Below are 1,147,925 nucleotides of genomic sequence, written 5' to 3'. Positions count from 1 at the left end.
AGTCTATTTTGTCTGAAATCAATATAGTCACTGCTGTTCTCTTATGACTACTGTTTGTAAGGTACATCTTTTTCCATCCCTTTACTTTCAACCAATTTTGTGTCTTTGAAAACACATGTGTTATTTCTTACAGACAGCACATTTTTGGATCCTGCTTTTTTATCCAGTCTGCCAATGTCTGCTTTTTCATGTAACTATTGATGTGGTTGGACTTGTCTACCATTTTACTATTTGTTTTTTATATGTCTCATGACCTATTTGCTTTTCTATTCCTTTTTACTGCCTTACTTTGTGTAAAATATTTATTTTCCAGTGTATCATTTTAATTCTACCATTGCTTTTTAAGCTTTTAAAATATTTTTTAGTTGTTTATCTAGAATTACTATGCATTTTTTTTTTGAGATGGAGTCTCGCTCTGTCACTCAGGCTGGAGTGCAGTGGCACGATATCGGCTCACTGCAACCTCCACCTCCTGGATTCAAGTTATTCTCCTGCCTCAGCCTCCCGAGTAGCTGAGACTACAGGCACGTCCACCATGTCCAGATAATTTTTTGTATTTTTAGTGGAGACAGGGTTTCACCATGTTAGCCATGATGGTCTCGATCTCCTGACCTCGTGATCTGCCCACCTCGGCCTCCCAAAGTGCTGGGATTACAGACGTGAGCCACCGCGCCTGGCCCTACTATGCATTATTAACTCATCATAATCTACTACAGGTTAACACTGACTTAATCTTTATTAAATATAGCAAATTTGATTCACTATAGCTCCATTTCCTCCTCCATCCTTATACTGTTATCATCATATATACTAAACATGGAATCAACCAAGAAGCCCATCGACAGCGGACTAGATAAAGAGAATGTGGTATACACACACCACAGAATACTATGCAACCATAAAAAGGATGAACTCATGTACTTCGCAGCAATGTGGATGCACCTGAAGGCCATTATCCTAAGTGAACTCATGCAGGAACAGAAATCCAAATACTGCATGATCTCTCTTAAAAGTGGGAGTTAAGTATTGAATACACATGGACACAAAGGTGAGAACAATAGACAGTGGTGACTTCTTGAGGTGGGGAGGGTAGAGCAGAGGTGGGTTGGAGGCTTATCTATCCGGTATTACACTCATTACCTCGGTGACGGGATCATTTGTACACCAAGCCTCAGCAACACGCAATTTATCCATGTAACATGTACCCCTGGAACATAAAATTAGGGAAAAAAAGATATGCCTTCTCTGTGGTATGCAGCCACTGATGTCTCTGGACATGTTTTTTAATCTTAATTTTCATTTTTTACCCTGGCTTTTTAGTGGTTTCACTTGTGTCAATGATTTGAATAGAGCTTGGACTCAAACATCTTAAGTCCATAAAGCTTTCCACCCTCTCTGTTGATTGTGTGTGTGTGGCCTGGGAATGTACTCACATTTGCAATTGGTTAAGTATCCCTTGGGATATATTTTTCTCCCAGCTCTCTCAGATCTCCCCATGCATCTGTGTAGTTTTCTATTCAACCAGGGATGTTTGGAAAGCTGATCTCATTTCCAGGATCTTTCCATTAAGTTTCTGGCTTTTCTAATACTACTCACCCCAGAAAGAACTGCAATCTCAAGTTAGCAAAGCAAATGATTTTTTTCTGTTCCCAACCAGTTTCATCAGTTTTAACGGCAAAGCCACATGTTTTTACCCCCACCTCCCACCTCAAATTAAGTCTATCTCCTATGACAGCCCCATGTCTTTACTGATCCAGCTGTTGGGGGTGAGGTGTGCAGAGGGGAAGACTACCTGGTTTGGTAAAAAATAATAATAATTAAGCATTCCCAGTTAAATTTGAAATCCAGATAAACAAGGAGTAATTTTTTAAATACAAATATGTCCCATTTAATATTTTGGACATACTTATACTAAAAAAGTATTTACCATTTATCTAAAGTTTAAGTTTTACTGGGCATCTGGTATTTTATCTAGCAACCCTAGGGGAATGGGAGGAGCCACAGGCCATATGAGCCTCATGTTCTTAGCTGAAATACTTTCATTTTCCAGAATAAACTCTTCTAAATTTTTTATCTACCTTTGGTCAATTTCCAGTGCCCTTAAGTGTTTGGTTTTGACAATGTCACCCAGTTTAGTATTTGCTTTGCAAAGAGAAATCATGATCATCTTTATCCTGCTATAACTAGAAACTGACCTTCCTTAATTAATAAATATAAATGTTTTTAGAAAAATTTAGTCTCAGATGTGCTAAGAAAATGAAGGGGAAAAATGCCAGTTCTGTTTATGACCAAACCCAGGTTTAATGATAGCATTTTCAGTTCACTGAAAATGATCCACAGAGAAAGCTCCAGAAAGAAGCTGGCCCCTTTCCCATGACGCTTCTCTTAGGGTGGGCTGTCCACATGTGCAGTGCCCTCCTTACTCTTGGGAGGTGAGCACACGTAGTGTGTTTAGGAAGTTGTATACATGCCCATATGGGTTTTTTTTTTTCCTTTTTCTAGTGGTGTGCCCTTGGAAGGTTATACTCTGCCACTTTGTCTCTTAATGTGCATGCCCAGAAAGTTGCTTCTCCTTGGCACCTGCATTCGATTAATACTTCAGGGCAACAGGTGTGGACCATCAGGAAATGACCTCTCCTTGGCACCAGCTGCCAATTTATCACTTTTAGAGAGGCAATGTGATAATCACCAAACCATCATCTGACATTCCTAGTGAGTGAGGGAAAGCCCTCCCCTGCCCCTGCCTGCTCATGTCTGTCTAAGTATCTGTAACTAAGAACCTAAAAAAGGTAAGAAATTATATTTTATCCTCTATACATGATAGTAACATAACACAGCTATTAGCATTGACAGAGCACTTCATATAATCCAGCTACTGTCATGTTTTAATCTTTGCTATGCCATTGGGCTGCCATATATTTCCATGGAACTGGCCTTGTAGTGGCCTACCACAGAGAAGGGAAGATTTGAGGTCAAAATCAGGCTTCAACACTCTTCACTTGTGCAGCTTGGGTTTCCTTGGCCATAAAAGAAAATGCAAAGCATAATGCAGGCCTTGGAAGCTTTGGAAGAAGGTTTTTTTAAACAAGCAGTTTCATTCTTCAAGTATTTCCCCCACTGTGATATTATGAAAAATATATTTGACCTTCCCCATTTCCTGGCAAAATTCTCCTAAAACCCTTGGGATCTCCAGAGTGATATGAGTGTCTTTTGTATGCTAATGAGATGACTGGTGGCTAGGGGCTCCTAGACAGCTTCTAGATGGGGGGAATGGTTATCATAAAGACCAAGGCATGATTTAAGAGTTAAGACTTTAAGCTTCACCCCCTAACCTCTGGGGAGAGGAGAGTCTAAATGTTGAGCTGATGACCAATGGCCAATGATATACTTAATCATGCCTATGTAATGAAGACTCCATGAACACCCAAAAGGACTGAGTTCTAGGAGGCTTTAAGGAATATGCAGAGGTTCCTAAAGGGTGACACACCCAGAGAAGGCATGGAAGCTCTGCACCCTTGTCACATGCCTTGACCTATGCATCTCTTCCATTTGGCTGTTCATCTGTATCCTCTGTAATATCCTTCATAATAAATGAGTAAACATAAATGAAGTGTTTCCCTGAGTTCTATGAGCCATTCTAGCAAATTAATTGAACCCTAGGAAGAGGTTATGGGAACCCCAAATTATAGCCAATTGGCCAGAAGTTCTGCAGGCCCCGACTTAACAACTGGCATCTGAAGTAGAGGACAATCTTGTGGGACTGAGCCCTCAACTTATGTGACCTTCCAGCCAATAGTATCACAATTAAACTGAATTAGACACTCACCTCGTGTCCACTGGAGAATCTGCTGAGAACTGATTGCCTTCTTGGTGTATAGGAAAAACACCAAACATTTGGTTACGGAGGTGTTCCTGTTTTAAAAGTATAGTAGAAGAAACTGAGTTTGCTTTTTTCTGTAACTTCAGATGCACTTTACCTCTAACTACCTCCAACTATTTCTCCCTATATTATTCAGAGTAGAATACATTCTTAAAATCCTTGATCTGCTAATTTTGCACTCTTAACACACAGATGAGGTCTCTTAGACCTCTAGTGCCATGTTTGGCAAAGTGTTGTAAATAAATAGTAATATCTGGCCAGGTGCAGTGGCTCATGCCTGTAATCCCAACACTTTGGGAGGCCAAGACAGGCTGATCACTTGACTCAGGAGTTCAAGACCAGCCTGGGCAACATGGTGAAACCCCATCTCTGCAGAAAAAAAAAAAGCAAAAATTAGACGGGGATACTTGTAATCCCAGCTACTTGGGAGGCTAAGGTGAGAGGATCGCTTGAGCCCAGGAGTACGAGGCTGCAGTGAGCCATGTTCACACACTGCCCTCCAGCCTGGGCAACAGAGTGAGACTATGTCTCAAAATAATAATGATAATAATATCTAATATTTAGTGAGCCCTTACTAAGTGCCAGGCACTGCTCTAAATTCTTTATTACAGTGACACTTTTAACTCTTAAAACAACCTAGAAGATATGGATTGTGATTATCCCAATTCTATGGATAAGGAAACTGAGATACACAGAAGTTAAGCAACTTGTCCAGAGTGACACAGCTGGTAACTGGCATCCTGGAATTCAAGCCCAAGTAACCCAGATTCAAAGGCTACACTCTGACCACAATGTCCTACTGCCTCTTTTTGAAGGAAAGAAAGAGCATGAAGAATGACTTTGTTAAACAAAAGATAAAATTAACTTCACTATCTCATTCCTCTGATCTAAAGCAAGTAAGGCTGTTTTATACAGGTACATTTTTAAATGAGATACTTCATTTAAATACCTCATTTAAATGAGGTGGAAAGAATGTTTAATTTATTATCCTAGATAATTGTAAGAAGATTAAAAGTAGATGCATTAACTTGAAATAAAGCCCCTGGGAACAATAAAATTTCAACAGAAATAAATTAACATTATTTTCCTACTAAATGTAACCCAGCCTTACTAGTTAACACGTTCCTGAGTATACTGTTTCAGTTATATTCCCCTATTCTTTGCATTTCAAGTAACAACAGCAATTGTACTAATTTGTTACTTGTATCAGGGTTTCTATTCTCAATCTATATACTAATAACTTCTACTTTTATGATGTTTTTCAATGTGTTAATTTTTTATACATTATCTCAATTAATTCAAAACAAGCCTTGAAATGGGCATTTTTTTCTCTCATTTTAGGATGAATCGGATGAAAACAGTGAGTTTAAGTAATTTTCTCAAGGTCACACAGCCTGTAAGTAAGTGGCAGAATACAGGTAAACCTCAATCCAAATTCCAAACTTAATCCCTTTCCTGTTGCCCCAAAGCTAGAAAAAAAAAGAAATGACTTTCACTATGATAGCAAATTCTATCCCTTGTGGACCATATTTACTAATATTGAGTAATAATATTTGTGCTTAATCTAGAACCTTGTCTCTGAAGAGCTGAAATAATTTAAGCTCTATTAATCTCACCAAATTTCTTCACAGCTCACAAAAGGAAAAGCTGAAATACGAACACAAGTCCTACCCTCAATCGAACATCTATCAGTTCTATGATTTCACAGTGTAAACCAAAAATAAAATTCTAAGGCCCCCCAACCATCTAAATGGAACCCTCCTTTAGGCCCAGGGCTTTCCAAAATTAACCTGAAAAACTTGCTCTGGTCATGATGGAAGAGGGAGTTGAACATGCCTCATTAGACCCTTCTCCCTTTTAGAATTCAGGAAAAGCTGACCAACATTAACAATGGCACAGACCTTAAGTCTGATAAGAAATATTTATAATCCAGGAGGTGGGACTATGATAGCCAACTAGAAACAGTGGCATTTGGAGGCTCCCATCAAAAAGAACCATAATAAGTATGTGAATCCTTCACCGGCAACCAAGGTATCCAGGTTCTCTCATCAGAACTGACTAGGAGTCTGGCACAATCCATTGAGAGCAAGGAAGAACAGGGTGGTCCAGTGGCCCACCTGACAGCCACATGGGGCAGGGGACCCCCCAATCCCCAGCCAAGTGAGGCAGTGAGTGAGCTACTACTCCATCAGGGAAACTGTGCTATTTCCACAGAACCGTGCAACCCACGGATTGGAAGATCCCACCAGTGAACCCACACTACAAGGGCCTAGCGTCCCAACCCTGGAGCCGTGCAGATTCTCAACAGCCTCTCAGATGGAATCTGCTTAAGCATACCAAGCTCCCATGGGGAGGGGTGACCAGCACCACAGCTGCAGCTGCCTGCTGTTTAAGCTCCTTGGGGAAGGGGCAGCAGCCAGCACTGGGACTCCCACATGCTAAACTCCCTGGGCGGGGGAAGGGCAGCATCCATCTCTATAGCTCCAGGCTACACTTTTCTCCTGATGGAGCCAGGGAGGCTGGATGGCTTGGTCCCAAGATATGTCCCCCACAGCCCAACACACCAGCTGTGGCAGACCACGGCCAGAGTGCCTCTTCAGGCCTGACCCTGACTCATCCTTCCTCACTGGGCCAGGCTTCCCTCCAGGAACTCCAGTAGCTCCAGCCAGAGGCTCAAGGACAGATCCCGGATCTCCCTGGGCCTGACCCCTAGGGGGAGAGCTGCCCACAGTCTCTATGGACCAGCAGACTTAGCCTTTCCTTCTGGTAGTTCTCAGGAATCCAGGCAGCCCAGATGAATGGGTTTCCCCCCAGCAAAGCACACCCCCTCCACCAAAGGACAGACAAAGTAGTTCATTAAATGGGTCCTGTTCCCCATGAAACACCCAACTGGGTGAGGCCCTCCAACAGGGGTTGTCAGACGCCCTATATACAAGAGCAATCCTACTAGCATCAGGTTGGTGCCCCTTAAGGTCAGAGATCCCAGAAGAAGGAGCAGGTACCCATCTGTGCTGTTCTCCAGCCTTACTGAGTGACATCTCCAGGTGCAGGAATGAACTAGATGAATAGGGCCTGAAGTGAACCCCCAGCAAACTGCAGCAGTCCTGCAGAAGAGGGACCTGACCATTGAAAGAAAAATAAACAAACAGAAAGCAAAAACAACAGCATCCACAAAACAAAAATAAGGCCCCACAAAAACCCTATCCAAGGGCCAGCAGCCTCAAAGACCAAAACTAGACAAACTCACAAAGATGAGAAAGAATCAACCAAAAAAACACCAAGAATCCAAAAGGCCAGAGTGCCTCTTCTCCTCCAAATGATCACAACACCTCTTCATCAAGGGTCCAGAACTGGACAGAGGATGAGATGGACCAATTGACAGAAGAAGGCTTCAGAAGATGGCTAATAAAAAACTATGCTGAGCTAAAGGAGCAAGTTCTAACCCAATCCAAAGAAGCTAAGAACCTTGACAGAAAGTTAGAGGAGCTGCTAACTAGAATAACCAGCTTAGAGAGGAACATAAATGACCTGATAAAACTGAAAAACACAGCATGAGAGCTTCATGAAGCATACACAAGTATCAATAGCTGGACAAACCGAGCAGAAGAAAGGATTTTACAATTTGAAGACCACCTTGCTGAAATGAGGCATACAGACAAGGCTAGAGAAAAAAGAATGGAAAGGAATAAGAAAAGCCTCCAAGAAACATGGGACTTCGTAAAAAGACCGAACCTACAATTGATTGGAGTACATGAAGGAGAAGGGGAGAATGGAAACAAGCTGGAAAGTACACTTCAGGATATTACCCTGGAGAACTTCCCCAACCTAGTAAGATAGGCCAACATGCAAATTCAGGAATCAGAACACCTCTAATATACTCCATGAGAATATCAACCCCAAGATGCCTGTCTTTACTGCAATCTCTGAACATAAATTGTGAAGATTTCATGGACACTTATCACTTCCCCAATCAATACCCTTGTGATTTCCTATGCCTGTCTTTACTTTAATCTCTTAATCCCGTCATCCTCATAAACTGAGGAGGATGTAGGTCACCTCAGGACCCTGTGATGATTGCGTTAACTGCACAAATTGTTTGTAGAGCATGTGTGTTTGAACAATATGAAATCTGGGCACCTTGAAAAAAGAACAGGATAACAGCAATGTTCAGGAAACAAGAGAGATAACCTTAAACTCTGACCACTGGTGAGCCAGGCAGAACAGAGCCATATTTCTCTTCTTTCAAAAGCAAATAGGAGAAATATCGCTGAATTCTTTTTCTCAGCAAGGAACATCCCTGAGAAAGAGAATGCATCCCTGAGGGTAGGCCTCTAAAATGGCCGCTTCGCGGGGCGGCCGTCTTTTATGGTCGAAGCTGTAGGGATGAAATAAGCCCCAGTCTCCCTTAGCACTCCCAGGCTTATTAGGATGAGGAAATTCCCGCCTAATAAATTTTGGTCAGTTGGGTTGTCTGCTTTCAAACCCTGGCTCCTGATAAGATGTTATTAATGACAATGCATGCCCAAAACTTCAGTAACAATTTTAATTTTGCCCCGGTCCTGTGGTCCTGTGATCTCACCCTGCCACCATTTGCCTTGTGATATTCTATTACCTTGTGAAGCATGTGACCTGTGTGACCCACACCCTATTTGTATAATCCCTCCCCTTTTGAAAATCACTAATAAAAACTTGCTGGTTTTAAGGCTCAGGGGGCATCACGGAACCTGCCGACATGTGATGTCTCCCCTGGACACCCAGCTTTAAAATTTCTCTCTTTTGTACTTTGTCCCTTTATTTCTCAGACCAGCCAACACTTAGGGAAAATAGAAAAGAACCTACGTGAAATATCAGGGGTGAATTTTTCCTGATATCTGGCTGAATTTCCCCCGATACTCCAAGGTCAAAATGAAGGAAAAAATGTTAAGGGCAGTCACAGAAAAAGGCCAGGTCACCTACAAAGGGAAGCCCATCAGACTAACAGCAGACCTCTCAGCAGAAACTCTACAAGCCAGAAGAGACTGGGAGCCAATATTCAGCATTCTTAAGGAAAAGAATTTTCAACCCAGAATTTCATATGCAGCCAAACTAAGCTTCATAAGCAAAGGAGAAATAAAATCATTTCCAGACAAGCAAATGCTGTGAGGGATTTTGTTAACACTAGGCCTGCCTTGCAAAAGATCCTGAAAGAATAACTAAATATGGAAAGGAAAAACTGATACCAGCCACTGCAATAACACACCAAAACATAAAGACCAATGACACTATGAAGAAACTGCGTCAACTAATGTGGAAAATAACCAGACACCATCATGATGACAGGACCAAATTCACACAAAACAATAGTGGCCTTAACTGTAAATGGACTAAATGCCCCAATTAAAAGACACAGACTGGCAAATTGGATAGAGTCAAGACCTATTGGTGTGCTGTATTCAGGAGACCCATCTCATGGGCAAAGACACACATAGGCTAAAAAAAAAAAAGGGGGGGATGGAGGAAAACTTACCAAGCAAATGGAAAGCAAAATAAAGCAGGGGTTGCTATCCTAGTCTCTGGCAAAACAAGACTTTAAACAACAAAGATAAAAAATGACGAAGAAGGCATTACATAAGGGCAAAGGGAACAATTCAAAAAGAAGAGCTAACTATTCTAAATATATATGCACACAATACAGGAGTACTCAGGTTCATTAAAAGTTCTTAGAGACCAACAAAGAGATTTAGACTCCTACACAATAATAGTGGGAGACTTTAACACCCAACTCTCAATATTAGACAGATCAATGAGACAGAAAAATACCAAGGATATTCAGGACTTGAACTCAGCTCTGGATCAAGTGGACCTAGTAGACAACTACAGAACTCTCCACCCCAAATCAACAGAATATACATTCTTCTCAGGGTCACACAGCACTTATTCTAAAATTGACCACATAATTGGAAGTAAAACACTCCTTAGCAAATGCAAAACAACTGAAATAATAATAAACAGTCTATCAGACAACAGTGCAATCAAATTAGAACTCAGGATTAAGAAACTCCCTCAAAACCATACAACTACATGGAAATTAAACAACCTGCTCCTGAATGACTCATTGGTAAATAATGAAATTAAGGCAAAAACCAAGAAATTATTTGAAACCAATGAGAACAAAGAGACAACATACCAAATTCTCTGTGACACAGTTAAAGCAGTGTTAAGAGGGAAATTTATAGCACTAAATGCCCGCATTAGAAAGTTAGAAAGATCTCAAACTGGCACAATAATATCACAATTAAAAAACTAGAGAGGCAAGAGCAAACTAATCCAAGAAATAACTAAGATCAGAGCAGAATTGAAGGAGATAGAGATACAAAAAAACTTCCAAAAAATCAAGGAATCCAGGAGCTGGTTTTTGAAAAAATTAACCAAATAGATAGACCACTGGTTAGACTAACAAAGAAGAAAAGAGAGAAGAATCAAATAGGCACAATAAAAAATGATAAAGGGGACATCACCACTGACCCCACAGAAATACAAACTACCATCAGAGAATACTATGAACACCTCTATGCAAATAAACTAGAAAATCTGTAAGAAATAGATGAATTTCTGGACCCACACAACCCCCGAAGACTAAACTAGGAAGAAGTCAGATCTTTGAATAGACCAATAACAAGTTCTGAAATTGAGGTAGTAATTAATAGCCTATCAATAAAAAAAAAAAAACCCAGGACCAGATGGATTCACAGCCAAATTCAACCAGAGGTACAAAGAGGAGCTGGTACCATTCCTTCTGAAACAATTCCAAACAATTGAAAAGGAGGGACTCCTCCATAACTCATTTTATGAAGCCAGCATCATCCTGATACCAAAATCAGGAAGAGACACAACAAAAAAAGAAAACTTCAGGCCAATATCCCTGATGAACACTGATGCGAAAATCCTCAATAAAATACTGGCAAACAAAATCCAGCAGCACATCAAAAACCTTATCCACCAAGATCAAGTCAGCTTCATTTCTGGGATGCAAGGCTGGTTCAACATACATAAATCAATAAATATAATCCATCACATAAACAGAACCAATGACAAAAACCACATGATTATCTCAATAGATGCAGAAAAGGCCTTTGATAAAATTCAAAATCCCTTCATGTTAAAAACTCTGAATAAACTAGGTATTGATAGAACATATCTCCAAATAATAAGAGCTATTTATGACAAACCCACAGCCAATATAATATAAAATGGTCAAAAGCTGGAAGCATTCCCTTTGAAAACTGGTACAAGACAAGGACGCCCTTTCTCACCACTCCTATTCAGCATAGTATTGGAAGTTCTAGCCAGGGCAATCAGGCAAGAGAAAGAAATAAAGGGTATTCAAACAGGAAGAAAGAAAGTCAAATTGTCTCTGTTTGCAGACAATATAATTTTATATTTAGAAAACCCAATCATCTCAGCCCCAAAACTCCTTAAACTGATAAGCAACTTCAGCAAAGTCCCAGGATACAAAATCAATGTGCAAAAATCACAGGCATTCCTTTGCACCAACAATAGACAAGCAAAGAGCCAAATCATGAATGAAATGCCATTCACAATTGCTACAAAGAGAATAAAATACCTAGGAATACAGCTAACAAGGAATGTGAAGGACCTCTTCAAATCGCTGCTCAAGGAAATAAGAGAGGACACAAACTAATGGAAAAACATTTCACGTTCATGGATAGGAAGAATCAATATTGTGAAAATGGTCATACTGCCCAAAGTAATTTATAGATTCAATGTTATTCCCATCAAACTATCATTGATATTCTTTACAGAATTAGAAAAAACTGTAAATTTCATATGGAATCAAAGAAGACCCCCATATAGCCAAGATAACCCTAAGCAAAAAGAACAAAGCTGCAGGCATCAGACTACCTGACTTCAAACTATACTACAAGGCTACAGTAATGAAAAAAGCATGGTACTTGTACCAAAGCAGACATATAGACCAATGGAACAGAATAGAGACCTCAGAAATAACATGACACATCTGCAACCATCTGATCTTCAACAAACCTGACAAAAACAAGCAATGGGGAAAGGATCTCCTATTCAATAAATGATGCTGGGAAAACTGGCTAGCCATATGTAGAAAACTGAAATTTGACCACTTCCTTACACCTTATACAAAAATTAACTCAAGATGGATTAAAGACCTAAATATGAAACCCAAAACCATAAAAACCCTAGAAGAAAACCTAGGCAATACCACTCAGGACATAGCATGGGCAAAGTCTTCATGATGAAAATGCCAAAAGCAATTGCAACAAATGCCAAAATTGACAAATGGGATCCAAATAAACTAAAGAGCTTCTGCACAGCAAAAGAATCAATCATCAGAGTGAACACTCAACCTACATAATGGGAGAAAATTTTTGCAAGCTACCCATCTGACAAAGGTCTAATATCCAGAATTTATAACGAACTTAAAAAAATTTGCAAGAAGAAAACAACCCCATCAAAAAGTAGGCAAAGGATATGAACAGACACTTATCAAAAGAAGACATTTATGAGGCCAACAAACATATGAAAAAAAGCTCAACATCACTGATCATTAGAGAAATCCAAATCAAAACCACAGTAAGATACCATCTCACCCAAGTCAGAATAGTGATTATTAAGAAGCCAAGAAACGACAGATGCTGTCAAGGCTGTGGAGAAATCAGAATGCTTTTACACTTGGTGGGAATGTAAATTAGTTCAACCACTGTGAAAGACAGTATGGCAGTTCCTCAAGAAGCTAGAACCAGAAATACAATTTGACCCAGCAATCCCATTACTGGGCATATACCCAAAGGAATATAAATCATTCTACTATAAAGACACATGCACACGTATGTTTACTGCAGCACCATTTATAATAGCAAAATCATGGAACCAACACAAATGCCCATCGATAATAGACTGGATAAAGAAAATGTGGTACATATACACCATGGAATACTAGGCAGCCATAAAAAGGGGCCAGGCACAGTGGCTGACACCTGTAATCCCAGCACTTTGGGAGGCTGAGGTGGGCAGATCATGAGGTCAGGAGTTCGAGATCAGCCTGGCCAAAATAGTGAAACCCCGTCTCTATTAAAAATACAAAAATTAGCCAGATGTGGTGGCGTGTGCCTGTAGTCCCAGCTACTCGAGAGGCTGAGGCAGGAGAATCACTTGAACCCGGGAGGTGGAGGTTGCAGCGAGCCAAGATCATGCCACCGCACACCAGCCCAGGTGACAATGCAAGACTCCATCTCAAAAAATGAAAAAAAAAAGGAATGAGATCATGTCCTTTGCAGGAACATGAATGAAGCTGGAAGCCATCATCCTCAGCAAACTAACAGGAACAGAAAACCAAACACCACATGTTCTCACTCATAAGTGAGAATTGAACAATGAGAACACATGGACACAGGGGAGGGGAACAACACACACCAGGGCCTGTTGGGGGGTGGGGGGCAAGGGGAAGGAACTTAGAGGATAGGTCAGTTGTAGGTGCAGCAAACCACTATGGCACATGTATACCTACGTAACAAACCTGCACATTCTGCACATGTATCCCGGAACTTAAAGTAAAAATTTTTTTTAGAAAAGAAATATTTACAATCTATTCTCCCTGAAGTCTGCTACTTGGAGGCTTCATCTGCATGATAAAACCTAGGTTTCCACAACCCCTTGTAGTAACCCAATCTTTTCTATTGATAATAAATCTTTCAACCAACTGCCAATCAGAGAATTTTTAAATCTACCTATGACCTGGAAACCCCTCCCACCTGCCCCCAACTTTGAGTTGTCCTGCCCTTCCAGATTGAACCAATGTAAATCTTACATGTATTTGATTGATGTCTCATGTCTCCTTGAAATGTCTAAAACTAGGCTGTGCCCTGACCACCTTAGGCACATGTTCTTAGGAGCTCCTGAGGGCTGCGTCACAGGCCATTGGTCACTTATATATGGCTCAGAACAAATCTTTTCAAACATTTTACAGAATTTGAATAATTTTGTCAACAGCAGTGAGCGCCATAGTTAAGTAACTTAGCCTGGACTTTATTTGCTTTTAAGTCACAGAACAAAAAGTAAAAGAAACTGAAGGTAACTTCACTGTTTCCAAGGCTCTGGGAGAACTGAGATCTGTTTAGGAGTCTTTTTAACCCTGCAAAAACAGCAAAGTGGAGGAAAGATCACAGCTGAGTAAGCAGATGAGGTGATCAACCTAGTTCTTCCATTCACACTAGCTGAGTAGCTTAGGGCAGATATTTCAACCTTGTCTAGGCACAGATGCTTCATCTCTTCCATAAAGGGAAAGGGATCTAGGTCAGGTCTTTGGTTCAAATTCTATCCTGTTTCGTAAATCAGGCCGATCGGAACACTGCCACATCCATTCATCATTTGCCGCTTTTGCACTACAAAGGCAGAGTTGAGTAGTGACAGAAACCATCTTGCCTGCAAAGCTTAAAGTATTTACTATTTGGCCCTTTATAGAAAATGTTTGACAATCTCTGGGCTAGATCACGCTCCAGCCTTCTTCCTCTGACTGCAAATCTCCGGTCATGACAGAATATAAAAATATATATAAATTCTGTAATAGCCCTGATAAACAAGAAGAAGTGTTCTTGGGCACTTAAATTTATGAGGAATCCCTGACAGACATAAGGCAAATGGGATTAGAGGAAAATGGAAAACTACAACACATAATACACCCAGAAAAAAAGGCAGGCATAAAAGGCAGGAATGACTCCAGGGAACATCTGGCTCAGAAAAACAATTAGAGAGAGTAGAAGGGTCCATCAGCAGCTGGGAGAGTGGTTGGTCAGGACCTGTCAGCAGGAGTAATCAGATAGCCTACCCCTCTCCAACCTCCCCATGTCCAGCCTCAGCAGCAAAGTCATCTGCCACCAGACTTGAGCAGTGAGGTGGGGCACGTTAGCCAGGGTATTAGGACAGATATGAGCTCCGGATGACTAGCAATACCCAGGAAAAACAGGGGAGTTACATTCCTAGGAGAAAAGCTACAGGTATATTCCACCTACTGGCATAGACCCCCAGTCATTACAGATCAGGAGTCACAAAGAGATAAAGCATTGACAGGAGTAATTACAACATGAGCTCAACCAAACATTGGTGGACACAGGAGGAATACCAGCACCAGGATATTCTAAGTGGCCCCAAACAAAAACACAACCTAAGGGACACTGAGCAAACAGTGTTACTACAGCAAACAGAACAAGACTTAGAATAAAACATAAAATATATAAAGAATGCTTAGAAATAAATTTAAACGACAATGAATCTCAAAAAAAAAAGACAGAGAGAGCAACCAAAGCATATGAACAGGCAAGGCAATTCACAAAAGAGGAAATTCAGACAGCCATAAATACATTAAAATGTTCTAATTCTCACCAGTAATCAGGAAGATTCAAACTCAATAATTACCAACTATTCCTGCTTCCCAAAGATTGACAAAACTTTGAGAGAATGATAACTGTTGCTGAGTAAGGGGAAATAAGTATTCTTACACCCCATTAGTAGAAGTGTAATTTAAATCCACCTGTTTAATATTAAATATGCATATTTCTTTTAATCCAGCAATTCTATCTCTTAGTATCTACCTGAAAGAAGTATTTTTACATATGCAGAAAGATGCACAAACAAGAAAATTCATGCAACACTGCATAAATAAAGAAAATTAAAACAGCATAAATTCCTATCAGTAATGGATTAACAAACTCTAGTATGTGCTAGCTAGGAAATACTTTGTATTCTATGGCACACCAACTCTAATAAAATATGAACTCCTGAAGGACAATGACTTTTTTGACCTTATTCCCTTGACTGTGAACAATGTCTGTCATAAAGAAGCACTGAGGATTCTTTATTGAAAGAATTAACAAATCTATAAGAACATGCCAATACTGTTCCTTGGAAGGTTGACATATATGGATAGCATCAACATACTCCCTTTCTCTCCAGCTTCTGACTCTGTTCAGCCAATGAGAATCTCCCTCCAATATCAAAGAGGGTGTTTTGGTCTAGTCAAGCTACCATAACAAAATACCACAGATTGGGTAGCTTAAACAACAGGAATTTATTTTCTCATAGTTCTGGAGGCTGTAAAGTGCAAGATCAAGATTCAGTGGGGTTTGGTTTCTGGCAAGGACTCTCTTCCTGGCCTGCAGATGTGCAGATGGCATCTTTTGTTCTTATTGTTTTTGTGGTTTTGTTGTTTCGTTTTGTTTTTGTTTTGAAACAGGTCTCATTCTGCCACCCAGGCTGGAGTGCAGTGGTGCAGTCACAGCTCACTGCAGCCTCGATCTCCCAGCCTCAACCAATCCTCTCACTTCAGCCTCCTGAGTAGCTGAGACTACTGGTGTGAGCCACCATACCAGGCTCATTTTTTTTCTTTTTTTGGTAAAAACAAGGGTCTCATTATGTTGCCCAAGCTGATCTCAAACTCCTGGGCTCAAGGGATCCTCCCACCTCAGTCTCACAAAGTGCTGGGATTACCAGCAAGAACCACTGCACCCGGCTGCCACCTTCTTGCTATGTGCTCCATGGTCTTTTTTCAGTCGGCGCACATGCAGAGAAAGAGAGCAAGCTCTCACTCCCTTTCTCTTTTTGTATAAGGGCACTACTCCCATTATGAGGGTCTGTCCTTATGACCTCATCTAACCCAAATTACCTCCCCAAAACGCCGTCTCCAAACACTATCATGTTGGAGGTTAGGGCTTTAATATATGAATTTTGAGGCGGTGGAGGGGGATAGAAATATGCAATCCACAATAGAAAGGAAGGGATGGAGAGCTTTTTATTTCCTTGATTCCCTCCCTGTGGAATTGGTTTAGACTGACTGCCTCCCTCCACTGAAGGTCTCAGCCCTGCCAAGCAGCCCATTCCACACAACTCTCTCTGTCTCTGTCTCTCTTTGTCTCTCTCTCTCTATTGCTGTTTCTTTTTCTGTCTCTCACAACCTCTCCCTCTCCCCAAAAACTCCTCCTCTCACCCTTCCCTGTTCTGGTCTAGAGGTGGTAGGAGTGTCTTTATTATTACTAATCTCAGGGTACTTGCCTATGATTTCCCTATACACGGCCATAAAATTTAGTTTATGAAGATTCAATCAAATTACTTAGTTGGAGTTGATCCATTTGCTTTCTATCTGGACCCTGAATTACATGACAGATTGATATGAAAAGATGTTTAAAGCATTTATAAGTGAAGAATGCAAACTTCAGACAAATGCACAGATGATGACGTGATTAACGTAATATATATAAAACAAAACTAAATATTTTTATATGTACATATGTATATGTAAATACAGGGAAATAGATATGAAGGGATGCAGACTAAATTGATTACAGTGATTATGTCTAGAAGAAACAGATTTGGGATATGGGCAAGGAAGAGAGATTAAGGGAAATTTTCAATGTATATATATTGTTAGCATTTTTAACAATAAGTAAGCATTTCCATATAACATACTTAATTAAAATATCTTAGAAAAAATGAAGAAAATTAAATGTCTACAATATTTTTAAAATTACAGACATAATACAATATTTTTTAAAGTATATACATCAAAATATCAGCAGCGGTTACTACCAGACAGTAATACTACATACTGTCTTAGTCTGTTTTGTGCTGCTATAACAGAATACTTGAGACTGGGTAATTTATAAAGAACAGAAATTTATTTTCTCACAATTCTGGAGGCTGGGAATCTTAAGATCAGTACACCAGCGGGTTCATTGTCTGGTGAGGGTCTTATGACATCCTCACATGGCAGAAGGTAAAAGGGCAAGAGATGGAGCATTGCATAAAGCCTCTTTTATGTGGCCCTTAATCCTATTCACAAGGGAGGATCCCTCATGGCCTAATCCCTCTTAAAGGCTCCACTTCTTAATATCATCATACTGGCCATTTAGTTTCAACACCTGAATTTGGAAGGGGATTCATTCAAGCTACAGCATTCTGCCCTTGGCCCCCAAAATTCATGTCCTTCTCACATGCAAAATACATCTACATATGATCTTTGTTATTTTCTCCTTTCTGTTCTCAAAGTTTTCTGAACTCAAAAACATATGACTTTTGTAATTTGGAAATAATTTACATCATGAGTTGGACAAATTAAATAGGGTTTAATTAGATAACCTCTAAAGTTGCTTCCAGTTCTAAACTCTGAACTCTGACATTTCATTTAAAATAAACACAAAATTATCAAATTAGCAGAAAGCTACAAGGAAATTAGAAGTTTGCCCAAGTAATAGTGGGCTTGAGGAGGATAAATGACACATAAATATTCAGAAGAGGAAAACATACAGAAGAAAGCCATCTACAGCTATTCAGAGACACTCAGCTACTTCTGTGAGTGGGGACTGGGTAGATGAACACAGCCTTCTCTCTACTGGTAAGTATTCAAATTCTGGGGCCTGGTGTATGTCACAAGGAAACAGCACATGGATCAATCAATTCTCCTCCTGTGAGTAAGAGGGAATGAAGAATAAGGCGTCCAAGGCCTAAGTTTGGCTTGTGTATGGATCAAAGACAAATCAGTCTATCCTCCTAAGCTAAACACAAGTGCCAAAACAAATGGGTGTTGATAGCAACTGGCAAAAAGGTACTTTCCATCCACTGATGGAGAGCCTGTAGGACTATAATTAAAAAAAATATTTAATGTTGTGGAAAAAGCAATTGGGACACCACAGCTGTGTTCTAGTGACAAAGACATAACACAACACACCGCACTAAAAAGAGCCAATGCTGATCCTCCTGTTCAAAAATAGAGTGAGCAGAGGGTGTAGCAGCAGTCCACTAATACCTCACAGCCATTTGGCTATGAGAATGGAAAAACCTGGAAAGGCCAAAGAAATCCTATAGAAATACTATAGAAAATGAGCCAGTAGCAATCAAACCAAGATTGATGTGTTTGCATCAAGATAATAAAAGTAATATTATCATAACATGTAAGAGTGCTATTTTTCCTAGAACACAAAGGAACTTAATTTCACTCATTTCTATTCTGTTCTGGTTTAAATCCCTGGCTGGATCGTCACTGTCTGTGTGTCCTTGGGGCAAATTCCTTCACTTCTCATCCTTCGGATTGCATATACAGTGTGTGCTACATGGTAGATTCTATATTCACATCCTTCCCCCACTTCTCATTTTTTCCCTTTTCTTCTTATATATATAGCTTTATGCAGATACCAGATATATTTTTAGCATTATTTTCAACCCACTAAAATAAATTATGCTATAGAAAGCAACTTGTTTACAAAGCAGATTCACGAATCTGAATGCTAAAGAGAAAGAGGAATTCCCTTCTCAAGTATAAAAATAACTTGAGTTTCTTTTTATTAGCAAATAACCTGCTAATAGGAAAAAAAATGGAGATTTAGTAAAATGTGCTATGAATTTTCTAAAGTGCATGCCTATCTTAAACCCTATAAAGGGCCATTGAGCAATTTTTGTGGGGAAAAAAAAGAAGCAATAATGTTCTAAGAGAAAAGTCAGAGAATAAAAATGTATTCAGAACTACAGTACAATTCCAATTCCATATGGTAAGTGTCTGAGGTGGGGTCCCAGGGGCAGATCCTAAGATGCAGATTCACATAAAACTGATTTACTGGGAAGTATTTCAGGGAGCAAACAGTAGGGAAGTGGGGAAAGGAAACATGATAGGAAAAAAAGCTCTTCAAGGGTGAGATCTCAAGCCAACTCTTTGAGAATGTAGCTTAGCTCAATTACACAGAGACCTCTGGAGATAGTGTAGGTTGCTGTCCCATTAAGGGCAAGGAAGTTGGAGTGTTTATTACCTTGCACCTGTCAGTCATTGGTTAAGGACTGGCTCTGGGAAGCCAAATTCCCAGGCACTCTCTGCTCCCTTTTGCACAAAAACAAAGCCATTTCCAGCAGCCTGAAGGCAGCCCTTCCAGAGAGAAAGCACTAAGGAGGCAGTACACAAGTAAATGGAATTGACCTTGGGATGTGGGCAGAGCACTGATAGTACATACTCAAGTGTTTGAACATGGGTTGATCTCTACCTTTATACTTGCCCTGAAAGTCCATCCCTAGGACCTTTCCTGCGAATTCATTTTCAAAGAAATAGAGTATATACTCTGGAATTTCTCAATAGCATAGACTTAATTTCCATAGATAAACACAAATTAATCAATATATTCCTATAAGCAAATTTAGTGGTAAAATGAAAGCCAATCTTAACTCTTGGTGTTGGAAGAAATTATATATTCTTCTCTGTTATAGTCACATTTGCAAATCTTTGAAACAGAGCCTATTCAGGTGTTGTTTTGGAACTGTTCTTACTATATTTAGGAATATCAATCCCTCGAGAAGTAAGATTTATTAAGATATAACAATGTCAGTCCTCTTATAAATATGTATTGAACACAGAATGCAGCAAAACCTGAAGTAGGAGCTCCACAAAACAATGGTCATTATGGATGTAAATTTGTCCATGTGCATCCTATTCTACTACTTGACTCTTATTTCAGTCAGCCAACTTGAAAATTGTTATCTGCATTAGCAAAGAAAAGATCATCATATTAGGCTCTACTCAAAATCATCTGCTGCAAATTGTAGTGCAGAATCAATAGATTCTTAGGACAACATAGGTCTCAGAAAGTTCAGGCTACTTATCTACATGATTCATCTTTAATTCTCTAAGGAATTTGCAACTTTGGTGTCTTTCAACTCCGATGTCCTTCATGGTGGCTATACATTTTATGAACATATATCACTAGCATTTTTGGGAAGATTTCTGTAAACATTTTTCTCAGCTCCTGGGCTACTGTCAAAGGTTCAGGCTTCCACTGACACCTTCCAGAACCTCCACTCCTGTATCCACCATCTTATGCACTCAGAAACCAAGAAGATCTCCTAGTTCTGCAAAGCATAATAGGGCATAAGCCACTCCCAGGACTGATCCCACTGTCATTAATATAATTCTAGAATGCCGAGACCAGCTCGGTCGGGGAGACCCTAACCCAGCGGCGCTAGAGGAATTAAAGAGACACACACAGAAATATAGAGGCATAAAGTGGGAAATCAGGGGTCTCACAGCCTTCAGAGCTGAAAGCCCCAAACAGAGATTTACCCACGTATTTATTAACAGCAAGCCAGTCATTAGCATTGTTTCTATAGATCTTAAATTAATTAAAAGTATCCCTTATGGGAAAAGAAGGGATGGGCTGAATTAAAGGAATAGGTTGGGCTAGTTAACTGCAGCAGGAGCATTTCCTTAAGGTACAGATCGCTCATGCTATTGTTTGTGGCTTAAGAATGCCTTTAAGTGGTTTTCCACCATGGGTGGGCCAGGTATTCCTTGCCCTCATTTTGGTAAAGCCACAACTTTCCAGCATGGGCATTAGGGCCATCATGAACATGTCACAGTACTGCAGAGATTTTGTTTATGGCCAGTTTTGGGGCCAGTTTATGGCCAGATTTTTGGGGAGGGGGGGCTTGTTCCCAACATGTCCCCCTTCTTTGGTTTGCAAATCAATAAAAGCAAAGGCAGCTTTGTCACGGTGAGCTACTTCTCACAGGAGTCAGGATCCACATCTGCAGACTATGCAAAGACAAACAACACAGATTAAAAGCACAATCATCATTGAAATCACAGAGCTTCCAAGTGTTTTTATCCATTTTAATGGGTTACTAGCTGCTAATTTGTCTGCAGCTCCTTTAAGCACTCCAGTTCCTGGCATTAAGGCCAGGTGTGCCTGGGATGCTTTAAATATTTGTTCTTTTAATTTTGCAATATCCAAAAACAAGTTTGTAGAGTGTCCTTTTAGATGCTTTTTTATTCTTTCCCAAACTTTGATCTTATTAAGAGCTATTAATAGTTTCCACAAATCCTTATGTTTAGCTCCTACAATGGGCCATATCATTTGAGGTTGAGGTGCCACTATACCGCCATGATTCCAGATAATATGAACTCTTGCTGGACTTCTTATCATTTCTACCATCTGACCATTTTGTTCAGATCAGCTGAACATAGTTGGGCCATGGCACGTAGACTAAGAGGTGCAATTCAAACTAAACATTCCCTTAGGGGACCAGTGAATAATGATTCCATAGGAATCACTGTCCAGCACCTCTGCCTGTTCTGCAAAGCAATCTTCCTAAACAAGTACGTTCATTATTTCTGGCCAGGTTCTATTTTGTTTACAAATAGGTTTTTGAAGGCCGTATGCCTCAATTATAGGAGCAGATTATGGTAAATACTGAGATCAGAAAGCATGTGTAACTGTCTCATAGAGTGATTATATCCAGGCATTATTACCAGCCACAATTGATAAATATGCCCAATAAGTATAATTGTTCTCTGTGTCAGCCCTTGTGGAAGGAATACTCACAGTAGTGGTGATAACTGCTATCATAGCTACCATTAAATTACTCATTGTGACTGGTTGCCCTGCTTTCCTCAGGTTTTCTTCCACCATCTGTGACAGCTTCTTGATCTGTCAGGTGGATGGCTGTGTTCGACAGGTGTTGCTCATGACAGTTGAGACTCCTCAGCATCAGTCTCAACATGGCTGCAACCAGGGGGTCCTTGGGATCCTCCCAGCATCTCTTCCTCACATCTGGCTCATGATAAGGTTTTAGGTGTCTTGATGGTATTCAAATTGGCTGTTGATTTTGGCTGGGAGAAACACAAGCATAACCTCTACTCCCAGTTATCATTTTACCTATTTCCTAATTTTTTGTTATTGGATCTTTTCACCAAGTAATGCTAGATTCAATTGTGTATGGACTGTCCTGTAATCCCTGTTTCTCCTCCTTTTTTATTTTTGTCATCAGTTGTTCATCTGTATGAAATCATAACTGAGCATTTTCAATTAACTGTGTGTAATGAACCATGTATGAAGAATCAGAATCACATTAATAGGCATATTAAAAGCAGTCAATACCTCAATTACAGCTACAAGCTCCAATTTTTGAGCTGAAGTATAGGGCATCTGGAAAACTTTGCTTTTTGATCCAGAATAAGAAGCTTTACCATTGCTAGGCCCATCTGTAACACAATGAAAATGTTTAGCAGGCTGCAGGCTGTTTACTGCAGGAATTATAAATGCAAACCATTTACAGTCTTGCTCAGCTAAAGGGATAGTAAAGAAACAGTCTTTTAAACCTATGACTATTAAAGGCCAATTTTTTGGAATTACAGCAGGAGAAGGCAATCCTGGCTGTAATGCTCCCATAGGTTGTATAACTGAATTGATGGCTCTTAGGTGAGTTAACATTCTTTATTTACCTGATTTTTTCTTAATTACAAAAACTGGAGAATTCCAAGGGGAAAATGTTGGAGCTATGTGCCCATTTTCTAATTGTTCAGTAACTAATTTCTCTAAAGCCTCCAGTTTCTCTTTACTTAGTGGCCACTGTTCTATCCAAATTGGCTTATCTGTTAACCATTTTAAAGGTACAGGTTCTGGAGGCTTAACAATGGCCGCCATCAAAAATTATTTCCTAATCTTTGGCGGGAACTTTGTTTTTCCACTTGAAGTGGTTATTTCAAACCTTGCAAATTTTTTTCTAGTCCAATACCAGGGACATACCCCATTTCATGCATCATATATTGACTTTGAGGGCTATGTAATTGTTCTGGAATTAGAACTTGTGCTCCCCATTGTTGTAATAAATCTCTCCCCCATAAATTTATAGGTACAGAAGTTACAATTGGTTGAATAGTCCCAGGTTGTCCATCGGGACCTTCACAATGCAAAATATAACTACTTTGATATGCTTCAGGGGCTTTACCAACTCCAACTATGTTAAATTGAGTGGGTTGAATTGGCCACGTGGATGGCCAATGCTGTAGAGAAATAATTGAAATGTCTGCTCCTGTATCTACCAAGCCTTTAAATTTCTTTCCCTGAACAGTTATTTCACAGGTAGGACGTTTATCAGTAATTTGATTTACCCAATAAGCTGCTTTGCCTTGTTTATTTGTGCTTCCAAATCCTCCTGTTCATTTAGTTTCACTTTTCCCCATTCCCATATACAGCACAATCAGGAGCTGTGCTACACACTCTCCTGGCTCTGCTTTCCAGGGAACAGAAGTAGATATAACAATTTGAATTTCCTCATTGTAATCTAAATCAATGACTCCTGTATGTATTTGTACCCCTTTTAAACTTAAATTAGACCTTCCTAGAAGTAATCCTATTGTCCCCACTGGCAAGGGTCAACAGACTTCTGATGGGACCTTTTGTGGGGGTTCCCCAGGCAGAAGGTTCACAGCTTTTTTGCAGCATCAATCTACTGTGGCATTACTGGCTGTGGTGGGAGACAGACATTGCACAGGGGTGAGGGAATGGCCTGAGCTGGAAATGCCCTTGTTTGGAATGGGGCCAGGGATGGGCCCCAAATGGCATTTCCTGAAATCAGATTCCCATCTTTATGAAACTTAGAGTGACACTGATTAGACCAATGTTTTCCTTTTTTACATTTTGGACATATTTCAGGCTCAGCAGTTTTCTTTTTTCCCCTATCTGGTGGCCTGACTCGCTGATTTTTTCTACATTCTTTTTTAGTATGAATAGCTTGTTTAAATTCTTTGAGTAATTTAAAAGGAAAAAGCTCAAATGTAGCTATAATATTTCCCTGCTGATCTGGGGGATGTATTCTAACAGGAAACTGCCAAACCTCTAAATCACCCGCTCGTTTAGCTTGCTGAATTCCTGTCTGAATAGAACTAAGAGTGGTTGCTTGAGGTGCTGCTCGAACAGTCACTGGGGCAACTACTTTTCGCCCAGTGTTCTCCAGAAAAGAAAGACCTGGAGGGTCTTTTTCTTCAAAATAATAATGAGGGGGTGCAGAAGGATAGGGATGAACCTCTCCCTCCTTTGCCGCTTTAGCTTTAGCTGGCAAATAAACCTGGTCTGTAACCTCTTCTGTTACTTCGTTATACTCTCCTTCCTCCTCATCATCAGTGTGAAAAAGTTCCAAGGTAGAACAAACCAGAGCCCATACTTGTCCCACTGTTACCCTGATGCTTCCACACTCCCCTTCTTACTCACCACAGGGATTGCTTTAAGAGTACTCGGGTGTCTTCCAGCTAGTTCCACATTCTCCAACCGTCGCTCCAGTGACCCTTCGACCTGGATTTGAGCCCCCAAAAATGGACGCCACTGGCCGAGACCAGCTTGGTCGGGGAGACCCTAACCCAGCAACACTAGAGGAATTAAAGAGACACACACAGAAATATAGAGGCATAAAGTGGGAAATCAGGGGTCTCACAGCCTTCAGAGCTGAGAGCCCCAAACAGAGATTTACCCACGTATTTATTAACAGCAAGCCAGTCATTAGCATTGTTTCTATAGATCTTAAATTAACTAAAAGTATCCCTTATGGGAAATGAAGGGATGGGCTGAATAACAGGAATAGATTGGGCTAGTTAACTGCAGCAGGAGCATTTCCTTAAGGCACAGATCACTCATGCTATTGTTTGTGGCTTAAGAATGCCTTTAAGTGGTTTTCCACCCTGGATGGGCCAGGTGTTCCTTGCCCTCATTCTGGTAAAGCCACAACCTTCCAGCATGGGCATTAGGGCCATCATGAACATGTCACAGTACTGCAGAGATTTTGTTTATGGCCAGTTTTGGAGCCAGTTTATGGCCAGATTTGGGGGGGCTTGTTCCCAACACTAGGATAAGTCTGAGATGATCACAAAAACTACACAGTGCCTTCCTTAAATGTTCAGAGAATTGATTAAATAAATTGGTACTTTTATCAAAGTAATACACACAGTTGAAGAAATCAGATATACTAAAAGGCTCATAATGAGAAACAACACTCATTTCTCTCTTTCCTCTCAAATGTCCTCTGGAGTTTCCAGGACCAAATATTTTAACCACTTAAAGTGTTTCTTCTAATATTTGCTTACGTCTTTCTAAATAATACGTTTATTCTGCTATTTTCTAACTTAATTTTTTTAATATTACCTATTGACTTCAAAACATGGTAAGTGATGAGTTAGCGCTCTTAAATTTTCACCATCTTTTCACAAATCTCCAAATATGTTTATTACAGAAACTATTCACAATAGCCAAGATATGGAATTAACCTAAGTGTCATCCATCAATGGATGAATAAAGAAAATGTGGTATAGACATACAATGGAATACTATTTAGCCATAAAAAGAAGGAAATCTTGTCATTTGCAACAACATGGATGAACCTAGAGGACATTAAGTGAAATAAGCCTGACACAGAAAGACAAATACTGCATTATCTCATTCATATGTGGAACCTAAAAATATTGACCCCATAGAAATAGAAAATAGAATGGTGATTACCAAAGTCTGGGGAAAGCATAAGGGTGGCATTGGAGAGATATTGGTCAAAAGATAGAAAATTACATTTAGATAGTAGAAATAAGTTCAAGAGATCTACTGTACAGCATAGTGACTATAGTGAATGGTGATATATTGTATTCTAGAAAAAAGCTAAAAGAGTGAATGTTAAGTATTCTTACTACAAAAATGATAACTGTGAGGCAATGCATATATATGTTAAGTAGCTAGATTTAACCATTCCACAATGCATATACACTTCAAAATATCATGTTGTGTATAGCAACTACATACAATTTGACCTGTTAATTTCAAAAAAAATTTAAACAGAATTTTGTAAAAGTATTTTACTAGAGAGTTAAGTATATTATTAATTCATTTCCTTTGTTATATAAACTTTGTAAAATTATAATTGTATCATATTTATTATATGTTAAAATGTACAATATGCAAATTATGATAATCATACTAAAACCACATATTACCTAATCAAATTAGTAATTCATTATAATTATGATATAAACACTAAAATTATATTGATTTTATTTATTATAAAATTTTTATATTTTGCATAATTGTATATTTATATTCCACTATGTTATCATAGTTATAATATAAATATTAAAATCATGATTTATAGTATTATATTGTGACTATTGAATTCGAGTTTAATGTAGTTTGATTTCCTTTATATATAAATTCCCCCAGAGCTAAGTGCTTGTATTTTTGTTTATGCTTGCTTAAAATGTTCGTCTGTTCAACTGGTATTTCTTTAACTCCCCTATGTACCAGGCTCTATTCTAAGCACTTAGGATACAATTGTGAACAAACAAGCAAAGATCACTGGCCCCTTGGCTTTGACATTCCAGTAGAAAACAATAAACACAATAAATAATTAAATTTACAAGGTAGTAGGTAGCATTAAAAATTCCATTTCCTTCATTTTCCATGTACTATGCTTAATTTTTTCCCACATTCTCCATCATATCTATCAAATGTCTTCCAGTGTTCTTTTTTAAATGCTCAAACATCAGATAATCTGGTTTTAAAAGAGATCTCTCCATCAGCAGAGAGCTGTATATTCAGTGATAGTCCCAAATACCTATACATGCACCTTTTAACAAGAAACTTTTCATCTCCTCCTTGGCTGTAGGTGTCCTGAGAATCAGTCTGTCCTGAAAGGAGAAACTGGAAGCTCTGTTCTCAGCATGTAGTTTTTCTTTAAACTTACTGTATTCAACCATGAGCTTCACCCCTGCCCTATGTAAGGGACCCCTTAAGCTGCAGTGCCATCTCAGAGGAAATACTCTGTGAAGGTGGGGTGTCATCCAATAGGATGTAGGATACACAATGAATTAGAGACCTCTATGCCCCAGTAAAAATATATGAATCCAGGAACCAAGGCATAGAAACAGAAATAGCCCCACTTACAGTCCCAGTGTCCCACTGGGGCATTTAATGCTTCCTGTTTCCACAGCTTTGGGCTCTTTGGGTCCACAATGGGGGCACATTCTTGCCAGGGAACAAAACAAAGGTCTTATTCAACTAAAAGTTATGACTGCAACATGGGCACTTTGAACTTTTTGTGTCCAGGGAATAACAGACAAGAAAAGTAGTCACCATTGTGGCAGGGGTAACAGACTCTATCAGGTGGAGGTGAAGGAAAAGAGAAATGTGTGTGGAATTCAACTGAATTCACATCTCTTGGTATTCCTTTGCCCAGTTTCAACTGTGAGTAGACAAGGGCAACAGCCCAACATGAGAAAAATAGAATTATCAGGGACTCAGATTCCTCAGGAATGAAGAGTTTGGTCATCCCACCAGGTAAGCCACCAAAGCCAACAGAAATAGTAGCTGAAAGCAAGAGAATATAGAATGGGTTTTATAAAAGAAAAACTGAGTACCACTCACAGCCCCAAGATCAACTGCAGCTATTAGGGCAATAGATCATCTGACTAACTTTCCCTCTCTAAGTTTCCCCTCATGAAGAGAGGCCACTAGAACTCTGAAAGAGCTGCCCCTTGAACATGTGGATCCACATGGCACAAGGTGTAGACTGTGGCAGCTACAGAAACATGCAACTCAAATCTCCCTCTAAGAAATAACAGGCTCCTCAGCTGTAAGGAGGCATTTAGGTAATACCCTCCAGCTATTAATGTCTTTAAGATCTGCCTCAAGTTTTGAGTCAAGGCTACACTTTTCCTTGGCAGCCATCAGCCAGCAACAAAGCATCTCTGCCCAGTGTGGCACTCTAAAGGGCAACCATTTCTCTAGGGATCCCAGTTGATTTTGTAAGGTCTACACTATGGTCTGAGTCTTGCTCTCCTTCCCAATCCTTCTTCCTCCCCTCTTTTCACAGATGTCAGATTGAATCCCAGTCTAAAATCTTTCCCTGTCCAATTTTGTTGCATCCCCCTTTAATCTTTCAAAGGCATTCCCCAATCCAATACCATCTTGCACTCCTGCTTCATCTCAGTATTTTTTTCCTGCAGGACTCAGCTGATGCTTTGAATCCAGTAGCTTCTGTATGATCACCAAACCCCACAGTCACAAGCTGCCTGTCACACCTTTTTTTCTGTGAAGCACGTCCCTTGGTCCTATGTGATGTTATGCAGGATCCCATGTTTGTGAATCAAACATCTTCTAAGCCCTTGGATAGTGGTTCTGATTGAGACCTTATGGGTGGAAAGGACAAACCCATAACTAGAGTATGTATCTATTCAAAATGAATTGTTGCCCTTTCCACAGTAGAAGGGGGTTAATGTAGTCAATTTGTCACCAAGTACCTAGGTGCTTACCTTGAGGAATATTGCCATCTCAGGAATTCAGCATAAGACTCTTGTTGATAGACCAACCATTCAGCCACAGCAGCTACATCTGCCTGAATGTGAGAGACCCTGTGCTAATGGGTTCATATATGTCCCTCGTATTCCCACCTTAGTTACTCCATTCATTAGCTCATTGCAAAAGTGCTGGGGTGGCCAAATTCAGAGTCACTTAGCCAGTTATTCTGTCCACTTGGTTAGTTAATGACTCTTGCCTAGTAGATGCTTTCTGTTTTATACTAACTAGCCTGTGATACCAACAAATTCACACTTCATGCCTACTCCCATGTGTCCATCCACATGTCACTACATGAAAACTCCTTGTCTCCTACCTTACAATCTTGCTTATTCCAAGCCCCAACCAATCAGCTAAGCCATTTGCCACTGCTCATGAATCCATATATATTCTTACCTTTGGCTGCTTCTCCTTTTACACAATTGATAATCATTTGCACTGCCCATAACCAGAATTATTTCTCCTTACCACAGTCTTTCAAAACCACTCTTGAGTGGGGATGAAGTACAACAGCTGTCAATTTTCACTTGCACCAATATACCAGACTAACCATCCATAAACCAAGCTCAAGTTTTCCCACATTTACCAGCTGACTGTAGGAAATCTTCCACAAAATCATAGATATAAGCTGAGGGAGAGGCTTCATTGCAACTTCTCCAAAGTCAGCCATAACCATTCGGGCATTCCTAATCAATTTAATGGGGGTCATCACTTTTTCCAAGTTTCCAAGACCCATCTCAGCAGAATATTAGAATTAGCTTTCCAGGGTCTTTGCCAGAATGTTAAATCCTGTATCAAAAGAGAGTATCCCATTTTTTTAATCGTTCTTATTTAGCTTTAAATTCCATCTCCCTTAATCCAGCACACTCAACTTCACTCCCAGGCATACTCTCCTGGATCTTGACAGGCCATGTAGCTCCTTTTGCATATAATTCCTCCCCTCTATCAGCAAGCTTAGCTTTTTCCCAGTTGAGTCATGCTGAGATTTGGCCTGAGGTATTGGTCTACTGGCTAGGGAGAGAGATGGGGACAGATGCTGAGAGGGCCATTATTGTCCTGAAAGCACTTCTATCACATGCATCTTCTCCATAGTAGTCAAACAAGCAAAGGACTCTGTATTCCAACAAGGGGGACTACAAGAGTCTCAAGAGTTCAGAGGAATCTGGGATTCCAGTTATTCTCGTACATCTACTCAGTTATCTCCATCCCAAATCTCAGAGTTTCAATCCCTCCCTAATAGGGATCTAACTTTCTCATAGAAGACTTGAAAGGCCAAGAATTCAGCCTTTTTCAAAGATCTGTCATTCGTAAAATTGAGTCCTGAGACCTGTCTTTAACCCTGTCATTCCTCAAGCAGCAGGACAGGAGGATCTCTTTAAATTTTGCTGAGGAGGCCCTATGACTCTCACACTTGAATTTTAGTTGGCAATTGATATGGTTGGATCTATGTCCCCACCAAATCTCATGTCAAATTGTAATCCCCAGTGTTAGAGGTAGTGCCTGATGGGAGGTGATTGCATTGTTGGGGTGGATTCTTCATGAATGGTTTAGCACCCTCCCCTCAATGCTGTTTTCACGATGGTGAGTTCTCACAAGACATGGTTGTTTAAAAGTGTGTAGCACCTTCCCCCTGCACCCCGTCCTCCTACTTCCACCACATAACACACCTGCTCCCACTTTGTTTTCTGCCATGACTAAAAGCTCCCTGAGGCCTCCCCAGCAGATGCTGCCATGCTTCCTATACAACCTTCAGAACATGAGCCAATTAAACCTCCTTTCTTTATAAATTACCCAGTCTCAGGTATTTCTTTATAGCAGTGCAGTAATGGACTAATACAGAAAATTGGTACTGAGGAGTGGGGCACTGCTATAAAGATACTTGAAAATGTCGAAGTGGCTTCAGAACTGGGTAACAGGCAAAGACTGGAGAAGTTTGGAGGGTTCAGAAGAAGACAGGAACAGGAGGGAAAATTTGGAATTTCCAAATTTGTGACAACCAAAATGTCACAACCATTCAACAAGTCATAGTCATATAAACAATGAAGTCCAGGCAGAGGAGATCTCAGATGGAAATGAGGAATTTACTGGGAACTGGAGTAAAGGTCACTTTTGTTATGCTTTAGCAAAGAGTTTGGTTGGATTGTGCCCCTGCCCTAGGGATCTGTGGAACTTTGAACTTGAGAGAGATTATTTAGGGTATCTGGTGGAAGAAATTTCTAAGTAGCAAAGCATTCAAGGCGTGGCCTGGCTGCTTCTAACAGCCTATGCTCATACGTGTGAGCAAAGAAATGAAGTAAAGCTGAAACTTATAGTTAAAGGGGAAGCATAGCATAAAAGATTGAAAACTTTGCAGCCCAGCTATGTGGTAGAAAAGTCCAGAGGCAGGGGAGGAATTCAAACAGGCTTCAAAAATTTGCATAAGTAAAGATGAGCCAAGTGCTAATATCCAAGGCAATGGGGAAAAGGGCTTCAAGGCATTTCAGAGACCTTCACAGCAGCTCTCCCATCACAGGCCCAGAGGCATAGGAGGACTGAATGCTTTCCTGGACAAGGCCTAGGGCCCCGCTGCCCTGTCTTGTGCAACCCCAGGACACTGCTGCCTGTGTCCCAGACACCCCAGCCCCAGCCATGGCTCACAGGGGCCCAGGTACATCTCGGGTCACCGCTTCAGAAAGTGCAAGCCATAAGCCTTGGAAAAGCCTGAGTATCCAAGCAGAAGCCTGCTGCAGGAGTAGAGCCTTCAGAGAGAACCTCTACTAGGGCAGTCCAGAGGGGAAATGTGGGGTTGGAGCCTCCATACAGAGTCCCCACTGGGGCACTGCCTAGTGGAGCTGAGAGAAGAGGGCCACTGTCTTCCAGACCCCAGAATGGTAAATCAACCAACAGCTTGCATCCTGTGTCTGGAAAAAAAGCCACAGGCACTCAATACCAGCCCATGAGACCAGCCATGAGGGCTGACCCCTGCAAAGCCACAAGGGCAGAGCTTCCCAAGGCCTTGGCAGCCCACCCCTCACATCAGTGTGGCCTGGATATAAGACATGAAGTCAAACGAGATTATTGTGGAGCTTTAATATTTAATGACTGCTCTGCTGGGTTTTGAACTTGCATGGAGCTTGTAGGCCCTTTCTTTTGGCTAATTTCAGTTTGCAATGGGAGTATTTGCCCAATGCCTACACCACCATTAAATCTTGGAAATAACTAACTTGTTGTTGGTTTTACAGGCTCATAGGCAGAAGAGACTAGCCTTGTCTCAGATGAGTCTTTGAACTTGGACTTTTGAGTTAATGCTGGAATGAGTTAAGACTTTGTGGGATTGTTGGGAAGGCATGATTGTATTCTGCAATGTAAGAAGGACATGAGAATTGAGAGGGCCAAGGGATGGAATGATATGGTTTTGATCTGTGTTTACACCCAAATCTCAAGTTTAATTATAATCCCCAGTGTTAAAGGTGGAGCCTGGTGGGAGGTTATTGGAACATGGGGTGGAGTTCTTATGAATAGGCTAGCACCATTCTCTTGGGGTTGTTCTCATGATAGTGAGTGAGTGAGTTATCATGAGCTCTGGTTGCTTAAAAGTGTATAGCACCTGCCTCTTCTCTCTCTTCCCTTTGCTCCAGCTCTGTAAGATGTGCCTCCTTCTACTTCACAACCGCCATAATTGAAAGCTTCCTGAGGCCTCCCCAGAAACCAAGCAGATGCTAGAATCATGCTTCTGTACAGCCTGAGGAACCATGAGCCAATTAAATATCTTTTCTTGATAAATTACCCAGTCTTGGGTATTTCTTTATTGCAGAGTGAGAAAGAACTAATACAATGAGTGATTGCCATGAGCATGAAGGGCATTCAGCAACAGACACCCAATTAAGTCCTTGTAATGCTATTGCTCCTTCACATCTCAAATGCCAGAGGTACTACACAAACCAGTCTCTCTCCCACCTGTATCCCATCCCAGTTCACTACAAGTAAAAGGCTTAGCAACTTCACTGTTTCTACAAGCCTGGGGCTATCAGTACTTCACCTATCACTGGTGATAGGGACTCACTGCTAATTACCTGGGAAGTTATCCAACTTCAGAATCCCTTACAGTATTCTTCCCAGTTCCCCTCATCTGGTACCAACCATCATAGGTCAGGTTCTCTAGAAGCAGAATCTGAATCAGAGATTTAAATTAATGATTAAAATAAATATATAAATTTTTAGATAGATAGGGATTCAAAGTAAAGCATGCCTACTATTAGCTTTACATAAGGCTAAGCCTAAAATATCTCATAATTAATTATATCAGAAAATTAATGTACTATGTAAATTCTAAGGAGAAAATATGCAAAGTATTTCAAAAACATTTTTAGATCTGGGCAGGGCATCAAAACAGCGTCCACCAAATTCCCCATCCACTAAATGTTTCAAACATGAGCACTGCCTTCCCAGATTGATACTTATTGGGTTTAAAATGTCTATTTCAAAATGAAGATATTGAAATGGGAGTTTTTCCCAACCATAAAAAGAAATGTATCATTTTCACACTATGGACTTAGAAGAGGTCCAAATGGTGCTACAAACTCCAAAAAAGTTTAGCTGTCATAGATTTTCAACAAGGGATCAAGTTGAAGAAACTAGGAATTAATAGTCAAGGAGATGTGGGTTCTAGTTATAAGAGGTCTCATTCCAACCAGTCTACCAATTGCATAACAGAATGCAAATTGTTAAAATAAATATTTAAATCTAAAAGTAGTTAAGGATTAAAAATAAAGCATGCCTACTATTAACTTTACATAAGGCTAAGCCTATAACATCTCATCATTAATTATGTCAGAAAATTAATGTACTCTGTAAATTCTAAAGAGAAAATGTGTAAAGAAATATTTTAAAGACATTTTAGCTCAAATTTCTCTGTTTGAATTCATAAAGCTCCCTTCTGGTTTCCAATCTGTCATGAGAAGAAGTATCTAATTGACTGCAATTTCAGAATTGGTGGAAAACAGAAACAGTCCAAAGACCAATAATAGAGTTGAAATGTCTTTCTTCTTCACCAAAAAAACTGGATTTGCATCCAAAGATGCAGGCTTTGAAAAATGCATTATTTATTTAGCACTAAGAATAGGGAAGCCAGGCTCTGTTCAGGAGTTTTCTTGCTTTCTGTTATCAAAATGACATTCTGCTTTATAATCACACTTCCTACATAATAGCCTTGCTATTTCCATTTAAAATATTTAGACCTTTTTCTTAGAGGGCAAAAGGCGAGTCACACAGTAGAGCATTTTGAGCCTTTCGATATGGAAACTGTCCAAATAGAATGCAAATTCACAATGCTATTTTTAATGACCTTGAGCAACCATTGGTATTTCTGCATTTCAGTTCCAAAGATCAGAAATTTGCATCATTAATAAGGAGAAAAAGAGTAAAATTTGCACAACTCCAGTATACTCCCAAGGTATTCACTATTATCAACATTTTCTCTGGTCATATATTTAAAAAGAAACATAGCAACTGAAGTAAAAAGGAAACAAAGTTGGATGTGAGGAAAACTTTACAACCTCAAAGTGCTAATAACAAATGCTGCCTTTGATGTGGACAAATGTTTTTCCAAAATAAACAAAACAAAAACCCTAGAAACAGTTGAATTTCTACACTCTAATTTCTAGACCAAAGAATGTAGTATGGAAACTGTAGAATATCTTTGATATCAGTGTACATGAGGAGACTTCATTCAAAAATTATAAGGGAGGAAGTTTTAAGAAGCCCAAGTCTACAGTTACAGCACTGATAGCAGCTAAATGGGCTATAAAAGTTACTTTACAAATGAGGAGACTCAAAACTAGGATGAAGGGAATTTCAGTTAATTTCAAACCCCTAGGATTTTAACTTGAATATTTCTTTCTTTCTTTTTTTTTTCTGAGATGGAGTCTCACTCTGTTGCCCAGGCTGGGTGCAGTGGCATGATCTCGGCTCACTGCAACCTCCGCCTCCCCGGTTCAAGTGATTCCCCTGACTCAGCCTCCCAAGTAGCTGGGATTAGAGGTCCCCACCACCACGCCCAGCTAATTTTTTGTATTTTTAGTAGAGATGGGGTTTTACCAGGTTGGCCAGGCTGGTCTTGTACTCCTGAGCTCAGGTGAGCCACCCGCCTTGGCCTCACAAAGTGCTGGGATTACAGGCATGAGCCACCACACCCAGTCAAATATTTCTTATAAAAGGTAATATTCACAAGATAGTAATAGTTGTTCATTAATAAATTTCTCTGGATAATGATGCCAATGTAAAATAAAAATTTTGTGAAGGCAGAGTAATTTTCAATCAAATGTAAACCTTGACCACAATCCACAGGAATTACTGGCTATCCTGTGAAATCCAGGCCTAGATTCCTAAGTACATTCAACAATTCTTTCACAAGAAATATTGTACAAGCAGTCTAGATGTCAGATATTGGCATTTCAAGTCAGTGGAGAAAATAGTTGTCTATTAAATAAATGCTATTGTAACAAAAGACTGAATTGGAAGATAAAATTAAGTTAGACTTCTACTTCCTAACAATTACAAAAATAAAATACAGATCAATAAAAGAGCTAGAATTTTACAATTAAGAATTCTAAATATAGGCAATTCTGTTAATACTTATTACTGTATTTCACTTGATACCTGTATGATGGGAAGGAAGCGTCCATGTTAAGATCTGTAGGAAAGAACATTCCTACAGAAGGATAACAGTGCAGACGCCCTGATACTGGAATGAGAGTGGCATGATGAAGGTCAAATAAATCCAGTAAACTTATAGAGAAGAGAGCAAGCAAGAAAGCAGAAGATGAGGTCCCAGAAGTAGGAAAGAACAAGAACATGGGAAGCCTTGTATACTATGTCAAGGAGACTGAATTTTATTCTATGCATAATAGAAGCTTTAGAGTGTTTTAAGCAAGGGTGACATGATTTGATATGTGTTTTAGAACTATCACTCAGGAAGATTAACAGCAGGAGTACAAAAGTAACATCAGGGACTATAATGCAAAGAGAGATGATGGGGACTTGAATAGGGCAGGAAGATAAGAGAGAAATCCAGGATGATTACTCAGCTTGAGGCTAGTATGGAGGGTGGTGCCATTTACTTAGGGGGAAGGGCAATTTTGAAGGACAGGAGTTAATAGTTCTATTTGGGGAATGCTATATCCAAGATATGTATTAGATATCCCTGTCATAATGTCCAATAATCAGTTCAATATCTAAGTTGAGGAGCCCCAGGAAGAGATTTGCGCTGGCAATATAAATCTGAGGATTTACCAGCACATAAATGTTATCTCAAGCTAGGTCAGATCACATAGGATGAGAACATAGACAGAGAAAAAAACACAACCAGACTGATAGACTTCTACTTTCAGAGGTCTGATAGAGGAAAGGACAGAAGCCAGCAGTAAGACTGAGGAACAGGGGCCCAAAAGGTGGGGGAAAACAGACTTACAGGGTCACTGGAGCCTAAAGAAGAAAGCATTTCATCAACCATGTCAACTGCTGTTGAGAGGTCAACTGGGACAAGGAGAGAGAACTGACAATTGACTCTGACATAATATAAATCATTGGTGACCTTCGTAAGCGTGACAAGAGCTGCTTCAGTAAACAGCTTTGGATAAAAGCCCCATTCCAAAGAGTTAGGCAGAGAAAGAAAATGAGAATGACACAGAGCATACAGGCAACTCTTTAAAGCAATTTTTGTATGAAGCAGAGATGAAAATAGGGCAGTGTCCAGAGGGAAACATCAACCCAAAGGATATTTGTTAATGCATGATAACAAGCCATATTACATGCAATTGCAAATGATTTTTAATAATATGCTAATTTATATTTATTCAGCATTTACACTGTGCCAAGCACTGGCACACATACTTTCTTGTACTGCTCATTTAATTGTCAAAAGTATCACTGACTCAGTGGCAAAGTTACTGAGACAAAGAAAAGTCAATAAATGTGCCTAAAGTCACATTGTTAGCAAGTTATAGAACTATGATTTGAAAACTGACAATATGAGCTCTTTACCACTGCACTAGAAGATGCAAGGAAGAAAGCAAATAATTGTAGAAAAGTAATCCCTGAAAAGGAAAGGGAGAGCAGGCACCAGGGCACAAGCTGAGGGATCAGTCTTAGATACAAAAGCAGATGGAAAACAGAGTCTATTGATACAGACGCAAGTAGTTAGAATTTGTTGTGGGAAAGGCATTTCTCCTCTAATTGTGTCTATTACTTGTATAATTAAAAATAAAAACCTTTAAAATATTGTTAAGACTTTCCTGTCCTTAAAGGGCTTGCAGTCCCATAGGGGAGACGGATACATAACCAAGCAAGTGGTTTATGTAAAGTGCTTAGAATGGAGCCTGGAACCCAGGGGCTTTCTAAGGTGAGCTTCAGTTAAGTTCGATGATGGTATTACCTAATGCTACTGAGAAACATGTGAAGTATAGTGGGGACTTAGAGTGGACAACTCTACTGTGGGAGAAGCAGGTGCAGGGAGGTCTCAAAGGCTCCCAGAAGACAATGGAGATCTGTGGAACTTTGAACTTGAGACAGATGATTTAGAGTATCTGGTGGAAGAAATTTCTAAGTGGCAAAGAGTTCAAGAGGAAGCAGAGCATAAAAGTTTGGAAAATTGTAGCCTGATGATGTGATAGAAAAGAAACCCCACTTTCTGGGGAGAAATTCAAGCTGGCTGCAGAAATTTGCATAAGTAATGAGGAGAGAAATGTTAATCACCAAGACAATGGGGAAAATGTCTCCAGGCCATGTCAAAGACCTTCACGGCAGACCCTCCCATCACAGGCCCTGAGGCATAGGAGGGAAAAAATGGTTTCCTTGGCTGGGTCCAGGGCCCCCCTCCTGTGTGCAGCCTGGGGACTTAGTGCCCTGTGTTCCAGCCACTCCAGCCATGGCTAAAGGGACCAAGGTATAGCTCAAGCCATTGCTTCAGAGGGTGCAAGCTTCAAACTTTAGCAGCTTCCATGTGGTGTTTGGACTGCCGGTGCACAAAAGACAAGAATTGAAGTTTGGGAACCTCCGCCTAGATTTCACAGGATGTATGGAAATGCCTGGATGTCCAGGCAGAGGTGTGCTGCAGGGGCAGAGCCCTCATGGAGAACCTCTGCTGGGGCAATGTGGAAGGAAAATGTAGGGTCAGAGCCCTCACACAGAGTCCCCATGGGGGCACTGCCTAGTGGAGCTGTGAGAAGACGGCCACTGTCCTCAGACCACAGTACAGCAGATTCACTGACAGCTTGCACCATGCACCTGGAAAAACTGCAGACACTCAACAACAGCCCATGAAAGCAGCCAGGAGGTGGGCTATACCCTGCAAAGCCACAGGGGCAGAGCTGTCCAAGGCCATGGGAGCCCACTTCTTGCATCAGTGTTACCTGGATGTGAGACATGGAGTCAATGGAGATCATTTTGGAACTTTAAGGTTTAATAACTGCCCTACCGGTTTTCAGACTTGCATGGGACCTGTAGCCCTTTCATTTCAGTCAATTTCTCCCATTGGGAACAGGTATATTTACCCAATGCCTGTACCCCCATTGTATCTAGGAACTAACTGGCTTGCTTTTGATTTTACAGGCTCATAGGTAGAAGGGATTTGCCTTGTCTCCAATGAGACTTTGGACTGTGGACTTCTGAGTTAATGCTGAAATGAGTTAAGACTTTGGGGGACTATTTGGAAGGCATGATTGGTTTTTAAATGTGAGGACATGAGAGTTCAGATGGGCCAGGGGCAAAATGATATGGTTTGGCTCTGTCCCCACCCAAATTTCATCTTGAATTGTAACTCCCATAATCCCCACATGTCATAGGAGGGACCCAGTGGGAGATAACTGAATCATCAGGGTGTATTTTTTCCCATACTGTTCTTGTGATAGTGAATAAGTCTTACAAGATCTAATGATTTTATAAAGGGCAGCTCCCCTGCACATGCCTACCACCATTTAAGACATGCCTTTGCTCCTTCTTTGCCTTCCACCATGATTGTGACACCTCCCCAACCATATGGAACTTTGAGTCCATTAAGCCTCTTTTTCTTTATAAATTACCCACTCTCAGGTATTTCTTCACAGCCGTATGAAAATGAACTAATACAGAGGGTATGACCAAGGAACAGCTAAGTAGGTGCCAATAAAGGATGCCTGGATCACCAAGCCACATCATTTGTTAAATATGAAAATATAAGAAATTAGAAATAGAATATTATATACAAGTAGGTGACTCTGTAAGACTACCAGGAGAGTCCCAGATGGAAACTGTCAATGTGTTTGAGAAGTTTTGAGGCACTGTAGCTCTGTTGATTCTATAAAGGATTCCAATCCATTCAACATATATAACAAACCGTATCCACAATACCATGCTTAGTGTACTAGTTGGTTTCCCTGCATGGAAGAAACCAAAGACAGAGAAAGAGAAATATTCCTGCTCCTGATGCCCTGAGTGAGTTGCCAGAGATTGAAGTAGCCTAAGCAGCATGGGTCAAAAATAGAACAAGGGATCAACAGGAGCACTGGCAGAATTGAAAAGGAGGAGATAGATTTAAAAGAGTTATGGAGATAGAATCTACAGGATTTGATGACTGAATGGATTTGCAGTATGAGGGAGAGGGAAGAGTCAAAGTTGATGAATCTATTTCTAGCTTAGAGGACTTTGTGGCCATTTACAGAAATTAGGAACAGATTTGGGCAAGTTGGGGAGGAATATAATAAATTCAATTTAGGTAGAGTCTGAGAGGCTGGTGACGCAGCAGGAGCTCATGACAAAGGTGTAGACCAGGAAAGTGCTAAATCATGCACACAGCACCCAGGTCTAGCAACACAACAGGAGTAGGCAGAAGAAAAGGATCCAGCAATGGGGACCAGAAGAAGCCATTCAGTCTCAGAGGGAGAAAGAGTACTGGAGAGGACTAGATTTCGAGGAGCTGCATTAACTAATGTCAGGGTCCAAACTGGTTTGTATTAATATTTTAGCTTTTAGTCAATGAACAGAAAATATTTTGATAAATCCATCACTATTCACTTAATACAGCTGAAACAAAGCAGGCATAATGAAAATTTCCAACAAGAGCATAAGCAAATATTGCTATAACAATAATATGACTTTCAAAGGAGAAAAGCTTTGAGAGACGACAATTCTCTCCCTGTACTCTCTCTTCTCTTATAATTTTTTTCTCCTGAATAATTTTGGGTCATTAAGAGGCACAGCTTCTAATTAACCTAATAATACCTCCCAATTACTACATGTACTCAAGTTAAGACTTTGAAATCTCTCTAGATAGCTGTCATGAGACAAAAAAACAATTTTTGATAAAATATAATATTATTTTTATTAAAAATTGATACTTTCCTATTCTAAGCATAAAAAAAACTATAATATAGACCCTCCTTTTTTTTCTTTTGAGGGAAGTGAAGTGGATGAAGAAATACTAAGGATCTATGGGAAACACTGATTAATTAGTTTACAATTGACCAATAACTCTTGCAAAGAAATATTTCGTGCACTGAATCTCTAGAAAGAGATCCGCCACATTCCTTTCTACTTTCAACAATCTGAGAAGCTACACTCAGATGCTGAAAGGCACTTAAAGTATGTGCTCTCATTTCCTGTAATTGAACCAGATTTATAAGAAGTGGAAAACAAATTTACCCCAATTGGCATAAGATTTAAATTTCCTCAAGAGTAGAATGAAAGAGCTAGGTTAAATGATTCGAAAGGTCTCTTCCACTTCAGACATGTTATGATTTCATAATTGATGCACATGGCACTTATTGACAGCAATTTTCTTTGAAGCTCAGCAGCCATATACATTGGTTTCCACAGTTTCTTGTGCCTCTAAGCAGGAAAGGCCATAATACTTTCTCTGATACCTCACAGACAATTTTCAAGGTGGTCATTTCTGGGTTGTTTTTTTTTTTTTTTTTTTTTTGAGATGAAGTTTTGTTCTTGTTGCCCAGGCTAGAGAGCAATGGCACAATCTCAGCTCACTGCAACGTCCACCTCCCAGGTTCAAGCAATTCTCCTGCCTCAGCCTCCCGAGTAACTGGGATTACAGATGCCCATCACCATGCCTGGCTAATTTTTGTATGTTTAGTAGAGATGGGATTTCACCATGTTGGCCAGGCTGGTCTTGAACTCCTGACCTGGTGATCTGCCCATCTTGGCCTCCCAAAGCACTGGGATTACAGGCACAAGCCACCATGTCCAGCTGAAAGTGGTAATTTCTGATGCAACAATTTTGTGATTTTTTTTGAAACATTTTAAACTTCCTAAGATATAGGCTCTCAAACTCTCCTCCAATTCCCTCCTGAATACTCATGAGGGGTATGACCCAATCCTATCTATTCAAGAGCACACATAGAACTGATTCGCAAATTGCCCTCTCTGTGAGCATGTGAATAGAGGAGATAAGTGGTAAGTTGCCCCCCATTGTTTCCTCCCCATTTGTAGGCACCTGTGGGACATAATTTCTTAGGAAGAACAGATCAATGATTTAAAGCACTCCTAAAAGCTTGATGGTTCAGCCATCTTTTTTCCATTAGGAAAGAACTTGCTGACATCCATCCAAGTCATTGGGAAACAAGGACAAATTACATTCCATTATCACTTTTCTTCAGCTTCCATCCACCACCCCATGCATACTTTGACCAAGAGCCTGCTGAGGAAACCAGACATGACAGTAAACCAAATCAAAGTACTGTAGACATCTTTACTTCTTCCAGGCCACATGATTTTATTCCTAAACAAAACCTCACATTACACCAAAACCAGAGCTTGCTTTAAAAGGGCAAGATACTGTAAATCACTAGAAAGTAAATACCATTTTTGCAACTTAGCAGCATAAACAATGTAATACATATAAATAAGACAAAAACGTCCTGTGACATAAATCCTGCTACTGGACACAACCTTGAAAGGATCCTTGGGAGTCACAGCATAACTGGATCTGACAGCCTGCACTCAACATTTACATGCTATGAAATTGGCTTTCTGAAGAATTATGAATAATTCTTCTAATAATTATTCTAAATAAAATCATTTCCCTGCTGATTGGAGCTCAAAAAGGAGAGGAGAGACTTTAAATTGAACTCACCTTGGAATGAAAATTATTCACCTTTTCTGCTTTTAGTGAAGCAAAGGAGTAGCAGACAGTAAAGAAAAGTGAGGTGTGGCCATCAAGATGACTGCAGGATGTTGGAGAAATGTCATAAGACTAATGCCTGTTCATTTATCAAAAAGTCTTTCCCACGGGGTCTTCACCATCAAAATGGGCAGATGCAGTCAGTCTGATTTAAAGTCACGTTTTAGTCTCTGGATCTGCAAATCCTAGTTCCAGCATTTTCACTCCCTGTGGGCCAATATTTTCACTTTTTATCAGAACAGTAGCTTATGCTTTGGCTCTCCTGCTTCTCTTCTCCCCACCCCTCCCTTCTCACTCATAATTCAGAAAAATCACACCTTTATTGAGGATATGCTACATGCCGAAAAGTACATCTCCTACTCTTCCTGACTATTCCACAGACACACATTCCTGCAGTAGGACCAACTGGGGTGACTCCAGTTGCCTAGATTCAGTGGCATCCAAACTATGAAAGAGAACTGGAGGAGAATGTAGTGGTATTCCTTCACGCTAAAAATGAGGTTTGTACATGTGCTTACATATTCATATTTATGCCTGCAAACAAATATGTATATGTATGCAAATACACATAAACACATAAAAATAACCACAATTATTTTCTTTTCCTCTCCTTCTCCTAGAAGACTATGGAATGCAGCCAGCCCTGCCCAAATACCATTTCAGAACTTTTTTTTGCTTTTTTGTGTGGCATCTTTTTCCCTTCAGCATTACCCTTGATGCTCATCTTGCCCAGATTTCAACTGTATAGAAATGTTAGGGAAGAAATAACATTTTATAATGTACTGTAATTTGAGACCATGAATATGCACTGTTGGTTTCCCTTGAGTAATGTATAACTAACCCAAACAGCATCTCTAACATTGAAGACTCAGCAACTAAAGGCATCTGAAAACATGCAAACACTAGGGTTAATAGTCTGCTAGCAGGCTTTACTAATTCAACCAAAATTACTTTTATAGATTATTAGCAACTTTAGGAATTGCACTAAACTATTGTACTCTGCTCATTTTAGTTCAATCTTTTAAATGTCCAAGTTTTTCTGATGGAAAATCATCTCATTGATCTGTCAGGGGTTAATTATTCAAAGTGCTAATGACAGTTGTCAGCCAGACCAAGGCTCATTTTGCTTTGGCCTTCATTCGTAAGAGCTTGGAAAAATGACAGATTTTAAAGACAAAAACTTCCTAGGCCGGCAGTGTGAAAAGACTGCAGATTGAAGATCTGTCTTTCCAGCACCACTCATACTCAACACCCAGAATTGTGGAAACTTCCCAGTAAGTCTTCCTAGACTTTTATCTGCCTTAGAAGAAAAATATTAGTGTTGTGGCTGATAAGCCTTAAACAGCTCAGCCTCAACCCGATTGCCACACTAAAGGGCACATTGCCGCACTAAAGGGACAATTTGGCAAGCTTCCTGTCCAGGGTCCAGATGGATAAACACGACAAAACACCAACAGTACACACACACTCACACACTTACACACCCAGCTATATTTTCAAGAGACATAAACACTATCCAAACAGATCATTTCTAACCACATGTTGGGCTGCAGGCTTATTTAGCCTTTGTTCCATTGAATTTCAGATGTTCTTCAATTCGGCTGCTTTTCTATCAAACGGGAAGAAAACTACTTAGCCCCATATTGCTTGACAGGATTGGAGTGGAGAATGTTCTGTTTGGTTTTATTGCATTGCAAAATTACACATAAAAGGCTGATTATTTTTATTAGAAAAGAATGGGTTACCAATAAGCTTTTAAAGAAACAAAAGCAAGCAAATGGGGTGAGTCTCCTCAGTATGTCATGAATGTTTTCTAGAGGCAAGGAAATTCACAGCAAGGAGGCAGAAGAGCTTGAATTGTTGAAGCAGGATTAATGCGCTCAGGCCAACTGAGAAACCCCAGGGGGGACGCGTGGGGTTTTTCCACTGGCTGCCTGAATACCAAGCAGGAACACCGCTGCCCTTTACGTTACCACCCTCCCGTTTTCATCCCGATGTTTCCTGTTGATTTTCTAACAGCTTAAATGTTTAAAAACAACTGCGTCCTCTGAAACATTTTAGCTACCAACAGGTGAATGTTATTAGTTAGACCTAAATAAGCGGGGTGGGGGAGAGGTGTTCTTCCCTTCCTCTGTATGAAACGAGGCTTTCCTGAATCGGAAATAAAGTAAAAATGGAAATCTGCGGGTACCCTGGTTACCTGGCAACCCAAACCCATGGGCTGCGTCTATTGGCATCCTAATGTCCCCCAGCATGAAAGATGCTGTCGGAAGGGATTCCTTTTATGTGGAGCCTCTTTACTCTCGTCCATTCATTTATCCCCAATTATTTGGTTTCCAAGTCAGTAACCCAGATTTCTGAGGGCTCTAATGCTTGTCTCTGTAGGGAAGGAGGCTTCCACTAGGGAATTTACTATAACACCTTTTAAAAGGAATCAGTGTTTTGCAACCCCCCGGGAACATTTGTGTTAAAAGGAAAAAACAAGGAGGGGGCTCTGGGGGAAGACTGCTTCTGGCTGCCCCGCAGTTCCTTCCCCATTGCTCTATGGAATGTGCAGGTCTTTCCTATTTCCTCAGGACCTCACTGCCTGAGGCTTCACTTGGAGAACTGCCTGTCACACTGCAGAGTCATCTATAAATAATCAGCCCAAATTGGCAACTGCCTGGAATGACAGTAAGGGAGAAATAACGCATTCCACACTGGCCCCACCCCCAACCCAGGCAAACCCCTGATACTTATTGTCAGTTCCATTACTGGGTCTAGAAATAATTCTAGGATTGTTTTGACATCGTTGTTTTGATTTGCAACGTTATGAAAAAATCTGGACACTACTGAAGAGACACGTGCTCAATTCCAAAGCAGAAAACTTCAAAAAATTAACATTTTGCCCTCCTCTGAAGAAAAATGCTATATTAGCTCACTAGATTTTTAGAGTAAGTATCAATGATTCTCGTAGTGATTCTGTTCATCCCTAACTAATCAAAACAAGTTTATCTGCTCTGTGTCTTTTAAAAACTTAATTCTCTCAAGGCCTTGTCCATTCTACTAGTTGTTTGTATTTCTATCAGAGGCTTTAAATTGTCAAAGAAAATCAAATTTCAATGTTTTTCCTATTTGTCAGCACCTTTTTGAAAAATTTTATGAAGGATAAGAATTTTAACTATAGGTATTACAATATAGAAAGAATAGTTAAATCCCTATAACCTAATTAATTCAACAAAATAGGTTGAGAAATTAGCAGATGTAACACCCTGCTAAAATACGTGTGTGTGTGTGTGTGTGTGTGTGTGTGTGTGTGTGTGTGTGTTGCAAAGATGAATACAGTACAGTCTGTTCTTTGAGAACTTACATTCTAAAGAGAAATATATAATGCATATGCTTTACCAGGAAATAATAATGTATGTGCTCTCCAAGGAAAATATACTAAGTACCAAAAAAGACATGAGCAATGGGAACTTTTTGAGATATAGTCATTTCCAGCTCTGGCAATGGAAAAAGCCACAAAGGCTTCAGGAGAAATGGAGAAAAAAATAGCTTTTGATCTAGTCCAATGGCTGGGTAGAATTTTGATACACAGAGATGGAAAGGACATTACAGATTAAAGAAATGGAGTGACCAAAAGCATGGGGTGGGAAGGTGCTGGAAACATTCAAGAATTGGTCAATGGTCCAGTTTAGTCAATGCACAGGATACACTGTTGTCCATTTCAACTGTGGTGTATCAATCAATCTATAATGCTGCCTTCTATAATTCATTCACTCATTTATTCAACAGATATTTACTGGATGCAACAAATATTTAAGTCTCTTTTTGGCAGAGACTTGAGAGGATTTAAAAGAACAATAATAAACAAGTGATTCTCAATTTTTCACAAGGCCTTTTGCCAAAGTTGTTGTTCACAAATTGCCACTCCTCCTTTAAGATTATAATAATATCACAGTTGATGTTGCTAAAAAAAATTCCTGTGCATGTTTAATGTGACTTATTCATGAAGAAACTGCATTATTCCAAGGGCAGGCAACACAACAGCTTGTTGGAAGAAACCGGTTCAAAGCACAAAGCATCAATACATAAAACACTCATACCATTACAACATCCCAACTACATGCAGTTATACCTCCAAAGTATTACCTGAGAAGTTGAGTGTTCAAAGGGGTGAAGCTTAGCCATTTCATTTGGAACTAGCCACCATACCATACCAATTCACTTAACAGCTGGACATTTCACCTGCAGGAAAAAAAAAAATTAAAGTGTAAGAATATTCTCAAACGATATTCTTTAATCTTATGGGTAAAAAAAAGATAAAAACATTTGCTGGATCTACTTCACTGGGTTAACGTAAGGATGAAATGAGACAATAAATGAGAAGTAATTTTAACCTGCAAAGCACTAAATAAATATTAGTTCATTTTATCACAAAAGTCAGTCTTTGCTGAGTCAGTGCCACATAAATCTCTCACTGAAAATGGTCCCAGCATGCACAATAGGACACACATTAACATTACACCAAGTTGGGAGGCTATCATGTTTTTTTTTGTTTGTTTGTTTGTTTTTTTTTGAGACAGAGTCTTGTTCTGTCACCCAGGCTGGAGTGCAGTGGCACGATCTTGACTCACTGCAACCTCCACCTCCCAGGTTCAAGTGATTCTCCTGCCTCAGCCTCCTGTCACTGGGATTACAAGTGCCTGCCACCATGCCCAGCTAGTCGTTTGTATTTTTAGTAGAGATGGGGTTTCACTATGTTGGCCAGGCTGGTCTCGAAATCCTGACCTTGTGATCCACCCACCTCAGCCTCCCAAAGTGCTGGGATTACAGGCTTGAGCCAGCGCACCCAGCCAGCTATCATGATTATTTGGTGGAATTCAGAAGAGAGCTGGGGACTATGTTGGTCACCAGTCAGTCCAGATAAGCGAGTGGCAACCACAGCAGCAGCAAAATTGAGACAATAGCTTGGAGAAGCTGCAAACATTAGCTAGTTGCTAGGGAGCTTCAACAAGATGTATCCCTGCCACTAAAATTGAGATCATGTGGCCTATATTATAAAAAATTAATCCAAGTTGGGGCACAGCTGAAAAAGATGCTTCCATCCAAGTGGCTTGACAGCAGGAGTCATTTGAAGTATTGTCTTTGGTTTAGAGCCATCTCACACTCATATTTTGGCTATACTACGTGAGCCACCAAATGAAGCAAGGACATCAGGTCATCATAACTCATTAGATCATAATTGCTGAAAATGAATTACATAATATTTTCTGAACCATCTTTACTGGTCAAAAGGTTATTAAAGAAAGATAGAAACCAGCAGTTATTAACTGCTTGCTCTGTACCAAGCATTCTAATTATTATTTACACATTAATTATCTCATGTCACATCCAAAAGACAGATGTACCCCAAGGGGTATATGACTGAATGTAATGCTTTTGTTTCTTGTAAGTTGTTATAAACATAAATGCCTGGCTGGAATTAGCCCAACGTCCCTTGACCTCTACTCCCCCAACATTTTCCAGGACTTTTAGGAGTCATCTGCTGAGAGACTAGGACAGAGTGAGGATGAGGGAGAGTTGCAGAGATTTGGGACTGCTCCTCTGGGGAAGCCAATAAGGAGGGTCAGCAAAAATGACCACTGAGAGCAAACAGAGGGAATTCATAGCAAACTGATCAACATGACATCATGACATCTTCCAAGAAGAGGACAGTAAAGGACACAGCATTAAGATTCTCATGACTTTTTCCCTCTGGGAGAAGAAAGACGCAGCTAAAACAATTACAGTGAACATATTAAGTAGCATGCAAATTAAAAGGCCTACTATTCACTAGGGCATATCCTCCAAATCCATATAGATAGACACAAAGGTTAAGTTCACTCTAGGAAAGAGCCTCCTTTCTTGAAAAATCACTGAATGGAATTCCATAGTTTGGCATGCACTAGGTAAGTAGGTAGACCTTCTTGTTTGTAAATACCGACAAATAGAAGATCTGAGGATTTTTTTTCATTAACTGCTTCTCCTTTTTATTCTCACCGACAAAAGACTCTCTTTTTTGTGCAAAACAATGCTAAAAGCTCGACTCCATTATAATAACCTTTCCCAAAAGTCATAAAGCCTAAGAAATGTATTATGATATCCCTGAACCATACTCCCTTCTCCAACATCAGTATCCTCTTCCCTCGCCATTTCAAGCCTGCTTTCATAAGGAAACTGACATTAAATCTCCACTGGGTCTGTGAGCTGCGGGTAGTCAGGAAAGACATTTCATCTAAGCACACATTCTAGGACACGTAGAAATCATTAACCACAACCCACAATATGACTAAATGTAATTTATATAATGCTACTATCACAGCAAGGTATTTCTTAATTATTTGGGCATTTTAAATATTTAGCCTAACTACAGACTAAATTTGAGGAACTGTCCTGAATATTAGCAAAATGGCTTTTCTAAAACTGAAAATTTCATTAAGAGACTAGATATTTATACATGTGTAGAAACTGTTCATTTTCGATTGTGCCCCTAAAGGAACACAATATTCTTCTGTGAGATGGGTTTTAGGGTGGCATAAAGAGCAAATGAGGCCAGGTGTGGTGGCTCATGCCTGTAATCCCAGCACTTTGGGAGGCCAAGGCAGGCAGATCAACTGAGGTCAGGCGTTTTGAGACCAGCCTGACCAACATGGTGAAACCCCATCTGTACTAAAAATACAAAAATTCAGCCAGGCATGGTGGCATGTGCCTGTAATCCCAGCTACTCAGGAGGCTGAGGCAGTAGAATTGCTTGAACCCAGGAAGTGGAGGCTGCAGTGAGCTAAGATCACGCCACTACACTCCAGCCTGGGCAACAGAGCGAGACTCCATCTCAAAAAAAAAAAAAAAAAAAAATTCCCAGCACTTTGGAAGGCCGTAGTGGGCGGATCATGAGGTCAGAAGTTCGAGACCAGCCTGGCCAATACAGTGAAACCCCGTCTCTACTAAAAATACAAAAATTAACTGGGTGTTGTGGCATGTGCCTGTAGTCCCAGCTACTCGGGAGGCTCAGGCAGGGGAATTGCTTGAACCCGGGAGAAGGAGGTTGCAGTGAGCCAAGACCGCACCATTGCACTCCAGACTGGGCAACGGAATGAGACTCCGTCTCAACAAAAAAGCAAATGAAATGATGCATGTGAAGGCATTCTATAAATGGCAGAACATGATGCATACTTGAGAGATTAGCTCCCTTTCTCTCCTCCATGTTCTTCATTTCAAACTGATTCATGCTAAATGGGGAGGAAATCTGAGTCTCTCTCTCTCTCATAAATGTCTTATCATTTTCAATCACTGATACTGCTTTATGCTAAAGCTTTTTGCTTACATTTAAATTAGGTATGAAGTCCACTAACATATTTAGATTGAATTACATAAAATTGCCAATATTCAATGATTTTAACCTATAAAAATGGTCATTTCATGGTTCAATCAAATACAAAACATTTTCTTTTTATGATGCTGTAGAAATACAGACATCATAAAAATAGCTATGATTATTTGGATAGGATTTGTATTTATAGGAGATGAATAAAAGCTATGCTGCTCTGAAGACTGGGGGTCCCCCACAAGAACTTGAATGAAGGAGATAGGAATGGGGCAGCTTTTCCGACTGAGGCTGACTGGAACCTACATACCAGGAAGAAACTAGCTACATAAAGAAATCTGCAAACATTACAAATCTTACACTGTAATATGGAGACATGTTGCTTTCAGCCTGTAATAGGATGTTGAAGGACTCTTTTTCCCTTGTCTCAGAATTTCTACTAAAACCCAAAGCTGAGGATAATAGGTGCTAAGATCCTCCACATTCTAAAGAGAACTGCCAGACATATCTCTGTGGAACTTATCAGTTATGCAGCTATCACCCATTACTCCCTTCAGCCTGCATAAGCGATAGATTAGAAGTTCTAGAATTCCAATGTGTTATTGAGTTGTTGGCCTACCAATGGTTCTCAGGCTGAGTGGAGGTTGAAAACGTGGGGAGGCGTTGGGGGTGCAATTAGCATCTAATGGGCAGGATCCAGGGATGCTAAATATCCTGCAACTTAAGGGAGAGCCCTGCACAGCAAAACCTGATCTCACTCTAATTTCCATTAGCTCTCTCATTAAGAGACACTGACAAGGTGAAATCCTATGGCTTTTCTTCTTCCCTGCAGGGATGGGGCTATTTTCCTATCCCAAAGCCAAGTGTCACATGCTCAAAGAAATTAGCAGTAACTGCAAGAAGACTGGCATCCATTCGGCAGGGGGACTCTGTGTGTGGGCGAGTTTGTGAACCTGCTCCTGTGCCTGCTTTGAGCAGAGAGTAAAAGGGAATTAAGTGTGGGGTGGCGGCTGCCTGAAGAAAGGGAAGCAACATAGTAGTCCTGCCCTCCCACCCTTAGGTGCATCTCCCTGGGCCAAGTGGACACCACGGAAATTACCCAGGTTTAAGCTGGGTGGCCAGAGGGCTGCCCAGTGGACAATGAGAGAACTGTCATTAGATGCCTGCCATACAGAGCATGTGGCCAGCCAAGGAAGAAACACAGGACTTTTCTTAGGTAGGCGGCATTTGTCCCTTCCCCCATTATTCCTCCCATACCCTAGCACACTAGAGGTAAAAAAAGAAGATGCCAAAAAAGAAAAGTAGCAAGACAGGCTCCCACCAATGCAGTTCCCTCACCAAGGCAGGTTCTGTGGGTCCTAGGCCAAGCTTGGTGAGAAGAGTTCTTTCTCCATTGGACATGAGGCTGACCTTTCAAACTTATTAAATTAAGTGAGACTGGAATTTCATACCCAAAAATGTCCACAATGCAATGTGATTCATCAAAATATTGTTGAGATGGGAAATATTCGACAGTTAATGGTTGATGGCAAAAAAGAAAAACAGAGAAATGACATAAAGCTGTTTCATGTTTGTATGTCATCAAAATCTTAGTTAATAAGGAACATTCTTAGCTGATAACTTAACTACATGAAATTTTAAAAGTAATTCCTGTATGTGAATGGAAACACTTTAAAGGTAACTAAAACTACTAAAAACACTTCATAATGATAGGTATCTCCAGCGTCAATAATTACAACCAAAAAATAGATTTTAGTTCTTTTAGGTAAATAGTGAATTTACTAGAGACTATAACAAGCTCACAGTGTTCATTCATTCAATAAGTACTGATCTAGTACTATTACGTTTCAGGTATTGTTCTAGCCATTGGCACATGACAGTGAAGAAAAGATAAAAATTTCTTTCTTCCTGAGGCTCAGCTTCTAATGAGAGAATCACACAAAATCAAATCAGAAAAATACCAGAATAGTAGATCATGCTAAAGGGAAAATTAAAGCAGGGATGGGGAGAGGGAGTTACACTCATTGGGGGCTTCCCTAAATGGAAAAGGATGATGATGACACTGTCATTTTTGAGAACCCACTCTGTGGCATTAGCCCACTAAGACGCTATTGTGACTTAAGAGGTTAAATGGCTCACTCTGAACATGCCAGGTATAGCAGGAACTCAGATTCAAGTCTCAGCTGACTTCAAAGCCTGTGACCCTGGTCATAAAGACAACTCCTTCCCCTAGAGAGCAATACTGTACTTGTTTTTGTTTTCTTGCCAGTGTACATGGAGGGGGGAAGAGTGATCGTCCCCAAAGTCAGTGTCATCCATAGGCTTCCTTAAAAGCATTTTGCATCAAGACTTGAGGTCTTCACCTTCATATTAGGTGCTCCCTCCACCTTTCCTTGCATCCTGTTCTCTCTGCAAACAGCCAGCTCCTAATCAAGCCAAGTGATGACTGGCCCACTAGGTTAATGTTTTTCAAGTGTGGTCTTCAAACAGCTGTATCAGCATCATCTGGGAACTTGTTAGAAATGCAAAATTTCAGACTCACAGCCAGATCTACTGAATCAGGAACTGGGAATGGGAACAGCAATCTCAAACAAGGCTTCCCGATGATGCTGAAGGCGGCTTAATTTGAGAAACACTGCCCTGGGTCATACAAGTATTCTGGATGCTGTGCCTTCCCAGTGTGGTTCCAGACACCTGGAAGAGCCATCTTCCTGCCCATCAGGGACAGCCTGCTGACCGCCTTTCTGAATCTCCCCTCTCCTGGACACAGGAAATCTCTGCCTCAAAAAATCCTTACCTCTAAAGTCCACATCAAGCCTGTAAAACCTTAAAAGGTTAAACTAAACATTCCTACAAAAGCAACATGCATATATGTCCAGTTTTGTATTTCAACAACCAAAGATAGGATAAATACCATGATGCTTTGAATTATGAGGCCATGGAGAAAAACCATGCATATTTCTATATGGCACTATTTGGCAGTGCTTAACAAACCTTTTTAAAAGCTTATCTACTTATTAGAATAGTTGAATCCTGAGTATGTTTTTGGGTAACTACCTAATAATATGCTCTCTCTGGGTACAGAGTAGACCCACAGTACAATGAAACCCATGCAATGGTGAAATAATTAAAAACAGGGCTTTACTAAAATTTTTATAGCTTTTTATAAATGCAAATTCATACCCCTGGTAAAGCTTCACACGGTTCTTTTTTGCCAAAGAAAAATGAGACTCCTCAGTTTCCATGGATTTATGATTCTCACGGGTGTTGAGAAAAACAGTCTAGTATTCTTCCCCAATGAATTTTACTTCATAATATGACTTTTTTTCCTACTTGTTTTCTCTAAATAGCCCCCATATATCTTTTGATAGGTTAATGTCTTTATTAATAACATTTAATTTTTCATAGTATAGAAATGATATAGTCACTGTTAAAAAAAGATTAATTTCCTTAAATCAGTGTTATATTTTTCTTTAATTTTTTAATTCAGTTTTATAATTAGTTGATTTATCAAGAGAGTGGAAGTATTTTGTAGAGATGTTACAAGAAAGCAATTACGAACCCTCTCTCTCTAATCCAAAATGGTGGTCTCCAACCTTGTTTTTAAAAGATATTGAGTACCAACATTTGTTTTTAGAGACAAGGCCTCACTATGTTGTCTAGCATGGTCTCAAACTCTTGGCCTCAATCACTCCTCAGCCTTCCAGAGTGCTGGTATTACAGGCATGAGCCACTGTGCCCAGCAAAATATAGTTATTTAATATGTAGTTAATATCACACTACATAATAAATGGAGTCACATTTTTGTCCAAAGATTTCTGAGATCATTGAGTACAAAACTCTCTCCCACTTTCCCAAGGACTGAATAGAAGTGAACATGTTTCATGGATGTTACCCATGAGAAAAATCTGAGAACAGGGGAGGCAAGGGGAAGTAGAAGATTTAGTGTTTATTCATCAGTGATCCTGTCTAGCTACAAAACTCCACCTTGCTGTTCACTACTTCTATTACTGTAATTTTTCTTTGATACTAAGGTAACATCATCCTACTCCCTACATTAGCAATGAAGAGTCTAGTAACTCTAATTAGATAAGAAGAGTTCAGGCATAGGATTTCTTATAGGTAATATTTTATATTTATGATAAGAAAATATATGTACTGTATTAATATCTCATATTATTAATATATCTAAACGTGCTTTGCTAGACATAACATGTTATTATTGATTCAAAGGTAATAACTCATGAGATCACAAATATAACAATGAAACTTTAAAAAATAAAACTATTTAGCCTAATACTCAGAGAGAATAACCATAATAGATAATTCTCAAACCTTTATTTTTTAATAAACCCAGAGCTTTAGCAGCAAAGAACCTAAAGTAGACCCAATTCTGTCAGACCAGGGGGCTGGAGATTGCAGCATGTGCTGAGGGAACGAGGACATCTCAGGGAGCTGCAAAGAGACCACCTCAGCCTGAAGAACTTCATTGTCTGAGGTCATGCTGGGAGCACAAGTGATCGGCCTTTCAGTAAACATCCCAGGTCTTGAAGGAGAATACATGCTGGGAAAAGAGGGCTACTCTAAAATACAGCTTAGGGGGCAAATAGGGGACTAGGAAAGAACATAAAGGGTGCTCCATTTTCTGCTGCCTGAGTGTAACAAACAGACTCAAGGGTGACTCCCAATAATTCCCATGTCTTAGTGTTAATGCCTTTATGAAATCCACTCCCTTTGAGTATGGGTGAGACCTGTGATGGAATGTCACCCTCACAATTACGCTACACTGTATGAGACTTTATCTCAGCAGGTAGGAGAGAGATTCTCTTTCTGATCCTCAAGAAGCAAACTGCCTTCCTGGGAACGGGCTCTGGAGAGGGTCATATGGCAGGGAACTGCAGGTGGTCTCTAGAACCCAAGGGCAGTCTCTAGCTGACAGCCGGTAAGACTGGGGATCCTCAGTCATTCAACCTCAAGGAAATGAATTCTGCCGACAATCTGAATGAGTGTGGACAAAGATCCTTCACAGTTGGGCCTCCAGCTGAGAATGCAACCTGCCTGACCCCTTGCTGGCAGCCACAGGGCCTGGCCAGCTAATCCATGCTGTGCCATCTCCTCACCCGTGATAATTATGAGGTGAGAAATGTGTGTTGTTTTCAGCCACTAAGTTATGGTAATTTCAGCATAGAGAACCAATACACTAAGTCAACATGGAATCCTTTTTACTTTGGATCAAACTTTGGTGTGAGCTCCCTCTCTCATTTATTTGTAGTAATTACAACGATCAGTACAAGACGCATGGTACTTAATCTGTGTGAGCTGTTCTTCACTTCAGAGAAGACTGAAGTTTTAAATTAATGCCTTGTGATACTTTCTAATTCTTTCACAGAACGTTGGCCCCTACTGGATGACAACTAAAGGAACTTAGTAAGTAGAGTTATGCATCTTTTAATGACTAGGATACGTTCTGAGATTTTTGTCACTGTGCAAACATCATAGAGTGGTCCACTTACACACACCTTGACAGTAGAGCTCACTACACACCTAGGCTATGTGGTAGAGCCTATTGCTCCTAGGATACAAACCTGTGCAGCATGTTACTGTACTGAATACTGTAGGCGATTGTATAACAATGGTAAGTATTTGTATATGTAAACATAGAAAATGTAAATAAATATATGATACAAAAGATTAAAAAATGGCACACCTTTGTAGGGCTCTTACCATGAATGGAATGTGCAAGACTGATAGTTGCTCTGGGTGAGTGATTGGGTGAGTGGGGAGTGAATGTGAAGGCATAGGACATTACTGTATACTACTGCAGACTCTATAAACACTAAGGCTACACTAAATTTATTTTTAAAACATTTTTCATGGCCGGCGCGGTGACTCACACCTGTAATCCTAGCACTTTGGGAGGCTGAGGTAGGCAGATTGCCTGAACTCAGGAGTTTGAGACCAGACTGGGCAACATGGTGAAACCCCATCTCTACAAAAATACAAAAAACTCAGCTGGGCATGGTGGCGTGCGCCTGTGGTCCCAGCTACTCAGGAGACTGAGGCATGAGAATTGCTTGAAACCAGGACGCCAAGGTTGCAGTGAGCCAAGATGGTGCCACTGCTCTCCAGCCTGGGCGACAAAGTGAAACTCTGTCTCAAAAAATATATATATATATATTATTTCTTCAATGATAAATCAACCTTAGCTTACTATTACTTTTTTACTTTAAAAGCATTTTAATTTGTCTAAACTATATGATTCTTTTGTAATAACACATCTTAAAACACAAACACATATAATGCTATACAAAAATTTTTTTTGTCTTTATAAGATTTTTCTATTAAATTTTTTTTAACTTTTTAAGCTTTTTTTGTTAGATACTAAAACACAAACACACACATTAGCCTAGGCCTACACAGGTCAGGATCATCAAGGCATCAATAGGTGAGGAATTTTTCAACTCCAATATAATCTTTTGAGACAAACATCATATATGAGGTCTGTCATTAACCAAAATATCATTATGTGGCACATGACTATATAGCTCTAGGTACATATTGGCTTATGTAAAAGAATGAGAAACTAGGAAAAGTAAGAATACAATCTTTGATGTACTCATTCTCTCATTCTATAAAGCAAAAACATAGGATTTATTTAAGCAATAACAACAACCACAAAAATGTCTCAGTTAACTATTTTTCCAGTATATGAATTACAAAACATCTCAGAGCTCCTAAGATATTTTATTCTGTATAATTTTTATATACATTTTTGTAAAATAAATAGATACAAAACATGTATTTACCAGGCTTGAGATGCCACTGAGAACTTTTCATTCATTCAACAAATATTTACTAAGAGCTCTATGTGTCAGGCACTATTCTAAACACTTTTTAAATGTACTAGTCTATTTAAAAAAAAAGCAAAGAACCTTTTCCACGTGACATAGTTTAGTGAGAGGAACAAACAATAAACAACAAAAATAATAAATAAAATAAATAAATAAATAAATGATGTAGTATATTAAAAGTGAGATGGATGATGGACAAAAGGGGAAATAGAGAAAGGAAGAGGCAGCTGAGCTCTGGGGAGGGTGGGCAGGGCAGGATGAATGAGGGTGGTAAGTGGAGGCCCCCAGGAGTAGGTGAGATTAGAGCAGAGACTTACTGCAAGTGATGAATTGAGTCAACCAGTTATCTGAGGGAAGCACATTCCAGAAGAAGGACAGCGAGAGCCAAGTCTCTGAGGCAGGAACGTGTCTACTCCTCAAAGGACATCAAGAAACAGTGTTAGCCCAGAAGTTCAAACTTTCTAACTTCCTGGCACCCTCAGTGTCTCAGTAATTTTTTAACCACCAAAAAAAAAAAAACTACATAGCCATTCCTTTCATTAGGTAGTTAAATCCAAAAATGTTAAGTATGTATGTCCTAATAATTAAGTAGCTATTTGAAAATAATAATACAAATTGAAAAAAATACCTTTCATTTCAGTCTTAAATAACCACAATTACTTACAAATGGGGCATGTGTGTCCCTTAGGCCCTGCACAGCCTCTCCATCATTGGAATGAGACTGGACACTGCCATCCTTGTTAACTATTCCTGTTCATTTTTGCATACTACTTGCTTTTTATCCCATCAACCTCCAAAAACCTAGCTTTGCAAAAATATGATGTCACCTAGGACTGTAGGAATGTAGTGTAATTTAGTATGAAAACTCTAAAGTCATTTGCTTGGTTTCTGGTAGACGCTGCTCCATTTCCTTCAAAAACTCAAAATATCCTGGGGCCTCTCTGTGAGTTGGCTGCAGCACCTTGGGGTGTCCCAGCACGTAGTTTGGAAACAGCAGGGTTAGTTTATACCTTAGCCTCTTTCATTTTCTTGGATCAAGCTATTTCTATTCTCTTTAGTAGCTTCTCCGGCTGCCTTTCTACAATTTCTCCTTCCCAATTTTCTTTTTGAGTAGCCGCAGACTGTCTTAATCAAATATGACTTAAAGTATGTAGAGATACAGAGATACATAAGCATGTATATCATTATAGTAACGCCACCATTCAGAGGCCTATATCCTGGTGAAGGACTCATTTCCTTCCCTCTCAGCTTCTGTAAGGGAGTTAATCGCCTTTGAAGGTTTTCAACACCAAACAGATAGAAACATGCATTAACACACTAAAACACCATGTCACCTCACATCTATAAAAGATGGGAGGCTGGGAGGAATATTCTCTGTCCCCACAAAGATAATTCTAGTCACAGTGGAAGCCAGTGCTCTCCTCTGCTAAAATTTGCTTGTATACAGTACTTTAAGGCTTAGCTGTTCAATTATTTTCAAAATCATTGACCATTTGAATCATTACAAACTGTTTTTAGAGGGAAAAGGAACATAACATTTTAGCCCATTAGGGGAATTTCAAAGGACTAGAAAGCATGTTCTCATTGTGAGAATCAATTACGCACCTTCATTTCTTCACATCTCAAGTCACCTTCCGACGGCTCATGTGACACAGTTAGCGGCAGGAGGAGTGCTGTCAGAGCTCATTACCAATGCCACACACTGTGAAACAGAGCAGGAGGCAGCCTGACATTCTCTCCTTCAAAGTGAGAATTAAAGCAAATTGAATTTGCTTATGCTGAGATAAAATAATACAGTAAGTCCCTGTACCCCCTCCAAAATAAAAAGGTCATGATTTCTTATAAAGTATAATGAGGGGGGAAATGACTTAAATTAAACCTCTGCTTATCTGCATTGTTGGCTAATTACAACATTAGAGATTCACCCCACCACCACCACCACCCTGGCAGTCTTCACGGTAACATAGCGCCATCTAGTGCTGATATCATGTTAGGGGAATTCAAAAGCACACGTGTAAAGGGCACCTAAAAAGCAATGGTAAAATAAAATAAAATAAAGTAAAATAAAATAAACAAATATTTACTGAGTACCCACTATATAAATACCATATGCCTGCTTTTTTTTTCCTTCACAATTCTGGGAATTGTGTAAAGCTTTCATAAGCAGGAATTGCTCTGACTTTTGTGGAAATTATTTACATGATAGTGAGGGGGGAAGAAAGAGATCCTCTGTTGGAAGTTGTGTCAGCGATTTCATCAACATTAAATATGAGCGTAGAGGTGGCCATCAGGCTTCTCAGCTTGAGCAGAGCCATGATTACATTTACTGCACCTCTTCCCAGAAAAATATGGGGCTACTTAGCATTTATATTGCACTTTTCGTCTCCAAACCACTTTGCAGAACCTCTGAATAATTCCCCCAACGCCCTTCAAAGTAGTTATTACTCCATACTATCAGCCTCTTTATGAAAGCTTTTGATGGCTGTTTTCACTGCGTGTGAGTGAACTGCATTTACCAAAGAGAATTTCTCCAAAGACTCATGTCCAGAGTCAAAGAACAATTACTATCTAAAACCTTAATATTCCCCCTTTTTACAGAGCAAAAAAAGGCTTATAATTAATTTACATAGTGAACACATTACCTCTTTCCTATTCAAAGATAAGAATGTCAGGATAAAGGAAAGCATTGCATCATCAATATGAAATGCTTCCCTATTTTTCCACCAGTGCTACCACACCTAAAATAATAGCATTGTTGTGTCCTCAAAATATTAAGAAAACCCAGGAGACAATTGAGATGGGCAGACTGCTAAAAGAGGATGACCTTATAAATTAGGACCCTGTGATATATTAAGGATCTGACTTTTTTATTTAAAAGGTAAGTGTCTGTCACTCCTAACTTAATCACCTTTTATAAACCAGTTATTCCTTACAGTATTTGGATTAGTGGTGTAATTTAAAACCAAAAATAAAAAGGTACAGAAGTTGTCATTTTAATGAGTAATATTCACATTTTTCTATATATAATTCATGTTTAAACTTCTTAACTGGGCTTGTACCTTTTGTAAAAGAAAACAGAAAAAAATTTTTGTAATCACAAAGCATTTTTACTGTGTGACTCCCATAAACTATGGGATAAAATATGTGTGTTTCAAGAAAAAGGACCTGCATTAAGATGCATCCCAGAGAGAAAGAGAACAGAGTAAGGCAGAAAAGTTAAGAAGTCAGATCCTAAGCAAAGTGTAATGTCAACAGTGGGAGAGGCCAAGACACATCAACATAGTCAATGAGGGGCCAGGCTCCCTCGCAAACATTCTTTCTCTGCTTTCATCTTTATGTATCTTCACCCCAGAGATTACCAGCCCAAGAAACACATATGATAGGCATTTCACAATGCACATGTTATGACTTAAAAACATTTCACATTAGAAATAATCATTCAATATTTTCAGCTTTAAAAAAATGATTGTTCCATGGTATGTGGGAAGCAGTAAGTTAGAATTAATGTATCACATGCCATTTCCAAAATCCCTTCTGCAGACCTAGGAGGATGCTTTTGGTGATGTCTCAATGCCAGCTTTTTAAAAACAATCTCTAGTTATAGTCACTTTATGTAAGGGGATTCATCATCATTCTGTTACCTAATGTATTTTCATATATTTTAGGATTTAGGAAAAGAAGATAGTGTGAACTGAAGTAAAAACTCTAATAAGCATATTCATTAGGCCAGATTATTTTAGGGAAATACAGAAATCTCCCAACTATTCCCTAACAGGAAACCTTATAATTTCCATTAACAGGAGTTCGGGAGGTGGAGGTGGGGTTCTTGTTCCAGGAGTGGTGTGTGTCCTTTTTGGAAGAGTTGGGACGTTCAGATGAGCAAAGAGGGAAAGGAAGGTATATTCCTGGTCTGTAAAGCACAGGAAGCTGCTGACACCAACAAAGGTTTAAAGGCACCCCATTGCCTATGAAATGAAGCCTAAACCTCTCAGCTGGTGAAGGACAGATAACTCATTTTTCACACTGCATTCTGATGAGACCAGAAAGCTTTGTTTCTTCTGTCTGTAAGACTGACCCGAGTTTCCTCACCAAACTCCCACCTAGCTAAGTAGCATGGGTAATTTAGAGTTACAATTAGCGATATTTTAATCTCATCTCTTTTAAACAGTCAGTTTGGATGATGAAGTTTAAATAGTGTATTCAAAGTCAACTTAGTATCATGCCTAGTTTGCATGATCTCTTTTGGATGAATCAGACCCTTCGCCAAATGTTCGGTCTTTCTGATTTTGCACCCTCACTTCCAACTCCACCATGACAGCCACTATATATGTTACAGGGATTTACTGTGCCCTCCTACCAGCAGCAGGAAGGGGCCCTCAGACCATCATGGCCTCCTCTGGCCATTGATTCTTGCTGCAGAATGGCTGGATTGACTGACTCTGAGGTGCAACCAGCCACGTCTGACTGTGTTGGGAGTGATGTGAGAACAACCACTTCAGGCCCCAGTCATTTGTTCCCAGTCCAGAGGGCCCCACCCACAGTATTTCCTATGTGCTCCCTCCAGGCCTTAATGAGACCCCATCACGGTTAACAATTCCATGCCCGCTCCCTGGCACAAATGGGAATTTCAGCATCCCTCGCTCACGGGGAACCAGAGGGACTGCTATAGGCCTGTCTGTCCAGCTCTTCCTATCAATGCTGCTGAGCCATCATTTGTATTTTTCCTGTTAGTAGGGGCTACATGAAAGGCTGCTTCTTAAATCTTGCAGTGTCCTCTAGTGTAACTGAGAAGTTTACTATTAGTCCTAGTCATCTCATTCTCTGATATACTTGTCTGGATAGTTCTAATTAATCCTTGATGCTTGATTTACTTAGCCTCCCTTCTTAAGCTCTGTAAAGGGAGTAGAGTGTTCTTTGTCAATACTTCTCACCCATTTTCATAACAAACATAAAAATTTGATAATATTTGTACTGCACACTGGGATAAACTGAAGGGGATCTGGGCACAACTATCCATGGCTTGCTGAAAAAAATTATTACATTATTTTTCTAACATATAATAAATAAAAACCCAAGTACTAGAAAAGTAACTAAATTTTGAATATTTATAAAACACGTAAATAAGGTATCTTCCAATCTTTTAAGAGAAACTTGAGCTTGATTCTATGCACATAAATATTACATCAGCTTTTATCCATAAAAATAGGCACAAACAATTCCTGTTCAAGTTTTTAATGACAAGCTCTTCAAACTCTAGACAGTCTACATTGATGAGAAACTTTATTCTCACAAGTGAGTGATAGGTTTAAAACCATTTTTTACACCAGATATTTTACAGCCATTTAAAATTTTGGAAATAACTATCATAAATATTTGAATTTTGAACATTGTAAATTCAAAAATTGACAATAGTTAAAATTACATTTAAAAGACCAGTTCTTCCTTTTTTTTTTTTCCATTGACAAATGAAACATTGAAATTTTTGGTGATAATACAAAGGCACTTCGAGTGCAATCACACTTTTTTCTACATCAAGTATTCAAACTAGTGGTGAAGTTAATTTGCAGAACCACGTGCATTGTTAGAGCAGTCACTCTGGGAAAGGAGAAAGGGAAAAACTGAGTCAGGCAGGCAGTTAGTGTGGGTCCTCAGTTGAATCCTTTCAAACAAAAAAACAGCCTGCAAGCACAGATAAGGGAACTTGCACAGAAGGGCATCCCTAAGACATGCCCATAGGCATACAAATAAGAAAGGCTACACAGGTGACTTGCCCGGACATGCCCACAATGAAAAATTCTGTCCCCTGACACATGTGCAGTAAGGGGAACAAAGCAATATGGAGTAACTCAAGCTAAGGGCCCGCATGTGCATTAGGAAGACAGGGTGAAACTACAAGAAATTCATGCTTTATGTAAATGAGAGACCCAGCCCTCATCAGTTTCCTATAAAAGCCTTTGCATTCAACTGTAAAAATAGCAAACTTCTTACGGGTCCCTTCTCCACAGCAAAGAGCTTTCTTCTTTGGCTTATTAAACTTTCACTCCAACCTCAACCTTTGTGTCCACACTCCTTAATTCTCTTGGTTGTGAGACAAATCATTCCAGGTGATACCTCACAACAAGAGAATGCTACATTGTGGTGCATTGGTGAGACTCTGCCACTGGTTTGGGTACCATAAAAGGGATCATCTGCTGCACATGGACAAAAGTGTCTGATATATGGAAAAACAGCCCCAACTGGGTCAATCAGGAGTACCCACGAGGCCACTCACCTCTGAACACTGACCATAGGTTCTCAAGCTGCACCCCATGCTTCTGTGCACCTGGAAGATGAGCCCTTCCCCCATCTCCAGCAGCATCAGAGTCCAAGTGTCTACAATGGGTAACAACACACCCCACCTACCAGCTGGCTCCTGAAGTCAATACTGGGTGTATAGCATCTCCTAGGCCATGCCCAGGAAGAGTGCTTGATTCCATTGTGCTCAAGCCCCAGACAAAATTGTTCATGTCCAGAGGCTCCCAGCCAGGGACCATAGCTACCAGCCAAAAGGTATGGCCACCTTGGGTCATGTTAGGCTTTCCTGAAGACCAAGGGTCAAGAGAAGCTTCTAGCTCACTGGTTGTACCCAGATTGAAAAGATCTGTACTGTCTTATTCTTGATTCCTGTAATCCTGTAATCGCCTAATGGGTTCTTCCTGCCCACTGCACAGACAATACCAATTCATTGAGACTATGGAATTGCAGTAAAGAAAATGTTTTAATTGACATGAGGCCAGCCACACAACATGGGAGATGGAGATGGAGTTAATACTCAAATCAATCTCCCCAAAAATTCAGAGGCTAGGGTTTTTCAAGGATAGTTTGGTAAACAGGGGGATAGGTGAATGGGTACTGCTGATTGGTTGTGGATGCAATCGTAGGTGTGTGGAAAATTGTCCTCATGTGCTAAGTCTGCTTCTGGGTCGGGGCCACAGGAGCAGTTGAGCCAAAAATCACAGGTCTGGGTGGGGCCATCTGGTCATCAAAAATGCAAAAGCCTGAAAGGACATCTCAAAAGGCCAGTCTTAGATTCTACAATAGTGATGTCATCTGCAGAAGGAATTGCGGAAATTGCAAATCTTGCGACTGCCAGAATAATGTCTGGTAATCATTCATGCCTAGATCTTAGCAGAATTCAGGCTCCTCTCATCTTCCTAACTTCGTAGTGTTTCATTAGTTTTACAAAGGCAGTTTAGTTTTGGGGAAGGACTATTATTATTTAAACCATAAACTAATTTTTTCCCAAAGTTAGCTTGGCCCAAGCCCAGGAGTGACCAAAAGCAATTTGGAGGTTAAAGGCAAGATGTAGGTTGGTTAGATTATGTCTCTTTCACTGTCATAATTTTCTCATTGTTATGATCTTGCAAAGAGAGTTTCATTCCTACTTGGGCATCAAGACTCCAGGCTTACACAACAAAAGGAAGAGGGGAATCTTTTAAACACTGTGGTAGAATCCTACAATCTGAGGCCTCAGGGCTCTATTCTTTGCCTATTAATGGAATTCAGAAAGTTCTCCTTTTAAGATAAAATTTGGCTTCCAAGGCTTATTTTCTTGCTGCTGAGTCCATTTTGAATGTCACAAGCTAAATAATGGCACTTGCTTTTCCTTTGCATTCTAACTTTAAGAATCCTAATGTCTCGGTTTTCTAGGAAGTTGTGTGCCTTGACTATGGAGAAGGTCAGTTACATGGAAAAAAACAAAGAGAAATGCTTGTTACTAAATTTCAATACATTGACCCTGGTGCATGGGCACTCAGTGCCCTCTAAGAGGCAGGCTTAACCTAACTCTCCTGCCTCATCTCTCCTCACTCTCCTCTTCTTCACCTAGGAATTTTGCCAACCCAGGCAATGCAGAATTCCTGGCACAGAAACTGTGCAGCTCCCTTTCCTCGTGCTATTTATTCTGCCTAGAAGGCCCTTCCCTTCCTGTCTTCATCCATTTTAAAAAATCGACCCATTTTCTTCTAAATCTATCTTCTTCTGAGCCACTCATCACATCTGCTCCACAATAAACTTTATGTACATCTTTCTTCTCTGATTTCTGACAGCACTCACTCATCTCTTTTGTACTTCTCCTGCTTTGCCTTGTGCCAAAGTAACTTGTGCAGGTTTTCACCCCTCATACTGGCTCCTGAGCTCCTTGAGAACAAGAATAATATTCTGTTTTACTTTGGTTTCTATACAACACTTGTAGACTCAAGTTTGAAATGATGAAGATAGCAGTGTTAATTAGGTTAGGTTTGGCCACATATAAAGAAGAAATAATAGTAGCTTAAACACAAAGGATGTATTCTGTGACAAAAAAAAAAAGAAGCAGCAGCCCAGGGATAGGGTTGTTTGGGGTCAAGAAGTCCAGGGCAAGGACTTTTGCTACATGAAGTTATCAGATCCCCAGACTCAGTTCTGCCCTGCCTTCCTCAGAATCTGACTTTCATCCTCAAGAATACCTTGAGGCTTCTCCACTTGTCATATATGAATTATAGGCAGCAGGCAGCAGGCAGGAGAAAATAGGAGAAAGAGCAGAAAGAACACACCAGATCTCCAAAAATAAAATATTAAAAAAAAAAAAAAAAAAAGGAAACAAGCCGCTCACTACCGTAGGGGAGAAAGCATAATTTCTTTTCTTTCCCTTTTTTGGTTCTTACTTGAGACATTCTCCTGAAAACAAAAGTCAAATAAACAAAAGAAAAACAAGCAGAAGTTTATTAACTCCTGCTGTACCCATCAGTGGGAGAGGCCTTTGTTCAAAAGTATTTCTCTCAAGGCAGTGGCTTAGGGGCTTTGCTTACATAGCATTTTAACAAACAGCCATAAATCCTACATAGTGATAAGAAAAAGGGGAGAGCAGTTACAGTCTTTTAAAAGGTGGGAAAACATGGGAAGACAGTAAAATCTATTCCTTGGGTCCTCTGGTGCTTGCTGGTGCCTTCTCTGGGCTGAAAAGCAGGTGCTGTCTCCAGTAAGGAAGGATTTACCTCCACTGTCAGGCAAATACAGGCTGAGGCAGAATGTTCCCCTGTGTTTTCAGTGTTTTTAACTTAACAATCCTCAATATTTTAGGGAGAAATGTTTTGTTTTACTACAATACACACACACACACACACACACACACACACACACACACAGTCACACCATACCTGACAGAGAATCATAAATTGGCGCCATTGTCTCAAGGGTGAAGGGACAGAAGGGGAACTGTCAGAGGCAGCCTAGAGAACAAAGGATTCAAATTATTGGCTTTAGTACTTCTAAGGTCAGATATAAAACAAATAGCAGACCACTTGCAGCAAGCATTCTTCACCCACACAGGAGGATTTCTGAGCTGCATGAGGAGTCAGAAAGACAAGAGAACCAGAGCCTGGGTAGTGCCCCTGGCAACTTTGCCCCTGGCCTCTCTCGGCAGAAGGAAGCCACTGCAAGTGTGGGATGTGGGCACAGAGGAAATCTGAACTGTGCTTCTTATGTAAGGTCCCAGAGTTCACCCACACCCCGCAGTGGCAGAGCACATATAGTGACCAAGAAAGAGAAGCTTTAGACAACCTCACTGAGTGCTCATGACCCCAATGTCACTTGGAAGAGCATCAAAAACTTTCTTTAACCTGACTGTACCTACAGCGACTCGGTATAACAGAAAAAGCCCAAAGACCTGAAGAAGACTCAATATCAGTCAAATCAAGAACAGAGAATATTCTTCTAGGACTTGCATCTGAATCCATTTGGGAAAGCCCATGTTTCATGGATGCTGGCAAGGATAAAAGCCAATAACTGAGTCTAGCAGGAATGAGCAGGTATGACTGACAGAAGCAGATGCCAATAGGGACCAATGACAACCAAGGATAAGATGTCCCTTCTTCATGGGTGCTGGGAGATTCCTCAGAATTTATTTAGTTAGTTTATTTGTTTGTTTGTTTTTTGAGGCAGGGTCTTGCTCTGTCGCCCAGGCTGTAGTGCAATGGTGCGATCACAGCTCATTGCAGCCTTGACCTCCCAAGCTCAAGCAATCCTCCCACCTCAGCCTCCCAATTAGCTGGGACTACAGGTACACTCCACCATACCTGGCTCCTTTTTTTTTTTTTTTTTTTTTTTGAGACAGAGTCTCGCTCTGTCACCCAGGCTGGAGTGCAGTGGCGCCATCTTGGCTCACTACAAGCTCCGCCTCCCAGGTTCACGCCATTCTTTTGCCTCAGCTTCCCGAGTAGCTGGGACTACAGGCGCCCGCCACCATGCCCAGGTAATTTTTTTGTATTTTTAGTAGAGATGGGGTTTCACTGTGTTAACCAGGATGGTCTTGATCTCTTGACCTTGTGATCCACCCGCCTTGGCCTCCCAAAGAGCTGGGATTACAGGCGTGAGCCACCACGCCCAGCCCTGGCTACTTTCTTATTTTTATGTAGAGATAGGGCCTCGCTATATTTTCCAGACTAGTCTTGAACTCCTGGTCTTGAGCAATCCTCCAGATTTGGCTTCCCAAAGAGTTGGGATTACAGGTGTGAGCCACTGCACCTGGCCAATTCCTCAGAATTTATATGAAACCTCCTTGGAAAAAAAAAAAAAAAAAGTGGGGCAAATCAGAATTAACTGAATGGAGCCCAAGTATTAAATTCAGTTTTAAAAAATAAAGTTATAATGTTTCAAATATAGGATCTTTAAAAACCATACCCATATCATCAACAATGAAAGTAACTGACCAGTTCTTCCGAGAAAGAGGATAATAAGGTAATGGTGTGGCTAAACTGGGAAGTCTTCAAAAAGAGCTGTTAGATCTGGGTTATGAGAAGTAAGCATTTACTCTGCTGTCAAGTGGGGGTCACAGGAAGACATTCCTGGCAGAGGGCCCTTGTACACAGAAATAGTGGCATCTCAAAAGTAAAAGAGCCCTCTAAGAGAAAGAATGTGGCCGACTTAGATAATACCCACCCTTCTCTTTTGTGGGTTTTCTCTATTCACACTTCAGATTGGTTTGTGTTACATCATTGTTATTTTCTTTTAATTTTTAATTTTTATTTGTATTTACATAGTTTTGGGAAAACAAGTGGTGTTTGTTTACATGGATAAGTTCTTCAGTGGTGATTTCTGAGATTTTTGTGCACCCATCACCCAAGCAGTGTACACTGTACCCAATGTGCAGTCTTTTATCCCTCACTCACCTCCCACCCTTTCCCCTCGAGTCCCCAAAGTCCATTATATTATGTTTATGGCTTGGCATTCTCATAGCTTAACTATCGCTTATAAGTGAGAACATAAGCTGTTTAGTTTTCCATTCCTGAGTTACTTCACTTAGAATAATGGTCTCCAACTCCATCCAGGTTGGCGTGTATGACATTACTTCATTCCTTTTTATGGCTGAGTAGTATTCCATGGTGCGTGTGTGTGTGTGTGTGTGTGTGTGTGTGTGTGTGTACATTTCCTTTATCTACTTTTTAGTTGATGGACATTTAGGCTGGTTCCATATTTTTGCAATTGCAAATTGTGCTGCTATAAATATGCACATGCAAATGTCATTTTCATAGAATGGCTTCTTTTCCTCTGGGTAGATGCCCAGCAGTGGGATTGCTGGATCAAATGATAGTTCTACTTTTAGTTCTTTGAGGAATCTCTATACCATTTTCTATAGTGGTTGTACTAGTTTACATTCCCACCAGCAGTGTAAATGTGTTCCCTTTTCACTACATCCACAGCAACATTTGTTATTTTAGATGATTAAATTGTGGCCATTCTTGCCAGAGAGGTTGTTATCCCATGGTTTTGATGGGCATTTCCATAAAAATTAGTGATATTGAGCATTTTTTCATGTTTCCTGGCCTTTTGTATATCTTCTTTTGAGAACTGCCTATTCGTGTCCTTTGCCCCTTTTTGATGGGATTATTTGTTTTTTCTTGCTGATTGAGTTCCTTGTAGATTCTGGATATTAGTCCTTTGTTGGATGCACAGTTTATGAAGATTTTCTCCCATTCTGTGGGTTGTCTGTTTACTCTGCTGATTATTTCTTTTCCTGTGCAGAAGGTTTTTAGTTTAATTAGGTCCCATCTATTTATCTTTGTTTTTGTCACATTTGCTTTGGGTTCTTGGTCATAAACTCTTTGCCTAAGCCAATATCTAGAAGAGTTTTTCTAATGTCATTTTCTACACTTTTTATGGTTTCAGGTTTTAGATTTACCTTTTTTATCCATCTTGAGTTGATTTTTATATAATGTGAGAGATGAGAATCCAGCTTCATTCTTTTACATGTGGCTTGCCAATTATCCCAGCACCATTTGTTGAATAGGGTGTCCTTTCCCCAGTTTATGTTATTGTTTGCTTTGTCAAGGATCAGCTGGCTATAAGTGTATGGCTTTATTTCTGGGTTCTCCATTCTGTTCCATTGGTCTATGTCCCTATTTTTATACCAGTACCATGCTGTTTTGGTAACTATAGCCTTGTAGTACAGTTTGAAGTTAGTTAATGTGATGCCTCCAGACTTGTTCTTTTTGCTTAGTCTTGCTTTGGCCATGCAGGCTTTTTTCTAGTTCCGTATGAATTTTAGGATTTTTTTCCTAGTTCTGTGAAGAATGATGATGGTATTTTGATGGGAATTGCAATGAATTTGTACATTGCTTTTGGCAGTATAGCTATTTTCACAATATTGATTCTACCTATCCATAAGCATGTGATGTGTTTCCAATTGTTTGTGTTGTCTGTGATTTCTTTCAGCACTGGTTCATAAATTTTCCTTGTAGAGATCTTTCACCTCCTTAGTTAAGTATATTTCTCAGTATTTTATCTTTTGCAGCTATTGTAAAAGAGGTTGAGTTCTTGATTTGAATCTCAGCCTTGTCGCTGTTGGTGCATAGCAGTGCTACTGATTTGTGTACATTGATTTTGTATCCTGAAACTTCACTGAATTCATTTATCAAATCTAGGAGCGTTTTTGGACAAGTCTTTAGGGTCTTCTAGGTATACAATCACATCATCAGCAAACAGCAACAGTTTGACTTCCTCTTCCTCTTTACCAATTTGGATACCCTTTATTTCTATCTCTTGTCTGATTGTTCTGGCTAGGACTTCCAGTACTATGTTGAATAGAAGTGGTGAAAGTGGGCATCCTTGTCTTGTTCCAGTTCTCAGGGTGAATGCTTTCAACTTTTCCCCATTCAGTATAATGTTGGCTGTGGGTTTGTCATAGATGGCTTTTATTACCTTGAGGTATGTCCTTTTTATGCCAATTTTGCTGAGGGTTTTAATCATAAAGGATGCTGAATTTTGTCACATGCTTTTTCTGCATCTATTGAGATAATCATATGATTTTTGTTTTTAATTCTGTTTATGTGAAGTATCACATTCATTGACTTGTGTGTTAGACTATCCTTGCATCCCTGGTATGAAACCCACTTGATCATGGTGGATTATCTTTTTGGTATACTGTTGGATTCAGCTAGCTTGCATTTTGTTGAGGATTTTTGCATCTACTTTCATCAGAGATATTGGTCTGTAGTTTTCTTTTTTGTTGTTGTTATGTTCTTTACTGGTTTTGGTATTAGGGTGATACTGGCTTCATAGAATGATTTCGGTTGGATTCCCTCTTTCTCTATCTTTAGCAATAGTTTCAGAAATAATGGTACCAATTATTCTTTAGATGTCTGGCAGAATTCAGCTGTGAATTCATCTGGTCCTGAACTTGATTTGTTGGCAATTTTTAAATTACTGTTTCAACCTCATTACTTGTTATTCATCTGTTCAGAGTTTCTATTTCTTCCTGATTTAATCTAAGATGATTGTACGTTTACAATTGTTTACCCATCTCCTCTAGATTTTCTAGTTTGTGTGCGTAAAGGTGTTCACAGTAGCCTTTAATGATCGTTTGTATTTCTGTGGTAGCAGTTGTAATATCTCCTGTTTTGTTTCTAATTGTGCTTATTTGGATCTTCTCTCTTTTTTTCTTGGTTAATCTTGCTAATGGTCTATCAATTTTATTTATCTTTTCAAAGAACCAGCTTTTCGTTTCATTTGTCTTTCGTATTATTTTTGTTTGTTTGTTTCAATTTCATTGAGTTCTGCTCTGATCTTTGTTATTTATTTTCTTCTGCTGAGTTTCGGTTTGGTTTGTTCTTGTTTCTCTAGTTCCTTGACGTGTGACCTTAGATTGTCTATTTGTGCTCTTTCAGACTTTTTGATGTAGGCATTTAAGGCTATGAACTTTCCTCTTAGCACTGCCTTTGCAGTATCCCAGAGGTTTTGATCAGTTGTGTCAGTGTTATCGTTCAGTTCAAAGAATTTTTAAATTTCCATCCCGATTTCATTGTTGACCCAAAGATCATTCAGGAGCAGATTATTTAATTTCCATGTATTTGTATAGTCGTGAGGGTTCCTTTTACAGGAAATAAAACACACAGTTTTATTCCACTGTGGTCTGGAAGGGTACTTGATATAATTTCAGTTTTCTTAAATTTATTGAGACGTGTTTTGTGGCATATCATATGGTCTATCTCGAAGAGTTCCATGTGCTGATGAAAAGAATGTATATTCTGCAGCTGTTGGATATAATATTCTGTAAATATTTGTTAAGTCCATTTCTTCTAGGGTATAGTTTAAGTCCACTCTTTCTTTGTTGACTTTTCTGTTTTGAGGACCTGTCTAGTGCTGTTACTGGAGTATTGAAGTTCCTCATTATTTTATTTTATTTATTTATTTTTTTGAGACCGAGTTTCACTCTTGTTGCCCAAGCTGGAGTGCAGTGGTGTGATCTCAGCTCACTGCAACCTCCGCCTCCCAGGTTCAAGCGATTCTTCTGCTTTCAGCCTCCTGAGTAGCTGGGATTACAGGCACGCACTACCACACCTGGCTAATTTTTTGTATTTCTAGTAGAAATGGGGTTTCACCATGTTAGCCAGGCTGGCCTCGAACTCCTAACCTCAGGTTATCTGCACGCCTCCACCTCCCAAAATGCTGGGATTACAGGCATGAGAAGTCCCCCGTTATTACTGTATTGCTGTCTGTCTCATTTCTTATGTCTAGTAATAATTGTTTTATAAATTTGGGAGCACCCATGTTAGGTGCAAACATAATATTTAGGATTGTCATATTTTCCTGTTGGGTTAGTCCTTTTATCATTACATAATGTCCCTCTTTGTGTTTTTTAATTACTGTTGCTTTAAAGTCTGTTTTGTCTGATATAAGAATAACTATTCCTACTTTCTTTTGGTTTCCATTTGCTTGGAATATATTTTTCTACCCCTTTACCTTAAGTTTATGTGAATCCATATGCATTAAGTGAGTCTCTTGAAGACAGCAGATACTGGTTGATGGATTTTTATCCATTCTGCCATTCTGTATCTTTTAAGTGGAACATTTAGGCCATTTACATTCAATGTTAGTATGGAGATGTGAGGTACTACTTTATCCATTGTGCTAGTTGTTGCCTGAATACCTTGGTTTTTTTTCATTGTGTTATTGTTTTTTAGGCCCTGCGAGATTTATACTTTAAGGAGGTTCTATTTTGGTGTATTTCGAGGTCTTGTTTCCAAAATTGAAATCCTTTTAGCATTTCTTGTAGTGCGGGTTTGGTAGTGCCAAATTCTCTCAGCATTTGTTTATCTGAAAAAGGATTTATGTCTCCTTCATTTATGAAGCTTAGTTCTCCTGGATACAAAATTTTTGGCTGGCAATTATTTTGTTTGAGGCTAAAGATAGGACCCCAAACCCTTCTGTATTATAGCGTTTCTGCTGAGAAATCTGCTGTTAATCTGATAGGTTTTCCTTTATAGGTTACTTGATGCTTTTGCCTCGCAGCTCTTAAGATTCTTTTCTTTGTCTTGACTTTAGATAACCTGATGACTATATGCCTGGGTGATGATTTTTTGCAATAAATTTCCCAGGTGTTCTTTGAGCATCTTATATTTGGATGTCTAGCTCTCTAGGCTGGGGAAGTTTTCCTTACTTATTCCCTCAAATATGTTTTCCAAACTTTTAGATATCTCTTCTTCTTCAGGAACACCAATTATTCTTAGGTTTGGTCATTTAACATAATCTCAAATTTCTTGGAGGCTTTGTTCATTTTTTTATTATTCTTTTCTCTTTGTCTTTATCTGATTGGGTTAAGTCAAAGGCCTTGTCTTTGAGGTCTGAAGTTCTTTCTTCTACTTGTTTTATTCTATTGTTGAAACTTTTCAGGGCATTTTGTATTTTTCTATGGGTGTCTTTCATTTCCAGAAGTTGTGATTTTTTTTCATTATGATATTTATTTCTCTGGAGCATTTTTCATCCATATCCTGGATTTTTTTTTTAATTTATTTAAGTTGGTTGTCACCTTTCTCTGGTATCTCCTTGAGTAGCTTAATAATCAAGCTTCTAAATTTTTTTATTTGGCAATTCAGAGTTTCTCCTTGGTTTGGATCCATTGCTGGGGAGTCTTTTTGGAGTGCTATAGAACCTCATTTTGTCATACCACCAGAATTACTCTTATGATTCCTTCTTATTTGGGTGGACTATTTCAGTGGAAAAATATGGAACTCATAGGCTGCTGTTCAGATTCTTTTGTCCCACAGGGTGATCCCTTGATGTGATGAACTCCTCCTTCCCCTACGGATGGGGCTTCCTGGAAGCTGGACTGCAGTGATTGTTATTGCTCTTCTGAGTCTAGCCACCCAGTGGGGCTACAAGGCTCCACGCTGGTGCTGGGAAGTGTCCCCAAAAAGTCCCGTGATGTGATCTGTCTTCAGTTCTCCCTGCTGTGGATACCAGCATCTGCTCTGGTGGAGGTGGCAGGGGAGTTAAATAGACTCTGTAAGAGTCCTTGGTTGTAGATATGTTTAGAGTGCTGGCTTTCTTGAATGCTGATTATGCTAGCAGTGAAGTTGTCACATGGACAGACTCAGGATCACTGGTTAGCCAGGATGTTGTAGGCAGTGAAATTAGCTGTTGTTTTCTCCTTCCTTGGAGCAGGCTTGTTCTGTCATGAGTTGTTGTGATGTCCTGAGTTGGCTGGCCTCCAGCCAGAAGGTGGCGCTTTTGAGAGAACACCAGTTTTTCGCCTGTCTCACGGAATGTGCAGCAGCCTGCAGCTTCTTCCAAAGGATCTCATTATTATTCGTTTAATACAGAAGTGCTAGTTCCTTAGTAGTATACTCAATGGTTCTAGAGAAAAGCAAAATCTTGATGGAATTTTTAGCCAAAGAAGTGCCTTGGATACTGGCTAGAACAAGTTAAATACTTCTGTGTATGGGGTCCATTTGGGTGTTACCTCTTCCTAAACTTCAAAAAAGAAATATGATCAAACAGAATGCATTAGCCCTATCAGCCTAATCTCATTTGGATGGGCAGCAGACAGTTCCAGACTAATCTCCTTCAAGCACTGCTTAGAAGATGTTCTCACACATCACCCTTCTGAAAGAGCTCACCAAACCCTACTGGATTTGATTTGATCCTTTGTTATCTGACAGGTATGGGGATCCATGGAGAAAGCAAAATTACTTAACATTATTGAGTGATTACTTCCTGTTGGAGATTTTGAGCACTATAACTGTTTCTACAATAACTCAAAAATACGCCATTCCCAGTACCAAGGGTGTGGAAAACCATGTGTTTTTATCTAGAGCACCTCAGCTTTAGAGGACTACCATGGGCAATGCTGACAATACCCACACTGTTGTTTTCATGAGCCCATTCTTCTAACTTCTCCTCAGAAAGGTCAAATAAATATGTTTCACGTGTACATAGGCATACCCACTCACAGAGATGCCAATTTAAAACCATGCTACATTAAAAATGAAGACAATCTTCAAATGTACTTCGGTGGGATATAAGACACTTAGAAAAGCAGCCCTTTGAAACACTGTAAAGTGAGCATGTATTTTCTCTACTACCTGTCAAAATCCCTAAAATAAAGGAACAAAGGGGCTAAACAAATTAAAAAGACAAAAGGGCAAGAAACCAGAAGACAATGGACCAGCAATGACAAGAGCATTCTAGAAGATGCAGAACAGAGGAATGAGTGACCACTGACTGCCCTGCCGATCTGTGATTGTGTGACAAACTACCATCGGGCGTAGCAACTTAAAACAACTATTTTTTATATTCACAGATTCTGGAAGTCAGGAATTTGAAAAGGACATGGCAGGAACATCTTGTCACTTCACAATGTTGGTGGTTTCAGCTAGGAAGACTCAAAAACTGGAGTGATTCAACAACTTGTGGGTATTAAAACTATCTGGAGACTCTGTTACTCATACAACTGGCAGTTGATGCTAGCTAGCTATTGGCCGGAACCTCAGCTTGGTCTGTCTCCTGAAACACCTGCATGTGATCTTTTTATGTAGTCTAGGCCTTTGTCAGGGCATGGCAGCCTAGGACTTCTTACATAGCACCTCGGGTATCAGAAGATGAGTGTCCCAGGAGAACCAGTCAGAAAGCACATCATCTTTTCTGATCTAGCTTTGGACACCACTTATTATTGTTTCGCTATACTCTATTGGTCAATCACTCACTGAGGTCAGCCCATATTCAAGAAGAGAGAACACAGACCCCCACCTTTCATTGGAAGAAAAGTCAAAGTATTTTCAGACATGTTTTAAAACCACTATATCTTTTGGGAGGGTGACGTGGGAGGATAGCTTGAGGCTGGGAGATTGAGACCAGCCTAGGAAATATGGCGAAACCCCATCTCTACAAAAAATTCAAAAATTAGCTGGTCATGGTAGCACATGCCTGTGGTCCCAGCTACTCGGGAGGATGAGGTGGAAGGATTGCTTGAGCCCAGGAGTTTGAGGCTGTAGAGAGTCTTGTTTATGCCACTGCACTCCAGCCTGTGTGACAGAGTGAGACCCTTTCTGAACCAAGAATCAATCGATCAATCAATCAAAATCACTACATCTACTTAGCAGAGTGGGAAAAGCTGGAATTTTAGAATTTGTAAAAGAGCATGCAAACAAAAACAAGGCAATTCATGCTGTAGAACTCTAGTACATCTTGGGAATTGAATACATCAGATACCAAGGTGAAGGGATAGGGTACAGCAAAGAGGGGGGAAGGTTGAAACAAAACTGGGTGAACCTCTACATAAGGAGCACTTCGGCTCCCAGATCCTTTCCCCAACTTGCACAGACAGACCACTAACCCAGTCTTACACCAGCAAGAGGAGAAAAATGTGTTCTCCGGAGCAGCAGTTCTTAAAGTATAGAGTCCCCAGGACACTTCTGGGGATTTACATGATCAAAACTATTTTTATAATAATACCAGAATATTATATGTGTTTTTCATTCTCATTAATACATAGGGGAGTTTTCCAGAGGGTACATGCAGAGAAGCTATGAGAATCCAGCTGCCTTCTATTAAGTTAGACATTTAAAAGATTTGTAAAGATGTAAAATAATGCTACTGTTTTCACTAAATTGTTTGTTATAGGAAATAATTGGGGTGGGTCAGAGGAATGTTGCTTTTTGGTATATTCTATTACACTATTTGACTTTTTAGACTATGTATTAGTCTAAGCATGCATTACTTTAATAGATTAAAAATATAGGGTTATGATTAAATTGGAATGTCATTTTGCAATTACTAATGAATTAATAGGTATAGGCATTGATCATCAAAGACAGCTAATGTTTAAAGAGAGAGAGACAACAAGACTGTGGGTGTTTCCCAAAGGATGAACAAAATACCACCTGTGAAGTAGACCTCCCCCAAGCCCCAAATCAAATCTGAATCTGAATCTGATTAAACTCTAGAACTCATTACCCATTTACAGGAAATACAAAGGATGTTAAACAGCACCACAGGAATATAATCAGCAATATCCAGACTATGAAAAACTCTATAGAGCAAGCAATTCAATTTCTTTAACTTAAAAGGGAAGGGGAGAGCAGGAGGAGGAAAAAAAGCAACTTAAGAAATACCTTATATATCCCCAGTGTCTAGGAATGGGCTGTTAAACTGGACTTTCAGGCCAAATACTCAAAAGAAAGGGAGGGTTTATTTCCATGTAACTACTTGGAATACTTGGAATAAAAGACACCCTTATGTCAACATCTCAGTGATGACAAGAGGTAAGCATATTTCAGTTTCAAATAGCTCATTATTCAGGAAAAGCAGCTTCTACAGGAAATGCCCACATATGTGTACCTAGAAGCCAAACCATGTGGTCCCCAATATGGTCATTCAGATGCATCCATTCTGCCTTGTTGAGGCACTACGCAGTGCTTGTCATCTAACTAATCATCACACAGGGACAGATTTCATTCCATGCAGGGCCTGTGGCCAAGGAAAATTCCACAACAAAAAGGAAAAATGCCCAAAAGACAGTTTCTGAATACTAATTAAAACCAGCAAGACTAAAATACAAGTATTCTATCTGTAAGAATAAATTACAATGAATCAAAACCCCTAATCATAAAAATTTAGCTTTGAGACAAAATCAAACATTCAGAGATCTCAGCACATATCTAAGTATGGGCACTTTTTACACTAGCCTACGTCAGTCAATATATGATATTCCCCTGACCACAGCCATGGGTTCAGGAATTCGCAATTAGCCCTGTCACTGCCAGTCAAGTACCAGGAGAGGTTTGCTGATACTTCTGGGATGGAGCAGTTAAAGTTTCAAGGACATAAGATCCGGAGCTGCTGCTCTCTGTCCCCCAAGGAATGAGCTTGCCTGAGAATGGGGCCCAAGTGAAGGGAGTAGAGCTGACAGATGGAAAGAAATGCGATCCCACTTACATTGTTTGATCCCCTAATTAAGCTACTGAGCATTCCATTAGGACCTCTCTGTCAATCATCTATTTACCAGTATGAGAGAGATGAGTTGGAATTTTTTTACAGCAACTGAAGAAGTCCTAAATGATACAAAGATAAAGGATATAGCAGGCAGAGGAGGTTTCACTGTAGCAAACAATGGCCTGCCCCAGCCCAGCTGCCCACAGCAGAGACATTTGGGCCTGAATCACCAAGCTCCCCTGTGGCTGTGATGCATTTGTGGCAAGAAGCTAGCATTTATCAGCTTTGTCCTTCATATCAGCATCTGCCCTGCTGCTGTAGCAGCATTAGGTAATATATTAGTTTCCTAGGGCTTCCATAAGAAATCACCACAAACTAGGTGGCTTAAAACAATGGAAATGTATTCCTTCACAGTTCTGGAGGCCAGAAGTCACAAATCAAGGTGTCAGCAGGGCCGTACTCCCTCCAGAGCCTCTAGGAGAGATTCCACTCCTTGCCTCTTCCAGCTTCGGGTGGCTACGGGGATTGCTCGGCTTGTGGGTCCATCATTCCAATCTCTGCCTTCTTGGTCCTACAGCTCTTATTGCCTTCTCCTTTTCTCTCTAATCTCCATCTGCCTCCCTCTAAAAAGGATGTTTGTCATTGGATATAGGACCCACCCAGACAACCCAGGATTATCTCCTCATCTCAAGATCCTTAATTTAATCTCCTCTGCAAAGGCACTTTTCCCAAATAAGGTAACATGGAACGTGAACATATCCTTCTGAGGGCCATCATTCAGCCCACTACAGGTAATTAATGTCCTTAAAAACTCATCGCAGAGCATGAAGCATCTTGTTGAGGTAATACTCTGTGGCATGTTGGTTCCCAAACTGCTCACACACTACAAACACCTGGGAAACTCACAGTGCCCAGATGGCACCCCATGCCAACTAAATTGTAGTGTATGGGAGTGAGAACCAGGCCTCAGTCATTTTTAAGGATTTCCCTCTGGTGATTCCAACAATGTTTTGGGAACCACAGGTTTCATAGCAGTTCTTTATTTATCTTTTCACTTATCTTCAAGTTCAAAATTCTTTGATATACTTTTTCTGTTTATTAAAACTCTTAAATGTTTCCCTCATGGTTTCTTTATTAAAATAAAGTCATTTATAAAAAAAATCTTATTGGATATTTGCTTATGTTTTTCCCTTGATCACGCTTATGAGAACTTAGGAACTGCTCTCACCGCAGAGATCCACAAATTTGCCAGTCCTTTCCCAGTGTACACATCTCTGCCAATGGCAAAACCAGCTGCCTTGGATTTAATTCCTTTGAGTAAAGATTTGTACCCACTGGATTGCACGCCATTTCCAAAGAATTACTTTAAAAGGAATGATTAAACTTTAAAAGTTTTGGGGTCTATAAAGTAACCCCAGAGAATAAAAGGAAGAGATGGAGTTTTGAAGGAATCTTGGTAATGGATATGGAAAAGAAGTGTTTAAATTTCTTGTATTTCAAGAGAGATGGTTTGGAATGCTTTCAAATGAGGTCAATAGCTGTAGAGAGAATCTCAGCACGTAGCACTGGTCCTATGACACTGTGTACTCAGGAACATGCCTAGTTTCTTTTTGCAAAGAAAGTAAGTTCAGCTTGAGGCAAACATGTAGTTAAATTAGCTCTAGATATTGAAACCATAACCTCTGACCATTCTCCTTATCAATTTTTTATCAAACGTACCATCATTCTAATGAAATATTTGAGGTAAAAGTATTTCTCAGTATGCATCTCTTCTCACATTGATTCTTTAAGTTCTTAGATGCAGAAAAAAGTTATTGCATGATCCCAAAGTCCAGAAAAGAATAGAAGATAGCACGTCCTTACCTAAAGAAGGGTTTTTATACCTGTTTTATATTACTGAGAGTGATTTTTTCCCCCACAATATCAGTGTGAAATCAGTCATGAGTATTTAAAAACATTGTTTATATTAACATATATTTTTCTAGGTAATGTGACTTTTTATATTATATTTTAATATTTGCTAAACCCTTTAATAAGTTCCAGATATCATACTTCCTGTCTTATAAGTGCTCATGGCCAGAGGACAGAGAAGCCCTAATGCAGTCAAAATCAACAAATATTTATTGCCTACTTTATGCAATGCATTTTTTTAAAAATGAGATAACAAGAGGTTCCACACCATTCATGGGCTGGAGAGATTTCCTGGGCCTTGAGTGAAGACCAGGGCTTGAACAAGGAGAGCATGCTACCCAAGGAAATCAGTAGGAGCAAAGGAGAATATATATGAAAGTAAGCCATGGTGGCAGATACCTGGCTGTTGTTTGCTAAGGATCAATTTCTTCCTTTTTCAATAACTGCAAGCCAACTTTCTCTGACAATCTATTCTTCTTTCACTCTCAGCTTGCCACAGCTTGTGGATCCTAACAGAAAACATAAAACTCCCGGGCCGGAATCAAAACACTGGGTTACTCACAGCAATAGTAGTTGCCAGAGTATTCACATTTTCTTAGGTCAGTTCCAAGCCCCAGTTACCAAAAAGCAAAGCAATGAGAGCCAAGTGCTACCTGCACACTCAGTAGGGTGTTACAGGAACCCAATATTTTACAATGAACAGTAAGCATGGCTGCCTTTGTTCTGGAAGGAAATACTATCTCTATCTTCCAAGGATGTTTGCCATAAAACATCATTGAAAAGATAGCCCAAAACAAAGTCATTCAGTGCTTCTGCTCACAAGATGTGCAGAAAGCCAAGAGACTCATGGAGAAATGTCTGCCAATGCCTACATTTTGGTTTTCGAGTTCATTCTTCTCCATGAAGTATACTGAATATACAACCACTCAATTAAAAGCTATTAGTCATCCGGCAGACTTGAATGACAAGGAGCTTACTACCTTAATTCCCCCAATGAAAAGGAAGGACCAGAAGAACTACATTAGGAACTGCACCTACTCATGCCTCAGAAAAGCATAAAAACCTTGCTAGGAAATATTGACGGATACAACAATCCCCAAACTTCAACTCTTGAGAGAGGATTTTGGATTTCAGTGAGAGAGAGTACGCAGCCATTTTCAGAAAACATCATTTCTTTACTGAGGTAGAAAGAACATTGACTTCTGCCTTTTTGTAAATCATCTATTTCATTTGCCAGGTTACTTTCAAACCATCTCATTTTAAAGAGAAGTATGCATCATAAAAATAAAAACATATTTTTCCTTGTTTCTTTTGTCTGATAAAGTAACAAAGGGTAACATGTTTGAGAGAGGTGAATTTATTACAAAGAAATTTCTACTTAACAATGTGGGCAATAAACTAAGGAAACCTATTACCTTTAAGTGATCATGCCAGTGAATTTTTTCAAAGATTTAGACAAATTCGTGAGTAAGAAATGGGTCTTAGTTCAGGCTGTTACAACAAAATACCATAGATTGGGTCCCTTAGATAACAGACATTTGTCTCTCACAGTTCTGGAAGCTGGAGGTCCAAGATCAGGATGCTGGCATGGCCAGGAACCAGTGAGGGGGCCTCTTCCTAGCTTGCAGATGGCTGCCTTCTTGCTGTGCCCTTGCATGGATGTAAATTTCTCACTCTTCAGTCAGACAGGCAGAGAAAATGTACCTTTTTAGTAGAACTCTTCTGATCATTTGCACAAGTATCCACCAGTTAGTAGCAGAGGGAAAACATTTACCCTTTAATTCAATCTAGTAATTTTCTGTCTGAGACCATACTCTGAACTCTCTTGAATTGACTTATCTCTTTTGAAGGCTGCAAGGCAGAGCCCCTGGCTTGCATCATGCAGGAGACAGATACAGCCAGACTTCTGGGACTTACCAGGCTAGGACCATGCCCAGGCTTTCCAAGCTCCTCCCACCCACCACCCCTGCCCTAAGATGGCATGTAGTTGTGTGAGGGGCAGTGGAGAAGGGGATCTTGGATCTGGGATTGGGTGGTGCCCTCTGGCTTCTCTGACCTCTACATCAACCCCCCTAGTCAGCCTGGTCCCTTCTTCCTTGGCCAGTTACAGTACCAGTCAGTGCTTGGTGTAATTTGTGATTTGGTCTTAAAAACCAACAAATAAAATCCTAAGCCCCCAACCTACTACATGGATCTCCTCTTGGCCAAGGAGACCCCAAGAAACCTGAAAAACTGAATTTCCAGCCATGACAAGAAAGGAGGTCGGAAGTACCTCGTTATACCCTTTCCCTTTTGGAGTTTATGCACAATTGACCAGCATTAAGGTTAAAATAGCGCTCAAAAGGCTGACATAACAGACTCTTTATGGCAATAAACTACCAAATTATAAACAAGACCTAAGGCCATGCAAGGTAAGGATGAAGTCACACCCTACAAACCATAACGTCTTGGTAAATGGTTTTTGTTGCTGTTGTTGTTTGTTTTGAGATGGTGTTTTGCTCTTGTCACACAGGCTGGAGTACAATGGCACAATCTCAGCTCACTGCAACCTGTACCTCACGGGTTCAAGCGATTCTCCTGCCTCAGCCTCCTGAGTAGCTGGGATTACAAGCATGCGTCACCACGCCCGGCAAATTTTTGTATTTTTAGTAGAGACGGGGTTTCACCATGTTGGCCAGGCTGGTCTTAAACTCCTGACCTCAAGTGATTCGCCTGCCTTGGCCTCCCAAAGTGCTGGGATTACAGGTGTGATTCACTGCACCTGGCCAGTAAATGGGTTTTTTTATTAACCCAGTATAACACGGCTTACTTTTCAACCTGACTCCAAAATAGCATCACCTGACAGCACACTCTGAAGCAAATCAAAATACTTTACCCCAAAATACATTTTACTGATGTATTTTGAAATGGGCCTGCAAAGTTATCTTTTGTAGGGAAAATTTGTACCTGTAGAGAATCTCCATTAATACAGCCAGGGCTTCCGTTTTTAGGCCTTTCCTGAATATATAAGAGATTACTTAAGACTCTGACACCTTTCAAGATCTGAAAAGTGACATTTACCATCTATTCTCGCTGAGGGCTGATACCTATGAGGCTTTATCTACATAACAAGGGCCTTTGCTCCCATAAACCTCTTAAATCAAGCACACCTTACTACTGACTTCATGTTTCCAGATGATAGTTTAACTCTGTAAACCAATTAACTAAAGAATATCCAAAACCCACCTATGACTTGTATGCCACTGCATGGAAATATTCCATACTTGGAGATGTCCTCCCATTTGGGGCCAAATGTGTACCTTCCATGTATCGACTTATGTCTTTGCCTGTAACTCATGTCTCCCTAAAATGTATAAAACCAAGCTGTAACCCAAGCACCTCAGGACCTCTTGAGACTATTCCCCGAGCCATGATCATTCATACTGACTCAGCAAAAACTTCTTTAAAACATTGTACATAATTTGGTTTTTCCATTAATGGTCTCTTTGGCTGATCCAGGCCTGGCAGTGCTCACTGCTTTTCTTGGCTACTGGAAGTCTGCTGCATGGCCTGTATGATCCTTCAGCTACACTGCAAAGACACCCTTTCCACTGGCACAGCCTAGAGTGACTGCCTCGGTTAAATTTCATGTCCTTCCTGGATTGTGTCTATGCTACCCGTTAACCAAAGTGGGGGGGGGGATGCTAAGCTTAGGCACCCCTTCTGTGTCTAAAACCACTCAGCCAACCATTTAATTTGATGTGGCCACCACCACAAATCAGGAGACATTTACAAATAATCCCCTAGCCCCAACACCAAAATGCCAATTGAGGATAGGGCTCGCTCCTGGCCTTTGGCCTTTCCCTCAGCAGATCCTCAAATCTTTTAGCCCACAGAGGAGGGATTGGGATGTCTCTCACCCCCATCTACTCTGCCTTTCTTCTTTCCTTATCCTACAATTTTTCAGGACAAGAGGATTTCATTTCTTCTATTCTTCGTGTATGAGGATGTGCAGAAAAGCAAACTGTTTTTTCTCCCACAACTCTCTACTTTCACAACACAGAATGCTTCTATGACCAAATGTGTGGGGATTGTTCCCCCAACACCAACCGACCAATCAGTTCTGCAGTGGACACCACCTGGGTGTCCTCTAATTCAATTAGATTGTGATGCTGTCTACCTGGAGATAGCATCGAATCCCACAGGTTGAGGGCTCAGCCCTCACAAGACTGCCCCTGACTTCAGATGACACTTGTAAGCCTCATGTTGTTTTACCTGTGCTTCTAACCTATCAGCTATATATCAGGGTTCCCACAATCCCCTCTTCAGGTTTGACTGGTAGGTATGACTGAAAGTTCCAACCTCTCATCACATAGTTGGTTCCCATGGCAATCAGTCCCCATCCTGAGGTCACCCAGGAGCCTCCAGCCATCAGTCAACTCATCGGCATACATAAACACACCTACTACTCTGGGGATTTCAAGGATTTTAGGAGTTGTATCTCAGGATATCAGACAGAGACCACAGATATATTTCACAATATCAAAGGGGGTATTTTTTTTTAATCTTTGTGGAAGAAACGATACTGATCAAAATCCTCCCTGTTTGGTTCTTGATATGTATAAAATTTGAGGAAACTGAGAAAAATGGTCCATCCTCAATAATGTCTGTCTTGCAAGCTTATTGCCTTAATGCAAAATCCTGTTTGAAATACCAGAAACTGAACACAAATTCTTTCTTTCTCTTTATATTTCCACTGTAACAATCCTTTAACTTTACCTCTATCCCCAGCCATATGAATCCCTCAGGATGTAGAAGAAAAATACATGGAAAGGCAAAAAAGAAAAGCATGGCTTTTAAAAATGAATATTACCTCTGTCAGAGGCGTTTGAACCAGAGTAACTCCATCTTGAATAGGGGCTGGATGAAACAAGGTGAGACCTACTGAGCTGCGTTCCCGGGAGTTTAGGCATTCTTAGTCTCAGGATGAGACAGGAGGTTGGCAGGGTTGATATCACAAGGTACAGGTCATAAAGACCCTGCGGATAAAACAAGATCTGGTAAACAAGCCAGCCAAAACCCACCAAAACCAAGATGAAAGTGAACTCTGGTCATCCTCCCTACTCATTATATACTAATTATAAGGTATTAGCATGCTAAAAAAAAAAAAAAAAAAACTCATCAGTACTGTGACAGTTTACAAATGCCATGGCAATGTCCAGAAGTTACCCTATATGATCTAAAAGTGTGAGAAGCCCTAAGCTGCCCCTTTCTTGGAACACTCATGAATAATCTACCCCTCGTTTAGTATATAATCAAGAAATTACTACTCAGTCGAACAGACCATTCCACTGCTCTGCTTATGGAGTAGACATTCTTTTGCTTCTTTATTTCTCTAATAAAATTGCTTTTGATTTACTCTATGAATTCACCCCAAATTCTTTCTTGATTAAGGTCCAAGAACCCTCTCTTGGGGTCTGGATCAGGACCCCTTTCCAGTAACATCTCAGTTGTAGTCACACTTAACAGCTGTAAGTACGTACATTTTCTGATTCTTACATGCAAATATTGCTGCTACCTTTTTTCTTTAAAAGTTTTTCCTATTCAACCTTAGAGACTTTATCACTTATGCAATGTATGAGCTGTTAACTTGGACACTCACTCGCTTAATAACAGGTACACCTAATGTAACCGAGCAGCTTAGCTTCAAATTGCATTTTAAAACTTTTTTTCTTTCCTCCTTTTCCCCAGTCTCAAAACATAGCTTTGAGACAAACTATGGATGTGTTTTCTTTTGTCCGGAAATACAGCCTTGGAATGTGCTTTAAAACTCCACTCCCTTCCCTTTCAACCCACCTTATGCTCTCACGCCATATGCACATTTATTTACCTGGATGTTTCTTACACTCACACCATGCCCACTTAGCTGGTCATATATTTCCTTAGAAGCTTCAAGGGCCGAATTCTGACACAACCTAGGCACCGCCAGAACTCTCTCCCCAGCTGAAGATACTTCGAGGGCGGAGTTCACTCCCAGCTAGAAATTAACAGCAAGATTGACAGCAATTAATCTGTAACCTAGTTAGGTCCACGATGGAGCCGGCCCCTTCACCAGATGGAACAAGAATTCAAGATAAGCCATTGGAGTGAGTCACGCCACCTGGCACCTCCTAGCCCCTCCTTTCCTCCCCCATATTCCAAGTCCCCTTCTTAAAACCCCTGCCCTCTCTTCAGAAATTGGAAAGGTGGCAATTTTCAGAAAGGATTCTGGCCTCTTCCCCACTTCTGGCAACAGATAATAAAATTCACTCTTTTTATCACCCCTCACTCTTGTCATTTTGGCTTTTTTTTCTACAAGTGGAGAGCAGCCGGACCATCTTTTGGTTACAATAAGCCTTTACTATGGAGATAAAACTACAAAGAATAAATAAATTAATGCCAGAAAATAGTATGCTTTTCATCTTATTTCCATCATTTAGCAACAGTTTGCTTTTTAGGTCACTTTTCTTTTTTTTTTTTTAATTTTTGTGGGTTTTTTTGTTTTGTTTTATTATACTTTAAGTTCTAGGGTATATGTGCACAATGTGCAGGTTTGTTACATAGGTATACATGTGCCATGGTTGTTTGCTCATCAACTTGTCATTTACATTAGGTATTTCTCCTAATGCTATCATTCCCCCAGCCCCCAACCCTCAACAGGCCCAGTGTGTAATGTTCCCCACCCTGTGTCCAAGTGTTCTCATTGCCCAATTCCCACCTATGAGTGAGAACATGTGGTGTTTGGTTTTCTGTCCTTGTGATAGTTTGCTCAGAATGATGGTTTTCAGCTTCACCCATGTCCCTGCAAAGGGCATGAACGCATCCTTTTTATGGCTGCATAGTACTCCATGGTATATATGTGTGACATTTTCTTAATCCAGTCTATCATTGATGGACATTTGGGTTGGTTCCAAATCTTTGCGATTGTGAATAGTGCTGCAATAAACATACGTGTTCATTTGTCTTTATAGTAGCAAGATTTATAATCCTTTGGGTTTAATGGGATTGCTGGGTCAAATGGTATTTCTAGTTCTAGATCCCTGAGGAATCGCCACAATGTCTTCCACAAAGGTTAAACTAATTTACACTCCCACCAACTGTGTAAAAGCATTCCTATTTCTCCAAATCCTCTCCAGCATCTGTTGTTTCCTGACTTTTTAATGATTGCCATTCTAACTGGTATGAGATGGTATCACATTATAGTTTTGATTTGCATTTCTCTGATGACTAGTGATGATGAGCATTTTTTCATGTGTCTGTTGGCTGCATAAATGTCTTCTTTACAGAAGTGTCTGTTCATATCCTTTGCCCACTTTTCAATGGGGTTGTTTTTTTCTTGTAAATTTGTTTAAGTTCTTTGTAGATTCTGGACATTAGCCCTTTGTCAGATGGGTAGATTGCAAAAATTTTCTCCCATTCTGTAGGTTGCCTGTTCACTCTGATGGTAGTTTCCTTTGCTGTGCAGAAGCTCTTTAGTTTAATTAGATCCCATTTGTCTATTTTGGCTTTTGTTGCCATTGCTTTTGGTGTTTTAGTCATGAAGTCCTTGCCCATGACTATGTCCTGACTGGTATTGCCTAGGTTTTCTTCTAGGGTTTTTATGGTTTTAGGTCTAACATTTAAGTCTTTAATCCATCTTGAATTAATTTTTGTATAAGGTATAAGGAAGGGACCCAGTTTTAGCTTTCTACATATGGGCAGCCAGTTTTCCCAGCACCATTTATTAAATATGAAATCCTTTCCCCATTTCTTTTTTTGTCAGGTTTGTTGAAGATCAGATGGTTGTAGATGTGTGGTGTTTTTTCTGAGGCATCTGTTCTGTTCCGTTGGTCTATATATCTGTTTTAGTACCAGTACCATGCTGTTTTGGTTACTGTAGCCTTGTAGTATAGTTTGAAGTCAGGTAGTGTGATGCCTCCAGCTTCGTTCTTTTGGCTTAGGATTGTCTTGGCAATGCAGGCTCTTTTGTGGTTCCATGTGAACTTCAAAGTAGATTTTCCAATACTATGAAGAAAGTCATTGGTGGCTTGATGGGGATGGCATTGAATCTATAAATTACGTTGGGTACTATGACCATTTTCACAATATTGATTCTTCCTATCCATGAGCATGGAATGTTTTTCCATTTGTTTGTGTCCTCTTTTATTTCATCGAGCAGTGGTTTGTAGTTCTCCTTGTAGAGGTCCTTCACATCCCTTGTAAGTATGATTCCTAGGTATTTTATTCTCTTTGTAGCAACTGTGAATGGGAGTCCACTCATGATTTGGCTCTCTGTTTGTCTGTTATTGGTGTATAGGAATGCTTGTGATTTTTTGCACATTGATTTTGTATCCTGAGACTTTGCTGAAGTTGCTTATCAGCTTAAGGAGATTTTGGGCTGAGATGATGGGGTTTTCTAAATATACAATCATGTCATCTGCAAACAGGGACAATTTGACTTCCTCTTTTCCTAATTGAATACGCTTTATTTCTTTCTCTTAACTGATTGCCCTGGCCAGAACTTCCAACACTATGTTGAATAGGAGCGGAGAGAGAGGGCATCCTTGTCTTGTGCCAGTTTTCAAAGGGAATGCTTCCAGTTTTTGCCCATTCAGTATGATATTGGCTGTGGGTTTGTCATAAATAGCTCTTATTTTGAGATACATCCCATCAATACCTAGTTTATTGAGAGTTTTTAGCATGAAGGGCTGTTGAATTTTGTCAAAGCCCTTTTCTGCATCTATTGAGATAATCATGTGGCTTTTGTCATTGGTTCTGTTTATGTGATGGATTGTCTTTATTGATTTGTGTATGCTGAACCAGCCTTCCATCCCAGGGATGAAGCCCACTTGATCATGGTGGATAAGCTTTTTGATGTGCTGCTGGATTTGATTTGCCAGTACTTTATTGAGGATTTTCGCATCAATGTTCATCAGGGATATTGGTCTAAAATTCTCTTTTTTTGTTGTGTCTCTGCCAGACTTTAGTATCAGGCTGATGCTGGCCTCATAAAATGAGTTAGGGAGGATTCCCTCTTTTACTATGGATTGGAATAGTTTCAGAAAGAATGGTACCAGCTCCTCTTTGTTATACCTCTGGTAGAATTTGGCTGTGAATCCGTCTGGTCCTGGACTTTTTTTGGTTGGTAGGCTATTAATTATTGCCTCAATTTCAGAACCTATTATTGGTCTATTCAGAGATTCAGCTTCTTCCTGGTTTAGTCTTGGGAGGGTGTATTTGTCCAGGAATTTATCCATTTCTTCTAGATTTTCTAGTTTATTTGCATACAGGTGTTTATAGTATTCTCTGATGGTAGTTTGTATTCCTGTGGGATCGGTGGTGATATCCCCTTTGTCATTTTTTATTGCATCTATTTGTTTCTTCTCTCTTTTCTTTATTAGTCTTGCTAGCAGTCTATCTATTTTGTTGATCCTTTCAAAAAACCAGCTCCTGGATTCATTGGTTTTTTGAAGGGTTTTTTGTGTCTCTATCTCCTTCAGTTCTGCTCTGATCTTAGTTATTTCTTGGCTTCTGCTAGCTTTTGAATTTGTTTGCTCTTGCTTCTCTAGTTCTTTTAATGGTGATGTTAGGGTGTCAATTTTAGATCTTTTCTGCTTTCTCTTGTGGGCATTTAGTGCTACAAATTTCCCTCTACATACTGCTTTAAATGTGTCCCAGAGATTCCAGTACATTGTGTCATTGTTCTCATTGGTTTCAAAGAACATCTTTATTTCTGCCTTTATTTCATTAATTGTCCAGTAGTCATTCAGGATCAAGTTGTTCTGTTTCCATGTAGTTGTGTGGTTTTGAGTGAGTTTCTTAACCCTGAGTTTTAATTTGATTGCACTGTGGTCTGAGACACACTTTGTTGTGATTTCTGTTCTTTTACATTTGCTGAGGAGTGCTTTACTTCCAATTACGTGGTCAATTTTAGAATAAGTGCGATGTGGTGCTGAGAAGAATGTATATTCTGTTGATTTGGGGTAGAGAGTTCTGCAGATGTCTATTAGGTTGGCTGGGTGCAGAGCTGAGTTCAAGTTCTGGATATCCTTGTTAACCTTCTGTCTCATTGATCTGTGTAATATTTACAGTGGTGTGTTAAAGTCTCCCATTATTATTGTGTGAGAGTCTAAGTCTCTTTGTAGGTCCCTAAGGACTTGCTTTGCATATATATTTAGGATAGTTAGCTCTTCTTGTTGAATTGATCCCTTTACCATTACATAATTGCCTTCTTTGTCTCTTTTGATGTTTGTTGGTTTAAAGTCTGTTTAATCAGAGACTAGGATTGAAACCCCCGCTTTTTTCATTGGCTTGGTAGATCTTCCTCCATCCCTTTATTTTGAGCCTATGTGTGTCTCTGTACATGAGATGGGTCTCCTGAATACAGCGCGCTAATGGGTCTTGACTCTTTATCCAATTTGCCTGTCTGTGTCTTTTAATTGGGGCATTTAGCCCATTTACATTTAAGGTTAATATTGTTTTGTGTGAATTTGATCCTGTCATTATGATGTTAGCTAGTTATTTTGCCCATTAATTGATCCAGTTTCTTCACAGCGTCGATGGCCTTTACCATTTGGCATGTTTTTGTAGTGCTGGTACCGGTTTTTCCTTTCCATATTTAGTGCTTCCTTCAGTAGTTCTTGTAAGGCAGGCCTGGCAGTGACAAAATCTCTCAGCATTTGCTTGTCTGTAAAGGATTTTATTTCTCCTTCGCTTACGAAAATTAGTTTGGCTGGATAGGAAATTCTGGGCTGAAACTTTTCTTTAAGAATGTTGACTATTGGCCCCCACTCTCTTCTGGCTTGCAGGGGTTCTGCCGAGAGATCCACTGTTAGTCTGATGGGCTTCCCTTTGTGGGTTACCCGACCTTTCTCTCTGGCTTCCCTTAACACTTTTTCCTTCATTTCAACCTTGGTGAATCTGACAGTTATGTGTCTTGCAGTTGCTCTTCTCGGGGAGTATCTTTGAGGTGTTCTCTGTATTTCCTGAATTTGAATGTGGGCCTGCCTTGCTAGGTTGGGGAATTTCCCCTGGATAATATCCTGACGAGTGTTTTCCAACTTGGTTCCATTCTCCCCGTCACTTTCAGGTACACCAGTCAAAGGTAGATTTGGTCTTTTCACATAGTCCCATATTTATTGGAGGCTTTGTTCGTTTCTTTTTACTCTTTTTTCTCTAGTCTTGTCTTCTCACTTTATTTCATTAATTTGATCTTCAATCACTGACATCCTTTCTTCCACTTGATCGAATCAGCTATTGAAGCTTGTGCATGCATCACAAAGTTTTCATGCCATGGTTTTCAGTTCCATCAGGTTATTTATTCTAGTTAGCCATTCATCTAACCTTTTCTCAAGGTGTTAGCTTCCTTGCGATGCGTTAGAACATGCTCCTTTAGCTCAGAGAAGATTGTTATTACCGACCTTCTGAAGCCTGCTTCTGTCAGCTCGTCAAAGTCATTCTCTGTCCAGCTGTGTCCCGTTGCCACTTTTCTTTTTTTGAAACAGGAAGGGTCTCAATAGCTTGCCCAGAGTGCAGGGTGCAGTGGCACTGTGATAGTTAATACTGAATGTCAACTTGATTGGATTGAAGGATACAAAGTATTGATCCTGGGTGTGTCTAGGAGGGTGTTGCCAAAGGAGATTAACATTTGAGTCAGTAGGCTGGGAAAGGCAGACCCACCCTCAATCTGGTTGGGCAAAATCTAATCAGTTGTCAGCACAGCTAGAATATAAGCAGGCAGAAAAATGTGAAAAGAGAGACCGGCCTAACCTCCCAGCCTACATCTTTCTCCCGTCCTGGATGCTTCCTGCCCTCAAACATCGGACTCCAAGTTCTTCAGTTTGGGAAATTGAACTGGCTCTCTTTGCTCCTCAGCCTGCAGATAGCCTATTGTGAGAACTTGTGATCGTGCGAGTTAATAATTAATAAACTCCCCTTTATATATGTATCTATTCCATTAGTTCTGTCCCTCTAGAGAACCCTAATACAGGCACAGCCACCTTGAATTTGGGGGCTCAAAATATCCTTCCACTTCAGCCTCCCAAGTAGCTGGGACTACAGGCATGGACCACCACACCTGGCTAATTTCTTATTTTTCTGTAGAGACAGAGTCTCACCATGTTTCCCAGGTTGGTCTTGATCTCCTGGGCTGAAGCCATCCTCCTGCCTCAGCCTCCCAAAGAGCTGTGATTACAGGCATGAGCCACTGCACTCAGCTAGACAGCTTTTTATTTCTAAGATGTTTTTCCCATGATTTCTGTGATTCTCATGGCCTACTTTACAGTGTATTCGATTGGCGTGGATTTTCATGGGCAAGAAACTATCTCGACAGTTTCTCTCCATATCAACAATAGCAAGCCAGAAGTGAATGCCCAAAACTTTAACTCCCTTTAAAATAGTGAAATGAATACATTGTACCAAAAAGAAAAGGAACTAGTTACTCCAGTTTAAAAATGTACAGAAATCCCTAAATTCACAGGGAGCTCTCCATCACGTTAGCTTTGTAGCCTAAAGAAAATACTCCACAGGGAGAACTGGTAGATGCAGCTTTCTCACTTCCACTTCCCTGCCGGGCTTTCACTCAAAATTAGCACTTTCCTAAGTTTCAGCTTCACTCTTCTAACCACGTACAAAAGTCACTGTAATTGTTTCCTTCCATCACTGCCACCTCAATTCTCCTCTCTGCAAAGTATGGTTAAATAAAACAAGCAGAGTTCTTACTTTCTAACAAAGGTTGCAGACAGGCCCAAAGCAAGAACTGCTGGGCACTTATACCTGGGCACAGGAACTCTGGCTGTCTCCTGAAACACCAGAAAGTAAAGTCAAGAAATTAGTGAGGATTTAGAAACTCAAACCAACCAACACTTTCTAAAGTTTGGCAGCATAATAATCTAAGAAAGATTTTTTTCCATTAGAAGATTTTTTTTTTAACTAGCATTAAGTTACAGATGCTATGCTTCAGGCTGCCAGGTCATGTCCACTTTTTCTAGTGAAACGTTTGAAAAGATCTTCCTTTCTCTCATGCTGGTACAATACTCAAGGATGAAAACAGTAACCTATTAAAAGTAAATACTGTTTTAACCCTAAACAAACTGTAGATAGCAGCTAATTTTTTAAGACAAAAACACAAGGCTCTCAAACAGGTATTTGCAAACCCATCTTCATAGCAGTGTTGTTATTCACAATAGCCAAAAGGTGGAAACAACCAAAATGTGTATCAGTGAATTAATAGATGAACAAAATGTGGTGCATACATACAATGGAATATTATTCAACCTTAGAAAGGAAGAAAATTCTGATACATGTGGCGACATGGATGAACCTCGAAGACATTACGTTAAGTGAAATAAGCCAGACATAAAAGGACAAATATTGGCCAAGCACAGTGGTTCATGCCTATAATCCCACCACTTTGGGAGACAAAGGTGGGTGGATGGCTTCAGCCCAAGGTTGGAGACCAGCCTGAGAAACGTGGCAAAACCTCGTCTCTACTAAAAATACAACAAATTAGTGGGGTGTGCTGGCACGTGCCTGTAGTAACCAGCTACTCGCAAGGCTGAGGTGGCAGAATCACCTGAGCTCAGGAGTTCGAGGCTGTAGTAAGCCAAGATCATGCCACTGACCTCCAGCCTGGGCAACAGGAGACCCTGTCTCAAATTTAAAAAAAAGGACAAATATTGCACGATTCCACTTATATGACATATTTGGAGTAGTCAAATTCATAAAGACAAAGAAAAATACTTGTTATTATATATTACTGAGGAGAGGAAACAGTGGGGAGTTATTGCTTAATGAGTATGGAGTTCAAAATGATAAAAATGTTCTGAAGATGTGTAGTCGTAATGGTTGCACAAGAATGTAAATGTGCTTAATACTACTGAAGTGTACACTTAAAAATTTCTGAGGTGGAAATTGTTATGCTATATATATTTTACCATGGTAAAACACATATAAGCCAACTGCAGTGGCTCATGCCTATAATCCCAGCACTTTGGGAGGCCAAGGCAGGAGGATCACTTGAGGCCAGCCTGGGCAAAATAGTAAGCCGTCATCTCTACCAAAATAAATAAATAAATAAATAATTAGGAAGGCATGGTGGCACATGCCTATAGTCCCAGCTACTCAGGAGGCCGAAGTGGGAGGATTGTTTGAGCCCAGGAGGTCAAGGCTGCAGCAAGCCATGATGGTGCCACTGAACTCCAGCCTGTGTGACAGAGCAAGACTCTGTTTCAAACAGGTAAAAAACAAGACACATACACACATCCAAAACTGTGTTCTTGCTCTCAAAATAAAAAGTTCCTCAGTCCCATGCTCCCATACTTGCCTATGTACTGCTGAGAATCCCATTTTTGTTTTAGAGTACCAATCCTATGAGGCACACTTTCACCAGTGATAAATCCTCTTCCTCTGCCTTGGAGTTGTGCTTCTCAATTGCACGTAGTGGGAACCAGTGTTCTCATCCTGCAGAGGAGGCAGCAGTGGACCCCAAGGCCTTCATCCTGTCCTGCTAAAGCACCTATCGGTGCCTGTGCTGCCACCCATCAATCTCTGCAACGAGTGCTTCCTGTTTCCCCCCAGCTGTCAGTTATCCCATTGATGTCAGCTGAATTCAAAGGACGTTTTGCCCCCCAAGAAAACATCCTGACAGTCAGATGGTATCACTGACAACATTCATCAAACATTCAGAACCAGCTGAAATTATATCATATGAAGTAGGGAGGGAGGGGAGCAAGGGCCTCCCAATCCCTGCCTTCAGTGCTGACTGAGGATGGGAAGTGAAGGGTCCTAATGTTTAAGGGAGAGAATCTCTTGTTGTCCCTTTTACTCCTGTCCTCACACTGGATTCCACAAATGCCCTCAGGTTTTGAACCTGACCCTGTCTTTGAAGTATCACTGTCTTAGTCTGTTTTCTGCTGCTATCACAGAATGCCACTGGATAATTTGTAATGAATAGAAATTTCTTTGGCTTGTAGTTCTGAAGACTGGGAAGTCCAAGAGCATGGCACTGTCATCTGCCGAGAGTCATCTGATAGGGGCAGTAGAATGGCAAGTGAGCACATGAGAACAAGAGAAAAAGGGGTCCAAACCTCCACAATAACTAACCTACTCCTACAACAATGGCATTAATCCATTCATGAAGGCTTTGGTTCATTAGGTGACCTGATCACCTCTTAAAGGTCCCAGTCTTAATACTGTCACAATTGCAATCACATTTCAAACGGTTTGGAGGAAACATTTAAACCATAACAATCCACCCCTGCCCCCCACCCCCTGACAAAAAAAAAGTTGTGTCCTTCTCACATACAAAATACATTCATTCCATCACAATCATTCCAAAATTCTTGTTTCAGCGTCAGCTCAAAAGTCTAAAGTCTCATCTAAATCAGATAGGGGTGAGACTCAAGGCATGATTCATACTGAAGCAAATTTCCTTCATCTATGAAATCAAAACAAGTCATCTACTTCCAAAATACAAGAATAGGATAAGCATAGGATAGACATTCCCATTCCAAAAGGGAGAAAAATGCAAGATGACAGAAGTAATAGGTCCCAAATGAGTCCAAAACCCAAAAAGAAAATCAACATTAAGTTTTAAAGCTCCAGAATAATCTCCTTCGATTGCACATTCTGCATCCTAGGCATCCTGGGGAGTAGCTGGGCTCCCAAAGCCTTGGGCAGCCTGGGCAACCCTGCTCCTATGGCTTTGGTGGTCTCAGTCCACACTTGAGCTCTCTAAGGTTGGAGTCTTGTGCCTGTGGCTGTCCCAGGCTGGAGTTGGACACTGGTGGCCCTAGAGCTCTGAGGTCTCAGTGGCAGTCCCATTCCCAAGGCTTCACTAGGCATTACCCTATTAGGGATGCTTTGTGGCAGCTCCATCCCTGGGCAAGTTTCTGCATGGACCCCCACACTATCTGTGACATCTTTTATAATCTGGGTGGAGGTAGCCAGCCCCTTATGTCTCTTACATCCTAAGACCTTTCAGATTTAACGCCACATGGATGCCACCAAGACTCACCACTTGTGCCATCCAGAGTGGCAGCCTGAGCCACACCTGGGCCCTCTTGAGTCATGGCTGGGGTGGCTGAAGGGTGCTGTGCTGAAATGCAGAATCACAGTCCCAAGGAGGCCCTGGGCAGTGAGCTCATGGATGCTCCAGGCCCATTCCTTGAAATCTTCTTGTCCTCCTAGAGCTCTGGGCCTGTGATGGGAGGAGCAGCCTCAAAGATCTCTGAAATAACTTTGGGTTGTTTCTCCCATTGTCTTGCTGAATGACACCTGGCTTCCTTCTGTCTGTGCTAACCTCTTTAGCAAATGTTTGCTTGGCCACACCCTTAGTATTCTCTCCTAACCATGCTTTTTTTACTCTTTACCTGGCCAGGCTGTAAATTTTCCATATTTTTCTGATCTGCTTCTTTTCTAATTATAAATTCCATCTTTAAGTTATTTATGTCCTCTCACATCTGTGTGTGGTTAAAAGTAGCCACACAACAGCCTGAATGCTTTGCTGTTTAGATATTTCTTCTGCCAGATATCCTAGTTCATTGCTCTTAAGGTCTGCATTCCATAAAGCCCTAAAGGCATGGACACAATTCAGCCAAGTTATTTGCAACTATATTACAAGGATGGCCTTGACTCCAGTTTCCAATACCTTGTTTCTCATTTTTGTCTAAGACCTCATCAGAATGAGCTTTACTGTCTATATTTCTACCAACATTCTGACCAGGACCACATGAGTGATTCCTAAGAAAATTTAGACTGTCTTTAGTTCTGGGGTCTTCTAATCTCTCACCAGAATTGCTCTGAACACTAACACTTCATTCATGACAATCTAGGTTTTTTTCTAGCCTGCTCCTCCAAATTCTTCCAGCCTCTACTCATTACACAGTTCCAAAGTTAATTATATATTTTTAGGTATTTGTTATAGCAACAGCCCCACTTCTCCATACCAATTTTTTGTCTTAGGGTTCTTTAGAGAGACAGAACCAATTGAAGAAGGAGAGAGACAGAGGTGAGCAGGTATTTATTAGGGGAATTGGCTCCTACAATTATGGAGGCTGAAAAGTCCCATGACAGCTGTCTGCAAGCAAGAGACTCTGAGATGCTGGTAGCATGGCTCAGTCCAAATCCAAATGCCTGGGTATCCAGGAGGCTACCCAAGTCCTGGACTGCAAAGGCCAGACAGCCTGGAGTTCTGACACCCCAAGGCAGAATAAGAAATGTGTATCCCAGCTCCAGAAGAGAGACCAATTGCTTTTCCTCTGTTTTTGTTCTATCTTGGTCTACATTAAGAGTAGACCTTCCCCACTTAATCCAATCAAACTCACACACCAGTCTCCTCTGGAAATACAATCACAGACACACCCAAAAATAATGCTTTACAAGTTCTCTAGGTATTCCTTAATCCAGTCACACTTAAATCAACTTCACACCTAAAATTAACCATCACAATAATGCCTCATACATGCCTTTTTGTATAATCATCTGAAGTAAGGGTTAAAAACTGAAGCAGTAAGTCATCTCACTTGGCAGCTGTTAGAAAAACTTTCTGTCTGGAGTTGGGATGGGTCTACAAACATATGTTATGGTCCAGTCATCTGGATTCATATGCCTGATCTTGACCTTGGCCCCTCTGTTAACATCTTATCTGGATGGGTGACTTAGAATTTCACTTTGGGGATGTCATAAAATCTTATTATATGCATCCACACACCCAGCTGTTTTTTCTTAGGGATTTTAAAGCAGCTTGTAAATTTCAAAGAGGAGTTAACAGTTGCAAACTTTTTAGCTGAATCAATGTATTAAAAAGACTTTTTGACAAGGGTAGATGAGTCCTGGTGTCTTTGCAGAATTTGTCCTTTTCAAAAGTATCTGCATTTTTCCAGTGCTTGGGATGACAAATTCTCAGATGTGAGACCTTTTGTGGGAGATCGAAGGAAAGAGACAAAACAAAAACAAACAAACAAAAAATCTAAATTGGAAAAGAAAACCATTTGAGATTTGTTCAGCTCAATCTTGAAATAAACCATTCAGTAAAGCCTGAATTTTCTCTAAGCATTTGGCAGCAATATTAGCCACAAATTGTTTACACTATCAATTAATTTCCCATTGGAACTTTGAGGGGATAAAAACACTAAGAATGTAATGAAATAATATATGTGCAAGCACCTAGATCAGTGTCTGGTATGATGTTGGTGCTTAGTTGAATTTGAAAAATAGTAATAACTACTTTCACTAAACCAGTTATAAACCATTTTTCTGTACTTGATAGTGGTGTTACCTGGGGATGTTAATTTGGTTTTTTATCTGTTTATTGCTTCATCTGCTTCTGGGTGCTCAGTTCATAAGAGTGGATCAGGCCCAAATATACTTAACTCCTACTTGAGCAAGGGGAGGCATACATGGGTTCCTACACCTAACCAGCAGGAAGTGAACTTAAGGGATTTACCTCGATTATTTTCTAAACTCCAAAAATGGTAATGCTTCACAAATAGGACAAGTCTAAGATTAGGCAACAGGATGAAAAAATTATAATATGAATCCACTCTTCCTTCTATAGGGCTTCCTCCCCCAGTCCTATTCATAATAGGATTAAAAATGATCAAAAGCACAGTAGGCCCCATAAAAACATGACAAACTTACATTACTAATTTAGGGAGTGTATTAGTCCATTTTCACACTGCTGTGAAGAAATACCTGAGACTGGGTAATTTATAAAGAAAAGAGGTTTAATTGACTCACAGTTCCGCATTGCTGGGGAGGCCTCAGGAAACTTACAAAAATGGCAGAAAGCACCTTTTCACAGGAAAGAGAACGAGAACCAGCAGAGGAAATGCCAGACACTTATAAAACCATCAAATCTCATGAGAACTCATTCACTATCATGAGAACAGCATGGAGGAACCACCCCATGATTCAATTACATCCCACCAGGTCCATCCCATGATACATGGGGATTATGGGGATTACAATTCAAGATGAGATTTGGGTTGGAACACAGCCAACTCATATTGGGAGATACCCGTGACCTCTTTTCACACCACTCACACTCTCAGTGCCACCCTTGGAAAGAGAATTGACAGAGCAAAACAGCTATATTGATAAAGGTTTGTTTTTTTCTAAGGATTAACCCTTAAATGGCAGGGCTTAGTTTTATCAGTCCTAAATTGAAAAAGCTTCCCAAGCAGATTTTGAATTTCTCCTTATTCATAACTCGCTCAGCTTAATGGTATATTTCTTGTGTTCCCCAGACTGCCTGAGTTTTTATTTTCTATTTAGTCTTAGCCTTTTTCTTCGAAACAGGTTTTATTTACATTGTGCTTTCAGCATGATTATTTACTTTTCTTAATATTATATCCTAAAACACTGTTGTCCTAGATTTTACTGCACCCTGGAGTCCATTTTTATGCTTTAAAGGTGATTAGATGGTTTATTTCATTTGCTTGCTTTTGTTTACTGATTTTAACTTTAGTGAAAATGAAGTCCAACATTAGAGTATGCTTTATGAGATAACCTGGGGTCTTCTCATTATCCACATTCTTACTTCAGAAGCCTTTATAATTACCCCAGAGAGTGTACAGGCAGAGAAGAGGTAAACTGCAATGAAGTCATCACTTGTACAGCATTTATAGAGAAGAGAGAGACATTTGACTATGTTCAGATATTCTCTCTTGCTCACCAAAAGACCACTCATTTTCTAGATGTAAGTTATCTTGTTTATCCTAAAATTGTGTTCTCCCCTTCTCAGAAGCATTTTAAGAAGCAATTAGATTTGTCTAGGGACTCTGGGTGTGTGTTGGGGTATGCATTCAACACTTAGGAAGTTACAACTCTGCCTTAGTCTTCACTTCCTGCTTATACAGTGCCTCAAGGTCAACCAAACTGAGGCCCTCTCTGTTGCTCTGGTGTTTCCTGGGTATTTACAAAGCCCTGCACATCCACATGGCCTTCTAGATTCTAAAGAATATGTCAAAACTTTTCAAAGTCTCTTATGCACCTCTCATTTCCCAGATTTTCCTCTTACATATCTGGCCAGGCTTGTTTGCCCCAACTGGTAGCCCAGCTTCAGGCAGCTGAAATATTAAAGAATTTCCATAGATTGCTCTCGACAAATGCCTTGGGGATAGATCTTTTCCCAGAGATCAAGTTCTGAGTCAGGTTAGATAGTGACGACAACAGTCTTCTCACTAATTGTGTTTTGTTTTGAAATATATAGTTATTTTTCATAAAAGTATATTATTTGTCTTAAAATATAATTAGTAATTTTTAAATGAAGTAATATGAAATAATAACATTATCTTTTGTTTTCTCAGTTTTAATCTGTAATACTTTAAATACTGATAGACATAATACACATAAACCAAATCTCTTTAAGGTCCTCAATGAGTGTAAAGGAGTTCTTAGATCAAAAAGTTAGAAGACTACTGGTTTATTTTAAGTTCAAAGGATTTTTTTCTCTAACACTTTGAAGATGCTACTTCATTGTGATCTTGCATCTCATATCATTAAAGAGAAGTTTGACATTAATTTTATTCTTGCTCCTTTATTGGTGATCTGTTCCTTCCCTCAAAAGCTTTTAGAATTCTCTTTGGTTCTTAGTTGTTTCTACATTTTATTGCAGTATATCTAAGTGTAAGTTTATTTTTATCTATACTGTTTTGTAATCTATAGATTGCTTCTACTTCCTCTTATTCTGGAAATTTCTCTATTATTATTTCTTAAAATATTGATACTTCTTTGCTTATTTTTTCCTCTCCTCTAGAGTCCTCTATTCGACAGATGTTAAGACTGTTCCTACTCCCCATATTTCTTTATTATTTGTTTATATATATATTTTTTTTTTGAGATGGAGTCTCACTCTGTCTCCCAAGCTGGAGGGCAGTGGCACAATCTTGGCTCACTGCAACCTCCACTTCTGGGGTTCAAGCAATTCTCTGCCCCAGCCTCCTGAGTAGCTGGGATTACAGGCACTCACCACCAAGCCCAGCTAATTTTTTTGTATTTTTAGTAGAGACGGGGTTTCACCATCTTGGCCAGACTGGCCTTGAACTCCTGACCTCGTGATCCACCCACCTGGACCTCCCAAAGTGCTGGGATTACATGCATGAGCCACCACGCCTGGCCTTATTTGTTCATATTTCTATCCTTTTTTTCTCCTCCTAGTCATTAAGAACACCTCATGGTAATCATTTAGAGTTCTAGTTCATTCTTTTTATTCAATATTTCTTTTTATTCAATTATTTCTAATATTTTTTGTTGTAAAATACAACAAACACAGAGAAAATGCATAAAATATAAGTATCTAGCTGAACAAAGTATTTTAGAGTGAATACTAATACAATCACCATCAGGGCTGACTTCATGGGCATGCAGTCACACAGGAACCCACACTTAGAAGGGTCTCATGCTTGGTTTACTCCTCTGCTGTCTCTGTGTTGAGATTTTTAAATATTTTTAAGCCAGGGGCCCTACATTTTTATTTCACACAGGCCCCACAAATTATGTGGCCCATCCTAATCACCATTCATGTCAAGAAACAAAAAGTTTGTCACACTTCAGATGCTCCTGACATGTTACTTACTAATTACAATCTCTTCCCTCCCACAGAAGTAATACCTATCCTGACTTTTATGGTAGCCATTTCATTGCTTTTTATATTGTTAAAACGTGTGTATGATCCTAAATACTACTGTTTCATTTTCCCTGCCTTAGGAAATACCTCACATTGTGGCACATTAATAAAGTGGATGTATTAGGGTGCTCCAGAGGGACAGAACCAATAGGATATATGTATAAATAAAAGCGAGTTTATTAAAGAGAACTGGGTCACACAATTATAAGGCAAAGTCCAATGAAAGGCCGTCTGCAAACTGGGACAAGAGAAGCCAGTAGTGGCTCAGTCTAAGTCCAAAAGCCTAAAAAACAGCAAAGCTAACAATGCAGGCTTCAGTCTGCAGCTGAAGGCCCAAGAGCCCCTGGGAAGCTGCTGGTGAAAGTCCCAGGGTCCAAAGCAAAAAGAACCTGGGGTCTGATGTACAGGGGCAAGAGAAGCGGAAGCAAGCATCCGACACAGGAAGAAGAAAAAGAGCCAGAAGCTTCAGCAACCAAACTTAACCACCTTCTGCCTGCTTTGTTCTAGCGGCACTGGCAGCCGATTGGATGGTGCCCACCCACATTGAGGGCAGGTCTTCCTCTCCCAGTCCGCTGACTCACATATCACTCTCCTCTGGCAACACCCTTACAGACACACCCAAAAACAATCCTGTATCAGGCATCTAGGCATCCCTCAATCCAGTCAAGTTGACACCTAATATTAACCATCACAGTGGAACATACTGAAGTAATTACAATTTTAACTATGAAAATTACATAAAAGGGAAATAGGGAATTCTCTGTTCCTGACAAGATGGCTAATTATAATAGGCTCTGACTTCCTTCCCAACCCAACCCTGAAGATGAAACATAGAAAACAGCCATAAAATTAAACTAGGGAATGAGTATTAACAAGGGGCGGGAGAAGCTACAATATGACAGACACCAAGCTACAATGGTGCGCCAAATAGACAGGGTTCCTGCACAGATATTGAACAAATGATCACACAACGTATATGTGTGATAAATGTTGAAGGAAAAAGAACCCAGTGCAATAAAAGCACAGAATGAGTATTTCACTGAGCCCGAAGTGTCTAAGAAAGCTTCCCGGGGTAACTTTTGCTCTGAGGTCTGAAAGATGAATAGAAGTGAACTGAAGTGAGCCCTGTTGTGAGACGGCACATTACAGCTGAAGAATTCTAAGAAGACATATGTGGCCAATGAAGAGGAGATGGCAGATCAACCTGGAGGAATAAGCAGGGCCAACGCAAACAGGCTTTATCCCAACAGCAATGATTTTAACTAGGTCTGTTGATGTGATCCAATTTGGTTTTAAACTGTCGCTAGAGTTAACAGAGAATTGATTGGAAAGGGAGAATGGAAATACAAAGACCAATTAAATGGCTACTGCAGTCATCCAGGTGACATACGCTGATGACTTGTTTAAGGCAGTGGCAGTTAAGATGAAGAGAAACAGATCAATTTGAAAGATATTAAGAAGTAAACTAGTCAGTTGTGATAGTGTGACTTGAAGTACAAGGATACATTCAGAGTAAGAATAATCCTCCAGTTCCTGGCTTAGTCACCTGAGCGATTAGTGGTGCCATTTGCTGAGTTGAGAAACACAAAAGGAGAACACATGGGGGTGGGAGGTCCAAACAATGAGCTCGATTCTGTTTTAGACATGGCAATTTAAGTTTCCTTTAAGACACCTGCTTTGAGATGCTGAGTAGACAATGTGGACCTCAAACCTTTCACATGATCAGTCAGTGGGTGAGAGAGTAGACACAGCTGGTAATCTGTATACATTAAAAATCATAGAAATAGAAAGAGAAATCACCCACTGACAAAGATTTTCAATAAGATTTTTACCTCAAACCAACTTTTCATCCTCGTAGGATACAAAAAACAAAAATTACCTAAATTTCACAAAACATTTCTGATCACACTTAGGAGCTTAGTAGGGAAAAAAAAGGAAAGAAAAGGCTGAAAAACAATATTCTCTTCATATATAACTTTCTTTCTTCTTTCTCCATTTTCCAAGGGAAGTAATGATGCTAGAGGTGCTATTCTCACTGGACAGCCCTATTCTGAGGCCATGACTCTAGTCTGAAGCACATGACAACCTATAATCTCTGATAAAGATTTCCAATCTCTGGACATTAAATAATAATAACAATACTTTTAATGAAAAACAACTTGCAGGAGCCCTTTGAAAAGCACTGTATGGATTCTTAGCTTTTATTATTGGGTGACTACAACTGTATTGAACATTAGGTAACTTATTGAGAATGATGAGGACATTGTACACAGAGATCTTTCTTACTAAACGAGAGTAATTACTGGAATATTGAATATGACTTTCTACTACAAGTTTTTCAAAGGCAATATGCGCATCACTTTTCCTTTAAAGGCTGCAGGTATAATTCTGTGTGAATTTCACATTTAAACACTAATTATTAATAATTCAAGAGTTTCCCAGATCACTATATAATAAAGCATAACGTTCATAGCATCAACCATCGGTGTTTAAAAGAAGGGCACTCTTGAGGGGGTGGGGGTAATCTATCTAAAGTTCTAGTGTGTTAGCCAAGGTCAAGTCAGCCTTCAAGCTTTTCTTTTGTTCTACAGCATGTCACTTATTGAAACACATATTTCTTACTTGTTATTTTTCTCCTTTCATGACACATTAAATTCTCTTAGCACCAATTATTAATTTATTAATTATCACCAAGTTAAAACCTGTTAAGAATGCCCAGAGGATGTGTACAGTAGGTTCACAGCCGTAGATCCAATGGAGTTTAAAAACCCATTGCCAATGAATTAGGGAGACTTTCATATGCTCAAGGACCATTATTTGAACCAAAAATAAAATTTCTAATTATTTTCATTCATCAAAATGTCCCACAGAATTCTATGCTGTGCTAATTTTAAGATTATAGAGTAATGTAACAGATGTCATGGATTAAATCCTTCAAACAAGGAGGTATTCTTTTTGGAATATCCTATTTCCTTGCTTATGAGCTCTTATCATTGAATAAAAAACATCAGGATATTACTGAGGGCATTCTCTGCCCCAGACTCTGAACCAGATATTTTCCATGATATCTTGTTTAGTCCTCACGACAACCTTATGAAGTGCATATTATCTGCATTTTGCAAAGGCAAAACTAGAACATATTTCAAAACTTTCCCAAGTCACACAGATAAATAAATAGAAGAACCGTAAGTTAGAACCCTGTATTTGGTCTACAGAACTTCTGTAGGAATAATGGTAAGGAAGAGCTGGTAACCTGTGTAAGAAGTAAGAAATAGCTGGTAACTTGAGAAAGAAGTAAGAAAGGTACATGTGAAGATAATATAGTTTTTCAGCCTTTTCTTTCCATTTTCTTTTTCCTACTAAACTCCTAAGTGTGATCAGGACAGTTTTGTGAAATGTAGGTAATTTTGTTTTCTGTATCCTAAGAGGATACAGAAATCCTAGAAGTAAAAAAAGAGAACTCACCCACTGACAAAGATTTTCAATGAGATTTTTACCTCCAGCCAATTCTTCATCCTGTCAGAATACAGAAAACAGAAGTTGCCTTTTTTCACCAGTTCCTTTTCCTACTTAGTATAAAAATTGTTTAGCTTGCAAGAACTAATGCTACAAAGATCTAACATTAACTATAGGGAAACAATAATCAGAGTTGGAGAAACTGGCATGTGAGCAAGTGACTTCAGAATATTTCCTTTCTTCCTCTTTCTTTATGTCCAAACCAGGAATCAGACATTTCCTCAAAGCATGATAGCATTGAATAGTACCATATTTTCATAATTATTAAAACTTTCTTTTTTGGTCATTTTACTGTCAAAACTACTTGCTTTAAAATACCTCTGCCACAATCTCCATTTTGCCTTCCTTAAAGTTTTTCACTTTTTAATTTTTTTTTATTTTCCATAGAAACCTTAGCTCCCCTGTCTATTACATAAATTTGAATACCTTGAGATATTAACTGTAGATTTAAACATGGTGAGCCCTGAAAGAATTCAATTAGGTAGGAAGCCCCAGAATATATTTTATGCTCTTTAGGAATACTAATCATGTATGTTAGATCTTTGTAACCAATCTTTGTAGCAGTATCTATCATTTCTCTAATTGCTCTCATCTTTTTATTTTTTACTTTATCCTCTATGATTTTTTCAATTCTATTTCATGTCATGGTCTCTGTTTTCAGCTGTGTTGATTTTAAAATTTTGTGCTACTGCTGATTCCGTTTTTATTCATTTGTTTCTTGTTTTTTTTTTTTTTTTTAGATGAAGTCTCACCTTTTCGTCCAGGCTGGAGTGCAGTGGCACAATCTTGGCTCACTGCAACCTCCGTCTCCCCAGTTCAAGCGATTCTCCTGACTCAGCCTCCCGAGTAGCTGGGATTACAGGTGGGCACCACCACACCCAGCTAATTTTTCTATTTTTAGTAGAGATGGGATTTCACGATGTTGGCCAGGCTGGTCACGAACTCCTGACCTCAGGCAATCTGCCCACCTCGGCCTCTCAAAGTGCTGGGATTACAGGCGTGAGCCACCAGGCCTGGCCTGTTACTCATTTTTTTACATTACCTCTGCTCCCTTTCTATTTTTTTCTGTTGTCTGAGCATTGCTCATTTGACTTTTTGTAACTTCTTCTTCAATTGTTTCATATATTTAAGTGTATTCTTTTACCTCCAATTTTTAAAATTATGGCCAGCATAAAAACAATACAAAAAATAGTACAACAAACACCCATATCCATTACCTAGATTCAAAAATTATTTGCATTTTGCCATATTCTTTCTACTTTCTTTGCTTTAACCATTTAAAAATAAGATGCAGACATCATAACACTTCACCCCTAAATACGTTAGCAACTTCTAAGAAAAATGACATTATCTTTACATAACCACAATACCATTACCATATCTTAAAATAAATAATAATTTTCTACTATTATATAAGGCCCATTTATATTCACATTTTTACAATTATCTAAAAAAACTGTCTCATATTTGCTTTTCTCAAACCAGGATTTAATCAAGTGCCATGCATTACATTTGATTGTTACATTTTTCCAGACTCTTTTATCGAGAAAAGTATCTATTTTTTGTCCCATGGCACTGACTTCTGAAGAAAAATGACCAGTTATCTTACAGAATGTCGATTATTTTCTTGTGGTATCATTTAACTTCTGCTATTCCTTTATTTCCTAAGTTAAATCATCCTTGCATTACTAGATAAACTCCACTTGAACATAAGGTATTCTTTTTAAATGTCCTTCAGGGATCCTATTTTTTAATATATTATTTTGGATTTTTACATCAATATTCATCCCTTGGTCTCTGGTTGATCTTTCAGCTGTAGGAATGTGGAGTGAGCCCAGAAACAGCCAGCAAGCATCCTTAATGTTAATTATTTTCCTGCCAAACTGATTAATCCTCTGTTATGTAAACATACTGGTTCTGAGTGTACCCTCTTAGGACCCTTGCCATTCTGAAAGTTATCCTAGTCTGGGACCAGGTCGTGAACAATAAAGGCGGTGGGAATACATGATCTCCTTTTAACATCACCTTTCTTGTCATTCTTTGAAACCGAATGGTGCCCCAGTCAATGTTCTCTCTGTTTCTCCTTAATCCATCCATAGAGTTAATCCTTACTGCATCAGGTTAAAGATTAGTAGTAAGACTCTTTTTAATCCACTGATTTGAAATTTGCTTCTTTCCCAATATCAGAGGATATAGGAGAAAGGTCTGAACATCCATCTTCAATTAATTTGGTTCAAGTGATCTTGCTTCTAGGAGATATTCTTCAGTAGTCAGTGATGTGGAATTTAGCTGTCTGCTGCTTTTGTTGTAGATATAATTTTTCCTTTCTATTTGGCTCTTTTTGTTCATATCTGTAGGTTTCAGGAAGAGGAATAAGGCAAACTTACTCTCATTCAATCATCTTTCCAGAAACTTCTATAATCTGAATATTTAAATTATTGATTTAATATTTGTTAAATATTAAGTATTTCTCAAATGTTGATTAAGTATTAGGAATCTAAATAAACAGAAGTATATACTATTGAATGTCAAAAACAAGGCAAAAAAAGCAAACATCAATAACCTATAACCTCTCTGCTATCCATTGTAAGAGCTCTTAACTAAGCTTCTTTTTTTTTTTTTTTTTTTTTGAGATGGAGTCTCACTCTGACACCCAGACTGGAGTGCAGTGGCGCAATCTTAGCTCACTGCAACCTCCATCTCCTGGGTTCAAGTGATTCTCCTGCGTTCAAGTGATTCTCCTGCCTCAGCCTCCTGAGTAGCTGGGATTACAGGCACCTGCCACCGTGCCTGGCTAATTTTTTTTTTTGTATTTTTTAGTAGAGACAGGGTTTCACCATGTTGACCAGGCTGATCTCCAACTCCTAGCCTCAAGTGACCTGCCCACGGCGGCCTCCCAAAGTGCTGGGATTACAGGCATGACCCACCACACCCAGCCTTACCTAAGCTTTTATCAAAATATGGACCTTTGACACAGGCTTAGAAACCAACATCACTCTCTCCCATATCATCTGTTGACTTTATTAGAACCTTGGTCTTCTCTACATTATCCTAGAATCTTGCACAGGGATAACAAAGAAGGTAACTATTTAAACTGCACATACTATAGGTAAGTATCAACTAGCTGCTGTGTTACGAAGTAGGTAAATTCATTTGAACTATGAGCAGAAACCACAAATTAGTTAACTCAAAGCATAATAGCAATAACTTTTGAGAATATGAATCCCATAGCTAGACATTACTTATCAACTGAACTTGGATCACAGTATGAACCAGACCCAAAATGACTTGGCCTATGTTACCAAACTACCCCATAACTCTTATCACAATAGACTACTCACTCCTGTATATTGTCCCACAAAAGTGCCTTTCCCCACACAAGTTTCTCTATCTGGACTTTTCCATTTCTGCCTACCAATTTTGCCCATCGTTTGAGGTCCAATTCAAATGCCATCTCTTTGGGCAGGATGTGGTGGCTCACAACTGTAATCTCTGCACTTTGGGAGGCCAAGGCAGGTTGATCACTTGAGCCCAGGAGTTTGAGACCACTCCAGGCAACATAGCAAGACCTTTTTCCAAAAAAAAAATTTGTTAATTTTTTTATATTAGCTGGGCATGATGGTGCACACCTGTAGTCCTAGTAACTTGGAAGACTGAGCCAGGAGGATCTCTTGAGCCCAAAAGTTTGAGGCTGCAGTGAGCCCTGATCATGCCATTACAGTCTAGCCTGGATGAGAAAGTGATAGTGATACCCCTCCAAGAAATCTTTATCATTGTTTTCTCCAGTTAAACCACCCTACTTGACATCTCTATTTTAGTGTGACTTTTATCTTCATTTATTCCATAATTATTATCCAAAACCTACTGTATGCTACGTACTACTCTGAAAGCAATGGATTCAGTTCTGAAAAAAGCACAATTCTTTCTCTATGGAGCTGATATTCAAATGAATGAGAAACAATGTTACAAACAAAAATAATTTAATTTCAAGTGCAATTTGGCAATCTCAAGAAAAATAAAGCTAGGTAAAGACAAAGAATATGAATAAAGTGATTCTGGAAGGGATCAGGGAAGAACTGTCTGAAAAAGTGACATTTGAACACAGAACCAAATGTAGTGAAGGAGTAGTCATGGTGACATGAAGAGGATCACCTTCTAACAAACAGAATAGGTGCAAAGGCCTTGAGGCAGGAATTAAATCCTTATCATATTTAAGGAATAGTGAAAAGGCCAGTGTTGCCTAGAATGCTTGGGGAAGAGGAGAAGGAGATGAAGTTAGAAAGACAGGGGCCAGGTCAACTAGAGCCTTAAAGGCCATGAGAAGAACTTTTGTAACTAGAACTGCATCTAGAACTGCACTGGACACTGCATCATCCCTTTATTTGGTAAACTCTAACCCTCTTCATGTGGCTATATTGAACTTCCATCACAGTGCCCTCCCTGTTCCCAATTACAGGATATATGGCCCAAGTCAGGTCCCCTGTCATTGTCCCCTGTCATTCAGTCCATGGTGAGTAGGTGAGCATGTGATTCAAGTAGGGTCAAAAGTTTAAACAATTGCATTGCTACCTTGTATCTGGAGCTATCTGCACTCCACTTGTTACTGGTGATGGGAGCCCTCATTGTCAACAAGTTGGTGGATAATCCAGATTCAAAATTCTATCCCACAGGAGTGATGTCAGCAAGATAGTGGAATAAAGAGCTTTCTATCATTATTTTCCCCACAGAGGCATTGATTTAGACAGCTATCCACAGAGGAGAGTACCACTGTGGGAGTCAGGGAGTCTGGTGGAGCTCAGCACACATCCAAGAATATGTGTACTGAAGAGGGTAAAAAGAATTTCACTTTATGCATGTCATCCCTCTCCCAGAGCAGCACAGCTCAGTGCCAAATAGTCTCCCCACCCCAATCCTAGGCCATAATGTATTCCATGAGGGAAAGTGAAAGCATAGTGGGTGAGTGCCCAACTCCCTCAGTCATTTAGAAAGCTGCCCAAGAAGCCAACTTCATTCTTGGCCCACCCAGAATACTGAGGTAATCATCATGGCTGGGTTGTTGGAAGAGACTGGGAACAGAGAAGAAAGGCCACAGAATCTACTAACTGCTCCATAGTCTCCATCAGAAAGCCTGCCCACAAGCTGCTAGGGATACCTTGCCAATGGACACTCCTATCTCCACCAACTTGCCCTTAGGCATTTCAAATACTCTGTTCACCTCACCTCCTTCCCAGGCTGGCTCCTCAAGTATGCCCTCATGAGAATGCAAGTGTCTTCTGTTGACAGCCAGCCCAACACTGCAGAATTGGGAAAAGGCACACAAACTTGAGGATTTTAGAGTACCACACCAGAGGAAACAAATGGGAGGCTCTCAGCATTTGACTGGACTTTTCAGGATGAAGAGAAGACACACAATCTTAAGAATCCCTCACACAGAATAGTTGAATGGATTTTTATAAAAATCTAACTGTATGCTGCCTACAAGAGACTAACATCATCTTTAAGTTTACACAAAAACTGAAAGCAATGGAACAGAAAAGAGTATTCTATGCAAATGAAAATCAAAAGAAAGTATGGGTAATACTTATATTACACAAAATAGACTTTAAAGTGGTCATTCAAGAGGATATAAAAATATTAAATATATATACATCAAATATTGGAGCATCTAAATATATGATATGGTTACATTACATAAAGAGAATAAAGGATTAGTTCATATGATCATCTCAATTATGCAGAAAAAGCATTTCACAAAATATAATACATTTTCATAATGCTCAAAAAATTAAAAGGAATATACCTCAACACAACAAAGATATGACAAACCCTTAGCTAATATCATACTCAATGGTGAAAAGTTGAAAGCTTTTCCTGTAAGATCAAGAACAAGACAAGGATGCCCACTCTCACCACTTCTATTCAACATAGTACAGGAAGTTCTAGCTAGAACAACTAGACAATACAAAGAATTAACATGCATCCAAATGAAAAAGAAGTAAAAATGTCTCTATTTGCAGGTGTCATGATCTTATATATATATATATATATAAACCCTAAAGAACACAAAAAAACTGTTAGAACTAATAAACAAATTAGGATACAAAACTAACATACAAAAAATCAGTTGTTTTTCTAAACATTAACAATGAACTATCTGAAAAAGAAATTAAGAAAATAATCCAATTTATAATACCATCCAAAACAATACAATATTTAGAAATAAATTTAATCAAAGGAGGTGAAAGAGCTGTACATGAAAATTATAAAATATTGACAAAAGAAATTAAGTAAGATACAAATAAATGGAAAGATATCCCATGTTGATGGATAGAAATAATCAGTATTGTCAAAATTTCACACTACCCAAAGCAATCTACAGATTCAATGCAATCTGTATCAAAGTTCTAAGGGCATTTTTCACAGAAATAAAAAAAAATTCCAAGATTCATATGGAACCATAAAAGATTCAGAATACTTAATCTTGACCAAGAAGAACAATGCTAGATGCAACATACTTCCTGATCTCAAATTACATTACAAAGCTAAAAGAATCAAAAAGTATATTACTGTTTTCCTGGCATAAAAATAGACACATCTGCCAGTAAAACAGAATAGAAAGTCCAGAAAGAACCCCATGCCTATACAGTAAAGTAATCTTTTTTTTTTTTTTTGAGAGTTAGTCTCGCTCTGTCTCCCAGGCTAGAGTGCAGTGGCACCATCCCAGCTCACTGCAACGTCCACCTCCTGGGTTCAAGCAATTCTCCTGCCTCAGTCTCCTGGGTAGCTGGGACTACAGGCACAGGCCACCACACCTGGCTAACTTTTTTTTTGTTTTTTGAATGGAGATGGGGTTTTGCCATATAGGCCAGGCTAGTCTCGAACTCCTGACCTTGTGATTCACCCACCTCAGCCTCCCAAAGTGCTAGGATTACAGGCATGGGCCACCACAGCTGGCCAAGTAATCTTAGATAAAAAGCACCAAGAATACCAATGGGCAAAGCCAGGCTCTTCAATAAGTAAATGGTGTTATGGAAACTAGATATTCACATGCAAAATATAAATAAATAAAATAGGATTCTTCCTTTTATACAGATTACAGTATCAAGGGATGTCATAAAAAGTACTGAGAGGTGAAGCTGGCCAGGCTTCTGGGTCAGGTGGGGACTTGGAGAACTTTTCTGTCTAGATAAAGGATTGTAAATGCACCAATCAATCACTGCTGTGTGTCTAGCTAATGGTTTGTGAATGCACCAATCAGCACTCTGTAAAAATGGACCCATCAACAGCACTCTGTAAAACGGACCAATCAGCACTCTGTAAAATAGACCAATCAGCACTCTGTAAAATGGACCAATCAGCTCTCTGTAAAATGGATCAATCAGCAGGATGTGGGTGGGGCCAAATAAGGGAATAAAAGCAGTCCACCTGAGCCAGCAGTGGCAACTCGCTCAGGTCCCCTTCCACGCTGTGGAAGCTTTGTTCTTTCACTCTTCACAATAAATCTTGCTGCTGCTCACTCTTTGGGTCTGCACTGCCTTTGTGAGCTGTAACACTCACCGTGAAAGTCTGCAGCTTCACTCCTGAATCCAGCGAGACCATGAACCCACCAGGAGGAATGAACAACTCTGGACATCCCGCCTTTAAGAGCTGTAACTCTCACTGTGAAGGTCTGCGGCTTCACTCCTGAAGCCAGCAAGACCAAGAACCCACCACAAGGAAGAAACTCCAAACACATCTGAACATCTGAAGGAACAAACTCCAGACACACCATCTTTAAGAACTTTAACACTCACCACAAGGGTCCGCGGCTTCATTCTTGAAGACAGCAAGACCAAGAACCCACCGGAAGGAACCAATTCCAGACACAATTTGGCAACCATGAAGGGACCATCGCCTATTGCCAAGTGGTGAGACTATTGCCTATCACCAAGCAGTGAGTACCATCAGATCCCTTTTGCTTGCTATTCTGTCCTATTTTTCCTTAGAATTTGGGGGCTAAATACTGGGCACCTGCCGGCCAGTTAAAAGCGACTAGTGCGGCCACTGGACCAAAGACACAGGTGTCAGGCTTTCTGGGAAAGGGCTTTCTAACAACCCCCAAATCTTCAGAGTTGGGAGTGTTGGTTTGCCTGGAACCAGCTTCCGCTTTTCCTGTACTTCTGGGCAGAGCTGAGGGTCAACAGAGAGGAAAGCCATTCAGCTCCAGGGTCCTGACAACACATTGGTTGACCCTGCGGCCATGAGCAGAACTCTCAAAGGCGTGTCGCCCAAGCAAGACTCGCCGATCTATCCTGACCCTTGCCCCATGAGTCCTGGCACCTGCCAGACAGACCTTCTCGCCTCTCTTCTCCGAGGCTAGCCCCGCTTATAAAAACCACTCCCTGTCTCTGGTGCTTTCCTAGTTTCTCCTATAAGAATGATTTCTAGTATAAATTCCAGGACTCTGTTACCTTCTTTAGGCACCCGGGCTCACCAATCAGAAAGACATAATTTTTGCCCAAAGCCCCATTGTAGGGGGGACTATCTGGAATTTTAGGATCCCTCTTCAGACAAGCAGGCCTAACAAAAGCTATTTCTGAAGCTAGGATATGGGGAGACTCAGAAATTGTATCCTTCCTATTCATATAAGTGAGGACAAAAGGCATCACTCTTTCAACTCTGGATATCCCTTCCCTTCCTCAGGGTGTGGACCTCAACCTCATTTTTAGGGCATAACATCTTTATTGGACACAGGTAAAGTCCCAATACTAACAGGAGACTGCTTAGGACTCTAAAATGTTTTCAAGAGTGCATCAGTAAGGGCCACTAAATCTGATTTTTCTCAGTCCTCTTTGTGGTCTAGGAGGACAGGCAAGGGTGCAGGTTTTTGAGAATCCATTGGTAAGCGCCACTAAATCTGACCTTCTGGGTCCTCCTTGTGATCTGGGAGGAAAACTAGTGTTTCTGCTGCTCCATCAGTGAGCGCAACTATTCCAATCAGCAACGTCCAGGGACTGCTGCAGGTTCTTGGGCAGGGGTTATTTCTGCTGATGCATTGTTGGGCACAACTATTCTGATCAGCAGGGTCCAGGGACCGTTGTGGGTTCTTGGGCAAGAGGTGTTTCTGCTGCTGCGTCGGTGAGTACAACTATTCCAATCAGCAGGGTCCAGGGACCATTGTGGGTTCTTGGGCAGGGGGAGAAACAAACAAACCAAAACCACAGGCAGTTTTGTCTTTCAGATGGGAAACAATCAGGCGTCAACAGGCTTACCCGTGAAATGCATCCTAAGCCATTGGGACCAATTTGACCCAAAAACCCTGAAAAACAGGCAGCTCATTTTTTTCTGCACCATAGCGTGGCCCCAGTATTCTCTCTGTGATGGGGAAAAACGGCCATCAGAGTGAAGTATAAATTATAATACTATCCTGCAGCTTGACCTTTTCTGTAAGAGGGAAGGCAAATGGAGGGAAATGCCTTATGTCCAAGCTTTCTTTTCATTGAAGGAGAATACACAAGTACACAAAACTTGCAATTTACATCCCACAGGAGGACCTTTCAGCTTACCCCCATATCCTAGCCTCCCTATAGCTCCCCTTCCTATTAATAAGCCTCCTCCAATCTCCCCTATCCAGAAGGAAACAAGCAAAGATATCTCCAAGGGACCACAAAAACCCCCAGCCTATTGGTTATGTCCCTTTCAAGCTGTAGGTGGAGAGGAATTTGGCCCAACCCAGGTACTTGTCCCTTTCTCCCTCTCTGATTTAAAGCAGATCAAGGCAGACCTGGGGAAGTTTTCAGATGATCCTGATAGGTACATAGATGTCCTACAGGGTCTAGGGCAAACCTTCGATCTCACTTGGAGAGATGTCATGCTATTGTTAGCTCAAACCCTGGCCCTTTATGAAAAGAATACAGCTGTAGTGGCAGCCTGAGAGTTTGGAGATATCTAGTATCTTAGTCAAGTAAATGATAGAATGACAGCTGAAAAAGGGACAAATTCCCTACCTGTCAGCAAGCTGTCCCCAGAATGGATCCCCACTGGGACCTTGACTCAGATTTTGGGGACTGGAGTCACAAACCTCTGTTGACCTGTGTTCTAGAAGGACTAAGGAGAATTAGGAAAAACCCCATGAATTATTCAATGATATCCACCATAAGTCAGGGAAAGGAAGAAAATCCTTCTGCCTTCCTCGAGTGGCTACAGGAGGCCTTAAGAAAATATACTCCCCTGTCACCTGACTCACTTGAGGGTCAATTGATTCTAAAAGATAAGTTTATTACCCAATCAGCCACAGACATCAGGAGAAAGCTCCAAAAGTGAGCCCTGGGCCCTGAACAAAATCTGGAGGCATTATTAAACCTGGCAACCTCAGTGTTCTATAATAGGGCCCAAGAGGAACAGGCCAAAAAGGAAAAGTGAGATCAGAGAAGGCCCGCAGCCTTAGTCATGGCCCTCAGACAGACAAACCTTGGTGGTTCAGAGAGGACAGAAAATGGAGCAGGCCAATCACCTGGTAGGGCTTGTTATCACTGTAGTTTACAAGGACACTTTAAATAAGATCATCCAATGAGAAACAAGCTGCCCCCTCATCCATGTCCACTATGCCGAGGCAATCACTGGAAGGTGCACTGCCCCAGAGTACAATGGTTCTCTGGGCCAGAAGCCCCCAACCAGATGATCCAACAACAGGACTGAGGGTGTCCAGGGCAAGCGCCAGCTCATGTCATCACCCTCACTGAGCCCCAGGTATGTTTAACCATTGAGGGCCAGAAAATTGACTTCCTCCTGGACACTGCACGGCCTTCTCAGTGTTAATCTCCTGTCCTGGACGACTGTCCTCAAGGTCTGTTACCATCTGAGGAATCCTGGGACAGCCTGTAACCAGGTATTTCTCCCACTTCCTCAGTTGTAATTGGGAGACTTTGCTCTTTTCAAATGCCTCTCTTGTCATGCCTGAAAGACCCACACCCTTATTAGGGAGGGATATATTAGCCAAAGCTGGAGCTATTATCTACATGAATATGGGGAACAAGTTACCCATTTGTTGTCCCCTGCTTGAGGAGGGAATCAACCCTGAAGTCTGGGCATTGGAAGGGCAATTTGGAAGGGCAAAAAATGCCCACCCACTCCAAATCAGGTTAAAGATCCCACCATTTTTCCTTATCAAAAGCAATATCCCTTAAGGCCTGAAGCTCATAAAGGATTACAGGATATTGTTAAACATTTAAAAGCTCAAGGCTTAGTAAGGAAATGCAGCAGTCCCTGCAACACCCCAATTCCAGGAGTACAAAAACCAAATGGTCAGTGGAGACTAGTGCAAGATCTTAGACTCATCAGTGAGGCAGTAATTCCTCTATATCCAGTTATACCCAACCCCTATACCTTGCTCTCTCAAATACCAGAGGAACCAGAATGGTTCACTGTTCTGGACCTCAAGGATGCCTTCTTCTGTATTCCCCTGCACTCTGACTCCCAGTTTCTCTTTGCCTTTGAGGATCCCACAGACCACACGTCCCAACTTACGTGGACAATCTTGCCCCAAGGGTTTAGGGATAGTCCTCACCTGTTTGGTCAGGTGCTGGCCCAAGATCTAGGCCACTTCTCAAGTCCAGGCACTCTGGACCTTCAGTATGTGGATGATTTACTTTTGGCTACCAATTCAGAAGCCTCATGCCAGCAGGCTACTCTAGATCTCTTGAACTTTGTAGCTAATCAAGGATACAAGGCACCTAGGTCAAACACCCAGCTTTGCCTACAGCAGGTTAAATATCTAGGCCTAATCTTAGCCAGAGGGACCAGGGCCCTCAGCAAGGAACAAATACAGCCTATACTGGTTTATCCTTGCCCTAAGACATTAAAACCATTGCAGGGGTTCCTTGGAATCACCAGCTTTTGCTGACTATGGATCCCCAGATAGAGCGAGATAGCCAGGCCCCTCTATACTCAAATCAAGGAGACCCAGAGGGCAAATACTCATCTAGTAGAATAGGAACCAGGGGCAGAAACAGTCTTCAAAACCTTAAAGCAGGCCCTAGTACAAGCTCCAGCTTTAAGTCTTCCCACAGGACAAAATTTATCTTTATACATCACAGAGAGAGCAGGGATATCTCTTGGAGTCCTTACTCAGACTCGTGGGACAACCCCACAACCAGTGGCATACCTAAGTAAGGAAATTGATGTAGTAGCAAAAGGTTGGTCTCACTGTTTACAGTTAGTTAAGGCGGTGGCTGTCTTAGTGTCAGAGGCTATCAAGATAATACAAGGAAAGGATTTCACTGTCTGGACTAGTCATGATGTAAATGGCATACTAGGTGCCAAAGGAAGGTTATGGATATCAGACAACACCTACTTACATACCAGGTGCTACTCCTTGAGGGACCAGTGCTTCAAATACGTACGTGCATGCCTGTCAATCCTGCCACTTTTCTTCCATAGGATGGGGAAGCAATTGAGCATGACTGCCAATAAATTATAGTCCAGACTTATGCTGCCCGAGATGATCTTTTAGAAGTCCCCTTAGCTAATCCTGACCTTAACCTATATACTGATGGAAGTTCATTTGTGGAGAATGGGATACGAAGGGCAGGTTATGCCATAGTTAGTGATGTAACCATACTTGAAAGTAAGCCTCTTCTCCCAGGGACCAGCGCCCAGTTAGCAGAACTAGTGGCACTTACCCAAGCCTTAGAACTGGGAAAGGGAAAAAGAATAAATGTTTATACAGATAGCAAGTATGCTTATCTAATCCTACATGCCCATGCTGCAATATGGAAAGAAAGGGAGTTCCTAACCTCTGGGGGAACCCCCATTAAATATCACAAAGAAACCATGGAGTTATTGCACGCAGTGCAAAAACCCAAGGAGGTGGTAGTCTTACACTGCCATCAAAAGGGGAAGGAGAGGGGAGAACAGCAGCATAAGCAGCTGGCAGAGGCAGCAGAATGGAAAGAGAGAAAGAGACAGAAAGAGAAAGAGAGAGAGAGGAAGCAACAGAGACAAAGAGAAGGAGACAGAGAGAGGAAGAGACAGAGACAAAGGAGTCAAAGAGAGAGACAGAGACAGGAAGAGAGAGAAAGAGACAAAGAAGTCAAAGAGAAAGAAAGAGAGAGAAGCAGTAAAGAAAAAACAGTGTACCCTGTTCCTTTAAAAGCCAGGGTAAATTTCTGTCTACCCAGCCACGATATATTCTTCTTATGTGGAACTTCAACTGATATCTGCCTCTCAGACAGTTTACAAGAGATAACGAAATCTATCCTTACTCTACAATCCCAAATAGACTTTTTGGCAGCAGTGACTCTCCAAATCTGCTGAGGCCTAGACCTTCTCACTGCTGAGAAATGAGGACTCTGCACTTTCTTAGGGGAAGAGTGTTGTTTTTACACTAACCAGTCAGGGATAGTACGAGATACCACCTGGCATTTACAGGAAAAGTCTTCTGAAATCAGACAACGCCTCTCAAACTCTTATACCAACCTCTGGAGTTGGGCAACATGGCTTCTCCCCTTTCTAGGTCCCATGGCAGCCATCTTGCTATTATTCACCTTCGGGCCCTGTATTTTTAACCTCCTTGTCAAATTTGTTTCCTCTAGAATCGAGGCCATCAAGCTACAGATGGTCTTACAAATGGAGCCCCAAATGAGCTCAACTAACAACCTCTACTGAGGACCCCTGGACCGACCCTCTGGACGTTTCACTGGCCTGAAGTGTTCCCCTCTGGAGGACACTACAGTTGCAGGGCCGCTTCTTCACCCCTATCCAGCAGAAAGTAGCTAGAGCAGTCATTGGCCAATTCCCAACAGCAGTTGGGGTGTCCTGTTTAGAGGGGAGATTGAGAGGTGAAACTGGCTGAGCTTCTGGGTCAGGTGGGAACTTGGAGAACTTTTCTGTCTAGCTAAAGGATTGTAAATGCACCAATCAGTGCTCTATGTCTAGCTAAAGGTTTGTAAACACACCAGTCAGCACTCTGTAAAAATGGACCCATCAGCACTCTGTAAAACAGACCAATTGGTCTGTAAAACAGACCAATCAGCACTCTGTAAAATGGACCAATCAGCACTCTGTAGAATGGACCAATCAGCTCTCTGTAAAATGGACCAATCAGCAGGATGTCGGTGGGGCCAAATAAAGGAATAAAAGCAGGCCACCAGAGCCAGCAGTGGCAACCCCCTTGGGTCCCCTTCCACACTGTTGGAAGCTTTGTTCTTTCGTTCTTCGCACTAAATCTTGCTGCTGCTCACTCTTTGGGTCTGCACTGCCTTTATGAGCTGTAATACTCACCATGAAGGTCTGCAGCTTCACTCCTGAAACCAGCAAGACCACGAACCCACCGGGAGGAAAAAACAACTCTGGAAGTGCCACCTTTAAGAGCTGTAACACTCACTGTGACGGTCTGTGGCTTCACTCCTGAAGTCAGCGAGACCATGAACCCACCAGAAGGAAGAAACTCTGGACACATCTGAACATCTGAAGGAACAAACTCTGGATACACCATCTTTAAGAACTTTAACACTCACCACGAGAGTCCGCGGCTTCATTCTTTAAGTCAGCGAGACCAAAAACCCACCAGAAGGAACCAATTCTGGACACAGTACCACTAATTGGGGCTGGGCATGGTGGCTCATGCCTGTAATCCTGTGTCCAGATTTGGTGGGTTCTTGGTCTCACTGACTTCAAGAATGAAGCTGCAGACCCTCGTGGTGAGTGTTACAGTTCTTAAAGATGGTGTGTCCGGAGTTTTTTCCTTCTGATATTCGGATATGTTCAGAGTTTCTTCCTTCTGGTGGGTTCATGATCTTGCTGGCTTCAGAAGTGAAGCTGCAGACCTTCGTGGTAAGTGTTACAGCTCTTAAGGTGGCATATCTGGAGTTGTTCATTCTTCCCAGTGGGTTCGTGGTCTTGCTGGCCTCAGGAGTGAAGCTGCAGACCTTCGCTGTGAGTGTTACAGCTCATAAAACAGTGCAGACCCAAAGAGAGCAGCGGCAAGATTTATTGTGAAGAGCGAAAGAACAAAGCTTCCACAGCGTGAAAGGGGACCCAAGCGGGTTGCCGCTGCTGACCCAGGCAGCTTGCTTTTATTCCCTTATCTGACCCCACCCACATCCTGCTGATTGGTCCATTTTACAAAGAGCTGATTGGTCCATTTTACAGAGAGCTGATTGGTCCGTTTTGACAGGGCGCTGATTGGTGCATTTACAATCCCTGAGCTAGATGCAGAGTGCTGATTGGTGTATTTACAATACTCTAGCTAGATGTAAAAGTTCTCCAAGTCCCCACTAGATTAGCTAGACAGAGAGCACTGATTGGTGTGTTTACAAACCTTGAGCCTGACACAGAATGCTGATTGGCGTGTTTACAATCTTTTAGCTAGACACAGAGTGCTGATTGGTGCATTTACAATCCTCTAGCTAGACATAAAAGTTCTCCAAGTCCCCACCAGATTAGCTAGATACAGAGTGCTGATTGGTGCATCCACAAACCCTGAGCTAGACACAGAGTGCTGATTGGTGCATATAGAATCCTCCAGCTAGACATAAAATTTCTCCAAGTCCCCACCCGACTCAAGAGCCCAGCTGACTTTTCCTAGTGGATCCCACACTAGGCCCGTGGGCGGAGCTGCCCGCCAGTCCCACGCCCTGCCTGCACTCCTCAGCCCTTGGGCTGTTGATGAGACTGGGTGCCGTGGAGCGGGGGGCGGCAGCTGTTGGGGAACCTCGGGCGGCGTGGGAGCCCACTGCAGGGGAACTCAGGCATGGCGGGCTGCAGGTCCCGAGCCCTGCCATGCAGGGAGGTGGCTGAGGCCCAGCGAGAATTCAAGCGTGTCGCGCATGGGCCGGCAGTGCTGGGCGACCCAGCACACCTTCCGCAGCTGCTGGCCCGGGTGCTAAACCCCTCACTGTGCAGGCCGGCGATGCCAGCCAGCCACTCCAAGTGTGGGCCGCCAAGCCCCCGCCCACCTGGAACTCGCACTAGCCCACGAGCACCACGCCCATCCCTGGTTCCTATCCACGCCTCTCCCTCCACACCTCCCCACAAGCAGAGGGAGCCAGTTCCGGCCTGGGCCAGCCCAGAGAGGGGCCCCCACAGTGCAGTGGCGGGCTGAAGGGCTCCTCGAGCATAGCCAGAGTGGACGCTGTGGCCTGAGGAGGTGCCGAGAGCAAGCAAGGGCTGCTAGCACATTGTCACCTCTCAATCCCAGCACTTTGGGAGGCCGAGGTGGGTGGATCACGAGGTCAGGAGATCGAGACCACCCTGGCTAACAGGGTGAAACCCCATCTCTACTAAAAATACAAAAAAAGTTAGCCGGGTGTGGTGGCGGGCGCCTGTAGTCCCAGCTACTCAGGAGGCTGAGGCAGGAGAGTGGTGTGAACCTGGGAGTCAGAGCTTGCATTGAGCCGAGATCACGCCACTGCACTCCAGCCTGGGCAACAGAGCAAGACTCTGTCTCATAAAAAAAAAAAAAAAAAAGAAAAGTACCACTGACTGAGAACTTACTATATATCAGGCAATATTATATTTCATTTAACTCCGACAACAACCCTAAGAGGTACATCTGTTATTATCCTCATTTTACATATGAGGAAACTGAGGCACAGATTTAAATTATAAGTTTATCAGAGGCAGAGCTGGAGCTTCAAACCTAGTGTTGCCTCTGGTGCCTGTGCTCTGAGTCTCCAGATTATGCTGCCTCTCTTATAAAACACATTTTTATTTTAAAGCATGTCCACTTCACTGTCTCTTTTAATCTCTGTTAACAACCCTCCAGGAGTTAGATTAGGTAGGAATCTCCACTTTAGTGGGAGGGGAGGGGATTTCCAAAGTGGAGCAAGAGATTTGCTACCCACACTCTTTTCATACAACAAAGTCACAGTTGATGAAATTAAAAATTAAAAACCAAATGAAATATAATAAAATATAAAATAGGATTCTTTTCTTATGCCACACACAAAATCAGCTCAGAATGGATTAAAGGCTTAAATGTAAGACCTGAAACTGCAAAACTCCAGACACAGAAAGAAAAATATTGCATGATCTCACTTAAATGTGTAATCTTTAAAAAAAAAAAAATGTCGAAGACACAAAGACAAAGAACAAAATGATGGTTACCAGCGGTGGGGTGGGGGAAGGAGGGAGGAAATAAGGAGATGCAGATCAAAGGATACAAAGTTGCAGATATGTAGAATGAATAAGTCTAGAGATCTAATGGAACGTGAGGACTATAGAAACTTCAGTGAAGTTTCTGGCTGAGCAGGTCAGGGTTCTGGCTGAAAGCAGATGGAAAGAGTGAAGAGTTATTAGTGAAAGGTCTGTTTACAAAGGAGTGAGTAGAGTTAAGGAAAAATAACAAGAGATAATGAAACACCCCATGACTAGCAATAACAGGAAGCTGCTATCATTCCTGGGCCTGATGAGCCAGAGGAAGGAACAACGAGTTACTGGAAACCGAGACTCTGGTAGCTGTAGGAGAGGGTGGTCATAAGCTGTGGCCTTCAGCAGAGGGTCAAGGACATGTAACCAAATACTCTATTTTTAATTTTTTAATCTTTTTCCATTTTCCTCCTTGCTTACTTTATGTTTAGATGCTTGAAAATTATATGGTAACCTTTGCTCTCTTTCCTTCCACCAGGCACTCCCTTGCACAATGTCCCCCTCATCTAATTATATGTTTTCTTGGAAGTTCATGGACTGAGTCTTGAAACAATCTAGGTACCTATGGAATTCTCCTCCTCCAGGAGATTACTCAAAGCTGCAGTTAGCTTTCACCCCGATTGTGCCTGGGATGGTGCCAGCCCGTTCAACAGATGGGGTAATAACTCAAGTCATCAGAGCAACTTACATAGACTGACTGGCACCTCCTTGCCCCTCTTGCATGCCCCTCCCACCACCAACCTCCCTTTTTAAGCCCTTGCGTTCTATCCAGAAATTTGAAATGGTTCCTTTCAGGCACAAAGCCTTGGCGATTCCTTTCCTTCCTTCCACCCCACCTTGTCCTTGATTTTTGACCTTGCAAGTGGCAAGTAGCTGAACCTGTGTTTGGTTTCAGACCCAGTCAATCTGCCCAGCTACCCAACTGATGTAAGGAAAGAAATTCTCCAGCTCTCTCTCCTTCCATCTATCCATCTCTTGCTGTTGCTTCCCATTGGCCAAACCTAACAGGAAATCAAAGAACATAAAGGTCAGCATATTGAGGCATAGGATAGTGGACCTGTAGAGACGACAGTGATTATCCATCATCATGACTTTCACAATTGTTTACTGAAATTTAGCAGAGACAACCTTGAGTTTCAGATATAGCAAAGCTTGTCTATTAGTGCAAATGGAAAGGTTGGTTTTTAAAAGGCACTTTATTAATTTAATATTGTTAGCTTTGGTGGAAAGAAGTGTGAAGGAAAGGTACTTTGATTCCTGTCTTTTCTAGGGTGTGGCTGAGGACTGAGGAGCAAACATAATAGGGAAGTGGAGGGGAAAAGACATAGCAGTAGCTTTGGATACTGCTTAAAGACACTTTTGGAGGATTCATTTGGAAGGATTATCCTCCAGAAACGTGGGTCCTGAGCACATGTGGTAGCTCCATTTGGTGCCTTGGTTTAATGGTCTGAACATGAAGGATGCCACAGAACTCATTGAGGAAGACCCACTGCTTGTGAGAATCTGTCCAGCCACTTTTCCACCGTGCTCCACTCTCGCAGCCCATGTGACTTGAGGCTTTCTCTATCTTCATGTCTGGGAACTCCAAACACTAATATTTACAGCACATCTCTTAAGTGTTGTCAAAACTGCTTATTGTAAAGGAAAATTTTAAAGAATCTCAGGACCCCCAAACTCCTTATGCAAAAGGAAGGTTAAGCCTGAAGACTGAGTCGTGCAACATCCTCTTGCAAATGAATAGCTGCTACTAGCATTATGCATCAGCCAGATCCTCAAGGAGAGGTGGAGAAGTGAAAGGCCTCAGGCATCTAGGGAGGGCTGTCTCCACAGATCACTCATAAGTAAATTATTTGCTGGCCTCCCATAAACAAGGACATGCCAATTGTAACTGTGGGTCTACAGTCTAAGTCTAGTTCCTAAGACTAAAGTCTGTTATACATATCTTACCAGGTACAGAACAAAGACAAGATGAGGTCAGTCACTTCCTCCATCTACCCAGAAATGTCTGCATTATTGATTCTCCTTTACTCCTTTTTTTCTCTTCAGGGGTTCCCTTTATCCCATGTAAAATGTAGATTCACTGGCCACTAACTAAAGTCTCATAAGAATGTAACTGCCTACCTGTCTCTCTTCCAAATGCCGTAATCTCTTCCAAATTACATAAGAATGTAATTCATCTAACTGCCTACCTGTCTCTCTTCCAAATGCCTTCCCCTGCTTTAAGGAAGTGTATAAATACTGAACTCCTGAAAACCTCTCTGAAAAACAATCAGAGAAGAACATATGTCTATGGCTTATTTTTTCGCAGAATACCCTAAAGCTGGCTTAATAAATCTAGATAGTTGAGACTGTTACAGTAGGTAGCTAGTCAGGTGTATTAGTTCGTTTTCATGGTGCTGGTAAAGACATACCTGAGACTGAGCAATTTACAAAAGAAAAAGGTTTAATTGGACTTACAGTTCCATGTGGCTAGGGAAGCCTCACATCATGGCAGAAGGCAAGGAGGAGCAAGTCATATCTTAACTGGATGGCAGCAGGCAAAAAATGAGGGAGCGTGTGCAGGAGAATACCTCTTTTTAAAACCATCAGATCTCGTGAGACTTACTCACTATCACAGGAACAGCATGGGAAAGATTTGCCCCCATGATTCAATTACCTCCCACCTGGTCTCTCCCACAACACGTGGGAATTCAAGATGAAATCTGGGTGGGGACACAGCCATGAGGCACGAGCAGGGCAAGAGAGGGCTCCCCTAACCACCACCAGGAATGCCAGGCAACCATCAGGTGATGGTCAGGCAGTTTGTCACATGGCCTCTCCAAAATGATAATTGGTCACAGCCTCTGCCAGAGAAAGGCAGTTTCCCATTAGATAAAAACAACTGAAACTGGAGATCAGCAGCTTCCCAATAAGATCTCAGGAATTGGGTGAGTGGGCTCAAACATATGCATTAAGAGGCAAAATGGTGCAAATTAACTGGTATATGACTTTCTGGGGGCATTCCTCTGGAAAACGGAAGACTGCATCAGGTGAGCATGCTTACAACTCCAGTAAACATACTGCACATACTCACCTCCCAAGTGCTAGCAGCACCACACATGTGGGCAGCTCACCCCAAGGGAAGAATCAAGGTAAAAGGGAGGCAAGACACTGGCAGCATATAAAACCCTAAGTCCAAGGTCAAACAGGGCACTTTACCTCCAACATTCCCACTTGACCCTCTTCCAAGTGTACTTTACTTTCTTTTCATTCCTGCTCTGAAACTTGCCTTGGTCTTTTCTTCTGCCTTATGCCCCTTAGTTGAATTCTTTCTTCTGAGGAGTCAAGAACTGAGGCTGCTGCAGACCCACACAGATTATCCAACAGTAACTGTGATATTCACCATTGATAACAAGACTTTTGCCTCAGTCACTCATTCCTGTTATCATAATACGTACATCTATATAGGGTTACCTTTGGCCCTCAAAATAACATACTGCACTTAAGAAATGTCTAAAGCTAACCAGGAAAGGGGAGAGGGGAGGCTTATGTCAGAGAAAAGCGGCTTTCTTTGCAAACTCTTCCCTAAGTAAAGCTCTCTTTAGCATTATCAGGATCCCAAGAGAAGGATCAGATTTTCAGTCATGGTCAGTTTTAACTGAAATATATGTGTCTCAGAGCCAAAGGCATCTAAAGTCCACAACCAGCACCACCCCCAGTCTCTCAGCTAGCCAGAGGTGCATCCTAAAGTGATTTGGGGTTGAAAGAGGAGAGCCCAGACTCCAGGTGCTCCTTCCCCTCAGGGCATCCTTTCCATTTTTTCAAAGGGGTTTTTTTTCCAGTCAAGGCTCTCTCTTAAACTTTTGGGAACGCAGTTCCTCATGTGTAAGACAAGGAGAAGGAATATGCAGTTTCTAAAATTCCTTCCTTCCCTCAAATGGTTTTGAAGAGGTTTCGTTTAAACCACTGAGCTATTTCAATTCATATCAATGAAGCTTATGATTGGTGCATGAAAACACGTACAATATCACCATCTAGCGGATAAAAGGTAGTAATACTAGTGACAATTAATGCAGACAAATGAGTGAACTTTCAAAAGGAGAAAGCAATTATATAGAACTTTCCAGAGAGTATTTCTCAATTTTTTGTAGATTGTAGACCTCTTGGAGAAGTTATGGACCCTCCCACCGCCAAAAATGCGAAATGCATATACCTCAAATTTCTGCACACAATTTTAGACAATATATGACCCTTGAATCATATGCATGGGCCACAGTTTAACAACTTCCACTTTATACATTATTTCAATCACTAGGCAAATGAAAAAGGATCCTATAATCAGCAGGGATCAGTAAATGCTGTAGCACATCTATTGTCTTTAAAAAAAAAAATCTAACCATAATTGAAACCCCTTTCCTATTGTGGAGGTTACTGCATTGTATCAGGGTTGGTGAGAAGTAGGGTTCTACCTGACATGGCAGAAGAGGCCTGCCTGATTTTCTTTGGCCAGAAAAGCACCCGCTTATCTGGTCATTTGCTCCAATCAGACTTTGATTCTTGAAAGGGTGGTGCAAAGATAGAGGGAAGGATGAAAAGTGTTTGAAGAGCTCTATAGTGTCTAATGGCAGCAAAGCCAGGGATAAGGTCCTGGCCTGACCCTTCCTTGGCTAAAATTCCATCTTCCCACACCCCTGCCTATTTCAATATCTAGTTCTTCAATCTCGTTAATTCTGTGAATGGCTTGACATCCTTCCAATAAGTCCCTTTACTGCTTAGCTCAGAATTAATTTACAATGAACTTTTTGATTGACACACATACCAAATTCTTAAAGATGACCAGAAAGATAACTGCCATTAAATATAACATATTTTATCATTAGAATTTTTTGACATCTCACACAATTTTGGAACATATATTAACATTATCCACTAAAATATAACCTGAAGATGATTTAACATCATTTTGGCAATCTCATATACCTAAACCTGTTAAATAATCCTGTTTTTCTCTCTTTTCTGGACACTCCAGGGTCCCTTCTGGAGCCTCCGAAAAGCCAAGTATCACGAAAGACAATTTTGAAACTGAGGTTTGATTTTGGAAAACCTGGTAAATATGTTACAGGTTTAAAATATTGATGTTATGAAATAGAATTCTAGACTACCATAAATTTATTTATTTTGCCAAAATGATGACTCAAAAATTTTAAAAAGGCAAAAACCTTTCATTAGCCTTTACTATTACATGAAAATCCTGTTCAAAGCCAAATTTTACCCTTGCATTAGTTTATTAACGTTAACCCAAATTTTTTGGTAAAGCCTCATAGACAATTCCATCTAATTTTAACCATTTTGACCATGAGGTAAAATTTTTACAAACCTTTTATAACCTTTCTGCTAAAAGGCAGACTAGTTTATTAAGACAAACTTGCTGTATTTTTATTTCAATCCTCAATTTATGAAAAGACCATATAATACCCTTTTGTATTACCCTTTTGAATTTAGTTAATGTTTACACACAGGATTTTTTTGCAAGATTAATTTTACAATATTTCCACAACTTGCTTAAACATTCAGATGTATCTTATCTAATTTAAGACAATCCTTTATTCCTAGGTGAAATTTACATTTCCATGCCTTCTTATAATCTTCTACTAAAGACACATTTTACTGCTTTTACACACCTCATACGTAAATCTATTTTTAGTGGTTTAAGTTACATGTTATAATGATAACTTTTAGCAGTTTTTAACTTTAATGTGAAACCTGGTAAGTTGTTTTGATTATGTACTAGACACAGATAAAGTCACTTTTTCCAGCATAGTTAGGGGTGTGGTTAATTTTGTACGTCCCCAGGCCTTACCAAATTGTAAAGCAGGCAGCTTACAGTCTTGAAACATTTATCAAACCTAGTATCAGACTTATATGATGTAGACCACCCATTTGCATTTTGATGACATTTATATTTTACCAATAATCCCTAAGATTATTTTTATTTCTTAAACATTAAAGCCACTTGCACTGAAAGGCATTATAGCTTTTATATTTGCTTTAAAAAATACTTGATTTAAATGTGTATTTTTCTTTGAGCCAATCAATTAGAGCTGTTTTATAGACATTACACACAACACATATTTAGCTATACAGACAGACAGAAGATTCAGTACTTGTAAGATTTTTCATTTGCCAGTTTCTTAACTGAATTACTGGCTTCAGGGTAGAGCCCTTGGAGGAACAGGGCTAGGAAAGCACTCATTTCTAGGGTCTAATAAGCAGGCACAGCTGAAGGCAAAGACAGATCCCCAAAATTAAGGGTGCCATTTTATACTGGATCCTGGATCCCCAAAAGGAGAGAAATACTATAGAAGAAGATAGTGCAGTGCTTCTACCATGCATTTTATTGCAAGGCAAAGCAAAGCCAATAAGCCTATTTTGTAATCAGCCCATCCCCCATGGGAGTCTCATCTCTTAGTGGGGGTAGGGATGTTTCCATATCTTCCAGGTGGTCAACAGCGTGCTTCTCTGATCCAAATGTGCAAAGAGTCAAGTATCCCTCCATAACTACTAGTAGCCATCCCTTAAAGTATATTTCCTACCTCGTTAGTACACACCAAAGGTCTCTCTAATGTGAAGCAATTTCTGATACTCCCCAAACTCTAAACCGTCAGATAACACAATGCAAAATAGAACAGAGCCTTTCATTTTGAGAGGGATTTATCCGCTTTTAATTCTGGGATTTCATGAGGAAAACAGAGGTTTTTTTCCAAAACAGGGTCTCTGGCATCTCCTCTGTTTTTCCAAAGGAATTCCAGGCTACCAAAAGTTATCTTAGGCCATCTCATGTGTGCATTAAGAGTGGCAAGACAGGCTGGGTGCAGTGGCTCATGCCTGTAATCCTAGCACTTTCACAGGCCAAGGCACATGGATTGCCTGAGCTCAGGAGTTTGAGACCAGCCTGGGCAACTCGGTGAAACCCCGTCTCTACTAAAATACAAAAAATTAGCTGGGCATGCTGGCATGCGCCTGTAGTCCCAGCTACTTGGAAGGCTGAGACAGGAGAATTGCTAGAACCTGGGAGGCAGAGGTTGCAGTGAGCCGAGATCGTGCCACTGCACTCCAGGCTGGGTGACAGCGTAAGACTCTGTCTCAAAAAAAAAAAAAAAAAAAAAAAAAAGAGTGGCAAGACAAAAAATGGAGAAAAATAATTCAGTCAACTGAGAATAAAAACCTTTTTCCAGAAAAACAAGACCCAAGAAAAGAAAAACGTATAGGCCTTTAAAATATACCTGTAGCTTGAATATCCACTTTTAATTAAGCTGAGCTCTCTTTAAGAAAATCATTTAAGATATCTTGTTACTCAACATTAGCCACACCAAGTGGTTAAGATTTTTGGCTTTTGAACTTTACCAAAAGTAACCTCACAGGTGAAACCAATAAGCCTCCATTAGGTTATGACTTAACTGCAAGTGTATGAGGTATTCTCAAAGGGGCGGTAAGCAACTTTTGAAACTGTCATTGCAAAATGACTGAGACGGTAAAAGAGGTCCAACCCAACCAACTCCATCTTGCTTCCAGCCCCCAAGCTGTCCTTGCCCATCCCTAGGCATAGGCCAAACCAACTCTGGGAGGAGCCTAGTTTACAGTTTATAGCCTAAAACAAAGATGATAGCAACTCCTTCCCAAAATAAGCCTCCCTCTTGTCTGGGCACTAGACCAAGAAACTAGCCACAAGATTAGAAACCATGGCTCAGGAGTCGTGCAGCTGGAAGCTGCAAGATTCTGACCCTCCCTAAACTGCTCCCAAGATCAGTGCTCAAGATACTTGGCAAACCCTGCCCTTGATGGATCAGCTGGCACCACCCAGATTGACAAACTGGCTCATCTGATTTTGTAGCCCCCACTCAGGAAGTGACTCAGCACAAGAAGACAGCCACCACTGTAGAATGGCAGAGACTAAAACAAAATATTGCCACGTAGTCACAGCTCATGTTCCCAAGGACATAAAACAAGATGGAGGCCTGCAGCAAACTTCATCACCGATCATTTTGTAGGGCTGGCTTGAACAGCAGGTTTATGAGGTCCCAGTCCTAAGGCACCCTTTCTTTTGACAGAACCATGCAGAAAGACATGCAAAGCACACCAGATTGACGACAGCTTAAGACCAACTACACAAATCCTTTTTCATTAATTAAAACTTAACAGAGAATGTAATCAGTGATCCTTATTATCCCTTTTACCAGTTTGCCCAGAGACAGAGAGGCCAAAAGCCCAACTGGTTAAAAAAAAACTTTTACCGTTTTGCTGGCATGTCAGCTTCTGGGTTCCCTGCTCCTGAGCTCAACTCTAAGCGATGCACTTTAAGGTTTGGGGAACTTGACATTTCTCTGTTTGGAGGAACATTATAAAAGAAGGAATAGGAGCCATTTTAAACTGTGAAAGAAGGAAGGAGAAATACCATAGAAAAGTCTAGCGGTTTGGGTAGTAGAACTGGAGGAGCTGACATGTGGATGGGGGGCAGGAAGGGCCACAGCATCTGGAAGTTGCATTCGAGGGTTGCATTCAAGGGTTTCCTGAGGGTTTGTTTCTCTAATTTTGGGGAATCATTTTCTTTGGGCCCTCCTGATATGACTGGTAAAAAAGCTGAGTTGATTGTGCAACACTTGCAAAGTTCTAGTAAGAAGGCCATGCCCTTGTGCATAAGAAAGTGACCCACTTTTTCTTTAAAATCTAGTGTCAAAGGAGTCCCAGTGCTTCAGAACACATTCCAGAGGAATTCAGGCTGAAGATGGTCTGTTACCTATCTAGAAAGAGAAGCAAGAAAAACGTATGCCTTTAGTCTCCTTCCTTTCCTTTGAAATGGCCCAAGGTAGAGGGAAAGACAGTGGAGGCATCCCCCCACCTGTTTTCCCTCCCTAGTTCCCTGAGCCCTGGCATTTATTAAATGTGCCACCCATGGTTGCAGGCATGACCCTCAGCATGGAACCAAAGGAACTAAGCGATTTGGGATTATGTTCACTCTTGTGACTTTAGTCCTCCACTTGTGATATCCCTTTGATTTCCTGGACTCATCTGGCCCGTGTGGCTCCCAGAAAGATGGATCTCAGGAAAAACTACATAATAGTTTCATGTGAGCAAGACCCATTTAATGGAGGGAGTGTACTAGATTAAACTCTATATCCTGCTATTATGGCCCATGCTAAAGCACTTACCCTTAGAGAATGGTTCCGGTGAACTTCCAGACATAAAATCTTCTTACTATTTAAGTATCGTTTTAATGGGAGGTAGAATATGTGCCTTAAAAGAACGTAGGGACCGAATGGCCATTTTCCTGCTGATGGGACGGTATCGAGACTAAAATTTGATTTTAGAGGATTTTTTCCTCCTCATTGCTGAAGGGAGAGTTTTTCCATTTACAGAAGCGCATAAAGCCTGGTCTCTAGTAGAGAGGTGCCAAAAGGGAGGAGATTTCTATTCCACTAGGTGGTGCTGTTGACCTTGAAATGCCATGTGCCCTCCAGCCCAAGGGCGGAGAAATGCTCACAGTGGTGGGGCGGGGGAGTGGTGGAGACCCTCAGTTCCTAGAAAAATCACAAAAACGACATTCCCTTGAGCTATATTCCTGGTTACTGCAGCATCCTACATTTCCTGATCTTGCCTAATAGGATTACTTCCCTGAACTGTAAAAATTCCCACCACATTGCATACAGAGAGAGGAGACATGGCAGTCGCAGACAGGAAAGGAGGAAATTATGATAAGTAAAGCTGGAGATCCTGTTGCCGATGCCTGATTGAGCAGTTGGAGGCGGGTCAGTCCAGAAGCCTTCAGATAACACCAGGGTGTAGACCTGGCCAGAAATCCTCCAGGACTTATTCCAGCCCCATGCAATGGCTAGGTTTCCATGAAGGGAAATCAGTTCAAAACACAGCCAAAATGCCCAGAATGGAGGCCGACAGCCTTGAAATGAAAGGATGTCCCAGATGGGGCCCCAAAATGAAGCGGCGACATTGTCTGGGATAAATACCCGAGGTTCGTTGTTTCACGCCAAGGGATTCAAGGACATGGACACACAAGTAGAGAGTTTAAGAGCAGAGGTTTAATACGTAAAAGAAAAAGAGAATAGCTCTCTATTCTGCACAGAGAGAGGGGCACCCGAGTGGGTCTTCCAGTTTTGTGATGAAATAAACGGGGTTTTGTAGATGAGCTTGAGGAGGTGGTGTCTGATTTATATAGGAGGAGGTGGTGTCTGATTTACATAGGGCCCAAGAGATTGGTAGAACCAGTTGTTATGTTTGCATGGGGTTCAAGGAAGCTGCCCATCCCACCCTAATCTTTTATTGTGCAGATGGGCTCTCTACCTGGCCAGCGCCATGTTGTCTGTTCCTTACTGTACACGTGGTTCACAAAGGGAAGATGGAGCCACCATGTTGAACATGACTGGCCCCCAGGTAGCCTTTCTCTACTGGCACAGCTGCTGGTATTTACCTATGCAAGATTTTAGCTTGCTTAGTTATGCTTGCAGCTTGATTTTTCAGGCTGCTTTTTGTTAGAAAAGAAATGATTTGGGGGCTGCTTTTACAAAAAGGAAAGCTTACTGAGGACTTTCTTACCCTATCTGCCTAAATAATTTCCAACTCCTGTATCGAAACGACTGTACTTTTTCTACCACATTATCTTTGTGTCCTTGTGAAAAAAAATCAGTTGCCCATAGATGTTGAGTGTATTTCTGGACTTTCCATTACTTTCTACTGCTCTATGTGTCCACATTTATGTAAAAACCAGGTTGTTTTGTATACTAAAGTGTCTTAGTCTGTTTGTGTTGCTATAAAGGAATATCGGAGATGGTAATTTATTTTTTATAAAAAGGTTTATTTGGCTCATGATTCTGCAGGCTATACAAGAAGCATGGTGTCAGTATTTGCTTCTGGTGAGAGCTTCAGGCTGCTTCCACTCATGGCAGAAGGCAAAGGGGAGCCAGCTGTACAGAGATCACATGGCAAGCAAGAAAGCAAGAGAGAGGGGGATTAATCTATTCACATAGGATCTACCTTCATGACCCAAACACCTCCCATTAGGACCCATCTCCAACACTGGAAACCAAATTTCAACATCAGATTTGGAAGGGGTCAAACAAACTATATCCAAACTATAGCATAAAGCTTTGTTAAGTCTTGAATTAGATAAAAATTAAGTATGGGCCCTCTAAAGTTGTACTTTTTCCATTGTTTTGGCTATGCTAAGGTCCTTTACATTTCCATATAAATTTTGAAATCAGCTTGCCCATGTCTACAAAAAAGCCCACTTTTGTGATTCTGATGAATCTATAGATTTTGCAGAGAACTGACTTCTTAGCAATATTGAGTCTTCCAACCCATGAAAAAGTAAATCTTTGTTTTTTAGGTCATCTTTAATTTCTCTCAGCAACATTTTGTACATTTCAGTGTATAGGTTTTTCGTATCTTTTGTCAGTTATTCCTAAATATTTATCTTTTTTGATGCTTTGTAAATGGCATTTTTTCTTATTTTAACTTACAGTTGTTTGTTGCCAATATACAGAAATACAGCTGGGTTCTTGTATATTGATTTTGTATCCTGGAACCTTGTTAAACTCATTAATTAGTTCAAGTAGCTTTTGGTAGTGGGAAACTAATAATTTTCCCTGCCCCAGAATCTTTGTTGTGATAATATAACTTTGCTATTCCTTTGGAGAACCATTTCTTTTCTACTCTTGGTCCATGTGTTTGGGAAGACATTTAACAGAGACTAATTAGCACAGTGATTGGTGTAGAGACAATGGTGTACGTGACCAGTTCATCCAATGAAAGTAAATGCTGGAAGTTATGAGGAAGTCAATGGGAAAACATTGCTTTTTCTAGCTAGTTCAAAGTAGAATGTTACTGATTTCAAATTTAAGTCCATTGTGGTCAGAGAACACACTTTGTATGATTTGAATGCTTTTAAATTTATTGGGATTTGCTTTGTGGCCCACAACAGGTCTATCATAAGTATTATATGTGCACTTGAAAAGACTGTGTATTCTAATCCTGTTATGTGGTAAGTTCTATTAATGTTAATTAAGTCAAGTTGATGGATAGTGTTTTTCAAGCCTACTATTTTTTGCTGACTTTATGCTTACTTTTTCTAACAATTATTGAGAGACATTGAAATCTCTGACTATAATTGTCAACTTACCTATTTTTCCTTGCAGTTCTATCAATTTTCACTTAAGTCATTTTGAAGCTCTTTTATTATTAAGAGCATAAGCTTTTAGGATTATTATATCCATTGATCTTTTATTAAGTTACTGTCTTTATCCCAATTATATTCTTTGTTCTGAATTATCCTTTGTCTGACATTAATATAACCATTCTAGCTTTTTAAAAGTTAATATTAGCATGGCATAACTTCTTTCATTTTTTTAACATTTAACCTGTGTGTCTTTACATTTATGATTCATTTCTTGTAGGCATCATGTAGCTGGGTCTTGGTTTTTTATCCAATCTGACAAGCTCTCCCTTTTATTTGGAGTTTTTGGACCATTCCACTTAATATGATGTATTAGTCTGTTCTTACGCTGCTAATAAAGACATACCCAAGACTGGGTAATTTATAAAGAAAAAGAGGTTTAATGGACTCACAGTTCCACATGGCTGGGGAGGCCTCACAATCATGGTAGAAGGTGAAGGCAAAGGCAAGTCTTAACATGGCAGCAGGCAAGAGTGCCTGTGCAGGAAACTGCCCTTTATAAAACCATCAGATCTCGTGCAGCTGATTCACTATCATGAGAACAGCATGGAAAACCCACCCCCGTGATTCAGTTACCTCCCACCAGGTCCCTGCCATGACACACGAGGATTATGGAAGCTACAATTCAAGATGAGATTTAGGTGGGGACCCAGCCAAGCCATATCATAAGATTACTAATTTTTTCAGTTTGAGTCTATTGTCTGTTTTCTATTTTTGTTGTTGTCTTTGTCTCTATTTGTTATTTCCATTTGTTTTTTGTACCATTTTCCCTTTTTTGAAGTTTTGCAAGTCTGGTGGGAACAGGCACTATTTTTGGCCATTTATAAGCACCAGGCACTGTTTTCTTTAATCCTTTCAGATGGTTCTTTTCCTGACTTCAGGTAGTTTTTGCACGCATGCACTGATCAGCAGCTTGCTGAACACTCCAGAGGGACCCTCTGCAGAGAGTTGCGGTTTACTCTCTATGAAATTCTCTCATCTCTGGTCTTCTGTCTGTTCTAAGAGCTCTAGGTGCTTTGGTTTTCCCACTCTTAACTTTGTCTCCTCAACTCAAGAACTCAAGAACCAAATAAATACAGCCAAATGATTTTTTGACAAAGGTGCAAAGGCAATTCAAGAGAGAAAGGGTAGTCTTTTAAATAATAGTGATGGAACAATTGGACATTCATGTACATAAAAATGAACCTCAACCTATCTCATACTTTATCCAAAAATTAACTCAAAATGGATCATGAATCTAAATATAAAACTATAAAACTTTTAGAAAAAACAATGGAAGAAAACCTTCATAACTGGGGGTTAGGCAAAGAGTTCTCAGTATGACACCAACATCACTATCCATAAAAAAAGATATAGCTTATCAAAATTAAAAATTATAAAAAATGTTAAGGGAATGAAAAGACAAGCTACAAATAAAGTATTTTCAAGTCACATATCTGACAAAGGACCTGTATTCAGAATCTATAATGAACTCTCAAAACTAACAGTAAGAAAACAATTTTGAAATGGTCTAAAGACTTGGAGAGGAAATATAGGTGACTTACCCAAAGAGGATATATGGTTGACAAATAAGCACATGCAAAGATGTTCAACATTAGTGGCTATTAGAGAAATACCACTTAACCCCATGATCAGATACTATTGCACACCTAATAGAATGGTGAAAATAAAGAATACCGACAATAGTAACAGCTATCAACAATGTGAAACAACTGGACCTCTCTGACATTACTGGGAGGAATGCAAAATGATATAGCTATTCTCAAAAATAGTGAATACTATTCAGCAATAAAAGAAAATAAAATGAATTGTAGATATAAACAATAATTTGGATGAATCTCAAAGACATTATGCTAAGTGAAAAAGCCAGTCTCAAAAGGTTACATACTGTATGATTCTATCTATAGGACATTCTCAAGAAGACAAACCAAGAATGTCAGAGAACAGATCAGTGGTTGGCAGGGGTTAGGGGTCGGGGGGATGATGTAACTACAAAGGGGTAGCACAAGGGAATTTTTTAGGATGATGAAATTGCATCCTGATTGTGGTGAAGGTTACCTAAATTTGTACATGTGTTAAAATTCAAAGAACTGTCCATCTTTAAAAAAGTTCATTTTACTCTATTCATTTTAAAAGTTAAGATTTAAAAGAAAACTTTATAGTAAACTAATACTAAATGGTGACATCTAGTTGTCCAGATATTCTGAGAAGAGCAAAGTGAAGAGCTTCAGTGGGTCCCTGAGTCTGAAACATGCCTGGTATATTCAAGGAATAGTAAGCAGGTCAGTGTGGCTAAAGTAGGATGAGTAGGAAAGGAGAGTAGAGGACAGAAGGTCAGAGATAATGAGAGATCAGATTATGTAAGGACTTTGGCTTTTGAATTAAATAGGGAGCGACTGCAGGGTGTTGAGCAGAAAATATGAGATGAGCAGATTTAATGTTTTAAAAAGATCACTGTAACTCCTGTGTTGAAAATAGATTTGTGTAGGGGGAAGAGAAGAGGAGGTAGAAGAGGGAAGATATCTTAGGAGCTACTTCAGTAACCCAGGTAAGAATGACTGTTTGCGGCTCAGTACAGAATGGTTGTGACAGATGTTGTGAGAAACGGCTGGAGTCGAGATATAATTTAGAAGGTAGACTCAAGATACTTATTTTCTGATGGATTGAATTGAAAAATGAATTGAAAAGGAGTCCAGGATGACTTCAAGTTTTCTGGCCTGAGCAACCAAAAGATTTAAACCAGCATCAGTTAAAGGGAGGACAGCTTTGGGTAAATCAGGACGGGGGAAAGAATAGTTCAATTGTGAATATGCTGTTTGAGATTCTAACAGCCAAATGAAGATTTTACATTTGGCTGGAAAGATCAAGGTGCATCCAGTGGCCTTAGGCATACTGACTGCGCTGTGTGGTCCTTTTGGTTAACTGTGGAGAGTTCTGGAGCAGAATGGGGAATCTGTGTTCTGGGAAGCTCATTCCACACCAGAACTAAAAGGTTGTAGTCACTTGTAAGTTACCTGTTCAGTTGCGGTCTTTTATTCAGGAGTGAAGTTTATTTGATTTATTCATCAAGACTTTCTCTGTCTCAGGATATAAGATTTTAAATGGTGAAGAATGCATCTCTAAAAACAAATTCTTAAATGAATATGTCTTTCCTTATAGTACTCATTCAAGATTATTCTTTTCTCATTGTTTATCTTTGCTGTAGTTTTTAGAGTCAGGCTGAGTCGTTCAGTGAATAAAAGGTGTCAGTAGATACAAGGCTGCTGTAATCTAAGCTGCCCAGAGAATCAGAAGGAACAAATACGAATTGTGGATAGGGGTGGGAAATATACAAACTCACTGAAGAACAGTTTTAGACAAAGTACCAGATAAAATGAAAAATAATGGCAACTGACAAATTATGAAAATTAAGTTCTTGATTTAAGAAGCCAAAGAGTGGAAATAGCAATGAAATCTGACATCAGCTCCAGCTGCAAATCTTTATGTGCATATTATGAAATAAAAACGTCACAAGATGTCTCCTTCTGGCCCTTCCCATTCCCCCAAATAGAAATTAACAATAGTACTATTTTAGATTCCAGGTTTATACATAAACACATTATATATGTATAGCTCTGTTTCACAGCCTAATCCCATCCCAAATCCCAAACCCAAATATCTTCCGACTAGGTTGTTAACTAACAAATCTATATACAACTCTTCTCAAGAGATCAAAATACAATGACTCAATACTAGATCCAAGGGAATAGATTTCCCATAATGAATCTGTAGGCTTCAGAATAAGTAAACAAGGGAATGTCTAGAAATGAAAGCTTCTAATATTCCTTCATATTACATTCATCTGCCATTTTTTATTTTTTTTGAGATGGAGTCTCGCTCTGTTGCCCAGGCTGGAATGCAGTGGCACGATCTCGGCTCACTGCAACCTCTGCCTCCCAGGTTCAAGTGATTCTTCTACCTCAGCCTCCCAAGTAGCTGGGACTACAGGTATGAGCCACCACACCCAGCTAATTTTTGTATTTTTAGTAGAGATGGGGTTTCACCATATTGGCCAGGCTGGTCTTGAACCCCTGACCTCGTCATCTGCTCGCCTTGGCCTCCCAGAGTGCTGGGATTACAGATGTGAGCCACCACACCCGGCCTCATCTGCGTTTTCTAAGTAGTGTTGTATTTAGTCCACAGCATCTTTGAGAAGGTATATTCAATATGCTAAAAACTATATAGTATTTGGAAAAACTATGACAAAGATATCATTCATGAAAATAGGATTTGACTACTTTCTCTTTTTGTGCATTGATGTTTGATGTGAAAAATCACAAATTAGCTGGGCATGGTGGTTCAAGCCTGTAATTGCAGCACTTTGGGAGGCCAAGGAGGGAAGACTGATTGGGCCTAGGTGTTTGAGACCAGCTTGGGCAACATGACAAAACCTTGTCTCTACAAGAAATACAAAAATTAGCTGGGCATGGTGCACATGCCTGAAGTCTCAGCTACCTGGGAGGCTGAGGTGGGAGGATCACTTAAGCCCAGGAAGTCAAGGCTACAGTGAGCCATGATCGTGCCACTGCACTCCAGCCTGGGTGACAGAGTGAGATCCCATTAAAAAAAAAATTCACAAATTAGAGAATAAGAATTAGTCAAATCTTAGATTCATAACTGTGTACAGTGGACATAGAAATAATTTAAATATATATCATCATTGTAAGTTGGCCATGTATTGGGGGGTGAGGGAGTGGGCAGTGAGGCATGGGGAACAATGCTTTTTTGAAGCCTCTGTGATTTCATTATATAATCAGAGTAATTGTTTTGCCACTACATATTCTTTCAGAATGACAGGAAGTTAGGAAATATTATCTTGAGAAATTACTAAGAACAGCAATTTCTGTACTATTTTGTGTTTTTCCGTCTTACCATTAGTTGTTAAGCTGCCGAGTCAAAATCAGCCTAGTTTAAAATAATCCACCTCACAGAAAGTTTTGATATAATAAACATTTTCTCTATTCATCCATTCACTTATATAATCTCTAAGGAAATATATTTTAATTTCCTAAATATCAGTATTTTCTTATAAGTGCACAGTGGATTTTTGTGTCTCAAAGCTAATTAAAAATATGAAGAAACTGTTTCATATAATAACCAAAAGATTCTGCACAGCTAACTTAGGAAAACTTACCGTATACTAAATTGAAAGCTAATTTCCGATACTGACTGACTGCAATAGAATGGAATAAATGGCATTTGCTTTTTTGTTACTATGAACATAAACCCAAAAGCCTGTTTCTACCACATGTGCATACAATATATGCACAGGTATGTGAGTATATAGTTGTATTATTCTAGGCTTGATTTTCTCATTTTGATTAATAAAATTAAAGGGTTTTTTTTTTCCAATTGGCTAAATGAGAACTCTCTGAATTTGTGTCAAATACATTGATAATCTTATAAACTCTTGACTTTCAACTTCATAGCAGAATATTTGAAAATATTCACTGAATTTCAATGTGCATGTTAAAGTGTTGTCTTGACTTAATTTATATAAGTAGATTAGGATATGTATATGATATAGAGGGAGGAAAAACTGAAGAATATATCTGCAAGAGCTTATCTCTATTAGCATACTATGCTCAAACGGCTTGAATATCATGCAAAAAAGTTCTGGGACGAGGATATTAGCATATAAATTATTTCCCTCTTTCATTTTAAGTTAGAATATGCATTTCCTCTAAAGAAATTGTCAGTTGCCTAAAGAAAAAGTACACAGATGGAGAATTCAGGAAGAGTTAAACTGAGCACACTCAGTCCATCCTCCCAAAATAACCCATTAAGTCATTCTTTCTTCTTTTCTTAGAAACTGAAGGAACAGACATGGTCTTTGAGTATTCATTAAATACACAAGTAACTCAGATTAAGCCAAGCTTCTTAATCCCTTTATGCCTAGTGTTCCATTATTGGAACGCTAAGCATGTGGGAGTTATTTATACACTACTGCTCAAGGTCATCGCCAAGTTCTGATTTTTCACACAAAAAAATTCCAACCTCCAGCATAAATGGATTAATAGGCATATTTAGCGGTTTCATCATCAGAAGACACTTCAGCTTAACATCCAAAATTACTGAATCTACAGACATCTCTTCTCAGATAAAACATCTTTGCAAAACCAGTGCTGCAACGTGACAGGATCAACTCCATCAGTTTGCTCCCTTATCCTCAGGGTTGGTTACTCTGGTATTCTTCTACTTCATGGACGATTGTTTCTGCCTTTCTTTGCCTTGTGTCTCCTGAGGAAAAATACATGCTCTCCTTCCGCAAAGTTCCTGCTTGCACTATAAAGTAACACTTGCCCATACAGAATAATGAGAAGAGCACTTCTGCCCTTGTTTCCTTCCCTCCAGCAGAAGTGACATCGTCTTACTGATTTCTGAAGGGACTGAGTATTCTCAAATTCTTCCTTCCCGGATTTTCCTTTTTGGGTCTCATGGTCTCAAGATGCACATGTTCTCTTCCTCAACAACTGGATATGTGGCCTGTTCCTATAGGTGAGGCTTATGACCATAGGATTAAGTCCAATGAATGAGGAATAGTTTGCATTTAGAAATTTTGTGTGGCCATGAATCTGAGCCATGATCTTCAACTTCATTAGCAATAAAACTAATATTTCAGTCCCCTTCCTACTTATTTCTCAACTGGCTTTGAACTTAGTAGAGAAAAAGGTATGAATAAATATACATTAGGGATCTACCATACTTGAGTGCCCACTCTGTGCTGGACACTATTAGGCAGATAATACTGTTTATATTTGTATAGCATTCATACCTTTCCAAGCACTCTCATTTGACACTTCTAATTGTCTTCTAAGATAGATAAATACTATTTTCACTTTTCAAACATGGAAATTAGAAGTCAGAAAAGTTAAGTGATTTGCTATTTTCACATCTAGTGTTGGAGGCTGGCCTCAAATGCAGGTATTGTAACCTTAAATCTAAAGCTATTTCTTGATATAACACATTGTATCTTGCAACAAGGTAAATCCTTTATTATATATCTCTACTTTTGGTACTCCAATCACCTTTTATTGCATAAAATACAAAATGTGAATATTTTGTGTTGATGCCACATGAACTTTAAAACACAGTTTCTTTATCAATCTGTTTCAGTATTGTCCATTTGAATTGACAGTAGTTGATGTACTAAACATGAAGATTCTTGAGGCCTATTACAAAACTAATGACCTATTGATCAGACCCTGTGCCTAGGCCAAGGAAGTATTTTTAACAGCCACCCCATCTGCATATTAAAGCTCAAGTTCCACTTGATTCAATTATCACTTCTTAGCTTTTCTTAAACACTCTATATTTCACATTGTAAAACTCTTACACAAAACCTTACCAGGTAGCTACTGTGAATTATATATTCCCAAATACACCTTGTCCTTTTCCAGCTCTTCACTAGTTTTAACTTTGTCCCAATCCATTTAAAAATTCTCTTCTGAAAGGCATGCTCAAATGCAGCTCTACCATGAAGACCTCAATGATTATCCTCCTCTTAAATACCTTAACCCTTGTCTATAACAATTGTACTATAAAAGTGAAAATTGTTACAATTTTAAATAAAATTGTTACTCACAACTTTAAATAAAATTATTACTCAAAAGAAGCTCCTCCTGGACAGCAAGAAATGTACCTGTTATATCTTAGTATGTCACTGTGATATTAAATATTTATTATAAATAAAGGACAATGTGGCCAAGCACAGTGGCTCACGCGTGTAAACCCAGCACTTTGGGAGGCTGAGGCCAGAGAATCACTTGAGCCCAGGAGTTTGAGACCAGTCTGGGTAATATTGCGAGACCTTGTCTCCTTAAAAAAAAAAAAAAAAAAAAAAATTTAGCCAGGCATGGTATGGTGGCATGTCCCAGCTACTTGGGAGGCTGAGGTGGGAGGATTGGTTGAGCCCAGGAGACTGAGGCTGTAGTGAGCTGTGATCTCACCACAGCACTACAGCCTGGGTGACAGAGCGAGACCTTGCCTTTAAAAAAAAAAAAAAAAAAGACAACAAACTGCTTCCAGAGAATTAGTGAAAGCAAATATTAAAATTCTCTGGGAGATGAAAGGACTGATGGAAGCCAAGTATCTAAGATGCTACTACCATTTTCTACAAAGAAATGTCTGGGTAAAACAGCAGCTGCTCCACCTTTTCTGAATGGATGGCTTCATTAGCTGAAAGAAAGGAAACATTAGCTGACAGAAAAGAACTAAATTGTTCAGAAAAAGTAGTGTTAGCTACCAAGATATTGTACTATTAAAAAAAAAGATATTATACTATAACTAACTTTCTCCTGGATGTTTAGACAAGAACTTTGTGAATAAAGTTAGAAAAATACTAACATTTAAGTACAAGGTACTATTCATAATATTTAGAAATGTTTTAATATAGTTTAAGTTTCCTATTTTTGTATATTTTATTAATATTTAAAATATTTTATACTAAACAAAAGAGATTTTTGCCATCTCCTATTGAAATAAGGCAATTTACAGGGAAGGGAGTTTCAATACAAACCATCACCTTCTATATCAATTTAGTATTCTTCAAGGTGTTTGAAATTCATTATTATCTCAGGGGATATTGTTGATCATTGTTAACTTAGTCTTATTATAAAGTATAAGAAATAAGATCTGAAAAACTTAATAGAATTTCATTTTAATAAGTATATTTAAAGTTTATCGCTTCCAAAAAACAGCACTTTAATTACATTCAAGTTGTATTCATTTTAAATACCAACAAACCCATCATTTACATATAGAGCTAGATATTACAAAACAGATGGAAATTTAAACAAGTTTTTTTTTTAAGTCCTTCCAAATTTAGAACATTGTGAACTATTAAGTACATGCCTAAAAAATGTACACATTATCAGGGAAACACAAGTTGCTCTAATAGGAAAAGAGCCATAATACACATACAGTGGAATATAATTCAAATAGGTTCAATTTACAGGTATGTCTTAAAGTACAAGAAAACCCCAAAGCTAATAACTAGAACTATAGGCAAAATCATAGCTGACTTTCTAAACTAATGCACCACTATATAATGCTTTCCCAGAGAAAGTAGAAGGTTCTCAAGATTTTATGTTGACCCATGATTTTTCACGTGTTCTCAAATATAAAACCAGAGTTTTCTTTTTGTCTTTAATTTACACTCATGTTTGCCTGTTTGCTTTTATAAGAATAACTAAAATGTATCATGAGAAGTGCCATCAAACCTGTCTATTTAGAGCTCAGTAACCAAGACATTTCTTTCATTTTTCCCTGTTGCTCTATTTTCCCTTCAAAAAGTCTCTAAGGAAATTTTATAAACAGTGGTGGTAAAAAGATAATTCTGAGATGGCAAAGAAATATGAGACTTGGCACAAGCACGGATTTACAAAAAAAAAATTATCCCCCATTTATTAAACCATATATGCGAAAAAGGAAAATCATATCTGAAAACATAAGCCAGTGAAAACATACTGAAAAAAAATGGAAGGCGGCACTTAGAATTGTGGCGCTTGCAGGCTTTAGTTTGGAAGACGCACAGCAAGCAAGCTACCAGTTGAGAATTTTTAAAAACTTGTATGAACTTGTTTAAATTTTGAACTTGTTTCAATCAAGTTGTAGCCAAAACAAAAAGGTCATAATTACTGTGCTCATATAAGAGATGTGACGAGGGAAGGAGGGAGGGAGAAATGCAGGAAAGGAGCGGGGAGAGGAGGAAGGGAGGAAGAGAGGGAGGAAAGAGTAAGGTACACATCAGGTTAAAAGGGGCAGAATTAGGAATAAAACTAAGCACTTAATCTAATCTGATCAGGAAGAAACTTTGCCCTTTATTCAGATTTTATTGCATTTCATAATCACAGAAAAAGAACATCCAACTTTATTCTTAAATGTGTCTCAAGTTAAAAATGGCAGAATGAATAGCCCTTAGTTAGCACACACTATTTTTAAAAGGGACACTTGTAGAATTTCACTGGTTTTTTGTTGTTGTCCTTGTTGTTGTTTTCCCCGCTTCTTTTCATAGGTGTTGACGTATTTGTTTTCTAATGATAATCTTAAGAGTTGACTCTTCTAAAATGGTGCTCAGATGTTCTGATATATTCAGGCCTTTCTTAAACAACTTACTCTGCATTAAAAAGTCATCAATAAGAACTGTAATTCAGTGTTTTTAAAAATGAAATGTTTAACTTCAAATTGTTTGTTTAAAATAAACTGCTATTGTGCCAAATAATGAAACTACTATTTTATTCATTACAAACATCATATAATCATTCTCTATAATCACTATAAAAATTTAAATGCTTCCTTTCTCCTGTATATGAAGATGGTAGTTCTAAAGCAACACTCTAAAAGTGTTAAAAAGCCCATTCGTAACACACACCCCACCTCAGTTTTTGAAAGTCAGTGCATTCAGTGGTTATAAATAGGCATGATGTTCTTCCACAGCTAAGAGTTCTAGAAGAAAGGGGAAAAAAAAAGATAAATAATCTGAAAGGTTCCTAATGATCACAAATACTGCCAATACTCAAAGTCAAGATGGTATAACCTGAGTGTCAATCAGTTGTGTTTTTTTCTCCCAAGGGAAGACGTTCCCATAACTGGAGCAACTGTTCACCAACCAGAGGTTCTAGTTCCTAGATAAATCAGAAGTCAAAATAAACATAAAAAGAACTGGAGTGAAAATTTTTAATGACCAAAACCTACACTGATAAAAATGTAAGAAAATCACTTTAAATTTCATTTTCCTACCAGCGTATGCTAAAATCATCTGGTATGAATTGTTCTAATTCTTTGCTTTAAGGTTTATGGAGTTGACTTCCAGATTTAAGATTACAGTTAATCTGCAAAATCTCTCAACTTTTGTGACAAAATGGCAACAGATTCCCATGGAGTCCTGGAACTGTTTCTACCTAAAAATAATGGATTTTGTTTTTCATAGAGATTCAGCAAAAGCACTCAGCTGGAACTTCCAAAGGTTTACTGTGAAACCTAGCATATTCGATGTTGGGTTTTTTTCCAAGGAACTCTCTTAAGCAACTATATCTTCTTATCTTGAAAATTATTAAAATATTTTTTCTTCTAAGATTTCTAGCTAACATATTTCTTCAAAATCATTATTATAGAATAAAAATGAAATTATTCTCACACAATTGAAAAGAATCCCACTTCATAGTACTCCTGTGGAATGATAACCTATGATAAGCACTTAAGAAGAACCCAAACACTTTTTACATGGTGATTTGAAACGAGTCATACTGGTTCAGATAAATTATTAGCTGTGTGACCTTAGGCAAAACTAATCTTTGAGTCTATTTTCTCCTATATAAAATTGGACTAATAATTTAATCATAAGAAATAAATTATATCTTCTAAAGCAGCTAGCATAGTATTTGGTCAATATACATTAATTTCCATCATCTTAACTAGCTTAAAATGCATGTAAATAGCATCATGAAGACAAAGCAAAACACAATAGAAATAAACAAGCCACTAGAATATAAAAAGGTTATTTACTTTACATAATTAAAGCCAAAGAGAAGTTAAATACTATTGTCATCTTGAGACTCTGACTGCAAGGAGCAATCAGACACATTTACAAGTAGGTTTTTACTATCTTTTTACAAACCTGAACCCCTGTTTCCCATGTGCATATGGAATATAAAATTTGTACTCTTACATTTTCTCCTCAATTAAAGCACTGGATAACAGAAAACAAACAGAAACAAAAGTAAATAAAAAAAAAAATGCCATTGTATACCTGCCCATCCCTGCTTATCTGCACTTTCTTGTTGTCATTCCATGGATTGAGTAAATGGTGTGCAAATTGAAAGGGAAGGCTTTCTTTTCGTATCCACTCCACCTTAAATACTCCTCCTAGTCCAGCAGAGCCCCAGTCCTGACTCTTTTCCCTTCCAATCTCAGAAGACATCCTAGAAAATCCCTGTAGGTAAAATGGGAGGAAGGAATAGAGGTGAGGAGGAGATTAGCATGTCTAAATTTAATTTATCTGAGAAGGCTGAGTTTTTAAAATTTTAAGATTAAGATATAATATTGAAATAACAGATACCTAACAAAAACAAAAAATAAGCTACTAAATTTTTCATTAAAAGCTCTCTTAGCAAATTTTAGAAAAAAACAGTTCTAGCCTCCTAACAATTTCAAATATCAATAATGATTTCTAAATAAAATAGCAAAGTCCATATTTTTATTCCATGATAAATGGATACAAGCTAACCTCTAAGCTTTCATTTCCAAAAATTATAATAAACATCAAATAATAAATGTATTATTTTATAAATTCAGGTATACATTAAGTCAAGATGGGTGATGGGTTAAGAAACATACTTAGTTTACTGATTGTCAATACTAACTTCCTTGGCCTATTTAAATAAATATTTTACCAAAAGGTCAAGCTTCTCATTACTTTGAATCCACTTGAGAATTAGTAAATCTAAAGTTGTCTTCAGAAGGAAACATAGTTTACCTGGAAAGACTCTGGTAAGACAAGGCAAAAACAAAGAGGATTCCAGTTCTATCATCCTCTAAAGAGATGCAATATATCCCTTATTCTCAGTCAAGCAAAAGGCATTCTTGCATTCTGATGCAATGAAAAGCCAGTTGTTTTTCTAAAAATCTCTATGATTTAACCTATAGCCAGAACAACCCCATTTTACTGATTCAGGGTGGCTCACCTGGAAATGTCCAGATCCTTGAACAGAAAATACCAAGTAAACTATGCTGCTTTCCCAAAAGGCTCGATTTAGCTTCCGTTCATTACTAGGAGTTGTAGACCAGATACCCTTCTGTTGAGAAATTTCAAGGTTTCTCAAATTGCTACTCTTCATTATGAAGTATCGAACAGGCATGTTTGGTCTTGGCGAAGGAGATTTTGAGCCCTATAAAAGAAAACATAAGTTCTTGAAAGGTAACCTGACCTTTCAAAACCAAGAGGCTCCATTAAATAACATCTTCATAAACATATAAGCCAAAATATTTTATCATATATTCAACAAATGCAAATAGCTCTATCATGTCTGAAACCTACACAAGACTCAACCAAAATAAAGTTAGCCAAAAACAAGTACTCATTTTCAGAGCATTCAAAATCCCTTATCAACAAAGGCTCCTGGAGTACCAACTTTGGTTTATACCTCAAATATACTTTCAGAAATTGTTTTAATAAACTTTCAAAATCAGAAAACAAAACAAATACTTCTCCAGCTTACTGCCTGGAGGCAGTTTTCAGAGGACAAAGAAAAACAGAGTCCAGTGGTCTCATTAAGTTGTGCAGAAAGACACTGGAGTTCAGAGACCGAAGTGGCTACTGTGCATGGCAATGTACTATCTTAGACAGAAAGGAGCTGCACATAAAGAGAGCTCCAAAGGAAACACAGAGGGGTTCCCACAAGTTTTTGGCTAAGTGCTGACCTGAACATGAGTGAGAAAAAAGATAAATAACCCAAGGCTAGGGAAAGATCCAAAGGAAAACAAGTAGACCAAACAATTCCTAGAGCTCACTCATGGCTGGGAATATTTCGTGTTATCTTCAGCCAGAACAGATAGAACCTGTAATATATATGGTACTGGCCCACAGAAGGGCCATACCTTAGTATTGGAACTAAATTAATAACAGAATAAAGACTGCTCTGGCCCATTCCTAACATTACTTAAAAGCAAACTTCAAAAGGATTCAACTGATTGCAACTAAACTGTGCATCACAACAAAGTCTAACGCTATTGAAAGGAATATACAAAAACCTAGCTGCCCAACAAAATTATAAGAAACACAAAGAATATACAAAGGTTGTTATTTACATAATTAAGGCTGAAGAGAAGTTAAATACTGTTGTCATCTTGAGACTCTGATTGCAATGAGCAATCAGACACATTTACAAGTAGATTTTTACTAGCTCTTTACAAATCTGAACCCGTTTCTCATGTGCATATGGAATATAAAATTTGTACTTGCATTTTCTCCACAGACAAAGCACTGGATAACAAGAAGACAAAACAGAAAGAAAAGTAAAAGAAAAAAATGCCAAAAGTAATAAACAGAAACAGTCTCAGAGATGACAGAGTTGATGTAATTAGGAGACAAGAATGTTAAAGCATCTGTTATAAATACATTCATTATGTCCAAGAAGGTAGAGGAAAACTTGAACATAATGAGAGGAGAAATGGAAGATATTATTAACTTTTTTTAGGGGGACAGGGTCTCACTCTGTCATACAGGCTGGAATGCAGTGGCACAATCACAGCTCACTATAAAATCAAATTCCTGGGTTCATGTGATCCTCCTGCCTCAGCCTCCCCAGTAGCTAGGAATACAGGTGGCCCATCACCATGCCCAACTAATTTTTTTATTCTTTTGTAGAGATGATAGGGTCTTCCTATGTTGCCCAGGTTGTTCTCAAACTCCTAGCCTCAAGCTATCATCCCAACCTGGCCTCCTAAACCACTGGGATTACAGACATAAACCACGCCGGGCCAGAAGATATATATACATATATATATATATATATATATATTTTTTTTTTTTTTAATTTTTAAAAGACTTGAACTTCTAGAGATGAAAATACTGCCTTTAAAAACACATTAGAAGGAAAGAACAGCAGATTAGACACTAAATAAAAACATCAGTGAACGTACAGACAAAACAGTAGAACTATCTGAAATGAAGACAGAAAAATGACTGAAAAAAATGAAGAGAACATCGGTGACCTGTGGAACCATATGAGATGGTCTTACATCTGTGTATCCAGAGTCCCAGAAAGGAGGTTCTTCAGGCAGAAGTAAATAATACAAAATGGACATTCGTATTAACATAAAAGTATAATGAGCACAAGATTAGTAATAATAAATGTAAAAATATATTTTTCTGACTTTGAAATCTTCATAAAGGTAACTGACTATGTAAAGTAAAAACAATACATTATAGCATTTATATAAAAACAAAATGTATGAAAACAATATAACATAAAGGAGTAAAGTGTAAAATAAAAGAACACTGTTGGCCAGGCATGGTGGCTCACGCGTGCAATCCCAGCACTTTGGGAGGCAGAGGTGAGCAGATCACTTGAGATCAGGAGTTCGAGACCAGCCTGGCCAACATGGTGAAACCCTGTCTCTACTGAAAAATACAAAAACTTAGCCAGGCATGGTGGCACATGCCTGTAATCCCAGCTACTCAGGAGGCTGAGGAAGGAAAATGGCGTGAACCCAGGAGGCTGAGCTTGTAGTGAGCCGAGATCGCGCCACTGCACTCCAGCCTGGGTGGCAGAGTGAGACTCTGTCTCAAAAAAAAATAATATAAATAAATAAATAAATAAATAAATAAATGGCTTCATAAGTGAATTCTATCAAATATTCAAGGAAGAAATAATACCAATTCTACACATCTCTTCTAAAATACTGAAGTGGGACAAACACTTCCCAACTAATCTTATGAGGCCGGCATTACTCTGACATCAAAACCATACAAAGATACATAAGAAAAAAGAACTACAGAATAATACCCCTCATGAACAAAGATCCCTCATTTAACAAAATTATATCCAGCAATATATAAAAATAACACCATGACCAAGTGGGGTATAAACATAAGAAAATCAAGCAATGAAATTCACCATACTAACAGACAAAAAATGCTTTCCCCCTAAGATCAAGGGAAAGATATGTGGCTCTCAACACTGAACAATATTTTGCTGGAGGCTCTGGCCAGAGAGATAAGGTAAAAAAGAAATAAACAGCAATCAGATTGAAAAGGAAAAGAGTAAAATTATCTTTATTATCAGAAGGCATAAAAAGCTAATAGAATTAATAAATGAAATAAGGTCATAGGATTCAGGGCAGATATACAAATATCAAATGTATTTGTATATACTAACAATGAATACCTGCAATTAAAATTCTAAAGAACAGTATCAAAAACATTAAATACTTAGGGAGAAATTTAACAAAAAATTGTAATACTTGTACTCTGAAATTTATAAAACATTGTTGAGAGAAATTAAAGACTATCCAAATAATGAACAGATATACTATGCTTATGGATTAGAAGACTAAGAAGTGTTAATTGTTGATTTTCTTTAAATTGATCTATAGATTCAATGCAATTCCACTCAAAATACCAAAAAATTTTTCTGCAGAAACTGATAAGCTGACTTTAAAGTTTATATGAAAGTACAAAGGACCTGGAACAGCCAAAATAATATTGAAGAAGATAAACAAAGTTGAAGGACAATTGATTGAAGGATTAACTGATTTCAAGACTTACTATAAAGCTACTAAAATAATGTCAGTGTACCACTGGCAAATATATATATAATAATATGTCATAAATATTAATTATATTAATATATAAATATACTATATATTATGTATGTACAATATATTAATATATAAATACATAATATATATTACATATAAATACATTATATATATTATATGAATACATAATATATATTTATATATTATATATGAATACATAATATATATTTATATATTATATATGAATACATAATATATATTTATATATTATATATGAATACATAATATATATTTATATATTATATATGAATACATAATATATATTTATATATTATATATGAATACATAATATATATTTATATATTATATATGAATACATAATATATATTTATATATTATATATGAATACATAATATATATTTATATATTATATATGAATACATAATATATATTTATATATTATATATGAATACATAATATATATTTATATATTATATATGAATACATAATATATATTTATATATTATATATGAATACATAATATATATTTATATATTATATATGAATACATAATATATATTTATATATTATATATGAATACATAATATATATTTATATATTATATATGAATACATAATATATATTTATATATTATATATGAATACATAATATATATTTATATATTATATATGAATACATAATATATATTTATATATTATATATGAATACATAATATATATTTATATATTATATATGAATACATAATATATATTTATATATTATATATATATATAGAGAGAGAGAGAGAGAGAGATATTAATGAAACTGAAGAGTCCAATAAGTAGACCACATATTTATGGCCAGTTGATTTTTGACAAAGGTGTCAGTGTAACTCAATGGAAAAAAACAAATGGTTTTAACAAACGGTACTGGAACAATTGTATAAGCAAAAGCCAACGAGTAATTCTTGACTCACCCATACTATAAACGAAAATTAACTTAAAATAAATCATATATCTAAAATGTAAGATTGCCAACTATAAAACTTCTAAAAACATAGGAGAAAATTATGATCTTGGGTTTGGTACACAAAATTTCTTAGTACACAAAAAAATACTAATCATAATAGAAAAAGCTGATGAAATGGACTCCATCAAAATTAAAAACATTTGCTCTTCAAAAGGCACTGTTAAGGAAATGGAAAGACAAGCCACATACTGTTAGAAAAAATATGCAAAACATATAATAATTAAGCCTTGTACCCAGAATATACAGAAAACTCTTACAACTCAGTGAAAGATGACAAATCAACAAAAACCAACAACAAAAAGTGAACTAAGATTTGAACAGACATTTCACAAAGATGATACACAATGGCTAATAAGCACATGAAAAGATGCTCAACATCATTAGTAACTGGGAAAATACAAATTAAAACTATAATGGCCTATTACCACATACCCAACTGGAATGGCTAAAATTACAAAAGCTAAAATGCCAAATATTGTCAAGAATATGGAGCAAATGGAACTCTTAAGATTGTTAAAGGAAATGCAAAATAGTGCTGTCATTTTGGAAAACAGTTGGACAGTTTCTTGTAAAGCTAAATATACATTTATCAAACAACTCAAACAATACTAATCCTAGGGATTTGCCAAATAATAGAAAACATATTTAGACACAAAGATTTTACTTGAATGTTAGTACCAGTTAGTACAATGTTAGCAACTTTATTCATAATAGCCAAAAAGTGCAAACAACCCAAATGTCCATCAACTGATGAATGGAAAAACCAACCATAGTCTATCTAGAAATGGAATACTACTCAGTAATTAGATAAACTAATAATATACTCAACAATATGGATAGATTGTTGATACACTGAATCTTATGTATGTAGCATTTTGTGTCTGGCTTATTTCACTTAATAGAAATTTCAAAAGGATTCTATTAAGTGAAATAAGCCAGACACAAAACGTTACATATATATGATTCCATTTACAGGAAATTCTAGAAAAGGCAAAACTCAAGGGACAAAGAGCAGAACAGTGGGTTACCAGGGAGTAGGGGTGATGGAAATGTGTAGATGATTGTGGTATAGTTACATGATTGTATACATTTGCCAAAATTCATTAAATTATACAGTTTAAACTGGTGAATTTTATTGTAAGTTACACCTTAATAAAGGTGTATAAATAAACCAAAAAACTTCAAAACCTAAGAATGCAAATCTACAAAAACATTTATTTTCCTCTTATTTAACAAAGAGTATTTCAACAGGCACATTCGCCAAAATACAATATGCAGCTAAATAACCCCTAATCAAATACTTAGCTACTAAAACAGTAAAGTCATCACATCATGAACATTTAAAATTATTCTTATTACAAGTTTTTTTAAAGATAGTTTTCAATTTCTTATCAACATCTCCTACCTTCCTAACCCTATCCCATCTTGTTTTTTTTTTAATATAACCACTGTAGAAACCAATTAACAATAGAAAGAAACCACTGTTTTCGATTCTGAAATTATAAACCAAAGTTAAATTAATCTTTTTGTTATTTATTTTAGCAAAAAAGTTTCTAAAGGGCTGGGCATGGTGGCTCACACCTGTAATCCCTGCCACTCGGAGGCTGAGATGGGAAGATCACTTGAGCCCAGGAGTTTGAGGCCAACCGAGGCAACAAAGGGAGATCCCCATCTATAAAAAAAGAATTTTTCTTTAATCAGCTGGGCATGGTGGCATGCACCTGTGGTCCCAGCTACTCAAAAGCTGAAGTGTGAAGATCACTTGAGCCCAGGAGTTCAAGGCTGCAGTAGATATGATTGTACCACAGCACTCCAGCCTGGGTAAAAGAGTGGGACCCCACCTCAAAAAAAAAAAAAAAAAAAAAGGATTCGAAAGAAATAGGAAAGAAATAATAAACAGCCTACCTACATGCCAGTAGTGAATGATCTATAGTTTTAAAGCATTCTAAAATACCCCAAGATGGTAATAACTAGAAATATTTGGCATGCAGGAAAAACTTTAAAATTTACTCAAACTGTATCAAGTTTGCTAGCTTCAACTTACATCTAGAAGAGGCCACAATTAGAAAAGTACTCTAATTGTTTTACAATTTTATTTACCTAGGATTACATGTGCTACAAATCTGTTCCTTACTACATTTTCTTTCAGATACTCTTACCTTTCCTGAGGATGGAGGAGAAGGACTAGCACAAGGACTTGGGTAACTACTGCTGTCTGTAGATTTCAGAGAAGACTGATCTGATCGGTCCTCAGTACCTCGTTTAGGATGTAAAATTCCTCTATCTTTGTACTTCTGAGGTGGGTGTAATGCTGGAGATGGAGATTTCATCAGTACTCTTGAGCAAGAAGGAGGAAGCAAAGATCAGTTATATATAAGTTCGTCATACAAAGATCAGTTATGTATAAGTTTATAATACAAAGCAGATGCCATTTCAATCCAAAGTCCCAATGATCTTATGATTTATGGAATATTATTTAAAAATACTAAGGTCAGGAAATATAGATGTCTATGGCAGTTCTAAATTTACAACTAACTAGGTATGAGATCCTGAGCAAGCCTCGTAACTTATTGGAACTTTAATTTCCTTATCTGTTAAATAAAATAAAAGGATTATATCTAAACTCCAAGATTTTTATATTCTAAAATTCTATGAATAAATGCCACAAACATCGCAGTCAGGAATTTCATAATCTTTCTTAAAGTATGGGTCTTTCTGGGACAGACATTAAGTACTTCCTGATGTATTGCAATATAAAGTTCACAACACCACCTATAAAATATTCTTGTTAAAACACTGGATCAAATCAAACCCTGAGAGCTAACCACCAGCTTATATAAGATACATAGGGTATGGAGTCCGGGTGCAGTGGCTCACGCCTGTAATCCCAGCACTTTGGGAAGCCGAGGCGGGCAGATTACGAGGTCAGGGGTTCGAGACCAGCCTGACTAACATGGTGAAACCCCATCTCTACTAAAAATACAAAAATTAGCCGGGCGTGGTGGCGTGCACCTGTAATTCCAGCTACTCAGGAGACTGAGGCAGGAAATTGCTTGAACCCAGGAGGCAGAGGTTGCAGTGAGCTGAGATCGTGCCACTGCACTCCAGCCTGGGCGACACAGTGAGACTGTCTCAAAAATAAAATATAAAAATAAATAAAAAATAAAAGATACATAGGGTATAGAAATAAATAGTGCCAGGAAAAAAACAGAGACAAATTCAGAATGTAGGACATCTCACAGTACCACTGACCTAGTTCCTTGAACATTTCACCTAGTTGATTTATCTAACATTATTTTGTTTTTTCTTTCCTGCTTCCTTTCTGTTTTGGCTTACATATTTAAAAGTAAATCCCACACATCATGTCATTTTATCCTTCCATATTTAAATATGCATCTGTTAAAATGAGTGCATTGTCCTTACATAACCAAAGTGGTTACCAATCCCAATAAAATTATCATTTCCTCAGTTGTCTCAAATTATTGATTCCTTTGAATCAGCATACAAGAAACACTCATGCATTATATATTAGTATGTCACGTTTCTTGAATCTAACAGAACTTTTCATAGGCTGGTTTAGGAATAACTCTACCACAGAATAACTCCTATGGAAATATATTCCTACATCCTAAATAACTAATGCTCAAGAAAATTCTAGAACAATATTTTCAAAAAGTACGGTGTATCTAAGTAAAAAAATTACTTCTTAGTCTTCCCCTTTTTCTCAGCAGGGTCTAGACCAGAAAGAAAGGTTCAGCACACATTTTACAAGCTTTCCTTGGAAACTGGTTAAATTATTACTAAAATGTAATATCTGAAGAACATGGAAACCAATGTTTTATTCCTCTTTAAAGGCTTAAATGATATTAAGCCTTTATATTTCATTCAAATATGCAAAAATCTGATCAAAAAAGGTACTAAAAACCCCACCTGATCCTTGAAAAACAGTAAGCATTACGTATCTTTTATGTTTCCATTGTTTCTATTTTCAGTTTAACTATAAAATCAAATTCTTACTACAGAGACTTTTCTACCAGTATTGCCAAAACTAGCCTCATAACCAAGAATGTTTTTTGTTATGAATTTTAACAAGGTGAAAACCTGATTATAAAATAACTTAAATTTGATTCTAACAAATGTTTTTATAACCAGAAACACTTCTGAATCATGGCCAATGATTTATTGTAACCACTATCATATTACTAAAATATATTTTTTACATAAATAATTCAGTATGCGGTATCTCATTAATATTCATAAAATAAACAAAAACACCACCACATTTAATTGCAAAAGAAGAAAAGAAGAATTTGGCTAAATTATAACAGAAATCTTGTCATATGACAGTAAATTTGTTTACTTATTATATGCCTCCCCTCAATCAAATGTATATCCTCTGGAGGAGATCTTACCTGTTTTGTACACTTCTAGATCCCTCACACCAAGAACTGGCATTCAATGTGTCACTGAGTGAAGTACTTTTCTATAGGAATGCTAATCAGCAGTATTGATATCTAGATAAGGCTTATAAGGAGGTTGTTCTTTTAAATGGCCATAGCCAGTATGGCCCAGGGTATCTAGGTAAAATGTTACTTCACATATATCAAGTAAAATACATAATTTTAAAATGTCTATATATTTTTGAGAGACCCAATTCTAGAAATTAGATATTTTGACCTTTTCCTGACAAAGAGTTGCCTTATTAAATAACTCACAGATATCAATAGTTTAAAATTCATATTACCTTAATACTTAGAAGAATTAAGTTGAACAAGTAGAAAACTCTTTCCACTTTATTGCTATCTTTTCATGGATCTTAGATTATAAAAAAGTAATTTTTAAATATTATAAAAGCACATGATTCTAAGATAAATAATTCATTTTCCTGAATAAAAAGTGACCCATTTTGGTAAAATGTCATAAATTTACCTTTCTGCAGTAGTACACTCATCAGAAAATTCAGTATCTGCTGAACTTTTCCTACTATTATTTGACCTCCAAGATGAGGCCAAAGGAAGCTCTTCTGAAGACATAGGCCTTGGCCTTTGGCCAATCCCAGATGGTTGTTGTAAACCTGCAGACTGTTCTTCAGTGCTTAAAACAGCTATAATTGCTCTTATGGTAGCTTCATCAACTTGAGACCAAGGTTTAGATGGAGCTCTCATTCGGCGTAAAAATAAGCTATGCCACTTCTGTCTGAGCTGCAGCAATAAACTAGCTGCCTGTAATAGTTCAAATAGATACAAGCAAATGAATATCACATATGCAAAACACCTATGTGTTGATTAGTTTCCATTAGTTTGCAACTGTTTCCAACAAACTTATTTCACATTTCATATAATTTACTACTAATTTCATTATTTTTAATGCATGAATGAAATAAAATTTATTTATAATATTTTAGGCACTAAGACACAAAATCAAATTAAATAGTCTAATAAGAAAGACAGTAAACAATAGTTGTGGCAGAGTGTGATTAATACTGGAAAAGTAGCAGCAGGGTAAATAAAAATATATGTAGCTCATAGTGTTATTTTAGTGCCTGTAGAACATCCAAATGATCATGTCCTGAAGGCAGCTGGATTCACAGAAAGGTCTAAGACAGAGCTCTAAACTTGAAAGTCACCAGTTCCTAAATGATTGCAAAATATACACATAGAGATAAAGTCCCCAGGGAATGTATAGAGGGAGTAAGAAGATAAGAGTAAGACACAAAGTGCTAGAGAACTTAAAATTTAAGGCACAAACACACACAGCAGGGTCTGTGAAACAACTAAGAAGGACTGACTACAGAGAAAGAATTAAGAAAGATTAATGTTACAGTAACTAGTGACAAAGAATTTGGGGCAGGAGTAAGGAAGAAAACTGGGGAAGGGCAGGAGTACAAAAAGGAGGATATGGACAATAGTGATAAATAATAGAGGTCACATTTATCCCAGACAGCAGACTGACTTTGACAACATGAAGGACACAGTTGACCTTGGCAAGTACAGTTTCAGTGAAGTGATGAATTGGTGGGAATGGAAGTGAGAGTGTAGTAGGTTGAAGTGATGAATGAATGGATGCTAAAATAGTAAACCTAGCCAGTGTTAACTATTGACAGCTTGACGCCTCCCAAAAATGTATAGAGAATGATCTTGGACAGTAGAGATAGAATCAAGGGGAGGCTTTGTCATGAAAATTTGTAATTTGAAAAGAAACATTCATCCTCCCTCAAACCCCCAATTCAGAAGTATATGCAAAGAGAAAATAGTATGGAATCATATCTTTCTCTCAGAAAACACAGTTACACAAAATAAAGGGAGTTCTTGTGTACCCAATACTCAATACTTTCTTATATATCCAGAAATACTCAAGGATTACTGCTACAGTTTGAAGTTTTTGTCCCCTCCAAAACTTCATGTTGAAACTTAACCTCCAATGCAATAGTAATGGGAGGTGTTGGCCTTTGAGGGGTGATTGAGTCATGAGGGCTCTGGCTTCATGAATGGGATTAGGTATCCTTATAAAAGAGCTTGATGGAGGGAGTTCATGCCCTCTTGCCCTACTGCCTTTTGCCATATGAGGACACAGTATTCCTCCACTCTATAGGAGGCAGGGTCCAGCAGCCCTCAACCGACGTCAGCACCTTGATCTCAGACTTAAGATCCTTCAGAACTGTGAGAAATAAATTTCTGTTCTTTATAAATTACTATAGCAGCAACAACAAACTAAGACAATTACCTTGCTTAAATAATGAGCCACAACTAGGTTTTCCAAGTCCTCTGTTGGAATAAACCCCAATACAGAAGAGAATGAATGAGGTCCCCAAGAAAACTGAAAAACAAGTTATATTCTCTGATACTAAGGGCTCAATAGTAAAGAAAAAAATTTTATCATATTATATATCAATTCACACTAACTGAATGAAAGAAATTTATTACACTACTTGAAAGCAACTTACCTCTGGCTCCAGTGTGAAATGGAGCCACTCATCAAGTTTCAAGGCTGCCAAATTAGCTGTAGTTTTGTCCTCCATTTCACTATCACTACTGTCATTGGGAATGCCATCCACTGTCCAAGTACATAATGAAAAAAAAATCACTTTTACCTTCTTACGTTATGGCAAAAAACTAAGAAGAATAAATACGCTTCATATACACAAACCCTCCTGACATACAACAATTTGTGTGGGAAGTCCTTCAAACTCAAAAGATCACATGTTAAATCTCAGTATTTATTTAAAAGGAAAAAAAAGGGACCATTTGAAGACTATAATGTCTCATCACAATGCAACAAAATAAAAAAGACAAGAATATAAAATTTGAAGCACAATCTTTAATAACTGGATGAAAAAGAAACAAATAACATAATTCAAGGAAGGAATGACTATACTACATATCAAAAACTATGAAAGGTGCCCAAAGCAATACTCTTATAAAGTCACAGGTCAGTTTTAAAAAGAAAAAGTATACAGCTAAATATATCTAAGAAAAATAACATAAAACCCAAAGAAAAGTAGAAGAAAATAGAAAATTATAAAAAGATGAATTAGAAAGACAAAATGGTAATTAAAACTATAACCCAGTTCTTTGAAAATATTAATAGATAACCCTCTGTAAATTTAATAAAGGAAGAAGAAAGCAAAAATCTATCTACAAAATTAGGTGAAAATGAGATTATAAAAATACAGAATGCATTATAAAATATGAAATTGATATAGGCTAAAACATACAGTATGTATAAATAATAAATTTGAAATCTTCAAAGAAATTAATTATTTTCTACACGAAAATTACTAAAACTGAAAGTAGAGGAACTAGAAGAACACAAATATATTTAAGGAAGAAATCAGAGATATCCTTAAAGAACATCAACAAAGAAATCCAGAATACCAAGTCTCTCAATTTTGCATGGAATCAAATAATGACCATTCCTGTAATGAGACAAATCTAAACCTAACCCAAAACCTGATTAACACCTAAAACCTACATACCGGAATATGTACAAGCACACACCACACAAACCCTACAGGTCAGCCTCCCCAATGAAGATAAATATAAGTTTTAAATAAAATGTTAGAAAAATATCCAGCAATGTAATAAATCACACTTAGTCCAAGGAAGGTTTATTCTCAGAACAAAATAGCAGTTCCATAAGAAAATCTATATACCACATCAATAGGCTAAATAATTTCTGATTATATGAACAAATGCTCAAATGCTATTTAGTAAATTCAACAAATTTTTAACACATACACAAAAAAACAAAACAAAACAAAACAAAACAAAACCTTCTATGCCAGGTGTGGTGACTCATGCCTATAGTCCCAGCTACTCAGGAGGCTAAGGTGGGAGGATCACTTGAGCCTTGGAGTTCAGGGTTACAGTGAGCTATGACTACTGCACCACTGCACTACATCCGGAATAACAGAGTGAAACCCTGTCTCTTAAAAACAAAAACACACACACACACACAGATACACACACACAAACACTATTCCGTTATTTAAAAGGGACACTTTTATTAAAATTAACATTATAATCAATAGTATAACTTTAGAATTTGAACCTTTAAAATTCAGTAAGACAAAATGGACCTTAATTCAGTTTTCTAATATCCTCAGAAAGAAATAAAAGGAATACATTTTGGTAATAAATGGAAGTATTACCACCTGAAGGTAATATAATTCAATAAATACAAAATCCAAAGGATTAATGAGTTTAATAAAGTAACAAGGTACATAAAATATATAATGTCTGCAATAATGTTTCTAAAGTTCAGCAAGAAAATTACACAAAGAGAATCCATTCACCATGACAACTAAAAACAGCAACAAAAGAATCTTAAGAATCACCTTAGGAAATATCCCCAAACTTTATAAAAGTTACCAAAAATATATATTTTTTAAGATAAATTTAAAATAAGGTATGGCTAATTAAAAGATACTAAATTTCCTGGATGGAAACATTAAATTAATATACAAAAGAGGCCAGGTGCGGTGGCTCACGCCTGTAATCCCAACACTTTGGGAGACCGAGGTGAGCAGATTGTAAGAGCACAGAAGTTTGAGACCAGCCTGGGCAACATGGCAAAACCCCATCTCTACAAAAAATATGAACATTAGCCAGGCATGGTGGTGTGTGCCTTTAGTCCCAGCTACTCGAGAGACTGAGGTGGGAGGATCACTTGAGCCTGGGAGACAGAGATTGCAGTAGGCTGTAATTGCACCACTGTACTTCAGCCTGAGGGACAGACCAAGACTCTGTCTCAAACAAACAAACAAACAAACAAACACAAAAGAACTGTTGTTTGCAAAAGGATTACAAGAAGATGACTAATGAATATTCATTATTTAAAAATAGGTAAGATTATCAAACAATAGCTCAATAACAGAAAGGCAGTAAAGAGTTACAGCTAGAGCTTCTACTACCAGATATTAGAATTTATTAATAAATAAAAATACTAAATAAAAAGGTGCAATATAAAGGCAGAAATGTAAAGGAATAGAGTATACAAAAAGGTTAAAGATACCAAATTTACCATGCAATCATGCAAGCTTTCTAAAGGAGGATATATAAGAACTGTTTAATAAATTGTACAGATGAGGGGAAAGCACTTGGAAAAACTTAGATCTTTGTTTTAGGCCAGAATCAACTCAACATGGTTATAAAAAATATTAAAAATCAAATTATAGAAAACAAAAACAATACTTATCACATCAATGGAGGGATGAAATTTTCTCAGCTTTGAAAGTGAATAGTATAGGAAAAGATTATTCAGTTTAAATACACAGCAATCAAAACTCAGAACTCAAAATACTAACACCAAAATGAATAATAGATTGACTTAAACATGACAGAAAAAAGATTAATAACATCTTTAAATTATAACGCTATCATTCAAATTTTTGAGTAAAATATCAGTACCCAAATAAATGGGCAGAAGATGAAAAAAACAACTCAACTAAAGGGCAATATAAAGAAATGCATGGAGAGTTATTTCTTTTTGACAGAAATAAAAAGAGCAAATGAAGGAATCTTTAAATATTTTATCTTTAAAACCAACACCAAATGATGGCATAGTTGCCATGAAATTCACTCTTAACGGTGCTAATATGGTTGAGTATGGAGAAAGAACCATGAATAATATCTATACATTTTTATCAAGTAATTCCCACTTCAAAGAGTTTTATCACGAAGAAAATATTAAATGAATTAAAGCAAAAGGACACACTGATGAAGATGTCAATGTAGCAATGCCCCATAATCTCATAAATTATCAATCATACTATTTCTACTCTCTTCATACAAACTTAATGCCCTCAGTCTCTCAAAGCACATTCAATAGAGCTAACCACTCCTTTCTTGAAACAGATTTGCCTCCAACACTGAATCACTCTTCCACTACTCAAATTTATATATTCTCTTTAAGAAATCCATTCTCATGTCTATAAATATCATTTACAAGCTGATGACTTCCAAATTTGTATTGCTAGCCCAGACATCTTCCCTGAGCTCCAAAAATGCATATCCAACTGCTTCCTAAAAAAAAATTTACTTAGAGTGTCTTAGCCATCTCAAACTTAACATGTCTAAAAAGAACCCTTAATTTCTCCCCTACACGACTTGCTCCTTCGTTTTCTGAATCTCAAATGAGTGACAAGCTACTATAACCAAAATCTGAGAATTGACTCCTCCCTTTCCCTTACTACCCACATTCAATCTAGCAGTTACTAGTACCTTCAAAATAATTTTATATCTACTTCTCTTCATATCAGCGATCACTATCCTATCTGAGCCATCATCTTGTTAGAAGACCACTGCAAAAGCCTCCTACCTGCCTCCACTCTTCTATTCTTGTAATTACTCCTGTAATTCATCCCCTTAGCCAAAATGACCTTTTGGAACACACCACGTCATGTCATTCCTTTACTTAAAACCTTTTAATGACTTCCTTTTCTTTGCATTTCTATGGCCTACAAGTCCTTGCTTTCCTTTCAACCTTATCATTGCCCTCTTCCATTGACCAGTGCACTCCAATCACACAGCCTTTCTGTCAATTCCTAGATAATTTCCTAGCACAGAATCTTGGTGCTTTCCCTCTTTCTCTACCTGCAGCACATTTCTGCTTTTCATGTGGCTGGCTCTTCTCATATTGTAGGTCTCAGTTTAAGTCTTCTCAGAAAAACGTGTCTAGGCTTTCTTTCAAGTAGGTCACCCCTAAGGCGATCCTCTTTGTATTTCCTTAATAGTATCATGCAGATTATTTATTTTTTACTGTCTGTCTACCCTCACTACTGTGTAAATTCCTAAGGACAGACACACACTGTTATACCTTCAATGTCTAGCACAGTACCTGACATATAGTAGGTACTAAATATTTGCTGAATCATTAAATAGCAAATAATTTGAAATCATCAAGATGTCTAACTATGAAGGAACATTTTAAATGTGTTATGCCAGGGGATCAATCAAGATGGCTTATTAGAAACAGCTGCAGTCTGCGGCACTCACAAAGAAGAATGAAAAGGCACAATGAATTCAGCATCTTCAACTGAAATATCCAGGTTCTCACATTCGGACATACTAGGCATACATACAAATCAACCCATGGAGAATGAAGAAAAGTAGGTGAAGGCGACAGCCCACACAGGAGCAGCACAGAGCAAAAGGAACCCTCACCCCCAGCCAAGGGAAGCAGTGAGTGATTATATGACCCCTCCCGGGAAACCACATTTCTCCCATGGATCTTTGCAACCTGTGAATCAGGGGATCCCTTTGTGAGCCCATGCCACAGATCTGTGTGGAGTGTTGGCAGAGCAGCCACTCAGGCACACACAGAAACGTAGGAGTTTTACATACTCTGGCCCTGGGATCCCTAGCAAGGCAGGAAATCTGTTTGTACATATCCCTAGGAAGGGGGCTGAATCCAGGAAGCCAAGCAGCATCATTCTGTGGGATCCACTTCCATGGCACCTCACCAATTATGACCTACTGGCTTGGGATGCCAGCCAGCCAACAGCAGTGGGTTGGTCTGTCTGAGATGGGGCCGAGTTCCCAGGGGGAGGGGTGGCTGCTATCTTTGTGGTTTGGTTGACTCAGCCACTCCAGCCTGATGGCTATACAGGCAGTCTGGATGAGGAAGGGTTCCCACCAATGCAGCACACCTGCTGTATCAAAAAGCAGCCAGACTGCTTCTTTGTACAGGTCCCTGATCTCATTCCTCCTGACTGGGTGAGACCTCAGAACAGGGGCTTCCAGTCACCTCCTACAGATGCATGTGGGCCAGCAACAGGCCAATAACCCCCAGGACAGAACTTCCAGAGGAAGGAGCTGGCTTCCATCTTTGCTGTTTTGCAGACTTCACTGGTGATACCTCCAGGTACAGGAAAAACTGAGGCAACTGAGGTCTGGTGGGGAGCCCCAGCAAACCGCAGCAGCCCTATGGAAGACTGGCCTGACTCTAAAAGAAAAACAAACAGAAAACAACAACAACATCAACAGAAAAGACTCCACAAAAACCTCATTCAAAGGTCAGCATCCTCAAAGATCAAAGGTAGATAAGCCCGCAAAGGTGAGAAATAATGCAAAGATGCTGAAAACTCAAAAAGCCAGAGTGCCTCTTCTCCTCCAAATGATTGTGATACCTCTCTAGCAAGGGCACAGAACTGGGCTGAGGCTGAGATGGCTAAAATGACAGAAGTAGGCTTCAGAAGGTGGGTAATAACAAACTTCGCTGAGCTAAAGAAGCATATTGTAACCCAATGCAAAAAAGCTAAGAATCATGATAAAACAATACGGGAGCTAATAGCCAGTTTAGAGAAGAACATAACCGACCTAACGGAGCTGAAAAACACAACAGGAGAACTTCACAATGCAATCACAAGTATCAACAGAAGCACAGACCAAGCAGAGAATAGAATCTCAGAGCTTGAAGACCGTCTTTCTGACATAAAACAGGCAGACAAGAATAGAGAAAAAAGAATGAAAAAAGAAATGAACAAAACCTCCAAGAAATATGGGATTATATAAAGAGGCTGAACCTATAACTGACTGGGGTAGCTGAAAGATAAAAGAGAATAGAACCAAGCTGGAAAACATACTTCAGGATATCATCCAGAACTTCCCTAACCTAGCAAGACAGGCCAACATTCAAATTCAGGAAATCCAGAGAACCCTAGTATAATACTCCATGAGAAGATCAACCCCAAGACAAAAAAATCATCAGATTCTCCAAGGTCTAAAGGAAAGAAAAAATGTTAAGGGCAGCCAGAGAGAAAGGCCAGGTTACATACAAAGGGAAGCCCATCAGACTAACAGTAGACCTCTAAGAGGAAACCCTACAAGCCAGAAGAGATTGGGGGCCAATATTCAACACTCTTAAAGAAAAGAATTTCCAACCCAGAATTTCATATCCAGCCAAACTGAGCTTTATAAGTGAAGGAGAAATAAGATCCTTTTCAGACAAGCAAATGCTGAGGGAATATGTCACCACCAGGCCTGCCTTGCAAGAGCTCCTGAAGGAAGCACTAAATATGAAAGGGAAAAATCCATTACCAGCCACTACAAAAACACACGGAAGTACACAAACCAGTAACACTATGAAGCAACCACATAAACAAGTCTGCAAAATAACCAGCTAGCATCATGACAGAATCAAATTCACACATAACAATACATAACCATAAAAGTAATATTGAAGGTAAATGGGGTAAATGTCCCAAGTGAAAGGCACAGAATGGCAAACTGGATAAAGAGCCAAGACCCACGAGTATGCTGTCTTCAAAAGACCCATCTCACATGCAAAGCCACACATAGGCTCAAAAGAAAGGGATGGAGGAAAATTTACCAAGCAAATGGAAAACAGAAAAAGGCAGTGGTTGCAATCCTAGTTTCTGATAAAACAGACTTTAAACCATAAAGATCAAAGAAAGGCATTACACAGTGGTAAAGGGCTCAATTCAACAAAAAGAACTCATGATCCTAAATATATATGCAAGCTAATACAGGAGCACCCAGATTCATTAAACAAGTTCTTAGAGACCTACAAAGAGATTTAGACTCCCATACAATAATAGTGGGAGACTTTAACACCCCACAGACAACATTAGACAGATCATCAAGACAGAAAATTAACAAAGATATTCAGGACCTGAACTCAGCTCTGGATCAAGTGGACCTGATAGATATCTACAGAACTCTCTACCCAAAAACAAGAGAATATACATTCTTCTCATCGCCACATGGCATTTATTCTAAAATTGATCACATAACTGGAAGTAAAACACTCCTCAGTAAATGTAAAAGAAGTAAAATCATAACAGTCTATCAGACCACAGCACAATCAAATTAGAACTCAAGACTAAGACATTCACTCAATACCACACAACTACATGGAAACTGAACAACCTGCTCCTGAATGACTCTTGGGTAAATAACAAAATTAAGGCAGAAATCAAGAAGTTATTTGAAAGTAATGAGAACAAAGAGACAATGTACCACAATCTCTGGGACACAGCTAAAGTAGTGTTAAGACGGAAATTCATAGCACTAAATGAACACATCAGAAAGCTAGAAAGATTTCAAGTTAACCACCTAACATCTCAATTTAAAAAATTAGAGAACAAAGAGAAAACAAACCCAAGCTAGCAGAAGACATGAAATAACTAATATCAGAGCAGAAGTGAAGGCGATAGAGACAGGAAAAACCCTCCAAAAAAATCAGCAAATCAAAAAGCTGGTTCTTTTTAAAAATCAATAAAACAGACTGCTAGCTAGATTAATAAAGAAGAAAAGAGAGAAGAATCAAATAGACACAATAAAAATGATACAAGGGATCTCACCACTGACCCCATGGGAATACAAACTACCATCAAAGGATACTATAAACACCTCTATGCAAATAAACTAGAAAATCTAGAAGAAAGAGGTAGATTCCTGGACACATACATACTCCTGAGACTGAACCAGAAAGAAGCTGAATCCCTGAATAGACCAATAACAAGTTTGGAAATTGAGGCAGTAATAAAGAGCCTACCAACCAAAAAAGCCCAACCAGATGGATTTACAGCTGAATTCTACCAGAAGTACATAGAAGAGCTGATACCCTTTCTTTTGAAACTATTCCAAACAACTGAAAAGGAGGGACTCCTCCATAACTCATACTGTAAGACCAGCATCATACTGATACCAAAGCCTGACAGAGATACAACAAAAAAGAAAACTTCAGGCCAATATCCCTGATGAATATCAGTGCAAAAATTCTCAATAAAATATGGGCAAACCAAATACAGCAGCACATCTAAATGCTTGTCCACCACAATCAAGTTGGCTTCATCCCTGGGATGCAAGGCTGGTTCAACATATGCAAATCAATAAACATAATTCATCACATAAACAGATCTAAAGACAAAAACCAAATGATTATCTCAATAGATGCAGAAAAGGCCTTCAATAAAATTCAACATGTCTTCGTGTTAAAAACTCAATAAACTAGGTAGTAAAGGAACATATCTCAAAATAATAAGAGCTATTTATGACAAACCCACAGCCAGTATCATACTGAATGGGCAAAAGCAGGAAGCATTCTCCTTGAAAACTGTCACAGTACAAGGATGTCCTCTCTCATCACTCTTATTCAACATAGGATTGGAAGTTCAGGCCAAGGAAATCAGGCCAGAGAAAAAAATGAAGAGTATTCACGTCGGGTGGGTGCAGTGGCTCATGCCTATAATCCCAGCACATTGGGAGGCCGAGGTGGTAGATCACTTGAAGTCAGGAGTTTGAGACCTGCCTGGCCAACATGGTGAAATGCCAAATCTACTAAAAATACAAAAAAAATTAGTGGAGTATGGTGGCAGACGTCTGTAATCCCAGCTACTCCGGAGGCTGAGGCAGCAGAATTGCTTGAACCCAGAAGGCGGAGGTTGCAGTGAGCTGAGATCACACCGCTGCACTCCAACCTGGGCGGCAAAGTGAGACTCCATCTCAAAATAAAGAAATAAAGAGTATTCAAATAGGAAAAGAGGAAGTCAAATTATCTTTGTTTGTAGTTGATATGATCTACATCTAGAAAACCCATTATCTCAGTCCAAAAGCTTCTTAAGCTGATAAGCAACTTCAGCAAAGTCTCAGGATATAAAATCAATGTGCAAAAATTGCTAGCATTCCTATATACCAACAACAGGCAAGCAGAGAGCCAAATCATGAATGAATTCACATTCACAATTGCAACAAAAATAAAATACATAGGAAAAGGCCAAGCATGATAGCTCACGCCTGTAATTGCAGCACTTTGGGAGGCCAAGGCAGGCAGATGGATCACCTTGAGGTCTGGAGTTCAAGATCACCCTGCCCAACATGGTGAGACCCTGTCTCTAGTAAAAATACAAAAATTAGCCAGGAATTGTGGTGCGTGCCTGTAATCCCAGCTACTCAGGAGTCTCAGGCAGGAGAATTGCTTGAACCCAGGAGGCGGAGGTTACAGTGAGCTGAGATTGTGCCACTGCACTCCAGCCTGGGTGACAGAGCAAGACTCCATCTCAAAAAAATGAAATAAAATAAAATAAAGTAAAATAAAATACCTAGGAATACAGCTAATAAGGGAAGTGAAGGACCTCTTCAAGGAGAACTACGTATCACTGCTCAAAGAAATCAGAGAGGACATAAACAAATGGAAAAACGTTCCATGCTCATGGATAGGAACAATCAATATCATGAAAATGGCCATACTGCCCAGAGAAATTTACAGATTCAATGCTATTCCCATTATACTGACAGTCTTCACAGACTTAGAAGAAACGATTTCAAAATTCTTATGGAACCAAAAGAGACCATATAGCCAAGACAATCCTAAGCAAAAAGAACAAAGCTGAGGCATCACGCTACCCGACTTCAAGCTATACTACAGGGCTACAGTAGCCAAGACAGCATGGTACTGGTATAAGAACAAACACATAGAATGATGGAACAGAATAGAGAACTCAGAAATAAGACCACACACTTACAACCGTCTGATTTTTAACAAACCTGACAAAAACAAGCAATGAGGAAAGGACTCCTTATTTAACAAATGGTGCTGAAAGAACTGGTTAGCTATATGCAGAAAACTGAAACTGGGCCCCTTCCTAACACCTTCGACAAAAATTAACTCAAGATGGATTAAAGACTTAAATGTAAAACTCTAAACCATAAAAACCCTCGAAGAAAATCTAGGCAATACCATTCAGGACATAGGCACAGGCAAAGATTTCATGATAAAAACGCCAAAAGCAATTGCAGCAAAAGCAAAAATTGACAAATGGGATCTAATTAAACTAAAGTTTCTGCACAGCAAAAGAAACAACTATCATCAGAGGAAACAGACAACCTACAGAATGGGAGAAAATTTTTGCAATCTATCCATCTGACAAAGGTCTAATATCCAGAGTATACAAGGAACTTAAGCAAATTTACAAGAAAAAACAACCCATTAAAAAGTGGGCAAAGGACACGAACAGACACTTTTCAAAAGATGTACATGTGGCCAACAAACATATGAAAAAAAGCTCAACGTCACTGATCATTACTGGAATGCAATTCAAAACCACAATGAGATCAGAATTGCTATTATTAAAAAGTCAAAAAACAACATGCTGGTGAGGTTGTAGAGAAAAAGGAACACTTTTACACTACTGTGTAATTAAATTACACTAGTGTAAATTAATTCAACCACCATGGGAGACAGCATGGTGATTCTTCAAAGACCTGGAGGCAGAAATACCATTTCTGGGTAAATACCCAAAGGAATATAAATCATTCTATTATAAAGATAAGTACATTTGTATGTTCAGTGCAGCATTATTCACAATAGTAAAGACATGGAATCAACCCAAATGCCCATCAATGGTAGGCTAGATAAAGAAAATATGGTACATATACACCATGGGATACTATGCAGCCATAAAAAGGAATTAGATCATGTCCTTTGCAGGGACATGGCTGAAGTTGGAAGCCATTATCCTCAGCAAACTAATGCAGGAATGGAAAACCAAACACCGCATGTTCTCACTTATAAGTGGGAGCTGAATGATGAGAACACATGGACACAGACAGGGGAACAACACACACTGGGGCCTACTGGGGGTGTGTGGTAGAGGGTAGGGAGAACATCAGGAAGAATAGCTAATGGACACTGGGCTTGATAGATACATGATGTCATGATCTGTGCAGCAAACCACCATGGCACACCTTTACCTATGCAACAAAACTGCACATCTTGCACATGTACCCCTGAACTTAAAATAAAAGTTGAAGGAAAAAAATGCATTATGCCACTTCAATGTGATATACTATTTTGCAGTCATTAATATAAAATACTAAAAATATTTTTGATATCTCTGTAATGAAAATAACAAAATATAAAATAACAGTTTGGGTGAAATAATTTAAAATATGTAAACATGTAGAAAAAATATAACATTAAAAAGTGTTAGCATGAGAAAAATGAGATTATGGGTGGCTATTATTTCTTTTACAATTAACTTTATTTACGTTAAACTATCATTTAAATTCAAGTGGAAAAGAAAAATTTCTTCCCAACAGCAAGATTAATAAAAAATGCACAAATAAACATCAAGTTACCTTATAAATAAATTTCAAAAACAGTAGTATACCTTAGTATTTCCTAATTAGTCTTAGTACATCAAAATAGAGCTGCTACTATATAAATCTTTATAATTTCATTATTTGGTTTAGTAAAATAATTTCATTATTTGGTAAAAAAAAAAAATTCATTTCAAATAGATTTTTATTTCCTTAATACATTTACCTCTAAAGGATGAAGGTTCCTGAAGAGCATTACTTGCCAATCTAGCTGGTCCACAGAATACCAATATAGTGACAGGCGTCACTGCTGAACAACATCTAATATTAGCTATTCTATGGGCTCTGGTCATTTCATCATAAATAAGCCAATCTGTGGGCAGTGCCTTAATTGCTGCAGCTTGACCATTGGCTGGAGGAATCTATTAAGAAAATAAATTTTAAAAATTGTTAATTGTGTTTATCACCTAGTTTATTGGAAATACTTTTAAAATGTAAAGTCTCTCAATGAAATAGATGATGTATATTAGTACGTAAGCAAAAATTAAAACAAGTCATCGCTCATGTAGTTCGTACAAAAGTACTCATTACTTAACATGTTACCTTTTCCAACTCTAAAATTTATAAGTTTTGTTCCAATATTTAATGATATATATATATATATATATATAACTAATTAATTTCTTAAAGCAGGCAGGTATTTGGAGCATTTTTCATTGATAGTGAACTACCTAAATTAGTTTCACCTCAAAACCCAACAGCATTCAAAATCTTTTACCTTTTTATATTGAGGCTGACTGAGAACTGAAGCAGGATGAAATCGTACTTTTTTCTCCTTTGGCCCTGTCAACACTAGATTCTCTCTGTCCACGTGGACTAAATTAGGATACATGCCTGCCACCAATGCAGCTTTAACGACAGCCCAATTCTCAGAGTTTGTGTTAACGTCCCGAATGTCACCACCACCTCGTGCTCTAACAAAACCTAGAGGGGAAAAAAACCACACCAATTTTTCTATTGTGCAAAAGATACTTTTGTGTATTTTTTCCAAAAACTTGTACAACTCATGTAAATTTTGTGATATTCAAATTTCACGATAATTAATAGAATCTCCTCTGGAAAGTTGTTTAAAATATGAACCACCCCTCCCCACCCTAAAACAGATACAGAACCAACATTCTAGGGAAGTGTAGATCTGCTCAGGTTAGATTAAGTATAAGAATCACTTGGGGCTTAAATTTTTTTAGATCCACATTCTTGCAATAAAGTTCTTCATAATCTGCTGCCAGAAACAAACTAAATTCATAGCTGGAAACCCAAACCATTCTTCTGACTGTTATTAACAACATTTTGGTTATGATAGATACTAATTCTGTAGATGAAGTCAAGTAAATATATGGTAATTTTTGCTTGAGTTTCAAAAGTCCTTCATATTTCCTTATGTTCAAGTCAACTCTTAAGTCCTCTGGTTCATTCCTTATATTACTCTGGCACTTCAGCTAACCCATGAATCCAGGCTCTGGTACTATTCTTCTGACTACCACATCAATTTTTTTTTGCTACTCAAAAAGGCAATTCTAAAAGGTAATAGCAATACTAGCATCCTCTTCAAAAAAAAAAAAAAAAAAAGGTGACTTCAAGTATTACTAGCTGTTTTTGTGTTCCAAAAATATGAAGAGCAGCATTCATATCAATTTTTTAAAATTTCTATTTCACAGAACTAAATAAGTATTCATTAATGGTGATAAAAGAAAATAACTATAAGATCTAAATTGATCTCTGCCAACCAATACAAATTGTTCATTGCCAACAGTATCACAAGCATATAGATTCTGTCCCTAGATTTCTCAAATACACCTCCTGCAATAGCATTTTTTCATCAACAAGCAAAAGTTGAAGACATATCGAAGTCTACAAATCATGCATGAATATAAGATACACAACATGATAATGTCATAAAAATAATAGATGGCATCAGTTAACATAAGAAATACTATGAAATATGGGCAGGGTACTCTCAGTAACTTAAATAGGCTCTTTGAGGGAAAAACTTTACCTGATGCTCTAAGTTGACCAAGCAACTGTGTTCTCATGCCTATGATTATTTCCATAGTAGCCTGTGAAAGAAAATTCTTTTCACAAAAGGCTCGCTCCCACCCATCACTTCGTGCTTTTTGCCAGGCCTATAAAAAGAGAATAATTGCATAACAAGACACATTTACTAATCGCTTCTTAGTGAGGCAACAAGTAACTACAAATCACTACACGAATTCCTCGACGTGAATTTGCCTTATTCTAATTTTCTATAAAATCTAAGACTTTATGATCAAATAATATTTATCATTAATTTATACTCAAATGCTAAAAAAGCCATTGAGTTTATAAAATCGCAAAGAGAACTAAGTGTCAAGTAGCCTAAATGACTAACAATGTAAAAATATTTGCCTTCTCAGATGCATCTGCTAATTTTACTCTCTACAAAAGTATAGGTTTTCAACTAAGACTTCTTAACACTTATATCTAAGAATCGTGCCACTCTTGTCCTCCAAAAAATAATCTCTATGTCAACCCTGGACTCTACCTAAGAATGGAAAGTAGGATTTCTATAAATCATCTATATGCAGTATAAAAAGCTCTCCTCTGTGAATAGGTTCTCTTGCTTTGGTATATATATAACTAAAAGACTGAAGCAATAATTTATCCTCTCTGCTTTTGAAGGAGCTGGGGGAAAAGCAAAGAACAGATAGAAATTCTACTCTAAATCTCCCTCTACTTCTCACTCAACTATCTACTATAATATATGGTATTTAATATACCCAATTAATAACAATGAGTTATCCATTGATCAATACTCACAAAAGAGCTTGTAATTATTTTTGAAAATTATATGTGGTGAAAAAATCTTCTGTGTCTGAAAAAGAGTACTTTCTGCATAAACAAAGTTAGATTTTTAAAAAATATGGCTGGGCATGGTGGCTCACACATGGTAATCCCAGCACTTTGGGAGGCCAAAGCAGGCAGATCACTTGAGGTCAGAAGTTCGAGACCAGCCTGGCCCACATGGTGAAACCCTGTCTCTACTAAAAACACAAAAATTAGCTGGGCATGGTGGTGGGTGCCTGTAACCCCAGCTACTCGGGAGGCTGAGGCAGGAGAACTGCTTGAACCTGGGAGGCTGAGGTTGCAATGAGCCAAGACTGTGCCACTGCACTCCAGCCTGGGTGACAGAGCAAGACTGTCTCAAAAAACAACAACAAAAAAATGTATAGACACAGTCGACATTCAAGAAGATTTGAGAATAAATACAATGCCTATGTTTTCAAGAAATAACATATTCTTCCCCACATATCTGAAATTCTAAATTACATTTAATTTGTCTTCCCCAGGATCCTATTTTCCCCATCTTTTCTTTTCCATTTGCCTCTTTCCTCAACTTGCCATTACCATTATCTTAAAAGGTTTTTAAGTGATTTTTGTATTTTGCTTTACAAAATTAAGTTCTCAGCATAGTGTCTTGAGCAAACAAGAAAAAGGCTGAACTCTAAGAAAAATCGATAGATATTACATCAATATAATTTTCTTATAAGCTTTATTCTATGTACTTTAAATAGTATACAGTATTTCTTAACTGAAATTTTAGAACATTCCTTGCCCAAGACATGATTTAAAGAAACCTGGTAATAGAAGCATAAACACAAATAAATATATATACAAATACACACATATATTCCTATAAGGAGAAAATGGGAAAAAAGAGCAAAACTGTTTTAATTTTAACATAACAACAGCAAGAAGATATTTTTCAGGACTATTAATGTGACTTCATAATGAAACAAAATTAATGCAATTTTAAAATTTATAAATTATTTTTAAAATTCCTACATTTGCCCCAGAAACGTGTTTACCCAGCAACGTCTTCAGAAATAAAATGACAGTAATAGTACCTGGAATGCTCTGAGAAGTGCCATATGGTCACTGAAAGCTCCTGCAGTAAAACGTTTCCTACAAAGCATAGCTGCACGTTTTTGAGAGGCCTGAGTAGGTAGTACAAAAGGATCTCGATAAGCTAGTGTGCAAGCAATTGTAAGGATGGGGTCCAGACACTTTAAAACAACAGCACACAAGACCATTTTACCAAGATGTGGTTCTACTGGCAAGTCAGCCAAATGATACCCAAGTTCAGTCAGATCTTCCCATGTATCCATTGCATCTATTGTCTAAGTAAAAGGAGACAGAACAGACTTTGATGTGAGCAAACTGTTTAATCAAAACACATAATTAAAAACCCCTAAATGAGAAATAAGAATATAGATTTTCTTTTGCTACTACATCTCATAAAAATATATTTCGTTTCTATTATACTATATAAAAGAACTATATCTACTGTTTCATACATGACAATATTATTTAAAGTACATGATCATTTAAGATAATTGTTTAAAAGTACAAAATTAGTTTATCTGGACACATGCAGGAGGACAAAAATAAAAAATAATTATACAAAATTAGTTAAGACATATTTCCTTTTAGTTTAAAATTTCAAGTAAAAATGTCATGTAAAATAAAACTATGAAGACACCAACCTTAAGCATTTGTACAGCATTTCTTACAATTAAAGCTGGTGGAGGTTCAGGAGCTTTCATAAGAAAATCAGCAATGGGACAATTAACTGGGGCTAACAGCTTGGTATGTAAGCAAAGTTCCTATAAACCAAAACAGTAAATAATTTTTTAAAATTAAAAAGAATACTAACCTACACATTTAAAGAAATCATGGGAACTACAGTTCCCAAACACAGACTAGTAGAGTCTCTGATTAGAATGAACAGTAGAAGGAACAATGTCTTTCTGTAAAAGATGAGCTCATACTTTGCCCTAGATGCCAGAACCTTAATAAATACCCTCTTCAATCAACTTATACCAAGATTGCCATTGCTCCCATTGGCAACATCTCCTCACACTGTTCGTATACATAACATTCATAGTCACTGTCCAAAAAAAAAAAAATCTTTTCCCCCCTTTATACTTACTACATTCTAGAATATTTTATCTACTCAGCAAATATTTAAGTGCTTTCTAAGTGCAAGGCCCTGTGCAAATTGGAGAAAAAGAAGGGGACAGAAGGAAGTGTCCATTCTCATTGAGTTTACACTGTAATATGAATAAGCAGACTTTAAATAATTAATTATATAATTAACTACTTAATTACGATTATCGTCAGTGCTATGAAGGCTATAGGGAGCTAAATAAGTAAATATGATTTAAGCAAGTTCAGAAAAGGGTGGGAGAGGGAGACCATGGGAAGTTACAGATAGTTTTCCTGAAGAAAGACACTTAAACTAAGATGTAAAGATTGAGTAGGAGTAACTATATAAGGAATAAGGGGAAACAATCTAAGGAGAGAGTAGATACCTGTGAAAGCTGTAAGGCAGAAGGAAAAAAGACGTGCTTGAGAAACTAAAACCAATGGTGTAAGAGAGGATAAGTAACAAGAAATCACCTGTTCCTTCCTTCCTGTGACTGGAGACACAGGCAGGAACAGGCAATTTACGCTCTTGTTAAGGATTGTGAATTTTCTCCCAGGAGGAACAGAAAATCACACATAAGCATTGGGAAGTGGGAAATCATCTTAGATATATGGATGTTTAACACATTATCCTGCCTCTCTTTAAGGGTTTGGAAGCCAGCATTAGCCAAACACACTAAAGAATCAAATAAATGCATTCTGCTAATCTTCCCTAGAAGCTATAGGGTCTGGCTGTTCCATGAAGTTAGAAAACTTAAAACACACACACACACCCACACACACCCACAATTAATACAGGCAGGAACAGGCAATTTATGCTCTTGTTAAGGATTCTGAATTTTCTCCCAGGAGGAACAGAAAATCACACATAAGCATTGGGAAGTGGGAAATCATCTTAGGTATATGGATGTTTAACACATTATCCTGCCTCTCTTTAAGGGTTGGGAAGCCAGCATTAGCCAAACACACTAAAGAATCAAATAAACGCATTCTGCTAATCTTCCCTAGAAGCTATAGGGTCTGGCTGTTCCATGAAGTTAGAAAACTTAAAACACACACACACACACACACACACACACACACACACACACACCCACAATTAATAGAGGTCAGAAAATCTCAGTGAACTCAGTTCTAAAACTACTAGATAATCTCAGCATCTTATAGTGAGATTTGGATATTATCTTTTGGACCTTAAATAATTTGTTTGCTAATCCCTCTGAGAACTTAAAAGGTGAACACTATATAGTTGAAACTCATAAAATGCTGCATTTAAAAAAATATGGCTGGGTGCGGTGGCTCACACCTGTAATCCCAGCACTTTGGGAGGCTGAGGCGGGTGAATCATGAGGTCAAGAGTTTGAGACCAGGCTGGTCACGATGGTGAAACCCTGTCTCTACTGAAAATATAAAAATTAGCTGGGCACGGTGGTGGGCGCCTGTAATCCCAGCTACTCGGGAGGCTGAGGCCAGAGAATCGCTTGAACCCGGGAGGTGGAGGTTGCAGTGAGCCGAGATCGCGCCACTGCACTCTAGCCTGGGCAACAAAGCAAGACTCTGACTCAAAAAAAAAAAAATATAGATAGATAGATAGATAGATAGATAGATAAAAAATATATATATATCCTTTAAAACTGTACCATAATTTAAATATTCAAGTGATTCTTTAAAATTTTGATGGTTTATGAATTAAATTTTCTTATATAGAAAAAATATTTGTTATAGACATAGCCACCCTCCATAATATATATTGAATAATTTTGTTTTACAAATTGATTTTTTAAAGGCCTAATCCATAGAAGTTGAAATGGCCCCTCACTTCCCTCACCCAAAAAAATGCCTTTTATATTTAAATAAATTTTTACCTGTAATGGCATTCTCAAAAGTTCCGGAGTCTGAAATTCCAACATATTCTGGAATCGGAGTCTACTGAACAGACGAAAACAAATTCCAGGTCTACATCGCCCTGCCCTTAAAAATAAAGTACAAGATTAGGACTCAAACAACGAATAAAGGCTACAATAAACTGTAAACGCAATGTGATTTAGGAAAGAGAAAAATGATCCAGGATCAGGATACCTGAGTTTAAATCCTATTCTGTTTCTTATCCTCTTATCAATCATTTTGGAAAGCACTTCACTAGTCTGGGTCTCAATTATTTCAGACAGTGAGATTCATGAAGGACACCTACCTGATACATCTTGTAGGGTTATGGTAAAAATCAAAAGAAATAGCATACATATAAAAGTGAGCAAAAAACAAAGCATGAATGAATATTGGTAATTTAAATTCAATCAATTTTACTGAGCTTATATCAAGCACTGTGTTCAGGCCCAGTGATTAGAGTCATACAAATTATGCATTACACAGCTCCAAGGGAATGCCATTTATCCTGTCATCATAAAGACTTGCATAATTTTCTATGAAGCAGCAGAAAAATACCTGGAAGAAAAGCAGTCTCCTAAATTCACCCAAAGTCACTATATCAGCTAATGGCAGGGCTAGCTATGCTTAGGGATAGAGATATAGAAATATTCTTGTCTTCATGGAGCTCACAACCCAGATAGGCAATCATCACTATAACACATTATAAGAGCTATAAAATCTGACATTATTGATCAACTCTTTCCTTCATCAAATACAAGAGGACTTCAAAAAGTTTGTGGAAAAATGGAATTAAAAGAGAAAAAAATAAAATTTCTCAACCATTAAGTTCAAGACACTTTTGTAAGTGATGACACCAGCCATTTAGTCCTCCCTAAAGAACTGAGGGTCCAGGGAATGTCATCATGTCAATGCAGTTTTACATTATTACCCTAAGAAAAATGGGAGTCCTTTATAGGTATTTTAAGATTAGAAAATAAAATAATTCAGAAGGAGCCAAGCCAGGACTATAAGGTGGATGCCTAATGATTTCCCACAAAAACTTTCATAAAATTGCCCTTGTTTGATGAAAGGAATGAGCAGGAGCATTGCTGTGGTGGAGAAGGACTTTCTAGTGAAGCTTTCCTATGGGTTTTTCTGCTAAAGCTTTAGCTAACTCTTCTCAAAACACTGTCATAATAAGCAGAAGTTACTGTTCTTTGGCCCTCCAGAAACTCGATAAGCAAAATGCCTTACGCATCCCAAAAAACTGTTGCCATGACCTCCAGTCCGCTTTTGCTTTGACTGGACCACTTCTACCTCTTGGTAGTCAGTTTTGGTTGTTCTTTGTGTTCAGGATCATACTGGTAAAGCCATGGTTCATCTTCTGTTACAATTCTTCCAAGAAATGCTTCAGGACCTTGATTCCAATTGTTTAAAATTTCCATTGAAAGCTCTGCTCTTGTCTGCAGTTGATCTAGAAGCAATGGTTTTGGCACCCATCAAGTGGAAAGTCTGCTCAGTTTTTAATTTTTCAGTCAGAATTGGGTAACCTGAACCAACTGTGATATCTACAGTGTTGGCTATTTTTGTGCTGTTAATTGTTGGTCCTCTTCAACTAGGGCACAAATGAGATTTCTTTTTCCTCACAAATTGACATGGACAGTCTGGTGCTATGGGCTTTATCTTTAACATCATCTCATCCCTTCTTAAAATGAGTTATCCATTTGTAAACTGTTGATTTCTTCAGGGCACTGTCACCATAAATGTGATATTTGCTCTTACTTCAATTTTAGAAGAATTCATGTTGCTCTGGTAGGGGCTTTTTTCAAACTGATGTCTTATCTTTCTTAGTGCCTCAAATGAGATCCTGTTCAGATACGTTATAACAAGTTAATATGAGTTTATTTTGGTGCAAAAAATTTTTGAACTCCATGCATAATTTTTTTCATAAGATGCATTTTCCATAAAGTTTTTGAAGACCCCTTATACTTCCCTACACTATACCCACCCTTCAGCCTCTGACTTACCTCCAGGCTCCTCTAAGAGATTTCTATATTTGCCTAGTCCTTAAATGTTTATGGTCCTCTGAGATTGAACCCTTAGCCATCTGCTCTTCTTACACTACCCTCTCCCCTGAAGGAACTTTAATTATATTCATAACCTCAATTTCCATCTGTATTATATCTTCTTATCCTAATTCTAGGCCTATACTTGAGAAACTTCTTAGACAGCTCTACTTAGATTTTCTTTTTTTTTTTTTTTTGAGACGGAGTCTTGCTCTGTCACCCAGGCTGGAGTGCAATGGCGTGGTCTCGGCTCAATGCAGCCTCTGCCTCCCAGGTTCAAGCGATTCTCCTGCTTCAGCCTCCTGAGTAGCTGGGATTATAGGTGCCCACCCCCACACCTGGCTAATTTTTGTATTTTTATTAGAGACAGGGTTTCACCATGTTGGCCAGGCTGGTCTTGAACTCCTAACCTTGTGATCTGCCCGCCTCAGCCTCCCAATCCACTTCGATTTTCTACAGGCAACTCAAACTCAAAATAACCAAAAATTAATTATTCTCTCCAGTGAAAACACTCTTCCAATTTTCCCTATCTGACTATGGCACTACTGTCCGATTTTTTAAGACAGAAACCTGGATGACATCCTTAACTCCACTCTCTTCCTTACCCCTCACCCCCTACATACACAATCAATCACCAACATTACTTTCTTTAGTATCTCTTGAATTAATTATCTATTTATTTTTATTTCCACCACCACTAAAACAATCCAGACTACTTTCATCTCTCCCTTATTATAGGAAAGTATTAATGAAGAAGCCTCCTACTGGGTCCTCCTACCATCATTTTTGTTCCTGCCAATCCATTCTTCAGAGAGCTGAAAGAATACTATACTCATGTCATCCCACTGTTTATTTTTTTAAAAAAGAGAGAAAACTCAAAATGGTCCTTAAAAACTTGTCCCCAACTTTCAGCTCATTTTTCACTATTCTCTAAACTAAATTCTATCCAAACATCCTCCCTATTCACTCTTGCCTTTAGGCAAATAAGTATACCTGGTTATACTTTCCCTCTGCCTTTTAGAAATGCCTCCCCCTTTATTCACAATTGTCTCAGATTCATTCTTAACAACTCTGGAAACATCCAGTTGTAGCACAAATAACACTGTATTAAAATTGCTTAATTTACTGGACTCCCACATGGACTGCAACATTTGCCCTACCTCCAGCTTTACCTATCAGGCTATGGTTTATTTATCACTATCCGTAACATGTGCACAGGGAAGACTTTTGATAAACATTTGTTGAAAAATGGCAATGAAAATTTTTGCAGTTCTGGCCTTCATCTCCAATAATATACTATTTGTTATTTTATTTTTTTTGAGACAGTGTCTGGCTCTGTCGCTCCGGCTGGAGTAGAGTGGTATGATCACAGCTCACGGCAGCTGCAGCCTCGACCTCCCAGGATCAGATGATCCTCCCACCTTAGCCTCCCAAGTAGCTAGGCCCACAGGCCTGTGCCACCACACCTAGCTGATTTTTTAATTTTTTGTAGAGACAAGGTCTCACTATGATGCCCAGGCTAGTCTCAGACTCTTAGACTCAAGTGATCCTTCCACCTCAGGCTCCCAAAGTGCTGGGATTACAAGCATAAGCCACTACACCCAGCCTTACCCACAATAATATACTATTAATAGCAGGGACATCCAGCTTAATGTATCAAGCCACTATTGGTCATAAGAAAACAACTGACATAACAACAACAAAGCCCTCATGGGCATTCTATGAAGTTACAAAGTAAAGAAATAATGCACATGAGTCTTCAGTATATGAGGCATTCTTTGAAAGTCAGCATTTCATGTTTTCCTGCTAATTATAATAAAATGCAAGATAAATATTTACTGAAAATGATACTTTTTAATGTTATCTTTTGAAAATTAAAAAGTAACCCAAACACTTAGTAAAATAACCAAATTACAAAAAAAATAAAATTGTCTCCTTACTCCAAGAACCCCACAAATCCTCCTTCTCAGAGTTAACAATCATTCATTGTTTTTTAATGTTTCTCCCAGACTTCTCGATGCATTTGTGTCAAAATACATACACAAACACACATATATTTTTCTTACCACAAAAGACTACTAGATGCATGTTCTGTATCCTTTCAATTAACAATGCATCCTGAAAACTCATTCCATATAAGAACACACAGATCTACATTTTTCCTTTTAACAGCTACCCAGAAAGCCACTGTGTGGCTATAATTTATTTAATCACTTCAGTATTGATGGACATCACACTGTTCCCAGACTTTACATTATTATAAACAATGCTTCAAAGAACAGTCTTAAACATACATCTTTGCACACGTGTGCAAGCATACTCAGGATAAATTATGACAAGTGGAATCTATGGTCAAAGAGTAGATTTGGATAAATAGTTTCAAATTGCACTCTGAAGAAGTCACACCAATCTATACTCCCATCAGTAAAATATGAAAGACTATTGGCCCATGTTTTTCCTCTATGTTGTACATACTGTTAAACATTTTCATCAATGCCCATCTGAGATTCAAAAAATAATACCTCATTAATTTGCATTTATTTAGATACATATTAGGTAGTATATGTGAGGTTAATGTATTAGTAGGACATGCATATTTTTTATTTTGGTAAATTGCCTATTTGTGCCCTTTATCCATTTTAACTGGATTATTGGCCTTTAGTTGATTTCAAAGAGCTTCTTTATATAATAAGGAAATTAGCTCTTTGTCCTACATTGCATATGTTTAGAATTTTTGGTTTTGTTTTTTAAGCTTCTTACATCTGAATGTACATTTAACTAGGCAAAAGTTTTTAATTTTAACATAACCTACATTCAACTTTTAAGGAAGTATCAAAATGGCTTGCTTTGCAAAAATAATATAAAAATTTTAACATGAAAACTACTATTTTATTGAACATGGAATATATGATAAATGTGTAATGCATATAAAAACGTTTCCATTTTACAGGCAATTGAATGAATATACATTAAATATACATTACCTGCCTTTCCGCTGTATGGCACTAGCTTTGGAAATCCATACCATTTTTAACATTGTAACAAAATTCAGAGCATCAAAGGATTTCTGTAATATTTAAACCATCTTTATGTTAGAATATAAAAGGTATTTAAAAGGTAATAGCAAGAATGTTATCAACATATTTTAACATGCCAAAAGTTTAATTCAAAGTCCTCTCTTGATTAAATAATTAAAACAGCAGTACTGATTTTTAATAAACCCTGATTTTCTGGTTACAAACATACTAAGAAAAAAGGATTTAAAAACTAAACTCAGAAGAGCGTAAAACTTCTCCATTCTGTGCTCTGCTGAGCTATTTGTTGCTCTCTGCCACAGCTGGATAATGGCAGCCAGTTCTCATAAGACATCAAGATTGGAGAGAACGGATCTATTCCCTTGAGGTCACTTTCCTATCAGATTTGCATCACTGTGCAGAATAAGAAGATCAAGGAAAGACATTTTCTGAAATACTTTTCAGGGACCTAACCTTGTGGAGTAAGAATAACAATCAATAATCTTATCCCAAAGAGAAATATTTTTAACCACTTCCACTTTACTTCCTGCTGAGCTACTAACAAAGTTAGCCTTTCCCGAACGTTACAATGAAGAAAGTAAAAAAGAACCATTGTTATCCACATACTTATTCAAATAACCTACAGTGAAAATTTATTGTAGAGAAATATTTTAAAGAAATACAAGCCTAACTAGAACATGTATTTCAGTCACTCGGTACTTATACTTTCCCTTTCATAAAATAACTGCATAGAGCAAATAAAAATGTTTGCATAATAGTTTATAAAATTTTTAGAAAACAGCTTATTTGGTTTTTAATATGACATTACATTTGTCAATTTTGTATGTTAAATAACTTTTGACACTACCCATGTTTTAAATTTCAGTTACTTAATAAATAAGTAACACCTAAAGGAACTTTCTAAAATATTCAAAACCCACTTTATCCACTTTAGGTAATTTTAGGGCAATAAAATCTGAATTTTCATTGGCTCACCATTAAGATTTTTAGTGATAATACTCATTAATGTACTATTATATAAAAATAAAATTTATCCCACCTTTATTCAATTATAAAGCATATGGCCAATTTTTATAATAAAATTTTATTTTCTATAAAATATTCCTTAAAATTACATTGAAAACATAAGGCAATTACTTTTTTCACATTAAAAACGATCATTTTTATCCACTAAATAGATATAATTTGCTTTCCACACATGAGTAATATGTCTTCCCTTGAAAAATCAATTATCTTTACCACTTTCATTTTTTCAGCGAATGTTATCTACCAAAAGTTAGGAACATGGACAACTGCTGGGCATTCCAGTACTAAAAGGAAATAAATGGCTTTTTTTTTTTTATAACAAAGGTTGGCTGTTTTTGAAAAGGACTTTCAAATAGTAAATATTTTAGGCTTTGAGAGGGTCTCTGTTACAAATACTCCAATCTGCCTTGCAGTATGAAGGCAGCAACCATAGAGAAAAGGTAAAAGTAGACTAGCTGAGTTCCAATGAAACTTTTTTTTTACAAAAGCAAGTGTTAAGTCCAATTTAGCTGCTGGTTATCCCATGGTTTATCTATTTCTTTGCTTTCTTTCAGCATGGTTCTCTTGAACTGAGTATCTTTTGAACACCTGCTATAGGTGAGGCACTAAAGATTTAACAGTGAACAAAGACATAATCCATGTGCATATGTAGAAGGAAAACATAAAAAATATGTAATCAAATTCCCATACTGTGTGACAACATTTTCACTATAACTAACCAAACCCTTTACTTTCTTCCTAGTATTTGGTGAGCAGAGCTACATTTTTGTATACTTTGTTAAAATAACAAAAATTGATTCTATATACTGAATTATTTAAGGCAGAATATTTAGTAAAATCAATATTTAGTATGTTAAATTTATCTAGAACCAGACATTTTTCGTAAATTCTGCTTATAAAAGCATGCGCTGGTCCAAGCTGTCTTGAGTAGAGGTAAAATTAAAAGAAAAACAACTAAATAATAAATAAAAGTATTTGTTGAAGTAGAACTTAATCTTCTTCATTTAAGTAAAACTACAACTTACCCATACATACCTCTTTCACCTTACCAGAATCAATAACAAAGACAACATCATTGACTGTGATGCTGGTTTCAGCAATATTGGTGGAAAGAATCTGCAACAAGATATTACTTTAAAGTTAATAAAAAAACAGAAAAAATAACTAATGAAAGTGTTAAAAAGAAGATTTTATGAAGCTTACTATTTTTCGAACACCTGCAGGTGGGTTTTTTAATACTTTCTTTTGATCGGATGTTTGCATATTTGAATGAAGCATAAAGACTTGGTATCTGCAGACAATTGAAAGAGAAAACATACTATAAGACCTGTCCGTTATTTTAAGCAACAGATATAAGGCTTTAGCCCTTACCTATGTGTACTGTCAGCAAACCGCTTGTCATCAAACAGGATGCGATCTCTCAGTCCAACAATTTCGTCATATCCAGGCAGAAAAATTAGTACTGCACCTTGGAGAAGAATGACTTTTTAATATTAAATCTCATTGTGAATCAGAGGCAATCAACAGAATTATAAAAATCTGTATCACATGTTTTCAAGTACTGGTAAACTATCATAAGATGACAGGAGATTATTCACTTACTACTATCAGTGCAATTATATAAAAATTTGTACACTTAAAATATTAATTCTTAAAGTATATATTTTGCTCCAGTTCTTTTAGACAACACGTATTTACCAGCATCACAACTATGGCAGATATTGTATAGAAGATGCATGATCAAATCCAAGTCTACTTTTTCATCATCGAAACTATGATGATAAGCTTTCAGGAGCTCTCTGTCTTCAGCACTGAGGTCACTTCCATTTGTTTGAACCAGAGAACTTTCATCTAGATTTCCAAATTCCAGTGTAGCACTGAAAAAAAAAAAAAAAAAAAAGACAAAGTCAATTTCCATTAACAAAAGTAATCCTTATGTCCTTCAAATTTCCAATATTCCCTAAGGAAGGTAAGGTAAGTGACACTTAATGTCCTAGCTATAATATGATTCATGTTTTGATTTCAAGCACATTATTCAAAGTAAAATTTGGCAATGAATGCTTTTAGAAAAGCACAATCTGAAGGCATTTCTCCAAAGTAAATATACAAATGGCCTATAAGCACATGAAAAGATGTTCAACATCATTAGCTATCAGGGAAATGCAAATCAAAACCACAATGAAATACCACTTCACACCAACTAGGATGACTACAATCAAAAAGACAGACAATAACAAGTGTTGGAGAGGGTGTGGAGAAATTTAAACCCTCATGCATTGCTGGTGGAAATGTAAAATGGTAAAGCTGCTTTGGAAAACAATGTGGCAGTTCTTCAAAAGGTTAAACATAGAGTTACCATATGCCCCAGCAATTCCACTCCTAGGTGTATATATAAGAGAAATGAAAAAAATATATCCACATAAAAATCTGTACACAAATATTCATACCAGTATTATTCATAGTCAGAAAGTGGAAACAACCTAAGTGTTCATCAATTGACAAATATACAAACAAACCTTGGTATATCCATAGAATATGTATTAGTCATAAAAATAGTGCTACAACATGGATATTTTATGCTAACTGAAAAAAGCCAATCACAAAAACCACATATCACATGATTTCATTTATATAAAATGTCCAAAATAGACAAATCTATAGAAACTGGAAGTAGATTAGTGGTTGGTCTAAAGCTGGAGGAGGCCTAGGAGAGTTGGGGCGGAATAGGGAGAGACACCTAATGGGTACAAGTTTCTTTTTGTGGTGATGAAACTGTTCTAAAATTGATTGTGGTGATGATTGCATAAGTCTGTGAACATATGAAAAACCATTGAATTGGTCACCTAAATGGGTGAATTATATGGTATATTAATTATATCTCAATAAAACTGTTAAAAACCACAAACTTTCAGCTATCATTTATATTTTCTTAATAGGTTGTATCTAATTGTTTACTACTATAAACAATATTCTGATGTATAGTTCACATTTTTAAAAAACTCAGTAGGTACCAACTTAACATGACTGTTAATTAGAAAATTCTATACTAAAAGCAAGTTGATTATGCTATTTTCCAAAAGCAAGAATCAACATAAATTACTGAAATAAATGCCTTGCTTCTTCATCTTATATGTAAAAATGTAAACTACTGCTATCACTAGCAATTATCAACAGAATTTCTAGGAAGTTCAAATAAATCCAATCTCTCTTAAAGAATTTAGCAGAAAAATAACGTAAGACTATTTTCAATGGGAAAAATATTAAACTTCTACAACTTAATAATTGGCTCTTGTAAATGTTTTATTATACTTTAAGTTCTGGGATACATGTGCACAACATGCAGGTTTGTTACATAGGTATACACGTGCCATGGTAGTTTGCTGCACCCATCAACCCTTCATTTACATTAGGTATTTCTCCTAATGCTATCCCTCCCCTATCCCGGAACCCCTCAAGAGGCCCTGGTGTGTGATGTTCCCCTCCCTGTGTCCATGTGTTCTCAGCTCTTATAAATTTTAAGATCTACTTTAAAACACTGTAAGTTTATTGTTTTTTAATTTTTAACACATAAATGAAGAAGACATTATATTCTGTTTAAAGCTATAACTTTTGGATATAAATTATCAATAATCCAGTAAACATAATAATATATTCAATTTTAAATACCTGAAATTTATAATTGATAATATGATCTATCAAATAAAAAGAAAGCCCAGTTAGCCAGGATAATTAAAATATTATCCAGATAAACGCTTTACCTGGTAACCTGCAGTATCTAGTGAGCTTTACTTAACACCATAAGAATGTCTGGAACATTCAAAGTGTTAACAATAAAAGGACTGCAAGTTCTGGGTGCTACTATTGAAATGACAACTAAACCTACCATATCAGAAATAGCATTTAAACCTACCAAGAATTTTGAGACTCAATGTCACAACTAATTTCAAATGTCTGAGACTACATTTCCAATTTTACATCTATAAAATTAAGTACAAAAACCCAGGTCAAATAAAACATTTTATATGCTCTTGAATAACAGATATTTTAATATATTTTAACTTCAGGCTCCATTGTTTTCTTTTTTGAGTCTCTAAAGGTTGAAAACAGAAGCTTTCAATGTATTATAAAACATATATTCAAAATTTTCTTTAAATATCTAATCTGAAAGCTTCATAATTTATTTAAATATCTAATGTAAATTTATCTAAAATTTCTATCTAAAAGACAATTAATTCGATTGGTTTTACAGGATTCCCTTGTGATTTTTCTTTTTTTGCTAAATCAAAGCAATACATATACATAGTGGTGGTAAATGGTTTTATAGAAGTTATAACAAAAACTCCTAGTCACACTGCTTAGGACTATTCTATTGTTTTAGCCATTCCTTTTTAGTATTTGCTGTCATATTTCTAAGCAACATTCATTTTCTGCTATTTATTGTTTTAACAACGTAGTCATTATCTGCGAACCTCCAACTAATGAAAAATGAGGTTACCACTTCCACTTCCCTACACTTTCCACCCACACCAGTTCCTACAATTTTTGTTAAATCTTCATTCAGCCTTTACTTTACTATGACTGGTAAACATTTACTGCTTAGCCTAATAATATACTATGATTATACCTCCTTTCTTGTGTAACTTTTTGTTTTTCCTAGAGTAACAACTGTCTAATTTTTATTTGCTTAGTTTTCTGTGATCTGATAGTAATTCTTCCCAAATTATCTAACAGATTCATAAAGCTTTTTAATATGATTGACAATGCCAGGTAAATTTTTCCCCCACAGAGACCTCCCTCTAGAGCCCCACATCTTCTGTTCCTATGCGATCAGGCCTACTAGACACAGGTGTCATCAAAACAATCCTCTGTACCAGCATCCTGAGCATTCCTTTCACCTATCCCCTGTGCTGTACCTGCCCGGTTTTACCCGTTTTTTTTTTCTCCCCCAATTTTTGTTTTTCTTTTTACTTCTTTTTTGTGAAGCACATTCTCCAACAGTTTCCTAATAAAGGAGTACATAGGAAGCAAATTTTCTTATGTTTTTTCTACAATTTTCCTGCTCTGAAAGCAATTTTCTAAACTTTATCTTGTAACTCTTCTTTTTTTCTGCTATCATATTTTTAATTTACAAGAATTATTTATTTATTCATTCATTCAACAAACACTCACTGCACATCTACTACATCTAGTTGCTGTTCTTGAACAAGCAGACAATAAGCTTACTACATTCTGGTAGGGAGAAGAGATAGACAATAAATCAATAGAACAGTGAACAAGTATATTACATAGTGTATCAGAGGGTGGTAGGGCTTCTGGAGAAAAAAAGAATACGTAGAACAGGTTAAAGAGGATGGACATTGCGTGGGGGGTAGATTGTAATATCAGATACGGCAAATTTGGGTAGGCCTCATGAAGACAAAATCTGAACAAAGATTTGTGTTCTGTTCCTTTTTGATAGCACACTTTTTATTGCATGAATGCAATATCTTTTATTATAGTTTTGTATTCTAAGTTTTCTCTTTGATAACTAACTCTTTTTTTACTGCTTCACTCAAAGGCCACTGAACAAGCCTCTAAGGAGTTTCAAAGCTAAAATGAGTGTTTCTCATTGGCACTGTGAGTTTTCTTAGTTCTGCTAAGTCAATCAATCAGCTATCTATCATCCCAAAATTAACATCTTCTATCAGTTGCCCTGTCCTCTTCCATTCTCTTTGACTTTGGTTTACACCTTTTAAATTTCTTTATATTGCTTCATTGTCATTTTAGTGAGGTTTTGAGAAATGTAAAAGGTTTGAGAAAATGCAGAGATACTTATGTTGTACCTACCATGTTTAATTGGAAATCCCTCTACTGATTTCTTAAAATAAGACAAATATTATACCATGGTAGATCAGACAGAAAATTTCCTTAGAATCACAAAAAAAAATCTCTGGATAAAAGACTATAAATGGTCTACATTTGAATAGCCCATAATTTATATGGTGAAGCTCTTTTTTAAGAGACGGTAGAATTAATTTAAAATAGTACAAAGTTTTACCTGTAAGATTCTAGAAGATCCACAATTTCAGTCTGCCCAAAGTGTTTAGCCCAATCCAATGCCATCCTGCCAAAATTCAAAGGATATATAAGATGTCATCAAAATTGTAAAACTAGTTCATGATGAGCCTGGGCAACATCAAGACCCTGTCTTTTCAAAAAAATTTTTAAATAAAAAATAAGATAAATTATAGTTAAAAAACAAGTCATTCAAAATTATTAACCCATTAAAACAGAAATTCACCAGCAATTATTACACAATAGTTTTTAATATAAAGACAAACATAAGAAAACAAAAAAAGATATGTGTAGCTATACAAAGATATATGAAGAATCAACGTAGTTTAAAATTACCAGCCATTTGATGCTTTACTATGGACATTGGCTCCCATACTGATTAACTGTTCTACTTGACTTGCAAAGCCACGTCCTGCAGCAACCATCAGAGCTGTTGCACTGGTTTCACTATGTCTGTAATCAACTAAAAAAAGGAAAAGATAAATAAAACTTAAATTTCCAAAGTACTTCAAACCATTTTCATTCTTTAAAAAATCTGAAATAGCAGAACTGAGTTTCAGGATAATTAGCCTGAGAGTTGCTCCTTAACTACATAATGACAGCACTACATAACCCTTAACTTAGATCACTTACAGCAATCTGTTATGATATGTCTAGTGTAAATTGAATAAAGACTGTTGGTTGGAAGGTAGGAGAAGGAAAGATCGATGTTAAACTGTTTTAAGCTCATCTATATTATTTCAACAGAAAAGGAAAGCTATTAACTTGCATAACCTTAAATAATCTTCCTAAATCTAGATATTACCTTGTTCACCAAATGACAAGACATAATTAAATAATTTAAAAGTTAATTTTCATCAGTAACTAGTAATGAATACTTAAAAGCTTCAAATGCAAAGTTTGAGACAATGTTTGGTTGTTATTTTACTTTGCTTTTAATCCCCCATTCAAGGCTATTTGATAAGACACTTAATGGGATTAACACTGACAGAAAGTTTATTTCCCATAAAACCCTTACATTAGAAAAATAATTAAAGTTCTATTGAAGTTTCTTCCTAGAATATATTTCTCAAGCAATTCAATATAATTGCTTAGCATTAATTTGCTTAAATTACAAAATTGGTAATTTCAGAAAGATTTCATTTAAAAAACCCTCAACAGTAAAATTTAAGATAACTACAAAAGGAAAATTTTAATCTTTCATATACAGTATGTATACCCAATTATCTTCTATTTAATAAACACTCTGAAACATGGTATCCATTATCAATATACATCAGTGTTCTTTTAAAGTGAGGCAGAGACAAGAAAATTGCCTCAGGCTTTCTTTTTAAGACTATTTTTTTAGAACAAGTTTTAGATTCACAGCAAAACTGAGAGGAAAATAAAAAGTATATCCCATATGTCCCTTGCCTCACACATGTATAGCCTCCCCCATTATCAACATCCCCCACCAGAGTGGAACATTTTTTACAACTGATGAACTTGCACTGACACATCAACCAAAGTCCATAGTTTACATTAGGATTCACTCTTGGTTTTGTGCATTTTACGGATTTGGACAAATATATAATGGCATGTATTTTTATTTTGCTTTGGGGTTTGTTTTTTGAGGTGGGTTTGTTGTTGTTGTTTCTGCTTTGTATTTTTAAAAGCACAGATAGCCATACCTTACTCAGAGATTCAGATTCAATAAGTCTGGGATGGTCAGGCATTTTAAAAGATCAATTTATTCTGATCTGTACTCATTGTATGCAAATTACTTCTTCAACTGAATATTCAATTCATGGCCTTGGAGAACAGCATCAAACTGTGTGTATTTTGAGCAGAAGGGTATGAATAAATGTGAAACATTTAAAACATTTTTAACACTCCTCCCTTCAAGAGGTGGAGCCTAATTCCCTTCTCCCTGAATATAAACTGGACTAAGTGACTCATTCTAATGAACAGAATAACGTGAAAGAGGTGGTGTGCAAGTCTGGAAACTAGGTCATAAAAAGTAACTACAACTTCCTCCTGCTCTTTTTCTTTCTCTCTTGAATCACTCTCAGAGAAGCCAGCTGCACCTCACAGGTAGAATAAGGCAGCCCTATTGAGAAGGACAGTTGACAAGAACTCATGGCTATTCTGCCAACAGCCAGCAACAAACTGAGGACTCCTGCCAAAAGCTATGTAAGTGAGGCTTCTTGAAAGCATACTCTCCAGCCCCAAAAACCTTCAGATGAATGTAGTCCCTACGAACAGTTTAACCGCAACCTCATGAGAGACTTGGAGCCAGACCACTCAGCTAAACCACTCCCAGATTCTTGACTCTCAGAAACTATGGAGATAATAAATGTTTCAGGCTTCTAAGTGTTAGAATCATCTGTAATGCAGCAATAGATACAGTAAGTATGACAGAGAATGTCAAGTCTTAACTGATTATTAGCTGCTTCTACATGATCATGGGGAAAATGATGCTACTAAAAAGAAATCTATGAAGCCCAGAGTTTCCTAAATCATATGACATATTTTCAGTTCTGGTGCAAATTGAGGGTTGAGATTTTAGAAATGAAACAAAAAGATGAGAAGTGAATGATTGAGCTACTGTAACATTTTAGTTTTCCTCACATGGCTTAAAACATTAGAATACTGGACTCTGGGAAATGTACAAACTGTACATAAGAGCAGAGGAGAGACCTGAGTCTACACAGGATGACCATAATCAAATTAACAGTCTAGTATTCACTAAAGAAATATCAGGAAGAAAGCTAAGGATAATACTTAAATACTTAAAATGCATCATAAATATTTTAAAGTCACTGTTTTCAGAATTTAAATTCCTTAACTTTCAAGTAAGATTGCTAAACTCTTCAGAGTAAATATTTTTTAAAATAATGGAAAAAGAAAGAACGCAAGAAAACTGCAGATGAACAAATATCTACACTTTCAAATCCAAAAAGTTACTTTTAAAAATGGAGATCAGGCCGGGCGCGGTGGCTCACGCCTGTAATCCCAGCACTTTGGGAGGCCGAGGCGGGCGGATCACGAGGTCAGGAGATCGAGACCATCCCGGCTAAAACGGTGAAACCCCGTCTCTACTAAAAATACAAAAAATTAGCCGGGCGTAGTGGCGGGCGCCTGTAGTCCCAGCTACTTGGGAGGCTGAGGCAGGAGAATGGCGTGAACCCGGGAGGCGGAGCTTGCAGTGAGCCGAGATCCCGCCACTGCACTCCAGCCTGGGCAACAGAGCGAGACTCCGTCTCAAAAAAAAAAAAAAAAAAAAAAAAAAAAAATGGAGATCAATTATTTTTCAAAAAATCAATAATGAGGGCCCAGCACAGTGGCTCATGTCTGTAATCCCAGCACTTTGGGAGGCAAAGGTGGGCAGGTCGCTTGAGCCCAGAAGTTCAAAGCCAGCCTGGCCAGCTCTTCAACAAAAGAAGAGAAACAGGTTTTGCAGAAGAGATGAAGTATTCAGTCTGGGGCATATTAGAAGTATCTAAATCCAAAGCTCTGGAGGCTGAGGTGGGAGAATCACCTGAGCCCAGAAGTCAAGGCTGCAGTGAGCCACAATAGCACCACTGCACTCCAGCCTGGGTGACAAAGTGAGACCCTGTTTCAAAACAAAACAAAACAAAACAAAACAAAACAAAACAAAACAAAAAAGAATAATGAGCTTTAAAAAATAAATCAATAGGAGCCAACACACATTTACAAAGAGAAAAAAAAAGTCAAAAAACCCTCACTTATTTTTTAAGAAGTTAGACTAGAAGATGTGTAGGATTATAACTGCTTGAACAACCACACCCAAATATTGACCTAGTCCCTTGCAGCATACCACATGCTTGGTAATTGACCCAGACACCTCAAATTGACAAACAGAGAAAGCTTATTAATGCAATAGATAACAATTAGAATTTTTTAAAAAATTGTTAGGCAGAAACAACGGGCCAAATCTAACTTTAAGATAAAATTTATAATGAATAAACAGAATATCTCAAGCTCAAAAAAATTCAAAACAAGTACATGATGATTAAATAATTTAATTCAATAAAATCGTAAGTTTAAAAAAAGAACTAAAAATTTCAAAAACAATATGAATCAATATGACAATGGGGTTGGCTGAATTAATACCAGTAAAGAGTAGAAGGTTTTAGGCTAAGATGGTTACTAAGAGATTAACACTCAGAACTGGATACTATGCTTTTCAAAAGGGATAAAATAGAACATATCCAGAGAAGGCAGACCAGGGAAGGAGGGGACCAGATATCATGTTATATTAAAGAACAGTTGAAGTAATAGGTACAGTCAGCCCAAAAAAAAAACAAAAAATTTAAAAGAAAAAGAATAATCATCTTCATATACCTAGAAGTCTGTCAGGCATAAATACATATGTTCACTCCAGAAGCAGAAAAAGGGAGATGCTATGTAGTTAGATTTCACATCAACATACTAAAAAGTTAACTACTAAAACAATTCAAATTCAAAAGAAAGGTAGTGAACTTCCTGTCACTAAACATGTTCCAACAGATTATCATGTGGTAAAGATGCTTAAAAGTAATATCATTATTTGGGCTGGGTGTGGTGACTCATGCCTGTAATTCTAGCACTTTGGGAGGCTGAGGCAGGCGGATCACAAGGTCAAGAGATTGAGACCATCCTGGCCAACATGGTGAAACTCCGTCTCTACTAAAAATACAAAAAAATTAGCTGGGCATGGTGACGCACACCTGTAGTCCCAGCTACTCAGGAGGCTGAGCCAGAAGAATCACTTGAACCCGGGAGGCAGAGGTTGCAGTGAGTCAAGATCACACCACTGCACTCCAGCCTGATGACAGAGAGAGACTTTGTCTCAAAAATAACAATAATAATAATATCATTATTCAACAAAGATTTTTCAGCACTTAATAAACGATGAATCTCTGGTGACACAGAGATAAGTAAAACTGACAAAGTTTCTGCCCTCATGTAGTTTTCATTCTAGTAGATGAAATAAGTAATGAAAAATAAAAAATACATGACAGGTAATGAAAGTACAATAAAGAATAATAAAGGAGAGTAAGGAAATATCGTGAGAAAATGGTACAACTTTAGTAAGGTGGTCAGAAAAGAGAAGGCAATGTGTAAGCAGAGACCTAAATAAGTAGGCATTGGGCCATGTGATTACCAGTGGAGATAGTATTCTAGGCATATGAAACAACAAAACAAAGTCCCAAAGGGAATGTGTTGGCATACATGAAGAATATCAAGGAGATAAGTGTGTCTAGGCACAGTGAACAAGGAGGCAAGTGGCAAAAAATAAGATCAAGGAGGAAGCCAGAGGCCTAATCATGGAAAGGACTTTGATTTTTATCCACAGTGTAACTGGAAGCCTGCGAGAGTTGAGAACAAGCAAGTGGAATGATCCAATTTCCTTTATGAAAGGATCAGTCTTATTTTTCTGCGGAGAACAGACTGCAGTAACATAAAAACAGAAATGGTTAACGGGCTACTGCAATAGTCCAGAAGAGAGGCTAGCTTGGACTAGGGGAGTGAAATGTACAGTAGGGGGAGTGAAATGTACAGTAGGGGAAGTGAAAAGTGGTCATATTCAGGATTTATTTTAGAATGCAAAGTAAATAGGATTTGCTAATGAATTATATGTGCAATATGACAGCAGACTTTCTGTATGCTTTGCTGCCTTAGCAACTAGGTGAATGATAGTGACCATTTACTGAAAAGGGAAACACAAGAAAAGTGCAGGTTGAGAGGAAGGTACGTAGGGAGGGGATCAGAAGTTGTTTGAGGAGTATCCAATTTTATTCACCTAACAGACATCCAACTGGAGATAACAAGTGATAAGGTATATTTAAATCTGGGGGTAGATGAGGTCTGGAGATGTAAAGTTAGGGGTCATTTAAAATAGATATTTAAAGCAATGACTATTTGAGATCCACTTAAGGATTAAGTATAAATAGAATTAAGGTCTTAAGGATTGAGACCTAGGAGATTTCATATTTACAGGTCAGAAAAAAAGAAAAAGATCTTGCCAAGAAAACCAAGAAGTTAGAGCCAGGGAAATATGAAGAAAATAAGCCAAGTATGAAATACTGGAAGTTAACTGAGTAAAATATTTCAAGAAGAAAGTAATCAATAATAATTACAATTATAATGCTGAGGGCTTCAGGTGAAATAATAAATACTTGACATCTAAATCCTTTCCAAGGAAGGGAAAGACAAGAGTATATACACAACACATACACATAACAGCATTTTTGCACATAATTGTCATGTAATCACACAGCTCTTCAAACTGCAATGGAGACATTAGCTTAAGAATCTGATTTAACACAATATTTATTTCTACTATGCTGTGCTAGCAAGAAGATCCTGATTTGTACATTTGAAATAAAATAAATACTTTTAAAAAATAAAATTTTTGGTTGTGCAATTATTGGTAGTACATACGTTTTGAATTAAACTATACTTCCACCATAAATAACTGTAAGGGTAATTTTTTAAAATTAAAATAAACTTACCACTAACATTTTCAGTTAAAATGAGATGAAAGACCTGAGCAAAGGCATCAATATCTTTATGTAGCCATATATCAGAAAGGCAAGCATCCATTTCCTTTATTAACCATGGTTCAAGGCAATTCACATCTTTTTCAGTCTACAAAAAACAGTAAAAATCATAAATTATCATAAATTACCTAACATTTGCTTGCAAAGAACATAAGATGGCCACAATGGCCATCAGGACTACTAATCCTATGATAATATAGCAAATGCTTTGACATAAAAAATTTCTCCTTTCATCACAAACATTATCACTCACAATACAGTATCTAGTCCTTATACTCAACTTTTATCTGAGAATGAGTTTGTCAACAAAGGACTATGATCTAGTCACGATGTTAATTGTGCTTCCAATATGATGTTGTTAAATGCACATACAGATCAGTAGTTCTCTCTCCCAACTGCACATCAAGGGAAGTATCACCTGGAGCTTTTTAATACTGATGCCAGGTCCCACCCCAGAGCAAGTGCATCAGAATCTCTTGTTGGTAGGGTGCTAGATTCCATAGGGCTTTAAAAGCTCCTCAGGTGACAAAATATACAGCCAGTCTTAAGAACCACAAATATACATGGTCAAAATGCTGTTCCATGACCCAAATAAGTCTATACTATATGTTTTTTTATATAGCATGTGTTATAATCCTATAAACATATAGGATATATATCATTATATATATAGTATATTTAGCGTGCATATCTATAAAGATGTTAAATAACAATTTTTATTACCAATTTTTAAATATTCTTTAAAAGTATTTTTAAAAACTCATGTACAGTTCATTTGGATACATTACAACTTTAAACACTAGTAGAAAACTGCAAACATATCTGCATTACATACTATCACATGCTCAAAAAAAGGGTAAATTATTTTTTTAAAGAGTAGAAAGTTGCTCTGAAAAATTGGTTGTGGTCTAAAATAAACCAAGAGAATTACCATTCAATTATGCAGTAAAAAATTACAATCTCTTGGCTGGGTGCAGTGGCTCACTCCTGTAATCCCAGCACTTTGGGAGGCCGAGGCGGGTGGATCACGAGATCAGGAGATCAAGACCACCCTGGCTAACACAGTGAAATCCCGTCTCTACTAAAAATACAAAAATTTAGCTGGACATGGTGGCGGGCGCCTATAGTCCCAGCTACTTGGGAGGCTGAGGCAGGAGAATGGCGTGAACCCGGAACGCGGAGCTTGCAGTGAGCCGAGATCACGCCACTCCACTCCAGCCTGGGCCACAGAGCCAGACTCCATCTCAAAAAAAAAAAAAAAAATTATAAGCTCATAAAATGTTCTTTAACCTACACAATTTTCACACAAAATATGAGTGGGAAACCAGGGAGGTCATACCAGCTGACTGAAGACAGCATCACCACCATCATCCAGTAAGTCATACTCATCAGTCACATTTAGAACAGTTCTCTGCCTCTGAGATTCAGGCTTGAAACTATTTTCTTGAGCTGAGTACCATTCTGTAAGTGTGGTTTGTTGTTTCTCTTCTAAATTAATTATCAAAGAAAGAATATGTAGACAAATCATTTCCTTTTTGAAATGTATTCCTTTGTTTAAATAAATTATGGGAATCTGGTATCTCTTAAAAGTTGGTCTTATTCTGTAGTTACTTTTAAAAAATATATTAAGAATATTCAATAAAAATGTGTTATGCTGAAACAAAAAGACACATGAAACTGCTTGAAAACTTCATTGATATGGTTAGGCTTTATGTCTCCACCCACATCTCATCTTGAATTATAATTCGCAGGTGTTGAGGGAAAGACCTGGTGGGAGGTGATTGGATCATGGGGGCAGTTTCCCCCATGCTGTTCTCATGATAGTGAGTTCTCACGAGATCTGATGGTTTTATAAGCATCTGGTATTTCCCTTGCTTGCACTTCTCTCTCTTGCTGCCATGTAAAGAAGGTCCTTGCTTCCCCTTTGCCTTCCATCATGACTAAGTTTCCTGAGGCCTCCCCAGCCATGCAGAACTGTGAGTGAATTAAACCTCTTTTCTTTATAAATTTCCAAGTCTCAGGTAGTATCTTTACAGCAGTGTGAAAATGGGCTAATACATTCATGCATTCACCTATTGTTCCAAGTCCTACTAATAAGTTTACTTCTAAGTAAGTCCAGAATTAAGAGTATTTTTATCCATGTTATAACTATTGTTTAAATCAATGACCAATATTCATACAGCACTTTGTAGAAAACCATTTGTTGAAGTTCTACCACCACGCTAGTTTTCTGAGATACAATTATATATAATTTTCATCTTCAAATGTTTCAGCTGGACATGGTGGCTCATGCCTGTAGTTCCACTTTAGGACACTGAGGCAAGAGGATTGCTTGAGGCCAGGAGTTCAAGACCAGCCTGGGCGATGTAACTAGACTGCGTATCTACAAAATATTTTAAAAATTAGTTGGGCACAGTGGTCTACATCTCAAGAGGCTGAGGTGGGAGGATCCCTTGAGATGAGGAGGTCGAGGCTGCAGTGAGCCATGATTGCACCAATGCACTCCAGCCTGAGTAATAGAACAAGAACCTGTCTCTAAAAAAATTTTTTTTTAATTTTTTTTTTTAAGTTTCAAGATCTAGGAGTTTTACAACTTACATATCAGTAATTCAGTGCTTCCCAATGAAATCAGCATTGCTGATTACATTTTTCAAGGGGAAAATCCAAAGGAGTTCAGATTTTTGTCCAAGGGCATACAGAATAAACAAGGTATCAAAGCTTGAAGCCAAGTCTTCTATGATGAATAATGAAGTTAAAATTAAGAAAAAGAAATCTGAACCCTAATTCAAAAGCTGAAATATGTCATTACAAGAGACGTATTAACAGGAAAATAATGCTAAATTCAAAGTATCAATGAAATCCTGTAACATCATCAAGATTTGGAAAACTCAACATTTTTATCAAAGTTTGTTATTAATCACATACTACTTTTTTCACTCCCTCCCATTCACTTCCCAGTCCTTCCCTATGAGATATGCTGTGGGCAGCCAGCATATATTCTTCTATCTCCTTAAAAGGTGGCTGAATGTTTGGATATAGACACCTCCTCAACTCTGGCACCCACTTTCAGTTTCTCTCCACAGATTATAACTTCTGGACACAAACCAGAAAGCAAAGGAATATTTGGGACAATATTCCAATATAAGGTTATACAATTATATACAAGAGAAAAACACTTTCAAGTGTCCTTGTACCTCCACAATGTAAGGATGGAGTACTCCAAAGTCATTATCAATAGTAATTTCTTTTATATTTCTTTTATTAAAAAATTTACCTTGCTGTTTTTCCTTTTTATATTTTAACATTTCTTTGTTTGTATATCCAGTTGTTCTTAAAATATCTTCCAGAAACATTTCTTTTACTTCAAATGGTCTTCCCTGTACTAAATAATAAAAAAAAATTAAATACTCAACTTGCATCTTGGAGAAAATTCACATAAAAACATGAAAATCCCAAGTTAATGAATCTCAGTATAATATCCAAAAGCAATTTCATAGTTCAAGTGACTCTTATAATATTGTCCTTTAACTATAACTTTGACTTACAAACAACTATTAGACAACTGTTTGTGTGCTTGGGTTTTTTCCTCTAGTGTTTACTACCTACTTATCATGTGTCTGGCATCAATATCATTTGTATTATAAGTAGAAATTGTAAGAGGAAACAGAGCTATTTCCTGTTCCCTGGAGGCAAGCTAGTGGAAGAGACAGAAATCAATCCAAAAATCCAGAATATGAAGGTAAATATAGAGTTGTGAAGAGTCCTGAGATACAAGTACAAGACACCATGACAGTATGTAACGGGGGATTTGACAACATCAAGAAAGTATCCTCACTAAGAAAATGAGAAACAAGAAGATAAACAAAATAACAAAGCCATATGAAAAGAATAAAAAGTGTATAATGATGATGAAAAACAGCATGTGCAAAGTCCCTGTGCTAGAAAGGAGTTTCAAGGACCTAAAGGTGTTTCAAGGAACTAAAAGGCTAACTTACTTGAAAAATGGTGGGAGTGTGGGAATGGAGAGGGATATCGTTCAAGATGAGGTAAGAGGAAAAGATAAGTCTTACTAAGGGTTTATGTCTTTATCCTGAGGTAAAAGTCATTCAAAGATTTAAGCTCAGTAAAGTGCTTGACATCATCAGAATTCTACTTCAAAGAAGACCACTCTGACTGCAATATGGAGAATGGATTTAAAGACAGCAGAATGCTACGTCAAGCCAAGTAGCAGCTACTGCAATAGTTCAGGTTAACCTGAATGAGATTAATAATAGTGAAAACCAAAAAAGAAGCAGACAAATTCTAGAGCTAGGCGGGAGGTAAAATCCGTAGAACTCAGCATTATATTGGATATGGAAAAAAAATAAAGTGTCAAATATAGTCCTTTGATGTCTGGCTTGCAAATCTGAATGATAATGTCATTCTCTGAGGTAACAAAGAAACCTGAAAAGAACAGGTTTGCTGGTGGGAAATGGGGTTTGGTTTTAGGCATGTAAAATGAAAAATGAGCTTTCGATTAGCATATGTACAGATCTGATGTCCCTGATCACCCAAGATTATTACAAGGAGTTAAGAACTTATAGGTTTGTGATTCAGGTGATTAGGTCAATAGTAGTATGATTAACTAAGACAGGTAACACAAGAAGAGAAAAGGGTTTTGCAAAAGAGATGAAGTATTCAGTTTGGGGCATACTAGAAATATCTAAATCCAAAGCTCTGGAGAACAACTGAAAATAAAGATTCAGAAGTCATCAGTATAAAAGAAAAAATAGAAGCCCAGGGCATGAATGAGAGCTTCCAGGAAAACTATGCATCTCCAATACCTAGTAGAGTATAGCATAGGGCAGGAAACAAGAGGATGGGAATAGTGGGAAAGGAAGGAAGGAAGACGGAACGAACAGAAAAAAAAAAAAGGAAACGGATCAAGGGAATAATTCTAGAGAATACCACTATTTAAGCATCATGTAAAAGAAGAGAAGCCCACAGGGGAGACTGAGAAAGCATGGGATATAATGAAGAATGAGGTTTAGCAAGCAGCAATGTTATCAAACAAACTACAGCATCTGAGCATTTCACAAAAAAAAAAAAAAAAAAGAGAGAGAGCCAACCATAAAACATACCACAGAAAAGTTAAGTAAGATTTTTGCCTAAAATTTGAATATCAGATTGGCAATTAGGTTAATGTCAAACGACACCGGTAAAAATTCAAATAAATAGCCTTATACACTTCAGAAATGTAAATCATTTCAGCCTTTTGAAAAGTAAAATGGCAAAAGCTGTTAAAATTAAAAATAGATATACTCTTATTTAGCAAATTCACTTTCAGAAATCTATCCCTAGAAATCCAGTACATCAGGATATACATAAAAGGATGTTCATTATAACATTGTTGGCAGGGGCGAGGCGGGGGATCTAGAACCAACTTGAATATCCAAAAATAAAGAAATGGTAAAATAAATATAGTACATCAATATTATGAAATACTTTATTATGCAGGTGCTTAAAATAAAGAACTAGATCCAGGGTTACTAAACTGGAAAACTGTTCATGATAAAGCAAATTGCAAATAATGTATTAGCCATGTGCTCATGTTTATAAAACCAATTTTTGTAAACGTTATAAATGTGTATATATTTGCATACATTTTTGTGAAGATGAAGAACAAATATATATAAAACACTGTTAACATCCATAAATCATAAATCCATAAAGCCAATTTTTGTAAATGTTATAAATACGTATATATTTGCATACATTTGTGTTCTTACATTAAGTAAAAACGAATATATATAACACTGTTAACATCCATAAATCAGAAAAGTAGGACATGGAACAAGGATAGGGGCAATTGTGAACTTTTTCTATATATATTTTTGTATTATTTCACTGAAGTAAACAGAACTTTTGTATTTTTATTTATTTATTTTTTTTGAGACGGAGTCTTGCTCTGTCACCCAGGCTGGAGTGCAGTGGCACAATCTCAGCTCACTGCAAGCTCCGCCTCCTGGGTTCACGCCATTCTCCTGCCTTAGCCTCCCGAGTAGCTGGGACTGCAAGTGCGTGCCACCACGCCTGGCTAATTTTTTGTATTTTTAGTAGAGACAGGGTTTCACTGTGTTAGCCAGGATGGTCTCCATCTCCTGAACTCGTGATCCACCTGCCTTGGCCTCCCAAAGTGCTGGGATTACAGGCGTGAGCCCCCACGCCCGGCCTAACTTTTGTATTTTTTGAAGAGGAATTTATCATTTTTTTAAAGACTGGTGGCAAAATCCGTTTTTAATAAAGGACAAGGGCAAAAGTTGTTTTAGCATTTTCAGAAGTGAATGTGAAGTAAAACATGGGAGTATAGACTACTTTTCAAAGATATCTACCAATAAAGGGAAATAGTTATAGGACAATTTAAGAAGGAACACAAAGTGAAAATAAAGCATATTTCCTTTTAAGGTAAGAGAATTAGGCTCACTACACAATACCAAAGAGCTGTTGATAGAAAAGGAGAAGTTGAAAACAGAAAGAAGTGACAATTAAGCCTATCTCAGGTGGAACGGTAATAGATGGCCTCTACTTCAGAACATTCCCCAGTTTCTGTTAGGATAAATAATGTCCAAAAGTGTTCTTTCATAAAAATTATAGAAGAAATCTGACAATTTAACTTACTATATATCACTGGACAACTTCCAAAATATCTTATAAAGAGATTTACATCCAAGGCAGCACTAGAAAGAATTAGTTTCAAAGTTGGGTGCTTTTGCAACAAATCTCTTAACTTTGTAAGTAAAAAATCACTAAATCGATCCCTTTCATGCACTTCATCCTATAGTAAACAGAAATAAAACCATGGAACAGTTAAAACATTATTGATGACTAAGTCTTTAAAAACAATGGCACCACTGGGTTTTACACTAATTCAAATTAAATGTGGACAAGGCCAATCAATATTCATGAAAATTTTGTATTACAGGAATTTCAGAAATAATTAGACATTAACAATGAAATGCAGATGACAAAGTAAAGTTGTCCCCTGGCATCTGTGGGTGAATGGTTCCAGGGCCTTCCCCCATGCCAAAATTCATGGATGCTCAAGTCCCTGATTAAAAAAAAAAATGGCATAGTATTTGCACATATCCTATGCAAATCCTTCCATATACTTTAAATCATCTCTAGACTACCTATATTACCTAGTACAGTGTAATGCTAGGTAAATAGTTACACTGTATTCTTTAGGGAATAACAACAAGAAAAGTCTGTACATGTTCAACAGACACACAATATTTCTTTAAATGTTTTCAACCTGCAGTTGTTTGAATCCATAGTCATGGAACCCACAGATACAGAGAGCTGTCTATATTGCCCTTTTTTCCCACAAAATATAAAACTACAAAAAATTATAAGTAAAGTCCAATTTAATGTGCTTTTAATACATAAAAAATCTATGTAAATACGTTTCTTTTAGCATCAGAGCTTATGAAGTGCATCCTTTGGTTTGGGTAAGTTTCTAAAAGCTGCTTATTCCAAGTTTATAAAACTTAATCTAATTTTTTTTGACACAAACTAGGTAAAAGCTTAGAATTCCTTAACAAAGGGGTAAACTCATCAACTTAGTTCATCAGCAGTTAGTTAATTTAGCAGCTTAATCATGGAGTTTATTAGTATACCCCTATCATTGGGAAATATATGATATTAATGAAGGGATCAAACAACCAAGTATAGAGATAAAAGAAATCTCCCTTTTTTTTGAGAACTCTAAGTGCATGCATCATTTTCATATATGAAAAGCACATTTTTTAAAACTACCTGCTTATTTTATTTTCCCTCAATAAAGCCTAATGGCTTTATTATTTTTGTAATACAAAATATTTCTAATAATTATAGACAAAAAATAAATTGATCATTACAGCCTGTTCAAAAGAATAAGTTGGTTCTCTTTTCTACCCTATTCCAAAAATGTAATTATGTATTTAAATTTTTTGAGACTATCCTGAAACGGCATATGTATTTAAATTTTAAGCAATCTGAGTTACATATGACAAATTCAGCAATATTCTTACCACGATAACATGTGTCACAGTCGACAACGTACTATCTCCTGCCATCAATGTACGAAGCAATACCCCATTAGTACAAAATGTCAGAAGTGTCTTTGGAGAAACCCTTTTAAAAAAAAAGCAAAACAAAGTGCACAATTGCAAGTTTTTCATGTAACTAAAATATAATCACATTAAATGCTGGCCTCGTACACATTTTAATAAATATTACTAATAGTGTACCGGTATGTACAGTTTATTAGTAAAGCTATGAGGTTTTGCAGTTATGTGAGACTGCCTGACAATAGCCTTTTATATTAAATGATGTATTTTGTTAAAGAACCTAAGCTGCTCTAAAAACAAAACAAAACCTTAAATACTTTTTGCTTGCAGCTAAAGTATGTTACAAATGGAATCAGATTTTTTAATCACCACTGAGAATAAAAAAAGTACTACTTGTCAAGAAGGCATTACTAATACTACATATACTGAGTATTCCTTATCCAAAATGCTCGAGACAGAAAGGGTTTTAGGTTTCAGATTTTTCCAGATTTTAGAATACCTCCAGTTGAGCATCCCAAATCTGAAAATCGTAAATCCAGAATCCTCTGATGAACATTTCCTTTGAGTGTCATGTTGGCACTCAAAAAGTTTTAGATTTTTTAGCATCTTGGATTTCAGATTTTTGGATTTAAGATGCTCAATTTATACTACTACTGATAATAAATTCACTAACAGTTATTGAGTGTTCACTATAAACTTCACATCAAACCTGTACTCTAGATGCTTTTCTTTGACTCATTTTATAGATAAGAACACTGAGGCTCAAAGAGGTAAAATAACTATGATCATGAAACTAGGAAACGGAATTTTTTTTTTTTTTTGAGACGGTTTCGCTCTTGTTGCCCAGGCTGGAGTGCCATGGTGCGATCTCAGCTCACCACAACCTCCGCCTTCCGGGTTCAAACGATTCTCCTGCCTCAGCCTCCCGAGTAGCTGGGATTACAGGCATGCACCACCAAGCCCGGATAATTTTGTATTTTTTTTTTTTAGTAGAGACAGGGTTTCTCCATGTTGGTCAGGCTGGTCTCGAACTCCTGACCGCAGGTGATCCACCCGCCTCGGCCTCCCAAAGTACTGGGACTACAGGCATGAGCCACCGCGTCCCGCCTGAAATGGAATTTTTATCTATGGTTCAAAGTCTTTTTCAAACTCTTCATTCAATACTACTCTAGATTTAGACATGACTTTAATATCTTGATGTAGACTTACTTGGAGCAAAATGATCACCTAACTTTTCAACGAACACATCCTCTATTTTTAGTGAAATATACATAGTCTTTTTTAAGCATGATAAAAGAGAAGATACATGAGAACTGTTTTTACCTGCTTTCTAATCGGATCTGATAACCAATTGTTTGACCAATCCTTTCCCGTCTCTCTGCGGCAACTCTTTCAGCCACAGCGATAGCTGCCAATCGTCTTGGTTGAGTACAAAATATACGGCAGGGGATACCATTTTTAAAGCAATCATCTAAAAGGAACTGAGGAATCTGAAACAAAAGTTTTAAAAACTGTAAGATGACATGATCACATAATACAAAAAATCTAAGTGAATCAACTGAAAAACCACTAGAATTGAAGTTCTATAACAAGTCCAAATATAATCATAAAATCAACAACATTCATGTAACTAGTAATCAGCTAAAAAATGTAATTTGAAAAGATCTTGCTCACAATAGAAACTAAAGCTAAAATATCTAAAATCAAATATATCCAGGAATATTTAAGGTTTACATGAAGATTATAAAATGCTACTGGAAAAACATAAAAGAAGACCTGAATATATAAAGAAAATATGCCATATTCATGGATGGGGATAATCAATGCTGTAAAAATGTTAACTTCTCCCCAAATTATTCCATAAAGTCAATAAAATAAAAATTAAAATTCCACTGGGATTTTTTAAATAATGAAAAGCGTTAAAAAACAAAAATAGTCTATAATCCAGGATTGTAGATACCTTTTTATAAATAAAATTCAAACAGGTTGGAACGATTTAAAATCAAAATCTTACCTACTCCCTGCCACCAATGCCCTTATATCTTCTCCAAAAAAGTAACTACTGTTACTTATGAAATCTTTCAAGAAAAAAAAAGTTTTACACAACCCAGAATATTTGTGTATATAAGCATGATTTTTATCCATGCAAAGTGATGACTGTACTTAATGTCCGTAATTTGCAGTTTTCACATAACATACCAGATCTACCTAGCCCATTTTAACAGCTGCATATTCCATCTCATGGATATGCTATAATTTAACAAATGATTAAACATTTAAGTAATTTCCAGTTTTCTAGGTTTGTTATTGATGTTGTTGCTTGATATTATAAACAACACTGCAGTAAACACCTATCTCCAGAGTTTTAGAAAGATATATGTAGTAGCAGTGAAATCACTAGTAGTGAAAATGCTGAGTCATGGAGTAAATAAATTTTTAATTTAGAGTAAAAAAATTATCAAATTGCTCCCCAAAACAATTTATACTCCTACCAACAAAGCAGAAGAGCTGCCTTCCAACACCCATACAAATACTTGGTACCATCAATTTTTTAATTTCTGCCAATCTTATAGTTAAAAAATATAACTGTTTTTATTTTCATTTTTTAAACTGTGAGTAAAAGAAAACATCTTTTCATACATGTGCTGGCCCCTAGGATTTTTTTTTTTAAACTTGACTAGTTCATCCAGATGTGGGGGCTCGGTCAGGATGATGAGAGAAATTGTAAAATTATAGGAAATAAACAAAAACCCTCTTGGAATGCCTGGGGGTTGCATAAAGTGTTTGGCTGAAGGCAGCTGAATTCTCTTAAAAGCTGAGCTCGTAGACACAGAGGAGTTTATCTAAACAGCTTGTTTACTCATGTGGTCCTAAGACCAACCTTTAATTGGTCTTAGGACCACATAATTGCTCTCTACTCAGGAGGTAGGCAATGTCAATTACCCTCTAGTGGTGTCTACTCAAGACCTTTGTCATTTAATCTATACTGAATAAATGTGAGCTTCGCTGGCTGATGGGACCGCAGCTACAACTCTTTACAGCACCTTCCTCAGTGTCTGTGAGTGGCCCAGCCCCTCAGCCTAACTGACAGGCAAAATATCTGTGTCAGTGTATGTCTCTCATCCATCACTGGGTCAGGATCTGCGGGTCAGAACCCAGCATACAGAAGCATAAATGCGTAAGTACCACCAACAAATATTTTAAAAGAGAAGATAAGTGTATCATTTTCAAACTACAGAAAATCAAAGAGATCTTCTGAAAAATCCTAAAAGAAGCCAGAGTGGGGGGAAAACCCTTACCTACAAAGGAGCCAAGGTAAGAATTACATCCAAGTTTTCCTCAGACACTATGCAAGAAAAGAGCGGAGAGAAGGAGTTGGGGGGCGGGAAGAAAAACACCATCCTAGAATTCTGTACCTTGCAAAACTATCCTTCAAAAATGAAGAAGAAATGAAGACTTTCTCAGATGAATACAAATTGAGGGAATTTGTTGTCAGTAGACTACAGCCTTGCAAGAAATGTTTTTTTTAAGTTCTTTACAGAGAAAGAAAAATAACATAGGCCAGAAACTTGAATCTTCATAATGAAAGAAAGAACACTAAAGAAGGAATAAATGGAGGTAAAAAAAAAAAATTTTTTTAACTTTTATTTTTTGTAGTCTTAATTGATCTAACACATAACAATTGGTTCAAAATAGTAATAGCAACAATGTAGCTGATTATGTATATATCTTATGTGTGTGTACATGTATGTTTATGTATGGTTACATATAAGTGAAATGAATGACAGCAATGATACAAGGGACAGGAGGGAGGAATTAGGGTTATTTTGTTATTTAAGGTACTCGCACTACCTGTAAGGTGGTATAGTGTTATTTGAAAGTGGACTTGGTTTAGTTGTGAATGTATACTGCAAACTCTAGGGCAACCACTAAAAAAGGTAAAATATAATGAAGAAGAATATTATGCTCACACTGTAAACAACAAAAAGCAGAATCCTAGTGCAGGAAGAGATAATGAGATTAAAGATACATAAGAAAAATTTTAGAAATAGACACTGGTACTATAGACAGTATTTGGTCAAAAATAGCCTCTTAAATTGGGTAGGGGAGGTCGGGGGAAGGACAGATTTTTAAATAAAAGTTATATTTGAGCTGGAAATAACATGAAGAAAAAGTAAAATTCCTACCTGATATAATACAATAAAATAAATTTCAGATGAATTTTTTAAACAATATAAAACTATTAGAATAAAATATTTATAGGAAGAGCCAGGTGTGGTGGTATGCACCTATAGTTCCAGCTACTTAGGAGGCAGAAGCAGGAGGATCCCTTGAGGCCAAGAGTTCAAGGCTACAGTGAGCTATAATCAACTCTGTGAATAGCCACTGCACTCCAGCCTGGGAAACATAGTGATACCCCACCTCTACATAAATAAATACAGAAAATGTCCATTAATCTTAGGGTAGGAAATGCCTCTCTTAACATGCCCCAAAGCCCTAGAAAAATATTGACAGATCTGACTAAATAAAAATGTAAAACTACTGAACAAGATACCATAAACAAAGGTAAAAAGTAAACAAAAAATTGGGAGAAATTATTTTTAAGATGTTTAACAGTCAACAGACATGCATCTATAATATATAATAAAGCACTCTAAAAAATAAATCAAAAATTAATAAGCCAAAAAGAATAAAAATAAGGAACTCATAGAAGATAAACAGATAAGAGGCAAATAAAAGATAACTAAGAATCAACAAAATGCAAGTTAAAATATGATTTATCAAGCTTATCAGCTTGATAAATGTTTAAATAATTATATCCATTCTTGCCCAAGCTTTAGAGAAACAAGAACTTTCAATACTTTCAGTACAGAAAGATGTTAACTCTTTTTTAGAGTGATGGAACAATAACCAGTGAATCTAGCTATCAAAATTTTTAACTGCCATATCCTTGATCTGGCATTTCCACTTCTAGGAAATTTATCCTATTGAAACATTCCTACAAATAAGCAAAGAAATATTAGGATACAAGTAAGTACAATATAAGAGAAAGATTCCTACTCTATCACTTCTTAGCCATGTTAACTAGAGTAGATTAACATCCGTAAATTTTAATTTGTATTCCTCATCTGTAAAAAGATAAAACCTCCATGTCTTGAAATTATTGAGAAGCTGAAATGAGACAACTCTTACATAACTCAGCAAACAGTAAAGTGTCATTTTTCACCAATGTTTATTATCATAACAAAAATGTTCACGAATACTATGCAGTTGTTTAGACAATGAGGCATATCTATAGGCACTGACTTGGAAAAATATCCAAATCTGTTAAGTGAAAAAAAAATCAAGATGCAAAATTATGTGTTCTTAGCCTATGTTAAAAAACCAATATATAACAATGCTGTAAAGAGAACAAAAACAAAACATACAAACCCCCCACCACCACTACCACCAAAAACAAACAAACAAACAAACAAAAACCCACGAGCATATATTTGGAGATTCTGACAGTAATGCAGTGACACAGGGTGGCAGGAGAATTTAAAATCTTTCATTTTCTGGCCAGGCATGGTGGCTTATGCCTGTAATCCCAGTACTTTGGGAGGCCAAGGCAGGTGGATCGCTTGAGCCCAGGAGTCAAAGACCAGCCTCGGCAACATGTTGAAACCTCGTCTCTACAAAAAATTTAAAAATTTGCTGGGCATAGTGGCATGCACCTATAGTCCTAGCTACTTGGGAGGCAGAGGGAGGAGAATTGCTGGAGCTCAGGAGGTGGAGGCTGCACGCCATTGCACTCCAGCCTGGGCGACAGAGTGAAGCGCTGTCGCAAAAGAAAAAAAAAAAATCTTCCACCTTCTATAAAATATTTTCCACAATGTTCAAGTTTCACACAACGAACACAAATAAGAAAAAATATTCAAAAAGCACTTAACTTCCTAATACCATTAAAGGCAAGATAAAATACTACTTACATTCTGTTTTATATTTCAAAGAATAAAAACATTAGTATTTTAATTAACTCTTTAAATAGGACAAAATTATTTCTCAGGTTTGAACTCATTAAATTAACAGTTTCTTCTTAAAAAGCAAAGAGTATAATATTTACGAATTAAATTCACAAGTATCCTTTCATATCTAGTAAAATGATACACATAACTGTTGAAAACAGGCATCCATAATTCTCATATATAGATATCATTAGCAAGGACATTCAAATAATTTAAACAAAGACCTATTTATTACATTTTATCGAAACTTCCATAATCTCTATTCTATATAATTAGAACTGCTACAATTAATACTTAATGGCAAAATTACTCACCCTAAAAAAATTATAACAATCTAAGACAGCTAAACAAATTCTCTGGAGTAACTCCATGGAATTTCACTTAATCATAAAAGCACTCATGCTGGGTCAGGCGTGGTGGCGGGTGCCTGTAATCCCAGTTACTCAGGAGGCTGAGCCAGGAGAATCGCTTGAACCTGGGAGGCACTGAGGTTGCAGTAAGCCGAGATAGCACCACTGCACTCCAGCCTGGGTGACAGACAGAGACTTGGTCTCAAAAAAATAAAAAACAAACTCATGCTAAAGAAAGATCTTGTATAGTCTTCAGAAAAAAATTTCATCATGTTTTTAATTATTCAGTTTTACAGGATCAAGTTTTAAGGATAAACAGATATAATTCTGTAAAAATGTTTAAGTCCTTCAAGTAAAAAACTGGTAAAGTTTATACTCAACTTCTCCTCCCACCTTGCCTTATCTACTAAGCCTATTAAACTAACCAATATAATCACAGGAAATTTTAGGCAATTGTCAAAAGCAAAATTATGTCCCTAAAAGAAGAAAACCTACAAATATTCTATTTATTATTTTATCTGAACCTCTATTAAAAGCAAACTAATTTTAGTAATTTTAAGCTGAAATGCCGCAAGAATGTACACAAGAGTCATATGATGTCATACTTACTACTTCCAATCTGTTATCCTATGAGTAAAACTTCATAAGGAGGTACTTTGATTCTAAAAATGCAAGTCAAACCTATCATATTAATTCCATTCTACAGTCAACTTTATATTAATATTTGTTATTACTGCTTTTACTTTGGTTCCTATATGCAAAATGCTATGCTAGGCACTTTACAGAGATAATCTCTACACCTCACTGTGAAAGGTAGCAATGATTAGTCCCATTTTATAAATGAGAACTCTGGCTCACAGAGGTTACAAAAAGAGCCTGGAACTTCAATAACTGAGGGAACTGGAATCTAAATTCAAGGCCAAAGCCCATCTTCTTTCCATGATACCAAATCAGTTTCCCAACTCTGTTTAAATAAAGGCCTAATGCACTAGTTTAAAAATAAGTAAATTATTTAAAACATTTTCTTTCTACAAATTCTCCAAATATATTCCAGTAGTAATTTACTTCTGAAATAACCATTACTATAATAACCACAAGTTTCTTTTTCTGTTTTTTTAAACATATGCAGTGTAAATTTGATATAAAATTATAATATGGGACTATATATATATATATATATATATTTTTTTTTTTTTTTTCTATAAACAACAAAAAAGAAACAAACCTGTGTGGTCTTTCCAGACCCAGTTTCTCCTACAATCAAAACTACTTTATTTTCCTTAATTATTTTAACAATTTCTTCCTGTTTCTCAAACACTGGTAAAGACTGCCTAAAAGAATCAAATTCGGATTCTCCTCTTTTCACTGGAATCTGAGGTATGCCATTGTTGAGTCGCCCACTTGTCTTGCTCATTTCCCGGTTTTCTTTGAAAATGAATAAAAGAACAAAAAATGTATGATCAACACGGAAAAAGAAGTGTTAAAAATAAGTAATTTTTTTTGCCAAACCTAGAAAAACATGCCAAAAGACATAATTTCTAACATAATTCCTTTCAAATGTTTTCTTCTCTACTCAGTCTACATAAAGTTGTCAAGCAATATCTCAATTGTACTCTTACACATAATATTCTCATTGAACATGTTACAAAATTTCAATATCAATTAGAAAGTGAACCTCAGACATATTTCTGGTACATAATGTTTAAAAATTGATAAAAATAAATCATTCAATAACCATTAAAAATAAAACAATCTTGATAATCTAGATGATTTTTAGGCTTGTTATAAATTTCTATCAATAATTTCATGGAAAATTAAATTTTTGTAGTAGGAAATAATGTACATTATACTTATAAGATCTGTCACGTACATTACGAAAACATATTACAAAAAAAAGAAAATATCCCATATATGTTTAATGCTATACATGTAAGATTAAGTGATCAAATAGAATAATTATGTGTTAAATATAAAGGTCCTAATGTTAACAAATTTCCTAATGGCGTATTTTAGCCAACATCCACATTTAACTAAACAGATAGGAATAAAGAAGAGGTATGAAATGTTTTATATTCATGTAGCTCAAAATATGTTTGTGTGCCTATATTTAAAGTGAAAGTTCTTTGATATCTAGGACCACATATTTTCTATATTCTGCTGATCTATTCCAATAGACAATAATAACTATGTAAATTTTATCACTATAGGCAATAAATAGTTTTCTTAATAGGGAAGTGATCTTTCCAAATAGTAAAATTACATCTTTATTTTATAACCCAAATACATTATCTACCTACTTTTGAGCAACTTAATGTACTGAAGACTCTGTCCAATCTCTTACCAGAGCTAAAGCCCCAGTTCAAAATCTCACTTATTAGTGTGTTATGGCAGCATAATATAGGAAAGTCTAGTCCCTGGAGTCAAATACCCGCTCTGCAGTTTATTGGCTGGTTTGGTGTCCTCGAATGAATTATTTAATTCCTCTAAGCCTCAGTTTCTTCACCTGTGAAATAGGGGAAATTCTTACCTTGCAAAGGTTGCTAGGAGGCCCCATATAAAGGGTTTTGTATACTGCCTCATACACAGTTAATGCTCAGTAAATGGTAGCTATTGATATTATTATTAATACTAAAAAAAAAAACTTGGTTCAACTTAATGACATGCTTTAACACTGCACTTTGTTTCAAATTTTTACAACTCTTAATCATTTCTAACAAACTATTCCAATTGAGAAATCTTATTTCATCTTGGTTTTCGAAAATAAATCTAAAATGGAAAAAGAACAGTCATCAAATAATAGGGTAAATGAGGAAGCTCCCCAGAAAATACATACCAGCTTCAACTGCAAACACATTTCCTCTTTCTGTTTTAGGCAGAAGTTCTGTACGCTCTTTATTGGTGACAGGAAATCTTTGAATTAGGCTCCTAACAGCATGTTTTGTATTATGAGTCAAATTACAGGTCATCATTGCATGAGCTGTTTCTGATCCATCTTTCTTCTTCACAGTTAGGTATCTATTTGCTCCCTTTCTGAATATTAATAAAAATCATTTATTTACTATATAAAGTCAACTTGTTCACATATGATGTATGCCCACTTAGAAAATATGTCTCAAGCAAAACACTGAAAAAAATCAAAATGCTTTGGGAGAAGATGCTGAAAGTCCAAAAAAATTCAGTAAAGAAAGATTTGGGCTAAAGTGGCCATAAAACTATTTTCAATTAAAATTTCAAGTGCTGTAAATCCAATTTTAAGTCCACTAAAAAGGCTTACTTACCCTTAAGTGTTAAAGTTTGTCTTTAGCAGACTTCATGGTAGATGAAACATCACCAGTTAATATGATACATGCTGGGAAGCATACAGAGGGGGAAAATCAATCTGAACAATAGAACCTAAAAATGATAATGAAAAAGTTATGGTCTATAGTTCAGACTAATATGTCCCAGTGAATGCTTCCACAGTATGTTGGTAATGAGACACTCCCATGAAAACCTGTTAAGAGAGCCAAGTTTCATGGTTGGACCAAAAAAGCATAAATCAGCATTACTGATAAATAATTTCAGATGCATTTTTAATAAAATATTTTTCAAAGCTTCTGGTTCTACTCTTCAATTATAAGGTAATGATGATTTGTAACTGTTCAAGTTATTTACTGTAGGTATATTGTTTCCTCAACTGGTCCAGGACTGAGCATATCTTTCATGACTTCTGCGGCTCTAAGAGTAGTAGGTATAGTGTTATATACCAGGAATTTCCCAGATGTGTTTTGAATGATTTCATAATACATGCCTATAATGTAGCAGTGTAATACTGATTAAGAGCTCAGGCTCCAAAGGCACACAGACCTCAGCTTGAATCCCACTTCTACCACTTACTAGTTGTGGCACTACAGGTAAACTACTTAATGGCTCTGAGCCCAACACAATAGTAATATATATCTCAAAGGATTATTCATATGATTAAGATAATACATGCAAAGTGCAGTATCTGTTGCAGAGTAGACTCTAAATAAATGAAAACTATTATTATAGTCAGAAACAATACTATTTCTTAAATTTTAAGTTACCCAAAATATTTCATAAAATGTTTTGCCATTTGTTAATGTCACTATTATAGAAATAATCAACAGAGCCATAAATACAATGAAAAATTTATAATTTACAAAGCAAATTTTATAATTTTTCTAATTTTCATTAGATGTAAATTTTATCAACAGTATCTTCACCATAAGAGTGATATCAAACTGGGGATTAACCTATACAGTTTTAGCATATAAGTTTTCTAAGTGAGGCTTCCAATTTATCAAGGTTTTTGATTTCTGGAAACTCCTTATTGAATATTTCAATGAATTTTAAGCTTTCTAGGTTGTTATTTACTCCTTAAAAAGTACTTGGTGGTACTTAAAATGATGCTATAAAGATGAAATAAAATTTAACCTGATCTAGAAGTTTTACTTATTTCCATGATAAATTCAAATTATTGAATTCCATAAATGTTCTCTATAATAGGTTCTTTTCCCACGGACCTTTCTGAAACTAAAGGACAGTCATTATAGACTCAATAATTCATTCCCCTTCTGTGATGTTCATTTCATAAAATTTTAACTACAAAAGGCAGGAAGTGAGCTGAACTGAGCACCAGAGCAAATGGTAGGAGGCTAGTATTCAGCTAGTAATAAACTTTCAAGCAGTTACATGATCAACGGCAAATCATTTTACTTCTCTGACACTGTACAATTGTTAATTTTAAAAACTTCATATTTTTAAGAACTCAAAGATGCTTTAATTTTCTTAAAAATCATCTCAGAAAGGTTTTGCTATATTTCACCTTTAATTGTATTTTATTCATTCACTCAATCATTTATCATCTATTAACTAAACACTGACTTTATGCCAGGCACTGTGGTAGAAGCCAGGAATACAAAATGGAGTAAAATATACCCTTTCTCAACAAGCTCACAACTGAAATAATAAGTTAGATTGAAACCTTCCTAACATAGGTTACCTAATATAGCATTTAGGTATTAAAAAAAACCTCATAATAAGCAGGTGGGACTACTTAGCCATTACCATTTAAAATTTACTGAATTCAGTTTGAGCACATATGGTAGAATGGAAAGATAATATCAACTTGATCATTTTTATGTTTTAGTAAAGGAGTCTACTTGTGCTTTTACTGATTATTCCTACCACAGTCAGCACCACAGTGACACTGATATATCATAAAAGGATTAATGAAATTTTTGGTAAAATATTCACCTCATTGTTGTGAGGATGGAAACATTAAATACAGTAGAAATTTGTCATACTACGTAAACTAACAAATTGAGAACTCCTTATTATGCTTTCATTCCAAGATAACCGAAACTATGGTTTGATGATAAACACAGGAATCTTTTATACAAAGCAAAATTAACTAAAAACTAGCTGCACATGTGGAAAAGATGCTAGCTAAGTGAAATTCACAAGAGTTTTTTAAATAAAAGGTAAACCCCATATGCAATTTTGAAATATAAAAGTAAATGTAATAAAATTACAGTTGAGAGCATCATAACACCTAACTTTCGAAAAATAAAAGTAACCGATGCATTTTGGCATTTCAATGGCTTCTTCCTTTGAAAGAAAAATGATGCTATAAGTAATCAAATTTGACACAATGTTAACATTAATCAATTTACTAATTTAAAAGGATGTTACTAAACATTTAAATCAAATACAAACATATGCTTCAATATTCCCTACTTGTAAATCTAAGAACAGTTTAAAAGATCAGCTGAAGAGCCCAAATCTCAAATGACTGCTTAAAAAGCTCACAGACACCAGGAGTCTCTTAAAAACAAACAACAACCACCACCAAAAAAAAAAAAAACAAAAAACAAAAAAAACAGGCATTCATTTGATGCCTAATAAGTACTTAATTTTATATTCCCTTAATTTATATTTCCATTAGGCAGACAGATGCAAAGATCTAGCTCCAAACCACTTTCTCCCCAATACTGTAATACAGAATTGGAAATGTAGTAAAGTTTGCATCATACTAATTTGTACTTTTTTATGATTACCTAAAAACTAATAAACCAACCAGTTCACTTCATGTTGTCGCCAAACTGAGCACAGCTGCTTTCAAGGTATGGTCACTATGCCTATAGTAAATTTATTTTTCTGGGTTTTTCTTTTTTTTTTTTTTTTTGAGACAGAGTCTTGCTTTTTGCTTTCAAGGCATGGTCACTATGCCTACAGTAAATTTATTTTTCTGGGTTTTTTTTCTTTTTTTTTTTTTGAGACAGAGTCTTGCTTTGCTACCCAGGCTGGAGTGCAGTGGCACGATCTCGGCTCACTGCAACCTCCGCCTCCTGGGTTCAAGCAGTTCTCCTGTCTCAGTCTCCCCAGTAGCTGGGACTACAGCCGCCCGCCACCATGCATGGCTAATTTTTGTATTTTTAGGAGAGATGGGGTTTCACCATATTAGTCAGGCTGGTCTGGAACTCCTGACCTCAGGTGATCCACCCACCTCGGCCTCCCAAAGTGCTGGGATTACCAGCATGAGCCACTGCGCCCAGCCTATTTTTCTGGTCTTAATGAACTATAAGCTAAATTGAAGATGAGATCTATCCAATATTTCTGTTCTAACTCCTCAGAGCACCTACTACACTGCTATGAACTTGATGTGAACATCAAAAAATAATTAGTTAAGTATTAACTGTGTTCAAATCCTGGCTCTGCCACTTGCTAGCTGTGTGATCTCAGGAAAATTACTTAACATCTCTAGGCTTTAATTGCCTCATCTGTTATATAGGTGCCAGGTGTTAAAATAGACTCTGCCTTATAAAACTTGTTATGATCCATGGTAGACTGGATAAATAAAATGTGGTACTACATATACACCATGGAATACTATGCAGCCATACAAAAGAATGAGACCATGTCCTTTGCAGGAACACAGATGGAGCTGAAGGCCATTATCCTTAGCAAACTAACCCAAGAACAGAAATCCAAATACTGCATGCTCACATTTGTAAGTAGGAGCTAAATGATGAAAACACATGGACACATAGAGGTGAACAACAGGCACTGGGGTCTATCAGAGGGTAAAGGATGGGAGGAGGGAGAGGATTAAGAAAAATAATGGGTACTAGGATTAATCCTGGGTGATGAAATAATCTGTACAACAAACCCCCTTGACTCATGCTTACCTATGTAACAAACCTGCACATGTACCTCTGAACTCAAAAGTTGAAAAATAAACTATATCCACACTAGTACACAAATGGAGGCATGCTCTGTCATACATCCTGCTGCATTTAATGTATAAGAAAGAACCATTGGTCCTTGTTGCTCACTTCTGTGAACAAAAAGTGCACTAAGGCCATGGGAGTCATCCACTTTCAGGTCAAGGTCTATCCTTTCCCTTGTGGTAAATACCAGGCCAGAGATGAATCAGCACCAAACCAAAGGCCCTCATCCAAATATGAGAATGCTGACTCCTTCTCATTTAAAGAAAAAAAAAAAAAAGAGATTCTTTTATTTTCAATAATCCTTTATTCTTGGGAAAACCCAGTTTAAATGTGACCTAATTTTTTATTTTATTTAGCATATTACATCTATGATCATAAGTAAGATAAACCCATAATTTTCATTTCTAATATCTTCTTTATCTGAGTTAGGTAGCGAAGTTATACTAGTTTCATAAAAAACAGGAGGTGTCCCTCTCTTTGATTCTCCAGGAAAAACTGAAGTAAAAATAAAATTATGTTTATTGTGCAGCCATAAAAAAAGAGTAAGTTCATGTCCTTTGCGGGGACATCGATGAAGCTGGAAACCATCATCCTCAGCAAACTAACACAGGAACAGAAAACCAAACACTACATGTTCTCACTCATAACTGGCAGTTGAAAAATGAGAACACATGGACATAGCGGGGGAACATCACACACAGGGGCCTGTCAGGGATTAGGGGGAAAGGAAAGGAAGAGCATTAGGACTAATATCTAATGCATGCAGGGCTTAAAACCTAGCTGATGAGTTGATAGGTGCAGCAAACCACCAGGGCACATGTATACCTATGTAACAAACCTGCACATTCAGCACATGTATCCCAGAACTTAAAGTAAAATAAAATTAAAAAGAAAAGAAATTATGTGTATTGACTCTTTGATTTAAATTACCTCTGAATGGCATTTGTGTGAGTAAATTTCTAATCTTGATTAAATTTATATAATGAATTTTTTAAAAAACCATTGTTAGGATTAAATGATAATCCATTTAAAGCACCTAGCACAAGTATACAACAACACTTAGTAAATGTTTGCTCCTGCCTCCTCAAGGAATGCAGCCCTGCCGATATCTTGATTTTAAGTCCATGGGACCTCTGTTGTTGGACTTCTGACCTCCAGAACTGTACTTTGGTACTCTATTTGGTACCTGTTAGGCAGTGACCTTAGCAGTCACAGAAGAAACTTGTACTTGGAAAATCTACTTTCATATACTTCATATTTTCCCATTCTACAGATTTTTAACAAAGTTCATTTTGTAAAATCCATTTTTGTCTAACTTGGACTGAGAAAAATCGAGATGGGATTTTGTTTTCATTATAAACAAGCCAAAGACTTAGAAAAGTGAGCCTTTAGGACTAAAACACACTGACCTCAGCGTGACTTTAAACACAACCTTTAAAGTTGAGGAAAAAAAGTAAATAATGATGTGAAATTTTTGGTATGTGAAACCTGACTAGAATTTCAAAGAAAACTTTAGGATATATTAAAAATCACAAAATGGGGCTTTTACTCCAAGAATGTTTTCACTAAAAGATGAGCAATTACAAAAAATAATCAAAACAGCGCCAAGGCACACTAGTTCAGGCCTATAATCCCAATACTTTGGGCGGCCTAGGCAGGAGGATCACTTGAGCCCAGGAGTTTGAGACCAGGCTGGGCAACATAGCAAGACCCCATCTCTAAAAAAAAAAAAATCTTAAATTAGCCAGGCATGGTGGTGCATGCCTGTGGTCCTATCTACTTGCGAGGAAAGCCTGAGCCTAGGCGTTTGAGGCCATACTGAGCTATGATTGTGCCACTGTACTCCAGCCTGGACAACAGAGGAAGACTCTGTCTCTAAAAAATAAAAATAATCAAAGCAGGTAAAATTCAATTATTTAGAAGATGAAAAACAAAATCCATCACAAATGACATAATTTTGAAAGAAAGAGTATCAAAAAGAAAAAATTGACCAGAAAAAAATTGAAAGCTATCACACAATAAGTCTGGAATCTATTTTTTAAAACTTATATAAAAAGCCCAAATAAGAGAATGAGTCAATGAGAGACTGGAAATAGAATCCAGGCTTTCTGCACTTTACACCAGGTGGCCTCTCAAATAGGTACTAAGAAACTATAATATCAGACACCTACAGATACACACACACACACACACACACACACACACACACACACACACACGAAAACTAACTTACTGAATCAATAAAGTTAACGATAGATTATTTTTTTAAAAATCGGCTGGGCCCAGTGGCTCATGTCTGTAATCTTAGTACTTTGGGAGGCCAATGAGGGAGGATTGCTTGAGCCCAGTAGTTCAAGACCATCCTGAGCAACATAATGAGATGCTGTCCTCTACAAAAAATAGAAAAATTAGTTGGGTGTGGTAGCATATGCCTGTAGTACCAGCTACTCAAGAGGCTGAGGTGAGAGGATTGATTGGGCCTGGGAGATGGAGGCTGCAGTGAGCAGCGAGCCGTCATCATTCCACTGCACTAAAGCCTGGGTGACAGAGCAAGACCTTGTCTCCAAAAAAAAAAAAAAACAAAAAAACGCCAGGTGCAGTGGCTCACGCCTGTAATCCCAGCACTTTGGGAGGCCAAGGCGGGCAGATCACGAGGTCAGGAGATCTAGACAATCCTGGCTAACACAGTGAAACCCCATCTCTACTGAAAATACAAAAAATTAGCCGGGCGTGGTGGTGGGCGCCTGTAGTCCTAGCTACTTGGGAGGCTGAGGCAGGAGAATGGCGTGAACCCGGGAGGTGGAGCTTGCAGTGAGCCGAGATTGTACCACTGCACTCCAGCCTGGGTGACAGAGCAAGACTCCATCTCAAAAAAATAAAATAAAATAAAATAAAGTCAAAGGGTGAACAGAAAATTTCATGGATAAGTCAGGTACAAATTCTCATACAAATGAAAAGAAAGGATTTGAGAAGTAGATTCAAAGTGATTTCTTTCTTTTTGTGAAAAGAAGAAAAGGCATTTGAAAATCACAAGGACCACTAAGAAAATATAGTACAAAGTTTACTCAAAGATGAAAAAAAGAGAGAAGGAGCTAGGGTATTTCGTAAGAAGGTTTGAAAGCATTAAGGTTATAGGTATTAGGGACTGGATAAATAGGCAGGATTGCCTTGCTTCCCTTAGCATCTCTTTCCTTTTTCTTCTTTCTCTGGCTCTTCAATGTTTCCGCATTCCCCATTTTTGTCTCCATAACTTCCTTCTTGAATTCTCCTTCCCAAGATATCTATTCATTCCAGATCAGCTCTTACATGACTATGCTACTGAAGAGAAGGACAGGAAGTCTACTCTAATGGACTGCTTTTCTAAGTTAGCTGTTTAGAATGCAAGACCCATGTAACCATAGAAATGATGTAGCTACAGAACTGTACATTTATAACATGTGTTTCCAAGCACAGGCCCAAAACCTCTTACCTGCAACTAGTAAACCCAAACAGTGCCAAAAACTGGAAACTTTTAAGTTTGCAGTAACCTCATTTGACATCAAATGTGATCACGTGATTAAACTGACATGAGGTTATTAATAGTCTCAGTGTGAATATTCATAGAATTTCCAGCAAAAATATAAATGTGACTAAAGGTGATGGCCATATTTTATTAGGTAGATTATACAACATATTGCAAATATACCCAAATACCTTTCTAAAGTCTAAAAAATCTGAATCTCAAATATATTTAGCCCAAGTGTTTCTGGATAAAGTATTGTGGCACTGAACTATATTTTTATTTTCAGGTGCAGTATTTTTACCTACCTAGTGGACTATAAGATGGGCACATTCAGGAATCTAACCACTGTTCCAGCACTGGCCTTAGTGATGTTCAAAACGCACATTCACCTAAACTAAATCCCGTGTCTCAGTAATTTATCACTGTAGTAGGCAGTCATATGCAAGACATTCCTACATCAGCTGCTTTCACTTTGGGACCATCTGAATATTTATTAATATATTTACTTAATAAAGTTTTGTTTTCCCTCTTCCTAACCTAAAAACATACCGGTAAGCTGAAATTTTATCCTTTTCTTCCCTCTATGTCAGTAGTTCTCAACCTGAGCAATTTTGCTCTCCAGAGGACATTTGGCAACCTCTAGAAGCATCTCTGGTTGTCACAACTGGGGTTAGGAGTGTTAGTGGCATGTAGTAGTAATGGCTATGGATGCTGTTAAACACCCTACAGTACACAAAACAGAATAAAGAATTATCCAGTCCAAAATGTCAATAGCACCAACAGTGAGAAAGCTTCCTTTACATTGATCCCACCATCCTTATTAACAAAATGAAATAGCGCCACAGAATTTTAGAGTTTTTCAATTTGGATGGCTCAAATGACTTTTCCCTCAATGTAACTCTGTGATCCTCCCAACAAAACAAAACAATTTCCTCCTGTACCACTTTTTAAAATCATTTCTAATCATCAGATCCTTGACTTGGTAGGAAAGAAAACAATGAACATATGCTCTAAAGCTTATTATTATATTGCAGTAACAGTAAAAGAAGTAAGTTCCATAAATAATTGCAACTATCTTTTGTACATCCATTTTTCAAATGAGATTTCTATCAAAAAATAAAAATATTTTTCTCAAGCAATCAACTTCAACTTTTAAACTATTTTTTTCTTACATCTTAAAATTTACCTTTGAAAGAGTTCACGGTATGCCACCCAAAAATATGTCACTCTGCCATAAGGATTATTTTGAGCTGAAGGCAATCGAGAAGAAGCAGACATAAGAAAAACTCCGCCTTCCCCTGCTTTACCAGAAAGGGAAGGACTATTCTTAACAAGAGAAACCACTCTAGACTCTTAATAGAGACAGCACCAGGGGAACCTACATAACCAACCTTGCTAAAAGAACACATATCTTCCATTAGTTTCCCCACATATACCTTCCCACAATTTACTGCACCTACAAGTTCAAAGTCCTTTTCCTTTGTCTTGTCATTTTTTAAATAAATTCATTGTTCTTTATTAAGATGCCACATAAGCCCCATGTTTGAGTTACTATCGAGTTCTCCCCTATGTATGCATGATGCATGTCTTAATAAGCTTATGTTTTTCTCTTGTTAATATGTCTTTTATCAGTCTAATTTGCAGGGTCCCAGCCAAGGAACCTAAGCTGGGTAGAAGAAAAAGCATTTTCCTAGGGAAAAACAAAACAAAACAAAAAAGGGGGGAAGAGGTAGACAGAGGGAAGAGGAAAGAGTTGAATTTGGTACAGACCTGAATCTTTTATCTACATATGATACAATTAAGAATGTGAAGTTAAAACAGTAATAAGTACTTAAATGTACTCAGAAACGTTTCTCCCTTTTTTGGGCAAATAATCTTTTTTAAAAAAAATAAGAAAAGCTACCAGCTTACCCTTTACTTTTAGAGACCAAACCAAGAGACTGACTGAGTCGATGAATAAAGGCTCTTTCAGTACTGGTCAAAGAAGAAGGAAATTCCATTTCTACACGGAAAAAAAACAAAGTAGTAAAATTTGTAGATAGGCAATTTTCTCTCAAGTAAAACACACAGATACAAAATATGAAAAACATACATAGACAATCAAATTTATTATACTTTATTTGAGGTTAACTTTATATTTCATATTCTATTTATGTAAATTAATAAAATTAAGATATTTTATTAATTCAATAACTACTGAATGTCTATCAGAATTCTGATATTAATAAAAAGACAGCTATGTATTAAACCTAAATGTGATAAAGGCCTCTGATATTCACCAAAAACGACTCCTCTTACTTGTTCTGGAATTTTGAGTTGGTATAATGACTGAACATATTTAACTTGGTCCCTACTTGTTTAGTTAACAAAATGTTTATTTTCTTCAATGATGAGATATGTTCAAATATTATGAATTCTCAACATGAAACTCCATTGTCTTTGCTTTCAAAACTGTACAGAATTCGTATTTCACTATTTCAGAGGGATTTGTTATATATTGCTGAGGCTTTCTCTTTTTTTAATGTGAATTTAGAATCTCTCTGTCTAGAACATTCCCCGTTTTGGACTATAAGATTCCAGAGTAAGAGGTCCCCTAACTAAGCCAGCAGGTCCGAATGAGCCCTCAACAGACTGCACAGGTCACCGCAGGTCAGTTGCTGGTTCTGCATTATATGACCCAAGACAAGTGGCTATCTAACCTCAAGAGGTGTGGAAGATGCTTCGTGTGCCAAACAAGTTTAATTTAAGTGGGTAGCGTGATGCTTCAGGGTCCAAACGTATTGCTGGTGCATTTATTTATATGTTTGATTTCTTTCTGCTCTTCTACATCTGTAGCTTAAACGTGCCACAATTAGGTGACACCCCCTTAAAAAGGGTTAGGGCTAACCAATATCTGAAACACGGTGGCTTAACCGCCCAAGGCTGCTGAAAGACGCGGGGGAAAAACACTTTCAGCTAGGGAGCAAAGTGCCCATAACCCCATTGATCCGCAGAGCACCTCGCATTCCACCGCAGGGCCAACAGCCGCGTTCCAGACCCGGGTGCCGCCGCTGAGGCCCGCCCCGGACGGTGGCCCGGGTCTTCCCTCCCTCTTCGGAGGCACCCCCATCACTCGGTGGGCCGCCGTTTGGGGGGCGCTGGGGTGAGGGGGGTATCCTGACTGCCAGCATGGTCCCTGTCCGGAACCTCACCTCTCTGGTCCCCGTATCGGAAGCGCTCCAGCGCGATATTGACTGCGATCTTCACCTCCTCATCAATGCGAATGTCCTTCAGCCCCTTGGCCCGGCCGCCGCCCCCAGGGCCACAAGGCGAGGGGCCGCCGCCTCCGCCACCGCCAGGAGCCGGCTGCCGCGGGGAGACGCTGCTCGGCCTGGACATTGCCCTGAAGAGATGGTCTCTCCGCACGGGAGCGGCCAGGCCTGCTAGCTGACAGCCAATGACAAAGACCGTGGGAATCCGGGGCCACTACCGGGAAGCTCCGGAGACGGCCTGTGTTGGGCTGAGGTCACCAGAAAGGCCTCAGTCACCGCCACAGCAGAAGTGAAGCCTGCGCCATTGATATCACGGCCAGGCGAGGAGCGCGGGCGTAATGACGTCACCAGGGCCGGCGCCCGTGACCTCAGCGCGGCCGCCGCTGCGCGCCTAAAGGAGGCTGTCTGCGGAGCTATGGTGCGGTTCTCTTCCCGCGCCGCCCACCAAGGGTCGCTCCTCATCTTCTTATTCACTCACTTGCTACTTCGTTTAGTCCTTCATTAATTCCTGCAGTAAGCATGTATGGGCTTCTACTGTGGACCTGGCATTATGCCACGCCTTCGATGTACATTGGAGAACCAGAGAGCCAAGGTTCCTACCTTCATGGAGTTTATATTTTAGTGGGAGGAGGGTTGCCAGATTTAGCAAATAAAAATACAGAATGCTTAATAATTTGCATTTCAGATAAACGAATAATTTTTAGTGTATATATTTCCCATGCAATATTTGGAAAAATATCATAAAAAATACATATACTAAAGAATGAGCCACTGTTGTGTGTCTTGCATTCTTCCCTTTTCTGAATGGGAGATTTTAATGCAAGTATGCCACCCTTGCTCTATCACGCTACACAGGGTAGCTGAGTGGGGGCAGGTATGTAGTACATATTTACATAGTTCATGAGTTACCTGGCAATGAGGATATACATCTGGATCTAATAAAGAGGACTGTGTATCAACAACAGATCCTGGATGCAGTGACTAGATAGAATTCCAGGTGTCTGGGGAGGGTATATGTGTATTCTGTGTGTGGTAAGAAGGGGGCGGAATATTTGGTGACAAGAAGTATCTTTTCTTCCTAGGCATTATATTTCCCAACTCTCCTGCAGTTAGCTGGGGGCCACATGGCTGAGTTCCGGCCATTGGAATGTTGCTGGAACTGATGTATACCACTTCCAGGATTGGTCTATAACACCTTCCTTGAATCTTCCCTTCTCTGTCTTTCCTGGTCTTCTGGAAGTTCTTAGACAACGGTGGAACCACTAGATAGATAACAGGTTCCCGATTCCCTGAACGAGTGTGATAGAGTGTCCTCACCAACCCACATTGGAATATGACATGGGTAAGAAATAATTCTTAGTTGTGGTAAACTGCTGAGATTTGGGAAGATTTTTTTTTGTAACATTATGGTAAATTGTTGAATTCATCAAAGGTATGGCCTTTGATGAATCACACATTCCTCTGTTCACACCCTTGTATTCTTCCTTCCCACATGGACTCTGTCTTTGGCTATGTAACTTGCTTTGGCCATTGGGACATCAGCAAATACGAGATAAGCAGGGGCTTGAAAGGTGTTTGTGCATTAAGGCTTAGCCTGTTTTGCTGCTGAGAATTCTTCTTCCACAAAGTAAAGAAGCTTAGGCTAGCCCACTGACAACTATGGCCCAATCATCCACCAGCACCAAGGGCAAGACGTGAAAAAGGCCATAATGGAAAGTCTAGTCTTAGAAAAGCTGCTGGATGACCACAACTCTGTAAGCAACCCAAAGCAAGATTAGCAAAACCACCTAGCTAAACATAGTCCAAACTGTTGACCCACAGAACACATAAACAAATAAAATGAATATTGCTGTAAGCCACTAAGTTTTAGGTTGGGTTTCTTACACAGCAGTAGATAACTGATACAAAGAGTTAGCTTATTCTGACTAATATATTTGTACAATGATAAGGCTGATCTTGGGCATAAGTGACTAGGCTGAAAGAACTAGCTTCACCCGTTCCAGTTTGTACCCAGTTGCCTAAGAACTGGGGTCATCAACATCTTGATATGCCTGTAAACAACTTGTGGCATACGAGCATGCCACAGCACAGTGGTCTGGAGACTGCTCTCTTCTCATCTATAAAATTGACCTGGTAGAGTAATAAAGTCTTAAAATATAACCAACATGATTTTATTATTGATGCTAGGGATATTTCCTCCCACCCTTTGCCCCCTCATCACCCCTACTTTGCCAGCCCTCCATCCCTTTCTCTCTTGTTCAGCCAGGTCATTTAGGGGTTATTATTTGGGGAAATATTGTCTTAAGTTGGTTTCGGTTCTCTGGAACTGGAAAAAGTCACATAGTAATACACCAGTAAGTTGCCAAAAAGGATCCTGAGCCCTGCTTCTCTTGGGGAGAACAAAACAAAAACCCTGAATGGTGTGGGAGATCCTGGAACAGAATGGCCTGTGCTACTTTCCCAAGGGAAGGCCAGAGAGGCAGCTCAGGAAAGAAGGTAGTGTGGTGTGCCTAGGCAGGTGAGGCGCAGTGTGGTATAGAGCAGCAAAGGGTTCCTGGTGCCCAAGAGGTGTCCAGAATTGGCAGAGATATGCCAGACCTGAAGGAATCGCACAGTTGAGAATAAGCAATGAATGACTTAACGGTGACTTATGTTGTTTGACCACCAAGGATCAGAAACTCTTTCCCACACTTACTGATGCCTTGATACTCCGTAAGTCCCCCAGAACTTAAAAGCAAGCCTAGGCAAGAGTGGCAGCCCCTGAATTAACTGAGGTTAATTACAGAGAAACTAAGTTCTTTCATATCTAAATCTATGGAATAAAATTTGTACTTAAGTAATTGTAAAACTACTTCCAGCGCTATCATTTTATATACATATCATAATATAGATGCCAAAAATTGGTATTTTTCTATACCCTGTATATGTGTCTACCTGTCTACACATTAATCAGCTTCAATGTATATTAATATGGTTAGCCACAAGGTGACACTAGAAAGCTATCTTTTGCTTATGGTTCTAGGTCTTGACCGTCATTGATTTTCATAAACGGCTTCTATGAAGTATTGTATTAACAGTAGTAATCCCTTCCAGGGACATTTTCATTTTAATAAGGGAGATGGCAGCAATGAGGTTAATAGGAGGCAATGTTCATATTTTAAAATAATAAAAATAAGACTCTCTGGAACAGGCTATCAACTAGTTTTTATTCTTGCTCTTCTTACCCACTCTCATGTGATAGGATATCCCAATCACTACAAAAAATATCAAACACTAATTTATTCAACATCCATAAATAAAAAATGTAAATAGAAATAGTCTGTTAGATCTTGGAGCTTAAAATTTAAATGACTGTTTTTACAGAATGTGCCTCAAAAACGTCTAGAACATCCTTAAACCATCTCCCAAACACTAAAAGCTCAGTCCAAAAATGTGAACACAGTAGGTCAGCAAATACATTGTGTAACTCACTGAGCAATTGCTATCTTATGTTGGGGATGACTGAGAAGAGGAGGAAAACCATCTCTTCCAGGACGTCTTGCTTATTTGATTTATAAAGGAGATGCAATTTAAAGGATTGCTTAGGAAAATAGGAAGAAAAGGTTTGGAAAAGCTCACAGGGAAGAACTTTTTTTTTTTTTTGAAACAGAGTCTTGCTCTGTTGCCCAGGCTGGAGTGCAGTGGTGCCATCACAGCTCACTGCAAGCTCCATCTCCTGGGTTCATGCCATTCTCCTGCCTCAGCCTCCCAAGCAACAAGGACTACAGGTGCCTGCCACCACATCCAGCTAATTTTTTTGTATTTTTAGTAAAGACAGGGTTTCACTGTGTTAGCCAGGATGGTCTCGATCTCCTGACCTTGTGATCCACCAGCCTCGGCCTCCCAAAGTGCTGGTATTACAGGCATGAACCACCACGCCCAGCCCACGGGAAAGAATTTTCTAAGCAAAGGAGTAGTATATAAGAGAAAGTAGCATGTCACAATCTCGAAAGCCCCTCATTGAGAACATGGAAAGGCAGGTTGAAGGGACCAAAGAAGAAAGCAGTGACACTAAATGATCAATGTGGATCTAGTCTATGGTCAGATAGCAGAGGAAATTTACCTACTGGGAAGTGGAACCATTGCATGGTTTTGAAGACAGGAGGGATATAAATTTGTCCGTTGGCATATGTCCTTATGGAATTTTAAGGAAACCATGCCCTTGGGATGCATCAAGAGTAGGATTTTAAAAATCAAGAGTAGAAATGATGACACTTTAAAGAATTTAACTGTAGTAGTAAAAAGAATCAGGTGAGAATTTATGAGAGGACGCTGCAGAACTGGGAGAATGAAGACCCCTAAGTTTCTCCTTCAGGAGACTTTTAAGAAGAACTCAGAGACGAAGAGGGAGAGTCTATTCATGGAGTTGTCTCCTGGGACCCTCTGAAGAGAACATCAAAAACCCACTGAAAACAAAAAGATTATTGCTAAATATTTAATGTTTCTGTTTTATGAAAGGATTCAGTTTTTAAACCATAGGCAAAATTTACCCATGCAGATAGCTAAAGAGGAATTGAATACATTTTTCCGTTGCTTGACAGTGTATTCATATCCCACAAAATAAGGATTTTATTTTCCCCAGGGCACACTTAGTATTTCGTAAATATAGTACTTTATTTCTTACTGATATTTTTCTTCAAAATATTCACAAGCAAAATTGTGGTAATCACTGAATTGTTGTGATGGTTATACTGGTCTTCTTTATACTATTCTTTTTACTTTGGGGTATGTTTGAAAATGTTGACAATTTTTTAAAAAAATCGTTAAGAGTCTTTCTAGCCCCAAACTGTATCAAGTTAGTAAACCTACTTACGCATTTGGGATAGGTTAAGAAAGAAGTGTTCTTTCAGGACATGCAACTACCTGGTTTGATTGGATCATCCAAAAGTAGTCAACTCCAGCAACAGCAACAAAGAAAAACCAGACTGGCATTTGGTCAGGGAGGAATACTGTTCAGGAATACTCCCTTGGCAGATGTTTTGGGGACATTTCTTTCATGTTTAATTTGGCAAATTGACTCACAACTAACACTGAAAAGGAAAGAGACCACATGATTAAAAGAAGATTATATTAGTCACCTCAGGCTGCCATGACAAAATACCATAGACTGGGTGGCTTAAAACAACAGAAATTTATTTTCAGCAGTTCTGAGGGCTGAAAAGTCCAAGACCAAAGTCTGGGAAAGTTCATTTTCTATAGAGAGCCCTTTTCCTGGCTTGCAGATGGCTGCCCACTTGCTGTGTGCTTACATGGCCTTTTCTTAGTGCTTGCACTCAGACAGCTTACTCTCTCATGTCTTCTCTTAAAAGGGCACCAATCCTGTCTTGAGTGTCCCGCACACTCAAGTGTCTCAACTTGAGTCTCTCAACTAGCACTAATTACCTTCCCATGCTCAAGTACCTTCACATTGGAGGTTAGGTCTTTAATATATGAATTAGGGGGGTGGGGACACAAACATTCATAACAGAGATGTCAGGGACTTCAGAGTTATGTGCTAAGATGCATGTGGACACCACCTGACTCAAGTCTCCCCAATCTATTCCCCAAACTTAATCCCATCATCTTCCCTTCCCTGTAATGACTGGTCCATCACACAGGGTAATGGGGCCCCAAGAGGTGCACTGGAGTCACATTGATGCCTCCACACTCTTCTTCAGCCCCTTCCTCTCCTCTGGCCCATAAGACCTATTTAACAGACTGTTCCCACAAAGTTTTCAGTCAATACTAAGGACTGAGTAGTCTTCCAGGGACATTTCCACTTTAACACAGGAGTCTTAAAGAGGAACCTCCAAAATGCAAAGAAATAAAGCTCTTGTAATGTAATTTCTGGAAATGCTATAGCTAGTGAGGAGTTTGCAAATGGGATTCCATCTCATTATGACCTGAATCACTGCATGGAAGTGGCCACTACTCTCTGTTTGTGAGACTAATCCTTGTCAAGACTTAGGTAGCACATGAGCAGAGGATAGTTTTGACTTATTGCTTATTCTCCAAAGTAATGAGCAAGTGAAATTTTAACTATGGCAAATAAATGATAGAATTTTAGAAATAGAAGGAATCTTTGAAATTCAACTGGATCACTTTACAAATGAGGAAGTGAAAGTATACCTTGGCTGGGTGTATTGCCCAATACTGTATAGTTACATGAAGATCAAAGACTAGAATACTTTTTATGACACTATTTCACATCATTGCTCCAGTTCTGCCCCATATCATTAGATATCAAGATCAGCTTCTGGCAGCACACCCTCAGTCTAGACCAGTTAGCAAAGAGGTGGTCAAGCAAGCCACTTCCTCACCAGCAACTCTTTAATTTATGAGACTTAGGCAACCACTTTTGCACATTTCATGCTGTGTTGGGTCTCAAAAATTGGTTTGTGGCTTCCTTTTCAAATAAGTCACATATACTGAATTGCCAACTGTTACCACCCTACCTTTTGTATTAATTCACAAATGTAGGCAACCTCTAGGTAGGTTCAATCTTATTGTCTCCATAACGATCAACACACAACTGATAAAACAAGCACCAGTCTCTTACCTTTGCAGACTCTTGAGAAGGTCCCTGACATTAGAGAGATTTATGGGGTCAATGGACAAATGCTAGATTTAATAAATACTTAAGATACAAAGCCGCTGTATCTATCTCTTGGATCCCTTCTGATTGCCCAGTGTGGAGATCATGGTTCTTGCAACTTCAGGACTTGGCTGCTGAGAGGAGCCAAGAATGTGGAAACAGTGTAGCTCATTTATTGCTTCCATGTTGGTCTGAGATTATGGGAAAAAAGGTACTATCAGTCCATGGTTGGATTAATAACAAGGAAGAGCATTAAAGCTATTTTGAGACTTTTCTTCAAGTTTGCACTTTGGAAAATTTCCAATCTCAAGTAAAGAGAATAGTGGCCGGGTGCGGTGGCTCATGCCTGTAATCCCAGCACTTTGGGACACTGAGGTGGGTGGATCATCTGAGGTCAGGAGTTCAAGACCAGCCTGGCCAACATGGTGAAACCCTGTCTCTACTAAAAATACAATAATTTGTCGGCCATGGTGGCTCATGCCTGTAATCCCAGCTACTCGCGAGGCTGAGGCAGGAGAATCACTTGAACTCGGGCGGTGGAGGTTGCAGTGAGCCGAGATCGTGCCACTACATTCCAGCCTGGGTAGCAAAGCAAGACTCTGTCTCAAAAAAAAAAAAAAAAAAAAGAGGATAATGAATCTCCATGTACCCATCATCTAGCCTCAACAGTCTGCCATCCTTGACCCAGGTGTACCTCCACATGCTTCCCACCCTTACTCAATTATTATCATTTTAAAGTAAAATGTATATACATTGAAATGCACAATTGTTAGCTATACAATTCAGAACTGGATACCCTGTGTAGCCCACACTCCTATTGTCTCCTTTTGGGTATACTTAAAATATATATAAGTCAGTAGATAATGAAATAACTTACAACTTTTCAGCTGTTCTCATTTTCAAATCACGAGGCATTCTTGGGGGTGTTCCTCACTTGAGAAATTCTTCCCTTGTGCCTCCCCTCATCCCATCTCAGCACTGGAAGATCAAGCCACATTTGTCTCTGACACTGTTTGCCTCTGCACATTGACTCCAGATGTCTACCTGACTTCTTAGATTTGAGAATCCAAATGAGATTTCCAATAGTTTATTCACTGGCTCCACCCATCTAAGATAAAAACCCTGCTCCAATCCCCTCCCAGAACTCAGCAGCCTAACTCACTCTGACTGCTTTGCCTGGTAGAGGAGATAAATGAAGCAGGTTAGCCTTCTTGGTCCACCAGGAGAACACCCTGGAAATAAGAAAGAGAATGGGAGGTACAGAAATAAAATGGATTCCTTCCCAATCACCCCAAGTATACTGAATAGAAGGTGAATGAAATAGAGAGAAATAAGGGCAAGTCATTCCTGATCAAAAGTAAGGAAAGAAAAATAAAGCTTCTGAGCTAAGAGTGTCAAGGTGATTGTTCTTGCTATAAGTATCTTTCCCCTAGAGCAGTGCGTGTTAGACAGATACACAACCAGATATACACTGTTTTTATTGTGTCCAGAAAAAATACATGCATAAATGAAAAGGTTTTATGAAACAATATGTGACACTGCAAGTCCTGTGAGGATAACATTCCAAGAGCCCCAGTGGATGCCTAAGACTGAGGATAGTATTGAACCCATATACATTTTGCTTTTTCTATAAATACATACCTATGATAAAGTTTAATTTATAAATCAGACACAGTAAAAGATTAACAGCAATAACTAGTAATAAAATAAAACAACAATAACAGTATACTATTCACAATTTCATGAATAGAAGATTCATTTTTACTGTAGATCTTTGCAACCTCAGCATATGATTTTTGTTTTCATTCCCTAAATTGAGAACTTTTACCTTTTCACTTAAACGAAGCACTTTACCGCTTCACTTTGGCATATCCAAATTGCCAGCATCCCTATTCTTGCACTTTGGGGCCATTATTAAATAAAATAAGGATTGCTTGAACACAAGCACTGTGATACCATGACAGTCGATCTGATAACCTAGACGGCTAAGTGACTAATGGGTGAGTAGTGTATACAATGTGGATACCCTGACAAAGGGAGGATTCACTTCTCAGGCAGGACAGAGCAGGGCAGTGCAAGATTTCATCATCAGAACTGTGCACAATTTAAAACTTACGAATTGTTTATTTCTGTAATTTTCCATTTAAGATTTGTGGACCATGGCTGACCATGGAAAGCAAAACTGCAGATAAGGAAGGAGTATTGTACTAAGTTAAATATATGCAGATATTTTCTGTTTCTCTAGTTCATGTTTTATTTTTCTTCTCTAGTTCATGTTTTTAAAGGCCTGGCTACCACTTACTAAAATAATTTTGCAACTCACTGATGGGTTGCAAACTGCAGTCTGAAAACCACTGCCCTAAAGATTTGGCATAAGATGCTGGAAAGGAGCTCTTTTCTCTGGAGTTCTTGGCCTCACTGTTTCCTTCATTAGAAACCCGTTTGATCCTTCACAAAGTATGGTTGCTCAGTTTAAATCCAAGATACCTATGTTCATTACAAGAGATGATATTTAGCTAGGGATTATGTAAAGTCAACCAACATATAACACCTGACAGGCATAAGACTCCTCTTTATAGCCAGCCCCACCTACTAGAGCTAGGGTAGAGGTGGCTGGAAAGCCTATCATCATGTGAGGTACTGAGAGAGTGATGATGATGCATGTCCCCGCACACACTCAGCCTGCTTCATGTAGTCCCTATTGTGTTTGCCACATCCTTTAGTTCCAAGAAGAAATGCAAGCACATTAAAAATAAGAGGTGCTGTGTACGCAAAGAAAATACCAGGCCCCCTCTCCAGAGATTTGAATCTAAACCCTGTATGGCTAACTTCCTATATCTGAACCCAGAAAGAGAAATAGAAAACATTTAAAAAGGAGGATCTGATGTTATCTGATATCCAGCAATAAATGTCTTAAAAATATCATGATGTACAGCCTTATCCAGTTTTATAATACTAAAAATTATAATGGCTATGTTTCACTGGGCTCTTCCCAGTGGTCCAGTGTGCTTTGCATTATTTCCTGGAATTTAGTAATACCTCTATGAAATAAGTGATACTACTACCCCCATTTTACAAGTGGAAGAGGGAAACAATGAGTATCAGTTGGGGCCCTAAGACCTACAGCAGTGATGGAGATTGTTATTTTTCCCAATAAACTTCCTCTTCTAAGAGTGCCCCTGAGGCCAGGAGCAGTGGCTCACACCTGTAATCTCAGCACTTTGAGAGGCTGAAGTGGAAGGGTCACTTGAGCCCAGGAGTTCGAGACCAATCTGGGCAACATAGCAAGACCCTGTCTCTATTTAAAAAGAAAAGAAAAAAATGAAAATAAAAGAGTGCCCCAGAAAGAGAGGCCCACTGGAATCACAGAGGAGCTGCTTCCCAGACATACACAAAGAAGTGGATTCAAATAGCTCAAGATGAACTGTGATGAACATTAAGGTGCACCACCAAGTTCTCCCTTCAAGAATGGACTTTTTGGGGTAGGTAGAGCATGATGGCTGATTAGAAGCCTTTAGCAATTGTCACCTCCACAGAAACATCAAATTGAACAACTACCTACACAAAAAAAGTAACTTCATAAGAACCAAAAATCAGATGAGTAATTGCAGTAACTGATTTTAACATCATATTAAGGAAACATGCACTGTTAAGAGGAAAAGAAAGACAGTCTTGAATCCCTTACACCACCCCTCCCTCATTGCATGGCAGCAGCTATTTGGTGTGGAGAGAGAATCTGTGTATTTGGAGAAGGGAGAGTGCAGTGATAGTGGGACTTTCTTTCGGAACTCAGTGCTGCCTTGTCACGGGAATGCCTATTTTTTGTGGAAACATGGGGCAGAACTCAGCTAGCATACTTGGAGGGAGCATTTAGATCAACCCTAGCCAGGGGGAATCACCCCTTCCGGCAGTTGGAACCTGAGTTCCAGCTAGCCCCATCACTGCAGGCTAAAGCTCTGGGGCCCTAAATAAATTTGAAAGGCAACATAAGCCACAAGGATGGCAATTCCTGGGCAGATCTTGGTGCTGACCTGGGCTCACAGCCAGTGGACTTGGGTTATACATGACCTAGTGAGACAGTTGGGATGACCAAGGGAGTGCTTGCATCACCCCTCCCCAACCTTAGGAGGCACAGCTCACAGCTTCAAGAGAGACTCCTTCTTGGGGAGAGGAGAGGGAACAGTAAAGAAGACCTTGTCTTGCAACCTCAACACTAGCTCAGCCACAGTAGGGTAGAGCACCAGGCAGAGTTGTGAGGCCCCCTAGCTCCTGGATGACATTTCTAGATATACCCTGGGACAGAAGGGACCTGCTGCCTTGAAGGGAAGTTACCAGTCCTGGCAGGATTCAACACCGGCTGACTAAATCAGCAGTAGTGGCCAGGTTGTACTTGCCATGGGCCTTAGGTGAGACTCAGAACCATGCTGGCTTCAGGTGTGACCCAGCACCTTCCCAGCTGTGGTAGCTAAAGGAGAGACTCCTTTTGTCTGAGGAAAGGAATGGGAATAATAAGAGGACCTTGTCATATAGCTTGGGTACCAGCTCAGCCATAGTGGCATACAGCAAGCAGATACCCAGGGTCCCTGATTCCAAGTCTTGACTCTTGGACAGGATTTTTTGGATGTGCCCTGGGCCAGAGGGAAGCCACTTCCCTGAAGGGAGACACCTAGGCCTGGCAGCATTTATCACAAGCTAACTCAAGAGCCCTTGGGCCGTGAATGAAAACTTGTGGTAGCCAGGCAGTACTCCTTATGGGCCTGGGTGGTGGTGGCCATGGGGAGAGACTCCTCTGCTTGAGGAAAGGGGAGGGAAGAGTAGGAAGGACTTTGTCTTATGACCTGGGTGCCAGCTCAGCTACAGTAGAATAGAGCACCAGGTAGATTCCTAAGGTTCCTGGTTCCAGGCCCTGGTTCACAGATGGCATCTCTGGACCCACCTGGGGCTGAGTGGAACTTGCTGCACTGAAGGACACAAGCCTAGCTGTATTTGCCGCCTACTGACTGTAGAGCCCTTGGGCCTTGAGTGAACATGTGTGGTAGCCAGGCAATGGTCCCTGCGGGCCTTGGGTGAGACCCTGTGCTGTGGGTCTGACCCAGTGCAGTCCCAGTGGTTGTGGCCGCAGTGGTGCTTGTGTCACCTCTCCCTCAGCTCCAGACAGCTCAGCACAGAGACAGACTCTTATTTGTTTGGGGGAAATTAAAGGAAGAAAACAAGACTCTCTGCCTGGTAATCCAAGAATTCTCCTGGATCTTACCCAAGACCACCAAGGCAGTACCTCTGTGAGTCTGCTGTGAGTCTGCAAGAGTCACAGTGCTACTGAGCACTGGGGTGCATCCTAATGCAAATATGGCTGCAGTGACGAAAGACTTAGATAACAACACCAAAATCCCTTTGAATACTTGGAAAGCCTTCCCAAGAACAGGTATAAACCAGCCCAGACTCTGAAGACTACAATAAATGCCTAACTCTTCATTCTCAGATACTGATGAACATCCACAAGCATCATGCAGGAAAACATAACCTCACGAAATTAACTAAATAAGGCACCAAGGACCAGTCCCAGAGAGACAGGGATATGTGACCTTTCAAAAAGAGAATTCACAATAGCTGTTTTGAGGAAGCTCAGCAAAATACAAGGTAACACAGAGAAGGAATTCAGAATCCTATCCGATAAGTTAACAAAGAGATTAAGATAATTAAAAACAAGCAGACATTCTGGAGTTGAAAAAAGCAATTGACATACTGAAGACTATATCAGAGTCTCTTACTAGCAAAATTGATCAAGTAGAAGAAAAAATTAGTGAGCTTGAAGACAGAACTATTTGAAGATACACAGTCCAAGGAGACAAAATAAAAAAGAATAAGAAATGATGGAGAACATTTACAGGATATAGAAAATAGCCTCAAAAGGGAAAATCTAAAAGTTATTGGCCTTAAAGAGAAGGTATAGAAAGAGAGAGAGAGATATTGGGGTAACGAGTTTATTCACAAGGATAATAACAGTGAATTTCCCAAACCTAGAGAAAGATATTAACATTCAAATACAAGAATGTTGTAGAACATCTAGCCGATTTAACCCAAAGAAGACTACCTGAAGGCATTTAATAATTAAACTCCCAAAGGTTAAGGATAAAGAAAGGATCCTAAAAGCAGCAAGAGAAAAGAAACAAATAACATACAATGGAGTCCAATATGTCTGGCAACAGACTTCTCAGTGGACACCTTACAGGCCAGGAGAGAGTGACATGACTGCTGAAGGATAAAAATTGTTGTCCTACAATAGTATATCCAGTAAAACATGAAGGAGAAATAAAGACTCTCTGAGACAAACAGAAGCTGAGGGATTTCATTAAAACACAAAACATGTCCTAGAAGAAACGGTAAAGGGAGTTCTTCAATCTGAAAGAAAAGGATATTAATGAACAATGAGAAATCATCTGAAGTATTACAAAACTCACTGGTAATAGTAAGTACACAGAAAAACAGAATATTAAAACACTGTAATTGTAGTGTGTAAAGTACTCATGTTTTGAGTAGAAAGACTAAAAGATGAACCTATCAGAAATAATAACTATGACTTTTTAAGGCACAGACAGTATAACAAGATATAAATAGAAGCAGCAAAAAAGTTAAAAAGCAGGGGATTAAAGTATAGAGTTTTTATTAGTTTTTGCTTTGCTTATTTGTAAGTTTGTTTATGCAGTCAAAGTTGTCAACAGTTTAAAATAATGGGTTATAAGATATTATTTGCAAGCCTTATGGTAACCTTAAACTGAAAGACATACAGCAGATATACAAAAAGTAAAAGCAAGAAATTAAAATATACCACCAGAGAAAATCACGTGCACTAAAAGGAAGATAGAGAGGAAAGAAAGAAGCTAGACAAGACCAAAATCAACCAGAAAACAAATAATGAAATGGCAGGAGTAAGTCCTTACATATCAATAATAACATTGAATATAAATGGACTAAACCTTCCATTCAAAAGACATAGAGTGGCCAAATGGATAAAAAAAAAAGAAGATCCAATGATCTGTTGCCTACAGGAAACACACTTCACTTATAAAGACACCCATAGACTGAGAATAAATGGATAGAAAAGATATTTCATGCCAATGGAAACAAACAAACAAAAAAAGCAGAAGTAGCTATACTTATATAAGGCAAAATAGATTTCAAGACAAAAACTGTAAGAACACAAAGAAGGTCATTATATTATGACAAGGGGGCCAATTCAGCAAGAGGATACAACAATTGTAAATATATGTACACCCAATACTGGAGCACCCAGATAGATAAAGCAAATACTATTAGAGCTTGAGAGAGAGAGTGTGTGTGTGAGAGAGGGAGAGAGAGACCCAAATACCATAATAGCTAGAGACTTCAACACCCCACTTTTAGGATTGGACAGATCATCTAGACAGAAAATCAACAAAGAAGCATTGGACTTAATCTGCAGTATAGACCAAATGGACCTAATAGATATTTAGAGAACATTTCATCTAATGGCTGCAGAATATACATCCTTCTCCTCACCCCAGGAATCATTCTCATGGATAGACTATATGTTAGGCCACAAAAGTAGTCTTTAAAAATTCATGGATATTAAATTATATCAAATATCTTCTCTGACCACAATGGAATAAAACCAGAAATCAATAACAAGAGGAATTTTGGAAACTATACAAATGATTGGAAATCAAACAATATGCTCTTGAATGATCAGTGGGTCAGTGAATAATTTAAGAAGGACATTTTTAAAATTTCTTGAAACAAATGTAAATGGAAACACAGCATACCAAAACCTGTGGGATACAGGGAAAGTGGTACTAAGAGGAAAGTATATAGCAATAAGCACCTACATCAAAAAACTGGAAAAACTTCAAATAAACAACCTAACAATATATCTTAAAGAGCTAGAAAAGCAAGAGTAAATAAAACCCTAACTTAGTAGAAGAAAATAAATCATAAAGATCAGAGCAGAAATACATGAAACTGAAACAAAAAAAATACAAAAGATCAACAAACAAAAAGTTGGTTTTTTGAAAAGATAAACAACATCAACAAACCTTTAGCCAGACTAAGAAAAAGAGAGAAGACTCAAATAAATAAAATCAGAGATTATTACCAACACTGCAGAAATTCAAAGGCTCATTAGAGGCTACCATGAACAACTATATGCGAAAAAATTGGAAAATGTAGGAGAAATGGATAAATTCCTAGACACATGCAACTGCTAAGATTCAACCATGAAGAAACTGCAAACCTAAGCAAACCAATAACCAACAGGTAATAACATTTAAGCCATAATAAAAAGTCTATCATTAAAGAAAAGCCCAGGACCCAATGGGTTCAGAGCAGAATTGTACCAAACATTTAAAGAACTAATACCAATCCTACACAAACTATTCTGAAAAAAGAAAGAGGAGGGAATACTTCCAAACTCATTCTACAAAGCCAGTATTACTCTGATACCAAAACCAGACAAAGACATCAAAAAAGGAAAACTGCAGGCCAATATCCCTGATGAACATTGATGCAAAAATCCTGAACAAAATACTAGCATATTAAATTCAGCAACACATCAAAAAGTTCATTCATCATGACCAAGCAGTATTTATCCCAAGATGCAAGGATGGTTGAACATTTGCAAGTCAATCAATGTAGTACATCATATCAACAGAATGAAGGACAAAAACCATGTGATCATTTCAACTGATGATGAAAAAGCATTTGATAAAATTCAACATCCTTTTATGATAAAAAAAAAACCTTGAAAAACAGAATAGAAGGAACATACTTCAACATAAGAAAAGCCGTATACAACAGACCCACAGCTAATATCACACTGAATGGAGAATACTGAAAGCCCTTCCTGTAAGATCTGGAACAAAACAAGTATGCCCACTGTCACCACTGTTATTCAACACAGTCCTAGAAGTCCTAGCTAGAGGAATCAGACAAGAGAAAGAAATAAAGGGCATCCAAATTGGAAAGGAAGAAGTCAAATTATCCTTGTTTGCAGATAATATAATCTTGTATTTGGAAAAGCCTAAAGGCTCCACAAAAACCTATTAGAACTGATGAAAAAAATTCAGTAAAGTTGCAGGATACAAAATCAACATACAAAAATCAATAGCATTTCTATATGCCAACAATGAACGATCTGAAAAATAAATTTTAAAAGTAATCCTATATACAATAACTACAAATAAAATACCTAGGAATAAACGTAACCAAAGAAGTGAAGAATCTCTACAATGAAAACTATAAAACATTGAAAAAAGAAATTGAAGACGGCACCAAAAATGGAAAGATATTTCATGTTCATGGATTGGAATAATCAATGTTGTTAAAATGTCCATACTACCCAAAACAATCTACAGATTCAATGCAATCCCTATCACAATACCAATGGCATTCTTCACAGAAATAGAAAAAACAATCCTAAAATATATATGGAACCATAAAAGATCCAGAATAGCCAAAGCTATCCTGGGCAAAAGGAACAAAACTGGATGAATTACATTACCTGACTTCAAAGTATACTACAGAGCTGTAGTAACCAAATAGCATGGTACTAATATAAAAAGAGACATGTAGATCAGTGGAACAGAATCGAGAAGTGAGAAATAAATCCATACATCTACAGTGAACTCAGTTTCGACAAAGATGCCAAGAATATACTTTGGGGAAAAGACAGTCTCTTCAATAAATTGTGCTGGGAAAACTGGATATCCATATGCAGAAGAATGAAACTAGACCCTTATGTTTTACCATATACAAAAATCAAATCAAAATGGCTTACAGACTTAAATCTAAGACCTCCAACTATGAAACTCCTAAAAGAAAATGTTGGGAAACTCTCGAAGACATTGATCTGGGCAAAGATTTATTGAGTAATACCCCACAAGCACAGGCAACCAGAGCAAAAATGGACAAATGGGATCATATCAAATTAAAAGACTTCTGCGTGGCAAAGGAAACAATCAACAAAGGGTAAAGACAATCCACAGAATGGGAGAAAATATGCAAACTAGCCATCTGACAAGAGGTTAATAACCAGAATATATAAGGAGCTCAAACAACTCAATAGGGAAAAAAACTAATGATCCTATTTAAAAATAGCCAAAGGTGTGAATAGATATCTTACAAAAGAAGACATACAAATGGCAAACAGGTATATTAAAAGGTGCTTAACATCACTGATCATCAGAGAAATGCAAATGAAAACTACAATGAGATATCATCTCACCACAGTTAAATGGCTTCTATTCAAAAGACAGGCAATAATGAATGCTGGTGAGAATATAGAGAAAAGGGAACCGTCATACACTTTTGGTGGGAATGTAAATTAGTAAAACTACAATGGAGAACAGCTTGGAAGTTCCTAAAATCAATAAAAATAGAACTACCATATGTTCCAGCAATCCCACTGCTGGGTACATACCCAAAAGAAAGGAAATCAGTATATCAAAGAGATATCTGCACTCCCATGCTTACTATGGCACTAGTCACAATAGCCAAGATTTGGAAGCAATCTAAGTGTCCATCAACAGATAAATGGATAAAGAAAATGTGGTCCATATACACAGTAGAGTGCTATTTAGCCATAAAATAGAATGAGATCCTGTCATATGCAATAATATGGACGGAACATGAATTAACAACATGATGTTAAGTGAAAGATGCCAGGCACAGAAAGACAAACTTCATGTGTTCTCACGTATTTTTGAGAGCTAAATATCAAAACAATTTAATTCATGGAGATAGAGAGCAGAATGATGGTTACCAGAGGCTGGGAAGGATAGTTGGGGGTAGGGTAAGTGGGGATAATTAATGGGTACAAAAATATAGTTAGATAAAATGAATATGATCTAGTATGTGATAGCATAACAGGGTGACTACAATCAGTGATAATTTATTGTATATTTAAAAGTAACTAAAAGAGCATAATTGGATCATTTGTAGCACAAAGAAAGGATAAATGCTTGAAGTTATGGATACCTCATTTACCTTGATGTGATTATTATATATTGTATGCCTGTAACAAAATATGTCATGCACTTCACAAATAAGTAAATAAATCTATATCTACTATCCACCCACAAATAAAAAATAAAAAAAGTAAAATAAACAAATTAATTTAAGAGAAAAAATGGACTTGTTGCCCAGCTGCTAGGAGTGCTCTCAGAAGATAACCTGCAGCTGTCAGTCTATCAGATTTTGTCTCAGCTGCAGTTACCTTACCCACAGTCACAACCTTCCTGGGTCGTGGATCCAGTAGGATGGGGTCCTATATTCAATGGGTGACTGAGGCAGAGGTATATAAGCCGAGCCATTTCATTTCAGTAAAGGACAGTCTGATATTGTTAGGCAGAATAATACCTTCTCCCAAATATAACCACAGTCTGATCCCTGGAACCTGTGAGTATATTATATTATGTGGCAATGGAGAATTAAGGCTATTGATAGAATTATGGTTGCTAATCAGCTGAATTTAAGACAAAGAAGTTATCCTGGATTACCTAGGAGGGCCCAGTATAATCCAGAGGGAGGTAGAAAAGGGCATCAAGTCAGAGAGAGATTTAAAAATGTTATTTTAAAAGGGAAACAAGTCAGAGAGAGATTTAAAAATGCTATTCAGCTGGCTTTGAAGATGGAGGAAGGAACCATGAGTCAGAGAAGGCAAACAGCCTCCAGCAGCTGGAAAAGGCAAAGAGGTGATTCTCTGCCACAATCTCCAGAAAAAAACATGGTCCTGCCAACACCTTCAGTTTAACTCAGACTGATTTTTGATTTACGCCCTCCAGAACTGTACAATAATAAATATGTTTCATGTTAAGATAATAAATTTGTGTTGTGTTAATTTGTTAACAGCTGCAATAGGGAAGTAATAAAGGCCACTTTAGAGGTCAGACAAGGCTGCTCTCAGCCCTGCATCACAGCATGGCTTCTCCCTCCATCTCCATCCCATCTTGCTTCCTTCACCTCCCTTCTCCCCAGTTTGGGGCACTCCTTAGTAAGCATCCTGTATGTGAACCCCATACTGGAGTCTGCTTCCCAGAGAGCCCAACTTGTGACAGATAATAGAACCTCATGAAGCCCCCTCTTGTAACTATAAATATACAATAAATATATAAAGTTTATATTTATGAAAAGGAGTTATAAACTGTTCATCAAAAACTGTAATGCCTATATGACTATGAATGTGAATAGCACTGGATCTGATATTAAGACAATATGAAGTAAATGTTAAGAACATGGCTTTGACTGGTAGATACAAGTTCAGTTCTAGCTTCTGTACTTGTGTCCCCCAAAGTTCATGTGTTGGAAACTTAATCCCCTATTCAACAATGTCGAGAGGGGACTTTTAAGAAGTGATTTGGTCGTGAGGGCAGAGCCCTTATGCATGGATTAATGCCATAATTGCTGCAATGGGTTCCTGATAAATGCTGCAATGGGTTCCTGATAAAAGGATGAATTTGACCTTCTTACCCTCTCTTGCTCTCACCTTCTGCACCATGGGAGGACACAGCAAAAAGGTCTTGAAAGATGCTGGCACCTTGATATTTGACTTCACAGCCTCCAGAATGGTGAGAAACAAGTTTCTTTTCTTTATAAATTACCCAATATGTGGTATTCTGTTACAGAAACACAAAACAGACTAAAACAGGGACATTACTTAACTTTGGAATTTAGTTACTCTCACTCACCAACATCCACCCATAAATAGAGATAATAAATACCTACCCCCACTAGAAAGCATTAAGTAAGGTGTAATTTTAAACCCTATGACTGATTTGTGATAAGAACCCAATAAAACTTTGTTAAGCTCTCTTAACGCTACCTCACTATTTTCTCTTAGGAATTTGCAATTTCTTTTTATAATAGTTGATATTATTGAGTTGGGAGGCAAATCACCGTTAAACTATATGGTTTGCTTCTGTCACAATATATGCTTCAGTTAAGAGAGCTCTGGAAGGTACCTGTGTCCTGTATTGGTGAAGAAAAGGTTCTTAAGGAATATTGGAATTTAGCAGGGATGCTAAAAACATCCTAGAGAAAATGGTGAGCCAGTGGCACCATGGAGTCCTCACTCCAACTCTTGCTTATAGTGTTTTTGTTTGTTTGTTTGAGACAGAGTCTTGCACTGTCTCTCAGGCTGGAGTGCAGTGGCGCAATCTCGGCTATCCCGGTTCAAATGATTCTCCTATTCTCCTGCCTCGGCCTCCCGAGTAGCTGGGATTACAGGCGCTTGCCACCATGCCCAGCTATTTTTTGTAGAGACAGGGTTTCACCAAGTTGGCCAGGCTGGTCTTGAACTCCTGACCTCAGGTGATTTGCCTGCCTCGGCCTCCCAAAGTGCTGGGATTACAGGATGAGCCACCATGCCCGGCTGCCTTTTTTTTTTACCTTTTTTTTTGACATGGAAAAGTGGGTTTTCATTTTTCCAAAAATTGCACCAAGGTAAAAGCAAACCTCTAGTTGATGCGGGTGTGTTGCGTAGGCATTAGCAGTACTGCCTTCACTATGCGCTCATTGGACATACTGCAACCCCAAGAAAAGGATGGTTGCATGTAGTCTAGTTTAGGTAAATCAAATTTGGAAGGACACGCACCAGATTATCAAGTTTTCAAAGCACTGCAATTGTTTTATTTATTTTAACATGTAATTTTAGACATATGGGGTAGGATATCTTGTCATGTGTACAGTGTTTTCTGAAATGTACCACATAAATTGAAGAAAAAAGCTGAGTAAGGACAAAGAGGTTGAGCTATGTACTCATCTCAGATAAATATATGAAACCTTTGAAATTATGACCAGTACTGTTAGATTTATGGCAGTGAGTATACACCCCTCACTCTTTGAGAGAGTGGCTCTCACTCATAACTTCTTCTTTATATTTATCATCTTTATATTCATATGGCATCTCTATTTTCAATGTCTTACAAATTTCTCCCTCTCCTGTAACCCTTTAGGCTGAAATTTCACATGTTTCATATCAATTCAGAAGCAAATTCTTTCCTGGGATGTGGAACCTATCTGTTCAGCCATTTCTGAGTTACCCAAGCATGAGAAAAATGTTTAGGAAATTCGTCAAGATCCACTTTTTGTGTGTTTAAATTTAAACATCCAGAGCTGTTGTACACATTCGGTAAGGAGAAAAAATATTCTTTGCTTTGAAATATAATTGGTTGAGCTTTACTGTCCACATTCTGTATACATGGAATGTGGTTATAGAGAGATGTGTTGAAATTTTGCAAAATCCTTTGGGTTTCCAGACCCTCCATACATGTTGTACTTAGAAAAATGTTTTTTTATTTCTTTTTTAGTCTTAAACTGGCATTTCTCTAGAAAAATTTGAGTGTAACAGCTCCTGTCTGGCTGTATTGTCAAACAACAGAAGTTTTATTCTATAAAAATTAGAAAAATTAGGATTAAAAAATTTATACATATATAAATTTAAATATATATATAAACTCTTGGGCTTTGGTTCTTGTTTTCTTGTAGATAGGAATATTTGTGCTGTTGGTAGCAACTTTCAATAAAATATTATTGGGTAGTAGATAGTGTCTTAGTCTGTTTTCTGTGGCTTATAACAGAATACCTGAACCTGGGGTAATATACAAATAAATGAAATTTATTTATTGTAGTTCTGGAGGCTGGGAAGTCCAAAGTTGAGGACACACATTTGGTGAGTGCCTTCTTGCTGGTGGAAACTCTGCAGGCTGAAGACGGCACAAGGCATCGCATGGCAAAGGGGCTGAGTATGCTAGCTCAGGACTCTCTTCCTTTTGTCATAAAGCCAACAGTCTCATTCCCATGATACCCATTAATCCACGAATGATTTAGTCTATTTATGAGGGACGAGCTTTCATGATCCAACTACCTCTCAATACTGCCACACTGGGGATTGTTTCAACGTGAATTTCAAGTGAGTACAAACATTCAACCATAGCATTCTGTCCCTGCCCCCCCAAACTTATGTCCTTCTCACATACAAATACATTTATTTCATTCTGATAGCCCCAAAGTCTTAACTTGTTTCAGCACCAACTCAGAAGTCCAAAGTCCAGAATTTCATCTTCCTGTGAAATCAAAGCAAATTATCCACTTTCAAGATACAATAATGGTATAGGCATAAAACAGACATTCCCATTCCAAAAGGAAGGAATAAACAAAAAGAATAAAGCAGCATGCCCCAAGAAAGTCCAAAACCTAGCAGGGCAGACATTACATCTTAAAGCTGGAGAATAATCTTTTTTTTTTTTTTTTTTTTTTTTTTTGAGACGGAGTCTCGCTCTGTCGCCCAGGCTGGAGTGCAGTGGCGGGATCTCGGCTCACTGCAAGCTCCGCCTCCCGGGTTCACGCCATTCTCCTGCCTCAGCCTCCCAAGTAGCTGGGACTACAGGCGCCCGCCACTACGCCCGGCTAATTTTTTGTATTTTTAGTAGATACGGGGTTTCACCGTTTTAGCCGGGATGGTCTCGATCTCCTGACCTCGTGATCCGCCCGCCTCGGCCTCCCAAAGTGCTGGGATTACAGGCGTGAGCCACCGCGCCCGGCCGAATAATCTTTTTTGACTCCACATGCTGCCTCTTGGACACACTAGAGCAACAGTTGGGCCCACAAGGCCTTAGACAGCCCCACGTCTATGGCTTTGCTGGGTACAGCCCATACAGCTGCCCATACAGGTTGGAGCCTGGTGCCTGAAGCTTTCTCAAGTAGATGTTGCATGCTGTTGGTGACTCCACAGTTCTGGGGTTCTGGTAGTGGCCCTGTTCCCACAGCTCCACTAGGCATTGCTCTGTTGGAAACTCTCTGCAGCAGCTCTGACCCTACAATTCTGCTTAACATTGCCTTAGTTGGAGCTCTCTGAAGTGCTCTGCCCTTGTTACAAGCCTTTGCCTGGACCCAGGCTTTCAGCAAAAATCCTTTGACATCTAGGTGGAGACCCCACATCTCCACAGCTCTCGCTTTCTGCAAACCTGAAGAATTATAATGGCATCATATGGATGCCATTAAGGCCTATGGTTCTCATCTTCTTGAGTGACAGGTCAATTCACACCTAAAGCTTCTTGAGCCACAGCTGGCATGTCCAAAAAGCACTGTACCAGAATTTGGGAAGTAAAGACCTGAGAGAGACCTTGGCAGCAAGCCCATGAAAGGTGCCTCATGTCTGTCTCCTGAAACCATTCTGTCCTCCTGCCTCTGGGTCTGTGATGAGAGGAACAACTCAAAGTTCTCTGAAATGCCATCGAGGTCTTTCCTTCTCGTAATGATACTTTCTTCCTTTACTAATCTCTGGAACAAAAGGTTGCTGGGCTACACCCTTGGTTTCCTCTCCCAAACACACCTTTTCACTCTTCACATGGCCAGGCTGAGAGTTTTCCAAATCTTTCCACTTTGCTTCTCTTATGATTGTAAATTCCACCTTTAAAGTTTTTTTCCCCCTCTCACAGCTTGATGTAAGTGGTTAAAAGTAGCCATGCTGCAGCCTGAATGCTTTACTGCTTAGATATTTCTTTGGCCAGATACCCCAGTTTCTCTCTCTCAAGTTCAGCCTTCCAGAAAGCCCTCAGGCATAGAACAGTTCAGCTAAGTTCTTTGCCAATTTATAACAAGGATGGTCTTTACTCCATTTTCTTGTACCTTGTTCCTCAGTTCCATCTGAGACCTTGTCAGAATGGCCTTTACTGTCCATAGTTCCATCAGCATTCTGATTATGACCATTTAACCAATTTCTAAGGAGTTCCAAACTTTCCCTGTTCTTCCTGTCTTCTCAGCCCTCACTAGAACCTAGGCTTTTTCTAGACTGCTGCTTCATTCTTGTAGCCTCTGCTCATTATCCAGTTTCAAAGCTGCTTCTCCATTTTCAGGTATTCGTTTTCGTTAACACCCCACTCCCGGTACTAATTTCTGGTCTTGTCAATTTTCTGTTGCTTAGAACAGACTACCTGAAACTAGGGTGATTTATAAAGAAATGAATTTATTTCTTACAGTTCTGGAGAATGAAAAGTCCAAGGTCAATGGGCCACCCTGCTGGTGGGGACTCTGTGCAGAGTCCCAAAACAGTGCAGGGCATCACATGGCAAGGGGGCTGAGCCTGCTAACTCAGGTCTCTCCTTCTCTTCTTATAAAGTCACTAGTCCCACTCCCATGATAACCCATTAACTCATTAACTCATGAATCTATGATTTTAGTGCCCTGAAATACTGGGAACTTAGAGAATAATAAAGAAGTAAAGTAGGAATAGGTAGATGGGGTGGAGAGGAGGAGAAAGAGAGCAGAGATTCCTTCCTTCTGACCTAGCAGACATTCCCAAGACATATGGACTTGTTCCAGTTATATATTGCTGCATAACAAATCACCTCAAAACTTAATGGCTTAAAACAACAATTTTTAATTATTATCTTCACAGCTCTGGGGGTTGGTTAGCCAGTTTTGCTCAGGGTCTCCAATGCAGTTGCAGCATCTAGAGCTAGCATCATCTCTCACTCATGTCTGGCACCTAGTCTGGGAAGATTCTAAGATCCAGGGCTAGAACAGCTGTAGCTCTTTGGTCATCTCCTTTTTTCTTTACATGGTCTTTCTGCATGGTTTCTCCAGCTTCAGGGTAGCCAAACTTCTTTTCAGGCAGCTCAAGGCTTCAAAGGTAAGTGTCCCAAGGGAGAGAGCCAAGTGCAATCTGCATTGCCTTTTCTAACCTAGTCTCAGAAGTCAAGGCAGTCACAAGTCCAATCCAGGTTTAGGGGAAGCAACAGACTCCACCTCTTGATGAGGGGTGCACCAAAGAATCTGTGGACATATTTTAAAACCACCAGAGAACTTCACACGCCTCTCTGGCAGAAAATCCAGGACAGAATAATGAGTCATTCACGAAACCACAAATTGCTTCACTGTGGTTTCCCTTTGGCTATGGGGGAATAGTGCAGTGTTTAAAGGCTCCTGCTCTGGAGTTAGGCTGCCCGGGCTTGCCTCTGCCCTAACACTTACTAAACCTGGAACCTTGAGCAGGTCTTGGTACCTCAGTTTTCTTACCTGTAAATTGGGAACAATGAGAGCTAACAGTTGTTGAGCACTTACTAGGTGTCAGACATTGTCCTAACTGCATTATGTCTGCTCTCCTTTTATATGTAAGATAACTCTATGAGGTACTTATCTATTAATACTTCCTAAGTCGTAGGATTGATAATAAAAGAGGCATCTTCCAGGTCTGTAGTGTGGATCAAATGAGACCATCTATTATGTTCGCTCTTGGCATTATTAAAGCTGTTGGGGGAAATTCTAGTGATGCCTGGCCAGTAGAGTGAGCCGTTTCCAGAAATTGACCCAACGTACACAATGCCACACAGCGTGCAGACTCTTCCCAGTACAGAGTGGGAGCCAAGATGAGGGCTGCGAGGGCCAGGTTTCTTGACAGGTGTCAAAATTTCATAAAAAGGCCAGTCATTCCGGTTCTCATTGGTGGCTATGGGTACAGAACCCGGAACAATCCTGGAGAGTGGGATTACAAGCACCGTTTTGAGTTTGCAGAAGGAGAGTGTTTATATAGCTTCTCTGGAAAAGGAAGCCATGACTCCGGGCGGTCGGAGAAGGTCTGCCGGGAGTACACCTGCCCTCTGCCTGAAGCGTCCCCAAGTGTCCCGGGCCCGCGTCGTTGCCGGATGCACAATGCTGACACCCTTCCCGGGGGCTTCCAGTGTATTCTGCCTCCTCTTGTGTTCCCGTTGCCACCCTTAGCTCCCTGACTCTTCCAGCCACCTTCCCCTCCTCCCTCTTCCCTGAGGTGCCTCCTCGGGCGATTCCAGAGCGCCCATCTTCCCAGTCCGGGCAAAACCCGGAGAGGTGGAATCCCTCGCCCGGAGCGCCCCGGCGGCCACTGGGCATGCTCCGTTGTCAGGCAAGTTCGGGGCTGCAGGCAGCTTGCGCGCCGCGCGGATTCCAGCTGCGGTCGCGCGTACTCCTCCTCCCAAGTAGGGAGCGGGCGCATGATGGCGGCCGCGGCGGCAGCGGCTGCGGGGAGCTCCAGCAGCGGCGGCGGCGGCGGCGGCAGCGGCAGCAGCAGCAGCAGCAGCGACACGTCCAGCACCGGCGAGGAGGAGAGGATGCGGCGCCTCTTCCAGACGTGCGACGGCGACGGGGACGGATACATCAGCAGGTACGCGGGGAGGTACGAGGAAACCGACAGGAGCGAGATCAGTCCCTCCGCGCGCCCTTGACCCCTGCTCTGCCCCCTCGCCCCAACTTGCGGCAAGTTGCTCAGAAGCTCGCGGGAAAAGTTGGCCGCGACTCCGAGAGCGCGTAGCCGGCTCGGCCACGAAGGCCGAGGGGACTGCTCTGTTCGCCTTGCGGGGGTGCCAGTTGGTCCAACTTTTCCCAGCGCTGTCTTTGTCTAGGCGTTGGGAGACATCTCCTTAGGATGCGCACTCTTCCGGGGGCTTGGAGTGTTCTTCCCTGTGGGAAAAGGAGTTCTGGCCGCTTGTCCCAGGTAGGAGGGGCTGCCCCACAGCCTCGGGGTCCTGGGCATCAAGATGCCGCAGCACGGGGCAGCGATCTGCCCGGCGGCTTGGTGGACACCCCAGGGCCGCACCGGGAGGAGATGAGCTAAGCGACAGCCTCGGACAGGGAAATAACCTGTGAAGAAACTTTCTTGTGCCGCAGAACCCATGAATTCCAAACTTCAGAGCCCAAAGAATGGGTATCGTTTGCCACCCAGTATTGATTTAAACGCAGTAGCCTGAGAGGAACGAAGCGCTCAGGAGCAAACTAGGGCTAGACCCGACTCCTACCCGGCTCTGTGCGCTGACCAGGTGAGCTTCGGCGTGGCTCCGGGCGCCTCCGCGCCTCCACTCACAAACAAACTTTGGGGTGTTTGCTTCGGATCCCCCGCACTTCCTACAGAGGCGGTATTTAAGCTTCCTGCCTCCCGGCTTGGCCAAATAATTACTTCTGCCCAAATTTGTGTCACTTAGACTCTTGTGGTGAAGAAGGCAATCGCAACATTTTCTGGTATGCTTCTATTGAATGGTTGACACCGGCCATTGAAGACTTGGTATCCGTGGAAATTTGAATTGCCTTGGATGAAGGAGCAGCCTAAGTTGTGCATTACATGTTTCTTTAGTCTATGTCTTGGTGATGCTAAAGATCGTTTCTGAAAATCCGGGGCTGCTTCCTGATTGTCCCTGCCTACCTAAAAAAAAAAAAAAGAAAGCAAAGTGCGGAATTTTTCCCTTAAAATAAAAAAAATTATTTATTTGGGACTCAACGCAATTTTGATCATTCTTAGGTGAATTTTTATTACTTTGCTAAAGTTTTACTGAGAAACATTAGGAAGATATCAGAAAACTTGATGGAGTAATTCTGTTCGGAAATGAAAATAATATGTAATTCTGATTGACTCCATGCAAATTTCTATCTGGAAGTCTCGTTATTTTGGTTCTGGGAGTAAAAGAAATTTCATTATATAGTTTTCCTTTTTGTTGTTTTCCTACTTGAAAGGTTATTATCTCATTTGCAATAATAAAGGCAAACTCCAACTTTGGATACAATTTTTTTTTTTTTTAGACAGAATCTCGCTCTATCACCCAGGCTGGAGTACAGTGGCGTGGTCTTGGCTCACTGCAACCTCCGCCTCCTGGTTCAAGAGATTCTCCTGCCTCAGCTTCCCGAGTAGCTGGGATTACAGGTGCCCACTACCACTCCCGGCTAATTTTCGTATTTTTAGTAGAGAAGGGGCTTCACAATTTGGCCAGGCTGGTCTCGAATTCCTGACCCTAAGTGATCCGCCCGCCTCGGCCTTAGGAAGCGCTGAGATTACAGGCCTGAGCCACCGCTCCCCGCATGGATGCAAAAAAGTTTAATTTCACACGGGCAAGAGTGCATACAGAAAACTAGCAGCGTGCTATCCTTTTCTAATTTGGCCTATTAATATATTGCTTTATCTGAACTACACTTTCTATATAAATGCTCACATTATTTTCGGTGATTCTACCCGGGAGGATAATGAATTCTGTAAGCGTAATTTGAGTAAAGTGGGTGGTGATAAAGAAGCCGTTTTGGATTAGAGTAGAAACTGGCTGGGGCAAAAGTGGAAAAAGTTGTTAACATTCCTTGAGCTGCATTACTTTAATGTGTCTGCTTAAAAGTTTCAAGGTATGTGTAGTAATGAACCCTAAATCATAACTTTAACTGTGGGTGGAGCTGCCCTGAAAATTATGCTGTGGCAGAATTGCCATGTAGGAGAAGTTTAGGGATGGCAATCTAGGGCAACAAGGAACTTGTCTGGAAGTGTGTTTACCTGGTAAGCACAGTTTTACCTGGAATTTACGTTTATGTGGTAAGACTTGGGGAATGGGGCTAATGAAGGTAAGGGGCATTAAATGATTCCCTCTCTGAAGCCACTTTTCTGTGCTGCTTTCATTTAATGACCTGTACTTACCACTCTGTAGTGGGTGATGTGGTTTGGAGGGTTGTGCATTCCTGTTCTATCAGACATGAGAGTTGGACTTTTTAACATTAAAACCTTAAAAACTTTGGATTCATCTAAAGACGTTAAATTTATGTTCCTGGTAGACAGCTGTATCTGTTAGAATTTCAGATGACTATATGTCATCACAGTAACCTAACCATAGTCAAGTAAGGGTTGGCTTTGTCACCTAGTAGAAATCTGGAGGTAGGCTATCTAGGTTGGGGCAGCAGCTCTGCGGTGGTGTCAGTCCCCAGCTACCTTCTACCTTTCTCCAACACCATTTTTCACATAAAGCATTCATCCTCATGGTTATCTCATAGTCCAAAGGTGATTGCCCTGTCTCCCTCTTCATCCCCAAATTCTAGGGAAGAAGATGTAAAAGGAAGTGGAAATAAGTTGTGCCTGTATCATTAAAGCAGAGCTTTCCCAAATCCCTTAATTGACATCTTATTGGTCAAACTACATCACTTAACCATGCCTACTTCAGTAGAGTCCGAGGAAGCATATAATTCAACTAGGCACATTACCTCCTAAACAAAATCTGGGTTCTGTTACTAAGAGCAGGAAATAGATATTGGGTGGGCAAGTAGCGGTTAATACCTATAATAAACCCCCCATCCCATGATAATCCACATTCAAGTATATTTGCTCTGGTCCTCCGCTGAACCCTCATTCTAAACAGGAGTAGGCTGGAAATCTTAAGTGTGGGGGAAGGATAAGTGGAAGAGAAACTGGGCCGTGAGGGGAAATGTCAGGGAGGTAAGGGGTGGTGCTTTGTGCTTTCAATATTCTCTTGGCCCAGTCTTCCTATCAGGCTGACAAAAAAGGCATCAGCTAACTAGATTCTTGGAATTGCTGCTTCTGCCAAGGAACTTTAGCCTATAAAAGGGACCCAGAATCATCCCCATCAATAGTTAAGGTAGAACAGAAAGCTATGATCAAGTAGCTCCAAACTGCGGCTGGGACCCCGCTGGATTTGGGCAGCAGAGTGAGACCACCGTAAGCTCTTTCAGTGCATTTCATTAACCTTACAATGACTTTACCACATATTTTATGGTACTGGATTTTTTGGACCCTGCATACCATATTATAGAAGGTGGTGGAGGTTACTCTATTTGTTGAAATTATTTTCCCTTTGGAATTTTAAAGCTTTTTGTTTTTACCGTTCAATATAAGAAACTGCTTATGTTGAACATACCTTTGACAAATATTGAAAGCCAGTGCTTAACATTTTTGAGTTCCCAAGTCTCAGCTCAAATGTTGATGCCTTAGAGAGAGCTTCCCTGACCACTATATCAAAATAGATTTGCTTTATCCTGCCGTTATTGTCCATCATAGTACTGATTGCTTTCTTTCAAAGTGCCCTTTACAACTTATAATTCCATTTCTGTTTGCTACTTTGCCTGTTTATTGTCATTCTGTCACTAAATGTAGGCTTCCTGAGGGCAGAAATCATATCTGTTTTCTCAAAAACAGTGTACTCAGTACTTAGCACAGTATCTACCATGTAGCACACAATCAGCAAATTCTGATGAAAATGTGACCAAGAATAAACAGTGGTATGTTCATGTATATTGGAAAATGTTTCAAACATTTTCATTTTCAGATATTTTCCATATTTATGTAATATTTTAAATATGTATATTTTTAACTTTTATTTTAAATTCAAGGGTACATGTGCAGATTTTTTCCATAGGTAAACTTGTGTCGTGGGGGTTTGTTGTACAGATTATTTCATCACCCATGCCTAGTACCCATTAGTTATGGGTACTAAGCCTAGTGCCCACTATAGTTATGGATACTAAGCCTAGTGCCGACTAGTTATGGGTGCTAAGCCTAGTACCCATTAGTTATTTTTCCTGATCCTCCCCCTCCTTCCAACTTCCACCCTCTGATAGGCCCCAGTGCGTGTTGTTCCCCTCTATGTGTCCATGTGTTCTCACCATTTAGCTCCCGCTTATATGTGAGACCATGTGATATTTGGTTTTCTGTTCTTGTGTTAGTTTGCTAAGGGTAATGGCCTCCAGTCCCATCCATGTCCTTGCAAAGGACGCGATCTAGTTTTTTTTTTATGACTGTGTAGTATCACATGGCATATACATACCACACTTTCTTTGTCTGGTCTATCATCAGTGGGCATTTAGGTTGAGTCCATGTCTTTACTATTGTGAACAGTGCTGCAGTGAACATACAGGTGCATGTGTCTTTATAATACAACGATTTATATTCCTTTGAGTATATACCTAGTAATGAGACTGCTGGGTTGAATGGTATTTCTGTCTTTAGGTCTTTGAGGATATGTGTATATTTTATTAAAGATATTTTTTCTTTAAAAATAACTTCTTTTGGGTTATATAAAAGATACTCTTGTTGTTGAAAATTTGGAAACATATAGAAATATACAAAAATAAGATCAAAATGATCTCTAATCCCATAACCAAGGGATATTATTTCTATTTTCCCAGTGATATATCTGCATCATGCCATTCCTCTATGGGTACATTAAAAATGATTGGATAAATGGAAAAAATCACATGTACATGGACAGGAAAACTTTTTGTTAAGATGGCAATACTTCCCAAATTGATTTACAGAATCAATGCAGTCCTTCTCAGAATACCAGCTGCTGTTTTTTGCAGAAATTGATGAACTGATCTTAAAATTCATGAGGAAACTTAAAGGACCCAGAAGAGTCAAAACAATCTTGAAAAAGAACAAAGTTGGAGGATTCATGCTTTCTAATTTCAAAACTTGCTCCAAAGCAACAGTAATTAAGACACTATGGTACTAGCATAACGATACACAAATAGGTCAATGGAATAGAATTGAAAGTCCAGGGATAAACCTACATATTCATGTCAATTGATTTTCAACGAAAGCACCAAGATTAAGAATGCCAAGGTCAAGGGTAAAATGGGGGAAAAAATAGTCTTTTTGAGAAATGATATGGGGACAACTGGATAGTCACATATAAAAGAATGAAGTTGGACACTTTCCTCACACCATCTACAAAAATTACCTCAAAATGTATCAAAAACTTAAATGTAAGAACTATAACTATTAAACTTTTAGAAGAAAAAATAGAGCTAAATCTTTGTGAACTTCGATTTGGCAATGGATTCTTATATGTGACACCAAAAGCACAAGCTACAAAAGAAAAAATTGTTAAATTAGGCTTCCGCAAATTTTTTAAGTTTATGCTTCAAAAAACACTATCAAAAGAGTGAAAGACAACCTGCAGAATGGGAGAAAATATTTACAAATTGTACATCTGATAAAGGACTAGTATTTAGAATTTATAAAGAATACTTAATAATAAAAAGACAAATAACCCAATGTAAAAATGGACAAAGGATCTGAATAGACATTTCTCCAAGGAAGACATACACATAGCCAATATGCACACGAAAAGATGCTCAACATCATTAGCCACTAGGGAAATGCAAATCAAAACTACCATGGGAATTCTACTTTACACCCACTAGGAAGACTATAATCAACAAGTCAGATAATAAGTGTTGACAAGGATGTAAAGAAATCAGAACCCTTCTATATTGCCGATAGCAATGTGAAATGATGCAGCTACTTTGGAAAACAGTCTAGCAATTCCTCTAAAACATAAACATAGAATTGGCGTATGACCCCAGCAATGCTACTCCTAGATATACAGCTAGGAGAACTGAAAATATATGTCCACCCAAAAACATAAATGAATGTTCATAACAACATTGTTTATAATAGTCAAAAGATGTACCCAAATGTTCATCATCTGATGAATGAATAAACAAGATGTGATGTATCCATGTAGTGGAATATTTTTCAACCATAAAAAGGAATGAGGTACTAATACATGCTATAACAAGGATGAACCTTGAAAACATTAATGCTAAGTGAAAGAAGCCAGTCACAAAAGGCCACATATTATATTATTTCATTTATGTGAAATGTCTATAGAGATAGAAAGTGGATTAGTGATTACTCAGGTTTGTGGGTAATGGGAAGAATAGATGAATGAGAGCTAAAGAGTATAGGATTTCTTTTTTTGAAATGACAAAAGTGTTCTAACATTGGTTGTAGTGATAGTTTTACAGCTCTGTGAATATAGTAAAAAACAGTGGGTGAACATTATGGTATATGAATTATATAACTCAACAAAGCTGTTAAAAAAAGATTTATTTTTTATTTTTTATTTTTTTGAGATGGAGTCCCACTCTGTCACCCAGGCTGGAGTAAAGTGGCACAATCTCGGCTCACTGCAATCTCCGCCTCCCGGGTTCAAGCGATTCTTCTGCCTCAGCCTCCTGAGTAGCTGGGACTACAGGTGTGCGCCACCACGCCCAGCTAATTTTTTTGTATTTTTAGTAGAGACGGGGTTTCACCATGTTGGCCAGGCTGGTCTCGAACTCCTGACCTTGTGATCCACCCGCCTCAGCCTCTCAAAGTGCTGGGATTACAGGTGTGAGCCACCGCGCCTGGCCAAAAAGATTTATATTTGTTGTAATCTCATTATTTATTTAATTAATTTAATTATTGTTCTGTTGTTGACTATTTAGATTGTTTCTAATTATTTCTTTTAGAATTTCATTAAATCTAAGTTGCCAAAGACTAAGACAAACCATTACTTTATGTACCAATTAAACTATGGCAAAATAATTCTTACCACTTAGAATTTTAAAATTCTTCCTGAAAGGACTCCCTTAAAATTGTTGAGTTATAGATTTTTATCATATTGCACTCTTGTACATATATAAAAAGGGAAATAGGCTAATCAAATTGTTTAAAATAATTCTAAAACTTCTTCATATTCAAATTGTTTAAAATAATTCTAAAACTTCTTCATATTTAAAATCCAAGTCTTGGCCAGCTGCAATGGCTCACGCCTGTAATCCCTGCACTTTGGGAGGCTGAGGCAGGTGGATCTCTTGAACCTAGGAGTTCAAGACGAGCCTGAGCAACATGGAGAAACCCTGTCTCTACAAAAAAATTACAAAAATTACCCAGGCATGGCAGCTTGCACCTGTAGTACTGGCTACTCAGGAGGCTGAGGAGGGAGGATCAGTTGAGCCTGGGAGGTCAAGGCTGCAGTGAGTTGTGAATACCCACTGCACTCAGCCTGGGCAACAGAGCAAGACACTGTCTGAAAATAAAATAAAATAAATAAAAATAATGAAATCCAAATCTTCCAAATCACCTTTTGATTTAGAGTACTGATGTTGTGTTTCACATCAACCTCTGTGACATCAAAATATTTAGGGATGCAGCAAACTATTTTCTATAGTATTTTCTTCTAAGATGCCTACACCCTTTCTGCAAGTATTGATGTTGACACTCCTGATCTTAATGGAAGACGTTGATGGAAGTTTCTCAGACAATAACCACGACTTTTATTCTTGAGGAAGCATCGAGGTTTGCAGTTATTTAGTCCATTTTAGAAGGAATAACAACCTGATTCACACAGAACAAGCAATGGTAACTGTGTTGGCACAAGGCCAATAAATTTTAAGAAACATTCAGATTTCACAATGTTAAACTGTGCATCTTAGAAGTTTTGAAATATGGTATTTTATATAATGCTAGAATAAACACCTTCATTGTTCCATGTACTGTGTTATTAGAGAATTAGTCAAAACTGAAGTTATCAGTGAAATGTATGACCTAAAATTGCTTGCAGGCGCTTTGCTCAGTCGTCCTTAAGCAACAGCAGCAACAACTATAAACAACAAAAGGTTGTCAGATTTAATGGAGAATATGGTAGTTTGCTTATCTAAAGAACTACAAATTTATATACATCTTAAACATAATCTACTATTCTCCCTTATTCAGTGTTAGCAGAAATTGAACTTGGAGAGGCAAGAGAGAAAAGTCATCTAACTTTTAAAGGGTTGAAAGAGTCACTTGAACCAAAGGTAAATGGAACAGAAAGACTATGACCTCTAGATTCCTTGTCTCATAGCAAAGTAGATTCTCATGACATAAGCATAAAACCTGCAATATATTTATTCTTCTTGGAAACAGTAACTCTGGAACACAATTTTTGAAAGAGAGCCTTTGTGAGATTGAAATGGCAGCATAACCAAAGCCAAGCATTAAAGAAACTGAATAGCACTGAAAGCCTCAAAGCTACAATGAAACCATAGTGTCACTAAGAAATATATAATCTGAACCTAAGTGGGAGAATAAAGAAGAAAAAAGAAAAACCATTAAAATCCTAAGACCAGCCATAAAGCAATCAGCCTACCAAGATAAGTCAAAAATATGATCCTATTTCATATTTTAATTAGATTAAAAAAACACCCTACAGAACTCCCCTTGAGGTAGCTCAAGATAAAAAGTAGAGCCCTACTTAGGATTGTAAAGTAACATGGGAGACAATTTGGAAGAGGACACATTGGCGTTATGAACATTCACATACAAGTGAAGCCATATTACTTTTGAGAAGAGCTAACCGATATGCAGTATTCTCTGATTTACTGACATGCAATAAAAGGAACCCATTTAAAGTGTATATTTCAATGAGTTTTGACAAATTTATATACCCCTTTAACCACCACCAAAATCAGGATTGATTTTCATAACACAAGTTTCCTGTGCCCCTTCCTAGTCAATTGCTACCCCAGACCCAGTCCCCTGCAACCACTGATCTGCTTTCTGTCACTGCAGATTAGATTTGTCTTTTAGTATTTCACATAAATGGAATCATACAACATGTATTATTTTTGCATCTGACATTTTTTGAGCAATGTCATGCATGTGAAATTCATGCATACTTTTACATATATCAGTAGTTCCTTTTTATTACTAACATTTCATTGTATGAAGGTGCCACAATTTGTTTATCCGTTCATTAATTGATGGACATTTAGGTTGTATCTAGTTTGAGGCTATTGTAAGTAAAGGCATTATGAACATTCACATACAAGTGAAACCATATTACTTTTGAGAAACAGGATTATCTGTTTCAGATAAGATACAGCTAACACGTATGGAGTGCTTACCAGATATTCATATCGCTTATGTAATGCTCACAGTAGCTATGCGAGATAGATAATGCAGAAACACAGGGAAAGAAAGTGGATAATCCTGACAAATAGTGTGAGAAGCCATAATGATAAGAAGGACTCTCTGTGAGACTGGCAAGAGACTGCTTTGCCTGAGGAACATGATGCCACATTATTGGATCACAGATTCCTCTTATCTAAAGACCCTTAAAGCCCAGAGCTTCCAAATTTTAGTCATTTGTCCACCATCTTTACTCTTTCCATATCTCTGACCTCAATGTCTCCCTTGAATTTCAGACAGCTATATGCAGTAACTGCATACTTGACTTCCATGTCTGATGGCATCCCAAGCTTATCACATACAGAACCGAATTCCTGACTCCTCTCCCCAGGCTGCTCCTCCCTTAGTTTTCTCCATTACAGTAAATGGCTACTCCCTTGCTAGAGGTTCAAGTCAGAAACTTGAAGTCTTCCTGCATTTTCCTCTTTTCAAATGCTACATCCAACCCATTGGCAACCCTACCAACTCTTTAAAATATACCTAATATCCAACCGTTTCTTACCATCTTCCTTTCTACCACTGAGGTCCAAACCATCACTTGTTTATCACCATGTCTATTATAACAGACTCCTACTTCTACTCTTGCTGCCTCTACATTCCACCTAAGGCCCAGGCATACAGCAGCCAGTAACCAACTAAAGTGTCTGTCAGATTGTGTTATTTCTCTGCAGCATAGTGGAAAGAGCCCTGGATCAGAGCCAGGAAAGTTGGGTTCCCTCTAGGCTCTGCCACTATGTGAGTTGGCACCAAACCTTGCCTCTGTCTTAGTGTCATCACCAAAAAGTGGAGTGGTATTGCATTTTTCATATTGTATTCGTACTGTATTTTTCACCTCTAGAAGTTCCATTTTAACACATGGAGCATATTTATAACTTTTAAAATTCTTATCTGCCAATTCCATCATCTCTGTCATTTCTGGGTTTATTGATTGATTTTTCTCATGGTTATGGAACTGTTTTCTGCTTCTTTGCAAGCCTAGTTACATTTAATTGGATGCCAGATATATAAACTTGTTCGGTACTGGTTTCTGTATTGTTTTCCTATACTTTGTTGTGGCTTGCAGTTGAGTTTGGCTCTTTTGGAAGCTTGCCTTTAAGCTTTCTTTGTTTGGCATGACTAGAGGAGTCTTTAGACTAGGGCTAATTTAAATTAGCCTACTCTTCACATCTCTGGAGCTCCTTTTATCTAAAGCATTCCTTCCTCTTCCCTCTGCACCACAAATTTAATCTGCCTTGGCTTCCCTGAATTTTGTTCTCTCTCTCCTCAACTCGGTGAGACCACTGGGTGCAGTTTGGATTTTCCCTCCTGTTCTGCAGCATATAGACTGCCTCCAGGCAGCAAGTTGGTGTAAATGTAGGCTCACCTTGCTTGTTGCCCTTTACTCATGGATTGTATTCTTATGCTGTTATATGATGTCTGAAAATCATTATTTCATGTATTTGGATTTCTAGCTGTTTTAGGTGAAACGGTAAATCCAGCCTCTGTGACCTATGATTATGACCTTCTTTCGCTTTGTACTGAGTATTTCAAAGTGAGCCTGCCTATTTGGAAGCACCCTGTTTGTTATTAAGTTTATATATAATTTAAAAAATAACATTTACAGAAATGCCTCAACCAACTTACTGGTTTTTGTCTTGTTTTGTTTTTAGCAACTACCTACAGTCTAGGCCCACATATCTCTTCTTTTAATAGCTAATATTATTGAGTGCTTACTGTATACTAGGCTGTGCCAAGTAAGCACTTAGTCTGCATGATCTCATTTAATACTCATTCCTTTGAGAAAGGAATTTTTATTATAGAATTTGAAGATGAGAAAAACAGGCTCAGAATTATTGTTATTTGCTCAAGATTCCACAGTTAGTAGGACCTGAATTCAAACTCATGTTTAACAAATGAAGGTCATGACCACTACTCAATGCGGCTTTTCACATACATTTCTTTAAGTTATATTTAACTAGCTTTATTGAGATATAATTGACGTACTACATAATTAACCCATTTAAAGCATACAATTCAATGGTCTTATATATTCAGAGTCGTGTAACAATCATTGCAACCAATTTTAGAATAGTTTCATCACCTCAAAAAGAAACCCTGTACCCATTAGCAGTCATCCTCATTTCCCCTAACCACTCCGGCCCTAGGCAACCACTAGTTTGCTGCCTCTCTAGACTTGCCTGCTATGGATATTGTACATTCTGTGGCCTTTTATTGCTTGTGTTTTGATATTGTCGCTAAAAAGTCTTTGTCTAACCAAAGGTCAGAAATAATTTAAATGTTTTCTTCTAAGAGTTTTATAGTTTTAGCTCTTATATTTAAGTCTATGATCCACTTGAGTTAATTTTTGTGTATGGTGTGAAGAAAGGATCCAGCTTCATTCTTTTGAATGTGGATATTCAGTTGTCAACAGCCATTTGTTGAAAGCACTCGTCTGTTTTCCCATTTTCTTGACACCCTTGTCAAAAATCAATAGACCATAAATGTAAGAATATATTTCTGAACTCTCAAGTCCTTTCCATTGCTCTGTGTGCCTATCCTTATACTAGTACCATACTGTCTTGATTACTGTTGCTGTGTTCTAAGTTTTGAAATCGGGAAGTACGAATTGTCCAACTTTGTTCTTCTTTTCCAAGGTTTTTAGTCTGTGGTTGGTCCCTTGAGTATTCATGTGAATTTTAGGATTAGTTTTCGATCTTTTCAAAAAACACAGCTGAGAGTTTTATAAGGATTGTGTTGAATCTGTAAACTAATTCGTTCACGTGCATTTTTAGTAACTATGTTTTTCAGGGTACTTTTGATTTTTCCTCTGGCCCACAGGATCATTTTACAGTCTTTTTATTTTGAGTCAACATATCAGTGGAAGTCTAAAGTAATAATGGCATATGTTTACACAAACCTTTATAGTTTACAATCAGACCATGCATTATTTTATGTAATCTTTGCAACAGGAATTAGTATTTTCATTTTAAGGTGAGGAGCTAAGGTAACATAGCTTCTTGAGGGTATTTCCCACCATACATGCGGCCTAGCTAACATGAGAAAACTTATTTTCCCTTAAAGTCTTAAAGTCCTTTACTTTTTAATTTACCAAAGCTCTATGGTGAGGGTGATTTTTCATTTTATAACTGCCTTCTTAGCATCAGTAGGAATGACATTTAAAATGTTGAGATTTGCATTCTAAATGAAATGACATGGGAGTCTCAGCTGGAGAGACTCTCTCTTGTTCCATAAATTGAAAAATCTCTTTAATTCTTAGTCTCAGAGTGGAAGCCATATGGAGAGAAAGGGCATTTCCTTAGAGAACAGTTAACTGTCAGCTTCTCATTGTCATTTCAAAATGCCAGTTTAAATATGTAAATGAGTCATTACTAAATTTATGCCATTGATTATCGATGACTCTAACTGATGGGAGAAAAAAAGATGGGTAGGTAGAAGGACTCTTTGGACCTATTACTTTTTCAAACATTTGGATCCCTGTCACCTAATAAAGTGAAAAAGTAAATTGAACAAGTTTCTAGATTGACTAATAAGCATTAAATGTTTGTCTGATGTAACTCTCAGTTGAATATTTACTTGTGAAACTGTTGCTTGGAAAATTCTAGATAGATGAGCTTTGTGTTTAATTATTTAAAACATTCACATCAGTGATATACCAGATACTTGAAAGAGCATTTATACTTAATGTTGGTGTTAATTGGGCATCTATTCAATATTATGGCAAGTGACATTGTTTAGTACACCTGTTGTCTATTATTTAAAACATCCACAGGTCCAAATTTGTAGTATAAATGAAGGAAGTGAGAAAGTAGATGGGGTGAAGGGAAGCATTTTCATAACGATGTGGCTGCATTTCCTTTAAATATCAGAATTCTGCATTTATTTATAAAATTTCAGAACTTCTTTCTGAGAAATGAGAAGCTTAACAAAATATTCTACATTAGAGGTTGATGCTTTCAAGAGAGGGCTTTATTTGTTCAATCTTATGTGATGTAGTCTTAAGCTGACTTTACTTCACAGTAATAAACAGGATGAAAGTCACTGATAAAATTGTTGGGGAGGTGTTTCCTCTTCTGAAAATGTGTTGGCAATTTTATATTTATTATAGGCAAAGGATGAAATCAGTGCGGCTTATCCCTCTCTCCCTTTTTGGTTTCCTAAGCTACTTCATCTCTAACCAGGATTATTATCCTAGTATTCTAATCTGCAGGCTTGCCCCCTCCAGGACTCTCGGCACTGACACTGAAGTCATTTTTCTATAACACAGAACTGAGCAGGCAGCTCTTCCTAAAATCCTTCAACAGTTGCCTGTTCCTTACAGATAAGTTCAGACTCCTTCTAGGGGCATTTAATTTAAGGCCCTGCCTGTCTGGCACGGTGACTCCACTCCCCCTCCAGCATTATCTCTTGCTGCATTCCTCTTTCACTGCAGCGTCCCAGGCTGCTCCAAGCATCGGTGCTGTGCACATGCAGCTCCCAGTAAGTGCCTTTCTCTCGCCCTTACCTGTCTGGTGAGCACCCTCTCATTTTTTTCTAGGCTGTTTCCATATAGCTCCTCCCCTCTGGACACTTTCCTGATGCCCTAGTACCTTGCACATACTCCTACACCAGCACTGCTCACACTGGATATTCTCATAGTTTTCATTTCCTTTCTCCCCATACTCAAGGCAGAGACCATGCTTTCTTTTCTTTTGCCTTTGTAACCTCAGTGCCCAACTCTTAATAGAAACACTTCAAATGCTTGATAATTTTTAGAAAAAAGTTTATCAACTTTTTGTCCAATTTAGCTGAGGAGTTTATATTTTGAAAATACATATTAGGTGCATTTTACCTAATCTAAAAGATCAGTGTGACCAAAATTCAGTGCCCCTGCTACTAACTGGTCGTGTAACTTTAGATAAGTCTCACATCACTTTCTAATCAGTATCATTTTCTTCTTCTGGGATTTTTTCTGTCAGCTTTTCAGGCCTGAAATACTTTGATTTTTATGGATTGTAGGTACCAGCTCAGGATTTTAGTGGTAGCATATTCTTATGGAAAGGCATGCTGTTTAAGTTAGTCTCTATTGGGCAGCTGTCTGGTTGTTTATGAACTAACCCTGATAAATCCATAGTTTCTCTTTATTTGTAGTTGTTATTATCCAGTTCCTTTAATTCCATGCAGTAATAGTATTTTCAAAAGCATTGAATTCTTGGTTAGGATTTTTTGTCAATTCCTAAGTGAAGGTTATGAGATGGAGTAAACCTAAAAACTACTCATAATTTTGTATTATAGTTGTTACTGAAAAGTTGATGGACAGTTGCCCACACAGTATTTTGTTTTGTTTTGTTTTGTTTTTGTTTTTGTTTTTGTTTTGAGAAAGGGTCTTGCTCTGTCATCCAGGATAGAGCATAGTAGTGTGATTATAGCCCACAGCAGCCTCACACTCCTGGGCTCAAGTAACCCTCCCGCATCAGGCTTCCAAGTAGCTGGAACTAGAGGCATCCACCCCCATGCCCAGCTAATTTAAACATTTTTTCTAGAGATGGGGTCTTACTGTGTTTCCCAGGCTCGTCTCAAACTCCTGTACTCAAGTGATCCTCCTGTCTTGTCCTCCCAAAGTGCTCGGATTACAGGTGTGAGCCCCTGCACCCAGCCAGTTTTATCTTGACTACTCCAAGGTACATAAAAGTTAGAAAGAGATTCTTAAATTAATATTTTGTAGTCTACTTTTCATAAGCTATCCCTCTATGGTTAGTTACTGGGTAGTCACAGTAAACTAACATTTAGAAGTAATAATATAATAAAAATAAAGGAACTTACCCAATACTAACTTGTATTATGGTAATTTCTATTCTGCTTCTTTCGCCTGCTAGACTGTAAGCATCATGAATGCAACAATGTCTTTGTATCTCTCACACTACCTGACATCATGCGTTGATTAGATGCTAAAGCAACATTGAATGAATGAACCAATAGTTTAATACTACCTTAAGACAAAATACGGTGCTTCACACTCCCAAATAGCATTTTGATTTTTCTCATTCCTAAAATAGAGGAAAACTCCTGTACCATGTTAATCTGTCTCTAACCATATGCTTACATGCTTCCAGAATTAGCATCTGTGAAATAATATGGATGAGGAAATCACAAAAAATATTGCATTTTGATCTTGTAAATTAGTTAAAGCTCCTTATTTGTTAATATAAATTATAGCTTCTCTAAAAGGAATAATTTGCTATTCACAATCAATAGTTACTTTACAGATTACTTCCTAAATCTTCCATACTTACAGAATTTGATAACTGTCAGAGCAGAACAAATTTAAGAATATTAATTATTATTGTTAAACATTCATTGAATGTACACTGTAGGCACAGAGGAATACAAAGTTGAATATATTATAACTTGTGACCTTAAGGAGTATTTTGTCTTATGCAATAAGTATACACATGCATAAACAAATAAAAATGCAAACTGCTTAGGAAGGTTCAGGAAAAGGAGAATAAACAATCAACTAGGCTTTATTGGTGAATATTATTCTATTCAGGGGTAAGTTTGTTGCAAGAAGTATGCACCATGCTCAGAATGGCCACACAGAAGATGGCCGAATAGGAACAGCTCCGGTCTACAGCTCCCAGCGTGAGCGACACAGAAGACGGGTGATTTCTGCATTTCCAACTGAGGTACCGGGTTCATCTCACTGGGGAGTGCCAGACAGTAGGTGCAGGACAGTGAGTGCAGCGCACCGTGCGTGAGCCAAAGCAGAGCAAGGCATTGCCTCACCCGGGAAATGCAAGGGATCAGGGAACTCCCTCTCCTAGTCAAAGAAAGGGGTGACAGACGGCACCTGGAAAATCGGGTCACTCCGACCCTAATACTGCACTTTTCCAACGGGCTTAAAAAACGGCACACCAGGAGATTATATCCCTCACCTGGCTCGAAGGGTCCCACGCCCACGGAGTCTCACTCATTGCTACCACAGCAGTCTGAGATCAAACTGCAAGGCGGCAGCAAGGCTGGGGGAGGGGCGCCCGCCATTACTGAGTTAGTTGTTTGATTAGGAAAACAAAGCGGCTGGGAAGCTCGAACTGGGTGGAGCCCACCACAGCTCAAGGAGGCCTGCCTGCCTCTCTGGGGGCAGGGCACAGACAAACAAAAAGACAGCAGTAACCTCTGCAGACTTAAATGTCCCTCTCTGACAGCTTTGAAGAGAGTAGTGGTTCTCCCAGCATGCAGCTTGAGATCTGAGAAAGGGCAGACTGCCTCCTCAAGTGGGTCCCTGACCCCCGAGTAGCCTAACTGGGAGGCACCCCCCAGTAGGCGGACTGACACCTCACACAGCCAGGTACTCCTCTGAGACAAAACTTCCAGAGGAACGATCAGGCAGCAGCATCTGTGGTTCACCAGTATCCGCTGCTCTGCAGCCACCGCTGCCGATACCCAGGCAGAAAGGGTCTGGAGTGGACCTCTAGAAAACTCCAACAGACCTGCAGTTGAGGGTCCTGTCTGTTAGAAGGAAAACTAACAAACAGGACATCCACACCAAAAACCCATCTGTACGTCACCATCATCAAAGACCAAAGGTAGATAAAATGACAAAGATGGGAAAAAAACAGAGCAGAAAAACTGGAAACTCTAAAAATCAGAGTGCCTCTCCTCCTCCAAAGGAACACAGCTCCTCACCAGCAGCGGAACAAAGCTGGACAGAGAATGACTTTGACGAGTTGAGAGAAGGCTTCAGACGATCAAATGACTGAGTTACAGGAGGAAATTCGAACCAATGGCAAAGAAGTTAAAAGCTTTGAAAAAAAATTAGATGAATGGATAACTAGAATAACCAACGCAGAGAAGTCCTTAAAAGACCTGATGGAGCTGAAAACCAAGGCACGAGAGCTACGTGACGAAGGCAGAAGCCTTAGTAGCCGATGCAATCAACTGGAAGAAAGGGTATCAGTGATGGAAGACGAAATGAATGAAATGAAGTGAGAAGAGAAGTTTAGAGAAAAAAGAATAAAAAGAAACGAACAAAGTCTCCAAGAAATATGGGACTATGTGAAAAGACCAAATCTACATCTGATTGGTATACCTGAAAGTGACAGGGAGAATGGAACCAAGTTGGAAAACACTGCAGGATATTATCCAGGAGAACTTCCCCAATCTAGCAAGGCAGGCCAATATTCAAATTCAGGAAATACAGAGAATGCCACAAAGATACTCCTCGAGAAGAGCAACTCCAAGACACATAATTCTCAGATTCACCAGAGTTGAAATGAAGGAAAAAATGTTAAGGGCAGCCAGAGGGAAAGGTCAGGTTACCCACAAAGGGAAGCCCATCAGACTAACAGCTGATCTCTCGGCAGAAACTCTACAAGCCAGAAGAGAGTGGGGACGAATATTCAACATTCTTAAAGAAAAGAATTTTCAACCCAGAATTTCATATCCAGCCAAACTAAGCTTCATAAGTGAAGGAGAAATAAAATACTTTACAGACAAGCAAATGCTGAGAGATTTTGTCACCACCAGGCCTGCCCTAAAAGAGCTCCTGAAGGAAGCACTAAACATGGAAAGGAACAACTGGTACCAGCCACTGCAAAAACATGCCAAATTGTAAAGACGATCAAGGCTAGGAAGAAACTGCATCAACTAACGAGCAAAATAACCAGCTAACATCATAAAGACAGGATCAAATTCACACATAACAATATTAACTTTAAATGTAAATGGGCTAAATGCTCCAATTAAAAGACACAGACTGGCAAATTGGATAAAGAGTCAAGACCCATCAGTGTGCTGTATTCAGGAAACCCATCTCATGTGCAGAGACACACATAGGCTCAAAATAAAGGGATGGAGGAAGATCTACCAAGCAAATGGAAAACAAAAAAAGGCAGAGGTTGCAATCCTAGTCTCTGATAAAACAGAGTTTAAACAACAAAGATCAAAAGAGACAAAGAAGGCCATTACATAATGGTAAAGGGATCAATTCAACAAGAAGAGCTAACTATCCTAAATATATATGCACCCAATACAGGAGCACCCAGATTCATAAAGCAAGTCCTTAGTGACCTACAAAGAGGCTTAGACTCCCACACAATAATAATGGGAGACTTTAACACCCCACTGTCAACATTAGACAGATCAACGAGACAGAAAGTTAACAAGGATACCCAGGAATTGAACTCAGCTCTGCACCAAGTGACCTAATAGACATCTACAGAACTCTCCACCCCAAATCAACAGAATATACATTCTTTTCAGCACCACACCACACCTACTCCAAAATTGACCACATAGTTGGAAGTAAAGCACTCCTCAGCAAATGTAAAAGAACAGAAATTATAACAAACTGTCTCTCAGACCACAGTGCAATCAAACTAGAACTCAGGATTGAGAAACTCACTCAAAACCGCACAACTACATGGAAACTGAACAACCTGCTCCTGAATGACTACTGGGTAAATAGTAAAATGAAGGCAGAAATAAAGATGTTCTTTGAAACCAACGAGAACAAAGACACAACATACCAGAATCTCTGGGACACATTCAAAGCAGTGTGTAGAGGGAAATTTCTAGCACTAAACGCCCACAAGAGAAAGCAGGAAAGATCTAAAATCGACACCCTAACATCACAATTAAAAGAACTAGAAAAGCAAGAGCAAACACATTCAAAAGCTAGCATAAGGCAAGAAATAACTAAGATCAGAGCAGAACTGAGGGAAATAGAGACACAAAAAACCCTTCAAAAAATTAATGAATCCAGGAGCTGGTTTTTTGAAAAGGTCAACAAAATTGATAGACTTCTAGCAAGACTAATAAAGAAGAAAAGAGAGAAGAATCAAATAGACACAATAAAAAATGTTAAAGGGGATATCACCACCGATCCCACAGAAGTACAAACTACCATCAGAGAGTACTATAAACACCTCTATGCAAATAAACTAGAAAATCTAGAAGAAATGGATAAATTCCTCGACACATACACCCTCCCAAGACTAAACCAGGAAGAAGTTGAATCTCTGAATAGACCAATAACAGGATCTGAAATTGAGGCAATAATCAATAGCTTACCAACCAAAAAAAGTCCAGGACCAGAAGGATTCACAGCCGAATTCTACCAGAGGTACAAAGAGGAGCTGGTACCATTCCTTCTGAAACTATTCCAATCAATAGAAAAAGAGGGAATCCTCCCTAACTCATTTTATGAGGCCAGCATCATCTTGATACCAAAGCCGGGCAGAGACACAACCAAAAAAGAGAATTTTAGACCAATATCCTTGATGAACATCGATGCAAAAATCCTCAATAAAATACTGGCAAACCGAATCCAGCAGCACATCAAAAAGCTTATCCACCATGATCAAGTGGGCTTCATCCCTGGGATGCAAGGCTGGTTCAACATACGCAAATCAATAAATGTAATCCAACATGTAAACAGAACCAAAGACAAAAACCACATGCTTATCTCAATAGATGCAGAAAAGGCCTTTGACAAAGTTCAACAACCTTTCATGCTAAAAACTCTCAATAAATTAGGTATTGATGGTATGTATCTCAAAATAATAAGAGCTATCTATGACAAACCCACAGCCAATATTATACTGAATGGGCAAAAACTGGAAGCATTCCCTTTGAAAACTGGCACAAGACAGGGATGCCCTCTCTCACCACTCCTATTCAACATAGTGTTGGAAGTTCTGGCCAGGGCAGTCAGGCAGGAGAAGGAAATAAAGTGTATTCAATTAGGAAAAGAGGAAGTCAGATTGTCCCTGTTTGCAGATGACATGATTGTATATCTAGAAAACCCCATTGTCTCAGCCCAAAATCTCCTCAAGCTGATAAGCAACTTCAGCAAAGTCTCAGGATACAAAATCAATGTGCAAAAAATCACAAGCATTCCTATACACCAATAACAGACAAACAGCCAAATCATGAGTGAACTCCCATTCACAATTGCTTCAAAGAGAATAAAATACCTAGGAATCCAACTTACAAGGGATGTGAAGGACCTCTTCAAGGAGAACTACAAACCACTGCTCAATGAAATAAAAGAGGATACAAAGAAATGCAAGAACATTCCATGCTCATGGGTAGGAAGAATCAATATCGTGAAAATGGCCATACTGCCCAAGGTAATTTATAGATTCAGTGCCATCCCCATCAAGCTACCAATGACTTTCTTCACAAAATTGGAAAAAACTACTTTAAACTTCATATGGAAACAAAAAAGAGCCCGTGTCGCCAAGTCAATCCTAAGCCAAAAGAACAAAGCTGGAAGCATCACGCTACCTGACTTCAAACTATACTACAAGGCTACAGTAACCAAAACAGCGTGGTACTGGTACCAAAACAGAGATATAGACCAATGGAACAGAACAGAGCCCTCAGAAATAATGCTGCATATCTACAACTATCTGATCTTTCATAAACCTGACAAAAACAAGCAATGGGAAAGGATTCCCTATTTAATAAATGGTGCTGGGAAAACTGGCTAGCCATATGTAGAAAGTTGAAACTGGATCCCTTCCTTACACCTTATACAAAAATTAATTCAGGATGGATTAAAGACTTACATGTTAGACCTAAAACCATAAAAACCCTAGAAGAAAACCTAGGCAATACCATTCAGGACATAGGCATGGGCAAGGACTTCATGTCTAAAACACCAAAAGCAATGGCAACAAAAACCAAAATTGACAAATGGGATCTAATTAAACTGAAGAGCTTCTGCACAGCAAAAGAAACTACCATCAGAGTGAACAGGCAACCTACAGAATGGGAGAAAATTTTTGCAACCTACTCATCTGACAAAGGGCTAATATCCAGAATCTACAATGAACTCAAACAAATTTACAAGAAAAAAACAAACAACCCCATCAAAAAGTGGGCAAAGGATATGAACAGACACTTCTCAAAAGAAGACATTTATGCAGCCAAAAAACACATGAAAAAGTGCTCATCATCACTGGCCATCAGAGAAATGCAAATCAAAACCACAGTGAGATACCATCTCACACCAGTTAGAATGGCGATCATTAAAAAGTCAGGAAACAACAGGTGCTGGAGAGGATGTGGAGAAATAGGAACACTTTTACACTGTTGGTGGGACTGTAAACTCGTTCAACCATTGTGGAAGTCAGTGTGGCGATTCCTCAGGGATCTAGAACTAGAAATACCATTTGACCCAGCCATTCCATTACTGGGTATATACCCAAAGGATTATAAATCATGCTGCTATAAAGACACATGCACACGTATGTTTATAGCAGCACTATTCACAATAGCAAAGACTTGGAACCAACCTAAATGTCCAACAATGATAGACTGGATTAAGAAAATGTGGCACATATACACCATGGAATACTATGCAGCCATAAAAAATGATGAGTTTGTGTCCTTTGTAGGGACATGGATGAAACTGGAAACCATCATTCTCAGCAAACTATGGCAAGGACAAAAAACCAAACACCACATGTTCTCACTCATAGGTGGGAATTGAACAATGAGAACACATGGACACAGGAAGGGGAACATCACACATCGGGAAGTGTTGTGGGGTGGGGGGAGGGGGGAGGGATAGCATTAGGAGATATACCTAATGCTAAATGACGAGTTGGTGGGTGCAGCACACCAGCATGGCACATGTATACATATGTAACAAACCTGCACGTTGTGCACATGTACCCTAAAACTTAAAGTATAATAATAATAAAATTAAAAAAAAAAAAGAATGGCTACTCAACTTCACCTACCCTCCTAGATCTCAGCCTCTTTCTTTGCTTCCAGCCAGATTGACTCTAGCTATGGCTCACACTGTTCCCTATAGTCCCATCTACCCAGGAGGCTGAGGCAGGGGAATCGCTTGAACCCTAGAGGCAGAGGTTGCAGTGAGCCGAGATCGCGCCACCGCACTCCAGCCTGAGCGATGGAACGAGACTCCATCTAAAAAAAAAAAAAATGTGGGTTAATGTATTCCTAATTGCTTTTCAGAGTTTAACATCAGCAGTCTATAAGAGTGCCCATTTTCTTATCTATTCAGTAACATTAACTATTATAACCTTTCTAAATCTCCATCATCTAACATCTGAATATGGTATAACATTATTTAACTTTACAATTCTTTGAATCCTAGTGAGTTTGGACATCTTTTTCATTTATTTATTGACTATCTGTATTTCTAATTTGTGAATTTTCTTTTTGCTCACTTTCTTCTGTTAGGAATTTGTATTTTTCTTTTGATTTCTAAGAGGTCTTCGTATATTAGAGATCCTAATCTTTTGTCAGGTTGCAAATATTTTCCTAAAATGTTCGTCTTGTTTTAAATTTTGTAATACCTTTTGCAAAATATAAGCTTTATATGGTTATGCAGCCAAATCTATCACTGTCAATCTTTTTCTTCACTTTTTCCTTTTGCGTATGTTAAAACTCTCTCTACTGAGCTCAGTAGATAAATATTGACATTATTTTCTTATAAGTATTTTATGGGTTTATTTTGGAGTTAAATATCTAATGCCTCAGGAATTTTTGTGTATATGAATTTTTAGCACATGATAGAAAACATAATTTTCCCCCAAATGGTTAACCATTTTTCCTACTTCCATGTGATGAATCTCTACTGACTTGAAAATACATAATTTAATGTGTGTACAACTTTGAAAAACATATATTTGCATCTCATTATGGATCTTTTTTTTTTTTCTTGATCTACCTGTTCTTAGCTCAATACTGTTGCTTTATAACATGGTTTAATATTTTATGTGGCCTCCCTTCCTCATTGTCTCCCTCCGCCCCACAAAAAAAAAAATCTTGGCTATTTTCAGGCATATTTTTCCTCCCAAAAGGACTTTAAAATTCCATTGAATTTTAATTGGAAATAGGATACGTTTCTAAATTGATGTAAAGAGAATTGATATCTCTGCAAGCCAATTTTTTGTTAAGAGGGATTATATGTCTCTACATTTATTCAAGTCTTTTTTATGTCAGTCAGTGAAGTTTTCCTAATACAATCAACTTATGCTTTATTTTTCATTTTATTTTGTTTCTCTAATTTTCCCCCTACATTTTATTGCTGCCATGAGTGGAGCTTTTTTAGCCTTTTTTTTTTCTTGTTGCTATTTGATAGTATATATTAAAGTTATTTAATTTATTCAAATATTTTATTCAACATACATTTATTGAGTGCATACTATGTACTAGTGACTCTTCTAAGCATTGAGAATATAGCAGTGAACAAAATAGCCAACCTTAAGAAACTTACATGGGACAGGAGGTGAGATAAATAAACAAAAACAAAGCATGATATGTTAGAGAGTAAGAAATACCAAATAAAGGCAGGGAAGGGAATAGTGAAGGGAGTTCAGGGGTGAGAGGCTAATTTTAATATTAAATGAAGTAGTTAGGAGAGACCTTGATGAGAGAATAATTTTGGGGGCAAAGACCTGAGGGCTAGGGAGCAGCCATTTATTTCTGTGAAGGAAGAAAGTTCCTGATTAAAGGAACAGCAAAGGCAAAAGCCATGAGGTGGAAGCTGGTGCATTCAAAGAATAAGCAGGCCAGTGTGGCTGGAGTGAGAAAAGAAGAGTAGTAGAAGAGAAGTAGTGAGGGGGCAGATTTTATGGCCTTGCAGATTATTGTGAGGACTTTGGCTTTTAGTCTAATTGAGTTTCCTGCTTGATTCTGTTTGATTGCCTATATTTACTGTCTCCATTTTCTTGCTTCTCATAAACTCCTCAACCCACTGAGTTCTGGCATTTGTCACTTCATGGTGCCCTATTGTCACTTCATTGAATCAATGCTAAGGTCACTAGTGACCTTGTCAGTAAATAAAAAGGGTGTTTTCCCCTTGCCTGTATCACCTTTCAGCCATTGACTGTGTTGCCCATTGCCTGCCTCTGGACGCATCCCCTTTTCCTGGCTGCCAAGACCCCACAGTCTTCTTGCTGTTCTCCCACCTCTTTGGCTCATTCCTTTCTATCTCCTTTGCAGGCTTATCCTCCTCTACCTAGCTATTGAGTGTTAGAATATTTTAAGGCATCAATTTTTGCTCACTTCTCTTTTAACCTCAGACATTCTCTCTAGGTATTTACGTTTCGTCTCTTATTTACGTTTCAGCTTCAGTTCTCTTTGTATGTGACAGTGACTCCCTTAGTAAATGTCCAGCTCGGTCCTCTTTTCTGCATCTCAGACTTGCATAACTAATTGACCCAACTGCCTATAAATCATCTCCTGCCAGGTATTTGTAAGGCATTTTAAACTCCACAAGTCCAACAATGGATTCAGGATTCTTCCCACAAAACTAATCTTCCAGGCTTGCTCTCTCAGTGAATGTGACCATGTACACCCACTTACGGGAAGCCAGAACAAACTTGGAAAGATCCTTGAGCTCTCCTTTTCCATGAACTCCCATGTTGATTTCATCACCAAGTCCTATTATTTTACCTTTTAAATCTCTCTCAAATCTGTCTACTTCTTTCCATCTCCCTTATGATTACCCTAATTGTCTCACTTGGAGCACTTCAAATATTCCTAACTGGCCTTCCCATCTCTCCTTTGGCCTCCCTCCAATGCAGTCCTCCACACTGTACCTAGAGAGATCTTTTTGAAGTGCTAATCTGCTCACCTTGCCCCTGCTTACAACCCTTCAAGTGAGTCATAATTCTTAACCATGCAGGGCCAAAAAGGCTTCCTCTCCTACCTCATCTTGCCCTCTCTCCTCTAGGCTCTCTGTACATCAACCACTCTCTTCTTTTCTGAATTTCAGTTTCTCCAGTGTGTTCTGCTCTCACTCCCTATCTAGCTCCTGTGCACTGGATACATCCAGCTGTTCTCAAACTGTAAACTCAGCTCAGGGGACACTTTTTCAGCCTTCCCTGGCCCTCTCATCTTTCTTTTATTATTATCTTCTTTCTTTTAATATTATCTTCTAAGTATTTCTTGTGTTACTTATCTCCATTTGTAATGATATGTTCATTCGTGGGAATTGTTGGTTAATATCTTTTTGGCCCACCCAACCTTGAGCTCCATGAGAGCAGAGACTGTGTCCCTCTTTATTCACCATTGAATCCCCAGGCCTAGCACAGTAACCTGGCACATTGTTACTATTCAGTAAATATTTGTGGAAAGAATCAATGAAGTCCTTTTGCTTCTTAGAATTAACCCAAAATGTTGCCTTTTTTGCATAATTGGCTTACTAGTACATTTCTTTAAATTTGCAGAAGCAGTGTATTTTCATGAACATAAAAAGTTATTTTTTGAGGGGTTTCTAGGCTTTTTCTGGAGTTACTGGAGAACAAATTGCTGTTGGGGTTTTTCTCACATTGTCGGAATCTGATATAACTGCCCTCTGTCCTTTGTGCATGCCATCTGGACTCAAGATTGAGTAAATTCACAGATTCTAGGCTGATAGCTATACAATACTGTTAATGACATTTCTAAATGTGTTAAAAGTGTTGTTTCGACTGGAATGAAATCCACTTTCTGGAGGCTTCAGGAAAATATGGCAGCCTGAGGTGCTATTTCCCAGTGTTTCTGTTGAATGCTGCCCTGGGAACTATGAAACAAGCAGCCCGGAAAATCCAAGTCTGTGGACAAATTGGAGATCAGAGTTGTGCATGAGGTGTTTTAAAAGGAGGCAAGGCCCAGAAACAAAAGTAGAAAGTGGGTGAATGGCTGGGTTAGCCAGAGTCACATCCCCACATGGATGGTTCCAGAAGGCCAGAGGCCTAGCTCTACCAGTGGTCTGCAACTAGTTTTAAAGTATTTTGACCTGACTTTGAAAAGTAAAGCAAGAAAATACCATTTTTAAAATCTTTCTTTTCTCCTCAGTTTCTAATTTTTTTTGTGGGCATTAACAGGCTAAGGTTCTCAGGCATGCAGGTTAAACCCTTTTACTTTACCAGTCAGACTTACATTCACAGTGTCCTAAAGACATATTCATATGTAATAATTTTTAACCTAGTGTGTCCTCTATTTAGCAAATTGTCACTCCTGCTTTTCCTGGGTGCTCGATGGCATGGGATGGGAAAACCTTTCACTTCTTACATGCCTCCCTCAGTGAATAGTCCCTTTGGAGTAGAACATCTCTACTATAATCTGTAGCTTCCACAATTATTGTTGTAAACACCTGTCAGAATTTTTTTTTTTTTTTTTTTTTTTTACTGGTGCAAGTTGTTCATCCTTAAAATCCATTCTAATTATTTCTTTTTTAAAAAATTAAAACAGTTTTTTTAAGAAACATGGTCCCACTCTGTCACTCAGGCTGGAGTGCAGTGGCATGATCATAACTCACTGTAGTCTCAGACTCCTGGGCTCAAGCAGTCCTCCCAACTCGGCCTCCCCAAAGCCCTGGGATTACAGGCATGAGCCACCATACCTGGACCTTCTAATTATTTCTTGTATGTGTCCAAGGGGTAGGCAGCATAGAGTTGTGGCATATACAATGGATTCTGGAGTTCTAATCTCCTCTCCACTCCATACTGGCCATGTAACTTTGGGCAAAAACTTCACACTTTCATGCCTTGGTTTCCTCATCTGTAAAATGGAAGCTTAATAGTATCTATTGACCATACAATTATAAAGGGGGCTGTTCTTAGGAGTAAATGAGTTATTTGAAAAACGTGGTTTTTATTGTTTGTTTTTTTAAGTCAGGGTCTTGGTCTGTTGCCTAGGCTTGAGTACAGTGACATGATCATGGCTCATTGCAGCCTTGAACTCTTGAGCTCAAGCAGTCCTCCTGTGTCAGCCTCTTGCGTAGCTGAGACTGCAGGTGTGCACCACCATGCCTGACTGATTTTTTAAAAACTGTTTTAGAGATGGGATCTCACTATTTTGCCCAGGCTGGTCTCAAACTCCTGGCCTCAAGCCATCTTCCTGCTTCAGCCTCCTGAGTCGAAAAATGTGTTTTTAAGAGTGCTTGGCTTATAGTAATTAATGCAACTATTTCTTAAATAAAATAAATGCGATAAAGTGCCATAAACCAGTACTTCTCAAATTTTGATGTGCAGCTAAAATCATTTGGGGACATTGTTAAATTGCAAATTTAGATTCTGCAGTTCTGTTGTGGGCTTGAGGTTCTACGTTTCTGACAAACGGTCAGGTGTTGCAGATGCTGCAGGTCCATGGGCCACACTTTAGCAGCAGCCAAATATAAGGCAACAAGCTACAACTGTCTCAGAATCTCTGCTCAAACATGACAGACTGCATTTATAAGGAGCCAGGTCTTCAATATGATGCTCTCTTTTGAACTCTGTGAGCATCTTTTGATGCTCTGTGAGCACAAGGCACACAGCGTACAGCGTGGGGCTGTTAGGGGAGCCCTGAGCAATCTGCAGGCCCACACAGTTCCCCACAGCTTGTAATGGGGAGAAATGATTGCTGGAAGTTAGTTCTCTGACCCACTGGGGGTGAGCTACTGACTCACAATGTGTGTGGTGTGTGTTTGGGGGAAAAGACAAGGTAAAGAGGAGGGAATACTGATGTGAAAACTCACAGAAGAAGATGTATTAATCCAAATATTAGTTGAATAAAAGAGCAAAGTCACATCCAAACAGAGAGCTGCTGGACCTCTTCCTGAGAGAAATCCCCACCGAAAAGGTGCCTCAGATGATGTGTCACATGCCTCAGGCTTCACCCTTTTTCTTGTGTCCACAAATTGTCAAAATTTCCCATGGAAAGAGGATTCCCTTCATGTATGATATTCCCCAAAGCTACCCATGACAGTCATGAAAAGCTGGAAATGACTTCAGCTGCAAACACTTGGGAGGTTTTGGGTTTTTTATAGTTTAGGTATTAACACTTTATATGTTTAGGTATAAACATCTGTTTTCATACAAGGGACTCTTCTTAGGCAACCTCTTTACTTCATGTTGCTTCAGTTTATTTTCCCTTTTTCTCAGCTTTCACTGAATGTCATGTGGATGAAGCAAGTTTCCAGCTTGATTCCTTGCCCTAGGATGTTTACTTGTCCTTTCTTTAAGTATCTATTAAATATCTATCTAAATATCCACAGAATACAACTAAGGTGTGCACATATGTATGCATGCCTGTGTGTGTGTGTGTGTGTGTGTGTGTGTGTGTTTTCCATAGCGATTCTAGGACTCCTTTTTGCAAGGGATATCTGTTATCTAGTTTTATTTGAAGCATTTGTCTGCCCTTTGACTTTTAAGTCAGTGATCACATTGGAGAGCTAAAGGTAGAATGGGCGAGCAGCGACAGAGGTTTCTGAGGTGGCACATGAATATGGCTCCTTCTGGTCCTGTAGGTCCTTCCATCAGGATTGCCACTCCACCACCAGTCAGGGAATAACAGTGTTCAGAGGCAAAATAAGATTCTGTGAACACAGAATTCTGGCTTTTTCTTTTTTTTGAGATGGAGTCTCACTCTGTTGCCCAAGCTGGAGTGCAGTGGTGGGATCTCGGCTCACTGCAAGCTCTACCTCCTGGGTTCATGCCATTGTCCTGTCTCAGCCTCTCGAGTAGCTGGGACTACAGGCACCCACAACCACGCCCGGCCAATTTTTTTGTATTTTTAGGAGAGACAGCATTTCATCATGTTAGCCAAGATGGTCTCGATCTCCTGACCTCGTGATCCACCCGCCTCGGCCTCCCTCCCAAAGTGCTGGGATTACAGGTGTGAGCCACCGCACCTGGCCTGTGGCTTTTTCAAAAGGTATATTTTTCCAGAGTCTTCATTCATATTCTCTCTCTCCCCCCCCCACCCACTTCACACACACACACACACACACACACACACACACACACACACACACATATCCTTACTCCTCCCCAGAGACCTCATTGTTGCCATCACCTGTTCAGAGCATCCAGGTTCCAGCCATGGTCTTGGTTGGACCTCTTCTTCAGTGAGCTGTCTGGGAGAGGCTGGTGTCTGGCAAGGTTAGGGATGTTTGATGTGAGGATGAGGGTCTATTACTCAATAACTCTCCCACAATATCAGTTCCACTTTGCTGAGGTGAAAGCCCTTTCATCTTCTGAACCTTTGCTCTAGGTGAGTTGAAGATTCCTCTGGTCAATTGGAGGCCCCTAAAAGGGAGATCTTATTAAACAAGGCAGACCACTTTGGGTTTTGTCCTTATCTGCAGATAACCATGCCATATACAGGGCCTTAAGCACTCTTTCTGTGTGTAACCCCTCACACTTTCTTCCCAACTCCTAATTGTCTCAGCAGCTCAGGTCAGTAGCCCAGTGCTCTTGTTATGCTAGCCTATACAAGCAGCACACATCAGTATGTTTTGGTCTTACACACTATTACATTTTTATCCATTGTGCTTTTAAAAGAGCCCTTGTTAATTTATATCACATTTGCATCATTTTTACATCTGGGAAGCATTATTGTGTCTGGAATTGGTGGGTTCTTGGTCTCACTGACTTCAAGAATGAAGCCATGGACCCTCGCGGTGAGTGTTACAGCTCTTAAGGTGGCGCGTCTGGAGTTTGTTCCTTCTGATGTTCGGATGTGTTCGGAGTTTCTTCCTTCTGGTGGGTTCGTGGTCCCGCTGGCTCAGGAGTGAAGCTGCAGACCTTCGCCATGAGTGTTACAGCTCTTAAGGCGGCACGTCTGGAGTTTGTTCCTTCCTCCCGGTGGGCTCATGGTCTCGCTGGCTTCAGGAGTGAAGCTGCAGACCTTCGCAGTGAGTGTTACAGCTCATAAAGGCAGTGTGGACCCAAAGAGTGAGCAGTAGCAAGATTTATTGCAAAGAGCAAAAGAACAAAGCTTCCACAGTGTGGAAGGGGACCGTAGTGGGTTGCCACTGCTAGCTCGGGCAGCCTGCTTTTATTCTCTTATCTGGCCCCACCCACATCCCGCTGATTGGTAGAGCCGAGTGGTCTGTTTTGACAGGGTGCTGATTGGTGCGTTTACAATCCCTGAGCTAGACACAAAGGTTCTCCAAGTCCCCACTAGATTAGCTAGATACAGAGTGTGGACACAAAGGTTCTTCAAGGCCCCACCAGAGTAGCTAGATACAGAGTGTCGATTGGTGCATTCACAAACCCTGAGCTAGACACAGGGTGCTGATTGGTGTGTTTACAAACCTTGAGCTAGATACAGAGTGCCGATTGGTGTATTTACAATCCCTGAGCTAGACATAAAGGTTCTCCAAGGCCCCACCAGAGTAGCTAGATACAGTGTCCATTGGTGCACTCACAACCCCTGAGCTAGACACAGGGTGCTGATTGGTGTGTTTACAAACCTTGAGCTAGATACAGAGTGCCGATTGGTGTATTTACAATCCCTGAGCTAGACATAAAGGTTCTCCAAGGCCCCACCAGACTCAAGAGCCCAGCTGGCTTCACCCAGTGGATCCTGCACCTGGGCTGCAGGTGGAGCTGCCTGCCAGTCCCACGCCATGCGCTCGCACTCCTCAGCGCTTGGGTGATCGATGGGACTGGGTGCCGTGGAGCAGGGGGCTGTGCTCATCAGGGAGGCTCGGGCTGCACAGGAGCCCACGGAGGCGGGGGTAGGCTCAGGCATGGCAGGCTGCAGTCCCGAGGCCTGCTCCGCGGGAAGGCAGCTAAGGCCCGGCGAGAAATCCAGAGCAGCAACGGTGGGCTGGCACTGCTGGGGGACCCAGTACACCCTCCGCAGCCGCTGGCCCGGGTGCTAAGTCCCTCATTGCCTGGGGCCTGCAGGCCCAGCCAGCTGCTCCGAGTGTGGGGCCCGCCAAGCCCAGGCCCACCTGGAACTCCAGCTGGCCCGCAAGCGCTGCAGGCAGCCCCGGTTCCCGCTCCCGCCTCTCCCTCCACACCTCCCTGCAAGCTGAGGGAGTGGGCTCTGGCCTTGGCCAGCCCAGAAAGGGGCTCCCACAGTGCAGCGGTGGGCTGAAGGGCTCCTCAAGTGCCACCAAAGTGGGAGCCCAGGCAGAGGAGGCGGTGAGAGCGAGCCAGGGCTGTGAGGACTGCCAGCACGCTGTCACCTCTCATTATGATTTCATCCCCTCCCTGCTTCATAGATGCCTTGAGATAGAGGTTAGGCACCCCAAATCTGAAAATCTGAAATCCTCCAAAATCTAAAACTTTTTGAGCACTGACATGACACTCAAAAGTAGTGCACGTTGTGCACATGTACCCTAGAACTTAAAAGTATAATTAAAAAAAAAAAAGTAGTGCTCATTGGCCGGGCGCAGTGGCTCACGCCTGTAATACCAGCATTTTGGGAGGCCGAGGCAGGTGGATCACGAGGTCAGGAGATCGAGACCATCCTGGCTAACATGGTGAAGCCTCGTCTCTACTAAAAAAAAAAAAAAAAAAAAAAAAAAAAATTAGCTGGGCATGGTGGCGGGTGACTGTAGTCCCAGCTATTGGAGAGGCTGAGGCAGGAGAATGGCGTGAACCTGGGAGGCAGAGCTTGCAGTGAGCCAAGATCACACCACTGCACTCCAGCCTGGGCAACAGAGCGAGGCTCTGTCTCAAAAAAAAAGGGTAGTGCTCATCAGAGCATTTTGGATTTTGGATTTTCAGATTTGGAATGCTCAACTGGTATATGTAATGTAAAATGTTCAAAAATCTGAAAAAGTTCAAAGTCTGAAACACTTCTGATCTCAAGCATTTTAGATAAAAGATACTCGACCCATATAAAAGGATTTAATTTCCCCTGGTAGAGTCTGACTGGTGTCATAGCTGTGTGATCTCCTGGGTCCCACCTAAGAAGGTGGCATTCCTAAGCCATTAAAATTCAGCCTATGTAACATAGCCATAAATAGGTTAGGCTTAGCCTGTCCTGAGGTGGTGTGCCTGGGAGTTAAGATCAGGGGCTCATATCTCTAAGTAAGGTGGCAGGTACGGTTTTATTTTATTATTTTAATTGCTATGCATTAACCTACATATGTGTCACATATATTGTGTATATCAAATATTACATAATTTAACCTTTTTAAAAGAGTAGAGTTCTGGAGTAAGGCATTAAATTCTAGTTTATTAGCTGTATGATCTTGGTCAGTTTATTTACCCTTTCTGTGGCACCTCTCTTTATTTCCAAAATATATAGGGATAATTGTGCAGGTCCGTTCTTCTTTATCTGCAATTCTGAATACAGAAAGCTGTAAAATGGACGGCTTTTTCACAAGTTTTCTGCAAACTCAGTAGGTAATAAAACTTGAACTGACCAGAGTCTATTTATAGTCTTTATTCCATTTAGTATGATTGCTCATATTTGGGGCTGATTATGTTTGGTTCATTATACATGTTTGATTATTGGTATGGCCCCAAATTCCTCTGGGGCTATTGTATACTGTTTAATACAACATATTGCCTTTCTAAAATACACAAATTTCTGAAATCCTAAACATATATATCCCCAAGAGATTTGGAAAAGGGCTTTAGACTTGTATGTCCCATCTCAGAGGGCTGCTGTGAGGAGTTGACATGGCGTCCATCTCTTGCAAATGCCTATCAGATAAGCTGTTAGTTGTTACAGACCCCTGAGACGTGACCTTATTCACTGAATAAATATTTATTGAATTCCTGCCGTGTGCCAAGTGCAGGTGGGGTGGTGGTGGTGATGGTGGGGGGGAGTGCAGCATAAAAGATGCCACTCTTGTCTTCAGGGAGCCCTACTCTAGTAAGGGACAGACATGAAGATGAGAAAATATGGGCTAGCAGGCAGGTGGCCTTTCAGCCTTGGCTGGCCAAGAAGGGACCTGGAGCCGGCCAGGAATGGGGCATCAGCTGAGCCGAGTGATGGGCATGAAGAAGGGTCTGCCAAGTTGAGGATGACCAGGAATGGGGCATCAGCTGAGCCAAATGGGATCTCAGTACTTTTGAAAACTGCAAGAAGTCAGGTTGGACTGGATCTTTGGTGCGGTGGGAGGATAAGCAAACAGGTGGAAAGGGAGTGCACATAAAATGCTTGGTGTGTCCTGGGGGAGAGCTTGGATTTTACCCTGGAGCCTGGGGTCAGATAGTGAAGAATGAAAGTGACATCTCTGAGTGTGCATGTGCATGACTCCTCAGCTGCAATTATTCATTTCAGGCTGTTACTATTTATTTAATATTATTCAGTTTATGACTGTGTGTGCATGCATGTAGTATTTCCTCTCCCAGATGAACATTTTCTAGTACTATATTAGGTTTAACAAAATAGGCAAAATATTTTTAAAACTCCCAAGATGTATATGTGTATTCATTGATTTTCCCCTCCATATATAATATGATTTTTCTACTAATAAATTTTATAGTTGATGGACTTCTTTAAGTCTGTCCTTATAGAGCAAATATTAAGTACTTTCAGTTAATGCTGATAATGTGGGAACATCTTTTGAATTTATACACTCTTCTTAGAATCTTTGTTGTAGATTCTCCCTTTGAAGTCTGTTAACATTGTTAAGATATTAAAAATTAATGGCCCAATTAGCCTCCCTTAGGGTTTTATTATGACTGACATTTAACTAGAAAAGTGACACCTTTTCAAGGCAATCATCCATCTGCCTTGGGCTCTCAATTCTGCTACAAACTTACTAAATTATATGAAAACAAAAACACAGGCCAGGCACCATGGCTCAAGCCTGTAATTCCAGCATTTTGGGAGGCCAAGGCGGGAGGATCACTTGAGCCCAAGAGTTGTAGACGAGCCTGGGCAACAAAGTAAGACCCTGTCTCTACAAAAAATATAAAAATTAGCCAGATGTGGTGGCAAATGCCTGTGGTCCCAGCTACTAAGGAGGCTGAGACGGGAGGATCACTTAAGCCCAGGAGATCAAGGCTGCATCGAGCTATGATCTTAGGATTTTTTCAAATATTTTTAAATGTACATTTATTACTTTAATTTTTTTTTTTGAGACAGAGTTTCGCTCTTGTTGCCCAGGCTGGAGTGCAATAGCGCGATATTCCGTCCACCGCAAACTCCGCCTCCTGGGTTCAAGCAATTCTCCTGCCTCAGCCTGCCGAACAGCTGGGATTACAATCATGTGCCATCACACCCGGCTAATTTTGTATTTTTAGTAGAGATGGGGTTTCTCCATGTTGGTCAGGGTGGTCTCGAACTCCCAACCTCAGGTGATCCACACGCCTCAGCCTCCCAAAGTGCAGGGATTACAGGCGTGAGCCACCACACCTGGCTATTACTTTAATTTTTAAGTTACTATGAGTACATTTTTTAAACAACCAAACTAAACTTAAGCCTCAGTGACTAAATACCAAACAGGATTTAGAGTGTCCTCTCCCTGAACCTAGTCCCTGCACCCTTACCCCAGAGATCTTTTCCTCTGTGACTTTCTTCTTCCCATTCAGCTTAATGGGGAGACACATAAACAGCTGGGAGTCAGCTGTAAAGTCTCTTAGAAAGCAGGCATGCCTTCACAGAGCAGTGAAATACCTTTCATGGTGGTTCAAAATCAGAAAGGGAATCACGGCGCCTGCCTTTGCTGAGGGAGGTGGAGGAGGAGTTGAAGCCATGGGTGTCATGGTGACTGTGAAGCCCCAGTGACAGCAGCCTAGGCTGTGACACTCCAGGAGGGCTCTGGTCACTTCAAGAGATTTGTGAGAATCTGGAAAACAAAGTTTTGAACTTAATTTTCACTTGTTTAAAAAAGCTGTTCTACAACATTTCTTGGTGGTAGGACTCTCTGTATGTGTGCCCGTGTGTGTGTGTACGTGTTGTGTGTGTGTACAAGCTGGGGCCCAGAGAAGTGGACGTGTTAGATGAGTTAGGCATTGGAGGAGTTTCAGACCTAAAAGAATCTCAGATGTAACAATGCATCTGTCTAAAGACAGGGTTTAATTGGGTGACCACCGAACATGCGTTCACGCTGGAAAACTCAATAAGACTGCTGAGACAGTCACATAAACAACCTCCTTCCCATGATTTCTGCTGACAAGTGGTTCTTTGCCATTAACATTAATCAGCAAGTACCCATTATTCAGCCAGTTGTTGATACTTTGTCACCTCATACCCTGCTCTTAAAGTTCTTATTGAGAACATTTGCTTTAGGCTAATTATTAAGGCTGATTATTAAGCCAAATTAACAATAATTATATACAAGCCTAAGTTAATCTCTTCCTTTCAAATAAAGGACACATAAAGGCAAACTGGCAGTGGTGCCAACATCACCTGAGACCAAATGGGGAACTAACATCCTGCACCTGTGCATGCACCTGCAATGAAATCATAATCTTAGACTTGAACATTAAAGAATTACTGGAATAGTGGCTTATCACTGATCTTTCTGAGTTCCAACTATGCCCTTCTGGTGTGGCATTAATAGATTGTCTGCAAATATAGTGTCTTAGTCTGTTTAGGCTGCTGTAACAAAATACCATAAATCAGGTAGCTTATAAAAGACAGAAATGTGTCACAGTTCTGGTTGCCAAGAAGCCCATGATCAAGATGTGGACAGATTCAGTCTCTGGTAAGGGCCTGCTTCCTGGTTCATAGATGGCTTGCTGTCTTTCACTCTCTTCATATGGTAGAAGGGCAAGGCAGCTCTCTGGGGCCTCCTTTATAAGGGCACTAATCCCATTTGTGAGAGCTCTACCCTCATGACCTCATCACCTCCCAAAGGCCTCACCTTCTAATACCATCACATTGGTGATTAAGTTTTAACATATGAATTTGGGGGGGACACAAACACTGAGACCACAGCATATAGCTGCCCACAATTCTTCCCATTCCTATATATGCATGTGGCTTCCTTGTCTAGAAAGTAGATCTATTTCCTCCCCCTGGAATCTGGTTGACCCTACCTTGACCAATAGAAGGCAGTGGAAGTGATGGTGTGTGACTTCCAGGCCTGAGGCTTCAGTGTCCTGGCAGTTTCCATTTGCACCCTCTTGGAAGCCCCAGTCATATTAAGTCTAGGCTATCCTGCTGGACAAATCATGAGGAAAGAGCTCTTGGAGGATTGACGGGACATGTGGAGGAGAACGGAAGTGCCCTGGCCAACAGCCAGTGCCTACAGCCAAACATGGGGGTGAAGCCATCTTGATCATTCCAGCCTTAGGCAGGCTCCCAGTTGGACATGATGTAGAGCAAAAGGACTGCTCAGCTAACCCAGCCAACCCACAGAATCATGAGTAGTTAAACACACTGATTTTTTAAGCCACCAAATTTTAGATTGGTTTGTTACACAGCAGTGGATAGTTGAAAAACTTGGTGTGTGGCTTGGGCAAGTGATGTGATTATTCCAAGCCTCAGTTTTTCCTTCCTTCCCTCCTTCCTTCCTTCTTTTTTTGAGACAGAGTTTCACTCTTGTTGCCCAGGCTGGAGTGCAAAGGTGCAACCTCCACCTCCCAGGTTCAAGTGATTCTCCTGCCTCAGCCTCCTGAGTATCTGGGATTACAGGCATGCGCCACCATGCCTGGCTAATTTTGTATTTTTAGTAGAGACGAGGTCTCTCCATGTTGGTCAGGCTGGTCTTGAACTCCCGAACTCAGGTGATCCGCCCGCCTCGGCCTCCCAAAGTGCTGGGATTACAGGCATGAGTCACCGCACCCAGCCTCAGTTTTCTTAATCCATGAAATGGAGATGATACAAAACATGCTTTCCTCTCAGGGTTGTCATGGTGACCAGTACAATAATAAAAACAAATGGTCTGGATAAACTGTAGATTTAATTTAAAATGCTAGTTGCTAAATCGTTATTCTTTCTTCATCTCTTCCTAAAAGATCCCTTGCTTTATCTGAGGGCCTTTTGTTGTAGTACAGAGCAAGGGAAAGCTTTCTAGTGTAGTGGGCTTCATCTCAGGAGTGTGAAGAAGTAGTGAAAGGGTGTACTGAGATAAAGCATCTTATAGGTGTGGTTGGCGGTATGCCACCAGCTATGGGTTCTTATTTTACTTCCTGAATTCTGCTTACAGAGACCAAACTGAGTTACAGCCTAGGGCAGTGTAGAAAAGAAAAAAAAATGCAATTGTGGAAAAGGAAAGATGCATTAGAATAAAAGAAGCAGAAAGGATGTGGGTCAGAGAGAGAATGGGGGTGAAAAAAAAGGAGGGTAGGGGCTGTCTTCAGAAAGGATGAATTACAACCTACAAGGCCCTTCTGCTAATACATTTTTATAATAAAATGAAGGCTAAGAGTCCTCTTCCAGAATAGAAAGGTAAAAATGCTTTGTAATAGCATTTCAAGAAGTTGCCTTCTGGAGACCTTACTGAAGATGCTGATGGTGCATTAACAGAACTGTTCCCTCTGGAGAGTGACACTTTCTCAGCACGTAGGTACATGTGTACCATGGAAGAGGCAGTTTGAGTGGAACATGTTTTAAAATGCTTATGAAAAGAAATCCAAAATCAGCTCTAAAGAGGGAAGTGGAAATTCTGAAATACCTCACAAGCATTTCTACATGTAGCATATGCTGTGAGAACATCTGTTACATAGCTTCAAAAGCATGCTGGGTCCTGTAAGGGTCATGTTAAGCAAATGGTCCTGGCCAAAATGTTTTATCTCCTGGGGTTCGCACACATTTCTGTTCATGATGCTGCCAGGCTTGGGGGGGCATCACATCAGTCAAAGGCAGCTATATTTGCCAAAGAACTACCTCAAGCTCCCGGGTCCCCACCAAGGCGAGGCCCATAGCTAACTCCACAGCAGCTAATGGAGTTCACTTTTGTCCTCCCAGAGATTCTTCTGCAGCCTGAGTCTTTCTGAGGCTTCTCAGGTTCCTCAAGTCCATTCTCTAGGCTTAAATTAATAAACTAATTCAAGGTAAGGTGCTAATAAGGTAACATTTAATGTTATTTCTCTCCAACTCAGTTTCTTATTTTAACTGTGAACTTCCACCCTAACTCCAGGAGAGAGTCAAATGAAAGAATTTCATTCTGAGAGACTTAGGGGAGTGTGGACATAAGGAGAGACCCTTCCAATGTCCGTAAACTCTTATCTTTATCTTTAAAATTCAATAAATTATTTGCAGTGTAAAATACACTGCAAATTATACATTGTGCAATTGTGCAAACTGTATATAATTTCATGTGTTCTCTTTATAAAGGAAAAAGTAAACATTTTAAAATGGAAAAAATCATACTCCAAATGCAGCCGTGTACTTCACCTACATAGGACTATAAATTTGAAAAAGAGTTTCTGATCTGGCAATACACATCTTTAAAAATCGTCATTTATTTGTTGTGATTTGAAGAAACTTCTAAGATCAGTTTAGACAAATGTGCCCGAAGAGATAAATTCATGCCTATTTTTTGTCCTCCTCCACTTCCCAAACCCACATGTAGACTGTCCTGGGATGTAACAGCTATAACACATGGGCAGTTTTACCTCTGAGCCTCCTCCATGACTGCTCTTTTCCTGTTCCACTCTACCTTGCCCTACTTCCCTCAAAAAAGAAGTAAATAATTTTAAATAAGCTGACTCTCAATCCCTTTGTGTTTAGATAAGTCCTCACAGAAATCATCACAGGAAGGTGGGTACCTGGCCTCCGCTGAGGCAGCACACAGCTAGTGTCTGGCTGAGAGTACACTCTTGGGGTAATGTCAGATGAGTGAATGAATGCACCCTTTCTCAGCTCCCAGTTATAGTGTTAAATTCCTTGCATCACCATATTGGTCTCATTTTATTCTTTTTCTTTCTTCCTTTCCCCAACCACCTTTTCTGCTTTTCATATATACAGGAAGACCTTTTTCAGAACATTCTTCAACCTTATCTTTCCGAGGCTAATTTGTTTATTTTAGCTTTCCTCATAGGTTCTGTTCTCCAGCTTTCTGAATTAGTTGTTTTTCTTTCACTTAAATCCCTGGTGCTGAAGAATATCAAATTGGCTTCCAGTAAGGATCTTCTCTGACCCAAGGATATTTGCATAATTGATTAGTTCGTGAGCCATTTGTGCTATTTTATTCCCAGTAATGAGGCCAGCTGGCCCTCTGTAGGATTTTCCTGATGACCAGTAGAGACTGGGCAGACACTGATGACTGACTGAAGGTTAATAGTAAATTGGAGCATCCAACAAACAATGTTAACTTTTACCTGATTCATGCAATATATAGTACACAAAATGGATTAAAATTTAATCCACATTTCAAACCTTCTTTACTGAGAGGAATAAATAAAATACAAGATTAAAAAGGTCAGAATCAAATGTTATACCTCTATTTGTGGAGCTGTCCTGGAGATGTCTTGAATGATTTTCCCTCCTTGTTTTTAGGCACCTTCTTCTTCCCCATTAGCATTGAAATCTAAGGACTTCATAGTAATGGTGTTTTAAGATGATGATTTTGTAATTCCGGGAAAAAATATTAGAGAAGAAAATCTTAAGGTACAAAAACAGAGTACTTATTCCTACGATCAAGGCAAAGGCTAAGGTTTAAAAAAACTGGAGTGTGTATTTGTCACAACCGAAGGCAGTGCATCAAATCTGAAAAATGAAAAACTTCAGGGATCATTGGTATCTGCAGCTGTCATTCTGTGCCAGAAAGGCTTGTCAGCTTGGGGAATCTTTTATTAATTCTTTTCCACTTAAGGTCATTATGGCCTTTCTTTGCTATTTAGACTGTATTCTTGCGTCTGGCTTTACTTAAGTTTAATATTTAAACAAAGTGTTTACCCTGGAAAGGTTTTTCTGATGTGAAGCCAGTTGTGTCTGGAAGCACGATATTTTCAGAATTTATGTATGCTAAACCAGACTCATAGCTCTTCCACATATGTTCTTCCTTCAAAGGTTATGCACCAGAAAGGAGAAGAATGGAGAGGCAAAGACTGATTGACCCCACTCATGGTGCCTGCCCATCCTGTGGATCCTCCATCTTTTGAAAAAGAGCTCTGAATCTTGTCATACTTAAAAACTTTTGGAATCTAAAAGTAGGCACATGACAGAAAAATCCTATTGTGAGATTTAATGTGCGTTATGTGTTTTTTATTTATAGCGATGGTTAATCCACTTTCAATACTGTTGTTTCCAAGGTAGTTCTCATTTTCTTTTCCCTTCTCCTATTCCCTTTTTCCAGTCCCTCTACACCTCTCCCCAGATAGAGGCCAGATTCAAGCCCATAGGTCTCCTGAGAAGGTCAGCAAAGCCACAGCTATTTTGCTGTCTTGCTTCCAGTGACTGCCCAAGAATGAGGCAGCTGGACCTTTGTCTCAAAATGCTCTCTCTCGGTGGGCCGCCCTGTGGCAGTTCCAGACACTGCTGGACTTTTGGCATCAATGCAGAGGCCCCATATGTTGAACAGTCTAAGAGGCAGCATATGCATCTTTGAGAGTCAGAGCAGAGATGGAGAGAGAGAATGTAGGGAGGATGTGTTTATTTGAATTTTAGCCAATTTAATAGTATCTCAAGTTTTTAAAAAAAGATAAATCTTTTTAAAAAATCCTTAGGGAATGAGCCAACTATAAGAGAACATCAAAATGTAATCATACGGAACATGTGTTCTTCCTCATCTGTCAAAGGAGGTGGTCGGACTAGATGATTTCTAAGACCTCTTCCAGTTCTGATTTCAGCTGTAGAAAAAGCATAGTGGGATCACTGTATAGGGAGAGATTCTTCCAATATCCATAAATTTATATCTTTAAAAAATTCAATAAATTATTTGCAGCATATTTTTCAAATTGTACATAACAAGCATGTGTTCTTTTTATAAAGGAAAAAGTAAACATTTTAAAATTGAAAAAATTTATACTCCAAATGCAGCCATATGCTTCAACTAAATGTGAGACCACCCACCCCTTCCTACCCAAAGAAAGGTGTTTTCTTTGTCTCATGCAGGACTTACATTTGAAAAAGAGTTTCTAATCTGGCAATACACATACTTTAAAAATCATCATTTTATTTATTTGTCATGATTTGAAGATATTCCTAAGATCAGTTTAGACAAAGGTGCCCAGAGAGATAAATTTATGCCTATTTTTCATCCAGCTCTACCTCCCAAACCCACACGTGTGCAGATAACCTGCAAAACCTCAGGGAGAAAGGGTCAATTAGAGATGAGGAAAGGAAGATGAGGGGAGGGTTGGACCAGTTACTAGAAATGATCTTATTTTTTTCAATAATTTTAACTTTTATTTTAGATTCAGGGGGTACATGTGCAGGTTTGTTACCTGGGTATATTGTGTGATACTGAGGTTTGGGGTATGATTGATATTGTTACTCAGGTAGTGAACATAGTACTCAACAGTTAGTTTTTCAACCCTTGCCCTCTCCCTCCCTGCCAGTAGTCCCCAGTGTCTATTGTTGCCATCTTTATGTCCGTGAGTACACTATGTTTAGCTCCACTTATAGGTGAGAACATGTGGCATGTAATGGGATTGCTGGGTCTATTTTTAGTTCTTTGGGAAGTCTCCAAACTGCTTTCCACAGTGACTGAACTAACAGTGCATTAGCATCCCCTTTTCTCTACAGCCTCACCAGCATCTGTCATTTTTTGACTTTTTGATAATAACCATTCTGACTGGTGTGAGATGGTATCTCATTGTGGTTTTGATTTGCATCTCTCTGATGATTAGCGATGTTGAGCAGTTTTTTCATGTTTATCAGCCACTTATATGTCTTCTTTTGAGAAAAGTCTGTTTCTGTCTTTTGCCCACTTTTTAACAAGGTTATATATTTTTTGCTTGTTGATTTCAGTTCCTTATAGATCCTGGATATTAGACTGTCATCAGAGGCATAGTTTACAGATATTTATTTTCCATTCTGTAGGTTGTCTCTTTACTCTGTTGAGAGTTTCTTTTGCTGCACAAAAGCTCTTTAGTTTAATTATGTCATGCTTGTCAATTTTTTTGTTGTAATTGCTATTGAGAACTTAGTTGTAAATTATTTCCCAAGGTCATTGTTCAGAATGGTGTTGCCTAAGTTTTCTTCTAAGATTCTATTCTTATAGTTTGAGGTTTTACATTTAAAACTGTAATCCATCTTGAGTTAATTTTTATATATGGTGAAAGGTAGGGGTTCAGTTGAATTCTTCTGCATATGGCTAGCTAGCTATCCCAGCACCATTTATTGAATAGAGTCCTTTCCTCTTGATTATTTTTGTCAACTTTGTCAAAAATTAGACGACTGTTGATGTGCAGCTTTATTTTGGGGTACTGTATTTTGTTCTATTGGTCTTTGTGTCTGGTTTTGTACCAGTACCATGCTGTTTTGGTTACTGTAGCTTTATAACATAGTTTGAAGTCAGGTAATGTGATGCCTCTAGCTTTCTTCTTTTTGCTTAGGAATGCTTTGGCTATGTGGGGTATTTTTTCATTCTATATGAGTATTAGAATAGTTTTTTTCTAATTCTGTGAAAAACAACATTGATAGTTTGGTGTTTGATAGGAATAGCATTGAATCTGTAGATCGCTTTGGGCTTTATGGCCATTTTAACAATACCGATTTTTCCAATCCATGAGCATGGAATATTTTTCCCTTTGTGTCACCTATGATTTCTTTCAGCAGTGTTTTATAGTGCTCCTTGTAGAGATCTTTCATCTTCTTGGTTAGATGTATTCCTATTTTATTTTTCGTGTGGCTATTATAAATGGGATTGTGTTCTTGATTTGACTCTTAGCTTGAACGTTATTACTGTATAAAAATGCTACTGATTTTTTTATTAATACATTGATTTTGTAGCCTGAAACTTTACTGAAATTGTTTATCAGTTCTGGGAGCCTTCTGGTGGAGTCTTTAGGATTCTTTATGTATAGAATTATATTGTCAGCAAAGAGAGATAGTTTGACTTCTTCTTTTCCTATCTGGATTCCTTTTACTTATTTCTCTTGCCTGATTGCTCTCCCTAGGACTTCTGAAATTTTAAGTATATGATGTTCCCAAACATCCCTAGATCTGGTGCCCTAAACCCAATTCAGAACTTAGATAAATAAGGGTACTTCAGCCTTCTTGGAAACTGAGGATGGAAAATGAGACCATGACCATACTCCAAGATGGAGAGAATTGAAGTGTCTGGGCTGTATCTGGGTTACTGGTTTGTGAGCATTAAGGGATTTTGTTTTTAAGAGACTGCATTGTGTCTGTTAAATATACAGTTCTGCCCTTTACTAGCTCTGCCCTTGGATAAGTTACTTAAATGCATTGAGCCTCACTTTTCTCATCTAGAGGAATACTTCCTTTATAGGGTTATTGTGGGAATAAATGATATGGAACAGTGGTAAAGCCCACTTTTAAATTACTATTGTTGTTGTTGTTATCGTCATCAGGTCATTGGCCCAGAAACTGATGCAAGGCCTTCAATATAGAGAACTGTAATATTAAATGAACCACTAAACTAAAAGAGCTGTAATAATTGATGAACAATACAAGCCTTTTCTATTAGCATAAATAACAGAGCCAGGAACCAGTAGCAACAATAAGAAAAGGAAATAGATGGCCTTTGAGACCTAGTAATGAGACTAAGCATTGATCTGAAGGCCAAATACCACGTAGGTGGCGATCTACCCTTCCCTTAATTGTTCTCAAGGCTATATAGTTTAGATGAGGAAACAAGATTAGACATGTGGATATATATAGTTTAGAAGGAACTAAGACTAGGACATGTAGACCGCAGATTTAACACTTTTTTTCCTTCAAAGAAACTCAATCCAGTAACTTGAAGGACATCTAAGGAGGATCCATTTAGAACCTACAACTATAGATGTAGTAATCCCAATCTCTGTCTTTCACCCTATAGATACTACAGTATCTGTCTCTTCTTATCCCTTACTTTCATCTCTCAACTAAAACTTTTTGCAGGCCCTCAGACTCTTTGGTTCCTTCTTCCCCTTCTTTCCAGGAATGGGCAAACTATGACCGGCCAGTTAAAATTGACCTGTAACCTGTATTTGTACCATCCTGAAGGTAAGAATGTTTTTCATATTTTAAAAATGCTGTACAGGCCGGGCACGGTGATGCACACCTGTAATCCCAGCACTTTGGGAGGCCAAAGCGGATAGATCACGTGAGGTCAGGAGTTCGAGAACAGCCTGGCCAACTTGGCGAAACCCCATCTCTACTAAACACACACACACACACACACACACACACACAAATTAGCCGAGCATGGTGGTGGGCCCCTGTAATCCCAGCTACTTGGGAGGCTGAAGCTTGAGAATTGCTTGAACCAGGAGGTGGAGGTTGCAGTGAGCTGAGATCATGCCACTGCACTCCAGCCTGGGTGAAAAAGCAAGACTCCATCTCAATACCTGGGATGCAAGGCTGGTTCAACATATGCAAATCAATAAATGTTATCCATCAAATAAACACAACCAATGACAAAAACCACATGATTATCTCAAGAGATACAGAAAAGGCCTTCGATAAAATTCAACACCCCTTCATGCTAAAAGCTCTCAATAAACTAGGTATCAATGGAATGTATCTCAAAATAATAAGAGCTATTTATGACAAACCCACAGCCAATATTATACTGAATGGGCAAAAACTGGAAGCATTCCCTTTGAAAACCGGCATAAGACAAGGATGCCCTCTCTCACCACTCCTGTTCCACATAGTGTTGGAAATTCTGGCCAGGGCAATCAAGCAAGAGAAAGAAAAAAAGGTATTCAAATAGGAAAAGAAGAAGTCAAATTGTCTTTGTTTGCAGATGACATGATTGTATGTTTAAAAAACCCCATCATCTCAGACCAAAATCTCCTTAAGCTGATAAGAACTTCAGCAGTGTCTCGGGATAGAAAATCAGTGTACAAAAATCGCGAGCATTTCTATACACCAGTAACAGACAAACAGAGAGCCAAATCATGAGTGAACTCCCATTCACAATTGCTACTAAGAGAATAAAATACCTAGGAATCCAACTTACAAGCAATGTGAAGGACCTCTTCAAGGAGAACTACAAACCACCACTCAAGGAAATGAGAGGACACAAACAAATGGAAAAACATTCTATGCTCATGGATAGGAAGAATCAATATCGTGAAAATGGCCATACTGCCCAAAGTAATTTATAGATTCAATGCCATCCCCATCAAGCTACCATTGACTTTCTTCACAGAATTGGAAAAAACTACTTTAAACTTCATTTGGAACCAAAAAAGACCTTGCATAGCCAAAACAATCCTAAGCCAAAAGAACAAAGCTGGAGGCATCACGCTACCTGACTTCAAACTATACTACAAGGCTACAGTAACCAAAACAGCATGGTACTGGTACCAAAACAGCTATATAGACCAATGGAACAGAACAGAGGCCTCAGAAATAACATCACACATCTACAACTATCTGATCTTTGACAAACCTGACACAAGCAAGCAATGGGGAAAGGATTCCCTATTTGATAAATGGTGCTGGGAAAACTGGCTAGCCATATGCAGAAAACTGAAACTGGATCCCTTCCTTACACCTTATGCAAAAATTAACTCAAGATGGATTAAAGACCTAAATGTAAGACCTAAAAACATAAAAATCCTAGAAGAAAACCTAGGCAATACCATTCAGGACATAGGCATGGGTAAAGACTTCATGTCTAAAACACGAAAAGCAATGGCAACAAAAGCCAAAATTGACAAATGGGATCTAATTAAACTAAAGAGCTTCTGCAGGGCAAAAGAAACTGCCATCAGAGTGAACAGGCAACCTACAGAATAGGAGAAAGTTTTTGCAATCTATCTATCTGACAAAGGGCTAATATCCAGAATCTGCAAAGAACTTAAACAAATTTACAAGAAAAAAACAACCCCATCAAAAGGTAGGCAAAGTGTATGAACAGACACTTCTCAAAAGAAGACATTTATGCAGCCAACAAACATATGAAAAAATGCTCATCATCACTGGTCACTAGAGAAATGCAGATCAAAACCACAATGAGTTACTATCTCATGCCAGTTAGAATGGGGATCATTAAAAAGTCAGGAAGCAACAGATGCTAGAGAGGATGTGGAGAAATAGAAAAGCTTTTACACTGCTGATGGGAGTGTAAATTAGTTCACCCATTGGGGAAGACAGTGTATTTCTAGTTCTGGATTCCTCAAGGATCTAGAACTAGAAATACCATTTGACCCAGCAATTCCATTAATGGGTATATACCCAAAGGATTATAAATCATTCTATAAAGACACATGCACATGTATGTTTATTGCAGCACTATTCACCATAGCAGAGACTTGGAACCAATCCAAATGTCCACCAATGATAGACTGGATAAAGAAAATGTGGCACCATGGAATGCTACACAGCCTTAAAAAAGAATGAGTTCATGTGCTTTGCAGGGACATGGATGAAGCTGGAAACCGTCATTCTCAGCAAATGAACACAAGAACAGAAAACCAAGCTCCGCATGTTCTCACTCATAAGTGGGAGTTGAACAATGAGAACATGTGGACACAGGGAGGGGAACATCATACACTGGGGCCTGTCCAGGGTAGGGGGTTAGAGGAGGGGATAGTATTAGGAGAAATACCTAATGTAGGTGACGGGTTGATGGGTGCAGCAAACCACCATGGCACAGGTATACTTATGTAACAAAACTGCACGTTCCGCACATGTACCCCAGAACTTGAGTATAATAAAAAAGTGCTGTACAAAACAAAAAATAATAAGTGATAGAGACCACATGCGGCCCTTAGAACCTAAAATATTTATTACCTAGCTCTTTATAGAAAATGTTTTCCAACCCCAGTTTTACACCATTCTCTTTTCTCTACTATAAAGAGAACTTGTTTTTTGTTTTGTTTTGTTTTGTTTTGAGACAGTGTCTCATTCTGTCGTTCAGGCAACAGATGGTGCAGTGGCACCATCTGGGCTCACTGTAACCTCCGCCTCCTGGGTTCAAGAGATTCTCCTGCCTAAACCTCCTGAGTAGCTGGGATTACAGGCACCCGCCACCAAACCTGGCTAATTTTTGTATTTTTAGTAGAGACAGGGTTTCACCATGTTGGCCAGTCTGGTCTCAAACTCATGACCTTAAGTGATCTGCCCGCCTCAGCCTCCGAAAGTGTTGGGATTACAGGCGTGAGCCACCACACCTTGACAGAACTTGTTTTTTTCTAATTCTGCGTCTGTCTTTTCTGTTTATTTATCTGCCTTATTAACCTAATCTGCAAATACACAGTGAGTATAGGGGGTAGAAAGGAGGAGAAAATGCTATGAACACATACACATTAATGGTTGTCCCTGTCACACTATGATTCCAGCGGTAATATAAAAAGTCAGGTGGATCTTTCATTATCAGCCATAGTAATTATATGCATTGTTAAACTTCTGATATAATCCCCGATTTCTTTCTTTTTCTTCTCTTTTTCCTGTTCCTTCTTCCTCCTCTTCTTTCTTCGTTTGCCAACAGATCTACTGAAAATTAGTTTCTTACCTGTTCCCTTAAAGGATATAGACATCACTCTTTCTAGCTTTGTTTTTCTTTCTCACCCTTTGTTTTTTCCTTCCCTCCTTATTCCTTCCCTCTTCTCTCTCCTCCTTTCCCTCCCTCTCTTTCTCCTTCCGTTTCTTCTTTACTTTCTTATTTTTTTCTTTTCTTTAAATAAATATCTATTGAGTACCTATAGAGCATTGTGCATTGAGAATCCAAAGACCAATAAGATGCAACGTTTGCCATGGAAACACTTGGTTGGAATTAAATGAAATACACTATAGAGTGGTGTGTCCATGACAAAATGAGATCAAGGTGTTGTGGGTCTGCCTGGGGGTGGGTGGAGGGTGTAACTGAAGTAGAGTGTCTGAGGGAGCCAGGAGACAGTAGCAGGATCCAGATGATAAAGAGCCTCAGATTCTGAAGGAACGTCTACTTTTTTCTAAGGGCCATGAGAGCCTACTCAAGAATTTCAAGCAGGGGAATAAAATATCCTGATTGATCTTTAATAAGGAGCACTGGGCTGCAATGAGGAGAAATGCCAGACTGGAAGTAGAGAGACCAGTAAGGGCACTTTCATAGCAACTGGGTGAGAAGAGATGAGGGTATGCACTAAAGCAGCAATGATAGCTCAGATGTAATAAAATGACCACTAATAGATCAGGCACAGTGGCTCAAGCCTGTAATCCCAATACTTTGGGAGGCTGAGGTGGGAGGATCCCTTAAGGCCAGGAGGTTGAGGCTACAGTGAGGTCTTGAGGCCAGGAGGTTGAGGCTATAGTGAGGTATGGTCATGCCACTGCACTCCAGTGTGGGCAACAGAGCAAAACTCTGTCTGTAAAAATAAAATAAAATGACCATTAATAATAGTAATAAAAGCCAACACTTGCTAAGTAGCCACTGTGTGCTAGCCTTTTGCTAAGTATTATATATCATTATCTTTTTGGATCCTTGCAACAATCCCATGAGCTAGAAACTATTATAGTCCCTATTTTAGAAATGTACATACTGAGGCTCAAAGAGATTGAATGAGTTATTAACTGTCACAACATAAGATTAACCACCACAGGCTAGGATTTTGCCTCCTCAGCTATCTTCAGTGACATGAGTCTCTAGCAGAAAACTTACGACTGGCCATTGGATTTTGCTTCCTAGTGCTTCAAGTTGTGAGGTAGGCTAGGACACTGAGAGACCTTCTGAGGGTACTGACCATGTTATATTCATCTCTATCTTTTCCAAGGCATTTGTCATCTAATAAAGGTTTGTTCTTGGCCATATTCATTCATTTCTCTGTGTTTTGTTCAAATGCCATTTCCCTTTCCTGTATCACCTATGTACATCTACCTTTGCTTCAAGGCCTCGTGTGTCTCATCACCTCTGTGAAACCCTCCAATTGTCCTTTGTGAGCCACTTGAAATGTACTCAGCATGCTTCCACAACCAGGTCTAGGACTTGACTGGCACTTCACTCTGAGCCTGCTGTTTACCACCAGACTTGCTCCCCGACACTCCAGCTTTGGCCTGCCTAACTGGTCAGCAACCCAGGCTCCTTATACCTTTTCCAAATTAAACCATGGAAACATTTCTGTCTGATCTCTTGGAATTTTCAACCTGGTTTTCAAAATTTGTTTCCTTAGCTCAGACTTTGACCCTGCATTGTTATGTTCCTGGTGTCCTTTGGTTTCAGGAACTGTGCTCTTAGAAGACACTGCCTCAACACCGTATCCTGGGTGACCTCCCAGCCAGGGGATCCTGCCCAAGGAAGCTCTAACACCTTCCTGGGCAACCCCAGCCCTCTGATTTTTTTTCTCTCCCATAAGCTTAGGCAATTTACTGCAAAATCAGTACTTTAAAAAATCTACTTAAGTTTCATATTTTATATATTATGACATTCATATCTATATTCTAGTGGTTTCTTCAACTAAATAACAAATTTTTAGAAGGTGATGCCATGTCGTAGTGTTTTTAGCTTCCCTGTAGTGCTTAGTAGTGTTAAGAAAAGTATTTAACAGATACTAGAAAATAGTTTACAGGATCCCGTCTGGGATATTCTAAGGTATAATAGATCTATATTATACTGAATATTATTTTGTACATAACTTGGGCCCAATGGAGTAGAATGCCTCTGCTTTAGACCATTATGATGTCATAAGAGGTGATATACCAGGAATCACCATGTCTAATCCTCACAATCACTTTAAAGTGCATACCTATTTTGCATACCTTTTTTCCTTATATACTTTTCCTATTGCCTCTGTAAGATAACTAGGTAAATTAGATAACTTCATCTATTTTACAGATCAAGTTACTTTCCGAGAGTCACACTGTACTAATAAGATGTGGCCCCTGGGATTTAAAACCAGATTTATCTGCCCCGTGTCTGATGCTCTTAATTGCCTCAGCTCCTACAACTCACCGTACGGCAGATGGAACCCTTGATAACATGTCTTTAGATATAGAATAAAAAAAGTTAGGTGTCATTCTATAGGACCTTAACAATTTCTAGTTAAAGACTCCCCCCACAACCCAAAAATAAGGAAAGTTAGGGGAAAGAAACACAGGTCACTTGCCTAAGGTCACAAAATGAGTTGTCAGAGCCCTAGGACCAAGGATTGGCTCTCCTCTCATGCATTTTGCATTAGAAAACTGCTTTTCTTCCCAGATTCTCAGAGTTCTGCTTGCTCTTTCACTAGGTCCCATAGACTGGTGATACTGACAACTTCAGCATCGATTTTAGGATGCCTTCCCAACCTATGGGATGGTATCCAAAGAGAATCCCACATGGCACTGAAGGAGCAGACCTGAGATGTGAAGCAGGGAGCTGGAGCCCTTTACCACTCCTGCCAAAATTCCCTGTACAGCATATATTTACCTATTCACTCTACCCAAGAGCAACCAAATCCATAATAAAATGCCTTGGTCAGGGCTTTCAAATAACTCAACTATCTGGGATATAGATAAGGAGCCTTTTGAATTTAAAGCATCTAAAGAATCAAAAGACAAAAAGGGGGTGGGAGAAACTGCCGAGTAGATTTTAGAAATATATCTCAGGGAATTTTGAGCCAAAATAGAAATAATTCAAGTGCAGCACTATTTCTCCTTCATCTCCAGGTGTTTTGTATGTCTATGTGTGAGTGTATGTGTATCATCTGTTGCCCAGATTTTTGTAAAATGCAAATAAATGATCCTGTCAGTTTAGGATTTTAGATACAATATTTCTACATAATCCCAAGGTAATTATCATTTTGAGTGAATACCTCATACCTCATTGTCTTTATCCTTGGAAGACATAGAACATAACAGGGGTAAAGGAGCAATGGAGGAAAATGAATTTTTTTTCTCTCCCTTTCTTTGCGATGATCACTCAGCCAGTGTTTATGACTGTGTGTAAAGCTCTGTGCTGAGGGCAGCCAGGGGACACACAAATGAGAAAGCCCAATTTGCAAGAAGCTGTCTTCCCTGCTCTCTCTTGCATTTGCCTCTGCTTATCTTTCCCTATTGCCTTTGTAGGATAACTCAATAAAGAAAACAGCATTGGGACCAAAATAAATTTTTTAGCATTTAATTACAAAGAGTAAACATAACATTGGATATTTTTCATTGTAGACAGCAATATAGATAAACTTTTTTTTTTTTTGAAGAGATTTCTTCTGAGCCAATATGTGACTAATGGCCCAGGACAGCCCCAGAAGATCCTGACAACAAGTGCCCAAAGGGATAGGGCTGCAACTTGGTTTTATACATTTTAGGGAGGCACGAGACATCAATCAGTGTATGTAAGGTATACATTGGTTCAGTCAGAAAAGGAGGGACAACTTGAAAGTGGGAGGCGGGCTTCTGGGTCATGTGGATTCAAAGATTTTCTGATTGGCAATTGGCTCAGAGAGTTTATCTAAAGACCTGGAATCAATAGAAGGGACTGTCTCTGGGGTAAGAGGTTGTAGAGACCAAGGTTCTTAGGCAGATGAAGCCTCCAGGTATCAGGCTTCAGAAAAAACACACTGTTAAATGTTTCTTATCAGACTCTAGTTAATTATCTCAGGAGAAAAGAGCTAGAAAGGGAAGGGGATTCTTCACAGAATGTAGATTTTCCTCATAAGAGACAGCTTTGCAGAGCTATTTCAAAATATGTCAAAGAAATCTGTTTGATAGTAAAATACTTCAGTTTCTTTCAGAGCCTGCTGTATCTTACTGCCAGAGTCTGTTGTCAGTCTTCAGGTCTCTGTGTCGATGTTACTGCTGCTCAGCTGTGCCTGAAACCTGAAGGGAGGAGGGATGATGAGGCCTGCCTGACCCCTACTTTCTATCATGGCCTGAACTAGTTTTTCAGATTAATTTTGGAATGGCCTTGGCTGAGAAGAGGGGTCCATTCAGATGGCTGGGGAGATTAGAATTTTATTTTTGGTTTCCAAGAGACAGCACTTGGGGTTTCCCCAGCAGGAAGGAGAAGGAGGCTGTCTGGAGGAAGGAGCACCAACCACGCACAAAGGACTGGCAGTGGGCAGTCAGAGTTGGGGAACAAGGTGAAGGAGCAGAGAAAAGGGAGAAGGGCCACAGCTGGTGGTGACCCAACCCAGCCTGAGCGACATCCAGCTCTACTAACTCACTCCTGAAGGGCCCAGGGTTCCACCTGGCTCATGTGAGGAAGGAGTTCTCACTCCCTCTAGGTGGATGAGGCCAAAGTCAAATCCAAGGCTAGGACAGTCATGCAACTCCTTCTTCCTGACGGTGTGGCCCAGAGCAGGTGCTGGACACAGAACCAGTCACAGCAGAGGCTCCACTGCCAGAAGAAATGATGGTTGCTGTCCAGTGCTTCCCCTGCTGCTTGTAATGTCCTCAGAGCAGCTGCCAGTGCTCAGGGTGGCATCCAGGCCCCACCTTCAGCCCCCAGCCCCAGATATGCCCTGGGAGCCCAGCCAGGGCCGTGAGCTGGGCAGGTCCCCAGGAGGGAGCTCACAGCCAAGAGCAGAACTCCTGCCAGCTGTCCTCCTACAGAGCTGCTGTAAGAAGCCAGCAAAGGCTCAGACAAGGGAAGAGATGTATAGGGAGGCGGCAGAATCCAGGCATCTCAAACTGCGTGACTCCGGGGCCAGGAAGCTGTCTACCTTCTTGACACACCACTCTTCTTGGCCCTGCTCTGCACTCCTGAGGGTCACCTGTGTGGACAGCATCAAGGGCTGAAGGGGAGAAAAAGAAGTCAGGGATGGGACTTCCTCCCATCCCCTGCCAGCCTGTAGGGTCACTGAGGCTGGCTTTTTCTCCCCTGAAGGCCACTGCCTCTCTCAAGGTGGTCCTGTCTACACTACTCTTTCTGGGTTCCAGGGACCATTCCCACCCTTTTCTATGCAGGCCAGGGGTCTGCTACTATCTTGGGGTAATTGTGTGACCCTCAGGGTTCCCTACACTCTGCTCCCACCTTTATTAATTGTCCCTTTATTAAATCCTCCTCAGATGCCCTGGTTTGCAAGAATTGGCCTCAATTCTGCACAAGTATGCCTGGCTCTGGGTTTGGAAGCATGGGCAGGCCCATGTGTCCCACACAGTCCCCTTCTACCTCAGGTCCCAGCAAGACACGAGGCCACTTTCTGCTCATCTTGTCTGCTCCAGCCTACTGGCCAGCCTTCCAGGATTCCAAGTCCAAGTGCCTCAGGCCAGGGTCTCATTCCCCCAGGGCACTCCTCCTTTGTGACTTCACTCGCTGAAGTCATCTGGGAGACAGTGCCAAATGTTCCACTCCAGAGTCTTGGCCTCTAGGAGGCAGGAACAGCAGGCCTGGCCAGCCCAAAGGACTCTCTATCCAGGATGTAAATGAGCACACTGCTGGCCCATGCGCCTCGGGGCTGTAGAGGGCAGCCTCAGAGGCACTGGGCATTCCTGGCACCATGGATGACGCTGCTGTCCTCAAGCGACGAGGCTACCTCCTGGGGATAAATTTAGGAGAGGGCTCCTATGCAAAAGTAAAATCTGCTTACTCTGAGCGCCTGAAGTTCAATGTGGCGATCAAGATCATCGACCGCAAGAAGGCCCCCGCAGACTTCTTGGAGAAATTCCTTCCCCGGGAAATTGAGATTCTGGCCATGTTAAACCACTGCTCCATCATTAAGACCTACGAGATCTTTGAGACATCACATGGCAAGGTCTACATCGTCATGGAGCTCGCGGTCCAGGGCGACCTCCTCGAGTTAATCAAAACCCGGGGAGCCCTGCATGAGGACGAAGCTCGCAAGAAGTTCCACCAGCTTTCCTTGGCCATCAAGTACTGCCACGACCTGGACGTCGTCCACCGGGACCTCAAGTGTGACAACCTTCTCCTTGACAAGGACTTCAACATCAAGCTGTCCGACTTCAGCTTCTCCAAGCGCTGCCTGCGGGATGACAGTGGTCGAATGGCATTAAGCAAGACCTTCTGTGGGTCACCAGCGTATGCGGCCCCAGAGGTGCTGCAGGGCATTCCCTACCAGCCCAAGGTGTACGACATCTGGAGCCTAGGCGTGATCCTCTACATCATGGTCTGCGGCTCCATGCCCTACGACGACTCCAACATCAAGAAGATGCTGCGTATCCAGAAGGAGCACCGCGTCAACTTCCCACGCTCCAAGCACCTGACAGGCGAGTGCAAGGACCTCATCTACCACATGCTGCAGCCCGACGTCAACCGGCGGCTCCACATCGACGAGATCCTCAGCCACTGCTGGATGCAGCCCAAGGCACGGGGATCTCCCTCTGTGGCCATCAACAAGGAGGGGGAGAGTTCCCGGGGAACTGAACCCTTGTGGACCCCCGAACCTGGCTCTGACAAGAAGTCTGCCACCAAGCTGGAGCCTGAGGGAGAGGCACAGCCCCAGGCACAGCCTGAGACAAAACCCGAGGGGACAGCAATGCAAATGTCCAGGCAGTCGGAGATCCTGGGTTTCCCCAGCAAGCCGTCGACTATGGAGACAGAGGAAGGGCCCCCCCAACAGCCTCCAGAGACGCGGGCCCAGTGAGCTTCTTGCGGCCCAGGGAATGAGATGGAGCTCACGGCTTAAAGCCCAAGCTCTGAAGAAGTCAAGGGTGGAGCCAGAGAAGGAAGGCAGTCCCAGATGAGCCTCTATTTTCATCAGCTTCTTCTCTCTCCCCTTGAACTTGGTAACCCACATGGTTCTCCCGTGGCCCCTAGGTGGATGAGGCCAAAGTCAAATCCAAGGCTGAGACAGTCGTGCGACTCCTACTCCCCCAGAGCGTGACCCGGAGCAGGTGCTGGACACAGAGCCTGTCTCAGCAGAGGGTCCCCACTGGCCGCAACGGCTCAGTGACAGCAAGAGCAGGAAGAGCAGCAGGAAGGCACCGCTGTCCACCTTGGGCACCATTTATCCTCCTTTCATCGTCCCCGGGGCAGTTGCGTGACCCTGCTGGGAGGCCAGACCGGGCCAGACTGAGGGTCAGGGGACCAGGCTGGGTTGGGGGTTGGGTGGGGCTGGACGGGGACGAGGCGCGGAGAGGCGGCGGGAAAGAGCTTCGGCTGGGCCACGGGCTCGCGGGCACTCTCGGCGGCAGCCTCGGGGGCTCCGACTCCAGCTCTGGGCAAGATCCATAAACTTTTAAAGAAGCCTCAAAACATACTTTTAAAGCATTAAGCTTTAAAGTGCTAGAAATCTTGTGCCCCATATGTGCTTCTTTCAGTATTATCCTAGATCCTCAGGAGTAGCATGGCAACTGGAGAAAATGGGAGGAAAGACAAGAAGAAATAGAAGCTGATTTAACATCAAGTTTATTCAGTTTTGATTTTTCTTATCTCTACTGGCTTTCTCCTGTTCAAACCTTGCAGCGATAATATTTGGAAAAGAGCACTTGGAAATTATATTCCTGTTTTTAACTCTTTATATTTAATCATTCTCCTTGTAATTGATTTTGTAGCTAATTTACTCCCCAGCACCCCCAGAAGAAAATTTTACAAAGGAAAATGTTTTATTTTTATTTTTTCCTTATCAACTTTTTATTTAAATGCTAATATCCAATTAATGGACAAACGAATCAGCTAATACTGGAAACAATGTAACAATAGTGAAAAGCATGAACTTTTGATTTCTATAGACCGAATTTGACTCTGCTACTAAATGATCTTGGGCAAGTTGGTTAATCTATATGTCTCAGTTTCTTTATCTATAAAATGAGAATAATACAACTTCATTAGGCATGCTATTCATTAATGTGTTTAGTTCTCATAACCCTATGGGAGGGGTCCTATTATTATTCCCATTTTATAGACACGAAATTGAGTAAAGTCAGTTTAGGTCACTTGTCTCTGAGCACATGATAAATACGTGGCAGAGCCAAGGTTAAAGCCCAGGTACACTCCAGCTCCGAGCCAACACTGTTAGCTGTTTTTTTTTCTTTTCTTTTTTTTTTTTTTTTTTTTTTTGAGACAGAGTCTCGCTCTAGCCCAGGCTGGAGTGCAGTGGTGTGATCTCGGCTCACTGCAACCTCTGCCTCCCGGTTCTGGGTTAAGCAATTCTCCTGCCTTAGCCTCCTGAGTAGCTGGGATTACAGGCACGTGCCACCATGCCCAACTAATTTTTGTTTTTGTTTGTTTGTTTATTTGTTTTTTGAGACGGAGTCTCGCTCTATCTCCAGGCTGGAGTGCAGTGGCACGATCTTGGCTCACCAAAACCTCCGCCTCCCGGGTTCAACCAATTCTCCTGCCTCAGCCTCCCAAGTAGCTGGGACTACAGGCGTGTGCCACCATGCCCAGCTAATTTTTGTATTTTTAGTAGAGACGTTGTTTCACCAAGTTGACTAGGATGATCTTGATCTCTTGACCTCGTGATCTGCCTACCTCGGCCTCCCAAAGTGCTGGGATTACAGGTGTGAGCCACTGTACCCCGCCCTAATTTTTGTATTTTTAGTAGAAACGGGGTTTCATCATGTTGGCCAGGCTGGTCTTGAACTCTTGACCTCGTGATCCACCCCCCCCCCCCCTTGGCCTCCCAAACTGCTGGGATTACAGGCGTGAGCCACCGCGCCTGGCCACACTGTTAGCTTTTAAACTACAGCCTCAAGGTATACCCCTCTAAGGCGATAGCCTCATGGCCTGTTGCAGGAGCAGGAAGAAACCAGAGTCGGTACTCAGGTGTCCCTGAACAGCATCTCTGCCTCTAGCTTTCTAATGCCCCAGGAAGCCCTTCACCCACCCCATTTATATGTAGATGTCCTAGCCCCTTGTACCTCAAGATGTGACCTTGCTTGGAAATAGAGTCATTGCAGATGTAATTAGTTAAGATCATACTGGAGTAGGGTGAGATGCTAATCAAATATGACTGGTGCCCAGGAGAGAGGCCTGGAACAGATCCTTTCCTAGTGCCCTCAGAGAGAGAAAGGCCCTGCCAACTCCTCTATCTTAGACTTCTGGCATCCAGAAGTGTAAATCACTACTTTTCTTTTGTCTAAGCCCCTCAGTTTGTGGTACTTTGTCATAGCAGCCCTAGCAAACTAATACACCTACCATATGCAACTAATCTGGTTAGGCCCTTAGCACTGTTCAGTTAGCCATTTCTTCATCTCTTCTCAACTCTCTCCCATAATCCACTGGAAAACTCCTCCAATCCTTTCACTACCTCAAGCTCCTCCCCTTCCTTTCTCCCTCAGCAGATAATCTCACTTCCTACTCTTCTGACACCATAGCTACCTCTTAAGAGGGCTCTCAATTTCCCTCATACTTCTCTGTTGCCACTGGCTCCTTTTCTTTTTAGACCATTGCTCTTCCTACCGTACACATTTTAGCTTTCAACAAGGCTTGGTCCCTCTCCTTTCCATTCTCCATGTGCCCCTCTCAGTGTTCATACTCATTTCCATAAGTTTACCCTGCACTATTAACTCTGAAGCTTATTCCTGTAACCCAGCTTCTCTTCAGAGTACGGGCCCTCATGATCAGTTCCATCTGCAGTCTCTTCACGCTGACCACCCTCCAACTAGCACACTCTGACCTCTGTACCAGCTTCTGTCATCTCTATTTTTCACATTCAACCAGACCCCAGAACTTACTTTTCCATGCCCTCCTACAAACAAAGTTGGCAAGACCTCTTGATTCTTTCTTTGCCTTACCTCTCATATACATGCTTTCTGATTCCCACTAGAACATTTCAAATCCTCACCCTGAGCAACTGTCCTGAGGAATTGTCCTTCCTGTTTACTCTGTCTAGCTTCCAGCCTGTCTTTCATACACTGCCAATGTCATCTTCTCAACATAAAATTTTACTTATGTTTCTACCCTCAGAGGGCTGGACCTTTGTTGCAGAGAGAATAGAGGCCCATCTTAAGTCTAGCATTCAAGGCTCCCCTTTAATACAGCTCCAGCTTACCTAAAATAACTAAGGGAGGCCAACTATCTACATAGGAAGAACTTTACCTAGTGCTCTGCCCTACTAGGAACTTCATGGTCCAAAATTAGATTTTAGCATTCTGTCAGCCATGACCTAGCTCAGTGGAGCTAATTCATGTTAACAAAACTTATGAAAGATTGGTGTACCTCCCAGGCTACCATTTTTCCAAGTTAGTGTTGAAAAAATGACTACCAAGTGCAATGGAACACATGTATTAACAGAGTCACACATACTTTGTCACTCCTGAGTGGGGAAGAGAAACAGGCAACCAAGTTCTAATGAGAAGGTTGCTTGGATCCATAGAAGGGAAATCTATGGCTAATCCCCATGGTTTCTTCCATCTGTGAACTCATGAGCTCTCCTGGCAGTTGCTTAGATCACAGTGACTGTTGTGATTGCATTTCAGGCCTGAATGTACAAAGACGTGACCTTGATTAGGTTTCAGTGTTTTCCCACCCACAGGATTATCTCACAGGACGTTTTACTTCTATATGTTGCTAATGTCATTGACTGTGTTGGTTTCTTTGTTCATTCATGTATTTATATGTTTGCTTATTTAGCTCTCAGCCACCTTATTTCCAAATTCTCCTCACTATATGAAGTGCCCTCAGAATTTCTCTGGATAGACTTTAGGCCATGACCCAGCAGCCTCTGAAACCCTGAACAGAACACCACCAACTGATCTAGCCAGGGCCTGAAAATATGTGTACCACTCTTGAGTCAAAGGCACTAACACTGAATGAGGGGGAAAAAGGACCTGGAGAAAAGAGGTTGAGAAAAAGGAGTGATGCAGAGCTAAAGAGGAAAACAAGCGAGGCATCTGTGAGGAATAAGTGCTTTAGTTTACTTGCATTACATGTCCCTTCACCCCCTATCTTAGTCAGCCCTGGCCGCCACAACAAAGTACCATAGACTAGGTGGTTTAAATAATAGAAATTAATTTTTTCGTGGTTCTGGAGGCTAGGAGATCCAAGATTAAGATGCTAGTTGATGCTGGCTAATGTGCTCTTTTCCTGGCTTGCAGACACCCACCTTCTCCCTGTGCCCTCACATGGCACAGAGAGAAAGATCTCTCTCTCTCTCTCTCTTTCTGTCTCTTCATATAAGGCTACAGTCCAATTGGATTAGGACCCCACCTTTACGACCCACATTTCACATTAATTACCTCCTAAAGACCCTGTCTTCAGATAGAGTCACATTGGAGGTTAGAGCTTCAGCATATGAATTTGGGAAGGGGAACACAATTCACTATACAACACTCCCCCTCAAAAAGAGTATATGTAAAGTTTTTGTCCTATTTCTTCGGTGAAGGAGAGCTAATGGATAATGGGATACTTAGATATAGTGTGATTACAGATATAAATTCTGACCCAACATTATTACCTTAATAGGTCTAGGTTATTAGCTAGACTGGGAAACAATTCGGCTGGATAAGTAAATCTTGTTCTTTTAAAATAAGTGAACCTAGGGGCTTCAAAGACAGTTCTATTAAGATGGCTAAATTTTATTTAATGTCTTTTGGACTGTGAGGAATTGAACCCTTAAACTAAAAAGTCCAACTGTGTTTAGTTGGAATTAACTTACTTCTTTACAGAAAGTCAAACTGTGTAGACAGGTTTCCCCTTAAATTCTTCCTTGAGATTGTGTTCTTCAGATGGGGAGGCCTTAAGTCGGGTTCCCTAGGATTACACTTGGGATCAACACCTGTGAGGGAGTGAAGGAAGCAGGATTAGGCACATGGAGAAGTTGAACTGTGACAGACTTACAGGAGATGTCTCAGCTGATCTTACAGGAAGTTCTGGAAATAAGATTGTCCTTCAGCATAGCCAAGAGTTGAGGCAAGAGGGCTAGGCCTTTGTAGCCTCATATCATATAGTCATTGGATATGGGGTGTCTCTGGGGAAGGGGCATAAGTGTCTGCCTTCCACAGAAAGCAGTTCCCAGGAAGGGACTCAGTCATAAGCCTTCTGCAGCCAACCCTGCTGGCAGCTGAGAGAACACATGCTTCAGTCGGTAAAGAGGGGTGTGGTGCTGCATCCCAGCATCCACTACAGGGAATAAGGGTGAGGGCAGGGGTCTGTAGATATTAGTTATACATTAAAATCTATTGACGTTCTTCTACTTGGGATTCATTTGTTTTTCTTGTGGTTAAGAGATCATCCTTGTACTAGAGGTTGAAGATTTTATATGTAGGAGCCCCTGAAAATGCTGAGCTGTGGCCAGCTGGGACTGGTTAATAGTTGTAGAATTAAAATGCCCTACGTTTCCAGTCATGTCATTACAGGCATAAGGGAGGGTGGAGCTAGACCCCATTGTACACTTAATTGAAAATTACTGATAGATGATGTGATGAGGAGCAAGTTTCAGACAAGCCTGGACATTTATTTTGGAGGAGCTGGTTTCCACTGAGGTATGTGTGGTTTCTATAACCTTCCTGGATTTTTTTTCCTGAGATTGCTTATGTTCATTTGCTAGAATTAGCAGAGAGGTTATGAAGATGGAATATAGTTCACTTTTGTATGAATGTTCCTCATCACTTGGCTGTTAATTAGTGTGGTTAGGTTTAATGAACTCATTTAATAACAATATTCCTGCAGAGAATTTTACTGAGTACTAAATTCTTAAATTTAATAATGCAAAACATATTTGTGTAGTGTTAATAATGGTTGCAAGACTTGCAGGGAGTAAAATACGGGAAGGTTAAGTGTAATGGATTAATTAAATAAGAAAGCCCAAACTACCTTTCAAAGTGACTCCATAATAATCTTCACTTTGTTTTAATGAATAAAGTAGACCATATCAAATGCCACTTGTGCATGTTAGTTTAAAAGCAGTATTCAAAGCTAGCACATTTAGATCAGGAGAAACATAAACACAGTGAAATATTCTGCTTGGCAAACAGAGTTTTGTTTCCTGTACTGATCCATTAAGTTGAATAACTTGATTTTCTTACAAGTCAACAGTATGTTTCTTCCATGTACAGAAATCAGTGGGACCTTTCCAGTCAACTCCCAAACAACAGCAGTTTGTATCAGCAGCAGTCCACATAAGCATTTGGGAAATGTTTTTAATTGCTTTAATTGCATATTAGGGAAATGACCAACTTCTTATTATAGCTTTTTCAAAGTAAGCAATTCATTTAAATGGGCTAAGGGCTTTTAAGCTGGTATAAATATCCTTTATATGATACATTCAAAATTATTTTGAGCAAACTTTTGAGGATGATAAATGTGTTTTGTAATTTATTATCCTAACAAATTGGCTAGACCTGAAGAAGATGTGTCCCTCAGAGTCCCCACCTGCAACATAGGGATAGAAAAAATATATCAATTAGGATGTGATAAGACAAGACATGATTAAATTCATATACCTTGAGTTCTCCAGAGTCCTCAAAGGCTATTTTGAGGATGAGTTTTGTGGATTTTGTTTGTGGAGAGGTAGTTACTCCAAACAGGAGTACTGAGGGAGAGTTTTGAACTCATTTTGCACTCCCATCGCATTATAGAGGAGTGAATTTTAAGTTTCTGAAATATTAGAAAGACTAGAAGTTTTAGTTTCCAATTAAATCCATCCCCATCACATTAGGAAGGCCCATTGGTTAGGCATGTGTTTAGTTATTTTATTTGAGACATCACGAATTCTGGGGTGGGTGGCTTAATGATGTCTTCAGTGAACCTTTTCCTTTTCTTTGTTCATCTTCACATTTTGCCATTCTTAGAATATAGGCATGTTCACATGCATATTGCCCCAGGGTCACAAGATGATTCTACCCACGCAGGTGTTGCTGCATTGCCAGGTACCATGTTTCGGGCATGAAGAACATAGAAAGAGAAAGTAGGAAATGATGACACCTAATTCAAAAAAGAAAAACTTTCCCAGAACCTTCAGGGTTTGTTTCGTTGGCTGCATACTATTACATTGTGTGGATACAGCATAACTAACTAGTCCTGGGGATAGATTTTGAGGGGCTGTTTATGGCACCCAGTCTTGGACTAACAGACATTTTGAAGGATGACAACGACCTATAGCTCTCAGATCCAGTGTTGACTTACTGTTTGTCAAGCCTCCCATGTTTCTAGTTTTGCTTCCCTTGTGGCCCTCATCTGCCAGCCTCAACCTGAGCGTGATCCTTATCTCAGGCCAGAGGGAGATAAGGAGTGAGTTCCAAGCACCCTGGGGCCCAGCATCTGCTTGCATTGGCATCCAGACAGGTTCTGGCCTGGTGTCTCAGTTCTGAAACCCATGTCCCCACTTTGCCTTATTTCCTGGGCCTGGCTGCCTGCCTTGGAAACCTACCAGCCCTCAGTCCCTTGAGGACCTGGCCTGCCTGGTTCTTGTCTGCTCCCTCCAGGAAGGGAAATTCTCTTTGAGCTTCTGCCTGGGTTCCGCCCTCGGCTGCCAGACTCACTTGATGATGTCTTATTGCCATGGCTTCAGAGTATTGCCAACTCCCATGACATAGATCCTTGGCCTCTCCCCACCCATCTTCCCTCCATCCACTTCCACCACCCCCAGCATGGTGAACGAGGTTATACATGGCTTAAGAAGTCAGATAGATACTAGATATTCAAAATCCCTAATGAAAAACAACACTCGTCTGTCCACCTACCCTAGGCCAATTCTTTGTAACACTGATGACGCTTTTAGCTGATTCTTCTCACGTTTGCTTCTATAATTTATAATAATTTGCTTATATTACTGTTTCTTCAAGTTTTCTTCAATTGTAGATATTGTGTATTGATTTTACACCAAGGAATATGTGGATTTAAGGCCTCCCTCCAAATATGCACCCACTTCCCCTTTACCTATTCTCCTAATCATAATGTTTGATTAGATCAATAGTCTCACTTCTTGTCACATAGGAGAGAAATAGAATTGTTTCTTGTTTATGCCACTTTTACTTGGTAATTGGTTATATGCACCCAAGCCCAATATACTGTGTTTCTCTTTCTTGTGAACATCCTCCTTTTGGTGGTGTCCCTCTCCCAGTAGCTTCCTGAGAAGCATATGTGACAGCTAATGTTTTGAGAAATGTCTTGATTCTGCCCTTTCATTTGATTGATTGTTTTACTGGGCATAGAATTTGAGATTAGAAATTGTTTTCTCTTGGAATTTTGAAGTGATTGTTTATCCTAGCACTCAGTATTGCTATGAAAAGTAGGTGCTGTGATTCCCAATCCTTTTATAAGACCTGTTGTTGTTTCTCTTTTTCTCTTCTGAAAGCTTTTGGGATTCTCTCTTTGCCCAATGTTCTGATATTTCATGTCTTTAAAAAAAATTGTTTCTGTGGTCCTTTGTGGACCCTATCTCATGGAAACTGATATTCTTAAGTTCTAGGAAATTTCTTAATTATATGTGTGATAGTTTCCTCCCCTCGGTCTTCTTTGTCATTCTTTCTGTAATTCATCCAATGTAATTTGGATGTCAGATATTGCAAAGTGAGCTTATTTTTTGACCCTTTCTTTCATATTTTCTAGTTCTTTTTTTTTCACTCCTAGCATTGCTGTTCTATTTTCTGGGAGATTTTCTCAATTTTACTTTTCAATTTGTATATTAAAATTTCAGTTTCTGCTTTTAATTTTTAAGAGTTTTTTGTTAATGTTATTCTCTGGGTGTGCTTTCTAATTTTTTAATTTAAAAAAAATTTTTTTGAGATGGAGTCTCACTCTATTACCCAGGCTGGAGTACAATGGCACAATCTCAGCTCACTGTCACCTTTGCCTCCCAGGTTCAAGGAATTCTCCTGCCTAGCCTCCAAGTAGCTGGCATTACAGACACCTGCCACCACACCCAGCTAATTTTTGTATTTTTAGTAGAGATGGTGTTTCACCATGATGGTGAGGCTGGTCTCAAACTCCTAACCTCAAGTGATCCACCCGCCTTGGCCTCCCAAAGTGCTGGGATTACAGGTGTGAGCCATCACACCTGGACTGAGTGTTCTTTTTTAAAACTTATTATTGTTCTGTGAAAATTATGTCATTGTTTAACTATATACTGATGTCCATGATAGGTTTTTGGAAGTTATCTAATCTTCCAGCATTATTTCTGTTTCCTATGAGTTCTTTTTTATATTTTTAATTTTTTTTGTCTCTTTTATATTAGATGCCCTCTTCAAATACCTATTAGTCTTCAGTTGTTCCTGATATTTAAGGGCGAGGCATAACAAAGCTGATTAGAATGTGTGTGTGTGTGTGTGTGTGTGTGTGTGTGTGTGTGTGTGTGTGTGTGTGTAGAGGATGACTTTTTGACCAGTGGGATTAACCGTAGGATGATCTAAGAGGGCTGTTTCACTGAGAGATTCTTCCCTCCCCTTCCTAATACACACAGATATTTTCTTTTGGCCCAGGCAGTATCCCCAGAGGGATGTCCTTCAGTCTGCCATCTGGTTGGTATAAAGCTAGTAGCCAGGGTTGTCAGAGCTGAGTGGAGGAAAAGGGAAAAACAGTTTTACCATTCTCCGTGAGGACTTCGCCTGAATTCCCCAATTTCAGGATGATAACCTTATCCTACGAGTGGTAACCCTGAGTCCAGAAGCAAGTGGGGATCAGCCACTATAGAAAATAAATTAGTTTTCTGCCCGGGTTGAGAAAACTTGACTGTGCCGGGTTGGGGGTGGGAAATAGAGATCTAATGGCTTCTTACACACACCTTCAACTCATTCTCCTGTTATGAACGTCACCTGCATTCACTGGCTCTCCTATTTCTGAGCCTGGCCAATACTTGCTTCAGTCTGGCTTTCTCTGGTGAGCTGATTCCACTCATCTATATGCCTTGTAACTTTTGAAATTTAGTTGTTCTAATCATCACTTCTGTTCTCCTCGTTATTATACCAGTTAATTCTCATTATTCACAGTAATTATGTTCTAGAAAGTTGCAGCAAACACTGAATTCGTAAATATTGAATTGTTGCTTCTAGGGGAAACACAGGGTTAGATTCTTGTGAGCCCAGGATCAACACATAGCTTTGTGTTATGTATAGGTTCTTTTTAAAGACACCCTGTTTAATATAGATTGTTGATTCATTAACATTGAGCTCATGGCCAACAGCACTGTCACTCATGCCTGAACAAAGCTTATCTAACATGTATATTCTTTGCAAGGCACTTAGGAAACCAGACAGCCCTTCAGCACTGTGCTTGGGGGCCACTTTAGACAGCAAAGTTATCAACAAAAAGCACGAAGGTATGAAAAACGTGACACTAAATAGACCATGAAAAGGATGATGTTTACAGTATGAGATCCAGAACAAAGGCAGAGTGTTGCTTTGTTCAGCCTCTGCTGGGAACTTGTGTGTTGGACGACTCAAATTTTTCACCACTCTGACCACATTCACAAATAATTGTGGAAAACACGATGAGTATTGATTTGGGGCTACAAATAAGTTTTACTGAGTAGGCAAGTTTGCAAACACAGAATCCATGAGTCATGGGGATCTCCTGTAGTTTTGTGCTTTTTTATTCTTTTATCCTTTTAGGATGGTTTCAGGAGGCATTGAAAGGGAACAAGGAAAGTAACTAAGTATATTAAATCTACCAAGTATAACTAGAAGTCTCTGTCATCCCAGTCATTTTTTAGAGGATCCACTAATTCCTATTTATCTCCGATGCCATGTCAGATTTCTTCTAGCTCCTCCAGCTCACTCTGCCTCTTACATCCTTTTGCATCTCCACTGGGCTCATCCAGGTCCAGATTCCACGGCTCTTCAAGTCACCCAGGCCTGCTGCAACAAGCTGGGCCATACCTGATAATGCCACAACATCCTGAAGGTTATGTGTAGGTCTTTCCTATATCCTATAATCAATGATGCACTGGAGCTGGCTCGTACTTGCTTGCAAAAGCAAATTGCTAAATTTTCAGGAATTTTGTGAGCCATTATTAAACATAACCATTGTTAAAAACTAAATCATAAAGTCAATTAAAAAGACAAAAATAACTTAAAATTAAATCATAGAAGCTTGTAAACAAATAAATTACATGAACAACAAATATAATAAATGCTCAAACTCATCACTTACTATTTATTTTACTATATTTACAGTTATCCATGCTCTTGGGGCTGTTTATATCTCTTGTATCTGTATGGTGGAATACTGTATCATGGTGTGGTACAGCACATCTCTAATCAGTCTCCTCACTAGATGTGATTTTCAGTGATGTGACAATGATAGCTTCAAATCAACCATGGCCGGAGTGTATTTACCATGGAAATCAGCAAATGCTCCAAATCAAGGCTTTTTCTCCCCAGAGAGCCTATTGTTAAACCTTCACCAACACAGCACTGACTGAATTAACTATAATTTTATTGCTGCTGTTAGGGATTCACTAATTTATATTCTGTCTTCTCTGGCCTTCAAATACCTCAGTAAAAGCTGAAAAAGTGGCAAAAACATTTATATGAAGCAATCTTACTATCATAGTCTTATTTATACTGTCACTAGCATTAGCAATGGAAGGACCCCAGGGAACTGGGAAGTGGTGAAGAAAATAGCAAATCACCCCTGGATCCTAGGAAATTGACTATTTCAAGGACTCCAGAGCCTCATGGAGCGTGGAATTGAGTGAAAATAGAAATTAACTGACAAAGGCAATGGGGAAGGAGTCAGCAGCTAGATCCAAGGATATACATTAGCTCCGTGGATGTTTATTTAGCAGAAATAGTGGGGAAAATGAAGTGAAAACTGGTAGAACAGAGTCACAGGAAGAGAGTCTGGGTCCTTCCTACTGTTGCAGACAGTCTGACCCAGATGAGCGAAAGGGTCTTGTAAATGTGAGCTTGGAAAAGTGAAGTTTTTATAGTTAACAGATGGGGATACAAAAAGTATTGATGCCTTATTAGAATCGTACTGCCTAGGAAAGTCTTAATATGTGTGAATAACAGAGGATGGACCATTAATATGTTATTTCTCTGACCAGTTAGAAATGTTATGAAATTAAAGAGTTTTATTTTCTCTGAGCAGTAAGTCTAGGGAAGTTTGCTGAAATAATTATTCCAGGAAAATCCAGTGGGGGTAAAGGTCATATTTAAAATTCTTTTGCAGAGGCCGGGTGCAGTGGCTCACACCTGTAATCCCAGCACTTTGGGAGTCCAGGCGGGCAGATCACATGAGGTCAGGAGTTCAGGACCAGCCTGAACAACCTGGAGAAACCCCGTTTCTACTAAAAAATACAAAAATTAGCTGGGCATGGTGGCGCGTGCCTGTAGTCTCAGCTACTTGAGGAGGCTGAGGCAGGAGACTCGCTTGAACCTGGGAGACAGAGGTTGCAGTGAGCTGATATCGTGCCACTGTACTCCAGCCTAGGCAACAGAGTGAGACTCCATCTCAAAAAAAAAATAAATAAATAAAATTCTTTTGCGGAATTTCCACTAATTGTAAACTTTTATAAAGTTCAAATTACTGATTTATAATGTAAAGTCAGTGAGTATTTTAGAAGCTTGAATATATTATATTTAACATTAGTGCTTAGAATCCTTTGATTCCAAATAGCAAAAAGAGCTAACTGCCTGATATATCCCCGGAAAGGCAGTTAAGCAGGAAAAAAGTCAGTGTAGGAGGAAAAACAGAAAATAGTTGTGCTGCCGTCCTCCCTGCCTACTATCATTGGTATGAAAAAACTGGGTTAATAGGCTTAATGGCAGGCCCGATTTGAGAGACCCTTGGGAAAATAGACTAGCATGTCCTTTATATTTATAAAATAGAATAATACTTCTTCCTATTTATAAGCACACTGGTGTGCAGTGGAAGGTCCACCTCTGGGCCTGCTGTCACGTGGATTCTTAGTTTTGGTTCCAAACTTCAGTTTTGGGAATCTGTAGTGTGTCTTTCAGAGAAGAAGAATTACTGTCAGGTTTGTATATTAAAATTTATTTCATAGAGATGATCCCTGCTTGAATGAAGTGTTATCCCTTGAAGTAAACTAAAAAACCTTATAAAGTTGCTCAAGGGATAAGGCAAAAATGTTTGTCCTGAGTTGTTTGATATAATCTTCATATAACAGAAATTTTTACAAGTGGCAAATGCTGTCAGATTTCTTTTTTCCTTTTAATTGTTATTCTTTGCGTCTAACTTGTTTTTGGTGCTGTTGTTGTTGCACTTGCTTTTTTTCTTCTATGGATAGCATAAAATAATTTTTCTAAATTACTTTGCCTAATCTTATATTTAAGATTTAATCTTAATATAAGATTTTTATATTTAATCTTATATTTAATCTTAAGTATAAGATTTAAGTAAACTTTGGCACAATGAATGAATTCTTTTTTTATTTCAATTGAGATATAATTCATATAACATATTTCACCTTTTTTTCTTTTCTTTTTTATTTTTATTTTTATTTTATTTTATTATTATACTTTTAAGTTTTAGGGTACATGTGCACAACGTGCAGGTTTGTTACATATGTATACATGTGCCATGTTGGTGTGCTGCACCCATTAACTCGTCATTTAGCATTAGGTATATCTCCTAATGCTATCCCTCCCCCCTCCCCCCACCCCACAACAGTCCCCGGTGTGTGATGTTCCCCTTGTTGTGTCCATGTGTTCTCATTGTTCAATTCCCACCTATGAGTGAGAACATGCGGTGTTTGGTTTTTTGTCCCTGAGATAGTTTGCTGAGAATGATGGTTTCCAGTTTCATCCATGTCCCTACAAAGGACATGAACTCATCATTTTTTATGGCTGCATAGTATTCCATGGTGTATATGTGCCACATTTTCTTAATCCAGTCTATCATTGTTGGACATTTGGGTTGGTTCCAAGTCTTTGCTATTGTATTTCACCATTTTTAAAGTACACAATTCAGTGGTTTTTAATATATTTACTGTGTTATGCAGTCACCACCATTATCAAATTTCAGACTGTTCCTATCACAACGGGGTATGGTGGCTTACACCCGTAATCCCAGCACTTTGGGAGCTTGAGGTGGGAGGATTGCTTGAGTCCAGGAGTTTGAGACCAGCCTGGGCACATAACGAGACCCATCTCTACCAAGAAAAAAAAAAGAAAAAAAGAAGAAGAATAAGTAAAAAATTAGCTAGGTGTTGTGGCATGCACCTATGGTCCCAGCTACTTGGGAGGCCAAGGTGGGAGGATCCCTTGAGCCCAGGAGTTGAAGGCTGAAGTGAGCTATGATAGCGCCGCTGCACTCCACACTCCAGCCTGAGTGGCAGAGCAAGACTGTGTCAAAAAAAAAAAAAAGAAAGAAAAAAAAGAATATTCCTATCACCTTCAAAAGAAACCTCATACCTATTAGCAGATACGTGTTCTTGGATATATGTATACCTAGGAGTGTCATTGCTGGGTCACATGGTAATTCTGTGTTTAACGTTCTTAGGAATTGCCAAACTTTTTCCCAATGAATTCATTTCTGTTAGTTGCATACCCTTAATTGTTCAGTTCTCCTGCAAGTACGCATCCCTCTTTGGTTGGTTGTGCCTTTTGTGATGTTCTGGGAGAGACACGAAGAGGAGCTCTGTGATGCGGTGCTGCTTGATGCAGCATGGAAACTCATTGCTTTTTGATTGGTTTTGTCTGCAACTTGTCAGGAAATAATTAAAGGCCCTTTTTACCCCTAATTGTGGTAATAGATTCATATACGTTTTCTGTCTGTTCTGCTTTCACTTTGCTAAATGGCTACTTTCTTGTACTCATCTTGATGATGATGATGATGATGATGATAATAATGATGAAGATTTTGCCACTTGTTAGGTGCTTTCTAGGTTCCAGGCACTGCACTAAAAGCTTTACATACAGTATTTCTTTAATCTTCACAATACACTTCTGAGGTGGATATTTTTAATCCCTTTTTCACTTGCCCAAACCAAGGCTTAACTGGGTAAAGAAATTTCACATGGCTGGAGGTTGGCAGAAAAGAAGGAAGGTGTGCTAAGCTGGGGTCTCCCACTGCTTGGAAAGATGAACATATGTCTATTTAAACATATGTATATTTAATCTTATATTTAATCTTAAATATAAGATTTAGGTAAACTTTGGCACAATGAATGAATTCATTTTTTATTTCAATTGAGATATAATTCATATAACATATTTCACCTTTTTTTCTTTTCTTTCTTTTTTATTTTTATTTTTGTTTTATTTTATTATTATACTTTTAAGTTTTAGGGTACATGTGCACAACGTGTACCCCTATTTAAACGGGGTTCATTAGATTTGAGTTTGTGCTGCTGAATTTGAAAATTGAGATCATACCTGAAGCCTCTATCAAATAGAAGGGAAAAAAGAAGTAGGCCTTAGACAAATCCAACATGTAGCTTTAGATGCTGTATCTCCAAAAAAGACATGAGGGAGGAAATGACTGCAAACAGTATGCAGTCACCTTCTAAATTCTGTAGTATTTAAGTCTCATATCCTTTATAAGTGACACTAGGAAAATTATTTCTTATTTTCACTTTTGTATGACTTTTTTTTTTTTTTGGAAATAGTGTCTCACTCTGTCACCCAGGCTGGAGTGCAGTAGCACTATCTCAGCTCACTGTAGCCTTGATCTCCCGGACTCAAGTGAGTGATCCTCCTACCTCAGCCTCCTGAGTAGCTAGGACTACAGGCGTGTACCACTATACCTGGCTTATTTTTGTATTTTTTGTAGAGACAGGGTTTCACCATGTTGCCCAGGCTGGTCTCAAACTCCTGACATCAAGCAATCCCCCTGCCTCGGCCTCCCAAAGTGCTAGAATTACAGGCGTGCCTGGCCTTGTATGATATTTTAATGTTGTCCCTTACACCTGTGCATAAGAAATCTAGAAAAATGCACTTTAATGTCATTGGCTTTTAGAACTCCAAGATGAAAAGTTCTTTCCAAGTTTGTCATGGTTGTGGCTTTTCAAATGGGAAACTATTTGGTGCCTCAGTGGACCTCCTTTGCTGCACTGGTGCACAGGGAAATCACTGACCTCTTAGGCAACAATGGTTAAAGCCATAACAGCATTTCCCGAAATGAAAGCATGGCCACTGGTAGCTTAGTAACAAGCAGCTCTGCTTTATGAAGTATGGGACTTTTCCTAAAATGCCTGTAGATTTTAAAACAATTGTAGGCATTTTGGAAAGGTATATATTAGGCAGGAGCATAAAAAAGCAATTCACTGCTGGGTGCGGTGGCTCACGCCTGTAATCCCAGCACTTTGGGAGGCCTAGGTGGGCGGATCATGAGGTCAGGAGATTGAGACTATCCTGGCCAACATGGTGAAACCCAGTCTCTCCTAAAATACGAAAGATTAGCCAGGCGTGGTGGCATGCGTCTGTAGTCCCAGCTACTTGGGAGGCTGAGGCAGGGGAATCACTTGAACCTGGGAGAAATAGGTTGCAGTGAGCCGAGATCGTGCCACTGCACTCCAGCCTGGCAACAGAGCAAGACTCCGTCTCAAAAAAAAAAAAAAAAAAAGGCAATTCACATGGTAAGAAACAGCAATGACCAATATGTAAATCCAATACGTAAATAAAATTATTGACCAATTTTGTCAATAATTTGCAAATTGTTGACAAAAATAATTGTCATTATATTTGACGATTTATTTTAATTGTCAAAAATGTAAAATAAAATGAGATATCAATTTTATCTGTTTATTATTGAAGAAGTAATATATGTATGTGGTACAAAATTCCAGAATGAAAAATTATTTAAAATGGAAAGTATATTTCTCTCCTCTCATGCTATTTTGTTTTCTAGCCACTTCATCTAACTGTCCAAGGGCATCTACCATTACCTGTTTCTTATGAACCCTTTTAATGGTTGTCCATGAACATGCGTATGTGTATACATATACATGCATTTATGTATAGATATATATGTATGTAGAATATACTGTAAACACTCTGTACCTTGCATTTTTACATAACAATTATTATTAGAAACTTTTCCATATCAATACATATATAGCTGCCATGTTATTTAGCCACCTGCTCCCCCTGCCACTTTTTTTTTTAAGAGATGGGATCTCTTGTTGCCCAGGCTGGAGTGCAGGGGCTATTCACAGGTGTGATCATAGCACACTACAACCTCAAACTCCTGTGCTCAAGCAATCCTCCTGTTTCAGTCTCCTGAGTAGATGAGACTACAGGTGTGTGCCAGCACACCCAGCTCTCCAACATTGTTTAAATGAACATTTTTAAGCATACAGAAAAGTCGGGACCTTATTCTTTTTAAGAGTTGCATAGGTCCATTCCAAGATGGCCGAATAGGAACAGCTCTGGTCTGCACCTCCCAGCGTGATCAATGCAGAAGACGGGTGATTTCTGCATTTCCAACTGAGCCTCTGCTGGTGATATCCAGGCAAACAGGGTCTGGAGTAGACCTCCAGCAAACACCAACAGACCTGCAGCTTAGGGACCTGACTGTTAGAAGGAAACTAACAAACAACAGGGAATAGCATCAACATCAACAAAAAGGACAGCCTCACCAAAACCCCATCTGTAGGTCACCAACATCAAAGACCAAAGGTAGATAAAACCACAAAGATGGGGAGAAACCAGAGCAGAAAAGGTGAAAATTCTAAAAACCAGAGCGCCTTTTCTCCTCCAAAGGATCACAGCTCCTCGCCAGCAATGGAACAAAGCTGGACGGAGAATGACTTTGACAAGCTGACAGAAGTAGGCTTCAGAAGGTCGGTAATAACAAACTTCTCCAAGCTAAAGGAGGATGTTCGAACCCATCACAAGGAAGCTAAAAGCCTTGAAAAAAGATTAGACCAATGGCTAAATAGAATAAACAGTGTAGAGGAGACCTTAAATGACCTGATGGAGCTGAAAACCATGGCACGAGAACTACGTGACGCATGCACAAGATTTAATAGCCAATTCGATCAAGTGGAAGAAAGGGTATCAGTGATTGAAGATCAAATTAATGAAATAAAGCAAGAAGAGAAGGTTAGAGAAAAAAGCATAAAAAGAAACGAACAAAGCCTCCAAGAAATACGGGACTATGTGAAAAGACCAAATCTACATTTGATTGGTGTACCTGAAAGTGACGAGGAGAATGGAACCAAGTTGGAAAACATTCTTCAGGATATTATCCAGGAGAGCTTCCCCAACCTAGCAAGGCAGGCCAACATTCAAATTCAGGAAATACAGAGAACACCACAAAGATACTCCTCGAGAAAAGCAACCCCAAGACACATAATTGTCAGATTCACCAAAGTTGAAATGAAGGAAAAAATGTTAAGGGCAGCCAGAGAGAAGGGTCGGGTTACCCACAAAGGGAAGCCCATCAGACTAACAGCAGATCTCTCGGCAGAAACTCTACAAGCCAGAAGAGAGTGGGGGCCAATATTCAACATTCTTAAAGAAAAGAATTTTCAACCCAGAATTTTATATCCAGCCAAACTAAGCTTCATAAGTGAAGGAGAAATAAAATCCTTTACAGACAAGCAAATGCTGATAGATTTTGTCACCACCAGGCCTGCCTTACAAGAGCTCCTGAAGGAAGCACTAAAGAAAGAAAGGAACAACTGGTACCAGCCACTGCAAAAACATGACAAACTGTAAAGACCAACTATGCTAGGAAGAAACTGCATCAACTAACGGGCAAAATAAGCAACTGACATCATAATGTGAGGATCACATTCACACATAACAATATTAACCTTAAATGTAAGTGGGCTAAAATGCCCCAATTAAAAGACACAGACTGGCAAATTGGATAAAGAGTCAAGACCCATCAGTGTCCTATATTCAGGAGACCCATCTCATGTGCGGAGACACACATAGGCTCAAAATAAAGGGATGGAGGAAGATCTACCAAGCAAATGGAAGCAAAAAAAAAGCAGGGGTTGCAATTCTAGTCTCTGATAAAACGGACTTTAAACCAACAAAGATTAAAAGAGACAAAGGCCATTACATAATGGTAAAGGGATCAATTCAACAAGAAGAGCTAACTGTCCTAAATATATATGCACTCAATACAGGAACACCCAGATTCATAAAGCAAGTCCTTAGAGACCTACAAAGAGACTTAGACTCTCACACAATAATAATGGGAGACTTTGACACCCCACTGTCAATGTTAGACAGATCAATGAGACAGAAGGTTAACAAGGATATTCAGGACTTGAACTCAGCTCTGCACCAAGTGGACCTAATAGACATCTACAGAACTCTCCACCCCGAATCAACAGAATATACATCCTTCTCAGCACCAAATCGCACTTATTCCAAAATTGACCACATAGTTGGAAGTAAAGCATATGTAAATGTAAAAGAACAGAAATCACAACAAACTGTCTCTCAGACCACAGTGCAATCAAATTAGAACTCAGGATTAAGAAACACACTCAAAACCGCACAACTACATGGAAACTGAACAACCTGCTCCTGAATGACTACTAGGTAAATAACAAAATGAAGGCAGAAATAAAGATGTTCTTTGAAACCAATGAGAACAAAGACACAACATACAAGAATCTCTGGGACACATTTAAAGCAGTGTGTAGAGGGAAATTTATAGCACTAAATGCCTACAAGAGAAAGCAGGAAAGATCTAAAATTGACACCCTACCATCACAATTAAAAGAACTAGAGAAGTAAGAACAAACAAATTCAAAAGCTAGCAGAAGCCAAGAAATAACTAAGATCAGAGCAGAACTGAAGGAGATAGAGACACAAAAAAACCCTTCAAAAATCAGTGAATCCAAGAGCTGGTTTTTTGAAAAGATCAACAAAATTGATAGGCTGCTAGCAAGACTAATAAAGAAGAAAAGAGAGAAGATTCAAATAGATGCAATAAAAAATGATAAAGGGGATATCACTACCGATCCCACAGAAATACAAACTACCATCAGAGAATACTATAAACACCTCTATGCAAATAAACTAGAAAAGCTAGAACAAATAGATAAATTCCTGGACACATACACCTTCCCAAGACTAAACCAGGAAGAAGTTGAATCTCTGAAGAGACCAATAACAGGCTCTGAAATTGAGGCAATAATCAATAGCCTACCAACCAAAAAAAGTCCAGGACCAGATGGATTCACAGCCAAATTCTACCAGAGGTACAAAGAGGAGCTGGTACCATTCCTTCTGAAACTATTCCAATCAATAGAAAAAGAGGGAATCCTGCCTAACTCATTTTATGAGGACAGCATCATTCTGATATCAAAGGCTGGCAGAGACACAACCAAAAAAGAGAATTTTAGACCAATATCCTTGATGAACATCGATGCAAAAATCCTCAATAAAATACTGGCAAACCGAATCCAGCAGCACATCAAAAAGCTTATCCACCATGATCAAGTGGGCTTCATCCCTGGGATGCAAGGCTGGTTCAACGTACGCAAATCAATCAACGTAATCCATCACATGAACAGAACCAACGACAAAAACCACATGCTTATCTCAATAGATGCAGAAAAGGCCTTTGACAAAATTCAACAACTCTTCATGCTAAAAACTCTCAATAAGCTAGGTATTGATGGGACGTATCTCAAAATAATAAGAGCTATTTATGACAAACCCACAGCCAATATCATACTGAATGGACAAACCTGGAAGCATTCCCTTTGAAAACTGGCACAACACTGTGTTGTCCTCTCTCACCACTCCTATTCAACATAGTGTTTGAAATTCTGGCCAGGGCAGTCAGGCAAGAGAAAGAAATAAATGGTATTCAATTAGGAAAAGAGGAAGTCAAATTGTCCCTGTTTACAGATGACATGATTGCATATTTAGAAAACCCCATCATCTCAGCCCAAAATCTCCTTTAGCTGATAAGCAACTTCAGCAACGTCTCAGTATACAAAATCAGTGTGCAAAAATCACAAGCATTCCTATACACCAATAACAGACAAACAGAGAGCCAAATTATGAGTGAACTCCCATTCACAATTGCTACAAAGGGAATAAAATACCTAGGAATCCAACTTACAAGGGATGTGAAGGACCTCTTCAAGGAGAACTACAAACCATGCTCAACGAAATAAAGGAGGACACAAACAAATGGAAAAACATTCCATGCTCATGGATAGGAAGAATCAATATTGTGAAAATGACCATACTGCCCAAGGTAATTTATAGATTCAATGCCATCCCCATCAAGCTACCAATGACTTTCTTCACAGAACTGGAAAAAACTACTTTAAAGTTCATATGGAACCAAAAAAGAGCCTGCATTGTCAGGACAATCCTAAGCAAAAAGAACAAAGCTAGAGGCATCACGCTACCTGACTTCAAACTATACTATAAGGCTACAGTAACCAAAATAGCATGGTACTGCTACCAAAACAGAGATATAGATCAATGGAACAGACCAGAGGCCTCAGAAATAACACCACACATCTACAACTATCTGATCTTTGATAAACCTGACAAAAACAAGAAATGGGGAAAGGATTTTGTATTTAATGAATGGTGCTGGGAAAACTGGCTAGCCATATGTAGAAAGCTGAAACTGGATCCCTTCCTTACACCTTTTACAAAAATTAATTCAAGATGGATTAAAGACTTAAATGTTAGACCAAAAACTATAAAAACCCTAGAAGAAAACCCAGGGAATACCATTCAGGACATAGGCATAGGCAAGGACTTCATGACTAAAACACCGAAAGCAATGGCAACAAAAGCCAAAATAGACAAATGGGATCTAATTAAACTAAAGAGCTTCTGCACAGCAAAAGAAACTACCATCAGAGTGAACAGGCAACCTACAGAATGGGAGAAAATTTTTTTTTATTTTGCTTTTTTCTTTTTAAAGGTTAGCTGTTTTTATGAATCTTTTAATTAAAGTGTAAAAATCTCTGATTATAGATTGTGGGTGACATTGTAGGTGGTTGGAGTTAAGAATTACTCCTGAAAAAAAAAATCGCTCCTGAAACTTAGAGAGAATGCATGCTTTTTACCTTATCTGACAAATGTCTAATATCCAGAATCTACAAAGAACTTACACAAATTTACAAGAAAAAAGCAGATAACCCCATCAACAAGTGGGCAAAGGATATGAACAGACACTTCTCAAAAGAAGACATGTATGCAGCCAACAGACACATGAAAAAATGCTCATCATCACTGGTCATCAGAGAAATGCAAATCAAAACCACAGTGAGATACCATCTCACACCAGTTAGAATGGCAATCATTAAAAAGGCAGGAAACAACAGATGCTGGAGAGGATATGGAGAAATTGAAACATTTTTACTCTGTTGGTGGGAGTGTAAAATAGTTCAACCATTGTGGAAGACAGTGTGGCAATTCCTCAAGGATCTAGAGCTAGAAATACCATTTGACCCAGCAATCCCATTACTGGTTATATACCGAAAGGATGATAAATCATGCTGCTATGAAGACACATGCACATGTATGTTTATTGTGGCACTATTCACAATAGCAAAGACTTGGAACCAACCTATATGTCCATCAATGATAGACTGGATTAAGAAAATGTGGCACATATACACCATGGAATACTATGCAGCCATAAAAAAGGATGAGTTCATGTCCTATGCAGGGACATGGATGAAGCTGGAAACCATCATTCTGAGCAAACTATCACACGGACAGAAAACCAAACACCATGTGTTCTCACTCATAGGTGGGAATTGAACAACGAGAACACATGGACACAGGGCAGGGAACATCGCACACCAGGGCCTGTTGTAGGGTGGAGCGTTGGGGGAGGGATAGCACTGGGAGAAACACCTAATGTAAATGACGTCTCAATGGGTGCAGCAATCCGACATGGCACATGTATACCTATGTAACCTGCACGTTGTGCACATGTACCTCATAACTTAAAGTATAATTTAAAAATAAGAGTTGCATAATAATTCATTATGCAGATGTAGCACAATTCATTTTACTATCCCGCAGTGTCAGATATTTAAACCTCAGCCTTCCAAAGCCCTGGAATCACAGACATGACCCACCACGCCCAGCCAAGAATAATTTTTTTGACTCGTGAACTCTAAGAATTTAACCTACCGAATTGATCAGACAAGTGTTCAACAATGTTTATCACAGCACTTTTATAAGAAATACATGATGGAAGTTACCAATTAAATAAATTTTAAAATCATATTATGTTATATCTATATAGTGGATACCTTGTGGATATCCATTGTATCCATTGTATAGATACAACATAATATGATGTTAAATGGATATAAAAATCCATAATGGATATCCACAAGGTATCCCTTGTATAGGTATAGCATATCCATACGCAGAACCATATTTCTTAACACGGAAAGGTTTTTATGATTTTTTGCTACATGGAGTACACTAGTTATAAAACAGTATGTTCAGCAAGATCCCGTTGGGGGAAGTTATACGGAGACAGAGACATAGGTATGTCATTTGAGAAATAAATTCCGTTACATAGACAGATCCACACACATAAGTGTAGAACTATATTTCTGTATCTATCAATATATAGATATTTCCCTGGAACAGTGTCTTTAAGAATATACAAGTTTTTAATGGAAAATATGATTATAAATAATTTTTCTTTGCTTTTCCTATTTTCCTTATTAAAATAAAATTTTATAGTGAGCATATGTTTTATTTTTGACCACAAAATGTGAGACCGTAGTCTCGAGTCTAGGAAGGGACAGAGACTAAATATCCTTGTCCTCACTATCTGATGCATAAATTGCCCTTAGTATTGGAGTGGGGTGGGAATGAGAGAGTACATGATTCTTATTTTTCTTTAAAATTACTAAATCTTAATTGGTAAGAATTATCCTAATGGTTTATGTGTAACATTCAAATATTTAAGGCAGGCACACTGGCTCATGCCTGTAATCCCACCACTTTGGGAGGCCAAGGCAGGAGGTTTGCTTGAGCTCAGGAGTTCAAGAGCAGCCTGGGCTACATAGTGAGACCCCATCTTTACAAGAAATTTAAAAATTAGCCAGGTGTGTTGGTGCACACGTGTGGTTCCAGCTAATTGGGAGGCTAAGGCAGGAGGATTTCTTGATCCAAGGAGATCAAGGCTGCAGTGAGCCGTGATCACACCACTGCACTCCAGGCTGGACAACAGAGCAAGACCCTGTCTAAAAAAAAAAAGTATTTAACAGTGTTATTAATAGAATCTGTGGATGTTGCGTTTTTGTTGTTTATGAGAATGGGGCTTTTGTGATAAGACTTCAATTTATGTTAAGAAGGTCTGGAAATGAAAATCAGAGTACATTTCCCGAAATGTCTTTTATAGTTAGCCACATTCCAGACAAGTGCTAATATGCATTTTACATTTTTAAGTGCAGAGGAGAAAGACAAATATAGGGTAATGCAGTGGGAATCTCGATCTCTGTGTTGCTTCAGGGCCCCTGGTCCTTCTATTCCAGCCTAAAGGCACCAAAGGATCCTCTGACTGATAAATTGGCATTTATTACTCTTTAGCAGGCACTAAAATTGATCCACGTCCTAAGCTGCTTAAAATCTCTAAACAGTGAGTTTCAAACTTTTGTTTAAGCTGTGAAAACTTCATTCAAATAAAGCCTTACTTAGTCTGTAGCCTTATATATGAAACAGACAAACATGGTAGGGACAGGCTAGGCCATCTGCCCTGAAGCCTGGTACATGTTCATCCATCTCCTGCTCCCTTGCTCTACTCAGTCCTAAGGAGCAGTTTGAAAGCACTACCCCTAGGAGAACCCCCAAAACAACCAATATTCATGATAAAACCACCTTGATGATTTGTCTACATTTGTGGTTATCAACCTTTAGCTCTAATCGAAACCCTGGAGAACTTGGGAAACACTTCAGGAGTCTCATTCAGTAGGTCTGGGTTTGGACCTGAGAGCTCATATTTCTAACCAGTTCCCAGGTCATGCTGATGCTGCTGGTCTCACGACTACATTTTAAGAACCTCAGCGCTAGGTATATTCTGTGGAGCATTTGTTTCACACTCAACAGGCCAGTGAGGATAATTCATTGTCAGGTAAAGATTGGGCTGAAAAGAATTTAACAAGTTTCCTTTAAAGTTTGTAGTGTTTAATATAATACAGTACATGTTGTATCTCCAAGAAAAAGATCTCGTATTTGATCCCAGAACATCTTTCCCTTCCCTCTTTTTTCTTTTGAAAATAGAACAAACATGGAAATTAGTGTCATGTGTATGCCAGAGATAGAATTCAGGAAAACTGAGACACAGGGCAAAACTATATATGTTAAGTTTATTTTTGTTGCTCCAGAAGTTTGCCTTCCTCTATCTTAGACCTAAGGGGTACAACTTGTACTTTGAGAAACCAACTAATTAAAGTGTTTGAAGTGAGATGAGGAACCTTATCTGTCCAGGTTGTATGAAAGATATCTACCTTTCAGATGATTTGAGGTTGTTTGCTGGGGTTATATCAGGAGATTGTGTTAATGTATCTCCCTTTGCTTTTCCTCTGTTCCCTTCTTCTAACTAGGCCTCTTAATGAGGTGGAAAGAAGTTAGGAGACCTAAATTCTAGTCCTAGTTTTGGCACTAACTAGCCAGTAACTCAGTGTCTGGGCTAAGTTTTCATTTCAAGATTCCTACTCTTAAAAATGAGGGAGTTTACGTAAGTGGGAGTTGAACAATGCAAACACGTGGACACAGAGAGGGGAACAACACACACAGGGGCTCCTGGGATGGGAGAGGTGCGAGGGAAGGGAGAGCATCAGGACAAATAGCTAATGTATGCGGGGCTTAAAATATAGGTGACAGGTTGATAGGTGCAGCAAACCCCCATGGCACACGTATACCTATGTAACAAACCTGCACATTCTGCACATGTATTCCAGGACTCAAAGCAAAATAAAAATTTTTAAAAATGAGGGAGTTTAACCAAATGAATGCAGAGATAACTTGCAAGTCTAAAATTATTTAACCAGGTGATGCTTGGTGGAGTGAGTACAGGAGCAGTACTGTGGAGCCTGCTGTAGGGGAGACACTGGCTCACCACTTGCTCAGATATTATCCTGAATAGGAAATGGTCCCAGTTTTTGCAGTTTTTGCAGATGCAGTTGTAGAGACTGAGAGAGGTTCAGTCATACATCTAGAAAATAGCAAAGGTAGGATTTCACCCTATCTGAGCATAAAGAATGCTTTCCACTCTGCCTAATGCCATAATACACTTACCACCCAGTTTCTCCTTAAAGTGTTTTCATTTTTTAACATTTCCTGTCGGTCCTTTGAGATCAGCTAGATTTTGAACTCAGTCTCAGCTCAACTGCTTTATAGCTGGCAAGTTACTTAACCTCTTTGCATGTTTATTAAGAGGATTATGTCAATTGCTGAGCACAAAGTATGTGTCCAATAAATAATAATTATTTTAACTTACTCTAGAGTTATAAGCACTGTAGATAACAATTTTTTTTCTGCCTTTTTATCTTAAGCAGTTTATTATAAGCACTTCTTATGTTGCCCAGGATTTCCAAATTTATATTTAGGGGCTGCATCTGTTCTCACTAAGTATATAAATAGTTATTTACTTATCTATTCTGCTACAATTGATATTGAGCCAGATGGGCCAGGCTCAAGGGGTGTAGAACCTTTAAGGCAGGCCTAAGGATGGCACTTGCTCCCACCTTTGAAATCTCTTCTTGGAGATCCACGCAAACCTCACTGAGGTTCTCTGCATGCAGGACTTCTGGTTGAACCTGCTGGTAGGATATCAGTGACTCTAAATTCTCTTTGTAAGGTGCGTGTAACTTTAAAGTCTCAAATGTAAACATTATCTTTTACTTCTTAGTTTGTTCCTCATTTGCTTTTCTATAAGTGAAAAGTGTTTTTCAAATATTATTCTGAATGAATAGCCAGCTATATTTAGATCGATTTGAAAAAAAAGATGGTTTAATTATACTTTCACTAGTGAGTATAGATGTAGACTACAAATAGGATTATAGAGAACTCTTTTTATTGCTGGTTCAGTGGAGAGGGCAGAGGACCAGGACAGTTTCACCTGGAGGAGAATCTGCGTTACGTTTATACGGGCAGGAGTTAATTATATGCCAACAGAAATGTGGCTGATTTGGGTCATTTTAGATAACTCTCCAATGGGACTAGAATTATTATTCGATGGCATAAGTGAATTTGTGACTGCCTTAATTTTTTATTAAAATCAGAGATCTCATCCAAGACAATCTTAAGCTAGCAATGTCTTTCCTTCAGCTGGAAGGAAATAAAATGGTGTAAAGCTGGATTCTAGAATGTAAATTACAGAGAAGAAGATTTGTTTGTAATTAACTTAGTGCTGTTTGTGTTTAACTTCATCATAATTTCTCAGGATGAACAAATTGCACATTCAATAGTGCAGGCAAGAAGTAAGGCTTTTAACAAGTTTGAATGTTCTTTCTCGGTTGTTATTTCTAAGATGAACCTGTGAACTTTTAATTTATATATTGGTTGGAAGTAATTAGCCCTTGAATTGTGCCGCTTTTGAGACATAATTATTTAGAAGGGGGATGGAGTAGAGAGAGCATTTTGATTTTCTGATCATCAGGAGGAAAATAATGCTTTGCATTGAAAATCTTAGAGTGATGCTCAAAAGGAAAATGTAGTCATGTAAACATATGCTAAATACTTGAAATAATATTAATAAGTATTTTTACGGTACAAAACTACAACTTTTTTTTCTTTTTTCTTTTTTTTTTGAGATAGGGTCTCGCTCATCACCTAGGCTGGAGTGGAGTGGTGCCATCATGGCTCACTGCAGGCTCGCATTCCTGAGCTCAAAGGATCTTCCCACCTTAGCTTTCTAAGTAGCTAGGACTACAGGCACATGCCACCACGCCTGGCTAATTTTTAAAAAGAAAATTGTAGAGATCGGGGTTGGGGGGCGGATGTCTCCCTATGTTGCCCAGGCTAGTCTTGAACTCCTGGCATCAAGAAATCCTCCTGCCTCTGCCTCCCAAAGTGCTGGGATTACAGGCATAAGCCACCACACCTGGCCCACAGCATATTTCATCTGTTTTTTCCTACCAAACCACCTTGCCTGGCAGATTTTAATACCTTTTTTATCTTTACAAAATTTGGAGAGTGAAAAGAATTCAAATTCTCTCCAACTACCAGGTAATTAAATCCTGCTTAAATATCTTATATACTGATGCTCTTATTACATAAGTCACCTGCAGAAGATTAACTGATACACTTTGGACAACTGAAGGGAACTACTGTCAAGGCCAAGTGTAAATTGCAAGCTACTAAAATATCTTGACAGGATAATAACTGGAATAACCTGTAAGCTGATCTACTGTAAGGAGGCATTTGGTTTTCTTCTTGGCAGGGCACTGGATGCCAAAGCTAAGTTCCTTGGCTTATTTTTCTCTAACATTGCTTTTTAGATATCAGGATGCTGACTGCCACTATAGAGCTGGTATGTAGCTTTTTAAAAAATGCCTTAAACATACATATGAATAAAAATTCAAATGTGTTCAAAAAGGTTAGTGGCAGAGTAGGCTTCTGTCCCATCTCTGTCCTCCAGACATGGTCCTCTTTTTACAGTCAGTCACTGGTAACAGCTCCGTAGGTCTCCTTCCAGATGTAGTCTGTGCACATCAAGTCCTGCAGATACATATTTTACTACTACTTTTGTATGTATCATTGTATGACACGCACTGATCTGCACCTGCCTTTTTTTTTAACTTGATTGATTTTGGATGTTGTGCCACCATTATACAGAGCTGCTTTGTTATTTTGGAAGACTGTTTAGTATTCATGGCATTGTATAGATGGAGCATAATTTATTTACCAGGCCTCCATCAGTGGATATTTAGATGATTTCCAGTCTTCTGCTAATATAAATAGTGCTGCATTGAATAACTCTGTTCAGTCATCAACATATCCCTAGGATACATTTCTAGAAATGGAATCGCTGAACCAAAAGAAAAGCAAGTACAATTTTGATTTTGACAAAGACTGCCAAACTGCAGTGAATGTTGCAGCAGGCTGTGAGAGTGACCTTTGCTTTTATATCCTAGATCTGGCCTTTGTCACTGGTGGGCGTTTTTTCTGAACTTGGCCACAGTGTTACATTGGTGACTTTCTGTCTGTGACCAGGACTCATTTTCCCACAATCCTGGCCACTGTATTCTTTTACAGCCATTTGAGGGCATTGCTTTTAAGAAAACAGACTTATTTCTCTATGTGTTTCCTCATAGATGAGGGAAATAAGGGAAGTGTTGATGTTTCAGAGCTGTGAATTTTGGCAGTGCAAAGAAACATTAGAGAGGTTTCCTTGACTTCAAAATTATAGGAGGGGATCTTCTCACCCTCAAATAAAGAAACAAACTGGGCCGGGTGTGGTGGCTCACAATTGTAATCCCAGCACTTTGGGAGTCTGAGGCGGGCAGATCACCTGAGGTCAGGAGTTCAAGACTAGCCTGGCCAATGTGGTGAAATGCCATCTCTACTAAAAATACAAAAATTAGCTGGGCATGATGACCCGTGCCTGTAATCCCAGCTACTCAGGAGGCTGAGGCAGGAGAATCGCTTGAACCCGGGAGGCGGAGGTTGCAGTATGCTGAGATCACACCAGTGCACTCCAGCCTGGGTGACAACAGTGAAACTCTGTCTCAAAAAAAGAAAAAAAGAAACAAACTGAAGTTTTGACATTTTTAAAACCAAAGTGTTGGTGGTGTCATGTAGCTATCACTTTACCATTGAGCCGCTCCACTAACTGGACCTCACATTCTCACCCCTGGGTCTGGCTCCCTGATGGCAATCCCGCTGGGGGCTTACAGCTCGCTCCCTCTGCTGCTTCCTTTCCTCCTTCATTTCCCACCTTCCTCTTCTCTCCTTCTTGTCCAAACAGCTTGTTATTACTCCGGCTGGAACTTTACCACCTCTCTCTCAGCCACTATTGTAACACTACAGATCCAGGCCAAACCAGAAGAAGCTCCTTCCTTGTGATGAATGCTTTATAATCTGTGATATGATTTGTACTACAAATTTCTGAAACATGAAGAGCCCCTTTTGTTTAATTACGTAGAACACCTAGTTCACAGTACTCATTTAAATATGTGATCGTGGTTAGTTGAAGGATTTTTTATTTCTGGGATTTAACTTTAACTTAGGTATATTTTAAATATAAAACGTTGATGGCATTACTATGAGTTGTTTCCCCAGTACAGTGTTTACGAATACTGAAATAGACTTAAATGTTCTTACAGTGTGCACTTACTTTCCTTAGAATGGTACGTCAAAGTAAACAATGATGGCAAGCTACCATGGCTAATACTGGCATTGTTGCTGTTCTGTGCCATTCCTTCCCACACTGGTCTCTAATCTATAAGGTAAGGGATAGTTTTAGCCATATTCATGACATCTAGAACAGTGCTACTCAGAGTGGGCCACAGACTAGTCTTTTCTTGCCAATCTGCAGCAAGGTAAGTACAAGATGCTGCCAAATTGCTATGAAAGTCTTTGAACACTGAAAGCATAAAAGTGTTCAAATCTTTTATAGCAATTTGGCAGCATTGAATCTAATATTAAAAATTGACCTGTCTCTACAATAAATTTTTAAACAAATTATCTGGGTGTGAAGGCTGAGGCAGAAGGATCACTTGAACCCTGGAGTTCAAGGCTGCAGTGAACTATGATCGCACCACTGCCCTCCAGCCTGGACGATATCTTCATGTAATACTTGAGGATGTGAGACACAATGACAACATTTCTTGCCTGAGGCTGCTGCCTATGCTGCATTAAATCTCCTCCTTCTCCTTTCTGTAATCAGACTACAAGCCCTCATTTGCTTCTTGTGCTATAATATTTTGATTATAATCTGAGAGAGTGAGTAGAATAAGACAGAATATTATACATGAAAACAATTTGCATTTTTTAACCCTTAAAAAAGTGTAAAGTAGCATTTCACCCATATTATTTTTGCGTTAATGCCATTTTCTAAAACTAAAGTAGTTTGGAAGATATTTAGGAGAACTTTATTGTGGTCACTTTGAAATTAAAAAAAATCCTCCATGTGCTGAGTGTTTTAAAAATTTTTTGGTAGGCCAGGTGCAGTGGCTCACACCTGTATTCCCACCTCTTTGGGAGGCTGAGAGGATCACTTGAGGCCAGGAGTTCAAGACCAGCCTGGCCATCATAGCAAGACCCCATCTTTACACAGAATTAAAAAAATTAGCTGAGTGTGTTTTTTTTTTTTTTTTTTGAGACGGAGTCTGGCTCTGTTGCCCAGGCTGGAGTGCAGTGGCGCAATCTCAGCTCACTGCAAGCTCCGCCTCCCGGGTTCACGCCATTCTCCTGCCTCAGCCTCCGGAGTAGCTGGGACTACAGGCGCCTGCCACTACGTCGGGCTAATTTTTTGTATTTTTAGTAGAGACGGGATTCCACCGTGTTAGCCAGGGTGGTCTTGATCTCCGGACCTCGTGATCCACCCGCCTCGGCCTCCCAAAGTGCTGGGATTACAGGCGTGAGCCACCGCGCCCGGCCCTGAGTGTGTTTTTGTGCCCCCATAGTCCTACCTACTTGGGAGGCTGAGGCAGGAGGATCGCTTGAGCCCAGGAGTTTGAGGTTACAGTGAACTATGATCACACCACTGCATTCCAACCTGGGTGACAGAGGAAGACCCTGTCTCAAAAAAATAGTAATAATAATTTTAAAAATATGTAAAATTTTAAAAATACAAAAATAAAGTTTTTAACTTCTAGAGGAGAATATATATATATATATATAAATAAGAAAACCTGGGGAAATTTGCACATGTCACAGTCTCAGCCTCAGGGAAAGGTTTAGGTTTCTGTCCAGGCCAAGGTAAGACCCAAGGAGCCAAAATAAACATTGGGAACATCTATTCTCAGTATGAATGCAACAGTCCCTAACTGTGTGAGCAGAGTCTGGAGGTTCGGAGGTCAGACATACAGGTTCAAATGATGTGGGAAGCAAGAAATACTGAGAAGGCTGCTAAATGAGAAAGACAATGGGACCAAGGGACAGAGGATTGAGAAGGCTGGTAGCAGGCTCTGTGGATGGGCCACTTCAATTTAAAGAGCCAGGGGTCAAGTACACCTTTGGATCCTAGCCTAAAACATTGCTTAGACTTGGTTATTCTATTGAGTAGCACTTAGTGAAAAATTTTGCTTTATCTTCTACCTTTACTCCTTTTTTACAATGGAAAAAATAAACATAATTGTAAGTTTATCATTCACAGTACACTGTGAATCTTTTATATATTAAATACATGTTGTAATATACATCTTTTTACCCTGGTGAAAGAAATTGGGTGCAATTGTCTTTTTATAATAATGGTGTTAAGTGTGTAATTTTCCCATAAAAAGTGTGACCTGAAATGATCTGAAGGAATAACTATTCTGGAAGTATTATTAAAATACACTTAGAAATAAATTTTTAAAAAGTGGTTCATTTCCCAAATAATTTTATTGCCCCAAAACCTATGTATTAGGTCTCTTCCAAGTATTCCCTCTTTCTATATCTTTCAGACATGACTGCCTTACATAATGTTTGGATCTGGGGTCCATTGCTTAGCTTTAGTGGGATTTTTGGAAGGACACTGATATATTAAGAGCTACTTACTCATTTGTCATACTGACCATTATTGCTAGAATATTCAATTAGTGAGGATTTACTGAGTGCTCACTGTAAGATTCTACATCTGTCACTGAGATTAACAAAAAGGTGCTCTTTGTTCATTCATTCATCCACCAAGCTGTTTAAGTACCTGCTGTGTACCAAGTATGGTGCCAGGAATTTGGGACAGATTTCCTTTTACAAGGCACTGATAGACCCTGTAAAATGAAAATAAGATCTGCTATTGTGAGAATTAAATGAAAAAATATATCTAAAATACTTTGTATAGCCTCTGAATGAGTATTTTTCCCCAAGAATGGCAGAGACTGCTTTTGAGAAGTTTTTACAAATCATTGTGAAGATAGGCTGAGTCTTGCTTAATACCAAATGTTAATTTACTGATTTAAAGAAATAATCCAAGGGGGAAATACATTAAAGTATTTTCTTTCACTACAGTGTCAATAGGAAACATCAAATTAAGAGAGAGCCAAAACAGGCCATGCGCGGTGACTCACGCTTGTAATCCCAGCACTTTGGGAGGCCGAGGAAGGCAGATGACCTGAGGTCAGAAGTTTGAGACCAGCCTGGCCATTATGGTGAAACCCTGTCTCTACTAAAAGTACAAAAATTAGCTGGGCATAGTGGCGGGCGCCTGCAATTCCAGCTACTCGGGAGGCTGAGGCGGGAGAATCACTTGAACCCGGGAGGGGAAGGTTTCAGTGAGCCAAGATCGCACCACTGCACTCCAGCCTGGGCGACACAGTAAGACTCCATCTCAAAAAAAAAAAAAAAAAAAAAAAAAAAGTAAAAAAGGAGAGGGCCAAAACAATAAAGAGTAAGAATATTAGGAAACAGTCACATGTAAAAGAACTATAGAATAAAAAGCTGTTAAAAAAACATGTAAACATAATACTTCACTTGTTTGCAGATGCTGTCTTCTTGAATGTTGGCTTTTAGTCATTCTTGACGTTTCACCTGGAAAGGGGAAACTATCATGCCAGTGAATGATCTTAGCTATTCATTATTTCTGTGACCTCTTAGAAAGTTCAGGCCAAACATCAGAAGGAATTAGTATTGCAGTAACTCAAATCTAAGAAGGCAAAGCTGGTGCTTTCTCTAGGAAACATCCTTACCCTTCTGCTTGCCCCAGAAGTCCTATAAATCTTTCAACCAAAATGTTTTCATAAGGGGATGGTGATTTGGACATGAATTTGAATCTGATTTCCTTAATCAAAAAGTGAGTAGTTTTTATATGTTCCATAAGTAGAAATGAATCCAAAATTAGAAAATCAGCTGCAAAATACTAACAAATTTATAATAGTGTTTTTATGTTCTGAGGGGAAAAAAGCTTCTATTTTCCTTATTTACTTAGAATAATAACTTAGTAAATAACCTTAATAATAACTGACTTTTATTTATTTATTTATTTTTTTGAGACAGAGTCTTGCTCTGTCGGCCAGGCTGGAGTGCAGTGGCACAATCTCTGCTCACTGCAAGCTCCACCTCCCGGGTTCACTCCATTCTTCTGCCTCAGCCTCCCAAGTAGCTGGGACTACAGGTGCCTGCCACCACGCCCGGCTAATTTTTTGTATTTTTAGTAGAGACAGGGTTTCACCTTGTTAGCCAGGATGGTCTCAATCTCCTGATCTCGTGATCCGCCTGCCTCGGCCTCCCAAAGTGCTGGGATTACAGGCGTGAGCCACCGCACCTGGCCAATAACTGACATTTTAAATAATCTCCTTCCTTAACTGATACTATTGCCTGAAGCTATTTGAAGATATTGTAGACTATTTTATTTTTTCCAGTGTTAGAACTTTCTGTGATGAACAAAACATATTCTATACTTGTGCTGTCCAGTGTGGCTCCTGAGCATCTGAAATGTGGCTGTTGATCTAGTACAACTGAGGAACTGAATTTTTAATTATATTTCATTTTAATTAATTTAAATGTAAACTTAAACAGCCACCTGTGACTAGTGGCTGCCATATTGAACAGTACAGTTCAAGACTACAAATACTAATTCCCAGGGTTAAAATAGACTTCAAAATAAATTGAAATAGGTTTCAAAATAAAGAATATTGAGAAAGTTGCTTATTGGAAATCCTAGTTTTACAAAAAAGCTTACATGGGTATATTGCGTGATGCTGAGTTTTGGGATACAATTGAACCCATGACCCAGATAGTGAACATAGTACCCAATAATTTTTCAACCTTTGATCTCCTTCCTCCCTCTCCCATGTAGTAGCTCCCAAGTGTCTATCGTTGCCATCTTTATGTGCATGTGTACCCATTGTTTAGCTCCTACTTATAAGTGAGAACATGTGGTATTTGGTTTTCTGTTCTTGTGTTAATTCACTTGGGTTAATGGCCTCTGGCTACATTCATGTTGCTGCAAAGGACATGATTTCATTCTGTTTTATGGCTGCATGGTATTCCATGGTATATATGTGCATTTTCTTTATCCAATCCATCACTGATGAGTACCTAGGTTGATTCCATGTCTTTGCTATTGTGAATAGTGCTGTGATTAGCATACAAGTGCACGTGTCTTTTTGGTAGAATGATTTATATTCCTTTGGGTATATACCCAGTAATAGGATTGCTGGGTCGAATAGTTCCATGTTTAGTTCTTTGAGAAATCTCCAAACTGCTTTCCACAGTGGCTGAACTAATTTACATTCCCACCAACAGTGCACAAGCATTCCCCTTTCTCCACAGCCTCACTGACAAATGTTATTTTTTGACGTTTTAACAATAACCATTCTGACTAGTGTGAGATGGTACCTCACTGTGGTTTTGATTTGCATTTCTCTGATGATTAGTGATGTTGAGCATTTTTTCATGTTTGTTGGCCACTTGCGTGTCTTCTTTTGAGAAGTGTCTGTTCATGTCCTTTGCCCATTATTTAATGAAGTTATTTGTTTTTTGCTCACTGATTTAAGCTCCTTATAGATTGTGGATATTACACCATTGTTGGATGCATAGTTTGTGAATATTTTCTCCCATTCTGTAGGCTGTCTGTTTACTCAGTTGATAGTTTCTTTTGCTGTGCAGCAGCTCTTTTGTTTAATTAGGTCCCACTTGTCAATTTTTATTTTTGTTGCAATTGCTTTTGAGGACTTAGTCATGTATTCTTTTCCAAGGCCAATGTTCAGAAGAGTATTTCCTAGGTTTTCTACTAGGATTTTTATAGCTGTGGGTCTTCTACTTAAGGCTTCAATCCATCTTGAGTTAATTTTTGTATATGGTGATAAGTAAGGGGACAGTTTCATTCTTCTACTTATAGCTAGCCACTTATCTCAGCATCATTTATTGACCAGGGAGTCTTTTCCCCATTGAAAAAGCTTATATTTCAATATTCCATTAGGCTTGACATTTCAAAAATAATCTTTATAATATAAATTAGGTGACTTAAAATGTTTATTCTTTCTTTCAATCTTGATTTTTGTTTTGTCTTTCCTATTTTTCTGTATTTTTTTCAAGTTGGTAACCACAACCAAAAGCGTTTTTTCAGATATGAGAATTAGACCAATAGTTTCATCATTTCTAGCAGAATGTTTTATTAGAAATGCAGAGTGACAGAGTAAGAGAGAGAACGAATGCATGGGCTCAACGTCATGCCAGTGTAGGATGTTAATTACTTTGGCAGACTTGGTGAGTGCTTTAAGACAGTGGGAGGAGCCAAGATGAATTCAGTTAATTCCTTCAGATGCATGTCATATGGCATTTTGTTTGTTTGTTTAGGTAATGTTGGAATTGATTTTCCCTTTCCTTCATAACTCTTCATGTTATTATCACATGTGTTTCCAGACTACAGCTGACCTTTTTTAAATTAAAAGCTGAATTTTAAAAAGGGGCTGAGGTGCATTTATCCATAGCAGTGTCTCTCTGGTTTCCCTTTTTAACATTAAAACTCCATTTTCAATTGTAGAATATAATTTTTATGCCCCTAAAGAAAGTTATCTGTTGATTCACTGAATACTGTATCTGCCAGGTTGCCTTCTTCTTTTGTAAAATTTCAGTTAAGTGGAATATTTGGAATCATGGGCTTCTGGTTGATCAAAAGCAAAAGAAGAAATTGCTATTCATTTATTATTTATTTACCAAGTACCTATTATATGCCAGGTATCATTCTTGGTATTGGGAATACAACAGTGAAGAAAATAGACAAAATTCTCCATCCTTGGGGAGCTTAAATTCCAGAGGAATCCTTTTGTTTTCCTACTTCTATAGAGGATTTTTTTCAAAATAATCTATTTTATTTTATCTTGCAAGTACCTAAATGACCACAATATGGTTTGTCACCCAGGCTGGAGTGCAGAGGCGCGATCTCAACTCACTGCAGCCTCTGCATCTTAGGTTCAAGCAATCCACTGCCTCAGCCTCCTGAGTAGCTGGGGTTGCAGGTGTGTGCCACCACATCTGGCTATTTTTTTTTTTTGTATTGTTAGTAGAGATGGGGTTTCACCGTGTTGGCCAGGCTGGTCTTGAATTTTGGCCTCAAATGATCTGCCCGCCTTGGGCTCCCAAACTGCTGTGATTATAGGCATGAGCCACTGTGCATGGCTCGGTTTTTTTGTTTGTTGGTTTTTGAGACAGTCTCATTCTTTCGCCCAGGTTGGAGTGCAATGGCACAATGAGGGCTCACTGCAGCTTCCACCTCCTGGGCTCAAATGATCCTCTCACCTCAGCCTCCCAAGTAGCCGGGACTACAGGCATATGCCACCATACCCAGCTAATGTTTGTATTTTTTGTGGAGATGGGGTCTTGCCATGTTGCCCAGGCTGGTCTCAAACTCCTGAGCTCAAGCAATCCTCCTGCCTCGGCCTCCCAAAATGCTGGAATAACAGGCATGAGCCACTGCACCCAGCCTTGTTTGTTTTTGATCACTAAGACTCCTGAGTGTCCTGAAAACCCTCATTCCTTAGGACTGTTGATATAGGACAGAAGTTCTCTGAACTACTTAGGAAGCCTTTTAACAAATACTGATGCTGCCTTCCCCTCTCCCATTTCCCAGTCCCCCACCCCCACCATTCTGATGTAGTTGCATGGGCCATGGAGCATAAGCATCAAAATATTTTAATTAATCACCCCAGGCAATTATGAAGAGTTGAGCATCATAATTAATATCTATTTATATAGAAAGTTTAGATTACTGACTTGAATGGTATGGAGCTCAGCATATATAAACCAAAAAGTATCTGAGACAGGTCTCAATCAATTTAGAAGTTTATTTTGCCAAGGTTAAGCGTGCATGGATTTTGAAGCCTTCAGTATTTAAAGGGAAACAGCAGCCTGGGGGGAAAGAGGGAGGGTATGGTCACCTTACTGAATTCATATATTGCAAGAGAAAAGGAGCAGGTAGGGGAATAGTCAATTACATATACGCCTGGTGCTCAGTAAATTGGCACTTTAAATAAGATAAGGTGAACATAGAGTAGCTACCTGTGGAGATATTTAACTTTTTATCTGTAGCTATCTTCTTTGGAACAAAAGGAAAGGCAGCTTCTTGCATGACTCAGCTTTCAGCTTAATTTTTTTTTCTTTTGGCATAGTGAATTTAGGGTCCCAAGTTTTTATTTTCCTTTCATACATATATACTAGAAGATATTTAAAAACCTAATGATATCAACTTGTTTTGTTTTAATTTGTGATTGCAAAATGAAGTGTGCAAAAAGTACAGGAGAAATGGCATTAAAGTTTTCATGTTTTAGGTTCTCTTTTCACCTCTTTTACCTCAAGTCTAACATTATATTTACCCACGTATTCATTTATTTGTTATGCATTTATTTAGCACTTACTGTATACCAGGTGTTACAGACTCAAAGATAATGAACAAGGAATGAACTTTGTCCTCTAGGAATTTACAGCCTAGTACAGATTTGCAAACTTTTTCTGTAAAGGGTCATATAGTATATATTTTTGGTTTTGTGGGCCATATGGTCTCTGTCACAATGATTCAACTCTGCTATTATAGCAAAAAAGTAGTCATAGACATTACATAGATAAATGGGCATGCTCTGTTCCAATAAACTAGATTTACAGAAACAGGAAATGATCTAGATTTGGCTGCAGGTCTTACTTGCCAACCTCTGGTTTACTAGAAGTGAGATAAAATAAATCAGTCATTACTATAGAGTGGGGTAAGTGATCGAAGCTTGAGCAATTACTTTGATAAGATACTGAAGAGCTATCAAATTAGACTGGGAGTTATGTGAGATACAGAAGATTTCTGAAGGAGACGCTGTTCAAGTGACTTATGAAACATGCGCTGGAGTTTGAAGAAAGGGAAAGAAAAGGATGTTCTGAGCAGAGGGACAAACATGTGCAAAGCAGGAGCATGTAAAATAACAGTGACCGTTTATAGAAGCTAAAAGAAATTTGGTGGCTGGAATGAAGGCTACCTACTTCAGCAAGAAGATGAGACTAGAGAGGTAGGCCCAGCTATGCTCTGATGGGCCTTGGCTATGAAGTGAGAAACTTGGGTATGAAGCTAAAAGTCTTGTGGGGAGCAAATAAAGGATTTTAAGCAGGAAAGAGTAACAGAATTTGTTGGCTGCCTGTTGGAAAGAGTGAGACCAATTAGGAGACCAATGCAGTAAACCAGGTGGAAAATGTTGAGAGGTAGGGATGATCAGGACGGAATGGATGTGAGAGCTATTTAGACAATAAAAGCTCCAGTCCTTGGTAATTGAGTATGGGGATAACCAAGAAAGAAACATCCTAGATAACTTCTAGATTTCCAGCATGGGTGACTGGATGGTATAATTTATGTAGGTTGAAGGAGAAAATTTGGGAAAGGGTACGAGATGATGAATTAAGCACAGGACTTTGAGTTCAAGATAAATATATGACAGTCAATTGTATCTACCCAGTAGAAAATGGATTGCTACTTAATTGAAGATAGAAATTTGGTAGTCAGCCATACATAGTGGTAGATGAAAGCCACAGATTTAGATTAGATTATCTGTAGAGAGTTTTAGAGTGAAAAAACAGGGGGCCAAGGATATGACTCTAAGATAGCATGTATTTAAGGACAAGAATTCTGATATGGACCTTTCATACAGAGATGGGAGAAACCAGAAGACAGAGTTTAACAGACTGAAGGAAGAGTTTCAAGAAGGTAGCAGTCGGCATTAAGCACTGAAGAGAAAGAAAGAAATGTGTCTCTGGGATTATATGTTATGAATGCCTTTGCAGAAAAGAAAATGAGGACATAGGGAATACTCTCTATGTAGGGAATTAGACTACTGTCTCTAGAAACATAGCCAAAGCGTGAGCAGCTCAGACACTGCTAGTGGGACTATAAATCTGATGTTTCTCGAAGGATGTTGAGAAAACTATATTGAGAGATTGAACCTTTTAACAATGAGTAATTCCACTCCTAAAAAGTCATACCAGGAAAATAACCAGATGCTCTCTAGTCTGTAAGGATGAACAAAAGTTCCAAAATGACATTTTGGATCATTCATCTAATTTGATTAACTCCAAGGGTCATCTCCTGTAAACACTTATTGATATGAATGACATTATTTTAAACATTTTCCCCTCCAACTATAGCCTCAGACCAAACTTATTTTGAATCGGCTTTATATATATGTTAGATTTTTAAATTAAGAGACATTTTAAATATTGAAAGTTACAGAGTATGTAATTAACACATATGTACCATACCCAGATTGCAGAGAAGTTATTATATTTGTCCACAGCTCTTAAAAACAACATTACAAATGCATGTCAAGCCCCCTTTGTGCCTTTCCCTAATCCTGTTCTTCTCCCTCTCTCACCTCTTTACAGTTGAGATTTATGCTTCTTGACCTTGTTTTTATTACTTGCCTATGTGTAAATCTATACACAGTTTATAGCATTGTTTGTATATTTTTAAACCTTTGATTAATACTGTCATATTGTTTATGTCATTCTTCAACTTGATGTCTTTACTCACTACTGTTTTTGAGATTTTTTATGATGATACATTGTAGATGCATTTCTTTCAAACCTACATTCTATTGTATTTCATTATGTGATGCCACATCAATTTGTATATATACGTATTTTCTGTTGATAGGCATCTGGACTAGTTATTTAACATCTCTGTTCCTCAATTTCCTCACTTATATATGGAGATAATAATGGTACCAACCTCATGGAGTGGTTCTGAGCATTAAATTAATTAATATATATAAAGGAGTAGCTCAAGCCCTGGCATACAATAAACATCCAGTGTGTATTAGCTATTATTATAAATATGACTATTAATATTATTGTTAACCTCTTCTCAATTCTTTGCTGTTACAGATATTGTTCATGTCTCCTCCATTTATGCATAAATTTCTTGAGCACATGTAACTAAAAGTTGAATTTCTGGTTGAAGGGTATGCTTGAGTCTATTTTTTTTTTTTTAGATGTTGCCAAAGTCCTCTCAAGAGGTGGTACCAGCTTTTCTTCCACCAATACCATGTGAAAGTTTCTGTTTCCTTGTCAGCACTTGGTATTGTAAGACTAATGTTTTTGGCAATCCATTAGATACTAAAATGGCATCCAGTTTCTAAAATTACGTTTTCCTTATACTTAGTGAGGTTAGGAATCTTTTTATATCTTCATTGGCCATTGGGGTTTTCTTTTCTGTTGACTGTTCACGTCATTTGCCCATTTTTCTTACTTTTTCTTTATTTTTAAAGACGGGGTCTCACTTTGTTGCCCAGGCTGGAGTGCAGTTGCTATTCATAGGCAATCGTAGCTCACTATGGCCTTGAACTCCTGGCCTCAAGGCATCCTCCCTTCTCGTCCTCCCAAGTAGCTGGGATTACAGGCACATGCCACCACGCCTAGCCTTACCCATTTTTCTACTGGGTTGTTATATTTTCCTTATTGCATTGTGGAATTCTTTATCTAAATACAATCTTTGTCATATCTCAAATTACATTAATAATCTATTTGGTTTTTTAAAATTTGAAAACATTACTTTAATAAAAACTATTCATGCATATGGGAAACAACAAAATAAAATTGTACAGAAGAGTTTGTGACAAAACACAACCCTCCTACCCTACCTCCCTCTCCACACCCATGCCCAGTCCCCAGAGGCAAAGTCTTGGTACCATTTGTGCTTCTAGTTCTCCTGATCATTTCTTCCGTAACACGGAAAAATATGCTAATACTTCTGTATCCTGATGACCAGCTTTTTTTTTTTTCCCCAGAGACAAGGTCTCGCTGTGTTACCCAGGCTGGAGTGCAGTAGTACAATCATAGCTCGCTGCAGCCTCCAAACTCCTGGACTCAAGTGACCTTCCTGCCTTAGCCTTCCAAGTAGCTGAGACTACAGTGTGCACCACCATGCCTGGCTAATTTTTTCAATTTTTTGTGTGAAGATCAATGTCTCACTTTGTTGCCCGGGCTAGTTTCGAACTCCTGGCTTCAAGTGATCCTCCTGCCTTGGCCTTTAAAAGTGCTGGGATTACAGGCATGAACCACTATGCCCAACCCTGATTACCAACTTTAGACAATATCTCCTTATTCCATGCTAGGAAAAGGAAGTACAGCCACTGTTTTCAGCCCCACTTCTCATTCTCACAATTCATCACACTGGCTGGCTATAAACCCAGAACCTTCAGCGTTTTAGTACCACCCAGCAGCTCCCCTGCTGCATATTCTAGGCAAGGATTTCTAGCGCCTGTATCATCCATCATCATGCTCCCATCTCTTTTGTGTCTCTCTGAAATTTGTTGAAATTTCCTATATTTAATAACTTCTTCTCCTTTTTTCTTAAATATGGTTTTGTTTGCTTATTTGCTTATTGTTTTGTACTTCACTCTACTTATTTCGTAAGAAGCAATGATGAAAGAAAGGCAAATGCATTTATTCCGTTCAACAGCTGTACACAGAAATTACCAACTATAGCCCGGAAACCTGTTACTTTTTATGACCTAATTATAATTTTCATACTTTCAATATTTGTAGAACTGAAATTAGAGACTTCTAAATTACATTTTTTGTGTGACTCAAATTGAAGATTTGGGGCAAAATAAGTTTTTAGATGTTTTTTGTAGTCTTTCATGAGCAACTATTTCTGGACTACCTACTAGGTCCAGGGGTCTCTGTTAGTTGAGAATTTCGAACAAAAGCATGCAACCTACTACTTAAATTGCCTCTGTATAGCCCTCATTCCAACTGGGTTTGGGATTTATTATCATTGTGGGGAAGAATAGTGTTTTTCTCTGCCCCTGAGCCTGAGAGACCAAAGCCCATCTTTCCCATTATACATCCCCAAGGTTAGGCTGCGAATTTACTTGAATGACAAATAGTTTTACTGAATTTTCACTTCATACTCAATTTCTTTATAAGTTAAAGGAAGAATAGCCAAGAGAAAAAGAAGACTTTTATATATAGAAAATAATAGCTGTTCATTGTGAAACCATGCAGTTTTGAGTGAGAAGCATCAATCTTGAAATGACTGAAGTCATTTTAGTTCTGCTGTCTGGTGATTGGTGTTCTCTAAGAGCTAAATATTGCCTGACTTGGCCAGCTCCTCTGATACAAACTGAGGTCTTTTTCTTTCTCATGTTATGATGATATCATCTGAAGATAAGATATATGTGCATGAATATGAGTATGAAACACCTTTTAAAGCATTTGTAACAATAACGACTTAGAGGAAAAAATGTTCAGTACAATTTTGTGTAATTCACCAGATATTCACTGTGGTTATTGCTAGGTAAAGGGATTGCATGTAAGCTGTATTTTCTTTCTGCTTGTCTACATTTTCTACAATGAATATGTGTTTTCTGAAATAATATACAAAAGTTTTATTTTTTTTCAAGGCAGAACACTTACATGATGTTGTTATTGCTACTGATATAGTTCTCTGCTGGACTATCTTAGTTTTGGACAGTCTCAATTTAGTATCTCTTCCTCTGAAAAACTTTCCTTGCCTAGGGCAGAGAAATGTCCTGCTGTTCTGTCACTAAGGCTACAGGGTTATTAGTGTTTTATGGAGGCCATTGGTCCTTCATACTTACTGAGCATCCCATGTGCTGCATTATGTGGGAAAATACAAAGACAGGTATATGGTGGAAAATATCCAAAGTGGGGACCCTCTTTAAAAGAAAGATCATTTTCAACTTCTGAGAGTTTAAGTATCATTCCATCAAAACAAATGTGATGGGGTCTGCTGTGCATGTGGTGGTGTGCTGGGTGCTGCACACATCTCAAAGGGAATTGACGTAGCATCAACACTGGCTGCCAGGAGCTCATGGTCATATTGGGAAGATAAGGATTGAATATGTGAAAACAATTTTTAAAAAGAGAAAGAGAGAAAGAAATCAAAGTTAAGTACAGTCCAAAAGCTGTCACAAAACTGTAAATAATCACCAAATGACTGGTGCAGGTACTAAATGTTATCAGAAGGAAAAGACCACCATGGGGCTGAGCAGGCTGCCAGGACTGCATGGAAGTGGAAGGCATTGAGTTGAAATTGGAAGCTAGAAGGTGTCTTTAGGCCTGTGTGTTCAGAATCCTAGAATTTTATTTCCGCCACATTTTGTTGGTCAAAGCCAGTCTCAAGGCCAGCCCAGATTCAAGGGCAGGGAAATAGCCTCCACCTATTGATGGGAGGAATGGCAAAGGCATGCTGTAAAGAGGCATAGTCACAGGGGACTGTACGTCATTGAAGGCCATTTGTAACAACCTGGCAAGGTGGCGTATGGAAATACCCTGCGATTCAAGTTCTCCAGACTTAGCTCTTGATATAAAGGAGAGCTTTTATAATTTTCTTCCTCTCCTGTAACTTTGTTTTCTCATCTTGTTGGTAACAAAATGTAACTTTATATTCTCATTCATGTGTAACATAGAAGGATAACACATGTATAGATGATTGTAATTTTCTGGTTTGATATAAAAGCGTTGTTAATTCATGACCTTTGATAATCAAGCTGCTCATGTTAGTGCTGTCCCTAATTGTTTTCTCATGCCAAAATGTACCTGTTATTAATGTCCGAGATGCTAGATGATAGCATGGAAAGGGCAAGAGCTCTAGAATCAGACCGATTTGGTTTAGATTTCCAGGCTGTGCCTCATACTGTCTCTGACTCTTTCAACTGTCATATCATAATCTGTAAAATGGGGACATGTTAGTCTATTCTTGCGTGGCTGTAAAGAAACACCTGAGGCTGGGTAATTTATAAGGAAAAAAGGTTTATTTTGGCTCACTGTTCTGCAAGCTGTATAGGAAGTATGATGTTGGCATCTGCTTCTGGTGAAGGCCTCAGGACACTTCCAATCATGGCGGAAGGCAAAGGGGAACCAGCATGTCACATAGCAAGAGAGGGAGCAAGGTGGGGGAGGAGGTGTCAGGCCTCTTTAAACAACCAGCTCTTGTGTGAACTAACAGGGAGAGAACTCACTCATCACCAAGGGGATGGTGCTCAACCATTCATGAGGGATTAACCCCCATGACCCAAACACTTCCTACCAGGCCCCACCTCCAACATTGTAGATTACATTTCAACATGGAATTTGGAGAGGGTGAACATCCAAACCATATCAGGGGATAATTGTAATTCCCCTGCAGGCTTGTTAGTTATTATTGTTAATTTTGTATTTCTATACTGAAAGAATTTAGCTTGAATTTAGTTTTTAAAAACTAGTACTTCTATTTAAAACTTACAATTTGACTTAATTTGGTAGAGTGCAATGAATGTATTTTGGCTTTGATCTTTTATATCAGCCTCTCAACAGCCTACACGTTTAAAATTAAAATTCAGTGTTACACATTCTACTCTGAGTTGGTATTTCTAGACCACAGTTACTTCTTTGCAGCTGTTTCTTGTAGAATGGGGCTTCTCAAGCCTGGATAGAGCTGAGTTTCTCACCAGGGTGCCCAATATATGTAAGTGGGCTGCCAGCAGGGAGGAAGGGTGGGCCTCTGTGGACAGATTGTACCACTTAGTGAGGTAGTCAGTTCCGTTCAGTATTCTTTTCCCCTGAGCAGATCACAATTCATTTTTAAAGCCCTAATCATGAAACTGGGGTATTATGAAAGATCTATGATCAACAATTATAAAACAACCATAATAATGGCTACTGTTTATTGAGTACTTAATATGTGCCAGGAACTATGTTAAGTGCTTTCTATGTATTATTTCATTTCTTTTCAGAGCAGCCCTATGAGGTAGGTACTACTACTATCCCCATTTTAAACCTACAATGACATATCAATTTATGAAAGTAGTATAATACACTGTGAAAAGTGAAAATACACAGACAGGAAAAATGAATACACCATATTTTTACCAATCAGAGAATATTAATGTTAACATTACATGAACTTCTAGAATTTGGAAAACCTCTTTATTTTTTGCTAAGCCTAAATTTAAGACTATTCTCTAAATATCTAAAAAAGAAATCCTTATTTTAGAAAGTATAATCTGAACCCTGAACTCAGAGTAAAAGCAGGATCCTTTCTTTCTGTTGGTATTCCTGCTTTAGCAATCCTAATCATCCCTAACTCTTGGATGAATCTGGCTGAATATCAGGTAGGTCTTATATGAAAATATTATATGAAAATATTACTTTAAAAACCAAACAAACATTTTTCCAGTTTATCGATTAGCTACTGATGGAAGAAAAATCACAAAATCTGAGCTTAAGAATGAACTTTAATTTGCATGAACAATAAGAACTTACTTTTGATCACACATTTTGGGGTCAGCTGGAATGACTTTTCTTAAGCTATGAGTCTTCAGATAGATTGGGGTGGCTTGTTTTGAGACCCAGGCTAGATACAGGGATAATGGCTACCATGGTATGTTTTTCTCCTAATGATGACTGAAGCAAAAGGGGACAAGCTCAACAGTATAGGCACTTGTCCAGTAATATCCGAGGGGCCAAAGCAAGTTAGATGTGAAGCCTGAAGTTAAGGGATGGGAAAGGACACACCTACCATGAATGTCCTTGGCCCTGAGACCAAGGCAAGGGTATACTTTTATAACACTACTGTGGGATAATGAAAAATTAGGACTAATATTAATAATTTAACCTGCCATACCCACTTCCATGTATATATTTATTCCTATCCTCATGCATCTACTTTACAAATATATGTGTATGTGTATATGTGTATGTGTGTATACACAGATGCAGAGGCATATATATATATATATATATGATATACATATGGACACAGACACACATGTACACAGAAGATAAAACATGTAGCTATGTGTAAAAATTCTTTATAAAACATGAAAATGGGATAGCATATGGAAGCAGGGTGATGAGCTAAAAAGGCTGGTGGCATAGGCCTGGCATAAATTGAAAGGTCTTGGAGTCTTTTACATTTATTTAGAAACACCATAAAGAGCAAGTATAAAAGCATTTCGGGGAGAAGACTAACCTAAATTTGATGATAACTCAGACCCTGGAAACTTGGGGAAGGGGACAAGGGCAGAGGTGGGGGAGGGGAGTGCAGGGCACAGAATTAGGGATAAGGAGGAGTGAATGAGAAGATATTAAAAATGCCCACAATTTTGTGAGCCTAGGGAATTTGAGAGAGACCATAGTGACATTGACCAGGAGATAGAATTTGTGAAGGGTGACTTGAAGAGTGGTCTTAGCATGATTAGGTTTCAGGTATCAGCAAACATCAAACTGGTTATATTCTCCAGATAACTGAACTTTGGTAGTATGTTGAGACAGGCACACTAATTAGCTTTGTTTGTGACAATGAACAAATTTCTAATGTCTCTTCCAGCACTTAAATTCTACAGTCCTTTGACCTTTGTTGAAACCTGCAGTTGGAGGAATATGAGCAAAATATTTGCTAAAGGAGGTTAGGTAGAGAGAAAAGAACAAGACTTGTATGTCAGGGATCAAACCGATGTCCTCCACATAAATGTTCTTGGTCAGCATAGGGTTATTGTTCTTGTTATTCTTTTTGAAATTCTTTTTTATTTTTCTTTTTTTAAATTTGAGACTCTATAGGCTGGATACACTTCTCTAGTCCAGCCACAGACCCCACCAAGCCCTCTTATCTTAGATCTATCCACTGCACACATTTACATTAAATCTAGTCCTGGAAGACATTGAGATTTTGATCCCTGCTCTTAGTCTTAGGGCTCACTGATTGCTTGTGGGAAGGTGGAAAATACTCAAAAGCAGGAAAAACCAAAGGTAGCTAAGCATTGAACCACGAAAGTCAAGATTAAATGATGTTTTAAACAAGTACTAAAGTTAGCTGATTGGTCCAGAAAGCTGAAAATCAAGCTTGTTAAAATCTCTGTTGGTTCTTTTATAACTTGACTAGGTTTTGGACTCTGCCAAGAGTAGAAATAATGTCTGTTCTATGTTCTGAAACTTTATCTTACAGTGAGATTACAGTGCTATGCTCTTCAGGTGTAAAGAAAGAACTTTATAATCCTCAATTTCAAAACAAAGAAAGGGAGAGAAGGGTGTGGAAACAGGAAGAAAAAGAGAACAAAAGATTAAAAGTTGCCTCACCATTCCAAATAATAGAGTTTTTGTTTAGAATAACCCAAATGGAACACGTTTTTTTCATACACTTATCACTTTTCTAGAAACAATGAGAAAGTTGAAAATAGGTCTAGTATGTGAATATATTTAAGAAATACCTTTTTTTTTTCATTAACCAGTTTCTCTAGCTTAAATGTCACTCATAACACATTTTCTTCTGTTCAACCCCTTCTGCAGAAATGACTTGCTAATGGTCTGTCGCCAGCTGAATATGGAAGAGTCTGTGGCTGAGATCATGAACCAGTTGGGAGCAGATGAAAATGGGAAGATTTCCTTTCAGGATTTCACAAGATGCCGCATGCAGCTTGTTCGAGAAATTAGGAAGGAGGAAGTAGATCTTTCTGCAAAGTCAGACAACTCCTGTACAAAGAAGCTGAGGGATAGAATTGCTTCCTGGCCCACGAGCAGTGACAACAGTTTGGGTAGGTATAACCAGGTGGCAGTTTTATGGCACTCCACTGGCCTTGCCTGTGATCTCTCATTAAATGAGAGTAGCCTCCCCATCATGAGGCCACAGCCTCAGCTCATACTGAGGCTGCCCTCCTGGCCACACTTTCCCTGGGGGAGTGCTCACTGTTTCCCCCAGTTCTGTCTGATGGCTTCACACTTCCCAGCTTGCTGCTTTCTTTATTTTGCTTCTTCCATTTTCTAAGTATAATAATGCATTCAAGTAGCTATTATGGAAGAAGGGCAAATGCATAAGAAAGGTAGTAACTGCATCAGCAGGCCTCAGAAGCTCTTTGGGGAGGAAGTTTCAAGGTTACATGCAGAGGCTTTTAAAAGCAATTTTTTTGGGGGGCGGGGGACGGAGTCTTGCTCTGTTGCCCAGGCTGGCGTGCAGTGGCGGGATCTCGGCTCACTGCAACCTCTGCCTCCCGGGTTCCCGCCTTTCTCCTGCCTCAGTCTCCTGAGTAGCTGGGACTACAGGCACCTGCTACCACGCCCAGCTAATTTTTTGTATTTTTAGTAGAGACGGGGTTTCACCGTATTAGCCAGGATGGTCTTGATCTCCTGACCTCGTGATCCACCTGCCTTGGCCTCCCAAAGTGCTGGGATTACAGGTGTGAGCCGCTGCGCCTGGCCTAAAAGCAATTTTTTAAATTTAAGATTAAAATCGTTTTCTATAAAGATGGTTTTTCTGTTCATAAGTTTATATTTCTTACTGGTGCAAGATAAGCAGTTGGAAAGAAAGTTCTTAATACTGTTGATAATTATTGAAATTGGGTGATGGGAACATGGGGTTTCTTGTATATATTTTTGAATACTCAGTTATACATATTTTTTAGTATGTTTGAGATTTTACATAATAAAAAGTTAAAAAGGAAAGAAAGGAGACATCTTAAAGGGTAGCCTTGACAAAGAGACGGAAGAAAGTATCTGAATTTTCAGGGTTTGTTTTTCCTTGAAAATGTGTCTTTGATCTCATTGTTTCTCTGCTAGGTAGATCTATTGGCAAGAAGTAAAGGGTCATGTTGGTTGTCCCTGTCCAAATGAGCATAGATAATTGTGTAGTGCCACATACACACACATCTTTAAACAATGCTTCTTATTATTGAGTAATGGAAACAATAAAAATGTCCACATACACTCCATGCGTTACTACCTTCATATATTCTACTTTAGCAGCAAATCAGATGTCTGGTAATGCATGTGCTCTTAACATAATATGTAGAAATACTTAATATTGAAATACAAACTTTCTGAGTATTCAAGTAATATATGTTCATTATAAAAAAACACGGGGAAAAAAAGGCAAGCAGAAGAAAATAAAAATCATACTAATCCTACCACCTGGAAATAATAACTACTGCCTACGTTTGATATACTTACTTCTGGAATCTTTTCCTCTCCCTCTGTCTCTCTCGTCATGTGTGTGATTTGTGTTTTACTAATTTTTCCACATATCTTCTGCATATTTTGTATCTTGCAGTTTTTCTTTTGCATTTTCTTCATGCTTTTAATGGTATTTGAAAGCATGATTCGTAAGTTTGCATGACACAAAATAGACACTCAGTAAATATTTATTAAATGATGAAATGAAGGAATTTTTTCTGCTAAGCTGTATTTTCAGATTTTTCTGCCAAGAACATGGATTTCTTCTATAAACACATAAGTGTACACACATACATAGTTGAAGTGTTAAGTACATTGTGGAACACCCCAACCAATAATTGCATACTATATAGCATTAAAATAATGTGTAAATGTGTATCAAAATATGTACACAGAAGGAAATTTTTTGTGAAAAAAAATTGTTTATGTGTAGTAGATATTTATAAAAATCCTAAAAGGAACTGGTTTGAAAGAATTGCTGCACACATCTAATTGGTTTGACCAGCTTGGAAGACTGTCCTGACCAGAGAAAGGATTGAAAAACAATACCCTTTCATCCTTTTATATAACCTTATACCCTTGGGAAAAGAGGTGGTAACTGACAGGAGGTGATTCATAAAACATGTCCTGAACTGAGGAAGTGCCAGCGGCTGTGAAACCTCCTACCACTTTCTCCTGGTAGTTAAGAGTTCAGAGTCAGACTATTTGAGTGAGAATCCTGTTTCTGATGCTTACTGTCTACATGACACTAGACAAATTATTTAACCTCTCTGTGTCTCATTTTCCTCAAATGTAGAATGGGGGCAGTTGTTATTTGGGGGAATAAAGGAGCTAATATATATGTAAAGTCCATAAAGCAATGCCCCACACATAATCACTAAATACGTGTTAAACTAATATTCTTATTATTATTACCACCCGGTTTTAAGTCCTGGGGATTGGGAAAACAACTCCCTATTCAGCCTAACGTAAATCAAATACATCCAAAAATTGACACTAATTAGGCTGGGCACCATGGCTCACACCTGTAATCCCAGCACTTTAGGAGGCCGAGGCGGGAGGATCACTTGAGGTCACAAGTTTGAAACTAGCCTGGGCAACGTACAAAAAATTTAAAAGTTAGCCAGGTGCAGTGGTGCATGCCTGTTGTCCTAGCTACTCAGGAGGCTGATATGGAGGAGTTACTTGAGCCCAAGAGTTAGAGGTTGCAGTGAGCTATGATTACACCACTGCACTCCAGCCGGGGTGATAGAGTAAGACCCTGTATCCAAAAAAAAAAAAAAAAAGGACAATAATTAGATAAAGATATACATGTTCAATTAGTCCTTCTCTTTTCTATACTATTAACCTCTCCTTCTGACTCTATTTAGGTAAACTCCAGGATCTCCCTTCTGGGGGTGGAGGGAAACCCTCTCTTGACTTTGTGTCCCCATTAGTACTGCCTTATTTCTCTGACCCTTTCTTCAGTGAACTCTTACCATCTTCAGTCCTCACCACTCTGCTGGCCCTGCTCTTGCTGCCTCCATGTTGGCAATCCAAAGATTCCTTTTCTGCCCACATCTAAATCTTTGGATTTTGACCCAGCTGACCACTCCTTCATGCTAGCTATACTTTATTCTCTTGGACTTCTTGACACCATGTTCTCCTGTTTACCATTTTAGCTTCCCTTTCTCAGCCTATACTACTTCCAAATTTGGAGGTGCCTTGGGGTTACATTCTCTCCTTAGATGATTTCTTGTGGTCCCATGGGTTTATTTATTTATTTATTTGAGTCAGGATCTCACTCTGTCACCCAGGCTGGAGTGCAGTGGTGCAATCATGGCTCACTACAGCCTCAACCTCCTGGACTCAAGTGATCCTCCTGTCTCAGCTTCCCAAGTAGCTGGAACTACAGGCATGCACCACCAGGCCCAGCTAATATTTTGTATTTTTTTGTGGAGATGGGTTTCACTATGTTGTCCAGGATAGTCTCAACTCTTGGACTCAAGCCATCTTCCTGCCTCAGCCTCCCAGAGTGCTGAGATTACAGGCAAGCACCACCATGCCGAGCTTGGTCGTATGGTTTTAAATACTAGTTTTGTACCAGTAACTCCCAAATATAATTATATATATCCCTGCCCTTTCCTGTGATCTCCAGAATCAGGTTAAATTGACATGTATTCCTAGATATCTTACAGACTTCCAACCTTAATGCAGTGAAAAAGAACTTTTGATTCTGTCCCCTACTTTTTCTCCCAGGCTTACTAGTCTCCCAGATAACCTTTACCTAGGAAATATCTGCATTTAGTAAATATCTGCATCTTGGAAATATTTCTGTTCATCTGTTTGCTCAAGCTGGCAAGTCCCACTGTCTCGCGTGCAAAAGTATAGCCAGAATCTGCCCACTTCCTTTGCTCTCCTGCCATCACCGTGTCCAAATCACCATCATATCTTGCCTTGCCTACTAAAATAACCTTTAACTGGCCTCCCTGGCCCCTTCCTTGGCTCCTGACATTTTATTTTCTACCCTGTAGTCAGAATTGTCTTTTAAAGTTATAAAATCATGCTTAGTTCAATCCCATGTCTAAAACATTCTGTGGCTTCTGTATCATCTTAAAATAAAGTCCAAATTCCTTACCACAATGTGGTGCACACCACCCACTCTGAGTTGATCTCATCTTGCTCCCCTGACTTACCATGTTTGCCACAGTCACACTGGCCTTCCTGCTTTTCCTCTAATTTAGCAAACTCAGCCTGTCTCTGAGCCTTTACTAGGCACTTAACCGGGCTTAAATATTTCCTCTTCAGAGAGGCCTTTCCAAGCTCAAGCAGCCTCTCCTCCTTTCCTCATTCACATGCCCTTAACTGCTTCATACCACTCACCCTTATCTGACATGAGTTATGTACCTCCTTGAATATTTACTTATCTATCTTTCCCCATACAAATAAATTTCCACCGGATTACTAATGACGTTGATTGTCATGTTTACTGCTATACTCCAGCACTTAGAATAGTGCCTGGCACAGGGAAGATGCTTGGTGCATGTTTGTTGAATGAATGAATGAATGAATGAATGAGCAATGCACTGTCATGCTACTTTAGGGACACAGGGAAGTGCAGTGCACAGTTCCAGACACTAAATAACTTATAATGTGATTGTGGATGCATAAGCACATGACAAATTAAGTGACAATAAGCTTTAAAGTAGAGTTAACAAAAGTTTGGAAGCCATCGAATGGTACAGAAGTTATGGTCTGCTCTGTAAGAGGAGCTAAGAAATACTGTGAACAGGAGTTTCAGGAAATGGTTACCTGTGACTGTAGGATGGAGAGAAGTAGAAAGAATGTTGTGCTGTTGTGAGAAAAGCCTAAGAAAAACTTCGGTTTAATAGTTAAGTGCCAGAAGAAGTTTATTGTCAGCCTCGACATTTCACAGCACATCTACAGCAGGGAGCTGGGTTGGCAGAAAAAGACTAGTCAAAACATTACATGCTCAGCTCGGAAGAGGAATTTCCATAGATTCATTCCTCCTAAGTGTTTTCTGCAGAACACTGATTTAAAGAGATGGTTATAAATATTATGTGAGGAAGGAATTTCTTTGTTAAGTACATGTGAAAACTTTGGGTTAAACTAGATTATAGTTTTCTTTATGGCAAGACATCTCGGAGCCTTTAATATGCTATTGTTTCTTGAAAGTCTCCAGAAGAAGAATAAAATATAAGCATTTTCCACACTTAATTGACTATAAACTTTTACTCACAAAGCTTCTCTTAGGCCATGCATTCTCTGCTCAAAAGTTCTTTGGGTGAAAATTAAGGCACCTGAACAAACACGTCATAACAGATTTTTATATCGGTTTAAGCCATCCCAGAAACAATATTTTTAAATTTTTATGTGTTTTAGACATCAGCTATACAATTTAATACTTGTAGCAATAATACAAATGTTTTAAAATTACTAGTATTTATTAGCATGAGACAATTTGCTAGGCACTTTACTTGTATTATAATGCTAGAAAGATAGATCCCAATTTCACCACTGAGTTGCCATGGAACTTAGGCTAAGTTCCTGATTGTTCTGAGCTTTAAGTTTTTTATGTCTCAAGATAAAGCGGTAACACAAACATTATAGGGAAGTTGGAAAGATTTAGTGAGATATTACATGTAAAGTTCCTACATAGAGCTTAAAATATCACAGGTTTTCAGTATATAATCGTGTTGTTATCATTATCATCTCTAATCCTTGCAACTACTTTCCTCATCTAGAATAGAATGCTCCTTCTATACAGGAGGAAACTGAGGCTGTAAGCCACAGAGCAAGTAAGGAATAGAGAACACTCAGTCTGTTGAAAGAGATGATTGAGTCTCTTGCAACTTTAACTTAGAAAACTGACGTGATGAGCAAAGTGCAAACTGAAAATAACACTGCCACCCAGAGGCCACTCCCAGAAATGACAGACATATGGTCCTCAGGGACTTGAGGCAGGGTCTGAGGGCAATTCGTGTTAGTGAAAGCCCATCTTGTTGGCAGCAAAGTGATGCATACATTATACCAGAACAGTTGTGAGGTATTCTGTATGCTACCTAATTTTCCCATGAAAAACAAATAATCTAGGTTCATTATAATTACTTGTAGATTTCATTTTGAAAAGTGTGCTTTTCTTTGTGATTGGGAAAGACTGGAGTTAAAAAAGAAATTCTAGCATTAGATATTTACATATGTTAGCAATTCCAACGGAGCCTTTGTTTAAACATGCCCTTTTGAATAAATAGTTTTTCTTTTTTACTTCAGCCAAGCTGTAAACCTTACACATGGATTCCATGTACTTGTGTCAAACATGTGAATTATGTGAAAGGGGCAGTGCTTCAGGCTGATGGCCACTGAAGGGGCAGGGATTGCCTGAGGAGAGCTGATGCATCCCTTTGAGCTGACCTAATGAGGCTGTCACCTGTCTGTGCTTCTCAGAGCTTTGGGGGCACTTGTTTTTCTTCCTTTGGTCAGGTCTCAGAGAGCCCCAAAACTTATTTCAATCAAATTCCGTAGTTGTAAAACATTGTTTAAGATAGTAGACATAACAACCTGCTAATTAGTACAATTACCTTTAATTTATACTAAGATTAGAACACCAGGCACAATTTCCAATAACCTATATCTCCAAAGACTCTTTATTGCCCTTTCCTTGAGGTAGATTCTCACCTGATGTGTCAGCCTTCATTGCTGCTCTGATGGTGCCCCATGGTCTAAGGAAAAAATAAAGTACTGAAGTTTCTCAGAAAAACTAACAGTAAAAAAAAGTTTTCTCTAATAGGAACTCAAAAAGTTAGATGAAAGAATATGTGGTTGAGACAGGAAGGACCTCAAACCCACAAGCCCAAGGGAGGAAGTATGAGGAGATATCCTGATTCCTTGGCAGATTTAAAGAAACAATAAGCAGCCTCCTGAATTTGGGTTTGATATCTTGTTTAAAAAAGTTAAAACTACAGTTTTAATTAATATATACAAAATCTATTCAGCCCTGACATATCCCAGTTTTCCAGAATGAATGCTACTATTAGATTTCATTGTTAAAAATACTGCCCAGTGAGCATAAAACCAGACTCAAGTCACACACGATAGCCTTCAGCCCCATTTGAAGGTAAAAGGGTTTTTTTTTCATTTTTGTTGTAGTTTTGTTTTATTTTACATACTCTAAGCCCTCTGTCAAAGGGTAAACAATTTAATTTATTCCAATATTTAATTGGGAGTTATAAAGGCCTTTAAAGTCTTTAAGTAATGGGTACCATTTTACATTCTATTGTTGCATACTGAGAATGCTGTGAAGCAACTATCTATAGATTAAGTTTGGGCAAATTTAGCCAAGTCTTTGATTAGCAGTTAATTTTTGTCTCTTTTTATTAATCATTGTCCTTCCTGTCCTTGAGGAGTCCCTAATTCCTATTGATTCTTCTCTTCATACTTCTCAGATTGGCAGTACCATGGTCTAGGTATGGATCCTCCCTCATCTCTTGATTACTGGAGTTTCCTCCTAGTTGTTCTTTCTGCCTGCAAGCTGTTGATTTCAGTCAGTGCTGCTATGGCTTCCTAATATTTTTGCTAGGTACTCATGATACAGCTCTCTTTTATCTACTTAATTGACTATGCTGTCACCTCTGGATGCTTTTGGATGTCAAGACTCCTAACCATCTAGTGGGCTCATTCTACTATATCACATCATGTTTCCCACTGCTTCCCACATGGGCCCTTAGCTTCAGTAATGCTGGCCTTCTTATGACCCCTATACAACCCCTCAAACCTACTTCTTGAGTTTTGTTCCTTCTGTACTATATATTAGGGCTTTTTGGTGACAAGCAGCAAACACCCAACTCTAATACTTTGAAGAAGAAGTGGGAGGTGGTGAGAGAGAATGCAAATGTGACCATATTGGAGAAGCCTAGGCAGTTAGGTCCAGCATGGATGGATTCAAAGGATCAAATGTCATCAGCCTTCCTTCTGCTGTGTCTCAGCCCTTTCCTTTAGAATTGGCTTTATTCTCAGGCTCCTGGTCATGGCTTCCAGCAGCCCAAGTCTTACAGCCATTCTGTCGGGTAGCCACAGAGAAAAGAGGGATTCTTCTCTAATGGTGGCTTCACAGAAGTCCTGGGAATTGGTCTCACTAGCTCTTCTTGGGTCATATATCTATTCCTGAACAAGTCACTCAGACTATAAGAATGCAGTGATCTGATTGGCCAGGCCTGGATTACATGCTCAGCTTGAGAAATTAGGGTAGAGTTGGCTCTATCCCCATCTTGTGGACTAAGAGCTGAGGAAAGAGCAGGTAGGGAATCAAGGTGCTGTCACTACCAGAAAGGCGAATGAGTGCCGGGCAGGGAAAAATAACAGATGCCCATTCCATGGTTTTAATGGAAGTTTTCTTTTTATGTGTATTTTCACCATCCTCAAAAGGCTTTAATAATGCTACATAATACTGATATGTGTGTGTGTGTGTGTGTGTGTGTGTGTGTGTATAAAATATGGCAACTAGGAGATTCATGTGTGTCTTATACACAACCCAATTGTAAGTTTCTAACTGAATTGGTAAACATTTTATTTTATGTCTCTTAATGTGTTTTCATTATATCTTGTGCATTTAACTGTCATTGCAATTATCAGCCACATTGTGTTATAATCATCCACTGTATATCCATCTTCTCTACTCAATTATGCATGTTGGGCAAATAGTACAGAGACTGACACAGGGCATGCATTGGGTGAGTATTTGGCCAATAAACAAATATACCAGTGAACAAAGCTCTCTGATACCCATAGCACCTAATCCCATGGACAACAACTATTTTCAATTTATTGTCAGTCTTCAAAGCATGAACCTGTTTGTTCAAGGTACAGTTATTCCTTTGAAATAAGAAATGTGTGCTTGGATCTGAGCAACTTTTAAAGAGAAAATCAGTCCAAGTAATGAGTTAAAGATCAATATTACCAAGGTTAATTTTTTTATTTTAAATCTACTCTTATCCTGAGGATATAGTCTCAAGCTGGATGAAATGAAAACACCAGAACACTGAGTTCACATCAGCTAATATCTAGTACGTGCCTTCGCTATGACACTTGCTGCTAAATTGACAGAAGAAAGAGAATGTGTGATGTGGCTGATTGAAAAACATGGCCACAATATTTTGCAGCTTTTCCCATCAAGAGGTGGAGTATTTTTTCCCCACCCCTTAAATCTAGGGTGGCCTTGTGGTTTGCTTTGAAAATAAAATGTCACAGGAATGAAATTGTGCAAGTTCTGGAGCCAAGGCCTCAAATCCCTTGCAGCTTCTTCATTCATGTCTTGGAACACCCCTGCCACCATGAAAGAACATCTGGACTAGACTAACAAAAGTTGAAAGACCACACAGGGAGGCCCAGCCAACAGCCAGCACCAAGCCCCAGACATGGACTAAGTGTGGATATCTTAGTCCCTCCAGCCCCTGTCAAGCTACCAGATGACTATAGTCACATCAGTGACCCCAGATGGGACAAGCCAAAGTACTGCTCAGCTAAGCCCAGCCCAGCTGAGAATTGTTGACCCCCAGAATCACGAGAAACAGTAAATTGTTGCTGTTTTAAGTCACTAAGTTTTGTGGTGGTTTTTTATGTAGCAGTAAACATGAAACACATAGAGAATTATCCTTAAGAAATTTGTGAAATTATTGTGAATCAAGACAAAACATATAAATAGAACTAGTACAGGATCATATATGATCAAGTGAAAAATGTGTGAAGCAAACAAGTTGTGCTATAGGAGATGAGAAAGGAGAATCATTGTCAGAAACCAGAGAAGACTCTTGGAAGAAATTAAGTCCAAGCTGATCTTGGAAAACTGGAAAAAAAAAATGGAACAATGTTGAAATAAGGAAACACACCCAGGTCATGATAAGTTGGAGAAGAGCTCAATAGAAAGTATTCAACCTGTAATTAAATTCAATGTCCCTGTGCATCATACCGAGTTATATGAACATCCAGGGAGTACATAGCTGTGGTTGGGTGTGGGAAGTACTAAAAGCTCCAAGACAAACATGGTGCATCTTTTTTTTTTTTTTTTTTTTTGAGACAGGGTCTCACTCTGTCACCCAGGCTGGAGTGCTGTAGCACAGTCACGGCTCACTGCAGCCTTGACCTCCTGGACTCAAGCCATCCTCCCACCTCAGCCTCCTGAGTAGCTGAGACCACAGGCGTGCACCACCATGCCCCAGCTAATTTTTGTATTTTTTGTAGAGATGGGATTTCACCATGTTGCCCAGGCTAGTCTTGAACTTCTGGGCTCAAATGATCCACCTGCCTCAGCCTCCCAAAGTGCTGGGATTTACAGCTGAGCCATTGTGCCCAGCAAACATGGTGCATCTTCTCAAGCATCAATTTAGTTGACTATTTGGAGGAAAAGTTATATAACTTGGTAAATTGCTTAAAATTTGTATTAATACAAATATGGCGTAGAATTAACCATTCAAATGAATTTTTAAGATGAAACATGTGACTTCAAAGAAATCTCTGGCTCGGGCGTAAGTCGGTCTGTCCCCTAGACTCTTTTGACTATCCTCTGCCTTCAGCATACTCTGGTGGAAGAGACTGAGAAATGCTTCATTGAAGGTTTCCTTTAAAAATATAAACCTCAGAACTTACTTCTCTTTTAGTTTGTCTCTTTGGGTTGTTTAGGGCTCCTGACGTTTGAGCTGACAATTGTTTTAGTACCAGACAATGATTTACAGAGTCCATCAGGATCAAGGAACAAAGAAGGTTTAAGGCTGTCAAACACTGTTAAGATCATAGCAAAGACATTTTCTGGAGCGACTATTGCAATGGCTTTGCTATTAAAAAAAAAAACAAAAAAAAAAAAAGTAGAAGCCCCAGGCTGGGCACCGTGGCTCACGCCTGTAACCGCAGCCTTTGGGAGGCCGAGGTGGTCAGATTACTTGAGCTCAGGGGTTCAAGACCAGCCTGGGCAACATGGTGAAACCCCATCTCTAAAATTAGCCAGGCGTGGTGGCATGCGCCTGTGGGCCTGTGGTCCCAGCTACCCAGGAGGCTGAAGTGGAAGGATTGCTTGAACCTGGGAGGTGGAGGTTGAGCTGAGATCACACCACTGCATTCCAGCTTGGGTGACAGAGTGAGACCCTGTCTCAAAAAAAAAAAACAAAAACAAAAAACCTCAGCTTCTCAACTTAGCATGTATAGGGAAGCAATCCTGCAGTGAAAATGTGTTAACACAGGAAAATCTTGATTATGCACGGGTAGCTTTTATGTGGCAAATCTTGTTTTAAAATTATGAACATAATTAAGGATATTACATGACAGTATCCTTTATATATTTCACAGCTTTAAAACTAACCATTTTTTTCCAACCCATGGAAAATATGAAACAAAGAAATAGAGGAAGAATCTGTTTAAATTTATCTTGAGAGGTCACGTCATCTGCCATGAGGAGCGAACAAGAGTTCTTCTGAACAAGGGAATGAAAGAGGAAACTGTAAACCTTCCCCCACCCCATTCTCAGACAACTGAACCCATATATTAAAATGTAAGTACAAAACAGCTGATGAAACCAAAGATAATAAATGACTTTGACATCTAAGACAGAGTAATCAATAGTCAGATGTATGTTATTTATCTATCAGAATGAAAATATTTCTGTATTAGGTATATTTGAACTTCAGTTCTTTGTATTTAATTTTTTTTTAGTGCAAACTTTATTATTTTTTAGAATATTTTAGAAACATATTTTATATGTGTGTCTTTTCAGAGTATGTCACATGCAGAATTGTGTTGTGGACACCTTCATTCATTGAAACAACTCTCTTCTCAATCAGACACCCAAGTTGCACTCTTAGAAACATCTTTTATTTATTTTATTTTATTTTTTTTTGAGAGGGAGTCTCGCTCTGTCCCCCAGGCTGGAGTGCAGTGGCGCGATCTCGGCTCACTGCAAGCTCCGCCTCTCGGGTTCACGCCATTCTCCTGCCTCAGCCTCCCGAGTAGCTGAGACTACAGGTGCTCGCCACCATGCCCGGCTAATTTTTTTGTATTTTTAGTAAAGACGGGGTTTCATGGTGTTAGCCAGGATGGTCTCGATCTCCTGACCACGTGAACCGCCCGCCTCGGCCTCCCAAAGTGCTGGGATTACAGGCTTGAGCCACCACGCCCGGACAGAAACATCTTTTATACATGTGTCTTTAAACAGTGTTTTAGGCTGGGCTCAGTGGCTCATGCTTATAATCCCATCACTTTGGGAGGCCAGGGTAGGTGACTGCTTGAGCCCGGGGAGTTAAAGGCCACAGTGAGCTGTGATTGCACCACTGCGCTCCAGCCTGGGTGACAAAGCGAGACCCAGTCTCTGAAAAAGATTAACAGTGTTTTACATGCAGAACAATATAGTGATCACATTCATACATTCATTCTTAGTGTAAACTTGAAATTCTGTACTTATGATGTTATATTCTATTTGTGGTACATTGGACATTATCTCTTAATTCTGTATTCACTGCAGACAGAAGGAAAAACTAAAGAGCAATACAAAGAAAAAATACAATATATATATTTTTTAAACTTCTAAGAAAACATGTACAAGGTCACTGGATTCACAAATATTTCTGAGGTATTAAATATTTTAGATTTCTTTTGTAGATCAGTACCTTGTGTAATTCAGTATGTTGTTTTGTGGTGGTCTAAATTCTTTTAAAATGATGTCTCAAGTAGTACAAACTGGTTCAGTCTTACTTGCTGATTTTGTCTTTTGTCTGTGTGTTTCACACTATTTGGTGCTGCTCTTTTTGAACCTATTATTTTAGCTTGCTTCTTAATGGCATTAATCACTTCATTTTAGTCAGCATAAACCAAGAAAGTTCGTGGGAATCCAGGTGTGTTTATCTCAGGTGGTAATTCTGGCATGAAGGGAGTCAGTGATTACCTGTGTTGATCATATCTTTTGGACCACACATAACACAATGAAATTGTTCATCTATTTTCTCTCTCCGGCATGATTTAACTGAAGCAATTCATTAAGTGTCATTGTTTTTATGGGATGTTGAAGCCATTCCAATTTCTGTGGCAGTGATACAACTTGGCGTGATTTTAGTTATTTTTCATGGAAGAAAAATGATTACTTGGCTGAGATAAAGGCTCAGTCTGCTTACAGAAAGTGTTTAATTTGGCCAGACTATTCCATTGTCCATTGTTCATTCTACAGAATCTGTCACTCAACATTATAATCACAGAAAGCTCAGGAAGGCTTATTTTGCTTCCTGTTTTATCTCTTGTAAGACTAATGCAAATTCATTGGAGAACATAAATGAGAGGGCATTAGTAAATGATTAATGTTTTAACTAATGTTTTGTGTATAAGTTTAAATCCGTTAAATTTATATGGTTGTTTTGGAAGAATTGTGTATGGTTTCCAGTTGATCCATTTAAGTTTGCTATCTACAAGAAAAACATTTTTCTCCTAGTTGAAGCAGAATTTAATCTGGTACTTCATATATTTGTTTGGCTCTCATTTTATGCATGCATATTTGTCAGTTCTAGATAAATTTTAACACAAAAATATTACCGTGTCAGATTTATTTCTTTGTATAATTATAGTGTTTTCTTTGATTTATCTGACTTGAGTACTTTGATAAAATTTTGCCCTTGAATTACAAGATTATAGCCAAGAAGGTCTGTTAAATATAATTTAATTTCATTCTCTGTATAGGATAGATAAGGAAATGGAGACCTAGAGGACTAAATGATATTGCTGAGGTCACAAAACTAATTGTGTCATGGCTGGGACTAGAATGGAACTCTCCTGGCTTCTGATTCAACTGTCTTTTTTTACTTTCTGTTTTTTGAGACGGAGTCTTAGTCTGTCACCCAGGCTGGAGTGCAGTGGCACAACCTTGGCTCACTGCAACCTCCGCCTACCAGGTTCAAGTGATTCTCCTGTCTCAGCCACCCAAGTAGCTGGGATTCCAGGCATGCGCCACCACACCCGGCTAATTTTTTTTGTCTTTTTAGTAGAGATGGGGTTTCATCATGTTGGCCAGGCTGGTCTCGAACTCCTGACCTCAAGTGATCCACCTGCCTCTGCCTCCCAAAGTGCTGGGATATGCAAGCGTGAGCCACCATGCCCAGCCTCAACTGTCTTTCAGCTAATTCACACTGCTGTATTATTTCTCCCGTTTTCTTGTGCTATATTAATAAAATCTTAGAATTTAGGTCTCTAAGATGGTTTTTCTTGTTAGAAATTTCTGTATAGATGTTTAGAATCTGCAGACTGTGTGTTGAAGGGGAGGGGGTGTCTGTGTATGCATATATGTTCAATGCTGGAAAATGGTTTTGCTTTTTTGAAATACAATCTCAAAAATTTCAGTGCTGATGACTAAATTTTAAGTGATTTTTAAGTAGAACAGAACTAACAAAATATATCTATGGATCAGTCCATATTCTACCAGTCTGCAGCTTCTGTTAGAAGAAAGACCTTAACTCAGTAGAGGAGGAGATGGCTTCTTTCTGAGCCTTCATCTCTTGCTTTTAGAAAAAGAGGAATCAGACTATCTAGTCTATGTTTCTGAATGCTGGGAACAGAAATGAGGATAGGATTGGGCTAGTACCCACGGTCACTTCTGATACTCCTTATTATCTAGTTTTGTGACGTTTCTGTTAATTTCTCTTTAGACATTAATAAAATCTTCTATAATGGTGTCACTTTGCCCTGTTTGGGATGTCAAAGAAGAACAGGCTTCCATTTTTGGGCCTCAGTGTCCAAAGGGAAAAACCTTCGCCTCTTCATGGCCTAGGAATGGTTACAGGGATAATTAGAGGAAAATCCTTAAGGGGAAGGTGAATCATAGAAGGCAACAGTTGGGATTATGAGGGTTCTGCTACGTCATCCATTGTGGAGATTCTCCCTCCATTGCCAACTGTGTAGAATAAGAGGTTTGCTTTTATTTAGGGAGTTGTCTGTTTCTTACACCTTTCTGCTGATTTGCATTGATGTTGACTAAGTTATATCCTCAGAGTTTATTCCTTTGGTTTATCCCCAAGAAATACTTTTGTTCTTGTTTTAACAACCAAATACCAGAGAATATGTTTAGTCTTATCAGTCATTCATACTGTGTATGAATAAAATGATAGATTTTTTACTTGAATCAGTTTTAATGAGGGAAACAGACAAGAGAGAGATTTTGAAGGAAAGAAGTAGGGTGAGGGAGGATTAGAGTTATGGAAGAAACCTAAGGAAGGGAGAGGGAGGTAGGGCTTATGAAAAGCACATTTTGTCTGTTTCACTTTTGTCTATGCCTGGTCTGATAAAGTTCATTTAGTATGACATAGATCAGCGTTTCCTAAATTGGGCCCAACAGACTACCATAGTTTTAAGAATGGTGAGCTGAGATCTCAGAGCTTAAATAGGTTATGTAGCCCAAAGGTGGAAACAACCAAAGAGCAACAAACATCTGAAGAATTCCTCTAAAATAAAAGATAGAGACCAAATCAATAGAAAAAGTAACTTAAAGGGAACAGAGACTCTGCAGAGAGAACACTCAAAAAATCTACCATTAATATACTCTGAAAAAGAGAAGAAAATGTTGTATCCATGAAAAAGAATGGGGTAAAAGAGGCATTTTTTAAACTCTGGAAAAATATATTTGTGATATTATAAAATATATATTTGGTCTTTGTCCTTATTTTCTGGCATACAACACTTCATATCCTTAAAATCTCCAAATGTGAGGTATTTTTATGTGCTAATGAGTTGACTGATGGTTGGCAGCCCCTAGGTAGCTTCAGGATGAGGCTGGTCACTGAAAAGACCAAGGCAGGATTATGGAGTTGGGACTTTAAGCCCCAGCCCCCAACCTCTGGGGAGGGAAGAGGGGCTCAAGGTTAAGTTGATCACCAATGGTCAGTGATAATCAATCATGCCTATGTAATGAAGTGTCCATTAAAAAAAAAAGGACTGGATTCAGAGAGTTTCTGGATAGCTGAACACAGGGCATGGAAGCTCTACGTCCCCTCCCACATGCCTTACCCATGCATCTCTTCATCTGTTTCCCTTACAATATCCTTTGTAATAAACTGGTAAACATGTTTCCCTGAGTTCTGTGAGCCACTCTAGCAAATTAATCAAATCCAAGGAAAAGATTGTGGGAACCCACTTTTATACCCAGTTGATTAGAAGTACAGGTAAAACAACCTGGAGCTTGTGGTTGGCATCTAAGGCAGGGTGGCAGGGTGGGCATCTTGAGGGACTGAACCCTCAGCCTGTGGGAGCTGATGCTCTCTCTAGGTAGATAGTATAAGAATTGAATTGAATTAGAGGACACTCAGTTAGCATCCACTGCAGAACTGATTCCTTGCTTGTTGGTGGGGAAACATCCCCACATATTTGGTCACAGAAATCTTCCATGTTGCTTGTTGTTGAGTGAAAGAATAGGAAAAAAAAAAACACTTTTTCTCCTATACGGAGAATATCATAATGATAAATTCAGTGGGAAAAAATAAGAAATAAAGATTAGAATATCTTCCAGAGAAAGGAGGGAAAAGACAAGGAAATAGAACATAGGAAAGAAAAGGTAAGAAAGTTAGAGTGCTGATGCAGGATGTTCACCGTTCAGATAATAGGCATTCTAGAAAGAGTAAACAAAGAAAACAAAGGGAAAAACATCATCAACAAAATAGTCTATGAAATTTTCCTTCAAAGAGAAGTATGTGTTTATTGATAAAAGTGCCTGGGAAGTATCCTAGCATAAAAGATAAACTCTGACCAATTATGAAATTTTATAACACTAGGGACAAAGAAAAGATTCTTCAAATTTTCAGAGAGGAAATCAAAACAGGACAAATTCAAAATATTCAGTATCAGAATAGCTTCAGACATCTCACAAATGCTGGATGTTAAGTGACCAACGCAAAATTGTGAAGAAAAATTATTTCCAACCTAGAATCCCTTACCAATCAAATTATTAATGAAATGTTAGAATAGAATATAAATATTTTCTGTATTTGGAAATGAGACTGAGTAGAGATGGGGCTTGGCTTCAGCTTACCCCTACTAGAGCATTCTTTCATGTATTCCCACTGATCATAAAACCCACACTACTACCTCACTGCTATAGTCCTTTTACTTAAATAATTCTAGGAACTGGCCTTAGGAGATAAGCAAGGTTGCAGTGTCCCCCCTCAGTAAGGAATGTTGGACAATTGATTTATAGTCTTGTTGCCACTGGCCAGACCACCAGGTGGCCCATTACTCAAGATAACTCTAATGACCAGATAATGCTGACCTATATGCCCTACCCCTCAGCCAGCATACCCTACCCTGATGTCATTTCCTTTGCTTAGTCTAATAAAAAAGCCCTACTGGCTCTTTTCAGAGTCAGTCAGGGGATTCTCTCTCTCGCTCTCTCTCTCTCTCTTTCTCTCTCTCTTCCCCCCCCCCACCCTCTGCCTTCCTTATGCCCAAGCATAAGTTTTAATGAAGGCTTGTCTGGGAAAATTCTTTTGGCCTCATGTCAATTTCTATTGCAATGAGAAATCAAGAACCTCTAGTCAGTAACAGAAACATGAAAGAGAATGAAAACAGATGAGAAGTGAAACATAATGGACATTGGAGCAAGTCCAGAAGAGTAGGTAAAAAAAGCTCCAGGAGAAAGCCTTCACACTAAATTTGATGGAATATATGTACATCTTAAATTATTGAGAAAAGACTTAGATAATTGGCTAAGAATTTGAGGCTGAACTCATGATGCTTAGAAAACTAAACAAATGAAAATACAAAAAAATTAGTCCCAAGGAAATAAAAAAATTGTTCAAGAAAAAAAACTCGGCTTATCTGTAAATATGTATTTTCATTATAATAATTTGCATATTCATTATTTACATAATGAATATTGATTTCCATATCAATTAACATGATTAAATATCAGAATATATTGTTCAGCTGAAAATAACTTTAAAAGCTGAAATAAAGCTAGGTACAGCAGCTCACACCTGTAATCCCAACACTTTGGGAGGTTGAGGAGTGAGGATCTTGAGCCCATGATTTCGAGACCAGTCTGGGCAACATAGGGAGACCCTGTATCTACAAAAAATTTTAAAAATTAGCCAGACATGGTGGTGCACAGCTGTGGTCCCAGCTACTTGGGAAGCTGGGGTGGTAGGATCACTTGAGCCCAGGAGGTCAAGACTGCAATGAGTATGATCGCACCACTGCACTCCAGCCTGGGTGATAGAGTAAGATCCTGTCTCAAAAAATAAGTAAATAAATAAATAATTTTAAAAAGCTGAAATAACTATATTTTTAACCTTCTCCTTTAAACATGCTGAATATCCAGCAAAAGAGTAAAGATGTATGAGTCTAAAATCTAAGTAAATGAGGAAACCTTGCACACCAAGCCACTCTTACTTATTGTCTGAACCTCATAAAAATTACATGACCTTATGGACTCTGGGAACAGAAGACAAATTTCAGCGTCTTCTCAGGTAGGAAATCAAATAAGACAAATCGTTTTTTAAAAAATCTAGAAGCCTAGAGGGCTATATATTCTGGCTTAGGTTGAACAGAAGTATTCTACCCATATATTACCCTCGAAATATTAAAAGGAAAATTGCCTTGGAGGTGATTAAAGCAGTTCTAAAAGAATATCCACAAATAATTCTCCAGAGAATATGGGCAATTCAGTTTCTACAATTACTTAGTATATAAAGAGACTACACACATGAGCAAGAATTAACATAAAAAAAAACCTACTAAGATTTCATTTATTGAAATTATCAAATTCAGAATATAATTACACTTACTGTGTCCAGAAAGAAAATCTAAGCTAGAAAAAAAGAAAACCAAAAAGACAAAGCAGATTCAAAAAAGGAACCAAATGAACATCTAGGAATGAGAAATGTTATAATTGAAATTAAAATCTGATTAAAATTAACTAATTAGAAATGAAGAGAGAATTCGTGAACTGAAAGAGGGGTTTGAGGACATTAGTTTCGAAAGCACAAAAGAAGAAAGAGATGTAAAATATGAAAGAGAGGTGATATGGTTTGGATCTATGTCACCATCAAATCTCATGTTGAATTGTAATCCCAAGTGTTGGAGGTGGGGCCTGGTGGGAAGTGATTAGATCACAGGGTCAAGTTCTCATGAGTGATTTAGCACCATCCCCAACTTGGTACTGTATAGTGAGTGAGTTCTCACAAGATATGGTTGTTTAAAAGCATGTAACACCTCCCTGCTCTCTCTCTTCCTTCTGGATATGAAGTGCTGGCTCCTCCTTTGCCTTCTGCCATGATTCTAAGTTTCCTGAGGCCTCCCCAGAAGCTGAGCAGATGCCAGCATCATGTTTCCTCTACAGCTTGTGGAACCATGAGCCAGTTAAACCTCTTTTCTTTATAAATTACCCAGTCTCAGGTATTTCTTTATAGCAATGCAAGAATGAACTAATACAGAAAATTGGTACCAAGTAGTGGGGTGTTGCTATAAAGATACCTGAAAATGTGGAAGTAGCTTTGGAACTGGGTAATGGGCAGAGGTTGGAAGAGTGTGGAGGGCTTAGAAGAAGATAGGAAGTTAAGAGAAAGTTTGGAACTTCCTAGAGACTTGTTGAATGGTTATGACAGTGCTGACAGTGATGTTGATAATCAAGTCCAGGGTAATAAGGTCTCAGACAGAAATAAAGAACTTTTGGAACTAGAGTAAAGGTCACTTGTGCTACGGTTTAGCAGAGACCCTGGCTGCATTGTGCTTCTGCTCTAGGGATCTGTGGAACTTTGAACTTGAGAGTGATGATTTAGGATATCTGGTAGAAGAAATTTCTAAGCAACAAGGCATTCAAGATGTGGCCTGGTTGCTTCTAACAGCCTATGCTCATATGTGTGAGCAGAAAAGTGACATAAAACTGGAATTTAAAAAGGAAGGAGGGTGTAAAAGTTTGGAAAATTTGCAGCCTGGCCATGTGGTAGAAAAGAAAAGCCTGTTTTCAGGGGAAGAATTCAGTTAGGCCACATAAATTTGTGTAAGTAGAAGAGCCAAGTGCAAATAGCCAAGACAATAGGGAAAAGACCTCAAAGGCATTTCAGAAACCTGCACAGCAGCCCCTCTCATCACAGGTCTGGAGACATAGGAGGGTTTCATGGCCATGCCCAGAGACCTGCCACCCTGTGTGGGCTTGGGACACTGCTCCCTGCATCCAAACTACTCCAGCTCCAGACTTGGCTCAAAGGGCCTCAGATAGAGCTCAGCCCACTGCTCCAGAAGGTGCAAGCCATATGCCTTGGTGGCTTCTACATGGTGTTAAGCCTGCAGGTGTGCAGAATGCAAGAGCTGAAGCATGTGAGCCTCCACCTAGATTTCAAAGGATGTATGGAAAAGCCTGGATGTCCAGGCAGAAGACTGCTGCTGAGGCAGAGCCCTCATGGAGAACCTGTACTAGGACAATATGAAGGGGAAATGTGGGATTGGAGCCCCCACACAAGTCCCCACTGGGGCACTGTCTAGTGGAGCTGGGAGAAGAGGGCCATCATCCTCCAGACCCTGGAATGGTAGAGCCACTGGCAGTTTGCACCCTGTAGTTGGAAAAGCCATCGGCACTTAGTGCCAGCCCATGAAAGTAGCCACAGGGGCTGAACCCTGCAAAGCTGTAGGGGCAGAGCTGCCCAAGGCCTTGGGAGCCCACCACTTGCATTTGTGTACCCTGGATGTGAGAAATTAAGTCAAAGGAGATTATTTTGGAGCTTTAAGATTTAATAACTGCCCTGCTGGGTTTTGGACTTGCATGGGGCCTAGAGTTCCTTTTTTTTTTTTTTCTGGTTTTTTTTTTTTTTTTTTTTTTCTGTTTTTGAGAAAGAGTCTCACTCTGTCACCCAGGCTGGAGTGCAGTGACGCAATCTCAGCTCACTGCAATCTCTGCCTCCCAGGTTCAAGCAGTTCTCCTGCTTCAGCCTCCTGAGTAGCTGGGATTACAGGCACCCACCACCATGCCCAGCTAATTTTTGCATTTTAGTACAGACGAGGTTTCACCATATTGGCCAGGCTGGTCTTGAATTCCTGACCTTGTGATCTGCCTGCCTTGGTCTCCCAAAGTGCTGAGATTACAGGCTTGAGCCACTGTGTCTGGCTATAGTTTCTTTCTTTTGGCCTATTTCTTCGTTTTGGAAGGGGACTATTTACCTAGTGCTTGTACTACCATTGTATCTTGGATGTAACTAACTTGTTTTGATTCTACGGGATTATAGGCATAAGGCCTAGTCTTGTCACAGATGAGATTTTGGACTTTGGACTTTTGAGTTAATGCTGAAATAAGACTTTCGGGGACTATTGGGAAGGCATGATTGTATTTTGCAATGTGAGAAGGACATGAGATTTGGAGGGTCCAGAGGTGGAACGATAGGGTTTGGATCTGTATCCCCACCAAATCTCATGTCAAATTGTAATCCCAAGTGTTGGAGTTGGGGCCTGGTGGGAGATGACTGGATCATGGGGCAGAGTTCTTATGAATGGTCTAGCACCATCCCCCTTTGGTACTATTTAGTGAGTGAGTTCTCATGAGATTTGGTTCAAAGTGTGTAGAACCTCCCCCTTCTCTCTCTTCCTTTTGCTGAGGCTGTGTGAAGTGCTGGCTCCCCCTTTGCCTTCTGCCATAATTGTAAGTTTACTGAGGCCTCCCCAGAAGCCAAGTGGATACTGGCATCATGCTTCCTGTACAGCCGGTGGAACTGTGAGCCAATTAAATTTCTTCTTTATAAATTACCTGCTCCCAGGGTTTTTTTTGTTTGTTTTTTTGTTTTTGTTTTTTGAGACGGAGTCTCGCTCTGTCGCCAGGCTAGAATGCTGTGGCGTGATCTCGGCTCACTGCAACTTCCAACTCCCTGGTTCAAGCAATTCTCCTGCCTCAGCCTCCTGAATAGCTGGGATTACAGGCACGTGCCACCACACCAGCTAATTTTTGTATTTTTAGTAGAGATAGGGTTTTGCCGTGTTGGCCAGGCTGGCCTTGATCTCCTGACCTTGTGATCCGCCCGCCTCTGTCTCCCAAAGTGCTGGGATTACAGGCATGAGCCACTGCACCTGGCCAGGTTTTTTTTTAATAGCAGTGCAAGAATGGACTAACACAAGAGGCTATAGTCAGGAAGTTTTTAACATAACATAAAATTATATTTCCAGAAGCAGAGGAAAGAATGAAGCAGAAGCTCCCTCCCTCCACCCTGGAGTCATCCCATTAGTGTAAAAAAAGACAATTATGTTTCAGGAAATTTCAAAGATTTTTGAAGCTCTGTGCCAGTAACCAGGACCAAAATCTAAATATATATATTTTACTATACCACAAAAGCATTATTAGAAATAGGCTAATTTTTAAATGGTGAAGTATTAAATTTGTTAGAAAGATGTAACAATTTAAAATTTGTCTCAACCTAATTATATAGCCTCAAAATACAAAAGCAAAAAATTGACACCTATAAAAAAATACACCAATCCACAATCATTATGAGAGATATTAGCATGTTTCTTGTTAACTACTAGAACAAGGTGGCCCAAAAAAAAGAAAAAAAGAAAGAAAGAAAGTAAGGATCTGCAAGAGTTGAACAACTCAATTAATTAGCTTGAGATAATTCACATATAAATTCCATTCCACCCAACTGCAAGATATGCTTTCTTTTCAAATGTATATGGAACATTCATAAAGTTTTATCATGTATAGGCCATAAAACAAGTCTCGACAAATTTATAAGTAAAGTAACACAGACAGCCAGGTGCAGTGGCTCATGCCTGTAATCCCAGCACTTTGGGAATCTGAGGCAGGCAGATCACTTGAGGTCAGGAGTTCGAGACCAGCCTGGCCAACATGGTGAAACCACAGCACTCCAGCTGGGTAACAGAACAAGACTCCATTTCAAAAATAAATAAATAAAATATAAACCCCATATGATAGGAAATTCAGGAACATTGTATTAGTCAGGGCTTTCCAGAGAAACGGAAATAATAGGATATATAGACATAGATATATGAGGGTGGATTTAATATGAGAATTGGCTCATGTGTTCATGGAGTCTGAGAAGCCCCACAATATGCCATCTATAAGCTGGGGAACCAGGAAGACTGCTGGTGTGGCTCAGTCTGACTCCAAAGGTCTGAGAGCCAGAGGAGCCTATGGTGTAACTCTCAGTCCAAGTCCAAAGGCCTGAGATCCAGAGGGGTTGCTGGTGGAAGTCCAAGAGTCCCAAGGCCAAAGAACCCAGAATTTTGATGTGCAAGGGCAGGGGAGAAGATGGATATACAAGCTCCAGAAGAGAGTGAATATAGCTTTTCTCTTTGTTCCATCTGGTCCCTCAACTGATTGGATGGTGCCTGCACACATTGGGTGAAGGCAGATCTTCCTTACTCAGTCCAGTGATTCAAATGCCAATCTCTTCTGGAAATACCCTCACAGGCATACCTGGAAATAATGTTTTACCAGCTATCTGGGTATCCCTTAACCAGTCAAATTGACACCTAAAATTAACCATCACAAATATACTCTTAAAGAGCCCATGGCTCAAAGATGAAATTATGAAAATTCAAAAATAATTTGAATTGAAAGATTATGTAAATATCAATTGAAATGCAACTCAAGCAGTACTTAGAGAAATTTGATAGCTTTTATGCATATATTAGAAAACAAAATAAAAAGGCTGAGTTGAGCATCCATTCTAAGAATTTTGAAAGAGAACAGCAAAACAAAACAGAAAAGAATATAATAAAGATGAGAACAAAAATTAATAAAATAGAAAAGCACTATAGAGGTACAATAAAGACTGAAGATGGGTTTTTTTTTTAAAGATTTATGAAATTGATAACTTCCTGGCAAGAATGTTAAGTAAAAAAAAGATAAGGCACTAATAACCGTCAAAGAAAAAAAAAGACGATTAGAAAGCCAGGATTGATTGCTGAGTAGAAGAGTTTTACTGCTAAACAGGCAATCCAATAAAGCATGGAGTCTAGGAAGGCTCTGCTGGTTGAGGTTTGGAGGAGAAAAGAAAGGACCACAAATTGTCTTGTCCCAAATGAGAAATGCAAAGCCCCTAGACATTGTTAATTATCTGGCAGTATCTAGGCTTGTTGAGTCCATACATACTGGGCTAGCTAAGGGCATGTCCTGTGTAAGTATGATACATACATAGCAGGAGTAGGACATCCAGGGGCCTCTGCTTTGCACAGGTAGCAACTGAGTCAAGATTGGGTCATCCAGCCAACTCTACAATGACATTGGCAGGCAAGGTGGCCAAGTCAGGGTTTATTATAACTAATATCAGGAGTAAAAAGGAGACTGCTATAGATGCTGCAGACACGTTTGAAAAGAAAAGATTATGAACAGATTTCTGTCAATATTTGCAAAATTTTAGATAAAATAGATGAATTTCCAGAAAAACATAATTTACTAAAACTGATTCATTAAGGAGTATAAAGTCTGAATGGTTCCATAACTATGAGTGAAATTAAAGCAGTAATTTAAAAAATCTTTCCACAAAGAAAATTCCAGGCCCAGACAGCTTCACTGGTGACGTCTACCTAACATTCAAAAACAGACAGACTCACACATAACCTAAGATGGAAACATAACAAGGACAATGTTAGGAATAAAAATTATGGGCTAATTTTACTTTGGAAAAGAGATGCAAAAATCCTAAACAAAATACTAGCAAACCAAAATCAGTAATATATAAACAAGATTTAGAGTATATAGAGTTTGTCTCTGGAATGCAAACTTGGTTTAACATTAGAAAATCAATGTAATCCACCACATTAAGAAAACTTAAGTGAAAAATGTCAACTTTTCATGAATAAAGGATAATATTTTGTTTTTTGTGAAGAAGCTGGAATCGAAATCATTTTTTTTTTTATTCCCCTTGGTGTATTTTTTCCCCTGGCATTTTCCATTTTGATTAGGCTGATTTTCAGCCAAGAGGTATGACAATGTCATTGGCATGCCATACGAGAGGTTGTATGTGATGCTTTTCATGGCAGGGAGCAGGCTCAGATTAGCATCATCCCCATTCACAGTCTCCCATTTATGACACTTAAAAATTAGTGACTAGCAAGGGCTTACTGAATACATGGCTTCCATTAATATGCCTTGTAAGAGAAAGATAAATTGATCCAAAATGCAATCTCTGCCTTCTAACCAAGAGAGACAAATCTTAAAGAAAAAAATCTTAAACTCATATGGACCATGGATGTTACCCCTACTCCCCAGCCCGCTTCAGGGGCTAAAGGACCAAACATTCTATTTATCTTCTATGAAGTGAAAGTCAATTTATTTGCTTTAATACCTCTTCATTTTAATGCTCCTTCCCCAAACTCTCCTTTGAATTCTTCAGCCCTGAATCAACCTTCTTGCTTATCTCCTTCAATATACATAGTTTAGACAAACCAAGATAATGAGCTGCCAAATATTATTTTTAATTGTTTTTTTTAAAAGGTTAAAGAGGCTTGCCTCAGCTGTGCTTTCTTAACCAGATTATTAACTGCCCAAGGGCAGACACTTTGCCTTTTATATTAAACTTGATGAAGAACAGAACAACAGAAGCTAGAGCTGGAGGAGAATTTTAAAGTCTGTTTATTGCAGCTGCTCCTTGGGTTAGTTGTCTCTAAAATATCTCCCATTAAGTGTTCTCAGGCCTGTGCTTAAAGACATCAAGGATTGCTGAACTCACTTGGGCACAGTGGGACATTAGAAATATCCACTAATGGTGATGGTGTTGATAAGCATGCTTCGGTAAGAAAAATTTCCTCATTTCTTTCTTTCTTAGCACCTGTCAACAGTCTTGGGGTGGGGGAAGGGGAGAGGGAGTTGCATTTCAAAATATATCTTCCACTATATTCCCAATGTTACATTGAAATTCCGTGCATTGGCCCTAGATAGGATATGTGTAACATATATATGTTCTAAATAAGACACTAATAAGCTCACTTCCTGAAGACAGACAAAGGGCAAAGGAACTACCTGAGAGATAATATTATTTACCGCCCCTTAGTAGACATGTCCTTTGAATTGCTCTTTATTTTTCCTTAGGAGAAGGATAGATAGACTCTATTTATCTGTACATTCCCACCCAGTTCTCCTTGTGACCACAGGCACAGATTTTAAGACAATTGGCCTGTGTTAGTAATGTAATTTGTAGTGGACGATGCTAGGGGCCCTCATGGGGATCAGGTTCCTGAATTTCATACCAAGCATTGACATTAATAAATGACTAAAGACTCATGGTGATTCTGTTGTGGACTAAGCGATTTACTGCTGCTTCTGTTGATGTCAGTATTATCTAGAAATAGTAAATATGCTGTGACAGGGACAGCTGACACCTGGCAGCCAATTTGTTAAAATTATCCCATGCTTCTTGTGGCAATGTGGTAGCTTTAAATTCATAAAGGTAGCTGCTTCTGGTATATTGAAAGGATTATTTTCCTTCTTGACATGGAGGGTAATAAATTAGGCAATGTACTCTAAAGAACCCACATAACTGAAAGATACAGGGCCACTAAACATAGACAATATCATAAGATACTGTTAATACAGGTCTCAGGATCCCCTAAACACTCTGCATTTTCATCTGCCTTTGTTGTGATGAAAGAGCCCAGTGCTCAAATGAAGGATGGAAAAGAAGCTAAAGGTAGAAAACAGAGGGGTGGCCAGAGCACAGATCTAATTAATAAATCATGCCTACTCTGCTTTTAAGTCATTACTGCTGCCAGGAAGTGCAGATTTCCTCATGGTGCTGGCCACAAGTTTTGGGAGGGCCAATGTCCTCTCAAGATTAGAGCTGGCCAAGTAGAATAGGGAAGTTAAGTCTGTCAAACCCAGTAACCAAAGACTGACTTACTAATGGAATATTCCATACTCAGAGAAATGTAACTTTGGCTCTGACATGATTGGCTATTTTCATTTTCTTTACAATAATGCTGGAATAAAACTGTTAGCAGTGGGTGAGTCTATATGGGTCTGCAGCAATGTCAGTTCTTGCCTCCTAAGAAGAAAGAATTTGACCAAAGGGCATAAGGCAGAGTGAGAAATGGAGGCAAGTTTTAGAGCAGGAATGAAAGTTTTTTAGAAAGTTTTTAAAAAATTTTAGGGCAGGAACAAAAGGAAGTAAAGTGCACTTGGAAGAAGGCCAGTGGGCAACTTGAGAGATTCAAGTGTGCAGTTTGACCTCTGACTTTGGGTCTTAAACAATGGCATGCTTCTGTGGTTGCATTACTTCTCCCCTGAGTCTTCCCTTTGGTTGGGCTATCCACATGCTCAGTGGCCTGCTAGCACTTGGGAGGGGCTGCAAGCATAGTGTATTTACTGACGTTGTACACATGCTCACTTCAGGCGTTCTTCCGTTACCAGTAGTGTTCCTAGAAGGTCATATATGAGTTAAGCTCCACCATTTTGCCTTAGTGCACATGGTTGAGCCCACTTGCCCCAACTCCTGAGATCTTATCGGGAAGCTGCTGATCTGCAGTTTCAGGTTTTTTCTGTCTATTGGGAGACTGCCTTTCCCTGGTACTTGCTGTGACCAATTATTATTTTAAAGAGACAGTTTTAACAACTGCCTGACCATCACCTGATGGTCACCGGACATTCCTGGTAGGTGGGGGGCCCTCTTCTGCCCTGCTCATGCCTGACTACCTACTGTAACAAAACTATTGTTTAAAATTTTAGGCACTGGTTGGGTGTCAATTGTTTTGTATTTTTAAATTGGTAATCATAATTGTTACCTTTCAGAAGCTGAGAGTGTACATTTTCCCTATATATTTGCTTTCTATTATCTAAAATGGATTCCAAATAAGTAATTATGAAGTGTGATCAGATAATGGCTAACATTTGTTGATCAGTTTACCATATGCCAGGGATTGTCTTAAATGCTGTACATATTTTAACTTTAATTCTCACAACAACCTCATGAAAGTACACTTTATTATCCCTATTTTAAACATTAAGAAACTGAGGCTAAATAACTTGCTTGATGTCACATAGCTGGTTATGGTGTCTTTAAACCTGATACTAAGCAGCATGACTACAAAACCCCAGTTCTTAACCACTATTCTATGCAAATGAGCAATGTCTATGAAATTAAGCTGAAAGAGAGAAAATGTCCTCTTCTAAAAATGGGAAAAATGTTGTGGCAATTCATAGGCTATTGGTAGGACCAAAGATAATATATGTGAAATGCTTAGTACAGTATCTGGTCCTTAGTGTGGTGGACTTTGAATAGCTGTTAGCTGTCAGAATTGTTACCAACCTTAAGGTAAATTTTAGGTGTTCCAGATGCTTTGGCTTGTCTCATTCTCACAGGAGTCTTGGCCTGCTGGGAAGGTTGCATAGTGCCTTTGGTAAATAAGCTCTGTAATTGTAGGCCTTGAAGCCAAACCTGGGTGGCACTTTGAAGATGGGATTAAAGTACTAACTTGTAGCTGCCAAGTACCCAGCAGGGCAAATGTCTCAGTGTCCGGCAGGTTTTTCTGTTCTAGCATTCTCTCTGAGAGCAGGATTTTCCCAGTGGTATGTTTTACAAATATGTCAAATTGCCACTTGTTTCCTGTGCTATTTAGATAAGTGAAAGAAACATTTAGAATTTGTGGTCTGCTACCTTCAAACACTAAATATTCCAGTTAAAAATTATATATATATATATTTTAAAACTTGATATATATATTTATATAAAATATATAATATTATCTATTAGAATATATATTTTGCTGGCATATTATATATAAATGCATATATAAATGCTATATATATCTCCTAGTACTTTGGGAGGTCGAGGCACGAGGATCACCTGAAGCCAGGAGTTCAAGACCAACTGGGACAACATAGTGAGACCCAGTCTCTATAAAAAACTTAGCCAGGCTACTCGAGAGGCTGAGGCAGGAGGATCACTCCTGGACTCGAGCTCAGGAGTTGGATGCTACAGTGAGCTATGATTGTACCACTGCATTCTAGCCTGGGTGACAGAACAAGACCCTGTCTCTAAAAAAAAAAAAAAAATACACCTTGCCTGTCACTTCAAAGGACCCAATAGTTGTTGTAGTGGCAGATATGATGGCCTCCTTTGCTTCTGTTTGTGCAGAGACCACCTCTGGGCACAGGGAGTGCTTTGGATGTCTACTTACAGGGATGCCAGATGCCATGCAGCTTCCTTACTGGCCTGGAGAGAAACTGCTTAGTGGCTGTTATGAACTGAATGCTTGTGTCCCGGTGCCCAAATTTGTATGTGGAAACCCTAACCCCCAGTGTGATGGCATTTGGAGATGGGGCCTTTGGAAGGTAATTAAAGTTAGATGAGATCGTGGGGTGGAGCCTTATGATGGGATTAGGGCCCTTATAAGTAGAGACACTGCAGAGCTTGACCTTGCCCTCTCTTCTTACCATGTGAGGACACAGCAAGAGGTAGCTGCTTACAAGCCAGGAATACAGCCCTCGCCAGAACCCCACCAGAACCCTACCATGCTGGCACCCCATTTTGGACTTCTAGCCTCCAGAACTGCAAGAAAATATGTTTCTGTTGCATCAGCCACATAAGTTTTGGTATTTTGTTATGACAGCCCAAGCAGACTAATATAGTGGTTATCTCTTCATTGAGGAGCCTTTAAGCAAAACCAGCATAAGAAGAGAGTGCTGGTATGAGTGAGCCCTGCCTACCTATTAGTACTCTGTTTGACTCTTTGTTTTAGCTCTTTAGGAGATGACCTATGAAATGCACAATAGGGGTGAGATGAAATTACAGTTTTAAAAGGTAATAGAAATAATGTTGAAAGAAGGCAAATTCCCAAACCCAAGAGTATCCTCTAGCTTTGGTAAAAGGTCCTTGTTGGTGCCCTTTGAGGTTGGCATGTCTTGCACTTCCTTTGACCAACCCACCTGATCTTTCTCTGGATGCTTTAACTAAGGTGAGGTTGGTCAGCATTTATTTTTATAGTTCTTTTTTGATTGTCAAAATACAGGCAAAATGCGAATTAGGATTTTTTTCTTATGCCACTATTTTTTAACATAGTATTTCCTTCTTCAGTCATTAATATAAAAGCTGGAATATATGCATCTGCATACACATATCTATATCATATATATGTGTATACATACATATATACATGTACAGAGATTTCTCAATAAGAATATTGAGACAGAAAAAAAGACTATCTTTTTTTCTAAATATTTTTCTACGTAAGAACAAAGTGCTATTGCCACATTCTTGCATTAACAGGCCAAGAATAAGGTCTTAATAAGGCCATTAATTCTGGATGTTGAATAATAATAATAATAATAATAATACAGGGTATATGGTTGATCATAGTACAATAAAAAGTCTAAAAGAAAAAGGGGCCGGGCACGGTGGCTCATGCCTGTAATCCCAGCATTTGGGAGGCCGAGGCGGGCAGATCACCTGAGGTCAGGAGTTCAAGACCAGCCTGGTCAACATGGTGAAACCCCGTCTCTCCTAAAAATACAAAAATTAGCTGGGTGTGGTGGTGCATGCCTGTAATCCCAGGTACTCCGGAGGCTGAAACAGGACAATCGCTTGATCCCAGGAGGTGGAGATTGCAGTGAGCCGAGATCGTGCCACTGCACTCCAGCCTGTCCGACAGAGCAAGACTCTGTCTCAGAAAAAAAAAAAGAAAAAGGAAAAGAATCCCTCAGATGTTATCATATTTGAGATAATATAAAAATCCAATCAATATTAAACTCTGTTCTTGTAATTCACCAGATGTTTCCAGTTTTGCCCCTTCTGGACACTTAGTAAGATTACGTGACTGGGATCCCTTCAGGGTAGGGTTGGGCTATATGACTATATCTGGCCAGTGGGTTATGAGCCATGTGAGTCACTTGTGCAACAGAGCATTCAATTGCCAGTGTCAGACCCTCTAGAATACTCTCTGTCTGCTAGACAGTGACAGATAGTGCTGAGTGATTACAATGAGCAGAGGCCTTGCTGACCCTTGGATGGCAGTGTGCAGAGAAATAAGTCTTTTATGTTTAAGCCACTGAGATTTGGTGGGGAGGGAAGGGGTCTTTTCATTACTGCAGCATAATCTAGCTTGTCCTAATCAATAGAATTATATTGGCAAATTGCTGATATTGACTCTCAGTGGACAATGGAACAGTGGTAAGCTTTTGAAGAAATTAGTTCCTAGAAGTGACCTTTGTCAGTTGTCTTCATACCATTCCTGAAAAGAAAAATGATTAAAGAATTCTCCATTGTCCACTCTAGCTATTGTAGAAAACAGTCCTGTGCATGTGGCTATGTCAGTTGATAGGTATCTATCTTCATACGGTCAGCTAAAAATAAAAATATCACAACATGTCTAAAGTGCCTCATGCACTTTGCTAACTGACCAGTATAGACTGGTATAGGGAGCCTAACCATGTGTAGACTGATCAATGTTTAGAATCCTACGGGTGACCCTCTAGACCAGATTGAATATTTAAGGAGGCTTTCACAGGTTATCAATTCTATATTGGTTTAAATGTTTACGTATATCTGTGGGACCACTTATGTTTGCTTATTAGTAGGCAATTTATGTGTGTAAGCCTGCTAACAAAAAGGGAACTGACATTTAAGTAGTATTGAGAGACCATAAAGAGAGAGGTTTAAATGTATAATCTTTATTTTTTTCATAAACAAATAAAATGACATAAAATGACAGTGATAAACACTGTCATCCTTCTCATTACCTTCTCATGACTGTTGCTAAGGACATGGCTGGGACTCAAATGCAGAAAGCCCAAAGCCAAAGCTAGTGCTCATGAACCCCCAGACCCTCCTGTGTCTGGCCTGAGAGTGGAGAGAGTGCTAGGAGTGCTCCTAACAATGGCCTTGTCATTTGTTCGAGAACTCAGTAAGTCTGAGACCTGAGCCCAGCAAAGAATGTGAGGAGCAGCATTTCCAGCACAAAAACAGCACGTGAAAGGCCTCTGCCTTGAAAGCACCCATCATGTCAGAAGATACAGAAGGTCAGCCTGGCTGGAACCTCGTGAGCCAGGAGACATTGACACAGTGGTGTCCATGTCAAGGAGAAGAAAGCAGAGCCATAACCCTGTGGGGAACAGGCATATGAAAAGCCATGTTACAAGAGGGCTCATGAGACCATTGACCTAACGTGCAGATGTCAGACAAAACCCAAATCATATTAAAATTACATTCTTAATTTTTCTTTCACTTACAGTACTCAATATTAAGCAGGAGTTGAGGGTTGTAACCTGATGATGTATTTACAAAGTTTCTTCTGACGAAGAATCACTTGAACATTAAGGAAAGAACATTCATGTTAACACAAATACCGATTCAAATGTTGAGAAGAAAAAGGAGCCCCTTCCTCATCTCTTACTATAGATCTGATAAAAGTGAAATTTGAGAGAGTGCATTCATGAACCCTTTCTCCCACTGCCCCCCGTGCTGATGCAGGGGGAAAAAAAAGGAAATAATTTGAATGCTTCAGAAAAGTCATAGAACTTTCTACCCTTCCACCAGATGGTGAGCTCTTTACAGCAAAGATTTTTGTCTTAGCTTTGAATTAATATTTCTAGTATTTCTTGTAGAATCTATTACTTAGTGAGTTCTCAAAATCTGTTGGAGGGCAGGCAAGCAGAAAGGATGGGAAGACAGGAGAAAGAGAGGGAAGAGGAAAAAATATGGGAAGATAGTAAGCCTTTTATTTATTTATTTATTTTTGCCTGGAGCACAGGAACCAATTTGAGGTTCACAAGGAGGTGAACACAGGCTGTCAAGAGGCTGCATATGAGCCATCAGGTACCATCATGCTTCAAAGGGCAAAAGGAAGATGGTTACCAGACCTGCATTTTCAAAGTTTTTCAGTGACATCATCACAATTAAATGACTAGTTTTTGTCTCATGAATGTTGGTTTTTATTGAGAAAAAATTTAACATGAAGACAGATTAAAAGAGAGTAATGGGAACAGTCTACTATAGTTTTTTTAAAAGTCCACTTCCCTTTATATGGTCCATTTATGTGGAAGCTATTATGACTGATTTTGGCTCCATAGCAGAAGATCTGAGATTTTCAGCATCACTTCAGCAAAAATTGTTATGGTAATAATATGAAGGTCTTTAAATCTTGCTGATTAATATAGAGCTTGGCTAACCTAATTAAGTGATTCTGCCAGAAACTGGGTTTAGGTCTGTTAACATGGCATAATAAATTTCAAATGAAGCTTCCTTTGACTGTCTTACCCCAGAACAGTTGTATTTTTAAAAAATATTGTGGGTACATTTAGGTATATATATTTATGGGGTACATGAGATACTTTGATACAGGCATGCAGTACATAATAATCACATCATGGTAAAAGGGGTATCCATCCCCTCAAGCATTTATCCTTTGTGTCGCAAACAATCCAGTTATACTCTCTTCATCATTTTTAAATGCACAATTAAATTATTGAGTACAGTCCCCCTGTTCTGCTAGCAAACAGTAGGTCTTATTCATTCTTTCTAACTATTTTTTTGTACACATTAACCATCCCCACTTCCCCTCTACTTCCCCCACTACCCTTTCCAGCTTCTGGTAACCATCCTTATCCTCTATCTCCATGAGTTCCAATTGTTTTAATTTTTAGCTCCTACAAATAAGTGAGAACATGTGAAATTTGTCTTTCTGTGCCTGGCTTATTTCATTTAACATAATGACTTCCAGTTCCATCCATGTTGTTGCAAATAACAGGATCTCATTCTTTTTTATGGCTGAATAAAAAATGTACATTGTATTTATGTACCATGTTCTCTTCATCCATTCATCTATTGATAAACACATAAGTTGCTTGTAAACCTTGGTTATTGTGAATAGTGCTGCAATGAACATGGGAGTGTAGATATCCTTTCAATATACTGATTTCCTTTCTTTTGGGTATATATCCAGCAGTGGGACTGCAGGATCCTATGATTGTTCTATTTTTAGGTTTTTGAAAAACCTCCAAATGGTTCTCCATAGTGGTTGTACAAATTTACATTCCCACCAACAGTGTATGAGGGTTCCCTTTTCTCTATATCCCCACTAGTGTTTATTATTGCCTGTCTTTTGGATAAAATCCACTTTAACTGGGATGAGATGATATCTCATTGTAGTTTTGATTTGCATTGCTCTGATAATCAATGATGTTGAGCACCTTTTCATAGGCCTGTTAGCTATTTATGTCTTCTTTTAAGAAATCTCTATTCATATTTTTTGCCCATTTTTAAAATCAGATTATTGGATTTTTTTCCCTTTAGATTTGTTTGAGGTCCTTATAGATTCTGGTTACTATTCTCTTGTCAAATGGGTAGTTTGCAAATATTTTCTCCATTCTGTGGGTTGTCTCTTCACTTTGTTGATTGTTTCTTTGCTGTGCAGAAGCTCTTTAACTTGATGTAACCTCATTTGTCCAGTTTTGCTTTTGTTGCCTGTGCTTGTGGGGTATTACTCAAGAAATTTTTGCCCAGACCAATGTTCTGGAGAGTTTCCTCAAAGTTTTCTTGTTATAGTTTCATAGTTTGAAATCTTAGATTTAACTCTTTAATCTATTTTGATTTTTGTATATGGTGAGAGATAGGGGTCTAGTTTTATTCTTCTGAATAAGATACCAGTTTTCCCAACACAATTTATTGAAGAGACTCTCTTCCTTAATGTATGTTCTTGACACCTTTGTCAAAAATGAATTCACTGTAAGTGTGTGGACTTGTTTCTGCGTTCTCTATTCTGTTCCACTGGCCTATATGTCTATTTTTATGTCAGTAGCATGCCATTTGGCTACTTAGCTCTGTAGTGTAATTGGAAGTCAGGTATTGTGATTCCTCCAGTTTTGTTCTCTTTGCTCCTCAGGATAGCTTTGGCTGTTCTGGGTCTTTTGTGGTTTCACGTATGTTTTAGGATTGTTTTTTCTATTTCTGTGAGGAATGTCATTAGTATTTTGAAAGGGATTGCATTGAATCTGTAGATTGCTTTGGGTAGTATGGACAGTTTAACAATATTGGTTCTTCCAGTCCATGAACATGGATTATCTTTCCATTTTGGGGGGGTTCTCTTCAATTTCTTTCATCAGTGTTTTATAGTTTTCATTATAGATATCTTTTACTTCTTCAGTTAAATTTCTTTCTAGATATTTAATTTTATTTGTAACTATTATACTTGGGATTACTTTTTAAATTTTTATTCAGATTGTTCACTATTGGCATATAGAAATGCTACTGATTTTTGTATGTTGATTTTGTATCCTGCAACTTTACTGAATTTGTCTATCAGTTCTAATAACTTTTTGGTGGAGTCTTTAGTTTTTTCCAAATATAAGATAATATCCTATGTAAACTAGGATAATTTGACTTCTTTTCCAGTTTGGATGCCCTTTATATCTTTCTCTTATCTGATTGCTGTAGCTAGGACTTCCAGTACTATGCTGAATAACAGTGGTGAAACTGGGCATCCTTGTCATGTTCCAGATTTTTGAGAAAAGACTTTCAATTTTTCCCCATTTAGTATGATACTAGCTGTGGGTCTGCCACATTTAGCTTTTATTATGTTTAGGTATATCCCTTCTATACTCAGTTTTTTGAGGATTTTTATCATGAAGGGATATTGAATTTTACCAAATACCTTTTGGCATCAATTGAAGTGATCATATGGTTTTTGTGCTTCATTCAGTTGATATGAGTATCACATTGATTGATTTGTATATGTTGAACCATCCTTGCTTCCACAGGATAAATCCCACTTTGTCATGATGAATGAAGTTTATCATGTGTTGTTGAATTCAATTTGCTAGTATTTTGTTGAGGATTTTTGCATCAGTGTTCATCAGGGATATTGGCCTGTAGGTTTTTTTGATGTGTCTTTTTCTGGTTTTGGTATCGGGATAATACTGGCCTCATAGAATGAGTATGGAAGTGTTCTATCCTCCTCTATTTTTTTGAACACTTTGGGTAGGATTGGCATTAGTTCTTTAAATGTTTGGTAGAATTCAGCAGTGAAGCCATTGGGTCCCAGCATTTCTTTACTGGAAGACTTTCATTATGGCTTCACGCTCATGATTTTTTATTGGTCTGTTCAGGTTCTGGATTGCTTCATGGTTCAATCTTGGTAAGTTGTATGTGTCTAGGAATTTATCCATTTCCTCTAGGTTTTCCAAGTTATTGGCATAGTTGCTCATAGTAGCCACCTAATGACCCTTTGAATTTCTGCAGTATCAGTTGTAATGTTTCCTTTTTCACCTCTGATATCATTTCTTTGAGTCTTCTCTTTTTTTATTCTTAGTCTGGCTAAAGGTTTGTCAATTTTATTTATCTTTTCAAAAACCCAACTTTCTGCTTTATTGATCCTTTGTATTGTTTCGTTTATTTCAATTTTATTTATTTCTGCTCTGATCTTTATAATTATTTTTTCCTACTAATTTTGGGTTTGATTTGCTCTTACTTTTCTAGTTCTTTAGATGCACCATTAGGTTGTTTATTTGTTTTTCTACTTTTTGATGTAAGCATTGGTAGGTATAAACTTCCCTCAGTACTGCTTTCACTGTATCCCATAGATTTTGGAATGTTGCATGTCCATTATCATTTGTTTTGAGAAATTTATCCATTTCTTTCTTATTTTCTTCATTGACCCACTGGTTATTTAGGAGCATATTGTTTAATTTCCATGTGTTTGTACGATTTTCAAAATTCCTCTTGTTATTGATTTCCAGTTGTATTCCTTTGTGGTCAAAGAAGATGCTTGATATTATTTCAGTTTTTTGAATGTTTTAATACTTTTGCTTTGTGACCTAAAATATATTCTATCCTTGAGAATGATCTGTGTGCTGAGGAGAAGAATGTGTATCCTACAGACCTTGAAGAAATGTTCTGTAAATATCTGTTAGGTCCATTTGTTCTATTATGCAGATTAAGTCCAATGTTTCTTTGCTGATTTTCTATCTGGAAGATCTGTCCAACACTGAAAATGGGGTGTTAAAGTCTCAAGCAATTATGGCATTGAGATCTCTCTCTCTCTTTAGCTCTAATAATATTTATATATCTGGGTGCTTCATTGTTGGGTGCATAATTACAATTGTTATATCCTCTTGCTGAATTGACCCCTTTATCATTATATAATGAGCTTATTTGTCTCTTTTTATAGTTTTTTCTTGAAATCTATTTTGTCTGATACAAGTAGAGCTACTATTTGGCTTCCATTGGCATGGAATATCTTCTTTCATCCCTTTATTCAGTCTGTGTGTATCTTTATAGGTAAAGCGTGTTTCTTGTAGGCAACAGGTCATTTGGTCATTTGGTCTTGCTTTTTTATCCATTTAGGCACTCTGTCTTTTCATTATAGAGTTTAGTTCATTTACATTTAATGTTGTTATTGGTAAGTAAGGACTTACTCTTGCCATTTTGTTATTTGTTTTCTGATTATTTTGTGGCCTTCTCTTCCTGTTTTTCTTCCTTTCTGTCTTCCTTTTGGTGAAGGTAATTTTCTCTGGTGGTGTGGTTTAATTTCTTGCTTTTTATTTTTTGTGTATTCAGTGTATGTTTTTTGATTTGATGTTACCGCAAGGCTTGCAAGTAATACAACCCATTACTTTTGTTTTGTTTTATTATACTTTAAGTTTTAGGGTACATGTGCACAATGTGCAGGTTTGTTACATATGTATACATAACCCATTATTTTTAACTGATAACAACACTGATTGCATAAACAAACAAAAAAACACGAAAAGAAAACTAATAAAAATTCCACACTTTAACATCTTCCCCCCAGTTTTTAACTTTTTGTTCTTTCTCTCTGTCTCATTTTACTGTTTATGTCTTAAAAAGTTGTTGTAGTCATTATTTTTTATTGGTTCATCATTTAGTCTTTCTACTTATAAGAGTAGTTTACATATCACAATTGCAGTATTATAATATTCTGTCTTTTCCTGTGTGCTTACTATTGAAAGTGAGTTTTATATCTTCAGATGAGCACTTGTTGCTCATTAATATCCTTTTCTTTCAGATTAAAGAATATCCTTTAGCATTTCTTATAGGACAGGTCTGATGTTGATGAAATCCCTCAGATTCTGTTTGTCTGTGAAGGTCTTTATTTCTCCTTCATGTTTGAAGGATATTTTCACCAGATATACTATTCTAGTGTAAAAGGGTTTTTTTTTTTTTTCCTTCAGCACTTTAAATATGTCATGCCACTCTCTCCTGGCCTGTAAGGTTTACACTGAGAAGTCTGCTTCCAGACATATTGGAACTCCATTGTATGTTATTTGTTTCCTTTCTCTTGCTGCTTTTATGATACTTTCTTTATCCTTGACCTTTGGGAGTTTGATTATTAGATGCCTTGAGGTAGTCTTCTTTGGGTTAAATCTGCTTGGTGTTCTATAACCTTCTTATACTTGAATGTTGATATCTTTCTCTAGGTTTGAGAAGTTCTCTGATATTATCCCTTTCAATAAACTTTTTGTTGTTTTTTTTGTTGTTGTTGTTGTTGTTGTTTGTTTGTTTTTTTAGACAGAGTTTCACTCTTGTTGCCCAGGCTGGAGTACAATGGCATGATCTTGGCTCGCTGCGACTTCCACCTCCCAGGTTCAAGCAATTCTCCTGCTCAGCCTCCCAAGTAGCTGGGATTACAGGTGCCCACCACTACGCCTGGCTAATTTTTTTTGTATTTTTAGTAGAGATGGGGTTTCACCATGTTGTCCAGGCTGGTCTTGAACTTCTGACCTCAGGTGATCCACCTACCTCGGCCTCCCAAAGTGCTGGGATTACAGGCATAAGCCACTGTGCCCCACCTCCTTTCAATAAACTTTCTACCCCTATCTCTGTCTCTATCTCCTCTTTAAGGCCAATACCTCTTAGATTTACCCTTTTGAGGCTATTTTCTAGATCTTGTAGGCGTGCTTCATTTTTTTTATTCTTTTTTCTTTTGTCTCCTCTGACTGTGCTTGTGTCACCCCTCTCCAAGCTCCAGGTGGCTCAGCACAGGGAGAGAGATCTGTTTGATACATTCTTCAGTAGGTCAATTGCATTTTTTAACTCTAGAATTTCTGCTTGATTCCTTTTAATTATTTCAGACTCTTTGTTAACTTTATCTGATAGAATTCTAAATTCCTTCTCTGTGTTACCTTGAATTTCTTTGAGTTTCCTCAAAACAGTTATTTTGAATTCTCTGTCTGGAAGGTCATATATCTCTGTTTCTCCAGGATTAGTCCCTGATGGCTTATTTAGTTCTTTGGGTGAAGTCATGTTTTCCTGGATGGTGTTAATGCTTGTAGATGTTATTCAGTGTCTGGGCATTGAAGAGTTAGGTATTTATTGTAGTCTTCACAGTCTGGGCTTGTCTGTGCCTGTCCTTCTTGGGAAGGCCTTCCAGTATCCAAAGGGACTTGGGCACCAAGCCCAATAATACTGTGTATTTTTCAGACTCTTAGAGGTACCACCTTTGTGGTCTTGGATAAGATCTGGAAGAATTCTCCAGATTACGAGGCAGAGACTCTTGTTCTTTTCCCTTACTTTCTCCCAAACATACGAAGCCTCTCTTTCCCTGTGCTGAGACACATAGAACTGGGAGTGTGGTGATGCAACCACCCCTGTGGTTCCCACCACTAGGACTACACTGAGTCGGACCTGAAGTCTGCACAGCACTGGATCTCACCCAAGGCCCACTGTAACCACTATGTGGCTACTGCCTATGTTCACTCAAGGCCCTAGGGCTTTATAGTCAGCAGTTTGGGAAACCAGCCAGGATTATGTGCTCACCTGCAGGGCAGTGAGCTCCCCCAGGCTCTGGGCAGGTCAGAAATGCTGTCTGGGAGCCAGGGATTGGAGTAAAAAAAAAACGTAAAATCTACCTGGTACTCTATTCTAATATGGCTATGCTGGCCCTCAAACCACAAGACAAAGTTCTTCCTGCTCTTTCTTCCCCTTTCCATAGGCAGAGGAGCCTCTCTCAGTGGCCACCACCACTGACCCATGGTGAGTTCTGCCAGGCCATTGTCAATGTTCCCTTAAAGTGCAAAGGCTCTTCAGTCAGCTTTTGGTGAATGCTGTGAGGCCTGGGACTCACTTTCAGGGCAGTGGGCTCCCTTCTGGCCCGGGGCAGGTCCAGAAATGCTGTCCAAGAGCCTGCTTGTTGCTCTACCCCACTGTGGCTGAGCTGGTACCTGCGGTGCAAGACAGAGTCCTCTTTACTTTCCTCTCTGCTTTTCTCAAATATAAGGAGTCTTTCACTGTAGACACCACAGGTAGGAATGTTCTAGGACTCACCTGAAACCAGCATAGCTCTGAGTCTCACCTAAGGCCCACGGCAAGTACAGCCTGGCTACTACTACTGATTATTCGGGGCCCAATGACTCTTTAGTCAGCAGGTGATGAATCCTGCCAGAAATGGGTCTTTTCCTTCAAGGCAGAAGGTTCCTTTCTGGCCCAGGGTATGTCTACAAATGTCTGGAAGCTAGACCTTAGAATGGGGGGCCTCATGACTCTGCCTGGTGCCCTGTCCTGTTATGGCTGAGCTGGTTTCCAAGATGCAAAACCAAATCCTCTTTACTCTTCTCTCTCCTCTCCTCAAGCAGAAGGAACAAGTCACTTTCTTTGCTGCAAGCTGTGATGCCTGGGGTTACTGAGGTGGGGTAATGCAAGCCCTCTCTTAGCCAACCCGGGTGATGTCTCACAGGTCATATGCTGCCCTAGTCCACCTAAGCCCAGCCCAGCACTAGGATCTGCCTAGGAAGAATTGCAGTCTTTGTGTCCTAGACTGCCTTTCAAGTTTACCTAGAACCCCAGAGCACTTTAGCCCACGGTGGCAAGGCTTGCTGAGAAACTCAAGTTCCGACTGCTGGGATGGGCAATTCCCCTCTGGCTAGGGCTGATCCAAATGCTCCCTCCATGGGTGGGCAATGACTGAGGTCTTCACAGTTTGGCTCCCTGCTGTGACAGGGCAGCACTGAGTTCAATGCCAAGTCCCCCACTTGCTGTGCTTTCCCTCTCCCATAAGCACAGATTCTCCATGGTACATAACCACTGCTGGAGAGTACGGGAGGAGTGGTGTTGGTGATTCAAGACGGTCTTTCCTACCTCTTGAGTGCCTCTTTCAGTGAGAGGAAGTCAAAACCAGGTACTGTGATTGCTTACCTGATGGTTAGTTCTTATGATGGTGCTTTTTTATGTGTAGGTAGTTGTTAAAATGTGGTATTCCTGCACAGGGGCATGATTGGTGGAGGCTTCTATTCAGCCATCTTGCTCCACCTCAGAACTGTTATATTTTCCTGTTTGAGAATGAGGCTTCATGTTTGCATAAAGAAAAAGTTTAAATGTATAATTTATTTTGACTTAATTCCCATGTTGTATTTCTAGGTTAAAAAGTGAAACTGTAGGGTACTACAACCATGGATAATTCAGCAATCCATTCAATAAATGTTTATTAAATGCTATCTATGTCACAGGCCATGTGCACGGTGCTGAGAGTACTGTGGTGAACATATAAGGCAAGGCCCAGCCCTCTGTCTGTTTGTCTTATGTATGAGATATAAGTCCGTCTGTGACTCAGTCCAATGTGGGGACTCCACTTTTCAACGCTGACCTCTGTTAGTCTTCTTGCCACATGTTGCTGGAGCCAGAACAGAGGCCCTGAGGCATTTAGGCAGATAACAGACAGTGTTCAGAGGAACAAGGGGAGGGAGAGCAGGCATTTGGCAGTCTATGTTAAGGAAAGAAGAACCTGCCTTGCAATACAATCAATAGACTTTAACATTAAAGTAAACTTGGAGCAATTGCAAATATAGTGACAGAATTGCCTGCTTTGATACAAAACAGTTGATGCATCCCAGCTATAAAGGCACTGTATAAAAAGAATGTTGGGTTAGACCGACTGGAGAGGATCAGTAGAGCCAGAACAGTAAGGGGAAACCATCTGAAGACAGTTTTCCTATTCACATTGATTAAATTCATCAATACCTGATAAGAGGAGACTGGACATTCATATCAGAACTCACTGTACACAAACTGCAGTTTGCTGTATGTAATTATTCTCAAGTAAATTATAGAGTAATCTGTATATGTTCTCATTTCATAGTACAAACTGGATCATTTTGTGTCCTTTTTTTTGTCATTAAAAGCCATGTATTAAAGACCTACCAGAATGAGATCTTTGCAGGCAGGGACTATAATTTCTCATGCTTACTGCTATATCCCCAGGACCCAGTACACGTCCTGTGCATAGACCGTTGTTTGTGTTGTGGCTGCCTAGGCCTTTTGAGCACCCTTCTGTTTAGGAAATGTCTCACCTTATCAATACTACCTCTCTAAAGTAAAACCAGAAAACACATTTACCCAGCTTTCCTTGCAGCTAGAGGCATGCAGCCTAGGCTTCACCAACCAGATGCACCCACAAGACATTTCCATTCTGAAGTGAACAACACAAGGAAACAGGTTTACCTCAAATCTATTTTTTTCTGGAAAGAGTGACAACTCAAGCATCAGGCTTTCTCCTCCAGGAAGCTTTCCCTGAACATTCCCCATTCATCTCCAGATGGACTGAGTTAGATATCCTTCCTTTAGTTCTACTTTTTCATTGCACTTTCCCATTTGTATTATAACTATTAGCATGTTTTATTACCTTCTAATCGTCTGTAATAATTAAGGTAATACTAGCTGCTCTAATCAACAAACCAAAAGTATGTAGTGAATCAAAAACAATGGAAGTTCCTTAAAGAACTAAAAGTAGATCTACCACTTGATCCAGCAATCCCACTCCTGGTTATCTACCCAGAGGGAAGTGTCATTATATGAAAAAGATACTTGCACATACATGTTTATACCAGCACAATTCGCTATTGCAAAAATATGGAACCAGACCAAATGCCCATCAATCAATAACTGGATAAAGAAAATGTGGTATATATACATCATGAAATACTATTCAGCCATAAAAAGGAACAAAATAATGGCATTCACAGCAACCTGGATGGAATTGGAGACCATTATTCTAAGTGAAGTAACTCAGGAATGGAAAACCAAACATCATATGTTCTCACTCATAAGTGGGAGCTAAGCTATGATGACTCAAAGGCATAAGAGTGACACAGTGGACTTTGGGGACTTGGGGGAAAGTGTGAGTGGGGGGGTGAGGGATAAAAGACTACACATTGGGCACAGCGTACACTGTTCGGGTGATGGGTGCACCAAAGTCTTAGAAATCACCACTAAAGAACTTATTCATGTAACCAAACACCACCTGTTCCCCAAAAACCTATGAAATAAAAAACATGTAAAAAAAAGTTTTCTTTTCTAATCATGTTAGGGCAAAATAGGGTACTTAGGATGAGCAGACACCTCTTCTGCAAGTGATGATTCTGGAATCCAGGCATCTTCCATCTACCTTGTGGCTCCACCATCTGTACCACATGGTTTCCAAGGGTACCATTCCCATCTGAACCAGGCCAGAAGGCAAAGGGCATGGAGAATCACACACTGTGGGGCTTTATAAGCAAGGTCCAGCAGTGATGCTTATCATTTCTGTTCATATTCTATTGCCCAGAACTCAGCTTCATTGCTATCCCTAACTGGAAAATACAGTCTAGCTTCCTTCAGGTAAGAGTACATCAACAGTAGAAAGTCATGATACTGTCGGTTGCAGTGGCTCACACCTGTAATCCTAGCATTTTGGGAGGCCAAGGCAGGAGGATTTCTTGAACCCAGGAGTTCAAGACCAGCCTGGGCAACATAGTATAGAAATGAGGTCTACAAAAAAAATTTTTTTTAATGAGGCAGGAGGATCACTTGACCCAGGAGGTTGAGGCTACAATGAGCCGTGATCACAACACTGCACTCCCACCTGGATGACAGAACAAGACCCTGCCTCAAAAAAAGAAAGAAAGAAAGAAACAGAGAAAGAAAGAGAGACAGAGAGGAAGGAAGGAAGGAAGGAAAGGAAGGAAGGAAGGAGAAAAAGAGAGTCATGATAAAGTGCCATATGTTAACTTCCTGTCATTCTTCTTGCTTCCTTTTTCCTCAGTTGGGAGAAAGAATGACCAGTGCTAAGGCTAATGTAGTAGCCCTGTGCAAATCACAGATGTGACTCTGATCTGGATTCCCTTTACTTGGCTCTCCAGTGCTTTTTTTGCTAAGCATTTCTGTTTAGGGAGCACATATTCATGGGACAGTTGTTTTTGAATGCTTTGCCTGAAATTGCTTTTATCTCCAGGCTCCCCATGTGTCAGTTTGAAAGAGAAAGCGCTTAGCATGCAGCCTGGGCATCACATGTGTTCTGAGATGCTGGCACATGGAAGGCTTAGGAGGTTCCAAATCATTGCCTATTGGCCACCCACAGGCTAATGAAGGAAATGTCTTTTCATTTTCTCTGCTTCTCTCGGACTTAGGTGCCTTATCAGCAGCCAGGGAGAGCTGGGAATACGACTCTGGTGCCAGGGACCTCCAGAGCCCGGATGTGCAGAGCCAGTCAGCCCTCCAGAAGCTGCTCGAGTATGGCGGAAGCTCTTTGCATCAGCAGGCTGCTCTCCACAAACTGCTCACACAGTCCCCGCACATTGGCAACTCTGTAGGAGGAAGCTATCTAGAGCTGGCCAACACAGTGAGTACTTTTTGGTTCATGGAATACATATTTCGGCCTGTCTGTATTCCAATACAAATATTTTAATTTTGTGCTCCAGGGGACATATCGGGTATTGTCTTCTTTATTGCGGTAAATATTGTACCATTTCCAGCATTGCCAGTAATGTTTAGTGTTCCAAAGTTGCCAGCACTTAGGGACTTCACTCTCATGGAGACCAGAGTAGACTCCTAAAAGGTGTTTTGATTAAGGCTGTAACTTGCACAGGTTTAATTACTAGAAGATGCACAACAGCTCTTCCATAACTAGACTACTTCTATGGTTCTAGACATTACAAATTAATAGGATATACTTGCTTCTGTTTCCTAATTTGGACTTTACTTATTTGGAAAACAAAAAGGAAAATATTGCATTGAAGGTTTCTTGTTTCTGGTTATACTTTAAGAGTATTTTCTGTTGAAAACTGTGGGACAACTTAGAAGGCCATTATGTGTAATTTACCTTCCTTTTTCCTTCAAGGTGAGTCACTACAAAGCGACCTTTGGGCAAAGAGCTATTGTCTTCTCTTCTAAGTCAGGGCTGCCAAATGAGGCGGGTGGCCGATGGCCTGGCCATTTTGGGTGACATGCAGACAGTACAAATTGAGATTGCTATGCAGCCACTGTGGGAAAGGTCTAAAAGCCTACCTGGCTTTTTGAAACTGAAGTTCAAATGGTAGACTAAGCATCTCAATAACCTTGACTTATGCATATTTACAGTCTGCTTTGATGTAGACCAGTGGTTTTCAAACTCTGTGTTTGAGGCACACTTTCTAATTCTGACACTTTTGGTGGGATGTTTGAAGGAACTAGCAATTGTAAATATGGCAACAATAATTAAAATACAATCATCAGAAAAATCCCAATTAAATGACAGTCTACAAAATACGTAACCAAAACTCCTCAAAACTGTCAAGGTTATCAAAAACAAGGAAAGTCTAATAAAGAGAAACTGTCCAGCTAAGAGAAGCCTAAGAAAATACGACAACTAAATGGAATGCATATCCTCAATGGGATCCTGGATCAGAAAAAAAGGACATTACAGTAAAACACACATGCACGCACACACACACACACACACACACACACACACTAAGGAAGCCTAGATAAAATATGGACTTTAGTTAATAATAGTGTGTCAACATCAGTTTATTATGACTAGTATACCAAAATAATGTAAGATGTTAATAAGTAGGAAAAACTATTTGTGGGGTATATGATTACTCTCTCTCCTGTCTTTGCAAATTTTGTCTAAAACTATTTGTTTTTTTTTTTGAGATGGAGTTTCGCTCTTGTTGCCCAGGCTGGAGTGCAATTGCGCAGTCTTGGCTCACTGCAACCTCCGCCTTCCAGGTTCAAGCAATTCTCCTGTCTCAGCCTCTCAAGTAGCTGGGATTACAGGTACCTGCCACACCTGGCTAATTTTTGTATTTTTTTTTTTTAGTAGAGACAGGGTTTTCACCATGTTGGCCAGGCTGGTCTCGAACTCCTGACCTCAAGTGATCCACCCGCCTTAGCCTAAAACTATTATAAAATAAAAAATTTATTAAAAACATATAAACATGCACAGTCACTGCTAGGGTATGATAATGTCTCATAAAATCTGTAAAAACATTCATAGTTATTGCACTGTTTGTCACTTGGCCACACTTCAAGGACATTCTTGCACAGTTTGAGTAGAACTCTAACTATCCTAATCTTGCCCTCCTATGTGCTCAGGAGATTAGGCGATTATCAGTGAATATGTCATCTTTCTCTGGCATAGGCCTGGACTTAGGCTATGCCTGCTTCAAATAATTTGCAGCAAGTTGAACCCTCCTCTGTACTATATCAGCTCAGCCTTTTCTCAAGACAGACATTGCCATAACAGGATGGGTTATAGCAGAAATCAGTGTTAAACAGAGATCAAAATTTGATGGTACCTTCTCTGGAGGGTTCCAGGTTCATGGCCGACCAGTTTTCTGCAGCAAATCTGCTATTGAAAACTGTGGGAGTTGGCTGTTTCCTATCTCTGTATGACTCTGTGGTTCCCAGCTTCTCCAGTAACCTCCTGGACTGATTTCTGTTCTCCTGTCTCTCCTGATTGGAGGCCAGCTCAGCCCTTGGGGTTCCCACAGCCAGGTTCTCTAAGTTGGCTCTTCAGGGGAGTCAAGGCACAGAGAGCTCTCACATACCCCACAGTCATATACATACCCTCTTTTTACTTTACTGGTTAAGCTTTAGAAATGAGGGAACACTGCCTAACATTTCCTCTGCACACTCACTTAAGGCGATCCCTTGGCAAGAACTGAACCATGAATGCAAATGCAGGCACTGAAGTCCTATGACTATGATTACACTATTTATTTCCTCACCAAATGGAAAAGTAAAACTTTAAAAATACCATTTGAATTCACAGACCCATTTTTAATGCCCTTGGACCCTGTGGTAGAGTACATTTTGGGCCCCAGTTCTTCATCCTGTCCTGTGTCTTCACCATTTGTCATGCAACTCTAGAGTCCTTCTGTCAGATACGTGAGAGTGATACATGATGGTTGTTTTAACCATTGTGTTTGCGGTAGTTTGTTTCATAGCCATAGTGACTCAGGGTCTACTCAGAAGGGTCTGTAGAGCCCGATTTGAGAAATACCCTTCCCAGGTGGCCAAAGAAAGCAAATAGTCTCTTGAAACTGCACATTTGGGCAATCCCTTTATTTATATAATCACATTAAAAGTAATTTATGTCCCTTCTAAGGAAAAATCTTGAACTAATAAAATTAAGTTTTATTATTTTTCTTTTAAATAGCTACTAAGAGCAAAAGGCATTTTATCAGTGTCTAGTTAGGAGACAGAAAGCACACAGTAATTCACACAGGGAAAGTTTAATATAAATGATTATTAACTAGTAGCAGAGGATTACCTACTAAGGGTAAAGAAAACCGTACTGAACACAGGAATAGCACATACGAAGAACAGCCACTACCCCTAAGGCTGTTCCCAAGGAAAGAGTACCAAAGAAGGAACAAATTTGGAAGAGGGCCCTCCCCTCACCCAGGGCTGATTCAGACCCCTTTCAAAGAAAGTCTGCAGCCCACTGAATTGCAGAGAATTTCCCTGAGATGTTGCAGGCCAGGGCTGGCAAGCAGGAAACCAAACTTCTGAACCTTCGTCCAGCCTCCTGGTATACCACCCATTGGGGCATCTGCAAGACTCATCAGGTATCACTGAGGTGTCCTCCGAGGTGCCAGAGGGATTCACTGGGAAGCTGCCTGCTGGAGTGGTGGCAAACCCACTGAAAAGTCCCCCAAATACTGCCACTAAAACTTAATAGGGTGAGTCACTAGATGTCCTATGCTGCTGGCGCCTACCCACCACAAGAGCTAGCAGGGGAGAGCACAGCAGTCAAGCCACGAGAGTCAAGCTGAGTTCCCTTCTTCCTACAGTGTCCCTCCAGCACCCTCTATTGACAAAGGAGAAATGTTTACATGGTCCAGCTCCAAGACCACAAAACAGGACAAAGAAAGCTGGATTTGGAGATGAGAAGCAACAAATGATAACTAGCACAGACATTTTTAGCATTGAGGATTTCCTGAGAGATTCCTACATAAGCTTTTTACCTTTCTAAGCATCTCTTCCTTTTCTTCTACCACCAATCACCAGTCTTCTCCTTCTACCTAAGACAGTGGATACCATGAGGCTTAACATACCGTTCACAATGCAAAGGCAACAAGACAGTGTTGTACACAGATACTTACAGCAGCCATGGTTTTATCGAAGTAGCAAAATGGCCACACATTATACAGAATAAGAGATTTATTATCCTAAGGGCTAGACCTTACACAAATGTGAGAGCTGGTGATGCAATCTATGAAGACTATTGGTTCTGTGTCTAGTGCTGAGCCTGAAGTTACTATAGGTTTGTCAGATCAGCTGTTAAGAGGGAAAGCTAGATGTATAGGAGAGTAGGGACAAACCAGAACTCATGAGGACCAATGGGACCATTGAGGACAAACTGGAACCCTCTTCTGTGTCTTACCATGTCCAACCTTGATGCTGCGGGTGACCTGCAGGAGAAACTGGCACTATCTCCTGCAGTGTGTCTCCTGCACACACACTTGGCCCAGGACTCAGAGAAGCTGAAGGAGGAGATTTAGTGAATTAGAATTACTGCAAGCCTGGTACACCAAGTAGTTAAGCAGCAGATTAGCAATAATGTGTGCAAGTGGACAAGGTGCATAGTGCCTGCTATGGTTTGTTTTCCCCTCCAAAATTCATATGGAAATTTTTTTGCCATTATAACAGTATTAAGAGGTGGGACAATTAAGAGGTGATTAGGCCATGATGGCTCCACCCTCATGGGTGGGATTGGTGCCATTTTAAAAGGACAGGTTCCTCTCTCTCTCTCCCACTCCCTGTCTCTCTCTCTTTCTTTTTCTCTCACCTTCTCCTTGCCCTTGCACTCTTTCACCATGTGATAACACAGTAAGAAGTCACCTGACAGATGCCAGCACCTTAATATTGGGCTTCCCAGCCTCCAGAACTATAAGCCAATAAATTTCTATTCATTATAAATTACCCGGTTTCAGATATTCTGTGATAGCAGCACAAAACAGACTACGACAGTAACTCTGTACCAAGTTTCAGAGCATAAAAAGTATGACTTCTTTACTTCTTCCTTCTGGATTTCACACAGAATGTCTCTCATGGCCATACAGAACCATACAAGAAAGAGAACTCTGGGGAATGTGGTTCCAGCTTAGCTGAATTTAGTACCAAGTCACCACAAAGCAGCAGCAAAACTCAGTGTAATCTAAGCCCTATTCATAAAACTATGGGTAAAGCAATATGAGATATTTTAAGAGTCTGGTAAAGAGGGTATGCAGTGGGAAAGATGTACTGCCTGTTTTCTGATAGATTTTTTCTACAAAGATTTGTATTACCAGGAAATAATGCTAGTATAAATTATAATGTTATGGATTCTGAGTAGTAACATATGTAAGTATTCTAAAACATAAAACGTAACAGAAGTTTCATTTTCTAGATACAGCAGAGATAAATTCCTGAATGAAATAGCAATGTCTAGATAAATTCTGTGAGCTATACTACTTGGTTTTTAAAGTATTAATTATAGGTTTTATTTTTTATTAATAAAAGTATTAATTGATGTACATTAAAATTAATTATACTAGAAGAGAAGCCATGTGGACAACAGAAAGTTGATGAGAAGTAAAAGTAATCATTTGTCTCTGTCTTCCCTCATTTAAAAGGTCTTCACCAACTTTTTAAAATGTATTCTTGAATTGCTTTTAATATAGGGAACTTTTCATTTCTCCTTCTGCAGTCTTAACACACTACAATCATTATGGTACTTGCCAAATTTGGGGTTACCAAACTTTGATCTAGAGGATGTGTGCTAGCTTTGCGGTTAAAGCAAGGCTGATTGTTCTATGAGCACCCTCTTCTGGGCATTGTTCAGAGTCAAAGAACAAAAAATTCTTCAGCATAGAGCATGCTTGTCACCCTTTAGATTTTCAGGGAATTGGGATAGGACAAATAAAATATTGGAATTTTGAGAAAAGGGCTAAGGAATGGCCTAGAATATAGGGTTGATTTTTTTAAAATTCAGAACATTGGCTGGGCACGGTGGCTCACGCCTGTAATGCCAGCACTTTGGGAGGCCGAGACAGGCAGATCACCTAAGGTCAGGAGTTCAAGACCAGCCTGGCCAACATGGTAAAACCACATCTCTACTAAAAATACAAAAATTAGCCGGGTGTGGTGGTGCGTGCCTGTAATCCCAGCTACTCAGGAGGATGAGACCAGAGAATTACTTGAACCCGGGAGGCGGAGGTTGCAGTGAGCTGAGATCACGCCACTGCACTCCAGCCTGGGCGACAGAGCGAGACTGCATCTCAAAAAAAAAAAAAAAAAATCAGAAATCAGAACCTTGAATTGTCACTTCCAAGTGATTGAGACTGATTTTTTAAAAATGTGTATTGTAAATATATATGTAATACAGCCGGGCATGGTGGCTTATGCCTGTAATCCCAGCACTTTGGGAGGCCAAGGTGGGCAGATCGCGTGAACCCGGGAGTCTGACCATCCTGGGCAACATGGTGAAACCATGTCTCTACAAAAAATACAAATATTAGCTGGGCGTGGTGGCACATATCTGTGGTCCCAGCTACTTGGGAGGCTGAAGTGGGAGGATCACTTGAGCTCGGGAGGTGAAAGTTACAGTGAGCCAAGATCACGCCACTGCATTCCAGCCTGGGCAACAGAACTAGACCCTATCCCCCCAAAAAGTGTATATAATATATATATAATATATATAAATATTCTAAAACATAAAACATAACAGAAGTTTCACTTTCTATATACAGCAGAGATAAATTTCTGAATGAAATAGCAATGTCTAGATAGATTCTGTCAGCTATACTACTTGGTTTTTAAAGTATTATTAGCTTTATTTTTATTAATAAAAGTATTAATTGATGTACACTAAAATTAATTATACTATAAAAGAAGCCATGTGCATAACAGAAAGTTGATGAAAAGTAAAAGTAATCATTTGTCTCCTTGTCTTCCCTCAAATAGATATATAAATTTATAATGTATTTATATAGATATATAAATACATGTATATGTGAATACATATATACATATATGTACATATATACATATATACATATATACATATATGTACATATATACATATATACATATATATATAAATATATATGAAGCAAAGACATTTTGTTTTTGTGCATTTAGTTATCTAACATACCAGCTATCTGTGGGGAAGTGCACTGTTTCATGAGTTTTTCTGTAACATTTCAAATGATGAAGCTGTAAACACAGTCAGACTCATTTCTATGCAGATGAAGATGGTAATGTCTGTATTCTGCACCCTGCTGCTCAAGGCTGTCTTTTCCTTTGGATGACTTGGCTTCAACTTTGCCCATTTTAAGACTTAATTTTGTGTTTAATGCTTTTTTGCAAAAGTAATTTACATTTTTAAAGGAGAAAAAAAGTCATGAGTTGTGCAAATAAAATCATGCGAATTAAAAAACTGACATAGCAAGTTTTGCTCCTCTGTGTATCCAACAGTCAAAAACTCCAAGCAGCCTTTTTACTTTAGGCTGGTTTAACACCTGTGAATTGAAAATCGAATTAAAACTGTGTATTATCATGCTCATTTGCTATATGATCAAAATTATTAATATAGTCGTTATTAACTGAAACTTGATACAACATTATTGGTTACTTTGGAGAATACTGCACATCCACACGTTTCATCCAATACAGAAACATCTTTAAAAGGTGTGTGAATAAGAGTTGGTGTAGTAGTGGTGAGAGAGACAGAGGTCTTCTTTTTGGTTTAAACACTTGATCAGCTTCTTGTGTTTCACATTAGTTTTTGGTTTGTTTCCCCCTTTTTTCATATCAACCATAAAATACCGAGGAGTTTTTTTGTTTGTTTTTACACTTTTCAGTTCCCACAGTCCTTATTATTCTCCCTCTTATTGAGATCTGCTACCTTGATGTTTCAGGGTCAAGGGATTTGAAAATTCTTAAGAAGAGTTTTCAGAAATTTTGAAATAAAGCAAAAAGATTACTGGGTGCTCTTTCAAAGTCGTATTAGATCCTCTAAGAATCAGCTGATATTTCAGGAGGTGTAGCTTTGTTTGGCTATTTGCTATTAATTGAAGTCTAGAATCTGTAAAATTTGGATGTTAATTTGCAGAAGATCGGTAAGTTACTGATGACTTTTGTTTGGTAGAGATACAAACTACTTTTGCCCAGCATGGAAGGTAACCCCAAATGTTATATTTTATTGGCCCTAGTAAAACGGCAACCATTTTGTAACTAACTTTGCAGTCCTATGCCAGCATTATTTTTTTCTACTGGATTTATATGTACTAGTTTCTTCTATTCCTTTTTTTTTTTTTTTTTTTGGAGACAGGTTCTCATTCTGTCACCCATGCTGGAATGCACTGGCTTACTGCAGTCTTGACCTCTTGGGCTCAAGCAGTCTTCCCACCTCAGACTCCCAAAGTGCTGGGATTATAGGCGTAAGTCACTGTCCCTGGCCTCTTCTATCCTTCTTTAAATCACCTTTATTATCTTGCCAGTTAACTCAAAGAATTAAGTAAATCTTAGGAAAATACTTATTTATAGCCAGGGATGGTGGCACACACCTCTAGTTCCAACTGCTTGGGCGGCTGAGGTGGGAGGATTGCTTAAGGCCAGAAGTTGGAGGCTGCAGTGCGCTATGATCATGCCTGCACCCTAGCCTGGGCAACATAGCAAGACATTGTCTCAAAAAATAAAGGAAACATCAAAAAAGAAAGTTACTTACAAGTGGCTACATTTGGGGTAGTATTTGGAAATAGAAACTAAAAAAATTCTAAAGAAATGAGATCTTTCAAGGAGATTTCGAAATATTTACTGATCACTTTTTTATAGTCTAAGAGCTGTCTCAAGATGACGTTGTTGTCATCAGGAGTTCTCAAGGTGGTATTGTCATTAAAAATTATGCTGAATGATCTTGTATGTAGAATTCACTTGGAAATACCAGATCATAGTCAGAGGCAGTGGCTCACACCTGTAATCCCACACTTTGGGAGGCCGAGGTGGGCGGATCACCTGAGGTCAGGAGTTCAAGACCGGCCTGGTTAACATGGTGAAACCCCGTCTCTACTAATAATACAAAAATTAGCCGGGTTGTGGTGGCGGGTGCCTGTACTCGAAGCTACTCGGGAAGCTGAGGCAAGGAGAATCGCTTGAACCCAGGAGGCAGAGGTTGCAGTGAGCCAAGATGGCACCACTGTACTCCAGCCTGGGCAATAGAGTGAAACTCCATCTCAAAAACAAAACAAAACAAAACAAAACAAAACAAAACAAACAAAAAAGCAGATCATGAAAAAAATAATAATTTCTACCTACAGAGAGAAGGATCCTTGAAAAACTTCAGTCTAACCTTTTTATTTTAAAAACAGGGATATGGAGGCCCAGATCAAAATATCCACCTAAGGACACACAAAAGTAGTAGAACCAAGACTGTAGGGTAGATTTCCTGACATCCGCTACTAACACTACTATACCCCTGTCCTGGTCTAGAGGATGTCCCTGGTTATTGGCAAGAGAAGGAACAGCTGCTGGGAGGAAGAGCTACTTCAGATCTTTGCTAGTGGACGCTGAGTCACTCTTCTGCTCTGCTCAGCGGTACTGGCTTATTTTTCTGATGTCTTCTAATCCTCTTAGCAGAGTGAATGTTCAGCCAGAACACCACAGTACAGATCGTTGAAATATTGACATGCTTTTGTCCCAGACCCCCTACTCTCTTGGCTACCTAGTCCCTCTGCCAGGAACCCAGAACCTCTCCACAGTTCAGCATCTAAGGGGTTAATGCTGGCCCTGCAAAGGGAAGAGGCAGAATTGCTGCCAGCTGGCATCTTCCGGGCATCTGTTCTGGTTAGCTAGTGCGTATGCCACACTAGTTGTGAAATACTTTTAATATTTCTTCTGCCCTTTGGCAATCTGTTGGACTGAAACCTTGTTCAGGTCCATGTGTAGGACCTGAAGAAAGTGTTGGCACCAACAGATAGTGAGGTGGTAGGAAGCCGTCATATCACTCTCCTAATAATTGACAGTATTTTTTAAAATGATTCTATTGGATAGTTCAACAGAGGTTCATGTTTTATTCTGTTTCCTACTATCTTTCAGGTAAAGATCTCTGATAAAGGGATTTAGAAAAATTTCAAGTACACTAGAGGGCAGTGGTCCCATATCTAGACACCTGGCAATTACCACTTCCTTTGCATTTCTTTGCCTTTCCTTTTGTGTAGGGGAGGGGAAGAGGGGTTTTCGTCACAGAATACAAATGCCATTTATGTCTGAAGTATTTTATAAAAACAGAGTAGCTGCTTGGCAGCACCATGTCTATCATTTCTTGTAGTTTCTTTTCCATCCTTCTTCCAATGACTTATCTCAGCATTAACATCTTAATGACTTTTTGCGTTTTTGAAGAAAAGGCAAAGGAGAGATAGGAAACATACTTCCTACTTTGGGGTAGTAAGGTTTTCTATCTTTGCATCTTTGTATTTGAAAATAAAGTCATGAATTAAGAATGAGGGAGAAAAAAGGTACAGGAATGTATTCTTGTATTTTGTATGTGCAGAGGTATTAAAAGAATAAGTTTAGACAAATTAAATTTCACAGAGTTTAACTGAGCAAAGAATGATTCAGGAATCACTCAGCTCTCAGAACCAGAAGCGGTTCAGAGAGCTCTGCTCCATTACATGGGCGGCAGCATTTATGGACAGGACAAAAGTCAGGTACAGAAACTTGATTGATTACAGCTTGGCATTTGCCTTATTTGAATATGGTCTGATCAGCTGGCTGCCTGTGATTGACTGAGACTCAGCTATTTGTTACAAAACTATACTCCTAAGTTAGGCTTTCAGTTAGTTTATGTGCTAAGTTAGACTGCAATTAATTACATGAGGACTCAACTGTCCTTATGTAATTCAGGCCAAATTTAGTTTGACAGAGGCAAAAGTCACTTAGATGACTGCACTGCTGCCCCCTTCTTCATGATCACCAAGGACAGTTATGTTTTAGATCACTCAGTTTTCCTCTCCTGCCCCTCTTCTAAGTAGAAGGGAGCCCTGCTTTCTGGAGGAGAGGCTAAGCTGATCTATATACACTAAAGGGATGGACTGGAGGTGAGTGGATGGGGTAGGGAGGAGAGAAGTTCCATTGCAGTTGGATAGTATAATGGATTTCAAGAGGAGAAAGCAAAGGGACATTAAAAAGTATGCCAGTAGATTATTTGATGAAGTATGAGACCTTAAATAAAGAATTGTATCTATTATTAATTACTTTTGGTTGTTGGACTGTTTCTTTGAAAGAGATAATCCTCTGAAACTAGTTTGTATGGCTTTCTGGATTTATAAAAGTTATGTATAGAATGAACTTGCAGACATTAGCATTTTCATTTGTGAGATCTACAGCAGTTGTGTTTATATATGTGTGTGTATACGTATATATGCATGTGTGTATACATATATGTATATATGTATGTGTGTATATATGTATGTGTGGATATATGTTTCTGTGTGTGTGTGTGTGTGTATATATATAGTTTATTCACCATCTTTACTCTTAGGCCCAGGTGGGAGATAAGATGCTCTTCTTCCAATTCACCCAACTAGAGGCCTGGGTGGGAGGAAGAACACCTGGACCCTCATAGCAACATGTCCTCTGCAACAAAGGGACAGGAACTCCCTCTGCATTTCTTTTGGTGTTGCTAATATTCATTGGGGATTTACCGTACACTACATATTGTGTCACTTGTTTTGCATAGATTATCTTGCTTAATCCTCACAACTTTATGCTGCATATATAGGTATGATCCCCATTTACCCGTGAGAAATTTGAGGATTACAGAGGTTGCCTGGCATGAAAAAGTGAGCATGTAGCAGGCTGAGATGTGAACCCAGGTTTGTTTGACTCCACAGCTTGAGTTTGTAGCTACTCATTTATGTGCCCCCAAGGGAAGGAGGGATGCTGCAGGCAGTGTCATTGGGAAATCATTTGTTCTTCGGACCCATTCGACAGGGTGCAGTGCTGTCTCACACATCTGAACTGGACATGGGTTCCTGGTCTTATTCCTCTATTGGAACAGAAATGATGATCCCCAGACTGTTCTGGGGATAGCCTGGGACATAAACACACATGTACACACACTGACTGGATTTTCACTTCTCTGATTTTGTATGAGATATTGTCACTGGAGAGTAATTAAAACCCCTGGTGAATTTATGTTGGGGCCTCCTGACACGATTGTGCAGTTATTTATCCTTAGACAACAAGGAGGATTAGCATTAAATGCTGAGAGAAATGCATCTGCCACGTTGATGCAGTTAGAGGCATCTATCAGAGATGCATTTGAAACCCAGAGACTTCATCCTAATTGCCGAGAATGCTGGAGGTTGTTTTCAGCTAGACTTAAAAGTGAAGAGGAAAACCATTAGTAGTAAGAGAGGTGGATCCCACATTAACTTCTCAGTAGATTCTTCTGGGGCAGAGGGATAATCTCTTCCCTAGCCCTGTCCCACTTGTATCTTTTAGGTAATAGTCTCTGTCATGGATCAGGGCAAAACCTTTCCCTAGAGACAGAAGCAGGCAGAAGGAATTAATGTGTTCCTACGATTATTCCTATGAATAACTGGTCACGTTTGCTAAGTGTTTAGTACATGTAGGATATCAGTAGAAGCGCTTTGCCAGCATCATCTCATTTAATTCTCAGATGGCCAGTCCCTCTTCAAACCTAACCCTCTCCACCTCTTCCTTTCTAATCTAACACTTACTATGTCATTTATTTCTCTCAGGGGAGAGGTAAGTCGTATTTATAAGACTGGCATTTACATTAGCTCAAGAAGTGAATGTTGCCAGGTACAAAGGCAGAAAAGGATTAGTAGATCTGTGAATTATGGTGTCAATTATACTTGTATTGAGAAGAATAATCATTTGTTAGTTGTTACATCTTATTTCATGTTTATATGTGTCAGATTTATTTTTCATACTGAGGAATAATACTATTAGGTATTCCTAATGTTTTTCCTAAATATTCCTCATATTTTCCACACTGAGGTATAATAATGTTAGGTTGGTGCAAAAGTAATTGTGCTTTTTGCCATTACTTTTAATGGCAAAAACTACGATTGCTTTTGCACCAACCTAATAATTATTACTTAAAAAGCCCAAATGTCAGCTGCTCTTTGTCCTTCAGTTTTTGTTTCTGTTAATTCCAGCTCTGTTTTCTCCTCATTGCAACCCAGACTTGGAACTTAGTGATGAATCTATGATCACAAAAGAATTGGTAGGCAATATCTTAGTAAGGAAAGAGTACATAGAGGATGAGATTTTTATATATATATATATATATATATATTTTTTTTTTTTTTTTTGAGACTGAGTCTTACTCTGTCACCCAGGCTGGAGTACAGTAGCACGACCTCGGCTCACTGCAACCTCTGCCTCCTGGGTTCAAGCGATTCTTCTGCCTCAGCCTCCCGAGTAGCTGGGACTACAGGCTCACACCACCACACCCGGCAAATTTTTTATTTTTAGTAGAGACAGTGTTTCACCATGTTGGTCAGTCTGCTCTCGAACTCCTGACCTCAGGTGATCTGCCTGCCTCGGCCTCCCGAAGTGCTGGGATTACAGACGTGAGCCACTGCGCCCAGCTGAGATTTATGTTAAATGTAAATCCCACCCCCCAACACACACATACCTATCTTTTCAAGCAAACAGCTTAGGAGTTTCTATTTGATACTTCTGTCCTCTAGAGATCCTCCTTTATCCCAGATCTGAAGCTTTTCTCCGTACCTTCACACCCCTCTCCCAAGCAATGCCGCTGCTTACTTACTCTTGTCTGCTTCCTTCTTTTTTGTTGGAGGGATGCAAATTTCTCTCCTAATATTATATGTTGAAATTTAGGAACCATTTTTGTTGCCAAACATGACATTAGCATCTTATGCTTTTACCATATGTGAATTATAAAAGCATTCCTTGCAAGGAAATGCTGCACTCTCTTTAAGAGATATTTTAGGGGAATAAAATTTTTATTTCATTATAGAAAAAGACCTTATTGACAGAATCTGAAATAAGGGATCATGTACAGAATCTTGATTCTAAATAGTTGAATATAATCTACCTTAATTCAGCCATTTTATGTTTAACATAATACTGGAATATATTCATTACCATAGAAGATTATGAAGATAACACAGAGAGTGTTAAGAATGACTGAATCCATATAGTGTAGTGAGAACTATTGAAAATTCATTATAAACTTCATATAGCACTTGCTATGGGTTGAATATGTCCCCTCCAAAATTCGCATTGAAACTTAACCCCCATCGTGGTGCTAATTAAGAGGTAGGGCCTTTTGGTAAGTGATAAAGTAATGAGGATTCCTTATAAATGAGCTAAAGGGAACTAGCTTAGGCCTTTTGGCCTTCCATCTCTTCTGCTATATGAAGACACAGCATTTGGCCTCTCCAGAGTATACAGCAAGAGGGCACCATCTGGAAGATCTTGGCACCTTGATCTTGGACTTCCCAGCCTCCAGAACTGTGAGAGTAAAATTCTGTTCTTTATAAATTATCCAGTCTCAGGTATTTTGTTATAGTAGCACAAGTGGACTAAGACAGCACCCAAATGATACATAAATAGTATGTAATGATTTATGTTATGTGTCCTAACTTTTCTTTTGCTGTGGAACCGGAAATAACCTTTAACCAGGTAGCCTTGGTTCTGTCTTGGTTCTTCTGTGTATCCCATATTATTCTTGTGTTGTCTTGATTCATACTTAAATGTGAAAAATTCAGACCATATCACATTCAAACACATTTTTCATACCTGTGCATATTAATGGCTTTAATCTAGACAAAACATCTAATTTATAATCAAAGATATAAATAAAACCCTAATTCGTGTGTTTGCTTAATGCCTCTCTGCCCCTTACTCCACACTCACTGGCATCTCAGATTACTTTTTACAGTATGGTCCAGATTCCCAGCTTTTGGTTTTCCAGAGTTCAGATACATTAAGATCATGTGTCTGTTAAACCTTGTTGGCTAAAAATGTTTCCAGTGAATTCAGAAAGGTAACTGTTGTATTAGAGGAGTAAAACCATGTCAGTGTTGGCTGTGGATCAAGGGTTTAAAATTTCTGTGAAATTCAACTGTAAAGTGACTCTTTTTAGAAGGAAAATATAGGTTTATGTTCTTGAAAGTCTGCTTTCAAATGGATTAAACCTTGGTTGGAATGGCACCATATGCTACAATACTTTCCATTTAGCAAATGAGTTTCCGTTGTTCAATAAAGTAGTCAAGATTACCACCGAGACTGAAGTTTCTCTGAGCCCACAGCACTTGTGATTCTGCGTGATTGCCTAACAGCAGCAAAAGACTTTGCAGGGAAGTCTAGGAAGCCATATGAAAGTAAGAGTGGCTACTGTCCATGAGAAGAATTTCTATTTCAAAGTTAGATTTAAGTCAGTAAAAAAAAAAAAAAAAAAGTGCTGCGAGAAGCCCGAGTAATGAAAACAATCAGAATTTAGTACACTTCTCCAGATGGGTTTTGTTTTGAGGTTGAAAATTCAGTTTGAGCACTCTTATTGTGTGAATCATTAACATTTAGTTTGTCTTTTCAAGCGCTGCCCCTATAATATCTTTCAAAGGGTTAGGATTGGTTAGAGTTTGTGGTAAGAAGGAAACACTGGGAATTCTTTCCCAATGTTATCACACAACACCTTTCCTTCCCACCCCTCTAACTTATCTCATTGTGAGTTATAAAAATGGTTCCAGGGCTGGAAGCAGTGGCTCATGCCTGTAATATAGACACTTTGAGAGGCCAAGGCAGGAGGATCGCTTGAGCCCAGGAGTTTGAGACCAGCCTGGGCAACATAGTGAGACCCTGCCTTTACTGAGATTTTTTTTTTTTTTAATTAGCTGGGCATGGTGACATGTGCCTGTAGTCCCAGCTACTTGGGAGGCTAGGGTGGGAGGATCCCTTAAGCCCAAGAGTTTGAGGCTGCAGTGAGCTATGACTGCACCACCGCACTCTAGCCTGGGTGACAGAGGGGGACCCTGTCTCCAAAAAAAAAAAAAAGTTCCAAAACTTCCTACAAAGTGAACAGTCTTCAACTTTTATTTTCCTTTTCTAATGAGGTAAAAAGGTAGGCTGAAATTAAGGAAATGAATATTTGTAGAAAATGTCAGCTCAGAGTAACAGCTGCAGGCTTGGATAGATTGCCAGTGCTACCTTTAGATTCTCAGAAAGAAATAGAGGTAGTGTTATTCATGCCATCTATTTTCTTCTTTATATTTTCTGTGTCTTTCAAATTGCCTAACATCAGAATTTATGGTTTTTATAATAGAGAAGGAAAAGTCTTTAAAATCTTAGGTTTAGCCAGTATATTTTACATATGGGCATAGGGATACTGGAAGGATACTCACCAACATGAAAACAATGTTTATCTTGTGTAATTTGGGTGATTGGTAGTTTCTTCTCTTTTGCACATTTACATTTCTTAATTTTTTGCAATGAATATTATGTGTGTAATAAACAAGGATTTTTCTACAGTGAATATTATCTGCATAATTAAAAATTATATATTTTTAAAAATCATGCCCACACCAAAAGTAAATATTTGTACTATGCATTTGTGTTTGTTATTCATCAACATTTTGATGTTGTTCTACTTGCCTAGCAAGTAGAAACTCCTTCCTAAATTTGGAATTGGATTTGGTGAGGTTCAGAGGCTGCCTCAGAAAGGATTCTGGGGTTCTATAGAAACCAGCAAAATCCTCATTGCTCTCTCCTGTCCATTTGTTTCCTCCCTTGCAACACCGCAGAGGCCATACCAGGCCTGAGTTTGGAATAATAGCAAGAGTAATACTAGTAACAATTAGATATTTATGTAACTCCTAATACTTTCAAATCTTTCCTGGTCATTCTTCTCTGAGCCTCTAAATAACTGAAAAGTAGATAGTAAGCCAGGCATTAGTGGTCCTTTCCACACTACAGCCCAAGTGAGATTATTTATTAGAGACATTGTCTCGATATGGTGCCCAGGATGGAGTGCACTGGCTATTCAGAGGTATGATCATAGTGCAGTACAACCTAGAACTCCTGGGCTTGAGTGATCCTCCTGCTTCAGCCTCCTGAGTAGCTGAGACTGCAGTTGTGCATTACTGCTCCAGGCCCACGTGAGATTTTTGAAACAGAGAGAATTGCATTAGTCTTCTAAAGATTCATGAAAGGATTCCCAATGTGTTAAGAATATAATTTAAACTTTTCACAAGAAGTCATACCTGATATGGCTAAGACCGCCTCTGTGACCTCATCTTTCCCATTTCCCTGCAGGAATTTGCTCTGGCCACACTGTCCCATATACAACTCCGGATCTTCCCTCTGCCATTCAGCTTTCTTGTTTGGGAATGCTGTTCTTCCTACCACCACTGCCACCACCTTCCACCCCAGAGCTGGCTCCATTTTATCCATTCTCAGCTTAAATGTCTTTTTCTCAAAGAAGCCTTTCCTGACCACCTGTTTAAGTAGGTGTGTTCTCACCTTCTCACCCACCTCTCTTCTGTATTAGTTACCTATTACAGCACAGCAAATTACCCCAAACCTTAGTGGCTTTAAACAATAAACATTTATTGTCTCACCTAGTTTCTGTGGATCAGGAATCCAGGAGTGGCTTGGCTGGGTGGTTCTGGCTCAAGGTCTCTCATGAGGTGGCAGTCAAGTCATCAGCCAGGGCTGCAGTCATCTGAAGGCCTGACCAAGGCTGGAGAATCTGCCTCCAAAGTGGCCTATTGAAACACCAGGCAAGTTAGTGCTTGGTTAGTTCCTCATGATGTGGGCCTCTCCATGGGGCTGCATGCATACCGTCATGACAGGGCAGCTGGCTTCCCTCAGAGCAAAAGAGCCAAGAGAGCAAGGCAGAGCTACAATGTCTTTTATGACCTAGCCTCAGAAGTCACGCACTGTCATTTATGCAGTATCCTATTGGTTACACAGGTCAGTCCTATTTAGCTTGGAAGAGGTCTGTACAAGGAAATGAATACTGGGAGATGGGGATCATTGTAGGCTATCTTGGAGGCTGGTTCTTCATCTTGATCACTTAGTTTTCTAACTATTACCAATTCATTGCTTACTTGTTTCTTGTTTGGCTTCCCTCATTCATTAACTCGCTATCCTCTGTACCCAGCCCAGTGCCTAATATATAGTTGATGCTCAGTAAATATTTATGGAATAAGTAGGAAACTCTTATCTTTTGATAGCTGATTCTTTAAAACAGGAGGTAGAAATAGGTATAAAATCAACATTACTGGTTGATGTTGACTTTACCCAAGAAAGTTTAATTGAATAATTGGATGTTTGTAGGGGGAGTTGATTTTCTCTTTATTTAATGAAACACTTGCATTTATTTCAGTCAAGAAATTGTAATGTGTAATTTTTGTTTTCTCATAATTGATTTCTTTTTTAAAGTAAAACTTCATAACAGATATGTCTTTTCTTCTTTTTCTGTATGATTTTATACAATTATGTTTCAATATATTCATGAAAAGAAGTTTTCATGCAGAAATAAAATAAAATTATAGTACAGCCATATTAGATAATCAGTAAGTAGGAAAAGTGTGCAGTCAAACTGCAATGGTTACATATTTACTTATAGACTTTCCCCACCAGATGGTAAAGTCAAGGAAGCCACAGGTGTGTATTCTCTATGTCCTTGGTAGTAAGTGTGGTCCACAAATCAGTAGCATCCACACCACCTTGGAGCTTGTTAGAAATACAAATCATGGGCCAGGTGCGGTGGCTCATGCCTGTAATCCCAGCACTTTGGGAGCCCGAGGCAGGTGGATCACCTGAGGTCAGGAGTTTGAGACCAGCCTGACCAATAAGGTGAAACTCCGTCTCTAGTAAAAATAGAAAAACTAGCCAGGCATGGTGGTGTGCACCTGTAATCCTAGCTACTTGGGAGGCTGAGGCAGGAGAATTGCTTGAACCCGGGAGGTGGAGGTTGCAGTGAGCCAAGATGGCACCATTGCACTCCAGCCTGGGCAACACAGCGAGACTTCATCTCAAAAATAAAAAATAAAAATAAAGAAATACAAATCATGGGCATCACCCCGGACCTAGTGAATCAAAATCTGCATTTTAACCAGCTCTCTGGGATTTGTATTCACTCTAAAGTTTGAGAAACATTGCTCTTTGGTGCTTAACCCAGGCTTTGCATTTGAAGAAGGCTTGTGAACTGGAGAAATAGGGAGCATTTGCTTTTATGCAGTCAAGTTCAGGAATAAAAGACAGCATCTTCTTAGAACTGAGGTGTTTCTAATTGAGAAGCTATCTCTCAATTCTCTAATTGAGAAGACTTTAAGTTTTAACTACAGAACATCACCATCCCCCTTGGGAGTTTCCTAATGTGGGCTCCGCACTTGCCTGGTTTATGCATTTCCTCTCAGATCCAGAAGGCCGAGCTCTGACTTAGATTTTACCTCCTTCCTGATCATTTTCCTCCCTCAAATTAGCAATCAGCAGAGAACCAGTTGCTTCAGGTTCCAGAAACCAAGATCTAAAAATTGGGGTCAGATGTATTAAAATGGTATAACCTGGAGAATAATGCTTTTCCTTATTAAAAAAAAAGTTTTCCTATTTATTTTACAAAGAAAACTTGGTTTTTAGACTCAGCTATAGAAAAGATATATTTTGGTTTTATTTCTAGACTTCAAATTAAAAACAGAAATTCTATATTTTCAGATTTCAGTAGAAATAGAAATTGCTTATTATCCTTGTTTCTGTTTTCATTCCTTTATATTTAGCATTTTCAGTTGCTCTGAGGATATTTCACTAAAACAGCAAAATGATTACTGAACCACAAGTGTGTAGTGGAATATTGTTTCATGCCTATGCTTTTCCTTTTACATAAAAATGTACCTTTAGAAAATTAGAACAAACAATTGTGTCAACTAAGAAAGTGTAGGCTATGCTATTGGAAATATTTGAGAAAGTATCATGAGTGTTACATTGGTACTCTGCTAGAGGAAGGTGAAACAATTGGTATTCACATCAACTCTCTCTTCACATTTCCAAATTCTGGCCACATTATATTGTATTTAAGAGCAAGATCTCACCTATATACTAATTTACCCATCATGGTTTTCATTTAGCAGTGTTTTTGTGCCAGTCACTGTGCCAGGCCTTAGGATTGCAAAAAGGAATGTTTAATATGTGAGGATATCACCTTTTTTGGAAGCAATAGTTTGGCCAAGGAACTCTGCTAATAATTAAACCAGTTGCTGGTTCCTGAAAATTTTAAGAGATAAGTAGTATGCTTTCCTAATTCTAAAATAAACATGTATTTCCTCAGAAGTCTAAATATTTGGAACATGTAGAGGGCCTGTAGGTTATCACCCTGCTTTGCCAGTTAATACTGTGTTCCTCCCAAGATGACATTTAAACAGCCTTTTTTTTTTTTTTGCAATGAGTCTGGTGCATTTTCTTAAACAGTCTTGTGTACAATGTTATCACCATTTGAAAATCTGTTTCCTGACATGAATCTGAATTTGCATTTCTTTCAGTTTCTATATATTTGCCACTTAGGATCCCTTACCCTCTCTGCTACTGAAATTCAGTTTTTTAAAAACAAACAACTAATTGTGTGTGTGTGTGTGTACTACATAGTAGGCTTGAATGCATGAATGTGGGTTTTTTCTGGGCAGACAGAGTACATGCTATAAAAAAAGCCAGGATACTGGTTGAATTTTTGCAAAAGTTTATATACGCTAATAAGCATACTAGTGAGTCAAATTATAGAAGATTAGGAAATAAAATATCTTTGAAATAAGAATGCACAAATATCTTTTGATCATTCTGTTTGACACATGGAGTTGGGTTTTAGTATTTTATGGTGATGATCTTGGTACTGTAATAGCCATGCTGTTGTTCTGTGTTTTTAAATAGAAGTAAGGAGAAGCCCAGGATAAAATTATGCTAAGAAATAACTTTGGGGCCTCATATGGCCATTGGGGTTTGCCCAGGAGTAGGCAAGGCACTAAGAACTTCCAGCCGGTCTTCTCCAAGGCAAAGTTTTGCAAGAGGGAGAGGCCTGCTGTGGCTTGTACAATGATATCCCATAGTTTATCCAGGAAGCCTGGTAAACAATATCCAGTAGTTCCTAGAGCCAACATGTTTGAATGCTGTTAGACATCAACATTGTGTAAGATTTTTAGCTCTATGCTTAATTTTGAGTTTGATCTCATATTTGTTATATATAAAATTTAATTGAGCCATGCATGGAAACAGGCATCTAGTTTCCTTCAAGTTGAATTTTGGTTTGAAAAAAATGATTAGATCCAATCACTCCCTTCCATCTTCTCTTGGTCCAGCTCACAGAAAATGCTCAGCCAATGGGAACATGCTTTCCCAAAACAAGGCCAGCATGCCACAGGTGGAAGACACAGTGAATACAGGTGGCACACCACATGGCATCAAATAGGACGGTATCATACGACAAGAATAGAATTCCCTTTATAGTTCTCTTCCAGTCCTTATGTTTACATCAAGAGAAAAGCCTCATTTGGGTGCAAGAAGTTCACTAATACCTCTCTGCTTCTCGGAGCTCTCTTTACAAGGAAAAGGCCGGCCCCAGGATCAGAGCTTTGGTAAGCAACAGTATTTAGCTAGACTAAATTTACTTTTACTTTTACAGTTGCCTTCTGCTTATGCCACTTACAGTTATTTTCCATTAATAATAGTATTAGAAGGCTTGGCACAGAGGTTCACGCCTATAGTTTCAGCACTTTGTGTGGCTGAGGTGGGTGAATTGCTTGAGCCCAGGATTTTGAGACCAGCCTGGCAACATGGCAAAACTCCGTCTCTATAAAATGTATAAGAAATTATCCAGATGTGGTGGCGTGTGTCTTGTAGTTCCAGCTACTCAGAAGGCTGAGGTAGGAGGATCACTTGAGCCCAGGAGGTGGAGGTTGCGGTAAGCTGAGATCACACCACTGCACTCCAGCCTGGGCAACAGAACGAGACCCTGTTTCAAAAAAATAATTAAAATAAAATAGCATTATAAAATTTTCATTTTTTTTAACTTTTATTTTAAGTTCCGGGGCACACGTGGAGGTTTGTTACATAGGCAAACTTGTGTCATGGCACTTAGTTGTACAGATTATTTCATCAGGTATTAAGCCTAGTACTCATTAGTTGTTTTTCCTGATCCTCTCCCTCCTCCCACCCTCCACCCTCCCATAGGCCCCAGTGTGTGTTGTTCCCCTCTATGTATTCATATGTTCTCTTCACTTAGCTCCCACTTATAAGTAAGAACGTGCAGTATTTGTTTTTCTGTTCCTGCGTTAGTTTGCTAAGGGTAATGGCCTCCAGCTCCAACCATGACCCTGCAAAGGACATGATCTCATTCTTTTTTATGGCTACATAGTATTCCATGGTGTATATGTACCATTTTAAATAAACATTTTGAAGTATAAATCCATCAATTTAGAGAATCATGTTAAGTAGATTAAAGCCCAGATGGTACATAGTCTGGCAAAAGTTGTAAAGGTGATATATGAAAGACTGCCTTGGTTAGCTCTTATGTAGGCTTTGGAGTTAGTTAGACTTGGAATTTGCATCTCTGTTTGGGCACTTACTAGCTTTGTGACTTTGGGGAAATTGTTTCATCTCTCTGAGCTTTAGTTGTCTTCATCTCAAAATGGCAATAACAGTGATGTCATGTTTGTAAAGTACAGTGCTTTAAAAAATGAATGTACTCAAACTGTAGCTCCTTCCCAGCTAACTAAACTCTTCAAGACTTAGTTATATCTAATCTACACCACAAAACTCAATCCATCTCCCTACAGTGCAATATCAATAATTGGAAATCCTCTGACCTCCACCTCTTCATAATTGATTTGCTTCCTTTTTTCCTTCTTATATGATTCATAAAGCATTTAGGTCTCCCTCTGCATCTTGTGATATTTAAACTATGTGAAATCTTAAATCTGTAAGACTGTAATTATGACGGCTGTAATTATATCCTGATCACATTTTTCCTTTTGGTATTCACAAAATGGTCTGGAATTTCTGGGCCATCTGGGTGTTCTGAAGTAGCCAACTTAGTAGTATACCTTTTTCCATTTGCATCTTCATTAGCCCATCCACACTGGCATTGTTGAAGACATGTGGATTGCATTTACAATTTACATGGCCATATGCTACAATGCCATTTTTAAATTCTATTTGTGGAACGAAGGTTTTATGGAAAACATTTTGCTCCAGAATTGTGAATGTGCTTAGGAATATCCGTGTCATACATCATGACAGCTCTTTCCCTGTCATCACATGTACTCACCTCCTTGTTTGAAGTACCTTCTTTAGCACCTGGCCATAAACATCCCTTTATGATACTATCAGTCATGAAACAACTGCTGGTACACCTGTATGAATTTTAGTGATGACCCATTTGATTAAATAGGCATGGCTATTATAGTGTCATTTACTCAAATAAATCTACCAGTGTCCATTGTAATGTAATGCAATAAACTCACTTTTCTAGCAAACTCAGAAATTGCAAGCCAAGCCCCATGTGGACCCAAGGGTCTGTTCATTTCACATATGGCCAATTCCCTGAAAGGAGATGTTTGAATATAGTTTTTTTTTAAGTGGGTTAGCGAACAGAAAATTTAATTCATATGCTAAAGTGTGTCAGGCAGCTGAGTTCCAGCATTCAGTTCATCATTATTTTGAACTGTGGGTTTAATCAAGTTCCTTCACTTAATCTGAATGTTTGTGTTCAAAACCTGGTATCCCGCTTTAAGGAAAACCCTCACCTTTTATTTCTTTTCGGTAGTCCCCAGTTTTGTGAAATCTGATGAAGACAGCCAGTGAAGTGAATCTAATTTGGGTGGTTGAATAACTAAAAGGAATCAGGAAGCCTGCATAGTGTTGCTTTCATTAAAATAGCTTTGTCCAAGTAGACATTTTTCACCATACTTTTGCATCTGTTTCAGTGTCATTTCCATTTTGCTTTGCTTAAATTAAAAAGGAATGCTATTAAAATTAAAACTTGGTTTTAAAAATACATACACACACACAAACATATATGAGCAAATCAGTGGGTTGGGCTGAATGCTATGTTATTTGACAGATTTGCATGTCTCCTGGTGGTGGGGGAGCAGTTTGGTTTACCCTCTTTGATACAAAGCTAGCATATGTTCAGAGCTGGGCATCAGGTGTAATAGAATTACGCATTGTGTTTATGAGACCCTGACTTTTATATCCCTGTAGATGTTCATTCATTCATTTTTCAGATATAAATTAAAGGTAGAGATTGCAGATTAGATGTGCCAGGGCTCATGTGGGCTATGTGAAATGTAGTTTCTCTCACTCTTGGAACTTATTGGATCATGACAGAAATATAAATGAGCTCTAGGAGAATATTCAATCCTTATGAGAATTCATTTCTGTCAAGACATGGGTAGTGGCTGTGCTAGCAGATGAGGCCTGCAAACTTCGTTCTCTTTTTCTTGGTATTTGTTATTGGTATTTTAATTCAGTTAGCAGTACAAAGGGTCTTAAGCAATATTATCAAGTTATAGCCTTTCAGTTGTGAATATGACTTATGATAAGTAGACTACTTAATATAACATATCTCTTTCTTTTTTTTTTTTTTTTGAGACAGAGTCTCTCTCTGTCGCCCAGGCTGGAGTGCAGTGGCATGATCTCAGCTCACTGCAACCTCTGCCTCCTGGGTTCAAGCGATTCTCCTGCCTCAGCCTCCTGAGTAGCTGGGATTACAGGCGTGTGCCAATACGCCCAGCTAAGTTTTGTATTTTTAGTAGACACCGGGTTTCACCTTGTTGGTCAGGCTGGTCTCAAACTCCTGACCTCATGATCTGCCCACCTCAGCCTCCCAAAGTGCTGGATTACAGGTGTGAGCCACCATGCCCGGCCAACGTGTATCTCTTGAAGGTCTACTTTGTACCTAGTTGTTTTGGGCACTTCGAAAGAAGAAATGGCCTAATCATCCCAATCTTCTGCTGTCTTTTTTTTGAGACAGGGTCTCACTCTGTCACCCGGGCTGGAGCGCAGTGGTGTGATCATGGCTCACTGCAGCCTCGACCTCCTGAGGCTCAGGTGATCCTCCCACCTCAGCCTCTTCAGTAGCTGGGACTACAGATGCACACCACAATGCCTTGCTATTTTTTTTTTTTTTTTTTTTTTTTGTAGAGATGGGGTTTTGCCATCTTGCCCAGGCTGATATTGAACTCCTGGGCTCAAGCAATCCTCCTCCTTCAGCTTCCTGAAGTGCTAGGATTACAGATGTGAGCCACTGCGTCTGGCCTGCTGTCATTTTTTTTAAAAAGGAGCACATGAAGGGCATTTGACCTTTTTGGATGCTGCTGAAATTACTTAACATAATTCAAACGACTTTCTATGTTGGCTGTATGCAGCAGAACTTAGTATTAAGTTGAACTATTTAAAATTGTCAACGTCTTCTCTTTTTGTTCTATTAAAAGCAATTTCATATGATTTAATCTAATACCTATAACTTATTGAGCACCCACTAGATACATAACTATATTTAGTACGTAAAGAATATTCAATTTCTAATAATAAAACAGGCAGTACCTTTGGGAACTGCTGTTGAAGAAGAGCTATGGATACTGTTAGGAATTTGGGGGTTCCCTAGCAGGCATGAAGGGATGAAAAGAATTGAGGACCAGAGATAAATTTGGGATTTATATTTAACATCTTCTCATCTTTACCTTAAAAGCACCTCAGCCAATAGTAAGGATCACAAACTTTATTTGCCAAGAACGTGAATACTGAATAGAGTTTATAATGTATTTCATCATAAAACAGTTTCTTATTTACTGATGGAGAGCAAAGCTCTTGGCAGATTAACTCTACAAATCAAGAGAATATGAGAATCAAAGGCCAGAATCCAGGATAATGAGCAAAACTCTTGGAAGAGCACTAAGACCAGTCCTGCTGGACTTTTGAACTGACTTCCCAAAGTGAAGGTTATGACCCAATGGAGGCTGGGTGTGGTGGCTCACACCAGTAATCCCAGCACTTTGGGAGGTCGAGGCAGGTGGGTCAACTGAGGTCAGGAGTTCGAGACCAGCCTGGCCAACATGGTGAAACCCTGTCTCTACTAAAAATACAAAAATTAGCTGGGCATGGTGGTGCATGCCTGTAGTCCCAGCTACTCGGGAAGCTGAGGCAGGAGAATCGCTTGAACCCAGGAGGCAGAGGTTGCAGTAGGCCGAGATCACGCCATTGCACTCCAGCCTGGGTGACAGAACAAGACTCCATCTCAGAAAAATAAAAATAAAAATGACCAAGTGGGGTCAAAGGTGGAGAGTTCAGGGTTCCCCTGAAACTCCTTCTTGGACCATGTCACCATGAGCACTCAGCAATACTCAGAATATCCGGCTCTATACTGTGTGGAGTTGAGCAAAAACAGTTCTTTCAGGTGAAGCTGCTGACACTAACAGCATTTACATGCCCTTTTCTAATTTTGAACAACTCAGGACCTGCAGGGAAATGGAATTCCCATAAAAATCTTTAAAACTGAAGGACACAGTCATCCAGCCTTCACTCCCAAGTCCATCCAAATTGTAATTAGAAAAATGAGCTCTTATTTGTCTATTCTATCATTTTAAAACTCCAATTAAAGGCAAAATGAAGCCCCATGATTTTTAAATTATACTCTATCATTTTGCCTAGAAAATGACAGATTTTATACAGGCCTCCCTGGGAGGTTTGAGAGAATCTGGAATATCTGTTTAGAATTATAGATATCTGCCAAGTGCAGTGGCTCACACCTGTAATCCCAGCACTTTGGGAGGCTGAGGCAGGAGGATTGCTTAAGCCTAGGAGTTTAAGACCAACCTGGGCAACATAGTGAGATCATGTCTCTGCAAAAAATAACAATTAGCCAGGCATGGTGGCCTGCACCTGTGGTCCCAGCTACTTGGGAGGCCGAAGCGGGAGGATCACTTGAGCCCAGGAGGCCAAGGCTGCAGTGAGCTGTGATCACACCACTGCACTCCAGCGTGGGCAACAGAGCAAGACTCTGTCTGAAACAAACAAACAAACAAACAAAACAAAACAAAAAACAGACAGAGAGAGAGAGAAAGAAAATGGCAGATTATTATACAGGTCTCCCTGGGAGCTTTGAGAGAATATGGAATATCTATTTAGAAATATAAGAATCTTTCCAGACTCTCTGGAGTCTTCCACCAGATGATGCATAAAGAACATCCCTAGTAAATAGGAACCCAAGAAAATAGCTGAAGGCCAATACTGATCTGTGACTCCTGCATTAGGAGATGGACTTCCAGAGTAGAAAGTGCTCCAGATCTCTTTTCCTTAGTAGCTCGCCATTGCCATCATATCTCCAACCCTCCTTCCTCCCCAACCACCGCTATCAGATATGACAGGAACTCTCGGGCCAGAATAGGAGCCATAATTTCCTCAAGCTCACTTTGCTTTCAGTGAGTGCAATTTGGCCTTCACAGAACTAGATGTTCCTTCTCTACACGTTTTTGTTGTTTGTTTGTTTGTTTTTTGTTTTTGAGACGGAGTTTTGCTGTCACCACGCTGGAGTGCAGTGGTGCCATCTTGGCTCACTGCAACCTCCGCCTCCTGGGTTCAAGCGATTCTCCTGCCTCAGCCTCCCGAGTAGCTAGGATTATAGGTGCGCACCACCACACCCAGCTAATTTTTTGGTATTTTTAGTAGAGACGGGGTTTCACCATGTTGGCCAGGCTGGTCATGAACTCCTGACCTCATGATTCACCTGCCTCGGCCTCCCAAAGTGCTGGGATTACAGGCATGAGTCACCATGCCAGGCCCCTTCTCTACACTTTTAAAGCACATTGCTCATATTTCTCTGGGTTAACAAGGAAGTCTGTTTTTTGTGTGTCTCTCTTCCCCACTAGACTGTGAGCTTATCAAGAGGAGGAATCTTGTGTTTGTGTCTCTCCAGTGCCAATCAGATTGCTTGACACAGGCTCATTCATTCATTTAATCTCTCAATCATTTATTTATTCCCAACTGAAACCTCTCAATAAATGTTCATTGACTAAATAGATGGATAAATAAATATTTTTTTCAGGACTAGATTATGAATTTTATGGGCAAATTTCAAGGTATATATATGAGAAACTCCCTACCCATTTCATAGCAAAGTAAGCATGTGAGAAGAATAACTTGTATCCATCTTAAAACCATTCAGTAGTTCTCATAGTTCTTTGGATCAAGTCTTAAACCCTTCACATCATCTACAAAGCCTTTCATTTGTTCTAGTCACTGCCTATCATCCCAGCCTCATTTCTTTGCATTCTCTTCTTTATCTCCATTCTCCAGCTGCATTGACCTTCTAAGTAACTCAGCATCTGTACTCCTTCCCTACAGGGCCTTTGTATTTGAAGTTTCTGTGACTTGAACACCTCTTTCCCCTACCCTTCACCTGGTTAACTTCTGCATGTCTTCCAGATCTTAGGTCAGACATCTCTTCCTTAAAGAAATGTTCCTTAACCTCACTCCCCACCAGTCTATGTGAACTCTGTTATATGTATTCATATTTCTGTATTCCCTGTCCTTCAGAGAAGACATTGCAGTTTTATAGGTTTTTTTTTTTCAGACAGAGTTCTGCTTTGTTGCCCAGACTAGAGTGCAGTGGTGTGATCTCAGCTCACTGCAACCTCTGCCTCCCAGGTTCAAGTGATTCTCCTGCCTCAGCCTCCCCAGTAGCTGGGACCACAGGTGTATGCTACCACACCCAGCTAATTTTTTGTTTGTTTGTTTTTTTGAGATGGAGTCTCGCTCTGTCAGCCAGGCTGGAGTGCAGTGGCGCGACCTCGGCTCACTGCAAACTCTGCCGCCCGGTTTCAAGCGATTCTCCTGCCTCAGCCTCCTGAGTAGCTGGGATTACAGGTGCCCACCATCACACCCAGCTAATTTTTGTATTTTTAGTAGAGACAACGTTTCACCATATTGGCCAGGCTGTTCTCTAACTCCTGACCTTGTGATCTGCCCGCCTCAGCCTCCCAAAGTGCTGGGATTATAGGCATCAGCCACCGCGCCCAGCCTAATTTTTGTATTTTTAGTAGAGACGGGGTTTTACCATGTTGCCCAAGCTGGTCTTGAACTCCTGACTTCAGTGATCCACCCGCCTCAGCCTCCCAAAATGCTGGGATTACAGGCGTGAGCCACCATGCCCGGCCAGCTATTATTTTTTTTTAATGATTAAGCAATGTGTCAGTTATCTGTTGCCACAACAATGTTGTGTAATTTTAAAAGACTATATCAGTGACATTCACCAATAAGTGTTTATTGCTCATGTATTTGGGGTCAGTTGCAGGTCGGCAGGGCAGCTGCTGTTCTTGACTGTAAAGCCTGGACTCACTCATATATCTGAGGATAAGCTGGCTTGATGGCTGATCTGGCCAGACCTTGGTTTGGGTGACTAGAGCAACTGCTGAACCTGTCTCTTATCCTCCAGAAGGCTGGCCTAGACATGCACTCACGTTAGCGGCAGATATGTAAGAGGAAACATGACAGACTCCTAAGGAGGAGACACGGGCATACCATTAATTCCATCTTATTCTGTTGGCCAAAGTTAGTCACATGGACAAGTCCAGAGTCAGAGTGGGAGGGTACTACAAAGTTATAGGCAAAGGACATGTTTACAGGCATGGGTAAAGTATGGGGCCATCTTTGCATTCTACCACAAACTGACTCTAAGTTTAACTGAAGGCAATGATGGTGTACCTCTTTAATTTTTAAGAGACAGGTCTTGCTCTGTCACCCAGACTGAAGTGCAGTGGCTTGATCACAGCTCACTGTAACCATGAACTCCTGCATCCAAGTGATCCTCACTTCTCTGTCTCTCAAAGTACTGAGATTTACAGGCATGAGCCACTGTGCCCAGCTGGTGGACTTCTTTTTAATTGCTATTATATCTCTAGTACCCAACAAGATACTTGGCACATAGTGGGTGATAAATATTTTTTTAATGAAGGAAGGATGGAATATGAAAAAGCATTAATTTAATGCAGTTGTCTCAAGAATCCAGAGAAATGTCCACTTTTGAAGGAGGTTCCCACCTTAAGAAAGATAAAATAAATTAGTCCAATATTGTTATCCATTTTGTGTTTTTTCAAATTCCCAAATTCTCCCAAATAGTAGCTGTTTGCATTTCAGGGTTAGCTTTTATTTCCCATGTGACACATTTCCCTCTCTATCACTAGTGACAGTAGTGGAAGGTGTTTGAAAAATAATTTCAAATGAAAAAGGTGAGATATGAACTATGTGAAGAAACAGAACAAAAACTTAATAATTTAGATATGAAAAAAATAAGTAGTTTTCATTAGTTTGGACAAAGGTTTGGGCTAGCTTTCTCATATGTCATAGGCTTTATCTTCATTCATTTGTGCTGCTGTAACAGGATACCACAGACTAGGTGATTTTTAAAGAACAGAACTTTATTTCTTAGCGTTCTGGAGGCTGGGAAGTTCAAAAGCAAGGCGCTAGAAGGATTGGTAGCTGGTAAGGGCTGCTCTCTGCTTCCAAGTTGGCACCCCTGTTGCTATCTCCTCTGGAGGGGAGGAACACTGTATCCTCATATGGTGAAAAAAGCAGAAGAGCAAAAGAGCACTCCATTCAACCTCAAGCCCTTTTGTAAGGGTATTAATCTCATTTATGAGAGTGGAGCCTTCCCAAAGGCCACACCTCTTAACGCTGTTCCATTGGGGATTAAGTTTCAATATGAATTGTGAAGGGGACACCCTCATTCAAACCATAGCAGGCTTCCACATAACAGGCTCTGAAGGGCCAAGAGTAGGCTGCTGGTGCCTTCAAATCGTGTATTCCTTATAACTGGGAAAATAAGCCAAGTATTTCAGAGCCTGGTTAGTTCTAGAATATGAAATTCTAAAATATTGATAATGGTATGAAACACAGAAGAAAGAGAGGAAGAGAGGGAGGGAGGGAGGGAAGAAGGAAGGAAGGAAGGAAAGAAGGAAGGAAGAAAGGAAGGGGGGAAGGGCGAGAGGGAGGGAGGAAGAAGGAATGAAAGAAAGAAGGTGAAAGGAAAGAAAGAAAGGAAAGAAATGAAATGTATTGTTAAGAATGTGTAACAGACCATTTGATACAGCAATACCCAGATACTGGATATCTACTCAAAGAAAAAGAAGTCATTATATAAATAAGACACCTGCATTCATATGTTTGTCACAGCACAATTCACAATCATGAAGATATGGAATAAACCTAAGTGCGCATCAACAGATGAGTGGGTAAAGAAAACATGGTGTGTGTGTATATATGTGTAGATATAATGGAATACTACTGAGCCATTGGAAAAAAACAATGAAATACTGTCTTTGCAGCAACTTGGATGGAACTGGAGTCTATTATCCTAAGGGAAGTAACCTGGGAATAGAAAGCCAAATACCACATATTCTCACTTATAAATGGGAGATAAGCTGTGGGGATGCCAGCAAAGTGCTGCATGCATGGGTATGCAGAGGCATGCAGAGTGGACATGGGAGACTCAGTGGGGGAGGGTGGGAGAAGAACACGGGGTAAAAAATTACCTATTGGCTACAGTGTACACTATTTGAGTGATGGCTACACTAAAAAGTCCAGACTCCACATTATACAGTTTATCGATGTAACCAAAAATCACTTGTACCTCTAAAGCTACTGAAATTTAAAAAAGAATGTATAACAGTAAATGGGTTTCATATTCAGAGAGTGGTAAAGGAGTTGGGGGATGTTGATTCAAATTCTGTTAGGAAATTCTGTAAGAGCATGATGATAGTTTAATTGGACAATGTAATTGAGTATCTTTGATAAAGAGATTTATTATTTGACTCTGGCTTCATTTTAAAAATATGGCCTCTTTTCTCCAGGAATAATATTCAAAATACTTGTCAATGGGGACTAGCCATAGCAATGGAGGAAGATTTTAGAAACCTTGGTTGTGCAAAATCAAAATGTTAGTCCCTCTCTTTCTTTTCCTTCCTTCCTTCCTTCCTTTCCTTCTTTTCCTTTATCTTTCTCTCTTTTTTTCTGTCTCTCTCTTTCTTTCTTTCTTTTTTTTTGCAGGGTCTTAGGGTCTTGCTCTGTCTCCCAGGCTGGAGTACCATGGCAAAATCATGGCTCAAGGTGGCCTTGGACTCAAGCAATCCTCCCACTTCAGCGTCCTGAGTAGCTGGGACCAGGCCTGGATAATTTTTGTTAGATTTTCTGTAGAGACAAAGGTCTCCCTATGTTGCCCAGACTGGTCTGGAACTCCTGGGCTCAAGCAATCCTCCTGCCTTAGCCTCCCAAAGTGGTGGGATTATTGGCATGAGCCACCATGCCTAGCCCAAAGTGTTAGTCTTATGGCTGCTAAACTGTGGAAAGGTCTGGAGGTTTTTAGAGATGGGGATGGGGCAACCTGAGGAGGGAGTGGGCACTCTCTGGTTTGGGGCAGTAGTCATGTACCAACTCAGTAAGAATTGTTTCCTAATATTTTCTAATACTGATACAGTCATACCAGCCCTGTTTTTCTCTTTAATTAATTGAACTGAGCATCATACAGCTCACCTTTTAATGGAGCTATCAAGGTGAGAGTGCTGAAGGACTTCAGAGAACAGAAAGGTTAATGTCAGGACAAGAGTTAAAAAGTTGTTAAGATTTAGACAGGCACCAAAGAATTGTTAAGATTTAGACAGGCACCACCCTGGGCAACATTGCAAGACCTTGTCTCTACAATATATATAAAAAATTAGCTAGGCATGGTGGTGCACGTCTGTAGTCTCAGCTATTGGGGAGGCTCAGGTGGGAGGATTGCTTGAGCCTGAAAAGTTGAGGCTGCAGTGGGCCATGATCGTGCCACTGCACTCCAGCCTAGGTGACAGAGCAACACTCTGTCTTTAGAAAAAAAAAAAAAGGATTTAGACAGGCAAATGGAGCTGACACTCCACGCAGGAGAAAGAGCAACAGGAAGATACATTAATGTGGGAATGAGCTTGGGAAAGATAGTAAGAAGACACCTTGACTTGCATTTAAATGGAAGAAGTGTTTTCCATTCAAGTGGTCAGGGATAAAAATTTATTGAAGAAAAAGGGGAATCTACAAAAAACCTACAGCTAACATCATTTTTAATGGTAAAAGACTGAATGCCTCCCCTCCACCCTGCCAAGAGCAGCACAAGACAAAGTTGTCTGCTCTTTCCATTTCTATTCAGCATTATACTAGAGATGCTAGCTAGGACAGCTAAATAAGAAAAAGAAATAAAAACATCCAGATTGTAAAAGAAGAAGTAAAAAAATCTCTATTTGCAGATGACATTATCTTGTATATAGAAAATTCCAAGAAATACACCAAAAGGTTAGAACTAATAAATGAGTTCAGCAAGCTTGCAAGATACAAGATCAATGTGCAAAAATCAATTGCAATTCTGTACATTCATAAACAATCTAAAAATGTAATTAAGAAAAACATTTCATTTACAATAGATTAAAAAAGAATAAAATACTTAGGAATAAATTTAACAAGAGAAGTACAAGATTTATACATGGAAAACTACAAAATGCCATTGAAAAGAATCAAAGCAAACTTAAGTAAACGAAAAGACACCTATGTTCATGGATTGGAAGACCTAATATTATTAAAATGTCGATATTCCCAAACTGATCTACAGACTCCGTGCACGCCTATCAAAATTTCATCTGTCTACTTGGCACAATAACAAGCTGATCCTAAAATTCTTTGAAATGCAAGGGACTCAGAAGAGCCCAAGCAACCCTGAAGAAGAACAAAGTTGGAGGACTCAACACACGTTCTGATTTTAAATCTTTGTATGAAACTCCAATAACCAAGATGTGTAGTATTAGCATAAGGATGGACATACAAATAAGTGGAATAGAATTGAGAGTCCAGAAATAAATCTTTATATTTATGGCTAATTGGTTTTTGACAAGGGTACAAAAATTATTCAGTGGGAGGAAAGAATACTTTTTTTTTCAATAATAAGTTAACAAAAAATGGATCATTGACCTCAACATAAGGGCTAAAACTAAAAAAATTATTAGAGGAAAACAATAGGAGTAAATCTTTGTGACCTTGCATTAGGCAATCATTTATTAAATATGGCACCAAAAGCATAAGCAATAAAAGAAAAAATAGATAAATTGGACTTCATTAAATTAAAATTTTGATGTTTCAAAGGGCTCTACCAAGAAAGGGAAAAGACAGCTCACAAAATGGGAGAGAATATTTGCAAATTTATATCTGCTAAAGGTCTAATCTCCAGAGTATATAAAGAAATCTTAAAATTAAACAATAAAAAGACAACCCAATTTAAAAATGGGCAAAGGATTTGAATAAACATTTCTCCAGAGAAGATATACAAATGGCCTACAAACACATGAAAAGATGTTCAACATTATCAATCTTTAGGGTAATGCAAATCAAAGCCACATAGCAAGAATAAAGACAGTAAGTGTTGGCAAAGATGTAGAGAAATTGAAACCCTCATACATGGCTAGTGGGAATGTGAAATGGTGCAGCCATCTTGGAAATTATAGTAATTTGGTAGTTCCTTAAAATCTTAAAGATAAAATTGCCCTATTACCAAGCAATTCCATTCTTAGGTATATACCCGAGAGAATTGAAAACATATGTCCATATTAAAAACTTGCTCACAAATGTTCATAGCAACATTATTCATAATAGTTGAAAAATGGAAACAACAAAAATATTCATCAATTGATGAACGGATAAACAAAATATGGTAAACCCATATAATGGAATATTATTTGGCAATAAAAAGGAATGAACCATTAATACATATACAACATGGATAAAACTTGAAAACAGGCTAAGTGAAAGAAGCCGTATACAAAGAGCCACATATTGTCTTACTCTGTTTATATGGTGTGTCCAGAATAGGTAAATCCAGAGACACAACGTAGACTTGTGTTTGCCAGGGCTGGAGGAGGGATACATACAGAGTGACTGCTAATGAGTATGAATTTCGTTTGGGGGTGATGAAAATGTTCTAAATAAGATAGTGGTGATGGCTGCACAACTCTGTGAATATACTAAAAACCACTAAATTATGTTAAAAGGTAAATTTTATGATATGTGAATTATCCATTAATAAAACATAAAATATAACTTGTAGAATGACATTACGGAAAACTGTACTTTGGAGAAAAATCGCTGGGCTAGAGTATATGGAATGCTTTGGAGTCATATCATTGAGCTATAGTAACCAAAATGTAAGGTGACAAGGCCTGGGAAAGGTGCTGCTAAGCGGTAAAAGTGGAGAGCAAGTGGGGACGAAAGGACTACATGACTGGAAGAGAAGATGAAGGAAGGGGAACTGAAAATGACTCCAAACTTATTAGACTGGAAACTATGATTCCATTTACACAAATTTGTAAGCTGCAATTAAAGTTGGTTTTTGGTGGAAGGTGACAAATTCTGCTTTAAACATGGTTTTATAGTGATGACAGAACTTAGCAAGAGTGTCTGGTTGTCACATAAAGAATATTAACTGGAGCACAGGTAAGAGTAGCTGGAGATGCCAATTTGAAAGGATTTGCTTAGAAGGGGAAGTTTGAGCTCATGTGATAATCATGCAAAACAACTGAGGATGGCTGGGAGAGGGAAGCTGTCTTATCAAAGTAGGCAGGAGCCCATTCTTCATGCCTCAGCCTGTCCCTGTAGGAAATCCCTACCATAGCAGTCCATCCATGGGCACTTCATGAACTCAAAGGCTAGGAAGGTGGCTTTCCCAGCCTGTGCCTCAGACCTTCCTTCACCCCTCAGCTTGATACAATACCAGGTTAACTGACTCCTTTATTATTAAGTATATGAGGCATCATATCATACTCATTTTTTTTTTTGCCCCTTTTGGGTAGCTGCCGTAACATTCTAGCTAAGAGACAGTAATGGAATGATGCTGTTTTAGCCCAAACAGCTCCAGAAATAACAGTGGCAGGCATTTGGAATTCATTTAATTTAAGCATGTTCTCCAAATTTTACTAGATCTATTTTTATGCATCTATTTAAAATACTTTTTTTGTTTTCCTCTCCAGGAAATTGACCATATGCAGGTACTCCTGGGAGGACTCAAAACTTTTTTTTTTAACTTCCTTGGATTTCCAAATCTCTAATCTCCACTGATTAATTTTCCTTTCCATAGAAAATGTGATATAGTTTAAAGAAATTTGGAGAACAAATGAGCAAAAATTTTTGAAAGATACTCTGAATATTGACAATGACACAGATACTAAGTTTTAGGCTCGAAAATATCTAATCAGACAGTGAAGGGGTATTTGATGCATCACATGATGCTTGCATAAAGTAGTGAATCTCAAATCATTATCAAATCCCCACTGATAATGTCGGAGATGTTGATGCCAAATGACTGTGGGTTATTAGGATGCCTAGGCTGGGTGTGAAGCAGTCTGTAAATGTAACTAATGAGACAGACAAACACCACGGGGGTGCTTTCTTTGCTTGAGTTATATTTGCAGTTGGAGAAGGTTGGGTTTTTGTTTGTTTTTTCTGTATGTGAGATGTAATCTGGAAATAGTCTTCAAGTAGTTCTTTTCTTAGCCAGTTTTAAACATAGACTAACCAAATTACCTACTGCATCCCAACTATTTTTTAGTGGTAAGTCACTGGGTCTAAAGCAGTGTAGCTGACTTCATGAACAATAAGGTGAAGACCTGGCCATGATGGGACAGACTTCAGTGAGCAGTTTTAGGAGGGGTCAACCATGCTAACAGCCCAGATTCTCTAATCCTTGCCGAGGTGCTTCTACTAGCTTGACTGAAGGGACATAGTAAAGGAAGAAAAGCTCAGAAGTACAAGTAGAGACTTTGGTTCAAGATCTCATTCTCATAGTTTACTAGTAGTAAGGCTTTGGGCAACATACTTCCCAAAAGTTACCTCCAGGCTAGCGTGGTGGCTCAAGCCTGAAAACCTAGCACTTTGGGAGGCCGAGGCGGGTGGATCACCTGAAGTCAGGAGTTCGAGACCAGCCTGGCCAACATGGTGAAACCCCGTCTCTACTAAAAATACAAACAAATTAGCTGGGCATAGTGGCTGGCGACTGTAATCCCAGCTACTTGGGAGGCTGAGGCAGGGGAATCACTTGAACCTGGGAGGTGGAGGTTGCAGTGAGCTGAGATTGCGCCATTGCCTGGGCGACAGAGTGAGACTCTGTCTCAAAAAAAAGAAGTTATCTCCATATGCTCTCTCAGTGTTTTCACTTCCTACACACCATTCAATCCACACTCGTCTAATTTCTATCACCACCACTTAATGACATTGATTCTCTCAAGGTCCCTAGTAATCTCCAAAGCCAGATGACACTTCTTCATTGTCAGCTTTCTTAAACTCTCAGCAGCATCCCACACAGGTTACCACTGTCCTTCTTAAAACATGATACAGTTTTCAGTTTTTCTGTTCTTCTCTGGATGTTCTTTCTTATGATTCTATTTACAGAAATCTGTAAGCTGCAATTAAAGTTGGTTTTGGTGGAAGGTAATTTCTATCCAACCTGAAAGAATTAAGGATCTCAAGGATAAGTCCTGGGACTGCATTATTACTCACTCTCTCCCTTGGTGACCTCATATGTTCTCATGACCTTCAACATCAACTATAATCTATATGCCAATAAGTTCCAAATCATCACCATTTTCTGGAGTCTCTCATGAACCCAAGATGCATATATGCAACTGCTATTGACATCCCCTTAGATGTCAAATAGGAATCTCAGATTTAACACATCCAACATGGAACACTTGATTTCCTCTGCGAAACTTGGTCCTTCCCCACACCAACCCAAAAACTGGTAGTCATCCTTGATTCCTATCTTTCTCTCATTACCTGTATCCAATCATTCACTGAATCCTGGTCAGTTTTACCTAAAAAATACATCTCAAGTCCATTTCTTACCATCTCCATTGATTTCACCAAGTTCTAAGCCACAAACATCCTCTTACCTGGACCACTGCAATAGCCTTTAACAGGTTTCCTTGCCTTACTTTTATGGCACTTCAACCCAGTTTTTACACAGAAGGAATAATTATCTTGATTTAACTTGTTGATTTTGAAGATTTGTACACATACACTTGGACAGCGAGTAGCATGAATTCCCACATACCTATCACTGAGCTATAGTAGTTATCAATTCATCATTACAGTTTGTTTCATCAATAACCCTGTCTTCCCACCTCCTCTAGTACTTTGACATGAATCCCAGACATCATGTCATTTTACCCCTAAATATTTTAATATATCTCTAAAATACAGGATTCTTTTTCTTTAAATGTAACCACAAGACCATTAACACATCTAAAAATATTAATAATTTCTTAACATCATGAAATATCCAAAAAGTATATTTCTGAATACTGTATAATATGTAATTTTCACAATTCATAATTTTTTATAGTTACTTTGTTTGAATCAGGATCTCAACAAAGTCCACATATTGCCATTGGTCGATATGTCTTTGAGTCTCTTTTAATATGCAGAGTTTTTCTTTTGGTGGTTTCTCATTTGCTTACTTCCCTTTTTCCCTTTGCATTTTATTTGATGAAGAAACCACATTGTTTTGTCTAGTAGAGTTATATAGGGTTTTTTTTGTGGTTAATGTAACATTTCTTCATGTAAAAACTGCTAAGGTGGCTCTGTAGGTGGTAATGTTTTCTTCCATCAGAAATCATGTGTCTGGCTCTATGTCCTTTTGTAATGTTCGTAGCCATTATGCTAATACTTAAATCTATTAATTCATTAAGGGTTGCAAAACAGGGATATTTTGTCAATTCTTAATTTATTAGCAGCGATACTTGTATGAGGGAGGAACTGTCCTTGGTTTTTACTTTTTAGGTTACCTAGTGGTAAAGCTTGTGAAGACATAGATTTACCTTTTAAAAATGTAAACTGGATCATGTCTTTGCCCTGCAGAAAGTCTTCCTGTGGCATCTTCATGCACACAGTGAAATGTGTAGTCTATACATATTCTGCACGATTTGGCTCTGACATGATCTTTTTCATCATGTTCCATCACTGCTAGTAAACTATTATAATGAGCTTAAATTTCAATTAAATAAAAACTTGAAGTTTATTAAAATGTATTAAAAAGGTGAAGCCCTGTTTCCCTAGGCTTTTTGCCCTTACTGTTCCCTCTGCCTGTCCACCCTTCCCTCACTTTTTGCCTAGTTGGCTCCTTCTTTACCTACATGCTGAAATGTCATCTCTGCATAGAGGCCTTGTCTGACCTGTTCACTTAAGGGGCCTACTCTCCCCTATCATAGCTCCTGTTTAATTCCTTTATAGCATCCAACACAAACTACAACTATCTTTTTTTCTTTTCTTTGAGATGGAATTTCACTCTTGTTGCCCTATAACTATCTTTTTTTTTTTCTTTTGTTTGAGATGGAGTTTTGCTCTTGTTGCCCAGGCTGGGGTGCAATGGCGTGATCTCGGCTCGCCGCAACCTCTGCCTCCTGTGTTCAAGCGATTCTCCTCCCTCAGCCTCCCAAGTAGCTGGGATTACAGGCATGCACCACCACACCTGGCTAATTTTGTATTTTTAGTAGAGATGGGGTTTCTCCATGTTGGTCAGGCTGGTCTTGAACTCCCGACCTCGGGTGACCCACCCGCCTTGGCCTCCCAAAGTGCTGGGATTACAGGCGTGAGCCACCATGCCCGGCCTGTAACTATCTCTTTAAAGGTACTTATTAATCATTTCCCATCAAGAGTGCTAGCTCTGTGAAAGCAGGGATCTTTTCCATCCCATACACCACTGAATCCCAGGGCACATGCAGGACAATATCTAGCACACAGTGGGTGCTTTACTTTTTCTGAATGAACACCACAAACTCGCCGACCCTACATATCCTCATCTATATGAATGGGATGCAGGGATGAGCTAGGTAACTACAGAATTCCTTGCAGGTTGTCCATGTTTTTCTCTGAGGATATAGAGATGAGGATACAGATCATTCATTGCAATGCTTCCTGAGTTCTTCATGTTGTAGTTCCTTGAGCAAATGATGTCCGTTATGGGGCAGGCCATTGAGGCTGGTGAGAGGCTCCCAAACCAGGACCTGAGAGAGGAGCTGGTCCGGTAATTGATCAGAAGGCCACAGGAGTTTGGATAGGGAGAGCATTTCTGGAGTCACAGCGGTGGGAGAGTGGGGTGAGCTTATAGATTTAGGGCAGGAAATTCTTTGGAGTATGTACTTTGAGGGCTCCCTAATTTTTATGATCCTCAAGGACTCAAAGGACTGAGACTTCCTGAGTCTCCATAGGGTTCTGAAATCCCCCTATGCCCTCAAAATTCACTTTCTTCAGGAAATCCCACCAATTTAAGAATTATTTCAAAGCATTCTCCTTTTACAATGTAAACACTCTGGGCGTGGTTGAGAAGATTATTCACGTGTGTGTGAATTAGTTTAACCAGACTGCTTTCAACCTAAAATCTGAGGTATCAGCGTTTTGTTTAGCTTGAGAGAGTCAATGGAGAAGGGGACAATTTTAGAGTTTGGGTACTCTTGTGGGCTGGAGGACAGGCTTCCTCAGCACAGTGGACTGCTGGGGTAGGCAAGGATCGCTGGGGCACCCCAGGGGTAGAGACAGTGGACCAGGCCAACTAATTCCAAGGTTTTCAGTTTCCCTAGTGCTAGAGGTTCAGGGTTTTTTCTCAAGATTGCTTCAATTAACCTGATGTTTATCACCAGTAGAGGGTACAGACCAGACCCAGAATAGAGTTTCTGCCATGTAGAGATTCACTGAAGTCGGCAGCCATACACAGAGAGGCCAGACTGCTCTAACAGCAGAAAGGTGATGCCAGTGTGCCCACAGCATGGTGTTGGTGCACAGCCTCATCCAGTCATGCCCAGGGCAGCTTCCACTTACCTAGAAATGTTCCCAAGACTGCTGCTGCCTCTTCTCATCCCAGGGACCAGATGAGAAGAGACTGGGCTTTAGAGAAGACAAGGCCTCAGGAAGGAGAGGAACCCAAGCACCAGGCTATTGCCTGATTGCAAAGCAGGTTTTCCTCCTTCTCCCAGACCTGCTCCCTCATCTTGATAAATTCCCCTGCCACCTCCTGCCCACACCTCTCCATAGGAGCTTAATCCCTGCTGAAGCAGGAGGACTTGGAGAAGCTTTCTTGGAGAGATCATGTTAAGGCAGCCACAGTATAACAGGATTTGTAGTCATGTAGAGTTATACACTTGGTAAACGCTGGCAAGCTCTAATTGTGAAACCTTTTACTTATAGCCTGAAACCTACTTGGGGCTTTATTCTTTGGTGTGTTGAGAAGACATGACGAGTTGGTCCATATGTTTCTAACGTTCTTATAATATTGACCCAGTTGCATTCTTGTTCAAAGCAGTATCTTAGCTTTCTTGATAGCAGAGATCCAAGACAATGAGGTGAAAAAAAATCGTAAGACATTTAAATTACCACCAACAAAAATCATTTCATGGAATTTTACATTATAAGAAAACCAGTCTAGACTCCCTCAATGCAAGAAGCCCTACTCTTTTTTTTTTTTTTTTTTTTTTTTTTTTTTTTTTTTTTTTTTTTTTTTTTTTTTGAGACGGAGTCTCACTCTGTTGCCCAGGCTGGAGTGCAGTAGCGTGATCTCGGCTCGGTTCACTGCAACCTCCGCCTCCCAGGTTCAAGCGATTCTCCTGCCTCAGCCTCCTGAGTATCTGGGATTATAGGTGTGTGCCACCACGCCCAGCTAATTTTTGTATTTTTAGTAGAGACGGGGGTTTCACCATGTTGGTCAGGCTGCTCTCGAACTGGTGACCTCGTGATCCGCCTGTGTTGGCCTCCCAAAGAGCTGGGATTACAGGTGTGAGCCACTGCATCCGGCCTGGAAGCCCTACTCTTTACATGCAATGGGGTTCAGCATGTCCCACCTATACTTGAACAATTTCAGGAGTGGGGATCACAACTGCTTATTCCCTTGCATTGACAGGCATTTCTCTGTCTAACTTTCCTTGAGTCAGAATCTGATTACAAATTATCATTAGTCTTCGTTTCCCCTTCACAATTACAAAGAGGAAGTTAGTTTACTCGTCAAATAAGTATTAGTTATTATATCTCTGAATTCTTGTCTTCCCTACTGTGTACACTCTCTCGTTCTCTTGTTTCTGTTCTCCTAGGAAGAAGTATCAGCATCCCCTCCTATCCAAGCCTACTCCAAAGCTAATCTCATAGTTTTTGTCCTTGACACCTGCTCCCCTTTTCTCCCTTTTTAGGAACTTTGCTCCATCTCCTGGTTTCCCTTAGCTCCAGCTTACAAATACACCCATTCTACTCTCTATTCAACATTGCTTATCTACTCCAAAAGATAGTCTCATCTCCCATTTTCCTGTCACCATCAAATTTATGGAAAGAATTGTGCATGGTCACTACCCCCAGTTTCTCCTCACTCCCTATGGTAATTTATCTGCCTTCTTTCTCCTCAGCTTTATAGGAATCTATCTTTGAAGGACAGTAATGTCTTTGAAATGACCTTATCAGTCAGTAGGCTTCTCTACCCTCTGTAGCATATAATATTGATGCTGCTCCTCCTTCTGCCTTGGCATCTTCCTTAGACTCCCAGATGCAGAGGTCTCCTGGTTATCTTCCCATTTCCCTAATTGACCTTCTGTATCATTTCCTCTTTTATTCTTTGGCCTCCATAAAAACAAAACAAAACAGCCTTCCTTAAGGTAGTATCCTTAGACCACTTTTCTTTTCACTGTCCTCTCTTCCTAGGCAAATTTACCTGATTTCACGGTTTTATTTATTATTCTAACAGAGATAACCTCGAACCTCCATCTCCAGCTCAACCCTGACTTATCTCCATAATTCCATTTCAAGCTCCTGCTGAACATCTCCATTTGAATATCCTGATGCCACCTCAAACTCATGATACCACAAACCTAATTTCCTCCCAAAGCTATTTATTCTCTGGAATTCCTAATTTTGTTGAGGACATTACCTTAACCCCAATCAGCCAAGTTCTAGATCTACAAGTTGTTTTTAAGCTCTCCTGTTTTCTCCACAATTTCCATCTACTTTCTTTCTGCCTGTCCCCTCCTATTTCCATTGTCCCTTCTTTTTTTTTTTTTTTTTTTTTTTTTGAGACAGAGTCACTCTGTCACCCAGGGTGGAGTGCAGTGGCACGATCTTGACGCACTGCAACATCTGCCTCCTGGTTCAAGTGGTTCTCGTGCCTCAGCCTCCTGAGTAGCTGGGACTACAGCTGGGACTACATGGTGCACACCACCATGCCTGGCTAAGTTTAGTATTATTATTATTTTTTTTTGAGATGGTGTCTCACTCTGTTGCCCAGGCTGGAGTGTGGTGGTGCGGTCTCGGCTTACTGCAACCTCCATCTCCCAGGTTCAAGCGATTCTCCTTCTCAGCCTCCCGAGTAGCTGGGATTACAGGCACCTGCCACCACGCCCAGCTAATTTTTTCTATTTTTATTAGAGACAGGGTATCACCATGTTGGCCAGCCTGGTCTCAAACTCTTGACCTCATGATCCTAGTAGAGACAGGGTTTTACCATGTTGGCTAGGCTGGACCTTGAATTCCTGACCTCAAGTGATCTGCCCGCCTCAGCCTCCCAAATGCTGGGATTACAGGCATGAGCCACCATGCCAGCCGTCCCTTCTTAATTCAGGCCCTTTTAACCTCTTGCTGAACTGTCTTGATAGTACAATCGGCATGTTCATTTCCCACTTTCAACCTACTACATCTGCTGCTGCCAGATTGTGGTGGAGTTGAATCTTATGTGAAGTATAAGTATTGAAGTATTCAAGTCATTGTTTATGAAGAAAATCTCATACAATCAACATTACCCTTGAAAATGCCTTATATTGTCTATAAAGTAGAATCTACAGACACTGCTTCTCAGTAAGTTCAACACTGCTAGTTTTTCCTCTACTTTTGGAACAGATTACTTTTCTTTTGGTTGAACACCAGATGAAGTCATCTGCTTGGTTTTAGGGGTAGAGTCGTATGAAAAATATGTATCTTTAAACACCAGAATCACATTCAACACTAGCCTATTTGAGTTCATATTAGTTACTCATGAGTGTGATTTAAATCTACTGGAATATCTAAAAGCACAGCTCTGATCTCCATTATTTCTATGCTAAAAAACCTTTAGTGGCTCTCCATTGCCTATTGAGAAGGCCCATTTTTTTAACATGGCACTTAAAACTGTTCACTGTCTGACACCAACCCCCCTTTCTCACCCAGCTTATGCTCCAGAATGGAATGCCTGTGATCCCCATGCCCGCTCTGCACATTCCAGTCTCCATCCATACTTTCTCTCACAGTGGCCTGGAACGCTTTCCCCTTACTTCCCATCTCTGCTGGGCTCAGCCATTCTTCACAGGTCAACTCACATGCTGCCTCTTCTAAGATTCCTTCACAGAATCTTCTCTCCAGACCCTGTCCAGCCAAAATCGTATTTCCCTCCTCTGAACTGCAGTCGCTCCTCATTTGTACTGTGTTTATGGCAAGTATCATTTTCTATCTAGAATTGTCATTTCTGTTCATGTTTTACAAGTCTATAAACACCTTCAGGGCAGGGGCAGTGCTTGAATCTTCTTCATAGTTATGTATATACCACCATTTCCAGCTTCAAACATGCAGTTTTCAACAGATTTCAATGAAAAGATAAATTAAATAATGTAGCTTCCCATCTCCTCCCCATGCAGAATGTGCTCTAGTTTGGCAGTGCCCAAGGACTTGGGACCCAGTGCTCTAGAAAGAGCAGCAAACTCTTCCTAATCCCAGCAGCACCTCCATCAGGCAATGAATGAACTCAACAAGAAGGGGGATGGGTAAAACGTTATATGCAAATAGTTGCACTCTGCCCCTTCTTAAAGAGCAAAATAAACATGATTTTTTAAAAAGACCATGGAAGTTGACAATACAATGGCTTTTTCACAGAAGGCTTCAGGATATGCCAAGTTCTGTTATTGGGGATGGAGACATTTTGTCCCCATTGTGTAGAAAGAGACTGATGAGGTCTCTTAAGCAATCTCGCAGACCTACTGTTTTGAAGCATCAGAACATTTTTCTGTGCATCTCAAATTCATTGGAACTTTAAGTTTGTGGAGAGAAAAATCCTAGTTCCCCTCTTCCCCCATCTCATCTCTCTCCCAATAGACACAGGATGTTTTACCTCGGGAACTCAAAGTTGAAGGGGAGCTCAGATCCCAGGGGTGTACTGGGTATAACAGCCCCTTGAATCTTTTCTGAATCATACTCCACACTCCATAAATACAACTCTACCTCCGCTCAATTAAGGAAGGTCTGGGGGTTGGGGAGCCTATCTGACATCTTTCAAGGGATGGGGGTTGAGGAGCCTATCTGACATCTTTCAAGGGATGGGGGTTGGGGAGCCTATCGACATCTTTCAAGGGATGGGGCCTCTATCTTCATTATGGACATGCAGAAAATGTACTCTGCCCCAGTGACAGACAGAGGGAGTTTGACATTGAATTTACACCCGTAGCGTTGACTTTAGACTGATTAGGGAAAATGACTGCCCTGCACCCTTGTAAAATCTTAATGTTCCGTGAGAAGTGCACCGTGCTGTCTGATGTACAGTGTTTAGGTTTGTCTTGACCTTATTAAATCATGGAAAGCGGCTCCTATGAGGGAAGTTTTTTTTCTTTTTCTTTTCTTTTTTTTTTTTTAATTTCCTGCACGATTATTCAGGTGGCTTTTCCTGTTTCTACTCCCCCTCCTGGACTCGGGTCCTTAATTACTATTGCAGAGAACTGGAAGGATGCCTGCTCTGCTCTCCCAGCACGGTCTCCTCTGCTCGGCCTCCAGGCTACTCGCCCCCACCCTTTTCTCCCTCTAGCCCCGCCTCCTCCGCGCACCCCGTGGCCAGCAGCTAGACAGCTGTGTTCAATCAGAAACCACTTACAACTCCAGACGATTCGAAGGGGAAACTTCGGCGTGAAGTGCAGCTCCGCTCCGGCTCCCTCTAGCTTTCTTTCCTTCTCTGGAATCCGAGGCGCGGATCTTCCTCGCCCCACCGCCCTAGTTTTTTCGGGAGCTCGCCGGTGCCCTCTAGGGTGTCGGCTCGTGCTGGGAAGTGCCCTCCATCCTGGTAATGGGGGGCGGCGAGGCACCGTAGGAGTGGCGAGGCGGCGCCCAGGGTGGCACTGCCCCGGAACGGGGCGCTGGGTGCGCGCGGGAGGGTCCCCGCGCGGGCTCCGCCGCTGCCGCAGCTGCGAGCGCGCCGCGCCACCGAGCCTCCTGCAGCAATGGCTCGTCCGTGAAACGCGAGCCACGGCTGCTCTTTTTAAGAGTGCCTGCATCCTCCGTTTGCGCTTCGCAACTGTCCTGGGTGAAAATGGCTGTCTAGACTAAAATGTGGCAGAAGGGACCAAGCAGTGGATATTGAGCCTGTGAAGTCCAACTCTTAAGCTCCGAGACCTGGGGGACTGAGAGCCCAGCTCTGAAAAGTGCATCATGAATTCCGGAGTTGCCATGAAATATGGAAACGACTCCTCGGCCGAGCTGAGTGAGGTAAGAAACAGCTGAGGTCGGGAGCTAGGGTTTCTCGGGCGTTTGCTTTTCCACAAATCCCCCTCCCCTCGACCTCCCCACAGCCCTACACCCTATCCCCCTGTGCTCCCAGTCTGGAGGCAGCGCAATTGAAGATTAGTAGATTTTCTGGATCTTGTTTTAACTTGTAGTGCTACTCAGGAAATGACCTGAACTGGCTTGATATTTCAGTCTGAAATGAGTGGCTTAAAAAAGAAACAACCTCTCACCAAGCCGCGAGGCGTTTTACTCACGACAGTCTGCATCCCTTGTTCCTTCCCACCCGCTTCCACTAATTTATATACACCCTTTTATTTCCCTGATCGGTAAAATACACGGACATTCCCGATGAGTTTAAGCCGACGGTAACTAATTTGGTGGGGGTGGTGGTGGTGAGGGGGACGCATTGGATTATTTCATCTCCCACTTGGCTCCCACGTGCGATGCGTTTGGCTACGTTCAGGCAAGGTGGTCTCTTCCCTAGGCTGAGATGAATGACCCGCGCTGGGGAGGGGTCTGGGGAGAAAGCACTTCAAAGCCGCTTTAGAACTTTATTTCCTGCCCGGATCTGGACTCCTGAGTCTTTGAGGCAAGCGCATTTGCAATTCCTGGGCTCCCACTGTAACCTATCCACTTGAGTGTTTGAGACCAGCTTTGAAATTAAAGCTACATCAAACACTATGCAAATGTGTGAGCGGTAAGATGCCCAAAGCCATCTTTTTTCATGATTTTAGGGATGCTTCGGGCACATCCCTCAAAGCTTTGAATACCTGAAAAGTGATGAGAAGCCCGTAGAACTGGGTGCTGAAAAGAAGAGGAAGTCTGTGTGCTTAGTGTCTACAGCTAGAGGCTTGGTGTCTGTGGGTTTCCCTCTTGGTTCCATCACTGAGCCATTTATGGGGGCAAAAGTAGCATAAGTAGTCCGTGTTTCTTGAGTATGGCTGAAGAGAGGAAAGAGGAAGAAAAGGAAAACAGTGTAAAAGCAGCCGGAAGGCAGATAATGGTGATGTCAGACTACCAATGGTGAAGGGAAAAATGCAGGGATGGAGCCCCTGCGGGGGTGTGTGTGTGTGAGGGAACACCTGGTGATGGGAAAGAGGGGGGATTAAATGGGGTTGGGGGAAACCTAGGAGGTCTGCCGTCGGGCTGGTGAATGCTATTGGGCCCTGCCTGGTGCTCTTAAGTGTCATGCTGCTGCTGTGCTGTTCCTGCTCCGGTTTGAAATAGCATTTTGAGGTGCTGGCTGAATGAAGTAGAGCATTTGCTAATCCTTAACGGCTGTTGCCCCTGTGATGTAGAAGACTCAAGAAATGCTGAGAGTGAGAACTTAAAAATGGGAGGTGAGGGAGGAGGCATGAGGATTTAAGTGACTTTTGCCAATTTTATAATTAACGGTCTCAAATCTGAACTAGAACCCAGGGCCCTGCTCCATCACTAACCCTGTTTCAGGAGAAGCCTTTGGTGATCTTCTAAGGTCATTGAAAACCCCAAAACTGAAGGCATTTCTTTTGCAGAGACTCTTTGCCAGGCCCTTCACGATGTTTCTATGCAGCAGAGTGCTGTCCAGTAACCTTTGTTTAAATGAATCGCAGACTTAGGAGAAGGGGGGGCTAGAACCCTGAGTGAAGGAAGAGATGTGAATTGACTTTAGTCCTATTGGCACGTCCTTGAGCACATTGGGTGAGCAGAGAATGTGACACTCAGGTGCCACATAAAATTACCCATTTTTTTTGCCTAGTTGTATCCACTCCCTAAGTAATCCCTATAAAGCTTGTAGGCAAATGAAAGAGTTGAGAGTGCTTTGTAGTCCCTGCATTGGCTGGAAAACTATTTGAGCAGTATATGACATAATATTGTTCCTAAGGAAATAAGTTCCTTCCTCAGCTATATCCTTTACCAGATGTTCTTTTCTTCTCATCGGTGTCTGCTCATTCATTTTTTGCTTGCTTTCGAGCCAGTTTTAGGTACCATGATTTAGTTGTACCTCTTTCCAATCAATGTTAGTTATCCTGCAGGTTGAATGGTAGTTATTTTTACTTTCTGCACTAATTTTTTAAATTTTTATTTATTTATTTTTTGGAGACAGAGTCTCACTCTGTCACCCATGCTGGAGTGCAGTGGTGCAATCTCGGCTCACTGCAACCTCTGCCTCCCGGGTTCAAGCGATTCTCTTACCTCAGTCTCCCGAGTAGCTGGAATTACAGGCATGTGCCACTACGCCCAGCTAATTTTTTTATATTTTTAGTAGAGAAGAGGTTTCGCTATGTTGGCCAGGCTGGTCTCAAACTCCTGGCCTAAAGAGATCCGCCTGCCTCGGCTTGTACATATTTTAAATTAGAATATGTGTAAAGATAATTTGTAAGGCAAGAGAGTGTGTGGTTCATACCTTGTGGACCCTAAATCTCAGTTCAATTTAACATGGGCAATAACTTTAGTATTTACCATTTTTCTAATATCCACAGAGCAGTATCCATAGATTCAAATACAATTCGTTTGTATTCCTCACATTAGATCTTTGGTGTTTCTATTCCCTGTCATTTTTCTCTTAAACACTAGTTTTCGCTTAATATCTTGTAGGGCAAAGTTGCCATTCACTTTTGATGGTTGAGTCCTCCTCCTCACCTGGAAGCAGAGCTAATAAAACCCCTCAGGGCCCCTTTAGTGCCATCTCTCTGATTGCCCAGGAGCCTCAATGCTGTCTAGAGGTCACTGTGGGGTCAGTTTCAGCCTGATGTTTAGTAGGCATTTCAGGGGTAGGAAGAACTCTGAAAATACCTGCCATTATCCTGGGTATCATAAACAAAATGGCTCTCATTGGTGTTGACTTGCGGGCTTACTCCTTCTGTAAGGGTCCCCTAGCCACAGAAGTCATTGACTCTTTGACAGTAATGTTGACACTGACTCTGTAACATCCTGAACTAGAGAGTGAGTTTAATCAATTTCTGGTTGTCATCTGCTGATCCTGTTAGTGACAGCAGCAAGCTTTGGTCAACCACTGAGGTGTTGGCCTCTGCACCTAGTACTCCAGGAATGCTTGGATACTAGGGAGATAGGAGGGATTTGTGTGCGAGGGATACACAATTAGGAGACCTAGGGATGGGTGTTGGGCATGAGGTGTTTTGCATGTGTACTTCAAAATGGAAAACAGGAAATTCATGAGTGTGTTCCTTTTGTATCTTTAGTTTGAACAATAGCCATTTAAGATCCTGAGTTGATTACAGCAGATAGTAAAATTGCCTCTATGAACATTCAAACATATTTTTATGTATTTATTGACCATAAATGGCTTATGTCAAGTCTGAACGCTTTTTTGAAAGCAAAGGAATTCATAGCAGTAACAACAGAAATACAAAAGGAAAATGTAGACGGATAAACTAGTGATTTGTTCTTTTTTCTTGGCTATAGCTGTTCCTGTCATAAAGATTTGAAGGGATTTTTTTTTAAAATTGAGATTAAGGAAGGACTTCAACATCAGGCAAATCAAAAGCATTGCAAAAACTAAATGTTTGAATTCAACCTCTCTCCCCCATGATCAAGAAGCCGAATGGCCACACTTTAAGCAGCATTAAATTCTCCCGAAATCTTCCAAGGGACAGCTCTGGCATATTCTTCGTGGTCGTGACTTTTAGATCAGCAGTTAGCTCTATTGGTCTTGGTTAAATTTGTGGGGCCAGTATGTAGTTTAATCTTGTTAAATAATCCCAGGTATCTGGAAGGAAGATATCTTAAGGTTTAACAATATTAGGGTAAAACTTGACTTTACTTATTCTTGCAGAGTAGTTGTCTGCTTGATCTGGTTGTCTGGTAGACAGTTGCCTATTTATGTACAAAAATAAAAATTTATTTTTAAAAAATTTCTCCCATGGCAATCATAACCTCTGGAGATGAAAAAATATTCTTACTCAAAGAATTTGTACAAAGCAATCAACTTAAACTCTTTGCCTTTTAAACATTATTTAAACAATGGACAGACAAAATTCTGCATCACTATTTACTTGGAAACATTGGATGCCCCTGGAAATCATATTTCCCTTACTTTCTTCTTAGATCTTCATTCAAATCATTTTGTATCAGATCATTCCACTTCTGAATTAGGCCATAGAGGCAACTCTCCATGCTTTCACCATTTGCGTGTTGAGTAACTCCTGAAATGCCACCTCTTCGTTGATGCTCTAATTAAGAAGGAGAATTGTATAGAAGAAAGTTGTTCTCTACCTAGATTATCTTGTGTGACTATCTCCAAGTGGCCAGCTCGCAGCTGTGCTGTTCATCATCAAATTAATTATAAAATATCAGCATTGGAAGGGGCCTGAAAGATCACCTAGTATTCACACACCCTTTTTTGCCTCTTTATAGTCCTCTGCCTTTAGAAAATCACACTTCATTGTAATGAGCTGTTGAATGTCTGTCTTAGCCATAGCATTAGCATAAGCGTAAGAAGAGCAGGGTCAAGACCTGGTGCAGAATCCAACAAACTGCTCCAAAATTTAGAGGTTGAAAATAACCATCTTATTTACTCATGGATTTGCAGTTTGGGCAGAGTTCAGGGGGAAGACTTGTGTCAGTGACTAGAGCAAGAGGATCTACTTCCAAGATGGCTTAATCATATGAATGGCAAACTAATGTTGCCTGTGAATTGGGAGATCAGCTCAATTCTCTTCAACATGGGCATCCCTATGTGGCTTGGGCTTCCTCTCAGCATGGCAGCTGGGTTCCGAGAAAGAGGAGGTAAAGGTGCCTGTTCTCTTAAAATATGGAAGTGAAACGGGCACAGGATCATTTCTGTGTGTTCTGTTGGTCAAAACAGCTGTTTTCCCAGCCTAGATTAAGGTTAAAGAAGTAAGTAGAAAACACCTCTCCAAGAGGGGTGTCACAAAGAATTTGCAACCAATTTAAACCCACTCCAGAAGCCACAAAATGACAGAGCCTTGTCCAAAACTCTGACTTCTTTCTTTTTTCTTTTCATTTTTTTTTTTTTTTTTGAGATGGAGCCTCTCTGTGTTACCCAGGCTAGAGTGCAGTGGCGCAATCTCGGCTCACTGCAACCTGCCTCCCGGGATCAAGCAATTCTCCTGCCTCAGCCTCCTGAGTAGCTGGGATTACAGGCACGTGCCACCACTCCCGGCTAATTTTTGTATTTTTAGTAGAGACAGAGTTTCACCGTGTTGGTCAGGCTGGTCTTGAGCTCCTGACCTTGTGATCCATCTACCTCAGCCTCCCAAAGTGTTGGGATTGTAGGCGTGAACCACCGCACCTACCTTAAAACCCTGACTTCTTAATTCCCAATGCCTGGCAATGGTTTTTAGTTTTTTGTTTTGTTTTGCTTTATAGCTGTTCATTTTGTGGTTTGTAATAACTCTGAATCACATTTTCTAAGCACTTCCCAGATATTGACATGCTTGTCTAAAACTCTGAGGTGCCTTCTGTTATTCCCATGTTACAGGTTTAGAAATTATGGCATAAGAAGGGGGAAAAGCATATCGAAACTACACAGACTGTAAAAGGTGGAGTCAAGATTTGTGCCCAGGTAGCCTTTCTCCAGAGCACACTCAGAGGAATCCATGTGTACATTAATTCCTTTCATTAGCTTCTGTTACTGCCCTCAGCTTTTGATCACATGTTCCAAGGAGGGAGTATTCTATTTTAATAAGCCTGTTTAACTTGATTTGTATTGTAATCCCTATGCAATACCCAGATATTTTGATAAAAATGAAATGATATGATTAGAGTAAAGGGATATAGTCACTGCCATAGCCTCCAAGTGGTGGAGGAATTCAAAGCATTGACTTTCCAGAGCCCTAAAAGCAGATTCGTCGATAAGGAATAGTTGTGATCCTCATTCAGTGGGGGTTGGGAGAGAGACTTCTATTTTTTTTCACTGCAAGGAAGGTGGAATATTACAACCTGTGACCCACTACCTGTGTATTCAGAGACATCTCAGAGATTGATGTTACAATACTTGAGGTGCCAGAAAGAGAAGAATAAAGCTTTAAATATCTTAAGAATTAGGGCTTTCCCAGCCCTGCAGGCAGGGCTTTAAGTTCCTTCTACAGTTGGCCAAATCACTGTGGGGCTGCAGAGTGCCGAGGCTTGGGGAGAAAGCCAAAGGGGCCCAGTGAAGTTAGTGGCCACGGCTGCATGGCAAGGCAGCGGCTGACAGCCAGGTCTTGCAGAAGCACATGCTGAACATGACATTGAGGTCCTGAGTCAAATGCAGTGGATCAGGTGCAGTAGATCAAGCCACAGAGATGGTTCGTTTGGCTGGAACCAGGTGGAAGACAAGAAAAAGGAGAACATGTGATATGAACAGAGAAGTTACTCAAAGACCAGGTAGGTGATCAGAACTGGGATGGCCACAGACCTGGAAGCAGGGAGAGAAGCTTGATTCTGAGGAAGTGCTTTGACCAATTGGGAAGCTTTTAAGTCCCAAGACTTCTTATCTTAAGGAAGCACCTTAGAGGTAGTTGCTACCAATTGGAGATGCCAGAACCCTGAGTGTGAGTGGGCACACTTATCTAGAGTAGGGAATGTCATGGTGATACTCAGGAAATAAAGTCAAGTGTGCAGTTGTAATAGCTGCCTAGCTGATTTACCCAATGCAAGTCATGAGGAAGGCTTTCTCCCAGGTGGGGCTGCAATTGGAAGATCAAACCTGCATTTATAGCAAAATTAAGAAGCTGTTGATGGGCTGGGCGTGGTGGCTCATGCCTGTAATCCCAGCACTTTGGGAGGCTGAGACAGGTGGATCATGAGGTCGAGAGTTCAAGACCAGCCTGGCCAAGATGGTGAAACTCTGTCTCTACTAAAAATACAAAAGTTAGCCGGGCATGGTGGCGGGCACTTGTAATCCCAGCTACTCGGGAGGCTGAGCAGAGAATCGCTTGAACCCAGGAGGTGGAGGTTGCAGTGAGCCAAGATCGCACCACAGCACTCCAGCCTGGGCGACAGAGCGAGACTCTGTCTCAAAAAAAAGAAGTTGTTGATGAAGATTTCAAAGTTAGTTTTTGATCCAGGGAATCAAATTACAGAAAATGAAAATTATATTTTAAGCCATCTCTAGATTCTGAGAGGAGGGGTTTGTGTTGGCAAGGTTATAAAATCAGACAAGCCAAAGAAGACAACAAGAATTGATAGATATTAGTTAGGACTTGGATTATTTACATTGGTGAGAGGATGTCATAGCAGAGATAAATTGTATGTAATTATTTTTTTGAACCCTCTTTCCTCCCCCATATATCTGCCCGGATTCCCAACAGTGATATCTTTCACTCTTGGGGGTGAAAAAAAGAAAAAAGCAAGTAATGTGGATTACACAGATAAACAGAAGTTCAATTTATAGAGTAAATATTTACTGGAACTACAGAGATACCCTGTCTTTCTAGCCAATGTCCTTTTTCTCTTGTTGACTAGAAACAGCCAAAATTGGTACAGAGAGGAAAGAGGAAACCTTTTCAAGGGTTTTCATTGCCACAGGAGTGAATAAGGTTGTAAAGCACTTTGCATGTATGAATCTTTCAAGATATTTCTTAAATTCAGCAAAGACCTTAAACCTTGAGAAAGTCTTTTAGGGAAAAAAATTCTGTAGTTAGCAGCTATTAATTCCAATTGCCATACCAAAAACCATATGTTGAGTTTGTTAACTTTGTAAATAAGCAATAAAAAAGCCCATTGAACTGGGAAATTTGTGTGGTGAAGGCTGCCTGATGTTTTGGTTGGTGGAATATTTTGAGCAGATCCCTTGTCATGAGATTTGATCAGTGCCTGGAACGCGCATAGGACTTATGGGGCCAGAGGTGGAAATGCATCTTAAACCAAAATCTATGGTGTGTGATTATTTGAGAACAGAAAGTTTCATGAAACCTCAATGTGTGTGCGCATGTCAGTTAACTTCAGCTGGGGTTGTGAGAAATACTGAAGCAGTTGTCAAAGGAAGAATGCCAACTAGGGAAAAGATGGCCTTGCAGTTAGAAAAGGAATGGAGGCCTCTGACTGGTTATGTGGTGAGAGTGGGAGTAATTCCTTGTTCCTGTTTTCCTGTGGGTTGTGTGAACTTGTCCATAGAACACACAGCACTCTTAGAGTCTTCTTGCTCTTCTCCCAGCGGCCCCCGGTGTCTCCAGGTTAGTTGTTCCTTCCCTTATCTGTGTTCAGAATACTTACAAGTTGGCCTCCTTGGGGAGACCATGAGGTCTTTGAAGGCAGAGACAGAGTAAAGTTGATCACTATATTGCCAGCACCTAGTCAATATGTGGTAGATAGGATATCAACAGTCTTTGAAGTTGTTGTTTGGACCAAATCCCAGTTGCCATTTTACTGTGACAGATGTGTTGGATTAACTCCTTTTCTATTTTGGTGAAAGTACCCATTCGATGGAATTTAGTTTGGTCATTTTGACTGTAATTTATTATCTTGTAACCGTTCACATATTCAGTCAACAAATATTGTGTGCCTTCTACATGTCAGATGCTATTGTAAGACTGGGGATACAGCAACAAACAAAACTGATGTAGTCCCTGTTCTATGCATCCTACACAGATACATAGACAGTACACAAATGTTCAGTGGTGATATGTGCTGTAAAGGAAAAACTCTCAGGGAATGAAATGGGGAGGGATGCTGTTTGAGTGATCAGGGAAGACTTCACTGTGGGAGTCTGTGAAATGAGGGACACAGTCATGTGAAGATGGGGGACAATCATTTCAGGCAGAAAGGAAGAGTGAGGGCCAAGGTGCAGAGCCCAGGGCACTCTTGCTATGCTTCAGGAGTGGCAAGGCAGCAATGACTGGGAGCAGAGTGAGCAGGGGGAGAGTGGAAGGAGATGAGGTCCAAGAAAACAGTTCTGGCCAGATCACCTAGGGCTTCATAAGCCCTGGAAGAGTATCTGGATCTCCCTGGAGAGTTTCCAACGCAGGCCTGAATTTGTTTTACTTTCTTATTCTTTTCATATTTTGTGGGGGTGGGGGGCGGGGTAGGCAGGGGGAGATGTAGGGAAGAGGAGGAATTAGCAAAGAAAAGGCCTGGAAAGTTGTGTTCTGAAAGCCAGTTAAAGAAGGTATTTTCAGAAGAGGGCAGAGTGATCCATCGTCAGATGCCTCTCCTTTGGCTTCCCGCCTTTGAAGCCTGTGTATATTCCCAAACTTTCAAACTGTATCATTTTCTGTAGTCAAAAGTAATTATTATGTACCATAAAAATACACTGTAATTATTTTTTTGACATCTTCAGTGTATGTGAATTCATTTTCCCCTAAAAAGGAATGGTTTAAAAAAATGAGTGGCATGGACACTGGCCAAGAATGATTTGAAAATTGCTTTCCCTTGATTGATGGTTCAGTATTGATGGATGCTGATGTTGTATAATATAGGTGGGTTTTGAATTAGAAAAATTGAAAACTGCCTTCCACTGTCACATGGACCCATTTCCTTCAACTATTTAGAATCAGACTTTATTTTTATGAACTTTAATATCAATTTATTGATTTATAACAAATATAACTGCAAGGAGACTGGAATGCTGACACTTATTTCCTATTGAAAAACTACTTGGCAGTCAGATTATGACCAGAAAATTGCCTGGCAAACATGGAATCAGACAAAGGAAGTGCTTCTATTGGGTGGTGCTATTAAGCATATATTTGACTTAAGCGATATCTTGTCCTAACCATTTGCATGACTGATAAAGAAACTGAGGCCTGAAGAAGGCTTGCTAGTGGCAAAAGGGGAAATGTAGTACTGAGATTTTATTTTTCTAATTCCCAGGGATATTTTTTTCTCTTCTGCCTCAACTTCCTCTATTTCTATATTACAGGATATTTACATTAAGGTATGTGTTTTGGAATATTCTGTAATTATTTTAAAAGGAGAAAGTTTAATTCTTCAGTAAATCATATCTAGATACAACATTATTACAGATCACACTATCAAAATACAGTTGACCCTTAAACCATGCTGGCATAGAAACACCAACCTGCCACCCCTGCAGTAGAATTCCATTTTGCAGGCTGGAGTACAGTAATGCAGTCTGCAGCCTCTACCCACTGGGCTCAAGTGATCGTCCCACCTCAGCCTCCCAAGTAGCTGGGACTAGAGGCACATGCCAAGACATCCGGCTACTTTTTGTATTTTCTGTAGAGATGGGATTTTGCCAGTCACCCAGGCTGTGCATAACTTTAGACTCCTCAAAAACATAATTGCTGATAGCCTACTGTTGACCAGAAGACTTACTGATAACATAAGTCAATTAACACATTTTATATGATACATGTATTATATACCATAGTCCGAAAGTAAGCTGGAGGAAAGAAAATGTTATTAAGAAAATCATAAGGAAGAGAAAATATATTGATTATTCATGCAGTGGATCATCATAAAGGTCTTCATCTTCATCGTCTTCATGTAGAGTAGGCTGAGGAGGAGGAAGAGGGAGGTTTGGTTTTGCTGTCCCAGGTGGCAGAAGCTAAGTTTACACATGTAAGTGGATCAAACATTAGCAGTTCAAACCAGTGTTGTTCAATGATCAACTGTAATTAGTAATAAGAATTTATTTTTAGCTTTAACTGTGGTTTTAGGGTGTGTTGTAATTGCTCTCAACAGGCTTTTATTGACAAAGATTGTTGGAGCCTAGCAGGGACAATACGCCTTTCTTTTTGCGGGGGGAATAATGAGATGAGCTTACTCTTTGGCTGGTTTGCTAGCTGCTGTATGTTGACAGGGAGTGATTGGTCAAGCCTCTCCTTTCTTTAAAATTTCTCAGCATCCTTGATAACACTTGTTCTTTTCCGTTTCTTTTTAAAAATTTTTATATTTTTGATTGTAGCTATCCTAATGGCTGTGAAGTGGTATCTCATTGTGGGTTTGATTTGCATTTCCCTAATGGTTAGTGATGTTGAGCATCTCTTCACGTGTTTATTGGCCATTTATACATTTTCTTTGGAAAAATATCTGTTCAAGTCCTTAACCTATTTTTAAATCTGGTTTGGCTTTTGTTGATGTTGAGTTACAGAGTTTCTTTGCATATTCTGGATTATCAATCCCTTAGTCCTCTTCTCCTTTGTCCATTTTTTATTTTCTCCATATTGGGGCTTTGCACAGTACTCACGCCTTGGTATTTCCAGTAGGAGTGAAAGTGAGTATAAAATACAGCCCAAGAGTGAATAGCCTCTCCACAGAAAATAAATGGGCTCTGCCCAAGCCCAGGAAGGCTCCTCCAGAGTGCCCAAGAATAAGAAGCATTCTGATGCTTTGTCGGGCCGGGCTACTTTTCACAGGCCGACACCCAGCAACTCTACTTGTGGCCTGACTAGCAATGTCAGGCAGGCACAGAGTTAAGAATTATGTCTGTGACATTTGAAGAGTAACAGTTTTCCACCAACATGTGATTTCACAGTCTTCAAAGAGGAGTTTTAGGAGAGGGCTTTAGCAAGAGGGGCTTGTGGAAAGCAGCCAGGAAGTCACAGGCTGGTCTGTTAGATTAGGTAACTCTGTTACTTTATTTCTTGGTGATGTGACTCTAATCGTGATTAAACCAAAATCTAATTTATTTTCATGCTTGATTGGGAGCACTTTTGATGAAGTATTTGAATAAGAGTAAGCGCCATATGGGACTACTGTAGGAAATGTAGTGGTTCAGAGGCTGTTGGGCCTGGGCTGATTATTAACAGGGTGTTAAGATTGAGGAGAGGGAAAAATGAGTGCATTGGACTCCAGGACAGGAAGAGTTTTTATTTCCAGCTTAGAATAGGTAGATTTAAAATCAAATTTGGTATCCTCTCTCTGTCTCTGTCTCTCTTTTGGCATAATCTGATGGAAGCAGGGAGCAGAAGTCAGTATGCCTTTTGGTAGGATTGACAGAGCGACTTCCAAAACTGTTTCTCATTTTGGGCATCTGAACTGCTTATGAAAATGCTGTCTGGACACACATGTAATTACTGCTGAAGAAAGTGTCTGATGCTGATAAAGCTGCCTTCAAACCCTTTAATTCCCTGAGTGTCAAAGATGGAGCGTCTTCTTTATTTGGCATTAAAACATCCCCAGCTAGCAGTGATGACATATTGGGGTCAGGATACTAAGTTGAATGACTAGGAAAGGCCTCTGTTTTTTGGCACCTTCTCTGCTAACTTCACTGGGTCAAGTCACTTCAGTTTCTTTGTCTGTAAAACTATTTTTTTTCTAAAGTTATAGACTCTGAAATCATAGCCCTGCCACTTCCTAGCTAGGTGATGCGGGGAAGGTTGCTTTTCTGGGCTGCACATTCCCTGTTATAAAGTAGTGATAATAAAAGTATTTTCCCTAGATAAATGTTGTGAAGGCCAGTGACATAACCCATATAGTGATTATCACAGTGCCTAGTAAATACATAGTAATTGCCAGTTCTTGCTGCTATATTATTATTATATTTTGCTACTATAGGGCCTACTTGCTGAAGATGCCAAGTAGAGTAGAAGTGCCTTAGAAGCATTAGTAGCTATATTTGTGAGCACTCAAATAATTTAAGAGAAGTTCTTAAGTGTAGACCAATATGTCATGAAAACAATATGCAGGAATGCTGAGAGTCTCACTGCCTGCTGTTGTTTTTTTCTTTCTCTACCTTAATGCCAAAAGCTCATTGCCTGGGAAAATGTTTATCCAAATAGTGTCAAGTCAGAATACTGGGTATTTTCTTTTCTGGATTCACAGAGCCAGAATGTTAATAAGCTAACAAGTGGCAATACTAATTCCTTTTAAATTTTTATGACTTTTGCCCTAATTTTGTCCCAGGTTTATTGTTTTCAATCCCTCTTGTGCCCAGTAACCTTTGGATGACCATCATGATTGAGGTCATGGGAGAGAGGTGGCATTGTGGTCACTGCCTGTGTCCAGAATAAGGATGCACTGCAGAGAAACAGACCGTGTTCATGTGGTGCATGACCATTCTTTCCTGGAGATAAGGTTTTATCAGTGATGCACACTTTGTGAATTACTGTAAAGATTTTATCAGTGATGCACACTTTGTGAATTACTGTAGAAGTTTTATCAGTGATGCACACTTTGTGAATTACTGTACGAGTTGCAATTGGTTAACTGGAAGAAGGTTACAGAAGCACTGGTGAGAGCATTGCTTTGAAGCAGCAATGATGGCTGGAGGTTTGAGAGGATTTGGAATATCCCCCATAGCAACGAAGGCCACGTGTTTCATTTATAGCTACCTTTTTTATTTGCAAGAAGTTTTTTAAAGCCTCTGATACTTTATTGAGGTTTTGGCTAATGGTCAAAAGGAGGAAGTGGTAGAATATTCCTGCCAGTGTTTTGAAGTTGTTAAGCAGTTTGGTCATTTGCTGACCAGCATATACCATGAGGGCAATGGGAAGGGAACTGAAGAAGCCCTAAACCTAAGCCCTAGGCTCTTCCACCTCCCACTTGGTTGTGGAGCTTTGGACCCCTTGGACTTCCATGGCTGGGTCATCTCCATGGACTCTCTTATGGTGGTGGTTTCCATTCCCATGGCTTTGACTGCCACCTCTAAGCTGTTGCCTCCAACCTAGGTTGGTCTGAATATCCAACAGGTAAAAGGAGAATCACAGGTCTTGTGCAATACAAAATCTTCTTGTAGTCAGTATTCTTCCTCCTCCTCCCTCCTGCCCTCTCAAAACAAAGCTCATACTGCCCCTTCTTCCTGTGATGACGTTTCTCCATCTGGTGACACCAACTCATCTTCTAGACTCAACATGTCACCTTCTCTGGAAGGCCTTTCTCAACTCCTGGTGAGTGCCAAGTACCCCATGAAGTCTGGCAACACTCCTCACCCCTCTGACTTACGACTTAGAATTCTATAATACAGTGTGTTCACCTATGTCTCTGTCTCAGCACCTTTGCTGGTGAGAGTGGCTGGTGGCTGGAGAAATGCTTTCGTATCAGAACATACCCTACATTGTTGCAGTGTGCTTGACAGAATACATGATAATAAAGAATAATGAAAATAAGTAAAATAATACTAGGAGATAGATAGAAAAGTTACACATAGGGCAACTACTTTTATATCAACCAGCGGTGTGAGCCCCTGGAACCCACCACCCCCAGGTTCCCTTTCCATGAAAAAGGATCTGGGCTACAGCTCGCCTCTATCTACTTCTGAAGGCAAACACTGAGCCCCAGGGGCCCACCCAGTACAACTGGGGTTGGAGAGCTTTGTTTCCAGCCAGATTACATGAGAGTATCTGAACTTGGCTCTGGGTGTCCTCTCTCAGGAAGAGAAGAGATCAGTGTGGAGGCCGAATGGAAGCAAGTTGTAGTCCTGGGATGATGGGAGTAGCTCCAGGAGCTGGAATTGTTGCAGATTGTGTTAAGAAATGATAAATGTGAAGAATGGCAATACCATATTATTTTGTTGAAATACTTCTAGTGAAGCAGTATGGTACAGAATTACTTCAATTTCATTTTGCAAGTATTCCCTTTATGCATTTCAAAAGCTACATCTATACTTTTTAAAACATATTGCCTTTAATACAACAAAACTGTTTAGTGATGCACAGTAATAATTCTGATATTCAAAGCATCCTGTTACAAATTAGTATTGTTAAATGTATATTGTCCATTGATACTCTGATTATTCTAAAAATTCGTAAGAGCTTGTGAGAATGGTAACGTAATGCATCTGGACTTATCAAGGTTTCTTTCCAAATTAAAAATGAATAGTATTAGAAGATGGGGCTTGGGGGATAATTTTATCTATAATTGTGTTCTACATGCAAAAAGACATCCTTTCTTACAAAGATACGAAGTCCATGCAGTTAAGCTCCGATATTCATTTGCAAGAGACAAATATGTTAATTGCTTTTCTGGGGTGAATGATTCTTAATCCAGTAGAAATGAAAGAGTTTTAAATTCATTTTACTAATTTTTTTTTAATGTCAGTGTTCATAGATTACTATATAGAGTTAATAAGGTATTCCAATGAGGTCTGGGTTACTGGGTGAATTTCATTCACAATACGACACTGTAATATTCCTCAGTGGTAGAATTAAGTTTTCATCAAAGCAATCAGCCTGCAATGCTTCGGGTGACTCTGAGCATTGAACATTGGTGCTTATGTGGGTTGGGTGGGAAACTGGAGCACACCATGTCGTGAAATGATGAGGCTGATGTAGTGTCTTATAAGTGCTACTTAACACAGCAATTGGAATTGGGAAGTTACTGAGATCAGTTGTGTGGAGAGTTCTGAGGTTTATGACTCAGAAAAGAAGTTAACCTTTTCATTGCACATCTGACTATCAAAAACCCCAGCTAAAGACTCATGGGCTTTTCCCTTTATATTCTTGCCTTTAATATACCAACGACATAGAAAAATTTTAAAATTGCTTTTTAAAAATACTCTAACATGTTAATATTTGGAAAAGGCCAGCTTGCAAAAAGAGACACTTGATTTGTAAATTTCTGGACAGCATAAACCAGACTATATGGTGGTGAGAATGAAGGCAGTTATTAAAGGTTTCAAGAAGAGCATTCAGCTGTGCTAAGCACTTTGAAAGCATTTGTTTGGTCATTTCCCTGCCTAGAAACCCTTCATTTCGAGGTACCCAGCCCCATATACCCTGTTGATCACTCCACCTATATCTCCAGCCACGTCGCTCACATTCTATCCTCCAGCCAACACCGCTGATTTCAGCACCTTCAAGGTGCCTGGTTGTCTCTGGACTTCACAACTTCACATTTGCTATTCCTCCACTGGTATACTATCCACATCCTTAAACTTTGCTTGTCTACCTCCTGCTCATCATATAGGACTTAGTTTAAATGTTAGTTACCTTGGAAAACTGTTTCTGATGTTGCCACCCCCGGTCTAGGTTCCATCTCCTCTCCTGTGTTCCCCGTTGCATTGGGTAGTTCGCATTGTAGCAGTTAATACACTGTAAAGGCCTGAGGACTTGGTATTTCGTACCACAATGGCTGTTATTCACCATTGACCCTAGTACCTGCATAGTGCCTAATAGTGCCTGACCCTCAGCATTCACTTTCTAGTGAATGGCCTTCATTTAAAGTATGCCATGGTCCCATGAGACAGATCCTGTCTTTAGGGGCATTTGATGTGAGAGAATAGAAGCTCAGACAGGTTAAGGATCTTGTCCAAGGTCACAGGTCTGGTAGATGGCAGGGCCAGGTTTCAATTAGGGTTTGATTCCTGAAGTCCCTGCTGTTTGCATAATGCTACTCCTTTCTCAGACCATGTTGTCATGGCTGTTGGAGCTGGAAGATGGCTTGGTAGGTTGCAGGGAAGGACAGGCATTGGGAATAATACCCAGGTTTCTGAGGGGATTCTGCTGATAGGTGAGACTGGAGATCTCCTAGTAAAATCCAGTTCGTGAGGAATGATGAGTCTAGATTTGGGCATTCTGAGTTTGAGATGCCTGCTGGTCATCTAAGTGGAAATGTGCAGTAGACTGTTGGATAATAAGGCTCAGAGACAGGTCAGGATTTGGGCATCTTTGGTCTTCATGGCTGTTCACTCACAATGCAGATGGCTGATGGGTGATGTAGACATATAGTTTATTCCAGTCTCTCCACAGTAGATGCCAATATCGCATATACCACATAAATAAAGAGTGGTATGAAGTAACCATTTGGTACTGTTTGTACTCAAATGCAGATGAAAGGACCATAGTCTGTCTTCTAGCATTTTATGTATATATAATACATGTGTGTATAGTTCAGAATCTGCCATTATAACTAAAGCAGACCGTGCTTTTTAAGTCATGGTTTTTAAAATTGTTTTTAAGAAAAATTTAATTAGTTCACATCACATGAGCATTTCCACCTTGGACTCCTTACAGAAAGGGCAGGATAAAGAGTAAGGAGTATGCAGGCATGATCATAAAAATAGTGCATATTCATACAAAACTTGGGAAATAAATGAGTAAACAAAAAATTTTGTATTTTACTATCAGGTAACATTTTGGTAATTTTTTTTTTTTTTTGAGATGGAGTCTCACTCTGTCACCCAGGCTGGAGTGCAGTGGCACAATCTCGGCTCACTGCAACCTCTGCCTCCTGGGTTCAAGCGATTCTGCTGCCTCAGCCTCCCGAGTAGCTGGGATTACAGGTGCCCGCCATGATGTCTGGCTGTTTTTTTTTTGTTTGTGTTTTTGTTTTTTGTTTTTTTTTAGTAGAGATGGGGTTTCACCATGTTGGCCAGGCTGGTCTTGAACTCCTGACCTCAGGTGATCTGCCTGCCTAGGCCTCCCAAAGTGCTGGGATTACAGGTGTGAGCCACCATGCCTGGCCGGTATGTCTTTAGTTATAAAGATTTCTTTAAAGGGATCATACTTGAGTTTTAAAGAATCATATTCTGCATTTTTTTCAAGTTTTCCTTGATATAGCTTCTTTTTAAAAACTTGATTCCTTTTGGCCAGGTGCAATGGCTCACACCTGTAATTCCAGCAATTTGGAAGCCTGAGGTGGGGGGAATCACTTGAGCCTAGGAGTGTAGACCAGCCTCGGTAACACCGTGAGACCATCTCTACAAAAAAAAAAAAAAAATAAGAAGAAAAATTAGTTGGGTGTGGTGACGAGTACACATAGGCCCAGCCACTCGGGAAGCTGAAGTGGGAGGATCACTTGAGCCTGGAAAGTCGAGGCCCCAGTGAGCCGAGATTGTACCACTGTACTCCAGCCTGGGCAACAGAGCCAGACCCTGTCTCAAAAAACAAACAACTTGATTTTTAATAACTCTGATAGTCCATCTTATATATCATAATATACAGTTAACGACTGAGTAAGTATGTAGGTTTTCAATCTGTGTTCGTTATAAGCACACCTACATAACTTTGTGTTTTCTAATATCTTTAGGGCAGATCAAAGGAAGGAAAGTGGGGGAGGAGAGAGGGAAAATAGTGTAAATGAAGAAACTGAGCAGTGTATTGTGCAGAATTGGTGTCTGACGTTAAAGAAGAAAAAACAAGGGTACCTTGATGCCCCAGGGTGGTCTTTGTAAAATAATCCAAAGACTATAAAGTTCAGTTTAAAAAAACCAAACACATAGCTATAATAAATTAGGACCATCTGTTGTTCTACCCAGGCCTGCGTACTCAGTCTCCAGCCTGTTGCTTATTTAAGAATGCCTTTACAATGGTGAAGGAGTGCTGCCAGGGTGTCTGGAGGGAGTCAGGGGAGGCGTGTGGGGCAAGGAGGAAGGCAGCAGCTTGGGGAGCCAGCATGGGCTGCTGTGCTGTTCCCACACTGGTTACCCTTTGGGGCCAGAATCAATGTGGCCACTGTGGCCTTGAGATTCTTGCCACCTGTGGCCTTTGACAGCCCATCCATGGGTATGGGATGGGAGTTGGGGTTGGCCTGCTTAAAAAAAAAAAAAAAAAAACAAAACAAGTGAAATCAATTTTAGAATGTTTTGTAAAAAGGGAATTTCACTTGAACATTTAATAACCTATGACTCTTTTACATATACAGCCTCCCTTGGTGTTCAAGGGGAATTGGTTCCAGGACCTCCCGCTACACCAAAATCTGTAGATGTTAAAGTCCTTTATATATATAAAAGGGTGTAGTATTTGCATATAAGCTATGCGCATCCTCCTGTATACTTTAAATCATCTCTAGTTACTTATAATAGCTAATACAGTGTGAATGCTATGTAAATAGTTGTTATACTGTCTTGTTTCTTTATTTGTATTCTTATTTTTCCTGAAATTTTTGATCTATGGTTGGTAGAATCCATGGAAATGGAGGGCGGGCTATACCTGTCTCTGCATGAGCCTAGTATTAATCTGTTTTGCAAAGTCTGTGAACCAATCTAATGTAGGAAGCTTAATCCCTGGGGCCTAGTGGAGTCCTTTTTAATCACAGAGGTAGCTGAATTTTATTTTCTGGCCCAAAATTGCTACAATTACGCATTGCTAGTGTTTCTGTATTTTAATGGTGACTTCCTATAAATAATGACAAAATTATTACTGAGAAGTTCCTAAATTGAACTGTGTTGCTAACTACAAGTGTACTGTTAAAAGTTTAATTTTTGTTTAAACTGTATCTGACCAAAATGCTAATCTAGAGCAACATTTTACCTACTGGTTTGGCAAACTGTGTCATATAATCAATTTAGCTCTTAGAGTCAGAGTTACTATTTTTGTAGCACAATGGAGGAGGGGCTGCTTGTAGCTTCAGGGTGTTTTTGTTTTTTCCTTTAAGGAGCTCATTAATCCAGTGGCCCACCCGCGCGATGGACTGGCTGGAGGCTTTGGTTGCTAGGATGGTCTTAGGTTTTTGTGGCTTTCAGGAAGTAAAGGGAAGGCCACAAGCTGTGTGAGTGAAGCATTTGCAAGCTGGCCTTGTTTTTCTCTGCCCCCACTTCACTGGCATGCTGAAAGCCAAGCTGGGAATCTAGGCATGGTGCAGGAGGTGTCAGAGCCTGGCTTCCTAGCCAGAAATGTCATTCAGTGCAAACATTTTCTCAAGCATAAGGTATAACATTCATTCAGAAATGAGTATTTATGAAAATAGAAAGAGTTGATTGTGGGAACTTGGATGATGAAAACATTTATACTTAGTGATTCCATAGCCCACCCAGTATTAGACCCACCAAAGGATTGTAATAGAAACTTGTCCCTTTGAATGATGGGAAATAGCTTCCAAAATGCTAGTCTGGCCTCAATTCTGTTAACCTTCAAAATATCTTTAGGATGGGGGTGGTGGCTCACACCTGTAATCCTGGCACTTTGGGAGACTAAGGCGGTCGGACCACTAAAGGTCAGGAGTTCAAGACCAGCCTGGCCAACATGGTGAAACCCCATCTCCACTAAAAAATACAAAAATTAGCCGGGTGTGGTGGCATGCGCCTGTAATCCCAGCTACTCGGGAGGCTGTGGCAGGAGAATCATTTGAACCCGGGAGGCAGTGGTTGCAGTGAGCCAAGATTGTGCCTCTGCACTCCAGCCTGGGCAACAAGAACAAAACTCCATCTCAAACAAAACAAAACAAAAGTATCTTTAGTCAAAATTAAATGATCTCACCTTAGTACAAATGCTTCCCTATTGGTTTCCCCCTTTCCTAGGGGGAAGTTGGTTTGCTAAAACACATCATTTAGAAGAAGGGACCAAGAAGTTTCTAACACCCAGATCTGATTTATGCTCCACTGTAATTGCTACCACACATTGTTACAAGCATTGAAGCTATCACAGGAAGTGGTACTGTCTGATGGCGTGACTGAAGTAAATCCCCTGTGTGGCACTCTTGATGAGCTTCTGGAGGTCCCCTATCCTGCTTCATACACATGTTGGGTATACAATGTTTACCTGTTTGTATGTGCTGGAGAAGCCAGCGTTTTTCTGTGCAGAGGCGAAGCCCTCTCTTTCCCTGAATGTCAGTCATACACATAATATCCTGAGAGGAGCCCATAATTAGGAGTGCAATTAGGGGTGTAACATAGTGGGCAGACTTGGGAGATGAAGGAAGGAGACAGGAACAGAGCATAATGCTTTTTAACCTATCCAGGCTTGATATTGCTCACTGTTTTTTTTTTCTCATCCCGTCTAATATGGATGAGAAGATTCCTGATCTTTATTATTGTGACCATTTGCCTAGTGTTAATTGCATTCATTTGCTTAATACAATTAATCAGGAAAATACCCTTATTTAGTACAGCTGATTCTCCTTGGCACCACCCCATACCTACTTTAACCCCTCTTTCCTAACAGTTGTATTGCATTTAGTCTCTACACACACACATCTAAATTCTTTAAAATGTGGCCTGATCCTGTTTCTCATGTTTTGCTTCCCCTACAAGTTTGTATGTATGTTCAGTGGCTGGGAGTGTCTGCTACTTTATGTCCTATTAGATTTCTGTGTCATACTTAACCCAATACCAAAAAAGTCAAAGACCCAAGTGAGAAAGACCCTGCAATGTTGTAGGCATAACTCAGAATGAAGTATACAATCCCTGATTTCCAGCTTTATATCAACTTTCCTAAGATCTCATTGCTGATCCACAGTACATTCCCTGGGGGCAGTTCTTAGAAAACCCTGAGCAAGTGGGAAACCTCTGACCCCCTTTAGAATATTTTGTTAGAAAAGGGAAAGGACACATACTCATGGCATTCCTTCTGTAACTGGTAATGAATGAATTTTCTGCTTTGGAGGAAACTTTGCTTTTGTCTTTCTATTCCAAAAGTTTGTTCATTGTCACCTTCAGCCCCTCAGTACTGTTCTGATAAATACAGATTAAGATATTCTTTTATTTTTCTTTCTAGTATTATTGAACTAATAGTTCTCTCTCCTTAGTTCATTAATGTTTTCACAATAGTGAAATAGTAATAAGTAACAGTAACTTCTTTAAACTCTTTCTTGTCCCATTTCTACAATCTCTGGTTGCTGGCAGCCCCAAGAAACAGCAGCTATTTAGTCAACATTATTACGTTTTTGTGATTCTGTGCTGCCTACCCACGTGATAATCAGTGGTTATATTTGCTTGCCATTGAAAATTTAAATGACTGAAGGACAGCAAAGTAAAGGGAACCTTGCCAGATACGATAGCAGAGTAATGTCCCATAATTCGTTTCCTTGCAATCCAAGCATTATCATATTCATTTTTAAAAGAATAATTACTGTATTTTGTTGAAAGAATGGGCTCATAAATTCCAAGAACCTAATTATGTTTTGTTACTGGTGTTGCTAGAATTCTGATGAGCTTATTCCTGTTTCTAGGTTAGCTGTTGGAAGCGGAAACATATCCTAACATGGACAAGTGTATCCTGATAATTAGAAATTACTGAGAAAGAAATAATGATATTTTATCATTAAAAGAATTTTCTATCACTTGGTTATGCTAAAATGAGCACAGTAGAGCCCAATTTTAAATTGAAGAAGGAAATTAAATTGCTTATTTTTTTATTTAGATCTGTCAGGGAAAGAGAGAAGAATTAAAGGAGAGCCTATCAACCTGATTATACTTGCAGGCTCCTCTGAGATTAAAAGAAAAAATTCATAGTATTTATTCAGATGAGTGGTATTTGAAAATCACCAGCAGAACAAATACGGCCATTCCACTAGACTTACAATATTAGAGATAATAATTGTGGCTCATAGTTGAGTGCTTCCTGTGTGCCTGACATGATGAGGAACTTGAGACAGAGAAGTTAAATAACTTGCCTGGACTCCCACAGTAAGTGGCAAAACCTCAGATAATTAAACCTTACCCATTTCCCTTTTGGTGCAAGCAAAATCCAGAAAAAGATAATATATAAACAAGCTAAAGCTAAACAATCTCCAATTTTTAATGCAGAGAATTGAGTTTAAAGTAACTATATTTAAGTTAATCAGTTATCTTTGATTATGCAAATATTCTTACTTGTTTGAGTCTCTGTTAAGGATGGTCAACTGTCTCAGTTCATTTTGTGCTCCTAGAGCAGAATGCCACAGACTGAGTAATTTATTAATAGGAATTTATTTGGCTCATTGTTGTAGAAGTTGAGATGTTCAAGATTGAGGGACTGTCATCTGTCAGGGGCCTTCTTGCTGCTTCATAACATCATGGACAGCATCACATGGCAAGAGGGGAATGGGGGACAGACTCATCCTTTTCTGAGGAACCTACTCCCCTGATAAATGTCATTAATCCATTTGTAAGGGCAGAGCCCTTATGGCCTAATTACCTCTTAAAACTTTCCACCTCTTAACACTATTGTGCTGGGGATTAAGTTTTCCCCAGGACACATTCCCAATGTGGGGAACACATTCAAACCATAGCACCAACTATTTCTGTTTGCCCAGGAATTTCAGTGCAAAAACTATGCTAGTCCTGGCAATCCTGGATGGTTACTCCCTTTATTTCAGATCTTGATATCAGGTTTTCTTTGAAATTTCACACTAGGAAATTCTTTACTAAAGTAAGGATGACTGATCATAAGGAACCTTCTTCTTTTTCTTCATTATAAGTAGGCCTCTTGTCTATGGGTTTCATCTGTTTTCTGGTTCCAGACTTGAGCCAAGGGATCCTCACTGTGTACACAATGCTTAATCCTTACCCAACCATTTGTGAATCTAGTGTTCTAGGTAGGTGGTAGAAGAGATGACTGTGCCATTGTTAATGATGGGAAACTGAGTCAAGGAAAAGCAAGACATTTCTTAAGCGCATAGGAATCCACAGGCAGCTGAGTCAGCTGCATTATATCCTTGCAATTCTGTGCTTAGAAATGTAAACAAAGGCCTCTTAGATAAGTATATTTCCTGCTATTGTCTTAACATGAACATACTTGCTCACTAAGGGTCCCATTTTGAGTGATACAGCTGTAATCAATGGCGTGGTTAAATGCTTAATCTAGGTAAATTGATAGAAAAATGAAGCAAATATTTTTATCCTTGTCTTAGCAAAATGTTAAATTTCCCCAAGGAGAGATTGAATTATGTCAGCTTTTTGTTTGTATATATATATATTTTTTGCAGGGCAATTTAAGAGGTAAAGTGAAGCAGTTATCTTTCTGTCAAAGGCTTTTCTTAGCACCAGTGTTGGTAGTGTGTGGGCCCTTTGATTTAAAAAGCACGGATCTATGAATTACCTGGAAGGTAACATGCATGGAAGTTAGGGATATAGCTCAGGTCACATGGAATTTGGCATTGGAATTTTTGTTTCTCAACTTTCTAAGTGGAAAAGTTATCTTATTCTTTGCTTCATCTAGTATGCTAAAAAAGTTAAATGGGCCTCACATCAGAAAACATGAAGCATTTCTGTGTCCCATTGTGTGGGATACAGGGAGTTAGGTAGGGAATGCAGTGGGTGCAAAGGGGACGACACATTGTTATCTTGGGTACCTAGGTTTTTTATTCTAAAGGACGTTAGCCCTTGGGGACTAGGCTGAGTGCTTTATTTTTCTTTATTTTGTATGGTTCTCTTTTTTCCTAAAAACTTGAATGAATTTGATGTGTGCCCCAGTAAACTTTGGAATTCTATCAGTGAAAGGCTTAGTCCAGCCACCGAAGTCAGCACAGGTACATGGGCATTCCCCCACATTCTGTTGCACGCTTTAGTGAATATAGCCCATGTTTGGACACCCTGGCGTGGATGACCTAAAGATGAACAGCCGTATTATTCATTACTGACTTAGAACTATTACATTCCTAACCACCTAAGAAAGGTTAAGTTGAAAATGCTAAAGAAGGAATCTTTGTCTCGAATAAGTCATAAACATTTTTCCTAGTCCAAAAGTGGTAAAAGAGTTAGATCTAGATCTACCTCCTGTAGGTACCCTTTTCTTTAGCATCCTACACCCTGTTGTAAATGAAAGAAAGTAATGTTAAACAGTTCAGCTCTTCCCACCTCTTTCCCTGAAACATTTTCTTATTCTCTCTTCCTTCTTTGGGAAAGTTTACAGTTAAGCTTCTTGTATTATGTCCGTTTCAAAATTGCAGAAATGTAATTATACTTTAGAAAAAATATGCAGTTATGTTGGGTGCTGAACTCAGTGTACTCTGTTGCCTTATCTCTGAATGAAATCTTGCAGTGGTGAGAGAAAAATAAAAGCAGTCTGTCAGTGGGGTTTTCGCTGTCACCCTTCTAGTAATCATCTTTATTGCCATTTGTTTCCCCTGATTGCTGCTCTGACATTTCCATGAACATTACCAAGGGCAGCTGAACTAGGTAAATTAGGCCCTTTCTGACCAAATAAAAAACTATTGACATTTTGGCAGTGCTAAACTCATTAACAGTATTAACCAGGAGTCCTGCTTTTAGCAAAGCTCCATCCTGAGCATGTGACTGTAGGTTGGGGAAGATAAAGACCTTACAGCTCCTAATTAGCAAGTGTAATAATGGCAAACAGTTTGTGGGAGAGTCTGAATAACATTAATCAGATTTAGAAGGCTACCACAATTTAATCATTTGTTTTGGTGTCACCTTGGGGGAGATAAAACCCACATTATTCTAGAGATATGAAGGAAGTGTTTTTTTGATGTGTCCTCATTGCAGTAGCTTAATTCAAGAGACAGGAATTTAGCCACATAAGCATTCTTTATCAGTTAAGGTATCATTGAAAAAGGTATCATTGAAAAAGAGTTCATTGGCCTCTGGTTCCCTGCAGTAGAGTCTGTTGAAGTCAAAAGGCCCAGTCCCCACCTGGAGAGAGATTGCGGGGCCCTGACGCCAGGGAGGGAACTTGCCTGCTGGTGTTCCATGGGTTTGGTAAGCAGAGAATTATTCTGCCTTGTCTCCCTCCAGGTTGCAAGGCTGGTCTGACTTTTATTTCCTTCATCCCTGTCTTCTCCATCAAATATTCACCCACCCATCTGTTTGTGCTGCTGCCTTCTTAGTTTCTAACTTTTGCTGCCATTCTTCTTTTGTTCCTTTGATACCTTTTGCTTCTCTACTGCATTCTCACCTTTAAGAAAAAAAAGCCTAGCTTTTATAGATAACATCAGTCACCGTTAATATTCCTGTCGTGTGTCCTGCACTAACCAGTCAGGATACCATTGAGTAAAACTGTTGGCTCCTCCAAGGTGGTGTGTTTTAGCTAATGTGTTTTTCCCCTTAAACTCAGTGCTTGGACATTCTAGATGCTTGTTAAAACTAGTTCCCAGGTAACCAAAGATTTACTAAGGGATGATTTTAAAGAAATCCACCTCCCAAACTAAAAAAATTTTTGTTTTGCCAGCAGCTTCTGCGGTGTTAAATTAGATAGTAAATTTCTGGGAGCTCATGTTCTTTAATGGTCACTAAATTGAGAGACGCTTTGTATATAGCAGTATCCTAGGCCTAGTGGATGGAGGGGCAGGGCACAGAAGATGTCGTATCATCTAGCTACCTTAGCTACCTTTTGACCCTTACTGGGAGACAGGATACAAAATTTTTCTTGTTGTCTAAGTATCAAGTGAGTCAGACTACTAATGGTAGGTAGACAAACATTATGGTCTGGAATGTTCAAGGGAAATTGATGACAGTGGTACATCCTAAGGGCCTTTCTGTAAGCAGAAGAAAGGATTTCTAGGAGTGGTGGTGCTGTGCACGTGTGTTAGTCACAGAGGACTAGGTGAGACCGCTAGAATGAACTGGGAAAAGGTAGAGTTCATTTGGACCCTTGAGGGACCTCAGTTCCATGCTGAGTTAGGTACTAATGTTTTAGCAGGGAAGTGGTATAGGAAGATGGTGCTTTGTGGAAGAAGAGTTTCGGACGTCTTTAGGATTGTTGGGATAGGGAAGAGACTAGAGATGTGGTAATCAGGGAGGAGTTGTTTCAGTAACCCAGGTTTGTAGAGTTGAGGCCTGGATTAAGATAGAAGATTCGTTGGCTACAATAGTGACAGAATTTGCTAAGTGAGAGAGACATTTTGAAGGAAGGGAACAGAAAGGAGTTGAAGATATAGCTGGTTTGGGTTTTTATCCATCTTCCATTCCACTTTATTTCATTCTAATTTAAGATCATGTTTTAGCAGACATACCTTTTTTATAAGACATATAAATACAGAAGTTAGGTTTAATAGCTTTGAAATGTAATTCATATACCATACAACTTATCCATTTAAGGTATACAATTCCGTGGTTTTTAGTATATTCCCAGGACTGTGCAACCATTACTACGTTTAAAACATTTTCATTACTCCCAAAAGAAAGGCTATTAGCAGTCACCCCTGCCTCCCGTTGCCTCCCTTATCTGCTTCGTCACTGTAGATGTGCCTGTTCTGGAAATTGTACAGGATATGGTTTTGTGAATGGCTTCTTTCACTTGGCATGTTTTCATGGCTCATCATGCTGTAGCATATCTCAGTATGTTGCTGGATTTTGGTTTGGCCATCAGGTGGCTGAGGAATGTTGCCCCTGACAGAATAAGCTCAGAGGTTGAGTGGCATGCTTCACCTATTAAATGGGAATGATAGTGCTGCCCTCTTTACTTCCCAGAGTTACCGTGAAGATGAGATAATGTATATGAACACTGATGGGTGGATTTTATATAAACGTGAAGGTTTTACAACATACCTCACTGAAGAGAAGATGAGTTCTAGGGGTGAGGGGATAAAATTTAAACATAATTACATTTGGGTTAATAGTAGCAGAGGAGTGAATTGCCAGACCCAAGAGTCTCTTGGGAAGTCACTTTTGGTGTGCCAGTGGTTGCCTCTATGAGAGCTGATGAGGATTTCCAGGGCAGCCTTTAAAGAAAGGGAGCAGAGGGTTGAGCACTGAGGGCCTGCTACAGGGACGATAGGAAGGAAAGAGCTGCAGAGAACGTGCCCTGGGATACAGGGGAGTGTGAAACCTGTTCTGCTGAAATAGTTTAATAATGCAATCATTGCTAAATTGTCATAATTAGCCAACTGTTGGCCAAGTCATGTCTGTGCATGATTCTCTGACCCAATTTATTATTTGCCCGAGGCCACATGCTAACTGGTCAGTAACTTAGGCTCTTATTTTAACAAGAAAATGAAACAAAACCATAAATACCCTAGGCTTGAAATGTGACCTGGATCCCTGATTTTATGACCCATTGTGTTCCCTTGAGCCTGATACCTAATCTTTTATAGGTTTTTTTGTTAGGTTTTTTTTTTGTTTTGTTTTGTTTTTTTGTCCATATGGAGGGAGGTAGTTCCCTTGCTGGGATGTTGAAGATCACTTTGTATACAACAAGGTGTGCAAAAAAGCTTTGTAAGTGCTGAGGTGCCTTTAAATGTAAGGAAGTGGCTGGGATGTGGTGGCTCACGCCTATAATCCCAGTTACTCTGAGGCTGAGGCTGGAGGATTAGTTGAGCGTAGGAGTTCTCCCCATCACTGCATTCTAGACTGGGTGACAGAGCGACACCTCATCTCAAAAGAAAAAAAGTAAGGGAGTAGTGCTATCCCATCTTCTGCCCATCCCTCTCCCAGATAAATACAAATAAAGCCCTATGTGAGATATTGGGAATTTCCCAAGAACTGCCAACTCCCAAGGACTGACTCTGGCTGTATGTGTAAGAAGCCCTGTGGGGTTGTGTAATGTGTTTGTAAGTGGCATCATTGATCGTTGCTGGGTAAACAAGAGTCCCACTTTGGGGGAGTGAATATCTAGTCTGAATTTTTTCCTGTATAGGTTTTTTCAGAATTGCTGGTGATAATGGTTTTGTGTGTGTGTGTGTGTGTGTGTGTAGAAGGGGTGAAGGGGAAGCAAGCACAAAAGAAATGTAGATTGAAGGTAGAGGTTGACTCCAGCCAGGACCAAAATAATATAGTTATTTTTTAGGGGAACTATAAAAAGAACAACAGTTTTTCCTAGCATTTGGCATAAGACCTAGGATTTTAATGAAAGTTGAAATTCAAATGCCTGAGACTGCCCCATACTGTGAGGGTCTTATTAGCCTTGTCTTTGGAAGGAGACTTACTGTCTCTCTTCCTAAATTTAAATGGCTTGTTTTCCCTACCTATATTATGGCAGGCAGAGTGGATATTTAAGGTATTGTCTATTCAGATCTCTCCCTTCTCATTTTCTAGGGATTGCCCTGCATTCCATTTACACTGTTACACTTAGACGTGTGAATTTGACCTGTCTCCCGGGCATTTGGAAACGGGGTATGATTCTACTCCTAGTCTGTCTCTGAAGCAGGGGAGGTGTAAATCCTGGTGACGTATGAACTAGAGGGGTTGGCCTGCAGTGAGGGAAGCATGATGGAGTTGGGTGCGTGGAGAAGGGAAAAAAATCAAGAGATATGCTCAAGTTCCTCTGTGTAGCCCTCCAGTTCCCAGAGACCCCGGTGTACTTACAACAAATGAAAAGGGGGTGTGTTCATATTTTCCTTAAATTTTCTCAAGGGGTTTTGGGAACGTTCAACCAAAGGTACCCTAATATAGTGGTAAAAAAGAAGCCTGAGATTTCTAGAGCTGCTGTGAAGACCTATTAGAAGGCGGAGTATAAGATTCTAAGTACGGGACTAAGTTACTGAAAATGTGGCCCCATAGAGAAAGCTGCTCTACCCTTCCCTTAGTGCAGACATTGAGGTTGGGGTTCATTCTGTGACGTCATAGCCTTGCTTTGAACTAGAAGGAGAAGCATTTGTTAGATACCAGGTTGGGTTGGGATAAAACAAACAGAATGTTGCTTCTCAGTACAGCTGCCTGTTTGCAGGGCTAATTCTCTAAGGGTCTCAGGATACTCAGAGGCATAGCAGACTTGGGCCCAGAGCACAGGGATAGGCAAAACTTTTCTGTTAAGGGCTACTTAGTAAATATTTTAAGCTTTGCAGGTCCTATGGTCTCTGACATTACTACTCAACTGTCCCATGGTAAGATAAAAGTCACAGACAATATGTAAACAAAATGGACATAGCTGTGTTCCAGTGCAACTTTTTTTTTTGAGACAGTCTTGCTCTGCCTCCAGGCTAGAGAGCAGTGGCGTGATCTTGGCTCACTGCAACTTCCGCCTCCCAAGTTAAGCGATTCTCCTGCCGCAGCCTCCCAAGTAGCTGGGACTACAGGCATGTGCCACCACACCTGGCTAATTTTTGTATTTTTAGTAGAGATGGGGTTTCACCATGTGGCCAGGCTGGTCTCAAACTCCTAACCTCAGGTGATCTGCCCACTTCGACTTCCCAAAGTGCTGGGATTACAGGCCTGAGCCACCATGCCTGGCCCAGTGCAACTTTATTTACAGACACTGAAATGTGAATTTCATATAATTTTTACATCATAAGATATTCTTCTTTTGATTTTTTTAACCATTTAAAAGTGGGAAAATTCTTTTTACCTTGTAGGCTCTACAAAAACATATGGCAGGTGAATTTGGCCCATGGGCTGTGGTTTGCAGCCCCCTAGAGTATCACAGGGAAGTAAGGGGGAGTGTTTACTTTTATAATAGCTGAGATGGATGAGAATAGCTCTCATTGAGTGTAAGTCCTTAATATTTTAACCTTTTCATTAATCCCACAAGACCTCTGGAAGATAGTTGGCCAGCATCCTAACTAACCTTTGAGAGGAAGAAAAGATTTTAAGTTCAGTGAGCTAGTTTTCAAGCTGGGAGCTAATAATTACCAGGCCAGACTTTAGGTGTTTGACCCGTGACTAAGGCCCTCTGCTCATTGTATCACTGGGGAGGGAGGCAGATGCCGTTTTCGTATTTATATAGAGAAACCAAGTCTCCTGGAAGATTGTGTAATGCTTTGTATGTAAACGTCAATGCAAGTTTTGGCAGGGACAAACTGCATTAAAAAAGCATTGCAGCAGCGAAGTGTGCTGGCTTTAGGAAGCAGTTTTTAGTGGATATTTACCTCACAAAGTCTTACAACTGAAAAATCATATCTTTCGGAATCACTTAATTTTTGTTTCTAAAGAGCAAAGTGCCTCTTTTCATTCCCAGAACATTGTTGTAAAATGAGGAATTAAAGAACCAGATGAGATGCGTGACTTAGGCAAAATCAGGTGGTTTGGTTTCCAATCTGACCACGTGTTTTTTTTTTTCTTTTTTTCTTCTTCTCTTTAGATATAAGGCCACTGGTTTTATTTCCTTCTTTCCTTTTTTATTCCCTTCAGTTATTTTGCTATTGCCATGATGAAGTGTGAGGCTTGTGTCTTGATCTGTGTGGAATGCAAGAGTCCAGCTGCTTTCTGCCACACCATAAACGTTTCAGGAAAATTAAGATGCTCCTGGAGATAACCCCCGTAGGTAATAGCTATATTACAGCTTTTACTTTTCCGAGTGGATTCCCTGCAATAAAATTACTGCAATCTTGTGTTATAGCTTTTACTTTTCAGAGTAGATTCCTGCAGTAAAATTATTGCAGTCTTTTTGCCTTGTCCTTGAAAGTCATGTTACTCTGAGAAATGAAATGTTGCTGAAAATGTGTACATTTCAGTAGGAGAGTTTTAAGCAATTTGAAAGAGCCATGTTTTAATGGTACCAATTTTGCAGCTTCCTAGGCAGAAGTTTGTTACATTGAACTCTTCAGCTGTCCAAGTGAATCAGGGCCACTATTGATAAATCAGTAGTAACATAGCTATGATCCTTTGGCATGGTAGCCAATATCTGATCCAGAATTAATGTTCTGAGTAGATGTCTCCTCTTGTAGATTCCATTTCCTCCTTCTTCCTTCGGCTTCCATTCCCATTAAGGGTCCTCTCCATCACAGTCGCATAGATTTAGCTGCAATCTTCTCCAAATAGCTAGTCAAGTTTGAAAGCTGTCTACCTTCTCTAACTCCAGCAGATGCCACTGAGCTGTTGATTGTCTTAGAAGAGACAACAGCACTCTCCTGCTTATTAGGGCCAGTCTTGAACGTTCCCTCTCTATAAGGTAGAGGACTGAGGACTTTTGGTTTCTTATCAGCCTTTCTCTGCCAGGATGGTAGGGTAGAAAAATATACAAGTAGGAAAAAACATTTCTCAAATTTAATTTTGAAAAATGTGTCAGGATTCCATCCTTTTTACTCTGTATGAATTTGATGGCCTCGTTAGCCATCATTGTCTTTTCAACACGTTGAAACCTCCACATTGCTGAGGCTAATGTGGTTAGAGCACCTGTTCTCAGTGGTCCGTGAACCAGCAGTATCAGCATCACCTGAGACCTTGTTAGAAATGCAAATTATCAAGCCCATTTCTAGATCTCCTTAATCAGAAAATCAGGGTGCAGGGCCCAGGAATTTCCTTTAATAGGCCCTCCAGATGACTCTGATGCTCAACAAAGTTTGAGAATCACTTGTTTAGTCCCAAACCTGTGTTTGGATGCCATTTGCATTACTTAGAAGCTAACTGGGGACTAGTTACTTTATCTTTGGCCTCTTTATTTCTATAGAAAGAGGACAACCCTCTCTACCTATTAAGGTCATGATGGGGAATTAAGGTGACATGTATAAACGTTTTGCACATAAGTGCTTGGTGAACAATAACTGCTGGTATTTGGTACCATCTTTTAAAAGCCATGGTGGTAGACAGTGAGAAGACAAAGGCATAAAAGGTGGGCCCAGCCCTAACAGGTTTGCAGTCAAGTAGAGGTGGCTTACATATAAATAATTATTAGACCAGAAAAATGGTAACGTTTCTCATAAAACCCAAGCCAAGGATGGTTTCGCTTGTTTTTTTTTCTTTCAACCTGATAGCAAATGTGATAGTTGAAAGCAGACACTGATATGCCTAGAATCATGGGATTGACATTACTTTTGCTAGCAATCTGTGGAGCTTGTATGCTTAGGCATGTGCTAAAGAGAGGAGCCTGAAAGTGCAGGACATCCTAGAGGATGCATTTGTTTCGGGGAACCTTGGGAGAATAGGCCCTTTGTTTTGCATGGACCTCGTACTTAAAAAAAAATAAAAATTAAAAAAAAGCTCTTAGGACGTTCATGAAAAAGTTAATATCTTTTTTTGAATTGGTGAGTGGTTAATCATTCTCTCCAATTTTTAATTATCAGAGGGGTAGATAGACACATAGACTATTGGAATTTTTTTTATTAATAATGTAGTTTTTTGTGTACTGCAGTCATGTTAATGAAAATAGCTTTTAGGAGTTAATACTGCATCATGTGGACACTTAGTAATATAAGAAAGTGATTAGCAAAAATGTCTTGAATTTTGGACAAAGCCCATTCTGTCAGCATCTCAAACGGAGAGTGCTTTTAGGAAGAACCTGTAAATTCATGCTTCTTTATACCCTGTCTGCCAAAAGACTGGGTTTCATTTCTTCCATGTTGATTGTAGTCAAATAGGATGTGTATTTAATTTATTTTTGTTTGTGTCAGTTAAACTGAATGCTTAAAAAATTGTAAATCTAACTTAAATATGATAATATTTGTCAGTTTTTCCCATAACTGTTAATATTTGGTATTTATGACTGTATTTGTAAATTCTTCTCCTAAAGGCATAAATACCTGCCCTCTGGGTACGAGTTTTGGGTTTGGTTTTATGGCTATTTTGTCTAATACAGAAGAAGTTCAGGAAAAGGTGGGCAAACTTCTTGAAGCACAGCTGATACCATAGTAATATAAACATGTTTTGTTTGTATTTTCCAGTTAACATTATATTATGAGCATTTTACAGATTTATGATGGGATAGTGCTAAAGCAAATACAGTAGAAATCGTATTTTGAGTACCCATTTAGCTATTCTGTTTTTCACTTCTAATACAGTATTCAGTAAATAACATGAGATATTCAATACTTAAGCATAAAATAAGCTTTGTGTTAGATGATGTTGCCCAACTGTAGGCTAGTGCAAGTGTTTTGAGCACGTTTAAAGTAGGCTAGGCCAAGCTATTACGTTTAGCAAGTTAGGTGTATTAAATGCATATTTGATTTACAGTATTTTGAACTTAGGATGGGTTGTTCAGGATGTGACCCCATCGTAAGTCGACAACTTTCTGTATATTATTTGTAAACGGTATATTGGCCACATAATTCATCACAAAGGTATATCCTAACAATCCTTTTTTGAACACTTAAACCATTTGATATTTTCCCAGAAATGAGGCTATTACTTCAAGAAAAACACCTGATGGTATCTGCCAATGATAAAATTAGAGCTGTCAGGTGAAAGTGAAAACTGAAATTTTGGAAAACTCATATTTGCAACCCTGTGCTTGACAGCTTCCCAGTACTGAAGATGTGTATGGTAAGATTGATAGTAATATTAATAATGTACTTTTCGGGGGATATTTTCTAAAAAAAAATGTGTAGGCATTTCAAAAAAAAAAGCTACATAACTCAGTTAACCAGTATTTTCCAAAATCATACATGGGTAAAAGACCCTTTCAAGTCGCAAATAGACCACTGGATTTTAATGGAACAGAGCACAGAAAGTTTGTCAGATTTCATATTCCATATTGTAATTAACTACTAAAAAGCACCATTTGTTCAATTTGGGGAAAGTACGAAAGAATACCCACAGCTATCTCAAAAGATGATTGCAAGACACCCTTCATTTTCCAACTGTTTATCTGTATGAGGCCAGATTTTTCTTTATGTACTTCAACCTAAACACCGTATTGCAACAAATTGCATGCAGAAGCAGGCATGAAGCTCTACTATTTTCCATTAAGCAGGACATTGAAGAGATTTGCAAAAGCGCAAATCAATACCATTCTTAGTAAATTTTCTTTTGGAAAAATACATAAAAAGTATCTAGGTTAATATGTGGTTTTAAAGATTATTTTTAAAAGTATTTTAAAAATTTGTTAATTTTGAATATGATAAATAACAGTGGATATAACCCACATAACAAGAACTCTTTAGGGTCCTTGGTAATTTAAGGGTGTAAACGGATCCTGAAAACAAAAAGTTGAATACTGCTGAGTTAGATGAACTTCTGCGTTTAAGGAGTTTTTTTTTTCCAGAGTTGAATGTCATTGATTCTCTTGAATTTATAATGAATGCAGGCCACATGGAAAGGTAATATTTGTTAATCAACAAATTTGTTCATCTTTTCTAGAGTCATTTTGTAGTTTGAGCTTATTTGTACATTTTGGTTGACTTGACTTTTTTTAAGAAATAAACACTTACCTGAGAAAAATATTGCATTCTGTGGTACCTAGTACAGTGTGACACATATAAAATAGCTTCATTTTTGTTATGATGAAAATTAACCCATTTATGCTGGAGGTTGCAAATTTTTTGTGTGTGTGATAAATCAGATCTTGGCGATGACCTTGAGCAGTAGTATATAAATAACTCCCACAAGCTTAGTGTTCCAATAATGGAACACTAGGCATAAATGGGTTAACATGTTCTAGGAGTTCGAATCACCCTAAAGGGAAAAATAATGGCCACGTGCTTCTCCTGGCCGCACTCTGCTGCAACCAAATTTAATTACTGGAAATAAACAAAGTAGACTTCACAGCTATATTTGCAAATAATTTCTGAAGCACATTAAGAGCAAAATACTTTCCAATTAATTTTTTTTTCTTTAGTAAATGATAATGGGTCTGTTAAATGACTTAGGGGTGTGGTAGACTCTATTACCTGACTTACTGTATTTTCAAAGGCTTTCTTCTAACCCATAAAGCAGATTTATGGGATTAGAATTTAGGGCTGAATGACTTTGAGGGATTATCTTGGTCTCTGAATAATAATTGGTATTTGGCAAAATGAGGAATATGGCAATGTTCATTTTTTGACTGTTTGAATTGGGATTCATCTGTAACAATGGGGCATCTCACAAATGACTGAGAATGGCAAATAAATGCATTCCTCTCTAATGGAGTCACTTTGGTTCCTGTAGAAGTTGGAGAAGTACCTTTCTAAGAGAAGGGATTTGCCTTCAGTTATGAGAGAGTATTTAACAATAATAGGGTTATGTGTTTTTTGTCTTGCATTTTGCTGTTGTAAATTATAAAAATATGGGTGGGTTTAAAATAAAACACCTTTTAACATTTTTACACACATCTACAAGTTAAATAGATCACTTAAAGAGCTTTTGATGTAAGAATTTTAATGGATAGCAAAAAGCATAATTATGTGGTCGGAGTAGTACAGACCTTGTTCTTGTATAGCCTGTTAATTTACTGTAAAATTACTTTAAAAGATTTAATTAGCATAATTAAGTAAAGTAAGTGATAAGATATATTACTTTATATATTTTATGTGTTCTTCTTGAGTCACAGCATTTAACAGGAGCATTTAAACTTAATTACCTCTTCTAACTTAGGGTAGGTGTAAAGCATAAGCCATAATGATGGTTACTGCCACCACAAACTAAAATCATTTCCACCCTCACCTCAGTTCTCCTAAGTGAGTGACCCCCAACCTTTTTGGCAGGGACTGCTTTCGCAGAAGACAATTTTTCCACAGACAGTGGCAGGGGTGGCGGATGGTATTGGGATGAAACTGTTCTACCTCAGATCATCTGGCATTAGATTCTCATAAGGAGCATGCAACCTAGATTCCTTGCAGTGCAGTTTACAATAGGGTTCCCCCTCCTATGAGAATCTAATACTGTGGTTAATCTGACAGGAGGCGGAGCCCAGGCGTTAATGCTGGCTGACTGCAGCTCACCTCCTGCTGTGTGCTCTGGTTCCTAACAGGCCATAGACCAGTACCAGTCTGGTCCATAGACCAGGGGTTGGGGACCCCCTGTTATAAGTGATTTATTTGTTCTAGTCTGTTGGCATTCAAATATGTTGAGTGCCACCCACAGAAAGAACATTTTTACATCACAATTCAGTATACACATAAGCACATGTTATATTAATGTTATTATATACAATGTTTGTCTTTCCTATAAGCATTGTACTTTGGTTTTTTAATTCCTTTCTTTAAAAAGTATTGATTTCAGGACCCCTTGCAATGTGCTCACTGAAAAACTGCCTTGGGAAGCTCTCTCTCATTCACAATGTTTATTTGGTATCTTCTCTACCCTCATTCAACTTCTCTCAATTCTGCTCACTTCTCTCAATTTTAGCAGATGCTCTGGCCTCCTGCTTTATGGAGAGCCATTGAGTTGTGGCTTCCTCAGCTTGTCACCAGACCTGCAAGTTTCTGCACTGCTACCATCTATCCATCTGTCCTCCCTCCCGTAATGGAAGAGGTTTGGTTTCTATACCTGTGCTCTAGATAGAACGCTTTCCCCTCCCTCGGGAACATGTGGTATTGATTATCACTTCTCCTCCATAGTCTCCAGGCTTTCCCTCTTTAATGACGTTTTCCCAACAGCCTTTAAATGTATTTAAAACTCTTCTTTCACACACCCACATCCCAGCACCCACACCCCCATGCATATCCATTTGTGCACTCGCGGCCCTAGCTACTGCTTTCTTCCTCTTATCCGTAGCTTATTTATTGCCAGCCTTTCTGAAGGGTTTTCTGTACCTCTTGTCTGAGTCCTCAGTTTTCTTTCCCTTCTCAACCCACTTCTCTCTCCAAGGTCAACAAAGACCCCTTATTTAATAGGCTTCTCAGTCTCTTTCTCACTTAAACTCTCTGTTCCTGATCAGATTCTGTTGAATGATTGCTCCCTCTTCTTCACCTTGGCTTTCATTGCCTGGAGTCCTTCTGTCCTCTTAGTTTTTCCTTCCTGTCTCCTGTTGCTCCGTCTGCCCCATTATTCCTGGGTTCCTTGGAGTTCTCCCTTTGACCTCTCTCTCCTGATTTCCTTGTACTCTCTAGAGGTTTGCACAGCCTCATGACAACCTTAGTAATGATGCCCAAATCTGTCACCAGCCTGAACTCTGGACCCACACACCAGACTGGGCCAGGATGACCAGAAGTGGTACCTGGAGTATATGCCAAAAGCCCATGGACCTTAAAAATGAACACGCTTAGCCCCAGAAATCCTCAGTTGCCTACAAATTTCAATACCACAAACTTCTGCTAATCTTCACTGATAAGTTAGAGGGGAAAACACAAAAGGAGACAAATTTGTGACAACCACTTGGTGCAACGAGATGTAATGGAAGGGTGATAACTGATTAGTAACCATCCAGACCTCCTGCCAGATTCTTTTCCTATAAAGATAAGAATTGAAATTAGTCACCTTGGAGAACTCAAGGAGAGTTTTAATCTGGCCCTCAGAATGGTTTATGGGTTTTGCTTTACTAGCACTTTCTGCAGAGTAAGCAAAAATCTGATATGGTGTGGAAATAAAGCAAAAATTGGCATTAACCCAGGTTTGAAGGCCACAGTGACTCTTCTCAGATTTGAGGCTATGCCAAGTATCTGTATCAGGTTGGCAGGTAGGTAGCAGTGTCTGCAGCGGCCAGATAGCTCTTAAGTTTGGATGTCTCTCAGGCTTCCCAAGGTCAACATGTCCAGAAGTGGACTCATTATATTCCTCATCAAACATACACATTTCAAGTAAATGCTACAGCTGTCTACCTAATATATAGGTAGGCAAGTTTATTGAACTTGACGTTTCTTGAATATGCCATGTTTTATCTTGCTTCTAGACCTTTGCATACACTGTTCCCTCTGTTTAGAGAATCCACTCCAGCTATGTTTTATTTTTTCTAAAACTCAGTATAATATGTTGTAATAGCTTGGTGACTCTTTCCTGTCTGAACCCTCTACTTATGCCTGCTGGCCCCAGTAGACATAAGCCCTTTGAGGGCAGGTATTTTCTTTTTTCTGGCATATCCACAACACCTGGCAGAGTATCTGATATAGTAGATACTCATTTAATATTGTTCAATGAATGAAATAAGCAGTGCTGGGATGAGGATAGGCTTCAATTCAGTTAGAGTAGTGGTGTTACCTACCTCTCCTCTTGGATAGAAACAGAACCAGGAATCACTCTACTAAAGAGATAGGGTTGGTGCAGCTAAACTATGTGCTGGTTTCTTCTGAATTAGAACCTTCCATTTGGATTCAATTTGTTTGGGGTGTGGTGAATTCTCGGAACAAGGGACACACCCAATTTAAAATATAAATGCATTCAAAGCAAATATTATTTTGGCTCATCTGTGCCATTGTTCAGTGAATAAGAGTTTGTTGGTGGATAAAAATGTTGATGTGGCTGAATCAGATCAAATAAGCGCTTTTGGATTTTAGGATTTGCTAGGTTTGGAAATACTACCAGATGGATCTAAATTACTCCCTTTGCTGTGCTTGCATAACGTAGTCCTACACTCCAAGCAGCATTTTATGCATTTGTAAACTCTCTGCCCTTGTTTTACTGGGGTCCAGGAGGGCAAATGTGGTGGCTTGTTTAGCCTAGTGTCCCACGTAACCACAGGGATTAGCCTGTGGTTGGGGCCACGTAAATATTTAAGTGAAAGCTCTGTGGGAAACCTACCCAGCATATTCCTCCTAAGGCTGAAGGTAAAAGATTTGGTCTTTGACAGGCTATTAATATTTCTCCTCTGGAGCAGAGTGTAAAGAAGGAGATATATATTAGTTAGATCTTTCTCACTTGCAGATGACAGAAACCCAAATCAAACTGGGCTTCATTCAGAATAGGAAACCAATTCCTTGTTTCAGTTAAGGAATGTGTTCCCCATCAACAACAAAAAAATATGCAACCGAAGTCTTAAGTAGATATGGGGGTTAGTTTTCTGATCCCAAAGGCTGCTACAGGCACTCATGGAATTCATTTTGGACCTTTTACCCTTCTGTCCAATCATTCTTAATATGTGGCTTTCATAGGAAAAACAGGGAAGGAAAAATTGCAAAACTTTCTTCTTAGCAAGACTTGGCCTTTTTATTTATAAAGGAAACCTCCTCGAGGACTTTGGCTCACATGTCGGCTCTCACTGTGATCAGATTGCAAAAGGGGTGGGGGAATAATAGCTCTTATTTTTGTTTGTTTGTTTGTTTTGAGATGGAGTTTTGCTCTTGTCACCTAGGGTGGAGTGCAGTGGTGCAATCTCGGCTCACTGCAACCTCCACCTCCTGGGTTTAATCGATTTTTCTGCCTCAGCCTCCTGAGTAGCTGGGATTACAGGCATCTGCCACCACGCCCAGCTAATTTTTGTATTTTTAGTAGAGACGGGGTTTCACCATGTTGGTCAGGCTGGTCTCAAACTCCTGACCTCAGGTGATCCACCCACCTCGGCCTCCCAAAGTGCTGGGATTGCCCAGCCCACTCTTATGTTTTTAAGGTACATCTTAGAGGCAGGCAAGGGAGAAGGGTTGGAAATGGAGGTTTACTCAGGGAACTAACAGTGTCTTTCACACTCTTAGATTGGGAAAATCCAAGGAGATGGTTTGCTTTTGTTGGTTGGATCCAGAGGCTCCAATACCACTCCCTCAAAGTGGTATCAAAAATATAAATGCACCATAAAGATGGAATCCTAGGTTATTAACCAAGCATAGGCCACTTGAACAGAGGTGTTCTGGGCATCTAGGTCAAATTCTCTTTACATTTGGTTAGTGGCTTAGGATCATGGCATACTTTTGTTTGCTTTACGTATGGGCTGTGATGTTCTTATATAGCCTTGTTCTTACTGGACTTTGTAATTGCCTGTTTTCTCATTTACAGAAGTAATATTTGTCTTCATTCTCTCAAAACTATAATTTATTTTCTTGATTATACAAACTTTTTGAATGCGTTATGAACTAACTGCTTTCAGGACTTGCTGAACAGCTGACATTTATTTTCCTTTTATTCTTGGCTTAATTCTACTTTTCTTGGACTCTATTTTCCTTTTTCTTAGACATATTTTTAATTTTCCTGGAGTATATTATAAAGTAAGTTTTCAGAAACAGTACATGGCAAGTATACTTTGAGCCTCTGCTTATCCGTCCTCATGCTTAATTGGTAATTTGGCTGGATATGAAATTCTGAGTTTAAAATAATCTTCCCTTAGCATTTGAAAGAATTTCTCTCTACCAATCAATGCTACTGACCCTCGTACCTTTGATGGACCTTTCTTTGGAGACTCTGTTTTCTCATTATCAAGATATTGTGACATTTTATGAGAATCTTTTTTCCTTTATTCTGCTCAGCACCTGTGGGCTCTTCCAATCTGAAGACTTGGGTTCAGTAGATTGATGTTAGGCTTCCTGGATTTACTCTTAAATTGTCCTACCAAACTTTTTTGTTTTCCTCCTTCCACTCACCCAGTTTTCTGGGGATTTCATCATTCTTTTATCATTTCATCCTTTCTAATGAATTTTTAACTTCAATATGCAATCTTTTCTATATGGATGTTTTTGTTTTATATATGTATTTTGTGTTTTCTAATATCTTTGACCACACTCAGATGTTTTTCCCCCTAAAATTCTCTTCTGCTTTAGCTCCATGAGTTATGATCTCTGTCTTCTCTGGGATCGGTTTCATTTTTTCCGTATTTATCTTTTTTCCCCAGCTTTCTTCATATGTAGTCATCCTTGCTTACCTATCCATATGGATGCCTGAAGGATGTGTAGCAGCTGACTTAGCTTCCCTCCTCCTTGTGCTCATCTGCTGCCCCTGTTGGCCTTTTCTTTCACTAGGAGTATGGGTTGTGAGCTCTGAAATTGAGGGCATAGTATGTCAAAGAGCAGGTTTCACTTTAGGGTGTGTCAAGGTGAAGCAAGCAGGATGGGGAGAGGTTCCCACAATGCCAGAGGAGAGATCCCCACCAGGGTCTGCAAGTCCCTCCTGGCAGATCACTTGCTCCCTTTGGAGAGTAGGTAGATGTTTGACTTCAGACTAGGGGCCAACCGTGCCACCACCCTGATAGGCTGGTGAAAAGGAGGCCATGCTAAGCTACCATCCTGCAGGCAGTTTTGCAGATGTACCCTCCTTTCAGTTTCTGTACGTCTAATCTCAGATGCTGCCAACTTCCACCTCCATTCTTGCCTTCCACCTGCATGTGTCCCAAGCTCTGCTGTGGTTTACTTCTCAGTATGCTCTCATCTGACCTATACGAATCTTTAGTCCATTTATGTGCCCCAGTGGGTTGGGGTAGGGAGATGTCTTGCTTCTTAATCTAGAAGCCCTGGGGTATTACATATTTTAAAATTACATTTTTGAGAAATTAATTCTCACATAATAAAAATTCAAGAAGTACAGAAGGGCATGCAGGGGAAAATAAGGCTTTCTTGAACCCACTCTCCATGTTCGCCAGTTCCCTTGCAAGAAGCAAATGCTCTTAGCAGTTTCCTGCATATTTGCAGAGAGGTTATGACATATACATTTAAGAAAAATCATTTTGGTTGTTGTGTTATAGTATGGACTAGGTTTGGAGTGAGGTGGGAGGAGATAGAAACTGGAGTCTGGGGGTGCCATAGCAACTACAGTGGTCTAGACCAGCAGTCCCTAATCTTTTGGCACCAGGGACCAGTTTCCTGGAAGACAATTTTTCCATGGACCTGGGTGGTGGAGTGGGTAGGGGATTGTTTCAGGATGATTCAAGTGCATTACATTTATTGTGCCCTTTATTTCTATTATTATTACATTGTAATATATAATGAAATAATTACACAACTCACTGTAATACAGAATCAATGGGAATCCTGAGCTTGTTTTCCTGCAACTAGACTGTCCCATCTGGGGGTGATGGCAGACAGCGACAGATCATAAGGCATTAGATTCTCACAGGGAGCTTGCAACCTAGATCCCTCACGTGCTCAGTTTACAATAGAGTTCATGCTCTAATGAAGATCTAATGCAATGCCACCACTGATCTGATGGAAGGCAGAGCTCAGTTAGTGAGTGATGGGGAGCAGCTGTAAATACAGATGAAGCTTCTCTCACTCGCCCACCCACCACTCACCTCCTGCTTTGCGGCCTCGTACCAGATCTGTGGGCCCGGGGGCTGGGGACCCTTGTGGTCTAGGCAATGGGGAGGCTCTACACTAAGATAATGGGATGGGAATGAAGGGCCGACATGCTTGATCAAGATAATTCCACTAAGAAGTAAACAGGATCTAGCCACTGGTTAGGTGTTGGCAGGACGTCAGGGATAAATGGAGGAATAGGGTTGTGGTGAAAAGAAAGCAGGACTCTCTGTTGATTTTTGTGGAAAAAGGGTGGGGTTTTATTTGATTTAATCTGGTAATTTTACTGAGAATCTGAATACTTTGATTGTCTCTTTTAAGGTCTTGAAACCTTAATAATTTGCCATCTCTGCTCCTGTTCCTCTTCTTTTTGCATGTCCCCTCAGGCCACCAGTGGGTTTCTGAGACTAACAATCTGAAGTAATTTTTGTAGGCGTCGTTGAATATGCATCATTCCCACTTCCTATAGAGGAGAGATAGCAAACTGGAAACTCAGCAGCCAAGTACAGCAGCCCATAGGCATGTTTGGGCTCAGTATTTTGTTTTGTTTTGAACTTGAGTTAACATTTTTAAAAACTGAGACTTCCCCAAACTCTGAATTTATCGCCTTTTTTGAGAAGTCAGAAGATCTGGCAAAACTAGAACAGTCTTCCTCACTGTGGTAATGGGGTAAGTATGAGAAGCTTTGAAGGGTTGTACCTTCTCCACGAGGCCACAGCCCCTATCCCTCAGTCCAGATCTATATGTGAACTTACTGCTGCCCTCCTGAATCATTTAGTTACCTGCCAGGCCCCTTAGTCCCGTGTTTGTCACCCTGGCTATAGAGATCACACTGCAAGAGATTTCCAACTATCAGAAAAGCTGTCTGTATCTTAAAGTTTATCATAGTACACATTATGGTGGTATTCCTTTTCCAAGCACAAATGAATGGGAGAAATGGAAACATGAATTCTAACAGTTGAAATCAAATGTAGGCAATACCAACTTAAAAAAACGCAGACAGTGCTAATTAAAGTTATGGAAGAAAATACCTTTTGGCTTGGCCAGATTGATGTAAATATTTCTTACAATACAGTTAGTACATATGGCATTTGCAAAGGTGGTGGTGTGAGAAGTAGAATTTGCCTGAGGTTTGTAAGCCAGAAGACTGGGTGACTTTATTTTCCTGTGAACAGTTACGATGTGTGGAAAAGTGAGGCCAAATAGAACACTTTTGATTGTATTGTTAAAATAGGACCTTAAGAAACCCCTCTGGATAAATTCTCTACCTCTTAAGTCAGTAAGGAAAAGGTATAAATCCTTTGTGTGACCTGTTACAGAGAACCTTGTCAGGCAAGACAGTTTATTGGAATGATGTACCCTAAATTTACCTGTTGCAGGGGCTGTGTTTTTCTAAGGCTATCCTAGGGAGTTCCCTTTGTGTAGGTCGACCTTGGACTGACCCCAAGATTTCCAGTCATCAGAATGTAGGAAGTAGAGGGAGTGGAATTACACATGCTTGGAACTCAGCCCCTTAGAAAAAGCCACATGCGTTTTCCAGCATTGGCCGTCTTTGTCTTCAGTTTTGAGTCCCTGAATATTTGATCTGAATTCCCCACACCACTTACACAAACAGTTCCATGCACTCCTCAGGAAGCGTGTGACATAATTTTGTGATTGATGTTAGGATTCCAATAACAAGAACACAGGATCACAGAAAAGGTCTGGTAACCTGAGTAACTTTTTAAAAACAATTATTTATAAAGGCACATGTCTCTGTGAAGGAACAGATGTTGGGAGGCAGCGTGCTGTGGGAGCAGGCTGCACTGGGATGATGACTCAAGAAACAGAGGTTCTAACCCCAGCTCTGCCTGCGTCATGTTACGTGACCTTTGAGCAAGTTTTTCCTACATCTCCTTTTCTTCTTGTGTAAACTGAGGAGGTTGGACTAAACAATCTTCCAGTTTTCCCACGTTGGACGTTTGAGCAGTCACTTGTTCTCATTATCTTTGCTTTACAGAGTGAGAATCCTAAGGAAGATGCTCCTTGGTGACTCTGTCCTCAGACATAATGGTTGGCCTCCCCTTCCCTGAGATAATGACAGAGTGCCCTGTGTGACTTATGTCATTGGTGGGTCTTCACTGACCATCTTCAACTCCTGCTGTTTGCAGTACACCTCAGACACTATGGGAAGCAAAGCTGGCCTTATGGGGAGACAGTCTTTTCCATTTGGGTTTCAGCATGCCAAGGAAGTTTTTTTTCCTTTCAGATGTTTCTTCTTATTTGGTGGTGGTTCCTGAAATACTGCATTATATTTCTTATTTCCCTCCGCCACTTTTTTGGCTTCTTGGAAACTGTGCATTGGAGTCTGAAGAGGCTATTAACATGGCAAATCTTAGAGTCACAGAGAATTAGTTAAGTAGATGGTAAAACCAAAGGCGTGGGGGTAGAGGGTGATACCAGAGTAAGGAGCAGTGGATAAGGGGGCCTGAAGGCCAACTTCGTCTGTCTGATACATTTGTCCTGCCCTGGTCCTGGGTGAGCAGGTTTGAAAGGGAGATGAAGCATGCTGCTCTGACTAGCTCTGCTCTCTGCCCTGAAACCCAACAGTGGCAGGTGGAGTTTTATACACCCCAAACACACAGATATACAGAGACAGCCAGATTTACCTGCTTATTTTTGGGGGGTGAGCCAAGAGGAAAGGAGAGAAGAGGCACAGAAGAGAAAATATTAACTAATGGAACAGCAGCTGAGCAGAGGCTGGAATGAATGGGATCACAACATAGGTACAGGGCATATGTTTGGCAGACGTAAAAGGAAATCTTGTCTCCACAGAAAGCTGTGAAGGAAAACAGTGAGTAGCATGTAGCTTGCACAATGCAGAGATATAAGGAATTGTTTTTCTTCTGACTTCATCTCAGTAAAGTTGGTAAGTCTCACTGTCCTCATCCCTCTGCTGACCCCCTGAGCTTTCTGTGTTTTATTTGGTTCTGAGCAGATCTTGATACTGTTGTGATTGGCATCTTTCAAGGAGAATGGTTTTTATAGAGTAAACAACAGGGACTCTGTTTTCTTCCATATCAGCTCACCCTTCTGTTTCTGGATCCACAGACAGTGTGGTGTCCAATCAATTGTTTAGAGAGAGAGAGAGAGAGAGAGCTGGGTGCGGTGGCTCACGCCTGTAATCCCAGCACTTTGGGAGGCCGAGGCAGGCAGATCACGAGGTCAGGAGTTCGAGACCAGCCTGACCAACATGGTGAAACCCCATCTCTACTAAAAATACAAAAATTAGCCAGGCATGGTGATGCACACCTGTAATCCCAGCTACTCGGGAGGCTGAGGCAGGAAAATCACTTGAACCCAGGAGGCGGAGGCAGCAATGAGCAGAGGCTGCAGTGAGCTGAGATCATGCCGCTGCACTCTAGCCTGGGTGACACAGTGAGACTCCATCTCAAAAAAAAAAAAAGAAGAGAGAGAGAATGAGAGCACATGCAGCATGTGCACTGAGAACCAGGGAACATTGTTCTGTCCTGTTTCTGCTGAGGGGAATCTTATATCAAAACCCTACCGTTAACATGGGATAGGAAGGTGGAAATAGCTTTGCTATTCAAGACCCTTCTTGGTGAATATGTTGGACGAACCAGACTTGAACTATGTCTCTTGGCATTTAGAGGGTCAACCGGGGTTTCAACACTAGGGAAATTTGGGAAGCAGCCAATTTCATATACTCTTCATATACAGGTTGAGAATTCCTTATCTAAAATGCCTGGGGCCAGAGGTGTTTTGGATTTTGGATTTGGATTTTCAAAGTTGGGATGCTCATCCTGTATCGACTTTACTCAGATATAAAATTTATTTTTATATTTACTGAGGCAATGAAGTGACAGTAACATAAAACTGAGCATAGTACCTGCTTTGATGCCCATGATCTAATAACCCCATCCAGTGTGTTTTTCTGTGTTCTGTTACTTTGATTCCTTGGGCATTTAATACTGTACTACTGAGTTGTAAAGCTCCCTCCTGCCTTTCTTTTATGTGTGATCTTTTTTTTTTTTTTTTTTTTAAATAGATACAAGGTCTCACTCTTGACACCCAGGCTGGAGTGCAGTGGCACAATTATAGCTCACTGTAACCTGGAACTCTTGGGCTCAAGTAATCCTCCCACGTCAGCCTGGAGTAACCAGGATATATGCTTTCTTTATTCTTAGCTTCCTTTTGAGGCTTTTCCTTCTCTGCCCCCTTCCCTGACTTCTGCTTCTTCCAGCCCCCTAACTATGAAGTGTGCCCCAGGCTGAGATCTGGGACTCCTTGGATATCTCATTCACCCTCAAGGTTAGGCTCTTGGTTTTGGGCGACTCTCAACACTGTGCTTCCTGATGGCTTTCCAGGGCTTTAGTTCAGCATCTGACTTGTAAATGGCTGTTGGATATATCTTCATAGGTGACCATACACTCCCCTGCTGCCGTCTATCATCCCTCCCTCTGGTTATGGTGACACCATTCTCCCATACATCTCTACTTGAAGATTGAGAGCCTTGATTGCTCCACATCCAGTAGATGGCCAAATCCCATTTACTTTTCCTTTAGGACGTCCTTTGTTACATCCATCTGTCCCTCTGTGGACCGGTCCCCATCACCTCATTCCTAAACTGCTGAGTCTCCTCTCAGTTTCCCTGCCTCCAGCCCTTCTTCAGTCCACCTTGTACTGTATTTCCAGAGTGATCCTTAAGACGCTGCCTTGTATATACCACTTTTATTTCTACTAAAACTTCCATGTGAAGAAATTTCTACCAGTAGAAATCTTTAGTAACTATCTAGAAAATAGTCTCAATTCCTTAGCTTGCCATTGAAAGCATTCTGTAGTTTTCCTGCTTTGTTCTCTTTACTCTTCACTTAGTTTTCTGTTGACTTAAATGTATCATGAGCCATCATTCCAAGGTCTACCTTTGTGTGCTGGGGGTGCTATAGTTCTCCCATCTCCCTCCCTTTCTTAACATGGTCTTTACCTTAGTTGTCTACTCTTTCCACTGAATGCACCTGCCTTCACAAAGCTTTTGTCAGTTGCCCCTTGATGAAACCCCCACTTCTGGATTCCTGTAGGATTTTTTGCTAATCATATTATCACTTATGTTTTCAAGTATACGCCCTACCTTCCTCCATATGTGTAAACTACTCCAGGGCAGGGGTCATGTCTTAAGACGTTACCTTTCCAGTGTCCAGCACCTTCCTTTGTCATAAACCATTTGAGGACAAAGGTGAAAGAGCAGACTCTGAAATGGACCGAACAGTGGACTGAGTGAAGAAAGCCTCTGGAAGTCGCAGAGAGCCTTGCCAAGACTCCGGATCTCTCCTAGCTTCAGTTTTTGCCTCCTGCTTAAATATAAAGGGGGCTGGTCTGTGACCTCAGAATCTATTTCTCAGGTCCTAAACCTAATGTTATGTGAATGACTCCAGTGATTGGATTTGGAAACACTGCATTGCAAGCCTCTCCCCTTCCCTGTTGTGATGATTAAACAAGGAGAGTAGAGTGCTTTACAGAAGTAACACATAACTTCAGGAAGACAATAAAAAGTTCACAAGATAAAGTAGGATTTTTTCCTAACCACAATCACAGAAAGTGATGAGACAGTTTTCAAGAAAAAAGCTGACAGCTGGAGACAAAAGACAGTATCTCCGCCTGGGATTCATTTACTTGGCTCTCAGCCTCTGTATCCAAAATAGGATTCGCTGCTGCTTTCCATTCCTCCAGCATTCACCAAAGTAGTCACTTGGCTTTCCTGTTTTCCTAAAAATTAAGCCATTCCTTCTCTCCTACACAACCCCTCGCCCTAGAGCCGTGGCTGAAATTCCTCCCTTAAGTTTCACAATGTAACGTCACTTCCCCTCTTTCTGTGGGGTAGGCTTTTCCCCTTTACTTCCCTCTTCCTCTAAATCAAGATGAGACTTCACGAGAAATTGCTTTAAAAAAGATGAACTTTTCAGCTTATCAATTTAAAAAGTAAATATTTCAGTGGGTAGGGATCTCATTGTATTGAACCTCTGATTAGAGATTATTCCACAAGCAAGTGGAAACATGTTTTAACTGCCTCCAGAACCCTAAAATGTCTAGAATGTGACTTGTTTTGGAGTCCTGAAATTCTGGCTACAGGCTCTTGTCCTTCCATGGTTTATCAAATTCTCTGCTAGTAAGCCATCTTTTATAACTAAATCTAAATGTCTCTCTTTTCTACCAAGAGTTTATTCTTTTTTGTTCCCCATCTTCCCCTCGGGAAATATTTTTGGCAGGGACCTTATCTCAAAAGCCTTTATAACAAGATCTTTTTCTGAAACCTCTGAAGTAATACTGTTCTCCTTGGCCTCAGTGTCATGAGAAGCCCAGACTTCCATACACTTTCTGATCCCATTAGATGTTGATTACATTGTTGGCCCCTACTCCTGGTGACTTTTTTCCTTTCAAAGTGGCAGTTGCTGTGATTGAATGGGTTTTAAATTGTCACAGTATGAGTTCTTTATGGCTAGGATTCCTTTGGATTTTCCATCATTTGTGGGGAAGGGATGAAAAACGGAGAAAATAAAAGTATGAGGCTTTGTCAGACATTTATTACTGAAACTGAGAAGCTGAAACTGAGAAGCCTTATATTCTCTAGGAAGGTTACAGGGTGGTAGCACAGTTTCAAAATTAATCACCAGGAGTTTTGTTTCTCACAGTGGATTCCAAACCTGCTATTATCCTGGTGGCATACCTCTTCTTGGCCTTATGTCCTTGGTTGCTTCAAGGACATAAGGCTTGGTTGTGGCAAGGACTAAATTCTACTTTGCTTACCTTTTTCCCTGACCAGTTAGGTTGTTTATGGCTTGTGGAGATATTTAAAATATTTCATTGGGTTAAAAAAAAACAGATGACTTGGAGAACACAAGAGAGAGGACATAAGATATTTCTTTGGTTTGTCCCTCAAGGTTGGGTTGAACCTTAGTGGGAAAAAAGTATTACTTTTTTTTTTTTTTTTTTGAGATGGAGTTTCTCTCGTTGCCTAGGCTGGAATGCAGTGGTGCGATCTTGGCTTACTGCAACTTCTGCCTCCCTGGTTCAAGCCGTTCTCCTGCCTCGGCCTCCTGGTGAATAGCTGGGATTACAGGCACATGCCACCACGCCCGGCTAATTTTATTTTTAGCAGAGACGGGGTTTCATCATATTGGTCGGGCTGGTCTCAAACTCCTGACCTCAGGTGATCTGCCTGCCTCAGCCTCCCAAAGTGCTGGAATGTGCTTTCCAGAAGCAAAAGCTACCCGAATGATTTAATATGGCACTTCTGTGGAATTTTTAACCCACAATGGCTAATCAATATTAAGTTTCTCATACTTGTGGGCAGTATTGCTGCCTGAACAACAGTGGAGAAGCTCAGATTTTATTTGACAAATTTGTTATAGTGGATTTTCATTTTATATATATTTGGGTAGTGCTGTGCTTATACAAATATATAGATCTGGTGCTTGGAGGATAGTAGTAAAGTGAAACATTGTTTTCTTAATTACTTTAGGGAAGCACCTCTTCCTATTGTTTAGCTATCTTTACTTCTAGCCTCCAAGAGTGGAAATCAGTAAACTCACTTAGTGAAACCATTTTTCTAGTGGAAGAGTAGATACAGACTTGCACTAATTTTGTTTCCTTCCATTTGGAGTTTGACATTTCATCTTTCAGGCTAAGTAAATTTCAATCATGAGAGACTCCTAGTAACCAAATGTTGTATTTAGAAATGTTATTTAAAGCTGTTATTTTTTATTTTTAAAGCTGGAACGTCTAAAGTTTCATAATGTATAGGCTTAACTTCAGAGCACATGTTAAACACATTCTCATTCTAACTCTAGAGATTATATAGAGTATTACATAATTTGGAGTATTTCCTCCATTTGCTCAAAGTGTTAGCTATTGGAAGATCAAAATATATTTGTCCCTGTAGGCTTTAAGTTGTAAACCTACTTGTAGATTATTTAACTGTATTTATTTTACAGATCTACATTTCATAAAAATATGGATGATCATTCCTTGTGTTGTTAAAAATATATCATTAGCTGAGGCCAACAATTACATCCACATTACATATGCTATTTGGGGGTGAGAGAGGCATGTTCCCATTTACAAATTTATTAGAGAAGCCAGATCTATTAGAATCAATTATGTAGATTTAGATAATTTTGATATTTCCATGTATGCTATCCAAAGACACATCTTAACCAGATTTGTGTGTGTTGACTTTGCCTGCAGTGTAGAATGGATCCTGTCATCTGTTTACTGTTGGTGGGTATTGAACTATATTGATGTTCCAATCCATTGCATGGCTCCATGAACAAAATTTGAATCTGGCTCAAGCCGGGTGTTGGATGGGTGGCAGAAGCAGAGGAAGGGTGTTAGCAGAGCTGAAGCAAGGAAAGAGAGAAGGAAATGCTAGGTGTGCTAAGAACTGCCATGTTGTTGCTTGGCTAGAGCATTGGGCAAACGGAGGGCAGTCCTGAGAGGTGTGTCCCAGAGCCATGAGCCCGTCCTCAAGGCCTGAGCTCCTGGCTGGGAGTTGCTAACTTCGTTCAGGAGGCAATTGAGCCAGTGACCGGTTTTAAACAGAAAGAAGGATAAACACACTAGGCATGGCCAGCGCCTTTGAATTGTTTTCCAGAAACCAAGGTTTGGCCTGGCTTCCAACATTTGGCAGAATGAAACTTTGGAGAAGGAAAGGAACAGTGGAGGCCCATGGCTCAGATTATGTGCTTTCATTTAATACCTTTTATTCTTTCAGTCAAAGCCTGTAGTAACTGAGGTCTGTGGTATTCATACTACAGAGTTCTCTGTTCTTTTAGGGAATGTGGTCAAGGTGAGAGACAGTAGTCCTGTACGTGTGAAGGGTTAAGGCAGAGACCTGGAGTATAGGAGTATAGGATACTCACAAGTAGTATCCTATAGCTGCCGAAGCTTTGTTGCCCTGTGAGTTAGTAATTGTTTCTTTTAATAAAATAATCTTGTCTTTACCTTCCATTTATATGTGCTGATGATTCATTACCAGAAGAGGGCTGATGTAGCTACTTCTAGATCATGCCAGTACATGATACCATTCCATTAAAAACCAAAACAAAACAAAAAAAACAAAAACACATGCTTGGTAACAGCCATTTTTAGACCTGGGCTAAAAAGCTAAAAATGTTGATTGTAAGATAATAGGCAGAAAGCATAGTTGTTCATTTCAGAATTCATTAGACCACTACATTGGATATTTTGGTTTAAACTTTTTAAAGTAAGTAGTTCAAGAGAAACAGACTTTCCCTCCATGATATCTCATTGTGAATTGCATTTGCCTGATGATCTCGCTCTCACTGAGGAGAGGAAACTCTCACCACCACTGGCTCCTATCACCCAGCTTGTCCGGGTCTTGCCTGACTGACTCCTGTTACTTTTGGTAAAGTCACGGCTTTGCTTTCTCGATTTCCACAGTACACAGTTTTTTGTTCCTTTTGGTGAGATGGAAGGGAATGGCTCTCTGAAGTACCCGAGATGGGAAGCACATTTCTCTGTGGTGCATGGTCTTGAACTGTGTCCATCTGGTTACCCCCGTGTGGTCATGTTCCTTGTTCATAACCCTCTTGAAGTGCAATGCCCTGGGCACTCTGCCTCTCCTGCTGTTGTCTAAGAAGGCATTAGTTTTTTGGGCAGCTGCTTCATTGATGAGTCACTGAATGTATAGGAAACCCAGATTCTTGAGGGATTAAAAAAAAAACTAATAATTAACTCTTACTAATTCATATCTCTGTTTTGCGTAGTTGTTTTTAAATGTGAATGTAAGACTTAATTTTTTTTCCAGTTAATTTTGTCCTTTATTATCTGAATCTCTTCAGATTCTCTTTGGATGGGGTTCTGGTTCTCTCAGCTTCTATATTGGCTGTTCCTCCTCCTAAAGTGGTGTCATCCAGAAGTTTGAGAATTATACCATTGACATACTTACCAATGATGTGAATATACTAGAATGAATGCCTTGTAACATATCACTGAAGGCTTTTTCTCCAAGTTTAGTCTTTCAGCCTAGCTATTACTCTCCTGACACACATGAACTCAAATGGTATTCTGAAAGAATTTAATATCTTGCTTAAGTCCAGAATATTTCTAATGAATCTGGGTATACCTTGCAGTATTGGTCTACTGCCAAAGATGGCCTATGATGTGGGATTAGGTTAGCACCAGTAAGGAGTTAGAAGCAATGAAAAACAGTGTGGTTTATGAGAAGGAGGGTGTTCATTTTATACTGTTGTTTGATTTGGTCGTTCTCTATTCTGCTGGATTAGTTCCTTGAATATATGGCCACCTGTTTTTTTCCTAAAAGAATGTAAAAAATCTGATTTGAAGCTCTATGGGAATAGCTGGATTAGCCAACAGGTGGGCTTTGGAGCCAAGTGTTTGTCAATCTGAATGTCTTTGCAGTTTTTCCAGAGAAGACTTGTCTAGTCTACTTTGGAGATGTTGGCCTGGCTTCCAACATTTGGCAGAATGAAACTTTGGAGAAGGAAAGGAACAGTGGAGACCCCTGGCTCAGATTACATGCTTTCATGTAATACCTTTTTTGATTTCAGTCAAAGCCTGTAGTAACTGAGGTCTGTGGTCTTCATATCACAGAGTTCTCTGTTCTTTAGGGAAGGTGGTCAAGGTGAGAGACAGTAGTCCTGTATGTGTGAAGGGTTAAGGCAGAGACCTGGAGGTCCAATCTCTCTCTAAATAAACTTACAACTAGTTTCTAAAGTTTCCAGCCTCATGTCTCACTCCTGTTTTTTGTGGTATACAGTCTCTCCAAACCTGAGCCTCTCTGGGTTTCTATGAGAGTAAATTATTTTTCTTGGTATCTCCTCCGTAGGTTCTTTAGGCTATCGCAGAGTTGAGGAAGTTAAATTGGGCATCATTCTGTCTATTCTGTCTTTCCAAAATTTGTTGAAATCACTCCTCTGCTATCTTCCCTCCTAGTCTCTTGCCCTTAGCTATTTCTTTAATTTTTATTTTATTTGCTATCATTTTAGTCATTGTTGGAAAGGAAAGGTGAGAAGTGTGTAGTCAATCTGCTACATTTAACCAGAAGCCTACGTTATACTCCTAAGAAAAGACTGCAAGTTAGTTGAGTTTCTGTACAGTTTAGAGCAATATGTCATATAGCTCAGAGCTTATTATTACTATGAAACTAAAGCTATTTCTAAATGACCTATAATGACACACTGATATTACTCAGTTTCTGATTCAACTAATTTATAGGACATCCAGAGGATCTGGCTGTTGTTCCTTGTGTGGGAGCTGCATGATGTCCTGGAGGAGCAGTGTTGTGGAATGGGGCAAAGGTGTCTTCTTCACCTGACTCCGTGATGCTCTGAGTCAAATAACTTCCTCGCCTAGTACCCAGCTCCTTATTTTGTGAATAAGGGTCTGGTCCTCAAGGTGTTCTCAGCTCCTCTGGTCCTGAGGCTGTGCCTTCTGGAGCACAGATTCTGGTGGAGTCTAATGCAGACCTCCATCTGCTCCTCAACAGCAACTGGTACATTAACTGGGTGATTTAAATGGCCCAGTTTGCTCTCTGAGTATAGGAAAAAAGATGAGAAATCCTGTTACAGTTGGCATTAGACTCTTGAAGGAAGGGAAATGTAATATTAAAGCAACCTCCATTGAAACCATCCTTGCTGTAAATAGTGCCACTGATGTATTAAAGAAGACGTATCAGAGGAAGGGGAGTGGATTCAGTGGAGTCAAGCTACATATGCTAGAGTGGATATCATGAATCATGCCATCGACTTATGTCCTGTTCAGTTGAAAGATGTAAACATAGTTATTTTCAAAGCCTTATAAACAGATTCCACACCTATCATAAGCAGGTTAGTTCAATATGGTCTGAGTTCTAGGTTTATTTCAGTGGAAAGTTTAGAAACGGACTTCAAATTAGTTTAAATAATAATAATATTAGCTCATATAAGTCCAGGAGTGACTTACCCATGGCTAGATCCTGAGGCCTGGGTATATTTAGGCCTTGCTCTCTCACTAGCTTTTAATTGGGTCAAGTTTTCAACACCGGGCCAACTACTCTGCTGGGGAGAAGGGTATCCTGACTGTCCTTCCCTATGCAGTCACACAGAAGGCAGAGGAGTGGCGGAATGGGAGAGACCGACATGACAGCTTTCTACCACCCTCCATTCCATATGTGGAAAGTATAATCACTTATGAAGATTTAATTTGCAGAATAGGAGACCAGAAAAGAGTAGGTAATTTGGACTTTTCAAAAAGGCAGAAGCCACTGGAGGATACAAATCATATAATGAATGACCAGATGAGATTTGTGTCTAAAGCTCAACCTGAGCTCTGTGTGGAGACTCAGTCACCTAAATGGAGTTGGAAATAGAAAACCAGGTAATGATCAGAAACTGACAGGACCTGGCCCAGAACCAGGAATCTGTCTTCCACCACGTTTGGATTTCACCCAGAGAGGAGTTGCCAGTTCACCGTGGGAAATCTGACAAATGAGAAATGTGTATATAAAAGTGAGTGTATATACCATAGTTGCCTAAAATAAGCACCCCAGGCTTAGACTGCATCCACAGAAGCCATTTCTCAATGAAGTGTTTGCCACAAATGGGCAGCACTTTGAAGTCTCAGAACTCGAGTCCTCTTCCCCATCTGGACATTACTACGGAGTTCCTTCTTAGTTATGGCTGAGCCCACATCCTCTTCTCTGGCATCATGGTCCCAGAAATCCACAAATGGATTTCAGCAAGTGTGTGACTGAAACCCTTTAAAAATGTATGAGGACAAGGTCTGCTCCACTTACCAGGTTAAGAGGGGCCTAAACTAAAGGTGTTTGAGAACTCTGCTGCATGCGAGGACCCCCTGGAGAAAGGGAGTACCCTGCTTCCTCTCAGAGCTGCCCTTTTGGGATTCCAAACTCCTATTACCCAATTTATCTCCGAAAGAGACCCACAGTATACTGGATGTTTCCATGGCAGATTTATTCCTGGGGCCGTCCCCACTGAAACATGGAACATGTTTTTCTAAAGAGATCTTGTCATCAGTATGGCAGCAAATGAAAGTAATGCTGATGTTATTGTTTCAACTAATGGTGTCCAAACTTCTCTGTTTAAATAAAGTTAGAGCTTTAACAGCTTGTATGTCCAATTTATGTATATTTACAAATTAAATACCTTTAGTACTGTATTAATGTTATATATCCTAAAAAGCAGAAATAAACTAGACGTTAAAGGATAAGATTGAAAAAAAACATATGCATGAATATTCTCTTCACATTTCGATGAATTGTCATAGTTACCTCATCTTTTAAAACCTTTGTTACCTCTGTTTAAACCCAGGAATTAAATAGATGTTGCAGAGTAAGTTGGAAATATGTACCTCTTCTTGTAACTGCTTCTTTGGAAAATATGTTTTAAGTTCTAAACAACCATTTTACAAAAATTGGAAATGCCATTTTGTTAAAAATTTGAGACCATTAGTCTTTTTCTCTTGCCATATTGGATCACCTTGATAGTCGAGGCAAACCATGGTAAGAATGGAATTGCAGTCTTTCCACATCCCATACCCATTGGCATGTGGGAGGATGAAACTAATCAAATGTGCTGACATTTTTTTCTAATCTCTGGTCTCTTTGTTTATACTATGAACTCAGCATTAACAGCCTTCATTTTTGAATTGTATACAACCAATAACAAAATCTTAAATTTGGGGAAAATCTGTAAGCAAAATTGGGTCTGTCGTAAAGCACCAGGATTTTTTTGTTAGTTTGTTTTAAAAGCTTTATTGAAGAGTCTTTTTAGGAGAGAGAGTGAAATGCAGGACTTGCTTTCTTATGGGTCATCTGTCATGTATAATTGCCAAATAGGAAATAGGAGAAAAGACTGGAATGAAATATACAAAATTCTACCATTAGTTGTGGATAGTGATTTTTTTAGGTGGCATTTTCCCTTCATTTCTCAGTTTTTAGTGAAATAATTGCTTTGATTAAAAAAAACAGGAAAAAATGTTTCCAAATATTACTGCCTTTCTGAAAAGTGCCAGAAGCTCATCAGTTTGATTTAATGTCTATTTCAACAGTGGTGCCTCTACCCCCAAAGCCTGGTAATTTTTGCATCTGAGTTTAAGTGACTGGTTGCATGCATTTTGCTGTGAGTGCTACTTATGCCATGAGGGAAGCCAGATATAGCTGCATTCTTGATGTCTGTCTGATATCAGTCTTGCAGCCAGAAATTTTTGAGCTCTCTTTGGTAAAGGAGAGAAAATCCACAAAGCATGCTTCCTCCACCTCTGTTTCCCTACTTCAGTTTTTTCCCTCCCCAGCTCCCCAAACCATACTCATTCATGGAAATTATTTTTCTGCTGTCACTGGAAAATAATACAACTCTGATACTTCAGGCATGAGATGACTCTGATTGTTTTTCAGTGTTCTTGCCTTAGACAAAATTAAATCACCGGCAGTGTGTCGCATCCAGCCAACATCAAAGCTCTTGTCTGGGTTCTATGAGAGCCTTGCAAGTTTCTGAATCAGTCAGAAATTATCGCGGAGCTGAGACTAATCAATGAGGAAGTTCCATTTTATTTTTCAAATATAATTTCTCTTGTAGCCCATGTGTGTGCTTGTGATTTCTCTAAAATACAGCCGGCCCGTTTTCCCCTGGCCCGTGTTTCCTCCCAGTGCCTTGGTGACTGCTGTCATTTTAATGCAAGTAACCCTTCTTGGCAGAAATAAGATTAGGTAATTTTCTGACCTTCTAATCCCAGAGGCACCAATTCTCCTGGCTTGCCATTTTGTTTTTAGGTTTTTCCATAAAAATATTTTTGAACATTAAATGGGTAGTGGAAGCAGTTGGTATTTGCTTTTCATGGAACACATTTATTTCCGCATATCAATGAAAATAACCAAGTCATATTAAAATATTTTTGTGCTACAAAATTCAGAAATTTTTGTGGTATTAGCTTTAAGCATAATGGCCCAAAATGTAGTCATTAAAAAGTAGAAGTAAAATGTTCACATTTTTGCCTCAGTGATCTCAGTAGTATATTTATACCAATTAAATATTTAACTTACATATAAACCATATTCTGTGGTTACTCCTGAGAAGCAAGATACTTAGTGGATTGTATACGCCATGATTTATTCCCTGAAGGCGTATACATTTCCAAGTTTCCTTTGAACAGGCAAGTTCAGTCAATTAGCAAGTATTTAATGAATTCCCCAAGGACTTCCAGTGGATCAGGAGCCCCGTTGCCACTTTCCTTCTCAATTTTTTCAACTTGACAGAGTGAAAACAACTGACATTCAGAGTCTAATTTCTTTCAGTATATTCATTGCAGCTTTATGTTTTTAAGACTTCATGATAAATTCAGTCGAGGAAGAAAAGAGTGGGAATGCTCTCCTGGTCCAGCCTCCCAGCGAAGCCACCCACCAAGTGTAGCCACCCCGCCTGTCCCCCGTCCCCCTGAACAAACATCCGATCAGTTTGAGGAGGGAGGGAGGGGCCTTAGTTCTCCTCTCTGTGTATTCTTCTGGCTTTTTATCTGCTCTGCCCTAACCTAGGTGTTCAGCTTAATCATTTATTGTACCTCAGAGTGACTCACTTGGAAATTGTAATATTAATCGTTGGCAACGCTAACAGTGAAGATAAACATTATAATGGCACTCAATTATATGCCTGGACTCATTGTAAGTATTTTATAATTCATAATCTAATGAATCTTCAACTACCTCAACAACCCTAGACATAATTATCCCCATTTTTCAGATGAGGAAGTGGAGACACAGAAAAAATTTAAGTAACATGTCCAAAGTCAAATAGCTAGTAAGTAATACAACTGAGATTTAGTCATGGGAGTGTGGTTCCAAGAGCCCATGCTCTTATCCTCGATACTGCCTTTCTCTGGTCCCGGAAAGCTTTTCTGCCACCAGCATTTCTAGAATTTATTGAAATTTGCATTCCAGATTATTGGTGTCCTTCTTGGTTTATGCAGCAAATGCAGCAATATTATTTCAAACCTAGGCTCAGGCATATTGGTTTATGCTGCAAATGCAGCAATATTATTTCAAACCTAGGCTCAAGCATACCTCACCTCTCTCAGCTGCCATCTCATATTGTCATGGGAGTGTGACTCATTCTGCAGATCAGAGAGCCTTTAAAAGAGGATCTTGCAGCCAGCATTTTTACCTGTCATAGAATTTACTCTTCAAAGGCACCCAAGGGGCCCAACCTGAACATGAGGAAATCCGACCTACCTAGGTTAGAAGACCAAGGAAATGGTAGCGGGAACATCACCAAAGCTGCCTCAATCTTCTGAACTCTCTAAAACTTTAGCAGACTCTGACCGAATTTTAACGGCTACCAAAATCAGGTCAAGGAGGCAGAATAGATATATGTTCAGACTCCAGTTCTTTGTGTTCTGCAGAGTTGAAGCTGCAGAACTGGGCATAACATTGAAATGAAAGAATACCCCCTCAAAATGATTTGTTTCCTGGAGGAATGTAAAGTGGGAAAATCTCTTAACCGAAATGGTTTCTCTGCAGGAGAAATGGTGCCCAGTCCAGAAATCTTCTTTACACCTTAAGTGAAGGAATACTTTCCAAGTACTGAATCTCCTTGTGTAGTTTTATCATAAAGGGACATGGGCCAGGAGAGAGTTGCGAAGCACTGTGCCCTCAAATGGCAGGATTGTTAAATCCACATTCACCATTTTATTTGTGTTTCCCCACTCAGTTCCTGTATGCATGATAGAGTTGGATCTTTTTCATTCCCAAGTGCTAAATTCCACTTAAATTGATGTTTTCCTCTGAGGATTATTTACCTCTCTCTTGTTTAGTGGAATGAAGAAACTAATGCACTAACATAGTCTAATCAGATATAAAAATTATTTGGAGATTCCTTTGGGGAAGTAATATGGAATGTATGTGTGTTTGATAATTGGAATCTAAGTTAACAAAGAGGCTAGTGTTTTTATTTAGAGAAAAATTCCTCTTTGATTCATTTCTCAAGTGCATTGAAGTCAGACTTTTGAAGAACCCAGAATATGAAGTGAAAAAGGATGAGGAGAGTTTTGTGGTGTTCTCTCAATTGATTTTTTAAAAAGCCCATTTTTATTGTGGAGCAGTTTAAAGTTTTATATGGCACCTTTCACCTCGGGCAGCTTTAGGAACAGAATCAGCTCACTCAAACAATTCCAGAAAATCTGCTGGGCACAGCCTAGGAAAAGCAGAACTTACAAGGAACATTTTAGGAGCATCACTGGTAATCGCATGCTCTTGGAAGTTTGCCAGAAGACTGAGGTTACCACCTGAATTTCTGGCAGCGAACTCAAGAATCCTAATTGGATCAAGCCTTGGTTTTATCTCCTTTCATAAGATATTTTTGTCTCTTTCATCTACCTTTGGACTGAATTGCTAGAACCCAAGAGTTCATAATTTAACAAGGAACCTGCCACTGCTTTTAGTAGCTTGTGTTCTATTTGTCATCTGCATATCTGGGGCCTGTGAAGAAGTATAGTATTATGCACAAGGCTGGGTGGAGCACTGAGTTTCCTTGAGGAAATGGGCAGGAAGAAGAGTCCTGTTTTAACTCTAGTTGTTTTCTATATATAATATCTGCACTCAACAGATATTCTCTGTTTTTCTGTATTTTTAAAGGGAAATTGGAAACTATGGGTAGAGATAGAGACCTCTTTTGAGGGATTTGGGTTTAGTAAAAAGCCCGTCTAGGGGGGCTTCCCTGGCATGCTGAAGCATAGGAAGATGCTGCAGTGTGCTCCTCTACTGTGATCTGATGCAGAGTTGCCACTTCTAGTCACACTCCACAAAGGAAGAATGTGGTAAGGCTGATTGCATTTTCTTATTGAAGTGTTGCTCTCAGAGCTTTCCTTGGCTTGCTAGGATCATGACCCTTGATTTTATTAAAATTTATATATTTTTATATAAGATTTAAGACTTATAGTAATGTGAAGAATCCATCTCATATATGCTAAATATTGAAAGTGACCATGGAGCATTTAAAGGTAATTTTCAGTATCATGATGGTGTATTATATAATAAATAGGTTTCTTGATATATTTTAATGTCTTTTATCATCAAAGTAATGATTAGGCCATTTCATTTTCACAAACTATCAGTTCATGAAAATAAGCACCACCAAATTTAGTTAGTCAACAAATATTGAGCACCTGTGATTCTTTTATTTGCTAGTCAGAATAGAGCTTTAAGTTTAAACTCTGTGTTAATGACAAGTGGCTCAGAACATTCCCTTCCACTGTTTGCGGTAGAGAGTGGTAGGACTTACTCTTTTGCATATACACTGTATCTCCCTGTTCTTTTTCCTCCATTGTCTCCCCATCCTATGAGTTCTTTTCCATTTAAGAGCAGAGAATGATCAGATGAACAGAGTTGCTTCTGACAGAGTCATCCTAGACCATCTGTTAGACTGACAAAATTTCATAGTTGTTAGGATTAAATGTTATTTGTAATCTAGGGATTTGGGGCAGCCAAATATATCTTAGGTGACTCAGGATGGATTTGAATCTAATTCTCAAGGAAATGTTGATTTAATACTAAATGTTTCTGACATGCTGTTGCCATCTGGCTGGAGTTGGGGTGGAGGGAGACAAAGGGACAGTGAGAGAGAGGAGAGAGAAGTCACATATGTGCCAGTTAGTATCACCCCAAAACTATAAATCACAAAGAAATAGCCATTTTATTCCTTTTCTCAATCATTAGATTGTTCCTTGGAATGAGGGCTTAAGATACCCAGGGTTTCAGAGAATCTGTCAAGTTTTAAGGAAACTTCATTGCATTCATATTTGTGTTTGGAGCAGGTAGTATGAATACCTTGGTCACCTTTTCTTAAATTCATGCATTCTAGTCTGAGACATTGAGAGGCATTTGGGGTAGACATTTGAGATGCACATTTAGTTATCTAAGATAATTATAGGAAAACATCAAACCTTTTGGCAACTTTCCGCCCTTAATATGGGTATTTTCAGCTTTTGCAGTTCATGGTAGGTGTTACATACATTTGCCGATATAACTTGCCATGTAAATAAATATTCCATTTGGTTCCAAAACAGTTTGTTTCAAAGAAGCTTGTTTCCTCTCCTCTGATAGCCTCAGATAAAGTGGATGGGCCTATAACACTCATTTCCTCTCTTCACTAATATTAGTGATAGTCAGGTTTATAGAGCACTGCCTGCCTGCTGGCTGCTTTGCTAAGTGCTTTACAGGTATTTCATTTAGCCCTGTAACAAGACTTATAAAAGATTATAAGTCTTTGAAAATAACTGCCTGCTCCATACGCTTCAGACTTCTCCAATCCTGGTTCTGCTCCTGGGTAGATACTTTAAATCATCTCCATTTTATAGTTGAGAAGACAGAATTTAAGGAACCTGCCCCAGGTCACATAGTAACTGGTAGAGCCTGGCTTTAAGCCCAGACCATCTGGCTCCAAGCCTCCTTAAAGCACTCTGCACATGGTGAAGAGTCTGGGTTTTTCTAAAGATCCGTATGAAAGTTCTGCCTCATATAAATATTATATTAATTATACTTAATTTGCAATTCTGTATTCTTGTGTTCAAATGGGTCCTTTCTTGCTTTAATAAATTTTCAAAGTACTTTCCATTAAAGGTTTTTTGAAGTGTTGGTACATTGATGTGTGTATAATTATGCATTAATCTGAATCTGAAAGTTAATGTGAAAAAACTACCAAGTAAACTGACAGAGTCTCTGATCTCAGCTTTTTTGGGCGTGCGAATTCAGAATAGGAAGGCAAAGGGAGTGTTTGGAGATGCCTGAAAGCTGATAGACTTGGGCAAGGGTGTGGACATGTTGACTCACATGGCCTGTTGCTATTATGTGCTAGTGTTCAGGCATCCAATTCTGGAAGATTGATTCCAAAATTATGTAACTGGACTCCTCATTCACCCACTGAAATCCACTGAGACCCAGTATCCCAGCATTGGAAGATAGAATACAACCATACTACATTAAATGGATTAAGCAGAAATGCAAATCTGAAAAGGATTCTGGATATGTTGTTTTCCTACTTCACTGTGGATGGATGTGACTTTCATGCTTGTTCTTTTTTCCCCTGGAGTTTAGAAAATTCAATGTTAAAAGTGATACATTTTATTTTTGCTTTTATTTTAGAGTTTGCTTTAAGGTGAAAGCTAGTTAACAAATAACATAGTATCTTTGTGCTTGAGGTGGTGATAAACTATTTAGGCAATTGTATTTCATAGTTTGAGTCTACATTATAAAACCAGGAGGTTGTTTAGATTCAAAATTATATAGGTCCTGTACAACTTAGTGTCAGTAAGTTGTCAGATATATAGTAAAAACTAGAGATTACTGGGGATTAATAGAGTTGAAGTCTACTAAGGTAGACAATGATTTGGATGTTCATTGGCAACACTGACTATGTGAAATAGCCTTATAATAAATATGACAGCTTGCAAAAACCCACTGGATATCAGCAAAACCATGATATTTGTCTCAAAGTTCAATACATATTTTTGCTATTTCTTTCAGACACATTGGCAAATTGGTAATCACGACTATCTTAGAGACATGACTTGTAACTTTCATAGCTGTCAAGAAAATTTGTTGACATTTTCTTCCTAGGAGGAAATTCCATTTTAGAGATGATATGGGGGAAAGAGGATTAATGAGAAAGCTCATTAACATATTTGCCTGTAGGAACAAAGTGAACATGGGAGACAGCCATGACTAATGGGTGAAACATCACCCATGTCCTGTGGTCATATGAATATTCTGAGTTGTGATCTGGCTAAATAGCAGGTCTCTTTCATTGTAACTTGGTAAGAATATCTAATTTACAAAACTGAAACAAAAGGACACCACTTTGTAAGGATTTGTGTCCTAAGACAGATTTTAGATGGAAGCATATTTACTGGTGATGTGTGAGAATGTAATACAAACTGAACTCCTAAATTAAAGAGTTGGAAGTGTGACATTAAGAAATTTCTAAAACTGGGAAACTCTCTTCTTATGGTAAAAGGGAGAGACTCGCAGGGAGTGAGAAGCACTGAAATAGGGAAATGTTTTAGTACCTCAATCCTCAGTAAAAAACAAAACAAAAAAGGCTTACTCTGCATTTCTCACCAGTGATTTAAGGTCAAGCTCTTGAGATTTTTTTTCCCCCTTAGGAAACGTTTCTGGAATTAGAGTTTTGGAGAAGAGGATTTGCTTTTCAGAATGAAGTCTTTAAAATTTTTGACTGCAGTATATCAGTTCTACAATCCAAGAAATTCCTGTAGCTGGGGGAGTGTTTGTCGGGCTCATCTCTTTAGAATCAGAAAATTCCTTTAAGGTATGGGGAGCACGTAGGAGCATGATAATAAGAATTGAGATAATGGTCTGTTTTGCAATCCTCTGTAGTAATACAGCTCAACTGATTGAAGAGAAAGTCAATGGAATGGTAGTTTTCATTTTAGAGAAATCACAATATGTGAAGGTAGTCATGTAGCTAGGTTCACATAACTGAGGTGAAAATGGACACTGGGATTCTTTCCTCATTGCACCACATATTTATATCTGCAAAATAGTACATTAACTTGTATCCTCCAAATATAGGAAGAGTAAACCTTTTTCCAAATTAGACTATGTTAATATATTTTTACTGCTTTAGATGGACTAGATCCTTAATTCTTGTTGGATCAGTATAGCTTTGCTGAATTGAAAAGTCAGTGTGAAAAATTCTCTCTGTTAAAGGAAGAAATGTCAAGGTATTATAGCTTTCAGCTCATTATGCTAGAAGGAATGATAAGATGGGCAATGTTGCATATAAGAATTTGATTAGGGCCCTCTTATTAACATTTGTGATATCACATTGATTAGTTTCTGAAAACACATTGATGTTCTGTGTTGTTTATGTATGAGATATAAGTTCTCCCTCTCCCTCTGTTATCTAAAATTGTATGACCTAAAAGTCATATTTCAAGGACATTGATGTGTTAGCTGTCTTAAGAGAGTCTTCAAATTGAATTCTTAATGAAGATATTTTTAAATGATGAAAGCAACTGTTAACATCCAGTAACAGTAAAAGTAAAAAACCAAAACAAAAAAACAAAACTTACTGCTGCCCTAATTTTGTAGGAAAAAGGATTAGGCAATTTAACTCTACAATGGCCATTTTTAGAATCCACTATTTAACATCTTCTTGACTGGGGACTGAGAATCATATGAAGATTTCAATTTGCTTCCATCCTTTGACTACACATTAGCTAGAGAGAAGATTGTAGTGGAGCAGAAATGCGGCATATATGGTAGTGATGCTTCCCTTAACAACTGGGATACATTTTGAGAAATGTGTTGTTAGGGGATCAGTTGTTCAAACTTCATAGTGTCCTTACACAAATTTAGACGGCACAGTCTACTTACTACACATCTAGGCCATATGGTGTAGCCTGTTGCTCCTATGCTACAGACCTGTACAGCATGTTACTGTACTGAGTACTGAGTACTGTAGCCAATAGTAGCACAGTGGTAAGTATTTGCGTATCTAAGCATATCTAAACATAGAAAAGGTATAGTAAAAATGTGGTATTACAATCTTACAGGACCACCGTTGTATATGTGGCCTGTCTTTGACTAAAATGTTGTTATGCAGCACATGACTGTAATTGCAAAATAGTTCTCTAGATCACTAAAAACACTTGCCGGAGTGATTGTATCCTAAACCCATGCAGAGGGCATTAGAAAAGTTTGGGCCAGTAATCCTCAGGAGGATCACTTTTGCTGACCTGAAAACTTTTCATCTTTTCTTTTTAAGCTAACCTCCTCCATTTGCGTGTTAATTGAAATCACTGATATTTCACAGTACTAGGTGTTTGGAAAAACATCTGATTGCAGTTTCTGGTTGCTATTAGTTATCATTAAGTATTTACTTACAGGATATTTAACCTTATACTTCTTTAAAGAAACAGCAGTATTTTTTCAGATTCTGAACATTTTAAATAGGCATTTAGTTCAGGTGTAACAGTGTGGCCAGAACACAGCTGTCTCTTGGCTGTTTTCTCACATCACTGGCTATCCCTTCTTCGTCTCTGCCGATTCTTCAGCCCCTCCCCATCCGCCATGTTGGGATGTCCTAAAGCCCTGTCCTTCCACCTCTTCTCACCCAGTGCCAGGGCTGTAAAAAACCATCCAAACACTGACCTCTAAGTCCATACTGCCAGCCCAGGCCATAATTCCAGACTCATATTCAGCTGCCTCTTCATCTTTTCTTCAGTGTTTAATAGGTATTTAAAACTAAACATGATAAAATCAAACTCTGGACTCCACATTCTTTCCCATATATGTAAATGGCAACCCAATCCTTCCATTTTTCCGGCCAAAAACATTGACGTGTTTCTTGATTCTTCTTCTTCATACCCCACAGTAATCTGTCACCAAACCCACAGCTAAGCTATGAGCGTGTGTGTCACCTGTTTTTGATGGCTTATTTGCTCCGTGTTTCTTGTTTTTGTAACTGGTCTCTGCATCCATCCTTACCCTCTACAGTCTGTTCTCACCACAGCAGCTGAGTGATTCTTTTAAAATATAAGTCAATTCATGTTATTCCTCTGCTCAAAACCCCTTTTCTCTTGCACTCAGTATAAAAGCCTCTTAAGTCCTGAAAGTGGGCCCTGTATGATCTATACCCTACCCCTACCACCACCTCCACCTTCCTTCTTGTTTTTGCTGCCCCAGATACATTGGTCACCTTGCTGTTCCTCTAGCATTTCAACAACAACTTCTCAGAGCCACACTTTCCCCAGGCTTGTTGCTCACTTCCTATAGGTCTACTCAAATGTCACCTTAACATTGAGGCCGTTTGGAGCTTTCTGTAAGTCTGGCAATACCCTTCTTACCACTCCCTCCACTGCCTGAATCCTCCAGCACCATTCGGGGGGTGGTGTGTGTGTGTGTATGGTAGGTGTGTGTGTGTAAGAACTCATTCTCACGAGACAGCATGGGTCCCTCAGGACCCAAACACCTCTTAAAGTTCCCACCACCACTCAACACCATTACATTAGAAACCATGCCTCAACACGAATTTTGGTGGGAACAAACCATTTTCAAGCCATAGCAGGCCCTGTACCTATTCAGAATGTTTAAGGGTTTTCTCCTGTGGTCTTAGAAGCAAATTTGTTCATTCAACACCTACTTAAGTAGGCAAATTCTCTGATCTATTAAGTTTAATTGAGCCCAGGCTCATTGGGGCTAAAGCATATACCTTGTGATTTCGTTGACAGTAGCATCATCTGTTGCTATGTAATACCTGGGTTTGACTAAATTAGACCAGCCGTTAACTAGAAGGATGCATTGGTCCAAGAATGAAAGATCAGACTGACAGCTGATGAGCAGTCTTCCTTTACAGATTGTCTTTACTGTAGGATTTCCATGGCAGGTCTAAAAAATGCGGAATAATGGAAAATGATAGATCTTGTAGGGGAAAAGAGACTACTTTTTACTTTTATTATAGGAATGGAATGTGTTTGGCGTCCATCTCCTACTTTATAGTATTATAGTTATACAGTAGTTTTAAGATTTGGATCTTGCTTATGAAAAATTTATAAGCCATCCCCATATTGTTTGTTCTAGACATGCTTATGTTCTACTGTCTATAGAAACATATGATTTTCTTTAAAGATTTTTTAAAATGGAAGGGATATTATTCTATAAATCATTAAAGTACAAATATTAGTTACATGAATGAATAAGCACCACAGCTATAGGATAGGAGCTGAATTCAAATTTGAGAACCATGTTCTCTAGCTGGAAGGCACCATGTAAATAATTCGAGTTACTATAAATTATGGTCTACTTCAGGAATGAAATATGTGGAAAATGGGTGTTTGAGTTATCTAAGGTATGGCTATATACTTCTTATAGTGCCTAACACCAGATTATTTGGCAGACTTGAACAGACTTATATTTTCTGGTGCAATGAAGATACTGTGAAACGTATTCTTTGAAGATGGTGTTGGGATACCATTGATAGAAGTTGCTCTAGAAACAGGATAATAGGTAGAGATAACTTCAAGAGTCTCAAATGTGTCTAGAGAAATATTATGGGCAATTTTTGTTAACCATTTAAGGCTTTGTAATGCTCTAATGCTAAACAAAGTCACTTAATTAGTCCCTTTTAGAAATAAGTTGTCATATCACATCGAAAAAGTAAAAGAAAAACTGAGCCTGGGTGTCTCTGCTACTGTTAAATATCCCTGTCATAACTGCATTGCCTTATCCTTAGCAAATAACAAAATATACATTCTTAATTGTTCACAGTAATATACAAGTCAGGTATAGTTATCCCTATTTTCAGATGTCAAAACTGTTAAGGTAATTAAAATAACCAAGTTGAAATCATTCAACTGGTTAATAGCAGAAACAGAGTTTGAACTCAGGCCTGAGTCAAGACTATCTTATAAGGCCTCTTCACCCAGTGATAAATAATACCACAGATAAAACATTGTAAAGTTAGAATTTTAAACACTAAAATTACCCATAATTTTGTATCCTAGAGATAAATACTTTCAACATTTTTAAGGGATGTTGTTCCTTATTGGTTTATGAAAGTGTTCAATTAGCTTAATTTAAGCTCCTGAAAAGCATATGGAAATCATTTAAATTGTAACATGTTTTCTTCTAAAATGGTAGTTAATGACCCTAGCCCCTCAAACTAAATTGTTAGTTACTTCCAGATGTTGTGGCATTTAAACACACACATAATTTAATTTGAAAATAAAAGCTGTCATTTGAAAGCCTGATTTTGTTCTTTGCGTGGGTGCCACAACACTTCTCCAGGAATCTTTTCACCTTGTTGCACTCCTGTGCAGATATGTTCATTGATTTCCTGTTGACTGCAAACTAAAATCTGAGCACATCTCATTTTTCTCCATCATGGCTCCTGCCTTTCCAGTTACATTCATCCCTTGTGAGTCATTGTTTTTGGTCCCATCCTGGCCCCTCAGTTCCATTCCATGGAATAGAATAAATTTATCCCAATAAAACTTTTTTTCCTCTCCAGAAAGGTTTCTTGTGTTAGCTTTCTGGGGTTGGGGGAAGAAAATGTTTGTTTGTTTGTTTGTTTAGAGACAGAGCCCAGGCTGGAGTATGGTGGCACAATTGTGGCTCACTGCAACCTTCGCCTTGCGGGTTCAAGCAATTCTCCAGCCTCAGCCCCCTGTGTAGCTGGAATTACAGGCACCTGCCACCGCACCTGGCTAATTTGTTTTGTATTTTTAATAGAGACAGGGTTTTGCCATGCTGGCCAGTCTGGTCTGGAACCCCTGGCCTCAAGTGATCCGCCTGCCTTGGCCTTCCAAAGTGCTGGGATTATAGTCATGAGCCACCACGCCTGGCCCAAGACGTTTCTTGTGTTACCTCTACCACCTGCCAGCTCTCTCACTTTAACCTTGGTTTTTTCATCGCTAAAGTCAAGACATCAGATGTAATCACCTAATATCCTTTCTGGTTCTGACATTCCATTGTTCTCACTGCTTCCTGGGATGCCTGTGAGCCTGTGTTTGTGACTATACAGCACATGTCAGTGAACCAGGAACAGAGGAGGTGCCTGGTATAGGTTTCCTGGGTAGTGATTCTTATCCTCTTACTGTAATTGTGTTAGAAGATCAAGGAGGTGAAGGACTCCATGGAGCATATATTCATGAAGTACTCTTTAAGTTCAGGCTGTATGAGGGTGTGAGTATTCAGAGGGAATGACTAGGAGAATGTCATCAGTGTCACCAGCTTTCAGTAAATTCCAGAAGGTAACTCGGGAGGCCCAGAGAAAGTTTAGTAAGAGTGAGGTGGGGAAAGTGGAAGGGTGGTTGAGAAGTTTTTGTTGAAGAAGAGAATCTTGACACTGAGCTCTTAGAGGTAGAGCAATTCTAAATGGTGGCAGAATTCAAGTGATGACTGCCTGGGTGGATTGGAACTGAGATCTTTAGGTTGGTGGCTGTCAGAATACGTTGAGGGTAATTTTAGAAGAAAATTCGTCAATAAAATTAGTTCAACAGAATATACAGGAAAACACATAAGTGTCATACGTGAAGTCAGATCGGAACTAGTGTTATGATGTTGACATCTTTGACTCTATGTAAGAATCTGGAAGTGCTCAGCTCAGAGGTTGTCACCAAGTAAAGCAATGTATATAAGGCTTTGGATGATAAATAAAGTATTACACAGACATGTCAGTCGCTTGGCTCTTCTGGATGTGGCCTCATTCTTCAGCTTCTTTTTATTTTTAACCGAGTATAAGATCAACTAGGAACAGGGTCACCACTCCTACATTTCTTATATCCTGTCTGGGTACCTCTCAGATCATGGTCCACATACCACCTTCTGTTCAATTTTCAGCCTGTCTGCCCTATGTAATTGATGATGTGGCAAATCTTTTCCTAAGGAGTCATTTTCGTATTCCCTGGTTGGATTGTTTTTGCGAACAGGAGTGTGAACTTAGACTTATCTTGTTGCATCTGTAAAAGATTTGAACTTAGTAGCAACCACACATGGCCATTATTTGTACTTCAGGAAAGTCCTTTTCCTGACCTTTCAGTTGAGGTTTTTCCTCTATTAACTCCTGCTTGAAGAGCTGTTGTTTGGATTAGTGGTGATACTTTTGGAATTTACACAGAGGAAAACATACAGTTGACCAAGTCTGGGAGCCTTTAAAGTCTTCTGATCTTCCCACAGTGCTGTTAAAAGATTCAGTGGTTATGCCACCATTAGAAAATGCTTAAGGACGAGGGCAGTTCCTGTGAGGAAAACAGGCGTTTTTGTTTCAGGCCCCTCCAATTCAGACTTTGAATAAAGAAAAATAGTTGGCATGCATTCACTATAAAAACTATATAACAATACTTGGCCAGAGGCAGTGGCTCACGCCTGTAATCCTAGCACTTTGGGAGGCCGAGACGGGCTGATCACTTGAGGCCAGGAGTTCCAGACCAGTCTGGCCAACATGGTGAAACCCCATCTCTACTAAAAACACAAAAATTAGCCGGATGTGGTCGCGCGTGCCTGATCCCAACTACTCGGAAGGCTGAGGCAGGAGAATCACTTGAACCTGGGAGGCGGAGGTTGCAGTGAGCCGAAATCACACCACTGCACTCCAGCCTGGGTGACAGAGTGAGTGAGTGAGACTCTGTCTCAAACAAAACAAAACAAAAACTATATAACAATACCTACTCCTCCAAGAATTGGTATGAGCATTCCTTGAGTTATTGTTTGTAAAAGATCTGAAATGGTGAGTCCCAGGAAGTGTTGCTGGTTGGTGTAGCAGCAGAGCAAGGAGTTTGTGATTCACATGGGGAAGGTCTAGGAGTCCTTGGCCTGCAAGCAGGGAGAAAATGCCAGTACGTGGAACAGAAGGTTTGTGGGGAGTGCCAGTTTTGGGCTAGATGTACTGAAAATGAAGTACTTATTTGTTGGTTAAATGTCAAATCTCTAGCCAGGTAACAGAAACAAACCTATGAACAAATGAGGCATCATTTTCTCTGCCCTTGTGCTCCTCTTGCCCTGACCAGTTTACCAGTTTCTGCCCTTCTTTGTAGATCGGTCATTCTGTGGTCTAGGCTAGGAACTTTGACTTCTCCCTCTCCCTTTCCCTTTATCGAATTACCATTTAATCCCTGCTTTAAAAAAAATTCTCAAGTAGCCTCTCTTCCTTTCCAGTCCCTACTTCCACTGCCTTAATATAGACTTGTTGGATCTCCTGCCCTGTCTTTGCCACCAGTCTTCCTGTTACAGGCTTGGCAGTATCACCAGAGTGATGTTATCTAATAGCAGTTTCAGAAATTCAAACGCATCCCCAGGGCCAGAATATGTTGAGACCTTGGAGAACTAGAAGAGCTCCAAGGGGAACAGGTACTTTTCAACTCTAGGGATCATGGATTTTGTATGGCTAGATGTTCTTAAGAGAAGGCAAAAACCCAACTTTGTTTGTGAAGTCCCAGAGTTTTAAACTTTGGTAATTAATTCAAGTATTTCACAAACAGAACATGCTTATGGGCCATCAGCAACTTCTGCTCTCATTGCCCTGCCCTAGGCACATGAGACGTTGCATGATAAATCTCCTGCCTGCCTCTCAGCCTCATCTTCTTGCACTCCCTGTATCACACTGGAAGCCGCCCTGACAGCTTCGTTTGCGTCCCATTTTTATACGTGTGTCACCGTCCCTGTCAATGAAGTCCTGGCTGCCTGGGATACACATTTTGACTTCCTCACAGTAGTCTGGCAAAGCTCACCTGCAGAAAAATATCTGAGCCCTAGGTGCTGAGTTGCAATGATGGGTGGAATAGTCCTTGCCTTCTTCGCCTTTGTAATCTCTGATTGGCTCAGGTATCATACCCACAGGAGAGCCTTCCTTGAAGACTCCTACATCCTACCCCAGGGTTGTGTGTTCTTTTTACCATATCTCCTTCCCCTGACAGTGCACTGGGTGCAGTGGTCCCCTTGAGGATAGGGGTTGTATCTTGGTCACTTTTGCATTCCCAGCTCCTAGCAGAGTGTTTGACACTGTATCATTGCCCCATAAGTCAAACAACAGAAATATGTGCCATTTCAAAATGTGATTTGAATATTCTCTTCGTTTCTCCCCCAGTGAGAATTAATCTCTTCTTCTTATACATTCCATTACAAATGTATTTTTATCCTGTTAATACATTTAATATCTGACAAATGAGTTGTAGTTGGCTTTGTGACTTTGGATATTACTAAAGATAGGACCTAGATTCACTGGTGAATTCATTTAAGAAAGAAATAATACCAACTCTACATAAATTCTTTCCAAAAAAATTGAAGTAGAGGGAATACTTAGGAACTTTATGAGGCCAAGATTACCTTAATGCCAAAATCAGAAAATGTATTACAATGAAAGAAAAGTACAGAGCAATACAATATCTTTGTGAACATGGATGTAAAAAAAGACAATTTTAGCAAATCAAACCCAATAATATATTAAAAATGATAATACATCATGACAAAGTGAGGTTAATCCTGGCAACGCAAAGCTAGTTCAGTATTCAAAAATCAGTGTAAATCACCATATTAACAGACTAAAGAAGAGTGATACAAGAATCTTAATAAATATAGAAAAAGAATTGACAAAATGTAACATGCATTCATGATTTAAAATTAAAACCCTCAAAACTCTCAGGAATTTAAGAATAGAGGGAACTTTCTCAACCTGACACCAGAAAGCTATGAAAAAACCTACAGCCAGCATCTTAATATACATAACAAAGACCAAAAGTATCTCCCCCTTCCTAATGTAACCACCCAACGGGCTTACTTTGCCTGCTGCCTAGACAATTTATCAAGACAGGGGAATTGCAATAGAGAAAGAGTAATTCATGCAGAGTCAGCTGTGTGGGAGACTGGAGTTGTATTATTACTCAAATCAGTCTTCCCAAATGTTCGAGGATCACAGTTTTAAAGGATAATTTAGTGGTGGGGGCGGGGGGCAGTGAATCGGGAGTTCTGATTGTTCAAGCCAGAGATGAAATCATAGGGAGTTGAAGCTGACCTCTTGCACTGAGTCAGTTCCTCAGTCAGGTCCACAAGACCAGATGAGCCAGTGTATCCACCTGGGTGGTGCCAGCTGATCCATGGAGTGCAGGGTCTGCAAAATATCTCAACCACTGATCTTAGGTTTTACAATAGTAATATTATTGCCAGAAGCAATTTGGAGAGGTTTAAAATCTCATAGCCTCCAGTTGCATGCCTCCTAAACCATAATTTCTAATCTTATGACTAATTTGTTAGTCCTGCAAAGGCAGTCCAGTCCCCAGGCAGGAAGGGGAATTGTTTTGGGAAAGGGCTGTTATCATCTTCGTTTCAAAGCTAAACCATAAACTAAGTTCCTCCCAAAGTTAGTTTGTCCTGTGCCCAGGAATGGACAAAGACAGCTTGAAGGTTAGAAGCAGATGGAGTTGGTTAGTTCAGGTCTCCTTCACTGTCTCAGTTACAATTTTTGCAAACGTGGTTTCACCCAGACTGGGATAAATGCAAGCACATCTGTGTTCACCACTTCTTTTCTCTTATTTTCTTTTATGACAGCGTCTCACTGTGTCACCCAGACTGGAGTGCAGTGGCACGATCACGGCTCACTGCAGCCTTGACTTCCCCAGCTCAGGTGATTCTCCCACCTCAGTCTCCTGAGTAGCTGGGACCACAGGCATGTACCACCATACCTGGCTAACTTTTTGTATTTTTGGTAGAGACATGGTTTTGCCATGCTGCCCAGGCTGGTCTTGAACTCCTGGGCTCAAGCAATCCACACGCCTTGCTCTCCAAAAGTGCTGGGATTATAGGCATGAGCCACCATGCCCGGCCTCACTGCTTCTTTTCTTTTAGTATTAGGTGCCAACTAAAAGTGTTCACCACGTCTGTTCAACATTGCACTAGATGTTCTAGCCAGTGCAGTAAGGCAAGGAAAAACAATAAAAGGCTTCCAGATCTTAAGAGGGAAATGTAAAAATTTCTTTATTCAAAGATAACATAACTGTCTGTGTAGAAAATCCTACGGTATCTACAAAGAAAACTGTTTTGTTAGGACTAATAAGTGAATTTTACATGGTTACAAGATACCAAGGAAATACAGAAAAATCCATTATATTTCTGTATTCTAGTAATGAACAATCAGAAATTGAAATTCTAAAACAGTATCATAATCTGTCAAAAATATGAAATACTTAGAGATAAATTTGACAACAGATGTGCAAGATCGTGCACTAAAAAATACAAACATTAATAAAAGAAATGATCTAAATAAATGGAGCAAGCTGCTGTATTCATAGATCAGAAAACTCAATGTTGCTATGATATAAATTCTCTCAATTGATCTATAGATCTCAATTAAAATCTCAGCAGACATTTCAGTAGAAATTGACATGCTGGCCGGGCGCAGTGGCTCACGCCTGAAATCCCAGCACTTTAGGAGGCCGAGGTGGGTGGATCATGAGGTCAGGAGATCGAGACCATCCTGGCTAACACGGTGAAACCCTGTCTCTACTAAAAAATACAAAAAAATTAGCTGGGCGTGGTGGCGGGCGCCTGTAATCCCAGCTACTGAGGAGGCTGCGGCAGGAAAATGGCGTGAACCCGGGAGGTGGAGCTTGCAGTGAGCCGAGATTGCGCCACTGCACTCCAGCCGGGGTGACAGAGCAAGACTCCGTCTCAAAAAAAAAAAAGAAAAAGAAATTGACATGCAGATTCCAAAGTTAACATGGAAATGTAAAGGACTTTTATTAGCCAAATTAACTTAGAAAAAGAATGAACCCGGAGGATGTATACTATCTAATTTCAATAAGGGGTTGGCACTGACCGGGAGGATGTTGTGAGTCACATTTATTTGTACCAAGTTGGTTGGGTGTGTGGTATACAGTAGAAAATGGCATAGGAAAAACATTAGTGGGAGTCATTCTGAAGGCCAGGTTGGACTGGATGAAGAGGAATCAATATTCTCTTTATAGCACTCCTCTAAACCTTGTCCACTGTGGTTGAGGGACATGAAATTTAGCCTTTAACATAGTTTCTGGCCTGCTGGGACTTTAAGAAAACAAACCTCACTTTATTATGGAAAGTTTCAGCCATATACAAAAGTAGAGAAAATCGGTATAAGGGAATTCATTATACGGTCCTCCAACTGGGACCTATTATTGAAATTTTAAAGCAATGATTATAGACTATCAATAATATACTATTACTAACGTAATACAAAATCATCTATTTTTGAGATCCTGTTTTAACATCACCTTTTTTCAAATAAGCTATTAGGAAAATAAAAACATGTTAACACCAGCTTTTTAGATACATTTGTGGTTAAACATAGCAGCTGATCATTGAATTTTAATTGCTGATTCTTAATGCTACTGACTTTTTATTGGAAGTCCTCACAGGAGTTCAGGGCCCCCCAGGAAGGGCCTCCAGAATTCATTGCCAAGGGCCGTTTCCTTTAACCTTCCTGTGTACAGAGACTGCACGGCACCTCCCAAACAATAGCTTCCAAACTTATTTGGTAACAGAACTCTTTGTTCAAATGAAATCTTCAGCACCCCAACATTTAAAACAACCCAAAAGGAAAAGCAGCGAACTTGTTATTATCTTCTCGGGTGTTTTATTCTGGGTTTAACAGCCAATATTTTATTGTTTGTAGAAACCTGGAAACACTCTCGAGAGCCAGAGGACAGTTTGAAACCTGCTGTTTTACTGCATTTCTCTGTTATATCAGGAATTTAAAAAATTTCTTTTTTTAGACTCTTCACCTTTACTCCCATTCAAAACCAAAACAAAACACGGATTTCATATTATCCATACGATGTTGAGAATTTCTGTGGATATTCTTCTACATTATTTCAAAAGCTATTCTTATAATGCGTCCCCTTCTATTCGGAAGAATAGTTATTAATTTACATCTTTTATTTTGAAAGTAACTAAAAATTTAAAACTGAGGATTTTTTTCCCCAAGTCTATCTTGCACAAAAGATATTGCCAACATCATGTGCAAATCAAAGCCTTGTGAACACATTATTTTAAATGCCTGAGAGGATATTTATATTCTAAAATCTGTATTGAGTTCCATTTGTAATGTGAAAAAACAGCTCTGAGACTTATTTGCTTTTCTTGTTTAACATTTTTTAACTCGCATAAATTGAAATACACCCGTACTTTGGTGTTATGAAGTTCATTTCTACCTCTGGGCATTGTCTCATTAGTTGCACTTGTGGGATTTGTAGTGAAGGAGGAGAAAACCCTAATACACTTAACTGATTATTCTGACCCACCTTCTGCCCTCCTGGTTGAGCGGGCGGTAATGTCAGGAACAAGGAGGAGAAAGCGGAGGCACTCAGCAGATCACAGGTGCCCTTTACCCTTGCCTGACATTCAGCTCTGCCCAGCCCCCAGCCCGAAAGCCCAGTGACAAAAATACCAGCCAATCTCAGGAAGCTGCAGACGTTAGAGACGTGAAAGAATAAAACTATTGAAGGCCAGGGCATGAAAGCTCCTACCCAGCACACATTTAGAGTTATTTATCCTAGCTGAGGCGATAAGCCAATGTCGCTTGTCGCCAGTGCTCGTGAGTAAGAGAAGCTGGGTAAAGGGCTCCCCCACCCCCCCACTCTCCATACTCCCCCCAGTTTCCCACCTCACCCCCACCCCCGTGCAACCATCCTTCTGGCTTCTTAAGAGCCAGATGCTCACTTAGGATTTCTGGCTTCTTTCTAAACTAAACTATTTACAGTGTCTGGTCAGCATGGGACAGATCAAACTGCAGAAAATACTGAGAAATTCTGTTTGGGATATGTGCGGCACACTTCCTCAGTCCCCGAAAATGTGTTGGAAGAGGAAAGGAACATACAGGCGTGGTGTGCACACTCATGTGCTCATGTCCTTTCTGACCTCTCAGTGTTTCTCTTGTCTCCTGGGATTAGATAGGACAGCATTTTCATGAGAAGTGCTCACTGGGCTCTGCCTGAGTTCTCCGGTTTCACTCCAAAAGATAAACGACAGCACCCTGGCCATCCGTCATAGTCATGTCATGCAACCGGAGCATCAGATTAGGGGCACAGGTGGAAGGCAGAGTTTGCCCTGATTAGCTTGGAGCCCCACTTTCCTCCTTGATTCCCAGCTCCTCCAAAAATTTTCATACACGAGTGGGATCTGTTTTTTACTTTTTGCTAAATGTGTTGGTATTACTCCCTGTTTTTGTTTTGATGCATACAAAACTCAAGTATCTCTGTTCTAGCCCCCATGTACTTACCTTTAAAGAAAGATGAAGTTTTGTATGTACATTAGCTTAGAAAATAATATCTTTGCAGTAATAAGGCTATAAAAAATCAACTTAATATTGTCCTTTTGATTATCAAAATGTCTACTCTTCAAAATGTGTGCATTACATTCCAAGCTATGTGCTATAGCTGAAAAAACAAATTATGGTAAATTCTATCAGGAAAAGACAATTTACAGAACAGTTTGTTGATGCTTCAATTTAGTATCACCACTAGTGCTTTTTAACCAATGAATCTTTATGGGAGAGAGAGAGAGAAGCTCCTCCTTTGGAGTTTGGTCTTTTATCTTGAAGGATTAGTATTAATATAAGACCTAGCTGCTTGTTTTCATAATTTAAAATATGAAACTACCACCTGAATCAGGGCTCCTGCTATGAAAAGATCAAGTGTGATGCTATAACATAGCTGAGACGACCCTAGCCATGTTCATTGTCAGTGTACTTGGAGCCTTAAGGCAGAAGACTTTGTCCATAGTAATAATTGTTTCTACTTATTGAGCACCAAAATTGCTTGACAAAGGTAGTGGGCATTTTACACATATTATTGGTTTCATAGCCACCCTGTGAGATAGAGGAATTATTTCATTGTCTTCGTTTTGCAGAGGAGGCAACTGAGAGTGAGCACCTTAACTAAGATCCTACAGCTAGTGAACGGGAGTCAGACTTTCAACCCTTATCCTAGTGGGAAATCCCCTATTCGGGGTTTCTACTTTGTCACCCATCTATAGGCAAGTCAAAACTGATACAAAAGAATAGAAATTTCATCAGTTGAATGACTGTGTTCTCACCAAGGGACTATGGCTGAGCCTTTAAATATAGTCATTTTGTCAGGAGCCTTTAAATATAGTTATTTTAAAAATACCTTGTAAACACTCATCTACCTAGTTAACATTTTTTGATGGCTACTGTGTGCCTGTCACTGTGCTGAATTATGTCTGTAAGACATGGGCCTTGTCCTCAAGGAGCCACGTCTGTTGGGGAAGACAAAAATGCTTACAGATTATTTATACTATAGGTCACTGATGGAGGGATGTTCAGGGGCCATGGGAACCATCTTAGAAAGACAAAGAACGTGTCAGGTTAAAAAGCAGACTGACAGAATCCTGGGGAGCTAGTGTTCCTAGGACTTCTTATACCTTCATTGGGCAGCAGAATAACAAGAGCCTGTCCAGTCACAGTCACAAAGGTAGGAAGGAAACCCATAAGTTATAATAGGTAGGGCAAGGGTTGGCAGACATTTTCTGTAATGGACCAGGCAGAAAATATTACAGTTTTTGCAGGGTATATGGTCTCTGGTGCAATTTCTTAATTCTGCCATTTTTGCAGCAAAAGCAACCATAGGCACTATGTAAATAAAGGGGGCATACCTATGTTCCAATAAAACTTTATTCACAAAAACAGGTAGAAGGTCAGATTTTGCTCATGGGCCATAGTTTCCTGACCTCTGGAACAGGGAAAGGAGAAGGGCTTGCCATCAAACAAGATATAACTGAGAAACAACAGTTTTGATTGAACAACAAAGCGATTGGTGGTTTCTTTGAGAGATCAGAGTGTGGTCATTCCAGCCCCTACTGAGTGTAGGCATTTACTAAATATTTGTAGAATGACTAACTAATGGCTTCAACTTGGCCTGGAGATAGTAACTGAGGCTCTCTCGTAGTGAAGGGAGAGGTAATGGGATACCAGAAACTAGTCAACTAATAAAGAACAGAAAGTTATTTATTATTTCTGGAAGCTGGGAACGTCCAAGATCATTGCGCCGGCAGGCTTATTGTCTGCTGAGGTTCTGATCTCTGCTTCTAAGAGGGCTTGGATGCTGCATCCATTGGAGGGGAAGAACACTGTGTCCTCACTTGATGGCAGGCAGAAGGGCAAGTCAGCCGAACCGCCCTCCCCCGCCAGCCCATGAACCGTCTTTTATAAGAGCCTTAATCCCATTCATGAGGGCAAAAGCCCTCATAACCTAATCACTTCCCAAAGACCAACCCCCACCCTTAACCACTATCACATTGGCCACTGAGTTTCAATACCTCAATTTTGAAGGGTGCAGTATTCAAACCATAGCCAGCACTATGCTAAGGACAAAGATACACAGGTAAACAAGTCATACTTGAGATCCTTTTTTCAACAGATATTAAGAAACATCTCTTAAGGTTCCATTCTAATCTCCCTTTCCTCCCCCCACCAAGTTGTCTGAAGTCTAGTAGAGGAAATAGACAAGCTATTATACCAAGCAACTAAAATACAGTGTAGTTGAACATGGAAGTCTGACAGCAGAGACCTAAAGAGGATGCATTCACCTCTGCCTAGGGTTGTCAGCAAAGGCTTCTGGAGGAAGTGATAGCTGAGCCCAAACTTAAAGGGCTGGCAGTAGCCAGCCAAGTAAAGGGTAAAGGGGGTGGTGGGAGAGATGAGGATTGTGTTCCAGGTAAGGGAAATGGGGATTGTGTTCCAAGTAAGGGAAATGGTTTGTGTGCAAAGCCCCAAGGGCAGGGTTGAGCATGGGGATTTGGAGGTTCAGCCTCACTGCAGGTTTTCCAGTAAGGCTGAACCAGGTGCCAGTAGAGCATGGGGAAGGTAGAAGGGGTTACAAATGGCATTGCAATGTGGGCTTTATCCTGATGGCAATGAGGAGCCATTGTCTGATATTTTTTACATGGAGAATGGGCAGGCCACCACATGAAACTTGAGCTTTAGAAGGTGCGCTTGGCTACAGTGTGGAAAATGGCTTGGAGGGTGTTGAGATTAGAAGTGGTAAGAACAATTAGCAGATCCAAGTGATCTGGGAGGAGGATGCTGATGACTTGAACTGAGTGAGTAAAGTTGGAGTGGTGTAGAGCTGCAGAAGCCTTTAGGCACTGATACTGATAAGGCTGGGGCTTGGATGAAGAAGCAGAAGGAGTCAAGAAACAAACCTAGCCTGCTATAGGATCTCATGCCCTCCTATGATCTAGTACACATCACTTTACATTTTAAGTATTTATCTCTTAGATTCTCAAGTTTGCCTATAAGCTACTCAAGGATCTACCATTGTTCCATGGCACCCAGTATAGGAGCGCAGCGAATGAACACGCAAGGCAACTCAGTTCATGGAGTTTGATTAAACAGAGTTTGTGAATGTGGTGGAGAAAGGATCTCTGGGCAGAGGACTGAGCATGTGGTAGTGTCTCCCCACTGGGATGTGGCCTGGTGGTTGAGTGGGGCTGTTTCTCAGCTCCGTCGTTCTTTGTGGCTTTGAAAGCAGCACCAGGGGAATGAGAGGAGGGCATTGGCCGTAGCCCAGGATGCTTTTCATGGCTGAAGTTGGAGCTGCTCAGTGTGTGGCCTTGGATTTTTGTTAATTCACACCATTGTGCGTGACCTTGTATTTTAAGTCCGGAATATGGGGACAGGGGTGGGAGGAGGGAAATGAGAGAGACAATAATACTATTGCAAAAAACATCAGTCCTACAAATTCTGGACTTGGCTGATTGGGTCCCTCATGTTGTGTTCTTTGCATTAGGAATGAGGAGGACTTAGGAAGTGGAGAAAAAAAATAAATGATGCACCCTGCAGGGAAATTCTTTAGTGCTGAAAAGGACTTAAGGATTAGCTGATTTGTCTGTCCTCTTTCGGACAAAGTAGCTTTGGGTAAGTGAATTACAGAATTCTGAGTGACAGAGGCAACAAAGGGAAGTTGTCATTCACTGTGAGTGGGTATGAAAGAGAACACGTGTCAGGAATTAGAAACCAACCTTACTTTTTAGGCAGGCAGCTTCAGAAACAGGGAAGTAGAGCTACTGTGCCCACCACTCTCAGTACTGAAAAGAGCCCTGAGCTTGCCTTTTCTCTCTTACCCGCGTGCTTTGACGTGAGGTTGTCAAAGCCGCTTGTCAGTGTAGCCAGTCAGCCTTTCATCATTAAGGGTCCAAGCAGTCTTCAGGTTATGTCGTTGTTCTCTTTTATGACTAAATATTTTTATTAGGACACTGCTTGCTGTGAACTGCCTGAAGGGTCATGGTGGTTATGAGCCTTTACTGAAAGCCATGAACACTGTGAGACCACCATGCCTTGCATTTCACATGGCATCTAAAAAACAGATTTCTTTATCTCCCCCTTCCAAGCCTGCATGGCACTTGTAACTCTTAGGGCAGTGTTCACATTCTGCTTAATATTTTAACCCCTTGTGGTATTTCTTATTAGCCTGCTAAACTTAGTTCCTCGAGGCCTCTGATTGCTTTAATGTTTATTCCTAGTTCTATGAGCATACTTTTTCAGCGGAAAGTTAGAGAGGTGTGTAGAGGGTTCGCAGAAAGTTGCAGAGACCCTAGGAAAGAGGCAAATAGGAGCAGCAATGGCATTGCGTGTGACAGCAACACTTTGGCTTATCAAAATCCTGTAGAAAACAGTCTGGGTTTCATGGGAAAGCAAGCTTTGCAGAATAGAATTTTAAAACGCACACAAAAAAAACAAGTACACTTGGGAAAGAAGGAACGCTGGAACCAGAAAGAACATGTGTTTGAAGTAATTAAAGTAAATGACAGGTAAAGAAACATCAGAACTGGATGAGAATGAAAGGTATTAGTAGGCAGGAGGGCAGCTTAAAGAGCTGGAGCAAGGTGGATTTTGTTTTTGTCTGTTTTTCGTCCTTTTAGCCATAGTTAGAGGGGGAGTGACATCTTGTGCAATTTAGAAAGTACAGGAATGCCTCCCTCTGAGCTCCCTGTGGGCAGGAACTGAGTCTTACCCAGTGTTGTATTTAGGTGTTGGGGAGTGAATAGAAGGAAGAGCACCTTCTCATTTCTTTGGCTTAAGAGGTTGGGAAGTGAGAGAATAAAACTGCAGGTGGTGTTGCCTAAAATGATAGAGAATTTTGTGTTTGAACACAATATTGGCATTGTACAATAAACGTGGCTATATCTAGAGGCTTGCATTTTTTGTCAAATGTGTGTGTAACAACCAAGAATGTTAACATTATAGTGAAGCTGTCTGCAACGTGAGATCTTTTTTTTTCGGTGTGAGATGAGGCTGCATGTGGTAGTTGAATGCTTTCCAAGAATGGTATGAAGCCCTCTCTGTGGCCTCTCCTGGAGTGGAGCCAGGTCATGGAGCTTTGTCTGGCGGTGGCTGTCAGCAACAAATGCCCATGTTCAAATATCTAGGGATTCAAGATTAGTGAGCAAGAAATGTGTATCATACTGCTTGGTGTAGAGAAAGGGGAATGGCTTTTTCTTGCCTTTGAGTATTAGATAGGTGTGTATTGTCTATATATGAATTGATAAAGATTGGTTATATATGTATGTACCAACATAATTTTATTTACTAATTTGTTATTATTGAGAGAACTAGTGGAATGTTAGTTATCAAACAGCCATTAGTTTTTAAATGCCAGACCTTAGTAAAATGCCCTTGACTAAGCTGCAAATACATAATCTTTCTATAATTGTCTGGGATCTTACTGCATCTTAGAGATATTCTCTCAGGGAAGCCATGTATTCCATGTGTTTGAAAATTAGAGGTACTTTACTGTGTGTGTATTTAGGTTCTGATTTAATAAAAATGCATTGTTTTAAAAGTTTGCTATTAGGCATGTGTCACACATAACTACTCCAATTTTTCATGCTTCTAAAAATGTTAGAGTTTTCATGTTTGTTTCTAATAAATGTCTTCATTCAAGTGTGCTAAAAACTAACCTCTAAGCCAATTTGTTTATTTTTAATTAAGGGGAGTTTTAGGATAACCTCCAGTAGTTGAGATAATGAGTTAAAGGTCTCCTTCAATTGTGTTCCCACATACAAAAGTACACATTTACCAAATTCTGCTATTTATATAAACATCAGCTACATAAAAAGCAGTCACTGAGCCTGTTTTCTGATCTTTAGATATGCTGACAGTACCTTACATGAAAAGTTAACATGGAGCAGGATTCCTTTGTCAGCATTAGGCAACAAGAACCCCCCAAGCCAGTGGCTATGTAGAAGATTGTTTTAGAATCAAGCTGTGGGCACCATTACACAGAGTAAGGCTGGGTCTTTCAGGTTCTTTCATATCTCTGTCATCAACAGATGAAGTGTCCAATGCTACATGTCTTAGTCTGTTTGGTCTACTATAACAACATGCCATAAGCTGGGTGGCTTATAAACAATAGACATTTCTCACAGTTCTGAAGTCTGGGAAGTCCAAGATCAAGGCGAGAGCAAATTCAGCATCTGGTAGGGCCCTGCTTCCTGGTTTATAGACAGCCACCTTCTCACTGTGTCCTCACATAGTAGAAGGGACAAGCGAGCTCTCTGGGGTCTCTTTTGTAAGGGCACTAATCCCATTCGTGAGGGTTCTACCATCATGACCTAAGCACCTTCCTAAGGCCCACCTTTTGAAACCATCACATTGGGGATGAGGATTTTAACATGAATTTGGAAGAGACTCAGTCAATTGATAGCATCATGTTAATAGGCAATCCACATATCTCTAACACCACTAATTACACCAGTGAGAAGTCTTTTCTAACCTCCATTGAGCTAATTTACAAAGCCTTTAGAGTTGAGGGAAGGTCAAGAGCTTGAAGTGGCTGTTTCTAGAATGATGATGCCTTCTGATAAGCATCTTTCAAGTGACAGCAGAACATCTTTGGAGTACGTAAGTAGGGTAAGGTAGGGTTAGGGTCGATCTTAGCTCCTGGAAAATAGGTTAAAACTGACAGCCATATACTGTTGCCTATGCAACACTCTTTCAAAGTAAATTATTGTTCATGTAATTCTATCTTTACTAGATATTAACTTTCTAACTTTAGGGAGCTTCCCTGGTATCATGAACCTTGGATTCTCCTTCTTCCTATATTCATTCGTGTCATGTTTGCCTGAGTACCTGGGTTCATGTTTCCCCCAAACATCCTCTTTCCTTCCACCTCTGCAAATGCGACCTAGATTTCTCATCACACCTGTACTTGACCATTCTCAGTCCCTTTCTCAATCCCAATTGCACTGAGTCTGGGGATACACATTTATCTAATACACTAGCTGTCCCATATTGATTATGGTTTTATGTATGTGTTGGGGGAAGATGTTGTTAAGCTTATATTCCAGACTAAAACAGAAGGTTTAAGATATGGGCTTCATATGCATTTTCTAAACCACCACCCAGTTCAGCAGAACACCACACTTGTATTAACACAGAATAAATATTTAAGAGAGAATTGGGAAGGAAGAGAGAATATGGACAAATTATGGGAAGGTATATTTAGAGGCCCTGTAATTCCTGGTTAGAGTCACTTCTCTGGGAGGGGAAAAGTTGTACTGTTGAGGGTTTAAAGCTTCACTCTTCCCACCCACAGCTCTGTCACCACACTCCCTGCCCTACTTTATCCCTGTGCTAATGTCAAATGTGTGCTACAAGAGCCTAATGAATGTCATAGGGTATATCACATTATGGCTGCGGTGAGAAGAGAACAACAACGCTCAAACATAGGTCCTTTAAGTCAGGTGGAGACCATATCATACCAATCTTATCACTCCGATAGACGGTTTTAAGCATGAATGCCATTTTTATAAGCAAAAATGAAATAGCACTCTAGACACATCATTTATAAATTTAAGTAATTTCTTTCCCCCCTTTTTGTTTTGCTTTTGTTTGTTTGTTTGTTCTGGTCAGACTTGGTGTTTTTCTTTTTAAAGAGTAAATAAGATGAATGCAATGGGAGCCCGACCATAAACATGACATCCCAGGAAGTACACGATTCCCTGTAGGAATGGCCATGGAAGGCTCCTGACCCACTGACACTAGGAGCTGCAGTCTAATGTTTGAAAACAGCTGTGTTCCTGCTCTGAGTTCAGTGGTGTCTTGGAGTGAGAACAAACATACCTTGCTTTTTGCTTGACAACTTGATATAAAATATTTTCCCAGAAGAAATTCCTATACTGGGTCTTTACAATAAAATTATTGCAGCCATAAAAGTCGTCCCATATCCAAAGCCTGCCGGAAATCAGGATAGGTCAAAAATAAAGTGTATGCATTCTGTCATCTTTCTATTTCCTCTGTAGGCTTTATGGGCTGGGTTTGGAGGAACCCAGTGGAATTGCCATCGGCACCGTCTGATGTTTTGTAATGTTGCTTAGGCAGAGCATGACTGACTGGGGAGCCATTGATATATGACAATTGGGAGCAATAACATTTTGAGAATGGAAATAATTTTTGAAGCCTTCTTCTGAGGCATTTTAATAAGTCTGGTTTTTACAACTTTAGGTAAACATGTCAACTGTTCCCTAAAATCAGATGAGTTTTTTATGCTTGAATTAATGAATTGCTTAGAGCATCAATCTTGGAATGTAAGAGCCTCTCGGGAGAACCCAGACCTTTGATAAACAGAATATAATCTCACTCTGTTGGACATACAGCTTCTGTTAAGACTCTGGTTGTGAGAGATGATGTACATAGAAGGTAATTTAAGAGATAGCCTGTATCAATTTCCTTTTTGAAGTGTTTTAGGATCAATCCTTGGATGATATTAGACTACTATATGATAGCAATATATACCACGACCCTTAGCCCCTCAGAGAATGGCTTCAGGATCTGACCTTGGTGTTAGGCCTCTGAATTTTCTAGCGAATTGTAATATATTGAGAGCATAAGAAATCTACATCTATGTTTTTGTGGCCATGATGTTGGGGACATATTGCTTTTGAGTAATACAGTGAGGAACTGTAATTCCTCAGGTAAGAGTGTCTCTCTAAAGCATTTAAGAAACAAAGATGTTTGTTTTTTTCATGATACTCTTGCTAGCTGAATTTTCTGTGACTCCTCTTTGCCTCAGTTTCTAGAAACCTTAAAAACACAGTGTTCTATTTTGGCATCATAGCAACTGCATTTTCTCATGATTGAAAGGCTTGCTTTTTTTTCAGTTTCTTCACCTCACATTTCAGATAGTAATGGAAGTCTAATCCCATCTCGAAGAACCTAGTTCTTTGAGAAAGAAAGTCACAAATACCATTACCCAGAGGACCTGGTCCTACATTTTTTTATACGGGGCAGCATCCCAAGGCAGGGAGAGCCTTCCAGGAGTCCAGCTGCACACAGCTTCTGGGTGCTCTTGAAGGGTGGTGGTTTTCTTCTGCAGTAGTTCAAGGCACTCTGTAGAAAGGAATCAGTCTTGTCCATCAGGGGAACAGATAGGTTCCAACTTCCTTCTCACAAAGTGTGCCATGTAAGGGATTGATTTGAACTAATTATCCAGCTTACAAAGTATCATATCTGGTGACTGTGATATGTCACTATGTTAGGTATTGAAGATACATATCTTCAGTAGCAGAACCCATTTTCAAAAGAAAGTTCACAGGCCAGCCCACCTTGGCTATATCTCTGCTTTATCCAGATTGGCTCATTTGGCTACCAGGTCAGTTGAGAGAATGAATGGAGAGGAAGTTGTAATCATCATACAAAGTGGAAAGTATGGGATTATTATCTGTGCTACCTTTGACAAGCAGATATTGCATATGAGTAAGCATTTAGCTGGATAATTTCCCTCTTTTAAGTGAATGGTGAAGGCAGACACGATTGAAGTCCCCAGTAGCTCAGGCCCCACCTCTGCTGATGAGAGTAGGGTTCTCATTCAGCAGACCACTTTAACGTGGCCTCCAGGGGAAGGACTTTTCACTTTGTTACCAAAGGACATCTTGTTAAGGTTCTGTTTATAGGTTTGTTTCTCTTAAGCTGTTACCTCTAGCTAGGATCAGAATAGACCATTGATATACCTCATTTCACTCAGTAGGTATAACTCTGAAAAGGTGTGTGAGTATAATTTTTGTAAATGTGCTCATATTTTAAGTGCCCTAGGAAAACCCTTTATTCAAGGGAGCCCTGCTGAGAATCATTTTGTAAAGTGCTGGGCTCACTGTAGGCGTTGGATAACTACGTGGATGGACAGATGAAAAGAACAAAAGAACAAAGATAAGTATTGTTTTGTAAGAACAATCATTAAAGCCATTCTCTAAGATTCAGTTCTTCCAGATACACTGCCCCCGCCCACCCCACCCCCCACCCTCCACGATGGAGGATAGGTGTCCCCAGACCTTGCTCTCTTAATAGCCTTCATGTGTCTCTGTCATTGCCTTGTATTAATGCTAATAAAAATAGCTAATACGTACTGGATGCTTACCATGAACCAGACTCTGTGCTAAACATCTTTCCTCTGCCATCTCATTCAATTCTCCTGACAATCCTGTGAGGTAAGACCACTGTGGTTTAAAGGGGCAGAATGATTTGCCCACCGTTGCATAACTAGTAAACAGTGAGGTCTGGTCTCAAATACGAATCTGTCTGATTCCAAAGTCTCTAACCCCCAAATTCATGTGTAACCTTTTTGTGTGTATGTGTGTCTCCTAGATGCCAGCTCTTTGGAAAAAACTGAACTCTGTTTTACGTATCTTTGCCCCCTTGGTTCCAACTACAGTGCCCACTACACAAAGGCTCTCATTTGAATTAATGGAGTAAGGAGGACCAAGATAGTGTTGGGAAGAACTGGGTTCTACTTTAGTTCTGGTGCTAGATGAATCATTTCATCGCTCTGTAATACCACCAAAATTAAGGGTAATGACCCCTGTCTTGCTTACATCACAGAGCTATTGTCATGATCAAATGAGGGAAAGCTTACGAAAACTGTAAGGGGTTATACAAATATTACGAAGGATTCACAAAATAAATTACCTAATTTACTTACTTTTTAAGTACAAGATGATTCAAGACTAGGGTTCCTCAAAGTGCCTGAAAATTTTATTTTTATTTATTTTTTTGAGACAGTCTCGCTCTGTCGCACAGGCTGGAATGCAGTGGTGCAATCTTAGCTCACTGCAATCTCTGCCTCCCAGGTTCAAGGGATTCTTGTGCCTCAGCATCCCAAGTAGCTGGGATTACAGGCATGAACCACCATGCCTGGCTAATTTTTTTAGTAGAGATAGGGTTTTGTTATGTTGCCCAGGCTGGTCTTGAACTTCTGGCCTCAAGTGGGAGGCCTGCCTCAGCCTCCCAAAGTGCTGGGATTATAGGCGTGAGCTACTGGGCCCGGCCCGAAAAATTTAAATATTTGGAAAATAATTTGCATAAGGAAAGGACAGATTTTTATAAAGCCAAGAGGAGAAAATTGTCAAAGATAATTTTTAAGGTTCTATGGTATATATTACACATATGAGCAAATGGGTGAACAATAGGATTCCAGTTAGGGGGAAACATCCCAAGGTAGTGAGTATACACTGGGTGGGGCATCCGAGGACCAGGGCACTCAGTAAAGCTTGGATGCTGCCTTTCTTGGGAAAGTGCCTCCACCTTGCTGCCAGGCCTCAGTTTTCCTGTATGTAAAATGAGGTGTTGGGAGTCAATGACTGCAAGCCGTAGTGACCTGTCATTCTGAACTTCAGTCTTGGAGCAGTCCTGCAGGATTGAGTTGTCCAGTGGTGTAGCTGTCACTGCTCACTGCAGATGCCAGCACACAGTGCTTGCTGCCACCTTCAGGCTTCTCACCATGCTCACAAAGGGGCTAGGCAGTGAAGCAACAGGAAAGGACCCATCTCTGTGGCATGGCTTCAGGAGCCTTCTATAGAAATGCCCTGGCCTCCAAAGCTGGTCTATGCACTGCGTTGACTGAACGTCATTGTTAGCCCCATCAGCTCTGGCTTCAGTCATCTTACTTGGGAGAATGCTCTATCTACCCATGCCACCCCTCATGGTTTCGCTACCCGCTCACCTCTAATCTGCTGACTTGAAACTTAGATTCCCGTTATTTAAAGCAAATAAGATATTTTTCTATAGTGTAATATAAAAATACTCTTTAAGACTTTCTTTCAACTTTAGAGCTATTCATGCTTTTAAAACATAGTCTTTGGACAGACTGGTAAGAACATGCCCTCTGATAGCATCGTCAGTTTTGTAATATTTATCTTCAAATGCATTGCTTAAGTTTCCTGTTGACCCTGGTAGATACACAGAGCAGATTTTACAAATGCAGCCTAGAAGAGGAAGGGAAGCCCCACAAGGGACATGGCAGAGCAGGGGCTCAGACTTTGTTTTCTCCATCCTGTTTTGTCCACCTTCTCTATGATACAAGCCCACATTCCATACCTGACCACCAGGTCAGTCCTGTTTAGTAAGCAAGCAGGGCAGGTAGTGTTCTCATTAAAGCTGAGGAAATTAAGGCTCAAAAGTGAAGCTCCTTGCCTCTAGGCCTTTAACTGTTTATTCTAGATCTCAAACCCACCTCCTCTGATTCTTAGATCCTGCTCTTCTCACTGCATCAGCCCTTCCTGTGAAAGCTGCAGGCTGGGTCCTCCAACACAAAATACATCAAGGGAACTCATAGAGAAAAATACCAGTAAGGCAGGGGGTGAGGGAGAGAGAAAGGAGGAAAAAACTGAGACTGGCATGTAAATTACCTGCTTCCTTCACCAAAAGTAGGAAGCAGTCTTTGGTGATGGAATTATCTGTGGCTTTGGCTATAAAACCAGTCCATAGCCCCAAACTCCCTGCATTAGCCCTGTCATCTGTTGAATACGGGGGAGTTACTGCAGGGTTCCACTTTTCATTAGGTGTTTGACTGTTTTCTGTACTATTCATATTTGCATTGATCAGTGGATGGATATAAAAGTAAGACTTCAAAACTGATTGTTTAGTTTTCCAGACTAATCCACCTTGAATTTGAGGTCTGCTATCTGACAAATGGCAAAAGGTAATATGATCAGAAGTAGATGCAATTACCCTCCCCTGTGATCATAACCGTGGGACAGAGAACAGCTTTGGAATGGCTCTTCGCTTGCACAATTTCTCCTGGTTTCCTGCCAGCCATGGTTTTCTGCCTGGAGCATTGTCTCTGCAGCTCAGGGCCTGCTCGCTCTCTGCCTGGCATTTCTCCTCAGATACTCTCCGCAGCACCCTCAGATCTGCCTAACTGCGTTGAACAGAGACGAGAGAACAGAGACTTGATGAAATGAGCATCAGGTATTTTAATACTAAAAATAAATTTTATTTGGTGTATATTTTAGAATTTTAGAATTCTTAATTTTTAGAATTTGGTGCATGTTTTAGAATTTTAATGCATTTCGGAGGGAAAGAGAGTGAATTTTAACTAGCTATCCACACAGTTTTAGAACTAAAAATCTGTATTTCAAGATCAATCAATAGAGCTTTTCTGAGGAAGAGAGCTTTGTGTGCAAAGGCCTTCATCTGCTGTGTGATGGCTTCATTACTTCACATTTAGTGCTAGAAAGAGGCTTTGTGATGATTTTAAGTATGCCTTGGCCTTCTTGTTCTTGCCCATAATGCTGATGAAACGGTTCTTGCAAACCGTCAAGACCATTCTCTAGGCACAGATGTAGTTACTCCCAGTCATCTCCTTGACCGTGTTTGTAGGCTTTATACTCATTCCTCTTATTCATCTCAGCTGCCCAGAAAGGCTGTGGATAGAGATGAGTGGGATAAAAATTGCCGGAAAAGGAAGGACGGAAAATAGGGGATATTGAGCCTGTACTCAGTTTGGCGTCCGGCATCTCTCCTCAAATTTGGTTTGCTCTTAAGAATCTGAATGGGCAAAGTTAAGGACCAATCTTGGTGACTTTTTTTAAAGCCTTCTTATAAATTATTATGTCCACATTAATCTGACAATGAAATGCCATGTTGCCTTGCGCTGGATCTATGGCAAAGAAATCTAATAGCAAACTCCATACATCTGGTGTCTAGAGCGCATCTTAACCTATCATTTCACATGTAGCCTTTATTTGTAATATTTTGATTACTGCATGTGTGTAAGATCCAGCGTTGTTTTTTTTCATTCTGGTGGCTTGCACGGCGCCTGGTTGAGTGGTTGAATGTGGGTTTGCTTTGTTAAAGCCACAAACTTTGGAAGCGAAATAATCACGCCAAGTGATCCGGCTTATCTTGACTCTTCTGTAAATAGTATGCGCTCGGGGAGTATTCGGTGGCCCCCCGGGCAGGTCAGCAAAGTGGTTGTGAGACAGAGTAATCTGGTCTGGGCCGTGCTGAAAGCTCTTATTGATAAGGGATTAGTCTCGGTGGAGACAACGTGCTGTCACATGGGCATCAGTGCGATTGAGAGGAATGAGATCCGAGGCCGGTGGGGGAGGGACAGCGCTGAGTCACTGAGTTCATTAAAAGGCTACTGAACAGGCGTGCGGCAGGCGAGACCAACCCCGGACTGTGCCTCCACCACACCCATCCCCACACCTCTTGGGCAAGGAGGACCAGAGCACATGTCAAGGTAGGAGCACAAGCGGGGCAACTGGCCCAGCTCACAGTGCCTGTCTACCTCTTGCAGGTTCAGGCCCCTGGGTAGTTTCCCGGTGGGGCAAGAGGGAGCCCTGGCTGAAATGCAGGAACCCTTGTATTCCCCAAGTCCAGCCCCTGGTCCTGAGTATTGGCTTCTCTCTACAAATGGGAAGGGGAGTGGTCACCAAAAGATTTCCTGGCTTGGTGGCTCAGAAGTTCTGAAAGGGAAAATTGTATGCGCTTTACTGGTAGCCAGCAGTGAAATATTATTTTGCCGGATTGGGTGCAATTTAAAGTCACATCTAAACTTGGCAGTGAGCAGGCATTGTTGATGAAAAACAGGGTTGAGAATATGTCAAGTCACTCTTCTAACACGGACGCCATAAAGTTCAAAAGTCTGAAGCTTCTATACCCCTAGAAAAAGTTTTTTTTTTTTTTTTTAAATAAAGGGCAAACTTTCATCTGCATTGGGGCTGAGGGGAAAGTAGAAGGTATATGGGGGAGCTGGGGAATGGGAACAGAAGTCATAAAGTCTGATAAACTGTCTCATCTCTGCAAGCAGAGGCTAATTATGTGTTGTTTGACTTAAGTTTTTTCCCAGTCTTAAACATCTAACATACCATGTGTGTATAAGCGTGTGTGTTTTTGTGTCCCCTGCAAATACACTGTCGGCGTATCTGAATGACTGCTAATAAATGAACATGTCCAAAAGAATGACAGTGATGATCCTGTAGGCTAACTATGTACGTATTGTCGAAACAGATAGGCAGCTGGCGGTAACTGGAGAAAATCTTTCAAAGTAAACCCAGTGTCGGAGCTACCCCAGTGTAGGTTATCAGTCCTGGAGAACAGATTTTGGCAAATCTAGATAAAGAGTGGCTGCTTGGCCTAAGCAAGTTTTTTAAGGGACTAGTAAAAAGTCATTTCCTATAGAAGCTCCGTGTGCACTCCAGCACAACCCCGGGATTGCTTTATTTGTTTTGAGCTTCTTCCCCATCCTTCCTTTTTTTTTTTCCCCCTTTTGCAAAACTGAACATTGAATCAGTTAATCACAATTCATTCAGAAGTGTCTAAGGCAAGGAAGGCAGACAGCAGATTTTGGTGGCTTCGGTTAATGGGGAAATTTGTAATGGAGGCTGGGGTTGAGCAGGTTCAGGGAAGGAGGAAAGCCTGTGTGGTAAAGGAAAGCTTGCTGTTGACTGGGTTGTGCTGGCAGCCAGTAAAAACTGGGAGGGAAAGAGGAGCGATGAAAATGGGGTTGTGGGGTCGTTCCTTGCTGCCGTTGCCCCTTTATTGGCTGGAGTGAGTGTAGCCTGCCTGACAGCGTGTTACTTGGATGGCGGGACAGGAAACCACTTCATTCCTGGCTCCCCTGGTCTCAATTAGCTTAAGTGTAAAAACTTGCTTGATTTTAATCTAGCCCTCTAGCAGAATAAGACTTTTCCCCTTTAAGGAGAAAGGCATGTTGTCTTGGGCATTAATGAACCTTTACTAAACCAACCTTCCTGCATAATTAAATTACTTTGAAGTTATAGGAGCACCTAAAAATCAAGGCTTGACATAAAATCTAGAGCATATTTTTAATATTTCTTTCAAGTTTTCATAAAAGTTTGGAAAATGAGGATGTCAAAAGCATTGACTCTGAAATGCAAGAAATATGTTAAGCAAAACCTATAGCTGGGGAGAAAAGCAAAAGCTAGTTGGTTCTTGGGTTTTTAAAGTCACCAAGAAGGAGCCATGGATTAGGACTTCATCTGACTTGGGGCCCTAGATTTATGGAGGGTGGGATACCACACTGCTGTGGGCCAGTAGTTTCTTCTTTGTTTTTTTTTTTTTTTTTTGGAGATGGCGTTTTGCTCTTGTCGCCCAGGCTGGAGTGCAATGGCGTAATCTCAGCTCACTGCAACCTCTGCCTCCTGGGTTCAAGCAATTCTCCTGCTTCAGCCTCCCGAGTAGCTGGGATTTACAGGCACGTGCCACCACACCTAGCTAATTTTGTATTTTTAGTAGAGATGGGGTTTCTCCGTGTTGGTCAGACTGGTCCCAAATTCCCGACCTCAGGTGATCCTCCCATCTCGGCCTCCCAAAGTGCTGGGATTGCAGGCCTGAGCCCCTGTGCCCAGCCAGGCCAGTAGTTTCTTATTTCCAGTTCCAAGCATATAGATGGATACATCCGAGGCTTTTTCCCCCTGTGTAAGGGGTTCCATATAAGAATTTAACTGTTTGGTCTCCATCCATCATACTCCAAATAACCTGCAGATCACCTATGGCAGAATGTTAACCCTTTATCTACTACATGGTCAAGTTAGTGTTCAAGAAAAGCCAAATGCATTGAAAGATTTTTTGCCTAACGAAATCCCTTCCTTGCTTCTGGCACAGCACCAGTTTCCTGCAAGATGAGGTGTCTTCAGGCCTCACTGCTGGCCTCACCTAGGTAGCCACCTGGGCACCATCTGGTTTCAAATCCCCCTATTTGCTCTTTGAAATTTCTCTTTATTTCTGGGGATAGATCCTTTTGCTTATAAGGTTGGCTAGGCTTTTCTTTGTTTGCTTTTTAACTTAAGTTGTATCCGACATTTCCATATGTTTCTCAGTGGAGAAGGGGCTTCCTGTGTCAGCTCAGTCTGCTGTGCAGACCTGAGGTCTAGCCTAACTAAGTGGAACAGGGAAGTTCAATATGGGAGAATGTTTTTTTAAGTTGAACCAGATAGTCTTGGTGTTAGAAGGAACCCCTACCACCACTGTTTCTTGTATAGTCTTGTGCTTTCTAACAGGAAGGGGATCAGCAGGCAGGCAGTGATGTATCCTCACAGCAACTCGTGGTTCACTGTCAAGTCATCTTGACCCACAGAGCTGCTGTCCTGAGCCCTCCATCTGAATGGCTTTCATTGAACAAACTGTACCTGCCTGTTGCTATATTTGCATGAGATCACTTTTCCTTTATAATTTCAAATTCATGATGTTTACTACTCACAGACCATGCATTTATAATGAGATTCCAGCTCCCTTTTATTTTTTCCTATTAGGTTTGAAATCCCTTCCTTCTGTGGTAACCTGTCATATTTACTGTCTTCCACTGTAGCTAGGATATAAATTTTACGTGTCTTCCTCCACTTTCCAAATTCCACATTAAAACTTACCTTGTCACTTCATCCATGGCAAAACTCTTTCCACCTGTGCTCATGAAATGCCCTTTCTCCCCAGCTAGGAGCCATCATTCTAGTGTCTCACACACGGTTCCTAAAAATAAAAATTCTGTTTCAGATACCCATATGTGTTGCTTGGCCACTTTTATCTTTCAAAATCAATAGCCTTCACCGGGAAGAAGCCAGAAAAATATCCCCCTTGGGTTTCAGGGTTGTCTTCAGAAAGTTCAGGATGTTTGGAGTGGTGTCACTCATTCCTGTGAAAGTCAGGCATGGAGAGGAGAGGATGGTATTAGCCTTGGTGGTCTGTTGCATTGTTCTCTCTCCTTGGCCTCATTTACTTCAGCAAGCTGGCAGTCATTGGGGAATAATGATCTCATTCACGTGGTGATGCAATCCAACTGCCTTCACCCCATTCACCATTCTACCAGAGCATCCTGAGACTTTATTCTATGGCCCATGGCACACAGTGTCTGCTGCAATGCTGCTGCTTCAGATTCTTTCACTCTCCAACCCTAATTTTAACTCTTTTTAGATAATCCTTTTGAGAATCTGGAAGCAGCAAACTTTCCTCCCAGAAAAAATACACTCATACAATTTTGTGTCCAGTTTCAGGGATTAGCACATCTTGTCTATTCAAAGTAAGTGGACTCCAGGTTCAGGACCCCTTATATAAACTACCCACATTGTTTTTAGATTTGGCAATTTAGCTTACTACATGTGGTTTCTATTATTGGTCCCACAAAGAGGGCCTTACTCCTGTTCTGTGTGTCTTGTGGTTTTATATATTATTTACACTCGGACCTCAGATAACACGGCACTAGATTAGTCATGGTCCTTGGTTCACACTTAACACCTGTCCTTGCAGGATGCTCTTCTATTGATTTCATTTCTTTCTTTTTTTTTCTTTGGAGACGGAGTCTCGCTCTGTCACCTAGGCTGGATGGAGTGCAGTGGTGCAATCTTGGCTCACTGCAACCTCCACCTCCCAGGTTCAAGCAATTCTCCTGCCTCAGCCTCCAGAGTAGCTGGGACTACAGGTGCACACCACCATGCCTGGCTAATTTTTGTATTTTTAGTAGACATGGGGTTTTACCCAGGTGATCCGCCCACCTCGGCCTCCCAAAGTGCTGAGATTACAGACTTGAGCCACTGCCCCTGGCCTATTGATTTCATTTCTATATAACATCCAACCCTTGTGAGCCCACCCCCAACTCAGAAACTTGAAGGTCACTGCATGCACCTCAGCCTACGTGGTCCCGCCTCCCAACCCAGCCCAGCCTCTCTCCTGAATCTTGTGCCAGCTGTTTGTTGTGTTCCTCAGAGGTAGTTTTGTTACATCTATACTGTCTGTTAATTCTTTTTTTTTTTTTTTTGAGGTGGGGGTGTTGCTGTGTCACCCAGGCTGGAGTGCAGTGGCCCATGATCACTGCTCTCTACAGCCTCAACCTCCCAGGCTCAAGAGATCCTCCTGCCTCAACCTGCCGAGTAGCTGGGACCACAGGTGCAGGCCATCATGCCCGGCTATTTTTTTTTTTTTTTTAATTATTTGTAGGGACAGAGTCTCACTATGTTACCCAGGCTTGTCTCGAACTCCTGGGCTCCAGCCATTCTCCTGCCTCAACCTCCCAAAGTGCTGGGATTACAGGTGTGTGCCACCATGCCTGGCCCCACATCTGTACATTTCTAAAAGGTTAGATATTATTTAGTTCCTGCCTTCTCTCTTGAAATACATAAGTTATCCCAGGCTCATTTACTTTAAAATACTTGAACACCTGCTAGGTGTTAGGTGCTGAGGTGGTAGGGGAAGAAGGACTCAAATGACAGCCCCTGCTATCAAGTAGCTCAGAAAGAAGATACCAAAACCCTTTAATCTCAAATAATGACACCACCAAAGACATGAACAAGCTGAACTGCCTTATATGGGTGATACCATTTCTGTATGTGGCACGAGACTTGCTTTATGCTAGACTTATACATAGTATGACAAAGAAGGCCTGCAGTGCACCAGCTTTCCTGTTAACTGAATTATATAGGCTCACAGCGTGGCTGGCCACCAGTTCTTACCCCCTTTCTAATCTGCACCATTCCATAGCTTGCACTTAGCTGGACTGAGATGCTTATCAGACACACTTTCACTCTTGTAGTCACATGACACGAGTGTCACCTCTGTGCTTTCCTCCGCCTCTCCTGCCTGGGTTTACGGAACGCAGCATAGCCTGGTGCACAGAGCACAGGCTCTGGAGTTGGCCACCTTGGGCTCAAGTCCTGGCTTCACAGTTCCCCTGTGACCTTGAGCAGATTACTTATGCCCTGCCTCCTTTTCTTCTCAACTATAAAGTGAGGATAGTAATTCACCCATGTGGGGTTGCTGTGAGGTTTGAATGGAATAAAGTGCTTAATACATAGGGCCCCCTACATAGTAAGTTTTCAATATTTGATGCCATCAGTAGTTGTTGTTTTGGCCTCCCACGACCCAAGAAATAGTGGGAGGTGAAAATTAAAGAGATTGGCTGTCATCAGGCTTCCTGTGTGCTAGGGAGCTTATTTTACTTTATGATTTCAACAGCTTTGAGATATAATTCACATATCATACAATTCACCCTCTTCAAATGTACAATCCAGTGGTTTTTAGTGTGTTCAGAGTTGTGTGTCCATCACCACAAACAGCCTTTTCACTGCCTAAAAAAGAAACCCCATAACCATAGGTAGCCATTCTTCACTTCTTTCCCCGCTACCTACCTATCCTCTCCCCTAGCCCAAGCAGTCACCTATCTCCTCTCTCTTTGTTTGCCTATTTGGGCTTAAAAAAAAATTGGGGGTCTGAAAACTGGTTTAGGAAAAAAAAATTCCCCCTTTTGAATTGTAATTATATCTCCTTTGACCAACATCTCCCCATCGACCCAGAACGTATTTAAGAAAGAAGCCCGTGACAGTGGAGCGGACCCCCCAGCCCACCACAGCTCCCTGGCTCCAAAAAGTCTGAAGTCCTAATTCCACAATATCAACATATGCCACCGTTTCTTGCTCAGATTTCCATGTATACATCTTACATTTCCAGAACCAGGTTTTAAGCTCCATGAGGGCAGACACTGCATCTTTTATTTCAATGTTACATGTAGGATGGCACCCTTAATTAATTGTTCCAAAGACCATTAGTGGAGGTTCCAGATCACAGGGCCCAAACTCAGCCAGAACCTGCAGACGTGCTTCTGTTTGCCCACAGATTGATTGATTGATTTTTGAGATAGAGTCTTGTTCTGTCACCCAAGCTGGAGTGATCTTGGCTCACTGAAACCTCTGCCTCCCCAGTTCAAGCGATTCTCCTGCCTCAGCCTCCTGAGTAGCTGGGATTACAGGCATGTGCCACCACGCTCGGCTAATTTTTTGTATTTTTAATAGAGATGGGGTTTCACCGTGTTAGCCAGGATGGTCTCGATCTCCTGACCTCATTATCTCCCACCTTGGCCTCCCAAAGTGCTGGGATTATAGGCGTGAGCCACTGCGCCCGACCGAGTATTTTTTAAATTAACATTGGTAAGTAGCCCTTATACATCAAAATATTTCACTTAAAAATCCCTATTTCTGGATTTTCTTACAAAATCATAGTATCTAGCAACATGGGGCCCATATTCCCACCTAGCAACAAATGCTGGAGTTGAGAAGCAGATGCCTGGTAGTAAATGAGACATGACCTCTCCAGGTTGCTATGGGCCCTACTGCTCCCTCTTGCTCACTTCACCCACTTCCATCAGGGCTCACCTGCTAACCTCCTGGGCACCTGACTGTGACCCAGGTCATGAGAGCCTGATGTCAGGAAAGAGGGTCATTCATCCATCCAGCAATGCTTCTAAAACCCAGCACTAGGTGTTGGCACAAGCAAGGGAGATGGGAATGAAGATATTTCCCATTACTTACGGTATCTCACCCATAGGTATATCACCAATAGAAGTGACTCCCAGCATGACTCCAGTGAAAGACACTATGTGCCAACCGAGGCACAAGTAAACAATCGAAAAGAATGAAGTCTACTGCTGCCTGAGCTGCCTGTGGGGTTTCATGCATGAGGTCATTTGGCACTAGCTCTTTAAGGATGGTAGGATTTCAGTAGTTGGAAGAGAAAACATCCTTCTCCCTGAGGGGGTGACAGATGCAAAAGAAGCCAGCTGTGACTTGACCACCATGACCCACATGTAGAAGAGTAGAGGGAGCTGAGAGAGAGGAGGCGCCAGATGAGAGACCCTGAAAGCCAGATGGTGGTATTTGGAACACAGGCAGAAGGGCACTGCCACCAAAGATTTTTGAGAAGGGGAATATTGTGGTCAAAGGAGTTTGAGAAGTGAAAATATCTTCAACTGTTAGCAAACATCCCAGAGCCAGAGATGGCTTACTGACCTGTTTGCCAGGATGTCCTCTGCACCCTCCATCTGGCTTTTTCTTCCAGCCCATTTCTTCTAAGGGTGCTTAAGATTACCTTTCTTTCTCAGGCCCATGGCTGTGTCAGTTTGCAGAGTCCTGGTGATCTCAGGAGGCCCAGAGCCCACAGATGGGTGATAAATTTCACATGCAATTGGAAATGCATTAAAGGGGAGTGGCGACACTGAGAAAGTTTAACCTGCCTGTCATACGAAGAGATGAGAAACATGTTTGAGGCTGTTGTAAATTACACCAGACCTAAGCAGACAGTTTGTATCTGGTTGAGACCAAATTGTAGGTCTAATTCTATTAGTGAAACTCACTGTGTCCTGGTTGTTATAATTTGCTTTCTGCCTGTATGTGCTGGTAGAGGTTCTACATTCCCGATGCTGGGTGCCATTAAGGAACACTGGTCACCCCTTCCGAGCACACACTGTTGAGAATGCTGCTGTTGCAGCATGGATATTGATCGACCCCCTCACGAGGTCCATTGCTGTCTTCACACCAAGTGTGATCTGTGTGTGGTCTTGGAGCTGGCTTCCTTTACTGTTCCCTTCAACAAACGCTTTGGTATATTTAGTCCACACTGTGCACTGGGAAAGCCTAGGGCACAATCACTATCTGAAATGGGCATGGATGCTTCTGGGGCAGCCTGGTTCTATTCAGAGTTAAACATCACTGCTCCCAACAGTGGAACCACCAGCCTGGCTGTGATGTTGTCACTGACAACAGAAGTGAGGCCTGCTGTGGGGGCCATGTTCTCTTTTTGATTTTATGGCTATTTTGGCCTTGGTTTATTGCGTTTGCTTTGTACACTACATCTAGATTCATTTTCACAATGAGTCCTCGAGGAATGACTATATATAGATGAAGGAATTCAAGATTGCCAAAATCTTTCTACGGAGCAGCATTCATCACTCATCATAGGGAATCAGGAGGCCTCTTCTCTTCCCCTTTCCCTTTCCCTTCCCCTTTCTTCTTTTTCTTCCTCTTTCTTCTTTTCTTTTTTGAGGCAGGGTCTTCCTTTGTCGCCCAGGATGAAGTGCAGTGATGTAATCTTGGTTCGCTGCAGCCTCCAACTCTTGGGCTCAAGTGATCCTCTTGCATCAGCTTTCCGAGTAGCTGGGACTACACACATGCATGCTCGGTTAGTTTTTATTTTTTTGTACAGACAGATTCTTACTTTGTTGCCCAGGCTGATATTGAACTCCTGACTTAAGGCAGTCCTCCTGCCTGGGCCTCCTAAATTGTCGGTATTCAGGGAGTGAGCCCCCACGCAGACCAGGAGGCCTTTTGAGTAGTGTCAAGTTGTTGTTTTTCTCTCTTCTATGGGGCAATGTTGGACTTTAACTGATTCAACAGACGTTTCTCAAGAGTGTTTTGCATGTACTAAGTATTGTACAAGCCCTGGATAAGTTAGGTTATCACCATGTCCCCCTGCTGGATGCCTGGATTTCTTTATGACATATCCAAGACAGATTCAGTAATTTGTCAGATATGACCATTTTTTGTTTTCCGCCAATCACAGGACTAGACGATGATGTTTATGTTACTTTATAAGCTTAGATCTATAGGAGTCCTCTGGAGCCTGCGTAATTTTTCCCAAGTGCTGTTTCTTCAGTTTGTGCAGCTGCCACCATGTGAATAGTGGTACCTGTAAACATGAGGTAGAACTGGCAGGTAGATGATCCCCAGGTGTGGTACTGGACAAAAACAGGAATAGGTCACAAAATACACTTTCATAGAAAAATAACAACTATTACCCAAATTGTGCTTCAGTTAATCATTCCTTAGAAAAAAAACAAATGAGAGGAGGAATTCCTAGGTGTATATGTAGCATTCACTAAAGTAAATCCCAGCTGGACTATAGACTTAGGTGTACAAATTGACCCCATAAACAAATGGAAGTGCAGTGTGTGAATGAATAGCATAAACTCTGGATGAGTGGATCCCAGGCTATGAAGCGGTTTCCTAGGAGAAACAGAATTGGAGGTGGGGAACAAATTTTATTCCTACTTTATGTATTTCTCTATCGTTTGAATTTGTAACAATGAGTGAAGTACATACACCCACACCCACGCATACACAAACACTATCCTGACAAGATACGGAGAGAATTCCTAGGCTTAACGTTAGTGGGAGAAATGACAAAAGTGTAGATAAGAGGATTTGACAACAAACATGTTACTTTTATGGAAAGAATGTAGACAAACAGGAGAAAATATTTCCAACAACCCCATGTTACCATTCTCAAATAGCTTAATATAATAAGAACATCTGTTGGGTTGAATGCCTGCCCACCCCCACCCCAAGAGGTCCATGTCCTAATCCCCAGAATTACTGAATATTTTACCTTACATGGTAAAAGGATCTTTGCATATGCGATTAAGAATCTTGAGATGAGGCTGTTATCCTGTATTATCCAGGTAGGCCCAGTGTAATCAAAAGGGTCTTCATAAGAGGGAGGGAGGAAAATGAGAGTCAGAAGAAAAAGATGTCATAACGGAAGCAAAGAGTCAGAGTCTGAGAGAGACTGGAAGATTCTGTGCTGCTGGCCTTGAATATGAAGGGGCCACGAGCCAAGGAATGCTGGCAGCTACCAGAAGCTAGAATAGGAAGAGCTGAGGAAATAAATTCTACCCCAGAGCCTTCCGGGGAAGCCTGGCCCTGATAACACCTTGATTTAGGCCTAACGAAATGGTTTTAGACTTCTGACTTCCAGAGCTGTAGACAATAAACATGTGTTGGTTTAAGCCACTAAGTTCATGTATTTGTTACAGCAGCCATAGAAAACAATCCCAAGGCCTAATGGAAAAACTTTCATACTGACATCTACTACTTAGTAGGTTCTTCCTTGTTTGAACTGTGTTGTATGCTTTGCATGTGTCATCTCTTAGTTGATAAACCTATGGAGAAGGAGGTATAAGGAGGCTTAGCAGGTTCTTCCTTGTTTGGACTGTGTTGTGTGCTTTGCATGTATCATCTCTTAGTCCTTACAAACTTATGGAAAAGGAGGTGTAACTCCCATTTTAATAATAAGCGAACTGTGAAGCTTGTTAAATTGCACATCACACTGTTAGTTTCAGAGCTAGGATTCTTTCTGGCACACCCGATCCAAAGCCCATGCATGTGTGTCTTTAATCCACATATACAAGTACACACGAAGACATATGCTAATTATAAAAAGGTAGGGGGTATAGGTGCTATTTTCTGCATATGCTTTTTTAACTCACAAATTTCCTACAGACAATATGTAATCCCATGTTGAGAAGAGGGAAAATTTCTTAGTGAAAGAACAGTGCCTTGTGTTTCACAGTTTATCAACGTTGACAACAAGGTTGTCCAGAGAATGTTCTTTTCTGAAGGGAAAGCCTTCTAGACTGCACATCTCAAAGGTGTTTTCAAAGGGTGACCTTGATCTAATAGCTTGGCCTTACCAAAACATTTCAGGTATTGTCTTTGGTTACTCTCAGGTGTGGGTGCTTCCTTAGAGCCTGGTGGGTGGGTGCCATGGTGAAGGAAGGGGCATGTGGCACTAGCCCCAGCACACTGGAATGAGATCTAAGCTCAAAAAGTGACATAAACATCATCTTCTAGTTCTGTAGTGGGGGGAAAACAAAAAATGGTCATATTTGACAAATGACTGAATCTGTCTTGCATACGTCATAAAGAAATCTAGGCATCCAGCAGGTAGGTGTGCATGGTGGTAACCTAACTTATCCAGGGCTTGTACAGTACTTAGCACATGCAGACATTCTTGAGAATTTTCTGTTGAATCAGTTAAAGTCCAACATTGTCCCATAGAAGAGAGAAAAACAACAACTTGACACTACACCTAAATCAAGGTGTTAAAGCCTTTGGCCTTCATGGGGAGTGGTGGCCCACTGGGGGCTGCTCTTTCTCATCGCTGTTCTATAATCAATTGCGTCATTTTAACTGTCCTAGAAAAAAGAAACTGTTGCATCCTGCTGTCTTAAAAATCAAGTCGCCCATCCTCAGCCCCATGACCTGGCTTCCTTCTGTTCTCTGATGTACGGAGATGTGGCGAGGAAACCTCTGCCTGCATCACTGTGAGGTCAGAGAGCCCCATGATTATCATCTTCAGTTCCCTTGCACTCCTGTTTCTCCCCTTTGCTCAGCTGAGGGCTTCCACCTGTCTAAAGGAACATGGCCCAGCAGGAAGGCTTCTAGGTGCCTGCCCTCTGGATTCGGTAGGGCCATGCCTAGGATGGGCCTCCAGGGCCAGTTTCCCCACAATGACCAACGATGTTCCTGGTTAGGCTGTGGCCAGAAGGAGAGATGTTAAAAAGTGAGGGGACCTCCTCTTATTCCTATGAAGAGATAGAAGAAGAGAATGACAGAAGGAAAGCCCAGGCTCACAAACCCAAGAAGAAGAAGAAGGGTCAGAAAAATGTGGAGTACTGGTGCGGAGGCAGATGGGGGAGACCAGCCTTTCCCACTTCTAACATTGGATGGGAAGAGACCAGGAGCAAAGGCAGGTAAGCAGCCTCCTACCTTCTGCTCGGTGATGCTTGAGAACTTGAATGTAATGGAGAATGCTAAAAGGAGGTGATTATCGTTTTTGGATTTGATGATTTCTGTTCATTTTAAGTCATCTATATAATCCAGAGAGGATGGGCCCTTCCAGCCTGCTGCTGAGATCCAGCTATCAGGGTCATGCCTGCTTCGTGCCAGGCACCATGCTCTGCCCTCCACTCCATCTTCCTTGCCCACTTCAGAGTACTTGCCTTGGTCCTGCAGATGGCCATGCACATGGTAATGGGGCTGTGTTCAAGAGATGGTAAACTTGAGAGACATTTATTTTTCTCTGCCTCTTAGATTTAGACAATCCCTTGTTCCCCACACCCAGTAAGGGAATCCACTCAGAGGATGTTTCATACACTTCCTCTTGCCCCTGCCCTGGGTTCTCCTGGCACCACCTTTTTGCAGCTCGACATGCTCAGATTCTGAAACCATTCGGATATCTCTGTATTGTTGTGCTAGCTCCTGCTCTTCACCCCACCCCATTCTAAGTTTTGTAGTTGTTTTGTCTGTTTGGTTTTTTCAGCAGAAGGGACACTAATACTGAATAGCTCTACATTCTTTAGCTGTGATTCAGGAACAAGTTTTCCCCCTTAGAATTAGGGCTTTTCTTTGTTTTAATCTGGAGACTTTCTCCTTGGTATTTTAAGCTCCTCCTTTGGTGTGCATCATTTAAAGCTTCCTAACACTTGGAGAATCCTTATAGCCCCTCCTTCCGCATGTGATTTTGCCTTTGCTATGTAGGCCAGAGAGCCTGGATCTAGGGAAGCGCGATTGCCTGCCACCCCTATTTGTTGTTATCATCCTTTCCGGTAGACCTTTTAGTTCCTTGGGGAAATAGATCAAGTGGCTTGTTAGAGCCCTACCAGTTTAGAGCAGGCTGTGAACACAAGCAAAAGACAGCTAGTTCTCTCACATCTTATCACCTGACCTATTAGCTATGGACTTAGTTCACTTTACAACTGCAGTTTGGCCAAGACTGTTATAGCAGCTGCCCAGGCAGGAAATAAGGGGACCTTATAGACACCTTAACACCTAATCAGATGCTAACAGAAGACTGTAGGTTGAGGGGTGTTGGGCTGCAGGTGGCTAGGCTGAGACTGAGGCTGGGTACTTCAGGCGGACACAGGCCCCTGAGTGGTCCATTAGCCAGTGGGATCTCAGTGGACTAATGAGGCTCTCTAGATAACCTACATCCAAGAGCCAAGCCTGGATCTTCTCCTGCAGGAATGTTATATAGCTTCACTGGTAATGGTGGTTACTGGGCTTTTTATAGGTGGCTGCTTAATTAAGATTGTGGCTAATTAAAAGTGAGTGAACTTGCCTATTTAATTTAAGTTTGGTAGTATCCATCCATGTCCTTAAATTTAACCTACTTCCTTTTTCAAAGGTTAAACAGTGATTCCACTAGACTCTGAGCACTTGGAGCCAGCCTCCTGCTTGCTCAAGTGATTTACTTCTGTTTTTATTTTGATCCGCTCAGTTGATTCACTTTTATTTATTCTGTATCGTGTGACTATAAAGGGGTAAGATAGTGCAACCTAGTGATAGACTGTGAGGCTTAGAGTCACCTGAGTCCAACACTGCTTTTAAGCAAGTCATAGTGAACCTGGATGGCCTATCCAGTTAAATTCTCGGACTCAGTTTTGCTACCTGTAAAATGGGCTTACACCTAAAGGGCATACTTTTGCAGACCAGCATGGTCAATCTCTGCTTTGATCATCTGATCCTTCAAGCAGCATTCTCTTCTGTTTAACTGTAAAATTGGGCTAACACTTCAAAGGTGCTTTCTTCTGACCTATGAAACTATGGAGATGGTCTGTAGTAAGTCCTTCCCCCAGAGCCATAACTGAGAGTCTCACTGTTTAAGGGGCAGCTGACTGTCGAGTTGTGATATAAGATGCCAGCTCTTCCAAAGAGGACATGTAGGGCAAGGTGAGGGCAGCCGCTGTCACTGGGCTCAGTGCACCCATTGGATTATTTTGTGAACACGGGCTTGAAGCAAGTCTGAGGTTGTCTCGGTTCTGTTCAGGTGCTCCTTTTCACAGGGCTTGGTAGACGGCCTCACTCCTCCAAGGTGAAGCTGTCTCTGGGCTTTGCATTCAGAAAACTTGCTGCACCAAGGTCAGCTGTGTCTCACAGAGTAACAAGGGTTCCCCTTCTCACATTTACTTTCTCTTGCTTAGTATCCATTTCTCATTTATGTTAGCTAATACTGGCTTCCTAATACTCTTTGCTCTGTTTTTGTAGTTAGATAAGCTTAGAGTTTATCTAAATTAAAAACTGTGGAGTCAGGTAGACACCTCAATTCCTGGCTCTGCCACTGACCAGCTGTGTGGCCCTGGGCACATTATTCTTCCTCTGAGACTCAGTTATATCACACTTGTAAGATGAGAAGAATCAACAGCATCTACTTTAAAGGCCTACATCATGATTAAACAGGGTGATGTGTGCATACTACATCACAGGTGACATTCAGGTTAGATGTGGGCTGGTCTCTTTATACCATACTCCTCTGAAAAGCATGTGTGCCCTCAACCATGATTTTCCCTTCCCCTTTCTGCTTTTGTGTTTTGAATACATCTTTACTTAATAAATATGAAAACATAAAGCCTTCAGCCTCTTGATCCAATTTGCTTATTAAATAATATGAACTTTGCAGCCATACCCCTGCAGTCACTGTGGCTGTCCTTGGAAGCAGAATAAATTCTAACTGTGAGTTGTTCTATGGCAGAACATGTGACTCTGTGTTTCTTATTTACCTGTTTCGTGGGGCTAGAATAATTAGAATCTTTTTTGCCTCCTTTTGGTAAACAATGAGAAGAATTTAGTTTGACAGCTGGCTCTTGTCTTTTTGTGAAGCTTGACAGTATCCAATCATGGTTGTGATGAATTTGTAATAGACAATGGGGCATCCAGAGACAACCACAAGGCTTGCATGTAATGTGGACAAGCTGGCATTGATATAGGCTATATTCGTTGTTTCAGTACCATCTGAGGTCCTTGCTTCCTCGGCTGTAAATAATACATGGCCTCTTTTACATCCCCTTTTCAAAAACCCCGGGAGTGAGAGAGGCTCATTTATGGCTTGGTTTACTTCTGCTTTCCCCTTTCTAGAATGATAACAGGATCATGCTTGAGCAGGGCCACATACCAGATTTGTTGATGCCCCTCTTGTTAGGTCTTTGCCCCTCAATTTGTTCTGAGCATGCACTAGAACTGTAAGGGACCTTGTTTGTAACGTGGGTTCTGTCTAAAGTATGGCTCACATTTGTGATGTGAGAGAGTCTTTGATGTTCTATTTTGGTCACAGGTGCATGTGTTTGCTTTTGTTGGTATGTTTTCTTTCTTTCTTTTTTTTTTTTTTTTTGAGTTGGAGTCTCACTCAGTCGCCCAGGCCGGAGTGCAGTGGCGCGATCTGGGCTCACTGCAAGCTCCGCCTCCTGGGTTCACGCCATTCTCTCGCCTCAGCCTCCCAAGTAGCTGGGACTACAGGCACCCACCACCACGCCCGGCTAATTTTTTGTATTTTTAGTAGAGACGGGGTTTCACAGTATGTTTTATTACAGCTTTCTTTTCTAGGGTAAGTTTGGGAGCCCCAGAACATGGAAAACTCTTGACTAAGCCCTGAAATATCCTGGGTTCCTCTGATCCTCAGAACAACCCAGTGAGTTGACAGTGCTTTTAGCCTCATCTTCTTAAAAGGAAACAGAGGAGGCCGGGTGCTGTGGCTCACACTTGTAATCCCAGCACTTTGGGAAGCCGAGGCAGGCGGATTGCTTGAGGCCAAGAATTCAAAATGAGCCTGGCCAACATGGCAAAACCCGATCTCTACGAAAAATGCAAAAATGAGCTGGGCATGGTGGCGCATGCTTGTAATCCCAACTGCTCAGGAGGCTGGGGCACAAGAATTGCTTGAACTTGCTTGAACCTGGGAGGTGAAAGTTGAAAAAAACTGCTAGTAGTGATGGGGCATATGAGGAGTGGAGGATAAACTATAGGAGGTGAAAGTTTAAATGAGTTTGGAATGGTTTGGTTGGGGCAGATGTTGAGGAGCCTCAAAGTATCCTGTATCTTATAGGCCAGCACTTCCTGAAAACTTTCCTAAAGTAGGATTTCTGCTAAAGTAGGATTTCTGCCAGATAATTATTGTTGTGGGGGCTGTCCTGTTTATTGTAGGATGTTTAGCAGTATCCCTGGGCTCTACCCAGTAGATGCTAGTAGCTCCCCCTATCCTCCCCCGGTTGTGAAAACCAGAAATGTCTGCAGACATTGTTCCCAAATGTCCTTTGGGAACAAACTTGCATGTGGTTGAGAACCACTGCTCTGAAATAAAGCAAGATAGGAAACTTCTACCCCTCAGTAAGCAAAGTGCCCATGGTGACCCTTGAAAAGGTACATAGGCTTGAAGCTTTTTCGACATCCCAGGGCTAATAGGTAGATGTTTTCTCTAGTATGTGTTTTGCTTTATTCTCTAATATATGTGTTGATCTTAAATATAAAAATATTTTAAGTTGCATTTACATCAAGTGCTGCTGTAGGGCAGGCTTTACACACTCAAGTGCCAGGCAGGGCAGGTTAAATAGATGAAGTAGACTAGGAGGTTTGATTTGTTTTTGTTGAAAAATAAGTGGTGTTAATTTTGGAAGGCAGTAGCCAAACAGGGAGGCTGACCGCATTTCTAGTTCATTGTCGCCATGGCTGCTGCGGGCCTTGGGAAATTCAGAAACACATTTTTATATCAAACCCATTCATATTTAAAACAGGCCCAAATGAGGGGGTGTAAGGGAGACTGCAAATCAAACAAAATGTGTCTATAGCCCCTGGAGCTGCACTTACTGTGTTTTCAAGTTCCTGCTGGCACGTCCCCTGCCACCCACGCTCTGGATTTCCCTGTGTGAGAAGCAGGGCTGAAAGACTGAGCCAGGGATACTGTGTAGATATGGTCAGATCACCTGTAGTAGTTGCAAGGATCCATTGCCGCACAGGCATGTTAATACCCCGGAAATCCCAGGGACCTCTATGCTGCCTCAGCAGCAGCTCTCAGTCAGTCCCACAAACTAGGTTTATGCATTGTTGCCCCTCAATGCCACTGTCATTGCACTTAAAAAAAAATCATACAGTCCTTGTTTTCAGATCTCCTCAGGGTCTTGGTGGCTCTCATCTGAATATACACTTAATTGCTCTTTCTTCTCAAATTAAGGAATCCAGAATTCAACTTACTGAAGGAGGGGTGACCTCCTCATTCATTTCCTTATATGGCCTCTGTTACTATACCCTAAGATTGCAGAGTGTCATGCTACAGCACGCTTCATTCTCAATGAATTTAGTGTGAACTAGAATTCCTAAATCTCTTTAATATGTTATGCTACTATGCTGTATTTCTTTCCTACACTTGTAATTATTTTTCACATGCCTGGGGATGGCAATGACTCAAGAGAGGTTGAAGTTTGTAAAGCTGTTAGTTCCTCTCAATGCTCCTAGACTGCTGAGTTTTAAAATATGCTCACTTTTGAGAATAATGATTCTCTTTCTTACCTTTTTGTCAGCTGTCAGTTCTTGCTGATATCTGTGTAGCTTTCTCTAGCCTTTCAATCTGCTACTTCTAATCTCCTGTTGGTTGGGACATCATGTGTCCAGGAATTTTAGAATCATGTAACCAGGATTTTAAGAATTTCAAACAAGATAGATGGTCTCTGCCTGTGGACCCTTGTTAGGAAGTCAAGTGTTCATGCCTTCTTTGCTGGTCAGAACAATTTGTATGGTGTGTGTGTGTGTGTTTGCAGTTTTCAGGTCCATAGAGTTGTTTCCTCTAGGGCTTGTGTCTTGTTAAGATTTGACTGCATAAAGTAAGTCCACTCCCATTTACAACTCTCCTTCCTCACCCTCTCAACCCCTCTGATTACTAGAGAATTGGGACCTCATGTTAGAGACAGCTTAGATAGTCAGGATCCAAAGTTGGATGAATTCAACCCCTTATGCCCACTCTCTCTTCATTAAGTTGATGTTTGAACCATCGTGCAGAGGCTGTCTCCACGTGGAGTGGCCTAACGTGGTGTGGTTGTTCATTATCCTTCAGGATTTCCCCAGCTTCCCTGGTGCCTTTGCAGCCTTTTCTCTCTTGACCCTTTCAGTTAAAAGGTGGAGGAGATAAGATTTGGGTTTGTAGACAAATACAAAGTTACTCTCAGGCTAACATTTTCTTTACTTCTCCCACTGCACAGTGTGTGTCATGAGTACTTTATACAAAGTTAAGGTGGTTTGCCCATCTATTTCAGTTGGTAATTATAGAATTGGAGATGCGAAGTTGAAGCTGTTAGCCTTCTAACATACCTCCATCAGTGGACTCTAAGGATTTTACCCAGAAGTTCTATGTTCTACAGTTTCAGACTTAACCACTTTACTTATACCTGTCCATCTCTTCTTTTGATATTTTTAATAAAAATAATCCTTGTTGACCTCTGTTCCTATAGGGTTATAGAAACCAAACTGCTATAAGCTGGGCGTGGTTGTGCACACCTATAATCCTAGCACTTTGAGAGGCTGAGGCAGGAGGATTGCTTGATCCCAGGAGACTGCAGTGAGCCATGATCTCAGCACTGAGCACCAGAACAAGACTCTGTCTCCAAAAAAAAAAAAAAAAAACAAAAAACGAAGAAAGAAACTAAATTGCTATGTGGGAAAAGTGTGCTATTCCATAGATCAGCAAAGTAAAGTTTTACAAGTTGGTCTAATTTTTCTTCCAGCATCTTTCTAACCCATCCAAACCAGAAAAAATAAGTTATGCTTAGCATATGGAAAACCAGTTGAGTTTCAGGGAGGGTAGGTGGCAAAGAATCAGATGCTGATGTAGCTCTTTTAGACTATCTTAAATAGAAACAGAGCTTTGGGTTAAGGACCTGAGTTATCCCATTATGTTCTGTCAGAATATCGATATTATCCAAATCCGTCTCAACAAATGCATGGTGCTAATAAGTGGGAAAACAATCTTATAAGAGCAAATTCTAATGTTAAGAGATTACAGTTCTTTTGAGATCACTTTAAAAATTAAATGCCAGCTGTCTCCCCTAATGAGCTTTAGAGGGGAATAAAAATTGATTTTGGCATCAGACATTTCATTTTACTTACCAGCATTGTGATTTTGGATCCTCTAAGCTCTTTGGGCTTCAGTTTGCACAACCGAAAAATTGCATGGGGAATTGTGAAGATGGGTGGGGGCGGGCAGAGGAGGGAGGAGAGCAGCAGTCATGTGGAAAGGGCTAATGGGTGTCAGCCCTCTATTCCTTTGGCCCCCTTTCTCCCCACAAGTCTTGCTTCAGACAGAACCTAGAGAATTCTGACCATTTGCCCCTGCTAGTCATGTTTTCCAGCTAGTTCCCATCCCTCTGGACTGGTCCCATTTGCCCCTGGTGCTCTTGAGATGGGCTGTTTGGGTCTGCACACTTCTCCAGATGCCCAACTCTCTCTGCGTATGAGACTCTCATCCTGCTGTGTGCTAGATACAGTATTCCAATTAATGCAGCTGAGGGGGGATTGTAATTTGATGCAGCCAATGAATGTCCCCTTCCAGGCTTATTTGGAACCAAAACCCTTGGGAGGGGGATGTTTGGGGGAGGGAGGTAGCTGACTTTGTCACCATGTTTCCATTAGAGGCCATAATACCAATCCACACTCCTTTCTTCTGAGACAAGAAAGAATGTTTTTAAGAGGAGTCTGACAAATTTTCTCTGACCTGGTACCTGAAGGAAGAAAAGATAGATTTGAATTAAGTTGCACATATTGAAAAAGCTAAAATTTAGAGAAGCTTATTAAAAGACATTTCTCTGTCTCCTTCCCCTCCACACACAAACACACACGCACACACAGCTTAGATTTTCCAGACCTCTCTGGTGTGAATCAGAGCTCTTGTCTTAGGAGTATAAGGGAGCTGACCTTTTAAATCAATTACACTGAGGAGCAGATGGGGCCGCTGAGAGATCTGGAGCCCCCACTGCGTGAGGCGTATCATCTGGCAGCCACGGACCTGGTATAAATCCTATCATGTTTCCATTTAAGGTGCTCTGCCCACCTGGACACCCTCCCCAGCTCTCATTCTTCCTCCCTGTTGAAATCCTTCTCCCAAACTTAGCTCAAATGCCTTCTCTCCAAGAAAATCTTCCTGAATTATCTCAAATGGGAACTGCACTGAACTCTCCTGTGCTGTCTGTGGCACATTACTGAGACCTTCACTATGGCCTCGTCACAAGCCTCCTGTGACAGCGTGGCTATTGGGTGTTTATACCTTCCCGCCATCTGGATTGTCAGTTCCTCATTGGATGCGCATGCATTGAGTGCCCCTGTGTGCCAGGCCTTGTGCGAGGCACCGGAAGTAGATAAATATAGAAGTTCACCAACAGGTATGAAGACTGGCATGTAAATGCAAAACTCACTGTGACATATGTTGTATGTGAAAGGAAGTATCAAGTGCATTAATATTTCCCTGTGAGTATCTTCATGTAGCTTTTGAAGGCTTGCTCTTTTTTTTTTCTTTGAGATAGAGGATGGCTCTGTTGTCAGGCTAGAGTGCAGTGGTACGATATTGGCTCAGTGCAACCTCCGCCTCCCAGGTTCAAGCTATTCTCCTACCTCAGCCTCCTGAAAGTCTTGCCTTTTGAAGTTAGGAGAATATCTTAATCTTTTACTCCCATACCTAACAGAATGCCTGGTGCATAGTAGATACCCAATATGTGTGTTTTGAGTGAGTCACTTACCATCTTGTTAGTGTGGTCTGAGGAAAAAGGGTATGTGCCCACTTAACCACATTAGAACACTGGGTCTGGCTTGACTGTAGTGATGGAAGAACAGATACCAAGCTGCAGAGGCCATCCGGTAAATACTAACTGAATGAAGAGAATCTGTATAATGTGTGTAAATGCAGTTCAGTCCCTTCTCTACTATAAAAACCCCCTTAAAAGCATTTCATTGGTGGGGGTGAAATCACCCTTAAATAGAAACAAAATTGACAGGTAAGGAACAACTCTGGTGAAGAAGAGAGTTGTGGCTTTACCTTACACACAGGATGCTTCCAGCTAAACCCACCGAGCTGACAGAGGGAGCATGACACCTCTCCTCCATGTTAGCACATCAGGGCCTGGCTCAGCTGTGGGAAGGAACAAGTGATGCTGATGAGCAGATAATGCACCTGATAGGGAATGGGGTCCTTGGAGAGCAACATATCTGCGTGGCAACTGTTAAAACCCCCCTGGGCCTCAGAATTTACAGTGAGCTGCAGTCACAGGTAAGGAGACTCACTCATACTTCAGCACAGTGTCTGAGAGCTTGTTTTCTTTCTTTTTTTCTATTTTTGGTTTTGTAATTGTGAGTTTTATATGTGAAGAAGGGAACTCTCCAGGCAGATGATCTTCATTTTGGTTTGAGGTTTGCCTTTTGTTATATTTTCATTTGTTCTTACACATCTCGCTTATTCCTCTCTGGGGACTAGTTACCTCATCCTGTAGCTGAGAAAACAAACCCAGAGAAGCAGAGTCAGATTTGACCCCACTTTTCTGACAGCAGGTGCACAGTCAGAAGGTAGCTAAGATTATTGTGCATTATCTCTCCTTTGTATAGTATTCTACAGTTATAGATGGCAAGGTACTTTTGTTGGATCCTACTCATTTAGATAACTCTTTGGAGTTCATAACATGTTGTCTTCTATTTTCCTAAATATTTACCTCTATGATTATAAACAATAAAACAGCCTAGCCAAATTTCTTTGAGTCCCAGTAAAAGTGAATCTCTTCAGAATCCTTTTCTAAATTCTAATCAGTACATTTCAAGGCTGGTAATGGTGTTCTGACCGATAGTGGTGGTCTAAAATTTGCCTGATAATGGTCTTAAAGAGGCCTGTGCACATCCAGGCTTTCTGTAAGCAGCAGAATGAGGAAAACTCCTTTTTGAAAATCAAAGCTTCCCATCAAAATTCATGTTTAGGAATAGTCTAAATTGCCTGTTTCTGGGAGTTTAGACTAGGTTATCTTTAATAAGTGTCATCGTTCACATAGAGATGTGTTGGTCTCAATATAAGAATATAGGTTTTTAGGGCATTGCAACATTGATCTAATTTAATCAAGTTGGGAGGTTGGAATCTTTTGATTCTTCAAAATTAGAGTTGACTTTTGGATGATTTTAGATTAAACTGTAAAGACATAAATGATGACTTTCAAAGTAGGGTGCTGAATGGAGTTAGAAGGACGTAAGTAACTTTACGTAATTATTTTGTTTTTCTGATTAAAATGTAATTGTTAACTATTATATAAAATGTAGAAAGTCAGAAAAATATTAAAATAAAAATTACCTTAAATCCCACATCCAGATAGACATGCCATTAATGTTTTAATATTCTCTGTTGTATAGAGGAAAAATTGATCTCTTTTATACTGCTGAGATCTAACATATACATAAATGTATACTCTTCTTGGGCAAAAATGGCTTACCAGAAAATGGCTGGCATTATAACATAAACTTCTCTCATGTCAGTAAGCATTTTTGTTAAGTGGTCAATCTTGGGCCATGCTTTTACCCAGAAGTTGAAGAAGAAAGAGCCCCCAAACTAGAAGAATAGTCTCCTGTCCATCTATTCTCATCTCATCGAGGCACCCTGAACAGCATTGAAAGCCTAGGAGGGGCAGAAGGAAGAAATCAGTAATCCTGCCTATAAGGGGTAACAAGTGGGTTTTTCTGGTGGGTTCTCTATACAATATATTCCATAAATCTGAGTCATGCCATATTTGTTTTTCTTCATTAGATTTCTGAGCTGGAAGCACTGTACTGAAGTCTTGAAATGTATAAGATTATTATTATAAATTGGAAGCACGGGAGACAGGGTGGAATTGAAGAAGAAATAGCAATAAAACAAAGGGAGTAGAAATGAGAACATGGCAAATAAAAAAACACGTGACGATAAGTAGTAGAGATGGGCCCGTGAAGTCCAGATGCTGATAAAGAAGTACTTCTCATGGAGACCAGGCAGGCGACCCCTTCCTAAAATCGGGGGAGGAGGCTGTCGGGCCACTGTATTCATTCTCCATGGAAATCCTCTTTGTACTTCTGGGGTGAGAATAGAAATCTCTAGGGCATATTTAGCACATCGTCTGAAGCTACATCTTCAGGTAATTCAGAACCAAGATGTAGGTATGTATATGTTTAGGTATGTATGTCTCTTGACCAGGGATTCCTGCAATACCCATAGCAGCTGGTTGAGAAGACAAAAGATGGTGAAGCTGAAATTTGGACACAGGTGTGTGCCTGTATCTAAGGCCCATGCTCTTGTAAACACGGCAGGCCTTGGCTCTAATGTTCCCTGTGTGTGTTATAAATTGGTGCTAGGTATATCATTGCAAAATGTGTGTGGTTCCTAATTGGGCTGTTGCATTTTACAGCAAAATCCTTTTGAAAAATTCAACTGCATTCATTTTTGTCTTTTCTAGAACTTGCATGTTATTAATTGGTAAATGAGAAGATACACTGGCATTTTAAAAGAAATCAATAGAAATTGATTCAGTGTGTCTTAGTTTAATAAAATTCTACTATCTGCTGTTTTTAAAGGATCAACACACAACCACAATGGCAGCCAGAACATCTTGAACCCATTTTGGGAAGAATTTCCTTTGCATTCCCTCTATGAGGAAAGCAGAGCCAGTCACTTCAGAGTACTGAGCACTGCCTGAAGTACTTCTCCTGTTACTAACAGCCAGTGTACTTGCCCCTAACAGCATTTGAGAAGACAAATGTTCCCTGTGCTAGGCTGCAAATGGATTAAAGCAGTGTTGATCCTCATCTGTCAGAACCATTAACATGAGTAAAACACTTGCCCTACTTAAAGCAGATGGAGGGGGCTGGGGGAGGGTGTTCTGTGGTACTGTTCATAAGATTAATGGTGCTATATGGACAGCAGAGAGCACTGGCTTTATATTCTGAACATTACATGGATTTACAGGGATGTCAGTTATTCCTGAAAGCACAGCCTGTGTTCTTAAAGGGTCTCTGTAAGGTATTGAATGAGACATGGAAGAGTGTGGTATGGGGGATGGTACATGAGATAGTAGCATTTTAACAGTAAATTATGACTTCTGGATCATTTTTGCTCTTCTTTTGTTTAAGCTCTGCTGAATTTAAGTCTTAACAGTTACCTGGCTTCTTAGAGTATGTGTAAATATTATAAGATTTTTTTTGATAAGATAAATGAGAGAGATAGAAATGGGACTGTAATCACAAGAGACCACAGCTCTGTGTTTGCAGGAAGACTTTAGATCCCCTTTGCCTTCTGGTAGAAGGCAGGAGGGTAGGATAGGAGGAAAAGAAAATAGAACATGTTAATTAAGAGTGGGTATTTTTGAGGATTTTATTATTCTTTGACAGTGGAAGTGGAATGGTAAAATTGTTGAGGTTAACGCAACAGTGATAGAAGACAGTAGTGTGAGAAATAATATTTACATGAGTGCTGAATTAAATTTAATTATAGAAAGGAATCCGGTTGTTGGCAGAAGTTTAGCTATCTCTGCAAGGGCCAGACTTGGGGGTGAGGAGGAAATGTGGTTGAGTGGCCACTTGTCATAGGCAGAGTGGGTTGGGATTCTATTATTTCTCTGGCTAACCCTTCCCAATATATCCCTCATAAATAAATCTTCTGCCCTGGCAATCCCCCATCTACCCTTGTTTGCTCTTTCTCTTGTTTTCTAGTACCTCAACTACTGGAAACAGGCCAGAATCCTTTGCTGCACTAATGCCATCTACACTTTATGTCTAAATCTGACCCCTAGCCACCTTGCTAGGAAAGCTGCTGCATGCTCAGAGCTACTGAGATGGTCCACTCGCCACTGCCTTATCTGGTTCCATAACAGGGACTGCTGCAGGTAGTGTCTTTGTTAACTGTCTAAGTGACAAGAGTGACTCCAGAAATGCTCCTCCCGTGTCATTCAGGAACGCATTCTAAATACCATTTCTGCAGCTTCTCTTCCCTTCCGCTGCCACTCATACCCCACTTTCCTGCATGTGTTCTGATTTGCAAGCCCTGTTTTGGTCCATTCTTACATTACCCACTGTTTTGGGTATTGTTTTGCAGATGGTGTTCCAAGTATGTGTTCTTGCAGGTTTAACATAGTGAAATAGTCTTCTAAGATAAGGAGAAAAAATTCTTTCGTAATTCGAAAAGAAGGAAATCATTTTATGTTTGTTACAGCATTATTTTAAATTAGTAAAGATTAGAAACTACCTAAATATGATTAAGTATGATACATTAACTTGATGGCATTTACTCAGGCATTAAAACTACAAATATGAAGACTGTGTACCCACTTGAGAAAACCTATAGAAAATAACACAAAATTCGCCATATATGTATGTTAGGATTACAGCTTTTTAAAGAAAAATGCAAACATGGATTTTAAAAAATGGAAAGGATCATGAAGAAATCTAATTGCTATAACAATTTTGTTTTTTGGTATAATGTCTTTATGTGAAATGGCTTTAATGGCAAAATGTACTTAATGTTAACATTGTTTATCATCATAAGCAGACTTATATCATTGATTTCAGTGCTCCTTTTTGTTTTCAGATTGTGTGACTGAAGTCATTGGACTGTCTAGCCCTAGATTTTCCATGGTTATGTACCTGAGAGATTTGTTGGGATGGTTTCCTAACCATTGCTGAAAGTCCACATTGTGTCATTGCACAAGGCACACAATGACCTCCAACGCCTGGTTTAGCTTTTATCATAGTTCCCATGTTAGAGGAACTAGTCAATGTTAGTCTTTAACATGTGGTTATTCAGTGCCTCCTTTGTGCCAGGCACAGTGCTAGCTGTTGGAAACCAGTCAGACAAAATGCTAGTCCTCAAGGAGTTTACAGACTACTAGAGGAGACCAAAGAAACAAGGCCACCGAAAGAGTGTGTTAGAAGCTTTATGGGAACTAGGAGGCTACATAGGAGAGGGGTCCACTAGGACTCAAGAAGTCTTTCCAGAGGCCACCTGAAGATGGTGTGGGGGTGGGAGCAGGTAGGTCCATTTAAAAGAATTTGGACCTACCTGAGGGCGAAGGGCAGCCACTGAAGAGTTGTTATTGTTTATATTTCTCTTTTAGCAAGAGAAATGATGTCATCAGACATGCACCTCAGAGTGTCTACGCTTCCTTTGGAGAACAGTTTAGAGAGAAGGCTAGATGTAGGGAACCAGTGAAGACACTGTTCCTGCAATCTAGACAAGCAGTGGACCCTGAGCTAGAATGGTGATGCTGGCATGGGGAGGAGTGGATGGTTTCCAGAAAGATTTGTGAGGCAAGATCAACAGAAATCGATAAGAGGGACGTGGAGGAAGAATTCAAAAAGGATACCCAAGTCTCTGGTTTGGGTAAATGGGCCTGTAGAACTTGGCTCATGGCCCATATTTGTTCATTTAATTGAACTGGGTGACAGTTCAATTGCCTAGCAAGCTGGATGTACGGGGTGGGTTAGTTTGCAGGGAAAGAAGGGAAGTTGAGTTTGGGCCACATCAAGTGTCATCCTCTGGGTGCAGCAGTGTGGTCAGCAGCTGGTGGTACAAGCCTGGAGCACAAGGGAGCCGTCACCCTTAGCTGTTGGACTTTGAGAACAGTGTCTTGCTCTGTGTGTTGAGGAACATGCTAGAGCTTCAATAGTAGATGTCTTTTCCTGAGAATTCTGTTGACAGTTGTCTTCAGATGTCTGAGTGTTGGCAGCACAGCTGCAAGAGATAACTTTTCAATTAAACGTTTACTAGCTGTTGTACTCAGGGTGCACACAGCTCCTCTCTGTACATCCACTGCTAGTGCTGGGCTGTTAATACAGTCCTTAGGGGCCTGGCCTGATTGCAGCTTTATGACCTTATTGTTGTGATCCCCCTTGTTCTTATGTCATGTTTTAATATACAGTACAAGAAATGGGCATTTAGGAGCTATTTCTCAGCAAGAAATCCTAAGGCAAAGCCATTTACCCATTATAACAAATGCCTTGCTGGGAAGTAGAGAAAATAGAATTAGCTCCTGAATTTTCAAATGTATACTTAAACTTAACATTTTTCTTAATGACAAAATCAGCTCCTTGAAAATCAGCCTAGGATATGCCTATCCAGACTTGAGAGAAAGTGTTTTTTCCCTGCTGGTTGGTACAGTACATAGGGGGTAGGATGCAGAAAAGAAGGGAATATTTAAGGCAGTAGTTTTCAAACTTTTTTTTTTTAATCTAGATCTATGCTGATCACAACACACTAAATTTGTCTCCAGACTCATTTATGGATCATGACCCACATGTTGAAAAATATTCATGAAAAGTACTCTAGGGATGATTGGGGATGACTATATCTCTTCCTTAAAATTGAATGTATTTTAGAGTAGATTATAAGGAATATTATGTGGTTGCTATTTAATCCCCTGGGGGTACACCAAAACAATATTTACAATCTAATACAAATTTCATACGACCTCCTAGATAGGTTCCTGAGAAAGTCAAACAAGGCTTTCAAAAGTGAAATACATTGCAGTATCCCTAGCATCATATCTATTTATCTGTCACTACTCCCCGTCCAGTTTGAGTGGCTAATTGAACACTAACTACAGTGATCAAATTTGCATTTTCCCTGTCAAATGTGCCACTCTGTGAATAGCTAAATTAACTTAGTCTTCCTGGAATATACCCAAATGTTGAGAACCATCTAGGACCTTTCAAAACCATTTGGTCTGTTCTGTCTTAAGATAAGCAGAATAAATACGTCCCTGAAATCAAAGGAAAACTAATTGTAGTACCTCTTTCCAGCTTTAAGTCATCAAAGTTTGACCATCTCAAGTATGTTCTAATGGGGTTCATTATTTTGTTTGTTCTACATCTGAGATACTTTTACATTTGCATTGTTAATATCCATTTTTCAAAATTTATTGACATGTCTATTTATTTTCAAGAATAGTAACTTATTAGCCTCTCCTTTCAAAGCACAAAAGCTACACATGGCCACCAGAACAAGTCAAACAACACAGAAGTATATCACGGAAGAGCTAACTCAGGCCCCTTCTCCTCTTAAATTTCTGTCTTCCTCCTTAACCAGCATTAACAATTTGGTGTTTATTCTTCAATACCCATCTAAGCTCATATAAAATACACAAGTATTTATAAATGTGGTGAACATTTTCTCATAAAAATGAGATCACACTATGTTAATTCTCTTCTTAACATTTAAAAAAAAAATCTGTCATCTGGGCATATTGGCTCACTCCTGTAATCCCAGCACTTTGGGAGGACAAGGCAGGAGGATCGTCTGAGCCCAGGAGTTTGAGACCAGCCTGGACAACATAGGGAGACCCTCATCTCTACAAAAACTACAAAACTCACACCTGTAGTCCCAGATGCTTGCTTGGGAGGTTGAGTTAGTATTGCTTGAGCCTGGGAGTTTGAAGCTGCAGTGAGCTGTGATTGGACCATTGGACTCTAACCTGGATGACAGAGAAACACCCTCAAAAAAAAAAAAAGTCTTAAGAAAAAAAATATTTTTTAACTATATGTCGTGGGTTTTTTCTCCAAGGTCTTCAATATACCATTCTTTTTTACAGCTGCAAAGTATGGATATGTCAGTGTATTTATTTACTCTCCTGTAGATGGGCATTAATGTGTTCGTTTAGTTTTTGTTATTATACTGCTATAATAAATATCTTTGTAAATATATCTTAAAACTAGTAAATCATTAGATCAAAAGAGGTGCTCCTTAGGTGCCAAACAGTGCAGGTGATCCATACCAGCAGTGTAGGTACGATTCACAATGACTCCATCCAGCCTCCACCAGTGAATTGGTTTTTGTTAGCTGAGTCCCTTTACCAAGGAGCCAGGAAGAAGACAGGTTGGGAACATTGATTCAGGTCTTTTTTACCTAGGATATTTCTGTGTCTACCCACCCCTACCTTGGATCTTTGCTATCTCAATGTCCTAAATCTCTCTTAGCATTGGGTCTAGGACTTTTTAAAGCAGTGTTCTGACTTCTTTACTTCACCATGGCAGTGATATACCTCATTCTAGACACATTTCTGTAGTTCTCAAGCATGAGTTCCAGTTCTGTTGATTTTGGTTCATCTTAATCTACCCAGTGTTACCCTCCATGTTCATTTCCCCTTTGTGTTGCTGTTGCAGTAATGTAGAAAGGTCTCTGTCTTTGGAATTGGTTATGCTGTTAGAGTGGTGTGGTGGGCTGTAAATCCCTGCACTTAGACCTTTGCTGAGTTACACACACCAAGTGCATTCAGGGTTATGGTGCTGTTTTAGCTAATTGGGGTTTGAAATACTAAATAAGATGTTAAAGACAAATGTTCTAGGTCACTTTGATTTCATTCATTCTAGTACACTGTACTAGCTACTAGGAATAGAATATACTGAGAAAACAGAAATAAAGTTTGTCCTCAAGGAATTTATGTCTAGGTTAAAGAGAGCCTCTGCAAAGAAAAATACAATTTGATAAATGGAGTGCTCATGTTATTAGATGGGATTCAGTCATGCACATGATTACACTGATTGGGGGAGAATAGAAGTTTAGTGGTGTTGTGATCCAGAGCCTCATGGGATTTCAAAACAAATCTTTACAGTGACCTTATATTTATCAGGAAGAATAAACAAATAGCTAAAATATTATTTTTAATAAAACAAAGGGGGAGATATTACACTATGCAACATTAAACATAATATTGTCATTTAGAGTAACATAAAGATGTAGCTATAATTATTCAGTAGTAATAGGACAAACAATAAATGAAAAGTACAAAGTTGATTTCTAATTCATGTATGCCATGAAATTCCAGATGAATAAAAGGTTTAAAAAATGACCACATAAAAGAAAACCACACTGAAGAAAATGTTGGTAGCTATGGAATCTGAGTGGGGTGGAGGATGTCTTTCTAAACAAAAATCAGAGAGAGGATCTGTTAAGGAAAAGGTTTATGGAAGCTACATAAAAATATGAAACATACAGATGTGATAAAATGCTATATAAATTAAAAGACGAACAGTTCACTGGGAAAGAGTATTTGCAGTGTATCTGGTGAAAAGTTAATATCTGTTATATACATCAAACTCTAAAAAATCATCCTATCAAAACAGGCAAAGAACATAAACAGGCAATTAAAAAACAAATTCATGTGTCCAGTAGATTTACGACAAAAAGTTTATCCTGAAATAATCAAGAAAATGAAGACTATTTTGGAATCAAATTGGCAAAAAAAAAATATGTGATATATCTACACATGTTAGGAGTAAAGTGAAATAGATACAGCTGGGAGAAATATATATTGCAATAGCTTTCGGTAGAAGGCAATTTCACAGTCAGAAGCCTTGGCCAGATAATTAACTCTATTTCCACGAATTTGTTCTAAGGTTCTTCATTGTAGCAATATACAACAAGGAAAATTGGTTACACATTCTATAATTGGCTGTTGGCTAAGTTATGGTACGCCCAGCACATAGGTAATTGTGTTAAGATGGACAGATGGCCATGGGTGGAGTCTTTCTCGTCACCTGATTTGTTCTGTGTTATGTCAAAGTGTGTAAGAGGTGGGGAAAGAACATTTCACATTTGCCTCCCCAAAGCCTTTTTAGTCAAACGAGGTTACTTAAAAGAAGAGGATGTGCATGGCAGAGTAGAGTTTTCAGCTGTAAAGCTATAGGAAATAGCAACTTGAGGCTGACCAAGTACAGTGAGAAGGGAAAATGAAGCTTGTTCTCTATGCAAATGAAGTGCTAAAGCAGCTGAATAGTTGTTCTAACCTCCAAAATTTTGCCTAGGCTGTTAAATAACCTTAAAGAGGTGAGAGTTTGATGCCTGAGACCCTTTTTTGAGTTGTTTTGTGTTCAGACAGACAAAAACATTGCTGTCACCTCTGAATCCTGTCTTAAGTGATCCAGTGAGACTTGATCAATATTAAGTCAGGTGCCTGGATTGTGTGAGCTGAACTGTGTCTATTGGGTATGAACTGTCCATTGGTATGTGTCTCTTTTCTCTTCCACTGCTACATTTGGAGAAAAGGGTCCTACCTGTTCTCATATAGAATCCTTCCCCTACATAACAGTTCTTTTCCCCCTCAGTGCTCCCATAGTACCTGAAGTCAGTCAACATTTGGATAGCTTTCCATTTTACTTTTTCTTGGTCAAAACATGGCACTGATGGTTTGCTAAGAACCATGGGAGATGGATCATGAGGGTGAGAAGGGAGAGCCTTCCTTATGTAGGGGCTCATGTAGTAGGGTCAGTTACTGATGAGTTCCAGGACTTGCTGGTGACAAGCAGATATCACTGAAGCTCTTCGTAGCTAGAAACCTCACAGATTCTGGAGAATTCCCTTGCCACAGCTGCTTCCGTTCTTGGAGGCTGCCCGGTAACCACCTGTGAAATGATACAGGCCACAGAGCCACCAATTAGATGTTCTGGGTTAAAGAGGTTTCCACTTTCCAGGGCCAGGCGCGGTGGCTCATGCCCCTAATCTCAGCATTTCAGAAGGCCAAGATGGGCTGATCACTTGAGGCCAGGAGTTCAAGACCAGCCTGGGCAACATGGTGAAACCCTGTCTCTATTAAAAATACAAAAATGAGCCAGGTGTAATAGTGCATGCCTGTAGTCCTAGCTACTCAGGAGGCTGAGGCACCAGAATAGCTTGAACCCAGGAGACAGAGTTCGCAGTTAGCCGAGTCGTGGCACTACACTCTAGCCTAGGCAACAGAGTGACACTCTGTCTCAAAAATTAAAAAATAAGAGGTTTCCGCCTTCTGCTTGTCTCTGTGCATTTTTGCCCTTGTTAGGTAATTGCCCGACTGAAGCTTAATACATTTTGGGGCAGAGATGTAAACTCATAAGTACCCAAGTGATGAAACAGCTCTATTTTCTATGCTTCCTCCTTTTGTCTTTAGGTTCAAGAGAATGGCTGCCTGTCTGATGGGAAATTATCTTGCACCATGCTGTGATAGCACTCTGCTAAACTTGACTCAGGAGCTTTCTTGTGGATGTAGGCAGTTGTGATCAAATTTTTGTGTGGAGGGCAGATATCTGAGTGAACTGCCAGGACATGGTCACATGCCTTTGACAAACAGAAATGGTTCAGGAGAGCCACTGAAGCCAAAGCTTTAGGGACGCATGTACTCGGTGCTTCCACAGAGTCTCAGTTCTGGATGCAGAACGCCCAGTGTGGGAGCCAAACACCCACTCTTCAGCTTAAAGGTATTGCCAGCCATCTGGCAATATTTGGATCTGACTCTCAGATTTCAAGTCTTGCCCTTAGAGATAAGTATTCCCAAGGGCTCTTTTCTGGGAGCAAAACATATGAGTTGCTTGCTTATACTGTAACTACTGACCACATCACGAAAAGTCTATAACTTCTTGTCAAATTTTGTAAACAGAGGCAAACATAATAAAGTATGTTAGAGATGAATTTTAAGAACACCAGTAAGGAGAGTTATATATAAAAGTCAGTAAATACTACCTTGAACTGTAACATTTTTGTAGTGCTTTTAACAAACAACACTTATAGGAATGCCCCGAGACCCCGGTATCCCTAGGAAGTGGGTAGAGTAAATATTAGCTTCCCACAAGCAGATAGGGACATGGGTGGGTGTGCATAGCAAAGGCTGGGTACTGTGGGACTTTAATGACGCCACAGAAATAAAAAGCATCCAAGCTTCTCACCATTCATGCAGTTGTGGTTTATCAGAAAATTTTGGAAATGTCCCTTCTTGCCTAAGGAGGTAGGAATATGGTATATTGCCCAATTCTACAAGGAGAGGATGATTCTGCCATGGATTAGAAGTAAAGTCCATTGAAGAAAAGGACAAAAAAGTGAAAGGAGTAAAGGGACCAGTTAGCACCCTATGGCTCCATCTGTCCTTGTTTAAAAGAAGTAGGTGCTGTAAAGAAGAAAAAAGAAATTTAGATTAAGACACTACCATCAATGGTCAAGCTTCTTTCTATGAAGACCAGACCTGCCCATGACTTTGTGCTTAAAAATACTCATTTGTGCATCTTACTAAAAATCCCTAAGAATTTTGTATTGGAGCTTAGATGTGTGGGGTATATCCATCTAATTCTACCATAGTAGCTGTAGCTGAGGTATCATGTACTTGCCATCCCCAGAAGGAAGTACTTTATTTAAGCAATGTGAAGTTGAGCAATGCATAAAAGCTGGAGTAGAATAGAAATGTTATCATTTATGCCGATCTCCCAAACAGTGCACTTTGCTGGCCAGTCTTTAAATTGCCTCTTGCTGCCTGAATAGCTACTATTAAAGAAATGAGGCATTTTGTTTTCTAGACAGCCCTCTGATTGTTGACTACAAACACTCACACAGAGTGCCTGATTGCAGAGCTTTCTGTTTTTTTCCCAGGTCATCCCACAGCAGTTCAAAAGGTGACTGCTCTTGGGGAAGAGGTCAAGTCAATGCATTTTAAGAAACCTACCCTTGTGTCTCCCCATGGCCAGAATGTGACCCCATATAGAGCTTCTGAATTTGTACATTAACCCCCTTGGCACCACACCTGAGCAGTTTGACTGGGTCTTAATGAGAGAACATTTTTTCAAGAACAACCTTTACTTGTTTCTCAGTGCACACCTCATCTCCACCCAATTATCTAAACATCAGCATTCCTTGGTGTGCTTGGCCTTGCTGGTCCATGCTGGTTATAGGGTGTGGGGTGGCATTACAGGAGACTATGCAAGATTAAGGCTTTGACACATTTGGGTGCAGGAATGGTCCTGCAGAGGAAAGTCTTTCAAAAAGACTTTTAAAAAGACCTATAATGTTAATTTGCTTATTATTATTTTCCTTTCTCCTTCTGGGTTTCTTGGCTTCCTTTAGAATTAATGGTTATCTCCATGTATACAGCCTATCCATTCTATTTCCCTCTTCCCCCTACTCTTTGGATTCTTTTCCCCTTTTTCTCCTCCCATCTTACCTATAAAACAGCAAGAGCAATGCAAATCAGTGTCCCTTCTTTCTGTCTTCCTAGGACAGAGGGCAGGGAGTCTGGGACGGTGGGAGTTTCAAGATTTCTTTAAGGGAGGCATTCAGGGTGCTCTGGGGCTGGGGATTGGTGATGGGGAGGCACAGAGGGCTTGTCTTAAAGCCGTTTGCTTAGCTAACACAATCTTTACATCCACCGATTATGTCTGTTGGATGCCTGCAAGAGAGTTGGTGGATATCATGGGGGCTGATGCCTGCCTAAGCTATTGCTTGCTACTAGTCAAGCCTGAATTTAGAGTCTTTGTGCTTTATAGACTTTAGGGGTAATATAGAATTAGCCTTGTGGACTAGTCTGTTGCCCCTGCCCCGTTCTCTGCTGCCTGTCTCAGATCTGTTGCCCCTGTTTTCCCCCCAACACCACCCACTAGGAGGGCTTAATTAAAAAAACAGACATGGCAAAAAAGCACAGTTGCTTTGGCCTGCACCCATTATTCAAACTACGAGATTCAGAATTCTGTAAACCACAAGGGTTTTGTGCCTGTGGTATATTCTGGAATTTGAACTCACCATAGAAAGAGCCTGCTTTGTATTATTCTTTCATGGCATAGATTTATCCTTTTGTATACTCTAATAATGTATTTCTATGGAAATCATTTAACTTATGTAGCACAGCTCATCTTTTCTTAGTCAAGTTTTTAATAAAAAGTATGTGAAAATCTTTCTCCATAAATGTAATGGGGGAAAGAAGTGCAAGTATATTTCTTCAGAAAGTTTCAAAGAACTGAATCATGTTAAAGCACTTGTCTGAATGGATATGAAAGTACTCTTAACATCTGGCATTTATCTGGAAAAGGGCACATTTTCATCAAAATTTTAATATTCCATATGTAAGTTATGAATTCTTTATGGCTCTCTAGTTGCCTTGTTTCCACAAGCATGTACAGTGTATATAAAGCTCCAAATAGGCTTGTTGTGGCATGCCCTTGGTTTAGTATCGCACTAGGTATATAAGAAAATCCAGCATAACTTTGTTGCTTTATAAGGATACTCAAAGCCTGTGTGTTTCCCTAGGAAATGATTTGCCATGTTTGCACTTTTTCTTCACGGACATACAACTGTTGCCTCCCAAAAATGTGATATCTGAAATGAGATAGGTTCAATTGTTAATGTTTAAAATCCTGAGACTGCAGGCAATTTTTGAATAATTTTGGTTTCTTTTAAGGATGGTATTGACTGGGTGCAGTGGGTCACACCTGTAATCCCAGCACTTTGAGAGGCTGTGGTAGGAGGATTGCTTAAGCCTAGGAGTTCAGGACCAGTCTGGGCAACATAACAAGACCTTAACTCTGCAAAAATTTAAAAATTAGTCGGGCATGGTGGCACACACCTGTAGTCCCTGCTACTTGGGAAGCTGAGGTGAGAGAATTGCTTGAGCCTATAAGGTCAAGGCTGCAGTGAGCCTTGATGATGCCACTGCACTCCAGCGTGGGTGACAGAGAGACCCTGTCTCAAAAATAAAATAAAAATGGTTATTGAAAGGGGAAGGTGGTGGTTGTAGGTCATGTTTCTCTGCCCCAGAAAAAAATTGTTTTAAAAGTCTAGAGAGTTTCAGTCTGTTGAAGTTAAAATTTAAAGTGGTGATTCTCTTTCCCTTTTTCACTCTAGCCTGTTATTTTGGGGATGAGGAAGCTGTTCCTTTATGTATCAATCACTTTAAATAAATTTCCAGTTCTATTTAAGTCACTTTTCCGGGTAGCCCTCAGCCCTGCAGGTGTGTAAATGCCATAGCTCCCAGGCTGAAGCACATCAGGGAATGAAGTGCGCAAATTTCACACTTCTGTAAATGTTGCTCTGTGTTATGAGTCACAATTGCCAGGATTTAAGAAAATAAAACAAAAAGCTAGCTTTGAGGTTCCTGTGCTTCCTTTGGAATAACCACTGTTTTTCTTTGCCACATGAAAAGAAATGCCCTCCATAATTGTTCTGTGTGTGTTGACTCACCTTTTTTGCCACAGCGCATCTATTGGTGTAAAGTGAGAGAATCATCAGACTGGAATGAATCTTGAGAGGCTGCCGACCAAACTCCCAGGCAGGGCTGCACCCACATTATCCCAGAGAGATGAGACTCGCCCCGACTGGAAAGGTTTTCCGGGAGAGTAATTCCACAGCCATCGCTGTACCTTGTAAGACATACCAAGCTTCACTGTCAGGAAAGACATTTAGAGCAAGCCTGAATCCCTCATGCTGAAATGTAAACCCATTATCTCTTGCTGCATACCCTGGTGAGTCCCTGCAGTCTAAGAGTTCATCATATGCTTGGCAGCTAGTGCTAATTTGCCTCTGTTCTCCTTACCTCTGAGCAAAATCATCCCATTTCAAATTTGTGATATTTTTCTGAGAGCCCAAAACTAAGCTTTGTTTTTTTGGTTTTTTGGTTGTTTTTTTTTTTTTTTTTAAATAAATGATGCCCTGTATTGAGGGTAATGGGAAGACTCACAGAGTCTTGGGATCTTATAGTCCTGTTTATCCATCTCAAGTGATGTTTGCATTTAAACTCTATTACGAAGACTCAGAGTCTTCGGATCTTATAGTCCTGTTTATCCATCTCAGAGTGATGTTTGCATTTAAACTGTATTATCACCCACGCTGTTCCAAGATTAGCATTTCAGAATGTTGACCTCACAGGGTAGCTCATGCAGGACTCTTAGGACACTCCATCTGGATATCAGGCAAAAGCTTACTCAACATTTTTTCTACCGCTGTACTTGGTCCCATGCCTAATGATGGTCAGTGTAAACTTCTTTAGTAGTGGGGCTTAACTTTAAGAGTTTGGGTAAATTTTAGTTTTTGTATTGTAAAAATGTCAGTATTTCTAGTCACTGCCAGACTTAGATTTTCTTTTGATATTTTTATCTAGGTTGGAAATGTATCATTCCTAAACAGCCTAGGAGTCTTTCATAGTTTCTTTGCTCACTGCCTTTCTGCTTTCAGGAAACAAAATAAGGCAGCTTTAGGGAATTTTTCTGTTTGCATCCTAGTGCTATGTCTACAAGGAGATGGGGGAATGGTAGACATGACAAGAAAATCAGGATTAGATGTCACTTCTTTTGCTGTGGCATGTTTGAAGTAATGATTAGGCTGGGCTTCATGAGCTTGGGAAAATATGCAGCCTTCATTCCCTGCCCCCTCCCACCCCTCTTAATAAGCACAGGAGAAATTTAGCTTGCAAATGAATGTATGTTTTGGGGGCAGAAAGCCGTGTCATTCCCAAAAATATATGATGAAAGAAGTCTTACTTCTGGGAAGCTGTGTGCTATTTGTGATTACCCAAAAGCTCCCCACCTCCCTCAGCAATGAAGCTGTTTCTATTACCATTAGGTCTGGAACCTAATATGGATTTTTTGGGTGGTTACAGGTTGGAAGACGGTGCCATTGGGTCGGGTGCTCCTGCCATTTAGAGAAAGTCAGAAACAACCAATAAACGTAAACCCCAAGGAAACGTTTCTTTTATCAGCCCATCATGGTGGCCTCCTCTTTATTCTTCCTGCTGCTTTCTCTTTCAAGGGTGTCACAGAGTCCCTGTAACGGCAGAAGGGTAGAGGTGAGTGCCGATGTAGGAGACCTTGCATTGTCCTTAGCTATCCCATCTGCAGCGAGTAATGCCACTACCCCTGCCATACTTTATTAATTTCAGAATTAGCCCATGAAATTAAGGGGACAAAAAAGGAATAAGTCAGTTTGTAAGAGAACTGGCAAGACAATATGTGATACAATGTTGGTGTTTCTTGTAGGTAGGGGGAAGAAACAGGGAGGCTTTTTATATTAAGATAATGTTGAGCTGTTGCATACCTGTCCGAATTACTAGTATGTTGTGGTTTCTAGAGACAAAGTAGGAGGACAGGCTGCTTTTGAGGGAGAAGCAGCTCCTTACAGGAAAAGAGCTGGAGCGCTGTCAAGCTAGACTCAAACCACCAGATTTCATTCTGGTCTGTGGTTGACTTGCATTGTGTTGTAGCTTTTATCTGCAATTCTGACATCTTTGATTTGGCAAAGGGATTGCAAAACACTCACAGGCCCTGGCCAGGCTAGTGTTGGCAGATGGGGTGGGGTGCAGGAGGTGCACCAGCTTTGGTAGGTTCATGGCTTACTTGCAGGAACAAGGTCTTTTTGGGTAGAACAGCGCCTTTTTGGCTACAGAGTTCAGGCTGCCCTTTACCTATACAGGGGAGCTTCTTACCTCTGGTGCCAGGCACTGTCAGAGCAAGCATGGGGATCCCACTGAAACTCCCTCTGGTACCAATGGCCTTTCCAATTTGAGCAGCACTGCTATAAACCATCTGGTGCTGAGCACCATCCAAGTCTGCAGTCTTGAGTCCTCAGGCTCTCTCCCTTAGCCCACACCAGATATGGGATCTCAAAATGTGTGACCCTGGATACCCGTGGTAAATGTGACAGGTCAGCTTGGAAGTTTGTGGTTTCAAGTACTAGAAAACTGACTGTGCCTCAGTTTCCTTATCTGTGAAATGAGTTCATTGTAGCACCTATCTCGGTTTACTGTGAGAATTCTATGAAAACTCTTGTAAAGTGATCGACACGTAAGAATGAGCTAGGCAGAATTCATCTGGAGTACTGTGCTTGGTCCTGGCTACCATTTACCAAAAGGAACATTGACATCCTAGGGGCCCCTGGGCGATCAAGGATTGTTCTGGAGGTTTGATGATTTAGGAAGGATCTTACTGATAGAGTGAGTTACTTGGAGAGTTTGGAGTATAAAAGAGAGCTAATTTTATCCTACTTGTGGAACTAGACCAATGGGACAAGTTGCAAGGAGGCAATTTCAGAGTTGCTATGTAAGGTAAAATTTGCAAATGCCAGTAGCTATCCAACAGTGAGCAGGCTTGGCTGTCTGAGGAGTTGCCGAGCTTTTTAGCACATAGACATAGTGACCACCTGCAGGCAGCACTGTAGACAGGATTCTGGCACTGGCTGGACTGTTGGATAAGAGGACAGTTAATGATCTTTCCAACTCCTAGATTTGGAAAATCCTTGGTTTATCTCTCTGAATACACTGGGAGCTTGTTGAGAGCAAGGATTACCTATTTATTTGTATTCTTCATAAGACTTTGTAAATAGGGTCAAGAAAACACTTAAAAATTGTATAATACTAATATATGTTTATTATAGAAAAAATACAATAAACCTGAGAAAGAAAATCATCTGTAATCACACTACACAGAGATTACCTGGGGATGTTGTTAACATTTTGGTACATGTATTTTTGGACTTCTTTCTAGTTAGATATTTTGGCTAAAAATAATACTATATTAAAAATTGTTTTGCATAAACTATCTTAAGTGTAGTTACACTTACAGAAATGTCTGACAGATATTTGCAGGTGATATCATCTCATAGTGGTGGTGGGAAGAGGTAAGGATAATGTTCCTTTATCTGTATTTTCTAATTTGCTAACTTTACCCGTTCAACAAATACTGCGTGAAATTCTACCATGTGCCAGGTACAGTTCTTCTTGTTCATGAGCTATTTCCCCAGCCTCTTGACATCCCTGCCTTCTTGGAACTCATAATTTTATGGGGGCAGTGAGTCAACAAAAAAAAATGTTAGGATATGATGTCAGGTCATACTAAGGGTTACAGGAAAAAAGGAGGAAAGAGAAAGTGGATGGGGGAGAATAGGTGATCTGTGGGGGACAATTGGAAACCAACATGAAAGAACTTAGGAAATGAGTCATACATGTGGGAAATAATGATTGCTAAGTTAATTATATATTTCTCTGTTTTGGTGACAACTTAGGATTATTCTATTCCTGCCACACAATTTATTCAAAAACTTATTATTTTTGATTATTTTTCTATCATGAATAGATGACCTTTGTGTGTGTCCTTGCTTACAATAACTTCCTTGGTCCTCTCTTTTGTACTATTGAGATGCGTTTTTATGGAAATTGATTTTGGGGTCATTATGTATGTCCCGCTTGGTTCTTGACTGTCTCTTACCTGAATGATATGAGGACCCATGAGGCAGAGGGTGCAAAGCGGGCATGAGGCTACTCCAGTTTCCAGGCTGTTTAGGATGAATGTGTTTGCCTGCTTACCTGCTGGCCCAGCCTGGGTGCAGGGAGCAGCTGATTCAATTACACGTGTTGAAAGGCAGACTCTAGATTACTCTGATTAATGTGATCTAGGCTCCAATGTGTTGAATCATTCTGATTGCTTAATCAGGACTTGTGAAAATGAGATAGGATAGTAACGTACCACTGTTTTCAAAGCCTGATTTTATTTTGACACTTTTTAGCAGGCAGAAGGGGTGGCATATGATAATTGTGGTCAGTAAGGTGGCAGTGGACCAAGGCACAGTGGCTCTAGCTTGTAATCCCAGCACTTTGAGAGGCTAAGGTGGGAGAATCACTTGAGCCCAGGAGTTTGAGACCAGCCTGGGCAACATGGTGATACCCCATCTCTACAACAACAACAACAAAATTAGTTGGACGTGGTGGTGCCTGACTGTGGTCCCAACCACTGGAGAGGCTGAGGTGGGAAGATGACTTGAGCCTGGGATTTCGAGGCTGCAGTGAGTTGTGTTCTTGCCACTGCATTCTAACCTGGGTGACAGAGTGAGACCATGTCTCAGGGAAAAAAAAAAGAAGATTGCAACGACCCTTGTGGCTAACAGTCTGCCAGCTGATGTTGTGGTTAAGTGATTTGCCTGAAATATTTCATCTAATCTTCTCAACTAGAATGAGTGGGTGTTGTTCCCATTTTAAAGATGAGTAGACTGAGGCTTAGAAAAGTTAAACGAGTTACCCAAAGCTGAACTAATACTCAAGTCCAGGGTATTTTGTTTTTGCATTTTGACAAAGCCTATGTCCTTAACCATGAAACTGTTTTTTCATGTTGTTTTCTTTCTACCTAATCTCTTTCCCATTCTCTTCATTTTCTGGGAACAAAGTGATCCGAGTTGGGACTATTGTTGGCTGGGTTAGAGTGATTGGAAAGGAAAGAAGATTCAGACCTAAAAGCCATTCCTTCTTTCTATCTAAACACACTGTTCTCTGAAGCAGTCAGCAGGGCCCCATCAGAGAGGGAACACGAAGCAGATTTGAAATGTGTCTCCTCCTCTCCTGGTGCTTTGGATTAGATGTACCAGCAAACGGTAAATGGCCCATCCGTCAGCAGCCCTGTGGTGAGGCAAGACAAGCCAGGGCCTGCCTGGGCCTTCCCTGAAACGGAGCATGCCGTGGCATCAAGCATTTTAAAACTGATTTTCTTTAAATGAAATAATGCATATTAAAGTATCTTTTAAAAGATGGGAATGCATTTAAAAATGATTGTATTGAATATCTAAATAGCTGACATCTTGGATAACTCTTACACTTTAATTAGAAGTCTGGAAGCATGTGCCTTGAGTTTTATATATACTCTGTATGTGTATATGTTGGTAATTGCATGTCTGTGTGTATGGGTATGTGTAGACACACACACACACACACACACACACACACACACACACACACACACACACATAAATCTAAACCTCCATTTGCTTTCCCAAACAAAAAGTATTGTCCTTAATCCATTAAAATCTAGGGTCTCTTCAAAGCACTTCAACCATTGCTGTAAAAATACTTTGGCCTTTCCTGATCTGTGGAGTTTATTGACTGTTTCACCACTAAAGGTACTTGGTTTCTCTAGAATGGGGAATTCAATACCTGCTAAATTGGATCAATATAAAAATTTATGAACAATTCAGACCTTGTCAGAGAACCCTTTTATTCATGTTCATAGAATTCTCTGTGGGAGTTTCCGCCTGGGGAATCACATCAGTATTTAGCGTGCACTGAAATATTCATGTCCCCTGATTAGCTGGATTTAATTGTTACATCTTCATCTCCTCCATGATGTGTCATTAGGATGCAGCCCCCTTGAAATTTAAGTTGGTGCAGCCAGCTTAGTGCAGTGTCTTTATTTTGTCTGTGTTTCTTTCCAAAAACCCTTGTATAACCACATAATTTTCGTTTCCCTTGAAAATAAATATTACTACAAGTTAGGATTTTTTAGTGGAAAATAATAACTTATTTTTAATAGCTACTATTGTCTTACAATATTTGTATAGGAAATTTTTACAAAATATATAAAATATTCTTCTGTTTAGATTTTTAATTTTTAAAGATCACATCAGTTGAAGGTAATAACCTTTCCTTTTCTGTAGTCTTTAAGCAGCAAAGTTAGGTGTTTGTAAGGGCTTGTTTTACCTATACTACAATTTTGTCCTCTTTAACTTTCCCACATAGAATGTAGGAATAGCTGGAGATTAATTTTTCACGGATTCCTTCCTGGGTCTGATACCAGCTGAATGGTCTTCTATTTCTCAAAATGTTTAAAGTTTTAAAGAATGAATACCTGTCTATCCCCCATGCTAATTGTGCTAATTCTGCTTTCTTCTCTTAACAGAATAACCCTCTGAGATCTTTCTTCTCAACAGTTTCGTGGGTATTTGCAAGGATCTCAGAAGTGCTATGATATTCTGTTGCAAAGCAGGGGACTTGGTAGTTATGAACAAGACCCTGGGGTTAGACAGACCTGGGCTTTCATTCTGGCTCTGTTACTTACTAGCTTGACAAGTTACTTAACCTCTAAGTCTCAATTCCTACCTCTTTAAATTGGAGATAACAGCACTACCCATCTCATAAAGCTATGTGAAGAATAGTTGAGAAAAATGCATGTTATATGCTGAGTATAGCAATCTAGCACATAGCAAGCAGTTGTGTTAGCCAGTAAAAATTACGATGGGACATATTTTCAGGGGAGCATATGTTTACAGATGGGATGGGATTGTGGGTCATCTTTAAAGCTGATTGTCAGTCTCAGACACCTCTCCCCCTTGGGAGCCATTTCCTAACCATTTATTTGAAGAAGGGGAGGTGTGGCTTTAAGTGGGTCCTAGGGACCAGTATGACAGCTTTCACAGTGAGTACCTGGGCCTGCTTTGTGATCTGGCACTGTTCCCTATATCAGCCATCCTTGGGTAGGGTTAATCTTTCTTGTATAAATGGTGTCCCACTGCTGCGGTGTTGAAGGAGCCTTTGAATGCTGTTTTGAGCAACTGAATTTCAGCTGAGGTTTAAGAAATAATTCAGGGGCCACTGACCTCTCAATGAAATTATCAGGTAAAAGGAAAGATGAAAAGCTGCTGCTTTCTGAGTTGATCTAGGGCACACAAAAGTGATTTCCATGCAGTGAGACATCTTTAATTTATAATTTAGATTATATTTAATGAGTTTTAACTTTCAAGACTATGAGCAGCATTTCTTGAAATACTACATAGCAGGTGCCCCTAGCTGGAATTCCGGTAGTAAAGAGGAATGTTCCAGTCCTAGAAGTCACTGAACAGGCCTGATGGTATCCATCTAGCAGGGAACACTACCCTTTTGCCAGGCATTTTGTTCTGTATGTATCTGAATTAGAACACCTGGGTGTGGAGTCTTGGATGGGAAGCTGAATGAGGCTTTTTCATGTGCAGATGTTTCTTGCTGTCTCCAAGGATAGCTGGGACATACATATTTTATTGACTACCCACGAGCTCTTGGATTGCCATTGGGAGAGAGGTAGCCTCTGGACAGGGAACCAGGAAATCTGAATTTGATGAACCTTGAACCTCTCTGAGTCTCAGTTTCATTTCTCTACAATGAAGGAATTGGACTAGATGTTCTCAAATTCCCTTGCCAGTGGTAAGACGATGTGTGATTCTGAAAACTCATTCCATTTTTAGGGAAAAGATCTTGGGTGAACAGTTCTGTATAGAGTGAAGCTTCCTTAAATATTTGAGCTTCAGCAGATTTTTCTGGGACCAGTGGACAAATAAAGTATGCAAAGCCCATAGTGCAGAACTCAGGTGCCTGGACAGGTGAACATGCCAGGCAAGCATGTTACAAGTTTAAAACCAGAAGAATCTTAGAGGTAATCCGATACAAACCCTTCTACAGAGGACAAAAAAGCACAGAAAGGACAAAGAGAATCACCCACATTTATACCAAGCTGAGCCCCACGCTTCATCACAGCATTGGAGGACTTGCCCTGCCACCCTTCTCGCTCCCACCCAAAATCACATGGGTGCTGCCATCACGAAAACCCTGACCCTGCTTCTCCCATGTCTTCAGCCCTGCCTGTGCACACACCTCACCCCCGCCCCACATCCACCCCTCCACACACACATACATGGACACAAGCAGGTTTACGCATCCCTCGGGCAAGGGAGAGCCGTGGTATGTTGAGTTGGAGGTGCCAGTGATGCACATAGTGGAGAAGATTTGAGCATAGGGTCCTTGTGTGTTATTATCTCCGGTACTGTTAGGTTGGAAAAAGTAATTGCAGTTTTTGCCATTGCAATTACTTTTGCACCAACCTAATATTTATTAGTTTTCTTCACTTCGGCTGATTTTCTACCCCTCTTCTGTGCCTTGGTTTCCTCGTTTGCCAGAAGGAGGTAATAACATATATCTCACAGCATTGTGGTGATGGTTAAATAAGATATGGCATGTAATGTGCCTAGCCCAAGCCCCTGATACCAATAAATATTCAGCAAACGGTAACTATTAATATTATTACTTTCATTATTACTGCCTGGTGACCTGGAATTCTCAAGAATATTCGCAGATTTTGGCATTGGGATTTGACACTGCCTTTCCTCTGCAGCTGATGGAACAGGTAAAGTGTATGAAGCATGCAGTGCGGAACCTGCCAAAAATATGTATTCAATGAAATTAAGTTCAGTGAAATTAAGTGTCCTTTAATGAGAGAAGTTGGCACTACCCATTGTCACTGGATGAGAGAAGTTGGCACTACCCATTGTCATCACTAAAACATAAGCAAAAATTGTGCATACTTTGTATCTGGAAAGCAAGTGGCTCAGCTAGAAAGACAGAATAGTACAGTAGTCCCCCCTTACCCATAGTGTCATTTACTTGCAGTCAACTGCAGTCTGAAAATGTTAAGTGGAAAATTCCAAAAATAAACAATTGGCAGGTTTGAAATTGCAAGCTGTTTTGAGTAGGCTGATGCATTTGCGTGCTGGGCTGCTTTGTCCGACCTGGGGAAGGGCTCCTTCCTTTGTCCAGCATATCTGCACTGTCTGTGCTCCCCACCCATTAGCCAGCTGGGTTATCACATCAAATGCCATGGCATCACAGTGCTTGTGTTCACGTCATCCTTATTTTACATCATAATGGCCCGAAGCATAAGAGTAGCAGTGCTGGCATATTGTTAATAATTGGTCTGTTCTATTAATTATTTTGAATCTCTGACTATGAATTAAACTTTATCATAGCTTTGTATGTATAGGAAAAAACAGTGTATATAGAGTTCAGTACCAACTGAGGTTTCAGGCGTCCACTGCAGGTGTTGGAGCAGACCTCCCTCCATTAAGGGGGAGACCACTGTAACTCCTGTCATTACTCAGTGGGAAGGCAATAGATGCACGCTGGCAGTGAGTGTTAAACTAGCACTTCAAGTAGCCAGACCAAGTTAAGGAGAAAGAGAACAAGCACAGTTTACCCCAGATGAACTCACTTCCCAACAAAGCCGGGAAGACTGGCCCAGCCCTCAGCACCATGAGGTGCCTCAGCAGCATGAGGTGCATGTATCTAGATAGGGCCTGTGGGGATGAACTCATTCCTCTGCCTCACCTGTGGCTGCAGGTGCCTTTGGGCCCTTTGAAGACTGTGCTGTTCAAAGCACAGACTGAAGTCCCACAAAGATGAATCTAGGTTCTCCACCATTTTATTCAAATCGTATTCCTTTTTACCAACTGTGTTTCATGGGAAAAATAGTTGTCCCTCAGCAAATCGGGAAGCATAGCTTGCCCTTAGGCCACAGAGTCCTGGCGTGATGAAGGTCAGAGGAGATGGTGCCTGGAGAGTGGTGTGTGCACTGGGTAGTGTAGGCATGTCTGCTGTGTTTATTGCCAGGGTTAGCAAAATGCAGAAGCACCTAATAACCAGAAATACGCAGTGACACTCCTGGAGGGGCTCTCATCAGAGTCATTGGACTGCAGAGTTCAAGGGCACCTTATGAAGTGTGAAGCCTTTTGTCACACAGCAGATATGTAACGGAATAGACATCTATTCACTTAGCAAAGGAGATACCCCTGGGAGAGTCTGTCATGAGGGCACTGCTCACTTCTTACCTGGGCTCAGGGGGGCTGGACACCTTTCCTCTCAGAGGCTAAGAGGGCTTGTCCTTAGAGTCAGTTGAACAGTGAAATTATTTTACTCAAGTTATGTTTTATCCAAAAATAACCATTTTGACAGTTAGCTTGCAGCCAAATGTCCAGGTGGTTTAGTTTCGTTTGGATACACACTGTAAAATGAATGTGAAGCAGGGCTCAAAACAGCCTAGGGAATTAGGGCCTTTTATCTCCAGAAATGTGAGGAATGTGTGGATCTATATCCTTCATGCACTAGATCCAGATTTGTATACAAAGTGTCAGGGTTCTATCCAACCTCGTTTAGGCCTCATGTTAAAATTTCACAGAGAACTAAGAGCCCTGGCTGTCAGCTCCTTAAGCCTTAGGATTTCAGCAGAATCTGGCAACGCAGCTATTGGCTTCTTAGTCCTGTGCTATCTACCAGGTGATAACGCTTCTCCAGGACAGGACTGTTTTCCTAGTCTGAGTGTCCCTAGCACCTCTGATGGGGCTTGGTCTGCCTGAGAAGGTTGTTGACTTCAAACAAACCCGTTTGTTGAGTGCTTACCTGGTTCCAGCCACCCTGCTAGTCACTTTCTGGATGCCATCATTTGTCTTGACACAGCCCTACAACAAAAGGGATTAAATTGTGCAAAGACAGTCCACCAACAAGTGGCATAGATAAGATTTGAACCCAGCTTTATCTGATTCTGTGAATTAGGATTAGATCAGCTTCATTTGCCAGAAACTCTCAACTTCATAGCGCTTTGTATAACAGAGGTTTATTTCTTGCAGTTCTGTAACAGAAGTCTGGGGTTAGGTGGTCCAAAACTGGTGGGGTGGCTCCACAAAGTTGCTAGGGACTGAGGCACCTTTCTGCTCCCTAGAGTCTCAGCTTTGTAGCACAAGATGGCTGCTAGAGCTCCATCCATCACATAAGATACCAAACAGCAAGGATGGATGAAAGGAAAAAGGATGTGCCCTCTCAAAAAGATTTTCCCATACCTCTCACACAGTATTTCTGCTTACATCGCACTGGCCAGAACTTTGTCACATGGCTATACCTAGCGCAAACTACACTGAAGGATGGGAACTGGAATATTTTCGCTGAGCAGAAATATGACCAGCTAAAAATCAGCATCTGACTCCTGAGTATGAAGAGAAATATGTGTTGAGGAAGACACTAGCACAGACTCTAAACAGCATGTATTTTCTTTCTCTTTGGTTCATGGAACATTTTCTTTTCATCATACTTCATAGTTCATATGTCTGAATCTCTCAAGTTAGAGGCCATTTCAGAAACCAGAATATGATTAAAGGGATCCCAAAAATTGGCATAAATATAATTTCCCATTTATACATACTTGACAATTTTGGTTGCTTTAGTACATTTATCTTTCCAAGATTTAAACCCACTGGTAGTCCTTTAAAAAATCACCCGGAGGCACTCTTATACACTGTTGGTGGGAATGTAAATTAGGACAACCATTATGGAAAACAGTGTGGAGGTTCCTAAAAAAACCCTTAAAATAGAACTACCATATGATCCAATCCCACTACTTGGGTATTTGTTCAAAGCAAAGAAAATCGGCTTATTACAGGAACACCTGTATCCCCATGTTTATCGCAGCACTGTTTACAATAGCCAAGATACGGAATCGACCTAAGTGTGCATCAGCAGATGAATGGATATACAGAGTGTGGTACATATGCACAGTGGAATATTATTCAGCCATAATAAAGAGTGAAATCCTGTCATTTGCAGCAGTGTGGACAGAACTGGAGGTCATTATGTTAAGTGAAGTAAGCCATGCACATAAAGACAAATATCACATGATCTTACTCATACTGGGAGCTAAAAAAGTTGATCTCACAGAGATAGAGAATAGAATGATAGATACCAGAGGTGGGGAAGAATGTGAGGATAGTGGGGGAGGGATGAAGAGAGAGGTTGGTTAATGGGTAAAAACATGCAGTTAGAAGAAATAACTCCTACTGTAGCACAGTAGGGTTACTATAGCTGGCAATAATGTATATTTCAGAATAGCTAGAAGAGATTTGAAATGTTCCTAGCACAAAGAAATGAAAAATGTTTGTGATGATGGTTATTTTAAATATCCTGATTTGATCATTACACATTGTATGCATGCATCAAAATATCACATGTACCCCATAAATATGTATAAATATTATATTTCAGTAAAAAAGTTTTAACTGCCTAGAGGGACCTCTAAACTAATTTTTTCATGCTTGCCAACACACAACTACACAAATTCCTTCATGTAGCATCGCTCACAAACACTCTAGCTTTTGAATTTGCAGGAATGCCACCAATAAGCCAGAGACTGGTGAAACCCCAAAAGAGGGGAGGTTATGTCAGCTTTTGATGACTTGAGTTGATGATGCAGTGGGACAGGGAGTGCCACTGAACTCAAACGCACAGAGATTGAGTGTCCAGCACTCAAACTTGTGGTGGGAAGTCCACTCCTCTCCTCACCTACTCCGTCCAGGAGGTCAAGGAGTGGTCTGTCAGCCAATTCTAGGCAGTGTGGCTTATGGCTGGTTGGTGGCTTCCCCCACTCCAACTTCTGCTCTCTCTAGTTGTAGCCTCTGCGGAGTAATTGTCAGTAACAGTAAGAGACATATTTTATTCTACCTCATTGTTACAGGTTTTCCTTCTGTCAGAAGAGTTGGTGGACAGACTGCAGCAAGGAAGCAAAATAACCCTGTACAATATTTATGCTATAGCCTGCATATGCAGAAAACAGTCACTTTATTTTATTGTGTCTTTAATACAGAAATAACTCAGGAAAAAATGCTCATTAAACAAAAAGTACCCAAACAAAAAAACAGCTTAAAACCACCCAAAGCCCATCACTAAAACATGAGAATGCTCTTTCTGGTTTATTTTTCTGTTGCAATTTTATTACTTTTATAATCAGAGAAGATATGTTAAGTAAAATTTTCATCCAAGTAACAAACTGAAAACTCTGTCATGTACAATACCAGAGAGCCAGAAAAGAGTGCTGTGGCCTTGGCCCTGGTGCTCAGCTGACTGTGAGACCTTGAGTAAGCAAGTCAGTCTCTGGATTCCAGATCCTAACCTGCAGTTATGGAGTCGGGGACATCAGTACCAAAGTTCTTTTCCCCACTCAGACATCTGTGATGATGACACATGAGACAGTCTCTGAAACTGATGTGGGGTCACAGAGCTGACATCAAGTCCAGATGTTTCTTATTGAGGGGCCCATAGATAGATTCCAGAGTGTGTCATCACCATAATTGGGTGGAAAATATGCATGCATCCCAAACTCATCTCTGCCCTAGTAGAAGGGTCCATTGCATTCATGAGATTCTCAAGGAATCTGTTCTCACCTCATACATAGGCACCTTCCATCCAGAGAAGTGAAGGGACCTGCCCCCTTGGGCATCTGACAGCTCTTCCTGGAAATCTGGAGAGCTGGTAGGCCAGAAGGTATTATCACTCTAAGCCCGGTGCTCTCCCCCATGATAGTGACCCATCCTGGACCCCTCTTCCAAGTCTGTGATGGAAGTAAGTACTCTGTGTGTGTCTCCATCTGGCCCAGTTCATGGAGTCTGTGGGGGAGCATGCAGCATTCTCTCAGCTTTTCCCTCCAGGCCTCCCCCAACCCCTTCAAGCAGCCCTTTCCCCCAGAAGTAGGAGGGGAGATATAATGAGGAAGGAAGCAAGTCTAGGCTAACAGAGCTGGGATCCTTATCCCCACTCCTCAATTTCTTCAAGAACATGTCAGCTCTCACGTATTTTATCCTTTTCGCCGGAGGTGAGGTGGCAAATCCTTTCTCAAGAGTTGGTATAATAGCGTAACATGCCACAGTGTCAGATGCTGAAGAAAAATCCTCAGACTGACAGTTCAAAGGCTGAGGGGGCAACCAACCATCAAAGGGAGTGAATTCGTTCCCCTTCCACCAAACAAAACAATCTCAACAAGACTATACAACGGGAACACTGTGGTATTTGTACTGAGAAGTCGTCACACAAAACGTTGTATCTGAAACCCACAGTGACCTTTTCCAAGCCACCCTAGCCCTACATCAGAAGACAAATACTGCCAGATTGCCTGACATTTTCTTTTTTTAATTTTAAGCATTCCTGATTTCAAATCGGCTATTGATCTGTTGGTTTGCTGCTCCGATGCGATTAAGTGAAGTCACATTTACTGCTATTAGAGTCTAACAAAAACAACTGCTTTGAAACCCCACACTCTGCCTTATATCTGCTTCTCCCTCACTCAACACCCACCCCACCCTCACCCTGAAGCCTGCCAGCCAACATGCTGTGTGTGGAGGGCAGGTTGCAGAAAAGCACATTTTTCTAAGCCTCAAATGAGAATCTTCAAAGTTGAGTTACGTACCATCGTCCTGTGTCCATCTTTAAAGATCAAATGTATTTGCTCACTTCTTACTTGAAATCCTTCTTGGCAAAGACTACAAAAAGCCTATAAAGCCAGGGGTTGGTTTGTTCTAATTCCAGTTGTTCACCCAAATGTAGTATGGAATTCAGTGAGGGGATGGTCTGAGCTCCACCTGGAATGGAAAGTTTCAAGGTTTCAAAGGACGTTTCAGGGTGTTGCTTTGGGACCAGTGTGTTGAACGGGTCTTAAAAATAGTTCCATCCGTCGGCCTGAAAATCACAGAAGGCACATGTGTGGTAGGTGTGTGTGCAGCCAAAGTCCAGTCTTTAGAACTTGGAAGTTGAACAGATGGAGATTCTGGATGTACGTGGGGCCTCCTGTTAATCTTTTGAAGAACATTCTTTCTAACTCCAGTTAACCCAGAGAAATGGCTGCAGAAAGATACCTCAGTTGATCCTTGGTTTGTCTTTTCACAGCGTCATTTGTCAGAGTTCTGGTGCTGCTCCTGAAAGAGGGCCTGCTAGCACATAAGCATCTGTCTGGCCAGTACAGCCTTTCGGGGGAAGTGGGGAGGCAAAGAGGAGGGAAGACCCAACAAGAAAATAAATGGGTCAACTGTACAAGGAGACCATCTAAAAAATGAGCTCTGCTGCTTTTTTCCCCTTAATGCTCAGTGCCTGTCTGCCTGTCACATATGCAGCAATTTAGATGACTGGATTCCAGAAATCCAAATTGCCCTATTCAGCTTTCATATTTTCCGAAGGTGAAAATTAATATGGTTCTGATTTTCTTGACTCTCATGATTAGAATCAGGCAGCTCCACTTCAGCTGTCAGGCTCATCCTCACTGAGTAGCTTGGGGAAAGCCATTGGAAAGAGAAGTTTTGTTCTCTGGCCTGATTATACCATGCAAAATTAGGTCCCATGTCCCACACATAATATTTAGGGTGACCATATAACCCAGTTTGCTGGTAGCACACCTGACTTATGCCTGTTGTCCCCAAAACTCATAACACTTACCTTCATTCTCAAAAGTGTTGCTTTTTGGATGATAGGCTTTTTATTTGGTTATACTAGTTGCGGGAATGAAGGGAAGGAAATACATCTCTGCTACAATACTCTAATCTCCTCCTTTCTGTCACCACAGCTCCATTCAGCAGCCCTGGCATCACTAAAGGGAGATATAGTGGAACTTAATAAACGTCTCCAGCAAACAGAGAGGGAACGGGACCTTCTGGAAAAGAAATTGGCCAAGGCACAGGTAAGGGATCTGGAAAGGTTTTTAGTTTGCTTTTGTTTTTTGTTTTAAATATTTAATCTTAAGATAAAACATGAGTACAGAAATTCCCACAAAACAAATTACAGCTTTATCAGCAAATACTCTGTCTTGGTCTGCTCTGGCTGCTGTAACAAATGCCATAGATTTGTGGCTTAAACAACACTTATTTCTCACAGTTCCAGAAGCTACGAAGTCCAAGGTGCCTACCGAGGGATTCCTTCCGAATGGCTACCTTTTTGTTTTTCTTGAGGCAGAGTCTTGCTCTGTCACCCAAGCTGGAGTGCGGTGGCACGATCATGACTCACTGCAGCCTCAACTTCCCAGGCTCAAGCATTCCTCACACCGCAGCCTCCCAAGTAGCTGGGACTACCAGTTAAATTTTTGTATTTTCTGTAGAGATGGGGTTTCGCCATGTTGTCCAGGCTGATCTTGAACTCCTGAGCTCAAGTGATCCTCTTGCCTTGGCCTTCTAAAGTGCTGGGATTACAGGCATGAGCCCTTGTGCCTGGCCTTTTAATTATCTTGTTAATATTAATTTTCTTCCTTTGCTTTGATTTTTCAAGGACTTCTATCATTTGTATGTTACATCATCTTTGCCTATCTTTATCTGTTACTATCTTAAATATTTTAAATCTTTTTTAATTTAATTTTTTCTTTTCCTTTTCTCTTGGGGTATTATGTGTTGTTTTTAGCCTTTCTTTTTTGCCTTCCAGTGTAGTCATCATTACTGAAATGCATTTTCATTTTATTTCTAACTCTTCTCACTTCTGAATTTTTCTAATTCCTAACGTTCTTTTCTGTCTCATGTCTTTTAGTTTATTTTGAAATAGTAGGCTATTATCTGGAGTGTTTTTGTTTGGGGGATTTTGTTTTTGTTCTGTGTTGTGGCATGCTTTTATGGTTTATAAGGATGTTCTGCCCTTGTTTTGTATAACTTTGTATGGGATTTGACGTCAGTATTTTTCTGTTTTTCATTTTCATGTGAAAAATAATTTCCTTGAACTTTCAGGAGGCAGGGTTTAAAATGGCTTTCTAAAGTGTTTAGAACCTAGCCTTCTGTTGTTTTCTTGTCAAAAATGGCAGCCTGCTTTCTGTCACTGTCTGGCTCTGTTCCTTTTACCTGCTTTTATCTGGACCTTTTCTTTCCTTTGTCTCTATTATTCCCATCCTGTTCAATTTTGTTTCCACTCCCAGCAGTTTCTCTTCCTGGAAGGCAGTCCTGAGGGCAGTCTCCAAAGTTCACAGGGACTAGCCTAGGTTAGCCTCTTCAAATCTTCCTGTGGGCCCCTTGCACTGACTCTTTGGTCAGGCAAAACCCCTCCTAGTTTTAGCTACTATTCTCCAATTGGGCATCCTTACTTTCCTGTGAATTCCTTTTGGTTTTTTAGGGGTTTTCCAGTTCTCAGATACATCAGCCTTGTTTTCCTCTGATTCTCCCCAAGCTGATGCCACTCAGATCTTATGGATGATGTTGGTTTGTTCTTACCTGCTTGTATTTTGTTGTTCAATGGCACACCTTGTCTCCAAGCTTTGGGCTTTACTGTGTAAGTGCTTTGTTTATTTTTATGTGGGAATTCAGAGAAATTTTAATACCAGGCTGGTATTAAATTAATATCTGGAAAGATGGCTGCTATAGCCATCTTTCCAGAATGACCTATGGAAAATTTTTGGAAACTTTCATGTCTCATAATCAAAGACTGCTTGAGTAGAGGGAAAGGATTCTCTGTATTTAAGATCATCCACTTTCACATTTGACGGGCATCTGAAGATTAACTTGATTACCCAAAGATAAATGAGTAGCTCAGCAAGGCCACCAGTGCCTTTTCCCACTATAGGATGTTAATACTATTTTCATAGTATTTATTTCATACTGAAATAAAAAAATTTTCAGTTTTTACTTAGATGAAAATGTTACTTAAAATATTTTCCTTCTGATTATAAAAGTAATAAAATAGTGATAGAAAAAACTGGAAAGCATTAGAATGTTTCAGTGGTGGTCTCCAAACTGAAACTTTTTCAGTGCTTTTTTTGTTTTACAGTGTTTTTTTTTTAAGAGAAAATAGTTATTTTTATATTTAAAAACAACAACAAAATGGTGGTGACTATGTTTTCTAATTTATACCCACCCAAAGCCAGCCATCATTAGCAATTCTTATTGATGAGAATTTGTTTTAAAAAAGAAAATTGTGAATGCATTTAATTGGAAGCTGGCATGTACAGTAGTCTTGGATTTTAAAAAGTGACCAGGAAGGTATTTATTAAAATTTAAGCCTACAAAGACAGCTTTTACAGAGGATGGTAAGAGGATAATGGAAAATTTTTTCTCTAAGTCAAGGATTGATTCAGCTCTTTTTTTACTTACCTGTGGTCAAGCCATCCTCATGTAATAGCTTTTGATGACTGATTTTACCCTTGATGATAATGGTCACATCATAGAACCATTTATTGACTCTCTTATTTGCATTCTTATGTAAAATAGATTTAAAAATTACTCTCTGCTCTTCTCACTGGAGTTTTCTTCCCAGTTCATATACTGGAACCTAGGAAAGAGAACATGAAAAAAAAGTCAGACTTATATCTTTAAAAACATGAAATTTATGCAAGAAAAATATAAGAACAATGAAATGACTGTGCTGCACTTTTGGTGTTATATGCCTTGGTAAAAGATTCATGTTTGAGGCTTTACCAGATTGTAGAAGAGCAAATTCATGTGTAAACTTACGCTGTGTGGCTCTATTAAGTTTTACCAGCTCTCTAAATATTATAGTGCCATGATTAAAATGTAAAATGTAAATGGTGGTTATGTTCAACAGACATTACCAAGAGAGCTGCAACATCTGTTGAATAATTATTAATGGTGACACTGGAACTGGTTGAATAAAAGAAGGTGTCTTATTTATGCTCATGACATCCACCTGTAGGTAGAGTTTTGAAAATAGTGATATGAAGGGAAGAGCCCAATACCAATGTGATGGGGAAGACAAAGTGCTTCTGTATTAATTTTCTATTGCTGTATAATAAATTGCCATAAACTTACTGGCTGAAAACAGCACACTCCTATCTTCCCAAATTGAATACGGGCACAGACATGCATCAACATTCTACAGCCCAGTGGGAACTGAGCCTGTGGGAAACTGGCTAAGATCAGATATAGTCCTGATTTGATGCTTTCAGCATATTTGCTATTTATTTAGTACCAACAATTATTTTAAATTAACTGCATTTTTAAGTACTTCAGAAGGAGATATGTCAAACAAGCTTATGAACCCCTTTAAAATAGGTGAGCAGTAATGTGGAATACTTCGTAAGCTCCTTATCTTTGGAAAACAAGTCTCCTGAATTTTCTACCTCTTGGCATTCAGGAAGAGAACACACACAGTTTTCCTTAAGTGAAATGGAAAGAGTTTTTTCTTTTTCTCTTGTTTTCTGAGATAACTTTTCTGAGATGTAGTCGGCATGTATTTTTGTTAGGGTCGCCTCATTCCATTCCTCTCCTATTCGTTTATGCTTCTCTTTGGTAAACTCCTCTAGCTCCTTTGCTCCTTAATGGCATTTCCTTTTGTGCTGGTGCCTCTTTGTTTAGCTGGTCCACTTTCCCCTTAGCGAGCGAACCTGGGCAAGAACTTAGAGTGAGGGTGGAAATACCCCGAATAGTGTTAGTTGTGACAAATCCTGTGTGACCTTGAGAGGGTAACATCTCTTGTTAGCATATTTTAAAAGAGAGTGGTACTAACCCCCTTCACGGGATGGTTGAGAGGGTTAACAAATTAATGATGGCATTGCATTTTCCAAGAACCTAGTTCATAATGCTCTTAGGTTTGACAGCTGACACTAATGCGATGATTAAAGATCAGTGGCCTCGGTGGAGTAAGATAAAACCCGGTGAAGAACATTAACAAAACCATAAAGCTGCTTAGCATCACCACATTGCACAGGGTTTTTCCAACAGGGGCTCAAGTTCTCAGGCCAGACTGTCTCAAGGCTGACTCAGGGCTTTATCCCTGGATTGCACCATAGCAGGGATGAGCCTAAAGGATTTTATTCTCAGTGGTTGAAATGACGATGTTGCTTGTTTTTATTACACATTTTTGCATATAGGCAATTTCACCAATTTATGTGGCTAGACACAAGTATTTATATGCATGTTTAATTTGCTTCATCATCATGATAGGAAAGCTGAGATCTCAAGAAGAAACTCCGGGTATGTATTTAGCACCAGATGAAATTTGGGAAAAACAAAATTTCGTCATATCCAATGTCAATCATTTTTTTCTTTTCCTTTCAAACTGAAAGTCTGTAGTTGTGAGACAAATCTAGACTCCTAATGATAATGGCCTCCAGAAATTTATGGCAGGCAAGACACTGCAACCACAGGCTTTCTGGCTTTGTGGTACTGTACCTTCAGTCAAAAATTGAATATGGGCTGGGAGGAGGAAGAACCCTGGATGCAATTACCTGTAATGACAGAAAAAAAAGCAGTAGCATATTATTTGAGACCAATTTTTATTTTGTTCAGCTGAAATTGTATGGGGTGTCTCTGTCCAGTAGAGAGAAGAAAATAGTCTCTAACTTACAAGTTGTAGTAGAAGAAACTGCCTTTGGTCCCAGAGGCCGCTAAGTAAATTATCACTGAATAATTGACTTTGGAAGCTAAAGCTGGCTTGTTGGAAGCTAGAGAGACTTTGAATTCCCTGTTTTACACCCCCTTGTGTCTCTTTTTCTGTTTTTATCCTCTCTGGGGGTTGAAGAGAGAGCTCTTTGGGCTTTCCTAGCTCTCTTTGGTATCATAAGGCCTAACATTCATGCTCCCTAGAGTTCACAGAGGCGTTTCAGGGTCTGAGACCAAGGCACCAGCCAAGATTTTTAGGTAAATGGTGAAGAGGATATAAACTCAGGTCAGGGAGCTGGGGGAGGAAGACATAGAGGAGAGAAGATTGCAGCTGCAACAGCTTCAGTGCCTTGATGGCAAAAACAGGAATCAGAGGGGTATTTGTTCTCCAGAAGAGAAGTCTGGGATTCTTTCAGTCCACTGGAAGCTGTGACCACAGTTACCTTCAAAATGTGTTGTAATCACCTCCCCTGTAGCACCCAGCACAGTCTCATTTAAGAAATGTCTGATCTGTGTAGAGGAAGTATTACATTATAGTACTACATTGTATGCTATTTTTTTAAAACTTACGGAAAAATATAGGAATGTAAACTAAATACCTTTGCCCTTAGTTAAAGGAGGTTTTTTTCCTCTAATATATTCTTGTTACTTCTCCTAAATCAGTGCTTGAGCTTCAAATATACATTGAGTCTTTTTTTCCTTTAGCTACAAGCCCTATTCCATCTGACTGAATCACCAGGCTTCATGTTGCCTCTTGTTCATGCAGGTATCCTCCAGGCAGGCTTCTCAGTTAGAGGCAGGGGAAGGATGGTGCAATACCAGAGAGCAAGCTCTCCCTCTCCATCTGGTATCCTGGGCAGCCCCACAGGGTCTTTTGTGTGTGTGTGTGTGTGTGTTTGTGTGTGTGTGTGTGTGTGTGTGTGTGTGTGTGTGTGTGTGTGTGTAAGCAAGTTTATTAGAGAAACAAAAGAATGGCCACTCCATAGGCAGAGCAGCAGCGAGGGCTGCTGGTTGGCCAGGATTACATCTTTTAGGCAGTTGATATCAGTCAGTAGGGATGCTGAAGGGTGGTCTTTTGGTGGTTTTTATTGATGGTGTGCCTTTCTCTATATAAACCCTTGAACATCTTCATTGTTCATTGGACTTTGTAGTTTCTTGTCAGCCCAGGTGGTGGTAGTGGCCTGTTGACCTGTAAGGACATCAAAGAAAAAAGAAGGAGTAGAGAAATAAGGGAAAGTGAGAGCTCATTGAGTGTGTAAGTGGAAATGTTTCACAGTAATTTGTAGCCCTAGACGGAATATGGAAAACAAAAGAGGAGGAACAAGCAACATGGGAACATAGGAGTCACAGCATTGATGAGATCCAGGTCAGAGACAGAATTTTATCCTACAGTCACACTAAGATCTGGAACTGGTGACCTGCATGAGAGTGTCCACTACATCTGTACATGTTCATACAACATGAACACACGCACACACTCTGAGGTTGGGAACAGAGGCTAACAGCAAGAGTTTGTAGATGTGCTGCAGGTCTGAGAGGAACAGTGTTCTGTTCTTGGTTTGTTCCAGAGAAATATGAAGCTCTTTCATTTATTGATAGAAATGCCTTTGAGATCCTGTAATTTTTGTGGACTTCTCCTTTTCCTTAAGTATGTAGGATCATGGATGAGAAAGGCCTAACTTCATGGAAAGAGTGTCTGTGGCTGGTTACAGCATCTTTGTTTAGGAAAGCTTCCACTAGATGTGCCCCTCATTCAACCTTGATCCTTGCCTTTGTTCCCGCTTATTTTTTGTGTGCTTGACCTGGAGTGGAGGTTATTTGATGTTTCAGGTTGTCACTAAGAGTAGTAGTTCACATGAGTATTTTCCTGAAAGTATCCCTCTAAGGCTGTGATAAAGCATTCAACAACCTTGTTGCCTCCAATCTTGTTTCTGGAGCTCCAAGGTAACCCCCAGGAAGTTACATAAATACTGATCCAGCTGTTGTTGAGGTGCAGGCCCTACCATGATTGATACCAGATTATTTGTCAGACTTCTTTGTTGAGTACTTCTGTTTCAGTATGGAGTTAGGCTTAGTATAATGTTCAGTTTATCGTTGAAAGCCTTTTGTCCCTGCCCTGGGTTATGCCATTGGAAGCTTAGCTGATTTAGGGAGGGACAGGGGAGGTAGCGGGTGAGAAGTCCTACTCTCACTGGAGATGCCAACCTGCAACGCTGGAAAGCACATATGGCTCTTGGCACTAAGAAAACCTTGTTGAAGATGAAATTAAAGTTCCTCTGCTGACAGGAAATTAATCGAAGCCGAGTGTAGTAGACAAGGACGCAAGCTAGGCTACTTGTTCCATCACTGAGGAGTATTTTATTATTATGTAAATGAGATTAAATGCACAGTGACTGGAAGGGATTGAGAGCAGTGGAGAGAAGTGAGAGGTGAACAGGTTCCTCAGGATTTAAACTCTGGCTACAGAAATGTTTCTATAACTCTGCTGCCTCTTAGTCCATCAAATGCTGAGCAAGGGAAGCTCCTCTGCCTCTTTTATCACTATTTCTGCTAAGCAGTTTTCATGACGATGATATATCGTCATCCATTCATTCCATAACACTCCTAGATCACCCACAGTAAACCAGGCCATTTGCCGGTGCTAGGCTAAATAATGAGAAACCTAGTCCTTGCCTTCCAGGAGCTTGTAGTCTGGGAGATAATGATATTGGAAAGCATTAAATTTGCAGATAATCCATCCAGATAAGAAGTGGTATTATACCATTTAGGATTATTTGGTTGAAAAATAGCTGAAACAAACCCTGACAAACTTCAGCAAAGGAGGGGTGAATTGGTAAAAAGGGAAACTGAACAGCCATAAAGGAACTTGGGAAGGGAGCTGTAGGTAGCAGGAACTAAGAGAGATGCTCTTCAAGGCTTTCTGAATCAACTCCATGCAACCTTACATCCATTGGCTCAAGATTGAAATCCCCTGCAGAAGGTATCTGATGGATCTAGCTTGGACCACTTGCCTGTTTCTTGGCTACGGGAAAGTGGGGGACTTGAATAGCCCCACTTGGACAGTGTGCAATGGCAAAGGGACTGTTTCCCAAAGAGAGATGGAGTGCTAGAAAGGCAAAGACTCCAGTATCCACTGGGGGAATTATAAAATTTAGCCATTGATATGTTTCCTGGGATTGCCAGCCGATGAGCTGACATACATTTTATTTGGGGCATACTCAGTGTTGGCAGTTGTAATGGTTTAAGGCCACAAAGCTTGGAATCATCCACCTGTAGGTGCATGAATTCATCAGCACTTCTGTCCTTTTCCCTTATTCCCAGTGCGAGCAGTCCCACCTCATGAGAGAGCATGAGGATGTCCAGGAGCGAACGACACTTCGCTATGAGGAACGCATCACAGAGCTCCACAGCGTCATTGCGGAGCTCAACAAGAAGATAGACCGTCTGCAAGGCACCACCATCAGGTACGCGGCTCCATTCGGCTTTTACTCTGCCCCTTCTGCTAAACCCTCCATCTTGGAGCTGAAGTAGCCCCAACTATTTTAACTCCAAGACCGAAGTTCTAGTTTGTAGATTATAAACTAGATTATAATGATGTTTTCTTTGTATCTAAGGCTTTTGAAGTGTATATTTCTCTTTGCTTTGTTAATCATGTGCTTTTACCTCCCTTATTCTGTTCTGATTTGGGTCCTTACAGTAGCCCTGGAAAGTAGACAAGGTGGAGGTTGTGGTCCTCAGTTTGTTGATAAGGGTATGAAATCAGAAGTTGAGTGAAATGCTTTAGTCATGAGTTCTAAATGGAGCCCCTTCCATCTTAGAGACGAGCATCCCTGCTGCTGCTTTGATTCACTGGGTTGATACTAAATATGCAAACTGTGTCCCTCCCTTGGAGATTTTGAGAGATTTATGAATGTAGCTTATAACTAAGCATTATGTAGGCTTCCAGATAATCTGATTATATTTTGAGCTTACCTCAAATTGCTCTACCAACATGGATTTATCCTCTTACTGGACTCATAAGGCAGGGGGAAAGATTTGACCCATCATTTTACTGGTGAAAAAGCTGGAGCTTAAAGAGAGTGACTGCCTTGTAGTTAAAATTAGGAGAGGATAGAGGTGGGTCAGAACCCAGAATATCTCTGCTTTTACTGAATTTTCTTTTCATAACAATAACTGGTAGGGATTCTGCCTTCCTTACTTATTAATCACTTGGCCTCTAAGTCTCCTGCCACAGTGATTAGTTGGTTGTATCTGCCCTGTTCCTCAGAGGAGAGGTTTGCTTTAAATGACACTAAGCCGTGGATGAGAGCATTTTCATGTTCCTGGCGATGCTCCGGGAACAGCCTGAGGACAGCAAGTGGCTGGCACCTACCTTTTTGGAGAAAGAGCGCTTTGTTCACCAAATGCTTACACAAGCCACAATTTTAAAACAGTTTCAGAGGCAGCTACTTTAAACTCTCCTTCTAGAAGTCAGAGGAAACTTTGGATGCATTTTGTTCCAACACCAAGAGTCACAGTAATGGCGGGGCTTCTTGATGAGGCTACTAATGGGCATCTGTTTTCTGGGCAAAATTGTGGAAAAGTTTGCACTGAGCTGGAGCCACACAATAAACTGCATATTCTAATTTAGAACCTCAAGGCTTTTAAATTGTATATTGGTCTTCACAGTGATTGTAGGTTAGAAGTACATGAGCAGAGAAGAATTTTTAGCCCAAAAGAATGATTATAGCAGATGTAAAGGAGCCTGGCATAGGACACTGGCAAATTTGTGATTTTTATGCACTTTTAAACACTTGAGAAAGTGAAAGCAAATGGGCTCAGTAAGTTGTGAAAAATACAAAATATGAAAAAATACACATCACCTAGAAATCTCAATTTCAAGATGTTTAAATTGAATGTAATGACCAAACTGCTTCACTTTGAAATGCAGTGAGCTTCTTGACTACAAACATTTATTGGTGCCTTTAATTTAAAGGAAGACTACATCTGTGGAGATGTCATATTAAATTCTGCCAGTTTTTGTTATGTAAATGAGCTGGCCCCTCCTCGAGGGGATTCCCTGCAAGGCTGGAAGGCACTTAGACGTGTAGACCAATGAGACAAAGGCTCTCCTTGTCCTCTGAGCTCCTGAGGCTTAGGCATCTCCCCAGCCCTCAGCACTCCAGCAAATTGGTTTGGCCTCTGAATTATTCAGGGTTCTCCAGAGAGACAGAAACCAATAGAACGTAGAGACAGATAGACATCTGTAAAGATATGAAAGGGGATTTATTAGGAAGATTGGCTCATGTGATTATGGAGTCTGAGAAGTTTCACAACAGGCTGACTGCAAGCTTGAGATCCTGGGATGCTGGCAGCATGACTCAGTCCAAGTTTGAAAAGCTCAGAACAGAGAAGCTGATGGTGTAAATCTCAGTCCAAGCCAAAGGCTTGAAAACCTGGGGGAATGCAAGTGCAGGTCCTGGAGTCCAAAGGCTACGGAGCCAGGAGTTCTGATGTCCAAGGGCAGGAAGAGTTCTGATGTCCACGGGCAGGAGAAAAGTATTCTACCTCCAGGAAGAGGGAGAGTGAATTTGTCTTTTCTCTTCCTTTTTTGTTCTATCCAGACCCCTAGCCAGTTGGATGGTGCCCACACACACTAAGGGTGGATCTTCCCCGAGTCCAACAACTCACACACCAGTCTCCTCTGGAAGCGCCCTCACACACACATCTAGAAACAACGCTTTAACATTTCTCTCAGATATTCCTTAATCCAGTCAAGTTGACACCTAAAATTAACCATCACAGTCTCAGCTCTTAATATGCTGTGATGGGCCAAATGCAGTAGGAACTAGGCACCGTGGATGAACTCTAACTGCCCTAGCATACCCACGGTCTACAGAATTGCTTGTCATACTGGACAGACACAGTGGTGGTACCATTGTAGACTTTGGTGTCACTTAAATCTGGCCTCAGTTAAGAATTTATTGGAGAAGCTAAAAATCATTATTAAGGGCATAGTTTATATAAGCTATGATATATCCACACTTAAGCTATCCTGAATTGCTTAAGGAAAGAAAATGACAATCTCATAGTTTTCTATCTCAGGTCACAATCAAAGCACCAGGCACCTTCTGTGACTGCCCTAAAAGACTCCCATCCCTTACAGTCACAGTGCTAATGTAGCCAAAAATCAGATACTGCAGGTTGCAGATGCTAATGTGAGTTGAATTCATGGCCACGTCAGATCTCTTAAGTGAAGATTAAGCATTGGTAGGAAAAGGTGAAATCGTGAGAATTTGAACAGGGACATTTGGGTAGATTCAAATAAATTCAAATACCTGGAAACTACAAATTCCACTGAGCTCTCCCTCCTACAGAAACAATTCTCCCTCCTCATCTAATAAAGCAAGTCCTATTTTGCTTGGAGACTCTGTAACTATTTCATCCCAGGTAGGAGGTGGCAAATATAATCATGTCCCATTCCTACTTCATTCATCTTTATCTTTAGGCCTAAAAGTGGTCAAATATCATCATGTCCCAAAGAGATAAGTAGAAAATCCAACTTGGAAAGATACAAGTAAAGCACCAGAAGATTTGTAAGATTCCATTAATTTACATTTAATAAAACTCGGGGAAGTTTTATTGTATGTTCCTTAGAGATGCTGGATAGACCTTTGATGCATAGTTTGCAAATATTTTCTCCCATTCTGTAAGTTGTCTGTTTACTCTGTTGATAGTTTCTTTTGCTATGCAGAAGCTCTTAAGCTTCATTAGATCCCACTTGTCAATTTTTGCTTTTTTGCTGTTGCTTTTGGTGTCTTTGTATGGTGGTGCACACCTATAGTCCCAACTACTCAGGAGGCTGAGGCAGGAGAATCGCTTGAACCTGGGAGGTGAAGGTTGCATGTGTCTTTATAGTAGAATGATTTATAATCCTTTGGGTATATACCCAGTAATGGGATTGCTAGGTCAAATGGTATGTCTAGTTCTAGATCTTTGAGGAATCACCACACTGTCTTCCACAATGGTTGAACTAATTTACACTCCCACCAACAGTGTAAAAGCATTACTGTTTCTCCACATCCTCTCCAGCATCTGTTGTTTCCTGACTTTTTAATGATCGCCATTCTAACTGGTGTGAGATGGTATTTTGTTGTGTTTTTGATTTGCATTTCTCTAATGACCAGTGATGATGAGCTTTTTTTCATATGTTCATATTAATTCATGTGTGAGATTAGGAACTAAGGGTTCTAGACCAGGGAGGGAGGAACTCAGTTGGACCGATGACGACTTTATTGATAGGACTTTTCCTGTAAGAGATTCTGGATTGAGTATGTTACTATGTTATACTAATCAAACTAGTATTCACCAGTTTGAATAACTGAAAACTAGGCTCAACAAAGGACTCTGCATTAAATTATGTTGAAATGCCAGAACTTTGCTAGTATAATCTAGAAAAAGTTTAGAAGCCTGAGGAATCAGCGATGTTGACTGGGAGATAATGTCCTTAAAATGGGGTCCTTGGTACCACTGAACAAACAGAGTCGAAGTGGGCTTGGTTACTATATTGGTCAACAAGGGCACAATAGTAATCAAAAAAGTTTGACCTGCTAGGGATAGTTGTAGTGGCTAAGCTTGAGATCTCTAGAACTGATATAAATGGGCAGCCTACTAAAGTTTTACTAGATCATTATAGTCAAACTCTGGTCTGGTGAACAGAGACTTTACTTGTCATCACAATGAATAATCATGGCCTCATCCAATTCCCTTACCTGGATAACAGGCCAGTTATAGAACCAGAGTCCCCTGGATGAAGGGGAAGATGTATCAATCATGCCACAAGTGAGTACAGTAAACTTTCCTTTTACCCCTTCAAAGAGAATGGCAGGTACTTATAAGGGAGAGTGTGCAGTGGGGAAAAGAGAGAACCATATTCTTAGGTAGATTACTAGACATTGAATCTAAACTGATGATAACCCATGGAGCTTCAAAATATTTGTGGTTCACAAGTCAGAGCAGGGACTTAGGAAGGCATATCAGTCAGCTTGGGCTGCCATAACACAATATCATAGACAAGGTGGCTCACACAACAGAAATGTATTTCTCACAGTTCTGGGGGCTGGGAAGTCTAAGATTAAGACACAAGCTAATTATTTCCCCATTGAGGCTCTGTTCCTGGCTTGCAGATGGCCACCTTCTCACTGTGTCCTCACATGGAGGGAAGAGAGAAAGAGGAAGCAAGCTCTCTGCTGTATCTTCATATGAGGGCACCAGTCCCATCATGAGGACCCCACCCTCATGACCTCATCTAAACCTAATTACCTCCCAAAGGCCCTGTCTCCAAACACCATCACATTGGATGTTAAGGCTTCAACATAAGAATTTTGGCGTGGGCCAGGCGTGGTGGCTCATGCCTATAATCCCAGCACTTTGGGAGGCTGAGGCAGGCAGATCACTTGAGGACAGGAGTTTGAGATCAGCCTAGCCAACACACCCCTCTCTACCAAAAAATACAAAAGTTAGCTGGGCGTGGTGGTGCGTGCCTATAGTCCCAACTACTTGGGAGGCTGAGGCAGGAGAATCACTTGAACCCAGGAGGTGGAGGTTGCAGTGAGCCAAGGTCGCACCACTGCACTCCAGCCTGGGTAACAGAGAAAAAAAAAAAAAGAATTTTGGGACGCAATTTAGTGCCTGGGACCTTCTGTGACTACCCTAGAAGACTCTCCCATCCCTTATAGCTACAGGGTAATGTAGCCAAGAATCAGACAATGCAGGTTGCTGAAAGTCAGGTGGTAAGTCGCATTATGGACTCAATCCAAATCATAGTGGACCTAGTGATGGCACCATCTGAGAGGTAACCTTTTTCAATGCCCTAGAGATGTGGTAAATGCTCCGAACTAGCAACAGTATATGGTGCTGTGTTTTGTGGATTGAGAGAATGGAAGTGGCCCTTCTTATGAATACACCTAAAAATCCACTTAAAAAGTTGTTGCTTCTGTTACCCTGATACCAAACGCAGACAGGGGCATAACAACAACAACAACAAAAGCACCAGTTTCAGGCTAATATCACTAATGAAAATAGAGGTAAAAATCCTCAACAAAATACTAGCAAACCAAATGCAACAGCACAATAAAAAGGTCATTCACCATGATCGAGTGGGATTCACCATAGGGATGCAAATACCATTCAACATATGCAAATAAATAAACACAATATACCACATTAACAGAATCAAGGAAAAAACATGATGATTTCAGTAGATGACAGAAAAGCATTTGATAACCATCCCTTTATGATAAAAACCCTAAAATGGATACAAAAGGAACATATTGATATGGTTTGGCTCTGTGTCCCACCCAAATCTCATCTTGAATTGTAATACCCACATATTGAGGGAGGGAGGTGACTGGTTTCTTCCATTCTATTCTTATGATAGCATAAGAACGAATTCTGACAAGATCTGATGGTTTTCTATGTGGTTGACAGTTCCTCCTGCACATGCTTACACTCTATCCTGCTGCCTTGAGAAGGTGCCTGCTTCCCCTTCCACCATGATTATAAGTTTTCTGAGGCCTCTCCAGCCATGCTGAACTGTGAATCAATTAAACCTCTTTCCTTTATAAGTTACCCAGTCTCAGGGAAGTTCTTTATAGCAGTGTGAGAACAGACTAATACACATATCTCAAAATAAAGGCAACCTATGACAAACCCATGGCTAATATCATAGTGAAGGGGGAAAAACTGAAGGCCTTTCCTCTAAAGACTGGAATAAGACAGGGATGCCCACTTTCATCACTGTTACCCAACGTAAAACAGGAAGTCCTGGCTAGAGCAATTAGGAAAGAAAGAAATAAAGGGCATCCAAATTGGAAAGGAAGAAGTCAAATTCACCTTGTTCGCAGAATTATCCTGTTCACAGATGATATGATCTTATATATAGAAACCCCTAAATACTCCAACAAAAAACTTCTAGAACTGATACATTCAGTAAAGTTACAGGATACAAAATCAACACGTTAAAATCATTTTAGCATCTCTATGCACCAATAACAATCAGAGAATCAAATAAGTCAATTCCATTTACAATAGCTACAAAAATCTAAATTTTAGATCTAAAAAGGTTTAAATTTTGATTCCTTGCTTGCACTCCTAGCAGGTAAAAAATAAATAAATAAATAAATTTTGATTCTTATATAATTCTTACAGCAGCTCCTAAACCAGGAGAGCTACGATTACTCAAAGTCCTCAACCAAGTAATTCTACCTATAGGAATATCAATGCATGTATGAATCTTATCAGAAGATGTCTTGCACCCATGAGCTGTACCATCAGTAGGTCTATTTTTATTTATATTTTCTTATTTCAGATCTCTGTTTACATCACTAGGTCTAAAAGCAGACTTCTTCAGGAGTAGAGATTGTTGATTACTTCATTAAATAAAGAATTCTAACCAGCTGAGATGCTAGCTAAAGAAAATAAGGATTTCCTAGTAGGAGAAGGAAGGAGTAAATATCAACTGTAGCCTGTAACCAGCTATAGCCTGTAATCAGAAGCAATGGCTACGCTATGCATATATTCTTGCTTTTATGTATATATGCATGTCCCTTTTTCCTCTTACTTTCTCCTACTTAATTTTTATTTATTTATTTATTTTTGAGACAGAGTGTTGCTTTGTTGCCTGGGCTGGAGTGCAGTGGCGCAATCTGGGCTCACTGCAACCTCTGCCTCCTGAGTTCAAGTGATTCTCGTGCCTCCCCCTCCTGAGTAGCTAGGATTACAGGTATGCACCACCATGCCCGCCTACTTTTTTGTGTTTTTAGTAGAGATGGGGTTTCACCATATTGGCCAGGATGTTCTCGAACTCCTGGCCTCAGGTGATCTGCTCACCTTGGCCTCCCAAAGTGCTGGGATTACAGGTGTGAGCCACCACGTCCAGCCTCTCCTATCATTTTATATAGGATGAGTTGGTATTGGTGAAACTCATAATTTAGTAGGTAGGTTACGTATCTAGGTGGGTTTTAATAGCATTTATATATGCCAACAGTGAAGAATCTGAACACAAAATCAAGAAAGCAATCCTATTTACAATAGCTACAAAAATTATAAAATACCTAAGAATAATTTTTTTTTTTTTTTTTTTTGAGACAGAGTCTCACTCTGTCACCCAGGCTGGAGTGCAGTGGCACGATCTCGGTTCACTTCAAGCTCCACCTCCCAGGTTCACGCCATTCTCCTGCCTCAGCCTCCCGAGTAGCTGGGACTACAGGCTCCCACCACCACACCCGGCTAATTTTTTTTTTTGTATTTTTAGTAGAGACGGTGTTTCACCACGTTAGCCAGGCTGGTCTCGATCTCCTGACCTTGTGATCCACCCGCCTCGGCCTCCCAAAGTGCTGGGATTACAGGTGTGAGCCACTGTGCCCGGCCCCTAAGAATAAATTTAACCAAAGAAGTAAAAGACCGACTGGGCACAGTGGCTCACGCCTGTAATCCCAGCAACTTGGGAGGCCGAGGTGGGCGGATCATAAGGTCAGGAGTTCAAGACCAGCCTGGGCAATATGGTGAAACCCCGTCTCCACTAAAAATACAAAAATTAGCCAGGTGTGGTGGCAGACGCCTGTAGTCAGCTACTCAGGAGGCTGAGGCAGGAGAATTGCTTGAACCCGGGAGGCGGAGGTTGTAGTGAGCTGAGATCGGGCCACTGCACTCCAGGCTGGGAGACAGAGCGAGACTCTGTTTAAAAAAAAAAAAAAAAGAAGTAAAAGTTCTCTACAAGGAAAATTACAAAATTCTCTCTAAAGAAACTGGAGAGGATGCAAACAAGTGGAAAGATCCCCATGCTTATGGATTGGAAGAATTAATATTGTTAATCTATTTATGCCTAGTGTTCCATTACTGGAACGCTAAGCTTGTGGGAGTTATTTATATCCTACTGCTCAAGGTCATCACCAACGTCTGATTTTTCACACACAAAAAAATTTCAGGCTCCAGCACAAATGGGTTAAAATGTTAATACTACCCAAAGTGATCTATAGAGTCAATGTAATCCCTATCAAAATACCAATGTCATGCTTCACAGAAATAGAAGAAAAAAAAAATCCTACAATGTTTATAGAACTACAAAAAAAAAAAAAAAAAAAAAAAGCCCAAATAGCCAAAGCCAATCCTGAGCAAAAAGAACAAAGCTGGAGGGATCACACTACTTGAGTTCAAATTATGCTACAAAGCTGTGGCAACCAAAACAGCATAGTACTGGCACAAAAGCAGACACATAGAGCAATGAAACATAATAGAGAATCCAGAAATAAATCTACTCATCTACAGTCATCTCATTTTTGACAGAGGTACCAAGAACATACAATGGGGGAAAGAACAGTCTCTTCAATAAATGGTGCTGGGAAAAGTGGATATCCATATGCAGAAGAATGAAACCAGACACCAATCTCTCGCCATATACAAAAATCAGAGCAGATTAAAACCTAGACATAAGACCTGAACTATCAAACTACTCAGAGAAAACATTAAGGAAATGCACTAGGACATTGAGTCTGGGCAAAGAATTTTTAGTAAGACCTCAAAAGCATAGGCAATGATAGCAAAACTATACAAATGGGATTACATCAAACTAAAAAGCTTCCACACAGCAATGGAAATAATGAAAGTGAAAAGACAAACTACAGAATGGGAGACAATATTTGCACACTGTCCATTGGCAAGGAATATAAGGAACTCAGTAGCACAAAAAACAAATCTGATTTTTTTTAGCAAAAGATTAGCGAAAGATCTGAATAGACATTGCTCAAAAGAAGACGTACAAATGGCCAACAGGTAAATGAAAAAGTATTCAAAATCACAATGAGATATTCTCTCTCCCCAGTTAAAATGGCTTCTACCAAAGCATAGGGAATAATGGATGCTGGCAAGGATATGTAAGAAAGAGGAAGTCTCATACACTCTTGGCAGAAATGTAAATTACTACAACTGCTATGTAAGACAGTATGAAAATTCCTCAAAAAACTCAAAATAGAACTACCATATGATCCAGTAATTCCCTTACTGGGTATATATCCAAAAGAAAAGACATCAATATATTGAAGAGATACCTGCATTCTCTTGTTTATTGCAGCACTTCACAATGGCCAAAATTTGAAATCAATATCAGTGCCTATCAACAGATGAATAGATGAAGATACACACAATAGAATATTATCAGCTATAAAAAAAAAAAGAATGAAATCCTGTCACAGCAACATGAATGGAACTGGAGGTTGCTATGTTACATGAAAAAAGCCAGAAAGCACAAAAAGACAAATATCGCATGTTCTTACTCATGTGGGAGCTAAGGAAGTGGATCTCATGAAGATAGAGAGTATTTTGGTGGTTATTAGAGGCTGGGAAGGGTAGGGAGGAGAGGGGGATGAAGAGAGGTTGAATAATGGGTACAAAAATATAGGTAGATAGAAGAAGTAAGACCTAGTGTTTGATAATTCAATAGAGTGACTATAATATTTTATAATTCAAAGTAGCTACTAGAGAATAATTTGAATGTTCCCAGCATAAAGAAAAGATACATGTTGAAGGTGATGGATATCCCAGTTATCCTGACTTGATTATTACACATTATAAATGTATGAAAATGTCACAGGTACCCTGAAAATACGTATCTATCCGGTATCAGTAAAAACAAAAAAAAAAGAAAGTTATAGATTCTTATTTTTGCAACTTTGAGCTCTGCTAGTTTGAAATCTTAGGGAGTTCTCCATCAGAGAATACAAAAATGATTCCATTGACTGCCACCTGTTTAGCCCTTTGGGACACCCCATGCCACTGAGCCAACAAGCAAAGAAGGGAGTTACTCTACTGGCTGGAGTAACTATCAAGAGGAAATTGGGACACTGAGTACTATGTCTGAAACACATGGGAATCCCTAGGATACCTTCCAGTAATTATCCAGTGGTAAAAGTTAGCAGATTAGAACAACCCAATACAAGTCAGGCCAAATACAAGTCAGTCCACTAAGGGCTAGGCCCTTGAGGAATAAAGATTTTGGATTACTTCATTAAGTAAAGAACTAATTCTAACCAGCTGAGATGCTAGCCAAACAAATAAAATATGGATTTCCCAGTGGAGGGAAGTTATAAATATCAGCTATAGCCTCATGACCAGTTGCAGAAAAGATGGCTAGGCTGTGCATATTTTCTTGCTTGTATATATATATGTATGTGTGTGTGTGTGTGTGTGTGTGTGTGTGTGTGTATATATATATATATATGTATGTGTGTATATATATATGTATGTATGTATATATATATGTATGTATATATATACACACACACACACATATGCACTTTTCTTTTTCCTCTTATTTTCTCCTATTATTTCATATAGGGTGAGTTGGTACTGGTGAAACTCATAATTTAATAGGTAGGTTACATGATATCTAGGTGGGTTTGTCATTGAACTGGAAGAATGAAGATCACTTTACAATACTATTGTTAGGAATAATGTTTAAAATTTTAAGGAAATTGAATCCTTGTAAAGTTCCAGTTAATAGAAAACTCAAAAGAAAAAAATTATAAATTAGAAAATAAAAAATTAATCGTTATTTAAAAAAACGCTTATATCCCACACTATAAATCATGGTACTTTGGATCTCTCATTTTCAAAAGTTGAACCTATTTAAATTGAATCAAGGAATGACTACAGAGAAGGTTAGTATCATTGCTATTGCGATTTAGAAATTGTGGTATGGATAAGAGGGTGCATATGGTTGGTCACTGAGTAGCTAAAGAGGGTGGAGACTATGATAGCTGTTGTCTGGCACTTGATACCATTCCCACCCCTCTATTCTCCCCAGAATCAAAGAGGGCCTGGGAACTACCTCTCAGATTCTCTTACCAGCTGGGTTCTGGATAGAGTTTTAACTCTGCCGATGAAATGCACTCACATGGGTTTGGAAGGCAGAGGGAGGTGGGAACCTTTCTCCCTCAGGCTGTGGTGGTGCAAAGTCAGTAGCAGTTCCTGATCTCTGAGGGGATCACAGCCACGATGGCAAATCTGACAGCTCTTGGTGGCCTTTACTCACCTCTCTTTTCTGCAGCCCTTTCAGCAATTTTGCAGGCATGGAACTAAGTTAAATCCTTTCTACTTGAAACATGCAGTGCAGTTTGTTTTCCTAACTGAACCCTGCCTAATGTATCCTAAATCCTATCTCCTAGGATTAAACACTAAACACTTTATACATAAGGCCTTCTGAAAAATTGTATTCATGAATATTTTAAACAAATCTGATCATATAACACGCACTGTTTTGTAATATGTGCTCTTTCTCTTAACTGTTATGGGTGGCTTTTTTTAAATGTTCACCTGACTTGGGGAGATTATATAGTGGGATGGGGGAAATGGAAAAATATATCAGTAGCTCACTGGATGTGAAAAGAAAATAAAAAAGGATTTCTAAGCAAATTAAACATGAGATCTTTTCTTTCCCAAGGAGGTTATTTTCTTTTCTATAAGCTACTCTCATAACATCAGCCTCTCACTACCAAGTCTCATGAGTTGTTCATGTTCTCTGCTTCATCTCCCCTTTGCTCGTTAGCTCACTGCTGCTGTGTGGCATCTGACTCCAACAGTTTACCAAAACCCTCTTGCTATGAACTGAACTGTGGTTCCCCCTACCCAAATTCATATATTGAAGCCCTAGCCCCTATTGTGATGGTATTTGGAGATGAGGCCTTTGGGAGAGAATCAGGGTTAGATGAAGTCAGAAGAGTGGGGCCCTGTCTTAGTCCCTTTGTGTTACTAGAAAGGAATCTGAGGCTGGGTAATTTATAAATAGAAGAGGTTTATTTGGCTCACAGTTCTGCAGGCTGTACAAGAAGCATGGCACTGGCATCTGCTTCTGGTGAGGGCTTCAGGCTGCTTCTACTCATGGCAGAAGGGGAAGGGGAGCCGGCTGTGCAGAGATCACATGGCCTGAGAGGGATGATGTGCCAGGCTCTTTCAACAACTCGCTCTCCAAGGAACTAATAGAGTGAGAACTCACTCACCCACAAGGAAGGGCAATAATCTCTTGAGGGATCCACTCCCATGACCCAGACACCTCCCACTAGACTCCATCTCCAATATTGGGGGTGAAATTTCTACATGAGAGTTGGAGGGGACAATCATTCAAACCATAGCAGGCTCTCAAGAAGGTATATTGCCTTTTTTTCATTTTTTTTAATTATACCTAAGTTCTGGGATACATCTGCAGAACGTGCAGGTTTGTTACATAGGTATACATGTGCCATGGTGGTTTGCTGGACCCATTATCTACATTAGGTATTTCTCCTAATGCTGTCTTTCACCTTGCCCCCATCCCCAGACAGGCCCCAGTGTGTGATGTTCCCCTCCCTGTGCCCATATGTTCTCATTGTTTAACTTCCACTTATAAGTGAGAACATGTGGTGCTTGGTTTTCTGTTCCTGTATTAGTTTGCTGAGAATGATGGTTTCCAGCTTCATCCATGTCCCTGCAAAGGACATGAACTCAATTCTTTTTTATGGATGCATAGTATTCCATGGTATATATGTGCCACATTTTTTTTATCCAGTCTATCCTTGATGGGCATTTGGGTTGGTTCTAAGTGTTTGCTATTCTGAATAGTGCCACAATAAACATACATGTGCATGTGTCTTTATAGCAGAATGATTTATAATCCTTTGGGTATATACCCAGTAATGGGATTGCTGGGTCAAATGGTATTTCTGGTTCTAGATCCTTGAGGAATTGGCACACTGTCTTCCACAATGGTTGAAGTAATTTAGACTCCCACCAACAGTGTAAAAGTGTTCCTATTTCTCCACATCCTCTCCAGCATCTGTTGTTTCCTGCCTTTTTAATGATCGCCATTCTAACTGGTGTGAGATAGTATCTTGTTGTGTTTTTGATTTGCATTTCTTTAATGACCAGTGATGATGAGCTTTCTTTCAAATGTTTGTTGGCTGCATAAATGTCTTCTTTTGAAAAGTGTCTGTTCATATCCTTTGCCCACTTTTTGATGGGGTTGTTTTTTGGTGTATTGCCTTTTAAGAAGAGACATAAGACGGCTTGCATGTATATTCTCTTCCTCCCAGCCATATGGGGACACAGGGAAAAGTCAGCCATCTGGAAGCCAGGAAGAGCCCTCACCAGAAAGCAGCCATGCTGGACCTTGATCTTGGAGGATCTAGGCTCCAGAACTGTGAGAAAATAAATTTCTGTTGTTTAAGCCACCCTGTCTATGGTATCTTTTCATGGCAGCCTGAGCTGACTGAAACACCTTTCTTGAAAATCACCAATGATTTCTTAAATGAAAAATCCAGTGACTTTTTTTGTCATTGGTCTCTTTCTATGGCATTTGACCCTAGGCCCTCTTTCCTTCCTGACGGCACTCTTCTTAAACCTCTAGGACCCTGCAGACAGTTGATCTTCTCTTCCCTCCACCAAGTTTGTCCTCAGCCTGGGCTCCTATCCTAAACTCTCTCTCTCACACCTTTAACCTCATACAGCAGCAGCCCCAAGGCACAGACCCCTCCTATCTCTGTGATCTCAGGATTGGCACTCAACCCTTCTGCTTACTGGGTCTGCTACAAAATGCCCCCTCATTTGAGGACAGAGAGAGAAAACATCCCAGAGTCTCTATCTACTGTAATATAATCTGACCACTAAGATTTCAGGCCTGCACTAGGAGCTTGATGTTTCTCCTGATCTTTGGGCACACAGTTACCTGTGTGTTGTTGGTATCACGTACATCTTGGTATACATGCAGCCAACAAAACACACAGGCATCTGTTCATCTTCATGTTGTTGCATTTCAAAAACTGTAACCAAAACCTCCTTGTCTGCCAGCAAAACATGTTGTTCTGATTAATTTACAGTCTAAAAAGTATAATGCAATGAAATAAAAATAAAACCCAGAAAGAAGAGTGTTTCTCTCTCCCTGTTTTCCTGTGTGGTCTGTATCAATCTCTTTTTTAATATTTGGAAGTTCTTGAATATGGATCTTATATGAGCTCTTGTTAAGACAAAAATGGATTGTTATATTCATAGGAGAGCATTTCAAAATCCCATTTGTTCAATTATTCACCAAAAGATTCATAGATGAGTCTGATCTTCTCTATGCTATCTGAAAAAATAAGAGGAGATAGTATTGAAGAAAGAACGAGGACTTTATTCATCACTTATTTCCTGTATGTAATAGATTCTTTCAGAGAACTAAAAGGAATACATTTCCTTCCAATAGCTTTAAAACAAAAAACAAAAAACTTTGTTCTTTAAAAGAAAGCCAGCCATTTAAAGGCAAGTCTACTCTTAATTTAAGAAAGAATGCAGTTCGCCCAAAAAACACCAGGTCAAGTAGGGTGGATTAGTTGGCCACAGCTGACTGACAGCTTGACAGCTGTCAAAGCAGGCAGATGACCATCTGGCTCTTCTCCACAAATCATTCCAATCCAATGGAAGGCATGAATGTGCACCCAAAATGAGATAGATAATGTGGATAGTTAGTGACATGACAGTCTATCAAATGCTGTTGACTCCATAGTACTTTCAGCTTGAAGTCTAGATAGCATAGTAAGAATTATACTTCCATTGACTTTTCCCTCTTCTGATTAAATTATTTTACCCCTAACCAATAATGAGAAGGAATCTTTAATAAACAATGAAATATCTTTTCCTTCAGTCATGACATTACAGTTGACCCTCAAACAATGTGAGGATTATGGGAGACAACCTAGGCAATTTCATTCTGCATGGAGGCAAGGGCAAGGATTTCATGACAAAGACACCAAAAGCAATAGCAACAAAGCAAAAATTGACAAATGGGTTCTAATGAAGCTTAAGAGCTTCTGCATAGCAAAAGAAACTATCAACAGAGTAAACAGACAACTTACACAATGGGAGAAAATATTTGCAAACTATGCATCAAACAAAGGTCTTTCCAGCATCTATAAGGAACTTAAACAAATTTACAAGAGAAAAACAACCCCATTAAAAGGCGGGCAAAGGACATGAACAGACATTTTTCAAAAGATATACATGCAGCCAACAAGCATATGAAAAAAAGCTCAATATTGCTGCTCATTAGAGAAATGGAAATCAAAACCACAGTGACACACCATCTCACACCAGTCAGAATGGCTACTATTAAAAAGTCAAAAAATAACAGATGCTGGTGAGGTTGCAGAGAAAAGGGAATACTTACACACTGTTGGTGGGAGTGTAAATGAGTTCAGTCATTGTGGGAAACAGTATGGCAATTCCTCAAAGAGCTAAAAGCAGAACTAGCATTCAGCCCGGCAATCACATTACTGGGTATATACCAAGAGGAACATAAAGCATTCTACTATAAAGACACATGCATGCAAACGTTCATTGCAGCACTGTTCACAATAGCAAAGACATGGAATCAACCTAAATGCCCATCAGTGACAGATTAGATAAAGAAAATGTGGTACGTATATACCATGGAATACTATGCAGCCATAAAAAATACAAGCTCATGTCTTGTGGGAAGATGGATGGAGCCAGAGGCTATTAACCTTAGCAAACTAATGCAGGAGTAGAAAACTGAATACTGTGTGTGGGAGCTAAATGATAACAAATGGACACAAAGAGGGGAACAACAGACATTGGGGCCTACTTGCGGGTGGATGGTGGGAGGAGGGAGAGGAACAGAAAATATAACCATTGGGTATTGGGCTGGGTGATGAAATAATCTGTACAACAAACCCCCCAAGACACGAGTTTACCTGCGTAACAAACCCTCACATGTACTCATGAACCTAAAATAAGAGTTTAAAAAACCCCAACAATATGAGGGATAGTGGCACCAACCCCTACACTGTGCAGTTAAAAATCCACACATAGCTCATGACTCACCAAAAACTTAACTACTAATAGTCTACTGTTGACTTGAAGCCTTACGGATAACATAAGCAGTCAATTAACACATAGACTAGTATCTATTAGGTTGTGTGAAAGCAGTTGCGGTTTTTTCCATTACTTTCAAAAGCAAAACTGCAATTACTTTTGCATCAACCTAATGTATATATTTCATGCATTTATGACATACCTTAAAAAAAGTTTGTTTTTGTATTTCTAGGCTATACGATTCATCTGAGTTTTTTTCAAGTTGTCACAAATTTCCAGAAAATTGTCAAATATATTTATGGAAAGAAAATTTGCATATAAATGGATTCATGCAGCTCAAATACATGTTGTTCAAAGGTCAAGTACATATTGTCTCATTGGTATGAAATTTAGGAATTAGGCTGTGCTAGTGGTTGCATAATCTTAGGTAAGTTGCCTCTCGAAGCCCCATTTATCTTGTTTGTAAAATAAAGGTAGTGGTCCTGGCTAAAACAGTCTTTAAAATCCCTTCCAGTCTGCCAGCCTGTGATTTTTCTGCCACTGCTGGTCATTACATAGGCAAGTGTACAATCTAATGCCTGTCTCCTGAGGAACATTTGTTATGTTGTTGTTTAAGCTAGGAGCAAACATTAATGGTTGCATCTCTTAAAGCAACTTGGAAGCACTTCGCAGATGCTTCTACATGAATGAAAGAATATGCATTTGGAATCCTGTGAGTTGACCCTTTATGTTCCAAGGAGAAACACCTGAGAACTTTGTCATTCCATTATTATAAACCTACCACTACAGAGTGTCACTTTCAACATTTATCAGTTTATCAGAGGTGCTATTTTTCTGGTTTTAAATGGACACTTTTTTTCCATGTTTTTACATTTTCCTCTTCTTCATCACCAGCAATAGCAGTTGGTGTTTTTTTGGGAGGCATTTTTTCCCCAAAGAAATAAGTTATTGCTTGAGAAGAATGCCTGTATATACAACAAACAGAAGTCATCTTGAGATGCTGTTGTGCTGTGTCATTAGCCTCACCAGGCATCCTCTAGGCTGTGCAGAGCCACTGCAGAAGCACAACTCAAAATCTTGTCTTTATAAAACTGCCAGGGACTCTTGGTGTTTTTTACTTACTCCATAGCTCTTGATGGAACAATACTCCTGATGCAGTCTGCCACGCATACTGCAATCATAAATCGAGTTAGTTTACAGAGGACCCTCTGAGAATTGCTTTTGTCATTTCCCGGTCCCAGGTTCCAGCCCCCTTTCAGGAATGATGCCAATGAGAGATAAGGATATGCAGCTCCATGATTTTTTTACCAAAGTCAGTGGGAGACACAACAGGGTGCATGAACTTTCTAATATTTAAGCTCAGTTTAACATTTTTATACCTCACTCTTTGTGGCACAAAATCTTCCCTGTTCTCGCAAGGTAGCTTTCCACCTCTGATGACTATTTACTTTGTTGCCATGTGTCGTTTTTGTTCTAGAATACTTATAATGATTACCATAGCTGGAATGCATTTCTCTTCTTCTCATTTTATCTGTTTCCACACAAGATCTTGGCAACATTTACTCCTTCCTCTGAATTCCTAGACTTTCCACATTGTATTTTTATTTCTTCCATCTAACCCTGATTATTTGCATCCTCCGGTGCAATATATTTTCCTTTTGCTCACACTGCCTAGTCAACAAGTAGTATGAGTGCCTCTCCAGCCTCATGTTTCCATCCTGTGCCATATTTTGGTTTCAGTCATAGTGAACCACTTGCTCCCCTCCAAGTTCTGCACGTTCCCAGCTCCTCTGAGCCTTTGCCTGTGCTATTCCACACTTGTGACGTAACTGAAATTAGGTCCTAACTGATCTTGAGCGCTGCTCCACCCAGGAGGTCTTCTTTGGTCACTCCCCACTGGCAGCCCCAGATATTCCACCAGTGTTCACCCACAGCATCCTTCTTGTGAACATCTTTGTCTCCTTGAAGACAGAATCTGTGCAGTCTTTGTGTTCCTATCTTTGTTTTGGTGCTCAAATACATTGAATGGGAATTTTTAGTTTGCATTTTGTGACACAGAAAACCTACTGCTTAATGTGGTATGGTTCTCCTTCAGACTGTGCTCTGACCTCAGTAGGGAATGTTTCTGCAATAACAGCTTCCCTTTCCCATACTTTCCCAATTCACTGCTTTATAAAGTTCATCCTAGTAATCTCTAGAAGTAATTTTGTACAAAGCAGGAGATTTGGCAGGAAATATATGTTTTCGAATCTGCCAAGCCAGGTTTAAGGTGGCTATTAAAGATTTTACAAATGCCATTTATACCAAAGAAACAGCAGCAGCATTTATCACTTGCTTTCTTGGCTGCAAAAAAGTCTCGGCTGAGCCAAAGCTGATTACGTTGGCCATGCAACAAAGGTAATTTATTCATCATACACAAAATCTCCCTTAACTAAAATCAGAATTTTAAGTGCTGACTGAAAGGAGAGCTAATGTATCTATCAGTGCACAATCATCCTGTAGACCAAAAAGGCACTTAAGAGTGCTTTTTAATCATTTTCTTTCCTAAACCTAATTATTGTTGACTTTTGCAGATGTCTAATAATTAACTTATTCATAGAACATTAGCCTGTATTTTTTGTCTTCACCACTCTCTAATTCATATTTTCCATGTCATGGGGCTTTATATCTACATAAAGCTTTCCCAGTTTTCTGGGTAGGTTTTATTAACAATACCTTATAAAGCACGGGCTCAGCTGAATCCCTTTCCTGGGAGAAATTTGATATCTTAAGAGAACCAAGATTTCTGTTCTTCACATTTCTCTGATTTATAGATGTGTCTCCCGCTTGCCTCCCTAAACCCTAATGATCGCCACTCATCATTTTGGTCCACCCAGAATCCAACACTGTAGACTTTCTTCTCCTCTGGTTGTTGACAACTTAAAATGAATGCCAGGCTGAGATTTCTCTGATTCCTAGCTTTCTTCACAGACAACCTGCCCTTGAAGCTGAGCAGACCCAAGTGGGCATTCCACTCCCAGTTAAATCCCCTGACAGTTCCCCCTACTGGTTCACTTGCAAAATAGATCCTTCAAAGACGGTTCATTTTGCTGTCTCCATACCTGTGTCCAGTGTATGTGTGGTGATGGTGGTGGTGTGGGAAGGGGACAGTACACGTGCTCTGAAATACACACTGCAATTCTAAGTTTCTCAGCTTGCTAATAGTACAGTGAAGAGACCAGAGGTTGAGGGACCTCTGAAGGGCTGAGAAGAGGTAGATGTGTGTATACAAATAAAACACAGTGGGGTTTAAATGTTGTCTTCCTGTTAGCAAGTGTAAATTAAAGGAAATAGACCATTGAATGGTGTTCTCTCATTCAGTGTTCTGTTTTCTCCTCATTGCATCCTCTCTTCCTACCCCCTAGTTCTACCTACTTTCTTTGGGAAGTTAGCCTAGTCTTTCTTATACATGCTGATCCATATACCTTTCAAAAAAGTCTAGTTTGATCTGCACAGATGAGGTGCTGGTTTCCCAATAGCTCTAACCCCATCTCCAACCTCCAGCCTCCTTCAAGAAGGAAGCCCCTGTGGGCCCCTCCAGATTGTAGGGCATGCTGTTGCTGTGCGCTAGACTCTTAGTTATTTGGTTCACAGCAGCCTCAGTGCTAGTAGCCTTAGTTCTTATTCTCCTCGGAATTTGAGGAGGCGAAGAAATCTAGTTTCTTCAGGAATCTTTAAAGGGGAAGAGTTTCTGCAGGCTGATAGATGAATCTCGTTTGGTACATGGGTATGTTTTGTGGACACAGAGGCAACCTTTCAGCTTCACTCACTGAGCATAGATGTGACTATCTATTTCGCCTGGGAGAAATCCTGGTCCCTGTGGCCTGGGGGAGAAATCTGTTTTCTCTCTCAATGTCTTTTTCTTGTCCTTAAAAGACATATTCTCTAGGGGGTTGTCTTATATCCTCTGTTAGTGGTTGCCAATTCTCCTTTTTTCTCAGGGAGGAAGATGAGTACTCAGAACTGCGATCAGAACTCAGCCAGAGCCAACACGAGGTCAACGAGGACTCTCGAAGCATGGACCAAGACCAGACCTCTGTCTCTATCCCCGAAAACCAGTCTACCATGGTTACTGCTGACATGGGTGAGTCTGCCTGCCCTTGCCACCAAGCCAGAGTTTGGTTTCTGGATTGTAATAGAAATTTTAGAAATGTGAGGCAGCCTGAATTAAAATTTAATTTTTCAAGGGGTTTGCTGAGTGGATGAAGTCACATGTATTTCAGTCCCTTACACATTACTTTGTTGGTCAAAATGGAACTGAAGCTTTCTGCTCTGATACAATTGTGATTCAAACATAAGTCACTTCTATTTGAAAATTCTGGAAGTAGGGAACCAGTTTAAAAGGCTATTGCAGTATTCCAAATTACAGTAATATCTGAACTATGATGGTGGGAAGGGAAGGGATGGGATGGGGGCCAACACATTGCAGTGGAAGAATCCCAATAGGTTTTAACAACTACTTGGATTGGGCAAGAAGGAGGAATCCAAAATGACTCCAATGTGTTGTTCCTAAGTGACTAAGAGAATGATCATATATTCCTTAGGAAGTTGTGTTGAGAAGTGAGTTGGGAAATAGTCATATTATGTTTGAGGTTGTAGAGAAATATCCATGTGTAAATATCTGGTATGATGTATTTTAAACTGCAGGGTGTGACCTACTGTTGGGTCTTGAAATTACATGAAAAAGTATTTTTAAATGAAGGCTAATAGGAAAGCAAGTGACAGTATTGTTTCATGAAATTTGTTTCTTGCATCCTTGTAGGCAGTAAGTTGCCAAATGAATGTTCTAACTGGGTTGCAGTCAAAATGTTACAAAACTACTGGTCTTGCCTACCTGGATATTTGGAAAGAGATCGAGGTTGAGGGAAGAGGCTTTGAAGTTATCTGAGCTAAGGTGATCCCTGTGGTTGAAGGGTGTGGAGTCAAAAGAGGGAGGAGCAGCATATCTTAGGACAGACATGTTTACATGTATGGGAGAGATGGAAGAAGAACCAGGAGAAAGAAGAGTTGCATATAGTCAGTTTTCTTGAGTTTTATAATGAGTTTTTCTTGGAAGTTAAAATTTTGTTGGGGAGAGGGATTTTAATCAAATATTACATATTTGGGTTTAATTAAAATCCTATAAGTGCTACAACATTATGGAACACAGTACTATGAGAGTGTATCCAAAGAAATTTGATTCAGTCTAGGGTTACAAGAAGGCTTCCTCTAGGAAGGCGTTTGACCTCAGAGCTGGAGGATCAGTAGGAATTAAGCAGGTCAAGGAAGAGAATAGCATCCAGTGAGGGAGAGGAATGCATTTAAGGAGGTGACTGAAGATCCTCATGGATGGAGGACACAGAGGTGTGAGAGGGGGACTGGAGAGGTAGGCAGGAACTAGGCCATGCAGAGTCTTACAGGCCATGACAGAGACCATGTTTGGCCTTTACCCAAAGATCCACAAGAAGCTACTGAAAGATTTTTTAATAGTGGGGGAAGAGAATGAGATAATCAGATTTGCATTTTGAATCAATCACTGTAGTGTGGAGAAAGAATCCATAGATGAAGAATGAGTTGGGGAGGCTAGCTTGGAAACTATTGCAGAACTCTAGATGGGCAAAATTGTTGCTCAGATTAGGGTGGTGGCAGCTGAGATTTAATAAAGATGTAAAATTGGCAAGATTTGCTGAAGGATTGGAAACCGATTGAAGGTGGGGGGTGTGTATGCCCCATAAGAGTTTGTTTGTACAACAGATGGATAACAGGGCCATTCGCCAATAGGGCACATAGGAAGTAGGACCAGGTGGTTTTGCTTTGAGTTTTGTTTTGCTTGGGGCAGGAACTATATGATAGGTGGAGATCGTGTTTTGTTTGCCCATGGGTTTATAGTGTCTTGAAGTATTTGAGCGGAGGTGCTTCAGAAGGCAGTAGGCATTCAGATAAAACACCAAGAGGAGAGACCTGGGCTGAAGAAAAGCAGCTGGGAGACATCAGGGTGTTTGCAGATGATAACTGTTGACTCTGTCATTGCCCCATTTGTATCTTACTATCACGTTGACATTTTAAATTATGTAATAGTATTTATTTGCTTGACTGATTCTCCCACTAAATTCCACTAGGCGGAAGCATGTTTGTTTCATCTCCTAGTATATCTTCAGAGATTATCACAGGGCCTGGCACATAACATGTGTTTAAAGATAGTAGTGGGAATGAATGAATGAGGTAATAAACCAATCCACCAGTCAGCCAGCCAAAGATGAAGGAATAAAATGAGGAGAGTGGTATTCTGGAAGCCAGTGGGGCAGAGGAGGCTCTAATAAGGAAGGAGCGATCAGTAGTCTGGATTGCATCTAAGGCCAAATAAAATACATCAAAGCCATTGAGAGCTGTATGTTGGTACAGCTTAAGCCAGGCAGAATTATGTTGAGGAGTGAAGACACTTCCCCCAACTAAACTGAACCCAGTCCCCGGGCTTTATGTTACAATACACACAACTCCCTGCAACCAGACCATGCATATGCCAAGTTCATACCAGCATGCTAAGTTCATACCAACATGCTAAGTTCATAAGGGCATCATAAATCTCTAACCCTGGCAGCCCCAAGCTTCAGGACTCTGTCTTCTGCCTTAGCCAGACAGATTTAAACAGCCTAGAAATTGCTTATCATTGTAGAATGTGAGCCCTATACTGATCCCGCCATTCACTTCTCTCAAATTGTATTTTATGGAATTAATAAATGACCTGTACTCCAACAAAGTTCCATAATTAAATAAGTTTGGGAAGTGCAAGGATAAACACATTTACATGGATGTCTTTCCTGTGGGGCTTCTTGGACCTCCTGACTTGAGGTGGCGTCTGTTGCACTGGTCCTCACACAGAAGGCAGTGTCCACCTATCTGCGCCATGGGGCATCCTCATTTTCCCAAACCATTCTTTTCATTCCGTCCCTCATTTAAAAATACATGGGTTAATTATAACTGGTGGTAGCCTCTTTCCTGAGAAGACTGAGTTCCTGGAGGGGAGTGACCTTCCCTGCCCAGTGTTGACACATGTTCTCTGCCCACACATAGAAGCTTTTTTTTTTTCATTTAGTCAGCAAACTCACTTGGGGCTGTGCTAGGTACTGGGGATGAAAGACAGAATCTGCTGTCAGGTCATTGTGCTCCCACCCTCAAATCCTTCAAGCCTAGAGTGACTTCTAGCTTCCTCAGCACGCAGCCAACAGGGCGGTCCCTGCTTCTGGCCGCCTCCTTGGCCATTTGTCCTGTTTTTCTTCCAGCTGCAGCCACTCTGGCCTCCTGGCTTGCTGTTCCTCCAGCCTGAGCTGCTTCTCCTGCCCGGGGCTCTGTGCTGGCTGTTCCTTCCGCCTGGAGCCCTCCTTCCTCGGCAGCTGTCTCCACCAAGGCCCCCCGCCCTCCCCTCTAGAGTCATGCCTCATCCCTCACTCTCAGGCAGCCACTTGCTTCCCTTTCCCTGCTTCATTTTCTTTCATAACATGGAGCACTCCCTGAGGATGGATTGTGTTTGTGCTCATTTCCTTGTGTGTTATCAAGCTTTATCTGGCTGTCATGCCAGAGTGCAGGCTCCACGCGGGCAGGGACTTCACCTGCCTAATTTACCAGCATAGCAGTTCCTGCACGTAGGAGATACTCAAATACTTGAGCAGCAGTGAAAGAACCCCATCCCAAAGCTCACAGTTGTTTGGAGGATGCAGACAGGTCCACAGGGAAGACCTCACAGTGCAGTTAGGACTCCATAGCAGGCCTGCAGTGGCCCTGGTGATAACCTCGGGGAGGAGCATGGAAGAATGCTTGCCAGAGGTCACAGCCGAGCAGGAATCTGGGAACTGAGTGGGGTCGGAGCCCATGAGGAGGAGGGTGCACCGGGCAGGGGCAGCTCTGCCAGATCCCCCAGGAGGACAAACACTTGGGCACAACAAGGAGGAGTTCATTAAAGCTGCTCACACAGTGCCGTCAGTGTGTTTGTTCATCGGAACTGGCTGTCTCCCTCTTCTTATTCCTTCGCCATTTTCCAATTAAATTTTTTCAACAGGAAAAAAGCTTCCATATGTAAGCACCATTATAGGAAATCATTTAAAAGTAGCCATTTCATTATAGTTGCTATATTTGCAAACCTGCATTAGCAACCCAGAGGTTTTCTTGAGCTGCAGAATTTGCTGCAGTGTATTTGCCGATCTCCAAAGATAACAGGACTAAGTCCAGCCTATCAGCTTCATCAAAAAGCACTTTTCTTTTGTTTTCATAACCACCCATCAGAGTCCAGCTGCCCCTTCAGTAGGCTGGTTCCTGGACACTGTCTTCCAAGCCTGGAGGAATAAACGATCCAATTAAAAAGTGCTTTGACTTACTAAGCAGTCAAATAAAGGAGAAAGGTGCCAGCCTCTGTCACACTGCATGTTTTTTTTAAAAAAATTACCTCTTATCAAACCTCGTCACACATTGTTCAGAAAATAAAGGTAATTAAGTGGACAAAGCCAAGGTAGGAGTTATTGCTTAGAATTTTTATGTCCTCCATCTGGCAAAGGCTCGCCGTTAAAAGAGAGGGTGGGTATACCAACTAACATGCTTTGCTCACTTACCCTGTGTCAAGCATTTACATGCATCCCTCATGTTTAATCCCCAACCTGGAAGGATGCCCTGGAGGTCTCTTCATCTGTAAAATCAGGATAATGAAGTTTGGAGAGGGTAAGTCACTTGTCCAAGGCCACACAGCCAAGAAGTTGTTTTTGTTGTTGCCGCCTGTGTTTCTATAGATGGCTTTCCTTTGATACTCCTCGGTTTAAACAGGAAGACATGCCAGTGGTTGATGTCATTTGCTTACTGCAGTCCTTTGAGGTCTCTAGGGCTGATGGGGGAATTAGGGAGCAGCTGTGTGATCACAAGCACCTGGCTTAATAGTGAAGCATTTGCAATCAGATTTTGCGGCCCTTCATATTAAAATAGAAACAACACTCTTGGACCCAATGATTCTGGGTATTGCAATAGAGCAGAGCACAGATGTGTGCACACAGACTCATTGCATCCTGCATGTTACAGCATGTTTGCTGTCCTTTCCTGTGGACCATTTTCCCCACCTCTGTTAACGCAACAGCAGTGCTTTTCTGGAGCAACTGTTTCCAAAACAAACAAAATCCCTGATGGTATGGGCCTTTGCACAGCCAGTGAAGCATTCTGTTATTTTGAGATCTCTTCTGATTTTGGGTGAGAAATTTTTATTTTTCTGGAATTTAGCAATATCAAACTATTATACCCTCAAGGTTGAAATATCAAACCATTATACCCTGAGGGTTGAGGTTTATACCCTTAGGGTTGAAATCTACTCTTATACCCGCAAGGTGTCCTATGCATAGAATACCTTGCTTTCTGGTGTGATCACTTAGATTTTTCCTCTGTGTGAATAGGTTTTGGAGGACAACCAAGGAAGAATTTCCACATGAAACCTGGTTTTTTGGTGCGGTTGTGACTGTGAAATATGTTTGATGCTAAAGCCAGATTCTCCTGGCTTACTGGCTGATGAGGCTTAATGGCTTCAGGAAAAAATGTTTACAAGTGTCAAGCAGCCACTCAGAGTGAGGAGAGAGGGTCGGGGCAGGGAAAGGCAGCCCTGCCTCTGCCAAAAACAGTTTTTGCAGACCTGGAGAAATGTGTTTACACAGGTAAGGCAAGCTGTCTGGAGAATACTCACTTTTTGCTAGGAATGAGGTGGCTAGATAGTCAGTGATCCTCTAGTCCACAGACTGAAAGGGTTAGACCGGACTGAAAGTTGTACTCTAACTAGTTCATGTAACAGGCCAAGCCCTTTGTTACCTTTTTCTTTTCTTTATGTGGGCAACTTAATTTCTCTGGAGAGGGTCACAATAGGGATCATCCCTGAGAACCAGTTAACAGTTTGAACATTGATTCACTGGAGCACTCTCTGGGGTGACTGTGTGTTTTCTCCTAGGGATCTGAGCCTGGTCAAATAAGACCTGTCTGCAAATGGTAGCAGAGCTAAGTGACTGAGGAGAACCCCCTGAAGTCATTCCAGAATCTTCCTTAGAGTAACCAGGGTTGAGAGCAGGAAAGGTTATTGTTCTACTTCAGTTTGTGTTACTTTGGAATATTTTCCCCAAATTCTGCTGTTCCATAACTTTTCAGTCCCCAAAAGAGACTTGGGGTATAAGATGGAAATGGAAAGGCATTAATCTACAGCATTTACTCAAAATGAGCTCCCACAATTCTTGGGATTCATGAACTTCTCTTCTATTAATAGCATAAACAGTCTTTATTTTCTAAATAGACCATGTCTTTTAAGGTTGATTTGGTTTTGGTTATTTGAAATTCATGACATAATTTTTCTTAAAACCAGCATTATAATAAAGGAGTGTTAGCTCCTGAAACCAGCCTTGGAAAGCCTGTGTAATCTGTCATGGAAATAACTTCGGGACCTTGCTAGTGTTGTTACCGCATCCCCAGCCATCATTGTGAACATTGCTGCTATGAGAAAATATTTTGCAGATCACATATGGATGCCAGAACCACATCTTCCCCCTCCTCCTGGTGGCGTGGAAATCCTCTCACTCCTGTTAGCATGAGGGTCACAGGGCCTGGGATGAGTGCTAATGGAGGATCCACTGTTTGCTGTCAAGGGCAGGAGACAGCCTATCTAAAGGGGATCTGGAGCTGCCGCAGGTGACCCAGGCACTAAGAAAGGGCCATTTGGACTGGAGGTTAGTGAGCCTGGGGGAGAGTGGGCAGAAGTGAGGCCTGAGAGCTGGGCTGTGGTCAGTGATGACAGAGAGCCATGGAGGCACAGTGAAGGGGTTGGAATTTATCCTCTAAACATACTTGTAACTATTTCTTCAAGATTACTTCTCAAAGGTATTGAATGATTAAGTCTTTTCTTGTATATTGTCAGTTGCTGTCCCTTCTCTACCCCAAAGATTTCCTCTCATCCTCTTCAAAACTGGGTATCATTCTTATTTTAAAGCTGTGCCAATTCAGGTGATCAATAGTCAAATAAGTAAAATGATTATACGTAGATTTGAACTTCTTTTCACATATGTGTGAAACAGAACTTTTCTGGCAGAAAAGTTCTGGCAGAAACCACTGACGGAACTTTTCTGCCACCGAGGCTGGAGGTGGATGACTAGGAGTTATGTGGGGGTGCGTAACAGAGCAGAGCAGGGGATCCTAGATGGGCACCAAGGTCAGTAGAGGCTCGCAGTCCTGGAGGACAGCTCCCTGGAGTTGATGTTAGGTTATCTTCCTTATCCCTTCATATTTATGACCAAGTTTGTTGTTTCACAGAAACAAATTGTGTCAGAAATCTAAAGTGACAACAGTGAAAATGAAAACAAATCCCCAGCTGGTAAGATTTTACTAAAATAGAAGTCCTGAAAATGCAGCCTCGATTGCTTTGAGAAAAGAAACAGAGATCTATAGTCAGAATGTGGTGGGGTGGCGTCTTTCGCTTCTCAGGTCACCCACCCTGACTTTGAAATAGGAAATTTTTCTTGACCCCTTCTCAGGCCTCGTGACAGGGGTGCCTCGCTTACTCAGGCTGCAGCTCTCAACCCCTCAAGGGAGGAGGAGCACACAGGTGAGTGTGTGCAGGGGCCGGAACAAGTGCTTTTGAGCACCAGCAGGAGCAAAACTCCGTGATGGCCCCACAGTAGCGTCTCAGGGGGGAGGATCTGTGACCCCCAAAGCCCCAGAGGGCATGTGTTACAGTGCTCTTTTTGCTTTGCTGTTCGTGGACAGCTTAAGTGTTAAGCAGCTCAGTGGGCCCTCTGCCTTTTCATGTGAGGCAGTTGCTCTCCACCACTGAAGGCAGAGGGTCAGTGTGGCACCCTTTAGCATCTGCGCCCATGGCACCCAAACTCTTGTTTGGCATCCAGGAAAAATCAGGTCGTATGAAGAATTGAAGGGTGGTGAATACAGAGGATTTTATTGCCAATAAAAGTGGCTCTCAGCAGGAAGGGGAGCTAGAAGGGGGATGGAACGGGAAGGTAATCTTCCCCTGGATTCTGGCTGTCCCCAGCCAGACTCCTCTCCGAAGCAACGGTGTCAAGCCATCGCTCTGAAGTCAAGCTGCTGCTCTCTGACATCAAACCACAGTTTCTGACATCCAGCTGCTTCTCCTCTTCTTCCCTTCTCTGCTCTCTGCCAGTGGGGTCAGAGTTTTTATGGGTATAGGATGGGGGGCGGGGTAGGCCATGGGTGATTTTTGAAAAGGCAGCATTTCAGTGGGGAAAAAAGGTTGCATGTTCTCACTTTGGGCCATGGTTATAGGCTTCAGGGTGGGGCTTCGCCAGGGACCTTGCCCTTTTCTGCCTAGAATTTCTCTGCCTCCTGTCCCTGTCAACTTGTGCCTGTGTACTTGGTGATCATTTGGATGTGGAAGACACACTTACAGGAGAGCTCTCCAGTTCTGGTGGCTGCACTGAGAATCAGTCATCTTGCGCTCTCCGTGTTAAATCTCCACTGCAGCATATCCAGACCTTGTGAGACCTTCTTGCCTAGAATGTTGAAGTATGTGTTTTCTCAACTTTTTATTTTAAAAATCTTCAAACTTACAGAAAAGGTAAAACAAACCTCCATAAACCACTCATCTTAATCAACCAATTGTTAACATTTCGCCACATTTTGATTTTTTTCTCTCTCTTGCTCCCATTTGTGTTTGTGTATACGTTTTTTTCTAAGCCATTTAAAAGTTGCAGATGCCATGATGCTTCACCCCCTAAAGGCATATGTGTAAACCTTTTAAGAAGGAACCTTCTCCTATAATAAACACAGTACCTTCATCACACCTGAGAATTTTACCACTGATGAAGCATTGACAGTCCACAATCCATATTCAAATTTCCCCAATTGTCCTATTAATGTCTTTGGTTGCTTTTGTTTAGTCCCAGATCCAGTCAAGGCTCACACATTATATTTAGTTTTCATGTCTTTTGACTCTCCTTTAATCTAGAACAGATCCTCCCTCCTGCTGTTTTGTCTCTTGTGACATTGCCATTTTGAGGACGTCAGGTTAGTGTTATCAGGTTAGTGGTATCATAGAATGTCCCTCAATCTGATGATCTGATTGTTTTCTTACAAGACTTGAGGTTAGCTTTTTTTTTTTTTTTTTTTGCAAGAACATATGTGGGTTATGGTCCTCATTACCATGTTGCAGCGGGAGGTTCCTAATGTCAGTTTGTCCATTATAGGTGATACTGAGGAGTTTTTAAACTACCACAACATTGTTCTCATAAGTCCTCTTGTCTTAGGTAGACAGAGGCAACATGGGACACAAAGCAAGGGGTAACCTCTGTGGATACTCTTTCTCCCTTCCTCCCAGACCCTTCAGTCTTCTCTTTGGTGTTCAACCCTAAAAGTTGACTATTCTGTTTTCTAATTTTCTATGTTACTTTGTTCGGTTTGTGTTTGTTCCTCGATGGAATTAAAGAGGGCCTTGCTGTATGCAGAGTACAGAGGAATGCTCAAAAGAAAGCAACAGCCCTCCTGGTTTCAGCCGTAGAGCTACAACGAGATCTGAACTATTACATCCCTGGGATATAACATCTTGCCTTTACAGAAAGTCTGTGTTGAGGCTGAAAGAATCTGTAGGTCTTTCTCCCACTTTGAATTGCTTTACCAGGCATGGTGTGTGCCCAGTCAGAAAAGAAGGGTGGGTGGTGTGCGCTGGCCCTCAGAAGGTGGCAGGGATATGGTGAATGGCCAGTCCTGCTATAGCCCACATCGTAGCAGGCCTACAGCTGCTTCTGTTTCTTAGCCTGGCTAAAATTCTCTGTGACTTATGTCTCTAACTTCACTGACAGCTTTCTACCTTGGGAATCTTAATTGAAAGCTTTCTGCCCTATTAGCAGGCTGTGATAATGTCATTTGATAGGTTTTAAATTTGACACTGGATTAACAAGTAAATTAACAAAAACTTGGGACTTTAAAAAGTTGGCTTATAAAAAGTCTTCCATTTATTTTACATGTTAATCTCATCCAGTGTTTGTAGAGCACATGTTCCATGCCCAGCACTGTAAGTCTCTGGGACATGCCCAGCACTGTGAGTCTCTGGAAACACACTGTTGAATGAATGAAATCATCAACTTTTAGGGCTGAGTGCCAAAGGGCTGGGAAGGCTTCCTGGAAAATGAGATTTCAAGGCTGTATTAGTCCGTTTTCACACTGCTATAAAGAACTACCTGAGATTGGGTAATTTATTTAAAAAAGAGGTTTAATTGATTCACAGTTCCACAGGCTGTACCGGAAGCATGACTGGGGAGGCCTCAGGAAACTTACAATTACGGCAGAAGGTGAAGGGGAAGCAAGCACATCTTACATGGCCAGAGAAGGAGGAAAAAGAGAGAAAGGGGAGGTGCTACACACTTTTAAACAACCAGGTCTCATGAGAACTCACTATCATGAGAACAACATGGGAGAAGTCTGCCCCCATGATCCAGTCACCTCCCAACAAGCCCCTCCTCCAACATTGGCGATTACAATTCAGGATGGTTTTTGGGTAGGGACACAAACCCAAGCCCTATCAAAGGCAAAGCTTAATAAAGACCCAGCATGGAAGGCTTCCAAACTAGGCAAATACCTAACCACTAGTGTGAAGCAAGTACCGATCCCCAGGAACACGTGCTTTTGGAAGCTGGGACCATACTTTGGAGCAAAGTCATTCTGGTAAAGAGGGGACTGCTTGGTTGGAATCAGGTGGACCAGGGGAGATGTTTGTAACATCTCACCTGTTGGAGCTGCCCTTTATTTGAGTTAGGATTTTTACAGGGCTTGTTTGTTTAAAAAAGCAACTTTTAACACCTGATTCAAAATGAACCAACTCTGCCGTAGTTAATGGTGTCAGCTCTGGGCATAGGCATAGCTGATCCTGAGTAAGAAAGAAGAAAACCAGCTTTGTCCACTGGTGTGTGTTTAACTAAGCCAGAAGGCTCATTAGGATTCTTAGTTTTCACAGCCATGAATGTCCTCTTACCTCCTTTCCAGATTTCCAAAGTATAGTAAGTCCTCAACGTCGTTGATAGGTTCCTGGAAAATGCAACTTTAAATGAAATGACGTGTAACGATACCAGTTTTATGGTTAATTGATATAATGAAGAGTTAAGTTCCTGTAGTGTATTTGTGGTCACTGAAACGTTAGTGAATTTCTAAATAGAGACCCAAAGCACTTCTAATATTAAATGTGGGAATAAACTTGAACTATATGTACATTTAAGGCAGATTAATAAAAATAAGGGAGATAATTATTTAACCCCTTATTCCAGGTCAGTGTCGCAGGTAGCTGAGGCCTATCCCAGGAGCTCAGGGTGCTGGATGGGAACCCACCCCGGCCAGGTGCCATCCCATCGCAGGGCACACACATTCATTGTCTCTGTCTCTGTCTCTCTCTGACTGGGACTGTTTAGATACACCAATGAACCTAACGTGCTGAGCTTTGGGGTGTAGGGGAAACTGGAATACCCAAAGATAAACCACACAGCCATGGGGAGGGGACAATGTACAAACTCCACACAGACAGTGGCCCCAGCTGGGAATACCTGTTTCCCTCCTCGTCTATGTTATAATGAGACGATGTTGAACAAAATGTTATTTGAGGACCTGCCATATGTGGATCTTTCCCCAAACAGCAACATAAAAACCTAAGGCTCTGGTTCTCCTTAGAAAAATATAACCTGAGCTGTGTATTATTGAGCTCTTATCAGGAGGCCAACTGAGGAAAATTGCATTTAGAAAAGAGGAAAAGGGCAGGAGGAGCCATGGACTTGGGTGGAGGCGGGCAGAGCAGAGGAGCACTGTGGGTTGGGCGTGCTGAGTCCTGGGGTCTGCGGCTGGCCCCTCTGCACATGGCTGTGGTTGAGAAGCTGGGCCCCGCATTGCCAGATCTTCTCATTTTACAAGGATAGCCATAAATTTTAACAATTTTTAAAATGTTGACAGTTAACTCAAAAACTGTTTTAAAAATAAAAAAAAGGCCATGCCAGACACCATAGCCCTATCCCATATGCAAGCACATCTTTGGCTGCAGGTGGCTGGTTTGCATCTGCTGGCCAAAGGGAGAGGTCCATTCCATCCAGTCTTCTGGGTCCTGTTCAGTCTTATCAGACAGCTTTGAAGACTGAGTGCCAAGATTACGTGAACTTAGCACTCCCCAGAGTTCCCTTTACCTTGTGCTTTAAATGGTCTACAACTTTAATTTTAACTGAAGGTTAACATAAGAAGAAACCATATGAAATCCACATATGTGTGAAACTGGCTGAGGAGACTGGCATCACATCACTTCACACCACGTATGAAGTACCGTGTACCTAAATCCTTCTAGCGTCTGTTGCCAAAAACACCTTGTCTCCCTTGTGAAACCGGAATGCTTCCTCCTTTCTGTCAGGAGATAATTCATATTTGCTGAGGATGCCAGGATGCTCAAGGCTAGCTGGAGGAGTCAGCCCTCTGCTGTGTCAGCCTCCGTTTGCTCCCAGCCTTTCCCTGATCCAGTCACCGTGTTTTCCCCTTATTTGTGGCTGCTTGTGATAAGCAACCTCAAATTCTTCTTTAGAAAGGGGCACAGTACAGATAAACTTAAAGGAATGTGTATTTGCTACCAAAGGCCTCCTCTCTGTCTCCTGGATGTAGAACAGTTTCCTTTGATGCATAAAGCACAGCACAGGTAGCTCACGCCTGTAACCCCAGCTACTTGGGGAGCTGAGGTGGGCGGATTGATTGAGCCCAGGAGTTCGTTCCTAGCCTGGGCAATGTAATGAGATCCTGTCTCTGGAGAAAAAAAAAAGATTTTTAAAATAAAAAAATAAAGTACAGCAGAGGCTGAGGGAGAAAGCCAGTGGGCCTGCCTCAGCTGCCCTTCATGGAGTTGCATGGCAGTGGGGGCCAGGGTTTTTCTAAAGAGTACATTACTCCCCCTTGTCCTTAGACTTCCCATATCTCTTTCTTCCTTCTCTTGCTCTCCAACCCACAGGGGAAAATTTTTTTTAATTAAATTACAATACTTCAAATCCTTTCTGAATGTGCTGCCATTCTTGAAGGTTACCGTTTTCTGTTTCATATCAGCCTATTTGCTTATATCTCCTCATTTTACTCACTGATATACATTTATTATATTTATTGTGGTAACAAACATGAAATTTACCATGGTAATCATTTCTAAGTGTACAGTTCAGTGGCATTCACAGAGTTAGTGTGACCATCACCACCACCCATTTCCAGGACATTTTCATGCCAACATAAACTCTGTACCCGTTAAGCAATAACTCCCTATTCTCGCATCACCCCCACCCCGGTAAACTTTATCTCCTGTCTCTGCATTTGCGTCTTCTAGATACCTTGTATTAGTGGAAATATTTGTCATGTTGTGTCTGATTTATTCTAATTAGTATAATGTTTTCAGGGTTCATGTTGTAGCATGTAAAAGAATTTTATTTCTTTTTTAAGGCTGAATAACATTACATTGTATTCAGAGACCACATTTTGTTCCTTCATCTGTCAGTATACCCCTGGGCTACTTCCACCTTTTGGCTACTGTGAATAATGCTGCTATGAACATCGGGGTACAATTATTTGAGTCACTGCTTTTCATTGTTTTTGTTAAACATAGAATTACCATATGATCCAGCAACTCTACTCCTATACTTAGGACCTACTGTGGCACCTTATGCCACAGACTCTGAAAGACAGTTCTGTCTGGAGCCATGTGGATGCTGGCGGTGAGTGGTGATAAGTGCTTGGTACCTTGACGTAGTACCTTGAGAGGGGACACAGAATACCTGCTCCAGGCGGCCCAGTCTCCTCGTCCTCCTGTGAGGCTCCAAACAGGGAAAAATAGCAATGGACAGTCAAGTGCCAACTGGTCACTGATGGGCCTGTGTGAAGCCACAGTGCAGAGTTCTGCAGCACAAACTGGAGTTTGTGGGGTTCATCACCTCACCTGTGTTTTTATACATTCAGCTTCCTATGACCAAAGAAAGTATGTGTAGCCCTCATTGGTTTGAAGGGTAGATATTCTTCAGAGTCTGTGCATCAGTGTAAATGACCTCACATCTTGCCAGCTCTCTGCCTTGTGTCTGCACTGTGTTATCTATGGTTACTTCCCTTTTTTTTTTTTTTTTTTGAAATGGAGTCTCGCTCTCTTGCCCAGGCTGGAGTGCAATGGCTCGATCTCAGCTCCCTGCAACCTCCACCTGCCGGATTCAAGCGATTCTCCTGCCTCAGCCTCCTGAGTAGCTGGGATTACAGGCCCGCACCACTATGCCCTGCTAATGTTTGTATTTTTAGTAGAGACAGGGTTTCACTATGTTGGTCAGGCTGGTCTCAAACTCCTGACCTCGTGATCTGCCCGCCTCAGCCTCCCAAAGTGCTGGGATTATAGGCATGAGCCACCACACCTGGCCACTTTCCTTTCTTTTTTTTTTTTTTTTTTTTTTTTTTTTTTAAGATAGAGTGTTGCGTCTTGCTCTGTTGCCTAGACTGGAGTGCAATCTCAGCTCATTGCAACCTCCACCTCCTGGGTTCAAGTGATTCTCCTGCCTCAGCCTCCATTACAGGTGTGCGCCACCACACCTGGCTAATTTTTATATTTTTAGTAGAGACAGGGTTTCACAATATTGGCCAGGCCAGTCTTGAACTCCTGATCTCAGGTGATCCACCCACCTCGGCCTCCCAAAGTGCTGTGATTACAGGAGTGAGCCACTGCGCCTGGCCTCTATGGTTACTTTCCTTACAGTAGTGGTGGGCAGCAGAGAGGTGGGGCAGTGGCCTTGTACTTCTGGGGGTCTCTCACAGTTAAGGTCAGTCTCTTATTCATCTTTGCACTCTGCTCTGGCCTGAGTCAGGGCTCGGCAACTGCCCAATTTAAGTATGAGAAGGAAATACTAGTCACATGCCTAGCCCCTCTTCCTGCTCCCTGTAACCCAGCACCCTCAGGAAGCAGCCTGTTGCCACCACTCCGGCTCTGCTGTGAGAGCCCCTCAGCAGACATGTCCATTGTCATTATTGCATCAGGTGGACCTGCGCTAGGGAAGTCAGCACAGAATGTCTGAATATTTCATGAATATCTCACTCATGAGCACTTAATGCACATAACTCAGGACAGCGGATTCACACCAGCTCTGGATACCAGGAGACCTGCACCAGAGGGTACGTGGTCATTCAGAGGCTGGTTGGTGTGGTCTCTGAGTTGTTCTTCTCCTCACTTGGGTCCTTTGCCTCCAGTTGGTGTCCACCTGCCTCCATCTCCAAAGGGCCTCTGCAGTGATGAGCATCCTAGTTCTTAGCAGCTCAGGTCGAGGTCCACAACAAGGAACAAAAGCACTGAGGTCAGGAGTTCGAGACTAGCCTGGCCAACATGGTGAAACCCCGTCTCCACTAAAAATATAAAAATTAGCTAGGTGTGGTGGCACACGCCTGTAATCCAAGCTACTCGGGAGGCTGAGATAGGAGAATCACTTGAACCCGGGAGGTGGAGGTTGCAGTGAGCTGAGACTGCACCACTGCACTCCAGCCTGGGAGACAGAGCGAGACTCCATCTCAAAAAAAAAAAAAAGAAAAAAAAAAAAGAAAAACATGCTACTATTGAGTCTGTTTATAGCCTTCCTGTCTATTAAATAAATGATGATGTGGTGTTTCTCTTTGCCTATTTAAAAAATAATATTTGACCGCCTACCCTATTCTCTGTTGGAGATACAAATGATGAGGAAGATCAAAGTCCCTTCTTTCCTGGAACTTACGTTTAGTAGAGGAGAGAAAACAAACATGTAAGTCAGATCAGATAGTGATAATTGCCATGAAAAAAATAGGATAAGAAGATAGGGAATGGGTAAGGGAGGAGGTGAAACTCCATGCTTTAGATAGGGAAGAGCTTGTTGGGGAGATAGCATTTGAGCTGAGAGCTGAACAATATGTAGAAATTTGGTTGGCCAGGCATGGTGGCTCATGTCAATTATCTCAGGACTTTGGAAGCCTGTGGCAGGAGGATTGCTTATGGCCAAAAGTTTGAGACAGGCAACATAGACCCTGTGTCTACACAAAAATAAAAATATGAGCTGATTGTGGTCATGTGTACCTGTAGTCCCAGCATCTTGGGAGGCTGAGGTGGGACGATAGGTTGAACCCAAGAGTTTAAAGCTTTAGTGAGCTAGGATTGTACCCCTGCCTGTACTCCACAGGATTGTACTCCAGCCTATGCAACAGAGCAAGACCCTGTCTCTAAAAAGGTTGTATTTTTTTTTTAATTAAAATTTTAAAAAATCAGCCTAGACAAAGGAAACAGCAAAGGAAAGGAACCTGTGGAGCAGACAGGAGTTTGGCATATTCCAGGGGGAAAAAAGAAGGCCAGGAGTGTGAATGGAGCATAGTGAATGAGGGGAAGGAGTGTGAATGGGGCATAGTGAATGAGGGGAAGGAGTGTGAATGGGGCATAGTGAATGAGGGGAAGGAGTGTGAATGGGGCATAGTGAATGAGGGGAAGGAGTGTGAATGGGGCATAGTGAATGAGGGGAAGGAGTGTGAATGGGGCATAGTGAATGAGGGGAAGGAGTGTGAATGGGGCATAGTGAATGAGGGGAAGGAGTGTGAATGGGGCATAGTGAATGAGGGGAAGGAGTGTGAATGGGGCATAGTGAATGAGGGGAAGGAGTGTGAATGGGGCATAGTGAACAGGGGAAGGTGGATGGGTGAGGCAAGATCAGATCAGTGGTTCTCACTCTGACTGCACGTTAGAATTACCTGAGGAACCTAAAGTTGCCATTGTGCAAGCCCAACCCCCAGAGATTGTGATTTAATTGGTCTGGGGTGGGGCCTGGGCATCCGTAGTTTATAAAAGCTCCCCAGGGACATGGTGCAGCCTGAACTGAGCACATCAGTCTTGATCATGCAGAGTTTTACAGGCTCTGGTAAGGAGTTGGGACTTTATATGAATGTTGATGGGAAGCCATTAGACAGTTTGAACTAGGAAAATAACTTGTTCTGATTTGCGCTTTTAGGAGGCCCACTTTGGTGACCGCGTGGAGAGTAGAGGCAGGAGATTGTTACAGTGGTCCAGTTGAGAGATGATGATGGTTTAGAGCAGGATGGTGTCAGTAGAGATGGTAATAAGAGGTCAGTTTGAGGATAAGTTTTGGAGGTTGTGGTCACAAGATGAATTGGATTTAGTATGTCAGACAAAGGCATAGAAGGTTGCCTCAGAGCTCACCTGAGTAACTGGGTGGATAGGGGTGCCATTCATGGAGATGGGAGAGATCGGGGAGGAACAGGTTTGAGAAGTAGGTAGACTAGTTGTGTGTATTGGTTGGAGTGAAAGCCTTAGGCTGATCTCTCTAGATTTAGGTAATTTACAAATAGAGGCAACCAGATGAGGTTGACTAAAACATTCTGAGAAGTCCTGTTCCTGTTGTGCCAAGAGTTTTCTTGAAGTCTTCCAAAGGTAAGTCCCAAAAGCAGTTAACCATTTTAGTACATGGAACCTGTGGTGAGAAGCATGCAGGAGAGAAGAAGAAAATGGAAGACACTGAGCAATTTTCATGCAGGGTTAGGCTGGACGTAGGTGAAGAATGTACTCTGAAAGATTACATATAATCAGTCAGCATCTGCCCTGCAACAATAATTGAATGGCATGGCGATAGACAGAATCCAAAACAGCAGGTTACAAAATTTGTATTTGACTTTAAGGGGAGTTTTCTTCCCAACAAAATTGTCTTCTAAGATATATCTGAATCACATTATAATTATTTTTTATTTCTCTGACCAGGCCCTGGATGTCCAGCGGTTCAAAGCAACCCAAGTTTTTAAGTCAAAATCAAATTATTAGAATTGGTTGCCTTATGTGGAGAACAATAAGGAATTTGTTAGAACAGTTTATTTTTCCCCCTGATGAAAGAACATGGATTAAATTGCAACAGTGGAGCATATTGATTGGTTCTATCATGGAAAAGTTCTTGGTTTTAGGCTCATTGAGGGCAAGGACTATCTCTTACACAGTTTCTGTTTTTCAAAATACCTAGCATCTCTGCTCATTCTGAGACTTTTTGTTACATTTAGTAAAGTTATGGGATCTTTCTGCAGTTAGTGCTTGTCTGAATGACAGCAGACAGGTTGACCAGAGGCTCTGGAAGTGCCAACAGCCTCTTCTGGGCATTTCTTTGTTCTTACTAAAGAAACTCAAGATGTGGCTGCTTTGAGTGAAAGACAAGAGAATTCAGAAAATGACCATCATCTGAAACTCTTTAATAAAAAGAGCTTTGCATTGGCTCCAAGTCTCAGAGGCAGTGCCTGTGAGGTTAGGCTGGCTGGTGTTGAACTTTGAAATGTCAGGCTCCATTGCCATCCCATTACCTGAATGAGTCCCTCATGGTAAGCAAAACAGACAGCATTTGTTGCCCTGTGTAACGCATTTTGTCTTCATTCACTCACAGACAACTGCAGTGACCTGAACTCAGAACTGCAGAGGGTGCTGACAGGGCTGGAGAATGTTGTCTGCGGCAGGAAGAAGAGCAGCTGCAGCCTCTCCGTGGCCGAGGTGGACAAGCACATTGAGCAGCTCACCACAGCCAGCGAGCACTGTGACCTGGCTATTAAGGTAGACCTTCCTCACCCTCTGTGAGGCCCTTTGAGGTTCTGAAAGGGAAATGGTCCAATCCTTCTCTTGAAGTGCAGTTTTCTTAAATACTTACTAGGGATGAATGTTTCCATGAGAGCCATACAATAGATTGAGCCACGGTGTAGAAGCGGGGGCTCTAGAAATTTTGGTTGGGCTGATTTATTTCAGAAAAAGTCATGATGTCAGCAGTCAGGTTCACTGGCTTTGCGGTAAAAAGGACAATTTACTTGGAAACCATTCGACTGCTAGTATTGAACCACGTCATTTTAGAGTGGTTCATCATAGAGCCACTCGTAAGCTGTAAGTTTAGCTTGGAAGTTTTGTTAAAGCTCTAAGGCCTCTAGAATACGATTTCAGGAGTCCATTCATCAATTCCTCTTGCTGTTTGAGATGGTGACAGGAATTTGTTGCATCTGCACAAACTCATTGTGAATGATGGGAAAGTCAAGGCTTACTGATACTAGGCCTCTGGTATCTTTATATTCCTTCAACGTAACTTAGTGACCTGGGCATAGCAATTCAAATTTAAAAGTCTAGGAGGAGCCCATAAAGAGAAAATGCAGGCCCAAGTTTCTATAAGTAGGAATCCTGGATTGCACAAAAGAACTGTGGTGTCACAAGGTAAACCACGATGCATGTTTGTAACACTGCTGGTTTTCCATCTTTCTTCATCTCAATTGCAAATATGTAGTTGATGTAGTTCAGGGCAGGGAGAAGCAATTGCTGGTGTTTCTTTCTCTGGAATCTCCTGGGCCCTATATTTGATTGTAATGTCAACTTGGGTCTAGCCCCAACCTCGGAGTTGAGAGGGAAGGAGGAGGCCAAGGGCCTCTACCAACCAGCTAGGGACAAAGCCACAGGGTCTGGAGCAGAGCCAAGTAGGATGAGAGTCTCCAGATTTAAAGGAAGGACAAAGCAGCACATGGGAAAAGTGGCAGCAAGATTTGAGAACCAACATGAGCATCCAAGAGTGATGTACCCTTATGTTTTTTAGTATTGGAGGCGTTCTGTTTCTTTTCTTTTCTTTATTCTTTTTATTATTTTTATTATTTTTTTTTAGACGGAGTCTTGCTCTGTCGCCCAGGCTGGAGTGCAGTGGCATGATCTCAGCTCACTGCAACCTCCACCTCCCAGATTCAAGCGATTCTCCTGCCTCAGCCTCCCAAGTAGCTGGGATTACAGGCGGGCGCCACCACGCCCGGCTAAATTTTGTATTTTTAGTAGAGACAGGGTTTCACCTGAGGTCAGGCTGGTCTTGAACTCCTGACCTCAGGTGATCCACCCGCCTGGGCCTCCCAAGTGCTGGGATTACAGGCGTGAGCCACTGCACCCGGCCAGTCTTCTGTTTCTTATTCCATCTCTTCACTGCCTTCTACCTCTTCATAGTAATTCTCCCTCTTGTTTCATTATCCACTGGCTTGTGCTTCCTTTTTCAAAGGACAGTAAATGTGAATGAACAGTTTATAAGAGTAAGCAGAATGACTTCTTCCTTTTTTCCCTAATATGCATGTTTCTTCTTCATTAAATGTTTTTAAATGAATTTTTTAAAACTATGTGCTACTAAGATTTTCCTTTAAATTTTGAAGCTGTATTATTAATTTAATCCCTGCTGTCTTAGAAATCTCCACAATGAGCTTCCTCTTTTCTGTGTCAATGAGGTTTATTTTTGTCTTTCACATCTTGAGACTGAACCTCATTTGCACCATCTGAATTTGGATGTGGCACTAAAAGCTGGAAATGGTAATGTGACCTATCTTATCGCTGAGTTGGCATGTGGGAGGCCTATAATTTAGGAAACTTCAAGTTAGATTTTGTATGCAGTTTACAACCTCATGTTTGTCCTCACATTACCAGGATCACTAAATGGCCTTCTGCCTGGTTGTGTGTATCCACCAACTCTGGAACTCAAGTGAAGGAAATAAGCATTGTGTGGATGTGTCAGCTAGCACCACAGACAGACTCAGCTGCCAGGAGAGGACTCACTGTTTTTCTTACTCTGAAGGTTGCCAGGTAACACAGACTGTACCCCAGGCAAGTGACAGAGCCTCATCTGAAATTGGAGACAGGATAACTTTGGGGTGTCTGTAGTCATGATCACTATTTATAACAAAGTGGTTCTAGAACACACTCCTCTATGGACATTTATTCCTGTTCAGCCTATTTTCTTCCTATCCCCTTTCTCCAAGGTAACTTACTTGACTTTTCTTTGGGGCTGTGTTTTACAGACAGTCGAGGAGATTGAGGGGGTGCTTGGCCGGGACCTGTATCCCAACCTGGCTGAAGAGAGGTCTCGGTGGGAGAAGGAGCTGGCTGGGCTGAGGGAAGAGAATGAGAGCCTGACTGCCATGCTGTGCAGCAAAGAGGAAGAACTGAACCGGACTAAGGCCACCATGAATGCCATCCGGGAAGAGCGGGACCGGCTCCGGAGGAGGGTGAGCATGCTGCATCCATAATGGTCAGGCCCTTCCTGGGCATGGGGCTGAGAGAGGCTGGTGTATAGCACCAGGGGCACCGTGAGAATTTTGTGGCATTTGTAATTTTGGGAATCACTGTCTCTTTCCTGTTATGAAGTCCTTCTTGAAAGTAGTTCGAAATTGCTAAGGTATAGAGGTAAGATTTAAAAAAAAAAAGCAAACACTTTTCTCTGGAATCTTAAATCTGACTGGTTGATAAAATTACATCGGGGCAGTGATTCTAAACTTTCCAGGGTAAGCACATCTTTTCTAAGCTCAATTAAAATGTTCTTTAGGATAAACTAATAGTCTTTAGAATTTGAAAAAAAAAAATGGAATTTTACCTTTTTAATTTTTTTCTATAAAATTTTATTTAGCTTTATTGTACCTGCTCTCATTTGCTTATACTGAATCTAGTATAGAATGTCGTCTCTCCTGGTGCAGACTTACTGAAGTTAAAATAGCCATATCTTGTACATTGTGTGCATATATGTATGTGTGTATGTGCATCTGTTTAAGTGTGCATGTTATGTGTGTGTCTCTGTGTTTACAGATGTGTATGTGTGACTCCTGCTATTCACCCTAGGGCCTGACCTAGTTTGAGTATCATTTTGTTTAGGACATGTATCCATTACTGAAGGAGCTAATGTTTCAGGATAGAAATGTTCGGCAGAATTGTTAAAGCCTCAGTTTTTCCAAGGTGAAGTTTTTAATCCCAGGAACCCACAAGCACTTCTGTGTTTGGCTGTGAGTTTGATCTGTGATTGGACTGGGGGTGAAGCAATGAATTCCTCAATCAAACACTTCCCTCAGAACTTCACTTTGAATTACTAGACTTACTTGACTCTCTTTCTTGGTCTTGGCAATATTAGAAGCTTGTTTTCTAGTTGTGCTCTGACTGCTAATTTTGTACACAGATAAAGTTGACTTAGAAGGGGAAAAATACTGGCCAGGCACAGTGGCTCACGCCTGTAATCCGAGCACTTTGGGAGGCCGAGGCAGGCAGATCACAAGGTCAGGAGTTCAAGACCAGCCTGGCCAATATGATGAAACCCCCGTCTCCACTAGAAGTACAAAAATTAGCCAGACATGGTGCTGTGTGCCTGTAGTCCCAGCTACTTGAGAGGCTGAGGCAGGAGAATCGCTTGAACCCGGGAGGCGGGGGTTGCAGTGGGCCAAGATCGCACCACTGCACTCCAGCCTGGGCGACAGAAGGAGACTCCATGTCCAAAAAAAAAAAAAAAAAAAAAAAAGGGAAAAATACATCTAGTGGGTCTCATCATCCTTCACCATTGCTCTTGCTCCCTTAGCCATAAAAAAGACCTTGTAAATAACTTGCTCTTCTATGCTTCAACGAGCTCAGGATGTGTACATCATTTTGTTTTTAATCCATTTGTAAGTATTCTTAGTTGCCATTATATAAAACGGAAGAAATTACTATTTTTGAATGTTATCAACTCTTCCTCATTTGAAAAATATGGAAGAAATTACTATTTTTGAATGTTATCAACTCTTCTTCATTTGTGCTAATGTCATAATTAAAAGGCTGGCACTACTACCTCTCATATCTGAACATCATTTTGTCTTAACTCACGTGCATAAGCATATTTTCAGTATGCAGCTATATCGGATGACAGTCTCCATAGTTGCATCAGCAGGTGTAAATCATCCCAGTCAGCAAAGGCTTTATCTGGGCAGCATGATGAAATTTGCTTAGCACTAAAGCCCACGCCACCTGTAATTTCCTGGGTTACACTCCCCGATGATTATCACTGATGTCCTAATTAGGTATGTACTTGCTCTTAGTGTGTGCATTCTGATGGTGCATGTTTTGTGAGGGAAATTGTTGGTCTTTGGTGTAATTACATATTGTGGTTTAGAATGAATTTTCTTCTCTCACTTGCCAGCCCTTCATGGTGGACTAGCAAAAAATAAAAAGTCCCCTTCCCCACTTTCCAGTGTTTTCTCCAACTCTGGAGGTCAGTATTAAGAATAGCACAGTGCGGAGGCACTACACTAGGTACCAGGGCTCTGGAGCCAGATTGCCTGGGTCATGCACAGCCTGACCTGCCAAGTCACCACGAGTCTTTGGCAGGTTGCCTAACCTCTCTGTGCCTCAGTTTACTCTGCCACGAAGTGGGACAATAATAGCACCCAAAGCAAAAATTAGATAATACTCGTAAAGTGGTTAGGCGATGTCTGGCACGTAGTAAATGCTCAAAAAATTAGTAGTAGTTCTTTGGAGTAAAATATATAGTTACCTGTCGAGTGATACGGAAAGTTGAACACCATCCTGTCATTTTTTTAAATAGGAATCCTTAGATGTTTGAAGAACTCCAACATGGACATTGGATAATTACACACACACACATACAGGCCTGCACACATAGACACATTTTAGTCAAAGCCTTTCTTCCAGTCACATCTGTTACCTTTTATAAGTTTGTGCAACTAGTATAGTTTTGTATAATTTTTATTTCAGTTACCTTCAAATAATGTTAACTTTTATCTCTTCCTCAACTAGAGATATTCTCAGGAATTTATATACATACCATGAATTGGATTTATTGCTTTTTATTTCAAGATGAGTGTAGATCTCAAAAAGTGTACTAGATGCATTTGAATGCCTGTTTACTAGACTTTAAGTGCCAAAAGTCTTCTTCCAGCCGTCACTCACCCACCCACCTAGTGTGCTTTATTTCCCTCAGGAGGGATCTGTCCTTCGTGGTTGTCATTGTCTTCTGTTCTTGACGATGTGTAGCTCTGCAGAGTGACTGAGGTACCATTTTATTTTTACCCTGTGACAGTACAGAGTACAAGGCTGGTTTGCCTTTGCTGTCTTTGTAGCAGCTCTGAATCCATAGTTCATCAAAGTTCCTTGACGAGCAATTGGGGCCACTTTCTTTTTCTTTTTTTCTTTGCCCACATTCATTGTATAGAATTTTAACCGACCAGATCAATAGGATTGGTGCTTGAACCGTGCCTGTAATTAAGCAAAGTGCTCTCTGTAGGTCTTCTGAGCTTTGTTCAAGATTTAATTAAATTAGATCTTTAATGTAGTCAGTTAACAAATTGGGCTAGTGGCAGAGCAGTACCTAAGGAGCAACAGGCAATTTTATTATTGGTCCTAGTTCATTACTGAATGAGGCAATCATTTATTTCTGTTTGCTCTGTGATATAACCATGTATTTCCTCACACATAAAGAATTGGGCTTAATGTAGGCAAGGGAGAATTACTCTGTAAAGGAATTACTTTATTCTTCATTCATTCATTTCACAAACGTGATTGGTCATCTCTGTGCCAGACAGAGGGGTTACAGTGATGAACAGGACACAGTCCCTGGCTTCAAGGATGTTGGAGAGACAGGCAAGTAAACAGATCATTGCAAGGTTTATGTCAAGTGGTGGGGACAGGTAAACACAGAGAGTGCCCTGAGAGCTCCCCAGAGAGTCGTGTGATGGCAGGAACCACTTTCTCCACATTGTTCCCATTTTTTTAGCTACATTGTTTAAGTCAGCCATGATGTGGCAAAAATAATCAGCGCTTTCCCCAATGTGTTTGGCAAAGCAAACTTGATATGACCACAGGCACATGAAACTGTGTCCCGCTGAACCATAGACTTGAACACAAATCGGCCACATAAGTTCCTTCTGAGATTTTCTAGAAATTCTTCAGATTTACAGAATTCTTCTGCATGTTCATGTCATAAGGTGTTAACAATTTCTTCTTTACACACTGTGCTCTACCTGGGTATTTTCTGCATGTCTTGGAATGAGTTCCATCTGTCTCTCCTGGGCCTCTCTCATCCTGGGGGTCTGGCTTCTGGTTTCATTGCCACAGTAAATTCAAGAGACAAGTAGACATGCTATTTTGAACCAAATAAAAGTCACCCTCGGCCAGGTGCGGTGGCTCACGTTTATACTTCTAGCACTCTGGGAGGCCGAGGCAGGAGGATTGCTTGAGCCCAGGAGTTTGAGACCAGCCTGGAAGTGTAAGTGTTGTGATCTTACAGAGGTTAAATAAAGAGACATCTATGTTTTCCCTCACATCTCTTTTAGCCTCATTTGGCCATAGTCCCGTCTGAGCTGGTCCCACTCTACCTCCCCTTGGTGTTGCTTTTCTTGAGACAGGGCTATATAGAGAAAATGCAGACTGCAAAATAGTACTTTATATTTATTATGAATTTATAGCTGTATAAATTTCCATTTCATAGATATTCATATGTATGTATATAAAAATATTGAAAATAGACCAGAAAAATATAAACCAACATCATAATGGTAATATGTTGTATTGGCCTCAAAGGGACCTTAAACTTCTCTATAATGTTCTAATTTATGTTTTTAATGAATGTATTCATATCATTGTATAATTTTTAATATGCAGAAGTATATACATAGAAATAGAACACTGATATGCTAAAATATTAACAGGTTAAATCTGGGCAGTGGAAGTATGCGATTGCTTTTTTTCTTCTTTGTCCTCTTTAATTTTCAAATTAAGCAAAAACAAAAAAGTATGGATTATGGAGAATGATCTGTATCTCACAGCTTTTAATGGTTTGATATTCACATATAAGCTGAGTCTTCTTTTTTGTCCTTTATGGAACTTTGTTCATTTCTTATTTGTTCCATTTCTTCATGGGAATTTCTTTTCAGGATAAGGAAGAGGATGCCAATATTAGCTGAGTTTAAATTCATAAAAGTTCTGTAAAACCAAGTCCTGTCTCAACACCGCTCCTCTCAGCTCTCCCCAGCTGTCATCTAGCTGCATGGGAGGGAGCTGAGAGGAGCCAGGTCTGGCTTCAGTGTGCTCCTTCCACATGGGAGGCTCAGGTGGCTCTTCTTTTGTATGGCTGGTATATTAGTCAGTATGAGGCTAGATTTTTCTGCAATAACAGGTTCACTCCCCAAATCTCAGTGGCATGGCACGTTGTTTCTTGCCTGCACCATATATTCAGTGCAGGTTAGGGGACAGGTGCACGTCTCTGATCCATACATTCACTCAGAAACTCAGACTGTTGGCCATCCACCACCTAAGAGCCCACTCAAAGGCTCCCACCACAGCATTTAAATGCTTCTGCGCCCTGCCTGTTGACCAGAACTAGGCAGATGGCTTTACCTAACCATAAAGGGGCTTAGGAACATGTGGATATTCAACAGTACAAGTTTCTGATGCAGCTGATTTACATGCTTTGACTATGATACCAGCCGGGCTTGGCCGTGAATCAGAGTTGCAGAGAAACAGGCAGTTTCACTCATCCATCTTGTGGTGACCCCACACGTGTGTGTCAGAATCACTGGGAAGCTCTTTGAGAGGATGTGTGCCCAGGCCTTTCCATGAGCCAGAGTCAGTAAATGGGGTGTAGCACCCTGGCACACTCCCCCACATTATGATTGTGGTCAGCACTTGGAGACAAGGAAGGGAGAGGCAGTGTCCTTTGGTCACCCACTGGACATGGGCCAAGAGCTTCTCCAAGTGTCCTCTACTTCCCCTCTGCAGGTGAACTGAGAGAAAGAGCTACAGGCTTTCTGCCTTCTCCTCATGCCCAGCCTGCTCCTCCTGGGCCCACCATGTAGCAGTGATAAGCCCGGCATCTGCTAGGGAAGCTGCCTGCTATGTGGAGCCTGCCCTGCACTGTCCCTTCACCAGGGTCATCTGAGCTAGAAGTGGAGGGAGGGTGGAGTCCACCAGGGTACAGGCACCCCGGGGCTCCCAAGGCATGGAGGCACTGCCTGGCCCAGTGCCAAGTCCCCCAGCTCACCCCATGAAGGAAATCACTTCCACAGGGAGCCACTTACCAGTGCAAGCTCAGTAGGGCTTATTTTTAAGAAAGGCTCTGTTAATAATATTGATAGTATTGACATTCTGTGAATATTTGCAGACTGAACTCCTCTCAGACTAGACACCCCCCAGATTAAAATCAGATACCTCTAAAGGCAAAGCGGGACTTACTCAAAGCCTAAATCACCAGCCTGGGTAACATAGCAAGACCTCTGTTCTACCAAAAAAAAAATTTTTTTTTTTTTAATTAGCCAAGTGTGATGGTGTGCACCCATAGTCCCAGCTACTCGGGGGCTGAGGTGGGAAAATGGCTTGAGCCCAGGTGATCAAGTCTGCAGTGAGCTGTGATCACACCATTGTACTCCAACCTGGGTAATAATAGCAAGGCCCTGTCTCTAAAAATAAATAATTTTGAAAACCTAAATTATGATAATAGCCCAGAACATATTTCAAACACTTATTTGTGATGGGTGATGATTTATGCACATTTTGTTTAATCTGCTCCAGAATCCTAGCTGATAGGTACTATTATTATACCCTTTTTAGAGATGGGAAAACAGAGGCCTACAAAAGCTTTAACAATCTTGCCCAAGTCTACGTTGATGTTAACTCTTGGTACCAAAATTTGGGATCTGGTGGCCTTATTAGGGGAGGCAGTTGTCATTGTTCTCTTGTTTAGACCACTTTCCTGTAGCCTTCTGTCCACCCTTGTCCTCATCCTAGCCCCACTCCCATGCAGACCAACAGTGGGTAAAATGTCCTCTGTTACAGCAACATGGGGGCCAGATTCCTTAGGGTTTCACAGACCCACTCTCCTGGCATTCTAATGCTACATGAAGGCACACTGAGCTTGTTGCAGAAAATAGGAAGCTGGTGGTATGCATGCTTTTACCTTGACCTGAGTCCAGTGTTGTGTTCCCCTCCTCTCTGTAGACTGAGGGAGTTTTAGGGGGAATCCAAGGCAGAGAATCCCCAGAACCCTGGTTCTTTGACCTCTTCCATGGACACAGCTCCCAGTTACTTCATGAGGGCCTTACACACACTTGAGCCACGGAGATTGTGAGGCAACTCCTGCTGTGGGCACCAGTATTTGCTTACTCACCCCAGCCTCATGTGCCTATGAGGAGGCCAGGCTGCTTCAAGGCTAGCTCTTGGCTGTCATGAAAGAAGCTGACTCAATTTGTCAAAAAGCTGGTAAGAAATTAGGAACATTGGCCGGGAGCGGTGGCTCATGCCTGTAATCCCAGCACTTTGGGAGGCTGAGGCGGGTGGGTCACAAGGTCAGGAGTTCGAGACCAGCCTGGCCAACATAGTGAAACCCCGTCTCTACTAAAAATACAAAAAATTAGCCAGGCGTGGTGGTGGGCGCCTGTAATTCTAGCTGCTTGGGAGGCTGAGGCAGGAAAATCGCTTGAACCCGGGAGGCAGAGGTTGCAGCAAGCCGTGATCGCGCCACTGCACACCAGCCTAGGCAACGTGTGAGATTCTGTCTCAAAAAAAAAAAAAAAAGGAAGATTGCCAAAATGCTGGCCTTTTCCAATGCAACCATTTTTATAACACATCCAGGTACTTTAGTGGGCTATAAAACAAAAGAGAAAATAGCACACATATCAAACTTACCGAGAGATGGAAATGCTGTTGGATGTTTTCTCCTTCTATTTTGTGATCTCTCTCTTCTGTTTCCATCTAGTCAAAATTGCCATTAACAATAAAATACCACTATCCTGAAACACCATGTAAATTTGATTTATAGAAAGAAATAAATATTTGCTGTAAATAGATTCTGATTATTTGAGGGCTCTAAGAAAAATCATATAAAATCTCCAATAAGAGGTGTGGTTCTCGGCAAAATATCTACAAACCCTGGACTTCGAGATAGCAGCTTTCCAAAAACTACACAGGGACTAACTGCATGAAGCTCATTAAGTAGAACTTTCCCAGCCTAGTGATTCTCACCATTCTATAGTGTGGGAATCATCTCATCTCAACCAGCTCCATTACACAGTGAAATTATGAATTACAGCCTAATTGCCTGAAATTACAACTACCCAGTGAGTACTGCTACGTATCATCAGCAGAACAGGCTCTTTCTTTTATGGCTAATAAAAATGTTTCTGATCCTGCTCAGGACTCTGGTGCCACCTTGCCTTCCTGCTTGTCACTCATCTGTGAGCCACATTCACAGATGACTTCATCAGCTGACTCTTGTCTGTGCTCCCACAATTGTACTCAGAGATTGAAGCATCCGCATAGCTGACCTGTCTCATACTTGCCTAGCCTCACGTTTCCAAGGAATTTCCTACCACTTTGGAAACCTGCTTCTGTGCACACTCTTTGTGTTTGACAGCTCTAGGGCCAAATCCCCCCAACATCTCACTTTCCCACTCTGCCTAATCCCTTATGCTCCTGGCTTGCATCATTTACTTTCTTTTGGATTGATTGAGAGAGAGAGAGAGAGAGAGATCAACAGATAGATAGATAAGATAGATATGGGATCTGGCTATGTTGCCCAGGCTGGAATGCAGTGGCTATTGACAGGTGTAATCACAGTGCGCTCGACCCTTGAATTCTAAGCTAAGCGATCCTCCTGCATAGCAAGCTGCCTGAGTAGCTGGGACTACAGGTGCGCACCACCATGCCTGGCTTTTGTTGTAATTTGGCACTCAGGACAGAGAGAGAAGATAATTATATTCACTAGTCACATTCACTGGTCCCTCTTTTAATTTATTCCTTGCAAATAATTTATCCCATATAATATCCCATCCCCTTCCCCCCATTTTGTGCATGTCCTAAGATAGTGTTTTGCATTACTTTTAATTTATTTAAATGTTACTCTGCTGTCGCCTTCTCTTATGTTTTTCTCCTCAGCACTCTGATTTTAAGGTTTGTCCATATGGCTGTGTGTACATCTGGTCCTGTGTGTCTAAGGACATCTAGCATTCTATAGTGACCCACCTATTGCATTTACAGCAGCTGACAATCAAATTGCTTCCCATTTCCCATGACCACAAACAATGCTCCGGGGCATAGTCCCTTGCACATGTCTCCTCCGGCCTGGTGGGAATTACTCAGGATCACATGTCCAGGAGTGAAACTGCTGAGTCTCAGAGTGTGTATAGTCTTGCTTTGACCAAGTACCCCAGGGCAGCTTTTGGGAAATCTGGCCAGCCCATCCGCCCAACAGCAGCAAAGGAGTATTTCACCACCTACGTCAGTGTCAGCTCTTGTACTTTCATTGTTTCTTTCATCTCATTCTTTTTCTCAGGTTTAATTTTCTTTGGTACTGAAAATCATGTATTCTTAGGAAATTCTTTCAGCAAAGATCTATAGGTGATAGATTCTTAATCTTTGAGAGGGTCTTTATTTTTGCCCACACTCTTGATAATAGCTGTGTAATCTCCTGTGGCTGCTGTAACAAATTATCATGAACTTAGTGACTTAAGACAACACAAATTTATCATCTTACAGTCCTAGGGGGTCAGAAGTCCAAAATGCATCTCATTCACTAAAATGAAAGTGTCGGCAAGGCTGCATCTCTCTGGAGGCTGGAGGGGAGAATATACTTCCTTGTCGCTTCCAGCATCTAGAGGGAGCCTGCATCCTTTGAGTATGCCCCTTCCTTCATCTCCCAAGCCAGCAGCATAGCATCTTCAGAGCTCTAACTCTGGCACTCCTGCTTCCCTCTTAGAGGGGTCTTGTGACTTCTGAGTCCACCTAGATGATCCATGATACTCTACCCATCTCAGTTCCCTTTTGCCGTACAAGGCTACATTTACATTTCTCGGGGTTTAGGGCGTGGATGCCTTTGGGGGCCATCATTCAGCCTACCACAATATTCTAAGTAGGCATTAGATTTTAAGGTGATAGGTTTTTTAGTGGCATTCAATAGATTTTATTGAGACTGTGTCAGTCCCTGTTGAAGGTGTTGGCAATGCAGTAGTGAATGAAACAGAACAACACCCACAGACCCACAGAACCTGAGATGCCTCTATCCCATGAGAAGGCAGTGTGTGTGTGTGTGTTTGTGTGGTGTGTGTGTGTGTGTGTGTCTGAGTCTCATTGCATCACCCAGGCTGGAGTCCAGTGGTGTGATCCTCCTAGCCCACCATGGCCTTGACCTGCCAGGCTCAAGCAATCCTCCCACCTCAGCCTCCTGAGTAGCTGGGACTACTGGCTCACGCACCACTCCTGGCTGATTCGTTGTTGTTGTTGTTGTAGAGACAGGGTCTTGCGCTATTGCCCAGGCTGGTCTCAAACTCCTGGGGTCAAGCAACCTTCCCACCTTGGCCTCCCAAAGTGTTGGGATTACCACCAAAGCCACCGTGCCTAGCCCCACAAGAAGGCTTTTAAGATTTGGTGTCTATTTTTGTTTCATTATTTCTTAATCTTAAGGAAATTATTCCCCTTATCTCTTTAAGGTTCCTCAGTGTACCTATTGTGATGTGGTTTACCAGTTGCTTTATTTTCATTTCCCCTAGGGTGAATTCAGCTCCTGATTCAGACTGCTGGCTCTCTTGTTTTATCTTTTGCTCTCTGTAGTTGTCCTCACTCTGTGTCTGGCAGCTTTGTGGACCTGGGCTCCCAGTCATGGGAAGCCTAAGTCTCCTGTTCTCTCTTGATACTGGGCGATTTACAAATTAGGCAGTTTCTGAGGCAGTGGGTGGCCTGGCAAAATCCAAACCAGTTTCCAGTGTTCATGTCAAGTTTGGAGTCCCACAGTATGCAGATAGTATAAATTTGGACCTCACACCCAAAGGTGCCACTGGTCTGGGGTTTTGGTTTCTGAAGGTTGACTCCGCTGCACAGCCTCAGGATTCCTTCTGTGGACAGCACTTTCAGCTTTTCACCTATGGGTCGAGCAGAGAGGCTCCAGGCGTGAGGCAGAGGGATCAGCTCAAGCAGCTAGACTAGCAGGCGCCCTCCATCTCCTCCCTCCCACGCTCTCATTCTGTGCCCTGCTCACAGCCCCTGGGCTTGCGGTGGCACCACCTCCTGGCAACTCCTTCAGCCTTCTTTCTCATTTCTGGCATCTGGAGATTTTGCTGTCTTTTGACCTTGGCAATGAATTTATTTCTCATTGTTCCTTTTTTAATGCAGGATTTCTATGCATTTTTAATAGGAGCACCTGTTGACTTTAGCTGAAGCTGTCATATGCCGGGAAGTTTCAATTGTTGTGTACAGTTACATAGCTGCAACCTCTGTTAACCTCTGAAAGCCTCTGTTCTCATTCTTGTCCTTCCTGCTCTCTGCCAAAGCTGAATTAGAGTCTGCCATCGTCCTTCTGGGTAGACTGGCTGCCTCTCTTTGTATACATTATAGACTTTTTTTATTCTGTGTCTTTCATCAGTGCTCTTCTTTTCACTTGGCCGTTGAGGAACGTGTCCAAATTTTGTTTCGGCCAATGCCCCAGGCACATTCTTATCTCCGTTGTGGTTTTAATCCTTTTTTATTTTGTACTATTATTTATTGAGGTCTCTAGAGTTGGAAGAAAACAATGTGTTCTTCAGTCTACTGTCTTCAAAGAGAGCTCAACTGAGCTGTCAGTGCTGCTGTGTAAGCTTCCTTTTTTTTTTTCTTTTTTGGTCCTAGGTCAGCCTCCTTTCTCATTTCTGACATTCCCCCCTCATGCCTAGCAGAGAAAATAGAAGCCATCAGATGGGAGTCCCTGTTTCGCATCTTCCCCTGACAGTCTGCAAATCACGTTTGTTATTGCCCGTCCTCACCTCCTTTCCTTTTCTCCCCGAGAAAAAGGTGTCCCCATCTCCCTGTCCTCCACTGACCCTCCACTCCTGCCAGCTCCACACAGGCACTCTGCCCACCACACTGCCACACCTCCTTCCTGGACCTTATCCATGCCCAGCATTCCTAAATCTATCTATCCAGTTCTAATTGCTTTCCTTCAGACTTACATCTCTAATTGTTGACTGATAAGCCCTCTCTTACATACCCAGTTGTTTTCTCAAATTCAGCATGTCCAAAGCTGATATCATTGTCAGCTCCGGACATTGTCAGCTCTGGTCATTTCTTTCCGAAAAGATCAGCTTCTCTTTATGTTTTTCTTTCTCATTGCTAAGTAACTCCATGATCCACTGAATCACCCCAGCTACAAGTTTGGGTGTTTTGTTTGTTTTTTCACCTCCTTGAATATTTTTAGAACTGCACTGATGGGTACAGTAGCTACTAGCCACATACAACCATTTAGATTTGAATTTAAATAAAGTAAAATACAATACAATTAAAAATTCAGTTCCTTGAGTACACCAGGCACATTGCAAGTGCTTACAGCCACGTGTGGCACCAGGCTACCATAGCAGATAGTGCCACTCTAGAACATTTCCGTCTGTACAGGAAGTTCTGTTGGATAGTACTGGTCTAGAGTGTATTTTGCCATCCTTATTCCCACTTCGCTGACTGTATTTGAGCCCTCATAATTTCCTATCTGAACCATCAGTAGAGCTCTTGGCTCACCAACTTTTTCTTCCTTACTTCAGTCCATTTTCTCCTCTAATCAAATGATTTTTACAAAACCCTTGAAGAAATACCAGAGGGTAACAACTGCAACCTTTTAATGTCATTTCCCTACTTGAACCTTCCAGAGTCTCCCCATTATCTTTTCCTCTTTATTTGCTTGTTGAACAGTTCAGCCTTCAAGATTGAGTTCTAGCGTTGCCTGCTCTAGGAAGGCAGAGGCCAGCCAGGTTTCTTCTTCTGCACTTTGACACTCCTTGTTGATACCCCTCTTTCAGAGCATGTTTCCCATCATAATGTTTACCAGACACGCAGTAACTTCAGGAGAAGTGAAAAAACAGCCTCTCAGGTCATGTTCTGGTGTTGAGGAACCCCAGTTGAGAAAGGCTGTGAAGGGTGCTGAATGATGTTCCCGCAAGTGTCAGTCCCTGCCTCAGGTTAGCCCTGGTTCTTGGCTATCTCTTGACTCCAAAATATATATTTTGTAGAGAGAAACATAATTCCTTCAATAAAAATAGCCGTGTGCAGTGGCATGCCCCTGTAGTCCCAGCCACTTGGGAGGCTAAAACGGGAAAATCTCTTGAGCCCATGAGATTGAGGCCAGCTTGGGCAACACAACATAGTGAGACCGTGTCTCAAAAAAATAAGTCTTCAATGAAGAAGGAGTATTTGGATTACTACAAACTCTCATAGTTCTGGAGTCTAGGAGTCCAAACTCAAGGTGTTAGCAGAGCCACACTCCCTCAAAGGGCTTTGAAAGAGAATCCTTCCTTGCCTCTTCGAACTTCTGATAGCTCTTGGTGCTCTTTGACTTGTGTCCAATCTCTGCTTTCATCTTCACAGGACCTTCTTCCCTGTGTCTCTCTGTCTTTGTCTTAAATATCCCTTCCTTTTCTGTTAAAAGAACACCAGTCATTGCACATAGGGCCCACCCAAATCAGATTATCTTGCCTTGAGATCGTTAATTTAGTTATATCTACAAAGACCCTATTTTGAGATGCGGTCACATTCACGGGTACTGAGGATTCAAATTTGGACATATCTTTTGGGGGAGACATAATCCAACCCACTACAATGGGTGAGAATAAAAGTGAGAACTCTATTAACTATGTTTCTGCCTCTTTCCGAAGCCATGCCTAAGCTGACTCAGCATATTGGCTTTAGCCTTAGTTTCTTGCATTTATTCCTGTAAATTAAGATTCTCACTCTCAAATCAAAAGAAGGGGGAGAAGGCCACTTAACCAGCTGTCTTTCTTTCCCTGACAGGCACACTGCACTCCCTTCAGCTGGGTTTGTTTCCACTGGCTAGCAACTATCATTAAATAATAAAGCATAGCCCAAAATAAACATGTTTATCATCTTTAGTTTTTAAAGACATTCTCTGGGTCCGAAGTTTTTAAAGTGAAAGTAGATATTTAGATTTAGAAATTATTTTAAGCACATGTGTGCACATACACAGCAAGGAAAATGATTAGAGTAAATTGCCTCTGTAGAGTAAGAAAGAACATAAGCACTTTGACTGTTTTTATGTTTTAGTGTCATCTACATTTTCCACAGTGAGCATGTTTTACTTTTGTGATTAGAAGAAGAAATGTTTTTAAAACATGGATAGTTTTAATGAAGTCTTTATAAATTGCCCAGGATTTTTTTTATCTGTATTTTTTTTTAAATAGAGATATAAAAAAAAAAAAAAAGATGAGTAGGCCAGTAGGGATTCTAAGAACAGACCACTGATTGTCTTGAGTGCAATTCAGACACCATTTAGGTTTTGGAGTGGTGTTAACATTGTTAATTATTCAGGACCTTATCAGACTCATCAGCAGTAAAAACTGAAATTCACCGGGAGGTTGAATTCACCGGAGGTTGCAAGTCTCCACCGGGAGGTTTCCCCCAGTCCCTGAGGAAATGAATGAGCCCTCTCTCTTTGCCCAGTCTCTCTTTGTGGCATAATGAGGTATCCACCCCTGTACCCATTTTTGGTTTGTGAGGGACCATTTCAGAACGAGTCCTGTAATCCTTCATCAGCAGTACCATTTGGCTTCTACAGGGATATATTTTCCTATTCTTTAGGCTATTTTGAGTTTAGCCCTGTGTCTGGTCTGTTTTGAGGACAGCAAGCGTTTCCATCGATCCTCCGTTACTGGAACCGTGGCAGAGCATTAGGCACTTTTGAGCTGTTGCACTATTGAATGCAATTTGCTTTGAGGGAATTTTCCTATTTTAGCTTCTAATATGTTGATGAATTATTGAAATTTCAATTACTTTTGGTTCCCAAGTTAGCAGGATGGAGACATCCTAGACATTTAATATGAAAAGCTTTCCAGTGCCTTTTAGAGAAGGGGCCATGTGCCTGCCTGTTCTCTGCCCTGTCTAGAAGACTTTTGGCGGCAGGGCTGGCACCGGGGCATGGCTCCACTCTTCCTGTCTATGGGATTAAAGTGCTTTGTGGCCTTGGAAGTCCCTTAGGTGAGTGCTATTCAAGGTATGGTCCCCGACCGGCAGCATCAGCATCTTTTGCGAGCTTACTAGACATGCAGATCTTGGGCTTCATCCAGACCCTGCTAAATCAGAATCCCTGGGGTAGGGCCCTGGAATCTGTTTTAGCAAGCCCTCTGGGGGATTCTAGTACACATTCTGTTTAGAAAGCCCTGTCTTAAATTTCCTAGTGCTAACTCTTCCCAGCCCGACAAAGTCTGATGTCCATTTGTAAGGACCGCTGGGTGTTGTAGTTAGTTTGCTCTTTCAGGTAGACACTGCACTCTCATGCTGAAACTGCGACCAAGGTTATAAAAGACCAATCTCTAGCAACTCTCTTCAGCTACTTGGAATACTTCTCTCTTTGGAAGTCACAGAGTTGTAACTATAGAGGAGCAGGATTTGGACATTTAATTTCTGTGCAGGTAAATGCACGTTTTAAATGTAACTTAGAGGGTCCCGTGTTTCTTTTTTATATAGAAGGACTATTTAGACGTTCCTACCTACTATTCCAGGGAAAATCTCATCTGTAGGTAACTTGGGGAAAAGGTGCTGGCTCCATCAATGTCTCTTCTCTTAGCCTAATATTTTCCCCAATACAGACACTTCTGCTAAAACACACATATTGAATAACTTGCACCTCTTCAAACATAGCATATCATCCTAGCACCTGTTCAACCCCCCAGGCATATCACCACTAAAGCCATCTCCTCACTTGTTCTCCTTTAAGATTGCTCAAGTACCACTGTCTTCATTCAGCTTTCTCTGGATGACTTCAGCTGGAGTTATATTCTTCCCTTTTTCTGCTTCCCGTAACACTTGACATAGAAATTTATAACACTCAAGTGCACTTGTCTTGAAATCATTCCTGTCTCCTCTGGGCTCTGAAATGATGATTCCATGAGAGGTGATATCATCCTGGGTCCTCGTCCGCAGTCCCCAGCACAGTCAGGCAAGTGGGGCTGAAAGAATAAACATTCCTTAAAGGTAGTTATCCAGTGGCTTGGCACAGTGGCTCATGCCGGTAATCCCAGCACTTTGGGAGGCTGAGGTGGGAGAATCGCTTGAGTGCAGGAGTTCAAGACGAGCCCTGGCAACATAGCGAGACTCTATCTTTACAAAGGAATTTAAAAATTAGCCAGGTGTGGTGTGTGCACCTAGTCCCAGCTGCTCAGGAGGCTGAGGCAGGAGGATCCCTTGAGCCCAGGAGATTAAGGCTGCAGTGAGCCATGGTTGCACCACTGCATTCCAGCCTGGGCAGCAGAGCAAGACCCTGTCTCAAAAAAATAAAAATAAAAAAAGATGGTCATCCATCCTGGAAGCTTCCAGGGCCTTACATAATATGTTCACCTCATGCTTGTGAAGAATAGGTGATGGTCTGTGGCAGATTCCGTTAAGAATATGGTGACTCTTAGGCAAATATAAAAACTAGTAATATCATCACTTTGGTTTATAACTCTACTTTTTGTATTACATGTGATTTAAGAAACCGATTCATTAAAAAAAAATTATTAGTCCGAAAAAAGGAATATAATGACTTTTATGTGGACTCAACCAACCTAGCTTTTCAGTGGGCTGATCCCTCAATGTAAATGAAAGCCCCACCACCTACCCATCTGGCTGTTTTGCTCTTTAGCCAGGGAAACCACCAACTATGTCTAAAAGCATTATGATTTCAGGTCAGAGAGCTTCAAACTCGACTACAGAGCGTGCAGGCCACAGGTCCCTCCAGCCCTGGCCGCCTCACTTCCACCAACCGCCCGATTAACCCCAGCACTGGGGAGCTGAGCACAAGCAGCAGCAGCAATGACATTCCCATCGCCAAGGTGAGTTCCTGGGGATGGACCCGATGAGCGGGAACACCTCCTGTTATCTGGAAGCACCAGGCTCATCCTAGCCACTGTACAGGCATGCCCTTAGCTGAGACAGCACAAGGGGCTTCCCCTGGGACCTTACGCAGGCCTTCTATGCAGGAGCTGCAAGGAGAGATAACCCACTAATAGTTTTAAGTCTCTCTCAGCTGCAACCTGGACGCCAGCTCTCATTAATCAGCCAGCTGGAGAATGTCACAGCTGACAAGTCATTATGGAGAGTGAGACGTTTTGTCAAGTGCTCCAGTACTTCACAGTGGACAGAGTTGCTCTCAAAGACTAAGGTTCAGCCCAGTCAGGGACCTTGAGTAATGAACCAATGATCTCCCCACTCACAAGACTGACAGCTCTGCCACAAAAAAAGAAAAATAGATTATGATGGACAGGCTGTGGCAGCTGTGAGAAGTAGCCCCACTGACTCACTGCCACAGCCCCCCAGTACCTATGTTGAGTCTGTCTCAGATGATTAAAATTATGCCTGTTGGCTTGCCTGGTAGCTCTGCTAGCCACCACAATAAGGTTGATTCTTAACTATCAAGTTTAATAAGTTAGGTTAAACCAGTGTTTTCTAACCAGAAGTGATTTCATCCTCCAGGGGACATTTGGCAATGTCTAGAGACATTTTTGATGGTCACAATTGGAGTGCTACTGGCATCTTGTGGCTAGAGGCCAGAGATGCTGACAAATGTCCTACAATGCACAGGACAGACCCCCATAAAAAGAATTATCCAAGCCAAAATATCAGCAGTGCTGAAGTTGAAAGGCCCTGGCTTAAGCTGGTGGTAGAAAAATTGGACGTGAGCTGTTCTTAAGTTCTTTAATCATTTAGTTGACATGGCTAAAAAGTAGCCCTGTATAAGCGTAGTCCCAACAGTTTATCTGAGGAGTGGTGTGTAGTTTTCTATAATGTTTTGTTTTCTTTTTTAAGATTGCTGAGAGGGTGAAGCTATCAAAGACAAGGTCCGAATCGTCATCATCTGATCGGCCAGTCCTGGGCTCAGAAATCAGTAGCATAGGGGTGAGTGTTCATGAGAAGCAAGGCAAGAAAGTACCCGGCAGAGCTACACAGACAATGGATTATAGATGACAGAAGAACTTCCAAAGTCTATCTCCAATAAACCAGTTAGTTATAATAGTAAATCATACCTGATTTCCTTCCAAAGGATTAAATTAAAATGTATGATGATTTCCATCCATATGGTGAATTACTTCTTCAGCTTTAAGGGAGATTTTTTTTCCTTTCCTTGAAACCATTCAGAAACAAATGATTTAGGTCCAGTTCTTGGTGATATAGATGAAAGTCTTGAAGTATCTGTCTTATATCACCCTGCTACCCCAGAGACCAAGAGCTCTAAAATAACTTTGTCTTTTGCACATCCATCTTGAAAGGGGATGTGCTTTCCACTGAGGAGGAATGTTGTCTTTGAAGCCTAGCCCAGTGGTGGGAAAGACCAGAACCTTCACTTTAGTTCCAGAGTTTTCATTTGTGGAGTCTGGAAACCCCCTGGGACTGTAAGAGCTGATGGATGGTGAAAAGGAGTAGTTTCATTTCTTTAAGGGATCTTTTAGGATTGGGGATGAGGCTTAGAGAGCCAGCTATTTGATCCTCAGAGGCAGAGAGAGCCTGAATAGCATTTTAAGGCCCTAATTTAGAATTTTACACTGAGCAAAAATGCATGCATTCAGATTCTGTGCCAAAGCCAAATTGTGAAAATGAAGGAGTCAGCCCCTCTCCTGGGCTACAGAAACCAAAAACAGTGGCCTGGAGTGGCAGGGAATTCAGGATAGGGGAAAGAAATCCTGACTCTGTTCCACATTCAGAATTTAAGGAACTCCAAGAAGGCATGATCTCCCCATCCTGGCTGCCCAGCACCACGTGCTTGGGGAAGGAGCCATATTTTGATCCTGGTTTTTTTTTTCTACTGCTTTTATAGTATTTAATAGTTAGCTTTTCATACTAGGATTCTATCCTACAAACTGAGAACCTTCAGGGTAACCATCCTCCCAGTCCCCGATTCTCACGGAATATCAGCTTTAAATTCTTTTGCATGCAAAACATGCATCTCTGAAATGATATGTTCCAAAGGGGAATTAATGCTTCTTTTTGCAGGTATCCAGCAGTGTGGCTGAACACCTGGCCCACTCACTTCAGGACTGCTCCAATATCCAAGAGATTTTCCAAACACTCTACTCACACGGATCTGCCATCTCAGAAAGCAAGATTAGAGAGTTTGAGGTGGAAACAGAACGGCTGAATAGGTGAGGAGAGATCGTATCGATTTGATTGTGGGGCAGGGAGGAGGTGCTACTCCTCACTTCTCTTTCCAAAGATCTGTTCAAGGTGGCTTATGTATTGTGACATAGAGCAGTACCGTCAGGCTGGTGGGGATGGAAGTTCCTACCACCTTGGTCATCAGAGGAGTGCTCACAGCAGTCTGAGCTGCCATCATGGCTGTGACCTGGCATTCACATGGGCCTTATGCTTAGAAAGGTGCCATACTTGCTTCACTGCTCTGCTGTCAACGTTTTAAATTCTTAATATTGTTAAACAACGGACCCCACTTTTTCGTTTCACACTGGACCTTGCAAATTACATAGTGAGTCCTGGGAGCAGTCCCTACAGAATGGCAAGTAGGTCACAGGTGGCTGCCAAGCATGCAGGCCTGTGCTGCAGAGAACCACAGAAGGGAGTTCTGGAATGTTGAGTCAGCATCCTAGAGGCACTTGGAGCTACTGGAAACAGCACAGGCAATCTGGTAGAGCCATTCCTGGCATCGACCAGGCATGCTGATTTAGATCATCTTCCTGATGGTTGCCTAGTTTTATTTATGTTCTTCGCAAATGTGCTCAGTCTTGGATCCCTACATCCTATCCTAACTGTCCTACCTAGAGTAATTTTACCATATACCCCATTTTATGGATTCTTTTCAAGTCTTACAAAAGAGGTAGTTTCAGTTTGCCCTTTTGCCTGTTGGCAAAGACTCTCTTATGTGTCATGCCAGTGATGAGGGAGTTGCTAACAAAGCAAAGGAGAATGACCAGGGCAAAACCATGGAAACCACTTGGCCTCAGAATTGGTTCTGCAGTGGCAGAATGGACTGTTGAGTCACATCCGAGTGTGGTGTGGCTGCCTTGACCTACCAATCTTTAGTGGGAGAGCATTGTAAGAATTTGAAAGACTTATGAGCTAACCAGGAAGAAATAGGGATACCGTTCCCCATCCGCTGTTGCTTAATTCCATTCCTCTTGTGTATGGCAAACCAGAATAAATTGAATTATCATGTTAGTCCTGCCTGATTGAAGCTGTTTAATACAGTTCTTGAGAACTAAGGTAAATTGGCAATCTAGGTCATTTTAAATCTTGAAATTAAATGGTTTCCTTATTAAATCCAGAATACTTAAGAGTGATAATCCTGGTGATTACTTAGTGGCAGTAAAGAAGCAGTCTTTTCAGTATCACTGCCCTGGGAGTGCTTAAAAATTGAATCAGATATGCCCTTTGCAATTTAATGAAGTCAGATGCCTTCAGGGGGACCTCGATTTAGTGAGGATCTCCTCTCTACAGATTCTGGGCTTTAACAAGTTGGATCTGTGGCTGACCTTGAATAGGGCAGTTGCTTTCTACTCCGTTATATACACCCAGGAGAGACCAAAGAAGGGGGAAATATTTTGCTGGTAGCTGATGTTATTATGGTGTTTAACAGCTTACAAAGGGCTCTCGCAGACAGCCACTTAATCCTCAGCTTGTGAGGGTAGAGTAGTCCTGTTTTGCAAATGAGAAAACAAAGGCTTTGAAGTCCCAAGTTGAGTGACTTGCCTTAAATCCAGAGCTATTAAGTAGCTGAGACAGAATTCCAACCCTTACCCTTTGACCTCACCTCCATTGTCATCTCTGTGATCCTAGCTGCTGCGGGAACCTGGGGGTTCTTAGAAATAAGCTACCAGTATATCCTGATGTCTGCTATTCTAACTACCTCAAAGTTGGAGGCCTATTACTCTCAAAGTATGTTAGCCTTTAACTTCATGATTGGCAGGGGAGGGGGGGTCATCCCTACCCACCAAAATGTTTTCCTTCTTTAGCAAATCTGTGTTAAGCATCTGCTATATGCTAGGCTATGTGGCATGCAAAGCAAAGTAAAACAGAAAGGGTCCCTGCTCTCATGGAGCTTATATTCTGTTAGGGAAAATAGACCAAAGAGAAAACAAATAAGATGATAAGAAAGATCCAAGAAGGAAATAAATAGGACACCAACAGAAGCTCTGGGAGGGGTGATTTTTCTTTTTTCTTTTCTTTTTTTTTTTTGTTGTTGTTGTTAATTATACTTTAAGTTCTAGGGTATATGTGCACAACGTGCAGGTTTTTTACATAGGTATACATGTGCCATGTTGGTGTGCTGCACCCATCAACTCATCATTTACATTAGGTATATCTCCTAATGCTATCCCTCCCCGCTCCCTCCACCCCACGACAGGCCCCGGTGTGTGATGTTCCACACCGTGTGTCCAGGTGTTCTCATTGTTCAATTCCCACCTATGAGTGAGAACATGTGGTGTTTGGTTTTCTGTCCTTGTGATAGTTTGCTGAGAATGATGGTTTCCAGCTTCATCCATGTCCCTACAGAGGACATGAACTCATCCTTTTTTATGGCTGAGTAGTATTCCATGGTGTATGTGTGCCACATTTTCTTAATGCAGTCTATCATTGATGGACATTTGGGTTGGTTCCAAGTCTTTGCTATTGTGAATAGTGCCATAATAAACATACATGTGCATGTGTCTTTATAGCAGCATAATTTATAATCCTTTAGGCATATGCTCAGTAATGGGATGGCTGGGTCAAATGGTATTTCTAGTTCTAGATCCTTGAGGAATCACCACACTGTCTTCCACAATGGTTGAACTAGTTTACAGTCCCACCAACAGTGTAAAAGTGTTCCTGTTTCTCCACATCCTTTCCAGCACCTGTTGTTTCCTGACTTTTTAATGATTGCCATTCTAACTGGTGTGAGATGGTATCTCATTGTGGTTTTGATTTGCATTTCTCTGATGGCCAGTGATGCTGAGCATTTTTTCATGTGTCTGTTGGCTGCATAAATGTCTTCTTTTGAGAAGTGTCTGTTCATATCCTTCACCCACTTTTTGATGGGGTTGTTTGATTTTGTCTTGTAAATTTGTTTGTTTATAGATTCTGGATATTAGCCCTTTGTCAGATGGGTAGATTGTAAAAATGTTCTCCCATTCTGTAGGTTGCCTGTTCACTCTGATGGCAGTTTCTTTTGCTGTGCAGAAGCTCTTTAGTTTAATTAGATCCCATTTGTCTATTTTGCCTTTGGTGCCATTGCTTTTGGTGTTTTAGTCATGAAGTCCTTGCCCATGCCTATGTCCTGAATGGTATTGCCTAGGTTTTCTTCTAGAGGTTTTACGGTTTTAGGTCTAACATTTAAATCTTTAATCCATCTTGAATTAATTTTTGTTTAAGGTGTAAGGAAGGGATCCAGTTTCAGCTTTCTACATATGGCTAGCCAGTTTTCCCAGCACCATTTATTAACTAGGGAATCCTTTCCCCATTTCTTGTTTTTGGCAGGTTTGTCAAAGATCAGATGGTTGTAGATGTGCGGTATTATTTCTGAGGGCTCTATTCTGTTCCATTGGTCTATATCTCTGTTCTGGTACCAGTACCATGCTGTTTTGGTTACTGTGGCCTTGTAGTATAGTTTGAAGTCAGGTAGCATGATGCCTCCAGCTTTGTTCTTTTGGCTTAGGATTGTCTTAGCAATGTGGGCTCTTTTTTGGTTCCATATGAACTTTAAAGTAGTTTTTTTCCAATTCTGTGAAGAATGTCATTGATAGCTTGATGGGGATGGCATTGAATCTATAAATTGCCTTGGGCAGTATGGCCATTTTCACAATATTGATTCTTCCTATCCATGAGCATGGAATGTTCTTCCATTTGTTTGTTTCTTCTATTTCGTTGAGCAGTGGTTTGTAGTTCTCCTTGAAGAGGTCCTTCACATCCCTTGTAAGTTGGATTCCTAGGTATTTTATTCTCTTTGAATCAGTTGTGAATGGGAGTCCACTCATGATTTGGCTCTCTGTTTGTCTGTTATTGGTGTACAGGAATGCTTGTGATTTTTGCAGGTTGATTTTGTATCCTGAGACTTTTCTGAAGTTGCTTATCAGCTTAAGGAGATTTTGGGCTGAGGTGATGGGGATTTCTAAATATACAATCATGTCATCTGCAAACAGGGACAGTTTGACTTCCTCTTTTCCTAATTGAATACCCTTTATTTCTTTCTCCTGCCTCATTGCCCTGGCCAGAACTTCCAACACTGTGTTGAATAGGAGTGGTGAGAGAGGGCATCCCTGTCTTGTGCCAGTTTTCAAAGGGAATGCTTCCAGTTTGTGCCCATTCAGTATGATATTGGCTGTGGGTTTGTCATAGATAGCTCTTATTATTTTGAGATACGTCCCATCAATACCTAGATTATTGAGAGTTTTTAGCATGAAGAGCTGTTGAATGTTGTCAAAGGCCTTTTCTGCATCTATTGAGATAATCGTGTGGTTTTTGTCTTTGGTTCTATTTATATGATGGATTAACGTTTATTGATTTGCATATGTTGAACCAGCCTTGCATCCCAGGGATGAAGCCCACTTGATCATGGTGGATAAGCTTTTTGATGTGCTGCTGGATTTGGTTTGCCAGTATTTTATTGAGGTCTTTGCATCAATGTTCATCAGGGATATTGGTCTGGAATTCTCTTTTTTTGTTGTTGTGTCTCTGCCAGTTTTTGGTATCAGGATGATGCTGGCCTCATAAAATGAATGAGGGAGGATTCCCTCTTTTTCTATTGATTGGAACAGTTTCAGAAGGAATGATACCAGCTTCTCCTTGTACCTCTGGTAGAATTCGGCTGTGAATCTGTCTGGTCCTGGACTTCTTTTGGTTGATAGGCTATTAATTATTGCCTCAATTTCAGAACCTGTTATTGGCCTATTCAGGGATTCAACTCCTTCCCGGTTTAGTGTTGGGAAGGTGTATGTGTCCAGGAATTTATCTGTTTCTTCTAGATTTTCTAGTTTATTTGTGTAGAGGTGTTTATGGTATTCTCTGATGGTAGTTTGTATTTTTGTGGGATCAGTGGTGATATCCCCTTTATTATTTTTTATTGCGTCTATTTGATTCATCTCTTTTCTTCTTTATTAGTCTTGCTAGCGGTCTATCAATTTTGTTGATCCTTTCAAAAAACCAGCTCCTGGATTCATTGATTTTTTGAAGGGTTTTTTGTGTCTCTCTTTCCTTCAGTTCTGCTCTGATCTTAGTTTTTTCTTGCCTTCTGCTAGCTTTTGAATGTGTTGGCTCTTGATTTTCTAATTCTTTTAATTGTGATGTTAGGGTGTCGATTTTAGATCTTTCCTGCTTTCTCTTGTAGGCATTTAGTGCTATAAGTTTCCCTCTACACACTGCTTTAAATGTGTCCCAGAGATTCTTGTATGTTTTGTCTTTGTTCTCATTGGTTTCAAAGAACATCTTTATTTCTGCCTTCATTTCATTATGTACCCAGTAGTCATTCAGGAGCAGGTTGTTCAGTTTCCATGTAGTTATGCAGTTTTGAGTGAGTTTCTTAATCCTGAGTTCTAGTTTGATTGCACTGTGTTCTGAGAGACAGTTTGTTATAATTTCTATTCTTTTCCATTTGCTGAGGAGTGCTTTCCTTCTAACTACACGGTCAATTTTGGAATAAGTGTGATGTGGTGCTGAGAAGAATGTATATTCTGTTGATTTGGGGTGGAGAGTTCTGTAGATGCCTGTTTGGTCTGCTTGGTGGACAGCTGAGTTCAATTCCTGGATATCCTTGTTAACTTTCTGTCTCATTGATCTGTCTAATGTTGACAGTAGGGTGTTAAAGTCTCCATTATTATTGTGTGGGAGTCTAAGTCTCTTTGTAGGTCTCTAAGGACTTGCTTTATGAATCTGGGTGCTCCTGTATTGGGTGCATATATATTTAGGATAGTTAGCTCTTCTTGTTGAATTGATCCCTTTACCATTATGTAATGGCCTTCTTTGTCTCTTTTGATCTTTGTTGGTTTAAAGTCTGTTTTATCAGAGACTAGGATTGCAACCCCTGCTTCTTTTTGTTTTCCATTTGCTTGGTAGATCTTCCTCCATGCCTTCATTTTGAGCCCATGTGTGTCTCTGCTCGTGAGATGGGTTTCTTGAATACAGCACACTCATGGGTCTTGACTCTTTATCCAATTTGCCAGTCTGTGTCTTTTAATTGAAACATTTAGCCCATTTACATTTAAGGTTAATATTATGTGTGAATTTGATCCTGTCATTATGATGTTAGCTGGTTATTTTGCTTGTTAGTTGATGCAGTTTCTTCCTAGCCTTGATGGTCTTTACAATTTGGCATGTTTTTGTAGTGGCTGGTACCGGTTGTTCCTTTCCATGTTTATGCTTCCTTTAGGAGCTCTTGTAAGGCAGGCCTGGTGGTGACAAAATCTCTCAGCATTTGTTCGTCTGTAAAGGATTTTATTTATTCTTCACTTATGAAGCTTAGTTTGGCTGCATATGAAATTCTGGGTTGAAAATGCTTTTCTTTAAGAGTATTTAATATTGGCCCCCACTCTCTTCTGGCTTTTAGAGTTTCTCCCAAGAAATCAGCTACTACTCTGATGGGCTTCCCTTTGTGGGTAACCCGACCTTTCTCTGTGGCTGCCCTTAACATTTTTTTCCTTCATTTCAACTTTGGTGAATCTGACAATTATGTGTCTTGGAGATGCTCTTCTCAAGGAGTATCTTTGTGGTGTTCTCTGTATTTCCTGAATGTGAATGTTGGTCTGCCTTGCTAGGTTGGGGACGTTCTCCTGGATAATATCCTGCAGAGTGCTTTCCAGCTTGGTTCCATTCTCCCCATCACTTTCAGGTCCACCAATCAGATGTAGATTTGGTCTTTTCACATAGTCCTGTGTCCAGTATTGGTGGGTTCTTGGTCTTGCTGACTTCAAGAATGAAGCCGTGGACCCTCGCAGTGAGTGTTACAGTTCTTAAAGATGGTGTGTCTGGAGTTTGTTCCTTCTGATGTTCAGACGTGTCCGGAGTTTCTTCCTTCTGGTGGGTTTGTGGTCTCGCTGGCTTCAAGACTGAAGCTGCAGACCTTCACAGTGAGTTACAGCTCTTAAAGGGGGCGCATCTGGAGTTGTTGGTTCCTTCTGGTGGTATCGTGGACTCACTGGCTTCAGGAGTGAAGCTGCAGACCTTCACGTTGAGTGTTACAGCTCTTAAAGGTGGCGCGGACCCAAAGAGTGAGCAGCAGCAAGATTTATTGTGAAGAGCAAGAGAACAAAGCTTCCACAGCATGGAAGGGCACCCGAGCGGGTTGCTGCTGCTGGCTCGGGCAGCCTGCTTTTATTCCCTTATCTCGTCCCACCCACATCCTGCTGATTGGTCCATTTTACAGAGAGCTGATTGGTCTGTTTTACAGAGAGGTGATTGGTCTGTTTTGACAGGGTGCTGACTGGTGCATTTACAAACCTTGAGCTAGACACAGAGTGCTGATTGGTGCAATTACAATCCTCCAGCTAGACTTAAAAGTTCTCCAAGACCCCACCCGACTCAAGAGCCCAGCTGGCTTCACCTAGTGGATCCTGCGCTGGGACCGCTGGCGGAGCTGCCCGCCAGTCCCGTGCCATGCACCCACACTCCTCAGCCCTTGGGCGGTCGATGGGACTGGGCACCTCAGAGCAGGGGGCGGCACCCATCGGGGAGGCTTGGGATGCACGGGAACCCACAGGGGGTGAGGGGGGCTCGGGCATGGTAGGCTGCAGGTCCCAAGCCCTGCTCCGCGGGGAGGCAGCTGAGGCCCAGTGAGAATTCGAGCGTGGCGCGAGCGGGCCGGAAGTGCTGTGGTACCCGGTGCACCCTCCACAGCTGCTGGCCCGGGTGCTAAGCCCCTCACTGCCCAGGGCCAGTGGCACCAGCCGGCTGCTCCAAGTGCGGGGCCTGGTGAGCCCATGCTGAGCTGGAACTCGTGCTGGCCCACGAGTGCCACGCACCTCTCCCTCCACACTTCCCATCAAGCAGAGGGAGCTGGCTCTGGCCTCAGCCACCCCAGAGAGGGGCCCCCACAGTGCAGTGGTGGGCTGAAGCGCTCCTTGAGCATGGCCAGAGCAGACACCGAGGCCGACGAGGTGCCAAGAGCAAGCAAGGGCTGCTAGCACTTTGTCACCTCTCAGTCCCTTATTTCTTGGAGGCTTTGTTCATTTCTTTTTACTCATTTTTCTCTAAACTTCTCTTCTCACTTCATTTCATTCATATGATCTTCAATCCCTGATACGCTTTCTTCCACTTGATCAAATCAGCTACTGAAGCTTTTGCATGCATCATGTAGTTCTTGTGCCGTGGTTTTCAGCTCCTTCAGGTCATTTAAGGACTTGTCTACACTGTTTATTCTAGTTAGCCATTTGTCTAATCTTTTTTCAAGGTTTTTAGCTTCTTTGCAATGGGCTCGAACATCCTCCTTTAGCTTGGAGAAGTTTGTTATTATCTATCGTCTGAAGCCTTCTTCTATCAACTCATCAAAGTCATTCTCTGTCCAGCTTTGTTCCATTGCTGGCGAGGAGCTGTCTTCCTTTGGAGGAGAAGAGGCACTCTGATTTTTAGAATTTTCAGCTTTTCTGCTCTGGTTTCTCCCCATCTTTGTGGTTTTATCTACCTTTGGTCATTGATGATGGTGATGTACAGATGGGGTTTTGGTGTGGATGTCCTTTCTGTTTGTTAGTTTTCCTTCTAATAGTCAGGACCCTCAGCTGCAGGTCTGTTGGAGTTTGCTGGAGGTCCACTCCAGACCCTGTTTGTGTGGGTATCACCAGCGGAGGCTGCAGAACAGCAAATACTGCAGAACGGCAGATGTTGCTGCCTGATCCTTCCTCTGGAAGCTTCGTATCAAAGGGGCACCCAGCTGTATGAGGTGTCAGTCGGCCCCTACTGGGAGGTGTCTCCCAGTTAGGCTACTCAGGGGTCAGGGACCCACTTGAGGAGGCAGTCTATCCATTCTCAGAGCTCAAACTGCATGGTGGGAGAACCACTGCTCTCTTCATAGCTGTCAGACAGGGACTTTTAAGTCTGCAGAAGTTGTCTGCTGCCTTTTGTTCAGCTATGCCCTGCCCCCAGCGGTGGAGTCTACAGAGGCAGGCAGGTCTCCTTGAACTGCGGTGGGCTCCACCCAGTTTGAGCTTCCCAGCCACTTTGTTTACCTACTCAACCCTCAGCAGTGGCGGACGCCCGTCCCCCAACCTCGCTGTGGCCTTGCAGTTTGATCTCAGACTGCTGTGCTAGCAGTGAGCGAAGCTCCGTGGGCGTGGGACCCCAGAGAAGGTTAATTTTTCGGTGGGTAGTCAGGGCAGGCATCTGAAGATGGGAGGCTTACATTGAGATGGATTTAAAAGAAAAAAAAAAAAAAGCAGCCATATGGCGAACTGATATTCTTATGGCCACTTAACAACCATGAGGCCTGAAAGAGGAATTGTCCAAAGGCCAGCGGAACTGAAATGGAGTAAGGGGAAGAAGCTACATGAGACGAGGTGGCAGAGCAGGGGCTGGCTCAGCTGTGGATTTTGATGCCACGGACAAATTTTACTCTTTATTCGAAGTGTAATTAGAAGTCATTAAAGGGTTTTCGAATGTGGAAAAACAAGATCTGATTGACATTATGGAAGCTTACCTGGGTGTGGAGAATGGGAAGGATGGGATAAGAGTGGAAGCAGCACAATCTTTGTGGTATGCCAGGGCAGCTCTGGCAGGATGGGGCCAGGGGCCTCACGCACGCCATGTGTGGTGCTGAAAGCAGTGGAAACTGCAGCTGGGTTGCACTTGAATAAGAGAAAGGAATGGTCTCAAAAAAGATCCTCAGGGGTCTAGTGCAGGGGTGTCCAATCTTTTGGCTTCCTGGGCCACACTGGAAGAAGAGCAATGTCTCGGGCCAAACATAAAATACACTAACACAAATGACAGCTGATGAACTGAAAAAAAAAAAAATTGCAAAAATATCTCGTAATGTTTCAAGAAAGTTTACAAATTTGTGTTGGGCCCCATGCAGCCCACAGGTTGGACAAGCTTGGTCTAGCATGTAGTGTTGGGTAGACGGTGGTGGCATTTACTGAGATGGAGAAGATAAGGGAGGATGAGGTTCAGGGGAAATCAAGAATCCCACTTTGGAATGTTAAACTAGAGGTGGCAATGTGACAGCAAAAGGAAATGTCAGGAAGGCAGCTGGATATGTGAGCCTGGCCCTCAGAAGAAAGCGCTGGGCTAGAGAAAGTTGTGAGCCAGCGGAGCATACCTGCCTAATAACATCATGGGACTGGATAGAAATCACCCCTAGGGTGGGAGTGTTGATAGCAGAGGGGACCCCGGGACAGCCCCAAGAGAATGGCAAGCCTTACTAATTTTATAGAGAATGAGCATCTAGCAAAGGAGACTGAGAGGAAATAGCCGCTAGGGCAGGAAGAAAACCAGCAGAGACCCACCATGGCTTAAGTGAGGGGAGCTCTTTAAGAAGGAAAGAGTAACAGATCAGTGGGGTGTTGTCTGAGAAGGGCCCTGAGATGGGCTTGGCTACATGGAGGTCTATGAGTTGGGTAAAGGCTTTATCTAATTAGCCGGGACAGACTGTAGACTGGAGCAAGTTGAAAAGTGAGAGAATGGTGACTCTTTTCAAGAAGTCTTAATGTGAACAGGGGCAGAAAAGCATTCTTGTGGCACCTTACCTTGAAGTGACCTTGGAATGGCCAGAGCCTGGCAGTGATCTTAGTTCTTCTACACTCACCAGATGTCTCCCATGTTGGCAAGTGTCTCCATATTCTGCTCTAAGGCTTGAGTCTAAGATTTTTCCTTGAAGCTAATGGCTTCCAAACCCCTTAACATTTCAAGTCACTTGCAGTTTGTTTGTGTGAAGCTTTCTCTTTAAGAGTTAGTGGTCAGAGTACTACAAATAGATGTGTCCATGGAAAATGACTTGTGGCATCAAGAGCATCTGTACCCTGAGATGGAAAACGGAGAAGCTGAAGGATCATATTATTCATTTGTTTGCTAACTTTGCCACAGACTCATTTGCCCTGAATCTACAGTTCTGAATCTTGTAAAACTTCAAGTTCCCAATGCTTATCCTACCACTAGTTAGAGCTGCTAGACTGTGTAACCCAAAAGCAGCTTTGGGTACAATCCATAGCTCCTCGTCCATTTCCCACTTAAAGGCCACCAGGGGAAGTTTCCTGTTCACTCACTGATTCTTCCTTTGGTTCTCTCTGTAGTTTGTGATTATGAGGATGGGATTTGGGGTCACACTTCCCGGTTCAAATCCCAGGGCAAGATACTTAATGTTTCTGGACCTCCATTTCCTCATCTGAAATGGGAGTAACAACACTTAATTCAAAAGGCTGCTAGGAGAATCACTAAAGCAAAGGCTTAACAAATAGCCATGACTGCTGTCTTGCTGCTTTTCATCCTTGCATGTGGAGGGTGACTTATCTAAGCCCACCAGACGTTCCACATGATGGCGGCCTGGAGGTTGCACAACTGTCTCCTTTCCTTGGAATATCTCCAGAGCCTAGCACTGTGCCCTGCTCATGATAGACATGGAGTGAGTGTGGCAATGGCTGGGGGGCTTATTTTTAACCAGGGGGCTTATTTTTTATTTGTAATTCACACAGAGTTTGGTGATACTTTTATGTAGAGTTGCTTCTTTGACAAAATACTGTGTCAGCTACTAATCTGACAGGCCCACATCCTCACATGCTTTTCTGCCCTGAATATAAATGAGACAACTGAAATATTGGCAAATTAACTGTAACCCTAGTGTGAATCTGATTTTTGTTCCTTTGTAGCCGGATTGAGCACCTCAAATCCCAAAATGACCTCCTGACCATAACCTTGGAGGAATGTAAAAGCAATGCCGAGAGGATGAGCATGCTGGTGGGAAAATACGAATCCAATGCCACAGCGCTGAGGCTGGCCTTGCAGTACAGGTAGGCACACACTGGGATGTTTGGAGCTACTTCAGGGTAGAAGTGCATCCAGAGTAACCTTCAGAATAAAAGTAGGAAATAGGCTTTTAGAAGGCATATCTGGCAGTTTGGACCAAGGCATATCTGGCGGTTTGGACAGCAAATAGCTAAGAGTAATGAATATGATGTTAGTAAACAGGTATATTTCTCCTAGCATATTCATCTTAAATATCATTTCATTTAGGTACTATCACTCAAAATATCGATTTTTTTGGCATGTTACATGTTCATTTCTTCTTGCAGATCTTTATTCATGTTCATATGTAATTTACATTGTTATAAATCTAGTGCATTCTAGTTCTTCATTTTGTTGTAGTCTTAAAATGTTGCTTTTAATAGTCTCTATTCTGAATGGCTGTAACCCCTCCAACAAGTTTTTATATTGTTAATTTATTCACTTTTCTAAAAGACATTTAGACTTTTGATATTAAAAATAATTCTATGATGAATAATTTAATGCAGATAAGATCTTCATTCTTTTGAATATTTTCCTCTGGATAAAATCCCAAAGCAGGAATTGTAGGTCAAAGGATATGAATATTTTCCTGGTCTTCAGGCATGCTGCTGATTTTTTGTCATGAAAACAAGTCAATTTAAATAACTACAGTTCACTCATTGGTGAGCAAGTGGTAATTTGAATGGGCCACTTTTTTTTTTCTGCCTCATCACTTTGAAATTTATCTGTTTTTAAATTACTGCTTGTTTAAAGCTGCAAAACTATGCCTTATTATTATCATCATAGGTTTCTTTTATTAGTGTTACCACTTAAGTGTATTTGCCAAGGCCTCAGAGTAGTTGACTGTATCGTACACTTAGCATCCTCTAAAAAGTTCGGTATTGTTTAAGAAACATTCTTGTTTATTCAGGAAATTATCAAAGCAAAATGAATGAGACCAAAGCTAGAGAGCAATCATTCTGGTTTACAGACAGCAAAGCAAGCAGATAATCCATCTGTGATAACCGTTGAAGCTGGTTGCTGTCCACCCACAATCTGCCTTTGAGCAGAAAGGTCTTTCTCCACATTAGTACAACCTCATGGATAAGGAAATGTCCTCACATCTCTGGAATATGAACTGCCTTTGAAACGAGGAGCTGGTATCACCTAGGGCTAGCATTTCAGCCCTTTGTCTTAACTCTTAGTAAAGGACAATGAAAATAAAGTCAATTGACGCTGGGCGCGGTGGCTCACGCCTGGAATCCCAGCATTTTAGGAGGCCGAGGCGGGCGGATCACGAGGTCAGGAGATCAAGATCATCCTGGCTAACACAGTGAAACCCCGTCGCTACTAAAAATACAAAAAAAAAAGTTAGCCAGGCATGGTGGTGGACGCCTGTAGTCCCAGCTACTCAGGAGGCTGAGGCGGGAGGCTGAGGCAGGATAATGGCGTGAACCTGGGAGGCGGAGCTTGCAGTGAGCTGAGATCGTGCCACTGCACTCCAGCCTGGGCGACAGAGCGAGACTCCGTCTCAAAGAAAAAAAAGAAAGGCAATCAAAGGAAATTGTCTGTTGACTAAATGAAGCAACATATCCCCTGTTCAGCTTGAAGAAGCTAGACAGTTACTTTCTTAAAGAGGAAATGTTCCTACTGCAGGCATATTATCTGGGACCCTGAGGATGCTGTACACATGTTCCACCTCCTCTTGTGTGGACGTGGGCCACGTGGGTCTCACGCTACAGGAAAGGGACTGTTGTTTGATATTTTACCTTGTTTGCCCAATGAATGTTGGGCACAAAGAAGAGTGACTATGTTTCCTCCTCCTAGAAATCCAAACTCAAACTCTTGTCAGAGCTTTTGTGAAGGCCTAAGAATGTTTCATGAGACATTTTAAGCACTTAGTTTTATGAGAATCTAATAGAACTTTTCTGTGATGGTGGAACTGTTCTCTACATGCACTGCCCAATATGGTAACCACTGGCCATGTATGGCTATTGAACATATGAAGTATGGCTACTGCAATGGAGGAATGGACTTTTTCATTTTATTTAACTCAGAATATTTTCAATTTAAGTAGCTATTTGTGGCTAGTAGATACTATATTGAATAGTGCAGGTCTAGGTCAAAATCATCTCCTTGTGGGATGTTATATCAGCTACCTATTGTTGTATGACTAATCACTTACTGCATCACAGTTTCAAGGATCAGGAACCTGGGGGTGGCTTAGTAGGTGGTTCTGGTTCAGGGTCTCTTGTGAGATTCTGGTCAAGCTGTCAGCCAGGGCTGTATCATCTGAGACCTCAGTGGGGGATTGGAGGATCTGCTCTAAGAAGGCTCACTCACCTGGCTGTTGGCTGGAGGCCTTAGTCATTACTCACCATGTGGACCTCTCCATAGGGCTGCCTGAGAATCTTGAAGACACGACAGCTGGCCTGCTCCGGGGAGGATGGTCCAAGATAGTGAAGTGAGAGAGAGTGACCAAGATGGAAGTCAGGGTTTTTTAGTAAGCTAATTTTGGAAATGACCTACTGTCACTTCTGTCACACAGACCAACCCTGGTACAGTGCAGATGGGGGACAGCACAAGGGTGTGGACACCAGGGTGCCGGCTCAGCGGGACTACCTGGAGTGGCCTACCACAAGGGAATCACATGGTCCTTTCAGGTGGTCACTGAAGGGACGACACATTTGCCTCTCCCACCTTTATTGTTTCTCTTGTATTTTTCCAGAACCAAGTTAAAGGTTTAAAAATAAAAAGGCCAAATGAAAGAGCAAGCCACTGGCCCTGCCCTGGGAATATTCATGGGTGGTTTCCTTGCCTGTGTGGAGAGTGAGGCCGAGACAGCACCTGAGCTGCCTCCTGCACAGAAACCGGCGCCACATTGAAGGTGTCCGCTGTTCTCTGCAAGGGCTGAGGCCCCATGTGCTTTGTTTCAGCGAGCAGTGCATCGAAGCCTACGAACTCCTCCTGGCGCTGGCAGAGAGTGAGCAGAGCCTCATCCTGGGGCAGTTCCGAGCGGCGGGCGTGGGGTCCTCCCCTGGTAAGTGTCTCCAGAGTCCCTCTTCCTCCTCTTGTCTCCCTGCCTCCTTTGCTTCTGCCCCTGTCTCAGCAACTGGCATTGAATCATCTCCCGACAACACAAAATTTGGTTGTCAAGTGTGTTTTTCGTTTTTCCTCATGACTGAATGGGTAAATTGTTTATGTTGAATGCAGCAAGAACTGGAGTGGAAACAGAATAACAGACAAGTTAAAACAAACAAGACTTCTTAGGAGCTGCATTCTCCTGGGCTGACAGTGGGGCCAGATGGAGCTGAGGCCGCATCAGCGATGAAAGGGGCCAGCGTTTCTGCAGCTGTCTCTCTGATGCCTGTTGTCAAGGCACATGCTGCCGCCACATGGCCTTCACTTCATCTCGTTCCATTGGCTGAGCTTCTCCAAGTTTACCTCTTTGAGTAGTAGTTGTTTTTTTTGTTTGTTTGTTTTGAGATGGAGTTTTGCTCTTGTTGCCCAGGCTGGAGTGCAATGGTGCAATCTTGGCTCACTGCAACCTCCACCTCCTAGGTTCAAGCATCCTCCTGCCTCAGCCTCCCAAGTAGCTGGGATTACAGGCACATGCCACCACGCCTGGCTAATTTTGTATTTTTAGTGGAGACAGTTTCACCATGTTGGTCAGCCTGGTCTTGAACTCCTGACCTCAGGTGATCCACCTGCCTCAAAGTGCTGGGATTACATGCGTGAGCCACTGCGCCCGGCTTTTGAGTAGTTTTGAAACATGGGTTTCCCCTGCCAGGTCTCCAGGTGTCTTACGAACAAAGAAGAAGTAGTTTCACCCCCTGCTCTTGTCAGCATCACAGAATGCTCGCCCACCTCGCTTTCCTGTGCCTGTCCTTCCCCCAGCCCGGGGATCCTGTGCCCTGTTGGCCTGACCTGTACCTCGAGATCTGCACTGCCTGCTCACTTCTGTCCCTCAATTTTGAGTAAGGTGGAAGGAGTATCTAATTGGACACAAGCATGTCATTCTAGGAAGCGGCAGCATTTGCTAAAACGTGGCCAGTGATTGTGGCTCCGAGCCTGCAGTGATGTGGGGAGGACTGCAGTAGAAACAGTGCTAAGAGGAAAGAGAGACCCAAGGAGAAAGGTGGCCGTCTCTCCATGCAGAACTAAGCCCCGGACACCCCCTTAGCCTTCGGAGAGGCAATAGCAAGTAAACAGAAAGCCAAGGTGACCAGGTCTCTCCAGAGCCAAAGATGGATGGTGTGGGCAGGCCAGGCATTCCCATGTGTGGTAGCCAGGCCTCTGTCATGGACTGGATTTCTGCTGTGAGCTTCCATTAGGACTTGTCCATCCAGGACACACCCTTCAAAGAAAGTCACCATCCAGGCACCTTCTGAATGCACCTTCCTGTCCTTCTTCCCCGCTCCTCCCCCTTTGTCTGGGGGCTCACTTTTGCACTGAACACTCACATGTGTTTCCTCCTTCAGTTTCGACTTGCACAGGAATCTGAAGCAAAAGTGAAGGAAGGAAGGTATCCTGGGTGTTAATTTCCTGCTTCATATCCAAGTAATCCAACAAAGGAGCACACCTTCATTTGTATGGAGAGTGATGCTCTGATCCTCCCTCTGGTTTTTTTTAAATAGTATTACCAGCCCAGCCCAGAAGTAGAAACTCTGCCAGCATTTCCATTAGAAACCTCATTTTTCAGGGTCTTTTAACTGAACCATAAAACTTTATTTCTCATATGAAACAGATCCTAAAATGATCTTGGCCTGCTGTCAGGATTTTTTTAAATTAATATACGTATTAAGAAAAATGATAAATTAAAGGAAAAAGTCAATCGTATTTCCAGTTGGTTATCAGCGGAGTGTCTTAACCTGTTCAGGCCTCACAAGGTACCTTTCATTAGGCATGTACCTACTCAGTGCAGTTATTTGGTGTAGGAGCTGAAAGAGCTTAAATAAATCTGCCTTTTAAATATTCAAAATCAATAATGAAATGCTTTGTATTTACCTAATACTGGGAAGTTCATGTATACATTTATAATATGAGCCAGTAAGTAATGTCATGCCTAATTCCAAATAGCAGTCAGTGGTGAGATGTATGTAAAATGTCTTATTTGTGGAGAGAAGAGAGGCATGAAGTTTGTCAGAGAAATGACAGGAGGGAGTTCCAGGGATTTTTGGCCTGCAGAATGGGTCCACCCCATTTCCTGCCCACTCTCCATAGTACTGAGGGCAGGCTTGATTTTTAGCAGTTCCCCATTAAGCCTCGCCCTTGCATTCCGCTGACAGGAGTGGCTGGCCCATCATACTGTGCCATCATGCCACCCATCATGCCATAGAGCTGTTGCACAGCAAAGCAGGAACTCATTTGTGACATGCACCCACAGTATCTATGATTGTGGGTCTTTTCTTTGTTTCTTGTTGATGTCACAGGCATTCATTCTGTTCATTCTTTCATTCACAGGTGCTTTAGGCTAGTGGTTTTCAAACTGGTCTGGGAAGCTGGAGGAGTTTCTCTGGGCCTCGGCAGTGGGGTTGGAGGGTGGGACTCTGAGTGTGTCTCCCACTTCTGCCCACTTCATCCAATTCCGCATTTACCTTTTTTGTATGTTAGGATAGCATTTTCTATGATTTGGTGTAAGATTTCATTTAAAAATATTTGGAAAAGCATGGATCTGTGCTGTACAGGTAGCAAACCAGTGATTTGTTCAGCCAGCACAGTTTCTGTTTTGTTTTGTTTTATTTTTTTAAGGCTTTGTTTTTTTAGAGCAGTTTTAGGTTCACAGCAAAACTGAGAGGAAGGCACAGAGATTTCCCATATGCCTCCAACCCTCAACATGCACGGCCTCCCCCGTTTTCAGCGTCCCCCACCAGGGTAGTATATTAGTTACAAGTGATGAACCTACAGTGACACATCATCACCCAGAGCCCATAGTTTACATCAGAGTTCATTCTTGGTGCTGTACATTCTATGGGTTTGGGCCAATGTATAACAACTTGAGTCCACGGTTACAGTATCATACAGAGTAGCTTCACTGCCCCAAAAGTTCTCTGGCTCCACCTATTCATTCCTCCCCCAACCCCATCCCCTGGCAACCATTGCTGTTGCTGTTGTTCTTGTTGTTGTTTTGGAGACAGGGTCTTGCTCTGTTACCCAGGCTGTATTTGAACTCCTAAGTTCAAGCAGTCCTCCCACCTCAGCTCAGCCACCCATGATCTTTTCAATATCTCTATAGTTCTGTCTTTTCCAGCACAGTCTTAAATCACAATAGGAATGTGAACATTTTGGGCAGGGACTTCACTGCCTGGTCTGTGCGAGTGCCCACCACACCCTGATGTTCTGCACTAGCCCACTTACCTGGCTCCTGGAGGCATTTGAGTTCACGCCGATTACCAAGCCAAGAGAAGGGTCAGGGGTGGCATCGGTACCTATAATACAGAGCCAATCTAAAGCTCTCGTCTGAACCATTAGTTTTGTCTCTCTTGCCCCCACACAGGGCTCTAACCAAAGCTGTAGACATGTGGAAAGATGGCACAGTTTTGCCCTAGTTTCTCCCTCCCTCATTCACAGGGAAGTGCCAATGCACAGAGGAATGGCCAAATGGTAGACTTGTGGCTGAATGGGAGGAGAAGCCAGGAGCCTGGATCATTAGAAAAATCAGAGCGTGTTAGAGCTGGAAACAGAAATGTGGTGATCCCATTGGTTAACTCCTACACTTGTCCCTGAGGCCAGTGGAGCCCAGAGAAAGAGCAGAGAAATACCTTCCCACATGTAGCGTCTAAGTGATAGTGCCAGGCCCAGAACACAGATCTTCTCTTCGGCTGGGCACTGCCAATTCCCTTCCACAGTGCCACCTCTGCCCTAAGTAACAGAGTTAATTATGCATAGTCCCTCCCAGGCGTGCCTTGTCCAGGCCTATGTTGATTAATCCGTTGGCTTCTCTGCCACATAGGAGACCAGTCGGGGGATGAAAACATCACTCAGATGCTCAAGCGAGCTCATGACTGCCGGAAGACAGCTGAGAACGCTGCCAAGGCCCTGCTCATGAAGCTGGACGGCAGCTGTGGGGGAGCCTTTGCCGTGGCCGGCTGCAGCGTGCAGCCCTGGGAGAGCCTTTCCTCCAACAGCCACACCAGGTAATGCTCAGCCTTCTGCTCTGGGGTGGGCGTGTGTCCACATGGCATCTGTTCACTGGACTTGGTGTGCAGTGACCCAGCTCTTGGGGACTGTGTGGCTTGGGAAAAGGCAGACATGGCTTCTGGCATGCAGCCTGCTCCATCCAAAAAGGAGTCAGAAGATCAGAACAGAAGAGCTAGAAAGTGGCCCTCTCACTTTGCCAATGTGGAAACTGCAGTCGAGATTGGAGAGATTTGCTGTGGAAAGTGGTAGAGATGGAATGCAAACCTACCTTTCTGTCAGATCCATTTTCTCTGCATTGTTCTGTTCTCCATTTCTTTATAAGTCTTCATTTCCAGGAAGCACTTAGGGTAGCCAAGAGCCGTTTGCTCCAAATGGTCCCTCTGGTCCCAAGGCCCAGCCCAGCTCATCCTAGTTCCAGACATCACTCTCCTGTCTTCTTGTGCCTCCATCGTCTATAAGCTCTTCTCAGGCAAGAGCCTCTCCTCTCATCTCTTTTGCCTCATGGAATGATGCCACATTCACAGCACATGCTTACAGGCACTCAGTCATGAACCTGAGGTCAAGTTCACTGTCTGTGAATCTAGGAAATTAAAGTGGGTGCTTGAAAAAGGAAGCTAGGAAGAGAGCGGCGAAGACCTTGCAGAGCATAATTTGCTGAAGTCATTTCATTCTTTGGATGGGAGTGGAGAGTCAGAACAAAACCCTTTCTACTTACCTTCTCATTTCTTGCCACCAAAGCCCTAAAAACACGAATGCCTTCCCTTTATTTACCAGTCCTCAGTTTAGAAGACACTTTGTTAGAGATTCTTACTTAATTGCCAAATCGTGAAAGACTTGGAAGGGTAACTTACTCCATTTTCACAGGTTAGGAAACCTTGGCTCAGAGATAATGTCAGTGACCTGCCTGGTGATAAGAGGGAAACCTGGATGGGAACCCGGGATCTTAGCATCGAGCATATTGTTCTTCCCACATTGGATCTCATGACATAACAAAACAGTGTCTACTTGCAGACTAAGTGACCAGAACTGCATAAAGATAGATTGACTGTTGAGAGCCAGAGGAGAAATACTGATGCTTTCTTGGTGCTGGAAAGCAACTTAATGTTCCCCTCTCTCTTTCTCCCCTGGTGGGACCCGCCATCTACCTTAGCGCTTCCATTTACCTCTACTGGCCCAGGTGTCCCAGGAGAGGGAACATGCCCAGTAATGCACTCAGCCAGGTGCCCACAAACAAAAGGGACTTGATTCTTCTTTACTTCAGCAACAATTGTCTCATTCAGTGAAGCACAGATTATAATTTTTTTCATAAAACCATATTCTACTGTGTAAACACAGAAAGCAGATGCTCTTCTTAATGACTCTTCCAGATGTGTATAATCTATAATTTGTGTGTTTATTTAGTATAGAAATGTAGTTCTCATGTTGTCAGTGATGCTGTGTTGTTTTATTAGTGAACATAAGAGTTTGCTTGACAGGAAATGTGTGCTGTTTCAGTAGCTTATGAGGTTTGTGCTACGGATCATTTGCTCAAACCTCCCTACCCCCAAAAAGAATGTTGTGGTTTTATTCTGAATCAGAGACAAATTTAGAACCAGTCAGGAGGGAGAACAATTTTATCACCATCTATTTAGCTTTTGAATATTTGTTAGAAGTACTTGAACTTACAGGTTAGCCTTGATTTTGAGACTGTTTTCTTAGAGAAATTTAATTTGGGATCCTGTTTTTCTGCAGATTGAGATAAATTCAAAACACAGAGTCATTGTTTCCAAGGATAACCTCACCAAAGAATGGTTCTTAAATTAATTTCAGTCTCAAATGGATCTTCCCATCAAAGTACAGAGGTCTTTAGCTCCAATGTCACCCAATTCTCCTTAAAAAATCACTTTTACCCTCCCGCCCAAATCAGAGCAGCTCCGAGGATGGAAGAACCACACACGAGGCATTCATTTGTCACTCCACATTCTTAGAACCTGATGCAATTAGACTGCTTTATGTTAAACGTGGGTTTAGAATAAAGTCCCAAAGCACCAGACCCCTTTCATAATTATGATAATTATAGTAATTTTGTTTGTAAATCTTGCCATTCTGGCTCAGACATTCCCCCTTGTCAAGTTTATGAAAATAAAGAAAAGGATCTTTCTGAGTTGGAGCTTTATGTGGCCCAGCAAATCTCCTTTCCCCCCGCTGTAACCACCCAGCTTCAAGAGGTCTAATCAGAGTGTCCATCAACTGCCCCTCAAGGGTTCAGGAAAGAAACGCTGAGTATTGTGCCTCCAGCGGCATTTCTGGCAGCCCATAGGCAGCTCCTAACGACAGGAGGGTTAATGGTTTTAGAGAGGAGCAGCAGAGGGGTAGTTAACCAGCAAGGAGAATAAAAGTGATAGCCAACCCTCAGTTGACTGTTGGCAGGTGCCCAGGGTCGGTGCCACTTCATTTTTGAAAAATATAGCCATGGCCTCATCAGAAAGTATAATAGTCTTATGGACAGAGTGACTAGGTTGATTGCCTGGATGGCTTTATCAACATATCATGACAAAGAGGCACAAGGACTAAAATGTTAGGAAGTGGAAATAGGAATCCTTGGTCAAGCCCACCCTCTGTGGCAGGCCTCACAGTTCAGCTCCTTCTGTGCAGCGTAGTCATCGATCTCAATCCACAAAGGAACTGTGGCCAAGACAGGATCGGCCACAGCAAGTCTGTACTCTCAGAGACTGAAATTGAGTCCCTTGTCTCAGCACCAGGTGGGGACCCTGGAGAGCTGTGAGAATGGTGGTTGCAGCCTTGCCGTGAGCCTCTAGGTACCTCCAGGTAGCCAGGGTGCTGCCTGTGTGGCCACTCACTCTGGGGTGTAATCCCCAAGTTGGACTGGACAGCAGCAGAGCTCAAGAGATGCCTAGCTCTCACTCTTTGAACTAGTCTGGATTAAGGTAAAGTTTCATTGGGGCAGAAAAAATGGTTGAGGAGAGTGAAATCATGTCCATTGAAAGGGTGAATTTTTTGAAACAGCCACCTAGTTAGAACAGGCATCAGTAAGCTTCAGGGAATGAGAGTCAGACTAGATCTGGCTGAAACAGTCATCTTTACTGAGGAGAGGTGCTTTTCCATCTGTGTGTCAGGAGAGTCTATCCAAAGTCCTTGAGACAAACGCTTACTGGTGTTAGTGAGCTCTAGAGACCAGCCCCGACACATCCTTGACATGACAGCATTATGATCAGTCCTCCTGCTCAAATGTCCTCATCACTTACCTTTTAGGTTCTATGAGAACAAGGTATAGACATGGAATGCTTTTTATGGTTTTTTTTCTAGTGAGATCTAACTTCTTGATTTCAAAAGAACTGTATGTTTGTTGTAAAACTAAGCAATTAAAATGCCAGCATTGCAAAATGCATAGGATGGTAAAGTTCTCCATTCTAGGACTCTCACTGGAAAGGACATTGGACTGACCCCACTCATTCAGATAAATTTCAAATGCTCAGCAAAACAGATGCCCACCCCCAGGGCACTTTCCTTCTAAAAATGAGCTGCTAGGCCGGGCGCAGTGACTCACACCTGTAATCCCAGCACTTTGGGAGGCTGAGGCGGGCAGATCATGAGGTCAGGAGTTTGAGACCACCCTGGACAACATAGTGAAATCCTGTTGCTATTAAAAATACAAAATTTAGCCAGGCATGGTGGTACATGCCTGTAGTCCCAGCTACTCAGGAGGCTGAGGCAGGAGAATTGCTTGAACCCAGGAGGCGGAGGCTGTGGTGAGCCAAATCATGCTATTGCACTCCAGTGTGGGCAACAGAGTGAGACTCTGTCTCAAACAAACAAACAAACAAACAAACAAAAAGAGCTGCTCCTTGATGGAAATGAGATCTCAGCTAGGGCCAGGTAAGATGTTGATGAAAACTTCAGGAAAATGTCATCACGGATTTTCAAGGCAAAAGAAATGAAATGTCCTTCTAGCCTTCCACCAAGGCAAGCTGAGGAGGCTATGAAAAATGAATTTTTCTTCTAATGAGCAGGCTGGGGGACTGTCTTGAGGACAGAGGTGGGGCATGGTGGAGAGGGATAGAAGAGAGGATATTTGACGTCGATAGCTGGTTTGAACAGCTTCTCCTATAGTGGACAGGGTAGGTGGAGAGTGGGTCGGCCCGAACCGTCCCGAACCAGCCAGCCCCGCATTCCCACCAGGCTACAGGCCTGCTGTGTATGCTTTGTGCTGGAAGAGCTGCTGGCAATGAACAGATGCAGAGGAAAGCCAGCGTGACGGGAGCTCCAGCAGAGCATCACGGAAAGGAGAAACCCACACATCCTAGACTAGCTCCTCAAGAAGCCAGAGCAAGACACACATGTGTGGCGAGGGTTTTTGTCATTAGCCTTCCCCCACAGTCGCTCTCAGAGAACACAGACAGGCTCCTGTTCTGGAGAGGAGGAATAATGCAGCCACAGAAAGTGATTGATTCCCCCTTGACAACTGAGATCATCCAGCATTCCAAGCTGGGAGAATTAATGGATGACTTAACCCTTGCCCAGCAGCCAGCAGCAGGCCCTTGGGAGACCGCCAGCGCCTTTGTCTGTGAGGCCAGAGAAAAGGCCAGTGGCTTCCCCTCCCCTACCATTGTCATAATCATATTCCGCAGTGAAACGTTAAGAGCTCAAAGCAGAATTGTAATTAACCTCGCCTGATCTGTTCCCCGCTGCTGTCCTGGAAGCAGGAGAAGGGAAGCCGGAGGGGCTGTGAGGTTTATCTTGAAATTAAACTTTCTCCACTAAAAGCATTTTAAAGCTCTGTGCTTCCAACAGGGTAAGATCTGTGGACTGAGATCTTTTGTTATTTTTTTTTTTTATTTCCTTCCTCTTTGAAAACTATACTCATAGCAAGGTGGGTGAAACAAAAGCCTTCCCTGCCTGCCATGGATGAGGCTCCGGGCCCTAAGGGTGGCAGCGCCTGTCAGTCTCTGCCTGCCTGCGTTCGTGTTAGGGCTAGGTGATTTCTCAAGTCCATTCAACCACTGGCAGCTTTCGTTCTCCCTGGGATGGAGGGATTCTGGATGACCTGCTGGTGGCCAATAGCTCAGGGCATCTCTGAGTCTGGTGTTAGGTGTTGTGGGGCTGTTGGCAAAGCCATCAGGAAAGTGGCCACCTTCTCTCTTACTCCCACAGGACAGGTGCTGTGTGGCAGCACCAGCTGCCTGCTTCAGGGCCTGCCGTATCCTTTCCACAACTTAGTGAGGCAGGAACCCTTAGTATTCCTATTTCCTGCAGCCCAGAAACATTGGGTAATTTACTCTGGGCCATAAAGCAAGGAAGTGGCAGAGGAGGAACATTTATCCAGGTTTGACTGACATCAGAGACCTGCTCGTAGACCCTGACACCCACCAGGGCAGCCAGGAGCATTGTGGCCTCTACCTAGAAAACCTAGGAGCATCCAGTCACCTCACAGGCTCCTGAGCAAATGCCCACTTAGCCTGAGGGGGAGACCAGTGCTTCTCACACCTAAGCGTGCATCAGAGTCACCTAGAGGGTATATTAAAACACAGATTGCTGGGCTCCACCTCCAGAGTTCCTGACTGTGGAGGTCTTGACAGCAGGCCCCGGAATGTGCATTTCTAACAAGTCCCCAGGTGCTGCTGATGCGGCCAGCCCGGGACCCCTCTTGGAAAACTGCTGGGGTGGACCAGTCCTGCTAAATGGAAAATCTGCCAAAATAGTATCACTTCAGTTCCTGCAGGGTAATTAGAGAATGCTAGCTTTTACCACTCTTTGAATTTTGTGATTTTTATTTTAAATGAAAGTCAACAAAAAGTGTTTCAAGTATAAATTTATATTTCCCAAAAAGTAGTCTGAAGAAAATATACCTCAGTGTCTTGTGGGTGGTAGACGCACAGCTGTTGGTTATTCTTTGTTTTTCTATAGGTTTGAAAGTTTTCAAAATAATTTTTAATGAAAGGAAAGACTAGAGGTGTAAGTAAACCCCACACCCTGTGTCCCAGGTTTACAAGGAAGGATTTCATTCCTGAAACCTCCCAAGTAACTGGAAGAGAAGTGCTGCTGTCTGCCAGCGCCACGCTGTCTAAACATGTCGAGGCTGTGAGCACATCTCCACCCTCAGCCCTGTCTGTAGAATGCTTTGCAAACAGTGCCAGTACTTGAGTTTGCTCTAATTTTGTCGCGCGTTCGCCTGTGGAACATTAGATGTCTGTCCCTCCACATCAGTGTTGATGATTTGTGAAGGTGAGCTCCTGAGCTCTACTTGGGGGTTTTGTACGAGGCATGCCTGCCGCTGAGCAGGTTGCAGGCAGACAGGCCTTCGCTGAGATGCTGAGGGTCCTTTGGATGCGTCCTCTGATGCACAGCCGGGGTCCTCAGTGCCCTCTGCTGTGGGCGCGCTTTGCTCTCTTTGCAGTTCCCTTGAGCTGCCTCATTTCACTGTGGAATAGCCCGTGGTGTTCCAGCTGCAGGATGTTGCTGCTTCTCCCCTCTCATTTTTAAAATACAGCTTGAGAAAACATAATGCTGATGATCAGTAGTCATTTTTATCTTTCTCCCTGCCTTCCCTGCTCCCACCTTGCTCCAAGCTGCTACCATCTCTCCCTGGAATTGTTGCTGTAGCTCCCAAGGTGCACCCCTGCCTCTGCCCTGGCCTCCCTGCATCTCTACTCATCCTAGAGGCCAGATGGATCCTGTTGTAACAATAAAGCAGACCACATCCCTCCCTGTTAAAACCCCCAATGGCCTCCATCCTAATCCTAGAGAAAAAGACACAGCCCTTATAAAATGCTGCATGACCTGGCACCCAGCCCCTCCCACGCACTCCCTCTCTGACCACTTCTCCTTCTTTCTCTCCCCTGCCTGACTGCTTCAGTCACCATCTCGTTCTGCTGGCCGCACTCCCTGCCTAGATTGCATTTACTGTGTCCTGCAAACATCCACGTAGCTCCCTCTCTCGCCTCCCTTAGGTCCACCCTGATGTCACTGGATCACACAGGCCTTCCCTGCAGCTCAATCACAAATAATAACCTCATGCCCACTCTGCATTCCCCACGCCTCTTCCCTGCTTCATTTTTCACCATCTCATGGACTGTGTATTTCACTTCCTGGCCTACTCTATTAGAATATGAGTTCCCTGAGGGCAGGGATTTTTCCAGGACCCCATAGTAGGCACTCCAATATTTCTTGAATAAATGAATGATGACTTCTGCATTTATTGAGTGCTTACTATGTGCTGGGCACTGTTGTAAACATTTCTATTTTTTTTTTACTTTTATTTTAAGTTCAGGGGTACATGTGGACGGTTGTTACATAGGTAAACTCATGTCATGGAGGTTTGTTGTATAAATTATTTTGTCACCCAGGTATTAAGCTTCGTATGCATTAGTCATTTTTTCCGATCCTCTCCCTTCTGCTATTCTGTACCCTCAAGTAGGCCCATTGTTTGTTGTTCCCCTCTTTGTGTTCATGTGTTCTCATCATTTAGCTCCAACTTATAAGTAAGAACATGTGGTATTTGGTTTTCTGTTCCCACATTAGTTTGCTAAGGATAATGGCCTCCCGCTTCATCCATGTTTCTGCAAATGACATGACCTCATTCTTTTTTTATGGCTACATAGTATTCGTGGTATATATGTGCCACATTTTCTCTATCTAGTCTACCACTGATGGGCATTTAGGTTGATTCCATGTCTTTGCTATTACAAACACTTCTAATTTTACCTCATTTATTCCTTACCCTGACTTTATGAAGCAGGTACTATGATTACCTTCATTTTAGAGATGAGAAGACAGGGAATATTCAAAGTATGTAAGACGCTTGGGTCACACGTAAAGGTAGCACTTTGCTCTTAGGGCATTGCAGAGAATCAGAACCAATAGGAGGTGGGTCTATATGGAGACATCTATACCTAGATAGAAAGATCAAGATCGATCTCTTGATATAGATTCTAGTAAATCGCAAACAGTGATTTATTTTAAGGAATTGGCCCATTTGATAATGGAGCTGGCAAATCTGAAGTCTGCAGGTCAGGCTAGAGACCCAGGGAAGAGTTGATGTTGCCATCCTGAGTCTGAAAGCTGTCTGGAGGAAGAATTTTTTCCCTTTTGGGGGACCTGTCTTTCCCCTTAAGGCCTCTCTGATTAGACGAGGTTCACTCACTGTATGGAAACAGTCTCCCTGTAGTCTCTTGATTTTAATGGTAATCACATGTAACAAACACCTTCGCAGCAATGCCTAATCTGGTGGTTGACCAAGCAACTGCGCACATAGCCCAGCCCAGCTGACGTGGGAACTTACTGGGCATAGCCTCTGAAGAGATGGTGTTTAATGGTCAGGCTGATCTAGCTTACCTTATCTCCAAGGGACTTCCCACCCGTCCTGATGGTACAGAGGGAGTGAGACGCAGCCCCAAAGGGTTTCTAGTGCTCAGGAGTTTCCCATTCTAGAAGGGGTTCTCTGACTTGAAGACCACCCCAAGCCCTAGGGTAGCCTCTTCCTCCTGTGAACAGCAAAGCTCCAGCCACCATCTCTCTTCAGCTTTTCTCTCCCCGGAAGCCTTGTCTTCGTAGCAATGTGTCATGTACAAGAGTGGGCCTGCCCTCACTCATGTCTAGGCTGTGGGGACTACAGCTACTGAGTTGGGGTCCTGGCTCTTACCCTTTTGCAGTGTGAGATGAGGAGGGCAGGCCTGGGTTTGTGGCATCTGGCGGCCTGTGGAGATCACTCGTGGCCCCTGGTATAGCTTCTAGCTACAGGATTCTGGGGACAAGGACAGGGCTGTGGGACGAGGCTGCGGCCCAAGTCTAGTTGCACCTCTTTCCAGTCGCATGACTCGGCTGACCACTTGATGTCTCTGAGCTTCACTTTCCAAATCTGTAGCAACAGACATGACAACACAGCCTGGCCTGTTTTGATGCAAGGTCAGTAGGCCTCTGCTTTTTCCTCTGCCATCTTCAGACCAGTTCCATGAGGGGCGAGTCACCCCTAGGGAGGCCCAGTGCAAGTGCAGAGAAACTGCTGTCGGTGCACACTGGCCTCAGAGTCCTCAACCGAGTGGAGTGGGCCTTATTCGGAGGCACGGGGAGCAGCCTGCCCACTGCTGGAAAAGGCCAGAGCCCACTTGAAAGCCGTGGCCTCCGTTTTCCAGTGGTGCTCCCCCTTTCATGGTGGTTTGGTCCCCTAGAAACCTTCCTGGGCTGCCACAGGCCTGGGGTTCAGCTGGGGGCTCCCTGCCTGGTCACCATTCACCTTGGGCTGCCAAGGGCCCTTGGGCCAGCCCGAGTCCCTATAGTGAACACTATACTCAGACTATCCTGTGAAGGCCAGGGGGTACCCTACTCCCAAAGTGGTTATTGCTGTGTTGTGCACCCCTGTGTTTTTCATGGTACATGTTGCAAACAACAGAAGTAAACACAGCAAAACAGCCCCCTTCGGTGCTGCTCCGCAGGGACGGCTGCCACAGCCTGGGACACCTGCGTACACGTGCGAGGGTGTGACACGCATCTGTGGATCATGCCATAGGAGTTTTGTGCTTCAACTTTTGTTGCCTTAAATATACCTTTTTTAAGTTCTGACCACATGAGTATCTTTTTTATTACATATATAATATCTTTTAACCTATGTCCTCAAAATATCACCACCATTGTCGATATCACTATAATTTCACTTATTACAATTATCACTGTAATGTCCACATGATTTCCCTCCTTTTGATAGGTGTGATAAATCACTAAACTGTATTTTAGATTATGTTCCTTTGTATGTGTATCTTTTTGCTTCTGTGGAATTATTTCCTTAGAAATTCATTTCTAGAGTCCACAGTGTTGCGTCAAGGAGTGTAAGCATTTGTTATTCTTCATACTTAATTCTTTCCTAAAAGGTGGTATCATTTTCCTATGCTGTGAAGAAAACTGATTTTTGGATTACCATCTAAATAACACTGGGGAGAGGGAATGTGGAGAAGAGTGAGGAGGAAAGATCTATTTGCCATGACTTGGAATAACACAGGGTGGTGGGTCTTTGTTTTTCTTCTTTCTCAGCACAACCAGCTCCACAGCCAGTAGTTGCGACACCGAGTTCACTAAAGAAGACGAGCAGAGGCTGAAGGATTATATCCAGCAGCTCAAGAATGACAGGGCTGCGGTCAAGCTGACCATGCTGGAGCTGGAAAGCATCCACATCGATCCTCTCAGCTATGACGTCAAGCCTCGGGGAGACAGCCAGAGGCTGGATCTGGAAAACGCAGTGCTTATGCAGGAGCTCATGGCCATGAAGGTATGTGGTGGGTGGGTCCCATGTGCTAGGCTGCCACCAGGAGGAAATCTAAACAACCTCTGAAAGCAGGTCCAGCAGATAAGGAGGAATCAACCCCTCCTGCCCAGAGAAGAGCTAGACCCTTGTTTATAGACAGAGCTGGTTTCACTATGTCTGGGGGTCACTTGGGCTGCGTGTTTCTGGACAGGGGAGTTGAATTTCTAAGGGATTTCTCAGGGTGTCCCAGCCCAACTTTGGAGCCCTTCATCCTCTAAGAGAAGCCAGGTCAGACCTCTGCAGGGTGGAGCCTCTGTCCATCTAAATTGACCCCTAATCTCAAGAATGCTTGGAAATATGTCTTGGGTTGCTGATGCTGATGTTAACTCCGGCAGGGGGAGAACAGGGTGAGGCCAGTTGTAGAGTTTGGCCGAGAGCCCTAGTTTCCTGACACCCTGTACCTTTGGTGCAATGTCGAGCCTGCTCAGACCATAGTGCCCTCCAGTGAAGGTGTACAGTGCTGTTGAGGTCAGTGTTTCAGTGGATCTGAAACACTGGGCCCTTCAGCTGCTAGTGGAGATACCTACCTGCTGGTATTTCTACAGAAGGGAGCTTTCTTGGAAAGCTGGTGTCCCCTACTGGGAAGTAGTTAAACCGCCATACCTACAACAAGACATCACTTTGCCTGTTTCTGGTGTGGAATGCCAGGCACCAGCCCTTCACCTGGTACCTGCTCTTACAAGGCAGCTGTGGTATAAATAAGACCATATCTGATATTTGTCCTTGGTTTTGGGACAGAGTTTGAGAAACCCTTGGAGTTTCTTGCTGAGCTAGGGGTGTCTTTGTGATGCTGATGAGGTGACTTATGGTGGGCCCTAGACAGCTTCAGAATGTGGGCTGGTCACCAGAAGGACCAGGCGTGTGTTGGAGGATTGGGACTTTCAGCCACCTGACCTCCGGGGAGGGGAAGAGAGCCAGAGATTGAGTTTAGGACCGGTCAGGAACTGGAGTCTAGCAAGCCAGAGCAGGTCGTGGCAGTGCAGAGTTAATGGCTCCTATTAGGATCAGTACTGTCCGCAGCAGGGAGAAAAACAACCCCCTGGTCGCACCATCTCTGGAGAGTGGAGGGGAGCTGGCAACAGCAGCCATCCTGACACCCTCAGGGGTGACTCACTCAGCACAGCCCTGTCCTTGGGAGCTTCTTGAGCTAGAATCTGGGCGAAGTTTGGGAAGACACTAGGCAGTGGTAACAGATACAGGAATCTTACCTCCCACCCCCACCCCCATGATTTCCAAACTGGCTCATCTTCATCAAGCCACGCAGCTCCCATCCTGACCTCTCTGTAGAGAATCCTCATGCTGCTTTGGCTGATTCCACCTCTCATTGCTTATGAGCTAGACTTGGGTCCATCATTGTAGCGACTTTTCCCCCAACTGGGAGCCCTGTTTGCAGATGCTTGCAGCCTGTGGCACGAGCTATGAGGCCACCCTTCCATCATTTGTTCCAAACATTGTGTTTCTTTTGGCCAAAGACTAAGGATTTCCTTTTTAAAATTGGCCAACGTGGGGTGATAAATTTACTGGTATTCTACCTAAGAAAGACATTTTTGTTGGAATAAAAGTTCTAATACTCCCTTTGCCACTTGAAAATAAAATGTGTACTGATCTTAGAAATTTTCTAAAAAAGTAGAAAAGCTGGGAGGAGAACAATCCATAATATCATGATCCAGGGCAGCCATTGCTAGCATTCTGGCTTGGTTCCCTATGACTTTCTTGAAGGCTAAATATCAGAGCCGTCCCCTTTTCCTCTGAGTCCCTCCCAGTCTGCTTGGGGATGTGTGCTCACCCATACCAAATCCATTATCCAGCAGGTTACGTTGGATTTTCACCAGTTTCTAGGATCCAACTGCTGAGAAATTCAAATTTCTGTTTTTGTAATACCTTTTCATTTCTAGATGATGTGCTTGGTTCCTTTTCAAATCCATTCTTCTTTTTGTTGTTGTTTGTTTGTTTGTTTGTTGTTTTGAAACAGGGTCTCACTGTGTTACCCAGGCTGGAGTGCAGTGACACAGTCATGGCTCACTATAGCCTCGCCCTTGGGCTGGAAGTGATCCTCCTGCCTCAGCCTCCCGAGTAGCCGGGACTACAGGAATGCACTGCCCTACCCAGCTGACTTTTTAAGTTTATTTTTTTGTAGAAACAGGGTCTCACTTTGTTGCCCAGGCCAGTCTCAAACTCCTGGGCTCAAGTCATCCACCCAGGTCAACCTCCCAAAGTGCTGGGATTACAGATGTGAGGCACCAGGCCTGGCCTTCTCTTCCTTTTTGAACATCTTATCCCTTCATTATGACTCCTGTATCACTTTGTTTTAAATCTTTATTTTCTAGTTTTGCACATTGTTATTTCTGCTTCTTGTAAATGCTGACTCTTACTTTTTGCATCCGCTCATTCTTCGTCAGTGCTGATTCATTCTCATTTCCTCGGTGGTGGGGGTAGGGGGAGAGAATGCAAGCACCAGCTCATCCTCTGTGGAAACTGTCTTCCGTGGGGCCCTGAGGATCCTGGGTTGCAGATGTCCCTACAGAGTGGTTCTATGTTTAGATCTGTTGGGACTCATCAGTTTCTGAGGTTTAGGACTAGTTGTTATTAAGTTCTTGGCTCTGGATTCCTGTACCACACCTACACATGACACAAGCTTGAGGTTTAATTCCTGGAAAGAGATTTTTCTTTCTTTTCCCACACAGAGCCTGAGAGATGACAAGTTTACTTGTCACATCTCCAGAAAGGAAGTTTCCTAGTGTCTTATGGGCAGCCTGATGAGAATCCTGCTCCCGTAGGGGTCTGAGCTGTGGCTCTCTGCCTCAGAGGCCACGGCCCTGGCCTTGGGTAATGTTAAGCCCCCGGGTGGAGGGCCTGAGGACAGTCTGACGCCTTGCTGGCCAGCACCTGCCCTCCTTGCCGTTCTCTCTGGCAGAGTTCCCTCTTCATTTCTGGCACCCATAGGTTTCTCTTTCCCTCTTTCAAGCCTGCACTTATATGTTTGTTCTGGAAGCGACCATCACATTAGCTCAGTATGCAGTGTTGCCAGAACCTTCAGAATCCTGCTTCCAATGGCAAAAGATCCGAAGGCTCTGGGCGTGGCACACCTTTCATTCTGGCTTTTATGTCTGATATTTAGGGTAAAGAAGGTTGGCATGTTCTGAGTAGTTTACTGAGCATATTGACTAATGTCCCTTTCGAGGGGTGTCCTCTACCCATTTCCCCACATTTGAGAGTGAAAACATCTACCCCCTAGTCCAACTTACCCAGGAGAGTGCACCAGGCCTGTGGTTTATTACCTCAGAAGGGTGACTTCGGGGGTTGTGAGAATCTGAACTAACCTCAGGTGAGTCCATCTCACGGTGGGCTGGGAAGGCTGGACCTGGTGGCCATGGGCTGGTGGAGTTACTCTCCAGCAGAAGTGCGGGGACAAGAGTCATGCGTGGGCTCACCTTGAAAGGGAGGGAGGCAGTATAGCTCTGAACCAGACAGCTTGGCTGCAATCTGTGGCTCCACAGCTTACCCAGTAGCCATAAGCAGGGGGATTTCCTTCTGTGTGCCTCAGTTTCCCATCTGTCAATGGAGATAGTTGCAATACCTAACCCAGGTTGGGAAGATGAAATGAGCCACGTCATGTGAACACTTAGCACAGTGCCACGTGCTCAGTAAAGGCTACTGGCTGTCATTGTTACTGGCTCCTGGTCCCAGGATGGCACTGTCCTATTTTGGATTCACTTCGTATTCTCCACTCATCGCTCTCATTTGAGTTCTTAGGATACTTTTAGAAGTTGTCTGATGAGCAGTCACCTGTGAAGGATGCTGTTTCTATTGATTTCATTTGGGCCCTGAGAAGTAGGCAAGAGCTGGAGGTTGATGCTGCTGCAGGCATTCGCCGCATGCCTGGCCCAGCTACAGGGCAACAGAGGTGCCGTGGGTGTGATTAAACATGTGGTTGGTGCCATGGAAACCAAAATGGGAATTGGAAGGGGCTTGGCCAGAAGAGGCCTTCCATGGATAGGTGACTTTACAGCCTCTGGCAGGTGCAGCTCAGCCTCTGCAGACCAGAGAATGGGTTTCCATCAAGGCCCATGTGCCTGAGTGGGGGCTCTATTTGTTAGAAAGGTTTTCCCTATATTGAACCACAATCTTGCCTGTAACTTCTACCCTTCTGTCTCAGGTCTAGTCCATAGACTGACAAAGTGCATGGCCTTGTCCATACGTCATTCCTTTAGAAGTGTGGTGACAGGTGCCACGTCTCCTCCCACTCATCCTACTGCCAACTTCAAAGTGAGAACTCTACCATGGGCCTGTGGGTCATAGCCGGGGACCCCCCACCCACCCACTTGGCAGCAGCCAGGCCTGCTCTCAGATAGGGCATGCCTCATGTGCTCTGTGCTCCTTTGTCTGTAGGAGGAGATGGCCGAGTTGAAGGCCCAGCTCTACCTACTGGAGAAAGAGAAGAAGGCCCTGGAGCTGAAGCTGAGCACGCGGGAGGCCCAGGAGCAGGCCTACCTGGTGCACATTGAGCACCTGAAGTCCGAGGTGGAGGAGCAGAAGGAGCAGCGGATGCGATCCCTCAGCTCCACCAGCAGCGGCAGCAAAGACAAACCTGGCAAGGTAGGGCCGGAGTGGCTTGGGGACACCCTTAGGCTCAGTGACTGCCCAGTGACTGCCCAGTGACCACTGGCCACACCTCACCGCCCTGCTGCCTCAGTTCTTGTATTTGCATAGGAAATGCAGGCCATTCGTAGGTATCTAAGAAGGTGACATTTTGAGTGTAATGAAACCAGGTCTACATTTTAGAAATACCAAATCTCACTTTATGTAATAGTTGAACCTTTTCACATATCACAGTCACATCAGAGGGGTGATCTCTGCAGTTGTCCACTGATACTGTTCTCACCTCCTTCGTCTAATCCTCTGTCACACGGCAGCCCTCATTTGTTGGTTTATTGGTATAATAGGGCCCCCTTTATCCACAGGTGATATGATCCAAAATCCCCCATAGATGCCTGAAACCACAGGTAATACTGAACCCTTATATATTCTACGTTTTCCCCTATACATACATACCTGTGTTGAAGTTTAATTTATAAATTAGGCACAGTAAAAGATTAACAACTAATAAAATATTAATAGAACAATTATAACAATATGTCAGCATCATTAATGTTGCACTTTGGGGCTTTTATTACATGCCATAAGGGTTACTTGAACACAAGCAGTGTGACACTGATAGTTGATCTGATAATGGAGACAGCTACTAAATGACAGATGGGTGGGGAGTGTCTACACTGCGGCTATGCTGGCCTAAGGAATGATTCGCAACTCAGGTGGGATGGCGCAGGTCAGTGCAAGGTTTCATCACGCTGCTCAGAATGGTGCACAATTTAAAACTTACTGTTTATTTCTAGAATTTCCCATTTAATATTTTCAGACCATGGTTGACCTTGAGGAACCGAAACCACAGAAAGCAAAACTGCAGTTAAGGGGGAGCTACAGTACTTCTGTACCAATGACTGCATTTATTATCGCCCTTAAGTCTCACAGGTCTGAGGAAAGAATAGTTATCCCCATTTACATGAGAAAAATGAGGCTCAAAGAAGTGAGGAGTCTCACTGCTGATAAATGGTAGAATTGGGATTTAGCCCAGATCCACTAACGGGCTCTCTTCTCTCCACTGCATTTCCTCCTTGACTCCTTCCTGCTGGCGTTGCTACCGTCACAGGGTGGTAAGCAGGAATCAGCCTGCCGGCAGAGGAGGAGGAAGGAAGCCTTGGGTTACGAAGTCCACATCATCTGAAAGCAGGCTGTCTGGTGATAGAATTTTGCAAACTCACTCTTTTATCAGCCCCCAGGTGTTTTTTTTTTTTTCTGGAATCCAAGTTCATTCCATTATCCTGTATCTCAGAATTTTCCAAATACTGTGTTGGGAAAAAAACAACTGTGGACTCTAAAGAATTATATCCCTTGTCCAAGGGTCATCTATATTCTGTGCATCATATTTTTCTGTTCTTAATAAATGCAAGCTTCTCTTGACCCCCATTTGTTTCAGACCCAGGACTCGCAGACATATGCCAACTTGCTAGTCTAATAAGCTGCTTCTCATAGCATAAGTGCAGGATCGTCTCCAGGAGAGCCATATACCTGGGAAAGAAGGAACAGTACTGATGTCATGTGACAGTGAATTGTCACTCCCTACATAGTTAAGAACTCTGAAGCATGATTCACAAATGGCCACAGCTACACCCTTCTCCACCTCCCACTTGCTGAGGAGCCAAGACAAGACACAGCTGTGGCACCCAGCCAGGCCAGCCCTCCCAAGACCCTGGCTGCTTTTTATTCATCCATTCAGCTGATAAATGTGATTTGGCACTCACAGCGTGCCAGAACCAAGGCAGGGTGCTAGAGGCAGCTCTGTGGTAGACAGGCAGTCTGTCCTCTAGGAATTTACATTCTTAGGAGGAGACTGGTGGGCAAATGGGTGATCGCAGAGCAGTGAGAGAATGTCCCCAGTGCGAGGCTGAATTCTTAGCACCATGGGAGGACAGAAGCCAGACACAAATGTCCACTTGGGAGATTCAGGACAGGTTTTCTGGAAGAAATGAACTTCTGAGCTGAGCCCCAGTGGAAAGTGGGAGGTAGCCTGTTGAAGAGGGGCAGGTGGAGGGCCAGGGGAGAGAAGAGGTGCCCTTAGGCTGATGGGACAGCACGTTTAATGGCCCGGAGGGTTGTGGAGTTGATGCACTGGCTGGAGTTATCTTGAGGGCCGTGCGGAATCATGGAAGGGTCCTCAGCAAGAGATGATGTGATACAGTTTGGGCTTTAGAGAAGTCACTATGCCAAGTGCACTATGAAGCCATCTGCCCAAGGCTGGGGGAGGTGAGTCAGGCTGTGCAGGTGGGCATCAGCCATGCGGTACTGTATCTGGGTTCACATGGAAGTATCTGGGGCTCGGGAAGATGAGGTTCCATACAAACACCTTCAAAATCTCTCTCTTTTTTTTTTTTTTTTTTTTTTTTTTGCCTTTTGAGTTTGTTAGCAGTCAGTTAGAGACAGAGCGCTAGTGTTTGTGTGTGTTCTTGGGGTGTGGTAGGAATGGAGTTACCAGGTTCTTGCCAGAAGGCCCATGAACTGAGCATTTTCCCCTAGTTCCTGGTATTTATTTTGACTGGGTGAAATACTGTTATGTGGAGTGGCTTCAAAGTAAGGAAATTTGGCTGGACGTGGTGGCTGATACCTATAATCCCAGTACTTTGGGAACCCGAGGCGGGTGGATCACTTGAGGTCAGGAGTTCAAGACCAGCATCACCAACATGGTGAAACCCCATCTCTACTAAAAATACAAAAATTAGCCGGGCATGGTGGTGGCGCCTGTAATCCCAGCTACTCGGGAGGCTGCGGCACAAGAACTGCTTGAACCTGGGAGGCGGAAGTTGCAGTGACCCAAGGTCGTGCAGCCGCACCACAGCCTGGGCGACAGAGTCAGACTCTGTCTCAAAAAAAAAAAGTAAGAAAATTTATCCTATGGAAAAGGCCAGATGATTTTTTTTTAACACTACAGTAAGAACCTTTATAAGAGTATGTTGTGTTTTTCAGGTAATGAAATAAGCTGATTATCTTGCCTTTCAAATACTAGATCCATTTACTGTTGGAATAAAATCTCCCATCTGGGCTATTCATCTGGTCTTAGCTGTTGCTGGATGAGGCGAGCATCTAGAGAAGGGGTCAGCACTTTTCTGTGAAGGGTCACACAGTGAATGTTGTAGAGCTTGTGGGTCATTTGGGTGCAGCTGCAGCCACTCAGCTTTGCTATTGTCCAATGCTAGCGCAAAAGCAGAGGCAACAGGGAGACCAGTGGCCATGGCTGTGTTCTAGTAGCACTTTATTTAATTTTTTTTTTTTTTTTTGAGATGGAGTTTCACTCTTGTTGCCCAGGCTGGAGTGCAGTGGTGCGATCTCAGCTCACAGCAGCCTCCACCTACCAGGTTCAAGTGATTCTCCTGCCTCAGCCTCCCAATTATCTGGGACTACAGGTGTGCGCCACCATGCCTGGTTAATTTTGTATTTTTAGTAGAGATGAGTTTTCACCATGTTGGTCAGGCTGGTCTCAAACTCCTGACATCAAGTGATCTACCTGCCTTGGCCTCCCAAAGTGCTGAGATTACAGGCGTGAGCCACTGTGCCTGGCCTCTAGTAATACTTTATGTATGGATGCTGACATTTAAATTTCATATAATTTCTACCTGTCACAGAATACTCTTCTTTTGACTTTTTAAAATGATTTTAAAAATAGGAAAACCATTCTTATCCTGTGGGTCATAAAAAGCAGCTGGCGGGCCACATTTGAGTCTTGAACCTTTTTTCTTGCTCCACTGGGTGGGTGCTTATGCTTCTTTAAAAAGCTTCCCTCCAACTAGCACAGCTGGATTCCAAATCTTATCCAAGTTGCGTTAGGTTTTGAAATTCTCGTCTGTGTGCACCAGATACTGCCAAGTATATTCAGTGAGAGGCACCGTGAATGAGACAGAGCAGTCCCTGTCTTTAAGGAGTCTCACGAAATGTTAACATCAAATGGGAATGGATATACAAAAAGTGAGGGTATTGTGGGAATCTCAACAGATTCCAAGGGTGGACAGGGGACTTGGATCTCTGAGCGCAGGTAGGTGGAGAGGAGGTGGAAGGCGGCCCAGGTGGAGGGCATGGCAGAGGGAAGAGCACTCAAGTGTTGGCAGTGCCACTGCCAAGGAACTGCCTCGGGAGACCACATGCCTGGACTTGCAGCACTGAATTCGTGCCTCTCTGTAGCTCATATCTTATAAAATTTTCTGTTTATGGCCAGGTGCGGTGGCTCACGCCTGTGATCCCAGCACTTTGGGAGGCCAAGGTGGGTGGATTACCTGAGGTCAGGAGTTTGAGACCAGCCTGACCAACATGGAGAAACCCCGTCTCTACTAAAAATACAAAATTAGCCAGACGTGGTGGCACATGCCTGTAATCCCAGCTACTCGGGAGGCTGAGGTGGGAGAATCGCTTGAACCCAGGAGGCAGAAGTTGTAGTGAGCCAAGATCACGCCATTGCACTCCAGCCTGGGCAACGAGAGCAAAACTCCATCTCAAAAAACAAACAAAAAAATATCTGTTTACATTCCATCTCCTGCAACAGATCACAAGCTTTTTATTCTCAGGTCTGCAGCTTGGTAGCACTCATGTCCGTTGAGAGATCATCCGATGAATGCCTTCCCCCAGCCATGGTACTATGTAGTGTGGCTGCTGTCCTCTCTGTGCATGGAATGTAGAGCACTCAGGCATGGTCACTGCTTTGAATAGTCTTAACTATAGGATTTGGAGCACTGGCTCTTAAGTTTCCTCATCTGCAGGGTGGGATGATTTGCTTTAGATGATGTCAAGGTCCCTGTCTAATGCTAAGCCATGGGGTGGGCTGCACTTCTGTTTTCCTCCTCCTCTGCTGGGTTTTCTTGATGATTACACTGAACCCAGCAAGGCTCCTAAATCTAAAGGAGTTTGCTTTTCTCCCAAGGAGACGTGGGATGGGGCACCAAGGATATTCACAGGTATTTCTCACTTGTCTTGTATGATTACAAGAGGCTTTACCTAGCGGTCAAGAGATTGATCTGTGGCCACACAGCTTGGGTTTGAATCCTGGTTCCCCCATTTCCTAGCTGGTGACTGGGCCGCATAACTTCTCTGTGCCTTCATTCCCTCCTTGGTAAAATGGAGATAATGATAGTTCCTGCCTCAGAGAGTATTTGTGGAGATTAAATGATTGAATGCATATGGCATGCTTAGACCAGTGCCTGGCATCAGCGGCTGCTCAGAGCATACTGGGTGTCATCCCCACCGCACTGGCCAGTCTGCAAAAGGAGCCAGCGGTCTGGGAGCAGAGGGGCCTCTTTGGCTTGCTGCCAGGCTTTCCCCTTTGGCATGACCTGAGGGCGCCACCCGGTGCCCACACTGCTGCCATCACTGCACGAGCCACCTACCGCGCTCTGCTGCAGGCTTCCAGGGTGCTGCCGGCTTGGATTCAGGCCTAACTGGAATGTGTTTGCTGTTGTCAGGAGTGTGCTGATGCTGCCTCCCCAGCTCTGTCCCTAGCCGAACTCAGGACAACGTGCAGCGAGAATGAGCTGGCTGCGGAGTTCACCAACGCCATTCGTCGGTAAGCACCCTTTCCCCACCCCAGCTGGTGTTTATCCTGGGCATGGAGACTTTGTTCTGAGTTCTCTTTGCTGCTCCCAAAAGGAGAAGGTGCTGATGTGTTCCACTTTACCCATGTCTTGGAAGCCAGAAATGGAGAAGGCCTGTTGGTGCCAGGCCTTTCAAAACAGTGAGAAGAGAGAGCACTTAAGAGACAGCACTTAGGCAGTCATTGATTCATCAGTGAATAGGAAAATTCCTCTTCCTTTCCTTTTCTGTTATGTTGTTGCATTGGCTAGAAACTTCCGGGACAGTGTTAACTAGTGAGGTGAAAACAGGCACTCTTACCTTGTTTCCAACTTCAGCAGGAATACTTTCCTTCAGCGTTGGTAGTGTGAAAAAGCTTTGTGTATTTATTTAGTTCTGGGAAATTTTCCTCTATTATTTCAGTGTTTCTTTCCCCTCACCGCCCCCCAGTTCTTTATCTCCTCCTGCAAGGAGAAACAGATGCTGATTCATCTAGCTCTGTCTTCCGTATCTCCACTTTTCATACCTTCTTTCCATCACTGCTTTTTCCCCGGGTGCTACAGCAGCATTGTCCAGCAGAAATGTAATGTGAACCACATATGTACTTGTAAATTTTCTAGTAGCCACATTAAAAAGAACAAAGACAGCTGAAATTCCCTTTAATAACATTTTATTTAACATAATATGTCTACATTATTTTAACATATAGTCAATATTTTCTCAAACTATTAATGAAATTTTTTTTTAACCAAGTTTTCAAAACCTGGTATGTATTTTACACCTCAGCATATCTCAAATTCAGACATTTCAAGTTCTCAAGAGCCACATATGGTTGTGGCTGCCCTATCAGATAGTTGCAGTTCTGGAGAGACAGATTTTTTGGCTAAATTTTCCAGCTCACTAATTTATTCTTTAGTTAGGTTCATTGTGATGTTTGACCTATATGTTGAGTTATTTTGGTGATTAAATCTGTCATCTCTTTTTTAGTGATATGCATCTCTTTGAGGATTTTTATAATGCTTAAATTTTTTTTTTTTTTTTTTTTTTTTTGAGAGAGGGTCTCATTCTGTTGCCCAGGCTGGAGTGCAGTGACACAATCACAGCTCACTGCAGCCTCAATCTCCTGGGCTCAAGTGATCCTCCCACCCCAGCCTCCCAAGTAGCTAGGACCACAGGTGCATGCCCCCACACCTGGCTAATTTTTTTTTTTTTTTTTTTTGAGACAGGGTCTCCCTACGTTGCCCAGGCTGGTCTCAAACTCCTGGGCTCAAGTGATCTTCCCATCTTGGCCTCCCAAAATGTTGGGATTACAGGCATGCAGTGCCCTGCCCGGCCCTTAAATTCCTTCATCTTTTTTGTCTGCTGTATTAATTCTGTTTCTTCACATGTAATTCTTTTCATAGTTGAGTTTTGTGACTCTTTCTTGGTGTTTGCTTTCTTTAAATATTCAGCGGTTCTTGTTTGTGTGTTCATTCTTGTATTTTAAATTCCTAGGTCACCTGTTCGAGAGGTTTTGTTTTTGTTTTTTGAGACAGAGTCTCGCTCTGTCGCCCAGGCTGGAGTGCAGTGGTGCGATCTCGGCTCACTGCAATCTCGGTCTCCCAGGTTCAAACAATTCTCCTGCCTCAGCCTCCCAAGTTAGCTGGCACTACAGGCACACGCCACCACACCTGGCTAATTTTTTGTATTTTTAGTAGAGATGGGATTTCACCATGTTGGCCAGGCTGGTCTTGAACTCCTGACCTCATGTGATCCAACCGCCTTGGCCTCACAGTGTGCTCTGATTACAGGCATGAGCCACTGCACCCGGCCATCCCATTTGAGAGTCCTGCTTCTACTTATTACAGTCTGCCACCCAGAAAATGTAGCCAGGTCCTTCAAAGTGCTGTCAGCTGGGTCATATCAGAAGCTGTCTCCTGGGCTTTCTGTGTCTCCTGGCTAATAACAGCCCTCTAGTCTGCGTATCTGACCCAAGCATTTGGTCCCCTCCTGTTCTGGTAGCCAACACCTCTGGTTGGAGCACCTCTGAATCCCCTTCTTCCTTTTGCAGAATATTTTTCTGCATTCATTTTGCATTGTGGTTTTCTCTTCAGGAAGAAGAAAACATCTGCCTTTCATTTTTTATGATTGAGCATGATTTCTGATATACAAAGAGCACTCCTTTCTAAGATGCTCAGGGGTTTTAAAAAATGTCTTTCCTGCCATTTCTGGGGATTTAGGGTTGGAGGGGAAGGGTACAGTGTATTTTCAGTCAGCTCACTTGATCCAGCGGGCCTGTTTATAGGATGGCCTCCAAGCTGATGGTGGATGGAAGGTTGCCTTGTGGGGAACTTCACTACCTTCCTGATTTATTGTCACTTTTTGTCTTTCCTTCCAAGTTGTAATAGCTCTGTTTGTACTTTGCCAGAGCCTCTGGCCGTGCAGTTAAATGGCAGTTGCTCTGCTTGGGGCGGGAAGAGAAAAGCTGCGCAGAAAAATGCCCTCAACAAATCCTAATGACTTAACTGTGCCAGAAACACGGGATGGAAATCCCACTCGCTATTTCCAGTGGGAGCCATTTGGATATTGTATCTGTAAGCTAAGCCCTTAAGTTTTTCAAATTCCCCAAACCTCAGAGGCCTTTGCTGGCACAAGGAAGATGCAGATTGTGCTGACTAAACATAAAGAGACTTCATTTGTTCTGTCAGTCACAATGGATTTCCAATAACCAGCCTTAAGTTGGTTAGCATGGATTTCTAATCAAGACCCAGGTGGATGGAGCCAAGAACAAACTTACAGAGGTAAAGGAAAAAGGAAAATAACATAATGATACTGTAAATATAGCTTAGAAACTGGGGTCATCACTTCATGAGGGGATACAATATACACACCTCAGGGCTGCAGTTTGGGTTTGTATTATATACCTTGATGAAATGATTCCTGAGGTTTTTATTTTAAAAAATCAAATGGAAACGAACACCTTTTTTGAAGGTATTAAATCACAGCCGAGCTTATGGTTGAGGTCAGCTGGGGGAATCTTACCAGCATTTTCAGCAGTATTTCTCCCTTGAAAAAAGGATGGTGCCAGACACCAAAACTGTAGGCGCAGGCATCCAGACTGAAAAGATCAGGTGTCGCTAAGGGAAGAGGAAGAGGCTAAGCCATGGGCTGTCCTTAAGGAGAACCAGCCATCCCAGGGAAGGTGCCCTGTGACATTTCAGTCACTGGTTCTGGGTCATGACACTGTCCCCAACCCAACCTCCCCTTACCTGGCCAGCCCTTGTCACTCAGCCCTGGCTCTCTCAGTGTATCTTCTCCTAACTTTCTTCTGTTTGGAACAAAACCAAGGCTACATGCCACCCCGCCTTTACTGTATGTATAACTCCCATCTGGTCTGATTTCGTTCCCCCTACTTCGGTGAACATTTATTGCAGTTTGTTGGCTGTGGTATTGCCATAAAACCCCATCTGGATGACCAGGTTTCCAGTCTGGCACACGAGATGTTTTCTTAACAGGGTATTTTGTTTTCTCTCTTGTCCATCCAGCCTGTGTGCTGTAAAAACCTTCTCCATCTCAGATCTGTCTCTCACCCTTGGTCCTAGTAAAATTTGACTGATCTTTCCACCAAGTAAGTGATCTATAAAAAGGCAGCTAAATAAGGGAATTTTCAGAAATGACTCCTTTTTTGTACTCACATGGTGTTTGTGCAGCCCGCCCTCGGGACCCAAGCACAGCTGAGAGGAGCAGACTAGTTCATCTCCGTCATATTCTTGGGAGGCAGCCGGGAGCAGGTGCTGCTCTCCATGTGATCCTGGGGTGGGTTGGGGGGGGGGGCGCGGAGTGGGACGGCAAGGCTGAGTGATCTCTCAAGGTCACACAGTGAGGCAGTGGGGAAGTCTGCATGTTTCTACATTCTCTATGGGGACCCCTTGTGCCCCACATGTGCTGGCAGCATTGGGCTTGCTTGCCGATGAGTGAGCTGAGCCCACTCGTTTATCTGAAGACTACCTGCTGTGTGGCTGGTCTGGGCAGTGAGAAACCTCTATGCCTCCAGTAAACAGCCATGTCTTAGTCTGTCAGTGCGAAAGGCAAATGAGGTGCCATGGCGGGAGGCGGACTTCCTTAAACACACAGAGCTGTGAAGCAATGGCATATGTCAGCCTAAGTCATGCTGATAAAAAGGTAAGGATCTGAGTGAGCCAGGTGCTGTTGCATACACCTGGAGTTCCAGCTACTGGGGAGGCCAAGGCAGGAGCATCCCTGGAGGCCAGTTCAAATCCAGCCTGGGCAACATAGCGAGATCTCGTCTTTAAAAAATAAATAAGTAAAAAATATCTTTTTAAAGTAAGGATCTGTGCTTCCTCAGTGCTGGGAGGCAGGAAGTAGGTGCGCTGCTCCTCACCATGATACATCACCTGAGCCATGGTGAGGAGCAGAGCATGGTGCTGCCTCACAGGCACTCGCCTTTCACTCTACCCAGGAGCAGGGTGGGGCGAGCCTCACATACTACCTGCAGGAGTCAGCGCCCTGCCCTCCAGGAGGCTGCGGTCATTTAGTCACCGACCATCCAGGGGCTGTGCCCAGCCCTCCAGGGAACTGGAATATGCCATCTGTGTCTGCGTGTTTGCCAGATGGTTCTGTAAAATGCCACGTTAAGGCAATCGACAAATCACAGTGGCCGTTCTGTCCAGGGACAGGATGCCCCTGACTCATCCACCAGAAGAGGGCTTCCTTTCCCCTCTCTGCTGAATAAGAAGTAGGCAAGCTGCCACTGCTGGAAGACAGGGTTGTGTGCCAGAGCCCTGTAAGGATATATCCAGTGGCAGGAGGGCCTTGTCTGGTCAGTGTGATCGATCACACCTGCCGTGAGACTGCTCTTCCTCTTCTGCGCCTCTGGGGCTTCAGTCTTGCATCTGCTTTTGTCCTGGCCCCACCCAATGCCATTCCCCAAACATTCACATCAGGTGACTTACAGCTATCTGTAAAATGGATCCGGATGTTCCCATCCTCCACCTCCCAGCAGAAATGACACCCTCTCCCACTTCTTTTTTGGTTCCTAGCGCCATGAATTTCCTTCTCCCATGGAACATTTCATTGCTCATTTCTTAATATGCCTGGTTCTACCCCCAACTCCCCTCCTTAACCCTCAGTCCCCACACAGAAAGAGAGTCCTTTTAGGGCCAGGGATTGTGGTTTACTCAGCCAAGTACATGACTCCAACTCTCATGTCTTCAGCTGTTCCTTCTAAATGGTCCCTAAATTATCTCAACCTCATGCCCACTGGACATCTCCACCCAAATATGCTAAAGCCTCAAAACAGCACATCCAATACAATTCTGTTTCTTCCTGCCCTTTGATGAATTCCTATTTATGTTAAAAATCCCCTTCTCCTAATGATCCAGGATTATAACTTGTAAGTCTCCCCTCCCTACCTCTCGTCAGCAGGTCATAATTCCTTAAAATCCCTTCCATTCCTTTCCATCGCACTGACCCTCAGAACCCAGAGAGTAGTGTCCTAATGGGTCATTCTGTAGTTTGATTCTGCCGCCAGAATACCTTAAAACACACTTCGGATTAGGGTGCTCTGCATAAGCACCTTCAGTGCCTTGGCACTCAAGATTGTCCGTAGGTCCCTAACTTAACTTCCTAGCCCATATTTCAAATGTTTCCCCATGCTTGATCTGTAGTCCAGCCCCTCTGGACAATTCATCTTTCCAAGAGCACACCCTTTGCTTTATCCCTGATTCTCCCTCATCCTTTCCAATCAGAATGCTTACCATCTTGAAGCTTCCTTCAGTCACCTCCATCATGTATCTTCCCGCTATTCTCTGAGTCTTCTCTGGTACTTTTTTGAGACAGGGTCTCACTCTGTCATCCAGGCCGGAGTATAGTGGCACAATCACAGCTCTGTGCAGACTCAACCTCCCCAGGCTCAAGCAGTCCTCCCACCTAAGCCTCCCAAGTAGCTTGGACTACAGGTGCACACCACCACGCCTGGCTAATTTTTGTATTTTTAGTAGAGACAGGATTTCACCATGTTGCCCAGGCTGATCTCAAATTCCTAGGCTCAACTGATCCGCCCGCCTCAACCTCACAAAGTGCTGGGATTACGGGCATGAGCCACTGTGCCCGGCCCTGACTACTCTTTACCCATCAGTGGCCCACAGAGCCCTTGACTGTTACCAGTGCCTTCGAAAAAGCCAGCGAGACTCCTCAGAGTTCAAATCCATGTCCAAGTTCATACACCATCCACCCAACTGTAGAAAACTTCCAGACTTGTAGGAACCAACATTTGTCCCTGAATGGAAAAAGGATGACCCTAGTTGACCCCTATTTCAGCAGCTGTGGATGAATACTGTTTTTGAGCCACACAAAGAGTGGGATAAAATGAAAAGGGAAGTGGGTGGGGTGCTTTTTAAAAGGGAGCCCCCACTGAACAAATAAGCAGCAGAATCTTCACTGGTTCATGAGGAGGACCATTATTGTAAAAGGTGCTGTTTTATTTAAACTTGCTGATTCTTCATATTTGGTTGATGTATAAAAGCAATCAAGCAATGGAAGTTGTGCTTAGAATTCCATAAAAGCACATGGGTCTGCAGGACATTAATGGAATACAAAGTGTGCCTGTGGCTTCATTAGCACGCAAATAAACTGCTGAGCCCCAGAGCCAAGTGCCTAGAAGCACAGAGGGTGAAGACTGAGGCTCACTCAAGGGATGGAGGGGTTGTTGCTTGAGTAATTGAGATTTATTTTACTTTTTTGCCATCCCTCCAGCATCCCCAAAGCTCAAAGAGAAGAAGGCCTTGCCTGGGACCTCATAAAGGCAGAGTGGTAGAGGGCACTGGAACACCCAGCAGCCACTGGCAAGGCCTGTGAAAACTCCAGATGGATTTCCTGGACAAGAAACATGTTCATAGCAAAGTCTGGGCAAAAAAAAGTTAGACTGCTGTTGTCCTTGTGCTGCTACTCCTGGCAAAACACAGCCACCGACATACCTGCAGAACCTCATTATCTGGGGACACTTGAGCCTTAGTTCTGCAGGGCTGCACTGTTAAGCAGAGGTCTTGTTTATCTTGCACTCTACTGTATTCCCTTTGTGAATCACAGGCTACTACCCAGTGAGATGCGTAAGGGCACAGGCTCTGCAGACAGAATCCCAGGTGGGAGTCCCAGTTCTGCAGGGACTAATCTTAAGTTCCTCATCTATAGGCCAGGCGCGGTGGCTCACGCCTGTAATCCTAGTACTTTCGGAGGCCAAGGCAGGTGGATCACCTGAAATTAGGAATTCAAGACTGGCCTGGCCAACATGGTGAAACCCTGTCCCTACTAAAAATACAAAAATGAGCTGGGCATGGTGACAGGTGCCTATAATCCCAGCTACTCAGGAGGCTGAGGCAGGAGAATCACTTGAACCCTAGGGGTTGGAGGTTGTGTTGAGCCCAAGATCGCACCACTGCACTTCAGACCGGGCGAAAGAGTGAGACTCCATCTCAAAAAAAAAAAAAAAAAAAAAAAAAAAAAAAAAAAAAAAAAGTTCCTCATCCTTAAAAATGAGAATCATGATAGTACTGACTTCCAAGGTTATGTGGGAATGAAATGATGTTATCCTTATAAAGGACTTAGAGACAGCTGTTATCTGCTGCCTGGATTTTCTAAAAAATAAGTAAACATTGTGGTGATTACCATGAAGGAAACGGGATGATGTGATACAGTCACTGTGGAGATTTTTTTTCCAATAAAGTAACTTTAGTTTGCAATGAATAATATGAAGGAAATGGTAAGGCGTGGTGATGTCTTAGCTCTGGGACATGAGTTTAGATGGGTGGTCAGTCTAGGCCTCTCTGGGAGGTGACACTGAAGCTGAGATGAGGAGGAGAGAGGCAGAATCATATCCGGAAGAGGCCCTGGCTGTGCAGGGCTGTGTTGAGGACCTACAGGATTCCATCAGGGCAAGGGTGATTCCAGCAGCCCAAAGGCCCAGCAAGTAGCACTCAGGTCAAGCAGGGCCTTAGAGGTCCAGGCAAGACCACAGGGTTTATTCCACGTGTAGGTGAAAGGCAGTGAAGGACAGTAACATGATCAGATCTGTCATGTGAAATGTTACCTGGGCTGCTGTGTGAAAACCAGGGCAGAGGGATGCAGGGGAGGAGACAGAGAAACCAGTTAGCAGGCTGTTGTGGTTGTCCGGGTGAGAAGTGATGACCACTTGGACCTGGGTGTGGTGACAATGGCAGGATGAGACTTGGCAGATAGAGTTTGCTGTTGAACAGATGTCAAGGATGAGGGGAGGAGGAGTTAAGGCTTACTCCAAGTAACTTAAACTGCCTTTGCAAGAAGGCAGAGAGATCTGAGCCCAATGAGTGACTGGCTGAAAGGTGGTGCCATTAGCCAACACAGGAGAGAGAGTGGCTGTTGGAGGTCATCTGGGAAGTAATCCTCTGGACATGTGAAATCGCAGATGCCAGTTAAGAGGCCGCAAACAGACAAGTCCAGAGATCCAAGGAAAGGCCAGAAGATTAAGAGTGTGGAAGTTTTTAGGAAAAGGGAATGGAGGGAGTCCATTAGAGAAAAGGATAAGATAAAATACAGGCCAGGCCCAAGTCCTAAACAACACCCAGTATTTTGTCATGGAGTATAGAAAGGGAGCAGCCAATGAAGCAGAACGAAATCAGGCTCTGGAGGCCTTGTGCAAGCCATGAGCAAAGAGGCTGTCAGCCCTGCAGGTGATGCGGGCAGGTAAGAAAAGGACAGAAGGGACCAGACCGCTGGATGCAACAACTTGGAGCTCACTGGTGAGCTCAGTGATCCACGTCAGTGGAGACAGAGCCTGACGGGTTAAAAGTAAATGGAAGGTGAGGATGAGAGACATCACATATGCAGACAATTCTCTTAGTGACTAATTCCATATAATCAGCAATTACTAAGAAATTCTAGGCCTTGTGGCTGCATGGCTGTGACTCCCTGTGGTTTGGTCTGATTACAGCTCCTCTGAAAGGTTTCCTGGCCAGCTGTGAAGCCACTCACAGCCTCATTGAGACTGGGCTCTCGCCCGATGACTCCTGCAGCTCCTCAATTGGACTCTAATCACAGAGTACCGCTGCTGGCCTTTTTATTTTAGGGAGAATATAACCTCCTTACTGATGGCTCACGAAGCCGCACTGCCAGGCTACCCAGGTACACCAACAAGCACCACTTCCGAGGCTTGCTTCGCTCTGCCCAGCGTACTGGCAAGCCACCTTGGTTTTCATATTACCTTTAAATTCACACCACGAGGCTGCCTCTTAATTCCCTGTGTATATTCCACTGCCTTGAAACGTACCACATTACGTTTCAATTAAAAAGAATCCACCAGGTGGAGTTGCTCAGGCCTGTAATCTCAGCATTTTGGGAGGGCAAGGTGGGAGGACCACTAGAGCCCAGTAGTTTGCAACCAGCCTGGGCAACATAGTTAAGACCCTATCTCTACAAAAAAAAAAAAAAAAGTTTTAAAAATTAGCCCAGCATGGTGGCACACACCTGTAGTCCCAGCCACTCAGGAGGCTGAGGTGAGGGGATTGCTTGAGCCTGGGAGGTCGAGGCTGCAGTGAGCTGTGATTTGTGCCACTGTACTCCAGCCTGGATGACAGATCAAGACCCTGTCTCTTAAAAGTCCCACCCTGGCTCTGCGGTTAGAGTCATACGACCTTTTATCACCAGGAATAAGAAGCCCAAAAGCTGAAGTGGGAAGACGTGGAACTGAAATCCATGTGTGTACTGGGGGACTTCAGTTGTCACAGTCATTACAATCCAGCATTGTTTTTGCTTGATGCTATGGGGTATATTTGTGAGTGCCAATACTACTGGGCATAAAAAAGGAATGGATTATGTATTTCTGGCCATTCCAGGAAACACTGTATGAATACATTACTATTGAAGGTGCATATGGAACGTGTAGTGTTGAATTTTTGCTTTCTCATTTGTGTGAAGCCAAGAAAGCTTGTTTTGGCCTAACTTATGTACCCAAACCATATAAAATCTTAACGAAAGGCTAAGCAAATTTAAATTAGAAGGAGAAAGGAACAAGAATGGTTGAGGTTTCAATGTGACTTGAATTAGTAAGCTATGTTTCTTTGCATTTTCCATGTCATCGTTTGAAAATCTGAGGAAAACTGTAGACTTGATAAAGTGAGCCCCGTGCTTGCAATTTTGCATATAAATTCAGAAAGTCAGTTCCAGGAGTAACTGAAGCTCATCCTCAGGTCCAGGTGAGGAACTCTTCTGCCTTACGCCAGTCCCTCAAGCTTGCCTGATGACAAGAGTCAGCTGGGGCCCTTGTTAAACTGCAATTCCTGGGTCTCAACCGAAACCTACTTAGTCAGAAGCCAGGGAAAATATCTGGTAATGCTGTTACTGGAAAATATTACCGATCCAGACCCCAAGAGAGGGTTCTTGGATCTTGTGCAAGAAAGAATTCAGGGCAAGCCCACAGAGTAAAATGAAAGCAAGTTTATTAGGAAAGTAAAGGAAAAGAATGGCTACTCCATAGAGCAGCCTTGGGGGCTGCTGGTTGCCCATTTTTATGGTTACTTCTTGATAATATGCTAAACAAAGGGTGGATTATTCATACCTCCCCTTTTTAGACGTTATAGGGTAACTTCCTGATGTTGCCATGGCATTTGTAAACTGTTGTGGCGCTGGTGAGAGTGTAGCAGTGAGGACGATTAGAGGTCATTCTTGTGGCCGTCTTGGGTTTGCTGTTTTGGCTGGCTTCTTTACTGCAATGTTTTATCAGCAAGGTCTTTATGACCTGTATTTTGTGCTGACCTCCTATCTCATCCTGTGACTTAGAATGCCTTAACCATCTGGGAATGCAGCCCAGTAGGTCTTAGCCTCACTTTTACCTAACTCCTATTTAAGATGGAGTTGCTCTGGTTCACATGCCTCTGACAGCATTAAACAATTGGTCTAGAGCAGCACTGTCCACTGGTGATATAATATGATCCACAAATGCAAGGCATGTATGTAATTTTAAATTTTCTAGTAGTCCCATGAAAAAAGTAGAGACACACATGAAATTAATTTTAATAACAATGTAACCCAGTATGTCCAAAATATCTCAACATGTAATCAGTATCCTTTTTTTTTTTTTTTTTTTTTTGATACAGAGTTTCATTCTTGTTTCCCAGGTTGGAGCGCAGTGGCGCGATCTCGGCTTACTGCAACCTCCACCTCCCAGGTTCAAGCGATTCTCCTGCCTCAGGCTCCCAAGTAGCTGAGATTACAGGCAAGCGCCACCACACCCAGCTAATTTTGTATTTAGTAGAGACAGGGTTTCTCCATGTTGGTCAGGCTGGTCTTGAACTCCCGACATCAGGTGATCCGCCAGCCCCGGCCTACCAAAGTGCTGGGATTACAGGCGTGAGCCACAGCGCCCGGCCCCTGTAATCAGTATTTTTTAAACTAAATAGATATTTTACATTTTTTTGTGTTGTCATGAAAACAGATCAACCAACCCAAATTTTAGGTTTAAGTTTACAGTTTGGCCTCGTCTTTGCATCTTTAAATAAATGAGCATCATAGTTCTTTCCTGGGGTTTCTCCCAGCGGTTCACTCCCATTCCCTTCTGAAGGCCAGGCAGTTCTAAGCTCCCAGCAATGGCTACTCCCCACTCCTGCGCCACAACCCTAAGCTGGGGTTGGCCTGGGTCTGAGAGACTCTCTCCTGCCCTTCTGGGGTTCTATCCTCCTTTGGAGCCTGCCAGATCCAGAAAGTTCCCTCTGGTCCCCTGAGGGCCTGGGTGCTGGGGAAGGAAGCGTTTTGTCTTGTGGAAGGGCTGGGATTTCCAGTCTCCCTGTTCACTGAGTGTGGATAGGAGTGGGGGAGGGAGGGGATTTGACTGCTCTAGGTAGCATCCCAGAGTTTTTTGTTGTGAATTTCTTATTGAGTTTGTGGTTACATTTTTAACTCTTCAGTATTTTTTTTCCTTTTACACTATTAATCAACATTAGAATGAAAGATAAAGGGCTCTAAATGGTAATAAAATGTAGGGCAAAAAACCCTTCCCTGCTGTTTTTAGCTGGAGGGAAGCAGGAGTCCCTGGCTTCCCTCCGCTGGAGGAGGACTGCTGGGAAGGCCGAGGAGGTGTTGGGGGGCGGGTGGGGAGGAAAGGAGCCCCCCTCCTGCAACACCATCCTCACTGCTGGTAGGAAATGCTGCCACTCTCCAATGCCGGGAGGAAATGCAGCCAGATCCGAGATGTCCTGGAGGCTGCTAGGGCCCAGGAAAAACACACGCTCCTTCCAGCTTAGCAGAGGCGGGTAGGAGGATTTACTGAAAAATGAGTTCTGGGCTGAGGGCTGGTTGCTAGACTTCCCTTAAAGATCCTGCCCCTTCCATCCTCTCTCCCAAAAGCAGGCCTGGATTTTACGTTGTAATTCCTTTCTTCATTGATCAGTTTGGAGAGCTTGACTTACCCTCATAGTAGCTAAAGGCAGAAATGTAAAAGATTAGATATATGAAAAGCTAGGAAAGGAGAACCAGGGTCTGAACAGTTTGGGCAGCAGAAAGGAGCCTTCTACCCCGACGTCACATTCCCATGCCGTTCCTACATGACTCTAACTCGCACTTTACAGAAAATATACAAAATTGTAAAAATATCTGGCAATGCAAAAGTGAGTGAAGTAGAAAATGAAAGCCTCCCATCAACCCCCTTCAGGAGTTAAGCACTGTTGAGTTTGTGTTTCACCTTCTAGTCTTATTACAGTGTCAGATATTCACACTCAGCTTTTCAGTTTTTACAAAAATGGCATCTTTAGAACTCACCCTTTTTGCTTAATGTATCAGATATCCTCCCATGCCAGTGCATGGCCATCTGATTTTTTTGTTTGTTTTGAGATGGTCTCACTCCGTCACCCAAGCTGGAGTGCAGTGGCAGGATCATGGCTCACTGGTCTTGACCTCCTGGACTCAAGCGATCCTCCCAACTTAGCCTCCTGAGTAGCATGGACTACAGGCATGACCCACCATATCTGGCTAAGTTTTATATTTTTTTGTAGAGATGGGGTTTCACCATGTTGCCCAGGCTGGTCTTCAATTTCTGAGCTCAAGTAATCCACATTCCTTGGCCTCCTAAAGTGCTGAGATTACAGGCATGAGTCACTGCCCCCAGCCCTCCATCTGCATTTTAAAAATATTTTTCAAGCAGAGCATTTCGGTAGCATGGGTAGGCCGTGATTAACCAGTTCCCTGCTTGTCTCCCTTTATTAGGCATTATTGTAACCAATGCCTAAGTGAATCCAAATATAAGTGATGTATCTTTAGGAACCTGTGCTCCTGATATCTCTGTAAAATCAATTCCTAGAAGTGAAGTTGCTTAGTCAAGGGGCATGTTCATTTATTATTTTGCTAGATCCTACCCAACTGTCTTATAAATTAATCATGCAAATTTACATTCTACATACAGTGAGTCCTTTTTAAACGAATTCCTTCCCTAAATCCTGGTTTCTTAATATGCCCAAAGAATCAAATACATTACCTTCAGTAAGTTGTTCTAAAGCTGTTTTAACAGTCACTAGAAGCTGTCACCCAGGCACGGTGCTCAGCACTGGGGGTGCATTGGGGAATCAAACCAAGTAAAGTCCTTGCCACTCTAGAACCCAACATGACCATGGGGGAGCGTCATGGCTCCAGCACGTAATACGGTGACATAGTGCTGAGTGTGCTACTAAGTGGAGTAACACTGTGCATGTGATAGAAGGATCTTGGAAGGGAGTCAGAGTAGTCGAGAAGGCTTTGATTAGTGTTTCCCTGCTGGGTCTTGTGGGAATTAGAGGAAGGCAATGAGCTGACTGGATACTGGAAACCTCCCTGAACTGACTCTAATTAGCTTGGGTTACCAAAGTAGTAGAGGATCCACAGAACTTGAAGCTGCTTTGCCTGTGGAGGGCACGTAGTCAAAAGTGCAAATGTAATTTCATGGGAAATAAGGACCCTTACAATGAAGAGAGTATCATATCTACTCCCTCTACCAATTTTTTGGTTTTTGGCAAGGTGGGATCATGTTGGTCTCAATGAGTGGGGACCTGTTCAAGGTAGGTTGCTAAACCTGAGTGGTTCAGGAGATACTTAGGACACCTGAAAAAGAAGGGGATGGAGACAGACGGGGGTTTGTGGTCAGGCCGCACTCATTGCTGAGGATCTGGTATGCCAATAGTAGAAAGGAACTTCTAGATTAGCTAGAAGACTAGAAACAGAAATTCCTGTCTTGTTTTCTTTGACACATAAGATCTTTAAAAAGCCCTTGTCATTGAAGAAATGGGTTTAAATCTGCATTTGAGAATGAATTCATTCAGGTGACAGTAGCGCTGTTGGGCCCTTTAGTATCTTTTCTCTCCCTTGCCTTTAGGCTTTGCAAGCTAAACCTTCCTCTTTCTGTCACCACTTCCCAGGGAGTGGGCACCTCCAGCATCATCTCAAACTACTCCTGGCATATTTTGTCTCCTTTAATATAGAGAAAAGAAGTTGAAGGCCAGAGTTCAAGAGCTGGTGAGTGCCTTGGAGAGACTCACCAAGAGCAGTGAAATCCGACATCAGCAATCTGCAGAGTTCGTGAATGATCTAAAGCGGGCCAACAGGTAAAAATCTCCCTATACCCAGCCCCCACCGCCCTCCACCTGTGGTACTTGGACTGACACCCTGCATGTAGACACAGCACCAGGGATGGACATTTCCCTAACTCTTAAGAACTAACTCTAGAAAGTGGGTGAGTCCCTACCTGGCTCTCTAAGAGCCTGGTCTTCCTTAGAGTGGCATCTCCCAAGATGGTCTGTGGAAACTAAGAAATGCTCAGTAACAACATCCTTTGGCCAAATGTAGCATACTGTGGTATATGCCTCCTGGTATTATGTATCTTAAATGTTCTGAGAAGTCATATAATAAAAAATCTGTTTAAGCCAGTATTTTCCAAACAAAATTAGCCATGGAATTTATTTGAGCAACACAATATCCACTGGAATACTTCAGGAAATACTGCTCTAAGACTGGGCTCAGGACTCTTCTCTATAAAAAACGGAGGACCTCAGAGAGCTTTTGTTCCTGTAAGTTGTATTTATTGATACTTCTCATGTTAGAACTAAAACCAAGATAAATTATTTAAAGTTTTTATTATTTCATTTACAAAAAAAAAAATGGCATTTTTATGAAAAACTATTTTCCAAGAAATAATTAGAAAAGTGGCACTGGTCTTACAATTCTGCAAATCTTTAATGTCTGGCTTAATAGAAGACAGCTAGGTTCTCACATTTGCTTCTGTAGTCAACATTATGTGGATGTATATTGAGAACACCTGGCATCATCCAGCTCTATAGTTGGAAATAAAAGCTCAAGACCTCACAGACCTCCTGAATGGGTTTTACAAATCTCTGGGGTGAGTCCTCAGACTATCTGGGAGAACTGCAGCTGTAAGGGTAATGACTGTACATGGAATGGACCTACCTGGGCTCACTGTATACCCTACCACCAGGCTCTGGTGGGAACAGTTCAAAGGCCTGTATATTCCATGTTTGGCTTTGCAGCATTGGCTTATGGCCTAATTTAATATTCCGAGTCCCACCAGCCCAAAGCATAAAGGGAAGGTGGAACAAGAACAACCTCTCTGCTCTCGTCCCAGGTATGGTCACTTTGATTGCAGTGCCTTAGGAGTACTCTCCTGTAAGATACACTTGACTATGTTGCAAGCAACCATGGAGCAACAAATAGACCCACTATTTGTATTTATCCGTTTTGGACTGGGCCAATTTGGATTGCTGGTTTGACTCTTAGAACCCCTTCTAATATGTGAGAGTGACCAGCCTCTAGCAATCCGGCTGGATTCATCAGGGTTAAGCCAGTAGGTGACTGGCCGTTGAGTGTTGACATCCTGGTGCTGTCCCTCCTCTGACCACTAGATTTCAGATTCTTACCGAAGAGGATGAGTGATCTTTCTTCAGAGCAGTGCTCACTAGATCTGGTTATCCAGTGGACAGGATGGTGTCACGATGCTACTTAGGATGAATCTTAATACCAATTTCCCTTCATTCCCACCTAGCAACCTGGTGGCTGCCTATGAGAAAGCAAAGAAAAAGCATCAAAACAAACTGAAGAAGTTAGAGTCGCAGATGATGGCCATGGTGGAGAGACATGAGACCCAAGTGAGGATGCTCAAGCAAAGAATAGCTCTGCTAGAGGAGGAGAACTCCAGGCCACACACCAATGAAACTTCGCTTTAATCAGCACTCACGCACCGGAGTTCTGCCCATGGGAAGTAAACTGCAGCAGGCCACTGGGGACAGAAGGGCCCATGTACTTGTTGGGAGGAGGAGGAAAGGGAAGGCTGGCAGGTAGGTCGGCACTTGGACAATGGAGTGCCCCAACTCAACCCTTGGGGCGACTGGCCATGGTGACATTGTGGACTGTATCCAGAGGTGCCCGCTCTTCCCTCCTGGGCCCACAACAGCGTGTAAACACATGTTCTGTGCCTGCTCAGCAGAGCCTCGTTTCTGCTTTCAGCACTCACTCTCCCCCTCCTCTTCTGGTCTGGCGGCTGTGCATCAGTGGGATCCCAGACATTTGTTTCTGTAAGATTTTCCATTGTATCCTCTTTTTGGTAGATGCTGGGCTCATCTTCTAGAATCTCGTTTCTCCTCTTTCCTCCTGCTTCATGGGAAAACAGACCTGTGTGTGCCTCCAGCATTTAAAAGGACTGCTGATTTGTTTACTACAGCAAGGCTTTGGTTTCCAAGTCCCGGGTCTCAACTTTAAGATAGAGGCGGCCATAAGAGGTGATCTCTGGGAGTTATAGGTCATGGGAAGAGCGTAGACAGGTGTTACTTACAGTCCCAGATACACTAAAGTTACAAACAGACCACCACCAGGACTGTGCCTGAACAATTTTGTATTGAGAGAATAAAAACTTCCTTCAATCTTCATTTTGGAGGCAGGGCTGGGAAGGGAGCGCTCTCTTGATTCTGGGATTTCTCCCTCTCAGTGGAGCCTTATTAATATCCAAGACTTAGAGCTGGGAATCTTTTTGATACCTGTAGTGGAACTAAAATTCTGTCAGGGGTTTCTTCAAGAGCTGAGAAACATTATTAGCACTTCCCGCCCCAGGGCACTACATAATTGCTGTTCTGCTGAATCAAATCTCTTCCACATGGGTGCATTTGTAGCTCTGGACCTGTCTCTACCTAAGGACAAGACACTGAGGAGATACTGAACATTTTGCAAAACTTATCACGCCTACTTAAGAGTGCTGTGTAACCCCCAGTTCAAGACTTAGCTCCTGTTGTCATGACGGGGACAGAGTGAGGGAATGGTAGTTAAGGCTTCTTTTTTGCCCCCAGATACATGGTGATGGTTAGCATATGGTGCTTAAAAGGTTAAATTTCAAGCAAAATGCTTACAGGGCTAGGCAGTACCAAAGTAACTGAATTATTTCAGGAAGGTCTTCAATCTTAAAACAAATTCATTATTCTTTTTCAGTTTTACCTCTTCTCTCTCAGTTCTACACTGATACACTTGAAGGACCATTTACTGTTTTTTTCTGTAGCACCAGAGAATCCATCCAAAGTTCCCTATGAAAAATGTGTTCCATTGCCATAGCTGACTACAAATTAAAGTTGAGGAGGTTTCTGCATAGAGTCTTTATGTCCATAAGCTACGGGTAGGTCTATTTTCAGAGCATGATACAAATTCCACAGCCTTCTGTTCGCTGGAGGATACTCCAGCCACCAGTTCGGAGGGCAGACAGCTGTATCCTAAAAGCAACCACTGAGAGGCCAGCAGTGAGGCTGCCCATCTCCAAAACGAAACAACAGATCAACTGGTATCAGTCTAGAAGGACCAGCTTTGGGGTGCTTTGATCACTATGAAAATGTTCACTGGTTTCTGTCAATCATTTGGTCAAAGTTAGTTCCTGTGATTTTTTTTTTTTTTTTTTGAGATGGAGTTTTGCTCGTCACCAGGCTGAAGTGCAGTGGCGTGATCTTGGCTCACTGCAACCTCTGCCTCCTGAGTAGCTGGAATTACAGGTGCCCGCCACCATACCCAGCTAGTTTTTTTGTATTTTTAGTAGAGACAGGGTTTCACCATGTTGGCCAGGCTGGTCTCGAACTCCTGACCACTGATCCACCCACCTCGGCCTCCCAAAGTGCTGGGATTACAGGCATGAGCCAATGTGCCTGGCCATTCCTGTGATTTTTTAGAATTTTTCACTTTTCATATAAAGTTGCATTTTATCATGAGGAAAATGTTTTGGCTGAAAAACATATGCCCCAAAAAAAAAAAAATCAGTTTTCACTATTTTTCCAGCTTGCCTAGGGAAACGTCCTCCCCTGAGCAAAGTGGGATGTGCATGGCTCTTTTTTGTGATTAAGCAGGCATCAAATGGGCAGTTTTCATTTTCACTGACACAGAAACATGTGGCTGAAGCAGGAATAAAATCCTGCCTACTGACTTCTGTCTCCATTCTTGCTCCAGGTAAAATCAGAGAACCTCCCCTTCTCTGAGAATTCCCCCAGGCAGAGGCGGCTCCAGCTCCTGTTAAGGGCCCCAGTTTTACTCATGCTACCTGACCTTAGTTTTAGTACTTTCAAATGTGATTTGGGTAAAAACTATTTTGCAGGCAAAAGTGTTAATTTTTTATAAATATGTATAATAAAAAAGCTATAAAAGTTTTTCCTTTTCTTGTATTTTTCAAATACTCCCCAAGACACAATCCTTGAAGGTGAACTAGGTGGCACTTGATTATGCTAATTGTGGGAGCTACTGAACTAAACTATACTGATTAAATTAAATGCTTGCAGGTTCCTGGGTAATTTTCCTTTGTGAATAACCTGGCGCTACCTGAATTTTTCTCTAACAAACATCTCCAATGAGGGTAAACAATGATCTTGATTCTAATTTATATGAGGTTAAAAACCTTCAGATTTCGTATTTTGAATTGTTCTCCCTAGTTTCCTCAGTGGTTACCCCCTTTTAGTCAGTAACCATCTCTGTTCAGAATTCAGTCTTTGGCTTTTGAAGAAATGGGCACAGAGCCAAAGGACCCATTTCACAGTTCCCTTGGAATATATTTCCCATTGTTGGACTGAGGCAAACAAAACCAACTGTGCAAATCACAAGCAAAAGAGACTTCTGTCCGTAGTTGCGAGTGCCATCAGTGTGAGCTTACCAGCTACAAAAATCTGTCATGGACTGGGGAACAGTATGATTCCTTATTGAAACTTTCATCCTCATCGGCTGGCTTGTCAGCGTTCTGAAGTTAATATCCATGCTGCCTGAAACAAATGTTATGTTTAACTAGCACTTAACTTTTAAAATTGCTTAATTCTCCTTTCAGATGCATGCACTAAGTCTTCTCTGAGCCTGCAGCAATATTTTAGAGGGACCTCTTCTAAGTCAGAGCCTTGACATTCTACTCCAAAAGGAAGTCCAAATTAGAGCCCATAGGCTTTTTCTTAAAAGCTGTTAAGGAGTAGTAAAGAAAGTTACCACTCTAAGGAAAACATGAAACTATCTGAAAGTCTTCTGGTTCCTAACTGGATACAGATTAGATTATTTTAAATGAGAAAAAAGTGCACCGTAGTTACCCGATCAAGATTGGACTGCCTGTGTCCCTGGCATGAATTAAAGAACCTCCATAGTTGCTTGTTCCCTTCTGAAGGTGTTTCCTATGGCCCACGAGAATTATAAAGCAATCACTTTTTAAGTCTATCAGTCAACCTTAATAGCTCTCAAGAGTTTCGATTATCAAGCTTTAAAGTGATAACATATCAAGATGACTATTAAAAAATAAACATCTCTGAAAGTGTCCTTTCCTCCATAAGGCTTTAAACAATTTGCAAATTCTTAATTGGGAGTATGTCCCAATCATTCTATTAAACTATTTACAGCTCTACCTACTTCTAGATTCAGCAAACAGAGCTACTAGTTAGAGTATTTTGAGAGCCAAAATAGTAAGAGACTTCTGTAATGGTTGAGATTTCTGCACTGACCTTAATTAGGGTACCGCCATAGGGCTACCAAAGTTTTTAGTGAGGGCTGGGGAGGTGGAGCATAAGTAACATTTTTTTTCTGCAGAAGGTGATGGCTTTGTAGAACACTATAAAATTTTTCAGGAAAACATACAGCAAATTTTCTTATCCAGTGGGAACAGCCTATTTGACAAGGAATGATATACAAGTTTGATTCACCTTTGAGCACTCTTATAGAGTTTACAGAAGAGGCGTAACTGGTTACAAAACAAAAGTTACGCCTTCACTATCCAGTTCTTAAAGTTTATCCACATCCTACAAATCTTATGTTCATGTAGGTCAGGTTAAAGTAAGCTCCAAACTTGTGGCCTTCAGAAGCATCTCCTGTTTAACACACCTGAAATTACTCTAACTTAATACATTTGTATTCTCTAAGAAATAATGCTGACTGCTGTCACCACAGCATCACTGATCTCTCAGTGGCTGTTAAAATATAAACAAGTGGAAAAAAAGTATACAAGTTGATAGCAGCTGTTCATGTATTCTTGTTTTGCTAATACCTGTGTAGAGAAAGACAGTTTCACATGCAGATCACCATACATTTTTGCTTAAAGGTTACACTGGGTAAACTGTTTGTTTATCACATTACATCTGGGTGAGATTTTGCATGTGACCAAGAGGAAGAAATCATTCAGTCCCGGAAATAGCAACTGCTATGTAAAACCACATCCTTGACTAGTACTTCATCTTTCCACAGTCATCCATCTGCTAATCAGGTGAAATATCAGCTCAGCAGAACAAAGCAAGTTATACACAAATTTCCCCCACATTCACACTGATGCCGTACTTAGTAATTCTGGTTCTACCATTCCCTTTTGCACTTTTTGCAAGTCAAATTCATGTGGAAAAATGTTCTGTTTGTAGAACTCATAGTATTCACTTATAGTGCTCATGTCAGGAATGGCAAGTGAGTAAGAGCCCCTGATAATCTGCTTTTGTTAGAACGTAATGCAAAGATAATAAAACATGTCCACTTCTTTTCTAGTTCTAATCAGTTTTTAGACATCAAGATTTATTTACTTTGCATGAGATTTGTTTCCTATTATTTGAATATGTGCTATACACTTGAATTAGAAAAACCTGCTTGAATGTATTGTCAGTTATTAAAGCACATGTGACTAAGTTTGCATTTGTCAGTATTGTTCTACTGTTTGTACTGAAAGTCTCATTTTAAAATTGCTACTTAACACTGTACTATACCTTGTAATTTTTTAGATTCTCCACTTGTATTCTTTAAATGTTTCCAGATGCCTTTAGTTTTAGCTGCTGTAAAATAGCTACTTTGCGTTATTTGATATAGAATTGTTTTTTAAAAACTCCATTTATTTATACAGAGACATTTATAATATTTTACAAACATTCTTATATTCTGAATAAATATTTCTAATTCCACAGTGTACCTTAACTGTGTTATTTAAAGGGTAAGGCTATCCTTCTGTAGAACTGTGATATACATGCAGGCAAATATCAAATCCATGATGCTTACATGAAATCAAGAGCCCTAGTCAAAGCAGGGGTCTAGAAGTAAGACTATTATTAGATCAAAATGGCCAAAGAACCCTCATTTATAGCCCATTTTTAGTTGGCTTTTTAAAATTTGGCATAAATAGGAAGTTATCTATTGAAGAGAGTCTTTTCCCCTCTTAAAGAAAGATCATTAAAATGGAATGTAATCAAGGACTGGAAATGCAAGGAAGTCATATAGGACAACAAGATGGCAAGCAGCTTTGCAACACATCTGTTAGAGAAAGATTACAATGTTCTCAAGTTTTCACTATGGAAGCAAAGTAACTTTGACAGTAAGTATAACACCTTAGTCACTCTCCTTTTGAGAATTTAAAATAAAAGTTACTATCATATAGCTGAGGTCTCTAATGGAAAAGAATGTATTTCTTTCCCCCTTGAGATCCAAAGTTAAGTATTCCTATTGCAAAACCTGATTCTAGCACAAACTTAAGAATTGCTGGATTTTAAATATCTAATGAATTCACATCTCAAGCCCTACACTATAATCTTGCTTTAAAGCAACAAACTTAATTGTTTGAGGTATTTTCATTTTTGCAGAGACTCTCGACAATATTTCTTCCTGGGGGTTTTTTTTTTTTTTTTTTGGTTGTTTTTTGTTTTTTCCAGACAGAGTCTTGCTCTGTTCACCCAGGCTGGAGTGCAGTGGTGTGATCTCAGCTCACTGCGACCTCTGCCTCCCGGGGTCAAGAGATTCTCCTGCCTCAGCCTCCCAAGTAGCTGGGACTACAGACACGCACCACCACGCCCAGCTAATTTTTGAATTTTTAGTTTCACCATGTTGGTCAGGCTGGTCTCGAACTCCTGACCTCGTGATCCACCCAACTCAGCCTCCCAAAGTGCTGGGATTACAGGTATGAGCACCGCGCCCAGCTTCTTCCTGTTATATAAACATACTTTTATCATGTTCATCTCATACTTGCCATTTTTATTGGTCCAAAGAGCAACCACAATGAGCAACTCAGAACCTACGATGATAAATAACAGTAGCAGAAAACCAGGCTAAGGTGGTAACTAAAACCGCCCAAGCAGCCAATTTTATTGATAGTACATTACAAACAATCTAACACAATGATGTTTTTACAGAAAGCCAGTATCTGAACAACCTTCCATCGTTCAAATTGTATTTTGTAAGATTAAAAGGCTTTTAGTTTCTAACCTATTATTTACATCAAAAAGCTTTCAAAAAGTTAGAGCATAACTGTTAAGACATAGGATTTTGTTCATTTTCTCAGTGGAGAGTACAGAGTACAGCTGACATTCTAGTGGGTCTTTGGAAGTACAGTAATCCTGCAAACATTTAAACTCCAATTCACAAACATGAATCACCGGAAATCCTTTGATAGTCATACCCAACAATACAGGTAGTCTTTATCCTTTCGTTAACACTGAGGGAAAAAAACAGTTGCTGTTCAACTACAACAACATAAATCTAGAAACAGAATGAAACCTGTTCCAAATGTTTCTGTTCTTATAACAAGGTGAACACTACAGGTGTTTTGGGGTTCCTTTTCTGCTATCAGTAAATGTTTGACAATTTCCAAAAGAGCACCAAGAACTGTATACCACCATGAACAGAATCCCTTGAAGTAGATTCACTTATAGTCTTTCTCCAAGCATTAAAATGCCCTATAAGGTAAAACAAAACATTGCTATAATCTAGGCAAAAATTAAAGGTTGAATCATTTCACATAAGATAAAAATAATTACTAAAGAAATAAAGTTCACAAATCTACTTGGTTATCACATTTACTCTAAAGTCTGGTTTTTTCATTGACCATAATATATTTAGTGAAACATTTCCTCAGTTTTTGTCTACCAGCAAAAGGTCTCAAAATAATTTGCTTAACATAACTCAGCATAAATATCTTCACCTTTTTCCGACTAAAACTTACTCCCAAACAAATTGTTTTAAGACTATGTATCCTCCATTAACATCTTTAAAGCATAATGTAAAAAGCCACATCAAGTCTTCTTTTGGAAATAGGCACAGTATTAAAAAGTCAAGTCTTACCACTTTCCCATCCAAACTAATCTGTATGCCCTATTTCGGTTAGACAAAAGGCAATCTTATTAAGAGAACTTCACTTAAAAATGCTAATGCATGAACTGTAATTCCGTTTATTTTATTCTGAAATGAGATGGTTTTAAATTTTTATTAAAGCTAACAGATAAAAGTCTGAATTGTACATGGATCTAGGATAAGTCAATAATTACCAAGGATGATTTTTTAAAAGTACTATAAGGTATTAAGCTAATAAGCAAACTTCAAAACAATTATTTTTTAAAAACAGACATAAAGCAAAATAGTTCATGGTTTTATTGTCCTTCCCTGTTTTTGTTACTGAAGAAAAAGTTTCTAATATTTGTAAAATGGAAGTCAGGTTAGCTGTCTCCTGTCCTAACTCTAAAGTGAAATATGACCAAAGAACTTTAAGACTCATTTCTTTGGACACTTGCATTTAACATTAAATGATTACTTGTGCAACATCCTAACACAAACCTAAAAGGAACCAAAGAGACAGCAGTCCCCTAGAACAGTAGTGAAATGCACAAAGAAACTCTTAGCAGTATGTCTTCTGTGCTTTTCTGTCAGTGCGTATCATATGTATAGTGCATAAAGAATACAAGTCTACTGTTATATATTCCAAAAGCACTAACCCATCTAATCAACCAACTGCTGAAGAATTATCTTTCTAAATTTCATTCACAGTTGAGAACCTTTACTTTCATTTGCTGCCATCCATAGTCTTTTCCTAAGTATCACAAAAGGATATGCCTGCCAATCTCTTAAAAAATGACAATGCAGACTTGTGCTCAAAATGAAGCTACAGATTTAGAACCTCAGATTCAATGAACTAAAAGGAGAATATATTAAATGTTAAATTTGACCTCAGAAATTCCACTATACTAAGGATGTTGCCTAAGACCTCTCAAAGACTGAGGACCAGCAGAACACTGCCCATTTCACTCTAGAACCACACACAAGTCTGTTGTTCCCAAGCCAATGTGAAAGCTATAAGCCTTGAGACTCAAAAGAGCACAGGTGTCCACAGGTGACCCAAACATCAAAAGTGAGATCACCTTCTCAGGAAGGAAAGATAAAATCACTGCTTGCAAGTCTGTGGCAGGTTTGCTATAAAGATGTGAAACAAATTTTAAAATATGGATTATTCTACAGAAGGGGTAAGACACCAGGGAGAAAAAAAGGACTCAATGGACTTTTTCCTGGCCAGTCACACCAAGAAAAAGGATTAAGAAACAACAGGTCTTCAAATGGCACTGAACGAACAGTAGCCAATAACCCAAAAACCACCCAACCACCTGCAGGAAACCTTCCACCAAAAAGCAGAAAACACATATTCAGGGCCATTGTCTTCTACTGGACTAAAAGACTGAAGTCTACTAAAGGTTAGGGTCCATGTGGGACAAGATTACAAACACAGCCAACTGATTTCTGCATTCACTCTTCAGAGTACCTTTGACCAATACTACCCAGCTAACGTAAGCACCTTGTGAAAGCTCATTCCTTTTACGTTGTGCCTTCAAGCTGCTAACATAGCTAGACCATACTCCTCTGCTAACCACAGAAGATCCAAGATAAATGGAATGTTTTTATTGGTGATTTCATTACTCTGATAACCCAGATTAAAGATTTCATTATGAACAATTCTCAAGACCTCCATACTTTATCATAGTTTTTCTTTACACTTGTTTGTACTCAGCTGGTGGAAGTCAACCCTTTAAGCCCACTCCCATGCATAAGAGTAACTTTCACTCTTTTCCCTATTTTAAGACTATTTCAATAGTAAATGCTATTTGTCACAAGGAAGTTAGATGGAAAGGAATGAATCACCATTCAGGACAAATGTATAACCACTGTGATGTGACTGACACCAAAGCAGATTATGGCTGTGTGTTCTGAGTTGTCTTCCTGTAAGAAAGCAGTGCACTGAAGTTTGACTGGAGTTCTACAGTATCAGTACAGGAAGGACCAGACTCCTCATCACTGGTCTTTAAAGTGAGAAAAATTACTTTAGATTCACTGGATTGCTTGGCAATCAAACTTCAAAAAAATTAACTTTATCCAGGGCTAGAAAACACTCGATAATGGCGATACATATATATGTATAGATATAGATATAGATATTCATATATATATGAATGACTACACTTAGGCCATGCAATGATCACATTTCTAGCCTGGAACATAATAAAGCACTCAAGTATTGATAAATGCTCTAAAGTTTCTTTCTTACACTCTTTGCCCAGCAACTATAGCTATTCTTCTCCCTTCAGGACACTTTGATTCTATAACAATAATCTATCATATTTTTTTGAAACTGCAATCCAGAATCCTACTTTGAAAGCATGGGGCAAAGCCTGTACTGCCCATTTGCAGTCTGCCATCTTTCTGACACAGGAGTACAGACTTCAAGAGCAACTCAATTCTAGGAAGCAAAAAGATGCTGAGAAAGCCCACCATCTCATTTTTAGAACTTTTGGCAACTAGACAAATGCACTTTCAAGTCTTAGGACATAATACAAAATCAGAAACTCTACCTAGACTTTACCAAGCTGTCAGGAGTACTGTTTGACAAAATTGTTTTTACTAACACTTGCTTACCTACAGACAGGTATGTAAAGGATACCTTCAAACAAAAAAACAGTTTGTTTTGTTTAGTAATCTAAAGTTACAACAACACATATGAACCCCATCCCCCAGGCTAGAAAATAATCCAAGTCAAAATTACTAGGAAGAAAAGTTAATGAGTCTGACTTTACTATAACTATGATTAACATACAAAGAAAATACTGCCTCGGAAAATATAGAAACACAAAAGATGTCAATCAAAACAGTCTCAGGGAGCAGGAAGGTCCACTGGTACAAAAATAAAGATAAAAAGCCAAGAGAGACCACCCTGACCAACATGGAGAAACCCCGTCTCTACTAAAAAGACAGAATTAGCAGGGCGTGGTGGCGCATGCCTGTAATCCCAGCTACTTGGGAGGCTGAGGCAGGAGAATCACTTGAACCCGGGAGGCGTAGGTTGCGGTGAGCCGAAATTGCACCATTGCACTCCAGCCTGGGCAACAGGAGTGAAACTCCATCTCAAAAAAAAAAAAAAAAAAGCCAAGAGGGTATTGTGGTAAGAAAACTAACTTGGCAAAATGTCTAATTTTTATAATTAACTTTGCTCTCCTTACCATTTAACTGTTGGAGATGAAAAAAGAAAGGATGAGAAGTCCATGAGAGAATAGGTAGTGAAATGTTTTTAATGCACACATGCACTCAGACCTTAACTTTTCTATAGGATACAATATGGTGACTTTTATAGAAGAATCTAATTCCTATAGTAGGAGGCTGTTATTTACTCAGATTTGAATTCCTTTTATTTGACATTACATACAAATTACTAAAGCCTTAATAAGGAAAAGTACCAATTCAATCTTACAGCATAAAATTACTTTCATTATATGTCTTCATTAGCTATACTTACTAATTGATATTTAATAGAAAAATAACGATATTCAAAGCTCAGAACAGCAAGTAGTAACCACAATTCCTTTGACAGCACTGGGAGACTTTCCTTTATACATGAATACAAAAATCCAACTTCATTTTCCAACATCTTTAATCAAATTTCACTCACACTATATGAGTTCTATTAGGTTCTCAGGCCTCTCCAAATGCTCATGTCTCAGGAGGGTATCACTATTTGAAATCCTAAACCATTCATTTGCTACTTCTTAACAAAAATTTTTGAAAAGCATGTAAACCACACCCTTATCTTTTGGATTACAATGGTTAGGTACAAAAACAATTCATTTAGCATCTTATAAATCATTAAAGTTATACATAAAAGCACCTACAAATTTTTTTAAAAATAAAAGATTCACAGTGCACTGCACCTTGGAACATATAAGGTTGGAACGTAACATTTAAAAAGTGAATTCCAAGACCTGTATCTCTCTCAAAGACATAAAACATAATGAAGCAAAACCAACTACTCTTCTCATCTAGCATCTTAAAATGCAGCACTCAGTAGAAGTAAATGATTGCATATTCAGCATACTCCTTTATCACTTGATTTCCTCAAACCATACTAAAATTTCTCAAAGGAGAAATCCAGTTCGCTAAGCATGGCCTTTCTCAAGGTAACCTGAACACTGAGAAACTATTACCCAGGTTTGAGAGAATAAGTATAGTAGATGTACCTAAAACAAGTACATCCAACTTAAATATTTTCTGCATAGTTAAGTCACATCACACACATAAACTTTAACTCACATCTTTTAACATTTTTTTAACCTCAAACTTTGAGGAGAGCTAAAAGCCTGAAGTTATCATAATCACACCCCAACAGTACCCTTATATTTTGTTCCACAGTGCATTAAATAAAGCAGCGCAACAGCAGTAACATTTAACCATAGTTAAACTACTGTAATCACAAAGATAATTTGTTGGTTCTTGAAAAGGCTCAACACCATTAGAGGCCATACTTCTGGTAACTATAATCTCTTTTGCTTCAGTATTGAGAGCTGAAAAATCCAACTCTACAGGCACCAGGAAGACTGGCCAAAGTATGCACTTAAAAAGAAAAAAAAAAACACATACCAAAAAAATAAAAAACAGTAAAAGTTAAATGGTTTCCAGAAGACAATAAATGAGTGAAAATTATTCATCTGCCAGGCAAACTACATTTTCACTCCTTTAACAATTTACCAGAAGTCTGGAATGCTGGGACCAACTATAAATATGGCTCGAAGAGACCCAAGCAAAGCAGCCGTATTTCTGAAAAGAACAGTAAAAGCTTCCAAACACAATCATATAATGCATTAAAAAGCAAAAGTCACAGGATTCAAAAATTTGTCACATTAAAAGATGCAGGATTCTGAATATCATAATTCTATACACACTGCTTTAATTGTGAATTCTCCTGCTTAGCACCAAAAGGGTGACACTTTCATTAATAAATAGAATTTCTCCTTTAAAATCAAGCCATTTAAAAGCTAAAGCAAAGTACTACCAAGTGAATTCCTTAAATAGCCCTTCTTTTAAAAGTCCCATGAGGTTCAGTGGAACCCAATTAAATAGGCTACCTACACAGAATAAAGATTTCTACAATAACATTTATAAGCAGAGAAGTATTTTGTGGATACCACTGTAAAAAAGGATTTTTAAAACCCACATGATAGTTACACACACACACATATACTCAAACACCCCCGACTCCCAAGAAATTCCTTCAATGAGGTCAGATGCAGCCAAAACACTAAAGCCCCCTTAACGCCCTGGTGATTGTCCTCAGTTATAGCTGAAATCCTCCTTAAAATGGGCACTGCCATCCTTATTTGAATTTAAAAATCCTGAAGCAAAATACATTCCTAGGAGTGAGTTATGTATGTTACTGTTATGTAACACATATACATAACGTGTAACCTAGTGAAATGCTTTATTTGGACTTGGGTAAACTGCATACCCCTTCCCTTCTCGCTCCATCATCCAGGGGCTTAGCAGGTCAATAAAAGCATGTCAGTCTCTGCTACTATTGCGAATTGGAACCTAATGTAACATCAGTTTCCAAAGATCAATACTGGAGATGCAACGTAAAACCTAGTAATATCAGTTTTCCATACATATTTACACAACTGGAATACAGAAGAAATTTCCACAAGAACAAAAGTCTACGAGACTAAAGGGTTGGAGGCAGGACAGTAAAGACATGACCCAAAGTAGCTGCTGGGTCCCAGCCTCCATGCTGTCTGCTACATTTCCTCCAGCAGTCTCACAGGTTTACTGACTGCATGTAACCACAGCTCAAAATCACAGCATCAGCTCCCATCCACTCAAGCCCCTCCAGGCTACAGACTTTGTCCTTTTGAAGCGCTGAGTTCATTTTGGACATGCACATTATATTCCAGAAGCTGCTCAATAAATCCTTTCACTAAAACTCCAGAGGAAGATTAGAGAGCCTCAGTGGTTAGAAGCAGAGAGAAGTACAAAATGCCACCAAAATAGATCACCTGTAATGCTGACGAATGTGACATCTCAGCTCTTGTGTTCATTTAATAATTGGGCATTACTTTAAGTTTCTTTGAAAAACTCCAATATACTATTATTGCAATCACTGTAACAGGTAGATGGAGCATTCCCATTAACTTGGCTACTTGACAGTAACTCAATACATTATTTTCTTAACCAGAATACAAAATAAAACCCACAGTCACACAGAATAAATGCCCTCAAAGAAAGCAACTTAAACTTGTACTGAACACTGAAAAGGTAAATCTGTATAAAAGGTTATAACTGCATTTACAGTGCAAACTCGTGTTTCTTTCTACTCTCTTATAAACAGAAAATGTCTTCAGAAACATTGCCTCCCTGCATTTCTTTAAAACACCTGAGAAAGGTAAGGCTTGAGGAGACACCCACTCAAATTCAACAGGTCTCTGATCCTGGGACATTTACAATACATGTGCTGCTATCAAAGGTCCAAGATTTTCATTATAGCATTATGGTCAAACTTGAAACTCAAAAAGGCTCTGGATGAAAAGGGGAACTTGCAATGTCCATTACATGCCACGGGCTGTCCCTCAGCATGTTCTAGCAACTGGTCTTCACTGGAGCTAGGCAAGTCATATACAGCATCTGTTTAAAGAAAAAACAAAATAAATAAGCTCAGTAACCTTAGTAAGAAATCAAATACTGCCCTTTGCCTTTTGTTACAAAACAATTAGTTTTGAGTATATATTTATCTTCCCAGACTCTAACCCTAAACAGAACCACCAAAATATGTATTTTCCTTTCCATAAACTGGTGGTCAACTGCATTTTCAATCTATTATTATTTCCACATATTCAAAATCTTAATCTCAGCCATTAAGACCCTTGACATTCCTTTGCTTTCAAAATGAGCGTAACTTTACCTCCTGTATGTGCTTTACCTATTTTATGTGCATTCTGTTACAGAAAAATAAAGCTGGGGTTTACCAAGATTTCCAGGAATTTATCACCATAAAGAAAAATCTGGCCAGGCATGGTGGCTCACACCTGTAATCCCAGCACTTTGGGAGGCCAAGGAGGGCAGATCACAAGGTCAGGAGTTCGAGACCAGCCTGGCCAAGATGGTGAAACCCCATCTCTACTAAAAATACAAAAATTAGCCAGGCATGGTGGCACACGCCTGTAATCCCAGCTACTCAGAAGGCTGAGGCAGGAGAATGACTTGTACCCAGGAGGCGGAGGCTGCAGTAAGCTGAGATCGTGCTGTTGCACTCCAGTCTGGGTGACACAGCAAGACTCTGTCTCAAAAAAACAAAAGAAAAAAATAAGAAAAAAAAGAAAAATCCAAATTTTCCAAATCATAGTACAACAAAACTCCAATTTATCTGGGATTTTTTCCCCCCTCCTTTTAAACAGATCAGGGACTTGACCAGAAAGTAGGTTTGGAATAGACATCAAGAGGCTGGGGTAGAAAGAAAGTCTGAAATGAGGATGAGGCTTCCCAGGACATGAATCCTTTCACACTTCTCAAGACAACTCAAAATTTTATATATTCATATAATGCCCAACTAAGATCGATATACCAAGTTATAGTATGCTGCCCCTTTTTTCGAGATGGTCTCATTCTGTTGCCCAAACTGGAGTACAGTGATAATCACAGCTCACTTCAGCCTCAACCTCCTGGGCGCAAGTGACCTTTTTGCCTCAGCCTCTTAAGTAGCTGGGACTACAGGTATGTGCCACCACAGCTGGCTCATTTTTAATTTTTGTAGAGACAAGAGTCTTGCTATGTTGCCCAGGCTGGCATGGTGTACCTTTTTTAATGTCCCTGAATATACGGCTTTTAAAAGATTCTGTGAAATAACTAATTTCTGAATATATGTTAACTAGATTTCACTATCCACCTAACATGTCCCCACCACCCAAGGTGGCCAGAAAAAAATCCTATTAAGAAGACTTATACCCCCATAACTTTTCTATACTAACTCTAATGAGGAGAAATAATAGACCCTTCAATAAATGGTGCTGGGAAAACTGGATATCCACATGCAAAAGAACTGGATCCTTATCATATACCAGACATAAAAATGAACTTGAAATGGATGAAAGACTTAAATGTAAGACCCGAAACTGTAGCATTCCTAGAAGAAAACAGGGAAAAAAGCTCTCTGATGCCCATCTTCACAATGACTTTTTTTTGGATATGACCGCAAAAGCACAGGTAACAAAAACAAAAATAAACAAGTGGGACTGTATCAAACTAAATTCTAATGATAGTTCCTTTCTTCACAGTTAACAGTAACTTTCCATAATAGGGTTAAGGCATCTCTTTCAAAATAGCATTATCTTGCTTAAATCACAGACAGTATTACAGAAAAAGAATATGATAATGCTTTTTCATTTCTTAGGCTTTTCTATATGAAAGCCTTAAATTTAGATGGTGAATAAATGAGTATCTACTGCACAGGAAATTTCATACAATTCAAAATAGCACCTAAGAAAAAAGTCTACTGCACTTCCAAGTATCATCTACTAAATCAGTATTTAACAAAGAGCTTTCTACATTCACCAGGATTACTTTCCGAATCAGACAACACACCTAGTTTTCATAACCGAGGAAGGAGAAATTGCAAGTATCTTTAATAAAACTCATACTTAGTATCACCTTAAAAAGTTGAACACTGCCTCCAAAAGAGGGAAAAATGTTCCTTTTAATTGGAAAAAAGGCATACAAATTTACTAACGTGTGTATGGGAAGAACCACAGTGATTACCTCCCCAAAATGTTCCCCTTCTAAAGTCAGTGCACCCCTTATATAGATCTGAGAGTGAGGTTTCCTAGCCTTTACAATACTGGATTCTTTCTACTCTCCCCAAATCCTTATGCAATTATTTACGTATTTAAAATATTCACGCATAGCACTAAGGCTTAACATTCATAAAAGAAACGGCACAGTCTGAAGGCAAGTAATTTTATCTAAATGAATTTGTTTCAGCCAGTTTCTTAGAGAACTCTACATACATGAACTCTTTCTACAGAACATATGCAACTCTTCCTGCTTAACTATCACAGATCACATACTCCCACTAAAATCAAAGTTAGGTAAACCAAACCAAATCCCACAAGGCAGAGATTATAAAAAGATAGGAAATGACTTGCCTGTTTCAAAATTATCCTGAAGTTTCCGTGGATGAAGTTTCTTTTCACACTTCTATTTAAAAAAAAAAAAAACACACACACACACACATACAACACAGTCACCAGTTATTTCACTTATTAAAAATCAAAAGATGTATTATCAAATTTCTCAGGAAGAAAAACTGAACCAGGAATATAATCATCATCCCATTCTCTCACCAGTATTTTTGTATTTTGTATTTACTTTTCACACCTAAAATTTTTTTTAGTTCTTGATTACATACATACACATTATAAAGACATCAAAAAAATAGACAAGTATTGGCTAGGTGTGGTGGCTCATGCCTGTAATCCTAGCACTTTGAGAGGCTGAAGCAAACGGATCACTTGAGGCCAAGAGTCTGAGACCAGCAAAATCACCTCCCAACATACTTTATTTATAAAACATAAAAATCAGCCAGGGCTAACTAATTTAGCTGAGGTGGCCAGAGACAGTGGCTCACAGCTGTAATCCCAGCACTTTGGGAAGCCAGAGCATGAGGATCACTTGAGCCCAGCAGTTCAAGACCAGTCTGGGTAACATGGTGAGACCTATTTCTACCAAAAAAAAAAAAAAAAAAATACAAGAATTAGTAGGGTGTGGTGCCACGCACCTATAGTCCCAGCTACTCTGGAGGCTGAGATGGGAGGACTGCTTGAACCAAGGAGGTGGAGGTTGCAGTGAGCCAAGATCGCACCACCACATTTCAGCCTGGGTGACAGAGCAAAACCCTGTCTCAAAAAAAAAAAAAAAAGAGCTGAGGCAAGAAAATGGCTTGAGCCCAGAAGTTCAAGGCTACAGTAAACAATGTACGTGCCATTGTACTCTAGACGACAGAGCGAGACCCTGTCTCAAAAAAAAAAAAAAGGAAAAAAAAGATTATTCATTACATTTCTCAACCCAGAGCTAATTAGTATTATATTTTTCTAGCTGATTTCCTATGAAGATGTGTGTTAACATCTTTTCATAAAATTGCAAACTTTAAATGGAATTATATCATATGTACTAGTGTCTGATAGTCTTTAAAAATAGAATATAATGTGAAGAAATTCCTTTTTCAATAAATGTACATTGTCATTTTTAGCAACTTGATGGTAACCCACTGCACAGATCTACGATACTGTATTTAATATCTTCTTCAATATTTGTTTTCCACGTTTTCATCATAAAGGGGGTGAACATTCTTTAGATTCCTCTTCTAGGGAAAAAGTGAACACTTTTGTAGGGTTTTGATATAGCAAAGTCCTCTCTAGAAGGTTGTACCAATTAGTAATTTTTATGTGTTACCAATACACTCAATACACAACTGGGTTACTTCTTTTCATCTTTGCCAATCTGATCGGAGAAATGTAACTCATTTCAATTTACATTCTTTGACCACATATACAGTTTAACACTGTGATATGTTTATCAGTCCCTTTTATTTCTTCTCTTAAAAACTGCTCATATACTTGCTCTCTGTCATTAACTTTCGTCTTAAACAACTTTTAAAAATCTATTCAAAGTTCTTCTAGACAAATGTGAGAGTATTTTGTGAAGTTCTCCCAAAAAATCTACAAAGAATTTTATTGGTATCATATTAAATGTACACATTAATTTGAGGACAATTAACACTTGCACAATATTATCAATAAGTTATCTGTCGGCCGGGAGCGGTGGCTCACGCCTGTAATCCCAGCACTTTGGGAGGCAGAGGCAGGTGGATCACGAGGTCTGGAGATCGAGACCATCCTGGCCAACATGGTGAAACCCTGTCTGTACTAAAATACAAAAAAAAATTAGCCAGGGGTGGTGGCGCACACCTCTAGTCCCAGCTACTCAGGAGGCTGAGACAGGGGAATCACTTGAACCCGGGAAGTGGAGGTTGCAGTGAGCCGAGATCGTGCCACTGCAATCCAGCTTGGTGACAGAGAGAGACTCAATCTCAAAAAAAAAAAAAGTTATCTGTCTAGTTTTTGTTAAAAACAGCTGTTGAATTTTATTAAAAGCCTTTTAATCATCTACTAAGATTGTCTTCTCTGTTCTTGTCACCACTTTTATCAGACAGAAGAGAAATAATAAAGGTAAAGTAGTCAAATGAGTCATTAGAACCCAAATTAAGTAAATACCCAGGGAATTCAGGTAAAATATTTTTGCTAAAAATTTGAAATTACTATTATTACTCACCAATAAATGAAAAACAGGTGAAGCTACAATAAGAAAACCTAATATACAAATATCAGAACTTACAGAAAAGATAACGCAGGAGACTGTGAGTTATGAATTAACTTTTGGAGGACTGACTAAACAAAAGAATGAAAGAAAACTGCTTTGTTATTTGTCATCAAGCAAAATCTAATGACAATAGCACTGGCTGTGTTTTTTTTATTTTCTAAACTCTATCAACTTGAAGAAAAAAATAGTCAAATCCCCCCAAACTTTTACCCTCACTGAAATAATATTTAGAAAAACATGGAGCAATAGCCAAATAATTGCTCTAGAGAACAGGTTTGAGTACACATTGATATTAAAATAAACAGCCACATAAAAAATTAGATGTACAATTGCATCAACATTATACATTTGTAATTAAGAGCAGCCAGAGATTTTTAGTGTGAATAGTGCACAAGTCAGCTACACAAAAATCCTACTAGTATATCAATTAAAATAAGAACAAAACAAGTAACATTCCTGTGCTTTGGCAATGCCCTTGTTTCACTCTTCAGAGGATGAACTGCCTACTTAGTGTGACAGCTATAACTCTTACCATCAAAGAATTCTGCTGCTTTGCTGGCTGAAGCCCATTTGTTCTTTTCTTTTGATTAGGTGAATCTTGATACTGTTTTCTGCCATTTCCCCTCATACTTTGATTCTGTTTTCCCAAAAAGAAATATAATATGAATCTATAGCATAATGTAATAGCACAAAAAAAATACCCCATGAATATGTTTAGCTGGTTGAACCAAGTTTTTAGCAAAGCTTCTCCTACCCAAATTTTCATTAATCACCCTATCAATGTATTTTCTTATAGAAGTCAGTGCTTCCCAAAGCAAGAGTTCTCTAAAGGTATGAAATAGCAAATACACTTGCCCCTAGAAATCTTTCCACACCTCGGCCGGGCGCAGTGGCTCATGCCTGTAATCCCAGCATTTTGGGAGGCTGAGGCGGGCGGATCACGAGGTTGAGATGAGACCATCCTGGCTAACACAGCAAAACCCCGTCTCTACTAAAAATACAAAAACTTATCCGGGCATGGTGGCACACGCCTATAGTCCCAGCTACTCAGGAGGCAGAGGCAGAAGAGTCACCCGAACCCAGGAGGTGGAGGTTGCAGTCAGCCAAGATGGCACGACTGCACTACAGCCTGGGCAACAGAGGGAGACTATCTCTTTTTCAAAAAAAAAAAAAAGAAAGAAAGAAAGAAAGAAAGAAATCTTTCCACACCTCTTGCCTTATCCCATGTCTGCTTATAGATCTCGTTTCTAATGCATAAATGGAACCTCTCTGTAAAGGAATGCCGAGGGACATTAGCTACAGTTCTTAAAGCAGAAAATGGGTAGATGTAGTAATCAATTGTTACCCTAGAAATCTGCTTTAAATTATTAATAAGCAGTATTAATTTTTACAAAGTTTTTACTATATTTTTACAAAATAACAAAGATTACTATTATTTTTTTTTTAAATGGAGTCTCACTTTGTTGCCCAGGCCGGAGCACAGTGCTTGGCTCTCTGCAACCTCCACCTCCCAAGTTCAAGCGATTCTCCTGCCTCAGCCTCCCAAGCAGCTAGGATTACAAGCATATGCCACCATGCCCGGCTAATTTTTGTATTTTTAATAGGGACGGTGAAGGTTTTCACCCTGTTGGCCAAGCTGGTTTCAAACTCCTGACCTCAAGTGATCCACCCACCTTGGCCTCCCGAAGAGCTAGAATTACAGGTGTGAGCCAACGTTCCCGGCTAAGATTTATGTTTTAAAATGTGGGCCATTATTCCTAAACTTAGACATGCAATAGTTTGAATCTTGCTATTAAATTGCTTTAAGATAATTTTCCTACCAAAAAATTCTTAAGTTTAAATTAAAACGAACATTTTAAACATTAATTTGTTGTTTGAGATATTGAAAAGATAGCTATTTGAGGACTGGCTAAAATAGAATAAATAGGAGGAACTTCTAAAATATATATATATAAAATAAGAATGTTAATTTACATTCCAACCTATAGGGAAAAATAACCAGTTGCTAAAATAGCTGGAAAACAATAACCTAAGTAAGTGATGTGAAGGAAGTATGGCTTTGAATGACTCATGTTACTACGCAGTTTTAATTTAGTTTCATTCCACTCTTCCCAGCAGTTTTTTAATTGTGGTACAAAATACATACAATTTACCACATCAACCACTTGTGAATGTATAATTCAGTGGCATTTAGTATAGTCAGCACTACCCACTTCCCCAACTTTTATCATCCCAAACAAAAACTCTGCAACCAATAAACAGTAACTCCCTATTCTCCCCTCCCTCTAGCCTTGGTAATCTCTACTTTGTGTCTCTATGAATTTGCCTATTTAGGAATGGAATAACATTAATACGATATTTATCCTCTTGTGTCTGGCTTATTGCACTTAGCATAATGTCCTCGAGGTTTACCCATATTGTAGCATGCTTCGAAATTTTTTTTTTTTTTTTTTTTTTGGAGATAGGGTCCCACTCCTGTTGCCCAGGCTGGAGTGCAATGGCGCCACCACAGCCTTGACTTCCCAGGCTCAGGTGATTTTCCCACCTCAGCCTCCTGAGCAGCTGGAACTACAGGTGTGCACCACCATGCCTGGCTCATTTTTTATATTTTTAGTAGTAGAGACATGCTGCCCAGGTGGGTCTCGAACTACTGGGCTCAAATAATCCGCCTGCCTCAGCCTACCAAAGAGATGGGATTACAGGTATGAGCCCCCATGCCTGGGCAGAATTTCATTTCTTAATTTCATTCCTTTAAAGCTGAATGATATTCCATTATGTGTATACACCACATTGTTTATCCATTCATCTGTTGACAGGCATATGAGTTGTTTCCACCTTTTGGCTATTGTGAATAATGCTGCTATGAACATTGGTACACAAGTTATCTGTTTAAGTTCCTGCTTTCAATTCTTTTGGATATTACCTAGGAATGGAATTGCTGAGTCACATGGTAACTCTGTTTAACTGTTTGAGAAATTGCCAAACTCTTTTCCACAGCGGTTGCACCATTTTACACTCCCATCAGCAATGCACAAGGTCTCCAGTTTCTCCACATCCTCACCAATACTTGTTTTCTGTTTTTTTGTTTTTTATTATAGCCATCCTAATGGGTAAGAAGTGATATCTCACTGTGGAGATACCACTAATTATTAACAATGTTCCCTAATGATTAATAATGTTGAGCCATTTGCATATCTTCTTTGGAGAACTGTCTATTCAAGTCATTTGTCCAGTTTTAAATTAGATTGTTGTGTTGTTGTTGAGTTCTAAGAATTCTTTACATATTCTGGATATTAACCCCTTATATATATAATTTGCAAATATCTTCTATTTTGTGGGCTACTTTTTCACTATTTTGAAAATGTCTTCTGAAGCACAAAAGTTTAATTTTGACAAGCCCAGTTTACACACACACACACACACCCACACGCACACTTTTTTTTTTGAGACAGAGTTTTGTTCTTATTGCCCAGGCTGGAGTGCAATGGCGCGATCTTGGCTCACTGCAGCCTCTGCTTCCCGAGTTCAAGCAATTCTCCTGCCTCGGGCTCTATCTAGAGTAGCTGGGATTACAGGAGCCCGCCACCACGCCCAGCTAATTTTTTGTATTTTTAGTAAAGACGGGGTTTCACCATGTCGGGGCTGATCTCGAACTTATGACCTTAGGTGATTCACCCGCCTCGCCTCCCAAAGTGCTGGGATTACAGCCATGAGCCACCACGCCTGGCCAAGCCCAGTATATTTTTAAAATAAAAAAAAAAAAAAAGTAACATTGAAACCTGAAATTAAAAAAATAACATCAAGTATTAGTAAAGATGTGCAACGATTAGAACTCTCATGTATTTTGCTGAGGATATAAATAACTTGAGTAAATTAGCAAATAGATACTCAATAACACAGGCATATCCAGTGATCCAATAATTCTACTTTTCTTTCCTTTTAGTTACACAGAACTGTGTATATTCATCAAAAGACAGGTATAGGAATGTTCACAGCAGCACTGTTTGTTAAAGCCCCAAACTGGAAACAACCAAAATGTGCATTAACAGTGTTATGAATAAATAAACTGTGGTGCTTAGAACATGTGGAAAAAAGGAAAACAAGTATTAATAGCAGTGTAATTATACACTCGAATACAACAATGAAAATCGAAGTTTACAATACGCTGTTACTTTTTCTTCCTGAACAAAAGCCAATAGATCCCACTTGTGTTAATTTGGAAAATATTTTCCTTATGACTTATTTTTAAATGAACCTTTCATTGGCAGCATATACACAAAAGTCAGATGCTAATTCTTATTATTAACTGGATTTACACCGGAACTGTAAACATTAAGAAGCCTCAGCCCTGCTTCAAATCATAAGTAAGGAACATACAGGCTTTGATCAGTAACTCAGAGCTCTCTGTAACTATTAAGATGTAATTCTCCAATTGAGAAAAATTTCAAAGCCAAATGATCTAAATTTCTGAAAAGACTGTAATTGTGTATCACTCACCTTTCCTTTTAAAAGGTCAGACATTTCAGAATGATTATTATATGGCTTTTGCTGCAGTGGTTGCCTGTGCTTTACCCACTGGTCACCAGGAGAACCGTCAGGAAATAACTGCTGACTGTGGCGGAATTTGGTTCGACTACACCAAGATTTAAAAAATAATCAAATCAGAAAATGTTCACTTATAGTTCTTTTAACACCTTAATAGTTAAATTTATAGACTACATATTTTCTTATTTACTGTCTATCTTCCCCACTGGAATGTAAGTTCTATGAGAGCAGAGATTTTAATCTGCACTGCTTTATCCTCATCACCCAGATGAGTGCCTGGTATTCAATAAATATTTCTTGAATGAATTAATACACTACTATTTTTTTTCATCCTAGACTTAAAAAAATTATCCAGGCCATCTCCTCCCTATAAGTGATTATAGTGTACTCTTAAAAAATATGCAGACTATAAATCTAAATTTAGATGAAACGAATGTACATTTTCCTGCTTTTTGAGACTGGGTTTCCCTCTGTCATCCAGGCTGGAGTGCAGTGGCAGGATCACAGCTCACCGTGGCCTCAACCTCTCAGGCTCGAGCCATCCTCTCACCTCAGCCTCCCAAGTTGCTGAGACTACAGACACACGCCACCATGCCCTGCTAATTTTTTGACCCTGCACAAGTCAGTTACAGACCACATCCTAGCTGAAAGATGATCTGAGAAAGTAAGCTACCCTCTAAAGTATAAAATTAAAGGGCACAAGATAATGAATGAGCAAATTAAGTAAAGATCCAGTCTCGAATTCTTCTGCAAAAGAATCTATTAAAATGTTGTACTAATGCAGGCTGAGCGCAGTAGCTCACACCTATACTCCCAGCACTTTGGGAGGCCAAGGAGGGTAGATCACTCAAGGTCAGGAATTAGTCAGCTTTTGACTAATATTACAATAACAGATTCTGAAAGACATCAGGGCATTTAGTCCAAGCTCCTGTCCTCAGAATATCCATCTAAAATGGAATGCTACTGATTTAAGAAATGCTTACTATAGAGGTGGTTTACTCCTATTTAATTTCTGAAGCTCTGTCATAAAAGCAAATCCAAATTACAGAAAATGTAAAAATCAACTCTCTCTAACATAGGCAACTTTGTAAACAAGGTGATTATGCTTAAAATATATATTATGTTTAAAAATACAACCTTATTTAACAAAGTTACTTTCCCAGCCTACTCTGTAACTGACTTGGATGCAATTAAGTTGTAAGCCAGAGGCCAGGCATGGTGGCTCACGCCCGTAATCTCAAAACTTTGGGAAGCTGAGGCAGGAGGATCACTGGAGCCCAAGAGTTCAACAGCAGCCTGGGCAGCATAGGGAGAGCCCCATCTCTACAAAAAATAAGAAAAAATTAGCCAGGCTTAGTGGCATCTGCCTGTGTTCCCAGTGACTCAGGAAACTAAGTGGGATGATTACTTGAGTCCAGGAGGTCAAGGCTGCGGTGAGCTGTGATCATGCCACGTACTCCAGCCTGGGCAACAGAGAGAGACCCTGCCTCAAAAACAAAAAACAAACAAAAAGTTCCAAGCAAGAAAATGTTCTTCACGGTTTATGTCCAGGTAGTAGTCACTCTTGATAATACACAATCTCTGACACAATTTTTTTTTTTTTTTTTGAGACCGAGTCTCACTCTGTCACCCAGGCTGGAGTACAGTGGCATGATCTTGGCCCACTGAAACCTCCGCCTCCCAGGTTTAAGCCATTCTCCTGCCTCAGCCTCCCGAGAAGCTGGGATTACAGGTGCCTGCCACCACGCCCAGCTAATTTTTGTACTTCTAGTAGAGATGGGGTTTCACCATGCTGACCAGGCTGGTCTTGAACTCATGATCTCAGGTGATCCACCTGCCTTGGCCTCCCAAAGTGCTGGAATTACAGGCGTGAGCCACTGTCCCTTGCTGGGAAATTTTTTTAAAAGCCCAAGTCTTCACTGTTCTATCTCCAATTTAACAAACTACATTAGCATCCTTCCTCTCCCCTACAAGAAAACAAACCTCAACATATCCTCCATCCAAACGTCTTTAGAAACTCAATTATCTTAAAAGTAGGATATGACAACAGAGAAGTAACACTAAGAACACACGACACAAGATTTTTTTTCCTTTCCTAGTGTTCTATCTAAAAAGTTGGTATCCTCTTGAGTATACTATTTTAAAAGGTGCCTGAAGCTCCTTTCCAACTCCAATTAACCTTTTTCATCTCATCAGAAACCCTTTAAAAAAATCTTCTATTATCTGTGAGACCAGTAACAAAGAGTATCTATAAAAAGAAATCTTACATCCTCTGCAAATTTTAGAAGCAAAATACTATTATTCCACTTTTAAAAACTATTAGAAAATCAGGATTCCATGAATGTATTTCTTTACCTCAATTTTTCCACAGTGGGTTTAGCCGGCGTGCTACCAGTTGAGGAAAATCCATTGTCACTGTCTGAGGAATCGCCAAATCTTCGAGAAAGCCAGTCCCTTAATGGTCTGCAGAAACATTAAGAATTCACTTTCAAAATATGGCTACAGACAGAAGATGACTATCCCAATCATGAAAGTTACATTTCAAGAAATATGAACACACCTGATAAAGGGAATGGCCATAAAAAATTTGTTAGGTGCCAAACCAAGTTTGGATTTGGGGGTCATATCATTTCTATGACAAGGCAATTTCTCAATAGAGAACCACTCAATGTTCTGAAACACAGAAGAAAATAATTCATTTAGTTAATTTTTATCAAGGAGCTTATAAAAGGATTTCCCTACTTATTCATTTGGGATACTGTCCAGTAACCTGAAAATACTCTTGTTACATACCCGAATTTCTCTTCTAGTTTTTGGGTTAAATTTTGTGTCTTTTGGAATTCCTGGAATGATGTACAAACGAGCAAGCTGGTCATTGATTCGAAGTTCAATGTAATCATCCTTACAAATATAGTCTTTGATATCAAAACCAGTTTCTTCAAAGACCTGGAAACAACAAATTTGGATGAAATTTTCATTTTAGTTCTTAGGCCTCTAGTTCATTAAAATTTATTCCCAAGACAAAAACTCAGAAAAAGGGGACATGACTTGTATTTACTATTTCTAGAAATGACAGGCTGGTACAGAAATGCATATGAGATGTAAAAAAAGTTCTTGTGCCCTATTGTTTCTAATACTGTATCCACAGGTGGTATGGTATATAGAGAACCAGTCCACTGTAGACCTGATTGCTGACATTCAAACACACACAAACTATATATCTTTCCCAGAATAAAATTCTGAAGGCTAGTGATAGAGGTTTCAAGATTTCCCACTCTCCAAATCTTAACATTTATATACAGAAGGTAAGGTAATTAAATCATCAATGATGTGGAACTGACTCATGCAAGCTGTCTGAGCATTCCAATCAGAGTAAAAGTCCAGATGCTTTGGTTTTCCTTTCCTTCGAAACTAAGGTCTAATCTACTGCTTGAGATAGAGCTTAATAATGTTTTTGATTAATAAATTAATCTCGATGGCTTGGATTTATAATTTTAACAATTAAGGCTGGTTTACTTAAAAGTTTACCTATCAATATGTGCAACTGTCTTCAAAGACACCATTAAGATCAAGAATATATTAAAAACTCAGGTAGGGTGTGTGGGTGTGTGTGTGTGTGTGTGTGTGTGTATTAGACAAGTAATTGCACTTCAAAAAAATAGGACTGGGCACAGTGGCTCACACCTGCAATCTCAGTACTTTGGGAGGCCACAGAGGGAGGATCACTTGAGCCCAGGTGTTCGAGACCAGTAATTGCACTTCAAAAAAACAGGACTGGGCACAGTGGCTCACACCTGCAATCTCAGTACTTTGGGAGGCCAAAGAGGGAGGATCACTTGAGCCCAGGTGTTCGAGACCATTCTAGGCAACAGTGGGACTCCATCTATACAAAAAAATGTAGATAAAAATTAGCCTGGCATGGTGGTATACCCCTGTTTTTCTTCTTCTTTTTTTTTTTTTTTTTTTTTGAGATGGAGTTTCGCTCTTGTTGCCCGGGCTGGAGTGCAATGGTGGGCTCCTGGCTCAGTGCAACCTCTGCCTCCCAGTTTCAAGCAATTCTCCTGCCTCAGCCTCCTGAGCAGCTGGGATTACAGCTGCCTGTCACCATGCCCAGCTAATTTTTGTATTTTTAGTAGAGACAGGGTTTCACCATGTTGGCCAGGCTGGTCTCAAACTCCTGACCTCAGGTGATCCACCCGCCTTGGCCTCCCAAAGTGCTAGGATTATAGGTATGAGCCACCATGCCCGGCCGCACGCCTGTTTTTCTAGTTACTCAGTAGGCTGGGGTGAGAGGATCACTTGATCAAAGGAGTTCCAGGCTACAGTGAACCGTGATCACCATCCCAGTGCACTCCAGTCTAGATGACAGAGCAAGACCCTGTCTTTAAAAAAAAAAAAAAAAAGGCTGGGTGCGATGGCTCACGCCTGTAATCCCAGCACTAAGGGGAGGCCAAGGCAGGCTAATCACCAGGTCAGGAGTTAGAGACCAGCCTGACCAACATGGAGAAACTCCGTCTCTACTAAAAATACAAAATTAGCCAGGCGGGGTGGCGCATGCCTGTAATCCCAGCTACTCGGAAGGCTGAGACAGGAGAATCACTTGAACCCCAGGAAATGGAGGTTGCAGTGAGCCGAGATCATGCTATTACACTCCAGCCTGGGCAACAAGAGCGAAACTCCATCTCAAAAAAAAAACAACAGAAAAAGGTTTAAAAAGTAATTTTTATATGTTTCTTAATTCTAGTTTTATAGTTATTTTCTTTAGCTCTGCTCTTTGAATAATGCCTCAAAAATCAGAAATAAGTATACATAGCTAGTCATATGAATCTGCATAATTGGAAATTATGCTAAAAGTAAATTGTATAATCTGAATTCCTCGTGGGCAGAGCCTGTTATCTTTGTGTTACCAACAGTATCTAACTAGATGCTTAATAAAAGAAAGTACTGAAGAAAAAGTAAGGAAGAGTTTCAGATTAAAGGAGACTGAAGAGACGTGTCAATTAAATGCAAATGCAGCAAGTAAGCATGGATTGGATCCTGGGTAGGCAAATGGGTGGGAACTGCTGAATCATAATGGGCAATTAGTGAATGTGAATATGAACTGTCCATTAGATAACAAACAGCACCATATCAATGTTACATTCCTGAATTTGAGAATTTCACTGTGATTGCCCTAAAAGAACTCCTCGTTCTTAAAACATACATGCAGAAGCAATTAAGGACAAAGGGGCATTACGTTTGCAATTTACTCTTAAATAATTCAGCAATAATAAAAAACTCTGCACACACATTTATCGAAAGTAATATAGCAACTATGGTGTAACATTAAAGTCTATTCTTTGAATTAATCTATTCTTCTCTACATACGACACTATCTCATCCTCAATGTAATTTTTATGGGGTCACGTAGCTATGTTTAGTTCTTAGTGCTTTCACTCAACTATGTACTTTGTGCTTAGTAAATGACAGGCACTGTTCTAGGCAGTGAATTTAGTAATGAATAACGCAAGCAGCACCCTTTAAGGAGTTCAGTCTACAACAGAAAAAATTTTAATATGATATAAGTATTATGAGGTAGGAGGAGAGTGCCCAACTCAGCCTTTAGTAGACGTCTTTGAGAGTTGGGGGATGGTCTTCTTTGGTTATGGACAGCAGCCTATTCTGCTGGATAAACTGGAGCTAGGACTTAAAAGATAAATAGGAGTTTGCCAAACCAACAAGAAGAAAAAAGGCCTTCTGTTTAGATAGCCAGGAATGGCTACAGCTTAAGAATTACAAGGGAGGAAGTAGTACAATATGAGGCAAAACAGCAAGGGCCACCAGCACTAAAAGAGGTAGATTCAAACTGTCCAATCAATTCTAAAAGTGATAAAACAGATTTGCCTGTAAAATTAGGCAAGTATTCTCATCAAATATTTGCCAGGAAAAAGTTATAATAGTTGAAATATATAAACAGACACCAAAGACAAAAATTTTTATACCACACCTCCTGTGAATCAAATCTATTGCTGTATTATAATATAGCGTTTAATTCTCCTAGCAGAAGGAGTATCAACTTCTCAAATGTTAGCAGATAAAAATCCACAAATAAAATTTTTTTTAAAGTGTTACCCAAAGGGCCAGGCTCGGTGGCTCACACCTGTAATCCCAGCACTTTGGGAGGCCAAGGCTGGTGGATCACGAGGTCAGGAGTTCAAGACCAGCCTGGCCAACATAGTGAAACCCCATCTCTACTAAAAATACAAAAATTAGCCAAACATGGTGGCGTGCGCCTGTAATCCCAGGTACTCGGGATGCTGAGACAGGAGAATCACTTGAACCCGGGAGGCGGAGGTTGGGGTGCAGTGAACTGAGATCGCACCACTGCACTCCAGCCTGGGTGACAGAACAAGACTCCGTCTCAAAAAAAAAAAAAAGAAAAAGAAAAAGAAAAAGTGTAACCCAAAGAGCAGCAGTGTACAAAGACAATGAAATCCTGTCTATAATCTTCATCCTATAAGCCTACAGGAAGAGGCAGAATAAACTGACCAATAGTTGCTTTGTATTAATTCTATTAAATTATATAAGTGCACATGAAAGTCAGTTTCATTACACTAAAACACTGCTTTGCCAAATAATAAGGAACGATATATTAAATCTTGAAACCACAAGTGAACAGCTAAGTATTATTCGCTTATTCTCAAGAAAGTTGATGTTTCACCACAAATCACAACAAAAATACAATTGAGATTATTATGCCTTCGACAATATCTAGAAAACATCTTTGTCCTGTTAAATAGAACTTATAGGAGGCCACGGTATGGACTGCATTCCCACACTAGGCCCCAACAGACCTAAACAAAATGGAATTACTCATGCTAACATTCCATGTCACCAAACCAAAACTAAGTTGTTCTCCTAACCTTCAAGATATGTGGAGAAAAAGAGCTAATAGCCAAATCCCAAAACAGACCAGTTTCAGTTAGCATGATAAGGAAGTCCCCTCTGCTTTAACCTTTAGAAGAAAACTAACTTTGAAACGCCAATGTACATTTGGTTTTTGGTTCTGCTTTCCTCAGCTCTTTTCTGTCTTTAAAGCCTACCTCCTTTGCTCAGCCATTGGAATGCTCATTTTATTTTATGGAATAAAATGTTGCATAATTCTAAAATTGCAAATAAACCCATTGCAATCTTTAAATTTGTTGTGATTTTGTCTTTTGACAGTCCTAAATCTATTTCACTGAATAAACTATCCAGAAATAGTCAAATTAACAAAGGTGAGCCAAAAGGTCAAATAGAAGATTGGAAATTACTAATTAAGATTGCCCCCAAAAAAAAGGTCTGCTAAAAAGAGGTCTGTTCTTAGCTCTCTATTGATAATTACTTACACCTTCTCCCTAAGTAGCTTGTCTGCCACTGCTGCTTTAGGCTTAGCCCACAGACCCTTCCCTGTTTGAGGATGTGTCAAATTCTGCTACAGTGTAACAAAACACCTCTGGAATGCCAATTATACTAAAATAACAACATTAATATAACTGTATGAATGCCATAATAAGCTAAATAAAAATGCTATTAGCAACTTAAAATTGTAAGCACCCATGGTAGAACTTAAATGTATGTAACTTAAATGCAAGAAAAAAAAAGTGCTCAAAACATCAGCCTAAGTCTAATCAGTAGCTAGAAAATTAGAACAAAATCTCTCCTCATCTGTTAATACAAGTGGAAATGAAAAGGAAAAACGAGGCATTAATAAACTATGAAGAATGGAATAACCATCTGGTTTACAACTGGTAATGTCACTCGGTCAAGCCGTGCAGCTTCTTTTATACCGCAGCACCACCAAGTGGCAGAAGGACAAACTGCAATTCTAGCTGAATACTTTCATCATTCAAAAAAGGCCACTGCTATGGACTAAATTATGTCCCCTCACCAAAAAAATTCATATGTTGAAGCTCAACCCCCCATGTAACTGTATTTGGAGATAGGGCTGTGAGGAAGTAATAAAGGTCAAATGAGATCCATAAGGGCAGGGCCCTAATCTGACAGGGCTGGTGCCATTTTTACAAGAGGAAGAGACACCAGATCTCTCTCTGCATGTACACAAGAAGGGTATAAGTGTGCTCAGCAAGGTGTTAATCTATAAGTCACCTTGCTCTTGGACTTCCCAGCGTCTAGAACCGTTGCAAAATAAATTTGTTTAAGCCACTCCATCTGTGATATTTTGTTATGGTAGCCCTCACAGACTAAAACAGCAACACTTCACCCTAATCCCAAACTTTACGACAAAGTCGGTCATTTAAAAATCAAAAGTCAAACTTGCCTTTAAAAATCCTAATCCAAAAATTTACTGAAATTAAAGTTCCTTAGTCAGCTATAAAAGGACATCATAGAGATCAAAAAGAATGTTTAGAGGTTAGAATTTTTATTATGAAAACGAAAAAATTCTCCCTGAAATTAAGAGACTACGGCTCTTCAGGATGCCTGTGCTTCCCTCAAACCAAGACAAAAACCTAAAATGGAACTGTTTTGTTATTCCAACCAATGTAATATCCTCTTCCTGACCTGGACAACCACCTTACTGCCGTTAGACCAGTCTAATCCCATGTACAGAGCTACAATCAATTCCTCTAAGCAGGATACTGCTGATTTCTATTTTCTCCTTCCTTATAAGCAAGAGAACTACAAAGTTTGAGGAAATAAAAGGGAGGACTTTTACAATTGGTCCGTCTCATTTCCTACCATCTACAGAAAGAAAAGCTAAGCTCTTAGGTGATATGGCAATTCCTCACATTCTCACCAAACTGCTTCCAATTTTAAGAGTTGTGTATTAACCTTCATTTACTCATACACAACAGCTTTGTCTATAGGCTGTTGTAAATAATAGCTTGGGCAAGCTGTTCCATATCAAATTTAAAATACAGCATTTTCAATCATTTTTTGATTCTATTACAAAGTGAATAACCACTAATGGTTTTTCTATAATAAACCACCACCAGCAGTTTGTAAAAATTTTAACTATTATCCCTCATTAATAGTTACACCCAAACTTAAAGTAGGCAGTAAACATTGTTGCAGGAAATCGAGTCAAACATACACAAGGCAATGAATTCTAATGAAATGTGCCACAAAATCCATACTACCATTTCAAACAGTCTTAAATTCATCAAATCACTACCACCTTAGAATTTTTTCCTTAAAGATATTACTTCTAATGGACTTGAGTGAATCTTCTTAAAGGTCTTTATGTCTTACAGAGGTTAAGTGACTAAAGTCTCTAGGGTACTGGGTAACAAAATGTATGCTAGAACAAAAATCTTTCAACTCCTAGGCCAATCTGCTTTCCCTTATATCATACTTCCTATTAGTTCAACTTCTCAAATCTCAAGAATAATTGTGTGATACATGATAAATTGTGTGATAAATGGTAAGAAATAAGAATACGGCAAACAATCCATCACAAGGTATTATATAATAGTGAACAGTAAAGACAATAACTGCTATTGAAGTTCAGAGACTAACACTACTGTTTGCTAGAGCTGACTGGTAAGATTTTAAAATAGAATTTTAAGTAAGAATGAAGGCTGGGCACAGTGGCTCACGCCTGTAATCCCAGCACTTTGGGAAGCTGAGGCAGGAAGATCACTTAAGCCTAGAAGTTCAAGACCAGCCCGGGCAACACAGTGAGACCCCACCATTAAAAATAAAAAAAAAATTAGCTGGGCATGGTGGCATGCAACTGTGGTCCCAACTACTTGGGAGGCTGAGGCAGGAGGATTGCTTGAGCCCAGGCGGTCGAGGCTGCAGTGCACTATCATCATGTCACTGTACTCCAGCCTCAGTAACAGAGCAAGACCCTGTCTTTAAAAAAAAAAAAAAAAAAAAAAAAAGAAAGAAAAAAAGGAATGAACTTCAAAGAACATCCATTCTAAACTTCATTTTAAGAAACTAAGGCCCAGTCAAGCACGGTGGCTCGTGTCTCTAATCCCAGCACTTTGGGAGGCCGAGGAGGAGAGATCACTTGACCTCAGAAGTTCAAACCCAGCCTGGGCAACATAGACTTTGCCTCTATAAGTAAATAAATAAATAAATAAATAAAAATTAAAACTATGATGTTGCCACTGGACAACAAAGCGAGATCCTACACCAAAAATAATTGTATGTGTATGTGTTCATATTTATAAACACACACACATAGATACACATACACACACACACGAGAGAGAGACAGAAAAGAAACTTAAGCCCTATACACAGAGTTAGTTGGTGGCGGTGGCAGTGGCAGTCCTTCAGGGAAAAGGGATTTAAGCTGGGTTTAGAAACATATCTAGATAGGAGCTGAACAGAAGGAACAAGAGAGGACATTCCAGGTAGGAAAATAACAGTAAAAAAAATTTTGGTTTTTTTTTTTTGGTTTTTTTTTTTTTTTGAGATAGTGTTTCACTCTTGTTGCCCAGGCTAGAGTGCAATGGTGATCTCGGCTCACCGCAACCTCTGCCTCCCGAGTTCAAGAGATTCTCCTGCCTCAGCCTCTCAAGTAGCTGGGATTACAGGAATGTACCACCACGCCCAGCTAATTTTTTGTATTTTTAGCAGAGACGGGGTTTCTCCATGTTGGTCAGGCTGGTCTCGAACTCCTGACCTCAGGTGATCCGCCTGACTCGGCCTCCCATATTCAGGCGTGAGCCACCGTGCCTGGCCATAACAGCAAAAATTTAAAGGCCGAAACAAATCAATCAAGTTCAAGAGAGAGAAAATAAATTGTTTTGACTGAAAATATGATAAATTCAGAAATGGTTAAGATTTGTGTGGGGGAGAGGGGACAGAGTTTAAATACTTAAAGAATTAAACTTTATCCTATAGGCAGTGGAAAGCCTTACTGGGTTTTCAGCAACAAATGTCAACTTCTTAGAAAATCCCAAATTGTGCACTTGTCAGGAAGCCAAGGCTATAAACATAAAACAAGGATTATAACAGCCAAAATGTTTTACCAATAGGAAATCTAATTCTAAAGGGAAAGGTGGGAAAAATATCATCAAAGAAAGGAACAAGAGATAATACAAAATGGACCATTAAAAAAAATGGGAACAGATAAGAATAAATGAAAAGAGATGTGGATAAAACAATCAACAGTGATTTAAAAAAAAAAAAAGTAAGTTACTTCATGCACTCAAGTTCTGGAAAGGGTTAAGACAGTCCAAAGAAGTAAGTCTATATGGCTAAAAAAAATACATTCAGACCCTAATAGCCAAATTTACTGTGTATCAAAATGGAATAACTTACCTCTCTAGCAGCACAATCATGAGGAGCTTCTTCTTTATTTACTTTTCCTTTTGGAAATCCCCAGCCTGATTTTGCTAGGTACCCCTGAACTAGTAGTACCTACAAAACAAGCAGAAGTAAAAATCAAACTTGCCCTCCTTTTCCATGCTCCTTTCTAAAAATCAAAGGCATTTTTCTCCTTACTTGAGGTAACTGTTATCGCCAATAATTTTACAGAGTATTTTCTTAAAGTATCTTCAGTGAGTCTGAATACATCACCACCAGTGTGAAAGCATTCTGCCCATTTAAAAAAAAAAAGTCTTCAACAATTAAGCGACACTTTTTTGTACCACACCGTAACTGCAACAAGTAAAAAATCTGCAGACATAGCATGCGGATAAAATATACAAAGCTTGGCCTTTTAGCACTAAAAATCTAAGTATATTTTAAAACCTCAATTTAGAAACACTACATCAATAACAAATTTTGTTAACAGATTAACGATCACCATTTCACTAAAAATCTTTATTTCATTACACTCACATTTTCAAGTGTCTCATCAAGAATAATTGCACCATATGTTGGTACTCCCATTTTATATTCCTTCCATTCATCCAAAACTTTTTCCACATCTTCACCTTGAGGCAGCAAAAACGGACAATGACTGAAGAGTATAAATAGTGTCAAGGAAGTTACTTTCTCCTTTAATATGGCTTGAGAAATTATATACAGAAAGAGACCCATTTAAATCAATAGTGTATTTCATGTGAAATTATTCAAATCTTCCCTCATTTAAGTGTAGCATTTTGGCCAGGCACCATGGCTCACACCTGTAACCCCAGCACTTTGGGAGGCCGAGGCAGACTGTGTTTTTGTTTTTTCTACATTTGTTTTCTCTTAAAAAGTCATTGTTAACTTTTTCATTTGTAGCCTACACACAAATCAAGTTTTTAGTACTCACAGTCCTGGATCCCTAACACAAACTAATTCTGGACCATGTAAACACCTAGAACATTTCTCGTTAAGTGAGTCAAATTCATAATGCCAGGTAGTTATATATATTAGCGTAATAACAAGAAATAGAATTACATATATAAAGTGATAGCAAGAAACAGAAGAAAATATATTGCTAAGAGAAAGAAACTATCACATCAGAAAAAGAATAAAGTGCTTAATTCTGGGAAGGAGAAGTATGAATGAGGTATGCCATTCTATACTGTTTACCACATATATATTGTTTCCATAATGAAGAACACTTTTAACAAATTTTATTTTAAGGATTACAGAGAAAGGCAAATCAGGTATTAAGGAAAACATAGCCAGTTTCAAAGAAACTAGGCATGCCTCCCCCCAAAACTGGGCAGTGTAAAATATTAATAGTAAAGTAAGTAAAATCCAAACCCTGAAATTATATGCTCAGACTTCCAACACTCCATGCTATCGAATGCCCCATCACTATAATACTGTTAATTTTAAAAAAGCATAGAGAAAATGATAATTTATGATAGTATCTCTCAAAATGAGGTCATACTTTTAAGGGTTCTCAATTCTTCAATAAAAATTTGTATACTGTGTTTTCATTTTGATATTACTCTAACATGCAATCTGAGCATATATTCAATTATCTAGATGACCATATGTATCAAATACTACCACTTGATTTCAGAGACCATATTGGTACTAGTACTACTTTAATTGCTACAGGCTATTAAAAACAGAAATAAAGCTAATCTACAAATGATGCATTACAATCAAATGACATACGACATAATATAGAAAGGAATGTTTCATAACAGAGAGCAGAGAAAGGTGGTGTTAGTACAGGTACACCAAACTCAAAACACCCTCAAAGAAGTCGGCATTATATTCATTCACATTGTGATGAAAAGTCTGGTTTAAAAAAAAAAATCACATTAAATTCATTTTATTAATTTGAATTTTACATGTTCTACAATTCTGTAATTTAAAATTTGTTTCATAGTTGTAGTACAAATGAAATAGGTCCTCAGAGCCCAAGTCAAGTCAGCCATATATAACAACACTGTAATTTGGCCAGGTGTGGTGGCTCATACCTGTAACCCTAGCACTTTGGGAGGCCAAAGCAGGAGGAATGCTTGAGCCCAGGAGTTCAAGACCAGCCTGGGCAACATAGTAAGACCCTGTCCCTACAATTTTTTTTTTAAGACAAGCGCAAAGTTAATCTCAATATAATTAGTGCATGCCTTCATTTGGGGAGGGGAAAAAAAAGATGAAAGCTTGGATACAACATTAACCATTCCATGAAGCTCTATGGTTCTATAAGGGCCTGGTAAGATTCTAAAAGGTATTAAAATTCTGGCTTTACATGTTTAGTAAAATCCCTAGCAGAACTTCAGCCAAGGAGCAAATGTGGGATACTCTTGTCTGTATCCACGTTGCTGAGTGCTTACTGAAGGAAAAAAAATCAAAGACTATGCATAATTTACAAAAGAGAAAACAGAGGCATAGACAAGTTCCACAATTTACCCAAGGATACATAGCTAGTAAGTGGCAGAGAAAGGATGCTAACTCAAAGGATGTGGCTCGAGAACGTATGCTCTTATCAAAGTATGCAGTCTTCTCTACTGCAATATCCCACATGTACCATCAACTCAACTGGCCCATAACAGAACCCATCAATTCCCTACATTTCTCATTTTCTTGCCAATGAGATGGCCAAGTAAACGATTTACATGTACAAATATATGTGCTTCTCAAACTTACCCTTTGAATTAGGCACTATTAGTAACCTTATTTTTCAGGAAGAAACTGGGATCCTCAACTGCTCATACTAGAAACCTGGGTACCATCCTTTCTTCTACTTCTCCTCAGATATCCAAATCATCACCAATCTTACCTCCTAAATAGCTCTCAAATTTGATCTCTTCTATTCATTTCTACTACCACAGGTTTTCTCTCTCTAGTAAATTAATAAAATAGCATGTTAACTGGATTCTCAGAATCCAATCTTGCCTTCCCCCAGTTCACTGTTCACACTATTTCACAGCAGTCTTGAAAAATACCCCTATACGGAGAAATAAGCAAATGTAGGAAAACGTTAATAATGAATGAATACAGATGAAGGGTATGATGGCAGTTGTCATGTTCTTTGGCCATCTCCGAAAGTTTTTTCCCAAAATAAGTTTTTTTAATCTGTTTTTTAAAGAAATATGGCCTACAAGACCCCTACATGTTTTAGCCTCTGAATTACTCTGTAGCATCATCTCTTATCTTTCCCATTTAGTCTAAAATACAGTAACTTTTTTCATTTCCTCCGATTTTCCTCACATAAATCACTATCTCAGAGAAGGCTTCTATTTAGCTCCCAAATCTTTTTTTTTTTTTGGAGTAATAGTTAACATTTATTACATTAACATTTATTGATCACTGTGCCAAGTAAACGACTTACATGTACAAATATATGTGTTTCTTAAACTTACCCTTTGAATTAGGCACTATTAATAACTTTGTCAGGAAGAAACTGGGATCCTCATCTAAGATGATTTAAATAACCTACCCAAGATTTTCGAGTGGCCAAGATGGGAATCAAACTCACAGCCTCCAAATCGTAAGTGGGTATCCCTCTTCTGTTCCCACTGAACACTGTGCTTCTGTATCACATCCTACCACACTGCACTGTAATCATTTCCTTTCCTGTCTTTTCTCATCTTCTTGAAGATACTGAGTCTACTCTCTTCACTGCATAAGGCCTGGCACAGAGTAACCATGAAGTTACTTAATGAAGTGTACCACATTAAACATTCCTTCTCCATGTAGCTATTCTTAGTTAACTAAATGAAACATACCTAAAACAAAGGTTGTTGGTGTTTTGTAATAGCAGGCAAAGTGTAAAACTCATGTGCAAACACACACAAAATGTTATCCAAAACCCTAAAGTATGTAAAGTTGCCCTAGAAGGGCTGTAAGTCCATACAAAATGACCAAAGCAAAAGAGGACTTGGTTATCTTAGTTACGTTTCCTTAACTAGATTGTAACTCCTGAAAACCAGGCTACTAAGATTTCTCCAGAGAACCTATCACCAAGGCCTTTAACAAAGATAGTGCTCAATATATTTCTATTTCCCTCTGATTTCTCATTAACTTCTACACATTTAATCAAACGGTTTGATCATTTCTTCCTTTGAAATCTGTCTCCCATCAGTGTTTTCTTTGTAGTCCCACTACTATGGCTCAGGGATTTATTGCCCTGAACGTCAAGTGATGTAACAGACCAACCAATAAATCTTGGATACCATTTTTTTTTTTTTTTTTTTTTTTTATTAAGACACAGTCTCGCTGTGTCACCCAGGCTGGAGTGCAGTGGCGCGAACTCGGCTCACTGCAAGCTCTGCCTCCCGGGTTCACACCATTCTCCTGCCTCAGCCTCCGGAGTAGCTGGGACTACAAGCGCCCGCCACCACGCCCAGCTAATTTTTTGTATTTTTTTTTTTTTTTAGTAGAGACGGGGTTTTACTGTGTTGGCCAGGATGGTCTCGATCTCCTGACTTAGTGATCCGCCCCCCTTGGCCTCCCAAAGTGCTGGGATTACAGGCATGAGCCACCGCACCCGGCCTTGGATACCGTTTTCAAATGATCAGAGTAATATTCTTTACCGTTGCTCAAAAATGTGCTATGGTTAACAGTTAACTGTTACAGAACAATCACTGTTTCATCCATTTTCTACAGAGCCCGAAGGATTCCATACTTCATGAGGCTAAAGGAAAGTGATAGGTAGCTGAGAATGAGGGTATTTCAGCTCACCTATCCCTACTCCAACTCTAGTTCTAGTACACGAACTTGTGGGTACAAATCCATTAAACATACACGTCATGGTCAAAAACAATAACCTGGCCAGGTGCGGTAGCACCTATAATCCCAGCTACTTGGGAAAAATGCGGGAAGACTGCTTAAGCCCAGAAATTCAAGCCAGACTGGGCAACAAGGCAAGACCTTATCTCAAAAAAGGAGAGAAAAAAAAAAGACCTATGGAATAAAAATCAGTTTGGGCACAGTTGCTCATACCTGTAATCCCAGCACTTTGGTAGGCCAAGGCAGGTGGATCACTTGACGGCAGGAGTTTGAGACCAGCCTGGCCAGCATGGCAAAACCCCATCTCTACTAAAAATACAAAAAAAAAAAAAAAAAAAAAAAAAGGCACCTAGGTGTGGTGGCTTGCACCTGTAGTCCCAGCTACTCAGGAGGCTGAGGCATGAAAATCACTTGAACCCTGCAGGTGGAGGCTGCAGTGAGCCAAGATCACACCACCACACTCCAGCCTGGTCAACAAAGTGAGGCTGTCTCGGTTTGTCGGGCGGGCGGGGGGAATAAAAATCAAAGTGCTTTAGCTCAAGATTTAAGAACCCATACGATGCCATCATCACCTCATATGACTTTCCAACCATATCTGCTATTATGGCCCCATGAGAGGACGCTGTTCAATTCAAACTAATTTATTTATTGAGCTATCCTTTTTCAAATCTCCAATTTTTCTTTACCTAAAACACATTCCCCACTTCTACTGAGAAAATCCTATATTCCCTCAAAAATATAGCTTTCCCTAAAATATTTCCACTTTTTTTTCCAAATTCTAGAAACATGTACTATCAGGACCATTAGCAATTACTCAATTATTTGCCTTATGACATAGCTTCTTTTATAATGTTAAATATTCATGTGAATCTTTTATAACTAATAAATCACGACAAGTTTCTGCCTGATATGTACATGGGGAAAGAAGCTTCTCTGAAGGCAAAGATGACTTTTTTCTCTTTGAGACGGAATCTCACTCTGCCGTCCAGGCTGGAGTGCAGTGGTGCCATCTCAGCTCACTGTAACCTGCACCTCCCAGGCTCAAGAGACCCTCCTGCCTCAGCCTCCCGAGCAGATGGGACCATAGGTGAGTGCCACCATGCCCAGGTAACTGTTTTTGTACTTTTGGTAGAGATGAGGTTTCGCCATGATGCCCAGGCCGGTCTCAAACTCCTGAGTTCTGGCAATCCACCAGTCTCGGCCTCTCAAAAGTACTGGGATTATAGGTGTGAGCCACTGCACCCACCAAGGGCTTCTTTGTATTTGCCACACAACTGAAAACACTGCTTCAAACATAGTAAACATTCAATAATTATTTAATAAATGTCACTGGGCACAGCGGCTCACACCTCTAATCCCAGCACTTTAGGAGGCCAAGGTAGGAGGATCACTTGAGGCCAGGAGTTCAAGACCAGCCTCAGCAACAAAGAGAGACCCCCATTTTTAGAAAACATAAAAAAAAAATTAGCAGGAATGGTAGCGCATGCCTGTAGTCACAGCCACTCGAGAGGCTAGGGAGGAGGATTGCTTAAGCAGGAGCTCGAGAATACAGTAAGCTAGGATCACATTACTGCACTTCAGCCTGAGCGACAGAATAAGATCCTGTCTCTTAAAAAAAAAAAAGAAAAAAAATTCTAAATAAATCAGAAAGGCAGTAATCTGATTAAAAGATCATCTGGTTACATGCAGCAGCAAGAGTAAAGTTGTACAAACAGGCTAGCTATGCATGGGAAAAAAATAAAATTTAATCAGTGTACATTTTAGGGCGTCCTCTGTATGATTATTATGAGTATTAATGATTATGATTATTAATATGATTATTACTAAATTGTGTCTACTATTTATGTTTGACAAATTTTAGCAATCAAGTATGTTTTTCTCTAATAGTTTTAAAATCTGAAAAGGCAAGCAAAAAGAAATTTGTGCTAAAATATATTGCTAACAAGAAAGTCAGTCATTATAGTAATAAAAAGGATATCAGCTTTAGCAAAGTCTCTTATCCCACACTGAGGTAATCCTGGTGTGTTCTGCATGTAGAAATCCAAGTAAAACCAATGGGCAAGTTCAATCTGAAAACACACTCGGATTGCATTGTCTCTTTCCTCGCTGGGAATATGCAAAATAAATCGGCTGTCAAAAACAAAACACATACAAAAATTACATTTACAAACTATAACGATTTATCTTAAGCTATTTAAGTGCTTCATACCTGACCCACCAACTGAGAAAAGGGACCAAGAGCAGTACTGTTCAAGGAAGCAATTAATATTTGAGAGAAATACTATAGGGAAGATGAGTCTTAGAGAGGAGACACCACATGTATCTCACTTTTAATACAGTTTGTTCTGAGCCTGTGTACCCTCTGTTCACAAGTACAGAGATCAGCTTAAGAGCTCACTAACAACAAAAGTGAGCAAGAAAACCTCCGCTTCCTCCCATGTCTGGCAACATTTCCAAGAATACAGGTAAATATATTCATACAATTTTAAAATGTTTGCTATTACATAATCTTCACATACAAAATATTACCAAGAAATATTGGAAAAGAAACCAATATTCTGTTGCTCATTAATATACTAGGACTTCCCAAAAAGCCTCACCTGCACAGCCTCAGTTCAAACTTTCAAATACACTCACTTTTCAAAACCCTAAATTGTCTTTTCCATGTACATTGGGGAAAGGAAAGACATATTTCTTTTACATATAAATATACATTTATATTAATATACACTAATATTGCATGTACACATATGTAATTAGGATAATGAACCCCTTTATTATGAAACATACAAGTTAAAATTCATCAATCTAAGTCAATGTTGTAATTCAGAGCAGTCATTAAGCAGCTATCACTTATTTTTTCCAATGTTAAGCATTTTTGGTAATCCTTTTTCCCAGTAACCATTAGAGACAGATTCAAGTCCACTGGTTTTTAGAGTCATTTTTTAAAATTAAAAATAGTACCACCCAGTTTGATCACTTGCTTAATCACTATCATAGTAAATAATTCTTGGCTGTTTCCAAGTTTCAAATAAGCATAAGAATACTCTTCTCCAATTACAAGAGGCCCTTCTCAACAAAGGAATTTAAAAATTAGCCAGATATGGTGGCATGCATCTGTAGTCCTAGCTGCTTGGGAGGCTAAGGCAGGAGGATCACTTGAGCCGAGGTGTTCAAGGCTGCAGTGGGCTATGATCATGTCACTACATTCCAGCCTGGGTGACGAGACACTGTCTCAAATATATATATATATATATATATTTTTTTTTTTTTTTTTTAATTAAGAAATAAAAACAACACTGCAACACTGGAGTAGCAAAAGGCATTTTAATCAGGTTTTTAGAGATTGCAATTTGGGAGACACAAGTCTAGCAAGCAGCTAAATCATGTTGCATTCAGGCAAGGTTAGGCAGAGCTTTTAAGGGCTACTGTAAATTTACGTATCTGGAAGGTTTTAGCACAGTCCATGATAAATGATGGCTGGTTGTCAGCTCAGGATGTCTCTAGTCAATGATCAATATAGTTGGGTATGGTTATCTCTCCAGGCGGTTGATCAGGCCCAGTATATACAACTCAAGTCAAATGCAGCTAGTTTTACACTTTGGCCCAGTTCAGCAGGTGAAACTCCATCTAGATGTGTATGTGACCAGGATCCAACTCCTTATGCCCTCCTGGCTCCTTTTTGGATATTCTGACATAATCATCTCCATTGTGAATTTTCTTTTCAGATCCATCAGTTTCATTTTGGATTTTTTTTCCCCACAATTCAGATTCATCAGTTTCATCTTTAAGACTTCTAGTCTTCTGATCTGTTCTAGTCTGGATCAGCTGTCCTCTACACCTGGTACACATCTGTCAACTCTACACTGCCCTTTCACAAGCATCCTATAGTTCCCTGTGCCTTTATCCCACAGAGGTCATGTGTCTTGTCTTTTTGTTTTCATCCTCCTTAATTCACTTCCTTGTTTTCATGAAGTAATCCTCACATATCCTGTGAAGGAAGGATGCAAAGGGGAGGTAAATACTATATTTTAAGATACTACACATCTAAAATGTCTTTATCCTCATACTTGATAATTTGGGTAAAGAATTCTAAGTTGGAAATGATTTTCTTTCAGAATCTTCAAAAGTGTTCTTAATTCCAACTTGCAATTTTGATATTGAGAAGATCGAAGCCATTCAGATTTTTTTTCTTTTTACTTCTAATTTGTGCCAAGGACAAAAGCCATTCAGATTCTTAATGTTTTGTATATGACCTTTTTTTTTCCCCAGTCTGGATGCTTCTAATATCTTCCTTCCATCCCCAGTGTTGTGAAATTTTGCAGTGTCTATTTTTGATCCACTACACTGTCATTCCATAGACTATACATACTTGGAAACTCATATCCTTCAGTGCTGAAAGGTCTCGTAAGTCAATCCTACTGTGAGTCTTTATGTTTCTATACTGCCTTGCCAGGCATGGTAGTACATGCCTGAAATTCCAGCTACTAAAGCCAAGGAGTTCAAATTCAGCCTGGTCAACAATGTGAGACCCCGTCTCTATTTTTTTAAAAAAATACCCCCCATATCAATTACATTAATTTTGCTTTTCATTTTTCCCAGTTCTCCTCAGCCCGCTCTGTTGAAATGCTGAAATTTTAACTGTCAGAGGCAACCGTAATATTGCCTTAGGGACTTGTGGGGAAGGGGAGGGGAATTATTCAGCGTAGTGTTTTAACTTTCAGAACCAAGTAGTCTATTTTCTCTATGTAAGAAATGTGTTTGTCTTACTTGAAGAGAAACCCAGACTTCATCAGTTTTTGATAACATCTTGGTTTCTGAAGGAACTTCAATCTGTAATTGGCATTCAGAATGCCCTTGGCATGGCAGTCTGTGTGATGGCATTTAAGACCTGTGAAATCCTTGAGCCCAACTTGATTAATCAACACTGATAACCACCACCTTTATCCTTTAAAGTCTGCTTTATCTGTATTTTAAAAAATGAAAAACCCTCAAGTGTAAGAGCCAGCTCCCTATCTACTCACATAAAGGAGAAGCGTATTAATGAATAAACCTCCCAAATGTCTCATCATTAATATAAAAAGGCATCCAAAAATCACCTACCATCTAAGGAAAATGTGAAGCATGACAAGAAAGTTTTTTAACTGACGCTGAAGAAAACATAATTGAGGAACCAGAAGAAAACAGGAGTGAGGGTTGAAAGATGGAATTATTATCCTAAAAGAAATTTAAAAGAGTATTCCTTTTTCAGAGCAACTGTATTTTTCTTTAAATGTACAGTAACTAAGTAAGAGCCCTCGGGGGGAAAAAAAACTATTATTACTATAACCAACGGAAGCAGTGGAAGGTAGTATTAAGGATATCACCTAGACACTGGTACTCAAAATGTGGACGCTAGACCATGTGGGAACTAAGTGTGAAAACAGAAACAGGTATTTTACACATTAAAGGACTCAGTTTACTTCCTAATGAACCCCCTCAAAGAAATTAACTTAAAATGCGCACAAGCAAAACAAGAATGAAAACCAAGAAAGGATGAAACATGATATTCAAGAAAGAGTAAGTACCATCTCAGAGAGTTGTGAAAGTGAATTCTAGTATTCTAGTTGCTAGGCAAGTCTGAGGAGCAACGAGTCCAGACTGGATTAGGAGGATGGAGGTCCCCAAGAGTGCAGTCTAAAGGGAAAAAAGGATTCTGTCGAAAGTATGATTGAGGATAAGATAAGGAAGCGGATGAGAAGGGTTGAAAAAAGCAGCTAGAAACTTTGGACATATTAGAGAGGAGTACATGTACAACAGAATCATAGTCCAAATGTGAAGCAAAAACACCAAAGTTAGAACAGAAAGCCAACTGTCCCCTCCCCTCAAAAAAATGGATTTCAAGAATAGCCAGAAGGGGCCTGGCATGGTGGCTCCCGCCTGTAATCCCAGCACTTTGGGAGGCCATGGCAGGCGGATCACCTGAGGTCAGGAGTTCAAGACCAGCCTGGCTAACACATGGTGAAACCCCGTCTCCACTAAAAATATAAAAAATGGTGTGGTGGAGGGTGCCTGTAATCCCAGCTACTCGGGAGGATGAGGCAGGAGAATCGCTTGAACCCAGGAGACACGGGTTGCAGTGAGCTGAGACCACATCATTGCCTCCAGCCTGGGCAAACGAGCAAGACTCCGTCTCAAAAACAAACAAACAAAAAGGCTAGAAGGAATCAAGCAATAGTAACAAAAGCATATATTTCTTTCCCCAAAGAAAAAACTAAATGGTACCATCATTTTGACCAATTTGTAGGATATAAGAACGGAGAATTCATTCAGATATTCTGCAAGACACTTACAAAGGGCTCCTGACTATGCCCCGATGGAAAAGAAACTAGCCGCTGAAGACTTGCCTCTACTGTAAAAACTACATATCTATTTACACTGTATCATTATTGTTCAGCTTTTACAATCAACAAATAGCACAAAATATAACAGACGTAGATTTACAAAATAGAATATAAATATTATCAACCCTAATTTTTTTCAAGTTAATCTGGATAGAAGCCGAGGGAATGGGCAAGAAAAAATGAGGCACTAATCATCTCACCATATCAGAGACTCAAGAAATACTGTAAGTTCGTAAAACAAATATAATTTTAAGTATATTAAAGTCACAAAGGGGCCAGCATGGTAGTTCACACCTGTAATCTCAACACTTTGGGAGGTTGAGGCAGGAGGATTGCTTGAGGCTACAAGTACGTTTGAGACCAGGCTGGGCAAAGATCCCATCTCTACCAAAAAAAAATGTATTTAATACCTGGGCATGGTGGTACATGCCTATAGTCCTAGCTACTCAGGAGGCTGAGCCAAGTGGATAGCTTGAGTCCAGGAGTTGGAAGTTGCAGTGAGCTATGATCATGCCTGGGCAATGGTGCAAGACCCTGTCTCTAAAAAAAAAATCATAAAGTCACAAAGGTAAACAATGGAACAATTTAAAATACTGATAGAGACATACTGGAAGTAAGATGGGGGCAATAGTGGGTGTGGTAAACTGAACTCTCATCTAGTATCTACGAAATTGAACCAAATCCTCAATTCAATATAGAAAGTTGATAAAACAAGAAACTGGCACAAGTATATTTTAAAATATGAGGTATCCACCAGAAGAACTCAAAACAAAACAAGTAAAAGTCAATGCCTCAACAGGAATAGAAAAGGGTAGGGAAAGAAACTAAGACTGTTGCCTGTCATTTATAAATCTGTCTGTACTCTAATTTTCAAAACCATGTACATGATTACATATTTTTAATAGTAAAAAGTTGACTTAAGTTTATAAGAGCTGATGTACGAAAATTAAACATTTAATGCGTTCATTCTGTGAATGCTTTTGATCTGTTTTAAAGTTCAAAAGTACGTGTACATATGTGTATGGACGTGTATATAGTAATAGCTGAAATAAAATGCTTTCCATTACAATTTGTTACGGAAAAAACTGCATCACACGAAATGTTATTTTCTCAGTGTTCCTACAAACAGGACATTAGCACAAGGATTGCAATTAGTAGAAAAATGTTCCGGTTGAATTCAACACTAACACGGCTAGCTGAAGATGAGCACAAATTATTTAATTAACCTACGCTATCACCAAAATAGCAGCAACACTAGTTGCCAGAAAATACCTTTCTTCTTTTAACACTAGTGTGGCCTTACTATACCCAACTCTTAAAAAGGGCTTTAAAAAAATTCTAAGCATTTATTTGAATCAACCAACTTTTCAGTTTCTACTTTAAAAACTTGCTTTTCAATTCTTTAATAAGCTAGTTTAAACAGTACTGAAAAACTCTGTATTTGAGTTTTAATATCAAAAATCATGGTTCATCAAAAACAAGTATCACCATAAAATGCTGCAGATTCACCTTTACACATACATTTTAAATTATAAAGCATTTTTTGTTCACTAGAATATTTTAAGACCAAACTCTTCCCTTCCTCTCCTCTAATTCTACTCCACTCAGAAAGTAACCAGTGTTATCAGTTTGGCGCATATTCTTTCGGCATACGAATACATATACCCCTTCCCCACCCACACACACACTTAAAAATTTGTTTTCACAAAAGGCACCAAGGGACTAAATAAGTATTTCACTCAGTATACTGTGTACATCTTTTCAACACACAAATATTTTCCCTCAGTTTACTGTGTGCTAATTGCCTGAGGAACTTAGAATGGCTGCACAATATTCCAATAAATAGAATGTTACATACTAAAGCATCAGCCTTAGGTTATGAGCAGTCTAAAGGTTACAAAGTCACATTTTGAAAATTTAAGTCTGCTGCTCTCCACATCAAAAGGCAAGATTTAACAGAAACATGTAATTTATCAAAAAACAAAGTAACACAAAAGAAAACTTCCTATATACACTAATAATAAGCAACAGAATTGGGGCAAAAAATGAAGGGAGTAAAAACAAGCACCTAGCTTGAATTCATAAATCAAGACGTACATAAAAGAGAGCAAAGAAGTTCAGAAAAATTAACCTCAAATTAAGCTTTATTTTTACAGAAGTTTACCAAATTCTAAGTGTAAAAAAAAAGTTTTAGTCTACAATGAAAAGCTTGAATCTGTAACATTAAAAATATTTCAATTAATCAAAGCTATAAATATTAACTTGAAAATGGCATTTATTTTAAAATCTGAAGTTTTGAGAAATGTTTATTTGGTTTCATTATTACAGCCAGCCCTAATTTTTAAATATATCATATCCTTATTTATACAGCCAAAAACAGTAACTGCAAAAAGAAATTTCTTGAAAGGAAAAAAATGTTACTCCATTCAAAAATATTTGTTTAACAGCTTAAATACACTCACTGGAAAACCAACTATCTTTAACACTTGACAGGTGCTTAACATATTGTTTACAAAATACAACGTAATTATTTTGTGAATAGGTTCCATACATAAAATCGTTAACAGCTGACATCACTTATTTAAATGATGTAATCCTAGATAATATGCAAATTAACCCCAATACTAGAAGGAAGACTAGCTCTGATGTCTGTAAAATGTTTAAGATTACCACATCTTTTTCTAAATCAACTCTTAACCCTATTAACACACAGCTAATTACTGATCACCTTTCTAAATACTTATCTTCAATTTTTTTCTAACTATAAAATGCATAAAAAATATTGGAAACAAAAAATAAAGATCACAATCTCATAATCCCACTATTGGTTGATGTGCGTCTAGTCATTAACCCACATACACATATCAAATTCAGTTTCTTTTTCCTTTTTTTTTTTTTATTTGGGACAAGAAACTAAATGCCTTTTCAGTGGTTCATTTGAATCTACCATACTTCAAAAATTATAAATCTACCATCACCAAAGAAGTACAGCGCCATTTGTATTAGTTGCAAAATTAGGCTATTTACTTTTCTGTATGTACTTTTGTGAGGTTTAAAACGTTAGGCTTATTACTTCTCCTTGGTATGAGAGAAAAAGCACAGGCACTGGAAAGAAAAAGGAATAGGTGTGAAATCTTGATTTTGTGAATTAGGATGAATGTGACCTTATGTAAATTACAAAGTTCCTGAATCTGTTTGCGCAGATGAAAATGGAAATATACTAACTGCACCTACCAAACACGGCTGACTGAGGATTAAATAAAACAATACATGTAAAGGTAGTGCCTGGTGCACAGTAGAAACTCCAGGCCGGGCGCGATGGCTCACGCCTGTAATCCCAGCACTTTGGGAGGCCGAGGCGGGTGGATCACGAGGTCAGAAGTTCGAGACCAGCACGGCCAAGATGGTGAAATCCCGTCTCTACTAAAAATACAAAAATTAGCCGGGTGTGGTGGCGGGTGCCTGTAATCCCAGCTGCTAGGGAGGCTGAGGCAGAGACTCGTTTGAATCCGGAAGGCAGAGGTTGCAGTGAGCCAAGACCGCACCACTGCACACCAGCCTGGGCAAAAGAAAGAGGCTCCGTCTCAAAAAATAAAAACAAAAAAACAAACAAACAAAAAAAACCCCAAAAAACTCCACAAACACCAGTTCTTTACTTTCCATTAAAAAAAACTGCATGAAGGAGATACAACTACTAAAAGCCTGCCTTTTAAAACATAAACACAGTAACTGTGAACGAAAAGGTGTTATCACTTGTAATCACAATCCACACACACTTGGCGACAACTCCGGGTATCACTGCACTCCAAATTTTACCTTCGGAAAATAAGCATTTTTAAGTATCCTACACGTGTTTGGCTATCTGAAATCAGAGTTGACAAGGGGGAAGAATGCAGAAAATTTCTCATCTGAAGTATACACCCTGAGTTAAAACCCCGCGGTTGAGAATTTCCTTTAAAATAGGATTATTAAGGATAAAAAGAAAAGCAGCGCTACACTTTTTCCCTCTCTCCCCCAAAGACAAGTCCAGGGATGAGAAAAAAAAAGTAATTCCTTACAGGAATTTACAGAGAACGCCACGGACAAATAACACGCAGGCGTCAGAATAAGTCCGAAAATTTGCTCCTTGCGCAGGTCCGCGTACCTGGGATCCTAAGCCTTAAATTACTACCCTGGGGGTCTTCCTTCAGAATCGGGGAATGAGACACAGGGAGGAGGGGGTGCACGGCGTGGAAAAGTCACAGAGGCAGAAAAAACAATGGGAGAGGGAGGCGGCGGCGGCGGCAAAACGCTAAGACCCAGGCTCCGGCGAAGCGGCTACGCCTGCGGGAAAGCAAAATAGTTGAGTAACTTAAAAAATGAGGAAATTCCGGGTGTTCTGCGGGGAAGGACGGAGGGCCTTGAGAAACAGGGAGGCTGCGGCGGAAAGAGGGGCGGTGTCGTCGGAGAGCAGGGTCGACGATGGAAAGCGAGCAGCGGCGGGAGCGGAAAGCGAGGACATGGACGTGGGCGGGGAAGAAGACCCAGAGGCCTCTGGGGGTCCGCGAAACTGAGAAAACCCGACGGGGGCGAAAGGGGGTCGGGTAGCGCGGTACCTGCAGAGATCGTCCAGGACGCTGCCGGGAATCTCCACCCGTTTGGTCTCCATGATGAGGACCCACAGCAGGAACAGTGCATCCCGGCTCCGCGCGGCCGGGGACTGACGGTACGGCACTAGGACTCCGGCTCGCCGGAGAGCTGGCAGCCGAGGAAGCCGCGGCAGAGACGACTCCAACGGAGACGAGAAGGGGAAGGGGCGGGACCCGCTCACTTCCGTCCCGCTCCCTCAGCCTTGGACCCCAAGACTGGGCCAAGGCTCGGGGCGGAGCCCCCGGAGTCACGCCCCTGCTCGCTTGAAAGGCCCAATGGGAAGCTGAAGAATTGGGACTCTAAGCACTCTAAGCCAATGAGACGTTTGTTTATTGGTCTGCTACTTCCAATCCGTCTTCAAGCTGCTCAGTTGCTACTCAGAAAACCAACTTCCCGCCGCCTTTGAGGTGGCTACACGCATGCGCACCATGCCTCCTGCGCGCTTCTGGGAAGTTCAGAGGGGTCGGGGCTTAGGTGTAGACCCCGGACACATATCCGGGACTTTGGCATGTTGTGCAGGACCTCGCGGTGACTGAGCTCTTTCCTCTGCAGGGCCGACCCTGAGAATCCGTACAACACAAGAGTATGCTCGCGATTCCTGTCACCAAGTATCTTGCACTTATCGCAGCCCCCACCAACTCCAGGCCAAGAGCTGTGCCTCTTTCACTACAAACCCTTGGAGAGGGTATCCATTTTGGAGGTGGCTCTCCTCTGTGCTTCCTTAGGCACCTGGTTCCAAACATGAAGACAAGGACTTTATCTCAGTATCTGGCACCTAGCAAAATCTTAGAAAATACTGATTTAAGCTGAACTCTGATCTGTATTCCACCCTCTGCACAAAGCAATCCCCACCTGCTCGTCCTTATTCATTCCTCGTCTTGCTTAATGGAGACCAATCCATTTGGGATCTTTGGAGAAACTAGATCCATCTGTTCTTTTTCCTCTTACATCAGACCCACAGGCCCACACACACCTGCTCCGTCACAAGTTTAGTCTGTTCTACCATTTAATCTCCCATCTTTTGTCTAAATTTGTCACATGCCACTGTGTACTTCAGTTTTGCATCATTTCTCCATACTACAGTGAGAGCTGCCTAACCACTGACTCTGCCTCCATTCTTGGCCTGTGCAACTGCCTACATTTTGTTTTGTTTTACTCAGATAGGAACAAGTTATCTTTTCAGTTTCTGCTGTATGATCAAGCCCAAGTTCCTTTGGCATAAGAGGCCCGTCACCATCTATTTTGCTCCCGTTTTCCATCTTTTTTTTCCCCTCTTTCTTGGAGAATTCCTCAAATTTATCTTCCTGACAACTACAGAGTTTTTACTTATTTAGAGTTCTGTTTTGTTCTTCAAATGCCCCTTTCTTGTGGTGTCACATTCTTGCTTTGTATATTTTATTTTATCCTTCTGAGGATATTAATAATAGATTTTGACGTTTTCTTCTCCCTGAGTAGTCTTATTCCTCTCAGCTGCTTTTTGCTATTATCTTGATCTCATCTATCCTATTAGAAGCCTCTGTAGTCCTTGACTATTCACTCACACTTAAGAGTAAGGCCTTAACCTGGAGTCAAGTGCCTTGAAAGCTAATTGGAAGCTCTCACCTTGTAGATGGTACTTGTTTCCTGAGAGCTTCACTGTAGGATGATCTGGCTGAGCTGTTGGTTGGAAACACATGGTATCAGTATCTGTACGTAATTCTTTCTGCTGATGAAATTCCCTAAAGAGAAAATGCTTCCAGGCACAGCTTCATGTATTCTGGGAGTCCAGTACAGAAGCACAGGCTGCAGTATTCCATTTGCTTTATTCAGTACTCCCAGCACAGTCCAAGTCTTATTTTAGATTTCCTAAGAAGCAGGCACTGAGACAAGATTTTGAGTGCAGATAGCCTGTGAGGGAGGTGATCTTGGGAAACATTGGTAGGAGAGCAGGAAAGTGAGTCAAGGAGGGGAGGAAAGCCAAAAGGTTTATTATCAAGGAAATTAGCACTGTGGTTAACTGGAGCTTACTGTCACTGGAGAACTCTGGTGGCCAGTATAAAACATATACCTCAGAGTTATCCCACTCAAGGGGTGAGGGAGATGGGGATTTATATACCAACTTCCTTCATTGGTTGAAGGCAGCTCCTGGGGTCTGCACTCTAGCCTGCTACATGGGCAGCAAGATGGGCTCTGGTGGCCAGAAAAAGTCCTACGGCAAAGAAATGCAGATACTAGCAGTTGGACCTCCAGCCAGTGTAGTGGATGGATTGGTAAAGGTAAGAGTGAGCCCCTTCAGTTCTATTTTGCTGGGTGTGCATTCTACCTGTTCTGACTGAATGTCTTTTCTCTGACTGGGAGGCACCATAGTGGTTTTCTTAGTTGTCTCACTTAGAGCTCAAGTCTAGTTTTTAGAGTATTCTAAATGATGGCAGTGGAACAACAGTTCAAGGCAAAGTGGTGCTCACCCACATGGGCCAATGGTATATTAATAGAAACAAGCAGGTTACCAAGCACTTGCTGAAGCACCTGGAGGAATTCTTCTTACTAGCTTTCTAGTCTCCCAGTTTAGGGGCAGCTATACAACCCCTTTTGGGCTCTTAGAGGCCAGGAAGTCCCCAAACTCTCACATGGTGTTAAACCAATCTGCCTTATTAAGAGTTTCTGAGATGTCTGTGGTCCAAGATATTATCTTGCCCATGCCCCATCCCTCCACTGCCTCCTCACACACAGATTTCCAGGAGCTGGACTAGTGCAACCCTTATAGCAGCCCCCCAAGCCATGACTTCCAAAGAAGCCAACTGTATGGTAGAGGCACCTGACAGCAGTAACGTAAGCAGACCCAGGGGAATGACCCTGTGTGGCAGACAACCTGAATGAGTTTGCAGTTACAACCAAGATTCATTCCTTATCTATGAGGAACATCTGAGCCCTGTGGAATGCAGGCTGCACAGGAGGGCTAGGCCCTTTGTTTTGGGCTAAATGAAAGTTGTCAGGTGGAAGCTGTTAGGGAGAGGGTGCAAAATGAAAATGCTATATAAACTGCATGCTTTCTGCAGGTGATGTTGTTCTCATGTCCAGCTCACCTCTAGTGGACCGCTCTGTATGCAAGTTCCTCTCAATAAACCATATGCCTCATTTGCTGGCTCTGGGTCTCTTCTTCAGCCTCTTGAACCTAGTGCCATCCCTGTTAAAGTGAATAGGGACACCAAGGCCTCAATTCCATCTAATTGTTCACAGGACCCAGCTGAGAATGACAAAGGGGAGCTTAGAGTTGAGGTAACAGGAGAACAGGAGATGCTAGGGTTCTTAAATTATAATACTGATTTGATTTTTAAATAATTAGGTTGATTAAAACCTTTATAGTTTTAAAATATGCTATTTCATTTAGTCTTTTTTTTGGAACAAGATCCCACTCTGTTGCCCAGGCTGGAGTGCAGTGGCATAGCTCACTCCTGGGCTCAGTCTCCCACCTCACCCTCCCAAGTAGCTAGGAATACAAGTGCGCACCACCAGGCCTGGCTAATTATTTTTTTAAAAACTTTGTAGAGACAGGGGTCTCACTAGGTTGCCTATGTTAGTCCTAAACTCCTGGCCTCAAGCAATCCTCCTTCCTCAACTTCCCAAAGCACTGGGATTACAGGCATGAGCCACCGTGCCTGGCCTCATTTAGTCTTTATTACTACATGAAATAGACAAAGATTAATGAGGCTTATAAAGATTAAATGACTCAAAGATTAATGATTAAGCAACAGTATATAATTGAGTCAGGACTAGCATTCAGTTCTAAACTCATAGCAGGAATTCTGCCTTAGGGAGAATGACACAAAAACTATTGTTTATGCCTGTACAGCATATTATACTATAATATTCAAATATAATAATCTCACAACAAAATAAGCTGTCACTGAATCCTAAAAAATATTTAACTTGCTTATTGGCCTTTTAAATTGAGTGAGGTCGCCTGTAATCCCAGCACTTTGGGAGGCCAGGGCGGGTGGATCATGAGGTCGGGAGATCGAGACCATCTTGGCTAACACGGTGAAACCCTGTCTCTACTGAAAATACAAAAACTTAGCCAGGTGTGGTGGCAGACGCCTTTGGTCCCAGGTACTTGGGAGGCTGAGGCAGGAGAATGGCGTGAACCCAGGAGGCGGAGCTTGCAGTGAGCAGAGATCACACCACTGCATTCCAGCCTGGGCGACAGAGCGAGACTCTGACTCAAAAAAAATAAAAATAAAAATAAATAAATAATTAAATAGAGTGAGGTTAAATTAAGTCTGTCAAAGCTTCTTCACATCCCTACAAAGTTCTTATGGTTCAACTCAATGTTTATAGAGTAATACATAATTGCCCCTTCTGTTAGTCCCACACTCTTTCTAGTATAATATCTCCCACAGCATATAATATGTTTTAGTAACATCTACCAAGAAACAAAAATCTCCCTTGATCTCTATGGCAGTCTTACTAGATGCTGACTGTATTAGTCCGTTCTCACACTCCTAATAAAGACATACCCGAGACTGGGTAATTTATAAAGGAAAGAGGTTTAATTGACTCAGTTCCACATGGCTGGGGAGGCCTCACATCATGGCAGAAGGCAAAGGAAGAGCAAAGTCATATTTTACATGGCAGCAGGCAAAACGAGCATGTGCAGGGGAACTCCCCTATATAAAACCATCAGGTCTTGTGAGATTTATTCACTGTCATGAGAACAGCACAGGAAAGACCCACCCCCATTATTCAATTACCTCCCACCAGGTGCCTCCCATGACACATGGGAATTATGGAAGCTACAATTCAAGATGAGATTTGGGTGGGGACACAGCCAAACCATGTCACTCACCAATCCCGTTTCCTCTTCCTGGATTCACAGGCCTCCTTGCATTTAGATGGAAAAACGCAATTGAGTTCTGGCCAGTGGAATGAAGATAAACGTGATATACCCAACTTCAAAGCACAGCTCCTGAAATGCTCTATGTAATTTTCACATAATTTTTATTTCTCCCTTTTCTCTTCCCAGCTGAAAGCAAAGAACTCTTTAGATAGTGGAGTCACACTGGAAAAAGCACAGACCCTTGAGTGTACTGCTTGGAGGAGAGCTACCCTGGAGCATTTGCTCCAGATTCTGCATGAGCAAAAAATAAACTTTTGCTGCATAAAGTATCTTGTTTTTTTGTTGTTGGGTTTTTTTTCTCTTTACACACAAACCCTTTTCCATAATCAGTAAATGCAGGTTGTAGTGGTCATTCTTGTTTGCATGCCCAGCACTCATTTACCCAGGGCCAGCTGCATGTGTGTGTATGTATAAACCGTATAGTTGCACAGAACCCTACACTCAGAAAGGCCCCATGTTTGGTTTAATGCTCTGCTGTTACCATCTTGAAATTCTCAATTTTGTTTTTGAACTTGTGTTTTGTAAGTAAAATTGGAGGGACAATAGAGCATGAGCAGAGCCGAGACGTGCAATATGCATGTCCACTCACTCTTTGCCATGCCATTTGCATATAGCATTTGCATTGTCCTATTTAAATAGAATTTCACTGAACTCACAATGCATGAAAGTTCAGCAAGATTCAGAGTAAGAACAACATAGGCACATAGGAACTGAGTAGGTGGGGTCGCTGTCAGCCCTAGGAGGTCAAGCTTCCTGTGTATCAGAACTTGTTCTAATGCAAGAAGACAATGGCAGTCTAAAAACACAAAGAACCAAGAAACTCTATCATATCCTTTCCTATTGCTTTCCTGATTTAGCCAACCCCTTATGCTGAAAATGATGACATAGAAGGAAAGGGGAAGATCGAGCAACCCATCTTTTCCTTTTCTTTTTAGTTTTTTCCTCATCAATAAGAAGGTAGAGAGTGTGGTAGAATATGTATGTGCATATCAAGAAGTGACGTAAAAACAGTTGACTTTCGTACAGCATTTTGACTGTTCTGGTAACAATGAAATATATCATACATGTACAAAGTATGAAATAAGAATTATGTAATTTCAGTGATTCCACGTACAAGTTAAATGTTCTTATATTTGCATTTAAAACCAAAATTGTGGTTGGGCGCAGTGGCTCACACCTGTAATCCCAGCACTTTGGGAGGCTGAGGTGGGCAGATCATGAGGTCAGGAAATCGAGACCATCCTGGCCAATATGGTGAAACCCTGTCTCTACTAAAAATACAAAAATTAGCTGGGTGTGGTGGTGCATGCCTGTAATCTCAGCTACTCGGGAGGCTGAGGCAGGAGAATCACTTGAATCCGGGAGGAAAGATTGCAGTGAGCTGAGATAGCATCTCTGCACTTCAGCCTGGCGACATAGCGAGACTCCATCTCAAAAAAAAAAATAAAAAAGAAAAAAAAAAAAAAAAGCCAGCATTGCATAATATAAAGATGGTAAAAAGTCTTTGTAATGATTTTAATTTTACTTAGAATGAATTTAATTTTACTTAATTTTAATTTTAATCTTTATTTAGAATGACATTAAATATCAAAAACACCATAAGTGAAGAGAGAAACTGTGAAAGAAAGAAAAAGCCTTTATATTCTAGTATTTTTGTTGTTGTTGTAGTTAAGAGATGAGGTCTCAGTTTGTTGCCCAGGCCAGACTTAAACTCCTGGGCTCAGCAATCCTCCTGCGTAACTGATACTATAAGTGTATGCCACCTCGCCTGGCTTTCTAGCACCTTTAGTGACACTTTTTTCCTGCCTTTTGAATAAGGAGCTCTATATTTTCATGAGAGGAACAGGCTCTGCAAATTATGTATTAATAGCAGGCCCTGAATTCACCCCTTACTCTTTCCTAACAGAACCCTGATTAAGACATGTATCCCTTAGCTTCCCTCACACAGCACATGTGACTCTGGGGAAGCCAGAAACACTTTTGGCTCAAAGGCCAAAATCTGGTTGGTAAATCAAACACCACACTCCATTCCCTGGAAATGTACCCATTCTCTGGACAGGTACATACCTACATAGTCCAGTCAGTGTATACCATAGAACTCTTGCTTAAAACTTCGTGATGAAAAAGTCTCTCTTCTTTCATTGGATGTCATCAGGTCAGGATATGATGTCTGGAACTTCTACAGCCAGTACTCAGTGACTGATATACTACTACTCACTATCACTTTGAGGTTGAAGCTAATGTGTGGAATGGGGCAAAGCTGAAAGATCTGTAGGAAAATGGACCCAGAATTGTCAGGAAACGGGCTGGGAGAGAGACAGAGAGCACTAGCTGAGCTAACAGGTATCAGAGTAGCCAATTAGACCAACGAGCCAAAAATGAGAGTAGCGTTTACTGCAATGATACAAACAAGAAACAGAGAAAGTACCCACAGTTTCTGTTCCATTTCCCCCATGGAACTGCGCACTAGCTGCAGGTCACATGAGTCAGCACGGATGTAGGGGGTCATGGAGTCATATCACTGTTAAGGGATCCCTGAAGAAAAAGCTCCAGCAGTTTTATGGACTCTGAGGTGGAGTAGGGGAAGGCAAGGGGGAAAGGCTAAGAGTGGAAAAGTACTGAGTACCTAGGCAACCTGGAAAAGAATGTCAAGGTTTCCCCTCCCCTCCCCATAAGGAGGCCTCAGCAGAGAAGCCTAAAGAACCCTCTCCCCAGCCAGGCACAGTGGCTCACGCCTGTAATCCCAACACTTTGGGAGGCCAAGGCTGGCAGTTTGCTTGAGCTACTGAGTTCGAGACCAGCCTAGGCAACATGGCAAAACCTTGTCTCTACAAAAACTACAGAAAAATTAGCCTGGCATGGTGGCATCCACCTGTAGTCCCAGCTATTCAGGAGGCTGAGGTGGAAGGAGTGCTTGAGCCCGGGAAGCCAAGGCTGCAGTGAGCTGAGATTGTACCACTGTACTACAGCCTGGGTGACAGAGCCAGACCCTCTCTCAAAAGAAAAAAAAAAAAATCCTCTGCACAAGGCCTCAGATAAAGAAACCTAGGAATGAAGGAGGCACCAGGGATAGGAATGCAAATATTTACAGTCATGAGTTGCTTCAGAACAGGATACATTCTGAGAAATGCATTGTTGGGCGATTTTGTCATTGTGTGAACATTATAGAGTATACTGGTACAAACATAGATGGCATAACCTACCTAGGCTATATAGTACAGCCTATTGCTCCCAGGCTACAAACTTGTACAGTATGTTACTATACTGAATACTATAGGCAATTGTAATACAATGGTAAGGCTTTATAGATCTAAAAATATCTAAACACAAAAAAGGCACAGTCAAAATATGGTATAATAATCTTATGGAACCAACACCTTCGAATATGTTGTTGGTTGAAATGCTGTTATGTGACCCGTGACTGTATCAGAGCCTGCAGCACACTAGCTGTGCACCAAGTCTGTGGAAGGGAGAGCAGCTTTCCTCCATGAGGGCTGCCAGGTAGAGGCTTTGTAATCACCTGCAATCAGACAGACCTGAAAAACCACACGTAGGTTTTTAACCAGGAGCTGGAATCCTCAAGAACTAAGTGAAACCCAAAGCCTATCCTACCTCTGAACTTACATGAACCAAATATTTCTTAAGCCGAAGCTGTTATTTGAGCCTAAATCATTTTAATTTATATGTTCCTCTATCCATCCAGTAGCTCAAATCAGAAAACCTAAGAGTGAATCTTGATTCCTGTTTTTCTCATATATCACTATGCCCAATACATCAGCAATTCCTAACTAGTCTACCACCAAAACATATCTAAGATCCATCCCCATTTCCTCCACCTTAACTTTCCCCACCTTAGTCCAGGCCACAGCACTTCTCACTTAGACTACTTCAACTGGCTTCTAACTGGTCTCCTGTCTTGCACCCATGCTCCATTTTAATCTGTCCTCCACAGAGCAGCAAGAGTGATCAGGCTGGGGATGGTGGCTTACTCCTATAATCCCTACATTTAAGGAAGCTGAGGTTGGGGGATCGCTCCTGGACAGGAAGGAGTTAGAAACCAGCCTGAGCAATATAGTAAGATCCCGTATCTACAAAAGTAAAAAGGAAAAAACAAAAAAAAACCCATGCATAGTGGTGTACACTCATACTCCCAGCTACTCCAGAGGCTGAGGCAGGAGGATCCCTTGAGCCCAGGAGTTCAAGGTTACAGTGAGCTATGATTGCATCACTGAACTCCAGCCTGAGCAAAAAAGAGTAATAATCTTTTATTTATTTATTTATTGTAATTTTTTTAGAGTCAAGTTCCCACTCTCTTGCCCAGGCTAAAGTGCAGTGGTGTGATCATAGCTCACAGCAGCCTCACACCCTTGAGCTCAAGTGATCCTCCTGCCTCAGCCTCTCAAGTAGTTTGGACTACAGGCATGTGCCACCATGCCTTGCTAATTTTTGTTTTTGTTTGTTTATTTGTTTTGTTTTGAGATGGAGCTTCTTTCTTGTCGCCCAAGCTGGAGTGCAATGGCCTGATCTCCGCTCACTGTAACCTCCGCCTCCCGAGTTCAAGCAGTTCTCCTGTTTCAGCCTCCCAAGTAGCTGGGATTACAGGCATGCACCACCACGCCCAGCTAATTTTAATCTGTATTAAAATTAATAATTTATATTTTTAGCAGAAATGGGTTTTCACCATGTTAGCCAGGCTCATCTTGAACTCCTGACCTCTGGTGATCTGCCCACCTTGGCCTCCCAAAGTGCTGGGATTACAGGCATGAGCCACCATGCCCATCCTAATTTTCATATTTTTTGTAGAGACAGTCTTACTATGTTGCCTAGACTTGTCTCAAACTCCTGGGCTCAAGTAATCCTCCTGCCTTGGCCTCCCAAAGTGCTGGGATTACAGACACGAACCACTGCAGCTGGCCTGTGATCATCTTAAAACCCAAATTTGAATGATGGGCATGGTGGCATGTGCCTCTAGTCCCAGCTACTCAGGAAGTCCCTTGAGCCCAGTCTGGCCTGAGCAACATAGCAAGGCCTTATCTTTATAAGACCCTGTCTCTACAAAAATAAAGGAAAAAATGACATAAATTTAATCACATCACTCTCCTGCTTAAAATTTTTCATGACCCTCAGAGTAAACTCTAGTTTGCTATCTAAGAGAACTTACACGACGGAGCACTAAATGTCACTTTAGCTTCATCCTATGTCCCATCTTCATCTGTCTCTGCTACACTCTAGCCATATTAGTCTTTTTGAAATTCGTCAAATACCCCAAGCTCTTTCCAAATACCATTCCCACTGCCTGGAATGTTGCACCTACCTTCCATGATCCCCTCCTTTTCACCTTTATGTATGGGTTAAATGTCACCTCTTCAAAAAACCTTCCCTGGCCGCTCTATTTAAATAGTCTCGACTGGGTGTGGTGGCTCACACATGTAATGCCAGCACTTCAGGAGGCCGAGGCAGGTGGATCACCTGAGGTCAGGAGTTCATGGCCAACATGGTGAAACCCTGTCTCTACTAAAAAAAAAAAAAAAATTAGCCGGGTGTGGTGGCACGTGCGTATAGTCCCAGATACTCGGGAGGCTGAGGCAGGAGACTCACTGGAACCCAGGAGGCACAGGTTGCACTGAGCTGAGATTGCATCACCGCACTCCAGCCTGGGTGACAGAATGAGACTCAGTCTCTAAATAAATAAATAAATAAATAAATAAATAGTTTCTACTGTCATTACCTATCACATGTCTTTGTTTCCTTCATACTATGCTTCTTCAATTTGAAACATTTTCAATGCCTCTCCCCCATTATACTATATGTTACAAAAAAGCAGGGATCTTTTCTAATTTATCCACTAATTCCCCAGTGCTTAGAATACCTCAGTCATATCTATGACCTCTATAAACATTTGTTAACCAAAGAATAGGAAAATGAATGAGTTATCACCAAATATGTGCTGAGGTGACTAGGAAGGAGGTGATGAGACGCAAAATCTCAAAATGAGTAAGAGAGAATTACTTTTTAAAAAACAGAAAGAGGCCAGACGTGGTGGCTCACGCCTGTTATCCCTGCTCTTTGAGAGGACGAGGCAGGGGGATTGCTTGTAACTATGAGTTCGAGACCAGCCCGAGCAACATAGGGAGACCCCATCTCTACAAAAACCCAAAAAGATTAGCTAGGCATGGTGGCGCCTGTGGTCCCAGCTACTTGAAAGGCTGAGGAGAGAGGACTGCTTGAGCCTGGGAGGTCAAGGATGCAGGGGGCCATGATAGTGACACTGTACTCCAGCCTGGACAACAAAGCAAGACCGTGGCTCAAAATAAAATGAAATCAGAGTGAATCTCTGCTTTCTAAGAGTGAATCTCATCTTCCTAACATGTCGGAAAAGATGAACTCATTCTAGCTCAGTTAGGTTTTTGTTACTTTCACCAGAGTCCTAATACAGAGCTCGCTTGCTCTATGTGTATATGTTAAACAAATATATGTGATATATAAAACAAATATAAATATAATAAGTGTATAATAATATATAAATGTATGTGAAATATAAACATAGTAAGTATAAATGTACACTGCACATAAAACAACTCTTGAACTCTAGACTATGCCTCTTTTCTTTTGCCCTCCCCTTCCTGTTCCCTGTCATGTCTAACTCCCATGCACTGATGTATTTGCCCAGAATGGGAGGAGGCAGTTGAAAGGGGACAAATGGAATTGTCAGACCCAAGTAAAAAAGTTCTAAGCGGCCGAGCACGGTGGCTCACACCTGTAATCCCAGCACTTTGGGAGGCCGAGGCAGGCAGATCACGAGGTCAGGAGTTCGAGACCAGCCTTACCAACATGGTGAAACCCCAACTCTACTAAAAACATAAAAATTAGCCAGGCGTGGTGGCACATGCCTGTAATCTCAGCTACTCAGGAGGCTGAGGCATGAGAATAGCCTGAACTTGGGAGTCAGAGGTTGCAGTGAGCCGAGATCGCGCCACTGCACTCTAGCCTGGGTGACAGAGCAAGACTCCATCTCGAAAAAAAAAACAAAAAAAGCTCTAAGCTAGTGATTAACAACCTTCTTTTGCATGAGGAACAAATTAGAAAAAGTAAAATTATTTTTGAACTTTAAAAAAAAATCTTAACTTTAAAAATCAGAAATACAATTTCTATAACGGTTCTTAAGAATCTGCTTATTAATTTCCTGTCATTGACTAAAATTTCAAAACTAAGTTATTAATACACACTAATTATTATGTTGAATCTTTGAATAAATTTTGTTGTTGAGTAAGTATCCTAAAGGCTGGCTTTTCTTTCTTTTCTTTTTTTTTTTTTTTGAGATGGTGTCTCACTGTCACCCAGGCTGGAGTGTGGTGGCGCGATCTCAGCTCACTGCAACCTCCTCCTCCTGGGTTCAAGTGATTCTCCTGTCTCAGCCTCCTGAGTAGCTGGGACTACAGGCACATGCCACCATGCCAGGCTGATTTTTGTATTCTTAGTAGAGATAGGGTTTCACCATATTGGTTAGGCTGGTCTCAAACTCCTGACCTAGGGTGATCCACCCACCTCGGCTTCTCAAAGTGCTGGGATTACAGGCGTGAGCCACCATGGCTGGCCAAGGCTGGTGTTTATTTTCTTAATGACCTTGTAAGCATCTTAACCGGAAAAAGGAGTTTGTCTTATAGCGCCTCTTACAATGAATTCTTTAAAAGAAGTTGTTTTGTTAAAAACAATGATGAACAAACCAACCCAAAGAAATACAAAGAAGCACCTCTCCAATCACTCACTGGTAAACTCATCAGCTAAGTTTGGCCCCATAACTCTGTGCTGGCTGGTCTTCATGTACCTCCTAAGTCCCCAGTTGTGTGGCACTCTCCAGAGGCCCCACCTGGGTAGACCTAACTATTTCCAGAATACACAAGGAAGCCAAGTATGTTTTATCTGCTACCAGCAGAGGGTGTTCATTCCTTTTTTCCATTTTTAAATTTTGCATCATACTGCTGAGTAATATTTTTAGTACAAGAACATGACTTTAAAACTGCAGCTTTTGACATACATAGGACTCCACTTCTTAGGAGTCCTGTAATGGAACTGGGAAATGGCAGTGTTTTCTGGTTAAATGACTCAGAACTCTGAAGAAACCCTTTCTCACACAACGAAACCTCCCCCTTAGAGTTACTTCTTTTAGTCATCACAGCACTGCCAAACAGTGATACAATCTCACTCTGTAATTAGTTTTCTATTGCTGTTATAACAAATTACCACAGACTTGATGGCTTAAACAATACAAACGTATGGCCAAGTGCAGTGGCTCATGCCTGTAATCCCAGCACTTTGGGAGGCCAAGGCGGACAGATTACTTGAGGTCAGGAGTTCGAGACCAGCCTGGCCAACATGGCAAAATCCCATCTCTACAAAAAATATAAAAAATTAGCCGGGCATGGTGGCACATACCTGTAATCCCTGCTACTTGGGAGGCTGAGGTAGGAGAATCGCTTGAACCTGGGAGGCAGAGGTTGCAGTGAGCCAAGATTGCACCACTGCACTCCACCCTGGGCAACACAGTAAGACTCTCTCAAAAAACAAACAAACAAGTTCTCACAGTTCTGTAGGTTAGCAGCCCAACACAGATCTCACTGGGCTAAAATCAAGGTGTTGGCAAGGCTGTGCTCCCTAGTGAAGGCTATAAGGAACAATCAGTATCCTTGTTTTTTCCAGCTTTCAGAGGCCGTCTACTTCCTCAGCTCATGCTCCCCTTCCCCCATCTTCCAAGCAGCAATGACAAGTGATTCCTTCTGACGTTGTATCTCTGAGCTTTTCCATCATTCCACCTCCCTCTGATTCACTCCTTCTGGTCTTCTTTCACTTTTAAGAACCCCTGTGATTATATTGGGCCCTCCTGGATAATTCATGATCCCATGGTCTTCTCCCTATCTTAAAATCAGCTGATTAGCAACTTTAATTCCATCTTCAATCTTAATTCCCCTTTGCTATTAACACATTCAGAGATTCCAGGGATTAGGACGTGGACATCTTTGGAGGACATTATTCTGCCTGCCATACTCTCTGTGTCCTTGTTTAGTAGCCCCTTCTCTGTGTCTACCCATCTCCTTACTTTCCTATCTCCAGGAATCACTGACATAAATTTTTATCATTTGGTAATTGCTAGTTTCATTAACTTGAATTTATGGAATTGTATCTTTTTTGTTCCTCTTGCATGGGATTACCCAGTTTAAAAATTATCCTTATTTGTTGGTAAAATAACAGGATATCTGGGATTTGCTTTAAAATGATCCGTTGGGGGGAATTACAGGGCAAATAGATAAAATAAGGCAAAAGGATGGTAATTATTGAAGTTGGGTGCAGTTTCAAGTAGTTAGAATAAAAAGTTTTTTAAAAAATCTAGACCCTATTGAGAAGTCAATGGACTTTTCCTCTTCTTGTTTCTTGAGTAGTTGAGAGAAAAACAATTGATGATAACAGTTGAAACTGCAAACCAAAATACCATTATTAAATGCCCAAATTCAAAATGCAATTGACTTTTTAAAAAACTTGATTAGCTGGGAGTGATGGCACATGATTGTAGTCCGAGACTGAGCACTTACGCTATGACTGTACCCCTGCACTTTAGCCTGGGGGACGGCAATATTTCATCTTTTTTTTTTTTTTTGAGACAGAGTCTCGCTCTGTCGCCCAGGCTGGAAAGCAGTGGCATGATCTTAGCTCACTGAAACCTCTGCCTCCTGGGTTCAAGCAATTCTCATGCCTCCGCCTCCCAAGTAGCTGGGATTACAGGCTTACAGGCACCCACCACCATGCCCAGCTAGTTTTTGTAGTTTTAGGAGAAACAGGGTTTTACCATGTTGGCCAGGCTGGTCTCGAACTCCTGACCTCAGGTGATCCACCCGCCTTGGCCTCCCAAAGTGCTGGGATTACATACGTGAGCCACCACGCCTGGCCAAGGTTTCATCTTCAAAAAAAATTAAAATAAAAAAAAACTTCATTGAGATATAATTTAAATACAATAAAATGCTGTTAGCTGATGGAGTGGCACACTCCTGTCCCAGCTACTCAGGGGAATCACTTGAGCCCAGGAGTCCAAGGCTTCAGTGAGCTATGGTCCAGCCTGTGAATAGCCACTGCATTCCAGCCTGGCAACACAGCAGACTCATATATTTAAAAAATATATGCCGTTCACTTTTTGTAAAATTAAACTTTCTATTTTGAGAAAATTGTAGAAGAGAGATCTTCCTACAACTGGATATGAATTTTCTCAAAATAGAAACTTGGTATATACTTTACCCAGTTTTCCGCAATGGTAACATCTTGCAAAACAGTATCACAACCAAGATATTGAAATCAATGCAGTCAAGACACAGAACATTTAATTACCACAGGTTCCTTCATGTTGCCCTTTTATAACCATTTTCTGTCTGGGTGTTCAATATTTACAGTATATTCCAAATGAAAACTTTTCTATGACTTTTACATGCCTTCCTCTTAGCTTTACATAGGAACTATGAGCAACTGCTTAAAATTACTGAAACCTATTTTTTCAGAGCTCTCATACATACTGCCTGAATCTATTTTCTGATATGATCCTAAAATTATATTGACTAAATCTTAGGAGCCATAGATAGACTACCAAAATATCAGCTGAAATAAGGGCTTGAGAGCAGCAAAGAGGGTAGTGAAAAGGCATCCTGGTCCTCCAAGATCAAAGCAGCACAGTGGGTTCCAGGCCAGTCAGTATTACAGAGCCCTTGACTGGCAAGTCAACAATATGACAGACACCATCACTGGGAGCTGCCCTCTCCAATGTCCAATCTCCTCCCTCCTCTCAGTTAAAGGCCTCATTTAAAAGCCTACATGTCCTTGTCTGTCTCACGGCCATATGCTGCTAGATGTGAAACTGCATTTGGCCAAGGAGATACAAGCATAACGGTGGTCTAGAACCCTTGGGAAGTTGTTAAAAGAAAGCAGAAGCCTCTTTTCCACCCCTTCCTCTTTGTCCCTTCCTGTCGCCAGCAATCGGTAACCTGAGCAGAGTAGCAAAATAGAACTCTCTGGTCCCTGATGACCTTGGAGCCACTAAACCAGCTCTGGAGTGCCTATTTCTAGAATTCTTTTACTGAGCGAGAGAGAGAAATAAATGTCTACTTTGTTTAAGCGATGATACTGGTTTTTTTCTGTTATATGTAGACAGTAGTCCAAACTGACATAAGTAATCCTCTCCTCATGTAGAGGCAAAGGTAGTTCTCAGTTAAGGCTTGAGAGTGCACTTTTCTTTGGATAAAAACATTTTAATAGGCCCTTTTAGCATACAAAATTAAAGCTCCAAAACTATTACAGACAGAAGAGTTTGAGACAATTGAAGGTAAACAGCTCTGAAGAATGATGCGAAGCTTTATCTTCCTCTGAGCAGAGTTGAGGCACTGCAGAAAGAGGATTATGATGTTGGAAGAAGAGAGAAGAAGCAGGCAGGAAGGATTTCCTCTTTCTAGGAAAAAAAAAAAAAAAAGGCTATAGTTGAGGGCCTGCAGCCTGGGTAGGGCTCCAGGTCAGAGAATCCCCATCTGTCATCTATGATTTCAAAGATGCTCCTAGCACCAGAGGCCTAAGGAGGGTGACAGCTGGAAGAGCAGGCCCCTGCACAGATGGATCTAGGAGCCAGAATATCAACATGCTTTCATTTTAAGGGGGATTCTTTTTCCTTTTCTGAAAAGTAATTTTCTTTGCTAAAGTCCAAGTGCAGTGAGCATCTGCCTCTTTAAAAAACAAAAAACAAAAACCAAACAAACAAAAAAACTTCTCAGCATTCATTTTCTCTCTGGAAGCATAAAGCTGTTTTTCCTTCAGGAGCAACTCCTCCCCCATTCTCATTCATGTACTCTGAGTGGGTTTGATTCCTCATTTCTAACCCCTCCACCCTCACTCCAACCTCCAAGAGCACTTGTCACCATGATTATTTAAGAAATAAGCCAGGAGGCCAGGCATGATGACTCACGCCTGTAATCCTAGCACTTTAGGAGGCCAAGGCAGGTGAATCACCGAAGGTCAGGAGTTCAAGACCAGCCTGGCCAACATGGCGAAACCCCGTCTCTAACAAAAATTAGCTGGGCATGGTGGCACGTGTCTGTAATCCCAGCTACTCGGGAGGCTGAGGCTGGAGAATCACTTGAACCAGGGAGTTGGAGGTTGCGGTAAGCCGAGATCCTGCCACTGCACTCCAGCTTGGTGGCAGGGTGAGACTCTGTCTCAAGCAAACAAACAACAAAAAATTATAGTTCGAGACCAGCCTGGCCAACGTGGCAAAACCCCGTCTCTATTAAAAAAACAAACAAACATTAGCTGGGCGTGGTGGCACACACCTGTAATCCCAGCTACTCAGGAGGCTGAGGCTGGAGAATCACTTGAACCCAGGAGGCGGAGGTTGCAGTGAGCCGAGATCGTGCCATTGCACTCCAGCCTGGGCGACAGAGCAAGACTCCGTCTCAAAAAAAACAAAACAAAACAAAACAAAAAACAAATACTAAGTCTTATTCATTCTATAGAGATCACACTGCTGCACTCCAGCCTGGGTGACAGAGTGAGACTCCATTAAAAAAAAAAAAAAAAAAAGCTAGGAACCCAAGCCAAATTGCCAAAGACCCAACATGAGGATGTCTTCTTAACTGATTGGAAAAGAAATGCTTCTTCTTTCTGTTGGGCTTGCTAAAGTGCTAGGAACATAAGCCTGGGGATTCCAGTGCTTTCTCTGCTACCACTCAGGAAAGCCTGCATAAGAATGAAGCCAAAACAGAAGAAAGCAGGAGAAAGAGATGAAGAGAAGCCACTTTCTGTTTCTTTTCTATTTTCTTTTTCAAACTCCATTACTCTGAGTAATGGAGTAATTTCTTATCTTACTGTTTGAGCCCTAGAATCCAACCGAGCCTCAAACTACATATATTCCCTGGATCTTTCATTACCTTAGCCAATACATTCTCTTTTTTGTCATTGTTGTTGTTCTTTAAAACCAGTTTGAATAGAATTTTTGTCTCTTGCAACCAAGAGTCCTAACTAACACACTAAGTCTGCTCTCACTATGTTTTGGGGGAGTCAAGGGAGAGGTCTGTACCTACATTTGGAATACATGGTTATTAGGAAAGCAAAGAAGCATTAAAAAAAAGTGATGAGAGCAAAAGATGATTGGCAGGACGGTAACCTTGGAAATAGAGACAGAAGCTTAGACCCTGCTAATTTGGCACAAACAAGAATGGCCACCAACACTTAGAGAAGTTGAGAACACTCTGATTTACAATAATAAAATTGATATATCATGAGCAAAATATGCTATCTGCAGAAAACTGTCTCATGGGTCCAAGGGGGAAGAGTTGAATTAGACAGTTCGCTAACATTATTTGCATCTTTAAAAAAACAATGAGTCACCAGGGTACACAGGGAAAGCCTGAAAGAGATCTGAGCTGCAGGGTTTGGCACTGCGCCTCAAGTCCCACAGACTAAAGAAACACTGAGTAACCAACTTAACCATCTGCTTGGCAGTACTTCCATATAATGGCTCTAATAGGACCTTTAACCTTGAAAATCACTCAGCTTAGGCTTCATTTCAATTCAACACTTTTCAAGCAACCCTGAGATTACATTTTTATATCCCATGTAACTTTCTGTCAGCACGACTAAGCACCCTGCAAAAGAGATGGAAACAGTCCAGATCAAAAATATTTGAGAGACTGGAAAGTCAAACTGCACCCTGGAAGCCAAGTACAAACAGCACATGTAGATGGTCTTAAGCAGAATCAGAATTTTGGGAAGGGATGCGGAATTGGAATGGAAGTGTGGGGTAAGGAGACCACACTGTCCAAGTCAGAGACAGAGTAATAAAAGATCAGGTTGGAAATGAACAAGATTTTGGCAACTGTTCTGATTAAACTGGGAGGGTCTGCATCTGGCCTTTGCTGGCTAGTGGCCTCTGAGGGATGGATTTGGTTTAAGGACAGAGAGCCAGGTGGCCAGCAACAGGGCCAAGAAATTTCTTTTTTAAGCAAAAATCAGTATACTCTATTTTACTACTTAAAAGAGTTTCATTATTTTTAGTAGTAAATGACTTTCTAAAAGTTAATTTTCCTAACTTTGAATATGAAAAATTAATACAAATCAATGAAAGGACTCCGCTGGAAATAAAGAATATACGCAATTTTTTTTTTTTTTTTGACGTGGAGTCTCGCTCTGTCTCCCAGGCTGGAGCGCAGTGGCACGATCTCGGCTCACTGCAAGCTCTGAAATGTAGGCAATTTTTATGCTTAAAAAGTCCAAGCCTTTCTATTATTAATATGTAAAAGTGGACTGTCAATTTCCATACATTTGCCCACATATACCATTATTTTCACGATAGTGAGCTTATGTGAACCAAAAGTATATAAATCTTAAAGATTATCTACCTCTGGCTTTGGAATGCCATTTCTTCAGAGATATTTGTTTGGGAAAGAATGGCAAATAATGACCAACAGGCAGACTGCCAGGTTGCAAAAGAACTGCTGGTTTGGCATTGTTTCAGTACCCATATTAAAATATTCTGTTCGTTAAATTTCCTACAGAAGAAAATTTGCATTGCTAAACTTGAATAATACAGCATGCATCCCTAATTTAGGTAAAACATCCATTCTGCCAGAGCTCTATAATTAGAAAACAACCATAAAAACTACAAAAAAAATGCTAGTTTTCACAAATTTAAAGTTTTATTTGCAAAGCATCAGCCCACTCTAACAGGTGCTTTGCTTATGAAGAATACTGGATTACTGCTCATTTCCCCTGCCCTGCTTATGTCCCCAATCTTACTTACCTCTCCTGTCCTCTTCCTTCTAACCCCATTCCCCTACTCCTAGAAATGTTAACAAACCCAGTGTGTATCTTCACATACCTTCTCCCTACTCTCTAAACAAACATATATACATAGGGATTTTCTCCTCACTGTTTTACCAAATAAAATACTATAAATTTATCTGCATTTCCCTTTCTTGGTAAAAACACACAGTGGACATCTCTCCAAGTCAATTGATAGAGAGTTCACTCATTCTATTAAGTAGCTAATATTCTGTGTTGCTTAATATTCAATGAGGTGGATATACCATAACTTAGTCAATAGTTACTTCTTGAAGGGTATATACTTTTAGTTTTTTGTCTCTACAAAAAGTGCTGCAGTAAAAATCCTTGTATGCAAGTTCCTATGTACTGGTGCCCTTATTTCCAAGAACTAGCAGCAGTGAGATTAGAGGAGCAAAGGAATGCAGACTTTAAATTTTAGGCTGGATGCCATGGCTCAGGCCTGTAATGTCAGCACTTTGGGAGGCCGAGGTGGGTGGATCACTTCTGGCCAGGAGTTCGAGACCAGCCTGGTCAACATGGCAAAGCCCCAACTCTAATAAAAATACAAAAATTAGCTGGGCATGGTGGTGCATGCCTGTAATTCCAGCTATGCGGGAGGCTGAGGCATGAGAATTTCTTGAATCTGGGAGGCGGAGGTTTCAGTGAGCCGAGATCATGCCACTGCACTCCAGCCTGGGTGACAGAGCAAGACCCTATCTCAAAAATAAAAGAAAATAGAAACAAATAAATACTTTTTAATAGGTACTGCCAGATTGTGTTCCCAATGGACTGTATTGAACTTCTAGATCCAAACTTAACAGATGAGCATGTCCACTCTTGTAGTCACCTCTATTGCCCCCAGTCATTGGAGTTACTATTCTTTTTAGTTATTGCATCTTGATAAAAGATCCAATAATTGGGTTTTATCTCTATTCATGGTATTAATCTTTATCAATTCATTTTTATGTATTCATCTTTACTAATTTTATCTTGAATGCACACACAAGGGGTTCTGGAACACAGTCAGATTCATTTTTACCTAACAGTAAATTAGTGTGCTGGCCCTCCTTACTGAAGTTCTGATTCAGTTGTTGTCTGTATCATCAAGGTGGCACTTCTGTGATCTCTGAATCTTTGTAGATCCTCATAGACCTTTCTTTTACTCTGATAGACAAACAATAGATCAACTGGGTAAAGATACTTGGGTAGCACTGTTTGTTCTTTCCGTAGTCTGTGAATTTTACTTTATTTTCTCTAGCTTCAGGTTTTTGATGAGAAATGTGAAGCCGGGCTGATATTTTTCCTTTTAGACTAATATTATCTCTATATCCAACAGACTCTAAGGTTATTACTTTTGATTCTTGGAGTTCTAGATTTTTACCAGAATATGCCTCTATGGAGGTATACATTGTTGTCACTGTTGCCATTATTATTATTATTTTTTTTTTTATTGATCATTCTTGGGTGTTTCTCACAGAGGGGGATTTGGCAGGGTCATAGGACAATAGTGGAGGGAAGGTCAGCAGATAAACAAGTGAACAAAGGTCTCTGGTTTTCCTAGGCAGAGGACCCTGCGGCCTTCCGCAGCGTTTGTGTCCCTGGGTACTTGAGATTAGGGAGTGGTGATGACTCTTAATGAGCATGCTGACTTCAAGCATCTGTTTTACAAAGCACATCTTGCACCGCCCTTAATCCATTTAACTCTGAGTGGACACAGCACATGTTTCAGAGAGCACAGGGTTGGGGGTAAGGTCACAGATCAACAGGATCCCAAGGCAGAAGAATTTTTCTTGGTACAGAACAAAATGAAAAGTCTCCCATGTCTACTTCTTTCTACACAGACACGGCAACCATCCGATTTCTCAATCTTTTCCCCACCTTTCCCCCCATTCTATTCCACAAAGCCGCCATTGTCATCCTGGCCCGTTCTCAATGAGCTGTTGGGTACACCTCCCAGACGGGGTGGTGGCCGGGCAGAGGGGCTCCTCACTTCCCAGTAGGGGCGGCCGGGCAGAGGCGCCCCTCACCTCCCGGACGGGGCGGCTGGCCGGGCGGGGGGCTGACCCCCCCACCTCCCTCCCGGACGGGGCGGCTGGCCGGGCAGGGGGCTGACCCCCCCCACCTCCCTCCCGGACGGGGTAGCTGCCGGGCGGAGACGCTCCTCACTTCCCAGACGGGGCGGCTGCCGGGCGGAGAGGCTCCTCACTTCTCAGACGGGGTGGCTGCCGGGCGGAGAGGCTCCTCACTTCTCATACGGGGCGGCCGCCGGGCGGAGGGTCTCCTCACTTCTCAGACGGGGCGGCCGGGCAGAGACGCTCCTCACCTCCCAGACGGGGTGGCGGCCGGGCAGAGGCGCTCCTCACATCCCAGACGGGGCGACAGGGCAGAGGCGCTCCCCACATCCCAGACGATGGGCGGCCGGGCAGAGATGCTCCTCACTTCCTAGATGTGATGGCGGCCGGGAAGAGGCGCTCCTCACTTCCCAGATGGGATGGCGGCCGGGCAGAGACGCTCCTCACTTTCCAGACTGGGCAGCCAGGCAGAGGGGCTCCTCACATCCCAGACGATGGGCGGCCAGGCAGAGACGCTCCTTACTTCCCAGACGGGGTGGCGGCCGGGCAGAGGCTGCAATCTCGGCACTTTGGGAGGCCAAGGCAGGCGGCTGGGAGGTGGAGGTTGTAGCGAGCCGAGATCACGCCACTGCTCTCCAGCCTGGGCGCCATTGAGCACTGAGTGAACCAGACTCCGTCTGCAATCCCGGCACCTCGGGAGGCCGAGGCTGGCGGATCACTCGCGGTTAGGAGCTGGAGACCAGCCCGGCCAACACAGCGAAACCCCGTCTCCACCAAAAAAATACGAAAACCAGTCAGGCGTGGCAGCGCGCACCTGCAATTGCAGGCACTCCGCAGGCTGAGGCAGGAGAATCAGGCAGGGAGGTTGCAGTGAGCCGAGATGGCAGCAGTATAGTCCGGCTTCGGCTCGGCATGAGAGGGAGACTGTGGAAAGAGAGGGAGAGGGAGACCATGGGGAGAGGGAGACCATGGGGAGAGGGAGACCATCGGGCTGTTGCCATTATTTTTTAATCACTCTGACTGAAAGCTGGGCACAGTGGCTCATGCCTGTATTCCCAGCACTTTGTGAGGCTGAGGTGGGAGGATCACTTGAGCCCAGGGGTTTGAGACCAGCCTGGGTAACATAATAAGACTCCATCTCTGCAGAAAATAAAAAAGATTAGCCAGGTGTGGTAGCACAAACCTATGGTCCCAGCTGTAGGGGGGGCTGAGACAGGAGGATCCCTTGAGACCAGAAGGTTGAGGCTGCAGTGATCCATATTCAAGCCACTGCACTCCAGCCTGGATGATAGAGTAAGAGCTTGTCTACAAACAAACAAACAAACAAAAACAACTAACTGAAACTCAGTTAAACCTTTAATCTTTTAATTCAAATTGTTCGTTAACTCAGATACATTTTCTTCTTTTTTTTGTTTAATTATTGCCTCTCCTCCATTTGTTTATTTTCTGCCTCTGATAACCATATTTACATGTTGCAGCTTCACTATCTATCATCCAAGTCTTTTATATTTTTTCACCACTTCCATTGCTTATTTCCTCTCTGTATTTTAAAATCTTTCTTCTACTATTTTACCCTGTGTTTTGAAATCTTACTTCCATTTAATTTTCTAGACCACTAATTCAGTTTTCACCATTACCAGCCTTTCTTTAAAATTTATCTACTAAATTATAAAATTAGAAAACTAATTTTGTTTTTGCTTAATGTTTCCAGAAATTCTGTTTTTTGCTATAATTGAATCTTCATAAATTCTCTTACTCTTTTGGCTGTGGTTTAGGTTGTTGTCTTTCTCTGACAACAGTTTATAATTTGCAAGGAGTCATCTGGTATATTAGTTATCTACTACTACAAAACAAATCACCTCAAAACTTTGTGCCTGAACACAATAAACGTTTATTGTCTCTAGGGAATTCAAGTGGAATACAAGAGAACCCGAAAAAAAGTAAAAGTCTACTTTCAGCCCCATGACTTCAGTTTCATCTACCCATTTACCTATCCAAAGATAACCATATTCTATAGTTTAAAACAAATTCTAAGCATACATAAGCACATATATGTATGTAGAGAGATATTTTTGGATTTTGTTTTGAAATAATTTCAGACTTATAGAAAAATGACAAAAATTGCACAAAAAACATACCCTTCACCCAGACTCCTCAAATATTAGCATTTTACTATTTTAGTTTCATTATCCTTTCTCTATATATATTTTTTCTGAACAATTTGAGATTGAACTGCAAATATGATGCCACTTTACCACTAAATACATCAGTGTGTTTCCTAAAAACAAAGACATTTTCCTTTATACCCACAGCACAAGTATAAAAATCGAGAAATTAACGTCAATGTAATATTACCTAATCTACAGACCTTATTCAAATTTCACTACTCTACTAGCATTTTTTTTTCTTTGAGATGGCATCTCACTCTGTTGCCAGACTGGAGTGCAGTGGCATGATCTCAGCTCACTGCAACCTCCGCCTCCCAGGTGCAAGCGATTCTCCTGTCTCAGCCTCCCAAGCAGCTGGGACTACAGGCACGTGCCACTACACCCAGCTAATTTTTGTATTTTTAGTAGAGATGGGGTTTCACCATGTTGGCCAGGATGGTCTCCATCTCTTAACCTTGTGATCTGCCCACCTCGGCCTCCCAAAGTGCTGGGATTACAGACACGAGCCACTGCACGTAGCCTCTACTAGCATATTTTACAGTAAAAGAGAAAGAACTTTTTTTGGTCCAGGATCCAATCCAAGATATATGCTCCATTTATTTGTCAGCCTCTTTAGGTCCCTTTGATTTGCAAGAGTTCCTCAGTCTTTCTTTTTCTATAGATAACTTTTTTGAAAAAAATTACAAATAGAATAATTCTATATAGCTATGTCCCTTGTTTTTTATTACTTAAAATACCTTGGACATTTTCCATTTCATTATATATACATATTATATATAAATACATATCTATATTAATATATATTATATATAACATATATAAAAATATAAATATATATCTATATTAATATATATTATATATAACATATATATTATATAAATATATCTCTATATTATATATTATATACAACATATATATTTATATACATATATATCTCACACACTTATTTTACTGACTGCACAGTATACCGTGTCAATCAAAATGATGTAGGTTATGCTGTGATAAACACTACCAAAATCTCAGTGGCTTAACAGAATACAAGTTTATTTCTTGTGCATGTGAAATCTGCTGTCCTCTATCAGTGGTCTGGGATGCTTAGCATCTCATGGGCCTCCATCCCAATATGTGTTTCTACAATTGCTGCAGCAGAAGAGAGCATGGAGAATCTCAATGGGCTGCTAAAATGCTTCTCAAATTTCAGGGGCCAAAGCAAATCACATTGGCAGCTAAACCTCAAAGGGGAAGACATGTATATTCCCCCCATGTACTCAGAAGAGGTAATCGAGAAATACTGGTGACCAGTGCCCTGGCACAGTGCTGCTCGCCTTATAATCTCAGCACCTTGGGAGGCCGAGACAGGAGGATCGCTTCAATCCAGAAGTTCAAGACCATCCTGGGCGACATGGCAAAACCCCATCTCTACAAAAAATACAAAAAAAATTTAGCCATGCCTGGTGACTCATGGCTGTAGTCCCAGCTACTCGGAAGGCTGAGGTGGGAGGATCATTTGAACCTGAGAGGCGGAGGCTGCAGTGAGCTGTGATCGCACCACTGTACTCCAGTCTGGGTGAAAGAGCAAGACCCTGTCTCAAAATAAAAAGAAAAGAAAGAAGAAAGAAAAAGAAAAGAAATATTGGTGACCACTAGAAATGTACTGAATGACTGTACCATAATTTGACTGGGTGCGGTGGCTCACACCTGTAATCCCAGCACTTTCGGAGCCGAGGTTGGCAGATCACTTGAGGTCAGGAGTTTGAGACCAGTCTGACTAACATGGTGAAACCCCATCTCTGCTAAAAAAAAAAAAAAAAAAAAAGCAGCTGGCGTGGTTGCACATGCTTATAATCCCAGCTACTTGGGAGGATCGTTTGAATCCAGGAGATGGAGGTTGCAGTGAGCTGAGATCGCGCCGCTGCACTCCAGCCTGGGCGACAGAACGAGATTCCCTCTCAAAAAAAAAAAAAAAAAAAGAAAAGGAAAAAGAAAAAAGGCTGGGTGTGGTGGCTCATGCCTGTAATCCCAGCACTTTGGGAGGCCGAGGCGGGCGCATCATGAGGTCAGGAGATCCAGACCATCTTGGCTAACACGGTGAGACCCGGTCTCTACTAAAAATAGAAAAAAGTAGCCAGGCGTGGTGGCAGGCGCCTGTAGTCCCAGCTACTCGCGAGGCTGAGGCAGGAGAATGGCGTGAACCCGGGAGGCGGAGCTTGCAGTGAGCCGAGATCACACCACTGCACTCCAGCCTGGGAGACAGAACAAGACTCCATCTCAGAAAAAAAAAATAATAATATGTATAACATAATTTATTTACATAGTCCTTCAGTAATGGACATTTAGGCTGCTTTCAGTTTTTTTCCCAAAGATATTGATACTTTTAGCTTTTGCACATTTGTATGAGCATCTACAGTACAAATTCCAAGAAGTGAACTTGCAAAAGCAAAAGAAATGTGCATCTAAACTTTAGATAGATCTGGCTGGGTGTGGTGGCTTACACCTGTAATCCTAGCACTTTGGGAGGCCAGGGCCGAAGGATCCCTTGAGCCCAGGAGTTCGAGACCAGCCTGGGCAACATAGGGAGACTCTGTCTCTATTTAAAAAAAAAAAAAATCAATCAATAAAGTTTAGATAGATCAAGGCTGACATTTTCGGTTATCTTCAAGCGAACAGAGGAAGCCACACAACAAAGACAAGGAATTGACACAGAAAAAGAAAGGGAAGAAAGAGATGGGAAAGCCAGAGAGAACAGACTTCAAGCCTGACGTTCCATTTTACGGACCCTCTGAATCCTGACTGTCCATGTCTACTAAACCTCAACATGTGTTTAGTAAATTCTTGTTTTCACTTTTGTACATCTGAATGGGTATAGCTCCTTGCCATAAGTTATATCAGATTCTGAGGGGAGAGAAAGAAGGATGGAATGATCTTTACTCCAATTTAGGTTTCCAACCTAGTAAAGAGTTGGGGCAGAGAAAGAACCAAGCACTGAGTTACCCAATCCCAAGGTTCCCCACTGGACCAATATTTAATGGGTTGAGTTGCTTTTAAATCCAGTACAATGGTTGACAGAAGTGCATATTCCTCAGATATGGAACAAGAACATAACTCAAGGAAAGTCTTACTTTTAAATTCCATCTCTGCACCAGGGTAAATTCTTATTTTTAAAAACCCAGCTCGGATTTCACTCACTTCATGATCCTTTATCAACTGCTACCAGAGCCCACCCTGATCTCCAACTTTTCTAAATTCTCATAACACATAGCATACAAGGTAGACCACACATGGTTTTATTGTTCTCTGTTGGTCTTACCTCTAGGATTGGAGTGCAGTGGCGCAATCATGGCTCACTGCAGCCTCAAGCAATCCTCCCATCTTAGCCTCCCGAGTAGCTGGGACTACAGGTATGTGTCACCACGTCCAGCTAATTTTTGTATTTTTTATAGAGATGAGGTTTTGCCATGTTGCCCAGGCTGGTCTCAAACTCCTGAGCTCAAGCAGTCCTCCTGCCTCAGCCTCCCAAAGTGCTGGGATTGCAGGCATGAGCCACCATGCCCAGCCTGGGATTAGATTTTAAATTCTTTGAGAATAAGGAAAATGTCTTATATTTATTTTGAATTTCCTACAGTACCTTGCAGAGATAATATTCAATAAAGGTGCAATTGTTGACTGATTAATTCTACCTAAGTCATGCAAACCTGGCTTGACTTGAATGTATTTATAAATGAAAAACAAAGTGAAGGACAATTCAGCTAAAATCAACATGTGGTCCTGACACTTCAGCTATTACACTAAATCAGAGTGTTCAGTATAGAAAATAACCCAAATCTAAAGCTGTTAGATCAATTATTTGTATATAACTTTATTTATTGTTTTGTTTTGAGACAGAGTCTTGCTCTGTCACCCAGGCTGGAGTGTGGTGGCACAATCTCGGCTCAATGCAACCTCAGCCTCCTGGGTTCAAGCAATTCTCCTGTCTCAGCCTCCCGAGTAGCTGGGATTACAGGCACATGCCACCATGCCCAACTAATTTTTGTATTTTTAGTAGAGACAGGGTTTTGCCATGTTGGCCAGGCTGGTCTCAAACTCCTGACCTCAGGTGGTCCACCGGCCTCAGCCTCCCAAACTGCTGGGATTACAGGCAGAAGCCACCATGCCTGGCCTATTTGTATATAACTTTAAAAGGAGTAGAAGGTTGTTTGGAGAGTTATAATCACATTCAAAGTACACTTTTTTTCTTGAAAAAAATAACAGATTTTTTTGAAAAGTAAATGATGTAATTGAACTCACAAATTACTTCATGCTGTTTTTTCATTTCTATTGTATTCACATGTGATAGCATCAATTGTTGCTACATCAGAGATATGAAATATTTTATTAGGTCAGCATTATTTAAGACCTTTAGAACAGTAAGGACATTAAAATGTAAGTTGCATAATGTTTATAAGTGTTTAACTTATAATATTGAGTGACGCATGAGTTAAGTGTTCAGAGTAATTTTCTGCATTATCATAAAAGAAAACCATTTTTAATTTTAGTTAAAATTAAATTAAAATTAATTTAGTATATTATTTTACTGATTGTAATTTTATGTAATAAAATACAGCACATAAAAAAAATTTTTAGTGTTATCATTACATTCTGCAGTCTCTCTTTTCTCATCACATTATATATTTGTAGTTTATCTCATATTTATACATTACTCTACATCATTTAACTGCTATTTAGAATTTCATTTTAGTAAATCCACTTTCCTGTTGATGGACATGTTAGTTACTTCCAGTTGTTTCCCAGGTTTGAAAATAACGCTGCAAGGAATGTTCCTGTTCATATCTACTTATGCACACACATGCAAGTTTCTCTAGGGTATAGACTTACAAGTAGAATTGCTGAGAACGCATATCTCCAACTTTGATAATGCCAAAGAGCTCTCCAAAAACAGTTATAACAATTTAGACTTCCACAAGTAATACATGAGAGTTCCATCTCCCCATGTCCTTGCTTGATTAATGTTAATATAGTCTGTCACGGTGCAGAGGCTTCAGCAACCCAGATCCTGCCCTGCCCACTGTATTGCTTATGGGGATCAGTACCTTGTGGCCCATCAGGTGGCAAGCTCTGTTCTATTTCTTTTATATCAATTCAATCTAGCTTACTAATTTTATTTCTTTCAGCCAGCTTGATCTATTCGTTAGAGGAGGGTTAACATCTTCTTCATTGATTGAGATTTGGTTCATCATCCTTCTAATTCTATCATTTTCCCTTTTATTTATTTTACAACTATGGTTCTTTATTCCTATCTCTTCTGATAAATTCTTTTAAATTTTTTTATATTTAATTCTTGTGGTTATATAGTAGATGTACATATTTATGGTATACATGAGATATTTCGATACAAACACGCAACGTGTAATCATCACATCATGGAGAATGGGGTATCCATCCCCTCAAGTATTTATCCTTTGTGTTATAAACAATCCAGTTATACTTTTAGTTATTAAATTTTTAAATGTACAATTAATTTATTATTGACTATAGTCACCTGGTTGTGCTATCAAATACTAAGTCTTATTCATTCTTTCTATTTTTTTGACCCATTAACTATCCCCACCTCCTCCCAACCAACTACCTTCCCAGCCTATGGTAACCATTCTTCTACCCTCTTTCTCCATGAGTTCAATTGTTTTTATTTTTATTTTTACGTATGCATTTTTGTGTGTGTGTGTGACGGAGTCTCATTGTCACCCAGGCTGGAGTGCAGTGGCATAATCTCAGCTCACTGCAACCTCTGCCTTCCAGGTTCAAGTGATTCTCCTGCCTCAGCCTCCTGAGCAACTGGGACTACAGGCACCTGCCACAATGCCTGGCTAATTTTTGTATTTTTAGTAGAGATGGGGCTTCACCATGTTGGCCAGGCTGGTCTTGAACTCCTGACCTCAAGTGATCGGCCCACCTCAGCCTCCCAAGGTGCTGGGATTACAGGTGTGAACCACCGCGCCTGGTCCAATTGTTTTGATTTTTAGATCCCACAGATAAGTGAGAACATGTGACATTTGTCTTTCTGTGCCTGGCTTATTTCTCTTAACATAACATCCTCCAGTTCCATCTATGTTGTTGCAAATACAGGATCTCACCCCTTTTTATAGCCGAATAGTACTCCATTGTGTATATGTACCACATTTTCTTTATCCATTCATCTGTTGATGGACACTTAGGTTGCTTCCACATCTTGGCTATTGTGAACAGAGCTGCAACAAACATGGGAATGCAGATATCTCTTTGATATACTGATTTCCTTTCCTTTGGTTATATACCCAGCAGTGGGATTGCTAGATCATATGGTAGCTCTATTTTTAGTTTTTTGAGGAACCTCCATAGCGGGGGTACTAATTTACATTCCCACTAACAGTGTACAAAGGTTTCCTTTTCTTTACATCCTCTCCAGCATTTGGTTATTGCCTCTCTTTTGGATAAAAGCCATTTTAACATAGGTGAGATAATATCTCATTGTAGTTTCGATTTGCATTTCTCTGATGATCAGTGATGTTGAGCACCTTTTCACATACTTATTTGTCATTTGTATGTCTTCTTAGGAGAAATATCTATTCAAATATTTTGCCCATTTTTAAACAGAATTATTAGATTTTTCCCTACAGAGTTGTTTGAGCTCCTTCTATATTCTGGTTATTAACCCCATGTCACATGGGTAGTTGGCAAATATTTTCTCCCATTTTGTAGGTTGGCTCTTCACTTTGTTGATTGTTTCCTTTGCTGTGCAGAAGCGTTTTAACTTGAAGGGATCCCATTTGTCCATTTTCGCTTTGGTTGCCTGTGCTTGTGAGGTATTACTCAAGAAATTTTTGCCCATACCAATATCCTGGAGAGTTTTCCCAATGTTTTCTTGCAGTAGTTTCATAGTTTGAGATCTCAGATTTTTCTTTAATCCATTTTTATTTGATTTTTGTATATGGCAAAAGATGGGCGTTTAGTTTTGTTCTTCCATGTATAGACATCCAGTTTTCCCAGCACCATTTATTGAAGAGACTGCCTTTTCTCCAGTGTATGTTCTTGGCACCTTTGTCAAAAATGACTTCACTGTAGGCTTGTGGATTTGCTTCTGGGTTTTTTACTTTGTTCGAGTGGTCTGTCTGTTTTTATGCAAATACCATGCTGTTTTGGTTACTATCCAGTATAATTTGAAGCCAGATAATGTGATTCCTCCAGTTTTATTCTTTTTGCTCAGGATTGCTTTGGCTATTCTAGGTCTTTTGCGGTTTCATATACATTTTGGAATTCCTTTTTCTGTTTTTTTGAAAAATGTCACTGGTATTTTGATAGGGATTGCATTGAAACTGTAGATTGCTCTGAGTAGTGTGAACATTTTAACACTACTGACTCTCCTAATCCGTGAACATGAAATATCTTTTCATTTTTTGGTATCCTCTTCAGTTCTTTCATGAGCATTTTATAGTTTTCATAATAGAAATCTTTCATTTCTTTGGTTAATTCCTTGGTACTTAATTCTGTTTGTGGCCATTGTACATGGGATTACTTTTTTATTTCTTTTTCAGACTGTTCACTGTTGGCATATAGAAATGCTGATTGTTGTATATTGTTTTTTTTTATTCTGCAACTTTACTGAATTCGTCTGTCAATTGTAATACTTTTTTGGTGCATTTTTTAAGGCTTTTACAAATATAAGGTCAGATTATCTGGAAATAAGTATAATTTGAATTCTTCCTTTCCAGTTTGGATGACCTTTATTTCTTTCTCTTGTTTTATTGCTCTAGCTAGAACTTCTAGTATTATGCTGAATAACAGTAGTGAAAGTGGAGATCCTTGTCTTGTTCCAGATATTAGAGGAAAGGCTTTTCATTTTGCCCTGTTCAGTATGATACTAGCTGTGGGTCCATCATACATGGCTTTTATTGTGTTGAAGTATGTTATTTCTATACCGAGTTTTTTGAGGGTTTTATCATGAAGGGATGTTGAATTTTACAAAATGCTTTTTCAGAATCAATTGAAATGATTAGGCCAGGTGCGGTGGCTCATGCCTATAATCCCAGAACTTTGGGAGGCTGAGGCAGGCAGATCATTTGAGGCCAGGAGCTCAAGACCAGCCTGACCAACATGGTGAAACCCTGACTCTACTAAAAATACAGACTTCAGGCCGGGCGTGGTGGCTTACGCCTGCAATCCCAGCACTTTGGGAGGCTGAGGCGGGAGAATCACTTGAGGTCAGGAGTTCAAGATCAATCTGGCCAACATGAGGAAATCCCATCTCTGCTAAAAATACAAAAATTAGCTGGCTGTGGTGGTGGGCACCTGTAATCCAAGCTACTCAGGAGGCTGAGGCAGGGGAATGGCTTAAACCCAGGAGGTGGAGGTTGCGGTGAACAGAGATTGTGCTACTGCACTCCAGCCTGGGCGACAGAGTGAGACGCCATCTCAAAACAAACAAACAAAACAAACAAGCAGACAAAAACAGCCTTCAAGGCCGGGCGCTGTGGCTCAAGCCTGTAATCCCAGCACTTTGGGAGGACAAGTCGGGCGGATCACAAGGTCAGGAGATCGAGACCATCCTGGCTAACACGGTTAAATCCCGTCTCTACTAAAAATACAAAAAATTAGCCAGGCGTGGTGGCGGGCGCCTGTAGTCCCAGCTGCTCGGGAGGCTAAGGCAGGAGAATGGTGTGAACCTGGGAGGCGGAGCTTGCAGTGAGCTGAGATCCGCCATTGCACTCCAGACTCCATCTCAAAACAAAACAAAACAAACAAACAAAAAAAACAGCCTTCAGGGCAGTAGGCTCCCCTCTAGCCCAGGGTGGGTCCAGAAATGCAGTCCAAGAGCCTAGGCCTGGACTCAGGGACTCTAAGAGCCTTCTTATTTGCTCTACACCCACTGTGGCCAAGATCGTACCTAAGGTGCAAGACAAAGTCCCCTTTACTTTTCCCTCTGCTTTTCTCAAACAGGAGTTTCTTCCTGTAGCCACCACAGCTGGGGATGTGCTGGTTCATACTAAGTTATTCTTTCTTTCTTTTTCTTTTTTTTTTTTTTTTTTGAGACAAACTCTCACTTTGCCCCCTAGGCTGGAGTGCAGTGGCTTGATCACAGCTCACTGCAACCTCTGCATCCTGGGCTCAAACAATCCTCCCACTTCAGCCTCTAAAGTAGCTGGGATTACAGGCACCCGCCACCACGTCTGGCTAATTTTTGTACTTTTTGTAGAGATGGGGTTTTGTCATGTTGCCCAGGCTGGTCTCCAACTCCTGAACTCTAGTAATCCGATCACCTCAGGCTTCCAAAGTGCTAGGATTACAGGTACGAGTCACCACGCCTGACTTAAATTATTCTATCATTAAAAAGTTTTCATTTTTACCCCAAATGAAGCTTTTCATCTTAAATTTTATTCGTGACTCATGCCTGTAATCCCAGCGCTTTGGGAGGCTGAATTGGGGGGATCACTTGAGGTCATGAGTTTGAGACCAGCCTGGCCAACATGGCAAAAACCCATCTCTACTAAAAATACAAAAATTAGCCAGGTGTGATGGCGGGTGCCTGTAATCCCAACTACTTTGGAGGCTGAGGCATGAGAATCGCTTTAGCCTGGGAGGCAGACGTTGCAGTGAGCCGAGATCGTGCCACTGCACTCCAGCCTGGGTGACAGAGCGAGACTCTGTCTCAAAAAAAAATAATAATAATAATAATTCTATTCATTTGCTGTTAATTCCATTATGTTATTAGCATTTCTGCGTACTCTTTTTTTTATTAGTATTTGATTGTTATATTTTTCTTTACTTTTATCTTGAAATTTCTGGATGGTTTTAAGTGGGCTCCTTGAACTATTTACACTATTGTTTGCTTGCTTGTTAATCAAATGAGATGATTTTTATCTATTAGTAAATGAATTCTATCTAATAAACTTATATAGTCAGTCATCCTGGTATATTTAAATTTATTTTTACCATCTAATTTAGGTCTTTGCTTTACTACCCTTTTTCTTTTTTTCTTTTTCTCTTTTTATTCCTGTTGCTTCTTTGGGACTGATGAAATTTTCTATATTCTTCTTTCCTTCTTTGTTGGTTTTAAGGCTATGCATAGCATTTCTATTTTTTTTAACATGAATATCTCTACATTTTTCCTATAAAGTCTCCAATTACATACACAGTGTTTTTTCCTTCTCCTGAACAAGACACAAACCTAAACAAGCTTTAATTACCTAGTAAGTACTTCCACATTATTGTTTTTATTTTTAATTTATTTTTTTGAGGTGGAGTTTCACTCTTGTCGCCCAGGCTGGAGTGCAATGGCGCAATCTCAGCTCACTGCAACCTCCACCTCCCGGTTCAAGCAATTCTCCTGCCTCAGCCTCCTGAGTATCTGGAATTACAGGCATATGCCATCACGCCCAGCTAATTTATATATTTTTAGTAGAGACGGGGTTTTGCCATGTCTGCCAGACTAGTCTCGAACTCCTGGCCTCAGATGATCTGCCCGCCTTGGCCTCCCTAAGTGCTGCGATTACAGGCGTGAGCCACTGCACCTGGCCCCCATATTATTTTTAACCCTCAAATTATTTTTTATATTGATAGTTAATTGTACTTACCAACTTATCAATTTCTATGCTTTTCATGTTTGCTTACATCTAATTTTTTCTTCCTGGGTTTACTGTTCTTCTAACTGAAGTATGTCTTTTTAGTAGATCTTTCACTGTAGGTCTGTGGTTAGTAAGTTCTCTTATTTGTATATATTTGTTTTATATATTGTACACCTAAAGATGCACTTTCATTAAGCATTTATTCTGTCTTTTCTATACAAAGTAAGCAAGTAGAAGTAGAGAAGTTTTCAATTTCTGATGAATTAATGGATCAGTGGTTGCCAACATCACACAGAGAGAGACAATCAGTTATTACATATTTTCTACAAGTCACCTACAAAGGAGTCTAGCCTGAAAATTGTACCTGAATCTGATCAAGGCCATAATCTCACTACCAATTTATAGAAAATACAGAAAACAGACAAGTGTAAATTACATGGGAATGCAATCAGCAAAATACAGATGTGGGAAACTCTACAAGTCAGATAAAACAACCCAGTTTCTTTCAGAAGTAAGTTGAAAAAGGTGGGGCAAAGGGGATTGAAGGGGTAGGTAAAAGAGACTTAAAAGATGTATATAGTTAGAAGGAAAATTAAGCTTCAGAGTTTAGAGGTGCATCATGGGCGACAGAACTATAAAGAAAGCAAGAAAGCAATGAACATAAAACTCAAGATGTAGTTACTTTCAGGGGAAAAGGAAAGGATTGGGATTGGGACAGGGTAAATGAAGGACCTCTCCTGTGGCTGCAGAGTGGACCCCATTGGGATACAGCAGAGAATGAGACCAAGGCCCAGCTCTCAGGGTGTTTACACAATAGGAGAAATAAACCAATAAATGAATAATGCAATGTCAATTAGTGATAATGGAATATAAAACATAGTTGACCCCTAGCCTCCAAATAAGTGCCAGCCGAGTTTCATTCTTAACACAGAGTACATAGAAAATATAATTACTTGATAAGGTCAATAAGAAATCAGCTTTCACAATATATTATGGCCAATTAAGAGGAAAAAGTAAAGAGAAAAGAAAAGAAATGAAGAGAGAAAAAGAAATAGGGGCATAAAAAGCAAGTCCAAACATAGAAGAGAAAGACACCCACAAAGGCATAAAAACACCCACATCCATAGGGCCAGAACTTTATGGGTAAAATATTTTATTATAGCTACAAATTCATCACTCTATATAGATATAGGGGCAGGTTGTCTTGGAGCTCTCATCTTCAGTTATTTAGTCAAGGTCTAGAGACTGTGCCAGACTTGATCATTCCAGCCCCAACACTTCCCTAGGTTTGTTCCCTATTTAGGTGGTGGCACATTATAAGTACATTTCAGACTTTTTCTGAAAGCAGATATTATAAAGAAAATGAGTGTGGGAGTAGAAGAGTATTCATCCTCAGAGGAAAAAGGACACTGAAGGGGCTGTAGAGGTGCCCAAGTAAATGCTCCAGTTTAGCCACAACTCAATCTACACACCATGAAGGCCCTTTTTCTTGCAGCCCTGCAGACTAACAAAATGGATGGTAGAGAATGCTGACTGTGCATAGAAGGCTTTCTCCCCGTGTTCACCTTGGAAGGGTCATTTATAGCTCAGTTCCTTGGATTCAAAAAGGAAATCAATCTTACCACCTATGGCAATAACAAAAATGGCAACAAAATGATTGCGGTTTTTAATTCCTTCCTGTTGTGGTAGCTTTCATTTGTCCTGTTATTGCTGGATTTATTAGAAATAACTATCCAAGTCAATAAACCAGAAAAATGCAAGCTCCATCTCATCTAGACATCCTAAATGTAGTCACAATTCACTTTAAATATGTATAGTTTATGTAGTTCACATTTTCATTTACAACAATATAGAATATTAAAATTAACTTGCAGACTATGAGATGGCAGGAGGTCATAAGGGTAATAACCATTTATCAGTGAGATCTCAACCAAATTCTGGCTTACAGGTTTTCCAGTAGAGTTGTGGTTATTTTTTCCCTTTGTAATGAAAACAGATTTGATTATGGTTGTAAAAGTAGTATTAAAAAGTAATATATATTCATTATTTTCAAAAGTTAAACAACAGGAATATATTAATATATATCAAAAACATAAAAGTTGGCCAGGTGTGGTGGTTCATGCCTGTAATCCCAGCACTTTGGGAGGCCGAGGCAGGAAGATCATTTGAGCTCAGGAGTTCAAGACCAGCCTGGGCAACATGGTGAAACCCCATCTCTACAAAAAATACAAAAATTAGCAAGGCGTGGTATTATGTACCTGTAGTCCCAGCTACTAGGGAGGCTGAAGTAGGAGAATCACCTGAGCCTGGGAGGTTGAGGCTGCAGTAAGCCACAATCATGTCACTGCACTCCAGCCTGGGCAATAGAGTGAGACCCTGACCACCCCCCCGCAAAAAAAATCAGTATTCTCTCCACTAAGGAATCTATTTGCCCAGACTTTTTTTGTCTGCAGGTGCACACACGCATGCACACACACATACACGCCCCTCCCTCTACCCCCACTTAAGTGTGTTTTTTTGTTTGTTTGTTTTTTGAGTCAGAGTCTTGCTCTGTCACCCAGGCTGGAGTGCAGTGGCATGATCTCAGCTCACTGCAAGCTCCGCCTCCCGGGTTCATGCCATTCTCCTGCCTCAGCCTCCCGAGTAGCTGGGACTACAGGTGCCCGCCACCACGCCTGGCTAATTTTTTGTATTTTTAGTAGAGACAGGGTTTCACTGTGTTAGCCAGGATGGTCTTGATCTCCCGACCTCGTGATCCACCCACTTCGGCCTCACTTATTTTTTTAATTTAATATATCATAGATATTCTTGATATATTGTAGATGAAAAAGCAAGTTATTTAATTATATATATATAGTATGACCCATATTTCATTTAAAATTCCTGTATGTTGGCCGGGCATGGTGGCTCACGCCTGTAATCCCAGCACTTTGGGAGGCTAACTGAAAAACAAAAATTAGCCGGGCGTCCTTGTGGGTGCCTGTAATCCCAGCTACTTGGGAGGCTGAGGCAGAGAATTGCGTGAACCCGGGAGACAGAGGCTGCAGTGAGCCAAGATCGCACCACTGCACTCCAGCCTGGGTGACAGAGTGAGACTCTGACTCAAAAAACAAACAAACAAAAAAACACACATAAGTGGGGGTAGAGGGAGGGGCGTGTGTGTGTGTGTGTGTGCGTGTGCGCACCTGCAGACAAAAAAAGTCTGCAGGGTGTGGTGGCTCACGCCTGTAATCCCAGCACGTTGGGAGGCTAACTAAAAATACAAAAATTAGCCAGATGTGGTTGTGGGTGCCTGTAATCCCAGCTACTTGGGAGGCTGAGGCAGAGAATTGCATGAACCTGGGAGACAGAGGTTGCAGTGAGCCGAGATCGCGCCACTGCACTCCAGCCTGGGCGACAGAGTGAGACTCTGTCTCAACAACAGCAACAACAAAATCCTGTATGTTTATATGTAGACACAAATAAAAATCCCTATGTAGACACATGGATATATGATTTTATTTGTACAGAAAATTATCTGACAGGGGCCGGGCGTGGTGGCTCACACCTGTAATCCCAGCACTTTGGGAGACTGAGGTGGGTGGATTCCCTAAGGTCAGGAGTTTGAGACCAGCCTGACCAACATGGAGAAACCCCATCTACTAAAAATACAAAATTAGCCAGGCGTGGTGGAACATGCCTGTAATCCCAGCTACTCGGGAGGCTGAGGCAGGAGAATCGCTTGAACCTGGGAGGCGGAGGTTGTAGTAATCCAAGATCGCGCCATGGCACTCCAGCCTGGGCAACGAGTGAAACTCCATCTCAAAAAAAATTATCTGACAGGATACAAACCAGTTTTTTTTTTTTTTTTTGAGACAGCGTCTTGGTCTGCCTTCCAGGCTGGTGTGCAGTGGTGTAAACACCGCTCACTGCGGCCTAGACCTCCCAGGCTCAAGTGACCTGCCCACCTCAGCCTCCTGAGTAGGTGGGGCTACAGATGCATGCTACCATGCCCGGCTAATGTTTGTATTTTTTTTGTAGAGACAGGGTTTTGCCATGTTGCCCAGGCTCAGATTTTTAACAACAGGGAATGAGATGGAAGGGAAGGGCAGGTAAGTAGGGGAAACTTCAAATTTTTGTTTATATATATCTGCGATATCTATTCTAAAAAAAATACACATACTATTTCAGAAAGTAATCAAAGTACACATAAAAAACAGCTCTTTATTTTTTTTTTTTTTTTATTTTTTTTTTTTTTTGAGACGGAGTCTCGCTCTGTCGCCCAGGCGGGACTGCGGACTGCAGTGGCACAATCTCGGCTCACTGCAAGCTCCGCTTCCCAGGTTCACGCCATTCTCCTGCCTCAGCCTCCCGAGTAGCTGGGACTACAGGCGCCCGCCACCGCGCCCGGCTAATTTTTTTTGTATTTTTAGTAGAGACGGGGTTTCACCTTGTTAGCCAGGATGGTCTCGATCTCCTGACCTCATGATCCACCCGCCTCGGCCTCCCAAAGTGCTGGGATTACAGGCGTGAGCCACCGCGCCCGGCCAAAAAACAGCTCTTTATATCAACATTATTTGTTATCATTTTTAATCATTCTCTACTATCTCGTTTGGCTACAGTATAGTGTTTAATGAATTGTCTACTTAACAGCTTTAGGATGTTTCCAATCTTTTGGTATTATAAACAATGTTGATAGGATAGCTTTGCATATGTTTTCTGTACTCTCTCATCAGCCCTGAGTATTACCAATTTTACTATATTTTCACCCATCAGCCAAAAATAAGTTCTTATTTTAATCAACAGTTTTTAATGACAACTGAATTGAACATATTTCCCATGCATGTTATCTATTTATTTTTTATTTTTGTTTATTTTGTGGATTTTCCTATTCATATAATTTGTCCACTGTTCTTGGAATTTTTATGTTTTTCTTAGATAACTGCTTATATATAAAGTTATTAATCCCATCTGCAGTACACATATATAAAGTATTTTTCCAGTTTGCTTTTCCATTTTTAGATTCATGTCTCTTTTGCCTTTTTTTTCTCTTTTTTTGCCATTCTCCTCCGCTTTAACTCACTTGCTGTCCTAGTCTATTTGTGCTGCTATAACAAAATACCTGATATTGGGTAATTTATAAAGGATAGAAATTTATTTTCCCACAGTCCTGATGGCTGGGAAGTTCAAGATCAAGGTGCTGGCAGGTTTGTTGTCTACTGAGGGTCCAGTCTCTGCTTCCAAGATGATTCCTTGAAAACTGCATGCTCCAGAGGGGAGGAATGCTGTGTCCCCACATGGCAGAAGGTGGGAGGGCAAAAAACAGGTCTGACTCCCTCATCAAGCCGCTTTATAAGGGTACTTAATCCTATTCACAAGGAAGGAGCCTCATGATGGCCCAATCACCTCTCAAAGGCCCCACTTTTTTAAATTTTATTTTTATTTTTATTTTTTGAGATGGAGTTTCACTCTTATTGCCCAGGCTGGAGTGCAATGGCGCGATTTCAGCTCACCACAACTTCCGCTCCCCGGGTTCAAGCAATTCTCCTGCCTCAGCCTCCTGAGCAGCTGGGATTACAGGCATGTGCCACCATGCCTGGCTAATTTTGTATTTTTAGTAGAGATGGGGTTTCTCCATGTTGGTCAGGCTGGTCTCAAACTCCCAACCTCAGGTGATCCGCCCGCCTCGGCCTTCCAAAAGTGCTGGGATTACAGGCGTGAGCCACCGTGCCTGGCCGGCCCCACCTTTTAATACTGCCACATTGGCAACACCTGAATTGTGGAGGGGAAAATTCAAACCATATCACACGCTAATTTCCTGTATATATTGGACTGTCCATGTGCTATTTTATTTCTGTGGTTTGTCCATCCCTGCACCAGGACCCATAGTTTTAATTACTGTAGCTATATATGTGGTAAGGCACGCTTTGCTCAGACTTTTCTATTTTGAAATGTTACTAGTTCCTTTCACATGTTTGTTTATTCTTACTGGTAATTAGAATCATTTTGTCAAATCCCAAATGTTAAGACTGTGTTAAACTTACATATACATTTGAGGAAAATTATTTATAATATGAATATGTCCTTAGACTATTATGTTCCCAAGTCAGGTTATACAGTTTTCTTTAAATATGTACATCACAGGCTGGGTGCCATGGCTGATGCCTGTAATCCCAGCACTTTGGGAGGCTGAGACAGGAGGATCACTTGAGGCCAGGAGTTTGAGACCAGCCTGGCTAACATGGTGAAACACTATCTCTACTAAAAATACAAAAAAATTAGCCCAGTGTGGTGACACGTGCCTGTAATCCCAGCTACTTCGGAGGATGAGGCAGGAGAATCACTTGAACCCGGGAGGCGGAGGTTGCAGTGAGCCAAGATCATGCCACTGCATTGCAGCCTAGGCAACAGTGAGAGTGAGACTCTGTCTCAAAATAAATAAATAAATAAGTATACCACATATTCATGTCAAATGTAAACTTATCCATTTTATGTTTTGTGTTATTAATGCCAATAGAAATGTTTAGTTTTTTGGCTGGGTCTGGTGACTCATGCTTGTAATCCCAGCACTTTGGAAAGCCAAGGCAGGCAGATCACTTGAGGTCGAGACCAGCCTGGCCAATATGGTGAAAACCAGACTCTACAAAAAGCACAAAAATTCGCCAGGCATGGTGGCTCACACCTGTATTCCCAGCTACTCAGGAGGCTGAGACGTGAGAATCGCATGAACCCAGGAGGCAGAAGTTATAGTGAGCTAAGATTGAGCCACTGTACTCCAGCCTAGGTGACAGAGTGAATGAGAAAAAAAAAAAAAAGTTTATTTTTGCTTAACACTATGACCGGCATTTTACAGGCACTCAACAAGCATTTGTTGGACAAATAAGTGGATAATAAACTTTAAAAAGCCATGAAAACTTTTCTTTAGTTGGAGACTAAAAAGGAAATGTGCCCTTATGCCTAAAGGATTTTGGTATAATTATGCTAGGACCGAAAAAAAAAAAAAAAAAGGTAGTCAGCCTGGTTTCCTATCTAGGGTTCATATCTAAAAGTCAACTGAGCATTCAAGACTCAAAATCAAGCCTGGCCTTATCTGTGAATGGTGGATCTTGGGAAACTATATACACTCGGGGAAAAAGTCTCTGCTGTTGGCCAGGTGCAGTCGCTTACGCCCGTAATCCCAGCACTCTGGGAGGCCAAGGTGGGCAGATCACGAGGTCAGGAGTTCGAGACCAGCCTGGGTAACATAGTGAAATGCTATCTCTACTAAAAATACAAAAAATTAGCCCAATGTGGTGGCGTGTGCCTGTAATCCCAGCTACTTAGGAGGCTGAGGCAGGAGAATCACTTGAACCCAGGAGGCAGAGGTTGCAGTGAGCCAAGATCATGCCACTGCACTCCCGCCTGGATGACAGAGTGAGACTCCGTCTCAAAAAAAAAAAGTCTCTGCTATTGCTTTACTAATACCTGGAGTTCCACCATTAGTTTCACAGCTTCAAATTTAAGGCTTCCTTTCTCTAAAAATGCAAACACGTCTGAGAAAGATAGTAGAATACAATGTGTTCAGCCATATAGTCTTTTACACCTTAGTATGAATTAACTATTGGTTTACTCCCAACTTGTAGCTAATTAAGAAGAGTTTTTGATAAGAGGAGGAAATCAAGAGGCCAAAGAACAGTAGGATACTGGCCTTATGGGTGTGTAAGTGTAGAAAATTCAGGAAGCTGACTTTAGGAAGGAAGCTAAAATGTGTAAATTTCTTTGGGCAGGAAGTAAATCTTGTTTATCCTTGTGCATAATGTTGGAATATCACAGCCAGTATAGATGGGTATAGAACAGATGAGTTAATGGATAAACAGCTCTGCTCACTTCATAGCTTTTGCCTAGGGGTTGCTCTGCCCAAAGCTGTAGTCTCAGGGTTATTTTGGGGTGACTGCTACCCTGCTACTCTGGCTTCCTTTTCTTCAGAATTACTCATGTGGGATGGTGATATGGTTTGGCTGTGTCCCCACCCAAATCTCATCTTGAATTGTAGTTTCCATAATCCCCAAGTGTCATGGGTGGGACCCAGTGGGAGATAATTGAATCATGGGGGTGATTACCCTCATGCTATTCTCATGATAATGAGTAAGTTTTCACAAGATTTGATGGTTTTATAAGGGACTCCCCGCTTCACTTGGTTCTCATTCTCTCTCTTGCCAGCATGTGAAGAAGGATGTGTTTGCTTCCCCTTCTACCATACTTGTAAATTTTCTAGGTGTCCCCAGCCCCACAGAACTGTGAGTCAATTAAACCTCCTTTCTTTGTAAATTACCCAGTCTCAGGCAGTTCTTTATAGCAGCATGAGAATGGACTAATACAGATGGTATGCCAGAACCTCATTGTTAACAGATGTTGGATCACTAGTATAACAAACAATTGCTAACTGCTAACACATTTTGCACTAAAACATTTTTAGAGTTAAACACATTTAGAGGAAAACAATAAAATGTCTATTTATACAGTTTTAAGTGTCTCCTTATATAATAAAAACATTATCATCATCAGATGCTTGGTCAGATCATTGACCAGCTCTGTCTCCCATTCCCTATGAGTCTGACATTTCATAATTGATACCACTGGTGAAATACTGGGAGACTGGGAGATGAAGATAAACAGTGGATTTTCCCTCCACTGTTTAGTTTTTCCACTGTTAGTATTTATGAATTTATTACATAATTTAGCAAAATGATGACTCAACCATGAAGCCAGTGCTCCCTCAACTGCTGGATCTGTGGGAAAGGGAAAAGAAAAGCTAATGAAGTTAAAAAGAATTTACTGCTAGCAAAGTCACAGGTAAAGAGAGAACAAAGGATATATGATAAAAACATAATCACATTGAGTTTATCAGTTATCAAATTTATTGATAATAGTTTTTTCTTTAGTGATAAGAAAAATATAAATATTAGGTTAAGATATTAAAGTTTCAAACTCTTAATGACACATAGCAAATGTTGCTGTGGTTATAATCTGTGAGATCCATAGAGCTTGGACCTAATCTATATTGGTTCCTGGTGTATCTTCAGTGCCTAGCAGATAGTAGGTGCTCAGTGAATAGTTGTTAAATGAATGAATGAATGAATGAATGAATGAATATTAAATGCTGGTGACTCAGTAGCCTTCTTTAAAGAAGTGTAAAACCTTTAACAAATTATATCTAGATAATTAGGTCCAATGCTAATGAGAAGGGCCTTCGAGGATGAAGGAATGCATTCTGGAATCTATTTTATACTTGACAAAAACAGCAATGACTATTTCTTGGTCTCAAACTAAGTCACCCTGAAAAATCTACCCATGACCAATTTTCCTATGCTGAAAGACAGGCTGGGCTGTCTACACCAAGTAGATATAATTGATATAATTTTTACTAGTACAATCCTAAGATAATTGCTTACCTTTTTACTTTCTTCTGTCAGTGTAGGTGCAATCTAAGGCAAATGGAAAGAACTCACACCATATAAACTGATGCTGGTCTTCAGTCCAAGGTGACTTTTAAAAATTTTTCCTCTGAATAAATACAAATTGGAAAAGTGGTTCCAGTTAACTATAAAAATAATGTATTTAAAAAGATTACTCTGAAATTAAGCCAATGTTGTTTTCTGTATTAGTTTATTAAGAAAACTGCCTATCCTCCACTTAATTTTGCAAGTTGCGAACTTGATGTGAAATAATCGAAGTAAAACGGTTTTCCTACATGTTAAAGACAGGTTGTAAGTAATCACATTTCCAAAGAATCCAGAAATGGAGACTCTCCCTTTAATCCATTTCATATGCCAGTGTGTTGGGTTATAAACATACCAAATACACATGTGATATAGACTGGGTATATTGTATTAAACACTAACTCAGTTACTATTGTACAAAATTAGAAGTTACAGTTATCACTATTGATGTTTCAAGTCCAAACTATTTGCATAAGAATGACTATCAGGCCAGGCACAGTGGCTCACATCTCCAATCCCAGCACTTTGGGAGGCTGAGGCAAGTGGATCACCTGAGGTCAGGAGTTCGAGACCAGTCTAGGAAGAAGGTGAAACCTCATCTCTACTAAAATTACAAAATTTAGGTGGGCGTAGTGGCATGTGCGTGTAATCCCAGCTACTCAGGAGGCTGAGGTAGAAGAATCGCTTGAACCCAGGAGACTGGAGGTTGCAGTGAACTGAGATCACGCCATTGCACTCCAGCCTGGGCAACAGAGCGAGATTCCATCTTAAAAAAAAAAACAAAAAACCATCAAAAGTATAAAATTAGAGTCTCACTTGTGACTTTCAGTAAATTCTACCCTTGATCTTAGCCAAAAGGCGGAGAAGCAATGACTTTCAGTAAACTCTATAAAGGTGGTTAAGATGATGCATATAATAGTTGGTGCTGTTTGGAAAGAGTATATATTGTAATTTTTTTAGACTAATGAATTCTCACTTTTAGTAGGGTGTTTTTGTTATGGCTGTGAACAGATAAAGATGTGCTGGGAACAATGGTGTGAAAAAAACAAAAACAAGCCTGTCCTCCCAAACCTTATTCCAAATCCCCCAACACTAACTAGTTATAAATCTCCATCAGCATGGACTTTAGGGAGACTAGACTGGGTAAAATGCAAAAGGCTATGTCATCAATCAATTCTCTCCTAACTGCATGACAGAGCTCATCATAAAGCAAAAGTTATCTATGTAATGAAAGGAAGACGCACGTCCTTGAGTCAACCAGTGTGGTCACAGCATGATTGATGTCCAAGAGCTAGAGGAACATGGGCCAAAACTCATCCAAAATAGGCTGAAAGTCAGAGACTGAGGAGAGACAGGAAGCATTAAGAGACTGCTAAGTGATAAAGAGCTGCATAAATCAGCTTGCTGCATGTCAGAGAACAGCTTGACTTTGACCTGACATTTGTTTGTAGGTCAATTCCTTGCTCACATCTGTGTAGGCCTGGAGGGTCCCTTTCACTTGGCCAAGGGTTAATCCAAGGATCCTAGACAAAACTGAAAAATAAGCAATTCTGTTTCACTACTTTGTACCTTGGAAAACACTACTCCTTTAATCCTCAGGTACTTAGTGACCCCTGACTCCAACAAAATATGCTGTCAGCATCTTCATACAAATTGTCTAACACAAAATAGGTGCTCAGTATACATTTTCTTTTCCTCCTTCTTTCCCATAGTCAAATTGTTGATGACAATGTGCTCTTATTTTTGCCAGAGTATTTTGATTTTCACAGATACCAAATCCTTGAATCAAAAGAATAAGAGAAGATAGTATAATTTTGGGCATAAACTCTTGTTAGTGTCTACTTCATTGATGTATGTGCCCTTCAGATAGGCACTCTGTGAAGTGCTTTACGTGGAGTATCTCATTTATTCCAACAATTATATGAGGTAGATACTAGCATTATCTTTGTTTTACAGGCTGAGAACAGTGGGGCTTTTGCAGGTTGAGAACTTTCCCACAAGTGCACAGCTAGTAAGTAAGGGATCCAGGGTATCTGCTCCAGGGCCTGTGCTTTGACCCTGTGCCATGTCCTGGGATGGCGCTTGATGTGAGTGAAAGGACTTACACCAGTTGTCTGATCTCAATATGTTCATTCTTTCCAGGGAACTTGATGCTGGTTATGGGTCCCCCATGTAAGGCTAGTGTAGTAGGCAGAATAATGACTTCCATCTCCACCCAAAGATATCCATGCCCTAATATCCAAGCCTGTGAAGATGTTACTTTGCATGGCAAAAGGGACTTTACAGATGGGATTAAAGTTATGTAGACTAATCAGGGAGATTGACTGGGTGTGGTGGCTCACACCTGTAATCCCAGCACTTTGGGAGGCTGAGGTGGGTAGATCACGAAGTCAGGAGTTCGAGACCAGCCTGACCAACATGGTGAAACCCTGTTTCTACTAAAAATACAAAAAAAAAAAATACAGCCGGGCATGGTGGCGCACGCCTGTAATCCCAGCTACTCAGGAGGCTGAGGCAGGAGAATTGCTTGAACCCAGGAGGCAGAGGTTGCAGTGAGCTGAGATCGCGCCACTCCACTCCAGCCTGGGTGACAGAGTAAGATTTCGTCTCAAAAAAAAAAAAAAAAAAAAAGATCTGGGAGATTATCCTGGTACCTGGGTGGGCCCAATCTAATCATATGAGTTCTTAAAAGTAGAAGCAGAAGGCAGATGAGTGAGAGAGATGAGATGAAAGAAAAGGAACAGAGATTTGAAGTATGAGAGGGATTTGACTGCTGCTGGCAGTGGCTTTGAAGATGAGGAAGGAAATGGGGACTTGAGTCCTATAACCACAAGAAACTGAATTCTGCCACAACCCAATTAGCTAAAAAACATGAATCTTTCTTTAAGCCTCCAAAAAGGAACAAAGCCCTGCTGACAGCACCTTGATTTTAACCCAGTAAGATTGACACAGAGCACTGCAACATAAAAAATTTGTGTTGTTTTAAGCCATCAAGTTTGGGATAATTTGTTACAGTAGCAATATAAACTTAATACAACTGCTTAGTTTCTTTTTCTTTTCTTTTTTATTTTTATTTATTTTTTCTGAGACAGGGTCTCACTCTGGTGTGATCATAGCTCACTGCACTCTGGACCTCGCTGGCTCAAGCCATTTTCCTGCCTTAGTCTCCTCAGTAGCTGAAACTGCAGGAGCATGCCAACTTGCCTGGCTAATTCTAAAATTTTTCTTATAGAGAGGAGATCACAAACTCCTGGGCTTAAGAGATCCTCCTGCCTTGGCTTCCCAAAGTACTGGGATTACAGGCATGAGCCACAGCACCTGGCCTGGTCAGTTTCTTTATTTATGTTAACTATATTTACCTGATGTCTCATCACGAAAGGAAGTGGGCAAAATTGTCTGACTCCTTCTGGTCCTTCTCTCACATGAAAAGAAAAGCAAAACTTCTTGCCACCCTGTAGGCTAGGAGGCAAATGTGGATTGTTCTCTATAGTTGGACCCATACCCCAGGGTGAGTGAACGCCGTATTATCCTGGTATGGAATCCAAACCCCAGGCTTTATCTGGAACTGGACTAACTGGTCTTGAGCATAGAGAAACAACCTATTAGTGACTTGTTTTCTCCTATTAGTCCACTGTGCAGATACTATTAGAGAAACGTCAAGGAGAAATAAAGGACACTTTTTTTTTTTTTTTTTTTTTGGTAAGATGGAGTCTTGCTCTGTCGCCCAGGCTGGAGTGCAGTGGCGCAATCTCGGCTCACTGCAAGCTCCGCCTCCTGGGTTCACACCATTCTCCTGCCTCAGCCTCCCGAGTATCTGGTACTACAGGTGCCCGCCCCGAGGCCCAGATAATTTTTTGGTATTTTTAGTAGAGACGGGGTTTCTACATGTTAGCCAGGATGGTCTCCATCTCCTGACCTCGTGATCTGCTTGCCTCGGCCTCCTGAAGTGCTGGGATTACAGGCGTGAGCCACCGCACCTGGCATAAAGGACATTTTTAAACCTGGTGAGAAATCTCTAGATTTGTGTGCAATAGCAATGACATATTAGTAATTTCACATAAAAATACTTTTGCTAAACTAAAGGATATTTCCATGTTGGTTTATTCTCAACTGTGAGCACTAATTTTTAAAAATCAACTTCCTGTTTGATAAGGGGAGAAATACATTAAAATGCTTTGTCCATATTTTCAGTAGAAAATGTTTAAGAATAGGACAAATGAGGTAAAGAAAATGTAATTCAAATATATTCAATGAAACATGGTGATTTTCACATTTTATTTCCTTCAATGCTCTTTCTTAAATTACATTCAGACTCTACATTTTCCTCCCATCGTCTGGCAAGTCCGTGTCTCAGGTTTTGTTTACTCTGTCTTTTTCCCTTTTTATTCTGATGACATGTCATCATAAGCCTCCTGCAGCAGAGGGAGGGTGTATGTGCCAACAGGGCTGTGTCTGCAGGGGCTGAGGGTCTCCTGCCTGTCTCATTGGTGCCATACCAGGGTACCCTACAAATGCAGGGGTGGGGGAAAGGAAGGAAGAGATTACCTGACAAATTATGCTGTACCTCTTCTTCCTAACATGAGTAAGAACAAATGTGTTTGATGACTTCAACTTGTTTTCTTACCCTGAAGAAACAGTTTGTGTAGAACAAAAGTGACCTGATCTGAGTTCTCCAGCAGAATTTTCTTCTCTAGCTCACAGAGGGTATAATAATAGTATTTGCCTCATCCCAAGTCAGTTCAACTTCCTCCTTAGAAACTGCCAAAGTTGGCCAGGTGCAGTAGCTCATGCCTGTAATCCCAGCACTTTGGCAGGCTGAGGCGGGCGGATCACAAGGTTAGGAGATCGAGACCATCCCGTCTAACACGGCAAAACCCCATCTCTACTAAAAATACAAAAAAAAAAAAAATTAGCCGGGTGTGGTGGCGGGTGCCTGTAGTCCCAGCTACTCAGTAGGCTGAGGCAGGAGAATGGCATGATCCCAGGTGGCAGAGCTTTCAGTGAGCCAAGATTGCGCCACTGCACTCCAGCCTGGGGGACAAAAAAAAAAAAAATTGCCAGTGTCAACCGGTTCCAGGCCAACCTTCTTCACAGCCTCCAAAACAGATCTCATCTATCTAGTTCCCAGATCTAACAGCATCTGGCACACAGGATATATTTAGTAAATATGAGTAAGTGAATAGTTTGAGACCTTAGGCAGGGTTCTGGGTTCTTATTTTCTGCATCTCTTTCCTCTGCTATGAAAGAATCTAAGGTTTACAGTGCTGATGGGATAAACTAGGATCCCATACTCCCCGAATCTGATTGTAATTTACTAAAGTCAAGAATAATGTAATATTTCTCTATCTCAATTTTAGAGGCTGGGCATGATGGCTCACTCCTGTAATCCCAGCACCTTGGCAGCCTGAGGTGGGAGGATTGCTTGAGCTCAGGAGTTCAAGATCAGCCTGAGCAACATGGTGAAATGCCATCTCTACAAAAAATACAAAAATTAGCCAGGCTTGGAGGCATGTGCGTGTAGTCCCAGCTACTTGGGAGGCTGAGGTGAGAGGATGGCTTGAGCCTAGGAGGCAAAGGTTGCAGTGAGCTGAGATTACACCACTGCACTCCCGTCTCGGTGACAGAGCCAGACCTTGTCTCAAAAAAAAAAAAAAAAAAAAAAAAAAAATTACACCTAGCTGTGTTTTTTTTCTTTCTTAAATTATTTAAACACTTATTTTGCATCAAGTACTCTTCTAAAAACATTACAAATAGTAACTCACCTAACCATGATGAGAACTCTGTGAAATAGGTACTATTTTTATCCTTGTTTTACAGATGAGAGACCAGAAGCACAGAGAGCTTATGCAACTTGCCCAAAGTCACATAGCTAAATGGTAGAGCTGGGATTTAGCTCATACAGACTGAATCCAGAGATAGAACTCCACACTATGCCTCACTATACTGCTTTGCCTCACCATTGGTTGAATGCTTGAAGAAAGAAGAAATTTGGAATCTATGTCAAGAGAAAATTGAAAAGAGCAATATTTACAGAAAGAAAGCCAAGGGCTGGGCACAGTGGCTCACATCTATAATCCCAGCACTTTGTGGGGTCAAGGTGGGAGGATTGCTTGAGCCCAAGAGGTCAGGGCTCCAGTGAGCCATGATGGTGCCGCTGCACTCCAGCCAGGACAACAGAGTAAGATCCTGTCTTGAAAAATAAAAAAATTAAAAAAAAAGGAAGAAAGGAAGAAATGCAAATGAACAATATGTTTCTAGATATTCCATGCATAGTTAATGTAGTACAAATGTTGCCACTGCATGAAATGTAGTGACAAAAACCTAGGTTGATTTGGATACCTAACTTAAAAGGATTTTGCTCCTTTGCTAAAATAAATAAATAATAAATAAAACAATCAAATTGTGAGGCTGGGTGTAGCGGCTCATGCCTGTAATCCTAGCACTTTGGGAGGCTGAGATGGGCGGATCACTTGAGCTCACAAGTTTGAGGCCAGCCTGGGCAACATGGCAAAACTCCATCTCTACAAAAAAGTACAAGAATTAGCTGGGTGTGGTGGTGCACACCTGTAGTCCCAGCTACTTGGAAGGCTGAGGTGGGAGGATGGCGTAAGCCCAGGAGGTGGAGGTCAGTGAGCCAACATTGTGCACTGCACTTCAGCCTGGGTGATACAGTCAAACCTTGTCTAAAAAAAAAAAAAAAAAAAAAAAAAAATCAGGACCGGCACTGTGGCCACCTGTAATCCCAGCACTTTGGGAGGCTGAGGCAGGCAGATCACTTGAGGTCAGGAGTTCAAGACCAGCCTGGCCAACATGGTGAAACCCCATCTCTACAAAAAAATACAAAAATTAGCCAGGCGTGGTGGTGTGCACCTGTAGTCCCAGTTACTCAGGAGGCTGATGCACGAGAATCATTTGAACCTGGGAGGCTGAGGTTGCGGTGAGCCAAGATCATGCCACTGGACTCCAGTCTGGGTGACAGAGGCAGACTCCATCTCAAAAAAAAAAAAAAAATCAAATTATGAATCACTTTAAGTATTCAAAAACAACCCCAACTTAATATACATACTGTACTCAGTAGGAAATTATACAAACTCACAACTGGTTTGAAGTTTACAGTTCAGTTATTCTGCTAAGCAGCTGTACTAGTTTCCTAGGGCTGCTGTAACAGTCTCACAAACTGGGTAGCTTAAATAATAGAAATTGAGGCCAGGTGCAGTGGCTCATGCCTGCAGTCCCAGCACTTTGGGAGGCCAAGATGGGGAGATCACTTGAGGTCAGGAGTTTGAGACCAGTTTGGCCAGTGTGGTGAAACCCCATCTCTACAAAAAAAAAAAAAATTAGCTTGGCATGGTGGCACACACCTGTAGCCCCAGCTACTTGGGAGGCTGAGGTGGAAGAATTGCCTGAACCTGGGAGGTGGAGGTTGCAGTGAGTGGAGATTGTGTCACTGCAGTCCAGCCTGGGTGACCCAGTGAGACCCTGTCTCTAAATAAATAAATAAAACAGAAATTTATTATCTCACAGCTCTGGAGGCTGGAAGTCCAAGATCAAGGTCTCAGCAGGATTGGTTCCTTGTGAGGGTTGTGAGGGAATGATCTGTTCCAGGACTTTCTTCTTGGCTTGTAGATGGCCATCTTCTCCCTGTGTTTCTTCACAGTCTTCCCTTTATATGCATCTGTCTCCGTCCAAATTTCACCCCCCCTTTTTTTTTTGAGACAGAGTCTCGCTCTGTTGCCCAGGCCGGAGTGCATTGGCTTGATCTCGGCTCACTGCAAGCTCTGCCTTCTGGGTTCACACCATTCTCCTGCCTCAGCCTCTTGAGTATCTGGGACAACAGGTGCACGCCACCACGCCCGGCTAATTTTTTGTATTTTTAGTAGAAATGGGGTTTCACCGTGTTAGCAAGGATAGTCTCGATCTCCTGACCTCGTAATCCACCTGCCTCGGCCTCCAAAGTGCTAGGATTACAGGTGTGAGCCACCGCGCCTGGCCAAATTTCCCATTTTATAAGGACAACAGTCACACTGGATTGAGGTCCACCCTAAGGAGTTCATTTGAATTTGACTACCTCTTTGAAGACCCTATTACCAAATAAGATCACACTCTGAGGTACTGTAGGTTAGGATTCCAACATGTCTTCTTTAGGGAGGTAGAATACAATTCAACCCATAATAGCAATGTAATATAGGGGTAAGAGCCTGATTCTGAATTCTAGCTCTGCCACTTATTGTGATATGGGAACTCACTATGTCTCATTTTTTTTTTCCTTAAATGAGGATGAAACAGGTAGCATCTTCCTCATGCAGCTGTGAGGATTAAATGAACTAGTCCACGTAACACTTGGAATACTGGGTGGTACAACACATGTTAGATATTCATTCATTCATTAATTCAACAAATAGTTATTGAACAACTACTAAGTGCCAGGCACTGTTCAATGTGCTTAAAATATTGAAGCAAATAAAATAAGCAAAAATGTCTACCCTCACGGAGCTCATAATCTAGTGAGGAAAGAAAGATAATTTAAAAATAGAACATGGTCTGGCATGGTGGTGGCTCATACCTGTAATCCCAGAACTTTGGGAGGCCAAGGTGGGCAGATCACAGAGTTCAAGACTGGCCTGGGTAACATAGTGAAACCCCATCTATACTAAAAACAGAAAAAATTAGCCGGACATGGTGGCACACGGCTATGGTCCCAGCTACTTGGGAGGCTGAGGTGGGAGGATGGCTTGAGCACAGCAGGAGGTCGAGGCTGCGGTGAGCTGTGACCACGCCTCTGTACTCCAGCCTGCGTGACAGAGTGAGACAGTCTCAAAAAAAAAAAAAAAAAAGTAGAACATAATGCCAGACAGTAATAAATTCTATGGAGAAAAATCAAGCTAGAGACCACTGGGGGTTGCAATTTGAGATTAGGGGTACCATTTGAACAAATATCTGAATAATGGAAGGGGACAGTTAAATGGTTAACTGGGGAAAGATACTTTCAGATAGAGGAGGGTTTCTGGACTGTCACATTATTGACATTTGGGGCTGGATAATTCTTTGTTGTGGGGGCTGTCCTGTGTGTTACAGGATGTTTAGCAGCACCCCTAGTCTCTAACCACTAGATGCTAGTTGCACTTGCCACCTCCTGCTCTCCTTGTGTGACAATCTGTTTCACAACGAAAGTATCTCTAGACATTGCTACTCCTCCCCCCAGGAGGAAGAAGGGGAGAGGAAGTGCTCCTGGTTGAGAACCACTGAAATAGAAGAAAAGTGAACGAACGCCCAGAGGCAGGAATGGGCTTACCTTGTCTGAGGCACAGCAAGGAGGGAGGCAGTAAGGGAAGACATCAGAAAGGGGAGGGATGAACCATGTCACCTGTGACCCTGATGCCCTCCTTCAGGCAGATAGGAAGTTGCTGGAGGGTTGAGAACAAAAACATAGCACAACTTGACGCACATTTTAAAACAGATTCTACTGTCTGCCACATTGAGAATTAACTGTAGGTGAAAAGACAGAAGTAGACAGCAGGTTGTTTCACTTGTTCACTGATTTGGCTGGGTGGTGGTAGGAACAGCTGAGAAAGCTGAGCTAAGAAGCTCTGAGGAAGAAAGGAGGAAGGAGAATTAGCATAAAAGGAAAAAGCTAGGCGTGGGCAAGATAACTTTTTGCAGAAGTGGAAGGCAGTAGGGTAATTAAGTAGATTTGAAAGCACAGAGGGGTTGTGTAGGACCAAGACAGAATGTTCGGGGCCAGTTGTGGGCAGGGCATTGAATGCTCTGCCAAGGAATGGGAGCTCTAGTCTGTTAGGATAATAATACGGAGCTTCGGACAAAAATTCTGCAGCAGTGTGCAGAATAGGAGTCAACAAGAGTAATTTTAGGAGTGTCTGGAAGTCATATGGGTGAGATAAGAGGAGCCTAGGTTTAGGTGGAGGAAGAGCATGGCCAACTCATTCTGAAGGAAGCAAAAATGAGCTCCTGCCCTAAGGCTTGGACCTTAGAATCTCCGTCTTCTTCAGAGTATTTTGACTGTAGGAAGTGCAGAGTATATTGGCTCCACAGAGAGAATTTGGACACTTGCCACAGTATCAGACACCAAGACAACGCAAGCCCACCATGAAAAGATTTAATGCAGTTTTTGCTTGGAAAAGGTGTACCCCAGGGAGGATGTGTTAGATTTCTTCAAGGGTCTTTACAAGGCAACGATTGTCTGTAGGTGAGAAAAACTGCCAAGTTAAGGCAAAGAGGGAGAAAGCAGGACTGCTTCCAAAGAGTTCTTTCACGATGCTCAAACATTTCAATTTTTTAGGTCAAAAATGCCTTAGGTTTAGCACAGCAATGTAGGTGCCAAACTCATCGCAGTGAATTGCAGGCGGGAGCAACAAGGACGCCTGCCTCCTTTCTGCCTGCTTTTTGCAATAGTCCGATTTGAGAAGGGGACCCACGAGAGACACAAAATGCACGCCCCCACGCCACATCCTTTTTACCCCGCAATGGGTTAAGACTGTCAACAGGCAGGCCACCTCGCAGCGTCCGCGGAGTTGCAGGCCCGCCCCCGCCAGGGTGTGGCGCTGTCCCCCTGGCGCTGGGCGGGGGAGGAGGGGCGCGCGGCGGCCGAGGAGGGGCGCGCGGCGGCCGGGCGGGGCGAGCGGAGGCGAGTGGAGGACGCGTAGACGCGCCGCGGTCCCCGCCTGCCGCTGCTCCGCCGCAGTCGCCGCTCCAGTCTATCCGGCACTAGGAACAGCCCCGAGCGGCGAGACGGTCCCCGCCATGTCTGCGGCCATGAGGGAGAGGTTCGACCGGTTCCTGCACGAGAAGAACTGCATGACTGACCTTCTGGCCAAGCTCGAGGCCAAAACCGGCGTGAACAGGAGCTTCATCGCTCTTGGTGGGTGGCCGGGGGTCGCCGCCGCTGGTAGGGCCACGGGAGCCGCCGCTGCCCCAGCTGCTGGGGAAGGAAGCAGGGAGAGGACTCGGGAAAGGTGGAGTCGGAGACAGACGGGACAAGCAGCATATTCAGGGATCAGGCTGGCCTCCCGGAAAGCGTGGGCATCGGAGGACCCCGCGGGGGCTGCCCAGGCTGAGGGTCGCGGGGCTGGAGGGCAGCTGCGGCGCCGGGCGCTGGCAGCTGGAAGGGCCAGCGCTGACGTATGTCTGCCCCGCGGCCCGGCGCCCTATTCCTGCTGTCCTGCGCGGTGGGCGCGGACGGCGGGGCCCCTGCGGGCGGGCGCGTTGACGGAGGTACCCGGTCCTACCCGACCCTCCGTGGAGCTCCGCCCGGAGAGGGCGCCTCTCGGGTGGGCGGGGGCTGCTACTGCAGCGTGTGCGGGAGTCCGGGCCTCTCGGGACGCTCCCCGCTGAGCGCAGCTTCCCAGGCTGGAGCGCTGCCCAGCAGGCCCTGCGAGAGGGCGGAAGCGGGTGCCTGGGACCGTCCCGGGCGCCGGGGGTTGCTGCGCAAAGCGCCGGGGCCCCCTGCGGGAGGTAGGAGAGGCACAATGGTGGGGCTGCCTGGTATCCCCAGACTTCAAGGCATAGCCCAGCGGACGCGCAGGCCCAGCTTTCGTGTGGTTTGTTTTTCTCGCTCCTTTAATCGAGTCGAGAGGAAAACTCCTACAACAGGCCCAGCCTCGCGGTGTGGGCGGCGGCTGTCCCGCGTGAACGGCTCTCATGCTGCCCGACCCACTTCTCTCCTTGTGGTCCCCAGGTGTCATCGGACTGGTGGCCTTGTACCTGGTGTTCGGTTATGGAGCCTCTCTCCTCTGCAACCTGATAGGATTTGGCTACCCAGCCTACATCTCGTAAGTGACACACCCTGCAGCCGTCCCCTTCCCTTCCTCCATTCCTCCCCGCAGGGCTGCTGCAGTAGACTGCACATCCGCAATTCCCGGGAGAAAAGTGAAAGCTCGGCGGGGAGGGATGAGGTTGGACATAAGGGGTGGGGATAGTATTCACCATTTTGGAACCTTAACTTAATCCCTATCTCTTGACGATTAGCCCAGAGGTATTTTCATTAGATTATCCTGGTGACCAGTGTCCCCTCTCTTTGGCACACTAACAGGAAAGCGCTACCACTCTGTCGTCCTCCCTTTACTGGTGGGAGGATCTCAGAAGGTACAGGGAGCTGAGCACTTCTGTCTAGTAATTATTTTAATGAGTATTTCACCATATATTTATGCACCTAGAGAGTAAAACCCTATCAATTAGGTCTTCCTTAATTCATAATTACGTTAATTGAGACAGTAGGGAGAATTTTCTCATTTTCTTTTATTTTGAAAAAGCCACATGTTACAGACAAACTTGGGAAATGCTTACCCTAGTGTAAAAACAAAAACCTTTAAAAATGCTCCATGATATAGCTCCTTGGTTATATAAGTGAGTCATTTATATAATTGAGCTACTTAAAAAATGAATTTTTACGATTAGGATCTGAATTTATTACCAAAGTTGTTTTTATTCTACAATGTGTTTATTTTTTTTAATTCTACGATTTTATTTTTCCATTCGTTCAAGTAGGAATTATTCCTCTCCAGAAATGAATTTTGTTTTGCTCTACAGTTCTTCCTAAGAAAGCCAGTGGTTTTTACCTTCATTCAGTTGGTCTCTGCTACTTTCTTCAACCATAGGGATAAAAATAAAGGAAGAAAAAATTTTCACCTAGGAGGCTAAGACACAGATAACACATTATTACAGCTTGTATCTGTCACTAGTTAGGCTAGAATTTAGTCTATGACTATAAGGGAAGAAACATGTTTTAGAAGTTAGTTCTGATTTGAGCAATTAAATTGCAGTTACCTAGTAGTTGTTACTGTGTTAGTCCGGTACAGACACTTAGTCATACTCCAGAAAGTCTAGCTACATATAGCCCTGAGGCCTACCCCGGGCTCTGCTTTATGGAGGAGACTCAAGGAAAAACGGGATTGTGTGCACAGAATAAAGCATACAGACCCCCGTGAGCAAATATTCAGGCGGTCGGTGTTACATTAGTCTAATCAAGTCTGTTCATTGCATAACCAATATGATTGTATAATTGTCCAAAAGAAAGAAAAAGTATTTGAAAATGGTGGTCTTTAGTAGCATCAAAATCCATGTTGCTTAAAGTGTGACCTGTGAACACTGTCTTAGTCTGCTTGGGCTGCTATAACAAAATACCTTAGACTGGATAATTTATAAACAATAGAAATTTATTGCTCACAGTTCTGGAGGCTGGGAAATCCAGGACCAAGGCACCAGCAGATTTGGTGTCCGGTGAGGGCTTGCTCCCTGCTTCAAAGATGGCATCTTCTCACTGCTTCCTCACATGGTAGAAGGGTCAACTGGCTCCCTCAAGCCTCTTTTATAAGGACACGAATCCCATGCATGAGGGCAGAGCTCTCATGCCTGTTTCTTTTCTTTTGAGACAGAGTCTCGCTCTATATTGCCCAGGCTGGAGTGCAGTGTCGTAATCTCAGTTCACTGCAACCGCCATCCCTGGCCGCCCCCACCCCCGCCAAATTCAAGCAATTCTCCTGCCTCAGCCTCCCTAGTAGCTGGGATTACAGGCGTGTGCCACCACGCCTGAGTAATTTTAGTATTTTTAGTAGAGATGCGGTTTTGCCATGTTAGCCAGGCTGATCTTGAACTCCTGACCTCAGGTGATCCACCTGTCTCAGCCTCCCAAAGTACTGGGATTACAGGCGTGAGCTACCACACCTGGCCAAGCCCTCATGTCTTAATTGCCTCCTAAAGGCACCACTATTTAATACTAATACATTGGGTATTAGGTCCCAACATATGGATGTTGGGGGAACACAACATTCAGACCATAGCAGTCACCTTCATTTTAACTATTCTCCATACCTCTTGTAACTCTTATGCTCCCTAGCCAGAGTTATTTTTTAAAATACAGGTTCATCTATTTAGCAAAAATCAAATGCCAGTCACATGTGTGGCACTGTGGTAGCACTTTAGATATGGCAAGAAATAAGGTAGTCATACTCTCTGTCCTTGTTGAATGAGCAGTCTACCCAGGCAAGAAATAGGCAAAGTAGTGACCGTGTGGTAAGCCCTCTAAAGTAAATAAACAGTTCTGGTAGAGAAGACCTGAGGAATGAGAAGGGGCCAGCCAAGAGCAGAGCCAGGGAGAGGGAGAAGAGTGTGTCAGGCCCTGAGGCAGCACACAGCTTAGCTCTGTGTGAGCAAAGAGTGGTGGGGGAGGCACCAGAGAGGTGCAGGTGCCAGCAGGTAGGGTCAGTGGTAGAAGTGTGCATTTCATTCCAGATGGTGGTAGGGAGTTTGCATTTTCTGATTGCCTTGGATGGGTTTTAAATAGGGGGTGACATGATACGATTTATATTTTAAGGTCACTTTGGCTGCTGTGACCTCTGTAAGGAGTTCGCGATCTTGCCAAACTATTGCCAGTAATTTACTTCCTTCCTTTCTCACCTTTCAGCCTTTCTCTTGCTGTTTCCTCTCCTTGGGCCATCACAAGAAGGGGAGTAGTGTCAGTATTGGGTCAAGAGACTGCAGGATGCAAAGATGAAATTGGGAAAAGCTCACTTGGCTTCCTAGCTTTTCTCCCTTTGGACTCCCTTTGGAAGTCTGTGAGTGAAGCTCAGGTGCACCTGGCTCCTGGTCAGGGTCTGCTGCACGTTGGAGCATGTAGATGGTTGAAGACTTGCCCAGTGCTCACTGGGGAGCAACCAGTACCTTATTGTATACCCCTCTTCCTACTGGTTGTTCTTTCCGTGTGCATAATTTCCCTTTGAGCTCTTTGAGAACAGGGTCTTTCATCTCTGACTTCTAGTTTCTAGAATTTTTGGCCATCTTATATAGGCAATTCGGAATCTAATTCCAGCCTTCCTTTCATCAAGAACTGTTGACATAATTACCTTAATCTCCTTACTTCCCTCTTTTACTGATAACAGGAGGCAGACTACTGGAAATGTTTATTATAAAGATAGACCTCCCCCCATTGCTAAGATATAATTTAGATACTTATAAATTGTACACTTTTAAAGTATGCAGTTCAGTGGCTAGTATGTTCAGAGTTGTGTAACCATCACCACTGTCTAATTCCAAAACATTTTTATCACCCCAAAGGGAAACCATCACCAATCACTCCCTATTCCTCCTACCCAGCCCCTGGAAACCACTAATCTGCATTCTGTTTCTATGAGTTTGCCTATTCTGAGCATTTCATGTAGACGGAATCATACAATATATGGCCTTTAATGTCTGGTGCAGCCCTGCTTCTAATGGGATTGCACAAATAAGAGTCCTCTGGAGGGTGTATGCTGTGCTGCACCCTCATATGTGAGTAAGTCCTCCTGGTGCAGTCCCTCCAGGGTGGGCGCTAGTGAGCCAGGGCCCTAGTCCTGTACTTGCTCCTTTGTACAAATGGAATTGTGAGGCAAACTCAGACTTTATCTTCTATTTAAGGAAAGGGGAAGGTTTGCTTTCTGTCCTACCCAGTAACTTTTTTGCTTAAAATTCTATAAAAATGTCTATTACTTTTCCTCTTTTTATTTCATATTTTCCTTAAGACTTGGGCTGCCACCTTCCTGGGACTATCAGAGTTGGGCCTTAAAGATCAAACAGGTAGTCCAGTTCCTTTAGTTTTAAAATGACAATTCAGGGACAGAGAAAGGTGGAGTGTGTTTCCCAAGGTCACACAGAGGCCAGGCTTGGTCTGGAACTACACAGGAATGTAAAGCACATTTAGGCATATTTTAGTGCCAATGTTAGAAAGATTAAATATGTTTAGGGGGCGGGGCATGATGGCCCACATCTGTAATCTCAGCACTTTGGGGTGCTGAGGCAGAGGGATTGCTTGAGGCCAGGAGTTCAAGACGAGAGTCCAGCACTATATATTTAATCTTTAACAACACTTTTGAAATCTCATACCCAGTTCAGTAATGTGTCATTTTAGTTTCTGTGTGTCCTCACAAGCCCATTTTAAACTTTTGCTGCTGGTGTAAAGAGTTATATTGCATTTAGCTCTTTGTATGACTCCTGAAATCTGTGTAGCATTTTATTTAACAGATATGTACATATCTCTGTCTAAGTGCTTTGCAAATATAGCTCATTTAATCCTCAGAACAACCCTATTATGTAAGTGCTATGATTATTCCCATTTTTACAGATGAGGAAACACAGAAAGAGAATTTGAATAACTTGATCAAGGTCTCACAACTAGCAGATGATGAAACTGGTATTTAAATCCAAAGAATCTGGCTCCAAATTTCATGCTTTTAATGATTACGTTATGCTACCTCCCTTGTGGCTCTTTGAATGTCCCACAAACACAACATCACCTTATGTAGAGATGAAAATTAAAAAATGTAGGCCTTTCAAAAAAACAGTTGACCCTGTCAATACATTACCTTTGTGCAGTGTATTTTTCCTCTCAAATAAGGTACTGTCATCCCAAATCATATATCTGCACACATAGGCATTGACTGTGTTTTGTAGACATTAGTTAGAATATGTTACTAACAACTTTTCTTATCTGTTATGTAGCTTTGACTTATGACAGCAGAGGCTTGCTCTGTTTTACTAGCACAAGGCCACCTGAAAATGGCACACTGAACTGGATTTCCTAAGGGGATGCAGCGTTGCCTTTAGTTCTGTTTCAAGAGACAAGTATCTCAAGGGAAGATGTTTGGGGATGACCCCTATCGAGGTCAGATCAGAAAGGGATGGCAAGAAGGTTAATTTGAAGAAAAAAAACAATGAAAATATCTACAAGAGTTGTAACACAGTTAACCACAAGTAAAAGCAACAGCATCCTCTTAGCTAAATGATGCTCAGCACACAAAGGGAGGACACATTCTGGGGAACACAAGTTAAAAAGAGTTGCAGTCTACTTGCTTAAGGTGTGCATTGACAGACTCCTAAAGAGGTTTATTACCCAGAGGAGACTTTGAGAAAGTCACCGTGGTGTGAATGACAGTTGTGAACAGACACTTTCTGTTTTGCAGCTAGTCACTGGAAGCAGAGCTGTTTCCTTAACAGTACTGGAGGATGTGTATTTGTAGTTCTCTTCTTGGACTCATTAGTAGGGGGTGTATTTGTTTTCTTGTGGGTTTTTTTTTTTTTTTTTAAATTGTAATTATGTTTTGTTCTTTTTTACTCATGAGAACTTCAGAGCAGATGTATTTTCTACTGAGCTGCCTATGTTCCCATTACACTAGCTTTTCTCTCTGGATCTATATGTGCTTTGTTAAAGTGTTGAAGAGCAGAGCAATGCATGCCTGCGCTTTGCCTTCTGGGGTAGTATGAAGCACAAGCCAATGTGGCCTTCTGGCCGATGTGCACTTGGATAAAAAATATAACAGGCATTCTGCAAACTGTGACTTAAGCAATTTACTTAAACATTTAAATCTTTAATTTACTTAATTTAAATCTGAAATCTTAAGCATTTAAACATTTAACCTTCCTCAACTTTTTTACTGTCCTTGTTTCACTTAACATTACTGCTAAGAGTGCTGGACTCTTTTAAGATGAAAGTGTTGTGGAGAAATGAAAAAGTAATAAAAATATCCTTATAACAACTTGTGACTATTTTGTAAAATAATGACAGCCAGCGTTTCAGTTAAGGTTCGCCCGCTTGCCTGTGTCATAAAGAAAATAAAGTTTTAAAAAGCAAATAAGATGAATGATTTAAATTATTTATTCATGATCAGAGTTTCTGGGCTCTAAAGCAGTTGTGGAGGAGGATCTCATTTCTAATACTCTATTCTGGAATGTTCCTTATGAGCTTTTTTTTTTCTCTTTATGAAGGCCCTGGAGATTTAGTCTATTTGTCCTTCTTTCTGTCGTAGCCTCCCTCATCTCCTTCTGACCTGGACTTCTCTTTTTCAGGACTGACTTTGAATGAGGACTCAGTTTTCAACTTAATTTTTTCACATGGCATTTAAAACAAGTATAAATACAAATATAACATGTTAAGGTATTTAGTGGTGATTCATAACATTAACAATTAATTTTGGGGAAGTATGAATTAATATGGCAGAAGTTTTAAAACAATTTCAAAATTGTGAATGAAATTACTTTTTGTAGCAGCTGAAATATAAGTGGGGGCTGTAGAAACGTACCCTGACTTCATTCTGTCACTTGCACACTTTCCTGATTCCAGGGAGTGGAGCTTATCAGTCACTCTGAGTCATGTGTCTACTATATATATCCTGCAGCCTCTGATAGACCAAGTGATCTAGTTAAGGGATCGCTCACTTGTCTAGACTGCGGTCCGCATCTAAGGTGGCCCTCCTTTACCTAGGAAAAGGCAGCTTAGGTTGTTCCCCTTCTAAGTTGTGAGGTTACTTGAGATTAAGTTAAACTTTATGATACCAATCTGACACAGATACTTATAGAACCACTGGTTTTATTGACAAAGGGTTGTCCCAGTGGGATTTGCATCTGCTCTTTTATTGCTCCTGGCATTAATCTTTTTTACCATCAATCATTCAAACAGTTTTTTTGGGGGGACAGGCAGGGAGGCTGAGATGGGTGGATTGCTTGAGTTTGAGACCAGCCTGGACAACATGGCAAAACCCCATCTCTACAAAAAATACAAAAAATTAGTACACGCCTGTAGTCCCAGCTACTCCAGAAGCTGAAGTGGGAGAATCACCTGAGCTTGAGAAAGTCAAGGCTGTGGTGAGCTGTGTTGATGCCACTGCACTCAGCCTGAGTGACAGAGTGAGACCCTGTCTCAAAAAAACACACACACACTTGGGAGGCTGAGGAAGGAGAATTGCTTGAACCCAGGAGGCACAGGTTGCAATGAGCCGAGATTGCGCCACTGCACTCCAGCCTGGTTTTTTTGAGTGTGTTTTTTTTGAGACAGGGTCTCACTCTGTCACCCAGGCTGAGTGCAATGGCATGAACACAGCTCACTGCAGCCTTGACTTTCTCAAGCTCAGGTGATTCTCCCACTTCAGCTTCTGGAGTAGCTGGGACTACAGGTGTGTACTAATTTTTTGTATTTTTTGTAGAGATGGGGTTTTGCCATGTTGCCCAGGCTGGTCTCAAACTCCTGGGTGCACACACACACACACACAAACACACACACATTCAGTTTTGAGTTATAAAATGTTAGCTAAAAGGGGTCTTAGAGACTAAGCTGCTAGGGTGATAGCCACCTGTAACAGATGTGGAAATCAAGGCCACAAACTGAAGTTAATTGACATAGGTCACAGGTGTGTTGGGACCAATTCAGTCTTAAGTGTAGGGATGTCTGTCCACATTCCGCATTGTTATATTTGACTGTGACTGACTCTTCCATTTTGCATTTAAAAACAAAATGGTGGATAGTGGTAAATGAGATCACTGTAATTAAACACCAAAAGATTTGACCACTGAATGACTGCATTTTTTTCTTTATACTTCATTATAGGTATTCTATAGACTCATCTTAATTTTTTTTTTTTTTTTTTTTTTTTTTTAGCCAGGGTCATACTCTGTCACCCAGGCTGCAGTGCAGTGGTGCAATCATGACTCACTGCAGCCTTGACCTCCCAGGCTCTAGCTATTCTCACTCCACTGCCTCTGTAATCTTTTTTCTTTTCTTTTCTTTTTTTCTTTCTTTCTCTTTCTTTCTCTTTCTTTCTTCTTTCTTTCCTTTCTTTCTTTCTTTTCTTTCTTTTCCTTTCTGTCTGTCTGTCTTTCTTTCTTTCTGTCTTTCTTTCTTGATGGAGTTTCCCTCTTGTTGCCCAGGCTGGAGTGCAGTGGCGCAATCAGCTCACTGCAGCCTCCACCTCCCGGGTTCAAGCGATTCTCCTGCCTCAGCCTCCCAAGTAGCTGGGATTACAGGCATCTGCCACCAATTTTTTGTGTTTTTAATAGAGATGGGGTTTCACCATGTTGGCCAGGCTGGTCTTGAACTCATGACCTTAGGTGATCCATCTGCCTTGGCCTCCCAAAGTGTTGGGATTACAGACATGAGCCACTGTGCCCGGTCAGTCTTTCATTAGTCTTTCTCGTACTGTTTGTTGGTTTTCTCTCTTGCTTTAAAAGCACATATACTCTGCAGTGAAAAAGATATGTAACTTTCTGATCACGCATAGTTTCCTGCCTTCTTTTTTTCTATGAAGGAGAAAAATATTTTCCTTATTGGCATGGAAACGAACTAGTGTTTATGTCTTAAAATGTCTGATTCTTTTTTCCTTCTTATTTGAGGTACTGATAATAGGAAAACCATTTTGAATTACTAAGAATTCCTACATCATACTCTCTGATAAATACAGCCAAAAGCAATCCCATGCATGGTGGGCATGGAGGATGGTCAAGTTATGTGTCTGCCATAACAAAAAGGATTATAAACATTATGGTCCATGTTCTTCATATTCAATTTCCAAAGAACCTATCTTAACCTCTGGAATATTTGCTATTAAACATAAGTTACCACATTAGAAATAAAATATAAAGCAGATGGACCAGAAGATGATTCCTTTCTGTTCTTTACCAATAGGACATCTTAAAGCTTTTTATCCATATATATGGATAAAATTAAAATATATATGGGTATAAATGGATATATAGATATATTTTAATGAACTGCTTTTTTTTCCACACTGTCAGTCTCTGGTAAATAGTTGATATTGGTACAACTGGTTTGAATAATAAAGCCAATGCTGTGAAGACATACTATTACTTAATTTTATGTCATTTGGCTAGTTTGAATTGTAGCAACTGAGTTACTTATGAACCATGCACAGAACACATAGTATGTACCTATGTGTCTTAGGTGTGAGTAGCCAAAAGCATGTGTATATGGAGCTGATTATTACCTCTTGAGCAAACAGCTTAACTTTTATAAAATTCAGTTTTCTCATATGTAAAAGGTGGGGATAGGGTTGGGGGGAGTTGGGATAATATATGTCAAACGTTTAGGACAAATCAGGCATTCTGTAAGTGCTCAATTAAGGGGAGTTAGTTTCATTAACATATAAAGAGGAAAATTGACTTAATCATAGTCATAGTTCTTTAACTTTGTGTCATTAAGCTTTTCATTGATTTAAGGAAAAACCTTCCTAAGAGTATTTTCTTTCATTTATTTTTTCACTTTCATTTTTTGTTCCTTGTCTTATTATTTTTTTCCTGTACTTAAATCAGCTTAAGACATCATTATTCAAAGAATAAAACACAGTAAAGTTTTGTTCTTCCAAGTTAAAAATATGTGATATGGCTAGTGGTTTTCTTCTGTACTGGTACAATGGTGTATATGTTCCTAAGCATTGAGTATAAGTTGGACTAACAATTTTTTAATATTAAATCTTATGCATAAGAAATGTGAACTTGGTCCTAAAAGCAAGAACTCAAAACAGAAATATAAAAAGGTTGTACAGTTCACATATAAAAAAGCATTTGATCTATTTTGCATGGTAAGAACAAAATAGATCTGAATTAAGAACTTGTAAAAGTGGATGTTTTTCCAGATGGATTTATTGTGTCTGAAATAATTTGAAAAATAGTATGGAAGGTTGTCCCTTTCCTGTCTCCCTCCAAGTAAGCATTAGCTGTAAGTATTTTGAAATATTGATTGATAGATGAAACCTCAGCAAAAGAAGAAGAGCACATTTTGACCAATACCGAGCTTAAGCTTAGCTTAGAAAGCTTTTGGTGATGATGCACACCTTTTATGTCAGTTCAGTGAGCTGCAGCCATTTACAGTGGCCTAAAGAATAATGACCTTGAATTACCTCATGTAAGAAGTCTGGAGGTTGAAATTTCAAGGCGCTACAGCAGAAATCCATGCTCTTTTCCAGCGACTTTGGAGTATAATCTTCCTCGCCCACGCCTGTTTCCTTAATATATAACAAGATTGTTGCCATATAGCGCTAAGGCTTTCAAGAGCAGGAAGCTGGAAGACCTTTTATTTGTGCGCCTCTCATATTTTATCAGCAGAGGAAAATTTTGTCCCAAAGCCTTCTACCGTATTTCCTTTTCTGTTTCATTGGTCAGAACTGTGTCACATGGATACCCTTAACTCCAAGGGGGCTAAGAAAGTCAGTATCTAGCAAAAAGCAATGGGATTACCATGGTGGATTTGTACTAACTTTGATTTATCCCCTAGGCCTGGGGCAGGAGCCTAGCTTCCCTGAGTCAAGACAGATTTGCCAGGTACATGTATATAAAATCAGGGCTCTGTGGGTGAGTAGGAAGGACTGGCTAATTGATAGGCAAGGAACAGTGTCTGCTATTTCCTTGAGCAATGATAGTGACCGGTTGCTGTAATAGGATTTTTGAAGCAGCAGTGTTACCATGACAATCTGATCATGCTGGTGACCATCATTCAGCAGTGAATAGTTAACTGCCAGGCAGTGTACAATGGAGAGATTGAGCTGCAGATATAAATTTGGAAGTTATTAGCATATATATGGTATCTAGATTTATGGGGACAGATACTCTCTCCAGATCAAAACAACCAAAATGGCATGATGGTAATAAAATAGTTTTAAAAATCTGGTATTATAGAATGCCTAGGTGGTAAGTGAAGTTTTTTTTTCTCTTTTTTGTTTTTAAATGGATTTTATTTTTTAGAGCAATTTTAGGTTCACAGTGAAATTGAGCAGAAGATACAAAGATTTCCCATGTACCCACTACGCCTACACATACACAGCCTCCTCTACCATCAGCATCACCTACAAGAGGGGTATGTTTTTGTCTTTGTTTTTTTTTGAGATGGAGTCCTGCTCTGTCGCCCAGGCTGGAGTGCAGTGGCACGATCTCAGCTCACTGCAGCTCCACCTCCCGGGTTCAAGTAATTCTCCTGCTTCAGCCTCCCGAGTAGCTGGGACTACAGGTGCACACCACTATGCCTGGCTAATTTTTGTATTTTTAGTAGAGACGGGGTATCACCATGTTGGCCAGTCTGGCCTTGAACTCCTGACCTCAAGTGATCCACCCTCCTTGGCCTCCCAAAATGCTGCGATTACAGGCGTGAGCCATTGTGCCTGGTCAGAGTGCTGTTTTTTATAATTGGTGAACATACATTGACACATCATTGTCACCTAAAGTCCTTAGAGAATGTACAGCTTACTTGTGTCATGGGTCAGGGAATATCTTAGGTTTTCTGAAAGATGACACTTAATTTGGGAAGGAGATTCCAGCCCAGAATCATCTCTGCTCAACCTTGTTTTCTTCACATGTTAATGCTATTCTTTGGCCATCCTTGGTTCTTGCCTTTGCTTTCAGAAAATAGCAGCCAAGGTGTGAACAAGTAGATGGGCCAGCAAGGGTGGAGTGAACTGGTACCAGTTACTGGGGCCCAGTGTACTGGATGAGGGATGGCCAGTGAGTTGTGTTCATATATGTACCAGTCCAATGCCAATGTAAAGAATTTCTGCCATTCTACCATTGCAGAGTGGGCCTGAAAAATGTTTTCAGCAATGTTCAAATTTCTTCCCACTACCTGCAAACATGAATTTGGGGATTTCAGCTAACTTCTTACTACCTGTAGCATATGGGATTTGGAGTAGGGTATAATTAAAATTGATGGGTAACTCTAATCTCCTTTTAGCCTTATTAGCCATATAAACCCTCTGACAGCTACTTAAACAAAGAAACTAGAGTCTTCTTATCTCTCTCTTTTCTTCTTAATCTTTTATCTCCCTATAATAATAAGTTATTACTGTACTATAATTAATACCTGTTAAGGGAGTATTTACTGAGACTTTCTTAGTGCTTTACATATATTAACTACTTTAATCTTCACAACAACACAATGAGGCTTATCCATACTAGATAGGTGAACAAACTAAGGCTCAGAGAGATTGGATAACTTGCCCAGGGTCATATATCTAGTAAGTAGTAGAGCTAGAATACAGAGCTACAAACTAAGGGTGGTGAAATGCTGCAAAGCCAGAAAAGCACTGAGAAGAAATGAAGGGAAAGCCCTGGCCATTCCATAGTTCAGTGTAATCAGTAACTTATGATAGTTTGTATTATTTAAGTAGAAAGTTAAAATGAGTCAATTTCATGTGATGGGCTGTGTGGCTCTCTTTTCTCCTTGTGTGTCTCTTTGTGGGTGTGTGTGTTGAAGGCCTTTTAATGCTCTAAAACAAAACAGATTATATCTGACCATTGTTAGAGAAATTTGTAAAAAAAAAAAAAAAATCATTAGCTGGGCTGGGCATGGTGGCTCACGCCTGTAATCCCAGCACTTTGGGAGGCCGAGGTGGGCGGATCACGAGGTCAGGAGATCGAGACAATCCTGGCTAACAAGGTGAAACCCCGTCTCTACTAAAAAATACAAAAAATTAGCTGGCGTGGTCGTGGGCGCTGTCGTGGTCGTGGGCGCTGTCGTGGGCACCTGTAGTCCCAGCTACTTGGGAGGTTGAGGCAGGAGAATGGCATGAACCCGGGAGGCAGAGCTTGCAGTAAGCCGAGATCGCGCCACTGCACTCCAGCCTGGGCAACAGAATGTGACTCTGTCTTAAAAAAAAAAATTATTAGCTGTTTTCTCAAAGAGAAATTAAATGAATATAGCTGATGTTCACTTTAGTGTTTATTTTTAACAAAGCCTCATAGAGAAAACTAGTCTCATAGGAGAAAATCATTATAGAAAGTCTGATGCTCAGCCAGGCACGGGGGCTTACGCTTGTAATCTTAGCACATTGGGAGGCCAAGGTGGGTAGATCGCCTGAGGTCAGGAGTTTGAGACCAACTTGGCCAACATGGTGAAACCCTGTCTCTACTAAAAATACAAAAAAACTAGCGGGGCGTGGTGGCAGGTGCCTGTAATCCCAGCTACTCAGGAGGCTGAGGCAGGAGAATTGCTTGAACTGGGGAGGCAGAGGTTGCAGTGAGCCGAGATCGTGCCACTGCACTCCAGCCTGGGCCACAAGAGCAAGACTCCATCAAAAAAAAAAAAAAAAAACAAAAAACAAAGAAAGTCTCTGATGCTCATTCTTTTCCAAATGGAAATCTCCCCCGCCCCCTTCTTTTTTTAATCAATTTTAGTACATACTCATTGGAAAGACCTTAAGTAAAATTCTGTTATTCAGGATTAACTTTATACAATTTGAAATGTATTGCATATCTTTCTGGATATCATTCTTGGTCTGTAAACATATAAAAACATCTTTTTTTAAACAAAAAATTAGAATTCACTTTTTACACTCAACACTGTATCTTGGACATCTTTCCCTGTCAATACCCTTTTTAAAGGCTTCAGAATATTTCATTGTACGGATGTGCCAAAATGTAAACAGTCTACTGCCCTTTACATACACATGCTCTGTAACCTTCTAGTTTAATAAATTAAAATTCATTTTAATATAACTCCTTTCTCTTTAAATTTCATTTTGTCTATATAAAATGTAGAATTTGAACTAGTTCATCTCTGAGATGTCTTCCAACTCCACACATGGTGATTCCTAATTCTGCTCGATTAATTTTAGAGCTGCCAGCTGCTGCCACAGTTTTGCCAACTATCCTCTGCCTTGTAGTCGTGCCTCTGCTGCTCACCCAGCCCTGGCTTCTCTTGATATCTGCTTTGGGGAAGCAAAATGCTGCCCCAGAACATGGTAGGTGGCTCAGGAGAGAGAATAAGGAAGCCACAGCACTGAGCCTAGGCGGCCAGGCTTTAGAACAGTGGTGAGAATATGACAGTAAGGTGTGCAGAGAGCAGTAAGACTGTGGTGTCTGTCCACAGAAGCTGTATGTGGGTGTGTTAGTTCTGAGCCCAGGATCAGTGTGACTGCCAGAGGATGAGGCGGTACTAGAGACAGAGGAGCCTGTAAAAGAGTGGACCAGGCCTGTGGAGAGAGTGGTAGGAATTGTTGCCTGTTGCCATGGGGTCATTCCAGAACTCCTCTAGGGGTTAGCTGTGCAGGCTGAAGTTCCAGCTAGACAGATACAGGGCTTTTAGATGCAGTTCTTGAAATCTTAGTGAACAGTTTTATTTCAGTGTTGTTATCTTGAATCCTTTTACAAATTTCAGAATATTCAGGTGAGGGTTCTAGATCATATTAGAGTTGACTTATTCTAATTTTAGTAGAGACATTATTCAGTTTGACTTCTACGTCCAACTTTTCTTCTCTTTTGGCCTCTCACTCATTACTGGAAAGGGGTAGCCTGCCCTCTGGCTACAGCTGATTATACCCAAACTGGCCATTTGGATTTCCTTTCTTAGAACACGTAGGGCAGGTGCTGTGAAGACTGGAACTTTGAGGTGGTTTCCAAACACAGTTCTGCATTATGATCACCTGCACAGCCTTGTAAGAGCAGCTGAATCACTAGGTCTGAAGAAGGACCCAGGCGTGTATATTTTTAATAAGTTCTGTAGATGGATGTGGATGATCATCTAAGTTTGAGGACCAGTGGACTAGGACACCAACTCAGAACACTATCCTGTTCACTTCTGATAGTTCCCCCCTGCAAATCCAGGTGAGTAGAGTGGAGGGTAGAATGGACCTCCAGGGATCTGGACACTGAGACTATGACCCTGCCTCCTATTTTTCTGCTCTGTGGCCAGTTTAACCTTTCTCTGGGGTCCCCTCCAAAAGTAAGATTGTGACCTCCTATTGTATGTATAGTAATTCAATAAATATTAAATGCCTACTTTGTACCGGACATTTTGCTGAGTGCTATCCAGCTTGCCACTGAACTGTTTTCTTAATTAGTAAAATAGCATAGGATAGTGAACAAAGCACAGGCTTTGGAGTTAATTTTAAGTGTAAGACCAATCCTTGCTACTTGTAGCTGGGTGCCCTGCACATGTTATTTCTCTACACTAAGCCTCGGTTTCTTCTGCTCAAATACAGGAACAATACCTATCCTACATGGCTATTATGAAGGTTAAATTAAATAATAGGTTTCTACCCCTCCATTCTATGGCTTGGCCATTTTGGCTAGACTGCAAGGGACCTAAGAGCATAGAGCATATCTTATGGTTTCATGAATCCTCTGTGTTGCCTAAATTGCTACCTCTTTATTCTGATACACCAAGTTGGAATATGATTCATATTTGTACAAGGCAGTAGAGTGTTTTGTTGGAGAATCACTTTTATCTACTGAATTGGGACAAGGAAGTCTAATCAGAAGGTATATAAGTATCCTGGGCATGGTGGCTCATGCCTGTAATCCTAGTATTTTGGGAGGCTGAGGCAGGAGGATCACTTGAGCCCCATGAGTTTGAGACCAGCCTGGGGAACAAGGCAAAACCCCGTCTTTATAAAAAAGTACAGAAGTTAGCCAAGCATGATGATGTGAACCTGTAGTCCCAGCTACTGGAGAGGCTGAGGTGGGAGGATCACTTGAGTCCAGGAGGTTGAGGCCGCAGTGAGTTGTGATCATGCCACTGCACTCCAGCCTGGGTGACAGAGCAAGACCCTGTCTCAATCAATCAATCAATCAATCTTTTTAAAAAGAAGATATATAAGTAAATAGCATTCAGAAAACCTCAAGTTTGTTTTTTTTTTGTTTTGTTTTTTTTTTGAGACCGAGTCTTGCTCTGTCACCCAGGCTGGAGTGCAGTGGTGGAATCTCGGCTCACTGCAACCCCCGCCTCCCGGGTTCAAGTGAGTCTCCTGCCTCAGCCTCCCAAGCAGCTGGGATTACAGGCATGTGCCACCACGCCCGGCTAATTTTTGTATTTTTAGTAGAGGTGGGGTTTCACCATGTTGGCCAGGCTGGTCTTGAACTTCTGACCTCAGGTGATCTGCCCACCTCGGCCTCCCAAAGTGCTGGGACTACAGGTGTGAGCCATTGTGCCCGGCCAGAAACCTCAGTTTTAAGCTTTTTTCTTCTCTCACCATGACTACATGGGGCACTTCACTTTTTTGAACCTCACGTTCCTGAGTGAGCTAGACCATCTCTTCCCTTTTTTCTTGTTTTGGGTAGTTTGTGATTGTTATGACACATAAAGACATTTTTTAAATTGAACATTGTGCTATTTTAAATTAAAACAATTAAATGCTTCAATAATATGAGAAGATCTATTAAAAAATCTCTTTAGCTTAATAGACTCATTGGCCTTTTCCTGGCTTCTTTCATATGCCTTGGTTTTCTGCAAAGTTGTGATCAGTGTATGTATTCAATTTGGAGTTCTTTTATTTCTACTTTTCAATGTTACTATATAGTGTTCTAGTATATTAACATGGGGACTTTAGAATTCATATTGTAGATATGAATTAAAAAAGAATTTTTTTTTCCTAGAAGAGCTGAACTGTTAGGCTTCCTGTTTTTCAATCTGTGGAACTTGACTAACATTTAAAAAATAATGAAATAGAATGGAATTTAAAATATCAGAATGGTTTCAGGAAATATCTATTTAAGTTTATATTTTTATGTGAAGATGTCTGTTTACTGGATCATGATGTAAAATGTATGCTTACCGAGGGTTGTGGCCAAAAGAATTTAAAAGCCACTGGATTAACAATGACAGTCCCATCACATTTTGAGGTTTTTACGTCATATTCTAGAAAAGACTGTTTAATTCCCAGGTGTGTCCTGAGAGTTGCTTCTTTTGGAAGTACATAGTTGTGAGCTATTGCGTTCACAAAACTAAGACCTTGAGTGAAATGTAATTACGTATCTCCTCTGCCCAGAATGAATGTACAGGAAACAAATTTTTATTATACTAATAATTAAATAAATCCAATTAAATATGGATAAGCCATACTATACCAAATGAAACACAGCGGGAGAAGAAATCTTACACATAAAGGATATACTGTGTTCTTTGGTTAACATGCTTGTCTACACTTTTCCTTTGGCCTTCTATTACATTCGCCAGCTTCTATCTGAAGGAAGCTAAAAAAATACAGACTTTGTGCATACATTACAAGCCATTTTTTAATAATCAGCTCTCTTAAATTCATTTTATATGATTCTTGTACTTTGAAATATTTGGGGCTGGGTGTGGGAGCCACCAGACTGCACTTTGGGAGGCCAAGGCAGGAGGATTGCTTGAGGCCAGGAGTTCGAGACCAGCCTGGGCAACACAGTGAGACCTTGTCTCTACTAAAAATTTAGCAAGTAGCTAGGTGTGGTGGTGTGTACCTGTAGTACCAGCTACTTGGGAGGCTGAAGTGAAGGGAATTACATAAGCCCAGAAGTTTGAGGTTGCAGTGAGCTATTATTGTGCAACTGCACTCCAGCCTGTGCAGAGACCCTGTCTCAAAAAAATAAAAATTTTGCCTAGTCTTGAAGTTCAAAGCAACATTCACCTTATTACTTGTTCCTCTCTCTGTCTTCCTCATTAGTAATCATCTCATTGAGCTACAATTTTTCCCCTTTTGGTTATTTTCTAAAACTCACACACATAGCTGCTTCTAATTAACTGTACAAGGGCTTTCTTAGTGAGTGACTGAGCATGATTTAGCAGCCTGACTGTCTCTTTGGGGAGCTGATGTTATGGAGTAGCCAATGTATTTGCTTTTTGAAAATTTTTTATTTCAATAGGTTTTTGGGTAACAGGTGGCGTTTGGTTACATGGATAAGTTTTTAGTGGCAATTTCTGAGATTTCGGTGCACCCATCAACTGAGCAGGGTACACTGTACCCAATGTGTAGTCTTTTATCCCTCACTACCCCCAGCCCTTTCCCCAAAGTCCCCATAGTCCATTGTATCTTATGCCTTTGCATCCTCATAGCTTAGCTCCCTGTCAATGTATTTTCAGTAGTTAACCTGTTTCATAGGCTAAACAAGATTCAGAGTTCTTTTATTTTACTGTTTCAGTCCAGCTCAGTTACGATAAATATCTAGATCTGTTAGGATAAGAAATTGTGGAGCTTCAGGTTTAGAATAATGAGATTCCTAGGACTGAAGGAAATTTCTGTGATTTAGAAAATTATTTTAAATGTATTTCCATCCATTTGCAGAATGAATTTTGTTTAAGCAATAGTTAGGGTTGGGAAAGTCCTGTTATTAACTGAGGAGAGGAGGAAAGTCCATAGCCTGTGGATCAGTTAAAGACATTCTGAACTAAATAGACACCATGAGGTTTGTTTTCACCCGTTTACTATAAAATATGCTGTGGATTTTGGGCAGTACCTAACCTATGTTCCAAATGTTGCTTTATGGGAAATTCTTATTCACCCATGATATATCTCAATTATTAAAAGTACATAAGAACCTGGTTATCACGAGAGAATTCTTCCTGATATATCCCTCGTGGCAGGACCCAGCTTGGGAGTGGAAATTGCTCTAGCTCCCAGTCACTAGTGGTATATTCTAGGACTTGTGGGGAGGCTTTGGCAGGGTGGAGATCCAGGGCAGTAACAGCTGGTGCTGGTTTCTCTGGTGACCAGGAGACTAGAAACAAGTGGTTATAATGGCTTGTCCCGATATCCACATTGCTTCCAGTCTTTAAGCTGTACTCTTGCATCTAGTGACACAGTGCCTACATGTGCCTAAGTTTCTCAGTGGTATCAGAGGACAGGTTATGAAAGTGTATTTGAAAATCTTTCATTGATATCTTACCAAATGATATACTTTCTTTTGTACTGCCTTTCAGAATTAAAGCTATAGAGAGTCCCAACAAAGAAGATGATACCCAGTGGCTGACCTACTGGGTAGTGTATGGTGTGTTCAGCATTGCTGAATTCTTCTCTGATATCTTCCTGTCATGGTTCCCCTTCTACTACATGCTGAAGGTATGTTGGTCTTGCTACCACTAAAACTCCATCTCAGTACCTGTATAGAAGAAGTAGGAATAAATGCTTGAATGTTGTGCATCTGTGGCTCTGTCTCAGATTATAAACAAGAAGACAGGCCTGGGCAACAGAGCGAGACTCTGTCTCAAAAAAAACAAAAACAAAAAAATGCTCAAGCAAGCCACTTGCCTCAGCCTCCCGAGTAGCTGGGACCATAGGCGCACACCACTGCACCTGGCTACTCTTTTAAACAATTTTATCTAAAGAAATTTAGATATAGGAAATTAAATATAGGAAGCTCCATCACTCCAACCACCATCATAAATGGTAGTATCTTGAGTTTTAGTTCTGGTTAATTATGGATATATAATTCTTTTTGTCTTTGGTCTTAGCCTTTTTTTTTTTTTTTCTTTTTTTGAGATGGAGTCTTGCTCCGTCGCCCAGGCTAGAGTGCAGTGGCATGATCTTGGCTCACTGCAACCTCCACCCCCCAGGTTCAAGCAATTCTCCTGCCTCAGCCTCCTGAGTAGCAGGGATTACAGGCGCCCACCACCATGCTTGGCTAATTTTTGTATTTTTAGTAGAGACAGGGTTGGTTTTTTTAAAAATCTATTTATTTGTACTTCTTCTGGGAGATTTCTCAATCTGACCTCCTTTTTTTTTTTTCTGAGATGGACTCTTGGTCTGTTGCCCAGGCTAGAGTGCCATGGTACAATCTCCGCTCACTGCAACCTCCGCATCCTGGGTTCAAGTGATTGTCCTGCCTCAGCCTCCCGAGTAGCTGGGATTACAGGCATGTGCCACCACGCCTGGTCAATTTTTGTATTTTTTTTGGTAGAGAAAGAGTTTCACCATGTTGGCCAGGGTGCTCTCGAACTCCTGACCTTAAGCAATCCACCCACCTCGGCCTCCCAAAGTGCTGGGATTACAGGCGTGAGCCACCGTGCCCGGACTCAATCTGACCATCTAATTTTCAACTGTACTCCATGATTACATTATAACCATTCTGTTATTCCTGCTATATACCGTGTTCTTCATTTCAACTATTATATTGTTCACACCTAATGTTTTTGCTTGGCTCTCTTCTTCTTGTCCTTGTTTCATATTGCTAATATTTTCTCATTTCTTTTAGTATGGTTACCGCTCCCCAGTTTAAAATTCTTGGTCAGCAGTTCTAATATTGTTGCTCCTGACCAAAACTTGTAGTTGATTGTGTTGTTTTTCTTTTGAAATGTACTCTTGGCCAGGCGTGGTGGCTCATGCCTGCAATTCTAGCACTTTGGGAGGCCGAGGCGGGCAGATGGCCTGAGCTCAGGAGTTCGAGACCAGCCTGGGCAACACGGTGAAACCCTGTCTCTACTAAAATACAAACGAAATTAGCTGGGTGTGGCAGAGTGCACCTGTAGTCCCAGCTACTCAGGAGGTGAGGCAGGAGAACTGCTTGAATCTGGGATGCAGAGGTTGCAGTGAACCGAGATCACACTACTGCACTCCAGCCTAGGCAACAGAGCCAGACTCCATCTCTAAAAAAAAAAAAAGAAATATATTCTTAAAATATCTTTTTATTTTAGCCTACAAACTGCTTTTCATCCATGAGTATCAGCTATCCCATCAGGCACTGGAATGGAGGGGGCCCCAGTCCATGCTAGTACTAGTAAGTTCTGGGTAGGGGGTGGATGAGTCCTAGGAGTGGGGGGCCCCAGGCACACAGGAACCATAGTTAACCACTCTTCACCTACAGAAGAGCTCCTCAGGTCAAAGCTTCACTGTACAGTCCCCTTCTACCCCAGCAAAGCAGCATCAAAAGGAAGTGATCCTGGGTTATAGTTCACAGCTCTAGGGGTTGGAGCAGGAGGGGTAGGGAAGTAACTGCCTTTAGTTAGTGTCCACCTGTTTTCCTGAGTGATTTGCAAAGACAGGACTTTTATGCCAAAACCTCTGTTTTAGAAAAAAGTAGAGGACAATATTTTTTAACTTTGAGGTATAGAAGCAAGACAAAATACAAAAGTTTCAAAGAAAAAGATTTGATAAATTCAACTAAAAATTTCTAAAAATTAAATTTCTATATGACAGTGGGCAGCATAAACAAAGTTAAAATAATGACAGACTAGGAAGATAGATTTACAACATTTACACCAAATAAGGAATATCCAGAATACATAACAATTTCCATAAGTAAAAAGAAAAAGAAAATGGGAAAAGGTTCTAAGTTAAGTATTTCACGGAAGAGAAAAAATATGAATGGCTAGTAAACAGCTCACCAGTGATGTGGGAAGTGTGAGTTAAAATAGTGAAATCCCATATTTTGTTCATTAAACTGGCAGATATTTTAAAGATTGAAAATATCTGGTATTGGTGAATGTATAGGGAAATGGACATGTAATGGTACAGGCTGAACATCTGAAATTGGAAATCCTAAATGCTTTAAAACCCCAAACTTTTTGAGTGCCCACATAATGATCAAAGGAAATGCTCATTGGAGCATTTAGATTTTAGAGTTTCTGATTTGGTATGCTCAGTTGGTATAATGTACATATTCCAAAATCTGAATAAATGTGAAACCCGAAACACTTTTAGTCCCAAGCATTTCACATAAGGGATACTTAACAGCCTAGTGGTATAAACTTGAATAACCTTTTTAAGGGACCTTTTAACCATTTCTTGTTGAATTGAAAAATGATACTCTTAACAATTCTAAGGAAATAGTCACTGTGCATTAAAGAGCTGCACAAAGATATTCATGGCAGCATTTTTTGTTGTCAACTGTATATAATATGAACTGCATAATGTAAACATTATAAACAGAAATGTCCATCAGCAGGTAAATGGTTCATTCAATTAATAGTATATCCATACAGTTAAATGGAATGAAATAGATCCATATGTACAGACCCAGAAATTTTTGCATAATTTAGTAATTATGAAAAGTTATACAGGACAGTTGTGCTAGCTTTTGCCTGTAATCCCAGCATACTCGGAGGCCAAGGCAGAAGGACTGCTTGAGGCCAGGAGTTTGACACCATCCTGGGCAACATGGTGAGACCCTGTCTCCACACACACAAATTTAAAAATTAACCAGGCTCCCAGATCACAGCATGTTGACCAAAAAAAAAAAAACCGAAAACCAAAAAACAAATGCCAGGCATGGTGGTGCATGCCTGTGGTCCCATCTGCTCAGGAGGCTGAGGTGGGAGGATGGTTTGAGCCCAGGAGTTCAAGGCTACAATAAGCAATGATCACCCAACTGCACTCTAGCCTGGGTGACAGAGTGAGACCCTGTCTCGAAAAAGAAAAAAAGTAATAGAACATTAAATACAGTATCACACCATTTATGGTTAAAAAAGAAAAAAGACAAGACACTATATGAAGTGAGTGTCTTTTAAAGTTTAAAAAATTAAATGAAAACATGCTCAGTATAGATTCTTTTATATTTTTGAATGACTTCACCACAGAATGCCTTGTAAGGCAATTAAGAATTTTCCTTTCAAAACTGATGGAAGAAAATAAAAATTGGTCTGTGGAAAGAGTTGATTTCAAAGATTGGATTTTTTTGTTTTTATTATTCAAAGTCATTTAACATTTATAAAAATATTCTTACAATCTTTAATTTGGACATGACATAATTTAAACTTCAGATAATTTTAAAGCCCTTAATAAGATCCATCTAATCGTAGGGACCTCACAGTAGTCTTTAGTGGAAAGAAATTGGCTTTTGCTTTGGGCCCACTTGCTTGTGGCAGTGAACACTATCTTGTCAGCAGAACTACTTGCAGTAGTTCTGACCTCAGACTTCCAAATGTGAGCAAGCTTGACTTCTAGCCTACTCCTAATCACCTCTGCTAATGGAGTTCACAGAGAGGTAGAGAGAAGATCCAAAATAAATGGTAGTCACTGAATCATTTATATTTGGTTTTGAAGTTCATTTAAAATATTGCTTTGTAGCAGACTTTCTTCCCTAATGGTAAAATGAATGTGCATCCATTAGTAGTCTCCAGCTGCATGGCATCATAGTGTTCATGAAAGTGAATTTATTGCATACATTCCAAATAGATAACATACTTGAAAGGATTAAACATTCATGATGCTGTCAATCAAAATACTTTCTTCCTACATTAGTGGCATACTCTGAATGACCTAGTGAACAGACTGAGAAGAGGCCTCTGAATTGCAGAGTCTCGTCTGTAGGAGAAGGTTCAGGAGAGTATTGAATTTTAGGGACTAGAATCCATCTTACCTATGCTGTTGCAATCGCATGCTGACTGGAAGTGTGGGAAAGAGACTTACAAGTAAGGACATGGGTTTGTTTTGTTTTTTGTTTTTTGGGACAGAGTGTTGCTCTGTCACCCAGGCTGGAGTGCAGTGGTGCCATCTTGGCTCACTGCAACCACTGCCTCTCCAGTTCCAGCGATTCTCCTGCCACAGCCTCCCAAGTAGCTGGGATTACAGGCACGCACCACCACACCCAGCTAATTTTTGTATTTTTAGTAGAGATGGGGTTTCGCCGTGTTTGCCAGGCTGGTCTCAAACTCCTGACCTCAAGTGATCTGCCCGCCTCGGCCTCTCAAAATGCTGGGATTACAGGTGTGAGCCACTGCTCCCAGCCCGAGGACATGTTTAATATTTTATTTTTTGCAGAGTTAATATTGTTGGCTTTATTTTCATTTTTCTAAAGCAGCTGATAAGATTGGAGGAAAATAAAAGGAGCCAATGGCTTGGCATCAAAGCTTAGTTGAGAAGATAATATATGATGTATTTAGGTAGAAATTGGATCATGCATATTCTGAGCTTTGCTCTGACATCTGGCCTTGAGCAAGAGGGTTTAAAAATAAATTTAAAAGCTTTTTTTCTTGATTATGAAATTTACATATGCTCATTCCTTTATTCAGCAGATTTATTTAGAACCTCCATGTGCCAGATTCTGTTCTACATCTGGGAGATACTTTGGCGAATAAAACAAAGTCCTTGTTGTCCTACTGTTTACATTTGTGTGTGTGTGTGTGTGTGTGTGTGTGTGTGTGTGTGTGTGTGATGGGATGTGTTTTATGTAGGGAGGAAAATAACATTTGTAATCCTACATCTTAGAGTAGTCTTCCTATTTTTTAAAATGTGCAAATATATTGGTCTGTGTATATAAATAAAAACAGAACTCTGTGTGTATGTGTATATATATATGTATGTATTGCTGTCTTAACATATGTGTGGCTTAGATCACATATGATATATAATTCTGTGTCTTGCTTTTTTCAATTAACACAGTATTCTGAGTATTTTCTCATGTTATTCAGTATTTTTTGACATAGCTATCTAATGTTATTGATAATTTACCTACTTCCCAATTGAAAGACATTGAGGACATTTGTCATGCGATTATACATAATGCTGCAATTAATATCTTTGTATCCTCTGTTTACCTTCATTTAAATCATTTTCTAGATTTACTTTACTTTTTTTGAGACGGAGTCTTGCTCTGTCGCCCAGGCTGGAGTGCAGTGGCGTGACCTCTGCTCACTGTAACCTCTTTCCCAGGTTCAAGTGATTCTCCTGTCTCAGCCTCCCGAGTAGCTGGGACTACAGGTGCACAACCACGCCCGGCTAATTTTTGTATTTTTAGTAGAGACGGGGTTTCACCATGTTGGCCAGGCTGGTCTCAACTCCTGACCTTGTGATCCACCCACCTCAGCCTCCCGAAGTGCTGCAATTACAGGCGTGAGCCACCAGGCCTGGCTAGATTTATTTTTAGAACAAGGTTGAGTAAACTCTGGCAAGATTAGGTCCTGACCTGAATTGTCACCTGTGCTATTTCACCCATTGACAGAGAATATAACATTTTTCTTTTCTTTTTTCTTTTTTTTGAGATGGAGTTTCGCTATTTCACTCAGGCTGGAGTGGAGTGAAGTGGCGTGATCTCTGCTCACTGCAACCTGTACTTCCCGCATTCAAGCAATTCTCCTGCCTCAGCCTCCCAAGTAGCTGGGATTACAGGTGCCCACCACCACGCTAGGCAAATTTTGTATTTTTAGTAGAGATGGGGTTTCACCATGTTGGCCAGGCTGGTCTCAAACTCCTGACCTCAGGTGATCCTCTTGGACACCTCAGCCTCCCAGAGTGCTAGGATTACAGGCGTAAGCCACTGTGCCTCGCAACATTTTTCTTCTTAATGTTCGTAGGAGGCTAAAAAGACAGGGAAATCTTTCCTTTAACACGTTCTTTTAAGCTTTTATTTGTGCATGCTGAGCAATGTAGCCTGTAACTATTCTGTGGCTACACTGCAAAAGCTTTCTTCTGACATTAACTCTCAGTTCCGTAACTGCATGTTAAGCATACCCCTACCTGGGAAATATCTCTTCTGGGGGAAAATCACATGGTGACAGCATTAGAAGCACAGACGGAATAGAATGGCCTGTTGTAATTCGTAATTTAAGGAGTCATTGTGTCAGTGCTAATAGTGCCAAGAGTCCAGTTAAAATAGCATGGACTCTGTCTGAACTGCAGGCAGCAGTGGGCTTGTGAGTCTCCTTGGGAGTATCATCAGCTGGCACTTTGAGGGCAGCTTGATTGAAAAGAGCCAGATCTGTGTGGGTGACTTTAATAAACTCAGGCTATTCCTGGGCTGTAGAATAGTTACACAGATTAAGAAGAGAGGGTTGTAAGAGGTGGCAGCTGAATATCACCTTGGGAGTTGAACAGTAATTAACTTTATTTTTAACATAAGAAAATGATTTCATTTCAGAACAGGAAAATGCTAAGGATGTAGCTAGAGAGCAGTAATTATTTTACTGTCTCAAGACAATAGCTAGAGGGTACCAGAAAGTAGTCAATTAACAGTCTGCAGTCTAGCCTACAAAGTAATCACATTGAAGAGGTACAAAACTGTGGACACTTAATTCATCCAGAAAAGATAATAAGCTTGTCTGGATTGCTGAAGGGTTGGCATCTACATAGGCAGGTAATATTTCAGAGATTTTCCACAATAAGAACTTTAGGATTTGGTAATACTACTATTCTATTGTACACTTTCTTCAAGTACATTAATTTGTGACTTTCCTAAAACTCTGCAGAAGAGAAAACTGTCTCTTAGGTTGATTTGCCTAAAGTCATAAAACACACCCCACCTCTCCTGATTTTTTTTTTTTTTTTTTTTTGAGACAGAGTCTCGCTCTGTCGCCAGGCTGGAGTGCAGTGGCGCAATCTCAGCTCACTGTAACCTCCGCCTCCTGGGTTCCAGTGATTCTCCTGCCTCAGCCTCCTGAGTGGCTGGGACTACGGGTGCCCACCACAATGCCCGGCTATTTTTTTTCTAATTTTAGTAGAGACAGGGTTTCACCATGTTGGCCAGGATGGTCTCGAACTCCTGACCTCGTGATCCACCTGCCTCGGCCTCCTAAAGTGCTGGGATTACAGGCGTAAGCCACTGCGCCCAGCCCCACCTCTCCTGATTCTTAATCCAATGAGTCATTTTCACTTCACCTTAATGCTCTGGTTTTAATATGGACATCTGTCTCTCTCTTGATAATCCATTTCTGAAAATCAGATATTCTATGTAGGAATACATTCTATGCAGAAGCTTATTTTCCACTATTTTAAGTGGGAAAAATTTTAATGTATTACATGTCAATGTAAAACTCAACGAATTCACTAAGTATTAATAAAATACAGCAAAATACCTATATATAACAAATATCATGTTAGGATGTTAGATGCTAAAAACACTTGCTGCTCTCCAAATAGTTAATATAGTAAGTAACAATTGCTCTGTGTGCAGGAATACATAGCACATCCCCTGTGATGCTCTGCATATTCTTCAAAATGTCCACCAAGGATTCTGATATTCTGTCAAAAATGTTACTCAAGACATTTCCTGCATATCATAATGTTGTATTGCATTTTGGGGATGTATAGCTTTTCCTATATAAGCAACTACAGTAAAACATTGTATGAATTTTGGATATTAAAAACCAAAAGGCAGCAGGGTGCAGTGGCTCACGCCTATAATCCTAAGCACATTAGGAGGCCAAGGTGGGCAGATCACGAGGTCAGATCAAGACCATCCTGGCCAACATGGTGAAACCCTGTCTCTACTAAAATACAAAAAATTAGCTGGGCACGGTGGCATGCGCCTGTAGTACCAGCTACTCGAGAGGTTGAGGCAGGGGAATCACTTGAATCTGGGAGGCGGAGGTTGCAGTGAGCTGATCACGCCACTGCACTCCCGCCTGGCAACAGAGCAAGACTCCGTCTCAAAAAAAAAAAAAAAACAAAAAAAACCAAAAAAACAAAACCAACCAAAAGGCTTCCACAGGGAAATAACTAGAGAGGTGGTCTTGCAGGGTCTGCTGTAATTAACTGGCACTATGCCAAGGAAACAAAGCTAATGCCAGTGAAAAATACAGTCATTTAATTCTCCATTTTGGGTCAATGCAAATGCGTATCTCAAAAAAACCAAGGTTCTGAACCTCTGGCAACATCTTATAATTCAGTAAGATCTGCTGCTGGCTAAACTTAGGGCATGCTAGAGCAGAGTTGCTGGGAAAACTAAGAGTAACATCGAACTACTTGCACATACTGAGGGTACCTCAAGGCGCTGGCTTCCTTGGAGTGCTTGGACCTTTAACAGAAGGTCTTAGTCTACCATTGTGTGTGTGCAGAAGGCTGATTTGAGTTTTTGCATGATTGCACATTCATGCACGTAGCATTACTATCCATGTGTAGCGAGACTACTAGATGCTAGTCTGAGTCTTTACCTTTCCATCATCTACTGTCATGCTTTCCCAAGTCTGAAGATCCTGTTTTCCAAGATCTGTGCTCAGTAAACAAGCTTTGGAGTCTTTAAATGTAAGGAATAGGAAAGGTGAAGAGAGGCCTGGCTTAAAATCATAACATGGAGATTATGGCAGTGAATCCCATTGGATTGAATGGTCTGATATGGAAAGCAGGCTGTGTAGTTCCACTAGTCCAAAAATTCTATTTTTTGAGACACAGTCTCGCTCTGTCACCCAGGCTGGAGTGAAGTGGCATGATGTCGACTCACTGCAACCTCCGCCTTCCAGATTCAAGCGATTCTCCTGCCTCAGCTTCCCAAGTAGCTTGGATTACAGACGCCTGCCACCACACCTGGCTAATTTTTGTATTTTTAGTAGAAATGGGGTTTTGCCATGTTGGCCAGGCTGGCCTCAAACTCCTGACCTCAAGTGATCCACCCACCTCAGCCTCCTAAAGTGCTGGGATTACAGGTGTGAGCCACTATACCTGGCCTGGTCCATTCTTTTTTTTTTTTTTTTTTTTTTTAAGAACAAAACTAGTTTATTTGGATTGGGGACTCTGAACAGTTCTGTCTCTATTACCCGACTTCCTCCTCCCACGACTTCGGCACCTAGAGGAACTTTGGCTCCGGCTGCGGTGGCTCCTGCGGCTCTGGCTCCGGCGGCCCTGGTCCCAGCTGCGGTGCCTATTTCTTCCTCTGCTTGGTGAATTGTGCCTCTCCCGACTCTTTGATGTGCGTTTGTGAGATTTCTTCCCCCTATGACTACTCTTTTTTCTCTCGGATTCCCCATTTCTTTTGTAGGTGTGGTCTGGACTAGGGTTTCTCCTTCCCCGCTGCCTGCTGTAGTAGTGGTCGTGGTGGCCCATCTTCTCCCTCCTCTCGGAGTTCTTGCCAAAGGAGGAGCCAGTCTGATCTGAAGACAAGTAGATGTCTCTATTAGCTTCCCAGAATTCATTGTTGGGATTTCTGAACACATGAAGAAAGTTGCAGTGTTTTCCTCTTGGACATTGTTGTATTTCAAATAAACCACAAATCGCCATTTTCCACCGGGTCACTGGGCAGAATTCACATTGCAGCTGTCGTCCTGCATACCATCGTCCGTTAAACAGAGAAAGGGCTGCTTGGCATTCTTCTTCCGACTGGTACTGAACATATACATTGCCCCTCAGGTGAGGTTCCAAATTGCAGCTGACCTTGAACTGAATCACTTTCCCCACGTTCTTGAACTCGGGCAACACATCCTCATAGAAATCTAGGAACTGTTGGTAGGTTTCTTCCTCGCTGTACTCCAGGCTTGCGTCAGGGTCATAGTCATCCCTCCTGCACTGCTCCATTCCAAACGTTGTAAACATGCTCTTAATAAGAAGGGTAGGACTAGATGTTGGGAAATTATGTTTACGTGAACATCTGTCTCCAAATCTGCAAGCTCCTGTTTTACTGTAGAAGGGACAATTAGCTCGATCCTTCTCCATTACTCTGAAATCCACGGGTGGTTCTGGGTTTTGCCATGTGGTACTATTTTCTAAATCATTTTCAGCCTGATCCAGCATCTTCTGCACAGCTTCCTCTTTTTCTTTCTTCTCCTGTTGTTTCTGCTCCTCCTCTTCTCTCTCTTTCCTCTGCTGTTCTTTCCATTGTTCCTTTAACTTTCTCTCTTGTTCTTCTAGCCATTTTTTAGCCGCCTCTTCCTTTTCCTTCTTTATTCTGAATTCTTCTTGTGCCTTCTGCTCCCTCAGCAACCACTCCTCATGTAATCTTTCCCTCTCTCTTTCCAATAGCTTCTCTTCTTCTAGTTGTTGTTCTTCAATAAAAGTGTCCTCTTCCTCCTCCTGTGAGAGTCCTGAGTCTCTCAGTCGAGCAAGTTCCTGCCGACGTTTCTTTCGTTTCTCCTTCTTCAGGGCGGCCCTGTACTTTTTGTGGCTTGGTTTCTCTGGAAATGTCATCTTCTTGGGAAACGTCATCTTCTCAAGTGCAGCCATCTTGCCAGCACCGCCTGACCCCTCAGACATTCTTAACCTATGGGAATATATGGAAGATTTTGTTCATAGCTGCCACTGTCAGTGATTCTACTTATGAATATTTTATGTTTTCTAGTATTGTTTTGTTTGCATACTTATATATATTACAAATTACTTTCATTTTGTTTCTCCTTTATATTGCAGTTAGACTTTTTTTGTAATTAAGTATATCATAAATTTGAATTTCATTTCATGTACTAAAAGGAGAGTTCTAAAATATTTACTTATGGCCAGGTGCGGTGGCTCACTCCTGTAATCCCAGCACTTTAGGAGGCCGAAATGGGCGGATCACCTGAGGCCAGGAGTTTGAGACCAGCCTGGCCAACATGGCAAAAACTCATCTCTACTAAAAATAAAAAAATTAGCCAGGCTTGGTAGCACGTGCCTGTAATCCCAGCTACTTGGGAGGCTGAGGCAGGAGAACTGCTTGAACCCAGGAGGCAGAGGTTGCAGTGAGCCAAGACTGTGCCACTACACTCCAGCCTGGGTGACAGAGTGAGACTCTGTCTCAAAAATAAAAAATAAAAATAAATATTTGCTTAAATATTTTTGGTTCTAGGATTTGCTTTCCCCTACTGAAAGCTAACATGTTCTCCTGTTAGTAATGTTTCATAGATGTTGTTAGAAAACACAGTATTCTTGGGTCAGAGAAAGTCCTTGCTATGCTTAGTAATTTTATTTTCTTACAAAATTATAGGGGTAAATTTTAAAATTTTCAATTAATACCTATTTTATAGAGGAAAAACCAGACTTAAGTGATTAAGTAACTTGTATAAGGTTTGCTTAGCTAGTAAATGGCAGAACCAGGATTGGAAGTTAGTTTCTTTGAGTCCATCCTGTTACTCTCTATATACTATATTAACTCTTTGAATCCCTCTTTGTTGGGTTGAGAGATCTGTATATATCTTTAGAGTGAGATTTTAGGCCAGGTGCAGTGGCTCACACCTGTAATCCCAGCACTTTAGGAGGCTGAGATGGGTGGATCACTTGAGGTCAGGAGTTCGAGACCAGCCCGGCCAACATGGCGAAACCCCATCTCTACAAAAAGTACAAAAATTAGCCAGACGTGATGGTGCGTGCCTGCATGCCTGTGGTCTTCAGCTACCTGGGGGGCTGAGGCGGGAGAATCACTTGAGCCCAGGAAGTTGAGGCTATAGTGTTTTGTATTTGTGCCACTGCACTCCTGCCTGGGTGACAAAGTGAAACCCTTTTTTATTTAAAAAAAAAAAAAGACTTAAATTTTGTGTTCTTTATTCTGTATTCTTACTAATTTCTAGGTTGTTTTATATATCAACTTTTTTTTGTCTTTTTGAGACAGGGTCTTGCTGTCTCACCAAGCCTGGATTGCAGTGATGGTATCACAGCTCACTGCAGTCTCGACCTCCCAAGGTCAAGCCACCCTCCCACCTCAACCTCCCAGGAGGACCACAGGCATACATCACCAAGCCTGGCTAATTTTAAATTTATTTTTTGTGGCCGGGTGCGGTGGCTCACGCCTGTAATCCCAGCACTTTGGGAGGCCGATGGGGGTGGATCATTTGAGGTCAGGAGTTCAAGACCAGCCTGGCCAACATGGTGAAACCCCGTCTCTACTAAAAATACAAAAATTAGCTGGGCATGGTGGTGTTTGCCTGCAGTCCCAGCTACTTGGGAGGCTGAGACAGGAGAATCGCTTGAATCCGGGAGGCGGAGGTTGCAGTGAGCTGATATTGTGCCACAGCACTCCAGCCTGGGTAAGAGAGCAAGAATCAGTCTCAAAAAAAAAAAAAAATTTTTTTTTTCCTAGAGATGTGGTCTCCCTATGTTACACAGGCTAGTCTCAAAACTCTTGGGCTCATGTGATCCTCCAACCTCAGCCTCCCAAAGTGCTGGGATTACAGGTGTAAGCCTGGCTAGTATATCAATTTCTGATGGAAATGTTAAAATCTATGATTGCAGATTTTGTCCATTTGTCTATATAATTCTGACTTACATTTAAATATTTCAAAGCCATATTTGAAAGCTATCTATAGCTATATATAAATATATAATTATAAAAATAATTCTATTGCAAACATATGCAAAGTTAGATATAATTTACGTATTTCAAAGGTATATACAAGTTCAGGAATTTTAATATTCTTGGTGAATTGCTTTCCTTCTTTATCATCCTATTTACTTATTTTGCCTTAAGTAATTTGTATGTATTAATATTGCTAATGAGCTATTTTGGGAGTTGGTGTTTGTCTGATATATCTTTCCCATAACTTTATTTTCAGTGTTCCTATTTGGTTTTGTTGTAGGTATGTTTCTTAAGCATACAGCTATAGTTTTGGGGTTTTATAAAAAATTTAGTCCTATAGTGTCTGGGTTTTGTTTTGTTTTTGAGATGAGCTCTTGCTCTGTTGCCCAGGATGGTCTCTGCATTTGTCTGTTCTCATGCTGCTAATAAAGACATAGCCGAGACTGGGCAATTTATAAAGGAAAGAGGTTTAATTGACTCACAGTTCCACATGGTTGTGGAGACCTCACAATCATGGTGGAAGATGAAGGAAAAGCAAAGGGATGTCTTACATGGTGGCGGCAGGCAAGAAAGAATGAGAGCCCAAGCGAAAGGGGAAACTCCTTATAAAACTATCACATCTCGTGAGACTTATTCACTACCATGAGAACAGTATGGCAGGAAACCACCCCCATGATTCAGTTATCTCTCACCCTGTCCTTTCCACAACACATGAGAATTATGGGAGCTACAGTTCAAGATGAGATTTGGGTGGGGACACAGCTAAACCATGTCAGTCTCCAACTCCTGGGCCCAAGCAATCCTTGCACCTTGGCCTCCCAAGTCACTGGGACTACAGGTGCATGCCACCATGCCTAGCAAGTCTCTGTCTTAAAAACTCTTGTGCATGTGTAACAAATTTTAATTCACAAAGGTTACATTTCAAGAGTTACTTTTTACTGTAGTTGAGATAAGGGGAGTCTGGACAACATTGTGACACTTGTCTCTACAAAAAAAAGTTATAAAAAATTAGCCAGGCCTGGTGGTTCATGCCTGCAGTCATTCCCAGCTACTTGGGAGGCTGTGGGAAGATTGTTTGAACCCAGGAGTTCAAGGCTGCAGTAAGCCATGTTCATGCCACTGCACTCCAGCCTGGGTGACAGAGCAAGACTCTCAGAAAGAATAATCTGGAGATATTGTTGAGAACTTGGGTTTTGTTTTTTATTTTGAGTGTTATACAAGTTCAAAGTCTAGTATAAATTTCTCAGAGCCAACATGGTGCTGATGGAGTGAGCTATTTGTGCATTTTAAACTGAAACTCTTGTCATTAGTGTTAGCCCTTTATCAGCTTTGTATCTCTAAAACACCTGAAAGACTGTCTTAGAAAACCATCATAGCTTGTTGATTATGAGTACATCCCTTGGTTTGGAATCATAAGGACTAAGACTTAAATTTAAAGCATGAGAAATTAAGATGTTTTTACACTAAGGAGAAGTTGTAAAAAATACTGATTTGGAATCTCTGTAAGTGACTTCTGTTTTTTTGTAGAGTCACCTAGGCTGTGTGGAATACAATGTGGTTAGAATCTTTTAAACTAAAATAACTCAGTATATTGTTTATTAAACTTTCTAGGGAAATGGGCAGATTACTCTGAATATTCCTTTTCCTTCTGCTTTTCTTTTTATCTTAAAAAGGAGTAAATTGCATGGATGACTTGAAGTGACGAGTTGGTATTTATTATTTGAATCAACAGTAAAAATTTTTTGGACATAGTGTGAAAATCCTTATTTAAGTAATTAGGGCAGAATTCTTGTCAATTAAAAAAAAATCTCAATGGCAAAGTAGAGCTGTAAAGAAGGAGTTAGGAATAATAACTACATTCAAGATGAAAGATGAAGAACAACTGTAAAGATTCCTTGAAGGCTAAGATCTACCCAAAACTGAGGTCCACCAAAGGAAGAATTCAGGAATGGACAAGGTATTTTTTCCATAATAGGATGAATAAATGTGATAAACTTACCAAGATAAGCCTACCAAGCACAGGCCTCCTAGATATTAGGCTTATCTGTACAGGGCTTTATACATGCAGATAAGTACTATATTTTCTTAAATTGATTTCTAAGAGTTATGATTAATAAAAGCCTCTTACAGCTATATACTAAAACGTGGTCCAAGTTAGGAAGATAGTTAAGCTCCTGGACCTGGTGTGTTTTACCTTTTGTTTTTTAGTCTCAGCTTTTCCTTACCAGCTCATTACTCATCATGTTTTTTCCATCTAAAGAAAGCCCACCTTTAACCTGCAGAAAACACTGGTAATGCCTTTGGGGAAAATAACAGAGGCATCTCCCATCCCCAGAGTAGTGAAAGACAGTGTGTATTCTCAGAATGTGCCCCCTCCACCCTCCTGTTACCCATGCTGGCTCTTTTTCTGTGCAGTGTGGCTTCCTGTTGTGGTGCATGGCCCCGAGCCCTTCTAATGGGGCTGAACTGCTCTACAAGCGCATCATCCGTCCTTTCTTCCTGAAGCACGAGTCCCAGATGGACAGTGTGGTCAAGGACCTTAAAGACAAGGCCAAAGAGACTGCAGATGCCATCACTAAAGAAGGTAAGACTCAGGAACAAGATGGCCCCACATGTGAGAGGAGATGTGACACACTGGGCTCAAATAACAGGCTTCCTGGCCTTCTTGTCTTATCACCACCCCTCAGCCAAATGCCAACATTACTCTGGGATTTCTTTACAAAGTCTTTGCCTATTGAGAACACTTACAGTTCTCGACTTTTCCCAAGACTCTTCCTCCATGCCACATTTAATGTAGCCTTCAGTCAGAACATTAGGAAAAATGACTTTCCTTGGTAGGCAGCGATTTTAGAGAATCATCTATATTGATATGCAAGTCCATCTCTTCTAATTGTTTATTTAATTTTTTTGTATTATACTTAATTACATAGGTAGTTTTAAATAAATGGAGAAAGCACCTTTCAAAAGCTATACTAGCAGGAAAAATTCCATCAAGCATTTACGTAGTAAATTTCTATAATTTTACAAAAAATTCTTGATCTTTACTTGAACTGTACATGAGGGGAAAAGAGCCCCCTCAGGTATGTGTTCTCTCCACTTGCAGAAGAAAACTAAAGGACCTAAAACTAGAGACAAGCCTGGGATGCCAAAAAGCGGGAGGAGAAATGATAAAGAGCCATTCATGAATTCCATGTCTACTCTAAGACACTTGTCTAATCACCCTCACATAATAAATATTTAGGGCAAACTACCACTCTTTAGAAAAAGTACAACCTCAAAACCTATAGTTCTGAATTGTAACATATCGAATACCTTGGACTGCTGGATGCCAAAAGACAATACTTGGGGTTATCTATGACGTTTAAACAGGTAAATAGGGGAATTCTCTAGGACTGTACACTCTGTGACGTTTTGAATGAAGCGCAGGCAGGCTTCTCTGCTATCCTCCAGGCAGTGTAATAGTCAAGGAAAAGAGCAACAGTATTGGATCACTCCTTAGACACTAACCAGCTGGTGAAAGAGTTCATTGGCCAGTCTCCTCCTTAGAATGGTTTGCACCAAGTGGAGAGGCCATGTCGCTGAAGGGGAAAGGGGAGCCCTCATACCCACAGTCACTGTAAACATCCAGTAGACAGGAAGATGGCTTCGGGCAGTGGCTGGATGGAAGTAGATTGGAGATACCCAGGTCTGGAATGAAGTCATCTTCCACAAAGTCTTCCTTCACTGAGACCACGAATTCTGGGTGATCATTCTCTAAAAGGCTGAGAGGTGCTTCCTTGATTTTCACTACCGCATTAGCTTGGCTCTCTGTCTCAGACTACGGGCTTGGCATATATGTAGTCAAAATTAATTAGTTCATTAATAGCTTCAAGCTTGGCTGATAATGTCCCCACTGACAGAGAAAGGGAGGCTGGTTAGGAATTGGGTCCTTCTGAGTAGACCTCTGGGAGCTGCTCCAGGCTGGCAGACCCTGGGGAAGGACATTTGAAGAACACTAGTGGGTCTAAGTTGTCCAGAATGCCCAACAGGATATCATACTGGGAAGGTAGTTGATGTTTACTTCCAACCCCACCACAACTAACTTCTACCCTCATCTGCCTAGTTAGGGATGTCAAGCATCAAATAGATGGAATTATCTTGGCTTTCGCCTCCTCTTCAGTAACCAGAGCATCCATCCCCAAGTGCTGTCTTCACTCATGGTTCTCAACTACGAGTCCATGCATTTTCTCTTGTAAAAACTGATTTTCTAGCAAAAGTTTTTGGTTCTGTTCTAAATCTACCACTTGCTGTTTCAGGTCACTCATTTGAGCTTGCTTTCTGTCTCTGGCAGTTTGAGCTGCTAATCCTGTTTTTCCTCCTCAGTGCCTTCTCCTTGGGGCTCCCCACCCCCACAGCACTCACCATCTCCTGGCTGGCTCCTCTCTGGGCTGGCACCATGAGCAGCAGGGCCTAGCTGGCCAAGGCTGTAGCAGCAGGCTGACCAGACAGAAGCAGTACTTTGGAGGCCCTGACGGCCAGCCTGATTCAGTTCAGATTGATCGGTTCAGTATGCTGTTCAGTTTTTGTTATGGGTACAAAAGAATGTCCACTCTCAGCTCTGATTAATTCACTCAATAAATATTTATTTATTGAGGTGTTTAATATGTGCCAAGCATGTTCATAACACTGGCAGTGAACCAGCATACCGAAGAGACCATACTCCTTGAATTCATGAAGCTTACAGTCTAGTTGAGAGATAGGCAGTAAAATTGAAAATTAGATAGTATATTTACCATATAATATAGGGAAAAAATAAAGCAAGTAGAAAGATGGGGGGGGGCCAAGGACTGGAGGGATGGTTATGATTTTAAATAGAGACGTTTAGGAAATCTATACCAGAAGGCTCTACTGAATCAGACTCAATAGTAGTAAAGGAATCAGGAACAGTGACTCAGCCTGTAATCCCAACATTTTGGGAGGCTAAGGCAGGAGATCACTTGAGGCCAGAAGTTTGAGACCAGCTTGTTTGTGACAGGGTCTCCTATGGAGACCCGCTCTCTACAAAAATTTAAAAATTAGCCGGACGTTGTGATGCAAGCCTGTGGTGCCAGCTACTCAGGAGGCTGAGGCAGGAGGATCACTTGGGCCCAGGTAATCAAGGCTGCAAGTGAGCTGTGCCACTCTAGCCTGGGTTACAAAGCAAAACCCTATCCCCCTAAAAAAAAAAAAAAATAGAAAATGGTAAAAGAAGGAACCATGGGGAATCATACTTTAGAATGAGCTGCATATACAGAAGTCCGGAGGTGGGAGCAACAAAAGAAGTGATCTAGAGGGGTGCAGGAGGAGATGAGGTGGAAGAAGTTGCGAATGGAGGCTGGAAGACGTATCACATAATGCCTTATAGGCCATTGTAAAGGTTTGGCTTCTACTCTATGTGAGATGTGGAGGTACTGGGGACTTTTAACCACAGAAGCAAAATGATCTGTCCTGTGTTTTAATAAGATGCCTGTGGCCACTGTATTAGGAACAGACTGAAGGGGTAAGGCAGGAAGTTGGGAGAACAGTTAAAAGGTTCTTGCAGTGATCTGGCTGGAGGTGATGATGGTGGCTTGGTTCCTTGTGTAGCAGTAGGGGGTAAGAAGTATCAGATTCTTGATATATTTCAAAGGTAGAAGTAATGGGATTTGCTTATGGATTGGCTTATGGATTGGGCATGGGTCAGAGGGGTTAAGGACAAGGACGAGCTTTTTAGCCTGAACAGATGGAAGGATAAAATTGCCACTGAGCTGGAGAAGACTGGGTAGAACAGGTTTTGTTGGGGTGGGAGGTTGTGGTGGGTGGGAGGATATGGAATTTAGTCCTGGACATTTGTTTGAGGTGTCTGTTTGTTAGATACCTACAAGGATTAGTCAAATAGCTAGTTGGATACAGGTGTCAAGAGTTCAAGAAACAGGTCTGGACTGGAGATATAAATTTGGGGGCCACAAGCTTATACATATTAAGCATGAGACTAGATGAGATCACGAAGGTAGTGTAGTTAGGAAACAGGAGGTCCAAAGACTGAACGCTGGGGAGTCTAAGGTTTAGAGACTGGAGAGATGAGAAGCAACTAGCAAAGCAGACTGATAAGGAGTGGCCAATTGAGGTAGCAAGAAAACCATGAGCGTGTGGTATCCCTGGGGCCAAGAACAGAAAGTTTTTCTTTCAGAGAGGAGAAGTGATCTGTCATGTTACATGCTGTCAACAGGTCAAGTAAGATAAGGACTGAGAACTGAGCAGATTTAGCAATGAGGAAGGTACTAGTGATTTTGATAACACAGATTTTGTGGAGTGATATCAAACTCCTGATTGCAATGGATTTGAGAGAATGAGAGAAAAGGGATGAGAGAATATAGATCTTTCTTTTGAGAAATTTCCTGCAAAGGAGAGCAGAAGAATGGGGCTATAACTGGAAGAAGGAATTATGGTCCTGAAATTTTAAAAGTTTTTTTCTTAAGGTAGGAGAAACAAAGCCTGTTTGAAAATTAATGGGAATAATTCAACAGAGCAAAAAATGATGATAGGAGTGAGAGGGTGAATTGTTGGAGCTCTGTCCTTGACCAGTGAAGGATCCAGTATACAGTAGAGGGATTGGTCGAAGAGCTGGAAGTTTATGGTAACAGCAGGGAAATCAGGTTTTATGGTATGCTGTGAGCACATGTGACTATGGGAGCCTACAGAAGTGACTTTCTAATTGTTTCATATTTCTCAGTAAAGTAGGAAGGCCAATTGAGAGAGGATGGGGAAGGAGACAATGGAAAGAGAAGGTATGAAATAGTTGCGAAGGAGAGGGACTGCTCATCTTTTTCTGTAAAGGGCCAGATAACAAATGTTTTAAATTTCGTGGGCTATCATGTCTCTGTTGCAGCTACTCTTCTCTGCCATTGTAGTGTGAAAACAGCCATGGACACTACATAAGCGAGTTTGGCTGCAGTGTGCTGGCCCCTCTAGGACAGTTGGAGAGTAAATGGACTGTCAGGCAGTGTTAAAGGCATGCTTGAGATTTGCGTTCATGAATTTATAGTGAAACCAGTTCTTGTTTATGTTTTTCTCCAGCCATACTCAGCTACATGGGTATAGCTACAGAGTAGGTGGAGAGTTGTGTCAAGGTTGTGATTTCCAGCAAGAACTATGAAGTGAGGGTGGGACTGTGGAGTGGTTAATGCTTGACAATGGAATTTAACCTGAGTAAGGTGGGAAGTGGTGGTGGAAGAACTCTGAATCAGGATAATAGCGGGAATACTCCATCATCATCTACAATGAGCAAAAAAGCAGGGTGGGGAGTGCACTACAAAGATAAAAGGTGATGGTGGCTGAGTGGGATGCTTGATACAAGATTATGGAGGGACTGCAGTATTGGTACTAACAGGGATCCTGGGAGTCAGTGCCATATGTAGGGTGGAATATAAGGGTTATTGGAGGGGAGGAACTAAGAGGTCAGGATATTAGAAGATCATCACATATGTCTACATGGATATTAAAATCATCAATAATTAAAATAGGAGTAGTAGGTCAGGTGCAGTGCTCACACCTGTAATCACAGCACTTCCAGAGGTCAAGGTGGGTGGATTGCTTGAGCTCAGGTGTTTGAGACCAGCCTGAGTAACATGGTGAAACCCAGTCTCTACAAAAAAAAAAAAACACAAAAATTAGCCAGATGTGGTGATGCGTACCAGTAGTCCCAGCTACTCAGGAGGCTGAGATGGGAGGATCACCTGAGCCTGGAGGTTGAGGCTGCAGTGAGCTGAGATGGCATCACTGCATTCCAGCCTGGGTGACAGAGTGAGACCCTGTCTCTAAATAAATAAATAATAGGAGTAGTGTTAGAAAGGAACATTAAGTTAGGAGCTAAAATCTTCAAGAACTAAGGCAAAGTAGCCCAAGAGTCAGGGATGACAGGGAAAGGGAAGGCTACTCAGTGATAGAATCTGATGACATGAGATTCTGAAAGTGGCAATGAAGAACAAAAACAACACCTACCAGATCCATTTGTACTAGGGTCATGAGAGGAAAGAAACAGCCACCACTTGAGAAAGCAGTGTCCTCAGGGCACAGCCAGCTTTCTCTAAGAGCAAGAAGGTAAAGGAAACATTCGGAGGAATGGATGAGGATATAGATTTTGCCAGTGATGGGTCTTGAGTTCCAGAGGGACTCAGATTTTAGAAATTGGAGAAAGGTTTTTGTGTTTTAGAGCTCTGTGGTAGTTAGACATGGGAGTTGTGAGGTTGCCTGACCATGGGGAAGTAAAATCCCAAGACAGTTCTCCAGCAGCACTGATGCCCCAGAAGTGGTATGTTCCCCATTTCTCCCTCACAGACCTCTCTTCTCTGGACTCCTATTTTTGGGCATACAAATCCAGTCTACTTGAATATGTTTTAGGTATTTTTTAACTTGTAGCCTTAACCTCCTCCCACTTTAGGATTGCCAGCTTTTTTTTTTTTTTTTTTTTTTTGAAACAGAGTCTCACTCTGTTGCCCAGGCTGGAGTGCAGTAGCATGATCTCAGCTCACTGCAGCCTCCACCTTCCAGGTTCAAGGGATTCTGCTGCCTCAGCCTCCCAAGTAGCTGTGATTACAGGTGTGGGCCACCACGCCCAGCTGATACTTGTATTTTTAGTAGAGACACCGTTATGCCATGTTGGCCAGGCTGGTTTCAAACTCCTGGCCTCAAGTGATCCACCCACCTCGGCCTCTCAAAATGCTGGGATTACAGGCATGAGCCACCATGCCCAGCCAGGATTACCAGCTTATTTTTAAGAGCTTTCTTTTCTTCTCCCTTCCCTTAGCCTAATCAGCAACCTGTGGTGATGTCATTTCTGTCTACTTCACCCACATTTCTTAGCCTCTTGGTTCTCTTAGATATCAATACTTAAAATCCAATCTTACTTTGTTATGACACATTCCTAAATAGGGGCAAGAGAATTAAAATAAGTTAGGAGGAATTTACATGCTGCCACATTTTAGACTTTTCTCAAAGCTTTTGGATTAACTAGGAATTTCTACAAAGGGTTAGTTAAGGGAAGGACTACATTTTCTCCTTTGCTGTGAACTTGGTTCAGTAATTTTAACTGAGCAAAGGGAGAGCAACTATCAGGCAGCTGGTGGACAAGAAGGGACTCCTTGGCTCTCATCACTAAGGCTCTGGCTCCATCAAGAACAGCTGCAGATTGTAAAATCTCACAGTGGGCCCTGGAGGCTTCTAGACAACCCCTTTCCCCTCCATCTTACACACTGTACTGGTTCTCATAGCACATTCCCTGCCACTTGGTAATTAGAAAGTGGAAGGCTTGGTCTCCTGCAGAAGTAAGAAAATATATTTTTCTTTTTTTTCTATAGAGATGGGCTCTCACTGTGTTTTGGCCAGGGTGATCTCAAACTCCTGGCTTCAAGGAATACTCCTACCTCAGCCTCTCAAAGCTCTGGGATTATAGACATGAGCCACCACACCTGGACAGAATGTTTTCTTGATGAATGTAGTGTCTTGTCACCAACTCAAAGACTTAGAGCAAACTCTTCTCATCATAGGAGAGAATGGTGGCACAATAAGAGTATAAATACAGATTTTAAAAACAATTTAGTATAACAACAATTTATATAGCATTCATGTTGCATTAGGTACTTTAACTAGAGATGGGCTTTTAAAATTTTTTTAAAATAGAGGTGGGGGGTGGGGGTCTCACCATTCATATTGGCCAGGCTGGTCTCAAATTCCTGGCTTCAAGCGATCTTCCCACCTCAGCCTCCCAAAGTGCTGCGATTACAGGCATGAGTCATTATGCCTGGCCGAATTTAAAGTATATGGAAGAGGCCGGGCATGGTGGCTTACGTCTGTAATCCCAGCACTTTGGGAGGCCAAGGCGGGCAGATCACGAGGTCAGGAAATTGAGACCATCCTGGCTAACACAGTGAAACCCCATCTCTACTAAAAATACAAAAAAAAATTAGCTGGGCGTGGTGGTGAGTGCATGTAGTCCCAGCTACTCGGGAGGCTGAGGCAGGAGAATGGCATGAACCCGGGAGGCAGAGCCTGTAGTGAGCCGAGATCGCGCCACTGCACTCCAGGCTGGGTGACAGAGCGAGACTCCGTCTCAAAAAATAAATAAGTAAATAAATAAAGTATATGAAAGCACATAGGTTATATGGAAATACTATGTATGCCATTCTATTTAAGGGCTTGAGCACTCACAGATTTTGGTATCTGTAGGGTTCCTGGAACTAATCTCCTCTCCCCCACCGCCCCCCCAGCCCCCCCCCCCAAACACATATATCAAGGGATGACTGTATTTCTAGTGCTGGGAATGAGGACTTCTCTGATTTGTCGCCATGGGATAAATATGATGACCTAGTTGTCATCAGATTGATAATATATTGATAAGTGAAATCTTACAGGCAAGCACACAGATACAAATAGAATTTGAACACTACTCTTAAGGAATCTCTGCTTCTTTCAATGCTTAAAGGAGAATAGAGGGCAGACAGTTTCGGTGACACTGTCACAACAAGGGGCTAGGCTAGATGACCTTCAAGTATTTTGCTCAAGTATTTAGGATTTGTGCTCTAAGAGGTACCTTCTCCATTTCCTGGAAACCCTCTTAGCCCAGACCACAAACCCCAACATGATCGCACCTGAACATGAGTCATCCAAGTTTTGTTATCTAGTAGCTACATTAGGCACAAAGCTTGCAAGCTTGCATTCCAAAGAAAGAGCTTTGATATATTTTTCTTTCCCTCCTAACAAACAAACAGCGAAGAAAGCTACCGTGAATTTACTGGGTGAAGAAAAGAAGAGCACCTAAACCAGACTGGATGGAAACTTCCTGCCCTCTCTGTACCTTCCTACTGGAGCTTGATGTTATATTAGGGACTGTGGTATAATTATTTTAATAATGTTGCCTTGGAAACATTTTTGAGATATTAAAGATTGGAATGTGTTGTAAGTTTCTTTGCTTACTTTTACTGTCTATATATATAGGGAGCACTTTAAACTTAATGCAGTGGGCAGTGTCCACGTTTTTGGAAAATGTATTTTGCCTCTGGGTAGGAAAAGATGTATGTTGCTATCCTGCAGGAAATATAAACTTAAAATAAAATTATATACCCCACAGGCTGTGTACTTTACTGGGCTCTCCCTGCACGCATTTTCTCTGTAGTTACATTTAGGATAATCTTTATGGTTCTACTTCCTGTAATGTACAATTTTATATAATTCTGAAATGTTTTTAATGTATTTGTGCACATGTACATATGGAAATGTTACTGTCTGACTACAACATGCATCATGCTCATGGGGAGGGAGCAGGGGAAGGTTGTATGTGTCATTTATAACTTCTGTACAGTAAGACCACCTGCCAAAAGCTGGAGGAACCATTGTGCTGGTGTGGTCTACTAAATAATACTTTAGGAAATACGTGATTAATATGCAAGTGAACAAAGTGAGAAATGAAATCGAATGGAGATTGGCCTGGTTGTTTCCGTAGTATATGGCATATGAATACCAGGATAGCTTTATAAAGCAGTTAGTTAGTTAGTTACTCACTCTAGTGATAAATCGGGAAATTTACACACACACACACACACACACACACACACACACACACACAGAGTAACCTGTAACTCTCAATTCCCTGAAAAACTAGTAATACTGTCTTATCTGCTATAAACTTTACATATTTGTCTATTGTCAAGATGCTACAATGGAAACCATTTCTGGTTTTATCTTCAAAGCGGAGAAACATGTTGATTTAGTCTTCTTTCCCAATCTTCTTTTTTAAACCAGTTTAAGGAACTTCTGAAGATTTGTCCACCTCTGATTACATGTATGTTCTTGTTTGTATCATTAGCAACAACATGCTAATGACGACACCTAGCTCTAAGAGCAATTCTGGGAGAATGAAAGGAAGTATAAAGTAACCCATAATCTGCTTGGCAATAGTTAAGTCAATCTATCTTCAGTTTTTCTCTGGCCTTTAAGGTCAAACACAAGAGGCTTCCCTAGTTTACAAGTCAGAGTCACTTGTAGTCCATTTAAATGCCCTCATCCGTATTCTTTGTGTTGATAAGCTGCACATGACTACATAGTAAGTACAGAACAGTAAAGTTAAAACGGATGTCTCCATTGATCTGCCAAATCGTTATAGAGAGCAATTTGTCTGGACTAGAAAATCTGAGTTTTACACCATACTGTTAAGAGTCCTTTTGAATTAAACTCGACTAAAACAAGTGTATAACTAAACTAACAAGATTAAATATCCAGCCAGTACAGTATTTTTTAAGGCAAATAAAGATGATTAGCTCACCTTGAGATAACAATCAGGTAAGATCATAACAATGTCTCATGATGTAAAAAATATTAAAGATATCAATACTAAGTGACAGTATCACTCTAATATAATATGGATCAGAGCATTTATTTTGGGGAGGAAAACAGTGGTGATTACCGGCATTTTATTAAACTTAAAACTTTGTAGAAAGCAAACAAAATTGTTCTTGGGAGAAAATCAACTTTTAGATTAAAAAAATTTTAAGTATCTAGGAGTATTTAAATCCTTTTCCCATAAATAAAAGTACAGTTTTCTTGGTGGCAGAATGAAAATCAGCAACTTCTAGCATATAGACTATATAATCAGATTGACAGCATATAGAATATATTATCAGACAAGATGAGGAGGTACAAAAGTTACTATTGCTCATAATGACTTACAGGCTAAAATTAGTTTTAAAATACTATATTAAATTCTGAATGCAATTTTTTTTTGTTCCCTTGAGACCAAAATTTAAGTTAACTGTTGCTGGCAGTCTAAGTGTAAATGTTAACAGCAGGAGAAGTTAAGAATTGAGCAGTTCTGTTGCATGATTTCCCAAATGAAATACTGCCTTGGCTAGAGTTTGAAAAACTAATTGAGCCTGTGCCTGGCTAGAAAACAAGCGTTTATTTGAATGTGAATAGTGTTTCAAAGGTATGTAGTTACAGAATTCCTACCAAACAGCTTAAATTCTTCAAGAAAGAATTCCTGCAGCAGTTATTCCCTTACCTGAAGGCTTCAATCATTTGGATCAACAACTGCTACTCTCGGGAAGACTCCTCTACTCACAGCTGAAGAAAATGAGCACACCCTTCACACTGTTATCACCTATCCTGAAGATGTGATACACTGAATGGAAATAAATAGATGTAAATAAAATTGAGTTCTCATTTAACTGTTATATTTCATTTTATTTTGTGGGGCTTTTTTCCTAACCCAGAATTATTTAAGGAAAGTTTTAAGTAAATACAGATAAATGAGCCATGAACACTGCTCTTTATTAACTCTATTCCTCACATGGCTTGTAGTTTTCTCCTGGTGGTTCTTGCCTACCAGAGGAAAAGACTTGTCCTAAAGAAAACATACCAACTCAAAAAGTTTCTACCAATAATTAGCACTACATTTAAAGGAAACCGAATCCACTGTTTTTTTTTAACCTGTGTATTGCATTACACACAAAGAAGTCTCCTATGACTTAAGATAGTGTATTGCATGCATCTTGATGTAATAAACTTTTTTTTTTTTTGAGATGGAGTCTTGCTCTGTCACCCAGGCTGGAGTGCAGTGGCGCAATCTCAGCCGCCTCCCGGGTTCATGCCATTCTCCTGCCTCAGCCTCCCGAGTAGCTGGGACTACACGCACCCGCCGCCACGCCTGGCTACTGTTTTGTATTTTTTAGTAGAGACGGGGTTTCACCATGTTAGCCAGGATGGTCTCGATCTCCTGACCTCATGATCCACCCGCCTCGGCCTCCCAAAGAGCTGGGATTACAGGCATGAGCCACCGCGCCTGGCTTTGATGTAGTAAACTTTTTACATGTGCCTCCAAATTATGCTGTACTTGTTTTCAGAAGAGATCAAGAAAAGGAGTACTTGAGAATTTTGATAAAAATACCCACTTCTGGCCTAGCGGACCTGTAATCCCAGCACTTTGGGAAGCCGAGGTGGGCGGATTGCTTGAGTGCATGAGTTCAAGACTAGCCTGGGCCACATGGTGAGACCCTGCCTCTACAAAAAATACCAAAAAATTAGCTAGGTGTGGTGGAACGTACCTGTAGTCCCAGCTCCTCAGGAGGCTGAGGTGGGAGGACTTGAGCCTGGGAGGTCAAGGCTGCAGTGAGCCAAGACGGTGCCAGTGCACTCCAGCCTGGGCGACAGGGCCAGACCCTGTCTCAAAAAAAAAAAAAACCAAAAACAAAAACAAAACGTACTTCTGAAGGTATGCGCTGGTCCGCACGGTCACCTACATCTGCTTTTTGATGTCTGCATGTCTAGAATTATGGTGTTTAGAATAACACAGGTACAATTCAGATCTTTACCCATCAAAGATTACAGTTCTATATAGCATGGCTGGAAAGTAAACATATTTGAGGATATTAAAAGTTTTCCTGGCTCACTGCTAGAACATTAACTCTTAAAATCTTACAACATACACATTTAAGAGTTTCCTTGGTTAGATCGATGCTTCCCAAAAACTTTGGTGTGGGCCGGGCACGGTGGTTCACACCTGTAATCCCAGCACTCTGGGAGGCCAAGGTGGGTGGATCACCTGAGGTCAGAAGTTCGAGACCAGCCTGGCCAACATGGTGAAACCCTGTCTCTCCTAAATACAAAAAAATTAGCCGGGTGTGGTGGTGCATTCCTGTAATCCCAGCTACTTGGGAGGCTGAGGCAGGAGAATGGCTTGAACCCAGGAGGCAGAGGTTGCAGTGAGCCGAGATCACGCCATTTGCACTCTAGCCTGGGAGACGAGCGAAACTCCGTCTCAAAAAAAAAAAAAAAAATTGGCGCACATCAGAACTGATGGAGGATGGGGATGGAGAGGAGTGTTGTTAAAAAAGATTACTGTCCTCTCAGATTCTGATTCAGGAAGTCTGGGGTGGGGCTGAAAGTTCTTCATTATTAAACAGCCCGGGCAATGTTGGGTCCAGGAACTGCACTTTGAGATAAAACCACTGGGTTAGGTAAATGCTATCTTTGTATCTTAATACACAGAGGTTTTCGGACCTGGCTGCACAATGGAATCATCTGAGGACCTTTTCAAAAATATTGATCTCTGCCTCCACTAACAAAGTGCTGATTTAATTAGTCTACCATGGTACCCAGGTGCCAGTATGCTTTAACAACTCTGTAGGTGATCCTAGTATGGAGCCAGGGTTGAGACCCACTGGTAGAGACTAGTAATGATACTAGTATGGATCCTAGTATGGAGCCAGGGTTGAGACCCACTGGTAGAAACTAGTAATGAGGACAAGACTCTTCCTTTGTTAGCCAGGCTGGTCTCAAACTCCTGGGCTTTCAAGTGATCCACTGCCTTGGCCTCCCAAAGTGCTGGGATTACAAGCATGAGCCACCATATCCTGCCACTCTGAACTTTTGTGGTTTTTTGTTTTTTGAGACAAGGACTCACTCTGTCACCCAGGCTGGAGTGCAGTGGCATGATCACAACTCTCTGCAGCCTCAATTTCCTGGGCTCAAGCTATTCTCCCGCCTCAGCCTCCAGAGTAGCTAGAACTACAGGTATGTGCCACCAGGCACATCTAATTTTTTATTTTTTTTTGTAGAGAGGGAGTCTCCCTATGTTGCCCAGGCTGGTCTTGAAGTCCTGGGTTCAAGTGATCTTCTTGCCTCAGCCTCCCAAAGTGCTGAGATTACAGGTGTGAGCCACAGCACCCAGGCCAGATCTCAACTTATAATCAACCTTTTGGTCCTTCTATCTTAAAAACCAGCAACCGAAACAAAGCTACTTAACATGATAGGGATCAAAATAAAAACAGAAAGAAAAAAAGGAACTTGGAAACAATAAGACTATAAATCTCACCTTCTGAGAAATAAATTACATCCATGAACTGAGAATAGAATGCTAGAAAAAGGGAACATGCAGATGACAAGAGCTTAAAGAAGTTAGAAAGAAGGCCGGGTGCAGTGGCTCATGCCCGTAATCCCAGCACTTTGGGAGGCCCAGGCAGGTGGATCACCTGAGGTCAGGAGTTTGAGACCTGCCTGACCAACATGGAGAAACCCCGTCTCTACTAAAAATACAAAAATTAGCCAGGCTTGATGCCGCATGCCTGTAATCCCAGCTACTCGGGAGGCTGAGGCAGGAGAATCGCTTGAACCCAGGAGGCAGAGGTTGCGGTGAGCCGAGATCGGGCCACTGCACTCCAGTCTGGGTGACGGTGTGAAACACCATCTAAAAAAAAAAAAAAAAAAAAGAATAGGAAAGGTTGGAAAATAAAGCTGAGCAAATCTAAATAAAGGCAAAAAAGAAAAAAAAAAAAAAAAAAAAGAAAACCTGAGGATCAGACCAGCAGGTCTAATAGTCAAATAAAAGAGTACCAAGAAAGGTCAGAAAGAGGAGAAAAATTATCAATGAAATTTTCAAAAAACTTTCCCAGAGCTGAAAACACAAATTCCCAGACTGAAAACCCACTTAGCTGCCCAGCACGATGGGCAAAAAAAAAAAAAAAAAGACCCACACAAAGCACACAACTGTTATATTTCAGAATACTGGAACCAGGATCATGATAATAAACTAGAATGGCTACAACTTCCCTTCAGCTACAAGAGGTCAGAAGACCAAAAAGCAATTCCCTTGAATTCCTTAAACAAAATGACTTCCAAAGGTAATTCTATATCCAGCCAAACAATGTAAGGGTAGAATGATGAAATTTTCAAATATGCAAGGTCTAAGAACATTTACCTCTCTTGCACTTTTCTGGGGAAGATCCTGAGAACAAGATATACAAAACAAAGCAGTAACATAAAAAAGAGGAATACACGGGATACACAACAGATATCCCCAAAACAGCAAAGCAGTGGCTTGAGTCACTCCAGACAATGGTGAGAACCCAGAGTGAAGTTGTGCACTAGGTCTAAAGGGTAAGAGATCAGAGCCAGGCAAAGGACTACAGAAAAGATTTTAAAATGATGAGGCCGGGCACAATGGCTCACACCTAATCCCAGCACTTTGGGAGGCCAAGGTGTGCGGATCACTTGAGGCCAGGAGTTGGAGACCAGCCTGGCCAACACAGCGAAACCCCATCTCTACTAAAAATACAAAAATTAGCTAGGCATGGTAACACATGGCTGTAATCCCAGCCACTGGGGAGGCTGAGGCAGAAGAATCCCTTGAACCCGGGAGGCAGAGGTTGCAGTGGGCTGAGATTGTGCCACTGCACTCCAGCCTGGGCAACAAGAATAAGACTCTGTCTCAAAAAAAAAAAAAAAAAAAAAAAGAATCATTTGGGGATCTCATTAAACACATCTGAATTCTGGGCTGGGGCCAGAGATACTGCATTTTTCACAATCTTTCACCAGAGGCCAGTGCTGCTGGTCCTTCAACCATACTTTTAGTAGCAAATGTACTACACGGCTGAGCTGTGAACAGAATGTATAATGTAAACTCTGAATAGTGGTTAAATTATGAAATATATTGGTAGGCTAGGAAGATAGGAAATATGCAAGCATATGGTAGAGAAGAAAAACTAAATCCTCTTCTTCTACAAATGGAAGTTAATGCCTAAAACAGAAACACACTATTAAAACTAGCTGGCTTTTAAAATTATATATAATTCTGATAACAGATTCCTTAAGAAGTGAGTAGAGGATGCGAACTCAGTTCATAAATACGAAAAGCACTTCAACATCTACATAAATACTCAACTGTCTCATTAAGATTCCCTTTTTCAGCTAGGTGTGGTGCCATGTACCTCTAGTCCCAACCACTTGAGAGAATTGCTTGAGCCCAGGAGTATAAGAACAGCCTGAGTGAGATCTCATCTCTTAAAAAAATTTTTTTTGAGACGGAGTTTCACTCTGTCACCCAGGCTGGAGTGCAGTGGCACAATTTTGGCTCACTGCAACCTCCATTTCCCACGGTTCAAGTGATTCTCCTGCCTCAGCCTCCCGAGTAGCTGGGATTACAGGCGCCCACCACCACGCCTGGCTAGTTTTTGTTATTTTTAGTAGAGATAGGGTTTCACCATGTTGGCCAGGCTGGTCTCGAACTCCTGACTGCAAGTCATCTGCCCGCCTCAGCCTCCCAAAGTGCTGAGATTACAGGCATGAGCCACACCACACCTGGCCTCTAAAAAAAAATTTTTTTAATTACAAACTTTTATACTCAGGAGGCTGAGATGGGAGGATCACTTGAGGCTGGGAGGTTGAGGCTGCACTGAGCCGTGATTGTGCCACTGCACTTTAGCCTGGGTGAAAAAGAGAGACCTGTCTCAAAAAAACATTTTTTGGCCTGTTTTAAAAAGATTACAGTTTTCACTTAACAACTGGCAAAAAAAAAAAAAAAAAAAAAAAAAAATTCACTGATTGCACCAATTGCAATAATGTGAAGAAACAGCAATATATTGTTACAGCAATAGTTCTGAAATCTTAGTGTTTTATGTTGTTGCAACAGAACACCACAGACTGGGTATCTTAAAAAACGAATAGAAATTGGCTGGGCGTGGTGTATCATGAGGTCAGGAGTTCAAGACCAGCCTGGCCAACATGGTGAAACCCCATCTTTACTAAAAACTACATAAATTAGCTGGGTACAGTGGCAGGCACTTGTAATCCCAGCTACTCGGGAGGCTGAGGCAGGAGAATCACTTGAAACCAGGCGGCAGATATTGCAGTGAGCTGAGATCGCACCGCTGCACACCAGCCTGGGCAATGTGTATTTGGCTCATGATTAGGAGCTGGGAAATCCAAAAGCATGGCACCTGTATATGGCAAGGGTCTTTGATGCTGTGTGATCCCATGGTGGAAGGTGAGAGGACAAAGAGGGTGCGCTGAGGAGAGCAAAAGAAAAATTTGGCTGAACTCCATTTTATAACAAACCCACTCCTCAGATAGTAACATTAATCCATTCCTGAGGGCACAGCCCCCATGGCCCAATCACCTCCCAAAGGTTCCACCTCTCAATAACATCACAATGGCAATTAAATTTCAACATGCATTTTGGAGGGGACATCCAAAATATGGCACTGACAATCCTTATTGCCCCAAAAGTAAACCATTTCCAGATTTCAACCATCTTTCTGTGACAAATCTTTTCAGTTGGCTACCACAGTACGTTTTTTTTTTTGAGACAGGGTCCAGCTCTGCTGAGGTGAGTGGAATAGCATGATCACGGCTCACTGCAGCCTCACCTCCAGGGCTCAAGCAGTCCTCCCACCTCAGCCTCCCAAGTAGCTAAGACTATAGGCATGTGCCACCATGCCCAGCTAATTCTTTTTTTTGTAGAGACAGTCTCACTATGTTGCCCAGGTTGGTCCCGACTTCCTGGACTTCAGTGATCCTCCTGCCTCAGCCTCCCAATGTGCCGCGATTATAGGTGTGAGCCACTGTACCTGACCCAGTATGCATTCTCAACTACTTTCTTCCTTAGCTGCCTTGGCTGTCAGGACTGAAAAAGCTATGCAGTCATCCCTCATCTGTGGTTTCACTTCTGTGGTTTCAGTTACCTTGGTCCCAAAACAGGTGAGTATAGCACAATATTTTGAGAGAGACTGACAATTTCCACATACATTTTATTATAGTATATTATTATAATTGTTCTATTTTATTGTTAATCTGTTACTGTGTCCAATTTATAAACTTTATCATAGGTATGTATTAATCCATTCTCACACTGCTATGAAGAAATATCCAAAACTGATTAATTATAAAGGAAACAGGTTTAACTGACTCACAGTTCCGCATTGCTGGGAAGGCCTCAGGAAACTTACAATCATGGCAGAAGGCAAGGAGAAGCAGGCACCTTCACAGGGCAGCAAGATGGAGTGACTGCAAGCAGGGGAAACGCCAGGCACTTATAAAACCAACAGATCTCCTGAGAGTCACTCATTATCTCAAGAACAGCACAGGGGAAATTGCCCCCATGATCCAATTATCTCCACCTGGTCCCACCCTTAACACATAGGGATTTGGGGATTATAATTCAAGATGAGATTTTGGGTTGGGTAGCAGCCAAACCATATCAAGTATATATACATAGGCAAAAACATAGTATATATAGGGTTCAGTACTATCTGCTGTTTCAGGGATCCACTCTTGGAATGTATTCCCCAAGGATAAGGAGGACTGCTGTGTTCACTTTCTCAGCCTCCTTTGCAGCTAGAGATGGACCTGTCACAGTTCTCAACAATGAAACTAAGTGAAAGCCTGCTGGGAGGAATTTTGAGAAATCTCATGCCTATGGTCTCAGCTACTTGGGAGGCTAAGGTGGGAGAACTGCTTGCCAGAAGTGGCTGGCACAGCTACCTTTTCTTCCTGCCTTGCACTCATGTAAATATCAGCCCTTTTACAAGCAGGAACAATAATCATAAAGGTGTTAGAAATATGTCATGGACAGCAGAGCGGAAAAATACAAAAAAGGCATCACTGAGAGCTAAACCAACCACCACAGCAACCTCACTTGGATTTAACATATGAGGCAAAAATATCCTGCTTAAATCCTTCATTGTTTTGTTACACAGCAAACACATCCCCTTATTGTTTTGTTACACAGCCAAACACACCCACTTTCTCAAAGAAGGCTGCTCTGAATTATGTTTTACACATACTCCCCTCTCCCCAGGATTTATTTGTAAGTCAAATATATAAACTAAGTCTTATACTATTATGTTCACTATAAAACAGAAATTGTTAGAGTTAAAAAAAAAAAGTCAACAGGCCAGCTAGCTCATGCCTGTAATCCCAGCACTTTGGGAGGTTGAGGCAGGAGGATCACTTGAGCCTGGGAGTTTAAGACCCTGTCTCAATTCAAATAAATAAATACATATAAATCTCCACAACTCTAGGTTTGCTTATTTTACAATCAATAGGAATGTTTGACTGTGAGCAATAAAAATGTAAAGAAGGCCGGGCACGGTGGCTCATGCCTGTAATCCCAGCACTTTGGGAGGCTGAGGTGGGCAGATCACCTGAGGTCGGGAGTTCGAGACCAGCCTGACCAACATGGAAAAACCCTGTCTCTACTAAAAATACAAAATTAGCCGGGTGTGGTGGCACATGCCTGTAATCCCAGCTCCTAGGGAGGCTGAGGCAGGAGAATCTCTTGAACCTGGGATGCAGAGGTTGTGGTACGCCGATATCGTGCCATTGCACTCCAGCCTAGGCAACAAGAGTGAAACTCCATCTCAAAAACAAACAAACAAACAAACTTAAAAAAAATGGAATTTACTGAAAATATGAGATAGCTTGCAGAATTCAAGGAAGAGCTAAACCAGGCCTCAGGAAGAACAGGAATTGGGATAGCTCAAAATCACTACTTTCAGAAACCGCTCTGAAATTCTGGAGCACCAATCCAATTTCATTTGTTGAAGGAAAGTGTACCTCAAGGTGCTAAAGCACAGTTAATTTTACAACTCCCATGAAAATCATGTTCTTAAACCTACAAAATAAGCAAATTTAAAGCTTAAAATCCAGGACTTTCCATGTCAAAAAACAACTGAACGATTCGATTACAATAATATATTAAAATATCATCTACAGACTGGCTTTTTACAGACTCCCCTGTCCCCCACCCACAAAAGGACCTACCACAGTTTCTTCTAGTTTTAGCCTCACACTATGGAAACTTTCACTACATATTTTATTCTTAATTATCCCTCCTCTCCTAGCATTAGTATATAAGCAAAAGCTGCAAAAGTCAGTTTCAAATTTTATTTCATTAACTTAAAAGGTGGACAAAATGTTTATTTTAAATCTAATTGAAATTTATCTGAAACAACTTATTTCAAGTAACTTATTGTACAGTCCATTGTCCATTTAAAAATATTTTCTTCCAAAAAACTGCATTGAAAGACAAAAAAATTCTTTTATACGGCATATACGCGAGATGCAAACTTCTGATGTAAATTTGTTTCACTGTCAACTCCGATGATAAAGATGAGAGGCACAAGGGTTCACAGTTCAGTTAAATGATGCAAACAAAAAGCTTCTGTTTCCCTCCGATACAAATTAGAAGTCTCCATTCATGTCTCTTACAGTAGTACCACATACTTGATGCTGATACTAGGTTACTTCTTTTTCTTTCCTTTCCCTTTTTTACTTCCCTCTCCTTGTTGAAGACTTTGGTCAGCACCTCCTGTTTTTTGTGTCCTTGTTTTTAGTTTAGGTATCATTTCTGCTGCATACAACATTACTGACTTACCTAGGAACCAGAAGTTAGGCTTAGTGTATAATCTGAGAAATAAGACATAAAAAGTCATCAAATTGAATATCACAAAGTGTAAGAAACTATCACATCAAGAAAATGGAAAATAACTTTTTTAAAAAATCAAAAATCAAATGACTGAAGACACTGACTAGCTCAAGTCGGGGGAAATGTACTGAGAGTGAGAATAATGCTGAAAATATTTAAATGAATAAAATCAAAAGGCAAAACACTAAGTATGAAACAAAAATTTTGGTTTGGTCCTAGTAATCAGCTTGAAGATCTAAGGAGTATGTATCCAAATATACCTCAGGTAGAAACAGAGTCAGAATATCACTGTATCTTAAGACACTGAAATACAGGGTTTTCTCAGTCTTACAACAAAAAAACAGTATCATCAAGTTACAAGCGATCCGATGGGTAAGATCAGATGATCTACACTTACATGCATTCCTGCTCTGCACACCTACAACCAGCTACCTTCACCCCCAACAGACCAAGTTCCTCAGCTCTGCTTTCTTTTTACTATCTTACTTGGGTCTTACTGGAAATAGGAAGTGACATGTTCTCACCACAACTTCTACCCCTATTTTATCTACTAGTTAATTACAAGTTTTTGTTTGTTTTTGGTCTTTTGAGATATAATATAGGAAAATGTTAAGGAGAAAAAACATATCAGAATATGATGTCACTCCTTAGTCACAACCTGAAGCATCTAGCAATACCTACCAATCCTGATGGGTTTTAGTATATAAAAAACAATCTATTTTAGGCTGAGCCCAGTGGGTCATGTCTGTAATCTCAGCTCTTTGGGAGGCTGAGGCAGGAGGATCACTTGTGTCCACGAGTTTGAGACTGGCTTAGGAAACATAGCAAAACCCCATCTCTAGAAAAAATAAAAAATCATGTGCCGATATTCCCAGCTACTTGGGAGGCTGAGGCAGGAGGGTTGCTTGAGCCCAAGAGGTCAAGACTGCAGTGTGTTGGCTGGGCGCAGTGGCTCACGCCTATAATCCCAACATTCTGGGAGGCCAAGGTGGGCGGATCACCTGAGGTCGAGAGTTCGAGACCAGCCTGACCAAGATGGAGAAACTCCATCTCTACTAAAAATACAAAATTAGCCGGGTCTGGTGGCTCATGCCTGAAATCCCAGCTACTCAGACGGCTGAGGCAGGAGAATCACTTGAACCCGGGAGGCGGAGGTTGCGGTGAGCCAAGATCACGCCATTGCACTGCAGCCTGGGCAACAAGAGCAAAACTCTGTCTCAGAAAAAAAAAAAAAAAGAAAAAAGACTGCAGTGTGCCATAATCGTGCCACTGCACTCAACCTCGATGACAGAGTGAGACCTTGTCTTTAAAAATAAAAGTTCAAACATGCAGGCTGGGCATGGTGGCAAACGCCTGTAATCTCAGCATTTTGGGATCTCCCCAAGATGGGAAGATTGCTTGAGTTTGAGACTAGCCTGGGCAACACAGTGAGACCCTTGTCTCTCTATTTTAAAAAAATCAGGCCGGGGGCAGTGGCTTATGCCTGTAATCCCAGCACTTTGGGAGGCCGAGGTGGGTGGATCACGAGGTCAAGAGATCGAGACCATTCTGGCCAACATGGCGAAACCCCATCTCTATCAAAAATACAAAAGTTAGCTGGGTGTGATGGCACATGCCTGTAGTCCCAGCTACTTGGGAGGCTGAGACAGGAGAATCGCTTGAACCAGGGAGTCGGAGGTTGCAGTGAGCTGAGATCGCGCCACTGTACTCCAGCCAGAGCGAGACTCCATCTCAAAAAAAAAAAAAATCAAACAAGCTGTCAGTTCGTCTGACGATTTCATTATTTTTAAGTAAATTTAATGACAGTTTAATTAAACTGAGGGGGTTATTAAACTGAAAGAAAAAATTAATAGCTCTGTTTTAAAAAATTAAAATTTTCAGAGATGAAAATTCAGAAAAATAAACAACATGCAAACAAAAACTTATCTTCCTAATATTCAGAACATTCTGTTATATTGATGTCGTTTTGCTATTGTTTTTCATAAAATAAAACACTAGAGATGATGCAACAGTCTTCTATGACCATCAACCCGTGTCTCTACTCTCTACCCCGCTCACCATTAGGTGACTACTCTCTTAAGAATGAGTGTTTCCTTACAGAGCATTTCAAAAAAATGCCAATAAGCAACATTACATATGCATCTATCAATAAATAGTAATATTTTGTATTTAAATTTACCTAAGTGGTACCACACTATGTATATCTCTTGCTTTTTTCAGTCAATATTGCTTTTCAGATTTATTAATGATAGAATCATTAGATATTATAGATATTAACAGACCTCAAGGACCTCTAGGATCTGAAATGGCAATTAACATCCAACGATTTAATAATTTTATATTCTTAACCTGGGAGCAATGACAGACTTCCAGAGGTTTATAAAATGTTCACACAACAATTTTTTTGAAAAATGTTTAGTGGGTCTCATTACATTTTCAAAGAGGTCATTCACCTCAAAGAAATTAGAACTACTGCTTCTCTCCATGAGCAGTAGTCCTGTCTTTAAATTAATCTTCAGAATGCAAATTCTGACTTTTACCTTTCAGTTTTAGAACCTTTTTTGTGTTGTGTAGGAGAAACCTATCCCTGAGCCCCACTGATTCATTTAAACAAGCTTACGTGATGGGAACTGTACAAGGCAGAGGCTCCCATCTTCCTGTTTGAGCTGGACCCGGACTCTGCCTCTGTATTGGACATCACGATTCCATTCTCTAGAGTACATTTTATTTTTCTAACATAAACGAAACAAAAGAAAAACAGGACTTAAGAAAGTTATTACATCAATTAGATGAGTATGGAAAATAGTGAAGAACCACGTCATACCTCAAGAAATACGTTAAGTCCAACTGCTGAACATACATCTTGAATCTCTGTAGCTGTAGGATTTTCAACAGCCTGAACAGTTAAAAACATAAACACTAAATATATGTGCTTTAAGTGGACACTGCCATAGTGTTGGGTAAATAATTTCAAATACTATAATCAAACAAGTACCAAAACCCTAGGTTTCCTTTTTCATTAAGTACAGATGCTTCTATTGTAATTTTAAAAATTCCTAGGAATAACACTAATGCGTAACTGTGTGCCCATCTCCCCTCCAACAGAACATAAACTTCTGAGGGCAGGGGCTTTGTTTTGTTAACCAGTGTATTCCCCAGCACCTAGCATGGTACTCTCAACATAGTAGGTGCTCAATGATTATTGACTGCTTAAACAATTACACATACAAACACTTTAGAAAACTGCTAGTATCTACTAAAGCTGAATATATGCATTCTCTATGGCCCTGCAATTCCATTCCCAGATGCGTTCTACAAAAAAGCAAAAATATGTTCTCTAAAAAACATCTATTTATAATAGCCTCAAACTATTAATAGAAATAATCCAATTTTCCATCCAGAGTAGAAAGGGCCAGGTGTGGTGGCTCACACCTGTAATCCCAGCAGATCACTTCAGCTCAGGAGTTTGAGACAAGCCTGGACAACATGGAGAAATCTCATTGCTACAAAAAAATACCAAAGTAGCCGGACATGGTGGCATGTGCCTGTAGTCCCAGCTACTCAGAAGGCTGAGGTTGGAGGATGGCTTGAGTCCAGGAGGTGGAGCCTGCAGTGCGCTGAGACTACACTGCCGCACTCCAGCCTGGGTGACAGAGCCAGACCCTGTCTCTTAAAAAAACAAACAAAAAAGAAGGTAGAAAAGACTTTGGCATACTCACACCATGCGATACTATAGAGGAGACAGGGCAGTAGTTTTGAGCAGGGAAATTCTGTCCTCAGCCTCCCTACCCCTACCCACACACAAAAGACATCTAGCAATGCTTGGAGACATTTTTGATTGTCACAACTAGGGGATGGGGGGCTGGAGGGGGCTGACCTGTCATCTAGTGGGTAGAGGCCAGGGATACTGCTGAACATCTTAAAATGCACAGAACAACCCCCAACAACAATTATCTAGCTCAAATCGGCAATGGTGCTGCTATTGACAAACCCTGTTATAGAGCAATGAAAATTCAACTACATTCAAATATGTAGGTAAATCTCAAAAGCTTAAAGTTCAGTGAAAAAAAGATACAAAATTACATAGTGTGTAATTCCATTTACAGAAAACTGAAAAAGCAGCAAAAGTAATCTATGGTGTTGAAGTCATAACGGTGGTCATCCTGGTATTTTTGAGCATATGCGGAGGCGACAGTGACTGAGAGGGAACATAAAGCAATCTTCCTGGATGCTTGTAGTGTTTTCTTTTTTGAGTGCTTGTTACCACCCAGATGTACTCATCATGGGAGAATTCACTGCATCAAACCTAGGTGTCTTAAATCTGTCATATTACAAAATACAAATGACACTTTAATAAAACTCAACAGGGCTGAACTTTCTGCATGTCTTCTTCACACACTTAAAAAAATCTCAACTACATTCTGAACATTATTAATGTATCGTACAATGTCATAATTTTGATTTCCTATATCAAGGGAAACACCGTCATAACCTTTGTTTTAAAAACATGTGAACTCTACACTCTGCCCCCACTCCTTTACAAACAAAGGCTCATTAAGAGACGTTAAAAAAATATCCCTTCAGCTATGAATTAATGCCTTTCTGGTTTCACCAACACTGAGGAACGCACCCCAATTCTTGGCTGTGTTCTCAAGCCCTAAATAAATGCAGTGAAGAGAACCCCCTGCGGCTCTAACAAGATTACGTGGCCCGACCAGGATGACACCCCCCATTCCCTCGAGGATCAAGGTGCCAGCCATCTTGCTTACCTTACTTATGGGGATTCGCCTTCCCTCTGCGATGGTCTTCTTATTATTTAAATAAGCAGGATAGATACAAATAAACCTGCCATAGACAATAGCATAAGTGGTATCACTAGAGCAGTAAGAGGCAGGAGAAAAGGGTCGGGTGGCAGGGAACCAAAGGCCAATTCATGCTGCCTAGATATCAGATGGGTACTCCCTTTTCAACCCCTCCTTTTTCTGCGTGGCAGTTGAAAAATCAAAGTACCTCGGAGTGGTCCCCTCGAGCAACTAATCAGACTGGCCGCGGGCCTACTCCTCTTTCTGATTGATCCCCCTCCCTCAACCAATCAGACTGGCACAGGTCAATGGGAAACGTCTAGAGGGTATTTAAACCCTAGAAAATTCTGTAACCAACAGCTCTTGGGTAGCTTGCTGGAGCCGGCTCCCACCCTGTGGAGTGTACTTTTGTTTAAAATAAATCTGCTTTCGCTGCCTTGCTTTGTGTGTTTTGTTCAATTCCTTATTCAAAACGCCAAGAACCTGGACAACTACACTCAACAGATAACAAGTATTTTCAAAAATACATTCTTTCGGTCCGTGGTAGTCGTCATCATTGCTGGTACACCTATGCTATTATTTGCTTAATGTTATTTCTTTAAATTACCTCACTTTAACTTATTTAAAAATAAACTTTATCCACTACCTTGGATGGAAAAAAACCACAGGAATAGAAACAAAACGACTTGGGTAACTGTTACATTAGACAGAGCAGCCCGTCAAAAGTTCCTGAGAATGGGCCCGCCCTCTTATATAAAGTGTCCGAGGTATTAAAAACCTTAAAATTTCACAAATGAGCCTTTCTGAACGCAACAATACTTAAAAAGAACACATTTCTCACACTGTGATTATATTACTTGATATCATGTCCACGTAGCACCCAAAATCCTTGTCTCGCGTACAGATAAACACTAGGCTACCTATGGTCGGAATTTCAGGAGCCCTGAGAAGAGCCTGGTGGCTGCTGCAGGATTCAGAAAAACGAGCTGCCAGGGAGAGGCGCGGGGCCCGTACAGAGCGAGTTGGATCAGCTAGGCCATTCTGGAGGCCGCGGAGCGGAGAAGCGCGGTGTAGCACCTGCAGCACCACAGCAAGCCCCTTCCTTTCGGAGGACCCACCGCCTCAGAACCCACCTGTCCTGGTCGGCCGGGGACCGCGCGGCAGCGCAAGCCATCTTCACAAGAGTCTCAACAACCCAGGAGCCGCAGGGAGAAACCCGGCAGAAACCCGGGAGGAACCCGGCTCTGAGTTTCCGAGACAGCCCGCTTTTCCGCCGGAAGTCCTGCCCAAGAAATGGTTCCGCGTCCGCGATTTCTCATCGCCTGTTTGTTCCGGCACCTGTCGCTCGGCGCCAGGATCTCTAGTCTCTGACGTGGCATGAAGACTTCCCTTCTCGCGAGAGAATCATGAAAGCTTCTCATTCCTTTCCCAAGCCGGGAAGACCATGTGGGGCGCATGCACCGCCACTAAAAAGGGTTTAACTTCGACCCTCCCTCGTTTCCAGTTTCTCAGCGAGTATGGGTGGTACTAGCTACTCTCTGTTAAGGGGCGAAGACTGTGCCACGAGGGGAATCTGTGTGGTTCAGGATGCAAATATATGTTAGACAGGGAAGGAAATACTCCTTACGTTTAATTTTTCTCCGTTCCTGGGCTCTAGAGCTTGCTTTCAGTTTGGCAAAATGGATTTTTGTAGTGGTAGAACTAGCAAAGTTATAGACGTTGTGTTTCAGTGTGCTCTGCGTTAGAAACTTAGCTATTCACCTTTTAGGCCGGGTGCGGTGGCTCACGCCTGTATCCCAGCACTTTGGGAGACTGAGGCAGGTGGATCATGAGGTCAGGAGTTGGAGAGCAGCCTGGCCAACATGCTGAAACCCCGTCTGTACTAAAAATACAAAAATTAGCCGAGTGTGGTGGCACACGCCTGTAATCCCAGCTACTCGGAGGCTGAGACAGGAGAATCACTTGAACCCAGGAGGTGGAGGTTGCAGTGAGCTGAGATCACACCACTGCACTCCAGCCTGCGTAACAGAGCAAGACTCCGTCTAGGAAAAACGAAACAAAACTATTCACCTTTTAAAACTTCTGAAGGATACCATGTGCCATCACTACAGGCATACTTCATTATTGCACTTCACTTGCTGCTGCGAGTAGATACTGCCTTTTTACAAATGGAAGGTTTTTGGCAAATCCGCCTGAAAGAAGTTGCTTGGTGCCATTTTTCCAGCAGCGTATACTTTGTGTCACATTTGGTAATTTTTGCAATATTTCAAACCTTTTCATTATTTCTGTTATGGTGATCGGTGATCAGTGATGTTTGCTGTTACTATTGTAATAGTTTTAAGGCCGGGTGCGGTGGCTCACGCCTGTAATCCCAGCACTTTGGGAGGCCGAGGCAGGTGGATCACGAGGTCAGGAGATAGACACCATCTTGGCCAACATGGTGAAACCCCATCTCTACTAAAATATAAAAAATAAGCCAGGCATGGTGGCACAGGCCTTTAGTCCCAGCTACTCGGGAGGCAGGGGAATCTCTTGAACCCAGGAGGTGGAGGTTGCAGTGAGCCAAGATCACACCACTGCACTCCAGCCTGGCGACAGTGCAAGACTCCGTCTCAAATAATAATAATGTTTTGGGGCACCATGAACCATGCCCAGATAAGATGGGGAACTTAATGGATAAATGTTGTGTATGTTTTAACTGTTCGACCAACTGGCCATTTCCCATCTCTCTCCCTCTTCTGGAGTCCCTATTCCCTGAAACACAACAATGTTGAAATTAGGCCAGTTAGTAACCCTACAATGGCCTCTAAGTATTCAAGTGAAAGGAAGAGTCACACGTCTCACATGTCAAAAGATGGAAATGATTAAGCTTAGTGAGGAAGGCATATGTAAGCCAAGATAGGCTGAAAGCTAGGCCTCTTGGCACCTAACAGCCAAGTTGTAAATACAAAGACAAAATTCTTGAAGGAATTAAAAGGAAATTACTTCAATAAACACACAAATGATCAGAAAGCAAAACAACCTTATTGCTGATATGGAGAAAGTTTTAGGGGTTTGGATAGAAGCTCAAACCAGTCACAACATTCCTTTAACCCAAAGCCTAATCCGAGCAAGGCCCTAACTCCCTTCAATTCTGTGAAGGCTGAGAAAGGTGAGGAAGCTTCAGAAGTGGGAAGCTAGTAGAGGGTGGTTCAGGAGGTTTAAGAAAGAATCCATCTCCATAACATATAACATAAAAGTGCAAGGTGAAGCAGCAAGTGCTGATAGAGAAGCTGCAGCAAGTTATCCAGAAAATGTAGCTAATATCATTGACGATGATCAATGATTAGCTAGTATCATTTAGTGGCTACACTAAACAACAGATTTTTCAATGTAGACAAAACAGTCTTCTATTGGAAAAAGATACCATCTAGGATGTAGCACCCAAAATCCTTGTCCCTTTGAGAGAAGTCAATGTCTGGCTTCAGAGCTGCCCCATTTAGTGGCTACACTAAACAACAGGTTTTTCAATGTAGACAAAACAGCCTTCTATTGGAAAAAGATGCCATCTAGGATGTAGCACCCAAAATCCTTGTCTCTTTGAGAGAAGAAGTCAATGCCTGGCTTCAAAGCTGCCAAGGACAGGCTGATTATCTTGTTAGGGAACAATGCAGTTGGTGATTTTAAGTTAAAGCCAATGGACATTTACCATGCAGAAAATCCTAGAGACCCTAGAATGATGCTAAATCAACTCTGCCTGTGTTCTCTAAATGGAACAACAAAGCCTGGATGACAGTACATCTGTTTACAGCATGGTTTACTGAACTATTTTTTTGAGACAGTCTCGCTCTGTCACCCAGGCTGGCATGCAGTGGCCCTATCACATCTCACTGCAGCCTTGACCTCCCACACTCAAGCAATCCTCCTACACAAGCCTCCTGAGTAGCTGGGACTATGGGCTCATGCCACCATGCCTGGCTGATTTTTATTTTTATTTTTAGTGGAGACAAGGTCTTGCTATGTTGCCCGGGCTGGTCTTGAACTCATGGGGTCAAGCAATCCTCTTGCCTCAGCCTCCCAAAGTACTGGGATTACAGGCGTGAGCCACTGCACCCAGCCTTTACTGAATATTTTTAAGCCCACTGTTGAAAACAACTACTCAGAGAAAAAAAAAAGAGATTCCTTTCAAAATATTACTGCTCATTGACAATGCACCTAGACCTCTAGACATCTAAGTTTCTGATGGAGATCTAGAAGGAGATTAATGTTTTCATGCCTGATAACACATCATCCATTCTGCAGTTTACAGATCAAATAGTAATTTTTATTTTCATCTCTTATTAAGAAATACATTTTGTAAAACTATAGCTGCCAAATAGTGATTCCTCTGATGGATCTGGGCAAGATAAATTGAAAACCTTCTAAAAAAGATTCACTATTCTAGATGGCATTAAGAGCATTTGTGATTCATTGGAGGTTAAAATATGCTGATGCATGAACAGGAATTTGGAAGAAGTTGATTTCAACACTCTGGGATCATTTTGAGGACTTTAAGACATTAGTGGAGGCAATAACTGCAGATGTGGTGGAAATAGCAAGAAAACTAGAATTAGAAGTAGAAACTGAAGATGGGATTGAATTGTTACAATTATGATAAAACTTGAATGATGAGGAGTTGCTTCTTATGAATGGGCAAAGAAAGTGGTTTCTTGAGATGAAAACCACTGGTGAATATGCTGTGATCATTGTTGAAATGACATCAAAGGGTTTAGAATAGCATAAACTTAGTTGATACAGCAGTGGCAGGGTGTGAGAGGACTGACTCCAGTTTTTAAAGAAGTTCTACTATAGGTAAAATACTACCAAACAGCATTACACGCTACAGAGAAATCTATCGTGAAAGGAAGAGTCAGTTGATGTGGCAAAATTCGCTGTTGTCTCATTTTAAGAAATTACCACAACCACTCCAACCTTCAGCAACCATCATCCTGATCAGTCAGCAGACATCAACACTGAGGCAAGACCTTCCACCAGCAAAAAGATTATGATTTTCTGAAGGCCCAGATGGTTGTTAGCATTTTTAGCAATAAAGTATTTTAAATAAGGTATGTACATTATTTTTCTGGATATAATGCTATTTCACACTTAACAGACTACAGTATAATGTAAACATAACTTTTATATGCACTGAGAAATCAAAAAAATTGTATGACTTGCGTTATTATGATATTTGCTTTATTGTGGTGGTCTGGAACCAAACCTGCAACATCTCTGAGGCATGCCTATATATTTTTTGCATAACTTAGATTGATTGCAAAGTAGTATTTCAGCATCTCCATTCAACTAAACCTACCTTCGTTCCTGTTTTAATAATGGATGTTTATTCCACACCTACAAAGACATGCTTCAAAAAGCCAGGCAAAGTGAGATAGGTTTTCTCTTTTACAGATAAAAAAGCAGACAAACTGAAAAACCAAACTCAACCAACAAAAATCTTCATGAAAGTTTGAGTCTCAGTGAGGTTAAATAATTAGCCCATTCATGCTAATAATGGCTGAGCATAGATGCTCCAGTCAGCTAGTCTGACTGGAAGCCCCTGACTTTCCTTCATGTTCTCACTTATGTCTCTCAATCTTCCATGTATTTTTTTTTTTTTAGCACAAAATTAAGTTTGCTCCTGATGTAAATAAATAACGTTTACTTCTTTCTAAAGTGTATATGAGTCCTGTTAAAACAGTGTCATGCAATGACCTAAAATTGAGGAGTACATTTAGAGATGAAATGAATCCAAACTTTAAAATACATAATTTTCTTGCCTTAGGGTACGCATACACATATTAAAAAGTAGAAAATGAATGAGGTAGCCTGAGGCTTAATACATGCAAGTAGCCTACTTACCATGGAATTGTTTTTGTAGAGCCATCTAAGTAATTGGAGACAAAAAGGTCAATATTATAATTGCTAGTAACATGTCCTGGTTCATATATACTAAGAGAATTAAGAGAATTAATGACAGAGCTAATATTTTTTAGTGTCATTCAATGCCAAATCCACACTCCTATTAAACTCCACACCATTGCTGAGATATTGTACAACTACAGAGAGGAGGGGTGAGGAAGAGAGAAAGAATGCAATATTGTTACCACACTGACAATGAAAGTTTCAGCCAAATATGAAGTTTTTAAATGCTTATGCTTGTGGAAAGGCAGACTGAATTAAAGGAGGATGAAAATGGACATGGAAAAATTGTGGAGATGATGAAAGGGCTTTATAGAATTATGGCGCTTGTTTTCAAATCTTATTTTTATCAAACTATCTTCCTTTTCTTCATACAAATGTGCCACTAAATTCAACTTATCAACCTTGATTGAGGCTGCTGGCTGGAGGTAGGGTTCACAAAGGTAGAAAGAGAAGATCAAGGTAAACAAGAGAAATTTTCCTTAGTTGAGTAGAAATTGAGAGAGTATTCTGAGCACATTGTGGAGTAGAAAGAACCAGGAATCCATCTTCCCACCACAACAATGATTACATTAGCAGAATCTGTGACATGTAACTATTTAGAAACTATGGAGCCTATTGAAGGCTTGCAACTTCCAGGGGAAGAATTTAAAAGTAAATTGGAGTTACTTTTGGTCAGTGTCAGTTCTTAATACAGTAGCAGTTACCCATGCCCATCCCCAGCCCTGTGATAGTCAGCTGTATACGCATTCCAGGAACAGCCTATGGGACCCAGAGTGGGCAAAAAGCACCCTGTCTTCCAAGTACTGGGCATCTGTACACTGGTCATTGATTGCTGCTTCTGATCATATAAGTGCAGACAAAGAGGCAGATGGTCATGGATTTTGCACCTCCCCTCATTGGTTCAAACCCCTTCTCTCCAGCTGAAGTGACTTCCAGGGGATTTAAAGGACTGGTGCCCCTCCTCCTTAATTTTTCTCTCTCTCTCTTTTTTTTTTCTTTTGGGAGGCAGGCATTAAAGACTAGGACATCCAAAAACAATGGCATATATGAGGAAAATTAGAAAGTAACTATGCATTCCGAGGAAAACACTAGGATCAGAAAAACCTGAGAAGACCTCGAGTGTACACCTCACGTTGAACCTTGGCACAGAGAGAGCCTATAACAATTAAACAAACAAAAAACCCAGGGAAGGGGAGAATTTGATTTCCAGAGTTACCACATCTCCTGCTTACCTTGATCTTCTCTGTCTTTGTGAACCCCATCTCCAGCCAGCAGCCTCAACCAAGGTTAATATGTTGGATTTAGTGGCACATGTGTTTGAAGAAAAGGAAGATGGTTTTATAAAAAATAAGGTTTGAAAACAAGTGCCATTGGATTCAAATGTCCAGTTTTCAACAAAAAATCACAAGGCATACGAAGAAACAGGAAAATTAGGCTCATTCAAAGAGAAAAAATCTTGGTAAATCTCAGAGTAGGGGTGAAAAGAGAAAAAGTAAATAAAAGATATCGACAGAAACTATTTCTGAAAAAGATCTGATGGTAGATCTACTAGATAGAGACTTTAAAACAACTGTCTTAAGGAGGCTCAAAGAACTAAAGGAGGATGTGGAGAAAGTTGAGGAAACCATGTATTTACAAAATGGAAATAACAATAAAGAGACAGAAAATCTAAAAAGAAGACAAAAAAGAAATTCTGAAGGTGAAAAAATACAGCAACTAAAATGAAAAATTCACTAGAGGGAGTCAGAGGCAGTTTTGAACGGACAGAAGAATGAGCAAACTTGAAGATAATGGAAATTACTGAGTCTGAGGAACCAAAAGAAAAAAAAATAAGAAAAGCAAACAAATTCTAAGGGACCTGTTGGAACACCATCAAGTGGACCAATATACACATTGTGGGAGTTTTAGAAGGAGAAGAGAGACAGAAAGGACAGCAAGAATATTTGAAGAAATAATGGCTGAAAAATTCTCAAATTTGTTGAAAGATATTAATATAAACATCCAGGAAGCTCAGTGAACTCCAAGTAAGATTAACTAAAAAAAAAAACCCACATTAAGACACATTATAATTAAACTTTCAAAAGCCTAACATGAAGAATCTAGTTCAAGTTGCTCACAGGTCTAAGAGTGAGACTCATATGCATACAGCCATAGCAGGATCACCCCAGACTGAGCTTGAGTTGAGTCTATTGGGAAATTCATGGCACGCTTGGGCATATTTGGTTAGCTAATGGGGATGGCTGCCTGTCTCACTTGTCTGTTGCTGTGTAACAAAGCACTCTAAAACTTACTGCTTTAAAACAACAACAAAAATTTATTTGCTCATGAAAGTGCAGTTTGGGTAGGGTAGATAAACAGGACCAGCTTGTCTCTGTTTTATGTGGCATCTGCTGGGGCTAGAAAGTCCACAATGACTTTATGTTTATGTCTGCCTCAGTTGGGATGGCTTGAACAGCTGAAGGCTGGTTGGATATCTCTATCTCCATGTGGTGTGGCATCTCCATATGGTTAGATTGGGCTTTGATAAAGACTCTCTCCTTGACCAAACATTAAACAGTCTCCTCTGAATCCTCTTCTCAACTAGGTCTCGACCTTGGCCCCAGTCTTCTCTTTGACCTGTCTAGCCCAACCTAGTTTTAGCAAGAATCCTGCTAAGTTTAGTGAGAATTTCCCTACCCTTGAAATCTAATCAGATTTCTCATCCCCCACCTTTAATGTAAAAGGCTTTGGCCTGCTTACAGCAAGAACCTGTTAAGTCAGGTTAGCAAGGATCACCCTATCCTTGATGTCTTCCCTTAGCAATTTTCCATCCACTTACCCCTTTGGCTATAAATCTCTAGCTGCTAATCCCTTTCCCCTATTGCAATACCCCAATTGCCAAAGTCTTGAGAAAAGTCTTCATTACAGTTTTAACAAGTTTCCTGCAGATGGCAAAGTAGAAGCTGCTAGGCTTTTTTAATGCCTGGTCTTGGAAGTCCCAGAAGATCATTTTCTCCACATCCTATTGGTCAAAGCAATCACAGGACCAACTCAGATTCAAAGGAGGGGCAATAGATTTGTACTGTAAAAAAAGCACGTGGAATGGGAGATAGTGTGCCATTTTTGGAAATATGTTCTACCATTCTGTCAGAAGTCAATTCCACAGAACACAGAATTTACCCTAGAACAACTAAGAGTTATGAAGACCAGCTTGACCCAATGACAAAACTGTCACCATCTGGGGGAAAACTGTCAGAGCACAACATGGTGTTTGTCACTAAGATTTGTATGTGTTCCATATCCAGACCCTGGAGGATTCATATCTATATTTTGAGTTAGGAGAATAGGCTATCATTAAAATCTGTTTTAATGAAACTATTTCATTAAAAATACCTTAAGGCATTTGAACACAAACAGTACTGGTTTGGTAATCTTATGGGAAAATGTTAATACCAAAGTGGAGGACAGGTGTTCTTGCCACATCTAGGGGAATGCAGTGCAACTTCTGGACATCAAGAACTCCTGAGAGTAGAGTCCCCACTTAGGCACTGCCCAGTTTCTGATAACAAGGGCCATTTTGGTGGATACAGTTGATTTGGACCCAGTATCCACTACATTTTTTTTTTTTTTTTGAGACAGAGTCTCGCTCTGTCATCCAGGCTGCAGGGCAGTGGCGTGATCTCAGCTCACTGCAGCCTCTGTCTCTCCAGTTCAAGCAATTCTCCTGCCTCAGCCTCCCAAGTAGCTGGGACTACAGGCATATGCCACCACACCCAGCTAATTTTTGTATTTTTAGTAGAGACAGGGTTTCACCATGTTGGCCAGGATGGTCTTGATCTCCTGACCTCGTGTTCCACCTGCCTCGGCCTACTAAAGTGCTGGGATTACAGGCGTGACCCCTCACGCCTGGTCCAAATTCCTTATATTATGGCTTGATTTCTTATGCAGCAAAGTGAGAGAAAAGAAGTGATGGAGGGGAAGTAACAGTAAAAGAAAGAACATGTGAACATTTGCTTGAAGGCTCAAGATTGAAAAGATTCAGGATTAAAAGAGTTATGGGAAAAAAGACAAACAGCTGGACTTAACGCTAGTAAAATTTCTTTATTGAAGGGCTTAAAATAAAACCCTATAAACACTCAAGTAGGAAATAAAAGTTATCTATATTGGAAGAAACCCAGAATGATACTGGAACTTCTTAGCAGTAGTAAATGCTAAAATCTAAAAGTTCTGAGAAAAAGAATTGTGACCAAAATTGTGACCCAAATTATCCTTGTGTGAGGGCAAAATAAAACAATTTGAAAACGAGTATGGATTTAGACAGTACCCTAATTTAGCTTTTCTGAAAAGATAATAATCATTTGAGGAAATACTCCAGCTAAGCCAAATTAACATACAGAATTGAAGAAAATCAAAGTCATGTAATATAGAACAGTGCTGAATACTGAAATCTAATTTATACTTAGATTTAAATAATTATAGTTACTATGATGGTGAAGCTAATTACAATTGTAAAGAAAAGACCCTGAAAATTAAAAACAAGTGAATACGTTAACACTGGAATAGAGATTTTGCAAAGAACCTAGGGTTCCAACTAAAATAATGTACCTCTCTTTCTTGAATCATTTTAGCCACTGCATCATGGGCATATTACTTCACCTAGAACCTTGACCTCTCCATATTTTGCTTTCTCCTCTTTCCCTTTGTTCTCTCCCATCTCTCCTCCTCAGCCTCCCATTCCTGGACTACCCCAAGAATTCCAGATTCTCACCTCTCTTAAGCAAACCTATTAAATTTTCTCTAACTCTCCTCCCAACTCACTCCAGGCTTGGCTTTTCAGATTTCAAACTCATAAAGGTCCTCAGCTAAAGAAAAGGATCCTCTGAGAAACGTCCTTTCACAGAATCCACCTTTTTAAAAGGAAGTTGTGGTTTTATTATTTTTATTTTATTTTACTTTTTTTGAGACCGAATGTCACTCTTGTTGCCCAGGCTGGAGTGCAATGATGTGATCTCGGCTCACTGCAACCTCCACCTCCTGGGTTCAAGTGATTCTCCTGCCTCAGCCTCCCGAGTAGCTGGGATTACAGGCATAGGCCACCACGCCCAGCTAATTTTGTATTTTTAGGAGAGACGGGGTTTCTCCGTGTTGGTCAGGCTGGCCTTGAACTCCCGACCTCAGGTGATCTGTCCCCCTCGGCCTCCCAAAGTGCTGGGATTACAGGTGTGAGTCACCGCGCCTGGCTATTATTTTTAAAATAGAGACAGGGGTCTCACTATGTTGCCCAAGCTGGTCTTGAACTCCTCGGCTCAAGCAATCCTCCTGCCTTGGCCTCCCTAAATGCTAGGATTACAGGCATGAGCCACCATGCCCAGCTCAGAAGTTGTAGTTTTTAAATAATAACTGCTCCTTGGTAGCAAATGTATGAAACAAAATTACAGGCCGGGCGCAGTGGCTCACGCCTGTAATCCCAGCACTTTGGGAGGCCAAGGTGGGCGGATCACCTAAGCTCAGGAGTTTGAGACCAGCCTGACCAAAATGGTAAAACCCTGTCTCTACTAAAAATACAAAAGATTAGCTGGGTGTGTTGGTGGATGCCTGTAATCCCAGCTACTCAGGAGGCTGAGGCAGGAGAATCACTTGAACCTGGGAGACAGAGGTTGCAGTGAGCTGAGATCCCACCACTGCACTCTAGCCTGGGCAACAGAGTGAGACTGTTGTTTGGGCAACAACAACAAATTACAAATGCAAAGAGAAATTAACAAAAACCATGGTAACAATGAGGCTGCCAGTGCTTTACAGATGAATTAGTCTGTGCAAAACAAAAGGAAAAGTTATTATTTATAGTACCAAATGTTGTCATCATGTTTCATGTTTGATGCCTTTTATCGAGAACTATACTGTCATAAATTTGCCTTTACTGTTTTCTTTGCATTTGCCTCTGCAAGGTGGTTGTACTTTTTATTGTATCCATTCTGAATCATTTAGACTGTTTTGTTAGTGGGATATAGTTGGGAGATTTCATTTTATCCAATCTGATAGTGGCTATTTTATGTGTTTAATACATTTATTACTCTTATTCCGTCATTTTATGCTTCACTGTGGCTAATTTAGCTGTTATCTTTCAGCTAGTGATTTGGAGGGAAAATTTTACTTAAATAAGATTTTCTGTTAGTTTCAAGTTACTTTAGGAACAAAGAGGGGTTAGAAGTTCACAAGTGTTCCCCAAACTGGAAAAAGTAGTATACTTTTTTTAAACATTGACATGACCACTAAACTTAAAAATTGAATTTGTATTTTTTCTAAGTTAAAAATAAAATAGTATCTATTGACACTGCCTACATAAAATTCAAAACAGTGTGTTTTAACCTCTTCCTTTCCTTCTAACCCTTATTTCCCCGTCTGGGTTGAATAATCTTGAATTTAAGATGATTTAAATTACTAAGCATTTCATTGTTTCTCTGTGAGTTATTTAAACATTCACATTGAGATTCATTATCAGGTTAACAACATTATTTATACATTTATTCAAGTTTAAATATTTCATTGCTCAATCTTAATACCTTTCCATTTATCTTAATTACTGGGGCAGCTGGAATACTGTAGTAGAAATACGTCATGGTTTCTGGCTCCCAAGCACTTTTGCAGTGTCACTCATAGATTTGAGAAATTCATTTTTATGAATCCAGCCTCAATGGAGAAACAAAAAAGTGAACTTTCCCAGGTGCTACAGGCATGTCAATACATCCTCTGCCAATCACGTCCACCCAAGCAAGACTTCAATTCAGAAGCAAGCAGCGTGAAGTGAGTGCCACATGTAATCTTATTTTATGGCGATGGTGTCAGAGGATTCCAGCATTTAGGGGTAGCATCTAAGTCTTTACTGCAGTCTCACAGTATGGTTTGGATATTGTTTCCACTGTGAAACAATATCCACTTAGAAAAATCAGTTTCTAAGGCTGATTTTCTAGTCCTCATACAGATCCTGTGGGCTACCTCATATTCTTTAAATAAACATCTTGTCATTTAGAGGTCTTGTTTTTAACTATAACAAGAATCCCAAAGGCTGATAAATGAAATGTTAGTATGGTTGGTTTCAGAATTCTTAGGTAATATTTCTATTCCCTCCAAATGCCGCATGTATTGTGTTCCATTTTTTGTGGTGTTTTGTTCTTTGACATTTAGTATTACAGAGATATTTGATGCCAACTTTTTTCTTTTAAGGCAACCTATTCTTCTCTTCCTATTGTTTTTTTTTAATTTTTTTTATTATTTATTTATTTTTTCCCTCGCTCTGTCACCCAGGCTGCAGTGCAGTGGTGAGATCTTGGCTCACTGCAACCTCCGCCGCCTCCCGGGTTCAAGTGATTCTCCTGCCTCAGCCTTCTGACTAGGTGGGACTACAGGCGCGCGCCACCACACCCGACTAATTTTTTTATTTTCAGTAGAGACAGGGTTTCACCATGCTGGCCAGGATGGTCTTGATCTCTTGATCTCCTTATCCACCTGCCTCGGCCTCCCGAAGAGTTGGGATTACAGGCGTGAGCCACCGCTCCCGGCCCCAATGATGTTTTTATAGTCTTATCTTGGAAATTTTAAAACTTACTGTATGTCTAAATATGGTTTTCTGTTAAAGTTACTTCAGGACCAAAGAGGGGTGAGAGGTTCACAAGTGCTCCCCAAACCGGGAAAAGTAGAACAAAGTCTCAAAAATGGCAGGAACTGAGTGACTCCAGGAGCTAGGGACTCTTTTTTTGAGACAGGTTCTTATTTTGTCACCAAGGCTGGAGTGCAGTGGCGAGAACGATCCTCTCACCTCAGCCTCCTGAGTAGCTGGGACTACAGGCGTGTAGCCCCATGCCCAGCTAATTTTTTGTAGAGACGAGGTCTCACTATGTTACCCCTAGGATTTTTTTTTTCTTTTTTTTAAGAGACAGGGTCTTGCTTTGTCATCCAGGCTGGAGGGCTTACAGCTCACTGCAGTCTTGAACTGACAGCCTCAAGCGATCCTTCCGCCTCAGACTCTGTGTAGCTGGGACTACAGGTATGCACCATCAGGCCCTATTTTTTTTTTTTTTTTTTTTTTTGTAGAGACAGGGTCTCGCTTTGTTGCCCAGGCTGGTCTTGAGCTTGTGATTCTTGTCTCTCTCTCACTATGTGTCCTCCCAGTATCTGTTCCCTTTTCCTCTTTCTCCACTAGGTGGCTTCCTCTTAGTTTAAGCTTCATGATGCCAGTCATAGTAATTTGAGCCTTAACTGTGTGCGTGCTCTTTCAGTTCCAGCACTCAAGACCCGGCCAGAAATGTCCTTTGTTACTATTTCAAATTGATTGGCCTGATCATTTTTTTATTTCCAAGCAGTGCTATACAAGTCTCTGGTCACTGACCAGCTGATGATGAGTCTCCTCTAGGTCAGATACAACTCTGGTACAAATAGCCAAGGTCAGGGAGAAAGACTGGGTACGTAGTTCAGTGACCAGTGAATGAGGCTAAGGGTCTGGATTCCAAAAGGTGGTGTAGGTAGGGAAGTTAATGTTTGGCATTTTTTTCAATAGTTATTTTTCACTAATGCTGCTTTATATTCATTGGTCACCTTCACTAACATACATTATGTTGAATATTTTTAATTATTCGAGAAAATAAGTGGATAGTCACAAATGTAGAGAAAGAATTATCCTGAATATCAGATAAAAGAAAGTGTATTTAGCACCAAGAACAATATTATATACATAGAATGTACAGGTTGAAAAAAGCATGAATGGCCTAACAAAAAGCAGAATATACTTTTATAGATCTTAGACAGAGTTGTAAGAATGGCAGGAAAATGACCTGGGGTTTACAGGAGCCACAGTCTATAGGTTTCAACATTACAAAGTAATTTTTAAATTTTAAGTCAGTGTAATATGAGGAAAATACGCTTATTTGAAAGGAAAAAAATTATACACTCTATTTCAGCCACCATGACTTGTGAAAAATAATTGTTTCATAAATTTTAATGATCTGACTACTCAGATGTTCCTTTAACTATGGGCAATTTACTTTTTGCATTTCTGGTGCTCTGCTTTTTTCCTTAGATTCCAAGAAACCCTGGGATAACATATATTCAGATATTGTGCAACTGGCTCCCATCCTCTGCAAGAGATTCATTCTTTCATGTAATTAACCTGTGGCAACATGATCCATATTTTAATCAAGAAACATTTTACTGTACTTACAGTGCTATTTGATCCTTATGGGGCTTATCTTTGATTACTTCCTTTTCATTACCCTGGTAATCTGTAAAGTTGTCCTCAAATATCTTATTTGCTAATTATTGATCACTTCCACTGTATATTAAAAAACTGGATATTTTCATCTGAAATCAACCTTCTCTCATCTCAAAGTTCCCTTTTCATAGTCTTTTAATCTTATTGAAAATTCAAATTAGATCTTTGCTGAAGTTACTGCTTTTTATAATGACAGTCTCAAAGGGAACATTAACTGATCCTTCAAATATAATCACTGTCTTTAGAATTACTTGTTTGTTCATGTCTGGCTAAGTTTGTCTGCTGTCAGGAGTTGAGATGAGCATTATGAAATTGGATGGCTTAATATTGAAATCTTTTATGCCTAGGGGAAGTCTTTTATCTGTTGCTATACTTTGTCAGATTAAGGGTCCAGTTGTTGGGAGGAATCGCTAGAGCTGAAGGCAACCACTCAAGGAGCTTCACTGTGATCTTAGGGCAGTAATTCTCAAAAAGTGTGGTCTCCAGACCAGCAGCATTAGCCTCACCTTTGAACTTGTTAGATATGCAAGTTCTTAGGCCCCATTCCAAACATCCTGAATCAAACTGGGGGTATGGCCCAGCTATGTCTTGTTAAGCACTCCTGGTGATCCCAACGCACTCCTTTGAAGTGCCTTACGTTAGGTAACTCTCCCTCCCCCACTCCTCTCTAAACAGGCATCGTAACTCCTGACTAATTCCCAACGCTGGGCTTAGTATGCCATTTGTTAACAAGCATAAACTGGGAATATTTGGCCTGCTATCGATTATAGCAGCACCCTGTGAACATCTATAATTAGAATTGAGATTTGCCCCTTTACTAATTCAGAACCACTATCTCTAACAGAGGGCCTCATCCAGCAGTCTTTACTTCAATGGGTAGTATAGACTGGCCCGTCTCCCCCCACTCAAGTGTTGCCTACAAAAATTCCACTTTTCTGGCATGTGGAATGTTCATTTTCAGCATTTATATTTTCTTCCTTATTTGAATTAAAAGGCAAGTTTATCTAATTGACTAACATCCATCTCTTTCCATAGAAGTACTTGAAGTGGTTTGCAACAACTGGCATGCAGTAATTCAGAAAATTAGAAATAGAAAATCAAAAAATGAAAGGAAACCAGTATGACCTATATGCATGTATCTCCATTGTTTATGGAAGCCTGGGAAAACAACAGAAGTAGATGGTATTCATAGACAATTTCAGATAACATTTGGCAAAAATTTAAAGGTCAATCATTTCAAAGATAGTAAATTGAAGTGTTTACAAAGTGGTGCAGTAGACACAGTACAGGCATTGGAGTCAAATATCTTAGCTCAAGTCATAGCACTTTTATTTACTGGCATTTTAGCTTTAAAAAAAATCATTCTCATTACCTGGAAGTTATAAACACAGGTAAGGGGTAGATAATTAACTACTTGATGTGATTTTCAAGGCACCAGGTAGGTGTATTCACTCCTATCTGAGTGCCCCACCATGCTTAAAAAGGTTTTCCCTCCCCAAATACAGAGTGTATGAATCTTATCACTAAAAATAAATTTTCATTTATTCAACAAATATGTATGCATGTATCATCAGTCACCCTCTGATCTTTTAAAACAAATCAGGGAAGATATATTAAGTAAATTATCTTAGTTAATAAGTGTCAGTTTATTTTCCTTCAGGAAGGAAGACTTCCCTCCACTGTATAAGGGGACACTTAACATGTACCCCAGAACTGTACCTACCACAAATAAAGTTTCCTTAACAGGCAGGGATTCTAAAATATACTTCTGAATATCTTAATCGTATTAAATCTACCTCTAAAGTTCCATGTGATTTGAATTTTCTGAGCATGGCAAAGTGCTGATTATACTTCACTGCTGAGATCTTGCCCTAACATACAGGGTGATAAAAAGTGTTCATGTCAGACCCAGTTGCAACAAGAAGATGAAGGGGCAAGACAGTTTACACTGTAAAGCCTCGAAGAGACTGCAATGTCTAAGAATCAATTTCAAGTACAGAATTCTATAATATTAAGAAAGAGGAAATTATGTGGGCCTATTATGCTCAATGCTTAGTCTGTGCTAGGCTGCTTGCATTGCTATTACATGAATTTACTTTTACTGAGCTCCAGTGGAGTAAGAAAAAAAAGTTTAAGTGGAAAAATATTAAAAATCAAGATGAGCTAATCACATAAAAGAAATTTCAGGAATAGATAAGTGCCAACGCATGGAATGGTTAAGTGGCAACAGTCTTCTTCAATTGTTTTTATTACAGTAAGAGGAATTTTACTCTTAATGCATAGAAGCTGAAGAAAAAAATTTATATAAGCTTTTAAAAGAGGCATTTTAAACAATTATTAATACAAATGTGAAACAAGACCCTTCAAACAAATACCAATTTCAGTAACAGTTTACATACAGCAATAATTTATTCTGAAATGTTCATTTAGTTTCTGTTGAGACACAATTCATGTCTCATTAATAAAAGAGCAGCCATCTCACCTCAAATACCAGAATATACAACAAATTACAGCATAGCAAAAATTCTACCTACTTTCAGATAAAATCTAGTTCAGGTAAAATAGTTTCATTCAATGTTTTACAGTTACACAGATTTTTGTTTTGTTTGGAGCACAAAATAGTGTAAATTATTACACTGTAGCTATCTCTATGCACATCATGTGACCACATAACTGTTAATCATTACTTCTGAAATTGAACCATCAGTTTCATTCATGCAGTAAAGCAAAGCAGGCTGGGTAAACTTGTTCATCGGGAACCATATTACTGTGAATTTCACAGCCACATGATTAATTATGATGTTAGATGGACTCACAAGGACAAAAACATTTTTTTTTGCATAAATACCAATTTTTCCCTGATGTAAGTTTAGTCAGTTTATAATCTAGAAATGATTGATAACAGCAATATATCATATTTTCTATCTGTAGTGTTCATTATTTTAAGACAAGCAATAATTAAAGGAAGTTGGGATGGGATGCTACTTTAAATACATGTAAAACATACTGTACAAACATACTTGGCTTTACTATTTTTTTCCTAACCATCAAGAGTGCCTCCCAAAATAAGACCAGTGAAGACAAAGTATACTATCAAATATGGCTTCCAGAACAAAAACCCTCTAACAAGAATCAAACCTATTTACAAAATTTTTCAGTCTTTTAAAGTTTCATTTGAAACAAAATGTCTATATAGCAGTTGTAATTAACATAGAATTTTCTTAGTTTCATTCTTCCTCTCTTTTAAACAGATGTCACAAGGTAAGACCCAGAATGGCGCTTAGGACTTTGGGTTCCACTGGATTCTGTGCTGTCAGTTTTGGAATCTCGCTTCTTTGTGTTGTTATTCACTGGAGTTGGGATCTGAGATGGCCGAGCTGAAGTGCTATCTGCGCTGCTTTTCCTAGGGCTTGGGTTGTAATTAAAAGGAGTCACTCTGGCAGCAACAGTCCCACTAGGTGAACTGTGTTTGCTTGAGCTGCTAGAACTGAATGGGGTACGTTCCACTATAGAACTTTCATTAGTCTCTGATACAGGGACAGGATTATTTTGTCCTGGTTTTATCTCAGTTCCTTTTTGGTCAGGGGCATCCACCTGAATAAAGGAGTTCAGGCGATTTTCCAAACCCACGGTACGCATGGGAACACTGCCATTACCCACATTTTGTTTTGCCTGATTATCTTTTGAATCTTTAATGTTTGGATTTGCCTTTTCTGAAACACTGTCAATCACCGGGGGAGTATTACCTGTGGGAGATCTTCCAGATCTAGGATTGTTAATGGGACAGTCCTCAATTCTCACCCAAACATCCTCTGTTTTAGAAACAGCAGGTGCCATTTGATAAATTAGAGTCTTTGATTCAGCACCATTTGTAGCACCTGAGGAAACGGTCTGAGAAGTACTATTTGTGGGAGAAAATTCATTTTCTTTTATTTTTCTCCATGTTCCTTTTGCGGATACTTGGTTTTCTTTACTTTGTTTGGTTCCTGAAATAGAGTTCACATGTTTTTCATCCTCACTTTTTGCTTTTTCACTGGATTCTGATGAAGCAGAAAGAATTGAAGATGAACTTCCAGTTCTTCTCCAAGTGCTTACTCGAGGAAGGGATGATGAATGTTTGCTGTGCTCACGTTTCCAGGTTCCTGACCTATTGATTGGAAGTCTAGAAGGACTTTCAGAATGAGACCGTGCAATATCATGGCGCTTTGCTGGTCTTCCATCATTATACTCTATAGTGGGACTGAGATTAGGTGGGAGTTTTCGCCATCCACCAGCCTGAACAGACGAATGTGTGGATAGAGACATATCAGGAAGGGAAGGACTTAAAACTGGAGTTTGTGCCTGGGACCTAGTGGGAGAAGCTGGTCTAGATGATGGAGAAAGAGATTCAAATGAAGCAGATTCCTCCAATTTTCTTCTTAAGGTTGGGCTTGGAGCTTCTTTGATGAAAGTTGACTGGCGTACTAATACAGGTCTTTCTGATCTATCAGATTCACTTCCACTTGATTTAGTTGAAGACATTCTAGAAAGTTCTACCTTTTTATTGGCTCCATTACCATTATTCATCTGATTTAGTCCTTTGGAGGCAGACTCACTTCTTGGAATACTACTGGCATTCTTGGATAAACCTGTTTGTTTGGTAAGGTTCTGTTGGCTCATCTGTCTACCTGGAGATGTATATGACATTTTTCCAGAACCTGAGGACTTAGTTGAAGCAGTACTAGGGGATGATGTCCTTGGAAGTTGAGATAATTTGTTAGGAGGACTTATTCCATTTCTACCAGGGGAAATTGAGTTTCGGCCAGGAGACTGTATAGGTCTACTTAATGGTTGCTGGGCAGGTCTTGAAGGGGTCGAATCTCTAGATCCTGATCTAGAAGGTGCTTTACTTGACCCACCTATTTGGGATGTCTGCCTGGCAACAGGGCTTAATTCTGATTTCACAGATGGCTTGGCTCCTCTAGGAGAAGTGGTGGCTGTTTGACCTTCACTAGGGCTTTTGGAGGCTGGAGTCTTAAGGGGTGGGCCTTTTTTAGAAACAGGACTTGTACTTGAGGAGCTATTTCGAACTCCTGGAATATGAATCATTGTCCTGCCTCGAGAGATTGAAGGCATGTTTGCTTGAAGGGGCTGTTTCATTTGGCCTGAAATTTCTGAATTAGATCGAACTTTTCCAGTAATCAAACTTTTATAAACTTTTTTTCCTCCTTTGATTCCTTTACTTTCAGATTCTATCTTTTTAGTTTCCAATGTACTTTTCTCCCCTGGTTTTAGAATTCGTGGGCCTTTATTACTTGTAAAGGGTTTTTCTTCTTGATCAGGTGTAAGATGAAATGGTGATCCCAGAGAGATTCCTGATTTCAGGGAAAGGATGGAATCTGAATCAGACGAAGCTTGTCTAGATAAACATGCAGCAGCAGCAGCTTGATGTAAACTACTTACTATGGAATTTGCACCTTCCTGAATAGCTTTCCAATCAAAATTTTCTGAATCAGGGGATAGACCATGTTCTGAATCTGGTCTCTGTATATCTTTCAAATCAAGTGTCAGATCTTCACCTAATATGCCACCCATATTTCTGGGACTATGTTTTTCATTATCACCCTTGAGTCTTGAAGGCTTTTTCTTTTTTGGCATTGCGGAGCTTATACATTCCTGCAACAGGTCATCTTCAGAGTCAATACTAAGAGAACTGAGAGAACTGTTTCTTGAGAAACAAACTGGGGTATCTTCAACATGAAATGATTTAGGAGCATAGCCTGATGCTTGAGGTTTACTTGGTTCTCCCTGTGAGTCAGGGGGCTCAGTCTCTTTGATAGGTTCATTTTCTTTATTGTTGTTTTCTTGGTCAATGTCACTGAGAGAACTCAGAGAGGAATTATGAGAAAAGCAAACCGGAGTATTTTCAATAGCAAAATTCTGTAACTTTTCATCAGTTGCTGCCCCTCTGTCTGGTATGTCTTTGGATGACTGGGGAAAAGTGGATTGTTTCTGAAGTATGGGTTTAGGCTGACCTCGATTTATTGGCTGCTTTGCAATAGCTTGTGTCTTATTAGCTGATTGTTGGTTGGAGGTTAGTTCTGTGTGGCTGGTAACTTTAGCCTCTGATTCCTTATTTTCTTTTGCCTTTCTTAATTCAGCCTTTTCCCTGGAAAGGTCAACATCATCATCATCAAAATCTAGAGAACTCAAAGAATCATTTCGTGAAAAACAGTAAGGAGTTCCTTCAATAGGCGTGTAATGATGAGGTGAATCAAAAGCAAAACTTCCTCTGACTCTATCTTCATTATTTGGGAGCTTATCATTGAAGACCTTGGAATTATTTTTCAAATTCTGTTTCTTTGAATCTTTGTTGTCTGAGAAAACTCTCTCAGCATTTAAATTATTTTTTGAGTCTGCATTTTTTCTTACACGTGTCCTATATTCAGTATTTTGTGGTATAGGTTTTACTGGTGAAGTTGGTTTCTTTTTCTTACCATCTAACTGATTTTTGTTGGGTGCAGAAGAAGACGCAGATGCTTGCTGGACCTGGTCCATTATCTTTTTCACACGGAAAGGCTTGTGACTTTTCCCTTTGGGCATAGCAGAATTAATGCATTCTGCAAGAATATCACCTTCCTCTGCTTTATTGTCATCCAATTCAGGTATGGTTACAGATGAGGTTTTTCCTCCTTGAGCCTCATCTGTACTTCTGCCTTCTGTAGGAATGGTATCTCGTTTTTCAAATTCACCTGACTGTGCCCCTCCTCTAACTCCTTCTCCAGCAGCTAACTCATTTGGAGGGGATTCGATTGTTAGATCACTTAGAGATGTAGCTGTGGAAAAGTTTATAGGTGTCCCTTCAACACAATACACCCGTGGCATATCATCCCCCGGTGTAAAACTAACATGCTTTTGGGGTTGCAACCTGTTTTGTGATGGTAGAAGTTTGTACACAGGCAGCTGACTTGGTTTCCTTGCCACAGGTGGAGGTAATTTTGAAGCAGTCTGGGCTGGCTTTTTTGCTTTACGTGATGACTTTGTTGGCATGGCAGAAATAATACATTCTTCTAGTATTTCAATATCATCATCATCTGAATCATCTAATAGGTCCTTTTCAGAATCAATAGTTTTTTCTGCCTCTTTCTCTTGGTTTTCATTTGATTCTTTAGGCTGCTCTGATTCTGTTTCATTCCCATTGTCATTTTCCTGAACTGGAGGCATTATTCTTAATTCCACATCTTTCTGTATAAATGGCTCATCGAGGCTCAGAGCACTCAGGCTGGATGAACAAGAAAATCCATCTGGAGTACTTTCCGTGGCAAAATGTAATAAAGTATCAGCATCTGGAAGAACCTGGACCCTCTGAACTGCAGCATTTACTGCAGCTTGCTTAGGTCCACTCTCTCTCTTTTCAGCAGTAGGTGCTTTATTTTTAGGTACTTCTCGCTTGGTTTGAGCTGTTTGAGGAGGTGGTGGAGGTGTTTTACTTCTGCTTGGTGGCATGGTTTGTCCAGGGCTATCTGGAAGATCACTGGGGCTTATAATGCCACTTACCATTCCACTGCATGGTTCACTCTGAACGGAGCTGGCAATCGAACGACTCTCAAAACTATCAAGTGAACTGACAGAAGTACATCTGCTAAACATGAGTGGGGTCTCCTGAACATAGTGTTCAGGTGGACTTTTGGGTGTCTGAGCACCACTTTTGGAGGGAGATTTCGCTCCTGAAGAAAATTCAACAGCTTTGTGCCTGGCTGATTCTGAAGATAAACTAGAACCCTGCAGTCTGCTGGATTTGGTTCTAGGGTGCTGTGACACTGCTGGAACTTCGCTCACAGGATCTTCAGCTGACCTAGTTCCAATCTTTTCTTTTATTTCTGCTATTTGCAGGGTATTAGCAGAATCTGCTTCCTGTGTCGTCTGATTACATCCTATTTCATCTTCAGCTGATGACAAAGATGATAATGAACTACATCTTGAAAAACATATTGGAGTATCTTCTACACAATAAGTCTGTATTGTTTCTTGGTTAATAGAAGAAACTTTGCAAGTGGCAGCCTTTTGAGGCTGACCACTTCTACTCTGTGCAGAACTTGGATGGAGCTGATTCTGCCTCTTGGCATTAGATGAAGGTGTGGACGTATTCTCACTGCTTGAAGACATATGTTCGGTTTTACTGCTTTGTCCAGATGAACTCTTTGAGAATGAAAATGACTGTTTCTGTGATGAAGGAATATCTGTGGCATATTTTAAACTATAATCAATAGGCTGATCCACATGACGTTTCTCTTCATTATATTTTATGCTATAATTTGTTGGTCTCTCTTCTTCTTCATGCTGTTCTTCTTCAGAGTAACGTTCACTATAATTGGTAGGCTTATCATCTTCATAGTCATCTTCTTGACACAAAGACTGGCTTACATTTTGATTAATTCCATGATTAGAACCCACTCGATTTGTTTCTGAACCATTGGCTCCCCGTGACCTGTATGGAGAAACACATTCCTGCTGTCCAAAATGTGGTTGGAACTTGAGGTGTTTATCATCAGTGCTCTCAGTATAAACAGGATAAGTTGTACTTTGATTCCTTGATTGTCTTTGCTCACTTTGTTTTATTTCATCTTCTATTATGTGTTTGGGTCTTGCCCATCTTTCATTCTGTGAAGGACTTTGCCTTCCAGAGTTCAACTGCTCATCTGAATATTTAAGACTATAATTTATTGGTGTATCTAGTTCTCCATCATTATCATCCATATGATTTGCACTATGTATTTTATGGGCTAGGTCGGCTGGGTATTGACCATAACTGCAAAACTTACTTTCATCATCTTCAGAATAGGATTCAATCGAGGGTTTCATTTGACCTCTTTTACCATAACCATCACTACTACTGACACTATTTAAACTATCATTTGAAGATCTCTTGTATTCTAATTTGGCATAAGGCATAGAACATGTCCTATTTGAATTTTCCGACTTAGTGAAATTGTAAGTGTTTGAATGTGTATGGGCAGCAGAGCTTCTTCTAAGTGCATTTCTCTCATCTGTCACACAATGTAATTCAGTGGTAGACCCAGAACTTCTGTCTTCCTGAGAGGTATGAATGGCTGACACTTCTTCCATGACTTTGGCAATCTGGGCTGCAGTGGTGGAGATCTGCAAACCTCGCTTTGAAGAAGTTCCTGGATTTTCTGTTGCTGGATGGTAGTTGCCTAGACCAATTCCGCGTTCTCTCTCCAAACTTCTATCTTTTTCAGAACGAGAACTATCTAAGCTTCCTCTTGATGAAGAGGAGCTGGGTAACACTGTAGTATTCAAATATGGTGAAAGGACAGTCATGTTGCCAGTATTAAAATTGTCTGACCTATTATCATCATGTCGATTGGTGTCAAAAACATAATCACCATAGAGACTTTGCTTGTGTCTCTGCTTACTACGATGAGATGCCTTGGGACTTAAATTGTCTATATTGTCAAAAGTTTCTGATAAGTGCTGAGCATCTAATTCTGCTTCTAGGGCTTTTTGTTTCCTAACATGAAGAGATGGCAAGCTTGAGCCAGGAGACATAATATTGGCATCCTTGTACTTCGCAGGCCTATTTGCCATGAGATTCCTTAAAGCTGCAGCACTTCCCATAGCAATCATTTTGTGCTTTGAATGAATGAGGTTCTTGAGCATGCTAACTGCCCCCATGTCCCATAATGCTTCCTGGTCTTTAGGATTTCTTGCTGAGAGATTCCACAAAGTTCCACATGCATTACTGACTATTGTCAAACTATGAGATTTTAAGTGTTGTAATAAAGTTTGTAGACAGTTGTTCTCTCTTAGGATTTGCCTGAAATAAAATCAAGAGATCACAAAATTAAGGTCACAATGTGTATGCAGTAACAACAAATAAAAGGATAGAAGACAAAAGGCATAATATGATTGTACCAATTATCCTATAAATTCCAAGTATTCCACATCTCCTTTTGTTCTAATTTCATGTAATGTTTAATGTTTTAAAGTACTAATCTGTCACACTAAAAAAAGTAAAGGTGTTATTTTTTGTCAATTCTACATTTCCTATTCTGACCCAATAGCTTAAAACATTTGCAGGGGGTGGGGCACATACATTTACTCTATTCATATAACAGTTTCCCAATTTAAAAACTATATCATGAAATCCTATGTTGAATAGGAACTTTGTGGTAATTTAATCTATGGTTGGGTGCCACTCTGATATTGATATTGAGTTATCTTGGAAGAGGTAGATAGAATTGATTGAAGATTTTTCTGCAGTCAGTGCACATTATAAGCTCTTAGATTAGAACACTTACTTTTTAGAGTAATCTCTGTATCTCTGGCTTGATTTTGTGATACTGCCATCCTTCTTACGAGTGCTCTTGGCCAGACACAGTGGCTCATGCCTGTAATCCCAGCACTTTAGGAGGCTGAGGCAGGCGGATCACCTGAGATTAGGAGATCAAGACCAGCCTGGCCAACATGGTGAAACCCTGTCTCTACTAAAAATACAAAAATTAGCCGGGCATGGTAGTGCATGCCTGTAGTCCCAGCTACTCAGGAGGCTGAGCCAGGAGAATCACTTGGGAGGCAGAGGTTGCAGTGAGCCGAGATCACACCACTGCACTCCAACCTGGACAACAGAGTGAGACTCCATCTCAAAAAAAAGAAAAAAAAGAAAAGAAAAACTGCTCTTTGGCAGACTGTGTGCTTATTATTTTTAAAAAATCAAGTAAATTAAAGTTTTTGAAACATTTAAGGCATATAAAAACAAGGAGTGAGAATCAGCATAATGAACTCTGGACATGAAAGAGCAACAGCTTGTTTAACGCAGGCAAACTGAAGATTAATGACAGCATATTCAGCTTTAGTGGGCTTTAAAACTGAATGGCAAGGGTACATAATGAGCTTTAACATGGTCGTCTTCTCTTAGCAGTCCAGTAGTTACTGGACTTAAGAAATCTTCTCTGTATAGCAGAAAGGGAGACTAGGCTTGTAGTTTCTGCATCACAGACTTAAAAAATGAATAAGCTATAAAAAACAACCATATTTTTGGCTAGGCGCAGTAGCCCATGCCTATAATCCCAGCACTTTGGGAGGCCGAGGTGGGCGGATCACCTAAGGTCAGGAGTTCAAGGCCAGCCTGGCCAACATGGTGAAGCCCCGTCTCTACTAAAAATATAAAAATTAGCCGGGCACGGTGGCGGGGGGGGGGGGGGACCTGTAATCCCAGCTACTCGGGAGGCTGAGGCAGGAGAATCGCTTGAACCCCAAAGGCAGAGGTTGCAGTGAGCAAAGATTGTGCCACTGTACTCCAGCCCGGGCAAGAGTGCAAGACTCCATCTCAAGAAAAAAAAAAAAAAAAAAAAAAAAAAGACAGTTGTATTTTTGTTGATATAATACAGCATCCGAGTTCTGAAAATGTGTGCCCTGTATCTGAAGCACTCTCTTGGGTTTTACAACTCTAGCAGATTGGATGAATGGCTGTTAGCTAAATAATATTATGATTATTGGCCGGGCGCGGTGGCTCACACCTGTAATCCCAGCACTTAGGGAGGCTGAGACAGGTGGGTCACTGGAGGCCAGGAGTTCAAGAGCAGCTGGACAACATTGTGAAACCCCATCTCTACCAAAAAATAGAAAAATTAGCCGGGTGTTGTGGCGTGCATCTGTAGTCCCAGCTTGTTGGGAAGCTGAGGTGGGAGAATCGCTTGAACCCAGGAGGTGGAGGTTGCAGTGAGCCAAGATCACAACACTGCCCTCCAGTCTGGGAGACAGAGTGAGACCCTGTCTCAAAAAAAAAAAAAAAAAATTATTATTATGGATACTAAGACATCATTAGAAAAATGTGAACCTTTATATTCTCTGGATCACGCTCATAGTTTTTGTCTTGTTCTAAATTTTGTTTTCATACTCTTTTATACTATACTAATAGAAATGGATTATTTTGTTACAATATTTGTGACTATTTTTTCCTCCACCTATGGGCTACACCTCTCAACTATAATTTGCTTAATTTAGTCTCCTCTATAATACTATAAACTGTTATTACATTAAGTACACTAATGAGTTAAACTAAGAGTTAGTAGTTATCTTTTCACAGTAATAAATATATTTTGGCTTAAAACTTTCATGATTATATAAAACATTGCTTACAATTAGGTCTTTTTGAGAGTATGAATTCTGTACTTTAAAAGTAATATAAAACTCTATATATACCTGTGGTCCTCATTTGTAGCTATCAAGCTGGACACATTCCGTAATATCCCACCTCCACTTTCAATAATGGCTAAAGTGTTTGTCTGGCTCCGGTAAGTAAGAGTGCCAACCAAAAATGCAAGTGCACCATCTACAGCACATATATCAGCTTTATTCTCAGTGCAATGTGCTGACAAATTCCATAAGGCACTCAATACGCTTTTGAGGGTTGATTCCTAGTAAGAAACAGAATATGGGTCATCTAATTAGAGTTGGAATTTGTCTCTCATTAACTTCTATGTTACTGATATTGAATAAAAGCTATTTTTTAATCTATCCTATTGCCCGTCCCTCACTGGTAAATTAAGAACTTTCCATTTAGAAAAATGTTCATAAAATACCAAATAGTATTTATATCAGTGATATCTCTATAAAACAAGCAGAACACAATATTTAACTAATGACTTTTATAAACTTTATTCTAAGTGTTTAGATAGTACACACATCTTAGAATATGAGGCACAACTGATGTGCATTATGAAAAGAAAACATTTTCAGAATAGAATGTGGGTTATTCTCAGGCTGGGGTTGCTTGAAAAAAGAAAAAAAAAAGTGAACAGGAAGTGGATTAAGGCCCGGCATGTGGCCGGGCACAGTGGCTCATGCCTGTAATCCCAGCACTTTGGGAGGCTGACGGGTGGATCATCTGAGGTCAGGAGTTCAAGACCAGCCTCGCCAATGTGGTAAAACCCCGTCTCTACAAAAATACAAAAAAAAATTAGCCGGGCTTCATGGCAGGTGCCTGTAATCCCAGCTACTTGGGAGGCTGAGGTGGGAGAATCGCTTGAACCTGGGAGGCAGAGGTCGCAGTGAGCCGAGACTGCAACACTGCATTCTAGCCTGGCTGACAGAGCGAAACTCTTTTTAAAAAAAAAAAAAAAAAAAAAAGGCGCAACGTGGTGGCTCATGCCTGTAATCCCAGCACTTTGGAAGGCTGACTGGCGTGACTGGGAGTTTAGGAATTTGAGACCAGCCTGGACAACATGGTGAAATCCCGTCTGTACAAAAAATAAAAAAAAAATGAGCTGGGTATGGTGGCACGCGCCTGCAGTCACAGCTGCTTGGGAGGATCACTTGCGCCTGGGAGGTCAAGGCTGCAGTAAGCCATGATCGCGCCACTGCACTCAAGCCTGGTTGACAGTGAGACCCTGTCTCAAAAAAAAAAGAAAGTAGATTTTTAAAATTCTGTAAACCATACATAGATATGGAAAGATATCTTGGAAGTATTATTAAATGACAAGAGCAAGTTGCAGTGTAGTATATACAATATTCTGTTTATATAAAAAGCATTATATACAAGTGGTTGATTCAAAATTAACAATGTAATTTATAAAAACAATAAAGGGTACTAGAAAAGCTATAATTTCTTAAAATTCCCCACATAACAAATTATGAAAACCTGGAACTCCCTAACATACAATTATCAAAGTCAACTGTCAAATTGTAATGGCCACAGAAACACTCTGATACACAATTAAAGGTATTTGGTCAAAACTTGCCATGTGCTGGGTGTGGTGGCTCATGCCTTCAGGCCCAGCACTTTGGGAGGCTGAGGTGGGTGGATCACTTAAGCCTAGGAGTTAAAAACCAGCCTGGGCAACACAGCAATACCCAATCTCTACAAAAAATATAAAAAGTAGCCAGGCGGCCAGGCGCAATGGCTCATGCCTGTAATCCCAGCACTTTGAGGGGCCAAGGTGCACGGATCACGAGGTCAGGAGATCGAGACCATCCTGATCAACATGGTGAAACCCTGTCTCTACTAAAATACAAAAAATTAGCCCGGTGTGGTGGTGGGCACCTGTAATCCTAGCTACTTGGGAGGCTGAGGCAGGGGAATCGCTTGAACCAGGGAGGCAGAGGTTGCAGTGAGCCGAGATTGCGCCACTATACTCCAGCCTAGGTGACAGAGCGAGACTCGGTCTCAAAAAAAAAAAAAAAAAAAATTAGCCAGGCATGGTGGTGCACACCTATAGGTCCAGCTACTTGAGAAGCTGAGGCGGGAGGCTAGCTTGAGCCCAGGAGGTCAAGGCTGTGTGGCAGAGTGAGACCCTGTCTCAAAAAAGCAAAAGCAAAAGCAAAAGCAAAAAAAAAAAACCCAAACCCAAAACTTGGCATGATGGTGATGTCAATCTGTCTTCTTACTATATATCCATCAGGAAACAAACATTAATTAGAAATCAACTCTGTGCCTATTGCAATGAGAGGCACTCTAGAGGATGCAAACATAGCAAACTGATACCAGTGATTGAAGGTGTTAGCAATTTGCTTTGGGGGGAAAAAAAGATACAAAAATATACATGAAACAAAGTGCTCCAAAGAAAAAACTATTACACCCTGAATTTAATCAAATCAATCAAATATTTCATGGAGGAGAACAGCTCTTTAGGAGGATTAGACCTGTACATTCCCAGAGAAGAGAATCCAGTTGCTGCTGGCAGGGGAAGTAGAATGAGGAAAGGCAGGGAAGTGGGAATCAGCGCGGGAGTACTGATGACCCAGAAAGAAGATGCAAAGGAGATCACAGTCCATGATGGGGAACAGTGGAAAATAAGTCCAGAGAGACAAAAGCCAGGCCTTGAATGTCACAGCAAACATTTTGGGTCTAACCCAATAAATAGCTACTTTACTCTCTTCATCAAGAAATTAAGTGAACAAAACAATCTAGGAGCAGGTTTAGACATAATTTGTCACATAAGTGGTAGGAGGCAGATAGAGTGCTTTTATGCAAGAAGTGCCTTTGTCCTTCTCACATCAATCAAGATGAGCCCAATTTTAATTACATTGTGACTGAGATAAAGGTGGGGCACTCCAAGTATCCTGAGAACAAAAAAAGCAAGAATTTAAAGGACTGAATTAAGATGCAACTGGCCCAGAGTTGAGAGTTGAAGGTAGAAAAATACAAAAGTTCCTCTCTGTGGGGCTACATGTCAAGGGCCAGAGGTTTTGTTTCAAAAATGTTTTTATAGTTCAAATTAGAAGACACAAAATAAATAATTAGAGGTTATTAATACAAGTAGTAACAGCAAAAGTGAGTGACCAAAAAGTATAAAATACAGGTGAAGGTAGAATAGAAAAACTTAAATAAATCTACAAATCTAGATTCTATGATCAAGGAGAAGGGTTGTGTCAGAAGCAAAATTAGGAGGAACTCAAGATAGTACAGCCAGTTTAGAAATGAAGCAAGTCAAAGTCAACTGTCAAATTGTAACTGCCCCAGAAACACTCTGATACACAAAGGTATTTGGTCAAAACCATTGTTCAGGGTTTTGGTTGTTACTGGAAAAGAGAAACACTGTAATAGAAGCCACAGAAAATTTTTGTTTTTCAAAACATTGGGCTTCTTCTAGAGAACTGAAACATAAAAAAGAAGGATCCAGTAGAGAATATGTAGAAGACAAGAGTAAGGGACCAACAGCTTTAAGTGAACGGAGTACAGAGTGCTGGTAAAGGAAAGCTCTAGAGTAAGAGCTCTGAGTGAGTTAAAGTGATGTGGAACATGCAGGGGAGCTAGAAGGTAGTTCTGATTCTCTTGCTCATTAGTAGCTGAAGTTGAGAGGGAATTGATATTGAATGAAAAAGAGAAGAAGAATGTTCATGACTGCTGCACTAAATGTAGAAAAAGAGGGAAAAAATAAATAAATTCTAATACTGCTAACCAGAATTAGGCCCAAATCAGAACTGGATATTATAAATTTCTGACAGCTAGTTTTTCCAAGATTGACCATGCATTATATCATGCCTGTAATCCCAGCACTTTGGAAGGCCAAGGCAGGCGGGTCATGAGGTCAGGAGATGAAGACCATCCTGGCCAACATGGTGAAACCCCGTCTCTACTAAAAATACAAAAACTAGCTGGGCATGGTGGCGCATGCCTATAATCCCAGCTACTTGGGAGGCTGAGGCAGGATAATCGCTTGAACCAGGGAGTTGGAGGTTGCAGTTAGCCGAGATCCTGCCACTGCACTCCAGCCTGGCAGCAGAGCAAGACTCCATCTCAAAAAAAAAAAAAATTTATAGAAGAGTTTAGGTCCTTGAGAGAGAATTAAGTCATGAACCAGTTAGCAGCAGTGCAAATTCTCATAATACACACACACATTAAATCCTTCTGAAACTACACAGGGTTATTAGAGTAGGAGTACTTAAGTGTGCAAGCACTAATTTTTTTGAACTTTATTGAAATATAATTGAAGAACAGTAAACTGCACACATTTCAAGTTTACAATTTGATAATTTTTCATACATGTATACACCCATAAAACTGCCAGTCCAATCAAGATAACAAACATTTATATCATCCCCAAAAGTTTCCTACCCTCTCATAATCCTCCCCTTCTCTTCTACTCCCAACCCCAGGCCACCACTAATCTGTTTTCTGTCATTACAGATTACTGCATGTATCAATAGTCATTCTTTTTCACAGCCGAATCCTATTACTTTGTACAAATATTCCACAATTTGCTTACCATTCACCTGCTGACAGACATAGTTATTTCTAGTTTTTGACTATCATAAATTATTGTGGATGTTTGTGTGTAAGTCTTCGTGTCAGCACTTTTGCTCCTCTTGGGTAAATACTTAGAAGTGGAATGGTTGGGTCATATGGCAGGTGTATGTTTAACTTAAAAACACTGCCAAATGTTGTCCAAAGTGATTATACCATTTTATATTCCCACTAGCAGAATACATGATTTCCAGCTGCTCAACATCCTTGAAAATGCATGGTCAATCTTTTAAATTTTAACCAATATGATATGCATAATGGTATCTCATTGTAGTTTTAATTTGTATTCCCTGATGATTAATGATATTAAGTATCTTTTCAAGGGCTTATCGGCCATGTTCTTTTCTTAAATGTCTTCTCTCCATTCAACAGTGATACAGGTATTTTTATGCAGATGCTAAGTATATTTGAATATTATCTTTATAACTAATAATTTAGCTGAATGCTTTTCTATCTAATAAATTTTCAAGGGTTTTCCAAGAACAAAATAATATACTTTACCAAAAATGCATAACTAAACCAAAAAAAAACAAACCTTTTGCCTTCTCTGAAGAGGAAAGTTTTGAAGAAGAACATGTAGGCTGTGGGTATAGGAGGACTAGCTGGGTGAAAGGAAACCTAGACTAGCTAAGACAACTTGCTTGGTCCCTCTCAGATTTCAAGTTTACTTTTTTTTTTCTTTTTAAATTTAGCCTAGTTTCTGAAGCAGATGGACTGCCTGGAGATATTTCCTTCTGTAAACAAATTATTATTTGATGATTCCTCACCCTTGGCTCTGATCACCTCTTGATAAGTTGACCATCAAAATTTGAGGGGATTGAGGTTTGGAGAGCACAAAGGTACACTTATACCAGTGATTCTTAATTGGTGGTGACGTTGTCCTTCCTCCCTCCCACAGACATCTGACAGTATCTGGAGACAATTTTGATCGGCATAACTAGGGGGAGGGTATACTGGCAGCCAGTTGGCAAAGGCCAGGGATGCTGCTAAACAATCTACAGTGCACAGGTCAGCCCCAGCAAAACGAAGAATTATCTGGTCAAAAATGTCTATAGTGCTGAGGCAGAGAAACCCTGATATACATTAAATCCCCTTATATAATCTTTTCTACCTTAGTACTTTAGGAGTTTGCGGTACTCTAAAACTATGGACTGGTGAGATAAACAGGTAAGAAATTAGGGAATCTAGGCTGGGCGTGATGGCTTGCGCCTATAATCCCAGCACTTTGGGAGGCCGAGTTGGGCAGATCACAAAGTCAGGAGTAGTTCGAGACCAGCCTTACCAACATGGTGAAACCCCATCTCTACTAAAAATACAAATAGCCGGGAGTGGTGGCGTGCACTGTAATCCCAGCTACTCAGGAGGCTGAGGCAGGAGAATCACTTGAACATGGGAGACGGAGGTTGCAGTGAGCCAAGATCAGACCACTGCACTCCAGCCTGGGCGAGAGAAAGAGACCCCATCTCAAAAAAGAAATTAGGGAATCTCATGGCTAAAAGAAGGCAGCAAAAAAAGCTAAACATGAAATTCATATTATAGTACTGAATAATACACAGGTAAGAAATTAGGAAATCTCATGGCTAAAAGAAGGCAGCAAAAAAAAGCCAAACATGAAATTCATATTATAGTACTAAATGTTTTCAAAGGTACCTTTTTAACTTCTAAAGCACATTCCATCAATGCTTTCACACTTCCAACTTCTCGCAACGTCTTTTTACTATTTACATCTGCTCGCCAAGACAAATTCCTCAAAACACTCGCAATAACCTGCAAATTAATCAATTTTAGATTAATTTATACATAAAATCATACTAGTTGCTTTTTTGTTTTTAATGCTAGCAGTAAGAATAGAAATCTATTAAGAAAGAAATTCTGGCTAGCCGTGGTGACTCACGCCTGTAATCCTATCACTTTGGGAGGCTGAGGCAGGAGGATCTCCTGAGACCAGGAGTTCAAGACCTTCTGGGTAACACAGTGAGACCCTGTCTCTATGAAAACTTTTTAAAAATTAGCTGGGCATGGTGGCATGCGCCTGCAGTAGTTCTAGCTACTTGGGAGGCTGAAGCAGGAGGATCCCAGGAGCTTGAGGTTACTGTGAGCCATAATCGCACCACTGCACTCCAGCCTGGGCAAGAGAGGGAGATCCTGTTTTTTTTTTTTTTTTTAAATTCCTCCTAAATGCTACTACAGTGCCAAAAAGATTTCCTACAGTCTAACCACAATATAATTATTTTTCTTTTTCTAGTGTTAATGGAACTATCTTTTATACATGAGATACTAAATACTGAGCAACAATCTAAATCAGGATATTAGCTGGGTGTGGTGGCACACGCCTGTAATCCCAGCATTTTGAGATGCTGAGGTGGGCAGATTGCTTGAGCCCAGGTGTGGTGAAACCCCGTCTCTATAAAAAATACAAAAATTCGTTTGGCATGGTGGTGTGCACCTGTAGGCCCAGCCTCGAGAGGCTGAAGTGGGAGGATTGCTTGAACCCTGGAGGCAGAGGTTGCAGTGAGCTGAGATTGCACAACTGCCCTCTAAGCCTGGGTGACAGAGTGAGACCCTGCCTCAAAGAAAAAGAGAAAAAAGAAAAACAGGTGAAATTCTAAATAGTACCTGCTGTAAGTCTTCACTTTCAGATTTTAGTTGGGCCACAAGTGCTCTCATGCAGCCTTTCATAGAGCATAGCGTAGCCTGTAAATTAAATACAGAATAGAGGATCATTAAAAAGACAACTTGAAGCCAAGCTTTATTTTTGGCTACTAAATGTCTAATTCAGTTTTCATTATTTTGTTTTAATCATAACTGATACTTCACTCATAAAAAATCTAGAATAAGATTACCTAAATAAAAGACAAATATTCTCCTAATTCTTTGCTATCTGTTCTTCCTTTGTCAAACTAGAGAAATAAAGTGAATAAGTGGTGAGAAATGATAAGCAACAGGTTTTAGAGTAAAGCCTCTTATTTGGATGGAATCAATGTGTGTGTAACACTTGCCTTGGTCTTAAGAATTTTTAGATTTTTAATCCCATTCCTAGGAAGTGTTTTATCTTTTATTTTTTAATTCTACACAGTTAAACTTCTCTAGTAATGGATCACAGAAATGATCCCTACAAGTATATTCTTATGAATGGTGTTTTTAATGCAATTACATAAATTCACTACTGTGTTCCATCTGTAGATGTACCTTTGCCTTTGTTTAGGCATAAGACAAACAAATGAGTAAAGATAAGCGAATGTGAAGCACAGGTTTTTATCAGTCATTGTTTAATGAGGAGAGTGAAAAAAAAGAAAATCAGTAAAATGTATTTGTATGAAAGTAAATTAACTCATACCTGAGCTATCTTAAGAAATACATGTTATAAAAACATACCTTGTTGGCTACATCTCCAAAAGTCAAGTTTGTCAAAGCCATTCCAGCATATCGTCTTAGTGTAATACTGTAGTGGTCATTAGTAAGCCCATACATTTCACAGTCCACTTGCAATAATTCTGCAATGGCCTGTAGTCCCCCTAATTTAAAAAGGGCAAGAGGAAAAAGACAATCATCTAAAATAAAACAAACTGGTACCAAGTTGGTAACTTAAATACTAGGAAAAAAAAACTCAATCAATGAGAATATATGGTTTAAATTTGCCTTTAGAATTATAAGCTACAAAAACTGTTATAAAGAACTTCTGTATAATATATTTATAAAGTACAACTGACAATTATTCCATTTTATGCCAGTTTCTCCACCCCCAGCCCCTTATCTTGCTGAGCGAAATAATTATTTTCTATTTACTGCATATACACTGCACCTTGCCAACAGTGAAGAAGGCTATTTTCTAACACTAGTTCTTCGTGAACATAAGCAGAAAAAGGTAACTTATTATTATTATTAGGGCTTTATAAACACTCTTTATTGTCATACACTGTGGCCTAACTACTTTAATTTTTTTTTTTTGGCAAATAATTACCCTTAGGAATACGGATGCCTTTAAATGAAACTGTGCATGAAGAAAAACTAAAAAGTTTTGTTTTTTTTTTTTTTTACAAAAAATGATCATCTGTTCAATTTATTAAGTTATATAAAACTACTGATTTGTGTTTTTCAAAACATTTCTTACTTCTCGTTGATAATATCAAATATTAACTATACTAAGATTTAGTATTTTCTTTCCCCTGATTCTTTCCACTGAAAATGCTAAACAATGCCCACAATGGCCAACAATAGGAAGTCAAGGAGAAAACAAAGGTAAAGGAATGGGAAAGACACAAAGGAAGCAGTTAAAAAAAAAGTGAAGCAAAATGGTGAGGAAGTGAACAAAAGAGAAAAATGCATGTGGAGGCTATTCAAAATATAATTCATCAAATATTAATCATCACGGGACTCAGAAAGAAAAAGATGAATATAAACAGGCAATTCTTGGATACTACAAGTCTAATTAGGTCATTCATCTGCAAGACAGCCAGTACGTTAATATTTTTAATAAGTGATCTGGGAAGTTCAATATGCAGAAGAATCTGCAAGTTTGTAAAACAAAGTTCTGTCGTGGGTCAAGAATTCCAAGCCAAGGGATTTAAATGTAGGAAGATTTATGCAAAACTTTATTACTAGCAGGAATGACAGACATGTTTGAATGTAGGTAAGTGAAAATTAATTTGGTTAAAGAAAATCCAAATCATATTTAGGAAAATTTTCCTCCATTCACCTGCAACAGTGGCAAAATACAGAGACAGTGAACAAAAATCAGTCACTGTCTTTATGAAGAGCGTACAGATTGGAGCAAAGATAGATGAACTATGTAGAACCACAGGGTGATATAATAGGTGGACTTAACTTAGACCTGGGATTAGGCTCCATAAGAAAAAGGCTGAGGAAATAATCTTTTAATGTTTAAGTTGAAACGTAAAGGATGAATGTGTATCTTTCTTTTTATTTTTATTTTGGTAGAGACAGGGTGCCACTATGTTGCCCGAGCTGGTTGCGAACTCCTAGGTTCAAGTGATTCTCCTGCCTCGGCCTCCCAAAGTGCTGGGATTACAGGCATGAGCCATCAGGTCTGGCCAGATGAATGCGTATCTAACAAGGGTGGGGCAGGAAGAAGAAAGATGCGTTCTAAGCAAAGGAAACAGCATGTGAAAGGGCCCCTGGGCCTGAAATATTTAACAGCAAGGAGAGGGCCACAAAATGAGGCTATAAACATGGGTAGATGCCGGATCACATAAGACTTTATGTGCCACATTAAAGATTTTACGCAGAAAAAGGAATAATTAGATGCACACTCTAAACAGATTACTATGGTTTCAGTGAACAAAATCGACTATGAGTGGAAATGGGAAGAGAAGTAAGACAAAGTATTGTAGAACAGGAGAGACGATGGTGGCTTGGACTGGGGATGAAGAGAAGAGTGATGACATAAGATACTTTTAAGTAGCAGAATTAAAGCAGTCAGTTGCTATTTGCAGGGGATAAGGATGGCATCGTGAATGATTTCCAAGATTTTGAAATTTGAGCAACTGGATTGGAATTTCTGAGAAAAGGAAACTGGGAAAAGATAAGAGATTCAGGGATGGGAAAGATTACGAATTCAGTTTGTGACAGTTGAGTTAGAAGTGTCTAAAATACCACCTAAGGGAAGATGTCACATAGTCAGTTCAATAATGTGTCTAAAACTCAGGGAAAAAACTCAAATTGAGCTGTAAATTTGAAAACAAAAACAAAAACTATAACAGAAGCATAGAGAGAAAGGAAAAGAGCCTAGGGCAGAGCTTCAAGGAATTCCACCATTTTACACTTGGGTAAAAGAAAAGGAGCCTGTAAAAGAACTGAGAATTTTGACCCATGAAATTGACAGGGAAGACCTTAAGACTTGGCCTGGTATACTAATGAGATCCCCAAGATGTCGAGTATTTTAAAGCAGAGGATCAATACCAAAACAAAACAAACTATGCCTTTTGTCTGTATAAAATCTTGCCTGGTGTGACAATAACTGGGATACTTTCTTAAGAAAGATAAAATGCACCTAAAGAAGATGCCAAGAAGGCACTACATGATCAAAGAGTTGAGTACTCTTGTATGGAAAAACTAAAAATCTTAGGATTTGATACTGAAAATAAAGATTAAATAAGAATGTGGCAGATATCAACAGATTCAGGAAGAACATGGCTAATAAAAAAAGAACATTCAAAAAAATTTAGACTATCAGATAAAAGAGGAAGTGCTTTTTGATTTCAGGCAAATGAAAAGATTTCAGAGAATTTTGAGGCACAGAATAGAATTCATAGGTTAAACCTATAAATGGATTTGCTAAAATATGCAAATTCATGACTGGATTGATACAATTAAAAACTGGTTGCTCTAAGAAAAATCAGGATGTTTCATGGTAATGCAAAGATGATGAACATGTCCTTCTACAATTTTCTTGGTGCCTGTTAGAAAACAGTGGTCTAAATAGACCGGACTATTGCCCAATAGGGTAAAACTACCGATAGTAGAGCACCAACAGACTCAGGTGACATTCAACAGAATCCTTAATTTAGACTCTTATGAACAAAAGAAAGACTGATAATTTTAAAAAGCATATTGCTTTTGTTTTATTTGGTTTAGATAGTCACCATTAGCATGAAATGCCTTGTTCTAAAATAAATATCACAGGCTCAACAAGAATATTCTACTGGTGTTTCACAAAATTTCCCGAACATAAGAATCAGCCAGGCCACTTATCACATTGATTCCTAGGCCCTTCCCCTGGAGATTCTGTTTGCTACAGTGCCAGAAAATCCAGTTTGACGAGTGCCTCTGGGTGATCATTATGATTTAGGTATTTTGTGAAACACTAATGCAAATAAACTGTGAGTTCCCTGAAAGCCAGGACCAGGTCTTAATCATTATAAAAATCTAGTGCCTAGCACAGTTTCTGGGGTAGATTAGGGAATCAATAAACATATATCATGGAAATTATATTCTAAAACTTCTAATACTAATAAGTGCAAACTTAAATGACTGATAGCTGTAGAATCTTCATATATGTACAAATGACCATCCCAGCTGACTGAACTAAGGAATTCCCCTTTACCTATTTGGGATTTCTTTTCTCCTTATCCCTTACTGCCAAAACCTTGTGCTGTCTTGTACTATTATCTCCCCGCAATCCACACACCCTAATCCTCCTTTTGCCCCAGTGCAAATCTGGAGGTGAGGAGTGAGAAGAAGGTAATCCCCTGTGGCTATGTCCCCAGCAGTCACACCCCCAGAGGCCCCATCCTGCTCCTCACCTGAAAGCCCCTGCCCTAGCTCCTGTGATGAAATGCCCCGGGTAGCCTTCCTACCTGAAGAAGGAAGAGGAACAAATACTGAGTCTAGGTTTTATTTTGAAATCCAGATGATTAATGTCTCAGTCCTAGTCTACAATCCATTGGAATACAGGAACATTTACAGAATAACTTTTGAGGTATCTTAAAACTGAATGTTTTCCTGTTTATTCATTATTTTTTATCCCCTTCCTGTTATGATTAGCATTTTAAAAAATTTAAAATGTTCACAAATGCTGAGATTGTATTAACGAGGGGAGAATTCATAAGATTAACTGAGAATCCACAGGAGACCAGGGGGAGGAAAGAGAATCAGGTAGGCCAATTGCTACACCACTAGGAAGGAAAGCATGGCCAGAGGGCAGGCCTGAAATCTTAAGGTGCAGAGCCTCCCAAAGTGATGACTCTGAAGGAGACAATACTTTTGGCTGTTCAGGTTCTCTGTGTAAGAGTCTCATGACTTCATCACTTTTAAGATAAATGACGAATGAAACGATGAGGGGATAGGAATATAAAGTGGTGGCTGGAACATAATGTAACATAAACGGCACAAAAAGCAAGGGCACAATTACACTAAAATGGGAATTAAGCGTATGGTTCTTGCTTGTGGCATGACTAGAGAGATCCAGTTCACATGAGATGGTTCAGCATGATGCAATTTATAAATACCACATGTACAAAATGAACCTAGAAATCAAAGAAAAACCATTACATAAAAAATGGAGTGCACTGCTGGTTATATAAGGCTTAGTGTGTGAAAATACATACCTAAAGAAGTAATCATTCCAAAGTTATAATGAAATGTTTCTGACTTAAAGCATAATACTTTTCTATATTAACCAATTTCAAAGATACCAGGCTGCTTATGATGAAAATCCTGTAAAGTACCAATAACCATGAAGATAAATGACAATCTTAATAATAATTCCCTCTGATGCTCATCAAAAGTGACTGAGTTCAATCACAATACAGCAGCTCCACATTTCAAAATAATTCAAATTACCATCCTCATCAGCTGGCACATATAGAGTCTACTTTGGCAAAAGGGACAAAGAGTGACCCATTTTGTCATTTTTTTTCAATCTCCGGCTTCGATTTTGAAAAAGTTAGCTTATGACAGGGTAGCAGTTTCTGTGATTCAGGATCCTTTCTATGCTGGAAACCAGGGTACAATTTTTTGCTACACAGAGGAAGCAGCTGATAACAGAAGTTGGTGGCCTTATATCCTAATTCATCAATGATTAAAAATCTTTATTTACTATACTGAATTTCTACCATGATTTAAAAATCCACCAGTAATTGTCTATGTCATTAAAAAACATTTTTGTCTTACCTAGTTCATTCATTGCATGTCTATGCTCTTCATCAAATGAAAGTTTCATTAGAACACACACAGCAGGACAGATCTGATGTTCAACAGGAGCTGGCACTGAAAAATAAAATCAACATAAACCATAATGCTTTGTTATTTGAAGAGCAATGATGTTTATTGTACTTTAAAAATATGCAGGGATCACTAATATAACCCTAATTCACGGAATTTTAGTGGATCAACAAATATTTGCTGAAAGGATGAATAAATACTACAAATGTGGAACAAAAAATAGGAATAAAGGGATTTGTTTCCATAAAAATGTTTACCACTCATCTGCCCTTGACTAAGTCTCTTAGAATAAGTCTAGGAGGTTTATGCTATTACTCATATAGCTAATAACTTAAAATTATGTTGAGTATACAAAATAATAAAAATATTTTGGTATAAAATGGTTTAATTTTGTTTATAATTTCTTTCTTTCTTTAAAAAAACAACAAAAAAAAAACAAAACAGGGTCTTGCTCTGTTGCCCAGGCTCGAGTGGAATGATCATAGCTTTCACCGCAGCCTTGTATTCCTGGGCTCAATTGACCTTCCTGCCTCAGCTTCCGGAGCAGCTAGGACTACAGGCATACCCCACAATCCCTAGCTAATTTTTAAAATTTTTTGTAGAGATAGGGTCTTGCTATGTTGCCCAGGGTAGTCTCAAACTCCTGGCCTCAAGTGCCGCTCCTGCCCGGGCCTCCCATAGTGCTAGAATTATAGGCACGAGCCACCGTGCTTAGCCCAGTTTATAATTTCTATTTAAACTACTATCATGAGTGTGGGTTAAAAGCACATGGTGCTAGGTGCAGTGGCTCACACCAGTAATCCCAGCACTTTGGGAGGCTGAAGTGAGCAGATCCTTGAGCCCAAGGAGTTCAAGACCAGCCTGGGAAACATGGCAAAACCCCGTCTCTCAAAAAAAAAAAAAAAAAAAATTAGTCAGTTGTGGTGGCACATGCTTGTAGTCCCAGATACTCTCAGGAGGCTGAGGTAGGAGGAGTGCTTGAGCCTGGGAGGTTGAGGCTGCAGTGAACTGTGATCGCACCACTGCATTACAGTCTGGGCGCTTGTGTGAGACCCTGTCTCAATACAAACAGAGAAAAAAAGCATGTGGCTATGTACAAATGTGATCTCTAATACAAAAAGTTACACAGATATACTAGACAGTAAACAGATATTTTTTAAAAGGGTGACTAAGAAAATGTACCTCCACATTCAATACTATGCACGAGGTTTCAAAACTCATTTGACGTAAGTTTTTAAAAAACTTCTCAAAAGAAGTATCATTTTATTCTATTTAATTTTTTGAGAACAAATATCAGGAGTACAAAATGTGGGTCATTACGTAACTGTGGATAGCCAAAGAAACAATCCAGGAAGGCAATGTTCTCCCAGTAAAATCTTACTAGTTCCCCTCACCCCAGGACAAATAGATATGAAAGGCAATCCCTTTTTTCTTATGCTTTTTAAATTTTTTAAAAATGAGATAGTGTCTCACTGTGCTGCCCAGCTGGTCTTTAACTCCTGGGCTTAAGCAATCCTCCTGTCTCAGCCTCCCAAAGTGCTGCCATTACAGGCATGAACCACCACACCTGGCCTTTCTTATCCTTGAACATTTTTAGATTTCAAATAAATTCACCTTCATACCTAAGCTTAAAAAAATCTGCTATAGGTTCATAAGTCATGTTTGTATCATCTCCTCTTCACATCAATAGGCTGATACAGTAGAATCATCTACTTGTAGTGCACGTGTGTGTGTGTGTGTGTGTGTGTGTGTGTGTGTCAGTTCTTATCAGGTGAAAGGAAGGTCTTACCTTACATACTTACTGCTTTTGGTTCTTGGCTACAGGAATGAAATAAGTTATATCCCCATAGGTCCTAACTCCCATGCTGCTCCTGCGGGAGTGGGGCTGAGGTCTAAGGGTCCCTTCCTGAGTGAAGAGCTGGGTGGATTATCACTCCCAGCAACTGAGGCCCACTGTCTACAGCTGGATGGTACAGTAGGAAGAGCACCGAGCTGAGAGTCAGGAGATCTGGGCTCTGTTCCTGGGTCTACCACTTACTAGGTGTGAGGCCATGGTTAAGTCCTTTAGCTCTTCTGAGCCTCAGTTTTTTCATCTGTAAAATGGAGATGATAATACCTTCCCTTCCTACTTCAGTAGGTTGATGTGAGGAGCAAATAACATAACAGATGTAACGCTGCTCTGTATCCCCTGAATATAATGATATGCAAATGTAAAAGATTATGGTTTGGACACTAATGGCTATAGGAACTTACGTAAAGTCACTTTCATCTATGAAATGAGCTTCAGCTATGAAGTGAAAGATGGGCAACATAATTGCTCAAGTTCTTTCTAGCTCTACTAAGGCCCTACTATGCTATGATTGTATAAATTTCTCTTGACTTACTGTTCTTATAGTAGTGCACATAACATTTTCCTTTGCTAAATTTTTCTAGGGAAATACAGACTTAATCTTTTAAATATGAGTAGCACAAATGGCTGATATGAATTTTCTCCTCTTAGTCATAAAGACAGCATATTAACTAAACATGTTTTCTGTTTAAAAATTTCACATTTGCTTTGAAACATGCACTACGATGTACACTATAGAGAACATACTTGGATTTTTGTCCTGGTCCATGCCTGGTTCATGAGCTTCCTGCCACTCCCAACAGGTTTCACAGTAAGCGCGTATCTGTTCCAAAAGATGAAGGACTCGGATTTCACGCCTGCCTCTCTTGTCATCAGGCTGTGAGTGAATGATGTTGTGGAGTGCTGCACTGGCCCTGGCCCGAGCCTCTTTACTGCCCCGGGAATTTCCCAACAATACAGAGTCTTTGTCATTGCCATGTAAAAGCTGGATGAGGAGAGGAAGACATCCAGACTGTCGCATGGATATACAGCTGTCTTGGGAGCTAGACATAGCTAGCAAAGTTCGCGACATATCATCCTTATCATGAGTACCAAGCATTGACAACAATGAATACACCATTTCCACCTGTGGGCCAAATGAGTTTAGAAACAAAATTACGACTTTAATATCCAAAAGCCAAAAACCAATTAAGTGATGAATGGGATATTTACTATAACTCTAAAAAAACAAAACAACCCCCCCCGCCAAAAAAAAAACAAAAAACCGGAAAACCTTTCCAGGATGAAGTAATCAGTGTTATTTCAAAATCTATGTATCATCACCAATTTGTTTATGTGAGTAAATAGTATGAGTGGTAATATACAGTATTAAAAGCAAAAGTAGGTTTTTGCATACTCACTAACAAACTGTTAGTGCTGTTTGCCTAGATAAGTTGGTGCTAATCCACTGACTATAATCAGTGAAAAACAACGGATTTCACACACATAGAGAATGTAGTTTATCTAAATCTTTACATAATTTAAAACTTTATCTTATTTCTTTTAATCTATACCTATAAGCAATAAACAGAAAACATTTCTGCAACAATTTTAAGTACTAATTCTCAGCAATCATTAATTCTCGTCAGATGATAATATTATTAAAATTATACGATTATAAATTTAAAAACATTTTGTCATAAAAAGGAAAATGCCATGATCATACAGAGTGAGAGCCAGGATTTGTAGTCAGTTTTTTAAAAAGCAACTGGTAAGTACTAATTACTCTCTGACAATAAATTCTACGTATTTAGTTAGAAGCAGATTAGAAACCGGAAAGTGGCACCCAGTTATCCTGGGCCATGGTCCACTCATTTTAACGCTAGAGGGTATTATATAAAAGTAGAGGCTATTATATAAAGAATGCATCATTCTCTATAAGTCAATGGTTCTCAACTGGGGGCAATTTTGCCCCCATCGGGACACATTTGACAACATCTTGGAGACATTTTTGGTTGTCACAATTGTAGGATGGGTATTTTAGGGGAATCTAGTGGGGAGAGACCAGGGACGTTACTATACATTCTAGAATGCAACAAAGAATTATCCAGCCAATAGTGCTGAGGTTTAGAAATGCTGCTTTAGATGCGTAAATACACATACACCTTTAGATATGAAAGTTTTAGGAAGGCAGTATAGGACTGCGGATAAATGGGTTTTCATCGGAGCTAGGTTCAAATTTTGGCTCCACCTCTTAGGAGCAAGCTGTGATACTATTATAGTTAAGCTATTTGATTTCTCTGAGCCTCAGTTTTCTGAGCTGCAAAATGGAGAAATTTACCTACCTAACAAGGTTTTCTCCATTAAGGTGAAATAAAATAATACATGTATAGGACAGTAGCTAGCATTCAAAATACATACTAGGGTCTTAATATTATCATGCATAAATTACTTCAAAAAGAAACAGTATTCTAATTGCCAGTTTTCACACAATATTACTCTTGAATATTCAAGATTTTCTTTATAGTAAAAACTACATGTTGAGGTTAGACAGATCTGGAATTAAATTTCCATGCCTAAAATTTTTTTTGCTTCAGTTTTCTCATTTAGAGAAATATGGATACTTCATAGAATTTTGGAGAGGACCAGAGATAAGGTACATACAACTCCTGGCACAGTGAATGGCATATGAGGTCCCAAGAAGTATAAACAGGATTAAGCCTCATAGTGAGAATATCATTGATTATTCTAAAATCATTACTTAAATCAACATTAGTTATTTCAGTAATACCTTTCCCAAGAGCTATTATATTATTTACAGTAAAGAAAGAGTATACAGAGTATGCTGTGAAAACAATTAATGGAATTCGAGTTAATCGAAAATACATCGTTTAGTAATATTAGAATTTCATTTCATCTTAGTGAATATTAAAATCTCTGATGGGCCGGGTGTGGTCACTCATGCCTCTAATCCCAGCACTTTGGGAGGCAGAGATGAGCGCATCACCTGAGATCAGGAGTTCGAGACCAGCCTGGCCAACATGGCAAAACCCCATCTCTACTAAAAATACAAAAAATTAGCCGGGCATGGTGGCACGCACCTGTAATCCCAGCTACTTGGGAGGCTGAGGCAGGAGAATCACTTAAACCCTGGAGGTGGGGGTTGCAGTGAGCCAAGATCGTGCCACTGCACTACAGCCTGGGCAACAGAGCAAGACTCCATCTCAAAAAATAAATAAATAAATAAAATAAAAATAAAATCAAATCTCTGACTTTAAAATAATAAAGTAACTATATTTTCCTCTTTTTTTTTTCTTTTGAAATGGAGTTTTGCTCTTGTTGCCCAGGCTGGAGTGCAATGGCACAATCTCAGCTCACTGCAACCTCCGCCTCCCAGGTTCAAACAATTCTCCTGCCTCAGCCTCCCGAGTAGCTGGGATTACAGCCATGTGCCACCATGCCTGGCTAATTTTGTATTTTTAGTAGAGACGGGGTTTCACCATGTTGGTCAGGCTGGTTTCGAACTCCTGGCCTCAAGTGATCCACCCACCTCAGCCTCCCAAATTTCTGGGATTACAGGTGTGAGCCACCACATCCGGCTTAAAGTAACTATTTTCTTTTCAAACATTATTCCCAAATCCTAAAATATTTGCTAACATCTAAGAAAGATACTCTAAGAAAGCTCACTTATCAGCATGAAATAACACTCAACTTCAACAATTTTTCCATTCACCTCAATACATATTTACTCATGTGCAGGCACTCTGTTAGACACAGCAAAAGATAAGTAAAAAAACATTTCTTGATTTCCAAAAGACAGGTTCATGCAAATTGTTAGTGATTCAAATGAGGCAGATGGATCACATGGGGAGGTAAGAGGACCTTGGGAATCAGAAAATGTTTTGTGAAAAAGCAAAGCCCAAGAAGAGTTTTGAAGGCTGGCTAGGATTCTGACAGACATTTATGGTGGTCCCCACCAATGCAGGCAAGGAAGGGAGGGGGAAAGTCACAGGGAATGTTCAGGAAGCAGGAAGTGAGCCAGTTTGGCTGGAACTCAGTATTCTTGCAGAAAAGTGGATGTAAAGACTGAAAAAGAATTAAAAATTAGCTAATCTGGCACTTTTTATAAACCTGATTTTTCCCTTGTTTATGCTTCGTTGTATAAAAATATGTAATTTCTTCAAGAGACTGTGAATCAGAATTCTCCACTAGAAAGCGGTGTAATCTCAGCTCACTGCAACCTCTGCCTCCTGGGTTCCAACTATTCTCATGCCTCAGCCTCCTGAGTAGCTGGGACCACAGGTGTGTGCCACCACACTGGCTAAATTTTTGTATTTTTAGTAGAGATGGGGTTTTGCCACGTTGCCCAGGCTGGTCTTGAACTCCTGGCCTCAAGTGATCCACCTGCCTTGGCCTCCCAAAATGCTGGGATTACAGGTGTGAGCCACTGCACCTGGCCAAGAATGTCTTAGCAAAGTAGTCATGGCATTAGTGACCAGGGTTTGTAATCTTCTGTTACCTTGGTTCCCAGATGACTTGTCAGCCTTCGAGGTGCAGAGTGTGTGCTACTAGAACTCAAAACACTGGCTGTTTCATGGTCCATTCGTGTAGTTGAACCCTAAAAATTAAGCACATTATAGATGGTATAATTTAGACTATAGGTAAATACAGATAACATCATGTTAAGGTACTCCAAATGAAGTGTCTGTATGATAAACAATTAAATACATCATAAAAGTATGACCATTATAACTGTTCAAAATATTTTTTACCTATACGCTTACTAAGTATGTTTTAGAGAAAAACTAAAGAAAAGAGAGTTTCTTGCATATGAGCATTAAACTGCAGAATGGACTTAACCAAAGACTGAAGAAATTCTAGGGTAGTAATTTTTCATAGATCTAAATAAATAAAACCACATTCAGATAAGTTCATTGATGAAAAGCATTGAAGGAATGTTCAAATTCTGAAATGCTCCAAATTGCCAGAAAACTAAGTATGAATTTGCTACAGTCCAAGTTCTCTAAGATCTCACAGTTTAGAAAGGGCTGTTTAAAACTTTTACTGGACAAAGACATGAAAAAATAAATGACTGCAGTGCAGTATAATATAAACACCGCAGTAGAAGAATGAACAAAACACTGAGGGAAAACAGGAAGAAAGAAATTACTGCATAGGGACTATTAGAGGCTGTATAAAATCAGTAACATTTAAGGTAGGCATTTTGTGACAGGAGACTGACGGAGGAGACTGTGCAAAGGTACAAATACGGAGAGCGTGGAGTGTTCCAATGTAATGTGGACAGAACACAAGGTGTATGGTTAGAGATAAAGGTTGGGTTAAATCATTAAGTATCTCATGTCATTTCAAAGATGTTGCTGTCAAGCTGTGGAGTCACTGGACTTCAGGCAGGAGAATGGTACAATCAGAATTACGTCTTAAAAACAGCACGGAGAGATCACAGGTAGGAAATGAGGGAGAGGGTATTTTCAGCAGTTGAGTGGTTCTGAGGGCACAAACTAAGGCAGTGAGAATAGAGAAGTGGGGATGCTCTTGAAGGATATTCAAATTAATTGGCTTGAACTGAAGGTCAAATTAACTGGCTTGAGTAACTTGACTGGATGTGAGTAAAGAGGGGCTGGGAGTCGAGGACAACTTGGAGGTGTCAAGCTTGGATAAATGGGTAAGTAATGATGCTCGTAATGGATATCGGAAACCCAGAAATAAATGATGGCTTTCATTGGGGGAACTGAGCTCACTTTGAATCTGACATCCAGTAAGAATCCCCAATGGGCACCTGAAAACAAAGGATGCAACTCTGGACAGGAGGTGGGGTTGCAGATAAATAACTGGGACCTATCAAAATATAGGCCACAGCTAAATCCATTCATTAATAATTAAGGAAATGACTGTAAGAATAGTGTCAGCAATATTTGCAGGCATTCTTTTGCAGTTCTCAACCTTGCAGAATGGAAAGCTAAAATGTAAGTTATTTGAGGACAGAAACTTTATTCTGTTCGCTGCTGCATTCTTAGTACCAAGGGTGGTCTTAAGCTTAGTAGGTATCCACAGAATATTTGTTGAATTATAAATAAATGAGGAGCTATTAGTAAAATCCGTAAGAATGTCAAGATGCAGGACATCATTCGAATTGTCTTTCAGATATACAGGCTCTGGCTAATTGAAGAAGGTAAAGAGAAAACCACAATGGGAGTAATAGGTTTTGAGGACTGTGAGATGGCACCTCCTACTCTAGAGGGTACAAGGGGAGAATTCTGGAACCAACACACCTTATAACTTCCTTTTGTGCATAAATTTCACTTTTGGTGATTTTTTTTTCTTTTTTCTTTTTTTTTTTTTAGAGACAAGGTTTCACTATGTTGCCCAGGCTGGCTCTGAATTCTTTGGCTCAAGTGATCCTCTCACCTCAGCCTCCAGAGTAGCCGGGACTACAGGCACGAGCCAATGAGCCCAGCTATGGTGACGTATTAGAAACTTTTCTTCCCTGTTAGCTAGCAACGTAAACTGTTTGCCAGATAACTTCCACTTTGGTAGACAACATAGAAAACTGTTAACAATGTATTCCTAAGTGATTCGTCAGGATTTTAATCAAGCAATAATTAAGGGCTCATACAGAGATTTCTGAATTCGTAATAAATTCCTTGTTCAAATTTGTTATAAATTTGTTTCATAAAGTCCTTAAATAGGTAATACTCCAAAGTTAATTTTTATGAGGGCTGCTTAGAACTTCTGTATAAGTCATGTTATAAGCCAAGGTGAGGTTTTCCTGACTAGTGCACAAAACTATTTTAGATCATCGTTCACAATAATTAGCTATTTTAGATCAGCATTTTAAAGAGAAAACTACATTTGTCAAAACTCATTCAACTGTACACTTAAAATGGGTACATTTTATCACATACTAATCTTTCTTCAATAAAAGTGATCTTTAAAAAATCCTAACTTGAGAGGTTTTAAAAAATGTGTCCCCATATAAAGGCAAGATAATCCACTTATTCATACTCGCATAGGGAAGTCTGGGGTTGGACTGAGAATACTAGTTCAGAGTCCAGAGTGGCTCCCCTTTCCAGTCTCTACTTCCTTTGTGGGTCTGGACTCTTTATGCTGACTAGGGACACTTCTAGGACAAAACTAATTAGTAATCCTCCTTAGGGAAGGGAAAAGAGGCATCAAGGAAAGACTCATCTTACATCTCTTTCCACTGCCACCAGCTATTGACTGCTTCTGGAATGGTCTTTAAATCCACATGCAACCAAGCAACAAATATTGCCTGAGCCCCTGCTACTTTCCAGGTAGTATATTAGTCACCAGGAATATAAATGAATAAGACATTCTCACCCACACTACACACACAATCTAGATGAGGAGCTGAACATGAAAATACGTGTGGGTAAGTGCTTTGACAGAAACTATATGAACACACAGGAAGATACACAATTCAGTCTTGGTTCCTGAAAAAGTGGCATCTGAATTTGGACTTGAACCATGAGGAGTAATTTAGTTAATAAAAAGAATGAGGGGGATTAGCCACAGGGCAGCCCAGGCAAAGGCAGAGGCATAAGCAAGGGTCAGAAGAATATGGTATAGTTGTGTTTGTGTGTGTGTGGAGAGGAAGGGGAGGCAGAACTACAAATAAATCTGAACATAAGGAGCTTACTCTGGTTCTAACTAATAAAGGATAGATCTGAGGGACTGAGACTCAGGCTAAGGAGGATAGTTGGGGCTTTTTTAGTAAATTCAGACAAGGAACCTTTTTCTTGGTCTATAGAAGGGAAATGAGTCTTTACCCTGAAGCAAACACACAATCTTGGAAGATGTCTAAATATTTTTACTGTTTGTAGGTAGCCTCTAAGATAGATCTTTGCCTCCTGGTATTCACGCGTTTTTGTAATCCCTTCCCCTTTAGTCTTGGCTAGATTTAGTGACTTGCTTCTAGTGAATAAAATGCTATAGAGGTGATGAGAAGCACTCTCAAGATAAGGTTACAAAGACGTGTCTTCCATCTTGGGCACCTCTCTTGTTCCCTCTGAGGGAAGCGTTACTATGCTGTGAACTGCCCTTGGTGAGGCCCATGTAACAAGGAACTGATGTCTCTCTGGCTGACATCCAATGAGGATCTGAGGCCTTCAATAGCCGTAAGTGAACTTAGAAGCAGATCCTCCCCTGGTTATGTGTGGAGATGACTGCAACCCCAGCCAATACCCTTAAGTCTTGTGGGAGACCCTGAACCAGAGACAGGCAGCTCAGCTGCACCAGGATTTCTGATCCATAGAAGCAAATATAAATGTCTACTAATGCTGTTAAGTTTTGGGGGCAATTTGTTATGCAGCAATAGCTAACTAATGTACTACTTGAAACAAAAGAAAACAGGAGGTTTAATTATGAAACAAGGGAAAACCTGTTTCCACAATAAAACATGTTTCTGACATTCATTTCAGTGTAGACAACAAATCTTTTCTAAGCTTCAGTCTTAGTTATCTTCCTATATAGCTCCTGGATTTTGAGACACTCTTCATTCACCAATCTGTCTCAGTAGAAATTTAGATGTATTTATTATTAGGAGATACCAAGAGGTACACATACTCGTATTCTCTATGAGCCTAGAACTTGGTCCATGAGAGTCTTTCTTGGGCGTTTTATTAAGGCTAGACCTGAGCCAACTTCTTTCGGAGGGACTAGAGTCTCCCTATCCACAAGAAATGATTAATAACTTCCTAAGAATTGTTTCCCACCCAACTCAAAACTAAATTCTGAATAAACTTGAGTGTGATGAACTTTCTCACAACCTCAAGACCTGCTAAGTCAGTCATGATTGCACATCCCTTGAATCAGCTTTGCTCATTGTCCAAAGATAGAAGCACTCGCTGTATCATTCCTGACACTCAGTGTCCAAATGTGTGAGACACTATTTCCCACTGTCCTTTTTCCTATCCAACTTTCCTGTACCATCCACATTCAATGCTTTATAAATATCCATACATCCTCAACATTTTACTTCATGCTCCTTTTATTTCCTGGTCTTCAACTTTCTCTAAGATGTTGGTTCTTTTTTTGTGTGTGTGTGTGTGAGATGGAGTTTTGCTGTGTTGCCCAGGCTGGAGTGCAGTGGCGTGATCTCAGCTCACTACCAACTCTGGCTCCCAGGTTCAAGTGATTCTCCTGCTTCAGCCTCCAGAGTAGCTGGGATTACAGGCATGTGCCACCACTCCTGGCTAAGTTTTGTATTTTTAGTAGAGACAGGGTTTCACCATGTTGGCCAGGCTGGTCTCAAACTCCTGACCGCAAGTAAGATACTGCTTCCTTGAAATGACTAGCAAATCCAGCATGTATTTCAGGTTGGATTTCTTGTGGTTATCACTTTCATAATTCTCTTGCTAGCTTTTAACAGCTTTGCCCTGCACTTATTCCACCCCATTTGTCTGGAAACATTGCAATCACAGATGAATCCAACTGTCTGTTTTCTCTACACCCTGACATGAAGTGCCAGGCAGCATTAGAGAAATTTGAGCATGTGAGAAACTTACGTAACTCTTTAGGATGCTGTCGATATACATTTATGGTCACCAATACACCTAGACTCTCCGTGCTATAACTGCCATCTTTTTGTTTCCCTTGTCAGCTCTCCTTTCTTTGGCTATTTTTGATATGCCTCATTTTGTATCATATAAAACTGTGGCTCTTCTTCTCTTACTGCATATAACTTTACCTTCTACTTTATAGAAAAAATAGCCAACAGACAAAATTTCCTCAACTTCTTGCTAACCAGAACCTTAAAATTACCTGCGTATATATCCATCGCCACCTTTTGCTGTGACATCAGAGTTCCCCTCCTCCTATCTAAGGTCCATCCCTTTAGATGTGCTCTGGATCCTTTCTCTCTCCATTTCTCTTTGATCTTAGGGATCTTCAACTCTCTTCTCTACTGGCTCCTTCCCATCAGCATTCAAACATCCTCATCTTTTCTATCTTAAAAACAGAAATAAATTTTCTCTCAAACTTATAGTCTGTATCAGTTAACGATCTTTTCTCTCTTGGGCAGTTCACATCTAGACATCTTTACAGTTAGCTAAAATTGCTCTCTTCTACTTTTTTTTTTGAGACGGAGTCTTGCTCTGTCACCAGGCTGGAGTGCAGTGGAAGGATCTCAGCTCACTGCAACCTCTCCCTCCTGGGTTCAAGCGATTCTCCTGCCTCAGCCTCCCGAGTAGCTGGGATTACAGGCACGCGCTGCCACGCCCAGCTAATTTTTGTATTTTTAGTAGAGACAGGGTTTCACCAAGGCCAGGATGGTCTTAAGCTCCTGACCTCGTGATCCGCCCATCTCGGCCTCCCAAAGTGCTGGATTACAGGCGTGAGCCATCACGCCTGACTGCTCTCTTCTACTTTTTAACCTTCCATTTAACTTCAACTCACTCCAATATAATATAGTAGGAAAGAAGGCCCAAGGAATTGCATTTGACAAGATCAGCAATGAACTTTTTTTTTTTTTTTTTTGGTGAAACCCAAGGTGATTTTTTAGTCCTCATGGCAATGGTGGAAACTGTTAACTGTTCCCTCTTTGTTGTAACAATATTATTCTACTGCTTTGGAATTTTAGGCTAGGTATTCATCTTCTCACTGTATACTCATTGGGGATGTAAAAATCTTTAATACCTTTAATTACCAATTCTTTACCTTTCCTCTCAATTCCAAATCTAATAGCCTACCTCACATTTCTACTTTGTGTGTTTATTTTATTTTTTTGAGACAGGGTCTCACTCTGTTGCCTAGGCTGGAGTACAGTGCCATGATTTCAGCTTACTGCAGTCTTGACCTTCCAGGGTCAGCCACCTCAACCTCCCAAGTAGCTGGGACCTCAGGCACATGCCACCACGCCTAATTTTTTTTTTTTTTTGTATTTTTTGTAGAGACAGGGTCTCCTTATGTTGCTGAGACTGGTCTCAAACTCTTGGGTTCAAGTGATCCACCTGCCTTTGCTTCCCAAAGTGCTGGGATTACAGGCATGAGCTACTGCACCCAGGTGCATTTCTGCTTTGATGTCTCAGACCTAACATCTTTAAAGTTAAACTTAACATTTTTCCAAAACTAGACTCATTATTTTCTCTCACAAACCTCCTTCTCATCTAGCATTATTACTAAATTGCATCACTACCCTTCTAGCTGCCTAACAGAAACCTGCGAGTAATTCTCGACTTCTCCTTCCCCCTAAACACTCATATCCAATCCCTAAGCTTGACTGATTCTACTTCTTGAATATTCTCAGATACTGAAATCTACCAATTTATAGGACATACAGATGATAAAGAAACATGTTGAAGTATATCATGGGGAGTCATCAGCAAAATCTAGAGTATGGGACACTCTATAAAAAAAACATTTGGAAGCCAGGCATGATGGCTCAAACCTGTAATCCCAGCAACTCAGGAGGCTGAGGCAGGAGGACTGCTTGAGATCAGTTTGAGTTCAAGACCAGCCTGGGGAACAGAGGGAGGCCTAGGGCATGGTGGTGAGTGCCTATAGCACCAGCTACTCGAGAGGATCGCTTAAGCCCAGGAGTTCAAGGCTGCAGTGAGCTTTGCCACTGCACTCTAGTCCAGGCGAGAGTGAGATCCTGACTAAAAAAACAAAAACAAAAACAAAACCCCAGAAAACCATAAAGAAAAAAGAAAAACAACTTTAGTTCTTCAATAACTAAATGGCCGTAAAACAAAAAGAAGGAACATACAGATTAGAACAGATATCAGAGATATACTAATTCCTATTCATGGACCTTATCTGGACCCTGAGGCAAATAAACTGTGAAAAAGACATTTATGAAACAACTGCAAGTTTGAATACTGACTGGATAAATGATGCTATTAAACAATTACTGTTAGAGTCTTTGGAGATGTAATAATGCCACTGCAGTTATTTATTTTTTAATTTTTTTATTTTTTTGAGGCAGAGTCTCGCTCTCTTGCCCAGGGTGGAGTGCAGTGGTGCGATCTCGGCTCCCTGCAACCTCTGCCTCCTGGATTCAAGTGATTCTCCTGCCTCAGCTTCCCGAGTAGCTGGGACTACACGTGTGCGCCACCACATCTGGCTAATTTTTGTATTTTCAGTAGAGACAGGGTTTCACCATGTTGGCCAGGCTGGTCTTGAACTCCTGACCTCAAGTGATCCGCTCACCCCGGCCTCTGGAAATGCTGAGATTACAGGTGTGAGCCACCACACCTGGCCAGTTATGTATTTTTAATAAGTACTTTTATCTTTTGTAAATACACAGTGAAACAGGGAAGAAGTGATGATGATGCCTGGAATCTTCTTAAAAAATAAAATGGGAGGTTAAGGTGAATAGGTTACATGTCGATATGAATCACTACATTATTGTCTTTGTAAATGTTTAAAATTTTCCATAAGAAAAAGTTTTAAAAACCAGTGGCAGTAGAGTGGGTTTTTCTATCATTCCATCTTTTTCCCACTTTTAATTGAGCTTTATTATTATATACTGGCTATTACCAGAGACCTGGTTCTAAATTTCAAATAGAAAAGCTTAGGTTGCTTGAAAAAAAGAAAAAATAGTGAAAGAAAAATGGATTAAAAACTTCCATATCTATAAACCACATATAGATAGGAAAAGATATCTCAAAGTATTATTAAATGACAAGAGTAAGTTGTATAGTATAAAAATATTGTTTATATAAAAATTATATATGGCTGATTCACAAGTAACAATGTAACGTATAAAAAGAATAAAGGGTACTGGAAAAACTAATTTCTTAAATTCCCCAAATAACAAATTACAAAAACCCAGAACTCCCTAAAATACAATTACCACAGTAAACTGTCAAACTGTAATTGCCATAGAAACACTCTGATATACAGAAGATATTTGGTCAACACTTTCCACAGGCTGGGCATGGTGGTGCACGCCTGTAGTTCCAGCACTTTGGTTTTACGTTTTTTTTTTTTTTTTCCTTGAGATAGAGTCTTGCTCTGTCACCCAGGCTAGAGTGCAGTGGTACAATCTCAACTCACTGCAACCTCAGCCTCCTAGGTTCAAGAGATTTTCCTGCCTCAGCCTCCCAAGTAGCTGGGATTACAGATGCACGCCACCATGCCTGGCTAATTTTTGTATTTTTAGTAGAGATGGGGTTTCACCATGTTGGCCAGGCTGGTCTCGAACTCCTGACCTCAAGTGATCCACTCATCTCAGCCTCCCAAAGTGCTGGGATTACATGTGTGAGCACCATGCCCAGCCAATCGTAGCACTTTGGGAGGCCAATGCTGGAGGATTGCTTGAGCTTGGGAATTCAAAACCAGCCTGGACAATATAGTGAGATCCTATCTCTATAAAAAAATTAAAAAATTAGCCAGGCACAGTGGTGTGCACCTGTGGTCCCAACTATCCAAGAATGACAGTGGAAGAATGGCTTGAGCCTGGGAGGCAGAGGTTGCAATGAGCCGAGATTGCACCACTGTGCAGTGGTGTACAGTGACAGAGTGAGACCCTATCTCAATAAATAAATAAATAAATAAATAAATAAATAAATAAATAAAGTTGAGAACCAACTAATAAATAAATTATACACATAGTTATATGCTAAGCAAGCAGGGATCTGGCCTGTATAATTTACTCCTAAGCTTTTCCTTCCATTTAACTTCCATGAGAGATTAAAAACAGATCAAGAAACCCTTTCTTTAGCAGGGATATTACACACACCACATATTTATTGTTATCTACTATTTATCAGGGACTGTGTGGGTATGAAAATAACAAAACTAGATAGAATCCCTGCCTTTCTGGAGCTTACAGTCTAGTGGGGGAAACACAAATATTAATCAAGTCATCACACAAATTAATGTAAAACTGCAAATGTAGTAGTCTTCAAACGAGAGGAACATGCTGTGACAGCCTATGGTAGTGAGATTTGATCTGTTCGAGCCTCTCTGAGAAACTGGTGCTTAAGCTCAGACACACATGAACTGGTGTTAACTGAGCAAAATGGGATGAAACAAACACTACATGGAACAGGTATAGATGTGCACAGGCTGTGGTAGGAGAAGGCCCAGTAAATATGAGGTACTGAGAGAAGGCCAGTGTGGAGGTGTGAGAGCAAGATGTGACATAAAGCTGACAAGATAGGTAGGGGCCAGGTTACCTGGGTCACAATAAATGGTTATCATTTTTCTAAGAATCAAGGGAAGCCAATGAAGGATTTTTCAAAGAGAATGATTGTGGGCAGGAAACCAGGTGAGAGAAGCGGTAGAATACATTCCCACGTGGTGGTGAAGAGAATTACTCTAGGACAGAACTTTGGCAGAGCATGCTACTGTGATCCTGAGAAAGTCAGAGACTGATTTTCATTTTCAACTAGTGTTGGTGGCTTTTGTCTTTTGAGCAAATAATAAAACAAAACAAACTAATAAACCCCAAGAGGCGATCATGTGTATAGATCCTATTTAGATGAAAGGACTTTTGGAATAACAAATCACAGTCCCACAGATACAGGTCACACATCTACATCAGGATCTGGGAATAGCTGCAATATTGTTTTAAAACAGTGACTGAAAGTAACCAGATAGTATTAGCAGCATTAGTGTCATACAAACACCAATATGGTGGGCAAGTCTATGATTGCTACTGCTAAACAAACATACTTATGTTTACCTCTGAATTCACAGCACTATCAGAGTTCATCACTTAAAGGAGGAATGAATACCGGGCCCTGATTTACTATTTTCAATAGATCTTTTCCTCTGCCATCCCTATACTGACATAAATGACATGATGTATGTCATGGTAGGACTCTGAAGTATGGCAACCTAAACTACCATACAACGGAAATCAAGACAGTGCTTTCTTCTATTTTCCCAAAATGAAAATGGGTTTTGGGTGTTATAAATTATAGTAATACATGTTCATTACAAAAAATAAAACGACACACAAAAGAATAAGTAAAACCCACAAAAATCCCAACACTCAGAGATAACTATTGATAACAGTTTAAAGAACATTCTCCCACACATTTCTCTATGCATATACACACATTATACATATGTATAATGAGATCATACTTACTTGCTTTTAAGTTTTTTTTTTTATTTTTTAGACAAAAAATAAAAATTAAAAAAAATATTTTTTGCCTTGTTACCCAGGCTGGAATGCAGTGGCATGATCATAGCCCACTGCAGCCTTGACCTCCCAGGCTCAAGTGATCCTCCCACACGGCCTCCCAAGTAGCTGGGACTACCACACACGGCTAATTTTTATTTTTTTTTGCAGAGGCAAAGTCTCCCTATGTTGCCCAGGTTGAACTCGAACTTCTACCCTGAAGCAATCCTTCCCGCTTGGCCTCCCTAAGTGTTGGGATTATAGGTGTGAGCCACCATGCCCAGCATACTTGCTATTTTTAAATTAAAAAAGTTGTAATTGGCCGGGCGCAGTGGCTCACGCCTGTTATCCCAGCAATTTGGGAGGCCGAGGCGGGAGGATCACGAGGTCAAGAGATTGAGACTATCCTGGCCAACACAATGAGACCCTGTATCTACTAAAAATACAAAAATTAGCTTGGTGTGGTGGCACACACCTGTAGTCCCAGCTACTCGGGAGGCTGAGGCAGAATTGCTTGAACCTAGGAGGTGGAGGTTATAGTGAGCTGAGATCCCACCATTGCACTCCAGCCTGCTGACAGAGCGAGACTCTGTCTCCAAAAAAAAAGTTATAATTACCTAAGTCAATAATATTTATTAATATTCAACATAAATGCTCTCTGCCAGGTACATATTAGTTGGCTGGCATACAGTGAGGAGCAGGTGTGGCTTAAAGGACTTTAAGAAGGAAGGAAGACAATTAAACCAATGATAAATTGTGCTAAGCACTATGAGAGCAGGAATACAGCGTATCAAAGAGTACTTTATTTATTCCAGGTAGGTGGAGACAAGGAAAATGTCCAGGAAGAAGTGACATTTAAACGGTGGGGAAGGATGAGTAAAACATATAATATGAACTGAAGCAGAAGACAGTTTTAGACCAAAGGAATGTCCTGTGGAAGGCCTGGACATACTCAAGGAACTGAAGAAGTTGAAGTTGAGGGAGTGGTGAGAAATGTGGGCAAATATTGTGAGATACTCTTGGAAGAGTAAGCAACATGAAGAATCTGGATTCTAATATATGGGAGGTGAGTAGCCACTGAAAGGTTTAAACAAATAAGTGATATAATCAGATTCATGTTTTAGAAGAATAACTGATTATAATATGAAGGATATACTAGAAAAGGCAACAATTGAAGGCTAAAAATTAGATCTTTACATAAATAGAGATGTAATTTATCATTTTTAATATTTGCATGGATGCACCATATAGGTTCCATGAGGCCAAGGACTGTCTGTCCTTTTCAATTATCAATTCTAGAGTCCAACACAGTATCTGGCATATTTGTTAATTTAAAGATAATTATTAACACTTGTTAACAACAGAATCGGTTACCTTTTACTAAGCTCTGACAATATGCCAGGGACTGTGTTAAGGGTATCTTGCATTTAACTCTCCCAACTGTTCTATGAGGTAGAGGTTTTATCATCATCTTATTTTACTAAAGAGGAAACACTAAAGCTCAGAGACTTTTTGTTACTAAGCTAGTTAGTGAGGGAGTGTGATTTCCCAGGTTTGTTGACTCCAGAGCCACTTAACTAATCTACAGCTGACTAATAATTTAACCATTTTACGATCAATGTCCATTTAGGTTATTTCTAACTTTTTGCTATTGTTAGTATTATGATGAATCTCTTCAAACATGTCTGATCACTCTTGACTGATTATCTCATTAGCAAAAAATCTTAGATGTTGTAGTGATGAGCTTCACAACAGGCACATTATAAATAATGCTAGATGCATTTGACAAAATTGCTCTCCAGAAAGCCTGTTTCATGTCATACAATTAAAAGCAACATATGAGAATGCCTGTTTGCTCACCATTACTGAGTGTTATTGATTTTTGCCAACTAAATGGCCCCCCCACGAAATCTGACTTTAGTTTTAATTTGTATTTATATATCATGATTAGTAAAGTTGACCATCTTTCCATGTTTACAAGTCATTTTAATTTCTTCTTTTATTTCCTGTTCATATCCTTTGCCCATTTTAATTTTATTTTTAAAATTATTATTTATTTTTTTACTTCTACGATGGCTTGGAACCATTTTAAGATACTCTTTAAATAGCTGGTATATAAATACTGTTTTTTGCATCTTGAATTTTAACTTTTTACACGTCATAAATGTTTGCAAATAATGTGATCTTGGTTGTTTGTTTTGGAATCTCGCTATGATTTCCTGGCATACTGAAGTCTCATGCTGTAACGTGAAATCTATCAATCCTTTCTTTATGGGTCTCCCACCTACATCATGATTATAAAAACGCTACCCACATTTTCTTCTAATCTTTTTATATTTTTAATGATTTTCATTTTGACATTAAATCTAATCTACTTAGAATTTATTTTGATGTAGTAAGTGTAATATGGATCCAATTTATCATAGCCAGCTTACTGGATAGGTAAGGTTTCCAAAGTACATAATAATTGGAAGATGACCCAAAGCACTACGAGTAGATCTATTCCTATGTAAATATTTTTTTCTGTCATATAGGATTAAATTTTTCTTCCTTCTACATATGTGTAGGAATATATAAATGTTGCAACTAATTCCCTAAACAAAAGACAGATACATAACTCAAATGTGCTGTTTAAACATGATTGCCTTTGTCCTAATTTACCACTTGTTTTCCAATATAATGCTAACTAGTAATACTGAATGAAGTATGTTTGTTTTAACTCAGTAAAATAAATTTAAATACTTAATAAGACATTTTAAGCTTTACATTTTAATGAACTAATAGAAGCATATTCTTAAAAACAATACTATCAAAAGTAACCTAGAGAGACTAAGAAAATTTTCTGTATCAACAGTAGAAAAATTACCTTTAAGAACAATTTAGTGAAATTCTGTTTTTAAAAAGTCATTCATTTACACTCTAAAAATATTCATTGAAGAAAATTTGGAGAATACAGAACACCCTAAAGAAAAATTCTGTCCTATTGCACTGTATTTCAATAAAAATCTAATAAGATAACGGATGGTAGCATAACAAATAACAGTTCTGTATGTAAAAAAAAAAAGTTTACTTTCATAATTTTGCTGAAAATGATGTGGTAATATTAAGCATAATTAGGCCATGTTGCCTTACTTTTTTGTGTGCATTACAATTATCTTTTTCAGTAAGACTTGGATTTCTAGATTTATATAATCTTTAAGTACAACAGGAAATAAAGCCTTTATAACTTTAAAAAAAACCATAAAAATGTCTTTACATTGAAGGTCTTAGTGAAAGAGCAAACCTATTCAAGGCAAGCAAAAATAACTAGGTCAAATCATATACATAATCAAAATGCAGCTTAGAGTTATTAAAAAAAACTACTCACAATCATTTTAGACTAAAACATAAACACACAATCTATAGCTATAGAAATAGATCTAGAAAATCCTTACAGCATTATTGCTGATATAATAAAGAGAAATGACAGCACATTGGTACTGAATGCTTCTGGAAATATGCATTCAGGACTAAGAAAATAGGTAAGATTTATAGATCATTCTTAGAACCATCTTGCTTCATACTTTTCTGATATTTAAATAATTTTAAAAAATATGATAAAATAATTTATTTACCTGACCATTACCAGAAGTTGCCATGTTGATTTCTCCCACTCCTTGACCTTCATTCTGCCGCTCAGCATCATGTGAGCCGGTTTCATGCTTGTTCTGAGATGACCTCTGTTAAGATGGAGTTAACATCAGTACATGCAAAAATGGTGTAGGCTTTCTTAGCCCAAGGCTTTTTTTCTTTTTTTGCTTTAAAGCTCTGAATGCATCAATTATACAGACTGATAAAGGCATGGAACTGTGTATTACACTTCATAACCTCCAGTACGATTGGCGGTCGACTATCTCGGTAAGGGGAAAGTGAAGTGTGTCCCTTGAGCATTAGAGCTGCACGAGACAAAGGATTTTCTGAGACTCACAGGAATGCCATCCTCTACCAGCTGCGCTCACATTACTATCAGGAACATAACCCAAGTAGAACAAATAACTATCTTTTCTGCAAGGACACATGATTCTGACATTTAATGGAGCTGCAAATACAACAGTTAAACTATTACCTAAGCTTACAAATATCTTCTACTTAGGTATATTTTCACATAGAATATATATATATATATGTATATCTTCTAATAAAAGTTAGGTGAAATAAAATGATAGGCTCTTAGCTTCTGATATGAATAAAACCCAAAGCCTTTTCTAATGCAACCACCATCTGTTAACAGGAAATTAAAATGACAGATTACATCCAGTAAAAGCAGTCATTTCAAGATAGATTATCCCTAGCACAAAGCAGTCACTTTATAAAAATACCACCACAAAATTAAAGAAATAAAAGAATTTCTCACGGTCATTTATAGAAACACCTATATGCTTGTTCTAGGAAAAAAATATCTAAAATAAAAATTATACATTAAAAATCTGACCTAACAGTGGATAATTAAATTACAAAATGATTCCTAACGTAATTTCTTTAAACATCAAGCTTTCCTAGATCATTTAAAAAATGTGACTTAAAAATTTAATTTATATGCAACATTTCCATCAATAAACTAGTATCAGTTATATGCTGGCAAAAGTGAGGTAGCACTCAGTAATCCAGAAATATAAGAATAATTAGTACCATCTGAAAATCATGCTATAGAATTTAATGGAATCCACAAGAATAGATATACATACATAAAGTCAACCTAGAGACAAAATGAATCTAAGACCACAAAGATTTGACACTAACGTAAGTGAAGATGTCAACATATTTAAAGAAAATTACTGACCATCTACTATGTTAGTTACTTGCAATAGATGCTGGGGAATACAGTGCTAGCAAAACTAGACATTGTTCTATGCTCTCTTGGACCTTACAGTTTAGTCAGGGACACTGTCAAATAATGACAGAAATAATAAAGGTAAAATTGACAAATGCCATGAAAGAAGGGTACAAGGTGCTGTAAATATATATAACAGAGAGATATGATATACTCTGGAGGTTTGGAAGAGCTCTCTTGGGAAGTGCTGTTTGAGTAAAGACTTGAAGAGTAAATAGGAGTTAACTAGGCAAAGGGGAGGAGTAGAGGATGAGTGTTCTGGGTAAAACAGATCACATGCAGAGGACCCAGGGTAGGAGGGAGTGTGGCTTGTTTTAGCGTGTCAACGAATCATGGTGTGGATGAAGCACCAAAAATAAGGAGGAAAGTAGAACAAAAAGAATATGATAAAAAAATTTAAATTTTAATGCCTTTTTCTGCGATTCTTAGATGGCATTCTTGCCTTTTCTACTTGCAAGTTACAGTGAGGCCACTGCATGATTGCCCCCACATAATTAATACTAATATATTAATGGATAAAGTTGCAAGTAAATTTTATTTTTTAAGTCAAATTTTAAATGGTCTAAGTAGGGAGGAAACATAGGAAAGACCAGTTAGGAGGCTAATGTATTAATATAAGTGTGAGACAGTGGCACTATGCACTAGGGAAGCAGTGACAGAGATAAAAGAAGTGGAGACATAGAGGTAAATCTGATCGGGTTCGCTGACAGGATATGGGGAGTGGAGGAAGAGGTCTGGTGTGGAGTATTACTCCTACATTCCTTAGCTCACACAATTCAATAATGATGGTGCTACTCCTCACAGAGATAGGTAATACTGAGGGAGGATGAAGGTTTTTTGCTGCAAGGTGGGGTAGTAAAGAGGGCTTAGGAGGAACAGATCATTAATTATGTTTTGAATATGTTGAGTAATATTAAAGTGCCTTTTTTTTTTTTTTTTTTTTTGAGACAGAGTCTCGCCCTGTCACCCAGGCTGGAGTGCAATGGCGCAATCTCGGCTCAAACGATTCTCATGCCTCAGCCTCCCAAGTAGCTGGGATTACAGGCGCCCACCACCATGCTGGTTATGTTTTGTATTTTTAGTAGAGACAGGGTTTCACCATGTTGGTTAGGTTGGTCTTGAACTCCTGACCTCAGGTGATCTGCCCACCTCAGTTTCCCAAAGTGCTGGGATTACAGGCATGAGCCACAGTGCCCGGCCATTATCCCCATTTTATAGATAAAGAGATGGAGGCACAGAGAATATAAGTAACTTGTTTTCAGTCACATATCTAGTAAATGGCAGAGTCAGAGCTGGAATTCCAACCCAGGCAATTCCAACCCAAACTACCATTTAACATTTACTATCTTCATTTTCTTTCCTCCCTCCTCTTTCCTAATTACTTTTTTTTATTCTTTCACTGATCCTAGGCTACAGGCCTGCCTGCACGCTTCGATACACTGAAGACAAAAGAAGTGGTTGTTCACTATTATGAAAGATTAATTCTAACTAGTTTCCTCATTTCCATAGTTGCTTTACAACTTCTCCAAGGTTTTCTACTCTAGGTGATAGAACTTGAAAAAAAATTTTGGTGAGGTATTTAAATATCACAAAATCCATCCATTTTAAGTGTTCAATTAAATGACTTTTAGATTTATCAAGCACAGCTGTAATCCAGTTTTAGAACATTTTCATCATTCCAATAAAATTCCTGCTGTCCATTTACAGTTAATCCTCATTTCCACTTACAGTCAGACAACCACTAATGTACTTTTTGTCTTTAGAAATTTTGCCTTTTCTGGACATTTGATATAAATGGACTTATATCTCTGGCTTATTTTACTTAGCATGTTCTGGAGGTTCATCCATGTTATAAATTCTGCATCAGTAACTTACTTTTAATTGCTGAATAATATTCCACTGAAGGGATATAACAAATTTTGTTTATTTATTCACTAGTTGATACACATTTGCACTGCTTCTCCTTTGAGGCTATTATGAAAAAATGCTGCTAGTGAATGAACATACAAGTCTAAGTCTTTGTGTACACATATATTTTCATTTCTCTTGGCCAGATACCTAGGAGTAAGATTGCTGAGTCACATAACTATATGTTTAATATTTTGAGGAATCACTCAACTGTTTTAAAATGGTGGCTGTACTATTTAAATTCCCACCAGCAATGAGGGATCCTGCTTCTCCACATCTTCGTCAATGCTTATTATTGCCTTTATGATTAAAGCCATCATAATGGGTGTGAAGCAGTATCTCACTTGGGCTTTGATTTGCATTTCCTTAATGATTGAGCATATTTTCATGTACTTATTTGCCATTCCTATATATACCTTCTGTGGTGAAATGCCTATTTAAATCTTTTGCCCACTTAAAAGGTGAGTTGTATTTATCTTTATTAATGAGTTGCAAGAATACTGTGACTTTAGTAAGTATTCTTCATTTGCTATTATCTTTTAAGACACACTGCATTGTCCTCACAGCTCCCATTCCACCCAATGTACTTGCTTGTTAATAAATAAACTATGTCTGGAAGAACACACAAGAAAGTCACAGCACTGGTTGCCTCACATACCTTTATGTAACTTCTGAGTTTTGAATCATGTGTAATAATTAGTAGACTTAAATCACGTCCAGCATCTAGACCTTAAACCAGAGTTATAATACAGGTAGCCAAAGAAAATGCTATAAGAAATATGCTTCATGATAGAGAAATTATTTGGCAGAAGCTTTTCCCTTTCTCATATCTACTGCTCTATGAACTAATTTGCAAGTGTCCAATCCCCAATTTTCTCCATCTTCTAGCTTCTCCCTCTAACTTACATTAGAAGAATAAAATAATGCAATAAACAAACCACAAACGGCAAAATTGTAAAAAGTGGTTTTGTTCTTTCTTAAATGTGAAATGGCACCTTCCTTTGGCTTACATTTACAAACTATCAGAATAATGCAACTGATGTAACTATTATCATAACAAAAGGAAGCAATAAGAGGTTGGATCATAGTAGCAGACAGTCTGCCCTAAATCCAATAATATGAATAAAAAGTTTTGAACAGATACAAGAAACACAAACAAGTTTCCAACCTGAAACTTGTAACAGTACTGGAAAATGAGGATTACTATTAATAAATGGTACTACAATGAAATTGAAGGTGAACAGCATTAAATAAAATAGAGGGCTATTTTATATTACATAAATAAAAGATTCAATCAACTAGAAAAAAATGTGACTATTGATTTAGAAATATCAAAACCTGTTAGATGCAGCAAAACAGTAATAATCAGAATACAAGAAAGATGGGGGGGAAAGAACTAACTGTAACTAAAGCTATTCAATTAAAAACAAAACACTGCCTATTTAAAAATAATTTAAAAAATAGACCAAAACAAATTTGCTTAAGGATGAAAGACACATAAAAACTTCAGTAGAAAGCCAAAAAGGTCATAATAAGTAGAATGCTACATACATCAATACCAACAGAACTGAAAAGGAGCAAAAAAATACTGCTTTTTTTCCTGGCCCTTTCCAAGGGCCAGGTAAAAAAAGAGTCCATTGCAAAAATGAACACATTCTTTAAATTGCAAATATTTGACTTATATTTGCTTAAGACAGTCATGTTAAACTGCTTTTAGGATTATGACTATCACATTGTACTTAAACTGTCTACTTAGCAAATAAGTTTCTACATATTTCAGATTCAGATGTACTAAATCCAAAGTTCCTCAGATATTAAAAAAGCCAGACATGGATGAAAATGTTTTTTGAAAGAACTCTTTCTTTCTAATCTCTTTCAGCTGAGTTTTTGGGGAAGGGGGGATACTCACCCCCTCCGATCTCCAAATAACCTGCTTCAATGGCTAGTTCTGCATTTTTCAGTTGAATGCTTCATTTCAGTTCCACTTTATTGTTACACAAATTTTCCACTATTTACATTACTTTGACTATGAAATTCTAATCATAGCTGGCAGATGGTATACTATAATCACCTTCCTTTACAACTTCCTGTTGTCCATGGAGTTAAAGGTTATCTTTATTTTTTGTTCATTTGGGTTTCTGGGTACATATGACTGATGCTCAGCTTCTCTCCTACTGTGTAAATTTCCTTTCCCTTCAATACATTCAGAAACCGCAGGTATTCTGCTGATTTCATCTTCTTGGACTTAATCTCTCCTGGAATCCTCTCAATAGTTTCAATATGGACTGGTTGCTTTCTTTACCATTTATCTCAGGATGTCCCTTCATCTTTACTCTGTAGTTTCACTCATCTCTTTCTCTTGTATTATATCCCCTGGGTCTTGAGTTGAAAAAATTCATTTTTCTTGCTTTACATTTCGATTTCACTTGAGTATATCCTTTAATAGGTTCCAGAAAAGGGTGCATGAGAAAAACGTATTTGACACTTTGCCTATCTAAAAGTGTCTTTATTCCACTCTCAAATTTAACACTTTGATTAAAGGCTAGAATGGTATAATAAAAAATATAGCTGGTCTTTGTTCATTTGTACCTGAGAGAGCTTCAAATACCCTTGGAATTTCTCGAGTGATAGGGGTGTGTGTTATGCTAATGAGGCAACTCAGGGTAGGCCACCAGATAGCAAAAAGATGGGTGGCTGTCACCATGTGATAAGAGAGTTAGAACTTTGGGCCAGACGGACCTCCAGGAAGAGAAGGAGGCTGGAAATCGAGTTTAATCCTCATGTGGCCAATTATTTAATTAATCATGCCTACAGAATAAAATTTCAATAAAAATTATGGATACCAAAACTCAGTGCAGCTTTCTGATTGGTGAATACACTGAAGTGCTGGAAAAGGCTGGGAACGGTGGCTTATGCCTGTAATCCTAACACTTTGGGAGGCCGAGGCGGGCAGATCATGAGGTCAGGAGTTCAAGCCCAGCCTGGCCAATATGGTGAAACCCCATCTCTACTAAAAATACAAAATATTAGCCAGGCATGGTGGCAGACACCTACAATCCCAGCTACTAGGGAGGCTGAGGCAGGAGAATCGCTTGAACCCAGGAGGCGGAGGTTGCAGTGTGCCAAGATCACGCCACTGCACTCCAGCCTGGGCTACAGAGCGAGACTCTGTCTCAAACAAAAACAAAAACAAAACAATGAAGTGCTAGAAGAGTGACATGCCTAGATTCCACTAGGAGAAAGCATGAAATCTCTGCACCCCCATCCCCATTCCTACACCCCTTCCTTAGGCCTTGCCCCATATGTCTCTTCATTTGGCCATTCTTGATCTGTATCCTTATAATAAAACTGTTAATCCTAAGTATAGCACTTTCAGTGAGTTGTGAGCCATTCTAATGAATTACTGAACGTGAAGGGGATGTGGAAGCCTGGAATTTGTAACACACTGGGCAGAAATGTGAGTGGCTTGGAGATACTCAACATTTGTGGCTGGCATCTGAGGTGGGAGCAGTCTTGTGAAGGAGTCGGCTCTTAACCTGTTGGGGCTGTGCTAACTCTGGGTAGTTAGTGTGAGAATGGAATGGTACCACAGCACACGCACACGGGGTGGAATTTATAGACAGCTTGGCAGCAGTCCTGGTGGCTTAGGGACACCCAAAACTTGTGGCTGGCGTTTGAAGTGGACAGTCTTGTGACTGACTTTGTCTTTTACTTGTGGAGCTGACTCTAACTCTGGGTAGTTAGGATCAAAATTGAACCCAACTGGAGGATATACAGTGGTGTCAAAGAACTGGGGTCAAAACATAGCTGCACATATTTTCTTTTAAAAGGTTTAACAGGGGTCAGGCGCAGTGGCTCACGCCTGTAATCCCACACTTTGGAAGGCCAAGACAGGCAGATTGCTTGAGCTCAGGAGTTCGAGACCAGCCTGGGCAACATGGCAAAACCTCGTCTCTACAAAAAATACAAAAATTAGTCAGGCATGGTGGCACATGAGCTACTCGGGGGCTGAGGTGGGAAGATCACTTGAACCCAGGAAGCAGAGGTTGCAGTGAGCCGAGATTGCGCCACTGCACTCCAGCCTGGGTGACAGAAACTTTTTAAAGAGACTTACTTACATGGCAGGATTCACCAACAAAACAACCCAGCTAGATCATCCTACCTTTTTTTTTTTTTTAAGAGACTTAGTTCCACGTCTCTTAAAAAAAGAAAAGTTTTAAGAAATGCCTACCCTACTTCCCAGTTTCCAGTGCTGTTATTTACAAATGTAAAGGCATTTGCATTCCTGTTCCTTTATGTGAAATTTGTTTTCTCTTCCTTCTCCAGAAGGTTGTTAGAATATTCTTTTTATCCCCAGTGATTTGAAATTTCCTCATGATGTGTCTTAGTGTAGGATTATTCTTATACATGATGTTAGATACTGGAGAGACCAATTTTTTGGAAAACTAAGCCCCTTGTTAAAATTTCTGAGAAATTTTGATTTATTTCTCTAATTTCCTGTCTCCAGTTTCTCCATTTTCTTTTTGGAACTCCTTTTATTTGGATATTGAACCTTCCTAGAATGATCTATACTGTCTGGTAGTTAGTGTCCACTCATATTTAAGAGCGGGCTATCTATGAAAAAGTTAAATGAAGCTCTATGCCTGAAGAATGGATTTTGTCAACTATATTACCCTATAGGGTGATCTAGGTGGGTTGTTTTGTTGGGTGAATTTTTCCATGTAAGTCTCTTTAAGTTTTTTTTCTTGGGTTAGTCACATTCTTCTGATTTTTTTTCTCCCTTTTTAATGTTCTCTCAGCAGAATCAGGGTTAGTCACATTCCTTATAGAAGTTCCTTCCAGAAACTTGCCTGGAGATTATAAGCCTGGATGCCAGTGGGGGTTTCAGCATTCAGTAGGTAAATTTTCATGTAATTCAGTGTTTCGTATGATACCCTCACGTTCAATTAAACAAGGTTGACCCCTAACCAAAGACCCTTTGTTTACCCTCTCCACCTCTTCAGAGGAGAAAGCTCTCATCTTTTGCTGGGATTGGAAAGGAGCAGTCACCTAGCTGTACAGGGTTGTAGGGAGGTTCTGGAAAGTCCATCTGCTTCTTAACAGATTTTCAAATATCTTCCTGCTTTTAACCCTTTTTTACTCTCACACCCAGAGGTATCTAGTTGCTTCATGACTTTTCATTCCTATTGCTGCCTTATGGGTCAACCCTCTCTGATATGCTAGAATGTTATCACTTGTTTACCTGCTTTCCAGCTCCACGGATTTTACTGTGGTCACCTTCCCTGGTCTTAATGCCTCTTTCATTGTATCCTTTTACTATCACTTTAATGGGGTTTCTGGAGTAAACACAGGTAAATGTGTATTATCAATTCTTACTATGGATTATCTATAAAAAAGTTTACTTACTGGATAGTAGCCAAATTAAGTTAACTATTTGATTATATGTAAACTGACAGCTAAAGTAAGGTATCTATATTTACAGTTTTATAAATTTTAACTGCCTAAAAGTTAGATAAAATCAAAATAGTCCAAATCTTTGATAATTTAATTTCACGAAAAAAATTACGGTATTTAAATTCTCTGAAAGAACATCTATATTTCAATGGTGTCACATTAAATTATACATGTTTTCTTTTCTCAGAATAACTACCTATTTTTATACCCACAAACAAGAAAGGCAATTTACTAACCTCTGCTTCTGTTGCTTGGGACTGTAAAAGCTGTCGTATACGAAGTATGTCCTTTTCGATTTGCTGAATTCTGGCTATTCTTCGCTAAAATAAAACAAGAAACCTAATTAGTTATGTTTTTATTAATAATATTAATAGAAATAATCATACTATGGCTACCACTTAAAAGCTCAGGGTTATGTCAAATCATTCTCATTTAAAAAGCTAGACATATAAATATATTCACCCTTTAATAACAAATTGGGGTCAGTTCAATTTTTCTTTTCTTTTTTTCTTTTTTTTTCGAGACAGAGTCTCGCTCTGTTGCCCTGGCTGGAGTGCAGTGGCATAATCTCAGCTCACCGCAACCTCCGCCTTCCGGGTTCAAGTGATTCTTTTGCCTCAGGCTCCCGAGTAGCTGGGACTACAGGCGCGCACCACCACGCCCAGCTAATTTTTGTATTTTTAGTAGCGATGGGGTTTCACCATACTGGCCAGGCTGGTCTCGAAGTCCTGACCTTGTGATCCGCCTGCCTCGGCTTCCCAAAGTGCTGTGGGCTTACAGGCGTGAGCCACTGTGCCCGGCCCTGGGTCAGTTCAATTTTTTGTAATACACTGGACTTTATTCAACAGATGTCTAGATCTGCTTAGTAAAACTGGAAATACAAGTCATATATCAAATTGTATGTTGCATGAATTATGAAAATTGACACAATACACATTGTGAAAATTTATTCTCAAAAAATATTTCAACAAAGAGAAAATTACACCTGCATTTAATCTTTTATATTAATCGAGACATTAATACAATATAATAAATTTATATAAACATAGTATACCAGTAAAGGGAAAGAACATCTGATTTGTTTTAATAAATATCAGGGTCCCCAACCTTTTTGGCACCAGGGACTGGTTTCGTGGAAGAAATTTGTCTACTGACTGGGGCAGGGGAAGTCTCAGGATAAAACTGCTCCACCTCAGGTCCTCAGGCATTAGATAAGATTCTCATAAGGAGCCCGCAACCTAGATCCCTCACATGTGCAGTTCACAAGCGGGTTCATGCTCCTAATGCAGCCACTGATGGTGGCAGGAGGCAGGGCTCAGGTGGTAATGCTTGCTCGTGGCCTGGGGGCTGGGGACCCCTGGTTTAAACAGTAGGCCCAACTCTTCCCCAAAGTTACTTCTGTCATAAGTTAGTAGTATTTTTCAGCCTTTCCAAGTACCTAACTGTGGCTAAACATTATTTTTTCTCCAACACTAGGATCATAAAGAGGATAGAGCTTTTGCTTTTCCACTATATGGAGACCATCAACTGGTCACAAAGCAGTAACTACAGATTGAACCACATGGAATGGAAACAATGTGGGGAATATATTGTGTGTGTGTGTGTGTGTTTTTTAAGCTAGACTTCATTTTAACTTTTATGAATACTAGTGGAAGTGGAAAAAACAACTCACTTATGAATAAAGACTTTGCAAATGTCTCATAAAGCTAGTTTATGACAAATCAAACACATATGTTTTAAAAACAAGTACTGACAATGTTGTACCATTTTCTGTAATAATTCTATAGTTATTGACATCCTAATATTGAGAAATCAAAAATTATATTATAAAAGTAAACTGTTTCAATAAGGGGTGTGTGTGTGTTAGAAGCTAGATGGAGTATTTCCAAACATTTTTCAGTTATGTTCTCCATCAATAAAATATTTCGGAACAAATATCACCCCCAACAGATAAATAATAAAAGTACTATGGCAATTAGCTTTAAATACATGCAGTTATAAAACTTACTCTTTGATCACATCTAGTTTTACTTAAATACAATGCCTTCATGCTTTTCTTACTACCATAGTAAAAATGTTTACTGCTATCATCCAGTCTTATGATAAACAAAGAACAGAAAACTCAAGTTGTGTTCGCTGCCGGGCACGGTGGCTCACGCCTGCAATCCCAGCACTTCAGGAGGCCGAGGCAGATGGATCACTAGGTCAGAAGATTGAGACCACTCTGGCCAACACAGTGAAACCCCGTCTCTACTAAAAATACAAAAAGAAATTAGCCAGGCATGGGTGACGCGTGCCTGTAATCCCAGCTACTCGGGAGGCTAAGGCAGGAGAATCGCTCGAACCCAGGAGGCAGAGGTTGCAGTGAGCTGAGATCATGCTACAGCACTCCAGCCTGGGCGAGAGTGAGACTCCGTCTCAAAACAAAAACAAAAACAACCCCCACCCCCCAAAAAAAACCCAAATAAAACAAGAAGCTGTGCTCACAGTCCCAAATTAATCTATCTTAATTTTCTCCCTCTTTTCTTTCTTTTTAACAATATAACTAAGCTGAGTCTCTATCATGATTCTGAAAGTAGTAAACTTAAGGTAAAAAAATATTCTCAGGCCAGGCACCGTGGCTCAGGCCTGTAATCCCGGCACACTGGGAGGCCAAGGTGGGCAGACTGCTTAAGCTCAGGAGTTTGAGACCAGCCTAGGGAACATGGTGAAACCCCGTCTCTACAAAAAATACAAAAATTAGCCAGGCATGAGGGCATACGCCTGTAGTCCCAGTGACTTGGGAAGCTGAGGAGGGAGGATGGCTTGAGCCTGGGAGGCGGAGGTTGCAGTGAGCGATATCGTGCCACTGCCCTCCAGCCTGGGAGACAGAGCCAGACTGTCTCAAAAAAATAGAAAAAAAAAAAAATATTCTTTAAGTAACAAATCTTACCATGTCCAATTCACAGTATGAAAACCATCTGAAGAAGTACCTGTACTTTTGCTAGTTTTCTAAAGATATTGCAAAGATGAGTGATCATTTCCATAACCAGGTGGCAAGTACTTCCTAGCTTTAGAGAAATAGCCAAGCTACATAAAATTACTGGATTTCTAAATTTGATTGTTTCCTCCTTTTCTATATAATCAGTTTCTATATAATTAGCTCCCTTCCATCAATATAGGCCTAAATAAAAATTTTTAATATTTAGAGGATGAAAATAGGAAATTATATCTCCCACTCCTCTCCGTTTTACACTACATTTCCATATTGCCAGTATCTCACTAAATACTGAGGTCATGTCTATGTCTTGATGTCCAGTGAGGTGGATGGTTTCTGACATGACATTCCTTGTGCTTCTGTTTCTAATATGAAAATAGAAGAAGCCACTACACCTTGAGTATTCCTAATCCCTATACCTAATACAAAAATCCAAAACCCAAAATGCTCCAAAACAGGAAACTTTTGGAGCACCCACATGGTGCTCAAAGGAAATGCTCACTGCAGCACTTCACAATTTGGATTTTTGGATTAGGATGCTTAACCACTAAGTATTTCTTTCCTTTTTCTATATGACAAGAATATTTGTGAAGTTATATTTAATAACAAACTGTTCAGGAGTATGGACTTGATATGACTTTAGAAAAAAGTGATTTTTAAAAACTGCAGTAGTAATACAGATTCAGGATAACTCTCCACAAATTAGAATAGAAGGTAAATCCCTTAACTTGATAAAGGGTACACTTAACTGTGTAAACAACACACTTAACTGTGAAATTTTAGAAGAATTCCCTTTAAAGTCAAGACAAGAAAAAGAAGACCACTATCATTGTTTCCATTCAAAGATGTATTAGAGTTCTTACACAATACAACAAAAGAAAAAACGCTGTAAGGACTGGAAAGGATAAACAAACTGTCATTATTTGCGAACAATATGACAGTGTATAGAATCTTAAACCGGCGATGATATAATAAAATATTTCAGGAAGACTGCTGGATACTTTTCACTTAAATGTAATTTAGTAATATAATTAAAGAAATTCTCACTTATAATAGCAACAAAAACTGTAACATATCTAGGAATAACTTTTTTAAATGATATGTAAGACCCCTGTGAAGAATTTGACAAAACCTTATTGAAGGATATAAAATAAAGCCTAAATGAATAGAGAGATATAAAATTAGTAAGAATACCTAATAATTTGCTTACTATGTGCCAGGTTCTGAGTGCTTTTACATATATCAACTCATTTAATCCTCACATTTTACAGTTTATCACTATCTGTATTGTACTGACAAGAAAACTGAGGCAGAGAATTTACCTAGGATCATGGTGTTGCTAAGTGGCAGGTCTGGGATTTGAATATAGAAGGTCTGGTTCCAGAGTCCATCCTTTCAACCAAGACTAAATATTATGAAGGTCTGACTTCTCCTTAATCTATAAATTTAATGTAATTCTAATCAAAAGCCCATGAAGCTTTTATCTGAATTAGAAGCTGACATTAAAGTTTACATGACAAGAGTAATAAGGCAGAATACTACATTTTTAAAAACAAAGAACGATTCACCCAACTGGATATCAAGATTTATAAAACTGCAGCAAATAAAAAATGTGGTATCAGTGCAGGCATGGAGAAGCTAAAGTGGACTAACAGAAGAAAGTCCAGAAATATCCAGCATATATAAACTTGTTATGTGATAAGAGATGACATTACTCATCGATGAGGAACTAGTGCGGTATCCAATACATGATAATGAGAAATTCAGTTAACAACATAAATATATGTATGTATGACTATACATAACTATATATACACACATGTATAAATCATGTGCATGTATAATACACATACACACATATATAAGTAATATACATATAAGTTAGATTCCTGCCTCCACAACATACATAATAGCAAACTCAAGATGAATTAAGGAGCTAATAGAAGATTACCTTTACGACTTCAGTACAGGAAAAGATGTATAAATCTGGCAATATAACTAATTTAGCTCTATCATAAAAGTTTATTTTTGTTATGAGGCTAATACAGATAACAGATTTGGTGGGGAGGAATTGAGATGTATATTATCTACAAAGGATTGGTATCAAGAGGATATTAAAACATCTCTCAAACAAATGAAAACAAGACATTTAACAGTAGGGAATGAGCAAGGGATATGAGGAAGTAACTTAGAAAGAAAACCCCAAAATCTAATAAATATTTTCGAGATTCAACTTCAGTAGCTCAGGAAAATACAAAGTTTAAGATGACAAAATGTTTCACTACCCACTGATTGTTAATGATAAATTCTGACTCACAAGTGATGGAGAAGACATACAGAAACAAGAATTGTCACATACTACTATTAGGAATGTAAACTAAAAAGATTACTTTAAGAGCAATTTGGCAAACACTCATTCAAAACACTCATACCTTATGACCAGTAATTATGCTTTTAGATATATATGCTAGGGCAACAGTCAGCAAACTAGGGCCTACTAAGCCATCTGTTTTTATAAATTAAGTTTTACTGAAACACAGCCATGCCCATTTGTGTTCATAAATTATCTATGGTTGCTTTCTTGTTAAAAGGCACGGTTGAGGCCGAGAGTGGTGGCTCACGCCTGTAATCTCAACATTTTGGGAGGCTGAGGCAGGTGGATCACCTGAGGTCAGGAGTTCGAGGCCAGACTGGGCAACATAGTGAAACCCCGTCTCTACTAAAAATACAAAAATTAGCCAGGCGTGGTGGCACATGCCTGTAATTCCAGCTACTTGGGAGCCTGAGGCACAAGAATCGTTTGAACCTTAGAGGCGGAGGTTGCAGTGAGACAAAATTGCATGACTGTACTCCAGCCTAGGTGACAGAGTAAGACTCTGACTCAAAAAAAAAAAAAAAAAAAGAAAAAGAAAAAGGCAGGGTTGAGTAGTTGCAAAAGAGACCATATGGTCCACAAAACCTAAATATTTACTATGTGGCCTTCTAAGAAAAAGATTGCTGACTCCTCACCTAGAGAAACTCTTGCATGTTTGTTTACAAGACATGAATAAGTATGTTTATCAGAGCTGTTTTCTTTTTTAATACTTTAAGTTTTAGGGTACATGTGCTGTTTTTAACTGAAAAATTAGAATCAACTTAAGTGTCCATCAACTAGGGAGGAGATAAACTACATTAAACAGTATCATCAATTATGGCAATATAGAGGTGTACTTACACCTTCACCCCACCAATTCCCACATCCCAGTAGTAAGCTCTATTAACAAACTGATGTGCACTTTTCCAACCTTTGCTTACATGCCTATGGAAGGGTAAGTACCACCATACTAGGTGACCAAATACACACTGAACAAGTAAGAGTAAATAAATAACCATGCAGTTAAGAGGTACCTGGAGACTAACAATCTCACATAGGTAGGCACAAGTGGATTTTGAGTTTTCCTAAATTATTTACTAGTCATCTGTGTTTTACTGGTCATTTGCCATCTTTTTAATGAACTGCCTTATTACATCCTCTGTCCATTAAAAAACATGGGTTAGGCAGGTGCGATGTACACGCCTAAAGTCCCAACTATGTGGGAGGCTGAGGAAGGAGGGTTGCTAGAGCCGTTTGAGGCTGTAGTGTATTATGATTGCTCCTGTGAATGGCCACTGCACTACAGCCTGGGCAACCAGCAAAACCCCCTCTCTGAACAAAACAAAAACACAGGGTTGTCTTTTTCTTATTCATTTGTAGGAATTCTTATATTTTAGAGATATTACCATTTTCCCCTTTATGTGTTATAAGTATTTTTCTAATTTATCTTTTGTGCAATGAATGATTTAAAATGTTATGAGATAAATCCCAACTTTCCTTCCTCTTTATTGCTTTTGAGTTTCCATTCATATTTAAGAAGATCTCTTGCCTGTATTTTATTCTATTAATTTTAGATTTATTTTTCACATTTGAATAGCTAATCAACCTATAACTTTTCTTAAGATGTGAGGTAAGGGTTTAATTTCTCATCTTCTGAACAGGTCATTGGTTGTACCTATATAATTTATTGAGTAATTTATCAATTTCTCCAAAATTTATAATGTAACTTCTGTCATATAAAGGTTGTAAATATTCCTGTACCTCTTTCTAGTCTCTATCATTTGCCTAAATTTATTCCTGTGCTATTATCATACTGTGATTATTACAACATCTTCACAATAGATTTTAACAAATGGTAAGGTAAATCTTCAATTATGCGTTCTTTCATAAATGTTTTTGGAAATTCTTGCATTATAAACTTTATAATCATTTTTCTAGGTTCCAAAAAATTTAGTGTCCTTCAACAATTTTATGTTTTTCTTTATGCAGGCTTTTTCTAGTTACTTTAAAGTTTCCTGTTACTGTGAACAGGTCCTCCTACCCCCATTTCCACCTTTAACTGGTAGTTATTGCTGATTTTTGTATGTATCTTAACTTGAGTTACCTTACTAAATTCTCTTACTAGTTTAAATACTTTTTAGTTCATTTTGTATAGCTTTTCTAGGCAAACCACCACATCATTTACAAATAATTATTTAATCTCTTCCTTTCTAGTTCAAAAATAGTGTAGGATTCATAACACTTATTTTGTTTTTTCTACTTGCATTAGTCAAGCCTGTCAAACAAAGTTAAATAATAGTGATGACGGCAAGCTACTCAAACATATTAATGATAGCAACAATGATTACCTCATTATTTCTGTTTTCTTTTTCAAGACAGGGTCTTGCTCGGTCACCCAGGTTGGAGTGCAGTGGCATGATCATAGCTCACTGCAACCTCTAATTCCTAAGCTCAAGCAATCCTACCACCTCAGCATTCCTTAAGGCAGCTGGGATTACAGTTGTGTGCCAACACTACTGCTAACTTGTGATCCTCTTGCGTCAGCCTCCCAAAGTGCTGGGATTACAGGCCTGAGCTATTTCACTCAGTCACTATTTTCTTAATATAAGGTTTGCTTCTGGTTTGTGGTAATACTTATGTTTAAAAACTTTCATTCTATTCTTATTTTATTTGGAATTCTTATTTACTCCTTCCCCTTGCAAATGAGATCCCATATTTTTTCTCATAGCCTCAGACCCTCCTGAGATCTCCTCTTCCAGGGCCGTTCTTGTTTCACTTGCTGAATCACCCAAGCAGGGAGTTAGGAGGGAAAGGAGTGCTTTGGCTACCATATTCCCACTATTCTCAGTATGGTATTTTATAATAGCTTGCATACTATTCATTTAATAATTTAAAATATGTATCTACATTCTGCCCTAAAGTAAGTATTTCTGTACGCAACATATTCCTAGAAGTCCTATAGAAACACACGGTCATAGAGCACAGGCATTTTAATTTTGGCAAATAATGCCAAATTGTCCTCCAAAAATGTATCAATTTATTCTTAAAAGAACAGGGCAGACAATGTTGGCTGGGTGCAGTGGCTCATGCCTGTAATCCCAGCACTTTGGGAGGTCAAGGCAGGCAGATCACTTGAGGCCAAGAGTTCAAGACCAGCCTGACCAATATGGTGAAACCCTGTTTCTACTAAAAATACAAAAATTAGCTGGGCGTGGTGGCACACAACTATAGTCCCAGCTACTCAGGAGGCTCAGGCATGAGAATCGCTTGAAGCCAGGAGGTGGGGGTTGCAGTAAGGCGAAATCAAACCACTGCACTCCAGCCTGTGTGACAGAGCAAGACTGTGTCTCAAAAAGAAAAAACAAAGCAAACAAAAAAGATTTAAAGGTAGATGATGTTTTTACTTTCACACCCTTGCTAATACTGCATGTCATCAAAAATTATAAAGTTTCGGGCAGCTGATAGGCAAAAAAAAAATAGTACCTTACTTTATATTACATTTCCCTGATGTGTAGTGATGTTTAAGCATCTTTTCACAATTGTTTATTAGACACTTGAACTTAATTTTCTGATGGAACTATTCACATCTTCTGACTATTTTGCTATTTGGTTATCTGTTTTCTTTCTTTTCTTTTCTTTCCTTTCTTTCTCTTTTTTTTTTTTTTTTTTTGAGTGCAGTGGTGAGATTGTAGCTCACTGCAGCCTTGAACTCCTGGGCTCAAGGGATCCTCCTCAGCCTCAGCCTCCCAAGTAACTAGGTCTACAGATGTGCACCATCATACTCAGCTTTTTTTTTTTTTTTTTTGGTAGAGGCAGGGTCTTGCTATCTTGCTCAGGCTGGTCTCGAACTCCTGGGCTCAAGTGATCCTTCTGCCTCAGCCTCTCAAAGTGCTAGAATTACAGGTGTGAATCACCATGCCTGGCATGGTTGACCATTTTCAATTGATTTGTAGGTGATCCTTGTAGAGTAGGGATATTAAATCTCTTATATATTCTACCAACATTTCCATTATTTGCCTTTTTATCTTGTTTACAATTTCTTTAACCTTAACCTTCATATAACTATTTCCAGAATAAATGAACACGTATGTTTCTCAAAATACAGAATAAAATTTCCTTAGAATATTAACTACCAAAATGAAGGATACGGCATTCCAGAATAAAGTAAGAATGACAGTATCAGCGCTTATGTGAACAAAATGGCCAAGAAAGAACTCAAGTTAACCTCTCCTCAGGGATATAAAATGTCTGGAATACACCTACTTATATTTATATAGCACAAGAATTTTTACAACTACCATCACATCTTGTTCTTTTAGGATCTCTCTCTCTAAAAAAAAGCTCACATTAACAGACACAGAAAAACTAACTTATGTCTACAGTATCCCATATATTCATGTTCTAAAAATGCAAATTCATATAAACCAAAGTAATACTTGTTTTTTTGAAACAAATAAACCTAACATTTTAAAATAATTCCATGAAAATCTAAAATTTAAATCTAAATGTAAAATGCAATGTATTTTTAGAAGTTATTTATATATTCTTGATTTTAGTTCTTTGCCAGTTATATGGTAATAAATATCTTCTCCCAATTTGTAAGTTATCTTTTCACTTTCTTTCAGGTACCTGTTGAAGATAAATTCTTAATTTTAATACAGTAAACTTATTGGTCTTTTATCATTAGCGTTTTAAGTCTTTCTTAAGAAATACTTTCCTACTCTAATATCAGAAACATACTTATGTATATTTTCTACTGAAAGGTTTAAAGTTTTACTTTTGACATTTAAGTCACGAATCTTTCTGACTGGGATAGGGGCAAGAGGGAAGGTAAGAAAAAATGATATATACACGTATTATAACTAACATGTACACATACATGCACATGCACACAAACACTAGTTAAGCCCCCAACCTCATTATGATCTTAACCTTCACTATGAAACTAACATGTATGGACTATGAAATGTAGTATGGTACTGGTGTTTTAGTAGCACCTTAGCCTTCCACCATACTCCAAAACAGATAGAATATACATTATGTTTAGGCTGGGTGATATGGTTTGGCTGTGTCCCCACCCAAATCTCATCTTGCAGCTCCCATGTGTTGTGGGAGGGACCCAGTGGGAGATAATTAAATTATGGGGGTGGGTCTCTCCTGTGCTGTTCTTGTGATAGTAAATAATTCTCACGAGATCTGATGGTTTTAAAAATGGGAGTTTCCCTGTCAGTCTCTCTCTCTTTGCCTGCTGCCACCCATGTAAGACATGACTTGTTCCTCCTTGCCTTCCACCATGATTGTGAGGATTCCCCAGCCACGTAGAACTGTTAAGTCCCTTAAACCTCTTTCTTTTGTAAACTGCCCAGTCTCGGGTATGTATTTATCAGAAGCCTGAAAACAAACTAATACACTGGGCATGATGACTCTAAATCCTAGCACTTTGGGAGGCTGAGGCCGGTGGATCACTTGAGGTCAGCAGTTCAAGACCAGCCTGGCAAACATGGCGAAACAAAAACTAGCTGGGCATGGTGGCGCACGCCTGTAATCCCAGCTACTCAGGTGGCTGAGGCAGGAGCATTGCTTGAGCCCAGGAGGCGGAAGTTGCAGGTGAGATCATGCCATTGCACTTCAGCCTGGGCAACAGGGTGAGACTCAAGAAAAAAAAAAAAAAATCATTATGTTTAGGAAGTGTCACAAAAAAAATAAAGACTATACTTCAAGGAATGTAAAATATCCTACAGTAGCCATTTTAAAACTATTTAATATGTTTTATAGAATACAAAATGTATGTGTATCACTACCATGTAAATGTTGGTCTCTGCTTTTATTTGCTATATTTACTTAAAGAAAATCTTTAAATGTTTTCCTCCCAATTTGTCCCAAAAGTTAAAAAAGAAAACAACAACCCACGCTAGTTTTGAAACAGATAAGGCAATTGGCAAGGCCTCTTCAGGGCTTTAAAACATTAGTCAGTCATAAACTTGTTTGAATATAAAAAGGCTATATTCAATAATATATAAAAATACTTAATAGCAAAGCTAGCTAATACTCTTTCTTGACATTGAGGGTAGAAATATGGGAATGTTCTCCATACAACTTACTTCATCTCTCCTAAAATTCTCTTTGTTTCCTTCCTATTATCCTTGAATGAGGGTTTTTTAAGTGCACAATTTGAAGAGCAGTGACATGTTCTGAATGCCTTTATACAGTCTAAGATTACAAGAAGTAAAAATTTCAAAGGAGAACTGAAGCTAGTCATTAGCTACCGGAAGACCACCATCTAACTCTGTCTCTCCCTTATAATTCCAAGGCAGAACAGAACAGTACCAGGGGAAATGAATATGGTAAAGACACAACTATGTGAATATTGATTATGTTGCTCAGCAGCCATGATAAATCTTATTTTGAAATAGAGCCAAAATAAACACAGCCTTATGTCTTTAATAAAATTTAATCAATATTAACAGAGCTGTAATTCATTTTATTCCTAATAGCTCTTCGCTGTTTTATCACTTAGAAACAAGTAACTTACCTGTGCTCGTTTTTCCATATCCTGGCAGGTACCTAGTTGTTCTTCCATCGCAACTCTGATTTGCCTTGCTTCATATTCCAATTGCCTTCTGGTCATATCTGTTTGTAAGGAAAACTAAAACCACAAATAATAAAAAAGTATCAATATCTTGTATTTACGTTAATCAGTAAAAGCAAAAAAGCATATAAGAACCAATAAAGAAAATGAATAAGCAAATACGTCAGTCATGGTGCATGAGAAAATTATTTTTTACTCCAAGGAGTGTTTAAATTTGATTATAGGTGTCAGACTCAATCTGGATCCCTGATGTGACGTGGAATTCAAACACTTATTTGCCAAAGTCACAAGTGGCTTTAATTAGATTGGCCTATTTCACTTAAAATATATAATTGGTCCAGTTAGAGTGAGGTTAAATTCAGTTGCCTTATGACTCTTCTCTACTGAAGAGGCACTACTTTTAATTATTAAATACTAGCATATTAACGTGGACAACATAGAAATATCAAGAAACAAGTCCATCATTCTTAAGCTCATACTTCAACTTAAGGTAAGGATTACCATATACATACAGATTAAGTTGAGAGAACTTTTTCATTAATCAAATGAGGAATATGGGACAAGAAAAAGCCTACATGTAAGAAAGATAATCATAAATAGAGTAGATAAAGTCAACACAGACTTTGGTAAAAATTCAAAAGTAAAGCAAAGTTGAAACAAAAAGAGGTACTTCTTCAGAATGGGTAATAACTCATTCAAAAATTTATTAACCCTTTAATTAAAATTCCAAGGACTGTGATAACTGCCAAGCATGCAACAGGATTTTAAAAGGACAAGGTAATGAAACATATAAACCCATGCCCAAAAGGCAATAAAAGCTGATTAAATAAAATGATAGGTAACAGACTTATAATGGGCCATGAAGGGAATCAGGCAATGTTATAGATTTTCTGTGTGCCCTTAGAAAACTGTATATGACATATATCTGACTCAGAATGGCATTCTGGTCCAAGAACTCCAAATTGTGTTGTCAGTTGTAGTTAGATTAGTTCTCACCCTTTTCCCTTTGCAACATACAGATGACATTCATATGCAGAATGCATTCCCTTAGGCATACCCAAATTATGGGTTGCAATAGAGATGAAATAGTCTGCATGTTATTTCTTATTCCTACTGAGCCAGTTGTAACTCCACTTATTAGTCCTCCACTTCCCAAACCCTCTCTGCAAAAAAAAAAAATTGAACATGACACAGTATGTTGCAATAATGTGGTTTAGATCTGATGTTTTCAGTAATGTTTTGATAAGTAGGTATTTCCACATAAAGTGTTCATTAGCTTGGCTTCCCAACATAAATGCAAAATTTGTGAAAATAAAAAATACTTATAAAATACAAGCAGAGTTTAAATTTGCTGATGTTGCCAATGGTGCCTGATAATGTCTTATATATCATATTAAATAAATGTGATCTACTTAATAAATTAGTAGAGAATAATTAACTTGACAACTGATCTTTGTTTCAGATAGTAACCAAATACTCTTGAGTTGTCATGTACATTTAAGCTCTTTCCTGAACCTGACTTCATGTAGACAGTGGGATTCTGGATTTTTGTATATTCTCTAATGACCAAAATTAACGGTAAGCAAAACTACACTTTGGTATTTTTCTTCATAAGTTATAGTCCCAACAAATCCCCCAAAATTCCTAATCCTCACAGGCTAACAATAACTGTTCTCTCATTATCTGTGCTCCTTAATTCCCAGGAGCACTGTTAAGTGTTAACATGTTAAGGGCCCTCTCAGAAAAAGGGATCCTTTCTCTCTCAAAACCCTGAATGATTATTCTAGGAGAATGAGCACTTAAGCTTCCAGTTCCACCTCCTGTCAGCCAACGTCCACTCAGGAAACCTGGCTAGCTACATGTTTTCAAAACGGTTTTCTCTCTTTCAGTTTTTACCTTTTTGTCTATTTTGGTCTCTCAAAGTAGTAGTAGAAAATGAAAAATCTAAGCTAAGAGAGTACGTTATATTTTAATTAGTCTATTTTCTTTTAAAAAATTACATGTGGCTGGGCGCAGTGGCTCACACCTGTAATCCCAACACTTTGGGAGACCAAGGTGGGTGGATCACGAGGTCAGGATATCAAGAACATCCTGGCTAACACATCAAAACCTTGTCTCTACTAAAAGTACAAAAAATTAGCTGGACATGGTGGCATGCTGTAGTCCCAGCTACTTGGGAGGCTGAGGCAGGAGAATCGCTTGAACCTGGGAGTCAGAGGTTGCAGTGAGCTGAGATTGCGCCACTGCATTCCAGCCTGGGCGACAGAGCGAGACTCCATCTCAAAAAAAAAAAAAATAAGTTACGTGAAATATTTATGGATAATAGCTAAAATATGTAGTCTTGTTTGAGATTATATAATTTTCTTTTTTTTTTTTTTTAAATATAGAATACTTCATCAATTTCCATGTCATCCTTGAGCAAGGGCCATGCTAAACTCCTCTGCCTCATTCCAGTTTTAGGATATGTGCTGCTGACGCAGCCACTATAAATGTATTTGAGAAATATTCTTATATGTGCCATCCCATGAATAAAATCATTGACATGGAGAGGGAGAGGCTGACAGGATTAGAATTTTTTTTTTACAGAACACTGCAGACCTATAACCCAGAGCAGCTTGGAGGTGGTGAATATCAGCTCCTCAAGTCTGCAATAAAAAATGGCCTCCAATAAAACTACATTGCAAAAAATAGGAAACAAACAGAATGGAAAGAGTAAAAAAGATGAAGAGGCAGAGCCGGAAGAATCTGTGATGGAAAATGTACTAGACTGACGTGTAGTGAATAGGAAAGTGGGATATTTCCTTAAGCGGAAGGGATTTACAGATGTTGACAACACTTGGGAACCTAAAGAAAATTTAGATGGTTCAGGGTTAATTGAAGCATTTCTTAATTCTCAAAAAACTAGTCAAGAAAAAGATGGCACAAACAGAAAATCTTTATCTGACAGTGAATCTGATGACAGTAAATCAAAGAAGAGAAGGGATGCTGCTGACAAACTAAAAGGCTTTGCCAGATGTCTTGATCCTGAAGGAGTAATTGGTGCCACAGACAGCAGTGGAGAACTGCTGTTTCTCATGAAATGGAAGGATTCAGATTAGGCAGAGTTGCTGCTGGCAAAAGAGGCAAATATGAAGGGTCCTCAAAATGTAATTGCTTATAAAAGAGAAACTAACTTGGCATTCTTGTCCAGAAGATGAAGCACAGTAATTGTTCGCCCTGTTTTATATGGGTCTTGGTTTTTGATTTACTAGTGTGAAGAAATAACTACATTTTAATGAAAATCAAGTTTGGTATGTTTGTTTTGAAAGTAGTATTGGGAGAGTTGCTGTGGATTTTCTTTTGCATTAATTGCACTGGTCACTTTGAACAAATAAATAAAAGCTTTCTGTAGTTGCTTCCTTCATCAGAAAGAAAAATTAGATACCATGGTATATTATATCCACTGCATGAGAGAACAGCTTTTCTAAATATATTAGGGGAAATTTCCATAGCCATTACTCAATCAGAACTTCTGTTCTCATATGCCTAAGGACCATTCTGGGTTTCTTACTTGTTTTTTTTTCGTGTGTGTGTGTGTATAAAGAAAATGCACACGTAAATGTTTTCCTTTTTTATTGTTTTTAAACATTTACCAAAACAAAAATCACAGGTAATCCAATGTTTCTGAAATGCCATCATTCTGAACAATCTAAGAAAAATAAATCACTTCAAGTTAAATTGAAAAATTTCCTTAAGTCATACATTTCAAGTTAAATGAATGATTTTAATTGGACAATTTAAATTGGATAATTTTAAAGCAGCCATATCAGAATTCATATCTATAAATGCAATGGTTTGCAAAATTTCTAAAATGAAAAATGTTACCATTGCTAGCAACATCCAGATGAGGAAACCAGACAAATCCTAGTGTATTTTAATTAGCTAAACAAGACAGTTAAATGGACACTTAAAGATTCCTCTAGTGAGTCATTTATTTTTTTTTTTATTTTTTCTTTTTGTTTTGAGATGGAGTCTTGCTCTGTCACCCAGGCTGGATGGAGTGCAGTGGCATGAACTTGGATCATTGCAACCTCTGCCTCCCAGGTTCAAGTGCTTTTCCTGCCTCAGCCTCCCAAGTAGCTGAGATTACAGGCATGCACCACCATGTCTGGCTAATTTTTGTATTTACTTTAGTAGAGACAGAGTTTCACCATGTTGACCAGGCTGGTCTCGAACTCCTGGCCTTAAGTGATCCACCTTTCTCAGCCTCCCAAAGTGCTGGGGTTACAGGCATAAGCCTCCACCATGTTGAGTCATTTCTTAACAAAAAGTTGAAATCCCTGTGTTACACTGACTAAAAGGTTATGATTCATGGAATATCTAAGACTTGGCTCATGGAAACCTAATCAGATGGTTAGAGATGTTGGCAGTTTAGGACCTGCTGTCATAAATCGGTGAACAAACTTCTGTAATCTAAACTATTGACTTGCATGTTTTTTCTTTACTCCAACACATTCATTATATGCAGGTTCGATCTTTTCAGTATATGTTTTACTGGTTCAGCAGAGGCCAAGAAAAATAACCCTTTGTAGTAAATCAGAATGTTATTCAACTGCATACTGTTAATTTATTGTGAATACTGGTGGACAAAACAAACCAGCTTTAGTGCTTGCAAAAATGCTAATATCCGTGCTATAGCTATTGGCATTTATATCTAGAATATTTTCAGAGATATTTTTATTGCAAAAACTATTTGGCATGATTCCTGCAACACAGTACAAAAAATAGGCAGATGGTGATAAATATTTCTATAGAGTATGTTTGGCAATTCAATACACGGAGTTAAAAAACTAGTTGCCTAGTTGAACCCTGAGGTCCTCTAGAATTCAAACTTTATAGATTTTCTAAATAAGAGCTTTAAATAAAACATTTGAGCACAATAAAGTTTTATCATCTTTACCAACAAAAATTCATTAACTATTATATATTCAGGCCTAAAGTTGGGTAAAACATATTGCAATTTACAAATAACTATAAATTCAGTTATCCTGAATTTTAATGGATTACCTAGGTACTTTAAAATATCAAGTTATTAAAGTTTCAAATAAGTTGTACTGCCAAGTTACTTACATTTTCAGTTAAAGGAAGACTATCTATTCTTTTAGTGAGATTCTGAAGTTGAGCGTAATACCAGTCTTTTTCCTTTTCTTCTTTGTCAAGATCAGCAAGAAGCAATGACCTATTTTTTTTTTTTTAAAAAAAGGTACGTTTAAACAATGCTAATAAAGACTGCAGAAGAGCAATACTTACATCAGTTGTTATTGCAAACTTCTCTACCTAAAGTGCTAATAATGAATTACTCAAAAAATTTACATTGATTTCAATTTTTAAAGGTAGGACTTAGAATATTACAGTCATTAAAATTAGAGTATTAAAAAGAACTTTTTTTCTAAATAAACTGGTAATCATCCTTAAAAGAATACTTACACTTCACCAAAGGCTTTCTTCATATTTATAGTCTAAGAATATAATGATAGGTAAAAGATACACATATAACAAAACTCAAAATTAATATAAGAATAAAAAGTATAGTAAAGGAAATAAGAAAAGCAGCAATGATGCCCAGAAAACAAACCCAGAATATAAGAAGCTATTACTTTGGACACTGATGTGGCTTTCAGCTTCACAGCAGCCAAAATAATAAGAAATATACTGTCATTTTGAAATAAGAGGAAGTTATGACGGAGAAAAACTTCTTAGTTTGGAATCTGAACACCAAATGATGGTGTTCTCCATAGCAATCTGTACTAAGAAACTGTATACCTGAGCATTATAAACATAAATGCACAGTAAGAGTGTTACAGGGATAAAACTCAAGAGGTACAAAAAGTATATAATTTATCTCTTTTCACGTGGCTCTTTGCCAGAGCTACCACTGTTATAATTTTCTTAGGTATACTTCTAGAGCTATTCTATAAAAATACAAGGACATATGTGCATACTTATATGTACATTTTAAATATAAATTGTAGCATATTATTATAGTGTATGTTGTCCTGCAACTTTTTTTCACTTAAAAATTGATCCTGGGGGCCAGGTGTGGTGGCACATGCCTGTAATGCCAATACTTAGGGAAGCCGAGGCAGGTGGATCACTTGAGCTCAGGAGTTCAATACCAGCCTGGGCAACATGATGAAAACCCAAACCCCAAAATCCCATCTCTACAAAAAAATACAAAAACTAGCCAGGTGTGGTGGTGCATACCTGTAGTCCCAGCTACTTGGGAGGTTGAGCTGGGAGAATCACTTGAGCCCAGGAGGCCAAGGCTGCAGTGAGCTGAGATCATACCACTGCATTCCAGCCTGGGCAATGGACTCCTTTCCAAAAAAAAAAAAAAAAAAAATCGATCTTGCAGAACACAAATAGGCACAGGTTGAGTATCCCTTATTCAAAATGATTGTGACTAGAAGTGTTTTTGGATTTTGGAATATTTCTATTATACTTACCAGTTGGGCATCTCAAATCCAAAAATGCTCTAATTAGCATTTCCTTTGAGCATCATGTTACTCAAAAACTTTAGGATTTTGGAGAATTTTCTATTTCCAGATTTGGGATGCTCAATCTATACTAGGTATTTTTTTTGTTAGCTACATAATATTCCAAGAATTCCCTAGTATTCATAAATCTATGTAGGGATACACTACAACCAACTCTTAGTTGGAGGGTACTTAAGGCTTTTCTAATCTTTTGTTATTATAAACAATGCTGCATTGAATAGCCTTATACCTATACCTCATTTAATACATATACACTCATTTATATAAAAGAAATTCCTAGAATATATAAATTTTTAACTTACTGCCCTTGTGAGATGTTATACCAATGTATGCTACCATCATCACCAATTTAAGTGTTTAATTCAACTTTTTGCTTTTTCATGTCTAGTTTTTTTAAATGGTGTATCACTGGTTTTAATTTGATTTCTCTTACTATGAGTGAGATTAAACATTTTGTTCAAGTTTATAAACCATTTGTATTTCCTTTTCTGTGATTTTTCTTATTTGTAGGACCTTTTCTATATTAAAAATGATAGTGCTTTGTCAGTTGTTGGGCTGCATATAATTTTCTGAACTTGACACTTGTCTTTTTAACATTTTTTACTCAGTTGACCCTTGAATATGGGTGTGAACTGCATGGGTCCACTTATACAAGAATTCCCTTCCACTTCATTATGATTTTCTTAATAACATGTTTTCTCTAACTTAACATAGTATATAATACATATAACATACAAAATATTTGTTACTTGACTGTTTATGTTATCAGTAAGGCTTCAGGTCAATAGACAGGCAATCAGTAAAGTTTTCGGGCAGTCAAAAGTTATATATATATTTTTGACTGCACGTAGTGGGTGGGTACGCCAATCCCTGAATTGTTCAAGGGTCAACTGTAACGTTTTGCCATGTAGAAAATTTTGATTTCCATGCAGTCCGATTTGTAGATATTTTCTATTACAGATTCTGGAGTTTGGTCATACAGAGAGACGTTCCCCACTCTGATACTATTACTTTAAAAGTTCTGCTTGATTATTGTTTCTTAGGAAATATGGGAATGAATCTTAGTAGTGAGTATGTGGAAGGTTCTGTTCTTGCTAAAATGTATTTTCCTTTACTGAGAAGCAACTTAAAAAATAAGAAATAAGCTTTTGTTCTTATGTGGCAACCTTAATAGTGATGGACTGATTGGGAAGAAAGGAAGCCCCTGCTTATGATGTAGCATCCCTCAGAAAAGGCACACTAAAGACAAGCTGCTCTCTCCCTCCGATTTCTGACAACAGGAACAGGAGAAAGCACTGCAGAAAGCCTGAACTCCATTCACAGCTGGGTACCACAACTCCCATAAAGATGAGATTTAATTCTATTTTTCAGTTTTCCCTAGTGAGGACCTGCAGGACCTACCAGGTCCAAGGTGGGAAAAAGAATAAAATAGATGGTGATGCTACTATTTCCTCCATTACTTCCTAATAAATGAACTTATGAAATAAGAGTTGGGGCCAGGCACGGCGGGTCACGCCTGTAATCCCAGTACTTTGGGAGGCTGAGGCAGGTGGATCACTTGAAGTCAGGAGTTCGAGACCAGCCTGGCCAACATGGTGAAACCCCGTCTCTACTAAAAATACAGAAATTAGCTGGGCGCTGTGGCAGATACTCATAGTCCTAGCTGCTTGGGAGGCTGAGGCATGAGAATCTCTTGAATCAGGGAGGCGGAGGTTGCAGTGAGCCAAGATCGTGCCACTGCACTCCAGCCTAGGTGACAGAGTGAGATTTCGTCTTAAAAAAAAAAAAAAAAAAGAGCTGGGCATTAAAAGTGCTTAAATTGACAGGCCAATGTCAGTGGCAGTGTTGAAGTAAGGGGGAGGTTAGGGACACTAGGGACAATTTGCTACTATCAAGTTTAAGATTAACCTGTAGTAAAATACTCTGGGGAAGCCAAGGTTATAGTGTCTTCAGCTAAAATGATAGCAAGTGATTAAATTATGGTAGTTGACCTTGTGACTCACACAACAGCAGTTCATAAGGCTCAGAACTGAAACTAAGGCTAGACTCAGAACAGGCAGAGTCATTAGGGTTTAGTGTACTAAAGGCCTATTTTGTGATTGCCAATGGTCTTCTTTAAAAATGCTTTTTCACATAAATCTCATGTCTTCTTAGTCCTCTACCTTACTGGGGGTCACCTAGAAGAGCATGGCACATTTGTATTAGCATTCAATAAATATTTGTTAAATAAATTAATAGTGAACATGACAGCAACAATTCCTAACATTATTGAATGCTGTATGTACTGGGCATAGTGCTAAGGACTTTAAAAAAATCTAATTTAATCCTCATGATATCCTTTGAGGTCGTTATTCTCATGATCACTTTACTAACTAGAAAACTGAGGTTCAAAACCCAGCTTATAAAGCTACAAGCTGGGTTTAAGTCCTGGCTTAACCAACTTCTAGCATTTATCTTGAGGAGTACAGATAAAGGAAGAAGATATAAACTATGACTTTAAGAAGGTCTAGAAAGAAAGAACAGAAAAAACTAAAGGGGAAAATCATCAAAGAAGTAATATAACAGAAAAAAGCTGAATAAATAAATTTCCAGATCAAAAGGGTACAGTAAATATTCAGCATGATGAATGAGGAAAATATGCATACCAAAACATTCAAAAGCTTCCAAAGAGGAAAAATGGCCATCTACAAAGGAATAAGATTCAGACTGGTATCAAATTTCTCATTGGTACCTTGATAATGAAGAAAAATGAGTTTGAACCTAAACCTACCTGAACTATCAATCAAGTGTGAGAGCAAAATAAGTATACTATCACACAAGCAAGAAATCAATTTATCTCTCTCCAACACAGCAAGAGTCAAGAACACCCAAACATATTAGACCTAAATGGGAAGCATAATGACAACAGTGGTATGACAGTCTTGTAGCAGGCTCAGGAAGCAAATGGTACAAATTAGATCAGAAAAATTCATTGGCTCCAATAAAAATTTATTTATGAATAAAATGAAACTAGATCCTCATATTATCATAAAGGCACAAGTTTCTGCTCCCGAAAACATAAAAGAAAGGCAATTAGAAACTTGAGACAAAAACAAAGAGCTATATAAGAAAGACACAGTCCAAATAGCATCATCTTCCTTTAAACAGCACAAAGAGTATGATATTCTATCAATAGGGAGCAAAAATTAATTCTGGCATACTACTGACTCACAGTGTCCAACGACTACAGAGTCCTAAAAAAACCCACTTATTTCACATCAACATTATGCTTAATTTACAGAATAAAAAAACATGAAGACTTAAATATATATAGTATGATGTAACTGTTAACAGTCTTAACAAAATAAAGGTAAACACACAGTTGCCAAATCTTATACAGCGGGGCTTCAGTAGACACAGTCACTCACAGGAAAGAACAAGAAATAGAACTTATATATATGTATGTGTATTTGCTTATGTGTATATGTATACAAATTCGACCAAAGAATTGGTACAGAATTAAAAACTGGATGGATAATTGAGTGAATTTAACAAATCTTCATCTTTCAGAGTGGTGAGTCAGTAAGTCATGTCCAATACTAGCAATATAAACATATTATTTAGAGTTATAGAAGTAACTATCTCATGGGAAATGAGACTGAACATAGCAAAGGAATACTGATACTTTTCATTTATGATGCTTTATAAAGCTAAACTAGTGATACTAATGATCAGTGAGAGTTGAGAACCTTCTAACAACACCATGTTGATACCTCTTTCTCTCCAGATAAAGCAACTTTTTATAGAGTGTAATAAAGCCTGAATTAGAAGTTGGGCCATATTTTGGGAGAAAAACGAAAACAAAAACAAGACGTCTTTTCTACAGTAACAACAGAAAAGGCTAAAGCACCTTTAAATATTTTTAAAAAGAAATGTATTTTCCACTTGGAGTTAAAAGTCAGAATACTAGCTTAAAGTTACTTACAGTGGTATTATATAATAAATAAAACATGGGGATCATTGCATTTAAGTCTTTGAACAGAGAAATAAGCTTTTCCTAGATTTAGATGCAAAGAACTCTGGAAGACTAGCAAGAAATAATGTCAAGACAGAAACTAAGAACATTTTTATTACAAGTATTCCTTACCACTTACAGCTGTATTTGTTAGGTTTACTAGTATTTGCAGTAAAACTTATTTCAAAAATTAATATTTTTCTCTGAAATTCCCTCTCTCTGCTAATAAAATCAGGACTTTGCCTACATAAAGCAAAGTAAGGAAAAGAAAGCAAGTAAGGAAAGGTTAGTATGCATGCCCTCTGCCTCTTAATAGAGCTCAAAGGGGAAAAAGAGATGGAAGATTATGGACCCAAGTTCACTCCTTATTTTTCAAGATGGTGTTTCAATAGTCTAGGATCAATGTATGAAACAGAGACTTATGTAAACTTAAGAAATAAAAGACAGTGAAACATCATTTCTCGTCCAGATAATTATCCCTATTTTTATAAATGGGCATATATGAAACTGGAGAGAAAGTTATAAAAGGTCTTCTGCCTCTCAGGGAGATATGCTGGGCATTTCCTATATACTAATATTCAATTTTCACAACAATGCCACAAAGTAGAACCATATCTTTATCTTACAGAAGAAAATGGTACAAAAATTTAATGACTTAACCAAGGTCACAGAGATAATATGAAGCTTTTATATATTTTACCATTTTCTGAATGTCTAATAGAACTTTTAGAAATATAAAGATAATAAAGATATTCCTTAATATGTGCATTAAGGAATCTTTTAGGGGACATAAAACATTTGACGAAGTTCCTGATAATGATCTATATTTTGGTATCTGCAGTGAGATAATGTTAACTTTAGGAAGAGAAGAATTAATACACTAGCTGTGAAAAATCAGAACTCATTCCATACATCAAGCAATTTTTTTTCAGGTATTAAAACTTATACATTAAGAAATGTTTTGTTGGCCAGGCGCAGTGGCTCATGCCTGTAATCCCAAAACTTTGGGAGGCCAAGGCAGGCAGATCACCTGAGGTCAGGAGATCGAGACCAGCCTGGCCAACATGGTGAAATCCCATCTCTACTAAAAATACAAAAATTAGCCGGACGCGGTGGGGCGTGCCTGTAATCCCAGCTACCCGGGAGGCTGAGACATGAGAATTGCTTGAACCTAGGAGGTGGAGGTTGCAGGAGCCAAGATTGCGCCACTGCACTCTAGCCTGGGCGACAGGAAGACTCTTATCTCAAAAAAAAAAAAAAAAAAAAGAAGAAAAAAAAGAAAAATTTACTTTTTACTAACAGAAGTAAAAAGTAAATACTAGAGGCTAGGAAACACAGAGGGAAAGAAGAGATAAAGAGAGATTTGTTAAAGAATATAAAATTACAGCTAGATAGGAGGAATAAGTTCTAGTGTTCTACACTACTGTATAGGACTGTGTTCTACACTACTGTATAAGACTGTGTTCTACGCTACTGTACAGGACTGTGTTCTACGCTACTGTACAGGACTGTGTTCTACGCTACTGTACAGGACTGTGTTCTACGCTACTGTACAGGACTGTGTTCTACGCTACTGTACAGGGCTGTGTTCTACGCTACCATAGGATGAGCACAGTTAACAATATTACATAGTTTCAAATAGCTAGATGGTAGACAGTGAATGTTCCTAACACGAAGAAATAATAAATGTCTGAGATGACAGATATGCTAACCTGATTGCAATAAATTATATGTGTAGAAACATCACTATGTACCCCATGAAATGTACAATTATTATTTATAAAGTAAAAAAAAAAAAAAAAAGAAGTATTTCATTTGTGGCCACTTGTAGTGGGCCTTCCATAATGAAAAGAGTCATCTTTTACTGAATCTAGTAGTTACTGAATATACTTCAATAGATAATCAGAAATTCAATAAAAATCCAGTTACTACTTTTTTTCTTTTTTTTTTTTTGGTAAAGAGACAGAGTCTTGGCCAAGTGTAGTGCCTCATGCCTGTAATCCCAGCACTTTAGAAGGCCGAGGCAGGGGGGAATCACCTAAGGTCATGAGTTTGAGACTAGCCTGACCAACATGGTGAAACACTGTCTCTACTCAAAATATAAAATTAGCCAGGCGTGGTGGCACATGCCTGTAATCCCAGCTACTTGGGAGACTGAAGCAGAAGAATCGCTTGAACCTGGGAGGCAGAGGTTGCAGTGAGCCGAGATTGTGCCATTGCAATCCAGCCTGGGCAACAAAAGTGAAACTGCATCTCAAAAAAAAAAAAAAAAAGAAAGAGTCTTACTATGTCACCCAGGCTAGTCCTGAACTCCTGGCCTCAAGCAATCCTACCGCCTCAGCCTCCAGAGTAGCTGGGATTACAGGTGTGGGCCAAAGTATCTGGCAAGTTACACATTTTAACTACGTATAAATATAATAATTATGTGTATTACTCAATGTACAGAGTAGTCAAAGTATTTAAGTGATAACCAGCTTGGCCAACATGAAGAAACCCCGTCTCTACCAAAAATACAAAAATTAGCCAGGCGTGGTGGTAGGCGTCTATAGTTTCAGCTACTTGGGTGGCTGAGGCACAAGAACCGCTTGAACCCAGGAGGTGGAGGTTGCAGTGAGCCGAGATCATGCCACTACACTCCAGCCTGGGAGACACAGTGACACCCTGTCTCAAAATAAACCCCAAAAAACAAACAAAAAAACAAAATAAGTGACAAAATAGGTCTTCAGAATCCCAGGAAACGGCCTTGTTTATATTTTTAGATTTAATGTAAGTGCAATCAATAACATGCTATCTTTGAGTTTAAAAATGCAAAATGCTCTAAGTGTTAGCTATCACCTACTATAAATTCACAATTTAAATATTATATTACAAAATAACAATAAACTGGAGTACACAAGGCAATGTTTACTATATGAAGAAAAGTTACCTCTCTTTCTCAAGTTCTTCTAAATATCCAGTACTTTCTCTGCTTCCATTTACAAACCCTCTTCTTGGAAATGAACCCATAGGAACAGGACTGCACTCTCCAGAACGGCTTGATACAGATCCTTCCCGGCTTCCATAAGAACGGAGGGACATTTTTGACCGCAGTTTTACTCCAGGGAAATTACTGCTATCTAAGTTAAGCTCTAAATAAAATAGAAACAAGTTTTTATACAACAATTGCTTTAAGCAGTCTAAAATATTCTTAATGTTATATTATTTTAAAGTGAAATATTAGGTTTACATTTTAACCACAAATATACATGACTGAAAACAAAAATTATTTAGGACTTTCCCTGAAAAGTCCACTTGGGTCAGGGTAAAAATAAGGAGTGTGTTAAAGGAAAATTAGATAAAATGTACTTCCTTAGACTTCCTCTAAATAATATTTTAGAATCCAAAAGTAATTTCTCTGTCTGGCTTCAATTATTATCAAGCACTTTCTCTGTTCTGACACTGGAATTTTCAAGCAACAGAATGAGAAAGATATCCTTTTAAAACTGCTAAAAATGAATTATAATCAACTTATATATGTGAAAAGGTTAAAGTATTTCTATCCTGAATGAAGAAGACAATACTTCTTCCAATGAAACAGTAGGCTCAAGTCTATGGCATATAGAATACTAAAGCCCTATTTAGTGACTGGCAGAATAGCAACAAGCTTTACAAAGAGCCGAAAATTATTTAAGGGAGGGATTTAAAATAGTTCATTCAAAGCCAGTTAAATGTTTAACTGAAGAAATGACACACAAATACATTTTTTATTTATTTGTACTTTAACAATTACATCCTGAGGGTAAGGCTAACATACCAAGAAAACTGATACCAACACCCAAATCGAGAGAAGCTGTACTTGGATCTACACACCTAAAGATGACAATTTGAGCTTAAAAAATTATTTTAAAACACCTTTTTAAAATCTACCTTTAAGACGCTCTAATAAATCAATCTGTCCAGAAGAAGCCATAGCTTCATCTTCAATACTTCCTTGTAGTTGTTTAAGTACTTCCTGTTAAAAAGAACACAATATATTAACATGAAATTCTAAATAACTTCAAGACATGATTCTGTATTTCTTGACATTTAAGTATGCTGAGAAAAAAATTCAGATCACTCTCAAAGCACGCACCTTATATATATTACCTATTATTCATTATTAATAAATAAATCATGGCCAAATAATAATAGTGATATTTTGAGATAATGGTGATTATGGGGAGTCTCTGTGCAAGGTATTAGAAACACATTTAAGATACATTCATTATTTCAAACCTAAAAACCAACAATGCAAATTATTCTCATTTTTCAGATAAAACAAGTGAGACCCAGAGACTTGCTCAAGTTACAAAAGCTACTTATGTGTTTAGAATCCATGTCTCTTAAGCGTGCACCAACATGACCATAAAAAACACCAAATTAACACATAATCTATTTAACAACTTCAACATTCAAGCTTTTATATACCACATTTAAGTATATTCTGCTAGTATACTAATTTACAATTAGCATACATTCAAATGACTGTATGTTCACTACTTCTTGACTTTTGATGCTTTTCTTCTTTCCCATGTAATCCCTTTCTTGATCATTTTTTCTCAAAGAATGTTGGAAATTTTCATTTTCTACCAGTTTTTCTGCCATTACATTTGTGAACTTTGGCTCTTATTGCATGCTACTTAATAATAATTTATATTATTTTCCATTTACTGAGGCATTCCATTCTAGCTCCTAGCATAGTTCTTTGGCCAATCAGGTTTCCTGAATGCAAGACAAAATATTTGAACATTTGCAACTTTGTAACTAAATGGAACGTTCCCCTATAAGAAAAGTAATCTGTAAATACATTAAAAGGAAAACCTGTCAAAAAGTGAGTGACTGGAGCAAAGACGGTTTCACTGATTTATCTTGACAGTGACATTGTAAGCATTCATGGTGGCTCATGCCTGTAACCTCAACGCTTTGGGAGGCTAAGGCAGGAAGGTCACTTGAGTCCAGGAGTTTGAGACCAGCCTGAACAACATAGCGAGACTCTGTCCCTACAAAATTAAAAAAACAAACAAACAAAAACCATGAGTGGTGGCATGTGCCTGTAGTCCCAGCTACTTGGGAGGCTGAGGCAGGAGAATCACTTGAGCCCAGAAGTTTGAGGCTGCAGTGAGCCACAGTCTCACCACTGCACTCCAGCCTGGGGGACAGAGTGAGACCTCAGCTAAAAAAACAGAAACAAAGAAATCGCCCCCAAACCCCAGAATTCCTTTTAATAAATAGCCTTAGTATCTGACCTTCAAAATAATAGACTATGTTGGAGTTTGAAAGGCTTTGGTAAGTAGATGTGGGGGCATGAAGGTGACTGTATTATTTTCAAAATATTCCAGAGTGTTTTACATTTGTGGAATAGAAAACAAATTTGCTCAGTGATAACTTCCTTTACTGAATTTGAATATGCCCATCAAAATGTCTACTATAAACTTCAGGGCACCATCTCTTCCATTTAAGAACTCTCATTGGAGACTACCTGTGATTTTTCCAGGATTCCAATTCTCTTTCCATCCATTGCTACTGTTTTAGTCCTTCAATAATCCTTTTTTAATCTTATCCTTATTTCTCAGGCTTCCGGTCTCACAATTCAACAACTACCCTTGAGCAGTTAATTTCCAATGACATGTCTCGAATCCTAACTTCACTTGCAAACTTCAGACTCACTTTTCCAACCAACTGATGGATGCTTTACATCTGTATGACAGGTACCATACATCTAAATGTCCAGAACTGAACTAACATTTTGTACCAATAAAGCCTATTCTTTGCCTTGTATTCTCTCAGTTAAATGGCATTAGCCTTCTCTTTCTCCTCCAGCTCAAATCCTTAGCACCTCTTCCTTCACATTCCCAGTTATGGATTTCTGGTGATTCTACCTCTATTAGCTCTCTTACAGCTATCTCTTTCATATTCTTACTGCCACTATCTTGTTATTAACCCTACCTAAACTATGAAAATAATTTCCCAAGTGGCTCAACCTTGCACAGAGCTGTCAGAGCAGCCTTTTTAAGGCACAGCTGTGATCAGGTCTCTTTTTTTTTTTTTTTTTTGAGACGGAGTCTCGCTCTGTCGCCCAGGCTGGAGAGCAGTGGCGCAATCTCGGCTCACTGAAAGCTCCGCCTCCCAAGTTCACGCCATTCTCCTGCCTCAGCCTCCCCAGTAGCTGGGACTACAGGCTCCCGCCACCACGCCCGGCTAATTTTTTTTTTTTTTTTTTAGTATAGTAGAGACGGGGTTTCACCGTGTTAGCCAGGATGGTCTCGATCTCCTGACATCACCATCCGCCCGCGTCAGCCTCCCAAAGTGCTGGGATTACAGGCGTGAGCCACCGCGCCCGGCCGATCAGGTCTCTCTTTGTAAGATTCTTCTCCAAAGCCTACAGTAGTGTTCTCAAGCGTCAGCATGGATCAGAATCACCTGAAGACCTTGTTAAAACATAGACTGTCGATTCAGTAAGCCTGGGGTAGAGGCTGAAAATCTGCATTTTGAACAAGTTCTCAGGTGAAGCTGATGCTGAAAGCAGAATCATTAAAATGTTAACAGTGTTATTCTATGGAGACTGAAATTACAAGCAATTTCTTTTTTACTTGTTGTGTCATACTTTTTAAACAATATGTATTAGAAAAAATCCTACTTGTTTTTAGAAAAGTTACAAAGATTTAAAAGTTTAAAAATAAAAAATCCTTCGTACATCATTGGACATACATCTAATTTTTTCAAAACTAATGGTACATTAATGGTCTTTTTAAAAAGAAATAATAAAAACTTAAAATACTAAAAAAAGAAATTAAAAAGCCATATAAATTCAGATGTCCAACAATAAGTATTAAATAAACCATAGCATTTTTTAGCTGTACCTACAATGGAATACTATGCAACTGTAAAATACATAATCTGACGTAAGATGACAATAAATTACACAGAAAAAAAAAACCTGCAAAATATGATGTCATCAAATGCAAGTTTGCATAAATGTATAGAGAAAAGAATATATATATATACTATCAAAGGTTACTTTTACCTCTGGTGATGGGATTTAAATTTAAAAAAAAATAGTTGATTTTGATTTTTTTTGTCCACACTTCCTAATTTAATAAAATAGTGAATATACTCAACTTGTAATAAAGTTCTATTTTTAAAAATTTCTGTACACATTGTTAGAAATCTATTGATAGCTATAAGCATAAAGGTAAATAAGATTTAAGGTCAAACAATTTTTAAAAAGATTCCCAAAGTAGTCACCTTGGAAAGCTACTAACTTACTCCAATGATGTGTTAAATTACTTTTGTAAGTGCTTTGAGTTATGAACCTCATCAACAAAATCTGTGTAAATTTACAGTCACATCCAGTTACTTTGCCTTAAGATGATACCATCCAATATGACCTACATTATTTACTAGTTTGCTGTGAACAGTTTATGGCTATTCCACAATAAAAACTGACCTCAAGTAATTTTTTTCCTGTTTTATTGAGGCACAACACACATATGTAAAATACACTAATCCTAAATATCCAGTGAATTTTCACACCCATGTAATCACTATCTAGGTGAAAATACATTTCTAGCACCCCAGAGGGTTCCCTCAAGCTCCTTTTACCAATCTTCATTTCCTAGAGGTAACCACTATTCTGGCTTCTTTATCAGAAGAGTTTGGCATGCTCTTGACCTTCATATAAATGGAATCACACAGTACATAAGTATTTTGTGTCTCACTTTTTTTGTTCAACATAGTATCTGTGAAATCTGTCCATGCTGTTGCCTTATCAGTTCATTGTTTTTAAATGTTGTATAGTATGTAGCAGTCCACTGTATAAATACAGCCCAATTTATCTATCCTTTCTCCTCTTAAAGGGGCATCTGGGCTGTTACCAGTCTGCAGGCTATTATTTAGAATGTCACTATGAACATTCTTGTACCGTTTAGTGGACACTTGCCCTCACTTCTCTTGAGTACATTTCTAGGAGTGCAAACACTGAGTCATAGGGTTTAATTTTAAAGGAAACTGCCAAAATGGTTTTTAATACTTCTCTCAGCAATGCCTGAGCATTCCAATGCTCCACATTTGGTGTGATCAGTCTTTTAAACATCAGTCATTTGAGTAGGAGTGAAATAGTCTTTGCATTTCCCTGATGCCAAATGATGCTGAATCCCTTTTCATGGACTTATCTGCCATTTATCTTTCTTTTTGAATTGTCTTTTCAAGTCCCTGGGTCACATTTTAAAAACTGGATTGTCTTTTTGTTACTGGTTTGTGGGATTTATATATTCTGAAGGAATTACTTAATATATTCTGAACTGAGCCTTTGGTCAGATATATGTATTGCAAATATTTTCTCCTCTATGGCTTACTTTTTCATTTTCTTAATGAAGTCTTCTGAAAAGCACAGGTTTTTAATTTTGATGAAGTTTATCTTATACATTTTTATGTTTAGTCTTTTGTGTGTCCTAAGAAATTTTGCCCACCCAAGGCCACATAGATAAGATTATCCTATGTTTTCTTCTAGAAGCACACTCGAGTCTTTTGATGAACAAGAGTTCTTAGTTTTAATGAGGTCTATCAAATTTCTTTCTATATATGGTGCTTTGGCATTCTGTTTAAGACATCTTTGCCTACTCCCAGGACAAGAAGCTATTACCTATGTTTTCTTCTAGAAGCCATTGTTTTGTCTTTTTTGTTTTTTCCATTTTTTTCTCTGTGCTTCAGTTTGAATATTTTCTACTGATCTTTTTTCAAGTTCACTAATTCTGTCTTCTCACTAGTTCACTAATTCAGTGTTCAGCCTGCTGTTAAGCCCATCCAATGTTAATTTCAAATATATTTTTCAGTTCTAGAATATCTATTTGATTCCTTTTAATTATAGACTCCAATTCTCTGTCAAAATTTTCTATCTGTTCATTTTTCTTTTTTTCAAGACATTTATAATACTTATGTTAAAATCCTTGACTACTAACTGCAACATGTGGATCATCTGAGTTTGCTCCTATTACCTATTTGTTCCCTTGATTATCAGTAATCTTCCAGTTTCTCTGCATTTCATATAACGTTTGACTGTATGCCAACTGTGTATACAAGAACAAAAGAGACTTAAGATGATTGATAGTATTTTCCTCTAGAGAGTCTGCCTTTTCCATTGTTGGGGTCTGATCTCCTCAATCCAATTAGCAACTAAAAATGGATTGGGACCCGCTGGGGGTGGTGGCTCACACCTGTAATCTCAGCACTTTGGGAGGCCGAGTCAGGTGGATCACGAGGTCAGGAGATCAAGACCATCCTGGCTAACACAGTGAAACCCCGTCTCTACTAAAAATACAAAAAATTAGCCAGGCATGGTGGCAGGTGCCTGTAGTCCCAGCTACTTGGGAGGCTGAGGCAGAAGAATGGTGTGAACCTGGGAGGTGGAGCTTGTAGTGAGCCAAGACTGTGCCACTGCACTCCAGACTGGGCGACAGAGCGAGACTCTGTCTTGAAAAAAAAAAAAAATGGATTGAGACCTAGTTGCAATTTTAAGTTCACAACTAACTGGTTTGGTTTTCCCAGTTCCTTGAGTGTGTCTCTCTATATTCAGATAGAAAATATGAAAGTTCTCCATCTCCTCAGCAGTTAACTTCTTACCCTATACAGTATCAAAATCTGACATTTATCTTGAATGGAAAACCAGTCATGTTTGATATACTAGGTAGGTCTCCCTCTAATAGGTCTTTCCTAAACATTGCAGGAATATGGGATATTTCACTTTGCCTTTCCAGTTCAGCCTTATTCTCTGGTAGCACTTAACTCTCTAGCCTTAAATGTTGTTTCTCTTGGAGGTTGTAAACTCAGGTCTTTAATCTCCTGCTCTACAAAATTTAAAATCTGGCAAATGACTTGAGGAGACCTGTGGTATGAAAGTAACATGTCTCTCCCTCTAGCAGGACTTCGCCTGCTAACATTCTGCGTTTCTAGTCTATCCCAAGTCTCCTGCACTACAAGACTCGGCCAATATCTCATGGTAAAAATGAGCCATGCATTTAGAGCTCCTCTAAATGCTAGTATCTCTACATCTGCCCTCATGTTTGTCAAGGCTGCCAACGATTTCATTTTCTTTCATACCTAGTCCTGCAGAAAGTCCTCAAGAGTTTCTTTCTCCCAGTGAAGTCCTCCTGCTTGTGCCAATGATGAATCTCAATCTGTACCCAGAATCAATATACCCCAGGAAGAAAATTACCAGTAATCTCAGCTTATCTAGAAAGGGTTCTTTCTTCCTAAGAATTATAGTTAATAAAGAGCTTGATGATTCCACAGTCCTCCAGTGTCCTTAAAAGTATGATTTTTGTATTTTATCCAGTGTTTTCTAGTTTTTGAGTGGGACAGATTTCTTGGGGGCTGCATACTGCATACAACCTAGAAGAGGCCCTTGATTTTGAAGAGTTTTTAAAAGAAAATGGAATACAATTGCAAAGCAGTTCCAAAAAAAAATGTTTCAAAAAGTTCTTTGAGAAGTGGCAGCTTTTAAATACATATGTAATTTTGAAGGAGAGAATATTCATTTGTATTTTAAAATTCTGGAAGCTCAGTTTTAAAAGATTAATTACACTATATAATCACACATTGTCTTAGAAGTATTTTAACATTTTAGAAACATTAGAAAATTATTCATTAGGCTGGGCACGGTGGCTCACGCCTGTAATCCCAGCACTTTGGAGGCCGAGGCAGGAGGATCACAAGGTCAAGAAATTGAGAACATCCTGGCTAACATGGCGAAACCCCATCTCTACTAAAAATACAAAAATTAGCTGGGCGTGGTGGTGCACGCCTGTAGTCCCAGCTACTCGGGAGGCTGAGGCAGGAGATTAGCTTGAACCCGGGAGGCGGAGGTTGCAGACAGCCAAGATCATGTCACTGCACTCCAGCCTGGTGACAGAGCAAGACTCGGTCTCAAAAAAAAAAAAAAAAAAAAGAAAGAAAGAAAGAAAGAAAATTATTCATTAGAAATGAAATCTGCTGTGGTTATACCAGTGATATTTATCTATGAGCAACTTTGTCATTTCAGGGAGGCTGCTACTTGACCCACTTTTATTTATTTCAGTATATCATAATTAAAGATGCTTTTCATTACCAGATATAAGTACACTTGATAATTACATCTTCAAAATACATTCTGAAATGTTGATCTCGGTTTTTCCTTACTTTCTGAAAAGATATACTTTACATGTATATTGTTTTACAGTTTATAGACCAATTTATAAATATTAAATTTTGTCAAACTACAACAAAGATGTAAATGCTTCAATAACTTGCCTATAGATAATTCTTCCTACACCATGCCATCTTTCAGCTTTTTATCTCTAAAATGCCATATTTACCTTGTTGCTATACTCAGTATTTTAAAGTCAATTAAAGAGCTCTAGGTAGGCTGGGTGCGGTGACTCATGCCTGTAATTCCAGTACTTTGAGAGGCCGAGGCGGGTGGATCACCTGAGGTCAGGAGTTTGAGACCAGCCTGGCAAACATGGCAAAACTCCGTCTCTACTAAAATACAAAAATTAGCCGGGCGTGGCGGTAGGGACCTGTAATCCCAGCTACTCTGGGAGCCCAGGAGGTGGAGGCTGCAGTGAGCCAAAATTGTGCCACTGCACTCCAGCCTGGGCGACAAGAACGAAACTCCATCTAAAAAAAAGTTGTGGGGAGGGGGCCAGGCGTGGTGGCTCATGCCTGTAATCCCAGCACTTTGGGAGGCCGAGGCGGTGGATCACGAGGTCAGGAGTTCGAGACCAGCCTAGCCAACATAGTGAAACCCCGTCTGTACTAAAAATATAAAAATTAGCCGGGCGTGGTGGTGCACACCCGTAGTCCCAGCTACTTGGGAAGCTGAGGCAGGAGAACCGCTTGAACCCGGGAGGCGGAGGCTGCAGCAAGCCGAGATTGCCCCACTGCACACCAGAGCCCAGGCGACAGTGTGAGACTTCGTCTCAAAACAAAAAACAAAAAACAAAAAACAAACAAACAAAAAAAACAAGTTGGGGGGAGGGCTCTAGCCATGGAGTAAAAAATACACTACACAACTTTTTTTAAGATTAGCTATAATTCTGCATTTATCTGATTTCATATCATCTAAATTCCATGTAATCTCTATTTTATTTTCATTACAAAAAATTTCAAACATATACCTAAGTATGCAGAAAATTATAACAAAGCCCCATGTACCTTCATATCCCACATCAATAATTATCAATTCATGGTCAGTTTTATCTCATCTACACCCATATCCACTTCCTCTATTTCCACCCCTCTGCCTCAGACTTATTTTTAAAATAAAGCTCAGGCATCATACAACTTCTTTGTAAATATTTCAATATGTATATTTAAACAAGGATTCTTTCTAAACACAAACACAATAATATCATTATACTTAAAAATAAATATTTCCTTAATATACAGTGTTCACATTTCCCTAACCCATAAACACTTATTTCCCTGGCTGCTACAAAGACACATATAATCAAATAGCAAAGCAGTGTCCTCTTTTGCCACTAGATGGTACTACTACATAAATTTTAGACTTTAAGTAATCCGGTTGGAGGAGACCTACTTTTTGCTGTTTTTTGTTTTGTTTTTGTTTTTGTTTTTCAGACAGACCAGGTCTGGCTCTTTTGCCCAGGCTGGAGTACAATCTTCCCACCTCAGCCTTCCAAGTAGCTGGGACCACAGATATACGCCACACCTGGCTAATTTTTGTATTTTTTTGCAGAAACAGAGTCTTGCCATGTTGCCCAGGCTGGTCTCAAATTCCTGAGCTCAAACAATCTTTCTGCTTGGCCTCCGAAAGTGCTAGGATTATAGGTATGAGCCACGGTGCCCAGCCTCCTTTTGCCTTTTTTGGGGGTAAAGAGATTAATGAACAGGAAACGTGATTCGAGTTTATATAAGGTATTACAAAGTCTAGCAAGTGATTTTGGGAGAAATAACCATTGTGTGGATTAATTTTAATCCACAGTAGGAAGTGCCAATGGTTTCAAAAGTGTCTACACAAAACAATATTCTAAGACAAAATAAATAGCTCATGGTTTATGCTCTTTCACAGCATAAAACCTTAAAAAGAGATATAATTTCATTACAGGGCTGTAATTGTTATGGTACCACATGTCCAATTCTAAGGAAATATGTTAATGGATTCACAAGATGTCTGTTGAAGCACATGCTGAGTAAAATAAAATTTATGGTTGGTTTCAGGTATATCTGAAGTGCCACTATTCCTGATGTATATAGGTTGAGCATTCTAAATCCGAAAATTTGAAGTCTGAAATGCTCCAAAGTCTTGAGCTTTCTGAGCACCAACATGACACTCAAACGAAATGCTCAATGGAGCATTTCAGATTTTGGATTTTCGAATTAGGAATGCTCAAGAAGTATAATACAAGTATTTAAAAATCTGAAAAAATATAAAATCCAAAACACTTCTGGCCTGAAGCAATTTTGGGTAAGGGATACTCAACTTGTATTATACCACACATATAAATGATCAACTAGATATTCCACTGTAGAAATTTGAGGGTGTGACTTCTATTGTCACTCTGAGAGACATTCCACTTCAGTGTGGAGATGGATCTAAGGGTAAGTTACATTGTCTCTCAAATATGAGTTTTGAATTGCTTAAGGAATTAAACAAACTTTAAAAAAGAGATCTCAGAGTTCTACACTACAAAACAGACATGTACTATCTAAACAGGCCTGCCAGGAGGAGTTCTCTGCGAAATATACCATACTAAAGTAGATGAAAGAATATTTTAATTCTGTATTTTAAAACTTTTAAAAACACATGCCAAGTATAATGATTTGAAATGTAATGTGTTGATCAATGTTAAAATACCAAACTACTCTTTTTTAACCTGTTAGGCAACTAATGCAAGTCTTTTTAGGTCACCCATAGTTTGTGGAAAGAATAAAATGTTTGTTTATAGTCTACCTTATTTCCCAAGGGATTTGAAGTAGGTATATTGGATGTCTGTCATTGCTGGGGACAGTTTTACCACAGAAGAGGCTAATTAGAGTAGAAAAGATTGATAGAGGGATGGAAAAAGAGAATAGGACACATGAGCAAAGGTTGAGCTGTGATGATACTGAATATAAAGGGTAAAAGAGAAGCAGAAACAGTTACCTCAGTGACACACAAAAGTCTGGAGAATAAGGGAAACCTTGAAATGCATAGGAAAAAAACTAGGATAGAATAGGAAATTAGTAAGGAATAAGAGTAGTGAACAGACAGGAAGAACTGGACCAGGAACTCAAATGTTAAAATAGCCAAGAGGGAGAAACAACACAAAGCAGGAAGATTTTTTTTTTTATAAAGGAAGTAATTTTTTTTTTTTTTTGAGAATGGGGTCTTGCTATATTGCCCAGGCAGGTCTCGAGCTCCTTGGCTCAAGCTATCCTCCTGCCTCTGCCTCACTAAGAGCTGGGATTACAGGCCTGAGCCATCACACCCGGTGGAAGTAATATTTTTGTTGATAATGTCCAATTCTATGAAGTTATTAAATTCAGTCAGAAGAGAATCTGCCTAAGTGGGAATTAAAATGGCTAAAGTTTTAACCTCAATTATTTTGAAACCAGAACATTTTCCCCACTATAGACGATTTTCTAACCTGTCTTGGAGGTGATCAGAACTTTTCAGTACTATTTGGCAAGCCAATTTTAGGGCTTGAAGGTGCCATGGAAATCATCTAGACTAGTGTGATGCCTGTACTTGCCAAATAAGACAACTTAAGTTCTGAAGAATATACAGAGGTCATATAGCTCAGTTTGTGGGAAAGCCAGGGATAGAACCAGGTACTGACTTTCAGTTCATGGCTCTTCCCAGTAGGGTATCCTGATTTTCTTGATCACCTATCACTGCAGCACTTAAGGGGTGGCAAGATCTGAGGGAGTTGGGGAGGAAGGCTACACTTAATATTCAAGGCATATTCTAAAATCATGAGGCTAGTTTCTATGAACTACACAGAAAACCTTGCCTCAGTACAGTGATGCTATATTTGGTCTCTTCTCTTTAATCTTAAAAAGAACTAAGAACTAACTAGCCATTGGAGTTTTACACTTATTTTCTTTATATGATTCACTGAATGAATTCAATATATCTTATTTAAAAATATAAATGCTAACTTTTGCAAGAAAGAGTTTACATATTATTGCTTAATTTAAAATACACTTTTAAGTAAAGTGTCTTACCTCAAGTTTACAAGAGGGAATACTGAATAAAAATGGATAAACTACAATTAAAAGTCACAGTCTTGATACCTTCATATTAGATGCCTCAGTTTCCAGTTTTGTAAGATGATTGGAATTATCTTCTAGCTCTTGTCGAAGATTTGAGTTCTCCATCTTCAGTGCCTCAACTTGCTTTAACAACTGATCATATGAAGCTGCAGCCATCCTTGGCTACCCTTGGACCTATAAGGTTAAAAAGGATTTTGAAATTCACTACTAAAAAATTTAGTGGCTGCTTGTTTTTAAAGAAAGGGGTAAAGGAAACAAAACTCTTAAGACGTTTAAGAAGAATTGTGTTAATATGCTAGTTTTTGGTCTCAAAACAATATTGTTCAAGTAGCAGCATCTAAGAGGATGAAACAGTGGAGTCTTAGTTCAAGATAAATGAAATTAAAATAGAAGAGAGAACTTTAGTTGTGTCTGAATACATTTGCCTTCTCACAGATGGATTAAACTTTCTATCAAGTAATAATTTCTTCAAGGTTTTAAAGATATTTTACCCATTCTTACAGGCAAAACTTAGGAAATATAATTATGATAAAAATTTATTTATATTAGTAATACTATTTTATTTCTGAATTTTATCTGATAGTCACAGAATTTTAGAGCCAGAATGGATTAATGAGATTACATATTCCATTTCACACTTTTTATTTGATAAAAGGCTAATCTTACACATCCTCCATGGTGAAATAGTTCTGAAGTTCTAAGATGTCATTAAAAGGCAATCATTTAACAAAATGGACATGAAGGAGAGCATTAAATGAAGACTTTAAGCCTTTTTGATAGGAAGATGGTAAATAAGAATTACTAACATAAAGTTCAATCACATTTATTCAAAAGGTTGACTATAATAGCCTATGCTATGGCATATGTGGTCTTGGGATCTGCTGTGCTCAAACTGAGGCCAAAAGATACCTAAAGAGAATGGATGACCTTAGGAGTAGAGACTGTCAAAGAGAAATGAAGCAGAGTCTGGCAGTTATTATGACTGGGAAAGAAGAGGAGAGACAAAGAAGATACAAAAGATAGCCAGGTAAGAGGACTTTAGGAAGAATTATAGAATGCTAGGAGTTATATTAAGATTAACCAAGTAAGATTCAGGAGATCCACATTCTCTTTTTAGTTTAGGTCAAATCATTTTGGAACAAATAAAATCCTGCCTATCTTAATTACTTAATAGCTAAAAAGTATTAAGTAGTTTGCACTTAAGCAATACTTAAACATCTTGACATTAAAAAAATGCCTCTGTAATATGAAATCCATTACACAAAATAAGGCAGACAGGTTGTAACACTGGCTAGTCACGACAATATTGGAGTTCAGCAATTGGAAGACTCTACCAAAGGAAATCAGGGGACTCATCTTAGATCTAGTTAGTTCTACAACGGCTAGAATCTACAGTAAACCTGGTACAATCCAATGACATCTGAGGAGGAAGGGGAGTCCTGCAGGCAGGGATCACCTACAAAAGTCTTTGGTTGAAAAAAATTGAGTCTTGTGTGTTAATTTCAGGCCTGGTCATGATTTAATCTTTGCCCTTTCATTTTAATTCATTTCACAATTTGTAAATGAACACTTACAATCTGCTTCAACATAACTTACAGTGATATTATTAGGATTAATAAAAAAAGGTATGCTAAAAATAAAAGTACTATGTAAATGTAAGTTATATTATGAAAATATACATGTAACATAACCTCTTCAGTAAGATATAGGGTTCACCCATAGTTAAGACCCCTCCTCTGATCAATGGGCAAGGGGTGAAGAAGTAATGCAGCCAAAGGAGACATCTCAAAAATAAAGGAAAAATCCACAGGAGTGATCATTATTTTGTTTTACATCTTTTTAATAAGCAGGTCTGAAAATACCCAGCACATTATAAACCATATGACAGAGGTAGGGATCTGACAGAATTTGAATAATGTGAACCTTAAAATTTCTCATTTCAAATAAAATTAACAGGTAATTTTACATCAAAATAATAAAACAAAATAAGAGAAAAGGTAGTAACAGAGAAAAAAATGGGCATGCACAAGTTTACTGAGACACAGAAGTTATAACCTTACACAACCACAAAAAGAGCCGGATGGGCAAGATGAGCAGAGACTGCTAAAAGTACCCTTTATTACAGGAATAAAAAAATCAACTCTTCAGATGAACAATTAAACTTTTAATCATCTTTTTTTCCCTTAACTCCAGATTCCCAATCATTAAAGTTCTTTCTGCTCTAGAAAGAATCTAACTTTATGGAAAAAATAACAAGTTTCATGGAAGAATACCCAACCTTATATTGTTTTAGGATGCTGCAGCCATACCTCCCTAATCCAAAACTTGTGAAGTCATACAAAATTTGTGAAGTCATAAATTTACTTTGGAATGCCTTTTTTGCAATTACACGAATTGCATACCAAATATATCTTTAAAACATTTTTCAAATTTGAAACTTGTGTGATCACATTACAGCTGCCACACACCATGAAATGGGGAAAACCTCCCAATCTTTCACTTTACTGAGAGCATGCAAACCTCTCAATTTGTTTTTCTGCAGTTAAGATGACCACTAAAGACACTGCTGCACCTTGTAAGTGTGGGGTAGGGGAGAAGAAAGCACAAGGACTATTATCTAGACTTTTATTCAAATGTTCATTAGAAAATAAATTTACAAGTAATGTAAGAAATTAAAGCAAGGAAGCAAAAAATTTCAGGCTGGCAAAAGATAATCAGAATTAAATGTGGAGGATTATTATTTTCAGAAGTTTGAGATCACTTCTTTTTTACATTAATGGAGCTGCTTTTATTGTTTTGTTTTCATGGAAAAACAAAGATATATTTTCCAGCATTTTTAGATGAAATGAGGAAAATATGAATAAGAAGGCAGGAAAGCAAAAGAATCATAAAAGATGACTCTGCTCAACTCTATGCAAACAAATTTGAAAACCCAAAATAATTTACTAGAAGATATAATCTATCAGAACTGATCCCAAAAGAGATGAAAAATATAATTTACAATGAAAAAGTCACTATTAGAAAATTAATTATATCATTTAACATAATAGATATGGGAAAAAATCATATGTTCATGCCAAAGATGAGGAAAAGACACTTTACAAATTTAATACCCATTCTTGTTGAAAATACTGAATAAAAAAGAACATTTCTTTAACATGATCTATCAACCCCAAGGCCAACAGCATACTTAATGTGGAAACACTGGATATAGTCCTACAGTCAGGGTACCATTCTATTAGTCATAATATTAGTCAACACAAATTAATGAATAAAATTAGAAAAAAATTAGAAAGGGAACATTATTCACAGATAACACAATTATATACCTGGAATATACAAAAGCATCGATGAAATATTATTATAATAATATAATTTGGCAATACAGTATAGTACAAAATATACAGAAATCATTCATTTATAGGGGAGAGAAACCAGACAGAAGATAAATGAAAGAAAAGATCCCATTTACAATAAAAAATGCAAATATCTGGGCATAAACTACAAAAAGAGTCCAAAACATATATGAGAAAGATAGAAAAGTAGACTTCAACAAATGGAAAGACGTTTCTTATTCTGGTATACCAAGATTCAGCAACATAAAAATGCCATTTCTCCCTAAGCTAACTTATAAATTTTACAGTCCCAGTAAAAATACTATATAAAGCTTTTGTTTATTTTCTGCAGCTAGACATTTAAAAAATTGAAAATATGAAAGAAGAGCAGGGAGTAAACCAACAACATATTAAAATATTGTACAAAGCCTTTATAATTAAAACCATATAAATGTAGTTAACTATATTGTACCAATAGATTAGTTTTTTTGTTTTGATAATTGTAGTACAGATATATAAGATGTTAATCATCTGGGGAATCTGTAAAAGGTATATAGAAACTCTCTGTACTATTTTTCCAACTCTTCTGTAAGTCCAAAGTTATTTAAAATTAAAAGTTTTTTAAAAAGCTACAATACCAGTACATGAATAGATCAACCACGAGAACACAATGTTTAAAATCCAGAAGTAAATATATATAAATTCAGTATATGATTAAAGTAGCATCTCAATACTTGTAAAAAGATGGAATTTAAAGTGGTGCTGGGAAATAGGACAGCCATGAGGAAAAAGAAAAAACTGCATCTATTCCTCATACAACACACTAGGATAACTTGCAAAAAGGAACAGAGATTTAAATGTTTGAAAAACATTTCATTGCTTATGAGAGCAGACTTTTATTTTTTTAAGTAAAGATATTTAAATGGTGTACACCCTCTTCAAAGGATGGTATGGAACATTTTAATTTTAATTTGTTTAATGGGTGTAAGACACACAGAGGGCCAAGTAGAGTTCTCTAAAGTAATGATGTCCGTTACTAGACTAGGAGTAATAAAGGAGATTCTTAGGGTACTTCAAACAAATGGGAAAGTTTCTATTTGCTATAAAAGCACAACTACGTTAAAATAAATAATGCACATCTGTACAGTGAAATACTACATTGGTATTAAGAAGAATGAGGCTGATGTAAAAATGAGGTTGATGAAAAACAAAACAAACAAACATAAAAAACAGGCAAAAGCCAAGAAAAAAAAAAAGAATGCTCATCACTAATGCCTCATGTGGTCCCTCCTCTTCCAGTAAAAATAAAGGAGTGCATAAGGATAAAAAATATCACTTAAAGAACATACAAAAATACAGTCACTGCTTATAGAATCAAGGTATGGTGTCTGGTGGTAAGCCTTCCTTTTTATTACATACCCTTTGAAGAGTTTGAAAAGCAAAGCATTGGCCAGGTGGCGGTGGCTCATGCTTGTAATCCCAGCACTTTGGGAGGCTGAAGCGGGCGGATCACTTGAGGTCAGGAGTTCAAGACCAGTCTGGCCAACATGGTGAAACCCGATCTCTACTAAAAATACAAAAATTAGCCAGGCGTGGTGGCATATGCCTGTAATCTCAGCTACTTGGGAGGCTGAGGTGAGAGACTAGCTTGAACCTGGGAGGTGGAGGATGCAGTGAGCCGAGATCGCGCCACTGCACTCCAGCCAGGGAGACAGAGCAAGACTCCATCTCAAAAAAAAAAAACAAAAAAAAAAAGAGAAAAAGAAAACCATCCAAAAGTTGGATTTAAAAAAAAAAAAACAACTAAGTATGATTAGAGACAGGAAAAAGAAAACAACCTCCAAACATATTAAAGATTCTAGGGAGGGGGAATTGATTCAAGAAGCAACAGAAAAACCTTAATAGTTCTACAACTATTAAAAAATTGGACCAGGCGTGGTGGCTCATGCCTGTAATCCCAGCACTTTGGGAGGCCAAGGCGGGTGGATCACGAGGTCAGGAGATCGAGACCATCTGGCCAACATGGTGAAACCCCGCCTCTACTAAAAATACAAAAATTAGCCGGGCATGGTGGCATGTGCCTGTAGTCCCAGCGCCTCCGGAGGCTGAGGCAGGTGAATCGCTTGAACACGGGAGGTGGAGGTTGTTGCAGTAAGCCAAGATCATGCCACTGCACTCCAGCCTGGGTGACAGAGCAAGACTCCATATCAAAAAAAAAAAAAAAAAAAAAAATTGGAGCAGTAAGTATTAATATCTTTCCCCTCCTCCTCCAAATCCTTCAAAATACCGTATCTGAATGGTTTTACAAACACCTTCTACCAAACTTTTAAGGAACAAATCATTCCAATCTTATACAAATGCTTCTAAGGATGGAAAAATAGCAAATATTTTCCAATGCATTCCATGAAGCCAATCTAACCATGACATACAGGTCAAAGATTGTGTGAAAAAGAATAATCATAAGCTAATATTTACAAATGTTGATTTGAAAAATCTAAACGAGATTATCAGGAAGCAGAATACAATAACATACAGTAAAGAAACTACAGCAGAACAAAGCTGAGTTTATTCCAGGAATGCGAGTAGAGTGCAATATAAGATCATTTATATGTGTCACTCGCTACATTAAAATACTAAAGAAAAACCATCTTAGACAAAGAAAAAACTTTCCATAAAAACCTGGAAATAGGAGGGAAACTGTCAGAGCTAAAGCAAACTTCATTCTTTTTTTCTGAGACAGGGTTTTACTCTGTCACCTAGGCTTACCGCAGCCTTGACCTCCCTGGCTCAAGTCTCAAGTAACCCTCCTGCTTCAGCCTCTAGAGTAACTGGGACTACAGACACAAGCCAACATGCCCAGCTAATTTTGTAAACCTCATTCTTTTTTTTGTTTTTTAAATAGATGGAGTCTTGCTCTGTTGCCCAGGCTGGAGTGCAGTGGCATGATCTGGGCTCACTGTAACCTCCCAGGTTCAAGCAATTCTCATCCCTCAGCCTCCCGAGTAGCTGGGATTACAGAGATGGGGTTTTACCTGTTGGCCAGGCTGGTCTCAAACTCCTGACCTCAAGTGATCCGCCCGCCTCCACCTCCCAAACTGCTGGGATTACAGGCGCTCCACACCCAGCTATAAACTTCATTCTTCATAGTGAAATGTTACAGACATTCTCTTTAAAATCAGGAATAAGATGTCTACTATCCACACTTCCAGTCAACATAATCCTGGAAGTCCTAATTCACACAGTAAAATTTAAAAAAGAGAAAGTGTTATCATTGGAAAGAAACAAAATAGAAACATCTTAGAAATATAAAAATTTTAGGCTTGCCAGATACAAAATCAATAATATACCAAAAAGTTTTAAATTCCAAGCAGAATTCACCTCATCCATTTTAATTTTCTCTTTAACAACCCTTTTCTATTTCTCTTTCTCTTCCCTACTAAGGCCCCATTAGGTGGTGATATTCAGTTTTCTGTTTGCCATATTCTTTCCCCACACTTTCCTTTGCTTACATTCTGTAAATAGCTACATAACACTGGCTAGACCTATCCAAGCCCATACCACGTGTGGGCAGGTCTCAAGATGCCCATCCCAACGACCAGGAGCGGGGGTTGGCAAGCATTTTCTGTAAGGGCCAGATAATAAATATTATAAGGCTTTGTGGGTCGTATGATTTCTGTTGCAACTACTTGACTTTGTAGCTGTAGCACAAAAGCAGCCCCAAACACATAAATAGATGGGCATGCCCATGCTCTAATAAAACTTAATTTACAAAAACAGGTGGTCTAAAGCATAATTTCCTAATTTGGGTTTTCAAACACCCCAAGGTAACCCAAATAATTTCAAAGGCCATTGAGAAATTCCTAATACTAAAATTAGTATTTTACTTTTAAATACTAAATTTCCAACCTGCCATGTTGGAAAGAACAGAGAACTAGGAAGTCTTAGAATCCTTGATTTCTTTTCAGTGATCCATTTTAATTCCCACGATTTCTTCATCTTCCAGAAACTTGTTACAATGTCAATTTGAATGTCTCTTACTCTTTATGGCATTGTAAGCTCCCATCTTTATTTTGTTTTTACTATCACTTTAATGGGGTCTTAGGCGAAAGAGGTGATAAATTTGGGAGATTAATTCACTAGCTTGAATAAGAAATTTTACTTTACATTTAGATCTTTAATTCATAAGGCATTTTTATTGCTGTGTATGGCATGAGTGTAGTGGTCTAACTTTATTGTGTTTCATATGGATAACTGAAAGTAGTAATAAACAGTGCAATTACATCAGCACTATTAAACAAACCATTTCTTTTCCACTGAATGGAAACGTATTTCTTATAGCTCAATTCTCATACTTAGAACTGTAACTATATTTATATTAATTTGAGAGAGGCTCACATTTCCATACTAAGTCTTACTATATCTCATGAATAATTTAGCCTCTGCAATCAAATTTTCCAGGGTTTTCCCCCCTCAAGAAAAAGGTCCTATGCCTCTGTATCTTTCACATCAAATTTATCCCTAGGCTTTTGGCTATTTGAGTTGCTGTGAATGACCACCACCACCCCACATCGAATACTGCTAATGGCCAGGTGTGGTGGCTCATGCCTGTAATCCAAGCACTTTGGAAGGCTGGGGCTGGAGGATCACTTGAGTGAGACCAGCTTGGGTAATGCAGTGTGACCCCTTCTCTTAATAAAAGAAAGAAAGAAAAACAAATATTGCTAGTATATATAAAAGCTACTAATTCTATTTAACTCATAACCCTTGTGTGGCCACCTTATCAAATGATTCTATGAATTCCAATAGGGTTTCCAGTGGATTTTCTGGGTATGCAATCATATAATCTGTAAGTGATGATACTTGTGACTCTTCTTTCCTGCATTTGTACCTCACTTCTTTTTCACGTTTTATTGTTAGCTTGAAACTTTAAAATGTCGAATAAACTATCTTATTCTCGATTTTAATAAGAATGGCATATTATTTCACTATTTAATATTCTTACTCAGATTTCAGTAAATTTTTTAAACATGTTTAGGCATTTTCCTTTGAGTTTAAAGTTTTTGTTAGTAGTGGTTGCTGAACGTAAATAGCACTTTTTTGTATAATCATATCGTTTCTCTTTTAATTTCTTGATGCAGTCAGTTATAAGATTTTTGAATGTTGACCTATCCTCCATTCCTGAAATAAACCCCAGTTGTTCATGTTTTATGCTTTTACGAGCCTGTTGATTTTTCCATATTTCACTTAGAATTTTTAAAGAGAAAATGTATAGTTTTAAATTTTTATAGTATTTTGAAATAAGGTTTTCAATTAAGCTTATGCTATCTCATCTTTTTATATGGTCTGGAATAGTTTGAATAGTGTCTATTCTTTGAAAGTCAGCTAGAATTCAAATCAGAAGGTGCCTTTTTTCTTTTTTCTTATCAAAGTGACGGATACTCAAAAGAGGTGCCATTTTAGAGCTAAGATTTTTTTAAAGTATTTTAAAGTTTCTTCTGTGATTTACTCTTTTAATGCTTTCTCCATCTTGTATTAATTTTATTCATTAATAGTTCACTAGTAAACTATTTCTTTCCTCTAGTTTTTCAAATGTATTGTCAGAGTTGTATATATTCTGTCATTTAAAAATTCTTTATCTGAAGGTATCTTTTCTCACTGATGTTCTGTTTGCCTTTTATTCCTTTAAACTTTTTAGGGTTTCATTTATTTTATTGGTGTTTACCAAAACAAACAAAAACATCAACACATACTTTCCACTACTTTATTTTCTATTTTATCAATTTCTTTATCTTTACTAATTATATCCTCTTATTTTCCTTTGGTTTACTTTGTTATTTTTAATAGTTATTTAAAGTGAAAGGCTGGCGTGGTGGCTCACGCGTGTAATCCCCATACTTTGCGAGGCAGGTCAAGGTCAGGAGTTTGAGACCAGCCTGGCCAACATGGTGAAATCCTGTCTCTACTAACAATACAAAAATTAGCTGGGCGTGGTGGCACCCGCCTGTAGTCCCAGCTATGGTGTGGGGTGGGGGGGTCGCTAAGACAGGAGAATCGCTTGAGGTGGAGGTTGCTGTGAGCCGAGATTGCAACACTGCACTCCAGCCTCGGCGACAGAGTGAGACTCCGTCTCAAAAAATAATAATAATAATAATAATAATAATAAAGTGAATATTAATTCATTTATTTCCTTACTTTACTTAAACATTCACTTATTCGTTTCATCCTTAATAATATAAATTTTAAGGACATCAATTTTTCTCTTAGTACAGCCTTATCTACATTCCACAAGTTTTAGTATGAAGTGTTCCCCTCTTTATTTCCAGATAACTCATGACTTCCATCTTGATTTCCTCTTTGATCTAGGGGATACTTCAAAGATCTGTCTCAATTGTTAGGTATATAAGGCTTTTTGAGTCATCTTTTTATTGTCATTGATACATTGCTTATTAGATTAATGGAAGACTATTGCTTATAAAATTGTTACCATCTGAAAATTTTTAAAGGTTTGCCTTGACTAATTTTCATAAAAATTTTACTAAAAATGTTTTAAAAGGAAAAGTATATAAAGTTCTATAACTGACCAGCATATTATTTAAATCCTATATATGCCCTTATTTTTTATGTATTTGATATGTGAAATTCAGAAAGCCTGATATCTATTTAGTACTTACAATATCTCACGTAATGTAAATGCTTTCTATATATTAACTCATTTAATCCTCACAACCACCTATGAGGTAGGTGTTACTCATTTTTGAGTTAAGAAAAATGGAACTCCAAAACAGTAGATAACTTCCCTAAGAACACATATCAAGAGCCTATGCCAGAATTCAAATCTGTACTTGTTTTTAATGCTCATGCTCTCAAAGACTGTATAACTTCTGTCTGGTGTTCACAATCTATTATATCTGATAATAGTCTACCTTCAAAACTTATTTCCTATTAAGTTCCAAGATAACCTTCCTCAAGTAAGTCTCTCCTCACTTTCCTCTACAAACTATTTCTTACCTTTATATTTTTGTTTATACCTCCTCCCCTTTCTGAATACCACATCCTTTTTTCCTCTGCTGTTATAATATATCCTCATCCTTTAAGGCCCAGCTCAGTTTCTTACACAAAACCTTCCTGATGTCTCTAGCCAATAATGAATCTTCCTGCTGGCTGAACAGTAAATACTATACAATTTGGCCTAACTTCTCAAATTATTCCATTTTACCTTGGGGTGTTTTGTCTTCCCAGCTGGAGCATAAATATCTTGAAGACAAGGTCTATATCTAATACTTAGCTTTTGTAATTCCCAAAATGCTTTACTCAGCGACAGCCATATAAAAGACAAATATACACGTAAGAATGAACAGAAAGGGTGCATTATCAGCCACAGAGGGCAGACAACAGAAAGAGAGGGCACAAGTTCAGAGAATGTCCAAGATGACTTTTCCATAAAAAAAGTAAGACAATATGCCTTGTTATCCACAAGGTACCATATTTAGGTATCTTATTATTCACAAGGTACCAAGTATTAAGGGAGTGTTATGGGTTGAACTGTGTTTCATAAAAAGATATGTTACAGGTGTGAGCACAGTGGCTCACACCTGTAATCCCAGCACTCTGGGAGGCTGAGGTGGGAGGATCACTTGTAGACAGGAGTTCGAGACCAGCCTGTGCAATATAGTGAGACTCTCTCCTTATGAAAAAAAAATTAAAAATTAGTCAGCTGTGGTGGCACATGTTTGTAATCCTAGCTACTTGGGAGGCTCAGTTGGGAGGACTGCTTGAGCCCAGAAGCTACTCTAGCCTGCGCAACAGAGGGAAAAAAACCAACAAACAAAAAAACACCAAAAAATGTCATGTCAAATGTGACCTTATTTGAGGACAGAGTCTTCATAAATGGATCAAGTTTGAGATGAGGTCATACTGGATTAGAGTGGCCCTAAGTTCAATGACTGGTAAGACAATGACAGATCAAGTTTCAACAAAGCGCCCACAGAACTGGTGTTATAACGAGTCTAAAAGATACAAAGAGAAATTTAATAAGGCTGTGTTGCTTTAACGTTTCTCAGTTTCTATTACAGACTATGTCAGAAGTAGCTGATACACTGATATAAATTAAGTGATGATAAAATCAAGAATCTAATTGAACAATGAATATCTGCTTACCATCTTGGTGATCATTATATATTATACTATGCTTTAAATAAACTTGGTAAATGAAAATCTGAAATTACCAAAAGAAAGTAACACACATTCGCAAAAGTAAAAATAACTAAAAAAATCCTTCAGCTTAAAAAAAATGGAGAACCAGATGAGTATGCCTGTGTATGGCCCCACAAAGATGGCCAAATCCTAGTCCCCAAAACTTATGAATGTGTTACCTTATGTGGCTAAAGGAACTTTGCAGATGTGATTAAGTTAAAGATCTTGAAGCTGATTTTCCTGGATTATCTGGGTGGACCCAATGTAATCACAAAGGTTCTTTTAAGAAGGAGGCAGAAGGGTCAGAGAAGAATATGTGACAAGAGCAGCAGAGGGTCAGATTCAGAGAGAGATTTAGAATGCTGCTGGCACTGAAGATGGAGAAAGAGGCCATGAGACAAGGAATGCAAGAAGCTGAAGAAAAGCAAGAAAATGGATTCTTCAATAGAATCTCTAGAGGAGACGCAGAGCCACTGATATCTTGATTTTGGTCCAGTGAAAACCGTGTCTGATCTCCAGGACTGCAAGATAATACATTTGTGTTCTCTTAAACCACTAAGTTTGTGTTAATTTGTTACAACAGCAATAGGAAACAATGCCCTTATTATCCAGTGATCCCTCTCCTAGGGATAAATCCAGTGAAACTGTTTCACTGGTCGATGTAATGATCTTAAAATATATCATAAATTCTTTGACCCTACTCCTTTAAGAGGTGGATCCTAATTCCTCTCTTTGGTGGGCTGGACTTAGTGACTCATATCTAATAAAGAGAATACAGCAGAAGCAATGGTGTGTGGCTTCTGAGTCTAGGTCATAAATGGCCTTTCTGTTAGAATCATTGAGGGAAGCCAGCTGCTATGTCATGAAGACATTCAAGCAGCCCCATGGAGAGGCCCACGTGACAAGGAACTGAGGTCTCTTGCCAATAGCCAATGAAAAACTGAGACTATGTGAGTTAGCCATCTTGGAAGAAGATCCGTCAGTCTAGTCAAGCCCTTCAGATGACTGTATCTGTGACTGACATCGTGACTGCTACTTCATAAGAGATCCTGCCTCAGTCAGACCATCCAACTAAGACATTCCTGAATTCTTGCCCCACAGAAACTGTTTAAGCCACTAAGTTTTGGTACAATTTGTTATACAGAAATACATAAATAACATAGTCCAAGGAGATATGTATAAGAATGTATATCATAAAGGTGTTTGTGGTTAACGGGATTTGGAGAAAACTTACGGCCTTCACTGGAGGAACAGTGATAGGTACTATAGAATACTATAGAGCAGAGTTAGCATCACAAACTAGATGGACATAAAGTAAAATGGATAGATCTTAAAAACAGTATTGAGTTAATAATGTTCAAAAATTATGTAAATTAAAAACACAGGTTTGAGTACACACAAAAAAAGTAAAACCCAAGCAGACACTTGCACACCCACGTTCATAGTAGCATTATTCATGATAGACAAAAGGTGGAAACAACCTGAAGTGTCCACTGACAGATGAATGAACAAAATGTGGCATATACATGCAATGGAACATCATTTAGACCTAAAAAGGAAAGAAATTCTGACACATGGCTACAGTATGGATGAACCTTCGAGACATTATGCTAAGTGAAATAAGCCAGGTGCAAAAGAATAAATATTAAATGGTTTTTCTTATTAGAGGTTCCCAGAATAGTCAAATTCTTTGAGACAAAAAGTGGAGTGGTGGTTGCCAAGGGTTGGGGGGAGGGGAAAATGGCATGTTAGTGTTTAATGTGCACAGAGTTTTAATTAGGGAAGATTAAAAATTTCTAGAGATGGGTGGTGGTGATGGTTGCACAACAATGTGAATGAACTTAATGCCACAGAACTGTACAATTAAAAGTGCTTAAGATGGTAAATTTTATGTATATTTATCACAATAAAATTTTTTTAAAAATCTCATTAACTGTAAAAAACAGACTCACAAAATGATGCTATTTCTCAAGAATTTATGCATATTAAACACACAAGAAGAGTGGGTGCAGGGTGTGAGAATAAAGGGGAGAAGGCTTACCTTGTATCAACTGATGATGTATGATTTGATTTACAAAGTCAACTTTTGAGAACATACCTATTCACCTAATGTTCTCATTGTACATTCAAGATACTTAGTACTTCAAAAGTAATTTAGTTTTCAAAAATTCTCTGTGACTCTAAGCAGATTTTATGAAAAAGCAGTGTTTCAAACAGCAATCCACCATATTCTTCTAAATTAGAGGATATCTTAGATTATATAAATCTTTAAATATCCTAGGAGTAGCCAAAGCAGTGTTTAACTTGTAATGAAATTTCACATAATTCTACCATGAGTTTTCTTAGAGATTAGTTTACGTGTCTTATTTGACTCCAGCATTTTTCAAAGATGATATTTAGAAGGTATCCTAATAAATATGTAGTGAATATATTTCCTAAACTATTACCCATCTTTTCTGAACCATAATACTCTATCCCATTTTATGTGCTGCATAGGTAGGTTTCAGATTCTAATACAAGAAAAGGGGGAGAAGGGAGATCAAAATTGAAGAGAACATTTAAACATATACAAGTATAAAAGATCATTTAAACATATACAAGTATAAAAGATTGGTTAAATTTCATAAAATGAGTAACAGTTTATAAAACAGACAAAAATGGTAAAATCTACAGAGCAATTAATGCAAATGGAAAAACTTCATGGTGGCTCACACCTGTAAATCCCAGCACTTTGGGAGGCTGAGGTGGGAGGATCATTTGAGCTCACGAGTTCGAGACCACCCTGGGCAACATGGTGAAACCCCATCTCTACAAAAAATATAAAAATTAGCTGTGCACGGTGGTATGTGCCTGTAGTCCCTGCTACCTGGAGGGCTGAAGTGGGAGCATCACTTGAGCCTGCGAGGTTGAAGCTGCAAGTGAGCCATGTTTGCTACTGCACGCCAGCCTGGGTTGACAAAGTGAGACCCTGTCTCAAAAAAAAAAAAAAAAAAAGAAAAAAAAACACAAAAAACAAAAACTTCAATAGCTTAAATTCAGTTCATAAAACATTTATGAATATTTAATTTTAAATTCCTTAAACAGCACAATTCAGGCCATATCAGAGCAGTGAATAATTTCAAAGACCACTAAAGCCAATAGGTCAGTCATAGATTAGATATACTACAAGAGGAATGAAATAAACTTTAGTTCTTTATTTCTTATTTAATTCAGAAAAACATCTCAATCTAACACTGTTCTACTTAAATGTGTTCATATGATTAATAAGACGATCTTTAAAAAGTCGTTTATGAATGTCATTATGAAAACTGCTGCTTCTCCATTTGCTTAGTCACCAGGTATTTTTTAAAGCATTCTTATATTGTAGATAAAAATCCACAACCAAGTAGGATTGCCTTTTCATTTTTTGAATAATTTGTCAGTGACTTACACTGTTTTTCAAATTACCTCTGTTATATATTATTTTGTATGTATGTAATAAAAGGCATTATAGTTTTATAGAATTAGAATAAAATAGAAGACTTAAGTTCTTTACATTGTTATACAATATTTGACCTTGGATAAAGTCACAACATACTTGAATAGGAGTCTCTAACATTTAAAATAAAAATAATGCTACAATGAGCTGTTAAAATGGTAAAAGGTAATTTATGTAAAAATAATAGTTTTATAGACTCTCAAACACTATGCTAATGGAATTCAAAGAACTGAGTAATATTAGCTGTTAAATGTCATTTGGAATTTTAATGTGACATCTTTAGTTCTAGCCATAGTTTCCATCAGATTTTAAAAAAGAGACTCTAAGTACTTTTTTTTGAGATAGGGTCTTGCTTGGTTGCCCAGGCTGGTCTTGAACGCCAAGGCTCAAGTGATCCTCCTGCCTCAGCTTCCCTCAGCCTCCTGTTTAGCTTGTATTACAGGCATGGGCCACCACGCCCGGCTCCTAAGTACTATTAACCCTGATATCCATGATCAAGTAATTCTTAAAGCAGAAATAATTTTTTAAAGAACTATTTAAATTTATCAGTGAAAAACTTATGTAGTCTTATTTATCTAAGCCAGCCCAATTCCGCATTATCTTGAAAATATTACTGAAACAATATAATAGGTCATCTTAAGACTTTCTATTACATAAACATTATTTAAGAGACACTGTCACTGACCCTGGAGGGCTTTACAAAGCCACTGCCATCCTTGTTCAGGGAGTGGGGAGGTGTGGCAGGCTGGCTACTATAAGTATGCATAAAGATAGGCTTTTACATTTAGGTAAAGGAAAAAAAAGCTCAATGAAAAACACTTTATATCAAGAGTATATCTCATGAGTACTCACTAAACAGAAATACATCTAGAAGAAAAGCCATGTTGCTTTAATTTAAAATATTTGCACACTGAATTAATATCTTAAATATTTATTCAGTGTTATCTAAAAGCAACCAAAGAGAAATATAAAATTACTTAACTATAGGTCTTAAATATTAGGCCTACAAAAATTTGTTCACCATAATTTTTGACAAAGTAATTTACGTTGTAAAGTGGTTTGCTCTTGAATGACCTAATTAATGGCATAAAAGCTTCACTAACAAAAGAAAAGATCCACTGTTTCATACATAATTTATTAAGATTTCGTATAGGATTTATGTTAAATCAAAGAATTTGAGCATCACTTTCGTGATGTAGAATCAAAGTGTCCAATACATTCCAATGACAAAACATTCATAGCCTGACATTATTCCTACTTTAAAAAACAGTAATTTTTTTTCTGCTGTTCAGGCTGCATTTATAAACTATGGCTTCTTGTAAATGGGCTTCTACCCCAGCATTTGCTGCAAGGTTTCTTATTCCTCTGCAGTTGTCTTTTCGGCCTAACAGAGGGAGAAAAAGCACTGCTGCAGTCGTCCGCAAAAAGCCACTACCACTGCATTTTGTAACTAACAAAGACACTGGTATCTGTTTGCCACCCTGTTCACAGGGAGTTTACTTAGATGTTTTACAAAAGCAGGCACACTACTGGTGACCAGTATTTCACCAACCAACACCACCACTCACGCTCTGCAGTACCTGCCTCCTCCTCTTTCTCTCATCCCCAGTAGCTCTTTCCACTAGATTCACATCAGCCATCTGCAGCGGTTTTGTCTCCTCTCTCTTTTGGCCACCAATGCATGTGTCCTTGTCGCCAGGGAGGAAAAGAAGCCTTTCAATGGGGTAGAGCTTTTGCTCCTCGCCATGAATATGCTCCATTCTTTGTTGTCCTCTACCCGTTTCCTTAGATACTGTTATTCCACTCTGTCAAATGGCATTATAAAAACAAAAACCCCTTCTGGCTTCAAAAACAGCTTTTCTCAGCAGACTCCCCTTAACACTTCTACCCCTCCCCCTTCTTCCTCTTCTGTCAAAAACCCTGGATCCGAAGTACAGGAAATCCATCTCCAGTGCTGCAGTGGGGGGCGGGGGGACGACGCCCCTGCCTCCTCGTTTGGCATGCTGCAGTGGACCCTGTGCCAAGGAAAGGCCATCGGTTTAAGACAGTGCGAGGGAAAACCACCTTCCCCCCTCCCCCCGCAGCAAGCCTGGCCATGGTGGCTCCAGCACCTACCCCATTTCCGAGTCCGGCAGCACCTCCATTCTGTCTCCAGTGACACCCTGGCGGGCTGCACCAATACAGCCACATGTCGGTCACGTGCGCCCACACCCAGCCAATCGGCGGGCTCCCGACGGGAATGGGGAGCGCCCTGGTCCGCATCCAGCGGATTACACAGCTGCTTCTCTCTCCGCTTCCCGACCCGCACTCCGCAGTGGGGCACAGGGCCCCGCCCAACCGCACAGCCTGCCTAGCCCTAGCCCCGTACCCCTCGGGGGTATGCCCTCGCGGCCCCAGTCCCCAGCAAGCAAGGAAGTTGATGGCAGTTGACACGCATAGTAAAGAGTCGGGGGAGGTCCGCAGGGCAGAAGGATTAGCACAAGATGCCGGAGGTGGGAGGGAGAGTAATAAATTACATCTCGATTGCTATGATTTTTGCAGCACAGAGAAACAATAATATTAAATGAATTACAATGAATAATTTTACATTACAAGTCACTGAGTTGTCAGAGTGATGACTTGTTAGATAGATCACTCGAATTATATTTGAATTAAAAATAGTTACCAGAAAAGCTATGCTAGCAGCTTAGTAGTGGAGATCAGAACTCTGGAAGTCTGGGTTGCCTGAGTTGAAGCTTTACTCCTGTCACTCTAGCTCTGTAACTTTAGTTACTTAACCTCTCAGTGTTTCAATTTCCTGCTGTATAAAACGGGAACAGAAGTACAGAATAGAGGAGTTAATATATATGAAGTATTTAGAGCAGTCCCTGACACATACATAGAAGTGCTGTTAGCTACTACAAATCTGAGGCTTTAATGTAGTATTTTAATGCAAATTCTACATTGCATTTAAATCGAACCAGGTGATGCTTAAATTCCCAATTTTATGAGGTTGAAGGACAAAATCCAAACTGTCAAGAATATATAAAGTTAAACTTAAATTCTGGTTTAAATGGGGGGAAACCAGTTTCTATTATCTATTTAAAATTTAAAAGGATACTATACTTCAAGTTTTCTTTGTTTGTTTTTTGAGATAGAGTCTTGCTCTGTCACCAGGCGAGTGCAGTGGTGCAATCTCCGCTCACTGCAACCTCCACCTCCCGGGTTCAAGCGATTCTCCTGCCTCAGCCTCCCAAGTAGCTGGGACTACAGGCACGTGCCATCATGCCCAGCTAAGTTTTGTATTTTTAGTAGAGACGGGGTTTCACCATGCTGGCCAGGATGGTCTCAATCTCCTGACCTTGTGATCCGCCCACCTCGGTCCCTCCAAGTACTGGGATTACATGCGTGAGCCACTGTGCCCGGCCTAAACTTAAAGTTTTTAAATGAAGCATATTATAATCGTTTCTTAATTTTCAAATAGTATGAAAAGAAGCAAGCTATTAAATAGCATATTTGAGGCAATTCCATTTGATTAAAAAATGTATATATTAGAAAAGCAATAGACACACAACAAAATGTCCATAGAGGTTATTCCTGGAAAGTGAGATTATGGAGCTATTTCTGCTGTCCTTTCGTGCTTTGTTTTTTTTCTCTTTCATTAGTCCCTGTGTTACAATGCCTGATATACAGCAAATACACCCCAAATATTTATTTAACAAGTGAGTTATTTCCACACTGATGGCATACTACTGTTCTATTAAAAGTTTAAATATATTTAGAAACAATTTCCCTTCATATTTGAAATAAATAAAAGCATGTAAATCAATTTGATTATATTCTAAATAACTCTCTTTTGAGAATGACTTCATTTTACAAAAGGCTTTCAAAATCCTCTTACTGAAAGCACATGATTCACTGCACAGGACTTATTTACAAGTCATTTTTTGTGACAAATTCAGAATAGGTAATTTCTCATAAGGCCTAGAACTTCCAGAAGGAAAACAGTCTTTCAAAACAAAGAATACCTTTTAAAAGGTCCTCAAAAGAACTTCTTAGTACCCTAAGACACAATTGTAAGCCTATTACTCTTGACTCAGACTATGATACAAGCTATTATTTAGTAAACCAGTTTGTAGCCAAAATGTTTGTCTAAATTTTTACTGCATGTATCATAGATATTCATCAGTGACTTAAATGACATAGTTGTAAAGAAAGCTACGACCATTATATGTTCATTAGTCACTATGCTTCAAATCTAAAAGAAAGCCAAGTTAAACATTTTGTATTTTATGTTGCCAATTACTCAGTAATATTTTTCTTATTTTTAGAGATTCCACAAAAGTTTAATTTGAATTTTTAAAACTGCTTAGCTATTTTAAAACTATAATTAAATATAGATATATAATCAAAGTATACTGGGCCAAATTTCAGCATGGAAAATTACTGAAGCATTACCTTGTCTTATCAAGTTTGCACATAGCTCAGAATAAAGCTCCTGCCATCTCTATTTGATTGAAGATGTTATTTACACTACATATACATATATATATATATATATGTATGCATTAAAAATATTTTCTGGGCAGGGTGCAGTGGCTCATGCCTATAATCCCAGGAATTTGGGAGGCCGAGGTGGCCAGTTCACTTGAGCTCAGGAGTTGGAGACCAGCATGGGCAACATGGCGAAACCTCATTTCTACCAAGAATACAAAAAAATTAGCCAGCTGTGGTGACACGCGCCTGTGGTCCTAGCTACTCTAGAGGCTGAGGTGGGAGGATCACTTGAACCCAGGAGGCAGAGGTTGCAGTGAGCCGAGATCTCGCCATTGTACTCCAGCCTGTGCAACAGAGACCATGTCTCAAAAGATATATATATTTTTTCTGATCAAAATGAAACAGAAATAAATTGTGTAACACTGTTTAAAGACCGCACTGACAAACATATCTCTTATTTTCAGTATCAGTGTTTGTTATAACCAGCTTCATTGCTTTTAGTAAATGGTTTCATATGTAAATGTTGTAAATATGAACATATAATTCAACTTAAAAAACCCTTCTGAACCTTCTGCAGCTACAAAAAAAAATGACTAAATAGGATTAATAGGATTCTTAATGTCTTAAATATTACATTCCCCAGCTACTTGGGAGGCTGAGGCATGAGAATCTCTTGGACCTGGGAGGTGGGGGCTGCAGTGAGCCGAGATCACACCACTGTACTCCAGCCTCAGTGACAAAGCAAGACTCTATCTCAAAAAAAAAAAAAAACACACACACACACACAAGAAAACCCTTTCCATTCCATTTTTACCTAGGCACTTTTGGCCTAATTTAAGACTTTTGGTTTAAAAAACTGACAAGAAGAATATTGACAATATTAACTAGTGTAAAATGAATTAAAATTAGTGCTCCTTTCAGTCGCCTTAATTGACTCTGGTGCTTTACTGATAAACTTAATCGTCTCTCTTTACCGAAGACCTTAGACATAGAATAGAGTTATGCCTACAGATATCAACAAGCTTTTTTTTTCTTTCAAAATAATAATTATGCATTGAAAAAACAGTTACTAGTATAAATTTAACTTCTACAGGTACTAAGGCATCAAATAAAGCTCAGATTTAGAAACCTTTCAGTGTTCGGATCTTATAGTTAGTTATGGTACGATGGAAAAGCCTAAGAAGAGATAAGTTAGATGTGTGCCTAACTGGTTCTGTATTTTTCATGGGATACGAGAACGAGGTGAAATGTTACAATGGCAATGAGATTTTCAGTGATGTATAAACTAAGTGGGAGATCTTGACCCACGTGTCTATCTTTATCTATATGTCTGTCTGTCTATCCATCCACCTAACCATCTCCCATTTTTTCAGGGACGAGGTCTTGCTCTGTCACCCAGGCTGGAGTGCAGTGGCATAAGCACAGCTCCCTGTAACCTCGAACTCCTAACCTCAGGTGATCCTCCTGCCTTGGCCTCGCAAGGTGCTGTGATTACAGACGTGAGCAGCCACACAGGACTGGGAGATATATTCATAGTCTTCTACGGGCAAGACTTACCAGTATGTTCTATGTTACCTCAAGGAGTGAGTCTCAAAAGAAGTGTTCCTAGCATCTAATAGAATCTTAATTAATTTTCCTCTCACCAATATCCTCTCTAATCAGCAAACACCAAAATAGTTCTTCACACTTTTGCTCAAGAACATTCCATGTCTTTCTACTGCTGACAGTGGAACAGAGACAGTTTGGAGTTTAGTCATGGAGTGCCCTGAGGTCATGTTAATTAGTCTTCCTACAATAAAATAGTTCCTAGGCGTATTAAATGTCCTATGGCTGCCAAAACAAATTACCACAAATTTAGTGTCTTAAAACACACATTTGATAACTTACAGTTTTGTAGGTCAGAAGTCTAAAATGGGTCTCACTAGGCTAAAACCAAGGTGTCTGCAGGGCTGCACTTCTTTCTAGAGGCTCTAAGGGGGAATCTGTTTCCTTATCCTTTCTGGCTTCTACAGATCCACTGTATTTTATGGTTCATAGCACTTCACTTCCATCTTCAGAGCAAGCAATGGTGGACTGAGTCTTTCTCATTCTGCAGGACTGACCTTGCCCCTTCTCAAATCTCCTTCTCTGACTCTCATTTTTCTGCCTCCCTCTTCCACTCTTAAGTAACCTCTTTAAAGACCCTTACATTTGGCCCACGTCAATAATCCAGGATGATCTTCCTATTTTAAAGTTACCTCATTAGCCATTTTAATTCCCTTTTGTCACATAACCTAACATATTCATAGATTCTGGGGACTAGGAAGCAGACATTTGTAGGGAGCCATTATTCTGCTGACCATACTATAGCTTTATCTCCAACTATTTCAGAACTTCCATCCTAATAATAAAATTAACTATCAGCCCTTTCTAAAACTTATAGTTTCTTACTCATATAGCTCTTCGCTACTCTACTGAGATACTTTAGAAGGCTCCAGCATATGGAGATTGAAGACTTAGGTTCAAGTTCTGAATCTTTCACTTTGTAGCTTGATAACGCTGGAAAAGTCATTTAACTTTTCTAAGGCTTGACTACTCCTTCATCTATAAAATGGGAATAACTGACTTATCTTGCAGAGCTGTAATAAGGATCATTATGTATTATGAACAAGCTTTATAAACTGAAACAATTTTTTAAAGTAAAGGATGATTAATTGCTCTACTGGCCCAAATCATGGTTTGGCTTAAACATAAATTCCCATGAAGTAATCCAGCAACCCACCTAGAATCAATTCATCTCCTTTTCCCTTCATTGTTCCTACATCTTTTATGGCACAAACACATTTTGTACCTGTGTGTATACACCTCTTATCCCATTCCTGACTATTAAAATCCCAAGGGAAGAGCCCTCACCTGATTTTGTCTCATATCTCATGGTGTATATCACAATGTTTTCTACATAGGTGTTCATTAAACATTATTTTAAAAAGTGATTTTAAATTAACCCGCAAAGGGCATTCAATTAAGATGCCCTCACGGAATAATAGTAGAGCAATTGTTAAATAATATTATTGTAAAATATAACCTTCTACTGAGGAAACGGAATATTCTAAGTTAAAACTCTGGCCCCTGTATATGGAAAAACAAATGTTGTGATGCAGCCACGGGACTAAGTTTCTGAGCTTAGTTGTTACACTGCAGAATCCCTTTAGTACTCCGAGGAGCTTTTAAAACACCAAGAAAGAATCTGTGGGTAGTGCCCAAGCTTTGGTATGTGCTGCCAGGGATGAGAAACACCAAGCACTCCTTTAGATTCTGCTCTCGAAGTTCCCACTGCACTACAGTAGGGAAACCATTTTGAAATAGCCTTTTAATTTGGAGTGTTATACAGCCTCAGGACTTGCTTACAGGAGAAAGAAACTTACTTCTTCCTGTCAAAAAGCTTTCCCGGTATCTTGCATAAGTACTGGCAATTAACATGAGAAAAAATATGAAGGACTAATAAATACATAGAAAAATGTTCTGGTCATGTGCAATGGCTCATGCCTGTAACCCCAGCACTTTGGGAGGCCAAGGTGGGCAGATCACTTGAGGCCAGGAGTTTGAGACCAGCCTGGCCAACATGGCGAAACCCTGTCTCTACTAAAAATACAAAACTTAGCCAGGCGAGGTGGCACATGCCTGTAGTCCCAGATACTCGGGATGCTGAGGCACAAGAATCACTTGAGCCCGGGAGGCAGAGGCTGCAGTGAACAGAGATCACGCCACTGCACTGCAGCCTGGGCAACAGAGCAAGACTCTGTCTAAAACAAAACAAAACAAAACCAAAAAAACCCAGAAGAATGTTTTAGTATATCAAATGATCAAAGAAATAGAAATAAACACAAGAGTACTATAAAAATAGGCAATGATATTTTAAAATAATATTGTAGGGTCAGTGAGGACATATAAGTCTTTAAAATGTTTACCACGATTTGAGTATGTCCCCCAAAAGCCTGTGTCGGAAATTTAATCCCCAATGCAACAGTGTTGGGAGCTGCAGCCTAATGGGAGGTATTCACGTTCCACCCTCAGTAATGGATTAATGTGTTTTATTAAAAAGCCTGAGGCTACAAATTTGATCCCTTGCTTGCTCTGGCCGTCTCCTGTCCTTCCTCCTTCCACCTTGGGATGACACAATAAGAAGGCCCTCACCAGATGCTGGTGCCATGCTCTTGGACGTCTCAGCTCCTATAACTATGAACCAATAAATTTCTGTTCATTATAAATTACCCAGTCTCAGGTATTTTGTTATAGTAGCAGAAAATGGACAAAGGCAATTCTTATACTCAAGCAAGCCCAATTAAAAGAAATTATCCTATGTACAGATACCCCTACAAAGATTTGTAATTTGGCATTACTTGTACTACTGAAATGTTAGAAAAAACCTCAACAATTACTAACAACAGCTTGGTTAATTATACTTTTGGCACATTTATAAGATGATTAAAATTACGTTGTAAAATATAATTATATGATATATAATTATATAATCCATATATTATGTGAAAATGCAGAATATTGTCTGTTTAATATGATATAAACTAGCTTTTAAAAAATAAATTGCGTATGTACACAGAGAAAAGCAGAGAGAGATAAAACATCATGTTTCCTCCCTAGGAATTACAAGAATTTCGGTTTTTCTGAATTTTATAAAATTCCTACAACCTAATATATATAATTTCTTTCCATTTTTTTTAAGTTAAGTACTTCTAGGTTCGACACTAACTGAAGTCACAACATTAGAGGAGAGAGAAATTAACATTTCTCACTTAACCTGTGGCCAAAGGCAGATTCAGATTTTGTGGTGACCAGCAGCCTATAATAAAGGGGCAGCTGGGTGGGAGGGTCCTTAAGAAAAACACAAATTAATTCAAGATTGCTAGGGCTGCTCCTGCAAGGGCCTTAGAAAGGGCCATGCAATTAGGTTCACTAAACTTCATCAGTTTCATGATAAATATGCTTCTAAACCAGTGGCAAACATTACGTTAGGCATTTTCATATATTCAATCTAACAAAACTTCTATAGAGATAAAGGTATCACTATTCACATGCATGGAAAATTGAGGCTCAAAGAAATTTTAAAAAGTATCCAAATTCACCCAACAGTGAAATGGCAGTCCGCCTTCAAAGCCAATGCTGACTATATTGCCTCATCCTCCATGTCTCAGCAGCAATTTCCTTCACTAAGGTACCTTTCAGAGCAGCTTGTACTTTTTCAAGCCTCATCCCTCATAAAAAGTTACTTGTTCAACTGTTATCATTCTGATGCTTACTATATAGTAGCTGGCTCTGCAGCAGTAGGTACTTGATAAATATTTATTGAATGAATGGATTTATTATAATCAGAATAGGTAAAAATAAGAAAACTCAAACAGATTTGAAAATGTCCTTTTAGAATCTACAATGAATCCACCCATAAATTTTTATCCATGAGAAAATACAGATCTCTCTGGAAAATATCTGGAACAAAATTTCTTTAAATGCAGGAGACATCTTTATGTTAATTTAGTTAAATAACTAAAGAGAAACAGAGTTTGGGGTTATCGTATGGGCATTAGCAAATAAGAGGTAATGCCAAGGAGTGGGCATATTAGTAAAGGCAAAATAAATCAGAAAAACTGTGATGACTCAACAACTCAGCTACCCTAAGTTAGTTCTGTTTCACTGCCCTTGTAAGATACTAAATATATATTAGATTAAATAAAACTTATGCATGCAAAATGTGGCAGCATTTAGGCCCTGAAGACTTGCCCTCTGGTGTTACTCTAGTGAATATACTACATTATATGGTAAAAGGAACTTGGCAGATAAAATTAAGTTTATTAGTTAGCTGACCTTAAAATCATGAGATTATCCTGGGTAGACCCAATGTAATGACATGAGCCCTTAAAAACTTCAAACTGTTCATTGGCTTCCCAGTGTAATCAGAATAAATTTTAAATTCTTTACCTTGGTTTACAACTCTGCATAATCTAGATCTGATTCTTATCACTTCTCCTGTCCTTCCTCACCTACCTCTTTCTTATGCCTTAGAACTACCTTTCGTTCAGCCTCAAAAATTCTGCTTCCAAATCTTCAAATGACTAGTCCTTCATGTCATTCAGGTTTTGGCAAAAATGTCAAATTTTCAAAGATCACACCTTCCATGATCACCTTATCAACGCACTGGTGCTATCCTCACACTTTCTACCACATGATGGAGTTTCACATTCTAAGCATTTGAGATCTGAAAAGCTCTATCTATGTATTTATTTAATTTTCTGTCTCTCTCATCATTGTTTTCCAAAGTGGAATATAAATCCCATGAAGACAAGAACCAAGATTCTCCTGCACTGCTCTTTCCCTCGCATCTATAACAGTGCTTGGTGCTTTTTGTTCAATGTATGAATGTAGATGATACAATAATGAGTAAGACAATTTATAATCTAGAAGAGGACTAAGACATTTACAGAAGAAGTTTTAATACAAGGGAATGTACTGTTAAAGAATGGGAGATTAGATCGTTTCCAGCTAGGTAATCAAAAAAGATTTCAGAGAGAAAGTAGTAACAGAACTAGACTTCAAGGATGTTTAGGAATTTTTCAGGGCAGAGATTTCAATATTGTGTGTTAGGTTAAAAAACTCAGAATTCACCATATAGGCAATGAAAATACTAAGTATTTCAAATAAAAAGGGATATATAATTAGAACAAGATCCACAGATATTACAGGACCAGTTTCTAGTTCTGGCTCAAGAGGAAAAATAATCAGAAATCATATGCACACTGTTACTAATTTATAGCTGAATGTAATGGCCAAAAGCTTTTTCAACTGGAAAATATGATTGCAGGAAAAAAAAAACTAAGTCATACTCTTTATAAAAAAGTTTATAAATTCTATGATGTTGACAAAACAAAAAAAAAACACAATCACCTCTGGCAACCATTTTACCCAATTAACAAAAGATTTAGAAAAAACTGTGCGTAAGAACTTTATTTTTCTAAATTCTTAACATGTCCTAATCGGTTAAAACTTCAATTTCAAGGTATGCAGTGTTTTCCAGGGATGTCCAATATTTTGGCTTCCCTGAGCAACACTGGAAGAATTGTCTTGAGCCACATATAAAATACACTGGTCGGGCACGGTGGCTCACGCCTGTATTCCCAGCACTTTGGGAGGCTGAGGTGGGCGGATCATTTGAGGTCAGGAGTTCAAGAGCAGCCTGGCCAACATGGTGAAACCCCGTCTCTACTAAAAATACAAAAAAACAATAGGCAGGCATGGTGGTGGGCGCCTGTAATCCCAGCTACTCAGGAGGTTGAGGCAGGGGAATCGCTTGAACCCAGGAGGTGGAGGCTGCAGTGAGCTGAGATCACAACACTGCACTCCAGCCTGAGCAACAGAGAGAGACTCTGTCTCAAAACAACAACAACAAAAAACACAGTAACACTATCGACAGCTGATGAGCTTAAAAAAAAAAAATTGCAAAAAAATCTCATAATGTTTTAAGACAGTTTATGAATTTGTGTTGGGCCGCATTCAAAGCTGTGGGTTGGACATGCTCATTTTAAACTATCCTTTCCTATGGAGGGATAAAATTCTGATTTTTTTTTTTAAGTTAAATGTTTAAAACAAGGTTTTATGCTTGCCTGTATATTTAAGTATGTCTTCTTCAATTTTTTTTAATACTTTGACCTCTACTTAAAACCTAAAACAGCTATAAGACCGCCCCCAAAAGTACAATTTTACAATACAAACTGTATTCATAAAGATATCATTTTACCACTGAGAAGCTTAGTGACTGAAGGTTACCAAAACAGCACCAAATGCTTATGCATGTGGATTCAAGAAAGAGTAGCACATAGGATGATTTTTTTAAAGTCTTTTTCCCAAGAAAACAAGATCAAAATGATCATTTATTTAATATTTAAGATGTCCTAAAATGCCCAGATTACCTGATAAATCAGTTTATAACACACAAATCAGCCCTGAAAATATATCATAATTGATAAGAAAAATCTCAATACTGATGTTAAAAACAAAATTGGGTGTTTATGAAAGAATAAATATAGGGCATAGTAATGGCATTTAGAACTTGAAACCAAAGCCTTGGGTCAAAAGACTTTTGTTCTTATACCAATATTACCAAATTCTTACCTTGAAAGAGAAAATATAAGCTTTTAAAATATCATATTTAATAACTGCAGATGGCATTGCCTAATGCTATACCATTTTCTTCCTTTTTGAAAGTCTTTCCTTGGTCTTGCTACATGCTGAATTTTTTAAAAGTATAGACTATAAAATTATTTCACTCTGAATGTCCGAAGATAAGTGTTTGCAAGGGTCCCAACTTACTATTAAGTAAAATGAAAAAAAAAAAATCTATCTAGCATTACTGGACTATGTCAATCAAATTGGAAACCTCTTGATCACCTGACTACCCCTAAGAGTAGGTTGGTGCAAAAGTAATTGCGTTTTTACCATTACTTTCAATGGCAAAAACCGCAATTATTTTTGCACCAACCTAATAGTATCTAATATATATTATAGACTCATTTTAAGCATTAGGAGAATGAGTCACCTAATATAGGCGTTCATAATGCCTATTTAATATTATGTTCTCAGAGAGAAGAGAGAAAAGAAAATCAGGACAATCTAATAAATGTAATTCCCTTTTTCAAAATAGATCAATGTTTTAAAACTGAAACTTCATATTTACTTTATAAGTCTTTTTAAACTTTCCCTCCCAAGTACTCCAAGGTCAGGTGAATTATCTTAAGTGTCATACACCTTTTATACAAGCAGAAAGGTTTAAGAATTGGAATAAATTTCATTCCACATTCAAATACCCTCTCAACATGATACGGACAGGAAACAGGGAAATACTGGGTAGAGGAGGGTAGCTCTCCAGCAAAGGCCCCACCTCCAAGCCTGGAAACCTGCAGCCCTAAATAGGAAGAGGCATTCCTTTTTTTGCACCCAAAAGATGCCTTCTGGTCTGCCATGTCCCCTTATCCTGTGCCCATTAAAAACCCCAAACCCCCTGCTCCACAAGGAGACAAATGGAGAAGCAGAAGAACAGCAAAACAGCACAGCAGAGAAAAGAAAAGGAATGTTTGAACGCCGAGAGGAGTTTGGCTGGGGATGGTCAGAGAGGAAATTGCCTACTGGATAGCCAAACTCCAGGGGAAGATCATCTTCCCACTCCATCCCCCTTCCAGCTCCCCATCCATCTCACTGAGAGCCACCTCCACAACTCGATAAAACCCATGCATTCATCCTTCAAGTCCGTGTACAACCTGAATCTTCCTGGATGCCAGACAAGGACCTGGGTACCAGGAGGGTACTTAGCTGGTTAACACTTAAGTCGTCTGCAAGGCTAAAGGGGCTCACTGTAACACATGCCCACTTGGGCTTCAGGAGCTGCAGGCTCCCACCCCTGGATGCTGCCAGGGGGCCGGAGCCCAGGGGCACTTGCCCCGGCTTCTGCACCTGCCCGTCTGTGTGCTCCCCCTCCCATAAGGGGTTTGAGCATGGACGGTGGCCTGAACAGATGAGCCACTCCCCTGTTGCACATCCTGCAACAGGGGTCAGGGAACTCTCCCATTTCAAATAGACACAGGCTATTAATAAGGATCTTGATCCTGAACCAGTCTGTACCTCATATACTACGGTAAGGGCTTTTTCCTAATCTTTTTCTGAAGAAGGTCTGCTATTTAATTCAAATACTTAGATTTTCTCAACAAAATACTTGGGAATTCCATAGTAAAGGAATTTTTTTGATATGTGGTGCTTTGGGTTTTTTTGAGATAGGGTCTCACTGTTGCCCAGGCTGGAATGCAGTGGCATGATCACACCTTGCTGCAGACTCAACCTCCTGGGCTCAGGTGATCCTCCCAACTCAGCCTCCCAAGTACCTGGGACTACAGGCCTGCACTACTGAGCCCAGCTATTTTTTTTTTTTGTATGTTTTTGTAGAGATGGGGTTTCACCATGTTGCCCCGGCTGGTCTCAAACTCCTGGACTCAAGGGATCCATCCACCTCAGCCTCCCAAAGTGCTGGGATTACAGGCGTGAGCCACTGTGCCCGGCCCCTCCTTCTCCTTTTGAAACTGTTTTGTTTCTAACACTATTCTGATATTAAGAATATGCTGCTTGAACACTCAAGAAACAACAGTGACTTCCTCTGGGGAACAGAACCGAGTGGCACTCTCTTACTGTTTAAATCTTTAACAACTGCCTGGAATACCTTTAAAAAAATTGCTGTAAGTTATACTTACAGGAAATAATCTGGTTGGGTGCAGTGGCTCACGCCTGTAATCCTAGCACTTTTGGGGACCAAGGCAGGTGGACCACCTGAGGTCAGTAGTTTGAGAACAGCCTGGCCAACATAGTGAAACTCTGTCTCTACTAAAAATACAAATTAGCTGGGTGTGGTGGCACGTGTCTGTAACTGGGGAGGCTAGGCCACGAGAATGGCTTGAATCCAGGAGGCAGAGGTTGCGGTGAGCCAAGACTGTGCCACTGCACTTCAGCCTGGGGTGACAGAGCAAGCTCTGTCTCAAAATAAAAAAAAATAAAATAAAAATCTGTTAATTGCCAGCTGTTAGAAAGACCCTTCAAGATTAGTATTTTCTACCTTTCAAAGCACCCAAACAGTGACAAAGTAAAAGTCTAAGCTCATTAGCACTATATGTAAGGTCCTTTATGGCCTTGGCTCTTCACACTCCTCCATCCTTACCCACCGCCACTCACCTACTCTAGCTACACTCCAACCATTTGGAATTCTGTGCACTCACCACCAAATCACTATACCATTTCATTTACTGGAAGGTTCTTACATCTGCTTTTTCACCTAGATAATGTGGACCCATTTTACAGGACCCAATTTAGATGACCTCTCCCAAAAGCCTTCCCTAAGTCCTCCTTCCAGAGTAAGATCTGCCCCCACCCCCACCCCAATGCTTCCATAGATCCCTGTGCTTACCAACTATCTCATTTACCACACACTTGGGATTACGTATATATTGCTCTTTCTCACTAAAAGCTGTTTGAGGACAAGACTCTTGTATGTCATAATTGTATTCTCAAATGTATTCTAGTATTGCGCCTGGTCCAAAGTAGGTACCCAAATAGCTGCAGAATATGAATGAACTACCTCTCATACTTCAAGGCCCAATTCTGTGAAGCTGTCTATACCTATCCTAAGCAGCCAGGTGCTTTTTTCTCCATGCTCCCAAAGTACCAACTCAACTAATATCTATTTCTCTCCATTAGACTATGAGCTTCTGAACAACAAGCTTTTTCTTCTTCATAACTATACAAGCACTGTCCCAGGTATCTAGTAGCAATTAATTATTTGTTGAGTGGATGAAGAGTATGTATACTGTTAAAAATACATGTGAAAAAATAACAAGCATAGGATAGCCTGCTCACTTCTGATTTATTTTTTCATCTTTACTAACAATAAGAGATCATAAAGCTCTAAAAATATTTTGTGCTTGCTTTAGGATTAGGGAAAGGGAGCCGTTAAAAGATCAGACTATTCCCCAGATAGCTCCTCATCCTCTGACTTCCTGAAACTCTGCTCTTTTTTTCATCTGAATTTTGTTCTCATTTCTAATCATTAAACCCTGGACCCCCCCAAAATTAGAGCCCTCCCAGTAGTTTAGAAGCAGGGAATTTCCACTTTAATTGCTTGGCAAAGAGTAGCAGTGGGGGCAGTAATGGTAAGGTAAGGAAGAAAACTCTTATACTAGAGCAATAAAAGGAGATGAAATGTTCCTGACATCCCAATTTCAAACTTTGAATTCATTTTCCTCTAGAAATAGCATTATTCAATGTTACACATGGTAGTAATGGCAGTTAATACAGCATATAAATTAAATGGTTTTTTGTGGGCAGGGCTGGGACATCATCATTCCGGTCAACACATTATTCCTATGGGACCATGACAGATGTTTAAATTTTTGAACTACTATTCTCTTCATGTTTTCCCCTCCCACAAAAGAAAACCTGAATACCACAACAGGTTTAGCACAGTGTGAAATACATATATATATGTTTTCATCCACAGCTCCTGGATCTTTTTCTTTTTTTTTTGAGATGGGGTCTGACTCTGTCACCCCAGGCTGGAGTGCAGTGGCATAATCTTGGCTCACTGCAACCTCCGCCTCACAGGCTCAAGCAATTCTCCCATCTCAGCTTTCTGAGTAGCTGGCACCACAAGGCTGCACCACCATGCCCAACTAATTTTTTTATTTTTTGTAGAGGCAGGGCCTCTCCATGTTGCCCAGGCTGGTCTCAAACTCCTGAGCTCAAGCGATCCCCAAGTGCTGGGATTACAGGCGTGAGCCACCACGCCCAGCCAGTTCCTGGCTCTTCACTACTATAATGCTTATTATAGTCCTCTTTTTTTTTAATAATGTTGAGGCACTTCAGGCCTCAGGAACAGAATCTCTCTCTCTAGCCTTCTCCTGTCCTCCTTTTACCTACCCAAGGCATGACTCTAATCTGGTTTTGGGTCAAAAACCCTCATTCCAGAGAGGGTCCTGTCCCCATATCAAAGAAGAAATGCTACACAGAGAGGCCAAGAAGAGTCAGAACAGACAGGCCTTGCTGGGCTTAGATCACGCACTTTTTGTCCAAACACATTTCTACATGGTTGTCAATCATACCTATGCAATGAGGCCTCCATAAAAAGCCAAGAGGACAGGGTTCAGACAGCTTCCATATAGCTGAACACGTGGAGGTTCCTCGAGGTTGGTACACCCAGAGAAGGCATGGAAGCTCCGCGCCCCTGCCCCTATATCTCACTCTGTGCATCTCTTCTTCTGCATCCCTTGTAATATGCTTTATAGTAAACCAGTAAATATAAGCAAGTGTTTCCCTGAGTTCTGTGAGGTGCTCCAGCAAATTAATCGACTCCAAAGAGGGGGTAGTGGGAAACCCAACTTGAAGCCAATCAGAAGTTCCAGAGGCTAGGACTTGGGACTGGGGGGAAGGAGGGGGTGGTCTTGGGGCCTGAGCCCTCAACCTGTGGGATCTGATGGTATTTCTGGATAGACAGTGTGGGAAATGAATTGGAGGACACCCAACTAGCATCCACTATTGGTGTGTGGGGAAAAAGCCCCACGTCTTTGGTCACAGGTGTCTGTTTTTTAATTCATTTAATTGGTAAATTTCCCAAGATGAGACACAGATGTCTTTTACTATGTTAACGATTGTTGTGGTGGTGCAAGAGCAGAGGAAAAACAAGGGTTTAGAGTTTTTCTGAAACACACAGTGTTTAAAATGCCATAATAGTATGGAAATTTATGTAACTCACAAAACCGAACAGTGTATTACTTTAGTACTACTGTACTAAAATACAATAGATGAATGTACAATAAATTAATCAACGAACTCCCCTGTAACTTCAAACTCTTCAATAAATGTCATCTTCACCGATTTATCTTAGTTGAAATCAGATGACACCACTTTCTGTGCCGCTTTCTCAATGGGGGGGTCTTTTTTTCCTCTCACATCCTATGTACTTTAGGCCAGGAGATAGGAATAGGATACTGAAGGGTCTAGAGCAAATTTGTCCCCAGGGCTGCATGGCCCAGGATGGCTTTGAATGCAGCCCAACACAAATTCGTAAACTTTCTTAAAACATTAGGAGATTTTTTTTTCCTGCAATTTTTTTTCAAGCTCATCAGCTATTGTTAGTGTTAGTGTATTTTATGTGTGGCCCAAGACATAAAATTTGCCAACGAGGCCCAAGGAAGCCAAAAGACTGGACAAGCCTGGTGTAGAGGGAGGCAAAAGATATGCTCCTTGCATCCAATTATCACTTCCAAACCATTTCTCCTCCTTTCTTAAACACCCAAGATCTTCTGACATGATACCCAACTGTGTACCCTCTATTGCCTCTAGCACTCTTCTCCACTCTTACCCCCACCATCACTCTCAGTGACTTCAAAGTCTACGTGGATTACCCACCTAACACTCTGGCTTCTTAGCTCCTTAACTTCTTCACCTCCAAATACCAACTTCCATGATCCACGCAGGACCTTGTCATCATCAATAACTGCGTCATCTCCAAATTCTTAACCAAAAATCTCAAAAATCAAATTTTCAGTCTTTATTTTTTTATTTTATTTTTATTTTTTGAGATGGAATCTCACTGTTGCCAAGGCTAGAGTGTAGTGGCGCAATCTCTGCTCACTACAATCTCCGTCTTCCGGGTTCAAGTGATTCTCATGCCTCAGCCTCTCGAGTAGCTGGGATTACAGGCACACGCCACCATGCCTGGCTAATTTTTGTATTTTTACTAGAGATGGAGTTTCACTATGTTGGCCAGGCTGGTCTCGAACTCCTGACCTCAAGTGATCCACCCACCTCGGCTTCCCAAAGTGCTGAGATTACAGGTGTGAACCACTGCACCCAGCCCCAAATTTCCAGTCTTTAAAATGTATCTCCTGCCCCTCTAGTTCATTATACTATCTCCAAATTCAACATTCCCTCACCTTACTTACTGTGTTCTCCAATCCAATCAAAAATGCTCTCATCATTTTTCACCATCCGTTACTTTCATCTTTACACTGTTCTCTTTAGATGCAACAATAACCAGTCTCTTTCAAACTCTCAAACCCCTTACTCTTCTCTCCCTCTGTTACCTGGTAAAATCTCAACTCTAGCTGAACAATTCCATTCCACTTTTACGTGCCTGTACCAGAGCAGCTTATTATAGAGGAAAGGGGGAAAACCAGCTAACAAAGCTAGCTGGTTTCACTTTAAATTCACAACTATAAACATCAAAGGATATCCAATACTGCCTAGCAGGGCTACTATGTCTCCTGGAAAGTTTGCCTTCCCACACTCTAAGTGTCTTTTTTGTCTCCTCAAATCTGTAACAGACCTATTTTTCTACCTATGCCACTCTTTGCTGACGACCTACTTCATGGAGAATATAAAAGCTATTGGAGAGAAATTCCCTCATATTTTTAGGCAAGTCAAGTCACCCATCTTCCTTGGGCCTCTGTTTTCACATGTTTAAAATAGGAGATGGGTAGGACGGGAGGGTTCATGAGAGACTTAATGATATTTAGGGTCTCTTCCAGTTCTAAAATTCTCTGTCCACCTCATTTTATCCTTCAGTTTTTTAAAGGCAAGTGAGCAAATCTAAAACAAAAAGCTATTTGAATCTAACATAGCAGGAAAGAGAAGGAACTATAATAGGAATCTTTGACTTAGTATTTTCTTCTAGCAAAGAGAAAAAAATAAGTAAACAGTAAACACATAAGAATTCTAGGTTTTCATACAACAGAGCTGGTTTTGTTCTTTATAGACACATCAATTTAATCACAAAGAAATGGATGGCATTTCATATTAATGGCTGTGACTAATATCAAATCAAGTATCTATACAGGAAAAATATATTGGTATGTTATACTAAATTTTTAACACTCCTCCATCACAGAAGAACACCAATTTATGTAGACTACCATAGCTTAGTTTGCCTAGAAGAATTTCTAATGTATCTGTTTGGCTTCCATATTCAACAGATTTAATCTCAGAATTCAAACGCAAATTGTACCTATATTTTAAATAGATGTGGGTAAGATTTTTGAAATCGTATTTTGTCCTTGAGATGTAAAAAAAATTTAAATTAAATAAAAAATAAAAATCATGACACCTACATGGCATAGAGAGATTTGCCAGAATTTTTATTGAAAATTGGCTGGGCGCAGTGGCGCACAACTGTAATCCCAGAACTTTGGGAGGCTGAGGTGGGAGGATCACCTGAGGTCAGGAATTCAGGAGTTCAAGACCAGCCTGGCCAACATACTGAAACTCCATCTCTACTAAAAATACAAAAATTAGCCGGGTGTGATGGTGCGCACCTGTCATTCCAGCTACTCACTAGGCTGAGACAGGAGAATTGCCTGAACCTGGGAGGCGGAGGTTGCAGTGAGTGGAGATCACGCCACTCCAGCCTGGGCGACACAGTAAGACTCTGTCTCCAAAAAAAAAAAAAAAGAATTATTATTGAAAATGAGGCTGGGTGCAGTGGCTCACACCTGTAATCCCAGCACTCTGGGAGGCCAAGGTGGGTGGATCATTTGAGGTCAGGAGTTCCAGACAAGCCTGGCCAACATGGTAAAACCCCACCTCTACTAAAAATTAAAAAAAAAAATTAGCCGGGCGTGGTGGTGCACACCTGTAATCCCAGCTACTCGGAGGGCTGAGGCAGGAGAATTGCTTGAACCTAGAAAGCAGAGGTTGCAGTGAGCCAAGATTGTGCCACTGTACTCCAGCCTGGGCAACAGAGCAAGACTCTGTCCAAAGAAAGAAAAGAAAGAAGAAGTAAAGAAGGAAAGAATGAAAATGAACCTACTTCCAACAAAAATACTAAAAGACAAATTTGTCTGCAGTCCCTCCTCAGTTTAGTACATTCTCCCTCCTCCATACAGTCCCACTTCAAAAATGTTCACATTACATTCTATTTGCTTACATAATTCCTACCCTAAGGCACTACTCACATACAAGTATTTTTTGCTTCTCCGGTCATACAAAATATCCTCTGTCTCCTTCCCTTAGGGCTTTGCAAAGTCCTAGGAACTAACCTAACTTTAAAGGAATTAAAAGGCAACCATAGCTTAAAGTCTACCTTTTCCAGGTATCTAATTTGCACCATCAAAGGAGCCCTAACACAAAGGAATGGCTAATGTAGAAATTTCCAGTCTTTCTGAACAAGTTAGTCAAAGAAATATTTGGACTTACACTCGTAGAAACAGCAGACCAGGTTATTCAGACCAAGTATCCTTACAAAGACAATTTAAAAAGCTAGATAAGATAGTAAAATGATCTTAACAGCACCAAATAACCAGCAAAATAACGAGGAATGAATAAGAAGCTCAAATCCACTAGAAGTCAGGAACCCAGAAAGGTGACCCCAGCTTTTGCCTTTTGTGAGTTTGCCAACAAAGAAGCATTTAAGAGGCTGAGCTTGGTTGTTTGTTGCCTGCATTGCAGGCACAGGGGACCAAAGCCAGAGTCTGAGACCCACCAAGGGTGAGGACTGCAGTGAAAACAGCATTGGCTTCCGGCTGAGACCCTAAAGGGCTGCAACCTAGAAATAAAGAAGGAACCAGAAGGAAACCATGGACTGAAGTCAGTTTCAACTCATCTGGGTGGCCCAGGAAAGTTAAAGATTTGAAATTTCATTAAGATGTTCTCACACCCCCAGGCACTTGGTGACAGCAAATGAAAACCTTCTTTAGAGAAAGATTAACTTCATCTTACATTATATACATCAATTTATTTCTACAACACAACTGAATCAGCTTCCTAGAGACTTCCCAACATTGGAATTATCAGACACAAACTGAAAAATAACTATGCTTACTACATTCAAGGGGATAAAGGCCACACTTAAATATTTTTGCTTAAAATTGAAAACTGTAAAAAGTGATACAGTTTTGAAAAGAACCAAATAAGAATTCTATACTAAAAAATAACCTAAATTAGGTATTTACTGAATGAGTTAATAACAGATTAGGCATAGGTGAAAAAAAAAATGTGAACTTTGAAGATAAGTCTGAAGCAATATCCAGAACAATGCCTTGAGGTCAAAAAGAAGCAAAAAAAAAAAAAAAAAAAAAAAAAAAAAGAAAAAGAAAAAGAAAAAGAAAAGAGGTAAGAGACAGGATAAGAAGGCCTAACATACTAAACTAGTCCCAAAATGACAGGAGACAGAATATGAAGCAAAGACAATATTTGAAAAAATAATGGCTAAGAAACTTCCAGGACTGATAAGACACCAATCCATATATTCACACAGCCCAAAGAATCCGATGCCTAATCACAGCTTAGTAAAACAGAAAGCCAAAGCCAAAGATAAAAATCTCAAAAGCAGCCAAACAAAATCACATTATCTTAAAAGTTGAGACACAAAGAGTTGAGGTCTCAATAACAATGAAATGTGCTGAAATAAAGTAACCACTGCTAACCTAGAATTCTGTACCTAGCAAAAATATCCTTTAAGACTGAGATAAAATAAAGACATTTTCAAGCAGACTAAAGGACATTCTAAAGGGTGTGTTTCAGATCCTTCAAAATCAAAGAAAGCAATCTTAAGTGCAAGATCATACGAAAAGTAAAAAGATGGTAAAGACATGCATTAACTTAAATAAAATATTGGCAGTATGAAACAGTAACAACAACAATAATGAGGAAGAAAGAGAAAAAATAAGAATGAATTAAAATGCACAACAAAACTGTATGAGTAGGGGCTGGGCACGGTGGCTCATACCTGTAATCCCAGCATTCTGGGAGGCCGGGACTTCAAGACCAGCCTAGCAAACATGGTGAAACCCCGTATCTACTCAAAGTACAAAAAAATTAGGCAGGCGTAGTGGCACATGCCTGTAATCCCAGCTACTCAGGAGGCTGAGGCACGAGAATTGCTTTAACCTGGAAGGCAGAGGTTGCAGTGAGCCAAGATCACGCTACTGCACTCCAGCCTGGGCAACACAGCGAGACCCTGTCTCAAAACAACAACAACAACAAACAAACAAACAAAAATAACTATATGAGAAGGGCTGCAAGTAAGTAGAATTAAAGTGCATCATCTGAGAATAGGATAAAGGTATTGATTAACATTAGATTTTATAAGATAGATAGCAATTTCTAGAATAACTAGTAAAAGAAGATCAAACTATAATAAAGAGAAAGCTAGCGTTGTTATATTCATCTCAAACTAGACTTTAATGTGCAAGTACTACCAGAATAAAAGAGGAAACTTGATAATGTTGAGTCACTGAGAAGATATAGCTATTACACATTTCTATGCATCTAATAGCATAGCCTCAAATTTATAAAAGATTAGAGAACTACAAGGGAAATACTCAAATCCACAATCATAATGGAGCATCTTAACATACACTTTTAGTAACTGATGAGCAAACAAAAGATCACCTACGATACTTAAGATTTGAAATGCAGGATTAACAAATATGACCTAATAAAAAAAATACAGAGACCTGCACTCAATAAATGGAGAGGAAAAAAAAGACAATATACTGGGCCATATACAGATCTCAAATTTTAAGTCTGAAATAACAGGCCTTTGAAACAGAGTATGTTCTTGGATTACATTGTAATTTTACAAATTAAAAACAAAATAACTGGAAAATCTCCATATGTTTAGAAATAAAAATATAATACTTCCAAATAATCCAAAAGTCAAAGTATAAATCATAACAGAAATCTGAAAACATCTTAAGTGAATTATAAAAATACTATGTACCAAAAAATACTATGTATCAAAACTAGTAATAGAACTAGCTAAAATGGCGCTTAGAGGGGAATGTTTAACTTTATGAACATATTTAAAAACAAGAAATGCTGAAAATTCAAGAACTTCACCGAAGAACCCCAAAAAGCAGCAGGGAAGGAAATAAGAAGCAGAAATTAACGCAACAGAAAATAAACATACAACAGACTAGCAAAATTCAAAATACGGTTCTCTGGAAAGACTACTGATCTCTGGTGAAACTAATAAGGAAAAGGAAAAGGTACAAATAACCTACGTCAGATATGAAAAGGGAATCTTTTCCTGCAGCCATTAAAAGGACCACAGAATATTTATTATAAACAATTTCATGCCAGTAAATTTAAAATTTTAGATAAAAGAATTCTTAGTGGAAAAATTATAAAAAATAATCACAAGATAGAATACTTGAATAGGCTTAAAAACAATACATTGAATTAATAATTAAAAACCTTTCCTCCCAACACAAAGAAATGATAAACGCTCAAGATGACAGGTACTCTAAATACCCCGACTTGATCATTACACATTTTATACACGTATCAAAATATAACATGTACCCCATAAATATGTACAAATAAATACCAAATTTTAAAAAACATTTCCACAGGAAAACTCCCAGCCCAGGTGGTTTCTCTGACATGTTATAACAAATATTTAAGGAAGAATTCATTCCAACTATACACAAACTCTTCCAAAACCAAAAATGATGGGCACCTCATTTTATTCTATTTCACATCTCGACAAGAATGGTACAGGCCACCTCACTCATGAACACTCAGGTCTCTTAGCACAAACGGCTTCTCAAAAAGCCCTTCTCTTACCAAACTAAAGTAGTATCCCCTGTCCCCTGAACCTATTTTATTCTATTTCAAGATCTATATACTACCTGATGTTATTTGTGTGTGTGTATGTGTACATATATAATATTTATTGACTATGTCCCCCACTAAAATTTAAGCTCAGACAACACAGGCTCTGTTTTGTTCCCACTCAATGTTGCCACACTATCTGCCTACAGCAGGCTTCAAAAATATTTGTTCAATTAATAATTGGTTTTGGTTTTGTTGAGAAAATGACAAAAACACAAGTAGAATTCAGTAACGCTTTCAAACGAATTCATACTCTATTATAACAACTGCAAGAGCATCATATACATGCTTTAGTGGTAGGAGTACAATGTACATAATTCAGGATTCAAAAATAACTGATGAAGGAATGAGGCGTTCTTAAATTTCTAAACATCTCCCATCCCCAAGGGGTACCTCAACTCTATTTCAATAGATGTTATATATACTTGCTTCTTCCTTTCTGTAGTAAGCACAAAATCATTCACTAATTCCATAAACAGTTATCATACACTACTATGCCAGACAGTATTCCAGACATTTAGACATTAAGAATACAATAATTAAGACAAGGTAGAGTAATGCATGGGACAGAAAAATAATACCCATAGAGTGTGATATATAGATTGTAAAGCTGAAGCATGATAGAAGAGATAATAAACTTTTTAGGGATAGATGTTTAGGGAAAGTTTCAGTAGTGGTGATACTAAATAAATACTTGTAAAATCAAATACAAAATATTTTTCATTTTACTATACGTGAAATGAGGATATGAAGTCTGAAAGTACTACAGTAATTTACCACCATTAAGATAAGCTAGCCCAAGAATAAAACCAAATCATGGGGAATAATGGAGCAGAATGAATAAGAGAAATTAAGTCCTTGATGTTTTCATGTGAGCCACTGGATGAAGTCTTAGCTAAAGTTTACTAGAAGATGTACTCAGTCCCTTTTTTTGTTTAAGCCAGTTTTGTGTTTTCTGTCACTTGCAATGTAAGAATATAGATCAATCTCTGAATTCTTTCAAAAGGCAAAGCATTTGCTAACTTCAGTGTATACATGTGCAGGGGCACTACTGGTATTTTTGAAAGGACAATTCTGTTTTGTGGGACCATTCCAAACATCACAGGACATTAGTGTATCTGGCCTCTACTTAATAATTATGAGTAGTACCTCGCAGTCACTGTGACAACCAAAAATGTCCCCATATAGTATTTCCAAACATCTCCCATCCCCAAGGGGAACCACAACTCTATTTCAATAGTTGTTACATATAACATACCTGTTTCTTGCAGTAGCTCCAACAGATATGCTTAAATGTACTTAACACAGTCTTAAACAAACTGGGATATACCACTGAAATATTCTAATTTTACATAATAATTCATTTTTAACCAGTCACCTATGACTATTTAAATGTTCAGTCAAAATCTTACGTATAGGCTCGGCACGGTGGCTAACGCCTATAATCCCAGCACTTTGGGATGCCAAGGTGGGCGGATCACTTGAGGTCAGGAGTTCAAGACCAGCCTAGCCAACATTGCGAAACCCTGTCTCTACTAAAAATACAAAAATTAGCTGGGTGTGGTGGCAGGCGCCAGCTACTTGGGAGGCTGAGGCAGGAGAATCGCTGAACCCAAGAGGTAGAGGTTGCACTGAGCTGAGATCAAGCCACTGCACTCCAGCCTGAGTGACTGAACGAGACTCTCTCTCAGAAAATAAACACTGAAATCCTATGTACAGCTTATATTAACTCTTGGTGTAAACAGTGTTTTAAATTTGCCACTATTATCTGAAAATTCTTATTTATTTAAATTTCTCCATACAATACTGTCATTGACACCATCTGTTTTCTTCTAATCAGCCATTTGCTTACCCTCTTCCTAGACTGAAATGCCACATATTCATTTTCCCAGCCTCCTCGTAATTAAAGCAGCGGCACGCCAGGATGGACATCGGAAAGAGGGCTTCTGTGAACGGTTTAGTTGCCTAATTAAGAGATGAAAGGACAAACTTCCACCTGTCTTTGGAGAATGTGATGCCTGGAGCAGAGCCATCTGCAACCATGATGGCAAAGTCTGAGCCCAAAGTTAAGCATGCTAAGGATAGCCAAGCATAAAGATGGAAAGCACCTGAATCCTTGATGAAATCATAGCACAGCTAAACTAACCATGGAATACTCCATTTCTGGACTTTTTATGTGAGATACTGGTTTTTTTTTTTTTTTTGCTATGGAGTCTCGCTCTGTCACCCAGGCTGGAGTGCAGTGATGCAATCCTGGCTCACTGCAACCTCCACTTCCTGGGTTCAAGTGATTCTCCTGCCTCAGCCTCCTGAGTAGTGGGGATTACAGGCGCCTGCCACCATACCCGGCTAATTTTTTTATTTTTAGTAGAGATGGGGTTTCACTATGTTAGCCAGGCTGGTCTCAAACTCCTAACCTCAAGTGATCCGCCCGCCTCAGCCTCCCCAAGTGCTGGGATTACAGGCGTGAGCCACAGCGCCTAGCCCGAGATACTGTTTAAATCAATGTTAACTGGGTATTATACAACTTGGGGGCCTAACTAAACAAGATATATTCAAGATCTGACACGTGATTGACAGTGGGAGAAGAACCAAGATTTCTGAAAGATTTCAAGACTGGGTTGTTGAGAGAGAGGTAGTTAGAAAAGAGAAATCGGGGGAAGAGGAATACAAACGCGCACATGCTGCTGGGTGCAGTGGCTCATGCCTGCAGTCCCAGCACTTTGAGAATCCCAGGTGGATCACTTGAGCCCAGGAGTTTGACACCAGCCTGGGGAATACAGCAAGCCCCGGTCGCTTAAAAAAAAAAAAAAAAGGGCTGGGTGTGGTGATGCACACCTGTAGTCCTAGTTACTCAGGAGGCTAAGGGCTGAGATGGGAGGACTGCTTGAGCCTGAGAGGTCTAGGTTACAGTGAGTTGTGATTATGCCACTACATGCCAGTCTGGGTGGCAGAGTGAAACCCCGTCGGTCTCACAAACAACAAAACATATATGTGCACACACACACTAGGTGAGGGTTGGTGAAGAGATCAAACTGACTCAGTTTAGTATGAGTTAAACTTAGGGTAGTATATATAAGATAGACATATACAGGAGGAAATGGAAGTAGGGAGTTACAGAACCAAGAAACAGCCCCACAGAAATGATGGTTTATATCATAAAGGATATGATCACCAAGAGAACACAGTGAAAAGCATATGGAACCTTGAGGACACTGGTTACTTCCCCAGGATCCACCCCTTCCCCGTATTGTGTTGCAGTCTCTATTTTCAGGTAAGATTCACTCCACTGGCTAAGCCACTTAGGATAATTCCATCCCTCTAGACAAAGATATTGTTACAGGTTTGGCAGCATGATCTATGTTTGTTTAATCAAACTAGAGCTTAGGATTCTTGGGAAAAGGCTAGGAGAAGTGGCCTTCTCTCTTTCTTTGGAAATAAATGAAGGGGCTATAATATGAACATCATTGGTGGCAATTTTTTTTTTATTAGAAGGGAAGTCTAAAGCCCAAACACAAGGACAATGTTGAGAGAACAGCAGATAAATGGGAGCTTAGCCCTGATGACATGACAAAGCACTCTTCAAGCCACTTCTATCTATGTACTTGCCAATTGCAAGAGCCAAAACATCTCTTTGGGTTTTTTTGTTTTTTTGAGATGGGGTCTCGTTCTGTCACCCAGACTGAAGTGCAGTGGCCCAATCATAGCTCACTGCAGCCTTGAACTCCGCCCCTCAAGCAATCCTCCCACTTGGGCCTTCCAAAACTGCTGGGATTACAGGTGTGAGACACCATGGCCCAGCTTATCTTTCATTTTTAAATCCCATTTGCAGCCTAACTGATAAAAGGAAAATGTGAAGAAACTTCCTGAGAAATACAGAATCAGGAAGTATAATGCAGAAAAGCCAAGAAATCTAGATCGTTTTATGACTACAGAAGACAGTATATTTCACAACTGATCTAAGGCAGCAGTCCCCAACCTTTTTGGCACCAGGGAATGGTTTTGTGGAAGACAATTTTTCCATGGGACAGGAGTTGGGTGGGGGATGGTTTCAGGATGAAAATGTTCCACCTCAGATCATCAGGCATTAGTTAGATTCTCATAAAGAACATGCAACCCTGATCCCTTGCATGTGCAGTTCAAAACAAGGTTGGCACTACTATGAGAATCTAATGCCGCCACTGATCTGCCAGGAGGTGGAGCTCAGGTGGTAATGCTTGCTCCCCTGCTGCTCACCTCCTGCTATGCTGCCCAGTTCCTAACACCAAACAAGCCAAGGACTGATACCTGTCTGCAGCCTGGGGTTTGGGGACCCCTGGGTCTAAGGAAACCAAGGATGACAGAGGAAACGTCATTGGATTTGGTGATTCGGAGGTCACAGATAACTTTTAAAACAGTAGTTTCAGTGGTGAAATGGTAAAGGCAGTACGAGTGCAAAGCACAGAAGCATTTAGTAAGAACTCTACAATGTACCAAACACTTGGATGGACATTTAACATGTATTAATTTCTTTAACCACCACCCTGTGAGCTAAGTATAACATATTTTATAGATACAGAATGAAATCTGAATAGTAACATACCCACAGTTACACAGCTACTAAAGTGGTTTTAAAAGACTTCAAAAACCCAGATCAAAAGTTCTATCTTGCTCAAAAGTCAATGTTCTTCCTACTATAACAGCTTCCTGGGATGAAAGAATAAGTCTTTAAAGAAAAGAATAGAAATACAGTGGCATAGCAGACTCAAGCTTTAGAACGTCCTCCTAGAGTTGAACAGCACACACACTTATATGGCAGAAGATACAAGCATCTATGTAGGCTAGAGAGGGAGAGGCTGAAGAAGGTGGACAGGAAGTGAAAATGGACAGTTTCTAGAGAAAGAAAGATGGGAAAGGGTACATGGACACATCTGGAGGGAGGGGGTTGCTCTTGAAAAGAAAGAAGGTCATTTCTTCCTCTGAGATATATATATATAAAGAGATGACACTGAGATGAAAAAAGTGAAGTGGAAATATACCTCAGATGGTTGAGATTTTTCTCAGCAAAGGAAGAGATTAAGTTATTTGCTATAAAAACCTGAGGAAATGAGAAGAAAAGGAACACAACACTAGAGACCCAGCAGAGAGCACCAACTGGCATAAAAACTGACCAATATCCTCACATAGCTGTCTCTGATGTCCCTCAGAATTTCAGGGGTCAAACTGGTAAAGCTAGCGAGGCTTATTTAGGATTGGGGACTAGAAAGGTAAGTCTACAGAAAGTGAAGCATTCTAGGCCATCAATAGGAGCTTAGTAAAAGCTGATGATCATGGGATCCTGGTTACACAGGGAGGCAAATGAAATCAGCATTAGGGTAATGGGTTGGAAGAACAGGGAGACAAAGAAGGTTCACAAAGAGAAAGAGAGAGAGAAAGGAAAAAATACCAAATTCCATAAGAGTGGAAGAGTGAGAGGGTTTGTTTGTTTGTTAGGAGACAGGGTCTTACTGTCACCCAGACTGGAGTGCAATGGCACAATCTTGGCTCACTGCAACCTCCACATCCCGGGCTCCAACAATCCTCCTGCCTCAGCCTCCCAAGTAGCTGGAATCACAGGCATGCACCACCATGCCTGGCTTATTTTTGTATTTTTTTTTGTACAGATGAGGCTTTGCCATGTTGCCTAGGCTGGTCTCGAACTCCTGGACTCATGCGATCCATGCGCTTTGGCCTCTCCCAAAGTGCTGGAATTACAGGCATGAGCCACCACACCCTGCCAAAGTGAGAGGTTTTAAAGAGTTTGTGGTCAGATGTTTTTTGATACAGAGCTACAAATCATTTTGCCAGAAGCAGTGAGCCACTGATTGGGGCTCAGCAACCCCTGCTTTGCTACTGCCCCTTCAAACTGTATGCAGAGAATTCAGAGACAACCAGCTCTAAAAACACACAGGCTCTGGTTCCAGAAAAGTGAAGGCTAGCAACGAATGAACTAGCCCATACAAGAAGCAAACATAAAAATATTCCTCCTTCTTTTAAGCTGAACAATTCTATCTCTAAATTTTAAAAATGCATTAAAAGGTCAAAAGTCCACAGTAAAGGGAAAAATAGATTATGTGTTATGAGACAGAATGAAAAGTAAACAAATCTGCCAGGCTATTTATAACCCACACGTTAAAAATTTTTAACATACAATTCTAATACAGCAGGCATAGTTTGTGCTTAACAACTTTGGAGAACATCTAGCATAACTTCAAGAAAACGATATTGCTCAATTTAATGTTAATAAAAAAGGTCCACCCATTTGCAATTTCAAAGGGCAAGCTATCATTTATATTTTTAATCTCACTTCTACAATTTTGGGGCTCTTGACACGTTATCCAACCCTTCCATCCAGGGAAAGATGGAAAAATTAGCCATGGCAACTTCCTCCACTACCGCTTTGATCCCACATTTTGCACTTAGACTCTGGCAAGGTACTACGTTATTTAGGACAGTTTTTTACACCAGTAATTCTGACTACCCTTGCTCCACTAATAAAGGAGGGAGTACTGAGACTGGCACAAGACTAAATCATATAGAAAATATCAAGTACTCCTAAGGAGGGTTGAACAGTAACAACAATCGAGAATACAAGCAATTTAAGAAGTTTTGAACTTAAAAAGCTTTTCTCCATTTTAGTCCTTTCTAAATAGAAACAAAGGGCTTGTACAACATGGAATTCTAAGACGTCAGTAGGCAATTTAAGCTAACACTGAATAAAAGAATAAATCACTTATCCTTGCTTGTACCATTAAGTGATGTCTTACATGTACTGCATAAGGTCTTCTTTTTTAAAACGAATATAACAGTTTCCAATTCTTTCACTAGATCTAGAAAGCTCACGCCCCCACCTCAACAGTTCAGAGACCAAAGATTTCCTACAGCCGAAAAAAATGAATGATTTAGATGAACAATCATTTGCCAACAGAGGCACCATTCCTCTACTTGGTGGGTCAAGGAGTCAGACTCTGACCTAACCATCCAAGGCTCCTGGGGACTTGATTCTCCCATCAAAGTGAACAAAATTCACCGGCCTTTGGATAACAGCCCTTTCTTTGTAACTCCACATGCCGGGCTATCAGGTATTTTCCCAGGCAGAGAGTTTAAAACTTTTAGAGGAAGCAAGAGGGTCCAAACGAGGAAGATGGGGAAGCGACTAAAATGGGAAGGGCGGACGACCCACCCACCTAACGCGAATGGGGCACCACTTGCAGGGGCGAAGCTCCAGCAGCAGCCAGGAAAGGTGGAGGACGGCGGGCGTCGCGACCCCCATCCACTGCGTGAGAATGGAGGACCTGCAAAGCCAGGGGCCAACTGGAGGCCTGAATGGGGAGTGCGGGGAGGGGAGAGGGTGAGACATGGAGAGAAGAGAGCCACAGAGTCGGGCCGAGCACCGTAGGGTCCCGAGCAGCGGCGGGGCAAAGCCGAGGAAGCTTTGCCGGGAGGAGACGTCAATGCCTGCAGCCTCACTCACCTGCCAGACGCTCGCCCAGTGGCCAGAAGTACGAGCGCCGCCCGGGCTCTTCGTCTCCTGCCGGACGCAGCTCCTGCTGCCGCCGGTGCTCCAGGACCCGAGAACTGAGGGTGGTACAGAAGCGGGCAAAGGGGCGACCGGACCCGAGCCCAGGGAGGCGTACATAGGGGGCGCCGAGGCCCGAGAAGGCAACTGAGTGCTTCACCTTCCTCACCAACAGCCAACAACAGTACCTGGGAACAGCATCGAGCCAACCTCGGTCCGCAGCTCCCGGGCCTGAGCCCGCAGGTCCCCCCCGAGCAGCGGCTAGGCTTCCGGCGGCCACACCCCGCCCCCTTGCTACTTGCCCTCCGCCATCTTGTGGGAGGTGGGAAGACTACAATGCGCATGCGTGAGAGGTGTTGCTGGCTTCCCACAGCCCGGAGACTAGAGCCTGTTATGCGCAGGCGCAATGGGTGCTGCGCTCCGCTTGCCGGGCACTGCTTCGCTGTTCTGTCCCGTGAGCCATTGCTGCCTAGGCAGCCGAGTCTCAGTTGCAGCACTTACTGGCCTTCTCTGAATTGTGCTGCAGCCCAGTTAATAGATCCTTCTGCACACACTAGTCCATTATTCCGCAAACATCTATCGAGTGCTCACTATTTGCTACTCCCCGTACTAGACGCTGATGATAGAAAGATGAATAAAATTCTGTCCCAGCCCCACAAGGGCTCATAAGATAGCGGAGAAACGGAGATGAGCAAGTTATTATTTTGTAGCTGCGACCTCTGCTTCCCTACCACCTCTCACTACCACCCTGTAGTTTTAATTTAAAAACACCTCTTCCGGGAAATCCTTGTTTGTCTCACACAGTTTGATAAGTTCTTTACCTTGGATTACCTCTTCAGTTTCATTTCATTCAACATTAATTGAACAATATCATTTGGGTTTCCGATATATACTAGATACTGTTTCAGGCTCTAGATTTACAGCAATAGGAAATACAATAAACTCACGGAACTTACATTCTAGTGTGAAAGAATAGACAATAAAAGACAGTCAACAAAAGAATGTTTGATGGTGATAAGGGATAGGAAGAGAGCAAACCACACAGAAAGATGATGGACAGTGAGAGGTGGTGATTAGTGATCTTTCTCCAGAGTTGACATTTAATCTGAAGCCTGACTGACCATGGGGGCCCAGGAGCCACTGGAAGATCTGGGGCAAAAGCTTTCAGACAGAGGGAACAACAGAACAGATCCTGAGGTGGTAGCAAGTCTGACATGAAAGAGGGACAGAAAGAATAGGTGACATGGACAGTGGGAAGGAGATGTGGTCGGGGTAGGCAGAGGCCAAATCAGGTAGGGCCTCCAGGTCATGGTAAGAAGTTGGATTTTATTCAAAATGGCCCTTGTATGTTGTTGACGCTGTCTCCCCTAGCCCCCACTACTCCTCTTCAAACACTTCTAGCTCCCGACTGCCTTTCTGGTTTGTATATGCCCCCTTGACTACCTAGAAGACACTTCTTCTTGTTCTTTAAATGTCTAACTTCTTATCTTTCAAGTTTCAGTTTAAATATCACCTCAGAAAGACCGTCCTTCCTAAGAATAATAAATTTTCCCCTGTCTTCCTTATTATTCTCAATCATTGCACCTTATCATTTCTTCCATGGTACTCAATATGTTTTTAAATGATCTATGTTTTGTTTCTTCACTGCCTCCACACTAAACAGTCGACTCCATAAGACAGGGAATACGTTTTGTTTACCAATGAATACACAGTGCATAGCACCATACCTGGCATGAGTGCTCTGTCACTCAGTGTTTGTTGATTTAATAAGTGTGGAAGTTTGTCAGCATCTAAGTAGTTGGTGGTGTACTATATTGGTTTCACTTGGTTTTTAAAATGAAATGCAAGTCACTTCTTATTTATATGTCTCCTCAGCTAGAATATAAGTAGGAAGGTTGGAGAGAGAGCAGATGGGATGGAGAAGGGTGGGTGATTGTGGGACAGTGGGCAGGGTTTATATTACATATGTTGTAGTATGGAGAGAAGGAAGGCTTCAAGTTAATGCAATCCCTATTATATGTGCTGTGAACTATGTTAGATATGAAATCCTCACCACAGCCCTGCTAGATAATTATCCTCACTTTTATACATGGGCAAATTCAGAGAGATTAAGTCCCTTGCCCAAGGTCTCACATTAAGGGATAGTGCTGACCATAAAGCCCATGCCCTTCCCATCTAGAGAAATTGGATTTGGAGACAGGCTTACTCAGAGATTTGATTCTGTGTCATTAGCAGGCTTTCATTAGAGATTTCATTCAGTTACCCCCACTTAAGGGTCCCAGTCGTATTACTATCCCTGTGTAGGACCTCAAAGGGCCTGCCTGGAAACTACTGTCGTTCTTTTCTTTTGAACTAGAGCAGAACTCATTTTAGCATTTTCCTTTTAATGTTTTTTAAATTCTGTATTTATTTTTATTAATAACATATATATTTTCATTAAAGGAAAAGAAGAAATACCAGCAAAATGGATACATAGTCTAAAGGCTAGCTGCATCTATTGGTTAGGCTTCTCAATGTGCCTAGATGGGACTTGCTGGCCCATCTAGGACCCAGCTGATACCTTAGACCCCCAAAGACCCTTCTGGAAAAGAGTTATAGGCTCACTGCAACAACCTCTTCTTCCATTGACTTATCAGAATTACACACCATCATTTCCCCTCTAAATGGGATAGCTGCCTCAGGATGGCTGGGGAGACCTGCCAGAAAGGATGGGGCTGGCATCTTATCTGTGGGGGCCATTTAGTCCTTATATGAGAGAAGAGATTCACTGAACCCATAACATATGCTCTTCAACCAAGCCCTATCAGTCCATATGCAAATCAAGTAGTAGGTAGGAATATATACTTGAAAACACTTCCCCGCCTTCTACCTCACTACAATGTAATCCTTGGAATAAATCCTAGAAACAAGACAAAGTCTTCAGTTTCTATGGTATTTACTTCTCTTATGGTTACCATCTGTTAGAGACTGAATTGTACTACTCCGAAAAAAGGTATGTTGAAGTTCTGACTTTCAGTACCAAACAATGTACCCTTATTTTGAAATAAAATTATTGCAGATATAATTAAGATAAAATGAGGTCATACTGCAATAGGGTAGGATAACCCACCATGACTACTGTCCCTTTAAGAAGATGACCGTGTGAAGACATAGACAGAACGTGAGGATGCCAGATGAGGACAAAGGCAGATTGGAGTTATGCAGCTACAAGCCAAGGAATGCCAAAGACTGCCAACAAACCATCAGAAGCTAGGAAGAGGCATGCATGGACTTTCCTACAGGTTTCAGAGGGAACATGGCCCTGTGGACACCTTGACTTTGGATTTATAACTTTCAGAACTCTGAGTCAATAAATGTCTGTTGTTTTAAGCCACCCAATCTGTGGTACTTTGTTATAACAGCTCTATGAAATTAATACACCATTTTATCTGGCAGGGCCTGAAATAGAGGAAAGAGATGTTGGCAGGCAGTGAGAAGGCTTGAGCTACCGCTCCAGTATGAGCAAGCCAGCTGCACAACCTCAAGCCAGTCGCTGAACAACAGTTTCCTCATCTGTACAAACAGAGATAATGACAGCCACCCTGCCTACTTCAAAGATCTGCAGTGGTAACTAACAAGTATTCCTCCAGTGATGCTGTGACCAAGGTCTGACAGATACTAAGAAACAATTATGTAAAGACAGGGTTCCTGCCACAGGGAATTTTACAGTCTGGCTGAGAAAACTAGACACTTTCCTATGATAAGATAAATAGTATGGGCAAAGTGCCAAGTGCGTGGTTTGGATCTTATTCACTATTGATGCTGAAAAAGGGAAGGATCCTGTGGACTGGGGTGGAGAGGGAGACTTCATGAAGGGCCTTAGCAGAAAAGGAATTTATTAGAAGGATATTTGACATCTACAGGATCTTCAGGAACAACACGCAACATTATGCCCGGAACTGGTCCCAAGAAGCCATCACTGTAGCCACTGCTGGATGCAAATACCAAAACTGAGACTGCCAGTACCACTTGACCCAGAGTGGATGATGCCTCTGCTGCTTCTGGAAGATAGATGCAGTTACTATCACTGCCACTACTCTCAACAGAATGGAGGGTCACTTCATATTCACAACATTAGCTTTCAACCTCAAGCCTAGAATGGGGGCAAATCATGGATATAACCTAGTAACACATTAACACTCTACCTACATGCTGTCTGATAGAAATATAATGCAAGCCACATACATAATTTTAAATTTTCTAGTAGCCACATAAGACAGTTTAAAAACAAAAACAAAAACAAAAAACCAGCCTCTAATCCAAGCAGTTTGGGAGGCTGAGATGGGAAGATTGCTTTAGACCAGGAATTTGAGACCAGCCTGGGTAATATAGTAAGACATTGTCTCTACAAAAAAATATTAGCTGGGCATGGTGGTGCATGCCTGTAGTCCTAGTTACTCAGGAACCTGAAGCCGGAGGATCACTTGAGCCCAGGAGTTCCAGGCTGCGGTGAGCTATGATTGTGACACTGCACTCCAGCCTGGGTGACGGGGGGGAGACCCTGACTCTAAAGCAAAACAAAAACCAGGTGAAACCAATTTTAATAATATATTTTATTTAACCCAATATATCCAAAATATTTCAACATGTGCCACTAGACATACGTCAAGTGCTCAGTAGCCACGTGTGGCCAGTGGCTACCATGTTTGACAGCACAGCGGTAATTGATAGGAAGGCCAGGAAAATGAGCATATGAACTTCTAATTTCGATAGTGAGAGGGAATTTCTGCTTCATGAGGAGGGCAATCTCCTAAACACAGTAAGAGAATTAAGACATAGTCTTACAAATGGAAAATAAAGTTGAAGGAAAACCAAACTGGATTGTAGAGAATGGAAAATGGTAAACTAAGGACATTTAATTTCATCATGTAGTGACTGAGAGCCACTGAAGGTTTGTGAAATGGGGAAGTATTTTGAAAATTTAATAAAAGTACCATGAAGGGGTAGGTGATAAAAAACACTTGAAGTTAGAATTTCTGGGCTTAGTTATGTTTTTTTTTTTTAATCTGTGCAGCTTTATACAAGTTGTCTCTCTGGATTTTTCTTCTCATCTTCAGACATGGTGCTTATAATATCTATCTCAGGCTTGTTGTGTTGTGAGGATTAAATGAAATGGTACATATGAAAATGACCAGCACCTGGTGCATTATTTAGGGTTCTCCAAAGAAACAGAACCACTAGAATATATATGAGATTTATTATAAAAATTGGCTCATGTGGTTATAGAAGCCAAGAAATCCCACAATCTGCCATCCATAAGCTGGAGAACCAGAAAAGCTAGTGGTGTAATTCAGTCTGAGTCTGAAGGCCTGATAATCAGGGTGCTGACAGTATGAATGCCGGTTTGAGTCTGAAAGCTCGAAAAAACAGGAGAGTTAACGTCCAAGGCAGGAGAAGATGCTCACCCACATTGGTGAGGGAGATCTTCTTTATTCAGTCTATGAATTCAAATGCTACTCTCTTTCTGAGACACCCTCACAGACACACCCAGACATAATATTTTATCACTTATTTGGGCGTCCCTTAGCCCAGTCAAGTTGACACATAAAATTAGCCGTCACACTTGGCAAGCACTCAATACATGATACTTAAATCTGAATGAATCTGAGTATCCAGTTAGAGGTCTAGATAGATAGTAAGGAGGTTGGATTATTTCCTAAATGTCAAGAGGAGCTCCAGGGTAAAAACCCAGAAAATATGTATTTTAGATATCTCAATTCTGTCTCAGCGTCGACAAGTTAAAATGTGTACTTGTTTTTTGCCTAGACCATGTCTTCCTTGAAGCCCTTACTGGTCATCCCTGGCCAGAGGTCATCTCTGCTTCCATGGCTTATTGTTCTCCTTTAGGTAGTATTACATTGCCATGTGTTGGCCTCATGTCTTGTCTTCTTTACTATAATAGATACATACATGAGGGCATAGGCCATATCTTATTCATATTTGTATTTATCTCCTACAATTTCTTGAATTGAAAGTGTCCAAACAAACAGAAGCTGGATGATGAGTACCATGAGTATTCATTATATTATTCTTACTACTTTTGTGTATGCTTGGAATTTTTCATAATAAAAAGTACTTTTAAAAAGACATCCAAGAAACTTCTGCTGCTAGATGGGGGGCTAAGTACCAGTGTTTACTTCCTTCTCCTCTGTATATTCCACTAAAATATCAGTAGCAGGACTTAATTTTTGATGAAACTAATGAATGTTAAGCTTCAAGGCTCTTCACTTGCGTGGGCCCTTTTCAAGGTCCTGGAAAATGCCTTAGCAATATGTTCATAAGTTTTTGTAAAATCTGCAAAAGTAGTATCTCTTAATCACAATTGGTTAAGGGCATTTCTCTTTCCACTTTGACTTACTGTCTGTCACAGGTCTGTTTTGTCAGGTGGTATTAGAGTAGCTGTAATAACTTTGGGTTCCAGCTAAGGGGAAGTTGAGTTTAAGAGACATTTTTAAAAATTTGGTCAGAGGATATTTATGTGATTCATAGTTATGTCTGTGTCTAGTATCTTATTGATAACTATCTTAGTGGAGTAATAACTTCCAGGAGTACTTCTACAGTCCAGTGCCTGACTCTGTCTGCATTCTAACACAATGGGGCAGGACCAGAGTTTGTGTTGTAACATGAACATGTTCTGTGGCACCTGAACCCGAAGTATGTATACAGCCAGAAGTTAGTCTATAGAAAATTCTTCCAAACTTTATAGCACATATGGAAAATGAACGTGTAGGTAACACGGAAAAAGAAAAGACATGATGGAAATTTTCCCAAATGAGATAACAATCTTAAGAAATCACAAGCCATTACTAATAACAAGTTGTCAAGCTGAAAAAAATCTAAACTATCAATAATAAAAATTTTGTGATTAACCATGTTAGAAGAAAGACAATTATATTTCTATTCAATCTATTAAATTATAATAAAACAAAATCACCACTTAAAGAGCATCTAGAAAAAAATTTAGGACAAAACTACAGAGGTATGTCAGGCAGTAAAATAATGCACTTGTGTTATTTTTCCAGGTTTTGTGATGCTTGTGGATTTTGTGTCAGCATTCTAGATTTATTTTTTCATTCTAAAGAAATATTTACTTTTTCACCTAAATTTATATTCAAACGTTGTATTTTTTTTTTCAAATTCAATGCCTTATCATGGGCCTCTGCAATTACAGTTAGAGACATCAACATCCCTCTCTCAGTAATTGATAGAACTACTAGGCAGAAAATCAGCAAATACATAGAAGACTTGAACAACAGAATTAATCAATAGGATCTAACTGACATTAATACAACACTCAGTAGAATACACTTTTTTTTTTTAAAGCATCCATGACACACCACATCTTTGGCCAGAAAACAAAACTATGCAGAATATGTCCTCTGAGCATAATGAAATTTAATTAGTAATCAATGAGAGAAAGGCAATGGGAGAATCTCGATACACTTGAAAATTAAATGACACACTTCTTTTTTTTTTTTTTTGAGACGGAGTTTTGCTCTTGTCGCCCAGGCTGGAGTGCAGTGGCACGATCTTGGCTCACTGCAACCTCCGCCTCTCGGGTTCAAGCGATTCTCCTGCCTCAGCCTCTCGAGTAGCTGGGATTACAAGCGCCCACCACCACACCCGGCTGATTTTTGTATTTTCAGTAGTGACAAGGTTTCACCATGTTGGCCAGGCTTGTCTCGAACTCCTGACCTCAAGTGATCTGCCCACCTTGGCCTCCCAAAGTGCTGGGATTACAGGCGTAAGCCACTGTGCCTGGGCTAAATGACACAATTCTAAATAATACCTCAGCAAAGAGGAAGTCTCAAAGGAAAGTTTTAGAAAATATACAGAACTGAATGGAAATGTAAATACAACATATCAAAATTGGTGGAATGAAGCTAAGGTGGTGCTGAGAGGGAAATTCATAGCACTAAATGACTACATTCAAAAAAATAAAATGATTACCTTAGAAAAGATCCCAAATTAATCACCTAAGTTTCTACCTCAAGAAAAATGAAGAGCAAAATAAACTCAAAAAAAGCAAAAGGAAGGAAATAATAAAGATAAAAGCAGAAATCAATGAAATTGAAAAGAATAACAATAGGGAAATCAATAGAACATGAAGCTGGTTGATAAACCTCTAGCAAGCCTGACAAAATAAAAAGAGAGGGGGCACAAATTACCAATATCAGTCATGAAACAGGATATAATTATAATTCTTGCAGCTATTAAAAGAATAAAAGGGAATACCATGGACACATGTACACTTATAAATTAAACAACTTTAGAAGAAATGGACCAATTTTTGAAAACCGTAAATGACCAAAGCTCAAACAAGATGAAACAGAATAGTCCTATAACCATGAAATAAATTGAACTGCCACTAAAACGCTCTGGAAAAAGAAATCTCCAAACCCAGATGGTTTCACTGGAGAACTCTACCAAACATTCTGAGAAGAATAAGCTCTGATTTTAAACATTCTATCCTAGAGAATAGAAGAAGAAGGACTACTTCTCTATTCACTTTATGAGGCCAGTATTACTTTGATACCCAAACTAGACAAAAACAGTAGAATAAAAGGAAATTACAGACCAATATTTCTCATAAACTTAGACACAGAAATCCTCAACGAAACATTGTTTTTTCTTGGAATCCATGGGGAATTGGTTTCAAGCTCCTGAGAATACCAAATTCCACAGATACTTGTTTCTTATATAAAATGGCACAGTATTTGCATATAATCCAGGCATATCCTCTGTATATGTTAAATCACCTCTAGATGACTTTATAGACATGCTCTGCTTAACGACAGGAATACATTCTGAGAAATGCGTTTGGTGATTTTGTTATTGTGCAAACATCATAGCATGTACTTACACAAGCCTAGATGGTATAGCCTAGGACACACATAGGATATATGATCTAGCTTATTGCTCCTAGGCTACATACTTATACAACAGGTTACTGCACTGAATACCGTAGGTAATGGTAACACAATGGTAGGTGTGTGTATATTTAAACATAGAAAAGTTACAGCAAAAATATAGAATGATAATTTTAGGAAATCATCGTTGTATATGTGGTCTGTTATTGACTAAAATATTGTTATGCACTTCATGATTGTAATACCTAATACAGGATAGATGCTATGTAACTTGTTGTTATACTATATTGGTTTTTATTTTTATTATTTTCATTGTTATATTGTTATTTTTATTGTTCTTTTTCTAAATATTTGTGATCTGCAGTTGGTTGAATTTATGGATGCAGAACCCACAGATATGGAGGATTTTGAGTGTACTAGAAAATCAAACCCAATAATATATTTAAAAAAAATATGACATGGCAAGTAGGATTTCTCCCAGGTATGCATGGCTAGTTCAATATTCGAAAATCAATGTGATCTACATTATCTACATACAACAGGCTACAGAAGAAAATTCATGTGTAATCACATCATTTGATACAGAAAAAGCATTTGACAAAATGCAACACCCTTTCATGATAAAACCTGGGTCTGTTCCCTGCCCAATAACTGCATAAAAGGGAATAAATTTGTGACTATTGAGAATGAAGAATGTTCCATCAGCTGATGAGAGATTTGGCAAGTGTCTAGAAGACAAGAAATGATGGATGAACCAAGGTGGAAGACATGCTCCAATCCAGAACATAAACTGCCTTATGGAGAGGCCCACCTGACGTGGAATTGAGGGAGGCCTCTGCCCAAAAGCTAGTGAAGAACTGAGGTTCTTAGTCCAACAGTTCATGAGGAACTCCCTGCCATCAATCATGTGAGAGAGCTTGGAAGTGACTCTCCCAGTCAAGGCTGCAGATGATAGCACAGACTTGGCTGAAAGCTTTATGAGAGACCTTGAAGCACGGGTACCTAGGTAAACCATGCTCAAATTCCTGACCAATAGAAACTGTGAAAAAAAAATACTTCTTGTTATAAGCTGCTAAATCTTGGTATAATTTGGAAGGCAGACATGAGAAGGTATGAATTCCATTTCCAGCAGTAATTGAATTGGTCATAGAGCAAGTTTGAAAATCTTTATGACACCAATTATACATGTTTCTTCTTTTTTTGTTTCTCTTGTGCCTGTATCAACATTTCACTCATGATACACTAAGCTTCCCTTCTTTTAAGCTCCACCTATTTCTTAAAACTTTCCAATTAAAGTGGCTGAATGCAATAATCAGCCAGAGACTCTGTGCTTTTCTGTCTAATGACAAAAAAAAAAAAAAAAGGAAAACTCTCCATCTGGGTAGAAATTGATAATTAGCCATATCCAATTCCTGGACATCTGGCTTTTAAATGAAACTGAGCATAGCAATGTCTCCTCCCTCGGCATTATTTTACTGAAAGTGCTACGTATTCTTCTAGTACTTAAAGGGACAGCACCAATGTAACTTGAATATCAAGTTACTAAAGATTTGTCTCAATTGTTTTTCATACTACCAAAATCTTAGCTGTTTATCATAGAAAATTTGGAAACTCCAGAAAATCTCAAGAAGAAAGAAAAAAATCTCACCATTCAAGATAAGAATTGTCACCATTTTGGTGGTGCTCTTTCCAGGTTTACTTTAAAATGAAAGGCATTTCAGAATAACAATATTGCCCTCTACAATAAATCCTCATTTTATAAAAGCATATTTTAATGAATAAAATTTAACAAAGAAAACCAAATCATTTATTTCACTGAAATTCACATCAATATCTTGACACAGTTTATGGTTTGGCTGATGACATTGATAATCCGCCCTAACAACCAGTCTGAGTAGCTCAGGGGAACATCCCACAAGACCAAAGCAGCCCCAGCAGCACGTTGAGAGCGGTGGGGCTCAAGAGAAACAACATATGTTTGCATCCGCTCTCCCTTCATGCTGCTACAGCTCCCCCGTCATTTGGGGTTGGGGAGGGATCCAGAGACTTGCACCAAGATCTTTAGTAGACTGGAACCAGCTTAAAGAACTGAGAGAAAGTCAGTTTAGAGATTTTATGAGTTGGCAATTACACACAGCTATTATTAAAAATTAAATAATATAAAATTGCAATTCAATAAATTATATTGAAAACAAAGGTAATAAGCACTCAAAACTCATCACTTTCAAATCATTTTCTCACATTTAACCATTTCCTATGCTCCTGATGCCATTCCATCTCTTGTATCTAAATGGTGGAAAAACTGTATAATGTTCTAGGGCACATCTACTCAAAACACTAAGTTCAATGATGTCACATTGGTAGTTTGAAATTGGCCAGAGCGAGAGCATTTACACCAGGGAACTCAAGAAATGCTCAAAATCTGGGCTTGACTTATTGTTTTGTTGATAGTCTAGTGATGGAGAAAATGTTAATGCTGTACATTAAAGTTAAAAGCGTGTCACGTCTATTGCTCTTACTTTGCGAATAGCACACAGATTGAGGAAATATTATTCCGGTATTTAAAAACCATTATCAAATTCTTCCAAGTCGCTCACATTATAGACAAATAAATAAAGTTCTAACATATATCTTTGTTGTTTCATTTTCATCTTACTCATTAATGACTAAGAAAATATCAGCCAGGATTCTTGTCAAAACTACACTTGTTTGTTATTTATAATGATAGGTTGGCTACAGATACAAAAGTTCAGCAAAAATCAATGAAACAATCATGGGCAAAAATCAGGAGAATTATTGGCTATATGAAAGTCACATTAAAGAACATTTTCTGTTTTGCTAATATTTATACACTATGTGCTATATACTCTTTTTTCTCTATTTTTTCTTTTTGTTTGTTTTTTTTTTTTTGAGATGGAATCTTGCTCTGTTGCCCAGGCTGGAGTGCAATGGCATGATCTCGGGTCATTGCAACCTCTGCCTGCGGGTGCAAGCAATTCTCCTGTCTCAGCCTCCTGAGTAGCTGGGATTACAGGCGTGTGCCACCATGCCCAGTTAATTTTTGTATTTTTTTTTTTTTATTAGAGATGGGGTTTTGCCATGTTGCCTTGGCTGGTCTTGAACTCCTGACTTCAAGTGATCTACCTGCCTCAGCCTCTCAAATTGCTGGGAATTATAGGCGTGAGCCACTGCACCCAGCCTGTGCTATATACTCTTCATATCAGTAAAATTTAAAAGAAACTTTAGTTTGTGTGTGTGTGTGTTTGTGTGTGTGTGTGTTTGTGTGTGTGTGTGGGTGTTTCAGAGAGCTGGTTACTAATCATTTACCAGTGTACTACTGATTAGAAGCAAATGCTTCCTTTTGCCCTACTCGACTTAGCCCCCAGCTAATCCCTTTCAGCAAGGTTTCAGCTGATGAATAAATAGGAAAAGTAAGTGAAAGAAAAATAAGGGCTGCAGGAAATAGAAGAGGGAGGAAGAATATAAAAGAAAGACAGGAAGGAAAAGAAAGATAAATTTCTCCCTGACTTGCCTGTGTACATCTTTCTTTCTCTTTATCTTTTACCATCAGCCAGCAGCTGTCTTTGAGAAAGGAGACAAACCATTGCACAACCCTTTAGGAGTCCTGGAACCACAAATATGTCAGGGATTAGCTGGTAACCCCACTCATAAGAGAGCTAAGAGGCCAGCAGTCTCCACCAACAATGACCACAGTGATCTGGGTCAGAGTTTTTTGTTTTTGTTTTTGTTTTTTTAAATTGAGCTGTAATTTATACACAGCAAAATTCACCATTTAAAAGTATAGTTTAATAAGCTTTGACAAATGCAGACAGTCATGTAACCACCACCACAATCAAGATATAGAACTTTTTTGTCATACCCAAATGTTCACTTGAGCCTATTCGTGGTCAACCCCTCCCCATTTCCAGCTGCTGGCAACCACTGATTACTTCTCTATCCCTCTTATTTTGTTTTTTTGCAGACTGTCCTATACCTTATGAGTCCAGCTTCTTTCACTTAGCATAATGTATTGGAGATTCCCCCGTGTTGTTGCATGTTTAGTATTTCCTGTCTATTTACTGCATTATACGGATGTACGATTGTTTGTTACCCATTCACTGGTTGAAAAATATTTGGGTGTTTTCAGTTTGGGGTGATTATTAATAAATCCATTATAAATATTTGTGTACAGTTTTTTGAGTGGGTATATGTCTTCATTTCTCTTGAGTAAATACCTTGGAATGGGATTTTTGGGTCATACGGTAAGTGTATATTTAACTTTATAAGAAACTGCCAATCACATATCTTAAATGATGAGCATCTTTTCATGTACTTATTTGCCATCTATGTATTTAATTTGTTGAAGTGTCTGTTCAAATTTTTGCCTATTTCTAAATGGGATTTTAAAAACCTACTGAGTTGAGAGAGCTCTTTATGTATTTTGGAAATATGTCTTTTAATGAATATGTATTTTATAAATATTTTCTCACAGTCTGTAGCTTATATTTTTAACAGTGTCTTTTCAAGAGTAGAAGTTTTAAGTTTTAATGAAGTCCAGGTTATCAGCTTTTATTTCTTTTGTGGATCATGTTATAGGTGTTGTATCTAATGAATCTTTGCCTAACCCAAGGTCACAAAATTTTTCTCCTGTGACTTTTTCTAGACATGTTACATGTTGTACATTTAGGTTAATGATCTATTTTTACCTTAATTTTTGTGTGTGGTACAAGATAAGGGCTAAGGTTCTCTCTTTTTTAGTATATAGATGTCCAATTGTTCCATAATCATTTGTGATTATCATTTAAGAATCTTCTTTCTCCATTGAGTTGATTTTGCACCTTTGTTGAAAGCCAATTAACCGTATGTATGTATATGGGTTGTGTTCGAATTTTTAAAAGAGACTTCAATGCTAGGGGCTACCAACTACTTTTCTAGGGAGGAAAGCTAGTATCTCAGAGAGCCAGACACTGTTCTCACCAGTTCTGAGAGATGAGTAAATTCCTAAAGCAGGAAGCTTTGAGGGAGGCTCAAGCATAGGCTTGCTTTACCTTGAACTGAAAGAGACAGGTTATTGTCTGACTACTAGCTACCAGGCTCATGGTAGTCCTCATGTGCCTGAACACTAGGCAATCCTGAATATGAGGAGACCTTCCTTTTTTTTTTTTTTCCAAAAAAGCGACTAAAAAATGATAGGCCAACTTGGAAACAATACACACTTCTAAGGATATAGTCAAAACAGTCAAATGTCTGTTTCTAAAAACTTTGTTATAATTAACTATTATTTATTAAAATCCCATATCATATAAAATGACATGTGCATTTAAGAATGTTCTAGAGTTTTTCTGTCTCACATATTATGACCTAGTTTTACTTAAGTTCCTTGCATGTATCTTCAGCATTATAATCTTTGCCAACACTAGAACCACGCTGGTGTCATCTTACCCCGGTTTTTTCCAAGCACATCAGCTTTGTTTCATTCGATCTGTTATTTGAAATACAGCACTTTTTGAATCCCAGCAAGAAGCTGTCTTCAGCAATTTTATCATAAGCTACAAGTACCTATTTACATAACATTATGGGAGTTGGCATTTTTATTCATTTTGAACCCATGCTTTTATGATTTCTACCTCATAATTATTTATAGTGTTTTTTTAAAACAAATATATTTAGAAATTGTATTGTGCCTCTTCCAGTCCCCCCATCAAGGAGGATGAGATAAGAGAAAAGAGGAAAGGAAGGCACTAAAACCCCTAAAACCCAAAGCACAGGGATGGTGCCAAAGAAAAATGGGAAGGCCGGATTGATAAAAGGGTTGGGTCAACTCCCAGGTATGCCTTGTGGGTCAAGAGAGTGGGCAGTGGGAGTTGGGTGAAGCACTATTGGCAGCAGGGTGATGGTAGTCTGGGGTCCTAGACACCAGGGACCCGGGGTTTCCTCCTTGTCTAATGAGGCAGAACTGGATTCAGGATTAAGGGGCTAACCAATATTCCCCATCAGTAGAATAGAACTCATATTTTGAGGGCTCACTGGTGAGTCCTGGGCTTTATTTCTGCCCTCTGACTTGAAGACCTTCCAACATCCTTATAAAGTGCAAAGCAGTGAGTGAGTAGCTCTTCATTTATGTCTCCATGGATGGCAACTTAGTGCCTATCTCTATGTTCCTGAAGAGGGCTGGGCAGTTTCTTTTTTTTTTTGTGTGTGTGTGTGTGTGTGTGTGTGGTCTAAGTTTCACTCTGCCTTCTTAGGTGCTTTTCACTTCCTTTTGGAAAATATCTTTTGTTAGTAAAGCTGAGCTCACATGAGTCTCCTAAGTCTCTTCTGCCCTATTTCAAAGTGTGTGTGTGTGTGTGTGTTTATCTTCAGGGGGCTTAGGAGCAGGTGTAGCTGTGTATGTTTGCATTTTGGCATTGGTGTTAGTTCGGAGTTCAATCAGAAGACAGACACCACATAGTAATTTGAACATCAGAAATTGAAATAGAGAACTATTAACTTTAACAAAAGATTAGAGTAAGAGGAGATTAGCTAGTCAAAGGTAAAAATAACTTTAAGGCCGAAAGCAACCTAATGGAGAGCAGCTACAACTCAGGGCTGAGCTAGAGCATCCAAGGAAGAGACTCCTCCATCCTGGGCTGAGATCCAGATCCAGACCTCATTGGTAGAGGGTGCAACCATGGCTCACTGGATGGAGAAGAGGTTTGCTGAGGTCCTCTGCTGGTGGGACTACCTGGGAATCCACCCTCTAGATTACCAGGGGAAGCTCCCCATGGGGAGGTGCCATGCCTTGGATCTCATTGCAAAGCTCTGTGAGAGGATTTTTGGGGAGACATTTCTGGGGAAGTGCTGAGCTTAGGGTACTCCATTGCAAAGCAGCCTGAGAAGGTGATAGGGAACGATGCCCCTGGGGAGGTAGCACTTACTGCTGGCTGCTGGACACTGCTATCCCCTGTGCACTGGAGGAGCTGATGCTGTGTAAGCCAGTGGGTACTGTAGGAGCTTGCTGAGAGGTGCACACCAGAAAAGGACAAGAAATCCCTTCTTCCTCCAGTGACCTTCTAGCACCCTCTACCGACGAACATCATGCTAACTAGCAGAAGAGAAATACTGAGTCTAACTCCATTATTGCAGAGCAGGCAGTGAAGGGTGAGTTCAGAATGGACAGGTAATAAATTGATAATTGGCACAGCATCTCATGCCTGAAATGTTTAGGCTTCCTTCTCATTCTCATCTGAAGTCAATCTGCCTGGAGATGGGGACTTTTTAAGCTCCAAGCCCCATTGTGGGGTACACACTGCAGGAGACCCCTGCTCCAAGACACAGGGGAGCTGTGTCATGGGACTGGGGACAACAAAGAAAATCCTCCTGCTAAAACCAGGAGAGCAGCAGCAGCATCACTAGATGTTGCCCAGGCTTTGGGTGGAAGTTGGATTCTGGTGTGGACTCTGTTGCCATCTGCAGACCAAAGTCTTCTGTGTCTGGTTAGAGGTAGGCAACCACTCTAGTTCTCCTTGTATGTAACGAACTTGGTCAGTCAGATGGAGGTTGATGATTTCACTTTGGAACTACACATGTAGTAGTCTGCTGCCTGTCCTTATCTTTGCCATAATAATCTCTTTCAGGCATGTCTCATGATGCCGAACACTACAAACATGACAGTGGTAGTGAACCAGTGTAAAGCAGACTGTCAGCACAGGGGGTGGGGATTAGGAGGCAGGAAGTGGAGAAGGGGGAAGCTCCAGGTGTTCTGTGCCTCTGGCCATGGAAACCAAAGATACTTCCAGGTCTCCATAGAATTTCAAGTTGACTCAGGCTGGCTGCCTCAGGACACTGCTCTCAAGAAACACAGCTCCTGGTGACACTTGAGGGTCTTCCAGACAATGTAGCCAATTCATTCACTGTTGAGGAAAAAGTATCTTTCTGGCCTCAATGTGCCCTACCATCCCCCTACAACCACCCCATTTCCAAAGCGTCCTGGCCTAGTTCCCAGTCACAACTTTCTTTCAGGAGCACCTCCCACTTGCTTGGGAATGATGGCTTAGAGGTGATAAAATTATCAGTGATCAAAGAGATTCTATTGCTGCCTTTTTGTTCATTGAAAATAAGCTGAGGCCAGTAAGAGCGAAGCATTGCATGAGTCATCAGATGCTGATGAAAATGACAGAATTTGAAGCTCCAAAGTAATCTATAATCTCAATCAAGAAAATACTAAATTTTGCCAGGAATAATGCCAAAATTTAGATTTTTTGCTGTTATTAAGAAAAAGAGTAGTATTTTAAAATAAAAGACTTGATTGCACCTAGATCTTTGCTTTCTGTGTAAGATTGCACTAAAACCTATCTGCTGTCTGTATTTGAAGTAGTTACAACCTTTCCGCAGCCTCGCTGTAGGAGATAGATACCCCTAGATGAACTTGGAAAGCCTAGAGCAGGGGGAACATTTGACTCTCTTCTCTGGAACCCTGGGAGGAAATCACCCGACAGCGTGCTCCTTGCCAAACTGAGTAGAAATGGAAGGTTAAGTAGAGAGAAGGCTGGACACAGTGCCCACAGCCTGAACATGGCGGAAGCACACTGAGCTTTCCAATAGGTCCAGCAATAGGCATGACAGGGGCCATCTCACCTTGGAGCATGGTGACCTATAGCCCAGGCTCTAGGGTGGGAAGCCGAAAAGATCAATGTGAGGTTGAGTCTCCAAGCTTCATTTGAGCCAGAAGGGGCTGAATGGGGGTGGCCATAGTGGGCCTTTATCACATTTAGACAACAGGCTACAAGTTACCAGCTGTAAAACCTTCAGCTGCAGCAAGGACACAAGCATCTGGGGCACAGCCAGACGAACCCCTGTACACAGATATATCCTGAGGGGAAAGAGAAGACGAGAATCCTTGAGAGTGGATTGCAGCTCATGTATTGAATTTGAGCTCCAACTTACTGAGCTTAAATCTTTAATTTGACTGAATATTTACTCCAAGAGACTAACCTTGAAACTGCAATGACACAGTTACCTTGAGAGTGACAAGGCTGAGTTTACCTCTGTCGTTGAAAATGGAAACTTTAAAGTTAAATTGAATTCCACTATGGAGAAGTAAACTAAAATACATTTCTTCTCACTTCAGTTGTACATTGTGAATTTTAAATTCATTACACTATCATATTCTCCCTTTGAAGTCTTAAATAATTTATGTAGTGTGGACAGCAATGTGACTCAGCTGTGAGTTCAGCACTCCTGTATTGGCAGTGTCTGTGGAGCCCACACACAGACCTGGGGCAGATTTCCTGTCTCTGTCTCCTACAGAGAGGCTGGAGGGACGTTGTAACTACTCCTTTAAATACAGGCAGCAGATAGGTTTTAGGCAATCTTACAAAGAAAACAAAGACCTAGGTGCAATCAAGTGCCTCATTTCAAAATACTATTATTTTTCTTAATAATAATAGCAAAAAGCTAAATTTTAGCATTATCACTAGCAAAATTTAGTATTTTGTTGATTAAGCTTATGGATTACTTTGAAGCTTCAAATTCTATCATTTTCACCAGCGTCTGATGACTCATGCAACTCTTCATTCTTGCTGGCCTTGGCTTATTTTTGATGGGCAAATGGGAAGCAATAGACATGTCTTTGATCACTGATAATTTCACCACCTCCAACCCATCATTCCCAAGCAAGTGGGAGGTGCCTTTGCCTCAGAGTCCATAGGACTTCTCAACTTCTCCCAGCTGACAATAGCCCAATGATGACACAGTTTTTTCAGAGGCCAGGACACATTACACATCCTATTAATTAAGTTTGTATGACCAAAAAAAAAAAATTTATTAAGCACTGATGATATGCTAAGTGCCAGCCTGTAATGTTGAAAAATTACAGCCAGTCATATGTTGAAAAATAGGAGTTTCCTTCAAGGAGCTCACTGAGGGAACTTCAAGGAGCTCACTGAGGAAAATAAGATAAGAGAGTGGACTGACAAATACAGCCTAATGAAAGCATTTGCTGAATAATCTAGGTGAAATCTCTCAAATAAATAGACTGCTTTTCCCTCTCCTTTGATGACTGAGAGGACAGAGTGAAAAAGAGCAACAAAGAGGCAAAACCAGGGACAAGAATCAGGCAATAAGTCAAGTTGGTGGTATCAAAACAGGAATGAGAGAACTGTAATGATGGAAAAAATGCTGTAAAAACATTAGCTTGCCATCTGAGGAAAACTTGTCTGACATGTTTCTTCTCAAACTAGTTTCATCCTTCATTTACCATTAGTCAAAATTCACATTATGGCCCATGAGAAGTGCCCTTCTCTGATCCAAGTCCTTTCTAATTTGACCTGTGGGAAATCCAGTGGGTTGAAAGCACTGTGGTGCATTGTGGGAGGGAGTGGTCTGCTGGTAATGGAGCCATGTCAATATAGTCTGCTATGGCAGAAGAAGTAGGAGCTGGGAGCTGGTAATTGAGGAACCAGGAAAGCAAGGAGATGATAAGAAAGAAAGGCATTCTTTCCTTTCATTCAAGTGGCAGGAATAAAAGGCTTTAAGAAAATTATTATTTAAGGCAGAAGAGTCTTCTATTAAAGGGCTCTGTCTTTCCTCTCATATTAATTAAACACACACACACCCCCACAACCTGTGGTACTTATCTAGTATTCTGAGGAGGAAGAGAGGTCAATTACTTTCATAAAAAAATACTTTATGCTGAGACATGCAAGGGAGGTTACTTTAAAATATAATAATCTTATCATTTGTATATAATTTCATTTTCCAAATAATAGGTGTTTTCAAATAGAGTTTGCTTTGGCCTAATTCTTTAAAATGTACCTACAGCTAAACAATAAGTGAGTACAAAGGTGAGTATGTATTAATTCTAAAACTGATTCTATTTATGAGACGTTTTACTTTTTAAAAATGCTTACTGTAGTTTAATACTCATATTTCAAATCCTTTTATTGACCCGTACTGTCTCAGTACAGCATTGATAACATAACATAACATCCACAATAATTAATATCATAAACATGAGATTATGGCTTTCTTACAAAATGTAGCAGATGAGAGAAAGAGCTGAGAAAAACAAAGCTCTTTTCAAAACATGGTGTCTTAAAAACAGTTATTAAAACTGATAGCAAAGAGAACACAGAGCAGTAGCTTCAAAGTCACTTGTGTAATACCTGATTTCTTATTTACTTGCAGAAAATGTGCTTACGGCCAAAATATTATCTCACAAATTAGTCTACCATACTCATATAAAGATGAAACAGAACCTTTTAGCAAAATTCCACCATAAAGAACTACCCTGATGTATTGTTTCTGGGTCCAGTGCCCCAAATCCCAATTATGGACCTGCTTTTCAGGTGCTTTGTTTCAGGTGCTAAACAAAGAGGACATTGGATCTGCCTTTTGTAAGGAAACAAAAGACTGTGGTTGGAGACATGTGATGCCCATCATTTGCTCCTGCTGGCCAGAGGCAGAAAGGACCAGGGGAGGGGAGAAGAGACAAGGGCTACATTACTTAGAAACATCAAATTCTGATGCTGGGAATTTAGGAGAAGCATCCATAGAGAGCCTGGAATTTCTCTTTCTCTGTGTTTTTTTCCTTTTCTTTTTACTTTAAAAAATTGGTATATAATAAATGTACATACCTTGGGGTACATGTGATAATTTAATACATTTATGTAATTTCAAAAGATCAAATCAGTGTAACTGGAATGTCCTCACCTTAAATATTTGTCTTTTCTTTATGCTAGAAACATTCAAATTATTCTCCTCTAGCTATTTTGAAATGTACAATAGATTATTGTTAACTATAGTCACCCTACTGATCTATCAAATACTAGATCTATTTCCTCTATCAAACTGTATATTTGTTTCCATTAATCAGCCTCTCTGTGCTTCCTGAAACAAAGACATCTAACCAGACCTTGGATGGATTCTTGTTCTGGGCTGAAAAGCTTGAAGAAGGGAGAGCAGCTGCAAGGACAGCAGCATTGGAGTGATTTAGTCTTTCCGTTCTGCCTCTAGCTCCTTAGCTGAAAGCTTTTTCTTTGCCTTTAGAGGAACAAAGACCTCTGGGTCCTTAAGGTCCCCAGAGAACCACTTGGTCCCCACAGTGCAAGTCATCCAGTGTAGCATATGGCTAAAACTACCAAAACATCAGAAGGGTCAAAATGATTCTGAAAATTGAGGCAAATCGTCTAAATAATTCTACCAAAATTGTACTTTTGTTCAAACACATAGATGGCTGAGGCAAAAGTGGTCCTTTTGGCTTATCTTAGACAACAATGAAAATTATTTACATCATTTGGTAGGTTTAGATGAGAATTAAAATACACATTTTTTTGAAAAAGTATATTAATGTAGATGAAACTATTGGAATACATTTACCCATAGTATTTCTGAAGAGCAGATGACAATGTCTAAAAGACAGATTCTTATGGCAAAATTGTAGAGTGCAGTGTGAAATCTGCACATACCTTAACTTCAGGGGCATTAGTCATAATAGTGACCTACTTCACTGGGTTGTTAGGACATATGTAATATTCTAGGTAAAAGGAAGGAGATTCTTTGAGCCAACCAGTGTGTCTAACCTTCCCAGAATCCCATGATAACTTTCTTTATTTTCTTTTTTGGTTTATTTGGCTGAAGTTAATGTTAAGACAAGATATATTCTAATATATATCAAAAGAGTTTAGAACCCATGGGCCGAAGAGTTTAGAGCTCATAGTAATGCAAATTACTTACATCATTCCATTTAATACCAGAGTGATATGAGCTCTGCACTGAACAGCCAAAGCTGCAAATAGTTGGCAAGAAAATGAAGGGCCTGTCCCAAAAGAATGCTCTGCTTCAGGCTCTACCAAAGACAAATTCTTCAGTGGAGCATATCAGCTACCATAGGAAAACAGAAGCAAAGTTATGTCAGTGATTCTAGAACCCATACTGCTCTGACTTGAAAGTACGTTGGTGTTTGTTGAAAGCTCATTGTAGCATCATTGGCTATGATCAAGTTCTCATGGTAAAAGAAAAATAGTATCTTTTTTGTCAGAAAAGAGCGTTTGTAATAAATATGATACATTTAAACTTGGATTTTCTTGTGGAAAATAGACTAGTTTTTTAAAGGATAGCACTAAGTTAAATTAATTTATATATCTATAAAATGAGCTTCTTCATTTGTACATTCAATGACTCTAGCTGATTTTCCCAAAATATATCACACAGTCAAACATTCCCACCAAGCTAAGACTAGAAACAAGTTGTTAGTAAGAGGAATAATGGTGAGAAGTAGACCTGCCAAGACTGAATAATTAAAAATGATCCAGAGTTGAAAAAAGCAGAGTATTTTCCCCCACCTCCTTATGTTACAACATCTTACAACAGTAGCACAAATGCTTCTGTGGTTTACAATGAAAATGGCAGAATTCCTTAGGCCAAGGGACTCAGAATATAAATTCTCCCCCTACTTTCCATACTGGGGCCATAGTGGGAAAGATGCAGCTCTCTTGTCCTCTGGCTTTTTCAAATACAGAAAATTAATTTTAATTTTTATTTATTTATTTTTGAGAGGGGCAGTCTGGCTATGTTTCCCAGGCTGGTCTTGAACTCCTTGGCTCCAGCGATCCTCCTGCCTCAGCCTCCCAAAGTGCTGGGATTACAGGTGTGAGCTATCACACTCAGCTCACCCTTCTTGTTTTTAATAAATAAAGTGAAAGCTTTTTATAAAAAGAATGTTGCTTGGCTATTCTCATCTCTAGTAAAGATGGAGAGATAGTAATAGGATTCGACTTCATCAGAAGGAGTTTAGGGTGAGCTAGGAAGAATTTCCTGCATCCAGGAGTGATGAGGCAAAGAACAGCTCCTGATGATTGTGCTTTTCCTGTCCCTGAAAGAATTTGCAGATGATGATACAGCATGTATTTGGTGGGGTGGTAAGCGTAGTAATGGGATCAGGAATGCAGAATATTAGTTATGGAATAACAGGCCGCTCAGTTGCTAAGGAATCCTAAAAATAGGGCATGAGTGACTAGCTGAGAGGGGTGGGGAGGAATGGATGGTTTCCTGGGTTTCATTGGGCGCCCAGATCTGACAAAGACAATGCAGGGCTGCTTTCTGCAGCTGCAGAGATTGAGCAGCAAGCGTGGACAGACAAGTCTGAATCCTAACTATCTTGCAGAGCTATTCTTAATAATAGCTTAGCTTTCTTCCTGTGCAGGCCAGCCCCAACACACACAGTCCTCAGACTCACAGTAAAGTCTTGAGGCTTGGGTTCTTGGGGCAGAACAGAGGTCCACAGTTCCTCCAACAACTGTGCCCATATGCACATCCCCTCTTCCAGCCCCATCTAATTTTCAAATGAATTCCCCAGCTTGGAAACTGTTTGGGTAACAGACTCCCACCCATCATTCCACAGTGTGCAAAGCTGACTATTTGCATACTGTGGTGAGAGAAATCTAATAGGTGAAAAAAGGGTGGATGATTTTATTTTGAAGCAAAGTTGTGTTTGTTGTCATCCTGGACAAGTTGACCTCTGCAAAACTTCTTGTTTTGAAGATTCCACAAAACTATTTTAAGCAAAGTTTACAGCTTATCAAATAAATGGAGAAACTCCCTAGGGAATAATGTGTTAGAAAATTTGCCTGCCCATTTCCCACATCCTCTAACTGACAGCCTATCAATGCTGTGCTACTTGTTTCCTCTGAGACAGGTTCTAATACGGATTGTGGCTTTCATTTGCTTGGTGGGATTTTAAAAAATTTCTGATGTTGTTATAACAAAGGGCTTTGCTCATTTTTCTTTTAGTCAATGACAAAACATGGTAGAAATGATATTTGGCTGCTGTGTGGACACCAGGGAGATGGCAGGAAAATGAAGAGAGTAGAGGAGACCTGGAGGAGGACATCAGCAGAGGAAAGGAAACCTAGCTCTCCTGCCCTGAGCAAGTGTTGCTATAGGACAGAGAAGGTTGGGTTCATGCTCTGTGGATCCCTTTGATGTCTTTGTCCATTCTTTTAAAAAGCTGGCTCAAAGGAAGAAAGCTCAGGGCTCTGTTTCTAAAGATTTCTATTTTACCCTTTTTAGCAATATTATTAGTTCATGGGCTTGGAGACTTAGTAAGTGACATTGGTTTGTGGGATTATACAAAGGACATCCCAACCCAATGGAAAAAATCTTTCCCCAAACTTTCATTGAGATTCACTGCTTTATTAAGACATTAACTTTTCCTGGAAGGCTCTGTTTAATTTAGAAAGAAGAAAAGAAAAAACCTTGGTAGGGAAGAACGGTTATATCATTACCAGACATAATGTGATGACTAGCCAGTAGAATATAGGACACGGAACAGGTGGGTTCTTTCCTATTTTAAATATGAAATATAATTTAGGTGTAGTAAATTTTACCCTTTTAGTGTACAGTCTTGCAAGTGTTGACAAACATGTGTAGTCATGTAACCACCACCATAGTCAAGATATGGAGCAGTTTTCATCACATCAAAACATTTTTACTTATATCAGGGTAATATCAGATATTATCCATATCCCTTCTGGTTAAACCCTTCCCCAATCCCTAGCAACAACTGATCTGTTTTCTGTTCCCCTAGGGTTACCTTTTTCAGGCAATGTCATATAAATAGTCTCATACAATATGTAGCCCTTTTAATCTGGTTTTTTTCACGTAGCATAACATATTTGAAATCTATCCATGTTCTTTTGTGTTTTAACAGTTTCTTCCTTTTTTTACTGCTGATTATTATGTCATTGTAGGGATGCACCAGAATTTATTTATTCATTCCCCAGTTAAGGGACTGCTATGGAATGATTTCCGTCCCCCGCAGATTCACATGTTGAAACCCTAACTCCCAATGTGAGGATTTGCATAGGTCTTTTAGGAGGCAATAAAGGTTAAATGAGGTCATAAAGGTGGGGCCCTAACCCAATAAGGTTGGAGCCCTTATAAGAAGAGGAAGACACATCAGGTCTCTCTGCAAGCACACAGACTAAGTAAGGAGAGGTTACAGGAGCACGCAATGAGAAGGCAGCTCTCTGCAAGCCAGGAAAAGAGCTCTCGCCATAAATCAAATCGACTGGCACCTTAATCTTGAACTTCCAGTCTCCAGAGCTGTAAGTAAATAAATTTCTGTTGTTTAAGTCATCCAGTCTGTGGTATTTTGTTATAGCAACCCAAGCAGCCTAGTGGTCAGAAGGAAAAATCTAGCTAGGATTCTAGTCACCCAGTATGAGTTACTAATAAGCAATAGTCATTTGATAACTTAGTCATGCCCTAAATGGAGTGGCCATGGTGGCTAGTCTCTGCCATTTAGTGAGCTAGATAAAGATCAGTGAGAATAACTGAGGGCCCACAGCTGGAGCATAATGGAGAAAAATGGAGGAAAAGCCAGAATGAGAAAAGATGACTTACTCGACAGACATCATAATAATGCTACTAACTGCTCCTTATTTTAATGGGTAGTTTTGCCTAAACCAATTCAGCAGTGTAAATGCTTAATTCTTTCCTTCTACCAAGGGGGAAAAAAGAACTTAGTCCCTCTCAGGGGGACTTTCAGGGAGTCCTCCTTGGATAAAAGATGTTTAAGAAAGAGGCCATTTCCTAGAGTGTTTGTTAAAAAGCAAGTTCCAAGACACTACCTTCAGGGAAACACAGAAATCTGCAGTTTTTGAAAGTCAGATAATTCTGATGCAGATAGTCCTAGAAGTTGATTTTCAAAAACAGTTTTTCAGAAATGGTTGATGTTTTCACTGTACCACTTGTATACATCGAGCGAAATGCCACGTTTTAATTATATCATGACTTAGATTCAGGTCCTACTTTCCAGAAAGATGCATAATACCTATTCATACATTTATATATTTATACATACAAATAACATACAGACTGTGATTGTTTATTTCAGTATATTTATGCAGAGAAACCCAGACACATTGCTATTACTGAGACAAAGCATCTAAAGGTAGATCATGGCCCTTCCGGGATCCATGGGTTTCTGTGCTTAAAATCCTTCAGTCAAATCGTAGATGTCAGGGCTGCTAAATGCACATCCTTTCACACCTTTTAGTGGGTTGAACCCTGAAAGGAGAGAGTTCCTGTGGGCATCACCATAGGGTGTTAGAGGAAGACAGCTGTCCTTGGCTTCTGGTCAAGAATCTGCAATGAAAAATGAATGTTTCAGTACTTCTGAATAGTCTGCTTAGTAATTTGGAAAGCAGAATGCATCTCTCTGATGCTCACTAAGCATTTTTGGCAAGTAATTGAAACATATTTATCTTCTCTGACATTACCTAATGGAGCTATCTACTTTCCTGGAACATGCTGAAAGTGACTGGCTAAAATATGTGCATTTTGCAGTCTACAATAAGGTGTGTGTGTGTCCCACAGATGGAAGCAGCCCACCTTTGGCACCCAGCCTGAAAAGTGAAACTAATGAGTTCTCTAGTAGCTGTTCAGTAAGTTGTTCGTTATTTTAACCTCTGAGATCTGAGTAAGGTCTCAGATCTTTTAGGGCTGGACTCTGGGCATTAAAAAAAGTTTTAATTTAAGCCTATCAAAATATATTCCAGTTAAAAAAATATTTCATTTTAAACTGAGTGTGAAGGGAAACAGAAGTTAATTAGAAGGAATACTGTATGTGCTGTAACCATGTTTTAATTGCTGAACCCTGAGAAAGTAGTGATAGTAGAAAAATGTGACTTATTGAGACATTTATATAAACAGCTTTAAAATTAGAATAAGAGTCTATGATGATGATGATGATAATGATGATGAAGAATAATAAGAAGAAAAAGAATTGGTCAAAAATTTTTGGTTCATAACATCTTAAGAAAGTCTCATTAGACATACATGGTCTTCAAATTAAGAAAAAAAAATTAAAAAGGTAGGGAACAGTTAAAGAAAGGCGGAATCCAGGACCTCTACTTACATTTCATCAGTCCTCAAATTTATCTAAGAAATGTCACAAATCTTGGAAAGGAAAGGTGAAGCTGTGGGTTTTCATGGGTGCAGTCAAGTACGTACAGGCTCCTTCTAACTACGTGAAGAGAGATAATTCTAGGGGACAGGCTGCTTTCACTGTAGGGGCACGTTCACTACTCTGATTAAAAAGCTTGGCATGGCAAAGTTTCCAAAACCTGTCTTTACTAATTCATACCTCCCAATTGAACACCCAATACTGTCAGCCTAGTTTTTCATTACAAGAAAGGTGATAAAATCAAATATTGTTAAGATGGGCTCTTCATGTGAAAACCTATTTGGATTTGATCCAGTTTCACAGAATTTCTGAACATCTATGGAAAACTCTGAGTAAACTCAGAGTAATCAAGAGTTGCAGATGGATATAAATATATCCGTCATCCACTGTGAAAAGTGCAGCAAATACGTGTTGTTTATGCACTGGGATTCTTGTCTTTTAAGATGGGTTGCAAATATTACATGTTATGTTTTAGAGTTAAGGTTCGAGAGGAATCAGAGGAGACATAGCTAAAGCCAGTCAATATATTTTGAATTGTGACTGTTCTCATCGAAGAACCAAAAGGAATTCCCTGGGGGCAGTCTTTGAATCTCTTGTTTTAATTTTTGCTTAGGAAGTATTTATTTTCACTACTCAAAGAGAAAAAAAAAAGAGGATTTTTTTATTTCTACCCCATCCCAAAGGGGTAGAAAAGAACTGGCTGTCTTTTCCCCTATCAGAGTCTGCTATTGGTCCAGCACACTAAAAATCTCTTAAAGTGACTATATGAAAATGTGGAAAAATGGGTAGGATATAATAATAAGTTAAAGAAACTCAGGTTCTGGCTGGATGTGGTAATTCATATCTGTAATCCCAGTGCTTTGGGAGGCTGAGATGGGAGGATTTCTTGAGCCCAGGAGTTCAAGGCCAGCCTGGGCAACATTGAGAGACTCTGTCTCCATGAAGAAATTTGAAAAATTAGCCAGGCATTGGTGTTGCATGCCTGTAGTCTCAGCTACTCAGAAGGCTGAGGTTAAAAGATTGCTTGAGCTCAGGAATTTGAGGCTTTAATGAGTGAGTTATGATTGTGCCACGGCACTGCAGCCTGGGCAATAGAGTGAGATCCTGCCAAAAAAAAAAAAAGAAGAAACCCAGGTTTAAAATTGGATTCATGACATGATTATAATTATGTTGAAATTATCTATATATGCAGCTAAAACTTAAAGGAGACATGTGGAAAATGAGGCCAAATGATTTGTTGGAAAGTGAGATTTGGGATGAATAATTTTTATTCTAAATTTTCTATACAGTTATTATGTTGCTTGCAAAAAAATAACATTCTTTAAAAACTCTGACTGATGCTCGGAGTTGCCCAGATGGCCGAATAGCAACAGCTCTAGTCTGCAGCTCCCAGCATGATGGACAGAGAAGATGGATGATTTCTGCATTTCCAACTGAGGTACTTGGATCATCTCACTGGGACCAGTTGGACAGTGGGTGCAGCCCATGGAGGGCGAGCTGAAGAAGGGCAGGGCATCACCTCACCTGGGAAGCACAAGGGGTTGGGGGATTTCCCTTTCCTGGCCAAGGGAAGCCATGACAGACTACCTGGAAAAATGGGACACTCCCCACCCAAATACTGTGCTTTTCCCAAGGTCTTAGCAACCAGAAGACAAGGTGATTCTCTCCCGTGCCTGGCTCAGCAGGAGCCTTGCTCACTGCTAGCGCAGCAGTCTGAGGTTGATCTTCGAGGCGGCAGCCTGGCTGGGGAAGGGGGTCTGCCATTGCTGAGGCTTTAGTAGGTAAACAAAGCAGCTGGGAAGCTCGAACTGGGTGGAGCCCACCGCAGCTCAACATGGCCTACTGCCTCTAGACACCACCTCTGTGGGCAGGGCATAGCTGAACAAAAGGTAGCAGACAACTTCTGCAGACTTAAATACCCCTGTCTGACAGCTCTGAAGAGAGCAGTTGTTCTGCGAGCATGGCGTTTGTGCTCTGAGAACGGACATAGTACCTCCTCAAGTGGGTCTCTGACCCCCATGTAGCCTAACTGGGACACCTCCCAGTAGGGGCCAATGGACACCTTATATAGGCAGCTGCCCTCTGGGACGAAGCTTCCAGAGGAAGGATCAGGCAGCAATATTTGCTGCTGTGCAATATTTGCTGTTCTACAGCTTCCGCTGATGATACCCAGGCAAACTGGGTCTGGAGTGGAATTCCAGCAAACTCCAACAGACCTGCAGCTAAGGGACCTGACTGTTACAAGGAAAACTAACAAACAGAAAGGAATAGCACCAACATCAACAAAAAGTTCATCTACACCAAAAGCCCATCCATAGGTCACCAACATCAAAGACCAAAGGTAGATAAAACCACAAAGATGGGAGAAACCAGAGCAGAAAAGCTGAAAATTCTAAAAATCAGAGCGCCCCCTTCTCCTCCAAAGGATCGCAGCTCCTCGCCAGCAATGGAACAAAGCTGGACGGAGAATGAATTTGACGAGTTGACAGAAGCAGGCTTCAGAAGGTCGGTAATAAGAAACTTCTCTGAGCTAAAGGAGGATGTTCAAACCCATTGCAAGGAAGCTAAAAACCTTGAAAAAAGATTAGATGAATGGCTAACTAGAATAAACAGTGTAGAGAAGACCTTAAATGACCTGGTGGAGTTGAAAACCGTGGAATGAGAATTTCGTGATGCATGCACAAGCTTCAATAGCTGATTCGATCAAGTGGAAGAAAGGGTATCAGTGACTGAAGATCAAATTAATGAAATGAAGTGAGAAGGTCAGAGAAAAAAAGAGTAAAAAGAGACAAACAAAGCCTCCGAGAAATATGGACTATGTGAAAAGAACAAATCTATGTTTGACTGGTGTACCTGAAGGTGATGGGGAGAATGGAACCAAGCTGGAAAACACTCCTCAGGATATTATCCAGGAGAACTTCCCCAACCTAGCATGGCAGGCCAACATTCAAATTCAGGAAACACAGAGAACACCACAAAGATACTCTCGAGATGTGCAACACCAAGACACATAATTGTCAAATTCACCAAGGTTGAAATAAAGGAAAAAGTGTTAAGGGCAGCCAGAGAGAAAGGTCGAGTTAACCACAAAGGGAAGCCCATCAGACTAACAGTGGATCACTCGGCAGAAACCCTACAAGCCAGAAGAGAGTGGGGGCCAATATTCAGCATTCTTAAGGAAAACAATTTTCAACCCATAATTTCCTATCCAGCCAAACTAAGCTTCATAAATGAAGGAGAAATAAAATCCTTTACAAACAAACAAATGCTGAGAGATTTTGTCACCACCAGGCCTGCCTTACAAGAGCTCCTGAAGGAAGCACTCAACATGTACAGGAACAACTGGTACCAGCCACTGCAAAAACCTACCAAATTGTAAAGACCATCAATGCTATGAAGAAACTGCATAAATTAATGGGCAAAATAACCAGTGAACATCATAATGACAGGATCAAATTCACACATAACAATATTAATCTTAAATGTAAATGGGCTAAATGCCCCAGTTAAAAGACACGACAGGCAAATTGGACAAAGAGTCAATACCCATCAATGTGCTGTATTCAGGAGACCCATCTCACCTGCAAAGACACACATAGGCTCAAAATAAAGGGATGGAGGAAGATCTACCAAGCAAATGGACAGCAAAAAAAAAAAAAAAAAAAAAAAAAAAAGCAGGGGTTGCAATCCTACTCTCTGATAAAACAGACTTTAAATCAACAAAGATCAAAAGAGACAAAGAAGGCCATTACATAATGGTAAAGGGATCAATTCAACAAGAAGAGCTAACTATCCTAAATATATATGCACCCAATACAGGAGCACCCAGATTCATAAAGCAAGTCCTTAGAGACCTACAAAGAGACTTAGACTCCCACACAATAATAATGGGAGACTTTAACACCCCACTGTCAATATTAGACAGATCAATGAGACAGAAGGTTAACAAGGATATCCAGGAGCTGAACTCAGCTCTGCACCAAGCAGACCTAATGGACATCTACAGAACTCTCCGCCCCAAATCAACTGAATATACATTCTTTTCAGCACCACATCGCACTTATTCTAAAATTGACCACATAATTGGAAGTAAAGCACTCCTCAGCAAATGTAAAAGAACAGAAATTATAAAAAAACTGTCCCTCAGACCACAGTGCAATCAAACTAGAACTCAGGATTAAGAAACTCACTCAAAACCGCACAACTACATGGAAACTGAACAACTTGCTGCCGAATGACTACTGGGTACATAACGAAATGAAGGCAGAATTAAAGATGTTCTCTGAAACTAATGAGAACAAAGACACAACATACCAGAATCTCTGGGAAACATTTATAGCAGAGTGTAGAGGAAAACTTATAGCACTAAATGCTCACAAGAGAAAGCAGGAAAGATCTAAAATTGACACCTTAACATCACAATTAAAAGAACTAGAGAAGCAAGAACAAACAAATTCAAAAGCTAGCAGAAGGCAAGAAATAACTAAGATCAGAGCAGAACTGAAAGAGATAGACACACAAAAAATCCTTCAAAAAAATCAATGAATCCAGGACCTGGTTTTTTGAAAAGATCAACAAAATTGATAACTAGCAAGACTAATAAAGAAGAAAAGAAAGAAGAATCAAATAGACACAATAAAAATGATAAAGGGGATATCACCACTGATCCCATAGAAATACAAAGTACCATCAGAGAATACTATAAACTCCTCTATGCAAATAAACTAGAAAATCTAGAAGAAATGGATAAATTCCTCGACACATACACCCTCCCAAGACTAAACCAGGAAGAAGTTGAATCTCTGAATAGACCAATAACAGGCTCTGAAATTGAGGCAATAATTAATAGCCTACCAACCAAAAACAGTCCAGGACCAGACGGATTCACAGTCAAATTCTACCAGAGAAGCTGGTACCATTCCTTCTGAAATTATTCCAGTCAATAGGAAAAGAGGGAATCCTCCCTAACTCATTTTATGAGGCCAACATCATCCTGAAACTAAAGCCTGGCAGAGACACAACAAAAAAAAAGAGAATTTTAGACCAATATCCCTGATGAACATTGATGCGAAAATCCTCAAAAAAATACTGGCGAACCGAATCCAGCAGCACATCAAAAATCTTATCCACCATCATCAAGTGGGCTTCATCCTTGGGATGCAAGTCTGGTTCAACATATGCAAATCAATAAACATAATCTATCACATAAACCAAACCAACAACAAAAACCACATGATTATCTCAACAGATGCAGAATAGGCCTTTGACAAAATTCAACAGCCGTTCATACTAAAAACTCTCAATAAACTAGGTATTGATGGAATATATCTCAAAATAATAAGAGCTATTTATGACAAACCCACAGCCAATATCATACTGAATGGGCAAAAGCTGCAAGCATTCCCTTTGAAAACTGGCACAAGACAAGGATGCCCTCTCTCATGACTCCTATTCAACATAGTGTTGGAAGTTCTGGCCAGGGCAATCAGGCAAGAGAAAGAAATAAAGGGTATTCAATTAGGAAATGAGGAAGTCAAATTGTCCCTGCTTGCAGATGACATGATTGTATATTTAGAAAACCCCATCATCTCAGCCCAAAATCTCCTTAAGCTGATAAGCAAGTTCAGCAAAGTCTCAGGATACAAAATCAATGTGAAAAATCACAAGCATTCCTATACACCATTAACAGACAAACAGCCAAATCATGAGTGAACTCCCATTCACAATTGCTTCAAAGAGAATAAAATGCCTAGGAATCAAACTTACAAGCAATGTGAAGGACCTCTTCAAGGAGAACTACAAACCACTGCTCAATGAAATAAAAGAGGACACAAACACATGGAAGAACATTCCATGCTCATGGATAGGAAGAATCAATATTGTGAAAATGGCCATACTGCCCAAGGTAATTTATAGATTCAATGCCATCCCCATCAAGCTACCAATGACTTTCTTCACAGAATTGGAAAAAACTACTTTAAAGTTCATATGGAAGTGAAAAAGAGCCTGCGTTGCCAAGACAATCTTAAACAAAAAATCAAAGTTGGAGGCATCATGCCACCTGATTTCAAACTATATTACACGGCTACAGTAACCAAAACAACATGGTACTGGTACCAAAACAGATATATAGACCAATGGAACAGAACAGAGGCCTCAGAAATAACACCACCCACCTACAACAATCTGATCTTTGACAAATTGGACAAGAACAAGAAATGGGGAAAGGATTTCCTATTTAAGAAATGGTGCTGGGAAAACTGGCTAGCCATATGTAGAAAGTTAAAACTTGATCCCTTCCTTACGCCTTATACAAAAATTAATTCAAGATGGATTAAAGACTTAAATGTTAGACCTAAAACCATAAAAACCCTAGAAGAAAACCTAGCCAACACCATTCAGGACATAGGCATGGGCAAAGACTTCATGACTAAAACACCGAAAGCAATGGCAACAAAAGCCAAAATAGACAAATGGGATCTAATTAAACTAAAGAGCTTCTGCACAGCAAAAGAAACTGCCATCAGAGTGAACAGGCAACCTACAGAATGGGAGAAAATTTTTACAATCTACCCATCTGACAAAGGGCTAATATCCAGAATCTACAAAGAACTTAAACAAATTTACAAGAAAAAACCAAACAACCCCATCAAAAGGTGGGCAAAGGATATGAACAGACACTTCTCAAAAGAAGACATCTATGCAGCCAACAGACACACGAAAAAATGCTCATCATCACGGGTCATCAGAGAAATGCAAATCAAAACCACAATGAGATATCATCTCATGCCAGATAGAATGGCAGTCATTAAAAAGTCAGGAAACAACAGATGCTGGAGAGGATGTGGAGAAATAGGAACACTTTTACACTATTGGTGAGAGGGTAAATTGGTTCAACCATTGTGGAAGATAGTGTGGTGATTCCTCAAGGATCTAGAACTAGAATTACTGTTTGACCCAGCAATCCCATTACTGGGTACATACTCAAAGGGGTATAAATCATGCTACTATAAAGACACATGCACACGTATGTTTATTGCAGCACTATTCACAGTAGCAAAGACTTGGAACCAGCCCAAATGTCCACCAATGATAGACTGGGTTAAGAAAATGTGGCACATATACGCTATGGAATACTATGTAGCATAAAAAAGGATGAGTTCATGTCCTTTGCAGGAACATGGATGAAGCTGGAAACCATCATTTTCAGCAAACTATCACAAGGACAGAAAACCAAACACTGCATGTTCTCACTCATAGGTGGGAATTGAACAATGAGATAACTTGGACACAGGGCAGGGAACATCACACCCCAGGGCCTGTCAGGGGGTAGGGGGCTTGGGGAGGGATAGCATTAGGAGAAATACCTCATGTAAATGATAAGTTGATGGGTGCAGCAAACCAACATGGCACATGTATACCTATGTTTCAAACGTGCATGTTGTGCACATGTACCCTAGAACTTAAAGTGTAATAATAAAAAAAAAATCTGATTGACTAGTACACTGAAAACTATAAAATGCTTGTAAAAGAAGTTAAAGAAGACACCATAAATGAAAAGATATTCAGTGCTCATGGATTGAAAGACTAAATATTAAGATGTCAATACTACCTAAAGTGCTCTATAGATGCAATGCAATCCCTACTCCAACAACAGTTTTTGCAGAGACAGAAAAATCATCCTAGAATTCATATGGAATTTCAAAGGAGTCTGAATAGCCAAACCAATCTTGAAAAAGAAAACCAAAGTGGGAGGTCTCCTACTTCCTGATTTTCAAACTTGCTACAAAACACAGTAATCAAACCCATGTGGTACCAGTGTAAAGACTGACATATAGACCGATGGAGTCGAATAGAGAATTCAGAATCAATTTCTCTCATACAAGGTCAAATGATTTTTGACAAGGGTGCCATGACCATTCAGTGGGGTAAAGGACAGTCTTTTCAACCAGTGCTGTTGGGAACACTGGATAACCACAAGCAAAAGAATGAAGTTGGACCTTTACCTTATATCATATTCAAAAATTAACTCAAAATGGATCAATAACCTAAATGTATAAGCTGAAAGCATAAAACTCTTAGAAGAAAACATAGGGGAAAGGCTCCATGATATTGGATTTGGCAATAACTTATTGGCTATGACATTAAAAGCACAGGCAATGAAAGAAAAAATTATTTAAGTTGGACTTCATCAAAATTAAAAGCTTGCGTGCATCAAAGGACGCTATTAACAGAATGCAAAAACAACCCACAGAAGGGAAGAAAATATTGGCAAATCATGTATTTGATAATGGACCAATATCCAGAATACATAAAGAACTTCTACAACTGAACAACAACAGCAAAAAAATTGATTAAAAGTTGGACTTGAGTAGACATTTCTCCAAGGAATATATATAAATGATCCATAAGCAGGTAAAAAGATGCTTAACCTCACTAGTCATTAGGAAAATGCAAATCAAGCAACAATGAAACACCACTTTACACCCATTCGAAGGGCTATTATTAAAAAAAAATCACGCAGAAAATAACAAATGTTGGTGAGGATGTGCAGAAACTGGAACCCTTGTGCATTGCTTCTGGGAATGTAAAATGGTACGGAAATTCTTCAAAAAATTAAAAACAGAATTACCACAAGACCCAGTAATTCCACCTCTGGATATATACTCAAAAGAAGTGAAAGTAGGGACTTGAACAGATATTTATACATTCATGTTCACAACAAGCATTTCAGCAATAGTCAAAATATAGAAGTAACCCAAATGTCCATCAACAGAAGAACGGATAAATGAAGTGTGATATATACATATAATAAAATATTATTCAGCCTTAAAAAGGAAGAAAATTCTGACATGCTATAATATGAATGAACCTTTAAGACATGCTAAGTGAAATAAGTCAATCATAAATGGACAAATATTGTATGGGATTCCTCTTTGATGAGGTTCCTAGAGGAGACAAAATAACAGAGGCAGAAAGTAGAATAGTAGTTGCCAGGGGTTGGGGGAAGGAGGAAATGCAGAGTTTGTGTTGAGTGCATACAGAATTTTAATGGGGAAGATTGAAAAGTTCTGGAAATGAATGGTGGTGATGATTGCACAACAATATAAATGTACTTAATGCCATACAACTGTACACTTAAAAATGGTTAAGGTGATAAATTTTAGGTTGAGTGTATTTCACCACAATAAAAAAAATCTGATTAAATGCACATTCTTTTTTTTTCCTGTAAAAGAAATCATATCAAAGTAAATACACATTCTAATTCTCTTATTCTAGGTAGTACATCCTGGAGTCCTCATTCCTATCTTTCTCTATATTCCCATTTCCCTTATCTCTGCTCTCAATAAGATTGCTGTAGATTAATTGCCCCAATCTGAGCCCTGCAGCATTTTCTTTTCTGACCACTTCAGTTGTCAGTTTCTATGCTGATGGATTCATCTTTGAATAACAAGTATTAAATAATTGTGTAATGTGTGTCAGTGCTGTGGGCAATACAGTGGAATATGGGCCCAATGACTTGCAGCTATGCTCTGACAAGATAGGGTATTGGAAGATAGGGCACATGGGACACAGACAATACCTCCAAAGGAAGATAATGCTTGATCGACCCACTGTGAGTAATTTGGATTAGAACTGCTTTGGGAACTTTGAGAGAGAACTGGGAGAGATGAGGTTGAAACAAACTTTGGAGAATGGTAGGATTTGATTATATGGAGATGGGAAGCATTGAACTCAGAGAAAATGTGTCAGTTATTTATGAACATGTGCAGACTTTTTTAACTTTAGCACCATTGAGATTTTGTACTGTACACTTTTTATTGTGGGAGCTTTCCTGTACATTTTAGTATGCTTACCATCTTCCCTGGCCTCTACATACTAGATACCAGTAACTCCCTCCTTCACCCCAATTTTAACAATCAAAAATGTCTCCGAACACTTCAAATCTTTCCTGGAGGGCAAAAAAAAAAAAAAAAAAAGCTCCCCCTCCCCACCCCAAATTTGAAAACTGCTGCTATATGGAACCTGTCTCAGGGAAACATCAGTTTGAACAGGGCAGAAAGTCCATTCCTGAGAGTGTCTTTCAAAATCCGTGTATTCCAAGTGCTCATTTTGGCACCTGTTATGTATGGATAGTTTTTAAGTCTTTTGTTCATTACAGTTTAAATGGTGCTATACACAGGCTGATCCTACCTTTAAAAGAGTGTGGATAGGGAGAGCCTAGAAGTAGAAGGATCATTTAGGAAGCTTTTTTAATAGTTCGGAAAATAGATATAAAGACCTAAACCGAGGTTGTGATAATTGGGATAGAAAGGGGAAGGGTGCATGAATTTGTGTGAAGGAAGGACAAACAGAACTTGGGGCAGGAGGCAATACATCTGGGCAAGCTGAGTAGAAGAAAAGAGAGGCCCGGGTCTTCTTGAGAAGATAAATCAGTGTAGATGTAAACTTAAGTCTCTTGGTAACTGAGGGTTGAATGTGAACAACTTTTTGTGAACAAGTTATTAATTATTTCAAATCATGAAAATAACTTCAAGTGAAGTTGAATGTGGAATCAACTATAGGTAAAGAAGGTAGGCAAATTTAGACTTTATTTAGTCTTTTTTTTTTTTTTTTTGAAATGGAGTTTCGCTCTTGTTGCCCAGGCTGGAGTGCAATGGCACGATCTCAGCTCACTGAAACCTCTGCCTCCTGGGTTCAAGCGATTCTCCTGCCTCAGCCTCTTGAGTAGCTGGGATTACAGGCACCCACCATCACGCCTGGCTAATTTTTGTATTTTTAGTAGAGACGGGGTTTTACCATGTTGGCTAGGCTGGTCTTGAACTCCTGACTTCAAGTGATCCGCCGTCCTCGGCATCTCAAAGTGCGGGATTACAGGTGTGAGCCACCATGTCTGGCTTAGATTTTATTAGTCTTCTCTCAGAAAGAAAAGATTGTAAGAAAAAGGAGAAAAGCACTGCAAAATCTTTTTTTTCTCAGTAATACCTATTTGAGATGTAAAGATGAATAATCTCTGATTTGGGATTTGGAAATCTGCATTTGGAACTCAGCGTGTCCCTTTAAAAGCTCTCAGGGAATTAAAAACTCTGTGCTTTTAAAAATTCTAAACCATTTCTCCATTTTCACAGAGGAAATACAGACAAAGCAAGGGCAAAATTTCAGCATAAGGGCCTCCCCCTGGCTCACAGCCTTGGATGCTGCTAAGCTGGTGAGCATCGTATTGTCATTTGAGAAAGCCAGCTGCATAGCTAGATAGAGTGAGCCTGTCTCTTCAATTCCAAGACTGTAATTATGCTAAAAAGGGATCTTGCAGCAGTGAATATAAAGAGAAGCCTGGGAATATATCTCCTACACTAAACAACTTTATGGTTGAAAGGAAGCAATTACTAAGAACAAGACGAGACTAAGTAAAAACAGCATAACTTTCCAACTTGGGTATTGACAGTATTGTGCTGACCTCAAACAGTCTTTGCTTCCTCCCTGCAACCCACCGAAAGCCATAATAAGTCCAGCTTGCTAGCCTGATTTTTAGATCAAGTGGAAATAATTTTTAAAAATGAAACTGCCCTCCCCTCACTCAATTTAAAGCAACTTTCTAGATGGACTTAATAATATCAGTAATCCTACCGAATAGTTATCCCTGTCACCAAGACTTAGAAAGATATTAGGTAGTCACGTAAGCCCTTCGCTACTTGATGAATCAGCTCTACCTTCCTAAGTTATCACCATCCAGTTGCAAGTAGAGCTGTCTGGGGATAGGACAGATATGAAAACAGTAGAAAAGGAGGATTCCTAATTCTTTTACTTTATGATTGAAGGTGGCAGAAAAAGGAAATTGGGTATAGAACAAGATTATGTATAAGATGGAAAACTGAAAATTAGATCCACCTACAATAGTGCACCCAGCCACCTCCTCATTGTGACTTTGCAGTCTGCAATTGAACAGGTTCATTCTAACCCTCTATCTGCAAAGTGTATTATAAGGTTATGTGAAAGCAGGTGGTGTTTGAGAACAAGCACATTCAGGCCAGGTCTGCACAAGTTAATTAGATCACTTAGCTCTCTCGATAATTCTAGAACCCAAAATATCAACTTTTACCTAAATTATACAGATGGTCATGCTTGGTGACATTTATCACTCGCTTTTCTGGAGGTCTTACCCAAAGCATAAGACAATAGGAAGAAATAGGATAGGAGATATTGAGAAGAAATAATAAAAAATGTCATGATCTTTAAATGATATGATTGTCTTTCTAGAAAATTTAAGACAAAGAAAAACAATGAGGTTTAATGAGAGATATCAGTAAGAAAGTCAGGAATGGCTATAAACATGCCAAAATCAATAGGTTTCTTACACATCAGCAATAATATTATAAAATATGATGTGTAAGTGAGAGGAATTATTTAATTAAATCAAGATATTTGCATTCAATGTAACTGTATACTACAGTCATTACAAAGATGGTGTACATCTCTATAACATGACATGGAAAGAGATCTAAAACATTTGGTAAAAGGAAATAGCAAAGTCCAAACAGTGTGTAAAGTATCAAAGTAAATAAAATTATATATGTATACATGTATGTGCATATGGGTGTGTGTACGTGTTTATACACTCATGTGCCACATAATATTTTTGGTCAACGGTGAACCACATATATGACGGAGATCCAAAAATATTATGATGGAGCTGAAAAATTCCTATTGCCTAGTAATGTGGTAGCCATCATAGTGTCTTCGCACAAGGCATTGCTCATCTGTTTGTGGTGATGCTGTTGTAAACAAACCTACTGCACTATGAGTCATATACAAAGTATGGCAATACAATTATGTACTGTATAATACTTGATAATGATAACAAACAACTGTTACTGGTTTATGTGTTTACTGTATTACACTTTTTATCATTATTTTAGAGTATACTCCTTCTACTTATATATATTAAAAGGTTGATTGTAGGCAGGGCGCAGTGGCTCATGCCTGTATTCCCAGCACTTCGGGAGGCCAAGGCAGGTGGATCACTTGAGGTCAGGAGTTCGAGACCAGCCTGGCTAACATGGTTAAACCCCGTCTCTACTAAAAATACAAAAATTAGCCGAGCATGGTGGCACGCACCTGTAATCCCAGTTACTCAGGAGGCTGAGGCAGGAGAATCGCTTGTACCTGGAAGGTGGAGGTTGCAGTGAGCCGAGATCGTGCCACTGCACGCCAGCCTGGGCATCAGAGAGAGACTCCGTCTCAAAATAAATAAATAAATAAATAAAAAGATAAAAAAATTAACTGTAAAACAGCCTCAGAAAGGTCCTTCACAAGGTATTCCAGAAGAAGGCATTGTTGTCACAGGAGATGACAACTCTATGTGTGTTATTGCCTCTGAAGACCTTCCAGTGGGACAAGATGTGTAGGAGGAAGACAGTGATATTATCCTGACCCTGCTTAGACCTAGGCTGATGTGTATGTTTGTGTCTTGGTTTTTAACAAAAGCTTAAAAAGTTAAAAAAAAAAAAAAGGAAAAAAGCTTATAAAATAAGGATAGAAAGAAAATATTTTTGTATAGCTGTGCAATGTTTTTGTGTGTATGTGTGGGTTTTTTAATTTTATTTTTTAGAGACAGGGTTTTACTATGTTTCCCAGGCTGGTCTAGAACTCCTGGGCTCAAGCGATCTTCCCGCCTCAGCTTCCCAAAGTGCTGAGATTACAGGTGTGAGCCACCATGTCCAGCAGTGTTTTAAGCTAAGTGTTACTATAAAAGAGTCAAAAAGTTTACAAATTTAAACATTTATAAAGTAAAAATGTTACAGTAAACTAAGGCTAATTTATTATTAAAGCAAGAACAAATTTTAAAATACATTGAGTGTAGCCTAAGTATACAGTGTTTATAAAGTCTACAGTAGCACACAGTAATGTCCTAGGCCTTCACAGTCACTCACCACTCACTCACTGACTTACCCAGAGCAACTTCTGGTCCTGTAAGCTCCATTTGTGGTAAGTGCCTTACACGAGTGCACCATTTTTTTAAAATCGTTTATGCTGCGTTTTTATTGTGTCTTTTCTATGTTTAAATACACTAATACTTACCATTGTGCTACAGTTGCCTACAGTATTCAGCACAGTAACATGCTGTACAGATTTGTAGCCTAGGAACAATAGACTGTATCTATATATACAGCTATATATAGCCTAGGAGAATTAGATTATATATTTGTAGTCTAGGTGTGCAGTCGGCTATACCATCTCAGTTTGTGTAAGTATGCTCCATTATGTTCACACAATGATGAAATTGCTTAATTTCTCAGAATGAAAAATGTATTCCTTCAGCAGGGATACATTCATTTCTGAGAACTATCCCTGTTGTTAAGTGACACATGACTGGATATAAAGTATACATAATACATACATATGTATCTGGAAAAGAATCTGGAAGAACATAACCCATCCCTGTAAAGTGGTTTCCTTAGGGGTGGGGAAGAGCTAGAATTATGGCTTTCTCTTTCTTTAGTCTACATTTCTCTAATATTTTTACATGACAATTATGTATTATATTTGAAATCCAAGGAAGAGACCAAGTGCAGTGGCTCACATTTGTAATCCCAACACTTTGGGAGGCCAAGGCAGGAGGATTGCTTGAGCCCAGGAGTTCAAGACCAGCCTGGGTGACATAGGGAGTCCTAGTGTCTTAAAAAAAAGAAATTATCCAGGCAAGGTGATGCATGCCTGTGGTCCCAGCTACTCAGGAGGATGAGGACGGAGAATCGCTTGAGCCTGGGAGAGCGAGGCTGCAGTGAGGTGTGATAGCACCACTGTACTCCAGCCTGGGTGGCAGAGCTAGACTCTGTCTCAAAAACAAACACACAAAAAGCCAAAGAAAGCAATGAATACTAAAAATCTAAAAAAGAAAAATTAAATGTTAAGAATCTTCTTGAGCTCTCCTTTTATAGAGAATTTAAAAGCTTACCTCCTTAAGACTGAAATTGAAAATGAATAGCTACAAAAATGGGAATAGAATGTTCTAAGCTTCAGGTCAGTAAGAAAAGTAACTATGGGCTAATATTGTTAAATCAAAACATATTTTAAAAGATACACCCAGCACTGGAAATTTCCTATTTTCTCTAGTGTTTAAATCAACCTCTTTAAACATTATATATTTTTCTGATTATGTCAGTAATTCATGTTTATTCCAAGAATTTGGAAAATACCAAAAAGAACAAAGAAGGAAACAGAAATAACCTATAATCATGTTTTTCAGAGATAACCAAAATTAATATTAATATTTTTGTGTATATATATTACCCTTTAGTCTTTTAATTAACACATATGTATATTTTTAAAAAAGGGTTCATAACTATTTTCATCTGACAACACATAATGAAGGTGTCCCCTTGCCATTCTTTGGAATAGCATTGAATATTACCATTACTTCTTATTTTTGTAATAAATATTACTATAATCCATATATTTATGTTAAATTTTTTATTAAAAAAATTAGACACAGGCTGGGCGTGGTGGCTCATGCCTGTAATCCTAAGCATTTTGGGAGGCCGAGGTGGGCGATTGCCTGAGCTCAGGAGCTTGAGACCAGCCTGGGCAACACGGTGAAACCCCGTCTCTACTAAAATACAAAAAATTAGCTAGGCGTGGCAGTGTGTGCCTGTAGTTCCAGCTACTCAGGAGACTGAGGCAGGAGAATCGCTTGAACCCAGGAGGCGGGGGTTGCAGTGAGCCAAGATCACTCCACTGCACTCCAGCCTGGGCAACAGAGGGAGACTCTGCTTCAAAAACAAACAAACTAAAAACATAGATGAATCAAAGGACTTTTTCTGTGTTATTTACAGCTATGTCCCCAGTGCAGGGGACAGAGCCTGATTCTTTGTAGAGAATAAACATTAATGAATGAATCTCATTTCCCCAGGCCAGTAGGGCTTAAGCCTTAGTATATATAAGTATTATCAGGAGAACTTGTTAATGCACAATTCCAAGATCTCAGCCCCAGAGATATTGATTCAGATGTCTTTGGTGGGGCCGGAGTGATTCTGATACTGGGACCAACCTTTGGGAAACACTGCCTTAAGCTAAATACATGGAAGAATTACTGGATCAAAAGCATCAAGGTTTTGAAGACCTCTGATTTATATTGTTAATTTACCTTCCTGAAAAGTTTTGCCAACTTACTACTTTAAAGCAACCTCCTTCTACCTTGTGACATGTAAAATTGCCTATTTCATGGTCTTTCATCAACACTGTGTATTATTGATTTTAAAAATCATGACTGATTTGATAGGAACAAGGAAGAAAAAATAAACAGCTTCTCATTAAACATACAGAAAGTCATAAAAGAAAGTCACAATCATCTAAATTCACACCATCTGGAATGAATTACTCTTACCTCTTGGCATAATTCTTTCTAACCTTTTTTTCTTCTGCTTTATTGAGGCATAGTTGACAAATACAAATTGTATATATTCAAGGTGTACGAAGTGATGATTTGATATACATATACACTGTGAAATGATTGCCACAACTAAGCTGATTAACATATCTGCCACCTCACATAGTTACCTTTTTTTGTGGTGAAAATACTTAAGATCCACTCAGTAAATTTCAAGTACACAGTACATTATTATTAACTATAGTTACCATGCTATACTTTAGGTCCCCAGAAATTATTCATCTTATAACTGCAAGTTTGTTCCCTTTGATCAATATCTACTTTTTCCACTCCCTCAATTCTTGCTTTTTAAAGAAAACAATCATCATTGTTGTTTTAAAAATGGTACATGCTTATTATAGAGAATGTGTATAATGAAAAAGAACAAATACGAAGGTTAAAAACAGGCCAGATTGCACCACGTAGACATAATTAGACTTAATATAAGAAATGACTTTAGACATCTTTCTTTCTCTTCTTTCTTTTATTTACTTTTTTAGTTTTAATTTTTTAAAACTTTCAGGTTCGGGGGTACATGTGCAGGTTTATTATACAGGTAAATAGTGTGTCATGGAGCTTTGGTGTACAGATAATTTTGTCACGCAGGTAATAAGCACAGTTCCTGATGGGTAGTTTTTCCATCTCTCCCTCCTCCCACCCTACATCCTCAAGTAGGCCCCAGAATCTGTTGTTCCCTTCTTTGTGTCCACGTATATTCAATGTTTAACTCCCACTTATAAGTGAGAACATGTGATATTCTGTTCCTGTGTTAGTTCACTTAGGATAATGACCTCCAGCTCCATCCATGTTGCCGCAAAGGACATGATCTCATTTTTTTTTTTTTTAATGGCTGTGCGGTATTCTATAGTGTATATGTGCCACATTTTAATTATCCAGTCTGTCACTGAAGGTCATTTAGGTTGATTCCATGTTTTTGCTATTGTGAATAGTGCTGCAATAAACATATGCATGCACAAGTCTTTATGGTATAATAGAGCTATTTATATTCCTTTGGGTATTGTATTCGTCTGTTTTCATGCTATTGATAAAGACATATCTGAGACTGGGAAGAAAAAGAGATTTAATTGGACTTATAGTTCCACATGGTTGGAGAGCCCTCAGAATCATGGTGGGAGGAAAAAGGCACTCTTACATGGCAGTGGCAAGAGAAAATGAGGAAGAAGCAAAAGCAGAAAGCCCTGATAAACCCATCAGACCTTGTGAGACTTATTCACTATCATGAGAATAGCATGGGGAAGACCGGCCTCCATGATTCTATTACCGCCCCCTGGGTCCCTCCCACAACATGTGGGAATACTGGGAGATATGATTCAAGTTGAGATTTGGGTGAGGAGATAGCAAAACCATATCAGGTATATACCCATTAATGAGATTGCTGGATCAAATGGTAATTCTGTTTTAAGTTCTTTGAGAAATCATCACACTGCTTGCCACAGTGGCTGAACTAATTTACATCTCCAACAGCATGTATAAATGTTCTCTTTTCTCTGCAACCTCTGCAGCATCTGTTATTTTTTGACTTTTTAATAATAGCCATTCTAACTAGTGCAAGATGGTATCCTTGTGGGTTTGATTTGTATTTCTCTAATGATTAGTAATGTTGAGCATCTTCTCATATGCCCTTTGACCACATGCATGCCTTCTTTTGAAAAGTGTCTGTTCATCCCACTTTTTAATGGGATTGTTTGTTTTTTCCTGTTAATTTGTTCAGGTTCCTTATAGATTCTGGATATTAGACCTTTGTCAGATATACAGTTTGCAAATATTTTCTTCCATTCTGTAGGCTGTTTACTCTGTCGATAGTTACTCTTTAGTTTAATTAGGTCCCATTTGTCAATTTTTGTTTTTGTTGCAATTGCTTTTGGCATCTTCATCATGAAATCTTTGCTGGGGCCTATGTCCAGAATGGTATTTCCTAGGTTGTTGCCCAAGGTTTTTATAGTTTTAGGTTTTGCATTTAAATCTTTAATCCATCTTGAGTTGATTTTTGTATATGGTGTAAGAAAGGGGTCCAGTTTCAGTCTTCTGCATATGGCTAGCCAGTTATCCTAGCATGATTTACTGAATAGGGAGTCCTTTCCCCATTGCTTGTTTTTGTTGATTTTGTGGAATATCAGATGATTGTAGGTGTGTGACATAGTTTCTGGGCTCTCTATTCTGTTCCATTGATTCATGTATCTATTTTTGTAGCAGTACCATGATGTTTTGGTTACTGTAGCGTTGTAGCACAGTTTGAAATGTAAATAGTGAAATGACACTGGCTTTTTTTTTCTTAGGATTGCCTTGGCTATTCCGGCTCTTTTTGGGTTCGACATGAATTTTATTGATCTGCATATGTTGAAACCTGGCATCCCAGGGATAAAGCACCACTTGATCGTGGTGGAGTAGCTTTCTGATGTGCTGCTAGATTTGTTTTTGTAGTATTTTGTTGAGGATTTTTGCATCTATGTTCATCTTTTGCCTGATGTTTTTGTATGTGTCTGTGTGTTTCTGCCAGGTTTTGGTATCAGTATGATGCTGGCCCCATAGGATGAGTTAGGGAAAAGTCCTTTCTCCTTATGTTTTGGCAACAGTTTTAGAAGGAATGGTACCAGCTCTTCTTTATATGTCTGGTAGAATTTGTCCGTGATTCCGTCTAGTCTTGGGTTTTTTATGTTGGTAGCCTTTTTGTTTTTACTGATTCAATTTTAGAACTCATTATTGTTTGGTTCAGGGATTCAATTTCTTCCTGGTTCAATCTTGGCATATTTCCAGGAATTATCAATTTCTTCTAGGTTTTCTAGTTTGTGTGCATAGAGGTGTTCATAGTAGTCTCTCAGAATTTTTTTTTGTATTTCTGTTGGGTTAGTGGTAATGTCCTCTTTGTCATTTCTCATTGTTTTTATTTGGCTCTTCTCTTATGTTTTCTTTGTTAGTCTAGCTAGCAATCTATCAGTCTTATTTATTCTTTCAAAGAATCCAACTCCTGGATTCACTTATCTTTTGTATGGTTTTCCCACATCTCAATTTCCTTCAGTTCAGCTTCGATTTTGGTTATTTCTTGTCTTCTTCTAGCTTTGGGGTTGGTTTGCTCTGGCTTCTCTAGTTCTTTTAGTTGTGATGTTAGGTTGTTAATGTGAGATCTTTCTAACTTTTTGATGTGGGCATTTAGTGCTATAAATTTCCCTCTTAACACCACTTTAGCTGTGTCCCAGATATTCTGGTATGTTGTTTGTTTGTTCTCATTAGTATCATAGAACTTCTTAATTTCTGCCTAATTTCATTATTTACTCAAAAGTCATTCGGGAGCAGATTGCTTAATTCCCTTGTAATTGCATGGTTTTGAGTGATTTTTTTTAAAGTCTTGATTTCTATTTTTATTATGCTGTTGTCTGAGAGTGTGTTTGGTATGATTTTGGTTATTTTGCATTTGCTGAGGATTGTTTTATGTTTGATTGTTGGTCAATTTTAGAGTATGTGCCATATGGCGAAGAGAAGAATGTATATTCTATTGTTTTGGGGTAGAGAGTTCTGTAGATGTCTGTTAGGCCCAGTTGGTCAAGTGTCAAGCTCAGGTCCTGAATATCTTTGTTAGTTTTCTGTCTTGATGATCTGTCTAATACTGTCAGTGGGGTGTTGATGTCTCTATTTATTGTGTGTGTGGGTTCTAAGTCTCTTCATAGGTCTCTAAGAACTTGCTTTGTGAATCTGGGTCATCCTGTTTTGAGTGCATATGTATTTAGGATAATTAGGTCTTCTTGTTGAATTGAACCTTTTACCATTATGTATTGCCCTTCTTTGTCTTTTTTGACCATTGTTGTAATGCCCTTCTTGTCTTTTTGACCATTGTTGGCTTATTGTCTGTTTTGTCTGAAATTACAATGGAAACCTCTGCTTTTTTTCTGTTTTTTCTTTGCTTGGTAATTTTTTCTCCATCCCTTTACTTTGAGGCTATGGCTGTCATTGCACGTGAGATGGGTCTCTTGAAGACAGCATACAGTTGGGTCTTGCTTCTTTATCCAACTTGCCATTCTGCCTTTAAATTGGGGCATTTAGCCTGTTTACATTCAAGGTTAATATTGACATGTACAGATTTGATCCTATCATCATGTTGTTTAGCTGGTTGTTATGCAGACTTAATTGTGTGGCTGCTTTGTAGTGTCAGTGGTCTATATACTTAAGTGTATTTTTGTGGTAGCCAGTAATGGTCTTTCCTTTTGACATTTAGCACTCCCTTAAGGACCTCTTGTAAAATAAGTCTAATGGTAACCAATCCCCCTAGCATTTACTTGTCCGAAAAGGATTTTATTTCTCTTTCACATATGAAGCTTAGTTTGGCTGGATGTGAAATTCTTGGTTGGAATTTCTTTTCTTTATGAATATTAAATATAGGCCCCCAATTTCTTCTGGCTTGTAGCATTTCTGCTGAAAGGTCTGTTTTTAGCTTGATGGGATTCCCTTTGCAGGTGACCTGACCCTTCTCTCTAGCTGCCTTTAACATTTTGTCTTTAATTTTGACCTTGGAGAATCTGATGACTATGTGTCTTGTGGATGATCATCTTGAATAGTATCTTGCAGGGGTTCTCTGCATTTCCTGAATTTGAATGTTGGCCTCTCTGGTGCACTTGGGGACATTCTCATGGATGATATTCTCAAATATGTTTTCCAAGTTGCTTGCTTTCTCTTCCTCTATTTCAGGTATGCCAATGAATCATACATTTGGTCTCTATACATAATCCCATATTTTTCAGAAATTTTCTTCATTCTTCTTTATTATTTTTTATTTATTTTTGTCTGACTGATTTATTTCAGAGAACTTGTCTTTGAGCTCTAAAATTCTTTCTGCAGTTTTGTTGATTCTGCTGTTAATACTTGTGGTTGTATTATGAAATTCTTGAAGTGAGTTTTTCAGTTCTATCAGATCCGTTTGGTTCTTTCTTAAGATGGCCATTTCATCTTTACTGCCCTGTGTCATTTTATTGTGTTCCTTAGATTTTTTTTGGACTGGGTTTTGACTTTCTCCTGAATGTCAATGATCTTCTTTCCTATCCATAATCTGAATAATATTTATGTCTGTCATTTCAGTCACTTCAGATTGGTTAAGAACAGGGGGACTAGTGTGATTATTTGGAGGTAAGAAAACACTCTGACTCTTTGAGTTGACAGAGTTCCTGAGCTGGTTCTTTCTCATCTCTGTAGGCTGGGCTGGTGATCCTTCAATGTTTTAAGTTGCTGTCCTTTGAATGTTTTTTTTCTTTTTATCTTCTTTGATACCCTTGGGGGTTTGATTGTGGTAAAAGGTGGGTTCAGTCAACTGAGTTCATTACTGGAAGATTTTAGGGAACCAAGGCCCAGGTCAACACCTCTGGTTTGCATGTTCTAGCTTTGTGGGGCTGGTACCAGGTCCCTGCCTTTGTTCTCTGGCCCTTTGAAATTAGGAACCTGCTGCACTGGAGGAGCCAAGGTGTTCTTGGTCTACTGGCCACAACACTCCAATGAGTGGTGACAGCCAAAGTGCTTCACAGGGGGTGCCAGCAGCCATGGCAGCATGGCATAGTGCGTGTGCCTACACATATTTCTATGCATGTCTACAGGTGGATGAATAAAAGATAGACAAATAGATGGCTGCTGGCTTGTTGAAGAACAGGAGTGGAGTACTTTTGTAAAAGTTGTCAGAATAAAAATAGTCCCTTGTGTTTAAAAAAAAAACAACAAAAACTCTGACAAATAGAGCCAAGGAAGGCCATGGAGAGAAGGGTTCACATGCATAAATACTTGGTGACAAAAACTGTCACAAAAGACTGCAAAAACCACAACCTTGTACAAAGGCCATCACCACCTTACACAAAAAATACTTTTGCGAGAATATCTACCCCCAACTGCCTGTCCAAACTTGGACTGGTGTCACCCTTGTTATTGATCCTTGTAACCCAAGGAAAATTATCTCAAAACAATTATGTAATCCTCCTCATTTTTCATTTAAAAGCCTTCGTCTTCCTTTACCCCCTTGAATATGCGTATAGTTTACGTGGCACACATATTCCCATTGCAATGCTTTATTCCTGAATAGGTATAATTTTCTTTTAGAGACTCTGTCTCTGTTATTTAGGTTGACACTTTTATAAAAGTGGAAACATACTACAGATAATCATGGGTATGCTATCTTTTATATTACCTGGGCTCTACTCTGTCTTCTGGGATTTTGTTAATTGTTCTATATCAGGGTTCATACTTCCCATTTGAGCATGTGTCCTGTTCTTTTCATTGGTTCTTAGGTTGGGTTATCTCAGAAGCAGAACCTGAGACAAGAAAGTGAGTGGAAGCAGTTTATTTGGGAGAAAGTCCCAGGAAGCACTGGTAGGTGAGTGGAAAAAGTGAGGAAGGGAAGGGAAGAAAGCCAGTAAAGGGTGAGCCAGTAAAAGGTTACTTTTGTGGGCCATAGGAGCAGCTCAATCCCACCAGGGATCTCTGGGAGGCAGTGCAGAACACATATCAGAGTTACTGCAATTGAGAGTGGAGAAATTGGATATTTGTCCCACCTGTTGTCAGTCATTGGTTGAGCATTGCTGGAAGGAGGCATTAACTTCCCAGCACTTTCTGCCTGCCCCACAAGAGGCCAAATGGGCTCTGCTGATCAAAAGAACCCTCAGAGGCTGGGTGTGGTGGCTCACGCCTGTAATCCCAGCACTTTGAGGGACCAAGGCAGGCGGATCACTCGAGGTCAGGAGTTCAAGACAAGCCTGGCCAACATGGTGAAACCCCATATCTACTAAAAATACAAAAAATTAGCGGGATGTAGTAGCACGTGCCTGTAGTCCCAGCTACTTGGGAGGCTGAGGCAGGAGAATTGCTTGAATCTGGGAGGTGGAGGTTGCAGTGAACCAAGATCATGCCACCTGCACTCCAGCCTGGGTGACAGAGCGAGACTCTGTCTCAAAAACAGAACAAAACAAAACAAAACAAAACAAAACAAAGCAGAACAACTCTCAGCTATAGGTGGTTGCAGTTGGAAGCTCAAAAACCAGATATAGGAATTGTGAATGCTGAAGGGGTGTGGGCAGGGCCCCAACAGTGTTGGTATTACTCGGGGGTTTTGGATTGTTTTCCTAATTCAGTCTGGAACCCTGGAGCCTCTCATACTTTTCAGAGCATCAGAGCCATTGCTCACTTCTCTATTTATCCCTTTTCCTTCAGCATTCATTCCCATCATTTCTCAGTCAGAAGATGAGAGAGATACACATATGCACTCAGTACATATATTCTATCTTTATCTGGAGGTTTTGGTAAGAGTCCTCAAGATTTTGTTGACTGTCTTGTACTGTTTCTGGGGGCAGCAGTAAAGGTAGGAGCTGAGCCTTCCTGTGTATCTGGCTTTTCTGTTCTGTTCTAGAAGTTGGTGCTCCTCCCAAGCCCTTCCTGCCAGTTACCTCTCACAGTTTTTTAAGTTATCATATGATGATTTAAAAATGTGTCCACAAATTCTTTCACATTCTTCCTCCAAAGGGCAGAGGCTAATTCCCCTCCTCCTGAGTGTGGGCTGGACTTGATGATTCTCTTCTTTTTAATTAATTAAATTATTTATAGAGATGAGGTCTCGCTATGTTGGCCAGGTTGGTCTTGAACTCCTGGCCTCAAACAATCCTCCTGCCTTGGCCTTCCAAAATGCTAGGATTACAGGTGTGAGCCACCATGCCTGGCCTTGATGATTCTCTTCTAATGAATAAAATACAGTGTAAGTAAGGGTATGTGACTAGCAGATCAAAAGCATCCCGATTCCCCCCAGCTTACACTCTTGGATCACTGACTCTGAGGGAAGCCAACTACCCTATTGTGAAGCTACACACCAGCTCTGAAGTGAGATCCACAAGATGATTCTGTGAGCCGTCACAAGGAATGAAAGCCTCCAGACAACAGCTGCATGAGACAGTTAGAAAGAGGACCCTCTAGCACCTGTCAAGTCTCTAGATGGCAAAACCTGAGCCAGAACCACCCAGCTAAGCTTCTCCCAGGTTCTTGGCTCACAAAAGCTGTGAAAAGAAATGTTTGTTCTTTTAAGCCATTGAGTTTTGGGGTAATTTGTTAAGTGGCAGTAGATAACTATTAATAATAAAATTGTATTAGATTTTTCCATCTCCTAGTTTGGCTCTTTTTGATAAATTTAAGGCTGACTTTAAAAAATATTTTTTGCTCTCCTTTTAAAATGTGTAGTTTTTCACCATTGTAAACAAGAACTTTGATACTAACTCTTTGCCTCGAATATGGCATAATATGTTAACCTTTGCTTTTCTTTCTTTCTTTCTTTCTTTTTTTTTTGAGATGGAGTCTTGCTCTGTTACCCAGGCTGGAGTGCAGTGGTGCGATCTCGGCTCACTGCAAGCTCCGCCTCCCAGATTCATGCCATTCTCCTGCCTCAGCCTCCCGAGTAGCTGGGACTACAGGTGCCCACCACCACGCCCGGCTAATTTTTTGTATTTTTAGTAGAGACGGGGTTTCACCGTGCTAGCCAGGATGGTCTCGATCTCCTGACCTCGTGATCCACCCGCCTCGGCCTCCAAAGTGCTGGGATTACAGGTGTGAGCCACTGCGCCCGGCCTAACCTTTGCTTTTCACTTTCTTTTTTTTGAAACAGGGTCTTGCTGTGTCACCCAGGCTGGAGTGCAGTGATGCATCCTCAGTTCACTGCAACCTCCGCCTCCTGGGCTCAAGCAGTCCTCCCATTTCAGCCTCTTGAGTAGCTGGGACTTCAAGTGCACACCACCACGCCTAGCTAACTTTTGTATTTTTTTTTTTTTAATATAGAGATGGGGTTTTGCCAGGCTGGTCGTGAACTCCTGGACTCAAGCAATCGATCTGCCTTGGTCTCCCAAAGTGCTAGGATTATAGGTGACAGCTACTGCACCTGGCCATTCCTTTTTATTATACGTAGTCATTGGGGATCTGGGGCAACTTTCGTCATTTTATTTCTGTGACAACAGTGAAGAGGTAATTTATTCAGTGTGTCCTTCCCCCTCACATTTTACCTATAAGGAGAACAATGTGGAGAGGTTAATGCTCTTAATTCATAGAGACACTTACAAGTTCTAGACAAAAGAAAGCTTTAATGTAGCCTCCAAAAACCTCTTCAACTTTTGTGGGTTTTTTCCCACCTACTTCTAACAATCCTCTTGGATTCTCTGGATTCTTAATAACTTCAGTCACTGACGCCATTACTGCTCTCTCCTTCTGGTTCATACTGATTACAAGTGGCTGTTCCTCTGCATCACCAGGTTCATAACCTCAATTTTCTCTGTTCTGAATCTCTTAAGAAGTATTTTTTTCCTATAAATTTCACATTTGCATTTTATTTTTAGAACTATTGCATGAAGGACATAGAATAAAGGGCAGAATCTGATGAGTGGGGAGATTATGACCTCGTGAAGTTAAAGCAGAGTCTCTTAACCTAGAAACTAGAGAAAGCTGGTATTCCCTTTGAAGCAACTCTTGCACCTCCATATTATAATAATTTAAATCACTTTAAAATAAAAAAATTATGTTGAAATGTAAGCATGGGAGAACAGTTTCAAGACATACTTGATGATGTGAAAAAAAAAAACTCTTGTAGAAATACACACTTAAAAATGTAGAGTACAAAATAGTACATATTCTATGATAAAAATCATGTAAAAAGGATGGGTATACATGGATATAGATTTGGAACTAAGGAAATGTAAATAGTTATTTTATTTAGGCCTAGACACCACAGGTACACTTTTTGAAACCATAAAAGCAAAACGTTTCTGGAAGGAAGATATATAACTACATATGCCTGGGTGGATTTCTGTAAACATACTGCAATGAAGAATTTTTAAAACTAAACTGGGGCTGGGTGCGGTGACTCACACCTGTAATCCCAGCACTTTGGGAGGCTGAGGCAGGTGGATCGATCACTTGAGGTCAGGTGTTTGAGACCAGCCTGGCCAACATGGTAAAACCCTGTCTCTATTAAAAATACAAAAATTAGCTGGGTTTGGCGGTGCACACCTGTAATCCCAGCTACTTGGGAGGCTGAGGCAGAGAATCACTTGAACCTGGGAGGTGGAGGTTGCAGTGAGCCGAGATCGTGCCACTGCACTCCAGCCTGGGCAACAGAGCAAAACTCAAAAAACAAAGGGTAAATTGGGCTGGGTTTATGAAGGAGAGAGAAAGAGAGCATTCTTTCCTTCTGGCTGAAGTGAGTTTGTGAGATAAGACTTCCCTTGTATCTGTTTTAAAACTTTTCCGTGCTTCTTTCCCTCTCCCACTTGGCTCCCTTTTGCTGTGGTCTGTTTTTCTTCTCCTCTCTTAATAGAAAATCTCCAAATTACTGTATGACTGATTATTTTGCCTGAACAAAAATAATGATAATAAAACTTCCAAAAACTGAAGTATGGTAAGTTTCCATTTAAAAATCAGACCAACAAGGTTGTGTCTCAAGAGCTGAGCATGCTGTCACCTTTGGCTTCTAAGAAACAACCAACAGCCTGCCTCAGTGTTCTACGTGTGTTTTCAGCCCTCTGAGTGTGGAAATAACCTAAGGGAGGGAGCAAAGGCCATACAATTGGAAGAAATAAATAGGCCTGCTTATTAGGTCTCCCTATAAAACTATTTATGACCTGTTATGCCTCATCTATTAAAGAACATAATAAGCACCACAGATCACATTACAGATGTGCATGTGGTTAACTTTAAAAATGCGGCTGTCTCCAGAAGGAATTCCGTTTGAGGAAGGGCCAGTTGCAGTGTAATGTCAAACTGTTTCCATCTGCCCTGTGGACTGCTGAACACTGATCATTTATGTCAGGGTCAGCAAGGCCGCTTTCTTCCCCGGGCAAAAAAAAAAGAGGGTAGTGGAGGTATACATCAGGCCAGAGGTGGTAAATCTCTACAGAGAGGAATCTAGCTATGAGATGATGGCTGGGTAGAGGTGACCTTGTTGAAGGCCAGGTGGGTGTGTTCAGGAATCTGGGTACACTGTAACAAATGGGAAGTCCTGGCCGGGATGCGTCTGTAATGGCAAGCTTGTAAAGTACTATACAGCCCTGCTGTGGCAGTTAATCCCTGGCTTGGCATCTTTGGGAGAGCTGAGGTCTTCTATCTTTTTATAAATGAACTGCAGCTCAGGGTGTGCATGGTGGCTCACACCTGTAATCCCAGCACTTTGGGAGGCCAAGGCGGGCAGATCAAGAGGTCAGGAGTTTGAGACCAGCCTGGCCAAAATGGCGAAACCCAGTGTCTCCTAAAAATACAAAAATTAGCTGTGCGTGGTGGTGCACACCTGTAGTCCCAGCAACTCGGGAGGCTGAGGCCGGAGAATCGCTTGAACCTGGGAGGCAGAGGTTGCAGTGAGCTGAGATCGCACCACTGATTCCAGCCTGGGTGATGAGTGAGACTCCATCTAAAAAAGAAAAAAAAAAAAAAAGAACTGCAGCTCATTTCTTATGTTCCATTTCATCCTGTGACCTGACCTCATGCTACATGGGTCAAAATAGATGTCTTCGAAATGCACGTGGTTTCCCTAAGTGATTTTAGTGTCAAAACTTCTGGAATTTGCCTAAAACAGAAATCCACATCCCTTTTCACTTTCCAGTCTTCATTTTTCATTTTTTCCTTGTAAGTATCAGTATCTATTTTTTTTATTCATATCTTTTTTTTTCCTTAGCTTTAAATTCTAGGTTTTATGATCCTTACCTTATTATCACAGATTTCTTCTGTATTTCTTATCTCAAATGTCTTCCTGCTTTATTGTCTGTGGACATACTCTCTACCTCTTCTGAAAAGTTCTCTAGAGATTCTACACTAGGTCAGATCTTTGCTATTGGCAGGACAGACTTCATCCCTGAACTCACATATGGCAGAAGAGACTAGCTACTTTTCATATGTCAACTCAAAAGATGAGGGATTTGAGGGTAAGACCATCGTAAGTGGCTTTCATTTTCTTTGTACTCTAAAAATTTTTTCCAAATGTTCAATAATAAACATTTTTTACTTTAATTTACAATTTTAAAAGATGAGATATATATCATGAGTAGCCTTTGCTTCCTTTCATAAACCACTATGGCTCTATTATTTTATCCAAATCCTTTTTGAAGTTATGTATTTTACCCTTTTAACTTATGAGTTCAAGAGCATTGTAAATTGCCAATCATGATGAAGTAGTGATGTCTTTGATTTATTAAAGACAAATATCTAAGTTTGTCATTTTAGAGAATTGTTCTTCTTTAGTCAAACATTGACTATTAGTTATGATTCTCATAAAACTTGCAAATGAATATAAAACATCTAAGTGCTATTCTCCTTTAATTTTTTGTCTCTGTGGTAAGTAGTAAAATGATTTATAGCAAAGCCACTAATGTCCATTTAGCAGATGTTTGCTGGGTGTGGCTACACCAGAGGCTGGCTGTCCTGGTTAAGAGCATGTGACCTGGAGGCCGGGCGCGGTGGCTCACGCCTGTAATCCCAGCACTTTGGGAGGCCGAGGCGGGCGGATTACGAGGTCAGGAGATCGAGACCAAGGTGAAACCCCGTCTCTACTAAAAATACAAAAAGTTAGCCGGGCGTAGTGGCGGGCGCCTGTAGTCCCAGCTACTCGGGAGGCTGAGGCAGGAGAATGGCGTGAACCCGGGAGGCGGAGCTTGCAGTGAGCCGAGATCGCGCCACTGCACTCCAGCCTGGACGACAGAGCGAGACTCCGTCTCAAAAAAAAAAAAAAAAAAAAGAGCATGTGACCTGGAGTCAGTGTGAGCTGGGTTTGTGTCCTTACTTATCACTTCTTACGTCACTTTTATTTTTGCATGGAGGTGTTGAGAAATGGGTGTGTGGGGGCAGGAGGAGAGAAGCAAGGGGGCAAATGGAAGGGAGGTAGCAAAAGAGAGGATGGAGGTGGGGGAGAAGCGGGTGGGAGGGACCAAGAGGATGAAGTAAGGAAGCAGGTGGCAGGAGAAAGAGGAAAGCAAGAGAGGATGGGAAGGTGGTGAGAAGTGAGGGATGGGACCAGGGGAAGAGTGAGAAGCGAGGCCAGGAGAGAAAAGTGAGGGGGCAGGTCCTTTGTCATCTGAAACCAATTTTTCACCATTCTGAGCCTTTTTTTTCTGACCTGCAAAATACGGATGATAATAGCACCTACCTCATAAGATTAATCATATGACTGTTATGAGGATTATGTAATACAATCTACAAAATCCAAAGTGGAGGAAACACTACAAGATGACTGTTTCAGTTTCTTCGATAAATAAATTGAAAAGAAAATAAAGATGTTTCGCTCTGGAGGAGGGGAAGAGAGAAAGAGGACGGCGGAGAGAGCGAACCTGAGCACATAGTACATTTAACACTACATTAATTTAAAGTTTTAGCTATTTATGATATGTGCTGTCCAAATTAAACTATACAACAGTTTACCGAAATCGAATAAATGTTCATGACATTCTACTAAGTGTGATTCTAGGTCGTCCTGTCATTCAATGAATGTTACGTTGTCCCTGCCAGGCCATTTGGGGTTACAGTGAAAGATAATGACAAACCTCACTCTTGGTCCTGGCTTTGATGAGTATTAGATGTGACATCTTGAACAAATAATTGCTCCAGTTCTACATTTACTCAGCTATAAAATTTGGATGAACATAATACCTGCCTCACCAGGCTGTTGTGAAGATTGATTACACCATTAGGTGTAATGCTTAGCACCATACCTAACACTCAAAAAGTATTCAATAAATAAATACTGCTTCCTATTATTGTTATCACAATAATCAACATTTCCCCTGCCCTCAATAAGCTTATTATCTGACAGGGGAGATAAGACACATCTGACATGTCCGCAGAGAACTATAGCTCAAGGCCCAAGGTGAGGAATGGTGCAAGCTACATACAGGTGTTGTGGGAACACAGGAGAGAGTGGAGGGGTTTGAACAGAGGGGACCAAAGTCAGGAGGTTCGTGTCCAGACCAGCGATATTTTTTAAAGAGCCACTCCTCTGACTGTAGGAGCTGCAATCTCTGGTTTTGAGTTCTCTCTTCAGAGAACTGCAGGGTAAACTGCTGTGAATGCAGACTGGAGATCCCCTGAGATGCCACCATCCTTGCGCTTAGTGTGTCTTCCTGCCCAATGCATTCAAGTTACTGCCATGCAGCAGGCTGCTGATGGAAGCCTGGGAGGAGAAGGGCACTCTGGCTGAGCTGAAGGGGACAGATAAATAAAGCTCACCTAAACATTGAGAGAGCACAAGCATTAGGGTAAAGGGGGATCAAGAATTCCTCTGGGAGGAGTTCAGGGACCTCACTGAGAGGAGGAACTTGAAGCTGCATAGGAAGTTTTCTAAGGTACCTGATTCTCTTTGCCTTCCTGTCTACGGTGCTCAGGGCACCAGGGCCAAGAGGTAGTGATGTGAGTAGGAGGAGCCCTGGATTTGATTCAAAGGATCGATGTGAGTCCTGACTTCACTACTTACAGAGCGGCCTTGGGCAAGTTGCATAACCGCACTTGACTGCAATTTCCTCAACCATAAAACAGGTTTAATAATACCTGCCCTGAGTATCTCGTGGGAGTATTGTGAGGATTGAGTGAGTCAATGTATATGAAACATGAGTTATTATAGCCAGTGACTTCGGTGTCTTTGTCCTTGACTTTGGATATGCTTTGAGTGTCTTAAAATGAATTAATCACTCAAGTAAGTGTTTCTGCGACTAGCCTTGACCAGGACAGATAAATAGGAAACCTGTTTCTTTAAAGGTCATTTACATTTAGGTATGCTTCAAACATTTTCTTCATTTATTTCTCCCCTCAGGGAAATCCCTGTTCTTTGCATGATGGAATACTTACTCATCTTTTTATAATTCAACATAAATACTGTAATCACTTTAAAGTCACTGGTAGGAAAAGCAGGTTTCTTCAAGACTCCACCATTTGCTATAAAAGGTAAAAGATGACCTTGTCTGAAATATAGGATGTAATTATTTCAGATTCTGAAAAAAACCGTTCTTGGAATAAACCATGCCTTTCCTTCGCATGTTTCTTTTTAAGAAAACTGCAAGCTCTAGCAAGAAAGATACCACAGAAATAGAAATGCCAATCTCTAAGATCCCAAGACACTTTCAAAATAATAAATAATTAATTTTTTTCAAGGATCCTTAATATGATTAATCTTATTTTAGAGATGAGGCAAGGGAAGCCAACAGAAGTTAAGAGACCTGCCCAAGGTTATAAGCAGCCAAGCCTGGAATGGAAGCTGGTTTGGAGCTCAGCACTTCTTCTAATGAAAGGGTCTCAGTTTAGTACAATTATTGAGTATGAACAATGTCATATGCACTGTGGGAGACATCATCTAAGAGCCCATAATCTACTAGGGACCACCCCCCCAAAAAAAGTATAAAGCAAACAGCAGTGAATACTATAATTAGATGTCAAGATGTCATAAAAGAAGAGGAGGGGAAGAGATTAATTATGACTCAGGCAGAAGGGAAGTCTGGATATATTTTTACAGAGGAGATGGGATTTGAGCTGAGGCTTTGGGAATGGGTTGGACATGTATAAGAGAACATGGGAAGGGGGACCAAAGGGATGTCATCCTGGGTAGTGTTCTGGTTTGCATCAATACCTAGGGATTGGAAAGCAAAGGAAACACTCTTACTAAACAGCAAGTAGAACTGGGTTGTTCACAGAATAAAGATCAGATTGCCAAGGATTTTAAATTCTAAACTGAAGACGTTGGATTTTGTTAGCTGTGATAAGCCGTTACTGGCTTCTAGGTAGGGAAGACATAAGATAACTGTTCTAATACAAAATACCAATACAATACAAAAAGACACATCCCCTGCTTCCAAAGTAACCCGTGCTTATGAATATGCCAAGAAGTGTTAGGAGTAGTAGGAGTAGGATGCTTTGGAGGCACAGACTAGGGGTATCCAAATCAGGGAAGACTTCTTGGAGGAGGTTTTTACTGTAGCTAAGATGGAAAATGAATAGAGATTGGTTAGATGAATAAGGCACAGAAGTGCATTCTAGGTAATGACACTTGAAAGGTAAGAACTAACATGAGAGGTACAGGGAACAAGCAGCTCCATGTGACGGGTCACAGCTGTGTGTAGTGGTGGGTGGAGGACAAAGGATAGGAGATGAAGCCAGAAAGGCCAGTGAGCCTAGAGCATGAGAAGTTGTATGTGCTAGTTAAGAGAATAAACTTCAACCTGAGAGCTTGTAAAGGGTTTCTAAGTAGAAGAGGGACTCTGTTAGACAGGTTAAGTTCTGTTAAAATAGTTCTATTTCTAGTAAGAGCTTGACCTAGGTCAGTGGCAGGCCATGAGACTAGAAAAAAACTCTAATTTGGATGGAGAGTTCAGACTAACGCAGAGTGGAATTAAAAATCAAGACAAAGTCAGCGTGGCCAGGCTTGGTGGCTCACGCCTGTAATCCCAGCCCTTCGGGAGGCCGAGGCAGGTGGATTGCCTAAAGTCAGGAGTTCGAGACCAGCCCAGCCAACATGGTGAAACCCTGTCTCTACTAAAAATACAAAGTTGTGGTGGCAGGCACTTGCAATCCCAGCTACTTGGGAGGCTGAGGCAGGAGAATCGCTTGAACCCGGGAGGCGGAGGCTGCAGTGAGCTGAGACTGTGCCACTGCACTTCAGCCTGGGCGACAGAATGAGACTCCATCTCCAAAGAAAAAAAAGCCAGTGGCTAAACTATGGGTTTGTACCAAGGGCTCTGGGATTTTAAGAGAGAAAAACATGAAGCCTGGAGCATGATGCCAGGCAGGGTTCCCTGAATGGGGTATGGCTTGCATGAGGAGGGCATTCTGGGTAAGCACTACAAGGCAGGAGGGGAGAGGCATTCTAGGCAAACACCACAGGGAGGTGGGGGGAGGCATTCTGGGTAAGCACCACAGGGCAGGAGGGGAGAGGCATTCCACCACAGGGCAGGTGGGAAGAAGAATTCTGGGGAAGCACCACAGAACAGGTGGGGTGAGGCAAGGCCAAATTCCATGGCTGTGAGGAGAAAGGGCTGGATTGGTGGAAAGCTTGTATTATCATATGAATGGCCGTATGGTAGGCTGGCTTATAGAAGACTTTGATAGGAGTAAGACTAAATGAAATAAACCAGAAACTCACTGGAAACTTTTGAACAGAGTTTCATAAAATGACATGACTCAGGGTATTTTAGTTTAGTTGCAGGTATTTGGGCTGTTTTAGGAGGTGGAGAGTATGTCTGCTTATCCTGAAAAATCTGGCTTCAAGCTGTGGAGCCTTTCAAGTTCTCTAATTATATCATCGTATTTTTTTTTTAAGGAATGGAAATGAAATAAACAATTTTTTCCTACCACTCAGTTATAGTCTTATAGTATTAGCTATCACTGGCTAATCTAAGCCATAGAATTGATGAAAGAAATGGAGTATTCCTAGAAAGCTAACTTTCTGTGGCATTAGGGCACTGGGCAGGCTTGCAGGGGCCACCATTTTTTTGGCTTCGGTGAACAAAAATCGCATATATCTCAGTGAATTTTCCTGGGACCAGTCTGGGTATCCCTGATGAATTACTATGTGGCAACTTTAAACCCAAGTTATTGTGCTGAGGCACTCCCATGGGCTCAATAGCGAAACAAGGGAAGCCCAAAGACACATGGAAGGAGAATGCAATGAGTAAAAGAGAGACAGTCAAGCAAGAAAGAGTTTAGAAATTGAATAACTGTATACATCTGTGACCTGGACACCCAGGAATGATAGGCCTATGGTGGTAGGATTCTTAAATCATGGCTTGGACCTGAGGAAGGAATAGTATACACTTCCCCTTATCTGCTTCAATGGGGCTAGAACAGCTCAAAGACTTGGAGCACAGCCAGAAGTATAGTGGAATAAAAAAGGAAGATACACTTACTAGAGAAATAAGAGGAGAGAGACCTGGGCAGATGGAGGAACACAGATCTAAGGATCTCTAAGTAAAATATCTCCTATGCCGACCATGTATTTAGTTACTGCTTCAAGTCATCGGCTTGTCTTTAGGAGTAGCTTTGTTGCACTCAGGGTGTCTGGCCTGAGGGTATGTGACGTGTATGATTTAATGCTGATGAAAGGTATGAGAGATTATGGTGTTTCTACGTCCTCAAATTATTCCACTTCTGAGCATCATTGAAAACAGTTTCCCCCTCCTTAAATTTTTGTCCTGTCTTGATTGTGTGATACCATAAACTTCCTGTTCTGGTGACTTTTTTTTTTCTTTTTTTTTTTTTTAAAGACAAAGTCTCACTACTTAGTCACCCAGGCTGAAGTGCAGTGGCACAATCATGGCTCACTGCAGCCTTGACCTCCCAGGCTCAAGTGATCCTCCCACCTCAGCCTCCCCACCTCAGCCTCTTAAATACCTGGGACTACAGTTGTGCACTACCACTCCTGGCTAATTTGTAAAGTTTTTTTTATAGATACAGGGTCTCCCTATGTTGCCCAGGCTAGTGTCAAACTCCTGGGTTCAAGTGATCTTCCTGCCTTGGCCTCCCAAAGTGCTGGAATTACAGGCATAAGCCACCATGTCTGGCCTGGTGGCTCTTTTTTAATTTCATTTGCTGCCTCTTTGTCCTCTACCTAACTTCCAAATATTGGAGTTCCATCACAGGGCCTCTTGTCTTCTCCAGCTATCCAATCTCGGCAGGTAAGCTCATCCAGTCTCCCAGTTTAAACATTATATATATATATACCCAGATGATCCCCATGTCTACAGTTCCGGCCACTCCCTAGAGTTCCTGACTCATGTATCTAAATGTGTACTTGATGTTTCCACTTGGATGTCACACAGACATTTCAGATTTTATGAGTTTAAAATTACACTTTTCATTTTTCTGCTTAATCTTGTTTCTTTTATCTCAGTTAAATGTTATCACCATCCACTCAGTTGCTCAAGCAAGATCATCCATGATCGCTTCCTTTGCTTCACCCAATCCATTAGCAAGTATAGACCATTCTACTTTTTTTTTTTTTGAGATGGAGTTTTGCTCTGTTGCCCAGGGTGGAGTGAAGTGACGTGATCTCGGCTCACTGCAACCTCTGCCTCCCAGGTTCAAGCAATTCTCCTGCTTCTGCCTCCCAAGTAGCTGGGATTGGGATTACAGGTGCCTGCTACCACACCCAGCTAATTTTTGTATTTTTAGTAGAGACGGGGTTTCACCATGTTGGTCAGGCTGGTCTTGAGCTTCTGACCTCAGGTGATCCACCCGCCTCGGCTTCCTAAAGTGCTAGGAATACAGGAATGAGCCACTGCGCCCGGCCCCATTCTGCTTTTAAAATACATCCCAACCTGCCCATTTCGTCACCTCTGTTAATGTCACAGTACAAGCCTCCATCTTCTGTGGCCTGGACTCCTGCTTTGCATGTCTACCCAGGCTTCACTAAGAAGCATGTAGCATAACATTCCCATTGTGGCCTGCAAGTCTTCATTGTCTGCCCATTCCTACAAGTTCAAACCCATCTTGCTTTATTTTCCTCCTTGCTCACCCCCTTTCAAATCTTTTTTTCATTTTCTCTAATATGTGCACGTCCTTGATTGAGTTCCCTGGAAATGGTTTAGGGGCAAGGTAGGGGGTGATCTGGAAGGAGTGAGGGCATGAAGAGAGTGGAAAGAAAAGGAAAAGACCAAAACAAGTGCATTTTTTGAGACTGCTGTTTTGGGCAATAAGGATCTATTCTGCTGAGATCTCCCAAAAGGTATACAGAATGCCTTCCAGAGATGTGAACCTAAAGGACAGGAGACTGGGACATTGTCTACCAGCTCCTGTCCCTGACAATTGAGGATTGTCTGAGGGTCATTAGCACAAGCTGCCCTGTGGCACTATCAGAGAAAGTAGAAAGAAGCTCAGAAGCTTGAGGTGGGTGGCTGTCAGCTGGAGGTGAGTTTGGGCTTTCAGGGAACTATTCATCACAGCTGTGGCTGAAAACAGGAAGGCTGAGGGGCTACGCTGAGAGGCTACTCCAAGCTCTTTTTTGTGTTAGTAGCTTCTTACATGCTGTTCCCTTGGCCTCCATGGACTTCTCTTCCTCCCAACTCTGTGAGTAGCTGGAGTCCTTCCATCCTTTAGATCTCAGCTTAAATATCATTTCCTCAGAGATACCTTCCCTGTTCTGCCAATCTAAATTATATCTCTGTTGGTGGTCTCCATCACAGTACCTTCAGGGCATCTGCCAGGATTTATGATTATATATTTTTGTGTTACATGTTATGTTTGTCATCTGCATGAGTCTGTAACTCTCTCTTTTGTTCGTCTCTGAACATCCAGTGCCTGGCATTATATCTGGCAAATAGTAGGTCCACAACTAACGCATGAAAGAGAAAAAGCTATAAGCCTAAATATGTAGCCCAGAAACCTGTCTCATGTCCATCTTTTGGCAGCACAGGCAGGGGGCCTTGTTCTCCATCAAGCCTGCCTAGCTGTTGAGAGAGCTCAGGTTTTCTGGGCAATAACTGGGACAATAGTGGGAGAAGTTTTAGGACACCATATCAGCAGGGGAGGATTTGACAAGTGTTTGTGGGGCTTTCACTGTGGGTCAGACCCTGTCTCGGTGAAGGGGATAGAAAAATTGTGAAGACCCAGTACCTGTTCTCATAGAGTGGTCATGGGAATCAAAGGAACTTACAAGTGGCAAAGTGATTGGAAGACTGTAAAGCACTAGGCAATGTGAGGCCTTTAGATGGTGAAAGGTTGGGCCAGGCTGGGCACAGTGGCTTATGCCTGTAATCCCAGCCACTCAGGAGGGTGAGGCAGGAGACTCGCTGGAACCCAGGAGGCAGAGGTTACAGTGAGCCAAGATTGAGCCACTGCACTCCTTGGGCAACAAGAGTGAAACTCCGTCTAAAAAAAAAAAAAAAAAAGGTTGGGCTAGATAGTTCTAAGGAGCCTTCTGGCTTTTAATCTAAGGCATTTGTTATCAAGTGGGGGCAGGGAGGATGAGTGTGTTGAGATCTGAGGGAGATTCTTGAACTATTTAAACTAAGGGGGTGCTTGAAAATAGTTTTGCTCACAGCTCTCAAGAGCTGCCCAGCACTTTGGACGATGGTTTCAGATATAGAGCACAGCTGTGCAGTTCCCAAGCTGGGGAAGATATTGGTTCTGTGCCACTTTCTCTATGGTAAGTGAGTAGCTAGGTAGGATTAAGTCTGATATGCTTTCTTTACTCTAAACTTTCAGCTCGTGACTTGATACATTTTTCTCTGTAGTAATAGCCAAAAATGAATGGTAACATTGAATAAAATTTGTGTCATTTATCTCTTAACTTGGAACTCGAAAAGTAAATTTTTACATTAAATATGTTCTGTGGTAGCATCTGCTTTAACTACAGTATCTACTAATGCAGAATCTGAGTGTTAGAAAGACTCTAAGAAGTAAATTTATTCATTGCCCCATGTCTCTGAGTCTCCTAAACTGCTGCTCAATGTAGACTCTCCATTCATGTCTAAGTGTTCAGAACTTCCCAGGAATTCAGAGATAACATTCTGAAAGCATTGGCATGTCACCAAGGGATAGTGGAATGACTAAAGCCTAGGAATTGGGAGACTTGGTTTCCAGTTCCACTCAGCCACTACCTGCTGTGCAGACACAGGGACAAATGCCTCTGCTCTCAGTTTCTCTAGTTGTAAAGTGTTACCTGACTTTTCAGATTTAATTGTTCATAGAAGACACAGAGAGACAGTACAGTACATTTATTAAGAGCCTGGGTCCTGGAGCCAGACTGTCTGGATTCAAGTCTGTGCTTGAGAGAGTGTTGGCCTAGAAGATACAGAAGCCCTAAACACACATGGATGCTGAAATAAGTATGTGTGGCTTAAAATATGTGAATAAAAATAATAGTAATTTTGACTATTGTATTGACAGTAGTGTCAAGTATTGGCGTAAGTTGTATTGGAGTATAACAATAGTGTTAGGGTAGTATTAGTAGCACCCTGAGGTCCCATAAAAATCTAAGCTTCTGTTTCTTTGGGAAATTGACTTATTTTTCCTTTTAAATAAAGAGGAAAGGGTCCTCCTCAAGATTTTTTTTTCTTTGCAGTCCTAATTATTTTGCAGCATTGGAAAAACAAATCCAGTATTTAATTTTTTAGTATTTTAAGTATATTCTCTTTCTTCTGAAGTGGTACAATCATTAAGAAAATGTTCTCAGTTAGATCCCCCTGCAACCTTCACTAGATATTCCACCAGTGAAAAAGATTTATCTAAATGGAAACTTCCAAAAAATTTAAATCAGTAAGAAATTAAATTCAAACTAATTTCAAAGGTGATGACTATATAAGTGTTCTGAACTCAGGCCTCCAAAAGAGAAACGTGGTAGGGAGGAGAGTGATAGCAAACCCTCTTCTCTTCACCATGTAGGAGGAAAAACATCTTTATCTCCCCATTCCTAGGTTCATGGCTGAAGTCCCTTTTACCTAAGACAGATTAACAGAGAAAATTAGACATATTTAGTTAATGTAGGTTTTACATGACATGAGTCTTCATAAGGAAATGAAAACCCAAAGAAACAGTGAAATATATATATATACATCTTAGGTTTAGTGAAGAGTGGACAGTTGTGGAGAAATATGATTGGGCAAAACAGTGTGATCTGATGGTAAAAAACCAAGGGAAACTTAGCAAGGCCTGTTTGTTCAGATTCTTCTCTGTGACGTTTTGTGTTCGGAGATAAGGATGCTTCTTTCTTCTGGATATAGTGAGGGCATCTCTAAAGTGAGGATCTTAGGAACTGCTTCAGGGTGAGGTCAGAAAATCTCCCCTAGGTTTTATGAACAGCTGCAGGAGAAAAGGGTGGGAGAAGTTCAGAGAGACTTTACTGCTTCTGCTTTTTCTCAAATGCCAAGGTGCTGTATTTGGGGGCAGCATGTCCTCAACCCCATTACTCATTTCCCACAAAGTGGGAAATTTTGAGTTGACTGTAAGGAAATGTCGAGTTCTCACCGAGAGACTCAGTCATGAAAAAGGAGGTACTGTAATTTTGTTTGATTCCATACAGGATATAAAAGAATGATCTGGAAAACTTTCTTTGGAGACAGGTTTGTGAGCCTAAGCACACAGCTTCAGGTTGCCCCTGCCCCTTTCATTCTTGCTTACTGGGCACAGCCCTGTCTGCAGCAGCCCCTGAATGTGGCCTAAAAGGCAAAAAAGTACTACATCCCAGTGGCCTTTCTCATCTCCGTACAATTATGTGTATAGGCCATCTCCAGCCTCATTCACCCTCTCCCAGCATTTCTGCTTTCTGGTTTCAGTTCACCTCCTAGGGTCCTCGACAAATCAGTTTCCATCTTTGCAGCCACAGACTCTTGCCCAGAAAGTTGTAGTGTGCCTTTGTGTACTGTCTGTTCAGTTTCAGGGGCCATCCATTTGAAGATGTGCTGGAGTTCTGCTTCTTTCCTACTTTTCTCCACATCTTGCACAGACATAAGTGTGTCGAGGATGACTCCTCCACCCTCCCCAACACTCCCAATCCTATAAGTTGGGTTGGAAAGAGCTGTTTTCCCCAGGCAGGGAACTCTGTCTGTCATCCCGATTTCTTTGGTTGTCTGGAGAAAAAATGCAAAACAGTGCATCCACCCTTTCCCGTTTCTCTTCCAGGCAGCAGCTGGTGGGTGCAGTGACCCCAGCCTCAGAGCTGCTTTGGGCAGCTTCTGACCTCTTCTCGCTACATAGGCTCCATCAGTTCTGTTGTGGGCTGCATGTTGCAGAAATCCCATCTCTCCTATTTGGAGAGAAGGATTTAAATGCTTGAAGAAAGGTTATAAAGCATTCCTGTTTCCTAGTGACACAGCATTCAACCACATTCAACTCTTGCTAGTTTTGGGAGAGGCAGCTCTTATAGAGTAGAGCTCTAAGAAGAATGCTGTGTTTTGTAGACACAGATTGCCTCCCTGGAGATTCAAGGGAATGCCTTAGGCCATAATAGCCTGGAGGCCAAGAAGAAATTTCTGCCCTGGAATAACAATTGGTTATTGAGCTCTGATTTTGACTGGGTTGTTCCCCCTTCTACTCTACTGCCCTCCACTGCTTCCCCATCCCCTAATCCAGACCAGACACTCTGGTAGCATGGATAGCCGGGTAAAGAGACTGCCAATGAGCAGTGACAGGGGGTCTAAAGTTGAGTCCATTTGCCCATTTTGGGAGTATAAATTGTGGACCAGTTGCAGGAATGTGTAACAGAATACACATTTGGGATTTGTGGTCACTGAGATAATAATAGCTGATACTTTATAATGTTTCCATGTAACAGACACTGTATGAAGCGCTTCACTTATAGAAATTATTTTATCATTATAATAAATCTTTGAAGTGCTTCCTCTTACTTTCCTTTCTTTTCTCTTCTTTTCTTTGGAGACAGGGTCTCACTCTGTTGCCCAGGCAAGTGTAGTGGCAGGGTCATAGCTCACTGCAGCCTTGAACTCATGGGCTCAAGTGGCCCGCCTGCCTCAGACTCCTAAGTAGCTGAGACTACAAGTGTGCACTACCATGCCAAGATAATTTTATTTTATTCTATTTTTTTTTGTAGAGACGGGATCTTGCTATGTTATCCAGGCTGGTCTTAAACTCCTGGCCTCAAGCAATCCTCCTATCTCAGCCTCCCCAGTAGTTAGGACTACAGGTGTACACCACCATGCCTGGCTAATTTTTATTTTATTTTATGTTTTGTAGAGACAGGGTCTGGCTATGTTGCCCAGGATGGTCTCAAACTTCTGGCCTTAAGCCATCGTCTGGCCTTGGCCTCCTAAAGTATTGGGATTACAGGTGGGAGCCACTCTATCTGGCTGAGGTGGTTGATTTTATTATTATCCTCATTTTACAGTTGAGGAAACTAAAACTTGGAGAGGTTAAGCAACTCGTGTAAGAGCACAAAATTAGTAAGTTACCTGAGTATAGTTCAAATCCTGCTCTGGTGTCTGCACTTTTAATCACAGCCCTATACTCTGACCTTTCCAGGGGATTGTTAGTTTAACGACCTCTAAGGTTCCCAATCTTTGTTTTATGTGTTAGAGACACAAGAAATTTGGAGGCATAGGAGGCTACTCCTAGTGTTATGCAGGGCTGTTGATGAAAAGAACCCATTGCGTAGAAGAGTTGAGATGAATTATAATTTTGATCTGAAAATGAAATGAAATAAAATAAAGTAGAGGAAAACCAGAAAATATTGACTAGGGAAGGAAGATGAAAAGAAGAGATAAAAGGGAAGGATGGTGAAACTACATTTATTCATTTAGTTACTAAATGAGTGTCTCTTACATGCCAGGCAACGTGTTGAGCCTTGTGCTAGACACTGGAAACTAACGGCTGACAAAAAAAGAAGACACACTTTTGCCTCTGGGGAACTTTTACAGGTTGAACATCCCTAATCTGAAAATCCAAAATCCAAACTGCTTCCAAATCTGAAATTTTTAAAGCACCAACGTGAGCCACAAGTAGAAAATGTCACACCTGACCTCATGTGATGGGTCATACTCAAAACACAGCCAAAACTTTGCATCATGTACAAAATTACTTAAAATATTGTATAAAATTACCTTCAGGTTATGTGTATAAGGTGCATGTGAAACTTAAATGAATTTTCTTTAGACTTGGGTCCCATCTCTAAGATATCTCATTATATATATGGAAATGTTCCAAAATCCAAAAATCCCTGAAATCTGAAACCCTTCTGGTCCTAAGCATTACAGATAGGAGATACTTAAACTGTAGTTTACAGGGGAGGGGGAGGGGTGGGTAACCTTCATCAAATAGCCTCATACATAAATTTCAAATTATAACCCCTATTTAGTGCTATGAAGGAAAAATTCATGGGGCTTAAAATAGCATAATAGGGGCCTGACCTAGTCTGCCTCCTGGTTAAGATGTGTAGGAGAGAGATTTGATGAATTGCCTCTCTTAGGGGAAAGTGAAGTTGATTCTGATATTCTTGAGTGAATAAAATTTGCAGACAAGATGGTCATCTTAGTGTTTCATTAGAAAAAGTTTGACAAGGAACCATAATGGGCATGATTTTTGCCTTTAAACTCTCCTCTCCTTCCCTTACTTGTTCAAATTTTAACCTATTTCTTCCGGCCCAGTGTCCCTTTCTCTACACTGTACCTCCTAAGCCACTGTCATTTCCTCATCAGTAACAGTTTTTCACTGGGCAATTGTCTACTGAAGGGTTCATTTGTCAACAAGTCCACTCTCATGCCTCAGCTTGGCAAAAACATTTAGGAACCAGTTGCCTAACCTAAATTTCCCTCCATCCTTCTGTGTACCCCTAGAAGGTTTACCTGAACCAAAAGGCTGCAATATTCTCCATTGCTTATTAGACTCATTCTCTGAGTCTCATTTTATTTTATTTTATTTTTTGAGACAGGGTCTCACTCTGCTGCCCAGGCTGGAGTGCCATCACCTTCCCGGGCTCGACCTTCCCGGGCTCAGGTGATTCTCCCACCTCAGATTCCTGAGTAGCTGGGGCTGCAGGTGAATGCCACCATGCCCAACTTTTTTTTTTTTTGTTTTGTTTTTTTTTTTAGGAGAAGAAGTTTTGCCACATTGCCTTGGCTGGTTTCGAAGTCCTAGGCTTAAGTGATCCACCCACCTCGGCTTCCCAAAGTGCTAGGATAACAGGTGTGAGCCACCAGTCCTGGCTCTGTCTCTAGACTGAAGACAATTTTGGCATTACTTTTTTCACCACATATGCAATGTATAATTTGTTATATAGAAAAATGCATAAAGTAAATCCCATTTCTTTTATTCTCCCTTCACTCCACGATGGGAAAGATTGGAACACTCAGAATTCTAAGATAATGATAAAACAAGTAATTGTACAGCAGTCCAGAATATCTCATGTCATAGTTAATACTGACTTTGTATGTTATGGGTAATACTGCTTTTCAAACTGATATTTTTGAAGGTCAAAAAAATCTGATTAGCTTACAGTGCTTTAGCCATTAAGAGTTATATTTAGTTGAAAATTAGGAGAATGGTTGTTATTTTTACCACTAATATGCTACAACTGCTCTTTGCCAAGGATGTTCTTCATGTGGACATGGAGTGATGCCCAAAATGTTAGGTCATTGCCTCTTGACAGAGGCTTCTTGTGCTTAGATTTCAAAATTTACAGCCTCTGTGGAAGTCAGTAGACAGCAGGGTAAAAACACACATACTTGAAACATATTGCCATTTTCTCCCTTCCAATTAAAACTACTGTCCACAGGCCAGGTGTGGTGGCTTATCATGCCTGTCATCCCAACACTTTGGGATGCCGAGGCAGGAAGATTGCTTGAGCCCAGGAGTTCAAGACCAGCCTGGGCAATATAGTAAGATCTTGTCTCTACAAAAAATTTAAAAATTATCCAGGTGTGGTAGCATGCACCTGTAGTCCCAACTACTCAGGAGGCTGAGGTGGGAGGATTGCTTGAGCTCAGGAGGTGGAGGCTGCAGTGAGCTGAGATTGTTCTATAGCACTCCAGCCCGGGCCACAGAGCGAGACCCTGTCCCAAGAAAATAAAACAAAACAAAACAAACTACTGCCCACAACCAGGGCATAAAAACAGACACTGGAAGTCAAGAGACAGTATTTATTATTTCCTTGCAAGACATACCAGAGATTTTGGCAAGATGCCCTGAGAGAAAGGACCTCACCATCTCAGGGAGTTGAGCCCAGCTGCCTCCTCAGGCTGCCTAATTTTTAAAAGGCTGTGTCTCCCTCATTTCTGAGAATGTTTCCTAGCCTGAGGTGGGCTGCAAGATTCTAGAAGCTTCTGCTCTAGGCACTTGAAAGGGACCCCAGGTAACTACCCTGACACCTTTTGGCCTGAGCTTTCATTTCCAGGTGACTGCCTCAGCCTGCTTGTCCTGTCTCCTAGGAATAGGTTTGTAGGAATTTCATTACTGAGAGAGGTCAAGTGGAAACTATTGCTCAGAGAGAAAATTGTACTTCCCAAATGGTGTAAGTCAAAGTAAGTAGCATGCATTTTGTCATTCATTCAGGCAGTATCAGTTGAGCAGCATTATTTGACAGTCCTGGGCTGGGGCTGGAGTGTACAGTGGTGAGCAAATAGCCCTGGGCCCTGTCCTAGTGGAGCATGCTATCTACTAGGGGAGAGAGAGACTGGTGAAAATGACTACACAAATAAGTGATTACAACTGTAAGAAGTGCTGAGTAAAGCAAGGTAGGAAGCTGGGAGGGTGCAGGTGAGCCTGGCAGGTTCATGGTGAGCTGAGACCTGTAGGGCATTGCCCTTTCTGTCTCTTGTACTTGGCTGTCTCCTGCCTGTGGCCTTATGGTCTGCTCTGAAACACAGATACCTAGTGGGGCAGGGCTTTCATGGGGAGTAACCCATTCACAGTACAGTGTCTTTGTTCAGCACTTGGTGGTTGGTCCCTGGGTGGCCTCTGATATCTGTGGAATCAGAGTCTGGGCTCTCAAAATAAGAGGGGTGTTCTTCTCAGTCTTTCTCTGCAACATTTAAATTATTTAGATAAGGCATTTGACTAGGAGGTACAACTAAGAGTCACTACACTTTACAAAGCATTTTAACCACATGATTTCAGCTGGTTCTCATGCCAGCCCCACAAAGTAGGTTTTTGTTAATCATTCCCAATTTACAAAGTGAATAAGTAGACAAGATTGGTGTTTCAGCTTTTCATTCCTTTACTTTGCTTATTGTAACACTTAATACACTTTATTGTCATGACTTGTGTAATTGTGCACTTCCCCCATGGGATTGTAAACTTTACAAAGGCAGCTATAATCACTACCACATCCCCAGCACCCAGGAAATGCCGGCACATAGCAATAATTATTTGTTAAAATAAATAAATAAGTGAATGAATACATTGTGCCTAAGAAAATCTGTGTTATGATAGAAGAAAAAGACATTGAATTAATTTTCCAGTGAGATGTAACCGAACAAGACTATGGAATTCAAGGCCACAGTAAATGTAAGGGCCAACCCAACTTTTCACACGCCTGAACTGAAAATTTGTAAAAGACATGTGAAAACACATAACACTTATCTTAAGCTTTTCCCACAAAATTACTACCTCTACCTCTGACTCGTCAGGCCTGGTGCCAAAAGGCACAATAAGAGCCCTCTCTCCCCCTTCAATTTCCTGCTCTGCCTCATGTCAAGATAATCTCCAAGTAGGGTTCCTTTACATGTTGAAGCTGCAACCAGAAGTCCTGAATGGCTGCATTAGAAGCCTGATGTCATCAGGACAGGGTAAAATGGGACTGGCTTTAGCACCTGGACCCCACACTTTCCCTACCCAGAAGTTTCCCTTCTCTGTTCTCTACCAACCTCTTCCCCACTTCCCATACCCACTTGGTATGTGCAATCCAACGCCCTGCTTGTCAGTAGTGCTCTTGCTCTTGATTCTTCACTGGCACGGGAAAGACATCCAGACCAGAAAAATCTAACAAACAGGAAGACCTCAGGAATCATTTGGTTCTATTAATACTATCTAGACTGGGGGAAGGATGTTTCACAGTTTCACACTGAATCGGGTGTTTACTGTTCTAGGCCTTTGCTGCTGGACCCAGAACAGATTGTAACTTGAGAGCTGGACCTGCACCACAGTAAGCCTGTGACCCCCAGCTGTTATACCACCACCTCTGTTGTCATTATTGTGGGGTGTTGAGTTTCCTGCCCTAACAAGTGTTAAAAGAATTTCACTCGAGTAAATTATGTGCAACTATTTCATAGTGGCTTAGGCACAGAGGATTTTGTGTCATGGCTGGATATCATGTACTCAATAGTGTGTTCAAACACAGTGAGATTAGTGCTCCAGGTCCCTCTCAGACCACAGCCACAACATTATTTTTCTTTGAATGGAAGCTTTGTCTGGATAAGGCCAACAATACAGAGATCCATGCAAGTTTTTCTAAGTCATTAGTGGTTCCATTTTAAATAATGACTACTAAGGCGGAAAAGTTGGGGTCATCAAGGAAGAGGTCTTGAATTTATTAGTACTTCAAAGGGAGAAAGAGTAAAACAATAACATGAGTATTTTAAGTTTATATTCTCCAGATTATCCACTATAAAAAATTGACTCACACTGGAAGCAATGAAAGTGTCATAAGAGTATTTATAAATAAAATTGTGAATTGATCAGGAGTCAGGAAAGTGGTTGCTGGTCTCACTTCTGCCTCTTAACTACTTGTGTAACTGTAGTTCAGCTACCATTTCTCTCTTGTAAACCTCATTCTCCTCAATTGCAAAATGATGGGGCTGGATTGGGTAATCTCTAGAGCGCCCTTCACAGCAATTAAATTCTCTGGTTTGATGAAGTATTGTAAATATCTAAAGGAAACCAGTACAATCTGTTGTTTTCAGTGAAGTTGGCTTCTAAGCTGTCACCAAGAAGGAACTTTTTAAGCCACAAATCAATAAGTGGCATTTCAGTGAAACGCTTTGTAACTGAATTTAAATCACATTAAAAAATCAAACCATACTGAAGTCTATCTGGGATTGTTTAACTGCATTGATTATTTCAACATGACTTGAAAAAAATGGAATTAATGATAATATTCAAAAGAGAGATAACTCTAGTAGTATTACTGTACTATAAAGAAAATATAAAACAATACAATCTCTGGTTATTATTGTGGGATTCATTTTTTTTAAATGTCATTGCAAAACATGTGTAGTTGGGAAAAGAATGTCTGCTTCAAACCTTGCTAGAAGGCAATTTGTATGTTAGGAAGTACTGTCTCTGAGAGCTCAGAAAGCAAGGGCTCTTCTATAATTTTATATAAGGATGACATCATTATGATATGAGTCTAGATTTTTTTTAGAAGTTAAGCCCCACAGGACAAAGCCTTGGTTTGGAAGAGTAATGTGAAATATATCACAGGGCAATTTGCTAGTGACGCAGGATTCTTCTTGGTCATTCTGCCAGCTGGAGACCCCTGGCTGGTGACAACCCTGCCCAGGAGGATGGTGGCACGTTAACAGCCCTCTCAGCCCTGTTCTGGCCTGTGGCTCTGAGGCTGGCTCAGCCCCATCACTGTTACAGCCTTCTTTGTACCCATGTTCGGTGGGTCCTGAGCTCTTGTCCTTTGTCTAAGAAGAAGGAGGATATGCTGACAATTGAAGTGTGAGGGGGCAGAGAATAATTTTATTGAGTGAGAAAAGAGCTCTCAGTGGAGAGGGGTTGTGAGGGTGGTCAACTACCTGGAGTCAGGAGGTTTTTCTCCCCTCGTGTGGCTGAGTCCAGGGCTTTTATGGGCTCAGAATAGGGGCATGCATGTTGATTGGTTTGTGAGTATGCAAAAAAAGGTTAAAACAAAGACACCACTCAAAGGTGGACATGACAGTGTAAAAAACCAATTAGGGAATGGTAGGTATCTGTAAAATAGGTGAAGGGTGGGGATCAATCAGAGGAAAGCACACCAAATGGGAAGACAGGGTCTCAACCCAGTTGGTGGATTTGACTTGTAGCTTGGCTTTCAGGATTTAAAATGTCTTTGGCTTGGAGGTGGGGTTTTACTGCAGATCTGCCCCTATCTGCCTAGGCATTTGTGTGCCTCCTGCCTCTATCACTAGGTACATGATGTTATATTATTAGAAAAAATGTAAGTACATCAGGTGTTCTCTATTGTCAGTGACCAAAGGTTACTTCAGTAAACTATCTTCTGAGGTTAGCAGATAAACTTCAGATGAACAAACAACAAATCAATATTTGTTTCTATAACATATTAATCACAGAGTAAGACTCCCTACAAATTTCAATCTTCTTATTTCATCTGCTACTGAAAATGCTTTCTCAAGACATGAATTCTGTGAACTGAAAGGGTGATTATAATAGTGCTCCACTGCAATGTTTCTTGTTCATTAGCTATGCTTGTGCCCAGAATAAAACTGTGGAGCCTGAGTTCAGGAGCCCTGGCCTCCTACATGGGAGCTGAGTGGTAAAATTTCCTGGCAGGATGCAGTACACTTAGGAGGCATTCTGGGAGAAGAGTGCTTAGGTGAATTCAGAGCCAAAAGGAGAAAGAATTTTGTCTTGTCATCTACTTTAAATAATTCCTCCATGAGACAAGAGTCAAGGTAGGTTCCAAAGAGAAAAAATGATCAGAAAGGTGATCAAGTCATTCCATGCAAGCATTTAGAAGGCAAGAATGGCATAACCTATTTTCTTTGAAACTCCCAAACACCCACACCTGCACACAGAGGGATCATGACTAGGTAGACTGGAAATTCTTTGGGTGAAAATATGACTATGGCTTGAATGTCCCCTCCAAAACTCATGCTGAAATTTAACTGCCAATATAACAGTATTGGGAGGTGGGGCCTTTAAGAGGTTATTAGGTCACTAGGGCTCTGCCCTTATGAATGGATTAATATTGTTATCATGGGAATGGGTTAGTTTTCATAGGAGTGTGCTTGTGATAAAAAGATAAGTTTGACCACAAATTTTTCTGTGTCTCTTGCACTCATTTGCTCTTTTACTCTTAGGCCATGAGATAACTCACCAGATGACAGTGCCATGTTCTTGGACTTCCCAGTCTCCAGAACCATGAGCCAAATAAACTTCCATCATTTATAAATTGCCCAGTCTGTGGTATTCTGTTATAGCAAAGGAAAACAGACAGACAAATACTATCTTAGGCACATTTGATTTTTTCAGTGTTCTCCAGAATTCCTAGTATTTAGTAAGCCCTTACTAAATACATGTTCAAATAATGAATATTGTGTTGCCATTGATGTTCTCAGACTGATTAGTTTTAATTTCCTTAAATTTAAGTAAATGATGTCAACTGTATACCTGTGTGAAAGGATAGCTTTTTGAGCAACACTGTGTTTATAAATCACCTCAAGGTGCCTTTATGTTTCTCAATTTCTACTCCTTTAATTAAATGATTTGGTAAGAAAACCTCGTTTCCTGTCCTTTTTACAGTGCTACATCCCTCAGAAGTTTTATGTAGGTAAATGTAGTAGCTCTCTGGGTGCTAACCTACTGCTCTTTCCTTGCCACTGAAAGTAGCATGCTGATAAATATTGTCTGTAGCCCAGTAGTGAGTGTAAAAATTTTCTGAGGGTCTTGCTAAAATACAAAGTTCTAAAAACACTCCAGAGATGATCACTTACTAGGTCTAGATTGGGGCTCAGAAACCTCATTTACAACAAGCACTCTAGGTGATTCCGATGTAGGTGTGCTTCAGCTGGTATTGCCATAGCAATATTGTGTCATGATGTCCCCCTCACCCCCCAAATCTCAGTGGCAGAAAATAAGCATCTTCTTCTCACTCACCCACATGGAGATAAAGTTTAGTTCAGTTTATCTAGCCTGAACTTGGCTTTCAGCTATTGGTTGTTTCCAAATCTGTTCCATGTGTCTCTCATCCTCCCTAAACCAGCATCTGTCTGAGGAAAGTTCTTCTCACTGAGAAAAACAGTTGTGTGAGATGGCAAACCTGACCCTCACGCACATGCTGAGTCTTCACTCACATCTTGTCCACTAACATCCCACTGGCCCAAGAGTGTCCCATGGCCAAGGTTAACATCAAGGAAGAAGAAATGTATTTCTTTCATAGAATTCTGATAGGGGAAGTAAATATTTTCTCAACAATAATCCACTATAAACTAGTATAAAAAGTTTTACTTTAAAAAGCATTAGAGTCTCTTGAAACATCCAGAGGAGGTGAATGCAAGGTCAACTTTTTTATTTAGTTAGTAATGCAATAAACGATTTATGAGTGACTACCAAATGCCAGACAGACAGATAATTAGTTATTGCCTGTCTGTAAAGAGTCCAGTCCAGAGACAGATAAGTAAATAGATAATTACAAGCAATGATACCATATAACAGAAGTGACAGAGTTATTTTTGAAAATCTAGAACAGACCAGGAAAGCAAAAAATAATGTTTGTTCTCTGTAAGCCAGAAATAATAAAGAATCCTTAAAATATGGGAGACACATGGAATCAGATTGTAAGATGAAATCAAGTCCTGGGGAACTCACTGAAGAAGATTGCTGCAAGTGATAAAAGTGGCTCCTGGAATGTTCCAGACGACAGGTTGTAGACATGAGGGCAGCAGGAAGCCTGGGATGCCTGCAGCCTGGCAACCAGTAAAATGTCTCAGCAATGACCTTCATTGGCTCAGATTGAGGCACTCATCCAATGCCTAGACCATTCTGTGACGTGGATTGGCCTGATGAGGATCATATAGTCCCACTCCTGAAGGGAAGAGGTAAGGTGGTGAGTCACATGAACAAACAGTGTAGGAGGCAATTTCCCAAGGGAAAATCAAGGTTCTGGCAAAAGGACAGATGTCCTCCACCCTGGAATACTATACAGATTTAAACATATTTATTTATACTTATTTGGAAATACCTTCAATATAGTTGCTGGGTAAAATTTTTAAATGCAGGATATTTTATACAGAACATTTATGTGATTCAGTCATATATTTTTGTATGTACAGGAATATATCTGAAAAGGCATGTAAACACAATAGAAGGCTTACACATCAAACTCCTAGCAATAGCCAGTACTCACCTTGAGGAGGGGACTACAATTGGGGATGAGGTACTATAGAAAGTGACTTTGAGTTTACTTATATTGTTTGGGGCTGACTGTCTTTCTCCTTACTGGAATTCCCGAGACAATACAGTCCTGGAATAAGAGAGTGGCAGTGGGGATAAACAGCAGATGATAGTTTTGAGAGGATGCAGGCTTTGTTGACCTATGGAATGTTAGGACAGGCAGGATGTGTGGGAGAGGGATTGGTTAAGGTGACTCCCAGCTGTCTGGATAGGCATTATGTGGATGGTGGTGCCACTCACTAAGAGAGGGGGAACAGGAAAAAGATAAGTTTATGGATGAAGGTTATGAGATTGTCTGAAGACATGTTAGTTTTGAGGGTATTGTGGGGCATCCAGGTAAAGATATCCAACAGAAAATCTGGGGTCTCTACTGATGTCACACTTTTCTCTGCCCAGAAAAAGCTTTCAATGTTTCATTAAACATTTTAAAAAGAGGGTGGGCGCAGTGGCTCATGCCTATAATCCCCGCACTTTGGGAGGCAGAGGCACGCGGGTCACTTGAGGTCAGGAGTTCAAGACCAGCCTGGCCAACATGGTGAAACCCTGTCTCTACTAAAAATGCAAAAATTAGTCAGGCATGGTTGTACATGCCTGTAGTCCCAACTACTCGGAAGGCTGAGGCAGGAGAATCGCTTGAACCTGGGAGGCAGAGGTTGAAGTCAGCTGAGATTGCACCACTGCACTCCAGAGCAAAGACTCTGTCTCAAAAACCAACAAATAGCTACAACAAAAAACCCCCCAAACATTTAAAAAAGAAACTAATCCACAGAAAACAGAATATGTAGTGCTTAGTTACTTACCGAAGGAGGGGCAGCCCAGCAGGGCTAGTTGTTTCCTGGGGTCTTGGACTTCAACTCACCAGACTTTCTCTGATAAATACTATTCTCTTGTTTCATTCGCCAGGATGACATTAATGGTGTAATTTGCTATAAAGAAAGAGGCTGAAAAATTTACTCCTGGGGAGTTAAAAACAGAAGGTGCACAGAGAGGTGTGTGAGATATAAACTGCCTTGCATATAAAGGGCTCACTTGGCAGAGGATTGCTGGGGGAGAGATACAATCCTCACAGCCTGAACCTCAACTCTCAAAACTCCTCACTTCAGCCCTGACCTCCAGAGCACCCATTTCTTCCAACCGCTTGTAGAACTTTCTCTTTCATCTGCTTCAATGCTCAGAGTTTTCAGCGGCATTGACAAACAGTAAGAATCAGGACTAATGGCCATAAACCTGGATGGCAATGACATTCTGATTCCCCTGGGAACCAAGGTCTGCACCTGCCACTTCAGTGCAAGAAGCAAAGAAGTACAAAAGAGCCTTTCACCCCGGATTCTTTTTCCCCATTCTGAAAAAGGGATGCCTGGGATGCGGGGAACTTTCCTCTTCCACAACAAAAGCTGTAAACTTAAACCCACCTTGTGCCTAGCCACCAGCCTTTCTGGAAAATCTTCCCCTGCTTGTCTCTTTATGTTTCACAGCTATTGGAACTGGGTTGTTCAAAGAAGTACCTGACCTTGTTTGTCAGATGAGAAACAGAAAATGCTGACACTGAATTCTTTCATTTGCTCCTGCTGCTAACAGAGCAGTACTGCAGAATCTCAGACACTTCAGCAGCTTTGGCCAGGCTGGGGGTATAGAATAATGAATGCATAAAGCTCCTTGACAGGAACCTTCTCTCCCCTCCCAACACTGCATTCTGTGCTGAAAAGGAGGGAGGGAGGCCATTAGCAAGGAGTAAGCGCAAAATGAAGTGGTTTGGAGCCGTGCTGAGGATAAAGGCCAATTTCAGCCAATGCTGTTTGACCTGCTGGTACTGTTTTTGCTTTTTTTTTTTTTTTTTTTTTTGCTTTGTTTTTTTTGTCTGAGTCCTGCTGTTACTTTTGTCACTGGAAGAAAATGAGTCTCATAAAAACATAGGTTTTGTCTTATTCATCTCCAGGATTTAGCACAGAACCTAGACTAATGAAGGTAGATTTTAAAGAGATTATGGGGAGAGCATCTTTTGCATTTGAAAGGTAAATAGTTTTATTTTCAATTTGCAGAAAGGGAACACAGGTTTGGAGATATGAAGAGACTGGTTCAAAATACAAAGCTAGTAAATAGAGGTATCTTTGCAGATAAGCAACAGAAAACAACTCTGGCATATTTAGCCTAAAAGGTCATTAATTGGAGAGATACTGGGATACAGAGAGAATGGGAATCTAGAAACCCAAATCAGAAAAGGGACAGGTGTTAGGATAGATACAAGCATAGAGTATTGGATAGACACAGATACAACCATCCCATCTAGCAGTCAATTCACGCCAAAGTTTTTTCCCATTCTTGCTATCATTCTGCTCAAGATGGTAGAAGTGCTGGGAGAAAGTATGAGATGGACTGAGCTCAGTTCCACTTTGGAGAAGGGTGGGCAAGACATGGTTTCCAAGACTTAGAGTTTCATCGAGTCTACATACAGTGGAACAAAAATATTGTTCCCCCAAAGGAAAATGAGTTACTATCAGAAAGAGGGAATGGGCACAGAGTGCCCCCCAAATTCAAATGTTCACCCCAGAAAGCTAGAGTTCAACTCATGTACATTTGATGCCAAAGTTTGCATCCTTTCACTATGCCAGCATGGTTGTATACAGTGGTTCTTAACCAGTGGTAATTTTCTCCCTTTACCCCCAGGGACATTTGACAATGTCTGGAGGTATATTTGGTTGTTACAACTGGGAGGAGGTGCTACCGGCATCTAGCGGATAGAGGCCAGAGACGTTACCAAAAATCCTACAATGCACAGGACATCCCCACAAAAAAAAATTTTCCAGCCCAAAATGTCAACAGTGCCAAGGTTGAGAAACTCTGGTATAAACAAAGACAGGGGATTGAGGTAATACACTATAGGTTTTAGAAAGTCCAGTAATTCAATTTGGTGGAAGTATCAATTACATATGGAAAAACAAAAGAGGAAAAAACTAAAAAAAAAGCTTTAAATCAGATTTTGTGGGGCCTTGAATGCCAGCCTAGGTTGTCTAGACTGCACTTAATAGGACTGGATACCTCTTAGCCTAAAATTATATCTTCATTGACTGGGCCTGGCGGGTCTCCATGTTTATTCTGAAGTTTATTTCTAGAAGACCTTTGGAGCACGTGATCAAATGACATGAGACAGCTAATGACAAGGCCCTTACTGTCCCCAGCCTGTGCAAACAGTCAGGATCGTTCCCAAAAGTTTTGCTTCTCTATGCTTCTTATATCTCTCAAGTATATGATATTAGAAAAGTGATTGCTTCTTAGAGCGCATGCTCCTGCTAAAGAGATTAACACTATTTTCACATCCTTTCAAATCATACAGCCACCAAATAATCTTTATTCTTTCCTGGATACCCTGTTTTAAAAATTAACATATTTCACTGATTCACATTTTTTTCACATCTCTGAAATCAGGACGTACTTATGACCAATAATGTACCCAAGTTTTATTGGTAGCACTTACAAATGTTTTATATAAAATAATGGCACTTTTGATCAATGGAACTTTAAATTCAATGAAATATATTTGTTTTCTTTCATTGTCATTGGTTAAATTTTATTCACACTCATTTAAAAGAACTGGCTGTTGGCATTGTATGTGGGTATTAGTGTTGAACTCTTGCAGAGTGCTAAGGAACATACAGAATATCATGATGGAACTGGCCCCTCTCTGTCATCATTATTTTATAATTAGAATTACAGCTCTCATGTTGAACAGAAGAGGTTTGGTAACTATGCAACCATTTCCCCAGTGGGAACATCCAGGGCCTGCCCCCAGTGAAATGTTTCGTCTGTGTTTCAAAGCTTTTAAGGAGTATGTGAAAGAAACATTTATTCAGGTCGAATTGCCTTGGCATATGCTTTTGGGCTGTTCTTATTTTATACAGACTTCTTGCTCCATCATTAGATAATTTTATTTGTACAAAGGAAATGGAATAAAATTTCCTTCTACATCCTTTCTCTATTTCTCATCTTTATCTTCCAACAGGGCTTCCTCCTTTCCTTTTTCAACACCATATATCAGTAAGATTAATATGTAATGAGATCCACCCTCCTGCAATGTATCAGCCTAAGAAACAAAGGCGTAAGTAAGACTAAAGAAGGAGAGTGAAGAGATGAATAGAGGTGAAGCTTAAGCAACTGTGGATTTCCAGGAAATATTTATGAGCTAATTTAAATACTAATGAGCTGGTAGTCTGACAGCAGAGGGAAGACACAAGAGCACAGAAACTCAGCTGGGCTGCGGGTTGTCTTATATCTACACAAGCTGTACAGTAGAACAGCCACATTTTCAGCCTCCTGCTGAACAGACATTTCAAAATGCTGTTTGGTGAAAAATTGACATTTTCCCACTGATTTCAATTTTTTATTTCTATCATAGCACTTACTAATCTATTTGAATCCCAAGCTGAAGAAGATACATAGGGGCTGAATATAAAAACCACTTCACCCAACCCTTTTCTTTGAATGGCTACTGTACTGGAACGACTCTTTAAATTTTCTTTTTCTGTCCCCTTTAAGAATCCACCAAATACCCTTTCTTGCAAGTTCCTACGCAGCAGCTTGAACGGTGTCTCAAGAGTGTAGTAAGAGGTAATTTATCTGAAATTGCCTCCTGTCCCAACCTGACTGCAGAAAAATACATCAGTTGCCTATGGGTTAGAAAAGATAAAAACACTTGCTATTATAATAAAACAAATTTAACTTCCAAAGAGCTTTGTACATATATTGCCTTAAGCATGACAATCTGCTGACTTGATTCAAAATAAACAACTGGCTTTTGTGGTTCTAAATCATATTTCAAAGTTCCCCACACAGATTTGTTGTTAGGGCTTATTCAGCTGAGATTCTTTTTTTTTTTTTGGCATTTTTCCTATCATAAAGAAGCTAAGTAAGGTAAAGAGAAAAGTTGGGTGAGCAACCCAGAGAGTCTCTGGAAAAGTAGTCATTTTTAGAATTGAGGAGACTTAGGTCCCAAAAGTTAAAAAGCAGAAGCTAGGGTCATATCATCTAGAAACCCTGCACACATGCTGTTATGTGCCCCGGGGATGTGGTGGCTGGGGCTCAAATGAGGCCAGTGAGGTGCTTACCTCAGGCGCAAAATGTAAGGTGGTACTAAAAAACCTAAGAATCAAGATAATACTAATTTTATGCAATATTTTAAAAAATTAAAATTAATGCAAAAGTCAGATAGTGTGATGTCTCCATCTCTGTTCTTTTTGCTCAGATTGCTTTGGCAGTTCGGGGTCTTTTGTTTTTCTATACGAATGTTAGGATTTGTTTTTCTATTTCTGTGAAAATATCATTGGAATTTTGATAGGGATTGTATTGAATCTGTCGATTGTTTTGGGCAATATGGACATTTTAACAATGTTAATTCTTTTAATCTAAGAACATGAGATATCTTTCATTTATTTGTGTGTTTTTCTCTTTCTTTCATCAATGTTTTATAGTTTTCAGCGTACAGATCTTTCGCTTCCTTGGCTGAATTTATTCCTAAGTATTTTTTTTTGTAGCTATTGTAAATAAGATTTTTTCCTGATTTTTTTTCAGATACTTCATTGTCAGTGTATAGAAATGTTACTGATTTTTGTATGCTGATTTTTCATTTTGCAACTTTGCTGAATAGATCATTCTCAAAGGAAACTTACAAATAGCCAACAGGTATATGAAAAAAAGGTCAACATTACTAATCATCAGAGAAATTTAAATTAAAAACACAATGGGATATCATCTCACACTTGTTAGTATGGCTTTTGTCAGAAAGACAAAATGGAACTCTCGCGCACTGTTGGTGGGAATGTAAATTAGTACAGCCATTACAGAGAACAGTATGGAGGTTAATCAAAAACTTAAAAATAGAACTACCATATGATCCAACAATTTTACTACTGGATATGCATCCATAGGAAATGAAATCAGTATCTCAAAGAGACATCTGCACTTTCGTGTTCATTGCAGCATTATTCACAATAGCCAAGAAATGGAATCAACCACAGTGTCCATCAACAGATGAATGGATAAAAAAATTGTAGTATTCATTGGATGCAGTGGCTCACACATATAATTCCAACACTTTAGGAGGCTGAGCCAAGAAGGATCCCTTGAGGTCAGGAGTCTGAGACCAGGTTGGGCAACAGAGCAAGACTCCATCTCTAAAAACAATTTTTTTTTTAATTAGCTGGGCATGGTGGCACATGCCTGTAGTCCTAGATACTCAGGAGCCTGAGGCAGGAGGATCCCTTGAGCCCAGGAGTTTGAGGATGCAGTGAGCTATTATCCCAACACTGCACTCCAGCCTGGGCAACAGAGAGAGACCCTGTCCCCAAAAAAAGAAAAAGGAAAAAAAGAAAATGTGGTATATATGCACAGTGAAATTCTATTCAGCCTTGAAAATAGAAAGAAATGCCGATATTTGTGACAACATGGATGAACCTAGAGGACATTAAATAAAACAAGCCAGGCACAGAAAGACAAATATTGCATGATCTCACTTATGTGTGGAATCTTAAAAAGTTGAACTAATAGAAATAGAGAATAGAAAGGTAATTGCCAGGGACTGGGGAGATATTGGTCAAAGGATACAAAATTTCAGCTAGATAAGAGGGATAATTTCAAGAGTTCTATTGTACTACTTGGTGACTACAGTAAATAATAATGTGCTATATTCTTGAAAATGATTAAAAGTAGATTTTAAGTGTCCTTACCACAAAAAAGAGATAAGTATATGAAGTAATACATATATTACTTAGCTCAATTTAGCCATTCCACAATGTATACATATTTTCAAACAACATGCTATATACTGTAAATATATAAAATTTTTGTTGGTCAATGAAAAAAATAAATACTTTTAAAGTTTCTATTCTTTAACCTATCTAGGAATTTATATTTTAAAGTGATCATCAGAAATGCAATATATCACGAATGCAATGAGCCTAAGTGCTCATCATTGTAGTATTTTCAAGAGCAAAAGTGGACACATATTACATATTCAAAATTAGGGGAAGCAATAACTAAATCATAGTTCAGCCATACGGTGAAATTTTGCCATCATTCGTACAGTAGAAAGGCTAATGGAATAAGGTACATCACTTAGGATAGCAAACCAAGGGGTTCAAATAATAATGATACTCATTATCTCACATAATAAGAATTTGGGAGGTAGGAAAAAAGGCAGAGTTAGTTATTCTGGCAAAGACTGATTTTTGTCATCTAATGTTTATTCTCATTTTTTCTCAGAAAGAGGACGCTGACTTTTTGATGGGCACATGGCCACCCTCAAAATGACGACTTTTCCCAGCATCTATAAATGCTAAATACAGGTCAATGTGATATAAACTAAAATATCATACAACTTCCAAAAACCTTAACAGATAATCTACCTTGCTTAACAGTGAAGAAAATGTATTCTCATTTAAACAGAAGTCCAGAGGGAGGTGGCTGCAGGATGGTTAATTCAACAAGTCAATGATACCCACCAGGTTTTAGGATGCATCTTCCTGCACTGTCAAGTGCAGCAGTTGGCTTCATCTTTGATTGCCTTCTCTCACAGGTAGAAGGCTGCCTTGGTTCCTGGAGGCCCATGCAAATCTAAAAATGCCTCTCAAAAGGAAACGAGGGGATTTCCCCCCCTTTTTATTCTCATAAGAGTGAAGACTGGGCAATATGGTGAAACCCCATCTCTACAAAAATTCAAAAATTAGCTGGTAATATTTTGGGCTAGCATTGAAAAAAAAAAAGAACAACAACAGCAAAATTAGCCAAGTGTGGTGGTATGCACCTGTAGCTCCAGCTATTCGGGGATGCTGAGGTGAGAGGATCACTTGAGCCCAGGATGTCGAGGCTGCAGTGAGCTGTGATTGTGCCACTGCACTCCAGCCTGGGTGACAAGGTGAGACCCTGTGTCAAAAAAAAAAACAAAAACAAAACTTTTTTGAAGAAGCCTTCCAGCAGAACTTCTCCACATTTCCACATCTCATTGGCTAGAACTAGATCACAGACCACCATGAAACCAATCACTGAGAGAAGAATGGAATGATGATGGGAGGCTTAAGTTAACCAAGATTTACCGTAAGTCATACAAAGGAGAGATAGTCACCCAAGCAAAGTTCGGGCTTGGCAGTGAGGAAGATGGAAGAAATCGCTGTCAGCTGGGAAGCCTGCAGCATCTGCTACAATGTCAATTATGGGTTGTCAGGCATTGGGTGGAAAATATATCACTAATCTCTGTATCAGGTTCATCGTTTATCAGCACAGGAAATGGCCATGGTGTTATGTAAGACAAATTGCAAAAATCTTCAATGAAACAATATAGTTAGGTCCATACCTGCCAGCTGGCAGCAGGATAAATTCCAAATAGATCATAGAACTAAATGTGAAAACTTTACTGCTATTAAATGAACACACTGGAGAACACCAGGAGCAAAGCCACAAGATAATTGATTAACTGAGGAAGAAATTGTAATTCATATCATAGATAATCAGCTAATCTCCTGATTGTATAAGAACTCCTAGAAATTAGTAAGAAAAAAAACCATCAATATACAGAATAACATAGAAAAAACAAAGGATATGAACATCCAACTTGCAAAAAAGACCACAAAGATTTCTTAAACATATGAAAACTTGTTCAACTGTGCTTCATTTATATAAAGAGAAATGAACATTAAAACTATCCTAAGATATCATTGCCAGCTATTAGATGGGCAAAAATGCCAAAATTTGATACCATACTCTGTTGGTGGTTTTAGAGAAGCAGTCACTATCATCAAGAGCCAGAGAGAATATAACTCCTATGGAGGGCAATTTGGCAATATATGTTAGATGCCTATACCCTTTGGTCCAGCAGTTCTGTTTCTGAAAATGCAGTTGTGGATTCTATAGATTCTACATTTTACAGATGTATTTAATTACATGCCAAAAGATTTTTCAGGACTAGTATTTAACTGAAGCACATAAGACCTGATATAGTTTGGATATTTGTCCCCTCCAAATCACATATTAAAATGTGATCCTCAATGTTGGAGGCAGGGTCCAGTGGGAAGTGTTTGAGTCAGGAGGGCAGATCCCTCATGAATGATTTGGTGCTATTCTCATGGGATTGAGTGAATTCTCACTCTTAGTTCCCATGAGCTATGCCAGTTAAGAGTCTGGCACCTCCCTCCCCTCTCTCTTTCCTCCTCTTTGCCAAGTGATTCCAGCTCCTCTCCCCTTCTGTCATGAGTGGAAGTTTCCTGAGGCCCTCACCAGAAGCAGATATTGGTGCCACACTTCTTGTACAGCCTGCAGAACGATTTTTGTAAATCGTAAAGAAATTTGTAAATTTCTTTACAAATTACCCAGCCTCAGGTATTCCTTTACAGCAGTGCAAATGGACTAAGACAACACCCAACTGGTTGGTTCATGCCTGGTACTCCCCTAAAAGGTTGATGACCATGGTATACTTAAATTGGAAAACATTAAATATTACCCCTGTAGGTATGTAGGAGTATATTTTTTTTTGTAGAAAAATAATGGAAATAATCCAAATAGCCAGCAATAGTGGACTAGTTAAATAAATTATGGTGGTCCTTAAAATTGAATAATATGCAGCCACACAAAGGAATGACATCTCATTCTGTTCTGACTGCTGTAAGAAATACCATTAACTTGGTGGCTTGTAAACATCAGAAATTTATTTCTCACTGTTCTGGAGGCTGGGAAGTCCACGATCAAGTTGCCAGCAGATGTCGGTGTCTGGTGAGGGCCTGCTTCCTCATAGGCAGCTCTCTCCTCCTTCCAACCTCATATGGTGGAAGGAGTGTGGGGTCTCTCATGGCTTCTTGTATGAGGGCATGAATCTCATTCATGAGGGCTCTGCTCCTCTGACCTAATCTCTTCCCAAATGTCACACCTTCTATTACCATCATTGCATATCATTTTCACTATATATCATTTATTTGTCTTTTGGTTTTTTAATGTATTTAGTAAAAATAGGCTGGGCGTGGTGGCTTATGTCTGTAATCCCAGCACTTTGGGAGGCCGAGGTGGGCGGATCAGGAGGTCAGGAGATCCAGACCATCCTGGCCAACATTGTGAAACCCCATCTCTACTAAAAAATACAAAAATTAGCTGGGCGAGGTGGCGCATGCCTGTAATCCCAGCTACTTGGGAGACTGAGGCAGGACAATTGCTTGAACCAGAGAGTCAAAGGTTGCAGTGAGCTGAGATCGCACCACTGCACTCCAGCCTGGCGACAGAGTGAGACTCTGTTTCAAAAAAAAAAAAAAAATTATACAATGGTTTACTGTTGCCTACCTTCACATTCCAAATCCTGAGCTTGGCATTCAATTCAATTCACAATTTAGCACAAATCAACCTTTCCACAGCTGATTCCTGCTATTGCTCCTCCCCTCCTGCCCCCCACTGCCATCCCTAGAACATCTCCCTAAAGGTAATCACTATGAACAATGTTAACTTTAGAAAAAAGTGATATGCATATGCCTATGTTTCTATTATATACATATATCATTTTGAAAAAATGTACACATAGGCTGGGCACAGTGGCTCATGCCTGTAATCCCAGCACTTTGGGAGGCTGAGGTGGGTGGATCCCCTGAGGTCAGGCATTTGAGACCAGCCTGGCCAATATGGTGAAACCCCATCTTTACTAAAAAGACAAAAAATTAGCCAGGCATGGTGGTGTATGCCTATAGTCCCTGCTACTTGGGAGGCTGAGGCAGTAGAATCCCTTGAACCTGGGAGGCAGAGGTTGCAGTGAGCCGAGATTGTGCCACTGCACTCCAGCCTGGGTGACAGAGCGAGACTCTGTCTCAAAAACGAAAAAAAAGTACACATTGGATCATTTTTCATTTATTACATATCTATAAGAATTTTCTATAAGAATTTTCTGCCGGGCACGGTGGCTCACACCTGTAATCCCAGCACTTTGGGAGGCTGAGGCGGGCGGATCACGAGGTCAGGAGATCGAGACCATCCTGGCTAACACGGTGAAACCCCATCTGTACTAAAAATACAAAAAATTAGGTGGGCGTGGTGGCGGGTGCCTGTAGTCCCAGCTACTCGGCAGGCTGAGGCAGGAGAATGGTGTGAACCCAGGAGGGGGAGCTTGCAGTGAGCTGAGATCGCACCACTGCACTCCAGCCTGGGCCACAGAGCGAGACTCCATCTCCAAAAAAATATAAAGAATTTTCTGTATTATAAATTTTTTTCCATTTATTTATATGTCTTGTGATTTTATATATCAGGATTTTTTAGTGACTAAATAATATTCTATCACCTGGATATATCATAATTTACTTATTTTTCTGGTTGTACAGTTAATGGAGACAATCAAAATAGCCAGCAATAGTGGACTGGTTAAGTTGTTTCTATTATAGTTTTTGTTGATATATGCAATGCTGCAATAAATTTCTTGACATATTTTTGCCATGTCAATATGGAATTGTCAGGAAAGTATGTGCATTTAAAATTTTTATTGATATTGTCAACTTGCTTTTATAAAAGTCATACAAACACTCTTTTCTCTGAAAGTGCTCCTTTCCTCATTTTCTCACTAATATTGATTCTGAAACTTTAAAAAATTGCCTGATGGGCAAATTTTTTTTAATGCTTAGTTTGTATTTCCTTAATTATAAGAGTGAACATCTTTTTTACATGTAAATAGGAATTTGTATTTCTTTTTCCCTAAACTGTTTATTTTAGTTATGTAGAATCAAATGAAGTCATCTTTTCTGTTATGACTCCAGGGTTTAGGGTTGTGTTTATTTATTTTATTTAATAAATTTTTTTAGAGACAGAGTCTTCCTCTGCTGCCGAGGCTGGAGTGTATTGGCATGATCCTAGGCTCACTGCAGCCTTGAATTCTTGGGCTCCAGTGGTCCTCCTGCCTCATCCTCCCAAGTAGCTGGGACTACAGGCATGCACTACTATGCCTGGCTAATTTGTTTTGTAATTTTTTGTATAGATGGGGTCTCACTATATTGCCTAGGCTGGTCTTGAACTCCTGGCTTCAAGTGCTCCTCCCTCCTTGGCCTCCCAAAGCACTGGAATTATAGGTGTGAGCCACTGCACCTGGCTTAGGCTTGTGTTTAGAAAGGCTTTTTTCTATTTCCACATGACAGACACACACAAATTTGATATTTTCTTCTCGTCAATTATAGATTTTAAAGTGTTTAAATCTTTAATTCATCTGGATTGAGGAGAGTGGTAGTATATCCTGAATGGTAACATTGTAATTTAATTTTTTTCCAAGTCTCAACACAACTTCCCTAATAATCTATACCTTCTTCACAGATTTGAATCACAAAATGTATTACATACTAAATTTCCATAGGCATATGAGTCTTGTTCTGGGCTCTCTGTTTGGTCCCATCCGCCTGAATAGCTCTTCTCACCTACTACCACACCGCTGAAGTTACTATAGCTTGACAGCAAGTTTTTCATCTGATAAGGTGGGTCGCCATCTCAGAAGTCTTTCACCCCTTCCCCGAAAGATTCTCAGCTTTTTCAGCACATTTAATCTCCCAGATGAACTAACAGATTAATTTGAGGGAAATGATATTTTATAGTATTGAGTCTTTGTGACTCCAAAGTCCAGTGCTCAAAATGTCACACGAAATTACTAGACAGTTACTTAGTGAATATGAGACCAGATCGTTGTGGACATTTCTGACTGGATTAGTTGCACAAGTCATCTGACTCTATAACAAAATCGTGCAATTCTCCCCTTTATTGTACAGACATGTGAGAATTATCTGGGTATCAGAAAAATTGGGCCAAGAGCAAAAAATGAACAGTCCGTCCATATCCTTCAGTAATATTTTAAGTAGAAAAATTAATGCTTCACATCCTGTGCAAAATGAAAGTGGAGCTGCAGCCACAATCAATACCGCTGCTCATGTGCACTGCAGGCTGTGTCTTGGGCGTAGAACTCCTGGCTCCTGGCCATAACCAATACAGGAATAAATGCCATTTAATTTCACCCAGCTGTTCCTGGGGCCTTCCATGGGTGGGTCTGCCAAGGGGTGTTTCATTTGATTCACAGGCAAAAAAATGTGCCCCTGAATTACTTGGTACAGAGCCAGATTTGCTAGGACTTCCTAAACACCCTGCTGTAGAGAAGAAGCCACCAAGAATGCTCACATCATGGACCAAATCCAGCCCAAGGTATTCTTCTTGCGGCTCTGCTGGTTTGTTGCAGTGTGCTAAACTTGCACTTTATTTTATACTGAAAAACCAATGTGTTCAGTATAAAATTTTTCCAACATATGGGGTTAAAAAGACAGTGTTACATATTTAAATAAATGAAGTGAAACGATCAGATAGAAATTATACTTTATATAGTATTTAAGGTGATATTAACCTACATAAATTAGTATAATGGAAGAGAATGTAATGCTCTTATTTTAAAAACAGAGAACTTTTGCTTGACTGCAGGCAACAGAATTGATACATGTTGTATACGTGTGTATTCAGGTGCCAAAAAAGTGATTTCCGGTTCTGCGAAGAATAGTCATTTTCCATTTCACGTAAATATAATTCCAGTATTACGTTTCAAAATTATCTTTCTTTCCTTGGGAAAACAAACAAATGCAGGGACCTTGTGATGATTTGCTTTTTGCTGTTGTTTATCTCGTTTTGATGCTCCCAAGACTATGTTAGAAGGTTCAGAAATTGTGCATGATGCCCAAGATTATATTGAGAGTGGCTATTGACCAAAGCTATGTGACATAGTAGAATTGGGAGGAAAATTGATGACAAAGAAATTTGTGCAAGAAGTATGTGGATAGACCTCTCTGAGTGGGCAAAAAAACAAAAACAAAAAACCCACAAAAATGTTTGTGTCCCATGTGAGTGCTCACCAAATGGTGACCTCAGCAAAGGGTGATTTTAGTAATTAAGTGGATAGGTTGACCCATTCTGTGACTGCCAGTCAGCCTCTTACCCCAGCTCTCCCTGTCAGTGCCTGATGGGCTCATGAGCAAAGCAGTTATGGTGACAGGGATGAAGGTTATACATGAGCTCAGTAACCCAGACTTCTACTCACCAAGGCTGACCTGGCTACATCTACTGCTGAGAGACCAATTAGCCAGCAGCAGAGAGCAACACGGAGGCCCCGATATGGCATCATTCCCCATGATCAACCAGCTACCTGGTGGCAGATTGATTACATCGGACCACTTGGAAGGAGCAGTGTTTTTTCCTTGCTGGAGTAGATACTCTGGATTTGTCTCCTCTGAAAAACACAATGCTTTTGTCAAAACTACAATTCATGGATTTACAGAATGCCTTATCCACCATCATGATATTCCATGCAGCATTGCTTCTGACCAAGGAACTCACTTCACAACCAAAGAAGTGCAGTAATGGGCTCATGCTCATGGAATTCACTAGTTTTACCTTGTTCCGCACCATCCTGAAGGAGCTGGCTTGATGGAACAGTGGATGGCCTTTTTGAAGACTCGTAGTGCCAGGCAGGTGGCAATACCTTGCAGGGCTGGGCAGGGTTCTCCAGAAGGCTGTATATGCTCTGAATCAACATTCAATATGTGGTGCTGTTTCTTAGACAGCCAAGATTCATGGGTCCAGGAATCAAGGGGTGTAAATGGGAGTGGTACCTCTCACTATTACTCCTAACACTCATTAGTGACTCACTAACAAAAGTTTTACTTTCTGCTACCAAGACTTTATGCTCTGCTGGCATAGAAGTCTTAGTTCCTGAGGGAGAATTGCTTCCACTAGGAGACATTAGCAACGATTCAACTAAAGTGTAACTTAAGACTGCCACTTGATGACTTTGACTCTTCATGCCTCTGAATCAACAGGAAAAGAAGGGAGTTGTGAGTTGTAGTGTTAGCTGGGGTGATTAATCCTGACTACCAAGGGGAAATTGCACTACTACTCCACAATGGAGGTAAGGTAGAGTGTGTCTGGAATACAGGAGATTCCTTAGAGTGTATCTCAGTATTACCATGCCCTGTGATTAAGGTCCATGGGAAACTATAACAAACCCAATCCAGGCAGGACTACTAATGGCCTAAATTCTTCAGGAATGAAGGTTTGGGTTACTTCATCAAGGCAAAGAGCTATGACCAATTGCCTCTACCTGGTCTCTCTTTTGACACATGGGGATTATGGGGATTATGAGGATTACAATTCAAGATGAAATTTGGGTGGGGACACAAAGCCTCACCATATCAGCCCCCATGATCCAAACACCTTCTACCAGGCCCCACCTCCAACACTGGGGATTACATTTCAACATGGGATGGGGGTGGGGACAAATATCCAGATTAATCACTGAGTAAAGCAGATGACCCTCCCCCATGCGGGTGGGCATCCAATTCATTGTGGTTCAGAATAGAAGAAAAAGGTGGAGGAAGGGCAAATTCACTCCCTCTGCTTGAGCTGAGACATCCATCTCCTATTCTTGTACCTCAGCACTCCTGGTTCTTAAGCTATCAGATGGGGACCAGGACTAACCCCATCAACCACTTAGACTCTCACATGCAGACTGAATTTCACCACTGGTTTTTCTGGTTCTCCTGCTTGCAGATGGCAGGCCGTGGCACTTCTTGGCTTTCATAACCACATGAGCCAATTCCTATAATAAATCTCTTCATATATCTCTCTATATATCCTACTGGTTCTGTTTTTCTGAAGAACCCTGACTAATACAACGCCCCACCCGGATCCCCTATTTCTGGGCTGGAGCTTGCAACCCCCATTCACTATGGGTGTTTGCTGCTAGTAATGGTGGGCAGCTGCACCTGTCTTAGGGAAACTGCCCATAGTCCATGGGAACCATTTCGTCCACAGAAGCCAGGGAGGTTATGATCCCCTCTGCCCTGAAGGGTGGCCTGTGGCCAATCACTAACTGATAGGGGGTGGTATAAAAGCCTAGCTCCCTTGCCTCACAGTAGAACAAACTAGTACAATTCATGCTGCAGAGTTCCCCATGACATCAGGCTAAGGCTAAACTTTTCCTTAAACCACATCTTTTCTTAACTTCCATTCCCCTTCTGCTTTTCACTCCCTTACAGGTTTTTTTCTGTCTCATTGTCTCAGTCAATTGCCTGCACAAGAATCTCCATCTCTGGTTTTGCGTCCAAAGAACTTGTCCTAAGGTATATTTCCAAATAGAATGGGAGAAATCTTCCCCAACAATATAATGACTTGCCTTTGAGAACAAAGTGGTTAAGTCCCAAACACTAGTTTGAAACTCTTAATATGCCTCCAACTCCACCTGAAACATACTAATCTGTCAATTGGTCAGCAGTTACTACAGACATCAATGTGGACACACTGTTCACAGACAGAGGTCTTTATTGGAATAGAAATGTCTTAAAATCCAGCAGAGTTGCAAACAGGAACTCATCCTTCATGGAAAAGTCACAGTTATTAGCCACTGGATAATTCATCTGTGATAGCAGGTTGGGAAAGAATGTGAGTCTAGTGTCATGCACACACATTTAGGTAATAACCTAGCAATAGCAGAATTCTCAGAGATGAATAGCATAATAATAATAATTGCTGCCTATTATTCGTCACAGGCAGAGTGCTAGGCATTTTATTCCAAGGGTTTTCACTACACAACTCTATGGTTACCCAGTTAGCAGAGCAAGGACCCCATTCAAGTGTGATTTGTCCAAGGTATTGCTCTTCATAGCTACGAAATCAGGTTAAAAGATGATGGAAGTCAGGTTAAAAGACGATGGTACAATGGCTGGAACTCCTCCCTCTTGAGTGAAAGATCAGTCCTTTCCTTTTCAAAACAGTGAAGGTAATCATCATTTCCACCTTCTTAAGGTCTTTTTCTTCATTCCAAGCACTTTAAGTCTCTTTTATGTTTCAATTTAATGTACTTCCTGTTCACTAGAAGCAACACTTTTAGCTGAGCTACTAAAAGCAAGAATGTATTAATTAAACATTAACACTTTTTGAAGTCAAGTATACTCTAGAAGTGGCAGACAGTGAAAACCTGAGATATAATTACCTCTATCTTCTTTTTGGAACTCATTTGCCTGGAATATTTACACATTTCAGCAGGTTCCCTTCTCCCTGCAGCTGGAGTGCTGGGTTCTTAGGTACGTATCCCAGCTTTCTTTGAGATGTAGAGGGCTCTTAGAAATGTATTTACTTACCGATTACATGTCTTAGAGAAAGGCGTATGTGTGCACCCTGTCTTAAGAACAATGTCACGGTGTTGGTAATGAAATTTCACAGGCAGGGAGGTTGCAGGGCCTGGTGTATCTGAGCACCTCCCATCACAAACACTGCTTGGAGATTCATAAACTTCTTCCTCTAATGGACAGGGTGTCCCTTCCATCAAATGTGAGTCCTTTCATGTGGGCCGTGGAGATCTCTTTTCAATGTCCTCTCTCTTCTCTATCAGTATACATATTGCTTCTAATAGTAGTCTTCTTAAAACACATACATATCCCTCCCTTGATCCCAAATCAGCAACTTTCTGCTTTTATTTCTCCCCTTCATAGCAAAGCTTGGAAGAGTACTCTACACTTAGCATCTTTACTTCTTCACCTCTTGTTGCTCTTCTCTCTAGGCAGGCTTCCATTCCCACCTCTCCACCAAAACTGCTGCTAAATCACCAATGGCCTCCACATTGATAACTCCACAAATGACAGACATCTTTCTGTCGTTGTCCCATTGCCCTCTCAGTCACATTTCACATTGCAAACACTCTTCTGCCTTCTCAGAACTTTGTCTCTCCTCACTTCTCTGCAGTGATGTGCAGGTAAACTGGCTTGGGGTGGGGGAAGAGCCCTGAATGGTGGCATTTTCCACTTTCCATAGTGTAAATCCTTCCATCGTGGCCAATATCAAGTTACCAATAGTGGCCACTGCAGCCATGGCTGGAGCTGTAACACCAGGATGCTGCTTTTCTCCTTTCACCTGGTACCTGACCTGTTTCTTCTTGATCTTTTTGTTGGTCCTTCCTCCGTTAGCAAAATTCTAAATGTTGATCCTTGGGACTTGGATCTGAACCTTGTTTTTTTCTTTCTTTTCTCATTGATCTCAACTATCCACATGGCTTTCTTTCCCTTAAAAATTATATTTGCAATAGGCAATCATTTAAAAAGTTGAATACACATAAAAATACTTTGAGGAGTCTCAGGTTTACACCTATTCTCATCCACCCCTACGTGTTTACCCCTCAGGTAAGCACTTTTATCAGTTTACTCTTCCAGTGCTTCCTTTTGTAAATGAACATGTGTGGCTATGTATGTTTATATGTGTGAGCTCATGTGTTAATTCCTATTCTTTCCCTTTCTTGCACAAAAAACAGTATTACAAACACCATTCTGCATCTTGCTTTTTTTCACTCTCCTGTATATTTTAAAGCTCTTTCTGCATCAGTACAGAGATACCCACATAATTTTTAAAACACCATCTATCTGTTGAACACTACCATATTTGTATGTCTGTTACAGACCTACTCTCTGAGCTCCAGACTTTCTGACTTCCCTCTTCACTCTTGATATCTCCAAGATATCTCAGGCTTTCCAAGCACAAGATGAAACTCTTGTTTTTGCTTCCTGTTGTGGATGCTATCTTCCTGGCCTGCCCAATCCCCATTACTGGGCTGGAGCACCCCTTCCTCAGTGGCTGTGAATATTGGCTGCTAATGGTGCACAGCTGCCCTCTGCTCTGGAGAATCACCTTCAGCTGAAATGACCCACCTTGTGCTGGAAGTTATTTTTACAGCCAATGATAGATTGATACTGGCCTTCTTGTCTTAATAGGGCACAGACAACTCTATGGGAGGTTTATGTGGAGCATTAGCCTTCTCTTGTTTTTTTCTTCTCCTTCCCTATCCTGTTTCCCTCGTCCACTTCATGCTTTTCCTGTAGAGCACTCCCTCAAAAAACTACACATACCCAAAGGCTTCACTTGTAGGGAATTGAATCTAAGACACTCCCCTCTGTCCTCCTAGTCTTACCCATCTCAGTTGATGTTATCTCCACTTGCCTATTTTACAGACTGGAAACTTGGGAGTCATCCTTGACTGCTCCTCTTTCCTTATCCACCCTATCTGTTCCATCAGGAAATTCTATTGAGTCTACCTTAAATATGTCTTGAATCCATAGACTTCTTTCCAGCTCCCCTGTCAAATCCTGAAAAGGCCACTAGCATGTATCTCACTCATTTAATATTTTATTTATTTATATTTTTGAATTGATACACATTCATGGTTAAGATTTTTAAAGCTGCAAAATAGCATATAGCAAAAGCCAGCTGTTTTCAATCCAGTCATTTTTTTTTCTTCCAAGGCAACCAATGCTCTTCTCTGTTGTGTGATTTTTTCCTGGCACCAAATACATGCTATTTTTTCACCCAAATTCTCCAATTTCTACACTAACTGGATGTTCAATAATTCAATTCCGTTTTGACACTAACATCTACAGTTAGTGCAGACTCCACAGGTTAAGGGTTCAGTCTCACAGGACTGTCCCACTCAGATACCAGTAGCAATTCCAGGGTCCCCAGGCTGCCAGTATTATTACCAGCGGTGAATCCATATGGGTCAGCAGCAACCTCAGTTCTTGCCTCCTTAGAAGAAAGAATTCAACTGAGGGGCATAAGGCAGAAGGAAAGACTGAGTCAAGTTTCAGAGCAGGAGTGAAAGTTTATTAAAAAGCTTTAGTGGCCAGGCGTGGTGGCTCACACCTCTAATCCCAGCACTTTGGGAGGCCGAGGCGGGCGGATCACGAGGTCAGGAGATTGAGACCATCCTGGCTAACACGGTGAAACCCCATCTCTAGTAAAAAAAATACAAAAAAGTAGCCGAGCATGGTGGCGGGTCCCTGTAGTCCCAGCTACTTGGGAGGCTGAGGCAGGAGAATGGTATGAACCTGGGAGGTAGAGCTTGCAGTGAGCTGAGATGGTGCCACTGCACTTCAGCCTGGGTGACAGAGTGAGACTCCATCTCAAAAATAAAAATAAAATAAAAAAAAGCTTTAGAGCAGGAATGAATAGAAGGAAAGTACACTTGGAAGAGGGCCAAGCAGGTGACTTGAAAGACAAGTGTGTGGTTTGATCTTTTGATTTGGGGGTTTACATGTTGGCATACTTCTGGGGTCTTCTCCCAACTCCTGAGATCTTATCAGGAAGTAGCTGATCAGTTCAGGTGTTTTCTATCTAGTAGGAGACTGCCTTTTCCTGGTGCAGCTGTGACCAATTATCACTTCAGAGAGATAGTTAACAATCGCCTGACCATCACCTGATGGTTGCCCAACACTCCCGGTGTGTCTGTGTTGGGGGAAGCCCTCTCCTGCCCTGCTCATGCCTGACTGTAACATTTCCCCCCTCACGAATTCAAGACCCCAAATCTTTGGAGAAAATGGATGAAGGTCAGTCTTCTGTAACTGCTTCTTCCTGATAGAGGAGTGGTGGTTGTGGGTCTGTGGGTTTTGGCCTCTTGCTGGCTGTCAGGGCAGGGTTGGCTCTGTGGGTTTGTGGAAGCAGTATCCAGCCAGGTCTAAGAGAGACAGGGGCAGGATTCTGCCTCTGTAATTTTTCACTGATGGGCAATCTAGAGGTCCCTTGTAGAAGGGTGACCCTTGAACATTGACAGGATGGTATCCCTTACTGAGGATCATCTGGAGCTTGATGGCCTTAAGACAAGAGAGGACAAATAAGGTTATTATATTTAGATAAATGTCAAAATAAAATAAGGGGTGAAGACAGCTCCAAAATACCCTAAGGCTGCTGACAGCCCAGGTAGCTGGTGGCTGTAGTTATGCCTGCTAAGACTTGGGTGCATGTGGTTGCTAGCTGACTCCAATATGTGCCCGGAATTAGAATACTGATACAGATTTTTACATTACCCATCCCTCTTGTTTCTTGTGAGTCATAGATCACTGGTTGGTTTGCAGGAATAAGCAGGGTTGTTTAAATTGCAGACAAAAACTCAAAAACAACTTGAGAATGTTTCTCTCATAAATTCCCTTTTATTTTCTCATGACTTACACAGACCAACTACAATATGCTTGGAACTTCTGACTTGTCCTAAACATCCCTGTTTTTAAACAACCAGTTATTTTACTTTAGGACAAGAATTTCCCATACATGATTCTTTTAATACAAAATCTCTTTTCTCTATAATGCTCCTTACCAAACATACCTCTTTAGCTTTATAACCTTTGAATTAGACAAAAATCAGTTTCCTTTGTTAGGAAGTTATGGTTTGTACTGCATGTTGCTTCACGAGTCCGGTGAAGGAGGAGCAGATAAGGAGGTTATCTACATACTGTGGATGTTATTCCCCACTCAGGAGATTGCTTAGTTAGATTTTTTTTAGAGCTTGTTTGAATAAGTGTGGGCTATTTCTAAGCCCCTTAGTTAGAACCTTCAAGGTCTAAGTTACTGGTTAAAGATTTAGGTAGTCTTCCCAGGAGAAAGAAAGCTACTAGAGAGAAAGATGAATTCAGAGGTTGGGTAAATATTAAGCAGACACCCATCTTGGAAAGTATATTTTTGCCCAAAAGCGGTGTGAATCCTTTCTTTTAGAGGGAGGAGGTGTCATTTGCCTCATTATGAAAGCAGGATTTGGAGGAGAGTTGCTCAGAGAAGGAGATTAGCACAGAGTGGGCAGCTCTTTAACCCAAAAGGGAAACTTATTTTACTTTCAGCCTCCAGAGTTGCCCTTGGCTTTGTCTTATTGATGATGATGTCTGATTTGGAAGCCAGCCAGAACAGAGAGGCCCTTCAGCTCAAGGCCATCAGGATGGATAGGTTGAGATTCTGTCCTGGGGCCCCTTTGACCCTCAGGGAATTCCCATTACCAGCTGTAGAGCTTGTGGTAGAGGGGATAAGCTGTGTGGGGCTTTTCCCCATTTATCTCTTCGGGACAGTTTGTATTCCAGTGGCCTGGCTTTCCACACCAATGTCAGTTACCTGAAGGAGTGTCCTTAGGGCAACCTGAAGGGGGCCGGAGAGCTTGTAAAGCAGCCACCACTGATTTCAACCACCTAACTGACACTGGAACTGGACTCCCATTCCTTTTTTGCAGTTTTGGCATAACAACTGACCAGCATTTCGTCCTGATAAAAGATCACTGAACATAGATTGGTTCTGGCTGGTCCATGGAAGCTGCATATGGAGCACCTCTGTGTCCTCTGTTTTATCTTTTGACATATGGCCTAATTTTATTACTTTTAAATGTTGAGTTTAGCTATTGTGGTGGGTCATACCTATAATCCCGGCAATTTGGGAGGCTGAGGAGGGAGGGTCACTTGAGCCCAGGAGTTCAAGACCAGCCTGGGCAACACGGCAAGACTGTCTTTTCAAAAAATTTAAAAAAAGAAGTAGCCAGGTATGCTGGTGCACACCTGTGGTCCCAGCTACTCAGGAGGCTAAGGTGGGAGGATCACTTGAGCTTGGGAGGTTGAGGCTGCAACGAGCTGTGCTCACGCCACTGTACTCCAGCCTAGGTGACAGAGCAATTAAAAGAAAAGTCTCCACTCCAAAGTGAACATAAAACATATATAACATGCATATTTGCTTACTACGCATGTGTGTAGCACCCCTTCGTGAATATTCATAGCTTCTCCTATAATTTGTTGAATATGTATAGTTAGCCAACCTATTCAGCATAAATTCCTGTCTCACCTTTCCTCCTTTGAAGTGCCTGCTTTTGGTTCCTACTGGAAGCTATACTTCTCAGCCTGCAGGCTGTAACTTCTATAAGAAATAGAACTCTCGTTTCCAAATTTATAGATCTTGTGTTTTTCAGTCAACGTTAAGAACAATTGGAAGTAGCATTGCTAAGTCATACTGTATGAATATGTTAATCTTGATTGTAGTGCCAATTACCCTCCACAGCGTTGCATTGACTTATACTACTCCTGGGAATACCTGAGGGCGGTGCCTATTTCCCAGAGTGTTGCCACTGAAATATATATAAAACTTATCAATCATTGGCAATCTGATAGGCAAAAAATTATTATCCCAGTATGATTTTATTTTTCTTTTATTGTGAGATTAAGCATATTTTTCCATTTTAACAGCCTTTTCTGTAATCAATCCCTTATATACTTTGTCCATTTTATCATTAGGTGTTTGGTCTTTTTCTTACTGATTTATGGGAGATCTTTTATATGAGGAAAACAGTCACTTTCTTTTTTGAGATGGAATCTTACTCTGCAGCCCAGGCTGGAGTGCAGTGGTGCAATTTCAGCTAGCTGCAACCTCCACCTTCTGGGTTCAAGTGATTCTTGTGTCTCAGCCTCCAGAGTAACTGGGACTACAGGCATGCACCACCATGCCCAGCTAATTTTTTTGTACTTCTAGTAGAGATGGGGTTTTACCATGTTGGCCAGGCTAGTCTTGGACTCCTGACCTCAAGTGATCCACCCACCTTGGACTCTCCAAGTGCTGGGACTACAGGCATAAGCCACGGTGCCCAGCCAACTTTCTTAAGTAGATTACTATGGGAATGTCCTAATTAGTTTTCCTATTCTTCTCTTTTCACATTTAAGATACACCTAGCTTAATGGTCAATGTGATCTTTATAAAACAGAAATGGGATCATGTCATTAGTTTCAGTGGCTTACCATTGCTTTGAGAATAAAATCCCAAACTCTTTGCATTGTCACTAAAACCCTGCATAACTGTACGCCAGTTCATCCCTCAAGATTTACTTTGCCTTGTTCCTGCTTTTTCACCTCACTCCAGCTACACTGGTCTTTTAGTTTTTCAAAGGTCTCAGGGCCTCTGCAGATCCCATTTCTTCTTTTATTTTTCCAGTCTCTTCCCATGGCCAGCTCCTTTTTACCCTGTAAGTCTCACATGGAATCTCATCTTCTAACAAAAGCCTTCTTTAACTATTCTATCTAGGAAAACTGTTGAGAATTGTGAAGGGTCTGAGATTTTTACCCAACTTGCAAGTTGACGAGTTAGCCTGCCACAGATGCTGGCCAAAGACACAAGATTCCTGGGTCAGGGAAGAAAAACATTTTTACTCATAGCACAGCAAACATCATGAGTATCAGCCTGTATGTATCAGGACTCCTTGTCCTATGGCGGCAATGCAGGTGGGCCCAGATGGGTGTTACCACACAGTGGGTCATGCTACAGGGGATCAACTAACTGGTTTTTTTTTTTTTTTTTTTTTTTTTGAGACCGAGTCTTGCTCTGTCACCCAGGCTGGAGTGAAGTGGCGTGATCTCGGCTCACTGCAACCTCCACCTCCGAGGTTCAAGCGATTCTCCTGCCTCAGCCTCCTGAGTAGCTGGGATTACAGGCGCGTGCCACCACGCCTGGCTAATTTTTGTATTTTTAGTAGAGACGGGGTTTTACCATGTTGGTCAGGCTGGTCTGAAACTCCTGACCTCGTGATCCACTTGCCTTGGCCCCGCAAACTGCTGGGATTACAGTGCTGAGCCACCATGCCTGGCTGGGATCAACTAATTTTATATCACTATGTTAGCAGAAATCAGTAAAGAAAGCTATATGGGAAGACATCTGTTCCTGACAATAAAAATAAATGTTTATGCAATAAACACATTTCCTCATAGCCATACTTTCAGATTTTCTTGGATGCTCTTAGCATCCTTTGTTTCCTTGCCCAGTTTCAGAAACTGACACTGCTCCTTGCCTGTCCAATCAATATCAGTCTCTACTTCCTTTTTTTTTTTTTTTTTTGTACAACTCTAATTTTCTGATGGGGTGGGGAGGGGGTTAGGCATGTGCATAGATGCATAACTACATACCCTTCCTTTGAAGATAGGGACGGCCCTGTGACTTACACTACCCAGCAGGATGCAATCAGAAGACACTGGGGGGAGCTCTAAGGACTGAGCTGACATGTGCCCTTTTGTACTTTGCCCTTTCTGTTTTTTTCCTGCCTGCAATGTAGACACTATAGTAAAGATAGAATATGCAGTGACGATGAAGGACAGACCATGAGAATCATAAACACTTTGGCCTTGACATCCTTGAACAATGAATTCACTTCTGCCAACTGTCTCCCTCCAGATTTCTCATTACTCATTGAGAAAAATAAAATTGCTCTGCCTCTGTCACTGCTGTGATGATGGTTCTGTGTAGGTCCATGCAGACTGCAGCCTGAGGTACACACCTCATGTCTCCACCTCCCTCCACCATTTCTGAATTCAGATGAAGTGCCAAAGGAACCCCATGATGCAACCAGGAAATGTGGGGAAGTGAACTCCCTCTAAGGTGAATTATGTAAGTCACTGTTCTTTGGGGTTTTACTATTTGCAGCTGAACTTATTCCCTAACTGATGCAAGAGGGGAAATAAATAAGAAAAATCTATGTAGAAAGATATTTTCATACTACAATAAAAAGAAATATGTGCACAAAAAATAGACTTTTCTTGCTCTACTCCCAGATTCTTCTGAGGACAATCTGCCACCAACATTCTTTCTCTCTCTTTGTACTACTTCAAAAGTAGAGCAAATACGCTGCTTCTGATTGGGCAGTGGCAGATGTTGGGCAAAAAAGAAATTGATCCACCATTCACAGCAATGCCCCATTCCTCCAGGGACTGTGGTGCTGGGCGATGCACCTGGGAAAATACTGCACATGAGTTTCAAGGGCAGAACTGGAGAACTCATGTACTAACAGATTTCCCTCTGGTGGGGAGGCTTGGGTCCTAGTGGTCTGGGGTTAATAGAAAGTAAAAAACAATCTATATCCGCAACAGTGAAGGGACCAAGCCAGAGAGCCAGGCATATAATAGATATAAAGGGCCAAGAGTTAAAGCTAGCTAAGCAGTTATGATTGGGTGACAAAGCAATGAAAGCCTGAGGCAGGGATTAGGAGTAATGGTGCAGAGCCAAAAGGTTGGAGACTAGAGAAGATGAGAATATGGAACATTAGTTTCATGGCAATCTATCTCCTTCACTGAGCTTTGTCTTTGCTGGTTACTAAGATTGTGGTCTGAACAAGCAGGGATCCAGATGGAAGAGACAGAGGAAGTTTACTCTTCTTCATTAAAAACCCACAAAATTTATCAATCCATTCAGTATCCCTTATCCAGATTATCTATCTATCTATCTATTCATCTACCAAATATTTACTGAGGATTTGCTCAGAGGAAGATATCCTTCTGTGGTTTTACATTCTCTTAGTAACCCATTATATTATCCAGGGGGAAAGGTGATTGTGGTAATGACAAAAATGACACAAGTTTTAAAATTGTACTAGGTTGGTAACTACAATTAAAAATTCTGGTATCGCTGTCATAGCACTGCCACAGCCACCCCACTACAATAGTATAATAGTTACAACCTGGCCAGTTTATTTTTAAGATTAATTAATTTGTACCATACAGCCTTAATTTGGTTTTCTAGAACCCAAGTGTCTACGGCAAGGTTGAGAGGAAATGCTTTATTGGGAGGTGTAATCCCAGGGCAGTGAAAGTGAGGAAAGGAGAATTAAAACAGGGAAGGGTAAGAAGCAAATACCAAGTGGGCTACTTCTTTACAAGATTTGAAGAGACACAGTGAATAGCTTGGCCACATGGCTGATCTCCAGGGAGTCTGTTCAGAAAACCTGTGCCTTGGAACGTTCTACTGAACATAGAAACAGAGAGAATACTTACCTGGTGTCTTCCTGCCATCCCTCTTGCCCATTGGTTAAAGGATAACTGTCCCACATTTCCTGGTTGCATCATGGGGTCCCTTTGCCACTTCCTCTGAATGCAAAAACAGTGAGAGGAGTTAACGACATGAAGTGTGGATGTTAGGCTGCGGTCTGCATGGACCTGCACAGAGCCATCATCACAGTAGTGACATAGGCAGAGGAAGCTGCCAACATCCGAGAGGCTGGCAAGGCCATGAGGATCGGAGGAGGTGCATACAATGCCATCTTCTGCAAAGGCTGTGTGGCAGCTCACCTGGATAAATAAATATGGAAAGGAGATTAAATTAGGATATTGAAAAGAAGAATAAGGAACACAAATGTAGGGATATACAGTATAGCCAGGAATGAGAATATTGTAAGACTATACCACAGTTAGATACTTTTCACTGAGTCAGGCTTCCCAGCAGCCATTTCCAAAAGGAAACCTGGTGGGGTCTATAACTCACAGGATCTATAAGGTACTGTAGAGATTTAGAACCTAGGCTTCAGGGTCTGTTCCACCATTTATGGACTCAGTCCTGTAAGCAATTACTCTCCATTTCCCCACCTGTAAAATGGGAATAATCATGGTACCTACCTCACTAAGTTTTGAGGATTAAGGAAGGTTATCAATGTAAAGAACTTAAAGCTGTGTACAATGTGTAGCAAGGGCTCAGTAAATGCTGGATATTCCAGTGACAAATTAATCAGTAGAAGCACAATTCTGTCTATGCTACTTTCTTTATAAAGGTTCTCTATGAAGAGTCTGTGATAAAAGTAATAAAAAATATCCATTTTCAGCTAAAACAGAAGATTCATAGGGATGCTTTTTGTTTGTTTTTTGAGTCAGGGTCTCCCTCTGTCACTAAGGCTGGAGTGAAGTGGTATGATCACTGCTCAGCACGGCCTCAACCTCCTAGGCCCCAGCAATCCTCCCACCTCAGCCTCCCAAGTATCTGGAACCACAGGTGCATACCACTATACCTGTTTTTTTGTGTGTTATTTTAATTTTTTTTTTTTTAGAGATAGCGTCTCCCTATGTTTCTCAGGCTGGTTTCAAACTCATGGGCTCCGTCCTTGGCCTCTCAGAGTGTTGGGATTACAGGTGTGAGCCACTGCTTTCCAGCCATTCATAGGGATGTTCATAACAGTGATCCTGAACCAAGATTAACATCACCCTAAATAAAGCTCAGGAAATACATTTTTATGGTGACTCAATATAGCCCAATCCAAATACGTGGCTCTCTGTTGGTTTTGCTTCATCCGTACCTGGAGGAGGGTGCTTCACTTGGGGTCCATGACTGGACCTGAACCTGCAAATGACATTTTGCATTGAGCATGTGGAGCAAATCCACAATAGTGCTAATAGTAATGTGACGAATATGATGCTAACTGCATTTGTAATTTTAAAATTTTCAGAATTGTGATTTTTAACAGCAAATTTTAACAGTCATATCTTACCTTTAAAAAAGTAAAAAGAGGCCGGGTGCGGTGGCTCATGCCTGTAATCCCAACAGTTTGGGAGGCCGAGGTGGGTGGATCACTTGAGGTCAGCAGTTCGAGACCAGCCTGGCCAATATGGTGAAACCTCATCTCTACTAAAAATATAAAAAATTAGCCGGGTGTGGTGGCGCGCACCTGTAGTTCCAGCTACTCAGGAGCCTGAGGTGGGAGAATCGCTTGAACCCGGGAGGTGGAGGTTGCAGTGAGCTGAGATCGGGCCATTACACTCCAGCCTGGGTGACACAGCGAGACTCCATCTCGAAAAAAAAAAAAAAGTAAAAAGAAACAGAAGAAATTAATTTCATATACCTTATATATCCAAATATTATAATTTCAACATGCAATCAATATACAGAATTAAGATCATTTACATTCCTTTTTTGTATTAAGTCTTCAGAATCCAGTGTGTATTTTACATATCTTATTTATTTTTTGTTAATACTGATTTTAAAATTAATTCTACATGAAAAAAGAATTTTCTGTAATTCCATAGGCAGATAATTGTGGCTGATATTAAAAATAATAAAAAGTAAACATGGACTTGGTTAGAAAATCAGAACTATAGAGAAATGAACAATTTTCTGCTTACTCCCGGGAAATATTTTCTGTGAATTAATGAGTACCAATATCTGTATAATATAGTTGTTTATTTACATGGAAAGGACCGTTATACTTGTCACACTGCCCTACACATGATTTTCTCAGTTAATAATATGTCTTGGAGAATTTTCCATGTTAGAATATAACACATCACTTCATGTTTGTTTTAAATTGTTACATGATATTTAATTATATTAATTTACTATAATTTATAACTTATGTAACCTATCTCCTTTTGATGGTCATTTAAGTTGTCTCCACTTTTTGCTGTTGTTGTTGTAGACACTACTGCCATGATTAACCTGGCTCACATCCTTGTTCAGTTGGTTCACTTTTGCAAGGGGCTCCTAGAATTACACTTTTTTAGTTTTGGCCGATTTACCAAATTTATCCAAAAAAGTTACTAAATTATATACTCACCAGCATTATAATACCTTTTCCCTGCATGTACATACATCCCCTTTCCCCCTCTGTTAGTCCACAGTGTCTATCGTTGCCATCTTTATGTCCATGAGTACCCAACGTTTAGCTCCCACTTATAAGTGAGAACATGTGGTATTTGGTTTTCTGTTTCTGTGTTAATTCAGTAGGATTATGGCCTCCAGCTGCATCCATGCTGCTGCAAAGGACATGATCTTATTCTTCTTTATGGCTGTGGTAGGATATTTTTGAAGTATGAATGATAGATTTGATATATTCATTAATTTAATTACTGTATGTTAAAGGATTCATATTTTTGCCCCTACTGTGTTCCCAGCCATAGAAACAGCATTTTTCCTGCTTCCCTGATTAGATAAAGATGCTGTGGCTGGGAATGATGGGGAAGAGGGGAGACGCTGCTATGGGTCTCTAAGGGGCGGCCCTGAGCCAGCCTCTTTCTGGCCTGATGGGGATGGGGGATTGGGGCAAGAGAAAACTCAGGGAACACAGGATCTGCCTTTTCTGTACCCTCACTAAATACTAAGTTGTATAAAATTTTCATTTCACAAATATACATGAAAATGGTATCTCAGCTTTGTTTTAATGTGCATTTCTGTAATTTTGAGTAAGATTCTTATATCTTTGGCAATTTGCTTTTTTTGTTAATAGGCTATTTATATAGTTTGTCTATACTTCAATTGTTTCGATCTTTTTCATAAGTACTTCTTCTGTCACCTGTGTGAAAGATGTGAAAGATTTTTTCTTTGTCATTTGTCTTTTTATTTTGTTTATGATATTTTTAAATTTATTTAGATTTTATATTATTATATGGTCAGATTCATCAATCTTTTCTCTTATGTCTTTTCTTTTTCAGCAGAGATTTGTGGGCATTCGGCAGTAGTTTTTATTATAGAAACAACAAAAAACTTCACAGTGGAAATTTGAAAAATGTAGAAAAGGTGATATAAAAAATTAGCACTGACATTCCTACTATTAGAAGAAAAGGTCTGTTTTATTGTGCCCAGTTTTTCATGCAATTTTTCTAGCCCTGATAATAATGAGCAATTTGGAGATGTATTTTCCAGGTTGACAAGGAGGTGCAGTAGAATTTTTAAAAAATATTTTCAACTTTTATTTTAGATTCGGAGGTACATGTGCATACAAGGGTATGTTGTGTGATGCTGAGATTTGGGGTGTGATTGAACCCATCACCCAGGAAGTGGGCAGAGTACTCAGCAGTTAGTTTTTCAGCCCACATCCCCTTTCGCCCTCTGTTAGTCCACAGTGTCTATCGTTGCCATATTTATGTCCATGAGTACCCAACGTTTAGCTCCCATTTATAAGTGAGAACATGAGGTATTTGGTTTTCTGTTTCTGTGTTAATTGAGTAGGATTATGGCCTCCAGCTGCATCCATGCTGCTGCAACAGACATGATCTTATTCTTCTTTATGGCTGTGGTAGGATATTTTTGAAGTATGAATGATAAATAGATTTGATATACTCATTACTTTAATTACTGTACATTAAAGGATTCATATTTTTGCCCCTACTCCGTTCCCAGTCATAGAAACTGCGTTTTTCCTGCTTCCCTGACTAGATAAAGATGCTGTGGCTGGGAATGATGGAGAAGAGGGGAGACGCTGCTATGAGTCTCTAAGGGGAGGCCCGAGCTGGCTCTTTTCTGGCCTGATGGGGATGGGGGACCGGGGCAAGAGAAAACTCAGGGAACACAGGGTCTGCCTTTTCTCCTAAAGGGTCCCAGAAAAGTGCTGAATGTCTGAGAGTCTCTTTGCTCTAGTGTGAGAGTCGAGAAGAAGCATCTTAGCGTGGCAGATGAGGGTGGAAAGGGCATAAGAGAATTCTGTGAGTCTCCTATAACCTAGAGTGGCCAGGAGCGCATCCCCCCTTGTTCAAGATGGCACAGAAGTATCACAGAGAGGTCTGGCAGATTAGGAGATGCTTCGTATTGGGAAGGGGTGGCCCAAGAGCAGATGTCAGCCCTGTCCTTGCATCAAAGGCCAGATGGGAACTCAGTTGCCTTCGTAGATGCCAGCAGGGATAGATGCTGACTATTGGTGACTCCTGGGAACAAGGACACGACAGAGGATGCCAGCATGGACAGATGACAGCCCAGGACCAGATGAGCCCCCTCCATGTCCAGATGTTCTATCAGTCTCTCCCCACCTCCCAGGGCAAGTGGGGAGGGAGAAAAACCCTGACTGAGCAGAGTTTACCGGGAATTGACTTGCTTCCAGTTACTGCATCAAGTACAATGGGGGCTCAAGATATGATAGAACTTAGTCATGAAAAATAGAGATTTTTACATTTTTGCATACCCGAGCTGTTGCCAGAAATGTATGATCACTGCAAATGTAAGGCTGAATTGAGACACAAGAAAAGAACTTTACTGAAAGCATGGCCAGAAATGTTTTCACTCTGGGGTGAGAAAAAGGCTCAACTTAAAAAGGGATTCTATAGAAAAATTTGCAGACAGAAAAAGAGAGCAGTGGGATTATTTTCTCTTTGCCATGTAGATGAAAATTTTGGTGACACTTGCAGCTGTTGACAGAAAAATGTAGCAGAATGACAATATGTCACTCAATAGACTATCTTGATGCTTTAGAAAGCACAGCCTGCAGTTTGCATCCCAGATTCATAGCAATACAGTGAGTCTACAGGAGAAATAGGTATCTGTACATTCCTAATGTTCTGGTGTCCCCATCTCTGTTCAGATGCAGATAACTAAGCTCAACATTACATAAAGTTTAGAGAGAAGGATTGAGCACATGTGTATGCCAAAATAGGTATATTTATTAAAAGCAGAAGTTCTCAGTTCTGGCTGCTCTTTCAGAATCATCTGAGGAGCTTTTAAAAATGTTAAGCCTCACACTCCCCTCCACCCTACATCATCTCTAAGGCTCTAGTTTAATCATTCTGAATTGATTTGCAATTGTGGGACACTAGAGAGCCAGAGAAGACAGGAAAGTTGACTTTGTATTTCTGTGCAGCTTGCATCTTCCTACGGATTACATTGCTAGTTGTCCTTTTATATTAGTAAGAGACCTTCTAATTTTTAGTTGGGTGCATGACCAACTAAAATAAAAGCTTTATTTCCCAGTGCCTTTTGCAATGAGGTCTGGCCATTTGATTAATTTATCCTGTCTCCACTGCTTTTTCACTGAGAATTTAGGGTATATTTGGCTACGAGTAGCAGAAAATCTGGCTCATGATGGTTCAACAACAGGGGTTCATTCTTCTTCCATAACAATAGTCCTGGAGGCTCGCAGTCCAGGGCTGAAGCAGCAGCTCAAAGATGTCATCAAGTCCCAGGCTCTTCCTATACTTGCATGCTGCCGTTCTTAGCACAGTGGCTCCTTGCCTCATGGTACTTAACAAAATGGTTGTTACAGTTCAAAGCCTCATGTTCTTGTTTAAGACAGGAAGAAGACCAGAGGGCTGGATCCAACTGTATCTGTCCATTTCATTATTAAAATAAAAAGCAAAAGCTGCCATAGAATCCTCCTAGCAGACTTTCACATATATCTCATTGGGTAGAGCCATGTGTTTTGGCCACCCTCAGCCACAAGAGATGCTGTAAATGAATATTTAGGTTTTCTGGTCTCTACACTGGAAACAGCCAAGGGAAAAGGGAATGGGAATGGATGTTAGGTCTGCTGTGCCAGACTCCTATCAACTCCAATAGGATGGCATCAGGTTCAAGAGGCCAAAGAAGAGACCCAGAGTCAGCAAACGAGACATGGGGTTTATTGAGTGTAGCTCACACAAAGGGATGGTCCAGTGGCAGCAGGCTGGACAGAAGAATGGCACGGCCCGGTGGCGGTGGGCTGGACAGGAGAACTGCAACGACTTGTAAAAAGCAAGCAGTTTATATAGCATTTTCACGTAGAACCCTGCCACTAGCAACCTCCACCTGGCAACCTTCATTTAACCCAAAATAAAGGGCCTCAATCCCCCTCCTCACCTTCCACAGGATGGGACAGGGGTTCAGATGTTCCTTGTAGATAAGGAATGAATCTCCCAGTTGGCTGCTCCCAGATTTCTTAGCACAGATCTGCAAACATGCATTCAGGTGCATCTGCCATACAGGGTCATTCTCAGAGTATGCTTAAGTTATTCTGTCAAATGCGTCTGCTATAGACGGTCACCCAGTCAACAGTGTCCATCATATTCACCTATGTCTAATCTATCATCATTCCTGCTCATTTCCCTTTGTAGAGTAGCTTTTGAATCTCCACAACCACTTACCTAATTCAAAACCACATCATCTATAGACTCCTTTTTTGCAAAAAAATCTCCAAAGAGGTCTCAGTGTGTCATGTACATTTGCAGAAGTATTTGAGAATATTTAATTCTACTGTAAAAGACAAACGAAGGATGGCTGCAACTCATAAGAAGTATGAAGCATTGCTCAGTAAGTAAAGAGCTTATGGATATAGGCAAAACTCATAGGATGTGTAAAGTATAATTAATGATTAATTAAGTACCATGTGAGACATAATTTGTAAGATGTGTTAAATATAGATAGCAAGTTGTTAGCTGTAAGACTTGCCAAGAGTACACAAAATAAATAAAAAATATGGTGTACCAACCAAGAGAGTTGCTTACAGACAGAGAGGATTATGCTGTCACTGGGCTGACAGTTATGCTATCTCTAAATCAGCCACCCAATGCTGACACCCAGTATGATTAGGATTCCTTTCTGGTCCTACATGTGCTTTGTCCAATAATTGTAGATAAAAACTGTAGCTGTTCAGTGAGCTATTTGGAAAACTATAGCTGTGGCCAGGTGTACTTGCTCTGCATTCTTTCAGCAGAGTGATTGTGTGTCTTTGGCCTTGGGCATCTTCTGTCAGTGAGCCCCTTGCTCAGATCTCAACTCTAGTCCAGATAACCACATCACCATCAGTGGAGAAGGATGATGGGGCAGGGCAGGGGTTGGGGAGTTGGGAGAGAGAGAGTACATATGAACAAGACCTAAGGATCATGGTCTTGGCCAGGCACAGTGGCTTATGCCTATAATCCCAGCACTTTGGGAGGCCAGGCAGATGGGTTGCTTGAGGCCAGGAGTTTGAAACCACCTGGTCCACATGGCAAAACCCCATCTCTACAAAAAATACAAAAAATTATCTGGGTGTGGTGGCGGGCACTTGTAATCCCAGCTTCTTGGGAGGCAGAGGCACGAGAATTGCTTGAAGCTGGGAAAGGGAGGTTGTAGTGAGCCAAGATAGCACCACTGCACTCCAGCCTGGGTGACAGAGCAGAACTCTGTTCAAAAAAAAAAAAAAAAGTCCTTTCACCTGCTCACACCCTATCCTAAGTGTTTTAACACTCTGTTTACTTCGCCTTGCTTCTCACTGTGTGTTTTGAACAGATTTAATGAACTGTGTAGCTTGAATATTAATTTACAAAGAGTTCACTTGCTCTGTGCATTTTCTGTTGCATGGCATAGCTCTGTTTCTGGGATAGTTCTCCTGATTGTGTACTTGGAGGCTGCATTGCATCAAAGTCATTTTCCATACAACACTATTCCTTTGTGTTTGCCCACTTCAATGCACCCTCCACACACTGCCATGAGAGTGATCTTTTAAAATTGCAGATAAGACCAGGGTTAACCCCCTGTTTCAAACCTTTCAGCCACTCACCATTGCCATGAGGGTATATCAATCTCTCCAGCATCGAGTTGCAGGTTGGGCTTCTTAAGGAGCACCCTGAGGTGCAGATTATCAAGTAGAAAAAGCATTAGGGAGTATTATTTAGAGTCTTTATATATCTCAGCCCTCCAGCATTGACTAGTTATTGGAGATAGGTTGCCCTTGGGAAGGGGGTGTGTGGCCTTGGGAAAGATAGCTTTCTGCAGCTGAGGGCAATTCCTGGGCAGTAGCAGCTCTGGAATAAGTTCTTCAGCCCTGCAGGGGATCTGGGCAGTGCAACACAGGCCTGCAAGACTTTACATCAGTGGCCACTGCCATTCTCTCCATCTCATGGCTTGCTTTTTCTTCCGTTAAAGGCAAATCCACTGAGAAGTGGCTGGTATTGTCCAAACCCACCATGCTCTTCCTCCTGACTGCTTTGTGCATGCTGCATCTCCGGCTTGGATGTCCTCTGCCCACTGCTTGCACCCCTTATGCCAATCCTGGACCCGCAGCTCCTTGGATCACATGTCTCATTCAAACCACCCAGTCCTGCAGAGTAGGTTGGCCCTGTTCCAATTTCCTCTCTCATCCTGCAGCTCTGAACTGACTGGCTGGCTTGTGGGCAGAATGGGTTGAAGCCCTGCGTGAGTTACAGATGATGAATGCTTGGAAAGGAGGGAGCCAAAGGCAAATCGTGCTCCACATTGCAAAATGTCTTCTTTCTCTGCACATCTCATTTTCCTTTTACCCTGCCCTGACACTCCAAAGCCAGTAATGAGAAACCTGGATTCATTTTGTAACAGAAGACTGCACACTGTAGCTCTAAATTGTGCCTTAAAATTTTAATAGCAGGCTAAATCGAAAAACACATAGGGAGCATTTTGAAGATGCCCTGCAGCTGGATTTGTTTTATGCTAGAGCAATTTTGCTGCCTGACTGCTTCCTGCTGAAAGCACAGAGGATGTGCTGAAATGTTGCCACTGTAAACAAAACTAGATCAGGCAGAAGCCTCTCTCCCGCACCCACAGACCTACCTTGTAAATTGCTGGCAGCAGTGTTATTTGACAGACACAGTGCTAGGAAGCAAGTGGCTTCAAAAATAAGAAATGAAAGGGAGGGATTCCTCACAACAAGTGTGTGAAATGCTAGTACTGGAAAGGGCTCTAGAAATCATCTAGTGCAGCTCTCATAATTTATAATTGAGGAAACTGAGGCCAGGAAGGTTAAGTTAGTTATCCTAGGTCACATGGCTTATGAGTGGCAGCCTGAAGTAAAACCGGCATTTCTTAGCTCCTAGTCTAATCTTTATTCTGTTACAACATATTCAAGTTCATTAATTCACGTAATGTTTTGTTTTTGCCATTGTGCATTGCAGAGATAACATGTAATTCCCATAACCAAAGTAACTACAGTATCTGACTGTGTATTGGCTATTGGCTATTGATTCAGTCACTGAGAGGAACAGTTAACAAATTCACTAATTAGACTGTTGTGTTCATTACTGTCCTCAAGGCTAATTATTTGTTTAATTAAGGCATTCTGCCTTGATCATAAATGCTATCACATAAAATATTTGATGAATCTTGACTGTGCTGTGAGGACCCAACATACATGTATGAAGTGCTTTCATTAAAATTTAAGAAAACTAAACAACTCATTAGCTTTGAGATGTTTAAAGTTTAAACAGCAAATTCATAAATTTTAGAATTACTGTCTATTTTATGCATTAGTGCACACATGTATGAAAAACCATACGGGAATTGAATTATTTGTAGAAATCATGATTTACTGTTTCCTGATGATTTTCTGGGTAAAGCCTTTAACATGCCATTGAGTTAAAGCAATTCATTTGGCGTTTACTATTAATACTTCTTTGTGCTCCTATGACACATTTTCCTCCCTGAAGCTCAAAGTACTTAATACATATCAAATCAGTAATCCTCACTACAGTAAAGCCAGGGAGAGTAGATGGCAAATATAATCCTCATGATACAGAAAGCTGAAAGTCAGCTTGAAAAATCCAATGTGCCATTGACTTGCATGTTGAAAGTACTATCAGAGTGTTTGTATGCTGGGTGAAAATTGTTGCTTAACCTATATGTGGCTAGTTACTTGCTTCTGGGCATCTTTTCAATTGAGAGAAAAGGATATACTAACAATAATTTAGGATATTGCTGAGTTAAAAAACATCAAATTGCAAATGACATAGGTTAGCATGGGCTTAATTTTCTCAGAATGTCCTTGGCAGTAGTTAAAACAGCAGCAGAAGAATTGTATACATAGAATAAACAAGCCAATAATAATCCTAATTGTCACTTACTGAGCTCCTCTGTATAAGACTCAGTGCTGAATATTTTGTACATGTTTCTCTAATCCTCACAAGAGCCCTGCAAGATGTACATAATTATTCCTCTTTCACAAATCAGGAAGATGTAGTCATGAGGATTTAAGGCACATCATCAAACGTGGTGGCACTAGCTAAGGGAACTCCAGCCCAGATTCACTGTTCAGAAACATTCTTTTCCCCTTCCTTTTTGTTTTCTGCCCCACATCATCCCCTTCTCTTTATTCATCCAACAAATGTTTATCGAGCACTTACTGATTTCCTGTCCTCGTGGAACTTACTTTCTAGGTCAGAGCCTGCATTTCTACAAGGAGGTGGTAAGAAATAGAGTAGAATTAGGTATGAGCTGATATACCTGGGCAAGGAAAACCAAAGGCACAAATAGAGAGATCGTCTAATCAAATATTGATTCCAAGGTTGGACAGTGTTACACTTTTCACTTCTCCTTAATAATTTTATTTTGGTCATTTTGGTGTAAACCCAGCACCAAGCACCTCACTGTGGAAAGGAGGAGTACAGTTTGTAACAAAATGGCATGGCTGTCAGCCAGGAAAACATATCATGGAATCTTAGGGAATGTACAGGGCTCAGGTGAAATATTCCAACCCATACCGAGTCTCCAGGCTGGTAGAGATTAAGCAGTGGCCTAATCAGTCTGTTCACTGTGTCTCCATGTCTCCTCACCTAGTCCACAGGGTACTCTCCTAATCAGTTATAGTGTCTCCATACATTTCAGAATTCATGGAACCTCAGAATGTGGCCTTATCTGGAAATAGGGTTGCTGCAAATATAGTCAAGGTAAGGACTGAGGTGAGATCATCCTGGCTTAGGATAGGCCGTAAATCCAATTAGAAGTTCCCTATGGGAGACAGAAAAGGACACATACAGACGGCGAAGAAGGCCATAGACAGACAGAGGCAGAGATTGATGATGCTGCCACCAGCCAAGGAACACCAGGAGCCATGAGAAGCTGGAATAAGCAAAAACATGTTTCCCATAGAGGTTTCAGAGAGAATATGGCCCTACCAACACCTTGGTTTTGGACTTGTGGCCTCCAGAAGTGACAGAGAATAAATTTCTGGTGTTTTAAGCTGCCACATTTGGGAAAATTTGTTATGGCAGCCCTGGGAAACTAATACAGGCCCTCTTTCCTTTTTGATCACTTTCCTAATTCCCAGTGGTTTCCTTGGTCCCATAATCCCCTTCCCCACTCCCAGTTTACGTTAATATGAGATCAGAGTTTCTATTGCAGGAGGGATTTAGACAGCCATTTGGTTGGAAGGGGAACTTTGGGCGTTTGTTTGAAACCATGCAGACGTTTTGTTTGTACTTATAATGGTGGTGTCAGAGGCAGGCAAGAGTATAGGGAGCTCTAGTCACTACTACTCTAAGCACTCCACAACCTTGCCAGAGGGGGGCTATTTTTCAGAGTAAATAATGGGTGGGATTTTTCAGGGTAATTAACCCTTTACACAAAAAAGCAGTACCTCATTATCTATTTCTTCTGTCTGTCTCTTTTTTTAAATTATACTTTAAGTTCTGGGATACATGTACAGAAAGTGCAGGTGTGTTACATAGGTATACACATGCCATGGTGGTTTGTTGCACCCATCAATATGTCATCTACATTAGGTATTTCTCCTAATGCTATGTCTCTCCTAGTCCCCCACACCCTGACAGGCCCCATTGTGTGATGTTCCCCTGCCTGTGTCCATGTGTTCTCATTGTTCAACTCCCACTTACGAGTGAGAACATACAGTGTTTGATTTTCTGTTCTTGTGTTAGTTTGCTGAGACTGATGGTTTCCAGCTTCATCCATGTCCCTGCAAAGGACATGAACTCATCCTTTTTTATGGCTGCATAGTATTCCATGGTGTATATGTGCCACATTTTCTTTATCCATTCTATCATTGATGGGCATTTGTGTTGGTTCCAAGTCTTTGCTATTGTGAACAGTACCACAATAAACATACATGTGGATGCATCTTTATAGTAGAATTATTTATAATCTGTTGGGTGTATACTTAGCAATGAGATTGCTGGGTCAAATGGTATTTCTGGTTCTAGATCCTTGAGGAATCACCACACTGTCTTCCACAATGGTTGAACTAATTTACACTCCACTGACAATGTAAAAGCATTCCTATTTCTCCACATCCTTTCCAGCATTTGTTGTTTCCTGACTTTTTAATGATCACCATTCTAACTGGTGTGAGATGGTATCTCATTGTGGTTTTGATTTGCATTTCTCTGATGACCAGTGATGATGAGCTTTTTTTCATATGTTTTTTGGCCACATAAATGTCTTCTTTTGAGAAGTGTCTGTTCATATCCTTTTCTAAATATACAATCATGTCATCTGCAACAGAGACAATTTGACTTCCTCTTTTCCTAATTGAATACCCTTTATTTCTTTCTCTTGCCTGATTGCCCTGGCCAGAACTTCCAATACTGTGTTGAATAGGAGTGGTGAGAGAGGGCATCCTTGTCTTGTGCCGGTTTTCAAAGGGAAAACCTTTGAAAGCTTCCAGCTTTTGCCCATTCAGTATGATATTGGCTGTGGGTTTGTCATAAATAGCTCTTATTATTTTGAGATATGTTCCATCAATACCTAGTTTATTGAGAGTTTTTAGCATGAAGCGCTGTTGAATTTTGTCAAAGGCCTTTTGGCATCTATTAAGATATTCATGTGGTTTTTGTCATTGGTTCTGTTTATGTGATAGATTGCGTTTATTGATTTGCGTATGTTGTACCAGCCTTGCATCCCAGGGATGAAGCCGACTTGAGTGTGGTGGATAAGCTTTTAGATGTGCTGCTGCATTTGGTTTGCCAGTATTTTACTGAGGATATTGGCCTGAAATTTTCTTTTTTTGTTGTGTCTCTGCTAGGTTTTGGTATCAGGGTGATGCTGGCCTCATAAAATCAGTTAGGGAAGATTCTCTCTTTTTGTATTGTTTGGAATAGTTTTAGAAGGAATGGTACCAGCTCCTTTTATACCTCTGGTAGAATTCGGCTGTGAATCCATCTGGTCCTGGACTTTTTTGGATGGTAGGCTATTAATAGTTGCCTCAATTTCAGAACTTGTTATTGGTCTATTCAGGGATTCAACTTATTCCTGATTTAGTCTTGGGAGGGTATATGTGTCCAGGAACTTATCCATTTCTTCTAGATTTTTTATTTTATTTGCATAGAGGTGTTTATAGTATTCTCTGATGGTAGTTTGCATTTCTGTGGGATCGGTGGTGACATCCCCTTTATCATTTCTTATTGCATCTATTTGATTCTTCTCTCTGTTCTTCTTTGTTAGTCTTACTAGTGGTCTATCAATTT

At 40.1% G+C, this 1,147,925-nt stretch overlaps 7 protein-coding genes, 8 long non-coding RNA genes and 5 pseudogenes across 73 annotated transcripts, besides 49 other annotated features; 7 read left to right on the top strand and 13 right to left on the bottom strand.

Moving 5' to 3' along the window:
- Positions 1-42,145: 42,145 nt before the first annotated feature.
- Positions 42,146-104,167, bottom strand: LOC107986441 (uncharacterized). The gene is made up of 3 exons (XR_001742841.1): positions 104,109-104,167; positions 46,319-46,414; positions 42,146-42,394 (listed from the first exon to the last, which is right to left on the bottom strand). It is a non-coding gene; the product is annotated as an uncharacterized LOC107986441 (long non-coding RNA).
- Positions 54,368-54,915: an enhancer, noted in NCBI's record as "NANOG hESC enhancer chr5:113018255-113018802 (GRCh37/hg19 assembly coordinates)". NCBI's record gives its function as "activates a minimal SCP1, AML or CMV promoter by ChIP-STARR-seq in primed H9 embryonic stem cells {active_cell/tissue: H9 hESC(primed)}" and the evidence as "EXISTENCE:reporter gene assay evidence [ECO:0000049][PMID:30033119]".
- Positions 61,431-62,630: an enhancer, noted in NCBI's record as "MED14-independent group 3 enhancer chr5:113010540-113011739 (GRCh37/hg19 assembly coordinates)". NCBI's record gives its function as "activates an origin of replication core promoter dependent on BRD2, BRD4, P300/CBP and CDK7 cofactors, and independent of MED14, by STARR-seq in HCT116 cells {active_cell/tissue: HCT116}" and the evidence as "EXISTENCE:reporter gene assay evidence [ECO:0000049][PMID:35650434]".
- Positions 71,757-71,859: a silencer, noted in NCBI's record as "fragment chr5:113001311-113001413 (GRCh37/hg19 assembly coordinates)". NCBI's record gives its function as "represses an EF-1alpha promoter that drives an FKBP-Casp9 reporter gene in an ReSE screen in phorbol 12-myristate 13-acetate-treated (for megakaryocytic differentiation) K562 erythroleukemia cells {active_cell/tissue: K562(+PMA)}" and the evidence as "EXISTENCE:reporter gene assay evidence [ECO:0000049][PMID:32094911]".
- Positions 142,189-223,779, bottom strand: YTHDC2 (YTH N6-methyladenosine RNA binding protein C2). 12 transcript variants are annotated; one of them, XR_246540.4, is made up of 31 exons: positions 223,391-223,779; positions 222,111-222,201; positions 212,296-212,492; positions 210,688-210,887; positions 204,428-204,594; positions 203,066-203,168; positions 201,675-201,831; positions 198,292-198,399; positions 196,357-196,505; positions 194,970-195,105; positions 188,806-188,932; positions 188,453-188,518; positions 184,114-184,292; positions 183,787-183,883; positions 183,619-183,706; positions 183,451-183,531; positions 181,339-181,421; positions 176,288-176,393; positions 173,981-174,100; positions 173,342-173,614; positions 171,454-171,580; positions 170,176-170,381; positions 169,624-169,819; positions 157,778-157,887; positions 155,764-156,056; positions 152,994-153,171; positions 146,229-146,432; positions 145,295-145,477; positions 144,083-144,170; positions 143,923-143,991; positions 143,552-143,662 (listed from the first exon to the last, which is right to left on the bottom strand). XR_246540.4 is itself a non-coding variant. In NM_022828.5 (30 exons), the coding sequence occupies exons 1-29, from the start codon at positions 223,575-223,577 to the stop codon at positions 144,090-144,092; spliced, it is 4,293 nt and encodes a 1,430-aa protein (NP_073739.3). In that variant the 5' UTR covers positions 223,578-223,779; the 3' UTR covers positions 142,189-143,991; positions 144,083-144,089. The 12 variants fall into 12 exon arrangements, 9 of the variants coding, with proteins under 9 accessions (NP_073739.3, XP_047273483.1, XP_011541884.1 ...); NM_022828.5 differs by having other exon boundaries at positions 142,189-143,991; XR_948288.3 differs by lacking the exon at positions 144,083-144,170.
- Positions 216,784-216,984: a silencer, noted in NCBI's record as "peak5423 fragment used in MPRA reporter construct". NCBI's record gives its function as "represses an SCP1 promoter by STARR-seq MPRAs in K562 erythroleukemia cells {active_cell/tissue: K562}" and the evidence as "EXISTENCE:reporter gene assay evidence [ECO:0000049][PMID:32103011]".
- Positions 223,294-223,523: a silencer, noted in NCBI's record as "silent region_16243". NCBI's record gives its function as "represses an Ori minimal core promoter by ATAC-STARR-seq in GM12878 lymphoblastoid cells {active_cell/tissue: GM12878}" and the evidence as "EXISTENCE:reporter gene assay evidence [ECO:0000049][PMID:35858748]".
- Positions 223,476-223,977: an enhancer, noted in NCBI's record as "H3K27ac hESC enhancer chr5:112849193-112849694 (GRCh37/hg19 assembly coordinates)". NCBI's record gives its function as "activates a minimal SCP1, AML or CMV promoter by ChIP-STARR-seq in naive H9 embryonic stem cells {active_cell/tissue: H9 hESC(naive)}" and the evidence as "EXISTENCE:reporter gene assay evidence [ECO:0000049][PMID:30033119]".
- Positions 223,815-225,614, top strand: LOC124901046 (uncharacterized). The gene is made up of 2 exons (XR_007058905.1): positions 223,815-224,042; positions 224,533-225,614. It is a non-coding gene; the product is annotated as an uncharacterized LOC124901046 (long non-coding RNA).
- Positions 223,974-224,023: an enhancer, noted in NCBI's record as "active region_22921". NCBI's record gives its function as "activates an Ori minimal core promoter by ATAC-STARR-seq in GM12878 lymphoblastoid cells {active_cell/tissue: GM12878}" and the evidence as "EXISTENCE:reporter gene assay evidence [ECO:0000049][PMID:35858748]".
- On the bottom strand, positions 243,513-243,638 carry RNU4ATAC13P (RNA, U4atac small nuclear 13, pseudogene; annotated as a pseudogene).
- Positions 248,827-249,121: an enhancer, noted in NCBI's record as "tiled region #13961; HepG2 Activating DNase unmatched - State 4:PromP". NCBI's record gives its function as "activates a minimal TATA promoter and a strong SV40 promoter by Sharpr-MPRA in HepG2 cells {active_cell/tissue: HepG2}" and the evidence as "EXISTENCE:reporter gene assay evidence [ECO:0000049][PMID:27701403]".
- MCC (MCC regulator of Wnt signaling pathway) lies at positions 249,020-715,367 on the top strand. 2 transcript variants are annotated; one of them, NM_001085377.2, is made up of 19 exons: positions 249,020-249,228; positions 352,261-352,505; positions 396,743-396,954; positions 586,051-586,164; positions 594,113-594,255; positions 614,647-614,789; positions 633,118-633,281; positions 635,528-635,734; positions 652,163-652,309; positions 653,283-653,372; positions 654,465-654,613; positions 666,239-666,379; positions 669,290-669,393; positions 673,306-673,489; positions 683,514-683,748; positions 688,174-688,380; positions 693,843-693,943; positions 708,417-708,539; positions 709,991-715,367. In NM_001085377.2, the coding sequence occupies exons 1-19, from the start codon at positions 249,059-249,061 to the stop codon at positions 710,169-710,171; spliced, it is 3,060 nt and encodes a 1,019-aa protein (NP_001078846.2). In that variant the 5' UTR covers positions 249,020-249,058; the 3' UTR covers positions 710,172-715,367. The 2 variants fall into 2 exon arrangements, with proteins under 2 accessions (NP_001078846.2, NP_002378.2); NM_002387.3 differs by lacking the exons at positions 249,020-249,228; positions 352,261-352,505; positions 396,743-396,954 and adding an exon at positions 442,535-443,144.
- LOC107986366 (uncharacterized) lies at positions 278,310-337,532 on the bottom strand. The gene is made up of 5 exons (XR_001742459.2): positions 337,474-337,532; positions 308,694-308,813; positions 289,884-289,964; positions 288,615-288,710; positions 278,310-278,612 (listed from the first exon to the last, which is right to left on the bottom strand). It is a non-coding gene; the product is annotated as an uncharacterized LOC107986366 (long non-coding RNA).
- Positions 302,484-304,920, top strand: TSSK1B (testis specific serine kinase 1B). The gene has a single exon (NM_032028.4). The coding sequence runs from the start codon at positions 302,634-302,636 to the stop codon at positions 303,735-303,737; it is 1,104 nt and encodes a 367-aa protein (NP_114417.1). The 5' UTR covers positions 302,484-302,633; the 3' UTR covers positions 303,738-304,920.
- LOC124901045 (uncharacterized) lies at positions 397,708-442,613 on the bottom strand. The gene is made up of 3 exons (XR_007058904.1): positions 442,537-442,613; positions 414,200-414,346; positions 397,708-401,086 (listed from the first exon to the last, which is right to left on the bottom strand). It is a non-coding gene; the product is annotated as an uncharacterized LOC124901045 (long non-coding RNA).
- Positions 424,395-424,595: a silencer, noted in NCBI's record as "peak5422 fragment used in MPRA reporter construct". NCBI's record gives its function as "represses an SCP1 promoter by STARR-seq MPRAs in K562 erythroleukemia cells {active_cell/tissue: K562}" and the evidence as "EXISTENCE:reporter gene assay evidence [ECO:0000049][PMID:32103011]".
- Positions 442,777-442,836: a silencer, noted in NCBI's record as "silent region_16242". NCBI's record gives its function as "represses an Ori minimal core promoter by ATAC-STARR-seq in GM12878 lymphoblastoid cells {active_cell/tissue: GM12878}" and the evidence as "EXISTENCE:reporter gene assay evidence [ECO:0000049][PMID:35858748]".
- Positions 492,088-492,863: an enhancer, noted in NCBI's record as "H3K27ac hESC enhancer chr5:112580307-112581082 (GRCh37/hg19 assembly coordinates)". NCBI's record gives its function as "activates a minimal SCP1, AML or CMV promoter by ChIP-STARR-seq in naive H9 embryonic stem cells {active_cell/tissue: H9 hESC(naive)}" and the evidence as "EXISTENCE:reporter gene assay evidence [ECO:0000049][PMID:30033119]".
- Positions 501,104-502,078: an enhancer, noted in NCBI's record as "NANOG-H3K27ac hESC enhancer chr5:112571092-112572066 (GRCh37/hg19 assembly coordinates)". NCBI's record gives its function as "activates a minimal SCP1, AML or CMV promoter by ChIP-STARR-seq in naive H9 embryonic stem cells {active_cell/tissue: H9 hESC(naive)}" and the evidence as "EXISTENCE:reporter gene assay evidence [ECO:0000049][PMID:30033119]".
- Positions 533,721-534,262: an enhancer, noted in NCBI's record as "H3K27ac-H3K4me1 hESC enhancer chr5:112538908-112539449 (GRCh37/hg19 assembly coordinates)". NCBI's record gives its function as "activates a minimal SCP1, AML or CMV promoter by ChIP-STARR-seq in naive H9 embryonic stem cells {active_cell/tissue: H9 hESC(naive)}" and the evidence as "EXISTENCE:reporter gene assay evidence [ECO:0000049][PMID:30033119]".
- Positions 569,528-570,727: an enhancer, noted in NCBI's record as "P300/CBP strongly-dependent group 1 enhancer chr5:112502443-112503642 (GRCh37/hg19 assembly coordinates)". NCBI's record gives its function as "activates an origin of replication core promoter dependent on BRD2, BRD4, P300/CBP, MED14 and CDK7 cofactors, with strong dependence on P300/CBP, by STARR-seq in HCT116 cells {active_cell/tissue: HCT116}" and the evidence as "EXISTENCE:reporter gene assay evidence [ECO:0000049][PMID:35650434]".
- Positions 617,969-618,476: an enhancer, noted in NCBI's record as "H3K4me1 hESC enhancer chr5:112454694-112455201 (GRCh37/hg19 assembly coordinates)". NCBI's record gives its function as "activates a minimal SCP1, AML or CMV promoter by ChIP-STARR-seq in primed H9 embryonic stem cells {active_cell/tissue: H9 hESC(primed)}" and the evidence as "EXISTENCE:reporter gene assay evidence [ECO:0000049][PMID:30033119]".
- Positions 654,449-655,648: an enhancer, noted in NCBI's record as "CDK7 strongly-dependent group 2 enhancer chr5:112417522-112418721 (GRCh37/hg19 assembly coordinates)". NCBI's record gives its function as "activates an origin of replication core promoter dependent on BRD2, BRD4, P300/CBP, MED14 and CDK7 cofactors, with strong dependence on CDK7, by STARR-seq in HCT116 cells {active_cell/tissue: HCT116}" and the evidence as "EXISTENCE:reporter gene assay evidence [ECO:0000049][PMID:35650434]".
- Positions 655,644-656,565: an enhancer, noted in NCBI's record as "OCT4-NANOG hESC enhancer chr5:112416605-112417526 (GRCh37/hg19 assembly coordinates)". NCBI's record gives its function as "activates a minimal SCP1, AML or CMV promoter by ChIP-STARR-seq in primed H9 embryonic stem cells {active_cell/tissue: H9 hESC(primed)}" and the evidence as "EXISTENCE:reporter gene assay evidence [ECO:0000049][PMID:30033119]".
- Positions 663,632-664,133: an enhancer, noted in NCBI's record as "H3K4me1 hESC enhancer chr5:112409037-112409538 (GRCh37/hg19 assembly coordinates)". NCBI's record gives its function as "activates a minimal SCP1, AML or CMV promoter by ChIP-STARR-seq in primed H9 embryonic stem cells {active_cell/tissue: H9 hESC(primed)}" and the evidence as "EXISTENCE:reporter gene assay evidence [ECO:0000049][PMID:30033119]".
- Positions 666,763-667,537: an enhancer, noted in NCBI's record as "OCT4-NANOG-H3K27ac-H3K4me1 hESC enhancer chr5:112405633-112406407 (GRCh37/hg19 assembly coordinates)". NCBI's record gives its function as "activates a minimal SCP1, AML or CMV promoter by ChIP-STARR-seq in naive H9 embryonic stem cells {active_cell/tissue: H9 hESC(naive)}" and the evidence as "EXISTENCE:reporter gene assay evidence [ECO:0000049][PMID:30033119]".
- Positions 667,538-668,314: an enhancer, noted in NCBI's record as "H3K27ac-H3K4me1 hESC enhancer chr5:112404856-112405632 (GRCh37/hg19 assembly coordinates)". NCBI's record gives its function as "activates a minimal SCP1, AML or CMV promoter by ChIP-STARR-seq in naive and primed H9 embryonic stem cells {active_cell/tissue: H9 hESC(naive and primed)}" and the evidence as "EXISTENCE:reporter gene assay evidence [ECO:0000049][PMID:30033119]".
- Positions 693,229-693,767: an enhancer, noted in NCBI's record as "H3K4me1 hESC enhancer chr5:112379403-112379941 (GRCh37/hg19 assembly coordinates)". NCBI's record gives its function as "activates a minimal SCP1, AML or CMV promoter by ChIP-STARR-seq in primed H9 embryonic stem cells {active_cell/tissue: H9 hESC(primed)}" and the evidence as "EXISTENCE:reporter gene assay evidence [ECO:0000049][PMID:30033119]".
- Positions 702,642-703,200: an enhancer, noted in NCBI's record as "OCT4-NANOG hESC enhancer chr5:112369970-112370528 (GRCh37/hg19 assembly coordinates)". NCBI's record gives its function as "activates a minimal SCP1, AML or CMV promoter by ChIP-STARR-seq in naive and primed H9 embryonic stem cells {active_cell/tissue: H9 hESC(naive and primed)}" and the evidence as "EXISTENCE:reporter gene assay evidence [ECO:0000049][PMID:30033119]".
- On the bottom strand, positions 715,278-760,675 carry DCP2 (decapping mRNA 2). Of its 6 annotated transcripts, none has more exons than NM_152624.6 (11): positions 760,487-760,675; positions 751,487-751,638; positions 745,225-745,352; positions 744,703-744,801; positions 736,237-736,389; positions 736,004-736,116; positions 735,799-735,906; positions 733,396-733,531; positions 729,431-729,535; positions 726,666-726,717; positions 715,278-724,152 (listed from the first exon to the last, which is right to left on the bottom strand). In NM_152624.6, exons 1-11 carry the CDS (start codon positions 760,537-760,539, stop codon positions 723,989-723,991), a joined length of 1,263 nt encoding a protein of 420 aa, NP_689837.2. In that variant the 5' UTR covers positions 760,540-760,675; the 3' UTR covers positions 715,278-723,988. The 6 variants fall into 6 exon arrangements, 5 of the variants coding, with proteins under 5 accessions (NP_689837.2, XP_047272821.1, NP_001229306.1 ...); XM_047416865.1 differs by lacking the exon at positions 760,487-760,675 and adding an exon at positions 756,302-756,431; NM_001242377.2 differs by lacking the exon at positions 729,431-729,535.
- Positions 755,496-756,031: an enhancer, noted in NCBI's record as "H3K4me1 hESC enhancer chr5:112317139-112317674 (GRCh37/hg19 assembly coordinates)". NCBI's record gives its function as "activates a minimal SCP1, AML or CMV promoter by ChIP-STARR-seq in primed H9 embryonic stem cells {active_cell/tissue: H9 hESC(primed)}" and the evidence as "EXISTENCE:reporter gene assay evidence [ECO:0000049][PMID:30033119]".
- Positions 760,225-760,334: an enhancer, noted in NCBI's record as "active region_22920". NCBI's record gives its function as "activates an Ori minimal core promoter by ATAC-STARR-seq in GM12878 lymphoblastoid cells {active_cell/tissue: GM12878}" and the evidence as "EXISTENCE:reporter gene assay evidence [ECO:0000049][PMID:35858748]".
- Positions 760,225-761,009: a biological region, named in NCBI's record as "NANOG-H3K27ac-H3K4me1 hESC enhancer GRCh37_chr5:112312161-112312920".
- Positions 760,250-761,009: an enhancer, noted in NCBI's record as "NANOG-H3K27ac-H3K4me1 hESC enhancer chr5:112312161-112312920 (GRCh37/hg19 assembly coordinates)". NCBI's record gives its function as "activates a minimal SCP1, AML or CMV promoter by ChIP-STARR-seq in naive H9 embryonic stem cells {active_cell/tissue: H9 hESC(naive)}" and the evidence as "EXISTENCE:reporter gene assay evidence [ECO:0000049][PMID:30033119]".
- Positions 760,445-760,494: an enhancer, noted in NCBI's record as "active region_22919". NCBI's record gives its function as "activates an Ori minimal core promoter by ATAC-STARR-seq in GM12878 lymphoblastoid cells {active_cell/tissue: GM12878}" and the evidence as "EXISTENCE:reporter gene assay evidence [ECO:0000049][PMID:35858748]".
- Positions 760,505-760,594: an enhancer, noted in NCBI's record as "active region_22918". NCBI's record gives its function as "activates an Ori minimal core promoter by ATAC-STARR-seq in GM12878 lymphoblastoid cells {active_cell/tissue: GM12878}" and the evidence as "EXISTENCE:reporter gene assay evidence [ECO:0000049][PMID:35858748]".
- Positions 760,665-760,714: an enhancer, noted in NCBI's record as "active region_22917". NCBI's record gives its function as "activates an Ori minimal core promoter by ATAC-STARR-seq in GM12878 lymphoblastoid cells {active_cell/tissue: GM12878}" and the evidence as "EXISTENCE:reporter gene assay evidence [ECO:0000049][PMID:35858748]".
- Positions 761,025-761,104: an enhancer, noted in NCBI's record as "active region_22916". NCBI's record gives its function as "activates an Ori minimal core promoter by ATAC-STARR-seq in GM12878 lymphoblastoid cells {active_cell/tissue: GM12878}" and the evidence as "EXISTENCE:reporter gene assay evidence [ECO:0000049][PMID:35858748]".
- Positions 761,135-761,184: an enhancer, noted in NCBI's record as "active region_22915". NCBI's record gives its function as "activates an Ori minimal core promoter by ATAC-STARR-seq in GM12878 lymphoblastoid cells {active_cell/tissue: GM12878}" and the evidence as "EXISTENCE:reporter gene assay evidence [ECO:0000049][PMID:35858748]".
- LOC105379126 (uncharacterized) lies at positions 762,688-765,662 on the top strand. The gene is made up of 2 exons (XR_948679.3): positions 762,688-762,775; positions 765,520-765,662. It is a non-coding gene; the product is annotated as an uncharacterized LOC105379126 (long non-coding RNA).
- Positions 767,659-767,738: an enhancer, noted in NCBI's record as "active region_22914". NCBI's record gives its function as "activates an Ori minimal core promoter by ATAC-STARR-seq in GM12878 lymphoblastoid cells {active_cell/tissue: GM12878}" and the evidence as "EXISTENCE:reporter gene assay evidence [ECO:0000049][PMID:35858748]".
- Positions 777,187-777,481: an enhancer, noted in NCBI's record as "tiled region #12983; HepG2 Activating DNase unmatched - State 8:EnhW". NCBI's record gives its function as "activates a minimal TATA promoter and a strong SV40 promoter by Sharpr-MPRA in HepG2 cells {active_cell/tissue: HepG2}" and the evidence as "EXISTENCE:reporter gene assay evidence [ECO:0000049][PMID:27701403]".
- Positions 786,247-786,296: a silencer, noted in NCBI's record as "silent region_16241". NCBI's record gives its function as "represses an Ori minimal core promoter by ATAC-STARR-seq in GM12878 lymphoblastoid cells {active_cell/tissue: GM12878}" and the evidence as "EXISTENCE:reporter gene assay evidence [ECO:0000049][PMID:35858748]".
- Positions 786,754-786,954: a silencer, noted in NCBI's record as "peak5421 fragment used in MPRA reporter construct". NCBI's record gives its function as "represses an SCP1 promoter by STARR-seq MPRAs in K562 erythroleukemia cells {active_cell/tissue: K562}" and the evidence as "EXISTENCE:reporter gene assay evidence [ECO:0000049][PMID:32103011]".
- On the bottom strand, positions 802,391-815,086 carry LOC105379123 (uncharacterized). Of its 2 annotated transcripts, none has more exons than XR_948675.3 (3): positions 813,817-815,086; positions 804,477-804,588; positions 802,391-803,813 (listed from the first exon to the last, which is right to left on the bottom strand). It is a non-coding gene; the product is annotated as an uncharacterized LOC105379123 (long non-coding RNA). The 2 variants fall into 2 exon arrangements; XR_948676.2 differs by lacking the exon at positions 813,817-815,086 and adding an exon at positions 812,047-812,278 and having other exon boundaries at positions 803,212-803,813.
- Positions 813,724-813,843: an enhancer, noted in NCBI's record as "active region_22913". NCBI's record gives its function as "activates an Ori minimal core promoter by ATAC-STARR-seq in GM12878 lymphoblastoid cells {active_cell/tissue: GM12878}" and the evidence as "EXISTENCE:reporter gene assay evidence [ECO:0000049][PMID:35858748]".
- Positions 814,976-815,245: a silencer, noted in NCBI's record as "silent region_16240". NCBI's record gives its function as "represses an Ori minimal core promoter by ATAC-STARR-seq in GM12878 lymphoblastoid cells {active_cell/tissue: GM12878}" and the evidence as "EXISTENCE:reporter gene assay evidence [ECO:0000049][PMID:35858748]".
- On the top strand, positions 815,246-861,088 carry REEP5 (receptor accessory protein 5). Its single transcript, NM_005669.5, has 5 exons — positions 815,246-815,400; positions 816,217-816,310; positions 834,955-835,093; positions 850,290-850,458; positions 858,638-861,088. The coding sequence occupies exons 1-5, from the start codon at positions 815,283-815,285 to the stop codon at positions 858,685-858,687; spliced, it is 570 nt and encodes a 189-aa protein (NP_005660.4). The 5' UTR covers positions 815,246-815,282; the 3' UTR covers positions 858,688-861,088.
- Positions 815,606-816,055: a silencer, noted in NCBI's record as "silent region_16239". NCBI's record gives its function as "represses an Ori minimal core promoter by ATAC-STARR-seq in GM12878 lymphoblastoid cells {active_cell/tissue: GM12878}" and the evidence as "EXISTENCE:reporter gene assay evidence [ECO:0000049][PMID:35858748]".
- SRP19 (signal recognition particle 19) lies at positions 839,102-876,186 on the bottom strand. Of its 5 annotated transcripts, none has more exons than NM_001204199.2 (5): positions 876,056-876,186; positions 874,890-874,965; positions 872,945-873,016; positions 872,741-872,852; positions 839,102-845,870 (listed from the first exon to the last, which is right to left on the bottom strand). In NM_001204199.2, exons 1-5 carry the CDS (start codon positions 876,094-876,096, stop codon positions 845,866-845,868), a joined length of 306 nt encoding a protein of 101 aa, NP_001191128.1. In that variant the 5' UTR covers positions 876,097-876,186; the 3' UTR covers positions 839,102-845,865. The 5 variants fall into 5 exon arrangements, with proteins under 5 accessions (NP_001191128.1, NP_003126.1, NP_001191123.1 ...); NM_003135.3 differs by lacking the exon at positions 839,102-845,870 and adding an exon at positions 867,685-870,069; NM_001204193.2 differs by lacking the exon at positions 839,102-845,870 and adding an exon at positions 869,078-870,101.
- Positions 840,605-840,654: a silencer, noted in NCBI's record as "silent region_16238". NCBI's record gives its function as "represses an Ori minimal core promoter by ATAC-STARR-seq in GM12878 lymphoblastoid cells {active_cell/tissue: GM12878}" and the evidence as "EXISTENCE:reporter gene assay evidence [ECO:0000049][PMID:35858748]".
- On the bottom strand, positions 844,376-845,845 carry ZRSR2P1 (ZRSR2 pseudogene 1; annotated as a pseudogene).
- Positions 845,017-846,216: an enhancer, noted in NCBI's record as "P300/CBP strongly-dependent group 1 enhancer chr5:112226954-112228153 (GRCh37/hg19 assembly coordinates)". NCBI's record gives its function as "activates an origin of replication core promoter dependent on BRD2, BRD4, P300/CBP, MED14 and CDK7 cofactors, with strong dependence on P300/CBP, by STARR-seq in HCT116 cells {active_cell/tissue: HCT116}" and the evidence as "EXISTENCE:reporter gene assay evidence [ECO:0000049][PMID:35650434]".
- On the bottom strand, positions 850,786-852,351 carry XBP1P1 (X-box binding protein 1 pseudogene 1; annotated as a pseudogene).
- Positions 875,889-876,188: an enhancer, noted in NCBI's record as "active region_22912". NCBI's record gives its function as "activates an Ori minimal core promoter by ATAC-STARR-seq in GM12878 lymphoblastoid cells {active_cell/tissue: GM12878}" and the evidence as "EXISTENCE:reporter gene assay evidence [ECO:0000049][PMID:35858748]".
- Positions 875,889-876,421: a biological region, named in NCBI's record as "Sharpr-MPRA regulatory region 9882".
- Positions 876,127-876,421: an enhancer, noted in NCBI's record as "tiled region #9882; HepG2 Activating DNase matched - State 1:Tss, and K562 Activating DNase unmatched - State 1:Tss". NCBI's record gives its function as "activates a minimal TATA promoter and a strong SV40 promoter by Sharpr-MPRA in HepG2 and K562 cells {active_cell/tissue: HepG2 | K562}" and the evidence as "EXISTENCE:reporter gene assay evidence [ECO:0000049][PMID:27701403]".
- Positions 876,289-876,368: an enhancer, noted in NCBI's record as "active region_22911". NCBI's record gives its function as "activates an Ori minimal core promoter by ATAC-STARR-seq in GM12878 lymphoblastoid cells {active_cell/tissue: GM12878}" and the evidence as "EXISTENCE:reporter gene assay evidence [ECO:0000049][PMID:35858748]".
- On the bottom strand, positions 891,234-1,029,975 carry APC (APC regulator of Wnt signaling pathway). Of its 37 annotated transcripts, none has more exons than NM_001407449.1 (18): positions 999,548-999,588; positions 999,013-999,120; positions 982,448-982,600; positions 971,063-971,147; positions 970,083-970,284; positions 961,736-961,844; positions 956,570-956,683; positions 944,944-945,027; positions 936,090-936,194; positions 921,880-921,978; positions 918,129-918,507; positions 915,482-915,577; positions 914,113-914,166; positions 910,226-910,365; positions 909,467-909,544; positions 908,501-908,617; positions 902,308-902,522; positions 891,234-899,920 (listed from the first exon to the last, which is right to left on the bottom strand). In NM_001407449.1, the coding sequence occupies exons 3-18, from the start codon at positions 982,580-982,582 to the stop codon at positions 893,347-893,349; spliced, it is 8,586 nt and encodes a 2,861-aa protein (NP_001394378.1). In that variant the 5' UTR covers positions 982,583-982,600; positions 999,013-999,120; positions 999,548-999,588; the 3' UTR covers positions 891,234-893,346. The 37 variants fall into 37 exon arrangements, 35 of the variants coding, with proteins under 35 accessions (NP_001394378.1, NP_001394384.1, NP_001394399.1 ...); NM_001407455.1 differs by having other exon boundaries at positions 918,129-918,204; NM_001407470.1 differs by lacking the exons at positions 914,113-914,166; positions 999,013-999,120; positions 999,548-999,588 and adding exons at positions 927,162-927,347; positions 1,029,591-1,029,975.
- On the bottom strand, positions 959,004-959,110 carry RNU6-482P (RNA, U6 small nuclear 482, pseudogene; annotated as a pseudogene).
- CBX3P3 (CBX3 pseudogene 3) lies at positions 959,214-960,030 on the top strand (annotated as a pseudogene).
- Positions 1,029,936-1,029,995: an enhancer, noted in NCBI's record as "active region_22910". NCBI's record gives its function as "activates an Ori minimal core promoter by ATAC-STARR-seq in GM12878 lymphoblastoid cells {active_cell/tissue: GM12878}" and the evidence as "EXISTENCE:reporter gene assay evidence [ECO:0000049][PMID:35858748]".
- Positions 1,033,027-1,033,321: a silencer, noted in NCBI's record as "tiled region #14787; HepG2 Repressive non-DNase unmatched - State 22:ReprW". NCBI's record gives its function as "weakly represses a minimal TATA promoter and a strong SV40 promoter by Sharpr-MPRA in HepG2 cells {active_cell/tissue: HepG2}" and the evidence as "EXISTENCE:reporter gene assay evidence [ECO:0000049][PMID:27701403]".
- Positions 1,033,027-1,033,321: an enhancer, noted in NCBI's record as "tiled region #14787; K562 Activating DNase unmatched - State 5:Enh". NCBI's record gives its function as "activates a minimal TATA promoter and a strong SV40 promoter by Sharpr-MPRA in K562 cells {active_cell/tissue: K562}" and the evidence as "EXISTENCE:reporter gene assay evidence [ECO:0000049][PMID:27701403]".
- Positions 1,045,507-1,045,801: a silencer, noted in NCBI's record as "tiled region #7502; K562 Repressive DNase unmatched - State 12:CtcfO". NCBI's record gives its function as "represses a minimal TATA promoter and a strong SV40 promoter by Sharpr-MPRA in K562 cells {active_cell/tissue: K562}" and the evidence as "EXISTENCE:reporter gene assay evidence [ECO:0000049][PMID:27701403]".
- On the top strand, positions 1,054,585-1,081,045 carry LOC102467216 (uncharacterized). The gene is made up of 3 exons (NR_104673.1): positions 1,054,585-1,054,629; positions 1,079,193-1,079,278; positions 1,080,701-1,081,045. It is a non-coding gene; the product is annotated as an uncharacterized LOC102467216 (long non-coding RNA).
- A 25,506-nt stretch (positions 1,081,046-1,106,551) lies between these two features.
- On the bottom strand, positions 1,106,552-1,109,037 carry LINC02200 (long intergenic non-protein coding RNA 2200). The gene is made up of 3 exons (NR_104672.1): positions 1,108,863-1,109,037; positions 1,108,251-1,108,376; positions 1,106,552-1,107,082 (listed from the first exon to the last, which is right to left on the bottom strand). It is a non-coding gene; the product is annotated as a long intergenic non-protein coding RNA 2200 (long non-coding RNA).
- Positions 1,132,195-1,132,324: a silencer, noted in NCBI's record as "silent region_16237". NCBI's record gives its function as "represses an Ori minimal core promoter by ATAC-STARR-seq in GM12878 lymphoblastoid cells {active_cell/tissue: GM12878}" and the evidence as "EXISTENCE:reporter gene assay evidence [ECO:0000049][PMID:35858748]".

Source organism: Homo sapiens, chromosome 5 (genome assembly GCF_000001405.40).
Source record: "Homo sapiens chromosome 5, GRCh38.p14 Primary Assembly".
NCBI lineage: Eukaryota > Metazoa > Chordata > Mammalia > Primates > Hominidae > Homo > Homo sapiens.
This window is presented reverse-complemented; position numbering and strand designations above follow the sequence as displayed.

Coding starts and splice junctions, on each gene's coding strand:
- SRP19 (NM_003135.3), bottom strand. CDS start 876,096: ATGGCTTGCGCTGCCGCGCGGTCCCCGGCCGACCAGGACAG. Junction 872,853..872,944: donor GACTTAACGTATTTCTTGAG/GTATGACGTGGT, acceptor CGTTTATGTTAG/AAAAATAAAATGTACTCTAG. Junction 870,070..872,740: donor CCTTGTACAGTTCCCATCAC/GTAAGCTTGTTT, acceptor TCTGGTTCCTAG/GTAAGTCAGTAATGTTGTAT.
- MCC (NM_001085377.2), top strand. CDS start 249,059: ATGATGGCGGCCGCGGCGGCAGCGGCTGCGGGGAGCTCCAGCAGCGGC. Junction 666,380..669,289: donor AGGCTGGCCTTGCAGTACAG/GTAGGCACACAC, acceptor GCTTTGTTTCAG/CGAGCAGTGCATCGAAGCCT. Junction 669,394..673,305: donor GGGCGTGGGGTCCTCCCCTG/GTAAGTGTCTCC, acceptor TCTGCCACATAG/GAGACCAGTCGGGGGATGAA.
- APC (NM_001407446.1), bottom strand. CDS start 1,029,755: ATGTACGCCTCCCTGGGCTCGGGTCCGGTCGCCCCTTTGCCCGCTTCT. Junction 961,845..970,082: donor GAAGAACTTGAGAAAGAGAG/GTAACTTTTCTT, acceptor AAAAAAAAATAG/GTCATTGCTTCTTGCTGATC. Junction 910,366..914,112: donor GCTAGGGCAGGGGCTTTCAG/GTGAGGAGCAGG, acceptor TTTTTAAATTAG/GGGGACTACAGGCCATTGCA.
- REEP5 (NM_005669.5), top strand. CDS start 815,283: ATGTCTGCGGCCATGAGGGAGAGGTTCGACCGGTTCCTGCACGAGAAG. Junction 815,401..816,216: donor CAGGAGCTTCATCGCTCTTG/GTGGGTGGCCGG, acceptor TGTGGTCCCCAG/GTGTCATCGGACTGGTGGCC. Junction 850,459..858,637: donor AGATGCCATCACTAAAGAAG/GTAAGACTCAGG, acceptor ACAAACAAACAG/CGAAGAAAGCTACCGTGAAT.
- YTHDC2 (XM_011543581.2), bottom strand. CDS start 223,577: ATGTCCAGGCCGAGCAGCGTCTCCCCGCGGCAGCCGGCTCCTGGCGGT. Junction 212,493..222,110: donor TTGGTCTCTAAAAGTAAAGG/GTAAGCTGGTAG, acceptor ATTAATATTCAG/AAAGGGAGCAAATAGATACC. Junction 169,820..170,175: donor GTCAGCCTCAATATAAAAAG/GTAAAAGATTTT, acceptor TTTTCTTAATAG/ATTCCTCCAGCCAATGGTCA.
- TSSK1B (NM_032028.4), top strand. CDS start 302,634: ATGGATGACGCTGCTGTCCTCAAGCGACGAGGCTACCTCCTGGGGATA.
- DCP2 (NM_152624.6), bottom strand. CDS start 760,539: ATGGAGACCAAACGGGTGGAGATTCCCGGCAGCGTCCTGGACGATCTC. Junction 744,802..745,224: donor TTGATGAGACACTTGAAAAT/GTGAGTGTAATG, acceptor CTTGTTTTGTAG/GTACTACTAGTTCAGGGGTA. Junction 736,390..744,702: donor ATGATTGTGCTGCTAGAGAG/GTAAGTTATTCC, acceptor TGTTGTTTCCAG/GTCTTTGAAGAAACTGGTTT.